At 42.9% G+C, this 1153433-nt stretch overlaps 1 protein-coding gene and 1 non-coding gene across 16 annotated transcripts; one reads left to right on the plus strand and one right to left on the minus strand.

Moving 5' to 3' along the window:
• Positions 1-317748: 317748 nt before the first annotated feature.
• Positions 317749-828472, minus strand: LOC126210558 (pharyngeal muscle protein 2-like). Of its 15 annotated transcripts, none has more exons than XR_007540701.1 (11): positions 828314-828472; positions 821846-821884; positions 798418-798480; positions 788413-788469; positions 776342-776398; positions 764268-764324; positions 752195-752251; positions 752037-752055; positions 740914-740976; positions 719607-719656; positions 332822-332890 (listed from the first exon to the last, which is right to left on the minus strand). XR_007540701.1 is itself a non-coding variant. In XM_049939816.1 (10 exons), the coding sequence occupies exons 1-10, from the start codon at positions 828314-828316 to the stop codon at positions 317758-317760; spliced, it is 522 nt and encodes a 173-aa protein (XP_049795773.1). In that variant the 5' UTR covers positions 828317-828472; the 3' UTR covers positions 317749-317757. The 15 variants fall into 15 exon arrangements, 13 of the variants coding, with proteins under 13 accessions (XP_049795773.1, XP_049795772.1, XP_049795775.1 ...); XR_007540700.1 differs by lacking the exon at positions 332822-332890 and adding an exon at positions 653951-654038; XM_049939816.1 differs by lacking the exons at positions 332822-332890; positions 752037-752055 and adding an exon at positions 317749-317833.
• On the plus strand, positions 383792-383866 carry Trnas-uga (transfer RNA serine (anticodon UGA)). Its single transcript has one exon. It is a non-coding gene; the product is annotated as a tRNA-Ser (tRNA).
• Positions 828473-1153433: the final 324961 nt, after the last annotated feature.

A 1153433-nucleotide genomic window follows, 5' to 3' on the forward strand; every position in this document is an offset into this window, starting at 1 on the left:
TGCTGGTGACGAGGCATTGGCTACCTCAAGAGAGTCATAGAGATTCCTGCCAGTTCTTCACCCAAATACACATTTTTTAGATACTCTTTCCAGTCTGCCTGATAGCTACGCCACTAGTTGTGTATCTTAAGAGTCATTGTAACTTTTGCCAGGGGTTTCTTGAAGTTGCTGATGTGATTATGCTGGTGACGAGGCATTGGCTACCCTATGAGTGTCATAGTGATTCCTGCTAGTTGCTCACCCAAATACACATTTTTTTCATACTTTGGCCAGTCTGCCTCAAGTGACACCCCACTAGCTGTGTATCTTATGAGAAGCTTCGTTACCTTTGCAAGCGGTTTCTTGTAGTTGGTGATGTGATTATGTTGGTGACGAGGCATTGGCTACCTTAAGAGAGTCATAGTGCTTTCTGCCAGTTGCTCACCCAAATACACATTTTTAGATACTGTGGCCAGTCTGCCTGAAGCGATACGCCACTAGTTGTGTATCTTAAGAGAAACATCGTTACTCTTGCCAGCGGTTTCTTGACTTTGAAGATGTGATTATACTGGTGACGAGATATTGGTTACCCTAAGAGAGTCACAGTGTTTCGTGCCAGTTGCTCACCCAAATACACATTTTTTAGATACTGTTTCCAGTGTGCCTGAAGCGATACGCCACTAGTTGTGTATTTTAAGAGAAACATCGTTACTTTTGCCAGGGGTTTCTAGAAGTTGCTGATTTGATTGTGCTGGTGACGAGGCATTGGCTACCTCAAGAGAGTCATAGAGATTCCTGCCAGTTCTTCACCCAAATACACATTTTTTAGATACTCATTCCAGTCTGCCTGATAGCTACGCCACTAGTTGTGTATCTTAAGAGTCATTGTAACTTTTGCCAGGGGTTTCTTGAAGTTGCTGATGTGATTATGCTGGTGACGAGGCATTGGCTACCCTATGAGTGTCATAGTGATTCCTGCTAGTTGCTCACCCAAATACACATTTTTTTCATACTTTGGCCAGTCTGCCTCAAGTGACACCCCACTAGCTGTGTATCTTATGAGAAGCTTCGTTACCTTTGCAAGCGGTTTCTTGAAGTTGGTGATGTGATTATGTTGGTGACGAGGCATTGGCTACCTTAAGAGAGTCATAGTGCTTTCTGCCAGTTGCTCACCCAAATACACATTTTCAGATACTGTTTGCAGTGTGCCTGAAGCGATACGCCACTAGTTGTGTATCTTAAGAGAAACATCGTTACTTTTGAAAGGGGTATCTAGAAGTTGCTGATTTCATTCTGCTGGTGACGAGGCATTGGCTACCTCAAGAGAGTCATAGAGATTCCTGCCAGTTCTTCACCCAAATACACATTTTTTAGATACTCTTTCCAGTCTGCCTGATAGCTACGCCACTAGTTGTGTATCTTAAGAGTCATTGTAACTTTTGCCAGGGGTTTCTTGAAGTTGCTGATGTGATTATGCTGGTGACGAGGCATTGGCTACCCTATGAGTGTCATAGTGATTCCTGCTAGTTGCTCACCCAAATACACATTTTTTTCATACTTTGGCCAGTCTGCCTCAAGTGACACCCCACTAGCTGTGTATCTTATGAGAAGCTTCGTTACCTTTGCAAGCGGTTTCTTGTAGTTGGTGATGTGATTATGTTGGTGACGAGGCATTGGCTACCTTAAGAGAGTCATAGTGCTTTCTGCCAGTTGCTCACCCAAATACACATTTTTAGATACTGTGGCCAGTCTGCCTGAAGCGATACGCCACTAGTTGTGTATCTTAAGAGAAACATCGTTACTCTTGCCAGCGGTTTCTTGACTTTGAAGATGTGATTATACTGGTGACGAGATATTGGTTACCCTAAGAGAGTCACAGTGTTTCGTGCCAGTTGCTCACCCAAATACACATTTTTAGATACTGTTCCCAGTGTGCCTGAAGCGATACGCCACTAGTTGGGTATCTTAAGAGAAACATCGTTACTTTTGCCAGGGGTTTCTAGGAGTTGCTGATTTGATTCTGCTGGTGACGAGGCATTGGCTACCTCAAGAGAGTCATAGAGATTCCTGCCAGTTCTTCACCCAAATACACATTTTTTAGATACTCATTCCAGTCTGCCTGATAGCTACGCCACTAGTTGTGTATCTTAAGAGTCATTGTAACTTTTGCCAGGGGTTTCTTGAAGTTGCTGATGTGATTATGCTGGTGACGAGGCATTGGCTACCCTATGAGTGTCATAGTGATTCCTGCTAGTTGCTCACCCAAATACACATTTTTTTCATACTTTGGCCAGTCTGCCTCAAGTGACACCCCACTAGCTGTGTATCTTATGAGAAGCTTCGTTACCTTTGCAAGCGGTTTCTTGAAGTTGGTGATGTGATTATGTTGGTGACGAGGCATTGGCTACCTTAAGAGAGTCATAGTGCTTCCTGCCAGTTGCTCACCCAAATACCCATTTTTAGATACTGTGGCCAGTCTGCCTGAAGCGATACGCCACTAGTTGTGTATCTTAAGAGAAACATCGTTACTCTTGCCAGCGGTTTCTTGACTTTGAAGATGTGATTATACTGGTGACGAGATATTGGTTACCCTAAGAGAGTCACAGTGTTTCGTGCCAGTTGCTCACCCAAATACACATTTTTTAGATACTGTTTCCAGTGTGCCTGAAGCGATACGCCACTAGTTGGGTATCTTAAGAGAAACATCGTTACTTTTGCCAGGGGTTTCTAGGAGTTGCTGATTTGATTCTGCTGGTGACGAGGCATTGGCTACCTCAAGAGAGTCATAGAGATTCCTGCCAGTTCTTCACCCAAATACACATTTTTTAGATACTCTTTCCAGTCTGCCTGATAGCTACGCCACTAGTTGTGTATCTTAAGAGTCATTGTAACTTTTGCCAGGGGTTTCTTGAAGTTGCTGATGTGATTATGCTGGTGACGAGGCATTGGCTACCCTATGAGTGTCATAGTGATTCCTGCTAGTTGCTCACCCAAATACACATTTTTTTCATACTTTGGCCAGTCTGCCTCACGTGACACCCCACTAGCTGTGTATCTTATGAGAAGCTTCGTTACCTTTGCAAGCGGTTTCTTGTAGTTGGTGATGTGATTATGTTGGTGACGAGGCATTGGCTACCTTAAGAGAGTCATAGTGCTTTCTGCCAGTTGCTCACCCAAATACACATTTTTAGATACTGTGGCCAGTCTGCCTGAAGCGATACGCCACTAGTTGTGTATCTTAAGAGAAACATCGTTACTCTTGCCAGCGGTTTCTTGACTTTGAAGATGTGATTATACTGGTGACGAGATATTGGTTACCCTAAGAGAGTCACAGTGTTTCGTGCCAGTTGCTCACCCAAATACACATTTTTTAGATACTGTTTCCAGTGTGCCTGAAGCGATACGCCACTAGTTGTGTATTTTAAGAGAAACATCGTTACTTTTGCCAGGGGTTTCTAGAAGTTGCTGATTTGATTGTGCTGGTGACGAGGCATTGGCTACCTCAAGAGAGTCATAGAGATTCCTGCCAGTTCTTCACCCAAATACACATTTTTTAGATACTCATTCCAGTCTGCCTGATAGCTACGCCACTAGTTGTGTATCTTAAGAGTCATTGTAACTTTTGCCAGGGGTTTCTTGAAGTTGCTGATGTGATTATGCTGGTGACGAGGCATTGGCTACCCTATGAGTGTCATAGTGATTCCTGCTAGTTGCTCACCCAAATACACATTTTTTTCATACTTTGGCCAGTCTGCCTCAAGTGACACCCCACTAGCTGTGTATCTTATGAGAAGCTTCGTTACCTTTGCAAGCGGTTTCTTGAAGTTGGTGATGTGATTATGTTGGTGACGAGGCATTGGCTACCTTAAGAGAGTCATAGTGCTTTCTGCCAGTTGCTCACCCAAATACACATTTTGAGATACTGTTTGCAGTGTGCCTGAAGCGATACGCCACTAGTTGTGTATCTTAAGAGAAACATCGTTACTTTTGAAAGGGGTATCTAGAAGTTGCTGATTTCATTCTGCTGGTGACGAGGCATTGGCTACCTCAAGAGAGTCATAGAGATTCCTGCCAGTTCTTCACCCAAATACACATTTTTTAGATACTCTTTCCAGTCTGCCTGATAGCTACGCCACTAGTTGTGTATCTTAAGAGTCATTGTAACTTTTGCCAGGGGTTTCTTGAAGTTGCTGATGTGATTATGCTGGTGACGAGGCATTGGCTACCCTATGAGTGTCATAGTGATTCCTGCTAGTTGCTCACCCAAATACACATTTTTTTCATACTTTGGCCAGTCTGCCTCAAGTGACACCCCACTAGCCGTGTATCTTATGAGAAGCTTCGTTACCTTTGCAAGCGGTTTCTTGAAGTTGGTGATGTGATTATGTTGGTGACGAGGCATTGGCTACCTTAAGAGAGTCATAGTGCTTTCTGCCAGTTGCTCACCCAAATACACATTTTGAGATACTGTTTGCAGTGTGCCTGAAGCGATACGCCACTAGTTGTGTATCTTAAGAGAAACATCGTTACTTTTGAAAGGGGTATCTAGAAGTTGCTGATTTCATTCTGCTGGTGACGAGGCATTGGCTACCTCAAGAGAGTCATAGAGATTCCTGCCAGTTCTTCACCCAAATACACATTTTTTAGATACTCTTTCCAGTCTGCCTGATAGCTACGCCACTAGTTGTGTATCTTAAGAGTCATTGTAACTTTTGCCAGGGGTTTCTTGAAGTTGCTGATGTGATTATGCTGGTGACGAGGCATTGGCTACCCTATGAGTGTCATAGTGATTCCTGCTAGTTGCTCACCCAAATACACATTTTTTTCATACTTTGGCCAGTCTGCCTCAAGTGACACCCCACTAGCTGTGTATCTTATGAGAAGCTTCGTTACCTTTGCAAGCGGTTTCTTGTAGTTGGTGATGTGATTATGTTGGTGACGAGGCATTGGCTACCTTAAGAGAGTCATAGTGCTTCCTGCCAGTTGCTCACCCAAATACACATTTTTAGATACTGTGGCCAGTCTGCCTGAAGCGATACGCCACTAGTTGTGTATCTTAAGAGAAACATCGTTACTCTTGCCAGCGGTTTCTTGACTTTGAAGATGTGATTATACTGGTGACGAGATATTGGTTACCCTAAGAGAGTCACAGTGTTTCGTGCCAGTTGCTCACCCAAATACACATTTTTTAGATACTGTTTCCAGTGTGCCTGAAGCGATACGCCACTAGTTGTGTATTTTAAGAGAAACATCGTTACTTTTGCCAGGGGTTTCTTGACTTTGAAGATGTGATTATACTGGTGACGAGATATTGGTTACCCTAAGAGAGTCACAGTGTTTCGTGCCAGTTGCTCACCCAAATACACATTTTTTAGATACTGTTTCCAGTGTGCCTGAAGCGATACGCCACTAGTTGGGTATCTTAAGAGAAACATCGTTACTTTTGCCAGGGGTTTCTAGAAGTTGCTGATTTGATTCTGCTGGTGACGAGGCATTGGCTACCTCAATAGAGTCATAGAGATTCCTGCCAGTTCTTCACCCAAATACACATTTTTTAGATACTCTTTCCAGTCTGCCTGATAGCTACGCCACTAGTTGTGTATCTTAAGAGTCATTGTAACTTTTGCCAGGGGTTTCTTGAAGTTGCTGATGTGATTATGCTGGTGACGAGGCATTGGCTACCCTATGAGTGTCATAGTGATTCCTGCTAGTTGCTCACCCAAATACACATTTTTTTCATACTTTGGCCAGTCTGCCTCAAGTGACACCCCACTAGCTGTGTATCTTATGAGAAGCTTCGTTACCTTTGCAAGCGGTTTCTTGTAGTTGGTGATGTGATTATGTTGGTGACGAGGCATTGGCTACCTTAAGAGAGTCATAGTGCTTCCTGCCAGTTGCTCACCCAAATACACATTTTGAGATACTGTGGCCAGTCTGCCTGAAGCGATACGCCACTAGTTGTGTATCTTAAGAGAAACATCGTTACTCTTGCCAGCGGTTTCTTGACTTTGAAGATGTGATTATACTGGTGACGAGATATTGGTTACCCTAAGAGAGTCACAGTGTTTAGTGCCAGTTGCTCACCCAAATACACATTTTTTAGATACTGTTTCCAGTGTGCCTGAAGCGATACGCCACTAGTTGTGTATTTTAAGAGAAACATCGTTACTTTTGCCAGGGGTTTCTAGAAGTTGCTGATTTGATTGTGCTGGTGACGAGGCATAGGCTACCTCAAGAGAGTCATAGAGATTCCTGCCAGTTCTTCACCCAAATACACATTTTTTAGATACTCATTCCAGTCTGCCTGATAGCTACGCCACTAGTTGTGTATCTTAAGAGTCACTGTAACTTTTGCCAGGGGTTTCTTGAAGTTGCTGATGTGATTATGCTGGTGACGAGGCATTGGCTACCCTATGAGTGTCATAGTGATTCCTGCTAGTTGCTCACCCAAATACACATTTTTTTGATACTTTGGCCAGTCTGCCTCAAGTGACACCCCACTAGCTGTGTATCTTATGAGAAGCTTCGTTACCTTTGCAAGCGGTTTCTTGAAGTTGGTGATGTGATTATGTTGGTGACGAGGCATTGGCTACCTTAAGAGAGTCATAGTGCTTTCTGCCAGTTGCTCACCCAAATACACATTTTCAGATACTGTTTGCAGTGTGCCTGAAGCGATACGCCACTAGTTGTGTATCTTAAGAGAAACATCGTTACTTTTGAAAGGGGTATCTAGAAGTTGCTGATTTCATTCTGCTGGTGACGAGGCATTGGCTACCTCAAGAGAGTCATAGAGATTCCTGCCAGTTCTTCACCCAAATACACATTTTTTAGATACTCATTCCAGTCTGCCTGAAGCGATACGCCACTAGTTGTGTATCTTAAGAGAAACATCGTTACTCTTGCCAGCGGTTTCTTGACTTTGAAGATGTGATTATACTGGTGACGAGATATTGGTTACCCTAAGAGAGTCACAGTGTTTCGTGCCAGTTGCTCACCCAAATACACATTTTTTAGATACTGTTTCCAGTGTGCCTGAAGCGATACGCCACTAGTTGTGTATTTTAAGAGAAACATCGTTACTTTTGCCAGGGGTTTCTAGAAGTTGCTGATTTGATTGTGCTGGTGACGAGGCATTGGCTACCTCAAGAGAGTCATAGAGATTCCTGCCAGTTCTTCACCCAAATACACATTTTTTAGATACTCATTCCAGTCTGCCTGATAGCTACGCCACTAGTTGTGTATCTTAAGAGTCATTGTAACTTTTGCCAGGGGTTTCTTGAAGTTGCTGATGTGATTATGCTGGTGACGAGGCATTGGCTACCCTATGAGTGTCATAGTGATTCCTGCTAGTTGCTCACCCAAATACACATTTTTTTCATACTTTGGCCAGTCTGCCTCAAGTGACACCCCACTAGCTGTGTATCTTATGAGAAGCTTCGTTACCTTTGCAAGCGGTTTCTTGAAGTTGGTGATGTGATTATGTTGGTGACGAGGCATTGGCTACCTTAAGAGAGTCATAGTGCTTTCTGCCAGTTGCTCACCCAAATACACATTTTCAGATACTGTTTGCAGTGTGCCTGAAGCGATACGCCACTAGTTGTGTATCTTAAGAGAAACATCGTTACTCTTGCCAGCGGTTTCTTGACTTTGAAGATGTGATTATACTGGTGACGAGATATTGGTTACCCTAAGAGAGTCACAGTGTTTCGTGCCAGTTGCTCACCCAAATACACATTTTTTAGATACTGTTTCCAGTGTGCCTGAAGCGATACGCCACTAGTTGTGTATTTTAAGAGAAACATCGTTACTTTTGCCAGGGGTTTCTTGACTTTGAAGATGTGATTATACTGGTGACGAGATATTGGTTACCCTAAGAGAGTCACAGTGTTTCGTGCCAGTTGCTCACCCAAATACACATTTTTTAGATACTGTTTCCAGTGTGCCTGAAGCGATACGCCACTAGTTGGGTATCTTAAGAGAAACATCGTTACTTTTGCCAGGGGTTTCTAGAAGTTGCTGATTTGATTCTGCTGGTGACGAGGCATTGGCTACCTCAATAGAGTCATAGAGATTCCTGCCAGTTCTTCACCCAAATACACATTTTTTAGATACTCTTTCCAGTCTGCCTGATAGCTACGCCACTAGTTGTGTATCTTAAGAGTCATTGTAACTTTTGCCATGGGTTTCTTGAAGTTGCTGATGTGATTATGCTGGTGACGAGGCATTGGCTACCCTATGAGTGTCATAGTGATTCCTGCTAGTTGCTCACCCAAATACACATTTTTTTCATACTTTGGCCAGTCTGCCTCAAGTGACACCCCACTAGCTGTGTATCTTATGAGAAGCTTCGTTACCTTTGCAAGCGGTTTCTTGTAGTTGGTGATGTGATTATGTTGGTGACGAGGCATTGGCTACCTTAAGAGAGTCATAGTGCTTCCTGCCAGTTGCTCACCCAAAAACACATTTTGAGATACTGTGGCCAGTCTGCCTGAGGCGATACGCCACTAGTTGTGTATCTTAAGAGAAACATCGTTACTCTTGCCAGCGGTTTCTTGACTTTGAAGATGTGATTATACTGGTGACGAGATATTGGTTACCCTAAGAGAGTCACAGTGTTTCGTGCCAGTTGCTCACCCAAATACACATTTTTTAGATACTGTTTCCAGTGTGCCTGAAGCGATACGCCACTAGTTGGGTATCTTAAGAGAAACATCGTTACTTTTGCCAGGGGTTTCTAGAAGTTGCTGATTTGATTCTGCTGGTGACGAGGCATTGGCTACCTCAATAGAGTCATAGAGATTCCTGCCAGTTCTTCACCCAAATACACATTTTTTAGATACTCTTTCCAGTCTGCCTGATAGCTACGCCACTAGTTGTGTATCTTAAGAGTCATTGTAACTTTTGCCAGGGGTTTCTTGAAGTTGCTGATGTGATTATGCTGGTGACGAGGCATTGGCTACCCTATGAGTGTCATAGTGATTCCTGCTAGTTGCTCACCCAAATACACATTTTTTTCATACTTTGGCCAGTCTGCCTCAAGTGACACCCCACTAGCTGTGTATCTTATGAGAAGCTTCGTTACCTTTGCAAGCGGTTTCTTGTAGTTGGTGATGTGATTATGTTGGTGACGAGGCATTGGCTACCTTAAGAGAGTCATAGTGCTTCCTGCCAGTTGCTCACCCAAATACACATTTTGAGATACTGTGGCCAGTCTGCCTGAAGCGATACGCCACTAGTTGTGTATCTTAAGAGAAACATCGTTACTCTTGCCAGCGGTTTCTTGACTTTGAAGATGTGATTATACTGGTGACGAGATATTGGTTACCCTAAGAGAGTCACAGTGTTTCGTGCCAGTTGCTCACCCAAATACACATTTTTTAGATACTGTTTCCAGTGTGCCTGAAGCGATACGCCACTAGTTGTGTATTTTAAGAGAAACATCGTTACTTTTGCCAGGGGTTTCTAGAAGTTGCTGATTTGATTGTGCTGGTGACGAGGCATTGGCTACCTCAAGAGAGTCATAGAGATTCCTGCCAGTTCTTCACCCAAATACACATTTTTTAGATACTCATTCCAGTCTGCCTGATAGCTACGCCACTAGTTGTGTATCTTAAGAGTCATTGTAACTTTTGCCAGGGGTTTCTTGAAGTTGCTGATGTGATTATGCTGGTGACGAGGCATTGGCTACCCTATGAGTGTCATAGTGATTCCTGCAAGTTGCTCACCCAAATACACATTTTTTTGATACTTTGGCCAGTCTGCCTCAAGTGACACCCCACTAGCTGTGTATCTTATGAGAAGCTTCGTTACCTTTGCAAGCGGTTTCTTGAAGTTGGTGATGTGATTATGTTGGTGACGAGGCATTGGCTACCTTAAGAGAGTCATAGTGCTTTCTGCCAGTTGCTCACCCAAATACACATTTTCAGATACTGTTTGCAGTGTGCCTGAAGCGATACGCCACTAGTTGTGTATCTTAAGAGAAACAACGTTACTTTTGAAAGGGGTATCTAGAAGTTGCTGATTTCATTCTGCTGGTGACGAGGCATTGGCTACCTCAAGAGAGTCATAGAGATTCCTGCCAGTTCTTCACCCAAATACACATTTTTTAGATACTCTTTCCAGTCTGCCTGAAACGATACGCCACTAGTTGTGTATCTTAAGAGAAACATCGTTACTCTTGCCAGCGGTTTCTTGACTTTGAAGATGTGATTATACTGGTGACGAGATATTGGTTACCCTAAGAGAGTCACAGTGTTTCGTGCCAGTTGCTCACCCAAATACACATTTTTTAGATACTGTTTCCAGTGTGCCTGAAGCGATACGCCACTAGTTGTGTATCTTAAGAGAAACATCGTTACTCTTGCCAGCGGTTTCTTGACTTTGAAGATGTGATTATACTGGTGACGAGATATTGGTTACCCTAAGAGAGTCACAGTGTTTCGTGCCAGTTGCTCACCCAAATACACATTTTTTAGATACTGTTTCCAGTGTGCCTGAAGCGATACGCCACTAGTTGGGTATCTTAAGAGAAACATCGTTACTTTTGCCAGGGGTTTCTAGAAGTTGCTGATTTGATTGTGCTGGTGACGAGGCATTGGCTACCTTAAGAGAGTCATAGTGCTTCCTGCCAGTTGCTCACCCAAATACACATTTTTAGATACTGTGGCCAGTCTGCCTGAAGCGATACGCCACTAGTTGTGTATCTTAAGAGAAACATCGTTACTCTTGCCAGCGGTTTCTTGACTTTGAAGATGTGATTATACTGGTGACGAGATATTGGTTACCCTAAGAGAGTCACAGTGTTTCCTGCCAGTTGCTCACCCAAATACACATATTTTAGATACTGTTTGCAGTCTGCCTGAAGCGATACGCCACTAGTTGTGTATCTTAAGAGAAACATCGTTACTCTTGCCAGCGGTTTCTTGACTTTGAAGATGTGATTATACTGGTGACGAGATATTGGTTACCCTAAGAGAGTCACAGTGTTTCGTGCCAGTTGCTCACCGAAATACACATTTTTTAGATACTGTTTCCAGTGTGCCTGAAGCGATACGCCACTAGTTGTGTATTTTAAGAGAAACATCGTTACTTTTGCCAGGGGTTTCTAGAAGTTGCTGATTTGATTCTGCTGGTGACGAGGCATTGGCTACCTCAAGAGAGTCATAGAGATTCCTGCCAGTTCTTCACCCAAATACACATTTTTTAGATACTCATTCCAGTCTGCCTGATAGCTACGCCACTAGTTGTGTATCTTAAGAGTCATTGTAACTTTTGCCAGGGGTTTCTTGAAGTTGCTGATGTGATTATGCTGGTGACGAGGCATTGGCTACCCTATGAGTGTCATAGTGATTCCTGCTAGTTGCTCACCCAAATACACATTTTTTTCATACTTTGGCCAGTCTGCCTCAAGTGACACCCCACTAGCTGTGTATCTTATGAGAAGCTTCGTTACCTTTGCAAGCGGTTTCTTGAAGTTGGTGATGTGATTATGTTGGTGACGAGGCATTGGCTACCTTAAGAGAGTCATAGTGCTTTCTGCCAGTTGCGCACCCAAATACACATTTTCAGATACTGTTTGCAGTGTGCCTGAAGCGATACGCCACTAGTTGTGTATCTTAAGAGAAACATCGTTACTTTTGAAAGGGGTATCTAGAAGTTGCTGATTTCATTCTGCTGGTGACGAGGCATTGGCTACCTCAAGAGAGTCATAGAGATTCCTGCCAGTTCTTCACCCAAATACACATTTTTTAGATACTCATTCCAGTCTGCGTGAAGCGATACGCCACTAGTTGTGTATCTTAAGAGAAACATCGTTACTCTTGCCAGCGGTTTCTTGACTTTGAAGATGTGATTATACTGGTGACGAGATATTGGTTACCCTAAGAGAGTCACAGTGTTTCGTGCCAGTTGCTCACCCAAATACACATTTTTTAGATACTGTTTCCAGTGTGCCTGAAGCGATACGCCACTAGTTGTGTATTTTAAGAGAAACATCGTTACTTTTGCCAGGGGTTTCTAGAAGTTGCTGATTTGATTGTGCTGGTGACGAGGCATTGGCTACCTCAAGAGAGTCATAGAGATTCCTGCCAGTTCTTCACCCAAATACACATTTTTTAGATACTCATTCCAGTCTGCCTGATAGCTACGCCACTAGTTGTGTATCTTAAGAGTCATTGTAACTTTTGCCAGGGGTTTCTTGAAGTTGCTGATGTGATTATGCTGGTGACGAGGCATTGGCTACCCTATGAGTGTCATAGCGATTCCTGCTAGTTGCTCACCCAAATACACATTTTTTTCATACTTTGGCCAGTCTGCCTCAAGTGACACCCCACTAGCTGTGTATCTTATGAGAAGCTTCGTTACCTTTGCAAGCGGTTTCTTGAAGTTGGTGATGTGATTATGTTGGTGACGAGGCATTGGCTACCTTAAGAGAGTCATAGTGCTTTCTGCCAGTTGCTCACCCAAATACACATTTTCAGATACTGTTTGCAGTGTGCCTGAAGCGATACGCCACTAGTTGTGTATCTTAAGAGAAACATCGTTACTTTTGAAAGGGGTATCTAGAAGTTGCTGATTTCATTCTGCTGGTGACGAGGCATTGGCTACCTCAAGAGAGTCATAGAGATTCCTGCCAGTTCTTCACCCAAATACACATTTTTTAGATACTCTTTCCAGTCTGCCTGATAGCTACGCCACTAGTTGTGTATCTTAAGAGTCATTGTAACTTTTGCCAGGGGTTTCTTGAAGTTGCTGATGTGATTATGCTGGTGACGAGGCATTGGCTACCCTATGAGTGTCATAGTGATTCCTGCTAGTTGCTCACCCAAATACACATTTTTTTCATACTTTGGCCAGTCTGCCTCAAGTGACACCCCACTAGCTGTGTATCTTATGAGAAGCTTCGTTACCTTTGCAAGCGGTTTCTTGTAGTTGGTGATGTGATTATGTTGGTGACGAGGCATTGGCTACCTTAAGAGAGTCATAGTGCTTTCTGCCAGTTGCTCACCCAAATACACATTTTTAGATACTGTGGCCAGTCTTCCTGAAGCGATACGCCACTAGTTGTGTATCTTAAGAGAAACATCGTTACTCTTGCCAGCGGTTTCTTGACTTTGAAGATGTGATTATACTGGTGACGAGATATTGGTTACCCTAAGAGAGTCACAGTGTTTCGTGCCAGTTGCTCACCCAAATACACATTTTTTAGATACTGTTTCCAGTGTGCCTGAAGCGATACGCCACTAGTTGTGTATTTTAAGAGAAACATCGTTACTTTTGCCAGGGGTTTCTTGACTTTGAAGATGTGATTATACTGGTGACGAGATATTGGTTACCCTAAGAGAGTCACAGTGTTTCGTGCCAGTTGCTCACCCAAATACACATTTTTTAGATACTGTTTCCAGTGTGCCTGAAGCGATACGCCACTAGTTGGGTATCTTAAGAGAAACATCGTTACTTTTGCCAGGGGTTTCTAGAAGTTGCTGATTTGATTCTGCTGGTGACGAGGCATTGGCTACCTCAATAGAGTCATAGAGATTCCTGCCAGTTCTTTACCCAAATACACATTTTTTAGATACTCTTTCCAGTCTGCCTGATAGCTACGCCACTAGTTGTGTATCTTAAGAGTCATTGTAACTTTTGCCAGGGGTTTCTTGAAGTTGCTGATGTGATTATGCTGGTGACGAGGCATTGGCTACCCTATGAGTGTCATAGTGATTCCTGCTAGTTGCTCACCCAAATACACATTTTTTTCATACTTTGGCCAGTCTGCCTCAAGTGACACCCCACTAGCTGTGTATCTTATGAGAAGCTTCGTTACCTTTGCAAGCGGTTTCTTGTAGTTGGTGATGTGATTATGTTGGTGACGAGGCATTGGCTACCTTAAGAGAGTCATAGTGCTTTCTGCCAGTTGCTCACCCAAATACACATTTTGAGATACTGTGGCCAGTCTGCCTGAAGCGATACGCCACTAGTTGTGTATCTTAAGAGAAACATCGTTACTCTTGCCAGCGGTTTCTTGACTTTGAAGATGTGATTATACTGGTGACGAGATATTGGTTACCCTAAGAGAGTCACAGTGTTTCGTGCCAGTTGCTCACCCAAATACACATTTTTTAGATACTGTTTCCAGTGTGCCTGAAGCGATACGCCACTAGTTGTGTATTTTAAGAGAAACATCATTACTTTTGCCAGGGGTTTCTTGACTTTGAAGATGTGATTATACTGGTGACGAGATATTGGTTACCCTAAGAGAGTCACAGTGTTTCGTGCCAGTTGCTCACCCAAATACACATTTTTTAGATACTGTTTCCAGTGTGCCTGAAGCGATACGCCACTAGTTGGGTATCTTAAGAGAAACATCGTTACTTTTGCCAGGGGTTTCTAGAAGTTGCTGATTTGATTCTGCTGGTGACGAGGCATTGGCTACCTCAATAGAGTCATAGAGATTCCTGCCAGTTCTTCACCCAAATACACATTTTTTAGATACTCTTTCCAGTCTGCCTGATAGCTACGCCACTAGTTGTGTATCTTAAGAGTCATTGTAACTTTTGCCAGGGGTTTCTTGAAGTTGCTGATGTGATTATGCTGGTGACGAGGCATTGGCTACCCTATGAGTGTCATAGTGATTCCTGCTAGTTGCTCACCCAAATACACATTTTTTTCATACTTTGGCCAGTCTGCCTCAAGTGACACCCCACTAGCTGTGTATCTTATGAGAAGCTTCGTTACCTTTGCAAGCGGTTTCTTGTAGTTGGTGATGTGATTATGTTGGTGACGAGGCATTGGCTACCTTAAGAGAGTCATAGTGCTTTCTGCCAGTTGCTCACCCAAATACACATTTTGAGATACTGTGGCCAGTCTGCCTGAAGCGATACGCCACTAGTTGTGTATCTTAAGAGAAACATCGTTACTCTTGCCAGCGGTTTCTTGACTTTGAAGATGTGATTATACTGGTGACGAGATATTGGTTACCCTAAGAGAGTCACAGTGTTTCGTGCCAGTTGCTCACCCAAATACACATTTTTTAGATACTGTTTCCAGTGTGCCTGAAGCGATACGCCACTAGTTGTGTATCTTAAGAGAAACATCGTTACTCTTGCCAGCGGTTTCTTGACTTTGAAGATGTGATTATACTGGTGACGAGATATTGGTTACCCTAAGAGAGTCACAGTGTTTCGTGCCAGTTGCTCACCGAAATACACATTTTTTAGATACTGTTTCCAGTGTGCCTGAAGCGATACGCCACTAGTTGTGTATTTTAAGAGAAACATCGTTACTTTTGGCAGGGGTTTCTAGAAGTTGCTGATTTGATTGTGCTGGTGACAAGGCATTGGCTACCTCAAGAGAGTCATAGAGATTCCTGCCAGTTCTTCACCCAAATACACATTTTTTAGATACTCATTCCAGTCTGCCTGATAGCTACGCCACTAGTTGTGTATCTTAAGAGTCATTGTAACTTTTGCCAGGGGTTTCTTGAAGTTGCTGATGTGATTATGCTGGTGACGAGGCATTGGCTACCCTATGAGTGTCATAGTGATTCCTGCAAGTTGCTCACCCAAATACACATTTTTTTGATACTTTGGCCAGTCTGCCTCAAGTGACACCCCACTAGCTGTGTATCTTATGAGAAGCTTCGTTACCTTTGCAAGCGGTTTCTTGAAGTTGGTGATGTGATTATGTTGGTGACGAGGCATTGGCTACCTTAAGAGAGACATAGTGCTTTCTGCCAGTTGCTCACCCAAATACACATTTTCAGATACTGTTTGCAGTGTGCCTGAAGCGATACGCCACTAGTTGTGTATCTTAAGAGAAACATCGTTACTTTTGAAAGGGGTATCTAGAAGTTGCTGATTTCATTCTGCTGGTGACGAGGCATTGGCTACCTCAAGATAGTCATAGAGATTCCTGCCAGTTCTTCACCCAAATACACATTTTTTAGATACTCTTTCCAGTCTGCCTGAAACGATACGCCACTAGTTGTGTATCTTAAGAGAAACATCGTTACTCTTGCCAGCGGTTTCTTGACTTTGAAGATGTGATTATACTGGTGACGAGATATTGGTTACCCTAAGAGAGTCACAGTGTTTCGTGCCAGTTGCTCACCCAAATACACATTTTTTAGATACTGTTTCCAGTGTGCCTGAAGCGATACGCCACTAGTTGTGTATCTTAAGAGAAACATCGTTACTCTTGCCAGCGGTTTCTTGACTTTGAAGATGTGATTATACTGGTGACGTGATATTGGTTACCCTAAGAGAGTCACAGTGTTTCGTGCCAGTTGCTCACCCAAATACACATTTTTTAGATACTATTTCCAGTGTGCCTGAAGCGATACGCCACTAGTTGTGTATTTTAAGAGAAACATCGTTACTTTTGCCAGGGGTTTCTAGAAGTTGCTGATTTGATTCTGCTGGTGACGAGGCATTGGCTACCTCAAGAGAGTCATAGAGATTCCTGCCAGTTCTTCACCCAAATACACATTTTTTAGATACTCATTCCAGTCTGCCTGATAGCTACGCCACTAGTTGTGTATCTTAAGAGTCATTGTAACTTTTGCCAGGGGTTTCTTGAAGTTGCTGATGTGATTATGCTGGTGACGAGGCATTGGCTACCCTATGAGTGTCATAGTGATTCCTGCAAGTTGCTCACCCAAACACACATTTTTTTGATACTTTGGCCAGTCTGCCTCAAGTGACACCCCACTAGCTGTGTATCTTATGAGAAGCTTCGTTACCTTTGCAAGCGGTTTCTTGAAGTTGGTGATGTGATTATGTTGGTGACGAGGCATTGGCTACCTTAAGAGAGACATAGTGCTTTCTGCCAGTTGCTCACCCAAATACACATTTTCAGATACTGTTTGCAGTGTGCCTGAAGCGATACGCCACTAGTTGTGTATCTTAAGAGAAACATCGTTACTTTTGAAAGGGGTATCTAGAAGTTGCTGATTTCATTCTGCTGGTGACGAGGCATTGGCTACCTCAAGAGAGTCATAGAGATTCCTGCCAGTTCTTCACCCAAATACACATTTTTTAGATACTCTTTCCAGTCTGCCTGATAGCTACGCCACTAGTTGTGTATCTTAAGAGTCATTGTAACTTTTGCCAGGGGTTTCTTGAAGTTGCTAATGTGATTATGCTGGTGACGAGGCATTGGCTACCCTATGAGTGTCATAGTGATTCCTGCAAGTTGCTCACCCAAATACACATTTTTTTGATACTTTGGCCAGTCTGCCTCAAGTGACACCCCACTAGCTGTGTATCTTATGAGAAGCTTCGTTACCTTTGCAAGCGGTTTCTTGAAGTTGGTGATGTGATTATGTTGGTGACGAGGCATTGGCTACCTTAAGAGAGACATAGTGCTTTCTGCCAGTTGCTCACCCAAATACACATTTTCAGATACTGTTTGCAGTGTGCCTGAAGCGATACGCCACTAGTTGTGTATCTTAAGAGAAACATCGTTACTTTTGAAAGGGGTATCTAGAAGTTGCTGATTTCATTCTGCTGGTGACGAGGCATTGGCTACCTCAAGATAGTCATAGAGATTCCTGCCAGTTCTTCACCCAAATACACATTTTTTAGATACTCTTTCCAGTCTGCCTGAAACGATACGCCACTAGTTGTGTATCTTAAGAGAAACATCGTTACTCTTGCCAGCGGTTTCTTGACTTTGAAGATGTGATTATACTGGTGACGAGATATTGGTTACCCTAAGAGAGTCACAGTGTTTCGTGCCAGTTGCTCACCCAAATACACATTTTTTAGATACTGTTTCCAGTGTGCCTGAAGCGATACGCCACTAGTTGTGTATCTTAAGAGAAACATCGTTACTCTTGCCAGCGGTTTCTTGACTTTGAAGATGTGATTATACTGGTGACGTGATATTGGTTACCCTAAGAGAGTCACAGTGTTTCGTGCCAGTTGCTCACCCAAATACACATTTTTTAGATACTGTTTCCAGTGTGCCTGAAGCGATACGCCACTAGTTGGGTATCTTAAGAGAAACATCGTTACTTTTGCCAGGGGTTTCTAGAAGTTGCTGATTTGATTCTGCTGGTGACGAGGCATTGGCTACCTCAAGAGAGTCATAGAGATTCCTGCCAGTTCTTCACCCAAATACACATTTTTTAGATACTCTTTCCAGTCTGCCTGATAGCTACGCCACTAGTTGTGTATCTTAAGAGTCATTGTAACTTTTGCCAGGGGTTTCTTGAAGTTGCTGATGTGATTATGCTGGTGACGAGGCGTTGGCTACCCTATGAGTGTCATAGTGATTCCTGCTAGTTGCTCACCCAAATACACATTTTTTTCATACTTTGGCCAGTCTGCCTCAAGTGACACCCCACTAGCTGTGTATCTTATGAGAAGCTTCGTTACCTTTGCAAGCGGTTTCTTGTAGTTGGTGATGTGATTATGTTGGTGACGAGGCATTGGCTACCTTAAGAGAGTCATAGTGCTTCCTGCCAGTTGCTCACCCAAATACACATTTTGAGATACTGTGGCCAGTCTGCCTGAAGCGATACGCCACTAGTTGTGTATCTTAAGAGAAACATCGTTACTCTTGCCAGCGGTTTCTTGACTTTGAAGATGTGATTATACTGGTGACGAGATATTGGTTACCCTAAGAGAGTCACAGTGTTTCGTGCCAGTTGCTCACCCAAATACACATTTTTTAGATACTGTTTCCAGTGTGCCTGAAGCGATACGCCACTAGTTGTGTATCTTAAGAGAAACATCGTTACTCTTGCCAGCGGTTTCTTGACTTTGAAGATGTGATTATACTGGTGACGTGATATTGGTTACCCTAAGAGAGTCACAGTGTTTCGTGCCAGTTGCTCACCCAAATACACATTTTTTAGATACTGTTTCCAGTGTGCCTGAAGCGATACGCCACTAGTTGGGTATCTTAAGAGAAACATCGTTACTTTTGCCAGGGGTTTCTAGAAGTTGCTGATTTGATTGTGCTGGTGACGAGGCATTGGCTACCTTAAGAGAGTCATAGTGCTTCCTGCCAGTTGCTCACCCAAATACACATTTTTAGATACTGTGGCCAGTCTGCCTGAAGCGATACGCCACTAGTTGTGTATCTTAAGAGAAACATCGTTACTCTTGCCAGCGGTTTCTTGACTTTGAAGATGTGATTATACTGGTGACGAGATATTGGTTACCCTAAGAGAGTCACAGTGTTTCCTGCCAGTTGCTCACCCAAATACACATATTTTAGATACTGTTTGCAGTCTGCCTGAAGCGATACGCCACTAGTTGTGTATCTTAAGAGAAACATCGTTACTCTTGCCAGCGGTTTCTTGACTTTGAAGATGTGATTATACTGGTGACGAGATATTGGTTACCCTAAGAGAGTCACAGTGTTTCGTGCCAGTTGCTCACCGAAATACACATTTTTTAGATACTGTTTCCAGTGTGCCTGAAGCGATACGCCACTAGTTGTGTATTTTAAGAGAAACATCGTTACTTTTGCCAGGGGTTTCTAGAAGTTGCTGATTTGATTCTGCTGGTGACGAGGCATTGGCTACCTCAAGAGAGTCATAGAGATTCCTGCCAGTTCTTCACCCAAATACACATTTTTTAGATACTCATTCCAGTCTGCCTGATAGCTACGCCACTAGTTGTGTATCTTAAGAGTCATTGTAACTTTTGCCAGGGGTTTCTTGAAGTTGCTGATGTGATTATGCTGGTGACGAGGCATTGGCTACCCTATGAGTGTCATAGTGATTCCTGCTAGTTGCTCACCCAAATACACATTTTTTTCATACTTTGGCCAGTCTGCCTCAAGTGACACCCCACTAGCTGTGTATCTTATGAGAAGCTTCGTTACCTTTGCAAGCGGTTTCTTGAAGTTGGTGATGTGATTATGTTGGTGACGAGGCATTGGCTACCTTAAGAGAGTCATAGTGCTTTCTGCCAGTTGCGCACCCAAATACACATTTTCAGATACTGTTTGCAGTGTGCCTGAAGCGATACGCCACTAGTTGTGTATCTTAAGAGAAACATCGTTACTTTTGAAAGGGGTATCTAGAAGTTGCTGATTTCATTCTGCTGGTGACGAGGCATTGGCTACCTCAAGAGAGTCATAGAGATTCCTGCCAGTTCTTCACCCAAATACACATTTTTTAGATACTCATTCCAGTCTGCGTGAAGCGATACGCCACTAGTTGTGTATCTTAAGAGAAACATCGTTACTCTTGCCAGCGGTTTCTTGACTTTGAAGATGTGATTATACTGGTGACGAGATATTGGTTACCCTAAGAGAGTCACAGTGTTTCGTGCCAGTTGCTCACCCAAATACACATTTTTTAGATACTGTTTCCAGTGTGCCTGAAGCGATACGCCACTAGTTGTGTATTTTAAGAGAAACATCGTTACTTTTGCCAGGGGTTTCTAGAAGTTGCTGATTTGATTGTGCTGGTGACGAGGCATTGGCTACCTCAAGAGAGTCATAGAGATTCCTGCCAGTTCTTCACCCAAATACACATTTTTTAGATACTCATTCCAGTCTGCCTGATAGCTACGCCACTAGTTGTGTATCTTAAGAGTCATTGTAACTTTTGCCAGGGGTTTCTTGAAGTTGCTGATGTGATTATGCTGGTGACGAGGCATTGGCTACCCTATGAGTGTCATAGCGATTCCTGCTAGTTGCTCACCCAAATACACATTTTTTTCATACTTTGGCCAGTCTGCCTCAAGTGACACCCCACTAGCTGTGTATCTTATGAGAAGCTTCGTTACCTTTGCAAGCGGTTTCTTGAAGTTGGTGATGTGATTATGTTGGTGACGAGGCATTGGCTACCTTAAGAGAGTCATAGTGCTTTCTGCCAGTTGCTCACCCAAATACACATTTTCAGATACTGTTTGCAGTGTGCCTGAAGCGATACGCCACTAGTTGTGTATCTTAAGAGAAACATCGTTACTTTTGAAAGGGGTATCTAGAAGTTGCTGATTTCATTCTGCTGGTGACGAGGCATTGGCTACCTCAAGAGAGTCATAGAGATTCCTGCCAGTTCTTCACCCAAATACACATTTTTTAGATACTCTTTCCAGTCTGCCTGATAGCTACGCCACTAGTTGTGTATCTTAAGAGTCATTGTAACTTTTGCCAGGGGTTTCTTGAAGTTGCTGATGTGATTATGCTGGTGACGAGGCATTGGCTACCCTATGAGTGTCATAGTGATTCCTGCTAGTTGCTCACCCAAATACACATTTTTTTCATACTTTGGCCAGTCTGCCTCAAGTGACACCCCACTAGCTGTGTATCTTATGAGAAGCTTCGTTACCTTTGCAAGCGGTTTCTTGTAGTTGGTGATGTGATTATGTTGGTGACGAGGCATTGGCTACCTTAAGAGAGTCATAGTGCTTTCTGCCAGTTGCTCACCCAAATACACATTTTTAGATACTGTGGCCAGTCTTCCTGAAGCGATACGCCACTAGTTGTGTATCTTAAGAGAAACATCGTTACTCTTGCCAGCGGTTTCTTGACTTTGAAGATGTGATTATACTGGTGACGAGATATTGGTTACCCTAAGAGAGTCACAGTGTTTCGTGCCAGTTGCTCACCCAAATACACATTTTTTAGATACTGTTTCCAGTGTGCCTGAAGCGATACGCCACTAGTTGTGTATTTTAAGAGAAACATCGTTACTTTTGCCAGGGGTTTCTTGACTTTGAAGATGTGATTATACTGGTGACGAGATATTGGTTACCCTAAGAGAGTCACAGTGTTTCGTGCCAGTTGCTCACCCAAATACACATTTTTTAGATACTGTTTCCAGTGTGCCTGAAGCGATACGCCACTAGTTGGGTATCTTAAGAGAAACATCGTTACTTTTGCCAGGGGTTTCTAGAAGTTGCTGATTTGATTCTGCTGGTGACGAGGCATTGGCTACCTCAATAGAGTCATAGAGATTCCTGCCAGTTCTTTACCCAAATACACATTTTTTAGATACTCTTTCCAGTCTGCCTGATAGCTACGCCACTAGTTGTGTATCTTAAGAGTCATTGTAACTTTTGCCAGGGGTTTCTTGAAGTTGCTGATGTGATTATGCTGGTGACGAGGCATTGGCTACCCTATGAGTGTCATAGTGATTCCTGCTAGTTGCTCACCCAAATACACATTTTTTTCATACTTTGGCCAGTCTGCCTCAAGTGACACCCCACTAGCTGTGTATCTTATGAGAAGCTTCGTTACCTTTGCAAGCGGTTTCTTGTAGTTGGTGATGTGATTATGTTGGTGACGAGGCATTGGCTACCTTAAGAGAGTCATAGTGCTTTCTGCCAGTTGCTCACCCAAATACACATTTTGAGATACTGTGGCCAGTCTGCCTGAAGCGATACGCCACTAGTTGTGTATCTTAAGAGAAACATCGTTACTCTTGCCAGCGGTTTCTTGACTTTGAAGATGTGATTATACTGGTGACGAGATATTGGTTACCCTAAGAGAGTCACAGTGTTTCGTGCCAGTTGCTCACCCAAATACACATTTTTTAGATACTGTTTCCAGTGTGCCTGAAGCGATACGCCACTAGTTGTGTATTTTAAGAGAAACATCATTACTTTTGCCAGGGGTTTCTTGACTTTGAAGATGTGATTATACTGGTGACGAGATATTGGTTACCCTAAGAGAGTCACAGTGTTTCGTGCCAGTTGCTCACCCAAATACACATTTTTTAGATACTGTTTCCAGTGTGCCTGAAGCGATACGCCACTAGTTGGGTATCTTAAGAGAAACATCGTTACTTTTGCCAGGGGTTTCTAGAAGTTGCTGATTTGATTCTGCTGGTGACGAGGCATTGGCTACCTCAATAGAGTCATAGAGATTCCTGCCAGTTCTTCACCCAAATACACATTTTTTAGATACTCTTTCCAGTCTGCCTGATAGCTACGCCACTAGTTGTGTATCTTAAGAGTCATTGTAACTTTTGCCAGGGGTTTCTTGAAGTTGCTGATGTGATTATGCTGGTGACGAGGCATTGGCTACCCTATGAGTGTCATAGTGATTCCTGCTAGTTGCTCACCCAAATACACATTTTTTTCATACTTTGGCCAGTCTGCCTCAAGTGACACCCCACTAGCTGTGTATCTTATGAGAAGCTTCGTTACCTTTGCAAGCGGTTTCTTGTAGTTGGTGATGTGATTATGTTGGTGACGAGGCATTGGCTACCTTAAGAGAGTCATAGTGCTTTCTGCCAGTTGCTCACCCAAATACACATTTTGAGATACTGTGGCCAGTCTGCCTGAAGCGATACGCCACTAGTTGTGTATCTTAAGAGAAACATCGTTACTCTTGCCAGCGGTTTCTTGACTTTGAAGATGTGATTATACTGGTGACGAGATATTGGTTACCCTAAGAGAGTCACAGTGTTTCGTGCCAGTTGCTCACCCAAATACACATTTTTTAGATACTGTTTCCAGTGTGCCTGAAGCGATACGCCACTAGTTGTGTATCTTAAGAGAAACATCGTTACTCTTGCCAGCGGTTTCTTGACTTTGAAGATGTGATTATACTGGTGACGAGATATTGGTTACCCTAAGAGAGTCACAGTGTTTCGTGCCAGTTGCTCACCGAAATACACATTTTTTAGATACTGTTTCCAGTGTGCCTGAAGCGATACGCCACTAGTTGTGTATTTTAAGAGAAACATCGTTACTTTTGGCAGGGGTTTCTAGAAGTTGCTGATTTGATTGTGCTGGTGACAAGGCATTGGCTACCTCAAGAGAGTCATAGAGATTCCTGCCAGTTCTTCACCCAAATACACATTTTTTAGATACTCATTCCAGTCTGCCTGATAGCTACGCCACTAGTTGTGTATCTTAAGAGTCATTGTAACTTTTGCCAGGGGTTTCTTGAAGTTGCTGATGTGATTATGCTGGTGACGAGGCATTGGCTACCCTATGAGTGTCATAGTGATTCCTGCAAGTTGCTCACCCAAATACACATTTTTTTGATACTTTGGCCAGTCTGCCTCAAGTGACACCCCACTAGCTGTGTATCTTATGAGAAGCTTCGTTACCTTTGCAAGCGGTTTCTTGAAGTTGGTGATGTGATTATGTTGGTGACGAGGCATTGGCTACCTTAAGAGAGACATAGTGCTTTCTGCCAGTTGCTCACCCAAATACACATTTTCAGATACTGTTTGCAGTGTGCCTGAAGCGATACGCCACTAGTTGTGTATCTTAAGAGAAACATCGTTACTTTTGAAAGGGGTATCTAGAAGTTGCTGATTTCATTCTGCTGGTGACGAGGCATTGGCTACCTCAAGATAGTCATAGAGATTCCTGCCAGTTCTTCACCCAAATACACATTTTTTAGATACTCTTTCCAGTCTGCCTGAAACGATACGCCACTAGTTGTGTATCTTAAGAGAAACATCGTTACTCTTGCCAGCGGTTTCTTGACTTTGAAGATGTGATTATACTGGTGACGAGATATTGGTTACCCTAAGAGAGTCACAGTGTTTCGTGCCAGTTGCTCACCCAAATACACATTTTTTAGATACTGTTTCCAGTGTGCCTGAAGCGATACGCCACTAGTTGTGTATCTTAAGAGAAACATCGTTACTCTTGCCAGCGGTTTCTTGACTTTGAAGATGTGATTATACTGGTGACGTGATATTGGTTACCCTAAGAGAGTCACAGTGTTTCGTGCCAGTTGCTCACCCAAATACACATTTTTTAGATACTATTTCCAGTGTGCCTGAAGCGATACGCCACTAGTTGTGTATTTTAAGAGAAACATCGTTACTTTTGCCAGGGGTTTCTAGAAGTTGCTGATTTGATTCTGCTGGTGACGAGGCATTGGCTACCTCAAGAGAGTCATAGAGATTCCTGCCAGTTCTTCACCCAAATACACATTTTTTAGATACTCATTCCAGTCTGCCTGATAGCTACGCCACTAGTTGTGTATCTTAAGAGTCATTGTAACTTTTGCCAGGGGTTTCTTGAAGTTGCTGATGTGATTATGCTGGTGACGAGGCATTGGCTACCCTATGAGTGTCATAGTGATTCCTGCAAGTTGCTCACCCAAACACACATTTTTTTGATACTTTGGCCAGTCTGCCTCAAGTGACACCCCACTAGCTGTGTATCTTATGAGAAGCTTCGTTACCTTTGCAAGCGGTTTCTTGAAGTTGGTGATGTGATTATGTTGGTGACGAGGCATTGGCTACCTTAAGAGAGACATAGTGCTTTCTGCCAGTTGCTCACCCAAATACACATTTTCAGATACTGTTTGCAGTGTGCCTGAAGCGATACGCCACTAGTTGTGTATCTTAAGAGAAACATCGTTACTTTTGAAAGGGGTATCTAGAAGTTGCTGATTTCATTCTGCTGGTGACGAGGCATTGGCTACCTCAAGAGAGTCATAGAGATTCCTGCCAGTTCTTCACCCAAATACACATTTTTTAGATACTCTTTCCAGTCTGCCTGATAGCTACGCCACTAGTTGTGTATCTTAAGAGTCATTGTAACTTTTGCCAGGGGTTTCTTGAAGTTGCTAATGTGATTATGCTGGTGACGAGGCATTGGCTACCCTATGAGTGTCATAGTGATTCCTGCAAGTTGCTCACCCAAATACACATTTTTTTGATACTTTGGCCAGTCTGCCTCAAGTGACACCCCACTAGCTGTGTATCTTATGAGAAGCTTCGTTACCTTTGCAAGCGGTTTCTTGAAGTTGGTGATGTGATTATGTTGGTGACGAGGCATTGGCTACCTTAAGAGAGACATAGTGCTTTCTGCCAGTTGCTCACCCAAATACACATTTTCAGATACTGTTTGCAGTGTGCCTGAAGCGATACGCCACTAGTTGTGTATCTTAAGAGAAACATCGTTACTTTTGAAAGGGGTATCTAGAAGTTGCTGATTTCATTCTGCTGGTGACGAGGCATTGGCTACCTCAAGATAGTCATAGAGATTCCTGCCAGTTCTTCACCCAAATACACATTTTTTAGATACTCTTTCCAGTCTGCCTGAAACGATACGCCACTAGTTGTGTATCTTAAGAGAAACATCGTTACTCTTGCCAGCGGTTTCTTGACTTTGAAGATGTGATTATACTGGTGACGAGATATTGGTTACCCTAAGAGAGTCACAGTGTTTCGTGCCAGTTGCTCACCCAAATACACATTTTTTAGATACTGTTTCCAGTGTGCCTGAAGCGATACGCCACTAGTTGTGTATCTTAAGAGAAACATCGTTACTCTTGCCAGCGGTTTCTTGACTTTGAAGATGTGATTATACTGGTGACGTGATATTGGTTACCCTAAGAGAGTCACAGTGTTTCGTGCCAGTTGCTCACCCAAATACACATTTTTTAGATACTGTTTCCAGTGTGCCTGAAGCGATACGCCACTAGTTGGGTATCTTAAGAGAAACATCGTTACTTTTGCCAGGGGTTTCTAGAAGTTGCTGATTTGATTCTGCTGGTGACGAGGCATTGGCTACCTCAAGAGAGTCATAGAGATTCCTGCCAGTTCTTCACCCAAATACACATTTTTTAGATACTCTTTCCAGTCTGCCTGATAGCTACGCCACTAGTTGTGTATCTTAAGAGTCATTGTAACTTTTGCCAGGGGTTTCTTGAAGTTGCTGATGTGATTATGCTGGTGACGAGGCGTTGGCTACCCTATGAGTGTCATAGTGATTCCTGCTAGTTGCTCACCCAAATACACATTTTTTTCATACTTTGGCCAGTCTGCCTCAAGTGACACCCCACTAGCTGTGTATCTTATGAGAAGCTTCGTTACCTTTGCAAGCGGTTTCTTGTAGTTGGTGATGTGATTATGTTGGTGACGAGGCATTGGCTACCTTAAGAGAGTCATAGTGCTTCCTGCCAGTTGCTCACCCAAATACACATTTTGAGATACTGTGGCCAGTCTGCCTGAAGCGATACGCCACTAGTTGTGTATCTTAAGAGAAACATCGTTACTCTTGCCAGCGGTTTCTTGACTTTGAAGATGTGATTATACTGGTGACGAGATATTGGTTACCCTAAGAGAGTCACAGTGTTTCGTGCCAGTTGCTCACCCAAATACACATTTTTTAGATACTGTTTCCAGTGTGCCTGAAGCGATACGCCACTAGTTGTGTATCTTAAGAGAAACATCGTTACTCTTGCCAGCGGTTTCTTGACTTTGAAGATGTGATTATACTGGTGACGTGATATTGGTTACCCTAAGAGAGTCACAGTGTTTCGTGCCAGTTGCTCACCCAAATACACATTTTTTAGATACTGTTTCCAGTGTGCCTGAAGCGATACGCCACTAGTTGGGTATCTTAAGAGAAACATCGTTACTTTTGCCAGGGGTTTCTAGAAGTTGCTGATTTGATTCTGCTGGTGACGAGGCATTGGCTACCTCAAGAGAGTCATAGAGATTCCTGCCAGTTCTTCACCCAAATACACATTTTTTAGATATTCTTTCCAGTCTGCCTGATAGCTACGCCACTAGTTGTGTATCTTAAGAGTCATTGTAACTTTTGCCAGGGGTTTCTTGAAGTTGCTGATGTGATTATGCTGGTGACGAGGCATTGGCTACCCTATGAGTGTCATAGTGATTCCTGCTAGTTGCTCACCCAAATACACATTTTTTTCATACTTTGGCCAGTCTGCCTCAAGTGACACCCCACTAGCTGTGTATCTTATGAGAAGCTTCGTTACCTTTGCAAGCGGTTTCTTGTAGTTGGTGATGTGATTATGTTGGTGACGAGGCATTGGCTACCTTAAGAGAGTCATAGTGCTTTCTGCCAGTTGCTCACCCAAATACACATTTTGAGATACTGTTTGCAGTCTGCCTGAAGCGATACGCCACTAGTTGTGTATCTTAAGAGAAACATCGTTACTCTTGCCAGCGGTTTCTTGACTTTGAAGATGTGATTATACTGGTGACGAGATATTGGTTACCCTAAGAGAGTCACAGTGTTTCGTGCCAGTTGCTCACCCAAATACACATTTTTTAGATACTGTTTCCAGTGTGCCTGAAGCGATACGCCACTAGTTGTGTATTTTAAGAGAAACATCGTTACTTTTGCCAGGGGTTTCTTGACTTTGAAGATGTGATTATACTGGTGACGAGATATTGGTTACCCTAAGAGAGTCACAGTGTTTCGTGCCAGTTGCTCACCCAAATACACATTTTTTAGATACTGTTTCCAGTGTGCCTGAAGCGATACGCCACTAGTTGGGTATCTTAAGAGAAACATCGTTACTTTTGCCAGGGGTTTCTAGAAGTTGCTGATTTGATTCTGCTGGTGACGAGGCATTGGCTACCTCAATAGAGTCATAGAGATTCCTGCCAGTTCTTCACCCAAATACACATTTTTTAGATACTCTTTCCAGTCTGCCTGATAGCTACGCCACTAGTTGTGTATCTTAAGAGTCATTGTAACTTTTGCCAGGGGTTTCTTGAAGTTGCTGATGTGATTATGCTGGTGACGAGGCATTGGCTACCCTATGAGTGTCATAGTGATTCCTGCTAGTTGCTCACCCAAATACACATTTTTTTCATACTTTGGCCAGTCTGCCTCAAGTGACACCCCACTAGCTGTGTATCTTATGAGAAGCTTCGTTACCTTTGCAAGCGGTTTCTTGTAGTTGGTGATGTGATTATGTTGGTGACGAGGCATTGGCTACCTTAAGAGAGTCATAGTGCTTTCTGCCAGTTGCTCACCCAAATACACATTTTGAGATACTGTGGCCAGTCTGCCTGAAGCGATACGCCACTAGTTGTGTATCTTAAGAGAAACATCGTTACTCTTGCCAGCGGTTTCTTGACTTTGAAGATGTGATTATACTGGTGACGAGATATTGGTTACCCTAAGAGAGTCACAGTGTTTCGTGCCAGTTGCTCACCCAAATACACATTTTTTAGATACTGTTTCCAGTGTGCCTGAAGCGATACGCCACTAGTTGTGTATCTTAAGAGAAACATCGTTACTCTTGCCAGCGGTTTCTTGACTTTGAAGATGTGATTATACTGGTGACGTGATATTGGTTACCCTAAGAGAGTCACAGTGTTTCGTGCCAGTTGCTCACCCAAATACACATTTTTTAGATACTGTTTCCAGTGTGCCTGAAGCGATACGCCACTAGTTGGGTATCTTAAGAGAAACATCGTTACTTTTGCCAGGGGTTTCTAGAAGTTGCTGATTTGATTCTGCTGGTGACGAGGCATTGGCTACCTCAAGAGAGTCATAGAGATTCCTGCCAGTTCTTCACCCAAATACACATTTTTTAGATACTCTTTCCAGTCTGCCTGATAGCTACGCCACTAGTTGTCTATCTTAAGAGTCATTGTAACTTTTGCCAGGGGTTTCTTGAAGTTGCTGATGTGATTATGCTGGTGACGAGGCATTGGCTACCCTATGAGTGTCATAGTGATTCCTGCTAGTTGCTCACCCAAATACACATTTTTTTCATACTTTGGCCAGTCTGCCTCAAGTGACACCCCACTAGCTGTGTATCTTATGAGAAGCTTCGTTACCTTTGCAAGCGGTTTCTTGTAGTTGGTGATGTGATTATGTTGGTGACGAGGCATTGGCTACCTTAAGAGAGTCATAGTGCTTCCTGCCAGTTGCTCACCCAAATACACATTTTGAGATACTGTGGCCAGTCTGCCTGAAGCGATACGCCACTAGTTGTGTATCTTAAGAGAAACATCGTTACTCTTGCCAGCGGTTTCTTGACTTTGAAGATGTGATTATACTGGTGACGAGATATTGGTTACCCTAAGAGAGTCACAGTGTTTCGTGCCAGTTGCTCACCCAAATACACATTTTTTAGATACTGTTTCCAGTCTGCCTGAAGCGATACGCCACTAGTTGTGTATCTTAAGAGAAACATCGTTACTCTTGCCAGCGGTTTCTTGACTTTGAAGATGTGATTATACTGGTGACGAGATATTGGTTACCCTAAGAGAGTCACAGTGTTTCGTGCCAGTTGCTCACCCAAATACACATTTTTTAGATACTATTTCCAGTGTGCCTGAAGCGATACGCCACTAGTTGTGTATTTTAAGAGAAACATCGTTACTTTTGCCAGGGGTTTCTAGAAGTTGCTGATTTGATTCTGCTGGTGACGAGGCATTGGCTACCTCAAGAGAGTCATAGAGATTCCTGCCAGTTCTTCACCCAAATACACATTTTTTAGATACTCATTCCAGTCTGCCTGATAGCTACGCCACTAGTTGTGTATCTTAAGAGTCATTGTAACTTTTGCCAGGGGTTTCTTGAAGTTGCTGATGTGATTATGCTGGTGACGAGGCATTGGCTACCCTATGAGTGTCATAGTGATTCCTGCAAGTTGCTCACCCAAATACACATTTTTTTGATACTTTGGCCAGTCTGCCTCAAGTGACACCCCACTAGCTGTGTATCTTATGAGAAGCTTCGTTACCTTTGCAAGCGGTTTCTTGAAGTTGGTGATGTGATTATGTTGGTGACGAGGCATTGGCTACCTTAAGAGAGACATAGTGCTTTCTGCCAGTTGCTCACCCAAATACACATTTTCAGATACTGTTTGCAGTGTGCCTGAAGCGATACGCCACTAGTTGTGTATCTTAAGAGAAACATCGTTACTTTTGAAAGGGGTATCTAGAAGTTGCTGATTTCATTCTGCTGGTGACGAGGCATTGGCTACCTCAAGAGAGTCATAGAGATTCCTGCCAGTTCTTCACCCAAATACACATTTTTTAGATACTCTTTCCAGTCTGCCTGATAGCTACGCCACTAGTTGTGTATCTTAAGAGTCATTGTAACTTTTGCCAGGGGTTTCTTGAAGTTGCTAATGTGATTATGCTGGTGACGAGGCATTGGCTACCCTATCAGTGTCATAGTGATTCCTGCTAGTTGCTCACCCAAATACACATTTTTTTGATACTTTGGCCAGTCTGCCTCAAGTGACACCCCACTAGCTGTGTTTCTTATGAGAAGCTTCGTTACCTTTGCAAGGTGTTTCTTGAAGTTGGTGATGTGATTATGTTGGTGACGAGGCATTGGCTACCTTAAGAGAGTCATAGTGCTTCCTGCCAGTTGCTCACCCAAATACACATTTTGAGATACTGTGGCCAGTCTGCCTGAAGCGATACGCCACTAGTTGTGTATCTTAAGAGAAACATCGTTACTCTTGCCAGCGGTTTCTTGACTTTGAAGATGTGATTATACTGGTGACGAGATATTGGTTACCCTAAGAGAGTCACAGTGTTTCGTGCCAGTTGCTCACCGAAATACACATTTTTTAGATACTGTTTCCAGTGTGCCTGAAGCGATACGCCACTAGTTGTGTATTTTAAGAGAAACATCGTTACTTTTGCCAGGGGTTTCTAGAAGTTGCTGATTTGATTCTGCTGGTGACGAGGCATTGGCTACCTCAAGAGAGTCATAGAGATTCCTGCCAGTTCTTCACCCAAATACACATTTTTTAGATACTCATTCCAGTCTGCCTGATAGCTACGCCACTAGTTGTGTATCTTAAGAGTCATTGTAACTTTTGCCAGGGGTTTCTTGAAGTTGCTGATGTGATTATGCTGGTGACGAGGCACTGGCTACCCTATGAGTGTCATAGTGATTCCTGCTAGTTGCTCACCCAAATACACATTTTTTTGATACTTTGGCCAGTCTGCCTCAAGTGACACCCCACTAGCTGTGTATCTTATGAGAAGCTTCGTTACCTTTGCAAGCGGTTTCTTGAAGTTGGTGATGTGATTATGTTGGTGACGAGGCATTGGCTACCTTAAGAGAGTCATAGTGCTTTCTGCCAGTTGCTCACCCAAATACACATTTTGAGATACTGTTTGCAGTCTGCCTGAAGCGATACGCCACTAGTTGTGTATCTTAAGAGAAACATCGTTACTCTTGCCAGCGGTTTCTTGACTTTGAAGATGTGATTATACTGGTGACGAGATATTGGTTACCCTAAGAGAGTCACAGTGTTTCGTGCCAGTTGCTCACCGAAATACACATTTTTTAGATACTGTTTCCAGTGTGCCTGAAGCGATACGCCACTAGTTGTGTATTTTAAGAGAAACATCGTTACTTTTGCCAGGGGTTTCTAGAAGTTGCTGATTTGATTCTGCTGGTGACGAGGCATTGGCTACCTCAAGAGAGTCATAGAGATTCCTGCCAGTTCTTCACCCAAATACACATTTTTTAGATACTCATTCCAGTCTGCCTGATAGCTACGCCACTAGTTGTGTATCTTAAGAGTCATTGTAACTTTTGCCAGGGGTTTCTTGAAGTTGCTGATGTGATTATGCTGGTGACGAGGCATTGGCTACCCTATGAGTGTCATAGTGATTCCTGCTAGTTGCTCACCCAAATACACATTTTTTTGATACTTTGGCCAGTCTGCCTCAAGTGACACCCCACTAGCTGTGTATCTTATGAGAAGCTTCGTTACCTTTGCAAGCGGTTTCTTGAAGTTGGTGATGTGATTATGTTGGTGACGAGGCATTGGCTACCTTAAGAGAGTCATAGTGCTTTCTGCCAGTTGCTCACCCAAATACACATTTTGAGATACTGTTTGCAGTGTGCCTGAAGCGATACGCCACTAGTTGTGTATCTTAAGAGAAACATCGTTACTCTTGCCAGCGGTTTCTTGACTTTGAAGATGTGATTATACTGGTGACGAGATATTGGTTACCCTAAGAGAGTCACAGTGTTTCGTGCCAGTTGCTCACCGAAATACACATTTTTTAGATACTGTTTCCAGTGTGCCTGAAGCGATACGCCACTAGTTGTGTATCTTAAGAGAAACATCGTTACTCTTGCCAGCGGTTTCTTGACTTTGAAGATGTGATTATACTGGTGACGAGATATTGGTTACCCTAAGAGAGTCACAGTGTTTCGTGCCAGTTGCTCACCGAAATACACATTTTTTAGATACTGTTTCCAGTGTGCCTGAAGCGATACGCCAATAGTTGTGTATCTTAAGAGAAACATCGTTACTCTTGCCAGCGGTTTCTTGACTTTGAAGATGTGATTATACTGGTGACGAGATATTGGTTACCCTAAGAGAGTCACAGTGTTTCGTGCCAGTTGCTCACCCAAATACACATTTTTTAGATACTGTTTCCAGTGTGCCTGAAGCGATACGCCACTAGTTGTGTATCTTAAGAGAAACATCGTTACTTTTGAAAGGGGTATCTAGAAGTTGCTGATTTCATTCTGCTGGTGACGAGGCATTGGCTACCTCAAGAGAGTCATAGAGATTCCTGCCAGGTCTTCACCCAAATACACATTTTTTAGATACTCTTTCCAGTCTGCCTGATAGCTACGCCACTAGTTGTGTATCTTAAGAGTCATTGTAACTTTTGCCAGGGGTTTCTTGAAGTTGCTGATGTGATTATGCTGGTGACGAGGCATTGGCTACCCTATGAGTGTCATAGTGATTCCTGCTAGTTGCTCACCCAAATACACATTTTTTTTGATACTTTGGCCAGTCTGCCTCAAGTGACACCCCACTAGCTGTGTATCTTATGAGAAGCTTCGTTACCTTTGCAAGCGGTTTCTTGAAGTTGGTGATGTGATTATGTTGGTGACGAGGCATTGGCTACCTTAAGAGAGTCATAGTGCTTTCTGCCAGTTGCTCACCCAAATACACATTTTTAGATACTGTGGCCAGTCTGCCTGAAGCGATACGCCACTAGTTGTGTATCTTAAGAGAAACATCGTTACTCTTGCCAGCGGTTTCTTGACTTTGAAGATGTGATTATACTGGTGACGAGATATTGGTTACCCTAAGAGAGTCACAGTGTTTCGTGCCAGTTGCTCACCCAAATACACATTTTTTAGATACTGTTTCCAGTGTGCCTGAAGCGATACGCCACTAGTTGTGTATTTTAAGAGAAACATCGTTACTTTTGCCAGGGGTTTCTAGAAGTTGCTGATTTGATTCTGCTGGTGACGAGGCATTGGCTACCTCAAGAGAGTCATAGAGATTCCTGCCAGTTCTTCACCCAAATACACATTTTTTAGATACTCTTTCCAGTCTGCCTGATAGCTACGCCACTAGTTGTGTATCTTAAGAGTCATTGTAACTTTTGCCAGGGGTTTCTTGAAGTTGCTGATGTGATTATGCTGGTGACGAGGCATTGGCTACCCTATGAGTGTCATAGTGATTCCTGCTAGTTGCTCACCCAAATACACATTTTTTTGATACTTTGGCCAGTCTGCCTCAAGTGACATCCCACTAGCTGTGTATCTTATGAGAAGCTTCGTTACCTTTGCAAGCGGTTTCTTGAAGTTGGTGATGTGATTATGTTGGTGACGAGGCATTGGCTACCTTAAGAGAGTCATAGTGCTTTCTGCCAGTTGCTCACCCAAATACACATTTTCAGATACTGTTTGCAGTGTGCCTGAAGCGATACGCCACTAGTTGTGTATCTTAAGAGAAACATCGTTACTTTTGAAAGGGGTATCTAGAAGTTGCTGATTTCATTCTGCTGGTGACGAGGCATTGGCTACCTCAAGAGAGTCATAGAGATTCCTGCCAGTTCTTCACCCAAATACACATTTTTTAGATACTCTTTCCAGTCTGCCTGATAGCTACGCCACTAGTTGTGTATCTTAAGAGTCATTGTAACTTTTGCCAGGGGTTTCTTGAAGTTGCTGATGTGATTATGCTGGTGACGAGGCATTGGCTACCCTATGAGTGTCATAGTGATTCCTGCTAGTTGCTCACCCAAATACACATTTTTTTTGATACTTTGGCCAGTCTGCCTCAAGTGACACCCCACTAGCTGTGTATCTTATGAGAAGCTTCGTTACCTTTGCAAGCGGTTTCTTGAAGTTGGTGATGTGATTATGTTGGTGACGAGGCATTGGCTACCTTAAGAGAGTCATAGTGCTTTCTGCCAGTTGCTCACCCAAATACACATTTTGAGATACTGTGGCCAGTCTGCCTGAAGCGATACGCCACTAGTTGTGTATCTTAAGAGAAACATCGTTACTCTTGCCAGCGGTTTCTTGACTTTGAAGATGTGATTATACTGGTGACGAGATATTGGTTACCCTAAGAGAGTCACAGTGTTTCGTGCCAGTTGCTCACCGAAATACACATTTTTTAGATACTGTTTCCAGTGTGCCTGAAGCGATACGCCACTAGTTGTGTATTTTAAGAGAAACATCGTTACTTTTGCCAGGGGTTTCTAGAAGTTGCTGATTTGATTCTGCTGGTGACGAGGCATTGGCTACCTCAAGAGAGTCATAGAGATTCCTGCCAGTTCTTCACCCAAATACACATTTTTTAGATACTCATTCCAGTCTGCCTGATAGCTACGCCACTAGTTGTGTATCTTAAGAGTCATTGTAACTTTTGCCAGGGGTTTCTTGAAGTTGCTGATGTGATTATGCTGGTGACGAGGCATTGGCTACCCTATGAGTGTCATAGTGATTCCTGCTAGTTGCTCACCCAAATACACATTTTTTTGATACTTTGGCCAGTCTGCCTCAAGTGACACCCCACTAGCTGTGTATCTTATGAGAAGCTTCGTTACCTTTGCAAGCGGTTTCTTGAAGTTGGTGATGTGATTATGTTGGTGACGAGGCATTGGCTACCTTAAGAGAGTCATAGTGCTTTCTGCCAGTTGCTCACCCAAATACACATTTTCAGATACTGTTTGCAGTGTGCCTGAAGCGATACGCCACTAGTTGTGTATCTTAAGAGAAACATCGTTACTCTTGCCAGCGGTTTCTTGACTTTGAAGATGTGATTATACTGGTGACGAGATATTGGTTACCCTAAGAGAGTCACAGTGTTTCGTGCCAGTTGCTCACCGAAATACACATTTTTTAGATACTGTTTCCAGTGTGCCTGAAGCGATACGCCACTAGTTGTGTATCTTAAGAGAAACATCGTTACTCTTGCCAGCGGTTTCTTGACTTTGAAGATGTGATTATACTGGTGACGAGATATTGGTTACCCTAAGAGAGTCACAGTGTTTCGTGCCAGTTGCTCACCGAAATACACATTTTTTAGATACTGTTTCCAGTGTGCCTGAAGCGATACGCCAATAGTTGTGTATCTTAAGAGAAACATCGTTACTCTTGCCAGCGGTTTCTTGACTTTGAAGATGTGATTATACTGGTGACGAGATATTGGTTACCCTAAGAGAGTCACAGTGTTTCGTGCCAGTTGCTCACCCAAATACACATTTTTTAGATACTGTTTCCAGTGTGCCTGAAGCGATACGCCACTAGTTGTGTATCTTAAGAGAAACATCGTTACTTTTGAAAGGGGTATCTAGAAGTTGCTGATTTCATTCTGCTGGTGACGAGGCATTGGCTACCTCAAGAGAGTCATAGAGATTCCTGCCAGGTCTTCACCCAAATACACATTTTTTAGATACTCTTTCCAGTCTGCCTGATAGCTACGCCACTAGTTGTGTATCTTAAGAGTCATTGTAACTTTTGCCAGGGGTTTCTTGAAGTTGCTGATGTGATTATGCTGGTGACGAGGCATTGGCTACCCTATGAGTGTCATAGTGATTCCTGCTAGTTGCTCACCCAAATACACATTTTTTTTGATACTTTGGCCAGTCTGCCTCAAGTGACACCCCACTAGCTGTGTATCTTATGAGAAGCTTCGTTACCTTTGCAAGCGGTTTCTTGAAGTTGGTGATGTGATTATGTTGGTGACGAGGCATTGGCTACCTTAAGAGAGTCATAGTGCTTTCTGCCAGTTGCTCACCCAAATACACATTTTTAGATACTGTGGCCAGTCTGCCTGAAGCGATACGCCACTAGTTGTGTATCTTAAGAGAAACATCGTTACTCTTGCCAGCGGTTTCTTGACTTTGAAGATGTGATTATACTGGTGACGAGATATTGGTTACCCTAAGAGAGTCACAGTGTTTCGTGCCAGTTGCTCACCCAAATACACATTTTTTAGATACTGTTTCCAGTGTGCCTGAAGCGATACGCCACTAGTTGTGTATTTTAAGAGAAACATCGTTACTTTTGCCAGGGGTTTCTAGAAGTTGCTGATTTGATTCTGCTGGTGACGAGGCATTGGCTACCTCAAGAGAGTCATAGAGATTCCTGCCAGTTCTTCACCCAAATACACATTTTTTAGATACTCTTTCCAGTCTGCCTGATAGCTACGCCACTAGTTGTGTATCTTAAGAGTCATTGTAACTTTTGCCAGGGGTTTCTTGAAGTTGCTGATGTGATTATGCTGGTGACGAGGCATTGGCTACCCTATGAGTGTCATAGTGATTCCTGCTAGTTGCTCACCCAAATACACATTTTTTTGATACTTTGGCCAGTCTGCCTCAAGTGACATCCCACTAGCTGTGTATCTTATGAGAAGCTTCGTTACCTTTGCAAGCGGTTTCTTGAAGTTGGTGATGTGATTATGTTGGTGACGAGGCATTGGCTACCTTAAGAGAGTCATAGTGCTTTCTGCCAGTTGCTCACCCAAATACACATTTTGAGATACTGTTTTCAGTGTGCCTGAAGCGATACGCCACTAGTTGTGTATCTTAAGAGAAACATCGTTACTTTTGAAAGGGGTATCTAGAAGTTGCTGATTTCATTCTGCTGGTGACGAGGCATTGGCTACCTCAAGAGAGTCATAGAGATTCCTGCCAGTTCTTCACCCAAATACACATTTTTTAGATACTCTTTCCAGTCTGCCTGATAGCTACGCCACTAGTTGTGTATCTTAAGAGTCATTGTAACTTTTGCCAGGGGTTTCTTGAAGTTGCTGATGTGATTATGCTGGTGACGAGGCATTGGCTACCCTATGAGTGTCATAGTGATTCCTGCTAGTTGCTCACCCAAATACACATTTTTTTTGATACTTTGGCCAGTCTGCCTCAAGTGACACCCCACTAGCTGTGTATCTTATGAGAAGCTTCGTTACCTTTGCAAGCGGTTTCTTGAAGTTGGTGATGTGATTATGTTGGTGACGAGGCATTGGCTACCTTAAGAGAGTCATAGTGCTTTCTGCCAGTTGCTCACCCAAATACACATTTTTAGATACTGTGGCCAGTCTGCCTGAAGCGATACGCCACTAGTTGTGTATCTTAAGAGAAACATCGTTACTCTTGCCAGCGGTTTCTTGACTTTGAAGATGTGATTATACTGGTGACGAGATATTGGTTACCCTAAGAGAGTCACAGTGTTTCGTGCCAGTTGCTCACCCAAATACACATTTTTTAGATACTGTTTCCAGTGTGCCTGAAGCGATACGCCACTAGTTGTGTATTTTAAGAGAAACATCGTTACTTTTGCCAGGGGTTTCTAGAAGTTGCTGATTTGATTCTGCTGGTGACGAGGCATTGGCTACCTCAAGAGAGTCATAGAGATTCCTGCCAGTTCTTCACCCAAATACACATTTTTTAGATACTCTTTCCAGTCTGCCTGATAGCTACGCCACTAGTTGTGTATCTTAAGAGTCATTGTAACTTTTGCCAGGGGTTTCTTGAAGTTGCTGATGTGATTATGCTGGTGACGAGGCATTGGCTACCCTATGAGTGTCATAGTGATTCCTGCTAGTTGCTCACCCAAATACACATTTTTTTGATACTTTGGCCAGTCTGCCTCAAGTGACACCCCACTAGCTGTGTATCTTATGAGAAGCTTCGTTACCTTTGCAAGCGGTTTCTTGAAGTTGGTGATGTGATTATGTTGGTGACGAGGCATTGGCTACCTTAAGAGAGTCATAGTGCTTTCTGCCAGTTGCTCACCCAAATACACATTTTCAGATACTGTTTGCAGTGTGCCTGAAGCGATACGCCACTAGTTGTGTATCTTAAGAGAAACATCGTTACTTTTGAAAGGGGTATCTAGAAGTTGCTGATTTCATTCTGCTGATGACGAGGCATTGGCTACCTCAAGAGAGTCATAGAGATTCCTGCCAGTTCTTCACCCAAATACACATTTTTTAGATACTCTTTCCAGTCTGCCTGATAGCTACGCCACTAGTTGTGTATATTAAGAGTCATTGTAACTTTTGCCAGGGGTTTCTTGAAGTTGCTGATGTGATTATGCTGGTGACGAGGCATTGGCTACCCTATGAGTGTCATAGTGATTCCTGCTAGTTGCTCACCCAAATACACATTTTTTTTGATACTTTGGCCAGTCTGCCTCAAGTGACACCCCACTAGCTGTGTATCTTATGAGAAGCTTCGTTACCTTTGCAAGCGGTTTCTTGAAGTTGGTGATGTGATTATGTTGGTGACGAGGCATTGGCTACCTTAAGAGAGTCATAGTGCTTTCTGCCAGTTGCTCACCCAAATACACATTTTTAGATACTGTGGCCAGTCTGCCTGAAGCGATACGCCACTAGTTGTGTATCTTAAGACAAACATCGTTACTCTTGCCAGCGGTTTCTTGACTTTGAAGATGTGATTATACTGGTGACGAGATATTGGTTACCCTAAGAGAGTCACAGTGTTTCGTGCCAGTTGCTCACCCAAATACACATTTTTTAGATACTGTTTCCAGTGTGCCTGAAGCGATACGCCACTAGTTGTGTATTTTAAGAGAAACATCGTTACTTTTGCCAGGGGTTTCTAGAAGTTGCTGATTTGATTCTGCTGGTGACGAGGCATTGGCTACCTCAAGAGAGTCATAGAGATTCCTGCCAGTTCTTCACCCAAATACACATTTTTTAGATACTCATTCCAGTCTGCCTGATAGCTACGCCACTAGTTGTGTATCTTAAGAGTCATTGTAACTTTTGCCAGGGGTTTCTTGAAGTTGCTGATGTGATTATGCTGGTGACGAGGCATTGGCTACCCTATGAGTGTCATAGTGATTCCTGCTAGTTGCTCACCCAAATACACATTTTTTTCATACTTTGGCCAGTCTGCCTCAAGTGACACCCCACTAGCTGTGTATCTTATGAGAAGCTTCGTTACCTTTGCAAGCGGTTTCTTGAAGTTGGTGATGTGATTATGTTGGTGACGAGGCATTGGCTACCTTAAGAGAGTCATAGTGCTTTCTGCCAGTTGCTCACCCAAATACACATTTTCAGATACTGTTTGCAGTGTGCCTGAAGCGATACGCCACTAGTTGTGTATCTTAAGAGAAACATCGTTACTTTTGAAAGGGGTATCTAGAAGTTGCTGATTTCATTCTGCTGGTGACGAGGCATTGGCTACCTCAAGAGAGTCATAGAGATTCCTGCCAGTTCTTCACCCAAATACACATTTTTTAGATACTCTTTCCAGTCTGCCTGATAGCTACGCCACTAGTTGTGTATCTTAAGAGTCATTGTAACTTTTGCCAGGGGTTTCTTGAAGTTGCTGATGTGATTATGCTGGTGACGAGGCATTGGCTACCCTATGAGTGTCATAGTGATTCCTGCTAGTTGCTCACCCAAATACACATTTTTTTTGATACTTTGGCCAGTCTGCCTCAAGTGACACCCCACTAGCTGTGTATCTTATGAGAAGCTTCGTTACCTTTGCAAGCGGTTTCTTGAAGTTGGTGATGTGATTATGTTGGTGACGAGGCATTGGCTACCTTAAGAGAGTCATAGTGCTTTCTGCCAGTTACTCACCCAAATACACATTTTGAGATACTGTTTGCAGTGTGCCTGAAGCGATACGCCACTAGTTGTGTATCTTAAGAGAAACCTCGTTACTTTTGAAAGGGGTATCTAGAAGTTGCTGATTTCATTCTGCTGGTGACGAGGCATTGGCTACCTCAAGAGAGTCATAGAGATTCCTGCCAGTTCTTCACCCAAATACACATTTTTTAGATACTCTTTCCAGTCTGCCAGATAGCTACGCCACTAGTTGTGTATCTTAAGAGTCATTGTAACTTTTGCCAGGGGTTTCTTGAAGTTGCTGATGTGATTATGCTGGTGACGAGGCATTGGCTACCCTATGAGTGTCATAGTGATTCCTGCTAGTTGCTCACCCAAATACACATTTTTTTTGATACTTTGGCCAGTCTGCCTCAAGTGACACCCCACTAGCTGTGTATCTTATGAGAAGCTTCGTTACCTTTGCAAGCGGTTTCTTGAAGTTGGTGATGTGATTATGTTGGTGACGAGGCATTGGCTACCTTAAGAGTGTCATAGTGCTTCCTGCCAGTTGCTCACCCAAATACACATTTTGAGATACTGTGGCCAGTCTGCCTGAAGCGATACGCCACTAGTTGTGTATCTTAAGAGAAACATCGTTACTCTTGCCAGCGGTTTCTTGACTTTGAAGATGTGATTATACTGGTGACGAGATATTGGTTACCCTAAGAGAGTCACAGTGTTTCGTGCCAGTTGCTCACCCAAATACACATTTTTTAGATACTGTTTCCAGTGTGCCTGAAGCGATACGCCACTAGTTGTGTATTTTAAGAGAAACATCGTTACTTTTGCCAGGGGTTTCTAGAAGTTGCTGATTTGATTCTCCTGGTGACGAGGCATTGGCTACCTCAAGAGAGTCATAGAGATTCCTGCCAGTTCTTCACCCAAATACACATTTTTTAGATACTCATTCCAGTCTGCCTGATAGCTACGCCACTAGTTGTGTATCTTAAGAGTCATTGTAACTTTTGCCAGGGGTTTCTTGAAGTTGCTGATGTGATTATGCTGGTGACGAGGCATTGGCTACCCTATGAGTGTCATAGTGATTCCTGCTAGTTGCTCACCCAAATACACATTTTTTTCATACTTTGGCCAGTCTGCCTCAAGTGACACCCCACTAGCTGTGTATCTTATGAGAAGCTTCGTTACCTTTGCAAGCGGTTTCTTGAAGTTGGTGATGTGATTATGTTGGTGACGAGGCATTGGCTACCTTAAGAGAGTCATAGTGCTTTCTGCCAGTTGCTCACCCAAATACACATTTTGAGAAACTGTGGCCAGTCTGCCTGAAGCGATACGCCACTAGTTGTGTATCTTAAGAGAAACATCGTTACGCTTGCCAGCGGTTTCTTGACTTTGAAGATGTGATTATACTGGTGACGAGATATTGGTTACCCTAAGAGAGTCACAGTGTTTCGTGCCAGTTGCTCACCCAAATACACATTTTTTAGATACTGTTTCCAGTGTGCCTGAAGCGATACGCCACTAGTTGTGTATCTTAAGAGAAACATCGTTACTCTTGCCAGCGGTTTCTTGACTTTGAAGATGTGATTATACTGGTGACGAGATATTGGCTACCCTAAGAGAGTCACAGTGTTTCGTGCCAGTTGCTCACCCAAATACACATTTTTTAGATACTGTTTCCAGTGTGCCTGAAGCGATACGCCACTAGTTTTGTATCTTAAGAGAAACATCGTTACTTTTGAAAGGGGTATCTAGAAGTTGCTGATTTCATTCTGCTGGTGACGAGGCATTGGCTACCTCAAGAGAGTCATAGAGATTCCTGCCAGGTCTTCACCCAAATACACATTTTTTAGATACTCTTTCCAGTCTGCCTGATAGCTACGCCACTAGTTGTGTATCTTAAGAGTCATTGTAACTTTTGCCAGGGGTTTCTTGAAGTTGCTGATGTGATTATGCTGGTGACGAGGCATTGGCTACCCTATGAGTGTCATAGTGATTCCTGCTAGTTGCTCACCCAAATACACATTTTTTTGATACTTTGGCCAGTCTGCCTCAAGTGACACCCCACTAGCTGTGTTTCTTATGAGAAGCTTCGTTACCTTTGCAAGCGGTTTGTTGAAGTTGGTGATGTGATTATGTTGGTGACGAGGCATTGGCTACCTTAAGAGAGTCATAGTGCTTCCTGCCAGTTGCTCACCCAAATACACATTTTGAGATACTGTGGCCAGTCTGCCTGAAGCGATACGCCACTAGTTGTGTATCTTAAGAGAAACATCGTTACTCTTGCCAGCGGTTTCTTGACTTTGAAGATGTGATTATACTGGTGACGAGATATTGGTTACCCTAAGAGAGTCACAGTGTTTCGTGCCAGTTGCTCACCCAAATACACATTTTTTAGATACTGTTTCCAGTGTGCCTGAAGCGATACGCCACTAGTTGTGTATTTTAAGAGAAACATCGTTACTTTTGCCAGGGGTTTCTAGAAGTTGCTGATTTGATTCTGCTGGTGACGAGGCATTGGCTACCTCAAGAGAGTCATAGAGATTCCTGCCAGTTCTTCACCCAAATACACATTTTTTAGATACTCATTCCAGTCTGCCTGATAGCTACGCCACTAGTTGTGTATCTTAAGAGTCATTGTAACTTTTGCCAGGGGTTTCTTGAAGTTGCTGATGTGATTATGCTGGTGACGAGGCATTGGCTACCCTATGAGTGTCATAGTGATTCCTGCTAGTTGCTCACCCAAATACACATTTTTTTCATACTTTGGCCAGTCTGCCTCAAGTGACACCCCACTAGCTGTGTATCTTATGAGAAGCTTCGTTACCTTTGCAAGCGGTTTCTTGAAGTTGGTGATGTGATTATGTTGGTGACGAGGCATTGGCTACCTTAAGAGAGTCATAGTGCTTTCTGCCAGTTGCTCACCCAAATACACATTTTCAGATACTGTTTGCAGTGTGCCTGAAGCGATACGCCACTAGTTGTGTATCTTAAGAGAAACATCGTTACTTTTGAAAGGGGTATCTAGAAGTTGCTGATTTCATTCTGCTGGTGACGAGGCATTGGCTACCTCAAGAGAGTCATAGAGATTCCTGCCAGTTCTTCACCCAAATACACATTTTTTAGATACTCTTTCCAGTCTGCCTGATAGCTACGCCACTAGTTGTGTATCTTAAGAGTCATTGTAACTTTTGCCAGGGGTTTCTTGAAGTTGCTGATGTGATTATGCTGGTGACGAGGCATTGGCTACCCTATGAGTGTCATAGTGATTCCTGCTAGTTGCTCACCCAAATACACATTTTTTTTGATACTTTGGCCAGTCTGCCTCAAGTGACACCCCACTAGCTGTGTATCTTATGAGAAGCTTCGTTACCTTTGCAAGCGGTTTCTTGAAGTTGGTGATGTGATTATGTTGGTGACGAGGCATTGGCTACCTTAAGAGAGTCATAGTGCTTTCTGCCAGTTACTCACCCAAATACACATTTTGAGATACTGTTTGCAGTGTGCCTGAAGCGATACGCCACTAGTTGTGTATCTTAAGAGAAACCTCGTTACTTTTGAAAGGGGTATCTAGAAGTTGCTGATTTCATTCTGCTGGTGACGAGGCATTGGCTACCTCAAGAGAGTCATAGAGATTCCTGCCAGTTCTTCACCCAAATACACATTTTTTAGATACTCTTTCCAGTCTGCCTGATAGCTACGCCACTAGTTGTGTATCTTAAGAGTCATTGTAACTTTTGCCAGGGGTTTCTTGAAGTTGCTGATGTGATTATGCTGGTGACGAGGCATTGGCTACCCTATGAGTGTCATAGTGATTCCTGCTAGTTGCTCACCCAAATACACATTTTTTTGATACTTTGGCCAGTCTGCCTCAAGTGACACCCCACTAGCTGTGTATCTTATGAGAAGCTTCGTTACCTTTGCAAGCGGTTTCTTGAAGTTGGTGATGTGATTATGTTGGTGACGAGGCATTGGCTACCTTAAGAGAGTCATAGTGCTTTCTGCCAGTTGCTCACCCAAATACACATTTTCAGATACTGTTTGCAGTGTGCCTGAAGCGATACGCCACTAGTTGTGTATCTTAAGAGAAACATCGTTACTTTTGAAAGGGGTATCTAGAAGTTCCTGATTTCATTCTGCTGGTGACGAGGCATTGGCTACCTCAAGAGAGTCATAGAGATTCCTGCCAGTTCTTCACCCAAATACACATTTTTTAGATACTCTTTCCAGTCTGCCTGATAGCTACGCCACTAGTTGTGTATCTTAAGAGTCATTGTAACTTTTGCCAGGGGTTTCTTGAAGTTGCTGATGTGATTATGCTGGTGACGAGGCATTGGCTACCCTATGAGTGTCATAGTGATTCCTGCTAGTTGCTCACCCAAATACACATTTTTTTTGATACTTTGGCCAGTCTGCCTCAAGTGACACCCCACTAGCTGTGTATCTTATGAGAAGCTTCGTTACCTTTGCAAGCGGTTTCTTGAAGTTGGTGATGTGATTATGTTGGTGACGAGGCATTGGCTACCTTAAGAGTGTCATAGTGCTTCCTGCCAGTTGCTCACCCAAATACACATTTTGAGATACTGTGGCCAGTCTGCCTGAAGCGATACGCCACTAGTTGTGTATCTTAAGAGAAACATCGTTACTCTTGCCAGCGGTTTCTTGACTTTGAAGATGTGATTATACTGGTGACGAGATATTGGTTACCCTAAGAGAGTCACAGTGTTTCGTGCCAGTTGCTCACCCAAATACACATTTTTTAGATACTGTTTCCAGTGTGCCTGAAGCGATACGCCACTAGTTGTGTATTTTAAGAGAAACATCGTTACTTTTGCCAGGGGTTTCTAGAAGTTGCTGATTTGATTCTCCTGGTGACGAGGCATTGGCTACCTCAAGAGAGTCATAGAGATTCCTGCCAGTTCTTCACCCAAATACACATTTTTTAGATACTCATTCCAGTCTGCCTGATAGCTACGCCACTAGTTGTGTATCTTAAGAGTCATTGTAACTTTTGCCAGGGGTTTCTTGAAGTTGCTGATGTGATTATGCTGGTGACGAGGCATTGGCTACCCTATGAGTGTCATAGTGATTCCTGCTAGTTGCTCACCCAAATACACATTTTTTTCATACTTTGGCCAGTCTGCCTCAAGTGACACCCCACTAGCTGTGTATCTTATGAGAAGCTTCGTTACCTTTGCAAGCGGTTTCTTGAAGTTGGTGATGTGATTATGTTGGTGACGAGGCATTGGCTACCTTAAGAGAGTCATAGTGCTTCCTGCCAGTTGCTCACCCAAATACACATTTTGAGATACTGTGGCCAGTCTGCCTGAAGCGATACGCCACTAGTTGTGTATCTTAAGAGAAACATCGTTACTCTTGCCAGCGGTTTCTTGACTTTGAAGATGTGATTATACTGGTGACGAGATATTGGTTACCCTAAGAGAGTCACAGTGTTTCGTGCCAGTTGCTCACCCAAATACACATTTTTTAGATACTGTTTCCAGTGTGCCTGAAGCGATACGCCACTAGTTGTGTATTTTAAGAGAAACATCGTTACTTTTGCCAGGGGTTTCTAGAAGTTGCTGATTTGATTCTGCTGGTGATGAGGCATTGGCTACCTCAAGAGAGTCATAGAGATTCCTGCCAGTTCTTCACCCAAATACACATTTTTTAGATACTCATTCCAGTCTGCCTGATAGCTACGCCACTAGTTGTGTATCTTAAGAGTCATTGTAACTTTTGCCAGGGGTTTCTTGAAGTTGCTGATGTGATTATGCTGGTGACGAGGCATTGGCTACCCTATGAGTGTCATAGTGATTCCTGCTAGTTGCTCACCCAAATACACATTTTTTTGATACTTTGGCCAGTCTGCCTCAAGTGACACCCCACTAGCTGTGTATCTTATGAGAAGCTTCGTTACCTTTGCAAGCGGTTTCTTGAAGTTGGTGATGTGATTATGTTGGTGACGAGGCATTGGCTACCTTAAGAGAACCATAGTGCTTTCTGCCAGTTACTCACCCAAATACACATTTTGAGATACTGTTTGCAGTGTGCCTGAAGCGATACGCCACTAGTTGTGTATCTTAAGAGAAACCTCGTTACTTTTGAAAGGGGTATCTAGAAGTTGCTGATTTCATTCTGCTGGTGACGAGGCATTGGCTACCTCAAGAGAGTCATAGAGATTCCTGCCAGTTCTTCACCCAAATACACATTTTTTAGATACTCTTTCCAGTCTGCCTGATAGCTACGCCACTAGTTATGTATCTTAAGAGTCATTGTAACTTTTGCCAGGGGTTTCTTGAAGTTGCTGATGTGATTATGCTGGTGACGAGGCATTGGCTACCCTATGAGTGTCATAGTGATTCCTGCTAGTTGCTCACCCAAATACACATTTTTTTGATACTTTGGCCCGTCTGCCTCAAGTGACACCCCACTAGCTGTGTATCTTATGAGAAGCTTCGTTACCTTTGCAAGCGGTTTCTTGAAGTTGGTGATGTGATTATGTTGGTGACGAGGCATTGGCTACCTTAAGAGAGTCATAGTGCTTTCTGCCAGTTGCTCACCCAAATACACATTTTGAGACACTGTTTGCAGTGTGCCTGAAGCGATACGCCACTAGTTGTGTATCTTAAGAGAAACATCGTTACTTTTGAAAGGGGTATCTAGAAGTTGCTGATTTCATTCTGCTGGTGACGAGGCATTGGCTACCTCAAGAGAGTCATAGAGATTCCTGCCAGTTCTTCACCCAAATACACATTTTTTAGATACTCTTTCCAGTCTGCCTGATAGCTACGCCACTAGTTGTGTATCTTAAGAGTCATTGTAACTTTTGCCAGGGGTTTCTTGAAGTTGCTGAAGTGATTATGCTGGTGACGAGGCATTGGCTACCCTATGAGTGTCATAGTGATTCCTGCTAGTTGCTCACCCAAATACACATTTTTTTGATACTTTGGCCAGTCTGCCTCAAGTGACACCCCACTAGCTGTGTATCTTATGAGAAGCTTCGTTACCATTGCAAGCGGTTTCTTGAAGTTGGTGATGTGATTATGTTGGTGACGAGGCATTGGCTACCTTAAGAGAGTCATAGCGCTTCCTGCCAGTTGCTCACCCTAATACACATTTTGAGATACTGTGGCCAGTCTGCCTGAAGCGATACGCCACTAGTTGTGTATCTTAAGAGAAACATCGTTACTCTTGCCAGCGGTTTCTTGACTTTGAAGATGTGATTATACTGGTGACGAGATATTGGTTACCCTAAGAGAGTCACAGTGTTTCGTGCCAGTTGCTCACCCAAATACACATTTTTTAGATACTGTTTCCAGTGTGCCTGAAGCGATACGCCACTAGTTGTGTATTTTAAGAGAAACATCGTTACTTTTGCCAGGGGTTTCTAGAAGTTGCTGATTTGATTCTGCTGGTGACGAGGCATTGGCTACCTCAAGAGAGTCATAGAGATTCCTGCCAGTTCTTCACCCAAATACACATTTTTTAGATACTCATTCCAGTCTGCCTGATAGCTACGCCACTAGATGTGTATCTTAAGAGTCATTGTAACTTTTGCCAGGGGTTTCTTGAAGTTGCTTATGTGATTATGCTGGTGACGAGGCATTGGCTACCCTATGAGTGTCATAGTGATTCCTGCTAGTTGCTCACCCAAATACACATTTTTTTCATACTTTGGCCAGTCTGCCTCAACTGACACCCCACTAGCTGTGTATCTTATGAGAAGCTTCGTTACCTTTGCAAGCGGTTTCTTGAAGTTGGTGATGTGATTATGTTGGTGACGAGGCATTGGCTACCTTAAGAGAGTCATAGTGCTTTCTGCCAGTTGCTCACCCTAATACACATTTTGAGATACTGTTTGCAGTGTGCCTGAAGCGATACGCCACTAGTTGTGTATCTTAAGAGAAACATCGTTACTTTTGAAAGGGGTATCTAGAAGTTGCTGATTTCATTCTGCTGGTGACGAGGCATTGGCTACCTCAAGAGAGTCATAGAGATTCCTGCCAGTTCTTCACCCAAATACACATTTTTTAGATACTCTTTCCAGTCTGCCTGATAGCTACGCCACTAGTTGTGTATCTTAAGAGTCATTGTAACTTTTGCCAGGGGTTTCTTGAAGTTGCTGATGTGATTATGCTGGTGACGAGGCATTGGCTACCCTATGAGTGTCATAGTGATTCCTGCTAGTTGCTCACCCAAATACACATTTTTTTTGATACTTTGGCCAGTCTGCCTCAAGTGACACCCCACTAGCTGTGTATCTTATGAGAAGCTTCGTTACCTTTGCAAGCGGTTTCTTGAAGTTGGTGATGTGATTATGTTGGTGACGAGGCATTGGCTACCTTAAGAGAGTCATAGTGCTTCCTGCCAGTTGCTCACCCAAATACACATTTTGAGATACTGTGGCCAGTCTGCCTGAAGCGATACGCCACTAGTTGTGTATCTTAAGAGAAACATCGTTACTCTTGCCAGCGGTTTCTTGACTTTGAAGATGTGATTATACTGGTGACGAGATATTGGTTACCCTAAGAGAGTCACAGTGTTTCGTGCCAGTTGCTCACCCAAATACACATTTTTTAGATACTGTTTCCAGTGTGCCTGAAGCGATACGCCACTAGTTGTGTATCTTAAGAGAAACATCGTTACTCTTGCCAGCGGTTTCTTGACTTTGAAGATGTGATTATACTGGTGACGAGATATTGGTTACCCTAAGAGAGTCACAGTGTTTCGTGCCAGTTGCTCACCCAAATACACATTTTTTAGATACTGTTTCCAGTGTGCCTGAAGCGATACGCCACTAGTTGTGTATTTTAAGAGAAACATCGTTACTTTTGCCAGGGGTTTCTAGAAGTTGCTGATTTGATTCTGCTGGTGACGAGGCATTGGCTACCTCAAGAGAGTCATAGAGATTCCTGCCAGTTCTTCACCCAAATACACATTTTTTAGATACTCATTCCAGTCTGCCTGATAGCTACGCCATTAGTTGTGTATCTTAAGAGTCATTGTAACTTTTGCCAGGGGTTTCTTGAAGGTGCTGATGTGATTATGCTGGTGACGAGGCATTGGCTACCCTATGAGTGTCATAGTGATTCCTGCTAGTTGCTCACCCAAATACACATTTTTTTCATACTTTGGCCAGTCTGCCTCAACTGACACCCCACTAGCTGTGTATCTTATGAGAAGCTTCGTTACCTTTGCAAGCGGTTTCTTGAAGTTGGTGATGTGATTATGTTGGTGACGAGGCATTGGCTACCTTAAGAGAGTCATAGTGCTTTCTGCCAGTTGCTCACCCTAATACACATTTTGAGATACTGTTTGCAGTGTGCCTGAAGCGATACGCCACTAGTTGTGTATCTTAAGAGAAACATCGTTACTTTTGAAAGGGGTATCTAGAAGTTGCTGATTTCATTCTGCTGGTGACGAGGCATTGGCTACCTCAAGAGAGTCATAGAGATTCCTGCCAGTTCTTCACCCAAATACACATTTTTTAGATACTCTTTCCAGTCTGCCTGATAGCTACGCCACTAGTTGTGTATCTTAAGAGTCATTGTAACTTTTGCCAGGGGTTTCTTGAAGTTGCTGATGTGATTATGCTGGTGACGAGGCATTGGCTACCCTATGAGTGTCATAGTGATTCCTGCTAGTTGCTCACCCAAATACACATTTTTTTTGATACTTTGGCCAGTCTGCCTCAAGTGACACCCCACTAGCTGTGTATCTTATGAGAAGCTTCGTTACCTTTGCAAGCGGTTTCTTGAAGTTGGTGATGTGATTATGTTGGTGACGAGGCATTGGCTACCTTAAGAGAGTCATAGTGCTTCCTGCCAGTTGCTCACCCAAATACACATTTTGAGATACTGTGGCCAGTCTGCCTGAAGCGATACGCCACTAGTTGTGTATCTTAAGAGAAACATCGTTACTCTTGCCAGCGGTTTCTTGACTTTGAAGATGTGATTATACTGGTGACGAGATATTGGTTACCCTAAGAGAGTCACAGTGTTTCGTGCCAGTTGCTCACCCAAATACACATTTTTTAGATACTGTTTCCAGTGTGTCTGAAGCGATACGCCACTAGTTGTGTATCTTAAGAGAAACATCGTTACTCTTGCCAGCGGTTTCTTGACTTTGAAGATGTGATTATACTGGTGACGAGATATTGGTTACCCTAAGAGAGTCACAGTGTTTCGTGCCAGTTGCTCACCCAAATACACATTTTTTAGATACTGTTTCCAGTGTGCCTGAAGCGATACGCCACTAGTTGTGTATTTTAAGAGAAACATCGTTACTTTTGCCAGGGGTTTCTAGAAGTTGCTGATTTGATTCTGCTGGTGACGAGGCATTGGCTACCTCAAGAGAGTCATAGAGATTCCTGCCAGTTCTTCACCCAAATACACATTTTTTAGATACTCATTCCAGTCTGCCTGATAGCTACGCCACTAGTTGTGTATCTTAAGAGTCATTGTAACTTTTGCCAGGGGTTTCTTGAAGGTGCTGATGTGATTATGCTGGTGACGAGGCATTGGCTACCCTATGAGTGTCATAGTGATTCCTGCTAGTTGCTCACCCAAATACACATTTTTTTCATACTTTGGCCAGTCTGCCTCAACTGACACCCCACTAGCTGTGTATCTTATGAGAAGCTTCGTTACCTTTGCAAGCGGTTTCTTGAAGTTGGTGATGTGATTATGTTGGTGACGAGGCATTGGCTACCTTAAGAGAGTCATAGTGCTTTCTGCCAGTTGCTCACCCTAATACACATTTTGAGATACTGTTTGCAGTGTGCCTGAAGCGATACGCCACTAGTTGTGTATCTTAAGAGAAACATCGTTACTTTTGAAAGGGGTATCTAGAAGTTGCTGATTTCATTCTGCTGGTGACGAGGCATTGGCTACCTCAAGAGAGTCATAGAGATTCCTGCCAGTTCTTCACCCAAATACACATTTTTTAGATACTCTTTCCAGTCTGCCTGATAGCTACGCCACTAGTTGTGTATCTTAAGAGTCATTGTAACTTTTGCCAGGGGTTTCTTGAAGTTGCTGATGTGATTATGCTGGTGACGAGGCATTGGCTACCCTATGAGTGTCATAGTGATTCCTGCTAGTTGCTCACCCAAATACACATTTTTTTTGATACTTTGGCCAGTCTGCCTCAAGTGACACCCCACTAGCTGTGTATCTTATGAGAAGCTTCGTTACCTTTGCAAGCGGTTTCTTGAAGTTGGTGATGTGATTATGTTGGTGACGAGGCATTGGCTACCTTAAGAGAGTCATAGTGCTTTCTGCCAGTTGCTCACCCAAATACACATTTTCAGATACTGTTTGCAGTGTGCCTGAAGCGATACGCCACTAGTTGTGTATCTTAAGAGAAACATCGTTACTTTTGAAAGGGGTATCTAGAAGTTGCTGATTTCATTCTGCTGGTGACGAGGCATTGGCTACCTCAAGAGAGTCATAGAGATTCCTGCCAGTTCTTCACCCAAATACACATTTTTTAGATACTCTTTCCAGTCTGCCTGATAGCTACGCCACTAGTTGTGTATCTTAAGAGTCATTGTAACTTTTGCCAGGGGTTTCTTGAAGTTGCTGAAGTGATTATGCTGGTGACGAGGCATTGGCTACCCTATGAGTGTCATAGTGATTCCTGCCAGTTGCTCACCCAAATACACATTTTGAGATACTGTGGCCAGTCTGCCTGAAGCGATACGCCACTAGTTGTGTATCTTAAGAGAAACATCGTTACTCTTGCCAGCGGTTTCTTGACTTTGAAGATGTGATTATACTGGTGACGAGATATTGGTTACCCTAAGAGAGTCACAGTGTTTCGTGCCAGTTGCTCACCCAAATACACATTTTTTAGATACTGTTTCCAGTGTGCCTGAAGCGATACGCCACTAGTTGTGTATTTTAAGAGAAACATCGTTACTTTTGCCAGGGGTTTCTAGAAGTTGCTGATTTGATTCTGCTGGTGACGAGGCATTGGCTACCTCAAGAGAGTCATAGAGATTCCTGCCAGTTCTTCACCCAAATACACATTTTTTAGATACTCATTCCAGTCTGCCTGATAGCTACGCCACTAGATGTGTATCTTAAGAGTCATTGTAACTTTTGCCAGGGGTTTCTTGAAGTTGCTGATGTGATTATGCTGGTGACGAGGCATTGGCTACCCTATGAGTGTCATAGTGATTCCTGCTAGTTGCTCACCCAAATACACATTTTTTTCATACTTTGGCCAGTCTGCCTCAACTGACACCCCACTAGCTGTGTATCTTATGAGAAGCTTCGTTACCTTTGCAAGCGGTTTCTTGAAGTTGGTGATGTGATTATGTTGGTGACGAGGCATTGGCTACCTTAAGAGAGTCATAGTGCTTTCTGCCAGTTGCTCACCCTAATACACATTTTGAGATACTGTTTGCAGTGTGCCTGAAGCGATACGCCACTAGTTGTGTATCTTAAGAGAAACATCGTTACTTTTGAAAGGGGTATCTAGAAGTTGCTGATTTCATTCTGCTGGTGACGAGGCATTGGCTACCTCAAGAGAGTCATAGAGATTCCTGCCAGTTCTTCACCCAAATACACATTTTTTAGATACTCTTTCCAGTCTGCCTGATAGCTACGCCACTAGTTGTGTATCTTAAGAGTCATTGTAACTTTTGCCAGGGGTTTCTTGAAGTTGCTGATGTGATTATGCTGGTGACGAGGCATTGGCTACCCTATGAGTGTCATAGTGATTCCTGCTAGTTGCTCACCCAAATACACATTTTTTTTGATACTTTGGCCAGTCTGCCTCAAGTGACACCCCACTAGCTGTGTATCTTATGAGAAGCTTCGTTACCTTTGCAAGCGGTTTCTTGAAGTTGGTGATGTGATTATGTTGGTGACGAGGCAATGGCTACCTTAAGAGAGTCATAGTGCTTCCTGCCAGTTGCTCACCCAAATACACATTTTGAGATACTGTGGCCAGTCTGCCTGAAGCGATACGCCACTAGTTGTGTATCTTAAGAGAAACATCGTTACTCTTGCCAGCGGTTTCTTGACTTTGAAGATGTGATTATACTGGTGACGAGATATTGGTTACCCTAAGAGAGTCACAGTGTTTCGTGCCAGTTGCTCACCCAAATACACATTTTTTAGATACTGTTTCCAGTGTGCCTGAAGCGATACGCCACTAGTTGTGTATCTTAAGAGAAACATCGTTACTCTTGCCAGCGGTTTCTTGACTTTGAAGATGTGATTATACTGGTGACGAGATATTGGCTACCCCAAGAGAGTCACAGTGTTTCGTGCCAGTTGCTCACCCAAATACACATTTTTTAGATACTGTTTCCAGTGTGCCTGAAGCGATACGCCACTAGTTGTGTATCTTAAGAGAAACATCGTTACTTTTGAAAGGGGTATCTAGAAGTTGCTGATTTCATTCTGCTGGTGACGAGGCATTGGCTACCTCAAGAGAGTCATAGAGATTCCTGCCAGGTCTTCACCCAAATACACATTTTTTAGATACTCTTTCCAGTCTGCCTGATAGCTACGCCACTAGTTGTGTATCTTAAGAGTCATTGTAACTTTTGCCAGGGGTTTCTTGAAGTTGCTGATGTGATTATGCTGGTGACGAGGCATTGGCTACCCTATGAGTGTCATAGTGATTCCTGCTAGTTGCTCACCCAAATACACATTTTTTTGATACTTTGGCCAGTCTGCCTCAAGTGACACCCCACTAGCTGTGTATCTTATGAGAAGCTTCGTTACCTTTGCAAGCGGTTTCTTGAAGTTGGTGATGTGATTATGTTGGTGACGAGGCATTGGCTACCTTAAGAGAGTCATAGTGCTTCCTGCCAGTTGCTCACCCAAATACACATTTTGAGATACTGTTTGCAGTGTGCCTGAAGCGATACGCCACTAGTTGTGTATCTTAAGAGAAACATCGTTACTTTTGAAAGGGGTATCTAGAAGTTGCTGATTTCATTCTGCTGGTGACGAGGCATTGGCTACCTCAAGAGAGTCATAGAGATTCCTGCCAGTTCTTCACCCAAATACACATTTTTTAGATACTCTTTCCAGTCTGCCTGATAGCTACGCCACTAGTTGTGTATCTTAAGAGTCATTGTAACTTTTGCCAGGGGTTTCTTGAAGTTGCTGATGTGATTATGCTGGTGACGAGGCATTGGCTACCCTATGAGTGTCATAGTGATTCCTGCTAGTTGCTCACCCAAATACACATTTTTTTTGATACTTTGGCCAGTCTGCCTCAAGTGACACCCCACTAGCTGTGTATCTTATGAGAAGCTTCGTTACCTTTGCAAGCGGTTTCTTGAAGTTGGTGATGTGATTATGTTGGTGACGAGGCATTGGCTACCTTAAGAGAGTCATAGTGCTTCCTGCCAGTTGCTCACCCAAATACACATTTTGAGATACTGTGGCCAGTCTGCCTGAAGCGATACGCCACTAGTTGTGTATCTTAAGAGAAACATCGTTACTCTTGCCAGCGGTTTCTTGACTTTGAAGATGTGATTATACTGGTGACGAGATATTGGTTACCCTAAGAGAGTCACAGTGTTTCGTGCCAGTTGCTCACCCAAATACACATTTTTTAGATACTGTTTCCAGTGTGCCTGAAGCGATACGCCACTAGTTGTGTATCTTAAGAGAAACATCGTTACTCTTGCCAGCGGTTTCTTGACTTTGAAGATGTGATTATACTGGTGACGAGATATTGGTTACCCTAAGAGAGTCACAGTGTTTCGTGCCAGTTGCTCACCCAAATACACATTTTTTAGATACTGTTTCCAGTGTGCCTGAAGCGATACGCCACTAGTTGTGTATTTTAAGAGAAACATCGTTACTTTTGCCAGGGGTTTCTAGAAGTTGCTGATTTGATTCTGCTGGTGACGAGGCATTGGCTACCTCAAGAGAGTCATAGAGATTCCTGCCAGTTCTTCACCCAAATACACATTTTTTAGATACTCATTCCAGTCTGCCTGATAGCTACGCCATTAGTTGTGTATCTTAAGAGTCATTGTAACTTTTGCCAGGGGTTTCTTGAAGGTGCTGATGTGATTATGCTGGTGACGAGGCATTGGCTACCCTATGAGTGTCATAGTGATTCCTGCTAGTTGCTCACCCAAATACACATTTTTTTCATACTTTGGCCAGTCTGCCTCAACTGACACCCCACTAGCTGTGTATCTTATGAGAAGCTTCGTTACCTTTGCAAGCGGTTTCTTGAAGTTGGTGATGTGATTATGTTGGTGACGAGGCATTGGCTACCTTAAGAGAGTCATAGTGCTTTCTGCCAGTTGCTCACCCTAATACACATTTTGAGATACTGTTTGCAGTGTGCCTGAAGCGATACGCCACTAGTTGTGTATCTTAAGAGAAACATCGTTACTTTTGAAAGGGGTATCTAGAAGTTGCTGATTTCATTCTGCTGGTGACGAGGCATTGGCTACCTCAAGAGAGTCATAGAGATTCCTGCCAGTTCTTCACCCAAATACACATTTTTTAGATACTCTTTCCAGTCTGCCTGATAGCTACGCCACTAGTTGTGTATCTTAAGAGTCATTGTAACTTTTGCCAGGGGTTTCTTGAAGTTGCTGATGTGATTATGCTGGTGACGAGGCATTGGCTACCCTATGAGTGTCATAGTGATTCCTGCTAGTTGCTCACCCAAATACACATTTTTTTTGATACTTTGGCCAGTCTGCCTCAAGTGACACCCCACTAGCTGTGTATCTTATGAGAAGCTTCGTTACCTTTGCAAGCGGTTTCTTGAAGTTGGTGATGTGATTATGTTGGTGACGAGGCATTGGCTACCTTAAGAGAGTCATAGTGCTTCCTGCCAGTTGCTCACCCAAATACACATTTTGAGATACTGTGGCCAGTCTGCCTGAAGCGATACGCCACTAGTTGTGTATCTTAAGAGAAACATCGTTACTCTTGCCAGCGGTTTCTTGACTTTGAAGATGTGATTATACTGGTGACGAGATATTGGTTACCCTAAGAGAGTCACAGTGTTTCGTGCCAGTTGCTCACCCAAATACACATTTTTTAGATACTGTTTCCAGTGTGTCTGAAGCGATACGCCACTAGTTGTGTATCTTAAGAGAAACATCGTTACTCTTGCCAGCGGTTTCTTGACTTTGAAGATGTGATTATACTGGTGACGAGATATTGGTTACCCTAAGAGAGTCACAGTGTTTCGTGCCAGTTGCTCACCCAAATACACATTTTTTAGATACTGTTTCCAGTGTGCCTGAAGCGATACGCCACTAGTTGTGTATTTTAAGAGAAACATCGTTACTTTTGCCAGGGGTTTCTAGAAGTTGCTGATTTGATTCTGCTGGTGACGAGGCATTGGCTACCTCAAGAGAGTCATAGAGATTCCTGCCAGTTCTTCACCCAAATACACATTTTTTAGATACTCATTCCAGTCTGCCTGATAGCTACGCCACTAGTTGTGTATCTTAAGAGTCATTGTAACTTTTGCCAGGGGTTTCTTGAAGGTGCTGATGTGATTATGCTGGTGACGAGGCATTGGCTACCCTATGAGTGTCATAGTGATTCCTGCTAGTTGCTCACCCAAATACACATTTTTTTCATACTTTGGCCAGTCTGCCTCAACTGACACCCCACTAGCTGTGTATCTTATGAGAAGCTTCGTTACCTTTGCAAGCGGTTTCTTGAAGTTGGTGATGTGATTATGTTGGTGACGAGGCATTGGCTACCTTAAGAGAGTCATAGTGCTTTCTGCCAGTTGCTCACCCTAATACACATTTTGAGATACTGTTTGCAGTGTGCCTGAAGCGATACGCCACTAGTTGTGTATCTTAAGAGAAACATCGTTACTTTTGAAAGGGGTATCTAGAAGTTGCTGATTTCATTCTGCTGGTGACGAGGCATTGGCTACCTCAAGAGAGTCATAGAGATTCCTGCCAGGTCTTCACCCAAATACACATTTTTTAGATACTCTTTCCAGTCTGCCTGATAGCTACGCCACTAGTTGTGTATCTTAAGAGTCATTGTAACTTTTGCCAGGGGTTTCTTGAAGTTGCTGATGTGATTATGCTGGTGACGAGGCATTGGCTACCCTATGAGTGTCATAGTGATTCCTGCTAGTTGCTCACCCAAATACACATTTTTTTGATACTTTGGCCAGTCTGCCTCAAGTGACACCCCACTAGCTGTGTATCTTATGAGAAGCTTCGTTACCTTTGCAAGCGGTTTCTTGAAGTTGGTGATGTGATTATGTTGGTGACGAGGCATTGGCTACCTTAAGAGAGTCATAGTGCTTTCTGCCAGTTGCTCACCCAAATACACATTTTCAGATACTGTTTGCAGTGTGCCTGAAGCGATACGCCACTAGTTGTGTATCTTAAGAGAAACATCGTTACTTTTGAAAGGGGTATCTAGAAGTTGCTGATTTCATTCTGCTGGTGACGAGGCATTGGCTACCTCAAGAGAGTCATAGAGATTCCTGCCAGTTCTTCACCCAAATACACATTTTTTAGATACTCTTTCCAGTCTGCCTGATAGCTACGCCACTAGTTGTGTATCTTAAGAGTCATTGTAACTTTTGCCAGGGGTTTCTTGAAGTTGCTGAAGTGATTATGCTGGTGACGAGGCATTGGCTACCCTATGAGTGTCATAGTGATTCCTGCCAGTTGCTCACCCAAATACACATTTTGAGATACTGTGGCCAGTCTGCCTGAAGCGATACGCCACTAGTTGTGTATCTTAAGAGAAACATCGTTACTCTTGCCAGCGGTTTCTTGACTTTGAAGATGTGATTATACTGGTGACGAGATATTGGTTACCCTAAGAGAGTCACAGTGTTTCGTGCCAGTTGCTCACCCAAATACACATTTTTTAGATACTGTTTCCAGTGTGCCTGAAGCGATACGCCACTAGTTGTGTATTTTAAGAGAAACATCGTTACTTTTGCAAGGGGTTTCTAGAAGTTGCTGATTTGATTCTGCTGGTGACGAGGCATTGGCTACCTCAAGAGAGTCATAGAGATTCCTGCCAGTTCTTCACCCAAATACACATTTTTTAGATACTCATTCCAGTCTGCCTGATAGCTACGCCACTAGATGTGTATCTTAAGAGTCATTGTAACTTTTGCCAGGGGTTTCTTGAAGTTGCTGATGTGATTATGCTGGTGACGAGGCATTGGCTACCCTATGAGTGTCATAGTGATTCCTGCTAGTTGCTCACCCAAATACACATTTTTTTCATACTTTGGCCAGTCTGCCTCAACTGACACCCCACTAGCTGTGTATCTTATGAGAAGCTTCGTTACCTTTGCAAGCGGTTTCTTGAAGTTGGTGATGTGATTATGTTGGTGACGAGGCATTGGCTACCTTAAGAGAGTCATAGTGCTTTCTGCCAGTTGCTCACCCTAATACACATTTTGAGATACTGTTTGCAGTGTGCCTGAAGCGATACGCCACTAGTTGTGTATCTTAAGAGAAACATCGTTACTTTTGAAAGGGGTATCTAGAAGTTGCTGATTTCATTCTGCTGGTGACGAGGCATTGGCTACCTCAAGAGAGTCATAGAGATTCCTGCCAGTTCTTCACCCAAATACACATTTTTTAGATACTCTTTCCAGTCTGCCTGATAGCTACGCCACTAGTTGTGTATCTTAAGAGTCATTGTAACTTTTGCCAGGGGTTTCTTGAAGTTGCTGATGTGATTATGCTGGTGACGAGGCATTGGCTACCCTATGAGTGTCATAGTGATTCCTGCTAGTTGCTCACCCAAATACACATTTTTTTTGATACTTTGGCCAGTCTGCCTCAAGTGACACCCCACTAGCTGTGTATCTTATGAGAAGCTTCGTTACCTTTGCAAGCGGTTTCTTGAAGTTGGTGATGTGATTATGTTGGTGACGAGGCAATGGCTACCTTAAGAGAGTCATAGTGCTTCCTGCCAGTTGCTCACCCAAATACACATTTTGAGATACTGTGGCCAGTCTGCCTGAAGCGATACGCCACTAGTTGTGTATCTTAAGAGAAACATCGTTACTCTTGCCAGCGGTTTCTTGACTTTGAAGATGTGATTATACTGGTGACGAGATATTGGCTACCCTAAGAGAGTCACAGTGTTTCGTGCCAGTTGCTCACCCAAATACACATTTTTTAGATACTGTTTCCAGTGTGCCTGAAGCGATACGCCACTAGTTGTGTATCTTAAGAGAAACATCGTTACTTTTGAAAGGGGTATCTAGAAGTTGCTGATTTCATTCTGCTGGTGACGAGGCATTGGCTACCTCAAGAGAGTCATAGAGATTCCTGCCAGGTCTTCACCCAAATACACATTTTTTAGATACTCTTTCCAGTCTGCCTGATAGCTACGCCACTAGTTGTGTATCTTAAGAGTCATTGTAACTTTTGCCAGGGGTTTCTTGAAGTTGCTGATGTGATTATGCTGGTGACGAGGCATTGGCTACCCTATGAGTGTCATAGTGATTCCTGCTAGTTGCTCACCCAAATACACATTTTTTTGATACTTTGGCCAGTCTGCCTCAAGTGACACCCCACTAGCTGTGTATCTTATGAGAAGCTTCGTTACCTTTGCAAGCGGTTTCTTGAAGTTGGTGATGTGATTATGTTGGTGACGAGGCATTGGCTACCTTAAGAGAGTCATAGTGCTTCCTGCCAGTTGCTCACCCAAATACACATTTTGAGATACTGTGGCCAGTCTGCCTGAAGCGATACGCCACTAGTTGTGTATCTTAAGAGAAACATCGTTACTCTTGCCAGCGGTTTCTTGACTTTGAAGATGTGATTATACTGGTGACGAGATATTGGTTACCCTAAGAGAGTCACAGTGTTTCGTGCCAGTTGCTCACCCAAATACACATTTTTTAGATACTGTTTCCAGTGTGCCTGAAGCGATACGCCACTAGTTGTGTATTTTAAGAGAAACATCGTTACTTTTGCCAGGGGTTTCTAGAAGTTGCTGATTTGATTCTGCTGGTGACGAGGCATTGGCTACCTCAAGAGAGTCATAGAGATTCCTGCCAGTTCTTCACCCAAATACACATTTTTTAGATACTCATTCCAGTCTGCCTGATAGCTACGCCACTAGTTGTATATCTTAAGAGTCATTGTAACTTTTGCCAGGGGTTTCTTGAAGGTGCTGATGTGATTATGCTGGTGACGAGGCATTGGCTACCCTATGAGTGTCATAGTGATTCCTGCTAGTTGCTCACCCAAATACACATTTTTTTCATACTTTGGCCAGTCTGCCTCAACTGACACCCCACTAGCTGTGTATCTTATGAGAAGCTTCGTTACCTTTGCAAGCGGTTTCTTGAAGTTGGTGATGTGATTATGTTGGTGACGAGGCATTGGCTACCTTAAGAGAGTCATAGTGCTTTCTGCCAGTTGCTCACCCTAATACACATTTTGAGATACTGTTTGCAGTGTGCCTGAAGCGATACGCCACTAGTTGTGTATCTTAAGAGAAACATCGTTACTTTTGAAAGGGGTATCTAGAAGTTGCTGATTTCATTCTGCTGGTGACGAGGCATTGGCTACCTCAAGAGAGTCATAGAGATTCCTGCCAGTTCTTCACCCAAATACACATTTTTTAGATACTCTTTCCAGTCTGCCTGATAGCTACGCCACTAGTTGTGTATCTTAAGAGTCATTGTAACTTTTGCCAGGGGTTTCTTGAAGTTGCTGATGTGATTATGCTGGTGACGAGGCATTGGCTACCCTATGAGTGTCATAGTGATTCCTGCTAGTTGCTCACCCAAATACACATTTTTTTTGATACTTTGGCCAGTCTGCCTCAAGTGACACCCCACTAGCTGTGTATCTTATGAGAAGCTTCGTTACCTTTGCAAGCGGTTTCTTGAAGTTGGTGATGTGATTATGTTGGTGACGAGGCATTGGCTACCTTAAGAGAGTCATAGTGCTTCCTGCCAGTTGCTCACCCAAATACACATTTTGAGATACTGTGGCCAGTCTGCCTGAAGCGATACGACACTAGTTGTGTATCTTAAGAGAAACATCGTTACTCTTGCCAGCGGTTTCTTGACTTTGAAGATGTGATTATACTGGTGACGAGATATTGGTTACCCTAAGAGAGTCACAGTGTTTCGTGCCAGTTGCTCACCCAAATACACATTTTTTAGATACTGTTTCCAGTGTGCCTGAAGCGATACGCCACTAGTTGTGTATCTTAAGAGAAACATCGTTACTCTTGCCAGCGGTTTCTTGACTTTGAAGATGTGATTATACTGGTGACGAGATATTGGCTACCCTAAGAGAGTCACAGTGTTTCGTGCCAGTTGCTCACCCAAATACACATTTTTTAGATACTGTTTCCAGTGTGCCTGAAGCGATACGCCACTAGTTGTGTATCTTAAGAGAAACATCGTTACTTTTGAAAGGGGTATCTAGAAGTTGCTGATTTCATTCTGCTGGTGACGAGGCATTGGCTACCTCAAGAGAGTCATAGAGATTCCTGCCAGGTCTTCACCCAAATACACATTTTTTAGATACTCTTTCCAGTCTGCCTGATAGCTACGCCACTAGTTGTGTATCTTAAGAGTCATTGTAACTTTTGCCAGGGGTTTCTTGAAGTTGCTGATGTGATTATGCTGGTGACGAGGCATTGGCTACCCTATGAGTGTCATAGTGATTCCTGCTAGTTGCTCACCCAAATACACATTTTTTTGATACTTTGGCCAGTCTGCCTCAAGTGACACCCCACTAGCTGTGTATCTTATGAGAAGCTTCGTTACCTTTGCAAGCGGTTTCTTGAAGTTGGTGATGTGATTATGTTGGTGACGAGGCATTGGCTACCTTAAGAGAGTCATAGTGCTTCCTGCCAGTTGCTCACCCAAATACACATTTTGAGATACTGTTTGCAGTGTGCCTGAAGCGATACGCCACTAGTTGTGTATCTTAAGAGAAACATCGTTACTTTTGAAAGGGGTATCTAGAAGTTGCTGATTTCATTCTGCTGGTGACGAGGCATTGGCTACCTCAAGAGAGTCATAGAGATTCCTGCCAGTTCTTCACCCAAATACACATTTTTTAGATACTCTTTCCAGTCTGCCTGATAGCTACGCCACTAGTTGTGTATCTTAAGAGTCATTGTAACTTTTGCCAGGGGTTTCTTGAAGTTGCTGATGTGATTATGCTGGTGACGAGGCATTGGCTACCCTATGAGTGTCATAGTGATTCCTGCTAGTTGCTCACCCAAATACACATTTTTTTTGATACTTTGGCCAGTCTGCCTCAAGTGACACCCCACTAGCTGTGTATCTTATGAGAAGCTTCGTTACCTTTGCAAGCGGTTTCTTGAAGTTGGTGATGTGATTATGTTGGTGACGAGGCATTGGCTACCTTAAGAGAGTCATAGAGATTCCTGCCAGTTGCTCACCCAAATACACATTTTGAGATACTGTGGCCAGTCTGCCTGAAGCGATACGACACTAGTTGTGTATCTTAAGAGAAACATCGTTACTCTTGCCAGCGGTTTCTTGACTTTGAAGATGTGATTATACTGGTGACGAGATATTGGTTACCCTAAGAGAGTCACAGTGTTTCGTGCCAGTTGCTCACCCAAATACACATTTTTTAGATACTGTTTCCAGTGTGCCTGAAGCGATACGCCACTAGTTGTGTATCTTAAGAGAAACATCGTTACTCTTGCCAGCGGTTTCTTGACTTTGAAGATGTGATTATACTGGTGACGAGATATTGGCTACCCTAAGAGAGTCACAGCGTTTCGTGCCAGTTGCTCACCCAAATACACATTTTTTAGATACTGTTTCCAGTGTGCCTGAAGCGATACGCCACTAGTTGTGTATCTTAAGAGAAACATCGTTACTTTTGAAAGGGGTATCTAGAAGTTGCTGATTTCATTCTGCTGGTGACGAGGCATTGGCTACCTCAAGAGAGTCATAGAGATTCCTGCCAGGTCTTCACCCAAATACACATTTTTTAGATACTCTTTCCAGTCTGCCTGATAGCTACGCCACTAGTTGTGTATCTTAAGAGTCATTGTAACTTTTGCCAGGGGTTTCTTGAAGTTGCTGATGTGATTATGCTGGTGACGAGGCATTGGCTACCCTATGAGTGTCATAGTGATTCCTGCTAGTTGCTCACCCAAATACACATTTTTTTGATACTTTGGCCAGTCTGCCTCAAGTGACACCCCACTAGCTGTGTATCTTATGAGAAGCTTCGTTACCTTTGCAAGCGGTTTCTTGAAGTTGGTGATGTGATTATGTTGGTGACGAGGCATTGGCTACCTTAAGAGAGTCATAGTGCTTCCTGCCAGTTGCTCACCCAAATACACATTTTGAGATACTGTGGCCAGTCTGCCTGAAGCGATACGCCACTAGTTGTGTATCTTAAGAGAAACATCGTTACTCTTGCCAGCGGTTTCTTGACTTTGAAGATGTGATTATACTGGTGACGAGATATTGGTTACCCTAAGAGAGTCACAGTGTTTCGTGCCAGTTGCTCACCCAAATACACATTTTTTAGATACTGTTTCCAGTGTGCCTGAAGCGATACGCCACTAGTTGTGTATTTTAAGAGAAACATCGTTACTTTTGCCAGGGGTTTCTAGAAGTTGCTGATTTGATTCTGCTGGTGACGAGGCATTGGCTACCTCAAGAGAGTCATAGAGATTCCTGCCAGTTCTTCACCCAAATACACATTTTTTAGATACTCATTCCAGTCTGCCTGATAGCTACGCCACTAGTTGTGTATCTTAAGAGTCATTGTAACTTTTGCCAGGGGTTTCTTGAAGGTGCTGATGTGATTATGCTGGTGACGAGGCATTGGCTACCCTATGAGTGTCATAGTGATTCCTGCTAGTTGCTCACCCAAATACACATTTTTTTCATACTTTGGCCAGTCTGCCTCAACTGACACCCCACTAGCTGTGTATCTTATGAGAAGCTTCGTTACCTTTGCAAGCGGTTTCTTGAAGTTGGTGATGTGATTATGTTGGTGACGAGGCATTGGCTACCTTAAGAGAGTCATAGTGCTTTCTGCCAGTTGCTCACCCTAATACACATTTTGAGATACTGTTTGCAGTGTGCCTGAAGCGATACGCCACTAGTTGTGTATCTTAAGAGAAACATCGTTACTTTTGAAAGGGGTATCTAGAAGTTGCTGATTTCATTCTGCTGGTGACGAGGCATTGGCTACCTCAAGAGAGTCATAGAGATTCCTGCCAGTTCTTCACCCAAATACACATTTTTTAGATACTCTTTCCAGTCTGCCTGATAGCTACGCCACTAGTTGTGTATCTTAAGAGTCATTGTAACTTTTGCCAGGGGTTTCTTGAAGTTGCTGATGTGATTATGCTGGTGACGAGGCATTGGCTACCCTATGAGTGTCATAGTGATTCCTGCTAGTTGCTCACCCAAATACACATTTTTTTTGATACTTTGGCCAGTCTGCCTCAAGTGACACCCCACTAGCTGTGTATCTTATGAGAAGCTTCGTTACCTTTGCAAGCGGTTTCTTGAAGTTGGTGATGTGATTATGTTGGTGACGAGGCATTGGCTACCTTAAGAGAGTCATAGTGCTTCCTGCCAGTTGCTCACCCAAATACACATTTTGAGATACTGTGGCCAGTCTGCCTGAAGCGATACGCCACTAGTTGTGTATCTTAAGAGAAACATCGTTACTCTTGCCAGCGGTTTCTTGACTTTGAAGATGTGATTATACTGGTGACGAGATATTGGTTACCATAAGAGAGTCACAGTGTTTCGTGCCAGTTGCTCACCCAAATACACATTTTTTAGATACTGTTTCCAGTGTGCCTGAAGCGATACGCCACTAGTTGTGTATCTTAAGAGAAACATCGTTACTCTTGCCAGCGGTTTCTTGACTTTGAGGATGTGATTATACTGGTGACGAGATATTGGCTACCCTAAGAGAGTCACAGTGTTTCGTGCCAGTTGCTCACCCAAATACACATTTTTTAGATACTGTTTCCAGTGTGCCTGAAGCGATACGCCACTAGTTGTGTATCTTAAGAGAAACATCGTTACTTTTGAAAGGGGTATCTAGAAGTTGCTGATTTCATTCTGCTGGTGACGAGGCATTGGCTACCTCAAGAGAGTCATAGAGATTCCTGCCAGGTCTTCACCCAAATACACATTTTTTTGATACTCTTTCCAGTCTGCCTGATAGCTACGCCACTAGTTGTGTATCTTAAGAGTCATTGTAACTTTTGCCAGGGGTTTCTTGAAGTTGCTGATGTGATTATGCTGGTGACGAGGCATTGGCTACCCTATGAGTGTCATAGTGATTCCTGCTAGTTGCTCACCCAAATACACATTTTTTTGATACTTTGGCCAGTCTGCCTCAAGTGACACCCCACTAGCTGTGTATCTTATGAGAAGCTTCGTTACCTTTGCAAGCGGTTTCTTGAAGTTGGTGATGTGATTATGTTGGTGACGAGGCATTGGCTACCTTAAGAGAGTCATAGTGCTTCCTGCCAGTTGCTCACCCAAATACACATTTTGAGATACTGTGGCCAGTCTGCCTGAAGCGATACGCCACTAGTTGTGTATCTTAAGAGAAACATCGTTACTCTTGCCAGCGGTTTCTTGACTTTGAAGATGTGATTATACTGGTGACGAGATATTGGTTACCCTAAGAGAGTCACAGTGTTTCGTGCCAGTTGCTCACCCAAATACACATTTTTTAGATACTGTTTCCAGTGTGCCTGAAGCGATACGCCACTAGTTGTGTATTTTAAGAGAAACATCGTTACTTTTGCCAGGGGTTTCTAGAAGTTGCTGATTTGATTCTGCTGGTGACGAGGCATTGGCTACCTCAAGAGAGTCATAGAGATTCCTGCCAGTTCTTCACCCAAATACACATTTTTTAGATACTCATTCCAGTCTGCCTGATAGCTACGCCACTAGTTGTGTATCTTAAGAGTCATTGTAACTTTTGCCAGGGGTTTCTTGAAGGTGCTGATGTGATTATGCTGGTGACGAGGCATTGGCTACCCTATGAGTGTCATAGTGATTCCTGCTAGTTGCTCACCCAAATACACAATTTTTTCATACTTTGGCCAGTCTGCCTCAATTGACACCCCACTAGCTGTGTATCTTATGAGAAGCTTCGTTACCTTTGCAAGCGGTTTCTTGAAGTTGGTGATGTGATTATGTTGGTGACGAGGCATTGGCTACCTTAAGAGAGTCATAGTGCTTTCTGCCAGTTGCTCACCCTAATACACATTTTGAGATACTGTTTGCAGTGTGCCTGAAGCGATACGCCACTAGTTGTGTATCTTAAGAGAAACATCGTTACTTTTGAAAGGGGTATCTAGAAGTTGCTGATTTCATTCTGCTGGTGACGAGGCATTGGCTACCTCAAGAGAGTCATAGAGATTCCTGCCAGTTCTTCACCCAAATACACATTTTTTAGATACTCTTTCCAGTCTGCCTGATAGCTACGCCACTAGTTGTGTATCTTAAGAGTCATTGTAACTTTTGCCAGGGGTTTCTTGAAGTTGCTGATGTGATTATGCTGGTGACGAGGCATTGGCTACCCTATGAGTGTCATAGTGATTCCTGCTAGTTGCTCACCCAAATACACATTTTTTTTGATACTTTGGCCAGTCTGCCTCAAGTGACACCCCACTAGCTGTGTATCTTATGAGAAGCTTCGTTACCTTTGCAAGCGGTTTCTTGAAGTTGGTGATGTGATTATGTTGGTGACGAGGCATTGGCTACCTTAAGAGAGTCATAGTGCTTCCTGCCAGTTGCTCACCCAAATACACATTTTGAGATACTGTGGCCAGTCTGCCTGAAGCGATACGCCACTAGTTGTGTATCTTAAGAGAAACATCGTTACTCTTGCCAGCGGTTTCTTGACTTTGAAGATGTGATTATACTGGTGACGAGATATTGGTTACCCTAAGAGAGTCACAGTGTTTCGTGCCAGTTGCTCACCCAAATACACATTTTTTAGATACTGTTTCCAGTGTGCCTGAAGCGATACGCCACTAGTTGTGTATCTTAAGAGAAACATCGTTACTCTTGCCAGCGGTTTCTTGACTTTGAAGATGTGATTATACTGGTGACGAGATATTGGCTACCCTAAGAGAGTCACAGTGTTTCGTGCCAGTTGCTCACCCAAATACACATTTTTTAGATACTGTTTCCAGTGTGCCTGAAGCGATACGCCACTAGTTGTGTATCTTAAGAGAAACATCGTTACTTTTGAAAGGGGTATCTAGAAGTTGCTGATTTCATTCTGCTGGTGACGAGGCATTGGCTACCTCAAGAGAGTCATAGAGATTCCTGCCAGGTCTTCACCCAAATACACATTTTTTAGATACTCTTTCCAGTCTGCCTGATAGCTACGCCACTAGTTGTGTATCTTAAGAGTCATTGTAACTTTTGCCAGGGGTTTCCTGAAGTTGCTAATGTGATTATAATGGTGACGAGGCATTGGCTACCCTATGAGTGTCATAGTGATTCCTGCTAGTTGCTCACCCAAATACACATTTTTTTCATACTTTGGCCAGTCTGCCTCAAGTGACACCCCACTAGCTGTGTATCTTATGAGAAGCTTCGTTACCTTTGCAAGCGGTTTCTTGAAGTTGGTGATGTGATTATGTTGGTGACGAGGCATTGGCTACCTTAAGAGAGTCATAGTGCTTTCTGCCAGTTGCTCACCCAAATACACATTTTGAGATACTGTTTGCAGTGTGCCTGAAGCGATACGCCACTAGTTGTGTATCTTAAGAGAAACATCGTTACTTTTGAAAGGGGTATCTAGAAGTTGCTGATTTCATTCTGCTGGTGACGAGGCATTGGCTACCTCAAGAGAGTCATAGAGATTCCTGCCAGTTCTTCACCCAAATACACATTTTTTAGATACTCTTTCCAGTCTGCCTGATAGCTACGCCACTAGTTGTGTATCTTAAGAGTCATTGTAACTTTTGCCAGGGGTTTCTTGAAGTTGCTGATGTGATTATGCTGGTGACGAGGCATTGGTTACCCTATGACTGTCATAGTGATTCCTGCTAGTTGCTCACCCAAATACACATTTTTTTTGATACTTTGGCCAGTCTGCCTCAAGTGACACCCCACTAGCTGTGTATCTTATGAGAAGCTTCGTTACCTTTGCAAGCGGTTTCTTGAAGTTGGTGATGTGATTATGTTGGTGACGAGGCATTGGCTACCTTAAGTGAGTCATAGTGCTTCCTGCCAGTTGCTCACCCAAATACACATTTTGAGATACTGTGGCCAGTCTGCCTGAAGCGATACGCCACTAGTTGTGTATCTTAAGAGAAACATCGTTACTCTTGCCAGCGGTTTCTTGACTTTGAAGATGTGATTATACTGGTGACGAGATATTGGTTACCCTAAGAGAGTCACAGTGTTTCGTGCCAGTTGCTCACCCAAATACACATTTTTTAGATACTGTTTCCAGTGTGCCTGAAGCGATACGCCACTAGTTGTGTATTTTAAGAGAAACATCGTTACTTTTGCCAGGGGTTTCTAGAAGTTGCTGATTTGATTCTGCTGGTGACGAGGCATTGGCTACCTCAAGAGAGTCATAGCGATTCCTGCCAGTTCTTCACCCAAATACACATTTTTTAGATACTCATTCCAGTCTGCCTGATAGCTACGCCACTAGTTGTGTATCTTAAGAGTCATTGTAACTTTTGCCAGGGGTTTCTTGAAGTTGCTGATGTGATTATGCTGGTGACGAGGCATTGGCTACCCTATGAGTGTCATAGTGATTCCTGCTAGTTGCTCACCCAAATACACATTTTTTTCATACTTTGGCCAGTCTGCCTCAAGTGACACCCCACTAGCTGTGTATCTTATGAGAAGCTTCGTTACCTTTGCAAGCGGTTTCTTGAAGTTGGTGATGTGATTATGTTGGTGACGAGGCATTGGCTACCTTAAGAGAGTCATAGTGCTTTCTGCCAGTTGCTCACCCAAATACACATTTTGAGATACTGTTTGCAGTGTGCCTGAAGCGATACGCCACTAGTTGTGTATCTTAAGAGAAACATCGTTACTTTTGAAAGGGGTATCTAGAAGTTGCTGATTTCATTCTGCTGGTGACGAGGCATTGGCTACCTCAAGAGAGTCATAGAGATTCCTGCCAGTTCTTCACCCAAATACACATTTTTTAGATACTCTTTCCAGTCTGCCTGATAGCTACGCCACTAGTTGTGTATCTTAAGAGTCATTGTAACTTTTGCCAGGGGTTTCTTGAAGTTGCTGATGTGATTATGCTGGTGACGAGGCATTGGCTACCCTATGAGTGTCATAGTGATTCCTGCTAGTTGCTCACCCAAATACACATTTTTTTTGATACTTTGGCCAGTCTGCCTCAAGTGACACCCCACTAGCTGTGTATCTTATGAGAAGCTTCGTTACCTTTGCAAGCGGTTTCTTGAAGTTGGTGATGTGATTATGTTGGTGACGAGGCATTGGCTACCTTAAGAGAGTCATAGTGCTTCCTGCCAGTTGCTCACCCAAATACACATTTTGAGATACTGTTTGCAGTGTGCCTGAAGCGATACGCCACTAGTTGTGTATCTTAAGAGAAACATCGTTACTCTTGCCAGCGGTTTCTTGACTTTGAAGATGTGATTATACTGGTGACGAGATATTGGTTACCCTAAGAGAGTCACAGTGTTTCGTGCCAGTTGCTCACCCAAATACACATTTTTTAGATACTGTTTCCAGTGTGCCTGAAGCGATACGCCACTAGTTGTGTATTTTAAGAGAAACATCGTTACTTTTGCCAGGGGTTTCTAGAAGTTGCTGATTTGATTCTGCTGGTGACGAGGCATTGGCTACCTCAAGAGAGTCATAGAGATTCCTGCCAGTTCTTCACCCAAATACACATTTTTTAGATACTCATTCCAGTCTGCCTGATAGCTACGCCACTAGTTGTGTATCTTAAGAGTCATTGTAACTTTTGCCAGGGGTTTCTTGAAGTTGCTGATGTGATTATGCTGGTGACGAGGCATTGGCTACCCTATGAGTGTCATAGTGATTCCTGCTAGTTGCTCACCCAAATACACATTTTTTTGATACTTTGGCCAGTCTGCCTCAAGTGACACCCCACTAGCTGTGTATCTTATGAGAAGCTTCGTTACCTTTGCAAGCGGTTTCTTGAAGTTGGTGATGTGATTATGTTGGTGACGAGGCATTGGCTACCTTAAGAGCGTCATAGTGCTTTCTGCCAGTTGCTCACCCAAATACACATTTTGAGAAACTGTTTGCAGTGTGCCTGAAGCGATACGCCACTAGTTGTGTATCTTAAGAGAAACATCGTTACTTTTGAAAGGGGTATCTAGAAGTTGCTGATTTCATTCTGCTGGTGACGAGGCATTGGCTACCTCAAGAGAGTCATAGAGATTCCTGCCAGTTCTTCACCCAAATACACATTTTTTAGATACTCTTTCCAGTCTGCCTGATAGCTACGCCACTAGTTGTGTATCTTAAGAGTCATTGTAACTTTTGCCAGGGGTTTCTTGAAGTTGCTGATGTGATTATGCTGGTGACGAGGCATTGGCCTACCTATGAGTGTTATAGTGATTCCTGCTAGTTGCTCACCCAAATACACATTTTTTTTGATACTTTGGCCAGTCTGCCTCAAGTGACACCCCACTAGCTGTGTATCTTATGAGAAGCTTCGTTACCTTTGCAAGCGGTTTCTTGAAGTTGGTGATGTGATTATGTTGGTGACGAGGCATTGGCTACCTTAAGAGAGTCATAGTGCTTCCTGCCAGTTGCTCACCCAAATACACATTTTGAGATACTGTTTGCAGTGTGCCTGAAGCGATACGCCACTAGTTGTGTATCTTAAGAGAAACATCGTTACTCTTGCCAGCGGTTTCTTGACTTTGAAGATGTGATTATACTGGTGACGAGATATTGGTTACCCTAAGAGAGTCACAGTGTTTCGTGCCAGTTGCTCACCCAAATACACATTTTTTAGATACTGTTTCCAGTGTGCCTGAAGCGATACGCCACTAGTTGTGTTTTTTAAGAGAAACATCGTTACTTTTGCCAGGGGTTTCTAGAAGTTGCTGATTTGATTCTGCTGGTGACGAGGCATTGGCTACCTCAAGAGAGTCATAGAGATTCCTGCCAGTTCTTCACCCAAATACACATTTTTTAGATACTCATTCCAGTCTGCCTGATAGCTACGCCACTAGTTGTGTATCTTAAGAGTCATTGTAACTTTTGCCAGGGGTTTCTTGAAGTTGCTGATGTGATTATGCTGGTGACGAGGCATTGGCTACCCTATGAGTGTCATAGTGATTCCTGCTAGTTGCTCACCCAAATACACATTTTTTTGATACTTTGGCCAGTCTGCCTCAAGTGACACCCCACTAGCTGTGTATCTTATGAGAAGCTTCGTTACCTTTGCAAGCGGTTTCTTGAAGTTGGTGATGTGATTATGTTGGTGACGAGGCATTGGCTACCTTAAGAGAGTCATAGTGCTTTCTGCCAGTTGCTCACCCAAATACACATTTTGAGATACTGTGGCCAGTCTGCCTGAAGCGATACGCCACTAGTTATGTATCTTAAGAGAAACATCGTTACTCTTGCCAGCGGGTTCTTGACTTTGAAGATGTGATTATACTGGTGACGAGATATTGGTTACCCTAAGAGAGTCACAGTGTTTCGTGCCAGTTGCTCACCCAAATACACATTTTTTAGATACTGTTTCCAGTGTGCCTGAAGTGATACGCCACTAGTTGTGTATCTTAAGAGAAACATCGTTACTCTTGCCAGCGGTTTCTTGACTTTGAAGATGTGATTATACTGGTGACGAGATATTGGTTACCCTAAGAGAGTCACAGTGTTTCGTGCCAGTTGCTCACCCAAATACACATTTTTTAGATACTGTTTCCAGTGTGCCTGAAGCGATACGCCACTAGTTGTGTATTTTAAGAGAAACATCGTTACTTTTGCCAGGGGTTTCTAGAAGTTGCTGATTTGATTCTGCTGGTGACGAGGCATTGGCTACCTCAAGAGAGTCATAGAGATTCCTGCCAGTTCTTCACCCAAATACACATTTTTTAGATACTCATTCCAGTCTGCCTGATAGCTACGCCACTAGTTGTGTATCTTAAGAGTCATTGTAACTTTTGCCAGGGGTTTCTTGAAGTTGCTGATGTGATTATGCTGGTGACGAGGCATTGGCTACCCTATGAGTGTCATAGTGATTCCTGCTAGTTGCTCACCCAAATACACATTTTTTTCATACTTTGGCCAGTCTGCCTCAAGTGACACCCCACTAGCTGTGTATCTTATGAGAAGCTTCGTTACCTTTGCAAGCGGTTTCTTGAAGTTGGTGATGTGATTATGTTGGTGACGAGGCATTGGCTACCTTAAGAGAGTCATAGTGCTTTCTGCCAGTTGCTCACCCAAAAACACATTTTCAGATACTGTTTGCAGTGTGCCTGAAGCGATACGCTACTAGTTGTGTATCTTAAGAGAAACATCGTTACTTTTGAAAGGGGTATCTAGAAGTTGCTGATTTCATTCTGCTGGTGACGAGGCATTGGCTACCTCAAGAGAGTCATAGAGATTCCTGCCAGTTCTTCACCCAAATACACATTTTTTAGATACTCTTTCCAGTCTGCCTGATAGCTACGCCACTAGTTGTGTATCTTAAGAGTCATTGTAACTTTTGCCAGGGGTTTCTTGAAGTTGCTGATGTGATTATGCTGGTGACGAGGCATTGGCTACCCTATGAGTGTCATAGTGATTCCTGCTAGTTGCTCACCCAAATACACATTTTTTTCATACTTTGGCCAGTCTGCCTCAAGTGACACCCCACTAGCTGTGTATCTTATGAGAAGCTTCGTTACCTTTGCAAGCGGTTTCTTGAAGTTGGTGATGTGATTATGTTGGTGACGAGGCATTGGCTACCTTAAGAGAGTCATAGTGCTTTCTGCCAGTTGCTCACCCAAATACACATTTTGCGATACTGTTTGCAGTGTGCCTGAAGCGATACGCCACTAGTTGTGTATCTTAAGAGAAACATCGTTACTTTTGCCAGGGGTTTCTAGAAGTTGCTGATTTGATTCTGCTGGTGACGAGGCATTGGCTACCTCAAGAGAGTCATAGAGATTCCTGCCAGTTCTTCACCCAAATACACATTTTTTAGATACTCTTTCCAGTCTGCCTGATAGCTACGCCACTAGTTGTGTATCTTAAGAGTCATTGTAACTTTTGCCAGGGGTTTCTTGAAGTTGCTGATGTGATTATGCTGGTGACGAGGCATTGGCTACCCTATGAGTGTCATAGTGATTCCTGCTAGTTGCTCACCCAAATACACATTTTTTGGATACTTTGGCCAGTCTGCCTCAAGTGGCACCCCACTAGCTGTGTATCTTATGAGAAGCTTCGTTACCTTTGCAAGCGGTTTCTTGAAGTTGGTGATGTGATTATGTTGGTGACGAGGCATTGGCTACCTTAAGAGAGTCATAGTGCTTCCTGCCAGTTGCTCACCCAAATACACATTTTGAGATACTGTTTGCAGTGTGCCTGAAGCGATACGCCACTAGTTGTGTATCTTAAGAGAAACATCGTTACTCTTGCCAGCGGTTTCTTGACTTTGAAGATGTGATTATACTGGTGACGAGATATTGGTTACCCTAAGAGAGTCACAGTGTTTCGTGCCAGTTGGTCACCCAAATACACATTTTTTAGATACTGTTTCCAGTGTGCCTGAAGCGATACGCCACTAGTTGTGTATTTTAAGAGAAACATCGTTACTTTTGCCAGGGGTTTCTAGAAGTTGCTGATTTGATTCTGCTGGTGACGAGGCATTGGCTACCTCAAGAGAGTCATAGAGATTCCTGCCAGTTCTTCACCCAAATACACATTTTTTAGATACTCATTCCAGTCTGCCTGATAGCTACGCCACTAGTTGTGTATCTTAAGAGTCATTGTAACTTTTGCCAGGGGTTTCCTGAAGTTGCTGATGTGATTATGCTGGTGACGAGGCATTGGCTACCCTATGAGTGTCATAGTGATTCCTGCTAGTTGCTCACCCAAATACACATTTTTTTGATACTTTGGCCAGTCTGCGTCAAGTGACACCCCACTAGCTGTGTATCTTATGAGAAGCTTCGTTACCTTTGCAAGCGGTTTCTTGAAGTTGGTGATGTGATTATGTTGGTGACGAGGCATTGGCTACCTTAAGAGAGTCATAGTGCTTTCTGCCAGTTGCTCACCCAAATACACATTTTGAGATACTGTGGCCAGTCTGCCTGAAGCGATACGCCACTAGTTATGTATCTTAAGAGAAACATCGTTACTCTTGCCAGCGGGTTCTTGACTTTGAAGATGTGATTATACTGGTGACGAGATATTGGTTACCCTAAGAGAGTCACAGTGTTTCGTGCCAGTTGCTCACCCAAATACACATTTTTTAGATACTGTTTCCAGTGTGCCTGAAGTGATACGCCACTAGTTGTGTATCTTAAGAGAAACATCGTTACTCTTGCCAGCGGTTTCTTGACTTTGAAGATGTGATTATACTGGTGACGAGATATTGGTTACCCTAAGAGAGTCACAGTGTTTCGTGCCAGTTGCTCACCCAAATACACATTTTTTAGATACTGTTTCCAGTGTGCCTGAAGCGATACGCCACTAGTTGTGTATTTTAAGAGAAACATCGTTACTTTTGCCAGGGGTTTCTAGAAGTTGCTGATTTGATTCTGCTGGTGACGAGGCATTGGCTACCTCAAGAGAGTCATAGAGATTCCTGCCAGTTCTTCACCCAAATACACATTTTTTAGATACTCATTCCAGTCTGCCTGATAGCTACGCCACTAGTTGTGTATCTTAAGAGTCATTGTAACTTTTGCCAGGGGTTTCTGGAAGTTGCTGATGTGATTATGCTGGTGACGAGGCATTGGCTACCCTATGAGTGTCATAGTGATTCCTGCTAGTTGCTCACCCAAATACACATTTTTTTCATACTTTGGCCAGTCTGCCTCAAGTGACACCCCACTAGCTGTGTATCTTATGAGAAGCTTCGTTACCTTTGCAAGCGGTTTCTTGAAGTTGGTGATGTGATTATGTTGGTGACGAGGCATTGGCTACCTTAAGAGAGTCATAGTGCTTTCTGCCAGTTGCTCACCCAAAAACACATTTTCAGATACTGTTTGCAGTGTGCCTGAAGCGATACGCCACTAGTTGTGTATCTTAAGAGAAACATCGTTACTTTTGAAAGGGGTATCTAGAAGTTGCTGATTTCATTCTGCTGGTGACGAGGCATTGGCTACCTCAAGAGAGTCATAGAGATTCCTGCCAGTTCTTCACCCAAATACACATTTTTTAGATACTCTTTCCAGTCTGCCTGATAGCTACGCCACTAGTTGTGTATCTTAAGAGTCATTGTAACTTTTGCCAGGGGTTTCTTGAAGTTGCTGATGTGATTATGCTGGTGACGAGGCATTGGCTACCCTATGAGTGTCATAGTGATTCCTGCTAGTTGCTCACCCAAATACACATTTTTTTCATACTTTGGCCAGTCTGCCTCAAGTGACACCCCACTAGCTGTGTATCTTATGAGAAGCTTCGTTACCTTTGCAAGCGGTTTCTTGAAGTTGGTGATGTGATTATGTTGGTGACGAGGCATTGGCTACCTTAAGAGAGTCATAGTGCTTTCTGCCAGTTGCTCACCCAAATACACATTTTGAGATACTGTTTGCAGTGTGCCTGAAGCGATACGCCACTAGTTGTGTATCTTAAGAGAAACATCGTTACTTTTGCCAGGGGTTTCTAGAAGTTGCTGATTTGATTCTGCTGGTGACGAGGCATTGGCTACCTCAAGAGAGTCATAGAGATTCCTGCCAGTTCTTCACCCAAATACACATTTTTTAGATACTCTTTCCAGTCTGCCTGATAGCTACGCCACTAGTTGTGTATCTTAAGAGTCATTGTAACTTTTGCCAGGGGTTTCTTGAAGTTGCTGATGTGATTATGCTGGTGACGAGGCATTGGCTACCCTATGAGTGTCATAGTGATTCCTGCTAGTTGCTCACCCAAATACACATTTTTTTGATACTTTGGCCAGTCTGCCTCAAGTGACACCCCACTAGCTGTGTATCTTATGAGAAGCTTCGTTACCTTTGCAAGCGGTTTCTTGAAGTTGGTGATGTGATTATGTTGGTGACGAGGCATTGGCTACCTTAAGAGAGTCATAGTGCTTCCTGCCAGTTGCTCACCCAAATACACATTTTGAGATACTGTTTGCAGTGTGCCTGAAGCGATACGCCACTAGTTGTGTATCTTAAGAGAAACATCGTTACTCTTGCCAGCGGTTTCTTGACTTTGAAGATGTGATTATACTGGTGACGAGATATTGGTTACCCTAAGAGAGTCACAGTGTTTCGTGCCAGTTGCTCACCCAAATACACATTTTTTAGATACTGTTTCCAGTGTGCCTGAAGCGATACGCCACTAGTTGTGTATCTTAAGAGAAACATCGTTACTCTTGCCAGCGGTTTCTAGAAGTTGCTGATTTGATTCTGCTGGTGACGAGGCATTGGCTACCTCAAGAGAGTCATAGAGATTCCTGCCAGTTCTTCACCCAAATACACATTTTTTAGATACTCATTCCAGTCTGCCTGATAGCTACGCCACTAGTTGTGTATCTTAAGAGTCATTGTAACTTTTGCCAGGGGTTTCTTGAAGTTGCTGATGTGATTATGCTGGTGACGAGGCATTGGCTACCCTATGAGTGTCATAGTGATTCCTGCTAGTTGCTCACCCAAATACACATTTTTTTGATACTTTGGCCAGTCTGCCTCAAGTGACACCCCACTAGCTGTGTATCTTATGAGAAGCTTCGTTACCTTTGCAAGCGGTTTCTTGAAGTTGGTGATGTGATTATGTTGGTGACGAGGCATTGGCTACCTTACGAGAGTCATAGTGCTTTCTGCCAGTTGCTCACCCAAATACACATTTTTTAGATACTGTTTCCAGTGTGCCTGAAGCGATACGCCACTAGTTGTGTATCTTAAGAGAAACATCGTTACTCTTGCCAGCGGTTTCTTGACTTTGAAGATGTGATTATACTGGTGACGAGATATTGGTTACCCTAAGAGAGTCACAGTGTTTCGTGCCAGTTGCTCACCCAAATACACATTTTTTAGATACTGTTTCCAGTGTGCCTGAAGCGATACGCCACTAGTTGTGTATCTTAAGAGAAACATCGTTACTTTTGAAAGGGGTATCTAGAAGTTGCTGATTTCATTCTGCTGGTGACGAGGCATTGGCTACCTCAAGAGAGTCATAGAGATTCCTGCCAGGTCTTCACCCAAATACACACTTTTTAGATACTCTTTCCAGTCTGCCTGATAGCTACGCCACTAGTTGTGTATCTTAAGAGTCATTGTAACTTTTGCCAGGGGTTTCTTGAAGTTGCTAATGTGATTATGCTGGTGACGAGGCATTGGCTACCCTATCAGTGTCATAGTGATTCCTGCTAGTTGCTCACCCAAATACACATTTTTTTGATACTTTGGCCAGTCTGCGTCAAGTGACACCCCACTAGCTGTGTTTCTTATGAGAAGCTTCGTTACCTTTGCAAGCGGTTTGTTGAAGTTGGTGATGTGATTATGTTGGTGATGAGGCATTGGCTACCTTAAGAGAGTCATAGTGCTTCCTGCCAGTTGCTCACCCAAATACACATTTTGAGATACTGTGGCCAGTCTGCCTGAAGCGATACGCCACTAGTTGTGTATCTTAAGAGAAACATCGTTACTCTTGCCAGCGGTTTCTTGACTTTGAAGATGTGATTATACTGGTGACGAGATATTGGTTACCCTAAGAGAGTCACAGTGTTTCGTGCCAGTTGGTCACCCAAATACACATTTTTTAGATACTGTTTCCAGTGTGCCTGAAGCGATACGCCACTAGTTGTGTATTTTAAGAGAAATATCGTTACTTTTGCCAGGGGTTCCTAGAAGTTGCTGATTTGATTCTGCTGGTGACGAGGCATTGGCTACCTCAAGAGGGTCATAGAGATTCCTGCCAGGTCTTCGCCCAAATACACATTTTTTAGATACTCTTTCCAGTCTGCCTGATAGCTACGCCACTAGTTGTGTATCTTAAGAGTCATTGTAACTTTTGCCAGGGGTTTCTTGAAGTTGCTAATGTGATTATGCTGGTGACGAGGCATTGGCTACCCTATCAGTGTCATAGTGATTCCTGCTAGTTGCTCACCCAAATACACATTTTTTTGATACTTTGGCCAGTCTGCCTCAAGTGACACCCCACTAGCTGTGTTTCTTATGAGAAGCTTCGTTACCTTTGCAAGCGGTTTGTTGAAGTTGGTGATGTGATTATGTTGGTGACGAGGCATTGGCTACCTTAAGAGAGTCATAGTGCTTCCTGCCAGTTGCTCACCCAAATACACATTTTGAGATACTGTGGCCAGTCTGCCTGAAGCGATACGCCACTAGTTGTGTATCTTATGAGAAGCTTCGTTACCTTTGCAAGCGGTTTCTTGAAGTTGGTGATGTGATTATGTTGGTGACGAGGCATTGGCTACCTTAAGAGAGTCATAGTGCTTTCTGCCAGTTGCTCACCCAAATACACATTTTGAGATACTGTTTGCAGTGTGCCTGAAGCGATACGCCACTAGTTGTGTATCTTAAGAGAAACATCGTTACTTTTGAAAGGGGTATCTAGAAGTTGCTGATTTCATTCTGCTGGTGACGAGGCATTGGCTACCTCAAGAGAGTCATAGAGATTCCTGCCAGTTCTTCACCCAAATACACATTTTTTAGATACTCTTTCCAGTCTGCCTGATAGCTACGCCACTAGTTGTGTATCTTAAGAGTCATTGTAACTTTTGCCAGGGGTTTCTTGAAGTTGCTAATGTGATTATGCTGGTGACGAGGCATTGGCTACCCTATCAGTGTCATAGTGATTCCTGCTAGTTGCTCACCCAAATACACATTTTTTTGATACTTTGGCCAGTCTGCCTCAAGTGACACCCCACTAGCTGTGTTTCTTATGAGAAGCTTCGTTACCTTTGCAAGCGGTTTGTTGAAGTTGGTGATGTGATTATGTTGGTGACGAGGCATTGGCTACCTTAAGAGAGTCATAGTGCTTCTTGCCAGTTGCTCACCCAAATACACATTTTGAGATACTGTGGCCAGTCTGCCTGAAGCGATACGCCACTAGTTGTGTATCTTAAGAGAAACATCGTTACTCTTGCCAGCGGTTTCTTGACTTTGAAGATGTGATTATACTGGTGACGAGATATTGGTTACCCTAAGAGAGTCACAGTGTTTCGTGCCAGTTGGTCACCCAAATACACATTTTTTAGATACTGTTTCCAGTGTGCCTGAAGCGATACGCCACTAGTTGTGTATTTTAAGAGAAACATCGTTACTTTTGCCAGGGGTTCCTAGAAGTTGCTGATTTGATTCTGCTGGTGACGAGGCATTGGCTACCTCAAGAGGGTCATAGAGATTCCTGCCAGGTCTTCGCCCAAATACACATTTTTTAGATACTCTTTCCAGTCTGCCTGATAGCTACGCCACTAGTTGTGTATCTTAAGAGTCATTGTAACTTTTGCCAGGGGTTTCTTGAAGTTGCTAATGTGATTATGCTGGTGACGAGGCATTGGCTACCCTATCAGTGTCATAGTGATTCCTGCTAGTTGCTCACCCAAATACACATTTTTTTGATACTTTGGCCAGTCTGCCTCAAGTGACACCCCACTAGCTGTGTTTCTTATGAGAAGCTTCGTTACCTTTGCAAGCGGTTTGTTGAAGTTGGTGATGTGATTATGTTGGTGACGAGGCATTGGCTACCTTAAGAGAGTCATAGTGCTTCCTGCCAGTTGCTCACCCAAATACACATTTTGAGATACTGTGGCCAGTCTGCCTGAAGCGATACGCCACTAGTTGTGTATCTTATGAGAAGCTTCGTTACCTTTGCAAGCGGTTTCTTGAAGTTGGTGATGTGATTATGTTGGTGACGAGGCATTGGCTACCTTAAGAGAGTCATAGTGCTTTCTGCCAGTTGCTCACCCAAATACACATTTTGAGATACTGTTTGCAGTGTGCCTGAAGCGATACGCCACTAGTTGTGTATCTTAAGAGAAACATCGTTACTTTTGAAAGGGGTATCTAGAAGTTGCTGATTTCATTCTGCTGGTGACGAGGCATTGGCTACCTCAAGAGAGTCATAGAGATTCCTGCCAGTTCTTCACCCAAATACACATTTTTTAGATACTCTTTCCAGTCTGCCTGATAGCTACGCCACTAGTTGTGTATCTTAAGAGTCATTGTAACTTTTGCCAGGGGTTTCTTGAAGTTGCTAATGTGATTATGCTGGTGACGAGGCATTGGCTACCCTATCAGTGTCATAGTGATTCCTGCTAGTTGCTCACCCAAATACACATTTTTTTGATACTTTGGCCAGTCTGCCTCAAGTGACACCCCACTAGCTGTGTTTCTTATGAGAAGCTTCGTTACCTTTGCAAGCGGTTTGTTGAAGTTGGTGATGTGATTATGTTGGTGACGAGGCATTGGCTACCTTAAGAGAGTCATAGTGCTTCCTGCCAGTTGCTCACCCAAATACACATTTTGAGATACTGTGGCCAGTCTGCCTGAAGCGATACGCCACTAGTTGTGTATCTTAAGAGAAACATCGTTACTCTTGCCAGCGGTTTCTTGACTTTGAAGATGTGATTATACTGGTGACGAGATATTGGTTACCCTAAGAGAGTCACAGTGTTTCGTGCCAGTTGCTCACCCAAATACACATTTTTTAGATACTGTTTCCAGTGTGCCTGAAGCGATACGCCACTAGTTGTTTATTTTAAGAGAAACATCGTTACTTTTGCCAGGGGTTTCTAGAAGTTGCTGATTTGATTCTGCTGGTGACGAGGCATTGGCTACCTCAAGAGAGTCATAGAGATTCCTGCCAGGTCTTCACCCAAATACACATTTTTTAGATACTCTTTCCAGTCTGCCTGATAGCTACGCCACTAGTTGTGTATCTTAAGAGTCATTGTAACTTTTGCCAGGGGTTTCTTGAAGTTGCTAATGTGATTATGCTGGTGACGAGGCATTGGCTACCCTATGAGTGTCATAGTGATTCCTGCTAGTTGCTCACCCAAATACACATTTTTTTGATACTTTGGCCAGTCTGCCTCAAGTGACACCCCACTAGCTGTGTTTCTTATGAGAAGCTTCGTTACCTTTGCAAGCGGTTTGTTGAAGTTGGTGATGTGATTATGTTGGTGACGAGGCATTGGCTACCTTAAGAGAGTCATAGTGCTTCCTGCCAGTTGCTCACCCAAATACACATTTTTAGATACTGTGGCCAGTCTGCCTGAAGCGATACGCCACTAGTTGTGTATCTTAAGAGAAACATCGTTACTCTTGCCAGCGGTTTCTTGACTTTGAAGATGTGATTATACTGGTGACGAGATATTGGTTACCCTAAGAGAGTCACAGTGTTTCGTGCCAGTTGCTCACCGAAATACACATTTTTTAGATACTGTTTCCAGTGTGCCTGAAGCGATACGCCACTAGTTGTGTATTTTAAGAGAAACATCGTTACTTTTGCCAGGGGTTCCTAGAAGTTGCTGATTTGATTCTGCTGGTGACGAGGCATTGGCTACCTCAAGAGAGTCATAGAGATTCCTGCCAGGTCTTCACCCAAATACACATTTTTTAGATACTCTTTCCAGTCTGCCTGATAGCTACGCCACTAGTTGTGTATCTTAAGAGTCATTGTAACTTTTGCCAGGGGTTTCTTGAAGTTGCTGATGTGATTATGCTGGTGACGAGGCATTGGCTACCTCAAGAGAGTCATAGAGATTCCTGCCAGTTCTTCACCCAAATACACATTTTTTAGATACACTTTCCAGTCTGCCTGATAGCTACGCCACTAGTTGTGTATCTTAAGAGTCATTGTAACTTTTGCCAGGGGTTTCTTGAAGTTGCTGATGTGATTATGCTGGTGACGAGGCATTGGCTACCCTATCAGTGTCATAGTGATTCCTGCTAGTTGCTCACCCAAATACACATTTTTTTGATACTTTGGCCAGTCTGCCTCAAGTGACACCCCACTAGCTGTGTTTCTTATGAGAAGCTTCGTTACCTTTGCAAGCGGTTTGTTGAAGTTGGTGATGTGATTATGTTGGTGACGTGGCATTGGCTACCTTAAGAGAGTCATAGCGCTTCCTGCCAGTTGCTCACCCAAATACACATTTTGAGATACTGTGGCCAGTCTGCCTGAAGCGATACGCCACTAGTTGTGTATCTTAAGAGAAACCTCGTTACTCTTGCCAGCGGTTTCTTGACTTTGAAGATGTGATTATACTGGTGACGAGATATTGGTTACCCTAAGAGAGTCACAGTGTTTCGTGCCAGTTGGTCACCCAAATACACATTTTTTAGATACTGTTTCCAGTGTGCCTGAAGCGATACGCCACTAGTTGTGTATTTTAAGAGAAACATCGTTACTTTTGCCAGGGGTTCCTAGAAGTTGCTGATTTGATTCTGCTGGTGACGAGGCATTGGCTACCTCAAGAGAGTCATAGAGATTCCTGCCAGGTCTTCACCCAAATACACATTTTTTAGATACTCTTTCCAGTCTGCCTGATAGCTACGCCACTAGTTGTGTATCTTAAGAGTCATTGTAACTTTTGCCAGGGGTTTCTTGAAGTTGCTAATGTGATTATGCTGGTGACGAGGCATTGGCTACCCTATCAGTGTCATAGTGATTCCTGCTAGTTGCTCACCCAAATACACATTTTTTTGATACTTTGGCCAGTCTGCCTCAAGTGACACCCCACTAGCTGTGTTTCTTATGAGAAGCTTCGTTACCTTTGCAAGCGGTTTGTTGAAGTTGGTGATGTGATTATGTTGGTGACGAGGCATTGGCTACCTTAAGAGAGTCATAGTGCTTCCTGCCAGTTGCTCACCCAAATACACATTTTGAGATACTGTGGCCAGTCTGCCTGAAGCGATACGCCACTAGTTGTGTATCTTAAGAGAAACATCGTTACTCTTGCCAGCGGTTTCTTGACTTTGAAGATGTGATTATACTGGTGACGAGATATTGGTTACCCTAAGAGAGTCACAGTGTTTCGTGCCAGTTGCTCACCGAAATACACATTTTTTAGATACTGTTTCCAGTGTGCCTGAAGCGATACGCCACTAGTTGTGTATTTTAAGAGAAACATCGTTACTTTTGCCAGGGGTTTCTAGAAGTTGCTGATTTGATTCTGCTGGTGACGAGGCATTGGCTACCTCAAGAGAGTCATAGAGATTCCTGCCAGTTCTTCACCCAAATACACATTTTTTAGATACTCTTTCCAGTCTGCCTGATAGCTACGCCACTAGTTGTGTATCTTAAGAGTCATTGTAACTTTTGCCAGGGGTTTCTTGAAGTTGCTGATGTGATTATGCTGGTGACGAGGCATTGGCTACCTCAAGAGAGTCATAGAGATTCCTGCCAGTTCTTCACCCAAATACACATTTTTTAGATACTCTTTCCAGTCTGCCTGATAGCTACGCCACTAGTTGTGTATCTTAAGAGTCATTGTAACTTTTGCCAGGGGTTTCTTGAAGTTGCTGATGTGATTATGCTGGTGACGAGGCATTGGCTACCCTATGAGTGTCATAGTGATTCCTGCTAGTTGCTCACCCAAATACACATTTTTTTGATACTTTGGCCAGTCTGCCTCAAGTGACACCCCACTAGCTGTGTATCTTATGAGAAGCTTCGTTACCTTTGCAAGCGGTTTCTTGAAGTTGGTGATGTGATTATGTTGGTGACGAGGCATTGGCTACCTTAAGAGAGTCATAGTGCTTTCTGCCAGTTGCTCACCCAAATACACATTTTGAGATACTGTGGCCAGTCTGCCTGAAGCGATACGCCACTAGTTGTGTATCTTAAGAGAAACATCGTTACTCTTGCCAGCGGTTTCTTGACTTTGAAGATGTGATTATACTGGTGACGAGATATTGGTTACCCTAAGAGAGTCACAGTGTTTCGTGCCAGTTGCTCACCCAAATACACATTTTTTAGATACTGTTTCCAGTGTGCCTGAAGCGATACGCCACTAGTTGTGTATCTTAAGAGAAACATCGTTACTTTTGAAAGGGGTATCTAGAAGTTGCTGATTTCATTCTGCTGGTGACGAGGCATTGGCTACCTCAAGAGAGTCATAGAGATTCCTGCCAGGTCTTCACCCAAATACACATTTTTTAGATACTCTTTCCAGTCTGCCTGATAGCTACGCCACTAGTTGTGTATCTTAAGAGTCATTGTAACTTTTGCCAGGGGTTTCTTGAAGTTGCTAATGTGATTATGCTGGTGACGAGGCATTGGCTACCCTATCAGTGTCATAGTGATTCCTGCTAGTTGCTCACCCAAATACACATTTTTTTGATACTTTGGCCAGTCTGCCTCAAGTGACACCCCACTAGCTGTGTTTCTTATGAGAAGCTTCGTTACCTTTGCAAGCGGTTTGTTGAAGTTGGTGATGTGATTATGTTGGTGACGAGGCATTGGCTACCTTAAGAGAGTCATAGTGCTTCCTGCCAGTTGCTCACCCAAATACACATTTTGAGATACTGTGGCCAGTCTGCCTGAAGCGATACGCCACTAGTTGTGTATCTTAAGAGAAACATCGTTACTCTTGCCAGCGGTTTCTTGACTTTGAAGATGTGATTATACTGGTGACGAGATATTGGTTACCCTAAGAGAGTCACAGTGTTTCGTGCCAGTTGCTCACCGAAATACACATTTTTTAGATACTGTTTCCAGTGTGCCTGAAGCGATACGCCACTAGTTGTGTATTTTAAGAGAAACATCGTTACTTTTGCCAGGGGTTTCTAGAAGTTGCTGATTTGATTCTGCTGGTGACGAGGCATTGGCTACCTCAAGAGAGTCATAGAGATTCCTGCCAGTTCTTCACCCAAATACACATTTTTTAGATACTCTTTCCAGTCTGCCTGATAGCTACGCCACTAGTTGTGTATCTTAAGAGTCATTGTAACTTTTGCCAGGGGTTTCTTGAAGTTGCTGATGTGATTATGCTGGTGACGAGGCATTGGCTACCTCAAGAGAGTCATAGAGATTCCTGCCAGTTCTTCACCCAAATACACATTTTTTAGATACTCTTTCCAGTCTGCCTGATAGCTACGCCACTAGTTGTGTATCTTAAGAGTCATTGTAACTTTTGCCAGGGGTTTCTTGAAGTTGCTGATGTGATTATGCTGGTGACGAGGCATTGGCTACCCTATGAGTGTCATAGTGATTCCTGCTAGTTGCTCACCCAAATACACATTTTTTTGATACTTTGGCCAGTCTGCCTCAAGTGACACCCCACTAGCTGTGTATCTTATGAGAAGCTTCGTTACCTTTGCAAGCGGTTTCTTGAAGTTGGTGATGTGATTATGTTGGTGACGAGGCATTGGCTACCTTAAGAGAGTCATAGTGCTTTCTGCCAGTTGCTCACCCAAATACACATTTTGAGATACTGTGGCCAGTCTGCCTGAAGCGATACGCCACTAGTTGTGTATCTTAAGAGAAACATCGTTACTCTTGCCAGCGGTTTCTTGACTTTGAAGATGTGATTATACTGGTGACGAGATATTGGTTACCCTAAGAGAGTCACAGTGTTTCGTGCCAGTTGCTCACCCAAATACACATTTTTTAGATACTATTTCCAGTGTGCCTGAAGCGATACGCCACTAGTTGTGTATCTTAAGAGAAACATCGTTACTTTTGAAAGGGGTATCTAGAAGTTGCTGATTTCATTCTGCTGGTGACGAGGCATTGGCTACCTCAAGAGAGTCATAGAGATTCCTGCCAGTTCTTCACCCAAATACACATTTTTTAGATACTCTTTCCAGTCTACCTGATAGCTACGCCACTAGTTGTGTATCTTAAGAGTCATTGTAACTTTTGCCAGGGGTTTCTTGAAGTTGCTGATGTGATTATGCTGGTGACGAGGCATTGGCTACCCTATCAGTGTCATAGTGATTCCTGCTAGTTGCTCACCCAAATACACATTTTTTTGATACTTTGGCCAGTCTGCCTCAAGTGACACCCCACTAGCTGTGTATCTTATGAGAAGCTTCGTTACCTTTGCAAGCGGTTTCTTGAAGTTGGTGATGTGATTATGTTGGTGACGAGGCATTGGCTACCTTAAGAGAGTCATAGTGCTTTCTGCCAGATGCTCACCCAAATACACATTTTGAGATACTGTGTCGTCTGCCTGTGACGATACGCCACTAGTTGTGTATCTTAAGAGAAACATCGTTACTTTTGCCAGGGGTTTCTAGAAGTTGCTGATTTGATTCCGATGCACAACAGCAGGTTTACTGTAAACCTTGGACCTTCACATTGTCGATGAAACGTAAAAATTGCATCGGGATTCAACAAAAAATTGACAATGGCGGTTTCTGTCCACAGGAATAACATTTAGAAGAGTCTGTTTTTTTGGCCTCTCCTGGGAGCCCAGTTTTAGATTCCGATGCACAACAGCAGGTTTACTGTAACCCTTGGACTTTCACATTGTCGATGAAACAAAGAAATTGCATCGGGACTCAATACAAAATTCACAATGGCGGCTTCTGTCCACAGGAGTAACATTTAGAAGAGTCTGTTGTTTGGGCCTTTCCTGGGAGCCCAGAGTTTGATTCCGATGCACAACAGCGGGTTTACTTTAAACCCTTGAGCTTCACATTGTCGATGAAACAAAGCAATTGCATCCGGATTCAACACAAAATTCACAATGGCGGTTTCTGTCCACAGGAGTAACATTTAGAAGAGTCTGCTGTTTGGGACTCTCCTGGGAGCCCAGTGTTAGATTCCGATGCACAACAGCGGGCTTACGGTAAACCTTGGAGCTTCACATTGTCGATGAAGCAAAGAAATTGCATCGGAATTCAACACAAAATTCACAATGGCGGTTTGTGTACACAGGAGTAACATCCAGAGGAGTCTACTATTTGGGCCTCTCCTGGGAGCCCAGTGTTAGATTCCGATGCACAACAGCAGGTTTACTGTAAACGTTGGATTTTCAAATTGTCGATGAAACGTAAAAATTGCATCGGGATTCAACAAAAAATTTATAATGGCGGTTTCTGTCAACAGGAATAACCTTTAGTAGAGTCTGTTTTTTGGGCCTCTCCTGGGAGGCCAGTGTTAGATTCCGATGCTCAACAGCAGGTTTATTGTAAACCTTGGAGCCTCACATTGTCGATGAAACAAAGAAATTGCATTGGGATTCAACACAAAATTCTGAAAGGCGGTTTCTGTCCACAGGAATAACATTTGGTAGAGTCTGCCGTTTGGGCCTCTCCTGGGAGCCCAGTGTTAGATACCGATGCACAACAGCAGGTTTACTGTAACCCTTGGACATTCACATTGTCGATGAAACAAAGATATTGCATCGGGACTCAACACAAAATTCCCAATTGCGGTTTCGGTCCACAGGAACAACATTTACAAGAGTCTGCTGTTTGGGCCTCCTCTGGGAGCCCAGTGTTAGATTCCGATCCACAACAGCAGGTTTCCTGAAACCCTTGGTCCTTCACATTGTCGAAGAAACAAAGAAATAGCATCGGGATTCAACTCAAAATTCACAATGGCGGTTTGTGACCACAGTAGTAACATTTAGAAGAGTCTGCTGTTTGGTGCTCTCCTGGGAGCCCAGTGTTAGATTCCGATGCACTACAGCAGGTTTCCTGTAAACCTTTGAGCCTCACATTGTCGATGAAACAAAGAAATTGAACCGGGATCAAAAAAAAATTCACAATGGTGGTTTCGGCCCACAGGAGTAATATTGAGAAGGGTTTGTTGTTTGGGCTTCTCCTGGGGGCCCAGAGTTCGATTCTGATGCACAACAGCAGGTTTACTGTAACCCTTTGACCTTCAAATTGTCGCAGAAACAAAGAAATTTCATCCGGATTCATCACAAAATTCACAATGGTGGTTTCTGCCCACAGGAGTAACATTTAGAAGAGTTTGTTTTTTCGACATCTCCCGGGAGCCCTGTGTTAGATTCCCATTCACAACAGCAGGTTTACTGAAACCTTTGGAGCTTCACATTCTCGATGAAACAAAGAAATTGTGCCGGGATTCAACACAAAATTCACAATGGCGGTTTCTGTCCACAGGAGTAACAAATAGAAGAGTCTGCTGTTTGGGCCTCTCCTGGAAGCCCAGTGTTAGATTCCGATCCACAACAGCAGGTTTCCTGTAACACTTGGACCTTCACATTGACGGTGAAACAAAGAAATAGCATCGGGATTCAACACAAAATTCACATTGGCGATTTCTGTCCACAGGAGTAACATTTTGAAGAGTCTGCTTTTTGGGCCTCTCCTGGGAGCCCAGTGTTAGATTTCAATGCACAACAGCAGGTTTACTGTAACTCTTGGGCCTTCACATTGCCGATGAAACAAAGAAATTGCATCGGGATTCAACACAAAATTCACAATGGCGGTTTCTGTCCACAGCAGTAACGTTTAGAAGAGTCTGCTGTTTGGGCCTCTCCTGGGAGCCCAGTGTTAGATTCCGATGCACAACAGCAAGTTTACTCTAAATCTTGGACCTTCACATTGCCGATGCAACAAAGAAATTGCATCGGGATTCAACAAAAAATTCACAATGGCGGTTTCTGTCCACAGGAGTAACATTTAGAAGAGTCTGCTGTTTGGGCCTCTCCTGGGAGCCCAGTGTTAGATTCCGATGCACAACACCAGGTTTACTGTAACCTTGGAGGTTCACATTGTCGATGAATCAAAGAAATTGCATCGGGATTCAACACAAAGTTCACAATGGCGGTTTCGGTCCACAGGTGTAACATTTCCAAGAGCCTGCTGTTTGGGCCTCTCCTGGAAGCCCTGTGATAGATTCCGATGCACAACAGCAGGTTTACTGTAAACCTTGGCCCTTCACATTGTCGAAGAAACAAAGAAAATGCATCGGGATCCAACACATAATTCACATGGGTGGTTTCTGTAGATAGGAGTAACATTTAGAAGAGTCTGCTGTTTGTGCCCCTCCTGGGAGCCCAGTGTTAGATTCCAATGCACTACAGCAGGTTTACTGTAACCCTTGGACCTTCACATTGTCGATGAAACAAAGAAATTGCATCGGGATTTATCACAAAATTCACATTGGCGGTTACTGCCCACAGGAGTAACATTTTGAAGAGTTTGTTCTTTCGACATCTCCCTGGAGCCCTGTGTTAGATTCCCATCCACAACAGCAGGTTTACTGAAACCTTTGGAGCTTCACATTATCGATGAAACAAAGAAATTGCGTCGGGATTCAACACAAAATTCACAATGGCGGTTTCTGTCCACAGGAGTAACATTTAGAAGAGTCTGCTGTTTGGGCCTCTCCTGGGAGACCAGTGTTAGATTCCGATGCACAACAGCGAGTTCACTGCAACCCTTGGACTGTGACATAGTCGATAAAATATAAAAATTGCATCGGGATTCAACACAAAAGTCACAATGGTGGTTTCTGACCACAGTAGTAACATTTAGAAGAGTCTGCTGTTTGGTTCTCTCCTGGGAGCCCAGTGTTAGATTCCGATGCACTACAGCAGGTTTACTGTAAACCTTTGAGCCACACATTGTCGATGAAACAAAGAAATTGCATCGGGATAAAAAAAAAATTCACGATGGTGGGTTCGGTCCACAGGAGTAACGTTTAGAAGAGTCTGCTCTTTGGGCTTCTCCTGGGAGCCCAGAGTTCGATTCCGATGCACAACAGCAGGTTTACTGTAACCCTTGGACCTTCAAATTGTCGAAGAAACAAAGAAATTGCATCGGGATTCATCACAAAATTCACAATGGTGGTTTCTGCACACAGGAGTAACATTTAGAAGAGTTTGTTCTTTCGATATCTCCCGGGAGCCCAGTGTTAGATTCCCATCCACAACAGCAGGTTTACAGAAACCTTTGGAGCTTCACATTCTCGATGAAACAAAGAAATTGTTCCTGGATTCAACACAAAATTCACAATGGCGGTTTCTGTCCACAGGAGTAACATTTAGAAGAGTCTGCTCTTTGGGCCACTCCTGGAAGCCCAGTGTTAGATGCCGATGCACAACAGCAGGTTTACTGTAAACCTTTGATCTTCAAATTGTCGATGAAACGTAAAAATTGCGTCGGGATTCAACAAAAAATTGACAATGGTGGTTTCTGTCCACAGGAATAACGTTTAGAAGAGTCTGTTTTTTTTGGCTCTCCTCGGAGCCCGGTGTTAGATTCCGATGCACAACACCAGGTTTACTGTAAACCTTAGAGCCTCACATTGTCGACGAAACAAAGAAATTGCATCGGGATTCAACACAAAATTCACAATGGCGGTTTCTGTAAACAGCATTAATATTTGGTAGAGTCTGCTGTTTGGGCCTCTCCTGGGAACCCAGAGTTAGATTCCGATGCACAACAGCAGGTTTATTGTAACCCTTGGACCTTCACATTGTAGGTGCAACAAAGATATTGCATCGGGATTCATCACAAAATTCGCAATGGCGGTTTCTGTCCACAGTAGTAACATTTAGAAGAGTCTGCTGTTTGGGCCTCTCCTGTGAGCCCAGTGTTAGATTCCGATGCACTACAGCAGGTTTTCTGTAAACCTTTGAGCCTCACATTGTCGATGAAACAAAGAAATTGCATCGGGATTCAACACAAAATTCACAATGGCGGTTTCTGTCCACAGTAGTAACATTTAGAAGAGTCTGCTGTTTTGGCCTCTCCTGGGAGCCCAGTGTTATATTCAGATGCACAACAGTAGGTTTACTGTAAACCTTGGCGCTGCACATTGTCGATGAAACAAAGAAATTGCATCGGGATTCAACAACAAATTGAGAATGGCGGTTTCTGTCCACAGGAGTAACATTTAGAAGAGTATGCTGTTTGGGCCTCTCCTGGGAGCCCTGTGTTAGATTCCGATGCACAACAGCAGGTTTACTGTAAACTTTGGAACTTCATATTGACGATGGAACAAAGAAATTGCATCGGGATTCACCTCAAAATTCACAAATTTGGTTTCTGTCCACAGGAGTAACATTTAGAAGAATCTGTTCTTTGGGCCTCTCCTGGGAGCCCAGTTGTACATTCCGATGCACAACAGCAGGTTTACTGTAACCCTTGGACTTTCACATTGTAGCGTCCTTTAGCAAAAGACATATTGTGCAGTAAAGAGAAAATATTATGTATCACGTTTTATTATTGTATGGAATTATGTATTTTTTTATTATTTATTTTAGATAATATCCGTGTCGGCGAGTACTGAAACCGCACAGACGATAAATATCAGCAAAGATAAGAAAATACGACGAGTATATATAATACAGAACGAACATTAATTTCTTTGTCTTCTTCTTGGAGTTACGCGAGTAGGATCCTGTGACGTCGTTGTAAATGCTAACGTAGTCTTCTTTTGTCATGGTCAATAGATGTACGCCATTACGTACTCATTTTTAAAAGGTGTGTATTGTAGATAAGTTAACATATTTGAATGTTTTGAATAGAGTTATTTAATGAAATCTTGCATTATTATTTGTAGTAGCTTGCTTGGAATATTATCCCATCCTTTTAAGACATTTTCAGTTATTTAAATATTATCCGTGGTGCAGAGCTGCGCTACGAACGAACGAGCCGCTGCCGCGGCGTATTCAAACTGCATTTTAAGAAATCTATCATACCGCAAAGAAGCGGGAAGGTAATAGTGAAATAAAATCATCTCTTTCAGCTTCCGGACTTGCAGAGCAGAGCAGCAGATTTTGTGATGTGTTTTGCAGGTTGACGCGGGCTGCTGATAGTATATTGCTAACAGTACAAAAGAGATAATTTACCTTCGTAACATAATAGGAATTTTGCTGTGCTTAGTTCTTGTCTGGCAAACCTTATAGTAAAAACGTATTTTTCTCCGACAATAGTCTCATGTTCTTGTGCTAGTCGTGGTAATTATTTGTGTTTTACGCTTAACAAAAATCCACTGCAAAATGTTGAACAATCTTTGCGAACTGTAACATCAGTATTTCATAACAAAGTAATTTTCATTTTCAATAACTATAAAGTAGGGAAGATATGTTGATTTTTATAGTGAGTTACAGTAACCAAAAATGTTCCTTTAATAGAAAGCCAGCTACAGAACAATAAGAACAGAATATATTCTGTTTTGTTGAAAATTAATGATTATAAAGAAATTCTTGGCACAGCATTACTAAAAGGTATTTCGCGGCTCTTTTCGTATATGCGTTATTACGCAAATAATAATAGTAATAATCACAATAATAAAACAAAATAAAAGAAAATAATAGAAAAGAATTTTTACGGAAGCGAAACTGTCGCCCAAAAACGCGGGGCCCGAATTTGCAGTGGCCACGAAAATAAGAAGGTTTTATGTATTTCATTTCAGTGTCTATTGTTATATTTATATATATATATATATATTTAGTGATAAATGTGTGTATGTGTTTCATGATTAATGCAATGTATTAATGAATGTACAAAAAATTCTTTCATGAAAAACCGCACCACTGCAAGTGAGTCAGAGGAAACGATCCTGATAGTACTGAGAAACTGTAACGACTACATAATCCGGGGGCAGCCGAACCCCGAGATCAGATAAATTAAAGGTAAGACTACAGTGTAGTTGTCCTGTTTGTAGAAGCTTAACTCCAGTGAAGTGATCTCATATCGCTAGTGGTGTGTGTAGTTTGATGTTAGTGTTTATGACAGGACAAAGTTGATTGTAGATAGTAATTTTTAGTGTTCAGTGTATTGTAGATGGATTAACATATTTTGTGTGCAAGTGAAAAAACTGTCAGATCTTGTGTTCGAGTAGGTAATTTATGAATATGGTTAAATTGCGTAGTCAACGTCCGAGCAATATGGATACTGAGGAACAGCCATTAGTTAGTGCAGGAAATGTAGAAACGGGTACATTAAGCAGTACAAGTACTCTCTTTGAGGATATACCATGCGAAAATGTGGGGGCAGGGGCACAGGAAGTGATGCCACCGCCCACCAGTGCTCAAGGAGAGGTAGATAAAGAAATTGCACCACCTCCAGAAAAGCAGGAACCAGAGAGTGGTAATCTGCCTGGTGGATATTCACTTCAGGCGATATTAGAGCGCGTGCTGGATTACCAGGCAAAATTTGCGCAACAGCAAGCCGAGCGAGATCGCCAGCAAGCTGAGAGAGATCGCCAGCAAGCTGAGCGAGATCGCAGGCTAGAGGAAAAGTTACTTGCCCAGCAGGCTGAGCGGGATCGCCAGCAAGCTGAGCGGGACCAGCAACTTGTGCAATCGTTAGAAGATATGAAAAAAGAGATTGCCTGTATGAAACAGAATTATGAGTCGATACCTAAGGCCGTGCAGGAGTTGACTGTACAGGTCAGCAACCTGCATGTAGCAAACACTAACAGGGTAGACGAGATAGGTGTCTTAGCCAACCGAGTAGAAAAGCTAGAAATAGATTCCACACAGCTTGTAGAGCAGAAGTGGAACGAACAAGCGACTAAAATTGAAACCGAATTCAACTCATGGCTAGAAGCGAAGGAGAGTGAGATTGACAAAAATATTAATTCTAAGGTACAAGCAGCCATAGCAGATAGAGATTCCGAATCGTTCAGTACCGCAGTAAATAGTCAGGTACAGAACGACGTGCAAACTATCAAACAAATACTCAGTGAGGATATTCCGCAGTGGCAAGTGAATATTAACAAACGGATATCCGACTTGGAAAAGGGTTTAGCACAAAGCAGCAAACATTTTGAACATGAAACTATGTCGACAACAGCCAATGTTTTTGGGAACGCACAAACTTATACGCGACGCAACAATGGTGAATCTTTAGGCGATAATGCGAAGAGCTGTAGCTTCTGTTCGGAGCACACAGCCTATGTCCCAGGAACAAACCAGTGTAGTCCAAAAATATTTGTTGAAGAAAGTTTGATAAAAAATAGGCAGTTTCAAACGTTTACTACTGAACGGAAGTCAGTACACCCAGTAGTATTCATAAAAAGCTTTAAAAATATCTTGCCTAGTGTGTGGAACGAAGCACAGAAAATTCAATACGTAATGTCATACATTCAGGGTGATGCAGCGTTGTGGGCTACGGAAGTAGCAGACAGCTGCATGACATACGAACAGTTCGAGAGGGCGTTTTTGTCGAAATACTGGTCGCCTTGTATACAAGAGCGGCTAAGAAAAGAAGTATACAATCCCGAACCGTACTCACCCCGTCTTGGGAATCTGAGACGGTATTTCGAGAAGTACATAAACAAAACGCGTTACTGGGACGAGCCTATCTCACCACGAGACATAATAAGACTCCTAAAATCACATTTACCTCTTCATATCAAAGAGAAATTAATACACATACCAGAAAGCGACATGGAACATTTCTTGTCTGTTCTAGATTCAATAGACTTAATCCAGGAAGACGCAAAAGCAGCGTGTGATCACTCGCGGAATAATGGATCAGGGTGTAAACATGACAGAAATAATAGTGCACAAAACCACAACCATGGAAATGGTGGGGGTGGTAACAAGCGGCAAGAGCATTCGCAAAATGGTAATAATGGTAGAAGTCAGAACGGGTATGGGCAGCCGTCCCATAATAAAAAGCGTCGATTTGACGACCGGTACGATTCCGGACTGCCAGGGACCAACCGCTGGAAAAATGCGCGAGGTCAGTGGCATAGCAATTATAACGACGGTAATCGTAATTGGAATCCAAATCAGCGACCAAGCCCAGAGCGACAGGGTAATGACCGGTATGATAACAACAGACCACCACTGCAAAACGCGCCTATTGCGCAGTCGTGGCGGCCTACAAATCAAAACGTACACATTGTAGAGGTCGCGGACAGTAGCCGTCCAAGTACCTCGCAAGCAAGCCATCCAACAAACTAGAATCGGCCTCGATATGCTCTCCATCGCTGGCCGAGGGGTGGAGTGAGAGCAACACGAATGACAAGAATATCCCTGGAGTACATATGCTGCGATACAACGACGGTATCAGTATGGATAAAGATCTACTGACCGAACCGCATGAATGTAAGAAAGATAGCAACGAAAATGTGCAAGCCATAATAGAAGCGAAAATCAATGATGTTGCAGTGAATATAATCATTGACACAGGTGCCTCAGTGAGTGTAATGAGTATAGAGTTGTTTAAAGCGCTGGGGAAAGGACGTACCATACCGACTTTCCCGGTTAATAATTGCAAGGTGTCTGGAGCTATAAGTGCACAGAGTCAGTTAGTTAAGTACCAGGTGCAGGTGGAGATTTGTAAGGAGGGCGAAGCCATAGTGAGCCCGTTCCTCATTGTTAAAGGGTTAAAGGTGGCCTGCATTCTGGGAGTAGATTTTCTCCGTGAGAGGGACGCAGTGATCGACCTCTCCTCGGGAAAACTAAGCATAGTGAATAAAGGTAGGAGGATTGAGTTGTCTATGATGAAATCGAAGGAGGTACTTGTGCCATGTTGCAATCGAGTTAATATCAAATGTAGGAACCCCTGGGTACTACACCTCAATGATTATTCACCTGTGACGAATCTCTATTATCCGAATATAGAAGATAGAAATTTTGAACCAAATGTTGATGAATTTCAAACCAAAGTACAGGAATCTGAAAGTTTAAGCAACATACAAAAGCAACAGTTGACGCAGCTGTTATCGGAATATACCATGGTATTTACCGACCGACCAGGAATAGTCAAAGGGGTACCACTATCACATAGAAGTCATGCCCCACAAAACATACTGTCGCGCATCTTACTCCATCCCTTGGTCGAGGAGGGAGGTAGTGGCTAAAGAGATTTGTAGGATGTTGGAATGGAATAGTAAAATTATTTATTCAATGACATTTCTGATGTAAATAGTAGTAGTAAGAAGATTTCAATTGTGTTTTAGAGTATAAGTATGTTAGTTTTAAGAAAAGGTTTGTGTGTAATTAAACTTTGAGGAAGTAGAATCAGTAAACTGAGCAATAGCATGCAAATGGAAGACTTTATTTACAGACAGTTAGTGTCATTAAAATAATATATGCTCTTCAAGCAATGAATAATCTTTTTGTTGATAAAATAATGATTAATTTCTTGAATCATTTTTCATTTGTAGTAAGTAAGTACAATTAATGATGAAATCTCATATAGTAATGTAACAGATGTAATTTTGTTAGAGTTAAGGAACCCTGAGAGAGAGTCTCTACTAGCCAAAAATGGACTTTGTAGTACGAAATAATTATGTGATGTAATGTTTACTGCCAGTAGTGATCTGAGAACGACACTGGAGCAGAATCCAATCAAAAACAAAACCGTTCCGTGTAACCTACGCTTTGTATGTATCGATGCTTCAATTGAAGCCTGTGTACTTGGTACACGTTCTTGAATATTAATTACGCGGTACGCGAATCAAGTTACGCGCAAACTACACTGTAGTCCTGTAGGACAGACCGTTTAAAAATAATACTAGTACTAAATCAAGTATTTATTGAGCAATATGCCCAAGTCAAGCTGTCATGCACATGGTAAAATCTGTTTGCTAGATGGGTGATAACCTGGCAAGCTACACTAAAAGAGGAAAAGAAAGCTATATACCAAAAATCACACACCTTTAAATAATTACAAAAAAAAGCCATATATGCCTAGTAATAGTATTAAAAGTGTGTAATGACAAGGTAAACACAATGGACTCAATGTAGATGAGAGAGATTATGCTAAGAACAGTTGTTATGCATTAAAAATAAACTGTGTGCATAAACAATCTAGGAAAGGACGGAATATTGTGTGTAGTAGGGACAGAAAATGACTTGTATCTGCACCAATATATACGTCGGTATAAGTTAAGTGTTGAGTGACTAACTGTCATAGTGCAGTGCTCAACGAATAATACACTGTGAGTAAAAACGGTAGTTAGTGATCCGTTCGGAGTCGATACAAACAAATAGCGCTCAACGGAAACATTTAGTGTGTGTGTGAACCGAAACATTTTCGCGTGTTGAGAGACGCTCTGGCAGCGAATCGACCGTGAGAACAAATGAAAGTGTGTAGTACAATGTGTGTGTGACGAACCCTAAATACCAGTGTCACAAGAAACCCGTTATCACGCCAAAACAGCCTGTGCATACCAGCGAAGCGACGGCGTAATGAACAATAAACGCTTTTAACCAAATTGCATTTTCTTCCACAGCTAATAATCTGTATCCTTAAAGACAGTACACCGTTGTGGAATATTTGTTTCATGCGTTACGACGGGAGCCATGCGGAGAAGCAGAGACGGGTGCCGTGCCGCCAGCCAGCCGGTCGCGGAAACCACTGCAACACGCCGACAGTGGTGAATGGTTCGGCGCGGTTCGCGACTGCTCGGGCACTACCTCAGCACGCCGTCGCTGTTATTGCGAGCAGATCGTCGACCTCAGTGGTCGTTGGCACGCCGCGTTCCAGGCGACGCTACGCAACAATTGCTTCGCGCCGCCCGCTCCGTACGACATTGTTGACATTCAATCGAACATTACCAACTACGTTGTTAATGCACTAATATGAAAAATGATTTATTGGACACGAAATTACGTGACAAACATTTTTTTTCTTTAATTTACTGTGTATAAACTCAAGACATTCACTTGTTCGATGATATATGTGATATGTGTTCGTCATATTAGTGAAGCAAACTGACACGAATGCCATACCATGGTAGAACATTTGTCGTGAGTAAGTGTAGAGACAATCCATTACATTACTGTAAAACTGTTTAATGATTGACTTTCATTGTGACACAGAACACAAATGTGAAAGAGTGTAGAAGGTACATCTATAACAAGGAGGCTAAAAGTTTTACGTATTGTCATAAATAACCTTTGTTATCTGTGAACATTGGATAAAGTCCAACCTTTTTGGAAACTGTGTTCTAAGACAAACCAGGCGAGATGACCATGGATCCGGCGCAGTTTTCCCAGGTTTTCTGACCGCACGTAGCGGAAAACTGTAATGACCCTGGGACTAGGTTTACGGTCACCTCGCAAAGTGTGAAAAAACTATAAAAAGTGTAATTAAAACTATAATGTAAAAGAGCAAAGAAGTGAACAGTGAATATTCCAAACAAGGTGATAGACAATGACAAAACGGACGTTAGTGGCAGCATATTGCCGAACATTCTTAACGTTAGTCAATTGCTGCCAGGGGGCATTGTAACGTCCTTTAGCAAAAGACATATTGTGCAGTAAAGAGAAAATATTATGTATCATGTTTTATTATATGGAATTATGTATTTTTTTATTATTTATTTTAGATAATATCTGTGTCGGCGAGTACTGAAACCGCACAGACGATAAATATCAGCAAAGATAAGAAAATACGACGAGTATAAATAATACGGAACGAACATTACTTTCTCTGTCTTCTTCTTGGAGTTACGCGAGTAGGATAGCCTGTGACGTCGTTGTAAATGCTAACGTAGTCTTCTTTTGTCATGGTCAATAGATGTACGCCATTACGTACTAATTTTGAAAAGGTGTGTATTGTAGATAAGTTAACATATTTGAATGTTTTGAATAGAGTTATTTAATGAAACCTTGCATTTTTTATTTGTAGTAGCTTGCTTGGAATATTATCCCATCCTTTTAAGACATTTTCAGTTATTTAAATATTATCCGTGGTGCAGAGCTGCGCTACGAACGAACGAGTCGCTGCCGCGGCGTATTCAAACTGCATTTTAAGAAATCTATCATACCGCAAAGCAGCGGGAAGATAATAGTGAAATAAAATCATCTCTTTCAGCTTCCGGACTTGCAGAGCAGAGCAGCAGATTTTGTGATGTGTTTTGCAGGTTGACGCAGGCTCCTGATAATACACTCCTGGAAATGGAAAAAAGAACACATTGACACCGGTGTGTCAGACCCACCATACTTGCTCCGGACACCGAGAGGGCTGTACAAGCAATGATCACACGCACGGCACAGCGGACACACCAGGAACCGCGGTGTTGGCCGTCGAATGGCGCTAGCTGCGCAGCATTTGTGCACCGCCGCCGTCAGTGTCAGCCAGTTTGCCGTGGCATACGGAGCTCCATCGCAGTCTTTAACACTGGTAGCATGCCGCGACAGCGTGGACGTGAACCGTATGTGCAGTTGACGGACTTTGAGCGAGGGCGTATAGTGGGCATGCGGGAGGCCGGGTGGACGTACCGCCGAATTGCTCAACACGTGGGGCGTGAGGTCTCCACAGTACATCGATGTTGTCGCCAGTGGTCGGCGGAAGGTGCACGTGCCCGTCGACCTGGGACCGGACCGCAGCGACGCACGGATGCACGCCAAGACCGTAGGATCCTACGCAGTGCCGTAGGGGACCGCACCGCCATTTCCCAGCAAATTAGGGACACTGTTGCTCCTGGGGTATCGGCGAGGACCATTCGCAACCGTCTCCATGAAGCTGGGCTACGGTCCCGCACACCGTTAGGCCGTCTTCCGCTCACGCCCCAACATCGTGCAGCCCGCGTCCAGTGGTGTCGCGACAGGCGTGAATGGAGGGACGAATGGAGACGTGTCGTCTTCAGCGATGAGAGTCGCTTCTGCCTTGGTGCCAATGATGGTCGTATGCGTGTTTGGCGCCGTGCAGGTGAGCGCCACAATCAGGACTGCATACGACCGAGGCACACAGGGCCAACACCTGGCATCATGGTGTGGGGAGCGATCTCCTACACTGGCCGTACACCACTGGTGATCGTCGAGGGGACACTGAATAGTGCACGGTACATCCAAACCGTCATCGAACCCATCGTTCTACCATTCCTAGACCGGCAAGGGAACTTGCTGTTCCAAAAGGACAATCCACGTCCGCATGTATCCCGTGCCACCCAACGTGCTCTAGAAGGTGTAAGTCAACTACCCTGGCCAGCAAGATCTCCGGATCTGCCCCCATTGAGCATGTTTGGGACTGGATGAAGCGTCGTCTCACGCAGTCTGCACGTCCAGCACGAACGCTGGTCCAACTGAGGCGCCAGGTGGAAATGGCATGGCAAGCCGTTCCACAGGACTACATCCAGCATCTCTACGATCGTCTCCATGGGAGAATAGCAGCCTGCATTGCTGCGAAAGGTGGATATACACTGTACTAGTGCCGACATTGTGCATGCTCTGTTGCCTGTGTCTATGTGCCTGTGGTTCTGTCAGTGTGATCATGTGATGAATCTGGCCCCAGGAATGTGTCAATAAAGTTTCCCCTTCCTGGGACAATGAATTCACGGTGTTCTTATTTCAATTTCCAGGAGTGTATATTGCTAACAGTACAAAAGAGATAATTTACCTTCGTAAAATAATAGGAATTTTGCTGTGCTTAGTTCTTGTCTGGCAAACCTTATAGTAAAAACGTATTTTTCTCCGACAATAGTCTCATGTTCTTGTGCTAGTCGTGGTAATTACTGGTGTTTTACGCTTAACAAAAATCCACTGCAAAATGTTGAACAATCTTTGCGAACTGTAACATCGGTATTTCATAACAAAGTAATTTTCTTTTTCAATAATTATAAAGTAGGGAAGATATGTTGATTTTTACAGTGAGTCACAGTAACCAAAAATGTTCCTTTAAAAGAAAGCCAGCTACAGAACAATAAGAAAAGAATATATTCTGTTTTGTTGAAAATTAATGATTATAAAGAAATTCTTGGCACAGCATTACTAAAAGGTATTTCGCGGCTCTTTTCGTATATGCGTTATTACGCAAATAATAATAGTAATAATCACATTAATAAGACAAAATAAAAGAAAATAATAGAAAAGAATTTTTACGGAAGCGAAAACATTATCGATGAAACAAAGAAATTGCATTGGGATTCAACACAAAATTCACAATTAGAGTTTCTGTCCACACGAGTAACATTTAGAAAAGTCTGTTATTAGGGCGTCTCCTGGGAGCCCAATGTTAGATTCCGATGCACAACAGCAGGTTTACTGTAACCCTTGGATATTCACAATGTCGATGAAAAAAGAAATTGCATCGGGAGTCAACACAAAATTCACAATTGCGGATTCTGTCCTCAGGAGTAACACTTAGAAGAGTCTGCAGTTTGGGCCTCTCCTGGGAGCCCAGTGTTTGATTCCGATGCACAACAGCAGGTTTACTGCAACCCATGGACCTTCACATTGTCGATGAAACAAAGAAATTGTATCGGGATTCAACACAAAACTCACAACGGCGGTTTCTGTCCACACGAGTAACATTTAGAAGAGTCTGCTGTTTGGGCCTCTCTTGGGAGCCCAGTGTTAGATTCCGATGCACAACAGCAGGTTTACTGTAACCTTAGGACCTTCACATTGTCGATGAAACAAAGATATTGCATCGGGATTCAACAACGAATTGACAATGACGGTTTCTGTCCACAGTATTAACATTTAGGAGAGTCTGCTGTTTGGGCCTCTCCTGGGAGCCCTGTATTAGATTCTGATGCAGAACAGCAGGTTTACTGTAACCCTTGGACCTTCATATTGACGATGGAACAAAGAAATTCCATCGGTATTCAACTCAAAATTCACAATGGCGGTATCGGTCCACAGGAGTAACATTTAGAAGAATCTGTTCTTTTGGGCCTCTCCTGGGAGCCCAGTGGTACAACAGCTGGTATACTGTAACCCTTGGACCTTCACATTATCGATGAAACAAAGAAATTGCATTGGGATTCACCACAAAATTCACAATTAGAGTTTCTGTCCACAGCAGTAACATTTAGAAGAGTCTGCTGTTATGGGCTCTCCTCGGAGCCCAGTGTTTGATTCCGATGCACAACAGCAGTCTTACTGTAAAAATTGGAGATTCACATTGTCGATGAAACAAAGAAATTGCATCGGGATTCAACACAAAATTCACAATGGAGGTTTCTGTCCACAGGTCTAACATTTAGAAGAGTCTGCTGTTTGGGCCCCTCCTGGGAGCCCAGTGTTAGATTCCGATGCCCAACAGCAAGGTTACTGTAAGCCTTGGACGTTCACATTGTCGATGAAACAAAGAAATTCCACGGGATCAACACAAAATTCACAATGGCGGTTTCTGTCCTCAGGAGTAACATTTAGAAGAGTCTGTTGTTTAAGCCACTCCTGGGAGCCCAGTGTTGGATTCCGATGCACAACACCAGGTTTACTGTAAACCTTGGAGCTTCACATTGTCGATGAAACTAAGAAATTGCATCGGGATTCAACACAGAATTCACAATGGTGGTTTCGGCCCACAGGAGTTACATTTAGGAGAGTCTGCTGTTTGGGCGTCTCCTGGCAGCCCAGTGTTAGATGCCGATTAAACAGCAGCAGGTTTACTGTAACCCTTGGATCTTCAAATTGTCGATGAAACAAAGAAAATGCATGGGGATTCAACAAGAAATTGACAATGGCGGTTTCTGTCTACAGGTTTAACATTTAGAAGAGTCTGCTGTTTGGGCCTCACCTGGGAGCCCAGTGTTAGATTCCGATGCACAACAGCTGGTTTACTGTAACCCTAGGACCTTCACATTGTCGATGAAACAAAGAAATTGCATCGGGATTCAACAACAAATTGACAATGGCGGATTCTGTCCACAGGACTAACATTTAGAAGAGTCTGCTGTTTGGGCCTCTCCTGGGAGCCCTGTGTTAGATTACGATGCACAACAGCAGGTTCACTGTAACCCTTGGACCTTCATATTGACGATGGAACAAAGAAATTTCATCGGGATTCAACACAAATTCGCAATGGAGGTTACTGTCCAAAGGAGTAACAATTAGAATAATCTGTTCTTTGGGCCACTCCTAGGAGCCCAGTGGTACATTCCGATGCACAACAGCAGGTTTACTCTAACCCTTGGACCTTCACATTATCGATGAAACAAAGAAATTGCATTGGGATTCAACACAAAATTCACAATCAGAGTTTCTGTCCACAGCAGTAATATTTAGAAGAGTCTGCTATTATGGCCTCTCCTGGGAGCCCAGTGTTAGATTCCGATGTACAACAGTGGGTTTACTGTAACACTTAGAGCTTCAAATTGTCGATGAAACAAAGAAATTGCATCGGGATTCAACAACAAATTCACAATGGCGGTTTCTGTCCACAGGAGTAACGTTTAGAAGAGCCTGCTGTTTGGGCCTCTCCTTGGAGCCCAGTGTTAGATTCCGATGCACTACAGCAGGTTTACTGTAACCCTTCCACCTTCACATTGTCGACGAAACAAAGAAATTGCATCATGACTCAGCTCAAAATTCACAATGGAATCTTCTGTCCACAGGAGTAACAAATAGAAGAGTCTTCTGTTAGGGCCTCTCCTGGGAGCCCAGTGTTAGATTCCGATGCACAATAGCAAGGTTACTGTAAGCCTTGGACGTTCACATTGTCGATGAAACAAAGAAATTCCACGGGATCAACACAAAATTCACAATGGAGGTATCTGTCCACAGGGGTAACATTTAGAACAGTCTGTTGTTTGGGCCTCTCCTGGGAGCCCAGTGTTGGATTCCGATGCACAACAGCAGGTTTACTGTAACCCTTCCACCTTCACATTGTCGATGAAACTAAGAAATTCCATCGGGATTCAACACAAAATTCACAATGACGGTTTCTGTCTACAGGAGTAACATTTAGATGAGTCTGCTGTTTCGGCCACTCCTGGTGCCCAGCGTTTGATTCCGATGCACAACAGCAGGTTCCCTGTAAACCTTGGGTGTTCACATTGTCGATTCAACAAAGAAATTCCATCGGGATTCAACACAAAACTCACAATGGCGGTTTCTGTCCACAGGAGTAACATCTAGAAGAGTCTACTGTTTGGGCCTCTCCTGGGTCCCCAGTGATAGATTACGATGCACAACAGCAGGTTTACCGTAACTCTTGGACCTTCACATTGTCAATGAAACAATAAAATTAGATCAGGATTCAACACAAAAGTCACAATGGCGGTTTTTGTCCACAGGAGTAACATTTAGAAGAGTCTGCTGTTTGCGACTCTCCTGAGAGCCCAGTGTTAGATTCCGACGCACATTAGCAGGTTTACTGTAACCCTTGGATCTTCACATTGTCGATGAAACAAAGAAATTGCATCGGGATTCAACACAAAATTCATAATGGCGGTTTCTGTCCACAGGAGTAACATTTAGAAGAGTCTGCTGTTTGTTCCTCTCCTGGGAGCCCAGTGTTGTTTTCCGATGTACAACAGCGGGGTTACTGTAAGCCTTGGGCCTTCGCATTGTTGATGAAACAAAGAAATTGCATCGTAATTTAACAAAAAATTCACAAAGGTGGTTTCTGTCCACAGGAGTAACAGTTAGAAGAGTCTGCTCTTTGGGCTTCTCCTGGGAGCCCAGTGTTAGATTCCGATGCACAACAGCAGGTTTACTGTAACCCTTAGACCTTCACATTATCGATGAAACAAGGAAATTGCAACGGGATTCATCACAAAATTCACAATGGCGGTTTCTGTCCACAGGAGTAACATTTAGAAGAGTCTGCTATTTGGGCCCCTCCTGGGAGCCCAGAGCTAGATTGCGATGCACAGCAGCGGGTTGTCTGTAAGCCTTGGACGTTAACATTGTCGATGAAAGATAAGAATTGCATCGGGATTCAACACAAAAATCACAATGGCGGTTTCTGTCCACAGGAGTAACATTTAGAAGAGCCTGCTGATTGGGCCTCTCCTGGGAGCCCAGTGTTAGATTCCGAAGCACAACAGCTGGTTAACTGAAACCCTAGGACCTTCACATTGTCGATTAACCAAACAAATTGCATCGGGATTCAACAACAAATTAAAAATGGCAGTTTCTGTCCCTTGGAGTAACATTTAGAAGATTCTGTTCTTTGGGTCTCTCCTGGGAGCCCACTGTTAGATTCCGATGAACAACAGCGGGTTTACTGTATCACTTGGAGCTTCAGATTGTCGATAAAAGAAAGAAATTGCATCGGGATTCAACACAAAATTCACAATTGCGGTTTCTGTCCACAGGGGTAACATTTAGAAGAGTCTGTCTTTTGGGCCTCTCTTGGGAGCCCAGTGGTACATTCCGATGCACAACAGCAGGTTTACTGTAACCCTCGGATCTTCACATTGTCGATGAAACAAAGAAATTGCATCGGGACTCAACACAAAATTCACAATGCCGCTTTCCGTCAACAGTAGTAATATTTAGAAGAGTCTGCTGTTTGGGCCTCTCCTGGGAGCCCAGTGTTAGATTCCGATGCACAACAGCAGGTTTACTGTAAGCCTTAGTTGTTCACGTTGGCGATGAAGCAAAGAAATTCCATCGCGATTCAACACAAAATGCACAATGGCGGTTTCTGTTCACAGGAGTAACATTTAGAAGAGTCTGCTCTTTGCGCCTCTCCTGGGAGGCCAGTGTTAGATTCCGATGCACAAGAGCAGGTTTTCTGTAAACCTTGGAGCTTCACATTGTCGATGAAACAGAGAAATTACATCGGGATTCAAAACAAAATTCACAATGGCGGTTTCTGTCCACAGGAGTAACATTTAGAAGAGTCTGCTGTTTGGGCCTCTCCAGGGAGCCCAGTGTTAGATTCCGATGGACAAGAGCAGGTTTACTGTAAACCTTGGAGCTTCACATTGTCGATGAAGGAAAGAAATTGGACCGGTATCCAACACAAAATTCACAATGGCGCTTTCTGTCCACAGGTGTAACATTTCGAAGTGTCTACTGTTTGGGCTTCTCTAGGGAGCCCAGTGTTAGATTCCGATGCACAAGAGCAGGTTTACTGTAAACCTTGGAGCTTCAGATTGTCGATGAAACAGAGAAATTGCATCGGGATTCAACACAAAATTCACAATGGCGGTTTCGGTCCACTGGAGTAACATTTAGAACAGTCTCCTGTTTGGGCGTCTCCTGGGAGCCTAGTGTTAGTTACTGATCCACAACAGCAGGTTTATTGTAACCCTTGGACCTTCACATTGTCGATGAAAGAAAGAAATTGCATCGGGATTCAACATGAAATTCACAATGGCTCTTTCTGTCCACAGGAGTAATATTTAGAAGAGTCTGCTGTTTGGGCCTCTCCTGGGAGCCCAGTGTTTGATTCCGATGCACAACAGCAGGTTTACTGCAACCCTTGGACCTTCACATTGTCGATGAATTAAAGAAATTGCATCGGGATTCAACACAAAACTCACAATGGCGGTTTCTGCACACAGGACTAACATTTAGACGAGTTTGCTGTTTGGGACTTTCCTGGGAGCCCAGTGTTAGATTCCGATGCACAACAGCAGGTTTACTGTAAGCCTTGGTTGTTCACGTTGTCGATGAAGCAAAAAATTTCCATCGGGATTCAACACAAAATTCACAATGGCGGTTTCTGTCCACAGGGGTAACATTTAGAAGAGTCTGCAGATTGGGCCTCTCCTGGGAGCCCAGTGTTAGATTCCGAAGCCCAAGAGCAGGTTTCCTGTAAACCTTGGAGCATCACATTGACGATGAAACAGAGAAATTGCATCGGTATTCAACACAAAATTCACAATCGCGGTTTCTGTACACAAAAGTAACATTTAGAAGAGTCTGCTCTTTGGGTCTCTCCTGGGAGGCTAGTGTTAGATTCCGATGCACAAGAGCAGTTTTACTGTAACTCTTGGACCTTCACGTTGTTAATGAAACCAAAAAATTGGATCAGGATTGAACACAAAATTCACAATGGCGGTTTTTGTTCACAGCAGTAACATTTAGAAGAGTTTGCTGTTTAAGCCTCTCCTGGGAGCCCAGTGTTAGATTCCGATGCACAAGAGCAGATTTACTGTTATCCTTGGAGCTTCACATTGTCGATGAAGGAAAGAAATTGCATCGGGATACAACACAAAACTCACAATGGCGGATTCTGTCCACAGGAGTAACATTAAGAAGAGTCTGCTGTTTGGGCCTCTCCTGGGAGCCCAGTGTTAGATTCCGATGCACAAGAGCAGGTTTACTGTATACCTTGGAGCTTCACATTGTCGATGAAGGAAAGAAATTGCATCGGGATTCAACACAAAATTCACAATGGCGGTTTCTGTCCACAGGAGTAACATTTAGAAGTGTCTTCTGTTTGGGCCTCTCCTGGGAGCCCAGTGTTAGATTCCGATGCCCAAGAGCAGGTTTACTGTAATCCTTGGAGCTTCACATTGTCGATCAAACAAAGAAATGGCATCGGGATTCTACACAAAATTCTCAATGGCGGTTTCGGTCCACTGGAGTCACATTTAGAACAGTCTGCTGTTTGGGCGTCTCCGGGGAGCCTAGTGTTAGATACTCATCCACAACAGCAGGTTTAATGTAACCCTTGGACTTTCACATTGTCGATGAAACAAAGAAATTGCATCGGGATTCAACACAATATTCACCATGGCGGTTTCTGTCCAGAGGAGTAACATTTAGAAGAGTCTGCTGTTTGGGCCTCATCTGGGAGCCCAGTGTTACATTCCCATGCACTAGAGCAGGTTTACTGTAAACCTTGGAGCTTCACATTGTCGATGATGGAAAGAAATAGCATCGGGATTCAACACAAAATTAGCAATGGCGGTTTCTGTACAGAATTGTAACATTTAGAAATGTCTGCTGTTTGGGCCTCTCCTGGGAGCCCAGTGTTAGATTCCGATGCACAAGAGCAGGTTTACTGTAAACCTTGGAGCTTCACATTGTCGATGAAAGAAAGAAATTGCATCGGGATTCAACACAAAATTCACAATGGCGGTTTCGGTCCACTGGAGTAACATTTAGAACAGTCTGCTGTTTGGGCGTCTCCTGGGAGCCTAGTGTTAGAAACTGATCCACAACAGCAGGTTTACTGTGACCCTTGGACCTTCACATTGTCGTTGAAACAAAGAAATTGCATCGGGATTCAACACAAAATTCACCATGGAGGTTTCTGTCCAGACGAGTTACATTGAGAAGAGTCTGCTGTTTAGGCCTCTCCTGGGAGCCCAGTGTTAGATTCCGATGCACAAGACCAGGGTTACTGTAAACCTTGGAGCTTCACATTGTCGATGAAAGAAAGAAATTGCATCGGGATTCTACACAAAATTCACAATGGCGGTTTCGGTCCACTGGAGTAACATTTAGAACAGTCTGCTGCTTGGGCGTCTCCTGGGAGCCTAGTGTTAGATACTGATCCACAACAGCAGGTTTACTGTAGCCCTTGGACCTTTCACATTGTCGATGAAGCAAAGTAATTGCATCTGGATTCAACACAAAATTCACCATGGCGGTTTCTGTCCAGACGAGTAACATTTAGAAGAGTCTGCTGTTTAGGCCTCATCTGGGAGCCCAGTGTTAGAGTCTGATGCACAAGAGCAGGGTTACTGTAAACCTTGGAGCTTCACATTGTCGATGAAACAAAGAAATTGCATCGGGAGCCCAGTGTTAGATTCCGATGCACTAGAGCAGGTTTACTGTAAACCTTGGAGCTTCACATTGTCGATGAGGCAAAGAAATAGCATTGGGATTCAACACAAAATTAGCAATGGCGGTTTCTGTCCACAGGAGTAACATTTAGAAGAGTCTGCTGTTTGGGCCTCTCCTGGGAGCCCAGTGTTAGATTCCAATGCACAAGAGCAGATTTACTGTAAACCTTGGAGCTTCACATTGTCGATGAAACAAAGAAATTGCATCGGGATTCAACACAAAACTTACAATGGCGGTTTTTGTCCACAGGAGTAAGATTTAGAAGAGTCTGCTGTTTGGGCCTCTCCTGGGAGCCCAGTGTTAGATTCCGATGCACAAGAGCAGGTTTACTGTAAACCTTGGAGCTTCACATTGTCGATGAAGGAAAGAAATTGCATCAGGGTTCAACACAAAATTCACCATGGCTGTTTCTGTCCACAGGAGTAACATTTAGAAGAGTCTGCTGTTTCGGCCTCTCCTGGGAGCCCAGTGTTAGATTCCGATGCACAAGAGCAGGTTTACTGTAAACCATGGAACTTCACATTGTCGATGAAAGAAAGAAATTGCATCGGGATTCGACACAAAATTCACAATGGCTGTTTCTGTCCACAAGAGTAACATTTAGAAGAGTCTGCTGTTTGGGCCTCTCCTGGGAGCCCAGTGTTAGATTCCGATGCACAAGAGCAGGTTTACCGTGAACCTTGGAGCTTCACATTGTCGATGAAAGAAAGAAATTGAATCGGGATATGACACAAAATTCATAATGGCGGTTTCGGTCCACGGGAGTAACATTTATAACAGTCTGCTGTTTGGGCGGCTCCTGGGAGCCTAGTGGTAGATACTGATCCACAATAGCAGGTTTACTGTAACCCTTGGACCTTCACATTCTCGATGAAACAAGGAAATTGTATCGGGATTTAACACAAAATTCACATGGCTGTTTCTGTCCAAAGGAGTAACATTTACAAGGGTCGGCTGTTTGGGCCTCTCCTGGGAGCCCAGTGTTAGATTCCGATGCACAAGAGCAGGTTTACTGTATTCCTTATAGCTTCACATTGTCGATGACGCAAATAAATTGCATCGGATTCAACACAAAATTCACAATGGCGGTTTCTGTCCACAGGAATAACATTTAGAAGGGTCTGCTGTTTGGGCATCTCCTGGAGCCCAGTGTTAGATTCCGATGCACAAGAGCAGGTTTACTGTAAACCTTGGAGCTTCACATTGTCGATGAAGGAAAGAAATTGCATAGGGATTCAACACAAAACTTACAATGGCGGTTTCTGTCCACAGGAGTAACATTTAGAAGAGTCTGCTCTTTGGGCCTCCCTTGGGAGCCCAGTGTTAGATTCCGATGCTCAAGAGCAGGTTTACTGTAAACCTTGGAGCTTCACATTGTCGATGAAAGAAAGAAATTGCATCGGGATTCGACACAAAATTCACAATGGTGGTTTCGGTCCACTGGAGTAACATTTAGAAGAGTCTGCTGTTTGGGCGTCTCCTGGGAGCCCAGTGATACAATCCGATGCTCCAGAGCAGATTTACTGAAAACCTTGGAGCTTCACATTGTCGATAAAGGAAAGAAATTGCATCGGGATTACACAAAATTCACAATGGCGGTTTCTGTCCACAGGAGTAACATTTAGAAGAGTCTGCTGTTTGGGCCTCTCCTGGGAGCCCAGTGTTAGATTACGATGCACAAGAGCAGGGTTAGTGTAAACCTTGGAGCTTCACATTGTCGATGAAAGAAAGAAATTGCATCGGGCTTCAACACAAAATTCACAATGGCGGTTTAGGTCCACTGGAGTAACATTTAGAACAGTCTGCTGTTTGGGCGTCTCCTGGGAGCCTAGTGTTACATACTGATCCACAACAGCAGGTTTACTGTAACCCTTGGACCTTCAAATTGTCAATAAAACAAAGAAATTGCATCGGGATTCAACACAAAATTCACCATAGCGGTTTCTGTCCGGAGGAGTAACATTTAGAAGAGTCTGCTGTTTGGGCCTCTCCTGGGAGCCCAGTGTTAGATTCCGATGCACTAGAGCAGGTTTACTGTAAACCTTGGAGCTTCACATTGTCGATGAAGGAAAGAAATTGCATCGGGATTCAACAACAAATTGACAATGGCGGATTCTGTCCACAGGACTAACATTTAGAAGAGTCTGCTGTTTGGGCCCCTCCTGGGAGCCCTGTGTTAGATTACGATGCACTAGAGCAGGTTTACTGTAAACCTTGGAGCTTCACATTGTCGATGAAGGAAAGAAATTGCATCGGGCTTCACCACAAAATTCACAATGGTAGATTCGGTCCACTGGAGTAACATTTAGAACAGTCTGCTGTTTGGGCGTCTCCTGGGAGCCTAGTGTTAGATACTGATCCACAACAGCAGTTTTACTGTAACTCCTGGACCTTCTCATTGTCGATGAAACAAAGAAATTGCATCGGGATTCAAAAAAAATACACAATGGCTGTTTCTGTCCACAGGAGTAACATTTAGTAGAGTCTGCTGCTTGGGACTCTCCTGGGAGACCAGTGTTAGATTCCGATGCACAAGAGCAGGTCTACTGTAAACCTTGGAGCTTCACATTGTCGATGAAAGAAAGAAATTGCATCGGGATTCAACACAAAATTCACAATGGCTGTTTCTGTCCACAGAAGTAACATTTAGAAGAGTCTGCTGTTATGGCCTCTCCTGGGAGCCCAGTGTTAGATTCCGATGTACAACAGTGGGTTTACTGTAACACTTAGAGCTTCAAATTGTTGATGAAACAAAGAAATTGCATCGGGATTCAACAACAAATTCACAATGGCGGTTTCTGTCCACAGGAGTAACGTTTAGAAGAGCCTGCTGTTTGGGCCTCTCCTTGGAGCCCAGTGTTAGATTCCGATGCACTACAGCAGGTTTACTGTAACCCTTCCACCTTCACATTGTCGACGAAACAAAGAAATTGCATCATGACTCAGCTCAAAATTCACAATGGAATCTTCTGTCCACAGGAGTAACATATAGAAGAGTCTTCTGTTAGGGCCTCTCCTGGGAGCCCAGTGTTAGATTCCGATGCACAACAGCAAGGTTACTGTAAGCCTTGGACGTTCACATTGTCGATGAAACAAAGACATTCCACGGGATCAACACAAAATTCACAATGGAGGTATCTGTCCTCAGGGGTAACATTTAGAACAGTCTGTTGTTTGGGCCTCTCCTGGGAGCCCAGTGTTGGATTCCGATGCACAACAGCAGGTTTACTGTAACCCTTCCACCTTCACATTGTCGATGAAACTAAGAAATTCCATCGGGATTCAATGCAAAATTCACAATGACGGTTTCTGTCTACAGGAGTAACATTTAGATGAGTCTGCTGTTTGGGCCACTCCTGGTGCCCAGCGTTTGATTCCGATGCACAACAGCAGGTTCCCTGTAAACCTTGGGTGTTTACATTGTCGATTAAACAAAGAAATTCCATCGGGATTCAACACAAAACTCACAATGGCGGTTTCTGTCCACAGGAGTAACATCTAGAAGAGTCTACTGTTTGGGCCTCTCCTGGGTCCCCAGTGATAGATTACGATGCACAACAGCAGGTTTACCGTAACTCTTGGACCTTCACATTGTCAATGAAACAATAAAATTAGATCAGAATTCGACACAAAAGTCACAATGGCGGTTTTTGTCCACAGGAGTAACATTTAGAAGAGTCTGCTGTTTGCGACTCTCCTGAGAGCCCAGTGTTAGATTCCGACGCACATTAGCAGGTTTACTATAACCCTTGGATCTTCACATTGTCGATGAAACAAAGAAATTGCATCGGGATTCAACACAAAATTCATAATGGCGGTTTCTTTCACAGGAATAACATTCAGAAACGTCTGCTGTCTGGGCCTCTCCTCTGAGCCCAGTGTTAGATTCCGATCTACAACAGCAGATTTACTGTAAACCTTGGAGCTTCAAATTGTCGATGAAACAAAGAAATTGCATCGGGATTCAACACAAAATTCACAATGGCGGTTTCTGTCCACAGGAGTAACATTTAGAAGAGTCTGCTGTTTGTTCCTCTCCTGGGAGCCCAGTGTTGTTTTCCGATGTACAACAGCGGGGTTACTGTAACCCTTGGGCCTTCGCATTGTTGATGAAACAAAGAAATTGCATCGTAATTTAACAAAAAATTCACAAAGGTGGTTTCTGTCCACAGGAGTAACAGTTAGAAGAGTCTGCTCTTTGGGCTTCTCCTGGGAGCCCAGTGTTAGATTCCGATGCACAACAGCAGGTTTACTGTAACCCTTAGACCTTCACATTATCGATGAAAGAAGGAAATTGCAACGGGATTCATCACAAAATTCACAATGGCGGTTTCTGTCCACAGGAGTAACATTTAGAAGAGTCTGCTATTTGGGCCCCTCCTGGGAGCCCAGAGCTAGATTGCGATGCACAGCAGCGGGTTGTCTGTAAGCCTTGGACGTTAACATTGTCGATGAAAGATAAGAATTGCATCGGGATTCAACACAAAAATCACAATGGCAGTTTCTGTCCACAGGAGTAACATTTAGAAGAGCCTGCTGATTGGGCCTCTCCTGGGAGCCCAGTGTTAGATTCCGAAGCACAACAGCTGGTTAACTGAAACCCTAGGACCTTCACATTGTCTATTAACCAAACAAATTGCATCGGGATTCAACAACAAATTAAAAATGGCAGTTTCTGTCAACTGGAGTAACATTTAGAAGATTCTGTTCTTTGGGTCTCTCCTGGGAGCCCACTGTTAGATTCCGATGAACAACAGCGGGTTTACTGTATCACTTGGAGCTTCAGATTGTCGATAAAAGAAGGAAATTGCATCGGGATTCAACACAAAATTCACAATTGCGGTTTCAGTCCACAGGGGTAACATTTAGAAGAGTCTGTCTTTTGGGCCTCTCTTGGGAGCCTAGTGTTAGATACTGATCCACAACAGCAGGTTTACTGTAACCCTCGGATCTTCACATTGTCGATGAAACAAAGAAATTGCATCGGGACTCAACACAAAATTCACAATGCCGCTTTCCGTCAACAGGAATAATATTTAGAAGAGTCTGCTGTTTGGGCCTCTCCTGGGAGCCCAGTGTTAGATTCCGATGCACAACAGCAGGTTTACTGTAAGCCTTAGTTGTTCACGTTGGCGATGAAGCAAAGAAATTCCATCGCGATTCAACACAAAATTCACAATGGCGGTTTCTGTTCACAGGAGTAACATTTAGAAGAGTCTGCTCTTTGCGCCTCTCCTGGGAGGCCAGTGTTAGATTCCGATGCACAAGAGCAGGTTTTCTGTAAAACTTGGGGCTTCACATTGTCGATGAAACAGAGAAATTGCATCGGGATTCAAAACAAAATTCACAATGGCGGTTTCTGTCCACAGGAGTAACATTTAGAAGAGTCTGCTGTTTGGGCCTCTCCTGGGAGCCCAGTGTTAGATTCCGATGGACAAGAGCAGGTTTACTGTAAACCTTGGAGCTTCACTTTGTCGATGAAGGAAAGAAATTGGACCGGTATTCAACACAAAATTCACAATTGCGCTTTCTGTCCACAGGTGTAACATTTCGAAGTGTCTACTGTTTGGGCTTCTCTTGGGACCCCACTGTTAGATTCCGATGCACAAGAGCAGGTTTACTGTAAACCTTGGAGCTTCAGATTGTCGATGAAACAGAGAAATTGCATCGGGATTCAACACAAAATTCACAATGGCGGTTTCGGTCCACTGGAGTGACATTTAGAACAGTCTGCTGTTTGGGCTTCTCCTGGGAGCCTAGTGTTAGATACTGATCCACAACAGCAGGTTTACTGTAACCCTTGGACCTTCACATTGTCGATGAAACAAAGAAATTGCATCGGGATTCAACATAAAATTCACAATGGCTGCTTCTGTCCACAGGAGTAACATTTCGAAAAGTCTGCTGTTTGGGCCTCTCCTGGGAGCCCAGAGCTAGATTCAGATGCACAGCAGCGGGTTGTCTGTAACCCTTGGACGTTAACATTGTCGATGAAAGATAAAAATTGCATCGGGACTCAACACAAAATTCACAATGGCGGTTTCTGTCCACAGGAGTAACATTTAGAAGAGTCTGGTGTTTGGGCTTCTCCTGGGATTCCAGTGTTACATTCCGATGCACAACAGCAGGTTTACTGGCACCCTAGGACCTTCACATTGTCGATGAAACAATGAAATTGCATCGGGATTCAACAGCAAATTGAAAATGGCGGTTTCTGTCCACAGGAGTAACATTTAGAAGATTCTGTTCTTTGGGCCTCTCCTGCGAGCCCATTGTTAGATTCCGATGCACAAGAGCAGATTTACTGTAAACCTTGGAGCTTCACATTGTCGATGAAAGAAAGAAATTGCATCGGGTTTCAACACAAAATTCACAATAGCGGTTTCGGTCCACTGGAGTAACATTTAGAACAGTCTTCTGTTTGGGCGTCTCCTGGGAGCCTAGTGTTAGTTACTGATCCACAACAGCAGGTTTATTGTAACCCTTGGACCTTCACATTGTCGATGAAAGAAAGAAATTGCATCGGGATTCAACACGAAATTCACAATGGCTCTTTCTGTCCACAGGAGTAATATTTAGAAGAGTCTGCTGTTTGGGCCTCTCCTGGGAGCCCAGTGTTTGATTCCGATGCACAACAGCAGGTTTACTGCAACCCTTGGACCTTCACATTGTCGATGAATTAAAGAAATTGCATCGGGCTTCAACACAAAACTCACAATGGCGGTTTCTGTACACAGGACTAACATTTAGACGAGTTTGCTGTTTGGGACTTTCCTGGGAGCCCAGTGTTAGATTCCGATGCACAACAGCAGGTTTACTGTAAGCCTTGGTTGTTCACGTTGTCGATGAAGCAAAAAATTTCCATCGGGATTCAACACAAAATTCACAATGGCGGTTTTTGTCCGCAGGAGTAACATTTAGAAGAGTCTGCTCTTTGGGCCTCCCCTGGGAGCCCAGTGTTAGATTCCGATGCACAAGAGCAGGTTTACTGTAAACCTTGGAGCTTCACATTGTCGATGAAAGAAAGAAATTTCATCGGGATTCAACACAAAATTCACAATGGCGGTTTCGGTCCACTGGAGTAACATTTAGAACAGTCTGCTGTTTGGGCGTCTCCTGGGAGCCTAGTGTTAGAAACTGAACCACAACAGCAGGTTTACTGTGACCCTTGGACCTTCACATTGTCGATGAAACAAAGAAATTGCATCGGGATTCAACACAAAATTCACCATGGAGGTTTCTGTCCAGACGAGTAACATTTAGAAGAGTCTGCTGTTTGGGCCTCTCCTGGGAGCCCAGTGTTAGATTCCGATGCACAAGAGCAGGGTTACTGTAAACCTTGGAGCTTCACATTGTCGATGAAAGAAAGAAATTGCATCGGGATTCAACACAAAATTCACAATGGCGGTTTCGGTCCACTGGAGTAACATTTAGAACAGTCTGCTGCTTTGGCGTCTCCTGGGAGCCTAGTGTTAGATACTGATCCACAACAGCAGGTTTACTGTAGCCCTTGGACCTTTCACATTGTCGATGAAACAAAGTAATTGCATCTGGATTCAACACAAAATTCACCATGGCGGATTCTGTCCACAGGACTAACATTTAGAAGAGTCTATTGTTTGGGCCTCTCCAGGGAGCCCTGTGTTAGATTACGATGCACTAGAGCAGGTTTACTGTAAACCTTGGAGCTTCACATTGTCGATGAAGGAAAGAAATTGCATCGGGCTTCAACACAAAATTCACAATGGTAGATTCGGTCCACTGGAGTAACATTTAGAACAGTCTGCTGTTTGGGCGTCTCCTGGGAGCCTAGTGTTAGATACTGATCCACAACAGCAGTTTTACTGTAACTCCTGGACCTTCTCATTGTCGATGAAACAAAGAAATTGCATCGGGATTCAAAAAAAATACACAATGGCTGTTTCTGTCCACAGGAGTAACATTTAGTAGAGTCTGCTGCTTGGGACTCTCCTGGGAGACCAGTGTTAGATTCCGATGCACAAGAGCAGGTCTACTGTAAACCTTGGAGCTTCACATTGTCGATGAAAGAAAGAAATTGCATCGGGATTCAACACAAAATTTACAATGGCGGTTTCGGTCCACTGGTGTGACATTTGGAACAGTCCAGTGTTTGGGCGTCTCCTGGGAGCCTAGTGTTTGATACTGATCCACAACAGCAGGTTTACTGTAACCCTTGGACCTTCACATTGTCGATGAACCAAAGAAATTGCATCGGGATTCAACACAAAATTCACAATGGCTGTTTCTGTCCACAGGAGTAACATTTAGAAGAGTCTGCTGTTATGGCCTCTCCTGGGAGCCCAGTGTTAGATTCCGATGTACAACAGTGGGTTTACTGTAACACTTAGAGCTTCAAATTGTTGATGAAACAAAGAAATTGCATCGGGATTCAACAACAAATTCACAATGGCGGTTTCTGTCCACAGGAGTAACGTTTAGAAGAGCCTGCTGTTTGGGCCTCTCCTTGGAGCCCAGTGTTAGATTCCGATGCACTACAGCAGGTTTACTGTAAGCCTTCCACCTTCACATTGTCGACGAAACAAAGAAATTGCATCATGACTCAGCTCAAAATTCACAATGGCGGTTTCTGTCCACAGGAGTAACATTTAGAAGAGTCTGCTGTTATGGCCTCTCCTGGTTGCCCACTGTTAGATTCCGATGAACAACAGCGGGTTTACTGTATCACTTGGAGCTTCAGATTGTCGATAAAAGAAAGAAATTGCATCGGGATTCAACACAAAATTCACAATTGCGGTTTCTGTCCACAGGGGTAACATTTAGAAGAGTCTGTCTTTTGGGCCTCTCTTGGGAGCCCAGTGGTACATTCCGATGCACAACAGCAGGTTTACTGTAACCCTCGGATCTTCACATTGTCGATGAAACAAAGAAATTGCATCGGGACTCAACACAAAATTCACAATGCCGCTTTCCGTCAACAGGAGTAATATTTAGAAGAGTCTGCTGTTTGGGCCTCTCCTGGGAGCCCAGTGTTAGATTCCGATGCATAACAGCAGGTTTACTGTAAGCCTTAGTTGTTCACGTTGGCGATGAAGCAAAGAAATTCCATCGCGATTCAACACAAAATTCACAATGGCGGTTTCTGTTCACAGGAGTAACATTTAGAAGAGTCTGCTCTTTGCGCCTCTCCGGGGAGGCCAGTGTTAGATTCCGATGCACAAGAGCAGGTTTTCTGTAAAACTTGGAGCTTCACATTGTCGATGAAACAGAGAAATTGCATCGGGATTCAAAACAAAATTCACAATGGCGGTTTCTGTCCACAGGAGTAACATTTAGAAGAGTCTGCTGTTTGGGCCTCTCCTGGGAGCCCAGTGTTAGATTCCGATGGACAAGAGCAGGTTTACTGTAAACCTTGGAGCTTCACTTTGTCGATGAAGGAAAGAAATTGGACCGGTATTCAACACAAAATTCACAATTGCGCTTTCTGTCCACAGGTGTAACATTTCGAAGTGTCTACTGTTTGGGCTTCTCTTGGGAGCCCACTGTTAGATTCCGATGCACAAGAGCAGGTTTACTGTAAACCTTGGAGCTTCAGATTGTCGATGAAACAGAGAAATTGCATTGGGATTCAACACAAAATTCACAATGGCGGTTTCGGTCCACTGGAGTGACATTTAGAACAGTCTGCTGTTTGGGCTTCTCCTGGGAGCCTAGTGTTAGATACTGATCCACAACAGCAGGTTTACTGTAACCCTTGCACCTTCACATTGTCGATGAAACATACAAATTGCATCGGGATTCAACATAAAATTCACAATGGCTGCTTCTGTCCACAGGAGTAACATTTCGAAAAGTCTGCTGTTTGGGCCTCTCCTGGGAGCCCAGAGCTAGATTCAGATGCACAGCAGCGGGTTGTCTGTAACCCTTGGACGTTAACATTGTAGATGAAAGATAAAAATTGCATCGGGACTCAACACAAAATTCACAATGGCGGTTTCTGTCCACAGGAGTAACATTTAGAAGAGTCTGGTGTTTGGGCTTCTCCTGGGATTCCAGTGTTACATTCCGATGCACAACAGCAGGTTTACTGGCACCCTAGGACCTTCACATTGTCGATGAAACAAAGAAATTGCATCGGGATTCAATAGCAAATTGAAAATGGCGGTTTCTGTCCACAGGAGTAACATTTAGAAGATTCTGTTCTTTGGGCCTCTCCTGCGAGCCCATTGTTAGATTCCGATGCACAAGAGCAGATTTACTGTAAACCTTGGAGCTTCACATTGTCGATGAAAGAAAGAAATTGCATCGGGTTTCAACACAAAATTCACAATAGCGGTTTCGGTCCACTGGAGTAACATTTAGAACAGTCTCCTGTTTGGGAGTCTCCTGGGAGCCTAGTGTTAGTTACTGATCCACAACAGCAGGTTTATTGTAACCCTTGGACCTTCACATTGTCGATGAATTAAAGAAATTGCATCGGGCTTCAACACAAAACTCACAATGGCGGTTTCTGTACACAGGACTAACATTTAGACGAGTTTGCTGTTTGGGACTTTCCTGGGAGCCCAGTGTTAGATTCCGATGCACAACAGCAGGTTTACTGTAAGCCTTGGTTGTTCACGTTGTCGATGAAGCAAAAAATTTCCATCGGGATTCAACACAAAATTACACAATGGCGGTTTCTGTCCATAGGAGTAACATTTAGAAGATTCTGCTCTTTGGGCCTCCCCTGGGAGCCCAGTGTTAGATTCCGATGCACAAGAGCAGGTTTACTGTAAACCTTGGAGCTTCACATTGTCGATGAAAGAAAGAAATTGCATCGGGATTCAACACAAAATTCACAATGGCGGTTTCGGTCCACTGGAGTAACATTTAGAACAATCTGCTGTTTGGGCGTCTCCTGGGAGCCTAGTGTTAGAAACTGATCCACAACAGCAGGTTTACTGTGACCCTTGGACCTTCACATTGTCGATGAAACAAAGAAATTGCATCGGGATTCAACACAAAATTCACCATGGAGGTTTCTGTCCAGACGAGTAACATTTAGAAGAGTCTGCTGTTTGGGCCTCTCCTGGGAGCCCAGTGTTAGATTCCGATGCACAAGAGCAGGGTTACTGTAAACCTTGGAGCTTCACATTGTCGATGAAAGAAAGAAATTGCATCGGGAATCAACACAAAATTCACAATGGCGGTTTCGGTCCACTGGAGTAACATTTAGAACAGTCTGCTGCTTGGGCGTCTCCTGGGAGCCTAGTGTTAGATACTGATCCACAACAGCAGGTTTACTGTAGCCCTTGGACCTTTCACATTGTCGATGAAACAAAGTAATTGCATCTGGATTCAACACAAAATTCACCATGGCGGTTTCTGTCCAGACGAGTAACATTTAGAAGAGTCTGCTGTTTAGGCCTCATCTGGGAGCCCAGTGTTAGATTCCGATGCACAAGAGCAGGGTTACTGTAAACCTTGGAGCTTCACATTGTCGATGAAACAAAGAAATTGCATCGGGAGCCCAGTGTTAGATTCCGATGCACTAGAGCAGGTTTACTGTAAACCTTGGAGCTTCACATTGTCGATGAGGGAAAGAAATAGCATTGGGATTCAACACAAAATTAGCAATGGCTGTTTCTGTCCACAGGAGTAACATTTAGAAGAGTCTGCTGTTTGGGCCTCTCCTGGGAGCCCAGTGTTAGATTCCAATGCACAAGAGCAGATTTACTGTAAACCTTGGAGCTTCACATTGTCGATGAAACAAAGAAATTGCATCGGGATTCAACACAAAACTTACAATGGCGGTTTTTGTCCACAGGAGTAAGATTTAGAAGAGTCTGCTGTTTGGGCATCTCCTGGGAGCCCAGTGTTAGATTCCGATGCACAAGAGCAGGTTTACTGTAAACCTTGGAGCTTCACATTGTCGATGCTGGAAAGAAATTGCATCGGGATGCAACACAAAATTAGCAATGGCGGTTTCTGTACAGAATTGTAACATTTAGAAATGTCTGCTGTTTGGGCCTCTCCTGGGAGCCCAGTGTTAGATTCCGATGCACAAGAGCAGGTTTACTGTAAACCTTGGAGCTTCACATTGTCGATGAAAGAAAGAAATTGCATCGGGATTCAACACAAAACTCACAATGGCGGTTTCGGTCCACTGGAGTAACATTTAGAACAGTCTGCTGCTTGGGCGTCTCCTGGGAGCCTAGTGTTAGATACTGATCCACAACAGCAGGTTTACTGTAGCCCTTGGACCTTTCACATTGTCGATGAAACAAAGTAATTGCATCTGGATTCAACACAAAATTCACCATGGCGGTTTCTGTCCAGACGAGTAACATTTAGAAGAGTCTGCTGTTTAGGCCTCATCTGGGAGCCCAGTGTTAGATTCCGATGCACAAGAGCAGGGTTACTGTAAACCTTGGAGCTTCACATTGTCGATGAAACAAAGAAATTGCATCGGGAGCCCAGTGTTAGATTGCGATGCACTAGAGCAGGTTTACTGTAAACGTTGGAGCTTCACATTGTCGATGAGGGAAAGAAATAGCATTGGGATTCAACACAAAATTAGCAATGGCGGTTTCTGTCCACAGCAGTAACATTTAGAAGGGTCTGCTGTTTGGGCCTCTCCTGGGAGCCCAGTGTTAGATTCCAATGCACAAGAGCAGATTTACTGTAAACCTTGGAGCTTCACATTGTCGATGAAACAAAGAAATTGCATCGGGATTCAACACAAAACTTACAATGGCGGTTTTTGTCCACAGGAGTAAGATTTAGAAGAGTCTGCTGTTTGGGCCTCTCCTGGGAGCCCAGTGTTACATTCCGATGCACAAGAGCAGGTTTACTGTAAACCTTGGAGCTTCACATTGTCGATGAAGGAAAGAAATTGCATCAGGGTTCAACACAAAATTCACCATGGCTGTTTCTGTCCACAGGAGTAACATTTAGAAGAGTCTGCTGTTTCGGCCTCTCCTGGGAGCCCAGTGTTAGATTCCGATGCACAAGAGCAGGTTTACTGTAAACCATGGAACTTCACATTGTCGATGAAAGAAAGAAATTGCATCGGGATTCGACACAAAATTCACAATGGCTGTTTCTGTCCACAAGAGTAACATTTAGAAGAGTCTGCTGTTTGGGCCTCTCCTGGGAGCCCAGTGTTAGATTCCGATGCACAAGAGCAGGTTTACCGTAAACCTTGGAGCTTCACATTGTCGATGAAAGAAAGAAATTGAATCGGGATATGACACAAAATCCGTAATGGCGGTTTCGGTCCACGGGAGTAACATTTAGAACAGTCTGCTGTTTGGGCGTCTCCTGGGAGCCTAGTGGTAGATACTGATCCACAATAGCAGGTTTACTGTAACCCTTGGACCTTCACATTGTCGATGAAACAAAGAAATTGCATCGGGATTCAACACAAAATTCACCATGGAGGTTTCTGTCCAGACGAGTAACATTTAGAAGAGTCTGCTGTTTGGGCCTCTCCTGGGAGCCCAGTGTTAGATTCCGATGCACAAGAGCAGGGTTACTGTAAACCTTGGAGCTTCACATTGTCGATGAAAGAAAGAAATTGCATCGGGAATCAACACAAAATTCACAATGGCGGTTTCGGTCCACTGGAGTAACATTTAGAACAGTCTGCTGCTTGGGCGTCTCCTGGGAGCCTAGTGTTAGATACTGATCCACAACAGCAGGTTTACTGTAGCCCTTGGACCTTTCACATTGTCGATGAAACAAAGTAATTGCATCTGGATTAAACACAAAATTCACCATGGCGGTTTCTGTCCAGACGAGTAACATTTAGAAGAGTCTGCTGTTTAGGCCTCATCTGGGAGCCCAGTGTTAGATTCCGATGCACAAGAGCAGGGTTACTGTAAACCTTGGAGCTTCACATTGTCGATGAAACAAAGAAATTGCATCGGGAGCCCAGTGTTAGATTCCGATGCACTAGAGCAGGTTTACTGTAAACCTTGGAGCTTCACATTGTCGATGAGGGAAAGAAATAGCATTGGGATTCAACACAAAATTAGCAATGGCTGTTTCTGTCCACAGGAGTAACATTTAGAAGAGTCTGCTGTTTGGGCCTCTCCTGGGAGCCCAGTGTTACATTCCAATGCACAAGAGCAGATTTACTGTAAACCTTGGAGCTTCACATTGTCGATGAAACAAAGAAATTGCATCGGGATTCAACACAAAACTTACAATGGCGGTTTTTGTCCACAGGAGTAAGATTTTGAAGAGTCTGCTGTTTGGGCCTCTCCTGGGAGCCCAGTGTTAGATTCCGATGCACAAGAGCAGGTTTACTGTAAACCTTGGAGCTTCATATTGTCGATGCTGGAAAGAAATTGCATCGGGATGCAACACAAAATTAGCAATGGCGGTTTCTGTACAGAATTGTAACATCTAGAAATGTCTGCTGTTTGGGCCTCTCCTGGGAGCCCAGTGTTAGATTCCGATGCACAAGAGCAGGTTTACTGTAAACCTTGGAGCTTCACATTGTCGATGAAAGAAAGAAATTGCATCGGGATTCAACACAAAACTCACAGTGGCGGTTTCGGTCCACTGGAGTAACATTTAGAACAGTCTGCTGCTTGGGCGTCTCCTGGGAGCCTAGTGTTAGATACTGATCCACAACAGCAGGTTTACTGTAGCCCTTGGACCTTTCACATTGTCGATGATCCAAAGTAATTGCATCTGGATTCAACACAAAATTCACCATGGCGGTTTCTGTCCAGACGAGTAACATTTAGAAGAGTCTGCTGTTTAGCCCTCATCTGGGAGCCCAGTGTTAGATTCCGATGCACAAGAGCAGGGTTACTGTAAACCTTGGAGCTTCACATTGTCGATGAAACAAAGAAATTGCATTGGGAGCCCAGTGTTAGATTCCGATGCACTAGAGCAGGTTTACTGTAAACCTTGGAGCTTCACATTGTCGATGAGGGAAAGAAATAGCATTGGGATTCAACACAAAATTAGCAATGGCGGTTTCTGTCCACAGCAGTAACATTTAGAAGGGTCTGCTGTTTGGGCCTCTCCTGGGAGCCCAGTGTTAGATTCCAATGCACAAGAGCAGATTTACTGTAAACCTTGGAGCTTCACATTGTCGATGAAACAAAGAAATTGCATCGGGATTCAACACAAAACTTACAATGGCGGTTTTTGTCCACAGGAGTAAGATTTAGAAGAGTCTGCTGTTTGGGCCTCTCCTGGGAGCCCAGTGTTACATTCCGATGCACAAGAGCAGGTTTACTGTAAACCTTGGAGCTTCACATTGTCGATGAAGGAAAGAAATTGCATCAGGGTTCAACACAAAATTCACCATGGCTGTTTCTGTCCACAGGAGTAACATTTAGAAGAGTCTGCTGCTTCGGCCTCTCCTGGGAGCCCAGTGTTAGATTCCGATGCACAAGAGCAGGTTTACTGTAAACCATGGAACTTCACATTGTCGATGAAAGAAAGAAATTGCATCGGGATTCGACACAAAATTCACAATGGCTGTTTCTGTCCACAAGAGTAACATTTAGAAGAGTCTGCTGTTTGGGCCTCTCCTGGGAGCCCAGTGTTAGATTCCGATGCACAAGAGCAGGTTTACCGTAAACCTTGGAGCTTCACATTGTCGATGAAAGAAAGAAATTGAATCGGGATATGACACAAAATCCATAATGGCGGTTTCGGTCCACGGGAGTAACATTTAGAACAGTCTGCTGTTTGGGCGTCTCCTGGGAGCCTAGTGGTAGATACTGATCCACAATAGCAGGTTTACTGTAACCCTTGGACCTTCACATTCTCGATGAAACAAGGAAATTGTATCGGGATTTAACACAAAATTCACAATGGCTGTTTCTGTCCAAAGGAGTAACATTTACAAGAGTCGGCTGTTTGGGCCTCTCCTGGGAGCCCAGTGTTAGATTCCGATGCACAAGAGCAGGTTTACTGTATACTTTATAGTTTCACATTGTCGATGACGCTAAGAAATTGCATCGGATTCAACACAAAATTCACAATGGTGGTTTCTGTCCACAGGAGTAACATTTAGAAGGGTCTGCTGTTTGGGCCTCTCCTGGGAGCCCAGTGTTAGATTCCGATGCACAAGAGCAGGTTTACTGTAAACCTTGGAACTTCACATTGTCGATGAAAGAAAGAAATTGCATCGGGATTCAAAAAAAATTCACAATGGCTGTTTCTGTCCACAGGAGTAACATTTAGAAGAGTCTGCTGTTTGGGCCTCTCCTGGGAGCCCAGTGTTAGATTACGATGCACAAGAGCAGGGTTAGTGTAAACCTTGGAGCTTAACATAGTCGATGAAAGAAAGAAATTGCATCGGGCTTCAACACAAAATTCACAATGGCGGTTTAGGTCCACTGGAGTAACATTTAGAACAGTCTGCTGTTTGGGCGTCTCCTGGGAGCCTAGTGTTACATACTGATCCACAACAGCAGGATTACTGTAACCCTTGGACCTTCAAATTGTCAATAAAACAAAGAAATTGCATCGGGATTCAACACAAAATTCACCATAGCGGTTTCTGTCCGGAGGAGTAACATTTAGAAGAGTCTGCTGTTTGGGCCTCTCCTGGGAGCCCAGTGTTAGATTCCGATGCACTAGAGCTGGTTTACTGTATACCTTGGAGCTTCACATTGTCGATGAAGGAAAGAAATTGCATCGGAATTCAACACAAAATTAGGAATGGCGGTTTCTGTCCACTGGAGTAACTTTTTGAAGAGTCTGCTGTTTGGGCCTCTCCTGGGAGCCCAGTGTTAGAGTCCGATGCACTAGAGCAGGTTTACTGTAAACCTTGGAGCTTCACATTGTCGATGAAGGAAAGAAATTGCATCGGGCTTCAACACAAAATTCACAATGGTAGTTTCGGTCCACTGGAGTAACATTTAGAACAGTCTGCTGTTTGGGCGTCTACTGGGAGCCTAGTGTTAGATACTGATCCACAACAGCAGGTTTACTGTAACCCCTGGACCTTCTCATTGTCGATGAAACAAAGAAATTGCATCGGGATTCAAAAAAAATTCACAATGGCTGTTTCTGTCCACAGGAGTAACATTTAGTAGAGTCTGCTGCTTGGGACTCTCCTGGGAGCCCAGTGTTAGATTCCGATGCACAAGAGCAGGTTTACTGTAAACCTTGGAGCTTCACATTGTCGATGAAAGAAAGAAATTGCATCGGGATTCAACACAAAACTCACAATGGCGGTTATGGTCCACTGGAGTAACATTTAGAACAGTCTGCTGCTTGGGCGTCTCCTGGGAGCCTAGTGTTAGATACTGATCCACAACAGCAGGTTTACTGTAGCCCTTGGACCTTTCACATTGTCGATGAAACAAAGTAATTGCATCTGGATTCAACACAAAATTCACCATGGCGGTTTCTGTCCAGACGAGTAACATTTAGAAGAGTCTGCTGTTTAGGCCTCATCTGGGAGCCCAGTGTTAGATTCCGATGCACAAGAGCAGGGTTACTGTAAACCTTGGAGCTTCACATTGTCGATGAAACAAAGAAATTGCATCGGGAGCCCAGTGTTAGATTCCGATGCACTAGAGCAGGTTTACTGTAAACCTTGGAGCTTCACATTGTCGATGAGGGAAAGAAATAGCATTGGGATTCAACACAAAATTAGCAATGGCGGTTTCTGTCCACAGCAGTAACATTTAGAAGGGTCTGCTGTTTGGGCCTCTCCTGGGAGCCCAGTGTTAGATTCCAATGCACAAGAGCAGATTTACTGTAAACCTTGGAGCTTCACATTGTCGATGAAACAAAGAAATTGCATCGGGATTCAACACAAAACTTACAATGGCGGTTTTTGTCCACAGGAGTAAGATTTAGAAGAGTCTGCTGTTTGGGCCTCTCCTGGGAGCCCAGTGTTACATTCCGATGCACAAGAGCAGGTTTACTGTAAACCTTGGAGCTTCACATTGTCGATGAAGGAAAGAAATTGCATCAGGGTTCAACACAAAATTCACCATGGCTGTTTCTGTCCACAGGAGTAACATTTAGAAGAGTCTGCTGTTTCGGCCTCTCCTGGGAGCCCAGTGTTAGATTCCGATGCACAAGAGCAGGTTTACTGTAAACCATGGAACTTCACATTGTCGATGAAAGAAAGAAATTGCATCGGGATTCGACACAAAATTCACAATGGCTGTTTCTGTCCACAAGAGTAACATTTAGAAGAGTCTGCTGTTTGGGCCTCTCCTGGGAGCCCAGTGTTAGATTCCGATGCACAAGAGCAGGTTTACCGTAAACCTTGGAGCTTCACATTGTCGATGAGAGAAAGAAATTGAATCGGGATATGACACAAAATCCATAATGGCGGTTTCGGTCCACGGGAGTAACATTTAGAACAGTCTGCTGTTTGGGCGTCTCCTGGGAGCCTAGTGGTAGATACTGATCCACAATAGCAGGTTTACTGTAACCCTTGGACCTTCACATTCTCGATGAAACAAGGAAATTGTATCGGGATTTAACACAAAATTCACAATGGCTGTTTCTGTCCAAAGGAGTAACATTTACAAGAGTCGGCTGTTTGGGCCTCTCCTGGGAGCCCAGTGTTAGATTCCGATGCACAAGAGCAGGTTTACTGTATACTTTATAGATTCACATTGTCGATGACGCTAAGAAATTGCATCGGATTCAACACAAAATTCACAATGGTGGTTTCTGTCCACAGGAGTAACATTTAGAAGGGTCTGCTGTTTGGGCCTCTCCTGGGAGCCCAGTGTTAGATTCCGATGCACAAGAGCAGGTTTACTGTAAACCTTGGAGCTTCACATTGTCGATGAAAGAAAGAAATTGCATCGGGATTCAACACAAAATTCACAATGGCTGTTTCGGTCCACTGGAGTGACATTTAGAACGGTCTGCTGTTTGGGCGTCTCCTGGGAGCCTAGTGTTAGATACTGATCCACAACAGCAGGTTTACTGTAACCCTTGGACCTTCACTTTGTCAATGAAACAAAGAAATTGCATCGGCATTCAACACAAAATTCACAATGGCGGTTTCTGTCCAGAGGAGTAACATTTAAAAGAGCATGCTGTTTGGGCCTCTCCTGGAAGCCCATTGTTAGATTCCGATGCACAAGAGCAGATTTGCTGTAAACCTTGCAGCTTCACATTGTCGATGAAGGAAAGAAATTGCATCGGGATTCAACACAAAACTTACAATGGCGGTTTCTGTCCACAGCAGTAACATTTAGAAGAGTCTGCTCTTTGGGCCTCCCCTGGGAGCCCAGTGTTAGATTCCGATGCTCAAGAGCAGGTTTACTGTAAACCTTGGAGCTTCACATTGTCGAAGAAAGAAGGAAATTGCATCGGGATTCAAAAAAAATTCACAATGGCTGTTTCTGTCCACAGGAGTAACATTTAGAAGAGTCTGCTGTTTGGGCCTCTCCTGGGAGCCCAGTGTTAGATTACGATGCACAAGAGCAGGGTTAGTGTAAACCTTGGAGCTTAACATTGTCGATGAAAGAAAGAAATTGCATCGGGCTTCAACACAAAATTCACAATGGCGTTTTAGGTCCACTGGAGTAACATTTAGAACAGTCTGCTGTTTGGGCGTCTCCTGGGAGCCTAGTGTTACATACTGATCCACAACAGCAGGTTTACTGTAACCCTTGGACCTTCAAATTGTCAATAAAACAAAGAAATTGCATCGGGATTCAACACAAAATTCACCATAGCGGTTTCTGTCCGGAGGAGTAACATTTAGAAGAGTCTGCTGTTTGGGCCTCTCCTGGGAGCCCAGTGTTAGATTCCGATGCACTAGAGCTGGTTTACTGTATACCTTGGAGCTTCACATTGTCGATGAAGGAAAGAAATTGCATCGGAATTCAACACAAAATTAGGAATGGCGGTTTCTGTCCACTGGAGTAACTTTTTGAAGAGTCTGCTGTTTAGGCCTCTCCTGGGAGCCCAGTGTTAGATTCCGATGCACTAGAGCAGGTTTACTGTAAACCTTGGAGCTTCACATTGTCGATGAAGGAAAGAAATTGCATCGGGCTTCAACACAAAATTCACAATGGTAGTTTCGGTCCACTGGAGTAACATTTAGAACAGTCTGCTGTTTGGGCGTCTACTGGGAGCCTAGTGTTAGATACTGATCCACAACAGCAGGTTTACTGTAACCCCTGGACCTTCTCATTGTCGATGAAACAAAGAAATTGCATCGGGATTCAAAAAAAATTCACAATGGCTGTTTCTGTCCACAGGAGTAACATTTAGTAGAGTCTGCTGCTTGGGACTCTCCTGGGAGCCCAGTGTTAGATTCCGATGCACAAGAGCAGGTCTACTGTAAGCCTTGGAGCTTCACATTGTCGATGAAAGAAAGAAATTGCATCGGGATTCAACACAAAATTTACAATGGCGGTTTCGGTCCACTGGTGTGACATTTAGAACAGTCCGGTGTTTGGGCGTCTCCTGGGAGCCTAGTGTTTGATACTGATCCACAACAGCAGGTTTACTGTAACCCTTGGACCTTCACATTGTCGATGAAACAAAGAAATTGCATCGGGATTCAAGACAAAATTCACAATGGCTGTTTCTGTCCACAGGAGTAACATTTAGAAGAGTCTGCTGTTTGGGCCACTCCTGGGAGCCCAGTGTTAGATTCCGATGCACTAGAGCAGGTTTACTGTTAAACTTGGAGCTTCACATTGTCGATGAAAGAAAGAAACTGCATCGGGATTCAACACAATATTCACAATGGCCGTTTCAGTCCACTGGAGTAACATTTAGAACAGTCTGCTGTTTGGGCCACTCCTGGGAGCCTAGTGTTAGATACTGATCCACAACAGCAGGTTTACTGTAACCCTTGGCCCTTCACATTGTCGATAAAACAAAGTAATTGCATCGGGATTCAACACAAAATTCACCATGGCGGTTTCTGTCCAGAGCAGTAGCATTTAGAAGAGTCTGCTGTTTGGGCCTCTCCTGGGAACCCAGTGTTAGATTTCGATGCACAAGAGTAGGTTTACTGTATACCTTGGAGCTTCACATTGTCGATGAAGGAAAGAAATTGAATCGGGATTCAACACAAAATTCACAATGGCGGTTTCTGTCCAAAGGGGTAACATTTAGAAGTGTCTGCTGTGTGGGCCTCTCCTGGGAGCCCAGTGTTAGATTCCGATGCACAAGAGCAGGTTTACTGTAATCCTTTTAGCATCACATTGTCGATGAAAGAAAGAACTTCCATCGGGATTCAACAGAAAATTCACAATGGCGGTTTCGGTCCACTGGAGTAACATTTAGAACAGTCTGCTGTTTGGGCCACTCCCGGGAGCCCAGTGTTAGATTCCGATGCACAAGAGCAGGGTTACTGTAAACCTTGGACCTTCACATTGTCGATGAAACAAAGAAATTGCATCGGGAGCCCAGTGTTAGATTCCGATGCACTAGAGCAGGTTTACTGTAAACCTTGGAGCTTCACATTGTCGATGAGGGAAAGAAATTGCATCGGCATTCAACACAAAATTCACAATGGCGGTTTCGGTCCACTGGAGTAACATTTAGAACAGTCTGCTGTTTGGGCGTCTCCTGGGAGCCTAGTGTTAGATACTGATCCACAACAGCAGGTTTACTGTAACCCTTGGACCTTCACATTGTCGATGAAACAGAGTAATTGCATCGGGATTCAACACAAAATTCACCATAGCGGTTTCTGTCCAGACGAGTAACATTTAGAAGAGTCTGCTGTTTGGGCCTCTCCTCGGAACCCAGTGTTAGATTCTGATGCACAAGAGCAGGGTTACTGTAAACCTTGGAGCTTCACATTGTCGATGAAACATAGAAATTGCATCGGGAGCCAGGTGTTAGATTCCGATGCACTAGAGAAGGTTTACTGTAAACCTTGGAGCTTCACATTGTCGATGAGGGAAAGAAATTGCATCGGGATTCAACACAAAATTCACAATGGCGGTTTCGGTCCACTGGAGTAACATTTAGAACAGTCTGCTGTTTGGGCGTCTCCTGGGAGCCTAGTGTTAGATACTGATCCACAACAGCAGGTTTACTGTAACCCTTGGACCTTCACATTGTCGATGAAACAAAGTAATTGCATCGGGATTCAACACAAAATTCACCATGGCGGTTTCTGTCCAGACGAGTAACATTTAGAAGAGTCTGCTGTTTGGGCCTCTCCTGGGAGCCCAGTGTTAGATTCCGATGCACAAGAGCAGGGTTACTGTAAACCTTGGAGCTTCACATTGTCGATGAAACAAAGAAATTGCATCGGGAGCCCAGTGTTAGATTCCGATGCACTAGAGCAGGTTTACTGTAAACCTTGGAGCTTCACTTTGTCGATGAGGGAAAGAAATTGCATCGGGATTCAACACAAAATTCACAATGGCGGTTTCTGTCAACAGGAGTAACATTTAGAAGAGTCTGCTGTTTGTGCCTCTCCTGGGAGCCCAGTGATAGATTCCGATGCACAAGAGAAGGTTTACTGTAAACCGTGGAGCTTCACATTGTTGATGAAAGAAAGAAATTGAATCGGGATTCGACACAAAATTCATAATGGCGGTTTCGGTCCACGGGAGTAACATTTAGAACAGTCTGCTGTTTGGGCGTCTCCTGGGAGCCTAGTGTTAGATACTGATCCACAACAGCAGGTTTACTGTAACCCTTGGACCTTCACATTCTCGATGAAACAAAGGAATTGCATCGGGATTCAACAAAAAATTCACAATGGCTGTTTCAGTCCAATGGAGTAACATTTACAAGAGTCGGCTGTTTGGGCCTCTCCTGGGAGCCCAGTGTTAGATTGCGATGCACAAGAGCAGGTTTACTGTATACCTTGGAGTTTCACATTGTCGATGACGCAAAGAAATTGCATCGGATTCAACACAAAATTCACAATGGCGGTTTCTGTCCACAGGAGTAACATTTAGAAGAGTCTGCTGTTTCGGCCTCTCCTGGGAGCCCAGTGTTAGTTTCCGATCCACAAGAGAAGGTTTACTGTAAACCTTGGAGCTTCACATTGTCGATGAAGGAAAGAAATTGTATCGGATTCTTCACAAATTTCATACTGGCGGTTTCAGTCCACTGGAGTAACATTTAGAACAGTCTGCTGTTTGGGCGTCTCCTGGGAGCCTAGTGTTAGATACAGATCCACGACAGAAGGTTTACTGTAACCCTTGGACCTTCACGTTGTCGATGAACCAAAGAAATTTCATCGGGATTCAACATAAAATTCGCAATGGCTGTTTCTGTCCACAGGAGTAACATTTAGAAGGGTCTGCTGTTTGGGCCTCATCTGGGAGCCCAGTGTTAGATTCCGATGCACTAAAGCAGGTTTACTGTAACCCTTGGACCTTCACATTGTCGATGAAGGAAAGAAATTGCATCGGGATTCAACTCAAAATTCACAATGGCGGTTTCTGTCCACAGGAGTAACATTTAGAAGAGTCTGCTCTTTGGGCCTCCCCTCGGAGCCCAGTGTTAGATTCCGATGCACAAGAGCAGGTTTACTGTAAACCTTGGAGCTTCGCATTGTCGATGAAAGAAAGAAATTGCATCGGGATTCGACATAAGATTCACAATGGTGGTTTCGGGCCACTGGAGTAACATTTAGAAGAGTCTGCTCTTTGGGCGTCTCCTGGGAGCCCAGTGTTAGATTCCGTTGCTCAAGAGCAGATTTACTGAAATTGTCGATTTCACATTGTCGATAAAGGAAAGAAATAGCATCGGGATTCAACACATAATTCACAATGGCGGTTTCTGTCCACAGGAGTAACATTTAGAAGAGTCTCCTGTTTCGGCCTCATCTGGGAGCCCAGTGTTAGATTACGATGCACAAGAGCAGGGTTAGTGTAAACCTTGGAGCTTCACATTGTCGATGAAGGTAAGAAATTGCATCGGGATTCAACACAAAATTAGCAATGGCGGTTTCTGTCCACAGGAGTAACATTTAGAAGGGTCTGCTGTTTGGGCCTCTCCTGGGAGCCCAGTGTTAGATTCCGATGCACAAGAGCAGGTTTACTGTAAACCTTGGAGCTTCACATTGTCGATGAAGGAAAGAAGTTGCATCAGGGCTCAACACATAAATCACAATGGCTGTTTCTGTCCACAGGAGTAACATTTAGAAGAGTCTGCTGTTTCGGCCTCTCCTGGGAGCCCAGCGTTAGATTCCGATGCACAAGAGCAGGTTTACTGTAAACCTTGGAGCTTCACATTGTCGATGAAAGAAAGAAATTGCATCGGGATTCGACACAAAATTCACAATGGCTATTTCTGTCCACAGGAGTAACATTTAGAAGAGTCTGCTGTTTGGGCCTCTCCTGGGAGCCCAGTGTTAGATTCCGATGCACAAGAGCAGGATTACTGTAAACCTTGGAGCTTCACATTGTCGATGAAAGAAAGAAATTGCATCGGGATTCGACACAAAATTCATAATGGCGGTTTCGGTCCACGGGAGTAATATTTAGAACAGTCTGCTGTTTGGGCGTCTCCTGGGAGCCTAGTGATAGATACTGATCCACAACAGCAGGTTTACTGTAACCCTTGGACCTTCACATTCTCGATGAAACAAAGGAATTGCATCGGGATTCAACAAAAAATTCATAATGGCTGTTTCTGTCCAATGGAGTAACATTTACAAGAGTCGGCTGTTTGGGCCTCTCCTGGGAGCCCAGTGTTAGATTCCGTTGCTCAAGAGCAGATTTACTGAAATTGTCGATTTCACATTGTCGATAAAGGAAAGAAATTGCATCGGGATTCAACACAAAATTCACACTGGCGGTTTCTGTCCACAGGAGTAACATTTAGAAGAGTCTCCTGTTTGGGCCTCATCTGGGAGCCCAGTGTTAGATTACGATGCACAAGAGCAGGGTTAGTGTAAACCTTGGAGCTTCACATTGTCGATGAAGGAAAGAAATTGCATCGGGATTCAACACAAAATTAGCAATGGCGGTTTCTGTCCACAGGAGTAACATTTAGAAGGGTCTGCTGTTTGGGCCTCTCCTGGGAGCCCAGTGTTAGATTCCGATCCACAAGAGCAGGTTTACTGTAAACCTTGGAGCTTCACATTGTCGATGAAGGAAAGAAGTTGCATCAGGGCTCAACACATAATTCACAATGGCTGTTTCTGTCCACAGGAGTAACATTTAGAAGAGTCTGCTGTTTCGGCCTCTCCTTAGATTCCGATGCACAAGAGCAGGTTTACTGTAAACCTTTGAGCTTCACATTGTCGATGAAAGAAAGAAATTGCATCGGGATTCGACACAAAATTCACAATGGCTATTTCTGTCCACAGGAGTAACATTTAGAAGAGTCTTCTGTTTGGGCCTCTCCTGGGAGCCCAGTGTTAGATTCCGATGCACAAGAGCAGGATTACTGTAAACGTTGGAGCTTCACATTGTCGATGAAAGAAAGAAATTGCATCGGGATTCGACACAAAATTCATAATGGCGGTTTCGGTCCACGGGAGTAACATTTAGAACAGTCTGCTGTTTGGGCGTCTCCTGGGAGCCTAGTGATAGATACTGATCCACAACAGCAGGTTTACTGTAACCCTTGGACCTTCACATTCTCGATGAAACAAAGGAATTGCATCGGGATTCAACACAAAATTCACAATGGCTGTTTCTGTCCAATGGAGTAACATTTACAAGAGTCGGCTGTTTGGGCCTCTCCTGGGAGCCCAGCGTTAGATTGCGATGCACAAGAGCAGGTTTACTGTATACCTTGGAGCTTCACATTGTCGATGACGCAAAGAAATTGCATCGGATTCAACACAAAATTCACAATGGCGGTTTCTGTCCACAGGAGTAACATTTAGAAGAGTCTGCTGTTTGGGCCTCTCCTGGGAGCCCAGTGTTAGTTTCCGATCCACAAGAGAAGGTTTACTGTAAACCTTGGAGCTTCACATTGTCGATGAAGGAAAGAAATTGTATCGGATTCTACACAAATTTCATACTGGCGGTTTCAGTCCACTGGAGTAACATTTAGAACAGTCTGCTGTTTGGGCGTCTCCTGGGAGCCTAGTGTTAGATACAGATCCACAACAGCAGGTTTACTGTAACCCTTGGACCTTCACATTGTCGATGAAACAAAGAAATTTCATCGGGATTCAGCACAAAATTCACAATGGCTGTTTCTGTCCAAAGCAGTAACATTTACAAGAGTCGGCTGTTTGGGCCTCTCCTGGGAGCCCAGTGTTAGATTGCGATGCACAAGAGCAGGTTTACTGTATACCTTGGAGCTTCACATTGTCGATGACGCAAAGAAATTGCAGCGGATTCAACACAAAATTCACAATGGCGGTTTCTGTCCACAGGAGTAACATTTAGAAGAGTCTGCTGTTTGGGCCTCTCCTGGGAGCCCAGTGTTAGTTTCCGATCCACAAGAGAAGGTTTACTGTAAACCTTGGAGCTTCACATTGTCGATGAAGGAAAGAAATTGTATCGGATTCTACACAAATTTCATACTGGCGGTTTCAGTCCACTGGAGTAACATTTAGAATAGTCTGCTGTTTGGGCGTCTCCTGGGAGCCTAGTGTTAGATACAGATCCACAACAGCAGGTTTACTGTAACCCTTGGACCTTCACACTGTCGATGGACCAAAGAAATTTCATCGGGATTCAACATAAAATTCACAATGGCTGTTTCTGTCCACAGGAGTAACATTTAGAAGGGTCTGCTGTTTGGGTCTCATCTGGGAGCCCAGTGTTAGATTCCGATGCACTAGAGCAGGTTTACTGTAACTCTTGGACCTTCACATTGTCGATGAAGGAAAGAAATTGCATCGGGATTGAACACAAAATTCACAATGGCGGTTTCTGTCCACAGGAGTAACATTTAGAAGAGTCTGCTCATGGGCCTCCCCTGGGAGCCCAGTGTTAGATTCCGATGCACAAGAGCAGGTTTACTGTAAACCTTGGAGCTTCACATTGTCGATGAAGGAAAGAAATTGCATCAGGGCACAACACAAAATTCACAATGGCTGTTTCTGTCCACAGGAGTAACATTTAGAAGAGTCTGCTGTTTCGGCCTCTCCTGGGAGCCCAGTGTTAGATTCCGATGCACAAGGGCAGGTTTACTGTAAACCTTGGAGCTTCACATTGTCGATGAGGGAAAGAAATTGCATCGGGATTCAACACAAAATTCACAATGGCGGTTTCGGTCCACTGTAGTAACATTTAGAACAGTCTGCTGTTTGGGCGTCTCCTGGGAGCCTAGTGTTGGATACTGATCCACAACAGCAGGTTTACTGTAAACCTCGTACCTTCACATTGTCGATGAAACAAAGTAATTGCATCGGGATTCAACACAACATTCACCATGGCGGTTTCTGTCCAGACGAGTAACATTTAGAAGAGTCTGCTGTTTGGGCCTCTCCTGGGAGCCCAGTGTTAGATTCCGATGCACAAGAGCAGGGTTACTGTAAACCTTGGAGCTTCACATTGTCGATGAAACAAAGAAATTGCATCGGGAGCCCAGTGTAAGATTCCGATGCACTAGAGCAGGTTTACTGTAAACCTTGGAGCTTCACATTGTCGATGAGGGAAAGAAATTGCATCGGGATTCAACACAAAATTCACAATGGCGGTTTCGGTCCACTGGAGTAACATTTAGAACAGTCTGCTGTTTGGGCGTCTCCTGGGAGCCTAGTGTTAGATACTGATCCACAACAGCAGGTTTACTGTAACCCTTGGACCTTCACATTGTCGATGAAACAAAGTAATTGCATCGGGTTTCAACACAAAATTCACCATGGCGGTTTCTGTCCAGACGAGGAACATTTAGAAGAGTCTGCTGTTTGGGCCTCTCCTGGGAGCCCAGTGTTAGATTCCGATGCACAAGAGCAGGTTTACTGTGAACCTTGGAGCTTCACATTGTCGATGAAAGAAAGAAATTGAATGGGGATTCGACACAAAATTCATAATGGTGGTTTCGGTCCACGGGAGTAACATTTAGAACAGTCTGCTGTTTGGGCGTCTCCTGGGAGCCTAGTGTTAGATACTGATCCACAACAGCAGGTTTACTGTAACCCTTGGACCTTCACATTGTCGATGAAACAAAGAAATTTCATCGGGATTCGACACAAAATTCACAATGGCTGTTTCTGTCCACAGGAGTAACATTTAGAAGAGTCTGCTGTTTGGGCCTCTCCTGGGAGCCCAGTGTTAGATTCCGATGCACAAGAGCAGGTTTACTGTAAACCTTGCAGCTTCGCATTGTCGATGAAAGAAAGAAACTGCATCGGGATTCAACACAAAACTCACAATGGCGGTTTTTGTCCACAGGAGTAACATTTAGATGAGTCTGCTGTTTGGGCCTCTCCTGGGAGCCCAGTGTTAGATTCCGATGCACAAGAGCTGGTTTCCTGTAAACCTTGGAGTTTCACATTGTCGATGAAGGAAAGAAATTGCATCAGGGCTAAACACAAAATTCACAATGGCTGTTTCTGTCCACAGGAGTAACATTTAGAAGAGTCTGCTGTTTCGGCCTCTCCTGGGAGCCCAGTGTTAGTTTCCGATCCACAAGAGAAGGTTTACTGTAAACCCTTGGAGCTTCACATTGCCGATGCAGGAAAGAAATTGTATCCGATTCTACACAAATTTCATACTGGCGGTTTCAGTCCACTGGAGTAACCTTTAGAACAGTCTGCTGTTGGGCCTCTCCTGGGAGCCTAGTGTTAGATACAGATCCACAACAGCAGGTTTACTGTAACCCTTGGACCTTCAGATTGTCGATGAAACAAAGAAATTTCATCGGGATTCAGCACAAAATTCACAATGGCTGTTTCTGTCCAAAGGAGTAACATTTACAATAGTCGGCTGTTTCGGCCTCTCCTGGGAGCCCAGTGTTAGATTGCGATGCACAAGAGCAGGTTTACTGTATACCTTGGAGCTTCACATTGTCGATGACGCAAAGAAATTGCATCGGATTCAACACAAAATTCACAATGGCGGTTTCTGTCCACAGGAGTAACATTTAGAAGAGTCTGCTGTTTGGGCCTCTCCTGGGAGCCCAGTGTTAGTTTCCGATCCACAAGAGAAGGTTTACTGTAAACCTTGGAGCTTCACATTGTCGATGAAGGAAAGAAATTGTATCGGATTCTACACAAATTTCATACTGGCGGTTTCAGTCCACTGGAGTAACATTTAGAACAGTCTGCTGTTTGGGCGTCTCCTGGGAGCCTAGTGTTAGATACAGATCCACAACAGCAGGTTTACTGTAACCCTTGGACCTTCACATTGTCGATGGACCAAAGAAATTTCATCGGGATTCAACATAAAATTCACAATGGCTGTTTCTGTCCACAGGAGTAACATTTAGAAGGGTCTGCTGTTTGGGTCTCATCTGGGAGCCCAGTGTTAGATTCCGATGCACTAGAGCAGGTTTACTGTAACTCTTGGACCTTCACATTGTCGATGAAGGAAAGAAATTGCATCGGGATTGAACACAAAACTCACAATGGCAGTTTCTGTCCACAGGAGTAACATTTAGAAGAGTCTGCTCATGGGCCTCCCCTGGGAGCCCAGTTTTAGATTCCGATGCACAAGAGCAGGTTTACTGTAAACCTTGGAGCTTCACATTGTCGATGAAGGAAAGAAATTGCATCAGGGCTCAACACAAAATTCACAATGGCTGTTTCTGTCCACGGGAGTAACATTTAGAAGAGTCTGCTGTTTCGGCCTCTCCTGGGAGCCCAGTGTTAGATTAGGATGCACAAGAGCAGGTTTACTGTAAACCTTGGAGCTTCACATTGTCGATGAGGGAAAGAAATTGCATCGGGATTCAACACAAAATTCACAATGGCGGTTTCGGTCCACTGTAGTAACATTTAGAACAGTCTGCTGTTTGGGCGTCTCCTGGGAGCCTAGTGTTAGATACTGATCCACAACAGCAGGTTTACTGTAAACCTCGGACCTTCACATTGTCGATGAAACAAAGTAATTGCATCGGGATTCAACACAACATTCACCATTGCGGTTTCTGTCCAGACGAGTAACATTTAGAAGAGTCTGCTGTTTGGGCCTCCCCTGGGAGCCCAGTGTTAGATTCCGATGCACAAGAGCAGGGTTACTGTAAACCTTGGAGCTTCACATTGTCGATGAAACAAAGAAATTGCATCGGGAGCCCAGTGTAAGATTCCGATGCACTAGAGCAGGTTTACTGTAAACCTTGGAGCTTCACATTGTCGATGAGGGAAAGAAATTGCATCGGGATTCAACACAAAATTCACAATGGCGGTTTCGGTCCACTTTAGTAACATTTAGAACAGTCTGCTGTTAGGGCGTCTCCTGGGAGCCTAGTGTTAGATACTGATCCACAACAGCAGGTTTACTGTAACCCTTGGACCTTCACATTGTCGATGAAACAAAGTAATTGCATCGGGATTCAACACAAAATTCACCATGGCGGTTTCTGTCCAGACGAGTAACATTTAGAAGAGTCTGCTGTTTTGGGCCTCTCCTGGGAGCGCAGTGTTAGATTCCGATGCACAAGAGCTGGGTTACTGTTAAACCTTGGAGCTTCACATTGTCGATGAAGGAAAGAAATTGCATCAGGGTTCAACACAAAATTCACAATGGCTGTTTCTGTCCACAGGAGTAACATTTAGAAGAGTCTGCTGCTTCGGCCTCTCCTGGGAGCCCAGTGTTAGATTCCGATGCACAAGAGCAGGTTTACTGTAAACCTTGTAGCTTCACATCGTCGAAAAAAGGAAAGAAATTGCATCAGGGTTCAACACAAAATTCACAATGGCTGTTTCTGTCCACAGGGGTAACATTATAAGAGTCTGCTGTTTCGGCCTCTCCTGGGAGCCCAGTGTTTGATTCCGATGCACAAGAGCAGGTTTACTGTAAACCTTGGAGCTTCACATTGTCGGTGAAAGAAAGAAATTGCATCGGGATTCGACACAAAATTCACAATGGCTGTTTCTGTCGACAGGAGTAACATTTAGAAGAGTCTGCTGTTTGGACCTCTCCTGGGAGCCCAGTGTTAGATTCCGATGCACAAGAGCAGGTTTACTGTAAACCTTGGAGCTTCACATTGTCGATGAAGGAAAGAAATTGCATCAGGGCTTAACACAAAATTCACAATGGCTGTTTCTGTCCACAGGAGTAACATTTAGAAGAGTCTGCTGTTTCGGCCTCTCCTGGGAGCCCAGTGTTAGATTCCGATGCACAAGAGCAGTTTTACTGTAAACCTTGGAGCTTCACATTGTCGATGAAAGAAACAAATTGCATCGGGATTCGACACAAAATTCACAATGGCTATTTCTGTCCACACGAGTAACATTTAGAAGAGTCTGCTGTTTCGGCATCTCCTGGGAGCCCAGTGTTAGTTTCCGATCCACAAGAGAAGGTTTACTGTAAACCTTGGAGCTTCACGTTGTCGATGAAGGAAAGAAATTTTATCGGATTCTACACAAATTTCATACTGGCGGTTTCAGTCCACTGGAGTAACATTTAGAACAGTCTGCTGTTTGGGCGTCTCCTGGGAGCCTAGTGTTAGATACAGATCCAGAACAGCAGGTTTACTGTAACCCTTGGACCTTCACATTGTCGATGAAACAAAGAAATTTCATCGGGATTCAGCACAAAATTCACAATGGGTGTTTCTGTCCAAAGGAGTAACATTTACAAGAGTCGGCTGTTTGGGCCTCTCCTGGGAGCCCAGTGTTAGATTGCGATGCACAAGAGCAGGTTTACTGAATACCTTAGAGCTTCACATTGTCGATGAAACAAAGTAATTGCATCGGGATTCAACACAAAATTCACCATGGCGGTTTCTGTCCAGACGAGTAACATTTAGAAGAGTCTGCTGTTTGGGCCTCTCCTGGGAGCCCAGTGTTAGATTCCGATGCACAAGAGCAGGGTTACTGTAAACCTTGGAGCTTCACATTGTCGATGAAGGAAAGAAATTTTATCGGATTCTACACAAATTTCATACTGGCGGTTTCAGTCCACCGGAGTAACATTTAGAACTGTCTGCTGTTTGGGCGTCTCCTGGGAGCCTAGTGTTAGATACAGATCCACAACAGCAGGTTTACTGTAACCCTTGGACCTTCACATTGTCGATGAACCAAAGAAATTTCATCGGGATACAACATAATATTCACAATGGCTGTTTCTGTCCACAGGAGTAACATTTAGAAGGGTCTGCTGTTTGGGCCTCATCTGGGAGCCCAGTGTTAGATTACGATGCACAAGAGCAGGGTTAGTGTAAACCTTGGAGCTTCACATTGTCGATGAAGGAAAGAAATTGCATCGGGATTCAACACAAAATTAGCAATGGCGGTTTCTGTCCACAGGAGTAACATTTAGAAGGGTCTCCTGTTTGGGCCTCTCCTCGGAGCCCAGTGTTAGATTCCGATGCACAAGAGTAGGTTTACTGTAAACCTTGGAGCTTCACATTGTCGATGAAGGAAAGAAATTGCATCAGGGCTCAACACATAATTCACAATGGCTGTTTCTTTCCACAGGAGTAACATTTAGGAGAGTCTGCTGTTTCGGCTTCTCCTGGGAGCCCAGTGTTAGATTCCGATGCACAAGAGCAGGTTTACTGTAAACCTTGGAGCTTCACATTGTCGATGAAAGAAAGAAATTGCATCGGGATTCGACACAAAATTGTCAATGGCTATTTCTGTCCACAGGAGTAACATTTAGAAGAGTCTGCTGTTTGGGCCTCTCCTGGGAGCCCAGTGTTAGATTCCGATGCACAAGAGCTGGGTTACTGTAAACCTTGGAGCTTCACATTGTCGATGAAAGAAAGAAATTGCATCGGGATTCGACACAAAATTCACAATGGCTGTTTCTGTCCACAGGAGTAACATTTAGAAGAGTCTGCTGTTTGGATCTCTCCTGGGAGCCCAGTGTCAGATTCCGATGCACAAGAGCAGGTTTACTGTAAACCTTGGAGCTTCACATTGTTGATGAAAGAAAGAAATTGCATCAGGGTTCAACACAAAATTCACAATGGCTGTTTCTGTCCACAGGAGTAACATTATAAGAGTCTGCTGTTTCGGCCTCTCCTGGGAGCCCAGTGTCAGATTCCGATGCACAAGAGCAGGTTTACTGTAAACCTTGGAGCTTCACATTGTCGATGAAAGAAAGAAATTGCATCGGGATTCGACACAAAATTCATAATGGCGGTTTCGGTCCACATGAGTAACATTTAGAAGAGTCTGCTGTTTGTGCCTCTCCTGGGAGCCCAGTGTTAGATTCCGATGCACAAGAGCAGGTTTACTGTAAACCGTGGAGCTTCACATTGTCGATGAAAGAAAGAAATTGAATCGGGATTCGACACAAAATTCATAATGGCGGTTTCGGTCCACGGGAGTAACATTTAGAACAGTCTGCTGTTTGGGCGTCTCCTGGGAGCCTAGTGATAGAAACTGATCCACAACAGCAGGTTTACTGTAACCCTTGGACCTTCACATTCTCGATGAAACAAAGGAATTGCATCGGGATTCAACACAAAATTCACAATGGCTGTTTCTGTCCAAAGGAGTAACATTTACAAGAGTCGGCTGTTTGGGCCTCTCCTGGGAGCCCAGTGTTAGATTGCGATGCACAAGAGCAGGTTTACTGTATACCTTGGAGCTTCACATTGTCGATGACGCAAAGAAATTGCATCGGATTCAACACAAAATTCACAATGGCGGTTTCTGTCCACAGGAGTAACATTTAGAAGAGTCTGCTGTTTGGGCCTCCCCTGGGAGCCCAGTGTTAGTTTCCGATCCACAAGAGAAGGTTTACTGTAAACCTTGGAGCTTCACATTGTCGATGAAGGAAAGAAATTGTATCGGATTCTACACAAATTTCATACTGGCGGTTTCAGTCCACTGGAGTAACATTTAGCACAGTCTGCTGTTTGGGCGTCTCCTGGGAGCCTAGTGTTAGATACAGATCCACAACAGCAGGTTTACTGTAACCCTTGGACCTTCACATTGTCGATGAACCAAAGAAATTTCATCGGGATTCAACATAAAATTCACAATGGCGGTTTCTGTCCACAGGAGTAACATTTAGAAGAGTCTGCTCATGGGCCTCCCCTGGGAGCCCAGTGTTAGATTCCGATGCACAAGAGCAGGTTTACTGTAAACCTTGGAGCTTCACATTGTCGATGAAAGAAAGAAATTGCATCGGTATTCGACATAAAATTCACAATGGTGGTTTCGGGCCACTGGAGTAACATTTAGAAGAGTCTGCTGTTTGGGCGTCTCCTGGGAGCCCAGTGTTAGATTCCGATGCTCAAGAGCAGATTTACTGAAATTGTCGATTTCACATTGTAGATAAAGGAAAGAAATTGCATCGGGATTCAACACAAAATTCACAATGGCGGTTTCTGTCCACAGGAGTAACATTTAGAAGAGTCTGCTCTTTGGGCCTCCCCTGGGAGCCTCGTGTTAGATTACGATGCACAAGAGCAGGGTTAGTGTAAACCTTTGGAGCTTCACATTGTCGATGAAGGAAAGAAATTACATCGGGATTCAACACAAAATTAGCAATGGCGGTTTCTGTCCACAGGAGTAACATTTAGAAGGGTCTGCTGTTTGGGCCTCTCCTGGGAGCCCAGTGTTAGATTCCGATGCACAAGAGCAGGGTTACTGTAAACCTTGGAGCTTCACATTGTCGATGAAGGAAAGAAATTGCATCAGGGCTCAACACAAAATTCACAATGGCTGTTTCTGTCCACGGAAGTAACATTTAGAAGAGTCTGCTGTTTCGGCCTCTCCTGGGAGGCCAGTGTTAGATTCCGATGCTCAAGAGCAGGTTTACTGTAAACCTTGGAGCTTCACATTGTCGATGAAAGAAAGAAATTGCATCGGGATTCGACACAAAATTCACAATGGCTATTTCTGTCCACAGGAGTAACATTTAGAAGAGTCTGCTGTTTGGGCCTCTCCTGGGAGCCCAGTGTTAGATTCCGATGCACAAGAGCAGGTTTACTGTAAACCTTGGAGCTTCACATTGTCGATGAAAGAAAGAAATTGAATGGGGATTCGACACAAAATTCATAATGGCGGTTTCGGTCCACGGGAGTAACATTTAGAACAGTCTGCTGTTTGGGCGTCTCCTGGGAGCCTAGTGTTAGATACTGATCCACAACAGCAGGTTTACTGTAACCCTTGGACCTTCACATTGTCGATGAAACAAAGAAATTTCATCGGGGTTCAACACAAAATTCACAATGGCTGTTTCTGTCCACAGGAGTGACATTTAGAAGAGTCGGCTGTTTGGGCCTCTCCTGGGAGCCCAGTGTTAGATTCCGATGCACAAGAGCAGGATTACTGTAAACCTTGGAGCTTCACATTGTCGATGAAAGAAAGAAATTGCATCGGGATTCGACACAAAATTCACAATGGCTGTTTCTGTCCACAGGAGTAACATTTAGAAGAGTCTGCTGTTTGGGCCTCTCCTGGGAGCCCAGTGTTAGATTCCGATGCACAAGAGCAGGTTTACTGTAAACCTTGGAGCTTCACATTGTCGATGAAGGAAAGAAATTGCATCAGCGTTCAACACAAAATTCACAGTGGCTGTTTCTGACCACAGGAGTAACATTATAAGAGTCTGCTGTTTCGGCCTCTCCTGGGAGCCCAGTGTTAGATTCCGATGCACAAGAGCAGGATTACTGTAAAACTTGGAGCTTCACATTGTCGATGAAAGAAAGAAATTGCATCGGGATTCGACACAAAATTCACAATGGCTGTTTCTGTCCACAGGAGTAACATTTAGAAGAGTCTGCTGTTTGGGCCTCTCCTGGGAGCCCAGTGTTAGATTCCGATGCACAAGAGCAGGTTTACTGTAAATCTTGGAGCTTCACATTGTCGATGAAGGAAAGAAATTGCATCAGGGTTCAACACAAAATTCACAGTGGCTGTTTCTGTCCACAGGAGTAACATTATAAGAGTCTGCTGTTTCGGCCTCTCCTGGGAGCCCAGTGTTAGATTGCGATGCACAAGAGCAGGTTTACTGTAAACCTTGGAGATTCACATTGTCGATGAAAGAAAGAGATTGCATCGGGATTCAACACAAAATTAGCAATGGCGGTTTCTGTCCACAGGAGCAACATTTAGAAGGGTCTGCTGTTTGGGCCTCTCCTGGGAGCCCAGTGTTAGATTCCGATACACAAGAGCAGGGTTACTGTAAACCTTGGAGCTTCACATTGTCGATGAAGGAAAGAAATTGCATCGGGGCTCAACACAAAATTCACAATGGCTGTTTCTGTCCACAGGAGTAACATTTAGAAGAGTCTGCTGTTTCGGCCTCTCCTGGGAGGCCAGTGTTAGATTCCGATGCTCAAGAGCAGGTTTACTGTAAACCTTGGAGCTTCACATTGTCGATGAAAGAAAGAAATTGCATCGGGATTCGACACAAAATTCACAATGGCTATTTCTGTCCACAGGAGTAACATTTAGAAGAGTCTGCTGTTTGGGCCTCTCCTGGGAGCCCAGTGTTAGATTCCGGTGCACAAGAGCAGGTTTACTGTAAACCTTGGAGCTTCACATTGTCGATGAAAGAAAGAAATTGAATGGTGATTCGACACAAAATTCATAATGGCGGTTTCGGTCCACGGGAGTAACATTTAGAACAGTCTGCTGTTTGGGCGTCTCCTGGGAGCCTAGTGTTAGATACTGATCCACAACAGCAGGTTTACTGTAACCCTTGGACCTTCACATTGTCGATGAAACAAAGAAATTTCATCGGGATTCAACACAAAATTCACAATGGCTGTTTCTGTCCACAGGAGTAACATTTAGAAGAGTCGGCTGTTTGGGCCTCTCCTGGGAGCCCAGTGTTAGATTCCGATGCACAAGAGCAGGATTACTGTAAACCTTGGAGCTTCACATTGTCGATGAAAGAAAGAAATTGCATCGGGATTCGACACAAAATTCACAATGGCTGTTTCTGTCCACAGGAGTAACATTTAGAAGAGTCTGCTGTTTGGGCCTCTCCTGGGAGCCCAGTGTTAGATTCCGATGCACAAGAGCAGGTTTACTGTAAACCTTGGAGCTTCACATTGTCGATGAAGGAAAGAAATTGCATCAGGGTTCAACACAAAATTCACAGTGGCTGTTTCTGTCCACAGGAGTAACATTATAAGAGTCTGCTGTTTCGGCCTCTCCTGGGAGCCCAGTGTTAGATTCCGATGCACAAGAGCAGGTTTACTGTAAACCTTGGAGATTCACATTGTCGATGAAAGAAAGAAAATGCATCGGGATTCGACACAAAATTCACAATGGCTGTTTCTGTCCACAGGAGTAACATTTAGAAGAGTCTGCTGTTTGGGCCTCTCCTGGGAGCCCAGTGTTAGATTCCGATGCTCAAGAGCAGGTTTACTGTAAACCTTGGAGCTTCACATTGTCGATGAAGGAAAGAAATTGCATCAGGGTTCAACACAAAATTCACAGTGGCTGTTTCTGTCCACAGGAGTAACATTATAAGAGTCTGCTGTTTCGGCCTCTCCTGGGAGCCCAGTGTTAGATTGCGATGCACAATAACAGGTTTACTGTAAACCTTGGAGATTCACATTGTCGATGAAAGAAAGAAATTGCATCGGGATTCGACACAAAATTCACAATGGCTGTTTCTGTCCACAGGAGTAACATTTAGAAGAGTCTGCTGTTTGGGCCTCTCCTGGGAGCCCAGTGTTAGATTCCGATGCTCAAGAGCATGTTTACTGTAAACCTTGCAGCTTCACATTGTCGATGAAAGAAAGAAATTGAATCGGGATTCGACACATAATTCATAATGGCGGTTTCGGTCCAAAGGAGTAACATTTAGAACAGTCTGCTGTTTGGGCGTCTCCTGGGAGCCTAGTGTTAGATACCGATCCACAACAGCAGGTTTACTGTAACCCTTGGACCGTCACATTCTCGATGAAACAAAGGAATTGCATCGGGATTCAACATAAAATTCACAATCGCTCTTTCTGTCCAATGGAGTAACATTTACAAGAGTCGGCTCTTTGGGCCTCTCCTGGGAGCCCAGTGTTAGATTGCGATGCACAAGAGCAGGTTTACTGTATACCTTGGAGCTTCACATTGTCGATGACGCAAAGAAATTGCATCGGATTCAACACAAAATTCGCAATGGCGGTTTATGTCAACAGGAGTACCATTTAGAAGAGTCTGCTGTTTGGGCCTCTCCTGGGAGCCCAGTGTTAGTTTCCGATCCACAAGAGAAGGTTTACTGTAAACCTTGGAGCTTCACATTGTCGATGAAGGAAAGAAATTGTATCGGATTCTACACAAATTTCATACTGGCGGTTTCAGTCCACTGGAGTAACATTTAGAACAGTCTGCTGTTTGGGCGTCTCCTGGGAGCCTAGTGTTAGATACAGATCCACAACTGCAGGTTTACTGTAACCCTTGGACCTTCACATTGTCGATTAAACAAAGAAATTTCATCGGGATTCAGCACAAAATTCACAATGGCTGTTTCTGTCCAAAGGAGTAACATTTACAAGAGTCGCCTGTTTGGGCCTCTCCTGGGAGCCCAGTGTTAGATTGCGATGCACAAGAGCAGGTTTACTGTATACCTTGGAGCTTCACATTGTCAATGACGCAAAGAAATTGCATCGGATTCAACACAAAATTCACAATGGCGGTTTCTGTCCACAGGAGTAACATTTAGAAGAGTCTGCTGTTTGGGCCTCTCCTGGGAGCCCAGTGTTAGTTTCCGATCCACAAGAGAAGGTTTACTGTAAACCTTGGAGCTTCACATTGTCGATGAAGGAAAGAAATTGTATCGGATTCTACACAAATTTCATACTGGCGGTTTCAGTCCACTGGAGTAACATTTAGAACAGTCTGCTGTTTGGGCGTCTCCTGGGAGCCTAGTGTTAGATACAGATCCACAACAGCAGGTTTACTGTAACCCTTGGACCTTCACATTGTCGATGAACCAAAGAAATTTCATCGGGATTCAACATAAAATTCACAATGGCTGTTTCTGTCCACAGGAGTAACATTTAGAACGGTCTGCTGTTTGGGCCTCATCTGGGAGCCCAGTGTTAGATTCCGATGCACTAGAGCAGGTTTACTGTAACCCTTGGACCTTCACATTGTCGATGAAGGAAAGAAATTGCATCGGGATTCAACACAAAATTCACAATGGCGGTTTCTGTCCACAGGAGTAACATTTAGAAGAGTCTGCTCTTTGGGCCTCCCCTGGGAGCCCAGTGTTAGATTCCGATGCACAAGAGCAGGTTTACTGTAAACCTTGGAGCTTCACATTGTCGATGAAAGAAAGAAATTGCATCAGGATTCGACATAAAATTCACAATAGTGGTTTCGGGCCACTGGAGTAACATTTAGAAGAGTCTGCTGTTTGGGCGTCTCCTGGGAGCCCAGTGTTAGATTCCGATGCTCTAGAGCAGATTTACTGAAATTGTCGATTTCACATTGTCGATAAAGGAAAGAAATTGCATCGGGATTCAACACAAAATTCACAATGGCGGTTTCTGTCCACAGGAGTAACATTTAGAAGAGTCTCCTGTTTGGGCCTCACCTCGGAGCCCAGTGTTAGATTACGATGCACAAGAGCAGGGTTAGTGTAAACCTTGGAGCTTCACATTGTCGATGAAGGAAAGAAATTGCATCGGGTTTCAGCACAAAATTCACAATGGCTGTTTCTGTCCAAAGGAGTAACATTTACAAGAGTCGGCTGTTTGGGCCTCTCCTGGGAGCCCAGTGTTAGATTGCGATGCACAAGAGCAGGTTTACTGAATACCTTGGAGCTTCACATTGTCGATGACGCAAAGAAATTGCATCGGATTCAACACAAAATTCACAATGGCGGTTTCTGTCCACAGGAGTAACATTTAGAAGAGTCTGCTGTTTGGGCCTCGACTGGGAGCTCAGTGTTAGTTTCCGATCCACAAGAGAAGGTTTACTGTAAACCTTGGAGCTTCACATTGTCGATGAAGGAAAGAAATTGTATCGGATTCTACACAAATTTCATACTGGCGGTTTCAGTCCACTGGAGTAACATTTAGAACAGTCTGCTGTTTGGGCGTCTCCTGGGAGCCTAGTGTTAGATACAGATCCACAACAGCAGGTTAACTGTAACCCTTGGACCTTCACATTGTCGATGAACCAAAGAAATTTCATCGGGATTCAACATAAAATTCACAATGGCTGTTTCTGTCCAAAGGAGTAACATTCACAAGAGTCGGCTGTTTGGGCCTCTCCTGGGAGCCCAGTGTTAGATTCCGATGCTCAAGAGCAGATTTACTGAAATTGTCAATTTCACATTGTCGATAAAGGAAAGAAATTGCATCGGGATTCAACACAAAATTCACAATGGCGGTTTCTGTCCTCAGGAGTAACATTTAGAAGAGTCTCCTGTTTGGGCCTCATCTGGGAGCCCAGTGTTAGATTACGATGCACAAGAGCAGGGTTAGTGTAAACCTTGGAGCTTCACATTGTCGATGAAGGAAAGAAATTGCATCGGGATTCAGCACAAAATTCACAATGGCTGTTTCTGTCCAAAGGAGTAACATTTACAAGAGTCGGCTGTTTGGGCCTCTCCTGGGAGCCCAGTGTTAGATTGCGATGCACAAGAGCAGGTTTACTGAATACCATGGAGCTTCACATTGTCGATGACGCAAAGAAATTGCATCGGATTCAACACAAAATTCACAATGGCGGTTTCTGTCCACAGGAGTAACATTTAGAAGAGTCTGCTGTTTGGGCCTCGACTGGGAGCTCAGTGTTGGTTTCCGATCCACAAGAGAAGGTTTACTGTAAACCTTGGAGCTTCACAATGTCGATGAAGGAAAGAAATTGTATCGGATTCTACACAAATTTCATACTGGCGGTTTCAGTCCACTGGAGTAACATTTAGAACAGTCTGCTGTTTGGGCGTCTCCTGGGAGCCTAGTGTTAGATACAGATCCACAACAGCAGGTTTACTGTAACCCTTGGACCTTCACATTGTCGATGAACCAAAGAAATTTCATCGGGATTCAACATAAAATTCACAATGGCTGTTTCTGTCCAAAGGAGTAACATTTACAAGAGTCGGCTGTTTGGGCCTCTCCTGGGAGCCCAGTGTTAGATTCCGATGCTCAAGAGCAGATTTACTGAAATTGTCGATTTCACATTGTCGATAAAGGAAAGAAATTGCATCGGGATTCAACACAAAATTCACAATGGCGGTTTCTGTCCTCAGGAGTAACATTTAGAAGAGTCTCCTGTTTGGGCCTCATCTGGGAGCCCAGTGTTAGATTACGATGCACAAGAGCAGGGTTAGTGTAAACCTTGGAGCTTCACATTGTCGATGAAGGAAAGAAATTGCATCGGGATTCAGCACAAAATTCACACTGGCTGTTTCTGTCCAAAGGAGTAACATTTACAAGAGTCGGCTGTTTGGGCCTCGACTGGGAGCTCAGTGTTAGTTTCCGATCCACAAGAGAAGGTTTACTGTAAACCTTGGAGCTTCACATTGTCGATGAAAGAAAGAAATTGCATCGGGATTCGACACAAAATTCACAATGGCTGTTTCTGTCCACAGGAGTAACATTTAGAAGAGTCTGCTGTTTGGGCCTCTCCTGGGAGCCCAGTGTTAGATTCCGATGCACAAGAGCAGGTTTACTGTAAACCTTGGAGCTTCACATTGTCGATGAAGGAAAGAAATTGCATCAGGGTTCAACACAAAATTCACAGTGGCTGTTTCTGTCCACAGGAGTAACATTATAAGAGTCTGCTGTTTCGGTCTCTCCTGGGAGCCCAGTGTTAGATTCCGATGCACAAGAGCAGGTTTACTGTAAACCTTGGAGATTCACATTGTCGATGAAAGAGAGAAATTGCATCGGGATTCGACACAAAATTCACAATGGCTGTTTCTGTCCACAGGAGTAACATTTAGAAGAGTCTGCTGTTTGGGCCTCTCCTGGGAGCCCAGTGTTAGATTCCGATGCTCAAGAGCAGGTTTACTGTAAACCTTGGAGCTTCACATTGTCGATGAAGGAAAGAAATTGCATCAGGGTTCAACACAAAATTCACAGTGGCTGTTTCTGTCCACAGGAGTAACATTATAAGAGTCTGCTGTTTCGGCCTCTCCTGGGAGCCCAGTGTTAGATTGCGATGCACAAGAGCAGGTTTACTGTAAACCTTGGAGATTCACATTGTCGATGAAAGAAAGAAATTGCATCGGGATTCGACACAAAATTCACAATGGCTGTTTCTGTCCACAGGAGTAACATTTAGAAGAGTCTGCTGTTTGGGCCTCTCCTGGGAGCCCAGTGTTAGATTCCGATGCTCAAGAGCAGGTTTACTGTAAACCTTGCAGCTTCACATTGTCGATGAAAGAAAGAAATTGAATCGGGATTCGACACATAATTCATAATGGCGGTTTCGGTCCAAAGGAGTAACATTTAGAACAGTCTGCTGTTTGGGCGTCTCCTGGGAGCCTAGTGTTAGATACCGATCCACAACAGCAGGTTTACTGTAACCCTTGGACCGTCACATTCTCGATGAAACAAAGGAATTGCATCGGGATTCAACATAAAATTCACAATCGCTCTTTCTGTCCAATGGAGTAACATTTACAAGAGTCGGCTCTTTGGGCCTCTCCTGGGAGCCCAGTGTTAGATTGCGATGCACAAGAGCAGGTTTACTGTATACCTTGGAGCTTCACATTGTCGATGACGCAAAGAAATTGCATCGGATTCAACACAAAATTCGCAATGGCGGTTTATGTCAACAGGAGTACCATTTAGAAGAGTCTGCTGTTTGGGCCTCTCCTGGGAGCCCAGTGTTAGTTTCCGATCCACCAGAGAAGGTTTACTGTAAACCTTGGAGCTTCACATTGTCGATGAAGGAAAGAAATTGTATCGGATTCTACCCAAATTTCATACTGGCGGTTTCAGTCCACTGGAGTAACATTTAGAACAGTCTGCTGTTTGGGCGTCTCCTGGGAGCCTAGTGTTAGATACAGATCCACAACTGCAGGTTTACTGTAACCCTTGGACCTTCACATTGTCGATTAAACAAATAAATTTCATCGGGATTCAGCACAAAATTCACAATGGCTGTTTCTGTCCAAAGGAGTAACATTTACAAGAGTCGCCTGTTTGGGCCTCTCCTGGGAGCCCAGTGTTAGATTGCGATGCACAAGAGCAGGTTTACTGAATACCTTGGAGCTTCACATTGTCGATGACGCAAAGAAATTGCATCGGATTCAACACAAAATTCACAATGGCGGTTTCTGTCCACAGGAGTAACATTTAGAAGAGTCTGCTGTTTGGGCCTCGACTGGGAGCTCAGTGTTAGTTTCCGATCCACAAGAGAAGGTTTACTGTAAACCTTGGAGCTTCACATTGTCGATGAAGGAAAGAAATTGTATCGGATTCTACACAAATTTCATACTGGCGGTTTCAGTCCACTGGAGTAACATTTAGAACAGTCTGCTGTTTGGGCGTCTCCTGGGAGCCTAGTGTTAGATACAGATCCACAACAGCAGGTTTACTGTAACCCTTGGACCTTCACATTGTCGATGAACCAAAGAAATTTCATCGGGATTCAACATAAAATTCACAATGGCTGTTTCTGTCCAAAGGAGTAACATTTACAAGAGTCGGCTATTTGGGCCTCTCCTGGGAGCCCCGTGTTAGATTCCGATGCTCAAGAGCAGATTTACTGAAATTGTCAATTTCACATTGTCGATAAAGGAAAGAAATTGCATCGGGATTCAACACAAAATTCACAATGGCGGTTTCTGTCCTCAGGAGTAACATTTAGAAGAGTCTCCTGTTTGGGCCTGATCTGGGAGCCCAGTGTTAGATTACGATGCACAAGAGCAGGGTTAGTGTAAACCTTGGAGCTTCACATTGTCGATGAAGGAAAGAAATTGCATCGGGATTCAGCACAAAATTCACACTGGCTGTTTCTGTCCAAAGGAGTAACATTTACAAGAGTCGGCTGTTTGGGCCTCTCCTGGGAGCCCAGTGTTAGATTGCGATGCACAAGAGCAGGTTTACTGAATACCTTGGAGCTTCACATTGTCGATGACGCAAAGAAATTTCATCGGATTCAACACAAAATTCACAATGGCGGTTTCTGTCCACAGGAGTAACATTTAGAAGAGTCTGCTGTTTGGGCCTCGACTGGGAGCTCAGTGTTAGTTTCCGATCCACAAGAGAAGGTTTACTGTAAACCTTGGAGCTTCACATTGTCGATGAAGGAAAGAAATTGTATCGGATTCTACACAAATTTCATACTGGCGGTTTCAGTCCACTGGAGTAACATTTAGAACAGTCTGCTGTTTGGGCGTCTCCTGGGAGCCTAGTGTTAGATACAGATCCACAACAGCAGGTTTACTGTAACCCTTGGACCTTCACATTGTCGATGAAACAAAGAAATTTCATCGGGATTCAGCACAAAATTCACAATGGCTGTTTCTGTCCAAAGGAGTAACATTTACAAGAGTCGGCTGTTTGGGCCTCTCCTGGGAGCCCAGTGTTAGATTGCGATGCACAAGAGCAGGTTTACTGAATACCTTGGAGCTTCACATTGTCGATGACGCAAAGAAATTGCATCGGATTCAACACAAAATTCACAATGGCGGTTTCTGTCCACAGGAGTAACATTTAGAAGAGTCTGCTGTTTGGGCCTCGACTGGGAGCTCAGTGTTAGTTTCCGATCCACAAGAGAAGGTTTACTGTAAACCTTGGAGCTTCACATTGTCGATGAAGGAAAGAAATTGTATCGGATTCTACACAAATTTCATACTGGCGGTTTCAGTCCACTGGAGTAACATTTAGAACAGTCTGCTGTTTGGGCGTCTCCTGGGAGCCTAGTGTTAGATACAGATCCACAACAGCAGGTTAACTGTAACCCTTGGACCTTCACATTGTCGATGAACCAAAGAAATTTCATCGGGATTCAACATAAAATTCACAATGGCTGTTTCTGTCCAAAGGAGTAACATTCACAAGAGTCGGCTGTTTGGGCCTCTCCTGGGAGCCCAGTGTTAGATTCCGATGCTCAAGAGCAGATTTACTGAAATTGTCAATTTCACATTGTCGATAAAGGAAAGAAATTGCATCGGGATTCAACACAAAATTCACAATGGCGGTTTCTGTCCTCAGGAGTAACATTTAGAAGAGTCTCCTGTTTGGGCCTCATCTGGGAGCCCAGTGTTAGATTACGATGCACAAGAGCAGGGTTAGTGTAAACCTTGGAGCTTCACATTGTCGATGAAGGAAAGAAATTGCATCGGGATTCAGCACAAAATTCACAATGGCTGTTTCTGTCCAAAGGAGTAACATTTACAAGAGTCGGCTGTTTGGGCCTCTCCTGGGAGCCCAGTGTTAGATTGCGATGCACAAGAGCAGGTTTACTGAATACCATGGAGCTTCACATTGTCGATGACGCAAAGAAATTGCATCGGATTCAACACAAAATTCACAATGGCGGTTTCTGTCCACAGGAGTAACATTTAGAAGAGTCTGCTGTTTGGGCCTCGACTGGGAGCTCAGTGTTGGTTTCCGATCCACAAGAGAAGGTTTACTGTAAACCTTGGAGCTTCACAATGTCGATGAAGGAAAGAAATTGTATCGGATTCTACACAAATTTCATACTGGCGGTTTCAGTCCACTGGAGTAACATTTAGAACAGTCTGCTGTTTGGGCGTCTCCTGGGAGCCTAGTGTTAGATACAGATCCACAACAGCAGGTTTACTGTAACCCTTGGACCTTCACATTGTCGATGAACCAAAGAAATTTCATCGGGATTCAACATAAAATTCACAATGGCTGTTTCTGTCCAAAGGAGTAACATTTACAAGAGTCGGCTGTTTGGGCCTCTCCTGGGAGCCCAGTGTTAGATTCCGATGCTCAAGAGCAGATTTACTGAAATTGTCGATTTCACATTGTCGATAAAGGAAAGAAATTGCATCGGGATTCAACACAAAATTCACAATGGCGGTTTCTGTCCTCAGGAGTAACATTTAGAAGAGTCTCCTGTTTGGGCCTCATCTGGGAGCCCAGTGTTAGATTACGATGCACAAGAGCAGGGTTAGTGTAAACCTTGGAGCTTCACATTGTCGATGAAGGAAAGAAATTGCATCGGGATTCAGCACAAAATTCACACTGGCTGTTTCTGTCCAAAGGAGTAACATTTACAAGAGTCGGCTGTTTGGGCCTCGACTGGGAGCTCAGTGTTAGTTTCCGATCCACAAGAGAAGGTTTACTGTAAACCTTGGAGCTTCACATTGTCGATGAAAGAAAGAAATTGCATCGGGATTCGACACAAAATTCACAATGGCTGTTTCTGTCCACAGGAGTAACATTTAGAAGAGTCTGCTGTTTGGGCCTCTCCTGGGAGCCCAGTGTTAGATTCCGATGCACAAGAGCAGGTTTACTGTAAACCTTGGAGCTTCACATTGTCGATGAAGGAAAGAAATTGCATCAGGGTTCAACACAAAATTCACAGTGGCTGTTTCTGTCCACAGGAGTAACATTATAAGAGTCTGCTGTTTCGGCCTCTCCTGGGAGCCCAGTGTTAGATTCCGATGCACAAGAGCAGGTTTACTGTAAACCTTGGAGATTCACATTGTCGATGAAAGAGAGAAATTGCATCGGGATTCGACACAAAATTCACAATGGCTGTTTCTGTCCACAGGAGTAACATTTAGAAGAGTCTGCTGTTTGGGCCTCGACTGGGAGCTCAGTGTTAGTTTCCGATCCACAAGAGAAGGTTTACTGTAAACCTTGGAGCTTCACATTGTCGATGAAGGAAAGAAATTGTATCGGATTCTACACAAATTTCATACTGGCGGTTTCAGTCCACTGGAGTAACATTTAGAACAGTCTGCTGTTTGGGCGTCTCCTGGGAGCCTAGTGTTAGATACAGATCCACAACAGCAGGTTTACTGTAACCCTTGGACCTTCACATTGTCGATGAAACAAAGAAATTTCATCGGGATTCAGCACAAAATTCACAATGGCTGTTTCTGTCCAAAGGAGTAACATTTACAAGAGTCGGCTGTTTGGGCCTCTCCTGGGAGCCCAGTGTTAGATTGCGATGCACAAGAGCAGGTTTACTGAATACCTTGGAGCTTCACATTGTCGATGACGCAAAGAAATTGCATCGGATTCAACACAAAATTCACAATGGCGGTTTCTGTCCACAGGAGTAACATTTAGAAGAGTCTGCTGTTTGGGCCTCGACTGGGAGCTCAGTGTTAGTTTCCGATCCACAAGAGAAGGTTTACTGTAAACCTTGGAGCTTCACATTGTCGATGAAGGAAAGAAATTGTATCGGATTCTACACAAATTTCATACTGGCGGTTTCAGTCCACTGGAGTAACATTTAGAACAGTCTGCTGTTTGGGCGTCTCCTGGGAGCCTAGTGTTAGATACAGATCCACAACAGCAGGTTAACTGTAACCCTTGGACCTTCACATTGTCGATGAACCAAAGAAATTTCATCGGGATTCAACATAAAATTCACAATGGCTGTTTCTGTCCAAAGGAGTAACATTCACAAGAGTCGGCTGTTTGGGCCTCTCCTGGGAGCCCAGTGTTAGATTCCGATGCTCAAGAGCAGATTTACTGAAATTGTCAATTTCACATTGTCGATAAAGGAAAGAAATTGCATCGGGATTCAACACAAAATTCACAATGGCGGTTTCTGTCCTCAGGAGTAACATTTAGAAGAGTCTCCTGTTTGGGCCTCATCTGGGAGCCCAGTGTTAGATTACGATGCACAAGAGCAGGGTTAGTGTAAACCTTGGAGCTTCACATTGTCGATGAAGGAAAGAAATTGCATCGGGATTCAGCACAAAATTCACAATGGCTGTTTCTGTCCAAAGGAGTAACATTTACAAGAGTCGGCTGTTTGGGCCTCTCCTGGGAGCCCAGTGTTAGATTGCGATGCACAAGAGCAGGTTTACTGAATACCATGGAGCTTCACATTGTCGATGACGCAAAGAAATTGCATCGGATTCAACACAAAATTCACAATGGCGGTTTCTGTCCACAGGAGTAACATTTAGAAGAGTCTGCTGTTTGGGCCTCGACTGGGAGCTCAGTGTTGGTTTCCGATCCACAAGAGAAGGTTTACTGTAAACCTTGGAGCTTCACAATGTCGATGAAGGAAAGAAATTGTATCGGATTCTACACAAATTTCATACTGGCGGTTTCAGTCCACTGGAGTAACATTTAGAACAGTCTGCTGTTTGGGCGTCTCCTGGGAGCCTAGTGTTAGATACAGATCCACAACAGCAGGTTTACTGTAACCCTTGGACCTTCACATTGTCGATGAACCAAAGAAATTTCATCGGGATTCAACATAAAATTCACAATGGCTGTTTCTGTCCAAAGGAGTAACATTTACAAGAGTCGGCTGTTTGGGCCTCTCCTGGGAGCCCAGTGTTAGATTCCGATGCTCAAGAGCAGATTTACTGAAATTGTCGATTTCACATTGTCGATAAAGGAAAGAAATTGCATCGGGATTCAACACAAAATTCACAATGGCGGTTTCTGTCCTCAGGAGTAACATTTAGAAGAGTCTCCTGTTTGGGCCTCATCTGGGAGCCCAGTGTTAGATTACGATGCACAAGAGCAGGGTTAGTGTAAACCTTGGAGCTTCACATTGTCGATGAAGGAAAGAAATTGCATCGGGATTCAGCACAAAATTCACACTGGCTGTTTCTGTCCAAAGGAGTAACATTTACAAGAGTCGGCTGTTTGGGCCTCTCCTGGGAGCCCAGTGTTAGATTCCGATGCTCAAGAGCAGATTTACTGAAATTGTCGATTTCACATTGTCGATAAAGGAAAGAAATTGCATCGGGATTCAACACAAAATTCACAATGGCGGTTTCTGTCCTCAGGAGTAACATTTAGAAGAGTCTCCTGTTTGGGCCTCATCTGGGAGCCCAGTGTTAGATTACGATGCACAAGAGCAGGGTTAGTGTAAACCTTGGAGCTTCACATTGTCGATGAAGGAAAGAAATTGCATCGGGATTCAGCACAAAATTCACACTGGCTGTTTCTGTCCAAAGGAGTAACATTTACAAGAGTCGGCTGTTTGGGCCTCTCCTGGGAGCCCAGTGTTAGATTCCGATGCTCAAGAGCAGATTTACTGAAATTGTCGATTTCACATTGTCGATAAAGGAAAGAAATTGCATCGGGATTCAACACAAAATTCACAATGGCGGTTTCTGTCCTCAGGAGTAACATTTAGAAGAGTCTCCTGTTTGGGCCTCATCTGGGAGCCCAGTGTTAGATTACGATGCACAAGAGCAGGGTTAGTGTAAACCTTGGAGCTTCACATTGTCGATGAAGGAAAGAAATTGCATCGGGATTCAGCACAAAATTCACACTGGCTGTTTCTGTCCAAAGGAGTAACATTTACAAGAGTCGGCTGTTTGGGCCTCGACTGGGAGCTCAGTGTTAGTTTCCGATCCACAAGAGAAGGTTTACTGTAACCCTTGGACCTTCACATTGTCGATGAAACAAAGAAATTTCATCGGGATTCAACACAAAATTCACAATGGCTGTTTCTGTCCACAGGAGTAACATTTAGAAGAGTCGGCTGTTTGGGCCTCTCCTGGGAGCCCAGTGTTAGATTCCGATGCACAAGAGCAGGATTACTGTAAACCTTGGAGCTTCACATTGTCGATGAAAGAAAGAAATTGCATCGGGATTCGACACAAAATTCACAATGGCTGTTTCTGTCCACAGGAGTAACATTTAGAAGAGTCTGCTGTTTGGGCCTCTCCTGGGAGCCCAGTGTTAGATTCCGATGCACAAGAGCAGGTTTACTGTAAACCTTGGAGCTTCACATTGTCGATGAAGGAAAGAAATTGCATCAGGGTTCAACACAAAATTCACAGTGGCTGTTTCTGTCCACAGGAGTAACATTATAAGAGTCTGCTGTTTCGGCCTCTCCTGGGAGCCCAGTGTTAGATTCCGATGCACAAGAGCAGGTTTACTGTAAACCTTGGAGATTCACATTGTCGATGAAAGAAAGAAAATGCATCGGGATTCGACACAAAATTCACAATGGCTGTTTCTGTCCACAGGAGTAACATTTAGAAGAGTCTGCTGTTTGGGCCTCTCCTGGGAGCCCAGTGTTAGATTCCGATGCTCAAGAGCAGGTTTACTGTAAACCTTGGAGCTTCACATTGTCGATGAAGGAAAGAAATTGCATCAGGGTTCAACACAAAATTCACAGTGGCTGTTTCTGTCCACAGGAGTAACATTATAAGAGTCTGCTGTTTCGGCCTCTCCTGGGAGCCCAGTGTTAGATTGCGATGCACAATAACAGGTTTACTGTAAACCTTGGAGATTCACATTGTCGATGAAAGAAAGAAATTGCATCGGGATTCGACACAAAATTCACAATGGCTGTTTCTGTCCACAGGAGTAACATTTAGAAGAGTCTGCTGTTTGGGCCTCTCCTGGGAGCCCAGTGTTAGATTCCGATGCTCAAGAGCATGTTTACTGTAAACCTTGCAGCTTCACATTGTCGATGAAAGAAAGAAATTGAATCGGGATTCGACACATAATTCATAATGGCGGTTTCGGTCCAAAGGAGTAACATTTAGAACAGTCTGCTGTTTGGGCGTCTCCTGGGAGCCTAGTGTTAGATACCGATCCACAACAGCAGGTTTACTGTAACCCTTGGACCGTCACATTCTCGATGAAACAAAGGAATTGCATCGGGATTCAACATAAAATTCACAATCGCTCTTTCTGTCCAATGGAGTAACATTTACAAGAGTCGGCTCTTTGGGCCTCTCCTGGGAGCCCAGTGTTAGATTGCGATGCACAAGAGCAGGTTTACTGTATACCTTGGAGCTTCACATTGTCGATGACGCAAAGAAATTGCATCGGATTCAACACAAAATTCGCAATGGCGGTTTATGTCAACAGGAGTACCATTTAGAAGAGTCTGCTGTTTGGGCCTCTCCTGGGAGCCCAGTGTTAGTTTCCGATCCACAAGAGAAGGTTTACTGTAAACCTTGGAGCTTCACATTGTCGATGAAGGAAAGAAATTGTATCGGATTCTACACAAATTTCATACTGGCGGTTTCAGTCCACTGGAGTAACATTTAGAACAGTCTGCTGTTTGGGCGTCTCCTGGGAGCCTAGTGTTAGATACAGATCCACAACTGCAGGTTTACTGTAACCCTTGGACCTTCACATTGTCGATTAAACAAAGAAATTTCATCGGGATTCAGCACAAAATTCACAATGGCTGTTTCTGTCCAAAGGAGTAACATTTACAAGAGTCGCCTGTTTGGGCCTCTCCTGGGAGCCCAGTGTTAGATTGCGATGCACAAGAGCAGGTTTACTGTATACCTTGGAGCTTCACATTGTCAATGACGCAAAGAAATTGCATCGGATTCAACACAAAATTCACAATGGCGGTTTCTGTCCACAGGAGTAACATTTAGAAGAGTCTGCTGTTTGGGCCTCTCCTGGGAGCCCAGTGTTAGTTTCCGATCCACAAGAGAAGGTTTACTGTAAACCTTGGAGCTTCACATTGTCGATGAAGGAAAGAAATTGTATCGGATTCTACACAAATTTCATACTGGCGGTTTCAGTCCACTGGAGTAACATTTAGAACAGTCTGCTGTTTGGGCGTCTCCTGGGAGCCTAGTGTTAGATACAGATCCACAACAGCAGGTTTACTGTAACCCTTGGACCTTCACATTGTCGATGAACCAAAGAAATTTCATCGGGATTCAACATAAAATTCACAATGGCTGTTTCTGTCCACAGGAGTAACATTTAGAACGGTCTGCTGTTTGGGCCTCATCTGGGAGCCCAGTGTTAGATTCCGATGCACTAGAGCAGGTTTACTGTAACCCTTGGACCTTCACATTGTCGATGAAGGAAAGAAATTGCATCGGGATTCAACACAAAATTCACAATGGCGGTTTCTGTCCACAGGAGTAACATTTAGAAGAGTCTGCTCTTTGGGCCTCCCCTGGGAGCCCAGTGTTAGATTCCGATGCACAAGAGCAGGTTTACTGTAAACCTTGGAGCTTCACATTGTCGATGAAAGAAAGAAATTGCATCAGGATTCGACATAAAATTCACAATAGTGGTTTCGGGCCACTGGAGTAACATTTAGAAGAGTCTGCTGTTTGGGCGTCTCCTGGGAGCCCAGTGTTAGATTCCGATGCTCTAGAGCAGATTTACTGAAATTGTCGATTTCACATTGTCGATAAAGGAAAGAAATTGCATCGGGATTCAACACAAAATTCACAATGGCGGTTTCTGTCCACAGGAGTAACATTTAGAAGAGTCTCCTGTTTGGGCCTCACCTCGGAGCCCAGTGTTAGATTACGATGCACAAGAGCAGGGTTAGTGTAAACCTTGGAGCTTCACATTGTCGATGAAGGAAAGAAATTGCATCGGGTTTCAGCACAAAATTCACAATGGCTGTTTCTGTCCAAAGGAGTAACATTTACAAGAGTCGGCTGTTTGGGCCTCTCCTGGGAGCCCAGTGTTAGATTGCGATGCACAAGAGCAGGTTTACTGAATACCTTGGAGCTTCACATTGTCGATGACGCAAAGAAATTGCATCGGATTCAACACAAAATTCACAATGGCGGTTTCTGTCCACAGGAGTAACATTTAGAAGAGTCTGCTGTTTGGGCCTCGACTGGGAGCTCAGTGTTAGTTTCCGATCCACAAGAGAAGGTTTACTGTAAACCTTGGAGCTTCACATTGTCGATGAAGGAAAGAAATTGTATCGGATTCTACACAAATTTCATACTGGCGGTTTCAGTCCACTGGAGTAACATTTAGAACAGTCTGCTGTTTGGGCGTCTCCTGGGAGCCTAGTGTTAGATACAGATCCACAACAGCAGGTTAACTGTAACCCTTGGACCTTCACATTGTCGATGAACCAAAGAAATTTCATCGGGATTCAACATAAAATTCACAATGGCTGTTTCTGTCCAAAGGAGTAACATTCACAAGAGTCGGCTGTTTGGGCCTCTCCTGGGAGCCCAGTGTTAGATTCCGATGCTCAAGAGCAGATTTACTGAAATTGTCAATTTCACATTGTCGATAAAGGAAAGAAATTGCATCGGGATTCAACACAAAATTCACAATGGCGGTTTCTGTCCTCAGGAGTAACATTTAGAAGAGTCTCCTGTTTGGGCCTCATCTGGGAGCCCAGTGTTAGATTACGATGCACAAGAGCAGGGTTAGTGTAAACCTTGGAGCTTCACATTGTCGATGAAGGAAAGAAATTGCATCGGGATTCAGCACAAAATTCACAATGGCTGTTTCTGTCCAAAGGAGTAACATTTACAAGAGTCGGCTGTTTGGGCCTCTCCTGGGAGCCCAGTGTTAGATTGCGATGCACAAGAGCAGGTTTACTGAATACCATGGAGCTTCACATTGTCGATGACGCAAAGAAATTGCATCGGATTCAACACAAAATTCACAATGGCGGTTTCTGTCCACAGGAGTAACATTTAGAAGAGTCTGCTGTTTGGGCCTCGACTGGGAGCTCAGTGTTGGTTTCCGATCCACAAGAGAAGGTTTACTGTAAACCTTGGAGCTTCACAATGTCGATGAAGGAAAGAAATTGTATCGGATTCTACACAAATTTCATACTGGCGGTTTCAGTCCACTGGAGTAACATTTAGAACAGTCTGCTGTTTGGGCGTCTCCTGGGAGCCTAGTGTTAGATACAGATCCACAACAGCAGGTTTACTGTAACCCTTGGACCTTCACATTGTCGATGAACCAAAGAAATTTCATCGGGATTCAACATAAAATTCACAATGGCTGTTTCTGTCCAAAGGAGTAACATTTACAAGAGTCGGCTGTTTGGGCCTCTCCTGGGAGCCCAGTGTTAGATTCCGATGCTCAAGAGCAGATTTACTGAAATTGTCGATTTCACATTGTCGATAAAGGAAAGAAATTGCATCGGGATTCAACACAAAATTCACAATGGCGGTTTCTGTCCTCAGGAGTAACATTTAGAAGAGTCTCCTGTTTGGGCCTCATCTGGGAGCCCAGTGTTAGATTACGATGCACAAGAGCAGGGTTAGTGTAAACCTTGGAGCTTCACATTGTCGATGAAGGAAAGAAATTGCATCGGGATTCAGCACAAAATTCACACTGGCTGTTTCTGTCCAAAGGAGTAACATTTACAAGAGTCGGCTGTTTGGGCCTCGACTGGGAGCTCAGTGTTAGTTTCCGATCCACAAGAGAAGGTTTACTGTAAACCTTGGAGCTTCACATTGTCGATGAAAGAAAGAAATTGCATCGGGATTCGACACAAAATTCACAATGGCTGTTTCTGTCCACAGGAGTAACATTTAGAAGAGTCTGCTGTTTGGGCCTCTCCTGGGAGCCCAGTGTTAGATTCCGATGCACAAGAGCAGGTTTACTGTAAACCTTGGAGCTTCACATTGTCGATGAAGGAAAGAAATTGCATCAGGGTTCAACACAAAATTCACAGTGGCTGTTTCTGTCCACAGGAGTAACATTATAAGAGTCTGCTGTTTCGGTCTCTCCTGGGAGCCCAGTGTTAGATTCCGATGCACAAGAGCAGGTTTACTGTAAACCTTGGAGATTCACATTGTCGATGAAAGAGAGAAATTGCATCGGGATTCGACACAAAATTCACAATGGCTGTTTCTGTCCACAGGAGTAACATTTAGAAGAGTCTGCTGTTTGGGCCTCTCCTGGGAGCCCAGTGTTAGATTCCGATGCTCAAGAGCAGGTTTACTGTAAACCTTGGAGCTTCACATTGTCGATGAAGGAAAGAAATTGCATCAGGGTTCAACACAAAATTCACAGTGGCTGTTTCTGTCCACAGGAGTAACATTATAAGAGTCTGCTGTTTCGGCCTCTCCTGGGAGCCCAGTGTTAGATTGCGATGCACAAGAGCAGGTTTACTGTAAACTTTGGAGATTCACATTGTCGATGAAAGAAAGAAATTGCATCGGGATTCGACACAAAATTCACAATGGCTGTTTCTGTCCACAGGAGTAACATTTAGAAGAGTCTGCTGTTTGGGCCTCTCCTGGGAGCCCAGTGTTAGATTCCGATGCTCAAGAGCAGGTTTACTGTAAACCTTGCAGCTTCACATTGTCGATGAAAGAAAGAAATTGAATCGGGATTCGACACATAATTCATAATGGCGGTTTCGGTCCAAAGGAGTAACATTTAGAACAGTCTGCTGTTTGGGCGTCTCCTGGGAGCCTAGTGTTAGATACCGATCCACAACAGCAGGTTTACTGTAACCCTTGGACCGTCACATTCTCGATGAAACAAAGGAATTGCATCGGGATTCAACATAAAATTCACAATCGCTCTTTCTGTCCAATGGAGTAACATTTACAAGAGTCGGCTCTTTGGGCCTCTCCTGGGAGCCCAGTGTTAGATTGCGATGCACAAGAGCAGGTTTACTGTATACCTTGGAGCTTCACATTGTCGATGACGCAAAGAAATTGCATCGGATTCAACACAAAATTCGCAATGGCGGTTTATGTCAACAGGAGTACCATTTAGAAGAGTCTGCTGTTTGGGCCTCTCCTGGGAGCCCAGTGTTAGTTTCCGATCCACCAGAGAAGGTTTACTGTAAACCTTGGAGCTTCACATTGTCGATGAAGGAAAGAAATTGTATCGGATTCTACCCAAATTTCATACTGGCGGTTTCAGTCCACTGGAGTAACATTTAGAACAGTCTGCTGTTTGGGCGTCTCCTGGGAGCCTAGTGTTAGATACAGATCCACAACTGCAGGTTTACTGTAACCCTTGGACCTTCACATTGTCGATTAAACAAATAAATTTCATCGGGATTCAGCACAAAATTCACAATGGCTGTTTCTGTCCAAAGGAGTAACATTTACAAGAGTCGCCTGTTTGGGCCTCTCCTGGGAGCCCAGTGTTAGATTGCGATGCACAAGAGCAGGTTTACTGAATACCTTGGAGCTTCACATTGTCGATGACGCAAAGAAATTGCATCGGATTCAACACAAAATTCACAATGGCGGTTTCTGTCCACAGGAGTAACATTTAGAAGAGTCTGCTGTTTGGGCCTCTCCTGGGAGCTCAGTGTTAGTTTCCGATCCACAAGAGAAGGTTTACTGTAAACCTTGGAGCTTCACATTGTCGATGAAGGAAAGAAATTGTATCGGATTCTACACAAATTTCATACTGGCGGTTTCAGTCCACTGGAGTAACATTTAGAACAGTCTGCTGTTTGGGCGTCTCCTGGGAGCCTAGTGTTAGATACAGATCCACAACAGCAGGTTTACTGTAACCCTTGGACCTTCACATTGTCGATGAACCAAAGAAATTTCATCGGGATTCAACATAAAATTCACAATGGCTGTTTCTGTCCAAAGGAGTAACATTTACAAGAGTCGGCTATTTGGGCCTCTCCTGGGAGCCCCGTGTTAGATTCCGATGCTCAAGAGCAGATTTACTGAAATTGTCAATTTCACATTGTCGATAAAGGAAAGAAATTGCATCGGGATTCAACACAAAATTCACAATGGCGGTTTCTGTCCTCAGGAGTAACATTTAGAAGAGTCTCCTGTTTGGGCCTGATCTGGGAGCCCAGTGTTAGATTACGATGCACAAGAGCAGGGTTAGTGTAAACCTTGGAGCTTCACATTGTCGATGAAGGAAAGAAATTGCATCGGGATTCAGCACAAAATTCACACTGGCTGTTTCTGTCCAAAGGAGTAACATTTACAAGAGTCGGCTGTTTGGGCCTCTCCTGGGAGCCCAGTGTTAGATTGCGATGCACAAGAGCAGGTTTACTGAATACCTTGGAGCTTCACATTGTCGATGACGCAAAGAAATTTCATCGGATTCAACACAAAATTCACAATGGCGGTTTCTGTCCACAGGAGTAACATTTAGAAGAGTCTGCTGTTTGGGCCTCGACTGGGAGCTCAGTGTTAGTTTCCGATCCACAAGAGAAGGTTTACTGTAAACCTTGGAGCTTCACATTGTCGATGAAGGAAAGAAATTGTATCGGATTCTACACAAATTTCATACTGGCGGTTTCAGTCCACTGGAGTAACATTTAGAACAGTCTGCTGTTTGGGCGTCTCCTGGGAGCCTAGTGTTAGATACAGATCCACAACAGCAGGTTTACTGTAACCCTTGGACCTTCACATTGTCGATGAAACAAAGAAATTTCATCGGGATTCAGCACAAAATTCACAATGGCTGTTTCTGTCCAAAGGAGTAACATTTACAAGAGTCGGCTGTTTGGGCCTCTCCTGGGAGCCCAGTGTTAGATTGCGATGCACAAGAGCAGGTTTACTGAATACCTTGGAGCTTCACATTGTCGATGACGCAAAGAAATTGCATCGGATTCAACACAAAATTCACAATGGCGGTTTCTGTCCACAGGAGTAACATTTAGAAGAGTCTGCTGTTTGGGCCTCGACTGGGAGCTCAGTGTTAGTTTCCGATCCACAAGAGAAGGTTTACTGTAAACCTTGGAGCTTCACATTGTCGATGAAGGAAAGAAATTGTATCGGATTCTACACAAATTTCATACTGGCGGTTTCAGTCCACTGGAGTAACATTTAGAACAGTCTGCTGTTTGGGCGTCTCCTGGGAGCCTAGTGTTAGATACAGATCCACAACAGCAGGTTAACTGTAACCCTTGGACCTTCACATTGTCGATGAACCAAAGAAATTTCATCGGGATTCAACATAAAATTCACAATGGCTGTTTCTGTCCAAAGGAGTAACATTCACAAGAGTCGGCTGTTTGGGCCTCTCCTGGGAGCCCAGTGTTAGATTCCGATGCTCAAGAGCAGATTTACTGAAATTGTCAATTTCACATTGTCGATAAAGGAAAGAAATTGCATCGGGATTCAACACAAAATTCACAATGGCGGTTTCTGTCCTCAGGAGTAACATTTAGAAGAGTCTCCTGTTTGGGCCTCATCTGGGAGCCCAGTGTTAGATTACGATGCACAAGAGCAGGGTTAGTGTAAACCTTGGAGCTTCACATTGTCGATGAAGGAAAGAAATTGCATCGGGATTCAGCACAAAATTCACAATGGCTGTTTCTGTCCAAAGGAGTAACATTTACAAGAGTCGGCTGTTTGGGCCTCTCCTGGGAGCCCAGTGTTAGATTGCGATGCACAAGAGCAGGTTTACTGAATACCATGGAGCTTCACATTGTCGATGACGCAAAGAAATTGCATCGGATTCAACACAAAATTCACAATGGCGGTTTCTGTCCACAGGAGTAACATTTAGAAGAGTCTGCTGTTTGGGCCTCGACTGGGAGCTCAGTGTTGGTTTCCGATCCACAAGAGAAGGTTTACTGTAAACCTTGGAGCTTCACAATGTCGATGAAGGAAAGAAATTGTATCGGATTCTACACAAATTTCATACTGGCGGTTTCAGTCCACTGGAGTAACATTTAGAACAGTCTGCTGTTTGGGCGTCTCCTGGGAGCCTAGTGTTAGATACAGATCCACAACAGCAGGTTTACTGTAACCCTTGGACCTTCACATTGTCGATGAACCAAAGAAATTTCATCGGGATTCAACATAAAATTCACAATGGCTGTTTCTGTCCAAAGGAGTAACATTTACAAGAGTCGGCTGTTTGGGCCTCTCCTGGGAGCCCAGTGTTAGATTCCGATGCTCAAGAGCAGATTTACTGAAATTGTCGATTTCACATTGTCGATAAAGGAAAGAAATTGCATCGGGATTCAACACAAAATTCACAATGGCGGTTTCTGTCCTCAGGAGTAACATTTAGAAGAGTCTCCTGTTTGGGCCTCATCTGGGAGCCCAGTGTTAGATTACGATGCACAAGAGCAGGGTTAGTGTAAACCTTGGAGCTTCACATTGTCGATGAAGGAAAGAAATTGCATCGGGATTCAGCACAAAATTCACACTGGCTGTTTCTGTCCAAAGGAGTAACATTTACAAGAGTCGGCTGTTTGGGCCTCGACTGGGAGCTCAGTGTTAGTTTCCGATCCACAAGAGAAGGTTTACTGTAAACCTTGGAGCTTCACATTGTCGATGAAAGAAAGAAATTGCATCGGGATTCGACACAAAATTCACAATGGCTGTTTCTGTCCACAGGAGTAACATTTAGAAGAGTCTGCTGTTTGGGCCTCTCCTGGGAGCCCAGTGTTAGATTCCGATGCTCAAGAGCAGGTTTACTGTAAACCTTGCAGCTTCACATTGTCGATGAAAGAAAGAAATTGAATCGGGATTCGACACATAATTCATAATGGCGGTTTCGGTCCAAAGGAGTAACATTTAGAACAGTCTGCTGTTTGGGCGTCTCCTGGGAGCCTAGTGTTAGATACCGATCCACAACAGCAGGTTTACTGTAACCCTTGGACCGTCACATTCTCGATGAAACAAAGGAATTGCATCGGGATTCAACATAAAATTCACAATCGCTCTTTCTGTCCAATGGAGTAACATTTACAAGAGTCGGCTCTTTGGGCCTCTCCTGGGAGCCCAGTGTTAGATTGCGATGCACAAGAGCAGGTTTACTGTATACCTTGGAGCTTCACATTGTCGATGACGCAAAGAAATTGCATCGGATTCAACACAAAATTCGCAATGGCGGTTTATGTCAACAGGAGTACCATTTAGAAGAGTCTGCTGTTTGGGCCTCTCCTGGGAGCCCAGTGTTAGTTTCCGATCCACCAGAGAAGGTTTACTGTAAACCTTGGAGCTTCACATTGTCGATGAAGGAAAGAAATTGTATCGGATTCTACCCAAATTTCATACTGGCGGTTTCAGTCCACTGGAGTAACATTTAGAACAGTCTGCTGTTTGGGCGTCTCCTGGGAGCCTAGTGTTAGATACAGATCCACAACTGCAGGTTTACTGTAACCCTTGGACCTTCACATTGTCGATTAAACAAATAAATTTCATCGGGATTCAGCACAAAATTCACAATGGCTGTTTCTGTCCAAAGGAGTAACATTTACAAGAGTCGCCTGTTTGGGCCTCTCCTGGGAGCCCAGTGTTAGATTGCGATGCACAAGAGCAGGTTTACTGAATACCTTGGAGCTTCACATTGTCGATGACGCAAAGAAATTGCATCGGATTCAACACAAAATTCACAATGGCGGTTTCTGTCCACAGGAGTAACATTTAGAAGAGTCTGCTGTTTGGGCCTCGACTGGGAGCTCAGTGTTAGTTTCCGATCCACAAGAGAAGGTTTACTGTAAACCTTGGAGCTTCACATTGTCGATGAAGGAAAGAAATTGTATCGGATTCTACACAAATTTCATACTGGCGGTTTCAGTCCACTGGAGTAACATTTAGAACAGTCTGCTGTTTGGGCGTCTCCTGGGAGCCTAGTGTTAGATACAGATCCACAACAGCAGGTTTACTGTAACCCTTGGACCTTCACATTGTCGATGAACCAAAGAAATTTCATCGGGATTCAACATAAAATTCACAATGGCTGTTTCTGTCCAAAGGAGTAACATTTACAAGAGTCGGCTATTTGGGCCTCTCCTGGGAGCCCCGTGTTAGATTCCGATGCTCAAGAGCAGATTTACTGAAATTGTCAATTTCACATTGTCGATAAAGGAAAGAAATTGCATCGGGATTCAACACAAAATTCACAATGGCGGTTTCTGTCCTCAGGAGTAACATTTAGAAGAGTCTCCTGTTTGGGCCTGATCTGGGAGCCCAGTGTTAGATTACGATGCACAAGAGCAGGGTTAGTGTAAACCTTGGAGCTTCACATTGTCGATGAAGGAAAGAAATTGCATCGGGATTCAGCACAAAATTCACACTGGCTGTTTCTGTCCAAAGGAGTAACATTTACAAGAGTCGGCTGTTTGGGCCTCTCCTGGGAGCCCAGTGTTAGATTGCGATGCACAAGAGCAGGTTTACTGAATACCTTGGAGCTTCACATTGTCGATGACGCAAAGAAATTTCATCGGATTCAACACAAAATTCACAATGGCGGTTTCTGTCCACAGGAGTAACATTTAGAAGAGTCTGCTGTTTGGGCCTCGACTGGGAGCTCAGTGTTAGTTTCCGATCCACAAGAGAAGGTTTACTGTAAACCTTGGAGCTTCACATTGTCGATGAAGGAAAGAAATTGTATCGGATTCTACACAAATTTCATACTGGCGGTTTCAGTCCACTGGAGTAACATTTAGAACAGTCTGCTGTTTGGGCGTCTCCTGGGAGCCTAGTGTTAGATACAGATCCACAACAGCAGGTTTACTGTAACCCTTGGACCTTCACATTGTCGATGAAACAAAGAAATTTCATCGGGATTCAGCACAAAATTCACAATGGCTGTTTCTGTCCAAAGGAGTAACATTTACAAGAGTCGGCTGTTTGGGCCTCTCCTGGGAGCCCAGTGTTAGATTGCGATGCACAAGAGCAGGTTTACTGAATACCTTGGAGCTTCACATTGTCGATGACGCAAAGAAATTGCATCGGATTCAACACAAAATTCACAATGGCGGTTTCTGTCCACAGGAGTAACATTTAGAAGAGTCTGCTGTTTGGGCCTCGACTGGGAGCTCAGTGTTAGTTTCCGATCCACAAGAGAAGGTTTACTGTAAACCTTGGAGCTTCACATTGTCGATGAAGGAAAGAAATTGTATCGGATTCTACACAAATTTCATACTGGCGGTTTCAGTCCACTGGAGTAACATTTAGAACAGTCTGCTGTTTGGGCGTCTCCTGGGAGCCTAGTGTTAGATACAGATCCACAACAGCAGGTTAACTGTAACCCTTGGACCTTCACATTGTCGATGAACCAAAGAAATTTCATCGGGATTCAACATAAAATTCACAATGGCTGTTTCTGTCCAAAGGAGTAACATTCACAAGAGTCGGCTGTTTGGGCCTCTCCTGGGAGCCCAGTGTTAGATTCCGATGCTCAAGAGCAGATTTACTGAAATTGTCAATTTCACATTGTCGATAAAGGAAAGAAATTGCATCGGGATTCAACACAAAATTCACAATGGCGGTTTCTGTCCTCAGGAGTAACATTTAGAAGAGTCTCCTGTTTGGGCCTCATCTGGGAGCCCAGTGTTAGATTACGATGCACAAGAGCAGGGTTAGTGTAAACCTTGGAGCTTCACATTGTCGATGAAGGAAAGAAATTGCATCGGGATTCAGCACAAAATTCACAATGGCTGTTTCTGTCCAAAGGAGTAACATTTACAAGAGTCGGCTGTTTGGGCCTCTCCTGGGAGCCCAGTGTTAGATTGCGATGCACAAGAGCAGGTTTACTGAATACCATGGAGCTTCACATTGTCGATGACGCAAAGAAATTGCATCGGATTCAACACAAAATTCACAATGGCGGTTTCTGTCCACAGGAGTAACATTTAGAAGAGTCTGCTGTTTGGGCCTCGACTGGGAGCTCAGTGTTGGTTTCCGATCCACAAGAGAAGGTTTACTGTAAACCTTGGAGCTTCACAATGTCGATGAAGGAAAGAAATTGTATCGGATTCTACACAAATTTCATACTGGCGGTTTCAGTCCACTGGAGTAACATTTAGAACAGTCTGCTGTTTGGGCGTCTCCTGGGAGCCTAGTGTTAGATACAGATCCACAACAGCAGGTTTACTGTAACCCTTGGACCTTCACATTGTCGATGAACCAAAGAAATTTCATCGGGATTCAACATAAAATTCACAATGGCTGTTTCTGTCCAAAGGAGTAACATTTACAAGAGTCGGCTGTTTGGGCCTCTCCTGGGAGCCCAGTGTTAGATTCCGATGCTCAAGAGCAGATTTACTGAAATTGTCGATTTCACATTGTCGATAAAGGAAAGAAATTGCATCGGGATTCAACACAAAATTCACAATGGCGGTTTCTGTCCTCAGGAGTAACATTTAGAAGAGTCTCCTGTTTGGGCCTCATCTGGGAGCCCAGTGTTAGATTACGATGCACAAGAGCAGGGTTAGTGTAAACCTTGGAGCTTCACATTGTCGATGAAGGAAAGAAATTGCATCGGGATTCAGCACAAAATTCACACTGGCTGTTTCTGTCCAAAGGAGTAACATTTACAAGAGTCGGCTGTTTGGGCCTCGACTGGGAGCTCAGTGTTAGTTTCCGATCCACAAGAGAAGGTTTACTGTAAACCTTGGAGCTTCACATTGTCGATGAAAGAAAGAAATTGCATCGGGATTCGACACAAAATTCACAATGGCTGTTTCTGTCCACAGGAGTAACATTTAGAAGAGTCTGCTGTTTGGGCCTCTCCTGGGAGCCCAGTGTTAGATTCCGATGCACAAGAGCAGGTTTACTGTAAACCTTGGAGCTTCACATTGTCGATGAAGGAAAGAAATTGCATCAGGGTTCAACACAAAATTCACAGTGGCTGTTTCTGTCCACAGGAGTAACATTATAAGAGTCTGCTGTTTCGGCCTCTCCTGGGAGCCCAGTGTTAGATTCCGATGCACAAGAGCAGGTTTACTGTAAACCTTGGAGATTCACATTGTCGATGAAAGAGAGAAATTGCATCGGGATTCGACACAAAATTCACAATGGCTGTTTCTGTCCACAGGAGTAACATTTAGAAGAGTCTGCTGTTTGGGCCTCTCCTGGGAGCCCAGTGTTAGATTCCGATGCTCAAGAGCAGGTTTACTGTAAACCTTGGAGCTTCACATTGTCGATGAAGGAAAGAAATTGCATCAGGGTTCAACACAAAATTCACAGTGGCTGTTTCTGTCCACAGGAGTAACATTATAAGAGTCTGCTGTTTCGGCCTCTCCTGGGAGCCCAGTGTTAGATTGCGATGCACAAGAGCAGGTTTACTGTAAACCTTGGAGATTCACATTGTCGATGAAAGAAAGAAATTGCATCGGGATTCGACACAAAATTCACAATGGCTGTTTCTGTCCACAGGAGTAACATTTAGAAGAGTCTGCTGTTTGGGCCTCTCCTGGGAGCCCAGTGTTAGATTCCGATGCTCAAGAGCAGGTTTACTGTAAACCTTGCAGCTTCACATTGTCGATGAAAGAAAGAAATTGAATCGGGATTCGACACATAATTCATAATGGCGGTTTCGGTCCAAAGGAGTAACATTTAGAACAGTCTGCTGTTTGGGCGTCTCCTGGGAGCCTAGTGTTAGATACCGATCCACAACAGCAGGTTTACTGTAACCCTTGGACCGTCACATTCTCGATGAAACAAAGGAATTGCATCGGGATTCAACATAAAATTCACAATCGCTCTTTCTGTCCAATGGAGTAACATTTACAAGAGTCGGCTCTTTGGGCCTCTCCTGGGAGCCCAGTGTTAGATTGCGATGCACAAGAGCAGGTTTACTGTATACCTTGGAGCTTCACATTGTCGATGACGCAAAGAAATTGCATCGGATTCAACACAAAATTCGCAATGGCGGTTTATGTCAACAGGAGTACCATTTAGAAGAGTCTGCTGTTTGGGCCTCTCCTGGGAGCCCAGTGTTAGTTTCCGATCCACCAGAGAAGGTTTACTGTAAACCTTGGAGCTTCACATTGTCGATGAAGGAAAGAAATTGTATCGGATTCTACCCAAATTTCATACTGGCGGTTTCAGTCCACTGGAGTAACATTTAGAACAGTCTGCTGTTTGGGCGTCTCCTGGGAGCCTAGTGTTAGATACAGATCCACAACTGCAGGTTTACTGTAACCCTTGGACCTTCACATTGTCGATTAAACAAATAAATTTCATCGGGATTCAGCACAAAATTCACAATGGCTGTTTCTGTCCAAAGGAGTAACATTTACAAGAGTCGCCTGTTTGGGCCTCTCCTGGGAGCCCAGTGTTAGATTGCGATGCACAAGAGCAGGTTTACTGAATACCTTGGAGCTTCACATTGTCGATGACGCAAAGAAATTGCATCGGATTCAACACAAAATTCACAATGGCGGTTTCTGTCCACAGGAGTAACATTTAGAAGAGTCTGCTGTTTGGGCCTCGACTGGGAGCTCAGTGTTAGTTTCCGATCCACAAGAGAAGGTTTACTGTAAACCTTGGAGCTTCACATTGTCGATGAAGGAAAGAAATTGTATCGGATTCTACACAAATTTCATACTGGCGGTTTCAGTCCACTGGAGTAACATTTAGAACAGTCTGCTGTTTGGGCGTCTCCTGGGAGCCTAGTGTTAGATACAGATCCACAACAGCAGGTTTACTGTAACCCTTGGACCTTCACATTGTCGATGAACCAAAGAAATTTCATCGGGATTCAACATAAAATTCACAATGGCTGTTTCTGTCCAAAGGAGTAACATTTACAAGAGTCGGCTATTTGGGCCTCTCCTGGGAGCCCCGTGTTAGATTCCGATGCTCAAGAGCAGATTTACTGAAATTGTCAATTTCACATTGTCGATAAAGGAAAGAAATTGCATCGGGATTCAACACAAAATTCACAATGGCGGTTTCTGTCCTCAGGAGTAACATTTAGAAGAGTCTCCTGTTTGGGCCTGATCTGGGAGCCCAGTGTTAGATTACGATGCACAAGAGCAGGGTTAGTGTAAACCTTGGAGCTTCACATTGTCGATGAAGGAAAGAAATTGCATCGGGATTCAGCACAAAATTCACACTGGCTGTTTCTGTCCAAAGGAGTAACATTTACAAGAGTCGGCTGTTTGGGCCTCTCCTGGGAGCCCAGTGTTAGATTGCGATGCACAAGAGCAGGTTTACTGAATACCTTGGAGCTTCACATTGTCGATGACGCAAAGAAATTTCATCGGATTCAACACAAAATTCACAATGGCGGTTTCTGTCCACAGGAGTAACATTTAGAAGAGTCTGCTGTTTGGGCCTCGACTGGGAGCTCAGTGTTAGTTTCCGATCCACAAGAGAAGGTTTACTGTAAACCTTGGAGCTTCACATTGTCGATGAAGGAAAGAAATTGTATCGGATTCTACACAAATTTCATACTGGCGGTTTCAGTCCACTGGAGTAACATTTAGAACAGTCTGCTGTTTGGGCGTCTCCTGGGAGCCTAGTGTTAGATACAGATCCACAACAGCAGGTTTACTGTAACCCTTGGACCTTCACATTGTCGATGAAACAAAGAAATTTCATCGGGATTCAGCACAAAATTCACAATGGCTGTTTCTGTCCAAAGGAGTAACATTTACAAGAGTTGGCTGTTTGGGCCTCTCCTGGGAGCCCAGTGTTAGATTGCGATGCACAAGAGCAGGTTTACTGAATACCTTGGAGCTTCACATTGTCGATGACGCAAAGAAATTGCATCGGATTCAACACAAAATTCACAATGGCGGTTTCTGTCCACAGGAGTAACATTTAGAAGAGTCTGCTGTTTGGGCCTCGACTGAGAGCTCAGTGTTAGTTTCCGATCCACAAGAGAAGGTTTACTGTAAACCTTCGAGCTTCACATTGTCGATGAAGGAAAGAAATTGTATCGGATTGTACACAAATTTCATACTGGCGTTTTCAGTCCGCTGGAGTAACATTTAGAACAGTCTGCTGTTTGGGAGTCTCCTGGGAGCCTAGTGTTAGATACAGATCCACAACAGCAGGTTTACTGTAACCATTGGACCTTCACATTGTCGATGAAACAAAGAAATTTCATCGGGATTCAGCACAAAATTCACAATGGCTGTTTCTGTCCAAAGGAGTAACATTTACAAGAGTCGGCTGTTTGGGCCTCTCCTGGGAGCCCAGTGTTAGATTGCGATGCACAAGAGCAGGTTTACTGAATACCTTGGAGCTTCACATTGTCGATGACGCAAAGAAATTGCATCGGATTCAACACAAAATTCACAATGGCGGTTTCTGTCCACAGGAGTAACATTTAGAAGAGTCTGCTGTTTGTGCCTCGACTGGGAGCTCAGTGTTAGTTTCCGATCCACAAGAGAAGGTTTACTGTAAACCTTGGAGCTTCACATTGTCGATGAAGGAAAGAAATTGTATCGGATTCTACACAAATTTCATACTGGCGTTTTCAGTCCGCTGGAGTAACATTTAGAACAGTCTGCTGTTTGGGCGTCTCCTGGGAGCCTAGTGTTAGATACAGATCCACAACTGCAGGTTTACTGTAACCCTTGGACCTTCACATTGTCGATTAAACAAATAAATTTCATCGGGATTCAGCACAAAATTCACAATGGCTGTTTCTGTCCAAAGGAGTAACATTTACAAGAGTCGCCTGTTTGGGCCTCTCCTGGGAGCCCAGTGTTAGATTGCGATGCACAAGAGCAGGTTTACTGTATACCTTGGAGCTTCACATTGTCAATGACGGAAAGAAATTGCATCGGATTCAACACAAAATTCACAATGGCGGTTTCTGTCCACAGGAGTAACATTTAGAAGATTCTGCTGTTTGGGCCTCATCTGGGAGCCCAGTGTTAGATTCCGATGCACTAGAGCAGGTTTACTGTAACCCTTGGACCTTCACATTGTCGATGAAGGAAAGAAATTGCATCGGGATTCAACACAAAATTCACAATGGCGGTTTCTGTCCACAGGAGTAACATTTAGAAGAGTCTGCTCTTTGGGCCTCCCCTGGGAGCCCAGTGTTAGATTCCGATGCACAAGAGCAGGTTTACTGTAAATCTTGGAGCTTCACATTGTCGATGAAAGAAAGAAATTGCATCAGGATTCGACATAAAATTCACAATAGTGGTTTCGGGCCACTGGAGTAACATTTAGAAGAGTCTGCTGTTTGGGCGTCTCCTGGGAGCCCAGTGTTAGATTCCGATGCTCAAGAGCAGATTTACTGAAATTGTCGATTTCACATTGTCGATAAAGGAAAGAAATTGCATCGGGATTCAACACAAAATTCACAATGGCGGTTTCTGTTAACAGGAGTAACATTTAGAAGAGTCTCCTGTTTGGGCCTCACCTCGGTGCCCAGTGTTAGATTACGATGCACAAGAGCAGGGTTAGTGTAAACCTTGGAGCTTCACATTGTCGATGAAGGAAAGAAATTGCATCGGGTTTCAGCACAAAATTCACAATGGCTGTTTCTGTCCAAAGGAGTAACATTTACAAGAGTCGGCTGTTTGGGCCTCTCCTGGGAGCCCAGTGTTAGATTCCGATGCTCAAGAGCAGATTTACTGAAATTGTCGATTTCACATTGTCGATAAAGGAAAGAAATTGCATCGGGATTCAACACAAAATTCACAATGGCGGTTTCTGTTAACAGGAGTAACATTTAGAAGAGTCTCCTGTTTGGGCCTCATCTGGGAGCCCAGTGTTAGATTACGATGCACAAGAGCAGGGTTAGTGTAAACCTTGGAGCTTCACATTGTCGATGAAGGAAAGAAATTGTATCGGATTCTACACAAATTTCATACTGGCGGTTTCAGTCCACTGGAGTAACATTTAGAACAGTCTGCTGTTTGGGAGTCTCCTGGGAGCCTAGTGTTAGATACCGATCCACAACAGCAGGTTTACTGTAACCCTTGGACCGTCACATTCTCGATGAAACAAAGGAATAGCATCGGGATTCAACATAAAATTCACAATCGCTCTTTCTGTCCAATGGAGTAACATTTACAAGAGTCGGCTCTTTGGGCCTCTCCTGGGAGCCCAGTGTTAGATTGCGATGCACAAGAGCAGGTTTACTGTATACCTTGGAGCTTCACATTGTCGATGACGCAAAGAAATTGCATCGGATTCAACACAAAATTCACAATGGCGGTTTCTGTCCACAGGAGTAACATTTAGAAGAGTCTGCTGTTTGTGCCTCGACTGGGAGCTCAGTGTTAGTTTCCGATCCACAAGAGAAGGTTTACTGTAAACCTTGGAGCTTCACATTGTCGATGAAGGAAAGAAATTGTATCGGATTCTACACAAATTTCATACTGGCGGTTTCAGTCCACTGGAGTAACATTTAGAACAGTCTGCTGTTTGGGCGTCTCCTGGGAGCCTAGTGTTAGATACAGATCCACAACAGCAGGTTTACTGTAACCCTTGGACCTTCACATTGTCGATGAAACAAAGAAATTTCATCGGGATTCAGCACAAAATTCACAATGGCTGTTTCTGTCCAAAGGAGTAACATTTACAACAGTCGGCTGTTTGGGCCTCTCCTGGGAGCCCAGTGTTAGATTCCGATGCTCAAGAGCAGGTTTACTGTAAACCTTGCAGCTTCACATTGTCGATGAAAGAAAGAAATTGAATCGGGATTCGACACATAATTCATAATGGCGGTTTCGGTCCAAAGGAGTAACATTTAGAACAGTCTGCTGTTTGGGCGTCTCCTGGGAGCCTAGTGTTAGATACCGATCCACAACAGCAGGTTTACTGTAACCCTTGGACCGTCACATTCTCGATGAAACAAAGGAATTGCATCGGGATTCAACATAAAATTCACAATCGCTCTTTCTGTCCAATGGAGTAACATTTACAAGAGTCGGCTCTTTGGGCCTCTCCTGGGAGCCCAGTGTTAGATTGCGATGCACAAGAGCAGGTTTACTGTATACCTTGGAGCTTCACATTGTCGATGACGCATAGAAATTGCATCGGATTCAACACAAAATTCGCAATGGCGGTTTATGTCAACAGGAGTACCATTTAGAAGAGTCTGCTGTTTGGGCCTCTCCTGGGAGCCCAGTGTTAGTTTCCGATCCAGAAGAGAAGGTTTACTGTAAACCTTGGAGCTTCACATTGTCGATGAAGGAAAGAAATTGTATCGGATTCTACACAAATTTCATACTGGCGGTTTCAGTCCACTGGAGTAACATTTAGAACAGTCTGCTGTTTGGGCGTCTCCTGGGAGCCTAGTGTTAGATACAGATCCACAACTGCAGGTTTACTGTAACCCTTGGACCTTCACATTGTCGATTAAACAAATAAATTTCATCGGGATTCAGCACAAAATTCACAATGGCTGTTTCTGTCCAAAGGAGTAACATTTACAAGAGTCGCCTGTTTGGGCCTCTCCTGGGAGCCCAGTGTTAGATTGCGATGCACAAGAGCAGGTTTACTGTATACCTTGGAGCTTCACATTGTCAATGACGCAAAGAAATTGCATCGGATTCAACACAAAATTCACAATGGCGGTTTCTGTCCACAGGAGTAACATTTAGAAGAGTCTGCTGTTTGGGCCTCATCTGGGAGCCCAGTGTTAGATTCCGATGCACTAGAGCAGGTTTACTGTAACCCTTGGACCTTCACATTGTCGATGAAGGAAAGAAATTGCATCGGGATTCAACACAAAATTCACAATGGCGGTTTCTGTCCACAGGAGTAACATTTAGAAGAGTCTGCTCTTTGGGCCTCCCCTGGGAGCCCAGTGTTAGATTCCGATGCACAAGAGCAGGTTTACTGTAAATCTTGGAGCTTCACATTGTCGATGAAAGAAAGAAATTGCATCAGGATTCGACATAAAATTCACAATAGTGGTTTCGGGCCACTGGAGTAACATTTAGAAGAGTCTGCTGTTTGGGCGTCTCCTGGGAGCCCAGTGTTAGATTCCGATGCTCAAGAGCAGATTTACTGAAATTGTCGATTTCACATTGTCGATAAAGGAAAGAAATTGCATCGGGATTCAACACAAAATTCACAATGGCGGTTTCTGTTAACAGGAGTAACATTTAGAAGAGTCTCCTGTTTGGGCCTCACCTCGGAGCCCAGTGTTAGATTACGATGCACAAGAGCAGGGTTAGTGTAAACCTTGGAGCTTCACATTGTCGATGAAGGAAAGAAATTGCATCGGGTTTCAGCACAAAATTCACAATGGCTGTTTCTGTCCAAAGGAGTAACATTTACAAGAGTCGGCTGTTTGGGCCTCTCCTGGGAGCCCAGTGTTAGATTGCGATGCACAAGAGCAGGTTTACTGAATACCTTGGAGCTTCACATTGTCGATGACGCAAAGAAATTGCATCGGATTCAACACAAAATTCACAATGGCGGTTTCTGTCCACAGGAGTAACATTTAGAAGAGTCTCCTGTTTGGGCCTCATCTGGGAGCCCAGTGTTAGATTACGATGCACAAGAGCAGGGTTAGTGTAAACCTTGGAGCTTCACATTGTCGATGAAAGAAAGAAATTGCATCGGGATTCAGCACAAAATTCACACTGGCTGTTTCTGTCCAAAGGAGTAACATTTACAAGAGTCGGCTGTTTGGGCCTCTCCTGGGAGCCCAGTGTTAGATTGCGATGCACAAGAGCAGGTTTACTGAATACCTTGGAGCTTCACATTGTCGATGACGCAAAGAAATTGCATCGGATTCAACACAAAATTCACAATGGCGGTTTCTGTCCACAGGAGTAACATTTAGAAGAGTCTGCTGTTTGGGCCTCGACTGGGAGCTCAGTGTTGGTTTCCGATCCACAAGAGAAGGTTTACTGTAAACCTTGGAGCTTCACAATGTCGATGAAGGAAAGAAATTGTATCGGATTCTACACACATTTCATACTGGCGATTTCAGTCCACTGGAGTAACATTTAGAACAGTCTGCTGTTTGGGCGTCTCCTGGGAGCCTAGTGTTAGATACAGATCCACAACAGCAGGTTTACTGTAACCCTTGGACCTTCACATTGTCGATGAACCAAAGAAATTTCATCGGGATTCAACATAAAATTCACAATGGCTGTTTCTGTCCAAAGGAGTAACATTTACAAGAGTCGGCTGTTTGGGCCTCTCCTGGGAGCCCAGTGTTAGATTCCGATGCTCAAGAGCAGATTTACTGAAATTGTCGATTTCACATTGTCGATAAAGGAAAGAAATTGCATCGGGATTCAACACAAAATTCACAATGGCGGTTTCTGTCCTCAGGAGTAACATTTAGAAGAGTCTCCTGTTTGGGCCTCATCTGGGAGCCCAGTGTTAGATTACGATGCACAAGAGCAGGGTTAGTGTAAACCTTGGAGCTTCACATTGTCGATGAAGGAAAGAAATTGCATCGGGATTCAGCACAAAATTCACAATGGCTGTTTCTGTCCAAAGGAGTAACATTTACAAGAGTCGGCTGTTTGGGCCTCGACTGGGAGCTCAGTGTTAGTTTCCGATCCACAAGAGAAGGTTTACTGTAAACCTTGGAGCTTCACATTGTCGATCAAGGAAAGAAATTGTATCGGATTCTACACAAATTTCATACTGGCGGTTTCAGTCCACTGGAGTAACATTTAGAACAGTCTCCTGTTTGGGCGTCTCCTGGGAGCCTAGTGTTAGATACAGATCCACAACAGCAGGTTTACTGTAACCCTTGGACCTTCACATTGTCGATGAAACAAAGAAATTTCATCGGGATTCAGCACAAAATTCACAATGGCTGTTTCTGTCCAAAGGAGTGACAATTACAAGAGTCGCCTGTTTGGGCCTCTCCTGGGAGCCCAGTGTTAGATTGCGATGCACAAGAGCAGGTTTACTGAATACCTTGGAGCTTCACATTGTCGATGACGCAAAGAAATTGCATCGGATTCAACACAAAATTCACAATGGCGGTTTCTGTCCACAGGAGTAACATTTAGAAGAGTCTGCTGTTTGGGCCTCGACTGGGAGCTCAGTGTTAGTTTCCGATCCACAAGAGAAGGTTTACTGTAAACCTTGGAGCTTCACATTGTCGATGAAGGAAAGAAATTGTATCGGATTCTACACAAATTTCATACTGGTGGTTTCAGTCCACTGGAGTAACATTTAGAACAGTCTGCTGTTTGGGCGTCTCCTGGGAGCCTAGAGTTAGTTACAGATCCACAACAGCAGGTTTACTGTAACCCTTGGACCTTCACATTGTCGATGAAACAAAGAAATTTCATCGGGATTCAGCACAAAATTCACAATGGCTGTTTCTGTCCAAAGGAGTAACATTTACAAGAGTCGGCTGTTTGGGCCTCATCTGGGAGCCCAGTGTTAGATTGCGATGCACAAGAGCAGGTTTACTGAATACCTTGGAGCTTCACATTGTCGATGACGCAAAGAAATTGCATCGGATTCAACACAAAATTCACAATGGCGGTTTCTGTCCACAGGAGTAACATTTAGAAGAGTCTGCTGTTTGGGCCTCGACTGGGAGCTCAGTGTTAGTTTCCGATCCACAAGAGAAGGTTTACTGTAAACCTTGGAGCTTCACATTGTCGATGAAGGAAAGAAATTGTATCGGATTCTACACAAATTTCATACTGGCGGTTTCAGTCCACTGGAGTAACATTTAGAACAGTCTGCTGTTTGGGCGTCTCCTGGGAGCCTAGTGTTAGATACAGATCCACAACAGCAGGTTTACTGTAACCCTTGGACCTTCACATTGTCGATGAAACAAAGAAATTTCATCGGGATTCAGCACAAAATTCACAATGGCTGTTTCTGTCCAAAGGAGTAACATTTACAAGAGTTGGCTGTTTGGGCCTCTCCTGGGAGCCCAGTGTTAGATTGCGATGCACAAGAGCAGGTTTACTGAATACCTTGGAGCTTCACATTGTCGATGACGCAAAGAAATTGCATCGGATTCAACACAAAATTCACAATGGCGGTTTCTGTCCACAGGAGTAACATTTAGAAGAGTCTGCTGTTTGGGCCTCGACTGAGAGCTCAGTGTTAGTTTCCGATCCACAAGAGAAGGTTTACTGTAAACCTTCGAGCTTCACATTGTCGATGAAGGAAAGAAATTGTATCGGATTGTACACAAATTTCATACTGGCGTTTTCAGTCCGCTGGAGTAACATTTAGAACAGTCTGCTGTTTGGGAGTCTCCTGGGAGCCTAGTGTTAGATACAGATCCACAACAGCAGGTTTACTGTAACCCTTGGACCTTCACATTGTCGATGAAACAAAGAAATTTCATCGGGATTCAGCACAAAATTCACAATGGCTGTTTCTGTCCAAAGGAGTAACATTTACAACAGTCGGCTGTTTGGGCCTCTCCTGGGAGCCCAGTGTTAGATTGCGATGCACAAGAGCAGGTTTACTGAATACCTTGGAGCTTCACATTGTCGATGACGCAAAGAAATTGCATCGGATTCAACACAAAATTCACAATGGCGGTTTCTGTCCACAGGAGTAACATTTAGAAGAGTCTGCTGTTTGTGCCTCGACTGGGAGCTCAGTGTTAGTTTCCGATCCACAAGAGAAGGTTTACTGTAAACCTTGGAGCTTCACATTGTCGATGAAGGAAAGAAATTGTATCGGATTCTACACAAATTTCATACTGGCGGTTTCAGTCCACTGGAGTAACATTTAGAACAGTCTGCTGTTTGGGCGTCTCCTGGGAGACTAGTGTTAGATTCAGATCCACAACAGCAGGTTTACTGTAACCCTTGGACCTTCACATTGTCGATGAAACATGGAAATTTCATCGGGATTCAGCACAAAATTCACAATGGCTGTTTCTGTCCAAAGGAGTAACATTTACAAGAGTCGGCTGTTTGGGCCTCTCCTGGGAGCCCAGTGTTAGATTGCGATGCACAAGAGCAGGTTTACTGAATACCTTGGAGCTTCACATTGTCGATGACGCAAAGAAATTGCATCGGATTCAACACAAAATTCACAATGGCGGTTTCTGTCCACAGGAGTAACATTTAGAAGAGTCTGCTGTTTGGGCCTCGACTGGGAGCTCAGTGTTAGTTTCCGATCCACAAGAGAAGGTTTACTGTAAACCTTGGAGCTTCACATTGTCGATGAAGGAAAGAAATTGTATCGGATTCTACACAACTTTCATACTGGCGGTTTCAGTCCACTGGAGTAACATTTAGAACAGTCTGCTGTTTGGGCGTCTCATGGGAGCCGAGTGTTAGATACAGATCCACAACAGCAGGTTTACTGTAACCCTTGGACCTTCACATTGTCGATGAAACAAAGAAATTTCATCGGGATTCAGCACAAAATTCACAATGGCTGTTTCTGTCCAAAGGAGTAACATTTACAAGAGTCGGCTGTTTGGGCCTCTCCTGGGAGCCCAGTGTTAGATTGCGATGCACAAGAGCAGGTTTACTGAATACCTTGGAGCTTCACATTGTCGATGACGCAAAGAAATTGCATCGGATTCAACACAAAATTCACAATGGCGGTTTCTGTCCACAGGAGTAACATTTAGAAGAGTCTGCTGTTTCGGCCTCGACTGGGAGCTCAGTGTTAGTTTCCGATCCACAAGAGAAGGTTTACTGTAAACCTTGGAGCTTCACATTGTCGATGAAGGAAAGAAATTGTATCGGATTCTACACAAATTTCATACTGGCGGTTTCAGTCCACTGGAGTAACATTTTGAACAGTCTGCTGTTTGGGCGTCTCCTGGGAGACTAGTGTTAGATACAGATCCACAACAGCAGGTTTACTGTAACCCTTGGACCTTCACATTGTCGATGAAACAAAGAAATTTCATCGGGATTCAGCACAAAATTCACAATGGCTGTTTCTGTCCAAAGGAGTAACATTTACAACAGTCGGCTGTTTGGGCCTCTCCTGGGAGCCCAGTGTTAGATTGCGATGCACAAGAGCAGAATTACTGAATACCTTGGAGCTTCACATTGTCGATGACGCGAAGAAATAGCATCGGATTCAACACAAAATTCACAATGGCGGTTTCTGTCCACAGGAGTAACATTTAGAAGAGTCTGCTGTTTGGGCCTCGACTGGGAGCTCAGTGTTAGTTTCCGATCCACAAGAGAAGGTTTACTGTAAACCTTGGAGCTTCACATTGTCGATGAAGGAAAGAAATTGTATCGGATTCTACACAAATTTTATACTGGCGGGTCAGTCCACTGGAGTAACATTTAGAACAGTCTGCTGTTTGGGCGTCTCCTGGGAGCCTAGTGTTAGATACAGATCCACAACAGCAGGTTTACTGTAACCCTTGGACCTTCACATTGTCGATGAAACAAAGAAATTTCATCGGGATTCAGCACAAAATTCACAATGGCTGTTTCTGTCCAAAGGAGTAACATTTACAAGAGTCGCCTGTTTGGGCCTCTCCTGGGAGCCCAGTGTTAGATTGCGATGCACAAGAGCAGGTTTACTGAATACCTTGGAGCTTCACATTGTCGATGACGCAAAGAAATTGCATCGGATTCAACACAAAATTCACAATGGCGGTTTCTGTCCACAGGAGTAACATTTAGAAGAGTCTATTGTTTGGGCCTCGACTGGGAGCTCAGTGTTAGTTCCCGATCTACAAGAGAAGGTTTACTGTAAACCTTGGAGCTTCACATTTTCGATGAAGGAAAGAAATTGTATCGGATTCTACACAAATTTCATACTGGCGGTTTCAGGCCAATGGAGTAACATTTAGAACAGTCTGCTGTTTGGGCGTCTCCTGGGAGCCTAGTGTTAGTTACAGATCCACAACAGCAGGTTTACTGTAACCCTTGGACCTTCACATTGTCGATGAAACAAAGAAATTTCATCGGGATTCAGCACAAAATTCACAATGGCTGTTTCTGTCCAAAGGAGTAACATTTACAAGAGTCGGCTGTTTGGGCCTCTCCTGGGAGCCCAGTGTTAGATTGCGATGCACAAGAGCAGGTTTACTGAATACCTTGGAGCTTCACATTGTCGATGAAGGAAAGAAATTGTATCGGATTCTACACAAATTTCATACTGGCGGTTTCAGTCCACTGGAGTAACATTTAGAACAGTCTGCTGTTTGGGCGTCTCCTGGGAGCCTAGTGTTAGATACAGATCCACAACAGCAGGTTTACTGTAACCCTTGGACCTTCACATTGTCGATGAACCAAAGAAATTTCATCGGGATTCAACATAAAATTCACAATGGCTGTTTCTGTCCAAAGGAGTAACATTTACAAGAGTCGGCTGTTTGGGCCTCTCCTGGGAGCCCAGTGTTAGATTCCGATGCTCAAGAGCAGATTTACTGAAATTGTCGATTTCACATTGTCGATAAAGGAAAGAAATTGCATCGGGATTCAACACAAAATTCACAATGGCGGTTTCTGTCCACAGGAGAAACATTTAGAAGAGTCTGCTCTTTGGGCCTCCCCTGGGAGCCCAGTGTTAGATTCCGATGCACAAGAGCAGGTTTACTGTAAATCTTGGAGCTTCACTTTGTCGATGAAAGAAAGAAATTGCATCGGGATTCGACACAAAATTCACAATGGTGGTTTCGGTCCACTGGAGTAACATTTAGAAGAGTCTGCTGTTTGGGCCTCGACTGGGAGCTCAGTGTTAGTTTCCGATCCACAAGAGAAGGTTTACTGTAAACCTTGGAGCTTCACATTGTCGATGAAGGAAAGAAATTGTATCGGATTCTACACAAATTTCATACTGGCGGTTTCAGTCCACTGGAGTAACATTTAGAACAGTCTGCTGTTTGGGCGTCTCCTGGGAGCCTAGTGTTAGATACAGATCCACAACAGCAGGTTTACTGTAACCCTTGGACCTTCACATTGTCGATGAAACAAAGAAATTTCATCGGGATTCAGCACAAAATTCACAATGGCTGTTTCTGTCCAAAGGAGTAACATTTACAAGAGTCGGCTGTTTGGGCCTCTCCTGGGAGCCCAGTGTTAGATTGCGATGCACAAGAGCAGGTTTACTGAATACCTTGGAGCTTCACATTGTCGATGACGCAAAGAAATTGCATCGGATTCAACACAAAATTCACAATGGCGGTTTCTGTCCACAGGAGTAACATTTAGAAGAGTCTGCTGTTTGGGCCTCGACTGGGAGCTCAGTGTTAGTTTCCGATCCACAAGAGAAGGTTTACTGTAAACCTTGCAGCTTCACATTGTCGATGAAGGAAAGAAATTGTATCGGATTCTACACAAATTTCATACTGGCGGTTTCAGTCCACTGGAGTAACATTTTGAACAGTCTGCTGTTTGGGCGTCTCCTGGGAGACTAGTGTTAGATACAGATCCACAACAGCAGGTTTACTGTAACCCTTGGACCTTCACATTGTCGATGAAACAAAGAAATTTCATCGGGATTCAGCACAAAATTCACAATGGCTGTTTCTGTCCAAAGGAGTAACATTTACAACAGTCGGCTGTTTGGGCCTCTCCTGGGAGCCCAGTGTTAGATTGCGATGCACAAGAGCAGGTTTACTGAATACCTTGGAGCTTCACATTGTCGATGACGCGAAGAAATAGCATCGGATTCAACACAAAATTCACAATGGCGGTTTCTGTCCACAGGAGTAACATTTAGAAGAGTCTGCTGTTTGGGCCTCGACTGGGAGCTCAGTGTTAGTTTCCGATCCACAAGAGAAGGTTTACTGTAAACCTTGGAGCTTCACATTGTCGATGAAGGAAAGAAATTGTATCGGATTCTACACAAATTTTATACTGGCGGGTCAGTCCACTGGAGTAACATTTAGAACAGTCTGCTGTTTGGGCGTCTCCTGGGAGCCTAGTGTTAGATACAGATCCACAACAGCAGGTTTACTGTAACCCTTGGACCTTCACATTGTCGATGAAACAATGAAATTTCATCGGGATTCAGCACAAAATTCACAATGGCTGTTTCTGTCCAAAGGAGTAACATTTACAACAGTCGGCTGTTTGGTCCTCTCCTGGGAGCCCAGTGTTAGATTGCGATGCACAAGAGCAGGTTTACTGAATACCTTGGAGCTTCACATTGTCGATGACGCAAAGAAATTGCATCGGATTCAACACAAAATTCACAATGGCGGTTTCTGTCCACAGGAGTAACATTTAGAAGAGTCTGCTGTTTGGGCCTCGACTGGGAGCTCAGTGTTAGTTTCCGATCCACAAGAGAAGGTTTACTGTAAACCTTGGAGCTTCACATTGTCGATGAAGGAAAGAAATTGTATCGGATTCTACACAAATTTCATACTGGCGGTTTCAGTCCACTGGAGTAACATTTAGAACAGTCTGCTGTTTGGGCGTCTCCTGGGAGCCTAGTGTTAGATACAGATCCACAACAGCAGGATTACTGTAACCCTTGGACCTTCACATTGTCGATGAAACAAAGAAATTTCATCGGGATTCAGCACAAAACTCACAATGGCTGTTTCTGTCCAAAGGAGTAACATTAACAAGAGTCGGCTGTTTGGGCCTCTCCTGGGAGCCCAGTGTTAGATTGCGATGCACAAGAGCAGGTTTACTGAATACCTTGGAGCTTCACATTGTCGATGACGCAAAGAAATTGCATCGGATTCAACACAAAATTCACAATGGCGGTTTCTGTCCACAGGAGTAACATTTAGAAGAGTCTGCTGTTTGGGCCTCGACTGGGAGCTCAGTGTTAGTTTCCGATCCACAAGAGAAGATCTACTGTAAACCTTGGTGCTTCATATTGTCGATGAAGGAAAGAAATTGTATCGGATTCTACACAAATTTCATACTGGCGGTTTCAGTCCACTGGAGTAACATTTAGAACGGTCTGCTGTTTGGGCGTCTCCTGGGAGCCTAGTGTTAGATACAGATCCACAACAGCAGGTTTACTGTAACCCTTGGACCTTCACATTGTCGATGAAACAAAGAAATTTCATCGGGATTCAGCACAAAATTCACAATGGCTGTTTCTGTCCAAAGGAGTAACATTTACAAGAGTCGGCTGTTTGGGCCTCTCCTGGGAGCCCAGTGTTAGATTGCGATGCACAAGAGCAGGTTTACTGAATACCTTGGAGCTTCACATTGTCGATGACGCAAAGAAATTGCATCGGATTCAACACAAAATTCACAATGGCGGTTTCTGTCCACAGGAGTAACATTTAGAAGAGTCTGCTGTTTGGGCCTCGACTGGGAGCTCAGTGTTAGTTTCCGATCCACAAGAGAAGGTTTACTGTAAACCTTGCAGTTTCACATTGTCGATGAAGGAAAGAAATTGTATCGGATTCTACACAAATTTCATACTGGCGGTTTCAGTCCACTGGAGTAACATTTTGAACAGTCTGCTGTTTGGGCGTCTCCTGGGAGACTAGTGTTAGATACAGATCCACAACAGCAGGTTTACTGTAACCCTTGGACCTTCACATTGTCGATGAAACAAAGAAATTTCATCGGGATTCAGCACAAAATTCACAATGGCGGTTTCTGTCCAAAGGAGTAACATTTACAACAGTCGGCTGTTTGGGCCTCTCCTGGGAGCCCAGTGTTAGATTGCGATGCACAAGAGCAGGTTTACTGAATACCTTGGAGCTTCACATTGTCGATGACGCGAAGAAATAGCATCGGATTCAACACAAAATTCACAATGGCGGTTTCTGTCCACAGGAGTAACATTTAGAAGAGTCTGCTGTTTGGGCCTCGACTGGGAGCTCAGTGTTAGTTTCCGATCCACAAGAGAAGGTTTACTGTAAACCTTGGAGCTTCACATTGTCGATGAGGGAAAGAAATTGTATCGGATTCTACACAAATTTTATACTGGCGGGTCAGTCCACTGGAGTAACATTTAGAACAGTCTGCTGTTTGGGCGTCTCCTGGGAGCCTAGTGTTAGATACAGATCCACAACAGCAGGTTTACTGTAACCCTTGGACCTTCACATTGTCGATGAAACAATGAAATTTCATCGGGATTCAGCACAAAATTCACAATGGCTGTTTCTGTCCAAAGGAGTAACATTTACAAGAGTCGGCTGTTTGGGCCTCTCCTGGGAGCCCAGTGTTAGATTGCGATGCACAAGAGCAGGTTTACTGAATACCTTGGAGCTTCACATTGTCGATGACGCAAAGAAATTGCATCGGATTCAACACAAAATTCACAATGGCGGTTTCTGTCCACAGGAGTAACATTTAGAAGAGTCTGCTGTTTGGGCCTCGACTGGGAGCTCAGTGTTAGTTTCCGATCCACAAGAGAAGGTTTACTGTAAACCTTGGAGCTTCACATTGTCGATGAAGGAAAGAAATTGTATCGGATTCTACACAAATTTCATACTGGCGGTTTCAGTCCACTGGAGTAACATTTAGAACAGTCTGCTGTTTGGGCGTCTCCTGGGAGCCTAGTGTTAGATACAGATCCACAACAGCAGGATTACTGTAACCCTTGGACCTTCACATTGTCGATGAAACAAAGAAATTTCATCGGGATTCAGCACAAAATTCACAATGGCTGTTTCTGTCCAAAGAAGTAACATTAACAAGAGTCGGCTGTTTGGGCCTCTCCTGGGAGCCCAGTGTTAGATTGCGATGCACAAGAGCAGGTTTACTGAATACCTTGGAGCTTCACATTGTCGATGACGCAAAGAAATTGCATCGGATTCAACACAAAATTCACAATGGCGGTTTCTGTCCACAGGAGTAACATTTAGAAGAGTCTGCTGTTTGGGCCTCGACTGGGAGCTCAGTGTTAGTTTCCGATCCACAAGAGAAGATTTACTGTAAACCTTGGTGCTTCACATTGTCGATGAAGGAAAGAAATTGTATCGGATTCTACACAAATTTCATACTGGCGGTTTCAGTCCACTGGAGTAACATTTAGAACAGTCTGCTGTTTGGGCGTCTCCTGGGAGCCTAGTGTTAGATACAGATCCACAACAGCAGGTTTACTGTAACCCTTGGACCTTCACATTGTCGATGAAACAAAGAAATTTCATCGGGATTCAGCACAAAATTCACAATGGCTGTTTCTGTCCAAAGGAGTAACATTTACAAGAGTCGGCTGTTTGGGCCTCTCCTGGGAGCCCAGTGATAGATTGCGATGCACAAGAGCAGGTTTACTGAATACCTTGGAGCTTCACATTGTCGATGACGCAAAGAAATTGCATCGGATTCAATACAAAATTCACAATGGCGGTTTCTGTCCACAGGAGTAACATTTAGAAGAGTCTGCTGTTTGGGCCTCGACTGGGAGCTCAGTGTTAGTTTCCGATCCACAAGAGAAGGTTTACTGTAAACCTTGGAGCTTCACATTGTCGATGAAGGAAAGAAATTGTATCGGATTCTACACAAATTTCATACTGGCGGTTTCAGTCCACTGGAGTAACATTTAGAACAGTCTCCTGTTTGGGCGTCTCCTGGGAGCCTAGTGTTAGATACAGATCCACAACAGCAGGTTTACTGTAACCCTTGGACCTTCACATTGTCGATGAACCAAAGAAATATCATCGGGATTCAACATAAAATTCACAATGGCTGTTTCTGTGCACAGGAGTAACATTTAGAAGGGTCTGCTGTTTGGGCCTCATCTGGGAGCCCACTGTTAGATTCCGATGCACTAGAGCAGGTTTACTGTAACCCTTGGACCTTCACATTGTCGATGAAGGAAAGAAATTGCATCGGGATTCAACACAAAATTCACAATGGCGGTTTCTGTCCACAGGAGAAACATTTAGAAGAGTCTGCTCTTTGGGCCTCCCCTGGGAGCCCAGTGTTAGATTCCGATGCACAAGAGCAGGTTTACTGTAAATCTTGGAGCTTCACTTTGTCGATGAAAGAAAGAAATTGCATCGGGATTCGACACAAAATTCACAATGGTGGTTTCGGTCCACTGGAGTAACATTTAGAAGAGTCTGCTGTTTGGGCCTCGACTGGGAGCTCAGTGTTAGTTTCCGATCCACAAGAGAAGGTTTACTGTAAACCTTGGAGCTTCACATTGTCGATGAAGGAAAGAAATTGTATCGGATTCTACACAAATTTCATACTGGCGGTTTCAGTCCACTGGAGTAACTTTTAGAACAGTCTGCTGTTTGGGCGTCTCCTGGGAGCCTAGTGTTAGATACAGATCCACAACAGCAGGTTTACTGTAACCCTTGGACCTTCACATTGTCGATGAAACAAAGAAATTTCATCGGGATTCAGCACAAAATTCACAATGGCTGTTTCTGTCCAAAGGAGTAACATTTACAAGAGTCGGCTGTTTGGGCCTCTCCTGGGAGCCCAGTGTTAGATTGCGATGCACAAGAGCAGGTTTACTGAATACCTTGGAGCTTCACATTGTCGATGACGCAAAGAAATTGCATCGGATTCAACACAAAATTCACAATGGCGGTTTCTGTCCACAGGAGTAACATTTAGAAGAGTCTGCTGTTTCGGCCTCGACTGGGAGCTCAGTGTTAGTTTCCGATCCACAAGAGAAGGTTTACTGTAAACCTTGGAGCTTCACATTGTCGATGAAGGAAAGAAATTGTATCGGATTCTACACAAATTTCATACTGGCGGTTTCAGTCCACTGGAGTAACATTTAGAACAGTCTGCTGTTTGGGCGTCTCCTGGGAGCCTAGTGTTAGATACAGATCCACAACAGCAGGTTTACTGTAACCCTTGGACCTTCACATTGTCGATGAAACAAAGAAATTTCATCGGGATTCAGCACAAAATTCACAATGGCTGTTTCTGTCCAAAGGAGTAACATTTACAACAGTCGGCTGTTTGGGCCTCTCCTGGGAGCCCAGTGTTAGATTGCGATGCACAAGAGCAGGTTTACTGAATACCTTGGAGCTTCACATTGTCGATGACGCAAAGATATAGCATCGGATTCAACACAAAATTCACAATGGCGGTTTCTGTCCACAGGAGTAACATTTAGAAGAGTCTGCTGTTTGGGCCTCGACTGGGAGCTCAGTGTTAGTTTCCGATCCACAAGAGAAGGTTTACTGTAAACCTTGGAGCTTCACATTGTCGATGAAGGAAAGAAATTGTATCGGATTCTACACAAATTTCATACTGGCGGTTTCAGTCCACTGGAGTAACATTTAGAACAGTCTGCTGTTTGGGCGTCTCCTGGGAGCCTAGTGTTAGATACAGATCCACAACAGCAGGTTTACTGTAACCCTTGGACCTTCACATTGTCGATGAAACAAAGAAATTTCATCGGGATTCAGCACAAAATTCACAATGGCTGTTTCTGTCCAAAGGAGTAACATTTACAAGAGTCGGCTGTTTGGGCCTCTCCTGGGAGCCCAGTGTTAGATTGCGATGCACAAGAGCAGGTTTACTGAATACCTTGGAGCTTCACATTGTCGATGACGCAAAGAAATTGCATCGGATTCAACACAAAATTCACAATGGCGGTTTCTGTCCACAGGAGTAACATTTAGAAGAGTCTGCTGTTTGGGCCTCGACTGGGAGCTCAGTGTTAGTTTCCGATCCACAAGAGAAGGTTTACTGTAAACCTTGGAGCTTCACATTGTCGATGAAGGAAAGAAATTGTATCGGATTCTACACAAATTTCATACTGGCGGTTTCAGTCCACTGGAGTAACATTTAGAACAGTCTGCTGTTTGGGCGTCTCCTGGGAGCCTAGTGTTAGATACAGATCCACAACAGCAGGATTACTGTAACCCTTGGACCTTCACATTGTCGATGAAGCAAAGAAATTTCATCGGGATTCAGCACAAAACTCACAATGGCTGTTTCTGTCCAAATGAGTAACATTTACAAGAGTCGGCTGTTTGGGCCTCTCCTGGGAGCCCAGTGTTAGATTGCGATGCACAAGAGCAGGTTTACTGAATACCTTGGAGCTTCACATTGTCGATGACGCAAAGAAATTGCATCGGATTCAACACAAAATTCACAATGGCGGTTTCTGTCCACAGGAGTAACATTTAGAAGAGTCTGCTGTTTGGGCCTCGACTGGGAGCTCAGTGTTAGTTTCCGATCCACAAGAGAAGATTTACTGTAAACCTTGGTGCTTCACATTGTCGATGAAGGAAAGAAATTGTATCGGATTCTACACAAATTTCATACTGGCGGTTTCAGTCCACTGGAGTAACATTTAGAACAGTCTGCTGTTTGGGCGTCTCCTGGGAGCCTAGTGTTAGATACAGATCCACAACAGCATGTTTACTGTAACCCTTGGACCTTCACATTGTCGATGAAACTAAGAAATTTCATCGGGATTCAGCACAAAATTCACAATGGCTGTTTCTGTCCAAAGGAGTAACATTTACAAGAGTCGGCTGTTTGGGCCTCTCCTGGGAGCCCAGTGTTAGTTTGCGATGCACAAGAGCAGGTTTACTGAATACCTTGGAGCTTCACATTGTCGATGACGCAAAGAAATTGCATCGGATTCAACACAAAATTCACAATGGCGGTTTCTGTCCACAGGAGTAACATTTAGAAGAGTCTGCTGTTTGGGCCTCGACTGGGAGCTCAGTGTTAGTTTCCGATCCACAAGAGAAGATTTACTGTAAACCTTGGTGCTTCACATTGTCGATGAAGGAAAGAAATTGTATCGGATTCTACACAAATTTCATACTGGCGGTTTCAGTCCACTGGAGTAACATTTAGAACAGTCTGCTGTTTGGGCGTCTCCTGGGAGCCTAGTGTTAGATACAGATCCACAACAGCAGGTTTACTGTAACCCTTGGACCTTCACATTGTCGATGAAACAAAGAAATTTCATCGGGATTCAGCACAAAATTCACAATGGCTGTTTCTGTCCAAAGGAGTAACATTTACAAGAGTCGGCTGTTTGGGCCTCTCCTGGGAGCCCAGTGATAGATTGCGATGCACAAGAGCAGGTTTACTGAATACCTTGGAGCTTCACATTGTCGATGACGCAAAGAAATTGCATCGGATTCAACACAAAATTCACAATGGCGGTTTCTGTACACAGGAGTAACATTTAGAAGAGTCTGCTGTTTGGGCCTCGACTGGGAGCTCAGTGTTAGTTTCCGATCCACAAGAGAAGGTTTACTGTAAACCTTGGAGCTTCACATTGTCGATGAAGGAAAGAAATTGTATCGGATTCTACACAAATTTCATACTGGCGGTTTCAGTCCACTGGAGTAACATTTAGAACAGTCTCCTGTTTGGGCGTCTCCTGGGAGCCTAGTGTTAGATACAGATCCGCAACAGCAGGTTTACTGTAACCCTTGGACCTTCACATTGTCGATGAAACAAAGAAATTTCATCGGGATTCATCATAAAATTCACAATGGCTGTTTCTGACCAAAGGAGTAACATTTACAAGAGTCGGCTGTTTGGGCCTCTCCTGGGAGCCCAGTGTTAGATTGCGATGCACAAGAGCAGGTTTACTGAATACCTTGGAGATTCACATTGTCGATGACGCAAAGAAATTGCATCGGATTCAACACAAAATTCACAATGGCGGTTTCTGTCCACAGGAGTAACATTTAGAAGAGTCTGCTGTTTGGGCCTCGACAGGGAGCTCAGTGTTAGTTTCCGATCCACAAGAGAAGGTTTACTGTAAACCTTGGACCTTCACATTGTCGATGAAGGAAAGAAATTGTATCGGATTCTACACAAATTTCATACTGGCGGTTTCAGTCCACTGGAGTAACATTTAGAACAGTCTGCTGTTTGGGCGTCTCCTGGGAGCCTAGTGTTAGATACAGATCCACAACAGCAGGTTTACTGTAACCCTTGGACCTTCACATTGTCGATAAAACAAAGAAATTTCATCGGGTTTCAGCACAAAACTCACAATGGCTGTTTCTGTCCAAAGGAGTAACATTTACAAGAGTCGGCTGTTTGGGCCTCTCCTGGGAGCCCAGTGTTAGATTGCGATCCACAAGAGCAGGTTTACTGAATACCTTGGAGCTTCACATTGTCGATGACGCAAAGAAATTGCATCGGATTCAACACAAAATTCACAATGGCGGTTTCTGTCCACAGGAGTAACATTTAGAAGAGTCTGCTGTTTGGGCCTCGACTGGGAGCTCAGTGTTAGTTTCCGATCCACAAGAGAAGATTTACTGTAAACCTTGGAGCTTCACATTGTCGATGAAGGAAAGAAATTGTATCGGATTCTACACAAATTTCATACTGGCGGTTTCAGTCCACTGGAGTAACATTTAGAACAGTCTGCTGTTTGGGCGTCTCCTGGGAGCCTAGTGTTAGATACAGATCCACAACAGCAGGTTTACTGTAACCCTTGGACCTTCACATTGTCGATGAAACAAAGAAATTTCATCGGGATTCAGCACACAATTCACAATGGCTGTTTCCGTCCAAAGGAGTAACATTTACAAGAGTCGGCTGTTTGGGCCTCTCCTGGGAGCCCAGTGTTAGATTGCGATGCACAAGAGCAGGTTTACTGAATACCTTGGAGCTTCACATTGTCGATGACGCAAAGAAATTGCATCGGATTCAACACAAAATTCACAATGGCGGTTTCTGTCCACAGGAGTAACATTTAGAAGAGTCTGCTGTTTGGGCCTCGACTGGGAGCTCAGTGTTAGTTTCCGATCCACAAGAGAAGGTTTACTGTAAACCTTGGAGCTTCACATTGTCGATGAAGGAAAGAAATTGTATCGGATTCTACACAAATTTCATACTGGCGGTTTCAGTCCACTGGAGTAACATTTAGAACAGTTTGCTGTTTGGGCGTCTCCTGGGAGCCTAGTGTTAGATACACATCCGCAACAGCAGGTTTACTGTAACCCTTGGACCTTCACATTGTCGATGAAACAAAGAAATTTCATCGGGATTCAGCACACAATTCACAATGGCTGTTTCCGTCCAAAGGAGTAACATTTACAAGAGTCGGCTGTTTGGGCCTCTCCTGGGAGCCCAGTGTTAGATTCCGATGCACTAGAGCAGGTTTACTGTAACCCTTGGACCTTCACATTATCAATGAAGGAAAGAAATTGCATCGGATTCAACACAAAATTCACAATGGCGGTTTCTGTCCACAGGAGTAACATTTAGAAGAGTCTGCTGTTTGGGCCTCGACTGGGAGCTCAGTGTTAGTTTCCGATCCACAAGAGAAGGTTTACTGTAAACCTTGGAGCTTCACATTCTCGATGAAGGAAAGAAATTGTATCGGATTCTACACAAATTTCATACCGGCGGTTTCAGTCCACTGGAGTAACATTTAGAACAGTCTGCTGTTTGGGCGTCTCCTGGGAGCCTAGTGTTAGATACAGATCCACAACAGCAGGTTTACTGTAACCCTCGGACCTTCACATTGTCGATGAAACAAAGAAATTTCATCGGGATTCAGCACAAAATTCACAATGGCTGTTTCTGTCCAAAGGAGTAACATTAACAAGAGTCGGCTGTTTGGGCCTCTCCTGGGAGCCCAGTGTTAGATTGCGATGCACAAGAGCAGGTTTACTGAATACCTTGGATCTTCACATTGTCGATGAAGGAAAGAAATTGTATCGGATTCTACACAAATTTCATACTGGCGGTTTCAGTCCACTGGAGTAACATTTAGAACAGTCTGCTGTTTGGGCGTCTCCTGGGAGCCTAGTGTTAGATACAGATCCACAACAGCAGGTTTACTGTAACACTTGGACCTTCACATTGTCGATGAACCAAAGAAATTTCATCGGGATTCAACATAAAATTCACAATGGCTGTTTCTGTCCACAGGAGTAACATTTAGAAGGGTCTGCTGTTTGGGCCTCATCTGGGAGCCCAGTGTTAGATTCCGATGCACTAGAGCAGGTTTACTGTAACCCTTGGACCTTCACATTGTCGATGAAGGAAAGAAATTGCATCGGGATTCAACACAAAACTCACAATGGCGGTTTCTGTCCACAGGAGTAACATTTAGAAGAGTCTGCTCTTTGGGCCTCCCCTGGGAGCCCAGTGTTAGATTCCGATGCACAAGAGCAGGTTTACTGTAAATCTTGGAGCTTCACATTGTCGATGAAAGAAAGAAATTGCATCGGGATTCGACACAAAATTCACAATGGTGGTTTCGGTCCACTGGAGTAACATTTAGAAGAGTCTGCTGTTTGGGCCTCGACTGGGAGCTCAGTGTTAGTTTCCGATCCACAAGAGAAGGTTTACTGTAAACCTTGGAGCTTCACATTGTCGATGAAGGAAAGAAATTGTATCGGATTCTACACAAATTTCATACTGGCGGTTTCAGTCCACTGGAGTAACATTTAGAACAGTCTGCTGTTTGGGCGTCTCCTGGGAGCCTAGTGTTAGATACAGATCCACAACAGCAGGTGTACTGTAACCCTTGGACCTTCACATTGTCGATGAAACAAAGAAATTTCATCGGGATTCAGCACAAAATTCACAATGGCTGTTTCTGTCCAAAGGAGTAACATTTACAAGAGTCGGCTGTTTGGGCCTCTCCTGGGAGCCCAGTGTTAGATTGCGATGCACAAGAGCAGGTTTACTGAATACCTTAGAGCTTCACATTGTCGATGACGCAAAGAAATTGCATCGGATTCAACACAAAGTTCACAATGGCGGTTTCTGTCCACAGGAGTAACATTTAGAAGAGTCTCCTGTTTGGGCCTCATCTGGGAGCCCAGTGTTAGATTCCGATGCACTAGAGCAGGTTTACTGTAACCCTTGGACCTTCACATTGTCGATGAAGGAAAGAAATTGCATCGGATTCAACACAAAACTCACAATGGCGGTTTCTGTCCACAGGAGTAACATTTAGAAGAGTCTGCTGTTTGGGCCTCGACTGGGAGCTCAGTGTTAGTTTACGATCCACAAGAGAAGGTTTACTGTAAACCTTGGAGCTTCACATTGTCGATGAAGGAAAGAAATTGTATCGGATTCTACACAAATTTCATACTGGCGGTTTCAGTCCACTGGAGTAACATTTAGAACAGTCTGCTGTTTGGGCGTCTCCTGGGAGCCTAGTGTTAGATACAGATCCACAACAGCAGGTTTACTGTAACTCTTGGACCTTCATATTGTCGATGTAACAAAGAAATTTCATCGGGATTCAGCACAAAACTCACAATGGCTGTTTCTGTCCAAAGGAGTAACATTTACAAGAGTCGGCTGTTTGGGCCTCTCCTGGGAGCCCAGTGTTAGATTGCGATGCACAAGAGCCGGTTTACTGAATACCTTGGAGCTTCACATTGTCGATGACGCAAAGAAATTGCATCGGATTCAACACAAAATTCACAATGGCGGTTTCTGTCCACAGGAGTAACATTTAGAAGAGTCTGCTGTTTGGGCCTCGACTGGGAGCTCAGTGTTAGTTTCCGATCCACAAGAGAAGGTTTACTGTAAACCTTGGAGCTTCACATTGTCGATGAAGGAAAGAAATTGTATCGGATTCTACACAAATTTCATACTGGCGGTTTCAGTCCACTGGAGTAACATTTAGAACAGTTTGCTGTTTGGGCGTCTCCTGGGAGCCTAGTGTTAGATACAGATCCGCAACAGCAGGTTTACTGTAACCCTTGGACCTTCACATTGTCGATGAAACAAAGAAATTTCATCGGGATTCAACATAAAATTCACAATTGCTGTTTCTGTCCAAAGGAGTAACATTTACAAGAATCGGCTGTTTGGGCCTCTCCTGGGAGCCCAGTGTTAGATTGCGATGCACAAGAGCAGGTTTACTGAATACCTTGGAGCTTAACATTGTCGATGACGCAAAGAAATTGCATCGGATTCAACACAAAATTCACAATGGCGGTTTCTGTCCACAGGAGTAACATTTAGAAGAGTCTGCTGTTTGGGCCTCGACTGGGAGCTCAGTGTTAGTTTCCGATCCACAAGAGAAGGTTTACTGTAAACCTTGGAGCTTCACATTGTCGATGAAGGAAAGAAATTGTATCGGATTCTACACAAATTTCATACCGGCGGTTTCAGTCCACTGGAGTAACATTTAGAACAGTCTGCTGTTTGGGCGTCTCCTGGGAGCCTAGTGTTAGATACAGATCAACAACAGCAGGTTTACTGTAACCCTTGGACCTTCACATTGTCGATGAAACAAAGAAATTTCATCGGGATTCAGCACAAAATTCACAATGGCTGTTTCTGTCCAAAGGAGTAACATTTACAAGAGTCGGCTGTTTGGGCCTCTCCTGGGAGCCCAGTGTTAGAATGCGATGCACAAGAGCAGGTTTACTGAATACCTTGGATCTTCACATTGTCGATGAAGGAAAGAAATTGTATCGGATTCTACACAAATTTCATACTGGCGGTTTCAGTCCACTGGAGTAACATTTAGAACAGTCTGCTGTTTGGGCGTCTCCTGGGAGCCTAGTGTTAGATACAGATCCACAACAGCAGGTTTACTGTAACCCTTGGACCTTCACATTGTCGATGAACCAAAGAAATTTCATCGGGATTCAACATAAAATTCACAATGGCCGTTTCTGTCCACAGGAGTAACATTTAGAAGGGTCTGCTGTTTGGGCCTCATCTGGGAGCCCACTGTAAGATTCCGGTGCACTAGAGCAGGTTTACTGTAACCCTTGGACCTTCACATTGTCGATGAAGGAAAGAAATTGCATCGGGACTCAACACAAAATTCACAATGGCGGTTTCTGTCCACAGGAGTAACATTTAGAAGAGTCTGCTCTTTGGGCCTCCCCTGGGAGCCCAGTGTTAGATTCCGATGCACAAGAGCAGGTTTACTGTAAATCTTGGAGCTTCACATTGTCGATGAAAGAAAGAAATTGCATCGGGATTCGACACAAAATTCACAATGGTGGTTTCGGTCCACTGGAGTAACATTTAGAAGAGTCTGCTGTTTGGGCCTCGACTGGGAGCTCAGTGTTAGTTTCCGATCCACAAGAGAAGGTTTACTGTAAACCTTGGAGCTTCACATTGTCGATGAAGGAAAGAAATTGTATCGGATTCTACACAAATTTCATACTGGCGGTTTCAGTCCACTGGAGTAACATTTAGAACAGTCTGCTGTTTGGGCGTCTCCTGGGAGCCTAGTGTTAGATACAGATCCACAACAGCAGGTGTACTGTAACCCTTGGACCTTCACATTGTCGATGAAACAAAGAAATTTCATCGGGATTCAGCACAAAATTCACAATGGCTGTTTCTGTCCAAAGGAGTAACATTTACAAGAGTCGGCTGTTTGGGCCTCTCCTGGGAGCCCAGTGTTAGATTGCGATGCACAAGAGCAGGTTTACTGAATACCTTAGAGCTTCACATTGTCGATGACGCAAAGAAATTGCATCGGATTCAACACAAAATTCACAATGGCGGTTTCTGTCCACAGGAGTAACATTTAGAAGAGTCTCCTGTTTGGGCCTCATCTGGGAGCCCAGTGTTAGATTCCGATGCACTAGAGCAGGTTTACTGCAACCCTTGGACCTTCACATTGTCGATGAAGGAAAGAAATTGCATCGGATTCAACACAAAATTCACAATGGCGGTTTCTGTCCACAGGAGTAACATTTAGAAGAGTCTGCTGTTTGGGCCTCGACTGGGAGCTCAGTGTTAGTTTCCGATCCACAAGAGAAGGTTTACTGTAAACCTTGGAGCTTCACATTGTCGATGAAGGAAAGAAATTGTATCGGATTCTACACAAATTTCATACTGGCGGTTTCAGTCCGCTGGAGTAGCATTTAGAACAGTCTGCTGTTTGGGCATCTCCTGGGAGCCTAGTGTTAGATACAGATCCACAACAGCAGGTTTACTGTAACCCTTGGACCTTCATATTGTCGATGAAACAAAGAAATTTCATCGGGATTCAGCACAAAACTCACAATGGCTGTTTCTATCCAAAGGAGTAACATTTACAAGAGTCGGCTGTTTGGGCCTCTCCTGGGAGCCCAGTGTTAGATTGCGATGCACAAGAGCAGGTTTACTGAATACCTTGGAGCTTCACATTGTCGATGACGCAAAGAAATTGCATCGGATTCAACACAAAATTCACAATGGCGGTTTCTGTCCACAGGAGTAACATTTAGAAGAGTCTGCTGTTTGGGCCTCGACTGGGAGCTCAGTGTTAGTTTCCGATCCACAAGAGAAGATTTACTGTAAACCTTGGAGCTTCACATTGTCGATGAAGGAAAGAAATTGTATCGGATTCTACACAAATTTCATACTGGCGGTTTCAGTCCACTGGAGTAACATTTAGAACAGTCTGCTGTTTGGGCGTCTCCTGGGAGCCTAGTGTTAGATACAGATCCACAACAGCAGGTTTACTGTAACCCTTGGACCTTCACATTGTCGATGAAACAAAGAAATTTCATCGGGATTCAACATAAAATTCACAATGTCTGTTTCTGTCCAAAGGAGTAACATTAACAAGAGTCGGCTGTTTGGGCCTCTCCTGGGAGCCCAGTGTTAGATTGCGATGCACAAGAGCAGGTTTACTGAATACCTTGGAGCTTAACATTGTCGATGACGCAAAGAAATTGCATCGGATTCAACACAAAATTCACAATGGCGGTTTCTGTCCACAGGAGTAACATTTAGAAGAGTCTGCTGTTTGGGCCTCGACTGGGAGCTCAGTGTTAGTTTCCGATCCACAAGAGAAGGTTTACTGTAAACCTTGGAGCTTCACATTGTCGATGAAGGAAAGAAATTGTATCGGATTCTACACAAATTTCATACTGGCGGTTTCAGTCCACTGGAGTAACATTTAGAACAGTATGCTGTTTGGGCGTCTCCTGGGAGCCTAGTGTTAGATACAGATCCACAACAGCAGGTTTACTGTAACCCTTGGACCTTCACATTGTCGATGAAACAAAGAAATTTCATCGGGATTCAGCACAAAATTCACAATGGCTGTTTCTGTCCAAAGGAGTAACATTTACAAGAGTCGGCTGTTTGGGCCTCTCCTGGGAGCCCAGTGTTAGATTCCGATGCACAAGAGCAGGTTTACTGTAAATCTTGGAGCTTCACATTGTCGATGAAAGAAAGAAATTGCATCGGGATTCGACACAAAATTCACAATGGTGGTTTCGTTTCACTGGAGTAACATTTAGAAGAGTCTGCTGTTTGGGCTCCTCCTGGGAGCCCAGTGTTGGATTCCGATGCACAAGAGCAGATTTACTGAAAACCTTGGAGCTTCACATTGTCGATAAAGGAAAGAAATTGCATCGGGATTCAACACGAAATTCACAATGGCTGTATCTGCCCACAGGAGTAACATTTAGACGAGTCTGCTGTTTGGGCCTCTCCTGGGAGCCCAGTGTTAGATTACGATGCACAAGAGCAACGTAACTGTAAACCTTGGAGTTTCACATTGTCGAAGAAAGAAAGAAATTGCAATAGGATTCAACACAAAATTCACAATGGGGGTTTCGGTCCACTGTAGTAACATTTAGAACTGTCTGCTGTTTGGGCGTCTTCTGGGAGCCTAGTGTTAGATACTGATCCACAACAGCAGGTGTACTGTAACCTTTGGACCTTCAAATTGTCAATGAAACAAAGAAATTGCATCGGTATGCAACACAAAATTCACAATGGCTGTTTCTGTCCACAGGAGTAACATTTAGAAGAGTCGGCTGTTTGGGCCTCTCCTGGGAGCCCAGTGTTAGATTACGATGCACAAGAGCAGGGTTAGTGTAAACCTTGGAGCTTCACATTGTCGATGAAGGAAAGAAATTGCATCGGGATTCAGCACAAAATTCACAATGGCTGTTTCTGTCCAAAGGAGTAACATTTACAAGAGTCGGCTGTTTGGGCCTCGACTGGGAGCTCAGTGTTAGTTTCCGATCCACAAGAGAAGGTTTACTGTAAACCTTGGAGCTTCACATTGTCGATCAAGGAAAGAAATTGTATCGGATTCTACACAAATTTCATACTGGCGGTTTCAGTCCACTGGAGTAACATTTAGAACAGTCTCCTGTTTGGGCGTCTCCTGGGAGCCTAGTGTTAGATACAGATCCACAACAGCAGGTTTACTGTAACCCTTGGACCTTCACATTGTCGATGAAACAAAGAAATTTCATCGGGATTCAGCACAAAATTCACAATGGCTGTTTCTGTCCAAAGGAGTGACAATTACAAGAGTCGGCTGTTTGGGCCTCTCCTGGGAGCCCAGTGTTAGATTGCGATGCACAAGAGCAGGTTTACTGAATACCTTGGAGCTTCACATTGTCGATGACGCAAAGAAATTGCATCGGATTCAACACAAAATTCACAATGGCGGTTTCTGTCCACAGGAGTAACATTTAGAAGAGTCTGCTGTTTGGGCCTCGACTGGGAGCTCAGTGTTAGTTTCCGATCCACAAGAGAAGGTTTACTGTAAACCTTGGAGCTTCACATTGTCGATGAAGGAAAGAAATTGTATCGGATTCTACACAAATTTCATACTGGCGGTTTCAGTCCACTGGAGTAACATTTAGAACAGTCTGCTGTTTGGGCGTCTCCTGGGAGCCTAGTGTTAGTTACAGATCCACAACAGCAGGTTTACTGTAACCCTTGGACCTTCACATTGTCGATGAAACAAAGAAATTTCATCGGGATTCAGCACAAAATTCACAATGGCTGTTTCTGTCCAAAGGAGTAACATTTACAACAGTCGGCTGTTTGGGCCTCTCCTGGGAGCCCAGTGTTAGATTGCGATGCACAAGAGCAGGTTTACTGAATACCTTGGAGCTTCACATTGTCGATGACGCAAAGAAATTGCATCGGATTCAACACAAAATTCACAATGGCGGTTTCTGTCCACAGGAGTAACATTTAGAAGAGTCTGCTGTTTCGGCCTCGACTGGGAGCTCAGTGTTAGTTTCCGATCCACAAGAGAAGGTTTACTGTAAACCTTGGAGCTTCACATTGTCGATGAAGGAAAGAAATTGTATCGGATTGTACACAAATTTCATACTGGCGTTTTCAGTCCGCTGGAGTAACATTTAGAACAGTCTGCTGTTTGGGAGTCTCCTGGGAGCCTAGTGTTAAATACAGATCCACAACAGCAGGTTTACTGTAACCATTGGACCTTCACATTGTCGATGAAACAAAGAAATTTCATCGGGATTCAGCACAAAATTCACAATGGCTGTTTCTGTCCAAAGGAGTAACATTTACAAGAGTCGGCTGTTTGGGCCTCTCCTGGGAGCCCAGTGTTAGATTGCGATGCACAAGATCAGGTTTACTGAATACCTTGGAGCTTCACATTGTCGATGACGCAAAGAAATTGCATCGGATTCAACACAAAATTCACAATGGCGGTTTCTGTCCACAGGAGTAACATTTAGAAGAGTCTGCTGTTTGGGCCTCGACTGAGAGCTCAGTGTTAGTTTCCGATCCACAAGAGAAGGTTTACTGTAAACCTTCGAGCTTCACATTGTCGATGAAGGAAAGAAATTGTATCGGATTGTACACAAATTTCATACTGGCGGTTTCAGTCCACTGGAGTAACATTTAGAACAGTCTGCTGTTTGGGCGTCTCCTGGGAGCCTAGTGTTAGTTACAGATCCACAACAGCAGGTTTACTGTAACCCTTGGACCTTCACATTGTCGATGAAACAAAGAAATTTCATCGGGATTCAGCACAAAATTCACAATGGCTGTTTCTGTCCAAAGGAGTAACATTTACAACAGTCGGCTGTTTGGGCCTCTCCTGGGAGCCCAGTGTTACATTGCGATGCACAAGAGCAGGTTTACTGAATACCTTGGAGCTTCACATTGTCGATGACGCAAAGAAATTGCATCGGATTCAACACAAAATTCACAATGGCGGTTTCTGTCCACAGGAGTAACATTTAGAAGAGTCTGCTGTTTGGGCCTCGACTGGGAGCTCAGTGTTAGTTTCCGATCTACAAGAGAAGGTTTACTGTAAACCTTGGAGCTTCACATTGTCGATGAAGGAAAGAAATTGTATCGGATTCTACACAAATTTCATACTGGCGGTTTCAGTCCACTGGAGTAACATTTAGAACAGTCTGCTGTTTGGGCGTCTCCTGGGAGCCTAGTGTTAGTTACAGATCCACAACAGCAGGTTTACTGTAACCCTTGGACCTTCACATTGTCGATGAAACAAAGAAATTTCATCGGGATTCAGCACAAAATTCACAATGGCTGTTTCTGTCCAAAGGAGTAACATTTACAACAGTCGGCTGTTTGGGCCTCTCCTGGGAGCCCAGTGTTAGATTGCGATGCACAAGAGCAGGTTTACTGAATACCTTGGAGCTTCACATTGTCGATGACGCAAAGAAATTGCATTAGATTCAACACAAAATTCACAATGGCGGTTTCTGTCCACAGGAGTAACATTTAGAAGAGTCTGCTGTTTGTGCCTCGACTGGGAGCTCAGTGTTAGTTTCCGATCGACAAGAGAAGGTTTACTGTAAACCTTGGAGCTTCACATTGTCGATGAAGGAAAGAAATTGTATCGGATTGTACACAAATTTCATACTGGCGTTTTCAGTCCGCTGGAGTAACATTTAGAACAGTCTGCTGTTTGGGAGTCTCCTGGGAGCCTAGTGTTAAATACAGATCCACAACAGCAGGTTTACTGTAACCATTGGACCTTCACATTGTCGATGAAACAAAGAAATTTCATCGGGATTCAGCACAAAATTCACAATGGCTGTTTCTGTCCAAAGGAGTAACATTTACAAGAGTCGGCTGTTTGGGCCTCTCCTGGGAGCCCAGTGTTAGATTGCGATGCACAAGATCAGGTTTACTGAATACCTTGGAGCTTCACATTGTCGATGACGCAAAGAAATTGCATCGGATTCAACACAAAATTCACAATGGCGGTTTCTGTCCACAGGAGTAACATTTAGAAGAGTCTGCTGTTTGGGCCTCGACTGAGAGCTCAGTGTTAGTTTCCGATCCACAAGAGAAGGTTTACTGTAAACCTTCGAGCTTCACATTGTCGATGAAGGAAAGAAATTGTATCGGATTGTACACAAATTTCATACTGGCGTTTTCAGTCCGCTGGAGTAACATTTAGAACAGTCTGCTGTTTGGGAGTCTCCTGGGAGCCTAGTGTTAAATACAGATCCACAACAGCAGGTTTACTGTAACCATTGGACCTTCACATTGTCGATGAAACAAAGAAATTTCATCGGGATTCAGCACAAAATTCACAATGGCTGTTTCTGTCCAAAGGAGTAACATTTACAAGAGTCGGCTGTTTGGGCCTCTCCTGGGAGCCCAGTGTTAGATTGCGATGCACAAGATCAGGTTTACTGAATACCTTGGAGCTTCACATTGTCGATGACGCAAAGAAATTGCATCGGATTCAACACAAAATTCACAATGGCGGTTTCTGTCCACAGGAGTAACATTTAGAAGAGTCTGCTGTTTGTGCCTCGACTGGGAGCTCAGTGTTAGTTTCCGATCCACAAGAGAAGGTTTACTGTAAACCTTGGAGCTTCACATTGTCGATGAAGGAAAGAAATTGTATCGGATTCTACACAAATTTCATACTGGCGGTTTCAGTCCACTGGAGTAACATTTAGAACAGTCTGCTGTTTGGGCGTCTCCTGGGAGCCTAGTGTTAGATACAGATCCACAACAGCAGGTTTACTGTAACCCTTGGACCTTCACATTGTCGATGAAACAAAGAAATTTCATCGGGATTCAGCACAAAATTCACAATGGCTGTTTCTGTCCAAAGGAGTAACATTTACAAGAGTCGGCTGTTTGGGCCTCTCCTGGGAGCCCAGTGTTAGATTGCGATGCACAAGAGCAGGTTTACTGAATACCTTGGAGCTTCACATTGTCGATGACGCAAAGAAATTGCATCGGATTCAACACAAAATTCACAATGGCGGTTTCTGTCCACAGGAGTAACATTTAGAAGAGTCTGCTGTTTGTGCCTCGACTGGGAGCTCAGTGTTAGTTTCCGATCCACAAGAGAAGGTTTACTGTAAACCTTGGAGCTTCACATTGTCGATGAAGGAAAGAAATTGTATCGGATTCTACACAAATTTCATACTGGCGGTTTCAGTCCACTGGAGTAACATTTAGAACAGTCTGCTGTTTGGGCGTCTCCTGGGAGACTAGTGTTAGATACAGATACACAACAGCAGGTTTACTGTAACCCTTGGACCTTCACATTGTCGATGAACCAAAGAAATTTCATCGGGATTCAACATAAAATTCACAATGGCTGTTTCTGTCCACAGGAGTAACATTTAGAACGGTCTGCTGTTTGGGCCTCATCTGGGAGCCCAGTGTTAGATTCCGATGCACTAGAGCAGGTTTACTGTAACACTTGGACCTTCACATTGTCGATGAAGGAAAGAAATTGCATCGGGATTCAACACAAAATTCACAATGGCGGTTTCTGTCCACAGGAGTAACATTTAGAAGAGTCTGCTCTTTGGGCCTCCCCTGGGAGCCCAGTGTTAGATTCCGATGCACAAGAGCAGGTTTACTGTAAATCTTGGAGCTTCACATTGTCGATGAAAGAAAGAAATTGCATCAGGATTCGACATAAAATTCACAATAGTGATTTCGGGCCACTGGAGTAACATTTAGAAGAGTCTGCTGTTTGGGCGTCTCCTGGGAGCCCAGTGTTAGATTCCGATGCTCAAGAGCAGATTTACTGAAATTGTCGATTTCACATTGTCGATAAAGGAAAGCAATTGCATCGGGATTCAACACAAAATTCACAATGGCGGTTTCTGTTAACAGGAGTAACATTTAGAAGAGTCTCCTGTTTGGGCCTCACCTCGGAGCCCAGTGTTAGATTACGATGCACAAGAGCAGGGTTAGTGTAAACCTTGGAGCTTCACATTGTCGATGAAGGAAAGAAATTGCATCGGGTTTCAGCACAAAATTCACAATGGCTGTTTCTGTCCAAAGGAGTAACATTTACAAGAGTCGGCTGTTTGGGCCTCTCCTGGGAGCCCAGTGTTAGATTGCGATGCACAAGAGCAGGTTTACTGAATACCTTGGAGCTTCACATTGTCGATGATGCAAAGAAATTGCATCGGATTCAACACAAAATTCACAATGGCGGTTTCTGTCCACAGGAGTAACATTTAGAAGAGTCTGCTGTTTGGGCCTCGACTGGGAGCTCAGTGTTAGTTTCCGATCCACAAGAGAAGGTTTACTGTAAACCTTGGAGCTTCACATTGTCGATGAAGGAAAGAAATTGTATCGGATTCTACACAAATTTCATACTGGCGGTTTCAGTCCACTGGAGTAACATTTAGAACAGTCTGCTGTTTGGGCGTCTCCTGGGAGCCTAGTGTTAGATACAGATCCACAACAGCAGGTTTACTGTAACCCTTGGACCTTCACATTGTCGATGAACCAAAGAAATTTCATCGGGATTCAACATAAAATTCACAATGGCTGTTTCTGTCCAAAGGAGTAACACTTACAAGAGTCGGCTGTTTGGTCCTCTCCTGGGAGCCCAGTGTTAGATTCCGATGCTCAAGAGCAGATTTACTGAAATTGTCAATTTCACATTGTCGATAAAGGAAAGAAATTGCATCGGGATTCAACACAAAATTCACAATGGCGGTTTCTGTCCTCAGGAGTAACATTTAGAAGAGTCTCCTGTTTGGGCCTCATCTGGGAGCCCAGTGTTAGATTACGATGCACAAGAGCAGGGTTAGTGTAAACCTTGGAGCTTCACATTGTCGATGAAGGAAAGAAATTGCATCGGGATTCAGCACAAAATTCACACTGGCTGTTTCTGTCCAAAGGAGTAACATTTACAAGAGTCGGCTGTTTGGGCCTCTCCTGGGAGCCCAGTGTTAGATTGCGATGCACAAGAGCAGGTTTACTGAATACCTTGGAGCTTCACATTGTCGATGACGCAAAGAAATTGCATCGGATTCAACACAAAATTCACAATGGCGGTTTCTGTCCACAGGAGTAACATTTAGAAGAGTCTGCTGTTTGGGCCTCGACTGGGAGCTCAGTGTTGGTTTCCGATCCACAAGAGAAGGTTTACTGTAAACCTTGGAGCTTCACAATGTCGATGAAGGAAAGAAATTGTATCGGATTCTACACAAATTTCACACTGGCGGTTTCAGTCCACTGGAGTAACATTTAGAACAGTCTGCTGTTTGGGCCTCTCCTGGGAGCCTAGTGTTAGATACAGATCCACAACAGCAGGTTTACTGTAACCCTTGGACCTTCACATTGTCGATGAACCAAAGAAATTTCATCGGGATTCAACATAAAATTCACAATGGCTGTTTCTGTCCAAAGGAGTAACATTTACAAGAGTCGGCTGTTTGGGCCTCTCCTGGGAGCCCAGTGTTAGATTCCGATGCTCAAGAGCAGATTTACTGAAATTGTCGATTTCACATTGTCGATAAAGGAAAGAAATTGCATCGGGATTCAACACAAAATTCACAATGGCGGTTTCTGTCCTCAGGAGTAACATTTAGAAGAGTCTCCTGTTTGGGCCTCATCTGGGAGCCCAGTGTTAGATTACGATGCACAAGAGCAGGGTTAGTGTAAACCTTGGAGCTTCACATTGTCGATGAAGGAAAGAAATTGCATCGGGATTCAGCACAAAATTCACAATGGCTGTTTCTGTCCAAAGGAGTAACATTTACAAGAGTCGGCTGTTTGGGCCTCGACTGGGAGCTCAGTGTTAGTTTCCGATCCACAAGAGAAGGTTTACTGTAAACCTTGGAGCTTCACATTGTCGATCAAGGAAAGAAATTGTATCGGATTCTACACAAATTTCATACTGGCGGTTTCAGTCCACTGGAGTAACATTTAGAACAGTCTCCTGTTTGGGCGTCTCCTGGGAGCCTAGTGTTAGATACAGATCCACAACAGCAGGTTTACTGTAACCCTTGGACCTTCACATTGTCGATGAAACAAAGAAATTTCATCGGGATTCAGCACAAAATTCACAATGGCTGTTTCTGTCCAAAGGAGTGACAATTACAAGAGTCGGCTGTTTGGGCCTCTCCTGGGAGCCCAGTGTTAGATTGCGATGCACAAGAGCAGGTTTACTGAATACCTTGGAGCTTCACATTGTCGATGACGCAAAGAAATTGCATCGGATTCAACACAAAATTCACAATGGCGGTTTCTGTCCACAGGAGTAACATTTAGAAGAGTCTGCTGTTTGGGCCTCGACTGGGAGCTCAGTGTTAGTTTCCGATCCACAAGAGAAGGTTTACTGTAAACCTTGGAGCTTCACATTGTCGATGAAGGAAAGAAATTGTATCGGATTCTACACAAATTTCATACTGGCGGTTTCAGTCCACTGGAGTAACATTTAGAACAGTCTGCTGTTTGGGCGTCTCCTGGGAGCCTAGTGTTAGTTACAGATCCACAACAGCAGGTTTACTGTAACCCTTGGACCTTCACATTGTCGATGAAACAAAGAAATTTCATCGGGATTCAGCACAAAATTCACAATGGCTGTTTCTGTCCAAAGGAGTAACATTTAGAACGGTCTGCTGTTTGGGCCTCATCTGGGAGCCCAGTGTTAGATTCCGATGCACTAGAGCAGGTTTACTGTAACACTTGGACCTTCACATTGTCGATGAAGGAAAGAAATTGCATCGGGATTCAACACAAAATTCACAATGGCGGTTTCTGTCCACAGGAGTAACATTTAGAAGAGTCTGCTCTTTGGGCCTCCCCTGGGAGCCCAGTGTTAGATTCCGATGCACAAGAGCAGGTTTACTGTAAACCTTGGAGCTTCACATTGTCGATGAAGGAAAGAAATTGTATCGGATTCTACACAAATTTCATACTGGCGGTTTCAGTCCACTGGAGTAACATTTAGAACAGTCTGCTGTTTGGGCGTCTCCTGGGAGCCTAGTGTTAGATACAGATCCACAACAGCAGGTTTACTGTAACCCTTGGACCTTCACATTGTCGATGAAACAAAGAAATTTCATCGGGATTCAGCACAAAACTCACAATGGCTGTTTCTGTCCAAAGGAGTAACATTTACAAGAGTCGGCTGTTTAGGCCTCTCCTGGGAGCCCAGTGTTAGATTGCGATGCACAAGAGCAGGTTTACTGAATACCTTGGAGCTTCACATTGTCGATGACGCAAAGAAATTGCATTGGATTCAACACAAAATTCACAATGGCGGTTTCTGTCCACAGGAGTAACATTTAGAAGAGTCTGCTGTTTGGGCCTCGACTGGGAGCTCAGTGTTAGTTTCCGATCCACAAGAGAAGATTTACTGTAAACCTTGGTGCTTCACATTGTCGATGAAGGAAAGAAATTGTATCGGATTCTACACAAATTTCATACTGGCGGTTTCAGTATACTGGAGTAACATTTAGAACAGTCTGCTGTTTGGGAGTCTCCTGGGAGCCTAGTGTTAGATACAGATCCACAACAGCAGGTTTACTGTAACCCTTGGACCTTCACATTGTCGATGAACCAAAGAAATTTCATCGGGATTCAACATAAAATTCACAATGGCTGTTTCTGTCCAAAGGAGTAACATTTACAAGAGTCGGCTGTTTGGTCCTCTCCTGGGAGCCCAGTGTTAGATTCCGATGCTCAAGAGCAGATTTACTGAAATTGTCAATTTCACATTGTCGATAAAGGAAAGAAATTGCATCGGGATTCAACACAAAATTCACAATGGCGGTTTCTGTCCTCAGGAGTAACATTTAGAAGAGTCTCCTGTTTGGGCCTCATCTGGGAGCCCAGTGTTAGATTACGATGCACAAGAGCAGGGTTAGTGTAAACCTTGGAGCTTCACATTGTCGATGAAGGAAAGAAATTGCATCGGGATTCAGCACAAAATTCACACTGGCTGTTTCTGTCCAAAGGAGTAACATTTACAAGAGTCGGCTGTTTGGGCCTCTCCTGGGAGCCCAGTGTTAGATTGCGATGCACAAGAGCAGGTTTACTGAATACCTTGGAGCTTCACATTGTCGATGACGCAAAGAAATTGCATCGGATTCAACACAAAATTCACAATGGCGGTTTCTGTCCACAGGAGTAACATTTAGAAGAGTCTGCTGTTTGGGCCTCGACTGGGAGCTCAGTGTTGGTTTCCGATCCACAAGAGAAGGTTTACTGTAAACCTTGGAGCTTCACAATGTCGATGAAGGAAAGAAATTGTATCGGATTCTACACAAATTTCACACTGGCGGTTTCAGTCCACTGGAGTAACATTTAGAACAGTCTGCTGTTTGGGCCTCTCCTGGGAGCCTAGTGTTAGATACAGATCCACAACAGCAGGTTTACTGTAACCCTTGGACCTTCACATTGTCGATGAACCAAAGAAATTTCATCGGGATTCAACATAAAATTCACAATGGCTGTTTCTGTCCAAAGGAGTAACATTTACAAGAGTCGGCTGTTTGGGCCTCTCCTGGGAGCCCAGTGTTAGATTCCGATGCTCAAGAGCAGATTTACTGAAATTGTCGATTTCACATTGTCGATAAAGGAAAGAAATTGCATCGGGATTCAACACAAAATTCACAATGGCGGTTTCTGTCCTCAGGAGTAACATTTAGAAGAGTCTCCTGTTTGGGCCTCATCTGGGAGCCCAGTGTTAGATTACGATGCACAAGAGCAGGGTTAGTGTAAACCTTGGAGCTTCACATTGTCGATGAAGGAAAGAAATTGCATCGGGATTCAGCACAAAATTCACAATGGCTGTTTCTGTCCAAAGGAGTAACATTTACAAGAGTCGGCTGTTTGGGCCTCGACTGGGAGCTCAGTGTTAGTTTCCGATCCACAAGAGAAGGTTTACTGTAAACCTTGGAGCTTCACATTGTCGATCAAGGAAAGAAATTGTATCGGATTCTACACAAATTTCATACTGGCGGTTTCAGTCCACTGGAGTAACATTTAGAACAGTCTCCTGTTTGGGCGTCTCCTGGGAGCCTAGTGTTAGATACAGATCCACAACAGCAGGTTTACTGTAACCCTTGGACCTTCACATTGTCGATGAAACAAAGAAATTTCATCGGGATTCAGCACAAAATTCACAATGGCTGTTTCTGTCCAAAGGAGTGACAATTACAAGAGTCGGCTGTTTGGGCCTCTCCTGGGAGCCCAGTGTTAGATTGCGATGCACAAGAGCAGGTTTACTGAATACCTTGGAGCTTCACATTGTCGATGACGCAAAGAAATTGCATCGGATTCAACACAAAATTCACAATGGCGGTTTCTGTCCACAGGAGTAACATTTAGAAGAGTCTGCTGTTTGGGCCTCGACTGGGAGCTCAGTGTTAGTTTCCGATCCACAAGAGAAGGTTTACTGTAAACCTTGGAGCTTCACATTGTCGATGAAGGAAAGAAATTGTATCGGATTCTACACAAATTTCATACTGGCGGTTTCAGTCCACTGGAGTAACATTTAGAACAGTCTGCTGTTTGGGCGTCTCCTGGGAGCCTAGTGTTAGTTACAGATCCACAACAGCAGGTTTACTGTAACCCTTGGACCTTCACATTGTCGATGAAACAAAGAAATTTCATCGGGATTCAGCACAAAATTCACAATGGCTGTTTCTGTCCAAAGGAGTAACATTTACAACAGTCGGCTGTTTGTGCCTCTCCTGGGAGCCCAGTGTTAGATTGCGATGCACAAGAGCAGGTTTACTGAATACCTTGGAGCTTCACATTGTCGATGACGCAAAGAAATTGCATCGGATTCAACACAAAATTCACAATGGCGGTTTCTGTCCACAGGAGTAACATTTAGAAGAGTCGGCTGTTTGGGCCTCGACTGGGAGCTCAGTGTTAGTTTCCGATCCACAAGAGATGGTTTACTGTAAACCTTGGAGCTTCACATTGTCGATGAAGGAAAGAAATTGTATCGGATTCTACACAAATTTCATACTGGCGGTTTCAGTCCACTGGAGTAACATTTAGAACAGTCTGCTGTTTGGGCGTCTCCTGGGAGCCTAGTGTTAGATACAGATCCACAACAGCAGGTTTACTGTAACCCTTGCACCTTCACATTGTCGATGAAACAAAGAAATTTCATCGGGATTCAGCACAAAATTCACAATGGCTGTTTCTGTCCAAAGGAGTAACATTTAGAACGGTCTGCTGTTTGGGCCTCATCTGGGAGCCCAGTGTTAGATTCCGATGCACTAGAGCAGGTTTACTGTAACACTTGGACCTTCACATTGTCGATGAAGGAAAGAAATTGCATCGGGATTCAACACAAAATTCACAATGGCGGTTTCTGTCCACAGGAGTAACATTTAGAAGAGTCTGCTCTTTGGGCCTCCCCTGGGAGCCCAGTGTTAGATTCCGATGCACAAGAGCAGGTTTACTGTAAACCTTGGAGCTTCACATTGTCGATGAAGGAAAGAAATTGTATCGGATTCTACACAAATTTCATACTGGCGGTTTCAGTCCACTGGAGTAACATTTAGAACAGTCTGCTGTTTGGGCGTCTCCTGGGAGCCTAGTGTTAGATACAGATCCACAACAGCAGGTTTACTGTAACCCTTGGACCTTCACATTGTCGATGAAACAAAGAAATTTCATCGGGATTCAGCACAAAACTCACAATGGCTGTTTCTGTCCAAAGGAGTAACATTTACAAGAGTCGGCTGTTTAGGCCTCTCCTGGGAGCCCAGTGTTAGATTGCGATGCACAAGAGCAGGTTTACTGAATACCTTGGAGCTTCACATTGTCGATGACGCAAAGAAATTGCATTGGATTCAACACAAAATTCACAATGGCGGTTTCTGTCCTCAGGAGTAACATTTAGAAGAGTCTCCTGTTTGGGCCTCATCTGGGAGCCCAGTGTTAGATTACGATGCACAAGAGCAGGGTTAGTGTAAACCTTGGAGCTTCACATTGTCGATGAAGGAAAGAAATTGCATCGGGATTCAGCACAAAATTCACACTGGCTGTTTCTGTCCAAAGGAGTAACATTTACAAGAGTCGGCTGTTTGGGCCTCTCCTGGGAGCCCAGTGTTAGATTGCGATGCACAAGAGCAGGTTTACTGAATACCTTGGAGCTTCACATTGTCGATGACGCAAAGAAATTGCATCGGATTCAACACAAAATTCACAATGGCGGTTTCTGTCCACAGGAGTAACATTTAGAAGAGTCTGCTGTTTGGGCCTCGACTGGGAGCTCAGTGTTGGTTTCCGATCCACAAGAGAAGGTTTACTGTAAACCTTGGAGCTTCACAATGTCGATGAAGGAAAGAAATTGTATCGGATTCTACACAAATTTCACACTGGCGGTTTCAGTCCACTGGAGTAACATTTAGAACAGTCTGCTGTTTGGGCCTCTCCTGGGAGCCTAGTGTTAGATACAGATCCACAACAGCAGGTTTACTGTAACCCTTGGACCTTCACATTGTCGATGAACCAAAGAAATTTCATCGGGATTCAACATAAAATTCACAATGGCTGTTTCTGTCCAAAGGAGTAACATTTACAAGAGTCGGCTGTTTGGGCCTCTCCTGGGAGCCCAGTGTTAGATTCCGATGCTCAAGAGCAGATTTACTGAAATTGTCGATTTCACATTGTCGATAAAGGAAAGAAATTGCATCGGGATTCAACACAAAATTCACAATGGCGGTTTCTGTCCTCAGGAGTAACATTTAGAAGAGTCTCCTGTTTGGGCCTCATCTGGGAGCCCAGTGTTAGATTACGATGCACAAGAGCAGGGTTAGTGTAAACCTTGGAGCTTCACATTGTCGATGAAGGAAAGAAATTGCATCGGGATTCAGCACAAAATTCACAATGGCTGTTTCTGTCCAAAGGAGTAACATTTACAAGAGTCGGCTGTTTGGGCCTCGACTGGGAGCTCAGTGTTAGTTTCCGATCCACAAGAGAAGGTTTACTGTAAACCTTGGAGCTTCACATTGTCGATCAAGGAAAGAAATTGTATCGGATTCTACACAAATTTCATACTGGCGGTTTCAGTCCACTGGAGTAACATTTAGAACAGTCTCCTGTTTGGGCGTCTCCTGGGAGCCTAGTGTTAGATACAGATCCACAACAGCAGGTTTACTGTAACCCTTGGACCTTCACATTGTCGATGAAACAAAGAAATTTCATCGGGATTCAGCACAAAATTCACAATGGCTGTTTCTGTCCAAAGGAGTGACAATTACAAGAGTCGGCTGTTTGGGCCTCTCCTGGGAGCCCAGTGTTAGATTGCGATGCACAAGAGCAGGTTTACTGAATACCTTGGAGCTTCACATTGTCGATGACGCAAAGAAATTGCATCGGATTCAACACAAAATTCACAATGGCGGTTTCTGTCCACAGGAGTAACATTTAGAAGAGTCTGCTGTTTGGGCCTCGACTGGGAGCTCAGTGTTAGTTTCCGATCCACAAGAGAAGGTTTACTGTAAACCTTGGAGCTTCACATTGTCGATGAAGGAAAGAAATTGTATCGGATTCTACACAAATTTCATACTGGCGGTTTCAGTCCACTGGAGTAACATTTAGAACAGTCTGCTGTTTGGGCGTCTCCTGGGAGCCTAGTGTTAGTTACAGATCCACAACAGCAGGTTTACTGTATCCCTTGGACCTTCACATTGTCGATGAAACAAAGAAATTTCATCGGGATTCAGCACAAAATTCACAATGGCTGTTTCTGTCCAAAGGAGTAACATTTACAACAGTCGGCTGTTTGTGCCTCTCCTGGGAGCCCAGTGTTAGATTGCGATGCACAAGAGCAGGTTTACTGAATACCTTGGAGCTTCACATTGTCGATGACGCAAAGAAATTGCATCGGATTCAACACAAAATTCACAATGGCGGTTTCTGTCCACAGGAGTAACATTTAGAAGAGTCGGCTGTTTGGGCCTCGACTGGGAGCTCAGTGTTAGTTTCCGATCCACAAGAGATGGTTTACTGTATACCTTGGAGCTTCACATTGTCGATGAAGGAAAGAAATTGTATCGGATTCTACACAAATTTCATACTGGCGGTTTCAGTCCACTGGAGTAACATTTAGAACAGTCTGCTGTTTGGGCGTCGCCTGGGAGCCTAGTGTTAGATACAGATCCACAACAGCAGGTTTACTGTAACCCTTGCACCTTCACATTGTCGATGAAACAAAGAAATTTCATCGGGATTCAGCACAAAATTCACAATGGCTGTTTCTGTCCAAAGGAGTAACATTTAGAACGGTCTGCTGTTTGGGCCTCATCTGGGAGCCCAGTGTTAGATTCCGATGCACTAGAGCAGGTTTACTGTAACACTTGGACCTTCACATTGTCGATGAAGGAAAGAAATTGCATCGGGATTCAACACAAAATTCACAATGGCGGTTTCTGTCCACAGGAGTAACATTTAGAAGAGTCTGCTCTTTGGGCCTCCCCTGGGAGCCCAGTGTTAGATTCCGATGCACAAGAGCAGGTTTACTGTAAACCTTGGAGCTTCACATTGTCGATGAAGGAAAGAAATTGTATCGGATTCTACACAAATTTCATACTGGCGGTTTCAGTCCACTGGAGTAACATTTAGAACAGTCTGCTGTTTGGGCGTCTCCTGGGAGCCTAGTGTTAGATACAGATCCACAACAGCAGGTTTACTGTAACCCTTGGACCTTCACATTGTCGATGAAACAAAGAAATTTCATCGGGATTCAGCACAAAACTCACAATGGCTGTTTCTGTCCAAAGGAGTAACATTTACAAGAGTCGGCTGTTTAGGCCTCTCCTGGGAGCCCAGTGTTAGATTGCGATGCACAAGAGCAGGTTTACTGAATACCTTGGAGCTTCACATTGTCGATGACGCAAAGAAATTGCATTGGATTCAACACAAAATTCACAATGGCGGTTTCTGTCCACAGGAGTAACATTTAGAAGAGTCTGCTGTTTGGGCCTCGACTGGGAGCTCAGTGTTAGTTTCCGATCCACAAGAGAAGATTTACTGTAAACCTTGGTGCTTCACATTGTCGATGAAGGAAAGAAATTGTATCGGATTCTACACAAATTTCATACTGGCGGTTTCAGTATACTGGAGTAACATTTAGAACAGTCTGCTGTTTGGGAGTCTCCTGGGAGCCTAGTGTTAGATACAGATCCACAACAGCAGGTTTACTGTAACCCTTGGACCTTCACATTGTCGATGAAACAAAGAAATTTCATCGGGATTCAGCACAAAATTCACAATGGCTGTTTCTGTCCAAAGGAGTAACATTTACAAGAGTCGGCTGTTTGGGCCTCTCCTGGGAGCCCAGTGATAGATTGCGATGCACAAGAGCAGGTTTACTGAATACCTTGGAGCTTCACATTGTCGATGACGCAAAGAAGTTGCATCGGATTCAACACAAAATTCACAATGGCAGTTTCTGTGCACAGGAGTAACATTTAGAAGAGTCTGCTGTTTGGGCCTCGACTGGGAGCTCAGTGTTAGTTTCCGATCCACAAGAGAAGGTTTACTGTAAACCTTGGAGCTTCACATTGTCGATGAAGGAAAGAAATTGTATCGGATTCTACACAAATTTCATACTGGCGGTTTCAGTCCACTGGAGTAACATTTAGAACAGTCTCCTGTTTGGGCGTCTCCTGGGAGCCTAGTGTTAGATACAGATCCGCAACAGCAGGTTTACTGTAACCCTTGGACCTTCACATTGTCGATGAAACAAAGAAATTTCATCGGGATTCAACATAAAATTCACAATGGCTGTTTCTGTCCAAAGGAGTAACATTTACAAGAGTCGGCTGTTTGGGCCTCTCCTGGGAGCCCAGTGTTAGATTGCGATGCACAAGAGCAGGTTTACTGAATACCTTGGAGCTTCACATTGTCGATGACGCAAAGAAATTGCATCGGATTCAACACAAAATTCACAATGGCGGTTTCTGTCCACAGGAGTAACATTTAGAAGAGTCTGCTGTTTCGGCCTCGACTGGGAGCTCAGTGTTAGTTTCCGATCCACAAGAGAAGGTTTACTGTAAACCTTGGAGCTTCACATTGTCGATGAAGGAAAGAAATTGTATCGGATTCTACACAAATTTCATACTGGAGGTTTCAGTCCACTGGAGTAACATTTAGAACAGTCTGCTGTTTAGGCGTCTCCTGGGAGCCTACTGTTAGATACAGATCCACAACAGCAGGTTTACTGTAACCCTTGGACCTTCACATTGTCGATGAAACAAAGAAATTTCATCGGGATTCAGCACAAAACTCACAATGGCTGTTTCTGTCCAAAGGAGTAACATTTACAAGAGTCGGCTGTTTGGGCCTCTCCTGGGAGCCCAGTGTTAGATTGCGATCCACAAGAGCAGGTTTACTGAATACCTTGGAGCTTCACATTGTCGATGACGCAAAGAAATAGCATCGGATTCAACACAAAATTCACAATGGCGGTTTCTGTCCACAGGAGTAACATTTAGAAGAGTCTGCTGTTTGGGCCTCGACTGGGAGCTCAGTGTTAGTTTCCGATCCACAAGAGAAGATTTACTGTAAACCTTGGAGCTTCACATTGTCGATGAAGGAAAGAAATTGTATCGGATTCTACACAAATTTCATACTGGCGGTTTCAGTCCACTGGAGTAACATTTAGAACAGTCTGCTGTTTGGGCGTCTCCTGGGAGCCTAGTGTTAGATACAGATCCACAACAGCAGGTTTACTGTAACCCTTGGACCTTCACATTGTCGATGAAACAAAGAAATTTCATCGGGATTCAACATAAAATTCACAATGGCTGTTTCTGTCCAAAGGAGTAACATTTACAAGAATCGGCTGTTTGGGCCTCTCCTGGGAGCCCAGTGTTAGATTGCGATGCACAAGAGCAGGTTTACTGAATACCTTGGAGCTTCACATTGTCGATGACGCAAAGAAATTGCATCGGATTCAACACAAAATTCACAATGGCGGTTTCTGTCCACAGGAGTAACATTTAGAAGAGTCTGCTGTTTGGGCCTCGACTGGGAGCTCAGTGTTAGTTTCCGATCCACAAGAGAAGGTTTACTGTAAACCTTCGAGCTTCACATTGTCGATGAAGGAAAGAAATTGTATCGGATTCTACACAAATTTCATACTGGCGGTTTCAGTCCACTGGAGTAACATTTAGAACAGTCTGCTGTTTGGGCGTCTCCTGGGAGCCTAGTGTTAGATACAGATCGACAACAGCAGGTTTACTGTAACCCTTGGACCTTCACATTGTCGATGAAACAAAGAAATTTCATCGGGATTCAGCACAAAATTCACAATGGCTGTTTCTGTCCAAAGGAGTAACATTTACAAGAGTCGGCTGTTTGGGCCTCTCCTGGGAGCCCAGTGTTAAATTGCGATGCACAAGAGCAGGTTTACTGAATACCTTGGAGCTTCACATTGTCGATGAAGGAAAGAAATTGTATCGGATTCTACACAAATTTCATACTGGCGGTTTCAGTCCACTGGAGTAACATTTAGAACAGTCTGCTGTTTGGGCGTCTCCTGGGAGCCTAGTGTTAGATACAGATCCACAACAGCAGGTTTACTGTAACCCTTGGACCTTCACATTGTCGATGAACCAAAGAAATTTCATCGGGATTCAACATAAAATTCACAATGGCTGTTTCTGTCCACAGGAGTAACATTTAGAAGGGTCTGCTGTTTGGGCCTCATCTGGGAGCCCACTGTTAGATTCCGATGCACTAGAGCAGGTTTACTGTAACCCTTGGACCTTCACATTGTCGATGAAGGAAAGAAATTGCATCGGGATTCAACACAAAATTCACAATGGCGGTTTCTGTCCACAGGAGAAACATTTAGAAGAGTCTGCTCTTTGGGCCTCCCCTGGGAGCCCAGTGTTAGATTCCGATGCACAAGAGCAGGTTTACTGTAAATCTTGGAGCTTCACTTTGTCGATGAAAGAAAGAAATTGCATCGGGATTCGACACAAAATTCACAATGGTGGTTTCGGTCCACTGGAGTAACATTTAGAAGAGTCTGCTGTTTGGGCCTCGACTGGGAGCTCAGTGTTAGTTTCCGATCCACAAGAGAAGGTTTACTGTAAACCTTGGAGCTTCACATTGTCGATGAAGGAAAGAAATTGTATCGGATTCTACACAAATTTCATACTGGCGGTTTCAGTCCACTGGAGTAACATTTAGAACAGTCTGCTGTTTGGGCGTCTCCTGGGAGCCTAGTGTTAGATACAGATCCACAACAGCAGGTTTACTGTAACCCTTGGACCTTCACATTGTCGATGAAACAAAGAAATTTCATCGGGATTCAGCACAAAATTCACAATGGCTGTTTCTGTCCAAAGGAGTAACATTTACAAGAGTCGGCTGTTTGGGCCTCTCCTGGGAGCCCAGTGTTAGATTGCGATGCACAAGAGCAGGTTTACTGAATACCTTGGAGCTTCACATTGTCGATGACGCAAAGAAATTGCATCGGATTCAACACAAAATTCACAATGGCGGTTTCTGTCCACAGGAGTAACATTTAGAAGAGTCTGCTGTTTGGGCCTCGACTGGGAGCTCAGTGTTAGTTTCCGATCCACAAGAGAAGGTTTACTGTAAACCTTGGAGCTTCACATTGTCGATGAAGGAAAGAAATTGTATCGGATTCTACACAAATTTCATACTGGCGGTTTCAGTCCACTGGAGTAACATTTAGAACAGTCTGCTGTTTGGGCGTCTCCTGGGAGACTAGTGTTAGATACAGATCCACAACAGCAGGTTTACTGTAACCCTTGGACCTTCACATTGTCGATGAAACAAAGAAATTTCATCGGGATTCAGCACAAAATTCACAATGGCTGTTTCTGTCCAAAGGAGTAACATTTACAACAGTCGGCTGTTTGGGCCTCTCCTGGGAGCCCAGTGTTAGATTGCGATGCACAAGAGCAGGTTTACTGAATACCTTGGAGCTTCACATTGTCGATGACGCAAAGAAATAGCATCGGATTCAACACAAAATTCACAATGGCGGTTTCTGTCCACAGGAGTAACATTTAGAAGAGTCTGCTGTTTGGGCCTCGACTGGAAGCTCAGTGTTAGTTTCCGATCCACAAGAGAAGGTTTACTGTAAACCTTGGAGCTTCACATTGTCGATGAAGGAAAGAAATTGTATCGGATTCTACACAAATTTCATACTGGCGGTTTCAGTCCACTGGAGTAACATTTAGAACAGTCTGCTGTTTGGGCGTCTCCTGGGAGCCTAGTGTTAGATACAGATCCACAACAGCAGGTTTACTGTAACCCTTGGACCTTCACATTGTCGATGAAACAATGAAATTTCATCGGGATTCAGCACAAAATTCACAATGGCTGTTTCTGTCCAAAGGAGTAACATTTACAAGAGTCGGCTGTTTGGGCCTCTCCTGGGAGCCCAGTGTTAGATTGCGATGCACAAGAGCAGGTTTACTGAATACCTTGGAGCTTCACATTGTCGATGACGCAAAGAAATTGCATCGGATTCAACACAAAATTCACAATGGCGGTTTCTGTCCACAGGAGTAACATTTAGAAGAGTCTGCTGTTTGGGCCTCGACTGGGAGCTCAGTGTTAGTTTCCGATCCACAAGAGAAGGTTTACTGTACACCTTGGAGCTTCACATTGTCGATGAAGGAAAGAAATTGTATCGGATTCTACACAAATTTCATACTGGCGGTTTCAGTCCACTGGAGTAACATTTAGAACAGTCTGCTGTTTGGGCGTCTCCTGGGAGCCTAGTGTTAGATACAGATCCACAACAGCAGGATTACTGTAACCCTTGGACCTTCACATTGTCGATGAAACAAAGAAATTTCATCGGGATTCAGCACAAAACTCACAATGGCTGTTTCTGTCCAAAGGAGTAACATTTACAAGAGTCGGCTGTTTGGGCCTCTCCTGGGAGCCCAGTGTTAGATTGCGATGCACAAGAGCAGGTTTACTGAATACCTTGGAGCTTCACATTGTCGATGACGCAAAGAAATTGCATCGGATTCAACACAAAATTCACAATGGCGGTTTCTGTCCACAGGAGTAACATTTAGAAGAGTCTGCTGTTTGGGCCTCGACTGGGAGCTCAGTGTTAGTTTCCGATCCACAAGAGAAGATTTACTGTAAACCTTGGTGCTTCACATTGTCGATGAAGGAAAGAAATTGTATCGGATTCTACACAAATTTCATACTGGCGGTTTCAGTCCACTGGAGTAACATTTAGAACAGTCTGCTGTTTGGGCGTCTCCTGGGAGCCTAGTGTTAGATACAGATCCAGAACAGCAGGTTTACTGTAACCCTTGGACCTTCACATTGTCGATGAAACAAAGAAATTTCATCGGGATTCAGCACAAAATTCACAATGGCTGTTTCTGTCCAAAGGAGTAACATTTACAAGAGTCGGCTGTTTGGGCCTCTCCTGGGAGCCCAGTGATAGATTGCGATGCACAAGAGCAGGTTTACTGAATACCTTGGAGCTTCACATTGTCGATGACGCAAAGAAATTGCATCGGATTCAATACAAAATTCACAATGGCGGTTTCTGTCCACAGGAGTAACATTTAGAAGAGTCTGCTGTTTGGGCCTCGACTGGGAGCTCAGTGTTAGTTTCCGATCCACAAGAGAAGGTTTACTGTAAACCTTGGAGCTTCACATTGTCGATGAAGGAAAGAAATTGTATCGGATTCTACACAAATTTCATACTGGCGGTTTCAGTCCACTGGAGTAACATTTAGAACAGTCTCCTGTTTGGGCGTCTCCTGGGAGCCTAGTGTTAGATACAGATCCGCAACAGCAGGTTTACTGTAACTCTTGGACCTTCACATTGTCGATGAAACAAAGAAATTTCATCGGGATTCAACATAAAATTCACAATGGCTGTTTCTGACCAAAGGAGTAACATTTACAAGAGTCGGCTGTTTGGGCCTCTCCTGGGAGCCCAGTGTTAGATTGTGATGCACAAGAGCAGGTTTACTGAATACCTTGGAGCTTCACATTGTCGATGACGCAAAGAAATTGCATCGGATTCAACACAAAATTCACAATGGCGGTTTCTGTCCACAGGAGTAACATTTAGAAGAGTCTGCTGTTTGGGCCTCGACTGGGAGCTCAGTGTTAGTTTCCGATCCACAAGAGAAGGTTTACTGTAAACCTTGGAGCTTCACATTGTCGATGAAGGAAAGAAATTGTATCGGATTCTACACAAATTTCATACTGGCGGTTTCAGTCCACTGGAGTAACATTTAGAACAGTCTGCTGTTTGGGCGTCTCCTGGGAGCCTAGTGTTAGATACAGATCCACAACAGCAGGATTACTGTAACCCTTGGACCTTCACATTGTCGATGAAACAAAGAAATTTCATCGGGATTCAGCACAAAACTCACAATGGCTGTTTCTGTCCAAAGGAGTAACATTTACAAGAGTCGGCTGTTTGGGCCTCTCCTGGGAGCCCAGTGTTAGATTGCGATGCACAAGAGCAGGTTTACTGAATACCTTGGAGCTTCACATTGTCGATGACGCAAAGAAATTGCATCGGATTCAACACAAAATTCACAATGGCGGTTTCTGTCCACAGGAGTAACATTTAGAAGAGTCTGCTGTTTGGGCCTCGACTGGGAGCTCAGTGTTAGTTTCCGATCCACAAGAGAAGATTTACTGTAAACCTTGGTGCTTCACATTGTCGATGAAGGAAAGAAATTGTATCGGATTCTACACAAATTTCATACTGGCGGTTTCAGTCCACTGGAGTAACATTTAGAACAGTCTGCTGTTTGGGCGTCTCCTGGGAGCCTAGTGTAAGATACAGATCCACAACAGCAGGTTTACTGTAACCCTTGGACCTTCACATTGTCGATGAAACAAAGAAATTTCATCGGGATTCAGCACAAAATTCACAATGGCTGTTTCTGTCCAAAGGAGTAACATTTACAAGAGTCGGCTGTTTGGGCCTCTCCTGGGAGCCCAGTGATAGATTGCGATGCACAAGAGCAGGTTTACTGAATACCTTGGAGCTTCACATTGTCGATGACGCAAAGAAATTGCATCGGATTCAACACAAAATTCACAATGGCGGTTTCTGTCCACAGGAGTAACATTTAGAAGAGTCTGCTGTTTGGGCCTCGACTGGGAGCTCAGTGTTAGTTTCCGATCCACAAGAGAAGGTTTACTGTAAACCTTCGAGCTTCACATTGTCGATGAAGGAAAGAAATTGTATCGGATTCTACACAAATTTCATACTGGCGGTTTCAGTCCACTGGAGTAACATTTAGAACAGTCTCCTGTTTGGGCGTCTCCTGGGAGCCTAGTGTTAGATACAGATCCGCAACAGCAGGTTTACTGTAACCTTCACATTGTCGATGAAACAAAGAAATTTCATCGGGATTCAACATAAAATTCACAATGGCTGTTTCTGACCAAAGGAGTAACATTTACAAGAGTCGGCTGTTTGGGCCTCTCCTGGGAGCCCAGTGTTAGATTGCGATGCACAAGAGCAGGTTTACTGAATACCTTGGAGCTTCACATTGTCGATGACGCAAAGAAATTGCATCGGATTCAACACAAAATTCACAATGGCGGTTTCTGTCCACAGGAGTAACATTTAGAAGAGTCTGCTGTTTGGGCCTCGACTGGGAGCTCAGTGTTAGTTTCCGATCCACAAGAGAAGGTTTACTGTAAACCTTGAAGCTTCACATTGTCGATGAAGGAAAGAAATTGTATCGGATTCTACACAAATTTCATACTGGCGGTTTCAGTCCACTGGAGTAACATTTAGAACAGTCTGCTGTTTGGGCGTCTCCTGGGAGCCTAGTGTTAGATACAGATCCACAACAGCAGGTTTACTGTAACCGTTGGACCTTCACATTGTCGATAAAACAAAGAAATTTCATCGGGTTTCAGCACAAAACTCACAATGGCTGTTTCTGTCCAAAGGAGTAACATTTACAAGAGTCGGCTGTTTGGGCCTCTCCTGGGAGCCCAGTGTTAGATTGCGATCCACAAGAGCAGGTTTACTGAATACCTTGGAGCTTCACATTGTCGATGACGCAAAGAAATTGCATCGGATTCAACACAAAATTCACAATGGCGGTTTCTGTCCACAGGAGTAACATTTAGAAGAGTCTGCTGTTTGGGCCTCGACTGGGAGCTCAGTGTTAGTTTCCGATCCACAAGAGAAGATTTACTGTAAACCTTGGAGCTTCACATTGTCGATGAAGGAAAGAAATTGTATCGGATTCTACACAAATTTCATACTGGCGGTTTCAGTCCACTGGAGTAACATTTAGAACAGTGTGCTGTTTGGGCGTCTCCTGGGAGCCTAGTGTTAGATACAGATCCACAACAGCAGGTTTACTGTAACCCTTGCACCTTCACATTGTCGATGAAACAAAGAAATTTCATCGGGATTCAGCACACAATTCACAATGGCTGTTTCCGTCCAAAGGAGTAACATTTACAAGAGTCGGCTGTTTGGGCCTCTCCTGGGAGCCCAGTGTTAGATTGCGATGCACAAGAGCAGGTTTACTGAATACCTTGGAGCTTCACATTGTCGATGACGCAAAGAAATTGCATCGGATTCAACACAAAATTCACAATGGCGGTTTCTGTCCACAGGAGTAACATTTAGAAGAGTCTGCTGTTTGGGCCTCGACTGGGAGCTCAGTGTTAGTTTCCGATCCACAAGAGAAGGTTTACTGTAAACCTTGGAGCTTCACATTGTCGATGAAGGAAAGAAATTGTATCGGATTCTACACAAATTTCATACTGGCGGTTTCAGTCCACTGGAGTAACATTTAGAACAGTTTGCTGTTTGGGCGTCTCCTGGGAGCCTAGTGTTAGATACAGATCCGCAACAGCAGGTTTACTGTAACCCTTGGACCTTCACATTGTCGATGAAACAAAGAAATTTCATCGGGATTCAGCACAAAATTCACAATGGCTGTTTCTGTCCAAAGGAGTAACATTTACAAGAGTCGGCTGTTTGGGCCTCTCCTGGGAGCCCAGTGTTAGATTGCGATGCACAAGAGCAGGTTTACTGAATACCTTAGAGCTTCACATTGTCGATGACGCAAAGAAATTGCATCGGATTCAACACAAAATTCACAATGGCGGTTTCTGTCCACAGGAGTAACATTTAGAAGAGTCTCCTGTTTGGGCCTCATCTGGGAGCCCAGTGTTAGATTCCGATGCACTAGAGCAGGTTTACTGTAACCCTTGGACCTTCACATTATCAATGAAGGAAAGAAATTGCATCGGATTCAACACAAAATTCACAATGGCGGTTTCTGTCCACAGGAGTAACATTTAGAAGAGTCTGCTGTTTGGGCCTCGACTGGGAGCTCAGTGTTAGTTTCCGATCCAGAAGAGAAGGTTTACTGTAAACCTTGGAGCTTCACATTCTCGATGAAGGAAAGAAATTGTATCGGATTCTACACAAATTTCATACCGGCGGTTTCAGTCCACTGGAGTAACATTTAGAACAGTCTGCTGTTTGGGCGTCTCCTGGGAGCCTAGTGTTAGATACAGATCCACAACAGCAGGTTTACTGTAACCCTCGGACCTTCACATTGTCGATGAAACAAAGAAATTTCATCGGGATTCAGCACAAAATTCACAATGGCTGTTTCTGTCCAAAGGAGTAACATTTACAAGAGTCGGCTGTTTGGGCCTCTCCTGGGAGCCCAGTGTTAGATTGCGATGCACAAGAGCAGGTTTACTGAATACCTTGGATCTTCACATTGTCGATGAAGGAAAGAAATTGTATCGGATTCTACACAAATTTCATACTGGCGGTTTCAGTCCACTGGAGTAACATTTAGAACAGTCTGCTGTTTGGGCGTGTCCTGGGAGCCTAGTGTTAGATACAGATCCACAACAGCAGGTTTACTGTAACACTTGGACCTTCACATTGTCGATGAACCAAAGAAATTTCATCGGGATTCAACATAAAATTCACAATGGCTGTTTCTGTCCACAGGAGTAACATTTAGAAGGGTCTGCTGTTTGGGCCTCATCTGGGAGCCCAGTGTTAGATTCCGATGCACTAGAGCAGGTTTACTGTAACCCTTGGACCTTCACATTGTCGATGAAGGAAAGAAATTGCATCGGGATTCAACACAAAACTCACAATGGCGGTTTCTGTCCACAGGAGTAACATTTAGAAGAGTCTGCTCTTTGGGCCTCCCCTGGGAGCCCAGTGTTAGATTCCGATGCACAAGAGCAGGTTTACTGTAAATCTTGGAGCTTCACATTGTCGATGAAAGAAAGAAATTGCATCGGGATTCGACACAAAATTCACAATGGTGGTTTCGGTCCACTGGAGTAACATTTAGAAGAGTCTGCTGTTTGGGCCTCGACTGGGAGCTCAGTGTTAGTTTCCGATCCACAAGAGAAGGTTTACTGTAAACCTTGGAGCTTCACATTGTCGATGAAGGAAAGAAATTGTATCGGATTCTACACAAATTTCATACTGGCGGTTTCAGTCCACTGGAGTAACATTTAGAACAGTCTGCTGTTTGGGCGTCTCCTGGGAGCCTAGTGTTAGATACAGATCCACAACAGCAGGTGTACTGTAACCCTTGGACCTTCACATTGTCGATGAAACAAAGAAATTTCATCGGGATTCAGCACAAAATTCACAATGGCTGTTTCTGTCCAAAGGAGTAACATTTACAAGAGTCGGCTGTTTGGGCCTCTCCTGGGAGCCCAGTGTTAGATTGCGATGCACAAGAGCAGGTTTACTGAATACCTTAGAGCTTCACATTGTCGATGACGCAAAGAAATTGCATCGGATTCAACACAAAATTCACAATGGCGGTTTCTGTCCACAGGAGTAACATTTAGAAGAGTCTCCTGTTTGGGCCTCATCTGGGAGCCCAGTGTTAGATTCCGATGCACTAGAGCAGGTTTACTGTAACCCTTGGACCTTCACATTGTCGATGAAGGAAAGAAATTGCATCGGATTCAACACAAAATTCACAATGGCGGTTTCTGTCCACAGGAGTAACATTTAGAAGAGTCTGCTGTTTGGGCCTCGACTGGGAGCTCAGTGTTAGTTTCCGATCCACAAGAGAAGGTTTACTGTAAACCTTGGAGCTTCACATTGTCGATGAAGGAAAGAAATTGTATCGGATTCTACACAAATTTCATACTGGCGGTTTCAGTCCACTGGAGTAACATTTAGAACAGTCTGCTGTTTGGGCGTCTCCTGGGAGCCTAGTGTTAGATACAGATCCACAACAGCAGGTTTACTGTAACCCTTGGACCTTCATATTGTCGATGAAACAAAGAAATTTCATCGGGATTCAGCACAAAACTCACAATGGCTGTTTCTGTCCAAAGGAGTAACATTTACAAGAGTCGGCTGTTTGGGCCTCTCCTGGGAGCCCAGTGTTAGATTGCGATGCACAAGAGCAGGTTTACTGAATACCTTGGAGCTTCACATTGTCGATGACGCAAAGAAATTGCATCGGATTCAACACAAAATTCACAATGGCGGTTTCTGTCCACAGGAGTAACATTTAGAAGAGTCTGCTGTTTGGGCCTCGACTGGGAGCTCAGTGTTAGTTTCCGATCCACAAGAGAAGATTTACTGTAAACCTTGGAGCTTCACATTGTCGATGAAGGAAAGAAATTGTATCGGATTCTGCACAAATTTCATACTGGCGGTTTCAGTCCACTGGAGTAACATTTAGAACAGTCTGCTGTTTGGGCGTCTCCTGGGAGCCTAGTGTTAGATACAGATCCACAACAGCAGGTTTACTGTAACCCTTGGACCTTCACATTGTCGATGAAACAAAGAAATTTCATCGGGATTCAGCACAAAATTCACAATGTCTCTTTCTGTCCAAAGGAGTAACATTAACAAGAGTCGGCTGTTTGGGCCTCTCCTGGGAGCCCAGTGTTAGATTGCGATGCACAAGAGCAGGTTTACTGAATACCTTGGAGCTTCACATTGTCGATGACGCAAAGAAATTGCATCGGATTCAACACAAAATTCACAATGGCGGTTTCTGTCCACAGGAGTAACATTTAGAAGAGTCTGCTGTTTGGGCCTCGACTGGGAGCTCAGTGTTAGTTTCCGATCCACAAGAGAAGGTTTACTGTAAACCTTGGAGCTTCACATTGTCGATGAAGGAAAGAAATTGTATCGGATTCTACACAAATTTCATACTGGCGGTTTCAGTCCACTGGAGTAACATTTAGAACAGTTTGCTGTTTGGGCGTCTCCTGGGAGCCTAGTGTTAGATACAGATCCGCAACAGCAGGTTTACTGTAACCCTTGGACCTTCACATTGTCGATGAAACAAAGAAATTTCATCGGGATTCAACATAAAATTCACAATTGCTGTTTCTGTCCAAAGGAGTAACATTTACAAGAATCGGCTGTTTGGGCCTCTCCTGGGAGCCCAGTGTTAGATTGCGATGCACAAGAGCAGGTTTACTGAATACCTTGGAGCTTAACATTGTCGATGACGCAAAGAAATTGCATCGGATTCAACACAAAATTCACAATGGCGGTTTCTGTCCACAGGAGTAACATTTAGAAGAGTCTGCTGTTTGGGCCTCGACTGGGAGCTCAGTGTTAGTTTCCGATCCACAAGAGAAGGTTTACTGTAAACCTTGGAGCTTCACATTGTCGATGAAGGAAAGAAATTGTATCGGATTCTACACAAATTTCATACCGGCGGTTTCAGTCCACTGGAGTAACATTTAGAACAGTCTGCTGTTTGGGCGTCTCCTGGGAGCCTAGTGTTAGATACAGATCCACAACAGCAGGTTTACTGTAACCCTTGGACCTTCACATTGTCGATGAAACAAAGAAATTTCATCGGGATTCAGCACAAAATTCACAATGGCTGTTTCTGTCCAAAGGAGTAACATTTACAAGAGTCGGCTGTTTGGGCCTCTCCTGGGAGCCCAGTGTTAGATTGCGATGCACAAGAGCAGGTTTACTGAATACCTTGGATCTTCACATTGTCGATGACGCAAAGAAATTGCATCGGATTCAACACAAAATTCACAATGGCGGTTTCTGTCCACAGGAGTAACATTTAGAAGAGTCTGCTGTTTCGGCCTCGACTGGGAGCTCAGTGTTAGTTTCCGATCCACAAGAGAAGGTTTACTGTAAACCTTGGAGCTTCACATTGTCGATGAAGGAAAGAAATTGTATCGGATTCTACACAAATTTCATACTGGAGGTTTCAGTCCACTGGAGTAACATTTAGAACAGTCTGCTGTTTAGGCGTCTCCTGGGAGCCCAGTGTTAGATTCCGATGCACTAGAGCAGGTTTACTGTAACCCTTGGACCTTCACATTGTCGATGAAGGAAAGAAATTGCATCGGGATTCAACACAAAATTCACAATGGCGGTTTCTGTCCACAGGAGTAACATTTAGAAGAGTCTGCACTTTGGGCCTCCCCTGGGAGCCCAGTGTTAGATTCCGATGCACAAGAGCAGGTTTACTGTAAATCTTGGAGCTTCACATTGTCGATGAAAGAAAGAAATTGCATCGGGATTCGACACAAAATTCACAATGGTGGTTTCGGTCCACTGGAGTAACATTTAGAAGAGTATGCTGTTTGGGCCTCGACTGGGAGCTCAGTGTTAGTTTCCGATCCACAAGAGAAGGTTTACTGTAAACCTTGGAGCTTCAAATTGTCGATGAAGGAAAGAAATTGTATCGGATTCTACACAAATTTCATACTGGCGGTTTCAGTCCACTGGAGTAACATTTAGAACAGTCTGCTGTTTGGGCGTCTCCTGGGAGCCTAGTGTTAGATACAGATCCACAACAGCAGGTGTACTGTAACCCTTGGACCTTCACATTGTCGATGAAACAAAGAAATTTCATCGGGATTCAGCACAAAATTCACAATGGCTGTTTCTGTCCAAAGGAGTAACATTTACAAGGGTCGGCTGTTTGGGCCTCTCCTGGGAGCCCAGTGTTAGATTGCGATGCACAAGAGCAGGTTTACTGAATACCTTGGAGCTTCACATTGTCGATGACGCAAAGAAATTGCATCGGATTCAACACAAAATTCACAATGGCGGTTTCTGTCCACAGGAGTAACATTTAGAAGAGTCTCCTGTTTGGGCCTCATCTGGGAGCCCAGTGTTAGATTCCGATGCACTAGAGCAGGTTTACTGCAACCCTTGGACCTTCACATTGTCGATGAAGGAAAGAAATTGCATCGGATTCAACACAAAATTCACAATGGCGGTTTCTGTCCACAGGAGTAACATTTAGAAGAGTCTGCTGTTTGGGCCTCGACTGGGAGCTCAGTGTTAGTTTCCGATCCACAAGAGAAGGTTTACTGTAAACCTTGGAGCTTCACATTGTCGATGAAGGAAAGAAATTGTATCGGATTCTACACAAATTTCATACTGGCGGTTTCAGTCCACTGGAGTAACATTTAGAACAGTCTGCTGTTTGGGCATCTCCTGGGAGCCTAGTGTTAGATACAGATCCACAACAGCAGGTTTACTGTAACCCTTGGACCTTCATATTGTCGATGTAACAAAGAAATTTCATCGGGATTCAGCACAAAACTCACAATGGCTGTTTCTGTCCAAAGGAGTAACATTTACAAGAGTCGGCTGTTTGGGCCTCTCCTGGGAGCCCAGTGTTAGATTGCGATGCACAAGAGCAGGTTTACTGAATACCTTGGAGCTTCACATTGTCGATGACGCAAAGAAATTGCATCGGATTCAACACAAAATTCACAATGGCGGTTTCTGTCCACAGGAGTAACATTTAGAAGAGTCTGCTGTTCGGGCCTCGACTGGGAGCTCAGTGTTAGTTTCCGATCCACAAGAGAAGATTTACTGTAAACCTTGGAGCTTCACATTGTCGATGAAGGAAAGAAATTGTATCGGATTCTACACAAATTGCATACTGGCGGTTTCAGTCCACTGGAGTAACATTTAGAACAGTCTGCTGTTTGGGCGTCTCCTGGGAGCCTAGTGTTAGATACAGATCAACAACAGCAGGTTTACTGTAACCCTTGGACCTTCACATTGTCGATGAAACAAAGAAATTTCATCGGGATTCAACATAAAATTCACAATGTCTGTTTCTGTCCAAAGGAGTAACATTAACAAGAGTCGGCTGTTTGGGCCTCTCCTGGGAGCCCAGTGTTAGATTGCGATGCACAAGAGCAGGTTTACTGAATACCTTGGAGCTTCACATTGTCGATGACGCAAAGAAATTGCATCGGATTCAACACAAAATTCACAATGGCGGTTTCTGTCCACAGGAGTAACATTTAGAAGAGTCTGCTGTTTGGGCCTCGACTGGGAGCTCAGTGTTAGTTTCCGATCCACAAGAGAAGGTTTACTGTAAACCTTGGAGCTTCACATTGTCGATGAAGGAAAGAAATTGTATCGGATTCTACACAAATTTCATACTGGCGGTTTCAGTCCACTGGAGTAACATTTAGAACAGTCTGCTGTTTGGGCGTCTCCTGGGAGCCTAGTGTTAGATACAGATCCGCAACAGCAGGTTTACTGTAACCCTTGGACCTTCACATTGTCGATGAAACAAAGAAATTTCATCGGGATTCAACATAAAATTCACAATGGCTGTTTCTGTCCAAAGGAGTAACATTTACAAGAATCGGCTGTTTGGGCCTCTCCTGGGAGCCCAGTGTTAGATTGCGATGCACAAGAGCAGGTTTACTGAATACCTTGAAGCTTAACATTGTCGATGACGCAAAGAAATTGTATCGGATTCTACACAAATTTCATACTGGCGGTTTCAGTCCACTGGAGTAACATTTAGAACAGTCTGCTGTTTGGGCGTCTCCTGGGAGCCTAGTGTTAGATACAGATCCACAACAGCAGGTTTACTGTAACCCTTGGACCTTCACATTGTCGATGAAACAAAGAAATTTCATCGGGATTCAGCACAAAATTCACAATGGCTGTTTCTGTCCAAAGGAGTAACATTTACAAGAGTCGGCTGTTTGGGCCTCTCCTGGGAGCCCAGTGTTAGATTCCGATGCACAAGAGCAGGTTTACTGTAAATCTTGGAGCTTCACATTGTCGATGAAAGAAAGAAATTGCATCGGGATTCGACACAAAATTCACAATGGTGGTTTCGGTCCACTGGAGTAACATTTAGAAGAGTCTGCTGTTTGGGCTCCTCCTGGGAGCCCAGTGTTGGATTCCGATGCACAAGAGCAGATTTACTGATAACCTTGGAGCTTCACATTGTCGATAAAGGAAAGAAATTGCATCGGGATTCAACACGAAATTCACAATGGCTGTTTCTGCCCACAGGAGTAACATTTAGACGAGTCTGCTGTTTGGGCCTCTCCTGGGAGCCCAGTGTTAGATTACGATGCACAAGAGCAACGTAACTGTAAACCTTGGAGTTTCACATTGTCGAAGAAAGAAAGAAATTGCAATAGGATTCAACACAAAATTCACAATGGGGGTTTCGGTCCACTGTAGTAACATTTAGAACTGTCTGCTGTTTGGGCGTCTTCTGGGAGCCTAGTGTTAGATACTGATCTACAACAGCAGGTGTACTGTAACCTTTGGACCTTCAAATTGTCAATGAAACAAAGAAATTGCATCGGTATGCAACACAAAATTCACAATGGCTGTTTCTGTCCACAGGAGTAACATTTAGAAGAGTCGGCTGTTTGGGCCTCTCCTGGGAGCCCAGTGTTAGTTTCCGATGCACAGGAGCAGGTTTACTGTAAACCGTGGAGCTTCACATTGTCGATAAAGGAAAGAAATTGTATCGGGTTCAACACAAAATTCACAATGGCTGTTTCTGTCCACAGGAGTAACATTTAGAAGAGTCTGCAGTTCGGCCCTCTCCTGGGAGCCCAGTGTTAGATTTCGATGCACAAGAGCAGGTTTACTGTAAACCTTGGAGCTTCACATTGTCGATGAAGGAAAGAAATAGCATCGGGATTCAACACAAATCTAGCAATGGCAGTTTCTGTCCAAAGGAGTAACATTTAGAACAGTCTGCTGTTTGGGCCTCTCCTGGGAGCCCAATGTTAGATTCCGATGCACAAGAGCAGGTTTACTGTAAACCTTGGAGCTTCACATTGTCGATTAAACAAAGAAATTGCATCGGGATTCAACACAAAATTCACAATGGCGGTTTCTGTCCACAGGAGTAACATTTAGAAAAGTCTGCTGTTTGGGCCTCTCCTGGGAGCCCAGTGTTAGATACTGATCCACAACAGCAGGTTTACTGTAACCCTTGGACATTCTCATTGTCGATGAAACAAAGAAATTGCATCGGGATTCAACACAAAATTCACAATGGCGGTTTCGGTCCACAAGAGTAACATTTAGAAGAGTCTGCTGTTTGGGCCTCTCCTGGGAGCCCAGTGTTTGATTCCGATGCAAAAGAGCAAGTTTACTATAAACTATGGAGCCTCACGTTGTCGATGACGCAAAGAAATTGCATCGGATTCAACACAAAATTCACAATGTCGGTTTCGGTCCACTGGAGTGACATTTAGAACAGTCTGCTGTTTGGGCCTCTCCTGGGAGCCCAGTGTTAGTTTCCGATGCACAAGAGCAGGTTTACTGTAAACCGTGGTGCTTCACATTGTCGATGAAGGAAAGAAATTGTATCGAATTCAACACAAAATTCACAATGGTGGTTTCTGTCCACAGGAATAACATTTAGAAGAGTCTGGTGTTTGGGCCTCTCCTGGGAGCCCAGTGTTAGATTCCAATGCACAAGAGCAGGTTTACTGTAAACCTTGGAGCTTCACATTGTCGATGAAGGATAGAAATTGCATCGGATTCAACACAAAATTCACAATCGCGGGTTCTGTCCACATTAGTAACATTTAGAAGAGTCTGCTGTTTGGGCCTCTCCTGGGAGTCCAGTGTTAGATTCCGATGCTTAAGAGCAGGTTTACTGTAAACCTTGGAGCTTCACATTGTCGATGAAACAATGAAATTGCATCGGGGTTCAACACAAAATTCACAATGGCGGTTTCGGTCCACTGGAGTAACATTTAGAACAGTCTGCTGTTTGGGCGTCTCCTGGGAGCCTAGTGTTGGATACTGATCCACAACAGCAGGTTTACTGTAACCCTTGGACCTTCAAATTGTCGATGAAACAAAGAAATTGCATCGGGATTCAACACAAAATTCACAATGGAGGTTTCGGTCCACTGGAGTAACATTTAGAACAGTCTGCAGTTTGGGCGTCTCCTGGGAGCCTAGTTTAGATACTGATCCACAACAGCAGGTTTACTGTAACCGTTGGACCTTCACTTTGTCGATGAAACAAAGAAATTGCATCGGGATTCAACACAAAATTCACAATGGCTGTTTCTGTCCACAGGAGTGTCATATAGTTGAGTCTGCTGTTTGGGCGTCTCCTGGGAGCCCAGTGTTAGATTCCGATGCACAAGAGCAGGTTTACTGTAAACCTTGGAGCTTCACATTGTCGAGGAAGGAAAGAAATTGCATCGGGATTCAACACAAAATTCACAATGGCGGTTTCTGTCCACAGGAGTAACATTTAGAACAGTCTGCGGTTTGGGCGTCTTCTGGGAGCCCAGTGTTAGATTCCGATGCTCAACATCGGGTTTACTGTAACCCTTGGCCCTCCACATTGACGATGAAACGAAGAAATTGCATTGCAATTCAACACAAAATTTACAATGCCAATTTCTGTTCACAGGAGTAAGGTTTCGAAGTGTCTGTTCTTTGGGCCTTTCCTGTCAGCACAGTGTTACATTTCGATTCACATCAAAAGGTTCACCAGTACAATAATACCTTCAAATTGACGATGGAACAAAGAAATTCCATCGGGATTCAACACAAAATTCACAATGCCAATTTCTGGCCACAGGGGTAAGGTTTCGAAGACTCTGTCTTTGGGTCTTTCCTGGGAGCCCAACAGCAGGTTTGTCGATGAAACAAAGAAATGGACATGCGCAATGACGATGAAACAGAGAAATTGCATCGAGATTCAACACAAAATACACAATGGCGGTTTCCGTCCACAGGAGTAACATTTAGAAGAGTCTGCTGTTTGGGCCTCTCCTGGGTGCCCAGTGTCAGATTTCGATGCACAAGAGCAGGTTCACTGTAAACCTTCGAGCTTCACATTGTCGATGAAGGAAAGAAATTTCATCGGATTCAACACAAAATTTCAATGGCTGTTTCTGTCCACAGGAGTAACATTTAGAAGAGTCTGCTGTTTGGGCCTCTCCTGGGAGCCCAGTGTTAGATTCCGATGCACAAGAGCAGGTTTACTATAACCCTTGGACATTCACATTGTCAATGAAATAAAGAAATTGTATTCGCTTTCAACACAAAATTCACAATGGCGGTTTCTGTCCACAGGAGTAACATTTAGAACAGTCTGCTGTTTGGGCGTCTCCTGGGAGCCTAGAGTTAGATACTGATCCACAACAGCAGGTTTACTGTAACCCTTTGACCTTCACATTGTCGATGAAACAAAGAAATTGTATCGGATTCAACACAAAATTCACAATGGCTGTTTCTGTCCACAGGAGTAACATTTAGAAGAGTCTGCTGTTTGGGCCTCTCCTGGGTGCCCAGTGTCAGATTTCGATGCACAAGAGCAGGTTCACTGTAAACCTTCGAGCTTCACATTGTCGATGAAGGAAAGAAATTTTATCGGATTCAACACAAAATTTCAATGGCTGTTTCTGTCCACAGGAGTAACATTTAGAAGAGTCTGCTGTTTGGGCCTCTCCTGGGAGCCCAGTGTTAGATTCCGATGCACAAGAGCAGGTTTACTGTAAACCTTGGAGCTTCATATTGTCGATGAAAGAAAGAAATTGCATCGGGATTCAACACAAAATTCACAATGGCGGTTTCGGTCCACTGGAGTGACATTTAAAACAGTCTGCTGTTTGGGCGTCTCCTGGGAGCCTAGTGTTAGATACTGATCCACAACAGCAGGTTTACTGTAACACTTGGACTTTCAGATTGTCGATGAAACAAATAAATTGCATCGGGATTCAACACAAAATTCACAATGGCTGTTTCTATCCACAGGAGTAACATTTAGAAGAGTCTGCTGTTTGGGCCTCTCCTGGAAGCCCAGTGTTAGACTCCGATGCACAAGAGCAGCTTTACTGTAAACCTTGGAGCTTCACATTGTCGATGAAGGAAAGAAATTGCATCGGATTCAACACAAAATTCACAATGGGGGTTTATGTCCACAGGAGTAACATTTAGAAGAGTCTGCTGTTTCCGCCTCTCCTGGGAGCCCAGTGCTAGATTCAGATGCACAAGAGCAGGTTTACTGTAAACCTTCGAGCTTCACATTGTCGATGAAAGAAAGAAATGGCATCGGGATTCGACACAAAATTCACAATGGCTGTTTCTGTCCACAGGAGTGTCATATAGATGAGTCTGCTGTTTGGGCGTCTCCTGGGAGCCCAGTGTTAGATTCCGATGCACAACAGCAGGTTTACTGTAAACCTTGGAGCTTCACATTGTCGATGAAAGAAAGAAATTGCATCGGGATTCGACACAAAATTCACAATGGCGGTTTCGGTCCACTGGAGTAACATTTAGAACAGTCTGCTGTTTGGGCGTCTCCTGGGAGCCTAGTGTTAGATACGGATCCACAACAGCAGGTTTACTGTAACCTTTGGACCTTCACATTGTCGATGAAACAAAGAAATTGCATCGGCATCCATCACAAAATTCACAATTGCGGTTTCTGTCCACAGGAGTAACATTTAGAAGAGTCTGCTGTTTCGGCCTCTCCTGGGAGCCCAGTATTAGATTCCGATGCACAAGAGCAGGTTTACTGTAACCCTTGGACATTCACATTGTCGATGAAATAAAGAAATTGCATTCGCATTCAACACAAAATTCACAATGGCGGTTTCTGTCCACAGGAGTAACATTTAGAACAGTCTGCTGTTTGGGCGTCTCCTGGGAGCCTAGAGTTAGATACTGATCCACAACAGCAGGTTTACTGTAACCCTTTGACCTTCACATTGTCGATGAAACAAAGAAATAGCATCGGGATTCAACACAAAATTCACAATGGCGGTTTCTGTGCACAGGAGTAACATTTAGAAGATTCTGCTGTTTGGGCCTCTCCTGGGAGCCCAGTGTTAGATTCCGATGCACAAGAGCAGGTTTACTCTAAACCTTGGAGCTTCACATTGTCGATGAAAGAAAGAAATTGCATCGGGATTCGACACAAAATTCACAATGGGGGTTTATGTCCACAGGACTAACATATAGAAGAGTCTGCTGTTTGGGCCTCTCCTGGGAGCCTAATATCAGATTCCCAATTCACAACAGCACGTTTACTGTTATCCTTGGACCTTCCATTTACGAAGAAACACAGATATTGCATCGTGATTCAATACAAAATTCACAATCCCGTTTACTGTCCATAGAAGTAACGTTTCGAAGAGTCTTTTCTTTGGCGTTTTCTGGGAGCCCAGTGTTTGATTCCGATGCACAACAGAAGGTTTACTGTAACCCTTGGACCTTCACATTGTCTATAAAATAAAGAAATTGCATCCGGATTCAACAGAAAACTCTCAATGTTGATTTCTGTCGACAGGAGTAACATTTAGAAGAGTCTGCTGTTTGGGCTTCTCCTGAGAGCCCAGTGTCAGATTCCGATGCACAAGAGCAGGTTTACTGTAATCCTTGGACCTTCCATTTACGATGTAACATAGGTATTGCATCGTGATTCAATACAAAATTCACAATGCCGAATTCTGTCCAACAGGAGTAACGTTTCGAAGAGTCTGACCTTCGGGCCTTTCTGGGAGCCTAGTGATAGATGCTGATGCTCAACAGCAGGTTTAGTGTAACCCTTGGACCTTCACATTGACGATGAAACGAAGAAATCTCATCGCAATTCAACACAAAATTTACAATGCCAATTTCAGTTCACAGGAGTAACGTTACGAAGTGTCTGCTCTTTGGGCCTTTGCTGTGAGCACAGTGTTACATTTCGATTCACATCAAAACGTTTACTAATACAATTATATCTTCAAATTGACGATGGAACAAAGAAATTTCATCGGGATTCATGACAAAATTCACAATGCAAAATTCTGTCCAAAGGACTAAGGTGTCGAAGAGTCTGACATTTGGGCCTTTCCTGGGGGCACAGTGTTAGATTCCGATGCACAACAGCAGGCTTACTGTAAACGTTGGATCTTCACATAGTCGATGAAACAAATAAATTGCAGCGTGATTCAATACAAAATTCACAATGCCGATTAGCTGGCCACAGGAGTAATGTTTCGAAGAGTCTGACCTTTGGGCCTTTCTGAGAGCCCAGTGTTAGATTCCGATGCTCAACATCGGGTTTACTGTAACCCTTGGCCCTCCACATTGACGATGAAACGAAGAAATTGCATTGCAATTCAACACAAAATTACAATGCCAATTTCTGTTCACAGGAGTAGGGTTTCGAAGTGTCTGTTCTTTGGGCCTTTCCTGTCAGCACAGTGTTACATTTCGATTCACATCAAAAGGTTCACCAAAACAATAATACCTTCAAATTGACGATGGAACAAAGAAATTCCATCGGGATTCAACACAAAATTCACAATGTTGATTTCTGTCGACAGGAGGGACGTTTCGAAGACTCTGTCTTTGGGTCTTTCCTGGGAGCCCAACAGCAGGTTTGTCGATGAAACAAAGAAATTGCATCGGGACTCAAGACAAAATTTACAATGGCGGTTTCTGTCCACAGGAGTAACATTTAGAAGAGTCTTCTGTTTGGGCCTCTCCTGGGAGCCCAGTGTTAGATTCCGATACACAACAGCAGGTTTACTGTAACCCTTGGACCTTCACATTGTCGATGAAACAAAGAAATTGCATCGGTATTCAACACAAAATTCACAATGTTGATTTCTGTCGACAGGAGTAACGTTTCGAAGAATCTGCTGTTTGGGCCTCTCCTGGGAGCCCAGTGTCAGATTCCGATGCACAACAGCTGGTTTACTGTAATCCTTGGACCTTCCATTTACGATGAAACACAGATGTTGCATCGTGATTCAATACAAAATTCACAATGCCGATTTGCTGTCACAGGAGTAACATTTTGAAGAGTCTGTTCGTTGGGCCTTTCCTGGGAGCCCAGTGTTAGATTCCGATGCTCAACAGCAGGTTTAGTGGAACCCTTGGACCATAACGTTGACGATGAAACAAAGAAATTGAATCGCAATTCAACTCAAAATTTACAATGCCAATTTCTGTTCACAGGAGTAAGATTTCTAGGTGTCTGTTCTTTGGGCCATTCCTGTGTGCACAGTTTTACATTTCGATTCACATCAAAAGGTTTACTATAACAATTATACCTTCAAATTGACGATGGAACAAAGAAATTGTATCGGGATTCAACACAAAATTCACATTGCCAATTTCTGTCCACAGAGGTAAGGTTTCGAAGAGTCTGTTCTTTGGGCCTTTCCTGCGTGTTTGATTCCGATGCACAAGAGCAGGTTTACTGTAACCCTTGGACCTTCACATTACTGATGAAACAAAGAAATCGAAGCGGGATCCAACACAAAATTCACAATGGCGGTTTCTGTCCTCAGGAGTAACATTTAGAAGAGTCTTTACTTTGGGCATTCCCTTGGAGCCCAGTGTTTGATTCCGATGCACAACAGCTGGTTTACTGTAACTCTTGAACCTTCACATTGTCGATGAAACAAAGAAATTGCATCGGGATTCAACACAAAAATCACAATGGCTGTTTCGGTCCACTGGAGCGACATTTAGAACAGTCTGCTGTTTGGGCGTCTCCTGGGAGCCTAGTGTTAGATACTGATCCACAACAGCAGATTTACTGTAAACCTTGGACTTTCACATTGTCGATGAAACAAAGAAATTGCATCGGGATACAACACAAAATTCACAATGGCTGTTTCTGTCAGCAGGAGTTACATTTAGAAGAGTCTGCTATTTGGGCCTCTCCTGGGAGCCCAGTGTTAGATTCCGATGCACAAGAGCAGGTTTACTGTAAACCTTGGACCTTCACATTGTCGATGAAGGAAAGAAATTGCATCGGATTCAACACAAAATTCACAATGCGGTTTCTGTCCACAGGAGTAACATTTAGAAGACTCTGCTTTTTGGGCCTCTCCTGGGAGTCCAGTGTTAGATTACGATGCACAAGAGCAGGGTTACTGTAAACCTTGGAGCTTCACATTGTCGATGAAAGAAAGAAATTGCATCGGGATTCAACACAAAATTCACAATGGCAGTTCGGTCCACTGGAGTAACATTTAGAACTGTCTGCTGTTTGGACGTCTCCTGGGAGGCTAGTGTTAGATACTGATCCACAACAGCAGGTTTACTGTAACCCTTGGACCTTCAAATTGTCAATGAAACAAAGAAATTGCATCGGGATTCAACACAAAATTCACCATGGCGGTTTCTGTCCAGAGAAGTAACATTTAGAAGAGTCTGCTGTTTGGGCCTCTCCTGGGAGCCCAGTGTTAGATTCCAATGCCCTAGAGCAGGTTTACTGTAAACCTTGGAGCTTCACATTGTCGATGAAGGAAAGAAATTGCATCGGTATTCGACACAAAATTCGCAATGGTAGTTTCGGTCCACTGGAGTAACATTTAGAACAGTCTGCTGTTTGAGCGTCTCCTGGGAGCCTAGTGTTAGATACTGAACCACAACAGCAGGTTTACTGTAACCCTTGGGCCTTCTCATTGTCGATGAAACAAAGAAATTGCATCGGGATTCAACACAAAATTCACAATGGCGGTTACTGTCCACAGGAGTAACATTTAGAAGAGTCTGCTGTTTCGGCCTCTCCTGGGAGCCCTGTGTCAGATTCAAATGCACAAGAGCAGGCTTACTGTAAACCTTGGAGCTTCACTTGTCGATGAAAGAAAGAAATTGCATCGGGATTCAACACAAAATTCACAATGGCGGTTTCGGTCCACTGAAGTGACATTTAGAACAGTCTGGTGTTTGGGCGTCTCCTGGGAGCCAAGTGTTAGATACTGATCCGCAACAGCAGGTTTACTGTAACCCTTGGACCTTCACATTGTCAATGAAACAAAGAAATTGCATCGGGATTCAACACAAAATTCACAATGGCTGATTCTGTCCACAGGAGTAACATTTAGAAGAGTCGGCTGTTTCGGCCTCTCCTGGGAGCCCAGTGTTAGATTCCGATGCACAAGAGCAGGTTTACTGTAAACCTTGGAGCTTCACATTGTCGATGAAGGAAAGAAATTGCATCGGATTCAACACAAAATTCACAATGGCGGTTTCTGTCCACAGGAGTAACATTTAGAAGAGTCTGCTGTTTGGGCCTCTCCTGGGAGCCCAGTGTTAGATTCCGATGCACAAGAGCGGGTTTACTGTAAACCGTGGAGCTTCACATTGTCGATAAAGGAAAGAAATTGTATCGGATTTAACACAAAATTCACAATGGCTGTTTCTGTCCACAGGAGTAACATTTAGAAGAGTCTGCTGTTTCCGCCTCTCCTGGGAGCCCAGTGTTAGATTCAGATGCACAAGAGCAGGTTTACTGTAAACCTTCGAGCTTCAAATTGTCGATGAAAGAAAGAAATTGCATCGGGATTCAACACAAAATTCACAATGGCTGTTTCTGTCCACAGAAGTAACATTTAGAAGCGTCTGCTGTTTGGGCCTCTCCTGGGAGCCCAGTGTTAGATTCCGATGCACAAGAGCAGGTTTACTGTAAACCATGGAGCTTCACATTGTCGATGAAAGAAAGAAATTGCATCGGGATTCAACACAAAATTCACAATGGCTGTTTCTATCCACAGGAGTAACATTTAGAAGAGTCAGCTGTTTGGGCCTCTCCTGGGAGCCCAGTGTTAGATTCCGATGCACTAGAGCAGGTTTACTGTAAACCTTGGAGCTTCACATTGTCGATGAAGCAAAGAAATAGCATCGGGATTCAACACAAAATTAGCAATGGCAGTTTCTGTCCACAGGTGTAACATTTAGAACAGACTGCTGGTTGGGCCTCTCCTGGGAGCCCAGTGTTAGATTCCGATGCACAAGAGTAGGTTTACTGTAAACCTTGGAGTTTCACATTGTCGATGAAAGAAAGAAATTGCATCGGGATTCAACACAAAATTCACAATGGCGGTTTCTGTCCACAGGAGTAACATTTAAAAGAGTCTGCTGTTTGGGCCTCTCCTGGGAGCCCAGTGTTAGATACTGATCCACAACAGCAGGTTTTTTGTAACCCTTGGAGCTTCACATTGTCGATGAGAGATAGAAATTGCATCGGGATTCAACACAAAATTCACAATGGCGGTTTCGGTCCACAGGAGTAACATTTAGAACAGTCTGCTGTTTGGGCCTCTCCTGGGAGCCCAGTGTTAGATTCCAATGCCCTAGAGCAGGTTTACTGTAAACCTTGGAGCTTCACATTGTCGATGAAGGAAAGAAATTGCATCGGATTCAACACAAAATTAACAATGGGGGTTTATGTCCACAGGAGTAACATTTAGAAGAGTCTGCTGTTTCCGCCTCTCCTGGGAGCCCAGTGCTAGATTCAGATGCACAAGAGCAGGTTTACTGTAAACCTTCGAGCTTCACATTGTCGATGAAAGAAAGAAATGGCATCGGGATTCGACACAAAATTCACAATGGCTGTTTCTGTCCACAGGAGTGTCATATAGATGAGTCTGCTGTTTGGGCGTCTCCTGGGAGCCCAGTGTTAGATTCCGATGCACAACAGCAGGTTTACTGTAAACCTTGGAGCTTCACATTGTCGATGAAAGAAAGAAATTGCATCGGGATTCGACACAAAATTCACAATGGCGGTTTCGGTCCACTGGAGTAACATTTAGAACAGTCTGCTGTTTGGGCGTCTCCTGGGAGCCTAGTGTTAGATACGGATCCACAACAGCAGGTTTACTGTAACCTTTGGACCTTCACATTGTCGATGAAACAAAGAAATTGCATCGGCATCCATCACAAAATTCACAATTGCGGTTTCTGTCCACAGGAGTAACATTTAGAAGAGTCTGCTGTTTCGGCCTCTCCTGGGAGCCCAGTATTAGATTCCGATGCACAAGAGCAGGTTTACTGTAACCCTTGGACATTCACATTGTCGATGAAATAAAGAAATTGCATTCGCATTCAACACAAAATTCACAATGGCGGTTTCTGTCCACAGGAGTAACATTTAGAACAGTCTGCTGTTTGGGCGTCTCCTGGGAGCCTAGAGTTAGATACTGATCCACAACAGCAGGTTTACTGTAACCCTTTGACCTTCACATTGTCGATGAAACAAAGAAATAGCATCGGGATTCAACACAAAATTCACAATGGCGGTTTCTGTGCACAGGAGTAACATTTAGAAGATTCTGCTGTTTGGGCCTCTCCTGGGAGCCCAGTGTTAGATTCCGATGCACAAGAGCAGGTTTACTCTAAACCTTGGAGCTTCACATTGTCGATGAAAGAAAGAAATTGCATCGGGATTCGACACAAAATTCACAATGGGGGTTTATGTCCACAGGACTAACATATAGAAGAGTCTGCTGTTTGGGCCTCTCCTGGGAGCCTAATATCAGATTCCCAATTCACAACAGCACGTTTACTGTTATCCTTGGACCTTCCATTTACGAAGAAACACAGATATTGCATCGTGATTCAATACAAAATTCACAATCCCGTTTACTGTCCATAGAAGTAACGTTTCGAAGAGTCTTTTCTTTTGCGTTTTCTGGGAGCCCAGTGTTTGATTCCGATGCACAACAGAAGGTTTACTGTAACCCTTGGACCTTCACATTGTCTATAAAATGAAGAAATTGCATCCGGATTCAACACAAAACTCTCAATGTTGATTTCTGTCGACAGGAGTAACATTTAGAAGAGTCTGCTGTTTGGGCTTCTCCTGAGAGCCCAGTGTCAGATTCCGATGCACAAGAGCAGGTTTACTGTAATCCTTGGACCTTCCATTTACGATGTAACATAGATATTGCATCGTGATTCAATACAAAATGCACAATGCCGAATTCTGTCCAACAGGAGTAACGTTTCGAAGAGTCTGACCTTCGGGCCTTTCTGGGAGCCTAGTGATAGATGCTGATGCTCAACAGCAGGTTTAGTGTAACCCTTGGACCTTCACATTGACGATGAAACGAAGAAATCTCATCGCAATTCAACACAAAATTTACAATGCCAATTTCAGTTCACAGGAGTAACGTTACGAAGTGTCTGCTCTTTGGGCCTTTGCTGTGAGCACAGTGTTACATTTCGATTCACATCAAAACGTTTACTAATACAATTATATCTTCAAATTGACGATGGAACAAAGAAATTTCATCGGGATTCATGACAAAATTCACAATGCAAAATTCTGTCCAAAGGACTAAGGTGTCGAAGAGTCTGACATTTGGGCCTTTCCTGGGGGCACAGTGTTAGATTCCGATGCACAACGGCAGGCTTACTGTAAACGTTGGATCTTCACATAGTCGATGAAACAAATAAATTGCAGCGTGATTCAATACAAAATTCACAATGCCGATTAGCTGGCCACAGGAGTAATGTTTCGAAGAGTCTGACCTTTGGGCCTTTCTGAGAGCCCAGTGTTAGATTCCGATGCTCAACATCGGGTTTACTGTAATCCTTGGCCCTCCACATTGACGATGAAACGAAGAAATTGCATTGCAATTCAACACAAAATTACAATGCCAATTTCTGTTCACAGGAGTAGGGTTTCGAAGTGTCTGTTCTTTGGGCCTTTCCTGTCAGCACAGTGTTACATTTCGATTCACATCAAAAGGTTCACCAAAACAATAATACCTTCAAATTGACGATGGAACAAAGAAATTCCATCGGGATTCAACACAAAATTCACAATGTTGATTTCTGTCGACAGGAGGGACGTTTCGAAGACTCTGTCTTTGGGTCTTTCCTGGGAGCCCAACAGCAGGTTTGTCGATGAAACAAAGAAATTGCATCGGGACTCAAGACAAAATTTACAATGGCGGTTTCTGTCCACAGGAGTAACATTTAGAAGAGTCTTCTGTTTGGGCCTCTCCTGGGAGCCCAGTGTTAGATTCCGATACACAACAGCAGGTTTAGTGGAACCCTTGGACCATAACGTTGACGATGAAACAAAGAAATTGAATCGCAATTCAACTCAAAATTTACAATGCCAATTTCTGTTCACAGGAGTAAGGTTTCTAGGTGTCTGTTCTTTGGGCCATTCCTGTGTGCACAGTTTTACATTTCGATTCACATCAAAAGGTTTACTATAACAATTATACCTTCAAATTGACGATGGAACAAAGAAATTGTATCGGGATTCAACACAAAATTCACATTGCCAATTTCTGTCCACAGAGGTAAGGTTTCGAAGAGTCTGTTCTTTGGGCCTTTCCTGCGTGTTTGATTCCGATGCACAAGAGCAGGTTTACTGTACCCTTGGACCTTCACATTACTGATGAAACAAAGAAATCGAAGCGGGATCCAACACAAAATTCACAATGGCGGTTTCTGTCCTCAGGAGTAACATTTAGAAGAGTCTTTTCTTTGGGCATTCCCTTGGAGCCCAGTGTTTGATTCCGATGCACAACAGCTGGTTTACTGTAACTCTTGAACCTTCACATTGTCGATGAAACAAAGAAATTGCATCGGGATTCAACACAAAAATCACAATGGCTGTTTCGGTCCACTGGAGCGACATTTAGAACAGTCTGCTGTTTGGGCGTCTCCTGGGAGCCTAGTGTTAGATTGCGATGCACAAGAGCAGGTTTACTGTAAACCTTGGACCTTCACATTGTCGATGAAGGAAAGAAACTGCATCGGATTCAACACAAAATTCACAATGCGGTTTCTGTCCACAGGAGTAACATTTAGAAGACTCTGCTTTTTGGGCCTCTCCTGGGAGCCCAGTGTTAGATTACGATGCACAAGAGCAGGGTTACTGTAAACCTTGGAGCTTCACATTGTCGATGAAAGAAAGAAATTGCATCGGGATTCAACACAAAATTCACAATGGCAGTTAGGTCCACTGGAGTAACATTTAGAACTGTCTGCTGTTTGGACGTCTCCTGGGAGGCTAGTGTTAGATACTGATCCACAACAGCAGGTTTACTGTAACCCTTGGACCTTCAAATTGTCAATGAAACAAAGAAATTGCATCGGGATTCAACACAAAATTCACCATGGCGGTTTCTGTCCAGAGAAGTAACATTTAGAAGAGTCTGCTGTTTGGGCCTCTCCTGGGAGCCCAGTGTTAGATTCCAATGCCCTAGAGCAGGTTTACTGTAAACCTTGGAGCTTCACATTGTCGATGAAGGAAAGAAATTGCATCGGTATTCGACACAAAATTCGCAATGGTAGTTTCGGTCCACTGGAGTAACATTTAGAACAGTCTGCTGTTTGAGCGTCTCCTGGGAGCCTAGTGTTAGATACTGATCCACAACAGCAGGTTTACTGTAACCCTTGGGCCTTCTCATTGTCGATGAAACAAAGAAATTGCATCGGGATTCAACACAAAATTCACAATGGCGGTTTCTGTCCACAGGAGTAACATTTAGAAGAGTCTGCTGTTTGGGCCTCTCCTGGGAGCCCTGTGTTAGATTCCCATGCACAAGAGCAGGCTTACTGTAAACCTTGGAGCTTCACTTGTCGATGAAAGAAAGAAATTGCATCGGGATTCAACACAAAATTCACAATGGCGGTTTCGGTCCACTGAAGTGACATTTAGAACAGTCTGGTGTTTGGGCGTCTCCTGGGAGCCAAGTGTTAGATACTGATCCGCAACAGCAGGTTTACTGTAACCCTTGGACCTTCACATTGTCAATGAAACAAAGAAATTGCATCGGGATTCAACACAAAATTCACAATGGCTGATTCTGTCCACAGGAGTAACATTTAGAAGAGTCGGCTGTTTCGGCCTCTCCTGGGAGCCCAGTGTTAGATTGCGATGCACAAGAGCAGGTTTACTGAATACCTTGGAGCTTCACATTGTCGATGACGCAAAGAAATTGCATCGGATTCAACACAAAATTCACAATGGCGGTTTCTGTCCACAGGAGTAACATTTAGAAGAGTCTGCTGTTTGGGCCTCGACTGGGAGCTCAGTGTTAGTTTCCGATCCACAAGAGAAGGTTTACTGTAAACCTTGGAGCTTCACATTGTCGATGAAGGAAAGAAATTGTATCGGATTCTACACAAATTTCATACTGGCGGTTTCAGTCCACTGGAGTAACATTTAGAACAGTCTGCTGTTTCGGCGTCTCCTGGGAGCCTAGTGTTAGTTACAGATCCACAACAGCAGGTTTACTGTAACCCTTGGACCTTCACATTGTCGATGAAGGAATGAAATTGCATCGGATTCAACACAAAATTAACAATGGCGGTTTATGTCCACAGGAGTAACATTTAGAAGAGTCTGCTGTTTCCGCCTCTCCTGGGAGCCCAGTGTTAGATTCAGATGCACAAGAGCAGGTTTACTGTAAACCTTCGAGCTTCAAATTGTCGATGAAAGAAAGAAATTGCATCGGGATTCAACACAAAATTCACAATGGCTGTTTCTGTCCACAGAAGTAACATTTAGAAGCGTCTGCTGTTTGGGCCTCTCCTGGGAGCCCAGTGTTAGATTCCGATGCACAAGAGCAGGTTTACTGTAAACCATGGAGCTTCACATTGTCGATGAAAGAAAGAAATTGCATCGGGATTCAACACAAAAATTCACCATGGCGGTTTGTGTCCAGACGAGTAACATTTAGAAGAGTCAGCTGTTTGGGCCTCTCCTGGGAGCCCAGTGTTAGATTCCGATGCACTAGAGCAGGTTTACTGTAAACCTTGGAGCTTCTCATTGTCGATGAAGCAAAGAAATAGCATCGGGATTCAACACAAAATTAGCAATGGCAGTTTCTGTCCACAGGTGTAACATTTAGAACAGACTGCTGGTTGGGCCTCTCCTGGGAGCCCAGTGTTAGATTCCGATGCACAAGGGTAGGTTTACTGTAAACCTTGGAGTTTCACATTGTCGATGAAAGAAAGAAATTGCATCGGGATTCAACACAAAATTCACAATGGCGGTTTCTGTCCACAGGAGTAACATTTAAAAGAGTCTGCTGTTTGGGCCTCTCCTGGGAGCCCAGTGTTAGATACTGATGCACAACAGCAGGTTTTTTGTAACCCTTGGAGCTTCACATTGTCGATGAGAGATAGAAATTGCATCGGGATTCAACACAAAATTCACAATGTCTGTTTCTGTCCACTGGAGTAACATTTAGAACAGTCTGCTGTTTGGGCCTCTCCTGGGAGCCCAGTGTTAGATTCCAATGCCCTAGAGCAGGTTTACTGTAAACCTTGGAGCTTCACATTGTCGATGAAGGAAAGAAATTGTATCGGATTCAATGCAGAGGCCCGTATTCAGCAATGTGTGCTGAACGGTCGTTGAAGAGGCGCTGTTGGTAGCCCCTCGGTTCAGCGGCGTGGCAGTTCCTCCGCTGGGCACTTCTTTCGCTTATGAATATCTCTGCAGCCGTCACATTGTCGATGAAAGAAAGAAATTGCATCGGATTCAACACAAATTTCACAATCGCGAGTTCTGTCCACATTAGTAACATTTAGATGAGTCTGCAGTTTGGGCCTCTCCTGGGAGCCCAGTGTTAGATTCCGATGCACACGAGCAGGTTTACTGTAAACCTTGGAGCTTCACATTGTCGATGAAGGAAAGAAACTGCATCGGAATTCAACAAAAAAATTCATAATGGCGGTTTCTGTCAACAGGAGTAACATATAGAAGAGTCTGCTGTTTGGGCCTCTCCTGGGAGCCCAGTGTTAGATTCCGATGCACAAGAGCAGGTTTACTGTAACCTTGGAGCTTCACATTGTCGATGAAGGAAGGAAATTGCATCGGGATTCAACACAAAATTCACAATGGCGGTTTCTGTCCACAGGAGTAACGTTTAGAAGAGTCTACTGTTTCGGCCTCTCCTGGGAGCCCAGTGTTAGATTCCGATGCACAAGAGAAGGTTTACTGTAAACCTTGGAGCTTCACATTTTCGATAAAAGGAAGAAATTGCATCGGGATTCAACACAAAATTCACAATGGAGGTTTCGGTCCACTGGAGTAACATTTAGAACAGTCTGCTGTTTGGGCGTCTCCTGGGAGCCTAGTTTAGATACTGATCCACAACAGCAGGTTTACTGTAACCGTAGGACCTTCACATTGTCGATGAAACAAAGAAATAGCATCGGGATTCAACACAAAATTCACAATGACGGTTTCTGTCCACAGGAGTAACATTTAGAAGATTCTGCTGTTTGGGCCTCACCTGGGAGCCCAGTGTTAGATTGCGATGCACAAGAGCAGGTTTACTCTAAACCTTGGAGCTTCACATTATCGATGAAGGAAAGAAATTGTATCGGGATTCAACACCAAATTCACAATGGAGGTTTCGGTCCACTGGGGTGACATTTAGAAAAGTCTGCTGTTTCGGCGTCTCCTGGGAGCCCAGTGTTAGATTCCGATGCACAAGAGCATGTTTACTCTAAACCTTAGAGCTTCACATTGTCGATGAAGGAAAGAAATTATATCGGGATTCAACACAAAATTCACAATGGCGGTTTCGGTCCACTGGAGTGACATTTAGAACAGTCTGCTGTTTGGGCCTCTCCTGGGAGTCTAGTGATAGATACTGATCCACAACAGCAGGTTTTTTGTAACCCTTGGACCTTCACATTGTCGATGAAACATAGATATTGCATCTGGATTCAACACAAAATTCACAATGTCTGTTTCTTTCCACAGGAGTAACATTTAGAAGAGTCTGCTGTTTGGGCCTCTCCTGGGAGCCCAGTGTTAGATTCCGATGCACAAGAGCAGGTTTACTGTAAACCTTGGAGCTTCACATTGTCGATGAAAGAAAGAAATTGCATCGGGATTGAACACAAAATTCACAATGGCTGTTTCGGTCCACTGGAGCAACAATTAGAAGAGTCTGCTGTTTGGGCCTCTCCTGGCAGCCCAGTGTTAGATTCCGATGCACAAGAGCAGGTTTACTGTAAACCTTGGACCTTCACATTGTCGATGAAGGAAAGAAAATGCATCGGAAATCAACACAAAATTCACAATGGCGGTTTCTGTCCACAGGAGAAACAATTAGAAGAGTCTGCTGTTTGGGCCTCTCCTGGGAGCCCAGTGTTAGATTCCGATGCACAAGAGCAGGTTTACTGTAAACCTTGGACGTTCACATTGTCGATGAAGGAAAGAAATAGCATCGGGATTGAACACAAAATTCACAATGTAGGTTTCGGTCCACTGGAGTAACATTTAGTAGAGTCTGCTGTTTGGGCCTCTCCTGGGAGCCCAGTGTTAGATTCCGATGCACAAGAGCAGGTTTACTGTAAACCTTGGACCTTCACATTGTCGATGAAGGAAAGAAACTGCATCGGAATTCAACACAAAATTCACAATGGCGGTTTCTGTCCACAGGAGAAACAATTAGAAGAGTCTGCTGTTTGGGCCTCTCCTGGGAGCCCAGTGTTAGATTCCGATGCACAAGAGCAGGTTTACTGTAAACCTTGGAGTTTCACATTGTCGATGAAAGAAAGAAATTGCATCGGGATTCAACACAAAATTCACAATGGCGGTTTCTGTCCACAGGAGTAACATTTAAAAGAGTCTGCTGTTTGGGCCTCTCCTGGGAGCCCAGTGTTAGATACTGATCCACAACAGCAGGTTTTTTGTAACCCTTGGAGCTTCACATTGTCGATGAGAGATAGAAATTGCATCGGGATTCAACACAAAATTCACAATGGCGGTTTCGGTCCACAGGAGTAACATTTAGAACAGTCTGCTGTTTGGGCCTCTCCTGGGAGCCCAGTGTTAGATTCCAATGCCCTAGAGCAGGTTTACTGTAAACCTTGGAGCTTCACATTGTCGATGAAGGAAAGAAATTGCATCGGGATTCAACACAAAATTCACAATGGCTGTATCTGTCCACAGGAGTAACATTTAGAAGAGTCTGCTGTTTGGGCCTCTCCTGGGAGCCCAGTGTTTGATTCCGTTGCAAAAGAGCAGGTTTACTGTAAACTATGGAGCTTCACATTGTCGATGAAAGAAAGAAATTGCATCGGGATTCAACACAAAATTCACAATGTCTGTTTCTGTCCACTGGAGTAACATTTAGAACAGTCTGCTGTTTGGGCCTCTCCTGGGAGCCCAGTGTTAGTTTCCGATGCACAAGAGCAGGTTTACTGTAAACCTTGGAGCTTCACATTGTCGATGAAGGAAAGAAATTGTATCGGATTCAACACAAAATTCACAATGGCGGTTTCTGTCCACAGGAGTAACATTTAGAAGAGTCTGCCGTTTGGGCCTCTCCTGGGAGCCCAGTGTTAGATTCCGATGCACAATGGCAGGTTTACTGTAAACCTTGGAGCTTCACATTGTCGATGAAAGAAAGAAATTGCATCGGATTCAACACAAATTTCACAATCGCGAGTTCTGTCCACATTAGTAACATTTAGAGGAGTCTGCAGTTTGGGCCTCTCCTGGGAGCCCAGTGTTAGATTCCGATGCACACGAGCTGGTTTACTGTAAACCTTGGAGCTTCACAATGTGTATGAAAGAAAGAAATTGCATCGGGATACAACACAAAATTCTCAATGGCTATTTCGGTCCACTGGAGTGACATTTATAAGAGTCTGCTGTTTGGGCCTCTTCTGGGAGCCTTGTGATAGATACTGATCCACAACAGCAGGTTTACTGTAACCCTTGGACTTTCACATTGTCGATGAAACAAAGAAATTGCATCGGGATTAACACAAAATTCACAATGGCGGTTTCTGTCCACTGGAGTAACAATTAGAAGAGTCTGCTGTTTGGGCCTCTCCTGGGAGCCCAGTGTTAGATTCCGATGCACAAGAGCAGGTTTACTGTAAACCTTGGACCTTCACATTGTCGATGAAGGAAAGAAAATGCATCGGAAATCAACACAAAATTCACAATGGCGGTTTCTGTCCACAGGAGAAACAATTAGAAGAGTCTGCTGTTTGGGCCTCTCCTGGGAGCCCAGTGTTAGATTCCGATGCAAAAGAGCAGGTTTACTGTAACCTTGGAGCTTCACATTGTCGATGAAGGAAGGAAATTGCATCGGGATTCAACACAAAATTCACAATGGCGGTTTCTGTCCACAGGAGTAACGTTTAGAAGAGTCTACTGTTTCGGCCTCTCCTGGGAGCCCAGTGTTAGATTCCGATGCACAAGAGAAGGTTTACTGTAAACCTTGGAGCTTCACATTTTCGATAAAAGGAAGAAATTGCATCGGGATTCAACACAAAATTCACAATGGAGGTTTCGGTCCACTGGAGTAACATTTAGAACAGTCTGCTGTTTGGGCGTCTCCTGGGAGCCTAGTTTAGATACTGATCCACAACAGCAGGTTTACTGTAACCGTAGGACCTTCACATTGTCGATGAAACAAAGAAATAGCATCGGGATTCAACACAAAATTCACAATGACGGTTTCTGTCCACAGGAGTAACATTTAGAAGATTCTGCTGTTTGGGCCTCACCTGGGAGCCCAGTGTTAGATTGCGATGCACAAGAGCAGGTTTACTCTAAACCTTGGAGCTTCACATTATCGATGAAGGAAAGAAATTGTATCGGGATTCAACACCAAATTCACAATGGAGGTTTCGGTCCACTGGGGTGACATTTAGAAAAGTCTGCTGTTTCGGCGTCTCCTGGGAGCCCAGTGTTAGATTCCGATGCACAAGAGCATGTTTACTCTAAACCTTGGAGCTTCACATTGTCGATGAAGGAAAGAAATTATATCGGGATTCAACACAAAATTCACAATGGCGGTTTCGGTCCACTGGAGTGACATTTAGAACAGTCTGCTGTTTGGGCCCCTCCTGGGAGTCTAGTGATAGATACTGATCCACAACAGCAGGTTTTTTGTAACCCTTGGACCTTCACATTGTCGATGAAACATAGATATTGCATCTGGATTCAACACAAAATTCACAATGTCTGTTTCTTTCCACAGGAGTAACATTTAGAAGAGTCTGCTGTTTGGGCCTCTCCTGGGAGCCCAGTGTTAGATTCCGATGCACAAGAGCAGGTTTACTGTAAACCTTGGAGCTTCACATTGTCGATGAAAGAAAGAAATTGCATCGGGATTGAACACAAAATTCACAATGGCTGTTTCGGTCCACTGGAGCAACAATTAGAAGAGTCTGCTGTTTGGGCCTCTCCTGGCAGCCCAGTGTTAGATTCCGATGCACAAGAGCAGGTTTACTGTAAACCTTGGACCTTCACATTGTCGATGAAGGAAAGAAAATGCATCGGAAATCAACACAAAATTCACAATGGCGGTTTCTGTCCACAGGAGAAACAATTAGAAGAGTCTGCTGTTTGGGCCTCTCCTGGGAGCCCAGTGTTAGATTCCGATGCACAAGAGCAGGTTTACTGTAAACCTTGGACGTTCACATTGTCGATGAAGGAAAGAAATAGCATCGGGATTGAACACAAAATTCACAATGTAGGTTTCGGTCCACTGGAGTAACATTTAGAAGAGTCTGCTGTTTGGGCCTCTCCTGGGAGCCCAGTGTTAGATTCCGATGCACAAGAGCAGGTTTACTGTAAACCTTGGACCTTCACATTGTCGATGAAGGAAAGAAACTGCATCGGAATTCAACACAAAATTCACAATGGCGGTTTCTGTCCACAGGAGAAACAATTAGAAGAGTCTGCTGTTTGGGCCTCTCCTGGGAGCCCAGTGTTAGATTCCGATGCACAAGAGCAGGTTTACTGTAAACCTTGGAGTTTCACATTGTCGATGAAAGAAAGAAATTGCATCGGGATTCAACACAAAATTCACAATGGCGGTTTCTGTCCACAGGAGTAACATTTAAAAGAGTCTGCTGTTTGGGCCTCTCCTGGGAGCCCAGTGTTAGATACTGATCCACAACAGCAGGTTTTTTGTAACCCTTGGAGCTTCACATTGTCGATGAGAGATAGAAATTGCATCGGGATTCAACACAAAATTCACAATGGCGGTTTCGGTCCACAGGAGTAACATTTAGAACAGTCTGCTGTTTGGGCCTCTCCTGGGAGCCCAGTGTTAGATTCCAATGCCCTAGAGCAGGTTTACTGTAAACCTTGGAGCTTCACATTGTCGATGAAGGAAAGAAATTGCATCGGGATTCAACACAAAATTCACAATGGCTGTATCTGTCCACAGGAGTAACATTTAGAAGAGTCTGCTGTTTGGGCCTCTCCTGGGAGCCCAGTGTTTGATTCCGTTGCAAAAGAGCAGGTTTACTGTAAACTATGGAGCTTCACATTGTCGATGAAAGAAAGAAATTGCATCGGGATTCAACACAAAATTCACAATGTCTGTTTCTGTCCACTGGAGTAACATTTAGAACAGTCTGCTGTTTGGGCCTCTCCTGGGAGCCCAGTGTTAGTTTCCGATGCACAAGAGCAGGTTTACTGTAAACCTTGGAGCTTCACATTGTCGATGAAGGAAAGAAATTGTATCGGATTCAACACAAAATTCACAATGGCGGTTTCTGTCCACAGGAGTAACATTTAGAAGAGTCTGCCGTTTGGGCCTCTCCTGGGAGCCCAGTGTTAGATTCCGATGCACAATGGCAGGTTTACTGTAAACCTTGGAGCTTCACATTGTCGATGAAAGAAAGAAATTGCATCGGATTCAACACAAATTTCACAATCGCGAGTTCTGTCCACATTAGTAACATTTAGAGGAGTCTGCAGTTTGGGCCTCTCCTGGGAGCCCAGTGTTAGATTCCGATGCACACGAGCAGGTTTACTGTAAACCTTGGAGCTTCACAATGTGTATGAAAGAAAGAAATTGCATCGGGATACAACACAAAATTCTCAATGGCTATTTCGGTCCACTGGAGTGACATTTATAAGAGTCTGCTGTTTGGGCCTCTTCTGGGAGCCCTGTGATAGATACTGATCCACAACAGCAGGTTTACTGTAACCCTTGGACTTTCACATTGTCGATGAAACAAAGAAATTGCATCGGGATTAACACAAAATTCACAATGGCGGTTTCTGTCCACTGGAGTAACAATTAGAAGAGTCTGCTGTTTGGGCCTCTCCTGGGAGCCCAGTGTTAGATTCCGATGCACAAGAGCAGGTTTACTGTAAACCTTGGACCTTCACATTGTCGATGAAGGAAAGAAAATGCATCGGAAATCAACACAAAATTCACAATGGCGGTTTCTGTCCACAGGAGAAACAATTAGAAGAGTCTGCTGTTTGGGCCTCTCCTGGGAGCCCAGTGTTAGATTCCGATGCACAAGAGCAGGTTTACTGTAACCTTGGAGCTTCACATTGTCGATGAAGGAAGGAAATTGCATCGGGATTCAACACAAAATTCACAATGGCGGTTTCTGTCCACAGGAGTAACGTTTAGAAGAGTCTACTGTTTCGGCCTCTCCTGGGAGCCCAGTGTTAGATTCCGATGCACAAGAGAAGGTTTACTGTAAACCTTGGAGCTTCACATTTTCGATAAAAGGAAGAAATTGCATCGGGATTCAACACAAAATTCACAATGGAGGTTTCGGTCCACTGGAGTAACATTTAGAACAGTCTGCTGTTTGGGCGTCTCCTGGGAGCCTAGTTTAGATACTGATCCACAACAGCAGGTTTACTGTAACCGTAGGACCTTCACATTGTCGATGAAACAAAGAAATAGCATCGGGATTCAACACAAAATTCACAATGACGGTTTCTGTCCACAGGAGTAACATTTAGAAGATTCTGCTGTTTGGGCCTCACCTGGGAGCCCAGTGTTAGATTGCGATGCACAAGAGCAGGTTTACTCTAAACCTTGGAGCTTCACATTATCGATGAAGGAAAGAAATTGTATCGGGATTCAACACCAAATTCACAATGGAGGTTTCGGTCCACTGGGGTGACATTTAGAAAAGTCTGCTGTTTCGGCGTCTCCTGGGAGCCCAGTGTTAGATTCCGATGCACAAGAGCATGTTTACTCTAAACCTTGGAGCTTCACATTGTCGATGAAGGAAAGAAATTATATCGGGATTCAACACAAAATTCACAATGGCGGTTTCGGTCCACTGGAGTGACATTTAGAACAGTCTGCTGTTTGGGCCTCTCCTGGGAGTCTAGTGATAGATACTGATCCACAACAGCAGGTTTTTTGTAACCCTTGGACCTTCACATTGTCGATGAAACATAGATATTGCATCTGGATTCAACACAAAATTCACAATGTCTGTTTCTTTCCACAGGAGTAACAATTAGAAGAGTCTGCTGTTTGGGCCTCTCCTGGGAGCCCAGTGTTAGATTCCGATGCACAAGAGCAGGTTTACTGTAAACCTTGGAGCTTCACATTGTCGATGAAAGAAAGAAATTGCATCGGGATTGAACACAAAATTCACAATGGCTGTTTCGGTCCACTGGAGCAACAATTAGAAGAGTCTGCTGTTTGGGCCTCTCCTGGCAGCCCAGTGTTAGATTCCGATGCACAAGAGCAGGTTTACTGTAAACCTTGGACCTTCACATTGTCGATGAAGGAAAGAAAATGCACCGGAAATCAACACAAAATTCACAATGGCGGTTTCTGTCCACAGGAGAAACAATTAGAAGAGTCTGCTGTTTGGGCCTCTCCTGGGAGCCCAGTGTTAGATTCCGATGCACAAGAGCAGGTTTACTGTAAACCTTGTACGTTCACATTGTCGATGAAGGAAAGAAATAGCATCGGGATTGAACACAAAATTCACAATGTAGGTTTCGGTCCACTGGAGTAACATTTAGAAGAGTCTGCTGTTTGGGCCTCTCCTGGGAGCCCAGTGTTAGATTCCGATGCACAAGAGCAGGTTTACTGTAAACCTTGGACCTTCACATTGTCGATGAAGGAAAGAAACTGCATCGGAATTCAACACAAAATTCACAATGGCGGTTTCTGTCCACAGGAGAAACAATTAGAAGAGTCTGCTGTTTGGGCCTCTCCTGGGAGCCCAGTGTTAGATTCCGATGCACAAGAGCAGGTTTACTGTAAACCTTGGAGTTTCACATTGTCGATGAAAGAAAGAAATTGCATCGGGATTCAACACAAAATTCACAATGGCGGTTTCTGTCCACAGGAGTAACATTTAAAAGAGTCTGCTGTTTGGGCCTCTCCTGGGAGCCCAGTGTTAGATACTGATCCACAACAGCAGGTTTTTTGTAACCCTTGGAGCTTCACATTGTCGATGAGAGATAGAAATTGCATCGGGATTCAACACAAAATTCACAATGGCGGTTTCGGTCCACAGGAGTAACATTTAGAACAGTCTGCTGTTTGGGCCTCTCCTGGGAGCCAAGTGTTAGATTCCAATGCCCTAGAGCAGGTTTACTGTAAACCTTGGAGCTTCACATTGTCGATGAAGGAAAGAAATTGCATCGGGATTCAACACAAAATTCACAATGGCTGTATCTGTCCACAGGAGTAACATTTAGAAGAGTCTGCTGTTTGGGCCTCTCCTGGGAGCCCAGTGTTTGATTCCGTTGCAAAAGAGCAGGTTTACTGTAAACTATGGAGCTTCACATTGTCGATGAAAGAAAGAAATTGCATCGGGATTCAACACAAAATTCACAATGTCTGTTTCTGTCCACTGGAGTAACATTTAGAACAGTCTGCTGTTTGGGCCTCTCCTGGGAGCCCAGTGTTAGTTTCCGATGCACAAGAGCAGGTTTACTGTAAACCTTGGAGCTTCACATTGTCGATGAAGGAAAGAAATTGTATCGGATTCAACACAAAATTCACAATGGCGGTTTCTGTCCACAGGAGTAACATTTAGAAGAGTCTGCCGTTTGGGCCTCTCCTGGGAGCCCAGTGTTAGATTCCGATGCACAATGGCAGGTTTACTGTAAACCTTGGAGCTTCACATTGTCGATGAAAGAAAGAAATTGCATCGGATTCAACACAAATTTCACAATCGCGAGTTCTGTCCACATTAGTAACATTTAGAGGAGTCTGCAGTTTGGGCCTCTCCTGGGAGCCCAGTGTTAGATTCCGATGCACACGAGCAGGTTTACTGTAAACCTTGGAGCTTCACAATGTGTATGAAAGAAAGAAATTGCATCGGGATACAACACAAAATTCTCAATGGCTATTTCGGTCCACTGGAGTGACATTTATAAGAGTCTGCTGTTTGGGCCTCTTCTGGGAGCCCTGTGATAGATACTGATCCACAACAGCAGGTTTACTTTAACCCTTGGACTTTCACATTGTCGATGAAACAAAGAAATTGCATCGGGATTAACACAAAATTCACAATGGCGGTTTCTGTCCACTGGAGTAACAATTAGAAGAGTCTGCTGTTTGGGCCTCTCCTGGGAGCCCAGTGTTAGATTCCGATGCACAAGAGCAGGTTTACTGTAAACCTTGGACCTTCACATTGTCGATGAAGGAAAGAAAATGCATCGGAAATCAACACAAAATTCACAATGGCGGTTTCTGTCCACAGGAGAAACAATTAGAAGAGTCTGCTGTTTGGGCCTCTCCTGGGAGCCCAGTGTTAGATTCCGATGCACAAGAGCAGGTTTACTGTAAACCTTGGACCTTCACATTGTCGATGAAGGAAAGAAATAGCATCGGGATTGAACACAAAATTTACAATGGCGGTTTCTGGCCACAAGAGTATCATTTAGAAGAGTCTGCTGTTTGGGCCTCTCCTGGGAGCCCAGTGTTAGATTCCGATGCAAAAGAGCAGGTTTACTGTAAACCTTGGACCTTCACATTGTCGATGAAGGAAAGAAACTGCATCGGAATTCAACATAAAAATTCATAATGGCGGTTTCTGTCAACAGGAGTAACATATAGAAGAGTCTGCTGTTTGGGCCTCTCCTGGGAGCCCAGTGTTAGATTCCGATGCACAACAGCAGGTTTACTGTAAACCTTGTAGCTTCACATTGTCGATGAAGGAAAGGAATTGCATCGGGATTCAACACAAAATTCACAATGGCGGTTTCTGGCCACTAGAGTATCATTTAAAAGAGTCTGCTGTTTGGGCCTCTCCTGGGAGCCCAGTGTTAGATTCCGATGCACAAGAGCAGGTTTACTGTAACCTTGGAGCTTCACATTGTCGATGAAGGAAGGAAATTGCATCGGGATTCAACACAAAATTCACAATGGCGGTTTTCTGTCCACAGGAGTAACATTTAGAAGAGTCTACTGTTTCGGCCTCTCCTGGGAGCCCAGTGTTAGATTCCGATGCACAAGAGAAGGTTTACTGTAAACCTTGGAGCTTCACATTTTCGATAAAAGGAAGAAATTGCATCGGGATTCAACACAAAATTCACAATGGAGGTTTCGGTCCACTGGAGTAACATTTAGAAGAGTCTGCTGTTTGGGCGTCTCCTGGGAGCCTAGTTTAGATACTGATCCACAACAGCAGGTTTACTGTAACCGTAGGACCTTCACATTGTCGATGAAAAAAAGAAATAGCATCGAGATTCAACACAAAATTCACAATGACGGTTTCTGTCCACAGGAGTAACATTTAGAAGATTCTGCTGTTTGGGCCTCACCTGGGAGCCCAGTGTTAGATTGCGATGCACAAGAGCAGGTTTACTCTAAACCTTGGAGCTTCACATTATCGATGAAGGAAAGAAATTGTATCGGGATTCAACACCAAATTCACAATGGAGGTTTCGGTCCACTGGGGTGACATTTAGAAAAGTCTGCTGTTTCGGCGTCTCCTGGGAGCCCAGTGTTAGATTCCGATGCACAAGAGCATGTTTACTCTAAACCTTGGAGCTTCACATTGTCGATGAAGGAAAGAAATTATATCGGGATTCAACACAAAATTCACAATGGCGGTTTCGGTCCACTGGAGTGACATTTAGAACAGTCTGCTGTTTGGGCCTCTCCTGGGAGTCTAGTGATAGATACTGATCCACAACAGCAGGTTTTTTGTAACCCTAAGACCTTCACAATGTCGATGAAACATAGATATTGCATCTGGATTCAACACAAAATTCACAATGTCTGTTTCTTTCCACAGGAGTAACATTTAGAAGAGTCTGCTGTTTGGGCCTCTCCTGGGAGCCCAGTGTTAGATTCCGATGCACAAGAGCAGGTTTACTGTAAACCTTGGAGCTTCACATTGTCGATGAAAGAAAGAAATTGCATCGAGATTGAACACAAAATTCACAATGGCTGTTTCGGTCCACTGGAGTAACAATTAGAAGAGTCTGCTGTTTGGGCCTCTCCTGGCAGCCCAGTGTTAGATTCCGATGCACAAGAGCAGGTTTACTGTAAACCTTGGAGCTTCACATTGTCGATGAAGCAAAGAAATAGCATCGGGATTCAACACAAAATTAGCAATGGCAGTTTCTGTCCACAGGTGTAACATTTAGAACAGACTGCTGGTTGGGCCTCTCCTGGGAGCCAAGTGTTAGATTCCGATGCACAAGGGTAGGTTTACTGTAAACCTTGGAGTTTCACATTGTCGATGAAAGAAAGAAATTGCATCGGGATTCAACACAAAATTCACAATGGCGGTTTCTGTCCACAGGAGTAACATTTAGAAGAGTCTGCTGTTTGGGCCTCTCCTGGGAGCCCAGTGTTAGATACTGATCCACAACAGCAGGTTTTTTGTAACCCTTGGAGCTTCACATTGTCGATGAGAGATAGAAATTGCATCGGGATTCAACACAAAATTCACGATGGCGGTTTCGGTCCACAGGAGTAACATTTAGAACAGTCTGCTGTTTGGGCCTCTCCTGGGAGCCCAGTGTTAGATTCCAATGCCCTAGAGCAGGTTTACTGTAAACCTTGGAGCTTCACATTGTCGATGAAGGAAAGAAATTGCATCGGGATTCAACACAAAATTCACAATGGCTGTATCTGTCCACAGGAGTAACATTTAGAAGAGTCTGCTGTTTGGGCCTCTCCTGGGAGCCCAGTGTTTGATTCCGTTGCAAAAGAGCAGGTTTACTGTAAACTATGGAGCTTCACATTGTCGATGAAAGAAAGAAATTGCATCGGGATTCAACACAAAATTCACAATGTCTGTTTCTGTCCACTGGAGTAACATTTAGAACAGTCTGCTGTTTGGGCCTCTCCTGGGAGCCCAGTGTTAGTTTCCGATGCACAAGAGCAGGTTTACTGTAAACCTTGGAGCTTCACATTGTCGATGAAGGAAAGAAATTGTATCGGATTCAACACAAAATTCACAATGGCGGTTTCTGTCCACAGGAGTAACATTTAGAAGAGTCTGCCGTTTGGGCCTCTCCTGGGAGCCCAGTGTTAGATTCCGATGCACAATAGCAGGTTTACTGTAAACCTTGGAGCTTCACATTGTCGATGAAAGAAAGAAATTGCATCGGATTCAACACAAATTTCACAATCGCGAGTTCTGTCCACATTAGTAACATTTAGAGGAGTCTGCAGTTTGGGCCTCTCCTGGGAGCCCAGTGTTAGATTCCGATGCACACGAGCAGGTTTACTGTAAACCTTGGAGCTTCACAATGTGGATGAAAGAAAGAAATTGCATCGGGATACAACACAAAATTCACAATGGCTATTTCAGTCCACTGGAGTGACATTTATAAGAGTCTGCTGTTTGGGCCTCTTCTGGGAGCCCTGTGATAGATACTGATCCACAACAGCAGGTTTACTGTAACCCTTGGACTTTCACATTGTCGATGAAACAAAGAAATTGCATCGGGATTAACACAAAATTCACAATGGCGGTTTCTGTCCACTGGAGTAACAATTAGAAGAGTCTGCTGTTTGGGCCTCTCCTGGGAGCCCAGTGTTAGATTCCGATGCACAAGAGCAGGTTTACTGTAAACCTTGGACCTTCACATTGTCGATGAAGGAAAGAAAATGCATCGGAAATCAACACAAAATTCACAATGGCGGTTTCTGTCCACAGGAGAAACAATTAGAAGAGTCTGCTGTTTGGGCCTCTCCTGGGAGCCCAGTGTTAGATTCCGATGCACAAGAGCAGGTTTACTGTAAACCTTGGACCTTCACATTGTCGATGAAGGAAAGAAATAGCATCGGGATTGAACACAAAATTTACAATGGCGGTTTCTGGCCACAAGAGTATCATTTAGAAGAGTCTGCTGTTTGGGCCTCTCCTGGGAGCCCAGTGTTAGATTCCGATGCAAAAGAGCAGGTTTACTGTAAACCTTGGACCTTCACATTGTCGATGAAGGAAAGAAACTGCATCGGAATTCAACAAAAAAATTCATAATGGCGGTTTCTGTCAACAGGAGTAACATATAGAAGAGTCTGCTGTTTGGGCCTCTCCTGGGAGCCCAGTGTTAGATTCCGATGCACAACAGCAGGTTTACTGTAAACCTTGTAGCTTCACATTGTCGATGAAGGAAAGGAATTGCATCGGGATTCAACACAAAATTCACAATGGCGGTTTCTGGCCACTAGAGTATCATTTAAAAGAGTCTGCTGTTTGGGCCTCTCCTGGGAGCCCAGTGTTAGATTCCGATGCACAAGAGCAGGTTTACTGTAACCTTGGAGCTTCACATTGTCGATGAAGGAAGGAAATTGCATCGGGATTCAACACAAAATTCACAATGGCGGTTTCTGTCCACAGGAGTAACATTTAGAAGAGTCTACAGTTTGGGCCTCTCCTGGGAGCCCAGTGTTAGATTCCGATGCACAAGAGAAGGTTTACTGTAAACCTTGGAGCTTCACATTTTCGATAAAAGGAAGAAATTGCATCGGGATTCAACACAAAATTCACAATGGAGGTTTCGGTCCACTGGAGTAACATTTAGAACAGTCTGCTGTTTGGGCGTCTCCTGGGAGCCTAGTTTAGATACTGATCCACAACAGCAGGTTTACTGTAACCGTAGGACCTTCACATTGTCGATGAAACAAAGAAATAGCATCGGGATTCAACACAAAATTCACAATGACGGTTTCTGTCCACAGGAGTAACATTTAGAAGATTCTGCTGTTTGGGCCTCACCTGGGAGCCCAGTGTTAGATTGCGATGCACAAGAGCAGGTTTACTCTAAACCTTGGAGCTTCACATTATCGATGAAGGAAAGAAATTGTATCGGGATTCAACACCAAATTCACAATGGCGGTTTCGGTCCACTGGAGTGACATTTAGAACAGTCTGCTGTTTGGGCCTCTCCTGGGAGTCTAGTGATAGATACTGATCCACAACAGCTGGTTTTTTGTAACCCTTGGTCCTTCACATTGTCGATGAAACATAGATATTGCATCTGGATTCAACACAAAATTCACAATGTCTGTTTCTTTCCACAGGAGTAACATTTAGAAGAGTCTGCTGTTTGGGCCTCTCCTGGGAGCCCAGTGTTAGATTCCGATGCACAAGAGCAGGTTTACTGTAAACCTTGGAGCTTCACATTGTCGATGAAAGAAAGAAATTGCATCGGGATTGAACACAAAATTCACAATGGCTGTTTCGGTCCACTGGAGTAACAATTAGAAGAGTCTGCTGTTTGGGCCTCTCCTGGCAGCCCAGTGTTAGATTCCGATGCACAAGAGCAGGTTTACTGTAAACCTTGGACCTTCACATTGTCGATGAAGGAAAGAAAATGCATCGGAAATCAACACAAAATTCACAATGGCGGTTTCTGTCCACAGGAGAAACAATTAGAAGAGTCTGCTGTTTGGGCCTCTCCTGGGAGCCCAGTGTTAGATTCCGATGCACAAGAGCAGGTTTACTGTAAACCTTGGACGTTCACATTGTCGATGAAGGAAAGAAATAGCATCGGGATTGAACACAAAATTCACAATGTAGGTTTCGGTCCACTGGAGTAACATTTAGAAGAGTCTGCTGTTTGGGCCTCTCCTGGGAGCCCAGTGTTAGATTCCGATGCACAAGAGCAGGTTTACTGTAAACCTTGGACCTTCACATTGTCGATGAAGGAAAGAAACTGCATCGGAATTCAACACAAAATTCACAATGGCGGTTTCTGTCAACAGGAGTAACATATAGAAGAGTCTGCTGTTTGGGCCTCTCCTGGGAGCCCAGTGTTAGATTCCGATGCACAAGAGCAGGTTTACTGTAAACCTTGGAGCTTCACATTCTCGATGAAGGAAAGGAATTGCATCGGGACTCAACACAAAATTCACAATGGCGGTTTCTGGCCACAAGAGTATCATTTAGAAGAGTCTGCTGTTTGGGCCTCTCCTGGGAGCCCAGTGTTAGATTCCGATGCAAAAGAGCAGGTTTACTGTAAACCTTGGACCTTCACATTGTCGATGAAGGAAAGAAACTGCATCGGAATTCAACACAAAATTCATAATGGCGGTTTCTGTCAACAGGAGTAACATATAGAAGAGTCTGCTGTTTGGGCCTCTCCTGGGAGCCCAGTGTTAGATTCCGATGCACAAGAGAAGGTTTACTGTATACCTTGGAGCTTCACATTTTCGATAAAAGAAAGAAATTGCATCGGGATTCAACACAAAATTCACAATGGAGGTTTCGGTCCACTGGAGTAACATTTAGAACAGTCTGCTGTTTGGGCGTCTCCTGGGAGCCTAGTTTAGATACTGATCCACAACAGCAGGTTTACTGTAACCATAGGACCTTCACATTGTCGATGAAACAAAGAAATAGCATCGGGATTCAACACAAAATTCACAATGACGGTTTCTGTCCACAGGAGTAACATTTAGAAGATTCTGCTGTTTGGGCCTCTCCTGGGAGCCCAGTGTTAGATTGCGATGCACAAGAGCAGGTTTACTCCAAACCTTGGAGCTTCACATTATCGATGAAGGAAAGAAATTGTATCGGGATTCAACACCAAATTCACAATGGAGGTTTCGGTCCACTGGGGTGACATTTAGAAAAGTCTGCTGTTTGGGCCTCTCCTGGGAGTCTAGTGATAGATACTGATCCACAACAGCAGGTTTTTTGTAACCCTTGGACCTTCACATTGTCGATGAAACATAGAAATTGCATCGGGATTCAACACAAAATTCACAATGTCTGTTTCTTTCCACAGGAGTAACATTTAGAAGAGTCTGCTGTTTGGGCCTCTCCTGGGAGCCCAGTGTTAGATTCCGATGCACAAGAGCAGGTTTACTGTAAACCTTGGAGCTTCACATTGTCGATGAAAGAAAGAAATTGCATCGGGATTGAACACAAAATTCACAATGGCTGTTTCGGTCCACTGGAGTAACAATTAGAAGAGTCTGCTGTTTGGGCCTCTCCTGGGAGCCCAGTGTTAGATTCCGATGCACAAGAGCAGGTTTACTGTAAACCTTGGAGCTTCACATTGTCGATGAAGGAAAGAAATTGCATCGGGATTCAACACAAAATTCACAATGGCTGTTTCGGTCCACAGGAGTAACATTTACAAGAGACTGCTGTTTGGGCCTCTCCTGGGAGCCCAGTGTTAGTTTCCGATGCACAAGAGCAGGTTTACTGTAAACCTTGGAGGTTCACATTGTCGATGAAGGAAAGAAATTGCATCGGGATTCAACACAAAATTCACAATGGCTGTTTCTGTCCACAGGAGTAACATTTAGAAGAGTCTGCTGTTTGGGCCTCTCCTGGGAGCCCAGTGTTAGAGTCCGATGCACAAGAGCAGGTTTACTGTAAACCTTGGAGCTTCACATTGTCGATGAAAGAAAGAAATTGCTTCGGGATTCAACACAAAATTCACAATGGCTGTTTCGGTCCACTGGAGTAACAACTAGAAGAGTCTGCTGTTTGGGCCTCTCCTGGGAGCCCAGTGTTAGATTCCGATGCACAAGAGCAGGTTTACTCTAAACCTTGGAGCTTCACATTGTCGATGAAAGAAAGAAATAGCATCGGGATTCAACACAAAATTCACAATGGCTGTTTCTGTCCACAGGAGTAACATTTAGAAGAGTCTGCTGTTTGGGCCTCTCCTGGGAGCCCAGTGTTAGATTCCGATGCACAAGGGCAGGTTTACTGTAAACCTTGGAGCTTCAAATTGTCGATGAAAGAAAGAAATTGCATCGGGATTCAACACAAAATTCACAATGGCTGTTTCGGTCCACTGGAGTAATAATTAGAAGAGTCTGCTGTTTGGGCCTCTCCTGGGAGCGCAGTGTTAGATTCCGATGCACAAGAGCAGGTTTACTCTAAACCTTGGAGCTTCACATTGTCGATGAAAGAAAGAAATTGCATCGGGATTCAACACAAAATTCACAATGGCTGTTTCTGTCCACTGGAGTGACATTTAGAACAGTCTGCTGTTTGGGCGTCTCCTGGGAGCCTAGTGTTAGATACTGATCCACAACAGCAGATTTACTGTAAACCTTGGACTTTCACATTGTCGATGAAACAAAGAAATTGCATCGGGATACAACACAAAATTCACAATGGCTGTTTCTGTCAGCAGGAGTTACATTTAGAAGAGTCTGCTATTTGGGCCTCTCCTGGGAGCCCAGTGTTAGATTCCGATGCACAAGAGCAGGTTTACTGTAAACCTTGGACCTTCACATTGTCGATGAAGGAAAGAAATTGCATCGGATTCAACACAAAATTCACAATGCGGTTTCTGTCCACAGGAGTAACATTTAGAAGACTCTGCTTTTTGGGCCTCTCCTGGGAGCCCAGTGTTAGATTACGATGCACAAGAGCAGGGTTACTGTAAACCTTGGAGCTTCACATTGTCGATGAAAGAAAGAAATTGCATCGGGATTCAACACAAAATTCACAATGGCAGGCCGGCCGAAGTGGCCGTGCGGTTAAAGGCGCTGCAGTCTGGAACCGCAAGACCGCTACGGTCGCAGGTTCGAATCCTGCCTCGGGCATGGATGTTTGTGATGTCCTTAGGTTAGTTAGGTTTAACTAGTTCTAAGTTCTAGGGGACTAATAACCTCAGCAGTTGAGTCCCATAGTGCTCAGAGCCATTTGAACCACAATGGCAGTTCGGTCCACTGGAGTAAAATTTAGAACTGTCTGCTGTTTGGACGTCTCCTGGGAGGCTAGTGTTAGATACTGATCCACAACAGCAGGTTTACTGTAACCCTTGGACCTTCAAATTGTCAATGAAACAAAAAATTGCATCGGGATTCAACACAAAATTCACCATGGCGGTTTCTGTCCAGAGAAGTAACATTTAGAAGAGTCTGCTGTTTGGGCCTCTCCTGGGAGCCCAGTGTTAGATTCCAATGCACTAGAGCAGGTTTACTGTAAATCTTGGAGCTTCACATTGTCGATGAAGGAAAGAAATTGCATCGGTATTCGACACAAAATTCGCAATGGTAGTTTCGGTCCACTGGAGTAACATTTAGAACAGTCTGCTGTTTGAGCGTCTCCTGGGAGCCTAGTGTTAGATACTGATCCACAACAGCAGGTTTACTGTAACCCTTGGGCCTTCTCATTGTCGATGAAACAAAGAAATTGCATCGGGATTCAACACAAAAATCACAATGGCGGTTTCTGTCCACAGGAGTAACATTTAGAAGAGTCTGCTGTTTGGGCCTCTCCTGGGAGCCCTGTGTTAGATTCCCATGCACAAGAGCAGGGTTACTGTAAACCTTGGAGCTTCACTTGTCGATGAAAGAAAGAAATTGCATCGGGATTCAACACAAAATTCACAATGGCGGTTTCGGTCCACTGAAGTGACATTTAGAACAGTCTGGTGTTTGGGCGTCTCCTGGGAGCCAAGTGTTAGATACTGATCCGCAACAGCAGGTTTACTGTAACCCTTGGACCTTCACATTGTCAATGAAACAAAGAAATTGCATCGGGGTTCAACACAAAATTCACAATGGCTGATTCTGTCCACAGGAGTAACATTTAGAAGAGTCGGCTGTTTCGGCCTCTCCTGGAAGCCCAGTGTTAGATTCCGATGCACAAGAGCAGGTTTACTGTAAACCTTGGAGCTTCACATTGTCGATGAAGGAAAGAAATTGCATCGGATTCAACACAAAATTCACAATGGTGGTTTCTGTCCACAGGAGTAACATTTAGAAGAGTCTGCTGTTTGGGCCTCTCCTGGGAGCCCAGTGTTAGATTCCGATGCACAAGAGCGGGTTTACTGTAAACCGTGGAGCTTCACATTGTCGATAAAGGAAAGAAATTGTATCGGATTTAACAGAAAATTCACAATGGCTGTTTCTGTCCACAGGAGTAACATTTAGAAGAGTCTGCTGTTTGGGCCTCTCCTGGGTGCCCAGTGTCAGATTTCGATGCACAAGAGCAGGTTCACTGTAAACCTTCGAGCTTCACATTGTCGATGAAAGAAAGAAATTGCATCGGATTCAACACAAAATTAACAATGGCGGTTTATGTCCACAGGAGTAACGTTTAGAAGAGTCTGCTGTTTCCGCCTCTCCTGGGAGCCCAGTGTTAGATACTGATCCACAACAGCAGGTTTTTTGTAACCCTTGGAGCTTCACATTGTCGATGAGAGATAGAAATTGCATTCACAATGGCGGTTTCGGTCCACAGGAGTAACATTTAGAACAGTCTGCTGTTTGGGCCTCTCCTGGGAGCCCAGTGTTAGATACTGATCCACAACAGCAGGTTTACTGTAACCCTTGGACATTCTCATTGTCGATGAAGGAAAGAAATTGCATCGGGATTCAACACAAAATTCACAATGGCTGTATCTGTCCACAGGAGTAACATTTAGAAGAGTCTGCTGTTTGGGCCTCTCCTGGGAGCCCAGTGTTTGATTCCGTTGCAAAAGAGCAGGTTTACTGTAAACTATGGAGCTTCACATTGTCGATGAAAGAAAGAAATTGCATCGGGATTCAACACAAAATTCACAATGTCTGTTTCTGTCCACTGGAGTAACATTTAGAACAGTCTGCTGTTTGGGCCTCTCCTGGGAGCCCAGTGTTAGTTTCCGATGCACAAGAGCAGGTTTACTGTAAACCTTGGAGCTTCACATTGTCGATGAAGGAAAGAAATTGTATCGGATTCAACACAAAATTCACAATGGCGGTTTCTGTCCACAGGAGTAACATTTAGAAGAGTCTGCCGTTTGGGCCTCTCCTGGGAGCCCAGTGTTAGATTCCGATGCACAATAGCAGGTTTACTGTAAACCTTGGAGCTTCACATTGTCGATGAAAGAAAGAAATTGCATCGGATTCAACACAAATTTCACAATCGCGAGTTCTGTCCACATTAGTAACATTTAGAGGAGTCTGCAGTTTGGGCCTCTCCTGGGAGCCCAGTGTTAGATTCCGATGCACACGAGCAGGTTTACTGTAAACCTTGGAGTTTCACAATGTGGATGAAAGAAAGAAATTGCATCGGGATACAACACAAAATTCACAATGGCTATTTCGGTCCACTGGAGTGACATTTATAAGAGTCTGCTGTTTGGGCCTCTTCTGGGAGCCCTGTGATAGATACTGATCCACAACAGCAGGTATACTGTAACCCTTGGACTTTCACATTGTCGATGAAACAAAGAAATTGCATCGGGATTAACACAAAATTCACAATGGCGGTTTCTGTCCACTGGAGTAACAATTAGAAGAGTCTGCTGTTTGGGCCTCTCCTGGGAGCCCAGTGTTAGATTCCGATGCACAAGAGCAGGTTTACTGTAAACGTTGGACCTTCACATTGTCGATGAAGGAAAGAAAATGCATCGGAAATCAACACAAAATTCACAATGGCGGTTTCTGTCCACAGGAGAAACAATTAGAAGAGTCTGCTGTTTGGGCCTCTCCTGGGAGCCCAGTGTTAGATTCCGATGCACAAGAGCAGGTTTACTGTAAACCTTGGAGCTTCACATTGTCGATGAAAGAAAGAAATTGCATCGGGATTGAACACAAAATTCACAATGGCTGTTTCGGTCCACTGGAGTAACAATTAGAAGAGTCTGCTGTTTGGGCCTCTCCTGGGAGCCCAGTGTTAGATTCCGATGCACAAGAGCAGGTTTACTGTAAACCTTGGACCTTCACATTGTCGATGAAGGAAAGAAAATGCATCGGAAATCAACACAAAATTCACAATGGCGGTTTCTGTCCACAGGAGAAACAATTAGAAGAGTCTGCTGTTTGGGCCTCTCCTGGGAGCCCAGTGTTAGATTCCGATGCACAAGAGCAGGTTTACTGTAAACCTTGGACGTTCACATTGTCGATGAAGGAAAGAAATAGCATCGGGATTGAACACAAAATTCACAATGGAGGTTTCGGTCCACTGGAGTAACATTTAGAAGAGTCTGCTGTTTGGGCCTCTCCTGGGAGCCCAGTGTTAGATTCCGATGCACAAGAGCAGGTTTACTGTAAACCTTGGACCTTCACATTGTCGATGAAGGAAAGAAACTGCTTCGGAATTCAACACAAAATTCACAATGGCGGTTTCTGTCAACAGGAGTAACATATAGAAGAGTCTGCTGTTTGGGCCTCTCCTGGGAGCCCAGTGTTAGATTCCGATGCACAAGAGCAGGTTTACTGTAAACCTTGGAGCTTCACATTCTCGATGAAGGAAAGGAATTGCATCGGGACTCAACACAAAATTCACAATGGCGGTTTCTGGCCACAAGAGTATCATTTAGAAGAGTCTGCTGTTTGGGCCTCTCCTGGGAGCCCAGTGTTAGATTCCGATGCAAAAGAGCAGGTTTACTGTAAACCTTAGACCTTCACATTGTCGATGAAGGAAAGAAACTGCATCGGAATTCAACACAAAATTCATAATGGCGGTTTCTGTCAACAGGAGTAACATATAGAAGAGTCTGCTGTTTGGGCCTCTCCTGGGAGCCCAGTGTTAGATTCCGATGCACAAGAGCAGGTTTACTGTAAACCTTGTAGCTTCACATTGTCGATGAAGGAAAGGAATTGCATCGGGATTCAACACAAAATTCACAATGGCGGTTTCTGGCCACTAGAGTATCATTTAGAAGAGTCTGCTGTTTGGGCCTCTCCTGGGAGCCCAGTGTTAGATTCCGATGCACAAGAGCAGGTTTACTGTAACCTTGGAGCTTCACATTGTCGATGAAGGAAGGAAATTGCATCGGGATTCAACACAAAATTCACAATGTCTGTTTCTTTCCACAGGAGTAACATTTAGAAGAGTCTGCTGTTTGGGCCTCTCCTGGGTGCCCAGTGTTAGATTCCGATGCACAAGAGAAGGTTTACTGTATACCTTGGAGCTTCACATTTTCGATAAAAGAAAGAAATTGCATCGGGATTCAACACAAAATTCACAATGGAGGTTTCGGTCCACTGGAGTGACATTTAGAACAGTCTGCTGTTTGGGCCTCTCCTGGGAGTCTAGTGATAGATACTGATCCACAACAGCAGGTGTACTGTAACCCTTGGACCTTCACATTGTCGATGAAACAAAGAAATAGCATCGGGATTCAACACAAAATTCACAATGACGGTTTCTGTCCACAGGAGTAACATTTAGAAGATTCTGCTGTTTGGGCCTCTCCTGGGAGCCCAGTGTTAGATTGCGATGCACAAGAGCAGGTTTACTCTAAACCTTGGAGCTTCACATTATCGATGAAGGAAAGAAATTGTATCGGGATTCAACACCAAATTCACAATGGAGGTTTCGGTCCACTGGGGTGACATTTAGAAAAGTCTGCTGTTTCGGCGTCTCCTGGGAGCCCAGTGTTCGATTCCGATGCACAAGAGCATGTTTACTCTAAACCTTGGAGCTTCACATTGTCGATGAAGGAAAGAAATTATATCGGGATTCAACACAAAATTCACAATGGCGGTTTCGGTCCACTGGAGTGACATTTAGAACAGTCTGCTGTTTGGGCCTCTCCTGGGAGTCTAGTGATAGATACTGATCCACAACAGCAGGTTTTTTGTAACCCTTGGACCTTCACATTGTCGATGAAACATAGAAATTGCATCGGGATTCAACACAAAATTCACAATGTCTGTTTCTTTCCACAGGAGTAACATTTAGAAGAGTCTGATGTTTGGGCCTCTCCTGGGAGCCCAGTGTTAGATTCCGATGCACAAGAGCAGGTTTACTGTAAACCTTGGAGCTTCACATTGTCGATGAAAGAAAGAAATTGCATCGGGATTGAACACAAAATTCACAATGGCTGTTTCGGTCCACTGGAGTAACAATTAGAAGAGTCTGCTGTTTGGGCCTCTCCTGGGAGCCCAGTGTTAGATTCCGATGCACAAGAGCACGTTTACTGTAAACCTTGGAGCTTCACATTGTCGATGAAGGAAAGAAATTGCATCGGGATTCAACACAAAATTCACAATGGCTGTTTCGGTCCACTGGAGTAACAATTAGAAGAGTCTGCTGTTTGGGCCTCTCCTGGGAGCCCAGTGTTAGATTCCGATGCACAAGAGCAGGTTTACTCTAAACCTTGGAGCTTCACATTGTCGATGAAAGAAAGAAATAGCAGCGGGATTCAACACAAAATTCACAATGGCTGTTTCTGTCCACAGGAGTAACATTTAGAAGAGTCTGCTGTTTGGGCCTCTCCTGGGAGCCCAGTGTTAGATTCCGATGCACAAGGGCAGGTTTACTGTAAACCTTGGAGCTTCAAATTGTCGATGAAAGAAAGAAATTGCATCGGGATTCAACACAAAATTCACAATGGCTGTTTCGGTCCACTGGAGTAACAATTAGAAGAGTCTGCTGTTTGGGCCTCTCCTGGGAGCCCAGTGTTAGATTCCGATGCACAAGAGCAGGTTTACTCTAAACCTTGGAGCTTCACATTGTCGATGAAAGAAAGAAATTGCATCGGGATTCAACACAAAATTCACAATGGCTGTTTCTGTCCACAGGGGTAACATTTAGAAGAGTCTGCTGTTTGGGCCTCTCCTGGGAGCCCAGTGTTAGATTCCGATGCACAAGAGCAGGTTTACTGTAAACCTTGGAGCTTCACATTGTCGATGAAAGGAAGAAATTGCATCGGGATTCAACACAAAATTCACAATGGCTGTTTCTGTCCACAGGAGTAACATTTAGAACAGTCTGCTGTTTGGGCGTCTCCTGGGAGCCTAGTGATAGATACTGATCCACAACAGCAGGTTTTTTGTAACCCTTGGACCTTCACATTGTCCATGAAACATAGAAATTGCATCGGGATTCAACACAAAATTTACAATGGCTGTTTCTCTCCACTGGAGTGACATTTAGAACAGTCTGCTAATTGGGCGTCTCCTGGGAGCCTAGTGATAGATACTGATCCACAACAGCAGGTTTTTTTTGTAACCCTTGGACCTTCACATTGTCGATGAAACATAGAAATTGCATCGGGATTCAACACAAAATTCACAATGGCTGTTTCTGTTCACAGAAGTAACATTTAGAAGAGTCTGCTGTTTGGGCCTCTCCTGGGAGCCCAGTGTTAGATTCCGATGCACAGAAGCAGGTTTACTGTAAACCTTGGAGCTTCACATTGTCGATGAAGGAAAGAAATTGCATCGGGATTAAACACAAAATTCACAATGGCGGTTTCTGTCCACTGGAGTAACAATTAGAAGAGTCTGCTGTTTGGGCCTCTCCTGGGAGCCCAGTGTTAGATTCCGATGCACAAGAGCAGGTTTACTGTAAACCTTGGAGCTTCACATTGTCGATGAAGGAAAGAAATTGCATCGTGATTCAACACAAAATTCACAATGGCGGTTTCTGTCCACAAGAGTAACATTTAGAAGAGTCTGCTGTTTGGGCCTCTCCTGGGAGCCCAGTGTTAGATTCCGATGCACAAGAGCAGGTTTACTGTAACCTTGGAGCTTCACATTCTCGATAAAGGAAAGAAATTGCATCGGGATTCAACACAAAATTCACAATGGCGGTTTCTGTCCACAGGAGTAACATTTAGAAGATTCTGCTGTTTGGGCCTCTCCTTGGAGCCCAGTGTTAGATTCCGATGCACAAGAGCAGGTTTACTGTAAACCTTGGAGCTTCACATTGTCGATGAAAGAAAGAAATTGCATCGGGATTCAACACAAAATTCACAATGGAGGTTTCGGTCCACTGGAGTGACATATAGAAGAGTCTGCTGTTTGGGCGTCTCCTGGGAGCCTAGTGATAGATACTGATCCACAACAGCAGGTTTTTTGTAACCCTTGGACCTTCACATTGTCGATGAAACATAGAAATTGCATCGGGATTCAACACAAAATTCACAATGGCTGTTTCTGTCCACAAGAGTAACATTTAGAAGAGTCTGCTGTTGGGGCCTCTCCTGGGAGCCCAGTGTTAGATTCCGATGCACAAGAGCAGGTTTACTGTAACCTTGGAGCTTCACATTGTCGATGAAGGAAGGAAATTGCATCGGGATTCAACACAAAATTCACAATGGCGGTTTCTGTCCACAGGAGTAACATTTAGAACAGTCTGCTGTTTGGGCGTCTCCCGGGAGCCTAGTTTAGATACTGATCCACAACAGCCAGTTTACTGTAACCGTTGGACCTTCACATTGTCGATGAAACAAAGAAATAGCATAGGGATTCAACACAAAACTCACAATGTTGATTTCTGTCGACAGGAGTAACATTTAGAAGGGTCTGCTGTTTGGGCTTCTCCTGAGAGCCCAGTGTCAGATTTCGATGCACAAGAGCAGGTTTACTGTAATCCTTGGACCTTCCATTTACGATGTAACATAGATATTGCATCGTGATTCAATACAAAATTCACAATGCCGATTTCTGTCCACAGGAGTAACGTTTCGAAGAGTCTGACCTTTGGGCCTTTCTGGGAGCCCAGTGTTAGATGCTGATGCTCAACAGCAGGTTTAGTGTAACCCTTGGACCTTCACATTGACGATGAAACGAAGAAATTGCATCGCAATAAAACACAAAATTTACAATGCCAATTTCAGTTCACAGGAGTAAGGTTACGAAGTGTCTGCTCTTTGGGCCTTTGCTGTGAGCACAGTGTTACATTTCGATTCACATCAAAACGTTTACTAATACAATTATATCTTCAAATTGACGATGGAACAAAGAAATTTCATTGGGATTCATCACAAAATTCACAATGCAAAATTCTGTCCAAAGGACTAAGGTCTCGAACAGTCTGACATTTGGGCCTTTCCTGGGAGCACAGTGTTAGATTCAGATGTAAAACAGCAGTTTTACTGTCACCTTTGCACCTTCACATCGTCGATGAAACAAAGAAATTGCATCAGGACTCAACACAAAATTCACAACGGCGGATTCTGTCCACAGCAGTAATGTTTAGAAGAGTCTGTTGTTTGGGCCTCTCCTGGGAGCCCAGTGTTAGATTCCGATGCACAACAGCTGGTTTACTGTAACTCTTGGACCTTCGCATTGTCGATGAAACAAAGAAATTGCATCGGGATTCAACACAAAATTCACAATGGCTGTTTCTATCCACAGGAGTAACATTTAGAAGAGTCTGCTGTTTGGGCCTCTCCTGGGAGCCCAGTGTTAGATTCCGATGCACAAGAGCAGGTTTACTGTAAACCTTGGAGCTTCACATTGTCGATGAAAGAAAGAAATTGCATCGGGATTCAACACAAAAATCACAATGGAGGTTTCGGTCCACTAGAGTAACATTTAGAACAGTCTGCTGTTTGGGCGTCTCCTGGGAGCCTAGTTTAGATACTGATCCACAACAGCAGGCTTACTGTAACCGTTGGACCTTCAATTTGTCGATGAAACAAAGAAATTGCATCGGTATTCAACACAAATATCACAATGGCTGTTTCTGTCCACAGGAGTAACATTTAGAAGAGTCTGCTGTTTGGGCCTCTCCTGGGAGCCCAGTGTTAGATTCCGTTGCACCAGAGCAGGTTTACTGTAAACCTTGGAGCTTCACATTGTCGATGAAAGAAAGAAATTGCATCGGGATTCAACACAAAATTCACAATGCAGGTTTCGGTCCACTGGAGTAACATTTAGAACAGTCTGCTGTTTGGGCGTCTCCTGGGAGCCTAGTTTAGATACTGATCCACAACAGCTGGTTTACTGTAACCCTTGGACCTTCACTTTGTCGATGAAACAAAGAAATTGCATCGGGATTCAACACAAAATTCACAATGGCTGTTTCTGTCCACAGGAGTATCATATAGATGGGTCTGCTGTTTGGGCGTCTCCTGGGAGCCCAGTGTAAGATTCCGATGCACAACAGTAGGTTTACTGTAACCCTTGGACCTTCACTTTGTCGATGAAACAAAGAAATTGCATCGGGATTCAACACAAAATTTACAATGCCAATTTCTGTTCACAGGAGTAAGGTTTCGAAGTGTCTGTTCTTTGGGCCTTTCCTGTCAGCACAGTGTTACATTTCGATTCACATCAAAAGGTTCACCAACACAATAATACCTTCAAATTGACGATGGAACAAAGAAATTCCATCGGGATTCAACACAAAATTCACAATGCCAATTTCTGGCCACAGGGGTAAGGTTTCGAAGACTCTGTTTTTTGGGCCTTTCCTGGGAGCCCAGTGTTTGATTCCATTGCACAATAGCAGGTTTACTGTAACCCTTGGACATGCGCAATGACGATGAAACAGAGAAATAGCATCGAGATTCAACACAAAATACACAATGGCGGTTTCCGTCCACAGGAGTAACATTTAGAAGAGTCTGCTGTTTCGGTCTCTGCTGGGAGCCCAGTGTTAGATTCCGATACACAACAGCTGGTTTACTAAAAACCTTGGATCTTCACATTGTCGATGAAATGAAGAAATTCCATCAGGATTCAACACATTATTCACAATGTTAATTTCTGTCGACAGGAGGGACGTTTCGTACAGTCTGTCTTTGGGTCTTTCCTGGGAGCCCAGTGTCAGATTACGATGCACAACAGCGGGTTTACTGTAATCCTTGGACCTTCCATTTACTATGAAACACAGATATTGCATCGTGATTCAATACAAAATTCACAATGCTGATTTCTGTCCACAGTAGTAACGTTTCGAAGAGTCTGATCTTTGGGCCATACCTGGGAACCCAGTGTTAGATTCCGATGCTCAACAGCAGGTTTGGTGTAACCCTGGGACCTCCACATTGACGACGAAGCAAAGATATTGCATCGGGATTCATCACAAAATTCACAATGCCGATATCTGTCCACAGGAGTAACCATTCGAAGAGTCTGTTCTTTGGGTATTTCCTGGGAGCCCGTTCTTAGAATCCGATGCACAACAGTAGGTTTACTGTAACCCTTGGACCTTCACATTGTCGATGAAGCAAAGAATTTGCATCGGGACTCTACACAAAATTCACAATGGCGCTTTCTGTCCACAGGAGTAAAATTTAGAAGAGTCTGCTGTTTGGGCCTCTCGTGGGAGCCCAGTGTAAGATTCCGATGCACAACAGTAGGTTTACTGTAACCCTGGGACCTTCGCATTGTCGATGAAACAAAGAAATTGAAGCGGGTCTCAACACAAAATTCACAATGGCGGTTTCTGTCCACATGAGTAACATTTAGAAGAGTCTGCTGTTTGGGCCTTTCCTGGGAGCCCAGTGTCAGATTTCGATGCACAACAGCTGGTTTACTGTAATCGTTGGACCTTCCATTTACGATGAAACACAGATGTTGCAACGTGATTCAATACAAAATTCACAATGCCGATTAGCAGTCCACAGAAGTAACGTTTCGAAGAGTCTGATCTTTGGGCCATTCTGGGAGCCCAGTGTTAGATTCCGATGCTAAAAAGCTGGTTTGGTGTAACCCTTGGACCTTCACATTGACGATGAAACAAAGATATTGCATCGGGATTCACCACAAAATTGACAATGCCGATATCTGTCCACAGGAGTAACGTTTCGAAGTGTCTGATCTTTGAGCCTTTCTGGGAGCTCAGTGTTAGATTCCGATGCGCAACAGCAGGTTTACTGTAACCCTTGGAACTTCACATTGGCGATGAAATACAAAAATTCCATCGGGATTCAACACATAATTCACAATGTTGATTTCTGTCGACGGGAGGGACGTTTCGAAGATTCTGTCTTTGGGTCTTTCCTGGGAGCCCAACAGCAGGTTTGTCGATGAAACAAAGAAATTGCATCGGGACTCAAGACAAAATTCACAATGGCGGTTTCTGTCCACAGGAGTAACATTTAGAAGAGTCTTCTGTTTGGGCCTCTCCTGGGAGCCCAGTGTTAGATTCCGATACACAACAGCAGGTTTACTGTAACCCTTGGACCTTCACATTGTCGATGAACAAAGAAATTGCATCGGTATTCAACACAAAATTCACAATGTTGATTTCTGTCGACAGGAGTAACGTTTCGAAGAATCTGCTGTTTGGGCCTCTCCTGGGAGCCCAGTGTCAGATTCCGATGCACAACAGCTGGTTTACTGTAATCCTTGGACCTTCCATTTACGATGAAACACAGATGTTGCATCGTCATTCAATACAAAATTCACAATGCCGATTTGCTGTCACAGGAGTAACATTTTGAAGAGTCTGTTCGTTGGGCCTTTCCTGGGAGCCCAGTGTTAGATTCCCATGCTCAACAGCAGGTTTAGTGGAACCCTTGGACCTTAACGTTGACGATGAAACAAAGAAATTGAATAGCAATTCAACTCAAAATTTACAATGCCAATTTCTGTTCACAGGAGTAAGGTTTCTAGGTGTCTGTTCTTTGGGCCTTTCCTGTGTGCATAGTGTTACATTTCGATTCACATCAAAAGGTTTACTATAACAATTATACCTTCAAATTGACGATGGAACAAAGAAATTGTATCGGGATTCAACACAAAATTCACATTGCCAATTTCTGTCCACAGGGGTAAGGTTTCGAAGAGTCTGTTCTTTGGGCCTTTCCTGGGAGTCCAGTGTTTGATTCCGATGCGCAAGAGCAGGTTTACTGTAACCCTTGGACCTTCACATTACTAATGAAACAAAGAAATCTAAGCGGGATCCAACACAAAATTCACAATGGCGGTTTCTGTCCTCAGGAGTAACATTTAGAAGAGTCTTTTCTTTGGGCCTTTCCTTGGAGCCCAGTGTTTGATTCCGATGCACAACAGCTGGTTTACTGTATCTCTTGAACCTTCACATTGTCGATGAAACAAAGAAATTGCATCGGGACTCAACACAAAATTCACAATGTCGGATTCTGTCCACGGAGTAAAGTTGAGAAGAGTCTGCAGTTTGAGCCTCTCCTGGGAGCCTAGTGTTAGATTCCGATGCACAACAGCAGGTTTACTGTATCTCTTGGACCTTCGCATTGTCGATGAAACAAAGAAATTGAAGTTGGATCCAACACAAAATTCACAATGGCGGATTCTGTCCATAGGTGTAACATTTAGAGGAGTCTCCTGTTTGGGCCTCTCCTGGGAGCCCAGTGTTAGATTCCGATACACAACAGCAGGTTTACTGTAACCCTTGGACCTTCACATTGTCGATGAACAAAGAAATTGCATCGGTATTCAACACAAAATTCACAATGTTGATTTCTGTCGACAGGAGTAACGTTTCGAAGAATCTGCTGTTTGGGCCTCTCCTGGGAGCCCAGTGTCAGATTCCGATGCACAACAGCTGGTTTACTGTAATCCTTGGACCTTCCATTTACGATGAAACACAGATGTTGCATCGTCATTCAATACAAAATTCACAATGCCGATTTGCTGTCACAGGAGTAACATTTTGAAGAGTCTGTTCGTTGGGCCTTTCCTGGCAGCCCAGTGTTAGATTCTGATGCTCAACAGCAGGTTTAGTGTAACCCTTGAACCTTCACATTCACGATGAAACGAAGAAATTGCATAGCAATTCAACACAAAATTTACAATGCCAATTTCTGTTCACAGGAGTAAGGTTTCGAAGTGTCTGTTCTTTGGGGCTTTCCTGTGAGCACAGTGTTACATTTCGATTCACATCAATAGGTTTCCTAAAACAATTATACCTTCGATTGACGATGGAACAAAGAAATTGCATCGTGATTCAATAAAAAATTCACAACCCCGATTTCTGTCCATAGGAGTGACGTTTCGAAGAGTCTGTTCTTTGGGCCTTTCCTGGGAGCCCAGTGTTAGATTCCGATGCACAACAGCAGGTTCACAGTATCCCCTGTATCTTCACATTGACGATGAAAGTAAGATATTGCATCGGGATTCCATACAAAATTTACAATGCCGATTTCTGTCCACAGGTGTAACGTTTCGAAGAGTATGTGATTTGGACTTTTTCTGGAATCCCAGTGTTAGATTTTGATGCACAACAGCAAGTTCTTTGTAACCCTTGGACCTGCACAATGACGTTGAAACAAAGAAATTGCATCGGGATTCAATACAACAAGAGTTACTCCCTCTCCAAGGGAGTAACTCTTAAACGAGTCTGTGTTTGGCCCTTTCCTGGGAGCCCAGTTTTACATTCTGATGCACCACTGAAGGTTTACTGTAACCCTTCGATCTTCACATTCACGATGAAACACAGAAATTGCAACAGGATTCGATACAACATTCACAATGCCCACATCTGTCCACAGGATGTGGTGTGTTGGGGCTTATGGGCGCTCAACATCGAGGTCATCAGCGCCCTAACACACATTAAAAGGAACGAATGTGGACAGACCTTATAAAATTAAAGCACACACTCAAAGAAAGCAGAAAAAGAAGGAATATGCTACATAAGAAAGTAGAACCTAAGGAAAGGTGAAACGTAGCAGCAAGAATGTCACAGGAAATTGTTATTGGCTGGCCACTTACATAAAATATGGGCGAGCTTGTTACACAGTGAGCAAATTAAAGTCCTTTCCCTAAAATCTCTGTAAAAACATTTGACATGGTACGGAACTTTAAAACTTTAGCCACATTCGGCCGAGTGTTGCCTAAAAGAGATGGCAGGTCCGCTGGCAAGTCAGCCGCGGCCCGCTGGTCATAAAATAAAACGCAGTCCAATAAAACGTGGCGCACAGTCACCTGGACGCCGCAAGCACCACACATTGGAGCGTCCTCTCGCCGGAGCAGGAAGCCATGCCTCATAGGGCCATGCGTCATAGCCGAGTGAGGAGAACCTCGTCCCTCCGATGGGGCTGAAAGGAAGTACACCACACACGCGTTGTGGGCTTGACTATACGGAGCTTATTGTCAGTCACTTCCAGCCACTCACTCTCCTACCGACGCATGACCCGTGAGCTCAACAGCGAGGTGAGTGCGTGCAAGGGGATAGCACACTGAGATACTTGTGGGGCGAGACACGCCTCCTTGGCTGCGAGATCTGCCCTTTCATTCCCAGCAATGCCGACATGCCCCGGAACCCAGCAGAAAGTTACAGCCTTCCCCATTCGCTGTAGTCGGAGGAGGGCATCCTGGATGGTCTGGACAAAATTGTCTGCCGGATACAAACGTTGCAATGAGTGAAGGGCACTGAGTGAATCGGAACAGACAAGAAATTTAGGAGAGGAAGAATGTCTCATCTGCTCCAGTGCCCGCAAGATCGCAGACAATTCTGCATCAAAGACAGTAAAAGTCTGAGGCAGTCGGACCTTGAGGACACGATCCGGAAAAACAACTGAGCAACCAACGGAATCCCTTTGTTTCGACCCATCCGTAAAAACAGCTACATAGTCGTGGTGCTCAGATAAAATGGCAGAAAATGCTGCATTAAAAACTGTGGCAGGAGCGCAATCTCTCTTGTACTGCAAGAAATCTAAAATCACTCTGGGCCTCTTCTGTAACCAGGGTGGCAGGCGGTTAAAACCCTGGATTTGGGGTTGTACAGACTCCACACCGAGGGACTCTAGTACACGTTGCACACAGATCCCAAACGGCAACGTAGTCCACGGACGGTGGGAAAAAAGGCGGTCCAGAGGTGGATGGGCAACAAGATGGTGAGCAGGCGAGCTGGGAGCTGCAAGAAACTTACAAGCCTGCGCACCAGCAGGAGCTGCCGCCGGATGGTAAGCGGCGATTTGCCAGCCTCAGCACAGAGGCTGGGTACGGGACTGGTCCGATAAGCACCCGTGGCCAGTCGAATCCCAGCATGGTGAACAGCGTCAAGGATCCGCAAATAAGACGGCCTCGCTGACCCATATACTGTGCACCCATAGTCCAACCGTGAACGCACAAAAGCTCGGTAAAACTGAAGGAGACGCGCCCTGTCCGCTCCCCAGACCTGTGGCTGAGGTACTTGAGGATGTTCAGTGCCTTCAGGGTTCTGGCTTTCAAGTCACGTAGGTGTGGCAGCCATGACAACCTGGAGTCAAAAATTAGGCCCAGAAACCGCACTGTGTCTCTAAAATGTAGGACAGTATCCCCCATATGCAACGCAGGCAAAGTAAAAAGACGACGAGAACGATTAAAATGAACACAAACACAGTTATCGGCAGAAAACCGAAAACCCGTCTTTGCAGCCCACTCCTCTAACCGCCGCACTGTTAGCTGCAACTGACGGCTCATTGTTGCAACACTGGAGGAGGAACAGAAAACAGCAAAGTCGTCTACAAATAAGGAGCACTGTACAGGACTCCTCACTGTAGACGTTATACTGTTGATGGCTATAGCAAAGAGGGTAACGCTTAAAACACTGCCCTGGGGGACACCGTTCTCTTCCTCAAAGCGATCAGACAGTGTGTTACCAACGCGGGTCCGAAAAAAACGCTGAGACAGGAAAGACCGAATGAAAATGGGGAGGCGGCCACGAAAGCCCCATTGATGCAGTTGTGCAAGAATACAGTGTCTCCAAGTAGTATCATATGCCTTACTGATATCAAAGAAGATACCGATACAGTGATGCTGACGGAGAAAAGCCTGCTGAATAGCCGCCTCTAGGAGGGTCAGGTTGTCGACCGTGGACCGAAATTTTCGGAATGCACACTGAAAGTGGCTAAGGAGCTGTCTGGTCTCTAACAGCCAGACCTGACGCCGGTTAACCATCCGTTCCATGGTCTTTCCGACACAGCTTGTCAAGGCGATACTACGATAACTACCGGGACATGTGCGGTCCTTTCCTGGTTTGAGGAGAGGGATGAGGATTGCCTCCCTCCACGAGGTGGGAAACACTCCTGTCTGCCATATGAGATTAAAACATTCGAGGAGGATTTCCTTTGACGCCGCTGGCAGATGTCGAAGCATGGAGTACCGGATGCGGTCGTAACCTGGTGCAGTGCCAGAAGTCTCAGTAAGTGCCGATTCAAGTTCCCACATGGAGAAAGGGGAATTGTAGGCCTCAGAACTGTTCGACCGAAAGTCCAAGGGCGCTCTTTCGACAGTCGCACAGTAGCGACGAAACGCTGGATCCTGATTTGCAGTGGCAGTACTTTGTGCAAAATGCTCTGCCAGCGTCTGAGCAAAGGCTCTGGGTGTCGTTTGGAGGCATCCCTGGTTCAGGACTGCAGCTATTGGTAAACGGCTATGTTTACCGGAAATCCTCCGGATGGCTTCCCATACTTTTGTGGAACAAGAGGAACGGTTGATGGAGTCCAGGAACTCCTGCCATGACCTTTTCATGCTCTCTTTAATGACACGGCGTGCCCTGGCTCTCGCGATTCGAAAGGCGGTAAGATTGACCGCTGTTGGGCGGCGTTTGAATCGGCGAAGAGCCGCACGCCTGTCCCAGATGGCTGAACGGCACTCTTCTGTCCACCAAGGCACAAGGCGCCGCTTAAGGCGGCCAGAAGACTGTGGGATGGAGAGGTCAGCAGCATGATGGATCACAAGTGTGATGTGATCCACCCATTCCTGTACGCTGTTGTGGCGTTCAAAGGCAACCAATCGAGTGAACAGTGGTCAGTTAGCTCTGCCAATCATCCACGATGGCGGCCTCTGCTCCAGCAATACACCATCCAGGAGATGAATGCGGATGGGGAAATGATCGCTGGAATGAAGGTCGTCAATGACCTCCCACTGAACAGAGTCAGTGAGGGTTGGAGAGCAGAAAGATAGGTCAATGGCTGAGAACGACCCAGTAGCAGTAGAGAAATGAGTCGGAGTACCTGTGTTGGGGATGCACAACACTTGAGATGTTAGGAGGCTCTCCAAAATTCGACCTCGAGTGCAAAGATAAGTGGAGCCCCACAGGACATGATGGGCATTGAAGTCTCCCAGGAGTAGAAAAGGGCGGGGTAGTTGGTCGATAAGATCTGTGAAAGCGTCTAAGGTCATTGCCTCCAGAGGGGGTAAATAAAGGGAGCAAACGGTAAGCCTCCGATGGGAATGAATTTCAACTGCAACAGCTTGCAGGTCAGTATCCAGGGGGAGAGCAGAGGAGTGGTGGTCATTATTGACAAACACAGCGACTCCGCCTTTTGCCCTTTCTCCATTCAGGTCATCTTTGCGATATGACGTATAGCCCCTTAGTACAGGAGCATCAGATGGTTTTAAATGCGTTTCATGTAAACACAAGCACAGGGGGCGTTGCCATGCTAGGAGGTTCAGTTCCTTCACATGTGCCAGGAATCCATTCATGTTCCACTGTATAATGGGAGCCATCTATCAGGGTGGGAGGACCTTCATTCTCACTTTCTGTCGGGGAGGAGAGCCCACAACAGGTGGAGGCTCAGTTTTGGGGCGAGATGATTGCCCCAGTCTGACATCAACCTCCATCGCCTCTGAAGAGGAGTCGAGAGAGACGTCAGAGAGAATGACATCAACATCAGCAGACTGTATAACTTAGTCTCCTTTAGTGGTCGAGTCTTTACCTTTGGCTTTGGCTTCGCTTCTCTGGCCTGAGGTGGCATTGGAGCCAAAACCTCAGAAGCAGTAGGGGGTGTAGCAGCGCTGGGCAGTGAGAACGGCAGCAGCACACGTACATTGACAAACGCAGGTGCTAGTGCTGACAGTAGCAACCTCCGTTTGTGTAGCGGCATCGGTTTTCAACACTGGCTGTTTGAGAACGGAAGAAAAGGAAGCAGCGAACGTGGGCGGCTGCATGGACTTGTAAATTTTCTTCGCCTCACCATACGGGATGCGTTTCGTGGTCTTAAGTTCCTGGATCTTCCGTTCCTCAAGGAAAACTCTGCATTCCCTACTCCACACAGGGTGATCCCCAGAGCAGTTGACACACTTGGGAGGAGAGGAGCAACCAACTCCCTCATGGGCGGCTTTACCACAATTCCCGCAAGTGGCTTCCCCTCTACAGCCAAGAGTAATGTGTCTAAAGTGTTGGCATTTAAAACACCGCATGGGGTTGGGGTAAGAAGGCCGTACACTGAGACGTAGTAAACCTGCCTTCACATGCTCTGACAATATGGTGCTGTTAAATGTAAGGATAAATGAGTCAGTCTTTATGAGAGTACCATCCACCTGTTTCATAACGTGTTGCACGTCGACAATTCCTTCCCGGGACCATTCAGCCTTCAGTCCGTCTTGGGGAATGTCAACGAGATCTCTGCAAGTCACAACACCTTTGCTGTAGTTCAAAATGTTGTGAAATTCAGTCTCTATCGCAAACTCCCCAAGAAATAGTGCTTTCTGAAGGTTCTGGGCTTGCTGGAAACTAGATGTTTCAACCAACAAGGTTCCATTTCGCAAGCGCTTGACAGATTTTAAGGTGCCAGCAATGCCTTCTAAGCCTTTCTGTATATAAAATGGTGAAACTTTATCAAAAGTCCCCTCCTTTCTTTTAATTATGAGAAAACATTCTGCGAAGCAGTTTGCATTCTGTTACTAGTAACTGATTGGTTGGTTGGTTTGTGGGATTAAAGGGACCAGACTGCGAAGGTCATCGGTCCCTTTTTCCAAAAAATTAAACCCACCCAAAGAGAATCAAAACGAACAGCAGGAAAGACGTCAGACGACACAGGACAAGAAATACTCCGACAGAGATCAGACAAATCAAATAAAAATCACACAGAGTGTGACGGTGGTTGGCCGACCATAGAGAAAAAAAAAGGAAAAGCCAACCACCGAGAACACATTAAAAACTCAGTTTAAAATCGGAGGCCAAAAGCCAGAATCAACACTAAAAAAGAGAAACACTCAGATTAAATGATAAAAACCCCCTGCCTGAATACAACGCAAAACTAAGGCAGCCATAGCAGGGTCATATGTTAAAAGGGCAGAGAGCATGTCAATTATGAGAAACACATTCTGCGAAGCAGTTTGCATTCTGTTACTAGTAACTGATTGGTTGGTTGGTTTGTGGGATTAAAGGGACCAGACTGCGACGGTCATCGGTCCCTTTTTCCAAAAAATTAAAACCACCCAAAGAGAATCAAAACGAACAGCAGGAAAGACGTCAGACGACACAGGACAAGAAATACTCCGACAGATATCAGACAAATCAAATAAAAATCACACAGAGTGTGACGGTGGTTGGCCGACCATAGAGAAAAAAAAAAGGAAAAGCCAACCACCGAGAACACATTAAAAACTCAGTTTAAAATCGGAGGCCAAAAGCCAGAATCAACACTAAAAAAGAGAAACACTCAGATTAAATGATAAAAAACCCCTGCCCGAATAAAACGCAAAACTAAGCCAGCCATAGCAGGGTCATCTGTTAAAAGGGCAGAGAGCATGTCAGGCAGTGCGAACGTCTGCCTGAGCACAGCTAAAAGCGGACACTCCAACAAAATGTGGACCACAGATAAAACGGAGCCGCAGCGACACAGAGGTGGGTCCTCACGGCGCAATAAGTGGCCGTGAGTCATCCGTGTGTGCCCAATGCGCGGCCGGCAGAGGACAACAGAGTCCTGGTGGGAGACCCGCATGGACGACCGCCACACAGTCGTCGTCGCCTTGATAGGGCGAAGTTTGTTGGGCATGGACAGGTCGCGCCATTCAGCGTCCCATAAATCGAAAAGTTTTCGGCGTAAGGTTTCCCGCAAATCAGTCACCGGGAGGCCAATCTCCAGAGGTGGTTTACTGGTGGCCTCTTTCGCCAGGCGGTCAACATTTTCATTGCTGGGTATCCCAACATGGCCTGGGGTCCAAACAAAGACCACAGAGCGGCCGCAACGGGCAAGAGTATGCAGGGCTTCCTGGATAGCCATCACCAGACGAGAACGAGGGAAACACTGGTCGAGAGCTCGTAAACCACTCAGGGAATCGCTACAGATAACGAAGGACTCACCTGAGCAGGAGCGGAGATACTCTAGTGCTCGAAAGATGGCGACCAGCTCAGCAGTGTAAACGCTGCAGCCAGCCGGCAATGAACGTTGTTCGGAATGGGCCCCTAGAGTTAGCGCATAACCGACACGACCAGCAACCATCGATCCGTCTGTGTAAACAATGCCAGAGCCCTGATACGTTGCGAGGATGGTAAGAAAGCGGCGGCGGAAGTCCTCCGGAGGGACTGAGTCCTTCGGGCACTGTGCCAGTTCCAGCTGAAGGCGAGGGCGAGGCACACACCAAGGGGGTGTACGCAGAGGTGCCCAGAAAAGAGGCGGAAGAGGTAAAGCTCCAAACCTGGAGAGAAGCTCTCGGACGCGGACCGCGATCGTACATCCAGCCCTGGGCCGACGTTCTGGAAGATGGACGTGCGACTGTGGGAATAGTAGCCGATAGTTAAGATGCCTGGGAAAGCTGAAAACATGGGCAGCATAAGCGGCCAGCAAATGTTGGCGCCGTAACCACAGTGGAGGGACACCTGCCTCCACTAGTATGCTGCCCACAGGGCTGGTACGGAAAGCACCAGTGGCAAGGCGTATCCCGCTGTGGAGGATTGGGTCCAGCACCCGCAGCGCAGATGGGGATGCTGAGCCATAAGCAAGGCTCCCATAATCCAGACGAGACTGGATTAACACCTGGTAGAGCCGGAGGAGAGTAGATTGGTCGGCGCCCCACCTGGTGTGGCTCAGGCATCGCAGAGCATTTAGATGCCGCCAACACATCTGTTTAAGCTGCCGAATATGAGGCAGCCAAGTCAACCGGGCATCAAAAACTACACCCAAAAACCTGTGTGTCTCAACCACAGCAAGAAGTTCGCCATCAAGATAAACCGCGGCTCTGGGTGAACAGTGCGTCGCCGGCAGAAATGCATAACGCAAGTCTTGGCAGCCAAAAACTGGAACCCATGCGCTACAGCCCAAGACTGCGCCTTACGGATAGCCCCCTGTAGCTGACGTTCAGCAGCTGCAATGCCAGTAGAGCTGTAGTAAAGGCAGAAGTCGTCAGCATACAGGGACACTGAGACAGACGTTCCCACCGCCGCGGCGAGCCCGTTAATGGCTGTTAAAAACAGGCAGACAGATCCCTGTGGCACACCATTCTCCTGGTCTCGGGAGGAACTATGGGAGGCCGCGACTTGCACGCGGAAGGTACGATACGACAGAAAATTTCGGATAAAGATCGGCAGAGGGCCCCGAAGACCCCATCCATGAAGTGTAGAAAGGATGTGATGACGCCATGTCGTATCGTACGCCTTCCGCATGTCGAAAAAGACAGCGACCAGGTGCTACGGCGGGCAAAGGCCGTACGAATGGCCGACTCCAGGCTCACCAGATTGTCGGCGGCGGAGCGGCCTTTACGGAACCCACCCTGAGATGGAGCCAGAAGGCCCCGAGACTCCAGTACCCAATTCAAGCGCCGGCTCGCCATCCGTTCAAGCAACTTGCAAAGGACGTTGGTGAGGCTAATGGGACGGTAGCTGTCCACCTACAAAGAGTTCTTGCCTGGTTTCAGAATGGGGATAACAATACTTTCCCGCCATTGCGACGGAAACTCACCCTCGACCCAAGTACGGTTGTAAAGGTCGAGGAGCCGTCGCTGGCAGTCCACTGAAAGGCGTTTCAGCATCTGACAGTGGATCCATCTGGCCCAGGGGCGGTATCAGGGCAAGCGGCTAGGGCACTGCGAAATTCCCACTCATTGAATGGAACATTGTACGATTCTGGATGGTGGGTGCGAAACGAAAGGCTCCGACGTTCCATCCGCTCTTTAATGGAGCGGAAGGCCAGGGGGTAATTCGCAGAAGTGGAACTCAGAGCAAAATGCTCAGTACAAACTGCTCCATTCAGTGAGAGCGCAGGGACGCTGACAGGGGTCCGATAGCTGTAGACGCGTCGAATCTTGGCCCAGACCTGCGATGGAGTGACATGGAGGCCAATGGTTGACACATATCGCTCCCAGCACTCCTGCTTGTCATGGCGGATAAGGAGGCGGGCTCGCACACGCAGCTGTTTGAAGGTGATAAGGTGTTCGATGGAGGGAGGTCGCTTGTGACGCTGGAGCGCCCGCCGGCGATCTTTAATCGCTTCAGCGATCTCAGGCGACTACTAAGGCACAGTCCGCCGCCGAGGTGACCCAGAAGAAATGGGAATGGCAGATTCGGCGGCAGTAACGATGCCGGTGGTGACCGATTGAACCACCGCATCAATGTCATCACTAGAGAGAGGATCAATAGCGGCAGTGGAGGAAAACAAGTCCCAGTCAGCCCTATTCATAGCCCACCTGCAAGGCCGCCCAGAAGACTGACGCTGTGGTAGTGACAGAAAGATAGGAAAGTGGTCATTACCACACAGGTCGTCATGCACACGCCATTGGACAGGAGGTAAGAGGCTAGGGCTGCAGATCGAAAGGTCAATGGCGGAGTATGTGCCATGCGCCACACTGAAATGTGTGAAGGCACCATCGTTTAAAAGGGAGAGGTCGAGCTGTGCCAATACATTCTCAACGATGGCACCTCGACCTGTTGCCACTGACCCACCCCACAGAGGGTTATGGGCGTTGAAGTCGCCCAGTAACAAGAAAGGTGGTGGCAATTGGGCTATCAGCGCAGCCAGGACATGCTGTGGGACATCACCATCCGGTGGAAGATACAGACTGCAGACAGTAACAGCCTGTTGTGTCCACACCCGAACAGCAACAGCTTGTAAAGGTGTTTGTAGAGGGACAGACTCACTGTGAAGAGAGTGAAGGACATAGAGACAGACGCCACCAGACACCCTTTCATAAGCTGCCCAGTTCTTATAATAACCACGATAGCCACGGAGGGTGGGGGTTCGCATCACTGGAAACAAAGTTTCCTGAAGGGCAATGCAGAAAAAAGGGTAAAGGCTGATAGTTGTCGGAGCTCAGCTAGATGATGGAAGAAACCGCTGCAGTTCCACTGGAGGATGATATTGTCCATGACTCAGAAAGGCGCGAAGGGACTGGGAAGGCAGATTACGTCTCTGGGTCACCTGCTGCCTCCGATTGAGCACATGTGACAGTGCTATCCATGGTGTCTGAGGGACAGGCGAGATCGAGGTCCTCAGCAGACGTCAGAATCTCCACCTCATCCTCAGATGCAGAGCTGGAAGGTTGCGGTGGGGTGGGTGCCACCGCAAGTTCCTTAGGCTTAGAGCTCTTCTTCTTGGATTTCTCACGCTGCTCCTTGGGTTTCACTGGCTGGGAGGGCTTCACCGATTCAGTCTCCGGGACGGAGGAGGATCGTGAAGCCCTACGACCAGCTGATTGTGGGAACTTACGCCACTGTCGGTCGTCAGCATTCCCGCCTGTGGAAACCTGGGAAGGGAGGGACCCAAGGGACCCCTTGCGAGTGTGAGAAGCCGAAGAAGTTGGACACTTCTCCGGCTTAGAAGCGGGGATGAATGTCCCTGATGTGTGGGGGGCTGTTGCTCCTGAGGTAGGTGGCGCAGGAGCCACAGGGGGGAGAATGCCCCCCATGGGCAAGGGGGCATGTGGAGTTGTACGGCTCTGTGATTGGGCTGGAATATGCTGAACTGACAGGGCTAACACGGTTGTCGTTGCAGCAACATAGGAGGAAGTCATTCATACCAGATAGTGTCGTTCATATTTCCACTTGGCCTCAGTATGGGTCAGTCGGTCCAGGGTCTTATATTCCATGATTTTGCGCTCTTTCTGTAAGATCCTGCAGTCTGGGGAGCAAGGTGAATGGTGCTCTTCGCAGTTGACACAGATGGGAGGCGGGGCACATGGAGTATCGGGATGAAAGGGCGTCCGCAATCTCGACATGTGACACTGGAAGTGCAGCGGGAAGACATGTGGCCGAACATCCAGCACTTAAAGCACCGCTTCAGGGGAGGGATATAGGGCTTGACGTCATATCGGTAGACCATCACCTTGACCTTCTCCGGTAATGTGTCACCCTCGAAGGCCAAGGTGAAGGCACCGGTTGGTTACCTGATTGTCCCTCGGACCCCGATGAACGCGCCGGACGAAATGGACACCTCGACACTCTAAGTTGGCGCGCAGCTCGTCATCAGACTGCAAAAGTAGGTCCCTATGGAAAATAATACCCTGGACCATATTTAAACTCTTATGTGGTGTGATGGTAACGTTAACATCCACCAACTTGTCAGAAGCAAGTAACCTGCATGACTGGGCAGAGGATGCCGTTTTTATCGAAACTGACCCAGAGCGCATTTTGGACAAGCCCTCCACCTGCCCAAACTTGTCCTCTAAATGCTCTACAAAGAACTGAGGCTTCACGGATACAAAGGATTCCCCATCAGCTCCGGTACAGACGAGATACCTGGGCGAATACGTCTCACTTAAATTCATTGCCTTTCGTTCCTCCCATGGTGTCGCCAGGGAGGGGAGCGATTTGGGGTCATAAACGTTAGCTTTAAAATGAGCCCTCGACCGCTTAGAGACCGCTGGTGGCTGGCCACCAGCAATAGAAGATGTGCCACGCTTCATTGCGTGTCATCCACCCTGATGCCACCTACTCCGACCAAGGGCGCACCCCATGGGTGCCACCCAGCCACAGCAAGGGCCACCTGGCACGATGGCCATTGCCGGGAGTCCTGATGCCCCACGGAGATGGGCATCTACTCCTTGGCATACATGGGGAGTAAACGGCGCAGGCATCTGCAGAGCGATCCCTGTGTTGTCCGGGGGCTACAACCAACAGGGTACATGGCGGCCCCACCACAACGGACTGGCTACTGTGCTGGATATTAGGTGCAATAAAGTCCATGGTCGTCGCCTCCGCAAAAAGCAACACTGTGCAGTGCATAATGGAAATTGTACCCAGGAATGCACCCTCGCCCAAGAGATGGAGAATGAGCGGGACGGAAATGCGACGACGGTAAAGCTGGCTAGAGGTCTCAATGCACAATGGACAAAATGCACCATGTAAGGCGCCCTTCCCCAATCGGCTCGCTCTTCGGAAGAATTTTGAGATATAGAGGTCAAACCCGACCGTGGGCCGTCACATAAGGCCGAAACGTTTGAGACTTCTTTTAGTCGCCTTTCACGACAGGCAGGAATACCGCGGGCCTATTCTTACCCCCGAACCTGCAGGGGGTCATCATAGGACGACAATTAATAAAGGGAGACCACGTCTCCAGAAGTGAATCACATCACAACATGTCTCAGTCCAAAGGGATCCAGGACATGGTGCAGAAAAGAAGTAATGCGAGGTACACAACATTCTGCAGTGGTTAAGATATTGTTGATAAGGTACTCTATCTGGTTATCACCCATCTGGTAGATGATGTTCATTGAAAGTAGTCAGGGGAGTAACACATCCATTGGCCTTAGACAGCTGCTAATTGTGTTTAGACATAGATGGTATAGGAGTCAGCAAATGCATAGCACACAGCAAATGGTTGCTCAAGTACAAGTCAGAGAGAAATGGTCACTGGAGATGATGGGCAAGCTGGGCAGTGCAGAACAAGATGTCAAAATGGGAATAGGTGTGTGTAATGTCTGAAAGGAATGTGTGTGCTCAAGTGCTAAGACAGATGAGGGTGAGTTGACCAAGTTCAGTCAAGAGGTAACATATCTAACATGTTCTCAAAGAGCTCAAAACAGGATGGTGGGCACTAAAGTCACTCAGCAGGAGAAAGGGCTGAGGGAGCTGACCATTAAGCTACCCTGGTGACAGATGAAGAAATAGGTAGGTAGGTAGATAGGACGGTTGGTTGGTTTAAAAGACGGGGGGGGGGGGGGGGGGGGAACGGACCAACTGTGAGGTTGCACAAGGGAAAGAAGAAAAGAATGGTGACTTACAGCACAATAACAGGAGAAAGAAAAAACCAGGACAACCAAAACTACTATGGACAAAACAGGAAAAGAAAACCACAGAGAAGCAAGAAACAGCTAGAAGGGGTAAAAACAAGGTAGCAGAAGACCATGGCTGGCTGACCATGAAAGTAAAGAGAAGAAGCCAGCCACTCTGTGACACATTAAAACATCCAGCCTAAAGGCATTAGAGTGAAGAACACAAAGAGAGAAAGGACATGCGCTAAAACTTATATACGATGATAAAACCCACCATCACATATGAAATGTAAAACCAAATTAGCTGATGAGGCATTGTCAGCTAAAATTAATGGCAATAAGTCTGGCAACTGAGGAGTCTGCCGCAGGAGGTAGCCGTGTGTCACATACGCTTGGCCAGTGCAGACAACCACAGAGATCCTGCAAGAGGCGCACATGCAGGACTGCCATGCATTCATTGTCTCCGTAATGGCACACAGTTTGTTGTGCATGTTGAGGTTATGCCATTTCATCTTCCAAAGCCACAAAACCTTGCAGCGTAGTACTGCATGCAGGTCAGTTGCAGAGAAGCCGATCTCCATAAGCGGTTTCTGCGTAGCCTGTTTGGCCAGCCTGTCGGCAAATTCATTGCGTGGGATTCCGACATGACTTGGGGGAGGGGGGGGGGGGAGGGGGGGAAGACAAACACTACTGAATGATCGGACCATTACATCACAGGGCATAGATAAACTCCTGGATGGTCGCTACCAAAGGATGGTGAGGGTAGCACTCGTCGATAGCTTGTAGGCTACTCAAGGAGTCGGTACACAGAAGAAACGCCTCCCCAGGGCAGGAACGTATGTGCTGAAGAGCACGAGATATAGGCACCAGCTCAGCAGTGAAAAAGCTGCAGCCATTGGGCAAGGAATGCTGTTCAATATGACCTCCATGGACATACGCAAAGCCCACATGATCAAAAGCCATTAAGACATCAGTGTAAATCACTTTGTGGCTTCGGTACAAGTCAAGGATCAAGAGGAACTGGCAGTGGAGATCTGTGGGGTTAACTGAGTCCTTAGGACCATGTGAAATGTCCAGGCGAAACCTCAGTCTAGCTGTACACCATGTAGGTACAAACTGCAATTGAAAGCCCTGACCTGGGCCACTGATGCGGGAAATGAACTGCTGTTGGTGGGAAAAGCAGACGGTGATATGAATGTGCAGTAGAGCTACAAATGTGTGCAACGTAACTGGCCAGCAGTTGTGCATGCCTAATCTGCAATGGATGGACTCTGGCCTCCACAAGGACGCTAGTCATCAGAGTCATCCTAAAAGCTCCTGTCACTAGGCGAACGCCACAGTGGTGGATTGGGTTGAGTAAACGCAAGACTGAGGGCACTACCGAACCATAAACCAAACTCCCATCGTCTAGGCGGGATTGAACAAGGGCTCTGTAGAGCTGCAGCAGTGTAGAGCGATCCTCACCCAAGTTGGTGTTGCTCAGGCCGCGAGGCACATTGAGGTGCTGCCAGTACTCCCGCTTAAGCTGATGAAGGTGAGGAAGCCCAGTCAATTGGGCATCGCAAACCAGTCCTAAAAATCGGTATGTCTCCACTAGAGTGAGTGGATCATCATTAACGTAAGGTTCTGGTTCTGGATGAGCGATACGACACCAACAGAAGTGTGTAACACAAGACTTTGCAGCTGAAAACTGGAAACCGTGGGCTAGAGCCCATGACTGCACCTTGTGGATGGCTCCCTATAGGCGCTGCTCAGCAACACCAGTACTGGTGGAGCAGTACAAAATACAGAGGTCGTCTGCATACACAGAATGTGAGACAGATGGCCCTAAAGCAGCTGCTAGACTATCAACGGCCACTACAAATAGGAAGACAATACAGAGCCTGTGGGACCCTATTCTCCAGGGTATGGGGGGAACTACGGGAGACCAACTTTGATGTGGAAAGGATGAAGCAACAGGAAAGTTGGGGGCAGGCATCTGAGACCCCACTTGTATAATGTGACAAGGATATGATGTTGCCAAGTGGTGTCGTACGCTTTTTGTAAATCAGAAAAGATGGCAACCAGGTGTCAGTGTCTGGAAAAGGTTGTTTGGATGGCAGACTCTAGAGTACAAGATTATCAGTGGTAGAGCTACCCTGGCAGAAGCCGTCCTGACATGGAGCCAGTAGGCCACGTGACTCCAGGACTCAACCCAACTGCCAACACATTGTACATTCAAGCAGCTTACAGAGAACATTGTTGAGGCTGATGGGTCGATAGTTGTCCATATCAAGCGGGGTTTTACTTGGTTTGAGCACCGGAATAATGGTGCTCTCCCGTTAATCAAAAGATGCCATTGAACCAGATCTGGTTGAAGATGACAGCGAGCTGTCGCTTGTAGTCACATGAGAGATGTTTAACCATCTGACTATGGATCCGATCTGGACCCGGAGCAGTGTCAGGGCAATGTGCAAGGCCACTGAGGAGCTCCCACTCTGTAAATGGGGACGTCATAGGATTCACTGTGGCATGTAGTGAACGAGAGGACTATCCAATCCAGCTGCCGTTTGAGAGTGCAAAAGACTGGGGCGTTATTCTCTGCTGAGCACCATGCTCGAGCCTCCATGTCAAAGTGCTCAGCAATCGTGTTTGCATTGGTAGGTAACATGCAATTTATGTTAACACTGGAAACATCTGTAGGGGTCTGGTACTCTAAAACATGTTTGATGTTTCCCCAGACTTGGGAAGGTGACATGTCACCCAAGATCGAGACGTGTCTCTCCCAACACTCCTGCTTCCATCATTTAATAAGTTGGTGAATACGGGCACAGAGCTGTTTAAAGGCTATGAGGTGCTCCAGGGGAGGGTACCACTTATGCCACTTTACAGCTCACCGACGCTCCTTAATTGCCTCAGCGACTTCTGGTGACCACTAGTGGACTGCCTTTGGCCGGGGGTACCCTGAACAGCGAGATCTCGTGTTTTCTGCCACAGAAACGATTTTGGTAGTCACCTGCTGAACCATCACATTTATGTTCCCGTGTGGGGGAAATTCAGCGGTGACAGCAGAGATGAAAGCTTCCCAGTCCACCTTGTTTGAAGCCCATCTGGGCAGCCATACATGGGCCTGACGCTGGGGAAGTGACAGGAAGATGGGGAAGTGGTCACTACCACACAGGTCGTCATGTGCTCTCCAGTGGATAGATGGGAGAAGTCCTGGGTTGCAAATTGATAATCAATGGCCGAGTAACTACCACGAGCCACACCAGTATTTTAGAGGCAGAGGTCGAATTGCGACAGTAAGTTTCGACATCTGTTCGTCTGCCAGGAAGCATGGTACCACACCTCAAGGGGTTATAGGTATTAAAATCTCCCAGAAATAGGAAAGGTTTAGGGAGTTCATCAATCATTGCAGCTGATAAATTCAGGGGTACTGCACCATCTGGAGGAAGATTTACGTTGTGGACAGTTATTTCCTGCGTGGTACTTATTCTGACAGCCACAGCTTCAAGCGGGGTTTGAAGGGGCACAGTTTCACTACTGACTCAGTTTAGGACATAAACACAAACTCCACCTGACCCTCAATTATAGTCGCTATGGTTCTAGTTTCCATTATAGCCGTGGCGGGCAGGAGTCCGCATTGCCGGGAACCAGGTTTCTGGAGGGCAATGCAGAAAGCATGAGTAAAGCTTAACAGTTGCTGTAGCTCAGCCAGGCAGTGGAAAAAACTGCTGTAATTCCACTGGGCGATGATGTCATCTTAAGACTGGGAAGGCATGGAACATTCAATGAGGCAGTTTATGCCTCGGTCACCTGCTGCCACCGACTTATTGCCTGAGCAGTCAATATCCATTGTGTCTGAGGGTCCAGCGAGATCTAGGTCCTCAGCAGATGCCAGGATCTCCAGCTCAGCTGCAGACGCAGAGCTTGTAGGTAGCAGTGGTGTCAGTGCCACCACTATTGTCCTGGTCTTCAGGACCTTCATTTATGATTTCTCTCGCTGCTCCTTGGGTTTCTCTGGCTGGAAGTATTCCACTGATTCAGTCCATGGGACTGAGGATAAACATGAAACCCTTCAAAGCTGCTTTTGGGCTATTCAGCCACTGGCAGATGTCATCGTGACCCAAGGGACCACTTCCTAGTGAGAGGGGCTAAAGAATACTTATGCTTCTCCAGTTCAGGAAATGGGGACAGATATCCCCAATGGTTGTGTTGGGGGGGGGGGGGGTTGCCCCCAAAGTAGGTGGTGTGGGAGCAATGGGGAGGGAAGTTCCCTCCACCATCAAGGGGGCAAGTCTAGTCTTCTGGTTCTGAGAGGCAACAGGAATGCGAGCAACTGATGAGTCAACAACAGTTTTCGTAGCAGCAGTATACGAGCAGGTCTTAGCCACAGGATGTAGATGCTCAAATTTCCTCTTAGCATCAGTGTAGATCAGTTAGTCCAGGGTTTAATATTCCATGACTTTCCTCTCTTTCTGTAAAATCCTGCAGTCTGGTGACAAGGTGAATGATGCTCTCTGTAGTTGACACAGATGGGAGGTGGGGGCCATGAAGTATTGGGATGCAAATGAAGTCATATGATGTTGGACGTACAGTGGGAAGACATATCGCCGAACTTCCAGAACTTAAAGCACCCCATCTGGAGAGGGGTATATGGCTTCACATTACAGTGGTAGACCATCATCTTGACCTTCTTGGGTAATATGTCACTCTAGAAGGCCAAGATGAAGGTACTGGTGGCAACCTTACTATCCCACAGACCCTGATAGATGCGCCGGACGAAATGAACTCCTCATTGCTCTAAGTTGGCATGCAGCTCATCGTCTGACTGATAAACAAGGTCCCTGTGGAATATAATACCCTGGACCATATTTAAGCTCTTATGGGGTAACAGAAATATCGCCCAACTTGTGACGAACGAGTAACGTCTGTGACTGGGTAGAATTTGTTGTTTTTATCTAGACTGACCCAGAGCACATTTTGCACAAGCCCTCCACCTCCCCAAATGTGTCCTCCAAATTTTCCACAAAAAACTGAGGCATCATGGACATGAGAGATTCCCCATCAACTCTCATACAAGTGAGGTACTGGGACAAATAAACTTCAGTGCCATCCTTAGACTGGCGTTCCTCCCTGGTCAGGGAGGGGAATGATTTGGGGTTATATTTGTTAGCTATTTCTTAGCACTGAAGTTAGACTTTGCCCGATTAGAAACTGCTGGTGGTGGACTAACAGCAAGAGATGATGTACTATGCTTCATGGCTTGTCATCCGCCCTGATGCCAACCACTCTGACCAGAGGCCCTCATCACGGGTGCCACCCAGCCAAAGCAAGGGCCACCTGGCAGGATGGCCATTGCCGGGAGTCCCAATGCCCCAGGGAGACGGGCATTTACTCCATGGCACATGTGGGGAGTTAATAGCGGGCATCAGCAGAGCGACCCCTGTGTTGTCAGGGGGCTACAACCAACAGGGTATACGGCAGACCAACCACAACAGACTGGCTACCATGCTGGAGATCAGGTGCAATGGAGTACATGGTCATCGTCGATGCAGATAGTGACACTGCATAGTGCATGGTACATGGTGGACAATGCACCTAGGACGGTGACCTCGCCCAAGAGATGGAGAATCGGCAGGACTGCACTGCGGTGACAATAAAACGGGCAAAAGATCTCGATGCATGACGGACATGATGCACCATGTAAGGTGCCCTTCCCCGACTGGCTCACTCTTCGGGAAAAATTTTGAAAAACGGAGGTCAAACCCTAGAGAGGACCATCACATAAAGGCCGAAATGTGTGAGAGTCCTTTTAGTCACGAGAGAGAGAGAGAGAGAGGGAGAGAGAGAGAGAGAGAGAGAGAGAGAGAGAGAGAGAGAGAGACCTATACCTTTAAACTTGAGCCCTAGATCCACTACATGCTTTGATTCAGAGGTTTCATGTCACTCTTAAAAATAACACCACTATCACTTTCTCTCGTTTATGAAATATAAAAGAATTCTAATGACAGTATTATGAAAAAGATATGTTGCTACTCACCATACAGCAGAGGCATTGTGTTGCAAACAGGTAGAACAAAAATACAAATTAGCTTTAGGCCAGAAAGCCATCTTCTGAACAAGCCAACACCCCCCCCCCCCCCCCACATACACACACACACCCTCTATCTGAGGGAGAATACAGGAATGAGGTGGAAGAAGGTTAGGGCAGATAGGTGCAATTGGTGGTTACATGGAGAACAGGGCGGGGGGGGGGGGGGGGTGGAAAAGGAGAAAATTAAAAATACTGTGGATGCACTTGTGTAACAGAAGGCTGTGTGGTGCTGGAGTGGGAACTGGGGAGGGATTAGGCAAGAGAAGGAAAATGAATAATGAACGAAGATCATGGCCAGGAGTGTTACAGGAATATAGGATATATTGTAGGCAGAGTTCACACCTGTGCAGTTGAGAAAAGCTGGTGTCCAGTAGGAGGATGCGATATGGTGCACGCTGTAAAGTACTCATTTAAGTGAAGAACATTGTGTTGGGCAGTGTGCTTGACAAACGGGTGGTACAGCTGTCTCTTGACAACAGTTTGTCGGTGGCCATTTGTGTGGACAGACAGCTTGTTTGTTGTCATGCACTTGTAAAATGCAGCACAGTGGTTGCAGATTGGTTTGTACATCACATGACTTGTTCCACAGATAGCCCTGCCTTTTGATGGGAGAGGTGATGCTTCTGACTGGACTGGAGAAGGTGATGATGTTTATGGTAAGATGTATTGGACACATCTTGCATCTGGGGTATGAGCCATCTGACAAGGGGTTGGGAGAAATGGTTGTGGAGGGATGGACGAAGATGTTCCATGGGTTTGGTGGATGGCAGAATACCACTGTTTGAAGAGTGTGAAGGATAGTGGGGAGCAAATTCCTCATTTCAGGCCACAGTGAGACATAGTTGAAGTCCTAGATGAGAATGCGATTCACTTGTTCCAATCCTGGTTGGTTGGTTTGTGTGATTCAAGGGACCAGACTACTAGGGCCATTGCTCTCTTTTTCCATGAACTTGAAACCCCCATAAGAAATAAAAACAAACAACAGAGATGACAAGAGACGACACAGGACAAGAAAGACACAGACAGAGACCAGACAAAAGAAACTAAAATCACACCAAGTGTGACAGTGGTTGGCCAACCATAGAACCGAAAAAAAAGAAAAGTCAAGCACCAAGGAATGCATTAAAAACCCCAGTCTAAAATCGCGGGCCAAAGGCCAGACTCAACACAGAAGTACATACACTTACATCAAGCGATAAAAAACCCCTGCATGAATAAAACTCAAAACTAGATCTGCCATTGCAACGTCATCTGATAAAATTGCAGGAAGCGTATCAGGCAGAGCAAACATCTGCCTGAGCAGAGTTAAAAGTGGGCAGTCCAACAAGATGTGGACCACAGTCAAAGCTGACGGGCAGTGACAAAGGTGGGTCATCACGGCGCAATAAATAGCTGTTGTGCAGCCAGCAGGGGACAACAGAGTCCTTGCGAGAGGCCCACATGGAGGAGTGCCACGTACCGGTAGCCTCCTTGATGGCCCGAATTTGTTGGGTGAAGGCAGGGTGCGACATTCTTTACCCCAGGTGCGAAGTACCTTCTGCCGCTAAACTGACCTAAAGTCACTCTCCGAAAGGTCAATCTCCAAGGCTGGTGGACCGACAGCCTGTTTGGCCAGCGTGTCAACACATTCATTTCCCAGGATGGCTAAATGACCCATGGTCCACACAAAGACCACAGAGCGGCCACAACGCGCAAGAGTATGGAGGGACTCATGGATAACCATCACCAGACAAGAGTGAGGGAAACACTGGTCGATAGATTTTAAACTGCTCAGGGAGACACTACAGATAACGAACGACTCACCTGAGCAGGAGCGGATATACTCTAGAGCGCGAGAGATGGCGACCAGCTCGGCAGTGAAATCCAGCCATCAATGAGTGTTGTTTATAATGATCCCGTAGAGTAAGAGCATAACCAACACGACCAGTAACCATCGAACCGTCAGTATAGACAACATCAGAGCCTTGACACGCGGCAAGGATTGAAAGAAAGCAGCAACAGAGGGCACCAGGAGGGACTGAGTCCTTTGGGCCCTGTGCCAAATAGGGCTGAAGGCACGGGTGGGGCACACACCATAGGGTATACGCTGAGGGGCACGGAAAAGAGGTTGAAGATGGAAAACCTCAAGCCCAGAGAAAAGAGCTCTGACGCGAACCGCAATCGTACAACCTGACGTGGGCCGCCATTCCGGAAGATGGACGACCGACGGAGGGAACAGCAGACAGTAAGTGGGATGCCTGGGCAAACTATAAAAGTGTGTAACATAAGCGGCCAGTAATCGTTGGCGCCAGAACAGCAATGGGACACCTGCCTCCACAAGTATGCAGTTGACAGGGCTTGTCTGGAAAGCTCCAGTGGCGAGTCTGATTCCGCTGTGAATGATGCGGTCCAGCAACCGCAATGCAGAAGGGAATGCCAAACTGTAATCCAGGTTTCAATAATCTAGACGGGACTGAATTAACGCCTGGTACAGCCGTACAAGGGTACACCGATCGGCACCCCAGCAGGTGTGACTCAACCAACAAAGAGTGTTAAGATGCCACCACCACATTTGTTTAAGCTGCCGAATATGAGGCAACCAAGTCAACCAGGTATCGAAAACCAATCCCAAAAACCAAAGCATCTATACCACAACAAGAGGTTCACTGTAAAGATAAAGCCATGGGACCAGGTGAACAGTGCGTCACTAGCAGAAATTCATAACGTAGGTCTTTGCAGCCAAAAACTGGAAGCCATGCACTACACAGCCCAAGATTGCACCTTTTGGATAGCATCCTTCTGCTGCCATTGAGCAGCTGCAGTGTCAGTTGAGCTATAGTACAGGCAGAAATCGTCAGCATACAAGGAAGATGAGGCAGACGTTCCCACCGCCACAGCGAGCCCATTAATTGCAATCAAAAAGAGGCAGACTCTTAAGACAGATCATTGCAGTACCACATTCTCTGGAACTCGGGGAGGACTAAGGGAGGCACTATGGGAGGCTGCAACTTGCACATGGAAGGAACGAAGCGACAGAAAATTTAGTATGAAAATCGGGAGTGCATCATGAAGACCACAACTATGAAGCATAGAAAGGATGTGATGTCGCAATGTCATATCGTATGCCTTCCACAAGTCAAAAAAGATGGTGATCAAATGCTGATGGCAGGAGAAGGCCATACGGATGGCAAACAACAGGCACACCAGATCGTTGGTGGCAGAGCAGCCCTAACGGAACCCACCCTGACACGGAGCCAGGAAGGCCCCGAGGCTCAAGTAGCCAACTCAACCCCTGACTCACCATGCATTTGAGCAACTTGCAAAGAACGTTGGTGAGGTTAATGGGGCGGTTGCTGTCCACCGCCAGTGGGTTCTTGCCAGGTTTCAACATGGGGGTTACGACGCTTTCCCGCCATTGCGATGGGAACGCCCTCAGCCCCGATATGGTTGAAAAGCTCTAGGAGGCGTCGCTGGCAGTCCACCAAGAGGGTGTTTGAGCATCTGACAGTGGACACGATCTGACCCGGGTATCCACTTCAGGGCAAGCAGCAAGGCACTTTGGAATTCCCTCTCAGTGAATGTAGCATTGTACGATTCAGGGTGGCGCATGTGACATGAAAGTCTCCGACGTTCCAACTCCTCTTTCAGGGAGCAGAAGGCCAGTGGGTAATTCGCAGAAGCGGAACTCTGAGCAAAATTCTCTGCTAAGCGGTTTGCAATTGTGCCGGAGTCAGTGCAAACTGTTCCATTCAAGTGAAAGCGCAGGTATGCTGACGGGGGTTTGATAGCCACAGAGTCACCTAATCTTGGCCCAAACCTGCAATGGAGAGGTATGGAGGCCAATGGTGGAGACATACCTTTGCCAGCACACCTGCTTGCATCGTGAATGAAGCGGTGGGCTCATGCATGGAGCCGTTTAAAGGCAATGAGGTGTTCCAATTAGGGATGCCGCTTGTGAAGTCGGAGTGGCTGCTTGCGATCTTTAATCATCTCAGCGATCTCAGGCGACCACCAAGCCACAGTCCTCCGCTGAGGGGACCCAGAAGGACACGGAATGGCACATTCTGCAGCAGTAACTATGCCAGTGGTGACCGAGTGAACCACCACATCAAAGGCGTCATTGGAGAGAGTAGTGGCAATTGATGTGAACAAGTCCCAGTCAGCCTTATTCACAGACCATTTGCAGGGGCACCCAGAAGTGTGACGCTGTGGCAGTGACAAAACGATCGGAAAGTGGTCACTACTGCACAAGCCGTCATGCACACCAGATAGGACAGATGGTAATAGGCTAGCACTGCAGATTGGAAGTTCGATGGCTGAGGACGTGCCATGCACCACAATGAAATGTGTGAAGGCACCATTATTTAAAAGAGAAAGGTCGAGCTGTGCCAATACTTGCTCAACAATGCTGCCTCGGCCTGTTGCCACTGATACACCACACAGAGGGTTACGGGCATTGAAGTTGCCCAGTAACAGAAAAGGTGATGGCAATTAGGACATGTTGTGGGACATCACCTTCTGGTGGAAGATAGAGACTGCAGACAGTAACAGCCTGTGGCGTCCAAGCCCGAACAGCGACACCCTCTAAAGATGGTTATAGAGAGACAGACTCGCTGTGAAGATAGTGAAGATAGTAGATGCAGACGCCACCAGATACCCTCTCATAAGTTGCCCGGTTCCTATAATAACCCCAATAGCCACGGAGGGCAGGGGTTCACGTCACCAGAAACCAAGTTTCCTGAAGAGCAATGCAGAGAAGTTGTCGGAACTCAGCAAGATCGTGGAAAAAATCGCTGCATTTCCACTGGAGGATAACATTGTCCATGGCCAAGAAAGGTGTGACGGACTGAGGAGGCAGATTACGAAGCTGGGTCACCTGCTGCCACTGATTGATTACCTGTGCGATTAACAGCCATTGCGTCTGAGATTCCAGCGAGATCTAGGTCCACAGCATACGCCAGAATCTCTACCTTGTCTTCAAACGCAGAGTCTGTAGGTTGCGGTGCGGTGGGTGCCACCGCAAGTTCCTTTCTTAGACGCCTTCTTTTTGGACTTTTCTCGCTGCTCCTTGGGTTTCACTGGCTTAGAGGACTTCACCGATTCAGTCTCTGGGACGGAGGAGGATCACGAAGCCCTATGACCAGCTGCTTATGGGCTCTTATGCCACTGCCGGGCGTCATCCTACCCACTTGTGGAAACTTGGCAAGGGGGGGACCCCTTGCGAGCGAGAGGAGCCAAAGAAGTTGGACGGTTCTCTAGCTTAGAAGTGAGTATGGACACCCCTGATGAGTGGGGGGGGGGTTGCTCCTGAGGTAGGTGGCGCAGAAACAAAAGGGTGGGTAGTGCCCCCAGGGGCAAGGGGGCATGTGGAGTTGTAATGCTCTGAGCCGACTGGAATTCGCTGAACTGATGGGGCTATCATGGTTGTCAGACGCGGCGGCATATGAGGAAGTAATTCACACAGGATCGTCCACATTTCCACTTAGCCTCAGTAAAGGTCAGTCGGTCCAAAGTCTTATATTCCATGATTTTGCACTCTTTCTGTAAGATCCTGCAGTCTGGCGAGCAAGGCAGTAGGCACAGATGGGAGGTGGGGCACATGGAGTATTGGGATGTGATGGGCATCCGCAATCGCAATATGTTAGGCTGGAAGTACAGCAGGTAGACATATGGCAGAAGTTCCAGCACTTAAAGCACTGCATCAGGGGAGGGATATATGGCTTGACGTCACTGTGGTTAGACCATCACCTTGACCTTCTCCGGTAATTTATCAACCTCGAATGCCAAGCTGAAGGCACTGGTAGCAATCTGATTATCCTTAGGACCGCGATGAATGCGTCAGACGAAAGGAACACCTCGATGCTCTAAATCGTCTCACATCTCGTCATCGGACTGCAAAAGAAAGTCACTATGGAAAATAGTACCCTGGACCATATTTAAACTCTTATGGGTTGTGATGGTAACTGAAACATCCCCAACTTGTCACAAGCAAGTAACCTTCATGACTGGGCAGAGGATGCTGTTTTGGTCAATACTGATCCAGAGTGCATTCTGGACACGCCCTCCACCTCCCCAAACTTGTCCTCTAAATGCTCTACGAAGAATTTAGGCTTTATTGACATGAAAGACTCCCCATCAGCTCTTGTACAAACTAGGAGCCTGGGCGAATAAGTGTCACTGCCATCCTGAGCCTTACGCTCCTCCCATGATGCGGCCAGGGAGGGGAACGATTTGGAATCATATTTCGGAGCATTGAATTGAGCCCGAGAAAGCTTAGAAACTGCTGGTAGCTGACCACCAGCAAGAGATGATGTACCACGCTTTATTGCAGTTCATCCACCCTAATGCCACCCACTCTGACCAAGGGCCTTCCCCACGGGCGCCACGCAGCCTCAGCAAGGGTCACCTGGCAGGATGGCCATTGCCGAGCGTCTCAATGCCCCAGGGAGATAGGCATCTACTCCTTGGCATTCGTGGGGAGTTAATGGCGCAAGCATCAGCAGAGCAATCCCTATGTTGTCAGGGGGCTACAACCAACAGGGCACATTGTGGTCCCACCACAACTGACTGGCTACCACGCTGGATATTAGGTGCAAGGAAGTCCATGGTCGTCATCTCTGCAACAAGCAACACTGCACAGTGCATGGTGAAAATCGCATCCAGGAATGCATCGTTCCCCAAGAGATGGTGAACGAGCAGGACGGCAATGCGACGACGACAAAGGTGGCTAAGGGTCTCAATGCACGATGGACACAATGCACCATGTAAGGTGCCCTTCCCCAATTGGCTCGCTCTCTGGAACAGTTTGGAAATATGGAGGTCAAACCCGAGAGGGGACTATCACATATACGCCGAAACATTTGAGACTGCTTTTAGCACCTCTTACGACAGGCAGGAATACCGCGGGCCTATTCTAACCCCCGAACCTGCAAGGGGGCGTTCCAGTTCTGGGTGGTACAGAGACATGAGAGGAATGCTCCTCTGCCGGCCGGGGTGGCTGAGCGGTTCTAGGCGCTACAGTCGCGTGACCGCAACAGTCGCAGGTTCGAATCCTGCCTCGGGCATGGGTATGTGTGATGTCCTTAGGTTAGTTAGGTTTAAGTAGTTCTAAGTTCTAAGGGACTGATGACCTCAGAAGTTAAGTCCCATAGTACTCAGAGCCATCTGAACCATTTTTTAATGCTCCTCTGTGGCTGAAATGGTGAGCAGCTGGAGACATCTTCTGTACGACATATCTTCAGTCACCCACCATCTTTGAGTCCCAGGAGCATTCCCCTTGTGGCTCAGTACCACACAGCTTTTCACGCCATGGTGAGAGGTCATTTTGGAGAATGTGACTCAGTTGTCTTGGTCCTATGTCCTACCCACTATCCTTCCCAGCCCTCTAACAGTGGTATTCTGCCTCCCACCAAACCTACAAAATACCTTCATCCATCCCCATGCAAACCCTGCTCCCAACCCCTTGTCTAATGGCCCATATACCTGTTATGTAACTGGATGCAAGACCTGTGCCATACATCTTCCCACCACCACCTACTCCAGTCCTGTCAGAAGCATCACCTATCCCACCACAGGCAAGGCTACCTGTGAACGAAGGACTGTGATATACAAGCTAAACTGCAATAAATGTGGTGTGTTCTACTTGGGTATGACAACCAACAAGCTGTCTGTCTGATGAGTTGCCACCAAACAAATGTGCCGAAAAAAAACAAAAAAAAGAGTTGTTGAGCATACTGCCCAGCACTGTGTTATTCATTACAAGGACTGCATCATAGCGTTTGACATGTGCTTCCTACCAACTCTAGGAATGGCAATCAGATCAGATCAGGAGCCACAGGCTGACTGGCCGAGGGTGCAGGCAGTGAGGCCCCAAACTCATATGGAGCCGGCCGGTGTGGCCGAGCGGTTCTAGGCGCTTCATTCTGGAACCGCGCGACCGCTACGTCGCAGGTTCGAATCCTGCCTCGGGCATGGATGTGTGTGATGTCCTTAGGTCAGTTAGGTTTAAGTCAGGGCTTCACAACATACGTGCTCGTGGAGCAAGCTGTGAGCAGCAAGGCGCGAGCACGAAGCAGCGCGAGCACGCTACCCCCACTATCGGACCAGAGCGGAGAGTGGGGAGAGTCACGTGGGGTACACAACAGCTGCCGCCAGTCGATGTAAATCCGCAGCCACCTGCAGGGATATCACTCACGAATTATTACTGCGACAAATGAAACAAATAAAGGAGAATGTACACGTGCCTCATAATTTTATTAGCTTAGTGTATGTGTCTACCATCTGTAGACACTGAAACTAAAGAATTCCACGACAATCCTATATTTTCAACACTTTCTTCAACGCTACTTAAAATATCACCTCCGGTTGTAGTGTTCTTCATGGCTACTACATCGAGGAGCTCCTCCCTCATCTGAAGATCTCTATTAACACCTCTAATAAATATGGCAAGCTGCGCTGTTCCAGTGATATCAACACTTTCGTCTAGAGCTAGAGAATACGCCATAAAATCTTTACAGATATTTGCAAACTGGCACTGGACGTCGTCTGCCATGTCCTGTATGCGACGCATAATGGTCATGTCAGATAATGGCACAATCCGAAACTGTTCAGCTTGAGATAGACACAAATGTTCCGCTGCAACTAAAAAACCATCTTTTATTAAATCGCCATCAGTGAAGGGGCGCAGGGATTTTGCTAAAAATAAAGCAATTTTGTAACTCACTCTGAGAGCTGCCTCAGTTGATTTTTCTTCGTCGTCCAGATCTTCTTCGGATAGCTTCCTCTTAAGTTTAATAACTTCCTGTGCACGATCTGGTCAATCACATTTTCCACGTCCGTAGTCTTTCGCGTGGTACGACATATAATGTCGCTGCAAATTAAATTTCGTAAAAGAATTCAGCGTTTTGTGACATACTAATCATTTTGCAACACCATCTTTTTCAGTAAACAGATACAATTCCTCCCAATGGGGGTTGAACTGCGAAAGCATGGTTGGGGTTACACAACGGCGACTTCACATGATTCTTAACCAGCGAAGTGACTGTTACGAGATGATCGTAGTACTTTAAACGTTACGCAGTCGGCGCGAATTCAATAGGCACGCTGCGGCCCTATTCAAACGTGCGCGCGCATTTCCCCTCCCTCCCCACTCCGCGACCTTGCAGCTGCTCGCGAGCAGGTGCCTGAGCAGACGCGAGTACTCGTGCTCAAAACCGGCCAGTTGTTAAGCCCTGGTTTAAGTAGTTCTACGTTCTAGGAGACTAATGACCTCAGATATTGAGTCCCATAGTGCTCAGAGCCATTTTTGAACTCATATGGAGATAGATATGGATGACAACAAGGACAATGCCAGCAACCACAAACAGACACAGCAAATGATGACAATAACAACAACCATGAATGCACATGACAGTAGACATGTCTATTGTAATAGGATGACTGGAGCTGGTGACGTGGTCGGGGTTGTAGGGCGTGGCTAGGTAGAAGAAGGTGGCTGTTTTTAGCAATCTTCCTCTTTATTGTTGGTTCTTCCAATACATTTTCCGGTAGCTCAGCCCCATCGCTCGTGTCATGGCGGAGACGTGCTGATGGGCGCAGCCCAGGGAACGCGACGCCGCGCTCGGTCAGCGCAGTCGGTAGGAGGTAGGCAGCACGAGGCCCGGCTCAGCTCGCCTCCTGCAGACGCGGCGGCTCGTGACGCCGCCGGGAGTCGCCAGTGCAGCAGCAGGCAATGCCCCCCCGCCGGCCGGTCCTCGGGGACAGCGTCACTGATGTCGACGACGTGAGAGCGACTGAACGCCCAATCGGTCGAACCGAATGCCGACGCCCACCTCTGATGCCCTTAAATAGTGCAGACCGCTGCTGAATCCGCCGGTTACGAGGCTGGGTGTTTATTAGGAGGTTCTCCATGAGTTGGCTAACGCAACCGCGCCACACGAGGCCCGCGCCTGCATAATTCTGCTAAAGCTGCGTTCTGGCTGTTGATGGCTGCCGCGCACGTACACAGATACCAACGCTCATTGCAAAACTGTGTCCCTCGCATAATGCACGAGGCCAGCCTACATCCGCCGTCTGCCGTCTGCCATCAGGCTGGCGCATCGGACACTGAAACACACTAAATCACAATTTCGCACCATATTTCCTAAAAATAACCACTTGTCCTCTACAATTCCTCCCTAGTACGAAAAGAATTCGTCCCCAAATTCAACCATAAAGTCAAAACAACTGCAGTTCACTTCACAAACACCACAAAATGCAATTAATTCACTATTTACACTGTGTTCATTCACCTCTATCCTCAGTCTAATCTTTATTCATAAACATTACTTAGTGTTCTGCTGCAGTGCCTCACAACTGTTCAGTGATTTTGTCTGGACCCTTAGGTTAAAGGTTGGAAGGGGCGGGATTTGGGCTACCTTTCTCTTGAGCCGATAGTACACTAATCCTACGACAAAAATAAAAATACAGGTGGCGGTGTTTGATGATCCAGTGACTAGTAAGCGTTGCTTATGCTCATTACGGTACTCATGCACTAGTTGAAAAAGATGTTCCACAGTTATGCGTCCATCATGAGCTGCTAGCATCTGGTCCAAAGGGGCGAGCAAAGTCGGGTCTAATGTGCTATTCAAAAGAGTGAGATTTTCTTTCGCGATGAATTGCACCGGTTGGTCAGGTACATAGATCAATGTGCGTGTTATGTTCATGATTGTAGCTCCAGTAATCACGGCTGGTAGACGGAAAGTTGGCCCCTGCAATTCTATTCCTTGCTTACTCCCTTGCTTACCCTGCACGTAACAAACGCAAATAACAACAGTGTTTTCCATTACTGAAAATACTCAATGTGGACCACTCGCTGAAAGAACTGCTCCGTGCCTGCTATAATTTCCTTAGGGCACTCCGCTACTGGTTCTTGAGAGCGGAATAGAGAATACTCACAAGATTTGGCAACAGTGTGTAACAACTTCGCGGGGCAGATGGTAACTGGACCTGTTCGACAATGCAGCAAGTATTGTGCATTGAGGAACGTATGAGCTTGTCTGTTATGTGCCACTAACAGTATTTCCGGTATGGTTAATTGTACGAATTTCTGCAAAATTTCCCACTTCACTGGATACGTATGCAAGGCGTAACGTTCAACTTTACAATCCTTACATGCTAATGGTATTATGATATGAATTCCCAGCAGGGTACCCGTCCGCGTACTGGTAACAGTGGCTATTTTGTGTTCGTCTGTTAATGTCGTCAGTAGCTTCAGGGATGCGAGCAATTCAAATTGAACTTTCCGTAATCCTTCCCGAAGTTGATCCAAAGGTAACAGTACTGGTGTTAGGTGCCTGTGCATTGCGTGTAACAACGCCTCCTGGAGTTCCGCGGCTTCTATGCGTGCTTCCGTAGAACTATCAGCAAGAAAACGGAGCAGCTTAGCGATTATCAGCTGTGAATCGATGTTATCCAACCGGTACCTGATTATACCCAAGTCGTGATTGGTTGTGTCGGCTGTGGCCTTAATGTGGGACATCAAGGTCGTGGCCAAAGCTCGCAATTGGCGTGTATCATTAACTACATCTTTCTCCAAACTCTCTAATTGGGTTGTGTGAAGATTTAGCATTCCCTGCCTGCTATTCGCATTACCCTGTACTTGCCGTAGCGTTTCATTAATACTTTTAGTATCTTCCGCGTCAGCGGTCCCAAAAACAGTTTTTAGGATACGGCCACCTGCGTCTAACTATCCTTTTCCTACGGACATGCGGGACTAACGCTGCAGTTTGCCGCAACTGAGCCTCTAAGCGTGCAAAAGCTGATCGTAGTAGCTGATATTTCCCCTGTGTGTCATTAAACCTTGACTGATTAGCCACCATGGAATGAAGTTCATTAAATGTATCCTCTAATTTACAGATTTCGTCTTCAACCGCCCAAATATTACAGTCCACCCATAAGGTCCATTGATGTCCGGACATAATTACATCCGCTTGTCGCGAGAACAAAACACCGCTTGATACAGGACGTATCTTCAAGGCTTCAGCTAAGTTGCAACAGCAAAGCAGAATAACTATACTTCCCTCTTCAGCGCAAGCCATGACGCTGGAGCTATTGGTCTTACCAGATCGTCACGCCTCCTGAGAAACAAAAGAAAAACAACTCACATTAGCTCTTCCTTTGTACGCGTGACCTAAGAGCATAACAGAATGTCTGATCGCTTCCACAATTGTCTTGGTTCTCTTGTTTATCTACTCCTGTCTTATTCTTTTTCTTAGATTCATCTTTCTCTCCACTAGAAGTTACTGCAGACAATGAAGGAAGTTCCTCAAAATTCCCCTTGAAAGACCTAATTCAGCTCACATGCACAATAGTAGGGCGAGTTGGAAGCTGTAAGTTTACATTCACCGGCGATGTCATCTCGATCACCTGGAAAGGACCTTGATAACGGGATACAAAATTTTTTTCGTTTTGGCTTTTCGTACACACGGATTAGTCATTGTCCTACTTGATATTTGGGTAAAGCCGCCTTTCTATTGTGAGCTTTGTCCTGTCTCTCTAACGCTTTAGTTTTCATTCCTTTCACTTGCCGCCAGATTGTTTTCAACTTTGTGGATAAATCCTTAACAGCCGAAACATCGGTTCCTGGTGGGGTTTTGAGCAATTCAAACGGAGATGGCATCTGCCGACTGAACAGTACTTCATACGGAGACAATCCTGTACTTTCATGCACTTTTGAGTTATATGCCGCAGTTACAAACGCCAATAGGGTATCCCAATTGTTGTGTTGCGAATTTACATAATAACTTAACATCTTCGCTATCATATGATGAACCCTCTCGGTCCGACCATTAGCCTGCAGGTGTAACGCGCTCGTTTTCAATTTCTTTACATGCAACAACTTGCATATCTGTTTCATCAAATTGGACATAAAGTTTGTCCCTTGTAATTATAGTTCCAGGTGTCCCGAATTTCAGTATCCATTGATGTACCATGGCATGAGCCACTGTTTCGGCTCACTGGTCCAGAATAGCTGTCATAGACACATAGCGCGAAAAATGATCTATTATTGTTAAAACATGGCGATTACCCGCTGGTGTTTGCACAAACGGTCCCAAGACGTCTAAGCCATGTAATTGAAAAGGTCTATCCACTTTCAGTAGTCATTGCAACACAATTTTCTGATGACTGAATTCCGCCCATTGAGCACATGGAATGCAATTCTTTACGTACTGATCGACATCTTGCCTACGCATTGACCATCAATAACTCTGTGCTACCCTCCTTTCCGTTGCTCTTCGACATGAATGACCAGAAAACATTGAATCATGTGCTTGCCTTAAAATTTCGTTCGCAATTTTGCTGGTACGACTATGCGTGGACCGTTCCTAGTTTTACAGTACAATATCCCGTCTTCCAAGACGAACTGTCGCTGCGAGGTAAATCGTTGACAATCTGTGTAGGCGGTTTGTGCCTCCACCCATTCGTTCTCATTTATTCCTGTGCATTCCATTGCGCATACTTTACAACTCAGACCATCCGTGTTTCCGTGCGATTTTCCCGGTCGATGAATCACTTCAAAATTGTATTCACTAAGACGCAAAGCCCACTTAGTTAATCTACTCGTTGGGTGTTTAAGCCCTAACAACCACTTAAGTGCTGCATGGTCTGTAAGCACCTTGACGTCGTCCATACAAATAACACCGGAAATAGGTTATTCCGAAAATTAATGCCAATAACTCCTTCTCGGTTGTTGAGTAATTTTTTCTGCATTGTTTAGCTGTCTGGAAGCATATGCTATCGAGTGTTCCTACCCATCTATTTCCTGAGATAATACAATACCCAAAGCAAAATTGCTAGAGTCACAAGATAATATAAACTGTTTACTTAAATCTGGAAAATCCAAAACCGGACTAGATGTTAACAATTTTTTTAACTTTTGAAAAGCCTCTTCGCATTCTGCTGACCGGTGAAATTTTGCTCCCTTCTTCAACAACTGCTTGAGGGACCCTGCAATTTCCGCAAATTTTGGAATATACCTCCTGTAAAAATTGGTGGGACCTAAATAAGACTGCAACTCTTTTACTTTTGTAGGTGTCGGAAAATTCATTACTGCCTCTACAACTTTTGGATCCATGCGGACACCCTCATGTCCTATAATATGACCTAAATAACGGACTTCTTGCAATAAAAAATGACATTTTTCCATATGAAGAGTTAACCGCGCTGCCTTCAGGTGATCGAAAATTTCGCGCAAATGGCGCACATGTTCTTGCACGTCCTTTAAGAAAACAATTATTTCGTCCAAATATACCATACACTGATTAGGTTTCAGCCCTCGTAACACGCTACCTAGTAACCATTGGAAGGTTGCCGGAGCATTTTTTAGTCCGAAAGGCATTCATCGATACTGAAAATGACCTGTAGGTGTTGGAAAAGCTGTCACGGTCGGTCTTCCGGGGCGACCTCCAACTAGTGGTACCCACTTCGAAGATCCAAGGTCGTGAAGTACCGACACTGACCCAAATTATCCAGAGTTTCAGTGATATTAGGCATTGGGTATGCATCCGATACAGTTTTTTGATTCGGGAAACGATAATCACAACAAAAACAATACGCCTTGCCCCTATCAGGTGATTTTTTACCCACTATTGCGACAGGAGCGGACCACGGACTACTACTGGTTTCTATTATCCCATCCCTAAGCTGTTGATTAATAAATTGTTCCATGACAGGCTGTAAACTTTTTGGAACACGATATGGACGTTTATACACAGGCGCTTCATTTCCAATGCGGATGTAATGCTGAACTAACGGTGTGGCGGGCAGTGGACCATGAGAATTAAATAACTCTTTGTATTCCGTCAAGGGGTTCTCCATGACTTCTCTGTCTTGCCCTTCTAAATGTGCTACTTTACCCCTCAGTGCGGACCAGCTGACAGACTCTCCCGGCACTGTGTAATCTGCTGCGAAATCCTTATCCAGTTCATCTTCCCCTATTATCTACAGATTCGCTATTACAGTACCCCGTGCTAACTGAACCTCTTCAAGGCCAAAATTATCAATACTAACAGGCACAACCTTTTTTCCTTCTATCTCCCGCACGTAGGACACGCTACGGAGCATAAAACACTTCATTTTATCCAGCAGCTCATTCTCAGCAAAGGTTCAACGATACACAACGAATTTACCGGCACGCTAGCTCCAACATCTGCCCACATTATTTTCCCTGTACCCTTCGGTATAGTATCCCGTGAGCTAACCCTAAGGGACGTTGTACGCAGTTTAGCTGACTCACCCGACGTCTGGGCTGTTCCTTGCGACAGTAATGGTTTTTCGGCCGCAGAACCTAGGCGAAACTTTATTCCGTACAGTTCTACTGTACGCCGTTCCAGGTTAACTTTTGCGTGACGCGCAACCAGGAAATCCAGGCCCAGTATGACATCATAGCTGCTGCCAACAACTGGAAGAACTTCTACCTTCACCTGGAAGTTCCTCATTTCCACTCGGAAGTTTAACACCGCTGATCCGAGTCACTCTACCTGTCCCCCACCCACGCCACTTAACGCCCAGGGTGGTGGTTTTAATTATACTTTACCAAGTACATTTCTACCCGCCACGGATACCTGAGACCCAGTATCCAATAAAAACTTGCACGGTCTGCCCCTCACCAAGCCGGTCAGAAAAAAGTCTGCCACTGATTCTGCACTAGCATTAATCCTTACCGGGGGTGTTGCACAGTGGACACACCACCCCCTGCCCCGTTTAACTGAGGGGGGTGAGGCCCACCTTGGGGTATCCTATCATGTTTCTGCCAGGACCCATTGCAATAACGCTCCCGATGACCCCAACGTCTGCATTTGCGGCACTGCACTTCCTTGCAATCGCGTCTAATGTGTCCCATCCGACCACATTTGAAACATTTTATTTCTGCATTAAACACTGCTTTCCTGTCCCGCGTCTTTGTTACTGCTACAACTTCCTCTAACGCCACAGCGATTCCGACTGCCTCATTGAGAGTCTTAGGGAATTCCATCCTAATCTTGCGGGAGGTTTCGGGTTGTATTCCCCACAAAAATGCGTCTAGTGCCCTCTGCTCAGCTTCCTGCAGAATGGCTTCATTAACCCTATCGGAATCTGTTAGCTCATAGTTATTAACATTAATTTTTCGAATTCGATCTACAAAAGCTTCTATTGATTGCCCATTCCTTTGATACATTCTATTCAATTGTTCCCGATAATATCTAGACCTATTTTTCCTCCGATACCTTTCCAGCACCCCTTTCTTGAATGCTTCAAATGTCCGAGCATCCCCTAATTCTTCGTGGCATGTAACGTATGCTCTGGCATCCCCTGTTACTTTCAACTTAGCCACATGCAAAAGTGTTTCTGCATCTCAATTTAGCGGCCATGATAAGATCCTCAAAAAAATCATATCCTCCCCAGCTTTTCCCGAGAAAGGGGTGACTGAAGACGCAGCATTAGTGTCAAGAATTACTGCAGGAAAAGCGTTCCTTGCTCGCTTCTTTAGACCGAGCAAGCTCTACCTCTAATTACGACACTCACTCAAGTAGCTGTGAATAGCCACCTCAGCTGAGACAGACTGCTCCATCACTACCAGCAATCGAATCAAGACTACAGTAAGCGCAGAAATAAGAACAGAAAGGGAGGACAGACTATGCTACATGTTCAGACAAACCACCAACGAAAAATTGGCATTTACTTGTCATGTTGCAGGAGTTGCTGATCCATTTTTGCCCTTCTCAGGTGCCACATATCCTCGTCGATTACCAGCCACAGTTTCCTCCAAATCCAGGGAGAAGACCACTACTGTCACCAATTGTAACAGCAGTGAGTGATGCGCAGGTTGCCTGACAGACACCACTAGTAATAGGATGACCGGAGTGGGTGACATGGTCAGGGTGTAGGGTATGGCTGGGTAGAAGAAGGTGGCTGTTTTTAGCACTCTTCCTTTTTATTGTTGGTTCTTCCAATACATTTTCCGGAAGCTCAGCCCCACCGCTTGTGTCGTGGTGGAGACATGCTGATTCGCACAGCCTGGGGAATGCGACGTCGTGCTCGGTCAGCGGCGGCGCAGACGGTTAGCATCACAAGGCCCGGCCCAGCTCGCCTCCTGCAGATGCTGCGGCTCGTGACGACGCTGGGAGTTGCCGGTGCAGCAGTAGGCAATGCCCCCCCGCCGGCCGGTCCTCGGGGACAGCGTCACTGATGTCGACGACGTGGCAGCGACCGAACGCCCAATGGGTCGAACCGAATGCCGATGCCCACCTCTGATGCCCTTAAATAGTGCAGACCGCTGCTGAATCCGCCGGTTACGAGGCGGCGTGTTTATTAGAAGGATCTCGATGAGTTGGCTAATGCAACCGCGCCACACGCGGCCCGCGCCTGCATAATTCTGCTAATGCTGCGTTCTGGCTGTTGATGGCTGCCGCGCACGTACACAGATACCAACGCTCATTGCAAAACTGTGTCCCTCGCATAATGCACGAGGCCAGCCTTCATCCGCCGTCTGCCGTCTGCCATGAGGCTGGCGCATCGCACACTGAAACACACTAAATCACAATTTCGCACCATATTTCCTGAAAATAACCACTTGTCCTCTACAATTCCTCCCTAGTACGAAAAGAATTCGTCCCCAAATTCAACCATAAAGTCAAAACAACTGCAGTTCACTTCACAAACACCACAAAATGCAATTGATTCACTATTTACACTGTGTTCATTCACCTCTATCCTCAGTCTAATCTTTATTCATAAACATTACTTAGTGTTCTGCTGCAGTGCCTCACAACTGTTCAGTGATTTTGTCTGGACCCTTAGGTTAAAGGTTGGAAGGGGCGGGATTTGGGCTACCTTCCTCTTGAGCCGATAGTACACTAATCCTACGACAAAAATAAAAATACAGGTGGCGGTGTTTGATGATCCAGTGACTAGTAAGCGTTGCTTATGCTCATTACGGTACTCATGCACTCGTTGAAAAAGATGTTCCACAGTTATGCATCCATCATGAGCTGCTAGCATCTGGTCCAAAGAGGCGAGCAAAGTCGGGTCTAATGTGCTATTCAAAAGAGTGAGATTTTATTTCGCGATGAATTGCGCCGGTTTGTCAGGTACATAGACCAATGTGCGTGTTATGTTCATGATTGTAGCTCCAGTAATCACGGCTGGTAGACGGAAAGTTGGCCCCTGCAATTCCATTCCTTGCTTACTCCCTTGCTTACCCTGCTCGTAACAAACGCAAATAACGACAGTGTTTTCCATTACTGAAAATACCCAATGTGGACCACTCGCTGAAAGAACTGCTCCGTGCCTGCTATAATTTCCTTAGGGCATTCCGCGACTGGTTCTTGAGAGCAGAATAGAGAATACTCACAAGATTTGGCAACAGTGTGTAACAATTTCGCGGGGCAGATGGTAACTGGACCTGTTCGACAATGCAGCAAGTCTTGTACAGTGAGGAATGCATGAGCTCTTTTGTTACGTGCCACTAACAGTATTTCCCATACGGTTAATTGTAAGAATTTCTGCAAAATGTCCCACTTCACTGGATACGTATGCAAGGCGTAACGTTTAAATTTACAATCCTTACATGCTAATGGTATTATGATATGAATTCCCAGCAGGGTACCCGTCCGCGTACTGGTAACAGTGGCCATTTTGTAGTACAGAGATAAGTGTTCGTCTGTTAAGCTCCAGGGATGCGGGCAATTCGGATTGAAATTTCCGTAATCCTTCCCGAAGTTGTTCCAAAGGTAACAGTACTGGTGTTAGGTGCCTGTGCATTGCGTGTAACAACGCCTCCTGGAGTTTCGCGGCTTCTATGCGTGCTTCCGTAGAACTATCAGCAAGAAAACGGAGCAGCTTAGCGATTATCAGCTGTGAATCGATGTTATCCAACCGGTACCTGATTATACCCAAGTCGTGATTGGTTGTGTCGGCTGTGGTCTTAATGTGGGACATCAAGGTCGTGTCCAAAACTCGCAATTGGCGCGTATCATTAACTACATCTTTCTCCAAACACTCTAATTGGGTTGTGTGAAGATTTAGCATTCCCTGGCTGCTTTTCTTATTATCCTGTACTTGCCGTAGCGTTTCATTAATACTTTTAATATCTTCCGCGTCAGCGGTCCCAAAAACTGTTTTTAGGATAAGGTCACCTGCGTCTAATCATCCTCTTTTCCTACGGACGTGCGGGATTAACCCTGCAGTTTGCCGCAACTGAGCTTGTAATCGTGCAAAAGCTGATCGCAGTAGCTGATATTCCCCATGTGTGTCATTAAACCTTGACTGATTAGCAACCATGGAATGAAGTTCATTAAATGTATCCTCTAATTTACATATTTCGTCTTCAACCGCCCAAATATTACAGTCCACCCTTAAGGTCCATTGGTGTCCGGACATAATTACGTCCGCTTGTCGCGAGAACAAAACACCACTTGATATAGGACGTATCTTCAAGGCTTCAGCTAAGTTGCAACAGCAAAACAGAATAACTATACTTCCCTCTTCAGCGCAAGCCATGACGCTGGAACTACTGGTCTTACCAGAACGTCACGCCTCCTGAGAAACAAAAGAAAAACAACTCACATTAGATCTTCCTTTTTACGCGTGGCCTAAGAGCATAACAGCATGTCTGATCGCTTCCACAATTGACTTGGTTCTCTTGTTTATCTACTCCTGTCTTATTCTTTTTCTTAGATTCATCTTTCTCTCCACTAGAAGTTACTGCAGACAATGAAGGAAGTTCCTCAAAATTCCCCTTGAAAGGCCTAATTCGGCTCACATCCACATTAGTAGGGCGAGTTGGAAGCTGCAATTTTACATTCACCGGCGATGTGATCTCGATCACCTGGAAAGGACCTTGATAACGGGATACAAATTTTTTCGTTTTGCCTTTTCGCACATACGGATTAGTCATCGTCACCCACTGTCCTACATGATATTTGGGTAAAGCCGCCTTTCTATTGTGAACTTAGTCCTGTCTCTCTACCGCTTTGGTGGTCATTTTCAGCTGCCGTCAGATTGTTTTCAACTTTGTAGATAAATCCTTAACAGCCGAAATATCGGTTCCTGGTGGGGTCTTGAGCAATTCAAACGGAGGTGGCAACTTCCAACCGAACAGTTCTTCATACGGAGACAATCCTGTACTTTCATGCACTTTCGAGTCTACGCCGCGGTTACAAACGCCAATAGGGTATCCCAATTGTTGTGTTGCGAATTTACATAATAACTTAGCATCTTAGCTATTCTACGATGAACTCTCTCGGTCCAACCATTAGCCTGCGGGTGTAACGCGCTCGTTTTCAATTTCTTTACATGCAGCAACTTGGCGTGAGCCACTGTTTCCGCTCTCTGGTCCGGAATAGCTGTCATAGACACATAGCGCGAAAAATGATCTATTATTGTTAAAACATAGCTATTACCCGCTGCTGTTTTGCACAAACGGTCCCAAGACGTCTACGCCAAGTAATTGGAGAGGTCTATCCGCTTCCGGTAGTCGTTGCAACACTATTTTCTGATGACTGAATTCCGCCCATTGAGCACACGGAATGCAATTCTTTACGTACTGATCGACATCTTGCGTACACGTTGACCACCAATAACTCTGTGCTACCCTCCTTTCCGTTGCTCTTCGACATGAATGACCAGAAAACATTGAATCATGTGCTTGCCTTAAAATGTCGCTTCGCAATTTTTCTGGTACGACTATGCGTGGACCGTTCCTAGTTTTACGGTACAATATCCCGTCTTCCACGACGAACTGTTGCTGCGAGGTAAATCGTTGACAATCTGTGTCGGCGGTTTGTGCCTCCACCCATTCGTTCTCACTTATTCCTGTGCATTCCATTGCGCATACTTTACGACTCAGACCATCCGTGTTTCCGTGCGATTTTCCCGGTCGATGAATCACTTCAAAATTGTACTCACTAAGACGCAAAGCCCACTTAGTTAATCTACTCGTTGGGTGTTTAAGCCCTAACAACCACTTAAGTGCTGCATGGTCTGTAAGCACCTTGGAACGTCGTCCATACAAATAACACCGGAAATAGGTTATTCCGAAAATTAATGCCAATAACTCCTTCTCGGTTGTTGAGTAATTTTTTCTGCATTGTTTAGCTGTCTGGAAGCATATGCTATCGAGTGTTCCTACACATCTATTTCCTGAGATAATACAATACCCAAAGCAAAATTGCTAGAGTCACAAGATAATATAAACTGTTTACTAAAATCTGGAAAAGCCAAAACCGGACTAGATGTTAACAATTTTCTTAACTTTTGAAAAGCCTCTTCGCATTCTGCTGACCAGTGAAATTTTGCTCCCTTCTTCAACAACTGCTTGAGGGACCTTGCAATTTCCGCAAATTTTGGAATATACCTCCTGTAAAAATTGGTGGGACCTAAATAAGACTGCAACTCTTTTACTTTTGTAGGTGTCGGAAAATTCATTACTGCCTCTACAACTTTTGGATCCATGCGGACACCCTCATATCCTATAATATGACCTAAATAACGGACTTCTTGCAATAAAAAATGACATTTTTCCATATGAAGAGTTAACCGCGCTGCCTTCAGGTGATCGAAAATTTCGCGCAAATGGCGCACATGTTCTTGCACGTCCTTTAAGAAAACAATTATTTCGTCCAAATATACCATACACTGATTAGGTTTCAGCCCTCGTAACACGCTATCTAGTAACCGTTGGAAGGTTGCCGGAGCATTTTTTAGTCCGAAAGGCATTCATCGATACTGAAAATGACCTGTAGGTGTTGGAGAAGCTGTCACGGTCGGTCTTCCGGGGCGACCTCCAACTAGTGGTACCTACTTCGAAGATCCAAGGTCGTGAAGTACCGACACTGACCCAAATTATCCAGAGTTTCAGTGATATTAGGCATTGGGTACGCATCCGATACAGTTTTTTGATTCGGGAAACGATGATCACAACAAAAACAATATGCCTTGCCCCTATCAGGTGATTTTTTACCCACTATTACGACAGGAGCGGACCAGGGACTACTACTGGTTTCTATTATCCCATCCCTAAGCTGTTGATTAATAAATTGTTCCATGACAGGCTGTAAACTTTTTGAAACACGATATGGACGTTTATACACAGGCGCTTCATTTCCAATGCGGATGTAATGCTGAACTAACGGTGTGGCGGGCAGTGGACCATGAGAATTAAACAACTCTTTGTATTCCGTCAAGAGGTTCTCCATGACTTCTCTGTCTTGCCCTTCTAAATGTGCTACTTTACCCCTCAGTGCGGACCAGCTGACAGACTCTCCCGGCATCGTGTAATCTGCTGCGAAATCCTTATCCAGTTCATCTTCCCCTATTATCTACAGATTCGCTACTACAGTACCCCGTGCTAACTGAACCTCTTCAAGGCCAAAATTATCAATACTAACAGGCACAACCTTTTTTCCTTCTATCTCCCGCACGTAGGACACGCTACGGAGTATAAAACACTTCATTTTATCCAGCAGCTCATTCTCAGACAAAGGTTCAACGATACGCAACGAATTTACCGGCACGCTAGCTCCAACATCTGCCCAGATTATTTTCCCTGTACCCTTCGGTATAGTACCCCGTGAGTTAACCCTAAGGGACGTTGTACGCAGTTTAGCTGGCCCACCCGACGTCTGGGCTGTTCCTTGCGACAGTAATGGTTTTTCGGCGGCAGAACCTAGGCGAAATTTTATTCCGTACAGTTCTACTGTACGCCGTTCCAGGTTAACTTTTGCGTGATGTGTAACCAGGAAATCCAATCCCAGTATGACATCATAGCTGCTGCCAACAACTGGAAGAACTTCTACCTTCACCTGGAAGTTCCTTATTTCCACTCGGAAGTTTAACACCGCTGATCCGAGTGACTTCACCTGTCCCCCACCTACGCCACTTAACGCCCAGGGTGGTGGTTTTAATTCTACTTTACCAAGTACATTTCTACTCGCCACGGATACCTGAGACCCAGTATCCAATAAAAATTTGCACGGTCTGCCCCTCACCAAGCCAATCAGAAAAAAGTCTGCCACTGATTCTGCACTAGCATTAATCCTTACCGGGGGTGTTGCACAGTGGACACACCACCCCCTGCCCCGTTTAACTGAGGGGGGTGAGGCCCACCTTGGGGTTTTCTATCATGTTTCTGCCAGGACCCATTGTAATTACGCTCCCGATGACCCCAACGTCTGCATTTGCGGCACTGCACTTCCTTGCAATCGCGTCTAATGTGTCCCATCCGACCACATTTGAAACATTTTATTTCTGCATTAAACACTGCTTTCCTGTCCCGCGTCTTTGTTACTGCTACAACTTCCTCTAACGCCACAGCGATTCCGACTGCCTCATTGAGAGTCTTAGGGAATTCCATCCTAATCTTGCGGGAGGTTTCGGGTTGTATTCCCCACAAAAATGCGTCTAGTGCCCTCTGCTCAGCTTCCTGCAGAATGGCTTCATTAACCCTATCGGAATCTGTTAGCTCATAGTTATTAACATTAATTTTTCGAATTCGATCTACAAAAGCTTCTATTCATTCCCCATTCCTTTGATACATTCTATTCAATTGTTCCCGATAATATCTAGACGTATTTTTCCTCCGATACCTTTCCAGCACCCCTTTCTTGAATGCTTCAAATGTCCGAGCATCCCTTAATTCTTCGTGGCATGTAACGTATGCTCTGGCATCCCCAGTTACTTTAAACTTAGCCACATGCAAAAGTGTTTCCGCATCCCAATTTCCCAATTTAGCGGCTATGATAAGATCCGCAAAAAAATCATAACATCCTCCCCAGCTTTTCCCGAGAAAGGGGTGACTAAAGACGCAGCATTAGTGTCAAGAATTACTGCATTAACAGGAAAAGCGTTCCTTGCTCGCTTCTTTAGACCAAGCAAGCTCTACCTCTAATTACGACACTCACTCAAGTAGCTGTGAATAGCCACCTCAGCTGAGACAGACTGCTCCATCACTACCAGCAATCGAATCAAGACTACAGTAAGCCCAGAAATAAGAACAGGAACGGAAGACGGACTATGCTACATCTTCAGACAAACCACCAAACGAAAAATTGGCATTTACTTGTCATGTTGCACGAGTTGCAGATCCATTGCTGCCCTTCTCAGGTGCCACATATCCTCGTCGATTACCAGCCACAGTTTCCTCCAAATCCAGGGAGAAGACCACTACTGTCACCAATTGTAACAGGAGTGTGTGATGCGCAGGTTGCCTGACAGACACCACTAGTAATAGGATGACCGGAGTGGGTGACATGGTCAGGGTGTAGGGTATGGCTGGGTAGAAGAAGGTGGCTGTTTTTAGCAATCTTCCTTTTTATTGTTGGTTCTTCCAATACATTTTCCGGTAGCTCAGCCCCACCGCTCGGTCAGCGGCGGCGCAGACGGTTAGCAGCACAAGGCCCGGGCTAGCTCGCCTCCTGCAGATGCTGCGGCTCGTGACGACACCGGGAGTCGCCGGTGCAGGAGCGGGTAACGCCCTCTGCCGGCCAGTCCTCGGCGACAGCATCACTTATGACGACGACGTAACAGCGATCGAACGCCCAATCAGTAGAACCGATGCCAACGCCCACCTCTCATGCCCTTACATAGTGCAGACCGCAGCTGAATCTGCCAGTTACACGGCGCCGTGTTTATTAGAATGTTCTCAATGAGTTGGCTAACGCAACCGCGCCACACCCGGCCCGCGCCTGTGTAATTCTGCCAATGCTGCATTCTGGCTGTTGATGGCTGCCGCACACGTACACACATACCGACGGTCGTTGCAAAACTGTGTCACCTGCATAACGCAGCGGCCAGCCTTCGTCCGCCGCCTGCCATGAGGCTGGCGCATCGCACACTTAAACACACTACATCACAATTTTGCACCATATTTCCTAAAAATAACCCCTTGTCCTCTACACATGTAAAGTTAAGAGGACATTGTATGTCCTATGTCGCCAATGTTAAATTATGGAATTTCGTGACCCATTATCTTGGATACTTTTTAACACACAAACTTACAATTTTCCATAATTATTGAGTGCACCATTTTAGATACACTGAACTAGAATTATTACTAAAATTGTATTGTGAGGTATCTTATCTTTTTTTTTTCAAACACTCAATTTATTGACAGAATTTTGTAAATAAATGAACATAAAAACAAAATAACTCAGGTTATTTTAATTATTCTAGTTCCATATGTGTTGAATCTCATAGCTGGCATGCTGTGAAAATTTCATGTTTCTACCATCAGTACTTTTTAGAAAACGGGTCATATATTGCAAAAAATGTAGTTAAGAGATATTGAGGTTTAAAACTTTTTTTATTACAAGTTCTTACACAGAGTTACATTTCTGTGCCTTTTATGCACTAGAATTGCCCTGACCCATAGTATGTCTCTTCTTCAGTGTCACAACAGCCCAGTGCTTGCTCCTCCTTTTCTTTCTTGCTTCTTTTGTCATTTGCTGAGCAGCTAACTCTGCTTCATGTACACGAAGCTCATCCAGTTCCCACAGTCCTTAAGTCTCTCATAGTTCCCACCATTAAAAGTTATTAAAGTATCAGACACTGCTAACTTTAAAGTCATAAGGACAACAAATGCACTTTTAGGCACATGGTTCCACACAACATTATTGAAGGACTTATTCACATTCTGGGTCTTCCCATGTAAACACTTCTTTAGTAGCTCAGGATTTGCCAAATCTCTGTAAATAGGTTTGATTGCCTCCATTACTGCCAAGAAAAGAGAGTATTTATGTGTAAATTCATGCATGGTGCCAAGAAGGGTTTGGTGGAGGTGGACACAAAGCATGACATGGCTTTTTATCGGTTGATATTCGATGAATGCAGGTCTCACATATCCTTTACCCGCAAATTTGTGTTTCTTGAAGTTACTTTTACGCTTAGTCATTTTATTTACGTATAAAAAGCAATAGAAGTAAGCTTACTAAAAAAGTAGCCAATAATCACACTACTTTCAACGAAAACTAGTATCAGAAAGAAAGGGCTGATTCGCTTATTTGTAATGCCAACTTCTGAGACAGTAGGCACAAAACAAAGCAATTCACAGCCTTCTAGACTGTTTAGTTACCAAGATATAACTCCTCAACTGCGACAGTACGTGCGTAGCCGCGAAATTTGACAGTCACATGTCAGCATTCAAAATATTATTTGAAGGTCTCACAATTGTCTGATTGCAATGTATTATCTACCAAAATGTTCATGAAAGTCCAAAGTACATTATGGAGTAGAAAACAGAAAATGTCAAATTTCAACGAATTTCACGTACAATTACCCCTTAATTCCTGTGGACACGTGCTACTTTAAAAACGAATCATTCATTTATTGTTATAGGCAAAAGCAACAAGACCTGTAATCTGTTTAAAAGGATGCTGCATCTGAACCACTTGAAAATAAAATCTTTACAATCAAAAACAATTTTTGTACCTTTGACTTTTCTTATAGGAATAAATGTATGATATTTCTGTATCCATGGCTTTATAAAATCTTTTTGACAAGTTCCTTTTTTATGCTGCACGCCCATCATTTGTTCCATTCATGTGCATGGTGGCGTATATGTTTTATCCCACTCAGACAATTGGAAGCAACTTAATATTTGATAGCCTCATAACTGTACATTGCAATGTTAATGTAAAATGACTCATTCCACATCATTGTTTTTAGCACACAAATGATCCACGGGCTAACTAATTCCTGTGCTTCCACAATATGAATGTTAAGAAAACCACATTGACTTTTATTTTATGATCGTTTATTAAGCCACTGGTTGCACTGTACGGTTTATGAACGTCCACAAGTGACAAAATGTCACAAAAGTGCCAGTGTCATAATTAAAAATGCTTAATTTTCCAATAAAATGTTCAACTACATATGTTGGAATATGACAAGTACAAAATTCCACTTGGTACTTGTCATATTACAACATGTGACTTTCATCATTTTATTGGTTGATTAAGCATTTTAAATCATGGTGACAATACTTTTCTTCCATTTTATCCACTGAGCACACGTAGATAAATGCATACAGAAACCTAGTCCCCTTTCCATCACCTGCTCTTTGCTAATTTTATCTCAACATTTCAACTCAACATTTCATCTCTACTGATATGAATTACTGCCAATGGAAGTGAATATTTTTCTTGTTTTGTACACTGGTATATATATCTATATATATGAATGCATCACATTTCTTGTTTGTGCTATTTTCTTTACAGAGATTCAAGGCCATCTTTGGTTTTTTTAAATGGAACCCTATGTTAAATTTTAGCATAATATGATGGGCTTAGAAAGACGGTTTCATACGTATATATATATATATATATATATATATATATATATATATATATATATATATATATATATATATATATACTATTTAGGCGAATAGTTTTTGAGGCACAGACATGTTCTCGTATCCTGTTCGTCCTTCAAAGTGGCGTTGTCCAATGCAACCTTTCCTGTTGACCCCTGAGGAACTTAACAGGGAAGGCGTTGTTTCCCCACTTCTCGATAACGCTGCACGGTGACGCACGAGGTAGCTGGAGAGAAGCGTATAAATGTGCTGCTGGGGTAATGAGACATCGCATTTCCGTCACAGTTTCTTGGAGCAGACATGTACACCAACGAAGAAAAATATGCTTCTAGTGTGTGGTGAAAGCAGAAGAAATGCTGTTAGAGCAATAAAGCTATATGGAGAGCTGTACTCTCATCATGAGCGTCCTAAGCGCCAGCTTCTTGCACGTATTTGCAAGAAACTACTTGAATAGGGATCATGGAACGCCATACAGAGGACAAGGCAGAAAACTGAAACTGGCGAGGTACATGAAGAGGGAGTTCTAGCGTTTACGCATAACGACCCTACTGTTTCGCCGTGACGTATCGCCTCGGAATGTGGTGTAAGTCAGAGAAGTGTTCTACGCATATTGCACCGGCATTGGTTTCACCCGTTTCACCTCTCATTACATGAAGCACTCTCCGGTGTGCATTTCGAACGGCTCCACGAATTTTGCCAGTTTGCTCTGCAGTGCCTACAAGATGATCCAACGGTTTTTCAGCGGGTGCTTTTTGCTGATGAAGCGACTTTCACCAACCACAGTAATTTGACTTTGCATAACATACATTACTGGTCAATAGAGAACCCTCATTGGCTTTGACAAGTACAGCATCAGCAACTGTTGAACGTTAACGTGTGGTGCGGCATATTCAGAAATATCATTGCGGGGCCGTACGTCATTCCGGGTATACTAAATGGCAATAACTACGCACAGTTCCTGTGAAACGTTCTGCTCATTTTGCTGGAAGAGATACCACTAACTACGTGTCAGTGCATGTGGTTCCAACATGACATCTGTCCTGCTCACTCTACGCATGTGGCTACAGAGCTGTTAAATGAAAAGTTTCCGGACTGTTGGATAGGACGTTGTGCTGGAGTGAAGTGGCCAGCCCAGTCTCCTGATCTGACCCTTTTGAGTTTTTTCTGTGGGGAGAATCAAACATAAAGTGTATGCTCAAATACCAACTACGCCAGACGATATGAACCAACTTATCATCGTAGCGTGCACTGATATCTCACGTGAAACCCTCGCCGCCGTTCACAAATCATTCGAACAGTGAATACAAATGTGCATTGCAGCAGAGGGGAAGCATTTTGAGCACATGCTTCAGTAAAGTGTGTATCATGTACAGTATGTATTTTGCATCTTTGTGTGTATTTGCTTCATATTGTGATCAATAGTAAATATTTTCAAATAAAAAACAAATACGTACAAAATAATTGTGACCACTAAGGGCCTCCTAATTTACATTTGTATTTCTGTTACTTAAAATGTATTAACATCTTGTAGTATTTTAATACTGTATGTTGTCTACTATATTGGTATCACAGTTGTCAAACAGCTGAATAATTTTTGCGCAACATCATCAGTTAATTTTTGCACAAAATATCACAGTATGTATTACTGTTGTTGGGTAAATGGGCGTGTTTTTTGTAAGGACGGACTCACGACATTTACCATGTACTCTACACAACAGGAGAGGGCGCATTGGACATATACACATGCAAATAAAATTAGTTAAAATGGAACATGCATACTACCTGTACATTATTTACACTAATTGTTGTATTGTATAGCTTAGTACAATTTTAAAATAGTAAAGTAAGGTGTGCTTAATTAGTACTCAATAAATTCATTTTAATAATAGTTTTGTGAACCATCTTGTAAACCAAGTGCAGTTGAGACACAGCTGGCAATATTAATAGCAGGAAAACAAAATTTAGTTCATGTTCTCTTTGGAATATCATAATGAAACTTGACACACACACATTAATAAATGGTATATGATTAACATACATGTAAAAATATCCCGATTTTGTAATTTTCACAGTTTACAAAGTTTTGGTTTGAGCAGAGTTAGCATTTTAATGATTTTCACCAAGCGGCACATATTTCTAATTCCTATAACAAAGTGGGTAACATGGTGTACATTTCAGGTCTATATGTCAAATATTTTTTGAGATATGGGTATTTGAAGGTACCAAAATGTGACAAAAATCACGTGGTTTCGGAAATGTTATTAATAAATCAAAAATTAAATATCCAAAAAATCTTTAATTTTGAATTTTATCTTATTTTGATAACCAGAATCAAGTGACAAAATATTACAAAATTCTAAACCATCAAGGTTCAAATTTATTTTATTATGCATTGATTTCAGATGGAATGGCACATGAGTGAGTTGGATTTTTGCACCTTTATGTGTGGTTTGATATTTGTTCATTTATTAAATGTTTGTGTAAGCAATTGCAACAAAAAACTCTTGATGCTAAATGAAAACGTTCATATACAAAAAGCTATTGCAATGAAAACTAAAGTAATTAATGACCAGATCAATATAAGCAACAACTCACTAATCATGTTGGCCTTTTGAATAATAGAAGACAGAGATAAGAAACATAGCCAGAATAATAATGTCAGTCTCTCTCTCTGCCAGTCTCTCTCTCTCTCAGACACACACACACACACACACACACACACACACACACACACACATAAACACACACACACACACACACACCACACACACACACACACACACACACACACACACACACACACACAAATGTACATAACAAGTGAACAAATATCAAACCAAACATACACACCATTAAAGAAAACCTTTCACACAAAGAATAACACACTCACATATAACGACACACATAAACACATAACAAATATCAAACCACACATAAACACCACAACACAAAGGGTAAACACACAGTGACAACTGGCGACACAGCATGGTGTAAACACACAACTTATATATGCAGTGAAAAGTGGAAGTATTGAAATAAATGTGGTAAAAAACACATAAAATTGGCGGTCTGGAGGGTGCGACAGAGTAAATACTCCTACATCTCCAGGACGACACACATGGATTTAGAACATTGGAAATCGTAACTAACACCAAACGACGATTTAACCTCGTGAAACTTGTTCTGCAGAAGTTGCTTCTAAAATGAAAAACAAAAGAATAACTTGAGATAACGTCTACAGTAACGTAGTTTTAACTACTATATAATGCATTTATTAAAGGCCGTTGAAGATGCTTCACAAATGAAAGGAGCGAAACCCATATGACAAAAAACAAACAGCCTTTCATTTAGTTGCAAACACGGAATATGCCTCCATGAAAAAGAAATGTTTAGCTTTCACAGACCCAGTTAATAATAGCAGCTTTGCGCCATTACATTTCGGACTTTGAATTTGAGTTAGTTTACTACAGTTTCGTGGAACTATCACGCAATGGAGAGTTAATCATTCAGTACATCATTGAAGGTTTATATAAAATACATTTCAGGAAATATAAAACAAATAAATAAAAAATTGCATATTTTTATTGAGAAACGCCCTATACATTCAGTTGGAGGTATGCTGTACATTCACTGTCAGCCATCAGAGGAAGATGGCTGTGTGCATGGTTCCCCGTGTACATGTTCCCCATAACATGGCTCTCATGAGTGCAGCGTCATCTTTTAGAGCGTGGGACAAAGATATAGCAGACCAGCATAATTCTGTGCCCTACATATTAATCACATGAAACATAATGGACACCCTACACCGCTATTTCACCTTAATTGAATCCTTGCAATAACTGAGGTTTACGCTGAATGAGTACATTCATACCTAGAGGTTTATGAAATTCTGTTACCTGCAATTTTGTTTTCATTGGGGCCAGTTGTACCATCTCAGGATAAATCTGGGTATAGCTAATCGAGGAATAGGCTAACCACGGGTTAACATGGAGTGCGCACTGTATGACGCCATTTTATTCCCCAGTTAATTATTCCCGGAACAGCGTTCATGTCCAGTTAAGTTGACAACGACGGAAGAGTACCTTGGGTATTTTCACGTATGTAATTTCATATTTATTTTTCAGTGCAAATGTTCTCTTTACGGATGAGGCTTCATTCCAACGTGATTTGAAGAGAAGTAATAAAATGAGCTCTAACATGGAAAGTAAGTGTTTCCGGACACATGTCCACATAACATATTTTCTTTCTTTATGTGTGAGGAATGTTTCCTGAAAGTTTGGCCGTACCTTTTTGTAACACCCTGTATATTGAGTGTATCTATGGAGAATAAGACGTCAACATTTACAATAAGCAACCGTTATCTTTTTTATAATCCTGGAGCAGAAATGTACCTGTGGCACATATCAAACTGGAGGCTGTTACTGTATCTCACACTAAATGTTTGAGGAACTGTAACTATTTCATACATAATTTTGGCTTGTGTAACCATCTCTAGCAGCTATATATAATCTGGGAGAGAAGATGAGACACCTTCACTGTGTTCTTTTTCTACAGTCATCTCAGCTTAGAGCTGTCAGTTTTATTTTCAGAAAAAAATACCTGTTCTGAAATGTGAAAGAATTAGCAGAGTTGCAGTGCTGCTCCAAAATTAGTTTGACAAGAACCAGAGAATGGAGGAAGAACTGTACTGGCTGACAAAAAAGAAAAAAAAGCATTAGCTCAAAATTAGGATTAGAAAATCAAAATGAAAAAAATTGATTTTAGAATAAAAATATTAATATACATTGATTGTATTTTATTTTTATTTAAGTACATCAGGGAACAGAAATAATAAAAAAAACTCTCTCATGGATGTTTTCCAGTGTTATACACATCCCCTTAATAATCCTGCTAGCTGTCCCCTTGTCAATACCAATGAAGTCTCCAATGGACAGAAGGAAATCATCAGAGGCAAAGTATCTGAGTGTCTGTTGTAGCTGGATCATTGGTGGAACAGACTCATTTCTGAAAGAAAGGAAACAATGACATGAGACAGTTCAAGAGAAATTTAAAAACATAACTTGCCAGTCTCTCCTTCGACTGTTATGGTTATGTAGATTCAATAACTAAAGATTCATGTTAGCTGAATGACAAGTAACTATGTTCTTATAAAACAAAGGTAACAATTACTTTATGATAAGTATGGATATGGTTATGTAGATATTATAATCACTGAGAAATAGAAAAGGTATCTGCTATAGCTTTCTTAAAATACTGACTTTCCAGTTAATTTTGCTGTGTTAAACTAAGCTTGAGTTAGCACAAATAATTTAAATGCTTTTGGGAATAATGTTACATGATGGACAATTTTGTTGCTCTGAAGCATTAATGGGCTTGTGATCCCAAAATTGTCACTGTAAGGCAGAGAGTTGTCCTGACACTGCTGTGGTGTTTACAAAAAGGGGGATTCCCAATAGAAAACAGAATGGAACAATATTTTATGCTATTGACATAATGTGGCTGAGTGAAATTGGAGCACTACTGTTTTATCAAAACTTTATAACATAGCAAAAAAAAAAAAAAATGGCTCTGAGCACTATGGGACTTAACATCTATGGTCATCAGTCCCCTAGAACTTAGAACTACTTAAACCTAACTAAGGACAGCACACACAACACCCAGCCATCACGAGGCAGAGAAAATCCCTGACCCCGCCGGGAATCGAACCCGGGAACCCGGGCGTGGGAAGCGTGAACGCTACCGCACGACCACGAGATGCGGGCAAAAAAAAACAAAAAACAACGATATTTTGTCTAAAACAGAAAAAGCTGTTAAGACAAAAAGTACACACAACAGTTGTGGTTTTTCGATTTGGTTAAGTCTGTTATTGTACTGTCTGAACTTCCTCGGTTAAGCTCACTAAATTGAAGTGACCGTATGGCGTCGTTAGCCGGGAGGCCCCATCTGGGGAAGTTCGGCCGCCAAGTGTAAGTCTTATTTCAGTCGACGCCACATTGGGCGACTTGCGCGCCGGTGGTGATGACGACGAGGACAACACAACACACAGTCCCCGAGCGGAGAAAATCTCCAACACGGCCGGGAATCGAACCCGGACCCATTTGCATGCGAGGCGAGCACGTTACGGCGAGCACTTGCCTCTCAGCTAAGCAGGCTGACCTCAAGTTCGCTAACCGGCCAGAAATCACCTGTTAAGATAGCCCGAGTTTATTCTCCGGTTAGGCGTTGTTTCCGTTTCGTACAAAGCCTTTTCAACGCTATCCCGTGAATAGCAGTTAACGGCTGCTAACCGGAGATTGAACAACCGGCCCTTGATGGTGTATTTTGTGACAACGCGCCCTCACAATCCATCTTGTAAAGTGAGCATTGTTATAATCATCATGATGCAGATGCAGTAGTTGATATTTTAGCCTAATACAGGATCATCACCAATGTTTCTGTTCCTCCGTGTGAAGACATGAGTGCTACTTCGGGTTGGATCTTTTTCTGAAGGTCCTTTGACTCGCTTCACACACATAAGCATGGATCCCAGTGTGCACAGCCGGCCGGTGTGGCCGAGCGGTTCTAGGCGCTCAGTCAGGAACCGCGCGACCGCTACGGTCGCAGGTTCGAATCCTGCCTCGGGCATGGATGTGTGCGATGTCCTTAGGTTAGTTAAGTTTAAGTAGTTCTAAGTTCTAGGGGACTGATGACCTCAGAAGTCCCATAGTGCTCAGAGGCATTTGAACCATTTTTTGAATCAGTGTGCACACGTAAATGTGCGTTCAGGACGCTCTTGGTTTTGAATGTCATTTGTCGTACATGACAAATATGTGGACGTTCGCCTGTGTGCAGAGATGATTGCTTCTTGATCGCAGTGCTGACTGTCAACGTTTCCTGTCACACCTCGCACAAATAAGGACGATTATGGCTGGCGTCACCACTGGGTACTCGTGAATGTTGCTTCATAGAGTCAAAGCCTTCTAGATACAAGGCCTACGCACAGCGGCCATATTGGCACGTGACGTCACAAACTGTTGGCCATCTTATCTTTAGTTGGCAGTCCTGTCGGCGTGTATGTTGTGTTGAAAGTGTGTGCCACGTGAAACTGATATATATTTCATACAGTATTCGCCTACAGTTCTTCGAAGTATGGGATACAAGTGTTTCGGGGTCTAGTGAAGCAGGGGATACAACCCGTCGGCTTTGAACAATGACGTCATTCCTTAGTCATAGATAGTAATGTCTTCACTTCGAGGCATAGATAATAAAGCAGTTCTGTGTTCTAATAAGCGCTATCATTAAAATAATTGAATGTGAATCTAAAAGCGATCGTTTATCTATATTTCACTATTTTACCATATTTCACTTTCTTATTCCACCAATATGCTTCAGTAGCAGATAAGTGTTTTTTGGCTTATTAAAAAAAAAGTCTCACGAGATAGAATAAACTGATCCTAAGATATAAATGCTTCAGTAGCTGATAAGTGTTTTTTGGCTTTTAAAAAAAAAAATCTCACGAGTTTTTTTATTGATTGCTTAATGAAGTAGGATCAGTTTATTCTATCTCGTGAGATTTTTTTTTAAAGCCAAAAAACACTTATCACCTACTGAAGGGAGCTACAACACTAAGAAGAATCGCTTCTCGGCTTTTGACAAGATCAATGTTTATCTCTCTCGCATTCCTTTGTTTCTCAACATTCTCCTCAGCTCTTTCATCTTTGTAATACATGCTCTCTGGCGACTTGTGACGTCATTGTTCAAAGCCAACGGGTTGTATCCCCTGCTACACTAGACCCGTGTTTCGTTCCATTTTGCCAGGGAAATTATAAATCCAAAAAAGGTATGAAAGTGCACATGTTTCGATTTCCCTAATGTGTGAAATCGCTGGATTGCAGCTATTCCCAGACAGGAATTTGTGTCTACACATCATTCAAGGGTAAGTAAATGAAAAAAAAATTTGTAGCCTGTTATTTGTTTCCATTGCACCACATTTGCCAATTGTTTTTAAAAACAGTTATTTATCATGTACCAGTATAATTTGTTTCTTAGTTCTGGACCATTTCTGCGAGGTTAATACGAATCTGGCTGTGAAATGTGTCTCATATTTGCAACTATTGTCACACAGAATAGTCATATTAATAAGTGTGGCTCGAAAATGTTTAGTATTCCTTATCATTCCTACCAGATTATTGAGTTTCCAGTACTTTTATTTGGAAGAGCTACAGAATTATTTTGTTCAGTTTTACATGTACAGTTATTCGGAAATAATTTCAACTTGAGTAAACTACCTTAGAAAATTGCTTTAATGAATTCAGTGTTAGACAGATTAAGCAGTACAGAAATCAGAATTTCAAGGTAAGTGCATTGTGATTAAATTAACAGCACTCTGTGATTAAATTAACAGCACTCGTTAAATTAACAGCACTATCCTTCAGTCAAGGATATAGGAGAAAGAATACTTTCACGTTTAAAGTTCTAAAGTTCTGGAGAAACAGGGAAATAAAATATTTTTTTGGATTTTTTGATTTATTAAACATTATGTCAGGAGGTGCTCCATTTCGTCGAATGATTTGAGTTTCATGTGAGGTCAGCGAATTTTGAAGTGGAGAGGAAAATTTACGAAAATAACCGGGGAAACAAATTCTTAAATTCTGTAGAAGCTCCAGCTGCTTAGTTTAAAACCGAAAACGTCTGCTTGTTGTTGCAAATTGTCGATTTTTTACCGCAGGAAAACGTAGCTCCTGAGGTAAAAGCCAGAATTTAAAATTACAGTTTGTATTCAAGCCTAGAAACGCGTATTTAAGGCTAATCGTCAAAAAATCTTACATCTTGAAATAACATATGGCAGTTTTGTTCAGTTACTTTACGCAGTGATATAAATTTCGATACTTTCATTACAAGGCCATGTAGAAGTGGAAAGCACGAGAATCCCTATGCAGTTTCAGCTCTAAAACTTGTAAAGTTCGTATAGCTGCAGAGTGCTTAACAGCAGCGTTCCGATACAGACCCGGCCATCAGTATGTGACGTCACAAGTGTGCGCGCAGGCCTGTAGTCTAGGTGGTGTTGGTAGAGTCCGATCAGGATACGGTTGATGATGTGCAGTGGCTAGTTTTCCTCCAAGGCACCGGGCGAGTTCATTCGTTTGTTCTGAGGGAGGCGACCAACTAGTGTTTCCCACCTTTCGGCTGCTCAGTAATGACAAAATAGAGGCGCACGTCCTGCAATCTTTCTCAAACGATTTTACAGGAAGCACTTGGTAAAAAAAAATCATTTTTGCTTTGCTTGTAGGTTCATGCGCCAGGCTCTTTATGATGTGCCCATCATTCCGTTAATGGTTATAGTTATTGTGATATTTACATGGAAGTAAAACACACCGCGAAATCCGAAAAATTTGCGATGAAAAATAGAGGTCGCTATGATTTTGCATTTGGTGTATATTACATAATAAGTTGTTGTGTATGAAATTTAGCTAACATATTGAATATTTATGTAAGTCTGGCCGCTTTTGTGGCCGTTATCACTGAAGTTAAAATCTGCTGGGTTATTAGGCCGCGTCATGTTCTAGCAGTAGTGGATAGCAGAAGATCCAGAGGAAGATCAGAGCAGAGGGGATCGAAACGTCGATCATTTTAGAAGAAACATGACGCAGCATAATAACTCAGAAGATTTTAACTTCATATTGAATATTTCTTTAGACTTCTCACCAATCTCGAGAAAACTGATCCGAAATGACGAGGACAACACAACACGCAGTCCCCCGAACGGAGAAAATCTCCAACCCGGCCGGGAATCGAACCCGGGCCCGCTTGCATGGGAGGCGAGCACGTTACGGCGAGTATCCACAACATTCCTCATATTTCAGAAACGGTTTGAGGTATCGAAATGGGATTTTGGCAAATGATAGCCAGTAAGGAGGACAGTATTTATGCCGTTATTATGTAAAACTTCATAACCTACCGTGTAATTCCACACTACAGATTTTTTCGATGAAAGAATGAAATTTTTAAGGGCCACCGATGGCTCGTGAAACGAGAAATGCTGTGGGCTTTGCAACAACATAATTGAAGACATTATACGTTTGTTTGTACCGAGAATGTGCTTTTTCATAAGCTACTGACCTTACTTTTCCTCAGCTCCTCACTTAAATTAAACCACTGTTACAGAATTCTCTTACAATTGAGCCTGCACAACATGTTGGTGACGTGAGACTGTGTAAACTTCATTAAATGTTAAACTTGGTTTGTTAGTGCACTACCTATTTCATAAGTCGATTTTTGACCATCAAGTTGTTTTCATTCATCTCTAAACCAAAGACTATTGATACGTCGGGGGGGGGGGGGGGGGGGGGAGGGGGCAGTCATTGGGAACGGAACATGGCACTTGCATTAAGAAGCTTTCAGTTCCCATGGGTTTCGCTCTGAAATTTAAAGTTACCAGTGTTTCTGGTAGTTTTCAAGCAGTCGTCTTCTGAAACCCAAGAGATACTTACGAATAACTCTGTATCCAACTTCTGGTTTACTGATCACCATGGAATCTGCGCTCAACACTCATTTTCTTACTCGTATGGCCACATTAACAAGATGCGGGTAATGCGAAACCTTCTAGTAACCCAGCAAGGATGTGCTGCAGATATTCAGCGTACCCTTTATTACTTAATTGTTTACTGAATAAATTACTGCCAATAACTGGATGAATCATGAGTAGACCCAAGCTATTTAACCTCCAGATACTTTTATTATCTTGCTGGTGTTACTAGAGTGTTGCAACACTCCTTGTTTGACTGGTTAGGACTCAACTACTAGAGGCACTTGTACTATCAAAGCACAAGTGAACATTTGCGCATCTACCTGCCATGGCATTCTGCGCGGACTGTACACTTGTGAATGTTGCCTCAGTCTGCACTTGTCTGAGAATGTCTTGTGACACACTTGACATATATGAGGACGTTCACCTATGTGCAGTCTTACGTGCTCCTTCAGGGTGGTCGTGGTTAGAAACGTCTTGTGACTTGAAGCTCAAAAATCGACTTATGAAATAGGTAGTGCACTGACAAAGCAAGTTCAACATTTAATGATGCCTGGGGCCACATACGTGCCAGCGAGTGCTGTGATTGGTCAACAAAGCTCGCTCCGCGCATGCGTAAAAGGTATCAGTGCATCTAGCGCCGTGAGCCGGCGCACAAATGACCCCCGTATTGTTGCGAAACGTCGATCAGAGAAGCCGCATTCTCCGGCACTAAACTGTGTATGCGTTCTCACTTAGGAACCGCAAAGGCTGCTTGGGAATACGACCTCAAGTAAAAGTACACATATTTTTCACACGAAAAAAAATAGTGGTGAATTTGATTTTCACATTTTTATTCAATAATTTTACTCATTATTTTACACGATTTGGTGAAAGGTGGCCGCGGACCCCCTAGAAAGAGCCGGGAAGCCCTGGTATAGAATGTCATCCGTTGTACATGCCAAATATATGGACTTTCGCCCATATCAGAAATGAGTGTTTCTTGGGTACAGTGCCACTTGTGAATGTTTTGTGACACACGTCACACACACATAATGTCCGATCCGTGCATGCAGACGTAATTGCTCTTTCATGTTGCTGTTTCGTGGTACTGTTTTGTGACAACATTGCAGGAATGTAGAAATTCAAGACTGTCCGTGTGATTGTCCTCCTTCAGGTCCTCCAATTTTGCGAATGTCCTTCTGCAGATGGTGCAGCTGTGTACATAATTATGGTCATAGGATGCTTCCTTGTTAGTGCTGCATTGTATGACATTGCCCATCCCTGTCAGCAAGTCGTCATTTCTGTTGTCTTCCATGCCAACGGCGATTATACTGGAAACTATGGAAAAAATTGCGTCATAAATTTGTTTCACAACAATACACACTACAAATTAAAATTATAGCAACACTAACAGGGCCCTACATCCTCATGCGGGATGTTTAAATGCCTCTGTGCATGCTGTAATTGATCTATTCTTGTCCTCATGATCCACATGCAAGCAATATACAAGGGTTTGTAGTATATTCCTGGAGTCGCTTTAGACACTGAAATCGTATTTGTGATGTGTTTAGTACCCAAATTTTTAAATATTTTTCACATTTATCTCATTTTTTTAATACAAGAAGAAGGACAGATTTCAATAAATTAATTGCACCCTCTTTAGAAAATAAAACACAGTCTGTATACACTGACTAGCCAATCGTTATGACCACCTGATTAATAGCTTGTTTGTCTGCCTATGGAACGAAATTCCTCGCTGATTCCGTGTATGAGGGATCCAACAGTTTGTTGGTAGGTTTGTGGGGGTATGTGGCATTAGATGTCTACGCACAGGCCATGTAATTGGCGCAAATAGCCGCTTATTTGAGTGCGCAGTGATGGCGCCCAATGACGACCCAGATGGGTTCCATAGGATTTACAGCAGGCGAATTTGGTTGCCGAGACATCAGCGTGAGTTCATACAAATGCTCCTCAAACCACTGCAGCATGATTTTGGCTCCGAGACATGCAGTTATGCTGCTGAAAGGTGACATCGCCATCGGGAAAGACATCAAGCATGAAACGATGTAAGTGGTTCGCAACAGTCAACATGTCTTCAGTTACTACCACAGGTCCTCTGCAAGCCCATAGCATAAAACTGCTTCCAGCAGCCTGCATCCATAGCGCACTGCACGTTTCGAGCCGACGTTCACCTCGATGACGGCGTTTGTAGAGATGACTGTTGACCTAGTGTAGCAAAAATTTATCGACGGTCGAATTCCAATGACTCCATGCCCACTGCAGAACTGATGATGTCATTGGATCACCCTCTGAACACATAGGGGTTAGTAGCATGCCAAAAAGAACATCGCCTCACATTGCAGGTTGCCAATGTCAGGGGCAAGCATGAATTCAGAGAAAGGCCTAGAGTTTTCTTTTGATTGAGAGCTCCTTAACCTATTGTTCCGCTAAGTGGATTATAGCCCCTGGCGATAATCAGTCCTTCTGAGAAACCACCCTACCCCTTCCCTCCCTGTCCTCCTCCCCATCCACCTGGGAATTCCCCTCACCGATACAACACATTTCCAGGCCTGAGTTATTCGAATAGCTACTTCCCACTCTTTCAGTATCATTGATTAATTAATTAAATCGAACAATTAATTACAACTTCTGTTGTAACTGCGACCAGGACGGTCGCAGGGTAGCAATGATGGAAGGCACGGCAGGACCCGTGGAGAGGCCCGCAAACAACAACACAACAGAAGAGGATGGACATGACCAATGTAGGACGGAACGAAGACAACAAGACCGAACAACAGAGTCACAAGGAAACAAACTCGTACACGAGTCTAGCGCAAAGCGAGGTGTAAACCGACGTAAGCGGGATTACACTGTTGAGCGAGTGGCCGGCGTTTCAGTACGCTATCAGGGGCGCCGCTATTGGCCGCTGGGACCACGTGTTCCAGTGTGGCGCCCCCACACTAAAAGCGGGCAGGAGGTGTGCGCCACCACAGCTTAAGGTGCAATGGTGCAGAGACCTCTATGGATCTTCGACGTCCATGACGTCGGGCGTGGATTCAAATTACGCGGTGCGCGGTGCCAGATCCCTCCCCCCCTGAAACTTGCGCGTAGGGGCGGAAACGCCCCGGACGGTGCCGAGGTGGGCGGCACTGGGAAGAGGAACTGGGCATATCAACCACTGAGGAACTGGGCATATCAACCACTAGTGGCGGAGAGGGCCGGCGGCAGGCCCGCGGGGAGACAGCAACCGGGGGCAGGGACGGTGACTCGAGAACCACGTCCGAGCCTGAAGGAGGTAGCGAAAGAGGCGGCAGTGCCAGTCCCGTGGCAGCACGAGGGTGGAGCTGATTATGATGGCGACGCTCCAGCCCTTTCGACGTCTGCACCGACGTAACACGCCACCCATGGGCAGCGACGACCGTGGTGGGTGTCCAACCCGCCTTGCACCCGTACTCGCGGGCCCACACGGCCGTGCCAGGAGCGTACCGCTATGAGGGCCGGGAGTGGGGCGGGAGGAGGACGGCAACAGCAAATAGAGCAGGGTCCGGGGCTGTCATCCACGAAGGAGCTCTGCCGGACTGCGACTGTCAATTGGCGTAGTGTGATAGGTGCTCAAAAACAGGGTGAGGGCTGACGTGGTTGGAGATGTGTCGACCGCCTTAGTCAACTGGTGTTTAAAAGCGCGGACAAGCCTCTCCGCCGCGCCACTGGACGACGGGTGGAAAGGGGGGCTATGGATATACTTGATACCATTGGCCTGACAGAAGTTGTGGAAGGGGGACGCTGTGAATTGGGGACCATTATTGGAGACCAACGTGTGGGGTAGGCCCTCAATGGCGAGAAGCTGGGCCAGGGCCATGAGTGTAGCCTCGGTGGTGGTAGATGCCATTCGGACAACACATGAGTAACCACATGGACCCCAAAAACGAGCCCGCAAAATCGACATGGATGCGATCTCACGGCCGGCAAGGCACAGGCCAGGGTGCAAACGACTGAGGGGGGCTTGCCTGGTGACATGCACAGACAGTACAGCCACAGACCAGGCGCTCAATATCGCCATCAATGCCAAACCAATACACATGCCGGCGAGCCAAAACTTTCATACGGGACATACCCCAGTGCCTGTGGTGTAACAAACTGAGCACCCGAAGACACAATTCCAGAGGGATGACCACCCAGTGGGCATCTGACTCCGTGGCCAACAGAAGGACATCATCGACCACAGAGAGCCTGTGGGACAGGTGGCGCCAGGGGCTGAAATTGGACTGCATCCGATGAGTGACATAGGATGGCCACCCATGGACCACGTAGTTGAGAACTTGCCGCAAGACAGGGTTGCGGCGGGTAGCCTCAGCAGCATCAGCTGCCATAAGAGGAAGACCGTCCACTGCATCCCGGCGGGCGGCATCAATGTGAAAGTAGAGGACCTCCTGTTGGTCAAAGGTAGGATCGGGGCCCGCTGGGAGATGTGACCAAGTGTCCGAGCAGAGCCATCGGCATCCCAGTGCATGAGGATGGCCCCAATGCCACCACAATCAAGGGGCGGTCTGGAGAGAAGGGAGTAAGGCAAGGGGCGGACTTCAGCATCGCCTTTAAATGGAGAAAAGCCTGGTCACAGGCAGGAGTCCAAACAAAAGGTACCCCTTTGCGACGCAAGTGATTGAGGGGTTGAGCAACGGAGACAGCCTGGGGCAAGAACTTTAAGTAATAAGTAACATTGCCCAGAAACACCTGCAGTTCCAATAAGTCCTTGGGACGAGGAAGGGCCTCAATGGCCGTGGCATTACGACCCAAAGGGCGAATGCCATCTTTGCTAAGCCAGTGGCCCAAGTATTCCACTTCCGGTTGAAAAAAAAAAAAAAAACACTTGTCCAGCCGACAGCGTAGACCAGCAGACTGCAAAGCGTGAAATAAGGTGCTGAGGTTTTGCTAATGTTCCTGGTGGGAACGCCCAGTGACCAAGATGTCATCCAGATAATTCACACATGCAGAGATAGGCTGGGTAAGATGCTCCAGGAATAGCTGGAAAATGGCCGGCGCTGAAGTGACACCAAAGGGAAGGCATTGGTACTTATACAATCCGAAAGGCATGTTGATAACCATGATGTTCTGAGATTCGGCATCCAAGGACAACTGGTGGTATGCCTCAGCCAAGTCGCTCTTGAAAAAATACTCTCCCCCGGCAAGCTTGGCAAGAAGGTCGTCCTGTCAGGGAATGGGGTAAGTGTCAACGAGGGACTGAGCATTGACTGTAGAGCTGAAGTCCCCACACAGCCGAAGGGACCCATTGGGTTTCCGTATGACCACCAGTGGTGTCGCCCATGCACTATAGGTTACATGTTCCAACACGCCAGCGGCCTGGAGCCGATCAAGTTCCTCCTTGACCGCTGGGCCCAGAAAAAGTGAGGCTGTGCATCCAGCCGGAGGGTGATGTGCGCCTGAAAGTCGGAAGCACATCCGAGATCCGGTGTAAACAACGACGCAAAAGCGGAGCACAGATCGTCCAAGCCCTGAAAGGGAACAGCCGTGGAAACGACCTTAACTTCGTCGGAAATTGAAAAGCCAAATAGGTGAAACGCGTCCAGGCCAAAAATATTCGAAGCCGATGGATGGTCGACGACAAAGAGGGTAAGGAGCCGGGGAACACGCTTGTACGTCACCTGGACGACGAACTGCCCACAAAGGGGAATGGAACCGTCTTCATAGGCGACCAAACTGTGAGAGGGAGGCAACAACGCAGGAGAGCCCAGCCGTGTATATGTCGCCATATTAACCAAGGCGACGGTGGCCCCAGTGTCGACCTGAAAACTGACATCCTCTGTGAAAATGTGGAGTGTGAGGAAAAGCTTCCGCGCTGATGGGTCATCATGTGGGACGACTGATTGCAGAGCATGGACGGTATCTTTAGGCCGAGGAGGGGCAGGACTGGATCAAGTCGAGCGACTACGACAAACCGATCGGATGTGGCCCTCCTTGTTACACAGTGTGCAGGTTTTCCAGCGGTGGGAACAATCAGCCTGCGAATGGGCAGTAAAGCACTGTGGGCAAGGGGGAAATGGGCCGCGCAACCGGCGACGAGGGGCGATCGAAGGCGCCGATGCCACAGAGACGTCGGAAGACGAAGAGTCCCGACGCCGCTGGCTCCCGTCGGTCGGGCCACGTCGACGTCCCGAGGGCGGAACCCGCCGGGACGCCACGATCGCCGCCATCTGCGGTCGCGCCATTAGACGCTCGTTAGCCGCTTGAGCAATTTCAAAGGAGTAGGCAATGCGGAGAATGTCTTCCAAAGAGGGGTTGTCGAGTTTCAGTGCCGCAGTACGGACCTCAGGGTCGGGAGCCAGCTGAACCACCACATCCTGGGAGTCTGCATACGAAGCCATACACTGCTGATTGGTGTACGTAAAATCGCATCGACGGCTGAGACCCTGCAAGTCCGTGACCCAGGAACGATACGATTGACCAGGCTGTTTATGGTACTGGTGAAACTCCAGCCGAGAGGCGACTACATGGTAGCATTGGGAATAATAGTTTGTCAGCAAAAGGCACATCTCCTGGAAAGAGAGAGCCTCAGGATCGGACAACGGTGCTGACTTGTGGAGAAGAAAGAACGTGTCCGGAGAGGCCCAAGACAAAAACAACGACCGCTGCAAGGAGTCGTCAGTGACTTGAAAAGCCGTGAAATGTTGTTTCAGCCTATGGAAGTAGGTTTCCCAGTCCTCTTTAGCGTCATTAAAGGGTGGAAACGAAGGCGGACGCGGGAAAGCAACGGACACCCGAGGACACTGAAGCTGGTGCGGTAACGCGTCCCCGGCATCGACTTTGTCCGTTTGCAACTGCTGCGACTTTTGTAAGATGTCCAACTGGAGGTGCTGCTGCTGCTGCTGCAAGAGGTGCTGCTGTTGCTCCAGCAGACAGACCAACTTCGCTTCCATACCAAGAACGATCACCGTTTACCTCGTCGCCAAAATGTTGTAACTGTGAGCAGGACGGTCGCGGGGTAGCAATGACGGAAGGCGCGGCGAGACCCGCGGAGAGGCCCGCGAACAACAACACAACGGAAGAGGACGGACACGACCAACGTAGGACGGAACGAATACAACAAGACCAAATAACGGATTTACAAGGATGCAAACTCGTATACGAACCAGGAAGTAAGCAGTCTAGCGCAAAGAGAGGTGTAAACCGACGTAAGCGAGATTAGACTGACTGGTTGAGCTTTTTTTTTTTTTTTTCTTTATTGAATTTCAATTCCCCCCGAAGGGAGCGGGCTGGCAGCAGCTTAGTATGCCGCTCTTCAGCCGACAGATTTTGTGACAAAGATCAAGAGAACAAATAATAACAAAACAGGCGATAAAATCGGAGACTTAGAGAGTAACAAGGCGAAAAGAAATCGTAGAACTTAAAACAACAACAGAGGGATGATGATGCTAATAAAAATACATACGAAGCAGACAGGGAAAACAATAGACAGTTAAAAAACACGGCGACAGTCTGGATTCTGTTCGCAAAAGACATAAAATTCACACCTAGCGACAGCATGGTTTCTGTTCGCAACACGAGAAAGACAAACAACACTGAATAGTCACTGGAACACTGCACTAAAAAGTTGGCAAATGTGACACCACAGTCGAGAGCAGGTGGGGGGAAACTGGACAGAAGATGGGAAAACAAAAAAAAGGGGGGAAAGGAGAGTAAAAGCGAAGGGGGGAACCGGGAAAGGAGCTGATGGAGGATGAGGACCCAGAAGAGGGGTGGGGGGCAGACGCGACAGGGAGTGGGGTAGGCAGAGGAGGGGAATACAAAAGGACTGGGGGGGAGAAGGGAGAGGTTTAGTGGGGAGAAAACAGGACGGAAGGGGGGGGGGAAGAGGGAGCCCAGGGAAAGGACAGAGGAAAGGAGGGGGAGTGAGGATCAGAGTTGATACGAAGGATAAATGGAGGGAGAGAGGGCATCATCCGGGAGGGGGAGTTGACGGAAGCCACCTTGGGAAAGGAGATGGAGGGTGTAGAGATGGAGGGTAGGGGGGAGACAACAGTGAAGACGTGGCAGGGGGCGGGGATGGGAGAGGAGAGGAGCAACCAGGGGGTGAGGGGGTTCAAGACGGCGGGAGGTGTAGAGGATGTGGATATGTTCGAGGAATAGGAGCAGATGGGGGAAAGGAATGAGATCATAGAGGATCCGCGTGGGGGACAGGAGGCGGATACGGAAGGCGAGGCGGAGTGCATGACGCTCAAGGATCTGGAGGGACTGATAGAATTTGGGGGGGGGGGGCAGATATCCAGGCAGGACTGGCATAACAGAGGATGGGACGGATTAAGGATTTGTAGGTGTGGAGGATGGTAGAGGGGTGCAACCCCCATGTCCGGCCAGAGAGGAGTTTGAGGGGTCGGAGGCGGTTGCGGGCTTTGGATTGGATGGAGCGGAGATGAGGTATCCAGGTGAGGTGACGGTCAATGGTGAGGCCAAGGTAGGTGAGGGTGGGGGTGAGGCGGACAGGACGTGCGCAGACAGTAAGGGAGAAATCCAGGAGCCGGAAGGAGCGAGTGGTACGACCTACGATGATTGCCTGGGTCTTGGAAGGATTGAGTTTCAGGAGCCATTGATTACACCATGCAGCAAAAAGGTCAAGGTGATTCTGGAGAAGGCGTTGGGACCGTTGGAGGGTAGGAGCGAGGGCGAGGAATGCGGTGTCAACCGCATATTGCAAGAGGTGTACTGGAGGGGGGGGTTGGGGCATATCTGCCGTGTACAGGAGGTAGAGGAGAGGGGAGAGGACAGAGCCCTGGGGCACACCGGCAGAGGGGTAGAAGGTGTGGGAATTGGCATTATGGATGGTAACATAGGAGGGGCGGTGGGAGAGGAAGGAGGCCACCAGACGGATGTAGTTGATAGGAAGGGCGTAGGTTTGGAGTTTAAACAGGAGACCAGGATGCCAGACATGGTCGTAGGCCTTTTCGAGGTCAAGTGAGACAAAATGGCGGAGCGACGGGAGTTAAGCTGGTGGGAGAGGAGATGAGTGAGGCGGAGGAGTTGGTCATCAGCAGAGAAGGAAGGTCAAAAGCCACATTGGGTGTTTGGGAGGAGGTGGTTTTGGTGGAGGTGGAGATGGATGCGCCGGGAAAGGATGGATTCCAAGAGCTTGCTGAACACCGATGTGAGACAGATAGGACGATAGGAAGAGGCATCAGACGGAGGCTTATTGGGTTTGGAGAACATCAGGATACGGGAGGTTTTCCACAGGTCGGGATAGAAGCCAGTGTCAAGGATGACATTGTAGAGGGTGGCAAGGAGGGAAAGGAAGGAGGGAGGGCAGTGGTTGAGGTGGCGGTAGGTAACGCAGTCGTGGCCGGGAGCAGTGTTGCGTTTAGTGCAGAGTGTGAGGCTGATGTCCTGTGTAGTGATGGGAGTGTTAAGTGCAGAAGGTGGGGTGTGGCCCAAGTACTGGAAGCTAGGAGCAAGGGGAGGAACAGAGGTATTCGTACGGTCCATGACATCAGGGAAGAGGGAATAATCAAAGTGGGGATCATCTGGGATGGAAAAAAACATCAGAGAGGTGGGAGGCAAAGTGGTTGGCCTTACTGAGGTTGTCAGGAAAGGGACGGTCATTAAGGAGGAGAGGGTACTGGGGGGTGGGGCGGTTCCCAGTAAGGCGGTGGAAAGCAGACCAATACTTGGAAGAGTTGATGGGGAGCGTGGTGTTGAGTTGTGTACATGTCTGGCGCCAGGCTCGGCGTTTCTTCGCAACAAGCAGGTTGCGGATGTGTCGCTGTAATTGCTGGTGGCGGGTAAGTGTATCTCGGTCACGAGTGAGGAGAAAAGAGCGGTAGAGGCGGCGGGACTCTCGAAGGAGAAGGACGGCCTGTGGAGGCAGGGCGGGGCAGTGAGGGTGGATGGCTTTGGTGGGGATATGGGTGGCGACGGCGTCAGACAAGGTCTGGTGCAGGAAGGCAGCAGTGCGAGAGATGTCATCAGGAGACTGGAGGGGAAGGTCGTGGCCGTCAACCTGGGTGTGAATGGAATCCCGGTAGGCATCCCAGTTGGCACGGGAGTAATCATGGACAAGTCTAGGAGGGACGGCAGGGCGAGGAGCGTGGTGGGGATGGCGACCGTTAGAGATAGTGAGGAGGTCAAGGACATCCGCGGTGATGCGCCCAAGGAGGTTTGGAGAGGCAAGGACCACATCAGGATTGGTGTTGGATTCGGGCCGGGTGTGCTGAGGCAGGGGAACCAGGTCTCCCTGGAGAGTGGTGAGAAACTGATGCCACCGCCAGAGGTCGGCAGGATCACGGCTGTGGATATTGAGGTCGGCGGCAATCACGTAGTTGGAGAAGGTGCGGTCAATGTGGGCCAGGAAATCGTACGGGATGGGGGTGCGAGGGCGGACATAAATGGTGGCACAGGTGATGGTAAGGGTGGGGAAGAAGAGGCTGAGGGTGAGATGCTCAGCAGGATTGTTAAGGAGAGGTTGGGGCCGGACAGGGAGGTGCTTGAGGTGGCCTATAGCAACTCCGCCACGTGCGAGAGGGTACGGGTTATCGGTGCGGTGTAGAGTGTAAGGAGCCGTGGAGACAGAGATACGGGGTTGAAGGAAGGTTTCATTTATGATGAAGGCATCCACGCGGTGCTGACGTAGGGTGTGGAGGAAGAGGAGTTTGTGGGTGGGCAGGGAGCGAATGTTGTGGTACAGGATACGGTACGGTTGTTGTACCATGGGAGTGGAGAGTTAGACAAGGGTGGTAAGGGGGGTGAAGGTGAAGTGGGCCTGGTTGTGGGAGTATGTGGCATAGGTGGTAAGATGGAACGGGCAGCGAGGGCGATTTGGGAAAGAGTGTGTGAGCGCTGGAAGGGGTGGATGTTTTGGAGCACTATGGTGGTGAAGGGGATGATGTCCTCAGCAGTAGGGGGAGGGCGGAGCGAGTTGTTGGGGTGGATGGGGTCATCAACAGGACGGACAGGCACGGTGAGCTCAGGGGTTACTGGTGGAGGTTTCGCTTTACACTTCGAGGAGTAGGTAGGATGTGGTTCATTGCAAGTGTTGGAGGAGGGGGGAGCGGTGAGGTTGGGGCAATGCTTGAGGAAGTGGGAAGCTTTGCAGTGGGGACAAGTAGGGGGGTTTTTGCAGGCAGAGGTAATGTGGTCTTTGTAGGTGAGACAGCATTGGCAGCGGTAGGATTGGACTGGGGAACGGGAGGGGTCCACCTTATGGCGCTGATTGTAGATGAGAGCTCCCTCGGTGAGGAGGCGGTCAATGGAGGAGGAGGATTCGGTGAATATCCGCATGAGAAAAGTCGGCCCGGCATCACTGAAGATGCGACGGGCCGAGCGGATTTCAATGTCGGGCCGGGAGTTGAGTTCCGCCAACACCTCAGCCTCCGTGATCACGGGGCTAAGCTTCGTGATCACAGCGGTGAAGGTTGGCGGACGCCGGGGAGGTTGAGGCTGACGGGGAGAGGACGGGGTGTGGTAGGGGGTGAGGGTTGCACGTTGGCCAAATTGGATACGGGGGATGCGGGAGAGGAGATCGGTGTGGAGGGAAGCACTGGGGGATTTTATGAGGACCGAGTCCTTGCGAGGAATCAGTTGGGAGATGGGAGCATTGGGGTAGTATTTCCGGATGGCGAGGGTGAGGGAGCGGGCATCAAGGAATTGAGGGTCAGGATTGGAGAGGACAAAGGTGTGGGTGGCAGGCGTGGCGGGGGCGGGGGTCGGAGCCGCGTCCATGGGGGTGGGTGGGTCACGGGGGTTGGGGGTTTTTTTTGGAGGAGACTGCGGGGGAAGGGTCAACATTCGGGCGCTTTGAAGGTTTCGTGGGCACGACCGGGTGGAGAGGGGGCAGGGGTATGGGTTGCAGGGGGAGATGGCGGGGGGCAGGACCACCCTGAGCAGCGGATGACGCAGACGGAGGGGGCGTGGGTGTCACTGAGACTGTGGAACGTCGAGGAGAGATCCGTGCGGGCTTGGAGCCTGTCGGAGGCGGTGCGGGGAGCGGCGGAAAGTCAGCAGCTGTCGATGGGGCGACAGTGATAGGGGAGGAGGAGTTGGGGGTGGTGACAGCCGAAAGTGGCGCAGGGGTGGGGTGGACAGGGAGAGAAAGAAGGACGGGAAGTGGGGTGGAGGAGGAGCTCCATGTGATGGTGGTTGGAGCAGCGGAGGGAGAGGTGAAAATGATAGTGGTGGTGGTGGTGGGTTGGGACATGAGGGCGCCGCGCGAGAAGGGCGGCGGCGGCGACCAGACGGCGACGGCGGCGACCGGTAGGCGGCGAGCACCGGCAGGCGGCAGGCGGCAGGCGGTGACCAGGCGGCGGCGGCGAGCCCCGGCAGGCGGCGGCGACCAAACGGCGGCGGCGGCGGCGGCGGCGGCGGCGGCGAGCACCGGCAGGCGGCGACCAGGCGGCGGCGGCGAGGAGGACCGGACGGCGAGCAGTAGTGACGGCGAGCAGACGACACGGCAAGGAAACGGCGGGAATCTTCCACGTCGAAGTCACACCCTGAGAGTAGCCCAGGCAGTGAAACTCTTCGATGAAGACGAGAGGGAATCCAACCCCCGAGTACGCTTGTTGAGCTTTTTTTTTTTTTTTACTTTATTGTTATTTTAAAACCTGTACAAATCAGGTAGGCTGGCAGCGGCACACTACGCCGCTCTTCAGCCATAGCGTTTTACAAGAGTATAAAAAATGGTGAATGACAATGAACAAAATGACGGGCAAAAGAGAGAGGTCACAGAGACACAAAAAACACGGAGTCGTTCACATGTGACGATAACAACACTGAAAACACGTTGGCACGGCGCACAAAACACTGATGAATCCGACGGCACAAGTGAACGTAGTAGTGGGACGGCGGACACCAAAAACACTACACGACGTCACACACACGAGACACAGAAGGCGACGATCTCCGGCGCGCAAATTTTCACTATGCGTGTGCGAGTCCGGGGACCTGCCAAGATAGGAGGAGGAGGAAGGGGAGTGGGAGAGCGAGAGGGGAGAGCAGAGATGCCACGGGCAGGGGAGATAGGGGGGAGGGAGGAAGGGGGAGAGGAAGCCCGGGGGAAGAGGGGGAAGGGAGGGGACGGGGAGATGGAAAAAGAAGGGAAGAGAAGAGAAGGGAGGGAGGGTGCCGAAAGGAAAGGACACGGGAAGTGGGGGGCGGGGCAGGGTCAAAGTTGATAGGAGGGGTAGATGGAGGGGACGAGGACATCATCAGGGAGAGGGAGCTGGCGGAAGCCACCTTGGGAGAGGGTAAGGAGGGTGGACAGATGGAGACCGGGCGGGACGTGGGAATACAGGCGCGGCAGCGGGCGGGGGTGGGAGAGGATCGGGGAGACGAGCGGGTGAGGAGGATCAAGTTTACGGGAGGTGTACAGGATCCGTATCCTTTCAAGGAAAAGGAGGAGGTGGGGGAAGGGGATGAGATCATACAGGATCCGCGTGGGGGAGGGGAGACGGATGCGATAGGCGAGGTGGAGAGCATGGCGTTCAAGGATTTGGAGGGATTTATAAAATGGAGGGGGGGCGGAGATCCAAGCCGGATGGGCATAACAAAGGATAGGGCGGATGAGGGATTTATAGGTGTGGAGGATGGTGGAGGGGTCCAGACCCCACGTACGGCCGTAGAGGAGCTTGAGGAGGCTGAGTCAGGAGCGTGCCTTGGCTTGGATTGTCCGTAGTAGGGGAGTCCAGGAGAGGCGACGGTCGAGGGTGACGCCAAGGTACTTAAGGGTGGGTGTGAGAGCGATAGGACGGCCATAGATGGTGATGTAGAAATCAAGGAGGCGGAAGGAAGGGGTGGTTTTGCCTACAATGATGGCCTGGGTTTTGGAGGGATTGACCTTGAGCAACCACTGGTTGCACCAAGTGGTGAACCGGTCAAGATGGGATTGGAGAAGGTGTTGGGAGCGCTGCAGGGTGGGGGCAAGGGCAAGGAAGGCGGTGTCATCGGCCTTGTTGAGCGAGTGGCCGGCGCTTAAGTACGCTATCGGGGGCGCCGCTATTGGCCGCTCGGACCACGTGTTCCACTGTGGCGCCCTCACACTAAAAGCGGGCCAGGACCGCGCGCCGCCACAGCTTAAGGTGCGATGGTGCAGAGACCTCTAGGGGTCTTCGACGTCAATGACGTCTGGCGCGGATTCAAATTCCGCGGCGCGAGGTACCAGACCCTCTCCCTCTGAGGAAACCCCCAGCGCTCTGCCTCCCCTCCCTCACCTGGAAAGGCGGGAAAAATAGCAGTTGACTGGCCATTTACGGGAAATCAATTGCAGTGTATGAAGTATTGTTTCAAGAATTTCTGGTAGAAAAGCCAATATCTGGAATACTGTTTATTTAAACAGTTTATTGGATACAGGGTAGTGTTTGAAATACAGTTTATTTATTCAAAGAATTTGTCGCGAAATTGACTGCGGTGTATGGAATACTGTTTATTTGAACAATTTGTGGATGATAAGGCAGTGTCCTGTTTATTTAAACATTTTGTGGATGGTAAGACAGTGTGGAATACCTAAACAATTGTAGCAATATTTTATTTCTATCACAAATGGAAACATTGAGTGGGATTAATTTATATTTGTTGCTGGAGTCAGGGATAATAAGGTACTTATTTTTTTTATTTTTCTCTTTTTTCGAAGCACACTGCTGTCTCAAGTACAGACGGGGAAATCAGAACAATTACATGTCTAAAATTTCATGAGATATCTCGAAACTCACAACAGATCGTGAAAAAAAAGAAAAACACACACAGCAAATCGGATATCTAGAAGATTCTCCTCGAATTCGAAGCACTGTCCTAGAAACGAGAAAAATGGCTGGAATTTTCGATGGATTTTCGATGCCCTACAAATGCTGGTCTGGAGATATTCTAAAGCCACAACGGCGAGTGGGGTACAGCATCCCAACTGCCCAAACCAGAGAGCTTCGTCTGCTTGGAATTGCCTCTGACCATTCGCACAAAGAGGACATGAAATGACTCTCAGACAGCATGGAACTTTCTGTAGATACCATGCTCTGGCCCCATCCTCTTGGAAGCAGTCTGTGGAGACTCCTGATGCTCCCGACTCTCTGACATCGTGGAACTTCCTGTGAATGGAGCATTCTGATTGGTCCTTACTGAATTTACCCACCAAAATGCGAGTGCCAGTGTGGGAGCACTGCCCGCCACTTTCTGCAGGTGGACACATTACTACAATTTCAGCGCCAAACTATTTTGTACAGATCGAAAAGCATGTAGCAATCATACAGTCATACAGTTAAATCATGCAAAACTGTTCTACAGACCATGAATGGGAGAAGTGCTCGTTTGAGGTCCCCTGCATGTTTGTCTATCGTCAGGGCGCCGCCACAAAGGTCAAAACCGCCCAATGTCCCATTCACAGATCACGTTACGAAATACCGCCGACCACAGACAGGATGCTGGCCTCCTTTGATCATCAAAGATTCATTCTGTTGACTGGGAAATTCCAGACTCGCTTCCTGTCTGTCTCTCCCTGTTTGTCTGTGTGAGCCAACATCTCCAAACACGCAGACAGAAGTTTTCATCTCTCCTCAGAGCACTGTGTTCCTAATGGCTAATGCTGGAGACAAAAGGAGAGCTGACGCAATTTCGGCATCAAAAGTAGAGAGAAGTAATTTTAACGAAATTTCAGTCTCCTACCTACACAGGGAGTGACAATCATAGTACTAAAATCATATGTATTACCAAATCTATAAGGTGATATGTAGTATAAACCTGATATTTACAACTTTTCTGAGTTGATACTTTAAGAGACGTAGTATGTGGCGAGGTTACTTTAAGGGAGTTCGAAAGTGAGGCGGCATCCTGTGTCAGAGGTAGATATTAGAATTGCATTACAAATCAAAAATGAGTTTAATATTCTAGTCCAGTGATGTATGACATAACAGACATTAGGCTGATAAGAACAGATCTGTTTTACTTCATAAAGAAATACTTAGAGGAAATGTAGCCTAAGCCATATTGTTACAGGATTTTCACGACAAGTAACGATACTTTGGCGATGTGACAGCGTCGATTTCTTCTGTCTTCGGAGACAAATTGTATAAAAGCGAGAAAATTTACATTTTGCATGAGAAATCCGAGTCGTATGGTCAACAACATCAATTTCTCGGATTGGTTGAAGTGGATTTTTTTTTAAATTGGGGGCAGGGGGTCTATGTCAGGGTGGAATCGGTTAGAACTACTGCTGCAGCTGTTTGTTTCACAGTGTACCACAGCTGGAGGCAGGGATGGTCACAAGGAGTCGGCGACTGTAAGTAACGGATTAGGTCGGCCTTCGTCAGGCAGTTAGGTATAAAGAAAGCACCGATCTGTCTGCTCTTGCCAGTGGCAGCAGGTCTAGCAAAGTGGCCAGCGTGCCGGGTGAGTGGCGGCGGAAGCAGACGTGTGTGTTGCGTGAGAAGATTCGGTGAACACTGGAGGTTGAAAATGATGGGATGCTTCCATTTTTAGACGTAATGGTTTATAAAAAAACAGATGGAACTTTGGGACACAGTGTTCACCGAAAGCCGACACACACAGATCGGTATCTGCATCCTAAGAGTTGTCATCCACCACACCAATGTGGTGGCGTCCTTAGGACTTTGGTACAGAGAGCATATGCCATTTCCGACGCAGACAGCTTAACCCAAGAACTGGAGCATTTGATGACTGTTTTTAAGGAAAATGGATACACCGAGAAGCAGATTCGGCGGGCTATGGAGTTTGGACCATCTCCGGAGGTGTACGAAGAGGAACATGGATCTGTGGCCTTTCTTCCTTATGCTGGACGCTTATCGTTTAAGATTGGACGAATTTTAAGGAATTTTACCATTAAGAGTGTGTACCGTCCACCTTCTAAGATTAGGGCTCTGCTCGGCTCTGTGAAGCATGATTTGGGGCTTAGGAAACCCGGGGTGTACAAAATTCCGTGTCAATGTGGGAAAGCTTACGTTGGCCGTTCTATTCGCGCAGTGCATGACAGGTGTGTGGAACATCGCCGTCATACGAGGCTATAACAGCCGGAAAAATCGGCGGTAGCAGAACACTGCCTAAATGAGGGGGACAAAATGAAATTTGAGGAAACTGATGTGGTTGCCAACATTTCCGGTTTTTGGAACAGTGTCTATAAAGAGGCGATTGAAATTAGGTTGGCTGATAATTTAATCAACAGAGACAATGGGTTTCCTCTTAGCAAAACGTGGAATCCTGTATTATCTCGCATCAAAACTGAACGTTCTTCGGTGCGCCATTGATTGCGATATATCGTTGCCAGCAGTGTTTCACTAAGGGCGGCGCCACCTCCCTGGTTTGGAAGGCAGAAACCGTGATGGGCGGCGCATGCGCCGTGTACTGAACGGTGGCCTGTATAGGACGTCGATTTGCAACCTGGCGTCAGTTCTCAGCGGGACTCATCAGCAGAAGCAGCTTTTTACTGAAGATGGCGACCAGTTGGATCGCCGAAATATCGAGTCAAGTTGATTTTAGGATCCGGCAGCAAACTCGAACAGACTTACATGACTTATTACGCCGGGAAAGCCTACGTAATCAGATCACGCTATAATGTAGGTAGACAGGTAGAAATTTACACATACTCTTGAAATGACATGGAGTTTATTGAAAACAAAAAAGTACACAAAATGACAGCAAATGGCGCTTCGTTTGAGACGAAAGCAATAATTACCGTAACAATTGACATTTAGCAGACAGGATGTCCTTTATAACAAAAACTCGGTATGTTGGCCGTCATTCATCAACAACAGCCGGCCGGAGTGACCGAGCGGTTCTGGGCGCTACAGTCTGGAGCCGAGCGACCGCTACGATCGCAGGTTCGAGTCCTGCCTCGGCCATGGATGTGTGTGATGTCCTTAGGTTAGGTAGGTTTAATTAGTTCTAACTTCTAGACGACTGATGTCCTCAGAAGTTAAGTCGCATAGTGCTCATGGCCATTTGAACCATTTTGAACCATCATCAACAACAACCCGGATCTACGATATTTCCGAAGCCGGGCAAAAACTTACTATTGGCCTGTGGTGCCTCTGTTGCTCCCAGACAGCTGATTTGACGTCCTACCCCCGTTACGAAACGCTCACGTTTAATACTGAGTGGGATCATTAGTGCCCATGTGAACAAGAACTCTTAAGAAAATCCGCACTCTTCATTGCCTATTTCCTAATAACTTGTTCTTTTGTGTGACATATAATTAAATATAGGAAACATAAACCCAGTAAAGACAAGAGGCCAGCAATACAGTACACATTTCTTCAATCCTCAGTACCCAGCATTTTCTTCTCTCTAGTCTCGCTACAGGTTCACGCGGCGATCTTTCCTCTTTGTGAAAGAATCCATTAACTCTTCAAAGTTCGTCAAATGCTTTGCTACATGAAGAATCGAAATGTCGTTGTTTAGTACTGAAAAAAGCTGTTAGTCTTTCTGAATTGTAGCAATTGTAACACACGCCAAATAAGCAAGACTGTTTTGGCATAAAATGATCATTTTTATGTACCTCATTTACGTAAATAACATGACAGAACGTAATTCACGAAATACCAATATCAAATGCCTGTTAGGCCTACGACAAGTAAAAAGTTTTACATTTGGAAATAGTTTCACAATTCATTCTTATGCTCCAGTTTCTAAAGCATGAGATCGAAAAGTAGTAGTGCGAAATTTTTATGTAAATCTGGAATCGTCATATTCATCCATATAATCTGTGTGATGTCTCCATTCCTTTTTCTTCCTCTTCCTAGAATACAATCTTATCATCAATAGCTCTATAACTATTCCTGCCATTGTCAAATTTATTCTCTGGTTAACTTCACTAACCCTGTCATAATCACCAGTTCACGTATCCTGCATATATTATGTGAACGCGCTATTCCGAGAGTACAACTATACCAGATGCTAACCGGCGACTGTACAACTGACCCTTAATAGTGTGGCGATCTGGCAAACCATTTCTGTCAAAATTTCATTTTCTTAGATACACCAAGAAGATAATACGTAATCTTTCTTACCTGTCGTTCCTGTTAATCGTTTATTTCCACTGTGGTAGCCTAAACTTACGGATTTCGCAAATAATTATAACAGCGCTGATCATTCGCTCACTCAATCAACTACCTAAAAAGACAGCTATTGGCATTCACCCTTTCGGGGTTATTCGGCTCAGCGCATATAGCTCCGTCCCTTCTTGTCCGTAGAAAACCTTTTTTATTTCTAGGCCGGTTCAGGCGCTCAGTCCGGAACCGCGCGACTGCTACGGTCGCAGGTTCGAATCCTGCCTCGGGCATGGATGTGTGTGATGTCCTTAGGTTAGTTAGGTTTAAGTAGTTCTAAGTTCTAGGGGACTGATGACCACAGATGTTAAGTCCCATAGTGCTCAGAGCCATTTGAACCATATTTCTAGGGACCACAGGGATTCCCCTAGCAGAGATCTCATGTACACTACATACCTATTCTAAAATAAGCTATGATTCGTTCAGAAATCAACTTAGAATGTTCAAAAACCAAAAAGGATGATGCATGTCAAAATCATATGAATAATCGATAGATCAATGTGTGCTGGGCGCAAGGCGCTTTGTGAAACAAAGTTTATTTCCTCAAGAATGTGAATTTGGCGTCCCCAGAAATAGCCCCCCCCCCCCCCCCCCCCCGGCCTGGATCCGGGCCTGATGAACAATACCTGTTGTTGAGGGACAATGTTATTAACAGCACTGTACAGCATATCAGTACACTTCCATTATGAGGTCAGACAATCGCCATAGACTTTCAACTGCACGGAACCCCACAACCAACAATCACAGGGATTTCAGAGTAGGGACTTGTGAGGCCAAGCATGATAGCGGGGCTGAGCGAGCGGTACTTGCCAAGCGATGTGTGCAAGAAATCTCTCACAGGTTTTGAAAATCAGATGGAGCATCAAACCTGCATAAGTTGTGCCTTCCAGAAAGTGTTTAATAGTCAGGCTACAGACGATGCGATTCTGTAACATACCAGCGTACCTTGCAACCATTACACTGACGATTTGAAAAGCAGTGCCCTGCATTTCCTCAGAGAAAAATAGTCCAATCATGACTGATGTGGTAAATCCACACCACACTGTGACTTTCTCGTCATGCAATGGTGTTTCAAGGACAGTCCTAGGATTTTCAGTACCCCAAACTCTGCAGTTGTGGTGTTGACAGAGCCTCGGAGTGTGAAATGGGCTTCGTTGTTCCACAACACGTTAGATAACCAACCGTCGTCGTCCTCCACACCACAAATGCTCTGTGTGTCAGAAAACCGGTCGCTAACAGTTCATGATGACGGTGGATTTTGAATGGACAGCATTGGAGGGTACACCTTAGTGATCTCCAAAAAGTATTCCATGGAATGGCGGTGAGACGAGCGACTTGACAAGCACTGACTTCACCATGCAGAGATGAACCCGCTGAAGTCTCCATTTCCTCCTGAACTGTCTGAGAAGCAGTAGCACTTGTGCCTGATTGACTACTATGGGATCGATCATCGAAACAACCCAAGGTTTCGAGCTTCATGATTAATTTCATCACAGCAACACTTGTCACAAGGTCTTTACCCATTCCAATTCCTTTCTTATTGCGATAGGATCATAAAGCTGCTATAGCTCCATTCTGATAGTAAAACCTCACTACCAGTGCATTTCCTGGTAAAGTCAATATGCCACCACTGCTGGTGCATCTGTCCAAAAAAAAACCAACAACACGCATTCATATAATTGATTCACCTAGATGGGCAATTGATGCACCTTCTTCAGTGTGGATGCACGAGTATGTTAGCCCTCTTGTGGGAATCTCAGAGTATCAGGCATGCAGGAAATGGATAGGGACTGTGAATAGGTGGCCCTTAGTGGGTGTGTGCATCAGCCATGAGGCATGCTGAGATAGTCCATGCAGTTGCGAAACACTGTGCCCCAGATGGCGCTGTGGTTAACGTACCTGTTTAGTAAGTAGCAGATCATGGGTTCGAATCCTGGTATGATAATCATTTTCACTCATTGCCACTGATTCTGCATAAGGTCCTCATACAGCTGACATCAGCTGACCTTTCCTATTTTTCCTCCCTACCTTCACCTTCAGTTTACATATTATACACGATTCCCAAGTGGCGTCACTGATGTATTGCCGTCCAGTGTCATCTGCTGGCAAGTTTTTGCACTCGTTTTTGGTTTCACTAAAACCCCACGTCATTTCAGGTATGTGCGTCAATTTTTACGTTACATTATTCCAAGAATTTGTGTATTTTCAAATGTTTACCCACTTTTGGGTCAGAAGTATCCAATGGGGAGTCACCTACATGCTTGCTGTTTTCAGCTCTTTACTGATACAAAGTGTCTTTGGTATATGACCAAAAGGAATAACCAGAATAATTACGAGAATATACCTCACATTCATGGTCACATAACCACCTCTCCCTCCCCCCCCCCTCCTGCCCAAGATCCCAATAGATCAACTAGAAAGTACATGGTTATCCAAGTACATCCGGCATTTCACAAAACTACACTGCATGCAGGAAATAGACACATCAGTGGTATGGTAATGGTGCTCCAAGGACAATTTTGGTTTCAAATTCATATGCAAATTAATTAAATGATAACGTCATGTGTTTTCCTCAGCTGGCCTCTGGGTCCCTGCCCCATACCACCCCCCCCCCCCCTGCCCACCTCTGACCCATCACCTCCACCACCTACCCTATTGCTTGGAATTTCAATTTTTTGTGTGGAAATTTCGAACTTTGGCGAGAATTTCGATTTTGATGGAAATTTCTTTGTCCCATGGCTGTGCTGAGGTCCCACAAGAGTTAGAAGGAAATTAAAAATGGTGGCCCCCTTTCCGGGGCTCGAACCCTGGTCCCTCTGGACAGAAAGCCCAAGTGCACCCCCAGCACATGAAAACTGTTCATATGCAGATGAGGAAGGTTAGATTAGTGTACTTTATTTATTTTGGTTGGGAAGCTGAAGTAAAGACCGGTCCCAATAGCGCAAATATATGCATAGCGCACCACAAGGAGCGCCTAAAATCGCAAAACACCTCAAAACTCGACGATGTCAATCAACTGATGTTATCCTGCTGGGAAAAATTTTCACTATACAGCTTGAAACCAGTGCAGAGGTACTGGAACCCTATTCTTCACCTACAAGCTGGTGGGGAAAAAGGATTGAGTGGAATGTACTATATTTAGTTTTTGGTGGGAATTGTGTTCAACTGACGAGTTGCTGGTGTTGGACAGAGAGGAGTTTAAAAAGTTTATTATCTGTAAGAATACAGCTGAGGACTGTAACTCCTGCTGCATTGCTTGATGATCTTCCTGCAGCTCAGGTAATCAAAGCCAATACACGCAATCACAACTGATTGAAAATGCTCCACTGTTCTAATTACAAATCAAAATCGTCATGAAAAAATACCAGCCCTCATAATCAATAGGTCATAACGCAACATGTGTATGGGAGGTTATTGAAATTTATCGTCCCAAAAGATTCAACCAGGAGAGAGGGGTGGTACCTGAATGTGCATGCTCCTTGATGTATGGTAATAAACTGCACAAATTAGAGGCACTCTTACCTCTCCTCTTCTCACCCCCCCTTCATCTATGGTCAAGATACAGGTTTTATCAAATAGCGAGCTGCTGACGGTGATACACTGCCCTTCCTCCCACTCGTTCACTTGGACCCGGCCAGCAGCCAAGGTGGTAGAGTCTCTGACTGGCAGATCATATGGCAGGTTGCTCCAGGTGGTGGCTCTGCCATAATGCTGGTGAACTACATAGCAAAGTGAGATAAGTGACACTAAAATGTAGCCACACCCTGACTGGAGCACAGCTGCCTTGCCTCACATGACATTACCGGAACATGCACAGTGGGCAATGGGCTCGCCCCCCTCCCCCCTCCAGCCCGCAATCACATGCCATTCTGTGGTGGAGAACACTTTACCACCTAAAGCCAGCATCTATTAAAAAATTAATTGAGCATATCAATTTGATATCAAAATTGCGCTTGGAGCCCCATTACCCTACTATTCACATCAACTGATAGAGGATCTCTACAAGTCTTCAACACACATTATAGGTTCTTCATATGAGCCCTATTGGTATCACAGAAACATGAGTGCATTTTGCTGTAGCAGAGGCTGCTGCTGCTGTGCTGAAAGGCATAAAGAAAACAGTCTGCTCCGAAAATGTGGTCACTGGGTTGCGTATTTGCAGGTGCCAGCTAATTAAGTGGCACAGTATGGAGCAGATGACTTGTTTATATGCTCTGACATGACTGCCCACTCCTGAAGAGTACAACATAGTGCATATGATGAACTGAAACTTGGAGAGGTATTCTATCGGCTGATGCATGTCATTTCCCAATGTTTCTAGTAGTTTTCAAGCAGTCTTCTGAAACCCAAGAGATACTTACGAATAACTCTGTATCCAACTTCTGCTTCACTGATCACCATGGAAGCTGTGCTCAACACCCATTTTCTTACTCATATGGTCATATTAACAAGATGCTGGAAACCTTCTAGTAACTCTGCAAGGATGTGCTGCAGATATTCAGTCTACTCTTTATTACTTAATTGTTTATTGAATAAATTACTGCCAATACTCGATGAATCATGAGTAGACCCAAGCTATTTAATCTCCACATACTTTGATTGTCTTGCTGGTGCTACTACAGTGTTGCAACACTCCTTGTTTGACTGGTTAGGACTCAACTACTGGAGGCACTTGTATTATCGAAGCACAAGTGAACATGTCTCTGCTCAATTACATGATCATTCAATGTCTGATGCACAGATTCAGGACATATGAATAATCAAACTTGACCAGTCTTAATTGAGATCTGTTTCTGTCTGTCTGTTTCTCCCTTTCTCTTATCTCTTTTTGAAAAGTTTGTAAAGTGCAGTCAGCTCTAATAGAGGCTTTCATGAGCGCCCCACCATTCTAAGACTTCGTCCTCAGCTCCACGATACTCTAGAATACAGACATGTACTGTACCTCATATGCTGTGGGTAATTTTGTGACTCTTCCTGTCAGTGGAACGATATTTCTTTCCAGGTGGAGATGACACTGCATTTGAGTGCTTTATGTTAATGAATAAAACAGCAAGTTTATTGACTAATTTGGAAATCATAGCCCCCAAAACAACTGTTTTAGACTGATACAAAATTGTAGAAATTATAATATTTCCTGACACTATGCATTAACTACACAGAAACCATTTCTTTAATGTTTGAAGTTTGTACCAGGATAACACCAAAAATTTGTGGCATGTATCTAAGAATTTCTTGCTTTTAATTCTTGTGAAGCATACTGAGATCACAAAAGGTCAGCTGTACGAACATAACTGTTTCATATTGATAATTAATTAGGAACTTCTCATACAGAAAAGTTAGGGTTCAACTTTCAGTACTTTGTACCTCCATTTAAAGAACACATACATGTCTGTTAAGCAATTTCTGGTCGATGCACAGGCAGTAAACTTGCTGTTTTCATCCAAAATGGCAAAAATTTATTACAAATGGCTTTTTAATCCCTCCCATTTATATTAGATTACATACACTTTATTGTTCCACTGATCCAAACAGAGGAGATCCAAAACGAAGTAGAACATGTCATAAAATAATAGTAGATAATATTTATTTATAAAAAATAAATTTAAAAAATTGAAACATATTTTAAACTGAGAATAAATTACAAACTGGTCACAAAATATGTAAATGTATAGTACAGTGAGATGCATATGATAACTTTTAGGCTATTGCAGCCATGCATCATCAAACAGAAAATCAGTGTACATCACTTAGTTAGTTACATTTCCATAGATCCTTTGAATGATTCTTTTATCGAAATGACGTGGAAAGAGTAAGTTTACAGGATATGTACACATGATTAGTGCTGACATTAATGAACACATTATCATTTTATTCCTACTCACGCAACTACACATAAAAACAAGATTTATTTAATGGCTTTCGGTTTTGAACTAGAATTTCGTCAGTGGAATAGAGTGAGTTGTCCAGGAGAAGTGATTCTGAATTGGATTTAAATCTTGATCCACTACCTGTCAAACATTCTATGTTATAGATTATTTTCCCTCTAGTGTTGTAGGGATATCCATCACTGTTGTTCTCAAATTGAGATAGATTGTTTCCGACGAATTTCATTAGCGAAGATATGTATTGTGACGAAGCAGTTAAAATACTTAGCCCCTTGAAGAGGTACCTACATGACGACCGTTGCTGAACACTACATATTATTCTTATTGCACGCTTTAATGTAATCAATACTTTTTCTCCAAGTCATGAGTCACCGCAGAAAATTATTTCGTACGACATTATTGAGTGGAAATATGTAAAATGTGTCTGGAGGCAGATGCGCTTGTTCTCAAGATTAGCAATTATACACAGAGCAAAAATAACTGAACTTAATTGTTTGAGAAGCTCAGTAATGTGCTTCTTTCAGTTAAAGTTTTCATCAATATGTACACCTAAAATTTGAAGCATTCTATACTACTTACAGGTTCCTGCTCACGTATTACATCAACTGTTCGTATGACACTTATTTCTTGTTCAGAACTGAATGTATTGTGTTTTTTTTATTTTCAAAATTTATGGAGATTCCATTTTGAGAAAATAACTTAGTAATTCTTTGGAAAATGTTATTTACGAATTCTTCTATTGTTTTCTCTCTAATAGGATTTATTATAACACTGGTATCATCTGCAAATGTACCATTTTGCTTGCTGAATGTTAAGTGGAAAGTCATTCAAATATACATGTACCATATACTGTTCTCTTACTACACCAGAGACATGCAGAAGTAACATTTCAAGTAACACTCACGTTACTTGTTAAGATTAGTAATACATACATCAATTACGTCTACTAAGAAATGGAGTAATACAGCTGGATACCAATAAATTCTCTTTGGTTCCTCTTAAACTAAATTTTATGAGTAGTTACACTTTTTATGGTTGCTGGTAAGTTATTGAAAGTATGTGTTCATGATTAATGGACGCCTTTGTGGACCATAGATCTTTATGAAGGTTGTTCTTACGTCTAGTCCTGATTAAATGAATTGAGCTGTTAGTTTGAGATAGAGATGTATCACCTATGACAAATAACATTAAGGAATAAATATACTGGAAAGCAGTAGTGTCCCCATTTCCTTGAACAGGTCTTCACAAGACGTTTCTTCGATGTGCAAACATTGTCATCACTCATTCAAAGTGTTACTCCACTTGCATCCTCACGCCACATGGTTGCAGACAGACCCAGCATACGATTCCGTCATCGCTTCTATGCTCGGCCACAGGAAGTAGTGTGGGCCACCTGTCCCTTTCGGATCTGCTCACCCCATCTCACAATCTGTGATCGCTTATTCGATTTCACTAGACTCTAGTAATTATTGAGAGCTGTCTGCTATGAAGAAGGGAGAATCGTGAATGTCTGCCTCGCTGTTACGTTTGTTAGTAGCCTCGTGTGCCCACAGCATTAGAGTCGGGGTGTCAAGATATTCTTTCGAAAGCAGAGTGGAGTTAGAGAATTGCACCTGTTGGTGGTATACATCCATCTGACGTCTAATGAACAGCAATATGATACAAGTCCGCTGCAGATTTTCAAGTAGAATATCGCTGGCCAAGATTTATTGCGATAAGATTATCTGTACTTCTTTTCGTCTACCAGAACACGTCCTCTTTCTTAAGTATCAAAATTTTGTCAATTTGTTAACTATTTCTAGACCAAAACTCCAATAGCTGACAAGTACTCAGCAGCTTGGACTACCTTGTTATCTCTCCACACAAACCCACTTTCCATGCTGGTATATTAGGGACCCCAAGCATTAAACATATCAACTGGAATGCGCGACTAACACATGAATAACTTGTTGAGTAAAAACCACTCTACAATCGTTTGACAAAGTACCACTGATATGAAACGTCTTAGTCACAAGGAATGGCTCTAGAAGCTAGGAAACACACTATATAAATAACATCAACATCTTCCACACGTCTGCTTACAGCTGATATGGAGCACACTGCCAAAGAGTTTTTTGTTGATATCTTCCACTCAGTGGATCACACTGGAAGACTTTCCAGTCAGAGCATACTCAGCTGTCACAGATCCATTTAGTAACAATGATAAAACATAGGATTTCGAAGATGGATTCTTTTCCAGTGAATTCATCCTTGCAGATTTACATAAAACACTTTCCACGAATAGTAATTCATAATTTTTTAATGAGAAGTACCCAGTACGTTTAGTTTCCAGTACTGTGTATCTGCTTCGTAGTTCAGGGGTCAAATATTTTGCATTTCCCATTATGTAGTTCTCATTTATGCAACGTCGTCTCTAAGAGCATGGAACAAGAAGATGTCATTGCTGCCACATTCTACGGCCAACATAACTATCTCATCGCGAGAAACAAAATACTCTTCACCATTTTTCCCACACTTACTGATCTTTGCAGTAACTGTGTTTTATACTAGACGAGTATGATTATAGCAAGAACTTACCGAGGATCTGTCACATGCATCTATATTTTCTGACACCACACCAACATTAACCATGCTCATAAAATGAGCATTATTACAACAACGGCCACGTGGATGAAATAGCTGACTCAGGGTAAACCTACCTAACTCCACGACATACTTAATTTCTTGATAGCAGCCACACTCTTTGCCCTCAGGAAAGGTGGGCCTCCTACACACAGTTCCTATCGTCCTCAACAAATGGCAGGAATGTCTTTACATTGGAACGACAATCTTTGTCTGTAACAGGTATTTCATTGTTGTGTGGGGGGAAATACGTCGTTTGCTGCGCTGATCCTGTAATACATACTCATTAAGGTAATTTGTTCAAGTAAGTAGTCAGCTAGTCAGACACTTATATGCAGTTGTATAATATGAATTGTATAATATGAATTGAATATATTTATTAGTCATCATTGTATTGTATTGTATGTTAACCGGGGACCTAGAAACGATGGAGAAGCTCCATCTCCACCGCAGCCGCAGTGGTCCACAGCCCGACGACGACTACCGCGGTCCACTTCACCCCTCCGCCGCCCCACACACCGAAACCGAACCCACGGTTATCGTGCGGTCTCACACCAGACGAGTGTAACCCCTATGTTTGCGTGGTAGACTAATGATAGTGTACGCGTGCGTGGAGAACTTGTTTGTGCAGTAATCGCCGACATAGTGTAACTGAGGCGGAATAAGGAGAACCAGCCCGCATTCGCCAAGGCAGATGGAAAACCGCCGAATAACCATCCACAGACTGGCCGGGTCACCGGACTTCGACACAGTCCGCCGGGCGGATTCGTGCCGGGGACCAGGCGCTCCTTCCCGCCCGGAAAGCCGTTCGTTAGACTGCACGGCCAACCAGGCGGGCCTATTAGTCATCATAGTTGGCTTTAAATGCTTATTAATAAATGATTCACTTAGCAAAACGACAACACCTCTTGAGTTTTGTGTCCATTTCAGAAACAACGGCTTCATCTGTAAGCAAATGTGCGAGAAAGGACAAGCCAAAAATGGGTTATGTGATCAAGAGAAGACAATCCTGTTCAACCGATGACTTTCGTGGAGCACTTTAGAAGGTCTTGGAAGAAAATTGGTCATACAAAGCTGCTTAACGTTTCCCTATTACATCGAGTTCTTTAAAAGCCTATGTAGATTGCAGTAATGGTCACAAAGACAATGTGACCATTGGCAGAATGCATGCACCTTTTGGCCTTCGAGTGAACTGGATGTTAATTTCATACGAGGTTGTCCAGAAAGTAAGTTTCGATCAGTCTCTAAATGGAAACCACAGTGAAAATCAGAAACATTTTAACAGTTAGCTACACTTTTCAGATACTTCTCTACATAGTCGCCGCTCCAACTTTAGACATGTGTCAGAACGCTATAACAAATCTCCAACACCATCGTCATAGAAGGCAGCCGCCTGTGCTTTTCGATCATTCTCTACGTTGGTGTATAGTGCGTAGCCTGCACCCAAGTGTTCTCTTCGTATCCAGCATTTCATGTGAACAGAGATGATACTCAGCATGAGCCAATTAGGGCAGTGTTGTGGCTGATCGAACACTTTCCATCGAAACCGCTGTGGAAGTGTCTTCACTGCCCCTGCAGAGTGCAGCTGAGAATTGCCATGAAGAAGAAAGTGCGTGGCAGTTGTGTTAGGTGGGCTGCATTCATTAAGGCGAAGCCTCTCGGCGGGCCCTCCTACTTGGCGGGAGACATTGTTGTCCTAGGTATGTTTACTCGCTCACAGTGCGCCCACAACTGAAAAGAGAGTCTTGATGCGATCGACGGTCATACTAGAGACACTGCCCAACACGTCTGTGCAAAGCTTCATCGGGTTTTCGGTGTGGTATCCATTTCGCAATCAATCGGAACTTACTTTCTGGACAATCCTCATATTTCATAATACAAACGCAGGAAACGTTAAAATTATCCACGAACCATTGTAGCACAGAAGTCAAAGAATGAAAAGGAAGAGCTACAGCTGTGGAAAGAATAAAAGCACTTGGACTAAGTGTTGTTTCTGTCTGCGATGGTTCCATGAGAGTTGTCAGTCCATCAATTCACATGATGCACGGTATTTATGTGTAATATTCGTACAGAGGTTAGAGACAGCGACACCGATGCTGATAATGAATGAAATGTGCGTCATAAACTTTAAATATGCAAAAGAAAATTACAACATAACTAACCACATTATCACGAAGTTAACTATACAGGGTGTCCCATTTATCTTGACCACCACAAGTGACTGTTTTTCCAGATGCAAATTACAAAATGTTTCAAGCAAATGTTCTTTAGCCGTCACGGGGACATCAATTAGCATGATTCCCTTTGTTGTAGTTTGTTTTTTTACAAAGATATGAACAGCGGTGTGGCTTTTTTAAAAGGCACCCTATACTTCTTATTTGGCAATTCATTTCCTCTCCTAAAGAGCTATTCAAAAATGTATCACAGTGTGCCATTCACTAAAACACAACGTTAATAAGTCAACACTGACTTTGAGCACGGGATCACAAACTCGTTTACAAATGAAAATCAACTAAAAGCATAACACAAAATTGACTTTGACTCTCTTGTACCACTGCCCAGGAGTAGAACATTCAAAGGAGTTCAAAGTGGTGACCCTGAACACCGATACACTAGTGCACTCGTTGAATGAAAGAATTATTTACTGCTTCCAGTGTTGCCTGCTGAAGAGAATTACAAGCTAGGATGATACGTTCCTGCATGTCCTCTGGAGTTTTGGAATATCGTGATAGACAACGGCTTTAATGCATCCCCAAAGAAAAAAGTCCAGAGGATTTAAATCAGGAGACCTAGCAGACCAATCCATATGGCAGGGTACCATCGGTTCAGAACACGACGTGCGCGCAAGGCATTATGTGCTGGACATCCAACGTGTTGATACCACATAAGCATTCTGGTTCTTGGCGGCACTTCATCCAGAGGAGAAGGAAGAATTCATCTGAGGAAGTTGGCATACGCTGTGCCGGTTAGACTACCATTGATGAAATAAGGGCCAATAATTGTAGTACCAAGCATCCCACACCAGACGTTAACTCTCCATTGACGCTGATTTTCCAGCTGTCTAAGCCATCGTGGGTTGTCTCTGGACCAATAACGCATGTTCCTTGTATTTACCTGTCCTTTGTTTGAGAAGGAACATTCATCGGTAAATAGAACATTGGAGAAGAAGTTCGGGGTGGAGAGGATATGCTAATGTGCCCACTGACAGAACTGTACACGATTTTGCAAATCATTCCCATGCAATTCTTGATGTAGGTGTACACGGTGAGGATGGAACCGGTGACGTGTAAGAATACGATGTACACTGGTTTTAGAAATGCCAGTCTCGTGTTCAAGCTGTCGTGTGCTCACATGTGAATTCATAGCAACGGAAGCGAGAACAGTAACTTCGGCAGCTTCGTCTGTGCGAGTGCTACGACGACTGCGTTGTCATGTGTTGAAACTTCCAGTTTCTTGAGGCGTCGCAACAAGACGAGAAAACATCCGTCGGGAAGGTGGGTTCTTGTCTGGATATCGCTCTCTGTACAGTTCCGCTGCCTGCGTAGCATTTCGCCCACCTTCAAAAACAACAATGAAACAAACGTTATGTCGATGCAGTTTGTAGGAAGGATAGCCTTTAATGTATGCCTACTCTACGCAACAGTATTTAAAAGGACTAAACTACTGTACTAAATGTACCCGTACATAAGAAAACAGTGTTGCAAATATTGTTCTGCTAACTTACATTCCCCATAGATGAGTAGCATTTCTACCTTCTCTACGTTGGTGTACATTCCACTCGCACAACTCTTCAACTGACGATGATTGACGGAACGACGGGTGTGCATTCTACTTACGTTTACATTCGTCCTCTGTCAACGTCAGCACGTGGATGTGTTCCACTTCCCCGAGTACCTGCACTAAGCGCTGGGAGTGTCAACGTCAGTTTTGTGTTATGTAATTAATAGAGTTGTGTTTCAGCGAATGTAACACTGTGATACATTTTTGAATGGGTCTTTAGGAGAGGAAATGAATTACCGAATAAAAAATACAGGGTGCCATTTAAAAAAGTCATACCGCTGTTCATATCTTTGTAAAAAAAATAAAGCTACAACGAAGGCAATGATGCTGATTGATGTCCCCCTGACGGCTAAAGAACATTTGCTTGAAATATTTTGTAATTTGCATCTGGAGAAACAGTTACTTAGGGTGGTCAAGATAAATGGGACACCCTGTATAGCGTCATAGAATTAGCTATGCCATAGAGACGTTAGGTAGCATGCCGACTTTGTTTACTACATTTTATCATGGATTAGTAGACCAATGTACCATTATCACATGTAAAATAGACAGGTTCTAGATTGGGTATTTGTTTAGCTTTTTCATTTACAATTCTTAATATCGTGAAGTTATTTAGGTTTACCCTATTAGCCTAACACAAGCTAACCACCAAATAATCCCCTCTGATCGACATTGAGACCGATTCAGCCATATAAGCACAAACAGTCAAAGGACTAGACATGAGATCCCATGTTTCTGGTCTTTAGCCTCTTGTGGCACACGTTACATCAACAAGGGCACTAAACTAAATGCACTTTCAAGTGTCGATTGAGGTTTGATCTATGTGAAAATTTCTTGTGGCAAACGCCACAGCTGAATGGGCGTTCGCCAGTGTGCAGTCGGGCGTGACTGATCAGGTTGCTTCGGCGCGTGAATCTCTTCTGACACACCTCACAGCTGTAGGGACCTTCTCCCGCGTGCACAACCGAATGCGCATTCAGGGCGCTTGTGCTTACGAATGACTTACGACACACATCACAAGCGTAGGGGCGTTCGCCTGTGTGCACTCGCGAGTGAATCTGCAGTTCCCTTCGACACATGAACGTCTTGTGACACACTTCACAGATGTAGGGACACTGGTTCACGTGTCGAAGTACGTGGTACCGCAAACAGTCGCTTCTTCGGAATGTCTTATGGCACATGTCACAACTGTACGGGCGTTCACCAGTGTGCAGTCGGAAGTGGATCTTCAGACTGGTAGTAGTTGTGAATGTTTTGTGGCACACAACGCAGGAATGCCGAATTTCTCGGGTATCCACGTGACTGTGCTCCACCAGGTCCTGAAAATGTGCAAACGTCTTTTTGCAGATGATGCAGCTATGCGCGAGTGGTCGTGCATCACTTTTATACTGATAGGATACTTCCTGGTTTGTGGAGCACTGAATGGCGCTGTCACTTGCTGGAGGCTGCTCAGCTCTGCTAACGAAACTGCCATTGCCACCATTTCTGTTGTCATCCACCAAGCCAACGGCGATAATACTGCAGAAATGCGGAAAAAATCGTGTCAGAAAAGTTTGTAACAACATTGTAATATTAGAAATGAAAGCTTATATTAACCCTTAACTCACGAGGTAACATTTATGTAAAGTTTACTACAATATAGCGTTTCTGGGAGCCCCATGCTTAAACTAAGATTTAAACCGCAAATCATTTGAAATTTTGAATTCATGTTATACAGGGTGGTCCATTGATTGTGACCGGGTCAAATATCTCACGAAATAAGCGTCAAACGTAAAAACTACAGAGAACGAAACTTGTCTAGTTTGAAGGGGAAAACCAGATGGCGCTATGGTTGGCCCGCTAGATAGCGTTGCCATAGGTCAAACGGATATCAACTGCGTTTTTTTTTTTTAAATATAAACCCCAATTTTTTAGTACATATTCGTTTAGTACGTAAAGAAATATGAATATTTTAGTTGGACCACTTTTTTCGCTTTGTGATAGATGCCGCTGTAATAGTCACAAACATATGGCTCACAATTTAAGACGAATAGTTGGTAACAGGTAGGTTTTTTTAAATTAAAATACAGGACGTAGGTACGTTTGAACATTTTATCCCGGTTGTTCCAATGTGATACATGTGCCTTTATGAACTTATCATTTCTGAGAACGCATGCAGTTACCGTAAATACCACATTAATGCAATAAATGCTCAAAATGATGTCCGTCAACCTCTATGCATTTGGCAATACGTGTAACGACATTCCTTTCAACAGCGAGTAGTTCGCCTTCTGTAATGTTCGCACATGCATTGACAATGCGCTGACTCATGTCAATCGTTGTCGGTGGATCACGATAGCAAATATCCTTCAACTTTCCTCACAGAGAAATCCGGGGACGTCAGATCCGGTGAACGTGCGGGCCATGGTATGGCGCTTCGACGATCAATCCACCTGTCATGAAATATGCTATTCAATACCGCTTCAACCGCACGCGAGCTATGAGCCGGACATCCATCATGTTGGAAGTACATCGCCATTCTGTCAAGCAAGGAAACAACTTGTGGTAACATCGGTAGAACATTAGAACATTACGTAGGAAATCAGCATACATTGCACCATTTAGATTGCCATCGATAAAATGAGGGGCCAATTATCATTCCTCCCATAATGCCGCACCATACATTAACCCGCCAAGGTCGCTGATGCTCCACTTGTTGCATCCACCGTGGATTTTCCGTTGCCCAATAGTGCATATTATGCCGGTTTACGTTACCGCTATTGGTGAATGACGCTTCGTCGCTGAATAGAACGCGTGAAAAAAAAAACTGTTATCGTCCCGTAATTTCTTTTGTGCCCAGTGGCAGAACTGTACACGACGTTCCAAGTCGTCGTCATGCAATTCCTGGTGCATAGAAATATGGTACGGGTGCAATCGATGTTGATGTAGCAATCTCAACACCGACATTTTTGAGATTTCCGATTCTTGCGCAATTTGTCTGCTACTGATGTGCGGATTAGCCGCGACAGCAGTTAAAACACCTACTTGGACATCATAATTTGCTGCAGGTCGTGGCTGACTTTTCACATGTGGCTGAACATTTCGTGTTTCCTTAAATAACTATCCGGCGAACGGTCCGGACACTTGGACGATGTCGTCCAGGATACCGAGCAGCATACATAGCACACGCCCGTTGGGTATTTTGATCACAATAGCCATACATCAACACGATATCGACCTTTTCCGCAATTGGTAAAAGGTCCATTTTAACACGGGTAATGTATTACGAAGCAAATACCGTCCGCACTGGCGGAATGTTACGTGATACCACGTACTTATACGTTTGTGACTATTACAGCGCCATCTGTCACAAAGCGAAAAAAGTGGCCCAACTAAAACATTCATATTTCTTTACGTACTACACGAATATATTGTTGTGGATTGGCAAGAGAGCCAATCCACTACGAGAGGAAGCCGAGAGGCACGCGTTTTAGCTCACGCAGGCTGGCGTGAGGTCTGGAACAGGTCAAGGAAATGAGACTAGCAAAAAACGTACGTAACTGCTGGAATACTTAACTTTAATCCATAATTGGTGAACATCGCTCTTGACGGTACATGTTTTACAGCATCAATAGTAACTGGGAATGGCGCCTTGCTAGGTCGTAGCAAATGACGTAGCTGAAGGCTAGCTATCGTCTCGGCAAATGAGAGCGTATTTTGTCAGTGAACCATCGCTAGCAAAGTCGGCTGTACAACTGGGGCGAGTGCTAGGAAGTCTCTCTAGACCTGCCGTGTGGCGGCGCTCGGTCTGCAATCACTGATAGTGGCGACACGCGGGTCCGACGTATACTAACGGACCGCGGCCGATTTAAAGGCTACCACATAGCAAGTGTGGTGTCTGGCGATGACACCACATATATAATAAAAATTGGGGTTCCTATTTGAAAAAACGCAGTTGATATCCCTTTGACCTATGGCAGTGCCATCTAGCGGGCCAACCATACCGCCATCTGGTTTCTCCCTTCAAGCTAGACGAGTTTCGTTCTTAGTAGATTTTTCGTTTGATGCTTATTTCGTGAGATATTTGGCCCGGTCACTATCAATGGACCACCCTATAACTGTTATTTTTACAGTTATTTAAGTGTTGTTTGAATACTCCTCCGTGACCTTATTGCACAAAATAGAACACGTAGTATTTTACTTTTTATCAGACAAGATTACATACTTTGTCCAGTTTTTGAAACAGCATACAAATAAAAAAAAAACTGTTAGACAACTAAACTCTAGATTCTCTGTAACTTGCAAATTTTCAAAAAGAACTAATTTCCATGGTGTAAACTTGAACATAAAAATTCCACTCGATAGATACAAAAAGGAAGTCTGCAAGACTGCATCACCACTCGGCAGAAATTTGATTTTATCAAACACCCTTAGTATTTTATTGGAGGAACCGAAAGGTTCTCATCACAACTTTCCTGACATTCTTCCTCTGAATGACTCCCTTGTTCGCCAGCAGAGTTGCGATAACTGGTTATTCTAAAATCATCATCTTATTCATCTATTTCGTAATGTATGTCACCGAAGTCTTCCTCCGTCCACTGCCTATTAATTTTATGAAACTTGGGATCGTTAAAACTGACGCGTAGTTGCAAACACGATTTATACTATACTGAAGAAAACAGGTAAATTGTTAACATGGCGTAGCCTAGGAGATCCGAACACCGGTCAATAACACGTGTCAACAACAAACAAGGAAGGCGATAACGCAATCGACAACAAAGCATGGTAGGCTTGGCTTTTTAAGGAGGATAGTTGGGTGTATAGGAGATTTCCGCCAGAAACGACCTTAGAGAGTGAGGTCAAGACCTTAGAGGGTGATTTCGAAAACTTTCGCGCAGTCTCTAAGACTACACTCCGTGAGTTAAGGGTTACTTTAAGAATTCTGTATGCTAACACATTACATGTTATTATGTGTAAATAGTCAAACAGCAACAATTTTTAAACTGTAGCCTACAGTAAAAATAATGTTTTCCTGTCAACAGCTCTGGATCATAATCGTTGAACAGCATTCTACGTGCACTGGGAGAACTGCATGGATTAGGGTAAATTTGGTTGGCAGTGCAGATGAAGAGCATAGATTTTGTTGTGTGTCATAGTACAGTATCGAAATGTTTGTTGTTTCCTATGGAATGATACAGATCATACTAATGATTCGCATCAGTTTTTCCACTGATTTGAAGTTTGAGCGTGAAAGACTAATGAAAGTTCGTAGCACACGGGCATTTTTTCAGACGGTATACATGTGCAAAGTATTGGCGTTTGCGAAAGTAATGAAGCAATAAAAAAAAAATGGTTCAAATGGCTCTGAGCACTATGGGACTTAAAATCTGAGGTCATCAGTCCCCTAGAACTTAGAATTAATTAAACCAAACTAACCTAAGGACATCACACACACCCATGCCCGCGGCAGGATTCGAATCTGCGACCGTAGCAGTCGTGCGGTTCCGGACTGAAGCGCCTAGAACCGCTTGACCACACCGGCCGGCAATGAAGTAACAAACGAGAATTTTGTTACCATTAATAACCATTCTAACACGTGAGCTTTCTTCTTTTTTTCACAAATTAGTGTCGTATGTAGTGTAGGAGCCGGCCGCGGTGGTCTCGCGGTTCTAGGCGCGCAGTCCGGAACCGTGCGACTGCTACGGTCGCAGGTTCGAATCCTGCCTCGGGCATGGATGTGTGTGATGTCCTTAGGTTAGTTAGGTTTAAGTAGTTCTAAGTTCTAGGGGACTGATGACCACAGCAGTTGAGTCCCATAGTGCTCAGAGCCATTTGAACCATTTTTTTGTAGTGTAGGGAGACCCACAGTCTAACATGTTCTCAATTCATGTGAGTCAGAATTTTCGAATATATTGGCATCTGCTCATCATTTTCACCTGTTGCTTTCGACAGTGTAATTTTAGTGGCTGGTCAGTGTTACAAACATAAACAGGCTAACAGTATAATAGTAGTACATCCTGTTTTTACATTCGCAGTATGCACGTTTTCCAGTTATTGACGTTATTTTGGGCTGTTACAGTCGTAACCGCTATTCTGTCAATTAATTTGTTTTTCTGCCGTTGGGAACATCCTGTTGATAACGTTTCTCAAACTTTGCGCTTTTGAACCACAACCACAAGCTTCAACATCGACAAGAAATATTGGTGGCATTTTATGGGATTTTAAACACGCTTCCACAATGTTTCATCATCTGGCTCTACTCTAATCTGTAATAACTATCAAAAGGAGTATTTTAATTGGATTTTAGGGTTATGTATCTCAATCGGTAAAAAAGGAACCCTTAAAGGATCACTTTATTGTTGGTCTGTCTTTCTGTCAGTCTGTCCGATGTTAAAACCATTTTTCTCAGGAACAGGTCGACATATCACCTTGAAATTTACGTCACATACTAAAAACTACGGTTCCTTGGCGGTTTAAAAAATTTAAATTAACAGATACGGCCATTTATGTCACGTATTTTGCTATTCTAAGACTCACTAATCAAAATCTACAGGGTATTTACCATTGACCTATGGTCATGAAATTTGGCAAGAAGCAAGGTTCTACAGTACAAGTACAGGAAAAAATCCGAAAATTGTGGATGTGTAATTACATCACACGAGAAAAATGTTTTGGCCTTTGCCATCACACTGCCTGGCAGTCCGTCTGTTAAGTCCCCTTTTTCTCTGGAATCAGTACATGAATCAAGTTTAAATATATGTTATATGATAAGGACTATCGTACCTTATAGGAGTAAGAAACTTAAGCTTCTAAGTCAATGCAGACAGAAGTAGCGGCCATTTATGTCACATTTTTTGATACCCGCAAACTTACTCATTAAAACTTGAAGGGTACTTCCAGTTGACCTAGAACCTCAAATTTGGCAAAAAGCAAGGTTTTACAATACAAGTAAAGAAGAAAACAATCAGAAAATTGTGAATTTATATTTATACACTCCTTGAAATGGAAAAAAGAACACATTGACACCGGTGTGTCAGACCCACCATACTTGCTCCGGACACTGCGAGAGGGCTGTACAAGCAATGATCACACGCACGGCACAGCGGACACACCAGGAACCGCGGTGTTGGCCGTCGAATGGCGCTAGCTGCGCAGCATTTGTGGACCGCCGCCGTCAGTGTCAGCCAGTTTGCCGTGGCATACGGAGCTCCATCGCAGTCTTTAACACTGGTAGCATGCCGCGACAGCGTGGACGTGAACCGTATGTGCAGTTGACGGACTTTGAGTGAGGGCGTATAGTGGGCATGCGGGAGGCCGGGTGGACGTACCGCCCAATTGCTCAACACGTGGGGCGTGAGGTCTCCACAGTACATCGATGTTGTCGCCAGTGGTCGGCGGAAGGTGCACGTGCCCGTCGACCTGGGACCGGACCGCAGCGACGCACGGATGCACGCCAAGACCGTAGGATCCTACGCAGTGCCGTAGGGGACCGCACCGCCACTTCCCAGCAAATTAGGGACACTGTTGCTCCTGGGGTATCGGCGAGGACCATTCGCAACCGTCTCCATGAAGCTGGGCTACGGTCCCGCACACCGTTAGGCCGTCTTCCGCTCACGCCCCAACATCGTGCAGCCCGCCTCCAGTGGTGTTGCGACAGGCGTGAATGGAGGGACGAAAGGAGACGTGTCGTCTTCAGCGATGAGAGTCGCTTCTGCCTTGGTGCCAATGATGGCCGTATGCGTGTTTGGCGCCGTGCAGGTGAGCGCCACAATCAGGACTGCATACGACCGAGGCACACAGGGCCAACACCCGGCATCATGGTGTGGGGAGCGATCTCCTACACTGGCCGTACACCACTGGTGATCGTCGAGGGGACACTGAATAGTGCACGGTACATCCAAACCGTCATCGAACCCATCGTTCTACCATTCCTAGACCGGCAAGGGAACTTGCTGTTCCAACAGGACAATGCACGTCCGCATGTATCCCGTGCCACCCAACGTGCTCTAGAAGGTGTAAGTCAACTACCCTGGCCAGCAAGATCTCCGGATCTGTCCCCCATTGAGCATGTTTGGGACTGGATGAAGCGTCGTCTCACGCGGTCTGCACGTCCAGCACGAACGCTGGTCCAACTGAGGCGCCAGGTGGAAATGGCATGGCAAGCCGTTCCACAGGACTACATCCAGCATCTCTACGATCGTCTCCATGGGAGAATAGCAGCCTGCATTGCTGCGAAAGGTGGATATACACTGTACTAGTGCCGACATTGTGCATGCTCTGTTGCCTGTGTCTATGTGCCTGTGGTTCTGTCAGTGTGATCATGTGATGTATCTGACCCCAGGAATGTGTCAATAAAGTTTCCCCTTCCTGGGACAATGAATTCACGGTGTTCTTATTTCAATTTCCAGGAGTGTATTACATGAAAAAATATATTTTGTCATTTGTTATCCGATTTCAGAGTTGAAATTAAAACTTTCCCGAACGCAGAGATCGATGTCTTGTCCGTATCAGTGTCAATAACAGGAAAAAATCGTCGACGTTTTCGATTCCCGGAACGGATGGTCTGTCTGCATACATAATTAGGTTTAGACTGAGTCCTTAGGGTACGAGTGCTACTTGCGCCTAGCACGTCCAGCAAAGGATAAAACAATACGTAAGAACCAACTGATTTCAACTTAGTGCGATCAGTTTTGTGTTAATTTCTCAAGATTTTCTGTGGGCAGATGTTCTACTCTCTTTGTTTGGAGCGTTATGATGTTAACAAAGTTACTTGCCTTTCCAACTGCATCTTTCTGCCATCATTTCATCCCCATCTCCGACGCGCAAGTCGCCCAATGTGGCGACGAAAGCAATAAGTCTTTGCCCTCGGCGGCCGAACTTCCCCGAATGGGGGACTCCCGGCCCACAATGCCGTACGCTCATTTCCAATTTTTTTTTTTTGCCATTAAGAATTTACAAGCAGTTTTGCAGAATTACGAAACTTTCTGAAATTGGTGAATAGATGGCTTATGAATACGCAACTTAGAAAGCGCACTTTTCGTTGCTGTACAATAAACGAACCATGGATATAATGAGAGCCAGTCCAATCGAAATGTTCTATTTACACTATCACACGTCGTTCTCAAAATTATGATTTTTGTCAGATTGCCATAGATCTAATACAATCTTATAATTCACGGACTCGTCAATCTCCTCTTTTTCAAGGCAACTTCGAACATCGGAAATTTGTCCATCAAAGCATTTCCAGCCAGCAGAGGTACTGGCTAGGTATACATTTCCTGGAATTTTAATACAGATATTTGAGTTTGACTCACCCTTCTCTTCCACCACGCTAAGGTGACAAAAGTCATGAGATATCTCCTAACATCATGTTAGATCTACTTTTGGCCCGCTTAGTGCTGCAACTCGACGTTTCATGGGCTCAACAAGTCGTTGGAAGTTCCACTGCAGAACTACTGAGCCATGCTGCCTCTACAGTCGTCCATAATTGCAAAAGTCTTGCCGGTGCTGGGTTTTGCGCGCGTACTGACCTCTCAGTTCAGTCCCATAAATGTTCGATGGAATTCGCGAGGGGCGATCTGGGTGGCCTTACCATTCCTTCGAACTGCCCAGTGTGTTCTTCAAACCAATCGCGAACGAAGATAAGATACGAGGAATTAGGGCTCATATGAAGGCATATAGACAGTCGGTTTTCCCATGCTCTCTTTGCGAGTGGGACGGGAAAGGAAATGACTATTAGTGGTGCAGGGCACCCTCCACCATGAATCGTAGGTGGCTTGCGGAGTGTCTATACAGATATAGATGTAGAACAACTGTCATTGTTGACAATTGTCATCTATAAAATCTGCATCGGTTTTTGGGAACAAGTGGTGTCTAGGTACCCGAACATAACCATTCCCTGTTAATGACCGGTTCAGTTGGACCAGAGAACCCAATACATTCCATGTAAACACAGCCCACATCATTATGGAGCCACTACCGGCTTGCACAGTGCCTCGTTGACAACTTGGATCCATGGATTCGTGGTGTCTGCGCCGTTCTCGAACTCTGCCATCAGCTCTTACCAACTGAAATCGGCACCCATCTGACCAGGCGACTGTTTTCCAGTCGTCTAGGGTCCAACCGACAACGTCACGAGCCCAGGAGAGGCCTGCAGGCGATGTTGTAGTGCTATCAAAGACACTGGCGTCGGTCTTCTGCTGCCACAGGCCATTAACGCCAAATTTCGCCGCATTCTCCTAACGCATTCGTTCTTAGTGCGTCCCACGTTGACTTCTGCAGTAACTTCATGCAGTGTTGCTTGTCTGTTAGCACTGACAACTCTTACGCAAACGCCGCCGCTCTCGCTCCTTGCGTGAAAGCCGTCTGCCACTGCGTTACCCGCGGTGAGAGATAATGCCCGAAATTTGGTATTCTCGGCACACTCTTTGTTGTGGGTTGGCAGGAGAGCCAACACCGGGTATGAGAGGAAGCCGAAAGGCACGCGTTTTAGCTCACGCAGACTGGCGTGAGGTCTGGAACAGGACAAGGAAATTAGACTTTAGAAAAACGGACGTACCTGGTGGAATACTTAACTTTAATCCATTAATGATGAGCGTCGCTCTTGACTGTACATGATTCAGTATCAATAGTAACTGGTAATGGCGCCTTGCTAGGTCGTAGCATATGACGTAGCTGAAGGCTATGCTAACTATCGTCTCGGCAAATGGGAGCGTATTTTGTCAGTGAACCATCGCTAACAAAGTCGGTTGTACAACTGGGGCGAGTGCTAGGAAGTCTCTCTAGACCTGCAGTGTGGCGGCGCTCGGTCTGCAATCACTGATAGTGGCGACACGCGGGTCCGACGTATACTAACGGACCGCGGCCTATTTAAAGGCTACCACCTAGCAAGTGTGGTGTCTGGCGGTGACACCACACTCTTGACACTGAAGAACTCGGAATGTTGAATTCCCTAACTGTTTCCGAAGAGGAATATCCCATGCGTCTAGCTCCATCTACCATTCCGCGTTCAAAGTCTGTCAGTTCCAGTCGTCTGGCCATAATCACGTCGGAAACAATTTCGCATGAGGCACCTGAGAAGAAATGACAGCTCCACCAATGCAGTGCCCTTTTATACCTTGTGTACAACCGACGTTTGTGTGTGTAAATTCCTAAGGGACCAAACTGCTGAGGTCATCGTTCCCTAGACTCACACACTACTTAAACTAACTTAAGCTAGCAACAACACACACACCCATGCCATAGGGATGACTCGAACCTCCGGCGGAAAGGACGCGCATCCGTGACAAGACGCCTCGAACCGCGCGGCTATTCCGCTCGGCCCGCCATTTGTATATGTGCATATCGCTATCCCACGACTTCTGTCACCTTAGTGTATTTATCGTAGATCGTATATTTTTCGAATCCCTTACTTTAATTTTTTCTTTATATTCGTTTATGAAGTACAAAAAACTTACGAGTATCGGTCATTGTTTCACTCTATTGATTATACTTACAGGCCGGCCGGTGTGGCCGCTACGATCGCAGGTTCGTATCCTGCCTCGGGCATGGATGTGTGTGATGTCCTTAGGTTAGTTAGCTTCAAGTAGTTCTAAGTTCTATGGGACTGATGACCTCAGATGTTAAATCCCATAGCGCTCAGAGCGATTTGAACCATTTGATTATGCTTACAGACCTCATTAAGCACGAATTTCGAAGTATTCCACATTAATGCACCACTGCTCACTTTCAACTCATTGCTGACTATGGAAAAATCGAGAGACAACGTCATTAACAGCCAATAACACTCCGGCGCCATAGCAATCAGCTGGGGTTCTTGACAACGCATTATATAGACGTCCAACCTCCAATGTCGTACCGAGCGAGGTGGCGCAGTGGTTAGCACACTGGACTCGCATTCGGGAGGACGACGGTTCAACCCCGTCTCCGGCCATCCTGATTTGGGTTTTCCGTGATTTCTCTAAACCGCTTCACGCAAATGCCGGGATGATTCCTTTTAAAGGGCACGGCCGATTTCCTTCCCCATCCTTCCCTCACCCGAGCTTGCGCTCCGTCTCTAATGACCTCGTTGTCGACGGGACGTTAAACACTAATCTCCTCCTCCTTCTCCTTCTCCTTCTTCTTCTTCTTCTCCTCCTCCTCCTCCTCCTCCAATGTCGTGCCTATTTGCAGTAGTGAATATAAAATTAATTAAATAAAGGCTGTTGTACTACACCTACTGATGAGTGCCAACCACTGTCAGATGGCGTAGTTTGGCAGGAGTTCCATTGAAGATAACTTGCAACTTATACTGACAAGCACCAGTCAATGGCCGCAGAATACAAATGAATACCCCTTCAGTATATGAAAAGAAATATAACACAATACGCTACTTTAAATTAGCACCTGACAACTGTTACCAATTATTTGAATTCTGAAGATATAAACTTTGACAGAGCGTGCTTTGTCGCTCAAATGTTTTGTTACACCAATCCCAATTTGAGGTTTATTAAGACGTGTGCACCTATGGGATGTTGACCTTTTGCCGGCCGCTGGTGGCCGAGCGGTTCTGGCGCTACAGTCTGGAACCGCGCGACTGCTACGGTCGCAGGTTCGAATCCTGCCTCGGGCATGGATGTGTGTGTTGTCCTTAGGTTAGTTCGGTTTAAGTAGTTCTAAGTTCTAGGGGACTTATGACCTCAGCAGTTGAGTCCCATAGTGCTCAGAACCATTTTTTGATGTTGACCTTTTTTGTTCCCCAGGTAGGTAACATTTCCGAAACCGAACCCTCACTACGGGTATCCTTAAGCGGGGAAGTATGTGACAGATAAGTGGGTTTGGTTCAGTAACAAAATTCGCAAAAATGCTGAGCAAACAGAGATTGTTGGATTCTCGGTGGAAAGGTTGACAGGCAAAAGCTAGTAGAAATTCGTGCTTCTATATAGAGACAGGTAGGCGAGGCATACACCTACTTCCACAGCCATTCGTATGTACCACAGAACGAGTCGATCGTCCAGATTTAGGGTTCCGTAATTTCCCTACATCGTTTCAGGCAAATAACGGGCATGGTGTTTTAATATATTTTGTATGTATATTTTGTATGTATGTATAATGTATTTTCTGTAAATATCGCGGAGAGATCGCTGCAAGAGACATTACAGTGTGATGCACCTTTTGCATTTCTTGCTTTTATCTTTTCGTTTTCTTCAAAAGGACAGAGAAAATGTGGATAGTCCAGCGTAAAGCCTGCGCCTACCGTCGTGTATTTTTGATTTTCAAATGTTAAAAAACATAAGACATTTTTCCTGTTCCTCGGTAAAAGGAAGGACTCGCTCTGTGTTAATGAACGAAGGTACACGCACGTTATTTTGGAGCGTAATCGGCGGTAGCCATTTCGGTTGAGAGAATGAGTAAAAAGTCTGTATTTTTTATAGAATGTAGCATTATTTTACCAGTGAAGTAGTTTGAGACATTATCCCAAGTAGTTCTGTAATATATAAAAATCCAAGAAGCCTACCTGTGTACTTCGGAGTTACCACGAAGATCCGATTGCAATACGATGGACACTGTCAAGATTTTGTCGGGTGAATACAGCGATCGGACATAGTATTATTAATTGGTAAGCATAAATCTACAACGAGAGAAAAACTTTTCGTCTATGTAGAACTAATATGAAAAGATTCTTTACCCATTTACAGGCATAGCCCTGCTTATTGTGCTTGTCCGATACGTCGAAAAATTAATCTCATTATTTCCATATATCTAAACATTTCCAGTGATATTTTCACTCTGCAGCGGAGTGTGCGCTGATATGAAACTTCCTGGCAGATTAAAACTGTGTGCCGGACCGAGACTCGAACTCGGGACCTTTGCCTTTCGCGGGCAATTGCTCGAGTCTCGGTCCGGCACACAGTTTTAATCTGCCAGTAAGTTTCATATCAGCGCACACTCCGCTGCAGAGTGGAAATCTCATTCTGGAAACATCCCCCAGGCTGTGGCTAAGCCATGTCTTCGCAATATCCTTTCTTTCAGGAGTGCTAGTTCTGCAAGGTTCGCAGGAGAGCTTCTGTAAAGTTTGGAAGGTAGGAGACGAGGTACTGGCAGAAGTAAAGCTATGAGGACGGGGCGTGAGTCGTGCTTGGGTAGCTCAGTTGGTAGAGCAATTGCCCGTGAAAGGCATAGGTCCCGAGTTCGAGTCTCGGCCCGGCACACAGTTTTAATCTGCCAGGAAGTTTCATATCTAAACATTTATTATTATTATTGGTGTTTTGCCCTTAAAGAGCGCATTTGGACTAAACTACATGGCCAGTTCCTTTTGCTGCCTTCCTTGCTGCCCAAACTTCCCTCATTCGCTCGCTGTGTTTCTGTTTCCGGTCCTCTGTCCATGCTTCTTGTCGGCTTTGTGTCTTCGGCTTCATCTTGATTGCCTTTTTGGTTGCCCATATTTCTTTCATCTTCTGGCTGTGATCTTGCTTGCGTTCTTCGGTCCATTTTATGCCTGTTCGTTTGTCGCATTGTATCTCATGTAGTTTACTTTTATTAATGATGTTTCTGAACTTTATTCTGTCGTTTATTGTGTCTGCTGTTATGTTGAGCTGGTTCAGGTCGTTTTCTACCTCTGCCACCTATTTGTTGTTTCTAGTGGTTACCCAGTCAAAGATCTGTTTGGTCAGCCTGTGTGATGGCATTCTGTATAGGTGTCCATAGAATTGTAGTCTGCGTTTTCTAATCTTTTCTGTGATTGTCTCCGTATGTTTGTACAGTTCCTCTGTAGGTTTCTTGATCCATATTCCATTGTTGTTAGTTGCGCCAAATATTTTCCTAAGTATTTTCCGTTCTACTTTTTCTAATTGTCTGATACGTGTATGCCCTAGGATTAGTGTGGTCTCTGCTGCATATAGTGCCTCGGGGAGCACCACCGTGTCGTAATGGCGTAATTTGGCTTTTTGTGAGATAGACTTCTTGTTGTAATGATTCCACACTACTTTGTATGCCTTGTCCAGTTTAGTCTTTCTTTCTTCGTTTGAGTCTCTGTTATGTCCACTCATTTGTAGTGTTTCACCGAGGTATTTGAAGTTTGCCGTTTTGTAAATCGTGCCATACTTTGTGTTCAGAGATGAGAGTTTCTTTGTGCTCATAAACTGTGTCTTTTCGTAAGAGATCTGTAGTCCAGTTTTGGCAGCGATTTCGTGCAGTTTTTCAATAGCGTCTTTTGTTTCCTTTATACCTTTCGTGACAATCGCCAAATCGTCTGCAAAAGCCAGGCATTTAATCTGTAGGTTTCCTAAGGTTATCCCCTGTTGTGATGTTTCCCATTCTTTTATGACCTTATCTAACACCAGATTGAAAAGGAGAGGTGAGAGGCCATCGCCTTGTCGGACACCTGTGCGAATTTCAAAGGGCTCTGATAGTTCCCCACAGAACTTTACTTTGGAGGTCGTGTTGGTTAAAGTTTGCTCTATGATAGCCCGTGTTTTGTTGTCTACTTTGTATTCTGCTAGAATTTTGAAGAGAGTTTTCCGGTCGATAGAGTCGTACGCCTTTTTGAAGTCAACAAAGGTAATGATCAGGTTCTGTTTGTGTTGTAAAATCATTTTCAGGTTCCAAATTTGTTCCGCACAAGACCGCCCTTTACGGAAGCCTGCTTGGTATTCCCCAACCAAGTGGTCGGTTTGGCATTCTAGTCTGTTCAGTAAAGCTTTAGAGAGGATCTTGTATGTGACCGGTAGTAGGGATATTCCTCTGTAGTTGTTCGGGTTAGTCTTGTCACCTTTTTTGTGTAGTGGGTGTATCAGGGCAGTTTTCCAGTCGTCAGGAATTTTGATGGTCTTCCAGATGTCTTCCAAGATCCTGTGGATGTCTTTGGTGAGTTCTGGGTCTTGTAACTTCCAGATTTCCGCGATGATGCCATCTTCTCCTGGTGCTCTACGATTCTTGAGTGACTTTATTATTTCTTTAACTTCTTCTAGAGTTGGAGGTTCACTATCTGGATTGTATGTGCTCGTTTCTGTCATCATTTCTTTCATGGGGGGGTCCGTGTTGAGCAGTTTTTCAAAGTACTTTGCCAGAATGTCACAATTGTTTTTGGTATTGGTTTCTAGGGTTCCATCCGGTCTTCTGAAGCACAAGTTGGGTGGTTGATATCCAGTCATATTTTCTCTGAACGTTCTGTAGAAGTTTCTTGTATTGTTCTTCATGAAGTCCGATTCGATCTCTGTCAGTCGCCGTTTGTCATACTGTCGTTTTTCACTGCGAATGATTTTGCTTGATTGCTTCTGTGTTTTCAAGAAGTTCATCCAATTCTCTTGGGATTTATGGCTACTAAATTTTTTCCATGCACTGATTCGTTGGTCAATAGCTTGGTCACATGTGTGGTTCCACCAACGGTGTTTCCGTGTTCGTGGTGCTTGTGCTAGTTTCATGGCCTCTCGGATTCTTCGTGAAAGTTGTGTCCAGTCTGTCGTTTTCTCCATTTTAATTTTGTGTAATATTTGTGTCTGGTTTAAAGTAACGTATTCTGGATCTGGTCTAACAATTTTGTTCTTCTGGAGCTTTTTCTTGGGCAAAAGGCGAATCCTGATCTGTAGTAGGTGGTGGTCTGAGTCGAAGTAGCCTTTACGGGTGTCTATGTTCAAAATTTCTTTTTGTGAGTCTTTCTGCACTATTACGTGGTCGATTTGTAGTTCTTGCTTTCCGCTGGGGAATTTCCATGTGGTAAGTTTTCGTGTTGGTTTCTTGAATTTTGTTGACATAATGGCGAGGTCGTGGCTTTTGCAAAAGTCTATCAGATGTTTTCCGTTTTTGTTGGTGTCCTTGTGTGGAGTATGTTTTCCTGTGATATGTCTGTATATCTTTTCTTCTCCGAGTTTGGCGTTGAAGTCTCCCAGTATTATTTTGACTCTATGTGCAGGAATTTTTCTGATAGTTTCTTCCATTGTCGTCCAGAAGTCATCAATTTCGTCCGGATTTTTCCTGTTGTAGTCATTAGTCGGTGCATGTGCGTTGATTATTGTGTAGGATTTATTGGCTGATTTCACTGTGATGGTGCTGATTCTTTCGTTTGGTGACGAAAAGTCGATTATGCTGTCCGTGATGGACCTGTGTACTGCAAATCCTGTGCCAAAAAGCCTTAGGTTTTTCAGTTGTCTCGATGGTTTTCCTTTGTATATTCTGAAATTCTCCGTGTTGAAATGGTCTTTGTCTGTGAATCGTGTTTCTTGCAGTGCACATATTTTGATTTGAAATTTTTCGAGAGTGTCTGTCAGTTGTTTCATCTTTCCTGTCTTCATCAGTGTGTTCACGTTGAGTGTGCCGATGTAGTGTTTGCGTTTGGTCTTGAGGGAGTTTGAGAAGCTCCGATTCTTCTCATGATGTCCGTGAGCCCCCGGAATCCGATGCTCACGACGATCCCAGTCTATTGACTGGGGCCCGGGGTAGTGAGATTTTTCTCGTTGTACCATCATGATGTTTAGTAGTTGGATGTATGGCATGCTGCCGACTACAACCTGACTTTCCAGATCAGGAGGTTGGTTGAGGCCGCCACTGACATGTGGAGCAGACGCCTTTTGTAGCCGCCCACTGTGGGAACAGACGCTACTAGTAGTTTTGGTCCTCCCCGAGTATTTCATTTCCTCGGTACCACCTATATCTAGGAGGCATTCCCCTATCCGCCACCTGGGGAGGCGCTCGGTTGCGGGTCTACTAACATTTATTATATATTTTTTATTATATTATAAAGTGGCGACAGTAGCAGGACGATACGTAGTGGGCAATACTCCGAGTACTAGTACTGTTAACTTTATGTTCTGTGTTCTCTGATGACTTGACGGAGACGATGATGTAACAATAGAAAAATACTAACTGAAAGAAAAAGAAATCATATATAAATTAGAAGGAAGAAAACAACAATACCAAAAGCGTCAACTAAAAGTACAATAGATGGAAGTACCAGTTACAAGACAACAATAGGTAGGACCGCGACATGCATGTAGAAAATCGTTCCTACTAGACCTATTAGAAAATCCAAGCACCTATTTCCTAAAAATCCAGAACCTAAAGCTTCAGAGGTTAACGCAATTGCAGTCAACTAGAGAGAATGACATTTCTTTATCAGTACGAAAAGCATATTGAGTGAACAACAATTGAGATTAAAATTACATATAGCTGTATATGCATTCCGTCGAGCGTGAAATAGAGCGAAAGTAAAATCCAAACAGAGAAAATATTAATTTTGGTAACTGCAGAGGCATAAATATTTGTATAATGGATGGAAAAGACAATAAGGAAATGTCATTTCAAAATCAAAATTCCAATGTAGTAGATTTGCATTTGCAAAACGTAGTAATGGGTGTTTTGGAACCGTCAAACTGTCATTATTTGGATGCTGGGCACGACATGCCATTGGTGCATTCGACACCCGTGAATACGGAACATTTCATTACAAGTAATACGTTGATTACTGTGGACGAAATTAATGATACCTCAAGGCAAAGGAATATTTTAAATGAAAGTAGTACGTGTAGCACAGACGCAGATGCTGAAGGCGTAGGCCAGAAGTGACTAGGGAAGATATGCAAGGCTTATTTCGAGCCTGAACAGGAATACAAACTGACATGAACACAATGAAAACAGATATCAATTGAAAAATGTCGGGTTTAGAGACCAATTTGAACACAGTACATTTGAAAATGTCGAGTTTAGAGACCAATTTGAAGAGAGTAAATTGAAAAATGTCGAATTTAGAAACAGTACAAGCGGATATGACTAATATGAAAGCAGACATGACCACAGTTAAGTCCGAGATAGGGGAGGTAAATACAAACATGACACACATATCAGGCGAAGTAAAAAATTTGTGCACAGAACTTCACACAGCAGATTTCGAAAATCTCCTCGGAGGTGGATAGGAAAATTAACGAACAAGTACAAATTCCAGTTCACGATGTGAGTGAGACATTAAAAGGCACAGTGGAAGAAAAATTTGAAATACACGCACATATGGACAGGAGCTATCCGGAGTCAGAGAAACTCAGGATAATTTACAGGTAATGCAAAAGAATACGCAGGTTAACACAGATAACGTACAATTAGAAGTAGCGAAGCTGCATTCGTTCTGTGACGACTTACCAGGAAAGAGAAAATCATTGTGGAGATAGGATTACCTAAGTTAGAACCTAGAAGAATCAACTCGGACACTGTGCAACTTTACGAAACAGTAAAGGATAATGCAAAAGATGAAACCACAACGATCGCGGAAAAATGCGTACGCGCACAGCGTACTTATGTGGAAGGCTAAAGAAGTAGTGGGGGACAAGGAAGAAGGAATTTTAATACGCGTAGAACATGATATCAAACAGAGAAAACAATGATTAATGGTCGAAATAGTTAGCAAACAAAGTACGACAGTATCATCGCCAGGGGCGGTAAGTGAAGCAATAAACAGCCGTCCGCCGGTAAGAGAAATCAGTGGCGCGGACAACAATGCCCAACCCACGTCGCGCGAGCGCATGCCGACGAGCGACACCAGCAACGGGCAAAACCTTTTATGAGACAGATTTGTCATCATCACCGCATGTAAATGTTGTTCCGGCCTGCTGGACAGCGTTGTTATTGAACGAGAGCTTAATAAAACGCCGACAGTTTCCCGTATTTTCAAATGAAACAAAGCGAACGCATCCAGTAGTGTTTGTCCGAGTCTTTATGAATGTACTGCCTAGGACTTGGACAGAGGCTCAAAAGATCAAGCATGTGATAGTACACACAGAAGGCGACACCATTTTGTCGGATACAGAGATGTCGGAACTCTGCGAGACATATGATCAATTTGAGAATGCATTTTTAGCTATTGAGGAGAGATTAAGACGAGAGGTATTCAACCCATTATCGTATCATACAAAATTCGGGGGGGGGCTAAGTAACTACTTTGAAACATATCTAAAAAGACCCGCTACTGGAATAATCCGATATCTCATGTCGATGTATTGAAAATCTTAAAGAACATGTTGCCTGCAAATGTTAGGGAAAAATTAGTAACGATTCCCGAATATGATCTCGAGTATTTTCTCTCAGTGCTCGACTCAATAGATCTAATTCACGAGAATGGGCAAGCCATGCCTAGTTATTTTAAGAACACAACCCAAATGGGAGGAATAATTAGGGTAACAGCAATGGCTTTGGAAACTATAATGCTAGTTTGAAGCCGGCCGATATGGCCCCTGCGATTCTTGGCGCTTCATTCTGGAACCGCGTGACCGCTACGGTCGCGGGTTCGAATCCTGCCTCGGGCATGGATATGTGTCTATTTTGAAACATATCTAGGTTTAAGTAGTTCTAAGTTCCAGGGGACTGATGACCACAGATGTTAAGTCCCATAGTGCTCAGAGCCATTTGAACCATTTGCTAGTTTGCATGTGAATGAATGGCATCCTTATGCACCACCGCGCCACAACGGAAATCAGTACAATCGGTTTACCTATCAGCCACAGGGTGACCGAAGGTACGAAAATAAATATAAACCCCATTAGTACGGCAATGGGCGAGAGGGGAGAAATTCTAGAGAAAACTTTGATACTAGGCGACAACGAAATGCAAATTAGCAGGCTCGGAATGTGCAACACAGGAATCCGAAGAGAACCGGCAGCCCGTACAGTCAAACCGAAACAACCGGAACACGAGCTGGCGAGCACGCGAACATACGGTGAACATAGTAGAAGTGACGGCAGAAAATGAAACAATACTTTTACTGCCAGAAGGAAACAACAATAACCGAGCATGACTAGAGGAAGAAGGTAATGAACTGTCAGTGTGACACAGTAATTATATTAGCGACATTAACAAGAACAGAAATAGAAAAGAGGAAGTAGACACTGAAACAAGCTTACACGTACAGCATATCCGTAATATATTTTAAAGGTATGATAAGGAAGCAGAAATGAAAGAACATTTGTTCACTGAAGAGAAAGAAACACGCATGGTAAGTGAAATTATTGAAGCAACAATAAAGGTGGGAAACATACCAGTTGTTTTGGATACTGGCGCGTCGAACAAGCTTGTTTAACGAGATAGCGCGATGGGAAGTAAATCTAAAGTTATAAAATTACAGGCCAGTATACCCATTAGCATACAAGTTGTAGAAGGTAGGTGGTTTGTCGCCCTTTGAGGAATAAACCGACTAGCGCTCGGTTCCTCTCCACTAGGGGGTACAATATTTACTTTTCCGGTACCCTCTCCCTCTTCTACTATCCTGTTTAGCCAACAAGGAATGTTCAATTTCCTTCTACTATCTAAGATGGAAAGAATGACATGCAACCCACTGAATAAAAATTTTCCTTGTATTTTGATATTGTCTTTTCTTAGCAAAGGAAACCTTTTGATAATCCTTAAGTAAACACGGAATAACAACAAGAAGTAAAGCAACTATACATAATACTGAATGAGTGAAAACCATTAGATGACGTAGTTATGCTACACCAGGCGCAAAAACTTGAATAACAGTGTGTAATATTTCTGGCTTATTCAGCCATCGTATTAGGCTCCAGGATGCTATTCCCAGAGCAATTGAGATGCAAGAAGCTTAGAGATGACGCAATGTGGGATGGGGTACCGGTGACAGATGTTAGATTCGGTACCATTCCCGTGAGAAAGACCGCCTGCCTGATGCTGCTACTCTGTGATTGGCTGCTGTGTTCGGCGGTAGGGCGCCAAAACGTTAAACTTTAGTTCATCTACATCTACATCCATACTCCGCAAGCCACCTGACGGTGTGTGGCGGAGGGTACCCTGAGTACCTCTATCGGTTCTCCCTTCCATTCCAGTCTCGTATTGTTCGTGGAAAGAAGGATTGTCGGTATGCTTCTGTGTGGGCTCTAATCTCTCTGATTTTATCCTCATGGTCTCTTCGCGAGATATACGTAGGAGGGAGCAATATACTGTTGGACTCTTCGGTGAAGGTATGTTCTCGAAACTTGAACAAAAGCCCGTACCGAGCTACTGAGCGTCTCTCCTGCAGAGTCTTCCACTGGAGTTTATCTATCATCTCCGTAACGCTTTCACGATTACTAAATGATCCTGTAACGAAGCGCGCTGCTCTCCGTTGGATCTTCTCTATCTCTTCTATCAGCCCTATCTGATACGGATCCCACACCGCTGAGCAGTATTCAAGCAGTGGGCGAACAAGCTTACTGTAACCTACTTCCTTTGTTTTCGGATTTCATTTCCTTAGGATTCTTCCAATGAATCTCAGTCTGGCATCTGCTTTACCGACGATCAACTTTATGTGATCATTCCATTTTAAATCACTCCTAATGCGTATTCCCAGATAATTTATGGAATTAACTGCTTCCAGTTGCTGACCTGCTATTTTGTAGCTAAATGATAAGGGATCTATCTTTCTATGTATTCGCAGCACATTACACTTGTCTACATTGAGATTCAATTGCCATTCCCTGCACCATGCGTCAATTCGCTGCAGATCCTCCTGCATTTCAGTACAATTTTCCATTGTTACAACCTCTCGATACATCACAGCATCATCTGCAAAAAGCCTCAGTGAACTTCCGATGTCATCCACAAGGTCGTTTATGTATATTGTGAACAGCAACGGTCCCATGACACTGCGCTGTGGTACACCTGAAATCACTTTAACTTCGGAAGACTTCTCTCCATTGAGAATGACATGCTGCGTTCTGTTATCTAGGAACTCCTCAATCCAATCACACAATTGGTCTGATAGTCCATATGCTCTTACTTTGTTCATTAAACGACTGTGGGGAACTGTATCGAACGCCTTGCGGAAGTCAAGAAACACGGCATCTACCAGGGAACCCGTGTCTATGGCCCTCTGAATCTCGTGGACGAATAGCGCGAGCTGGGTTTCACACGACCGTCTTTTTCGAAACCCATGCTGATTCCTACAGAGTAGATTTCTAGTCTCCAGGAAAGTCATTATACTGGAACATAATACGTGTTCCAAAATTCTATAACTGATCGACGTTAGAGATATAGGTCTATAGTTCTGCACATCTGTTCGACGTCCCTTCTTGAAAACGGGGATGACCTATGCCCTTTTCCAATCCTTTGGAACGCTACGCTCTTCTAGAGACCTACGGTATACCGCTGCAAGAAGGGGGGCAAGTTCCTTCGCGTACTCTGTGTAAAATAGAACGGGTATCCCATCAGGTCCAGCGGCCTTTCCTCTTTTGAGCGATTTTAATTGTTTCTCTATCCCTCTGTCGTCTATTTCAATATCTACCATTTTGTCATCTGTGCGACAATCTAGAGAAGGAACTACAGTGCAGTCTTCCTCTGTGAAACAGCTTTGGAAAAAGACATTTAGTATTTCGGCCTTTAGTCTGTCATCCTCTGTTTCAGTACCATTTTGGTCACAGAGTGTCTGGACATTTTGTTTTGATCCACCTACCGCTTTGACATAAGACCAGAATTTCTTAGGATTTTCTGCCAAGTCAGTACATAGAACTTTACTTTCGAATTCATTGAACGCCTCTCACATAGCCCTCCTCACACTACATTTCGCTTCTCGTAATTTTTGTTTGTCTGCAAGGCTTTGGCTATGTTTAATGATCCTTCCGCAGGTTGCTATTATTAATTAAACCTGTCATGCAAATTACTTCATTTTTTTAAAGAAACATCTCTCACCAGCCAGCTATCAATCAGTCATTTCAAAATTATTAAAATCAAAGTATTACTAAAACAAAAGACTGATGATATTACTGCCGATGCACTTCGGTGGCGTTCGGGTCACGCCTTGCTGCCTTGGCGCGCGAAGTGTCTCGGGCAGTCCGGCTCTCCAGTTCTGACCGTTCCAGTGGACAGACATGTTGTCTGTGGCAGGATAAATTTCATGTTATTTTACCAGATATAATGACTGTGGAAGGATATGTTCAATACGTTGTGATCAAGAATAGTTTCTCGTGCTCGTATCAATAAAAACGCGAGTGGCATCCCAAGTGAGTTATAGTTTATTCGTAGCAGCAGTTCCTTGCGAAGTTAATTTCAGCCTCAAGAAAAAGAATCCACGACCTGCGTGCTGTTTTCCGCGCTGGGGACATCATCATCATGAAGACAGCAGGTTAGTGAAGTGTACAAGAACTTTTGTATTCCACACAGGGCAGTGGAAACAACTAGGCACCTCGCGTGTACTGCATGCACAGTACAAATGTGCTCAGTGACACGTCATCTGCAGTAATGCAGAGGAGGTAAAGAAGGATGAAAGTATTAACACTATCTCACTTTTATTCCTTTTTCTTGCCGTAACTGATGGAAAAGGAAGGAATTCACAGCGCGCGAGATTTAAGCGAGAGTCACGAGAGCGGCGAAATGTACTGAGACGCGCAGCTGCGCTTACAGCTGAGCGTACATCAACAACGTTACGCGAAGCGGCTAACAGCCGATCATAGGGGCAGAGTAGGCAAATAGCAAAGTTAAGGTCAGTGTCATCTTTAAGGACAGCCGCCTACAGCTGGGATGCGCAAAGGTACACCGCGCGCCGCGACGTAAACCATTTTCAGAATTTAAGCGAATCGGTATCCACGGCGCGCAGCCAACTGGACAAAACAGAAGCGGTACGAAATGATGTACCTGTCAGCTGATTACTATAACGTAAATCAGCTACACAAACAAAACGAATAGAGGTATTTATACCCAAGGCGGAGACTATGCTGTTCAAATGGTTCAAATGGCTCTGAGCACTATGGGACTTAACAGCTATGGCCATCAGTCCCCTAGAACTTAGAACTACTTAAACGTAACTAACCTAAGGACATCACACAACACCCAGTCATCACGAGGCAGAGAAAATCCCTGACCCCGCCGGGAATCGAACCCGGGAACCCGGGCGTGGGAAGCGAGAACGCTACTGCACGACCACGAGCTGCGGACAGACTATGCTGTAAAGAACACTAATTTTAAGAGTATATCATTAGGTTAAGCATTCATAATTTTAAGAAAAGGAGCGAATCGGCGCAGGTAAACTATAAGGAACGTAGAATACGTTAAATTTGTGAACTTTACATAGGCTAATGAATGTACATAGTTAGAAATACGTATAAGGATTCAAAGTAGAAGAGAATATACACATGTATACATCTATGCCCTATACAGGGTGAAATATATCTAAACCTACAAATTCTGGGAGGTTGTAGGGCACATCAAAACAAATATTTTTCTCTAATATCATTTTTTCCTATGAGGTGTATTTAAACCGGTAGAGGAAAATTTCTCTGGCGGCAAATTAATTAAACCCACAAACACTTTTCCATTTTTTATGACCAAGAGACAACACAACCCAATTTCAGTTACAGTAGATTTTCAAAAATGCCTCCATTGACATTACCAATATGGCGGCGAGTGAGTGACGTGCGTTAGCTTGGCTCGCAAGTTTACGTGAAATCTGGAGGTGTTTTAAGCAGTTAGGCTAGTCTACATATACTAAAGCCGTATATCTACTGCCGAGTGTCGTATTTTACATCACATACTGAGCACCAATTACACGGAATCGCACTAAAAATGGAAAATCGGCGAACAACGCGCAGTGCAGCCAACGGCCAGGCCGGCGACAGCGCAGGCGTGGAGTCCACACCGGGAGTTGCGGCCGCTCCGCCCGGGATCGCTGACATCGCCGCTCTCGTGAAGGCTGAGGTGAGTGCCGCGCTGCAGGCTAAGGAGACGCTCGGGCTCGTTGTTCAAACCATCACTGATGCTGTCACTGCAGCAGTGACGGACAAAATTCAGAAAACTCTGGAGGCGAGTGCAAACGAGATCCGTGCGCTGGACACATCGTTAAAAGCAAGTGAGGAGAAAGCACGACTGCTCGAACAGAAATTGATCGAGAAGACGGACGAGCTCGAACAATATCAGCGACGCAATAATCTCAGACTGTTCGGCATTCCAGAGAGCAGCAGAGAGAACACAGATGAACTTGTGATAAACCTTGTCCAAGAAAAGCTAGGCGTGCAGGTGACTCTGAGTGACATTGACAGAAGTCATAGAGTGGGTCGTAGGTCGCCAGGTTCTACAAAACCAAGACCTATAATAGTGAAATTTATGTCGTATAGGAAAAGATCTGAAATCTTCAGAGCAAAGAAGAATCTCGCGAAGTCGGGTCTGACAGTACGCGAGGATCTGACCTCTGAAAGACTAAACATTTTGAAGAGCGCGATTTCGAAATTTGGGCTACATAACGTATGGACAAATGACGGCAGGATAATGGTTAAGACCGAAAACGGGAAGAAAACAATTTGCAGTGTTAATGAACTCGAAAGCCTGTGCTTTAGAAGCTAAATCATGTCTAACCTTGCTGCCACTAACCTGTATGTTTATATTGTTTACACTGTCAACCATATCGTAACTAATGTGTAATCAAATTGTTCGTTTCTCTACATAACTATTTTTTTTTATCTCTAGTTATTTTTTCTCGTGTAATATTTGCTATTATTTGTATTATCAACTTTTCGTTTCTCCACCTAACTATTTTCATTTTTAATTGTTTTTCTCATGTAATTTTGTTAATTATTACATAAGGTAGTCTCACTTCCATCCTTAATTAGCAACCCACCATCATACTTTAGTTGTTATTCCCATAAGTGCAATTAATATCACACTCTGTCATAACGTGCAGATTACTCCCATTGTGTTTAGCGAATTTCCTTTTTTCTCGTGTAATATTTGTTATTTGTATCATCAACTTTTCGTTTCTCCACATAACTATTTTCATTTTTAATTGTTTTTCTCATGTAATTTTGTTAATTATTACATAAGGTAGTCTCACTTCCATCCTTAATTAGCAACCCACCATCATACTTTAGTTGTTATCCTCATAAGTGCAATTAATATCACACTCTGTCATAACGTGCAGATTACTCCCGTTGGGTTTAGCGAATTTCCTTCCCCTGCCAGCCCACGGCTACTTCCAGAACCGTTGCAGACCTCGCTGACCTTGGCCGCAGATCCCGTTGTCTCCCCGGGGACCTACCCCCTCCCCCTCGCGGCCGCTTTCACTGCACAGAACTGGGAGGACACTCCCTCACCCCCCTCTCCTTCACACGCCTTCCGCATTCCTCATGCCAGACCCTATTGTCACCGCCAACCACGACCCGCAAACATCGATCGGCAACCTCCTCGGGCAATCAACACCCGAACGCACCAAGCTGCATATTGCACATGCAAATGTCCAGTCTCTGCCAGCTCACTTCGACGAGTTCAAATATATATTTCAAACTGCTGATATACACGTAATACTTTTGTCAGAGACTTGGCTCAAACCAAGTATTCCTACAACTTCCATAAACCTAGATGGCTATATCTTTCTCAGGCACGACAGATGCAACAGACGAGGGGGCGGAGTAGGGGCGTACATACGCTCTGATTTGTCACCTACAGTACTACACACATCCGACAACAATGTGGATAAACAAGTGGAATATATGTTCATAGAGATCAAATCACTTAACAGAAAGTGCTTAATATGTGTCCTTTACAAACCTCCTAAAGTAGGTGGGTTCGCCTGCTTCGAAACTGCCCTCTCTAGTCTCGAATCGTCATATGAACATGTAATTATAGCTGGTGACACTAACATTAATTTTCTGTGCAATAGTCCTTCCACTGGGAAATTTAAGAGGATGCTTTCTTCCTCAAATATGACGCTACTTCAGCTGGCACCTACTCATCACACGACTACCAGTCACACTTTCATAGATATATTCGCAACGAAATCTCCGAACAGAATAATCCGCACCTCTCAAATATCTGCGCCTGGCATGTCTGCCCATGACATCATTTCCATGACGTATTCACTAGAATGCCCTAGAAAGAAACAAAAACTGTCTACATACCGAGACCTCAAACGCATAAATTTGCCTGAACTCGAAACTGAGGCACAAGAAATAGTTTGGGGGATGACCTCTACTCCCCTCATGGACATAAACGACAAACTCCACGATTTCACTAATAAAATTACTCATCTATATGACAAATATGCTCCAATAAAGACCAGAAAAGTAAAAAGGCAACCTGCACCTTGGCTGACTGATGAACTAAAACAGCTCATGAATCTCAGAGATGCTGCACATCGAGCATACAAGATATACCCTACACCTGAAAATCACGCTGTATACAAGCAGAAACGAAACAAAGTCAGTCAAGAGGTGAGAAACGCTAAGCTCAGACATGCCCGTACATTAGCTGACAATAGATGTAGACCAGCTATCCTGTGGAAAAATCTCCGTAGTCTCGGTTTAGGCAAAATAAAAGTTGCAGAAAATCCCATCGTCCCAGCTGAAGAACTAAACCGATTCTTCACATTACCTGTAACCAAAATTGATCCGCAAAAAAAACAGAGAATCATTGATTACTTCATGGGGATGAACGACTGTAGCAAAGAAAAATTCTATCTACATCACGTCACTTGCAGTACTGTCAAGAAAGCCATAATGCGGATTAGATCAGCATCTACTGGACATGATGGTATCACTATCCAGATGGTAAAACTTATTATTGACCAACTACTGCCCTCTATAACAGACATTTTCAACGATTCATTAATCACAAGTGTTTTCCCTGAGGCCTGGAAACTGGGACAAATTAAGCCACTGCCTAAAAAGGACATCGCCACAGCACCCTCTGACTACCGCCCCATCTGCCTTCTTCCTGCACTATCAAAGGCCTTAGAGTATATAGTTCATGACCAGCTCACCAACTACCTAACTACTAACAACCTACTAGACGAATACCAATCAGGTTTCCGTAAACATCGAAGCACAACATCCGCTCTGATAAAGGTGACAGATGACCTGAAACTTGCCATGGACAGACAAGAAGCGACTATCATTTGCTTCTTAGATTTCAGCAAAGCATTTGATACTGTCGACTTCGACATCTTACTAGCCAAACTTAGCGGTCTAAATTTCTCACCAAGCGCAGTGCAATGGTTTCGCTCATACATGACGTCTCGTCAGCAACGCGTCCTGTCTGGGAATATAAAATCACAATGGCGGCAGGTAGTGTCAGGCGTTCCCCAAGGCTCAGTATTAGGTCCTATACTCTTCTCTCTTTATGTCAATGATGTGTCATCGGTCCTGACCTATTGCAAATACCATATGTATGCTGATGACCTTCAGTTGTATCTAAGTACGAAACCAAGCAATCTCAAGAAAGCTATTGAAAATTTCAATACTGACCTCGATGCACTGTCAAAATGGGCACAGGACATAGGTCTAAAACTAAACCCATCTAAAACCCAAGCGGTACTTGTTGGTCACTCTAAGCTCATTAGCCCAAAACATCGGGAATCCGTACCACCTCTTATCCTAAATGGAACAAATATTAAATTCTCTCCCTCAGCAAAGAGTTTGGGAGTAATAATAGATGAAAATCTAAATTGGACAGAGCACGTAACTGCAGTGTGCAAAAAAGCATCAGCATCCCTTCATGTCCTACAAAAATATAAAAAACTCTTCCCTTTCGATCTGAAAAAGAAATTAGTACAAACGCTTATACTCCCAATCATTGACTACAGCGATATTATCCTACAAGGCCTCTCTCAGGAAAATTCCCGACGTCTAGAACTGGTCACGAATGCCTGCGTCCGATATATCTGTGACGTTCGACTTTTTGATCACATCTCACCAGCATATGCAAAATTGTCCTGGCTGCGTGCAGACAAACGCAGAGATTTCCATACACTCTGTCTCATCTACTGCCTTATAAATGTACACTGTCCCTCATATCTCTCCTCGTCCCTAACACTCATGTCGGAACAACATGACAGAAACACACGTTCCCATCATAATAAAATCCTCTCCGTTCCACTGCATCGCTCAGTCACCTTCTCCAAGTCCTTTACAGTAGCGGGAACCCGACTCTGGAATAACCTCCCTCGTTATGTTAGAGAACTTAAAAACATGACCGGCTTCAAAAAACAGTTAATGACGTATCTACTTAAGCAACAGTAATGCCTTTCTCTGTACATGAGTGCACTTCACCTCATTAGTTCCCTCTTTCCCCCCTCCTTAAACTTCCCTTACCCAAAACTCGCTAAACTAGTAAACATCTACTTTACGCACCAAGATATTAATGTACATCTGCACAAACCTTCATTACTATTGCCAATCTTTCCCATGTTTGTCATTATTATTTGATTTTTTTTACTGTTATTATTATTGCTTTCACCATAATCTGTATGTATAGCACCTGATGTAAAAATACTGCCAGCATTTACTTTATTAGGTCTTAGTCATGTTTATCATTATTATTTGATTTTTTTTGTTTTACTGTTATTTTTATTGCTTTTATCATAATCTGTATGTATAGCAACTGTTGTAAAAATACTTCCGCATTTACTTTATTAGGTCTTAGTCACTACTCTTTATTCATATTGTCACTAGAGTAAGCTAATTTTCTCATTTAAACTATGTTCATGATGTAACTCTGATGTGTGAAATGCTGCATGTGTCGAACACTGGTCCGATGTAAGAGAGGGCCTGATGGCCCTAATCTGATCAGGTTAAATAAATAAATAAATAAATAAATAAATAAACAATGGTTACACCGTCGGATCATGATCTGTCTGACACGGGCAAAAACACCAGGAGTGTCCTGAATTGTTCCTGCTGCTGTTACTATTCGGGCAACCAGATCCTCTTCTGATGCAACAGGAGTTGCATAAACAAGGTTGCGCATCTCTCTCCACACAAAAGAGTCCAGAGGGGACATATCTGGGGATCGAGCAGAACCATGGTACAGGACCATCTCTGTCAATCCACGTTACTAGGAACCGTCGGTCCAGGAATTGACGCACACGACGACTGAAATGTGCCGGCGCCGCGTGATGTTGGAACCACATGCGTTGTCTTGTAGGGAGCTGGACGTCTTCCAGCAATTATGGCAATGCTCTGGCGAGAAAATTGTAATAGTGGCCGCCATTTAATGGCCTAGGTAGCAGATACGGCCCAATTAAACAGTCGCCACACATTAACGAAGAACCGCACTTGATGAGCGCTAGTAACTGTGGCATGTGAGTTACCCTCACTCCAAACATGCGAATTGTGCATGTTGAAGTTTCCATCACGCCCGAACGTTGCTTCATCGGTAAACAACACAGAGGATGGAAATGTAGGATGCATTTCACACTGTTCCAGGAACCACTGCGAAAACTGTGCTCTGGGTGGACACGCTGTAAGTGAAATGGACGTAACAGTTGCTCTCGAAGGACTGTTCTTACATTCGTCTGATTCGTCCCCATGTTACGTGCAATTGCACGAGTGCTGATTGAAGGATCCCGCTCCACATACTAGATATTGCTGTTGATAAACTCGCTGTGCAGCTCGTCCGATGTGGTGCGCTACGTAGTACGCACCAACCATATCAGTGTACTCAGCCCGCATCTCGTGGTCGTGCGGTAGCGTTCTCGCTTCCCACGCCCGGGTTCCCGGGTTCGATTCCCGGCGGGGTCAGGGATGTTCTCTGCCTCGTGATGGCTGGGTGTTGTGTGATGTCCTTAGGTTAGTTAGGTTTAAGTAGTTCTAAGTTCTAGGGGACTGATGACCATAGATGTTAAGTCCCATAGTGCTCAGAGCCATTTTGAACCATTTCAGTGTACTCACTCCAGGTGTATCGCTCCATTAGTAAACAGAGACAGTGCACTACTGCACTGGCGGACAGCAGTTGCCTACAACTGAAGAGCGTGTTACGCCCTCTAACAACTGAAGATCGTAATACGGCCTCTAACAACTGAAGAGCGTAATACGGTCGCCACCGGTTTAAATAATCCTCATAGGAAAAAATGACATTAGGGAAAAATATTTCTTTTGATGTTCCCTACAACCTCCCAGAGTTTGTCGGTTTCAATACTTTTCACCCTGTATACAACAGGATTAAGACAAGCTTGAAAGAGAAGTAATAACAATTATATGTGCACTTAAAAGAAAGCGATTACCACAGAACTTAAAAACTAAGCGATTTACATACGGAACGTAGGTAAGCGTCAATGAGAAAGGTAGAATGAAATATACAAATAGAAAAATGCGTGTGACTGAGACGGAAACTCATGGAGTGAAACTAAGAACAGAATGAAAGTGTATTAGAGTAATATGAGTTTATTTAAATTTGTGGGAAGAAATAAATAGAGCGGCGGTGCCAGTGTGAGAACCCCACAGGTAATATGCGGGTATAAATGAACATTCATGTGAAAGATTTTTATATGGGTATATGGCGATGAATATGAAGATGAATATTAGAGGGGTACCTAGGAAAGGGCCACGAAAGCGACGTAAATAAGCGCTTCAGTCTGGAACCGCGTAACTGCTACGGTAGCAGGTTCGAATCCTGCCTCGGGCATGGGTGTGATGTCCTTAGGTTAGTTAGGCTTAAGTAGTTCTAAGTTCTAGGGGACTGATGACCACAGATGTTAAGTCCCATAGTGCTCAGAGCCATTTGAGCCATACATCAGAATCGAAAACAACTTAGTATGAAAACTACTTTGGTTCAAATGGTTCAAATGGCTCTGAGCACTATGGGACTCAACATCTTAGGTCATAAGTCCCCTAGAACTTAGAACTACTTAAACCTAACTAACCTAAGAACATCACACACACCCATGCCCGAGGCAGGATTCGAACCTGCGACCGTAGCAGTCCCGCGGTTCCAGACTGCAGCGCCAGAACCGGTAGACCACCGCGGCCGGCGAAAACTACTTTCTTACCGACTAACTGTTTCAGCTTGAGCAACTATAAGATGTATTAATTAAAATATGATATACGATTCGCACGAGGGATGAATACACAATGACCGAGCGAGGTGGCGCAGTGGTTAGCACACTGGACTCGCATTCGGGAGGACGACGGTTCAATCCCGTCTCCGGCCATCCTGATTTAGGTTTTCCGTGATTTCCCTAAACCGTTTCAGGCAAACGCCGGGATGGTTCCTTTGAAAGGGCACGGCCGATTTCCTTCCCAATCCTTCCCTAACCCGAGCTAGCGCTCCGTCTCTAATGACCTCGTTGTCGACGGGACGTTAAACACGAACCACCACCACCACCACCATGAATACAAAATGCAGTGAAACAAAATTTTCTACAGTGAGTTCTTGACACACGTAGACGCGAAAGCAGTACTTTAACATAAGCACATTTTTCTATAGCGGGAATGATTATGAGTGGAATTACCCATGACAAAATTACAGTAAAATTACCGGCGTATATGTCGTCGCGTCAATAAGGCAGATATACAGCTTGAAATATGTGTACATGAATGTGAAATATTACGACGATTAACAAGCAGTGATGAAGTCAGAATTGTCAACGGATAAAACAATCGCCATACTCGCTCACAAATGAGCACTTGTAAATATTGTACATAATATGAAGATTTATCAAATGCCAAGACTAGAATAAGTACACTAATGACAAACTACAAGTAGCAATCCTAGAAGTAGCTTGATCTCTGAAGCAGACCCTAGCAAATCCTCTTTTTTTCCATGCAGTGAGTGGTGCTGGAACGTATTTTCTATGTGTAGTTGTGAAGGTAAAAAAGCGCAGGAGGTCGTTTCTGCAAGACGAGAAAAGGAAATGCAAATATTCAGAATAAATGCCAGATTCCTTCTAATTTACATATTAGTGTGTAAGATGGAGTCTGTCATTAAGTCCATATATGAAATGTGAATGTGAATTGTACATTTATTTGTCAACTTTATTATTGTCAGTGTCAATGTTTATGTAAAATGTATGTGCTATTTTCTATGTGTAGTTGTGAGGATACAAATGCGCAGGAGATCGGTTCTGCTAGACAAGAGAAGAAAATGCAAATATTAACAATGAATGCAAGATTACTTCTAATTTACATTTTAGTGTGTAAGATGGCGCATGTCATGGAGTCCGTATAAGAAATTTGAAAGTGAACTGTACATTTATTTGCTAACTTTATTATTGTCAATGTCTATATAAAATGTATGTACTGTTGTCAATTTTATGTGAAATTTTATTCTCGAAGGAGAACCATTTATGTATGTATGTGAAATGCAACGCGACGGACGAGTAAAATACTCGCATGTGTGAAGTGATACAAAAATAGTAAAGCCTGCTAACAGTGAAAAAATCAGCAATCGGTATTGTAAACTGTCGAAGCTGCGTTGGTAAAGTGCCGGAGCTTCAAGCGCTGATAGAAAGCACCGAAGCTGAAATCGTTATAGGTACGGAAAGCTGGCTGAAGCCAGAGATAAATTCTGCCGAAATTTTTACAAAGGCACAGACGGTGTTTAGAAAGGATAGATTGCATGCAACCGGTGGTGGCGTGTTTGTCGCTGTTAGTAGTAGTTTATCCTCTAGTGAAATAGAAGTGGATAGTTCCTGTGTATTATTATGGGTGGAGGTTATAATTATTATGGGTGGAGGTTAATAATTGGCTCCTTTTACCGACCTCCCGACTCATCAGCATTAGTGGCAGAACAACTGAGAGAAAATCTGGAATACATTTCATATAAATTTCCTCAGCATGTTATAGTCTTACCAGATGTACACTGGAACACTCAGATGTTTAGGACGGGTGGTAGGGACAGAGCATCGAGTGACATTATACTGAGTGCACTATCCGAAAATTATCTCGAGCAATTAAACAGAGAACCGACTCGTGTAGATAACATCTTGGACCTACTGATAACAAACAGACAGACCCGAACTTTTCGACTCTGTAAGCGCAGTACACTGAATCAGTGATCAAAAGGCCGTTGCAGCATCCATGAATATGGAAGTAAATAGGAATATAAAAAAAGGGAGGAAGGTTTATCTGTTTAGCAAGAGTTATAGGAGGCAGATTTCAGACTATCTAACAGATCAAAACGAAAATTTCTGTTCCGACACTGACAATGTTGAGTGTTTATGGAAAAAGTTCAAGGCAATCGTAAAATGCGTTTTAGACAGGTACGTGCCGAGTAAAACTGTGAGGGACGGGAAAAACCCACCGTGGTTCAACAACAAAGTTAGGAAACTACTGCGAAAGCAAAGGGAGCTTCACTGCAAATTTAAACGCAGCCAAAACCTCTCAGACAAACAGAAGCTAAACGATGTCAGTTAGCGTAAGGAGGGCTATGCGTGAAGCGTTCAGTGAATTTGAAAGTAAAGTTCTATGTACCGACTTGACAGAAAATCCTAGGAAGTTCTGGTCTTACGTTAAATCAGTAAGTGAATCGAAACAGCATATCCAGACACTCTGGGATGATGATGGCATAGAAACAGAGGATGACACGCGTAAAGCGGAAATACTAAACACCTTTTTCCAAAGCTGTTTCACAGAGGAAGACCGCACTGCAGTTCCTTCTCTAAATCCTCGCACGAACGAAAAAATGATTGACATCGAAATAAGTGTCCAAGGAATAGAAAAGCAACTGGAATCACTCAACAGAGGAAAGTCCACTGGACCTGACGGGATACCAATTCGATTCTACACAGAGTACGCGAAAGAACTTGCCCCCCTTCTATCAACCGTGTACCGCAAGTCTCTAGAGGAACGGAAGGTTCCAAATGATTCGAAAAGAGCACAGGTAGTTCCAGTTTTCAAGATGGGTCGTCGAGCAGATGCGCAAAACTATAGGCCTATATCTGTGACGTCGATCTATTGTAGAATTTTAGAACATGTTTTTTGCTCGCATATCGTGTCATTTCTGGAAACCCAGAATCTACTCTGTAGGAATCAACATGGATTCCGGAAACAGCGATCGTGTGAGACCCAATTCGCTTTATTTGTTCATGAGACCCAGAAAATATTAGATACAGGCTCCCAGGTAGAAGCCATTTTCCTTGACTTCCGGAAGGCGTTCGATACAGTTCGGCACTGTCGCCTTATAAACAAAGTAAGAGCCTACGGAATATCAGACCAGCTGTGTGGCTGGATTGAAGAGTTTTTAGCAAACAGAACACAGCATGTTGTTCTCAATGGAGAGACGTCTACAGACGTTAAAGTAACCTCTGGCGTGCCACAGGGGAGTGTTATGGGACCATTGCTTTTCACAATATACCGGGTGATCAAAAAGTCGGTATAAATTTGAAAACTTAAATAAACCACGGAATAGTATAGATAGAGAGGTAAAAATTGACACACATACTTGGAATGACATGGGGTTTTATTAGATAAAAAAACAAAGTTCACAAAATGTCCGACAGAGGGCGCTGGACACCAAAAGGTCAGTGACTGCGCATGACAATCGTGTATAAAAGGAGCTGTAATGAGAGAGAGAATCAGATGCCCCAGCAGTCGCAGCATGTTGACGTTACCTGAAAAGGCACTTTTAGTGAAGCTGTATTATCAGGATGGGGAATATGCTAGTTCAGCGTTACGATCCTATCGCCATAGGAAGGGGATTCGAACCGGTAAAGGTCCGTTGACAAATGCAGCTGTGGCGAGAATGATTTCGAAGTTCGAAGCCACGGGTTGTTTAAACGATAGACCCCGTACGAGCACAAGGTGTAATGCTGCTGCGACAGTCCAGGAAGAAATGGAGACTGTAGCGGGGTCGTCTATGCACGGGGAAGTCAGCGCTCGAGCAGTCGCACGTCGCACCGGCATTTCATACACTACTGGTTGGTTGGCACAGAGGCGTACCCTCCGATGCTCTCCGTAAAAAATCCATCGGCATCATGAACTGTTACCTGGCGATTTAGTGAAGTGGAGGGCATTTGTGGTGTGGGTGTTTCAAAACATGGCGGAAGATGACGATTGGTTGAGTAACGTGTTGTGGACCGACGAAGTTCATTTCACGCTCGGAGGGTCTGTCAACGCCCACAACTGCAGAATTTGGGCTACCGAAAATCCTAGAACTGTCGCGGAAACTCTATTGCACTATGAAAAAGTCACGGTATGGGTTGGATTTACCACATCTACCGTTATCGGGCCTTTTTTCTTCCAGTAAATGCGTGATTCTGGTTTTGTAACTGCTACCGTGACGGGTGAGAGGTACGCCGATATATTACAGAATCGCATCATCCGCAACCTGGTTGATAAACACCTGCTGGAACGTACGATGTTTATGCAGGATGGCGCTCCACCCCATATTGCTACACGCGTGAAAGATCTCTTGCGCGCGTCGTTTGGTGATGATCGTGTGCTCAGCCGCCACTTTCGTCATGTTTGGCCTCCCAGGTCCCCAGACCTCAGTCCGTGCGATTATTGGCTTTGGGGTTCCCTGAAGTCACAAGTGTATCGTGATCGACCGACATTTCTGGGAATGCTGAAAGACAACATCCGACGCCAATGCCTCACCATAACTCCGGACATGCTTTACAGTGCTGTTCACAACATTATTCCTCGACTACAGCTATTGTTGAGGAATGATGGTGGAAATATTGAGCAGTTCCTCTAAAGAACATCATCTTTGCTTTGCCTTACTTTGTTATGCTAATTATTGCTACTCTGATCAGATGAAGGGACATCTGTCAGACATTTTTTGAACTTTACTTTTTTTTTTGCTGCTAATAAAACCCCATGTCATTCCAAGCATGTGTGTCAATTTGTACCTCTCTATATACATTATTCCGTGATTTATTCAGTTTTCAAATTTATACTGACTTTTTGATCACCCGGTAGTTTGCCGGGTAGTCCCACATCCACAATCTCTGGGCACACAAACACAGACGGTGCAGTGTGCTACAAAGAAGATGCCTACCAGACTCTCTGTGTTGGAGGGCCACAGGAAGAAAGGAGGCAGGACAAGACACAAAATAATGTGGCGCGATGGCTTAGTGCGAATCGTTCTGTTGTTTCTCGGATGTGACGACGGTTTACAGAGACCGCAGCTGTATCCCGAAGACCAGGGCAGGGTCGATCACGTATGACTTCTGAAGAGAAGACTGTTATTTGGCTGTAAGAGCACGACAATGCCGCCTTAGAACTGCACGGCAACTGGTATATTCTCTCTCAGCATCCGCCCCCCCCCCCCCCCCCCCCAGACATATTGTACCGAGGCAAACGGTGTACACAAGGCTTCGGCAGAGTGGCCTTTACTGTCGGAGACCTGCTGTTTGTCTATCTCTGATGCGTCTTCACATCAGAGAGCGTCTAGAATGGAGTCGTACACATACACCCTGGGCGGTCAAACAATGGGCCAATATCGTTTTTGCAGATGAGTCCCGACTGAGTCTGGAGAGTGATGCCGATGGATTCGCATCTGCAGGGAACGTGGAACACTATTTTGGGACCGAACAATTGTGGAAAGAGACCGATATCGAGGAGGATACCTAATGGCGTGGGCATGGATTATGTTTACCACTCGAAACCCTACTCGTCAAATTGTACGGATGAATCGGCAAAATTGTAACTGCTGTCAGCTATGTGACGAGATTTTGAGACCTGATTTGCAGGTATTGCGAAGTGTTGTGGGCCCAGACTCGGTATTGATGGACGATTAATGGTAGACCTCATAAAGTGCGGGTGGGTGACGCTTTCTTGGAAACGGAAGACACTGCACGCATGGCATGACCTGCTCGCCCTCCTATTTGAATCCCACAGAACATGTCGGGGACGCATTCGGGAGATGGGTTGCATCACGTCAGCATCCACCAACCACTCTCCAAGGCTGCGAGCAGCCCTGCGGGAAGAATGGGCGTTATTGCCTCAACATGATATTGGTGACGTCATTCACAGCATGCGCCGTCGTTGTCAGGCAGTCAGGCTTGTACTGCTGCCAGAGGTGGTCACACCCTACAACTACTACTACGTGATCAGGCCCAGTGGACCGCACGCATCTACAAGTTTCCACCTCCAATGTATTCTGTCCATTGCTGCTATCCGCCATTCGTTCACATCTGTTGACACTTGGTTTAAATCTTCATGGAGTCCATCCCTCCAACGCTTCTTGGGTCTCCCTGGCAGTCTCTTTCCTGTAGGGCTGAAATCCAGGAGCTTTCGAGGCCATCTGTGATCCTCCATCCGGGCCACATGACCGGCCCACTGCATTCGTTTGGCTTTGACAATTCCTGCTATGTTGGGCTGCTGGTATAGTTCCTCAAGCTCTTGGTTGTATCTGATCCTCCATTCCCCTGTATCTGCATCCAGAACCGGACCGAAGTCCTGTTTCCGGATACTCCATGTCTCACAGCCATATAGAACAACAGGCTGGATCAGGGTTTTGTACAGTCGAATCTTGAACTGTCTGGAGAGATTTTTAAGATTTTTGAACATCAACAAAAGCAAAACGAGGATAATGGAATGTAGACAAATTAAATCGGGTGATGCTGAGGGGATTAGATTAGGAAATGAGACACTTAAAGTAGTAAAGGAGTTTTGCTATTTAGGGAGTAAAATAACTTATGATGTTCGAAGTAGAGAGGATATAAAATGTAGACTGGCAATGGCAAGGAAATCGTTTCTGAAGAAGAGAAATTTGTTAACATCGAGTATAGATTTAGGTGTCAGGAAGTCGTTTCTGAAAGTATTTGTATGGAGTGTAGCCATGTATGGAAGTGAAACATGGACGATAACGAGTTTGGACAAGAAGAGAATAGAAGCTTTCGAAATGTGGTGCTACAGAAGAATGCTGAAGATAAGGTGGGTAGATCACTTAACTAATGAGGAGGTATTGAATAGGATTGGGGAGAAGAGAAGTTTGTGGCACAACTTGACTAGAAGAAGGGATCGGTTGGTAGGACATGTTTTGAGGCATCAAGGGATCACAAATTTAGCATTGGAGGGCAGCGTGGAGGGTAAAAATCGTAGAGGGAGACCAAGAGATGAATACACAGATTCAGAAGGATGTAGGTTGCAGTAGGTACTGGGAGATGAAGAAGCTTGCACAGGATAGAGTAGCGTGGAGAGCTGCATCAAACCAGTCTCAGGACTGAAGACCACAACAACAACAACAACATTCTGGCATTGATCTCTGCTTCACATGACGAGTTCTAAGTGAAAAGTGCCCCTAGGTATTTGAATTCTTGCACTCTCTTGTTGGAATGGTCCCCAACCTGCAGTGATTGTAGATGATCAGCAGTCTGACAATGACCACGCGTCATAACGAGGTACTCTGTCTTGGCTTCGTTTATGTTTAGCCCAAATTTGCTGGCAGCCTCCTTTAGTGCTTTGGTCATTTGATCCAGCTCCTCTTCCGACCTAGAGAGTAAACAGATGTCGTCTGCATAGGCTAAGTATGCTAGTCTCTTTCCTTCGATTTCAGTCCCTTCATTCTCTTGCTAGGTCTCGCGTGCGATCTTCTCGAGGGCAAAGTTGAACAGGATAGGAGGCAACCCATCTCCTTGCCTGAGTCCTGTCACAATTTCAAACTCCTCAGTTACGCGATTTCCCATCTTCACCTTTGCACGTGTTTCGTTCAGACAGATCTTTATCAGGTTGATGAGTTTCTCTGCTATGGCAAACTCCCTTAAACAGTTGAGCAGGCTCTTGCGATGTATGTAATCATAGGCCTTCTTAAAATCAACCCTACACTGAGCGCATTAATCAGGGTCTTAACATGCCTGAAAAGATCTTAAAATGACTGCCAAAAAGTATGTAAATTTGTAAAGGCTATAAATTCAATAAATTACTCCTAATAAAATTTTTACTCTTTTAAGATACAAATCATTTTCGATTAAGTGCCATCGACGAGTAAAATATACAGAAAAAATATAAGGAAACGATTTCAGTTCAACCTTACATTACGCTTGTTTTGGATTGTATTATATGTTACCCGAGGGCCTAGAAACGACGGAGAGGCTCCGTCCCCGCCGTAGCCGCAATGGTCCACAACTCCACGAAGGCTACCGCAGTCCACTTCACCCCTCCGCCGCCCCAAACCGAACCCAGGGTTATTGTGTGGTTTGGCCCCCGGTGGACCCCCCCCCCCCCCCCACGTCACCCAGGGAACGTCTCACACTAGACGAGTGTAACCCCTATGTTTGCGTGGTAGAATAATGGTGATGTACGCGTACGTGGAGAACTTGTTTGAGCAGCAAGCGCCGACATAGTGTAGCTGAGGCGGAATAAGGGGAACCAGCCCGCATTCGCCGAGGCAGATGGAAAACCGCCTGAAAACCATATCCACAGACTGGTTGGCTCACAGGACCTCGACACAAGTCCGCCGGGCGGATTCGTGCCGGGGACCAGGTCCTCCTTCCCGCCCGGAAAGCCGTGCGTTAGACCGCACAGCCAACCGGGCGGGCTACATTACGCTTACTTATCTGTAATTTATACTGGATGACAATTATTGAACTATATGAAAAAATGTTAATTAGGTACAAACTGGGGCGTGCACACACTTTATTCAACATCAAAACGTCACTACAGATATACAGATATGTTACGACATGTTCGATATGTCTGCCATCATTGGCGATGATGTGGCGCTGATGATAGCGAAATTCTGCACGAACCGCTGAAGTGTTGGAACACCGATGCTGTCGATGACCTCCCGAATAGCTGTTTTAAGCTCAGGAAACGTTTTCGGGTTATTGCTGTATACCTACACTCCTGGAAATGGAAAAAAGAACACATTGACACCGGTGTGTCAGACCCACCATACTTGCTCCGGACACTGCGAGAGGGCTGTACAAGCAATGATCACACGCACGGCACAGCGGACACACCAGGAACCGCGGTGTTGGTCGTCGAATGGCGCTAGCTGCGCAGCATTTGTGCACCGCCGCCGTCAGTGTCAGCCAGTTTGCCGTGGCATACGGAGCTCCATCGCAGTCTTTAACACTGGTAGCATGCCGCGACAGCGTGGACGTGAACCGTATGTGCAGTTGACGGACTTTGAGCGAGGGCGTATAGTGGGCATGCGGGAGCCGGGTGGACGTACCGCCGAATTGCTCAACACGTGGGGCGTGAGGTCTCCACAGTACATCGATGTTGTCGCCAGTGGTCGGCGGAAGGTGCACGTGCCCGTCGACCTGGGACCGGACCGCAGCGACGCACGGATGCACGCCAAGACCGTAGGATCCTACGCAGTGCCGTAGGGGACCGCACCGCCACTTCCCAGCAAATTAGGGACACTGTTGCTCCTGGGGTATCGGCGAGGACCATTCGCAACCGTCTCCATGAAGCTGGGCTACGGTCCCGCACACCGTTAGGCCGTCTTCCGCTCACGCCCCAACATCGTGCAGCCCGCTTCCAGTGGTGTCGCGACAGGCGTGAATGAAGGGACGAATGGAGACGTGTCGTCTTCAGCGATGAGAGTCGCTTCTGCCTTGGTGCCAATGATGGTCGTATGCGTGTTTGGCGCCGTGCAGGTGAGCGCCACAATCAGGACTGCATACGACCGAGGCACACAGGGCCAACACCTGGCATCATGGTGTGGGGAGCGATCTCCTACACTGGCCGTACACCACTGGTGATCGTCGAGGGGACACTGAATAGTGCACGGTACATCCAAACCGTCATCGAACCCATCGTTCTACCATTCCTAGACCGGCAAGGGAACTTGCTGTTCCAACAGGACAATGCACGTTCGCATGTATCCCGTGCCACCCAACGTGCTCTAGAAGGTGTAAGTCAACTACCCTGGCCAGCAAGATCTCCGGATCTGTCCCCCATTGAGCATGTTTGGGACTGGATGAAGCGTCGTCTCACGCGGTCTGCACGTCCAGCACGAACGCTGGTCCAACTGAGGCGCCAGGTGGAAATAGCATGGCAAGCCGTTCCACAGGACTACATCCAGCATCTCTACGATCGTCTCCATGGGAGAATAGCAGCCTGCATTGCTGCGAAAGGTGGATATACACTGTACTAGTGCCGACATTGTGCATGCTCTGTTGCCTGTGTTTATGTGCCTGTGGTTCTGTCAGTGTGATCATGTGATGTATCTGACCCCAGGAATGTGTCAATAAAGTTTCCCCTTCCTGGGACAATGAATTCACGGTGTTCTTATTTCAATTTCCAGGAGTGTATTATATACACAAAAAGGAGTCGCATGTGTTCATATCCGGAGAATATGGCGGTCAATCGAGGCCCATGGCAGTGGCCTTTGGGTACCCCAGAGTCTGAATGCGGTCCCCAAAGTGCTCCTCCCGGACGTCCAAACACTCTCCTGCTTCAATTGGGTCGAGCTCCGTCGGGCATGAACCACACCTTGTCGAAATCAGGGTCACTTTGGATAATGGGGATGAAATCATCTTCGAAACCCCTCACGTCCCGTTCGGTGGTCGCCGTGGCATCAAGGAATATCGCACCGATCATTCCGCGTCTGGAAATTTCACACCACACAGTCACCCGTTGAGGGTGAAGACACTTCTCGATCGCGAAATGCGGTTTCTCAGTCCCGCCAAATTCGCCAGGTTTGCTTCTTGTCGAACCCATCCAAATAAAAGTGAGCTTTGTCGCTAAGCCAAACGATACTGCGCGTACTGCTGTAGTCGGGAAAAGAGGCGAACCGGTTGAACAATTCTCATCTCGAATGAGAAAAAGGCGAATATGTTCCTCTTTAAAAGTCTCTGCCAGAAAAGTGGACATTTGCTACCCCAATCCTCATTCCCGTCTTCCTCACCAAACATTTTGGCATGTGAACACATTTGCGCTTTTCTGTGATGTAAGAGAGCGGCAAAGTGATAGCGAGTGTGACGGAGAGAGGAGATATTGACACTGGGAAGGGAAGAGACAGAAGACAGTGATGCTGGAAGCGAGAAAACGGCAGTGAAGACAATAGTAGTGGGAGCCGAGGAGAGACGATATATTGATGCTCAGCGAGAGACAGTGGCAGTAAAAGAGAAAGGGAGATGGATGGAGATACAATCAATGGAAGCAAACGACAGATGATGCAGAGGAAGTGGGGGGGGGGGGGGGGGTCGAACTTTCCAACACGTAGGTGTCTTTGTATAGCATTACTGTTTTCCAGCTTATTTACAACTAACATGCGTACAAGTTAACATGCTCTGTGCTGTTTATTTACATGTACATTCTCTATTTCCTGCACGGAAGCAAGGAAAACGAGCATCATTACCAGGAAGTCATGATGTAGATTTTGTTTACTCTACTTGTCCATGAGGTGGATCTGTTGTATCGTATTTACATTGTTCAATGGCAGAAAGTGCTATGAATGAACGACAAAACCATTTATTACACAGTGGTGTTCAGAGACATACGGGGTGATTATAATTAAACTTTCAAACCGCTGTAGAAATAACACCACTGGTTGGAATGACGTCAAATTGCGAAGGAATATTACCGGAGAAGGAGGACAACGTATGGCAGAAGAAAAATAAATAGAAAATGTAACAATGGATGGCGCTGTAAGCTTCATAATTTGATAGTGATCGACTACAAATGACAAATGAATAGTACAACAATCCCTAAGCCAATCCCTTACGTAAGCCATCCACCACGGCATCGGATGGGAAAAACCAGTTTTCAATTGTCCTGAGGCCAAAAACAGCATAACGAGCATCAATAAAATTCAAATTGGATTATTAATTTCCTCTTGACTGTCGCAAAACATGTTCAATATTCTGTCCGCCGTTTTCTGCAAGAAACTGAAATCGAGAACAACATGTTCCACAACTGATCGAAGTGTTTCCTGGATCACGTTCAGAATGTGTTGCGAAATGCGTGCCTTCAATGCAGCTAAGTTTGCATTCGGAACTCTAAACACAACATCTTTCAGATAGGCCCCCAGCCAGAAGCCACACGGATTAAGATCCGGTGATCGGGACGGCCAGGCTGCAGGGAAATGGCGGCTGATAATTCTACCATTTCCGAAATGGCGTTTCAGCAGCTGCTTAACTGGATTTGCAATGTGCGGTGGCGCGCCGTCTTGCATAAAAATGATCGCATCCACACATCCGCGCTGTTGGGGAGCTGGGATGACGTGGTTGCTCAAAAGTCACTCATAGCGCTTACCGTTGACGGTACAGGTAAAAGGATCGGAAGCACCTGTCTCTTCGAAAAAATAAGGCCGTATGATAAGTGATGCCGTAAACCGGTACCACACAGCGACCTTTTCAGGATGAAGTGGTACTGGTTGATTTTCGTGTGGATTTTCCGTTGCCCATTCTCGACAATTCTGTGTATTGACATATACTGTCAGATGGAAATGGGCTTCGTCTGTTCAAAAAGTCTTCCAAGGTCGATCATTGCCCACTTCCATGCGAACAAGAAATTTTAAAGCAAAGTAAAGGTCTCTCTTGCTGGCAGGTCAACAGGAAACAACTCGTGCACACGGGTAATTTTGAATGGATAGCAAAGAAGGAGGTTTCGCAGGATTTTACGCATCGTGCTCACGGGTATGTCCAATGTTCGGGCAGTTCTCCGTGCACCACACGTCTGCACGCCACCACTCGTCTCCTCCTGCACTTCTGCGGTCACTGCTTCCACTGACGTCGAATCAATTCGTTTGCTCCCTCTACCAGTTTGCACACCAAAAGAACCCATCTTTTCGAATTTCCGAATCATTTTCTCCAGATCCACGACAGTCATCGGACCAACGGCTCTTTTTAAACCCTTCAGTGTCCGGACCTTCTGCAGAGCGACGTGTGCAATGTCAGCATTCTGCTTTATAAGCAGAGCGCGATCCTGCATTGAAGCAGTAAGGGCGAAAGTTGCACACGTGACGCGGGGAAAAGCCGTGTACGCAGCGTGTTTACACCAACTTCAATGAGTCGGACGCATGACAGGTGTTTTCATTTACGTATTCTGACACATACAGCGCCATCTATTGATCAACTTTCACATTCGTTTTTTTTTTCTTCTGTTATACGTTTTCCTCCTTCTCTCATAATATTCCGTTGCAAAATCAAATGGCTCTGAGCACTATGGGACTTAACAGCTGAGGTCATCAGTCTCCTAGACTTAGAACTAATTAAACCTAACTAACCTAAGGACATCACACACATCCAGCCCGAGGCAGGATTCGAACCTGCGACAGTAGCGGTCGTTCGGTTCCAGACTGAAGCGCCTAGAACCGCTCGGAAAATTCCGTTACAATTTGACGTCATTCTGACCAATTGTGTTACTTCTACAGCGTTTTGAAAGTTTCAAAAACATGGTTCAAATGGCTCTGAGTACTATGGGACTTAACTTCTGAGGTCATCAGTCCCCTAGAACTTAGAACTACTTAAACCTAACTAACCAAAGAACATCACACACATCCAACCCGAGGCAGGATTCGAACCTGCGACGGTAGCGGTTGTTCGGTTCCAGACTGAAGCGCCTAGAACACCTCGGAAAATTCCGTTGCAATTTGACATCATTCTGACCAATTGTGTTACTTCTACAGCGTTTTGAAAGCTTCAAAGAAATGGTTCAAATGGCTCTAAGCACTATGAGACTTAACTTCTGAGGTCATCAGGCCCCTAGAACTTAGAACTACTTAAACCTAACTAACCTAAGGACAACACACACATCCATGCCCGAGGCAGGATTCGAACCTGCGACCGTAGCGGTTGCGCAGTTCCAGACTGTAGCGCCTAGAACCGCTCGGCCACCCCGGCCGGCGTTTTGAAAGTTTAACTTTAATTATAATCACCCTGTATTTCTGAATAGTACTGTTTAATAAATGGTTTTGTAGTTCATTCATAGCACTTTCCGTCATGGTACAATGTAAGTACGATGCAACAAAGCCACCTCGTGGATAAACAAAGCCTTCATCTGCCGGCCGTGGTGGCCGAGCGGTTCTAGGCGCTACAGTCTGGAAACGCGCGACCGCTACGGTCGCAGGTTCGAATCCTGCCTCGGGCATGGATGTGTGTGATATGCTTAGGTTAGTTGGGTTGAAGTAGTTCTAAGTTATAGGGGACTGATGACCTCAGAAGTTAAGTCCCATAGTGCTCAGAGCCATTTTTTTAGGCTCGTTTTCCTTGCTTCCGTGCAGGAAGTTGAGAATGTACATGTAAATAAACAGCACAGTGCGTGTAAACTTGTACGCATGTTAGTTGTAAAGAATCTGGAAAACAGTAATGCTAGACAAAGTGGTAGATAAGTTTACTTCTATATCTCCTTAAGCTGGCTAACTTCACCCTGGGTGCAATATGATGGAGCAGTACCGATACATGCGCAAGGTAGTCCATGCGCAAGGTAGGCAACATCTAGGAGAATGTGAGCTGACGAGCGCCGTGGTCCCGTGGTTAGCGCGAGCAGCTGCGGAACGAGAGATCTTTGGTTCAAATCTTCTCTCGAGTGAAAAGTTTAATTTTTTTATTTTCAGACAATTATTAAAGTTCAGGCACTCACACATAATCAACTTCGCTCTCCAAAATTCCAGGACATGTTTAGATTTGCTTGGACATATGTAGGATTTGACGGTCTACACACGGAAACATTTGAAAACGTAAAAAACATATGTTTTGACAGAGCACAGGGAAAACTGTGCGACTGTGAAACTGTTGCATTCATTTGTTGTAGTTTATGTGACAAACTCTTATGTTTTCATCACTTTTTTGGGAGTGATTATCACATCCACAAGAAAACCTAAATCGGGCAAGGTAGAAGAATCTTTTTACCCATTCGCCAAGTGTGCAAGTTAGGTGGGTCGACAACATATTCCTGTCATGTGACGCACATGCCGTCACCAGTGTCGTATAGAATGTATCAGACGTGTTTTCCTGTGGAGGAATCGGTTGACCTATGACCTTGCGATCAAATGTTTTCGGTTCCCATTGGAGAGGCACGTCCTTTCGTCTACTAATCGCACGGTTTTGCGGTGCGGTCGCAAAACACAGACACTAAACTTATTACAGTGAACAGAGACGTCAATGAATGAATTGACAGATCGTAACTTTGCGAAAATAAAGAAAGTAAAATTTTCACTAGAGGGGAGGGCTCGAACCAAGGACCTCTCGTTCCGTACTTGCTCGCTCTAACCACGGGACCACGGCGCTCCTCAACCCAAATTGTCCTTGATGTTGCATATGTTGCACATGAACTATTCAGTTTGTATATTTTATTCATTTTTTCATAGTTTCACACAACTTCTTCCTGTTTTCTCGATTGATCTGTGTTCAGTTTTTCAAGGCCTATCCACTGCGTCAATTTATAACTAAATCTGAGGGGGGTGCGATGGGGAGGTTCCCTTGTGAGTATGAAGGGTTAGCTACGAAGAGGGATTGGGTAAAAGTATTTACAATGTTCTGTTTTAAAGGAGCGGGAATACGTTCGTATGCAAAAATCCTTTATGAGGAAGGTGGAATGTCAGAGTCTTTTAAAGAGGAACGTATTCGCCTTTTTTGTGCTCAGACAGGAGCATTTTTTCGCTGGTAGGATATTATATTTGGCATCTAAAGAACTGGAAGAAAATTATCTGTTATATGTCTGATCAGTTTCTTTGTTATTATACAATTGGTGATTCATTTTTTTATATTTAAGTAAACTGTGGTCGTTTTGGGTGGGGGAACGTTAGTTCTGGTTGGCGCTAGGGCGTGAGATGTTGTTGCATTGTGCGTCGCGGAGAGGCTCTTGGAAACAAGAAGGAATTCAGGGGGAAGTTAAGTTTGAAGACACTTTGTGTCGTGCCGGCAAAGGGTTGATGCAGAACACTCCTCAGGTAGCGCTCGTGGACCTGATAGTGCGGTAAAATGTTGGCTTTTGGGCAGCCAGTGGCCCCACAATACTTTTAGCACCTGTTTGCACTTATTTAAAAATATTCGTGTCATGTAGAAGTTAGTCTCTGAGGGGTGACTAGAGGGTTTAATATTTTAGTGAGGACTGCATGATGTCCAAGGCTGAACTTAAATTTATTTCCGTTACACGTTTAGAATTTATACTGGCTAGAGTACGAGAATCATTTCGTGAATTACGTGTGTCAAGGTATTCACCGCCATAATTGGACTTTAAGTATTTTCGAGTGTGTGCGACAACATGTGTTTCGTCAACGGAATTGAACTCTGGTTTTCGCATATTGTTGATGTTTATATAGCATTTGACATAAGATAAGATAAGGTTCAGTTTTCGTTCCATAGATCCAAAAAATGAGATCATTCTCATCCAAAAAATGAGATCATTGTCACGGGTGTGGAACGTCAGAAAATATAAAATAAAAAGCATAAAACAGTTGAATATAATACTTATTACCGTGATCATTCGTCAGGAGATGGTCAAAATAGGTGAATACATTACAGTAAACTGGTTCAAAATGGTTCAAATGGCTCTGAGCACTATGGGACTTAACATCTATGGTCATCAGTCCCCTAGAACTTAGAACTACTTAAACCTAACTAACCTAAGGACAGCACACAACACCCAGCCATCACGAGGCAGAGAAAATCCCTGACCCCGCCCGACAGTAAACTGGAACTGCTAATACTTACAGAATAAAAACACTTTTAGAACGAAGCGTTGTTATGCACCTTTAATGAATTTATCATACTCAAAATACCTAATCTTGACTGTTGTGACCAAGCACTGTCAAAACTGAAATCTAACAGACATTTTTACTTAATCTGGTCTAACAGTCGCTGTCTGTAGAGTAGAAGGAGTTGCATATCAAAAATTCTTTCAAACTCTGTTTAAACCGCGCTTTATCTGAATCCAAGATTTTAGTGGTTGCTGGTAATTTATTGAAAATGTGTGTTCCTCAATACTGGACCCCTTTTTGGACCAAGGTATGTGATTTTAGATCTGTAGGTAGGTTGTTCTTATTCCTAGTAATTGTACTATGTATTGAGCTGTGGGTTGGAAATAGAGATATATTACCTGCAACGAATTTCATTAATTCTGAGGATTCTGATACCATTATAATATGCTCACGCAAACTTAACTACATTTGTGATTTATTATTATTATTATTATTATTATTATTATTATTATTATTACTATCTTTTTCATCTTTTAATGGTTTATTGTAGGAACACCTTTCTTAACAATTTCTGTATCTGACTAACTGAATAATTCAGTTCGTTCAATTTAAACATTTTGGTGTCGCCTACGTCAGTTACTCGCTAGAATAAAGGTCTTTTTATTACTTAGTATTACTATTCAATTTTATTACAACTGGTTTGACTAACAATTAGAGCTAAAAGTAATTATTTTAAAAACAGAGTGATCGCCCAACGACACACCATGTGTTCACTGCATGAAAGCTAACGGTTAGATAATTAGACTGAAAAATCACAAGTACACGTGTTCAGCAACGTGTTTAGCTGCTGGGTGTGAAGGCAGACGTGCATGGCTCCACCCTATGACAATCTCACCCTCAGTTCTACAGACCCTAGCCCGAGTGCCACACATACAGGTACGCCGCAAATATCAGTGCATCCTATCTTTGAACACTTAACTCATACAAATATCTGAGTGTATCAGTTTGTGGGAATACGTATCGGAGAGATCACATAGACTCCGTCATAGATGAAGCAGGTGTTAGACTTCGGTTCATTGGCAGCATACTGGGAAGACGCGATCTGTCAACAAACTGTAGTACTTACGCAACACTCGTGGGATGTATTCCAGAATATTGGAACCCATTCAAAATACGAATAACAGTGAATACTAGAAAAATACAAAAAATGACAGGACGAATAGTCACAGGTTTGTCTGCATCACCTGAGAGCATGACGAATGTGCTCAAATACGTGAAATGACAGACGTTCGAAAACAGATTTAAGTTACCTATCGAAAGCCTACTTCAAAATTTCGAGACCCAGTACTGAATGGGAATACACCGAGGTGAAAAAAGTCGTGGCATACCTCCCAGTATCATGTCAGACCTGCTTTGCCCGGCATAGTGCAGCAACTAGACGTGACATGGATTCAACAAGTAGTTGGATGTCCCCTGCAGAAATACTGAGCCATTCTGCCTCTATAGCCGTCCACAATTGCTAAAACTGTTGACGGTGCAGCATTCTGTGCACGAACTGACCCCTCGATTGTTGTTGTTGTTGTGGTCTTCAGTCCTGAGACTGGTTTGATGCAACTCTCCATGCTACTGTATCCTGTGCGAGCTTCTACATCTCCCAGTACTTACTGCAACCTACATCCTTCTGAGTCTGCTTAGTGTATTCAGCTCTTGGTCTCCCTCTACGAGTTTTACCCATCACGCTGCCCTCCAACACTAAACTGGTGATCCCTTCATGCCTCAGTACATGTCCTATCAATCGGTCCCTTCTTCTTGTCAAGTTGTGCCACAAACTCCTCTTCTCCCCAATTTTATTCAATACCTGTTCATTAGTTGTGTGATATACCCACCTAATTTTCAGCATTCTTCTGTAGCACCACATTTCGAAAGCTTATATTCTCTTCTTATCCAAACTATTTATCGTCCATGTTTCACTTCCATACATGGCTACACTCCATACAAATACTTTCAGAAACGACTTCCTGACAAATCTATACTCGATGTTAACAAATTTCTCTTCTTCAGAAACGCTTTCCTTCCCATTGCCAGTCTACATTTTATATCCTCTCTACTTCGACCATCATCAGTTATTTTGCTCCCCAAATAGCAAAACTCCTTTACTACTTTAAGTGTCTCATTTCCTAATCTAATTCCCTCAGCATCACCCGTTTTGCTTTTGTTGATGTTCATCTTATATCCTCCTTTCAAGACACTGTCCATTCCGTTCAACTGCTCTTCCAAGTCCTTTGCTGTCTCTGACAGAATTACAATGTCATCGGCGAACCTCAAAGTTCTTATTTCTTCTCCATGGATTTTAATACCTAGTCCGAATTTTTCTTTTGTTTCCTTTACTCCTTGCTCGATATACAGATTGAATAACATCGGGGAAAGGCTACAACCCTGTCTCACTCCCTTCACAACCACTGCTTCCCTTTCATGCCCTCGACTCTTATAGCTGCCATCTGGTTTCTGCACAAATTGTAAATAGCCTTTCGCCCCCTGTATTTTACCCCTGCCATCTTTAGAATTTGAAAGAGAGTATTCCAGTCAACATTGTCAAAAGCTTTCTCTAAGTCTACAAATGCTAGAAACGTAGGTTTGCCTTTCCTTAATCTTTCTTCTAAGATAAGTCGTAAGGTCAGTATTGCCTCACGTGTTCTAATACTTCTACGGAATCCAAACTCATATTCCCGAGGTCGGCTTCTACAAGTCTTTCCATTCGCCTGTAAAGAATTTGCGTTAGTATTTTACAGCTGTGACTTATTAAACTGATAGTTCGGTAATTTTCACATCTGTCAACAGCTGCTTTCTTTGGGATTGGAATTATTATATTCTTCTTGAAGTATGAGGGTATTTCGCCTGTCTCATACATCTTGCTCACCAGAAGGTAGAGTTTTGTCATGACTGGCTCTCCCAAGGCCATCAGTAGTTCTAATGGAATGTTGTCTACTCCCGGGGCCATGTTTCGACTCAGGTCTTTCAGTGCTCTAGCAGACTCTTGTCCGCAGCTCGTGGTCGTGCGGTAGCGTTCTCGCCTCCCACGCCCGGGTTCCCGGGTTCGATTCCCGGTGGGGTCAGGGATTTTCTCTGCCTCGTGATGACTGGGTGTTGTGTGCTGTCCTTAGGTTAGTTAGGTTTAAGTAGTTCGAAGTTCTAGGGGACTGATGACCATAGATGTTAAGTCCCATAGTGCTCAGAGCCATTTGAACAATTTTTTTATCAGATTCTTCACGCAGTATCATATTTCCCATTTCATCTTCATCTACATCCTCTTCCATTTCCATAATATTGTCCTCAAGTACATCGCCCTTGTATAGACCCTCTATATACTCCTTCCACCTTCTGCTTTCCCTTCTTTGCTTGGAACTGGGTTTCCATCTGAGCTCCTGATATTCATAAAAGTGGTTCTCTTTTCTCAATAGGTCTCTTTAATTTTCCTGTAGGCACTATCTATCTTACGCCTAGTGAGACAAGCCTCTACGTCCTTACATTTGCCCTCCAGCCATCCCTGCTTAGCCATTTTCCACTTCCTGTCGATCTCATTTTTGAGACGTTTGTATTCTTTTCTGCGTGCTTCATTTAATGCATTTACTGCATTACCTCTCGATTATATTCCATAAATATTCGATGGGATTCGTGTCAGGTGTCGTGGGTGTCCAACTCATTCGGTCGAATTGTTCAGGTCTACCAAAGACACTGCTTACACTACGCTTGTACGCCCTATTCTGGAGTACTGCTGTGTGGTGTGGGATCCGCATTAGATGGGACTGACGGATGACACCCAAAAAGTACAAAGAAGGGCAGCTCGTTTTGTATTATCGTGAAATAGGGGAGATAGTGTCACAGACATGATACGTGAATTGGAGTGGCAATCATTAAAACAAAGGCGTTTTTGGTTGCGACGGGATCTTCTCATGAAGTTTCAACCACCAGTTTTCTCCTCCGATTGCGAAAACATTCTGTTGGCACCCACCTACATATGGAGAAATGATCATGGCGATAAAATAAGAGAAATCAGGGCTCGCACGGAAAAATTTAAGTGCTGGTTTTTCCCGCGTGCCTTTCGAGAGTGGAACGTTATAGAGACAGCATGAAGGTGGTTCATTGAACCCTCTGCCAGGCACTTTATTGTGAATAGCAGAGTAATTACGTAGATGTAGATGTAGATGTTCTGATATGGCCCATTGCCATCCATAAAAATTCCATAGTTGTCTTGGAACATGAAGTCCACGAAAGGCTGAAAATGGTCTCCAAGTTGCCGAATGTAACCTTTTCCAGTAAATTATCGGTTCAGTTGGGCCAGAGGACTCAGTCCACTCCACGTGAACACCACCCAAATCGTTACCGAGCCACCACCAGCTTGCACAGTGTCTTGTTGTCAACTTGGGTCCACGGCTAGAGGGGCCTGCGCGACACTCGAATGCTATCATCCGTTCTTACAGTCTGCAATAAGGACTTAATAAGGACTCATCCGACTAGACCACCATTTTCCGGTCGTCTAGGGTCCGAGCGATATGGTTACGAGCCCAGGAGCGGTGCTGCAGGTTCAGATGGTTCAAATGGCTGTAAACACTATGGGACTTAACATCTGAGTTCATCAGTCCCCTAGAATTTACAAGGGAACCTCCCCATCGCACCCCCCTCAGATTTAGTTATAAGTTGGCACAGTGGATAGGCCTTGAAAAACTGAACACAGACCAATCGAGAAAACAGGAAGAAGTTGTGTGGAACTAAAAAAAAAAAGCAAAATATACAAACTGAGTAGCCCATGCGCAAGATAGGCAACATCAAGGAGAGTGTGATCGCAGGAGCGCCGTGGTCCCGTGGTAGCGTGAGCAGCTGCGGTACGAGAGGTCCTTGGTTTAAGTCCTCCCTCGAGTGAAAAGTTTATTTCGTTATTTTCGAAAATTTATGATCTGTCCGTTCGTTCACTGACGTCTCTGTTCACTGTAATAAGTTTAGTGTCTGTGTTTTGCGACCGCACCGCAAAACCGTGCGATTAGTAGACGAAAGGACGTGCCTCTCCACTGGGAACCGAAACCATTTGATCGCAAGGTCATAGGTCAACCGATTCCTCCACAGGAAAACACGTCTGATATATTCTATACGACACTGGTGACGGCATGTGCGTCACATGACAGGAATTATGTTGTCGACCCACCTAACTTGTACACTTGGCGAATGGGTAAAAAGATTCTTCTACCTTTCCCGATTTAGGTTTTCTTGAGGATGTGATAATCACTCCCAAAAAAGTGATGAAAAAATAAGAGTTTGTCACATAAACTGCAACTCAAGAATGCAACAGTTTCACAGTCGCACAGTTTTCCCTGTGCTCTGTCAAAGCATATGTTTTTAACGTTTTCAAATTTTTCCGTGTGTAGACCGTCAAATCCTGCATATGTCCAATCAAATCTGACCATGTCCTGGAATTTTGGAGAGCGAAGCTGATATATAAAAAATGAAATTTTTCACTCGAGGGAAGAGTTGAACCAAGGACCTCCCTTTCGGCAGCTGCTAACACTGACCACGGGACCACGGCGCTGTTGAGCTAACTTTATCCTTGATGTGCCTATTTTGCACATGGACTACTCACTTTGTATACTTTGCTTATTTTTTTTCATAGTTCCACACAACTTCTTCCTGTTTTGTCGATTGATCTGTGTTCAGTTTTTCAAGACCTGTCCACTGTGCCAGCTTATAACTAAATCTGAGGGGGGTGCGATGGGGAGGTTCCCTTGTTAGAAATACTTAAACCTAACTAACGTAAAGACATCACACACGTCGATACCCGAGGCAGGATTCGAACCTGCGACCGTAGCAGCAGCGTGGTTCCGGAGTGAAGCGCCTAGAACCGCTCGGTCACAACGGCCGGCCGGCTGCAGGTGATGTGGTGTTAGCGAGGGCACTAGCGTCGGTCGTGTGCTGCCACAGCCCCATTAACGGTAAATTTCACAGCACTCTTCTAACGGACACGTTAGTCGTGCAATCCAAATTGATTTCTGCGGCTATTTCACGCAGTGCTGCTTGTCTGTTAGCACAGGCGACTCTACGCAAACGCCGCCTCTCTCGATCGTTAAGTGTAAGCCGTCGGCCGCTGCGTTGCCCGTAGTGAGAAGCAGTACCTGTAATTTGGTATTGTTGGCACACATTTGATACTGTGAATCTCGGGATACCCAATTCCCTAACGATTTCCGAAATGGAATGTTCTGTGCCTCTACCTTCAACTAGCATTCTGTTTGTATACTAAGATGGTCATTTAACGCATGAGATAAACATAACATTGATAATTATGAGATAATAAAACTAATTGGTTAAACATGTTTACATTCATCTTCTATGTCCTACCTGAACTTCCCAAATCAAAACATTTTTACCTAAACAACGGTAAAACATTTAGTCCACTTGCTCTTCTCACTAAAACCATCAACATGAATTTTACTATTGCGGGATGGCAGCAGACCGTATTATTCGTTTCGGACCTCTTGATAAGTATGGAAGTGTGATTACACATGTCAATCACATCGCGATTACGGGCAGCATGGGGTTCACGCCTGAGCCTCAGGACGTGCGCAAGCAGCGCAAGTCGGGTGTTTCAAGCGTCATCTTCGCGTCTCAATATCTCGGGATGTAATGGGAATATTGCGATGCAATCAACGCCATTGTGTATGTGCTTTGTCATGCTATGGATTGCTGAAGAAAAAATATAGGAGGTCCATTTAAAAAAACATAAGTTTGTGTTAAAAAACACATATGCTTTCGTTTTAGAATGTTTCCAAATATGTACAGTCATGGGCCCCAGCCCTACATTGATACCGGTGAAAGTGGTTTTCCAATAGCTGTTACTGATCCAGAGATATTTTGGGTGGACAAGATAGCTGGGAAACCCTATATATAAGACTCACCGGCCACTTGACCATCTTCTTCTGTGCGAATGCACAAACAGTGGCCGAATTCTTACGGGAATCAAAAAATGGTTCAAATGGCTCTGAGCACTATGGGACTTAACATCTATGGTCATCAGTCCCCTAGAACTTAGAACTACGTAAACCTAACTATCCTAAGGACAGCACACAACACCCAGCCATCACGAGGCAGAGAAAATCCCTGACCCCGCCGGGAATCGAACCCGGGAACCCGGGCGTGGGAAGCGAGAACGCTACCGCACGACCACGAGATGCGGGCTTACGGGAATCGGCAACGCGCCGCGAGTAATGAGTATAATGGGCGGGGGCACTACGAATGTAGTGCGGGACAATACGATGAGTATGTGGGTTTCGCGAGAGGCGCGCCAGAGATAAATCCCTGCAGTCGCGCTATCCTCTGTGTCCTCGGTGGCTCAGATGGATTCAGAACATGAAGAAACGATAGACAATTTGATTTTTGAAAAACAAATAAGATCAAGTGACGAACATCACTATCCGGTTTAGACTTGGATTTTTTTTCTAAAATGTGAAGGAACCTGTAATTAATTATAGTTTGTTTTATTACTTTTAAATGTCAGTTGAAAATTATGTACTACTGTGGAATGTTATGATCAATAAATTGGAGGAAAAAAAAAAGATGTGTAGAGCGTCTGCCATGTAAGCAGGAGATCCCGGGTTCGAGTCCCGGTCGGGGCACACATTTTCATCTGTCCCCGTTGACGTATGTCAACGCCTGTAAGCAGCTAAGGGTGTTCATTTCACTGTAATAGCATTCTGTTTTCAGAGTATGTTAACTCCCGCCTTGCGACCACAGTCATGTCGGAAATCTTTTCGCATGAATCTCCTGAGTAAAAATGACGTCTCAGCCACTATACTGCCCCTTTATACCTTCTGTATGCGATACTACCGTCATGAGTACACGCGCGAATCGCTATCCCGTGAGCGTGGTCACCTCAGTGCATAGTAATATGCTACGGCCCCGAACGCATCACTCCCACAGTAACCACACAGAGACTAATCGTAACACTCACAAACTCATTAAGCAGTTATTTTTCTCCGGCAGCATTACTTGAACGGAATGAGCAGCAATGCTGGTGTCCTATTCACCCGTCAGCTTCAAGTGCAATCAGACACCAGAATTTATCGAAGGCACAAACGCTAATATGTAGGGCAATATTAATAAGTATTCTCTGTCATGCACTTCACAGTAGTTTTCAGAGTATGGGTGTATATTCTGATTTAAATTTATAGCTATCAACCCACTTGTGTTACTTATTTTATACACGCACACTTGCGGGCACACGCGCACACACACACTCACACACACACACACACACAGACATACAAGCACGCTCGGATGCACACACATTTGTAAATGCCGACTTAAAAAGTAAAATTCAAGTGTTTTACATTGGAAGATGATCCGTACTCCAACTAAAAATGAATGTAAATAAGGCTGTATACTCGAAAGAAATTACGGCCGTTTGCGAAACAACCGAAGATCGAGAGAAGCATTTTGTTTACACAAGTCGTGGATGTTTCCGTGGTAACCGGGGGGAAGAAACAAATGCAGCCACAGCTTCCTGGTGTACTCGCCTCACCGATCTGTCTGCTTGAGTTCTACATTACGGTGAGTTCATCTCTTCTTCTGAAACTGAAAGTGACACTGAAAGGGAAGAATACTGGTTATTTATTCGGAATTCATTTCGCAGCTGCTGCGAAGGAGAGATGTCGTCGTCGTGCGTGGTGCTTATCTTGATGACTTTCGCGGAGGCACTAGATGCGTACGGCGTAGGTAAGTGCTCCCTCTGGTCAGCTCCAGAGATAAATGACGATTCTCTGTTTACTGATTTCACTGCGCTGACATACCGCACGTGTCTGTATGGACGGATAGTGAGTCTAAATGTCAAAGCAGCGAATAATTCGAACGTATCCCCAATTTAAAGATATGGAAAGGCGGTTTCTTGCTAATAATAGTACGCAGACGGCCACGTAATTTTGTTATATAATTAATAATGTCACCTGTTGTATGAACAGAGAGCAAGCATTTTTAATGGGGTTGTAAACGTTTTTTAACGTTATTTTAAATTTTATAAAGTGAAGCGTCTAGTAATTAAAAAAGAGTGTTCTATATTGAAACTGGTACTTCGCAAATTACTGTGAAACGCATGGCAGAGAGCACACCCAATTCAATTGTATAACAGAGTTCCATCCAGCTCCATTCACTTACGGAACTCGGGAAGAAAGATTACTTAAATGCTTCTGTGCGTTCTGTATTTAGTCAGTCTTGTCTACACAGTTCCGATGCTTTGGAGACGGCAGTACATTTGGGGATTTGTCTCTTCATACTGGTTCTCGAAACTTAGTACGTAGGATTTCGTGGGATATCCCTTCAAGCCATTCTGCCAGTTCAGGTTTTAGAGCATATCGGAGATGATCTCCAGCGAGTGACAAAACCTATGACCATTCGTGCGGCTCCCCGCTGTGGAAGTTCAGTATTTCCTGTTAGTGCTATCTGATATTGGTCACACACACTTCTGCAATTTTCTAACAACGTGACGCCACGACGTTGGGGTCTCAATTTGCATCAAACTTTGTAACCTTTAGTAGGCCGTTAAAACAAAATAGCGTGCAAGTAGGTGCACTATGTGCCAATTCCGAGAAAATCGCAAGAGAAGTTATACGAGTCTATTATGTAACGGATGTATCTGTGCGTAGAAGTCTGTCGTAAGAAGTCTTTGTGGTCAAGCGATTACTATTAACGTTTTGCTAGAAGATCGTGGACGAGTCGATGGTTCGAATCCCGCCACTACTTATTATTTATTTTACATTTTTTTTCATTACTGGTCACATTATTTAATTTATACGATATTTGAGAGGCAATACAATGAAAAGAAACACCGCGAGCATTTCCATGAAGTGTTATGTGACTCTTTACTATTTGTAATTAAATTTTGAAGGACGAGGGACAGGCTTGGGAAGCCCAAGTCAAACCTCGATAAATAATAATGCGAACGACATTATTCACAGTAAGAAATATAGCAAGTCACAAAGTGCCAAACCACAACGGTGATGTACAATTACTCGTTGAATGTGTTCTCGACATAAAACGTTGCAGGATGGCATTTGTCACACAGACACGGGGAACATAAATTGAAACTCCATGCAAATACACATGGTATTTTTTTTTTCATTATATTGCCTCTCATATGTGATATAATTCAAATAATACGACCAGTGCTGAAAAAAAAAATTGCTACGTTTGATCGGGAGTCAAACCGTCTCTTGATACTCCTAAGCGATCCCAATGTCGTGGCCTCCACTTCCAAGATAGATCGCATGGGTCTTTTTCAAGCAATCTCCATTCGAGACTGAGTGCATTACCCCAGTGCTCTGCCACCAACTTTACCAACGAAGGGTCTTGTATAATCATTGCGTACAATACCCTCACAAACTTTTAAATCCAGGTGTGTGTGTATGAGTTGACTGATTCCAATTGTGACTCATTGATATTGTAGTCATAGGAAATTAATTTATACGTTTTGAGCAAGACACAGTTTTAATTTTCTGAACTTTTGGAAGAAATTTTGGAAGAACTTACTATCAAGACCCGACTGAATATTTCTACCAATTTTGATATAGTGTTTGATCTTGGTTATCTGCATCCTCTACAAAAAGACTTATGTTACTACCAATGTTGTCCAGTAGGTTATTAATATACAATACAAACAGTAAGGGCCCCAGTGCACTTCCCTGTGGTACGCTGCTCCTGCATCTGTCGACGTCTTTCAGTCCAAGATAAAACGCTACGTCCTCAGACCAGTTCGAATTTCGTTTGATACCCAGTACGGTGTCAGTTTTCTGAACGAGCGTCGATGTGATACTTAGTCAAATGCTTTTCGGAAGTCAAGACATATATACTACATCTACATGTACATCTACATTTATACTCCGCAAGCCACCCAACGGTGTGTGGCTGAGGGCACTTAACGTGCCACTGTCATTACCTCCCTTTCTTGTTCCGGTCGCGTATGGTTCGCAGGAAGAAACGACTGCCGGAAAGCCTCCGTACGCGCTCGAATCTCTCTGATTTTTCATTCGTGATCCCCTCGGGAGGTATAAGTAGGGGGAGGCAATATATTCGATACCTCATCCAGAAACGCACCCTCTCGTAACCTGGACAGCAAGCTACACCGCGATGCAGAGCGCCTCTCTTGCAGAGTCTGCCACTTGAGTTTGCTAAACATCTCCGTAACGCTATCACGCTTACCAAATAACCCTGTGACGAAACGCGCCGTTGTTCTTTGAATCTTCTCTATCTCCTCCGTCAACCCGATCTGGTACGGATCCCACACTGATGAGCAATACTCAAGTATAGGCCGAAAGAGTGTTTTGTAAGCCACCTCCTTTGTTGATGGACTACATTTTCTAAGGGCTCTCCTAATGAATCTCAACCTGGCACTCGCCTTACCAACAATTAATTTTATATGATCATTCCACTTCAAATCGTTACGCACGCACACTCCCAGATATTTTACAGGAGTAACTGCTACCAGTGTTTCTTCCACTATCATATAATCATACAATAAAGGATCCTTCTTTCTATGTATTCGCAATACATTACATTTGTCTATGTAAAGGGTCAGTTGCCACTCCCTGCATCAAGTGCCTATCCGCTGCAGATCTTCCTGCACTTCGCTACAATTTTCTAATGCTACAACTTCTCTGTATACTGCAGCATCATCCGCGAAAAGCCGCATGGAACTTCCGACACTATCTACTAGCTCATTGCCGGCCGCGGTGGTCTCGCGGTTCTAGGCGCTCAGTCCGGAACCGCGCGACTGCTACGGTCGCAGGTTCGAATCCTGCCTCGGGCATGGATGTGTGTGATGTCCTTAGGTTAGTTAGATTTAAGTAGTTCTAAGTTCTAGGGGACTGATGACCACAGATGTTAAGTCCCATAGTGCTGAGAGCCATTTGAACCATTTTTACTATGTCATTTATATATATATTGTGAAAAGCAATGGTCCCATAACACTCCCCTGTGGCACGGCAGAGGTTACTTTAACGTCTGTAGACGTCTCTCCATTGAGAACAACATTCTGTGTTCTGTTTGCTAAAAACTCTTCAATCCAGCCACACAGCTGGTCTGATATCCCATAAACTGAAAGTGGAGGAGTGAGAAAGGAAAGGGATGGGAAGGAACTGAAGATATCAGCTGCATCGCGACTTTATGCGGAATTAACGGTAACGAGTTAAAATGTGAGCTGCGCCGGGACTCGAACCCGGGATTTCGCAAATGCACGGCACGGACCATCTCGGCAGACTCCCTCGTCAACTCACATTCCCACCCAGTGCCGCCTGTCCGCAGTATCCATCCATGTCCTCCACGCTCGCTAACTTTAGATTCCCGCTGGACATCGGACGGTATTATGCTTCGCACTGAAGGCTGTCGATTCATGGCCCATCGAAGCGACTCAATTATACAGGGTGAAAAGTATTTAAACCGACAAATTCTGGGAGGTTGTAGGGGACATTAAAACAAATATTTTTCCCAAATTTCAATTTTTTTCCATAAGGAGTATTTAAACCGGTAGAGGAAGATTTCTCTGGTCGCAAATTAATTAAACCAACAAACACTTTTCCATTTTTTATGACCAAGAGACAACACATTATCACAACCCAATTTCAATTACATTAGATTTTCAAAAATGCCTCCATTGACACGTAAACAAAGGTTACACCGTCGCATCATGTTCTGTCTGACACGGGCAAAAACCCCAGGAGTATCCTGAATTGTTCCTGCTGCTGCTACGATCCGGGCAACCAGATCCTCTTCTGATGCAACAGGAGTTGCGTAAACAGGATTGCGCATTTAGCCCCGCACAAAAAAGTCCAGAGGGGACATAGCTGGGGATCGAGCAGGCCATGGCACAGGACCACCCCTGCCGATCCACGTTTCTGGCAACCGTCGGTCCGGGAATCGACGCACACGACGACCGAAATGTGCCGCCGTCCCTTCATGTTGGAACCACATGCGTTGTCTTGTAGGGAGCGGGACGTCTTCCAGCAATTCTGGCAGTGCTCTGGCGAGAAAATTGTAATAGTGCCTGCCATTTAATGGCCTAGGAAGCAGATACGCCCCAATTAAACAGTTCCCAACAACACCGACCCACACATTAACGGAGAACTGCACTGATTGAAGGATCCCGCTCCACATGCTGCAAGACAGCTTCCTCAAATTGCAGTGTTCTTACCGTGCGACGACGTCCCTGTCCAGGTAATCTGCTAAATGACCCGGTCTCACACAGACGTTGGTACACGGCAGCAAAGGTCGTATTATGCTGGATACGGCGATTAGGATATTGTTGTTGATAAACCCGCTGTGCAGCTCGTCCGTTGTGGTGCGCTACGTAATGCGCACCAACCACATCAGTGTATTCACTCCAGGTGTATCGCTCCATTAGTAAACAGAGACAGTGCACTACTACCTACACTGGTGGACAGCAGGTGCCTACAACTGAAGAAGCCGGCCGTGCGGTTCTAGGCGCTGCAGTCTGGAACCGCGAGACCTCTACGGTCGCAGGTTCGAATCCTGCCTCGGGCATGGATGTTTGTGATGTCCTTAGGTTAGTTAGGTTTAACTAGTTCCAAGTTCTAGGGGACTAATGACCTCAGCAGTTGAGTCCCATAGTGCTCAGAGCCATTAGCCTGCGGGTGTAACGCGCTCGTTCTCATTTTCTTTACATGCAGCAACTTGCATAACTGTTTCATCAAATCGGACATAAAGTTTGACCCTTGATCTGTAATTATAGTTTCAGGTGTTCCGAATTTCAATATCCATTGATGTACCATGGCGTGAGCCACTCTTTCGGCTCTCTGGTCCGAAATAGCTGTCATAGACACATAGCGCGAAAAATGATCTATTATTGTTAAAACATAACTATTACCCGCTGCTGTTTGCACAAACGGTCCCAAGACGTCTACGCCAAGTAATTGGAGAGGCCTATCCGCTTCCGGTAGTCGTTGCAACACAATTTTCTGATGACTGAATTCCGCCCATTGAGCACATGGAATGCAATTCTTTACGTACTGATCGACATCTTGCCTACGCGTTGACCACCAATAACTCTGTGCTACCCTCCTTTCCCTTGCTCTTTGACCTGAATGACCAGAAAACATTGAATCATGTACTTGCCTTAAAATTTCGCTTCGCAATTTTTGTGGTACGACTATGCGTCGACCATTCCTAGTTTTACAGTACAATATCCCGTCTTCCACGACGAACTGTCGCTGTGAGGTAAATCGTTGACAATCTGTGTAGGCGGTTTGTGCCTCCACCCATTCGTTCTCACTTATTCCTGTGCATTCCATTGCGCATACTTTACGACTCAGACCATCCGTGTTTCCGTGCGATTTTCCCGGTCGATGAATCACTTCAAAATTGTACTCACTAAGACGCAAAGCCCACTTAGTTAATCTACTCGTTGGGTGTTTAAGCCCTAACAACCACTTAAGTGCTGCATGGTCTGTAAGCACCTTGAAACGTCGTCCATACAAATAACACCGGAAATAGGTTATTCCGAAAATTAATGCCAATAACTCCTTCTCGGTTGTTGAGTAATTTTTTCTGCACTGTTTAGCTGTCTGGAAGCATATGCTATCGAGTGTTCCTACCCATCTATTTCCTGAGATAATACAATACCCAAAGCAAAATTGCTAGAGTCACAAGATAATATAAACTGTTTACTAAAATCTGGAAAATCCAAAATCGGACTAGATGTTAACAATTTTTTTAACTTTTGAAAAGCCTCTTCGTGTTCTGCTGACCAGTGAAATTTTGTTCCCTTCTTCAACAACTGCGTGAGGGACCTTGCAATTTCCGCAAATTTTGGAATATACCTCCTGTAAAAATTGGTGGGACCTAAATAAGACTGCAACTCTTTTACTTATGTAGGTGTCGGAAAATTCATTACTGCCTCTACAAGTTTTGGATCCATGCGGACACCCTCATGTCCTATAATATGACCTAAATAACGGACTTCTTGCAGTAAAAAATGACACTTTTCCATATGAAGAGTTAACCGCGCTGCCTTCAGGTGATCGAAAATTTCGCGCAAATGGCGCACATGTTCTTGCACGTCCTTTAAGAAAACAATTATTTCGTCCAAATATACCATACACTGATTAGGTTTCAGCCCACGTAACACGCTATCTAGTAACCGTTGGAAGGTTGCCGGAGCATTTTTTAGTCCGAAAGGCATTCATCGATACTGAAAATGACCTGTAGGTGTTGGAAAAGCTGTCACGGTCGGTCTTCTGGGGCGGCCTCCAACTAGTGGTACCCACTTCGAAGATCCAAGGTCGTGAAGTACCGACACTGACCCAAATTATCCAGAGTTTCAGTGATATTAGGCATTGGGTATGCATCCGATACAGTTTTTTGATTCAGGAAACGATAATCACAACAAAAACGATATGCCTTGCCCCTATTAGGTGATTTTTTACCCACTATTACGACAGGAGCGGACCAGGGACTACTACTGGTTTCTATTATCCCATCCCTAAGCTGCTGATTAATAAATTGTTCCATGACAGGCTGTAAACTTTTTGGAACACGATATGGACGTTTATACACAGGCGCTTCATTCCCAATGCGGATGTAATGCTGAACTAACGGTGTGGCGGGCAGTGGACCATGAGAATTAAATAACTCTTTGTATTCCGTCAAGAGGTTCTCCATGACTTCTCTGTCTTGCCCTTCTAAATGTGCTACTTTACCCCTCAGTGCGCACCAGCTGACAGACTCTCCCGGCATCGTGTAATCTGCTGCGAAATCCTTATCCAGTTCATCTTCCCCTATTATCTACAGATTCGCTATTACAGTACCCCGTGCTAACTGAACCTCTTCAAGGCCAAAATTATCAATACTAACAGGCACAACCTTTTTTCCTTCTATCTCTCGCACGTAGGACACGCTACGGAGCATAAAACACTTCATTTTATCCAGCGGCTCATTCTCAGACAAAGGTTCAACGATACACAACGAATTTACTGGCACGCTAGCTCCAACATCTGCCCAGATTATTTTCCCTGTACCCTTCGGTATAGTATCCAGTGAGTTAACCCTAAGGGACGTTGTACGCAGTTTAGCTGGCCCACCCGACGTCTGGGCTGTTCCTTGCGACAGTAATGGTTTTTCGGCCGCAGAACCTAGGCGAAATTTTATTCCGTACAGTTCTACTGTACGCCGTTCGAGGTTAACTTTTGCGTGACGCGCAACCAGGAAATCCAGTCCCAGTATGACATCATAGCTGCTGCCAACAACTGGAAGAACTTCTACCTTCCCCTGGAAGTTCCTCATTTCCACTCGGAAGTTTAACACCGCTGATCCGAGTGACTTCACCTGTCCCCCACCTGCGCCACTTAACGCCCAGGGTGGTGGTTATAATTATACTTTACCAAGTACATTTCTACTCGCCACGGATACCTGAGACCCAGTATCCAATAAAAATTTGCATGGTCTGCCCCTCACCAAGCCAATCAGAAAAAAGTCTGCCACTGATTCTGCACTAGCACTAATCCTTACCGGGGGTGTTGCACAGTGGACACACCACCCCCTGCCCCGTTTAACTGAGGGGGGTGAGGCCCACCTTGGGGTTTCCTATCATGTTTCTGCCAGGACCCATTGCAATAACGCTCCCGATGACCCCAACGTCTGCATTTGCGGCACTGCACTTCCTTGCAATCGCGTCTAATGTGTCCCATCCGACCACATTTGAAACATTTTATTTCTGCATTAAACACTGCTTTCCTGTCCCGCGTCTTTGTTACTGCTACAACTTCCTCTAACGCCACAGCGATTCCGATTGCCTCACTGAGAGTCTTAGGGAATTCCATCCTAATCTTGCGGGAGGTTTCGGGTTGTATTCCCCACAAAAATGCGTCTAGTGCCCTCTGCTCAGCTTCCTGCAGAATGACTTCATTAACCCTATCGCAATCTGTTAGCTCATAGGTATTAACATTAATTTTTCGAATTCGATCTACAAAAGCTTCTATTGATTCCCCATTCCTTTGATACATTCTATTCAATTGTTCCCAATAATATCTAGACGTATTTTTCCTCCGATACCTTTCCAGCACCCCTTTCTTGAATGCTTCAAATGTCCGAGCATCCCTTAATTCTTCGTGGCATGTAACGTATGCTCTGGCATCCCCAGTTACTTTCAACTTAGTCACATGCAAAAGTGTTTCTGCATCCCAATTTCCCAATTTAGCGGCTATGATAAGATCCGCAAAAAAGTCATAACATCCTCCCCAGCTTTTCCCGAGAAAGGGGTGACTAAAGACGCAGCATTAGTGTCAAGAATTACTGCATTAACAGGAAAAGCGTTCCTTGCTCGCTTCTTTAGACCGAGCAAGCTCTCCCTCTAATTACGACACTCACTCAAGTAGCTGTGAATAGCCACCTGAGCTGAGACAGACTGCTCCATCACTACCAGCAATCGAATCAAGACTACAGTAAGCCCAGAAATAAGAACAGGAAGGGAAGATGGACTATGCTACATGTTCAGACAAACCACCAAACGAAAAATTGGCATTTACTTGTCATGTTGCACGAGTTGCAGATCCATTGTTGCCCTTCTCAGGTGCCACGTATCCTCGTCGATTACCAGCCACAGTTTCCTCCAAATCCAGGGAGAAGACCACTGCTGTCACCAATTGTAACAGGAGTGTGTGATGCGCAGGTTGCCTGACTGACACCACTTGTAATAGGATGACCGGAGCGGGTGACATGGCTGGGCAGAAGAAGGTGGCTGTTTTCAGCAATCTTCCTTTTTATTGTTGGTTCTTCCAATACATTTTCCGGAAGCTCAGCCCCACCGCTTGTGTCGTGGTGGAGACATGCTGATTCGCACAGCCTGGGGAATGTGACGTCGTGCTCGGTCAGCGGCGGCGCAGACGGTTAGCATCACAAGGCCCGGCCCAGCTCGCCTCCTGCAGATGCTGCGGCTCGTGACGACGCCGGGAGTCGCCGGTGCAGCAGCGGGCAACGCCCTCTGCCGGCCGGTCCTCGGGGACAGCATCACTTATGATGACGACGTAACAGCGACCGAACGCCCAATCGGTCGAACCGATGCCAACGCCCACCTCTGATGCCCTTACATAGTGCAGACCGCAGCTGAATCTGCCAGTTACGCGGCGCCGTGATTATTAGAATGTTCTCAATGAGTTGGCTAACGCAACCGCGCCACACCCGGCCCGCGCATGTGTAATTCTGCCAATGCTGCATTCTGGCTGTTGATGGCTGCCGCACACGTACACACATACCGACGGTCGTTGCAAAACTGTGTCACCTGCATAATGCACCGGCCAGCCTTCGTCCGCCACCTGCCATGAGGCTGGCGCATCGCACACTTAAACACACTAAATCGCAATTTTGCACCATATTTCCTAAAAATAACCCCTTGTCCTCTACACATGTAAAGTTAAAAGGACATTGTATGTCCTATATCGCCAATGTTAAATTATGGAATTTCGTGACCCATTATCTTGGATACTTTTTAAGACACAAACTTACAATTTTCCATAATTATTGAGTGCACCATTTTAGATACACTGAACAAGAATTATTACTAAAATTGTATTGTGAGGTATGTTATCTTTTTTTTTCAAACACTCAATTTATTGACAGAATTTTGTAAATAAATGAACATAAAAACAAAATAACTCAGGTTATTTTAATTATTCTAGTTCCATATGTGTTGAATCTCATAGCTGGCATGCTGTGAAAATTTCATGTTTCTACCATCAGTACTTTTTAGAAAACGGGTCATATATTGCAAAAAATGTAGTTCAGAGATATTGAGGTTTAAAACTTTTTTTATTACCAATTCTTATACAGACTTACATTTCTGTGTCTTTTATGCACTAGAATTGCCCTGGCCCATAGTCTGTGTCGTCTTCAGTGTCACAACAGCCCAGTGCTTGCCTCCTCCTTTTCTTTCTTGCTTCTTTTGTCATTTGCTCAGCAGCTAACTCTGCTTCATCTACACGAAGCTCATCCAGTTCCCACAGTCCTTAAGTCTCTCATAGTTCCCACCATTAAAAGTTATTAAAGTATCAGACACTGCTAACTTTAAAGTCATAAGGACAACAAATGCACTTTTAGGCACATGGTTCCACACAACATTATTGAAGGACTTATTCACATTCTGGGTCTTCCAATGGAAACACTTCTTTAGTAGCTCAGGATTTGCCAAATCTCTGTAAATAGGATTGATTGCCTCCATTACTGCCAAGGAAAGAGAGTATTTATGTGTAAATTCATGCATGGTGCCAAGAAATTCAGCTTCCCTATATTTACACCAAGTGTTTGGTGGAGGTGGACACAAAGCATGACATGGCTTTTTATCGGTTGATATTTGATGAATGCAGGTCTCACATATACTTTACCCGCAAATTTTACGCTTATTCTTTTTATTTACGTATAAAAAGCAATAGAAGTAAGCTTACTAAAAAAGTAGCCGATAATCACACTACTTTCAACGAAAACTAGTATCAGAAAGAAAGGACTGATTCGCTTATTTGTAATGCCAACTTCTGAGACGTAGCAGTAGGCACAAAACAAAGCAATTCACAGCCTTCTAGACTGTTTAGTTCCCAAGATATAACTGCTCAACTGCGGCAGTACGTGCGTAGCCGCGAAATTTGACAGTTACATGTCAACATTCAAAATATTATTTGAAGATCTCACAATTGTCTGATTGCAATGTATTATCTACCAAAATCCAGAATGAGATTTTCACTCTGCAGCGGAGTGTGCGCTGATATGAAACTTCCTGGCAGATTAAAACTGTGTGCCCGACCGAGACTCGAACTCGGGACCTTTGTCTTTCGCGGGCAAGTGCTCTACCAGTTTGGAAGGTAGGAGACGAGGTACTGGCAGAAGTAAAGCTGTGAGTACCGGGCGTGAGTCGTGCTTCGGTAGCTCAGTTGGTAGAGCACTTGCCCGCGAAATGCAAAGGTCCCGAGTTCGAGTCTCGGTCGGGCACACAGTTTTAATCTGCCAGGAAGTTTCATCTACCAAAATGTTCATGAAAGTCCAAAGTACATTATGGAGTAGAAAACAGAAAATGTCAAATTTCAAATAATTTCACGTACAATTACCCCTTAATTCCTGTGGACACGTGCTACTTTAAAAACGAATCATTCATTTATTGTTATAGGCAAAAGCGACAAGACCTGTAATCTGTTTAAAAGGATGCAGCATCTGAACCACTTGAAAATAAAATCTTTACAATCAAAAACAGTTTTTGTACCTTAGACTTTTCTTATAGGAATAAATGTATGATATTTCTGTATCCATGGCTTTATAAAATCTTTTTGACAAGCCCCTTTTTTATGCTGCATGCCCATCATTTGTTCCATTCATGTGCCCAGTGGCGTATATGTATTATCCCACTCAGACAATTGGAAGCAACTTAATATTTGATAGCCTCATAACTGTACATTGCAATGTTAATGTAAAATGACTCATTCCACATCATTGTTTTTAGCACACAAATGATCTACAGGCTAACTAATTCCTGTGCTTCAACAATCTGAATGTTAAGAAAACCACATTGACTTTTATTTTATGATCGTTTATTAAGCCACTGGTTGCACTGTACGGTTTATGAACGTCCACAAGTGACAAAATGTCACAAAAGAGCCAGTGTCATAATTAAAAATGCTTAATTTCCGAATAAAATGTTGAACTACATATGTTGGAATATGACAAGTACAAAATTCCACTTGGTACTTGTCATATTACAACATGTGACTTTCATCATTTTATTGCTTGATTAAGCATTTTAAATCATGGTGACAATACTTTTCTTCCATTTTATCCACTGAGCACACGTAGATAAATGCATACAGAAACTTAGTCCCCTTTCCCTCACCTGCTCTTTGCTAATTTTATCTCAACATTTCATCTCAACATTTCATCTCAACATTTCATCTCTACTGATATGAATTACTGCCAATGGAAGTGAATATTCTTCTTGTTTTGTACACTGGTATATAGTATATCTATATATATGAATACATCACATTTCTTGTTTGTGCTATTTTTTTACAGAGATTCAAGGCCATCTTTGGTTTTTTTAAATGGAACCCTACGTTAAATTTTAGCATAATATGATGGGCTTAGAAAGACGGTTTCATACGTATATATATATATATAGCACGAGGTAGCTGGAGAGAAGGGTATAAATGTGCTGCTGGGGTAATGAGACATCGCATTTCCGTCACAGTTTCTTGGAGCAGACATGTACACCAACGAAGAAAGATATGCTTCTAGTGTATGGTGAAAGCAGAAGAAATGCTGTTAGAGCAATAAAGCTATATGGAGAGATGCATCCTGATCATGAGCGTCCTAAGCGCCAGCTTCTTGCACGTATTTGCAAGAAACTACTTGAATAGGGATCATGGAACGCCATACAGAGGACAAGGCAGAAAACTGCAACTGGCGAGGTATATGAAGAGGGAGTTCTAGCGTTGGCGCATAACGACCCTACTGTTTCGCCGTGACGTATCGCCTTGGAATGTGGTGTAAGTCAGAGAAGCGTTCTACGCATATTGCACCGGAATTGGTTTCACCCGTTTCACCTCTCATTACATGAAGCACTCTCCGGTGTGGATTTCGAACGGCTCCAGGAATTTTGCCAGTTTGCTCTGCAGTGCCTACAGGATGATCCAACGGTTTTTCAGCGGGTGCTTTTTGCTGATGAAGCGACTTTCACCGACCACAGTAATTTGACTTTGCATAACATACATTACTGGTCAATAGAGAACCCTCATTGGCTTTGACCGCTACAGCATCAGCAACTGTTGAACGTTAACGTGTGGTGCGCCATATTCAGAAACGTCATTGCGGGGCCGTACGTCATTCTGGGTATACTAAATGGCAATAACTACGCACAGTTCCTACGAAACGTTCTGCCCATAATGCTGGAAGAGATACCACTAACTATGCATCAGTGCATGTGGTTCCAACATGACATCTGTCCTGCTCACTCTACGCATGTGGCTACAGAGCTGTTAAATGAAAAGTTTCCGCACTGTTGGATAGGACGTTGTGCTGGAGTGAAGTGGCCAGCCCAGTCTCCTGATCTGACCCCTCTTGAGTTTTTTCTGTGGGGAGAGTCAAACATAAAGTATATGCTCAAATACCAACTACGTCAGACAATATGAACCAACGTATCATCGTAGCGTGCACTGATATCTCACGTGAAACCCTCGCAGCCGTTCACAAATCATTCGAACAGTGACTACAAATGTGCATTGCAGCATTTTGAGCACATGCTTCAGTAAAGTTAGTATCATGTACAGTATGTATTCTGCATCTTTGTGTGTATTTGCTTCGTATTGTGATCAATAGTAAATATTTTCAAATAAAAAACAAATACGTGCAAAATAATTGTGACCACCAAGGGCCTCCTAATTTACATTTGTATTTCTGTTACTTAAAATGTATTAACATCTTGTAGTATTTTAATACTGTATGTTGTCTACTATAGTGGTATCACAGTTGTCAAATAGCTGAATAATATTTGCGCAACATCATCAGTTAATTTTTGCACAAAATATCACAGTATGTATTACTATTGTTGGGTAAATTGGCGTGTTTGTGTAAGGGCGGACTCACGACATTTACCATGTACTCTACACAACAGTAAACGGCGCATTGGACATATACACATGCAAATAAAATTAGTTAAAATGGTACATGCATACTACCTGTACATTATTTACACTAATTGTTGTATTGTATACCTTAGTACAATTTTAAAATAGTAAAGTAAGGTGTGCTTAATTAGTACTCAATAAATTCATTTTAATAATAGTTTTGTGAACCATCTTGTAAACCAAGTGCAGTTGAGACACAGCTGGCAATATTAATAGCAGGAAAAGAAAATTTAGTTCCATATGTTCTCTTTGGAATATCATAATGAAACTTGACACACACACATTAATAAATGGTATATGATTAACATACATGTAAAAATATCCCGATTTTGAAATTTGCACAGTTTACAAAGTTTTGGTTTGAGCAGAGTTAGCATTTTAATGATTTTGATCAAGCGGCACATATTTCTAATTCCTATAATAAAGTGGGTAACATGGTGTACATTTCAGGTCTATATGTCAAATATTTTTTGAGATATGGGTATTTGAAGGTACCAAAATGTGACAAAAATCGCGCGGTTTCGGAAATGTTATTAATAAATCAAAAATTAAATATCCAAAAAAATCTTTAATTTTGAATTTTATCTTATTTTGATAACCAGAATCAAGTGACAAAATATTACAAAATTCTAAACCATCAAGGTTCAAATTTATTTTATCATGCATTGATTTCAGATGGAATGGCACATGAGTGAGTTGGATTTTTGCACGTTTATGTGTGGTTTGATATTTGCTCATTTATTAAATGTTTGTGTATGCAATTGCAACAAAAAACTCTTGATGCTAAATGAGAACTTTCATATACAAAAAGCTATTGCAATTAAAACTAAAGTAATTAATGACCAGATCAATATAAACAACAATTGACTAATCACGTTGGCCTTTTAAATAATAGCAGACAGAGATAAGAAACATAGCCAGAATAATAATGTCAGTCTCTCTCTCTGCCTGTCTGTCTCTCTCTCAGACACACACATACAGACACACACACACACACACACACACACACACATACACACACACACACACACACACACACACACACACACACACACACACAAATGTACACAACAAGTGAACAAATATCAAACCAAACATACACACCATTAAAGAAAACCTTTCACACAAAGAATAACACACTCACATATAACGACACACATAAACACGTAATAAATATCAAACCACACATAAACACCACAGCACAAAGGGTAAACACACAGTGACAACTGGCGACACAGCACGTTGTAAACACACAACTTATATACGCAGTGAAAAGTGGAAGTAATGAAATAAATGTGGTAAAAAACACATAAAATTGGCGGTCTGGAGGGTGCGACCGAGTAAATACTCCTACATCTCCAGGACGACACACATGGATTTAGAACATTGGAAATCGTAACTAACACCAAACTACGATTTAACCTCATGAAACTTGTTCTGCAGAAGTTGCTTCTAAAATGAAAAACAAAAGAATAACTTGAGATAACGTCTACAGTAACGTAGTTTTAACTACTATATAATGCATTTATTAAAGGCCGTTGAAGATGCTTCACAAATGGAAGGAGCGAAACCCATATGACAAAAAACAAACAGCCTTTCATTTAGTTGTAAACACGGAATATGCCTCCACGAAAAAGAAATGTTTAGCTTTCACAGACCCAGTTAATAATAGCAGCTTTGCGCCATTACATTTCGGACTTTGAATTTGAGTTAGTTTACTACAGTTTCGTGGAACTATCACGCAATGGAGAATTAATCATTCAGTACATCATTGAAGATTTATATAAAATACATTTCAGAAAATATAAAAGAAATAAATAAAAAATTGCGTATTTTTATTGAGAAACGCCCTGTACATTCAGTTGCAGGTATGCTGTACATTCACTGTCAGCCATCAGAGGAAGATGGCTGTGTACATGGTTCCCTGTGTACATGTTCCCCATAACATGGCTCTCATGAGGTCAGCGTCATCTTTTAGAGCGTGGGGCAAAGATATAGCAGACCAGTATAATTCTGTGCCCTACATATTAATCACATGAAACATAATGGACAATCTACACCGCTTTTTCACCTTAATTGAATCCTGTGGTTTACGCTGGATGAGTACATTCATACCTAGAGGTTTATGAAATTCTGTTACCTGCAATTTTGTTTTCATTGGGGCCAGTTGTACCATCTCAGGATAAATCTGGGGATAGCTAATCGAGGAATAGGCTAATCACGGGTTAACATGGAGTGCGCGTTATATGACGCCATTTTATTCCCCAGTTAATTATTCCCAGAATAGCGTTCATGTCCAGTTAAGTTGACAACGACGGAAGAGCACCCTGGGTATTTCCGCGTATGTCATTTCATATTTATATTCGTCCTTTGCAGAAACAGCTGTCAAACATGATCGATAAGATTTCCATATCGCAAAACTATTCGCTTGAGTGTACCGGTACTTTGAGGCTGATAGATACTGTAAGTGAGTTCAATAGTGTAGTAGAAAACTGCTGAAATCTCATTCAGTGAAAATATTAGTGCTGAACATTTAACTAAGTTGGTGGGATACTTATATGAATAACAATATAACAATCTATGTTGAAATTCGTTAAAGGATTAGGATTTGTTGTTTGACCAGTAAGAGATCTTTCTAGATTTCCGAATAAAGTATGGGAAAAATATGCAACACACTCACAAACAACTTCGTGTACATCGACAGAACGGCTGTAACAGACGCACGATTTTTGCTTTTTTAAGAAAGATACACTTAAATATTATGGCCAGAAAAGGTAGCAGAGGCGACAGATTGGTGCTGCCTCACACTTGGAATGTAACTTCCAAATTGTGTACTACGAAATAAACCATTTGATAAAGTTGTCAACAGGAGAACGCCACAGGCAGTTCTATTTAGACGAAACGTTTCAACACGCAATAATATTCCATAAAACGTAGGTGTATGGTAGATGGTGAACTGTAAGTAGACACATGATATAGACACAACTGTGAGATGCAGTCTGCTTTGTGAAATAATTGGTCTTTTCAGTCTCAATAAACTGTGACATCATAGACATTGATTTGACTGAACATTCTGAGAGATATTGCTGCCTAGCTGCTATTGTATTTAAGTCTTAGAATGATTAATTCACTGCAGTAACAGTGTGTGTTCTACAGAAAATATCCTTGCTGAATTACTCAACACTATCTGTGCATCCGCTCTGCACTTTTTTGGCATATATAAATCTTGCTTCTATCATGAGGTGCTTATTAAATTTGTTGAGTGGGTCTATGGAGAATAAGATGTCAACATTTACAATAAATGGAGTAGAAATGTAACTGTGGCACATATCAAACTGGAGGCTGTTATTTTATCTCACCCTAAATGTTTGAGGAACTGTAACTATTTCATACATAATTTTGGCTTGTGTAATCATCTCTAGCAGCTATATAGTCTGGGAGAGAAGATGAGACACCTTCACTGTGCTATTTTTCTACAGTCATCTCAGCTTAGAGTTGTCAGCTTTATTTTCAGAATAAAAATACCCGTTCTCAAATGTGAAAGAATCAGCAGAGTTGCATACAGTGCTGCTCCAAAATTAGTTTGACAAGAACCAGAGAATGGAGGAAGAACTGTACTGCCTTACAAAAAAGAAAAAAATGCATTAGCTCAAAATTAGGATCAGAAAATAAAAATTAAAACAATTGATTTTAGAATAAAAAATAGTAATATACATTGATTTTATTTTATTTTTATTTAAGTACATCAGGGAACAGAAATAATTAATGAAAACACTCTCTCATGGATGTTGTCCAGTGTTATACACATCCTTTAATAATCCTGCTGGCTGTCCCCTTGACAATACTAATGAAGTGTCCTATGGATGGAAGGAAATCATCAGAGGCAAAGTATCTGTGTGTCTGTTGTAGCTGTATCATTGGTGGTACAGACTCATTTCTGGAAGAAAGAATGACATGAGGCAGTTCAAGAGAAAGTTAAAAACATATCTTGCCAGTCTCTCCTTCGACTGTTATGGTTATGTAGATTCAATAACTAAAGATTCCTGTTAGCTGAATGACAAGTAGCTATGTTCTTATAAAACAAAGGTAACAATTACTTTATGATAAATATGGATATGGTTATGCGGATATTACTAATCACGGAGAAATAGAAAAGGTATCTGCTATAGCTTTCTTAAAACACTGACTTTCCAATTAATTTTGCTGTGTTAAACTAATCTTGAGTTAGCACAAATAATTTAAATGTTTTTGGGAATAATGTTACATGATGGACAATTTTGTTGCTCTGAAGCATTAATGGGCTTGTGATCCCATCATTGTCACTGGAAGGCAGAGAGTTGTTCTGACACTGCTGTGGTGTTTACAAAAAGGGGCATTCCCAATAGAAAACAGAATGGAACAATATTTTTTACTATTGACATACTGTGGCTGAGTGAAATTGGGGCACTACTGTTTTATCAGAACGTTATGCAATAGCATGGGAGGCGAGCACGTTACGGCGAGTATACACAACATTCCTCATATTTCAGAAACGGTTTGAGGTATCGAAATGGGATTTTGGCAAATGATAGCCAGCAAGGAGGACAGTATTTATGCCGTTATTATGTAAAACTTCATAACCTACCGTGTAATGCCACACTACAGACTTTTTCGATGAAAGAATGAAATTTTTAAGGGCCATTGATAGCTCGTGAAACGAGAAAAGCTGTGGGCTTTGCAACAACATAATTGAAGACATTATACGTTTGTTTGTACCGAGAATGTGCTTTTTCATAAGCTAATGACGTTACTTTCCTCAGCTCCTCACTTAATAAAATTAAACCACTGTTTCAGAATTCTCTGTCTGCACAACATGTTGGTGACGTGAGACTGTGTAAATTTCGTTGCATTTTGCAAAAGACGCAGATGTTAACATGGCAACCAGAGAAATGAGTAGATTTTACTCAGAATTCACCACTCATGACACTTGCCGTTGGTGGGGAGGCTTGCGGGCCTCAGCGATACAGATAGCCGTACCGTAGGTAAAACCACAATGGAGGGGTATCTGTTGAGAGGCCAGACAAACGTGTGGTTCCTGAAGAGGGGCAGCAGCCTTTTCAGTAGTTGCAAGGGCAACAGTCTGGATGATTGACTGATCTGGCCTTGTAACAATAACCAAAACGGCCTTGCTGTGCTGGTACTGCGAACGGCTGAAAGCAAGGGGAAACTACGGCCGTAATTTTTCCCGAGGGCATGCAGCTTTACTGTATGATTAAATGATGATGGCGTCCTCTTGGGTAAAATATTCCGGAGGTAAAATAGTCCCCCATTCGGATCTCCGGGCGGGGACTACTCAAGAGGATGTCGTTACCAGGAGAAAGAAAACTGGCGTTCTACAGATCGGAGCGTGGAATGTCAGGTCCCTTAATCGGGCAGGTAGGTTAGAAAATTTGAAAAGGGAAATGGATAGGTTAAAGTTAGATATAGTGGGAATTAGTGAAGTTCGGTGGCAGGAGGAACAAGACTTCTGGTCAGGTGACTATAGGGTTATAAACACAAATTCAAATAGGGGTAATGTAGGAGTAGGTTTAATAATGAATAGGAAAATAGGAATGCGGGTAAGCTACTACAAACAGCATAGGGAACGCATTATTGTGGCCAAGATAGATACGAAGCCCACACCTACTACAGTAGTACAAGTTTATATGCCAACTAGCTCTGCAGATGACGAAGAAATTGAAGAAATGTATGAGGAAATAAAAGAAATTATTCAGATAGTGAAGGGAGACGAAAATTTAATAGTCATGGGTGACTGGAATTCGAGTGTAGGAAAAGGGAGAGAAGGAAACGTAGTAGGTGAATATGGATTGGGGCTAAGAAATGAAAGAGGAAGCCGCCTGGTAGAATTTTGCACAGAGCACAACTTAATCATAGCTAACACTTGGTTTAAGAATCATGATAGAAGGTTGTATACATGGAAGAACCCTGGAGATACTAAAAGGTATCAGATAGATTATATAATGGTAAGACAGAGATTTAGGAACCAGGTTTTAAATGGTAAGACATTTCCAGGGGCAGATGTGGACTCTGACCACAATCTATTGGTTATTACCTGTAGATTAAAACTGAAGAAACTGCAAAAAGGTGGGAATTTAAGGAGATGGGACCTGGATAAACTGAAAGAACCAGATGTTGTACAGAGTTTCAGGGAGAGCATAAGGGAACAATTGACAGGAATGGGGGAAAGAAATACAGTAGAAGAAGAATGGGTAGCTCTGAGGCATGAAGTAGTCAAGGCAGCAGACGATCAAGTAGGTAAAAAGACGACGGCTAGTAGAAATCCTTGGGTAACAGAAGAAATATTGAATTTAATTGATGAAAGGAGAAAATATAAAAATGCAGTAAATGAAGCAGGCAAAAAGGAATACAAATGTCTCAAAAATGAGATCGACAGGAAGTGCAAAATGGCTACGCAGGGATGGCTAGAGGACAAATGTAAGGATGTAGAGGCTTATCTCACTAGGGGTAAGATAGATACAGCCTACAGGAAAATTAAAGAGACCTTTGGAGATAAGAGAACCACTTGTATGAACATCAAGAGTTCAGATGGAAACCCAGTTCTAAGCAAAGAAGGGAAAGCAGAAAGGTGGAAGGAGTATATAGAGGGTCTATACAAGGGCGATGTACTTGAGGACAATATTATGGAAATGGAAGAGGATGTAGATGAAGATGAAATGGGAGTACGATACTGCGTGAAGAGTTTGACAGAGCACTGAAAGACCTGAGTCGAAACAAGGCCCCCGGGGTAGACAACATTCCATTGGAACTACTGACGGCCTTGGGAGAGCCAGTCCTGACAAAACTCTACCATCTGGTGAGCAAGATGTATGAAACAGGCGAAATACCCTCAGACTTCAAGAAGAATATAATAATTCCAATCCCAAAGAAAGCAGGTGTTGACAGATGTGAGAATTATCGAACTATCAGTTTAATAAGCCACAGCTGCAACATACTAACACGAATTCTTTACAGACGAATGGAAAAACTAGTAGAAGCCGACCTCGGGGAAGATCAGTTTGGATTCTGTAGAAATACTGGAACACGTGAGGCAATACTGACCTTACGACTTATCTTAGAAGAAAGATTAAGGAAAGGCAAACCTACGTTTCTAGCATTTGTGGACTTAGAGAAAGCTTTTGACAATGTTGACTGGAATACTCTCTTTCAAATTCTAAAGGTGGCAGGGGTAAAATACAGGGAGCGAAAGGCTATTTGCAATTTGTACTGGAACCAGATGGCAGTTATAAGAGTCGAGGGACATGAAAGGGAAGCAGTGGTTGGGAAGGGAGTAAGACAGGGTTGTAGCCTCTCCCCGATGTTATTCAATCTGTGTATTGAGCAAGCAGTAAAGGAAACAAAAGAAAAATTCGGAGTAGGTATTAAAATCCATGGAGAAGAAATAAGAACTTTGAGGTTCGCCGATGACATTGTAATTCTGTCAGAGACAGCAAAGGACTTGGAAGAGCAGTTGAACGGAATGGATGGTGTCTTGAAGGGAGGATATACGATGATCATCAACAAAAGCAAAACGAGGATAATGGAATGTAGTCGAATTAAGTCGGGTGATGTTGAGGGTATTAGATTAGGAAATGAGACACTTAAAGTAGTAAAGGAGTTTTGCTATTTGGGGAGCAAAATAACTGATGATGGGCGAAGTAGAGAGGATATAAAATGTAGACTGGCAATGGCAAGGAAAACGTTTCTGAAGAAGATAAATTTGTTAACATCGAGTATAGATTTAAGTGTCAGGAAGTCATTTTTGAAAGTATTTGTATGGAGTGTAGCCATGTATGGAAGTGAAACATGGACGGTAAATAGTTTGGACAAGAAGAGAATAGAAGCTTTCGAAGAAGAATGCTGAAGATTAGATGGGTAGATCACATAACTAATGAGGAGGTACTGAATAGGATTGGGGAGAAGAGGAGTTTGTGGCACAACTTGACCAGAAGAAGGGATCGGTTGGTAGAACATGTTCTGAGGCATCAAGGGATCACCAATTTAGTATTGGAGGGCAGCGTGGAGGGTAAAAATCGTAGGGGGAGACCAAGAGATGAATACACTAAGCAGATTCAGAAGGATGTAGGTTGCAGTAGGTACTGGGAGATGAAGAAGCTTGCACAGGATAGAGTAGCATGGAGAGCTGCATCAAACCAGTTTCAGGACTGAAGATCACAACAACAAAACAACAACAAGCAAGGCCAAAGTAAATCGCCGCATCTTCGGCAGAATTATTTTTATATACTAACCAAAGCAGAGGTGGTAGTAGATCTTTTTGAATGGTGTGGGTGTTGAGCGGCTCTACTTCATATTTTAAAAAAATGTGAGCGTAGGCTTCATTTTAGAATGGCACTTCCCCTACAGTGCCTGTCCGCATCCCCCACATTACCGCCCTCCCCATATGTGACCTGCCATTTGCGCATCTACATGCCATGGCATTCTGCGTGGACTCTACACTTTTGACTGTTGCCTCAGTCTGCACTTACCTGAGAATGTCTTGTGACACACTTGACAGATATGAGGACGTTCACCGATGTGCAGTCTTATGTGCTCCTTCAGGGTGGTCGTGGTTAGAAAGGTCTTGTGACACACGCCACATACTAAAGGATGTTCACCCCTGTGCAGATGTGAATGCTGCTTCAGGCGAGTGTTTTTTGTGAACGCTTTCTTACACTTCACCACATAAGGACTGATCCCAGTGTTCGGATGTAAATGTGCTTTCAGGTAGGCCTTGGTATAGAATGTCATCCGTTGTACATACCAAATATATGGACTTTCGCCCATATGCAGAAATGAGTGTTTCTTGGGTAGAGTGCCACTTGTGAATGTTTTGTGACACACTTCACACACACATAATGTCCGATCCGTGCATGCATACGTAATTGCTCTTTCGTGGGACTGTTTTGTGACAACACCGCAGGAATGTAGAAATTCAAGACTGTCCGTGTGATTGTCCTCCTTCAGGTCCTGCAATTTTGCGAATGTCATTCTGCAGATAGTGCAGCTGTGTACATAATTGTGGTCATAGGATGCTTCCTTGTTAGTGCTGCATTGTATGAAATTGCCCATCCCTGTCAGCAAGTCGTCATTTCTGTTGTCTTCCACGCAAACGTGGATTATACTGGAAACTATTGAAAAAATTGTCTCATAAATTTATTTCACAACAATACACACTACAAATGAAAGTTATAGTAACACTAACAGGGCCCTATATTCTCATGCGGAATGTTTAAATGCCTCTGTGCATGCTGTAATTAATCTAATCTTGTCCTCATGATCCACATGCAAGCAATATACAAGGGGTTGTAGTATATTCCTGGAGTCGCTTTAGACATGTAAATCGAATTTCATATGTTTAGTACCCAAATTGTTTAATATTTTTCACATTTATCTCATTTTTTTTAATACAAGGAGGAGGACAGATTTCATAAATTAATTGTGCCCTCTTTAGAAAATAAAACACAGTCTGTATACACTGATTAGCCAAAACGTTATGACCACCTGATTAATAGCTTGTTTGTCTGTCTATGGAAAGAAATTCATCACTGATTCCGTGTATGAGGGATCCAACAGTTTGTTGGTAGGTTTGTGGGGGTATATGGCATTAGATGTCTACGCACAGGCCATGTAATTGGCGTAAATAGCGAGCCGCTTATTTCAGTGCGCAGTGATGGCGCCCAATAACGACCCAGATGGCTTCTATAGGACATACAGCAGGCGAATTTAGTTGACATCAACGTGAGTTCATAATAATGGTCTTCAAACCACTATAGCATGATTTTGGCTCCGGGACATGCAGTTATGCTGCTGAAAGGTGACATCGCCATCGGGAAAGACATCAAGCATGAAACGATGTAAGTGGTTCGCAACAGTCAACATGTCTTCAGTTACTACCACAGGTCCTCTGCAAGCCCATAGCATAAAACTGCTTCCAGCACAGCCTGCATCCATGGCGCACTGCACGTTTCGAGCCAACGTTCACCTCGATGACGGCGTTTGTAGAGATGACTGTTGACCTAGTGTAGCAAAAACTGATCGATGGTCGAATTCCAATGACTCCATGCCCACTGCAGAACTGATGATGTCATTGGATCACCCTCTGAACACATAGGGGTTAGTAGCATGCCAAAAAGAACATCGCCTCACATTGCAGGTTGCCAATGTCAGAGGCAAGCATGAATTCAGAGAAAGGCCTAGAGTTCTCTTTTGATTGAGAGCTCCTTAACCTATTGTTCCGCTAAGTGGATTATAGCCCCTGGCGATAATCAGTCCTTCTGAGAAACCACACTACCCCTTCCCTCCCTGTCCTCCTCCCCATCCACCTAGGAATTCCCCTCACCGATACAACACATTTACAGGTCTGAGTTATTCGAATAGCTCCTTCCCACTCTTTCAGTTTCATTGATTAATTAATTAAATCGAACAATTAATTACACCTTCTGTTGTAACTGCGACCAGGACGGTCGCAGGGTAGCAATGACGGAAGGCACGGTGGGGCCCGCGGGAAGGCCCGCAAACAACAACACAACAGAAGAGGACAGACATGACCAACGTAGGACGGAACGAAGACAACAGAGTCACAAGGAAACAAACTCGTACACGAACCAGGAAGTAAGCAGTCTAGCGCAAAGCGAGGTGTAAACCGACGTAAGCGAGATTAGACTGACTGGCTGAGCTTGTTTTTTTTTGTCTTTTTTCCTTTATTGTAATTTTTAGCACCTATACAGGCGGGCTGGCAGCAGCATAGTACGCTGCTCTTCAGCCTTAAGTGGAACAATTACATGACATAGAGGTGATACAGAGAAAACAAAAAACGGCGGGCAAAAAATGGAGATACAAAAAACAATAAACAAGAAGCCGTTCACGTTGGACGATAAAAACACTAACACTTGTTGACACGGCGCACAAAACACGGAGAACGGCGATGGCACATGTGAACAGTTGAGATGTAACTGCACGAAACACAAAACGAAGCACACACACTAGACACTGATGGCAATGATCTCCGGCGCGCGAATGTTCACTATGCGTGTGCGAGTCCGGGGACCTGCCAAGAGAGGAGTGGGAGTGGGAGTGGGAGTGGGAGAGGGAGAGGGGAGAGCAGAGATGCCACGGGCAGGGGAGAAATGGGGATAGAGGAAGGGGGAGGGGAAGCCCGGGGGAAGAGGGGTGGAGGGAGGGGACGGGGGAAAAGGAAAGAGAAGGGAAGGAAGGGAAGAGAAGTGAGGGAGGGTGCCTAAAGGAAAGGACACCGGAAGTGGGGGGTGGGGCAGGGTCAAAGTTGATAGGAGGGGTAGATGGAGGGGAGGAGGACATCATCAGGGAGGGGGAGCTGGCGGAAGCCACCTTGGGAGAGGGTAAGGAGGGTGGAGAGATGGAGACCAGGTGGGACGTGGGCATACAGGCGCGGCAGCGGGTGGGGGTGGGAGAGGATCGGGGAGACGAGCGGGTGAGGAGGATCGAGTTTTCGGGAGGTGTACAGGATCCGTATCCTTTCAAGGAAAAGGAGGAGGTGGGGGAAGGGGATGAGATCGTACAGGATCCGCATAGGGGAGGGGAGACGGATGCGATAGGCGAGGCGGAGAGCATGGCATTCAAGGATTTGGAGGGATTTATAAAAGGAAGGGGGGGCGGAGATCCAAGCTGGATGGGCATAACAAAGGATAGGGCGGATGAGGGATTTATAAGTGTGGAGGATGGTGGAGGGGTCCAGACCCCACATGCGGCCGGAGAGGAGCTTGAGGAGACTGAGTCGGGAGCGTGCCTTGGCTTGGATTGTCCGGAGGTGGGGAGTCCAGGAGAGGCGACGGTCGAGGGTGACGCCAAGGTACTTAAGGGTGGGAGTGAGGGCGATAAGACGGCCATAGATGGTGATTTAGAAATCAAGGAGGCGGAAGGAAGGGGTGGTTTTGCCTACAATGATCGCCTGGGTTTTGGACTGGCTAAGCGAGTGGCCGGCGTTTAAGTACGCTGTCAGGGGCGCCGCTATTGGCCGCTGGGACCACGTGTTCCAGTGTGGCGCCCCCACACTAAAAGCGGGCAGGAGGTGTGCGCCACCACGCCACCACGTCCATGACGTCTGGCGCGGATTCAAATTACGCGGTGCGCGGTGCCAGATCCCTCCCCCCACAAACTTGCGCGTAGGGACGGAAACGCCCGGGACGGTGCCGAGGAGGGCAGCAGTGGGAAGAGGAACTGGGCGTTTTTTTTGTTTTGGTTTTAGGGCGAAAAACTGCTATGGTCATTAGCGCCCGGTCCGTGACTTAGGAAACAGTAAAAACCGAAAATGGAAACCAGCAGAAATGGGAACGAAACTCGAAAAATTAGAGAAACTAAAAGCAGAAGGAAGGCTTAAAAATCCACTACAGAAAGGGGTTGGTTGTCCCCAAAAAAAGCTTCAAATGACTGACGTCATTTCACTGGCACTAATAAACTCAAGAACGCGATCGGCCTAGTGCGTGTCATCTGCTAAAATGGACGATATATCAGGCGACAGCTGTAGACGGGCACGTAACGGAGTAAAATAGGGGCACTCAAAAAGTGTCTTACCGTCCACAGCTGAGAGCAGTGGGGACAGAGTGGGGGAGGATCGCGCTTAAAAGATGTCGATGGCTAAAAAGACAGTGCCCTATCCGAAGTCTAGTTAAAATTACCTCCTCCCGACGACGCGTTCGGGAGGAAGAGGTCCAAGCACAAGGAAGAGCTTTCACGTCCCGCAATTTATTATGGGGAAGTGTTGACCAATGTGCGTGCCATAAAAGAACAACTCGACGACATAAAATGCTCCGTAGATCGGTGAAGGGAATCGATTGAATAGCTGGCCGAAGAAGAGAGACTGCTGCCTTGGCCGCTATATCGGCCGCCTCATTTCCACAGATACCAACGTGTCCCGGGAGCCAGAGGAACGCCACCGAGACGCCCCCCAGGTGGAGCAAGCGTAGACAGTCCTGAATCCGGTGGACCAGAGGGTGGACAGGGTAAAGAGCTTGGAGACTGAGGAGAGAGCTGAGAGAATCTCTGAGCAGATAACATACTGTATCCGCTGATGGCGGCGGGTGTAGTGGACAGCCTGGAGAACAGCGTAAAGCTCCGCAGTATAAACCGAACACTGGTCGGGAAGCCGAAATTGATTTGGGGTGTCGCCAACAATATAGGCACTCCCTACACCTAACGATGTTTTCGAGCCATCAGTGTAAATAAATGCGGCTTCCTTCATTTGTGCACATAGAGCAGCAAATGTCCGACGATAAACAAGTGAAGGGGTACCATCCTTGGGAAATTGACAAAGGTCACGGAGCAGGCAGATCTGGGGACGGAGCCAAGGCGGTGCTGTACCCCAAGTTGTCAAGAAGGTTTTAGGGAAGCGAAAGGAAAGAGAATGGAGCAGTTAACGGAAGCGGACTCCCGGTGGTAGTAGGGAGGAGGGGCGGCCTGCATACCCTACATCAAAGGAGGCGTCGAAAAAAAAAGTCATGGGCTGGATTAGCAGGCATGGAAGACAGATGGCTAGCATAACGACTCAGAAGGACTGCTCGCCGATTGGACAGCGGAGGTTCAGCAGTCTCAGCATAAATGCTTTCCACAGGGCTGGTGTAAAAAGCTCCAGACACTAAACGTAATCCACGGTGGTGGATAGAGTCGAGACGACGAAGAATAGACGGCCGAGGAGAGGAGTAAACTATGCTTCCATAGTCCAATTTCGAGCGCACTAAGGCGCGATAGAGGCGGAGAAGGACCACTCGGTCGGCTCCCCAGGAGGTACCATTCAGGACTCGGAGGGTGTTGAGGGATGACAGACAGCGAGCCGAAAGATAGGAAACGTGGGAGGACCAGCACAGTTTTCTGTCAAACATAAGACCCAAGAATTTAGCGACGTCCGAAAACAGAGGGTTGACAGGTCCTAGATGTATCGAGGGTGGAAGAAACTCCTTACGTCGTCAAAAATTAACACAAACGGTCTTACTGGGAGAAAAACGGAAGCCGGTTTCAATGCTCCAAGAGTAGAGGCGATCGAGACATCCTTGAAGACGTCGTTCAAGAAGGCTGGTCCGTTGAGAGCTGTAGTAGATCGCAAAAGAGGGAGCCCGAGACATCAGGAAGGAGACAATCCATAATTGGATTTATGGCAATGGCAAACAGTACAACACTTAGCACGGAACCCTGGGGTACCCCGTTTTCTTGGGAGAAAGTACGGGAGAGAGTAGTGTTCACCCGCACTCTAAATGTGCGCTCTGCCATAAATTCGCGAAGAAAAAGGGGCAGCCGACCTCGAAAGCCCCAAGAGAACAGTGTGCGGAGGATGCCTGTCCTCCAACAGGTATCGTATGCTCTCTCCAGATCAAAAAATATTGCTACTGTTTGGCGTTTCCGGAGAAAATTGTTCATGATATAAGTGGAGAGAGCAACAAGATGGTCAACTGCAGAACGATGCTTTCGGAAACCGCATTGGGCAGGTGTTAAGAGACTGCGGGACTCCAGCCACCAAGCTAACCGGCAATTCACCATACGCTCCAAAACCTTACATACACTACTCGTGAGAGAAATGGGGCGATAGCTAGAGGGGAGATGTTTGTCCTTCCCAGGTTTCGGAACAGGAACGACGATAGCTTCCCGCCATCGTCTGGGAAAAGTACTGTCGGTCCAAATTCGATTATAAATGCGAAGGAGGGAACGCAGACTATGGGTTGATAAATGCAGCAACATTTGGATGTGGATACCATCCGGTCCTGGGGCGGAGGAGCGAGAAGAATAGAGTGCATGTTGGAGCTCCCGCATGGAGAAAACAGTATTATAGCTTTCGCGATTTTGAGAGAAGAAAGCAAGAGGTTGCACTTCCGCTGCACATTTCTTCGGGAGAAACGCTGGCGGGTAATTTGAAGAGCTCGAAATCTCAGCAAAGTGTTTACCCAAGGAGTTAGAAATTGCGACGGGGTCCACTAACGTATCACGCGCGACAGTGAGCCCAGAGACCGGGGAGAAACTAGGCGCGCCAGATAACCGTCGAATTCGACTCCAAACTTCCGAGGAGGGAGTGAAGTTGTTAAATGAGCTAGTAAAGAATTTCCAGCTTGCCTTCTTGCTATCGCGGATGACGCGACGGCATCGCGCACGGAACTGCTTATAGCGGATACAGTTGGCCAAAGTAGGATGGTGGCGGAAAACGCGAAGAGCACGTCGCCGCTCACGTATTGCGTCACGGCATGCCTCGTTCCACCAAGGAACTGGGGGGCACCGGGGCAATTCGGAGGTGCGTGGTATTGAACGTTCCGCAGCTGTAAGAATAACGTCGGTAAGATGTGTGACCTCATCGTCGACGCTAGGAAAGTGACGGTCATCGAATGTCGCTAGAGACGAAAAAAGTGTCTAATTGGCTTGGGCAAACTTCCAGCGTCGCGGGCGCATATATGGCAGTTGAGGCTGCAGTCTAAGGACACATGGAAAGTGGTCACTCGAGTGTGTATCATCAAGGGCGAACCATTCGAAGCGCCGAGATAGCGGAACAGTACCGACCGAAAGGTCCAAATGAGAGAAATTTGTCGTGGAGGCAGACAAAAATGTAGGGACCCCAGTGTTGAGGCAAACTAGATCCGCTTGGTGGAAGACGTCTAGCAAGAGTGAGCCACGTGGACAAGGATGTGGAGATCCCCAAAGCGGGTGGTGGGCATTGAAGTCCCCAACCAGCAAATAGGGGGGTGGAAGCTGACCAAGAAGATGAAGGAGATCAGCTCGTGCCATTGGTGTGGACGATGGAATGTATACAGTACAAGCAGAAAAGGGATATCCAGAAAGGGAAAGACGGACGGCGACAGCTTGGAAGGAAGTGTTCAAGTGGATTAGGTGATAATGGAGAGTATCATGGAGAAGAATCATGAGTCCTCCATGGCCTGGAGTGCCTTCAACAGAGGGGAGATCATATTGGACAGACTGAAAATGAGGGAGAACAAAGCGGTCATGGGGACGCAGCTTTGTTTCCTGAAGACAGAAGATGACCGGCGAGTAGGATCGTATGAGGACCGACAATTCATCCCGATTGCCTAGAATGCCGCGGATATTCCAGTGGATAATGGACATAGGGTGAACAGAAAATGGAGGAATGTGACCACGGTTGCCGTCAATTCAACGACTGCTCAGAGCTTGCGACCGACAGCATGGAATGGCATTCAGCCGAAGGCAGAAGATCCTGATCCATAGGTTGTTCAGGAGCAGCTCCTGCCACCAGCGATCGGCCGGTTGATCGGCCGCCAGCAGTGCGCCTCGGCGACACAGAAGACGGCCGAGAGCGGTTTCCACCAGGTGGTGCTGTAGATAGGACACGTCTTGGCGGCGAAGGAGATGAACTGGGTTTCTTATCAGCCTTCTTGGAAATATGATGTTTAGATGAAGGAGGAACAGATGGTTGTGAAGTTGGGATACGTAAAAAATCTTCACGAGTATGCTCTTTTGTCGAAGTCTTGGTGTCAGACTTTTGGGCTCGAGATTTAGCAGAACCCGATAAAGGGTGAGCCATAGAGTGGGCAGGCGAAAGTGGTGAGGTTGAACGGGCGATCTTTGCGCTGGCCGATCTGACGACCGTGGTACTAAAGGTGAGGTCACAAGTCTGCGTGGCCGCCTCCTTTGTTGGCTGAGGAGAAGCAAGAACAGTGCTGCATTTTCCTGTCTGAGGCACGGTGGGCTGTCGACTGGCGAATAATTTTCGAGCAGCGAAGGTCGACACCTTTTCCTTCACGCTGATTTCCTGGATGGCCTTTTCGCCTTTAAAAATGGGGCAATCTCGAGAGGAAGCAGCGTAGTCATCCATACAGTTGATGCAGCGAGGACCCTCATGGGCATCCTTGCCACACGTAACACATTTGGCCGGATTAGAACAGGACTGGCTGGTGTGATTGAACCGCTGACACCGATAGCAATGTGTATGGTTTGGGACGTAAGGGCGAACGGAAATTATCTCATAGCCTGCTTTGATTTTCGATGGGAGTTGAACTTTGTCAAATGTCAAGAAGACAGTGTGGGTTGGAATGATGTTCGTGTCAAACCTTTTCATAACTCTATGAACAGCCGTTACGCCCTGGTCAGACAGGTAGTGCTGAATTTCTTCGTCAGACAATCCATCGAGGGAGCGTGTATAAACGACTCCATGCGAGGAATTTAAAGTGCGGTGCGCTTCAACCCGGACAGGGAAGGTGTGGAGCAGTGAAGTATGCAGCAATTTTTGTGCTTGGAGGGCACTGACTGTTTCTAACAAGGTTGTTTCTAACAAGGTGCCATTCCGTAATCTGGAACATGACTTTACAGGACCTGCAATTGCGTCGACACCTTTCTGAATAATGAAAGGGTTGACCGTGGAGAAGTCGTGACCTTCGTCAGACCGAGAAACAACAAGAAACTGTGGCAACGATGGAAGAACTGTCTGTGGCTGAGACTCAGTGAACTTATGCTTGTCAGCAGACATAGTGGAAGGTGAGGAAACCATTGCGGAAGAATCCCCCATGATTACCGGCGTCTCCGATGGCGCGCTCCTCCCTTGTGGGGGCCCTCTCTGAGGGCACTCCCGCCTTAGGTGATTGTTCACACCTGTCACACCTCCCGAAAACGGACGGAGGGGCCAATCAGCACTTTCGGAAGGTATCAGCTCGGGTAATCACACCTCCCTGGGCCTGGCCGTTACCAGGGGGTACGTACGTGTCCTACCTGTCTCCCCGGGGCGGGGAATAACGCGTTACCCCGTCACCGGCTACGCATGGAAATGCGTGGGTCGGCCTTCAGACATGCACAGGGAGGAAAAAAGAGAAAGGGAAAGGAAAGAAGACGGGTGTCAAAACGCCTCAGCGGAGAAACGGGCAAAGAGAAGAGGTAAGGAAAAGAGAAGGGCAGAGGAAGGACTAAGACTTGCAAGCAGAGAAAGCAAAGAATTTGTTACTGTTTCGAGCATCTGTCTCCGGACATAGGCACAAACCATACTCACAGAGGGGGAGAAAGGGAAGGAAAAAGCCAGAGGTGAGGGGGGGGCGAAGATGGGGGATGGGGAAGGACGGGAAGGATGCGGAAAGGGAAGGTATGCAGCCCGGAAAGGAAGGAAGGCCACATTAGCTCGGGGTCCTGTGCTCGCAACGCACGTATCCACAAAAGAGTTGTGGACCCCCTGCGGGGGGGGGGGGGGAACTCGGCGTATCAACCACTAGTGGCGGGGAGGAAGGGTCGCCCGAGGTATCCATGACAGCCGATCCAGAGTCCAGGGCGGGGGAGGGAGCCGCCGATCCACCCGGAGGCTGAGAGGGGCGGCGGCAGGCCCGCGGGGAGACAGCAACCGGGGGCAGGGACGGTGACTCGAGGACCACGTCCAAGCCTGAAGGAGGTAGGGAAAGAGGCGGCAGTGCCAGTCACTTGGCAGCACGAGGGTGGAGCTGATTATGATGGCGACGCTCCAACCCTTTCGACGTCTGCACCGACATAACATGCCACCCATGGGCCGCGACGACCATGGTGGGTGTCCAACTCGCCTTGCACCCATACTCGCGGGCCCACACGGCCGGGAGTGGGGGCGGGAGGAGGACGACAACAGTAAATGGAGCAGGGTCCGTAGCTGTCATCCATGAAGGAGCTCTGCCGGACTGCGACTGTCAATTGGCGTAGTGTGATAGGTGCTCAAAAACAGGGTGACGGCTGACGTGGTTGGAGATGTGTCGACCGCCTTAGTCAACTGGTGTTTAAAAGAGTGGACAAGCCTCTCCGCCGCGCCACTGGATGAAGGGTGGAAAGGGGGAGCTATGGATATGCTTGATACCGTTGGCCTGACAGAAGTTGTGGAAGGGGGATGCTGTGAATTGGGGAACATTATCGGAGACCAACATGTGGGGGCAGGCCCTCAATGGCGAGAACCTGGGCCAGGGCCTTCGTGGTAGTGGATGCCATTCGCACAACATATGGGTATTTGTAGTAGGCATCAACGATGAGTAACCACATGGACCCCAAAAACGAGCCCGCAAAATTGACATGGATGCGATCTCAGGGCCGGCAAGGCACAGGCCAGGATGCAGACAACTGAGGGGGCTTCTCTGGTGACATGCACAGACAGTACAGCCACGGACCAGGCGCTCAATATTGCCATCAATGCCAAGCCAATACACATGCCGGCGAGCCAAAACTTTGATACGGGACATACCCCAGTGTAACAAGCTGAGCACCCGAAGCCACAATTCTGGAGGGATGACCACCCGGTGGGCATCTGACTCCGTGGCCAACAGAAGGACATCATCAACCACAGAGAGCCTGTGGGACAGGTGGCGCCATGGGCTGAAATCGGACTGCATCTGACGAGTGACATAGGATGGCCACCCATAGACCACGTAGTTGAGAACTAGCCGCAAGACAGGGTTGCGGCGGTTAGCCTCAGCGACGTCAGCAGCCATAAGACTGTCCAGCGCATCCCGGCGGGCGGAGTCAATGTGGAAGCAGAAGACCTCCTGTTGGTCAAAGGCAGGATCGGGGCCCGCTGGGAGCTGCCACAATCAAGGAGCCGTCTGGAGAGAAGGGAGTAAGGTAAGGGGCGGACTTCAGCATCGCCTTTAAATGGAGAAAAGCCTCGTCTCAGGCAGGAGTCCAAAGAAAAGGTACCCCTTTGCGACGCAAGTGATTGAGGGGTTGAGCAATGGAGGCAGCCTGGGGCAAGAACTTTAAGTAATAAGTAACCTTGCCCAGAAACACCTGCAGTCCAACAAGTCCTTGGGACGAGGAAGGGCCTCAATGGCCACGACATTACGACCTGAAGGGCGAATGCCATCTTTGCTAAGCCAGTGGCCCAAGTATTCCACTTCCGGTTGAAAAAAACAACACTTGTCCAGCCGACAGCGTAGACCAGCAGACTGCAGAGCGTGAAATAAGGTGCTGAGGTTTTGCAAATGTTCCTGGCGGGAACGCCCGGTGACCAAGATATCTTCCAGATAATTCACACATGCAGAGATAGGCTGGGTAAGATGCTCCAGGAATCGCTGGAAAATGGCCAGCGCTGAAGAGACACCAAAGGAAGGCACTGGTACTTATACAATCCGAAAGGCCTGTTGATAACCATGATGTTCTGAGATTCGGCATCCAAGGACAACTGGTGGTGTGCCTCAGCCAGGTCGATCTTGGAAAAATACTCCCCCCCCCCCCCGTCTAACAACCCGACCACAACAAAGGTCAGCATTTAATAACGATTGTGGTGTTGCTCACGCTGCTAAATACTGCATTTTCGGGCAACAACAGTCATATTATGTGGCAGGTGTCATTAGAGCACAGTTAATAAAGTCATTTCATGTAATAATTAGAAAACTAGGCACTCATCTTTTTGTGTTTCCCACGCTGGTCTCGTCGTAAAATCATGGCTCAATCGTTGAAAATCTAGGTGGTTATGATTCCAAACTCGGATGCAAAGAGGCCTAGGTTTTATTCTGCTATATTCAAAAGTTTTGCTGATGCGCTTCACAAACCATTCTTGGAGATTACACTTTTGCTGGACAATGGTTACGTAAAAAATAATCAGCACTCCGAAATTAAGTTACACCTTCTTTTAATTGCTTTTATTGGAATATCACGTGACGTACAAACATCACTTCACAATACAAAACATACTTGAAAACATCTTCCTCACAGTCACTGTTAAAGTTCACGTTTTATAAGTGGAATACAATACGCGTCTTTCCTACATGACGTCCAAGATTTGACTTTCTCAAAGTCCAACTCTCTAACAACTCAAGAACTAACTAATAATCGCTTACGCGCCCAAAAATCAGAGTTACAAGTACGTCAAAGATCATAGTGACAAAAGAAAGAATATACATCAGACTAATATCATTGCAATATAAACATATCGATGCATCAAAAATGAAATCAAATTTGAATGTTGTCTCAGAAATATGTTAAGTAGTTAACAGAAATACAGTAGAATATTACTGGTATCGAGAGGTTGAGGTGATGTACCATAATGGCTACGTAAAAATGGTTCAAATGGCTCTGAGCACTATGGGACTCAACTGCTGAGGTCATTAGTCCCCTAGAACTTAGAACTAGTTAAACCTACCTAACCTAAGGACATCACAAACATCCATGCCCGAGGCAGGATTCGAACCTGCGACCGTAGCGGTCTTGCGGTTCCAGACTGCAGCGCCTTTAACCGCACGGCCACTTCGGCCGGCAATGGCTACGTAATTCAAGTACCATTACACCCGGCAAGCTTGGCAAGAAGGTCGTCCTGTCAGGGAATGGGGTAAGTGTCAATGAGGGAGTGAGCATTGATTGTAGAGCCGAAGTCCCCACACAGCCGAAGGGACCCATTGGGTTTCCGTATGACCACCAGTAGTGTCGCCCATGCACTATAGGTTACAGGTTCCAACACGCCAGCGGCCTGGAGTCGATCAAGTTCCTCCTTGACCGCTGGCCATAAGGCCACCGGAAGGGGCTGGGCCTGGAAAAAGAGGCTGTGCATCCGGCCGGAGGGCGATGTGCGCCTGAAAGCCGGAAGCACATCCGTGATCTGGTGCAAACAACGACGCAAAAGCGGAGCACAGATCGTCCAAGCCCTGAAAGGTAACAGCCGTGGAAACGGAAATTGAAAAGCCAAATAGTTGAAACGCATTCAGGCCAAAAATATTCCAAGCCGACGGATGGTCGACGACAAAGAGGGTAAGGAGCCGCGGAACATGCTTGTATGTCGCCTGGACGACGAACTGCCCACAAAGGGGAATGGAACCGTCTCCGTAGGCGACCAAACGGCGAGAGGTAGGCGACAACGCAGGGTAGCCCAGCCGTGTATATGTCGCCATATTAATCAGGGAGACAGTGGCCCCAGTGTCGATCTGAAAACTGACATCCTCTGTGAAAATGCGGAGCGTGAGGAAAAGCTTCCGCGCTGACGGGTCATCATGTGGGACGACCGATTGCAGAGCATGGACGGTGTCTTGAGGCCCAGGAGGGGGCAGGACTGGATCGAGTCAAGCGACTATGACAAACCGATCAGATGTGGCCGTCCTTGTTACACAGCGTGCACGTTTTCCAGCGGTGGGAACAATCAGCCTGCGAATGGGCAGTAAAGCACTGTGGGCAAGGGGGAAATGGGCCGCGCAACCAGCGACGAGGGGCGATCGAAGGCGCCGATGCCACAGAGAGTCCCGACGGCGCTGGCCCCCGTCGGTCGGGCCACGTCGACGTCCCGAGGGGGGAACCCGCCGGGACGCCATGATCGCCGCCATCTGCGGTCGCGCCATTAGACGCTCGTTAGCCGCTTGAGCAATTTCAAAGGAGTGGGTAATGCGGAGAATGTTTTCCAAGGAGGGGTTGTCGAGTTTCCGTGCCGCAGTACGGACCTCAGGGTCGGGAGCCTTACACTGCTGACTGGTGCACGTAAAATCGCATCGACGGCTGAGACCCTGCAAGTCCGTGACCCAGGAACGATACGATCGACCAGGCTGTTTATGGTACTGGTGGAACTCCAGCCGAGAGGCCACTACATGGTTGCATTGGGAATAATAGTTTGTCAGCAAAAGGCACATCTCCTGGAAAGAGAGAGCCACCGGATCGGACAACGGTGCCAACTTGCGGAGAAGAAAGAACGTGTCCGGAGAGGCCCAAGACAAAAACAACGACCGCTGCAAGGAGTCGTCAGTGACTTGAAAAGCCGTGAAATGTTGTTTCAGCCTATGGAAGTAGGTTTCCCAGTCCTCTTTAGCGTCATTAAAGGATGGAAACCACGGCGGACGCGGGAAAGCATCGGACACCCGAGGACCCTGAAGCTGGTGCGGTAACGCGTCCCCGGCATCGACTTTGTCCGTTTGCAACTGCTGCGACTTTTGTAAGATGTCCAACTGGAGGTGCTGCTGCTGCTGCAAGAGGTGCTGCTGTTGCTCCAGCAGACAGACCAACTTCGCCTCCATACCAAGAACGACCACCGTTTACCTCGTCGCCAAAATGCTGTAACTGTGTGCAGGACGGTCGCGGGGTAGCAATGACGGAAGAGGACGAACACGACGAACGTAGGACGGAACGAATACAACAAGACCGAATAACGGAGTTACAAGGATGCAAACTCGTACACGAACCAGGAAGTAAGCAGTCTAGCGCAAAGCGAGGTGTAAACCGACGTAAGCGAGATTAGACTGACTGGTTAAGCTTTTTTTTTTCCTTTGTTGTAATTTTAATCACCTATACAGGCGGGCTGGCAGCAGCACAGTACGCTGCTCTCCAGCCTTAAGTGGAACAATAACAGGACAGAGGTGATACAGACAATACAAAAAACGGCGGGCAAAAAATGGAGATACAAAAAAAAAACAATAAACATGAAGCCGTTCACGTTGGACGATAAAAACACTAACACTTGTTGACACCGCGCACAAAACACGGAGAACGGCGATGGCACAGGTGAACAGTGGAGTCGTAATTGCACGAAACACAAAACGAAGCACACACACGAGAGACTGATGTCGATGAACTCTGGCGCGCGAATGTTCACTATGCGTGTGCGAGTCCGGGGACCTGCCAAGAGAGGAGGAGGAGGAAGGGGAGTGGGAGAGCGAGAGGGGAGAGCAGAGATGCCACGGGCAGGGCAGAAAGGGGGGAGGGAGGAAGGGGGAGGGGAAGCCTGGGGGAAGAGGGGTGGAGGGACGGGACGGGGGAAAAGGAAAGAGAATGGAAGGGAAGAGAAGGGAGGGAGGGTGCCTACAGGAAAGGACACTGGAAGTGGGGGGTGGGGCAGGGTCAAAGTTGATAGGAGGGGTAGATGGAGGGGAGGAGGACATCATCAGGGAGGGGGAGCTGGCGGAAGCCACCTTGGGAGAGGGTAAGGAGGGTGGAGAGATGGAGACCGGGTGGGACGTGCGAATACAGGCGCGGCAGCGGGCGGGGGTGGGAGAGGATCGGGGAGACGAGCGGGTGAGGAGGATCGAGTTTGCGGGAGGTGTACAGGATCCGCATCCTTTCGAGGAAAAGGAGGAGGTGGGGGAAGGGGATGAGATTGTACAGGATCCACGTGGGGGAGGGGAGACGGATGCGATAGGCGAGGCGGAGAGCATGACGTTCAAGGATTTGGAGGGATTTATAAAAGGTAGGGGGGGCGGAGATCCAAGCCGGATGGGCATAACAAAGGATAGGGCGGATGAGGGACTGATAGGTGTGGAGGATGGTGGAGGGGTCCAGACCCCACGTACGGCCAGAGAGGAGCTTGAGGAGACTGAGTCGGGAGCGTGCCTTGGCTTGGATTGTCCGGAGGTGGGGAGTCCAGGAGAGGCGACGGTCGAGGGTGACGCCAAGGTACTTAAGGGTGGGAGTGAAGGCGATAGGACGGCCATAGATAGTGAGATAGAAATCAAGGAGGCGGAAGGAAGGGGTGGTTTTGCCTACAATGATCGCCTGGGTTTTGGAGGGATTGACCTTGAGCGACCACTGGTTGCACCAAGCGGTGAACCAGTCAACATGGGATTGGAGAAGGTGTTGGGAGCGCTGCAGGGTGGGGGCAAGGGCAAGGAAGGCGGTGTCATCGGCAAACTGGAGAAGGTGGTCGGGGGCTGACGGCGGCGGCATCTCCGCCGTGTACAAAAGGTACAGAAGGGGGGAGAGGACGGAGCCTTGGGGCACACCGGCAGAGGGGAAAAAGGCGTATGAATCTGTGTTATGGATGGTGACATAGGAAGGACGGCGGGAGAGAAAGGAGCCGATCAGACGGACGTAGTTAATGGGAAGGGCGAAGGTTTGGAGCTTGAAGAGGAGACCGGAATGCCATACGCGGTCATATGCACGTTCGAGGTCCAGGGAGAGGAAGATTGCGGAGCGACGGGAATTAAGCTGTTTGGAAAGGAGATGAGTGAGGTGAAGGAGAAGGTCGTCGGAAGAGAAGGACGGCCGAAAGCCACACTGGGTGACGGGAAGGAGGCGGTGCTAGCGGAGATGCTGGTGGATGCGGCGGGTGAGGATAGATTCCAGGACCTTGCTGAAGACCGACTGGTTGAGCGAGTGGCCGGCGTTTAAGTACTCTATCGGGGGCGCCGCTATTGGCCGCTGGGACCACGTGTTCCACTGTGCCGCCCTCACACTAAAAGCGGGCCAGGAGGCGCGCGCCGCCACAGCTTATGGCGCGATGGTGCAGAGACCTCTAGGGGCCTTCGACGTGCATGACGTCTTGCGCGGATTCAAATTCCGCGGCGCGCGGTACCAGACCCTCTCTCTCTGGGGAAACCCCCAGCCCCCTGCCTCCCCTCCCTCACCTGGAAATGGCGGGAAAAATACGCAGTTGACTGGCCATTTACAGGAAATCAATTGCAGTATATGAAGTATTGTTTCAAGAATTTCTGGTAGAAAAACCAATATCTGGAATACTGTTTATTTAAACAGTTTATGGGATACAGGGCAGTGTTTGAAATACAGTTTATTTATTTAAAGAATTTGTCGGGAAATTGACTGCAATGTATGGAATACTGTTTATTTGAACAATTTGTGGATGATAAGGCAGTGTCCTGTTTATTTAAACAATTTGTGAATGGTAAGACAGTGTGGAATACCTAAACAATTGTAGCAATATTTTATTTCGATCACAAATGGAAACACTGTGTTGGATTAATTTATATTTGTTGCTGGAGTCAGGGATATTAAAGTACTAATTTTTTATTTTTCTCTTTTTTCGAAGCACACTGCTGTCTCAAGCACAGACGGGGAAATCAGAACAATTACATGTCTAAAATTTCATGAGATATCTCGAAACTCACAACAGATCTTGAAAAAAAGAAAAATACAGACACACAGCAAATCGGATATCTAGAAGATTCTCCCCGAATTCGAAGTACTGTCATAGAAACGAGAAAAATGGCTGGAATTTTCGGTGGATTTTCGATGCCCTACAAATGCTGGTCTGGAGATATTCTGAAGCCACAATGGCGAGTGGGGTACAGCATCCCACCTGCCCAAACCAAGGAACCTCGTCCGCTTGAACTTGTCTCTGACCATTCGCACAAAGAGGACATCACATGACTCTCAGACATCATGGAACTTTCTGTAGATACCTTGCTCTGGCCTATCCTGTTCGAACCAGTCTGTGGAGACTCCTATGCTTCCGACTCTCTGACATCGTGGAACTTCCCGTGAATGGAGCATTCTGATTGGTCCTTACTGAATTTACCCACCAAAATGCTATTGCCGGTGTGGGAGCACTGCCCGCCACTTTCTGTAGATGGACAAATTACTACAATTTCAGCGCCAAGCTATTTTGTACAGATGGAAAAGCGTACAGCAATCATACAGTCATACAGTTAAATCACGCAAAAGTGTTCTACACATCATGAATGGGCGAAGTGCCCGTTTGGTGTCCCCTGAGTGTTTGTCTATCGTCAGGGCGCCGCCACGAAGGCCAAAACCGTCCAATTTCCCATTCACAGATCACGTTACGAAATACTACCGACCGCAGACAGGATGTTGGCCTCCTTGGATCAACAACGATTCATTCTGTTGACTGGGAAATTCCAGACTCGCTTCCTGTCTGTGTCTCCCTGTTTGTCTGTGTGAGCCAACATCTCCAAACATGCAGACAGAAGTTTTCATCTCTCCTCAGAGCACTGTGTTCCTAATGGCTAATGCTGGAGACAAACGGAGAGTTTGACGCAATTTCGGCATCAAAAGTAGAGTGAAATAATTTTAACGAAATTTCAGTCTCCTACCTACACAAGGAGTGACAATCATAGTACTAAAATCATATGTATTACCAAATCTATAAGGTGATATGTAGTATAAACCTGATATTTACAACTTGTCTGTGTTAATACTTTAAGAGACGTAGTAAGTGGCGAGGTTACTTTAAGGGAGTTCGAAAGTGAGGCGGCATCCTGTGTCAGAGGTGGATCTTAGCATTGCATCACAAATCAAAAATCAGTTTAATATTCTAGTCCTGTGATGTATGACATAACAGACATTAGGCTGATAAGAACAGATCTGTTTTACTTCATAAAGAAATACTTAGAGGAAATGTAGCCTAAGCCATATTGTTACAGGATTTTCACGACAAGTAACGATACTTTAGCGATGTGGCAGCGTCGGTTTCTTCTGTCTTCCGAGAGAATTTGTATAAAAGCGAGAAAATTTACATTTTGCATGAGAAATCCGAGGCGTATGGTCAACAACATCAATTTCTCGGATTGGTTGAAGTGGATTTTTTTAAATTGGGGGCAGGGGGTCTATCTCAGGGTGGAATCGGTTAGAACTACTGCTGCAGCTGTTTGTTTCACAGTGTACCACAGCTGGAGGCAGGGATGGTCACAAGGAGTCGGCGACTGTAAGTAACGGATTAGGTCGGCCTTTGTCAGGAAGTTAGGTATAAAGAACGCACCGATCTGTCTGCTCTTGCCAGTGGCAGCAGGTCTAGCAAAGTGGCCAGCGTGCCGGGTGAGTGGCGACGGAAGCAGACGTGTGTGTTGCGTGAGAAGATTCGGTGAACACTGGAGGTTGAAAATGATGGGATGCTTCCATTTTTAGACGTAATGGTTTATAAAAAACCAGATGGAACTTTGGGACACACTGTTCACCGAAAGCCGACACACACAGATCGGTATCTGCATCCTAAGAGTTGTCATCCACCACACCAACGTAGTGGCGTCCTTAGGACTTTGGTATGGAGAGCATATGCCACTTCCGACGCAGACAGCTTAACCCAAGAACTTGAGTATTTGACGACTGTTTTTAAGGAAAATGGATACACCGAGAAGCAGATTCGTTGAGCTATGGAGTTTGGACCATCTCCGGAGGTGTACGAAGAGGAACATAGATCTGTGGCCTTTCTTCCTTATTCTGGAGGCTTATCGTTTAAGATTGGACGAATTTTAAGGAATTTTAACATTAAGAGTGTGTTCCGTCCACCTTCTAAGATTAGGGCTCTGCTCGGCTCTGTGAAAGATGATTTGAGGCTTAGGAAACCCGGGGTGTACAAAATTCCGTGTCAATGTGGGAAAGCTTACGTTGGCCGTTCTATTCGCGCAGTGCATGACAGGTGTGTGGAACATCGCCGTCATACGAGGCTATAACAGCCGGAAAAATCGGCGGTAGCAGAACACTGCCTAAATGAGGGGGACAAAATGAAATTTGAGGAAACTGATGTGGTTGCCAACATTTCCGGTTTTTGGAACAGTGTCTATAAAGAGGCGATTGAAATTAGGTTGGCTGATAATTTAATCAACAGAGACAATGGGTTTCCTCTTAGCAAAACGTGGAATCCTGTATTATCTCGCATCAAAACTGAACGTTCTTCGGTGCGCCATTGATTGCGATATATCGTTGCCAGCAGTGTTTCACTAAGGGCGGCGCCACCTCCCTGGTTTGGAAGGCAGAAACCGTGATGGGCGGCGCATGCGCCGTGTACTGAACGGTGGCCTGTATAGGACGTCGATTTGCAACCTGGCGTCAGTTCTCAGCGGGACTCATCAGCAGAAGCAGCTTTTTACTGAAGATGGCGACCAGTTGGATCGCCGAAATCTCGAGTCAAGTTGATTTTAGGATCCGGCAGCAAACTCGAACAGACTTACATGACTTATTACGCCGGGAAAGCCTACGTAATCAGATCACGCTATAATGTAGGTAGACAGGTAGAAATTTACACATACTCTTGAAATGACATGGAGTTTATTGAAAACAAAAAAGTACACAAAATGACAGCAAATGGCGCTTAGTTTGAGACGAAAGCAATAATTATCATAACAATTGACATTTAGCAGACAGGATGTCCTTTATAACAAAAACTCGGTATGTTGGCCGTCATTCATCAACAACAGCCGGCCGGAGTGACCGAGCGGTTCTGGGCGCTACAGTCTGGAGCCGAGCGACCGCTACGGTCGCAGGTTCGAGTCCTGCCTCGGCCATGGATGTGTGTGATGTCCTTAGGTTAGGTAGGTTTAATTAGTTCTAACTTCTAGACGACTGATGACCTCAGAAGTTAAGTCGCATAGTGCTCATGGCCATTTGAACCATTTTGAACCATCATCAACAACAACCCGGATCTACGATATTTCCGAAGCCGGGCAAAAACTTACTAATGGCCTGTGGTGTCTCTGTTGCTCCCAGACAGCTGATTTGACGTCCTACCCCCGTTACGAAACACTCACGTTTAATACTGAGTGGGATCATTAGTGCCCATGTGAACAAGAACTCTTAAGAAAATCCGCACTCTTCATTGCCTATTTCCTAATAACTTGTTCTTTTGTGTGACATATAATTAAATATAGGAAACATAAACCCAGTAAAGACAAGAGGCCAGCAATACAGTACACATTTCTTCAATCCTCAGTACCCAGCATTTTCTTCTCTCTAGTCTCGCTACAGCTTCACGCGGCGATCTTTCCTCTTTGTGAAAGAATCCATTAACTCTTCAAAGTTCGTCAAATGCTTTGCTACATGAAGAATCGAAATGTCGTTGTTTAGTACTGAAAAAAGCTGTTAGTCTTTCTGAATTGTAGCAATTGTAACACACGCCAAATAAGCAAGACTGTTTTGGCATAAAATGATCATTTTTATGTACCTCATTTACGTAAATAACATGACAGAACGTAATTCACGAAATACCAATATCAAATGCCTGTTAGGCCTACGACAAGTAAAAAGTTTTACATTTGGAAATAGTTTCACAATTCATTCTTATGCTCCAGTTTCTAAAGCATGAGATCGAAAAGTAGTAGTGCGAAATTTTTATGTAAATCTGGAATCGTCATATTCATCCATATAATCTGTGTGATGTGTCCATTCCTTTTTCTTCCTCTTCCTAGCATACAATCTTGTCATCAATAGCTCTATCACTATTCCTGCCGTTGTCAAATTTATTCTCTGGTTAACTTCACTAACCCTGTCATAATCACCAGTTCAAGGTATCCTGCATATATTATGTGAACGCGCTGTTCCGAGAATACAACTTTACCAGCTGCTAACCGGCGACTGTACAACTGACCCTTAATAGTGTGGCGATCTGGCAAACCATTTCTGTCAAAATTTCATTTTCTTGGACACACCAAGAAGATAATACGTAATCTTTCCTACCTGCCATTCCTTTTAATCGTTTATTTCCACTGTGGTAGCCTGCACCTACGGATTTCGCTAATAATTATAACAACGCTGATCATTCGCTCACTCAATCAACTACCTAAAAAGACAGCGACTGCATTCACCCTTTCGGAGTTACTCGGCTCAGCGCGTATAGCTCCGTCCCTTCTTGTCTGCAAGAAACTTTTTTATTTCTAGGCACCACAGGGATTCCCCTATCAGAGATCTCATGTACACTACACACGTATTCTAAAATCAACTATGATTCGTTCAGAAATCAACTTAGAATTTGTTCAAAAATGTTCAAAAACCAACAAGGATGCATGTCAAAATGATATGAATAATCGATAGATCAATGTGTGCTGGATGCAAGGCGCTTTGTGAAACAAAGTTTATTTCTTCAAGAATGTGAATTTGGCGTCCCCTGAAATAGCAGCTAGGGCAGAAACCTCAGTCCCCCCCCCCCCCCCCCCCAGGGCCTGGATCCGGGCCTGATGAACAATACCTGTTGTTGAGGGACAATGTTATTAACAGCACTGTACAGCATATCAGTACACTTCCATTATGAGGTCAGACAATCGCCATAGACTTTCAACTGCACGGAACCCCACAACCAACAATCACAGGGATTTCAGAGTAGGGACTTGTGAGGCCAAGCATGATAGCGGGGCTCAGCGAGCGGTACTTGCCAAGCGATGTGTGCAAGAAATCTCTCACAGGTTTTGAAAATCAGATGGAGCATCAAACCTGCATAAGTTGTGCCTTCCAGAAAGTGTTTAATAGTCAGGCTAAAGACGATGCGATTCTGTAACATACCAGCGTACCTTGCAACCATTACACTGACGATTTGAAAAGCAGTGCCCTGCATTTCCTCAGAGAAAAATAGTCCAATCATGACTGATGTGGTAAATCCACACCACACTGTGACTTTCTCGTCATGCAATGGTGTTTCAAGGACTGTCCTAGGATTTTCAGTAGCCCAAACTCTGCAGTTGTGGTGTTGACAGAGCCTCGGAGTGTGAAATGGGCTTCGTTGTTCCACAACACGTTAGATGACCAACCGTCATCGTCCTCCATTTTTTAAAGTGCCCACACCACAAATGCTCTCTCTGTCACAAAATCGGTCGCTAACAGTTCATGATGATGGTGGATTTTGAATGGACAGCATTGGAGGGTACGCCTTAGTGATCTCCAAAAAGTATTCCATGGAATGGCGGTGAGACAAGCGACTTGACAAGCACTGACTTCACCATGCAGACATGAACCCGTTGACGTGTCCATTTCCTCCTGAACTGTCTGAGCAGCAGTAGCACTTGTGCCTGATTGACTACTATGAGACCGATCATCGAAACAACCCAAGGTTTCGAGCTTCATGATTACTTTCGTCACAGCGACACTTGTCACAAGGTCTTTACCCATTCGAATTCCCTTCTTATTGCGATAGGATCATAAAGCTGCTATAGCTCCATTCTGTTAGTAAGACATCACTAACAGTGCATTTCCTGGTAAAGTCAATATGCCACCACTGCTGGCGCATCTGTCCAAAAAAGAAAATAACCGACAACATGCATTCATATAATTGATTCACTTAGATGGGCAATTGATGCACCTTCTTCAGTGTGCATGAACAAATATGTCAGCCCTCTTGTGTGAATCTCAGAGCATCGAGCATGCAGGAAATGGATAGGGACTGTGAATAGGTGGCCCTTGGTGGGTGTGTGCATCAGCCAAGAGGCACGCTGAGATAGTCCATGCAGTTGCGAAACACAGTGCCCCAGATGGCGCTGTGGTTAACGCACCTGTTTAGTAAGTAGGAGATCATGGGTTCGAATCCTAGTATGATAATCATTTTCACTCATCGCCACTGATTCTGAATAAGGTCCTGATGCAGCTGACATCAGTAATCCGTTACCTTTCCATTTTTTCCTCCCTACCTCGACCTTCAGTTTACATATTATACACGATTCCCAAGTGGCGTCACCGATGTATTGCCGTCCAGTGCATCTGCTGGCCAGTTTTTGCACTCGTTTTTTGTTTCACTAAAACCCCACGTCATTTCAGGTATGTGCGTCAATTTTTACCTTACATTATTCCAAGAATTTGTGTATTTTCAAATGTTTACCCACTTTTGGGTCAGAAGTATCCAATGGGGAGTCACCTACATGCTTGCTGTTTTCAGTTCTTTACTGATACAAAGTGTCTTTGGTATATGACCAAAAGGAATAAGCAGAATAATTACAAGAATATACCTCACATTCATGGTCACATAACCACCTCTCCCCCCCCCCTCCCCCTCCTGCCCAAGATCCCAATAGATCAACTAGAAAGTACAGGGTTATCCAAGTACCTCCGGCATTTCACAAAACTACATTGCATGCAGGAAATAGACACATCAGTAGTATGGTAATGGTGCTCCAAGGACAATTTTGATTTCAAATTCATATGCAAATTAATTGAATGATAACGTCATGTGTTTTCCTCAGCTGGCCTCTGGGTCCCTGCCCCATACCCCCCCTGCCCACCTCTGACCCATCACCTCCACCACCTACCCTATTGCTTGGAATTTCAATTTTTTTGTGGACATTTCGAACTTTGGCGAGAATTTCGATTTTGATGGGAATTTCTTTGTCCCATGGCTATGCTGAGGTCCCACAAGAGTTAGAAGGAAATTAAAAATGGTGGCCCCCTTTCCGGGGCTCGAACCCTGGTCCCTCTGGACAGAAAGTCCAAGTGCACCCCCAGCACATGAAAACTGTTCAGATGCAGAAGAGGAAGGTTAGATTAATGTACTTTATTTATTTTGGTTGGGAGGCTGAAGTAAAGAGCGGTCCAAATTGCGCAAATATATGCATAACGCAGCACAAGGAGCGCCTAAAATCGCAAAAGACCTCAAAACTCGACGATGTCATACAACTGATGTTATCCTGCTGGGAAAATTTTCACTATACAGCTTGAAACTAGTGCAGAGGTACTGGAACCCTATTCTTCACCTACAAGCTGGTGGGGAAAAAGGATTGAGTGGAATGTACTATATTTAGTTTTTGATGGGAATTGTGTTCAACTGACGAGTTGCTGGTGTTGGACAGAGAGGAGTTTAAAAAGTTTATTATCTGTAAGCATACAGCTGAGGACTGTATCTCCTGCTGCATTGCTTGATGATCTTCCTGCAGCTCAGGTAATCGAAGCCAATACACACAATCACAACTGATTGAAAATGTTCCACTGTTCTAATTACAAATCAAAATCGTCATGAAAAAATACCAGCCCTCATAATCAATAGGTCATAACGCAACATGTGTATGGGAGGTTATTGAAATTTATCGTCCCAAAAGATTCAACCAGGAGAGAGGGGTGGTACCTGAATGTGCATGCTCCTTGATGTATGGTAATAAACTGCAGAAATTAGAGGCACTCTTACCTCTCCTCTTCTCACCCTCTCCCTCCCTCCCTTCATCTATGGTCAGGATACAGGTTTTTTTCAAATAGCGAGCTGCTGACGGTGATACACTGCCCTTCCTCCCACTCGTTCACTTGGACCCGGCCAGCAGCCAAGGTGGTAGAGTCTCTGACTGGCAGATCATATGGCAGGTTGCTCCAGGTGGTGGCTCTGCCATAATGCTGGTGAACTACATAACAAAGTGAGATAAGTGACACTAAAATGTAGCCACACCCTGACTGGAGCACAGCTGCCTTGCCACACATGACATTACCGGAACATGCACAGTGGGCAATGGGCTCGCTCCCATCCCCCCCCCCCCAGCCCGCAATCACATGCCATTCTGTGGTGGAGAACACTTTACCACCTAAAGCCAGCATCTATTAAAAAATTAATTGAGCATATCAATTTGATATCAAAATTGCGCTTGGAGCCCCATTACCCTACTATTCACATCAACTGATAGAGGATCTCTACAAGTCTTCAACACACATTATAGGTTCTTCATATGAGCCCTATTGGTATCACAGAAACATGAGTGCATTTTGCTGTAGCAGAGGCTGCTGCTGCTGTGCTGAAAGGCATAAAGAAAACAGTCTGCTCCGAAAATGTGGTCACTGGGTTGCGTATTTGCAGGTGCCAGCTAATTAAGTGGCACAGTATGGAGCAGATGACTTGTTTATATGCTCTGACAAGACTGCCCACTCCTGAAGAGTACAACATAGTGCATATGATGAACTGAAACTTGGAGAGGTATTCTATCGGCTGATGCATGTCATTTCCCAATGTTTCTAGTAGTTTTCAAGCAGTCTTCTGAAACCCAAGAGATACTTACGAATAACTCTGTATCCAACTTCTGCTTCACTGATCACCATGGAAGCTGTGCTCAACACCCATTTTCTTACTCATATGGTCATATTAACAAGATGCTGGTAATGCGAAACCTTCTAGTAACTCTGCAAGGATGTGCTGCAGATATTCAGTCTACTCTTTATTACTTAATTGTTTATTGAATAAATTACTGCCAATACTCGATGAATCATGAGTAGACCCAAGCTATTTAATCTCCACATACTTTGATTGTCTTGCTGGTGCTACTACAGTGTTGCAACACTCCTTGTTTGACTGGTTAGGACTCAACTACTGGAGGCACTTGTACTATCGAAGCACAAGTGAACATGTCTCTGCTCAATTACATGATCATTCAATGTCTGATGCACAGATTCAGGACATATGAATAATCAAACTTGACCAGTCTTAATTGAGATCTGTTTCTGTCTGTCTGTTTCTCCCTTTCTCTTATCTCTTTTTGAAAAGTTTGTAAAGTGCAGTCAGCTCTAATAGAGGCTTTCATGAGCGCCCCACCATTCTAAGACTTCGTCCTCAGCTCCACGATACTCTAGAATACAGACATGTACTGTACCTCATATGCTGTGGGTAATTTTGTGACTCTTCCTGTCAGTGGAACGATATTTCTTTCCAGGTGGAGATGACACTGCATTTGAGTGCTTTATGTTAATGAATAAAACAGCAAGTTTATTGACTAATTTGGAAATCATAGCCCCCAAAACAACTGTTTTAGAGTGATACAAAATTGTAGAAATTATAATATTTCCTGACACTATGCATTAACTACACAGAAACCATTTCTTTAATGTTTGAAGTTTGTACCAGGATAACACCAAAAATTTGTGGCATGTATCTAAGAATTTCTTGCTTTTAATTCTTGTGAAGCATACTGAGATCACAAAAGGTCAGCTGTACGAACATAACTGTTTCATATTGATAATTAATTAGGAACTTCTCATACAGAAAAGTTAGGGTTCAACTTTCAGTACTTTGTACCTCCATTTAAAGAACACATACATGTCTGTTAAGCAATTTCTGGTCGATGCACAGGCAGTAAACTTGCTGTTTTCATCCAAAATGGCAAAAATTTATTACAAATGGCTTTTTAATCCCTCCCATTTATATTAGATTACATACACTTTATTGTTCCACTGATCCAAACAGAGGAGATCCAAAACGAAGTAGAACATGTCATAAAATAATAGTAGATAATATTTATTTATAAAAAATAAATTTAAAAAATTGAAACATATTTTAAACTGAGAATAAATTACAAACTGGTCACAAAATATGTAAATGTATAGTACAGTGAGATGCATATGATAACTTTTAGGCTATTGCAGCCATGCATCATCAAACAGAAAATCTGTGTACATCACTTAGTTAGTTAGTTACATTTCCATAGATCCTTTGAATGATTCTTTTATCGAAATGACATGGAAAGAGTAAGTTTACAGGATATGTACACATGATTAGTGCTGACATTAATGAACACATTATCATTTTATTCCTACTCACGCAACTACACATAAAAACAAGATTTATTTAATGGCTTTCGGTTTTGAACTAGAATTTCGTCAGTGGAATAGAGTGAGTTGTCCAGGAGAAGTGATTCTGAATTGGATTTAAATCTTGATCCACTACCTGTCAAACATTCTATGTTATAGATTATTTTCCCTCTAGTGTTGTAGGGATATCCATCACTGTTGTTCTCAAATTGAGATAGATTGTTTCCGACGAATTTCATTAGCGAAGATATGTATTGTGACGAAGCAGTTAAAATACTTAGCCCCTTGAAGAGGTACCTACATGACGACCGTTGCTGAACACTACATATTATTCTTATTGCACGCTTTAATGTAATGAATACTTTTTCTCCAAGTCATGAGTCACCGCAGAAAATTATTTCGTACGACATTATTGAGTGGAAATATGTAAAATGTGTCTGGAGGCAGATGCGCTTGTTCTCAAGATTAGCAATTATACACAGAGCAAAAATAACTGAACTTAATTGTTTGAGAAGCTCAGTAATGTGCTTCTTTCAGTTAAAGTTTTCATCAATATGTACACCTAAAATTTGAAGCATTCTATACTACTTACAGGTTCCTGCTCACGTATTACATCAACTGTTCGTATGACACTTATTTCTTGTTCAGAACTGAATGTATTGTGTTTTTTTTATTTTCAAAATTTACGGAGATTCCATTTTGAGAAAATAACTTAGTAATTCTTTGGAAAATGTTATTTACGAATTCTTCTATTGTTTTCTCTCTAATAGGATTTATTATAACACTGGTATCATCTGCAAATGTACCATTTTGCTTGCTGAATGTTAAGTGGAAAGTCATTCAAATATACATGTACCATATACTGTTCTCTTACTACACCAGAGACATGCAGAAGTAACATTTCAAGTAACACTCACGTTACTTGTTAAGATTAGTAATACATACATCAATTACGTCTACTAAGAAATGGAGTAATACAGCTGGATACCAATAAATTCTCTTTGGTTCCTCTTAAACTAAATTTTATGAGTAGTTACACTTTTTATGGTTGCTGGTAAGTTATTGAAAGTATGTGTTCATGATTAATGGACGCCTTTGTGGACCATAGATCTTTATGAAGGTTGTTCTTACGTCTAGTCCTGATTAAATGAATTGAGCTGTTAGTTTGAGATAGAGATGTATCACCTATGACAAATAACATTAAGGAATAAATATACTGGAAAGCAGTAGTGTCCCCATTTCCTTGAACAGGTCTTCACAAGACGTTTCTTCGATGTGCAAACATTGTCATCACTCATTCAAAGTGTTACTCCACTTGCATCCTCACGCCACATGGTTGCAGACAGACCCAGCATACGATTCCGTCATCGCTTCTATGCTCGGCCACAGGAAGTAGTGTGGGCCACCTGTCCCTTTCGGATCTGCTCACCCCATCTCACAATCTGTGATCGCTTATTCGGTTTCGCTAGACTCTAGTAATTATTGAGAGCTGTCTGCTATGAAGAAGGGAGAATCGTGAATGTCTGCCTCGCTGTTACGTTTGTTAGTAGCCTCGTGTGCCCACAGCATTAGAGTCGGGGTGTCAAGATATTCTTTCGAAAGCAGAGTGGAGTTAGAGAATTGCACCTGTTGGTGGTATACATCCATCTGACGTCTAATGAACAGCAATATGATACAAGTCCGCTGCAGATTTTCAAGTAGAATATCGCTGGCCAAGATTTATTGCGATAAGATTATCTGTACTTCTTTTCGTCTACAGAACACGTCCTCTTTCTTAAGTATCAAAATTTTGTCAATTTGTTAACTATTTCTAGACCAAAACTCCAATAGCTGACAAGTACTCAGCAGCTTGGACTACCTTGTTATCTCTCCACACAAACCCACTTTCCATGCTGGTATATTAGGGACCCCAAGCATTAAACATATCAACTGGAATGCGCGACTAACACATGAATAACTTGTTGAGTAAAAACCACTCTACAATCGTTTGACAAAGTACCACTGATATGAAACGTCTTAGTCACAAGGAATGGCTCTAGAAGCTAGGAAACACACTATATAAATAACATCAACATCTTCCACACGTCTGCTTACAGCTGATATGGAGCACACTGCCAAAGAGTTTTTTGTTGATATCTTCCACTCAGTGGATCACACTGGAAGACTTTCCAGTCAGAGCATACTCAGCTGTCACAGATCCATTTAGTAACAATGATAAAACATAGGATTTCGAAGATGGATTCTTTTCCAGTGAATTCATCCTTGCAGATTTACATAAAACACTTTCCACGAATAGTAATTCATAATTTTTTAATGAGAAGTACCCAGTACGTTTAGTTTCCAGTACTGTGTATCTGCTTCGTAGTTCAGGGGTCAAATATTTTGCATTTCCCATTATGTAGTTCTCATTTATGCAACGTCGTCTCTAAGAGCATGGAACAAGAAGATGTCATTGCTGCCACATTCTACGGCCAACATAACTATCTCATCGCGAGAAACAAAATACTCTTCACCATTTTTCCCACACTTACTGATCTTTGCAGTAACTGTGATTTATACTAGACGAGTATGATTATAGCAAGAACTTACCGAGGATCTGTCACATGCATCTATATTTTCTGACACCACACCAACATTAACCATGCTCATAAAATGAGCATTATTACAACGGCCACGTGGATGAAATAGCTGACTCAGGGTAAACCTACCTAACTCCACGACATACTTCATTTCTTGATAGCAGCCACACTCTTTGCCCTCAGGAAAGGTGGGCCTCCTACACACAGTTCCTATCGTCCTCAACAAATGGCAGGAATGTCTTTACATTGGAACGACAATCTTTGTCTGTAACAGGTATTTCATTGTTGTGTGGGGGGAAATACGTCGTTTGCTGCGCTGATCCTGTAATACATACTCATTAAGGTAATTTGTTCAAGTAAGTAGTCAGCTAGTCAGACACTTATATGCAGTTGTATAATATGAATTGTATAATATGAATTGAATATATTTATTAGTCATCATTGTATTGTATTGTATGTTAACCGGGGCCCTAGAAACGATGGAGAAGCTCCATCTCCACCGCAGCCGCAGTGGTCCACAGCCCGACGACGACTACCGCAGTCCACTTCACCCCTCCGCCGCCCCACACACCGAAACCGAACCCACGGTTATCGTGCGGTCTCACACCAGACGAGTGTAACCCCTATGTTTGCGTGGTAGACTAATGATAGTGTATGCGTGCGTGGAGAACTTGTTTGTGCAGTAATCGCCGACATAGTGTAACTGAGGCGGAATAAGGAGAACCAGCCCGCATTCGCCAAGGCAGATGGAAAACCGCCGAATAACCATCCACAGACTGGCCGGGTCACCGGACTTCGACACAGTCCGCCGGGCGGATTCGTGCCGGGGACCAGGCGCTCCTTCCCGCCCGGAAAGCCGTTCGTTAGACTGCACGGCCAACCAGGCGTGCCTATTAGTCATCATAGTTGGCTTTAAATGCTTATTAATAAATGATTCACTTAGCAAAACGACAACACCTCTTGAGTTTTGTGTCCATTTCAGAAACAACGGCTTCATCTGTAAGCAAATGTGCGAGAAAGGACAAGCCAAAAATGGGTTATGTGATCAAGAGAAGACAATCCTGTTCAAGCGATGACTTTCGTGGAGCACTTTAGAAGGTCTTGGAAGAAAAGTGGTCATACAAAGCTGCTTAACGTTTCCCTATTACATCGAGTTCTTTAAAAGCCTATGTAGATTGCAGTAATGGTCACAAAGACAATGTGACCATTGGCAGAATGCATGCACCTTTTGGCCTTGCGAGTGAACTGGATGTTAATTTCATACGAGGTTGTCCAGAAAGTAAGTTTCGATCAGTCTCTAAATGGAAACCACAGTGAAAATCAGAAACATTTTAACAGTTAGCTACACTTTTCAGATACTTCTCTACATAGTCGCCGCTCCAACTTTAGACATGTGTCAGAACGCTATAACAAATCTCCAACACCATCGTCATAGAAGGCAGCCGCCTGTGCTTTTCGATCATTCTCTACGTTGGTGTATAGTGCGTAGCCTGCACCCAAGTGTTCTCTTCGTATCCAGCATTTCATGTGAACAGAGATTATACTCAGCATGAGCCAATTAGGGCAGTGTTGTGGGTGATCGAACACTTTCCATCGAAACCGCTGTGGAAGTGTCTTCACTGCCCCTGCAGAGTGCAGCTGAGAATTGCCATGAAGAAGAAAGTGCGTGGCAGTTGTGTCAGGTGGGCTGCATTCATTAAGGCGAAGCCTCTCGGCGGGCCCTCCTACTTGGCGGGAGACATTGTTGTCCTAGGTATGTTTACTCGCTCACAGTGCGCCCACAACTGAAAAGAGCGTCTTGATGCGATCGACGGTCATACTAGAGACACTGCCCAACATGTCTGTGCAAAGCTTCATCGGGTTTTCGGTGTGGTATCCATTTCGCAATCATTCGGAACTTACTTTCTGGACAATCCTCATATTTCATAATACAAACGCAGGAAACGTTAAAATTATCCACGAACCATTGTAGCACAGAAGTCAAAGAATAAAAAGGGAGAGCTACAGCTGTGGAAAGAATAAAAGCACTTGGACTAAGTGTTGTTTCTGTCTGCGATGGTTCCATGAGAGTTGTCAGTCCATCAATTCACATGATGCACGGTATTTATGTGTAATATTCGTACAGAGGTTAGAGACAGCGACACCGATGCTGATAATGAATGAAATGTGCGTTATAAACTTTAAATATGCAAAAGAAAATTACCACATAACTAACCACATTATCACGAAGTTAACTATACAGGGTGTCCCATTTATCTTGACCACCACAAGTGACTGTTTTTCCAGATGCAAATTACAAAATGTTTCAAGCAAATGTTCTTTAGCCGTCACGGGGACATCAATTAGCATGATTCCCTTTGTTGTAGCTTGTTTTTTTCACAAAGATATGAACATCAGTGTGGCTTTTTTAAAAGGCACCCTATACTTCTTATTTGGCAATTCATTTCCTCTCCTAAAGAGCTATTCAAAAATGTATCACAGTGTGCCATTCACTAAAACACAACGTTAATAAGTCAACACTGACTTTGAGCACGGGATCACAAACTCGTTTACAAATGAAAATCAACTAAAAACATAACACAAAATTGACTTTGACTCTCTTGTACCATTGCCCAGGAGTAGAACATTCAAAGGTGTTCAAAGTGGTGACCCTGGACACCGATACACTGGTGCACTCGTTGAATGAAAGAATTATTTACTGCTTCCAGTGTTGCCTGCTGAAGAGAATTACAAGCTAGGATGATACGTTCCTGCATGTCCTCTGGAGTTTTGGAATATCGTGATAGACAACGTCTTTAATGCATCCCCAAAGAAAAAAGTCCAGAGGATTTAAATCAGGAGACCTAGCAGACCAATCCATATGGCAGGGTACCATCGGTTCAGAACACGACGTGCACGCAAGGCATTATGTGCTGGGCATCCAACGTGTTGATACCACGTAAGCATTCTGGTTCTTAGCGGCACTTCATCCAGAGGAGAAGGAAGAATTCGTCTGAGGAAGTTGGCATACGCTGTGCAGTTAAGACTACCATTGATGAAATAAGGGCCAATAATTGTAGTACCAAGCATCCCACACCAGACGTTAACTCTCCATTGACGCTGATTTTCCAGCTGTCTAAGCCATCGTGGGTTGTCTCTGGACCAATAACGCATGTTCCTTGTATTTACCTGTCCTTTGTTTGAAAAGGAACATTCATCTGTAAATAGAACATTGGAGAAGAAGTTCGGGGTGGAGAGGATATGCTGATGTGCCCACTGACAGAACTGTACACGATTTTGCAAATCATTCCCATGCAATTCTTGATGTAGGTGTACACGGTGAGGATGGAACCGGTGACGTGTAAGAATACGATGTACACTGGTTTTAGGAATGCCAGTCTCGTGTTCAAGCTGTCGTGTGCTCACATGTGAATTCATAGCAACGGAAGCGAGAACAGTAACTTCGGCAGCTTCGTCTGTGCGAGTGCTACGACGATTGCGTTGTCGTGTGTTGAAACTTCCAGTTTTTTGAGGCGTCGCAACAAGACGAGAAAACATCCGTCGGGAAGGTGGGTTCTTGTCAGGATATCGCTCTCTGTACAGTTCCGCTGCCTGCGTAGCATTTCGCCTACCTTCAAAAACAACAATGAAACAAACGTTATGTCGATGCAGTTTGTAGGAAGGACAGCCTTTAATGTATGCCTACTCTACGCAACAGTATTTAAAAGGACTAAACTACTGTACTAAATGTACCCGTACATAAGAAAACAGTGTTGCAAATACTGTTCTGCTAACTTACATTCCCCATAGATGAGTAGCATTTCTACCTTCTCTTCGTTGGTGTACATTCCACTCGCACAACTCTTCAACTGACGATGATTGACGGAATGACGGGTGTGCATTCTACTTACGTTTACATTCGTCCTCTGTCAGCGTCAGCACGTGGATGTGTTCCATTTCCCCGAGTACCTGCACTAAGCGCTGGGAGTGTCAACGTCAGTTTTGTGTTATGTAATTAATAGAGTTGTGTTTCAGCGAATGTAACACTGTGATACATTTTTGAATGGGTCTTTAGGAGAGGAAATGAATTACCGAATAAAAAATACAGGGTGCCATTTAAAAAAGTCATACCGCTGTTCATATCTTTGTAAAAAAAAAAAATAAAGCTACAACGAAGGCAATGATGCTGATTGATGTCCCCCTGACGGCTAGAGAACATTTGCTTGAAATATTTTGTAATTTGCATCTGGAGAAACAGTTACTTAGGGTGGTCAAGATAAATGGGACACCCTGTATAGTGTCATAGAATTAGCTATGCCATAGAGACGTTAGGTAGCATGCCGACTTTGTTTACTACATTTTATCATGGATTAGTAGACCAATGTACCATTATCACATGTAAAATAGACAGGTTCTAGATTGGGTATTTGTTTAGCTTTTTCATTTACAATTCTTAATATCGTGAAGTTATTTAGGTTTACCCTATTAGCCTAACACAAGCTAACCACCAAATAATCCCCTCTGATCGACATTGAGACCGATTCAGCCATATAAGCACAAACATTCAAAGGACTAGACATGAGATCCCATGTTTCTGGTCTTTAGCCTCTTGTGGCACACGTTACAGCAACAAGGGCACTAAACTAAATGCACTTTCAAGTGTCGATTGAGGTTTGATCTACATGAAAATTTCTTGTGGCAGACGCCACAGCTGAATGGGCGTTCGCCAGTGTGCAGTCGGGAGTGAGTGATCAGGTTGCTTCGGCGCGTGAATCTCCTCTGACACACCTCACAGCTGTAGGGACCTACTCCCGCGTGCACAACCAGATGCGTATTCAGGGCGCTTGTGCTTACGAATGTCTTACGACACACAACACAAGCGTAGGGGCGTTCGCCTGTGTGCACTCGCGAGTGAATCTGCAGTTCCCTTCGACACATGAACGTCTTGTGACACACTTCACAGATGTAGGGACACTGGTTCACGTGTCGACGTACGTGGTACCGCAAACAGTCGCTACTTCGGAATGTCTTATGGCACATGTCACAACTGTACGGGCGTTCACCAGTGTGCAGTCGGAAGTGGATCTTCAGACTGGTAGTAGTTGTGAATGTTTTGTGGCACACAACGCAGGAATGCCGAATTTCTCGGGTATCCACGTGACTGTGCTCCATCAGGTCCTGAAAATGTGCAAACGTCTTTTTGCAGATGATGCAGCTATGCACGTGTCGTCGTGCATCACTTTTATAGTGATAGGATACTTCCTGGTTGCTGGAGCACTGCATGGCGCTGTCACTTGCTGGAGGCAGCTCAGCTCTGCTAACGAAACTGCCATTGCCACCATTTCTGTCGTCATCCACCAAGCCAACGGCGATAATACTGCAGAAATGCGGAAAAAATCGTGTCAGGAAAGTTTGTAACAACATTGTAATATTAGAAATGAAAGCTTATATTAACCCTTAACTCACGAGGTAACATTTATGTAAAGTTTACTACAATATAGCGTTTCTGGGAGCCCCACGCTTAAACTAAGATTTAAAGCGCAAATCATTTGAAATTTTGAATTCATGTTATACAGGGTGGTCCATTGATCGTGACCGGGTCAAATATCTCACGAAATAAGCGTCAAACGTAAAAACTACAAAGAACAAAACTTGTCTAGTTTGAAGGGCAAAACCGGATATCAACTGCGTTTTTTTTTAAATATAAACCCAATTTTTTTAGTACATATTCGTTTAGTACGTAAAGAAATATGAATATTTTAGTTGGACCACTTTTTTCGCTTTGTGATAGATGCCGCTGTAATAGTCACAAACATATGGCTCACAATTTTAGACGAAGAGTTGGTAACAGGTAGGTTTTTTAAAATTAAAATACAGGATGTAGGTACGTTTGAACATTTTATTTCGGTTGTTCCAATGTGATACATGTGCCTTTGTGAACTTATCATTTCTGAGAACGCATGCAGTTACCGTAAATACCACATTCATGCAATAAATGCTCAAAATGATGTCCGTCAACCTCTATGCATTTGGCAATACGTGTAACGACATTCCTTTCAACAGCGAGTAGTTCGCCTTCTGTAATGTTCGCACATGCATTGACAATGCACTGACGAATGTTGTCAGGCTTTGTTGGTGGATCACGATAGCAAATGTCCTTCAACTTTCCCCACAGAAAGAAATCCGGGGACGTCAGATCCGGTGAACGTGCGGGCCATGGTATGGCGCTTCGACGACCAATCCACCTGTCATGAAATATGCTATTCAATACCGCTTCAACCGCACGCGAGCTATGTGCCGGACATCCATCGTGTTGGAAGTACATCGCCATTCTGTCACGCAGGGAAACATCTTGTAGTAACATCGGTAGAACATTACGTAGGAAATCAGCATACATTGCACCATTTAGATTGCCATCGATAAAATGGGGGCCAATTATCCTTCCTCCCATAATGCCGCACCATACATTAACCCGCCAAGGTCGCTGATGCTCTACTTGTTGCATCCACCGTGGATTTTCCGTTGCCCAATAGTGCATATTATGCCGGTTTACGTTACCGCTGTTGGTGAATGACGCTTCGTCGCTAAATAGAACGCGTGAAAAAAAACTGTCATCGTCCCGTAATTTTTTTTTGTGCCCAGTGGTAGAACTGTACACAACGTTCAAAGTCGTCGTCATGCAATTCCTGGTGCATAGAAATATGGTACGGGTGCAATCGATGTTGGTGTAGCATTCTCAACACCGACGTTTTTGAGATTCCCGATTCTTGCGCAATTTGTCTGCTACTGATGTGCGGATTAGCCGCGACAGCAGCTAAAACACCTACTTGGACATCATAATTTGCTGCAGGTCGTGGTTGACGTTTCGCATGTGGCTGAACATTTCCTGTTTCCTTAAATAACGTAACTATCCGGCGAACGGTCCGGACACTTGGATGATGTCGTCCAGGATACCGAGCAGCATACATAGTGTAGTGGACTGACAAGGCAGCCAGTCCACAGTGACGGGTAACCGAAAGGCACGCGTACACACACGCCGACTGGCGTTAAGTCTGAAACAGGATACGTGATGAAAGCTATAAAGAAAAGAACGGAGCTTCTCGTATACTTAACTTTAATTCATTGTGGTACATTTCTCTTGATAATACAAGTGAGACTCTCTCCAGATATGGTTAATGGCGCCTTGCTAGGTCGTAGCCGTGGACTTAGCTGAAGGCTATTCTAACTGTCTCTCGGCAAATGAGAGAAAGGCTTCGTACGTGTAGTCGCTAGCAATGTCGTCCGTACAACTGGGGCGAGTGCTCGTACGTCTCTCTAGACCTGCCGTGTGGTGGCGCTCGGTCTGCGATCACACAGTGGCGACACGCGGGTCCGACATGTACTAATGGACCGCGGCCGATTTAAAGCTACCACCTAGCAAGTGTGGTGTCTAGCGGTGACACCACACATAGCACACGCCCGTTGGGTATTTTGATCACAATAGCCATACATCAACACGATATCGACCTTTTCCGCAATTGGTAAAAGGTCCATTTTAACACGGGTAATGTATTACGAAGCAAATGCCGTCCGCACTGGCGGAATGTTAGGTGATACCACGTACTTATACGTTTGTGGCTATTACAGCGCCATCTGTCACAAAGCGAAAAAAGTGGCCCAACTAAAACATTCATATTTCTTTACGTACTAAACGAATATACACTCCTGGAAATGGAAAAAAGAACACATTGACACCGGTGTGTCAGACCCACCATACTTGCTCCGGACACTGCGAGAGGGCTGTACAAGCAATGATCACACGCACGGCACAGCGGACACACCAGGAACCGCGGTGTTGGCCGTCGAATGGCGCTAGCTGCGCAGCATTTGTGCACCGCCGCCGTCAGTGTCAGCCAGTTTGCCGTAGTTAGTAGCATCATTGAAAAGAACGTATACCAAGTTTCAGACATATTGAACTATTTCTTTTTGTTTGGTATTCGTGTGAATCAAGGAAGTCGAGTGACTGTCAAAAAAATGGACGAAAAAGAATTTTGTATGGTGATTAAACATTCCTTTATGAAAGGCAAAACGGCTCAGGACACTAAAGAGAAGCTTGATAAACATTACATTGACTCTGCACCTTCGATTAGAACAGTTTATAAGTGGCCATAGGGGCGTTCTGGACCCCCTGTGAAGGTCATGACTCCAGAAATCATTGATAAAATCCATGATATGACGATGGATGACACAAGAGTTAAGGCGCGTGAGATTGCTAGTGTTGTGGGCATCTCGAATGAAAGGGGTACGTAATATTTTGCATAAACATTTGGACATGAGAAAGCTATCCGCAAGATGGGTTCCGCGATTGTTCACGCTTGACCAAAAACGGAATCGTGTGAAGTGTTGCAACGATGGTTTGCAGCTGTTCAGGAAGAATCCTCAGGACTTTAAGCGTCGTTTCGTCACTGTGGATGAAACATGGACACATTACTTTACTCCTGAGACCAAAAAACAATCTAAACAATGGGTTACCAAGGGAGAATCTACACCAAAAAAGGTGAAGACCATTCCTTCGGCCGGAAAGGTTATGACGACTGTCTTTCGGGTTTCGCAAGAGGTAATCCTCATCAACCATCTGGAAAAGGGTAAAACTATTACGGGTGCATATTATTCATAGTTATTGGACCGTTTGAAAACCGAGCTGCAAGAAAAACGCCGGCGATTGGACCGCAAAAAAGTCCTTTTCCATCACGACAATACTCCAGCACACACCTCAGCAGTTTTGGTCGCTAAATTAATGGAAATAGGATTCCAACTCGTTTCACATCTCCCCCCCCCCCCTTATTCTCCAGACTTGGCTCCCTCGAACTACTATTTGTTCCCCAATTTGAGGAAATGGCTGGCGGGACAAAGATTTCATTCAAACGAGGAGCTGATTGCAGCAACTAATAGCTATTTTGCAGACTTGGACAATTCCTATTATTCGGAAGGGATCAACAGATTAGAACAGCGTTGGACGAAGTGTATAAGTCCAAAAGGAGACTATGTCGAAAAATGAAAAAAAGTTTTACCTCAAACACGTAAGTAGTTTTTATTTCTGCACGGACTTTTCAAACGCCCCTCGTAAAACAATACGTAAGAACCAATTGATTTCAATTTAGTGCGATCAGTTATGTGTTAATTTCTCAAGATTTTCGCTGGGGAGTTCTTCTACTATCTTCGTTTGGAGTGTTATGTTGAAAAAGTTGCTTGCCTTTCCAACTGCATCTTTCTACAATTAAGAATTTACAAGCAGTTTTGCAGAATCAGGAAACTCTTTGAATTTGGTGAATGGATGGCTTGTGGATACGTAAGAGAGCGCTTTTGGCTGCTGTACAATAAACAGACCATGGATACAACGATAGCCAGCCCAATCGAAATGTTCTCTTTATACTATCTATGTCGTTCTCAAAACTATGATTTTTGTCATATTGCCGAAGATCGAATGCAGTCTTATAATTCACAGAATCGTCAGTCTCCACTTTTTCAAGGCAATTTCGAACATCGGAATTTTTTTCCATCAAAGCATTTCCGGCCAGCAGAGGTACTGGCTAGGTATACATTTCCTGGAATTTTAATGCAGATATTTGAGTTTGACTCACCCTTCTCTTCCACCACGCTAAGGTGACAAAAGCCATGAGATATCGCCTAATATCGTGTTAGATCTCCTTTTGCCCCGCTTAGTGCTGCAACTCGACGTGGCGTGGACTCAACAAGTCGATGGAAATTCCCTGCAGAACAACTGAGCCATGCTGCCTCTACAGCCGTCCATAATTGCGAAAGTCTTGCCGGTGCTGGGTTTTGCGCGCGTACAGACCTATCAATTCAGTCCCATAAATGTTCGATGGAATTCGCGAGCGGCGATCTGGGTGGCCAAACCATTCGTTCGAACTGCCCGGTGTGTTCTTCAAACCAATCGCGAACGAAGATAAGATACGAGGAATTAGGGCTCATATTAGATTAGATTAATACTAGTTCCATGGATCATGAATACGATATTTCGTAATGATGTGGAACGAGTCAAATTTTCCAATACATGACATAATTAAGTTAATTTAACAACATACAGGGTGATTCAAAAAGAATACCACAACTTTAGGAATTTAAAACTCTGCAACGACAAAAGGCAGAGCTAAGCACTATCTGTCGGCGAATTAAGGAAGCTATAAAGTTTCATTTAGTTGTACATTTGTTCGCTTGAGGCGCTGTTGACTAGGCGTCAGCGTCAGTTGATGCTAAGATGGCGACCGCTCAACAGAAAGCTTTTTGTGTTATTGAGTACGGCAGAAGTGAATCGACGACAGTTGTTCAGCGTGCATTTCGAACGAAGTATGGTGTTAAACCTCCTGATAGGTGGTGTATTAAACATTGGTATAAACAGTTTACAGAGAATGGGTGTTTGTGCAAAGGGAAAAGCTCTGGACGGCTGAGAACGAGTGATGAAAATGTAGCACGCATCCACCAAGCATTTGTTCGCAGCCCAGGAAAATCGACTCGCAGAGCTAGCAGAGAGCTGCAAATTCATATTTCAGCAGGATGGAGCGCCACCACATTGGCACTTATCTGTCCGTAACTACCTGAACGTCAACTACCCGAGGCGATGGATCGGCCGCCAGGCAACCCGTGACAGAGCACTTCATCACTGGCCTCCAAGAAGCCCTGATCTTACCCCCTGCGATTTTTTCTTATGGGGGTATGCTAAGGATATGGTGTTTCGGCCACCTCTCCCAGCCACCATTGATGATTTGAAACGAGAAATAACAGCAGCTATCCAAACTGTTACGCCTGATATGCTACAGAGTGTGTGGAACGTGTTGGAGTATCGGGTTGATATTGCTCGAGTGTCTGGAGGGGGCCATATTGAACATCTCTGAACTTGTTTTTGAGTGAAAAAAAACCTTTTTAAATACTCTTTGTAATGATGTATAACAGAAGGTTATATTATGTTTCTTTCATTAAATACACATTTTTAAAGTTGTGGTATTCTTTTTGAATCACCCTGTACTTAAGTTAATATAACAACTTTTTTTTGTTTTTTTTTATGGAGGCATATAGACAGTTGGTTTTCCCTTGCTCTCTTTGCGAGTGGAACAGGAAAGGAAATGACTAATAGTGGTGCAGGGTACCCTCCGCCATGCAGCGTAGGTGGCTTGCGGAGTGTCTATACTAGGGTGTCCATTCGTCCCGTTTTTCCCAGGGCAGTCCCGTTTTTTACCAAAATGTCCCGCTGTCCCAGAAGTTTCTTTCGGGACGCTCAAATGTCCCGTTTTTTATGATTCCGCTTGGCTAGAGTATTTTACGCTCCTGGTTGTTTGACTTGCTATTAACTGTGCAATTATTTACGCTAGGAAGCGTGTGATGACTTTCAGCATACCCCAAACATGTACCGAACTGTCAAAAATCACAAGTAATTTTAAACGCACTACAGGTTACAAATAACAACGAAGATTCTTCTCTTCTAAATCGATCCACTGAATCCGTCCTTTCGGTCCAGAGATACACCACACCACTGATACTTGCTCTCTGGCTTTAGTCACCACACTGTTCATGTTTTGCACTGGGCAATCACTGTTTCATTATGCCAAAACGAAAGTGTAATTTTAACAGCAATATAAAAAGTGAGTTTCCTTTTATCACTGGTAGTGGAGAAACTGTAGAATGTACGTTGTGCAGATCAAAATTTGCTATTGGTCATGGTGGAAGGTCTGACATTGTGAATCACACTAAGACGAAGAAAAATTGCACGAAAAGAGCAAATAAATGCTTGAGTGACTACTATGTATACTCAAAATCAGTAACAGAAATGGATTGGCAGTTGGCAGCACAAGAGGCTACGTTTGCATACCACAGTGCAATGCATAACCATAGCTTTAAGTCAATGGACTGTACTACAGCAGTTGTTAAAAAAACTTTTCAGTCCTAAATTCACATGTGGACACACAAAATGTAATGCAATCATTTCAAATGTTATTCCACCGTATGCAGCTCAGCAGGTTTTAAATGAACTGAAAAGTGATCGATCCATTTCTGTAATGATTGATACATCGAATCATCTGGATTTGAAGTTGGTTCCTCTCCTTATCAGGTATTTTCACCCTGAAAATGGCATCACGGTGAAAGTGCTCGAATTGGTTAATTTAGCTGGAGAAACTTCAGGTTTACTTCAGAATTATGTGCTGGAGGTTTTAAAGAAATATGATCTTGAGGGACAGGTGATTCCAGTTTCTGTAGGCAACACTAACACCAATTTTGGTGGTAAGCAGAGGAAAGGAAAAAAACAAGTTGTTCTATAAACTGCAACAGAACACAGTGAATAATATAGTAGGTGTTGGTGTCCAGCACATGTGGTGCACAATTTCTTACAAACTGGTTCAGATTGCCTACCCATCGACTGCCAATTAATTATAAACAAAATCTACCAGCATTTCCACATATATACAGTAAGGGTTGAATTTCTGAAGTCATTCTGTAAGTTTACTGAAACTGAATACAAAACTGTACTTGGGCACAGCAAGACAAGGTGGCTATCTCTGCTACCAGCATTGGAAAGAATTGTACAGATATTTCCTGCTTTGAAATCATATTTCATTTCCCTTGATAAGTGTCCTGTTATACTTAAACAATTCTTTGATAACACTGTGTCTATTGTTCTTCTACATTTTCTTGTTAGCCAGCTAAAACCTTACTCCACAACAATTAAATGTATTGAGAAACAAGAAATCACAATAGCAGAAGTTTAGCGGAAGTTTATCAAGAAATAAACAAATTATTGGGCAAATTACAATGTAGAAAATCTGGAAGATATCTCACATCCTTTGTACGTGAGAGTCTAAGAAATCTGGAAGAACAGGGCGAAATTACTGTAGAACAATTTCATATTTATGCTGACATCTTCTATGACTCTTGCATTGAGTATATTAAAGAATGGTGTTTACCGTATCTCACACCGTTTAAAGCATTTGACAGGGTTAATACTGAACAGTAGCAGCTACAGTGGAAGGATATTCAGGACTGTTGTGTTTTTGTTAAAAGTATTGCACCAAATTTTCCTGTTGATGAAGAGAAACTGTTCAATGAATTTTCGTGTACACAGAACTTCATAAAAAGTGAAGAAGGAGACAAAGAAAGTGTTAGTGCAACGTGGTGTAACATATTTGCTTATCTCAAAAGTAAAAACATTAACATGAAAAACATATTTCATTTGGTGGAGTTTTGTCTGGCAATTCCTGGGTCAAATGCTGCTGTGTGAACTCTTTGTGGTCAGATGAAAAAAACAGAATGAAAGTTGAAACAGTGAAGGACTTGCTCATTGTCAAAACACACTTTAATGGTGTATCGTGTACTGACTTTTATGATACAATTTCAAACGAAAATGCACTTCTTGATAAAGTACATTAAAGTGAAAAGTATGGTGATAGTGCGGCAGAATAATTGTAAAAAGTGATTTGGAATCATCTGAGTGCACGTTGTAAAGGTAAACTTGTATGTGTGTTAAATTCAGTCAATACGCGCAGGTTTTTCTCTAATTTATTTTAAATGTTCCCTTTTTCAATGAAAATGAAATGGACACCCTAGTCTATAAAGATGTAGATGTAGAACAACTGTAGCCTGGTGACATGGCACACTGTCATCCATAAAATCTTGTAATACCTCTTTATATTCGATGAATTATTCTGATACAATTCTACCCTTGAATGACGTTTACTAATTTTCTGTCTTTATACTCGCAGAATCCATGCCCAAAGTAGTTTCATACAATAGCTATGCCATGACAGCATAATTATTCTTTGTAGTACTCTCTCTGGTGGTTGTTGGAAAAAAGCTTCCGAGATTGTTTTCGTGCCGATTAGCCTGAGCATTGTTTGAAGAATTGTAATCTGAATATTGAGATTTAAAACAAAAGATAACTTATACGAAATTGTACGATTAAAAGGGAAATATATACATATATATTGCTCCTTCATACAAAAGGTGTGTAACAATTTACATTATTTGACATTTGAGAATTAATGATATTCATCGATATATTGCGTAGTTGTTAATCAGAAGGAAACTTCCGAAAGACTGGATACGAACCTGCATTTAATAATCCAAGAGCTCCATTACTTCTTCCGAAGGTTAAACTTCATCAAAGCCAAATGTCCGCTTGATCTGAGGTTTCCCGACTGATTATACAACGCTCCCAAAAATACGAGGCATTTTATTTGTACAGATTAGCAGACTGCCGCAAAGCACGAGCCTGAAGAGAAGAAGAATCATCGCCTGATTTCAGTCTAACAAGTAAAATTTCTGAATCATTTTGAGTGACTGAGTTATGACTGTGTTTCCTATTATGAATGATTGATTGCTCGAACGAATTGAGAATTACATAACTACATAATTACATAGAGAGGAGGAAAAATTACAATATGCATCGGTTTTTGGGAGCAAGTGGTGTCTAGATACACGAACGTAACTATTCCCAGTTAATGAGCGGTTCAGTAGGACCAGAGAACTCAATACATTTCATGTAAACACAGCCCAATCATTATGGAGCCACAACTAGCTTGCCGTCAGCTCTGACCAGCTGAAATCGGCACCCACCTGACCAGGCCACAGTTTTCCAGTCGTCTCGGGTCCAACCGACATCGTCACGAGTCCAGGAGAGGCGCTGCAGGCGATGTTGTGTTGTTAGGAAAGGCAGTAGCGGCGGTCTTCTGCTGCCACGACCCACTAACGCCAAATTTCGCCGCAGTCTCCTAACGAATTGGTTGGCAGTACGTCGCACGTTGATTTCTGCAGTTACTTCATGGAGTTGCTTGTGTGTTAGCACTGACAATTCTCACACAAACGCCGCCGCTCTCGGTCCTTACGTGAAAGCCGTCGGCCACTACGTCGCCCACGGTGAGAGATAATGCCTGAAACTTGGAATTCTCGGCACACTCTCGACACTGAAGAACTCGGGTATTGAGTTTCCTAACTATTTCCGAAGTGCAATATCCCATGCGTCTAGCTGTATCTACCATTCCGCGATCAAAGTCTGTCAATTCGCGTCGTGTGGCCATAATCACGTCGGAAATCTTTTCACATACAGGGTGTTTCAAAAATGACCGGTATATTTGAAACGGCAATAAAAACTAAACGAGCAGCGATAGAAATACACCGTTTGTTGCAATATGCTTGGGACAACAGTACATTTTCAGGCGGACAAACTTTCGAAATTACAGTAGTTACAATTTTCTACAACAGATGGCGCTGCAAGTGATGTGAAAGATATAGAAGACAACGCAGTCTGTGGGTGCGCCATTCTGTACGTCGTCTTTCTGCTGTAAGCGTGTGCTGTTCACAACGTGCAAGTGTGCTGTAGACAACATGGTTTATTCCTTAGAACAGAGGATTTTTCTGGTGTTGGAATTCCACCGCCTAGAACACAGTGTTGTTGCAACAAGACGAAGTTTTCAACGGAGGTTTAATGTAACCAAAGGACCGAAAAGCGATACAATAAAGGATCTGTTTGAAAAATTTCAACGGACTGGGAACGTGACGGATGAACGTGCTGGAAAGGTAGGGCGACCGCGTACGGCAACCACAGAGGGCAACGCGCAGCTAGTGCAGCAGGTGATCCGACAGCGGCCTCGGGTTTCCGTTCGCCGTGTTGCAGCTGCGGTCCAAATGACGCCAACGTCCACGTATCGTCTCATGCGCCAGAGTTTACACCTCTATCCATACAAAATTCAAACGCGGCAACCCCTCAGCGCCGCTACCATTTCTGCACGAGAGACATTCGCTAACGATATAGTGCACAGGATTGATGACGGCGATATGCATGTGGGCAGCATTTGGTTTACTGACGAAGCTTATTTTTACCTGAACGGCTTCGTCAATAAGAAGAACTGGCGCATATGGGGAACCGAAAAGCCCCATGTTGCAGTCCCATCGTCCCTGCATCCTCAAAAAGTACTGGTCTGGGCCGCCATTTCTTCCAAAGGAATCATTGGCCCATTTTTCAGATCCGAAACGATTACTGCATCACGCTATCTGGACATTCTTCGTGAATTTGTGGCGGTACAAACTGCCTTAGACGACACTGCGAACACCTCGTGGTTTATGCAAGACGGTGCCCGGCCACATCGCACGGCCGACGTCTTTAATTTCCTGAATGAATATTTCGATGATCGTGTGATTGCTTTGGACTATCCGAAACATACAGGAGGCGGCGTGGATTGGCCTCCCTATTCGCCAGACATGAACCCCTGTGACTTCTTTCTGTGGGGACACTTGAAAGACCAGGTGTACCGCCAGAATCCAGAAACAATTGAACAGCTGAAGCAGTACATCTCATCTGCATGTGAAGCCATTCCGCCAGACACGTTGTCAAAGGTTTCGGGTAATTTCATTCAGAGACTACGCCATATTATTGCTACGCATGGTGGATATGTGGAAAATATCGTACTATAGAGTTTCCCAGACCGCAGCGCCATCTGTTGTTGACAATTGTAACTACTGTAATTTCGAAAGTTTGTCTGCCTGAAAATGTACTGTTGTCCCAAGCATATTGCAACAAACGGTGTATTTCTATCGCTGCTCGTTTAGTTTTTATTACCGTTTCAAATATACCGGTCATTTTTGAAACACCCTGTAAGTCACCTGAGCAGAAATGACGGCTCCGCCAATGCACCGCCCTTTTATACCTCGTGTACAACCGCCACTTGTGTGCGTGAATTCCTAAGGGAACGAACTGCTGAGGTCATCGGTCCCTAGACTCACACACTACTTAAACTAACTTAAGCTAGGAACAACACACACACCCATGCCAGAAGGATGACTCGAACCTCCGGCGGGAAAGGGCGCGCATCCGTGACACGACGCCTCAAATCGCGCGGCTATTCCGCGCGGCCCGCCATTTGTATATGTGCATATCGCTATCCCGCGACTTCTGTCACCTTAGTGTATTTATCGTAGGTCGTATATTTTTCGAATCCCTTACTTTTTTTGTTTTCATTCGTTTATGAAGTACAAAAAACTTACGAATATTGGTCATTGTTTCACTCTACTGATTATGCTTACAGGCCGGCCGGTGTGGCCGAGCGGTTCTAGGCGCTTCAGTCTGGAACCGCGCGACCACTACGGTCGCAGATTCGTATCCTATCTCGGGCATGGATGTATGTGATGTCCTTAGGTTCAAGTAGTTCTAAGTTCTAGGGGACTGATGACCTCAGATGTTAAGTCCCATAGCGCTCAGAGCGATTTGAACCATTTGATTATGTTTACAGACCTCATTAAGCACGAATTTCGAAGTAACCCACACTAATGGACCACTGCTCACTTACAGATCATTGGTGACTATGGAAAAAGCGAGAGATAACTTTATTAACCGCCGATAACACTCCAGCGCCACAGAAATCAGCTGAGGCTCGTGACAGCTCATTATAGAGACGTCCATGCTCCAATGTCGTGTTTATCTGCAGTAGTGATTATGAAATTAATTAAATAAAGGCTGTTGTACTACAGTTACAGATGAGTGCCACCCACTGTCAGATCGCATAGTTTGGTAGGAGTTCCAATGAAGATAACTTGCAACTTATACTGACAAGCACCAGTCACTGGCCGCACAGTACAAATGAATACCCCTTCAGTATATGAAAAGAAATATAACACAATACGCTACTTTAAATTAGCACCTGACATTTGTTACCCATTATTTGAATTCTGATGATGTACACTTTGACAGAGCGTGCTTTGTCGCACAACTGTTTTGTTACACCAATCGCCATTTGAGGTTTATTAAGACGTGTGCACCTATGGGATGGTGACTTTTTTCCCCCAGGTAGGTAACATTTCCGAAACCGAACCCTCACCACGGGATCCTTAATGGGGGAAGTATGTGACAGATAAGTGGGTTTGGTTCAGTAACAAAATTCGAAAAATGCTGACGAAACAGAGATTGTTGGATTCTCGGTCGAAAGGTTGACAGGCAAAAGCTAGTAGAAATTCGTGTTTCTATATAGAGACAGGTAGGCGAGGCATGCACCTACTTCGACAGTCATTCGTATGTACCACAGAACGAGTCGTCCAGGTTTAGGGTTCCGTAACTTCCCTATATCGTTTCAGACAAATACCGGCATGGTTCCTTTGAACGGGCATGGTGTGATGCACCTTTTGCATTGTTCCATTAAGTTTCGGGTGTGCAGCCGCAAGAAATCTCCTTCTTCTTCTAATATTTCGGCTGTATAACATTCAGCTATCTTCAGAGTGAGCCGCAAGACTGCCGCTCCAGTGCTCGCTTCCTCCCCTTATACTGTTGTACCGCGTGACTGCGCATGCGGCCACAGATGCAAATGCGCCAGAGACGTTGGTCGGCGGCAGAGACGTGCATAGTGCGCGAGTTGTATCTATGACTCCGCAGTTGATGTTTGTTGGCATATCGATATATCATTGTGAACTGCACTGTGACGACGTCTTTTCGAGTTTATTACAGCAAATGCCGGATTCCAGGATTTATCAAGATTGAAACCACTGTCTCTATTAATTAAGTTCGTCGTCAAGCGAATTTCAATTGCCTCCTTTACTATCGAGTCCCAAAAGGACGATGTAGTTGCCAAAAATTTCGACGTTGTCATGCAACATACTGTGACCATTATCAATACAGTGCTCTGCCACTGACGACTTGCTAGGTTGTAAAAGTCGTGTGTACCTCTGGTGTTCTGTACATCTTTCTTGGACAGGAATAAACTCGCAAAGACGTCGTCACAGTGCAGTTCACAATGATATATCGATATGCCAACAAACATCAACTGCGGAGTCATAGATACAACTCGCGCACTATGCACGTCTCTGCCGCCGACCAACGTCTCTGGCGCATTTGCATCTGTGGCCGCATGCGCAGTCGCGCGGTACAACAGTATAAAGGGACGAAGCGAGCACCGGAGCGGCAGTCTTGCGGCTCACTCTGAAGATGGCTGAATGTTATACAGCCGAAATACTAGAAGAAGAAGGAGATTTCTTGCGGCTGCACACTCGAAACTTAATGGAACAGTCTTTGCGCCGCCAAAACCTGAAGATTCACACCTTTTGCATTTCTTGCTTTTATGTTTTCGTTTTCTTCAAAAGGACAGAGAAAATGTGAAGCGGTAGCCCAGCGTAGAGCCTGCGCCTACCGTCATGTATTTTTGATTTTCAAATGTTAATAAACGTAAGATATTTTTCCTGTTCCTCGGTAAGAGCGAGGACTCGCTCTCTGTTAATGAACGAAGGTACACGCACGTTATTTTGGAGCGTAATCGGCGGTAGCCATTTCGGTTGAGAGAATGAGTAAAAAGTCTGTATTTTTTATAGAATATAGCATTATTTTACCAGTGAAGTAGTATGAGTCATTATCCCAAGTAGTACTGTAATATATAAAAATCCAAGAAGCCTACCTGTCTACTTCGGAGTTATCATGAAGATCCGATTGCAATATCATGGACGCTGTCAAGATTTTGTCGGGTGAATGCAGCGATCGGACGTAGTATTATTAATTGGTAAGCATAAATCTACAACAAGATAAAAACTTTTCGTCTATGTAGAACTAATATGAAAAGATTCTTTACCCATTTACAGGCATAGCCCTGCTTACTGTGCTTGTCCGACACGTCGAGAAATTAATCTCAGTATTTCCATATATCTAAACATTTATTATATATTTTTTATTATATTATAAAGTGGCGACAGTAACAGGACGATACGTAGTGGGCAAAACTCTGAGTACTAGTATTGTTAAGACAAAGAACATACATGTATGTTAACAATCTCTTTATGTTCTATGTACCCTGATGACTTGACGGAGACGATGATGTAAGACTGGAAAAATACTAACTGAAAGAAAAAGAAATCATAAATAAATTAGAAGGAAGAAAACATCAATATCAAGAGTGAACAACTAAAAGTACAATAGATGGAAGTACCAGTTACAAGACAACAATAGGTAGAACCGCGCAATGCATGTAGAAAATGAGTTCCAACTAGACCTTTAGAAAATCCAGGCACCTATTTCCTAAAATGCAGAACCTAAAGCTTCAGAGGTTAACGCAATTGCAGTCAAGTAGAGAGAATGGCATTTCTTTATCACTACGAAAAGCATAATGAGTGAACAACAATTGAGATTACAATTACATATAGCTGTATATGCATTCCGTCGTGCGTGAAACAGCGCGAAAGTAAAATCCAAACAGAGAAAATGTTAATTTTGGTAACTGCAGAGGCATAAAGATTTATATAATGGATGGAAAACACAATAAGGAAATGTGAAACTGAAACTTCTTGGCAGATTATCAGCGCACAGCCCGCTGCAGAGTGAAAATCTCATTCTGGAAATAAGGAAATGTCATTTCAAAATCAAAATGCCAATGTAGTAGACTTGCATTTGCAAAACGTAGCAATGAGTATTTTGGAACCATCAAACTGTCAATATTTGGATGCTGGGCGCGACATACCATTGTTGCATTCGACACCCGTGAATACGGAACATTTCATTACAAGTAATACGTTGATTACCGTGGACGAAATTAATGATACCTGAAGGCAAAGGAATATTTTAAATGAAAGTAGTGCAGGTAGCACAGATGCAGATGCTGAAGGCGTAGGCCACAAGTGACTAGGGAAGATATTGAATGGGTACAGTACCGCCTGACATTGAAAATAGGTACAACATACTGCATTATTTTTGTCAGAACAACACTTTTTTTTGTAAAATAACTCAATTTCAATTAATACAGCGAAGCCAGATACCAGTGTGGGAAAGAATGACAATTTATTTATTTAATTGATCACATGTGCACTCCCACAAAATAAATCCCTACATCCAGTTTGGTGAGATCTGTGAAATGAATGAATGTATGGTCGTCTGCTAACCACAGATAGTGAATGTGAATATATGATCATCTTTGAGACGATACTTTGGCCACCTTTGGTGGGACCAAAGAGATGAAATTTACCTGAGCTTTGAGCACCTGAAATGTGGCTGACCAATACGGTAGCAAGTTGCTCCCCCACTTCAGCAGAGGTGCAAGAGGACCTGAAGAACAGCCATGTTTCGGCACTCTGCCGCTGGATCTTGTGCTGTTAAGACCTGTCTTAGTTGTGCTCCATAAAGACAAAAGAGTGGAGTCATGGTATGCATGTGGAATATTTAAGAGTAGTTTGAAATAATAATTTCTCTATTTCAGGAACTTTTGTGGGGAGAATTAAATGTCAGGCAGGTAATATTAATGGGATCATAGTAATCTTCGGAAGTGACCAACGGTCACAATGAAACCACGTGTAGCAATAAGTTGAAATACTTCCGTGTGCTTAAGTTAAGCTGAATTACTAGCGTGTGTACAATAAGTTGAAATATTTCAGAAATAGCGTGTGTACCATAAGTTGAAATATTTAAGAAATGGCGTGTGCAGGACTTGAAATTAGAGACGAGTACTTCCACGTGGTGAGTACTGTGTGAGTCTCAATCTGTGTATGAGACAAAGGATAAAGTGAAGTACTCGTCCATGGTATCAGTTGAGGACTCGCGTGTGTGATGAATATGTTCTTAATATTACTTTGCGTGATATGATTCCGTGTGACGCTAGATTCAAACTCTGAGAGAGAAGCAAGGTGAGTCGGCCGTCTATCCAGCAACGCCACTTGGCTTGCATTGCACATAAACACGTGCATATATCTCCAGAGTTCATAGTAGGAAAGTAGAATTACAAAGTGGGGCAGTGTCGTGTTAAACTGGGATAAATACTAATTGAAGTGGGAAAGCTGAAAGTGATAGTGTTGTGACTATTTATTGTATTGTATTCCATGTTGTAGTGTGGTGTATGTCATGTAATTTGGGTATGTGTGGTTTGCATGGGAGAGTAGCAAGGTAGTTTCAAAAGATTAGTGGGTTATGCTTGTTCCTTCAGTACCGCTCGGTCTGGAGGAAAGTTTAGTGATGATAATTGTGAGAGTCGAAGTGTGAGGTATAATGAAAGATCCACCATCCTATCCAGAAAGTGCACTGTAGCGTTAAATAATTACGAGACCATAAGGTAGAGAATCACCCATGTAAAGCCATGCCCACTGGGCGGAATTTCTCATGTGTTATTGTTGTAGGTTATAGAATTTGTGTGTTTAGGTTATAGAATTTATCGGAATAAATAAGATAGTGAAAAGAAAAAGATTGGTGGACTTTTCCTTCGAATTGTATGTTGTCATGATGTCCCGAATTTATAATGTGTGCGCCATTCGTATTCAGTGCGGTGGCCACGTGTTGATAAAAGCCGTTAAATAAAAGACAAAAAGTAAATGTGGTATTGCCAGTGCGTAGTGAACAGTCAGAGTTCTGTAAATTACTGTTAGTCAGATGAGCGTTTCCGTTGCGTATTATTCATACAGGAGGTTAATTTGTGACTTAATTGTGAGTACGAGAGTTCATGTTACTCGATAAATAAGAATGAATCCACTCGCTTGGCAGACCACTCATCTTGCAGGCCTGACAGCTTGATGCCACAGTATGAGCAAGGCATGTGGGTGCCTCTCATAATTTCGACCCTGCCAGGATATTTTGCTGTTAGGGTTTGCTGTTAAGATTTTTATTATTTGATGGAATATATTGTGATAGCGCTAAGAATTAAAATGTTTTTTGTTAGCAATTTCTTTCTGGATTGGTGAGGATCTTTTATTTTTTTTTATGTAATCGCTTGCTACGTCGTCCAAGTCTGGAAGATCGTTGAATAAATTTTTTCTTGCATAATGTCCGTAGTAACTAGGTCGCAGTCGAAAAGCGTAGTCACCATGGAGAATAGTGATTCTGGGGTGAACGTAGCAGTGCAGCAGGAAGTAGGTGTCGACCATGGACTAATGACTGGGAACGGCAAACACTCGGAAGGGGCTGAATTGTTCAGCAGACCGCGGCTAGGTGATCCTTTTAAGTGGCGGGCTTTGTCCACAATCCGGGGCTTTTGCTGACGACGTGGGCAAGCCGGGACTAGGTCAGGTATGCAGTGAAAGTGAAGCTACCCTTAGTGAAGCTACGGTTTCTCAGGCGAACGAGGTGAGCGCACCGAAAGTAGCAAATGACAATGTGCTACTGCAGGTTTTACAGAGGATGGATAGAGATAAAAGGGAGAGAGATAGGGAGATTAAGGAAATATTGGAAGCGATGCATAAAGATAATCAGGAAAGATGGGAAGCGATGGATAAAGATAGTAAGGTAAGTATGGAGGCATTGGATAAGGGAAATAAAGGGGCAATGAGGAAGCTACACTCAGTTATCGATGAGCGTCTGCCTGCAGTTAATAATTGGTTAGATGAGGGGGAGAAGAATCTGGGTGCGTTGAAGCAAGTATGTGACGCCGTAAAGGAAAAACCAATAATTTGGAGGTACGAATAATTGCAATAGAAAGTGATATTACAGAACGTAGGGACGTGTTGCCAGATGAGTGAATCAAAGAGGTAGTGGAGGACTTACTTGCAGATAAACAAGGGGCATTAGACAGCGTGGAAGCTCAAGTCACCTGGCAAGAAGTGGCGCTAAACAAACACAGGGATGAAGTTGCGGAGGTAGTGGTCAGAATGAATACGATTAGCGCAGATGAAGAAAAGATCAGTAAAAGAGGCGAAACAGGCTCTGACAGTATGCAGCGAGAGGTTTATGCCAACCAGGGGGAGATACAATCGCTATTACAGCTTAAAGAGGCGCAATTAGAAATAAGTAGGAAGCATAGTGAAGAACTAGCACAGTTGCAATTAGCGTGCAGTAGTGAAGGTGACACACCACCAGGTAGATTGCAGAGGGAGAGTGAGATAAATTCAAAAAACGAAAATAGGCAGAAAGAGGAAGACGAACTAAGAGAGTTAGAAGAACGGTTGTGTCGGATAAAACAGGTGGCAAACCCAACTGGGTATAGTCCACATAAATGTGGAAGAAGAATGTAGGAGGCACTTCGTGTTGGTACAAACGTACACTTGTTTTCCGGATCCTGATAATTACCGACATCCATGCCTGTGGCTGTCTCAATTTCAAGATTCATTACCTTCATCGTGGGGACCGCTCATCAAAATGAAATTTGTGTGTAACCATTTGAGGGACGAGGCTAAAGCGAAAATGCAGGAAGTTATTAAAGACTGTAGTAGCTATTTGAATGAATTATGGTCGAAAAGTAAGCAGGTCCAGGTTAAGCAAAGCATATTGCTGATGCCAAATTATAACGAAGATGGTATAAGAGATCCAGGGGTGTGCTATCAGGAAATGGTGAGACGAAATAGGTATTTGGATGTGCCACACGAACCTGGGGAGCTCATTAGGATTTGTATAACGAAGTTGCCAGTGAAATTGCGCTTCATTTCAGCACTTGTTACAAGAATTGGGTAATGAGAGCAATATTGTGAACGGAGACACGAGTCATAGGTCAGATAGCGTCGAGGATAGAAACTATCAGAATGACAGGAGAGCATGGAATCCTGGCATTTCATTCTTGTCACAATGGATTGAAGGATAGGAGAAATTAATCCAACATATCAGCCCTTAACATTTTGCTTTAAAACACATGCTGCTGGCACTGAAAATTGTCTATGTAGTAGACATACTCTACTGATATGTAGGAATGCAAATACCATACTTCTGATCAGAGAATAAAACACCAGTAATGGCATCTGTTAGGCTGGTCTCTCAGAGCAAAATTTGCAAATTTTTATTTCGAACACTAAAGTAAAAGGACTGTTTCCTCAAAGCAAACCAGTTGCTAAAAAAATGTTATGTAACAGTGCCAATGAGTCCAGTTTAATTAGTGCTATTTGGCTATGGCAGGTACTTAACACGTAATGTAAAAAGTCAGCATTGTGATCGAAGTTTTTAAATTAGATGCCATCTGATCTATAGTATGTCATTGTCATAGTGACAGTTATAATGAGGTGCTGCGTATGGTTGTTCGGCATCTGGTGTTAGGGAAAGAGACCACTAGCACCAAAGTTTCTAACACTTGGGCTGCCCATTTCTCCCAGCTTGTATATTTTCTGCACACATTTAATTTTCGTGTAAGCACAGATTCCTAACTAGCAAATTCTTTACTGTGTATAGTGGACCATTCAGAGTGAGGCAGATTGTCCATGAAAATGCTGTACTGATTGAGACGATGAAGGGAAAACAATCGCGTGGGCTTCATCACATTTCTAACATCAAATTATGGAAAAGTGAAGGATAGATCGAAAGTAGGCAAGTTATGGTAGATAATCAGTGTATTTATTTGTGGTGTGTAACGTTGTGCAGGGGTAAATCGAACATAACAATTTTCAGGCGGGATGTTAGGAAGTATGACGGAATAGACTGGTCGAATGAGTCATGAACGGGAGTCGACAGAGTGGTGTATGTACGTATTTTTTGTCATATGAATAAGGATCAAGCAGAAACGACGTGATGATTAATGAGTGGATAAAGATGGTAGATAGAGAAGCGACGTGATAAATAGTAGTGGATAAAGGTGATATTTAAGGAGAGAAGCGACGTGAAGCAGTGTGATTAATAAAGAGAGATTCGACGTGATGAAACAGTGGTAAATAAAGGTGAGTAGAATTAATAATGTGGAGATGTCTTAGATGTATGTTACAGAGAGGCCTGTGTATGCTGCAATCGAGATTGATGCTAATGGCGAAGCAAGACCAGGAAATGATGGAGTAATGGACGGACAGAGAGCCGAAATACGAATGAAGAGAGGAGGACAACTGCACAACGTGAAAGGACATAAAGGGAGTATGAGATCCAGATGGTGAACGTTGTGGAATACTGACGTAAGATGTAATATAAGTGTAAATCTAATTCTTACCATAACATTTGCAACATGGAAAAAAAGTAATTTTTGTTGTTGTTGTTGAAGCCTGGTGCCAGTATAACTATTCAAAACGGTACCAAGAATGTGTACAGTTATTTTGCAGGATGAATAATTTGTGTATTTTTTGTTCTTAGATGAAATGTCGCAATTCTAAGTTGATATTTAGCAGGATGAATAATCGGTAAAGTGAATGCAGAGGTAAGCCGATGGAGAGAGGTGCCAGAGTGAAAGGACGAATTCAGAGACTGGAATGCTATCTCCGAAACAACTTCATGTGTTATGTGGTTGAGTATAAGTATGTTGTCGTGAGTGTGGTGGTGTTAAGGTTAGCTGACTTCTAGACCTATTCTGTTAGTGTATTAATGGATTGAATGAGAAGGAAAATGTGATGTCTGGTGAGTGAGAGTCGTAGAGTAGTGTGATCAATGCGCACACTTCTGTAAAGGGGATGCTACCGATCCATAACTAAAACGTTATTGTGCTTTGTTGTTTGATTTGGATGAACCTCGATGGCAGGTCAGGATCTGACATCATGTGGATGGTTCATACATGTCCTAGAAATGTTGTTATATATAATAAAAAGGTAAAATATATAAAGAGATACTAATTTCAGTCTGTCACATGCACAAAGGTGCATTGTATGTTGTAGATTTAGAGTCATCAGTTTCTAAAATGTTTATTGTGTTAGGATGTTAAAGTAGTTTACTATTTAATAACATGTGGTAGGTAATTGTGAGCTGTGTAGATTATTTCTTATTTTTTTGTTAGAACACTTTCAAGGGGTATTAATTTCAGTCTGTCACAAGCACAAAGGTTCACTGTATATTGTAGTTTTAGAATCAACAGTTTCTAATATTTTCACTGTGATAGCATGTTAGAGTAGTCTACTATTTGATATTGTAATTATAATTATGAGCTGTACAGATTGTTTCTTATTCCTTTTTTTTTTTTTTTTTTGAGACGTTCATGTTTTGTATGAGGGACGACAGGTACAATCAATAGCACAAGTGTGGGCTGTATATAGAATAGAGATAAATGTTGATGTATGTGTAGAAAACTAGGGTGTATGATTTTATGTTTTTTAGAACAAAGATTCTTTTATTACCAATGTATCTAATAGATCATACATGTAATCAATGAGTATTTAAATACTGTAAGAATATCCTTTTGTCTGTAATGTTGCGAGATGTACGGAAGGGTCTGACTGATTGGGTGTCGTAGCGCTGAGAGGCTACACAGAACGCGCCCGTACCACATAAGCCAGGGGAGAGGCGACAGAGCCGCGGCACTCCCCACTCCACTGCCGGTCGGGGTACACGCCACGCGCCCGCTACAGCAGGTCAACGGCCTGGGGCGACACGCACGTACCACTGGCCATTCATAAGCTCCGCCACCCTTACGACTGGGGAAAGTATCCCGCGGAGGCAACAGCGGGTGGTTTCTTCTGCTCAACGGCTCGCGCGGCGGCGCCACGGCAGAATAAACGACGCGTGGCAGAGCCCGGCGGGCATTTCTTACCAGCAACTATTAACTAGTACTGGACTGTGGAGCCGTGAAACAAGATGACTGCTCGTATGTCTCCATAAGGTGGAAAGTGAAGGACTGGTGTTTCCACGTTGTGAGTGGTGGAAAAGATTTTGTCTTTAGCAGATAGGACGATTGTTTTGTTTTGTCTTGACCACTGAACGGTGGGATCCATAAACTTTTGACAGTGACTTGTTAAGTGTGCTTTGTGAATTGCATGTGGGACGCTTGGTATTCTTAAAGAGGACAGTTGTCGTTAGGTGGCTAATTATTGTATGAACACAAGAAACTAAAGTGGGACATTGACATTTGCATTTGTAGTAGGAGACATTTCTTTAATTGGTGCGGGAATAAGTGCTGTTTGTTGGAACTTACGACTTTTAATTACACCATGAACTGAAAGACCAGAACCGTGGGCAATAGTAGTTGTAGGGCCATTTCTGGACGACCAGATTCGTGTGGATGGTACTCTGAGAGTGACTATGACATTTCTGTTTAATGTGAGATACAGTTTACTGTTCAGTGCGTGTTCAAAATGCCGATTTGAGTGACTTAAAGACTTTCGTCCGGGTAACCATGGGAGAGCTTTGACACCGAGACAGTGTTTCTGGGGAACCTGTCAGCAACTTTTTTGACCCCAAGAAAATCACAGAATGAAATGATTCCGTGTGACTCGCAAGATAGGGAATAATGTATTTGTAATTGTGTAATTTTTTTTATATGTTTCATTCCTGAAGGGACAGCAAGTGTAATTGTGTTTCATTAACATTTGTGTTTAGAATAGTTAGTGTTTTTTTTTTTGTTGTTTGTTCTGGGCTACCAGTTCACGTAGCATCTTTATTAGAAAATTTGGTACAATGATGCTTTAATTATTAGCCAGTGGCGTAATACTAACGTAGCGGCTCTTGTTGCATAGGTCAGTAAGGTTGTCACAGGGGCCAAGAGTTCGCATTGCACAACAAATATCGGAATTAACTGATGCATTTTGATGTCGTGGACAGTAATGATCTTGTTGGTGTGTTGACTGAAGCCACTTATTTTCATTATCACAGTGGTGATATTTCACATTAAAGTGTAACGAAGGCTAGTCGAAATGCAAGTTCTTGTCGTCCAAATGTGTAACAACAGAGAAATGAGCAGTAGAGTAAGATACGAGAGCTACTGGTGGATTCAAGCACTTATTGCTAACAATTTACTGCGTGTATTGATCACAGTTGATGGACTGACTGGCTCAGCAGCAGGTATTTGTACTGGTGGACAAGGATAAGGTTGAACTCACAGTCGAGTAGTGGTGGCAATTGCTTAAGTGATGATAGTTAACGAGGTATGACATGATGTCTTAGGTTGACTATATTACGTAACCAGTATGTAACTTGTGGTATATTTGATTGTTTTTCTTCTCAGTTTTATTTCTCTATAGGTTTGATGTATATTTTAGAGTACTGATATGGAGCCTGACTTCTACGTGTAACTAATGTACGCAATATTTTTCTTTTGTTGATTTTGTTTTGTATTTAGACATTGCTGTGTAAAGATTAATACAACGCAATTTATGAATGTCAGATTACTTGTTCTGTGTTTGGACGGTGAGCTATTTAAAATTTTATGAGTACAATTAGTATTTTTTTATTTGTTTTAGAATTATTGAAGTTTGTATTACTCCTAAAAATAGCGAAGATCCCGATAACTAAGCAAATTTTTATCTCACCTTTATTTTTTATTTGTATGATGTAATGTTTTATTTGTCATTTGCATTGTTGTAAATTTGTATGGGTACATTACTCCGGATTGTGGAGAGTACAATAATGCAACAACTGTGTCAATAATTTGGTAAAGTAACAGCATTTGGTAGTTTATTTGAGGTCACCAGGGGCTAAGGTTTCCTCCTGGTTATTTTGATGACTTGCTACGTTTGTTCTAATACAGTTTTCTTAAAAAAATGTTCGGAACTACCCTCGCATTGCAAGGATAGTACCGTGCCATTTTTTTCTGCATGGGTTGCCGGTGGTGATAGGGTACAGTATCGCCCGACATTCAAAATAGGTACAACATACTGCATTATTTTTGTCAGAACAACACTTTTTTTTTTGTAAAATAACTCAATTTCAATTAATACAGCGAAGCCAGATACCAGTGTGGGAAAGAATGACAATTTATTTATTTAATTGATCACATGTGCACTCCCACAAAATAAATCCCTACATCCAGTTTGGTGAGATCTGTGAAATGAATGAATGTATGGTCGTCTGCTAACCACAGATAGTGAATGTGAATATATGATCATCTTTGAGACGATACTTTGGCCACCTTTGGTGGGACCAAAGAGATGAAATTTACCTGAGCTTTGAGCACCTGAAATGTGGCTGACCAATACGGTAGCAAGTTGCTCCCCCACTTCAGCAGAGGTGCAAGAGGACCTGAAGAACAGCCATGTTTCGGCACTCTGCCGCTGGATCTTGTGCTGTTAAGACCTGTCTTAGTTGTGCTCCATAAAGACAAAAGAGTGGAGTCATGGTATGCATGTGGAATATTTAAGAGTAGTTTGAAATAATAATTTCTCTATTTCAGGAACTTTTGTGGGGAGAATTAAATGTCAGGCAGGTAATATTAATGGGATCATAGTAATCTTCGGAAGTGACCAACGGTCACAATGAAACCACGTGTAGCAATAAGTTGAAATACTTCCGTGTGCTTAAGTTAAGCTGAATTACTAGCGTGTGTACAATAAGTTGAAATATTTCAGAAATAGCGTGTGTACCATAAGTTGAAATATTTAAGAAATGGCGTGTGCAGGACTTGTAATTAGAGACGAGTACTTCCACGTGGTGAGTACTGTGTGAGTCTCAATCTGTGTATGAGACAAAGGATAAAGTGAAGTACTCGTCCATGGTATCAGTTGAGGACTCGCGTGTGTGATGAATATGTTCTTAATATTACTTTGCGTGATATGATTCCGTGTGACGCTAGATTCAAACTCTGAGAGAGAAGCAAGGTGAGTCGGCCGTCTATCCAGCAACGCCACTTGGCTTGCATTGCACATAAACACGTGCATATATCTCCAGAGTTCATAGTAGGAAAGTAGAATTACAAAGTGGGGCAGTGTCGTGTTAAACTGGGATAAATACTAATTGAAGTGGGAAAGCTGAAAGTGATAGTGTTGTGACTATTTATTGTATTGTATTCCATGTTGTAGTGTGGTGTATGTCATGTAATTTGGGTATGTGTGGTTTGCATGGGAGAGTAGCAAGGTAGTTTCAAAAGATTAGTGGGTTATGCTTGTTCCTTCAGTACCGCTCGGTCTGGAGGAAAGTTTAGTGATGATAATTGTGAGAGTCGAAGTGTGAGGTATAATGAAAGATCCACCATCCTATCCAGAAAGTGCACTGTAGCGTTAAATAATTACGAGACCATAAGGTAGAGAATCACCCATGTAAAGCCATGCCCACTGGGCGGAATTTCTCATGTGTTATTGTTGTAGGTTATAGAATTTGTGTGTTTAGGTTATAGAATTTATCGGAATAAATAAGATAGTGAAAAGAAAAAGATTGGTGGACTTTTCCTTCGAATTGTATGTTGTCATGATGTCCCGAATTTATAATGTGTGCGCCATTCGTATTCAGTGCGGTGGCCACGTGTTGATAAAAGCCGTTAAATAAAAGACAAAAAGTAAATGTGGTATTGCCAGTGCGTAGTGAACAGTCAGAGTTCTGTAAATTACTGTTAGTCAGATGAGCGTTTCCGTTGCGTATTATTCATACAGGAGGTTAATTTGTGACTTAATTGTGAGTACGAGAGTTCATGTTACTCGATAAATAAGAATGAATCCACTCGCTTGGCAGACCACTCATCTTGCAGGCCTGACAGCTTGATGCCACAGTATGAGCAAGGCATGTGGGTGCCTCTCAATATGCAAGTCTTATTTCGAGCCTGAACAGGAATACAAACTAACATGAACACAATGAAAACAGACATAACTTGAAAAATGTCGAGTTTAGAGACTAATTTTAAGAAAGTAAATTGAAAAATGTCGAGTTTAGAAACAGTACAAGCGGATATGACTAATATGAAAGCAGACATGAAGACAGTTAAGTCCGAGATCGGGAAGGTAAATACAAACATGGCACACATATCAGGCGAAGTAAAAAATTTGCGCACAGAACTTCACATAGCAGATTTCGCAAATCTCCACGGAGGTGGATAGGAAAATTAACGAACAAGTACAAATTCCAGTTCACGATGTGAGTGAGACATTAAAAGGCACAGTGGAAGAAAAATTTGAAATACACGCACGTATGGACAGGAGCTATCCGGAGTCAGAGAAACTCAGGATAATTTACAGCTAATGCAAAAGAATACGCAGGTTAAAATGATAACGTACAATCAGCAGTAGCGAAGCTGCATTCGTTCTGTGACGACTTACCAGGAAATAGAAAATCATTGTGGAGATAGGATTACTTAAGTTAGAACCTAGAAAGATCAACTCGGACATTGTGCAACTTTACGAAACAGTTATTTATTTATTTAGCGTATGTGGTTTTCAAGTACAAATCGTTTCATGTTTAAATACATACAGACAGATAAAGATAAAATCAACATGGATTATAACACATAAATAATGTCTCGTCTTATGGACATTCGATTAAGGATAAAGTAGGCATACACAGGTTGTTACAATAAGGTATCTTGTCATAGATAAGATAAAATTATCATATAGAAATTGTTGCTATAGGGTCATTGAGCAATCACATATATGGAATCTATAGAGTCTCTTTAAAGCTCTATGTCTAGGTTTTCCATCCGCTCGATGGCTGCAAGGGAGGCTGCATAAAGTTCTCGAATGGATCCTTTAAACGCAAGTTTAGGGCATTCCTGAATTATGTGCTGGATCGTTTGCTCTGGATGCCCACAATCGCACTGTGGTGAATGTCGTATGCCCCATCTACAGAGCATCTCGCCACTTCTGCCATGACCAGTTCTATTGAGTATAACCCAAGTTCTTCTTGGCAGATCTGTACCAGGTAGGTTTCCACCAGGTGATATTTCATTGCAGTTCTTGGATAGTTCGGTCTGAGACCATTCCTTTTTCCATGAATCCATAGAATCGTAAGATGTAGCCATAAGGTTTTGAGCTGTTCTTCATGGTGGTCTTCTAGATCTTAGTCGGGAAAGATTTGGGGCAATGTCCTGGTGGATTGGAAGGTTGGTATTGGAGGAGATTTTACGCCATTCATTAACTAAGGCGGTTTGCCGCCTAAGATGTGGTGGAGCTATACTGCAGAGAATAGGAAGCCAAGGTAGTGGGGTGGATTTAATGGTCCCAGTTATGGTTTTCATGGTATTGTATAGTTGAGTATCCACTTTAGACGTGTGGCTGCTGTTAAGCCAAACAGGGCTGCAATATTCCGCAACAGAGTATACCAGCGCTACAGAAGAAATCTTCAGAGTATGTACATCAGCTCCCCAGCTAGTATTGGCGAGCTTTTGAATAATATTATTTCTTGTACGTATCTTAGCAGCAGTATCTATTAGGTGTGGTTTGAATGTAAGCGATCTGTCCAATTTAATACCTAGATATCTTGGGTTTGGGTTATGCTTTAACTTTCTACCCGCAAAGGTAACGTCAAGGGATCGGGTTGCCTGTTGGTTGTTTAAATGAAACACTGTAACTTCTGACTTTATTGGGTTAGGAATTAATCTCCAAGATCTGAAATATTTGCCCATTACTCCGAGGTCTTGGTTATGGGAGTTTTCACACCGTTCAAAACTTTCATGTTGCGCAGCCAGGGCCATGTCATTTGCATAACAGAACTTGCGCGCATTTGTTGTTGGTATGTCGCTTATGTACACATTGAAAAGCAATGGCGCCAATACAGAACCTTGTGGTAAGCCGTTGTTTGAAACAATGGTTCGACTCTTCTTTCCTTGTAGATGAACTTCAAGGGTTCTATTGCTGAGCATATCACTTAGTAATTTGTACAAGGTCTGGCAAGGGATAATTTCAAGTATCTTGCTAACAAGGGAACCTCCCCATCGCAGCCCCCTCAGATTTAGTTATAAGTTGGCACAGTGGATAGGCCTTGAAAAACTGAACACAGATCAATCGAGAAAACAGGAAGAAGTTGTGTGGAACTATGAAAAAATAAGCAAAATATACAAACTGAGTAGTCCATGTGCAAGATAGGCATCATAAAGGAAGGCGCGAACTCAAGAGCGCCGTGGTCCCGTGGTTAGTGTGAGCAGCTGCGGAACGAGAGGTCCTTGGTTCAAGTCTTCCCTCAAGCGAAAATTTTACTTTCTTTATTTTCGCAAAGTTATGATCTGTCCGTTCGTTCATTGACGTCTCTGTTCACTGTAATAAGTTTAATGTCTGTGTTTTGCGACCGCACCGCAAAACCGTGCGATTAGTAGACGAAAGGACGTGCCTCTCCAATGGGAACCGAAAACATTTGATCACAAGGTCATAGGTCAACCGATTCCTCCACAGCAAAACACGTGTTCTATACGACACTGGTGACGGCATGTGCGTCACATGACAGGAATATGTTGTCGACCCACCTAACTTGTACACTTGGCGAATGGGTAAAAAGATTCTTCTACCTTGCCCGATTTAGGTTTTCTTGTGGATGTGATAATCACTCCCAAAAAAGTGATGAAAACATAAGAGTTTGTCACATAAAGTGAAAATAAAAAATTGAAATTTTCACTCGAGGGAACCAGGGACCTTTCGTTCCGCAGCTGCTCACGCTAACCACGGGACCACGGCGTTCCTGCGTTGACGATGGCCTTGATGTTACTTATCTTTCACATGAACTACTCAGTTTGTATATTTTGCTTATTTTTTCATAGTTCCGCACAACTTCTTCCTGTTTTCTCGATTGATCTGTGTTCAGTTTTTCAAGGCCCATCCATTGTGTCAACTTATAACTAAATCTGAGGGGAGTGCGATGGGGAGGTTCCCTTGTAAGAAGACCATGCCTTCACACAGTACGGTATGCAGCGGTTAAATCTACAAATGCAACAGCTGTTTTTAGTTTCCGTTCATAACCGTTCTCGATATGTGTTGTTAAAGCCAGTACTTGGTCGCAACAGTTACGTTGTGGTCGAAAACCAGCCTGCTCGATGGGGATTCTATCATTCAAAGTCGTCCCAATACGATTATACAAGAGTCTCTCCAAGAGTTTGAAGCAGGTGCTCAGGAGAGAGATTGGTCTAAAATGTTCAGGCTTGTCTGGTGTTTTCCCAGGTTTTAATATTGACAATATTTTAGATCTTTTGAATACCTTAGGCACTCGGCCTTCTTCAAGGATGTTATTATAGAAGTTCACGAGCCAGTTGATAACATTTTTCCCACTATACTTAATGAATTCATTCATTACGAAACAGTAAAGGATAATACAAAAGATGAAATCACAACGTTCGCGGAAAAATGCGTACGCGCACAGCGTACTTACAGGGTGTTTCAAAAATGACCGGTATATTTGAAACGGCAATAAAAACTAAACGGGCAGCGATAGAAATACACCGTTTGTTGCAATATGCTTGGGACAACAGTACATTTTCAGGCAGACAAACTTTCGAAATTACAGTAGTTACAATTTTCAACAACAGATGGCGCTGCGGTCTGGGAAACTCTATAGTACGATATTTTCCACATATCCACCATGCGTAGCAATAATATGCCGTAGTCTCTGAATGAAATTACCCGAAACCTTTGACAACGTGTCTGGCGGAATGGCTTCACATGCAGATGAGATGTACTGCTTCAGCTGTTCAATTGTTTCTGGATTCTGGCGGTACACCTGGTCTTTCAAGTGTCCCCACAGAAAGAAGTCACAGGGGTTCATGTCTGGCGAATAGGGAGGCCAATCCACGCCGCCTCCTGTATGTTTCGGATAGCCCAAAGCAATCACACGATCATCGAAATATTCATTCAGGAAATTAAAGACGTAGGCCGTGCGATGTGGCCGGGCACCATCTTGCATAAACCACGAGGTGTTCGCAGTGTCGTCTAAGGCAGTTTGTACCGCCACAAATTCACGAAGAATGTCCAGATAGCGTGATGCAGTAATCGTTTCGGATCTGAAAAATGGGCCAACGATTCCTTTGGAAGAAATGGCGGCCCAGACCAGTACTTTTTGAGGATGCTGGGACGATGGGACTGCAACATGGGGCTTTTCGGTTCCCCATATGTGCCAGTTCTGTTTATTGACGAAGCCGTCCAGGTAAAAATAAGCTTCGTCAGTAAACTAAATGCTGCCCACATGCATATCGCCGTCATCAATCCTGTGCACTATATCGTTAGCGAATGTCTCTCGTGCAGCAATGGTAGCGGCGCTGAGCGGTTGCCGCATTTGAATTTTGTACGGATAGAGGTGTAAACTCTGGCGCATGAGACGATACGTGGACGTTGGCGTCATTTGGACCGCAGCTGCAACACGGCGAACGGAAACCCGAGGCCGCTGTCGGATCACCTGCTGCACTAGCTGCGTGTTGCCCTCTGTGGTTGCCGTACGCGGTCGCCCTACCTTTCCAGCACGTTCATCCGTCGCGTTCCCAGTCCGTTGAAATTTTTCAAACAGATCCTTTATTGTATCGCTTTTCGGTACTTTGGTTACATTAAACCTCCGTTGAAAACTTCGTCTTGTTGCAACAACACTGTGTTCTAGGCGGTGGAATTCCAACACCAGAAAAATCCTCTGTTCTAAGGAATAAACCATGTTGTCCACAGCACACTTGCACGTTGTGAACAGCACACGCTTACAGCAGAAAGACGACGTACAGAATGGCGCACCCACAGACTGCGTTGTCTTCTATATCTTTCACATCACTTGCAGCGCCATCTGTTGTAGAAAATTGTAACTACTGTAATTTCGAAAGTTTGTCCGCCTGAAAATGTACTGTTGTCCCAAGCATATTGCAACAAACGGTGTATTTCTATCGCTGCTCGTTTAGTTTTTATTGCCGTTTCAAATATACCGGTCATTTTTGAAACACCCTGTATGTGGAAGCGGCAATAGAAGTAATGGGGGACAAGGAAGAAGAAATTTTAATACGCGTAGAACATTATATCAAACAGATAAAACAAAGATTAATGGTCGAAATAGTTAGCAAAGTACGATAGTATCATCGCCAGGGGCGGTAAGTGAAGCTATAAACAGCCGTCCGCCGGTAAGAGAAATCAGTAGCGCGGACAACAATGCCTAACCCACGTCGCGCGAGCGCATGCTGACGCGCGACACCGGCAACGGGCAAAACCTTTTCAGACAGATTTGTCATCATCACCGCATGTAAATGCTGTTCCGTCCTGCTGGACAGCGTTGTTAATGGACGAGAGCTTAATAAAACACCGACAGTTTCCTGTATTTTCAAATGAAACAGTGCGAACGCATCCAGTAGTGTTTGTCCGAGCCTTCATGAATGTACTGCCTAGGACTTGGACACAGGCTCACACAGAAGGCGACGCCGTTTTGTGGGCTACAGAGATGTCGGAACTCTGCGAGACATATGATCAATTTGAGAACGCATTTTTAGATAAATACTGATCAACAGCTATTGAGGAGAGATTAAGACGAGAGGTATTCAACCCATTATCATATCATTCAAATTTCTGCGGGAGGGGGGGGGGCTAAGAAACTATTTTGAAACATATCTAAACAAGACCCGCTACTGGAATAATCCGATATCTCATGTCGATGTATTGAAAATCTTAAAGAACATGTTGACTGCAAATGTTAGGGAAAAATTAGTAACGATTCCCGAATATGATCTCGAGTATTTTCTCTCAGTGCTCGACTCAATAGATCTAATTCATGAGGATGAGAAAGCCATGCCTAGTTATTGTAAGAACACAACCCAAATGGGAGGAATAATTAGGGTAACGGCGATGGCTTTGTAAACTATAATGGTAGTTTGCATGTGAATGAATGGCATCCTTATGCATCGCCGCGCCACAACGGAAATCAGTATAATCGGTTTACCTATCAGCCACAGGGTGACCGAAGGAACAAAAATAAATATCAGCCACATTAGTACGGCAATGGGCGAGATGGGAGAAATTCTAGAGAAAACTTTGATACTAGGCGACAACGAAATGCAAATTAGCGGGCTCGGAATGTGGAACACAGGAATCCGAAGAGAACCGGCAGCCCGCACAGTCAAACCGAAACAACCGGGACACGATCTGGCGAGCACGCGAACATACGGTGAACATAGTAGAAGTGACGGCAGAAAATGAAACAATACCATTACCGCCCCCAGGAAACAACAATAATCAGAATAGTTCAAATGGCTTCAAGCACATCTGACAAGGGAACCTCCCCATCGCAGCCCCCTCAGATTTAGTTATAAGTTGGCACAGTGGATAGGCCTTGAAAAACTGAAAACAGATCAATCGAAAAAACAGGGAGAAGTTGTGTGGAACTATGAAAAAAACAAGCAAAATATACACAAGATATGCAACATCAGGAGCGCCGTGGTCCCGTGGTTAGCGTGACCAGCTGCGGAACGCGAGGTCCTTGGTTCAAGTCTTCCCTCGAGTGAAAAGTTTACTTTCTTTATTTGCGCAAAGTTAGGACCTGTCCGTTCGTTCATTGACGTCTCTGTTCACTGTAATAAGTTTAGTGTCTGTGTTTTGGGACCGCACCGCAAAACCGTGCGATTAATAGACGAAAGGACGTGCCTCTCCAATGGGAACCGAAAACATTTGATCGCAAGGTCATAGGTCAACCGATTCCTCCACAGGAAAACACGTCTGATATATTCTATACGACACTGGTGACGGCATGTGCGTCACATGACAGGAATATATTGTCGACGCACCTAACTTCTACACTTGGCGAATGGGTAAAAAGATTCTTCTACCTTGCCCGATTTAGGTTTTCTTGTGATGAAAACATAAGAGTTTGTCACATAAACTGCAACAAATGAATGCAACAGTTTCACAGTCGCACAGTTTTCCCTGTGCTCTGTCACAACATGTTTTTAACGTTTTCAAATTTTTCCATGTGTAGACCGTCAAATCCTGCATATGTCCAAGCAAATCTGAACATGTCCTGGAATTGTGGAGAGCGAAGTTGATTATGTGTGAGTGCCTAAACTTTTATAATTGACACACGATCACGTAAACAATACTGCTCTGTGTACCTGTGCAGCTTCGCAAAATCATAGAATCACAGACACTAAACTTATTACAGTGAACGGAGACGTCAATGAACGAACGGACAGGTCATAACTTTGCGCAAATAAAGAAAGTAAACTTTTCACTAGAGGGAAGACTTGAACCAAGGACCTCCCGTTCCGCAGCTGCTCACGCTAACCACGGGACCACGGCGCTCCTGAGCTCACATTCTCCTTGATGTTGCCTATCTTGCGCATGGACTATTCAGTTTGTATATTTTGCTTATTTTTTCATAGTTCCACACAACTTCTTCCTGTTTTCTCGATTGATCTGTGTTCAGTTTTTCAAGGCCTATGCACTGTGCCAACTTATAACTAAATCTGAGGGGGCTGCGATGGGGAGGTTCCCTTGTGAGGTCGTACAGCATATCCGTAATCTATTTTAAAGGTATGATAAGGAAGCACAAATGAAAGAACATTTGTTCACTGAAGAGAAAGAAAGCAACAATAAAGATAAAGGTGGGAAACATACCAGTTGTTATGGATACTGGCGCGGCAACAAGCCCGATGTCAACCAGCTTGTTTAAAGAGATAGCGCGATGGGGAGTAAATCTACAGTTATAAAATTAGACCAGCATTAGCATACGAGTTGTAGAAGGTACGAGGTTTGTTGCCCTTTGAGGAATAAACCGACTAGCACTCGGTTCCTCTCCAGCTAGGGGGTACAATATTTACATTTCCGGTACCCTCTCCCTCTTCTACTACCCTGTTTAGCCAACAAGGAATGTTCAATTTCCTTCTACTATCTAACATGCAAAGAATGACATGCAACCCACTGAATAAAAATTTTCCTTGTATTTTGATATTGTGTTTTCCTAAGATTTAAATATCTATAGAAGCAAAGGAAACCTTTTGATAATCCTTAAGAAAACACGGAATAACAACAAGAAGTAAAGCAACTATACATAATACTGAATGAGTGAAAACCATTAGATGACGTAGTTATGCTACACCAGGCGCAAAAACTTGAATAACAGTGTGTAATATTTCTGGCTTATTCAGCCATCATATTAGGCTCCAGGATGTTATTCCCAGGGCAGTGGAGATGCAAGAAGCATAGAGATGACGCAATGTGGGATGAGGTACCGGTGACAGATGTTAGATTCGGTACCATTCCCATGAGAAAGACCGCCTGCATGATGCTGCTGCTCTGTGATTGGCTGCTGTGTTCGGCGGTAGGGCGCCAAAACGTTAAACTTTAGTTACTATTATTAATTAAACCTGTCATGCAAATTACTTCATTTTTTTAAAGAAACATCTCTCAACAGCCAGCTATCAATCAGTCATTTCAAAATTATTAAAAATAAAGTATTATTAGAACAAAAGACTGACGATATTACTGCCGATGCACTTCGGTGGCGTTCGGGTCACGCCTTGCTGGCTTGGCGCGCGAAGTGTCTCGGGCAGTCCGGCTCTCCAGTTCTGACCGTTCCAGTAGACAGACATGTTGTCTGTTATAGCAGTATTTGTTTCATGCAATTTTATTTACTACAGTTCCGACCGTCGCTAGGTACAGACATGTTGTCTGTAATTGTAGTATTTGATTAATGTAATTTTATTCTCCAGTTCTGACGGTTCCTGTAAACAGACGTGTTGTCTGTGGCAGGATGTATTTCATGTTATTTTAGCCAGATATAATGACTGTGGAAAGATATGTTCAATACGTTGTGATCAAGAATAGTTTCTCGTGTCTATATCAATAAAACTGCGAGTGGCATCCGAAGTGAGTTATAGTTTATTCGTAGCAGCAGTTCCTTGCGAAGTTAATTTCAGCCTCAAGAAAAAGAATCCACGACCTGCGTGCTGTTTTCCGCGCTGGGGACATCATCATCATGAAGACAGCAGGTTAGTGAAGTGTACAAGAACTTATGTGTTCCACACAGGGCAGTGGAAACAACTAGGCACCTCACGTGTACTGCATGCACAGTACAAATGTGCTCAGTGACACGTCATCTGCAGTAATGCAGAGGAGGTAAAGACGGATGAAATTATTAACACTATCTCACTTTTATTCCTTTTTCTTGCCGCAAGTGATGGAAAAGGAAGGAATTCACAGCGCGCGAGATATAAGCGAGTCACGAGAGCGGCGAAATGTACTGAGACGCGCAGCTGCTCTTACAGCTGAGCGTACATCAACAACGTTACGCGAAGCGGCTAACAGCCGATCATAGGTGCAGAGTAGGCAAACAGCAAAGTTAAGGTCAGTGTCATCCTTAAGGGCAGCCGCCTACAGCTGGGATACGCAAAGATACTCCGCTCGCCGCGACGTAAACCATTTCTAGAATTTAAGCGAATCGGTATCCACGGCACGCAGCCAACTGGACAAAACAGAAGCGGTACGAAATGATGTACCTGTCAGCTGATTACTACAACGTAAATAAGCTACACAAACAAAACGAATAGAGTTATTTATTCCCAAGGCGGAGACTATACTGTAAAGAACACTAATTTTAAGTGTATATCATTAGGTTAAGCATTCATAATTTTAAGAAAAGGAGAGAGTCGGCGCAGGTAAGCTATAAGGAGCGTAGAATACGTTAAATTTGTGAACTTTACACAGGCTAATGAATGTACATAGTTAGAAATACGTATAAGGATCCAAAGTAGAAGAGAATATACACATGTATACATCTATGCCCTATACAGGGTGAAAAATATTTAAACCTACAAATTCTGGGAGGTTGTAGGGGACATCAAAACAAATATTTTTCGCTAATATCATTTTTTCCTGTGAAATGTATTTAAACCGGTGGAGGAAGATTTCTCTGGCGGCAAATTAATTAAACCAACAAACACTTTTCCATTTTTTATGACCAAGAGACAACACATTAACACAACCCAATTTCAATTACAGTAGATTTTCAAAAATTCCTCCATTGACACGTAAACAATGGTTACACCGTCGGATCATGATCTGTCTGACACGGGCAAAAACCCCAGGAGCATCCTGAATTGTTCCTGCTGCTGCTACTATTCGGGCAACCAGATCCTCTTCTGATGCAACAGGAGTTGCGTAAACAAGGTTGCGCATCTCTCCCCACACAAAGAAGTCCAGAGGGGACATGTCTGGGGATCGAGCAGAACCATGGTACAGGACCACCTCTGCCAATCCACGTTACTGGGAACCGTCGGTCCAGGAATCGACGCACACGACGACTGAAATGTGCCGACGCCCCGTCATGTTCGAACCACATGCGTTGTCTTGTAGGGAGCTGGACGTCTTCCAGCAATTCTGGCAATGCTCTGGCGAGAAAATTGTAATAGTACCTGCCACTTAATGGCCTAGGTAGCAGATACGGCCCAATTAAACAGTCCCCAACAACACCGACCAGCACACTAACGAAGAGCCGCACTTGATGAGCGCTAGTAACTGTGGCATGTGGGTTATCCCCACTCCAAACATGCGAACTGTGCATGTTGAAGACTCCATCACGTCCGACCGTTGCTTCATCGGTAAACAACACAGGGGATAGACATGTAGGATGCATTTCACACTGTTCCAGGTACCACTGCGAAAACTGTGTTCTGGGTGGATAAGCAACTGGTTCCAGGTTGTGGACACGCTGTAAGTGAAATGGACGTAACAATTGCTCTCAAAGGATTGTTCTTACATTCGTCTGATTCGTCCCCATGTTACGTGCAATTGCACGAGTGCTGATTGAAGGATCCCGCTCCACATGCTAGATATTGTTGTTGATAAACCCGCTGTGCAGCCCGTCCGTTGTGGTGCGCTACGTAGTACGCACCAACCATATCAGTGTACTCACTCCAGGTGTATCGCTCCATTAGTAAACAGAGACAATGCACTACTACACTGGTGGACAGCAGTTGCCTACAACTGAAGAGCGTAATACGCCCTCTAACAACTGAAGATCGTAATATGGTCTCTAACAACTGATGAGCGTAATACGGTCGCCACCGGTTTAAATAATCCTCATAGGAAAAAATGACATTAGGGAAAAATATTTCTTTTGATGTTCCCTACAACCTCCCAGAGTTTGTCGGTTTCAATACTTTTCACCCTGTATACAACAGGATTAAGACAAGCTTGAAAGAGAAGTAATAACAATTATATGTGCACTTAAAAGAAAGCGATTACCACAGAACTTAAAAACTAAGCGATTTACATACGGAACGTAAGTAAGCGTCAATGAGAAAGGTAGAATGAAATATACAAATAGAAAAATGCGTGTGACTGAGACGGAAACTCATGGAGTGAAACTAAGAACAGAATGAAAGTGTATTAGAGTAATATGAGTTTATTTAAATTTGTGGGAAGAAATAAATAGAGCGGCGGTGCCAGTGTGAGAACCCCACAGGTAATATACGGGTATAAATTAACATTCATGTGAAACATTTTTATATGGGTATAAGGCGATGAATATGAAGATGAATATTAGAGGGGTACCTAGGAAAGGGCCACGAAAGCGACGTAAAAAAGGAATAGATTATATAGTTTTAAGTCTTAGAATGAATGAGTGTACGAGTGTGGAAAGCAAAGTATGATGATACATGTAAGGAAGTAATTGTAAACACGGCCCGCATCTCGTGGTCGTGCGGTAGCGTTCTCGCTTCCCACGCCCGGTTTCCCGGGTTCGATTCCCGGCGGGGTCAGGGATTTTCTCTGCCTCGTGATGGCTGGGTGTTGTGTGACGTCCTTAGGTTAGTTAGGTTTAAGTAGTTCTAAGTTCTAGGGGACTGATGACCATAGATGATAAGTCCCATAGTGCTCCGAGCCATTTTGTAAACACGAACATCTTGAAGAAGCAGTGAAGAGTAAAGAAGAGGCAGAGAAGTCAATAGTAACAAAGGTACACGGTACATTTAACGTACGCCACAGCACAGTAATTTGCTACACATACACCAGAATGGCCGGCCGGTGTGGCTGTGCGGTTCTAAGCGCTTCAGTCTGGAACCGCGTGACTGCTACGGTCGCAGGTTCGAATCCTGCCTCGGGCATGGATGTGTGTGATGCCCTTAGGTTAGTTAGGTTTAAGTAGTTCTAAGTTCTAGGGGACTGATGACCGCAGATGTTAAGTCCCATAGTGCTCAGAGCCATTTGAGCCATACATCAGAATCGAAAACAACTTAGTATGAAAACTACTTTCTTACCGAATAACTATAAGAGCTATTAATTAAAATGTGATATACGATTCGTACGAGGGATGAATACAAAATGCAGTGAAACAAAATTTTCTACAGTGAGTTCTTGACACACGCAGACGCGAAAGCAGTACTTTAACATAAGCACCTTTTTCTATAGCGGGAATGATTATGAGTGGAATTACCCATGACAAAATTACAGTAAAATTACCGGCGTATATGTCGTCGCGTCAATAAGGCAGATATACAGCTTGAAATATGTGTACATGAATGTGAAATATTGCGACGATTAACAAGCAGTGATGAAGTCAGAATTGTCAACGGATAAAACAATCGCCATACTCGCTCGCAAATGAGCACTTGTAAATATTGTACATAATATGAAGATTTATCAAATGCCAGGACTAGAATAAGTACACTACCGACATACTACTAGTAGGAATCCTAGAAGTAGCTTGATCTCTGAAGCAGACCCTAGCAAATCTTTTTTTCCATGTAGTGAGTGGTGCTGGAACGTATTTTCTATGTGTAGTTGTGAAGGTAAAAATGCGCATGAGGTCGTTTCTGCAAGACGAGAAAAGGAAGTGCAAATATTCAGAATAAATGCCAGATTCCTTCTAATTTACATATTAGTGTGTAAGATGGAATCTGTCATTAAGTCCATATATGAAATGTGAATGTGAATTGTACATTTATTTGTCAACTTTATTATTGTCAGTGTCTATGTTTATGTAAAATGTATGTGCTATTTTCTATGTGTAGTTGTGAAGATACGAATGCGCAGGAGATCGGTTCTGCTAGACAAGAGAAGAAAATGCAAATATTAACAATGAATGCACGATTACTTCTAATTTACATTTTAGTGTGTAAGATGGCGTATGTCATGGAGTCCGTATAAGAAATTTGAAAGTGAACTGTACATTTATTTGCTAACTTTATTATTGTCAATGTCTATGTAAAATGTATGTACTGTTGTCAATTTTATGTGAAATTTTATTCTCGAAGGAGAACCATTTATGTATGTACGTGAAATGCAACGCGACGGACGAGTAAAATACTCGCATGTGTGAAGTGATACAAAAATAGTAAAGCCTGGTAAAAGTGAAAAAAGCAGCAATCGGTATTGTAAACTGTCGAAGCTGCGTTGGTAAAGTGCCGGAGCTTCAAGCGCTGATAGAAAGCACCGAAGCTGAAATCGTTATAGGTACGGAAAGCTGGCTGAAGCCAGAGATACTACTGCCGAAATTTTTACAAAGGCACAGGCGGTGTTTAGAAAGGATAGATTGCATGTAACCGGTGGTGGCGTGTTTGTCGCTGTTAGTAGTAGTTTATCCTCTAGTGAAATAGAAGTGGATAGTTCCTGTGAATTATTATGGGTGGAGGTTATACTCAACAACCGAGCTAGGTTAATAATTGGCTCCTTTTACCGACCTCCCGACTCAGAAGCATTAGTGGCAGAACAACCGAGAGAAAATCTGGAATGCATTTCACATAAATTTCCTCAGCAAGTTAGTCTTATGTGGAGATTTCAATTTACCAGATGTAGACTGGGACACTCAGATGTTTAGGACGGGTGGTAGGGACAGAGCATCGAGTGACATTATACTGAGTGCACTATCCGAAAATTACCTCGAGCAATTAAACAGAGAACCGACTCGTGGAGATAACATCTTGGACCTACTGATAACAAACAGACCCGAACTTTTCGACTCTGTATGTGCAGAACAGGGAATCAGGGATCACAAAGGCCGTTGCAGCATCCCTGAGTATGGAAGTAAATAGGAATATAAAAAAAGGGAGGAAGGTTTATCTGTTTAGCAAGAGTAATAGGAGGCAGATTTCAGACTATCTAACAGATCAAAACGAAAATTTCTGGTCCGACACTGACAATGTAGAGTGTTTATGGAAAAAGTTCAAGGCAATCGTAAAATGCGTTTTAGACAGGTACGTGCCGAATAAAACTGTGAGGGACGGGAAAAACCCACTGTAGTTCAACAACAAAGTTAGGAAACTACTGCGAAAGCAAAGAGAGCTTTACTGCAAATTTAAACGCAGCCGAAACCTCTCAGATAAACAGAAGCTAAACGATGTCAAAGTTAGCGTAAGGAGGGCTATGCGTGAAGCGTTCAGTGAATTTGAAAGTAAAGTTCTATGTACCGACTTGACAGAAAATCCTAGGAAGTTCTGGTCTTACGTTAAATCAGTAAGTGAATCGAAACAGCATATCCAGACACTCTGGGATGATGATGGCATAGAAACAGAGGATGACACGCGTAAAGCTGAAATACTAAGCACCTTTTTCCAAAGCTGTTTCACAGAGGAAGACCGCACTGCAGTTCCTTCTCTAAATCCTCGCACAAACGAAAAAATGGCTGACATCGAAATAAGTGTCCAAGGAATAGAAAAGCAACTGGAATCACTCAACAGAGGAAAGTCCACTGGACCTGACGGGATACCAATTCGATTCTACACAGAGTACGCGAAAGAACTTGCCCCCCTTCTAACAGCCGTGTACCGCAAGTCTCTAGAGGAACGGAAGGTTCCAAATGATTGGAAAAGAGCACAGGTAGTTCCAGTTTTCAAGATGGGTCGTCGAGCAGATGCGCAAAACTATAGGCCTATATCTGTGACGTCGATCTATTGTAGAATTTTAGAACATGTTTTTTGCTCGCGTATCGTGTCATTTCTGGAAACCCAGAATCTACTCTGTAGGAATCAACATGGATTCCGGAAACAGCGATCGTGTGAGACCCAACTCGCTTTATTTGTTCATGAGACCCAGAAAATATTAGATACAGGCTCCCAGGTAGAAGCCATTTTCCTTGACTTCCGGAAGGCGTTCGATACAGTTCGGCACTGTCGCCTTATAAACAAAGTAAGAGCCTACGGAATATCAGACCAGCTGTGTGGCTGGATTGAAGAGTTTTTAGCAAACAGAACACAGCATGTTGTTCTCAATGGAGAGACGTCTACAGACGTTAAAGTAACCTCTGGCGTGCCACAGGGGAGTGTTATGGGACCATTGCTTTTCACAATATACCGGGTGATCAAAAAGTCAGTATAAATTTGAAAACTTAATAAACCACGGGATAATATAGATAGAGAGGTAAAAATTGACACACATACTTGGAATGACATGGGGTTTTATTAGATAAAAAAACAAAGTTCACAAAATGTCCGACAGAGGGCGCTGGACACCAAAATGTCAGTGACTGCGCATGACAATCGTGTATAAAAGGAGCTGTAATTAGAGAGAGAATCAGATGCCCCAGCAGTCGCAGCATGTTGACGTTACCTGAAAAGGCGCTTTTAGTGAAGCTGTATTATCAGGATGGGGAATGTGCTAGTTCAGCGTTACGATCCTATCGCCATAGGAAGGGGATTCGAACGGGTAAAGGTCCTTCGAGAATTGCAGCTGTGGCGAGAATGATTTCGAAGTTCGAAGCCACGGGTTGTTTAGACGATAGACCCCGTAGTGGCCAACCGAGCACAAGGCGTAATGCTGCTGAGACAGTCCAGGAAGAAATGGAGACAGTAGCGGGATCGTCTATGCACGGGGAAGTCAGCGCTCGTGCAGTCGCACGTCGCACCGGCATTTCATACACTACTGGTTGGTTGGCACAGAGGCGTACCCTCCGATGCTATCCGTACAAAATCCATCGGCATCATGAACTGTTACCTGGCGATTTAATGAAGCGGAGGGCATTTGCGGTGTGGGCGTTTCAAAACATGGAATTTTGGCTACCGAAAATCCTAGAACTGTCGTGGAAACTCCATTGCACGATGAAAAAGTCATGGTATGGGTTGGATTTACCACATCTACCGTTATCGGGCCTTTTTTCTTCGAGGAAATGCGTGATTCTGGTTTTGTAACTGCTACCGTGACGGGTGAGAGGTACGCCCATATGTTACAGAATCGCATCATCCGCAACCTGGTTGATAAACACCTGCTGTAACGTACGATGTTTATGCAGGATGGCGCTCCACCCCATATTGCTACACGCGTGAAAGATCTCTTGCGCGCGTCGTTTGGTGATGATCGTGTGCTCAGCCGCCACTTTCGTCATGCTTGGCCTCCCAGGTCCTCAGACCTCAGTCCGTGCGATTATTGGCTTTGGGGTTCCCTGAAGTCACAAGTGTATCGTGATCGACCGACATTTCTGGGAATGCTGAAAGACAACATCCGACGCCAATGCCTCACCATAACTCCGGACATGCTTTACAGTGCTGTTCACAACATTATTCCTCGACTACAGCTATTGTTGAGGAATGATGGTGGAAATATTGAGCATTTCCTCTAAAGAATATCATCTTTGCTTTGCCTTACTTTGTTACGCTAATTATTGCTACTCTGATCAGATGAAGGGACATCTCTCGGACATTTTTTGAACTTTACTTTCTTTTTTTTGGCTGCTAATAAAACCCCATGTCATTCCAAGCATGTGTATCAATTTGTACCTCTCTATATACATTATTCCGTGATTTATTCAGTTTTCAAATTTATAGTGACTTTTTGATCACCCGGTAGTTTGCCGGGTAGTCCCACATCCACAATCTCTGGGCACACAAACACAGACGGTGCAGTGTGCTACAAAGAAGATGCCTACCAGACTCTCTGTGTTGGAGGGCCACAGGAAGAAAGGAGGCAGGACAAGACACAAACTGATGTGGCGCGATGGCTTAGTGCGAATCGTTCTGTTGTTTCTCGGATGTGACGACGGTTTACAGAGACCGCAGCTGTATCCAGAAGACGAGGGCAGGGCCGATCACGTGTGACTTCTGAAGAGAAGACTGTTATTTGGCTGTAAGAGCACGACAATGCCGCCTTAGAACTGCACGCCAACTGGTATATTATCTCTCAGCATCCGCCCCCCCCCCCCCCCCCCCAGACATATTGTAGCGAGGCAAACGGTGTACACAAGGCTTCGGCAGAGTGGCCTTTACTGTCGGAGACCTGCTGTTTGTCTATCTCTGATGCGTCTTCACAGAAGGGAACGCCTAGAGTCGAGTCGTACGTGCCGTCTGGACGGTCGAACAGTGGGCCAATGTCGTTTTCGCAGATGAGTCCCGATTTAGTCTGGAGAGTGATGTCGATGGATTCGCATCTGCAGGGAACGTGGAATACTATTTTGGGACCGAACAATTGTGGAAAGAGACCGATATCGAGGAGGATACGTAAGGGCGTGGGCATGGATTATGTTTACCAGTCGAAACCCTACTCGTTAAATTGTACGGGTGAATCGGCAAAAGTGTAACTGCTGTCAGCTATGTGACGAGATTTTGAGACCTGATTTGCAGGTATTGCGAAGTGTTGTGGGCCCAGACTCGGTATTGATGGACGATTAATGGTCGACCTCATAGAGCGCGGGTGGGTGACGCTTTCTTGGAAACGGAAGACACTGCACGCATGGCATGACCTGCTCGCCCTCCGATTTGAATCCCATAGAACATGTCGGGGAGGCATTCGGGAGATGGGTTGCATCACGTCAGCATCCATCAACCACTCTCCAAGGCTGCGAGCAGCTCTGAGGGAAGAATGAGCGTTATTGGCTCAACATGATCTTGGTGACGTCATGCACAGCATGCGCCGTCGTTGTCAGGCTGTCAGGCTTGTACTGCTGCCAGAGGTGGTCACACCCTACAACTACTACTACGTGATCAGGCCCAGTGGACCGCACGCATCTACAAGTTTCCTCCTCCACTGTATTCTGTCCATTGCTGCTATCCGCCATCCGCCCACATCTATTGACACTTGGTTTAAATCTTCATGGAGTCCATCCCTCCTACGCTTCTTGGGTCTCCCTGGCGGTCTCTTTCCTGTAGGTGTGAAATCCAGGAGCTTCCGAGGCCATCTGTGATCCTCCATCTGGGCCACATGGCCGGCCCACTGCATTCGTTTGGCTTTGACAGTTCCTGCTATGTTGGGCTGCTGGTATAGTTCCTCAAGCTCTTGGTTGTATCTGATCCTCCATTCCCCTGTATCTGCATCCATAAGATCTTCCGAAGCACTTTTCTCTCAAAAACAAGGAGCTTATGGAAGTCTTGCTTCCGGATACTCCATGTCTCACAGCCATATAGAACAACAGGCTGGATCAGGGTTTTGTACAGTCGAATCTTGAACTGTCTGGAGAGATATTTGAAGCGAATCAGTGGTGCTAGGCTGTGGTAAGATCGGTTTCCTGCTTATATTCTGGCATTGATCTCTGCTTCACATGACGAGTTCTAAGTGAAAAGTGCCCCTAGGTATTTGAATTCTTGCACTCTCTTGTAGGACTGGTCCCCAACCCGCAGTGATTGTAGATGATCAGCAGTCTGACAATGACCACGCGTCATAACGACGTACTCTGTCTTGGCTTCGTTTATGTTTAGCCCAAATTTGCTGGCAGCCTCCTTTAGTGCTTTGGTCATTTGCTCCAACTCCTCTTCCTACCTAGAGAGTAAACAGATGTCGTCTGCATAGGCTAAGTGTGCTAGTCTCTTTCCTTCGATTTCAATCCCTTCGTTCTCTTGGTAGGTCTCGCGTGCGATCTTCTCGAGGGCAAAGTTGAACAGGATAGGAGACAACCCATCTCCTTGCCTGAGCCCTGTCAAAATTTCAAACTCCTCAGTTACGCGGTCTCCCATCTTCACCTTTGCACGTGTTTCGTTCAGACAGATCTTTATCAGATTGATGAGTTTCTCTGCTATGCCAAACTCCCTTAAACAGTTGAGCAGGCTCTTGCGATGTTTGCAATCATAGGCCTTCTTAAAATCAACCCTACACTGAGCGCATTAATCAGGGTTTTAACATGCCTAAAAAGATCTTAAAATGACTGCCAAATATTATGTAAATTTGTAAAGGTTATAAATTCAATAAATTACTCCTAATAAAATTTTTGCTCTTTTAAGTTACAAATCAAAAGGCAAGCATTTTCGATTAAGTGCCATCGACGAGTAAAATATACAGAAAAAATATAAGGGAACGATTTCAGTTCAACCTTACATTACGCTTGTATTGTATTCTATTATATCTTATCCGGGGGCCTAAAAACGACGGAGAGGCGCCGTAGCCGTAGCCGCGGTGGTTCACAACCCCACGAAGGCTACCGCAGTCCACTTCACCCCTCCACCGCCCCAAACCGAACCCAGGGTTATTGTGCGGTTTGGTCCACGGTGGAACCCCCCCCCCCCCCCCCCAAGGGAACGTCTCACACCAGACGAGTGTAACCCCTATGTTTGCGTGGTAGAGTAATGGTGGTGTACGCGTACATGGAGAACTTGTTTGGGCAGCAACCGCCGACATAGTGTAGCTGAGGCGGAATAAGGGGAACCAGCCCGCATTCGCCGAGGCAGATGGAAAACCGCCTGAAAACCATATCCACAGACTGATTAGCTCACAGGACCTCGACACAAGTCCGCCGGGCGGATTTGTGCCGGAGACCAGGCCCTCCTTCCCGTCCGGAAAGCTGCGCATTAGACCGCACAGCCAACCGGAAGGGCTACATTACGCTTACTTATCTGTAATTTATTGTTGTTGTTGTATTGTTGTGGTCTTCAGTCCTGAGACTGGTTTGATGCAGCTCTCCATGCTACTCTATCCTGTGCAAGCTTCTTCATCTCCCAGTACCTACTGCAACCTACATCATTCTGAATCTGCTTAGTGTATTCATCTCTTGGTCTCCCTCTACGATTTTTACCCTCCACGCTGCCCTCCAATGCTAAATTTGTGATACCTTGATGCCTCAAAACATGCCTACCAACCGATCCCTTCTTCTAGTCAAGTTGTGCCACAAACTTCTCTTCTCCCCAATCCTATTCAATACCTCCTCATTAGTTACGTGATCCACCCACCTTATCTTCAGCATTCTTCTGTAGCACCACATTTTGAAAGCTTCTATTCTCTTCTTGTCCAAACTATTTATCGTCCATGTTTCACTTCCATACATGGCTCCACTCCATACAAATACTTTCAGAAACGACTTCCTGACACTTAAATCTATACTCGATGTTAACAAATTTCTCTTCTTCAGAAACGATTTCCTTGCCACTGCCAGTCTACATTTTATATCCTCTCTACTTTGATCATCATCAGTTATTTTGCTCCATAAATAGCAAAACTCCATTACTACTTTAAGTGTCTAATTTCCTAATCTAATTCCCTCGGCATCACCCGATTTAATTCGACTACATTCCATTATCGTCGTTTTGCTTTTGTTGATGTTCATCTTATATCCTCCTTTCAAGACACTGTCCATTCCGTTCAACTACTCTTCCAAGTCCTTTGCTGTCTCTGACAGAATTACAATGTCATCGGCGAACCTCGAAGTTTTTATTTCTTCTCCATGAATTTTAATACCTACTCCGAATTTTTCTTTTTTTTCCTTTACTGCTTGCTCAATATACAGATTGAATAACATCGGGGAGAGGCTACAACCCTGTCTCACTCCTTTCCCAACCCCTGCTTCCCTTTCATGCCCCTCGACTCTTATAACTGCCATCTGGTTTCTGTACAAATTGTAAATAGCCTTTCACTCCCTGTATTTTACCCCTGCCACCTTCAGAATTTGAAAGAGAGTATTCCAGTTAACGTTGTCAAAAGCTTTCTCTAAGTCTACAAATGCTAGAAACGTAGGTTTGCCTTTTCTTAATCTTTCTTCTAAGATAAGTCGTAAGGTTAGTATTGCCTCACGTGTTCCAACATTTCTACGGAATCCAAACTGATCTTCCGCGAGGTCGGCTTCTACCAGTTTTTCCATTCGTCTGTAAAGAATTCGCGTTAGTATTTTGCAGCTGTGACTTATTAAACTGATAGTTCGGTAATTTTCACATCTGTCAACACCTGCTTTCTTTGGAATTGGAATTATTATATTCTTCTTGAAGTCTGTGGGTATTTCGCCTGTCTCATACATCTTTCTCACCAGATGGTAAAGTTTTGTCATGACTGGCTCTCCCAAGGCCATCAGTAGTTCTAATGGAATGTTGTCTACTCCCGGGGCCTTGTTTCGACTCAGGTCTTTCAGTGCTCTGTCAAACTCTTCACGCAGTATCTTATCTCCCATTTCATCTTCATCTACATCCTCTTCCATTTCCATAATATTGTCCTCAAGTACATCGGATTGTATAAACCCTCTATATACTCTTTCCACCTTCCTGCCTTCCCTTTTTTGCTTAGAACTGGATTGCCATCTGAGCTCTTGATATTCATACAAGTGGTTCTCTTCTCTCCAAAGGTCTCTTTAATTTTCCTGTAGGCAGTATCTATCTTACCCTAGTGAGATAGGCCTCTACATCCTTACATTTGTCCTCTAGCCATCCCTACGTAGCCATTTTGCACTTCCTGTCGATCTCATTTTTGAGACGCTTGTATTCCTTTTTGCCTGCTTCATTTACTGCATTTTTATATTTTCTCCTTTCATCAATTAAATTCAATATTTCTTCTGTTACCCAAGGATTTCTATTAGCCCTCGTCTTTTTACCTACTTGATCCTCTGCTGCCTTCACTACTTCATCCCTCAGAGCTACCCATTCTTCTTCTACTGTATTTCTTTCCCCCATTCCTATCAATTGTTCCCTTATGCTCTCCCTGAAACTCTCTACTACCTCTGGTTCTTTCTGTTTATCCAGGTCCCATCTCCTTAAATTCCCACCTTTTTGCAGTTTCTTCAGTTTCAATCTGCAGTTCATAACCAATAGATTGTGGTCAGAATCCACATCTGCCCCTGGAAATGTCTTACAATTTAAAACCTGGTTCCTAAATCTCTGTCTTATCATTATATAATCTATCTGATACCTTTTAGTATCTCCAGGATTCTTCCAGGTATACAACCTTCTTTATACTGGATGACAATTATTGAACTATATGAAAAAATGTTAATTAGGGACAAACTGCGGTGTGCACACACTTTATTCAACATCTAAACGTCACTACAGATATTCAGATTTAGGTTACGACATGTTCGATATGCCTGCCATCATTGGCGATGATGTGGCGCTGATGATAGCGAAATTCTGCATGACCCGCTGAAGTGTTGGAACACCGATGCTGTCGATGACCTCCTGAATAGCTGTTTTAAGCTCAGGAAACGTTTCCGGGTTATTGCTGTATACCTTGTTTTTAATATAACAACACAAAAAGGAGTCGCATGTGTTCATATCCGGAGAATACGGCGGTTAACCGAGGCCCATGGCAGTGGCCTTTGGGTACCCCAGAGTCTGAATGCGGTCCCCAAAGTGCTCCTCCCGGACGTCCAAACACTCTCCTGCTTCAATTGGGTCGAGCTCCGTCGGGCATGAACCACATCTTGTCGAAATCAGGGTCACTTTGGATAAATCATCTTCGAAACCCCTCAAGTACCGTTCGGTAGTAGCCGTGCCATCAAGGAATATCGCACCGATTATTCCGTGTCTGGAAATTTCACACCACACAGTCACCCGTTGAGGGTGAAGACACTTCTCAATCGCGAAATGCGGTTTCTCAGTCCCGCCCAATTCGCCAGTTTTGCTTCTTGTCGAGCCCATCCAAATAAAAGTGAGCTTTGTCGCTAAGCCAAACGATACTGCGCGTACTGCTGTAGTCGGGAAAAGAGGCGAACCGGTTGAACAATTCTCATCTCGAATGAGAAAAAGGCGAATATGTTCCTCATTAAAAGTCTCTGCCAGAAAAGTGGACATTTGCTACCCCAATCCTCATTCCCATCTTCCTCACCAAACATTTTGGCATGTGAACACATTTGCGCTTTTCTGTGATGAAAGAGAGTGGCACAGTGATAGCGAGGGTGACGGAGAGAGGAGATATTGACACTGGGAAAGGAAGAGACAGAAGACAGTGATGCTGGAAGCGAGAAAATGGCAGTGAAGACAATAGTAGTGGGAGCCGAGGGGATACGATATATTGGTGCTCAGCGAGAGACAGTGGCAGTAAAAGGGAAAGGGAGATGGATGGAGATAAAATCAATGGAAGCAAACGACAGAGGATGCAGTGGAAGTGGGGGGGGGGGGGGGGGGGCGGTGGCACCCCCCAGATAGCGAACTTTCCAACACGTACGTGTCTTTGTATAGCATTACTGTTTTCCAGCTTATTTACAACGAACATGCGTACAAGTTAACATGTACTGTGCTGTTTATTTACATGTACATTCTCTATTTCCTGCACGGAAGCAAGGAAAAGAGCCTCATTACCAAGAAGCCATGATGTAGATTTTGTTTACTCTACTTGTCCATGAGGTGGCTCTGTTGTATCGTATTTACATTGTTCAGTGGCAGAAAGTGCTATGAATGAACGACAAAACAATTTATAACACAGTGCTGTTCAGAGACATACGGGGTGATTATAACTAAACTTTCAAACCGCTGTAGAAATAACACCACTGGTTGGAATGACGTCAAAATGCGAAGGAATATTACCGGAGAAGGAGGAAAACGTATGGCAGAAGAAAAATAAATAGTCAGAAAATGTAGCAATGGATGGCGCTGTAAGCTTCATAATTTGATAGTGATCGACTACAAATGCCAAATGAATAGTACAACAATCCCTAAGCCAATCCCTTACGTAAACCATCCACCACGGCATCGGATGGAAAAAACCAGTTTTCAATTGTCCTGAGGCCAAAAACAGCATAAAGAGCATCAATAAAATTCAAATTGGATTATTAATTTCCTCTTCACTGTCGCAAAACATGTTCAATATTCTGTCCGCCGTTTTCTGCAAGAAACTGAAATCGAGAACTACATGTTCCACAACTGATCGAAGTGTTTCCTGGATCACGTTCAGAATGTGTTGCGAAATGTGTGCCTTCAATGCAGCTAAGTTTGCATTCGGAACTCTAAACACAACATCTTTCAGATAGGCCCCCAGCCAGAAGCCACACGGATTAAGATCCGGTGATCAGGACGGCCAGGCTGTAGGGAAATGGCGGCTGATAATTCTACCATTTCCGAAATGGCGTTTCAGCAGCTGCTTAACTGGATTTGCAATGTGCGGTGGCGCGCCATCTTGCATAAAAATGATCGCATCCACACATCCACGCTGTTGGAGAGCTGGAATGACGTGGTTGCTCAAAAGTCACTCATAGCGCTTACCGTTGACGGTACAGGTAACAGGATCGGAAGCACCTGTCTCTTCGCAAAAATAAGGCCGTATGATAAGTGATGCCGTAAACCAGTACCACACAGCGACCTTTTCAGGATGAAGTGGTACTGGTTGATTTTCGTGTGGATTTTCCGTTGCCCATTCTCGACAATTCTCTGTATTGGCATATACTGTCAGATGGAAATGGGCTTCATCTGTTCAAAAAGTCTTCCAAGGCCAATCATTGCCCACTTCCATGCGAACAAGATATTTTAAAGCAAAGTAAAGGTCTCTGTTGCTGACAGGTCAACAGGAAACAACTCGTGCACACGGGTAATTTTGAATGGATAGCAAAGAAGGATGTTTCGCAGGATTTTACGCACCGTGCTCACGGGTATGTCCAATGTTCGGGCAGTTCTCCGTGCACTACACGTTTGCACACCACTACTCGTCTCCTCCTGCACTGCTATGGCCACTACTTCCACTGACGTCGAATCAATTCGTTTGCTCCCTCTACCAGTTTGCACACCAAAAGAACCCATCTTTTCGAATTTCCGAATCATTTTCTCCAGATCCACGGCAGTCATCGGACCAACGGCTATTTTCAAACCCTTCAGTGTCCGGACCTTCTGCAGAGCGACGTGTGCAATGCCAGCATTCTTGTAATACAGCTTTATAAGCAGAGCGCGATCCTGCACTGAAGCAGTCAGGGCGAAAGTTGCACACGTGACGGGAGGAAAAGCCGTGTACGCAGCGTGTTTACAACAACTTCAATGGGTCGTACGCATGACAGGTGTTTTCATTTACGTATTCTGACACATACAGCACCATCTATTGATCAACTTCCACATTCTTTTTTTTTTTCTTCTGTTAGACGTTTTCCTCCTTCTCTGATAATATTCCGTTGCAAAATCAAATTACTCTGAGCACTATGGGACTTAACTTCTGAGGTCATCAGGCCCCTAGAACTTAGAACTACTTAAACCTAACTAACCTAAGGACAACACACACATCCATGCCCGAGGCAGGATTCGAACCTGCGACCGTAGCGGTCGCGCAGTTCCAGACTGTAGCGCCTAGAACCGCTCGGCCACCCCGGCCGGCGTTTTGAAAGTTTAATTATAATCACCCTGTATCTCTGAATAGTACTGTTTAATAAATGGTTTTGTAGTTCATTCATAGCACTTTCTGTCATGGTACAATGTAAATACGATGCAACAAAGCCACCTCGTGGACAAGTGGATAAACAAAGCCTGCATCTGCCGGCCGTGGTGGCCGAGCGGTTCTAGGCGCTACAGTCTGGAAACGCGCGACCGCTACGGTCGCAGGTTCGAATCCTGCCTCGGGCATGGATGTGTGTGATATCCTTAGATTAGTTGGGTTTAAGTAGTTCTAAGTTATAGGGGACTGATTACCTCAGAAGTTAAGTCCCATAGTGCTCAGAGCCATTTTTTTAGGCTCGTTTTCCTTGCTTCCGTGCAGGAAATTGAGAATGTACATGTAAATAAACAGCACAGTGCGTGTAAACTTGTACGCATGTTAGTTGTAAATAAGCTGGACAACAGTAATGCTAGACAAAGTGGTAGACAAGTTTCATCCCATATCTCCTTAAGCTGGCTGGGTTCACCCTGTGTGCAATATGATGGAGCAGTACCGATACAGTATTTCCTGGCCGCTGGATTGGTAGGGGAGGTCCTGTTCCGTGGTCTGCGTCGTCACCTCACCTGAATCCCCTTGATTATTTCCTACGGTGATATCCAAAGTCAATTGTGTATGAGACGCCAGTGGATACGGAGATGGAATTAGTTGCCACAACTGTAGTTGCCTTTGATGTGATTCGAGACACGCCAGAGATATTTGTCAGACCGGTCAGAATCTTGTTCGCTGATGTCATGCTTTGCATTGAGGCTGACAGCCGTCTGTTTCAGCACATTTTGTAAGATACAGTACAAGCGGTGCGTTCATTGTGTCAGTGAGGGTATTTGCAGGTAACTGTAACTAATGTAAATAAAAAAAGTACACAGTAATGTGAATTTATTCCTAATATCTCCTCAAGCTGGCTTGTCCGATCCCGGGGACCTTATTTCAAATTGTTCAGTGGAGCACCCGCTATGCCCTGTTAAATTTTTGCACGCTCTTACGGAAACATCTTGTATAGACAGTGGCAATGACAGATAGATACTGAGTATGAAGGGTTAGCTACGAAGAGGGATTGGGTAAAAGTATTAACAATGTTCTGTTTTAAAGGAGCGGGAATACGTTCGTATGCAAAAATCCTTTATGAGGAAGGTGGAATGTCAGAGTCTTTTAAAGAGGAACGTATTCGCCTTTTTTGTGCTCAGACAGGAGCATTTTTTCGCTGGTAGGATATTATGTTTGGCATCTAAAGAACTGGAAGAAAATGATCTGTTATATGTCTGATCAGTTTCTTTGCTATTATACGAGGGCAGTTCAATAAGTAATGCAACACATTTTTTTTTCTCGGCCAATTTTGGTTGAAAAAACCGGAAATTTCTTGTGGAATATTTTCAAACATTCCCGCTTCGTCTCGTATCGTTTCATTGACTTCCGACAGGTGGCAGCGCTGTACGGAGCTGTTAAAATGGCGTCTGTAACGGATGTGCGTTGCAAACAACGGGCAGTGATCGAGTTTCTTTTGGCGGAAAACCAGGGCATCTCAGATATTCATAGGCGCTTGCAGAATGTCTACGGTGATCTGGCAGTGGACAAAAGCACGGTGAGTCGTTGGGCAAAGCGTGTGTCATCATCGCCGCAAGGTCAAGCAAGACTGATCTCCCGCGTGCGGGCCGGCCGTGCACAGCTGTGACTCCTGCAATGGCGGAGCGTGCGAACACACTCGTTCGAGATGATCGACGGATCACCATCAAACAACTCAGTGCTCAACTTGACATCTCTGTTGGTAGTGCTGTCACAATTGTTCACCAGTTGGGATATTCAAAGGTTTGTTCCCGCTGGGTCCCTCGTTGTCTAACCGAACACCATAAAGAGCAAAGGAGAACCATCTGTGCGGAATTGCTTGCTCGTCATGTGGCTGAGGGTGACAATTTCTTGTCAAAGATTGTTACAGGCGATGAAACATGGGTTCATCACTTCTAACCTGAAACAAAACGGCAATCAATGGAGTGGCGCCACACCCACTCCCCTACCAAGAAAAAGTTTAAAGCCATACCCTCAGCCGGTAAAGTCATGGTTACAGTCCTCTGGGACGCGGAAGGGATTATTCTGTTCGATGTCCTTCCCCATGGTCAAACGATCAACTCTGAAGTGTATTGTGCTACTCTTCAGAAATTGAAGAAACGACTTCAGCGTGTTCGTAGGCACAAAAATCAGAACGAACTTCTCCTTCTTCATGACAACGCAAGGCCTCACACAAGTCTTCGCACCCGAGAGGAGCTCACAAAACTTCAGTGGACTGTTCTTCCTCATGCACCCTACAGCCCCGATCTCGCACCGTCGGATTTCCATATGTTTGGCCCAATGAAGGACGCAATCCGTGGGACGCACTACGCGGATGATGAAGAAGTTATTGATGCAGTACGACGTTGGCTCCGACATCGACCAGTGGAATGGTACCGTGCAGGCATACATGCCCTCATTTCAAGGTGGCGTAAGGCCGTAGCATTGAATGGAGATTACGTTGAAAAATAGTGTTGTGTAGCTAAAAGATTGGGGAATAACCTGGTGTATTTCAATGCTGATTAAAAAAAAACCCTGTTTCAGAAAAAAAAAGTGTTGCATTACTTATTGAACTGCCCTCGTACAATTGGTGATTCATTTTTTTTATATTTAAGTAAACTGTGGTCGTTTTGGGTGGGGGAACGTTAGTTATGGTTGGCGCTAGGGGGTGAGATGTTCTTGCATTGTGGGTCGCGGAGAGGCTCTTGGAAACAAGAAGGAATTCAGGGGGAAGTTAAGTTTGAAGACACTTTGTGTCGTGCCGGCAAAGGGTTCGGCAGTTATGCTTGATGCAGAACACTCCTCAGGTATCGGAAAGATCACATAGACTCCGTCATAGATGAAGCAGGTGTTAGACTTCGGTTCATTGGCAGAATACTGGGAAGACGCGATCTGTCAACAAACTGTAGTTTGTACGCAACACTCGTGGGATGTATTCCAGACCTGATAGTGCGGTAAAATGTTGGCTTTTGGGCAGCCAGTGGCCCCACAATAGTTTTAGCATCTGTTTGCACTTATTTAAAAATATTCGTGTCATGTAGAAGTTAGTCTCTGAGAGCTGACTAGAAGGTTTAATATTTTAGTGAGGACTGGATGATGTCCAAGGCTGAACTTAAATTTATTTCCGTTACACGTTTAGAATTTATACTGGCTAGAGTACGAGAATCATTTCGTGAATTACGTGTGTCAAGGTATTCACCGCCATAATTGGACTTTAAGTATTTATGAGTGTGTGCGACAACATGTGTTTCGTCAACGGAATTGAACTCTGGTGTTCGCATATTGTTGATGTTTATATAGCATTTGACATAAGATAAGATAAGGTTCAATTTTCGTTCCATAGATCCAAAAAATGAGATCATTCTCATCCAAAAAATGAGATCATTCTCACGGGTGTGGAACGTCAGAAAATATAAAATAAAAAGCATAAAACAGTTGAATATAATACTTACTACCGTGATCATTCGTCAGGAGATGGTCAAAATAGGTGAATACATTACAGTAAACTGGAACTGCTAATACTTACAGAATAAAAACACTTTTAGAACGAAGCGTTGTTATGCACCTTTAATAAATTTATCATATTCAAAATATCTAATCTTGACTGTTGTGACCAAGTGCTGTCAAAACTGAAATCTAACAGACATTTTTACTTAATCTGGTCTAACAGTCGCTGTCTACAGAGTAGAAGGAGTTGCATATCAAAAATTCTTTCAAACTCTGTTTAAACCGTGCTTTATCTGAATCCAAGATTTTAGTGGTTGCTGGTAATTTATTGAAGATGTGTGTTCCTCAATACTGGACCCCTTTTTGGACCAAGGTATGTGATTTTAGATCTGTATGTAGGTTGTTCTTATTCCTAGTAATTGTACTATGTATTGAGCTGTGGGTTGGAAATAGAGATATATTACCTGCAACGAATTTCATTAATTCTGACGATTCTGATACCATTATAATATGCTCACGCAAACTTAACTACATTTGTGAATTATTATTATTATTATTATTATTACTATCTTTTTCATCTTTTAATGGTTTATTGTAGGAACACCTTTCTTAACAATTTCTGTATCTGACTAACTGAATAATTCAGTTCGTTCAATTTAAACATTTTGGTGTCGCCTACGTCAGTTATTCGCTAGAATAAAGGTCTTTTTATTACTTAGTATTACTATTCAATTTTATTACAACTGGTTTGACTAACAATTAGAGCTAAAGCAATTATTTAAAAAACAGAGAGATCGCCGCACGACACACCATGTGTTCACTGCATAAAAGCTAACGGTTAGATAATTAGGCTAAAAAATCACAAGTACACCTGTTCAGCAACGTGTTTAGCGGCTGGGTGTGAAGGCAGACGTGCACGGCTCCACCCTATGACAATCTCGCCTGCAGTTCTACAGACCCTAACGCAAGTGCCACAAATACAGGTACGCTGCAAATATCAGTGCATCTCATCTTTGAACACTTAACTCATACAAATATCTGAGTGTATCAGTTTGTGGGAATACGTATCGGAAAGATCACATAGACTCTGTCATTGATGAAGCAGGTGTTAGACTTCGGTTCATTGGCAGCATACTGGGAAGACGCGATCTGTCAACAAACTGTAGTACTTACGCAACACTCGTGGGATATATCCCAGAATATTGGAACCCATACAAAGTACGAATAACAGTGTATACTAGAAAAATACAAAAAATGACAGGTCGAATAGTCACAGGTTTGCCTGCATCACCTGAGAGCATGACGAATGTGCTCAAATACGTGAAATGACAGCCGTTCGAAAACAGATTTAAGTTACCTATCGAAAGTCTACTTCAAAATTTCGAGACCCAGTACTGAATGGGAATACACCGAGGTGAAAAAAGTCGTGGCATACCTCCCAGTATCATGCCAGACCTGCTTTTGCCCGGCATAGTGCAGCAAATAGACGTGACATGGATTCAACAAGTAGTTGGATGTCCCCTGCAGAAATACTGAGCCATTCTGCCTCTATAGCCGTCCACAATTGCTAAAACTGTTGCCGGTGCAGTATTTTGTGCGCAAACTGACCCCTCGATTGTTGTTGTTGTTGTTGTGGTCTTCAGTCCTGAGACTGGTTTGATGCAGCTCTCCATGCTACTCTATCCTGTGCAAGCTTCTTCATCTCCAAGTACTTACTGCAACCTACATCCTTCTGAATCTGCTTAGTGTATTCATCTCTTGGTCTCCCTCTACGATTTTTACCCATCACGCTGCTCTCCAACACTAAATTGGTGATCCCTTGATGCCTCAGTACATGTCCTATCAATCGGTCCCTTCTTCTTGTCAAGTTGTGCCACAAACTTCTCTTCTCCCCAATTCTATTCAATACCTGTTCATTAGTTGTGTGATATACCCACCTAACTTTCAGCATTCTTCTGTAGCACCACATTTCGAAAGCTTCTATTCTCTTCTTGTCCAAACTACTTATCGTCCATGTTTCACTTCCATACATGGCTACACTCCATACAAATACTCTCAGAAACGACTTCCTGACACTTAAATCTATACTCGATGTTAACAAATTTCTCTTCTTCAGAAACACTTTCCTTGCCATTGCCAGTCTACATTTTATATCCTCTCTACTTCGACCATCATCAGTTATTTTACTACCTAAATAGCAAAACTCCTTTACTACTTTAAGTGTCTAATTTCCTAATCTAATTTCCTCAGCATCACCCGACTTAATTCGACTACATTCCATTATCCTCGTTTTGCTTTTGTTGATGTTCATCTTATATCCTCCTTTCAAGACACTGTCCATTCCGTTCAACTGCTCTTCCAAGTCCTTTGCTGTCTCTGACAGAATTACAATGTCATCGGTGAACCTCGAAGTTTTTATTTCTTCTCCATGGATTTTAATACCTACACCGAATTTTTCTTTTGTTTCCTTTACTGCTTCCTCAATATACAGATTGAATAACATCGGGGATAGGCTACAACCCTGTCTCACTCCCTTCCCAACCACTGCTTCCCTTTCATGCCCTCGTGTCTTATAGCTGCCATCTGGTTTCTGCACAAATTGTAAATAGCCTTTCGCTCCCTGTATTTTACCCCTGCCATCTTCAGAATTTGAAAGAGAGTATTCCAGTCAACATTATCAAAAGCTTTCTCTAAGTCTACAAATGCTAGAAACGTAGGTTTGCCTTTCCTTAATCTTTCTTCTACGATAAGTCTTAAGGTCAGTATTGCCTCACGTGTTCCAATACTTCTACGAAATCCAAACTCATATTCCCCGAGGTCGGCTTCTACAAGTTTTTCCATTCGTCTGTAAAGAATTCGCGTTAGTATTTTACAGCTGTGACTTATTAAACTGATAGTTCGGTAATTTTCACATCTGTCAACACCTGCTTTCTTTGGGAATGGAATTATTATATTCTTCTTGAAGTATGAGGGTATTTCGCCTGTCTCACACATCTTGCTCACCAGATGGAGTTTTGTCAAGACTGGCTCTCCCAAGGCTGTCAGTAGTTCTAATGGAATGTTGTCTACTCCCGGGGGCATGTTTCGACTCAGGTCTTTCAGTGCTCTATCATACTCTTCACGCTGTATCGTATCTCCCATTTCATCTTCATCTACCTCCTCTTCCATTTCCATAATATTGCCCTCAAGTACATCGCCCTTGTATAGACCCTCTATATACTCCTTCCACCTTCTGCTTTCCCTTCTTTGCTTAGAACTGGGTTTCCATCTGAGCTCCTGATATTCATAAAAGTGGTTCTCTTTTTTTCCATAGGTCTCTTTAATTTTCCTGTAGGCAGTATCTATCTTACGCCTAGTGAGACAAGCCTCTACATCCTTACATTTGCCCTCTAGTCATCCCTGCTTAGCCATTTTGCACTTCCTGTCGATCTCATTTTTGAGACGTTTGTATTCTTTTCTGCGTGCTTCATTTAATGCATTTACTGCATTACCTCTCGATTATATTCCATAAATATTCGATGTGATTCGTGTCAGGTGTCGTGAGTGTCCAACTCATTCGGTCGAATTGTTCAGGTCTACCAAAGACACTGATTACACTACGCTTGTACGCCCTATTCTGGAGTATTGCTGTGCGGTGTGGGATCAGCATTAGGTGGGACTGACGGATGACACCCAAAAAGTACAAAGAAGGGCAGCTCGTTTTGTATTATCGTGAAATAGGGGAGATAGTGTCACAGACATGATACGTGAATTGGAGTGGCAATCATTAAAACAAAGGTGTTTTTCGTTGCGACGGGATCTTCTCATGAAGTTTCAATCACCAGTTTTCTCCTCCGATTGCGAAAACATTCTGTAGGCACCCACCTACATATGGAGAAATGATCATGGCGATAAAATAAGAGAAATCAGGGCTCGCACGGAAAAATTTAAATGCTGGTTTTTCCCGCGTGCCTTTCGAGAGTGGAACGTTATAGACACAGCATGAAGGTGGTTCATTGAACCCTCTGCCAGGCACTTTATTGTGAATAGCAGAGTAATTACGTAGATGTAGATGTAGATGTTCTGATATGGCCCATTGCCATCCATAAAAATTCCATAGTTGTCTTCGAACATGAAGTCCATGAATGGCTGAAAATGGTCTCCAAGTTGCCGAATGTAACCTTTTCCAGTAAATTATCGGTTCAGTTGGACCAGAGTCCATTCCACGTGAACACAACCCAAAACGTTACCGAGCCACCACCAGATTGCACAGTGTCTTGTTGTCAACTTGGGTCCACGGCTAGTGGGGCCTGCGCGACACTCGAATGCTATCATCAGCTCTTACAGACTGCAGTAAGGACTTAATAAGGACTCATCCGACTATACCACGGTTTTCCGGTCGTCTAGGTACCGAGCGATATGGTTACGAGCCCAGGAGCGGCGCTGCAGGTTCAAATGGTTAAAATGGCTGTAAGCTCTATGGGACTTAACATCTGAGTTCATCAGTCCCCTAGAATTTACAAGGGAACCTCCCCATCGCACCCCCCTCAGATTTAGTTATAAGTTGGCACAGTGGATAGGCCTTGAAAAACTGAACACAGACCAATCGAGAAAACAGGAAGAAGTTGTGTGGAACTAAAAAAAAAAAGCAAAATATACAAACTGAGTAGTCCATGCGCAAGATAGGCAACATCAAGGAGAGTGTGATCTCACAAGGGAACCTCCCCATCGCACCCCCCTCAGATTTAGTTATAAGTTGGCACAGTGTATAGGCCTTGAAAAACTGAACACATATCAATCGAGAAAACAGGAAGAAGTTGTGTGGAACTATGAAAAAAATAAGCAAAATATACAAACTGAGTAGTCCATGCGAATATAGGCAACATCAAGGCCGTTCTGAGCTCAGGAGCGCCGTGGTCAGGAGGTTAACATGAGCAGCTGCAAAACAAGAGGTCCTTGGTTCAAGTCTACCGTCGAGCGTAAACTTTTATTTTTTATTTTCAGACAATTATCAAAGTTCAGGCACACACACATAATCAACTTCGCTCTCCAAAATTCCAGGACATGTTCAGATTTGCTTGGACATATGCATGGAAAAATTTGAAAACGTTAAAAACATATGTTTTGACAGAACACAGAGAAAAGTGTGCGACTGTGAAACTGTTGGATTCATTTGTTGCAGTTTATGTGACAAACTCTTACGTTTTCATAATTTTTTTGGGAGTAATTCTCACATCCACAAGAAAACCTAAATCTGGCAATGTAGAAGAATCTTTTTACCCATTCGCCAAGTGTACAAGTTAGGTGGGTCGACGACATTTTCCTGTCATGTGACGCACATGCCGTCACCAGTGTCGTATAGAATATATCAGACGTGTTTTGCTGTGGAGGAATCAGTTGACCTATGACCTTGCGATCAAATGTTTTCGGTTCCCATTGGAGAGGCACGTCCTTTCGTCTACTAATCGCACGGTTTTGCGGTGCGGTCGCAAAACACAGACACTAAACTTTTTACAGTGAACAGAGACGTCAATGAACGAATGGACAGATCATAACTCTGCGAAAATGAAAAAAAATTTTCACTTGAGGGGAGACTTGAACCAAGAACCTCTCGTTCCGCAGCTGCTCACGCTAACCACGGGACCACGGAACTCCTGAGTTCAGATTGTCCTTGATGTTGCCTATCTTCGCCTGGACTACTCAGTTTGTATATTTTGATTATTTTTTTCATAGTTCCACACAACTTCTTCCTGTTTTTTCGATTGATCTGTGTTCAGTTTTTCAAGGCCTATCCACTGTGCCAACTTATAACTAAATACGAGGGGGGTGCGATGGGGAGGTTTCCTTGTAAGATGGTATCTGTTCTTTCGGACATGTGCGAATGCACAAGCAGTGCCCGAACTCTTACGGGAATCGGCAACGCGCCGCGAGTAATGACTATAATGGGCGGGGGCACTAAGAATGTAGTGCGGGACAATACGATGAGAATGCGGGTTTCGCGGGGGGCGTGCCAGAGATAAAACCCTGCAGTGGTGCTATCCTCTGTGTCCTCGGTGGCTCAGATGGATTCAGAACATGAAGAAACGATAGACAATTTGATTTTTGAAAAACAAATAAGATCAAGTGACGAACATCACTATCTGGTTTAGACTTCGATTTTTTTTCTAAAATGTCAAGGAACCTGTAATTAATTATAGTTTGTTTTATTACTTTTAAATGTCCGTTGAAAATTATGAACTACTGTGGAATGTTATGATCAATAAATTGGAGGGGAAAAAAAAGATGGGTAGAGCGTCTGCCATGTAAGCAGGAGATCCCGGGTTCGAGTCCCGGTCGGGGCACACATTTTCATCTGTCCCCGTTGACGTATGTCAACGCCTGTAAGCAGCTGAGGGTGTTCATTTCACTGTAATAGCATTCTGTTTTCAGAGTATGTTAATTCCCGCCTTGCGACCACAATCGTGTCGGAAATCTTTTCACATGAATCACCTGAGTGCAAATGACGTCTCAGCCAATATACTGCCCCTTTATACCTTCTGTACGCGACACTACCGCCATGAGTACAGGCGCGAATCGCTATCCGGTGAGCGTGGTCACCTCAGTGCACAGTAATATGCTACGGCCCCGAACCCATGACTCCCACAGTAACCACACAGAGACTAATCATAACACTCACAAACTCATTAAGCAGTTATTTTTCTCCGGCTGCATTACTTGAACGGAATGCTGGTGTCCTATTCACCCGTGAGCTTAAAGTGTAATCAGACACCAGAATTTATTAAAGGCACAAACGCTAATATGTTGGGCAATATTAATAAGTATTCTCTGTCATGCACTTCACAGTGGTTTTCAGAGTATGGGTGGATATTCTGATTTAAATTTATAGCTATCAACCCACTTGTGTTACTTATTTTATACACGCACACTTGCACACACACACACACACACACACACACACACACACACACACACATACAAGCACGCTCGGATGCACACACATTTGTAAATGCCGACTTAAAAAGTAAAATTCAAGTGTTTTACATTGGAAGCTGATCCGTACTCCAACTAAAAATGAATGTAAATGAGGCTGTATACTCGAAAGAAATTACGGCCGTTTGGGAAACAACCGAAGATCGAGAGAAGCATTTTGTTTACACAAGTCGTGGATGTTTCCGTGGTAACCGGGGGGAAGAAACAAATGCAGCCGTAGCTTCCTGGTGTACTCGCCTCACCGATCTCTCTGCTTGAGTTCTATATTACGGTGAGTTCATCTCTTCTTCTGAAACTGAAAGTGACACTTAAAAGGAAGAATACTGATTATTTGTTCGGAATTCGTTTCGCAGCTGCTGCGAAGGAGAGATGTCGTCGTCGTGCGTGGTGCTTATCTTGATGACTTTCGCGGAGGGACTGAATGTGTACGGCGTGGAGCCACCTTATCCTTTAAGGTAAGTGCTCCCTCTGGTCAGCTCCAGAGATAAATGACGATTCTCTGTTTACTGATTTCACTGCGCTGACATACCGCACGTGTCGGGACTAGTGCAGCAGGGGATACAACCCGTCGGCTTTGAACAATGACGTCACAAGTCGCCAGAGAGCATGTATTACAGAGATGAAAGAGCTGAGGAGAATGTTGAGAAACAAAGGAATGCGAGAGAGATAAACATTGATCTTGTCAAAAGCATAAGTGTTTTTTGACTTTTAAAAAAAAAAATCTCACGAGATAGAATAAACTGATCCTACTTTATTAAGCAATCTCTTGTCAAAAGCCGAGAAGCGATTGTTCTTAATGTTCTAGCTCCCTTCAGTACGTAATAAGTGTTTTTTGACTTTTTTAAAAAAAAATCTCACGAGATAGAATAAACTGATCCTACTTTATTAAGCAGCTCCCTTCAGTACGTAATAACTGTTTTTTGCCTTTTAAAAAAAAAATCTCACGAGATAGAATAAACTGATCCTACTTTATTAAGCAATATCTTGTCAAAAGCCGAGAAGCGATTCTTCTTAGTGTTCTAGCTCCCTTCAGTACGTAATAAGAGTTTTTTGGCTTTTTTTAAAAAAAAATCTCACGAGATAGAATAAACTGATCCTACTTTAGTAAGCAATAGTGTTTTTTGGCTTTAAAAAAAAAATCTCACGAGATAGAATAAACTGATCCTACTTTATTAAGCAATATCTTGTCAGAAGCCGAGAAGCGGTTCTTCGTAGTGTTGTAGCTGCCTTCAGTAGCTGATAAGTGTTTTTTGGCTTAAAAAAAAAATCTCTCGAGATAGAATAAACTGATCCTACTTTATTAAGCAATCAGTAAAAAAAAACGAAATGGAAAGATAACAGCAAAAGCTGTTATGTTTTAGTTTAGTTTTTTTATTGATTGCTGAATAAAGTAGGATCAGATTATTCTATCTCGTGAGATTTTTTTTTTAAAAAAGCCAAAAAACACAATCCACATTACCTCAATATCATTACGAAAAATATTAAGTACCGGACGAATAAAAAACAAACAGTTAAGTTAATTAAATCACACATTTAATGATGCACCGAATATCAAGCGATCGCTTTTAGATTAACATTCAATTATTTTAATGATAGTGCTTATTAGAACACAGAACTGCTTTATTATCTATGCCTCGAAGTGAAGACATTACGATCTATGACTAAGGAATGACGTCATTGTTCAAAGCCGACGGGTTGTATCCCCTGCTGCACTAGACCCTTGGGTCTAGTGAAGCAGGGGATACATCCCGTCGCTTTGACCAATGACGTCATACATTACTCATAGATAGTAATGTCTTCACTTCGAGGCATAGATAATAAAACAGTTCTGTGTTCCGGATAAGCGCTATCATTGTAAATTAAAATTATTCGCAATGATATTGAGGTGTCGGCTTTGAACAATGACGTCACAAGTCGCCAGAGAGCATGTATTACAGAGATGAAAGAGCTGAGGAGAATGTTGAGAAACAAAGGAATGCGAGAGAGATAAACATTGATGTTGTCAAAAGCATAAGTGTTTTTTGACTTTTTTTTAAAAAAAAAATCTCACGAGATAGAATAAACTGATCCTACTTTATTAAGCAATAGTGTTTTTTGGCTTTAAAAAAATCTCACGAGATAGAATAAACTGATCCTACTTTATTAAGCAATATCTTGTCAAAAGCCGAGAAGCGATTGTTCTTAGTGTTCTAGCTCCCTTCAGTACGTAATAAGTGTTTTTTGACTTTTTAAAAAAAAAAAAATCTCACGAGATAGAATAAACTGATCCTACTTTATTAAGCAGCTCCCTTCAGTACCTAATAACAGTTTTTTGCCTTTTTTAAAAAAAAATCTCACGAGATGGAATAAACTGATCCTACTTTATTAAGCAATATCTTGTCAAAAGCCGAGAAGCGATTCTTCTTAGTGTTCTAGCTCCCTTCAGTACGTAATAAGAGTTTTTTGGCTTTAAAAAAAAAATCTCACGAGATAGAATAAACTGATCCTACTTTATTAAGCAATAGTGTTTTTTGGCTTTAAAAAAAAATCTCACGAGATAGAATAAACTGATCCTACTTTATTAAGCAATATCTTGTCAGAAGCCGAGAAGTGATTCTTCGTAGTGTTGTAGCTGCCTTCAGTAGCTGATAAGTGTTTTTTGCTTTTAAAAAAAAAATCTCACGAGATAGAATAAACTGATCCTACTTTATTAAGCAAACAGTAAAAAAACGAAATGGAAAGATAACAGCAAAAGCTGTTATGTTTTAGTTTAGTTTTTTTTATTGATTGCTGAATAAAGTAGGATCAGTTTATTCTATCTCGTGAGATTTTTTTTAAAAAAAGCCAAAAAACACAATCCATATTACCTCAATATCATTACGAAAAATATTAAGTACTGGACGAATAAAAAACAAACAATTAAGTTAATTAAATCACACATTTAATGATGCACAGAATATCAAGCGATCGCTTTTAGATTAACATTCAATTATTTTAATGATAGTGCTTATTAGAACACAGAACTGCTTTATTATCTATGCCTCGAAGTGAAGACATTACGATCTATGACTAAGGAATGACGTCATTGTTCAAAGCCGACGGGTTGTATCCCCTGCTGCACTAGACCCCACGTGTCTGTATGGACGGATAGTGAGTCTAAATGTCAAAGCAGCGAATAATTCAAGCGTATCCCCAATTTAAAGATATGGAAAGGCGGTTTCTTGCTAATAATAGTACGCAGACGGCCACGTAATTTTGTTATATAATTAATAATGTGACCTGTTGTATGAACAGAGAGTAAGCATTTTTAATGGGGTTGTATACGTTTTTTAACGTTATTTTAAATTTTATAACGTGAAGCGTCTAGTAATTAAAAAAGAGTGTTCTATATTTAAACCGGTACTTTGCAAATTACTGTGAAGCGCATGGCAGAGAGTACACCCAATTCAATTGTATAACAGAGTTCCATCCAGCTCCATTCACTTATGGAACTCGGGAAGAAAGATTACTTAAATGCTTCTGTGGGTTCTGTAATTAGTCAGTCTTGTCTACACAGTTCGTACGGTTCCGATACTTTGGAGACGGTAGTACATTTGGGGATTTGTCACTTCATACTGGTTCTCGAAACTTAGTACGTAGGGTTTCGTGGGATATCCCTACAAGCCGTTCTGCCAGTTCAGGTTTTAGAGCATATCGGAGATGATCTCTAGCGAGTGATAGAACCTATAACCATTCGTGCTGCTCGCCGCTGTGGAAGTTCAGTATTTCCTGATAGTGCTATCTGATATTGGTCACATACACTTCTGCAATTTTGTAACAAGGTGACGCCACGACGTTGAGATCTCAAGTTGCATCAAACTTTGTACACATTTAGTGGGCCGTTAAAATAACGTGCAAGTAGGTGCACTATCTGCCAATTCCGAGAAAATCGCAAGAGAAGTTATACGAGTCTATTATGTAACTGATGTATCTGTTTGTAGACGTCTGTCGTAAGAAGTCTTTGTGGTCAAGCGACAACAGTTAACGTTTTGCTAGAAGATCGTGCACGAGTCGAAGGTTCGAATCCCGCCACTACTTATTATTTATTTTACATTTTTTTCATTCCTCGTCACATTATTTAATTTATACGATATTTGAGAGGCAAAACAATGAAAAGAAACACCGCGAACATTTCCATGAAGTGTTATGTGACTCTTTACTATTTGTAATTAAATTTTGAAGGACGAGGGACAGGCTTGGGAAGCCCAAGTCAAACCTCGGTAAATAATAATGCGAACGACGTTATTCACAGTAAGAAATATAGCAAGTCACAAAGTGCCAGACCACAAGGGTGATGTACAATTACTCGTTGAATGTGTTCTCGACATAAAACGTTGCAGGATGGCATTTGTCACACACACGGGGAACATACATTGAAACTTCATGCAAATACACATGGTATTTTTTTTTCATTACATTGCCTCTCATATGTGATATAATTCAAATAATACGACCAGTGACGAAAAAAAAAAATTGCCACGTTTCATCGGGAGTCAAACCGTCTCTTGAAACTCCTAAGCGATCCGAATGTCGTGGCCTCCACTTCCAAGATAGATCGCATCGGTCTTTTTTAAGCAATCTCCATTCGAGACTGAGTGCATTACCCCAATACTCTGCCATCAACTTTACCAACGAAGGGTCTTGTATAACCATTGCATACAATACCATCACAAACTTTTACATCCAGGTGTGTGTATGAGTTGACTGATTCCAATTGTGACTCATTGATATTGCAATCATAGGAAATTAATTTATACGTTTTGTGCAAGACACAGTTTTAAATTTCTGAACTTTTGGAAGAACTTTTGGAAGAACTTACTATCAAGACCCGACTGGATATTTCTACCAATTTTGATACAGTGTTTGATCTTGGGTAAGTGCATCCTCTACAAAAAGACTGATGTTACTACCAATATTGTCCAGTAGGTTATTAATATACAATACAGACAGTAGAGGCCCCAATGCACTTCCCTGTGGTACGCTCCTCCTACATCTGTCGACGTCTTTCAGTCCAAGATAAAACGCTACGTCCTCAGACCAGTTTGAATTTCGTTTGATACTCAGTACGGTCTCAGTTTTCTGAACGAGCGTCGATGTGATACTTAGTCAAATGCTTTTCGGAAGTCAAGACATAACATCTACATGTACATCTACATCTACATTTATATTCCGCAAGCCACCCAACGGTGTGTGGCTGAGGGCACTTTACGTGCCACTGTCATTACCTCCCTTTCTTGTTCCAGTCGCGTATGGGTCGCGCGAAGAACGACTGCCGGAAAGCTTCCGTGCGCGCTTGAATCTCTCTAATTTTACATTCGTGATCTCCTCGGGAGGTATAAGTAGGGGGAAGCAATATATTCGATACCTCATCCAGAAACGCACCCTCTCGAAACCTGGACAGCAAGCTACACCGCGATGCAGAGCGCCTCTCTTGCAGAGTCTGCCATTTGAGTTTGCTAAACATCTCCGTAACGCTATCACGCTTACCAAATAACCCTGTGACGAAACGCGCCGCTCTTCTTTGAATCTTCTCTATCTCCTCCGTCAACCCGATCTGGTACGGATCCCACACTGATGAGCAATACTCAAGTATAGGTCGAAAGAGTGTTTTGTAAGCCACCTCCTTTGTTGATGGACTACATTTTCTTAGGGCTCTCCCAATGGATCTCAACCTGGTACCCGCCTTACCAACAATTAATTTTATATGATCATTCCACTTCAAATCGTTCCGCACGCACACTCCCAGATATTTTATAGAAGTAACTGCTACCACTGTTTATTCCGCTATCATATAATCATACAATAAAGGATCCTTCTTTCTATGCATTCGCAATACATTACATTTGTCTATGTTAAGGGTCAGTTGCCACTCCCTGCACCAAGTGCCTATCCGCTGCAGATCTTCCTGCATTTCGCTACAATTTTCTAATGCTGCAACTTCTCTGTATACTACAGCATCATCCGCGAAAAGCCGCATGGAACTTCCGACACAATCTACTAGGTCATTTATATATATTGTGAAAAGCAATGGTCCCATAACACTCCCCTGTGGCACGCCAGAGGTTACTTTAACGTCTGTAGACGTCTCTCTATTGAGAACAACATGCTGTGTTCTGTTTGCTAAAAACTCTTCAATCCAGCCACACAGCTGGTCTGATATCCCGTAAACTGAAAGTGGAGGAGTGAGAAAGGAAAGGGATGGGAAGGAACTGAAGATATCAGCTGCATCGCGACTTTATGCGGAATCAACGGTAACGAGTGAAAATGTGAGCTGCGCCGGGACTCGAACCCGGGATTTCGCAAATGCACGGCACGGACCATCTCGGCAGACTCCCTCGCCAACTCACATTCCCCCCCAGTGCCGCCCGTCTGCAGTGTCCGTCCATGTCCTCCACGCTCGCTAACTTTAGATTCCCGCTGGACATCGGACGGTATTATGCTTCGCACTGAAGCTTGTCGATTCATGGCCCATCGAAGCGAATCAGTTATACAGGGTGAAAAGTATTTAAACCGACAAACTCTGGGAGGTTGTAGGGGACATCAAACAAATATTTTTCCCAGATTTCATTTTTTTCCATAAGATGTATTTAAACCGGTAAAGGAAGATTTATCTGGTCGCAAATTAATTAAACCAACAAACACTTTTCCATATTTTTATGACCAAGAGACAACACATTAACACAACCCAATTTCAATTACAGTAGATTTTCAAAAATGCCTCCATTGACACGTAAACAAAGGTTACACCGTCGGATCATGTTCTGTCTGACACGGGGGAAGCCCCAGGAGTATCCTGAATTATTCCTGCTGCTGCTGCTGCTGCTGCTACCATCCGGGCAACCAGATCCTCTTCTGATGTAACAGTAGTTGCGTAAACAAGGTTGCGCATCTCTCCGCACACAACAAAGTCCAGAGGGGACATGTCTGGGGATCGAGCAGGCCATGGTACAGGACCACCTCTGCCAGTCCATGTTTCTGGGAACCGTCGGTCCAGGAATCGACGCAAACGACGACCGAAATGTGCCGGCGCCCCGTCATGTTAGAACCAAGTGCTTTGTCTTGTAGGGATCTGGACGTCTTCCAGCAATTCTGGCAATGCTCTGGCGAGAAAATTGTAATAGTGCCTGCTATTTAATGGCCTAGGAAGCAGATACGGCCCAATTAAACAGTCCCCAACAACACCGACCCACACATTAACGGAGAACTGCACTGATTGCAGGATCCCGCTCCACATGCTGCAAGACAGCTTCCTCAAATTGCAGCGTTCTTACCGTGTGACGGCATCTCTGTCCAGGTAATCTGCTAAATGCCCCATCTCACGCAGACGTTGGTACACAGCGGCAAAGGTCGTATGATGCGGTATACGGCGATTAGGATATTGTTGTTGATAAACCCGCTGTGCAGCTCGTCCGTTGTGGTGCGCTACGTAGTACGCACCAACCATATCAGTGTACTCACTCCAGGTGTATCGCTCCATTAGTAAACAGAGACAATGCACTACTACACTGGCGGACAGCAGTTGCCTACAACTGAAGACCGTAATACGCTCTCTAACAACTGAAGATCGTAATACGGCCTCTAACAACTGCAGAGCGTAATACGGCCTCCACCGGTTTAAATAATCCTCATAGGAAAAAATGACATTAGGGAAAAATATTTGTTTTGATGTCCCCTACAACCTCCCAGAGTTTGTCGGTTTAAATACTTTTCACACTGTATGAGTGCATACACATAACATGACGTACATCATCTACATGATCACGTTAGCCCATGGATTTCAGAGCAATACTGTTCGAAGAAGAATCACAAAAGTGTGCTGAAATTGAGAGGAATCAGCAGTAACTGGGTTATCACGGCAGTCTGCGTCGTCATTTCAAACCTTTCGGCTGTTTACTTGTATACACCGACGTCTAACAGGAAATGTGTTGTGCATCGTTTGACTTCTGTCATGCGAAAACTCACTTCTTGCGCGAGACATGTGTACCAGTGAGGATATGATAGATATGCTTCTTTTATTGTCGAATTTTAGGAAAACGTTGTATCAACGATAGGAGTGATGTATTCTGTTCTCCCATTTCCGAAGTGCCACGCTCTTGCGTGTGAATGGTTAAAATGGACCTTGTAATGGTACTTGAATTACGTAACCATTGCGGCAACTCACCTCAACCTCTCGATACCAGCAATATTCCACTGTGTTTCTGTAAAATAGTTAACACATTTCTGTGACAACATTCAGATTTGATTTCATTAATATAAAGGTACTTCGATACATCGATTGTATATATTGCAATGATATTATTCTTATGTGTAGTCTTTCTTTTGTCACTATGATCATTGACGTACTTGTAACTCTGATTTTTGGGGCGCGTAAGCGGTTATTAGAGAGTCAAGCTTTGGTCGTCATGTTAAAAAGACGCAAATTGTAGTCAGTTTATGAAATGTGAACTTTAACAGTGAGGAAGATATTTTCAAGTATGTTTCATATTGTGAAGTGATGTTTTGAAACGAGTTACGTGATATTGCAACAAAAGTAATAAAAAAGAAGTTTAACTTAAATTCGGAGTGCTGATTACTTTTTTACACCTAACTTGCAAAAGCTTAATCTTCAAGAATGGTTTATGAAACACATCTATAAAACTTTTGGATATCGCAGAATAACACCTAGGCCTCTTTGCACCCGAGCTTGGAATCATCACTACCTAGATTTTCGACGATTGAGCCATGAGTTCACAACGAGACCAGCGTGGGAAACACGAAAAGATGAGTGCCTAGTTTATCCATTATTTCAAGAAATGACTTTATTAACTGTGATTTAATGACACCTGCCACATAATATAACTTTGTTGTTGTCCGAAAATGCAATATTTAGCAGCGTGAGCAACACTAATCATAATTAATTTTTGACCTTTGTTTTGGTAGGGTTGTTAGTACCTCGAGGTGAGGCCTGAGAAGAAGACTGCAACTGACAGAGTGCACGAAGAAACCGCCCTCATAGCTTCCAACGGTGGCACGACATGTATCGCTAGTAAAATTTTAGTCGTCTTGTATTGGACTGACATAAATTACACACCTTTCACATGTTGTTACGTCAGACACTCAAAGTTCACGATTCGAACGTCGCGAGATTTTCACGGTTTTTTCTTGGGCACAACACGAAGATAGATTTTCGGCATCAAGAGAAATTTGCTATACTACTCGTCGACTTGACACAATGGTAGTATCTGTTGTTAGGTAATTTCTTGCTGGATATTTCTAACTGTGCTTGTATTGTGCGTCATTTGTGTCAGCATTTTTGCAGATTACTATTTAATCTGTTCTGTGTATCGGAAAAAGTACTTCACTTTTGTGTTTCGGCGGTAATTATCAGACTCAGCAATCCTTTTCTCTGCGAAATACTGAACTGTTTGCAGGTTAGAGTATTACATTCGATTCTGGTGGTGGCCGGCCGAGGTGGCCGAGCGGTTCTAGGCGCTTCAGTCTGGAACCGTGCGACCGCTACGGTCGCAGGTTCGAATGCTGCCTCGGGCATGTATGTGTGTGATGTCCTTAGATTAGTTAGGTTTAAGTAGTTCTAAGTTCTAGGGGACTGATGACCTCAGATGTTAAGTCCCGTAGTTCCTCAGAGCCATTTGAACCATTTTTGATTCTGGTGGTATTATTGTAGATCGCGAAGTGCTTTTTCACTGTTGAGAAACTAGTATTCGTCTTCTTACATACGCCTACTTAGCGCATTACCTGCCCGTCGCGTCCAGCATTGACGTAAACACCGAACGCAATGCAGTGGTTGTCGAGTAACAGTCATAATGGATCGTGTTATAACGCCTTGTGTTCTATACGCTGAAGAGCGATGCCTTCGGTATTTGGCGATGAAGAGACGACAGTTAGAAAACTTTTGAAATTTTGAGCGGTGTCAGAGCTGCTCTCCAAATTCACTGGAAGGAGAGCTTTAATTTATTTCAGAATGGCCGGCTCATTCTAGTAACAGCACGAACAGTTAGCCATGTTTACATGCTAACATATTTTATCAGGTAAATATTTTTCTTTACATTTTAAATGAGAACCACGTCTATAAAGGACGTCTCATAATAAAAAGGGTAAATGTGCACAGTTGAAATCACACGATACTAGAAGCAAAAAGGCTCAATAAACGTGGGCTATGAAACAGCATTAGCTATGACCACTTCTTTATGTTCGATACCGTGAAACAGATCTCTTCTACTGCAAGTTCACTACTTTCCATATTTTGAGAGGTGTCCAGTAACGAGGCTCCAAAGTGCATACTTTAAGAGCTATGAAGACGTGTTCAGTAAAAGAGATCTGTTTCACAGTATACAAGGTGAAGAGGTGTTCATAGGTCTTAAGGTGTGCCTTTTAGAGCCCATGTTTGCCGAGACTTTTTTGCTTCTAGGGTGGTGTACTTTCATGTATATGCGTTTGCGACACTAATTATCAGGGTGAATCAAATGCAAAACCTTAAATCTGTAATACAAATCGAAATTTCACGCCATTATCCTGTAAGTTGGTAAGCGTGCTACAAACAGCGTGCAGAATGGCGTGTAGGTGGCAGCATAATGCAGATGCACACATACCGTCGCAGTATCAGTATAAAGATGGCCGCCCCACTTGCGACTTGCACCAGGGAAGAAGAGCGTTCTGTTGTTTGGTTTTTGCGTAGTGAAAGTGTGAAACATATTGAAATTCATCGACGAATGAAGGTTCAGTACGGTGATGCATGTTTGTCACAGCAACAAGTCGACGAATGAAGTTCGCAAATGGTGTGACTTCAGTGGAAGATGCCCCTCGCCCAGGTCAGGCACAACGAGTTTTGACTCCACAGAATATTGCGGCAGTTGAAGCCACAGTGAAGGACATTTCAGCATGTTTAGAGATTAGTCATGGGTCAGCACATCACATTGTGTATGATGTGCTCCAGTTTCACAAAGTGTCTGCAAGATGAGTGCCACGGCAGCTGACTCCTGAAATGAGAGAACGACGTGTTGATGCTTGTAAAGTACTTCTTCGGCGCTTTGAACGAGAAGGTGATGGCTTCCTTGCAAGAAGCGTTGCTGGGGACGAAACCTGGGTTCACTTCCACCAACCCGAAACGAAGAGAGCGAGCAAGGAATGGCGCCATTCCTCATCACCAAAACCAAAGAAGATCGAACAGAACCATCAGAAGGGAAGGTTATGCTGACCCTCTTTTGGGACGAAAAAGACGTCATTTTGGAGCATTACATGCCTAGAGGGACCACTGTCACCAGTGCATCAGATCTCCTAAAAAATCATCTGCGGCCTGTAATCAAATCAAAGCGACGTGGATTGCTGTCAGCAGGTGACCTTTTGCAACGTGACAATGCAAGTCGCCACGCTGCCCGTACAACAGTTGCAACAATCACAAACCTGCATTTTGAGTGTCTTCCTCATCCACCATACTCACCAGATCTTGCTCCAAGTGATTTCCATATGTTTGGACCACTCAAAGACGCAATGGGAGGAAAGAAGTTCCGTTCTGGTGAAGAGGTACGCCACGCGGTGCATGAGTAGTTGCGCGGACTACCAAAAGAATTTTTTTCTAAGGGAATTTATGCACTTTGTAAGCGCTGGAGGACTTGCATTGAGCGTGAGGGGGAGATTATGTTGAAAAGTGATACAGCTTTGTACCACTTCTGCACAATAAATAATATTTGAAAAAATATACAAGGTTTTCATTTAACTCACCCTCGTATGGTACAGCCTTTATAGCTCTCTTCACACATGGGTGACACCCCTTGCTGCTCGGTTGTTTTCCCTGGCCGCGCAGTTGTAACCCCACCTGGTTGCCTACAGAATTCATTGAGGTCGATGCAGACTTGTGTGCGGATGTTGCGATCAGATGCGTTGCGACTGCTACATTCCTTACCTGTTCTTACTCCATGAGTGTAGTTCGTTCTCTACAAGCCGTACCCAGCAGGTACAGTAGTCCCTTCTTTGGCTACAGAGGCTGCAAAAGGACGTGTCCGTCTGCTGGACACCAGGAAAAATGGTTATTCAGGGAAACGGATGAGCAGTTGCACTAGCCGAGGTGCGTGTGAGCCTTCCCCTCATATGCTATTATCTCTCTGTTGAGGTACAGAGTCATGAGCAGGTAGAAAGAACTTTGGATGGAAGTGACGGACAGTAACCTGTGCATAGCAAAGCCAACAACCCAGCCACGGTGCAACGGGTTCACTTCGCTTGCGACGTAGCTATATTGTGCATGACTTTTTGTTCCAGCTAGAGGAGCATTCAATGCGTGATGCTCGTGCCGTACAGATCACAGTGCGCAGCATTTTAGTTGGCTGTGCTTTACATTCAGACAAGAGATTAGCAGCTAATTTACGTAAAGTTTACCCATCTATTTTAACACAGTGAGAAGGATTAGCTACGAGGGAGAGTCAAATGAAAACCTTAAATATTTTTTTAAAATATTATTTATTGTGCAGAAGTGGCACAAAGCTGCATCACTTTTCAACATAATCTCCCCCACGCTCAATGCAAGTCCTCCAGCGCTTACAAAGTGCATAAATTCCTTTAGAAAAAAATTCTTTTGGTAGTCTGTGCAATCACTCATGCATCGCGTGGCGTACCTCTTCTTTCCTCCCATTGCGCCTTTGAGTGGTCCAGACATATGAAAATCATTTGGGGCAAGGTCAGGTGAGTATTGTGGATGAGGAAGACACTCAAAATGCAGGTCTGTGATTGTTGCAACTGTTGTACGGGCAGTGTGGGGCCTTGCACTGTCATTTTGCAAAAGGACACCTGCTGACACGTCGCTTTGATTTGATTGCAGGCCGCAGATGATTTTTTAGGAGATCTGATGCACTGGTGACAGTGGTCCCTCTAGGCATGTAATGCTCCAAAATGACGCCTGTTTTCGTACCAAAAGAGAGTCAGCATAACCTTCCATTCTGATGGTTCTGCTCGGAACTTCTTTGGTTTTGGTGATGAGGAATGGCGCCATTCCTTGCTCGCTCTCTTCGTTTCCGGTTGGTGGAAGTGAACCCAGGTTTCGTCCCCAGCAACGCTTCTTGCAAGGAAGCCATCACCTCCTCGTTCAAAGCGCCGAAGAAGTGCTTCACAAGCATCAACACGTCGTCCTCTCATTTCAGGAGTCAGCTGCCGTGGCACTGATCTTGCAGACATTTTGTGAAACTGGAGCACATCATGCACAGCGTGGTGTGCTGACCCATGACTAATCTGTAAACATGCTGCAATGTCATTCAGTGTCACTCGGCGGTTTCCCTTCACTATGGCTTGAGCAGCTGCAATGTTCTGTGGAGTCACAACTTGTTGCGCCTGACCTGGACGAGTAGCATCTTCCACTGAAGTCACACCAATTACGAACTTCCTACTCCATTCGTAGACTTGCTGCTGTGACTAACATGCGTCACCGTACTGAACCTTCATTCGTCGATGAATTCAATAGGTTTCACACCTTCATTACGCAAAAACTGAACAACAGAACGTTGTTCTTCCCTGGTGCAAGTCGCAAGTGGGTCGGCCATCTTTATTCTGATACTGCGACGGTATGTGTGCATCTGCACTACGCTGCCACCTACACGCCATTCTGCACGCTGTTTGTAGCACGCTTACCAACTTACAGGATAACGGCGCGAAATTTCCATTTGTTTTTACAAATTTAAGGTTTTCATTTGACTCACCCTCTTATATGATTGTTAAATGTGGGGCTATTGCATCAGTATACTCTGAAAGGAATTGGTGTACAGTCTGAGCCGTAAGATGCGCTTTTATTATGTGATTTAAGTTGCTTCACTAATGTACGTTATTAATGTTGGCATCTGTTGAGAATGGGTCATTTCGTGTTGCGTTACTCACCAACACCTTGTCGGCTATTCGTAGTCCCATCGCCCTTCAACCACTTTCAGCTGACATAACCACGCGAACAGCAGACCATCCTCGACGTTCCCGAGACGTTCGTTCGCAAGCGGTAGGCCATACCAGACTGCTCTATGTCAAACTCGCTTCATCATCATCATCATCATCATCAGCCAATTCGATCATTAAATGATGTGGCCTCTTCGACTCATGGATTGAGGTAGGCTTTCAGCAGTCTTCTCCAAGTGGGACGGTCTTGGGCAGTTCTCTGCCAGGTGTTACCAGCGATTTTCTTAATGTCTTTGTCGCATCTGTCTGGTGGTCTTCCTCTAGGCCTCCGGTGCTCTCTCGGACTCCACTCCAGTACTAGCTTCGTCCATCTGTTATCTTTTCTTCTTGCGACGTGGCCAACCCACTGCCATTTCAAGGAACCTACTGTCTCTAAAATGTCATTAACCTTCGTCACAGACCGGATGTCATCTGCCCTTTTCCTATCCTTTCTTGTATAGCCCAGCATTGATCTCTCCATGGCTCTCTGTGCTGTCTTAAGTTTCCCTTTTGTAAATGAGTTCAGTGTCCATGTCTCACAGCCATACGTCATCACATGAAGAATACATTGATCAAAGACTGCTTTCTTCAGATTTACTGGCGTTTTTTATCTGAATACTGTTGAATTCTTCCCAAATGCTTACCAGCCAAGCTTGATGCGTCGATAGATTTCTGGCCTTATGTCTCCCTTCATATTTATAATCTGGCCAAGGTACACATATTCACTGACCTTTTCTGGTAGACTGTCCTTGACTTTCACATCTCCAGCTGGGACCCTTTTGTTGGACATTACTTTTGTTTTGGACAGGTTCATGTTCAAGCAAGTCAGCTGACATTCCGATGCAACATCTGTAACTAAGTTTTGGAATTCTGCGAAGTCTTAGGCCAGTAAGGCAATATCATCAGCAAATCTCAAGTTGCTAAGCCCTCTTCCATTAATTCTAATTCCCTTACCTTCCCAGCTCAGCTCTGACATAGCCATTTCCAATACAGCTTACGTCAGGGTATTTTTCTGCTTGTCGCACGTGTAATCACTGGACTGATTCCCCATTTACCTCTGCTCCGTTTTCGTGCTTTCCTCGTCACATCCATGCTGAGCAGCATTCAGTCTCGCTATGCTAGCGTATAATAACACGAAACGGTACCTTAACGTGTAATAGCAGGGAACTTGTATCACTGCGGAAGTTATAAATTTTGTAATAAGGACAGCCAAAGGCCGTGCTGCAGTGGTAACTCCGGTTCCCGTCAGATCACAGAAGTGCTGTCAACTGGGCTGGTTCCTGGATGGGTCGCACTCCGAGTCTGCCGAGTGCTGCTGGCAGGTGGCAAGAACTGAGCCCTTGTGAGGGCAATTGAGGAGTTACTTAACTGAGACGTAGAGACAACAGTCACGAAAACTGAGAACGGTCGGGAGAGCGATGTGCTGACCACATGCCCCTCCGGTGACGGCTAAGGCCTGAGGACACCACTACGGCCGATCGGTACTGTTGTGGCCTTCATGGCCTGTTCGGACGGTGTTTGTTAGAGGAATCAAAGACCGCTGGATATCTCTTTCGTCAGTGTGGTTCTGCAAAGCTCGGACCTAATGGAACTAGAGGTCGTCTCAGCGAGGGGGGATCAAACGTTTCATGTGGTGTTTACACCAACAATATGCTCCTAGATGTGATACTGAAGGCACGGCCCGTCTGTCACGAACTGGGCTCAGAATACACATTGTACGAGGTGAAGTACTGCGTGCCACACTGGATACGTATTCGAATGGCGCAAAAAAGTTTTTGCAGCTAATTTTGACTAACGTTGATATCCACAAAATCACTTTATGCGAATGCCATTACAGCAGTTGGACACAGTGGCATAGCCACTCTCAGTCGTTGTCCAGCTGTCACTACGTGTCACTTCTGTTGATCTCAGAATCAACAGCAAGTTAAAATACACTACTGGCCATTAAAATTGCTACACCACGATGATGACGTGCTACAGACGCGAAAATTAACCGACAGGAAGAAGATCCTGTGATATGCAAATGATTAGCTTTTCAGAGCATTCACACAAGTTTGGCGCCGGTGGCGACACCTACAACGTGCTGACATGAGGAAAGTTACCAACCGATTTCTCATACACAAACAGCAGTTGACCGGCGTTGCCTGGTGAAACGTTGTTGTGTTGCCTCGTGTAAGGAGGAGAAATGCGTACCATCACGTTACCGTCTTTGATAAAGGTCGGATTGTAGCCTATCGTGATTGCGGTTTATCGTGTCGCAACATTGCTGATCGCGTTGTTCGAGATCAAAAATGTTTGAAATAGCTCTGAGCACCATGCGGCTTAACTTCTGAGGTCATCAGTCGCCTAGAACTTAGAACTACTTAAACCTAACCAACCTAAGGTCATCACACACATCCATGCCCGAGGCAGGATGCGAACCTGCGACCGTAGCGGTCGCTCGGCTCCAGACTGTAGCGCCTAAAACCGCACGGCCACTCCAGCCGGCTTCGTCGACCTCCAGTGAGTGTCAGCAGAATATGGAATCGGTGGGTTCAGGAGGGTAATACGGAACGCCGTGCTGGATCCCAACAGCGTCGTATCACTAGCAGTCAAGATGACAGGCATCTTATCCGCATGGCTGTAACGGATCGTGCAGCCACGTCTCGATACCTGAGTCAACAGATAGGGACGTTTCCAAGACAACAACCATCTGCACGAACAGTTCGACGACGTTTGCAGTAGCAGAGACTATCAGCTCGGAGACCACGGCTGCGGTTACCCTTGACGCTGCATCACAGACAGGAGCGCCTGCTATGGTATACTCAACCACGAACCTGGGTGCACGAATGGCAAAACGTCATTTTTTCAGATGAATCCAGGTTCTGTTTAGAGCATCATGATGGTCGCATCCGTGTTTGGCGACATCGCAGTGAACGCACATTGGAAGCGTGTATTCGTCATCGCCATACTGGCGTATCATCCGGGGTGAAGGTATGGGGTGCCGTTGGTTACACGTCTCGGTCACCTCTTGTTCGCATTGACGGCACTTTCAACAGTCGACGTTACATTTAAGATGTGTTACGAGCCGTGGCTCTACCCTTAATTCGATCCCTGCGAAACCCTACATTTCAGCAGGATAATGCACGACCACATGTTGCAGGTCCTGTACGGGCCTTTCTGGATACAGAAAATGTTCGACTGCTCCCCTGGCCAGCGCATTCTCCAGATCTCTCACCAACTGAAAACGTCCGGTCAATGGTGGCCGAGCAACAGGCTCGTCACAATACGCCAGTCACTACTCTTTATGAACTGTGGTGTCGTGTTGAAGCTGCATGGGCAGCTGTACCTGTACACGCCATGCAAGCTCTGTTTGACTCAATGTCCAGGCGTGTTAAGGCCGTTATTACGGCCAGAGGTGGTTGTTCTGGGTACTGATTACTCAGGATCTGTGCACCCAAATTGCGTGAAAATGTAATCACATGTCAGTTCTAGTATAATATATTTGTCCAATGAATACCCGTTTATCATCTGCATTTCTTCGTGGTGTAACAATTTTAATGGCCAGCTCAGACGTCTTAGCATGTGACTTACAGCTGTTTCTTGCGTGAACCATTTAAGAGTGAGGCCAGTTAAGCCAGCGATTTGTGCTAATTCTGATTACGCGCTACACGTGAAACTGAGTGGCAAAGTGAGCCTCAAAACTGATAACGAGAACCTAGTCACGAGTAGCCCATACAGCGCCGTACCTCTGCCTGTCATATTGCAGTTTTCTAGTGGAGTGGTGAGTCATTACTCTTCTGACTGGTTCTATGCGGCCCACCACGAATTCCTCTCTTGTCCCAGCCTCTTCATCTGTTGCAGCCAACGTCCTCAACTATTTGTTGAATACTTCCCAATATCTGTCTTCCTATAGAGTTTCTACTCACTTCAATTTCCTTTTGTACTGTGGACGTTATTCTCTGATGTCTTAACACAAGACCTACCATCCTGTTCCTTCTTGTCGGTGTTTCCCACATATTCCATTTCTCGACGTTTCTTCTGAGAATCTCCTCATTCCTTACCTTACCAGTTCACCTAATTTTTAACATTCTTCCATAACGCCACACATCATACCCTTTGATTCTCTTCTCTCGCGAGTTCTCCACAGTCCACGATTACCTATCAAAGAATGCTGTTTTCCAAAAGTACAATTTCACAAATTTCTTCCACAGATTACGAGCGGTTTTTATACTGACAGACTTCAGTTGGTCAGGACTGCACTTTTTGGCTGCGCTGATCTCCTTTTATTCCTCCTTTCTTGATCTATCATGTGTTATTTTGTTCCCAAGGTAACAGAATTCCTTATAATGGTCAACTTCTTGATCCCCAATATTGCTGTTAAGTTTTTTGCTAATATAGTTTCTGCTGCAACTCATTACTTCCATTTTTCTTTATTTTGCTTTTGATCGGCATTCTGTACTCTTTAGAGTGTGTCTTCCATTCAACACGTCCTGTATTATTCTTTTTCACTTCCAGTGTGGAGAGTAAAGTAATCAGTGATTCTTATCATTGATACGCTTTCATCCCGATTTTTAGACTCCTGAATATTTTCTTGGCTACCGACAGTGCGTCTTCTACGTCTAGATTGTGTGTGGGACGATAAGCAAATACCAATAAACAAAAGAAAAGAATTCAGTATTCTTCTGTTCCTATACATACTCCTAGAATTTAGACAGAACTAGTGAATTGCCTGATCTTCTGAATTATTCTTACATCTACGTGCACATGAACTTTCATAGCCTGAAAACCAGAGCGAAGACAGAGGCTACTCTGAGTGTAGCACAGAATAGGGTTCTACGGTTCCTTCGCTTTCCATTCGCGTGTGTAGCGTGGGAATAATGCTTTACTCTCTCTGTGCGCTCTGTAATTAGTTCAGTGTTGTCTTTTCGGTCCACGCAGGAGCGATATTTAAGTGTCTGAAGTGGGTTACTAAGTCTTCACTAAATAATGATTATTGAAAATTTGTAAGAGGACTTTTACTTAAAAGGCAGCGTCTAGCCTCAGGCGTCTCACGTGACTCACACAAAAGTTTGGCTATTCGTGATTCCCTTCTTAGTAAACATTTGATAAACTTAGATAGTCGTGTTTGGTTCAGATTGAATACAACTGAGCAATGTTGCTGGATGGGTCACACATATATTTTGTGAGCAATATCCTTTGTAGGCTAAAAGCATTTTCTTAGCCTCTTACGAATGAACCGCAGTCTATGAATGAACGTGCAGCGCAGCATATGTGGACATTCCATTTCATATCTCCAAAAACTGTTACACCCAGACGTTCGCTCGTCGACTGACTACAGTTGCGGCTCATTAATATTGTAATCATAGGATACTGTGTTTTGTATATTGTGGCAGGCATAGTTTTACGTTTCTGGACATTTTAAGCAATTTGACAGTCTTCGTATTACTTTGAAATCTTATACAATTTTGTCTCGATATTTGTGCAGGGTTTTTTTCCAGAAAATTCTTCGTTGTAGATAACTGTACCATTCGCAATATGCCTGAGGCCACAATTAATACAGTGTGGCAATAGAAAGTACTCCTGTGATTACGACAACTAAATGCGTATTTTGACTGAAAGTTTAACTCCCACAGTTCAGATTGACAGCAATGAAACAGTGGAAAATCGCCGTTCTTTTTCGTCTTTATGTTAGTATTCAGAATAGTGGCATCCGCAATAGAAACAGTGTATTGCATCGTATAAAATGCAAAAAATATCATCAATAATCGTTGTTCAAAGCCATTTTCGGCCAGAGTTTGATGAAGTGGCACCACAACCTCGTAACGTTGCTAGACGAGAAAAGCAGTTCGAGGCGACTGGATGCATATGCAAGAAGAAAACCACAGAAAGTCCTTCCATCGAAGTTGAAGTAGTGGAAAACATTCCTACCATCTACGAAAGACCAGCCGGTATGGTCGAGCGGTTCTAGGCGCTTCAGTCTTGAACCGCGCTACCGCTACGATCACAGGTTCGAATCCTGCCTCGGGCATGGATGTGTGTGATGTCCTTAGGTTAGTTAGGTTTAAGTAATTATAAGTTCGAGGGGACTGATGACCTCAGATGTTAAGTCCCATAGTTCTCAGAGCCATTTGAACCATTTGAACATCTACGAAAGAAGACCCAGTAAATCCACTATATCTTCCAGTGGAGAACTGAATGGGGCGCACTCAGCAATGTGGTGCTGTGTACCACATGCGTTTGCGGTTCGAGGCTTACAGGATTAAAACGTTGCTGGCCCTAAAACAAGCCGATAACCCAAAACGGAGAAAATTATGCATTCATTTACAAGTGTGGGTGGAGGTGGGTGGTTTCGCGGAGAGACATGTGTTCTCTGAAGAAACCACATTTCACTTAAACGGCAACGGCAAAGCGAGGAATCATAATGTGAGAATGTAGGGTAGAGAAAAACCATGTCTCTCTGGAACATGAACGTGATTCTCTGAACTTAATGTTTTCTGAGTCATAACCAACCACAGAGTATTTGGTCCTTCCTTCTTCATAGAATCTACTGTTGCAGGCATATCCTACCATGATAAGAGCTAAAGAAAGAGGCAGTGTAAGAAAAGAGAGAGACACACTGGTAGCGGAACATAGTTGCCAGTGGCAGAATGATGTTGGGAAAATAGCGAAGGCAACAGAGACAGTGGGAAAGAAATAAACATAAGGAGAAAATGGAAGTGTGTGAGAGCCATTGATACTTAAGAGTCTGTAACAGTGTCAGGGAGGAAGAGAGAGATGTGACACTGAGAAGAGACGTGGGAATGAATGAATGAATGAATGAATGAATGAGATAGGGAGTAGCAGTAAGAGAGAGCAAGAGGGAGACAGCGCCATTGAGAGGAGACAGTAGCAGTAGGACAGAACGAAGAAAACTGTGGTTGTGAAACAGGAGACGGTGACAGTGACAAATAATGACGAGTCGGGCTGAGTGAATGGGTGAGAAAGGGCAGTGGGAGAGGATGGTTGTGAGCGCCTTACAGCGATGGACTATGGGGTGTGAACGAATTACAGTTAGGGGAGCTCGTGGGAGTGAGATACGAGTAGCGTGTTAAGGCCGGTTCCCACTAGAGCGCGGCAGCGCGGCGTGCGGCAACGGCAGCGGCAAGCGTTTTCCGCGTTGACGCGGCGGCTCGCGGAATTGGCGTTCCCACCTGGAAGCGGCAGACGCTAGCGGTAGCCAATGACGGACAGCCACTGAGGTGCGGGCTGCGACCCACCGAAACGACCGGTGTGTTTGAATCTTACACCTACATGAAGGAAAGACGAAGTTGGGTGAAGACATACCAATTTTTCATTTTCTGTACAATGTACTCTTTCACGTATTTCATTATTCATGTTTTCTCATTTCAACATAAACAGATTTCATGACTACCGTTCATGATTGTTCACTATCCCCTAACACATTGAAACAATGTACGATAAAAGAGATTATTCAGACAGTTAAGCGAGACAAAAATTTAAAATGTGATACGGTAGCAGGTACACGAAAACAGTAAGAACACAAAGGCTAGGTGGAAGAGATGAAAGTGGAAGCCACCTGATAGAATTTCCCACAGAGCATAATGTAGTCATCGCCAGCACCTTGCTTAAGAATCACGAAAGAATAATATAAATTTGGAACAGAGTTTTCGAAACCAGATTTTAAATTGTATGGTATTTCCTGGTGCAGACGCAAACCTGACTGAAGACTGTCAACAGCAAGAAAATATAAATTCTAATGGTTGGATACTATTTTACAAAGGTATTTGTGTGGAGTGCAGCCTTGTATGTAAGTGAAATGTGGACGATGAACAGTTCTGTCAAGAAGACAATGGACGCTTTCAAAACGTGGTGATCAATAAGAATGCTGAAGATTAGATACGAGGATCGTGTGACTAAAGAAGAAGTACGGAATTAAATAGAGGAGGAAGAGGAAATTACAGCACAACCTTGACAACAATAGGGGTTAGTTGACAGGACGTATTATGGGGCGTCAAAGAATGGGGACAAAGGGGTTGGGTGATAGTATTCTGATAATAATCATCTGTTGAAATGCTATTCTACTATTTTATCTATTACTGTAAGCAGTGAATTTACTCTTCCATGCACAAAACATTTAAACCAAAACTGAAATCAGCTGAACACCAAATCTTTCAACCACTGTCTGACAACTACTGGATTTACTTTCAACTTTCTATAATTATCACTGGCTAGCCACACATACATACAGATATAAAGAGAACAAAAATAAACACATTAGTTTTCAGCATATAATTCTGCAGATTGGCAACATGTACATAAACAAACCAGACAGGAAGGGACATGAGGTGAACACACTGTAGTTACGACTTCAAATCAGAGTTTTCGGTAAAACGTCTACAGCTAGTGACAGAAGAAAAAAGAGCGAACATGAAAATGTGCTTATGTTCCATAATCTAAGTTTTAGTTCAGCCTCCAGCATGTGACCAGGTGAGGCGAAACGTATATGTCCGCCAAAAACTCGATTCACTGTAAGTAATCAGTCATTCACGTAAAAAAAGATGTGAACTGTTTTATAATCTGCAAGTATCACATATCAAAACAAAACTGAATCTATCTAGATTCCACCGAAGATGCCTTAAAGTAAAAGGCGAAACGCGTGTTGAATCAGTAAAGTTCACTGGATAAAGAAAAAAAAGTGTTACTTACCAAAGGAAATAATCAATAGCTGTAGATATTTAGTAAATTACATTTTATGACATACCAGCAAATTAGTTTCGGTTTAACTTCTCATTCCACATGCTATTAAATGCTGTTTAAAACAATTCATCTATCCCTTCTGAAAAACTGTAGTTACTTTCATATCTCGGTAGATAAACAGATTAAGATATTTATCATGCGAGGAAATACATGACTTTTCACAAGTTATCGTTTGCAAAAAAAACACGTTTCGATTTCTTGAACCGTTTACGAAATTTGCGGTTGATACAACCACACGGTTTACGACGAGGAGGACGAAGTGCCGGTCGCGCCGCGTGCAACCCGCGCGCGGTCACGGCATAGCCCGTCCGCCGACATGTCATGCAATATCTCGAGAACGGTGATAGCTATCGATCTGCTCTCACCTTTAAAAACAATTTCGATATGTTGACTAAATTTCATACGCAATAATGTATTACCTCCACACTCATTCAAATTTCGTGTAAAGGTTTACGTAAATGCGATACAGCAAGTAACCACGACGAATAACGAAAAGAAATTCGGCCCTTTATCGAGAGAAGATATCAGGCTGTAACATGCCCAAGAATCAATTTTTTCTACCGAATAGTTTCCTTGGAATCGGATGATAAGTATTTCATAGCTGCCGCCGCGTCCGCGCCAGCGGTTCGGCGAAAGTTCTTGTGGCCCGGGGTTGCGTACCTGACGTCACGCTCAGCGCGTTCTGTGATTGGCGGCGCGCACCTGGGGCGCGTCACGCGGCAGCGGAAGCGGTTCGACATGGGCAAACCGCGACGCAGAGCCCGCCGCGCCTTGCCGCTGACGCCGTTTCCATGGCAACCACGCCGCTGACGCGCGGTTTTGACGCGCGGCAGCCCTAGTGGGAACCGGCCTTTAAAGAGAGCGTCAATACGTTCTCACGGCACAATTTTTGAGAAGATGTTTAAACGTGATGAGGAAGGAAGAACGAGGCAGCTGGTGCACTACTTGTGAAACAGGAGCATATTCGCCTTTTTCTCTTTTTCGTTTTGCTCTGACACGAGGATTTTCCTACTGGTAAGGAATATGAAGCTAAAATTAAAGAAATTTTAGCTCATACTTTGGCTTTCTAAAAGTTGTTCTTCCCACGACTAAGACAGTGGATCCTGGAACGGGATAGGGGGAAGGGGGCGCGGTAGTGACGATAATACACTACTGACCATTAAAATTGCCACACCACGAGGATGGCGTGCTACAGACGCTAAACTTAACAGACAGGAAGAAGATGCTGTGATATGCAAATGATTAACTTTTCAGGGCATTCACACAATGTTGGCACCGGTGGCGACATGAGGAAAGTTTCCAACCGATTTCTCATACACAAACAGCAGTTGACCGGCGTTGCCTGGTGAAACGTTGTTGTGATGCCTTCTGTAAGGAGGAGAAATGCGTATCATCACGTTTCCGACTTTGATAAGGGTCGGATTGTAGCCTATCGCGATTGCGGTTTATCGTATCGTGACATTGCTGCTTCCATGGGGCGAGATCCAATGACTGTTAGCAGAATATGGGATCGGGGGGTTCAGGGGGGTAATACGGAACACCGTGCTGGATCCCAACGGCCTCGTATCACTAGCAGTCGAGATGACAGGCATCTTATCCGCATGGCTGTAACGGATCGTGCAGCCACGTCTCGATGCCTGAGTCAACAGATGGGGACGTTTGCGAGACAACAACCATATGCACGAACAGTTCGACGACGTTTGCAGCAACATGGACTATCAGCTCGGAGACCGTGGCTGCGGTTACCCATGACACTGCATAACAGTCAGGAGCGCCTGCCATGGTGTACTCAACGACGAACCTGAGTACACTAATGGCAAAACGTCATTTTTTAGGATGAATCCAGGTTCTGTTTACAGCATCATGATGGTCGCATCCGTGTTTGGCGATATCGCGGTCAACGTACATTGGAAGCGTGTATTCGTCATCGCCATACTGGCGTATCACCCGGCGTGCTGCTATGGGGTGCCACTGGTTACACGTCTCGGTCACCTCCTGTCCGCATTGACGGTACTATGAACAGTCGACGTTACATTTCGGATGTGTTACGACCCGTGGCTCTACCCTTAATTCGATCCCTGCGAACCATACATTTCAGCAGGATAATGCACGACCACATGTTGCAGGTCCTGTACGGGCCTTTCTGGATACAGTAAATGTTCGACTGCTGCCCTGGCCAGCACAGTCTCCAGATCTCTCACCAACTGACAACGTCTGGTCAATGGTGGCCGAGCAACTGGCTCCTCACAATACGCCAGTCACTACTCTTGATGAACTGTGGTGTCGTGTTGAAGCTGCATGGGCAGTTGTACCTGTACACGGCATCCAAGCTCTGTTTCACTCAATGCCCAGATGTATCGAGGCCGTTATTACGGCCAGAGGTGGTTGTTCTGGGTAGTGATTTCTCATGATCTATGCACGCAAATTGCGTCAAAATGTAATCACATGTCAGTTCTAGTATAATATATTTGTCCAATGAATACCCGTTTGTCATCTGCATTTCTTCTTGGTGTAGCAATTTTAATGGCCAGGAGTGTATTTGGTCAAATTCTACACGTTTTATGTTGTTTAAGTCGTTTGCGAAGGCTCTTCCCAATGACACAGAAAAAAGTACGTAGGTAATTCCATCGAGAAGTAATACAATCGGTATCTCTTTTTGACATCTATGAAAGTTAAAAATTAATTACGTACTTTAGAAAATTCTCCAGGCTGCCCGCTATAACATAGCGAATACCGCAGCTGCATGTAATCTGGGGTGCAAAACGTAATGAGGGAAGTTACTTTCGTATGATGTGGCTCTGCCAAGGAATACAGTTCGATGAAACTTGGACTATACATAAAAAGACCTGCTGCCGCGTAGTACGGAAGGTAAGTGAAAGAAATGGCCACTGATGCGAACAGAAATGACACTTTTATTCCAAGCCAATAACTACACTGAAGACACGCTAGTTTCGATTGTCCCCAGGAAATTACAAAAGGCGGGACGTGGGTGTTAATAGAGAGTGCGCTCACCACGGATGGCGAAGCCCGCTGACCGCAAGGTCGGCAAGGAGTTCTTGTGGTGGGGCTTTCTAGTCATCCATTAGAGCGTCTGACAAGTGCTGGATGGTTTGGTATAAGTATACGCGCCGCAGTGTGTCGCATGTGACACCTACTCCATCGTGTACAAGTCGGAGGAACGGGCAGGCCGGCTCATTAGCCGAGTATCTCCATGGTCGAAGATTTCCTCCACCTGCTCTTTTTGATAAGATCTTTCATTGTCGTCCATAAAAAATGTAGTGAGGGTCGAGTGCACACCTGAAAAGATGCACATGGGGGCGAAGTCACAATAACGTTGATGGGAGAGTGTACCGTAATCACAAAGAGTTGGAGATCAGTACGCCCGTGCAACATTATGCCTCACCACACCATAACACTGACTGCCACCATAGCTGAATGGTCAGCGCGACTAACTACCGTGTAAGGGTCTGCAGTTCGATTCTCGGTGCTACTAGGGATTTCGCCTTTGTGGGAGGACTGCCGTGTGGTGCTGCACTCAGCCTCCTGAGGCTACGCGACAGATTAGTAGCAGTATCAAAATTAGGAAACCCGACGACGATCGGGAGAGCGGGTGTGATGACCACACGACTTTCCATACAGCATCCAATGGCGCCATTGACACAGAATGTTACTGCAGTCAGTCGCGCCAGAAGGGCAGTTAGCCCGACTGAGCCATCTGGAGTCAGGAAGACCTGAACCGCCAAAAGATCATGCTCGACAGTTTTCCTGGGTGCATTGCGTGTTTCCACCTCCCGCCGTATGAGGGTACATCCAGAGTCCTACTGAGACTGAATCTACTCACAGCTGAGGACGGCACGTGACCTCACTCCTCACTGGTCCTGCACTCGCCGTGTGTGACCGTGTGCGGTGTGGATTCACGAGCAACTCTATTGTCGATCCACTGTTATTTGAAGCGAATACACCCAAAGGGCCTGTCAGCTGAACCGTGACGGCTGCATGTTACCGAGAAGTTCTAGTACAGCACGTGATTCCTGCGTTGGAGAAGAGCAACTGTGTGGATTAACCGATTTCATGCAAGACCTGGGAACACCTGATGTCGCTCGCTCAGTGTTACGACCCGTGGCTCTAGCCTTCATTCGATCCCTGAGAAACCCTGCGTTTCAGCAGGATAATGCACGACCGCATGTTGCAGGTCCTGTACGGGCCTTTCTGGGTACAGTAAATGTTCGACTGCTGCCCTGGCCAGCACATCCACCCTTTCACATCTGCTTAATCTCCATCCTTCCACGAACGTGTTATCTCCAGAGTTTTTCTAGATGCATGGCCTGCAACATCACCTGAGCTGAATCCATGCAACTTTTGGCTCTGGCGATATCTAGAAACAACGTGTTTACCAGGGACACGTTCGGTCTCTTCCTGATCTGAAGGCCGAATACAGGAACACGTTGCTCAGTTTGCACCAGAGATGCTGTGAGCAACTGTTGATCGATTCGTTTTACGGATGTAGGATCTCGTTGACGTCTCCAGTGCTCATACTGAACAAAATATGTAACCGGCAGTTTATAATAAAATCATCATTATGCCTTTCTCACTTCTTTGACTTTTCTGCCCACGTTCCTCGAAGCCAGGCCCTCAGCGGCCATCGAGGTGACTCTTTCTTGTTTCTTTCTTTTTTTTTTTTTTCGTTTCATAATGGCACATCTTCAATGGAATATTCGCGGCATTCGGTCCAACCGAGAGGAACTAAAATTGCTCCTTCGAATGCAGTGCCCGCTTGTCGCAGGTCTCAAAGAAACGAAGTTACGCCCGTGCGATCGTATTGACCTGGCACACTATACCACCGTGCGTTTTGACCTACCCCTGTGGCAGGTATTCCGGCTCATGGAGGGGTTATGTTGCTGGTTTGGGATGATGCCTCCTACGACCCAATCACATTGCACACAGATCTGCAGGCAGTTGCCGTCCGAATTACTCTCCCCACTTCCACATTTTCCATTTATACTGTTTACACTCCATCATCGTCTGCCTTTACTAGGGCAGACATGGTACAACTGACTGCGCAGCTTCCTACTCCATTTTTGTTGGACTAATGACCTCAGCAGTTGAGTCCCATAGTGCTCAGAGCCATTTGAGCCATTTTTGTTGATTGGTACTGCCCAGCATCCTGCCCGAGAGGCTCCCTCTTGGAAGACCTTTTCAACCACCTCAATCTAGTCTGCTTAAATACGGTGCACCTACCTTCCTTTCGGACGCAACGCATACCTATTCCCACTTGGACCTCTCAGTATCCACTATCCAACTTGCACGTCGGTTCGAGTGGTATGCTCTGTCTGACACATACTCGAGCGACCATTTCCCCTGCATAATCCATCTCCTGCATCACACCCCTTCTCCACGTTCCACTAGCTGGAACATCTCCAAAGCCGACTGGGGGCTTTTCACCTCCCTGGCGACTTTCCATGATCAAAACATCTCCAGCTGCGGTAGTCAGGTCGCATACCTCACGGACGTCATTCTCACTGCTGCTGAATATTCCATCCCTGGTACTTCCTCTTCTCCACGTCGAGTCCCAGTCCCCTGGTGGACTACACCATGCAGCGACGCTATTCGTGCTCGGCGACGTGCTTTACGCACCTTCCTACGCCACCCTACGATGGTGAACTGGTTAGCGGCTTCTCATGTGACGACCCTCGATCCCTAGACAACTGATGTCGAAGTTTTGTGGGTACCTCCTACACCCGTAACGTTACTCATGTTTCGACCAAGCGAGTGTAGTGCAGCACCTAAAGTTTGCCGCTGTCGCGTTCGCGGTACGGGTTCAAGTCATACGCATATCATTAAATAATATATGACAAGCAAGATTTGTTCATAAACAGTCATTTTCGCCGTCGTACCTCCATTAATTAATCAATCACTATAGCACACGTTCTGCAAATGTATTCCGTTTGTGGTTCGTAGCTAAAATTCTAAACATCAGGATATCTCCAAGGAATTCACAATGATGGACGAAGTATTAGTGGCTGTAGAAAGATCCCACATAGAGATGGAAGTACTCACCCTAATTTTAACCTCCATTACGTAATTAATACCGAATCATTCCAAGTCCCAATCGACGTACAATAGATCCTTTGCAGAAAAAGGAGCGAAACCCGTTTATGTCCACAAAAAAGATTTTACTTACATTTGTCATTCCTTCACAAAACAATGCACTATAACTGCGCCAGGTATTGTTCTGCAGGTATTGTTCTGTAAAATTTTAGTCAGTTTTTTTACCTTTCTGATATACAGGAGTCTCCTGCGATGTTTTCCAGTTGTTTGGGACTTTGCGCTCGTTGAGTCATTCGCGATAAACGTCTTCAGTCTCCCCGGTTAGTAACAGAAACAAGTGAAGTGTCTTGTGGGATCAGATCGTCGCTTGACTGTGAGAACGAGGAGTAGTTGGTAACAATTGAACAAATTTAAGACTCAACCAATAATGACATAGGATTTGGGCATCAGAAAAGTATATGAGAAGACGGTTCCAAACCACCTCACGACTGAGTAGAAGTGCAATTGGGAGGATATGTGTCCTCATATTCTGGAGCACTCGCAGAGGAAACCAGAATTCGTTAGCCGTGTTGCCACAGGTGATGAATACGGATTTTTTAATACGACGCCGAGACAAAATGCTGAAGTCATGTGTGCACTCTTCGAACTCTCCCATCCCGAGACATGAGCAAATCCAAAATCATTTCTGTGCTCATTTGTTTTCGTGACAGTGGGGAGATCATTGACAAACAATTTATGCCTCCAGCCAGGGTCTGTTACTCGGCACTCTCTGTCAACAAATTTTCCTCATTCGCCCCCCCCCCATCCTCCCCACCCCTCCATGTTGACCCTTTGACTTCTTTTTATCCCCCCGTGTTGAAAAATCGATTGAATGTGCGCGACTTCAGTACTTTGGATAAGACCCAGAAAACTGTAGCTATCAGCTGAAACATATTCCCGTGGAAGTCTTCGCGAGTTGCTATGAAGACTAGCAACAACATCTCTGTCGCTGTTTAATTGCAGAAGGGAACAGTTTTGGAGGAAACAAGACTGATATGTAAAAAGAAATTGATGATTACAAAAAAAAAGTCAGCGACACCTGAAACTTTTCCAACAGATCATGTCCAGGAAGCTGTCGTCGAGGCACTGCGCTTCGAGCAGTGTCCATGCACTGTGGAAACTGAAAGTAGTTGGTAACGCGTCATGCATCTGTACCCCGAACATACCCTCCTCCTCCTTAATACCACTCAGCGCTTACGCTATCTTGTAGTGCCTGCGTAACAGTGACCGTCCCCTGATGCCAAGTTGGAAGGAGTTACTTGCTTTGCTAATGAAATTATCTTTAGAAACTAAGATGTCGAACAACGAAGGGGGACTTCACCATAGATACCGGGTGGTTATAATTAAACAATCCCAACATACGTACATATATTTCCCACAACGGCAAAAGTACAATAGACATTGCGTACATAAGAGGACCAATCAGGGGTAATATGTCACCTCTCTGGACTGCAGACCACACACCACTTCGAAAACATATCCCTCTGGAAATAAATATCCAAGGAGCATGGCGAAAAACGCAAGAAAAGGAGGAAGAAGCACTCTCGAGAACAATAGACGTCGGGAAAGTGGAAGCAGAATCCGATCATATAAAACAAATCGAAATGTTAATAGACAATTCGCGACTAGAGGAAGCAACAGAAGCGATAGGAGAACTCCTAAGACAAGCCGCCAACCCCAGATACAAAAGAAAATCGAAAAAATAGTTCGACACGGAGTGTTACAGTCTAAGAAAAGATGTACTAGGAAGCCTACATCAACTAAAACAGTGCGCAGAGAACCCTACACTCCTCATGAATTACGCCGAAAAACGAAGCATCTATAAGAAAACTCTAAAGGAAAAGATCTTTCTGGGCAAAAGAAGGAAAGAAACTACTGGACGAAGACTCAAAATACCCATATATTGTGCTACGCCCCAGAAAACGAGCGGAAACACATTACATAGACATGAAAATGCGGGAGACGCACTTCGACAACGTACTGAATAAGGAAGGACTAAGAGGGAGACCGGAGGGCAGAGAGGATACAATGCTGCAAACAACTGTGGATTGGATCCCATTGACCACGGAAGAGATCAAAGATGCCATTAACAGCAGCAAGAGTTAAAAAGCTGCAGGCCGTGACAGACTTTATAGCGAATAACTGAAAGACACTACCCAAATACTAACGCCAATGTGGACAAAACTCTACAATAAGTGTATAGAGACAGCCTCCATTCCGGAACAGTGGAGACAGTCAACAGTAAAAGCGCTTTATTAAGGGAAACGAGACCCCAAGGACCCTAGCAAATACAGAGGCATAGCCCTAGAAAACTTACCTTTCAAAGTGTTCACAAAAATAATAACAGAAAGAATAAAGCAAATAATCGACGAACACCTCCCCGAAAGCCAAATGGGATTCAGAAGGGGAAGATCAACTCTGACAGCAATAGGACTCCTGCTAAAGAGCGTATGGGAAGCCCTTGAAGACAGAGAAAAGTTCTATGATGTATTCACAGATTTTACAAAAGCGTTTGACTTTATAAACAAAAAATTAATGACCAAAAAACTAGAAGAAACCCTGGGAAAAAAACAACATCTGGACACGAAATATAAGCGCAATACTGCAATGGAACGAAGTAAGAATATCAGACAATCTCTCCCTATCGGAGCCGCTACTCCAATCAAACGGAGTACTACAGGGAGACCCACTGGGTCCTCTGTTATTTATCCTTGCAGCGGAAGAAATTGTAAGAATACCCCAAGGGAGAGTGTAGTGTCATATGCATATGCAGACGATATTGTAATAGGTTCAAAGAATATTGCAAAGTTACAAGAAGCGATAAACGATATGGAAGATTGGTGTGTCGAACACGGTTTCGAAATAAATGTGGCGAAAACAAAAATGATGGTACTCAGAAATGGAGGAAGAACACCTGCATGAGCTGAGATCTTCATACGAGAGAGAAAACTGAAGATTGTACCGGACTGTAAGTACCTAGGAGTCAGAATACAAACAACTGCAAAATGTTTCGCAAAACATGTAACAGAGAAAGCAATGCAAGCAATAACGGCAATACATGAAATACAATACATCAGATCCCTTAGCCTAGAGACAACAATGGCACTATTGAGAGCCAAAACCTCCCAATACTGACGTACGGCATAGAAATTATTGGACCACATCTTACAGTGAACAACCTAACAACACTAGAAAGAGTAAAAGCAACCTGTATAATGAAAGCATAGGAGTGTCCAAAACAACACGATCGAGACTTGCATACCTGCTGGCGAGGGAACCCTTCCTCACTGAAGACCGTCGTACAATCCTGATGCTACCCAATAGCAGCGCCTTGGAAAGTCTACTTAAAACATTGAAGGAAAAAAAGGGAAGACATACCTCCAGAATTTTACAGCACAGGTGCCATGATTGACCGAACATGGACAAAGGGAAACTTCGAAATGAGACACGTGATCACCAGTTTGGCAGTCCACGGTTTCCACCACCTTATTTGCAACAACACGTCATATCATGAACCAAACGAAATGTGTGAGTGTAAACTGTGTCACCAAAGTTGCAAACGTTGCATTATAGAGCTCTGTACCAAAAGGACACGAACAATAAGTGACTATGCAAATCACAATATGTGAAATTTCTAATTTATCTTATTATTATCACTGTACATTGAATTTGTATGGCTATTTGGCTGCAATAAACTTATTATTATAATTAAAGTGCAGGTACTCACGCAGATCCGGTACGGGCTGTAATTATTGTATGGCAGCGAAACTTGGTAGGTCGGCCGCGGTGGTCTCGCGGTTCTAGGCGCGCAGTCCGGAACCGTGCGACTGCTACGGTCGCAGGTTCGAATCCTGCCTCGGGCATGGATGTGTGTGATGTCCTTAGGTTAGAACTTTTCTGCTCCTTACGTTTCGTCCACGACCTCACATCCCGGAAAGTATATCAACAGCCATGTCACCCGGTCGTGAAAGCCTTCATTTTCATGTGAACGTCAGCAGTTAGAGTGCTGCACTGAGGGTGTATCGCTGACTGAAAGGTCTGAGGAGACGCTTGATGTTAAATGGTTTAAAGAAGATGGTACTGAAATTCAAACACACAGGTGAACTTGGTGTAGCACCTGAACGAGGATGTTGTCCTGTCACAGTGGAAGTAATCGCCGAGGTTGCCGCTGCTGTCTGTAACTGCCCATGCAGCCCGTACACCGGCTGGCGTTAGTGCTCGTGCATTGTCACAATTGTCCATCCCATGATCAACGGTGCAGAAAGTTATGCTGTCTAATTTACACTGGTACCCGTACAAGATTCAGACAGTGCAGCAATGAAAATTCATGATACACAGCAACGTTCTGAAATTGCTCTTTGCTTTCTGGCACAGATCGAAGTTTATGTGGCTTCCCGTGATGAGAAGAGACACATTTTGGGTCTGCAGTGAATACACAAAACTGCCGAATTTTTGGTACTGCTAAACCGCGTGTTGCGTACGAAGAGCAAATGCACTCGTCGTATGTGACTGTGTGGTGTGAATTCACATGGATCTTTATTCTCGGTCCGTTCTCCTTTGGAGAGAATATACCCCAGAGGGAATGCGAGGTGTAGCTTGACGTCCGCAGGTTATCGAGACCTACAGCTGCACATCTGCATCTACGTGATTACTCTGCTATTCACAATAAAGTTCCTGGCAGAAGGTTCAATGATCCACCTTCAATCTGTCTCTCTACCGTTCCACTCTCGAACGGCGTGCGGGAAAAACGAGCACTTAAATTTTTCTGTGCGAGCCCTGATTTCTCTTATTTTATCGTGATGATCATTTCTCCCTATGTAGGTGGGTGCCAACAGAAAGTTTTCGCAATCGGAGGAGAAAACTGGTAATTGAAATTTCATGAGAAGATCCTGTCGCAACCAAAAACGCCTTTGGTTTAATGGTTGCCATTCCAATTCACGTATCATGTCTGTGACACTATCTCCCCTGTTTCGTGATAATACAAAACGAGCTGCCCTTCTTTGTACTTTTTCGATGCCATCCGTCAGTCCCACCTAATGCGGTCCCTCACCGCATAACAAAACTCGAGAATAAGGCGCACAAGCGTGGTGTAAGCAGCCTCTTTAGTAGACCTGTTGCACATTCTAAGTGTTATGCCAATGAATCGCAGTCTTTGGTTTGCTATACACAATATTATCTATGTGATCGTTCCAATTTAGGTTATTTGTAATTGTACTCCCTAAGTATTTAATTGAATTTACAGCCTTCAGATTTCTGTGACTTATTGCGTAATCGAAGGTTAGCTGATTTCTTTTAGTACTCATGTGAATAACATCACACTTTTCCTTATTTAGGGTCAATTGCCACTTTTCGCACCATACAGATATCTTATCTATATCATTTTGCAATTAGTTTTGGTCATCTCATGACTTTACAAGACGGTAAATGACAGCATCATCTGCAAACAATTTAAGACAGCTACTCAGATTGTCTCCTATGTCGTCAATATAGATCAAAAACAATAGAGGGTCTATAACCCTTGGGGAACTTCGGATTTTACTTCTGTTTTACTCGATGACTTTCCGTCTATTACTACGAACTGTGACGTTTCTGACAGGAAATCACGAATCCAGTCGCACAACTGAGGCGATACTCCGTAGGCACGCAGTTTGGTTAGAAGACGCTTGTGAGGAACGGTGTCGAAAGCCTTCTTGAAATCTAAAAATATGGAATCAATTTGACATCCCTTGTCGATAGCACTCATTACTTCATGAGTATAAAGAGCTAGTTGTGTTTCACAAGAACGATATTTTCTGAGTCCGTGGTGACTGTGTGTCAATAAGGTAATTCATAAAGTTCGAACACAGCATATGTTCCAAAACCCTTCTGCAAATTGACGTTAATGATATGGTCCTGTGCCGGCCGCGGTGGTCTAGCGGTTCTAGGCGCGCAGTCCGGAACCGCGCGACTGCTACGGTCGCAGGTTCGAATCCTGCCTCGGGCATGGATGTGTGTGATGTCCTTAGGTTAGTTAGGTTTAAGTAGCTCTAAGTTCTAGGGGACTGATGACCACAGATGTTAAGTCCCATAGTGCTCAGAACCATTTGAACCATTTGATATGTTCCTGTAATTCAGCCGATTACTCCTACTTCCCTTTTTGGGTATTTTTGTGAACTGAGCAATTTTCCAGTTTTTAGGTACGGGTCTTTCTGTGTGCGAGTGGTTGTATATAATTGCTAAATATAGACCTATTTTATCAGCATACTCTGAGAGGAACCTGACTGGTATACAATCTGGACCGGAGGCCTTGCCTTTATTAAGTGATTTAAGCTGCTTCGTTACTCCGAAGATATTTACTTCCATGTTTCTCATCTTGGCAGTTGTTCTTGATTGGAATTCAGGAATATTTACTTCGTCTTCTTTGGTGAAGGAGATTCGGAAAACTGTGTTTAATAACTCTGCTTTAGTGACACTGTCATCAGTGACTTCACCTCGTTGTGCAGCATGTGACTCCTGCCTTGGAAGAGCGCAGGATGGGGTAATACCTCATGTCGCACGCCGAGTAAAGAGTTATTAAATGAATTCTTCGACTAACGTGTTATCTCCAGAGATTTTCCAGATGGTTGTCTTGGAAGATCACCTGCTCTAAATCCGGGTGACTCTTGGCTCTGGGGATATCTAAAGGAAAGCATTTACCAGGGACACGTTCAGTCTCTTCCTGGTCTGAAGGCCAGAGTAAAGGAACGCGTTGCTCAGTTTCCACCGCAAGAGCTGCGAGCAACTGCTGATCGCGTCAACGTCCCTGGTGCTCATGCTGAACAAATTTTGTAAGCGGCGGTTAATAATAAAATCAGTTGTATTTGAAAGTGGCTCGCCCACTATCGTCATGCACGCATGTCCAAAGCAACTTTGCATCGTAAGCAGAATAAGATAGGCACTGTAATATCGTACGAGGTGCGACAATAAAGTAGAGTGATTTTGTTTGCGAGATGTGGTAACCCTGCAGGCTTGTGTAGGTACAATATCTTTGACCTTGGTCTATAAGCTGCTTCTAGTCCAAGCGGCACATCGATGCTACTGCTCAGTAGAGATGGGCAAACTGAAACACGTAACTGTTTCGAAACAAATGAAACAGTACGATGTAATGTTTCGATACGCTGTTTCGAAACAGTGAAACAGTTTGTGTTTTGTAATCTAATAAATCTACACATTTTATCATCTTGAATGTCTACTGTATAAGTATGTCCACATAAACATAAATGAGGTGCGAGAGCGCTAATCATATCGTAGAAAGTATGAAATTATCACTTAGGCTTCTTGGCAGTTTCGTATTTCCTTCAGCAAATGCGCTGCTTTCGTGTCGTGTGACTTTCATACTTTTCAATTGACTGAGGACAGCCATAGCTGAACACAGAAGAACCACCACGAACGGAACTGGAGGTGGGAGCAAACTGCAGAAACAATGCTACTATGATTCTCACATTCCGTTAGTATGGGTAATATACCCATCTTGCTAATTTCCATGCACACAAAGGGAATCATTGTGGATAATAGGCAGTGACTATAAACTCACAAATATTGCCAAATAATTCGAATAAATAACAAAATACAACAAAAAAATTGTCTGTCAAGGTGTTTCGAACCGTTACTATAAATTCACCATGCTTCCCAGCCCTTCCCGTTCACCATTACACTATCAGTGATATGTCAAACAGATTGCATGCAATTATACCTACATCAAATTTATGTATATGTCTAATAACTGTCACTACGCCCTTTTTTATTCAAAATGTTGTAGGCTTACTTGCGTTTCTTAATATGATTACTGTGGATGACCAGAGAAACTTATGTTATGAAAAAAGTGTAATTTAACTGAACGATTTTCACATATTTATTATTTTGAATGTGAATAGTATACGTTGTTTTATTGTTTGGTTAGTGTTTATAAAGCAGATGTTACGCCATTTCGGAATAGGACAGTCAAATAGAAACGAAGCTTTATTTTCGGATATCTTAAGCTTCATGCTATTGCATGGCAAAAAGATTTCGACACTCTTGAAAGTGTTTCACGAAGTGGTATGTTGTGTTTCAGTACCTGTGCCAAGCCCGAATCTCGTCCGACACAGAGCGGAATGAAACATCACTGTTTCGATACAATTCGTCCGTTCCAAGCACAGGTGGACTGAAACAGCCTTATTTTGAAACAACGATACAGTTTCTGTGTCTGGCTCGAGATCGAATCTGGTCCGGTTGTCCGAGACAGGGGCGGAATGAAACACCACTGTTTCGAAACAGTGAACCACAGCCGTTCCGAAACACTTAAACAGTTCCACGTATCGATACACTGTATCGAAACATAGAAACAGTGGCCAAGTCTACTGCTCAGTCGTGAGTTGTGCTGTAATGAGTTAAGATGTGTTTGTGTCTCTCGTCACGGAAATGGAATCGCATAATATTGCAAATAAAAAGAGTGGGTGCCTCCTGGACAAACAGTTAACCAGTATTACTACAAAGGAAGTTTAGAAAGACTTCGTAAAAGAGTTCTTCGTGTCCGTCTTGGCAGTTTCGTATTTCCTTCAGCAAATGCGCTGCCTTCGTGTCGTGTGACTTTCATTCTTTTCAATTGGCTGAGGACAGCCATAGCTGAACACAGAAGAACCACCACGAACGGAACTGGAGGTGGGAGCAAACTGATAGTTGAATTCTGCATCACGATAATCCGCCATCCCATACTGCTCTGTCGGTACAGCAGTTTTTAACCTCAAAACAAATTTCAGCACAACCACAGCCACCTTATTCACCAGATATCGCTCCGCGCGACTTTTTTCTGTTTCCGAGAGCCAAAACGGCGGTCAAGGGACACCATTTTCACCCAACACAAGATGTCCAAAAAGCTGTGACGAGGGTGTTGGAGGATATTATAGAAGATGAGTTCCAGAAATGTTACCATCAATGGCAGAAGCGCTGGAAAAGCTGTGTGCAATCAGAAGGGAACTACTGAAGGAGACAACAGTAAACTTGACTAAAACAGGAAGAAACATTTTTTTTTCACATCAGTCTCATTACTTTATTGTTGCACCTCGTATTTATCTGCCAAAACCGGGCAAGCGACTTTCAGTTACAACGTCTGACCTGTATGGGAATATACTGGGTGAACAAAAAGTCAGTGTAAATTTGAAAACTGAGTAAATCACGGAATAATGTATATAGAGAGGTACAAATTGACACACATGCTTGGAATGAGATGGGGTTTTATTAGAACCTAAAAAAATACAAAAGTTCAAAAAATGTCCGGCAGGTGGCGCTTCATCTGATCAGAATAGCAATAATTAGCATAACAAAGTAAGACAAAGGAAAGATGATGTTCTTTACAGGAAATGCTCAATACGTCCACCATCATTCCTCAACAATAGCTGTAGTCGAGGAATAATGTTGTGAACAGCACTGTAAAGCATGTCCGGAGTTATGGTGAGGCATTGGCGTCGGATGTTGTCTTTCAGCATCCCTAGAGATGTCGGTCGATCACGATACACTTACGACTTCGGGTAACCCCAAACCCAATAATCGCACGGATTGAGGTCTGGGGAACTGGGAGGCCAAGCATGACGAAGGTGGCGGCTGAGCACACGATCATGACCAAACGACGCGCGCAAGAGATCTTTCACGCGTCTCGCAATATGGGGTGGTTCTAATAAAACCCCATGTCCTTCCAAGCATGTGTGTCAATTTTTACCTCTCTATCTACATTATTCCGTAGTTTATTAAGTTTTCAAATTTATACTGACTTTTTGATCACCCGGTACATAAATGACCTAGTAGATAGTGTCGGAACTTCCATGCGGCTTTTTGGGGATGATGCTGTAGTATACAGAGAAGTTGCAGCATTAGAAAATTGCAGAGAAATGCAGGAAGATCTGCAGCGGATAGGCACTTGGTGCAGGAAGTGGCAACTGACCCTTAACATAGACATGTGTAATGTATTGAGAATACATAGAAAGAAGGATCCTTTATTGTATGATTATATGATAGCGGAACAAACACTGGTATTAGTTACTTCTGTAAAGTATCTGGGAGTATGCGTGAGGAACGATTGGAAGTGGAATGATTATATAATATTAATTGTTGGTAAGGCGGGTGCCAGGTTGAGATTCATTAGGAGAGTCCTTAGAAAATATAGTCCATCAACAAAGGAGGTGGCTTACAAAAAACTCGTTCGACCTATACTTGAGTATTGCTCATCAGTGTGGGATCCGTACCAGATCGGGTTGACATAAGAGATAGAGAAGATCCAAAGAAGAGCGCCACGTTTCGTCACAGGGTTATTTGTAGCTTTACGGAGATGTTTAGCAAACTTAAGTGGCAGACTCTGCAAGAGAGGCGCTGTGCATCGCGGTGCAGCTTGCTGTCCAGGTTTCGAGAGGGTGCGTTTCTGGATGAGGTATCGAATATATTGCTTCCCCCTACTTATACCTCCCGAGGAGATCACGAATGTAAAATTAGAGAGATTAGAGCGCGCACGGAGGCTTTCCGGCAGTCGTTCTTCCCGCGAACCATACGCGATTGGAACAGGAAAGGGAGGTAATGACAGTGGCACGTAAAGTGCCCTCCGCCATAGACCGCTGGGTAGATGTAGATGTAGATGTAGAAGACAATGCCGAATCCTGCAGAGCGGCCCTTACCTTCAATTTCAATGGCAGAAAACTTCGTCCAGGTGCGAGTGAGACATTGGTGTTCTTCGAGTTGAGCGTTGGGGCTGAATCCGTCGTATCCAGTCTCCGGACTGGAGGGCATGCACAACAGCGAACTCATAAGCCTGGAGCGACATTAAAACGGATTCGCGGGCAGTGCGACTGCTCACGTGGCACTTGCGTCGCTGTTACGGGAGCATTAAACAATGAGCTGCTGATGGGGATAGTAGAACGCACCAGCCTGATGAAGCTGTGCCAAGTCACACTGACGACACGGCGCAGTAGAGGGCGTAATAGCAACGCATGTGTTGCCACATTGAATTACTTGTTACAGGGACGAAGTCAGTGCAGCCCAGCCGCAGCACCCGGACTGACCCAGCTTCAACGAACACGCAGCAACATAGGTAGCGATGCACGATACCTCACACTAACCTTACCTCACCTTACATGCTAGCAAGCCGCTACTGCCCTTACTACCCGTCCTACTGTCGCAGAGGTTTTTTCCCCTTGGCGCTTGCCTTGGCACTTTTTTTCCTCTGCCCTTACAACCACTACCCTTCGATAGTTTTCGACCACTTCTATCTCCTGATAGACCATGTAAATGAGTAATCTCACCCAGACGCATGGATAACATCACAGCCCGCATCCTGTGACTCCTGATTCAAAAACTAACATGTTGCACGGAGGTGATAGTAGAACTTCTGGTTTGGTCACCACGTTGGTGTGGGCGTGGAGGGGCCCCATCCTTTTATTTTATTTATTTGTGGGGATAGTACAGCGAACAATGAGCGTGTGCCGATAAGACATCTTCTCAGAACTGCCAATGAACCCAAAGCAAATGATAAAAACAATTTTTAAAACGTGGTGAAAGGACAGTTTAAGAAATTTAAATTTTTCCCCTGTTCACATCATACAGCTTAACAAATGTAAGGATAAATAACAAACTAAGGAGGTAGCACAACATTGACGTGCAATTATGTAATATAAATATATGTGAATGTGTTTGTGTGTATGAACTTGCAATGGACAAAGAAATGAAGCTTCGTAAATATACATGTAGTAGCATAAGGGTATTAAAACTCCACTGACTTGCAGCAAGTGAACAAACAATGAGCCCTAATGTAAATAAGGCTACTGTACACTGTCTCCCTAAATAAAGAGACTTATTTCCGACAGTATACAGTAGGGGGGGGGGGGGGGGCATTTGTGAAGTACCTTTTGCATTTCTTGCTTTTATGTTTTCGTTTTCTTATAAAGGGCAGAGAAAAGGTGAAGAGGTAGCCCAGCGTAGAGCCTTCGCCTTCCGTCATGTATTTTTTATTTTCAAGTGTTAGAAAACATGAGATATTTTTCCTGTTCCTCGATAAGAGGAAGGACTCGCTCTCTGTTAATGAACGAAGATACACGCACGTTATTTTGGAGCGTAATCGGCGGTAGCCATTTTGGTTGAGAGAATGAGTAAAAAGTCTGTATTTTTTATAGAATATAGCTTTATTTTACCAGTGCAGTTGTATAAGTCGTTATCCCAAGTAGTACTGTAATAAATAAAAATCCAAGAAGCCCACCTGTGTACTTCGTAGTTACACGAAGATCCGATTACAATATCATGGACACTGTCAAGATTTTGTAGATGGATACGGCGGTCGGACGTAGTATTGTTAATTGGTAAGCATAAATCTACAAGAGAAAGACTATTTCGTCTATGTAGAACTAATATGAAAAGATTCTTTACGCATTTACAGGCATAGCCCAGCTTATTGTGCTTTGACGACTCGTCGAAAAATTAATCTCATTATTGGCATATATCTTAACATTTATTATATATTTTTATTATACAGGGTGATTCAAAAAGAATACCACAACTTTAAAAATGTGTATTTAATGAAAGAAACATAATATAACCTTCTGTTATACATCATTACAAAGAGTATTTAAAAAGGTTTTTTTTTCACTCAAAAACAAGTTCAGAGATGTTCAATATGGCCCCCTCCAGACACACGATCAATATCAACCCGATACTCCAACTCGTTCCACTCTCTGTAGCATATCAGGCGTAACAATTTGGATAGCTGCTGTTATTTCTAGTTTCAAATCATCAATGGTGGCTGGGAGAGGTGGCCGAAACACCATATCCTTAACATACCCTCATAAGAAAAAATCGCAGGGGGTAAGATCAGGGCTTCTTGGAGGCCAGTGATGAAGTGCTCTGTCACGGGCTGCCTGGCGGCCGATCCATCGCCTCGGGTAGTTGACGTTCAGGTTTCATAACTAACCTTTTTCGTAGCTCTCCATACAGTTGATTGTGGAATTTGCAGCTCTCTGCTAGCTCTGCGAGTCGATTTTCCTGGGCTACGAACAAATGCTTCACCCATGCTGCGATCACTTCAACCATTATCTGCCGACTGTTAGATTACATAAACAGTGGTCAGATGCTAGTTGAAGTGATCGCTATAGCTATCAGAAATCTACAGATACCAGTGTTTCAATGCTGACTCTTGTTTTGACCATAACTGAGGCTGGAATCTTCCTACACGTCGGTAAGGGGCTGAAGATCGTGTAGTAAATTGCCGCAACTGGTAGCCAAATAAAATACGTTTGGAAATTAGGCGGCCGAAAGGTGTTTCATTTGACATCCTGAATGTATTTTGGTGCTATGTAAAATCACTATCGGGTCGGAGGCTCTATCCAGTCGCTAGTCGACCTATCTGACGAGACAAAAGAAGACGGCAGAAGGAAATCCACCGTTTGAACGTAGCAGACCCGTTTGGAGGACGTAGAAACAGCCAATCCTGGCGCTGAGAAGCAGCTGAAAGAGTTGAAAACAAGTAAGTCTCCAGATCTAAGTGGAATCCCAATTCCGTTTTGCAGAGAGTTCTCTGCGGCATTGACCCCTTTCTTAGCTTTATCGCGAATCTCTCGTCCAGCCGGCCGCTACGGTCGCAGGTTCGAATCCTGCCTCAGGCATGAATGTGTGTGATATCCATAGCTTAGTTAGGTTTACGTAGTTCTAAGTTCTAGGGGACTGATGATCTCAGATGTTAAGTACCATAGTGCTCAGAGCTACATTTTCATCACTCGTTCTCGGCCGTCCAGAACTTTTCCCTTTGCACAAACACCCATCCTGTGTAAACTGTTTATACCAACGTTTAATACACCACCTATCAGGAGGTTTAACACCATACTTCGTTCGAAATGCACGCTGAACAACTGTCGTCGATTCACTTCTGCCGTACTCAATAACACAAAAAGCTTTCTGTTGAGCGGTCGCCATCTTAGCATCAACTGACGCTGACGCCTAGTCAACAGCGCCTCAAGCGAACAAATGTACAACTAAATGAAACTTTATAGCTCCCTTAATTCGCCGACAGATAGTGCTTAGCTCTGCCTTTTGTCGTTGCAGAGTTTTAAATTCCTAAAGTTGTGGTATTCTTTTTGAAACACCCTGTATTATGATGGCCGATTTTCTTCTCCGTCTTTATCATCATCCGAGCTTGTGCTCTTTCTCTAATGATCTCGATGTCGAAGGGACGTTAAACCCAATCTTCCTTTTTTTCGTATATATCTTCTCAGCAAAAGATATTGCCGAGAACCCGAATATACACTGAAGTGTCACAGAAACTGGTACACTTGCCTAATATCGTGTAGAGCCCCGCGAGTACGCAGAAGTGGCGCAACACGACGTCGCATATACTCGACTAATGTCTGAAGTAATGCTGGAGGGAATTTACGCCATGAATCCTGCAGGGCTGTCCATAAATCCGCAAGAGTACGAGGGAGTGATCTCTTCCGAACAGCACGTTGTAAGGCATCGAAGATATGTTCAATAATGTTTATGTCTCGTGAGTTTGGCGGCCAGCGGAAGGGTTTAAACTCAGAAGAGTGTTCCTGGAACCACTCTGTAGCGATTCTGGAAGTGTGGAGTGTCGCATTGTCCTGCCAGAATTGCCCAAGTCAGTCGGAATGCACAATGGTCATGAAAGCATGCAGCTGATCAGACATGATGCTTACGTACGTGTTACCTGTCAGAGTCATATCTAGACGTATCAGGGGTCCTCCCACATCACTCCAACTGCACACGCCCCACACCATTAAAGAGCGTCCACCAGCTTGAACAGTACACTGATGACAAACAGGGTCCATGGCTTCAAGAGGTTGTCTCCGTACCCGTACACGTCCATCCGCTCGATACAAATTGAAATGAGACTCGTCCGTTTCCAGTCATCAACAGTCCAATGTTGGTGTTGACGAGCCCAGGTGAGGGGCTACGCCTTGTTGAATGTTTCGCACGCTGACACTTGTTGATGGCCCAGCATTGAAATCTGCATCAATTTGCGGAAGTGCTAATGATTCTCTTCAGTCGTCGATGGTCCCATTTTTACAGGATCTTTTTCCGACCGCAGCGATGTCGGAGATTTGATGTTTTACCGGATTCCTGATATTCACGGTACACATGTGAAAAGGTCGTACGGGAAAATTCCCACTTCATCGCTACCTCGGAAATGCTGTTTCTCATCACTCGTGCGCCGACTGTAACACCACGTTCAAACTCACTAAGATCTTGATAACCTGCCGTTGTAGCAGCAGTAACCGACTGCGCCAGACACTTGTTGTCTTATATGGGCGTTGCCGACCGCAGCGCCGTATTCTGCCTGTCTACATATCTCTGTATTTGAATAAGCATTCCTATACCAGTTTCTTTGGTGCTTCAGCGTATTTTCCCTGTATGTCCATCTTTTCAAATATAGTTACGGGAGTCGGCTGTTTGCTACAGGATGTCAAATCGAACACCTTTCGGCCGCCTAATTTCCAAACTTATTTTATTTGGCTGCCAGTTTCAACTATTTAGTGCGCCATCTTCAGGCCCCTGACCGAGGTGTAGGAAGATTCCAACCTCGGTCCTGGACAAAACAGGAGTCAACATTGAAACACTGGTATCTGTAGATTTCTGCTTGCTATAGCGATCACTTCAACCGTCATCTACCGACTGTTAGATTGCATAAACAGTGGGCAGATGATAGTTGAAGTGATCGCTATAGCAAGCAGAAATCTACAGATACCAGTGTTTCAATGTTGACTCCTGTTTTGACCAGGACCGAGGCTGGAACCTTCCTACACGTCGGTAACGGGCTGAAGATAGCGTAGTAAATTGCCGCAACTGGTAGCCAAATAAAATAGGTTTGGAAATTAGACGGCCGAAAGGTGTTTCATTTGACGTCCTGAATGTATTTTGGTGCTATGTAAAATCACTATCGGGTCGGAGGCTCTATCCAGTCGCTAGTCGACCTATCTGACGAGGCAAAAGAAGACGGCAGAAGGAAATCCACCGTTTGAACGTAGCAGACCCGTTTGCGCCCAGGGGCTCAGCATTCATTTGCTGGGTACGGGCTTGGCGACCCCTGGGTTCCTGAGCTGGGGTCTGGTAAGCGCCACCAGTCCCCTGTCACCGTAAGCTCTGGGCATACTTCAGCGACCACCGTGCGGCGCGGCGGTGGAACGTTGTGTGTCTCAGGGAATGGGGATCTTGGCTTGACCGCCCGGATCACGAGGATGGAATAAACCTCAATAAACAACCCCTCAATCTCAAGGTGTGCTGCGCGCTGATGAGATGCATGGCTGTTGAGGTGGAACAGTCGTTAGCGGGCAACCTCTGGGGAACCTGCCGCACCTCAGTTGTATAAGGCTTACCTAGGCACGCGGGGCTCTGACTAGGTGGACTCCTAGTTCCCTAGCTGCTCGTGGGACCGAGATGGATCCTTCGAAATCCTCTTTTCTTCCTCCCAGCGGAAAGGGTGGACCGCTGGAAGGTTCTAACACCCAGCCTCTTAAGAGGGCTCGTGCAGTCAGTCCCCCTGACTCCGACACTTCTTTGACAAGTCCAGTGTTAGGTAACAGAATGCATTCTGGTAATCCGAATGTGTTTCTCATTGTTAAACGGATGGAGGGTCGTTTCGAGAAGGTTTCGCCCTTCTATATACAAAAGGGATTGGAGGGAATCTGTGGCTCCTTAAAATCGGTGAAGCGCTTACGTAATGGGACCTTGCTAGTGGAAACTTCCACTTCCCAGCAAGCAACTAACCTCCAGTCTGCTAAATGCCTTGGAGAGTATGCCATAGACACTGAACTGCACAGCACCTTGAACTGCAGCAAAGGCGTTGTGACATGCTGGGATCTAGTTGACATTCCCAAGGAAGAACTGCAACGTGAGTCGTCTCCGGAAGGTATCGTTGATGTCCAACACATCATGAAGGGGGTTGATGGCAATCTTGTCAAATCCGACTCCTTTATTCTGACCTCCAGTAGCACAAAACTTCCTGAACATGTTAAAGCTGGCTTCCTTCGCCTTGCCCGCATCTCGTGGTCGTGCGGTAGCGTTCTCGCTTCCCACGCCCGGGTTCCCGGGTTCGATTCCCGGCGGGGTCAGGGATTTTCTCTGCCTCGTGATGGCTGGGTGTTGTGTGCTGTCCTTAGGTTGGTTAGGATTAAGTAGTTCTAAGTTCTAGGGGACTTATGACCACAGCAGTTGAGTCTCATAGTGCTCAGAGCCATTTGAACCATTTTTTTCCTTCGCCTTAGTGTGACGCCTTATTTCCCGACCCCAATGCGCTGTTTCAAATGCCAGCGTTTTGGGCATACTACCTTAGGATGCAAAGGCGAAGCGACTTGTGGCAACTGTGGTAAGGTTGCTCATGAAGGAGTTGGTTGCTCGTCTCCGGCTAAATGTATTAATTGCTCTGGGAACCACCCTGTTTGGAGTAGGGACTGCCGAATATTTTTAGAGGAACGCAAAGTCCAGGAAATAAAAACAACCAAGCGTATCCCCTATGGTGAGGCCAAGAAGATCTATAAGTCGATGCAACCTCCCACATTTGCTACATCTTTTGCATCCCTGGTTCAGAAGCCTACTCCAAAAGTCGATGCCTCAATGCAGACCGAGGTGAGTGTTGGCACAAACACCTGCAGCTGTCAGTGCACTTGCAACGCAGCCAGTGTTTCAGAGCCAGTAGCCCCTACTCGAACGGCAGACAAAGGTACAGTGGCGAACTTGGGACAGTCCCTGGTGCCTCCAACAGCTGAGGCTGTTCCCAAGCCCAGTGCGCCAATTACCACTCCCACATCAGCTCCCCCAAAGCCCACCAAACCACAGAAAGCTCCTGTACAGCAGCAACAGCGGGTCACATCCTGTGGTAAACCATCTGACCATGCGGATGTTGTTTTACGTGAGGCTTCATCTGACTCTTCCCCAGAGTTGATGGAATAAGATGTATGCGTGGGGCAATCATCTCGTCCCACGCCTGCCCCTCCACCACCTGCTGCGGTCTCTCCGCCCCGTCGGAGAGACAGGACGAAGGTGCTATCCCCAACATAGATGGCTTCCATACTTCAGTAGAACTTGCAAGGGTTCAGGACGCATGTGGAGGAACTTCGTCTACTCTCTCAGGGTAGACCACTGTGTCTATGTCTCCAGGAGACGTATTTCCATACATCATTCTCCCCTGAGATACGAGGCTATACACTCCACAAAAGGGACGACCTGCGTGGGGAGAGACCTAGAGGCGGTATAGGTATTTTCGTCAGGACGGACTACCACTCCTCGCCTCTCTCACTTACAACGACTTTGCAGGCCGTCGCTGTGTCCGTGCACGTGTGTCATCCATTGACTATATGTTCACTTTACTTGCCCCCACATGATGCTGTGGCCCTCACCGACCTTCTTCAACAGCTCCCCCAGCCATTCATTATTTGTGGTGATTTTAATGCCCACAATGTGCTTTGGGGCTCTGCACATACCTGCCCCAGGCGTAGAGCAATTGAGAGGCTTCTCCTGTCATCCTGTGCCTACTTGCTCAATGGAGGACAGAGTACTCATTCCTGCACAGCGACTGAGTCGTTCTCTGCCATTGATCTCTCGCATTGCTCTCCAGCTCTTGCCACCAGTGCTCACTGGGAAGTGGTCGCTGACTTGCATGGCAGTGATCATTTCCCAATCTGGATTCACCTGCCAGATGTCGTGGGGCCCGAAAGGAGCACCACGATGGGTGCTCAGTGGAGCTGACTGGACACTTTATAGCCAGTTGGCCCAATTCGAACACTGTGCGAATGTTGAGGTGTGGGTGGATCATATCACCAAAACGGTCCACCACGCCGCTGCAGCATCCATTCCACAGCCCACAGGCTACCGGAAGAGGCCACCTGTGCCTTGGTAGAGTGCCAAATGCCGCTCTGCAATCAGGACCAGGCGTGCGGCTCTGCGTCGGTTCAAGTGTCGGCCGACTGCTGAGGATCTTGCAGCCTTTCGGGTGGCGAGGGCAAGATGTAGCCGCATTATTCGTGAGAGCAAGAAGAGGTCATGGCAACAGTTCCTGAACACCATTAATCGTTCCACCAAAAGTTCCATTGTGTGGGAGACCATCAGGAGAATATTTGGCAGAGGAGGGAGGTGCCCCATAGCTGCTGTAATGAATAACGGCACTCTCCACACGGATCCGCGAGACATTGCCCAGAATATGGCAGCGTATTTTGCCACAGTTACTGCAACAACCAGTCAGGATCCAGGTTTCGAGCGCCATAGAGCCGTTGCTGAGAGATGTAGTCTGGACTGGAAGTCTGTGCAGAGGCTGGTGAACCGCCACTTCATATGCGGCGACGGCTACTTACGGCACGCCAGGCGTATAAAACTTTGTCCACACCATACACACCTGCATACCATACCATTGCTCAGCCTCCTCTGGCACGGTTGTTTCATAACCGGCAACGTGCGACGCAGCCCTATGGGATTCGCGCACAGGATTGCCTCGCTGCGATGTCTATGGCTGGTCTTCGTGTTTTACGTCGCGGTTGGAGCAGATCTCCACCTTGGCTCCTCCGGAGACCCAAACTTATTTTAGATTTGACTCATTTTAAGAAAGATGGCACACCAGATTTTACATTCCAGTCTCTGTTTTTTAACATTTTAGATGTGCATCACGGTTTCACTGTCGTTTACACTGATGGCTCCAAACAGAAGAATTTCCTTGGCTGTTCTGTGGTGTTCCCTGATCATGTTACCCGGATTCGCCTCCCTGCTGAATATACCGTTTTCGCAGCGGAGCTCCACGCGATCCTCAAGGCACTGGAGCAGATGCATCGTGTTCGGGGCGATCGATTTCTTCTCTGCTCCGATTCTCTTAGTGCCTTACAATCACTGCAGAACCTGTACCCGACTGACGAGATGGTCCAGCTGATATATGACCAACTGTACTTGCTACAACGGCGAGGTGAGGAGGTATCCTTCTGCTGGGTGCCTGGTCATGTCGGCATATGGGTCAATGAACAGGCCGATCGGGCTGCCAAGGAGGCCTGCAGAGAGCAGGATGTGGTCCAGTGTCCTATCCCCTTGCAGTCAGTCATCGCTGCACTCCACAGGAAGTGCATGGAGTTGTGGGAGGACGAATGGCTGGCGGTGACGGCCAATAAACTGCTGTCGGTAAAGTCAACCACTCGGCCGTGGCGTTCCTCCTGCCGGTCGCTTAGGCGGGGAGAAGTGGCCCTCACACGTCTTCGGATCGGGCACTGTCCTCTCACACATAGCTTTCTATTACGGCGGGAGGATCCTCCGTTTTGTGATGCTTGTGGTGTGCACATCTCTGTTCTGCATTTTATACCGTGATGCAAGGGCAGAAGCACAAGTTGATGGGGATCTGCCCTGTGTTTTAGCTAATGGTGAGACGTGTGTGTCTAGGGTTTATAACTTTTGTGATGTGTCTGGACTCTGGCCTAAACTTTTAGGCTGGAGGTTTTAGTGTATTGCAGAGTGGCTGGCTCCTCCCTTTTTTCCTTGCGGTCAGCCAGCCACTTCCATCTGCTACATTGTTTTAGCTCCCTCTATCATTTTCTTCCTGTGTTGTCCATGTTTTACTGCTGACACTCTGCTTCATCCCACGCTTCGGTGTGGGTGAGCACATAGTTTTCAACGATTGTTACCCGTGTTTTATGTTCCGTTTTATATTTCTGTTCTGAGTTTTTTTTTTTCTTGACACCCGTCCTACTATGTTACTGAACGGGCGCTGAAGACCTTGCTGTCGTGCGCCCAAAAACCCCTCTACTACTACTACTACTACTATTACAGCAGACCCGTTTGGAGGACGTAGGCAGTCCTGGCGCTGAGAAGCATCTGAAAGAGTTGAAAACAAGTAAGTCTCCAGATCTGTATGGAATCCCAATTCGGTTTTGCAGAGAGTTCTCTGCGGCATTGGCCCCTTACTTAGCTTTTATTTATCGCGAATGTCTCGTCCAGCCGGCCGGAGTGGCCGAGCGGTTCTAGGCGCTACAGTCTGGAACCGCGCGACCGCTACGGTCGCAGGTTCGAATCCTGCCTCGGGCATGGATGTGTGTGATGTCCTTAGGTTAGTTAGGTTTAAGTAGTTCTAAGTTCTAGGGGACTGATGACCTCAGAAGTTTAGTCCCATAGTGCCCAGAGCCATTTGAACCATTTTCTCTCGTCCAGCGCAATGTCCCAACCGACTGGAAAAAAGCGCAGGTGACTCCCGCATATAAAAAGGCTAAAAGAGCGGATCTGTAAAATTATAGACAAATATCCTTAACATCGACTTGCTGCATAATTCTTGAGCATATTTTAAGTTCGAATATATTAAATTTCCTTGTGACGGGAACACTTCTGGCCACATATAAGCATTCATTTTCAAAAACATCGTTCTTGCCAGGCCTAGCTTGACTTTTCTCACACTATCACCGGGATATGGATGAAGGGCAGCAGGCTGATTTCATATTCTTAGATTTCCAAAAATCGTTTGACACAGTGCCTTATTCTGGACTGTTAACGAAGGTATGAGAATATGGAGTAGGTTCTCAGATATGTCCGCATCTCGTGGTCGTGCGGTAGCGTTCTCGCTTCCCACGCCCGGGTTCCCGGGTTCGATTCCCGGCGGGGTCAGGGATTTTCTCTGCCTCGTGATGGCTGGGTGTTGTGTGGTGTCCTTAGGTTAGTTAGGTTTAAGTAGTTCTAAGTTCTAGGGGACTGATGACCATAGATGTTAAGTCCCATAGTGCTCAGAGCCATTTCTCAGATATGTGACTGGGTCAAAGACGTCGTAAGTAATAGAAACCACTAAGTTGTTCTGGATGGTGAGTGTTCGTCAGAGGCAAAGGGTATCGTAAGTGCACCAAAGGGTGATGTGATGCGACCGCTCCTGTTCGTTATATACAAAAATAATTTGATGGATCCAACGGACAACAATCTGCAACTGTTTGCAGAGGACACTGTGGTGTACAATAAGTACGGTTAAGGAACTTTAGGAGGATACAAGATGACATAAATAGAATTTCTGTTTGGTGTGCTGAACGGCTGCTTGCTCTAAACGTGGGAAAATCTAAGTTAATGAGGATGAGTAGGAAATCAGTAGTCCGTGTGTGTTCGAATACAACATTAGTAGTGAGATGCTTGCCACAGTCACGTCTATCAAATATCCAGGCGTAACATAGCAAAACTACATGAAATGGGAAGAGCACATGGGGCAATAGTAATGAAGGTGAAATGTCGACTTTGCCCCATTGGGAGAATTCTGGGAAAGTGACAGAGATGCTTCGTGAACTCAGATGGGAATCCCTGAAGTATAGCGACGTTCTTTTGCAGAGAGTATGTATATCAATGGAGTGAGCATAGCTTATTGCTCATGTTCTCAACATTAAACCGGGCTCGTCATCCCAAATGACGCTACTTGTATACAGTTTGCGGTAATAGCGAAACTTGAATATTACAAGTATTCGCTTTGTTTTATTTACGTTTCTGCACGTTTGAGTTTTAGTAACAACTATGGTGCAGTATTGTCATTGTTATGAATGTAAAGAGAAGCATCTGAAAGGAAGACCAGTTACTTTTGATAGGTATGTAGAACAAATGTATAACTGTAACTGTCATATTGATATCACATATTCATTTGTTGAAAAATATCGAGACAGGGTATTATAAAGTCCTGCATTGTACATACAATTACTGTGATTTTATGGCCATGTGTTTACGAGACAAATGCTGGATAAATATGCTGGTGTGTTTGAGTAAACTGCCAGTCAGCGTATACACTGATGAGTCAAAACATTATCACCATCTGTTTAATATCGTGTTGTTGCAGACGGCCGGTGTGGCCGTGCGGTTCTAGGCGCTTCAGTCTGGAACCGCGTGACCGCTACGGTCGCAAGTTCGAATCCTGCCTCGGGCATGGATGTGTGTGATGTCCTTAGGTTAGTTAGCTTTAAGTAGTTCTAAGTTCTAGGAGACTGATGACCTCAGAAGTTAATTCCCATAGTGCTCAGAGCCATTTGAACCATTTTTTGTGTTGTTCCACTTTCCAAACACAGTACAACAGAGATTCTGGTTGGCATGGATTCTACAAGTCCTTGTCAGGATTACAGAAGTATGTGAAACCAGGTGTCTACGCACAGGCCAAGCAATTACAACCAACTACAGGAGAAGACGGCATCCGATATATGCTTCAGTGGGTGCAGATCAGGCAGATTTGCTGGCCAAGACATCACTGTGGATTCACTATGATGGCCCTCAAACCACTGTATCACAACTCTGGCGTTGAAACACGGACAGTTATCCTGCTGGAAGATGTCATTGCTGTATGGGGAGACTTCAATCATGTAGCGATGTAGGTGGTGCGCAGTAATGTTCTCGCGGTTCACTGCTCTCGTGATCCATTCGGTTACGACTACAGATCCCATGGAAGCCCAACTGAAAGTACCCCACAGCATAAGTCTGCCCTCACCAGCCTGCATCTGTGGCGCGGTGCCTGTTTCGTGCAGCCATTCGCCTGCATGACGGCCCAGCCATCGACCTGCTGTAACAAGGAATGGGGTTCATTCGACGGGCGATACGTTTCTATCGATCCACGGTGGATATGGAAACGATCGTCTAGCATTGTTGGCGGGGAGCCACGGTAAAGAAAATGAAATGAGCGTTTGGCGTCATTGGCCGGGAAGCCTCTTGCGGGGCAGGTCCGGCCGCCTTGGTGCAGGTCTTATCACATTCGACGCCACATTGGGCGCCCTGCGCGCCGGATGGGGCTGAAATGATGATGAAGACAGCACAACACCCAGTCCCTGAGTGGAGAAAATCCCCGACCCAGCCGGGAATCGAACCCGGGCCCGTAGGACGGCACTCCGTCACGCTGACCACTCAGCTATTGGGGCGCACGGGATCCACGTTGAAAACCCATTGATGCTGTGCCCATTGGAACCTTCACTGACAATGTCAGTGGTTCAACAAAGGAACACGTAGGGGTCGCGCGATGTGGAGCTCCATGTTCAACAATCCCCTTTGGACGGTGTGCTCCGAAACACTTGTGCTTTCGCCAGCCTTGCTGTCAGATCTGCCACAGATCGATGCCTATTCTGGATTACACGTTGGGGAATCCTCCGATCTCTACGTTTTGTGAAGAGACGTGGTCGTCCAGTACCATACGGCCTACTCGTTATTTCACCATCCATCAACCACTTTCCATAGGTGAACACGACTGTAGTAGGACAACAGGTGATCAGCTTCGCTGTTTCAGAGACTGTCGTTTCCAGCCGCAGCGCCACAACATTGTGCCCTTTGTGAAAACCGCTTGCCTCAATGGGTTTCCGCATTTGCAGCCCGTCTCTTCGCTATAATGACTGCCCATTCGTCTCTCCTCCGCTTACATTTTTTCCTTACTGCGTCATTCCTCGCAACATCACGAGGCATTCAACCTCGCTGCCAGCCGTGATAACACACTACTGGCAATTAAAATTGCTACACCAAGAAGAAACGCAGATGATAAACGGGTATTCACTGGAAAAACATATTATACTAGAACTGACATGTGATTACATTTTCACGCAGTTTGGGTGCATAGATCCTGAGACATCAGTAAGCCTACCCAGAACAACCACGTCTGGCCGTAATAACGGCCTTGATACACCTGGGCATTGACTCAAACAGAGCTTGGATGGCGTATACAGGTACAGCTGCCCATGCAGCTTCAACACGATACCACAGTTCATCACGAGTAGTGACTGGCGTATTGTGATGAGCCAGTTGCTCGGCCACCATTGACCAGACGTTTTCAATTGGTGAGAGATCTGGAGAATGTGCTGGCCAGGGCAGCAGCCGAACATTTTCTGTATCCAGAAAGGCCCGTACAGGACCTGCAACATGCGGTCGTGCATTATCCTGCTGAAATGTAGGGTTTCGCAGGCATCGAATGAAGGGTAGAGTCACGGGTCGTAACACATCTGAAATGTAACGTCCACTGTTCAAAGTGCCGTCAATGTGAACAAGAGGTGACCGAGACGTGTAACCAATGGCACCCCTTACCATCACGCCGGTTGATACACCACTATGGCGATGACGAATACACGCTTCCAATGTGCGTTCACCACGATGTCGCCAAACACGGATGCGACCATCATGATGCTGTGAACAGAACCTGGATTCATCCGAAAAAAATGACGTTTTGCCATTCGTGCACCCAGGTTCGTCGTTGAGTACACGATCGCAGGCGCTCCTGTCTGTGGTGCAGCGTCAAGGGTAACCGCACCATGTTCTCCGAGCTGATAGTCCATGCTGCTGCAAACGCCGTCGAACTCTTCGTGCAGGTGGTTGATGTCTTGCAAACGACCCCATCTGTTGACTCAGGGATCGAGACGTGGCTGCACGATCCGTTACAGCCGTGCGGATAAGATGCCTGTCATCTCGACTGCTAGTGATACGAGGCCGTTGGGATCCAGCACGGCGTGCCGTATTACCCTCCTGAACCCACCCATTCCATATTCTGCTAACAGTCGTTGGATCTCGACCAACGCGAGGAGCAATGTCGCGATACGATAAACCGCAATCACGATAGGCTACAATCCGAGCTTTATCAAAGTCGTAAACGAGGTGTTATGCATTTCTCCTGCTTACACGAGGCATCACAACAACGTTTCACCAGGCAACGCCAGTCAACTGCTGTTTGTGTATGTGAAATCGGTTGGAAATTTTCCTCATGTCAGCACGTTGTAGATGTCGCCACCGGCGCCAACCTTGTGTAAATGCTCTGAAATGCTAATCATTTTCATATCACAGCATCTTCTTCCTGTCGGTTAAATTTAGCGTCTGTAGCACGTCATTTTCGTGGTGTAGCAATTTTAATGGCCAGTAGTGTAATAGTGTGGCCCATCAGTGTACATATTGGTGCTATTTCATATGCCGATAAAATTTATATCTGACAATCCGGTTAATTTCCTCCAAATTTATGGGGGTTCTCAAACCTTTGTGTTTATCTAAGTTTTTTTGTGCATGGGGTACTTTCCTATACAGTGGTATTACAACGTAGTTAATTATAACAGATTCGACTGTATGAATCAGTGCTACTGAAAACGTAAAAAAAAATATTGTTAGCTGTCACTTCTTTTATTACTCCAAAATTCGAGCATTGCTCTTGTATTTTTTATGCTTTTGTTCATGATGTATGGTTTCAATTTCCTTACGACCTGACGAAAAAATATTATAGATATTTTACTTTTCTATAAAAAGCAGATGGGGAAAAAATGAAAATAAAAATGGGTAAGCAGGTGGTGCTTACCGTATTTTCCGTAACAATTAAATAGTTCCAACTGAACACTTCGGCGCGGTCTACAGTATCATTGTAACGTAATTAATTAGAACAGAGATCTAACAATATGAAGAAGTACAATACAAAACGTGAAAATATACTGTTGGTCGTCACTTCTTATACTGCTAGAAAAAAAAGGGGGCGTAAATAGCGTGGAATCTGAGCTATGATGCTGTGGCGAAAACGCACAATACCATTGTTCTACGCACCTTTTAGCCAAATTCAGTTCCTGGTATCAAACTGTTATGATGTCTGTAAAACGCATATACGAAGTTTGACGGTATTTCTGAAGTGCCTTCCAAAAATCACGTAAGTTTAGCTGCAGGGTATGTTGCGGACAGAATTCTTGTACTGCGTATCCGAACACTCATTCCATATATATTTGTACTCTATGCTCTTTTCGTGACACACTCTTCAGACAATTTAGGGAATCTGACTGCAGAACGAGTCTACAACTGCCGTCGTACATTTCGCGTAAGGACCGCGAACAGAAGATCTGAGAAATTAGGGCTCGTAAGGAGACAAAGACTCTTGTTTTTCCCTCGCTCCATTTGCGGGTTGATCAGGAAAAGGAATGACTAGTAGCGGTACAAAGCACCCTCCGCCATACACCATATGGTGGCTTGCGGATAATGTATGAAGACGCAGATGCAACTATAGCTGTAGATCGTGTACTTACGCGCTAGTTTCGTCATTCTCTCCATCGGCAGCTTCGTTTCACTTTATTATAGGAGTTTATTGACGTACAATCTTCCTTTCCTATTGAGCCACGCATTGCTGAGAATTACTAAAACCACGAATACTTTGACTACAGAATTGTTAATTTTAGTTGTGTAGGTAGCGCACTATATTTAATCTTTCAAAGATGATACCATTTTTTAACATTTTACTTCATGTTTACATTTTTATGTTAACGTTCACTTACGACACAACAATTCATTCTTGTAATGTTGGCAATAACGAACAATGCATGTGTCTCTAGGACAAACATAGCAATGTTGTTCACGAATGTATTCGTACAAAAGGAAGATAAACTCATGGTTCATCTGCTTATTGTCATTTTCGCGTCATCGTTGTTAATTTGTACCAGGTGTGGGTACTAGAACAATAATATCGATACTTTGTGCTGATTTTGTACAATACATCCTTTTGTGAAGTATAGATATTTACCAGTCGATTTTTTTGGTTTCGTTTCTAGAACTAAAGGGAAATATCAAAATGCACGCTTCAGTTATCTCAGCAAATGTTGGCAGATTTTCTGACTACAAGCACGTGTTGTCTGTCGATAGATGTTACCTTACTTTCGAAAACCTTTGCACGCTGAGAGACATACGCTACAAGAGCTCTAAGATCGTTACACAACAATTTTCTTACATCTTTAAAGAATGAGATTTCTTAAAGAGAAACATATTATCTTTTTTATAATTTCAGTTCCAATCTGCTACAAAGTTTTCATTACTCAATTTCATTTTATAACTCGCTTTAAATTTGTTTTATATAATTAATCGATATTTTGTCCGCCCCCGGTAGCTGAATTGTCAGCGTGACGGATTGTCAATACTCTGAGGCCGGGTTGGATTCCCGGCTGGGTCGGGGAATTTTCTGCGCCCAGGGACTGGGTGTTGTGCTGTCCTCATTATCATCCTTTCATCCTCATCGACTGCAGGTCGCCGAAGTGGCGTCACATTGAAAGACCGGCACCCGGCGAACGGTCTGCCCGACGGGGGTCCTAGCCATACGAATAAATAAAATAAATAAATCGATATTTTTTATGTCATTTTAGTGTCAACTTCACCATATTTTAGGTCATAAAAATCCGGGCCCTGCATTACAAGTTGTAAAGACGACAGTGATGAAATCTAAATGGAATTTTTATACTTTATGAAGTTGCCAAGACCATTAATAGTTATAGTTCATTACTGATAACATGATGTAATATCTTTATTTTCTTTTTTTTTTTTTTGTTTATTCTTTGGTAGCAAAGATGTGATGATTCTGAGATAGCTGCTAAGAAAGAAGTCTTAAGCAGGCCAAGTGGCGTGTGTTCTTGGTGATTTAAAATTACACTAAATATCGTCAAGCAACATCTTTTGGGAACTGCCGCAAATATTACATTACAGCAGTTATAAAGTCATTTTCCATCGTCATAAGGTACGTGAATTTTTGCTAGTGGCAAATGCGCCCCCTCCCACCCTTGCGGGTGTCCCTACTGGGGTTGTAAATGGAGATGAGAAGACGAATAATGTAACATTGCCATTTTAGTTGGAGAATTACGTGTGGCGAGTCTGGTTCCCGGAGGAGAAGAAAGAAATCTGCGATCACGTGGCTCCATCGCTGACAGAAGGTAACTGTGAGTGTTGGTTAAAGCGTATTCGCCACAGTCAGCTCTATTACCATTTACATGAAACGTAATCGAAGTTGTGAATGGGAACAACCGACAGCTGTATAAGGGAAAGACAACAATGAAAATTTGTGCTAGATCGGGGCTCGAAAACAGGTTCCCCACTTTACGCCAGCGGTCGCCTTAACCGCACAACTCATGGCCAGACCAAAACTTCTCTATGTCCTCGTTTCTGTGTCACTGACTGTACCCGTACACACATTGTGTAATTCCTGTAGAGGGGATGACAATTCAATTGAAAGTCGCTGCCTGATATCTACATCTACATTTATACTCCGCAAGCCACCCAACGGTGTGTGGCGGAGGGCACTTCAGGTGCTACTGTCATTACCTCACTTTCCTGTTCCAATCCCATATGGTTCGCGGGAAGAACGACTGCCGGAAAGCCTCCGTGCGCGCTCAATCTCTCTAATTTTACATTCGTGATCTCCTCGGGAGGTATAAGTAGGGGAAGCAATATATTCGATACCTCATCCAAAAACGCACCCTCTCGAAACCTGGACAACGAGCTACACCGCGATGCTGAGCGCCTCTCTTGCAGAGTCTGCCACTTGAGTTTGCTAACTACACTCCTGGAAATGGAAAAAAGAACACATTGACACCGGTGTGTCAGACCCACCATACTTGCTCCGGACACTGCGAGAGGGCTGTACAAGCAATGATCACACGCACGGCACAGCGGACACACCAGCAACCGCGGTGTTGGCCGTCGAATGGCGCTAGCTGCGCAGCATTTGTGCACCGCCGCCGTCAGTGTCAGCCAGTTCGCCGTGGCATACGGAGCTCCATCGCAGTCTTTAACACTGGTAGCATGCCGCGACAGCGTGGACGTGAACCGTATGTGCAGTTGACGGACTTTGAGCGAGGGCGTATAGTGGGCATGCGGGAGGTCGGGTGGACGTACCGCCGAATTGCTCAACACGTGGGGCGTGAGGTTTCCACAGCACATCGATGTTGTCGCCAGTGGTCGGCGGAAGGTGCACGTGCCCGTCGACCTGGGACCGGACCGCAGCGACGCACGGATGCACGCCAAGACCGTAGGATCCTACGCAGTGCCGTAGGGGACCGCACCGCCACTTCCCAGCAAATTAGGGACACTGTTGCTCCTGGGGTATCGGCGAGGACCATTCGCAACCGTCTCCATGAAGCTGGGCTACGGTCCCGCACACCGTTAGGCCGTCTTCCGCTCACGCCCCAACATCGTGCAGCCCGCCTCCAGTGGTGTCGCGACAGGCGTGAATGGAGGGACGCATGGAGACGTGTCGTCTTCAGCGATGAGAGTCGCTTCTGCCTTGGTGCCAATGATGGTCGTATGCGTGTTTGGCGCCGTGCAGGTGAGCGCCACAATCAGGACTGCATACGACCGAGGCACACAGGGCCAACACCCGGCATCATGGTGTGGGGAGCGATCTCCTACACTGGCCATACACCACTGGTGATCGTCGAGGGGACACTGAATAGTGCACGGTACATCCAAACCGTCATCGAACCCATCGTTCTACCATTCCTGGACCGGCAAGGGAACTTGCTGTTCCAACAGGACAATGCACGTCCGCGTGTATCCCGTGCCACCCAACGTGCTCTAGAAGGTGTAAGTCAACTACCCTGGCCAGCAAGATCTCCGGATCTGTCCCCCGTTGAGCATGTTTGGGACTGGATGAAGCGTCGTCTCACGCGGTCTGCACGTCCAGCACGAACGCTGGTCCAACTGAGGCGCCAGGTGGAAATGGCATGGCAAGCCGTTCCACAGGACTACATCCAGCATCTCTACGATCGTCTCCATGGGAGAATAGCAGCCTGCATTGCTGCGAAAGGTGGATATACACTGTACTAGTGCCGACATTGTGCATGCTCTGTTGCCTGTGTCTATGTGCCTGTGGTTCTGTCAGTGTGATCATGTGATGTATCTGACCCCAGGAATGTGTCAATAAAGTTTCCCCTTCCTGGGACAATGAATTCACGGTGTTCTTATTTCAATTTCCAGGAGTGTATCTCCGTAACACTATCACGCTTACCAAATAACCCGGTGACGAAACACGCCGCTCTTCTTTGGATCTTCTCTATCTCCTCCGTCAACCCGATCTGGAGCGATATTGCGGTGCCTGTGTTGTTAAGAAAAACGAGACATTGTTCTTCCGCACGAGCATGCATGCCGAAAGGAACAGACACTGCGGTGACGTATGGGAGTCTGCCTCTTGCCGTGAGTCGCGCACGGATAGCCGAAGCGAATTAGGCATGGATGCATGCATGCGTGTCCGAAGGAACATAGCATCGTTCTGCTTAACAACACATGCACTGCAATATCATACACTACTGGCCATTTTTCGGATGAATCCAGGTTCTGTTCACAGCATCATGATGGTCGCATCCGTGTTTGGCGACATCGTGGTGAACGCGCATTGGAAGCGTGTATTCGTCATCGCCATACTGGTGTATCACCCGGCGCGTTGGTATGGGGTGCCATTGGTTACACGTCTCGGTCACCTCTTGTTCGCATTGACGGCACTTTGAACAGTGCACGTTACATTTCAGATGTGTTACGACCCCTGGCTCTACCCTTCATTCGATGCCTGCGAAACCCTACATCAGCAGGATAATGCACGACCGCATGTTGCAGATCCTGTACGGGCCTTTCTGGATACAGAAAATGTTCGACTGCTGCCCTGGCCAGCACATTCTCCAGATCTCTCACCAACTGAAAACGTCTGGTCAATGGTGGCCGAGCAACTGGCTCGTCACAATACGCCAGTCACTACTCTTGATGAATTGTGGTATGGTGTTGAAGCTGCATGGGCAGCTGTACCCGTACACGCCATCCAAGCTCTGTTTGACTCAATGCCCAGGAGTATCAAGGCCGTTATTACGGCCAGAGGTGGTTGTTCTGGTTACTGATTTCTCAGGATCTATGCACCCAAACTGCGTGAAAATGTAATCACATGTCAGTTCTAGTATAATATATTTTTCCAATGAATACCCGTTTATCATCTGCATTTCTTCCTGGTGTAGCAATTTTAATGGCCAGTAGTGTACTTAGCCACCGATAACTGGTTGACACTAGCAATAAAAATGTCCTCCTCTGCACGGGAATTACATAATGTGTGAACGAGTACAGATTATGACGCAGGAACGCTGACTTTTCGAAGTTTGGGTTTGATCATGAGCCATGCGCAGATAGCAGAAGCGGTTAAGGCATGCATGCATGTCCAAAGGAACATAGCATCATTCTTCTTAGCAACACCTGCATTGCAATATCGAACTTATCTGCCGATACTTGGTAGTGACCATCAATTAAAACGCCCTCCCCTGTACGGAATTACCTAATTTGTGTATGAGTACAGGTTGTGATGCAGGAACGACCACATAATGGTATTTTGGGTTTGACTCTGAGTCTCGGAAGGATAGCCAAAGCGATTAAAGCGACCGCTCGCGTAAAGCGGGAAATCCAGTTTCGAGTCCCAGTCTGGCACAAATTTTACTGTCGTCATTCCCTTGCACAGCTTATGGTTGTTTGTACTCGAAACCGCAAATATATTTCATATGTTTCATAATGGCTGTAGCCCCATTGTCTGTTCCCTTGGACAGACATGCAAGTCCAAAAGAATATCACTTTGTTCTTCTTAACATCACAGACACTGCATATCGTATCATCTGTTACAACTGTTTGAGAAAAAATTTGTGTGAACTTGGAGATCACCTTAGCAGAAAACGTTTGAAGATCTCAAGGAGCAACTATGAAAAATCCCTATACTACAGAAATCAGATCTTCTGTCGTAGCACTGGAAGGGCTGTTACCTCTTACTAATGTTACAATAGCTGTTGGAGCACATTTGCATGACGTAATAATTGAAAAGGGGTATAAAGAACAACACACAACTGTTTTTGTAAGTAGGATATTATCAGCTTGAGAAAGAATATGCAGTGAGATGTGAAGGGCAGCATTACTAACTGAGTGGGGCTTCAAGATATTCCAAACTTTCCTACTGGGGCGATGTATAAGTACCAGGACGTATCTTAAGGTATATCATTCTTGCATAAATGACTAAACAACCGCACCCATATAATTTAATCATCATACAAGACGCTACAAGAGTCTGACTTCGAAATTCAGCTTATTCTGGGAGATCGAATATCATTCCAAGTACACTATGTCTTCTTCATGCTCACATGGCAAACTTCTGCATAGAATGTCTGAGAATGAAGAAAATTAAGATTAGCTTTATAAAAGGAATAGATGGAAAGTCACAGATCACAATATTTCCTCGCAACATCAACATGCAAAAGGAAACCCATGAAATACTCAGCATGATACACTGAAACACCGGTACGAAGATTAATAGAAGATTTAAAGCAATTACGTTGTTTATAATGAAATTTTGCATTTGAGAACCGATTTCAATGCAATATTCTGGAAACTATGTATGCCTAAACAGCAGGTTGGAAATTTCATCTATATATCGTAGTCAGTTATACATATTTCAGTCCTAAGAACTGCCTGCAAATGCTGCAAGAACGGCTTAATTTTGGTAGTAAGTCGCAACAAGTAATAAAAATTTTAAAAGGTTGCGATGTCTGCCAACAAACGAAATAGATCCACGGTATAACATAAAGAAGTAACATATTGTGTTGTTTCTGAGTCAAGAGATGTAGCTGTAATGTTATGGTTTGTTTGGAACATTAAAAACCTAATTGGAATTTTTTACAGATTCTGGCTGTTGTATATGTCCCTCCAAGTTTGTCCAGTTCTCTCCGTTATGAAAAGCAAACAGAAAAATTAGTGATAAGATATTAGAAGAAGAGTATTTCGTGAAAATATTCGTCGAAAATCCCATTTGACAGGCAACGTCCTACAACTTCGATCAAAATTTTGTAATGACTTTATTCAGAATCAAGCTGTTGAACATATTTAAATTTTAAACTAGTGACCTGCCTCAGATTCAGATGTATGCACAATGACAGTACCGAGTAGACTGTTCATGGCTTAACGTGGTAGTAACTGTCATCAAAACTGGCTACAAAAACTACCATCCTTCGGAAATTATAAGAATATCCTGGATCACAAAAACACTGGTGTTCCACTAAGCACTGAGTTTTTTGGCAACAGGGGTGATAAAATTTCTGAACAAATTATTAATTTCCCCAGATCGCCATAAACATGACAGAAGGACGACAGAATATCGAATCACAACACATGGAAAAAAAGACATTGGCTGGGACACTGGCATATGAATGATTTGCTTTGGCCAGTTACATACAATGTGGGAGACGCTGTGCAGATCAGGTTCATAGGAATCATTCGAGGGCAGAAGATGAAATGAACAAATTCCATCATTGCTATCTGGGTCATTTCGGATTGTATGAACCAATCATTTAAATTCAGTAGAGCTGCGATGTATGAACAGAAATAAATATTTCAAAAAGCAATACGTAGAATATCTGAAGCAGCGTTATTTACAGGTGAATGACAGAAACTTGTAAGAATGTCGTAAGTGCTGTAGTTTATTTCAACATATTGTGTGTGTCGTTATAAGTACACATGAAAAACATATGTTTGTGAGCCCGTCCACTGATGGTTCATAACCAAACTATGCCTTAGTGCTGTGTGCATGTGAAGTTTTATTGAACTGCTGAAGAGGAAACATGATTTCAGCAGTTTATTTAAGTATGTTGAATTATTGATAATGTTACTATAAATATTTGTTTTCTTTATTTTTTGCGTCTGACGCGTGGCTACATGTTCCTTGGAATGATAGCGTCAATGCTTGCTCTACATGATACTGCTGTGTATCCTATCCATATATTCACGAGAAGTCGGCGCAATGCGGAGACATCTGACAATGCCTACGTCAGCACTATGTTTCATAATGTGAGGAAGTTGCGTGTGGGAGTAAACATACGCCAGCACATGTGCTACCTCGTGCTGGTGAACACTGCGCTGCCCAACTATAGGCTCCACTATAAGGAAAAAACTACAAGAAGTCCTGCACAGAATATGCTATGCCATCATCCACATATGTTACCATGTGGTGTGGTATGTGGTGGTGGTGGTGATTAGTGTTTAACGTCCCGTCGACAACGAGGTCATTAGAGACGGAGCGCAAGCTCGGGTTACTGAAGGATGTGGAAGGAAATCGGCCGTGGCCCTTTCAAACGAACCATCCCGGCATTTGCCAGAAACGATTTAGGGAAATCACGGAAAACCTAAATCAGGATGGCCGGAGACGGGATTGAACCGTCGTCCTCCCGAATGCGAGTCCAGTGTGCTAACCACTGCGCCACCTCGCTCGGTGGTGTGGTATGTGCATGCCACTACATGTGGCCTATAACTCTGACTTTCTTTAACAAACAGTGGCTCACAAAGTCAAGCCACTCTATAAAATATTACTGTATGACATAAAACTGAGTTTACCATTTGGATTCGTATGGATACTGAAATGTACTCTTCATTCTCAGGTATTTGTATGTGAACATTTACCATTTATGTGAACAGTATGCCACGGTTTTATCATTGTCCAGATTCCTACATTCTTGCTTTGGTTTTGATCTCAGTATTATCGAATATTAATATACTAGGGTATACTGCAACTTGCTGATGTTATAATGTTAATGAACCACACAGATTCTACGTCTTGTTTGTCTGCACTAAATGAATTTAATGATTTCACTATTGTTCTGATATTTTTATCAAGCATTGGGCTTTAATTATGAACTTTAACTTTTTTGTTATTTCGAAGTATCAATACTTCCTCTATTGGTGTCAAAAGTAAAATTTACTATCTAAAGGTTATTTATATTTAGAAACAGTTCAGATTGATTGGAAATAAATTTCAATATTTTTGTAAGTTCTCAATAAAGATTAAATTAAGGAATGGATTCCATGACATTTAAATCTGTAAATAGTTAACTGATTTATGTCATGCTTACTTCTCCATTTTTTGATAGCATTAAGTACCTGACAATGAAATTTATTTTGACCAAAACAACTTAGGACAGTCAGGTATGTAACTGACGAATAATTCCATACATTTCGTTTATTTACTACATTTTCTACTAGTGGCATTCTTTTCAAGGAAGTCGCTGTGTTCCTTCTTATTTTTCTTAACACCCACAATATTTTGTTAACAAGCTACTTTTGACAACAATGCTATGTGTACACCATAATTACTCTACCATGCAAACATGTTCCTGGAAGAGGGGGGGGGGGGGTACCCAATGGAGACCGAACCGCACATTAACCCTGGGTTCGGTATGGGGCGGCGGTGGGGTGGGTGGACTGCTGTGGCCTGTTGTGGGGGTTCGCTGAGGGCTACAGCGGGACGAAGCCTCTCTGTCATTTCTAGGTCCCCGGTTTATTATACAATACACAATGATTCCTTCACTTATGTTATTACAAACCAATGCTAATTCCCATTTCACCAGCTATCGATGACATTTAAAATAATTACATTATTTCATTGCAAAAATATGTAGTCACTTACATATCATAGAAGATAAGAAGATTTTGCGTATGATAAAATACTCCCCACTTTATTAAAAAATTCGTTTAATATCTCAACCGTTTACGAAAAGTGAGATACGTTATGAATATTTCGCTTGCATTCTATCGTTTGCACACACGTTTGAAAGAAAGTGTACTACAGGCGGTCTATTTTTTTCAAGACCTGCAATAGATATAGATGTTGTCTCAAGATTGAAGAAAATTTCAATATGTTAGCTCCATTTCGTATCTAGCCATAAATGATCTAATATGCACTAAACGCAAATTCATAGCGACCGGCGGTTTTCATTGCAAAGTATTCAAATTTCGAGCAGTACCATACTTAATATATAAATATCAGAAAATCTATCACCGTTAACGAAATGATAGGCAGTTCAAGATGAAGCTGAAGAATGAGACTATGAGATGCAGGAGAATTAAATTTTTTCACTGAACTCTTTCTTTAAAATCATTTTAGAACGGTTGCAGTGCCGCCACCGTGCGCTAGCCTCCATTCCCACAATGAAGGCGAGGCGGGCAGAGAACGTATCGCTCACAACATATAAAGGACACGGCTCAGCAGGCGTCAAACAACTGAGGCGGTTGCCACTTTGGAACAGAGGGGTGGCATCTCCCAGGGCTCAAAACGAGCATGTGGTTCTGCCCCTCAGGCCAAGTTATCTAGCGTGACCTCTACGGCTTGTTAATCTCTAAAGCCCGTCTCACACGGAGCAAGATTCGCCGTAGGTTTCCTTGCTGGCTCGCGCGACGGCTACCTTGCGGGTTCCGTCGTCTGCTAGCGGGCTACCTTGCTGGGAACCTTGTAAGATCTCCAGGATGGGTCCGGTGCTCTTTTTCTTGCAAGGTTCCCTGCATGCTACCTGCGTTGGCGAATCATGAGACGTTTCGTTTGTGACGTCAGACGCGGAAAGCTTGGGCGGGAAGCCTTTGTTGATAGTCGCTTTTGTGCTGTTGTGAGGTGCGGTAGGAAGTTCTTATAATTATTAAATAATGGCACCGCAGGGTCCAAGGAAGCGATTGAAGCATTGATATGTACTTATAGGGAAGAACAGTGTCTGTACGTCGTGAAAAGCGCAAACTATATTATAATAAACACTTGTGTGTTTATACATTCGTATAAAATTTTCAAAGGACGTACGATCTTCTATCCTATAAAATAAAGTCGTATATAACAGTAATTATTGGTATATTTATAAAGTCAAACAGTAATGAAATGGTGATACTTTTCAAACAAAAGTAGGCGTTATGCGAACTAACCTCAACTCTTTGTGAAGCATGGAGAGCACACCTTTTCCAGCGTTTCTCCTCTTAATCCAGTTTGTCGTCCATTCTCTCTTTCTTCTTCTCTCATTAGCAGGCATTTCTGCATCGCTTAGCACCAAAACAGCTAATACCGCCAGTTTGCTCCGAACATGTGTACCTGAAGCAGCCATCTTCGTTCGATACAACATGCAGCCGATCACAACACAACTAGCTGCCGATCTTGCACCGTGGGAGAGCTTCGGCATGGAAGATAGCCGGCTCCTTTCCCTGCAAGCCGGCAGGCACGCACGCCATCTCGCAAACTTGCGGCGAACCTTGCTCCGTGTGACACGGGCTTAACCAGCAGTAAAAATAATCTATTTCTGCTCACCACGTTTTGTAGATTATCACTGTTGTTTAGGCAGCATGGGCGCTTGGTATTGTGTGTCAATTAAGTACAGCTGGGCAGCAACACACATACGTTAGGATTAAACTGGAGATGAGAAGTGGAGTAATATGGCACGGTCATTCCGGTAGACTGTTACAATACGCTACATTGCCTAGAGTCTCATGAGATCACAATGAATGAACTGCATAGGCCAACGGATGCGGACTAGGTTAAAAATGCGGAGTGTGATGCACCGACCACACATATATATATTTTTTTTCTTTGTCCAAATGTACGTCAGAGATTATTCACAGGTGTAGAACGTGCCTATCCACTGACAGCAATCGCAATGTCAAACATCAAGAAAACACGAATCCCAAACATTGCCCTACCAAGCCTACAGATTTCCTGACAGGGACCAAAGAACTCTAATGTGTCCTATCTACTTCTTTTTCTCTAGCGTTTGTCCTGTCTGATGGGTCCGCTGAATAGATTCGCTGTCTCTGTTTTGTTCGACCATGGGCAATGTCTGGATGGAGATATACAGTCTTCAGTTTGGAAGGTAGGAGACGACGCACTGGCAGAAGTAAAGTTGTGAGAACGGGGCGTGAGTTGTGCTTGGGTAGCTCAGATGGTACAGCACTTGCCCTCGAAAGGCAAAGGTCCCGAGTTCACGTCTCGGTCCGGCACACAGTTTTAATCTGCCAGGAAGTTTCCGCCTTCAGAGTGTTGTGCAGAGTATTGGCCCATGCTGTCTAGGTCGTCCCTTGGGTCTTTTTCCAATGACTTACATTGGGCGTTCTGCCTCTCAATGGTATTGTCCTCTGCGTAGATAACATGTCCAGACCAATGTAGACGGTTTTCTCCCACTTTCTTCTCGATCGTTGCCAGCCTGAAACGTTTACTTATAGTGCCATCCGAAACACGATCCAGTCGAGCGATGGCACCTATCCATCGAAGCACCTTAGTCTCCATGGTCCCCAATCGTCGTTTTGCCTGTTTTGTAGCTGGCCAACATTTGGGGCCATAGAGACCAACAGGACAGATCACAGTTCTCTAGATCTTTGACATTATATGATCCTTAATCCGATGATCGCAGGTGACGCCTGATGTCTTTTGCCACTTCATCCAGGCTGCTTGCGTCCTCGCATTGACCTCGTCTGTAAGTTGGCCATCACCAGTGACTTTAGAAACAAGATACTTAAATGTTGGAGCTTTTGGTAGATCTTCTCCGCCAACGTGGGTCGGTCGTTCCTCTCTTGTGTCTAATGGGTACTATACAAACTTATTTCAAACATTCCTTTTGCTGGAACTGACTGGTTTTGTTTGGATGTGAAAGAATTGTGTTCTGATGATGTCCCCATTAACCAGACGTCACTGATCGCAGAAATCAATCAATGACTTCAGTCAGCTATTGTGAGTGGCGCCATTTTGATCTGCAGAAGCATTCCACGTACGCTCGAGGTAGTGGGGGCGGACAACCTTTCCTTGTTCGCTTAGTAGCCCTTTTGGGCTATAGAACGACAATACAGGTTTTGACTTAGGTGCACGTTCGTCTTGGAAGAGGGAGTCAGCAAAACGCACACAGGTTGTACAGATGGGATCGAGACATTTTATTAATAAGAACAAAAGCATAACGTATTTTGCTGAAGATGTAATATTCTCCTAATAGTATTTCTCTACAGAAGTGTGATGTGTATGCAGTTATGGCGCAGAAGCATATTTATTGGAATTATTGGAGATTTTGTTGAGGCATAGTTACATAAGAGTAATGAAAGTGATTGTCGAGTTCAAATTAATAATTTACAATGGAACTCGGTGATCGCCGACCTATTTAATTATTTAAGATGCTGAACTTAATATCAATAGATATGATCGAACAGCTAAGTTCATATCTCCATTAACTGACCAATATCTGATTGTCCTTACATGTAAGTGGGGATTCAATGTGTTAGGAATATTAAGCTTATTTCTGACAATAAACTTAAAATAGTGAAGTTGAATTCATAAAGTTTGCTGATTTGACAGGCCCCATTACTTTAGCACTGATTTTTTTCTGGGATATAAAACACGATCGATTAGGTTCAGTGTACATAGGAATGGTGAATTTGCAAAACGACTTAAGGCCACATTTTCATGCTTTTGAGTTATGAGTACTGCAGTGTTCAGGTGCCCAACATGCATTGTTTAATATCAAAATAACTTTAGTCTGCATTTTCTGTATATCATTTCCAGTAACAGAATATTCATATTCACTGGCAAAAGAGCTTTAGCCGAATACTTATGCTTTTTTTTCCTTGTCAGGTGGTGCACCTCATTTTCTCCTCCATTATTTCACTATCTGTGTTCCATCTAGTGTTAAAGAAGTCTAGGTGTTTTGTGTCAGACGTACAGTCCAGGATAAGAACGAGATTCTCATGGAGTCTTTAACGGCTGTAAGAGATCAGATGCGTTTTTGAACGTCAGACTTATTTTCCCTATCAGAGGATTCTCCTTTCTTCCATCAGATAGAGACTTTGCAGTAGTGAAAAGAACACTGAGGTGTGTGGACAGATGTAACATGATGATGAACGTGGGTGAAAACATAATTAGGTCAAGGAAATCTTAGAATTCACAATCGTTGAAAGTGAAGATATTTATGATTACAACAACTGTACACCGTGCTATTACAAAAGAAGTATCAATTCCATAGAGAATTGTATTACGGATGTTCATAGAGATAAAGAGGTATCGTTTACTGTTTCAACTTTTAAAGAACTCTGCTTTTCTGTAATACAGAGCGGAATTGTGGCAAAACCATTCATAGCAGCTGTAATTCAAAATTCTTTCTTCCTCGGACCAACATATCCACATATCCCAGAACTGCCAAGAAGACTCGCTTATCCAAATGGTGCGTGTCAAGTCAAAGAAAACAAAATTAAACATATACGCAAAATGCTCAAGTACATTCCCGACCATAATGAAACCAAAGCATTTTACGAAAAAAACTGCAGCTTGGCAAACGAAGATAAATGTGTAAACCTGCGATTTCATTCTGGAAAGTTTTTTCCTGTATGTTTCTTTCTCTTGATGATTTACTGTTCTATGTATTCTATGTGCCTGTTCCAAAAACAAAATACATTTGTGTGTTGATATATCAGAGTTTAATTACGTAAGAAGCGTAACTGAAATTAATTTGAAAATCGACATTAAGATTGTTTTCTTAAAAAAAATCTGAGCGTGAAGACGATACAAGATTCTGTTTCTAGAGTTCTGTGCCCCAGTCTGTAAAAACGGTACCCTTACAGAATCACAATGTTGTCTGGCTGTCTGTCTATCTGACTATTCAAAACCTTTTTCCTCAGGAATGGGTAGAAGCATCAAGCTGAAATCTGTGTCATAGATTAAACCCTACACTCCACTGGTGACGGAATAAAGTGAACTTCTAAGTCACTGCAAACAAAAAATACAGCCCTTTAAGTCACATATGCTACTCGTTCATCAAACCTTACACGGTACTTATCGTTGACACAGAATCGTGAAATGTGGCAAGAAACAAGGTTTTGATGTATTTATTTTATAAGTAAAAGATAAAATTTACTCTCATGAATCAAATTTTTTTCGGGGCGCACTAAGGCGTCAGTGGCACATCAGGCCACATTCTGTAGCGGGTGGCCATTGACGCGCTAGTGCGTCTCGTTTATTTTTCCTGAAAATTGGACAGTTCAGAGTACTACATTTTTATTTTATATTCAAAAATAAAGCGAAACATCCTACTGACAAACGACATGTTTATTGAACAAAAAATATAGTAGAAACAGCATTCAAAAACAAACACATGATCTTGAAGAAACGTCTGAAATACAATGTATGTCAAATCCCAGAAAAGATAGAATGAAGAACTTTACCGATTACACTCGAGCAAATAAAATAAATACAAAGTTCAAGAATAGTACCAACACATACCTGTCGAAAAATGAAAGAATAACGAAAGTACTATTTGCCTTTAGAGGTGGTGAATAACGCAACAATTCAAACAATACCCTGCTTTATTTGGGCAATCTGGGCACTCGTAAATCGTGTCTGTCCGTTGTCCTCAGCTGGCGCATGATCTGCACTTTTTTCTCGGTGTTTTTGATTTTCCAGTTGTTTCTTGTTTTACCACAACACGTTGGGGATTTCTGACTGGCCGTTCTACCTGCTTTTGTGGCAATAGTGCTCTTAAAATACTGGGTCTGAATTCTTGGAGGGGCATTTTTGTGCCAGAATATTTATTGTGTAGGGCATGTGCGTTTGTCAGCATCATTTCCATAACGTGGATAAAAATTTTATTGTACCAGCGTACGGTTTTTCGTTCCGAGAGGTAATATGATAAGATCTGATCGTGCCGATCAACTCCCGACATAAATTTATTGTAGATTACAATGGCCAAGGGCCTCCTTTCTTTTGTTTTCAACCTCAACCATTTCATATGTAAATGCATTAGAAATGTAGCAAACCTCCCTCTTGTCAGGCCACTTACCTATCATAACTCCTTTCGCAAATCTGGCAACGGCTTCACCTTTTCGTAATTTTACCTTCTGTATTTCCTTAGGTGTATCCTTTCTATTCACCCTCAGAGTTCCCGTGCAGTAACTCTTCTTATCCAGGAGCAACGTAGTCAATGCGAAGCTATTATAGTAATTGTCCATCTACACGTGGTTACCAGCATTCAACAGTTCATCCGATAAATGAAGAACAATGTTTTGCGCATGGCGTCTTCCTCCTAAATCGTCCAGCATGCCAGTGTATACCACGAATTTTAGAACCATTCCAGTGGGAATTGTCAAAATATATGGCATTATGCCATATTTGTGCTTTTTATTTTTGATGTATTGGTGGAAAAGTTATCTTCCACGCCAAACGATCATTGATTCGTCCAGTGACAGTTCCCGTCCAGGGTAATACACTTGGCACATCTTTTCATTGAAAAAATTGATGACTGGACGTATTTTATACAACCTGTCGGATGGTTTTGGTTCGCCCTGCTTTGGATGATCAGAAAAATGCTATGCACGTAGTATTAGAAGAAAACGATTTCGTGAAATACTATCGGCAATTCCTTTCACGTGAAATAAAGGGTCCTTTTTCTAATAGTCCTGCAACTTCCTCATCTTTAAATTTCCCATGTGCAGGAAAACTCCCAAGAACACTAACAATTCGCCAACCGTCACATCTTTCCAACAACTTATTCGTGATTGTTCTTTGGTTCCCACAGAAAGGAATAATTCAATTGCGTTTAGATTTGTTCCTTCTACAACTTTCAACAGAAATTCGTCCGTCAGCAAAAGACGAAAATAATCTAAGGGAGTGTTTCCTGTTGGTTGAATTAGCGGCCCCTCATTTTTTGTAAACGGGCAACTTACCATTCCAGCTGGCTCGCTTTCCCATGCAACACTTAGATCAGCTACGTTACCATTTGTTACCACTCCTTCTGCCCTTTCCCTGTCGCTTAGATTCACAGCCATTTCTACAGTCTCATCTAAAGCAAACTTGGCTGCAACGGACTATTTACTGGATTCCCACCCGTCCTCCCCAGTGGCCAATTCCGTTTCCGAAACGATTTCTTGTAATATTCGTAATAATTCCGCATCCGTTAGTTTTTGTACGTTTATTGTGTCTCCTATTTTACGTTTCTTAGGTTCTGACGGGCCCGCCGTGTCACGATTGTTTTCCATTTTCAGTCCCACAACAGAGAAAAACTGTAGGGAAAAAACGTGAACCGCACCCATAAAAATTGAAAACAATACGTTCTTAGAGTACCTGCGCAATAAAACACACCGAATGGCTGTGCCTGACTAAACCGCGGTGCCTCGCAATGGCTGAGTCTCTCGCCGCGCAGGCGCGTCCACGGCATGTGCACCAGTATCGGCCGGGCGCGCTGGTGCGCCGATGGCAGCGAACGTGTTGAAAAGCCTATAGTTCCTTCCAAGCAGTCAGCGAATTGAAGCCTTGCAGTTCTTCGCCGATTTTCCATAAAGGTGACCTGGATTTAAGCCTGTTTGTAGGCTTGGGTCTTCGTGTAGACGGAGTTCTGGGTTGTCTAGGATTTTTCTGCGTGATATTGTGGTTCTCCAAATTTCAGGGGGAGCCACGCACCTAGGGTGGTCCTGAGCATTCCAGGGCTTACCCGCATTGTCTGCTTCAGGTGGACGTCCGCTTTAGCTACATGTGGACTTCTCATCCACAGTGACGAGCGGTACTCGGTCACACTGTTGACAAGGGCTTGTGCTCAATTCCCCAAAGTGATCGCCCCACAACCCATGTCGTTATAGCCAGTTTCGACAAGACTGAGTTATGGGATTTTAGTTTCTGATTTATATTTTTTAGATGAGAGTTAGACATTACAGCGCGAGCCAATTTCCCTCTCAAGTATTTAGGCTTATCGTCATGCCTGATGGGTTGGCCATTATAGATAATTCTAGTTTTCTATATGTCTTTTTAAGGTGCAATGTGGTGCTGATTTGGATGAAGGTCCATTCAATACTTTGTCGACTCTTTACTTTGATATGTGACGGCCAGGTTCTCCGTGTACACGAATTTTGTGATTTTGTGTTTGGCATGTTGGGTGCTAGTGGCGAACCCTGCCTTTATTCAGAGCCATGCTCACGCTGTTCATGCCATGAAGCGAAACCTTGATTTTCCTGTCTGTTAATATGTTTCTCAGTAAGTGTGTTTGTATTTGATGATTCTAGTTAGCTTAAGCAGTAAACCCTCAATGCATACTGTATTGTAAGCTGATGTAAGATTTATTGACAACCATGCTGGTTTTCATCTTGTTTTGGATGCCGTTCTCCATAAGGCTGGCTTCGATCTGCGGGATTCATTTAGTCAGTACATTCTCTGGAATAGATATTAGGAGCTACGTAGTATGGATAGTTGTCTGAAATTCTTTTGGTTATCTCGAGATTTTCCGGGTTTCAGCATTACGATGACTTTTGCTTCTTTCCATTTCGTAAGGAGTGAGTCCGTTCTGATGCAACCTGTTCAACAGCAATTAGTAGCTTGACTAGATGTTGATTGATGTTGAGGGGCATGAAAGGGAAGCAGTGGTTGGGAAGGGAGTGAGACAGGGTTGTAGCCTCTCCCCGATGATATTCAATCTGTATATTGAGCAAGCAGTAAAGGTAACAAAAGAAATATTCGGAGTAGGTATTAAAATTCATGGAGAAGAAGTAAAACCTTTGAGGTTCGCCGATGACATTGTGATTCTGTCAGAGACAGCAAAGGACTTGGAAGATCAGTTAAACGGAATGGATAGTGTCTTGAAAGGAGGATAGAAGATGAACATCAACAAAAGCAAAACACGGATAATGGAATGTAGTCGAATTAAGTCGGGTGATGCTGAGGGAATTAGATTAGGAACTGAGACACTTCAAGTAGTAAAGGAGTTTTGCTATTTGCGGAGCAAAATAACTGATGATGGTCGAAGTAGAGAGGATATAAAATGTAGACTGACAATGGCAAGGAAAGCGTTTCTGAAGAAGAGAAATTTGTTAACATCGAGTATAGATTTAAGTGTCAGGAAGTCGTTTCTTAAAGTATTTGTATGGAGTGTAGCCATGTATGGAAGTGAAACATGGACGATAAATAGTTTGGACAAGAAGAGAATAGAAGCTTTTGAAATGTGGTGCTACAGAAGAATGCTGAAGATTAGATGGGTAGATCACATAAGTAATGAGGAGGTATTGAATAGGATTGGGGAGAAGAAAAGTTTGTGGCACAACTTGACTAGAAGAAGGGATCGGTTGGTAGGACATGTTCTGAGGCATCAAGGGATCACCAATTTAGTATTGAAGGGCAGCGTGGAGGGTAAAAATCGTAGAGGGAGACCAAGAGATGAATAAACCAAGCAGATTGAGACGGATGTAGGTTGCAGTAGGTACTGGGAGATGAAGAAGCTTGCACAGGATAGAGTAGCATGGAGAGCTCCATCAAACCAGTCTCAGGACTGAAGACCACAACAACAACAACAACATACAACGCCACTTTTCAAGGAACATATTTAATATCTATAAATACTGAATCATATTTATAGTACATAATTATTTTTCATACAGCTTTATAACAAACACTTCTATTTATCATGTATGTAACAAAACATTTTCAATCACTGAAGCTGGATATTCGGATAATTTGTGGATAGAGTGACAAATAGGAAATGTCTTAATTTTCTTTTGAAGCGGTAGGGATTCCCAGTTTCTTGCTTTATGTTAGACGGTAGCTTGCTGAACATTTTAACACCAGAGTATTTAAGTCCATTCTGAAGCTTGTACAATAAGCCAAAATCTACATAATAATTATTTGTGTACTTCACACAATATTCTTACTGCTCGCTTCTTCTGAACAAACACTTTGTTTACTTTATGTGAATCAAAACTCCCCCCCCATGAACCATGGACCTTGACGTTGGTGGGGAGACTTGCGTTCCTCAGCGATACAAATAGCCGTGCCGTAGGTGCAACCACAACGGAGGGGTATCTGTTGAGAGGCCAGACAAACATGTGGTCCCTGAAGAGGGGCAGCACGCTTTTCAGTAGTTGCAGGGGCAACAGTCTGGATGATTGACTCATCTGGCCTTGTAACACTAACCAAAACGGCCTTGCTGAGCTGGTACTGCGAACGGCTGAAAGCAAGGGGAAACTACAGGCGTAATTTTTTCCCGAGGGCATGCAGCTTTACTGTATGGTTAAATGATGATGGCGTCCTCTTGGGTAAAATATTCCGGAGGTAAAATAGTCCCCCATTCGGATCTCCGGGCGGGGACTACTCAGGAGGACGTCATTATCAGGAGAAAGAAAACTGGCGTTCTACGGATCGGAGCGTGGAATGTCAGATCCCTTAATCGGGCAGGTAGGTTAGAAAATTTAAAAAGGGAAATGGATAGGTTAAAGTTAGATACAGTGGGAATTAGTGAAGTCCAGTGGCAGGAGGAACAAGACTTTTGGTCAGGTGAATACAGGGTTATAAATACAAAATCAAATAGGGGTAATGCAGGAGTAGGTTCAATAATGAATAAAAAAATAGGAGTGCGGGTTAGCTACTACAAACAGCATAGTGAACGCATTATTGTGGCCAAGATAGGCACAAAGCCCATGCCTACTACAGTAGTACAAGTTTATATACCAACTAGCTCAGCAGATGACAAAGAGATTGATGAAATGCATGATGAGATAAAAGAAATTATTCAGATAGTGAAGGGAAACGAAAATTTAATAATCATGGGTGACGAACTCGATAGTAGGAAAAGGAAGAGAAGGAAACGTAGTAGGTGAATATGGAATGGGAGGAAGGAATGAAAGAGGAAGCCGCCTGGTAGAATTTTGCACAGAGCATAACTTAATCATAGTTAACACTTGGTTCAAGAATCATAAAAGGAGGTAGTATACATGGAAGAAGCCTGGCGATACTGGAAGGTCTCAGATAGATTATATAATAGTAAGACAGAGATTCAGGAACCAGGTCTTAAATTGTAAGACATTTCCAGGGGCAGATGTGGACTCTGACAACAATCTATTGGTTACAAACTGTAGATAAAAACTGAAGAAACTGCAAAAAGGTAGGAATTTGAGGAGATGGGACCTGGATAAACTGAAAGAACCAGAGGTTGTAGAGAGCTTCAGGTAGGGCATTAGGGAACGATTGACAAGAATGGGGGAAAGAAATACGGTAGAAGAAGAATGGGTAGCTTTGAGAGGTGAAATAATGAAGGTAGCAGAGGATCAAGTACGTATAAAGACGAGGGCTAACAGAAATCCTTGGGTAACAGAAGAGAGATTGAATTTAATTGACGAAATGAGAAAATATAAAAATGCAGTAAACGAAGCAGGCAAAAAGGAATACAAACGTCTCAAAAATGAGATCGACAGGAAGTGCAAAATGGCTAAGCAGGGATGGCTAGAGGACAAATGTAAGAATGTAGAGGCTTATCTCACTAGGAGTAAGATAGATACTGCCTACAGGAAAATTAGAGAGACCTTTGGACAAAAGAGAGCCACTTGTATGAATATCAAGAGCTCAGATGGAAAACCAGTTCTAAGCAAAGGAGGGAAAGCAGAAAGGTGGAAGGAGTATATAGAGGGTCTGCACGAGGGCGATGTTCTTGAGGACAATATTATAGAAATGGAAGAGAATGTAGATGAAGATGAAATAGGAGGTATGATACTGCGTGAAGAGTTTGACAGAGCACTGAAAGACCTAAGTCGAAACAAGGACCCACGAGTAAACAACATTCGAATAGCACTACTGACAGCCTTGGGAGAGCCAGGTCTAACAAAACTCTACCATCTGGTGAGCAAGGTGTATGAAACAGGCGAAATACCCTCAGATTTCAAGAAGATATAATAATTGCATTCCCAAAGAAAGCAGGTGTTGACATATGTGAAAATTACCGAACTATAGGGTTAATAAGCCACGGCTGCAAAATACTAACACGAAATCTTTACAGACGAATGGAAAAACTGGTAGAAGCCGACCTCGGGGAAGATCAGTTTTGATTCCGTAGACATGTTGGAACACGTGAGGCAATACTGACCCTACGACTTATCTTAGAAGAAAGATTAAGGAAAGGCAAACCTACGTTTCTAGCATTTGTAGACGTAGAGAAAGCTTTTGACAATGTTAACTGGAATACTCTCTTTCAAATTCTGAAGATGGCAGGGGTAAAATACAGGGAGCGGAAGGCTATTTACAATTTGTACAGAAACCAGATGGCGGTTATAAGAGTCGAGGGGCATGAAAGGGAAGCAGTGGTTGGGAAGGGAGTGAGACAGGGTTGTAGCCTCTCCGCGATGTTATTCAATCTGTATATTGAGCAAGCAGTAAAGGAAACAAAAGAAAAGTTCGGAGTAGGTATTAAAATCCATGGAAAAGAAAAACTTTGAGGTTCGCCGGTGACATTGTAATTCTGTCAGAGACAGCAAAGGACTTGGAAGAGCAGTTGAACGGAATGGATAGAGTCTTGAAAGGAGGATATAAGATGAACATCAATAAAAGCAAAACGAGGATAATGGATTGTAGTCGAATTAAGTTGGGTGATGCTGAGGGAATTAAATTAGGAAATGAGACAAAGTAGTAAAGGACTTTTGCTATTTAGGGAGCAAAATAACTGATGATGGTCGATGTACAGAACATATAAAATGTAGACTGGCAACGGCAAGGAAAGCGTTTCTGAAGAAGAGAGATTTGTTAACATGGAGTATATGGTTCAAATGGCTCTGAGCACTATGGGACTTAACTTCTAAGGTCATCAGTCCCCTAGAACTTAGAACTACTTAAACCTAACTAACCTAAGGACATCACACACATCCATGCCCGAGGCAGGATTCGAACCTGCGACCGTAGCGGTCGCGCGGTTCCAGACTGTAGCGCCTAGAACCGCTCAACATGGAGTATAGATTTAAGTGGCGGGAAGTCGTTTCTGAAAGTATTTGTATGGAGTGTAGCCATGTTATGAAGTGAAACGTGGACAATAAATAGTTTAGAAGCTTTCCAAGTGTGGTGCTACTCAGAATGCTGAAGATTAGATGGGTAGATCACTTAACTAATGAGGAGGTATTGAATAGAATTGGAGAGAAGAGAAATTTGTGGCGCATCTTGACTAGAAGAAGGGATCGGTTGGTAGGGCATATTCTGAGGCATCAAGGGATCACCAATTTAGTATTGGAGGGCAGTGTGGAGGGTAAAAATCGTAGAGGGAGACCAAGAGATGAATACACTAAACAGATTCAGAAGGGTGTAGGTTGTAGTAAGTACTGGGAGATGAAGAAGCTTGCACAGGATAGAGTAGCATGGAGAGCTGCATCAAACCAGTCTCTGGACTGATGACCACAACAGCAACATGTGAATCAATGCAAAGTAAGCCAAAATTTTTGTTTTTAGGTCAAGAGAATGATAGATGGTTCTAGGGCACAAGATGCTGAACTGAGCTTTTCGATTAATCTGTTCCTGTGTTGACTCTATTTCAACTTGCTATCTTGCTGGAGCCCAAGGAATTTTACTCATTGTCATATTTAGTGATTTGGAACTAATGTCTGCTTGCAGTGGTGAGAGGTCATTATTACTTGTCTGAAATTACATAATATGAGTCTCTGTGAAATGAAGATTTAAAACGTTAACTGTGAACGGGGCGTTCAGCTATCATCTGAGCTGTGCCTGCTAAGGTTGAGTTTGGACCCCTGCTTAGTACGATTTTGCTATTAACAAAAGTTACAATTTTGAACTGTCCTTTAAAACTATTGGATGATCACTTATGTTGGTTAGAAATAAGAGTGGGCCTAGTACTGATCCTTGTGGTATTCCACAAGTTATGGTCCCCCAGCCTGAGGTTACTTTCTTCTCTGAGATACAGGTTGTTAAATAAACTTTTTGCTATGGAGGTAAGATTCCACCGATGTATGGCATCAATGTCATAACACTTTAGTTTGCTACGTTTAATTTTTTGATTCACACAATCAAAGGTTTTGGCGTGGTCACTGAATATACCAACAGGATAATTTTTCTTATTTAGCTCTGCAATCACTTAATTTGTCTCTTGCTTTCATATGTCTAGTGCCTTAGGACGAATCTGAGAAGAAAATTTCCGCAGCCATGGAACGAGTCAGTAAGTAAACTTAACAACTTCTGATGTATTGATAGAAAACACTAAATTTTGTTGTACTAGCAGGTGTTTCAGCTGTAACTATATTTATTCTAGAGCTCTTTCTTGCTGTTCAATTTATGCTAAAAATCCTTAGTGGACACTTTGTAATGCATTGGCATACAGAGGATACTGCTTGGGTCAGAGTGGATACATCTGGCAGTTGGCTGTGTGTTCGGATGTAAACCATGCTGTGTATGATGCGAACTGTTGAGGAAGAATGCATCAATCAAACCCATGTGTGAATTTCTCTCTCCTCTGAGTGATTTTCCAAGCTTTTCATTAACATTTTCCGCAGAATGCTTCATCCAAGGATTATTGTATCGCTCAATGCAGTGGTTGCCAAAGCTTTTCTACCTTGTGCCCCTCTTTGCAGCCCCAAAATGTCTCATGCATTCTATGTTTATTTATTGGTTTATTAATTATTTTCTTATTTCACTCTCCACATTTAGGCACCTGAGGTGTTTCGTTTTCATGATGGCTAGTGACGAGAATACAGTGTCACATTGGAATGTAGATCAGACTATACAAGTAATTTTAAGGCTTCCTTTACCACATCTTCAGAAACAGGAAAGATATTGGTCCAAAATTCTTCTAGCCCCATGTGTTGAAACTATTCTTTAGCACTCGAGGCACATTTCAGTTTAATTGCATCCTCTTGTATTTCTTCATGTAGCACATGCTCATTGGTTGTGATTGGTGATCTTGTTAATTCGCATTATCAGTCTTCTGAAGACAAATGAGGAAGATATGCACGTTGGGGAGAAACCAATACTTCTCAGTCCCAAGGTGCAGATGCAATAAGTCGCAACATGAATTGTCACAGTAGCTTAAAGTCTGGTAAAACCCTTCCACTCGAGTTAGACCCAGAAAACCATGATGAATGCTGTGGACAGCACTGCAGATTCTGAAATTCATTGAAATACTATGGGCGATGCTCGTCATCCCCGCTTTCTCTGTCACCCACTTGAATGATCCATGTCTGACATAACAGCCTACCTGAAGATACCATTCATCCCAATGTGATCCATACTCCAAAACTGATTACATTCACTTCCTTAGATATATCATGCTGAATGAGGCCTGTAGATTTACACACTGAGTGTAGGGCAAACCTCTGCTCCCAGAGGGATATTATTAATCACAGTAGATTAAAACTGCAGAGATTAACAAACCCCTTCCATTTTGCGCTTGCTCCTCCTTCACAGCAGGCTCCCCAACTGGTGAAGTGCATCACACTGTATTTCACTTTTCATTGCAGAAGACATCGCAGACTACTTCAGTAGCTGGATGGGTGCAACTGGTATGGGACTATATATGTCTCAGGTCAGCCTGCACCGTTTCCAGACTTCCAAAAGGTCGAGGCTCAACGGTACAGTGTTGTCAGATTTCGTCAAAGGGTCAATGTCCTCCTTGGTCAAAGTCCTGAGATAGTTATCGTTCAAGGTAATGGGTCAATGTCCCCCTTGGTCAAAATCCTGATAGAGCTGTCCTAGGTCATAGGTCAATGGGCTCCTTGGTCAGAATCCTTTTGGGACAGAGGGTCCACTGCCCTCTACAAGTATCTGTAATTAAAAAATAAGAAATGAAGAAAGAATTCTATCAGAAAGTATTTTATATGTAACCGAGAACATACTGTACAAACAGATTATGAATAATGTTAAAACAAGTGTTACTCTACTTTCTTATTATTTATGAAACCATGCCTCAATCCTCAAATCCAATCACACTGTTAGTTGTATTGCATATAAAAAAAGACAAGTTACGTGTGTAAAGCCCATAAAATATACTGAAGAGGAAAAACCCGTTTTTCTTATTCCAACAGATGTTATCACGATGAGGTACTGGACACTGCAGTCTGTCTGATGGCTGAACTGGTGGGGAAAATACTTCTTAGTGTAATATACCAAAATAGTACGGTTACAAATTATGAGAAATCATTAATTAGTCAGTAAATATACACATCAAAAAAAGTTTTGCATTACCTCGGTTCCGAGAGTTCCTGACCCTGTACAGAATATTGGAATGAAGATGAACATAAAGATCATTTCTACCCTTTTTATTGCTTATGAAAACCACATATTGCATGTTGTACCACCGTACAGCGACACCTTCAGAGGTGGTGGTCCAGATTGCTGTACACACTGGTAGCTCTGCTACCCAGTAGAACGCTTGCATTGATGCATGCCTGTATTCGTCGTGGCATCAAGGCACTGTTGGTCCAGATTGCCCACTCCTCAACGGCGATTCGGCGTAGATAGAGTGGTTAGTGGGTCACGGCGTCCATAAACAGCACTTTTCAATCTATGCCAGGAATTTTCGATATTGTTCATGTTTGGAGAACGCGCTCTCCACTCCAGTCGAGCGATGTCGTTATCCTGAAGGAAGTCATTCACAAGACGTGCACATCATTGTTCGGACGGAAATCTATCTGTGTTAAACAGGGCTATGTAGACACAGGAAAAGGAAGAAGTGTCTCTTTTTTAAATTTTGTGGACGATATTTTTTAATATGGTAAGCATAACGCAGTGGCTTATTTAGTTATTGGCTGATAACGTATCAAAAAATTATCAGTTACCAAACAAAAAGTAAAGAAATGTTTTATAACGATTTTGTAAGAAATTATTTATTCACCGTTAACAAAAGATTCCGGGCTGTTAAACCGTGGGCGGATAGATTTCACATTAAAACTTAACATTCCAACCCCATCTGCGGGGGGGAACCAAGCCGGGTTAAGGGGATTTCAAGTCAACCAGAGTTAGATTCTTACTAAGTGGAGTAGTGTTCATGTGGTACGCGGCGGCCACTGTTACCGATGACAGTTCGCACGAAGTTACTATTGCCGTGCCAATCGAACCCGTATTGAGCTGAGTTGTGTCTATTACTACAGAATGGGATGTCGCTCACTGTGGTCTTTAACATTGTACTAGCTTACTGTGATTTATTCTGTTTGATCGAAATATTTGGAAGCGTTTGACAAATTTTATTATCAAGTGGACCTATACAAAGCATTAGCACTCATGCTCGAGCCATGGAATTTGGCTGCCTTAACATCGATTGCCGTCAAAATCCTTACAGAAAATTCTGGGCGTCTCACGAGTGTATTTTCGAATTGCGGTCTATAGCACGGCAACCATTCATACCACATGAAGAGTCATTTGGCTGCCTTAAGATTTCCCAATCTCCGTCCAAACTTTACAACAAATTCAAAGTGTCTCATGAGAGCATTTTCGAATTTCAGCTTGTAGTGTGGCACCCACGACTATGCTTTTAGCTACCTGAAAATCGTCAGATCGCCAGAACATCATTACTGCAAATTCCGGGTGTATCAACATCTCCAAAACTTCACGTGAAAGGATCCAAAATCGCAGCCTGAAACGCGGTATACAGTCACGCTCGCGAACTGGCTTTTGGCTACCTTACGATCGATCAATGGCTGTCAAAATTTCTACCGCGAATTTCGGATGTTTCACAAGTTTATTTTCAAAGTTCCAAACCACCTGTAGCGGGGTATGCTGTCATAATCGTGAACAGCCATTTGACTACCGTACGATCGCTTGGTAACCATCAACATCTATTCACCATGTTTCAGGTTTTTCACAAATCTATCTTCAAAATTCCAAGCCAAAAGACCAAACACTGCGCCCTATGTACTATCCATCACCGATTGGGAAACCACGAAGGTCGGGTTGGTTAACTGAACTTAATTGTAATCTGCGCAGACCTGGGGGAGAGAACACGGTTCAACTCTGAAATCGGTGAATGCAAACTTTCAACTCGTTCTGGCGTAAACCTGAGTTGGTCCATCGCTACTTGCTCCCAATTGAAGCAAAACTTAATATTTTACATGTCATTCATAAACCGACAAAATAGGTTTTTCTGTCAGTATAACTATAACGAGTATTGATCTCTGATCTAATTTTACTCCATAGTGAGTGAATTTGCGTGCCTGAGGAGTGTGCTACCATCTAGTGGGATTTATGTGAAACTAACAGGAATAAAACTATACTGCAGTGTGCTACCACCTGGTGGCAGTGACGTGAAGTTGTTGCTCAAAGGTAAGGGCTAGCTGTGCACACCGTGAACCGCGCACATTGTTTATCAAATCCGTACGTATTTGGCCTGAAAGGCAATTACGTCACGCCAGTTGCTCAGGCGCAAAAACCCTCAAAACGTGCACAACTCATGGTGTGCTTGTGACCTGATGCCAAGTTTCACGATGTCTAGAGAAGTACCAATGTAACACAGTGTGGTAAATTCAGCGCCGTGTATTTCAGATTACTGCATCTGATTAAGCTTAACAGCAGTCATAGAAAAATAACCAATAACTCCGAAAGGTGTGAGTAGTTAGGGTACTCATGTGTTCTTGTACTCTTACACAATAGCTGCCACAGGTAAAGTTAATCCTGCATTCTTATATTATGCCTCAGAACAAAACACGGTAAAATGTATCCGATTGTTTATCGGGGCAGGTGTCACACACTGTAGTACTGGACGTTCTACATGACGAAAACAACTTTCCGTACCACCTACACAAAGTGCAAGACTTAGTGGAAGAGGACGACCCTTCCCGGAAACAGTTTTCCTGTGGTACTTAAATCAATGGATCAAAATCCCAAATTTCGGAAGGAGGATGTGGGCAGATGAGGCAAATTCACTGGAGAAGGGCCATTCATCTCTCGAAACAACCACATTTGAAACGACGAAAATACGCATGGCACCTATGTAAGTCATATGAGCATAAATTTGCCGTGAACATGTGGGCAGGTATCGTAGGTGACTGTTTGTTGGGTCCCGTCCTACTTCCTGTCCAAACGGAGACGTATTTAGCATTCCCTGTCAATGTCCTTCCGTTGTGTTCGGAAGACGTCCCTCTTCGGTCCATCAGGTATTGACGGTGCACCGCCGCACTTTGCACTGGGCATTTAGATTCGTTGTATCCACAGAGGTGGATTGGCTGAGGCGGTCCAGTTCCCTGGCCAGCTCGTCCCCCTGATCTTACCCCTTCAGACTGTTATCTGTGGGGTCATGTGAAGAAAATTATCTCCAAGCACACACCATCGAAGAGCTTCTTGCGTGAATAATTTTAGCTTTTGATAAAATTAGAGAAACCTTTGATTTCGGAAAACGCGCGGACTTCGTGACACAGCGTTTCAATGCGTGTATTCAGACTGGAAGAGGACACTTTGACCAGCTGTCGTGAATAATTATTGTAACTTTTCATTCTTAATTATTTTGTTATTACATGAACGACTTGAAAAGACGTATGTGTTCTTCATCATTGTCATTGTATTTCCCCGTTGTTTTTTTTTTTTTTTTTTTTTAGCATTTTTACTCAGTTACTTGGCTCAGGTGGTCCAGTTCCCTGTCCAGCTCGTCCCCCTGATCTTACCCCTTTAGATTGTTATCGGTGGGGTAAAGTGAAGAAATTTTTTTTATTTCTATTCCTTTCTTACATCATTATAATCATATTATGAGCTTTCTCATTTGCTCTCATTGTTACTTGCTATCATTATGCTTTCAGTTGCGATCTTTGTTCATGTTATTTTGATTATTTTTATGTATTAACATATATTTCATCTTAATAGCTGGTGTTTTTGCCCATTTCACTGCATTTATTATTTGTATTGCTAATTTTGATTGAACATTAGTTTAACCTATAATTATTTCTCTCGTTCACATCTTAATCTGCGTCATTTTTTACATAGCACAAAAAGAATTCATGCTTTAAATGTTTTTGTGATTGTTACCATCCAGAATAGCCACATCTTCTAACAGAAAATACATTTTTGACCCCATTCCACAGTCAGTATAAATAGATTATTTCGTGTTTTGGTTTTTAACAGATAGATTTCTAATATCAAATGTTTCAATATTACAATAGACGAATAACAATAATCCATAACATTTACCCAACAGTATCAAAAGTAAAACAGGAAGAAAAAATGGAGACAAACGAAAAGACACTAAAACGATCAACATGACGTTACAAAGAGGTAGAAATAAGAAAGAAACGTTACATTTAAAGCAATTAATTTTATATGAACAAGGATCAAAGTCATTTTCATAACGAATTACAAATAAAATTTCAAATCACCTGATAAGACTCGAACCCACAATCTTCTCCAAAATAGGAATGTCCCTTAAGGGGACATCGTATGTCCTATGCAGCCAATGTTAAATTATCGAATTTTGTTACCCATTATCTTGGAAACTTTTTAATACACCAACTTACAATTTTCCATAGTTATTGAATGCACCTTTGTAGACACACTGAACTACCATTATTACTATAATTATAATGTGGGGCATGTTATCATTTTTTTCAAACACTCAATTATTTGACAGAATTTTGTAAATAAATGAACATAAAAAGAAAACAACTCAGGATATTTTAATTATTCTAGTTCCATATGTGATGAATCTCACACTTGGCATGCTGTGAAAATTCATGACTCTGCAATCAATACTTTTTTAGAAACTGGGTCATTTATTGCAAAAAATGTAGTTCAGAGATATTGAGGTTTAAAACATATTTTATTACAAATTCTTAGATAGATTTACATTTCTGCATCTTTTACGCACTAGTATTGCCCTGGCACATAGTCTGCGTCTTCTTCAGTGTCACAACAGCCCAGTGCTTGCCTCCTCCTTTTCTTTCTTGCTTCTTTTGTCATTTGCTGAGCAGCTAACTCTGCTTCATGTACACGAAGCTCATCAAGTTCCCACAGTCCTTTAGATGTGTTCTGCCCAAATCTTACCCCTAACTTCTCCAGAACCTTAAGTCTTTCATAGTTCCCACCATTAAAAGTTATTACAGCATCACACACTGCTAACTTTAGAGTCATCAGGCCAACAAATACATTTTTAAGCACATGGCACCACACAACATTACCGAAGGACTCATTCACATTCTGGGTCTTCCAATGTAAACACTTCTTTAGTAGCTCAGGATTTGGCAAATCTCTGTAAATAGGTTTGATTGCCTCCATTACTGCCAAAGTAAGAGAATGTTTACGTTTAAATTCATGCAGGGTGCCAGAAAATTTAGCTTGCCTATATTTACACCAAGTGTTTGGTGGAGGTGGACACAAAGCATGACATGGCTTTTCATCGGTTGATATTCGTTGAAAGAAAGTGCTCCACACAGCTCTTTGCACTTCTCTAAATTGTCACAGTTATCTCTAATGGCCTTCCCATAATATTCCTATAATTCATCAATTACTTTGTCCGTCAGTCTTCCAGCACATTTTATTGTCTTGCCATCAGACATTTTTATGTTACCCAGCTTGATTTTTCGCTTACGCAGACGTGTTCCCATCCTTTTCTTGACATGTCCTACACACACAGATTTTGTATAGGAACATCATATGGCTTACTGTTTTGTACTGCAATGAAAGCCTTGCTGTCTCCATCACCTAACTAATCCACATATCTTACACCTCTCTTCTTCTGCAAACGCTGGAAAATGTTAACTGCTCATTTTAGCTCCATTCCTCCACTTTGGCCATCATAATTTTTTATACACTGCTGCTTATGAAGTAATCTGTTCTTCTGGTTCACTGTACAACCTTGGCAGTACTTACTGAGAACTTCAAAATCCAAAACTTTTCGAGTGTCAACACTTATTATGTGTTTTTAGAATTAAACCCACTCTTTTGCCAGGATCCATCCACAGCAATGCTAATGTCTGTGTCACCCTCATTTTGTTCAACAGCTTCTGATGTAGCAGCAACCATTGAACCTTCAGCCACAGCTGTTAAATATTTCGTATACGTAGAATGTGGTTTTGGCAAATGCAACACAGTGCAGAGAACATTACCAGCCCTTGCACCTTTACCAATGCACCTAAGGCAATAGAACAATCTCACATTAGTTTCATACAATTCATTACCTGAACACTTTGATAAAGTACGAAATTCTTTTTAGTTTTCGCACTTCTGACATTTAATAATTAATTTGGGCGCAACACTTTAGACACAACACCTATTATAGCTCCAATATCCTCATGAAGTTTAACTTCACCACCATGAAGACAGCAAGAGACAGTTTCAGAAAGAACTTGTGCAAGGATTTGCAGATCAATAATGACGTTGTCCATAATATCATTACTTTTACCACTGTCACCCATTTCTAAAGTCACTTTCCTTTTCGATGCACTAAGGGGTGTGGTCACTTCAGAAACATAATCGTGGTTTCCTTCACTACTACCACATGTGTTTTCAAGTACTTCAGAATAAAATGCAGTTTTCACATATCTGTTACCCGCAAATTTGCGTTACTTGAAGTTATTTTTATGCTTAGTCATTTTATTTACGTATAAAAAGGAACAGAAGTTAGATTATTACAAAAATAGCCGATAATCACACTACTTTCAAAGAAAACTAGTATCAGATGTGTTTATTCGTAGTGCCAACTTCTGAGACGTAGCAGTAGACTCAAAACAAAGCAATTCACAGCCTTCTAGACTGTGTAGTTCCCAAGATATGACTTTTCAACTGTGGCAGTATATGCCTAGTCGCGAAATTTGACAGTCACATGTCAACATTCAAAATATTATTTGAAGGTCTCACCATTGTCTGATTTTAATGTATTATATACCAAAATGTTCAGAAAAGTCATGTACATTATGGAGTAGAAAACAGAAAATGTCAAACTTCAACGAATTTCATGTACAATGTCCCCTTAACTACTACTCTCTGCCACCACTCTATGTAGTTCTACTGTATTAATTTTAAGGCACTAGTGTATCACACATAAACCAGAACTTTTTTCGTCGATTACTCGCAAACGTTTCACCCAAACGAGGGGAATTCAATGCATTCTTGAAGGTTTACATAAAACCCTTTCTACCAACAACAATATAAAATAAAAAAGTACATATTTTATTGTGAAAATCCAAATACATTCAGTTTCCAATACACTCTGTCCCACAGCAGAGACAGATGACTGTTTACATATTTCCTATAATGCAGATCTTAAGAGTGTGATGTCATATTTCAGATTGTGGGACAAGGAAGTAACACTGCTGCCCACATGTTCAATGTCATCATCACAACTCATGAAACCAAATTACACTCTACACCAGAATTTCACTTACCTCAACCCTTGTAATAACTTTGGATTACACTGGATGAGTACATTCATAAACAGAACTCAGTCCTGGCTAATGCAAAATTTTATCAATGTTCTACAATATTTCCAAAATAAACAGACTGTGTTTCATTATTTCCTCATCACTTAATACTGTTCCGATATTAGCTTTTCCTAATATACAAAGCACAAGTCTCTTGTTTATACATGTAGGATTACCACTATGTTTTTATTTGTACATTAATATGTCCTGCACTTTCATTCCCCCTGTACTGTATGCATCACTGTTCCAGAATAATAAACACAAAAAACAAAAAAGTACATTCCGAAACATCACGCCTGCAGATTCGACTCTTTTCATACACATTCATACTTAATTTCCTTGCATCGCTTTTTTTACCACCCCCTATAGCCTTTTAACTTACAAAGGTAATAATCATAACTAAAAGGAATTTATTTACTTGGTGCATGTAAATTGAACTTTTTAAATTTTACATATAATTGATAGTTCAACATTGCGAGAAGTATAATTAAATGGAAGTTAAAAACAAACCAGATGGTAGCAGCAAGTTTTGAACCCAAGCCGGCGAACTGCCAACCACTGCACTTGACCACTGAGCTAAGGAATCGATTCGTAAGGCAATGCTCAAAAATCCCTCATACTCTACTTGTAAATCTTTAGAGAGCATTTTCCCCTTTTCTATGGAATGCTTAGGTGATATATTCAAGGAACTTGAAAGTCCATTTATCTGCCCCTATTAACAGTAGAATGAGCCAAATCAGTGAGCCCAACCCCAATCTTCCCATTAAATTTGGTATATGTCTACCTAACTTTTTAAATATTTCTCCTCCAAAGATCTACTGGAAAAGGGTTTCTTTAGTGGCTCATCAACAGAATTCACTGTGTTGCTGGCACAGTACTTTAGACGCACATTCAAAGAAAAATACTGACCTGATGCTGTGAAGAGCTTAGCACAATTAGTTGCAGCATGAATGACGTCACACCAAGGCTTGCGCAGTCGAAAACAGCCAGCGGCGTCCCTTCTTTAATTTGATCATAGCGCAGCTGACCATCATTTCGGCATTTGACAGTGGTACCTAGTTATGGAGCGAGCGCTACGGAACATGTTCTCATACATTTTATTTTCAGACCAGCAAGCATTCGAAGAGATAGGCCATAAGTTTGGTGCGAGTTCAGTATCAAGTGGTACATTAACTTTCGGTGACAGTTTTTTTTTTTTTAATTTTTGGCTTTGGACAGCAAAGACCATATAGCCAGCACTAGTTACGAAAGTTCCATATTAACATAATTTCAATTTCCATTGTAGAACAATAAAAAGAAGGTCGATATACCAAGTTCTTAATGTAAATTAAAAACAATAAAAGACGAACACCAGACAACAGTAGTAGTAGTTACAACAGTGTCTAAGTTTACATTAGGGCAGTTTATACAATAGAACAATGATAAGTGTGTAAAATACAATCATAAGTTCGTTGTTGTTGTTGTTGTGGTCTTCAGTCCTGAGACTGGTTTGATGCAGCTCTCCATGTTACTCTATCCTGTGCAAGCTTCTTCATCTCCCAGTACCTACTGCAACCTACATCCTTCTGAATCTGCTTGGTGTATTCATCTCTTGGTCTCCCTCTACGATTTTTACCCTCCACGCTGCCCTCCAATACTAAATTGGTGATCCCTTGATGCCTCAAAACATGTCCTACCAACCGATCCCTTCTTCTAGTCAAGTTGTGCCACAGACACCTCTTCTCCCCAATCCTATTCAATACCTCCTCATTACTTATGTGATCTACCCATCTAATCTTCAGCATTCTTCTGTAGCACCACATTTCGAAAGCTTCTATTCTCTTCTTGTCTAAACTATTTATCATCCTTGTTTCACTTCCATACATGGCTACACTCCATACAAATACTTTCAGAAACGACTTCCTGACACTTAAATCTAAACTCGATGTTAACAAATTTCTCTTCTTCAGAAACGCTTTCCTTGTCATTTCCAGTCTGCATTTTATATCCTCTCTACTGCGACCATCATCAGTTATTTTGCTCCCCAAATAGCAAAACTCCTTTACTACTTTAAGTGTCTCATTTCCTAATCTAGTTCCCTCAGCATCACCCGACTTAATTCGACTACATTCCATTATCCTCGTTTTGGTTTTGTTGATGTTCGTCTTATATCCTCCTTTCAAGACACTGTCCATTCCGTTCAACTGCTCTTCCAAGTCCTTTTCTGTCTCGGACAGAATTACAATGTCATCGGCAAACCTCAAAGTTTTTATTTCTTCTCCATGGATTTTAATACCTACTCCGAATTTTTCTTTTGTTTCCTTCACTGCTTGCTCAATATACAGGTTGAATAACATCGGGTAGGTGCTACAATCCTGCCTGACTCCCTTCCCTACCACTGCTTCCCTTTAATGTTCCTCGACTCTTATAACTGCCATCTATACAAATTGTAAATAGCCTTTCGCTCCCTGTATTTTACCCCTGCCACCTTCAGAATTTGAAAGAGAGTATTCCAGTCAACATTGTCAAAAGCTTTCTCTAAATCTACACGTGCTAGAAACATAGGTTTGCCTGTCCTTAATCTAGCTTCTAAGATAAGTCGTAGGGTCGGTATTGCCTCACGTGTTCCAATATTTCTGCGGAATCCAAACTGATCTTCCCCGAGGTCGGCTTCTACCAGTTTTTCCGTTCGTCTGTAAAGAATTCGCGTTAGTATTTTCCATCCGTGATTTATTAAACTGATTGTTATAAGCTCGTTTTATAAATTAAAAAAGAAACAGACAAAATTACGACCCAGGATTTCAACTGGGCCGGTTCCAGAGAAGAATGAGATCCACAACAATTTTCAATTTTTAGTTGGACAACGGCATCGTTTCGAAAGATAATTTCTTAATGCAAAGAAAAACACCACCATATGTACCAGTTTTCTGACAGGGCTGCTTCCATGGCAGGACAAGAGCTACACAACCCATACGTACACGGCTGAAAGTACACGATAATAGAAGCACAAATGTCCCAATAAACACGGCTCTGCAAAAGAGCCACTGGCGAGATAATCACGACTGTGTGGTTCCAAGCCGACACTGACGTCATTTTAAACATCGTACTAGTTAGTAGACATTAATTTGAAATTTAAATTTTACTATTGGATTGTACATCGCAATTAGTCCACATTTCACGTATGCAATGAATTTCGCATCCTTCCGAGAACCCCTGGATTATTGGGGAATTCTCGACAAGCATGTACGACTCTCTGCTCCAGTTCTTCAACCATTTTAATAGGTATGCTGTACACTTTGCTTTTGAGCTGACCCCGTGACACAAAACTCCAAAGGATTTATACCAGATGATCTTGGAGGTCAAGGTACAGGTCCGCCTCGACCTGTCCATCTTTGGCCGTAGCTGCACATTAGATGCCGTCTCACACCAGCAGCAGAATGTGCCAGAGCTCCATCATGCATATACCACATATTGAAGGTGAACATCCTCAAGCGATTCTGGAAGATGACGCCGCAGAAAGCTGAGGTACCTCCCTCCATTAAGTTGTGGTGGAAGAATGTGTGGCCCAATAAGTTGATCGTCTAGTGCCCCTAACCACACGTTCAGTGAGAAACGTTGCTGATGTAGTAACTCATGAACAGCATGTGGGTTTATTTCACACCACAAATGTGTACTATGACAGTTAAACCACCATCGTGTGTGAATTCGTCTGTAAATAAAATGTTACAAGCGAAACGAGGGTCGACTACAGCCTGCTGAAGCAGTCACTGACAAAACATCACTTTAGGAACGAAGTTCGCATCATTGAGACATTGAACTCGTTGGAGGTAGTAAGGGTACAGTAGATTGCGATGTAAAATTCTCCATACACTACTGTGGCTCAGTACAGGCACTTGTGTGGCAATTCTTCTCGTCGTGGTTCCTGGAGAGCACTGTACTGCTTCCAGCACCATATCCTCAACCTCAGGCGCAATGAGAGCAGGCCTACCTTCTGATTTGCCATGTGCAAAATCCACGTGTTCTCCTAGGTGCTAATGGACCCTTGTAAATGTACGACTTTCAGGGTGTCTTCGATCAGGAATTTATTTATTTATTTATTTTTGTACAAGTGAGCAACCTCCTGTGCATAGCCATTAGCCCCACCGTACATGAAATGCACATCCGCATACTCTTCATTACTGCACGGTTCCATTGTATCTACAACACAGCACACGTGGCACTCCTCAGAGACGACTGATACCCTTTGAAACTGTGCACTGTTTCTGTCCTGGAGGTTCTGCGTGTATCGTGTGATTCTAACTCCACCTCTCGGCAATATTCCATTGTGTAAAGAGCAAACATAGGACGGCCTCAAGTGTGCAAGGGGGAAACCGGACGATGGTACAAACAATGCCGTCAGTGGCGGCGTGGAAGCATGCAGTCGTGATTATCTCACAAGCGGCTTGTTTGTGGACCCGTGTTTACTGGGACATTTGTGCTTCTATTACCGTGTACTTTCAGCCGTGTAAGTTTGCGCCATCCTTTTTGATACACCCTGTATATACCAGGTGATCAAAAAGTTAGTTTAAATTTGAAAACTGAAGAAATCACGGAATAATGAAGATAGAGAGGTACAAACTGACACACATGCTTGGAATGACATGGGGTTTTATTAGAACAAAAAAAAAAAATACAAAAGTTCAAAAAATGTCCGACAGTTGGCGCTTCATCTGATCAGAATAGCAATAATTAGCATAACAAAGTAAGACAAAGCAAAGATGATGATCTTTACAGGAAATGCTCAATATGTCCACCATCATTCCTCAAGAATAGCTGTAGTCGAGGAATAATGTCGTGAACAGCACTGTAAAGCATGTCCGGAGTTATGGTGAGGCATTGGCGTCGGATGTTGTCTTTCAGCATCCCTAGAGATGTCGGTCGATCACGATACGCTTGCGACTTCAGGTAACCCCAAAGCCAATAATCGCACGGACTGAGGTTTGCGGACCTGGGAATCCAAGCGTGACGTAAGTGGCGGCTGAGCACACGATCATCACCAAACGACGCGCGCAAGAGATCTTTCTCGCGTCTAGCAATATGGGGTGGAACGCCATCCTGCATAAACATCGTACGTTCCAGCAGGTGTTTATCAACCAGGCTGGGGATGATGCGATCCTGTAACATATCGGCCGACCTCTCACCCGTCACGGTAGCAGTCAGTGACGTTTTGCTGTCCAGCGCCATCTGTCGGACATTTTGTGAACTTTTTTTTTTTTCTAGTAAAACCCCATGTCGTTCCAAGCATGTATGTCAATTTTTACCTCTATCTACATTATTCCGTGGTTTATTAAGTTTTCAAATTTATACTGACTTTTTGATCACCCGGTATACACAGAAAAAAACAGCTCAACTAACGTTAAGCTTAACAATAACAATTATACACTAAAACCTTGAAAATCTCGATTACATTCATTGCTGCGTATGAGTTAAACATGTATGAGCCGCTTGTCTACGTTTCAATGCAGCCCAACATTGGCGAGACGTGACGTCACAGCTCACAGTCCGCCTGCGCGACCCCTACCTAGTACGCTAGTATCCATGGCGATTGTGGGCCGGCGGGTAGAAAAAATATGTTTGCTGTATAAAAATTCTGTAGAATGTAGAAACACTGCATTTCCTATTATTTAGCATGTTATTTATGCTGTCTTTCGCCGTTCTCAACACTGGCTCTCTAACTACAATATTGGCTACCAGAAAGTGATTAGCAAAACGTGAAGCCTGTAATTAGAATTCCTAGTGCCAACTTCATCTGAGAATACACTTATAGTTACAGCTTAGAGCTCTGAGGAATTAGGAGATTGTCCGGGATTTATAATCAAAAACGGTCGTGAAAAAAAAAAAACGTTCTGTATTCTGAAAGTCACAGAAGAAAACAAAAGAATCCACCCAATCTAACTAACAGAGCAGTTCAGAGTCTAATGCGCTGATGCAACTATAAATGTCCAAATTAAATGTTTAAATGAATGCTCGCCATAATTTGATGATTAGTTTCATCAAACGCCACGCTAAATAATTGGTAGAATGTCTGTACCGCGGCGGCACGTGAAAATACAACAATACGCAAACTGAAGCTAGATAATGAAAATCATCCCAGAATTAACACTTCACTCGAAAATGATTTCATGGTTACGCGTATTCCGAGTAACTTAATACGGCATCCGAGGCTGTTCGTAGCAATGATACCGACGCGACGCGACTCCCGACACAGATGGCGTGTTATTCAGCGTCTGGAGAGAACTGGGGCCTTGCTTCCTCGCGCAGCGTTCTTATGTATAAAGCCGCGGTGCGGACGGCTAAGGGAACGCCTGATCAAATCGGCTCTCCCGACTAGCCGCTGGGCTATTAATGCACCACTTTAAGTTACCGAATAAATCATAGCTTCTTTTACTGATGGCCGATGAAGCTCTTAATTTAAATGTGCATTCAGCACACAGGTAAGTATTGATAATAAAATTTTGACGTGGCTAAGTTAAATATTTTGGGCGAGAGAATTAATTTAATTACACTGCACGTAGTAGACGAGCTCTGAACTGGCCCTTTGGAGTTACGCTATCGCTATAGTTTTACAGGTATTCAAATGAAACTTCTCACATCTTCATAGTTATAGCGGATCTCCAACCTACTTAAATATAAACATCCTAGCCTTATTTATTAGCCTACTTAATCTAGCTTGCTTCCTTAAGTTTTAAGACAAAAACCAGAAAATATTGAATTTCAACTAAAATCTTAAATTGTGAGATCCAGAAGACTGTTTCTATTAAATATTTATGAAAAAGGAATCTAATTATAAATTTTGAAGTCTCTAGCTCTTTTCTGTTGCGCCAATGATTTTTACAGAAAAATGTCCAAATTTCGAAAATGGCTAAAGTTATCGAACTGATATTCAACACATATTAATTTAGTATTACTCCTGACATGCTAGAAACATTTTAGGTTATTTATTTGATTTTTAAAGTATTGCGCAACATTTATGACGTCAGAGCTAGTTACAGCGGACTGGCTGGCACACAATGGAAAGACTGATGTGAATTTACTACGGCATGAGTAGGCTGCTTCCCTACACGATGACACTTTAGACTGGAACAGGAGCAGCACCAAGGATCGCAGAACACACCTTTTTTCAGATAAACAGCACAGTTATAGCACAGACATGACACTTGTCCTAGGACTTGAGATTCCATGTGTCTTAAAGCCACATCTAGTCTATAAACTCTTACAGCGTACCACAGTCATAAGAGCATTAAACTGAGTGCAGTTGTATGTGCCGCGTCAAGTGGGATTTTCGCTTGAATGCCCTGCAGCGGAAGCCACAGCTGAAAGGATGTTCGCCGGTGTGCACTCGTGAGTGTCCCCTCGGTTTGCTTCTGCACAGGTATCTCCTCTGACATACGTCACAGGTCTGCGGACCTGTACTCAAACCGAGCAAGGTGGCGCAGTGGGTAGCACACTGGACTCACATTCGGGAGGACGATGGTTCAATCCCGCATCGGGCCATTTAGTTTTTCTGTGATTTCCCTTAATCGCTCCAGGCAAATGCTGGGATGGTTCCTTTGAAAGGGCAGGGCCAACTTCCTTCCCCGTTCTTCCCTAATCCGCTGAGACTGATGACCTTGCTGTCTGGTCTCCTCCCCAAACAACACAACCTGTACTCAAGTGTACGGCGGAGCGCTGCTGCTTTTGAATGTCGTACGACACGTAATACTAGTACGAGGGGGAATTGGAAAATAAGTTTCCCCTGTCGACTGTGGTCAGAGTTGTGTGTGAAAGGAAAAAAAGAGAATGAGACATTAAGGATAAGACGTATCTTTATTATTCTACATAATTTCCAAGTACATTGAGACATTTGTCATACCGCTTTATAAGCTTCAAAACGCCTTCCAGGAAGAAATCAGAGCGGTGCATACAGAAGAAGCGTTGAACGGCTTGTTTGACGTCAGCACTGCTGCCAAAGCACCTTCCGCCGAGAGTCTTCTTCAAAGCGGGAAACAGATGGAAGTCACTTGGTGCGAGATCCGGACTGTAAGGCGGATGGTGTAGACGCTCCCAACCAACAGTTGCAATATGGTTTTGCGTTGCCATCGCCGTGTGTGGTCACGCATTATCATCCAACAGCAGAACGCCAGATCTGAGAATGCCAGGCCACTTTTTCCGAATCACCTCTTTCAATTTCGACAGAGTGGCACAGTACCCCACAGCACTGATGGTTGCGTCCTCCAGAAATTCCAGCAGCAAAGCTCCTTTGCCATCGCAGAAAACGGTGAGTAGCACTTTAGCTGCAGACGGAGTGCTTTTGAACTTCTTTCGGACAGGTGATGACGGATGTTTCCACTCCATGGATGCGGCCTTCGATTCGGGCGTGTAATGGTGGACCCACGTTTCATCCCCCCTCACAATCTGATACAGAAGATCATTGCCAGATTCATGGTAATGCACGAGCTGTTCCAGGCTGAACGTCTTGCGTTGTTCCATGTGTGTCGAGGTCAGTTGGCGGGGCACCCATTGTGCTGCCACCTTCCTGTATCGAAGAATGTCTTGGATGATCTTGTGACCTCATTCATGTCCGATTCCAAGTTCTGCCGCTACTCAATCGATGGTGATACCCCGGTTCGCTTTAATCATGTCATCCACCTTCCTGACATTTTCATCTGTAGTGGCCGTGCGCGTCCATCCAGGTCTCGGTATGTCCTGCACTTACTGACATCCATCACTGAATTGCTGGCACTATCTCCACACCATTTGCCTCGACATCACACCTGAGCCATACATCTCAACAAGGTGGTTATGAATTTCTGTGCCTGATACTCCATGTGCCCATTCATAGCGGATAACAGCTCTGACTTCCGCCTTTGACCACGACTCCAAAACGCACCTTCTCTCCATAGCTCCCGGAGAAGACCGAGCGGCTGCCCTCCGCTTTGCACAGACACTCCGACTGCGCCATCTACTTGATTGCGGTCGACCTCTACCCAATGGTGTATCCGTGTCTTGCATGTGCGCGTTCACCTGCCATGTCGTCTTTCGCCCACAGTCGACAGGGGAAACTTATTTTACTCTCCCCCTCGTATTTGGGTACTCGTCTTTGTGCTTTCGCAAGTGACGCTTCAGGTCGCATTTGCGCTTGCGTCTTTTCAGACACACGTGACAGATGTTGCGACTTTCACTCATGTGAACATAGGAGTGTTCGATCACGGCGCTGCTGTTTTTGAACGGCTTATAAGAGACATTACAAACACAGGGTGGTCCATTGATCGTGACCGGGCCAAATATCTCACGAAATAAGCATCAAACGAAAAGACTACAAAGAACGAAACTCGTCTGGCTTGAAGGGGGAAACCAGATAGCGGTATTGTTGGTCCGTTAGATGGCGCTGCCATAGGTCAAAGGGATATCAACTGCGTTTTTTTAAATAGGAACCCCCATTTTGATTACATATTCGTGTAGTACGTAAAGAAATATGAATGTTTTAGTTGGACTACTTTTTTCGCTTTGTGATAGATAGCGCTGTAATAGTCACAAACATATGAGTACGTGGTATCACGTAACATTCCGCCAGTGCGGACGGTATTTGCTTCGTGATACATTACCCGTGTTAAAATGGACCGTTTACCAATTGCGGAAAAGGTCGATATCGTGTTGATGTATGGCTATTGTGATCAAAATACCCAACGGGCGTGTGCTATGCATGCTGCTCGGTATCCAGGACATCATCCAAGTGTCCGGACCGTTCGCCGGATAGTTACGTTATTTAAGGAAACAGGAAATGTTGAGCCACATGCGAAACGTCAACCACGACCTGCAGCAAATTATGATGTCCAAGAAGGTGTTTTAGCTGCTGTCGCGGCTAATCCGCACATCAGTAGCAGACAAATTGCGCGAGAGTCGGGAATCTCAAAAACGTCGGTGTTGAGAATGCTACACCAACTTCGATTGCACCCGTACCATATTTCTATGCACCAGGAATTGCATGACGACGACTTTGAACGTCGTGTACAGTTCTGCCACTGGGCACTAAAGAAATTACGGGACGATAACAGTTTTTTTTTTTCACGCGTTCTATTTAGCGATGATGCGTCATTCACCAACAACGGTAACGTAAACCGGCATAATATGCACTACTGGGCAACGGAAAATCCACGATGGTTGCGACAAGTGGAACATCAGCGACCTTGGCAGGTTAATGTATGGAAGGATAATTGGCCCCCATTTTATCGATGGCAATGTAAATGGTGCAATGTATGCTGATTTCCTACGTAATGTTATACCGATGTTACTACAAGACGTTCCACTGCATGACAGAATGACGATGTACTTCCAACATGATGGATGTCCGGCACATAGCTCGCGTGCGGTTGAAGCGGTATTGAATAGCATATTTCATGAAAGGTGGATTGGTCATCGAAGAACCGTACCATGGCCCGCACGTTCACCGGATCTGACGTCCCCGGATTTCTTTCTGTGGGGAAAGTTGAAGGATATTTGCTATCGTGATCCACCGAGAACGCCTGACAACATGCGTCAGCGCGTTGTCAATACATGTGCGAACATTACGGAAGGCGAACTACTCGCTGTTGGGAGGAATGTCGTTACACGTATTGCCAAATGCATTGAAGTTGACGGACATCATTGTGAGCATTTATTGCATTAATGTGGTATTTACAGGTAGTCACGCTGTAACAGCATGCGTTCTCAGAAATGGTAAGTTCACAAAGGTACATAAAACACATTGGAACAACTGAAATAAAATGTTCAAACGTACCTACGTTCTGTCTTTTAATTTAAAAAACCTACCTGTTACCAACTGTTCGTCTAAATTTGTGAGCCATATGTCTGTGATTATTACAGCGCCATCTATCACAAACCGAAAAAAGTAGTCCAACTAAAACATTCATCTTTCTTTACATACTACACGAATATATAAGAAAAAATGGGGGTTCCTATTTTTAAAAACGCTGTTGATATCCGTTTGAGCTATGGCAACGCCATCTAGAGAGCGAACCATAGCGCCATCTGGTTTCCCCCTTCAAGCTAGACAAGCTTCGTTCTTTGTAGTTTTTTCGTTTGTCGCTTATTTCGTGAGATATTTTGGCCGGTCTTGATCAATGGACCACCCTGTATATAGGGATTCGCCTGTGTGGCGTAGTTAGTGTTTCTTCATGCTGCGAAGTACCTTGAACGTTTTCATCAATAAACACTTCCGGGCTAAGTTGCCGTGGTCGATTTGTAAAACTTCTTCTCCCTGACGTTTCGTTCTCAACTACGGAGAACATCTTCGGAGGTGACTCACCTCCGAAGATGTTCTCCGTAGTTGAGAACGAAACGTCAGGGAGAAGAAGTTTTACAGATCGACCACGGCAACTTAGCCCGGAAGTGTTTATTGATGAAGACGCCGGCCGTGAAAGCCTACATGGAATGACTTGAACGTTTTGTTATACACTGGACATGTGTGAGGCCGTTTGTGCCTGGACACAAACGAGTGCATCTTCGTACTGCCAAGACACTTGAACGTTTTGTGACACACCTTACAGACGTAATCACTTTTGGCAGTGTGCAGACATGAGTGAGTCTTCAAGCTCCCAAAAATCTTGAACGTTTTCTGACAAACTTCACAGATGTAAAAACGTTTCGGCGTGTGCTGACGTGAATGGGTCGTCAATGCGCCTTTACTTGTGAATGTCTTTCGGCAGACATCACAAATATATGGACTCCCACTGTGCATGCGGATGTGCTTCTTCAACTCGGCTCTTCTGAATCATTCGTGTCACACACAACAAGAATGCAGATATCGATGAGTATTCACGTGTACATGTTCCTTCAGGCCCTGCAGATGTGGGGGGGGGGGGGGTGACTTTCTGTAGACGGTGCAGCTGCGCACGAGGTGGTGGGCACCGATTTCATGCTCATGGAAGGCTTCCTGCTTGGTGGTGCGTTCTAGGGTGTTGCACGTTCCCGTAGGCAGGTGGACTGTGGTAGTCAAACTGCCACCACCACTATCTGTTCCCTTGCCCTCCACGCCAACACCGCAATTACTGCAGAACTGTAGAAGAAACCATGTCAGAAAACTTTACCATAACAGTACGTTACTGTAAGTGAAAAATTATTGAAACATATTTTCTAAATATCTTTATAGTATCTGCTGAAAACAACACATACAGAAGGCCCTGCAGAAAAGGTTGTAAATGAAGCGCATAATGCAACGAAATAGAGATATTTGCTTCTATTTAGAGAAAGTTTTTGACAATGTTGACTGGAATACTCTCTTTCAAATTCTGAAGGTGGCAAAGGTAAAATACAGGGAGCGAAAGGCTATCTACAATTTGTACAGAAACCAGATGGCAGCTATAAGAGTCGAGGGGTATGAAAGAGAAGCAGTGGTTGGGAAGGGAGTGAGACAGGGTTATAGCCTATCCCCGATGTTATTCAATCTGTATATTGAGCAAGCAATAAAGGAAATAAAAGAAAAGTTCGGAGTAGGTATTAAAATCCACGGAGAAGAATTCTGTCAGAGGCAGCAAAGGACTTGGAAGAGCAGTTAAACGGAATGGACAGTGTCTTGAAAGGAGGGTATAAGATGAACATCAACAAAAGCAAAACGAGGATAATGGAATGTAGTCAAATTAAGTCGGGTGATGCTGAGGGAATTAGATTAGGAAATGAGGTACTTAAAGTAGTAAAGGAGTTTTGCTATTTGGGGAGCAAAATAACTGATGATGGTCGAAGTAGAGAGGATATAAAATGTAGACTGGCAATGGCAAGGAAAGCGTTTCTGAAGAAGAGAAATTTGTTAACATCGAGTATTGATTTAAGTGTCAGGAAGTTGTTTCTGAAAGTATTTGTATGGAGTGTAGTCATGTATGGAAGTGAAATGTGGACGATAAATAGTTTAGACAAGAAGAGAATAGAAGCTTTCGAAATGTGGTGCTACAGAATAATGCTGAAGATCAGATGGGTAGATCACATAACTAATGAGGAGGTATTGAATAGAATTGGGGAGAAGAGGAGCTTGTGGCACAACTTGACTAGAAGAAGGGACCGATTGGTAGGACATGTTCTGAGACATCGAGGAATCACCAATTTAGTATTGGAGGGCAGCGTGGAGGGTAAAAATCGTAGAGGGAGACCAAGAGATGAATACACTGAGCAGATTCAGAAGGATGTAGGCTGCAGTAGGTTCTGGGAGATGAAGAAGCTTGCACAGGATAGAGTAGCATGGAGAGCTGCATCAAACCACTCTCAGGATTGAAGACCACAACAACAACATTTTGAGGTCCAAATGGGTTGGGAAATGCACGAGAGATTATTCATATGAGTCACATGTACTGGAATCCAGTGACAGTGATGTTACTGGCGAGTCAGTCATCAGCAAAACACGAATACCAAGCACTGCCCCGCTAAGCCTAACAATTTTTCTGATAGGGACCAAAGAACTCTAATGTATACTATATGAACTTATCTTAAGATATTCTTTTTGTTGAAACTCTCTGGTAATGTCGGGATGTGTTTGGACTCTGTTCCGGTGACCTCACTACTATGCAGAAATCACTGCTTATTGAAGCGAAACACGTGACCTCGCTTAGGTTACTAAGAGAGACGCCAGACAGGTCCCTGTAGCAGTACTTACGAGTAATGCAAACTTTTTTAAATTCCATCTTCTGCAAAACAGAGTAAGTTATATCTCCTTTATTCCATTCACTCAGACATGTTTCAATACCTGCATGTGATAATCTGCGAGTCTCGATTTATTTCTGTAAACATATTATACACACTAGGTTGATGTTTTTCTATTTTAGGCCTAAATTTCTGCAGATCTGCTAGGTTTTATGCCTCTTTCGGACTTGACAGCATGTCATTAGCAAAGTTTTACTAGTAGAAGTATTTAAAAATTCCAGTTTCGTCTACTGCTTTCGTTTTCTTACCGAGCACCCTAACCTGGTATGGTCCAATTGGAACTTCAGTCTCTGCTGTGGCCTGATTCTCAGCATACTCAGGTGACACGCTGCTATGTGTATGCGACGATGGAGTGGTAATACTTAGAAATGATAGGAGATTAAAGTACAGATATGGCGTCTTTCTCGCAGCTGCAGAACCACTTCTACCGGTTAATCTCCGTTTTTCTCGGCTGTATTAATCTTTAATGTTACACCATTTCTTCTGCAACGATACAGCTGTAAAAATGAAATATTATCTCAGCTACCAATCATGTCTATTCTTTGTAAACGGAAGCTACAAGTAGTGATATGTTTCTGCATACCATATGTGGCACGATATGACGGGACATACGTTAATTTTAAGAAAATGATTAGAAAAATTCTGTTTATTTGATTATCTTAGAAAAATATTTAACGAATTTTGTTCACATAAAAGTTGCCTTAAAACTAACCTATCTCGCAAAAGTGTGAAATAATTTAGTAATTTCTCCCTTTCAGGTATCTGGCAGCTGGAAATTCGTTCGTTGATTTGCATCATGCTTTCCGACTTGCAGTAACAACAATCACAAAAATTGTAAGAACAGTATATTCATCAATCTGGATTATTTTAAAAGATGAATGTTTGTCAGAACCGACCAAAACCGACTGGCTGCAAATAGCAAGAGATTTTGAAACTATGGCCAATTTTCCAAACTGTCTCCGCGCCGTTGTTGGAAGGCATGTGCGACTGGTAAAACCTGCAAACAGTGCATCAATGTTCAACTGTAAGAAATATTTCTCTATTGTATTAATGGCTGTTTGTGGTGCAAACTTATAAATTTGTCGCTGTAGATGTGGGATCGTATGGTAAATGTGCTGACTCAACGATATTTCGATAATCAGTGTTCTACAAGCGAATACTGTCTAATAACTTGGACATTCCGGAAGACAAACACAATTCAGACATAAACGAAACGCCAGAGCCTTATGTATTTGTTTCTGACGACGCATTTTCGCAGTCGCACAGAACTGTGTGTCCATACGTGGGTCTTCGACTTGATACAAAAAAGTACGAGGGGGGATAAAATATAAACGGGATTTTTGTTCCTGAACAACAGTTGGTATGACTGGCCCCGCGCTTCTGCTACGCTTAGGCGGGACCGTTAGAAGTGAGAAGAGCGTGCCGATAGTTATTTCCCGACGTCTCGTCACTAACACTCACGGTGTCTGAGCAATGGGTGCACCCCTCCATTTCGCAACGCATAATTACCAAATTTCTTGCTCGTGAAGGAGTTACAGCGGCGGAAATTTGCCAAAGATTGACTGCACAGTTCGGTGATAAAACATTGTCAAGGATGTGTGTGTTTGCCTGGCATAAAAAGTTCAAGGAAGGAAAAGAACTTGTGGAAATGTCAGGAACACGATCGTCGTCCTCGGACCAGCATTACAGACGAAAACATTCGTGCAGTGAAAGACATTATTGACGACGATCGACGGGCGAGAGTACCAGAAATGGCACAAAAAGTCGGAATAAGTTATGGGAGCTGTCAAGCAATCTTCACAAACTACCTACAGTTCCGTAAAGTGTGTTCCAGATGGGTCCCTAAACTTTTGACCGAAAATATGGAGTTGAGACGTTTGGAGGTCTGTCGGAGGCTTACAGCAAGGTCTGCGGAAGAAGGTGATGCATTTTTGAGTCGGATCGTCACCTGCGACGAAACAGGGGTTCATCACTACACGCCAGTAAGGAGTGGCGGAAGAAAGGGGAGGCAACAGCACTGAAAGCCGGGACTCGACTGTCAGCTGGCAAGCTTCTTTCAACCTTTTTTTTTCGATCAGCGAGGCATTTTGCTGATTTATTTTTTGCATGAGCGACGCACATTCAGTGCTGCTTACTACTGCGAACTGTTGAACAAGGCGAGAGTTGCATGCATATCGCCGCAAAAGACGAGACCAGTCGATTCGACAGGTCATCCTCCTCAACGACAATGCACACCCCACATTACGGCTATAGGAAATGCACTGGACTTCACTTCATCATCCTCCTTACAGCCCGGACTTATCGCCCTGCGATTTCCATTTATTCGGGCCGCTTAAAGAAGCTCTAGGAGGACGACGATCTGAAGATGACTTCGTGCGCAACAGGCTGGGGACACGACCCAGTTCTCTTTATGATGAGGGCATCGAAAAGCTGCCCATACGCTGGGATAACCGCATTTGCAAAGCAGGAGACTGTGTGTAAAAATAAATTATAACTGCCTTGAGTTTTTCAATAAATGAATTTAAATAAAAAATAAAATCCCATTTATATTTGACCTGCCTTGTATTCAACTATCGTCATTATCGTGCAAAACTTTTCGTAGAGCGCACGTTGTAGTAATGACAAATACGTGGAGGATCTATCACAGACCCCTGCATGTGGACGTTTATTTCGCAATAGACATTGTTAAGTCACGTTGTGTTCTGCACAACTATGTACGAAAGAGTGATGATGTTTAGTATTTAGACACACTATATGGACATCCTTCAGTTCATGAGGATTTTCCACAACGAATACGAAGGCATGCAGCCCAGTTCGCCGATTACTTTGTATAGGAAGGCGCTCTGCCATGTCAGTTGGATTATATTCACTGAAGTCTGAATTGCATGTACATATTGTGTTAATAAAGATAAATAAAAGCAATATAACTTACACAGCGTGTTTTGTTCCTATGGTGTTGCACTTTCTCTGCCCTCGAACATTATGGTCACTTCTTCCCACATTCTCTTTTTCACATTTTTGTCAGCGTATTCTTCAGATGACAACTCCCTCTCCCTTACGTTTATAATAAATTTATTCGTATCGAAGTCCATGAATGGCTGCTTACACATTACACGATTTCGCCCGCACGTAAAAAAACCATACGGGTTTAAATCGTAGTCGGTTGATTTTCACACTGGGCGATTTTTAAACGTTACACAAGATCATCAGTTCCCTTCAACGTGTGACCTGGTACAATTATTCATATGGATCATGAACAAGTCATTGCGTTATGGACACTGTATCGACGTCGGAGAAGACGAAGGCGCAATCGCCTTCACTGGGTTCATCCAATTAATATGAGACGTGAGGAAGTCGGGGTTTTCTACAAATTATTTGCAGACCTGAGAAACGACGACCAAAAGTTTTTTAACTACTTAGATACAGCTTTGTTATTACTGGTGTTTCAACAAATATGCCATTGAAGCTAAACAATACATGTATAAACGCTTATTGTTGTATTTTTTCAAATTCTATATATATGAAATTCTTTCATAATATTTCTACTTACCAAAGTACCATATAAACAGGAAAGATGGTTATGCAGTAAGATGACATTTTAATAAAAAATGGCTCTGAGCACTATGGGACTCAACTGCTGTGGTCATAAGTCCCCCATTTTAATAGTAGGCAAAACAATAAAACATATGAAAAATAATCGATTTTATTTATTAGGCTAGATTTGAGATTATGTTATCAATAAAAATACAATTATGAACAAATATGAAACTCGGAAAATACAAACATTGTAGGTTTCTGATCAAATTATGGTTTTCATCGTGTTTATTGTTTTGGTAGATTATTTGCGACGTTCCAAAAACAAATTGATGATATCAATTGAAGAAATCGGAATATGAGAAATTACCTCAAGGAGAAATAGACGGTCTTGCAACATTTTCACTTTGTGGAGAGTCACTGTGAATAATTTCGTGCAGGTCATGTGGTGATGTCTGTGTTTCTGGTTTGGATTGTATACTTTTATGGAGAGGCGTTGAATGGTGTGCTTCCTTTGAATGACTTTGCAGTCCACAGATAGGCCTATGTTGATACAAGGGATGTTCTTCTACGCTAGTTGTATTCTGTCTGGAAAAACTAGCCCCTACATATTGTCGAGGTGGAAATGGAGGTTGTTGAATGTTCAAAAGTGGTTGCGGTTGGATAACTGCAGATGGATGAAGCGTACACTGAGGAAATGGCGGAAAGGTGACATGGAAGAGACGTATCTTGGTTGAGGAGGAGGAACTGTGTGCTTCATTTTGTTTAAGTTATCAGTTACATTTAACACTCCCATTCGAAATTGAAGGAATTCACTATTAGAACAGTTCGTTAAATGAGGCATGAAACTCTGAAGGAAGGACCTTACTGCACGGCGTTTTAGGTTTCAGAGCTTCGAGTATTTTCATCTCAACCTCGTCTGGTTTCTTATGTTTTCTCCCTCCTGTAAGACCGTATGGCGGGTTCACGTACTAGAAATCGGAGTTGCAGCACCGGCACCTTCAGGCTCCTTGTCTTCGTCAAGTGTTCCTGGCTCAATTTCTGGGTCCAGGCTGTCTACCGTATCCTTTTCCGTGTAGATCTTGTTTAAAAATTGAAGTTGGTCTAAAAACAGGTATTTCTTACGTTTTTTGGCCCCAGATCCACTTTGTTTGGCAGCTTTTATCATCTTTTTTCGATTTTGCGAAACAGTCTCGGAGGTTGGTCCACCTTCGGATTACTTCCTTGCCTGCATAAATACAAATGTATTATGTGAGTATTTTTTATGAAAACTTTTTTAATATTGTTGACTTACGTAAAAATTAATGTTCAATTTTTTTTAGATATTTGGCGAGTGGCTGTACGTTTACGGAATTGCACTATCGCTACAGGGTTGGAATTTCAACGGCTAGAAAAATTGTTGAAGTAGTATGTGCAGCGATTTGGTCAGTAATGCGAGAAGAGTGTATTCCAACACCAACTTAGTGATACGTGGATGTCAATCGCTTCTGACTTTGAAAGTATCGTTAATTTCCCACACTGTGTTGGCGCTGTCGACGGTAAGCATACAAGATTGACTTGTGGTTCAAATGGCTCTGAGCACTATGGGACTTAACATCCGAGGTCATCAGTCCCGTAGAACTTATAACTACTTAAACCTAACTAACCTAAGGACATCACACACATCCATGCCCGAGGCAGGATTCGAACCTGCGACCGCAGCGGTCCCGCGGCTCCAGACTGAAGCGCCTAGAACTAACCGCTCGGCCACACCAGCCGGCTGACTGACTTGTCCGTTTGACTCGGGATCAATATACAGGGTGTTACAAAAACGTACGGCCAAACTTTCAGGAAACATTCCTCACACACAAATAAAGAAAAGATGTTACGTGGACATGTGTCCGGAAACATGTGTCCATGTTAGAGCTCATTTTAGTTTCGTCCACCTACGCTCAATGGAGCACGTTATCATGATTTCATACGGGATACTCTACCTGTGCTGCTAGAACATGTGCCTTTACAAGTACGACACAACATGTGGTTCATGCGCGATGGAGCTCCTACACATTTCAGTCGAAGTGTTCGTACTCTTCTCAACAACAGATTCGGTGTCCGATGGATTGGTAGAGGCGCACCAATTCCATGGCCTCCACGCTCTCCTGACCTCAACCCTCTTGACTCTCATTTATGGGGGCATTTGAAAGCTCTTGTCTACGCAACCCCGGTACCAAATGTAGAGACTCTTCGTGCTCGTATTGTGGACGGCTGTGATACAATACGCCATTCTCCAGGGCTGCATCAGCGCATCAGGGATTCCATGCGACGGAGGGTGGATGCATGTATCCTCGCTAACGGAGGACATTTTGAACATTTACTGTAACAAAGTGTTTGAAGCCACGCTGGTACGTTCTGTTGCTGTGTGTTTCCATTCCATTATTAATGTGATTTGAAGAGAAGTAATAAAATGAGCTCTAACATGGAAAGTAAGCGTTTCCGGACACATGTTCACATAACATATTTTCTTTCTTTGTGTGTGAGGAATGTTTCCTGAAAGTTTGGCCGTACCTTTTTGTAACACCCTGTATTACAATTACAAAGAATACTTTTCTATTGGCCGGCCGCTGGTGGCCGAGCGGTTCTGGCGCTACAGTCTGGAACCGCGCGATCGCTACGGTCGCAGGTTCGAATCCTGCCTCGGGCATGGATGTGTGTGTTGTCCTTAGGTTAGTTAGGTTTAAGTAGTTCTAAGTTCTAGGGGACTTATGACCTCAGCAGTTGAGTCCCATAGTGCTCAGAGCCATTTGAACCATTTTTGAACTTTTCTATTGTGCTTATGGCTGTAACAGACGCAAAGTACAGATTTGTTTACGTTGATGTAGGGAGCTATGGTAAAAATGTGACTCACCAATATTTAAAAGGTCCAAATTGCGGAGGTCAACAGAAAGTGGTTCTCAACCATTACCAGTGGAACAACCTCTTTCAGGAACGGAGAGTCCTAAAATACCATACTTCTTTGTTGGAGACGAAGCGTTTGGCTTACACAAACACCTATTGAGACCCTTTGGAGGAAAACAATAGTTGAGAAAAGAACATTTAACTATCTATTGTGCAGAGCACGAAGATTTGTGGAATGTGCATTTGGCATTCTTAGTAATAAATGGGGCGTGTTCCATCGGCCTATCAATGTGCAGCCACATTTTGCAGTGCTCGCTGTCAATGCTTGCATCGTATTGCACAACTATGTACGTGACAGAGGCGGACATATTGTTGAGGACACAACGACCATCACAGGCCTGGAAGATTTGTCAGGGGAATATACTACAAGAGGAGGCCTTGGCAACAAACAGTATCAGAATTGTGCTTAGCAGATATTTTGTGTCAGAAGTCGGAGGTGTACCCTGGCAAATGTCTAAAATATAATTTGTCAAATGTGAAACAGAAGATAGTATGAAGTGTCTCTTCTGCAGATAGAAAATCAGTGTTCTGTAGCCTTCGTGAAATAAATTGCTGTTTTAAACTTCCAATACTATTTTATTTAGTTAGTCTAGTTATACCTCGACCACCTTATATTGAGAGAATAAATACCCCATGTTTTTTAATTATTTACTTAACAAAATTTACGGAACTAGCGACTAGATGGTAAAATTCTGGGTAGACCAACTTCACACGGTCGTAATGCCTTATAAGGAAAAGTAAAATGTTATTCAGCTATAATACAAATAAGTATTTACAAAAAGTATTTACTTTGCTTAATAGGTAGTACTTACCAAATGCATTTTTTTCTGTATCACTAATGCTCGCAAAATCTGGGTTGAGTGCTGAACATACCTCTTCCCAGGCTTTTGTTGGTGCGTTTCGCCGGCCATTGTGGCCGAGCGGTTCTAGGCGCTTCAGTCTGGGACCGCGCGACCGCTACAGTCGCAGGTTCGAATCCTGCCTTGGGCGTGGATTTGTGTGATGTCCTGAGGTTAGTTAGGTTTAAGTAGTTCTAAGTTCTAGGGGACCGATGACCTCAGCTGTTGAGTCCCATAGTGCTCACAGCCACTTGAACCATTTTTTGGTTGCGTTTCCATCCTTATAAATATCTAAAGTTTTGTCCCATAATACAGGTTTTGATTCAACTAGCAATATCAAAATTTTAGCGTCAATTCCTTCCATAATGTGAAAATAAGCCAGCGACACACACAAACTGAAAACACGGAAAATCGCAACCTGAAACCAAAATGCAGTAGAAGTAACACTGGGGACAGCTCCCGTACGACTGAAATCGTGTAGTGTGAAAGCGTGCACGCGGGCCACTGAGCCGAGAGTACGGCACGGTGCCGTGTGGCGGCAGTGGCACTGGACGGCTGCAACACGACTAAAAATCGTGTCCGTGTTGTAACAGTACTGTGTGAAAGGTCTCATGCTCTTCAACAGTCGACTAACAAAGGGAGGCCACGACGATTGGAACGCGGATTTACTGCAAACGTCGTACACTCGTAGTACTCCATGAGGACAACAAATGTGTAATCAGTAGCGCGTATTTCTCAAACGTTACTGAGAAAATCGGAAGATAATTTCGGTCGTCAAATATGTATCTGTGCGTGGACATTTTAACCATGAAGCGGCTGCAGCCGAGTGGTGCCGTCACGGTAGCTCAGCGTGCTCGGTCAGAGCGTTAGCTGCCCTTTATAATAAAACAACTGAGCGAACGGATGAACGAACAAACTCAACGGGTATCATCGGACTCCGCCCTGAACAAATTCAGCGAACAATATAGGATAACTATTTTTTTTTTTTAAGTGGTTGGCGCTCAAGCCGCTGGATCGCTGGAATCGAGTTCCCTTTGTCAGTATCTTTTTTATTTTCAACACAGTCATTTTCTTTACTATTTATATTACAATTGATATAATGGGAAAAATACGTGTAATCAGATGAACTTTTATTAAATTTACAATGTTATTTGGCAGTCTACTAATTTTTATCATCACAAATAATATAATATTCATAACTATCGACTAGTAAACGACCAAACGCATAAAGTTATACTGAAAATGTATGCTTGTCCGTGTCTTCAAAACTGTTCGTATTTAATCGAAAGAGAACGAGAAATTGCTTCTCCAAAGACGTTATTAAAATACACTCGATACTGCATAACCAATTATCAGCGTCGATTTTTAAGGAGCCGGCCGCTGGTGGCCGAGCGGTTCTAGGCGCTTCAGTCTGGAAGCGCGCGACCGCTACAGTCGCAGGTTCGAATCCTGCCTCGGGCGTGGATTTGTGTGATGTCCTTAGGTTAGTTAGGTTTAAGTAGTTCTAAGTTCTAGGGGACTTATGACCTCAGCAGTTGAGTCCCATAGTGCTCAGAGCCATTTGACCCTTTTTTTTTGGATTTTTAAGGAAATACTGCGTTATGCATGGTTTGCTTCCAAACTATCGTCTGAAAGAGAGGTTTTTGAAAATGTTAACGAGGTTTGTTTTGCCACGGAAATCGTCAAAAGACCTTGCGTATCCGAAAATGTAGCATTTATTCAATGCAGCTCGTGCCGGTTAACTTTATGTTTTCCATGTTTTTACGAAAAATACCATCCTGTCACTCGTAATGTTGAAAGCGACGATTAATTGTACATTTTTCGAAAGCCGTCTGTGCCGGTCAAAACTTGGAGGTAACAAGTCGTTTCGGGCTCCTTCCAGGTATAAAGGATTTCTCAAATCACGGACAAACACACATTTTCAGGATCACTTTATGCGTTTGGTCGTTCACTAGTCGATAGTTATGAATATTATATTATTTGCGATAATAAAAATTAGTACACAGTCAAATAACATTGTAAATTTAATAAAGGTTCTTCCGATTACACGTATTTTTCCAATTATATCAATTGTAATATAAATAATAAAGAAAATGACTGTGTTGAAAATAAAAAAAAAAAAATTGACGAACGGAACTCGAACCAACGATCCAGCGGCTTGAGCCGCAAACATTTGTTAAAAAAAAAAAAAAAAAAAAAAAAAAAAACAGTTTGTACTATATTGTTCACTGAATTTGTTCAGGGCGGGCGCCCGATGACACCCGTTCAGTTTGTTCGATGATCCGTTTGCTCAGTTGTTTTATTATAAAGGGAAGCTAACGCTCTGACCGAACACGCTGAGCTACCGTGACGCCGCGGCTCGGCTGTAGCCGCTTCATGGTTAAAATGGCTACACACTGGTATATAATCGACGACCGAAATTATCTTGCGATTTTCTCAATAACGCTTGAGAAGTACGCACTACTGCTTACACATTTTGTTGTCCTCATGGAGTACTACGAGTGTACGAAGTTCGCAGTAAATCTGCGTTCCAAACGTCGTGGCCTCCCCTTGTAAGAAAATTTGCCCGTACGGGCGAAATCGTGTAATGTGCAAGCAGCTTAAGGCAGACTCTGAAACGAGGTGGCATGTAACATTCGTACAGACACGAGACACGATTTGCCACTTGGGCACCAGGTGCGTCGTATCACTGCCACCAGAGCCGTCTCTGCAACTTGATCGTGAACTCCCAGCACACACAGTGGGCACTTGTCACTATGTTCCTAAGGCGCTCCACCATCTGGCTAATGTTGAAACTGTTGTTTCTAGACAAGACAGTCGAGACACACGGCGAGGAAGCCGAAAGGGCACGCGTCAGCTCACGCAGGCTAGTTTAGGTCTGAAACAGGAGACGTAATGTATGCTATAAAGAAAAGTACGTAGCTGCGGAAATACTTAACTTTATTCCATCATTTGTATACAGCATTCTTGATGATAAAAGTGAGACTATCTTGAAATGGTTAATGGCGCCTTGCTAGGTCGTAGCCATGGACTTAGCTGAAGGCTATTCTAACTGTCTCTCGGCAAATGAGAGAAAGGCTTCGTAAGTGTAGTCGCTAGCAAAGTCTCTCTAGACCTGCCGTGTGGTGGCGCTCGGTCTGCAATTACTGACAGTGGCGACACGCGGGTCCGACATGTACTAATGGACCGCGGCCGATTTAAAGCTACCACCTAGCAAGTGTGGTGTCCGGCGGTGACACCACAGAAACACCTCATAGAAAGAAATCTTATATTCTGTGCTTGTTCGTACGTTTCAGGAAGATTGGCCACAGTCCCCACAGACAAGGCGTTATATGTACTTTCAGCAGTGGGCAATACCTGAAACTGTTTTTAAGGTATGAGTGGACAACCTGTGACGCTACAACGCAGTTCTTGCTATGAATTTTTTCGCTTACTTAACACATGAAACTGTTTGTATACGATGTATTGTCTAGTGTAAATATGTATTTTAAATACTATGATTAAAATATGTAATATTTAACACTGGCAAGTCAGGGCATATTTAGTTAACGTTGAAGTCAGAGAGATTGTTTTGTCGTGCCGCTCGGCGCGGGAGCGCGCCAGCGGGTAGTAGTAGCAGTGACGCCGTGCTCGGAGTAAGACGTACTGTCGAGTGCTGCTATTCCTAGCTGTGTTACATCTAACGGCTAGTGTGTGGATCTAAGTACGACGGGAAAGTAATGGTCGGCATATCTGGAAGCATGGCAAGTTATTATGGATTAATGGGCATAGTGCTGAAGAAACAAAGACTTAAATGTGAAGCGCACTGTGGGACCAAGTCGCAACAGTAAAAGCCCGCTGCCACATTGTGTCGCTGCCGTGGACTTCCGTCGATCCACCCACAAGGAGGGAACTAAGATCTACGTAATTTCCGTAGGATAAAATTGTAGAAGGCTTGCCAGTGACTGTGCTTTTCTCTGAAGTTGAACAATTAATAACAAGCACTTTATAATCGAAGTGTTGCAGTTACATTCCACCCGACAATAACACCAAGTAGGTTCCTTCCGATCCTTACCTTATTGAACCGAGTGTGTCACGCCATTATCAAGAGAAAATATGTTAATTATCAAATTATTTGCATAGACGCTGAAGAGTAAATTTCAGACTGGTTATCGTAGTTAATTGTTGCACTTAATAAGCTTACGCCAACCGTAGTAACTTAATAATAGACTGAAGTAATAAATTTGATTATCAAGATTTATTTCAATGCATATTCAGCTGAAGTTAGTTCAAGAATATTTCATGAAACTATAAAGCTTATTCCACTTGACAATCCCCCAATTAATGAATTATTATCATTCAAAACATAGTTAATCAATTATTGGCAATTGCAAAGTACCTAACTTCAAAGACAGAATGACAGTCCATTATTCAAAATCTCGATAGATAATTATCTGTGTTGTCAGCATTGCACTTAGCTGACAAATTATGAACAAAATAATTATCAAAACACTTATTGAACGTTAACCATTAATGTTTAAGTGTAGTTAGATTGTTATGACATTGTTTTATATGACTACTGAGCCGGGCACAGCACTTACGTAAAAGTTCCCGTTCCACCTGCTGCGCTACAAACAGGTAAACTTTATTTTTGACACAATTATTCACGTACTTAACAGTACTGTCGCTCATCAGTTGAGCCGGCGACCGATTTTTTAATTGCTTTTACAACTTAATCATTTCTTTCGGCAAAATTTTCACTGGCAAAATTTATTTCCAAATTATTTCCATTATTTCATTTACAGATCGTTATTGAATGAAATTACTCATTCAATAACGATCAAGTTACAACGTCTCCTGTTCCATCGGAATAAACATTATTTACTTCGGATTCGGATGCCTTATCCCGACGCAGGTCAAAATTCATAATTCACGGTCATTGTCAACTAGTAATTTCGCAAATCCCGGGAAGCAGGGGGGTGTCATAAACCGTGCGATCAGCACCCACTTTCGTCTTCCTCTCAGATTTGCTCTTCAGCATTTAGCGTCAAGTGAGTGTCGACCGATCAGGAGGAGTGAATCAGAAGGCACTGCAAGATTATGGATCGGGCGATGCTGTAACAACAGAGGTGCCAACGCTTACATCTTAGGGACCCCTACACCAAGCAGTGCAGTGCAGGAGACTAAAACCTGTCGACCACGACCAAGGATTCCGGCTGTTTAGGGATGGTGGCCAGTTCTCCCCGCATCCGTAAATAACACGTGCACTCCCTGAATGCAATCCACTACTACTACGCTACTCCTGGTTTTTACTACACTCCAAAGCCAGCTCACACGAAGCAAGTGCACTAAAATTTACTCAGAAAATCTTAATAAGTTACTATATACCATCCAACACAGTTAGATACATAGAGCCTATTCACTTCTATACAGAAACATACGAAAACAAAGACTGAACTAAATGTTGTCCATAAACAGAAACTGCTGTTGCTTCTAGAGTGTCCGCCTGACTCCGCAGCTGTTGATTAAAACTAGAAATACTGGAAAGAATAAACTGAAGAAAAAGGAAAGAACTCTGGTTTTACAGATTTTCAAAGGAGCGTTAGGCAACAGTTAACAGAAACAAGTAGAAGGAAAACAACAGAAGACGAATGAATATATTTCAGTTACTGAATATAGAAGAGGATCAAATATGCAAAAAGGTTCCACAGAAATCCTTGAATAACGTACGAGCTGTTGATTTTAATTCAGGAAAAGAGATTCAGCAAATGAAGCGGATAAAAGGGAGAAGTTACAGCCTTAAGAAACAGAGACTGGCAGAAAGTGCGAAATGGCAAAACAGAAGTGGCTACAGCTGAAATTCATAGGTGTAGAAGTATTCATGACTACAGGAGTGATAGATTCCACACATGCGAAAATTAAAGAAACCATCGAGTGAAAGAGTAGCATTTATATCTACATACATACTCCGCAAGCCACCGTATGTTGTTTTGCGGAGAGTACCTTGTAGCACGACCAGCCATTTCCTGTCCCTGCTCCACTCGCAAACAGAGCGAGGGGAAAACGACTATCTATATGCATCCGTAGGAGTCCTAATTTCTCTTATTTTCGTGGTCCCTACCCGAAATGTACGTTGGCGACAGCAGCATTGTTCTACAGTCAGCTTCAAATGCCGGTTCTCTAAATTTTCTCAATGGTGCTCCTCGAAAGGAGGAGGCCTTCCCTCCATGGATTCCCATTTGAGTTCCCAAACCATTTCTGTAATACTCGCATGTCGTTCGAACTTCTTGTTGTTGTGGTCTTCAGTCCAGAGACTGGTTTGATGCAGCTCTCCATGCTAATCTATCCTGTGCAAGCTTCTTCATCTCCCAGTACCTACTGCAACCTACATCCTTCTGAATCTGTTTAGCGTATTCATCTCTTGGTCTCCCTCTACGATTTTTACCCTCCACGCTGCCCTCCAATACTAAATTGGTGATCCCTTGATGCCTCAGAACATGTCCTACCAACCGATCCCTTCTTCTAGTCAAGTTGTACCACAAACTCCTCTTCTCCCCAGTTCTGTTCAATACCTCCTCATTAGTTATGTGATCCACCGATGTAATCTTCAGCATTCTTCTGTAGCACCACACTTCGAAAGCTTCTATTCTCTTCTTGTCTAAACTATTTATTGTCCACATTTCACTTCTATACATGGCTACACTCCATACAAATACTTTCAGAAACGACATCCTGACACTTAAATCTGTACTTGATTTAACAAATTTCTCTTCTTCAGAAACGCTTTCCTTGCCATTGCCAGTCTACATTTTATGTCCTCTCTACTTCGACCATCATCAGTTATTTTGCTCCTCAAATAGCAAAACTCTTTTACTACTTTAAGTTTCTCATTTCCTAATCTAATTCTCTCAGCATCGCCCAACTTAATTCGACTAGATTCCATTATCCTCGTTTTGCTTTTGTTGATGTTGATCTTATATCCTCCTTTCAAGACACTATCCATTCCGTTCAACTGCTCTTTCAAGTCCTTTGCTGTCTCTGACAGAATTACAATGTCATCGGCGAACCTCAAAGTTTATATTTCTTCTCCATGGATTTTAATACCTACTCCGAATTTTTCTTTTGTTTCCTTTACTGCTTGCTCAGTGTACAGATTGAATAACATTGGGGATAGGCTACAACCCTGTCTCACTCCCTTCCCAACCACTGCTTCCCTTTCATGCCCCTCGATTCTTATAACTGCCATCTGGTTTCTGTACAAATTGTAAATAGCCTTTTGTTCCCTGTATTTTACCCCTGCCACCTTCAGAATTTGAAAGAGAGTATTCCAGTCAACATTGTCAAAAGTTTTCTCTAGTCTACAAATGCTAGAAACGTAGGTTTTCCTATCCTTAATCTATTTTCTAAGATAAGTCGTAGGGTCAGTATTGCCTCACGTTTCCAACATTTCTACGCAATCCAAACTGATCTTCCCCGAGGTCGGCTTCTACCAGTTTTTCCATTCGGTAAGTTCGTTAAGTTTGAACGGTATCAAATCTAGCAGCCCGGCTCTACGTCCCTTCGACGTCTTCCTTTAATCTGGCACGGTAGGGATCCCAAACACTCGAGCAGTACTCAGGAATGGGTCGCACTATATTGTTCTACAGGGCGTTCGGAAATTCTCGTTACGAATTTCTAGGACCAGTAGAGGGAATCGAGTACATAATATTCTGAACTTACCGTTTCCGTTCTACAGTTTCAATCCAGATATTTAACTTATCCACTTCTGCTTGAGGAACTGGATTAGACGTAACCCAGTACAATTATTACGTAACAATTCGAAAGGAAACAACGAAACATCCATTTACCACTTAAGCACATTTGTTTGTATTAACACTTAAACATTACGTGTTTACATTACTCCAAAACAAAAAATAACCCAGAACACTGTACGTATGGAACAGTACTGACGCATCACAACATCGGCTCGATGTGACGACCACCAACGTTGTTACAGACATTGTACCTACGAAGCATGTTCTGGTACACACTCTCTGTCCCACCTGGTGTCTCTTCAGTTTGGAGTGCAGTGGACAGAACTCGTGCCAGCAGATCTTCCTCTGTCTCTACAGGAGTCTCGTAAATTAAACTTCGCATACGACCCAACGTCATCCTGTCTACTGTACTGCATACCACGACAACCCATTCTGAGACTTTGAGACGTAGCGCCGTATACCGATCCTGCCTTGGAGGCGGTTAAGTGGGAGATGTGTCTCAGAGCTGGATAGTGACAGATAGTGATGCGAGACTGGACGCGCACGTAGTTTATATATCAGTCGATGGAGGACAATATTGGATAGGAAACTGATTTAGCTTCGATTGTGCCCACTAGAGTGCACTAAAGTAATAGAATGTTTTTCATAAACTGTTCTAGTATTTTCATATAGTGTTATTATGTCTTTTTGTGTATGTAAAATGTTATAAATGTGTTTTAGCAGTATGAATGATGCGTGAGTGTGGTTTAAGGTTAATATGAAGATAATTGTTTAACGAGTTATGTTGTGGGATTTAGTGTGGGAACATTTGGAAGAAGTATGGATGTGGACAAAGGGGATTTTTGTAGAACAGATTTGTTAAGTAAGCTTATGGTAAAGGGAAAGTTAATTCAGGTACAAATAACAATAGTAAATAACTTAATGCATAAGCTAAACTTCAGTATATTAGATAATTACGTTGGTAAAAAGTGTAGTCGTTAGGTTTACTATTTTGCTATTGGTTCCTGATGAAAGGCGCGGACTGACGCGGAAGAATGTTGTTTTGCTATTGGCTGTTGAGTAAACTGACCAATGGTAAAGCATTATTCTTCGCGCGCCTTTCTCTGCTGATAGAGAAGACTTAAGAGTATTCTCGAGTAGAGTCGGAGCCTAGCCATGAAACAGTTCGGACGTGTGTATTAGTAGTTCCGACGGAAATGATAAGTGAATTTTGTGACGAGAAAAGACAAATTCCGCGTGGCGTATTGAGCAGGTCGGTGGCTAAAAACTGTGACTGTATTAGGTACCGACAGACTTAATATTTGGCAGGCATTCTGAATGAAAAACAATCTGTATTTTTGTAGCTATTACGTTTTCGGGAAATGCAACACCATAAACTTGCTAACGTGAGTGAAAGGGATTGTGAGTGAGTGTGTTAAGACTAGCACGGACTTGGCAGTGATACTTGTTCACCTAAGTTTCAGAATATATTAATTAAGGACAAAATTTCCAACCAAAATTTCCAGCGACTTTAATTGCAGCCTAGTTCACGTCGAAGTACAGTAGGTTAGCTCGGCTTCCCTACTGATGATCTGCTGAGACAATGTTCACAGGTAGGTGCAGGTTCGTCGTAAAGGAACGGAAGGAAACGCTCCGCCGCAACTTTGCTCTTTCCCTCAGCAGACATTGACGTGCTACATATCTGAATTGAAAGCGCCGTAGAACGAAACCAGTACGTTACCGGACATGGGTTCCTACTCAAAATATGTTCTCACTCCCCTCTGTAAGTCCTAGACGTAATGGGAATTTCCGAACACCCTGTATATGCAGTCTCCTTCACAGATGAACCGCACTTTCCTAAAATTCTCGCAATAAATCGATGGCGACTGTTTGCCTTCCCAAGTCGTCCTTACGTGCTCGTTCTACTTCCCCGCTTTACGACGTTATGCCTAAATATTTAATCGATGTGACTACGCCACTATGCTGTATTCGAACGTTGCACATTGTTTTTGCTACTCATCCGCATTAATTTACATTTTCCTACATTTAGACCATGCTGGCATTCGTCACACCAACTAGAAATTTTGTTTAAATCATCTTGTATCTTCCTACAGACACTCAAGGAGCACACGTTCCCATAGACCAGATCATGATGAAGCAACCAGGTGCAGTTTCCTGCTCACTCCGTCCGTCAGGTCATTTATGTACGAGGGTGAGTCAATTATTATCCGCAACGTAGTTATAAAATTTTATTGTAATCAAACAGGAAACTCACAAGAGCATCATTTTTCGATAGTCTCCTTGCGTTTCAACGCACTTGGTCCATCGTTGTACAAGCTCATTGATGCCCTCATTAAAGGAGGTTCTCGGTTGAGCTGCGAGCTAGGAATGCTCCGCTTCTTCCACTGCTTCGAGGCAAATCGACGCCCCCTTAATGCCTGTTTGAGTGGGCCAAACAAGTGATGGTCACCAGGGGCAAGATAGGGACTACATGGAGGATGATCCAGTACTTCAAATTTGAGTTTCTGGAGCGTTTCAGCAGTGTGGGCAGCAGTATGCGGACGGACATTTTCGTGCAACAACACAACACCTTTTGACAGCAAGGCGTTTGCTTCGAATTGCAGGATTTAGCCTGGCAGTAAGCATCTCACTGTAACGTACACTGTTTATTGTTGTGCCCATTTCCCCATAATGTTCCAGTACTGGACCATGTGCGTCCCAAAAAACCGTAAGCATGTTTTCCTGCGGGCGGTTGGGTCTTGAACTTTTTCTTACACGGCCAATTTGGATGTTTCCATTCCATGCTCTGCCGTTTACTCTCCGGCTCGTAATTATGGATCCGTGTTTCGTCACCAGTAATGATCCCGTATAAGAAGTTGTCCCCTTCGTTACCATAGCGATCCATTTTTTTTTTTTTTTTTTTTTTTTTTTTTTTTTTTTTTTTTTGCGGATCTCCAAGCGCGTTTGCTTATGCAACTGTGTGGGTCGTTTTGGGATCCATCCTGTACAAACTTTATGAAACCCAAGTCTGTTGCGGATGATTTCGTAGGCAGAATCATGACTAATTTGCAGACGATGTGCCCATTTCGTCAATAGTTTATCGTCTGTCTAAGAGAATCATTTCATGTGAACGCTCAATCGTTTCATTTGTGGCGCTAAACGGTCGTCCGGCTCCTTCACCGTGCGTATCACTTGTGCGACTATTTCTGAATTTGTCAATCCATTCGTAGACACTCCGTTGTGGTGAAACACTGATCCCGTACTGCACCGAAAGTCTTCTATGAATTTCGGCCCCTGATGCGCCTTCCGGCCACAAAAAACGGATCACTGATCGTTGCTCTTCTTTGGTGCAAATAGACAGCGGAGCAGCCATGATTTAACAGCGCGGCAGCGATTACGAAACTAACCTAGCAGCTTGAAAACTGCAAAGATATGAGAACAAATAAACAAAGCATGCGTCATCAACGTAAAACCACAGTATTACCGAAATAAACAAAAATATAACTAAATTGCGGATAATAATTGACTTACCCTGGTACGTCGAGAATAATAGCGGACCTATCACACTTCCCTGACGATACCTATGACTGTGATGAACAGTTGCCATCGAGGACAACATACTGGGTTCTATTACTTCAGAATCTTCAGGACGCGCACATATCTGCGAACATACCACGTATGCTCGAACCTTTGTTAATAGTCAGCACTGGGGCACCGTGTCGATCGTTTTCCGGAAATCTAGGAATATGGAATCTGCCTCTTCCCCCTCATCTATATCACGTGAGATAAGGGCAATCTGGGTTTCACACGAGCATTGCGTTCCAAAACCGTGTTGATTCGTAGGCATAAGCTTTCGATCTATAGGAAATATAATATATTCGAACTCAAAAAATGTTCTAGAATTCTTCAGCAAACCGATGTTAAGGATATTGGTCTGTAATTTTCACGGCCCGTCCTTTTACCCTTCTTATGCACTGGAGCCAACTACACTTTTTCCCAGTCGCGTGGGACCTTCCGCTGTGCGAGAGATTTCGATAAACGTACGCTAAGTAAGGAGTCAATACCGCAGAGTAACCTTCGTAAAACTGAAACAGTATTCCATTCGAACCTAAAGACTTATTTGGGCCATTCAAAGCGCAAGGAATCAAGTCCACTTTTAATCATTTTGCACTTACTCCATTATTATATACTACTTATGGAGCTGCTTTCAGAGCCAATAAATCCTTTAGGCTTCTCTTAAACTGAATTTCACTGGTCGTTAAGCTTTTTATGGCTGCTGCCAAGTTATTGAAAATGTTTGTTCCTCAATAATGCTCACCTTTTTGTACAAGACCAAGTGACTTTAAATCCTTGTGAAGATTATTCTTATTTCTAGTATTGATTCCATGAATTGAGCTGTTGGTTTGAAAAAGTAATGTATTTTTAATGACAAATTTCATTAAAAAATAAATATATTGAGACGCAGTAGTTACTATACCTAGTTCCCTAAACAGGCTTCTGCAGGATGTTCTTGAATTCACACTACATGTAACTCTTATTGCTCGTTTTTGTGGCCGGAAATCTTTAGCCTGGCTTGAAGAATTACCCCAAAAAATAATCCCATATGACATTATGGAATGAAAGTAAGCATAGTACGCCACCTTTTTCATTTTTATATCCCCTATGTGCGACACAATTCGCGTTGCAAATAGAGATTTGTTAAGACGCTTCAGCAGTTCTGTGGTGTGCTCCTCCCAGTTGAATTTATTATCAAGCTGTAATCCCAAGAATTTAACACTGTCCACTTCTTCTATCTGCTTGTCATCGTATGTTAGGCACATACTCGTGGGACACCCCTTTCAAGTTCTGAACTGCATGAAGTGTGTTTTTTCAAAGTTTGGTGACAAAGAACTGGCTAGGAACAAGTGATAAATGTCCACAAATATTTCATTAGCCGATCTAAGATTACATTTGATTTGCTATTTATTGCAATGTTTGTATCATCGGCAAAGAAAACAAATTTGGAATCTGGTAATGTAACTGATGAAAGTTCATTGCTATACACAAGAAAAAGACCTGGCTTGTTCTGTTCATCTGTCATGAATGTTTTTTTTTTTTTTTTAAATGTGGAAAGTTTAAGTGAACGACGTGTAGCTGTGAAATTTTGTTTTTTACTCGATAAAAATGCTGCTGAAACTGTTCTAATGTCGAAAACAGCTTACCAAGATGACGCTATGCGAAAAAGTCAAGTGTAGGATTGGTTTGTTCGATTTAAAAATGACAAACCTTGTTGTGGACCTCCAGAAAGGGTCCGAATCGACGGGAATCATGAAAAATTCGAGAGCTTGTCGTCACAGACCGTCGTCAGACAACTGATCACCTGTCACTGATTAGTGGATTATCTTGGAGCTCCGTTCAGCGAATTTTAACGGAAGATTTGGGAATGAAAAGGATTGCTGTCAACTTTGTCCCTCGGGTTCTTACTCACGACCAAAAGGAAGACTGAGCTGAATAATGTCATGCTTTGAAACAGCAGCTTGAAACTGATCCAGGTCGTTACTGGTGCTATGGTTACGACCCAGAAATAAAGCAACAGTCAAGCCAGTGAAATACTTCATCGTCATACCGTCCAAAAATTTGTCGTCGAATCAAGCATCAAAACAACGATGATTTGGTTTATTGGTGCCAAGCGTAGTTCATTCAGAATTTGTTCCCCCAGGTCAGACCGCCAATCAAACCTTTTATTTGGAAGTTTTAAGAAGGTTCCGCAACATGTTCGTCAGAAACCAACCGTTTTGTGGCAGACAGGAGAGTGGTTCTCCCACCACGACAACGCAGCTGCACACACAGCCATCTCTGTTACACAGTTTCTGACTGAAAATGACACGGTTCCGTTGCCCCACGACCTTACTCGCCTGACGTGCCTCTGTGCGACTTTTTCTTATTTCCACGCATGAAACTGGGCATGAAAGGACACAGATCTGACAACACTGAAGAAGAAAAAAAAAAAAAAGAAGAGGGAGGAGCTGTCAGCCATTTCTAAAGATGACATAAAAAATGTTGCGAACAGTAGGAGCACCGATGGGACAAATGTATTAGTTGTAATGGAGAGTATTTTGAAGGATATAATGTTTTGTAAACAATTTGAAAATATATAGAATTTAAAAAATTATTCCGGATATTTTGGGTACCCCCTCCTGTGGGATGTGCTGCTTCAGCAGCAGCTGATGACTAATCTTTGCACATTCGGGACGACGACGGTTCAATCCCGTCTCCAGCCATCCTGATTTAGGTTTTCCGTGATTTCCCTAAATCGTTTCAGGCAAATGCCGGGATGGTTCCTTTGAAAGGGCACGGCCTATTTCCTTCCCCATCCTTCCCTAACCCGAGCTTGCGCTCCGTCTCTAATGACCTCGTTGTCGACGGGACGTTAAACAACACTAACCTTACTAATCTTTGCAATCAAGTTGGCGTAGAGGAAGATGACGTTCTTGACATTGCAAGCAGTGGAACAGGAGTATTAGGCAATGGCAGTGATTCTGGGGGCAGTAGCATACAAAAAGGAATGGCGCTATGAGTTCTGGCTAAAAGCATTCTCGCTAAGGCCTACCATCCCCTCCCCCCGCCGATTCGAGTTGCATTGCCACAATCAATTCGAAGAGGAGAAGGCTATCCTGATGTATTCCAAAGTTTTCTGTCGGCTGCTTTATTGCTTTTGGGAAGGTAGTGATTATACTCTGCAAAATGTGTACTTCCGGGGACTTGTTCAGCCAGGTCCGTTAGGAGGTCTAAGAAAAGAATTGGATCCAGAAATCAAGGTATTATACTTTGTTCATCAAAATAATAAGCCTGATGTAAATACAAACGCGGCGATTAGTCAGCAGGCGTAGCACACGTACACTGGTGTTGTTACGCTCTGGGAAGTAGGTCCCACATATGTATTAGATTTATTATCAAGTTCCGGTAAACGAAACTTTAAAATATTCTAATGTATTAACAGCTTTAGTTATGTAGTTTTAATTTCAAAACTCGTGCACAGTGGCACCTGTGCTGTTGTGCTCTGATTGTCGCGCCGTTAATACGCAACTGGCTTACGTTGCTTCCTCCTCCGTAGTGAAACACGCACGTTGAACACCGTTAAAAAGTGGCGAGATAGATGTTTTCACAAGTTTAAAGAAATAACCAGCTTTGTGGTTTTTCAAGAAACTACATTTAATAGAGTTATGCTGTTTTCTTATAGTGAGACACACAGCTGAATCAACACCATAAAATACGATCAGTAAATAGCTACCCAGATGTATCCTAAAATTTTCTGTCGGATACTTTTGACGATGGGTACAGAAAGACACCACCACTTATACAAAGATTTTTCTAAATTGAAAAAGTACCAACTAGGAACCCACCTCTAAGCCTACCTTTTCTGAGACCAGCCGACTCACTACCTAACCGTTTGCTGTATATAGTATGTACATAATCTTTCCCAGGTGACTAAGCTTCATCGCCAGATTTGTTATAACAAACGGGAATACAAAAGGACAAAAGAGAAAGAATAATGATATGCAGACATTGGAACCAGATGAAAATCCTGTAAGGGTTATCCACTCCCTCATTGATATTTTCAAACAGTTTCTTCTGGACAGAGTTATCTTTAAAGAAGTTTTCAGTTCAATTATAGTTCTCTCTTTTCCTTTCACTACTGAAATCCTCCCTTTTAAGATGCTTAGTTTAGTTCAAGTCCAGGGAGAATTAAAATATACATATAAGACTGGTATTCTGGTGCTAGTCCATGGATCGGTGGTTCAAATATCCCTGTGACCTTTCTTTTCTTCTTTTCGTACAGTTTTGAATACCTCTATCTTTTCTTTTCTTCTTTTCGTACAGTTTTGAATACCTACATCTTTTAAATTTAAAATTCATCAAATTTTCGCTAATTAGCATGTATCTAATCATAATTGTTTATAAAAGATACACGACATCTTGCTTCTAGTTACATATTGAACGCAAAATTCCAGTTTTCACTGAAAATATAAATTCTTATCAATCGATATTTTACAAAAGACTGTCAATAAAGTGCCTTTAAAATGAAGGAAATCTAAATTGAATTTTTACGAGAAAAATTAAAAATCCAATACTCTTTATTTGTACTACGTCCATTGGTTTATACAACAGATGAGGTTCCAGACAATCCAAAGTGATAAGCATCGTACAAACGTGAAAAACATTAATTGGCACAATGTCCAGCGCGTCACACAAATGCAGCATTTTTGCAGTTACCAACGTATCAATGCAATATGAACCCGGCAGAACTGAACTGGACTCAAGTTAGAGAATTGTCGCGAGAAATAACAAGACATTTTAGCTGCCAGATGTATTAGAACTAATACACGAACCTTTGCCTCACGTCGCGGTCGCACACTGACGGTAGGCTACGTCAAAAGAAGAGGTGAAAATCTGCCACTTGGCTGGCTTCGCGGATTCTGTTCTTGATCGGCTCATTATCAACGTCTCAGATGACAGTTCCAGTACAGATGTTTGTTTCTCGGTTTCGGACATGGAAAGAGGGTTGGTATGTTTTGGTGGATGTGACCAGACAGCGAGGTCATCGGTCTCTTGGATTAGGGAAGGACGGGGAAGGAAGTCGACCGTGCCCTTTCAAAGGTACCATTCCGGCATTTGCCTGGAGGGATTTTGGGGAATCACAGAAAACCTAAATCAGGATGGCCGTACGCGGGATTGAACCGTCGTCCTCCCGAATGCGATTCCAGTGTCCCAACGACTGCGCCACGTCGCTCGGTGGACATGGAAAGAGTTCAGAGGTTACCAGACGAGTGACTAATACCTTCAATGGCTTCAATATTTAACTATACCGTAAAATCCCTACAATCAAGAAATTACGCTTCTTTTAAGTTAGCAATTCTCGTCACTCTTCTTTTTAATTACAATACTATCTTCGCTACTAACAAAAGCATGCTACTCTTTCCGTCTGGTCCCCTAACAAGGAAAACTCCCCGTCGCATCCCCCTCAGATTTAGTGGTAATTGGCACAGTGGATAGCCTGTCAAAAACTGAACACAGATCAAGCATGGGAATAAGGTGTACTGAACTGTGAAAAGAAAGCAAAATGGAAACTCAAGATGTGCAAAATTGAGCTAATTTGAAGAGCCATGATGTAGTGGTTATGTGGTCACGGTGTTGGACTACGAAGGTGGGTATCCATGTTCAAATCTCCCTCGTGCCCCATAATTTTTTCACAAAATTATGAAGGATCCGTCCGGTCACTGACACGCCTGTTCGCCGTATTCAAATTTGTGTCCGTGTCGCGGTGTAATGCCCGTTTGCAACAGCGAGGTCTAAGGAAAGGACCTCCAGACGTACATAGTTCCTATTTGTTCTACACAAGTACCTCCTCACGTTATGACTCTTGCGTTCCATTTTGGAAGTAATGACTCTTGAATTCCTTTGCTGTAACAGTTCAGACCACTTTTATTTGTTGTTTTCATTTTTATGGAGGCCTATGCAGTTACTCGCCTGCTCTTACTATTCATCACATTTTCCTGCGACGGTAATACATTCTTACCACACGACTCATATTCTCTAACCGATAAATAGTATGACGCTTGCCAAGACTACAGAGTCTGGAACCGCGTGACCGCTACGGTCGCAGGTTCGAATCCTGCCTCGGGCATGGATGTGTGTAACGTCCTTAGGTTAGTTAGGTTTAATTAGTTCTAAGTTCTAGGCGACTGATGACCTCAGAAGTTAAGTCGCATAGTGCTCAGAGCCATTTGAGTCAAGACTACAGAATGAGAACACATACGTCAATGACCGGTCAAAAAGTTCATAATTTTGTGAAAGAAAAGGGGCACGAATGAGATTTGAACGTGGATCTTCCGCTTTGCAGTCCAACAGTGGGGCAAACTGCATTGCCAGTGGTGTCTAACTTAAACGCGCCGGTAAAGTAGTTGTCCCGTATTATCGTCCAGTCGACGCGCGCGTAACGCACAGTGTAAAGCGTACCCTTATTATTTTACTTGACTGTATTCGAGACAGCTTGGCTTTGGTTCCATGTGGCACGAAATCCAGTGATTCCAGCAAACGCAGAAGAATACATGGCGAAAACAGGGACATTAAAACGTCATTGTCTCTCTCGAAGTTATTTCAAGATACCAGCCTGAAGCCCGCGTCTCGTGGTCGTGCGGTAGCGTTCTCGCTTCCCACGCCCGGGTTCCCGGGTTCGATTCCCGGCGGGGTCAGGGATTTTCTCTACCTCGTGATGACTGGGTGTTGTGTGCTGTCCTGAGGTTAGTTAGGTTTAAGTAGTTCTAAGTTCTAGGGGACTGATGACCATAGATGTTAAGTCCCATAGTGCTCAGAGCCATTTGAACCATTTTTCCCAGCCTGATGTCTCAGCTATTGATGACAAATTCTTGTTATCAGGACATACTTCTTTACCTAATGATAGTTATTTTCGTTTAGTGGAGAATGCCAGTTTGAAAATTTCGCACATTTGCGCACCAAATGGTTGAATGGATAGCGTTAGAGATGCAAAGAAAATGTCCCCTGGGTCTGAGGTCACTAAAATCATATTCTCAGATCTCTTATCCAACGGAAATTTGGAGAATTCAGTAATGGACATAAAAAAAATGATTGCTCGTTACGGCATCAACTGGCGGACTGTGAGATGGTTACATTATAAAATAGGATTTTCTTTTCCCCTCATGTTTAATGAGACACTGAACCCTGATGTGCAATTTGACGAAGCTGAAGTAAGAAAGAAGTACAGCCATCCCATAATATACTTTCCTGACATCCAGCAGGGCCCTCTTTATATGAAACATCGGCCAATGGGCACTGATGATTTCCTGCTATATATTCCAACTGTGCATAGTTATTTTGCCAAGAACCTACGGTTGTGACACTGCCAATACAGCTTCCTTAGTTTTGCAAGAGGAAGCAGACGAAAGTGAATAGACTTTTCTTTAAATCTGAAATTCATAATTTCCTGTTTGGAAATATTAATTATAAGCAGACGCACAGAATAAAAGTATACTTATGCAGGCTGAATCACCTAAAACTTGTACCGTAAATACTGTGGAAGTGCTATTGATGTTCGGTTTTCACAGATTGGACTGTTAGTCAGAGGCTCGCATTGTTAGCCAATAAACAGATTCTAATAACACTTAGCGTATTTTCCGTGAAGACATACACTGCTTTAAATGGAACGATGCCTATTGACATTAACGAATTAAAAGTAGGGTAAATTAGAATGTCAGTGGCGTTTGCTGCAACATTCTAGAGCGGGTTGTTTATGGGGTATCGTATTTTCAAAACTGCCCGCGCCGACACTTGTACAACACCTGTGATAGCAAAACACAAGTTCATACACTAATTATGTGGATTCTGACCAGTAACGAGACAACTGACCATCATTGGTTGTGTTGAAACTGAGCACCGGCAGCAATAGACGCTTCCGGTTTGGCATGGAACGACTGCTGCACACGTGCTAGCGTTTCAGGGAAATGTCCAAGGAGACTGCAGTAACACGTCGTTGCATATCGTCGGGTATAGTTGGTTACTTGGTACGTCCTTACAAACAGAATCTTTCAGCTTTATCCACAGAAGAAAGCCTACAGGCATCAAACCTGGGGAACAGGCTGGACAAGGTACAGATTCTCTGCGTACAATCCAACGATTTGGAGACAATCCGTGAAGTCATCCTGTAGTACTTGGAGCACTATGAGCTGGACAGCCACGAGCACTATGAGCCGAACAACCATCATGTAGGTACCAGAGGAATGTCTTCTAGTATCCGCGGAAGATGGTCTGTTTTGGAGGCTGCGATACTTCGCGCGTTCAGTGTTCCCTCTGTGAAACACGGGCCTGTGAGCTGATGGTTCACTATCCCGCACCAAAATGTTTACACTCCAAGACGCTGTCGTTCCATCTGACGAAGCCAACGGGATTCTCAAAACAATAACGCGCATGTTTCGGCAGTTTACCTGGCCACGATTGGTATATGTGGCTTGATCACTAAACAAGATACATGATACATCTGGAGCATGCTGTCTTAATGCCCATGTACAGAAGTAAACATGATTCTCATAATCGTTTCCACGCAGCTCTTGTTGGAGAGAGATGTGATAGGGATGGGGCCTTTGACTATGGGAAATGCATAACACTTGCCTGACTCATGCCAATTCCTTGTGCGACTGCGCAGGAGCTAAAATGCGGATGAATTGCTGTCGTCACTTGTTTCCTTCTTTTACATTGTCTAGGTGTTACACTACCACTTGGCAGATAAATAGCTGCCGAGATGGTTGACTTCTATAGGGATATCTTGCCGCATACATCGAACAAGAACGAGCTGCATTCTTCCTACACTCTCCATACACCACGAGCATATAGACTTTTTCTGCACTGGTAAATCCCATCGTCCTATCGCCACTGCTTGCACTGTCACACACTGATTAGCAGATCGCAATTTACTCATAGAACACACAAGCACACTGTAAGCAAACATAACATTGTACCTAGCAACTACGTAGATTGAATGGCAAACAGTGTCGGTGTGGAATCTTTTCAAAATACGCTCCTGGAAATTGAAATAAGAACACCGTGAATTCATTGTCCAGGAAGGGGAAACTTTATTGACACATTCCTGGGGTCAGATACATCACATGATCACACTGACAGAACCACAGGCACATAGACACAGGCAACAGAGCATGCACAATGTCGCCACTAGTACAGTGTATATCCACCTTTCGCAGCAATGCAGGCTGCTATTCTCCCATGGAGACGATCGTAGAGATGCTGGATGTAGTCCTGTGGAACGGCTTGCCATGCCATTTCCACCTGGCGCCTCAGTTTGACCAGCGTTCGTGCTGGACGTGCAGACCGCGTGAGACGACGCTTCATCCAGTCCCAAACATGCTCAATGGGGGACAGATCCGGAGATCTTGCTGGCCAGGGTAGTTGACTTACACCTTCTAGAGCACGTTGGGTGGCACGGGATACATGCGGACGTGCATTGTCCTGTTGGAACAGCAAGTTCCCTTGCCGGTCTAGGAATGGTAGAACGATGGGTTCGATGACGGTTTCGATGTACCGTGCACTATTCAGTGTCCCCTCGACGATCACCAGTGGTGTACGGCCAGTGTAGGAGATCGCTCCCCACACCATGATGCCGGGTGTTGACCCTGTGTGCCTCGGTCGTATGCAGTCCTGATTGTGGCGCTCACCTGCACGGCGCCAAACACGCATATGACCATCATTGGCACCAAGGCAGAAGAGACTCTCATCGCTGAAGACGGCCTAACGGTGTGCGGGACCGTAGCCCAGCTTCATGGAGACGGTTGCGAATGGTCCTCGCCGATACCCCAGGAGCAACAGTGTCCCTAATTTGCTGGGAAGTGGCGGTGCGGTCCCCTACGGCACTGCGTAGGATCCTACGGTCTTGGCGTGCATCCGTGCGTCGCTGCGATCCGGTCCCAGGTCAACGGGCACGTGCACCTTCCGCCGACCACTGGCGACAACATCGATGTACTGTGGAGACCTCACACCCCACGTGTTGAGCAATTCGGCTGTACGTCCACCCGGCCTCCCGCATGCCCACTATACGCCCTCGCTCAAAGTCCGTCAACTGCACATACGGTTCACGTCCACGCTGTCGCGGCATGCTACCAGTGTTAAAGACTGCGATGGAGCTCCGTATGCCACGGCAAACTGACTGACACTGACGGCGGCGGTGCACAAATGCTGCGCAGCTAGCGCCATTCGACGGCCAACACCGCGGTTGCTGGTTTGTCCGCTGTGCCGTGCGTGTGATCATTGCTTGTACAGCCCTCTCGCAGTGTCCGGAGCAAGTATGGTGGGTCTGACACACCGGTGTCAATGTGTCCTTTTTTCCATTTCCAGGAGTGTATGATACACTGTAAACGACCCGCACTAGAAACCTGCAATAAACACCACTGACATTCTAATTTACCCTACCTTTAGTTTGTTAATGTCAATAGGCATTATTCCACTTAAAAAAAGTGTATGTTTTCACGGAAAATATGCTTTCTAATTATTATTACAATCTGTTTATTGGCTAACAAAATGGCTCTGAGCACTATGGGTCTTAACATCTCAGGTCATCAGTCCCCTAGAACTTAGAACTACTTAAACCTAACTAACCTAAGGACATCACACACATCCACGCCCGAGGCAGGATTCGAACCTGCGACCGTAGCGGTCGTGCGGTTCCAAACTGAAGCGCCTAGAACCGCTCGGCCACCAGCGGCCGGCTATTGGCTAACAATACGAGCCCCTGTCTAACAGTCCGTTCTGTGAAAACCGCACATCAATAGCACTTTCCATTTTCGAATATCTAATGTACAAGGTTTAGGTGACTTGCCTTGTACAGTCATGAAATGTATATGCATTACTGTTTCCTTAACGAAACCTGTAGACAAGAACTAAGACGATGATACAAGTACAATACGTCCCAGGCACAAAAGAAACAAGTCCAAAATCTTATTTTTCTACTTGAGGAACCCTGTAACAGCACTTAAAATTACTCTTATTCAATGCAAGAACACATTACACAAAGTATTTTTTATTATTCAGAGATTTTTAAACTGATAAAATTTTTTCATCTAATTAATTTATCCAGTAAAAACTTAATGCATTTATCTCAAAAGTGTCTTGTTACGACAAGATTCCCTTGTGCACTCAACACCCCCTTTTGTTTTCAATTCTTCTTTAAGCCAGGGATGCCTATTATTATGTCCTCCATACGGGAGTCTGTACAATGGTCAATCGATGGTAAGTTTGTGCGATTCTCCTGTGGGAACGATTTCTCCAACGTAAAATTTAAAACTTAAGCTTTCCTTTCGCAACCTTCTACTGCTATACCACACTGGCTAACGAGTGGCTGAATAGAAACCTTCGACCAGCTCAGCGATTTTACATACACTATGTCATCAAAAGTATCTGGACACCCCCTGAAACACAGGTTTTCCTATTAGGTACATTGTGCTGCCACCTACTGCCAGGTACTCCAGATCAGCGACCTCAGTAGTCATTAGACATCGTGAGAGAGCAAAATGGGGCGCTCCGCGGAACTCACGGCCAGGTGATTGGGTGTCACTTGTGTCACGTCTGTACGCGAGATTTCCACTCTCCTAAATATCCCTAGGTCCACTGTTTTCGATGTGATAATGAAGTGGAAACGTGAAGGGACGCGTACAGCACAAAAGCGTACAGGCCGACCTCGCCTGTTGACTGACAGAGACCGCGACAGTTGAAGAGGGTCGTAATGTGTAAGAGGCAGACATCTATCCAGACCATCACACACGAATTCCAAACTGCGTCAGGATCCACTGCAAGTACTATGACAGTTAGGTGCAAGGTGAGGAAACTTGGATTTCATGACGGAGTGACTACTCATAAGCCACACATCACGTCAAACGACGCCTCGCTTGGTGTAAGGAGCGTAAACATTGGATGAATGAACAGTGGACAACCGTTGTGTGGAGTGACGAATCACGGTACACAATGTGGCGATCCGATGGCAGGGTGTGGGTATGGCAAATGCCCGGTGAACGTCATCTGCCAGCGTGTGTAGTGCCAACAGTAAAATTCGGAGGCTGTGGTGTTATGGTGTGGTCGTGTTTTTCATGGAGGGGGCTTTCATCTCTTGTTTGAATCAGACAGGATTAGAATTTTCTCGGGTTTTCAGCAAGATCACTTGCCACGGAGGTAGTAATTGCAAGCTTCGCTCATAAATCTTCACAGACGCACGAATAGCTACTAATTTGCTTGTCGTCTCTTTGGAACGAGAGTGCAACAGACTTTGCTTCATCAGAATTTTTCGAATTTTGTTATTCACTCACGGTGGGTCTTTTCCGTTCTTAATCAACTTACTGGGCACAAGCAAAGTACAGTGCGCGATTCACAACCCGTTTACACTCTGCCCATAATTCCTCTACGTCCGTCATACTACAACTAAATGATGTACATTCACTGTCGAAGTTTGATACTAAAAGCTGCTTATCTGACCTTTCTAGCAAAAATACTTTTCTAGGCTTCTTGTCTAATTAATTTTAGTAACCATCGTTGCTATGGTGACAGATTGATTACTACGGACTGTCTATATACTGACAACGTCGAAAGATCAGGTCTGTTTGCAGCTACGTGGTCTCAAATATTTCCATTGCACTGTGTGCTGTCAAACTCGCTGCCTCGAAACAATTTTCGGAAAACATGTTGAACAGTGCTTCACAAGACTACCAGTCCGTTCCCTCTGGAATGAACTTATAAACGTCCTAGTCTGTACTCTATAGTTTTAAGCCACCTCCAACTAATATTGCATGACCTGGTTAGTTCCATGCTACTAAGCGTAGACTTACTTTGAATGATTCTGAAACTCTCGTGGAGGAATCGGATGGCCGTTAAAAAAAAATCCAACAATTAAAAGGATCATGTATCCACATAACTCCACAGTCACGCTCAAAATCGACCCCAACAGAGAGAATATTTTTGTCGACTGCATTGCACACTCCCCCTTCTATGGCATATAATCTGTCTTTCCGACATACTTCCATAATTCGTTAAATACTTTAAAGGTTTCTACTTCAGGTTTCGGCCAGCTCTTAGTCCTGAGAATAATTTGAGGGCAAAACATTTCTTGGACAGCAGAAAATTCGAGAACTTCGTTACGAACACTTCGACAACTTACTGTTAAAATTTCGCCAGTCGACGTGTCTTTACTGTGAATGCGGTCTGATTTCATTATCTGCGTTTCGACTGTCGAGCGTTCATCGGAGTACCTCAACCTAACCTAGAAAAGCCCGTGTGAACTACCATCCAACCTAGGAAACCCCCGTGTGCACTCCATTAGTATTCTGCTACCCGAGTAGCTGCTTACTTTCTGTAGTGCCCCCTGACCTATCAAGGGGAGTCTTACAATACTTCACCCAATGCCACTTCGCCAGCCGCCGGTGTGAACTGACGATGGCCTCGAACCCAAGCGACAGGCTTCATTGGTGGCCTCCAGATGACTGCACACTGCACGCTCGATAGCAGCAGGCAAAGTCTCCTCCACATCTCGAATAAGACCCCAGCGGCAGACATACAGAGTGCACATTGGCTATTTTTCCGGTTCTGAGCGCTATTTCCCGGAGGGACTCCAGAACGTGCCTATAATTGAAGTTCCCGATAACTAGCGAACTCCTCCACGTGTGCCTGCTCGGACCCTGCTGAATGAGCGGCCACCTGCCCCCACACAGGGTGAATGGGTAGGGTCAGACGGCCAGCCTCCACACTGACTCTCCACCTCGAGTGACGGAAACGAGTTACCACCCGCCACTCACCCCATGGTGAGGGTGGATCAACCGCGTCGCGTACTCTGGAAGATGACTCGGCAGCAGAGCCCATTAGTGGCTAAACGACACCTGAGATGTCCCAAGCGATGCGTCGGATTATCCACCACCACTAACCCAATGGCGGCAGCCTGAAGACGGCTAATAGTAGCCAAAACTTTCAGCTGTTCGCAAACTGCGACCAGTTCCTGCTGAATCTACATACAGCACGCACACACCCTACCCATTCCAGCACCCCTAAGTTATGTAGTAAACTATAAAAACACAGAGAGATACATACAAATGCAAGTTGCTACTCTTCTGACGTGCCACTAATGGAGGATGATACCTTACTAAGATGTGCAGGTGAGAGTTCAAAAGAAACGCCGCACTCTGCTACAAGTGCCTGAATCTACACTTTACACTTATAAAAACGTGAAATGAAATGAAATGTCGCGTGGCTAGGGCCTCCCGGTGGGTAGACCGGTCGCCTGGTGCGAGTCTTTCGAGTTGACGCCAATTCGGCGACTTGCGCGTCGATGGGGATAAGATGATGATGATGATGATGATCATGATCATGATGATGATGATGATGATGATGATGATGATGATGATGACGACAACACAACACCCTGTCCCTGAGCGGAGAAACTCACCGACCCAGCTGGGAATCGAATCCGGGCCTCTTTGCACGGCAATCCGTCGCGCTGACCACTCAGCTATCGGGGACAACAAAACTGAGATTACACCTATAAATAAAGAAAGCACACAGGGATTTAAGAATTAAACTACGAAGAAAACACAGAGAAAGCTAAATATGTAACTCTCTTTTCTCCTGGTCCGTCACAGGCGGCAGCTGTCACATAATATTAATACATGAACACGAAAACTGAAGTACCGATTTTTAATATTAGTGATGCTGTATGTTAACTGGGGACCTAGAAACGACGCAGGGTCTCCGTCCCCGCCGCAGTGGTCCACAACCCCACGACGACTACCGCAGTCCACTTCACCACTCCGCCGCCCCGCACCGAACCCAGGGTTATTGTGCGGTTCGCCCCCGGTGGACCCCCCCCCCCCCCCCCCCCCAGGGAACATCTCACACCAGACGAGTGTAATCCCTATGTTTGCCTGGTTTAGTACTGGAGGTGTACGCGTACGTGGAGAACTTGTTTGCGCAGCAATCGCCGACATACTGTAGCTGAGACGGAATAAAGGGAACCAGGCCGCATTCGCCGAGGCAGATGGAAAACTGCCTAAAAACGACTGGCCGGCTCACCGGACCGCGGGCGGATTCGTGCCGGGGGCGAGGCGCTCCTTCCCGCTCCGGAAAGCCGTGCAGGCAATATTAATGATACAAGGAAGTCAATGAAATTTACATAATTCGAAAGGTACTTTGCCATAAATATGCTCAAAGCAAAAATCGTGTGTACAGTGCATGAAATTTATATAATTAGAAAGGTATTTTGCCATAGAGAAAAATCATGTGTGTAAGGAGCCGTTAAGAGTGATAAAAGAAAGTAGTTGCTTTCCTATCAATAGCTCTCTCTATCACGCATTAAAATTTCTGATACGTGAACATCGAAAATTGAAGTGCCATCAGCTTCTGTTCCACGTACTGATAACGTGCTATGGTAGGAATGACACACGACAGTAACAACGTTTCGTAAAATCGCATTCCAGGGACGTTCATGTTTACGTGGTTCATTTGCCGAAAGACACCTATACCAGGCGGCTACAATTCGACAACTGCTAGGTCGATGACGATACCAGCAGTGGAAATCAAAATATCGTAGTAACGACGTCTGCGAATAACGTTGTAAATGACGTCATTTCGCTTACTTTTCTGCAAGAGTGGTGATTTGCCGCCATTGGCGGAAAATTTCAAATAAGTTCCTAGTTCTTAATTTCTTCATTTTAATAACTACGACTTCCGACTTTCCTTATTATACGGAAACTATATTCGTTTTAGGTTCTACCTACGAGGAGGACACTAATGGGTCAGAGTGAAAGGTGAAGAGCTAAATAGAGAGAATTTTTGCGCAGAGAAAGTAATAGCAATTTGGACACCCGTAATGATAACTCAATTGTTTTACCGAACGATCATAATATTAATACGTAAACATCGAAAAGTGAAGTACCTGTTTTTAAAATTACCTAATTATACAAGGAGGCCAATGAAACATAGATGATTCGAAAGGTACTTTGCTACAAATGCGCAGAAGAAAATTAGGAGTGAACATAGCCATTAAAAGAGGTAAAAAGGAGAAGACAAACACACGTGAGAGAAGTTTTCCTTTGTCTCTCACATTGCTACCAACTTCTACTACGCGTACCGATTAGGTGCTGTGGTAGAAATGACACGCGAAAGTAACGTTTTGTGAAATTGCATTCTAGGGACGTTCATGTCCAAATGTTGCAGATAGCTCATTTGCAATAAAACACATGTACAGGGCAGCTGAAAGACCACAACTGGTACGTCATTGATGATGTCGACTTTGGAAAAAGAAACGTAGTAACGAAGGTATCGCGACAACAAACGTTATTAGCGTCTTTTTTCTCACTTGTTTTTGTCTAAGTGCAAACGAAACTAAGTTTGCGTTCGCGTGCCACTGTCACCACGAAATTTAAAGTGTTCCCAATTTTCAATTTCCTTAATTTTGAATAGCTACGACTTCTCTTATTATACGGAAACCATATTTGTTTTAGGCTATGTCTTAAAGAAGAACGCTAACGGGTCGGATTGACAAACGAATAGCTAGTGAGAGATAAATTTTGCGTAGACAAAGTAATAGAAATAATGTGGACGTTGATAATGATAATAATACTGTTGTTTTGAAAGGTACTTATAAATGAGCACTAGACGTAATTCCGCATAATTGTGATAGCAATAATTGCGGTTTGATGAATTTGCAGTGGAAATTTTGTAATGCAAACCATTTCGGATCTGAGATTACTTTACGCGATACAAAGACATTCATGTTGTGTTGTCATAAGGGAAAAGTGAATTTCTGCCTTTATCTTTCAACACACAGTGCCAAAGTCTAACTTCAGGTGATCGGACAATTAAAAAGAAATCAAAGAATTATTTCAAGAATTCTCGTAGCTACAATGCAGTATACGTTACGGGTCAGTTTTGAGGTTAAAATTTCAGAGATAGTTTTGTGTGGAGTGTATCCCTTTAAGATACATGACTTTTTTTTCACAGATCACGTCCATTGATCCAGTTTTTCGAATTTCGGCCATAGGCGATACTAGTGATAATTAAGAGATAAAATTCCTAGCCACTTCTAAGCATAGAAGGGAAGGTTGAAGATATCTCAATAATTTTATTTTTACATGTAAGCCTGTACCTTAATGTACGCACTGACACCATTACAGTCTGATTCTTCCTCGTTTACGCTGTGTACTGAATGTTTAAGATGCCTCCGATACTCGTGAGTCCCGCCGACTGTGAAGTACGGGCTGTTATAATATTTCTTAGTGCTAAAGGCCTAAAAGCTATCGATATTCGTCGTGAGATCTGTGCAGTTTACGGAGAAAACATTATGAGTGATGGAATGGTAAGAAAGTGGGTGAGAGCATTTAAAGATGGCCGCACGAATGTGCATGATGAACAACGGAGTGGGCGTCCTTCGGTCGTTAATGAAAGTTTGGTGCAGGAAGTGGACAATAAGGTGAGAAAACAGACGCTTTACGATTTCCTCCTTGCGGGATGACTTTCGTAATGTTTCTCGTAGTGTTTCGTATGGCACTGTGACCGAGCACTTAAATTACCGAAAATTGTGCGCACGTTGGGTACCGAAAATGTTGACGGATGTGCACAAAACCAAACGCTTAGACAGTGCATTGACTTTCCTTGAGCGGTACCACGACGACGATGATGATTTCTTAAGCCAAGTTGTTACGGGCGATGAAACATGGGTGGCCTACGTCACAACAAAATCAAAGCAACAGTCCATGGAAGTTGAGCAAGGGCAGAGGTTAACAAGTCAGGCGGCAGACTTCTATGAGGAGAGTATTCAAAAATTGGTATAACGTTATGACAAGTGCCTCAATATTGACGGAAATTATGTAGAAAAGTAGATTAAGGTACACGCTTTCATGTAAAAATAAAATTACTGAGATATCTTAGCACGTGTTTTTTTTTTAATTTAAAAACGGTACTTACTTAAAAGAATACGCCTCGTATGAGGATCTGAATATTAATAATACTTGGCAGCGTGAAGCATCCCCAACTCTCTTGTGGTTCCCTTTTTAGGTACTCCACGTCGACGTCTGCTCGTAGATATGTATCGTCGGTAGGTGACAGCGACTTCTCTCCAATGAGGTGCGGGCCCTGTGTTTTGTTATTACTGCGAATCTTGTAAATATCGCTTTTATTTAGTAATTTGCCCGGCTAAAACTCTCACCTTTTACGATTAAGACAGCCTGCGCCACCTTTCGGAGGGAGTGGGGACGTCAAAGAGTCACAAAAGTTCATATTAAGCAGTCCGTAAAACACGCAACGTTCACTTCAGTTAGCGTGTTAGTTAATGGCTACGCTTTCCGCTAGATGGTGCTGACTTGCTGCTGAATAGCTTTGGTTCTGTAAAACCTTCACTGATTAGTACTAGGTAAATCAAATAAGTACAACACTCTTGTATTTCACTTTCACTCTATATTCAAGGATTAAGATGGCGATGGAAGATGGCCTATTTAAAAGGTTCCTAGCCTGGAGGAATCTAAATGGTCCGCAAATGCCGATATGCACGCGCTCTACGTCCAGATTCGCAACTAACGGCACACAACACTTTCAAAAGTCCACACGTTAATATCTGAATACCGGTACCTCTGAATTCACTAGTATCAGCAGATAATTTCAGTTTCTGTCGTCTATATGTCCGTAAAGTTCCAATCTAGCACTAAAGTCCTAAAATCCCCTTAATACTCCGTTGCTACCAACAGTTAGAGATCGTACACCACATCGCTTTTAATCTCCGTAATATTCTAACAGTTTATCGTGAATCTTAACATGATAAAGTTCAATCTAATTACTGTCTCCCGCTCTTTAACGAAACAATCAAGGAAAAAAAGGCGGCAATAATGATGTTCAGGCCTTTTTATAGGTTTTTCATCACAAGAGTTTAACGTCACTGGCTTCTCCATGACGGAGCTTCCGTGGCTTTGCTGTACTTAGACATTAAACTACTTGCTGATATACTATAATTTTGATCTGCAGTTACCGAACTCTGATTCTAGACTATTCTCCCCTCTAAAAATTCTATTCTTAATTTTAAATTATTCTTTCTATAGCTTTTATCACTGTAAACTGAACCGAGGTGTTACATGCGTCATGTTAATTCGACGTAATATTCCTCGCTGCAGTCTTCCATATTAATGGGGCCGAGCTATGAATTGCAGCTTATTAAAAGGATGAGCCAATCAGAGCTGCTTGCAGTGAGGGCATGTCATTCTAGCATCCTCTGGTGGCGCATATGCTTCGCGCCCCTCACCGGAGGCAGCGAGCGATGGCAAAGGGCGATGGTTGGAGGATCAAATGTGGCACCTCTCGCATAGCTTTGAGCGGCGAACGGCATGGCATGTGCGGTCGCGGGAGATGCCGTCGATAGCGTATTAATGCAGGGGTAAAGGAAGTAGATGAAGATGCGAGATACGATACTGTGAGAAAAAATTGACCTGTCATATACTGATGACGTAATGACTTGTAAGTTGTTCACCTCAGGCTGTTGGGAGCAATCAAGGGCACTCCAACACAAGAAATCAGAGACACAATGCAGAGAGCAGTAAAAGCGGTAGCGTTTAGGTTACCAGAGCTAAACAGTAATACTAAAGCCCTGCAAATTGCAGACGCTCTGGGCAGCTGTCCCAGGGGAGAAGTTTCATTTCAGAGTACTTACTGGTAATTTCATCCATTGTCTAGACGCTGTTGTAAAGCGTCATGTGGACAAATTAAAAATATTCTCGGATTTCTCGGTTAAAAATACACTTTTCCGTGTTAAATGACAGTATACTTTCCCTCGGGATTGTAAAACTTATCAATCCTATGAATCCAGAATGAGATTTTCACTCTGCAGCGGAGTGTGCGCTGATATGAAACTTCCTGGCAGATTAAAACTGTGTGCCCGAACGAGACTCGAACTCGGGACCTTTGCCTTTCGCGGGCAAGTGCTCTACCAACTGAGCTACCGAAGCACAACTCACGCCCGGTACTCACAGCTTTACTTCTGCCAGTATCTCGTCTCCTACCTTCCAAACTTTACAGAAGTTCTCCTGCGAACCTTGCAGAACTAGCACTCCTGAAAGAAAGGATACTGCTGAGACATGGCTTAGCCACAGCCTGGGGGATGTTTCCAGAATGAGATTTTCACTCTGCAGCGGAGTGTGCGCTGATATGAAACTTCCTGGCAGATTAAAACTGTGTGCCCGACCGAGACTCGAACTCGGGACCTTTGCCTTTCGCGGGCAAGTGCTCTACCAACTGAGCTACCGAAGCACGACTCATGCCCGGTACTCACAGCTTTACTTCTGCCAGTATCTCATCTCCTACCTTCCAAACTTTACAGAAGTTCTCCTGCAAACCTTGCAGAACTAGCACTCCTGAAAGAAAGGATACTGCGGAGACATGGCTTAGCCACAGCCTGGGGGATGTTTCCAGAATGGAAGGTAAGAGACGAGATACTGGCACAAGTAAAGCTGTGAGTACCGGGCGTGAGTCGTACTTCGGTAGCTCAGTTGGTAGAGCACTTGTCCACGAAAGGCAAAGGTCCCGAGTTCGAGTCTCGGTCGGGCACACAGTTTTAATCTGCCAGGAAGTTTCAATCCTATGAATGGTTAAGGTTTTGTACACAGCTGTAGTAGTTTCCTAGAAAACGAAACACAGCAAAAAAAAGAAAAAACGCTGCATATTTTTGTATTACTAAAGTATAAATTCTAATTCCACCAAACATAGCACGTTAGTGTCCGAAGCATTGCAATCGAGATTGTGATGTGCCGTTGTAGGTCAATCATAGCTCATGTCACGTTATCTCGCCAGCCGATGACAGCAGATATTCCGAGCTTAGGACAGGTGATATAGTCAGTCAATAGTAACTGTTAAGTAGCGCGAGCACACAATTGGGAAAAGTTAATGGTTTAAATTAACAAACATACTGTAAATACAGTATACATATAATATTGGTCATTTTTTGCGTGTTACACTTCAACATACATCACACAAATGTGCGAGTGAAATTTTAAATTCGTCTGGGCGCGAAATTCTTCTGTGGCTGATACTCAAAGCGTTAAGTTTTAAATGACAGTCAAACGCTCTGTGATTTAAGAAATTCAACCAATATTCTCACATGTAACATAATTCATCTTGCGTAAAAGGAAATTTACTTTGAAACTAATGCTTCTCCATCCAAATTCGTAATGTTTTCCAGCGATCTGTTGGAAACAGGTTCGTTCCAGCAGCTGCCAGACAGCGTCAGAAAACAGGCGTTACTACGACGGCCTAGTAAGCCCTTATATGTTAGTACGTATAAAGTATTATCATACATTACGTCATAGAAGAAACAGGACATCAAAGGCTACTGCAAGAGCATCGGAATTTGGTAAACCATACTAAAATGCATAATTCGGCTTAAAGTGCACATTCGTATGTCCTCATTCATAATGAAGTAGGCCCCAACTTGAGATAAATCTTTTCAGTGTGGTTTTCGGGACGTTAATTTTCTTGCAGTACCAGTATGGTATTATCTCATGTTAGGTTCTTTATTATGGCATATCACTGAAGGATTCTAATATAAATTAGAAGTCATTTTATAGAAAGATATTTAAGTGGCCAGCATGTCTGTTTCATTGACATATTCCACATCATAACGTTTACTGTGAATGCGATGTATAGAACAACTAACTAACTAGACACCACTCCAGTGGTGTCACCAAAGTAGTACTGGCAACACACTAGTTATACAAGTACTGCAGCAGTTTAATTCTTGCAGCATTATGAAGACTAATGTCAGTGGTGTTGAGACACAGCTGAAGTCATTAAAATAAAGACTCAAAGGGCCAAAGTGAAAATGTCGGATTCTACGCAGAATTTACAACTCATTTAGCTCCCCCTTTAACCATACTCAATGAAATCCTTCAAACAAAAACCTATGCTGCCCAGTGACTGGAGAAAAGTATAGGTCACAGCCTTCTACAATGACAGAAGCAGAAGTGATTTACCTATTGACCATCCAATCTGACTGAACTTTGTTGTAGATCCCCATAACATAATCAGAGCTCCTCCATGCCAGCCAGCAAGGATTTAGAGAATATCGGCCATGTAAACCCAATTCCTGTTTTTCACATTATGTGAGATACTTAAAGCTATGAATCGTGGCAATAAAGTAGACATACTGTAGTATTTTTTTGTCTTCCAAAAAGTGTTCGAGTCAGTAACACACCATTGCTTATTAATGAAAGTACAATTATATGGGGTATCAAACAAAATTTGTGACTGTGTTGAGAACACATTATTCTATGTCAGCTGAAGAATTATCATCAGGAGTAGAAACAACTTCAGGTGTGCCTCAGGGACATGCCCGTCCGCATGTGGCGAATCAGACCAAAGATCTCATCACATCTTTTCGATGGGAAACTCTAGATCATCCTCCGTACAGCCCCGATCTTGCGCCCTGTTCATGTAATGTATTAATGTCCTGGCAGAAAATAGATATTCATCTATAATAAAGTACTATCTGAAAAAACTGCACAAAAAACTAGTTAGATTTTATTAAGTTTTCGAAATAGCACAAAGATTGGCAACTTGGTTTAAATGTACAGATGTGCAATGACTATAATCCCTTGAGTCACAAATGGAATTAGTCGAATTGTACAAATAGCAGGATGTAATGATTTGTACGGGTATGAATTGGTATGATCACATGGGTTCAGTCATAACTAAAGCAAAGAGTCTACAAAGAAGATTGTTCACATGACATTAATGCACCCAACTTATAGTATTCCTTAAGCACGTAGAGACCAGTCCAAATAGGACAAACAGGGTGTTGAATGCATTTAAAGCAGCTCAGCACAAATGATCATAAGACTGACTGAATCACAGGTGAGCTACACAGAAATAACAAAGAGCATCAACTGGGAAACGCTCGAGGATAGATTCTAACTGTCCCATGAAAACCTACCTACAGAGATTCAAGAGCTAGTATCAATTGAAGAATCTAGAATTATATTTCAGTCCTCTATTTCTTGCTCCCAAAGGGATATCAAAGACAAGACTAGATTAATTACTCCATGCCACACGACATTCCAGCAGTCATTAGTTCTGTAGTCCATGCACAATCGGAACAGAAAGGAACCATAACATGATACAATGCAAAGGCTGAAGTCCCCCCCCTAAGCAATGCACAGAGTTTTTCCAAGTAAGATTGCAAGTGTAGAACCAATTCTGTCTGCTTGAGAAGTACATGCTATACATCAATGTACTATCATTTATAAACTGCTTCTGCTCTTCAGTACTGACATTATCACCTTCTCTGCCTATTTCTCTCTTTTATTTTGTTGTTTTAGATAATAATCTAACGATTTTTTACTATTTATGTATGAGTTATCGATCTGTTGTCTTTCTTTTGAGGAATCCTTGACAGTTTTCATGATCAAATGTAGTTTCAATAATTTGTTTTAATACATTAATATATAAGCTGTTTACCATAGCCATGCTGACCCACGTATGAATGTAAAGCATCTAATACATCATACTTTGTATGTAAAGTATAACAGAAATAACACTTATGCTATGGTGCACTACAGATATTGGAGATGTTACATTTCGTCCCAAGTTAAATTTCTTACCTGTTATGTTAATGCATAAATAGAGCAGAACAGTTTCCAGTAAAGCAAACCATTGCATCCAAAGAAAAAATATTCTACTGCATAACACACTGAAGTGCCACAGAAACTGGTATAGGCATGCGTATTGAAGTACAGAACATGGCGCTGTGGTTGCCAATGCCTATATAAGACAACAAGTGCCTGGCACAGTTGTTAGAACAGCTATTGCTGCTACAATGGCAGGTCATCAAGATTTAAGTGAGTTTCAATGTGGTGTTATAGTCGGCTCATGAGCCATGGGACAGCATCTCCGAGGTATTGATAAAGTAGGGATTTTTCCCATAAGACCATTTCATGAGTGTACTCTGAATATCAGGAATCCGGTAAAACATCAAATCTCTGACATCGCTGCGGCCGGAAAAAGATCCTGCAAGAATGGGACCAACCACGACTGAAGACAATCATTCACTGTGACAGAAGCGCAACCCTTTTGCAAATTGCTGCACATTTCAGTGCTGGGCCATCAACAAGTGTCAGTAAGAGAACCATTCAATGAAACATCATCAATATGGGCTTTTGGAGCCAAAGGCCCACTTGTGTACCCTTGACAACTGCATGACACATATCTTTATGCATTGCATGGGCCTGTCAACACCAAAGTTGGACTGTTGATGACTGGAAACATGTTGCCTGGTCAGGTGAACCTCATTTCAAATTGAATCAAGCGGATGGACATGTACAGGTATGGAGACAATCTCATGAATCCATGGACGCTGCATGTCAGCAGGAGACTGTCCAAACTGGTGCAGGTTCTGCAATAGTGTGGGGCACGTCCAGTTGGAGTGATATGGGACCCCTGATACTTCTAAATATGACTCTGACAGGTGACACATATGTGAGCATCCTGTCTGATCACCTGCATCGATTCACATCCATTGTGCATTCTAATGGGTTTGGGAAATTCTAGCAAGACAATGCGACACCCCCACATGTCCAGAATTGCTACAGAGTGGCTCCAGGAACACTCTTCTGAGTTTAAACACTTCCACTGGCCACCAAACTCCCCAGACATGAACATTATTGAGCATATCCGAGACAACTTGGAACGTGCTGTTGAGAAGAGATCTCCACCCCTTCGTACTCCTACGGACTTATGGGTAGCCCTGCAGGACTCATGGTGCCAATTATCTCCAGCACTACTTCAGACATTAGCCGAGTCCATGCCATGTCCTACATATGAGGCAGGTGTACCAGTTTCTTTGGCTCTTCAGCGTACATCTTTTCATGTACTACAGTGATTCTCAAGTTTCTGATTTTAATCTTCACAGAATATTACATTCATCATCAATTCAAAATTATAAAAATATAATTTTAATGTACGGTTATAATAGAGGGAAACATTCCACGTAGGAAAAATATATCTAAAAACAAAGATGATGTGACTTACCAAATGAAAGTGCTGGTAGGTCGACAGACACACAAACAAACACAAACATACACACAAAATTCAGGCTTTCGCAACAAACTGTTGCCTCATCAGGAAAGAGGGAAGGAGAGGGAAAGACGAAAGGATGTGGGTTTTAGGGGAGAGGGTAAGGAGTCATTCCAATCCTGGGAGCGGAAAGACTTACCTTAGGGGGAAAAAAGGACGGGTATACACTCGCACACACACACATATCCATCCACACATATACAGACACAAGCAGACATCTCACAAGCAGACAAATATGTCTGCTTGTGAGATGTCTGCTTGTGTCTGTATATGTGTGGATGGATATGTGTGTGTGTGCGAGTGTATACCCGTCCTTTTTTCCCCCTAAGGTAAGTCTTTCCGCTCCCAGGATTGGAATGACTCCTTACCCTCTCCCCTAAAACCCACATCCTTTCGTCTTTCCCTCTCCTTCCCTCTTTCCTGATGAGGCAACAGTCTGAATTTTGTGTGTATGTTTGTGTTTGTTTGTGTGTCTGTCGACCTACCAGCACTTTCATTTGGTAAGTCACATCATCTTTGTTTTTAGATATAATTTTAATGTACAGTATATTGACATAACCCTTCTGAAATATTCAGCCGATTTATTTATCAGATTTTTAATAGTTTTTGTTGAAAGCACTACATTGAATGCCTCTGATACAAACAAAGCTGTTTTATAGATTTTGTTGGCTTATTGTATTACTTTTAATATATGGTGCAACTCTTTCTTATTTACAGGCTGAAGGGGTCGTATATGGTCCTGTGGACACATTTGTTGCTGGGGAAAATGTAGTAATAAAACACAGGAAACGCCATGTATTATTACTAAGTCTGGTGCATATGCATCCATGTCCTGACCCTGGGCAACAGCACACTTGGTGTTCATGGTTAAGACATGCAAGGGCAAAAATCTAATGAGAAAATACATGGCCTAATATATTTATGATGAACTGGATGACTAAATGATGTGAGACTGGGATTATTTAAAGTTATCACTCCATATCAAGCTGCAGCTTTAAGGAAATTACCGTATTTACTCGAATCTAAGCCGCACTCGAATCTAAGCCGCACCTGAAAAATGAGACTCGAAATCAGGGAAAAAAAAATTTCCCGAATCTAAGCCGCACCTGAAATTTGAGACTCGAAATTCAAGGGGAGAGAAAAGTTTTAGGTCGCACCTCCAAATCGAAACAAAGTTCGTCTAGTTGTAATATGAGACACAATTTAGGTCGAATGAATGACGATGCAGCTGCAGTAGTTTGGTTCGAGTCGTAAGCTTAGCAGTTACGGTTTACCAGGTAGCCATTGCTACGCGTCACGCGCTCCGTCCGTATTTATACGGATATCCTTCCCTTTTCACGTGCTTCGTCTGGTTTGAATTGATTGCTTATTTTTCTTTGGTCTGATAAGTGCCGTTCTCTTTGTTATAGGTGTTTACGTCACTCCAAGCTGAATATGCATTACTGTACTGTGTCATGCATTGTTTGTCGCATTCTGATAGTGCGTGTTTACGGCCTGTCGCCGCTCGCGGCGTGGCTTGCTTTTGTGCGCGCTACTGCCGCTTACAAATAAAAAATAGAGAGGAGTCGTCTCATTAGCGAAACATTTGTTGTTACTTACACTACTGCTTTCTTTGATAATGATCAACAAGAACCAAATAACAGACTGCGTATGATAGATGATGTTCTGAACGAAATTTTAGCGAAAATTTTTCTCCGTTCCAAAATCTTTGCAGGCGCCTCTTTAGTTCATTACATTCTGCACAGAAATTAGAGTCATCTTAGATTTAAAAATCTAGTAGTTGCCGTGCTTCATTTCTGACTGTATCATTATCAGGCATAAGAATAATACGAACATAAACATGACATGATATGTATATTCTTCCCCGTTTGCTGTTGTCTCACTCTAGTTTCGTAGTTTATTAGGCAGACAGGATTTAAATGAGATAGTAGCAAAATGTTTATATTCGTATTAATCTTATGGCGAAGAGAATACTACATGTGATTCACAATTGATAAAAGCTATTAGCAACCATCTCTTCTCACAGGTAGGAAAAAATTCAGAACGTAGAGTTGGCCATATTGACAAACATCCCAAACAGTCTTGCCAGTCGGATTTTCGTAGTACATTACATTGAAATGCTGCTACATTCGAAGATCAACAATACAGAATTTGTATTTACTTCGTTCGATAATGTACCAAAATGCAGTGGTCGAAACTCTGGGCGGAGGAAAAAGGCTCGTCTTCCACTTTTTTTTTTAATTTATTTACTGACGCAGAGATTTTGGTGCCTACAAAGCATGCCTGTGTGGCGCTACATATATTCGACGGCAGACGTTAGTTGTGGCGGCACCCACCAACATTTTTCAGAACTCCCGCTTGCTTTGCACTCGATTCTAAGCCGCAGGCGGTTTTTTGGATTACAAAAACCAGAAAAAAGTGCGGCTTAGATTCGAGTAAATACGGTACTTGATCAGATGGATGAGTACAGACAGTATGTTACAGCCACTCAAGAGGTGAGACAGATAGGTAAATAAGTGAGAGAAGAACAATCACATGATATTTTATAGCTGCTGAAAGAAAGATCACACTTGGTACTGATGTAATTATAAGTAAGAGAGAAAAATTCTTATTATGGATTTACAGACAAAAATCGCACAGACTGTGTGGACTCAGAACATAAGAAAATTCTTCAACTATAGTCTTATGTGTGTTCAATTCCCAACTGAAAAAAAATTATTAGGTGTAGGATGTCTTTTGTAAGAGCGAGAGGAGTAGGATGTCTTTTGTAAGAGCGAGAGGAAGTATACATTGGGCACCCGCCCAAGAAGAAACTGTAAGGTAATTTTTGGAGATGTGAATGCCAAAATAGGAAAAGATTAATCTTACTTTGGAAAATACAGTCTACATCATAACTCAAATGACAATAGGATCAGCATTGTACACTCTGCTTCCTTGAGAAATGTGGTAGCAGGTAGTAAACTTTTAGTCACAAAGTTACATGTAAAATGATGTGGAAATACTTTTACCTAAATTGGCTATCTCTTAATAGATGCAGGACATCTGCTTACCTAATGGATGTTAGAAGTGTTAGGTGTGGTGTCACCGCTAGACACCACACTTGCTAGGTGGTAACTTAAATCGGCCGCGATCCTGTAGTACATGTCGGACCCGCGTGTCGCCACTGTGTGATCGCAAACCTAGCGCCACCACATGGCAGGTCACAATACACGGACTAGACCTCGCCCCAGTTGTACGGACGACATTGCTTGCGACTAGACGTACGAAGCCTTCCTCTCATTTGCCGAGAGACAGATAGAATAGCCTTCAGCTTAGTCCATAGCTACGACCTAGCAAGGCGCCATTAGACTTACAGTGATTGTAATTAAAGTCTCCTTTGTGTGATGTACCACAACACCAGATTAAAGTTAAGTATATTATTCCAGCTACGTACTTTTCTTCATATCTTTAATTACGTATCCTGTTCCAGTACTTCACTCCCGTCTGCGTTAGTTTAGCGTGCACTTTCAGCCACTTCGATCTACAAGGTGTTGGCCCAGCTGCCGACACATCATTAGGAATGTCAGTGTTGACTCTTACCATTACCTTGCAATAACAACAATCAGAAACCAAATATCTAATGAAAGGCAGGTACATGGATCTCTTACAAGAAAATTTCGTATTGATGAGCTCAAGGAGCACGAGACTGCTCAAAGATTTTCTGACCTACTCACAGAATATCTTGCACACTTGCCTGGCAGCGAGAGAATTGAGGAAATATGGAAGAACCTAAAACATGTCCTAGCAAAAGTTGCTGATGAAGGTCTTGGAAGAGTCACAGAATACACAATGTTTGGTTTGATGAAGAGTGTATGCAAGTAACAGCAGTCAACAGGTAAATCATACCCAAGATCTGCAGAACATTACAAAATAGCAAGAAGAGAGGAAAAGATACTGCACAAAAAGAAAAAGGAAGAGTAAGAAAGCAAAGAACTGGAAGAAATGAGACAACTAAAATGCATGAATGAGGTGAGAGCTTTTTATCAAAAGTTAAGAACCAAATAGAATTCTAGCCTAGGTCAAATTTACACAGAAATATAGGTGGCCCAATTTTGAGTCATTATGAAACAGTATGTGAAAGATGGGCTTACGGGTTTTTTTTTATGTAGAAATATTATTTGGAATTTGCTGATTAATTTGGTGTGCGATTTATTAAATTTGTCTGACTGGAAGTATTTTTGATAGAATTTAATCTAATTAGTTGCAAAGGACGTTTTTAGGATTTTGTAAACCATTGGTCAGATAAAACCTGATATCTCAAGAATGATAAGGTATAGAAGGCTCTGGTTTGACTTACTTTGTAGTGGAAACTTTGCTGCATAAGTTGGTAAGACTTACATGACAGTTGCGAATCTTGCTTGCGTTGTGCATGCGATATTGTTGGTGTAACGTTTGTGAGTACTTCATTCTTTTTGCTGTTGCGCTAATGTACTCTTGATGCTGTGGGCTAATTATTACATTTAACAATGACAAGAGCAAAAGAAGTTTTCAAGAAAGTAAAAAACTGAGGAAATAGAACTTATTCTCGTGTACCAGAGGTTACAAGTGAGGTTAAGAATGACAGTTCAGTCAATACAGGTACAGCTCTACCCACTGCTACACCCTCAAGTTCCTCTTCCAAAAAGAAACTTGTGAAATGTATTCAAATAAGAGAAATGTGAATGATGAAGACATCAACATCATTATAGATTTCAATATTCTCAGTTCTGTGCTCAGTGAATTTACAAATTGTAGTTTATGTGGAGAAAAAATGAACATCACTGAAGACGCCTCAAAGCGATATGGGTTAATACTCTCTTTGAAATTGTGAAGGTACCAGCAGTAAAATAGAGGGAGTAAAAGGCTATTTACAACTTATACAGAAACCAGATGGCAGTTAGAAGAGTTGAAGGCATAAAAGGGAAGCAGTGGTTGGGAGGGGAGTGAGACATAGTTGTAGCCTATACTCAATGTTATTCTATCTATATGTTGAGCAAGCAGTAAAGGAAATCAAAGAAAAATTTGGAGTAGGAATTCATGTTCAGAGAGAAGAAATAAAAATTTTGAGGTTGCCAATGACATTGTGATTCTGTAAGACACAGCAAAGGACTTGCAAGGGCAACTGAATGGAATAGACAGTGTCTTAAAAGGAGGATGTAAGATGAACAGCAACAAAAGCAAGACAAGGATAATGGAATGTAGTCACATTAAATCACGTGATGCTGAGGGAAGCAGTTTAGGAAATGAGACAGTAAAAATACTACTATTTTTACTTAATATTTGGGCAACAAAATAATTGATGATGGCTGAAGTGTTGAAGATATAAAATGTAGATTGGCAATAACAAGAACAGTGTTTCTGAAGAATAGAAATTTGTTAATATCTAATACAGATTTATGTATCAGGAAGTTTTTTCTACAGGTATTTGTTTGCCGTGTAGCAATGTATGGAAGTGAAACATGGACAATAAACAGTAGAGACAAGAAGAGAATAGAAGCTTTTGAAATGTGGTGCTACAAGAGAATGCTGGAGATTAGATGGGTAGATCATGTAAGTAATGAGGAGATACTAAATAGAATTGCAAGAGAGAAAATTTGTGGCACAACTTGGCTAAAAGAATGGGTTGGTTGACAGGAAACGTTCTGAGACATTAAGGGATCACCAACTTAGTATTGGAGGGAAGTGTGTGGGGTAAAAACTGTGAAGGGTGACCAAGAGATGAATACGGAAACAGATCCAGAATGATGTAGGTTGCAACAGTTATTCAGAGATGATGAGATTTGTACAGGATTAAATAGTATGGAGAGCTGCATCAAACCAGTCACTGGACTGAAGACCCCAATGACAATGACGACAACAACAACAATACTGAAAAAATGCAAGTTGCAGGAAACGCACGAAAAAGATTTTTTTAGCATTTATGCTAGAAACATGTACCTTAATGTTGCCATAACCATACATTTGGTCTTCATGTAGCTCTTTTCTTATAGTTTGATACTTCTGGTGTGCCCTTCCTGCAATATACTTCACTGACATGTCAGAACTAGTAATACACACACCATCAATATTCTTCAATAGGTTTTCAGCGAAGCAACCTGCTTCAAATCCTAGTGTTATAAGCGTCCTCATTCCTCCAGTGTTACCATCATGGAACAGGACACAAGTATCATATGACGGAATTTTAACAATAGCTCTTCAGCAAAATGTTGTCTTCTTGCGTCTCTTCTAAGTGAGATTATTAAAACATTGGTTCGGGTTTTGTGTTCAACTAAGTGTTAATTTCTTTGATAAATCATAAGGCTCTCAGCCTCCTATACTCTATAAATGTCTTCTTTGATGGCTTGAAATAATAAAGTATTGCACACAAGGACAGAGCCGTGAAGAAAGTTGGTGTGGTATCACCAATTGGTTGAAATTAGATGACTTTTACATCATTTGTAGCATGAATTAAACTCTGAAAACTGGACGCAATACTTTTAATATGCCACAAAATTATCTGATGGCAAGAAAAAAATTTCAACAAATTTTTGACCAATTTTATATACATTCTTCCTTAATACGTTCCCTCTGAGGACTAAACCACGTCATCTGTAATTTTCATCACTTCAGCTGTGCTTGCAAAAGCTAGTGGATACTGAGTTAAGTTTTGACTAATCTACATTTTAAATGCAAGTGGAACAATTGCAGGTAAATTTTCAATTACTTTCCTAGCAAAATGTTAATTTACTTTAAGCAGCATATTACCTTAATACAATTTTTGTTATTGTAAAGTCTGTTTGAATGTGAGTGAACTGCAGAAAGGTTTACAATTAATTGTCATTTAAATAATAGACACTGACAGTTATTTATTTGCTACTAGAATAGAGCTCCTGCCTAAGGAAAAAATAAGCACTGCCTTGATAGAAAACATAGTATTGTTCACATTGTTTTATTCAGAATTGTGATACAAGTGCAGTATAGTCCATTGAAAAGTATTAATGAGTTAAGTCCAAAATAAAACCTACACTGTCACAAATCTCCCATTTAGCCAAGCCAGTTAAAGATAATGTGTTCCTTATATCACTTCCACAGCTTGATGCAAAAAAAAAAAAAAAAGCTTCTGCCACAGTACCCCAGCATAATAAATATACCTAACTATCGGAAAGATTGCTCAGTGACTACCTACATATTCAAAGGACTTCAAATTGCAAATGCTGTGTTTGTATTTTATCCTTCCATAGTGACACTCTGTGTATCATTTGTCCATCACTAAGCTGTAATGTGGCACAGAAAGGAGTGAGGTATAGAGCCATAATAATCTCTGACCATCCACACAGTGATATAAGGAATTCAATATATAATAAAATTAAATTCAAACAAAAACTGAAATGAAGAATATATGCAGACTGAAGCAGCTAATGAAAATTTGTACCAAGGCCGGGATTTGAATTTACGAATTTCCATTTGTCACTTTCAGTCTGCATATACAGGGTGTCCTAAAAAAAAAAAGTGCACCACCAAGCTTTAGGGGAAGGCTCCTTACACTAAAACAACGAAAAAAAAAAAAAAAACTAATAAACATAGCTTCTAAAATGCGTACCTAGAGAGCTATAAGCATTTGTTCATCTTCAATACTATGAAATAAATCTCTTCTACTTCAAGCTCTTTGCTTTTCATATTTTGGGATGAGGTAGTATGGACCAAAACAAGAAAAAATTTCTATCAAGCATGGGCTCTAAAACACATAAGTTAAGAGCTATGAGCACTTGCTCAGTAGAAATGATGTGTTTCACTAGTGAAGATGAACAAGTGATCATAGTTCTTAAGGTATGCATTTTAGAACCCTTGTTTATTAGACTTTTTTCTTGTTTCGATGTAAGGAGCCTGTCCATAAAGCTTTTTTTTTCTTTTCCAACACCCTGTATACATCATAGATATTTGAGACTTGAAAACTTCTCTGGAACCATATAGTTTCATTTGAAGAACTGAAATATTATATGCTTAACAAGTCCGATTCCATACAATAATTTCTGAATGTGTAGAGAGTGTGTGAGTGTGTGTGTGTGTGTGTGTGTGTGTGTGTGTGTGTAGGGGGGGGGGGGGGCTCTTGTTTACTGTTTATCAATTTTGTTTTTGAAATTTTTTGTGTTTGTAATGTTTGAATGTTCTGCAATATTCGATGTTTTTATAAATAGCAACATGCTCTGCCCTGGAGTTCCATTGTGTTCTGGTTATACACAGTTTTTGTAATAAATGTGCTTTCAGTATTAATGCTGTATCTTGTTGACAACCCTGCTATCGATTTTGGGCTAGGTTGTGGTTATGATGTGACACTGTTTGGTCAAGATGCCACATACTTCAAAAAATCTACATCACTGTGGCTCCAATTAGGCAACATAAAAGCCATCACCTACATGAACAGGAACCAGAATACAACAGTACAGCAATTCGTATATTCAGGAAACCAATGGATCCCAAACCAGTAAGAGGTCAGCTGAAGATCAAGCACCTGTCAGTGTTTCCGAGACATGCTAATCAGGACTCGACAAAATGTCTAAAAGGATCAACTGAGTCAAGAAATACAATAGGTAGGGTGACATGATGTGTTTGGCAAATTTGTGTTTTTACCTGGATGGCACGACCCTATGCCACATTGTGAACACAAATATGACAGATGTCTCAAAATCTCAAATTTGATGAAAGGTGCCACAGTAGAAAAGTAACAAGCTCTTCTGTTAAAGGATGTCACAACAACTGAGGAATCCATCAGATGGTGCCAGCACATCAAGGAAATGAAACGGAAAGAGAGTCTGATGAAAAAAATGACAAATTCCAAAAAGTGGTTCCTTCAGTAGTTGTGGTAGACCATCATGACCTTGCCTCTCTCATATGCCACATAGTAAGAAAGACATATAGTAGTTTAAGGCATCTGGAACTGTTAGACTGAGTAATAAAGAGATGGCAGCCGCAAATGTCAACCCAATATTTCAGGAGGCAATAGGGAATTTTGAAGTAAGGTTCTAACGATCTATAGTGTCAACCTCCACCACCACATTAATGCACCAACAAGAAAAGATTCTGCCAACTCTAATTTATGCCACAAGTAGCAAGTGGCAACCCAGTATTTGACCAAAGCAGGTACAACCAACTCCATCACCTGTAACACCCAGCAGAAGAACATATATTTGGAGGACAGAGGACAACATGTCAGGATGTTTCCACTGCAGATGTCACAGACACTTTGTACAATACTACAGAGACAATAGGCAAGTTTTCAATAATTACTACCCCTAATCATGCCAGTAAACGGCGGAATGACTACAGTCGACCTGTGGGACAAAGCCCATCACTGTACCCCTGGGCAACTATGTAACATGAAAATTACTAACCCAGTTAGTTATTTTTGTATTACAGAGGGTATTACACTACATGATGCAAATTGAGGCTGGACTACTTGTCGTAAAAAAACAACCTCAGTTTCCTTCTACCTACAGGCCAGTTAAGATATATGGTGCCATGTACAGCTGTGTCGTTGGTGTGTTGTAGAGATGGGTCGAACTCGTTCATTCCCGTGAACTACTTCATTCATTTCACTCTTTGCCGTGAAGCGTTCAAATGAAGTAGTTCATTTGTGAAGTACGGAAGCCTAGCGAAGTTGCCCAGTTCGCCGCTCAGCCGCTGCTACGCTCGCTTCGCCTCGCTCGTACAATAAAGCTTCGTAATACTTCACAATTTTACCAACAGATGGCGGAACTATGGAGTAACGTGCACGCAACATTTTACGCTCTTACAGCGTCTGAGTTATCTTAAATAGAGCATGGTCGAAGGGGACAAAGGGCGTTTCTGTCTGTGTCCAAGTGTCTGAACAATTTTATCTTGGACTCTACGCCCGTGAACGGCACCTTGTATTTTAAAAAGTGTTTGTCTCCGTTTATATGTCCACCATCTTTTTTCTATAATTGTCTTCATTTCTATCTTTCGTGTTTCTCTGCGGCCAAAGAGCGGCGTAGTATGCTGCTGCAGGCCTGCCTGTATACAGGTTTCAAAATGACAATAAAGAGAAAAAAAAAAAGGGGGGGACAAAGGAAAGATAAACAGAGAAGGCTGTCACATATAAAGAAGGTACTACATTTAATCTTGCTCGACGTTTTCTCGTGAAGCGCCCAAAAAAGTCTTTATCTGCCAAATGAAACATTATTTGTTGTATTCATGGACTGAAAAATAGGGCTACCAACGAAATGCAGTCCAATTTTATGTTCCTTTTAAAATTTAATCCAAAATAGAATGAGTATGTTTAACACTGTCACAAAGTCTATATACCTACATTAAGTAATTATTCAGAAGTTTTCCTGTAGATTTTATTTTTGTTGACAATAATAACCCACTAGATTCAAAACGTGAACTGTCACCTGTAGTCATTGGTACGATTTCAGGTAAAATCCCTCTTTCAGTGTTATTAGCAAACCTTCTATTTTCATGTTTGCTGTGCGTGCTCACACAGATAGCCTCTTCGTTTCTATCTTTAATATTCATTTGTCTTCAAGCGCTGCCAATGGTAGGCTACCCGTAGACGCGAAGTTTAACTGCACAAATAGTCACAGGTAATGATGCCAGCACTGCAGGTAGCAGCTGACGCTGCCTTCTCCTCGCCCCCCCCCCCCCCCCACCACACCCGTCCTAAACCTATCGTTCCCCACTAACACCGCGCGATTCGTCGACAGGCAGCACAGGGAGGAGTGAAGTGAAGGGAGGAGGAGTGACGTGGGTGAGGGAGAGGGGAAGAGAGTGAGTGAACTAGAAAAAAGTGTGGAGTGTGCTATCTGTGAAGAGTTTGAAGTACCAGTTCATTGAAATTGAGTGGTTAGTTCACACTTCACAGGAGTGAAGCGTTCATTTAAACGACTCATTCACGAGCTCCCCATCACTAGTGTGTTGTAACTCACTCAACTGGTATGTTCACTAGAGTGGATCATTGCTGTTGGATAACATGGCATTTTACTTAATGTTTTATGCAAATCAATTCTGATTCTGTAAATTTCCTGCATTTTAGCACTGAAGATGGCAATTTATTGCTAAAATCTGGATATGCAATAATCATAAAAAAACTGGTGGGATTGCGACTCATTGTGTTTCTATCCTTCCTTGTAATAGTTTACAGTTACTGTGCCCAACAGTTCCTTACGGAATCAAAGCTGCTTAAGTTATCGATATGTCATAAAATCTCACTGACATCATGATTGATCACCACTCTATCTAGGCTCTAGTCTACTCCCAGGTGTCTTTTTCTGTAATTGTAATCTACTCCAAATGACTATGTTCCATGATATGAAGGTGATTGGGCTGAAGCTCACAAATGGGAAATATACCTAGCCAACAGGAAAATTTATTGCGAGAATATTTATCGACAACAGAACACAGGTCTTTGAATTTGTTGATTTAGCAGAATGTAGTCATAATGTTATTCTGGGATGGGACTTCTAGCTGGCATCACAAGCAGTCATAGATTGTGGAAGATCAGAGATCCAGATTGAGGAAGCTGTCCCAATACATAACACATAATGAAGACCCTGTGGTTGAAGACATTGTTATCCCATCACCAGCAACAAGATGAGTTTCAGCTGTCAATCTGGGTGCTCAAACTATGAAGCTTTTGTTGATTGTAAAAATGTACCCAGACTCACAAAAGAAATACACACTCCTGGAAATTGAAATAAGAACACCGTGAATTCATTGTCCCAGGAAGGGGAAACTTTATTGACACATTCCTGGGGTCAGATACATCACATGATCACACTGACAGAACCACAGGCACATAGACACAGGCAACAGAGCATGCACAATGTCGCCACTAGTACAGTGTATATCCACCTTTCGCAGCAATGCAGGCTGCTATTCTCCCATGGAGACGATCGTAGAGATGCTGGATGTAGTCCTGTGGAACGGCTTGCCATGCCATTTCCACCTGGCGCCTCAGTTGGACCAGCGTTCGTGCTGGACGTGCAGACCGCGTGAGACGACGCTTCATCCAGTCCCAAACATGCTCAATGGGGGACAGATCCGGAGATCTTGCTGGCCAGGGTAGTTGAGTTACACCTTCTAGAGCACGTTGGGTGGCACGGGATACATGCAGACGTGCATTGTCCTGTTGGAACAGCAAGTTCCCTTGCCGGTCTAGGAATGGTAGAACGATGGGTTCGATGACGGTTTGGATGTACCGTGCACTATTCAGTGTCCCCTCGACGATCACCAGTGGTGTACGGCCAGTGTAGGAGATCGCTCCCCACACCATGATGCCGGGTGTTGGCCCTGTGTGCCTCGGTCGTATGCAGTCCTGATTGTGGCGCTCACCTGCACGGCGCCAAACACGCATACGACCATCATTGGCACCAAGGCAGAAGCGACTCGCATCACTGAAGACGACACGTCTCCATTCGTCCCTCCATTCACGCCTGTCGCGACACCACTGGAGGCGGGCTGCACGATGTTGGGGCGTGAGCGGAAGACGGCCTAACGGTGTGCGGGTCCGTAGCCCAGCTTCATGGAGACGGTTGCGAATGGTCCTCGCCGATACCCCAGGAGCAACAGTGTCCCTAATTTGCTGGGAAGTGGCGGTGCGGTCCCCTACGGCACTGCGTAGGATCCTACGGTGTTGGCGTGCATCCGTGCGTCGCTGCGGTCCGGTCCCAGGTCGACGGGCACGTGCACCTTCCGCCGACCACTGGCGACAACATCGATGTACTGTGGAGACCTCACGCCCCACGTGTTGAGCAATTCGGCAGTACGTCCACCCGGCCTCCCGCATGCCCACTATACGCCCTCGCTCAAAGTCCGTCAACTGCACATACGGTTCACGTCCACGCTGTCGCGGCATGCTACCAGTGTTAAAGACTGCGATGGAACTCCGTATGCCACGGCAAACTGGCTGACACTGACGGCGGCGGTGCACAAATGCTGCGCAGCTAGCGCCATTCGACGGCCAACACCGCGGTTCCTGGTGTGTCCCCTGTGCCGTGCGTGTGATCATTGCTTGTACAGCCCTCTCGCAGTGTCCGGAACAAGTATGGTGGGTCTGACACACCGGTGTCAATGTGTTCTTTTTTCCATTTCCAGGAGTGTATATACAGGGTGGCAATTATTGAAGTACATGAAAAAAACATAAATTAGTTACAAACTACAGCATGCATACACTCTATTTAACATGTAAACATGACTACAGATATTCAGATTTTGGTTATGATGTGTTCAATATGCCTGCCATCATTCTCGATGATGTGGTGCAGAAAAATAGCAAAATTCTGCATGGCCCGCTGAACATCGATGCTCTCAATGACCTCCTGAACAGCTGTTTTCAGCTCAGCAATGGCTTTGGGGTTACTGTTGTACACCATGTCTTTAACATAGCCCCACAGGAAGGAGTCTCATGTGTTCGGATCTAGAAAATATGGCAGCCAATCGAGGCCAATGCCAGTGGCCTCTAGAGACAACACAGCCAAAATTCGGTCCCCAAAGTGCTACTGCAGGACATCAAACACTCTCTAGCTAAGAAGGTGTCGGGCACCATATTGCATGAACCAAATCTTGTCAAAATCAGGGGCACTTTGGATAAATGGGGATGAAATCACCTTCCAAAACCATTGGCAGTCAAGGAATATCACACCGATTATTCCGTGACTGAACACCGCACACCACACAGTCACCTGTTTTCGATCAGGAAACGCGGATTCTCAGCCCCCCAACACTGCACCAATTTTGCTTATTGATGAACCCATGCAGATGAAAGTGAGCTTCGTCGCTAAATCAAACCATACTAATTCCCATCATCTCCCGCAGCCAACTGTGTACTTTGAATGCCTTAATGCAAACCGTTCAGAAGTTATGATGATTTTATTTCATACAATTCAATAATTGTCACCCTCTCTCAATGACAATGATAAGCATTACCAGTGGTCAAGGAGAACTTTGGATCAGCAATTGTCATGAGCAGCAACATCTCATCCTTACAATTACGTGTGTAAGAACATCTGAACCAGTCCAGAATGGGCAGCTCTGTGCCACCGATGAAGAATCATACTGTGGTACCACTACAGACAATGCACTGGAAGAAGCTACTGTCAAACTGCCAACAGTATTTGACCTGACTGAGGAACATCAGTGACTGTTAGCTACTCATCTGCTCTGCATCAATTTTTGCAAGCTTTCAAATCTGGAGTGGAGAAGCCCACGGTAAAACACCATTTTAATATCCATCAATTAAGCAGGCTCATATAGGGTTCACCCACTGAATGGCATGTAATTTGGGAGGAAGTGGAGAAGATGCTGCAGGATGAAGCTACAGAGAATCCTTGGTGCTCTCCTGTGGTCCTTGTAATGAAAGATGGCATTTTTGCATTGACTACTGATCACTTAACAAAATCATGAAGAAAAATTTCTACTTCTTACCACATACTGATGACATCCTAGTATGCTTGAAAGTGGCAAAGTATTTTTCAACTACAGTCATGCACATAGGTTACTGTCAAATGGATATTGATGTGTTGTTCTTTGTTGTTGCTTCATGGTGCAAAACAGCTGAAGGCATAAGCATTCATATCATAACTTAAAATAGTCAATTACTGAATGAATTTGAAGTCGATTATGCACAGGGCCAAATCGATTGGAGTAGAGAAATAGCTAAGAACAATCATTTCCCCTTTGAGGAGGAAATGAACAAAAAGTTAAACACAATCTACAGCTCGAGCTGTAACTGCTAAAATATCTGATAATTCAGATGGCAAACATACAGTAAAATGTACATGATTATAAAATTGGACTGCATCAGAGAATGGCACACACTCGATGGCTGGGTGCAGTAAGCACAGAATGATATGGGGTCTTTACTTAACAAATGACTGTGACTAAGACAACAGTGCCCAATACACATCCTAGCTAAAAGTATCTCCTCGCAACGACAGGGGTCAGAGGAAGTCGTCCAAGCTGCTGTGAGGTTTTTAATTTCCCAGAGTTTGTTCCCATATAGAGAATACCAGTTTTCATGCCAGAGTGACACAGTGTGCCTACGTGTGGCAACACAGAGATCATCTGCAAGTACAGAATAGCTAAAACGTCTATGTAGTCTGACCACGGCCTTGGAAACAGCATTGGCAGCTTCATACTTCAGCTTTCAGATGTGAATAAGCACACACATGAACATCACATTGGATGCAGCATCAGCAAGTGAGCAGAGGCATTTTTGGATGGTATGTATATAGCACAAAGAGGCTCTGGATGTCACTGAGTGAATTGGAACATAATATGCAAGTGAGAAGTCTGTGTCATCAGATGTACTGGGTAGCCCATAGAGAGCGGGAAGTTCTACACTAAAAATGGAGTTCTGTTCTAGAAGCTGGTACCTAAAATGTTTGTTGCCAATGATAAATGTACATCCAACACAACGGTCAGTCTAAGAGCCACCAGCATAGACAAAAGTGCTGTCCCCAAGTTGTGTGTAATGTTTGAGAAACTTACAGCAAGAGGTCGAATCCATAGTAGTGTCCTTGGGAAGCAAACTAAGTCCAAGACGAACGTGGAGCTCTAACAATGCCAAGCTAGTGAAGAGCTCTCATCCATCAGAAAAGCTGTAGGTGACTTAAGGTTAAGCTTCCAAAGCAGTATACGAAAACAAACAGTGGCAGGCAACACAGAAGTAGTGCTTGCCCCAATGTGGTGGTCAAGCTAGTTATCAAAATAGGTTGCATAGAACGGATGGTCGAACATAGAGGAGAACATTGCACCAGTATGACACTGGTAGTTTGGCAGTGTCTGCATAGAGAGTCATAACCAAGCTAGTGATGAAAGCTCCAGTCGCCAAATGTATGCTTCAATGGTGGATTGTGTTGAGATGGCATACAACAGACAGTCATGCAGATGAGTAAATGAGACACCCATGGTCCATTTGTGATTGAACGAGGGGTTGGTATAAGTGGAGGAGGATTTTCCGATCTTCTTCACATGAAGTATCGTTTAAAACATGTAGAATATTTAGGGAGTGGATGCAGCGTGTTGCCAAATTAGATATGTGGGAGGATCAACATAGTTTCTTATTGAGTGTAAGTTCAAACGGATGTTGATGATGCTCAGCATGGAAAGACTGCCTACATCACTCTTGACAATCTTTGTGGGTTCAAAGTTATTGCTTTGGACTATATAACACTCCAGCCACCTGAGAACATGTTGTGGACAACCAGCTTTGATTTCTTAAATGGATAACATGTCTTTCATATCTGGGTGACAATGTAAGTTTTTTGTAGACTTCAGAAAAATGTACAAGCCACCAAACAACTGTGTTGAAATGTGTTCGAATTGCAGGTCTCTGCCTGAATCGTCATGTCATCTAAGAAATAAAAATCTTGGAGTACCTCCCAACCCACAAAAAATTAGAGCAGTCACTGATTTTCCAACTCTTCGGCACATTCGTGGTGTGAGACATTTACTCGGAATGTGCTCATACTATTGGCCATTTGTAAAGAACTTCTCTACCAAGGCACAGACACACCAAATTTTCCTGGAACAAGAGTCAAGACAGATCTTCACTTGTCCATAAGGAGGCATAGAGACTTTCTCCAGTCCAAGGATTGTATCATGCGAATTCCAAGACAGAACATCAAATCGACACTAATGGTTATTCGATAGGTGTAGTTCTGGTACAAGTTGAGGATATTCTGAAAAATTGATAACTTATGCTTCCTGAGTACTCTTGAAGTCTCAGATGAACTGCTGTACAAACAAGAAAGAGTGCCTTGTGTTTCGTTGTGCTATCAACATGTTCTGAGTGCTTTGTACTGCACTTTGGCCACCAACGTCCCAGGCCAGGGCTGGCCAAGATTTTGACTAGTGGACTGTGCCTGAGCCCTAGTGCCAAAGCATTGAGCCTCACTTCACATTTCCCCCACCACCTCCCCACTCCGTCTGAGAATGAGGAGTGGGAAGACAGGAGAACAGCGAATGTGCCACATTTAAATGGCAGTGGAGTTGCACTGCATGTGACCTGGTTTTATATTTCACATTTGTCAACAACATAGATGACAAACAAGTTTTCAGTATCAATTAATTAGTTTCGGCCCACTGAAGATTGGTTGGTTGATTTGATGGGAGGGGGCCAAACAGCGAAGTCATTGGTCCCATCAGATTAGGGAAGGATGGGGAAGGAAGTTGGCCATGTCCTTTCAAAGGAACCATCCCGGAATTTGCATGAAGCAATTTAGGGAAATCACAGAAAACCTAAATCACGGTGCCCGGATGCAGGTTTGAACCATTGTCCTCCCAAATGCGAGTCCAGTGTGCTAACCACTGCACTACCTCACCTGATCACACTGAAGACATAATATAAATTTTATGTGGTACAAACTGTTGGTATATGGGCAGAACAGACAATTTCATAGAGCTTTGCACTCAAGTTGCCACGTAATCTGCACTTATTTAGTTTTGTAATTGAAAATAGGTCTTTCACACAAACATGTTGATTGAAATATTGTAGCACTCTTGCAGCCTCATTATGGAGACTCTGAATATCTACCTGAGGAAAGCAACCTATTGTCCTGGAAGTATTAATGTAAAAAGATTTGTCACTAAAACTAGAATCACCTTGCAGGTCAATCAGATACATCTGCACATGCAGAGGGTGTTTTCAACTGAAATGGTAAATGGTCTCAAAAACAGCTCAAAAAAGAGAATGTAAAACAGTGTTTTCAAAGCCTTTATATGAAGTCACCATACTCTTCGTGCATTTCCATTGAAAAATATTGCAAGTGACAATGGAATAATGTGTGTGACTTCAACGATTTTACTATTTGTACCACCAATTTCTTCAAGTGCTTCATGCCTGCAAATTTAGCACAAAGTACTTTTTGATGAACAGAACAATGAATCCATTAGTTGATCGTTTTAATTTTTTGCTCTTTTATTGTCATCTAAATGTTTAAATTCTCTCTGCATGGTACTGTAATGTCACTTTGTAACAAATAAGCAGTAATGGTCGCTTATGCAAATTGAGAATTCTCATCCCTCTCGTCATCATTCCCATTCATGCTAAAGGTCTGTGACAATAGTCATTAGACTGCCTCTTTTTGTGCAAACAGACACTGGACTTGTGAATGGCCTTCATACCACAAACAGCTAAGGGTAAACAGCACTGACACCACAGTTCTGCTGAACTCAAGAGAGTTGCGGAGACCAAAAAATGCCGCACCACAATGTTAAATGAAATGCTGCACTGTCCCGGAAACCCGAGTGACAGGCTGGGCCTTCGCATGTCTGCAGCCTGCACATGCTGCACGCATAAATTTTGGCATGCCATGGCTAGGCCCTGTCCTAGGCAATATGAAATCTGCTTCTACTTGGGAAACATGGTCACACTGGTAGTGTTTGTACCTCTCATGTTCCTCATAAGGGCAAGAATGTTGCACAACAGTCATTCAGGGCATAAAATTCTAACATCGGTAAATCCAGGAATGGACAATAAATGAAAATTGTTAACAGAATTACAGATCTTACAAAAATAATGTTGTTTCAAGTGGACACAGGAACCCCTGCATCAATTATTGACTGAAATATGTATGTAGCTCTTCCACCACCATCATAAAAGCATTTGCTAAGAAAATAAAGCTGTATAGTGTACATGAGTTGCAGATAAAAGTAACATTTCAAGTTTAAGTATTACATAAAATGTGTGGCTATACAAATTTTCTTTTTGATCATTAGTTCACAGAAGACTAGCAGCATTTAAAGTTAAGATGATTTCAATTACTTTGGTTCATCGATAAACAAGAAAATCTATGAAGTATCCAATGAGGTTCCTATCATAGCAGTTAATGAATTATGTATGAAATTCTCAGACTTTTCTTTTCCCAGGTTGAGCTGAGCAGATACATATCACAGCTCCAGGTGCATTTAAAACCAACTGCAGTTACCCATTTTGCTGCAAACCAACCTATCTTTCCTCTGTGACAGTCAGGGCAGAACTTAACCACCTACAGGAACAAAACATAATTACACTCATCTCATCTAGATTCTGGGTACCAGTTAGTTGTTGTTAAGAAGACAAAGAGTTCCCTTAGATTCTGTGGGACTCTCAAAGCAGCAAACTCTCAAGTTGTTGCGGCTGCATTTCTGACCCTTTGTCCCCAAAGATTTATTTTTCAAACTAAAATGGGCAAATGCTATGTCCAGTAGCAGGAGAGGTGCCGTGACAATTGAATGCGTATGGCTGCTCTGCTCGATTTCACTGCCGCTAACATGTGAGTGCCAGCACTTCTAATTCGACAAGTTGGTCTTGTCTTCTGGTAAAGTAGACAACTGTCTTGCTCCAAAAGACAAAATGGTGGTGTACTTTTGGTAGGACAGCATAGAAATAGGAAAGTTATTCCAGAAAGCCAGAAGTGATGAAGTTTGGGTCAGAGCAGAACGCCTGCAAAAAAATTGGGTAAACACAGGAGCCACATGCACCAAATTTTGTACACACACTTACCATGTTAACACAATGAAGAAGGAGAAAAGCAGCACATGAACCAGGAACAAAGGGAACAATTCACAAGCCCCAGTGAGGCAAAGTGCAATGAATGCAACCCGACACACACACCTATAACCATGCATGTGGACACAAACGAGGAAACAAACGCGGCCCCACATGCAAAACCAATGCAGCTGCCCACATATGCACAAAAAGCAGCAACAGAAGTGGAAGCACCAACTGCATGCATTAATGTAGATTTTACACCAAGCAGAAAGAACACTACCATTAGGATGCAAAACCCAAACACGCAAGAAACCAAAATACTGGTTGATGAAAGGTCTGAACTGCAGGATAGGCTCACAACCCTGCTAGTTCAAAATCTCACAAAAGAGGAGACCCAGAAATCATTCTGGTACACACTGGAGCTGCTCAATGTTGTGCAACAAATAACAGAGTTCGCTCTGCATAGAAACTGCAGGGCTATGATTGACAGCCACCACTGAGACATCAAACCAAAAGTTGATGCATTTTTGATGCTGCACCAGCCAGAAGCAAGCTGCAGTCCTCTAGGAACAAGAACACTCAGGGGGAAAAAATGAATCCTAGTCCGTGCATGTGCATGATGATAAGGAAGTCAACTTTGACATCGGAACACAGGGTGTGGAGGAAGAACTAACGAGGCAGGGCTACAAATACGAGAGAGCCATATGGATACGCTCCACGGAAAGCTTGGAACTCATACCGAACATTCAAGTATTAACGAGAGATCAATCTACAATAGACAAACTGCTTGTGCAAAACTTTCAAATTTTCATGAGCTCCTTCACAGTATAGCGCCCCCCCCCCCCTCCAAAAAAAAAAAAAAAAAAAAAAAAACATGCCATAGCCTCAAATGGCACTGAGTACTATGGGACTTAACATCTATGGTCATCAGTCCCATAGCCTCAGCCACTGCACAGCGCATGATGTTATAGCTTCGAAGACCTAACAAGCAACTGCACACAGACACCAAAGTGCGCTCACAGTGTGCGGAAAACCACTTGACGAGTAAACTGTGAAGGGGAGCACCACCCTGTGGAGATCCTAGGTGCCCCAAGAGACCACCTATAGTAACAGACATCAGAGCCTATAAAGTGCATTGACAAATAGACACACAACAAAATCAAAACCAAGCCAGAAAAACAGCATGTCAAAATTTATGTTCTTCTAAGAGCAATAACAACTACTCCCATGAATATTCTCCAAGATAGACAAGCTGAAGGATTTGAGGCTATGAATGAAGTTTCATGAACATTCTTCACCAGGAAGATGGATCCATTACCCATTGGCAATAAGCTGCACTTACACATTCAATCAACTAAGGGAATACCTGAAGTCAGCTACAACACCTAAAAGCAACCAAATACAACTGAGAAAGAGGCACCCACCTTAAGCACGACCCATCAAAAGAACCAGTGCCGATAGATGAAGTACTGAAGATGTAAGAAAATGGAACACCTACAGCCATCCTTATGATGTCATTTATTCTAGGGCTACCAGTTTCAGAGCTTCAATGCACCGTCTTCAGGCCTTACTGATGCTGAAGGTGTTAACACCATCCATATACATGATGCATCAGTGGTCCACTTAACTGGTTTACGCAGACTACCATGTAACAGGTAGCCTGCATAAACCAGTTATGTTGCCCACTGATGCCTGAGGATGGTGCACAGAAGCCCCGAAAATGGTAGCCACAGAACAAATGACATCATAAGGATGGCTGTAGGTATTTCATTATCTTACATAATTGAACAGCCGTAGTCCACCCAGATCTCCAGTCACAAGGACGGACGTACAAAAACTTGAAGTACTGAACAAGTCGACTCATCAAGCCTTCCCCCCCCCCCCACACACACACACACACACACACACACACACACACACACACACACACACACACACACACACACACACACACACACACACACACAGAGAGAGAGAGAGAGAGAGAGAGAGAGAGAGAGAGAGAGAGAACCAGTGGACCAGCATGGACAGGAGCTCAATCGATAACACAACAAGCGGTTTCGTCAATGCCTATGGCTTTCAAACAAAGCAGCCCCTGCTAGAATACATTGCCAAAAAAAGAAAACATCATGATCCAAGGCATTCTCAAGACCAGAATATCAAACATCCCAATGATCCTACTCGACTACATATGCCACGAAGTCGACACAACACCAACAGACGGGAGGCCTCCAAAATGGGGAACAGCAGCCTTCCCCAACGAGACGGTGAAAGCAATACAAACTGACCTGCCAGTACAATTCACAGTCATACAGGCAATTCATCTAAAGCTGTGATCAAGTGCTAACGAAGACCTTCACCTTGTAACCATATATGTTCCACCTTGAGATGACCTACCGGCAGAGTGTGTCCTATATGTCAAGACACTGAGAGATTTCATCATAATGGGAGATCTCAATGGAAAGTCCAAGGCTTTCAGTGACATAAGAAACAATTACAAGAAGACCCCCGACGTAACTAAAGTATAACAAACCAATTTTCATTAGCCCAACTGGCATGTCAACTCCCGACCACTTCGCCTGTGCACAGTCAGTTTAAACACACCTCCGCTTACCTTGGGCAGGATCAAGCATTGGCAGCAATCATATCATGATACTAACAATAGTTATTATTGTAAGCGCCAAAAATAGACAACAGCAGGACAACGATCATTGATCTCAAAAATTTGCCACACACTGTCGAAATAAAAAATAACAATTAGAAAAATTTAACGAGAATATCTTTCTCACTATCACATCTGCCACACTAGAAACCACCCCAAAACAAAAAAAAGGCCATAAAGAAAACTGCTGACTGCATATATAAAACAGAATGGAATCGACTGAACAACTTGATAAAGCAACAACTGCAAGAATTCTGTAACAACAAATGGGCTGCAATTACTACAAACCTAGATTACACACTGGCAAACTGCTACTGGCAGACTTTTAAACCAGTAGAAGGAATACAGAATAAAGCCGACCTTTCACTATATCACCGCGATGAAAATGCTGGAAAAAGGAACATTTTCAAAGAAATACTTGGGAAGATTCACAGTTTTCCCATCAATCTGAGCCTCAACACATAACATGACCAACTAATAGAACAGGAACTCCATACACTCCAGAATGTAATAATCACACTGTCAGAAGACCAAACCACTCTCATAACAGAAATCACAGAGGAAGAAATTGATCAAACTATCGCAAAGGGCTAAAACAGAGCCCAGTGCCCCAGGGATAGATGGAATCCAGAGGATTCAAATAACACTAGCCCCCCTCCCCCCCCCCCCCCCGCCCGAGAAAGGATGGGGCAAATCCTTAAACCACTCTACAACTTGGCCATAAGACCCAGAAACATCCCTAGTCAGCAGAAACAAACAAAAATAATAATACTTCCATAACCAGGCAAACCACCAAATGACCCGTTTTCGAACTGCCCAATCACCCTACTTCCAGTAACTGGAAAATATTTTGAAATCAATATCACCAACAGGTTATCAAATTATGCTGAAAACTCAAAAATAGTACTGGAGTGCCAAGCAGGCTACAGCAAAAACCATGCACTAACCCAATTGTGTGTCTGCGTAGTGGCATAATGAAAGTGTGAATATTCTAGATTGCCCCACTGCCCTATTTTTAGACACAGAAAGGGCAATTGATAAATGTGGCATACACACTGTACCACAAACATCTTCAAATGAGCACCCCACCACAACTGATGAACCTCATTGCCAACATAGTAGACAACAGGCCATCAAGAGTATATGTGAGCGACACTGCCTCCAACGTCTTTTATTCAGTAGCAGGAGTACCACAGGGAGCTGCCATCTCTCCCCTACTGTACACCTCCTACACTTCAGATATACTGCTGCCAAGTAGATGGAATGAAGGGCTTGAACTCCATGCAGATGATACCGCATACTGTGTCACGCCCAAAACACTGACAACACAAATCAGTGGACACAGACATACACAGACAAATTACAAAATTGGCTCGTAACACGGAAATTAAAACCAACTGTAAAAAAGGTGCAACTAATAGCATTCACCCACCGTAAAGCAGCACAATTCAAAAATCAGAAACCAATAAACAATGAAATCAAACTGTGGAGGAAGACAATAAAAGCTGAGAGCACTGAAAAATAAAGAGTCAAACTCATAGCTACCTAAACTGGAATCAGAACACAAAAAATACAACCCCCAAAGTGAGGACGTGACTCCATCTACTAAAAATTCTAAAAAGGAAGGATCAATGGAATCAGTATTGAAACTACAGTACACACACACACACACACACACACACACACACACCCTTGGTCAGACCAGTGATGGAATATGCCACCCCAGTATGGTTAGCAAGCAAAACACACACACACAAAAGCTAATGGCAACTGAAATGAAAATACTTCGAACCACCACCAGGATGTACCCTAGAATGACAAATTACATGGTGCATCGCAACACAAAAATCAAACCAATCAGCAAATGATAGCTTCAACTCACTATTAAAATCAAGGCAAATCACTACAACATAAGAACAGCCATGAAAAACTTCCGGAAGAAACTTTTACAGAATGTAAGTTAATGTGGATGAGTAGGAAAAACAGACCCATAATGTTTGGACATGGCATTAGTAGTGTTCTTCTGGACACTGTCAACACGTTGTGAACTGATATAATATGATGATATGGAAGGCTAATGGTCGACTTTGGTTGACTTTGAGAATTTTACGAAAGTGCAATTCATCTGTAAAGAAGTCCGCATATAGGACGCTAGTGTGAAGTACTCTTGAGTGCTGCTCGAATGTTTGGGATCTGCCCCACGTCGGATTGAAAGAAGACATTAAAGCAATTCAGAGGTAACCTGTTAGATTTGTTAGTGGTGGGTTTGATCAGCATGCAAGTATTACAGACATGCTTCGGGAGCTCAAGTGTGAATCCCTGGATACATTCATTTCGAAGAACACTACTGAAAAAGTTTAGAGAACCAGCATTCGAAGCTGATTGCAGAACAATCCTACTGCTGCCAACATACATTTCACATAGAGGCCACAACAATAAGATACAAGAAATTAGGACTCAAACAGAGGCATACAGATATTCTTTTTTTCTCTCGCTCTATCTGCGAGTGGAACAGGAAAGGCAACGACTAGCTGTGGTACAGGGTACACACCACCACACACCATAAGGTGGCTTGCAGAGTATGGATGTAGATGTAGATGTTGAATTCAACTTTCTGGGAATATAATACCCATATCCACCAAAAATCTTGAAAACCCTGACCACAGCAACCATAAGCACAACAGAATTAGAAATAAGTAGAATTGACCACCCACTAGCGTCAACAACAAATCAAGATGACTCAAACATTACAGCAACACGCAAAGAGAACAACAAAAACTAACCAGAGAAGGTTTACAGAGCAACTGCAAACAAACAAACCCTTGCGGAGGTTTTTGGAGGTTTCCCCTGTCGCATTTGGGCAAACGTCTGAGTCCTACATCTTCTACATGGAAAAATATAAAAAGAAGTATTAAATCAGAGAATAGAAAATAAGAAATAAAATGAAAATACAACTATAATAAGCCATAAGTTAAATAGGAATCCAATTAACCAAAATGAAATGTGTCACCACAGAATAACCCAAGGTAATACACGGCACCAAAGAACCTTACATTCTGCATGTGCTTCCTTCCCCCCTCAAGAGTTTGGAAAAATGAACCGAAGGTCAATCCATCTGAGGCACATATAACCTGCCACTGGGTTTAGAGTCACAACAGTTTTTTTTTTTTAACATTCCATTTGGCTTTTATCAGCATCACAGACTTTTCCTTTGGATTTTCCAATGTCCCAGTCGCTTTTCAGTACTATCTGGAACAGCTGATACACAATAGTCCTGTGTGTTGCAGTTATGGCAGGTTCATTAATAATGTAGCATAGATTTTGTATCCCTCAATGCATCTTGGAAGAAGGGAGAAAAGTTCATATGGTCATCACAGTGTGACAAAAATGTTGCTATCTCAGACAAGAGCTACAGTCTGCAACTTTATTAGCCCTATATTTCCCAAGGAAACCATTGATGCCTCTCAATATTCTATCGTGCCAGTCACACCACCATGAGAAAAATGGTTTCAATCACTGTAGTGTATATATTTCCAAAGCATTGTATTCCGTACTGCAGAATTATCTGCCAATTGAAAAAATTCCCTATGTATCTACATGGTGTCAGTTTTCACCTCATGACAGATACCAAACCATTTTTTGGTTCTTGATCTTCTTTACCTGTTTTGTGGGTCCCTTTTGTGGATTACACTGATCGAGTCATTTTCAAAACTTCCATATTTGAGACAGGTGCATTCTAGAATTGGGGGAAAGCATATTTATGGCAGTAATTCCAGTCTTTGTCATCGAAATGCCACTGAGATCATTAGTCACATACAATGGTACCCATTTCACGTCTGCAACATTTACAGAGTTTTATGGGCAATACATTCAGTGCCTCCTTACTATCCTCTTCCACACACAAACCAAAGTGGATTGTCTGCACACTTAAGGAGTGGTCACGGTGACATTAAAAACAGCATGGACTTCACATGTGTGAAATTTTTCAGTTACTGCACTGATTTTGAATGGCCTCTGTGGCAAACAAGAAGCAATGCGGCTGTCTCACTGTTGTGGCTCTAATCACACTGATACACTGCATTACTGTTCCAACTGCACCCTCCCCCATCTCCAGTATTTCCCATGGTACTTGAAAATGAAGAATACTTTCCAGGCAGCCCTAGCATATAGCCAATGTTATAACTGGCATTTCTGGTTATGAGTACTAAATTGTGTGTTACAGTATATTCTTTGAAAAAGTAATGGCAAGAAAAAATAAGAATGGAGTATAAATACTTGTACAAGGGTAGACCATAGTTTGCCACAAAAGGTGTTAACACATGAGCATGTTAAAGAATATAAGAAAGAAAGAAAGAAACCAGATGGAATTTTTTAATCAATGATAATACAAGTCATTACAAAATGTGTATCATTTGGTTGTTCTAACATAATGCACAGATTGACTAGATAGCTGCATAAAAGGAAGATGAATACTAAAGCAACAATGGGCAAAATTAAAAAGAAAAGCTACAAAAAAACAGTACAATACCTTTCTGGTTCACTGTCACAACTTGTTGGCTCTGCTTCAATTTGGACCTCCTGAAAGGATTAAGAACATTAAATATAATATTTTAGTAACAACAACAACAACAAAAATAACAATAATAATAATAATAATAATAACTATAATAACAAGAAGAAGAAGAAGAAGAGATATGCTATTACTATATGGTGCTGAAAACTGGACCATCTGCAAAGGTAAGGAAAATTGTATTCCAATGGTGGTAATGAAATTTCTAGCACATTTCAAAGGATGTTGTCTCTAACAATGCTACCACACATCAGCATGAATGTAACTGTCGTCAGCTCGTTATTGTTATGTTATACAGTAGTGCAGTTATGGTTCACACGAGTGCAGCTATGGTTGAATCAGTGAAGTTCTACAAACATCTTAGACTGGAATGGGGAAATCTCAGTTATAATTCTGTCTTCATGGACAGAGAAAACTAGAGTCACTTATCAGAAAGGCTAAATCACTAAAATCTGGATGAAAGAGGGATGGAAACGACTACAAGTTTTTGATGAAGAACTGTATGATATTCTGCATGATGCTCACGTAATGACTGGCCATGGTGGCTGTGAACGAATGATGAAATGCCTGAAGTCAAAGTTCTGTAATACAACATATAGAGATGTCCAGATTTATATTACTTTGTGTGAGCCTTGTTTACAAAAGCAAAAAGGTCAGAAAAAAGGAAAAGTAGTGAAGACAATACTGTTCAAGGAGCTAAATTCCAGATGTCAAGTTGATCTCATCGACTTCCAATCACAACCAGATGGAGAATACAAATTTGTAATGATTTATCAGGACCACCTCACTAAATTCGTTGTTCTCAGGCCACTGAAGTCCAAAACAGCTTAAGAGGTATGCAATAACATTATTGACATTTTTAAGTTGTTAGGCACGCCCTCAGTACTGCAGTCTGAAAATGCCAGAGTCTTAGTTAACAAAATAATGAGCAGCTTAACTGAACTATGGCCCAATTTTAAGATTGTCCACGGTAAACCTAGACACAGTCAGAGCCAAGGCAGTGCAGAGCCAAGGCAGTGTAGAGCAAGCAAATTAAGACATAGAAAATATGTTAACTACATAGATGCAGGAGCACAACACTGTGGAGTGGAGCCATGCATTAAGATATGTGCAGCTAATGAAAAATAGCAGTGTACATTTTCGAATTAAAGGATCTCCATATGAAGTAATGTTTGGCTGCTCTCCTAAAAAACGATTTGTCTTCAACAAGCTTAACTCCTGAAGCACTGATGAACATTCACTCTGAGGATGACCTTGAAAATGCAATTAATCACGTGAGTGTTAGCAGTGAGACAGGGACTGAAACATTGCAGGATAATGATCACAGTAAACCTTCATTGCAAAAGGATAACAAACCAACAAGGACAGAGGTTGAGAACAGAGAGAAAGAAAGTATTCCTGACAATAATAACTACTGCCTGACTGATGTAGATGAGTCAACTTGTGCTATTAAAAAACATAGAACTGAAGCATACAAGTGCTTAGTAAAACAAGCGCAAAGAATGCAGCAGTGTTCAGATCGCTGCTTTCCGACAGTAGAAAAGGGCTGCACTGTGAGAGTTCCAGATCCCAACTTCGATAAAGGAAGAGGAGATACTAGTTTCGATCTTGTGTGTTCTGCTGAATCGGGACGAGAGATGGTGTGCTTAGCCGACTATATACATAGTAATAAATTGTTTGTTTTTAAATAATTAAAGAAGGGACGATACAATATGCCGCTGCAGCTACAACTACAACATTTTGTTTGGTCCCAATTCAGTACTTGCCCTCTAAGAATAATCTCAGGAGGAGGAAGTTCCAGCAGAGAAAACTGTTGCCCTGAGGGCAGTTGTGATGTCTCAATCGATGGGAAGCAGCCAGGGATTCTTCAAATGCAAGTGCCAGCAAAAATGTCAGACTCTGAGACTCTTTTGGAAAAAACAAAATTGTGTTGTAAAACTCAAAGTGCCATGGTGCACGTCCTTGCTGTAATAAATAGATTTTACTTAATACAACTATATTTTCAAACTAGAGGTGATAAATGCAACTTTCAAGGCACAACTATTTTGTTATTATAGCCATGGTTCACATTCCTTACCTCTTGACAGTGAAGGTATACATTCACTAGTGATAGTGCACTATCCCTAGTCAATGTTTGTTGTTTGATAGAACTGGAATCAGTGATTCATTTTCACTAAATGGGCCAGTGAAGTTGCACTATCACCAGTGATGGTATACTTTCCCTGAAACTTCCATGCCCATTATAACATATATATTTCAAAAGTTCACTGGTTTTTACCCCTGGCAGTGTACACCTCCTTCTGTCACATGAACTGAACACCACAATCACAGTGACCCTCAATTATTTGTTGGAAAAGCTGCCTACATATAGAATATTTTATAATGAAACTGGACTCTCATACTAAACACATTTAATTTCACCTCTGCCATGTAATTTTTCAATCCAAAATTCGAGAAGAAGGGGGAGGGGGGGACTGTCAGAGAAGCTTTGTAGTGAGGAAACTTTAAAATAATCCAGATCTACAAATTTTATTTAAAGTTTAATTCGGTGAAGATGCAATTCATTTACTTAAATGCACATATTACACAAATATTTTGAGATATTGTTAGTTATTCACAAATCAATCATTATTTCCTGTCTTGGAATATGGACTACAATGTTACCAGCAACTGGCTAGTCTCTTCTATTAGGGGCATCTGTGTTCCAACAATGACCAGTCTTACATTGGACAACTGTATTTTCTTCATCGCTGTCTGGAGACTCAGCGGACTGGTCAGTTCCGGCATTGTCCACAACTGCTGCAGGATTAGCAGCTTCAGAATCACTTCATCAGGAAGTCATTTACATCACATTCACAACTGAGTTTTTCTAACAGTGCTTTCCAGATAGCATCTTACATTAGTAAAATGACATTTCTACGTGCCATTCTGGCATAAATGTATTTCACACATGATGACAGAACAGTTACACAATGTTTAATCCAGTGTCACTGTGATCTTTCAGAAAATATTTCTGTCCAATTAATTAAAGGTAGTTACATGTTCCATAGATAATTTGAACTATTCTTTTATCAAAATTACATAGAATGAGTACGTTTGCGAGGTATGCCGTATACAATTAGAGTTAACTTTTTTTTTTTTTTTTTAACTAACTTTTCTGTTGCTTTCTCTGTAACAGGATTTATTATAACACTAGTATCAACTGCAAAAAGTACCAATTTTGCTTGTTGAATGTTAAGTGGAAGGTCATTCCCATATATAATGAACAGTAGTGGACCCAGAATTGAACTTTGTGGGACCCCCTAGGTGATTTTTACCCCAGTCACTAAAATTTTGTACCATTCCAACATTGCCTGAATTATTCAGCACAACCTTTTTCATTATTTTTGTCCAATATGATTCAAACCACCTGTGTGTAAGGCCATAAATATTATAAAACTTGAGTTTTTATAAGAGAGTATCATGATCTACACAATCTAAAGCCCTGGAGAGCTCTCAAAAATATATCAACAGGCATTATTATTATTATTATTATTATTATTATTATTATTATTATTATTATCATCATCATTATTATTTCTTTCCTTTCTCAGACGTTATGTCTGGTTAAAAATGGAAAGTGATGCGGACCTTGATCAAGCGTGACTTCCTTTTAACTGTACGGTATATGTTACATTGCATTTAGGAACTTTCGGGTAATTGAACATGTATCAGTAATTCCAGATTTCTGAAGTTCTATATATACGTTAGGATGTAGCTGTATTGCGTTGATGTACTGGTGGATATTGTGTGGTATGACTCCTGTAGTTGATAGTATAATTGGTATAATATCAACTTTATCCTGATGCCATGTGTCCTTGACTTCCTCAGCCAGTTGGATGTATTTTTCAATTTTTTCTCTTATTTTCTTCTGTATATTTGTTGTATTGGGTATGGATATTTCGATTTGTTAATTTCTTCTTTTTACTGGTGAGTATGATGTCAGGTTTGTTATGGGGTGGTGTTTTATCTGTTATAATGGTTCTGTTCCAGTATAATTTGTATTCATCATTCTACAGTACATTTTGTGGTGCATACTTGTATGTGGGAATGTGTTGTTTTATTAGTTTATGTTGTATGGCAAGTTGTTGATGTATTATTTTTGCTAAATTGTCATGTCTTCTGGTGTATTCTGTATTTGCTAGTATTATTATTATTATTATTATTATTATTATTATTAAAGGGTTGTACTATCTGACGAGTGAATGTATAAATAGCGTTCTCAGTTGAGCAACCTTTCTAGAATCCAAACTCTGATATGCCAAGTAAATTGTTTTCACTTGCGTGTGCGACTACTCTTGAATACATTACTTTTCCAAATATTTTGGTAAGAGATGTCAGTAAGGAAATTGGATGATACATGTTGTCACCATTCTTATGAAGTGGTTTAATAATTGCATATTTTAACCTGCTGGAAAAAATTCCCTGTGCCAGTGATGCATTGCATATATCACTAAGGACATTACATATTAAGTTGCAACAACTTTTCAGTATTCTGTTTGAAATTCTATCAAACCCACAAGAGCTTTTGTTTTTATATTGTTATAAGCCCCCCCCCCCCCCTCCATGAACCATGGACCTTGCCGTTGGTGGGGAGGCTTGCGTGCCTCAACGATACAGATAGCCGTACCGTAGGTGCAACCACAACGAAGGGGTATCTGTTGAGAGGCCAGACAAACGTGTGGTTCCTAAAGAGGGGCAACAGCCTTTTCAGTAGTTGCAGGGGCAACAGTCTGGATGATTGACTGACCTGGCCTTTTAACACTAACCAAAACAGCCTTGCTGTGCTGGTACTGCGAAAGCAAAGGGAAACTACAGCTGTAATTTTTCCCGAGGGCATGCAGCTTTACTGTAAGGCATGGAGAGCTGCATCACACCAGTCTCAGTACTGAAGACCACAACAACAACATTGTTATAAGGGTATTAATCTCAGTGAATGATGTTTGTGTTCTTCTAGTTGCTTAAAGTTTTGAAGACTGGCATTCTTAATACATTCTCTGGTTTCTTCGACTGAACATTTTACCCTACATTTAGTACTACATCTAGAAAGTGATTGTTAAAAGTAATTGGAATTGTGAATTATCAATTGTACAGCATTGTCATTTAGTCTGACTGTTATGAACTCTTGCACACTGGCTGTCTGTCTCCAGATTGACATTGTCCCATATAGTTTTCATCTGATTTTCTGCATTATTTATTTCTGTCAGGACGTATATACCTTTGGACATTTTATTAACTTTCCTTAAAATATTACAGTTTTTTATGCAAGTAATGTCGGATCTTGATTTACTGTGGTCTTTACAGAAATTTTCCTCTTTCTTTACATAAGATTTTAATTCACTTAATTATACACAGTTCATTTATTTTTTAAAAGGATCTTCCAGATAATTTTTTAGGAAAGCCGTTTCCAAATACTGACACAAATTTACAATGGAATAAACTGAAGTTGACATTATCATCTCTTTCTACATATATCACATCCTATATCCCCTCTTTTGCGTCCTTTTCTCATTAATAAGCCTACCTGCTTCCTTTGAACCTGCCTCAGGGTTGTAAGGTGCCACACTGTTTACTTCCATTAATTGTCCATCACAGTCAGATAGTCTATTAGCAACTGGGTACACAATAACTGTTTTGGCCTGAGCACTGCCTATCAAAATATTATCAGTCAGTGTCCTATTTTGCAGCAAACGAGTTGGGAAACTGACTACTGAATTAGATTGAAACACCTAAATAATAATTATAGTTCATTTTTCCTGTCTGTATCTTTTAATAAATCTACACTGAAATACAAACTATTTCTTCTTGTCTATCACAAACTGTTCCTTCTTGTCTGGCAGGTAGTTCAATAACGCATCCAAATGTTTCCTAGTGAGGATCTGAATACTGTTACAATTATCAGAGAAGTATTCCACAGTAACAACTCTCAAGCTTCTGGGTTACGATCAACACACAAACTAGGTGTTCTAAAATTTTTGACTTCCGTGTCCAACTTTTACATATGTTGAAAATCCTCCTATTTCCATGTTAACTCTACACGAAACAAGGCCGTCTCACAATTTATAATGTCTGTCCTCTGTTAGACCTCATTCAATACCAAATTTACATTGGTGACAGAAGACTGTGCATGTGTGGTGGTTCATGCTCAGTAACAAACAAAAAACTCCACGGTCAGACTGACCCTGGTGTACTCTTGTAGGGTTAAAAATCAGGATAAATTTACTACAACTTCACAACTTTATAAAACCATAAAGTAAATAACCACAACTGTGCATCTTCTTCCCCAATAGTGCACGGCATGGAATCTAACGCCATTACTGTCCACTTGCATCATCTGAATGTATCAGAGATACGTGAAATAAAGATAGGCAGATGGGAAGGCTGTACTTGCGCACAGGTAACACAACTTCCACACTGCTGGTTTAATAGTAGTAGTAGTAGTAGTAGTAGTAGTAGTAGTAATAATAATAATAATAATAATAATAATGAAGCCACTCATAATGCAAACCATGGGGAGTCCACCTCCTCAAACAATGTGTGTTCTAATTAGGCTGAGTTTTGAGGGATTTTCCCCAGATCACAAAATAGCACAGTCTCTCTTCTTCTTCTTCTTCTTCTTCTTCTTCTTCTTGTTCCTACTGACTACGGTACTGTCACAGGATGCATTTGTTTCTGTTGTGCTTATTCTGTCCCTGGTAATGTCCATTATTCCAAGATTCAGCAATGATCAAACTTCTCTGGCTTGGTACCTTCACTGTTGCTATTGCCATCTACTTACAAAAGGCATCAAAGGCACTGGAACCATTTATCTGAAGATCATGTAAACTACTTCCTGTGCACTGTTGTATTTTAACTGTTTTCTGAGGTGAAGATTGAGGATCTGCCTCACATCTGATGGAACAAGAATGAGAAACAACTTAAAAGCCCCACTTGGGCTGACCACTATACCAAATGGATAGCTGTCAACCCAGTGCATCATTTAAATCTGGGTATGGCTCACCTCCATAACTAACATCAGTGCACAGAACATTAAGTTATACAAGCAGGTCATTTCCTCTTTTCTTATCAAAAGTGGCACCTGTGGATTTTAAAGACAGGTGTGCTCCTCATCATCGATATTAAGGACTAGACCATCTCTGGTTTCCAGAATGACTTTTCACTCTGCAATGGAGTCTGCACTAATTTGAAACTTTCTGGGACTTGAACCTGGCACCTTTGCCTTTTACAGGTGTGTTCTACTGACTGAGAAATCAAGGTATGACTCACAACTTGCCCTACAGCTTTACTGCAGCCAGTAGCTCATCTCTGAAATCAAGCCTTCACACAAGTTATCCTGCATACCCTGCTCAGCACTAGCACTCCTGGATGAAAGGATTCTGCATGGCTTAGCCTCAGCCTGGGGGATTGTTTTCAAAATGAATTTTCACTCTGTAGTAGTGTGTGCACTGATCTGAAGCTTTCTGGCAGATTAAAACTGTATGCCAGACCAGGATTCAAATCTGGGGCATTTGACTGGTGTGAGTGAGTGAGTGAGTGAGTGAGTGAGTGGTAAGAGAGAGAGAGAGAAACAGGGGGGGGGGGGGGGGGGGGAGGCTTTACTTGCTACATCAAATGCCCACAATGACCCTCCCTGGCATTCAATATTGCAGTACACTGTAGTCGTAATGTAGGTTCTGAAGGGAACCTCCAACTCAAGAGGTGAATGAAGTTATCCAGAAGTAATAAAGGACTGCCCGCATTAAAAAAAATACTGGTCTACTGTTGGTAATTGACAAGTAAGGTTGGTACCCAAATTCCTGTTAGTATGGAGCTCCATCTCTGCTTCAAATGTATAAATTGATCACATCACCTGGGGAAGGTGAAGCTAACTCATTCACTCACCATTCTCTCCCCATCGGATTTGTGTGTTGGACAGGGTTTGCTTCCTCCTATCCCCACATCCTTTTACTGGCATTTGTGGAAAAGTGTACACATAATAGTTTGTTCAGAATTTTCTGTTAATGAATTTAAGTATAAAGATGTGACAATTCATTTGGCAGCCTGTGGGGTGTGTCACCTAGAACTAATTACACAGAAATGGGCTCATTTTGATCCCTCGGGATATGTCCTATCAACCTAGTCCTTTTTCAGCAAAACTGTACCATAAAGACATTTTCTCTCTGATCTGATTCATGAACTTATTAAGCGATCTACATGGCTAACCGTTAGCAGTCTTTTGTAACAACAAATACTTCCATTTTCTTCTTGTTTACAGTTTTTATTGTTCATATTTCACTTCTTTGTAGAAAAGTAAGAGTCGTGGTTTGTTGGCCAGATGATCCTAAAGGGTAGTTTCAACAGTCTAACCAGAGGAGAGTTTTCCTCCTCAGCACACAACGGCCCCCTTCCTTGCAACATGTGAAACTTGTGTCTTAAATGTATTTGTTGAGTGTGGTTAACTGACATGATGTGTGAAATCCAGTGCCCTCACACAGTCCACTCTTCTCAAACACCCCAAGGGGCCCACTGAGCTCGACATCCATCACACAATGGTTGGTAATGTCTCAACTCATGGCATACTGCAGAGTTTTGGAATTTAACCCAGAACATTGGTGCAAACACTGATGATCAAAAACTTTCCACCACTATCTCAGAGCTCTCCAATAGCCAACTACTACTTTTCAGACAAATACACATGTTAAAAAAAAAAAAAAAAAAAAAGAAAAATTGCATCATTTCAGTTCTGAAAGTTCCGGTACCTGTACAGAAAATTGGGATAGAGATCAACATAAACACCATTTCTGCCGTTTTTATTGCTCATGAAAACAACCACACATTGCATGTTGTACCACCATACAGAGGTGGTGGTCCAGATTGCTGTACACACCGGTACCTCTAATATCCAGTAGCATGTCCTCTTGCATTGATTCATGCCTGTATTCGTTGTGGCATACTATCCACAAATTCATCAAGGCACTGTTGGTCCAGATTGTCCCACTCCTCAACAGCAATTCGGCATAGATCCCTCAGAGGGGTTGATGGGTCACATTGTCCATATACAGCCCTTTTTAATCTACCCCAAGCCTGTTCGATGCGGTTCATGTCTGGAGAACATGCTCGCCGAGCAATGTCGTTATCCTGAAGGAAGTCATACACAAGACGTGCACAGTGGGGGTGCGAATTGTCGTCCATGAAGACAAAAGCCTCACCAATATGCTGCCGATATGGTTGCATTATCGGTCGAAGGATGGCATTCACGTATTGTACAGCCATTACGGCGCCTTCCTTGACCACCTGCGGCGTACGTCGGCCTCACATAATGCCACCTCAAAACATCAGGGAACCTCCACCTTGCTGCACTCGATGGACAGTGAGTCTAAGGTGTTCAGCCTGACCGGGTTGCCTCCAAATACGTCTCCGACAATTTTCTTCTTCTTCTTCTTCTTCTTCAGTAGCGCTGCAGCCCTTGGTGAGCTTTGGCTTCTTCAACAATATTCCTCCACACTTCTTGGTTATTTGCTGCTCTTTTCCACCCCCGGACTCCCATACTGGTGATATCCATTATTACCTCATCAATCCATCTTCTTCTAGGTCTCCCTTTTCGCCAAACTCAATGGATCACACCTTTCATCATTTTATTTGGAATTCTATCCTCTGCCATTCTCTCCCAGTGTCCTAGTCATCGTATTCACTATGATTTCACAAATTCTGCCAGTCTCTCCCAGTCTCCTAGTCATCGTATTCGCTATGATTTCACAAATTCTACTATGTCCCTGCCTTGTATAAACTCTTGTAATTCAGCATTGTAGCGTATTCTCCAGCCTTCTTCCTCCCTTATTGGCTGATAGATTTTGTGTAGTATCCAACAATTGTCTGGTTGAAGGCATATGCAACACTCATTGGTGAAGAGAACGTGATGCCAATCCTGAGTGGTCCATTCAGCATACTGTTGGGCCCATCTGTACTGCACTGCATGGTGTCGTGGTTGCAAAGATGGACCTCGCCATGGACGACGGGAGTGAAGTTGTGTATCATGCAGCCTATTGCACAGAGTTTGAGTCATAACATGACGTCCTGTGGCTGCACGAAAAGCATTACTCAACGTTGTTGCCAGGGTTCCTCTGAGCCATAATCCGTACATAGTGGTCATCCACTGCAGTAGTAGCCCTTGGGCGGCCTCAGCAAGGCATGTCATTGACAGTTCCTGTCTCTCTGTATCTCCTCCATGTCCGAACATCACCACTTTGGTTCATTCAGACACCTAGACACTTCCCTTGTTGAGAGCTCTTCCTGGCACAAAGTAACAATGTGGACGTGATTGAACTGCAGTATTCAACATCTAGGTGTGGTTTGAAGTACAGACAACAAGAGCTATGTAACTCCTTCCTGGTGGAATGACTGGAACTGATTGGCTGTCGGACCCCCTCCATCTAATAGGCACTGCTCATGCATTGTTGTTTACACCTTTGGGCGGGTTTAGTGACATCTCTGAACAGTCAAAGGGACTGTATCTATAATAGAATATCGACAGTCAACATCTGTCTTCAGGAGTTCTGGGAACCGGAGTGATGCAAAACTTTTTTTTTTTTTTTTTTTTTTTTTTTTGACGTGTGTACGTTCAGAAGAAACTTTTAACACTTAAATTTATATTAAATGTTAACATATTTCACTTTTTTCAGAAAATATTTTTCTTGCCAATGCATCAGTTAGCATTTTATACCCTCTTTACTTTGGCCATAAGCAGTTATTTTGCTGCCCAAATAGCAAAACTTGTCTACTACTTTCAGCAATTCATTTCCTAATAGAATTCCCTCTGTAGCACCTGACTAATTTCCATTGCCCTTGTTTCACTTTCACTGCTGTTCCATCCTGCATCTCCTCCTCTGAAGACACTATCCATTCTGATCAACACGTCTCGCAAATCTTTGATGGAGTTAAAAAGCCATTCTGAACTGTCATTCATTTTCCAGTTTTTCCTTAGTTTTGTTTATTGTTTACTCAGTGTAAACACATAATAATACTGGGGATAGGTTACAACCCATGCTTGCTCCCTTCTTAAACGCTGCCTCCCTTTCACAACCTTGCATTCTCACAACTGCAGTATGTTTGCTGTAGAACTTTGTAATTTCTATGTGTGAATTTGAGTTAACATTGTGTCTGCCCCCGGTAGCTGAGTGGTGCAAGGCACAGTAGCTCAGTGTGTTCGGTCAGAGGGTTAGCTGCCCTCTGCAATAAAAAAACTGAGTGAATGGAACAACAAGGAACTTAAATGGATGTCATAGGACGTCCACCCAGAACAAATGAAATAAACTATAAAGAATAAAATGAGATTTTTAAAAAAGTGGTCAGCACAACAGTGAGTCAATTCTAAGCGCCCGGGTTTGATTCCTGGATGGGTCGACGATTTTCTCTGCTCAGGGACTGGGTGTTGTGTTTTGTCCTAATCATCATCATATCACCCCCATTGATGCACCCGGCAAATGGTCTACCCAACAGGAGGCCCTAGTCACACAACATTTACATTTTTAGTTAACATTGTGAGAAGTTTTTTTTCTAAATCTGCAGAGGCTTTTGATTTAGGTTTGTCTTCCTTAAACTTATGAGATAGCACTGTACCAAACCATGTTCTATATCATGCTAGAAGGTTTCACTGGGGTGGGGAGCTACCACTACTCACAGTGGTGTACTAGCTATTCAAAAAATGTCTGTTCCCCACCGGTCAGCCATGTTGTTGTGGACTTCCACATTTGTCACATGTAGTATTATCCCACTACAGCACACTCATCTTTGTATCCGTTCATGAGGTGATATAAGCTTTATTATTCTCATATGTCCTACGTGTAAGGAGTAGACGAAGAAATAAGGTGAAGGTATGGCTCCATAAGCTTTCCTGATGTAATAATTGGTTGTATCCATGTCGGGTCATATTTTGGCACTCCACTTGGCCGCCATCTTCAGGTGAGTAGGCCGTCACTCTCTCTCTCTCTCTCTCTCTCTCTCTCTCTCTCTCTCTCTCTCACACACACACACACACACACACACACACACACACACACACACATTGTGTCCAGATGATGATACTTTCTGACTGGAGACCCGACAGGAATACAACCAAAGGTGGAGGTAATATGTTATGAAAACAACACAATTAAAAAAGAGTACTCCAGTTACACTCCACGCATTCCAGTTCTTATTCTTGTTGACACTTATAGGAAATAATGATTGAATGAATGCAACTGTTATTGTAGGATGTCCATAGTGCCCCGAATTCTCCAAGTGAAAATTACACAGTCTGTAGGAGACATCAACTTTAAAATTTTGAAATAAGGAATGAATTGTTGGAAATAAATTCTTGAGACTGTATGATGTCTTAAATGAGTTAAGTGTGTTGGATCCACATTTATAAACTTGCTTTTGTTCCACTTCTATTGGTTTTCTCCCTATGAGTCTACATTTACGAGGGGTATTCATACAGGTTCAACAACAACCTTTTTTTTAAAAAACCATTGGACCATGAAGCTTAGCAAACCCCTGATAGCAAATTGAAGAGAAAGCCGGTGGTATACAACAACACATGAACAACTGGTGTATACAAAATAAAATTAACAGCTGCACCAAACAAAACACTAAGTCCTACTTAAAAGAAGATTCATTAGAAATCAATTGTTGAAACTTAGAAACCGAAACACAGCACGAAAACAAATGACAAGATACCCGGATATTAGGACTAAGGATTTTCCTTCAAGGCCCACCAGAAACTACAGTGGACAAGACCAAAAAAACTGCTACAAAACTGACAAGCATAAACACTACAGATTAAAGACAAGGGACAGACAGACTAATTTCTTACTGAAAGTAATGAAAAGATTAAAAATACAATGCAGTACCTCAAACTGTAGAAAGACACATTTCCTAACCGGACATGGTTCTTATCAAACATACTTACATCGGATGAACATCCATCTCAGCCAAGAATATCTATCTAGAGAAACTGGCTCACTCGAATATGTAATACAACACTGTGCCACACATACACAGGCCAGATGATAAAGGGGATGACACACAACAACATAATAATAAAGATTTTATTGTCTTTAGGCCATTACAGCAAATGACAACGTCAAATGAAGGTACAATTTATAATACAGTGTGATAAGGTATTGACTACTGCAATATTTTAGCTTATATTACAATAAATGTACAGTGGGTCATCTGTTGGATTACGGCATTTTACAGCTGAAGAATTCATTGATATCATAGAATGGGTGGGCAATAAAAGTCCCTCATGAATCCAGCCCAATGGACAGACTTAGACAAAACAGAGGACACTAGTTCAAGAATACTGCAAGAAGAAATTCAAGAGAGTGACTGTATACGCCTGTATCCAGATGAAACATAACCATGACACTAAATGACAGCAGTAATTATAGAGGAAATGAAACATCATATGGTGATACAGAAACAGAAGATATAGGAGACACTCGAAAAAACAAAGTAACACGAAACAAATTTGGCTGCAAAAATACATAAATACATAGAATAAAATTAGAGACAGAAATATGTTTAAATGCAGCTACTCAGACACTTGCAAATGTAGCAAATGCTGTCCAGAAATGAGCAACTTGATGATCCCATTCCAAAATCTGTCTCTCTGACAAACTCCATCACTGTCTGACAGAATTAATTGCTGTAATGTTTGTCTTTACAGAAGTGTTTCATGATGTTCCATAAAGAGCGACCAGCCATTGTTGCCTAAATGCCACTTAAAAAGCATAGATAATTTTGTGAACTAACTCTTAACAAACAGTCAAACTACATATAAAACTTTTGGGGTTTGGAGGTGTAGATCACACAACTAACGAGGAGGTACTGAATAGAACTGGGTAGAAAATAAATTTTTGGCACAGCCTGACTAGAGTAGAAATTACAATACTGGCCATTAAAATTGCTACACCACTAAGATGACGTGCTACAGATGTGAAATTTAACTGACAGGGAGAAGATGCTGTGATATGCAAATGATTAGCTTTTCAGAGCATTCACACAAGGTTGGCACCGGTGGCGACACCTACAACGTGCTGACATGAGGAAAGTTTCCCACTGATTTCTCATACACAAACAGCAGTTGACCGGCGTTGCCTGGTGAAACGTTGTTGTGATGCCTCATGTAAGGAGGAGAAATGCGTACCATCACGTTTCCGACTTTGATAAAGGTCAGATTGTAGCCTATCGCGATTGCGGTTTATTGTCTCGCGACATTGCTGCTCGCGTTGGTTGAGATCCAATGACTGTTAGCAGAATATGGAATTGGTGGGTTCAGGAGGGTAATACGGAATGCCATGCTGGATCCCAACGGCCTCGTATCACTAGCAGTCGAGATGACAGGCATCTTATCCGCATGGCTGTAATGGATCGTGCAGCCACGTCTCAATCCCTGAATAAACATACGGTGAAATTTGCAAGACAGCAACCATCTGCATGAACAGTTCAATGACGTTTGCAGCAGCATGGACTATCAGCTCGGAGACCACGATTGCGGTTACCCTTGACGCTGCATCACAGACAGGAGCGCCTGTGATGGTTTACTCAACGACGAACCTGGGTGCACGAATGGCAAAACGTAATTTTTTCAGATGAATCCAGGTCCTGTTTACAGCATCATGATGGTCACATCCGTGTTTGGCGACATCGCGGTGAACGCACATTGGAAGCGTGTATTCGTCATCGCAATACTGGCGTATCATCCGGCGTGATAGTATGGGGTGCCATTGGTTACACGTCTCGGTCACCTCTTGTTTGCACTGACGGCACTTTGAACAGTGGACGTTATACGATCCGTGACTCTAGCCTTCATTCGATCCCTGCGAAACATTTCAGCAGGATAATGCATGACCACATGTTGTAGGTCCTGTACGGGCCTTTCTGGATAGAGAAAATGTTCCAATGCTGCCCTGGCCAGCACATTCTCCAGATCTCTCACCAACTGAAAACGTCTGGTCAATGGTGGCCGAGCAACTGGCTCGTCACAATACGTCAGTCACTGCTCTTGGTAAACTGTGGTATCGTGTTGAAGCTGCATGGGCAGCTGTACCTGTACATGCCATCCAAGCTCTGTTTGACTCAATGCCCAGGCATATAAAGGCCATTATTACAGCCAGAGGTGCTTGTTCTGGGTACTGATTTCTCAGGCTCTATGCACCCAAACTGCATGAAAATGTGACCACATGTCAGTTCTAGTATAATACATTTGTCCAATGAATACCCGTTTATCATCTGCATTTCTTCTTGGTGTGGCAATTTTAATAGCCAGTAGTGTAGTTGATAGGATACATTCTGAGATATCAAGGGATCATGAATTTAGATTTTGGGGGATTGGGGGGAGGGGGAGTGAAATCATAGGAGGAGACCAAGAGATGACTACAGTAGGCAGATTCAGAAGGATGTGGGTTGCAATAGTTATTTGGAGATCAAGAAGCTTGCACAGGATAGATCAGCATGGAGAGCTGAATCAAATCAGTCTTTGGGCTGAAGAACACAACAACAACGAACAGACAAGTCAAGGCATGGCATGGCCAGACAGAATGCAGCCTGGCAGTGTGGCTCAGGCCACAGCATTCAGCAGCAAGGGAGCCACAGGGTCAACAGCAGCTGTCTGCAGCGGCTGATGTTGCTGCATCAGCTGTCACACTGTGAAAGACACCAAAACTGCATTAGTAGCCTGCATATATGTCTGCATCGATATACATACTCCACGAGTCACTCTAGGGTGCATGGCAGAGGGAATCTTGTAGCACTACTTGTCATTCCCTTTCCTGTTCCACATGTAAATGGACTGGCAGAAAAATAACTGGCTATTTTTTCTGCAGTCAGTTTCAGATACTGGTTCTCCCCATTTTCTCAATAGTGTTTCACAAAAAAAACATTTGTCTTTCATCCAGGGCTCCCCATTTCATTTCACGAAGCCTGTCCAAAATATCCATATGTTGATCAAATCTGCCAGTAAAAAATATAACAGCACCTCTGCTCGATGTCTTCCTTTAATCTGACCTTGTGAGTATCCCAAACAATTTAGCAGTGCTCCAGAATGGGCCATACTAGTTTTTTTACAGAAAGCAAACTTTCATAAAATTCTCCTAATAAACCAAAGTCCATAATTTGCCTTCCCTACAGCTCTCCTTACATACTTGTTCCATTTCATGTCACTTTGCAAAGATGTGCCTACATATTTAATCAACATTACTGTGTCAAGCAGCACACCACTAATTCTGTATTTGGACATTAGGGGATAGTTTTTACAGCTCTTTTACATTAACTTATATTTTTCTACATTTAGAGCAAGCTACCAGTCATCACGTAGAACAGAAATTCTGTCTAAGCCATCCTGTACCTTTCTAGAGTCACTCAACAGCAATACTTTCCCACACAGAATAATGTCATTAGCAGTCATGGACTGCTGCTCACCCTATCCGTCAGTTCACGTATGTATATAGAGAACAAGAGCAGTCCTACAACACATTCCTGGGGCACTTGTTGACGACATCCTTGTTTCTGAGGAAAACTCACCACTGAGGAAAACATACTGGGTTCTACTACTTAAAAAGTCTTCAAGCCATTCATGTATCTGGGAACCTATTCCATATGCTCAGACTTTCATTAATGTGTAGCATGATTACCTGAGCAGTAGAGAATTTGGCAGGATCACATAGAGCACATTATCTTTGCATGAAATATCTGGTCATAGTGTTACTTCTCTTTATATTTTACTTGTAAGTTACAAATTTCATGCAGCAGTTAGGTGGTCATACAAGGAACAACACCTTACCATATTAAAGCCACAAAACGGAAACAAGTACAGACAATATTGTGTGCATGACACCAATATGAAGATAGAAAACCTAGGGGAATACCATCCTCAATACGAAGAGAGAAAACTTAGGAGAATATCATCATCATCTGTGTATTGAACTAAAGTCTGATGAAACAGGCTTCTGAAGTATTTTTGTATGTCACAGGGATGTTTTGAGGAACTGCACCTTCTGATAAAAGGAAGCACTAGGAAGTGCACAACAAACTGGAAGAAAACTACTGAGACGAGGCAATGACTAAACTTTTTGTTTGAGGCAAGTTTCACCAATTGTGATGTCAATCTCCTCACACGAACGTCAAGTAAATTTTTCCATTGCAGTTTTGCTATATCATATGAAGTAAAATACTGTAAATACATTATTACAAACATAAGGCAAAAACAATGCTGTAACAGAGTTTTGAGAAACATTACTTGTTTTGCATCTCTGTTGATATCGATAAACAAATCCGATTAAACTATTACAAACTTACACCTTGTTGGACACTTTGGTCATTAATTTGTCTATTCGTTCTATGAGCTCAGTTTATTTTATCCTTTTCCAGGTATTTGATTGTATGTGACAGTCACCAGTCTCTAGCTTTTTCTTTTTGATTGAGATGTTACACAACGTCAGAAATTGAGAAGAAAGTATGTCACACATTTGGGAATACCCTACAGCAAAGATACCTACATTAAGGATGCAGAAAATATAAGGATTTTCAAAGTTTCTGTGGTTTCTGAACTACTGTGGAAGCAGAGATGGGAAGCACATGAAGTTAAAATTCGCAGAGGACAGTGGATCTTAGCTGTTCTGCTAAAAGCAATTCTATATGCTCGTTCTCCTGGCAACGGTTGGCCCATCCCATCCATGTTGTCATTGTGATGTCCATACCTCTTTAAGGAGGTATGGACAACACAGTGACAACACTATTTTTGAGAGTTCATCTTTGTATCAAGAGAATATTGGTGGAAAAATTATTCCACTTTCAAAGATACTGCTGAGTACAGACATTTCTGTTTTTTGTGTTTTCAAGGGTGAAGATTTTGCATTTCAAGCTTATTTACTGAGACAATATCCCAAACAAGCGATAATGAAAAATGCAAGGAAGAATCAACTGATTACCTGACTCAGACGAGCCACTATTTAGTGAAAAATGCCTCTGGTATATTGGCTATGAGATGGCATATACTTGTAAGAGCCACAGAAACAGATGTTGAGAAGATATAAGCTACTGAAATGCAATTCACCTACTTCCATTTTAGCATCAAATTATGTGATACAAATTTTATTATTACTAAAGAAAACATGGTTAGCTGTGATTACTTTAGAATGCCTCATGACTGTATTGAAGAGTTACTCAACACACCATAATTTAAAGTTACAATAGACTGGAGAAGGTTAATATGAGTGAAAAAGAAAGGCTAGCAGAACTTTGGGCCAAGTTTATTGTATTTCATATTCACATTTACAACTACAAAGACAGGATCTTTACAAAATATTGTTCTTACTTCTAAACGATTACATCTGTTACTTATGTGAATAATTTGTTTCTTTCAAAGTTTGGTGAGGTTAGAAGAATTCATGTCCAAAGGTACATTATCAGCTGCTCTGCCAGTATTTATAACACTACATGTAGCGAGTTCACCGAGATCAGCGCATGCAGAGTCTGTTGAAAGACATGGAGAAACATGTACTGGAAGTTGCTCAACTACATAAGCTCAGTTTCCACAAATAATTGTGAAAGTTGTAAATCATGTTTAGCCTGTGATCAAACTGCCAGACGTTTGCATGGTTTTTCATAGCTTAAAAATAAATGATGTACAAAATCGTGCATTGATGTTTATTTTGAAAGTAACTTAGCGCAGATTCTATATCAGAATTTGGTCCCTCCTTCCCCTAGGTGATTTCTTTCATGCTTTGGGTAGTACCACCAATTTCCGTGCAATTCTTCCTGTGGTTGCTCTTCATGATCAGTTGTTAGCATCACTGTATGAATGAAATCTTTACAATCTGAAAATTCAGTTGTGTGTCTTTTGATGTCACCTGTTACTGTATTGCTGGAAGAAGGAACTTTTGATTTTGCTGCTCATGTTTCTAACATACAGTGCCAGAACCTTATATGTTCACTCCATGGTCATGATTTGTACATGTTTTTAGTCAGATCAGTGGTAGCTTTTGCCAACATTTTGTGTTTCATGTATGCGTCTCTTTAAGTTCTTCCAGGGTCTCAGTTGCAAACAAAAACTGTTATCAGAAATGTATTTTTTTATAATGAAACACAAAGAAAAAATAAGGAGGTACATGATAGGTATTTCAAATTCCTATTATGATATGCTGCTGTTCCCACATAAAAATTTGAACTTCTACATCACTATACAATGCACTAGTATTGAGCACTCATCCAGTGAAATTTATAAATTATTCATGCCACTTATTATTTTCTTTATTAGCAAATGTATTGCTTTAAATTGTATTATGAAACTATTGTGCGGAATAACATCTTTGGTTCTTAATGTTAAAAGCAAGTGTGGAAATGGTGCAGTTCATCATCATAAATCCCACATGGGATGAGACAATTGATTTTCATTTAAATGAGAAACGTAATTGCCTTACATGCAGTCTGATTTAAACACAGGAGGAGGTTCTCTCTCTTTCAGTTTTCTACAAACTGTTTTATGTTTTGATTTCACTGTTGTGTAAATACTTTATGTATATCTTCCAGATGCTATAAGTTGTAATACACACTAACTGATTTCTAGTACTTAATACTATACTACTGCATTTTGCTGCATTTGTTGTACTGCACGTGTTGAAATTAAAATTTTCATTAAAATGTTTACCATTTTGACCCAGTTTAGTACCTATATCTCTCCATGCTTCTTCTTCAAAACATTTTTGTAATCTGCATCATTTCTATCATACAAAAAGTCATACCTCCTCAATAAGTTTTTCTGCTTCCACGATTTTCACTGCATGCACTACACACTCATTGAAACCACAGATCTGTCTCCCGCCACTGCTCCATCAGCCATTGGTATGAGAGCACAGCAGTTACATGTGCCAGCAGGTGTACATACCCACTGAATGTGGTGGCAAATCTGCATTCTGAGACAACTTGGCAGTGGCCACAGCATCAAGTCTGTGGCCATTGCACCAAAGTCACCCTCTGTGTGATCGACATAATGCAACATCAAACATTCCAGTACCACAGCAAGGCACCCAAACGCCTTGCCATCGATCTGTATTTTGTCTCACCAGGTCTTTAGAAGTGTTTGACACTACAACAGCAAAAGGGGTCAAATGACACCTTTGAATTTTTGTTTCTATAATAAGAAAGCTTTGTGACTTTTCCTCGTCTCTTCTACTTTTAACAGTAGACTCCTAAAATTTGCTGAATTTTCACTATTTTGTGATGTTATACTCAGAACATTAGGAGGGGTAAACTTACTTCTGGAAAAACTTGATTTTAGAATGCTTTTGTTCTCATATTCACAAAGGTTTTTGTATTGAATTTTACACTGGTTCACAATTGCTGCTCAAATGATGACATATGGATTGCCAGAAACATTGTAACATATCTTTTCAGTCATATTCTGTGTGTTTTTGTTGTTGTTACTCGCATCATATATTGTTGTGTCTTAATAGTCATTTCAATTATGCTGAGGGAGCATGGTCTTCCTAATGAAGATATCTTAAGTGTTCTAGAGAACTCAGATACTGAATCAGAAAGTGACCTATGAGATTGAAGCAGTGATTTTTTGCCAGAAAACATCTCAGGAGTCAAATAACACAACAGTCAAGATGGCAACAAGAGTTGGAACGGGGTGGAATGGAAAAGGGCTAAGACACCACTGCCCAGAAGGATGGCTGCTTTGAAAATATATGAAGACAGTAACTGTTCTCGAAAGAACAGAATACTGTTGATGACCGTGCAGCTTTTCCCTGGAATAAATGATGACTAACTGAAACCCTAAGCTGCCGACAGGTGTTGTTGATATACCTCGATGTGGACAGCTGAAAATGTGTGCCCCGACCGGGACTCGAACCCGGGATCTCCTGCTTACATGGCAGACGCTCTATCCATCTGAGCCACCGAGGACACAGATGAATAGTGCGACTGCAGGGACTTATCCCTTGCACGCTTCCCGTGAGACTCATATTCCCGCAGCACTAACTGCAAAAGTAAGCTATTTGGGTTTGAATCCTTGTCCAACACAGTTTAATTTCTTGTTAGTTGTTCATTTTCTAATAAATGTTAACTCAACTAATTGTACTATTTATTTCTTTACATAATAAAACAAGTAACTTCAAATATCTATTCCTTCCCTGACAGTTTCTGAGTTTATTCTCGCAAAAGAATCACGTAACAGGGGAATTTTTTTTATGTTTGTATTACTTACTGGTTCTTTTTTAATGTGTATGGCATCAGGTGGAGAACCAGTTTCTTCCTCTGAGACAAACTCCTGCACAGAAAGAACAGCAGTTACACATCAAATCAAAAGTGGAACAAAGGAAGAATGAGAAACTAAATAAATTATGTGACTATATTTGCACTACTGACAGAACAAGATATACTTTTCACAGTAGAAGCATTGGGAATACATAGACTGCACTAACTGTTGTAATCTGCAGTCCAAAGACTGATTTCATGCAGTTCTATACACTAGGATATCCTGTGCAGGTCTCTTGTGCTCTGTAAAACAACTGCATCCTGTAACCACTTTAATCTGCATACTGTGGTCAAGCTTTGGTCTCCCTCCACAATATTTATCATCCAAACTCCTCTTCATTAGCAAAGTAACTAACCTTCAAGGCATCAGGATGTGTCACTATACATATATCCCTTCTTTCAGTCAAGCTGCGCAACAAATTTATTTTCTTTCAAATTACATTCAGTATTGACATTTTTCACGTCACTGTTGTCCCCAGTACATGCCCAATTCAGGGACCCCCACTACTATATACATAGTGCACATCTAGTGGGTTTAAGGGTCTGGTTCTTCACCCAATGTACTTCTCATCTTGTCAGTAACTCTATTGTGCTCTAGGGCAGTCTTTAGTTCACATTTATTTATTTATACCACATTTATGAGGAATGAGGATTGCTTCACTTGACTTTTGGAAATAACGTTATCACAGACCTCCTTTTTGTACATATGTGATATATATTCTTGTTACATAACACAGTGAGAACACTATCCCAAACACATAATGAATATTGCAATTTTTTTGACTGGATTAATTCTTTCCTCTGCTGCAATTACAGTGATGCTTCAGCAGTGATGCAGTAAAGTTGGTAAGTTACACCTAGGAAGAATAACTTTCTTTGGATCAAAGCTTTGAGTTTATCATTCCTGTTCGATTAATGCACAAGTTGTTAATAGTGATAACACATCAGCAGTTGTAAATGTCAGTTGCAATTGAGAGTGAACAAAATATTTTCGAAGTCATAGGAGAAAATTGGAGATTGAAATTTTGTGAAAAGATCCAGCTGCAATGAAAAACTCCTTTCTTATAATGACTGCAACCCCAATACACATATCATATCAGTGACATAGTAGCCCCTATTTCGCGATAATGCAAAATGAGCTGTCCTCCTTTTAACTTTATCTATCTCCTCCAGTAACACTGTCTGGTAAGGATCCTATACTTAGCAGCAGTACTCCAGAATAAGAAAGAAAAGCACAGTATATGCAGTCAAGTAAATTTGTTGCATCTTCTAAGTGGTCCACCAATAAAACACAGTTTTTGCTTTGACTCCCCCACTAAATTTTCTAAGTGATAGTTCCAATTTAAGTTGTTCACAACTTTCATCTCTAGGTATTTAGCTGAATTGACAATTTTTAAATTTGTGTGATGTATTGTGTAACCAAAATTGAACTGGTATCAGTGAAATATGTCTATAGTTCAATGGATTACTTTTTTTTCTGGGGTGTTTGTGTTACCTATGCAGCTTTCCAGTACTTAGGTATGAATTTTTCATCAAGCGAGTGGTTGTATATGATTGCTAAATGTGGAGCTATTACATCAGTGCACTCTGAGGGGAACCTAATCACTACACAGTCAGTACCAGAAGAATTGCCTTTATTACGTGATTTAAGTTAATTTGGTACACCAAAGGTACAAAGGGCATTCAAAAAGTTTTGCACAATCGTCTCTAATTTTTTTTTATTTTTTGCAGGAGCAGAAAGAAATTTTTGTGAACATACTTGGAACATTTAGCTGTAAGTTGGTATATAAAAGTATTTTCTTTTATTTACAGGTAAGCCATAATGGACCGTGAAGTAGATGTCAGGTTGCGACGATGATTGGTGATGTAGTTCCTCTTCAAGACCAGCAATGACTAAACCACATCGATTCACAGGAAGTTGCTCCCTGTTTATGGGAAGGAGACAGTGGATCACAGCAGTATCCGGCGGTGGTTACAGAGGTTTAAAGAAGGCGATTTCTCTCTATTGGACAATCCACGATGTGGTAGACCGTCGACAGCAGTCAATGATGTGAATAAGGAGATTATTGTTCAAATAATCCAAAATGACAGATGTGTGACAACATGACAGCTTTCTGAAATGACTCATCTGTCATTGGGTAGTGTGGTATCACTGGTACAGTCACTAGGGTACAGAAAAATCTGTGCATGTTGGGTGACTAGATTATTGACAAGAGAAATGAAAACGATGAGGAAGAATGTTGGTTGGTTGGTTGGTTTAAAAGAGGGGGGAGAGGGGAGGGGGGGACCAAACTGCGAGGTCATTGGTCCCTTGTTCCCAGTAAAATAACTACACAAGGGTAAGAAGAAAAGAAAGGAGACATACAGTACAATAACAGAAAAAAGGAAGAACCAGAAGAATGACAGAAGGACAACCAACACTACTGTGGACAAAACAGAAAAAGAAAACTACAGGGAGAAGCAAGAAACAGGTACAAGGAGTAAAAACAAGAGAGCAGGTGACTGTGGCTGGCCAACCACGAGAAAAGGAAAAGCCAGCCACTCTGTGATACATTAAAACATCCATCCTAAAAGCATTAGAGCGCAGAACACGAGGGGATAAAGGACATGTGCTAAAACTCATACAGAATGATAAAACCTACCGTCATGTATAAAATGTAAAACTAAATTAATCAATTACGCATTGTCCGCTAAAATTAATGGCAATGAGTCTGGTAACTGAAGAGTTCGTCAGAGGGCAGCAAAAGGAGGACAGCTCACCAAGATACAGGCCACTGTCAGCCGGGTGCCACACCAACATTGAGGTGGGTCATCATGGCACAAGAGGTAGTTGTGTGTCGCCCAAGCAAGGCCAATGCGGAGCCAGCAGAGAACCACAGAGTTCATGCGAGAGGCCCACATGGAGGACTGCCACACATTTTTAGTCTCCTCAATGGCACGCAGTTTGTTGTTCGTGCTGAGGTTATGCCATTTTGACTCCCAAAGCCACAAAACCTCGCAGTGTAGTACTGAACGCAGGTCAGTTGCAGAGAAGGCGATCTCCATAAGCTGTTTCCACTTAGCCTGTTTGGCCAGCCTGTCAGCAAGTTCATTGCCAGGGATTCTGACGTGACCTGGGGTCCAGAAAAACACCACTGAACAACCGGACTGTTCCAGGGCATAGATGGACTCCTGGACGGTTGCTACCAAAGGATGATGAGGGTAACACTGGTCAAGGAGTCAGTACAGAGAAGAAATGACTCCCCAGGGCATGAACGGATGTGCTCAAGAGCATGAGATATAGCCACTAGCTCAGCAGTGAAAACACTTCAGCCATCGGGCAAGGAATGCTGTTCAACATGTCCTCCATGGACATACTGAAGCCAATGTGGCCTCGGTAATTGTCAAGAACCGAGAGGAAATCGCAGCAGAGTGTTGCGGGGTTAACTGAGTCCTTAGGGCCATGTGAAAACGTCCAGGCTAAGCTGCAGCCTAGGTGTACACCATGGAGGTGTACGTGAAGGGACTTCAAGTATAGGTGGTAAAGACAAGGAAAGAAGGAATCAGACATGAACTGCAATTGGAAGCCCTGACCTGGGCCGCTGATGTGGGAGATGAACCGCCATGGGTGAGAAAAGGAGACAGTGATTCGGATGCACAGGAGAACTATGAACATGTGCTACGTAACTGGCCAGCAGTTGTGCACGCCTAACCTGCAATGGAAGGACTCCATCCTCCATAAGGACACCGGTCACCTGACTTGTCCTATAAGCTCCTGTTGCTAGGCAAATGCCACAGCGGTGGGCTGGGTCGAGTAAATGCAATAATGAGGGCGCCGCCGAACTGTAAACCAGACTCCCATAGTCCAGGCAGGATTGAACAAAGGCTCTGTAGAGCTGCAGCAGCGTAGAGCGATCTGTACCCCAGTTGGTGTTGCTCAGGCAGTGGAGGGTATTGAGGTGCTGCCAGCAATTTCGTTTAAGCTGACGAAGGTGAGGAAGCTGAGTCAATTGGGTGTTGAAAACCAGTCCTAAGAATCAATATGTCTCCACTACAGTGACTGAATCGTCATTAAGGTAAAGTTCTGGTTCTGGATGAATGGTACAATGTTGACAGAAGTCCTGACTGCGCCTTGTGGATGGTTCCCTGTAGGCGCCACTCAGCAACACCAGTATTGGTGGAGCAGTATGAAATGCAGAAGTCGTCTGCAAACAGAGAAGGTGAGATGGACGGTCCTCCAGCTGTTGTTAGACCATTAAAAATAGAGACACTCACAGAGCCCTGCAGGACCCCATTCTCCCGGATATGGGATGAACTATGAGAAAGTACAAAGCAACAGGAAATTTTGGATAAAAATCGGGAGCGGGCCTTGGAGACCCCACTCGTATAATGTGGCACGGCTATGATGTCGCCAGGTTGTGTCATACGCTTTTCGTAAATCAAAGTAGATGGCAACCATATGTTGGCACCTGGAAAAGACTGTTCAAATGGCAGACTGAAGGGACACAAGATTATCTATGATAGAACGACCCTGGCAGAAGCCGCCCTGACATGGAGCCAGTCGGCCATATGACTCCAGGACCCAACCCAACTGCTGACACACCATACGTGACAGCAGCTTACAAAGAATGTTGGTGAGGCTGATGGGCTGATAGCTATCCACATCAAGCAGGTTTTTACCGGATTTGAGTATCGGAATGATGGTGCTCTCCCACCACTTTGATGGAAAGACTCCATCGCACCAGATCTGGTAGAAGGTACCCGAAAACACGTTTAATTTTTGCCCAGACTTGGGAAGGTGACGTATGGCACCCAATGGTTGAGATGTATCTCTCTTAACACTCCTGTTTCCGTCTTTTGATAAGTTGGCAAATGCGGGCATGGAGCCGTTTAAAGGCTATGAGATGCTCTAGGGAAGGGTGCTGCTTATGCCACTGTAGAGCTCGCCGATGCTCAATTGCTTCAGCAACTTCCGGCAACCACCAAGGAGGGACTGCCTTTTGCCGGGGCCCCCCCTAAAGAGTGAGGGATCCTGTTTTCTGCCACAGAAACGATTGTCGTAGTCACCTGTTCGACCATCACATTGATGTTACCATGTGGGGGAGATTCAACAGTGACAGCAGAGGTGAAAGTTTCCCAGTCCACCTTGTTTAAAGCCCATATGGGCTGGCGTCCGTGGGCTTGATGCCGGGGCAGTGACAGGAAGATGGGGAGGTGGCCACTACCACAAAGGTCGTCATGTGCTTTCCAGTGGGTATATGGGAGAAGGCCTGGGCTGCAAATTGATAAATCAATGGCCAAGTAGCTACCAAGAGCCACACTGAAATGTGTTGTGCCCACAGTATTTAAGAGGCAGAGGTCGAACTGAGACAGTAAAGTTTTGTCATCTTGCCTGCCCCAGTACCAGTACCCCACAAGGGTTATGGGTGTTAAAATCTCCCAAAAGTAGGAAAGGTTTAGGGAGTTGATCAATCAGTGCTATTGAAACATTCAGGGATACTGCACCAACTGGAGGAAGATATACATTGCAGACATTTATTTCCTGTGTCGTCTGTATTCTGACAGCCACAGCTTCAAGAGGGGTTTGAAGGGGCACAGGATCACTACAGACCAAGTTTAGAACATAAACACAAACTCCACCTGACACTCGATTATAGTCACTAAGGTTTCTGTAGTATTCCTTATAGCCACGGAGGGCAGGGGTCCGCATTGTCGGGAACCAGGTTTCCTGGAGGACAATGCAAAAAGCAGGTAAGCTTAACAGTTGCCATAGCTCAGCCAGGCAGTGGAAAAAACTGCCGTAATTCCACTGGAGGATGATGCCATCTTGAGACAGGGAAGGCATGTAACATTCAATGTGGCAGTCTACACCTAAGGGTCACCTGCTGCCACCAACTCTTTGCCTGAGCAGTCTATATCCATTGTGTCTGAGGGTCCAGCGAGATATAGGTCCTCAGTGGATGCCAGAATCTCCACCTCATCTGCAGACGCAGAGCTTGTAGGTATCGGTGGTGTGGGTACCACCGCAATTCTCTCGGTCTTGGGGACATTGTTTTTGGATTTCTCTTGCTGCTCCTTGGGTTTTTCTGGCTGGGAGGACTTCACTGATTCAGTCTCTGGGACTGAGGATGAGCGTGAAGCCCTATGGCCAGCTGCTTTTGGGCTTTTTGGGCACTAGCGGGTGTCATCTTTCTCACTACCAGAAACCTGGAAAGGGAGTGACGCAAGGAACCCGTTCCGAGCAAGAGGAGCCGAAGAAGACTTACGCTTCATAGCCAAAGGATGTAGGTTCTCAAATTTCCTCTTATCCTCGGTGTAGGTCAGTTGGTCCAGCATCTTATATTCCATGATTTTCCTCTTTTTCAGTAAAATCCTGCAGGCTGGTGAGCAAGGTGAATGACGCTCTCCCCAGTTGACACAGATGGGAGGCGGGGCACATGCAGTATTGGGATGTGATGGACGTACACAATCTCAACGTGTGATGCTGGACGTCCAGCGGGAAGACATATGGCCAAACTTCCAGCACTTAAAGCACCGCATCGAGGCAGTGGAGGGATATATGGCTTAATGTCACAGCGGTAGACCATCAACTTGACCTTCTCGAGTAATGTGTTACCCTCGAAGGCCAAGATGAAGGCACCGTTGGCAACCTGATTATCCCTCCGCCCCGATGGACGCACCATATGAAATGAACACCTCACCACTCTAAATTGGCGTGGAGATCATCATCAGACAAGAAAAGAAGGTTCCTGTGGAATATAATACCCTGGACCATATTTAAGCTCTTTTGGGGCGTGATGGTAACAGATACATCCTTGAACTTGTTACAAGCGAGTAATGCTCATGACTGGGCAGAGGAAGCTGTTTTTATCAAGACTGACCCAGAGCGCATACTGGACAAGCCCTCCACCTCCCCAAACTTGTCCTCGAAATGCTCCACAAAAAACTGAGGCTTCATGGACATGAAAGATTTCCCATCAACACTTGTACTGGGGCGAATAAGCTTCACTGCCATCCTTAGCCTGCATTCCTCCCATGGTGTGGCCAGGGAGGGGAATGATTTGGAGTCATATTTCTTAGCACTGAAGTTAGACTTTGCCCGCTTAGAGACTGCTGGTGGTGGACCACCAGCAAGAGATGACATACAACGCTTCATGGCGTGTCATCTGCACTGATGCCACCCACCCCAACCAGGGGCCCTCCCCATGGGTGCCACCTAGCCTCAGCAAGGGCCACCTGGCACGATGGCCATTGCTGGGAGTCCCGATGCCCCAGGGGGATGGACACCTACTCTGTGGCATAAATGGGGATTTAACGGAAAAGGCATCAGCAGAGTGATCCCTCTGTTGTCAGGGGGCTACAGCCAACAGGGTAATTGTAGTTCCACCACAGCGGACTGGCTACCGTGCTGGATATGAGGTGCTCTTAGTCCATGGTCATCGTCGGCACAGAAAGTGACACTGGATAGTACATGGTGGAAAACACACCCAGGAAGGTGTCCTCACCAAGAATGAGTGGGACTGCAATACAAAGTGAGCTGAAGGTCTTAAAGCATGATGGACACAATGCACCATGTAAGGTGCCCTTCCCCAATTGGCTCACTCTTTGGGAAAATTTGGAAAGATGGAGGTCAAACCTGACAGGGGACCACCACATAAAGGGCAAAACATGTGAGACTCCTTTTAGTTGCCTCTTATGACAAGCAGGAATACCTTGGGCCTATTCTAAATCCCGGGTCCACATGGGAGAGAGGAAAAACATGTGCGAGGGTCTCATGTAGACCTTTACTGAAGAGTGGAAACAGTGTTTTTATGACGTCATTACCCAGGATGAAACATGGTTGTTTTTGTCTGAACTCGAGAGCAAAACCCAATCCATGGAGTGGTGTCATCCAGGTTCCCCTTGTTAGAAGAATCCAAGACTTTCATGAACAGCACACTGAAATGTGATGACCTCCTCCTTCTGGCATCAGTGTGGTGTCATTTTCATCGAGTTTTTGGAACCTGGCTCCACAGTTAATGGGGACGGTTACTGTTTGTCACTGGACAAGCTGCAATGTAGCATCAAGACCCATAGACCACAGCTTCAGGGTCAGATCATCAGACTACACCATGACAATGCCAAACCCCATACAGCCTATACGATGCAGGAGAAAATCAGGAAAATGGGTTGGAAAATAGTTCTTCATCCTCTCTACAATCCTCACTTGGCTCTGTCTGATTTTTACCTCTTTGGTCATCTGAAGGCCCACCTGCGTGGTAAAACATTTGGTAGTGAGAAAGACATTATGGAAAGAACGTTGGGCCAGATGTGCCACAGCTGATGGAGGCTACATTGAGTAAGCTCTATGTATAGCTAAATGTTCCAAGTATGTTCACAAAAAATTTCTTTCTCCTCCTGCAAAAATAAAAAAAAATTAAAGAGTACTGTGCAAAACTTTTTGAATGCCCTTTATATCTACTTCTAAGTTACTGTTGCTGGCACCATTGATGTTACCTTCCAACTGTTTAAGTCATGTAAAAATCTGCACTTCACCACATGATTTATTCTTTCAAAACATATTGGCCTTTGCCTCTGCGTGCAATGGAGTATAACAAACAACATCCAGTTGCTCACTTAGCAGATCAGAAGAGTTACACAACTTCCACAATATGGAAAAAAATGGCACCACAAAGTGGGCATATAAATACTGATTGGGGCAGGCTTACCAAACAGAATACATATTTGCAACAAACTTGGGAATAAAAAGACGTCCAGTACCAAGTTGAAATAAAACAGTGTCGAACAGCTAATAATTGTCAGTATCAATGATCTTTAACCAGTATGAATCCTTCACTCTGTTGTGCCACCTGTGCCATTTTGAAACCAGGATTCAAACCCAGAAACTCACCTTTCACAGACTGTGCGCTTCCTAAATGAGCTATCTGGGTACTGCTACTCTTCTGCCAGGACTTCTACCCTGCAGCTCACACTGTGCTGCAGAATGAAAGATTCATTGTGAAAAAGTGATCTGGGCTCTGGCTAAGCCATTTATCTGCAATATCGTTTCTTCCAGGGCTGGTACACCATCAAGGGATGCAGGTCATCATCTGTACAGTTTTGAAACGTACGAAAAAAGGTACTGGCAGATGTTGTGACAACAGGTTGAATATTGAGCCTGAATCATTTAACCACTGAAGGGCGGGTTCTGATTTAGGGTCCAAGGCCAGCACACAGTTTTAATTTGCTTCACTGTTTCAATGCTCTTGACATTCCTACACAAGTACAGTAGAATGTATCCTACCACCTGCAGGATGTAGATAACCAGAAAAGGAAGATGGAGATGCCACAGGTGCTGTGATACAATTAACTGTAAATTAGGGAGGCAACAAAACATGAGCACATTTCCACAGGCTAAGCTCAGATGTTGAGCCTGTGATAAATTCCACCATTTGGACTGCTTCATAAAGTTGCATAAATCTGTGGTAATTAGAAAGACGGTGTAGTTCAATCCCCCCTCCCCTCCCCTGCCCCTTCAAGGGCAATTCATTCAATTTCACACAAGTGGCTTGGAGATTTAAGCAATTGGAACTGGTATATTGTTTTGAAAGATAGGAGTGCCCCAGTAAGTATGACAGGACCAGTAGTTTCCTATAAAGGATGTTAAAAAAAGTGTGCCATATTTTGAGAGGTGGTACTAGGGACCAAAATATGATAAAAAGTGCAAGCTTTAAAATGCTTACCTGCAGAGTTCTGAGCACTTGTTTATTACAAGAGATGTTTCACAGCAGCAAAATGAACAAGTACTCATAGCTCTAGGGGTATGCATTTTAAAGCTCTTGTTTACTGGACTTTATACCTTGTTTTGGTCCACACTACATTGTGACAAAAAATGGAATACTTTTATTTAAACAGTCTGCATACATAAATGATCTCACAGTTACAATGAACAGCATCTGAGGCTTTTTGCTGATGCTGTAGTGTAAGGGGAAGTGTTGCCAATGAGTGACTGCAGGAGGATACAGCGCTACTTGGACAGAATTTCTATTTGGTGTGATGAATGACAGGTTGCTCCAAATGTGGGAAAATGCAGCTTAATGAAGAAGGCAAGGAATAACAATCATGTAATATTTGAATATGGAGTTAGTGGTAGGCTGCTTACCACAGCCACATCATTTAAATATCTACATGCAAAGTTGCAAAGTGATGTGAAATGGAATGAGCACATAAGTTTGGTTGTAGGGAAGGCAGTTTGGGATACCTACCATGTTGGATTAAAGAGTAGTGGTACGGTGCTACACTGCCACTGAAGTAAGACATCAAAGTAATTCAGACGTGTGTTGCTAGGTTTGTTAATGGTAGGTTCTATCAACACATATTATGGAAATGTTCAGGAACACAAATTGGAATCCTCAGTGGAGAGATGACATTCTTTCCACAACATACTATTAGTGGCCGACTGCAGAATGGTGCTACTGTGCCCAACATACAATTTGCGTAAGGACTGCAAAGACAAGAGAAATCAGGACTCATAGGATGCGTATAGGTAGTCATTTTTCTCTCGCTCCATTTTTGGTTGGAACAGGAAATTTAATGACTAGCAGCAGTAAAAGCTACTCTTCACTGTGCAGTGTAGGATGGTTTGTGAATCTTGCATGCAGGCGCAGAATTTGTGTGTTTCTGATTCCTAGGTAGACGTCGATTTGAAACAGAGAAAAAGCAAAGCATTTTGTAAACAGTAACACATCACTTTTCGTTTATCACATCATGAAGGAGAGCCTACAGGGATGTGGAATGATTCAAGCTACAGATTAACAAGCAGAACACAGCCACTGTAGGCTACTTCTGTATAGCACACAAACTACTGAATATGACTAGTACTGATCTACTTAGGAGGGTGTTATCATGAAGTTTTAATTACACCCTCTAAAAATAAAATTACTTAACTACTTCCTTCGTTTACAGGTACATGCTTGTAGTGCTGGTACACATTCAAACCTACTGTCATCCACAGCTATGGGAATTAAAACAGAATGACAAACCCCTTCTCCACTTCAACACATTTTGTTTTAGCTCATCTAGCTGGAACTGTGGTAGAAGATTTAGAATATGTACCATGATTGCAAACATACACCTGCAAAACAAATTAAAAAAAAATTATGTAACTATATTTTTTTTTTTCAAAATAATAAATATTACTTTATGATTACTCCTTGTACATTACTAATTATAGGAATTAAATCTAGACTACTATAAAACAAGGCATCACTTACATCTTCCTCCAGCTTTAGTGGGTCATGTGCGTCATTATCTTCAGGAGTTTCCAATATCTGCAAAAGTTAATGAGGATTATATTCATTTAGCTTCACCCATAACACATCATACACACGGACTTAGCAAACATCATGGGATAGTGGGACACAGATGGTATAGGTGTGTTCCATGCGCACCATACACCGCCTTTGCCAGATGCAGTTGAATAGAAGACCTTCTGAGAAGTGCCTGTGAAAGAGTAACATGCAATGTCATCAGGAGCTGACGCCATTCAAATGGAGTATGGTTGTCAAAGGCCATCGGATGGGAATTTCAATTTCCACAGTGGTGCGCGAATTTGGCTTCACACACGTTATATTGTGTCAACAGTAAATCGTGAATGGTTGAACGAGAGTGTCACAGTTCACAACAGACAAACTACCAGTTGTCCAACCATTCTCAATGACTGACTGGCGATGTACTAGACAGATTGTCAATAGAAACAGGAGGGCAACAGTGCAACAAATCATGGTTCAATTCAACACAGGATGATGATTCTTCCAGTGGGCAATCCACAGGAACATGGGTTCCATGGGGTGTGGGAGCCAGCATCGCACACAAGTGCCACTGTTGACCGGATGTCATCAGGCACTACAGCTCGCATTTGTCGACAGTCACCAGGGATGGACTTCATAGACCCCACCTGCCAAAAATACATGCTCCAAGGTGATGATGTCTGCTATGGTTTGAGGTGCATTTTCCTGGTATGGAGTGGCCCCTCTAGTTTTTCCTGAACGAACTTTGAATGGCCCGTGAAATGTTGATCTGCTTGGCGACCATCTCCGCCCATTTCTGGCCTTCCAACACCCTGATAGTCCTACCACATTACCTGGGAATGGTTACACGAACATGCACAGCAATTCAAAGACTGAGATGGTGACCCCAGAGTCCAGATTTGAACTCGTATCCGGGATTTCAAGGAATACAGGTTGTGTGTTATGGATCCTGCACCCATGAACAGACCAGAATTGGCTGTCACTCTGCAAATGATTTGGTGTCGACTGCTTCCAGAGCAGTACCAGGGACTTGTAGACTCACTTCCATGGCATGTCACTGCAGCCTGCAGGACCAGAAGTGGCCCCACGTGATATTAGGTGCATGTCCCATGACATTTGCTAAGTCAGTGTACATACATGCAGCAAATAATTTAAGTGCTTCTGCAAAAGAATAATTTCTAATCTTAGTATTTTTTCCAAAAATGGCAAAGTAAACGCAACTACAATGAACATATTTCCTATCAGTTTGGAGCTTATAGGAGCCGCTGGTGGCTTTCACAAGAATATCGGTTACAAGTTTTATCTCGAGCTCATGATGAATACCTGAAGTGTTGTGTTAAGACTACCAACTGTTGATACATAAGCATTCATGAACAGTGTCGTCAATGTGGGTTTGACACAAAGGAGTTGACACTTCAACTGCCCAGCCTGGATGTAGCTCATTGAGGTTCAACCATTTTTTGCTTTACCCATTAATAAAAATTTCTGTGGTTCATACAACTTCCACCATACTGTAAAATCATTCAAGAACACATTTTAGCTAGGTTCTTCACCTCTGGAATGGGGAGGAGGGGGGGGGGGGATGATGACGATAATGATGATGATGATGATAGTAGTAACAATAATAATAGTAACTGAATGTTGTTCAATTAATGTAAAACCTCAAGCAGACACACTATCATTACATGTAATCCAGAGCTTACAAACAGGACAATTTTTATCCATCAACTGCTTTCAGCTAATCCCAGTTATGCCAATCTACAGTCATGTAAATACAGAACTCCCCCCATAAACAGTTTCATTTCTACATCAACTCGTCTCTTTAATTATTGAAGGTTTCTTGAACTACAACTGCTTCAGAGAAATAAACCAAATTATTTTTTAATGGGATCAGTGGCACTATTAGCAACTACCTGTCACAGACATCAGCATAATCTCTAGTACCCCATCTACATTCCACAGCTTTTACAAGATTTCATCATAATGTAATTTCATTTTTGTTAACTATAAAATAACACCTTTGCATCAGTTAAGATTATCACAGCCCGATGGTTGTGACCGAGGAAGTCACCGAAAGCCCAAGTTATTACTGAAACCTGATTCAGCAAAGATACATTACCATCAGCAGCAGCAATTCAGCATCAAGTGCTGGAGAAAGGCCTGTTCTAAACTTTCCCTTACTTTATGCTCTTCATTCTATACACATTCATGTGACTCCCATATGCTTTCTAATGTCATCAAAAGACGCCCTTTCCTTATCTCTTGGAACACAACAAAGAACTTCCGTGGTCTGCCTCCTACCATCCATGCACCTGTCTCACTCATCACCATTTCATGCGTGTATTCTTTACCATCATAATTGTGTTTTCCACTCCAGTCTGCTATCTGATCAATTTGTTTTTTCTGAGTCTCTTCTAAGAATCCTCATCATGTATTTCTCAACTGCCCTCAAAGAGGCCTCAGTTTATGAATGGTTTTCACTTTGAAATCCACATCTCACTATCAGTCAAAATGTAGCACATACTGGAGATGAACTTTCCTTTTTACACACTTTGGAAACTTTGTTTTGGAAACATTGTTTAGTTTACCAAAAACACTAGATGTCATTATTACTCTATCCACTTCCCTTACTGTCCACCCAGCTGTCACCTTAAACTGCCCTAAATACAAAAACTCATCAACCAGTTTTATTGCTTCATTGTTCATTAGCAACAGTCTCTTATGACTGATTTCTAGGCCAGCTTCAATTTTTTTTATATTAAATTCTTCCATTGTTGATGAAATTATCTGCACTATAAGCAAATAAAACAATATTGTTTGAAAAATGAAGCGGTTCAGGTATGTTCCATTAATATATATTCTCTTTTCACTTGACCAATTTCTGTATCTGAAAAACATTTTCTAGGACTGCTGTGAATGTTTTTTTGCCATGAAACAGTCAAAAGCTTCCTCAAAACCATGAATTCATACAATATGAGAATTCATTAAAACTGTTTCATTCTATGATTCCATTCATTGGTTACAAATGGAGAAGACATTCACTAATTTCATACAAGATGGGTGAATCATATTTTGACCACATGAAGGAACAAGTGGCTTCTGCAGTGGATATATGACATTTGGCATCAATATTACACATACAGTAGAGCATTGTAAACTGATTACTTTGGGGTTAAGAAACTAATCATCGTACATTAATACTTAGGGTTTTACTATCATTAGCATCTTTCATCTTATACTAAGAACTGAAACTCATAGCAACTGTTGAAAGTGATAAGTGGTGTCAATCCGTAATCTTGAAATCACACTGGCGATACAAGATGAGAGTGATGTGTGGAATTTCATCACTCAAGACACAGCTACTGTGGCAGTTGAATAATTCAAACTGTACTGTACTGGATAATACAGGGGCTCTCTAAAAAGTAGGTTCTGACACTGCCCAGTGTGCGGAGGAGTTGGGTGAGTGAGTGGTTTCAGCACAGCTGTGTCACCTGGGCAAGTAGGAGCCTAGTAGTTCTGTGGAAGAGTTACTGAACTGTTGTTTGCTCCGTAACTGTAAATAAAAATGATCGCCATAATAAAAATTCCTGCTGCCTGTTAATTCTATGCTGTAATCCATTTTCTTTGTGTGAAAAACATGAAAGATATAGACATTCGTAGTGAACTTTGTGCATATAGAGGTGAACACCATGAGTGATAGTGCTGAAAGAAAAGGTGCAGTTTGTTTCGGGAATGTCAGATGAATGTCCATTGTGAAAAAAAGGAATGGAAGATCATCTGTCGTTACAAATGAACTTGTTGCAAAAGTTAAGGACAGAAGCAGAGAAAATTTTTTGTTCACAATTACAAAATTATCAATCACTTTCCCTCTGGAATCATGGGCAGTGTTGTACAAACCTGCAACTGACAAGTCCTTAGGGCCATGTGAAAAGGTCCAGGCGAAGCTGCAGCCTAGGTGTACACCATGGAGGTGTACGTGAAGGGACTTCAAGTATAGGTGGTAAAGACAAGGAAAGAAGGAATCAGACATGAACTGCAATTGGAAGCCCTGACCTGGGCCGCTGATGTGGGAGATGAACCGCCATGGGTGAGAAAAGGAGACAGTGATTCGGATGCACAGGAGAACTATGAACATGTGCTACGTAACTGGCCAGCAGTTGTGCACGCCTAACCTGCAATGGAAGACTCCATCCTCCATAAGGACACCGGTCACCTGACTTGTCCTATAAGCTCCTGTTGCTAGGCAAATGCCACAGCGGTGGGCTGGGTCGAGTAAATGCAATAATGAGGGCGCCGCCGAACTGTAAACCAGACTCCCATAGTCCAGGCAGGATTGAACAAAGGCTCTGTAGAGCTGCAGCAGCGTAGAGCGATCTGTACCCCAGTTGGTGTTGCTCAGGCAGTGGAGGGTATTGAGGTGCTGCCAGCAATTTCGTTTAAGCTGACGAAGGTGAGGAAGCTGAGTCAATTGGGTGTTGAAAACCAGTCCTAAGAATCAATATGTCTCCACTACAGTGACTGAATCGTCATTAAGGTAAAGTTCTGGTTCTGGATGAATGGTACAATGTTGACAGAAGTCCTGACTGCGCCTTGTGGATGGTTCCCTGTAGGCGCCACTCAGCAACACCAGTATTGGTGGAGCAGTATGAAATGCAGAAGTCGTCTGCAAACAGAGAAGGTGAGATGGACGGTCCTCCAGCTGTTGTTAGACCATTAAAAATAGAGACACTCACAGAGCCCTGCAGGACCCCATTCTCCCGGATATGGGATGAACTATGAGAAAGTACAAAGCAACAGGAAATTTTGGATAAAAATCAGGAGCGGGCCTTGGAGACCCCACTCGTATAATGTGGCACGGCTATGATGTCGCCAGGTTGTGTCATACGCTTTTCGTAAATCAAAGTAGATGGCAACCATATGTTGGCACCTGGAAAAGACTGTTCAAATGGCAGACTGAAGGGACACAAGATTATCTATGATAGAACGACCCTGGCAGAAGCCGCCCTGACATGGAGCCAGTCGGCCATATGACTCCAGGACCCAACCCAACTGCTGACACACCATACGTGCCAGCAGCTTACAAAGAATGTTGGTGAGGCTGATGGGCTGATAGCTATCCACATCAAGCAGGTTTTTACCGGATTTGAGTATCGGAATGATGGTGCTCTCCCACCACTTTGATGGAAAGACTCCATCGCACCAGATCTGGTAGAAGGTGATGAGGAGATGTCCTTGTAGTCAGATGAGAGACGTTTAATCACCTGACTGTGGATCCGTTCTGGCCCAGGAGCTGTATCGGGGCAATGTGCAAAGGCACTGAGCAACTCCCACTCTGTAAATGGGGCGTTACAGGATTCACTGTGGCGTGTAGTAAACGAGAGGACTTTCCCTTCCAGTCACCATTTGAGAGTGCGAAAGGCTGGGGGATGATTCTCCGACGCAGAGGCTCGAGCATAGGGCTCAGCAAAGTATTCGGCATTCGAGTTTGCGTCAGTACATAACACAACATTTATGTTAACACCGGGAACACCTGTTGGGGGTCTGGTACCCGAAAACACGTTTAATTTTTGCCCAGACTTGGGAAGGTGACGTATGGCACCCAATGGTTGAGATGTATCTCTCTTAACACTCCTGTTTCCGTCTTTTGATAAGTTGGCAAATGCGGGCATGGAGCCGTTTAAAGGCTATGAGATGCTCTAGGGAAGGGTGCTGCTTATGCCACTGTAGAGCTCGCCGATGCTCAATTGCTTCAGCAACTTCCGGCAACCACCAAGGAGGGACTGCCTTTTGCCGGGGCCCCCCCTAAAGAGTGAGGGATCCTGTTTTCTGCCACAGAAACGATTGTCGTAGTCACCTGTTCGACCATCACATTGATGTTACCATGTGGGGGAGATTCAACAGTGACAGCAGAGGTGAAAGTTTCCCAGTCCACCTTGTTTAAAGCCCATATGGGCTGGCGTCCGTGGGCTTGATGCCGGGGCAGTGACAGGAAGATGGGGAGGTGGCCACTACCACAAAGGTCGTCATGTGCTTTCCAGTGGGTATATGGGAGAAGGCCTGGGCTGCAAATTGATAAATCAATGGCCAAGTAGCTACCAAGAGCCACACTGAAATGTGTTGTGCCCACAGTATTTAAGAGGCAGAGGTCGAACTGAGACAGTAAAGTTTTGTCATCTTGCCTGCCCCAGTACCAGTACCCCACAAGGGTTATGGGTGTTAAAATCTCCCAAAAGTAGGAAAGGTTTAGGGAGTTGATCAATCAGTGCTATTGAAACATTCAGGGATACTGCACCAACTGGAGGAAGATATACATTGCAGACATTTATTTCCTGTGTCGTCTGTATTCTGACAGCCACAGCTTCAAGAGGGGTTTGAAGGGGCACAGGATCACTACAGACCAAGTTTAGAACATAAACACAAACTCCACCTGACACTCGATTATAGTCACTAAGGTTTCTGTAGTATTCCTTATAGCCACGGAGGGCAGGGGTCCGCATTGTCGGGAACCAGGTTTCCTGGAGGACAATGCAAAAAGCAGGTAAGCTTAACAGTTGCCATAGCTCAGCCAGGCAGTGGAAAAAACTGCCGTAATTCCACTGGAGGATGATGCCATCTTGAGACAGGGAAGGCATGTAACATTCAATGTGGCAGTCTACACCTAAGGGTCACCTGCTGCCACCAACTCTTTGCCTGAGCAGTCTATATCCATTGTGTCTGAGGGTCCAGCGAGATATAGGTCCTCAGTGGATGCCAGAATCTCCACCTCATCTGCAGACGCAGAGCTTGTAGGTATCGGTGGTGTGGGTACCACCGCAATTCTCTCGGTCTTGGGGACATTGTTTTTGGATTTCTCTTGCTGCTCCTTGGGTTTTTCTGGCTGGGAGGACTTCACTGATTCAGTCTCTGGGACTGAGGATGAGCGTGAAGCCCTATGGCCAGCTGCTTTTGGGCTTTTCGGGCACTAGCGGGTGTCATCTTTCTCACTACCAGAAACCTGGAAAGGGAGTGACGCAAGGAACCCGTTCCGAGCAAGAGGAGCCGAAGAAGACTTATGCTTCATAGCCAAAGGATGTAGGTTCTCAAATTTCCTCTTATCCTCGGTGTAGGTCAGTTGGTCCAGCATCTTATATTCCATGATTTTCCTCTTTTTCAGTAAAATCCTGCAGGCTGGTGAGCAAGGTGAATGACGCTCTCCCCAGTTGACACAGATGGGAGGCGGGGCACATGCAGTATTGGGATGTGATGGACGTACACAATCTCAACGTGTGATGCTGGACGTCCAGCGGGAAGACATATGGCCAAACTTCCAGCACTTAAAGCACCGCATCGAGGCAGTGGAGGGATATATGGCTTAATGTCACAGCGGTAGACCATCAACTTGACCTTCTCGAGTAATGTGTTACCCTCGAAGGCCAAGATGAAGGCACCGTTGGCAACCTGATTATCCCTCCGCCCCGATGGACGCACCATATGAAATGAACACCTCACCACTCTAAATTGGCGTGGAGATCATCATCAGACAAGAAAAGAAGGTTCCTGTGGAATATAATACCCTGGACCATATTTAAGCTCTTTTGGGGCGTGATGGTAACAGATACATCCTTGAACTTGTTACAAGCGAGTAATGCTCATGACTGGGCAGAGGAAGCTGTTTTTATCAAGACTGACCCAGAGCGCATACTGGACAAGCCCTCCACCTCCCCAAACTTGTCCTCGAAATGCTCCACAAAAAACTGAGGCTTCATGGACATGAAAGATTTCCCATCAACACTTGTACTGGGGCGAATAAGCTTCACTGCCATCCTTAGCCTGCATTCCTCCCATGGTGTGGCCAGGGAGGGGAATGATTTGGGGTCATATTTCTTAGCACTGAAGTTAGACTTTGCCCGCTTAGAGACTGCTGGTGGTGGACCACCAGCAAGAGATGACATACAACGCTTCATGGCGTGTCATCCGCACTGATGCCACCCACCCCAACCAGGGGCCCTCCCCATGGGTGCCACCTAGCCTCAGCAAGGGCCACCTGGCACGATGGCCATTGCTGGGAGTCCCGATGCCCCAGGGGGATGGACACCTACTCTGTGGCATAAATGGGGATTTAACGGAAAAGGCATCAGCAGAGTGATCCCTCTGTTGTCAGGGGGCTACAGCCAACAGGGTAATTGTAGTTCCACCACAGCGGACTGGCTACCGTGCTGGATATGAGGTGCTCTTAGTCCATGGTCATCGTCGGCACAGAAAGTGACACTGGATAGTACATGGTGGAAAACACACCCAGGAAGGTGTCCTCACCAAGAATGAGTGGGACTGCAATACAAAGTGAGCTGAAGGTCTTAAAGCATGATGGACACAATGCACCATGTAAGGTGCCCTTCCCCAATTGGCTCACTCTTTGGGAAAATTTGGAAAGATGGAGGTCAAACCTGACAGGGGACCACCACATAAAGGGCAAAACATGTGAGACTCCTTTTAGTTGCCTCTTATGACAAGCAGGAATACCTTGGGCCTATTCTAAATCCCGGGTCCACATGGGAGAGAGGAAAAACATGTGCGAGGGTCTCATGTAGACCTTTACTGAAGAGTGGAAACAGTGTTTTTATGACGTCATTACCCAGGATGAAACATGGTTGTTTTTGTCTGAACTCGAGAGCAAAACCCAATCCATGGAGTGGTGTCATCCAGGTTCCCCTTGTTAGAAGAATCCAAGACTTTCATGAACAGCACACTGAAATGTGATGACCTCCTCCTTCTGGCATCAGTGTGGTGTCATTTTCATCGAGTTTTTGGAACCTGGCTCCACAGTTAATGGGGACGGTTACTGTTTGTCACTGGACAAGCTGCAATGTAGCATCAAGACCCATAGACCACAGCTTCAGGGTCAGATCATCAGACTACACCATGACAATGCCAAACCCCATACAGCCTATACGATGCAGGAGAAAATCAGGAAAATGGGTTGGAAAATAGTTCTTCATCCTCTCTACAATCCTCACTTGGCTCTGTCTGATTTTTACCTCTTTGGTCATCTGAAGGCCCACCTGCGTGGTAAAACATTTGGTAGTGAGAAAGACATTATGGAAAGAACGTTGGGCCAGATGTGCCACAGCTGATGGAGGCTACATTGAGTAAGCTCTATGTATAGCTAAATGTTCCAAGTATGTTCACAAAAAATTTCTTTCTCCTCCTGCAAAAATAAAAAAAAATTAAAGAGTACTGTGCAAAACTTTTTGAATGCCCTTTATATCTACTTCTAAGTTACTGTTGCTGGCACCATTGATGTTACCTTCCAACTGTTTAAGTCATGTAAAAATCTGCACTTCACCACATGATTTATTCTTTCAAAACATATTGGCCTTTGCCTCTGCGTGCAATGGAGTATAACAAACAACATCCAGTTGCTCACTTAGCAGATCAGAAGAGTTACACAACTTCCACAATATGGAAAAAAATGGCACCACAAAGTGGGCATATAAATACTGATTGGGGCAGGCTTACCAAACAGAATACATATTTGCAACAAACTTGGGAATAAAAAGACGTCCAGTACCAAGTTGAAATAAAACAGTGTCGAACAGCTAATAATTGTCAGTATCAATGATCTTTAACCAGTATGAATCCTTCACTCTGTTGTGCCACCTGTGCCATTTTGAAACCAGGATTCAAACCCAGAAACTCACCTTTCACAGACTGTGCGCTTCCTAAATGAGCTATCTGGGTACTGCTACTCTTCTGCCAGGACTTCTACCCTGCAGCTCACACTGTGCTGCAGAATGAAAGATTCATTGTGAAAAAGTGATCTGGGCTCTGGCTAAGCCATTTATCTGCAATATCGTTTCTTCCAGGGCTGGTACACCATCAAGGGATGCAGGTCATCATCTGTACAGTTTTGAAACGTACGAAAAAAGGTACTGGCAGATGTTGTGACAACAGGTTGAATATTGAGCCTGAATCATTTAACCACTGAAGGGCGGGTTCTGATTTAGGGTCCAAGGCCAGCACACAGTTTTAATTTGCTTCACTGTTTCAATGCTCTTGACATTCCTACACAAGTACAGTAGAATGTATCCTACCACCTGCAGGATGTAGATAACCAGAAAAGGAAGATGGAGATGCCACAGGTGCTGTGATACAATTAACTGTAAATTAGGGAGGCAACAAAACATGAGCACATTTCCACAGGCTAAGCTCAGATGTTGAGCCTGTGATAAATTCCACCATTTGGACTGCTTCATAAAGTTGCATAAATCTGTGGTAATTAGAAAGACGGTGTAGTTCAATCCCCCCTCCCCTCCCCTGCCCCTTCAAGGGCAATTCATTCAATTTCACACAAGTGGCTTGGAGATTTAAGCAATTGGAACTGGTATATTGTTTTGAAAGATAGGAGTGCCCCAGTAAGTATGACAGGACCAGTAGTTTCCTATAAAGGATGTTAAAAAAAGTGTGCCATATTTTGAGAGGTGGTACTAGGGACCAAAATATGATAAAAAGTGCAAGCTTTAAAATGCTTACCTGCAGAGTTCTGAGCACTTGTTTATTACAAGAGATGTTTCACAGCAGCAAAATGAACAAGTACTCATAGCTCTAGGGGTATGCATTTTAAAGCTCTTGTTTACTGGACTTTATACCTTGTTTTGGTCCACACTACATTGTGACAAAAAATGGAATACTTTTATTTAAACAGTCTGCATACATAAATGATCTCACAGTTACAATGAACAGCATCTGAGGCTTTTTGCTGATGCTGTAGTGTAAGGGGAAGTGTTGCCAATGAGTGACTGCAGGAGGATACAGCGCTACTTGGACAGAATTTCTATTTGGTGTGATGAATGACAGGTTGCTCCAAATGTGGGAAAATGCAGCTTAATGAAGAAGGCAAGGAATAACAATCATGTAATATTTGAATATGGAGTTAGTGGTAGGCTGCTTACCACAGCCACATCATTTAAATATCTACATGCAAAGTTGCAAAGTGATGTGAAATGGAATGAGCACATAAGTTTGGTTGTAGGGAAGGCAGTTTGGGATACCTACCATGTTGGATTAAAGAGTAGTGGTACGGTGCTACACTGCCACTGAAGTAAGACATCAAAGTAATTCAGACGTGTGTTGCTAGGTTTGTTAATGGTAGGTTCTATCAACACATATTATGGAAATGTTCAGGAACACAAATTGGAATCCTCAGTGGAGAGATGACATTCTTTCCACAACATACTATTAGTGGCCGACTGCAGAATGGTGCTACTGTGCCCAACATACAATTTGCGTAAGGACTGCAAAGACAAGAGAAATCAGGACTCATAGGATGCGTATAGGTAGTCATTTTTCTCTCGCTCCATTTTTGGTTGGAACAGGAAATTTAATGACTAGCAGCAGTAAAAGCTACTCTTCACTGTGCAGTGTAGGATGGTTTGTGAATCTTGCATGCAGGCGCAGAATTTGTGTGTTTCTGATTCCTAGGTAGACGTCGATTTGAAACAGAGAAAAAGCAAAGCATTTTGTAAACAGTAACACATCACTTTTCGTTTATCACATCATGAAGGAGAGCCTACAGGGATGTGGAATGATTCAAGCTACAGATTAACAAGCAGAACACAGCCACTGTAGGCTACTTCTGTATAGCACACAAACTACTGAATATGACTAGTACTGATCTACTTAGGAGGGTGTTATCATGAAGTTTTAATTACACCCTCTAAAAATAAAATTACTTAACTACTTCCTTCGTTTACAGGTACATGCTTGTAGTGCTGGTACACATTCAAACCTACTGTCATCCACAGCTATGGGAATTAAAACAGAATGACAAACCCCTTCTCCACTTCAACACATTTTGTTTTAGCTCATCTAGCTGGAACTGTGGTAGAAGATTTAGAATATGTACCATGATTGCAAACATACACCTGCAAAACAAATTAAAAAAAAATTATGTAACTATATTTTTTTTTCAAAATAATAAATATTACTTTATGATTACTCCTTGTACATTACTAATTATAGGAATTAAATCTAGACTACTATAAAACAAGGCATCACTTACATCTTCCTCCAGCTTTAGTGGGTCATGTGCGTCATTATCTTCAGGAGTTTCCAATATCTGCAAAAGTTAATGAGGATTATATTCATTTAGCTTCACCCATAACACATCATACACACGGACTTAGCAAACATCATGGGATAGTGGGACACAGATGGTATAGGTGTGTTCCATGCGCACCATACACCGCCTTTGCCAGATGCAGTTGAATAGAAGACCTTCTGAGAAGTGCCTGTGAAAGAGTAACATGCAATGTCATCAGGAGCTGACGCCATTCAAATGGAGTATGGTTGTCAAAGGCCATCGGATGGGAATTTCAATTTCCACAGTGGTGCACGAATTTGGCTTCACACACGTTATATTGTGTCAACAGTAAATCGTGAATGGTTGAACGAGAGTGTCACAGTTCACAACAGACAAACTACCAGTTGTCCAACCATTCTCAATGACTGACTGGCGATGTACTAGACAGATTGTCAATAGAAACAGGAGGGCAACAGTGCAACAAATCATGGTTCAATTCAACACAGGATGATGATTCTTCCAGTGGGCAATCCACAGGAACATGGGTTCCATGGGGTGTGGGAGCCAGCATCGCACACAAGTGCCACTGTTGACCGGATGTCATCAGGCACTACAGCTCGCATTTGTCGACAGTCACCAGGGATGGACTTCATAGACCCCACCTGCCAAAAATACATGCTCCAAGGTGGTGATGTCTGCTATGGTTTGAGGTGCATTTTCCTGGTATGGAGTGGCCCCTCTAGTTTTTCCTGAACGAACTTTGAATGGCCCGTGAAATGTTGATCTGCTTGGCGACCATCTCCGCCCATTTCTGGCCTTCCAACACCCTGATAGTCCTACCACATTACCTGGGAATGGTTACACGAACATGCACAGCAATTCAAAGACTGAGATGGTGACCCCAGAGTCCAGATTTGAACTCGTATCCGGGATTTCAAGGAATACAGGTTGTGTGTTATGGATCCTGCACCCATGAACAGACCAGAATTGGCTGTCACTCTGCAAATGATTTGGTGTCGACTGCTTCCAGAGCAGTACCAGGGACTTGTAGACTCACTTCCATGGCATGTCACTGCAGCCTGCAGGACCAGAAGTGGCCCCACGTGATATTAGGTGCATGTCCCATGACATTTGCTAAGTCAGTGTACATACATGCAGCAAATAATTTAAGTGCTTCTGCAAAAGAATAATTTCTAATCTTAGTATTTTTTCCAAAAATGGCAAAGTAAACGCAACTACAATGAACATATTTCCTATCAGTTTGGAGCTTATAGGAGCCGCTGGTGGCTTTCACAAGAATATCGGTTACAAGTTTTATCTCGAGCTCATGATGAATACCTGAAGTGTTGTGTTAAGACTACCAACTGTTGATACATAAGCATTCATGAACAGTGTCGTCAATGTGGGTTTGACACAAAGGAGTTGACACTTCAACTGCCCAGCCTGGATGTAGCTCATTGAGGTTCAACCATTTTTTGCTTTACCCATTAATAAAAATTTCTGTGGTTCATACAACTTCCACCATACTGTAAAATCATTCAAGAACACATTTTAGCTAGGTTCTTCACCTCTGGAATGGGGAGGAGGGGGGGGGGGGATGATGACGATAATGATGATGATGATGATAGTAGTAACAATAATAATAGTAACTGAATGTTGTTCAATTAATGTAAAACCTCAAGCAGACACACTATCATTACATGTAATCCAGAGCTTACAAACAGGACAATTTTTATCCATCAACTGCTTTCAGCTAATCCCAGTTATGCCAATCTACAGTCATGTAAATACAGAACTCCCCCCATAAACAGTTTCATTTCTACATCAACTCGTCTCTTTAATTATTGAAGGTTTCTTGAACTACAACTGCTTCAGAGAAATAAACCAAATTATTTTTTAATGGGATCAGTGGCACTATTAGCAACTACCTGTCACAGACATCAGCATAATCTCTAGTACCCCATCTACATTCCACAGCTTTTACAAGATTTCATCATAATGTAATTTCATTTTTGTTAACTATAAAATAACACCTTTGCATCAGTTAAGATTATCACAGCCCGATGGTTGTGACCGAGGAAGTCACCGAAAGCCCAAGTTATTACTGAAACCTGATTCAGCAAAGATACATTACCATCAGCAGCAGCAATTCAGCATCAAGTGCTGGAGAAAGGCCTGTTCTAAACTTTCCCTTACTTTATGCTCTTCATTCTATACACATTCATGTGACTCCCATATGCTTTCTAATGTCATCAAAAGACGCCCTTTCCTTATCTCTTGGAACACAACAAAGAACTTCCGTGGTCTGCCTCCTACCATCCATGCACCTGTCTCACTCATCACCATTTCATGCGTGTATTCTTTACCATCATAATTGTGTTTTCCACTCCAGTCTGCTATCTGATCAATTTGTTTTTTCTGAGTCTCTTCTAAGAATCCTCATCATGTATTTCTCAACTGCCCTCAAAGAGGCCTCAGTTTATGAATGGTTTTCACTTTGAAATCCACATCTCACTATCAGTCAAAATGTAGCACATACTGGAGATGAACTTTCCTTTTTACACACTTTGGAAACTTTGTTTTGGAAACATTGTTTAGTTTACCAAAAACACTAGATGTCATTATTACTCTATCCACTTCCCTTACTGTCCACCCAGCTGTCACCTTAAACTGCCCTAAATACAAAAACTCATCAACCAGTTCTATTGCTTCATTGTTCATTAGCAACAGTCTCTTATGACTGATTTCTAGGCCAGCTTCAATTTTTTTTATATTAAATTCTTCCATTGTTGATGAAATTATCTGCACTATAAGCAAATAAAACAATATTGTTTGAAAAATGAAGCGGTTCAGGTATGTTCCATTAATATATATTCTCTTTTCACTTGACCAATTTCTGTATCTGAAAAACATTTTCTAGGACTGCTGTGAATGTTTTTTTGCCATGAAACAGTCAAAAGCTTCCTCAAAACCATGAATTCATACAATATGAGAATTCATTAAAACTGTTTCATTCTATGATTCCATTCATTGGTTACAAATGGAGAAGACATTCACTAATTTCATACAAGATGGGTGAATCATATTTTGACCACATGAAGGAACAAGTGGCTTCTGCAGTGGATATATGACATTTGGCATCAATATTACACATACAGTAGAGCATTGTAAACTGATTACTTTGGGGTTAAGAAACTAATCATCGTACATTAATACTTAGGGTTTTACTATCATTAGCATCTTTCATCTTATACTAAGAACTGAAACTCATAGCAACTGTTGAAAGTGATAAGTGGTGTCAATCCGTAATCTTGAAATCACACTGGCGATACAAGATGAGAGTGATGTGTGGAATTTCATCACTCAAGACACAGCTACTGTGGCAGTTGAATAATTCAAACTGTACTGTACTGGATAATACAGGGGCTCTCTAAAAAGTAGGTTCTGACACTGCCCAGTGTGCGGAGGAGTTGGGTGAGTGAGTGGTTTCAGCACAGCTGTGTCACCTGGGCAAGTAGGAGCCTAGTAGTTCTGTGGAAGAGTTACTGAACTGTTGTTTGCTCCGTAACTGTAAATAAAAATGATCGCCATAATAAAAATTCCTGCTGCCTGTTAATTCTATGCTGTAATCCATTTTCTTTGTGTGAAAAACATGAAAGATATAGACATTCGTAGTGAACTTTGTGCATATAGAGGTGAACACCATGAGTGATAGTGCTGAAAGAAAAGGTGCAGTTTGTTTCGGGAATGTCAGATGAATGTCCATTGTGAAAAAAAGGAATGGAAGATCATCTGTCGTTACAAATGAACTTGTTGCAAAAGTTAAGGACAGAAGCAGAGAAAATTTTTTGTTCACAATTACAAAATTATCAATCACTTTCCCTCTGGAATCATGGGCAGTGTTGTACAAACCTGCAACTGACAAGTCCTTAGGGCCATGTGAAAAGGTCCAGGCGAAGCTGCAGCCTAGGTGTACACCATGGAGGTGTACGTGAAGGGACTTCAAGTATAGGTGGTAAAGACAAGGAAAGAAGGAATCAGACATGAACTGCAATTGGAAGCCCTGACCTGGGCCGCTGATGTGGGAGATGAACCGCCATGGGTGAGAAAAGGAGACAGTGATTCGGATGCACAGGAGAACTATGAACATGTGCTACGTAACTGGCCAGCAGTTGTGCACGCCTAACCTGCAATGGAAGACTCCATCCTCCATAAGGACACCGGTCACCTGACTTGTCCTATAAGCTCCTGTTGCTAGGCAAATGCCACAGCGGTGGGCTGGGTCGAGTAAATGCAATAATGAGGGCGCCGCCGAACTGTAAACCAGACTCCCATAGTCCAGGCAGGATTGAACAAAGGCTCTGTAGAGCTGCAGCAGCGTAGAGCGATCTGTACCCCAGTTGGTGTTGCTCAGGCAGTGGAGGGTATTGAGGTGCTGCCAGCAATTTCGTTTAAGCTGACGAAGGTGAGGAAGCTGAGTCAATTGGGTGTTGAAAACCAGTCCTAAGAATCAATATGTCTCCACTACAGTGACTGAATCGTCATTAAGGTAAAGTTCTGGTTCTGGATGAATGGTACAATGTTGACAGAAGTCCTGACTGCGCCTTGTGGATGGTTCCCTGTAGGCGCCACTCAGCAACACCAGTATTGGTGGAGCAGTATGAAATGCAGAAGTCGTCTGCAAACAGAGAAGGTGAGATGGACGGTCCTCCAGCTGTTGTTAGACCATTAAAAATAGAGACACTCACAGAGCCCTGCAGGACCCCATTCTCCCGGATATGGGATGAACTATGAGAAAGTACAAAGCAACAGGAAATTTTGGATAAAAATCAGGAGCGGGCCTTGGAGACCCCACTCGTATAATGTGGCACGGCTATGATGTCGCCAGGTTGTGTCATACGCTTTTCGTAAATCAAAGTAGATGGCAACCATATGTTGGCACCTGGAAAAGACTGTTCAAATGGCAGACTGAAGGGACACAAGATTATCTATGATAGAACGACCCTGGCAGAAGCCGCCCTGACATGGAGCCAGTCGGCCATATGACTCCAGGACCCAACCCAACTGCTGACACACCATACGTGCCAGCAGCTTACAAAGAATGTTGGTGAGGCTGATGGGCTGATAGCTATCCACATCAAGCAGGTTTTTACCGGATTTGAGTATCGGAATGATGGTGCTCTCCCACCACTTTGATGGAAAGACTCCATCGCACCAGATCTGGTAGAAGGTGATGAGGAGATGTCCTTGTAGTCAGATGAGAGACGTTTAATCACCTGACTGTGGATCCGTTCTGGCCCAGGAGCTGTATCGGGGCAATGTGCAAAGGCACTGAGCAACTCCCACTCTGTAAATGGGGCGTTACAGGATTCACTGTGGCGTGTAGTAAACGAGAGGACTTTCCCTTCCAGTCACCATTTGAGAGTGCGAAAGGCTGGGGGATGATTCTCCGACGCAGAGGCTCGAGCATAGGGCTCAGCAAAGTATTCGGCATTCGAGTTTGCGTCAGTACATAACACAACATTTATGTTAACACCGGGAACACCTGTTGGGGGTCTGGTACCCGAAAACACGTTTAATTTTTGCCCAGACTTGGGAAGGTGACGTATGGCACCCAATGGTTGAGATGTATCTCTCTTAACACTCCTGTTTCCGTCTTTTGATAAGTTGGCAAATGCGGGCATGGAGCCGTTTAAAGGCTATGAGATGCTCTAGGGAAGGGTGCTGCTTATGCCACTGTAGAGCTCGCCGATGCTCAATTGCTTCAGCAACTTCCGGCAACCACCAAGGAGGGACTGCCTTTTGCCGGGGCCCCCCCTAAAGAGTGAGGGATCCTGTTTTCTGCCACAGAAACGATTGTCGTAGTCACCTGTTCGACCATCACATTGATGTTACCATGTGGGGGAGATTCAACAGTGACAGCAGAGGTGAAAGTTTCCCAGTCCACCTTGTTTAAAGCCCATATGGGCTGGCGTCCGTGGGCTTGATGCCGGGGCAGTGACAGGAAGATGGGGAGGTGGCCACTACCACAAAGGTCGTCATGTGCTTTCCAGTGGGTATATGGGAGAAGGCCTGGGCTGCAAATTGATAAATCAATGGCCAAGTAGCTACCAAGAGCCACACTGAAATGTGTTGTGCCCACAGTATTTAAGAGGCAGAGGTCGAACTGAGACAGTAAAGTTTTGTCATCTTGCCTGCCCCAGTACCAGTACCCCACAAGGGTTATGGGTGTTAAAATCTCCCAAAAGTAGGAAAGGTTTAGGGAGTTGATCAATCAGTGCTATTGAAACATTCAGGGATACTGCACCAACTGGAGGAAGATATACATTGCAGACATTTATTTCCTGTGTCGTCTGTATTCTGACAGCCACAGCTTCAAGAGGGGTTTGAAGGGGCACAGGATCACTACAGACCAAGTTTAGAACATAAACACAAACTCCACCTGACACTCGATTATAGTCACTAAGGTTTCTGTAGTATTCCTTATAGCCACGGAGGGCAGGGGTCCGCATTGTCGGGAACCAGGTTTCCTGGAGGACAATGCAAAAAGCAGGTAAGCTTAACAGTTGCCATAGCTCAGCCAGGCAGTGGAAAAAACTGCCGTAATTCCACTGGAGGATGATGCCATCTTGAGACAGGGAAGGCATGTAACATTCAATGTGGCAGTCTACACCTAAGGGTCACCTGCTGCCACCAACTCTTTGCCTGAGCAGTCTATATCCATTGTGTCTGAGGGTCCAGCGAGATATAGGTCCTCAGTGGATGCCAGAATCTCCACCTCATCTGCAGACGCAGAGCTTGTAGGTATCGGTGGTGTGGGTACCACCGCAATTCTCTCGGTCTTGGGGACATTGTTTTTGGATTTCTCTTGCTGCTCCTTGGGTTTTTCTGGCTGGGAGGACTTCACTGATTCAGTCTCTGGGACTGAGGATGAGCGTGAAGCCCTATGGCCAGCTGCTTTTGGGCTTTTCGGGCACTAGCGGGTGTCATCTTTCTCACTACCAGAAACCTGGAAAGGGAGTGACGCAAGGAACCCGTTCCGAGCAAGAGGAGCCGAAGAAGACTTACGCTTCATAGCCAAAGGATGTAGGTTCTCAAATTTCCTCTTATCCTCGGTGTAGGTCAGTTGGTCCAGCATCTTATATTCCATGATTTTCCTCTTTTTCAGTAAAATCCTGCAGGCTGGTGAGCAAGGTGAATGACGCTCTCCCCAGTTGACACAGATGGGAGGCGGGGCACATGCAGTATTGGGATGTGATGGACGTACACAATCTCAACGTGTGATGCTGGACGTCCAGCGGGAAGACATATGGCCAAACTTCCAGCACTTAAAGCACCGCATCGAGGCAGTGGAGGGATATATGGCTTAATGTCACAGCGGTAGACCATCAACTTGACCTTCTCGAGTAATGTGTTACCCTCGAAGGCCAAGATGAAGGCACCGTTGGCAACCTGATTATCCCTCCGCCCCGATGGACGCACCATATGAAATGAACACCTCACCACTCTAAATTGGCGTGGAGATCATCATCAGACAAGAAAAGAAGGTTCCTGTGGAATATAATACCCTGGACCATATTTAAGCTCTTTTGGGGCGTGATGGTAACAGATACATCCTTGAACTTGTTACAAGCGAGTAATGCTCATGACTGGGCAGAGGAAGCTGTTTTTATCAAGACTGACCCAGAGCGCATACTGGACAAGCCCTCCACCTCCCCAAACTTGTCCTCGAAATGCTCCACAAAAAACTGAGGCTTCATGGACATGAAAGATTTCCCATCAACACTTGTACTGGGGCGAATAAGCTTCACTGCCATCCTTAGCCTGCATTCCTCCCATGGTGTGGCCAGGGAGGGGAATGATTTGGGGTCATATTTCTTAGCACTGAAGTTAGACTTTGCCCGCTTAGAGACTGCTGGTGGTGGACCACCAGCAAGAGATGACATACAACGCTTCATGGCGTGTCATCCGCACTGATGCCACCCACCCCAACCAGGGGCCCTCCCCATGGGTGCCACCTAGCCTCAGCAAGGGCCACCTGGCACGATGGCCATTGCTGGGAGTCCCGATGCCCCAGGGGGATGGACACCTACTCTGTGGCATAAATGGGGATTTAACGGAAAAGGCATCAGCAGAGTGATCCCTCTGTTGTCAGGGGGCTACAGCCAACAGGGTAATTGTAGTTCCACCACAGCGGACTGGCTACCGTGCTGGATATGAGGTGCTCTTAGTCCATGGTCATCGTCGGCACAGAAAGTGACACTGGATAGTACATGGTGGAAAACACACCCAGGAAGGTGTCCTCACCAAGAATGAGTGGGACTGCAATACAAAGTGAGCTGAAGGTCTTAAAGCATGATGGACACAATGCACCATGTAAGGTGCCCTTCCCCAATTGGCTCACTCTTTGGGAAAATTTGGAAAGATGGAGGTCAAACCTGACAGGGGACCACCACATAAAGGGCAAAACATGTGAGACTCCTTTTAGTTGCCTCTTATGACAAGCAGGAATACCTTGGGCCTATTCTAAATCCCGGGTCCACATGGGAGAGAGGAAAAACATGTGCGAGGGTCTCATGTAGACCTTTACTGAAGAGTGGAAACAGTGTTTTTATGACGTCATTACCCAGGATGAAACATGGTTGTTTTTGTCTGAACTCGAGAGCAAAACCCAATCCATGGAGTGGTGTCATCCAGGTTCCCCTTGTTAGAAGAATCCAAGACTTTCATGAACAGCACACTGAAATGTGATGACCTCCTCCTTCTGGCATCAGTGTGGTGTCATTTTCATCGAGTTTTTGGAACCTGGCTCCACAGTTAATGGGGACGGTTACTGTTTGTCACTGGACAAGCTGCAATGTAGCATCAAGACCCATAGACCACAGCTTCAGGGTCAGATCATCAGACTACACCATGACAATGCCAAACCCCATACAGCCTATACGATGCAGGAGAAAATCAGGAAAATGGGTTGGAAAATAGTTCTTCATCCTCTCTACAATCCTCACTTGGCTCTGTCTGATTTTTACCTCTTTGGTCATCTGAAGGCCCACCTGCGTGGTAAAACATTTGGTAGTGAGAAAGACATTATGGAAAGAACGTTGGGCCAGATGTGCCACAGCTGATGGAGGCTACATTGAGTAAGCTCTATGTATAGCTAAATGTTCCAAGTATGTTCACAAAAAATTTCTTTCTCCTCCTGCAAAAATAAAAAAAAATTAAAGAGTACTGTGCAAAACTTTTTGAATGCCCTTTATATCTACTTCTAAGTTACTGTTGCTGGCACCATTGATGTTACCTTCCAACTGTTTAAGTCATGTAAAAATCTGCACTTCACCACATGATTTATTCTTTCAAAACATATTGGCCTTTGCCTCTGCGTGCAATGGAGTATAACAAACAACATCCAGTTGCTCACTTAGCAGATCAGAAGAGTTACACAACTTCCACAATATGGAAAAAAATGGCACCACAAAGTGGGCATATAAATACTGATTGGGGCAGGCTTACCAAACAGAATACATATTTGCAACAAACTTGAGAATAAAAAGACGTCCAGTACCAAGTTGAAATAAAACAGTGTCGAACAGCTAATAATTGTCAGTATCAATGATCTTTAACCAGTATGAATCCTTCACTCTGTTGTGCCACCTGTGCCATTTTGAAACCAGGATTCAAACCCAGAAACTCACCTTTCACAGACTGTGCGCTTCCTAAATGAGCTATCTGGGTACTGCTACTCTTCTGCCAGGACTTCTACCCTGCAGCTCACACTGTGCTGCAGAATGAAAGATTCATTGTGAAAAAGTGATCTGGGCTCTGGCTAAGCCATTTATCTGCAATATCGTTTCTTCCAGGGCTGGTACACCATCAAGGGATGCAGGTCATCATCTGTACAGTTTTGAAACGTACGAAAAAAGGTACTGGCAGATGTTGTGACAACAGGTTGAATATTGAGCCTGAATCATTTAACCACTGAAGGGCGGGTTCTGATTTAGGGTCCAAGGCCAGCACACAGTTTTAATTTGCTTCACTGTTTCAATGCTCTTGACATTCCTACACAAGTACAGTAGAATGTATCCTACCACCTGCAGGATGTAGATAACCAGAAAAGGAAGATGGAGATGCCACAGGTGCTGTGATACAATTAACTGTAAATTAGGGAGGCAACAAAACATGAGCACATTTCCACAGGCTAAGCTCAGATGTTGAGCCTGTGATAAATTCCACCATTTGGACTGCTTCATAAAGTTGCATAAATCTGTGGTAATTAGAAAGACGGTGTAGTTCAATCCCCCCTCCCCTCCCCTGCCCCTTCAAGGGCAATTCATTCAATTTCACACAAGTGGCTTGGAGATTTAAGCAATTGGAACTGGTATATTGTTTTGAAAGATAGGAGTGCCCCAGTAAGTATGACAGGACCAGTAGTTTCCTATAAAGGATGTTAAAAAAAGTGTGCCATATTTTGAGAGGTGGTACTAGGGACCAAAATATGATAAAAAGTGCAAGCTTTAAAATGCTTACCTGCAGAGTTCTGAGCACTTGTTTATTACAAGAGATGTTTCACAGCAGCAAAATGAACAAGTACTCATAGCTCTAGGGGTATGCATTTTAAAGCTCTTGTTTACTGGACTTTATACCTTGTTTTGGTCCACACTACATTGTGACAAAAAATGGAATACTTTTATTTAAACAGTCTGCATACATAAATGATCTCACAGTTACAATGAACAGCATCTGAGGCTTTTTGCTGATGCTGTAGTGTAAGGGGAAGTGTTGCCAATGAGTGACTGCAGGAGGATACAGCGCTACTTGGACAGAATTTCTATTTGGTGTGATGAATGACAGGTTGCTCCAAATGTGGGAAAATGCAGCTTAATGAAGAAGGCAAGGAATAACAATCATGTAATATTTGAATATGGAGTTAGTGGTAGGCTGCTTACCACAGCCACATCATTTAAATATCTACATGCAAAGTTGCAAAGTGATGTGAAATGGAATGAGCACATAAGTTTGGTTGTAGGGAAGGCAGTTTGGGATACCTACCATGTTGGATTAAAGAGTAGTGGTACGGTGCTACACTGCCACTGAAGTAAGACATCAAAGTAATTCAGACGTGTGTTGCTAGGTTTGTTAATGGTAGGTTCTATCAACACATATTATGGAAATGTTCAGGAACACAAATTGGAATCCTCAGTGGAGAGATGACATTCTTTCCACAACATACTATTAGTGGCCGACTGCAGAATGGTGCTACTGTGCCCAACATACAATTTGCGTAAGGACTGCAAAGACAAGAGAAATCAGGACTCATAGGATGCGTATAGGTAGTCATTTTTCTCTCGCTCCATTTTTGGTTGGAACAGGAAATTTAATGACTAGCAGCAGTAAAAGCTACTCTTCACTGTGCAGTGTAGGATGGTTTGTGAATCTTGCATGCAGGCGCAGAATTTGTGTGTTTCTGATTCCTAGGTAGACGTCGATTTGAAACAGAGAAAAAGCAAAGCATTTTGTAAACAGTAACACATCACTTTTCGTTTATCACATCATGAAGGAGAGCCTACAGGGATGTGGAATGATTCAAGCTACAGATTAACAAGCAGAACACAGCCACTGTAGGCTACTTCTGTATAGCACACAAACTACTGAATATGACTAGTACTGATCTACTTAGGAGGGTGTTATCATGAAGTTTTAATTACACCCTCTAAAAATAAAATTACTTAACTACTTCCTTCGTTTACAGGTACATGCTTGTAGTGCTGGTACACATTCAAACCTACTGTCATCCACAGCTATGGGAATTAAAACAGAATGACAAACCCCTTCTCCACTTCAACACATTTTGTTTTAGCTCATCTAGCTGGAACTGTGGTAGAAGATTTAGAATATGTACCATGATTGCAAACATACACCTGCAAAACAAATTAAAAAAAAATTATGTAACTATATTTTTTTTTTCAAAATAATAAATATTACTTTATGATTACTCCTTGTACATTACTAATTATAGGAATTAAATCTAGACTACTATAAAACAAGGCATCACTTACATCTTCCTCCAGCTTTAGTGGGTCATGTGCGTCATTATCTTCAGGAGTTTCCAATATCTGCAAAAGTTAATGAGGATTATATTCATTTAGCTTCACCCATAACACATCATACACACGGACTTAGCAAACATCATGGGATAGTGGGACACAGATGGTATAGGTGTGTTCCATGCGCACCATACACCGCCTTTGCCAGATGCAGTTGAATAGAAGACCTTCTGAGAAGTGCCTGTGAAAGAGTAACATGCAATGTCATCAGGAGCTGACGCCATTCAAATGGAGTATGGTTGTCAAAGGCCATCGGATGGGAATTTCAATTTCCACAGTGGTGCACGAATTTGGCTTCACACACGTTATATTGTGTCAACAGTAAATCGTGAATGGTTGAACGAGAGTGTCACAGTTCACAACAGACAAACTACCAGTTGTCCAACCATTCTCAATGACTGACTGGCGATGTACTAGACAGATTGTCAATAGAAACAGGAGGGCAACAGTGCAACAAATCATGGTTCAATTCAACACAGGATGATGATTCTTCCAGTGGGCAATCCACAGGAACATGGGTTCCATGGGGTGTGGGAGCCAGCATCGCACACAAGTGCCACTGTTGACCGGATGTCATCAGGCACTACAGCTCGCATTTGTCGACAGTCACCAGGGATGGACTTCATAGACCCCACCTGCCAAAAATACATGCTCCAAGGTGATGATGTCTGCTATGGTTTGAGGTGCATTTTCCTGGTATGGAGTGGCCCCTCTAGTTTTTCCTGAACGAACTTTGAATGGCCCGTGAAATGTTGATCTGCTTGGCGACCATCTCCGCCCATTTCTGGCCTTCCAACACCCTGATAGTCCTACCACATTACCTGGGAATGGTTACACGAACATGCACAGCAATTCAAAGACTGAGATGGTGACCCCAGAGTCCAGATTTGAACTCGTATCCGGGATTTCAAGGAATACAGGTTGTGTGTTATGGATCCTGCACCCATGAACAGACCAGAATTGGCTGTCACTCTGCAAATGATTTGGTGTCGACTGCTTCCAGAGCAGTACCAGGGACTTGTAGACTCACTTCCATGGCATGTCACTGCAGCCTGCAGGACCAGAAGTGGCCCCACGTGATATTAGGTGCATGTCCCATGACATTTGCTAAGTCAGTGTACATACATGCAGCAAATAATTTAAGTGCTTCTGCAAAAGAATAATTTCTAATCTTAGTATTTTTTCCAAAAATGGCAAAGTAAACGCAACTACAATGAACATATTTCCTATCAGTTTGGAGCTTATAGGAGCCGCTGGTGGCTTTCACAAGAATATCGGTTACAAGTTTTATCTCGAGCTCATGATGAATACCTGAAGTGTTGTGTTAAGACTACCAACTGTTGATACATAAGCATTCATGAACAGTGTCGTCAATGTGGGTTTGACACAAAGGAGTTGACACTTCAACTGCCCAGCCTGGATGTAGCTCATTGAGGTTCAACCATTTTTTGCTTTACCCATTAATAAAAATTTCTGTGGTTCATACAACTTCCACCATACTGTAAAATCATTCAAGAACACATTTTAGCTAGGTTCTTCACCTCTGGAATGGGGAGGAGGGGGGGGGGGATGATGACGATAATGATGATGATGATGATAGTAGTAACAATAATAATAGTAACTGAATGTTGTTCAATTAATGTAAAACCTCAAGCAGACACACTATCATTACATGTAATCCAGAGCTTACAAACAGGACAATTTTTATCCATCAACTGCTTTCAGCTAATCCCAGTTATGCCAATCTACAGTCATGTAAATACAGAACTCCCCCCATAAACAGTTTCATTTCTACATCAACTCGTCTCTTTAATTATTGAAGGTTTCTTGAACTACAACTGCTTCAGAGAAATAAACCAAATTATTTTTTAATGGGATCAGTGGCACTATTAGCAACTACCTGTCACAGACATCAGCATAATCTCTAGTACCCCATCTACATTCCACAGCTTTTACAAGATTTCATCATAATGTAATTTCATTTTTGTTAACTATAAAATAACACCTTTGCATCAGTTAAGATTATCACAGCCCGATGGTTGTGACCGAGGAAGTCACCGAAAGCCCAAGTTATTACTGAAACCTGATTCAGCAAAGATACATTACCATCAGCAGCAGCAATTCAGCATCAAGTGCTGGAGAAAGGCCTGTTCTAAACTTTCCCTTACTTTATGCTCTTCATTCTATACACATTCATGTGACTCCCATATGCTTTCTAATGTCATCAAAAGACGCCCTTTCCTTATCTCTTGGAACACAACAAAGAACTTCCGTGGTCTGCCTCCTACCATCCATGCACCTGTCTCACTCATCACCATTTCATGCGTGTATTCTTTACCATCATAATTGTGTTTTCCACTCCAGTCTGCTATCTGATCAATTTGTTTTTTCTGAGTCTCTTCTAAGAATCCTCATCATGTATTTCTCAACTGCCCTCAAAGAGGCCTCAGTTTATGAATGGTTTTCACTTTGAAATCCACATCTCACTATCAGTCAAAATGTAGCACATACTGGAGATGAACTTTCCTTTTTACACACTTTGGAAACTTTGTTTTGGAAACATTGTTTAGTTTACCAAAAACACTAGATGTCATTATTACTCTATCCACTTCCCTTACTGTCCACCCAGCTGTCACCTTAAACTGCCCTAAATACAAAAACTCATCAACCAGTTCTATTGCTTCATTGTTCATTAGCAACAGTCTCTTATGACTGATTTCTAGGCCAGCTTCAATTTTTTTTATATTAAATTCTTCCATTGTTGATGAAATTATCTGCACTATAAGCAAATAAAACAATATTGTTTGAAAAATGAAGCGGTTCAGGTATGTTCCATTAATATATATTCTCTTTTCACTTGACCAATTTCTGTATCTGAAAAACATTTTCTAGGACTGCTGTGAATGTTTTTTTGCCATGAAACAGTCAAAAGCTTCCTCAAAACCATGAATTCATACAATATGAGAATTCATTAAAACTGTTTCATTCTATGATTCCATTCATTGGTTACAAATGGAGAAGACATTCACTAATTTCATACAAGATGGGTGAATCATATTTTGACCAGATGAAGGAACAAGTGGCTTCTGCAGTGGATATATGACATTTGGCATCAATATTACACATACAGTAGAGCATTGTAAACTGATTACTTTGGGGTTAAGAAACTAATCATCGTACATTAATACTTAGGGTTTTACTATCATTAGCATCTTTCATCTTATACTAAGAACTGAAACTCATAGCAACTGTTGAAAGTGATAAGTGGTGTCAATCCGTAATCTTGAAATCACACTGGCGATACAAGATGAGAGTGATGTGTGGAATTTCATCACTCAAGACACAGCTACTGTGGCAGTTGAATAATTCAAACTGTACTGTACTGGATAATACAGGGGCTCTCTAAAAAGTAGGTTCTGACACTGCCCAGTGTGCGGAGGAGTTGGGTGAGTGAGTGGTTTCAGCACAGCTGTGTCACCTGGGCAAGTAGGAGCCTAGTAGTTCTGTGGAAGAGTTACTGAACTGTTGTTTGCTCCGTAACTGTAAATAAAAATGATCGCCATAATAAAAATTCCTGCTGCCTGTTAATTCTATGCTGTAATCCATTTTCTTTGTGTGAAAAACATGAAAGATATAGACATTCGTAGTGAACTTTGTGCATATAGAGGTGAACACCATGAGTGATAGTGCTGAAAGAAAAGGTGCAGTTTGTTTCGGGAATGTCAGATGAATGTCCATTGTGAAAAAAAGGAATGGAAGATCATCTGTCGTTACAAATGAACTTGTTGCAAAAGTTAAGGACAGAAGCAGAGAAAATTTTTTGTTCACAATTACAAAATTATCAATCACTTTCCCTCTGGAATCATGGGCAGTGTTGTACAAACCTGCAACTGACAAGTCCTTAGGGCCATGTGAAAAGGTCCAGGCGAAGCTGCAGCCTAGGTGTACACCATGGAGGTGTACGTGAAGGGACTTCAAGTATAGGTGGTAAAGACAAGGAAAGAAGGAATCAGACATGAACTGCAATTGGAAGCCCTGACCTGGGCCGCTGATGTGGGAGATGAACCGCCATGGGTGAGAAAAGGAGACAGTGATTCGGATGCACAGGAGAACTATGAACATGTGCTACGTAACTGGCCAGCAGTTGTGCACGCCTAACCTGCAATGGAAGACTCCATCCTCCATAAGGACACCGGTCACCTGACTTGTCCTATAAGCTCCTGTTGCTAGGCAAATGCCACAGCGGTGGGCTGGGTCGAGTAAATGCAATAATGAGGGCGCCGCCGAACTGTAAACCAGACTCCCATAGTCCAGGCAGGATTGAACAAAGGCTCTGTAGAGCTGCAGCAGCGTAGAGCGATCTGTACCCCAGTTGGTGTTGCTCAGGCAGTGGAGGGTATTGAGGTGCTGCCAGCAATTTCGTTTAAGCTGACGAAGGTGAGGAAGCTGAGTCAATTGGGTGTTGAAAACCAGTCCTAAGAATCAATATGTCTCCACTACAGTGACTGAATCGTCATTAAGGTAAAGTTCTGGTTCTGGATGAATGGTACAATGTTGACAGAAGTCCTGACTGCGCCTTGTGGATGGTTCCCTGTAGGCGCCACTCAGCAACACCAGTATTGGTGGAGCAGTATGAAATGCAGAAGTCGTCTGCAAACAGAGAAGGTGAGATGGACGGTCCTCCAGCTGTTGTTAGACCATTAAAAATAGAGACACTCACAGAGCCCTGCAGGACCCCATTCTCCCGGATATGGGATGAACTATGAGAAAGTACAAAGCAACAGGAAATTTTGGATAAAAATCAGGAGCGGGCCTTGGAGACCCCACTCGTATAATGTGGCACGGCTATGATGTCGCCAGGTTGTGTCATACGCTTTTCGTAAATCAAAGTAGATGGCAACCATATGTTGGCACCTGGAAAAGACTGTTCAAATGGCAGACTGAAGGGACACAAGATTATCTATGATAGAACGACCCTGGCAGAAGCCGCCCTGACATGGAGCCAGTCGGCCATATGACTCCAGGACCCAACCCAACTGCTGACACACCATACGTGCCAGCAGCTTACAAAGAATGTTGGTGAGGCTGATGGGCTGATAGCTATCCACATCAAGCAGGTTTTTACCGGATTTGAGTATCGGAATGATGGTGCTCTCCCACCACTTTGATGGAAAGACTCCATCGCACCAGATCTGGTAGAAGGTGATGAGGAGATGTCCTTGTAGTCAGATGAGAGACGTTTAATCACCTGACTGTGGATCCGTTCTGGCCCAGGAGCTGTATCGGGGCAATGTGCAAAGGCACTGAGCAACTCCCACTCTGTAAATGGGGCGTTACAGGATTCACTGTGGCGTGTAGTAAACGAGAGGACTTTCCCTTCCAGTCACCATTTGAGAGTGCGAAAGGCTGGGGGATGATTCTCCGACGCAGAGGCTCGAGCATAGGGCTCAGCAAAGTATTCGGCATTCGAGTTTGCGTCAGTACATAACACAACATTTATGTTAACACCGGGAACACCTGTTGGGGGTCTGGTACCCGAAAACACGTTTAATTTTTGCCCAGACTTGGGAAGGTGACGTATGGCACCCAATGGTTGAGATGTATCTCTCTTAACACTCCTGTTTCCGTCTTTTGATAAGTTGGCAAATGCGGGCATGGAGCCGTTTAAAGGCTATGAGATGCTCTAGGGAAGGGTGCTGCTTATGCCACTGTAGAGCTCGCCGATGCTCAATTGCTTCAGCAACTTCCGGCAACCACCAAGGAGGGACTGCCTTTTGCCGGGGCCCCCCCTAAAGAGTGAGGGATCCTGTTTTCTGCCACAGAAACGATTGTCGTAGTCACCTGTTCGACCATCACATTGATGTTACCATGTGGAGGAGATTCAACAGTGACAGCAGAGGTGAGAGTTTCCCAGTCCACCTTGTTTAAAGCCCATATGGGCTGGCGTCCGTGGGCTTGATGCCGGGGCAGTGACAGGAAGATGGGGAGGTGGCCACTACCACAAAGGTCGTCATGTGCTTTCCAGTGGGTATATGGGAGAAGGCCTGGGCTGCAAATTGATAAATCAATGGCCAAGTAGCTACCAAGAGCCACACTGAAATGTGTTGTGCCCACAGTATTTAAGAGGCAGAGGTCGAACTGAGACAGTAAAGTTTTGTCATCTTGCCTGCCCCAGTACCAGTACCCCACAAGGGTTATGGGTGTTAAAATCTCCCAAAAGTAGGAAAGGTTTAGGGAGTTGATCAATCAGTGCTATTGAAACATTCAGGGATACTGCACCAACTGGAGGAAGATATACATTGCAGACATTTATTTCCTGTGTCGTCTGTATTCTGACAGCCACAGCTTCAAGAGGGGTTTGAAGGGGCACAGGATCACTACAGACCAAGTTTAGAACATAAACACAAACTCCACCTGACACTCGATTATAGTCACTAAGGTTTCTGTAGTATTCCTTATAGCCACGGAGGGCAGGGGTCCGCATTGTCGGGAACCAGGTTTCCTGGAGGACAATGCAAAAAGCAGGTAAGCTTAACAGTTGCCATAGCTCAGCCAGGCAGTGGAAAAAACTGCCGTAATTCCACTGGAGGATGATGCCATCTTGAGACAGGGAAGGCATGTAACATTCAATGTGGCAGTCTACACCTAAGGGTCACCTGCTGCCACCAACTCTTTGCCTGAGCAGTCTATATCCATTGTGTCTGAGGGTCCAGCGAGATATAGGTCCTCAGTGGATGCCAGAATCTCCACCTCATCTGCAGACGCAGAGCTTGTAGGTATCGGTGGTGTGGGTACCACCGCAATTCTCTCGGTCTTGGGGACATTGTTTTTGGATTTCTCTTGCTGCTCCTTGGGTTTTTCTGGCTGGGAGGACTTCACTGATTCAGTCTCTGGGACTGAGGATGAGCGTGAAGCCCTATGGCCAGCTGCTTTTGGGCTTTTCGGGCACTAGCGGGTGTCATCTTTCTCACTACCAGAAACCTGGAAAGGGAGTGACGCAAGGAACCCGTTCCGAGCAAGAGGAGCCGAAGAAGACTTACGCTTCATAGCCAAAGGATGTAGGTTCTCAAATTTCCTCTTATCCTCGGTGTAGGTCAGTTGGTCCAGCATCTTATATTCCATGATTTTCCTCTTTTTCAGTAAAATCCTGCAGGCTGGTGAGCAAGGTGAATGACGCTCTCCCCAGTTGACACAGATGGGAGGCGGGGCACATGCAGTATTGGGATGTGATGGACGTACACAATCTCAACGTGTGATGCTGGACGTCCAGCGGGAAGACATATGGCCAAACTTCCAGCACTTAAAGCACCGCATCGAGGCAGTGGAGGGATATATGGCTTAATGTCACAGCGGTAGACCATCAACTTGACCTTCTCGAGTAATGTGTTACCCTCGAAGGCCAAGATGAAGGCACCGTTGGCAACCTGATTATCCCTCCGCCCCGATGGACGCACCATATGAAATGAACACCTCACCACTCTAAATTGGCGTGGAGATCATCATCAGACAAGAAAAGAAGGTTCCTGTGGAATATAATACCCTGGACCATATTTAAGCTCTTTTGGGGCGTGATGGTAACAGATACATCCTTGAACTTGTTACAAGCGAGTAATGCTCATGACTGGGCAGAGGAAGCTGTTTTTATCAAGACTGACCCAGAGCGCATACTGGACAAGCCCTCCACCTCCCCAAACTTGTCCTCGAAATGCTCCACAAAAAACTGAGGCTTCATGGACATGAAAGATTTCCCATCAACACTTGTACTGGGGCGAATAAGCTTCACTGCCATCCTTAGCCTGCATTCCTCCCATGGTGTGGCCAGGGAGGGGAATGATTTGGGGTCATATTTCTTAGCACTGAAGTTAGACTTTGCCCGCTTAGAGACTGCTGGTGGTGGACCACCAGCAAGAGATGACATACAACGCTTCATGGCGTGTCATCCGCACTGATGCCACCCACCCCAACCAGGGGCCCTCCCCATGGGTGCCACCTAGCCTCAGCAAGGGCCACCTGGCACGATGGCCATTGCTGGGAGTCCCGATGCCCCAGGGGGATGGACACCTACTCTGTGGCATAAATGGGGATTTAATGGAAAAGGCATCAGCAGAGTGATCCCTCTGTTGTCAGGGGGCTACAGCCAACAGGGTAATTGTAGTTCCACCACAGCGGACTGGCTACCGTGCTGGATATGAGGTGCTCTTAGTCCATGGTCATCGTCGGCACAGAAAGTGACACTGGATAGTACATGGTGGAAAACACACCCAGGAAGGTGTCCTCACCAAGAATGAGTGGGACTGCAATACAAAGTGAGCTGAAGGTCTTAAAGCATGATGGACACAATGCACCATGTAAGGTGCCCTTCCCCAATTGGCTCACTCTTTGGGAAAATTTGGAAAGATGGAGGTCAAACCTGACAGGGGACCACCACATAAAGGGCAAAACATGTGAGACTCCTTTTAGTTGCCTCTTGTGACAAGCAGGAATACCTTGGGCCTATTCTAAATCCCGGGTCCACATGGGAGAGAGGAAAAACATGTGCGAGGGTCTCATGTAGACCTTTACTGAAGAGTGGAAACAGTGTTTTTATGACGTCATTACCCAGGATGAAACATGGTTGTTTTTGTCTGAACTCGAGAGCAAAACCCAATCCATGGAGTGGTGTCATCCAGGTTCCCCTTGTTAGAAGAATCCAAGACTTTCATGAACAGCACACTGAAATGTGATGACCTCCTCCTTCTGGCATCAGTGTGGTGTCATTTTCATCGAGTTTTTGGAACCTGGCTCCACAGTTAATGGGGACGGTTACTGTTTGTCACTGGACAAGCTGCAATGTAGCATCAAGACCCATAGACCACAGCTTCAGGGTCAGATCATCAGACTACACCATGACAATGCCAAACCCCATACAGCCTATACGATGCAGGAGAAAATCAGGAAAATGGGTTGGAAAATAGTTCTTCATCCTCTCTACAATCCTCACTTGGCTCTGTCTGATTTTTACCTCTTTGGTCATCTGAAGGCCCACCTGCGTGGTAAAACATTTGGTAGTGAGAAAGACATTATGGAAAGAACGTTGGGCCAGATGTGCCACAGCTGATGGAGGCTACATTGAGTAAGCTCTATGTATAGCTAAATGTTCCAAGTATGTTCACAAAAAATTTCTTTCTCCTCCTGCAAAAATAAAAAAAATTAAAGAGTACTGTGCAAAACTTTTTGAATGCCCTTTATATCTACTTCTAAGTTACTGTTGCTGGCACCATTGATGTTACCTTCCAACTGTTTAAGTCATGTAAAAATCTGCACTTCACCACATGATTTATTCTTTCAAAACATATTGGCCTTTGCCTCTGCGTGCAATGGAGTATAACAAACAACATCCAGTTGCTCACTTAGCAGATCAGAAGAGTTACACAACTTCCACAATATGGAAAAAAATGGCACCACAAAGTGGGCATATAAATACTGATTGGGGCAGGCTTACCAAACAGAATACATATTTGCAACAAACTTGGGAATAAAAAGACGTCCAGTACCAAGTTGAAATAAAACAGTGTCGAACAGCTAATAATTGTCAGTATCAATGATCTTTAACCAGTATGAATCCTTCACTCTGTTGTGCCACCTGTGCCATTTTGAAACCAGGATTCAAACCCAGAAACTCACCTTTCACAGACTGTGCGCTTCCTAAATGAGCTATCTGGGTACTGCTACTCTTCTGCCAGGACTTCTACCCTGCAGCTCACACTGTGCTGCAGAATGAAAGATTCATTGTGAAAAAGTGATCTGGGCTCTGGCTAAGCCATTTATCTGCAATATCGTTTCTTCCAGGGCTGGTACACCATCAAGGGATGCAGGTCATCATCTGTACAGTTTTGAAACGTACGAAAAAAGGTACTGGCAGATGTTGTGACAACAGGTTGAATATTGAGCCTGAATCATTTAACCACTGAAGGGCGGGTTCTGATTTAGGGTCCAAGGCCAGCACACAGTTTTAATTTGCTTCACTGTTTCAATGCTCTTGACATTCCTACACAAGTACAGTAGAATGTATCCTACCACCTGCAGGATGTAGATAACCAGAAAAGGAAGATGGAGATGCCACAGGTGCTGTGATACAATTAACTGTAAATTAGGGAGGCAACAAAACATGAGCACATTTCCACAGGCTAAGCTCAGATGTTGAGCCTGTGATAAATTCCACCATTTGGACTGCTTCATAAAGTTGCATAAATCTGTGGTAATTAGAAAGACGATGTAGTTCAATCCCCCCTCCCCTCCCCTGCCCCTTCAAGGGCAATTCATTCAATTTCACACAAGTGGCTTGGAGATTTAAGCAATTGGAACTGGTATATTGTTTTGAAAGATAGGAGTGCCCCAGTAAGTATGACAGGACCAGTAGTTTCCTATAAAGGATGTTAAAAAAAGTGTGCCATATTTTGAGAGGTGGTACTAGGGACCAAAATATGATAAAAAGTGCAAGCTTTAAAATGCTTACCTGCAGAGTTCTGAGCACTTGTTTATTACAAGAGATGTTTCACAGCAGCAAAATGAACAAGTACTCATAGCTCCAGGGGTATGCATTTTAAAGCTCTTGTTTACTGGACTTTATACCTTGTTTTGGTCCACACTACATTGTGACAAAAAATGGAATACTTTTATTTAAACAGTCTGCATACATAAATGATCTCACAGTTACAATGAACAGCATCTGAGGCTTTTTGCTGATGCTGTAGTGTAAGGGGAAGTGTTGCCAATGAGTGACTGCAGGAGGATACAGCGCTACTTGGACAGAATTTCTATTTGGTGTGATGAATGACAGGTTGCTCCAAATGTGGGAAAATGCAGCTTAATGAAGAAGGCAAGGAATAACAATCATGTAATATTTGAATATGGAGTTAGTGGTAGGCTGCTTACCACAGCCACATCATTTAAATATCTACATGCAAAGTTGCAAAGTGATGTGAAATGGAATGAGCACATAAGTTTGGTTGTAGGGAAGGCAGTTTGGGATACCTACCATGTTGGATTAAAGAGTAGTGGTACGGTGCTACACTGCCACTGAAGTAAGACATCAAAGTATTTCAGACGTGTGTTGCTAGGTTTGTTAATGGTAGGTTCTATCAACACATATTATGGAAATGTTCAGGAACACAAATTGGAATCCTCAGTGGAGAGATGACATTCTTTCCACAACATACTATTAGTGGCCGACTGCAGAATGGTGCTACTGTGCCCAACATACAATTTGCGTAAGGACTGCAAAGACAAGAGAAATCAGGACTCATAGGGTGCGTATAGGTAGTCATTTTTCTCTCGCTCCAGTTTTGGTTGGAACAGGAAATTTAATGACTAGCAGCAGTAAAAGCTACTCTTCACTGTGCAGTGTAGGATGGTTTGTGAATCTTGCATGCAGGCGCAGAATTTGTGTGTTTCTGATTCCTAGGTAGACGTCGATTTGAAACAGAGAAAAAGCAAAGCATTTTGTAAACAGTAACACATCACTTTTCATTTATCACATCATGAAGGAGAGCCTACAGGGATGTGGAATGATTCAAGCTACAGATTAACAAGCAGAACACAGCCACTGTAGGCTACTTCTGTATAGCACACAAACTACTGAATATGACTAGTACTGATCTACTTAGGAGGGTGTTATCATGAAGTTTTAATTACACCCTCTAAAAATAAAATTACTTAACTACTTCCTTCGTTTACAGGTACATGCTTGTAGTGCTGGTACACATTCAAACCTACTGTCATCCACAGCTATGGGAATTAAAACAGAATGACAAACCCCTTCTCCACTTCAACACATTTTGTTTTAGCTCATCTAGCTGGAACTGTGGTAGAAGATTTAGAATATGTACCATGATTGCAAACATACACCTGCAAAACAAATTAAAAAAAAATTATGTAACTATATTTTTTTTTCAAAATAATAAATATTACTTTATGATTACTCCTTGTACATTACTAATTATAGGAATTAAATCTAGACTACTATAAAACAAGGCATCACTTACATCTTCCTCCAGCTTTAGTGGGTCATGTGCGTCATTATCTTCAGGAGTTTCCAATATCTGCAAAAGTTAATGAGGATTATATTCATTTAGCTTCACCCATAACACATCATACACACGGACTTAGCAAACATCATGGGATAGTGGGACACAGATGGTATAGGTGTGTTCCATGCGCACCATACACCGCCTTTGCCAGATGCAGTTGAATAGAAGACCTTCTGAGAAGTGCCTGTGAAAGAGTAACATGCAATGTCATCAGGAGCTGACGCCATTCAAATGGAGTATGGTTGTCAAAGGCCATCGGATGGGAATTTCAATTTCCACAGTGGTGCACGAATTTGGCTTCACACACGTTATATTGTGTCAACAGTAAATCGTGAATGGTTGAACGAGAGTGTCACAGTTCACAACAGACAAACTACCAGTTGTCCAACCATTCTCAATGACTGACTGGCGATGTACTAGACAGATTGTCAATAGAAACAGGAGGGCAACAGTGCAACAAATCATGGTTCAATTCAACACAGGATGATGATTCTTCCAGTGGGCAATCCACAGGAACATGGGTTCCATGGGGTGTGGGAGCCAGCATCGCACACAAGTGCCACTGTTGACCGGATGTCATCAGGCACTACAGCTCGCATTTGTCGACAGTCACCAGGGATGGACTTCATAGACCCCACCTGCCAAAAATACATGCTCCAAGGTGATGATGTCTGCTATGGTTTGAGGTGCATTTTCCTGGTATGGAGTGGCCCCTCTAGTTTTTCCTGAACGAACTTTGAATGGCCCGTGAAATGTTGATCTGCTTGGCGACCATCTCCGCCCATTTCTGGCCTTCCAACACCCTGATAGTCCTACCACATTACCTGGGAATGGTTACACGAACATGCACAGCAATTCAAAGACTGAGATGGTGACCCCAGAGTCCAGATTTGAACTCGTATCTGGGATTTCAAGGAATACAGGTTGTGTGTTATGGATCCTGCACCCATGAACAGACCAGAATTGGCTGTCACTCTGCAAATGATTTGGTGTCGACTGCTTCCAGAACAGTACCAGGGACTTGTAGACTCACTTCCATGGCATGTCACTGCAGCCTGCAGGACCAGAAGTGGCCCCACGTGATATTAGGTGCATGTCCCATGACATTTGCTAAGTCAGTGTACATACATGCAGCAAATAATTTAAGTGCTTCTGCAAAAGAATAATTTCTAATCTTAGTATTTTTTCCAAAAATGGCAAAGTAAACGCAACTACAATGAACATATTTCCTATCAGTTTGGAGCTTATAGGAGCCGCTGGTGGCTTTCACAAGAATATCGGTTACAAGTTTTATCTCGAGCTCATGATGAATACCTGAAGTGTTGTGTTAAGACTACCAACTGTTGATACATAAGCATTCATGAACAGTGTCGTCAATGTGGGTTTGACACAAAGGAGTTGACACTTCAACTGCCCAGCCTGGATGTAGCTCATTGAGGTTCAACCATTTTTTGCTTTACCCATTAATAAAAATTTCTGTGGTTCATACAACTTCCACCATACTGTAAAATCATTCAAGAACACATTTTAGCTAGGTTCTTCACCTCTGGAATGGGGAGAAGGGGGGGGGGGATGATGACGATAATGATGATGATGATGATAGTAGTAACAATAATAATAGTAACTGAATGTTGTTCAATTAATGTAAAACCTCAAGCAGACACACTATCATTAAATGTAATCCAGAGCTTACAAACAGGACAATTTTTATCCATCAACTGCTTTCAGCTAATCCCAGTTATGCCAATCTACAGTCATGTAAATACAGAACTCCCCCCATAAACAGTTTCATTTCTACATCAACTCGTCTCTTTAATTATTGAAGGTTTCTTGAACTACAACTGCTTCAGAGAAATAAACCAAATTATTTTTTAATGGGATCAGTGGCACTATTAGCAACTACCTGTCACAGACATCAGCATAATCTCTAGTACCCCATCTACATTCCACAGCTTTTACAAGATTTCATCATAATGTAATTTCATTTTTGTTAACTATAAAATAACACCTTTGCATCAGTTAAGATTATCACAGCCCGATGGTTGTGACCGAGGAAGTCACCGAAAGCCCAAGTTATTACTGAAACCTGATTCAGCAAAGATACATTACCATCAGCAGCAGCAATTCAGCATCAAGTGCTGGAGAAAGGCCTGTTCTAAACTTTCCCTTACTTTATGCTCTTCATTCTATACACATTCATGTGACTCCCATATGCTTTCTAATGTCATCAAAAGACGCCCTTTCCTTATCTCTTGGAACACAACAAAGAACTTCCGTGGTCTGCCTCCTACCATCCATGCACCTGTCTCACTCATCACCATTTCATGCGTGTATTCTTTACCATCATAATTGTGTTTTCCACTCCAGTCTGCTATCTGATCAATTTGTTTTTTCTGAGTCTCTTCTAAGAATCCTCATCATGTATTTCTCAACTGCCCTCAAAGAGGCCTCAGTTTATGAATGGTTTTCACTTTGAAATCCACATCTCACTATCAGTCAAAATGTAGCACATACTGGAGATGAACTTTCCTTTTTACACACTTTGGAAACTTTGTTTTGGAAACATTGTTTAGTTTACCAAAAACACTAGATGTCATTATTACTCCATCCACTTCCTTTACTGTCCACCCAGCTGTCACCTTAAACTGCCCTAAATACAAAAACTCATCAACCAGTTTTATTGCTTCATTGTTCATTAGCAACAGTCTCTTATGACTGATTTCTAGGCCAGCTTCAATTTTTTTTATATTAAATTCTTCCATTGTTGATGAAATTATCTGCACTATAAGCAAATAAAACAATATTGTTTGAAAAATGAAGCGGTTCAGGTATGTTCCATTAATATATATTCTCTTTTCACTTGACCCATTTTGTGTATCTGAAAAACATTTTCTAGGACTGCTGTGAATGTTTTTTTGCCATGAAACAGTCAAAAGCTTCCTCAAAACCATGAATTCATACAATATGAGAATTCATTAAAACTGTTTCATTCTATGATTCCATTCATTGGTTACAAATGGAGAAGACATTCACTAATTTCATACAAGATGGGTGAATCATATTTTGACCACATGAAGGAACAAGTGGCTTCTGCAGTGGATATATGACATTTGGCATCAATATTACACATACAGTAGAGCATTGTAAACTGATTACTTTGGGGTTAAGAAACTAATCATCGTACATTAATACTTAGGGTTTTACTATCATTAGCATCTTTCATCTTATACTAAGAACTGAAACTCATAGCAACTGTTGAAAGTGATAAGTGGTGTCAATCCGTAATCTTGAAATCACACTGGCGATACAAGATGAGAGTGATGTGTGGAATTTCATCACTCAAGACACAGCTACTGTGGCAGTTGAATAATTCAAACTGTACTGTACTGGATAATACAGGGGCTCTCTAAAAAGTAGGTTCTGACACTGCCCAGTGTGCGGAGGAGTTGGGTGAGTGAGTGGTTTCAGCACAGCTGTGTCACCTGGGCAAGTAGGAGCCTAGTAGTTCTGTGGAAGAGTTACTGAACTGTTGTTTGCTCCGTAACTGTAAATAAAAATGATCGCCATAATAAAAATTCCTGCTGCCTGTTAATTCTATGCTGTAATCCATTTTCTTTGTGTGAAAAACATGAAAGATATAGACATTCGTAGTGAACTTTGTGCATATGGAGGTGAACACCATGAGTGATAGTGCTGAAAGAAAAGGTGCAGTTTGTTTCGGGAATGTCAGATGAATGTCCATTGTGAAAAAAAGGAATGGAAGATCATCTGTCGTTACAAATGAACTTGTTGCAAAAGTTAAGGACAGAAGCAGAGAAAATTTTTTGTTCACAATTACAAAATTATCAATCACTTTCCCTCTGGAATCATGGGCAGTGTTGTACAAACCTGCAACTGACAAGCTTGGTTAATGCAAGTTTTGTGCAAGCTAGGTCCCATAGCTTCCAAATGATCTCAAAACAAAGAGTTTTGGAACTGTAGTAATGTTTCTGATGTGGTATGATTCAGGAGGAGATGAATTCCTCAATTAAACTGTGACAAGGTATGACACATGAGTAGCATACATCAATGTGGAGACAAAAAAACCAATCAATGGAGTGGGGTTACATTAGCTGGCCAGGGAAGCCTTGAAAGTGCTGTCAAACATTTTCTACGCAACTGAAGACAAATGGAACTTAAGACAAATGCTTTTTTGGGATAGAAAGGAATTCTTGCAGTTTTTATGGAAAGAAGCACTACAGTAAACTCTGAAATTCACTGTGAAACCAAAAAAGAACTCAGTAGAGCCATCGAGAACGGAAGTTGCATTCTGGCACTGTTTTTGAACACAGTAATGCTACTCCACATGCTGCCTTATGCACACAAATCTTGCTTAACAGTTTCAACTGGGAATGGTTTGATCATCCTCCAAATAGCTCTGATTTACCATGAAATAATTCATACCCGATTCTGACAATGAAAAAATGGCTATTCTCCCATCGGTTTCAAGATAACTACGAGTTAAAGGAGTATGTTGAAGAAAGCCTTTTTCAAAGGTGGCAAAATTCTACAACTAGGGCATTGAAAAATTCATTCCTCGATTTGACAGCTACCTTAATGAAGAAGGTAGTTATGTAGAAAAATAGCTGACAGTTGTCGATTCAAGTTGTATATAATTAAAAAACATCTTAATGTACTGCTTTCTTTTTTACAACTTACTTTCTGTACAGCAGTCATGGACTAACAGAAATGAAATCTTAATTGAAATTCAATTTGTTCCATTGTCTCATATGATTTTTATGAAGGGGGTTTAATTGTGACTCCACCCATACTCTCTATAATGTATTCTTCATGCATTACATACAACCATCAATCACGACTTCATACTGTCTGAACTATTTATTTCAGACCTTGGGTCTTAATCGGAAATATTTAGTAAGCATTCTACAGTGTGTGTACAATTTTAACACTGAAATAATGTACAGAGTTCATGAGAAAACTTTATCTGTAAAGACAACAGTGGATGAAAATCTAAATAAGAGTGTGTTAAGAAATTTATTAACCCCAGTAAAAAAATCTTTTGCCACAGAGCTGACAGTTGAATTTACTGTGCCACACAGCAACGTGACAGCAACTGTATCAACCAAACATTTATGGTAGAGTTTACCAATAAGTGGTTATGTCTAGTTTTGGATGACAATATCCATTTAATTTCAAAGCTATCATTCTCAGTGTCAGTCACAAGTCCCCTCTTACATGACTGTAGTACCCAAATGTTTATTTGATGAGCACAGAAATTAATATTTCTCATATGACATCCAAGAACTCATGTAACAAAACAGTCAGTATTTTTTTGACTTCTGAAAAGCACTTGAGTCGTTACCATATCTACACTTATTATTGACATTACTCTAGGGAGTACCAAGCAAAACCTGTAGCTAAAGTGAGGACTAGTTCATAGGAAGGACACTGCACACTACATCGGACATCATGTCTTCAAAATACACAGAAGTAATTTCAGGTTTTCTCCATGGAAGTGTGTTAGAACTCCTGCTGGTCATGTTACAGGGCTATTACAAATGATTGAAGCAATTTCACAAATTCACTGTAGCTCCATTCATTGACATATGGTCACGACAAACTACAGATACGTAGAAAAACTCATAAAGTTTTGTTCGGCTGAAGCCACACTTCAGGTTTCTGCCGCCAGAGCGCTCGAGAGCGCAGTGAGACAAAATGGCGACAGGAGCCGAGAAAGCGTATGTCGTGCTTGAAATGCACTCACATCAGTCAGTCATAACAGTGCAACGACACTTCAGAACGAAGTTCAACAAAGATCCACCAACTGCTAACTCCATTCGGCAATGGTATGCGCAGTTTAAAGCTTCTGGATGCCTCTGTAAGGGGAAATCAACGGGTCGGCCTGCAGTGAGCGAAGAAACGGTTGAACGCGTGCAGGCAAGTTTCACGTGTAGCACGCGGAAGTCGACGAATAAAGCAAGCAGGGAGCTAAACGTACCACAGCCGACAGTTTGGAAAATCTTACAGAAAAGGCTAAAGCAGAAGCCTTACCGTTTACAATTGCTACAAGCCCTGACACCCAATGACAAAGTCAAATGCTTTGAATTTTCGGCGCGGTTGCAACAGCTCATGGAAGAGGATGCGTTCAGTGCGAAACTTGTTTTCAGTGATGAAGCAATATTTTTTTCTTAATGGTGAAGTGAACAGACACAATGTGCGAATCTGGGCGGTAGAGAATCCTCACGCATTCATGCAGCAAATTCGCAATTCACCAAAAGTTAACGTGTTTTGTGCAATCTCGCGGTTTAAAGTTTACGGCCCCTTTTTCTTCTGCGAAAAAAACGTTACAGGACACGTGTATCTGGACATGCTGGAAAATTGGCTCATGCGACAACTGGAGACCGACGGCGCCGACTTCATCTTTCAACAGGATGGTGCTACATCGCACTTCCATCATGATGTTCGGCATTTCTTAAACAGGAGATTGGAAAACCGATGGATCGGTCGTGGTGGACATCATGATCAGCAATTCATGTCATGGCCTCCACACTCTCCCGACTTAACCCCATGCGATTTCTTTCTGTGGGGTTATGTGAAAGATTCAGTGTTTAAACCTCCTCTACCAAGAAACGTGCCAGAACTGCGAGCTCGCATCAACGATGCTTTCGAACTCATTGATGGGGACATGCTGCGCCGAGTGTGGGAGGAACTTTATTATCGGCTCGATGGAACTTTATTATCGGCTCGATGTCTGCCGAATCACTAAAGGGGCACATATTGAACATTTGTGAATGCCTAAAAAAACTTTTTGAGTTTTTGTATGCGTGTGCAAAGCATTGTGAAAATATCTCAAATAATAAAGTTATTGTAGAGCTGTGAAATCGCTTCAATCATTTGTAATAACCCTGTATATATTAATGAACTTGCAGTCAGTATTGAAATTAGCCTCAAACTTTTGGCAGATAAAGCTGTCCTCTATAACGAGGTGCCATTTGAAAAAAGCTGCACTATTTTCAGTCAGAGCATAGTCAGTTTTCAAAATGGTGCAAAAATCAGCAACTTGATTTTAAAAAATGGTTCAAATGGCTCTGAGCACTATGGGAATTAACATCTGATGTCATCAGTCCCCTAGACTTAGAATTACTTAAACCTAACTAACCTAAGGACATCACACACATCCATGCCCAAGGCAGGATTTGAACCTGCGACTGTACCAGCTGTGCGGTTGTGGATTGAAGCGTCTAGAACCACTCGGCCACAACAGCTGGCGATTTGATTTAAGCATTCAGAAACATAAAACTGTGCACTTTACAAAACGAAAAAAATGTAGTTTGCTATGACAACAATATCAATGAGTCACAACTGGAATCAGTCAACTCGTACAAATACCTTGGAGTAACAGCTTTGAAACTGACTGGTCAAAGAGGCCGAGTCATAGGTGAAGCAGGTACCAGGCTGTAGTTCATTGATAAAACACTAGGAAACACTATGTGTTAACACAGAAAATTGTTTACGAAATACCCACACAAGAAGACTGCTTAAGCATGAGGAACCTGTACCAAACACAGCTATTACTGAATACATACGACGAAGAACAGCATGAACAGTCATAGACTTGTTCGAGCGATGGGAGAGCATCACAGAGATGCTGAAAAAACTGAACTAGCGCGCACTTGAAGATAGATGTCAATTGTTCTGTGAATGCCAGTTTCAAGAAGCAGCTTTAAATGAGGAAACTGGGAATATACTACAGCCCCACATGTACTGCTCCCATACAGATCATAAGAACAAGAATAGACTACTTACACCTCACACAGAGACATTTAACCAATCATTCTTCCTATGCTCCAGACAAGAATGAAATTAGACGAAGCCCTAATACGTGGCACATCAGGAAGTATCCTCTGCTAAGTACTTCACAGTCATTTGTAGAGTATAGATGCAGATGTAAATGTAGACATCCACCCACTCAGGTCTGTCTTGAAAACACAATTACAAGCCCATTATCATGCTGCAGCAGTTGGAACAGTTTCTTTGTGAGGAGTGATAGTCACAGCTGCAGCTGTATCTCATGCTGGTAAAAAAGTTATGTTCTATAGTGATGTCACCAACTATAATGGAGTGAGTGCAAGTTACTGTGTTATTTCTAAAATATATAAATTATCTAGCATGTGGATTGGTACTTGTTTATTGTTTAATTTATTTTAGGAACTATCAGACTGCAAGAGGGGGTGACACGCATACGAGAACAGATTATTATTACAGCAGGAAAGAGTATTTTACTGTAGCTAAGTTACTAGTGTCATTATAACAAATTGAACTTTCCAGGTATGGGGAAATGTCATAGACATTACGCTGAAAAGTATAGATTTCCATTACAAAGCACCAACCAGATGCAAACTCCCATCAGAAAAGGTGCATACTGTTACGACTCTAAGTGTATCCTTGCAAAAACTTGTGGACAAAGACGTTCATTTGACAATATGGCTAGGTGAAACATGTTAAACCAGGTAAGCTGCCAGAAAATGCTGGACAGATGACAGTCCAAGCACTACGGGTCATGCACTACGGGTCATCAGCTGACAGGAAGAGGAGCTAGATTAGTTATGGTCTATGCAGGCCCTTCAAATGGTTTTGTTCCTGATGCACTTCTAGTTTTGTGGTCCAAAAAGCAGGGAGTTACCACAAAGACATGGACCACACAATTTCCTGAGTGGTTCAGGAGCCTTTTAAAACAGTTTCCTGTCTCTACTGTAATGGACAATGCTCCATATCTTTCCCAACCACAAATGATTGCAAAGAAGTTATGGTGCAGAAATTAGAAATGGAAAATATTACTGTGGATATGTGTACAACGAAACTTCTTTTATATTCACTTTTTAAAGAAAATAATCCTCTGATGCCTACGTATGTAGGAGACAAAATTACCGAGGAGCAGCATCATAATGCAATATGGCTGGCACCACATCACTGCCATTTCAACTACAGAGTGCTTTGATGTAAATACATACATAAGGAACAATAACAAGTCCTTTACAATAACAGCAGTGGAAAGGCTGTTGTACGACGCTCCTGTGACTGTGGATGCAGCCTCATGGAGGAAAAAGGTCGAGAACATTGGAAAACTTGAGCAGCACAGACAATCATCAGTGACCATGAACAGCTAATGACTTGGCTTGGTTATGACAATGGTGAAGAGGGTTTTAGCACTGATTCAGACAACGGTGACGATGGGGAGCTGGTTCGAACTGCACCATAAATTCCTGAGTGACAATCTACGAATATTGGTTATTTATTGAATCACTGTCATTATAAAATGTAGGGCAAGAAGTTACAATCTCTGTATTACTTATTTTGTAAACTATGTATGATATTGTTTTCAAGATATCAATCATCATCACATTCTTATTTTTGTACTTCTTTGATCCATTATCAAAAGTGTGAGCTTTGTTATGCTAATATCTATATTATTTTGTGTTTGTTTATTTGCTGTTAATGTGACAGCAATTCAAAAACAAATTCTTATATAAACTGTTGCTCAACAGCTTACAGTTACAAGATGGAACTAAACCACACTGGCTGCTATGTGTATCGAGGCTACTGTTGCAACATCACTGTTTCAATACACTATAGCCAGCCTAACTTGACATAATGTGTACTGTGCAATGTTTCACTAGTGCAGGTATGGAAGTGTTTCGAGTGGCTCAACAATATGTTAGGTAGATGTCCCATTCTCATATAGTCCACCTATAAGCTGTGTGTGCAAACTATTGCTGCCTTACAATTGATGAAATATGATACCTTACACTATGTCTTTTCTTTTACAGCCTCATACACTTACAATCAATGAATGTGTAATCTCTCTTTTAGCACTGGCACAAAGTAAAAACACCATTATTTAATTAAAAACTGCATGAAAAATGTTAGCTCACACAGGCAGTAATAACTGGTAATACTTACAACATTTTCTTCTTTAATGTAGATCTGTTCAATTTCTGGTGGCTGGTAAGGGTCAGTTGATATCTGCAGGTAAGAAAACACAATTAGTCTACATAGATTCACACAGCTGGGAAAAATTAAATTTATGAATTATAAATTTATGTAGTTAAAATTATCTTATTTTGTCAGTTGAGACTGTCCACATCATCATTTAATGTATTATCCTACCACAAGGATTGATACTCACATGACTACTTTTTTATTAATGCCAATATCTTACCTCAATGCCTGATACTTCAAAGCATTTATCAGCTCTATCTTGGGTATGTATGCCTTATTTTAACACTAAAAAAACTGTGGCTGTCATTTTTACAGATGGTCTCCTTCAGTACACTTATTGCTTGTAAATAGTTTATTCTACAATCCATTTTTGTATGACTTTTAATAAATATTTGTGAAGTACACATCTGCAAAGAATTAAGCATTTACAATCTTTCTGAAAAGTGGCATAATGTACCACCATCCACCATTCTGACAGGTAGGGGCGTGTGAACAACAGCTTTCAGAGTTTTCTGCAAATATAGTTGTTTGCCTTTCTTGATTAGTTTAGAGTATTCTGCAAACCTTTTATCAATGAGGAAGGAAGCTTTAGGGCACAAGTGGAACAGCTGGTGTTGACCACAATTCAGTTGCTTCATAATAGCATTTCGAAGATTTAGTTTGATGTAACATTTAAAAAAAAAAAAAAAAAATTATTATTTCAATGTCAGATGTTGAATCTGAAGATCCTTGACACATTTGTGAAATCTATGAATTATGTGAAGATGACACTGTAAACACTACTGATGACGTGTACTACATCCCTCACAACAATGGAATCAGCAGCTCTTCAGACAGCAACACTGCACCTACTGGACAGGAACAGGCCAAAGACAGGCAATTCAATGTTGCTTTACCTATAGCAGTTAAGTCTGTATAGCCTTTACAGCAGCAGCAGCAGCACCACCACCACCACATTTCAACGCACATTTCGGAAAGCATTATAGGACTTTGCCAAGTTCATTTCACTATATAATAATTGGAAGTTAATTGTCTGTGTTGTAACTGAGTTATTGTGCTATACGTTTTCAAGTATGCCACACAACAGTGTGTCCATGCCCCTTCCTAACAGCATTACAGGCATTCATTGATGAGGGAAAGGAAAAACTCATGTGAAACACAAATTAATCCATTTGAAGTGGTGAAACAGCTAGCGAAGGAACAACATGGACTGCGACACGACAACTACGCAAGCTTTCCTGGATGATGGTCATCGCAGATCATCTTGAAAGCACCACTGAGACCAACAGGCCATCGAAGAAGTCCATTAGAAAAGGTATATATTCTAGTACATGGATGTTACTGATACAGGACAGCATGTGTCAAAACATGAAGTGTACATAAAATAGAGCATGTCAATAAATGCGTGATGATGACTGGATCATTGGCCTTGATGCATTAGAAGCCAAAGATACCATTGAAGCTGCTATGATCGAATTCATTTTTCCGGAGCACAATGAGCAGAAATAAATTCATTGAAGTATTGCAGTTTATGTGATTTGACAAAAGGGACATACATTCCTAAAGGTGAAGGACAGATCGCTTTGTACCTGCAATCCCTTTGTAGGAACCTTCTAGTGCCAATTACTTGCAGTGTTTCATTTCAAGTGAAAATATCACTGTGGATGAGCAACTGTTTCCGTACAAGGCTAGATGGCCTTCCAGTCAGTGTATGAGCAATAAACCAGACAAATTTGGAATAAAGTTTTGGCTTGCAGCTGATAAAAACTCTCGTTACCTGGTGATTGGGTTTCTTTACCTAGACAAAGATGAGCAGTGCCCCCACAGGTGTTTCTCTTGCAGAGCATGTTCTGATACACCTTATATGATACATTGTCTCCATAGGAAGAAATATTATACATGACAAATTTTTCACAGCCAAATGCCTTGTAGAAAGTTTGAAATGTAATAGTACAAGTATTATAGGCACAGTGAAGAAATCTAGAAAGGAAATTCCTCAACCAGCAGAATCTGATGCAGCACCTTTGTGCACAACTACAATGATCAGCCAGAAAGCTATAACCACTGACCTAGTATTGATATAAACCCATCCAGGCAACAGCAGTGTTATCTGGGAGGCATGACTGCTAGTCAGACACACACATGGTGCATGTTCTCTAAGTGTGTAGAATGGGGAACGCGCACGATCAATCCGAGTTTGAATGAGGGCAGACTGTGATGGCCTGGAGGCACAACATGAGCACTTTGGAAACTGCATGATTTGTCATGTGTTCAAGGAGTGCTATGGTCGTCTCCAACATGTGGTGAATCCAAGGTGAAACTACATCCAGACATCATAGGGTTTGATGGCCATCCCTCATTACTGATGTTGGACATCGTATGCTGTGCAGACTGGTAAAACAGGACACGTGGCAATCTGTGGTGGAACTAACATCAGACTTTCATGCTGGCCAAAGTATAAGTGCGTGTGAACACATAGTATACTAAACACTCCCAACGACAGGCCCTCACAGCTAACAGGCCATTCGTGTGGCAATATTAACACCACAACATTGGCAACTATGACTGAAATGGGCACGTGGCCATCAGCATTGGATGTCGGAACAGTGGGGCAGCATATATGGTCTGACGAATCCCGATACCTTCTTCATACCGATGGGAGGACGCAGATCTGTCGTCTTCCAGGGGAACAGCTCCTTCCAACCTATACTGCAGGACAGAGACAAGCTGATGGTGGCTACATTACACTCAAGGGAACATTCCTGTCAGCATCTGGGGGCCCAGTGGAGCTCATACAAAGCACCATGAAGGTCAATGAGTATCGTACACAGGTTGTAGACCACATACATCCCTTCATGGCAGTGGCATTTTTCAACAAGACAATGTCAGATCCATGAGTAAAGCCAAGCCTGAAGCACATTGTTAATAACAAAATGGGCAACCATTAATAACAAAAGAGCTGATAGTAAGCATGATGCAAGGAGCTGCAGATCAGGAAGTAGGCGGCCGATGCCAGGCTGATGGCCAGCTGCACTTGATAATGAGCTACAATCTACAAACACACAAAGAGGGCTTTATAAACATTGGAATTAAATTTACTAGGCAAACAGCACTTCTGATTAGAGAGGGAGAGGGAGAGGGGGAGAGAGGGAGAGAGGGAGAGAGGGAGAGAGGGAGAGAGAGAGAGAGAGAGAGAGAGCGCCTTCTGGTGGGGACAGCACTATGTCACGAGATGCTAACAAAGGACTTAGGACACAGTGCGTGACATTTTAAAGAGAGGCATCTCACCCCTCCATCCAGCCTCTGAAGAGCCAGTGAAAAATAGTGCACATTTAAAGCCAATAAGGAGGCAAGTAGCCTTCGACATTAAGTGATGGTAATAGCTGGTGGGGTCAAAGGGGAAATGTGAACAAAACTCGGGAGCAGGATGCTCCAGAGGAGATTGTGACAGAGAGTGCTACAGAAAAGTTTGAAGATAGACTGACATGAGGTGCTCCTGGCAGGCAGCTGGGAAAGTCATAGCTCATTGCAGGATTAGCAACAGGAGCTGATGGGCATACAGGCAGTAGCCGTGGGACTCTTAGTTTAGAATGTTAAACATTTTTGGAGAGTTACTTCAGTTATCTCCCGGCCTTTTACCTTTCACACCAGAATTTGTAGCATCTTAGCTAGGTCAACAGTCTCCCTCTCATTACAATCAAACTGTTAAGACTTTTGTTAGGAACTGTGTCGCTCAATCCCAGGCAAAACCCATGTTTGGAATGTGGTGATAAAGCACTTTGTCACAAGGCCAGGAGTGTGATGGAGTAGTTCGATAAACACAGTCATTAGTTCCAATTTATGTGCTGACTGAACCTAGAACCTAGATCTGAACCCAATCGAACACATCTGCGATGTGATAGAACATGGCATCAGAGTTCATCACACCACATCCTGGAATTTAAAGGACATAGGTGACGTGTGTGTGTGTGTGTGTGTGTGTGTGTGTGTGTGTGTGTGTGTGTGTGTGTGTCACCACCTCCCTCCAGCGACCCACCAAGGCCTCATTGCTTCCATGCCACAATGTGTCACTGCTATTATCCGTGTCAAAGGCAGACATATCAGCTATTAGGTCATAATGTTCTGGCACCTCAGTATGTACATCATAATTCAGGTGACATGAGTCTAACATGCTACTGGGGGAAAAACAATAAAAATGTGCTTGTTTTGAGTTCAATGCATAACAAAGTTACTATCAAGTATGGATGTCACAGGTGGCCCATGCATATTTTATTCAATACATTGGATTAGGCAGCTATTAAAGCATAGGCATTCTATAAGGAAGTAGCAGGCAAAAAAGTAAGCAGACATCAGTTTACACGCAAGCTGGTAGATAAGTAAAACAGTACTACAACATAGCAATGTTCACAATATTATGAACAAAGTGCAGCAAGTGTGCTTGTGGAGAATTTTTGGGCAATACTGAAAACACACAGAGCAGATTATTATACAGGGTGAGTCACGGGAATAGGTTCGTGCTTTGAAGGATGATAGTATTAGTGATTCTGAACAAAAAGCCTTGTATGGACATGTGTCCTATTCCAAATGGTTTCTGAGATAGAACACATTAAATGTACAATGTTATTTGGTCTATTTTCTGTATTATTCAGACACTGTTAATATTTATTGCATACCACAGTAGTGAAGAGGAAGCTGGGATGAACAATTTGATACAGGACACTCCTGGTCTATCAAGTCGGGAAACTACATCAAACTGGCCTATAAAACTACCCACATTACAGTGCATGTGCATTGCATGAGATTTTCAACATTCTCATGCAAACTATTATCCTAGCAAAAAAATGAATAGGGCCATTTTGTAGGGAAATTAATGTAGTTTAATTTTGTACTGCAACACATTTTCACTGGAGCATGCAGTTTCTGAGTTAGTCAAGAGAGAGGTAGGTAAATGATGGTAATTATGTGTTCTATCTCGGAAACCATTTGAAATAGGGCAATGTCCACATGAAGCTTTTTTGTTCAGAATTACTAATACTATCAACCCTCAAAGCATTTACCTTATCTCCTGACTCACCCTGTATACTGTGCTATTCAAAATTTTATATTATAACACATTTTCCTAAAAAAAAGTTATCCATTTCACATTTTGTTATATATTTGGATTAATTCTTAGATACGAAATGTTCATTGCACCATGTAATTTTTCAGAAAAAAAATGAAACTATATCCTGGTAAACTGTATAAATAGTATCAAACAAATTGGTAGACATCCAAATTTGCTTACTATTTTAAAAAGGCAAGTAAAACTGCACCCATCAAAATGACGGGTTAGTCATCCTAGACAGACCACAATCGCCAGCCTTTCTAGTGTTAAACTGTGCTCATACATTTTCTGAAAACTGCACAACCACAACCACAATCCCCCCCCCCCACACACACACACACTGCATCATGTGCCACAATGAAAACTACAGAGCTGTTTACACACTTTAGTCTAAATTGATGTACTATATAAGAATCGGTCATCAATTTAACACATTGTTGTACGCATGCTTTCTTACATAATGAAAATATGGGATGGAATAACAATGCCAAAACGATTTAGAATTGTTACTACCTCATGACATAAAGCAGGCATGGAGCAGTAGACAGGCAGATTAGAGTGGAGAGTTGAATAATATAAAAACACACACACACACGTACGGGAAAGGAGGGGGATATATATCGCCAGACATAGTGGCCCAACAGTTCTGGGAATCAGAACGGACATCACATACATCCATGCCCGAGGCAGGATTTGAACCTCCGACCATAGCGGTCGTGCGGTTCCAGACTGAAGCGCCTAGAACCGCTCTGCCACACCGGCTGGCTCTGTGTATGTGTGTGTGTGTGTGTGTGTGTGTGTGTGTTTTCTTCAGTTGATTAAGGACTTTATCCATGACTTATGCCTTCACTGACCAGATCAATCGACCTTGGCTTCCCATTCTTATTCAAGTGTATGCCCTGCTTCACTAAACCCCATCTGTTTATAGCCCTAACTGGTGAGAGCTGGATTAGACATTACAAGTATGAAATAGCTGTGTAGTAACATTAATTTCTGCTAGATTAATCAAATATTTATGCACATGGAAACTTTAACAAATACTAAACTAACTGACATTGCACATATCTAACATATATGAGATATGTTAAATGAAACTTTAAATCTGCAGTTATACATAAATTGAAATGAAACTGACGAACAAATCACAGCCATGCAGTGACTGAAACCCAGATCTATTGTTTATTAGTGTCATTCTGTCACTAACTGAGCCATTGTTTTGTTTTGTTTTGTTTTGTTTTAGGGTGAAAAAAAAACAACTGGGGTCATATAGGCACAAATCAAAACTACAGAACACGAAGACAGAGAGGAATTAAAAAATGACTAAGTCAATCCCAATCGACATAAGAGAAGACAGCTAAAAACAGTGATGTGGAGAAAGCACTACAAAAGACACCACGCAGAAACGGAGGTCCAGATCTAAAAATTAAATGGCCTTTGCCATATTGCTATGACGGATAAAAAGTAAAATGCTGTCAACAGCTCATGCATCATTTGCTGAAACAGCTGATAATTTAAGACGGCAAATCCAAGCGGGAACATAAACGGTTAAAAAATGGGCACTCCGTCAGGAAGTGGTGGACAGTTAAAACTTGGGTGCAAAGTGTACAAAGTGGTGGGGGAGAGCCACTTATCAAATGGCGATGGCTAAAAAGGCAGTGCCCAATACACAACCTAGTTAAAATGACCTCCTTCCGGTGGGAGGGCCAAGAGGAGGTCATCCGTGCTGCTGGGAGAGGATTGATGATCCAGAGCTTATTCCCTTGAAGGGAGGACCAATGGTGAAGAGAAAGTGACACCATCTCCTGACAGGCGGCAACACAGAGATCATTGGAGGGAATATAGGAACTAGTGGGATGTGGTACAAGGACTGCAGCCTTGGCAGCAGTGTCAGTGGCCTTATTTCCTGGCAGACCAACATGACCAGGAATACGCATAAACAACAGAGTGGCTGAACCAAGAGTGAGCAAGTGACAGTTTTCCTGGATCCGTTGCACTAAGGGATGGGCGGTGTACAGCACACACAGACTTTGAAGGGTGCTGAGAGAGTCTCAGCTGAGGACACAATTAAAAAGTCTGTGTCACCAGCAGTACTCCGTGGCCTGATACAGGCCGAAGACCTCGGCTGTAAACACTGATCAGTGTGTCGGAAGCCGATATCGAAAAACATTGGTGCCAATGACAAAGGCACGCCCAATGAAACCGTCAGTCCGAGAGCCATCAGTATACACAAAGGTACTATTGCGAAGTTCCATGAAAAGGTCGTGAAACTGAAGGTGATAGAGCGAGGCTGGAGTAGTGGCCTTAGGAAGCAAATGAAGGCCAAGGTTAATAAGGACCACTTCACGAAGCCGGGAGGATCCTGCTCCATGTGGTCCACAGAAGCATCGGCTTGCTGGGGCTGTCAGTCTGTGGAGTCCAGCACAGAAAAACAGTTGGTGGTGCGTGCTGGCGACATGGAGGCTAGCTGGGCTAAGGTATCATGTGGCAACACTGTTGAAGAGGATCTTTGAGTCGGCGAAGGAAAAGACCATTTGCCTTTGTTGGACTTCTTCAATCCTTTCTGGTTAGCAGAGGAGGACTCAGATGCTGGTTGGCTGGAGGGATGTAAGAAGTCTTTACAGTAGCACTACTCCTGTCCTTTCCGGCCTACCAGTTGTGTAGCTGGTTGCATTGCCCCTTGAGGCGAGAGTTTGATGGATTGTTGCACAGCTGGACAAGGGGATGGCAATGCTACCTTGACACTGGGCAATTCCACAACCTCAGAGCTGAATTTGTGGTTGTATGTCTGCGTGGCCATGTCCTTCATGGAGCGAGGGGGTAGCAAGAACAGAACTGTAAGTGCCAGGAGGGAGAAAGCACGGTTTGCGAATAGCCCATAACTTGCGAGCGACCGGGTAAGCCACTTTTTCTTTTACCTGAATCTCCTGGACAGCTTGCTCATCAAGATACATGGGACAAACCCAAGAGGCGCCGGCATGGCCGTCATTGCAGTTGATACAGTGGGGAGGAGATGGACAATCACCCTCGGGCGCATCCCTACCACATGTTACGCATTTGTCTGGGTGTCGACAAGATGTTCTACTATAGTTGAAATGATAACATTGGTAATAGTGCATTGGGTTTCGGAATGTACAGTCGGACTGTAATAATTTCAGAGCCTGTTTTGATCTTGGACAGAAGGACCACCCTATCAATGGTGGGAAAAAGAGTTTGTGTAGGCACTAAGGCGGAATCACACCCTGATCAGAGAGGTACGACTGGATTTCAGCCTCGCTCAGACCGTCAAGCAGTCTAGTGTAAATAACACCACAGGAAGAATTAAGAGTTCTACAGGCCTCAACATGAACAGGATAGCCATGGAGACACGAGGTGGCATGCAGTTGTTCATGAGAATCAGAAATAGTCTCCAACAGCAAAGTGCCATTCCTTAAACGAGAAAAGGATTTCACACAGCCAGCAATTGCATCAACACGTTTCCGAATAGTAAACGAATTTACCACTGCGAAGTACTGACCAGCACCAGTACATGAAACCATGAAGAACTGTGGAGCTGCTGGAAGGATCTTTGAATTGTTAGCCTCATTCCATTTATGTTTTGTAAATGTTGGTTGCGAAGATGATGGCTCATTGCCAGAAAATCCCCCAGGATCACCAGAACCTCCGACAGTGCGCTCCTTCCAACTGGGGGCCCTCTTCAAGGGGGTGCACCCACCTTAGGTGATTGTTCACATCTCAGGTCACACCTCCCAAACACCCGACAAGAGGGATGAATCGGCAATTTGGGAAGGTAGCAGCTCAGGCAATCACCCCTCCCTGGGCCTGGCCTATACCAGGAGGCACGTTTGAACCCCACCTATCAACATGGAGCTGGGACTTATGCATTATCCAGCCACATGTTATGTATCAGACATACACTATGTGATCAAAAGTATCTGGACACCTGGCTGAAAATGACTTACAAGTTCCTGGCGCCCTCCATCCGCGATGCTGGATTTCAATATGGTGTTGGCCCACCCCTAGCCTTGATGACAGCTTCCACTCTCGCAGGCACACGTTCGATCAAGTGGTGGAAGGTTTCTTGAAGAATGGCACCCCATTCTTCATGGAGTGCTGCACTGAGGGGAGGTATCTATGTCAGTTGGTGAGGCCTGGCATGAAGTCTGCGTTCCAAAACATCTCAAACGTGTTTTATAGGATTCAGGTGAGGACTCTGTGCAGGCCAATTCATTACAGGGATGTTATTGTCATGTAACCACTCCGTCACAGGCCATGCATTATGAACAGGTGCTCGATTGTGTTGCAAGATGCAATCGCCATCCCTGAATTGCTCTTCAGCAGTGGGAAGCAAGAAGGTGCTTAAAACATCAGTGTAGGACTCTGCTGTGATAATTCTATGCAAAACAACAAGGGCTGCAAACCCCCTCCATGAAAAACATGACCACACCATAACACCACTGCCTCCGAATTTTACTGTTGGCACTACATACGCTGGCAGATGACATTCACCAGGCATTCACCATACCCACACCCTGCCATCAGATCACTACATTATGTATCGTGATTCGTCATTCCACACAATGTTTTTCCACTGTTCAATCATCCAATGTTTATGGTCCTTACACCAAGCGAGGTGTTGTTTGGCATTTACCGGTGTGATGAGTGGCTTGTGAGTAGCTGTTCGACCATGAAATCCAAGTTTTCACACCTCCCGCCTAACTGTCATAGTACTTGCAGAGCATCCTGATGCAGTTTGGAATTCCTGGGTAGCTGTCTGCCTATTACACATTATGACCCTCTTCAACTGTCGGCAGTCTCTGTCAGTCAACAGACGAGGTCGGCCTGTACACTTTTGTACTGTACGTTTCAACTTCATTATCACATCACATCAGAAACAGTGGACCTAGGGATGTTTAGGAGTGTGGAAATCTCGCACACAGATGTATGACACAAGTGACACCAAATCACCTGACCACGTTTGAAGTCCGTGAGTTCCGCGGAGTGCCACATTCTGCTCTCTCACTATGTCTAATGACTATTGAGGTCGCTGAAATGGAGTACCTGGCAGTAAGTGGCAGCACAGTACACCTAACATGAAAAACATGTTTTGGGGGTTTTCGGATACTTTTGATCACATAGTGTATGGGCACAGGGAGGAAGAGGAAAGAGGAAAGAGAGGAACCTCAAACACCGAAGCGGAGGAAGGATAGGAGAAGGTGAACGATGAAAGAAAGAAGGAATTAAGAACAGTGGTGAGACTATTCTCATGTCAGTGACGGACAATGCGGAACATTCCCAGTAACACCCCTGACATGTTCCCTAAGGGAGGGAAAAAAGAATAGCTAGAAGATAGACACGCAGAACGGAAGGGAAAAGATGCTGTTAAGGCTGGGGCCCCGTGGTAGCCAAGCATGAACCCGACAAAGTGTGGCGAGCCCCCTGGGGCCCTAACTGAGCCATTAAATTACAGGACATGGTCTACATGCTCTGCTACAGTTTTTCTTAAGACTACATTTTGAATTGTAATTTATGTAATTATTTATATTAATGTAACTATTTCATTAGGACGCAGGAGAGAGATCAGAAATACATAACTTATAATTTTTACTTTGGTTGGAGCATTAATCGTGGTAAATTTTTTTGAATGATGTGGCTGCCATTTGACTGCAATAATTTTTATTTTATGGTTTTAGATCCACATTTTTTCAAGTACAGAAACTTATTTATACATCAAAAGACATCAGGCTGGTACGAAATACGAATCCTTGATAAAAAAACATATCTGGTTGCCTAGGCCAGATCTGTCAGTAGTAAAAGTGAGAACATCTCTAAAACACCTAAATATATGGCAGATTTCCATTTCTGGACCCTACAGAACAGTTGTTATATGAAACTGCAAACCAATGAACAGGCATGTGCCACATCATGTTTACTGGTTAGCACTTTCATATAACAGCTGTGCTATAGAGTCCAGACATGGAAATTTGCAATATAGTTAGGTGTAATCAAACAGTGGAAAATCCAGGCTAGAATAATGACAACATCATGAAAATGATAGTTGCTACTCAACATACAGTAGAGATGCTGAGTCATAGATAGGCCCCTTATAAGTCTGTTGAGCTTTAGGCCAAAAAGGCCTTCACTGGAATTAGACACACACACACACACACACACACACACACACACACACACAAAAACACCACTACCACCACAGTCTCTGGTTGCCACGAAAGCTTACTTGTTGACAGACTTTTCATTCTGCCTATCTGCAACTCAGCATCTCTGCTATATGGTGAGTAGCAACTATCCCTTTCATAATACTACCATATGTTCTGTCCTCATCAATGAAGGCTATCAGTGCTGGTGCACCGAAACAGTTCGCAACTGGCGCCATGAGGGGGACTTTGAAGTTTGCCTTCAATCACTAGCATTGTCATTATTTCATCCTGGATTTTCCATTATTTGATTATGCCTAAATATATTGCAGATTTTGTGGTGGTCATGCCTATGTAAAGGACTGAACATGGGAAATGACACGTCACCACCCGGCTGTTATGTAAACACTGTTCAGCCTTTTACATAGGCATGACTACCACCAAATTATCAGTTAGGATGATGGGCATAGGCAGAGGGTGTCAACTGGCAGCACACAACATCCTGTTGCAGAGCATGCTCTACAACACGACAATCTGGACTTTGCACACGCACCATCTGAATTCTTCCCCCAGACACCAGTTTTTGAGAACTCTACAGGTGCGAACTTGTGCTACAACATGACCTTGGTTCTTGCCACCCACCTGGCATTCATTTGTGTTAATTTCTTCCGTCTCAGCATTTCTTCAAAGTAACAACACCTTTCTTGACTCCGCTTTAGTTTTCTACATCTTCATTTTCTTACCTGTCTATTTTTTGTCATCCCCCTCCCACCTCTGTTACATGCAATGCACTTAGCTTTCTACTCTTATTAACTTGTACACAACATTTTAGCAGTAACCTCTAACTTGCATATTACCCCGTCTTACACCTTTAAGCTCCCACAGCTTCAAATCTGTCCAGTACAGTCCTCAACAACCAATCTGTTCTCCTCATCCCATCTGGTAAGTCTCCCCTGGCCCACAGTTGTGGGTGACTTTTCTGAAATCTATCCCTTTTCCTAGACCTCTTCAGTCCTTTTCCTTCACCCCTCTTCCTTCTCCTTTAACCCTCCTGCCTGAAGAAGAAGCCACTGGCTACCTAAGCTTGCCTAATTATAACATTCTTTAATTTGTGTGTTCTGCCGCTGCTTGGTGGGTAGATTTTTTATTTAGCTACTTACATAATATTGTTAAAAACTTTATTATGTGTATAGTTAATGAATCTAGTACTCAATAGCAAAGTTTGTGCTGTTCTGAAACTTCCTGGTGGATTAAAACTACATGCCAGACTGGGACTCAAGACTAGAACCTTGCTTTTTGGCAAGCAAAACCAGTACTTACTGAGTTAGCCATGTACGACTAATGATCTGCTCACACTGATTATTTCCAAGTGTGCTACTGTGGCACGGTTATGCATGAGAACTTGGTATTAGCAGAACTGAAGTTGAGAAGGCAAGTCGTGAGTTGTATTTGCACAGTTAAACTGATTAGAACATTGCCCACAAAAAGTCTAGTTCCAGGTTCAAGTCCTAGCGCAGTATTCCTGTCAATAGTTGCAAATTAATCTTACAATGTTTCTGTGTGGCACTACATACCTGACACTCAGAAATTGGTTTTGATTTTGTTTTAGGGTGCAAAAACAAAACTATAGAACACGAAGACAAAGAGAGAAGATAAAAACGAATGCATGTCAATCCCCAACGAAAGAATAGAATACAGCTAAAAACAGGGAGAAAGATCTATAAAATATGCCATTGAGAAACGGAGGTCCAGAACTAAGACTTAAATGGCCTTCACCATACTGCTACAACAGATAAAAAGTCAAACGTGGTTGACAGCCCATGTGTCATTCGCTGAAACGGCTGGTAACTCAGATGATGAACACAAACAAGAATGTAAGTGATTAAAAAAAGGGCATTCTGTCAGGAAATGGTGGACCGGCAAACGTTGAGCGCAATGTTCACAAAGTGATGGGGGCCATGAAGGGAGAACCAGTGGCGATGCTAAAGTGACGCAATCTGCTGACAGACGGCAACACAGAGATCATCAAAGGGAATGTATGAACTAGAGGGCTGAGGTATGAGGACTGCAGCCTTGGTAGCACTGTCAGCAGCGATAGAGCAATGCTGGAATAGTGTCCTTAGGAAGTGAATGAAGGCAGAGATGAACACGGGCTGCCACACGAAGCCAAGGTGGTGAGCGGTTCACATCCACCGGGAAAACTGCAGCTAGCACGAAGTTAAGCAGCCGGAGCAAGAGCCAAAATAGAACTCCAGGAGGTAACAAAGAAGGACACACCCCATATTAGCGATCAAAGAAGTCATTGAAGGAGGTGGTACAGGATGGGTTGCCACACATGGCAGACAACATGATGCATATCTGCTGAGGAGAAAATCACAGCAGTAGTTCGCCAGCTTCTGCACACAGACTCTCAACCGGGCAAACGTAAAAGGCACCAGTGGCCAAACAGATGCCACAATGGTGGATAGTACTGACGTGGCGTAAGAAGAATGGATGTGCAGATGTGTAAACGAATCACCCATAGCTTATTTTCAAACGGACAAGGGAGCGGTGCAAGAGGAGGAGGGTGATTCGATTTGCTCCCCAGGAAGTACCACTGAGAACACACAGGACAATGAGGGACCGCATACAGTGGGCTGCCAGGTAAGACACATGGGAGGACTAAGGTAGCCTTCTATTGAGCAGGAGCCCCGGGAATTTCGTAGTGCCAATGAAAGGAAGAGTAAACATGGCCATAGTCTGGGATTTCTGCAGAAAACCATTCATGATATGGGTGGACAAAGTGAAGAGATCGTCAACTTCGTGTTCAAAAGCCACACTGTGCAGTGGAGTAAATTATGAGAGTCGAGCCACCATACCAGCTGGGCACCAATCATACATTCCATCACCTTGGAAACACAGCTAGTGAGAGAAATGGGACGGTAGCTGGAAGGAAGGTGTTTGTTCTTACCAGGCTTAGGTATTGGCATGACAGTGACTGGGAAACATGCCCTCTGCCCAGATGCAGTTGTACTTATGAAGCAGAGAGTGCTTGCCAGCAAGAGAAAGTTGCTGCAACATCTGAATACGAAATCATCTGATCCTGGGTCGGAGGATCAGGAGAGCATGATCTAGCCTCGTCATAGTAAAGGCAGCGTAGTAGCACTCACGATTCTGAGAACAGAATGGTGTCACCTGAGCCGCCTCCACTCATTTCCAATGGAGGAAGCCAGTGTGATAGTGGGAGGAGCTCAAAATCCCCACAACATGGGGCCCAAGGTGTTGGAAATACGAACAGGGTCCATGATAACATTGTCTGCTACTGTCAAGCTGGAAATTTGGGAATGGCTCTTGGCCCCAGAGGGCCATCGGAGTTTGGCCCACATGGCGGAAGAGGAAGTGGAACTGTTATAATAACTAGAGAATGAAATCCAGCTAGCTTTTTTGCTATCCCAAATAATGTGACGACACTGTGCACATAACTGTTTACAATGACTGCAGTTAGCTATCGTAGGATGACGGTTAAAAATGAGAAGGGCATGTCTCTGCACATGAATTGCATTGTGGCAGGCCTCAGTCAACAAAGGGACCAGAACATGGTGTGGTGAAGAGAAAGTGCAAGGAATAGAACGTTCTGCAGCGGTAAGGATAACATTCGTAAGATATTCCACCTGGTCATCACAACTGTGGAAATGTTGTATCTCTAAGATCACCAGGGAGGATTAAAGCTTCCAGTCAGCTTTAGTAAGCTGCCATTTGGGTGTGCACAAAGGTGGGGTATATGTCAGCAAATGGATAGCACACGGGAAATGGTTGCTCAGGTATGTTTCAGAGAGAACGAACAACTCGAGATGATGGGCAAGCTGGGAAGTGCAGAAGGATAGGTCCAAATGGGAATAGTTGTGAGTGGAATCTGAAAGGAACATGGGTGCTCCTGTGTTAAGGCAGAAGTTGATTGAGAAGGTCAGCCAAAGAGGATACCTCTCAGACAGGTTGTGGGAGAATCCCAAAGGGCATGGTACACAAAATCACCGAGCAGCAGAAAGGGGTGAGGTAGCTGCCCAATAAGCTGGAGGATGTTTGCCATGGTGGCATTGAATTACTGACAGATGTTAACAGTATAAAGGGAAAAGGTCAACTGCAAGGTGAACTGCAATTGCTTGAAGGCGGGTAGTCACGGAGATGGGTTGACTATGAACATCATCGAATATGAGCAGCAAGAGATGGAACGCCATCCTCGGGGGGAAAGGTCAAACCACACAGAGAAGAAATGCGAGAATGCAAAGTCGTTGTGAGGACACAATTTTGTTTCCTGAAGGCAGATCAAGCGGACACTGCAACTCTAAGAGCAGCTGTAAATCCTCTTTGCTGGATCGAAGATCGTAAACATTCCATTGGAGGGGAGTGATAATGAGGAAAAATTGAAGGAGTGTCACCTCAGCAGCTGGCGAGTGCCAGCCTTTGAAGACTCACTGCTACAGGGCACAGAAGCAGGAGGATCCCGCTACATGAGGTTTATAGAAGCGTAAGCATTCCTCTGGCTGGCTGCAGCGTCCAAGGCAGAAAAACAGTTTGTGGTGCACAATGGCGACACGGAGGTCAGTCGGACAAGGGTATCATGTGGTGACAATATCGAAGAGGATCTTCAAGTCAGTGAAGGAGAAGACCATTTGCCTTTGTTTGACTTCTTGGAGCCTTTCTGGTTGGCAGAGGAAGACTCAGATGTTGGTTGGCTGGAGGAATGCAAGAAGTCTTCACAGAAGTATTCCTTCTGTCCTTTCTGGCCTGCCAGTTGTGTAGCTGGTGACTTTGCCCCATAAGGGGAAACTTTGGTGGTGTGTTGCACAACTGGAGGAGGAGGTGGGGACACTACCATGACGCTGGCCGATTTCACAACCGCAGTGTTAAACTTGAGGTCGCATGTCTGGATGCCCATGTCGTTCATTGATCAAGATGTAGCAAAAACAGTATTATAGGTGGCAGATAATAGAACACAGGGTTTCCAACTGGCCAATAACTTGCAAGTGACCGGGTAAGGCACTTTTTCCTTCAGCCAGATCTACTGGGCAGGCCACTCATTGAGGTACACGGAACAATCGTGGGAGGAGGCAGCATTGGTCAACATTGCAGTTGATGCAGCACGGAGAATGAAGTGGACAATCACCCTCGTGAGCATCCCTACCACAGGTTACACATTTCACTGCGTGTCGATGGGATTCAATTGTGGTTGAAACGATGACATTGGTAGCAGTGCATCAGGTTTGGAATATACGGACTGACTGTGATAACTCCATAATCTGCTTTGATCTTTGACGGAAGAACCACTCAATCAAAAGTGAGAAAGAGACTGCGTTTGGACGCTACGGAGGCATCTGCTGTTTTCATCACCTGATGGACTGCAATGACACCCTGATCAGAGAGGTACATTTGGATTTCTGCACAAGTCAGACCATCGAGCAGCCTAGTGTGAATAACACCATGAGAAGAATTCAGGATAGCCATGGAGGAGCAAAGCTGCCACACAGTTGTTGTACTTGAGAAACAGAAGTAGTCTGCAAAAGCAAAGTTCCAAGGCATGAATGAGAGCAGGATTTCATACAACCAGCAATTGCATCAACACTTTTCTGAATAATAAATGGATTTACCATGAAGCAAACAGTGTGAATACCAAAACAATTAATTAGGAGTCTGAAATGCCACTATCATAAGCTCATATTAGTGTAAATGATAAAATGCACTGAGAAAAAGCAGGATTATTCTATTACACTGGTGGATGTGATCAGATGCATTACCAAAGCTTGGAGCTGGGTCACAGTCCAAACCATCAAGAACTGTTTCCACCATGTGGGAATCGCAACTGAAGGAATAAATGCCACTGAAACTGAAGACGCATTCGATGACAATGGTGATCTGCCGCTATCTGCATTGCTGCCAGAAGTCAACTGTGATATTGTCGATCAGTGTGACTATGAAATGTATTCGACAATAAATGATGACCTTGTTACAACTGAAGTGCAAACTGAAGACGAAATTGCAAATGAAGTGAAGAATCAGGGCATCAGTGACCATGAGATGAAGAAGAAGAGGAATAAGAAAGACAGTGTCTTTGCCTATTGTGAATGACAGTTTAGAAATCAATAGAATGTGTTCTATGGAGCTAGGGAAAGAAATATTGAAATTGCACATGAAATAATGAACATATAATGTAATTTAGAGAGTGTGTATTGGGCAAATAGACAGTAGAGTAAAATGACTGCTACTTCACTCCTAAGTAAAGAAGTTTGGTGAGTACTAGACAGACTGGTGTAATACTGTGTTAACATAAGGCTAAAGAGTGAATACTGTACATAAAATAAAATAAGCCTAAATGGATTTGTTATTTTCCATTAGCCACCACAATACACTGAAAATATGAATCTCAGTTACACTGATACTCATTTATAACAACATAATTTTCAAGGTCCTTTGAACATTGGTTACGGCCAAGTTCCATTGTAAGTAAATTCAGCATCACCATAACAATAAATCATCTTCATCGCTGTCAGATTATGTGGAACAGTTATAAACTGTTGTATGTTTTCATAACTACTGATTACAGTTGCCTCACTACATCAAGACATTAGTTGAAATTCTAGCCTCCCACTGGCCCCATGACATGCCATCTATTGGCTGGGCAGTGATCTCTCTCAAATCACAGCTGTTACTTCAGCAGCATCCTGAGCTTTCCACAAAGCTGCAAGGATCGAGCCTCTCTCACTAAGAAACCTGTTGTCACTAAATAGAAGAAATTTTAGTTTCATAGACAAAAACAGTTTTCTGAAAGACAACAATCTGATGCAATGACTGCCATTAGTTGGATTACTATTTTCTTTTATTTTGTATTCTCTGATACTGCACAGTTTCAGCAGTGTAGCCACTTTCAAGTGAGTGCATTATAAATCATCAAACGGACAGTTTCAGTTGCAGTCTAAAGTGTTTCCTATTATTTTTCATTCAGTTTCTTCTCATTTAATTGATGTTCATAATGATACTTCACGCAAAGACATATTCATAAAAAATTACATGATAAAATTTATTACTTCACAATGAACCAACGAACAATTTTATAATTGTACAAAATACACTGAAGCTCTAGAAGATGTAGAGATTGATAAAGTAATTTTGCTGAGAAAAATGATACAGGCCAAGTCATATGTCATTGACTTCACATCTTGTCTTTCATTTGTGAGTGTTTGTGCTGTCAGAATAAGTTAGGATCCATTGTAATTTTTTTGCCTTAATAATTACTTATTTCACCATATTTTGTCTAGTTCATTATTTAAAGAAAATAACTATGCTATCTCCTTATAATACACATAATATGGGAAAAAAAGGCATTCTGTTTGCAGAGATTGTGACTTACTTTTTGTACGGTATTAAATTTTATTTTTGACACAATCACTTTTTTATGGTACAATCATAAACATTTCGGCCTTCAATGGGCATATCTTCAGATACAATGGGCAGCATTTGATGAACAAATGTTCATCCATTGTCAACTCATGAACACTTGTTCATAAAATGCCATCTACAGCATCTGAAGATGGCCACTTAATGCCAAAACCAATTGTGATTGTATCATAAAAAAAAGTGATTGTGTCAAAGTAATACCTTACACAGAATTTGAATTGTAATTTTAATATTTTTCAGCAGTCAAACAGGAGAGGTAGGAGGCGCATTGTTCAGAAGACAACGAATGGACACAAATCGGGTTCTTTCATTTACTGCTTCCCTGTCAGAAGCTCCTGATGTATTATACAGGGTTATTCTAAATGATGGACAAATCCAAAATGAACAAGCTTTACACCAATGAAAAGAGGAAGTTCCAAAGCTTCTTTTCATAATGTTTGATATCAATTTAATAAATTTAATAATTTGTAATTAATTCATTTTTAATAATTAGAAATGTGAAAAACATTATAAAAGGTCAATGTGACCACCATCTGCTGCATGGCAAACAGCGACGCAGTAGTCAAATTCGTCTCTCAGACACAAAAGCGTATCTGCTGCTACTGAGTGCACAGCAGCAGCGATCTGGTTCCGCAGATTTTTCAGAGTGGTTGGTAGAGGCATGAAGTGGACAGCTTCCTTCACATAACCCCATAAGAAATAGTTGCAGGGTATGAGATCAAGAGATCTCGGTGGCCAGAAGTGCAGAGCCAGGTCCTCAAGTCCCTGCAACCGATCCAGCACTGAGGAAGGGAATCATTCAAAAAGCCTCCTACGTCACAGTGCCAAAGAGGCGGAGCTCCATCCTATTGGAAAATAGGTATCTTCCATAACTTGAGGGAACAGCTATTGTTCCAATATGTCCGGGTAGTGATTCCATTTACAGTTTTGTCACAAAGAAAAATGGTCCATATACCTCTGAACGGGATACGGCACAGAACACATTAACCTTCAGTGAGCCTCTTTCATGTTGCAACGGTGAATGTGGATTTTCTAAACCCTATATGCAAACACTGTGGAATGTCACTTCATCGATGAAAGTTACAAACTGTAGGAATGCGTCATCCTCCATCTTTGTTAGCACATTACAGCAAAATACAAGACGCTTCTCTTTGTAATTGCGGTTGAGAGCCTGCACAAGTTGTAATCGGTAAGGCTTGTACAGCAAATGTTTCAGAACTTTCCATTCAGTTGGCTCTATTGGCAGACTTACTGGGACGGTGTACAAAACTTTCTTGAATCTGACCGTCACCAGCCTCTGACACTCGCTGTCGGCCTGTGCTTTTTCCTTTGCACACACTTCCAGCCTGTTTAAATTGCTTAAACCAACAGCTAATGCTTTTGCGACTTGGTGACTGAATACCAAATCTGGTACGAAATGCCCACTGCACTGCAATTCGCGACTCACTTTTCACGAACTCAAGGACGCAGAAAACCTTGTGCTCCACAGCTGCCATCTCATTCACAACTGACAGTGAAACGGAATGACGGCTTTATTGTCGCACAAACTCTACCAGTCACTTCTGAAACCATCACTGCCCGCCCGCCGCTGCCCGTCAAAAACTTTGAAACTTCCTCTTTTGTTTGGTATAAAGCTAAATTCATTTTGGATTTGTACTTCAATACAAACAAATGTTTGAAAATGGGTCCATCATTTAGAATAATCTGTACTTTATCTTATCATTTCCCTTGTTATAGAGGACAGTTTACCATGAGCATTGAATGGGTTTGATCAGTCTCCACCTACAAAAAATGGCACATGGCAGCCTACTCTAGGGACTGATGCAATCCCTATTTTGAGAGCAATGGTATGACAATGGACCCATGAAGGTTAATATATACATCAGTGTAATAGAAATTCCTGTGAATAGCACCATCATTAATGTGGGTTCCTTTAAAGTCATAACAGTTTATTTATTTGAGAAACTTTTGGTAGGAAAACTCACACTCTTGAATTTGAAGTTAGTTTGTTAGACTCTCCCTGTTGATCACTAGGCACACTGAAACAAATAGGACTTCAGGGCAGACAACAGTTTAGTAGCACTTTTTTTATGAGACATGAGAAAGAATTTCTGTTATAGGTGCTCTTCCTTAGTTGGTATGCAGCTCCAGATTGTCTACTAGAGTTGCTAATGCTATTTTTTTTATTGTGTTTCAGCTATTCTTCCAGATGTTTACACCTGTCAGTTTTCTTCATTTCTCCCTGATCTAGGTGCAATATGCAAGGAGAATCATTGATGTTCCTGATATAATGTGAGTTTTAGAGTGATACAATTAGCCCTTTGCTGCTTGTTGTCTGAGAACATTGAGCCTAACCACTTAAGTGTAGTACTGAACAATGGAAAGTCCAGGATGGAAGAAAAACAGTATGGAAAGGATAAATTGCTATGAAACACCTACCCTACATGATTAGTAGCAAATTGTCCTTCCCATATTGTAAACATTAATATGGAACTAGAGAAACCTGGTATATGTTGTCCTACCTGTGTATACTTATTTACCCTGTTTATATATATAAAAAAAAGGATGATCTTTAGGTGATCTAGATTCTATAATTTATTGTAGAAAAATGCGGAAAACTGAAAGATAGCTCACACTAATGAGATTCTATTATTGTTATTGGTATAAACTGATGATGAATTATATACTTTTTTATTAATAAATCATGTAAATGAACAGTGTATGACTATTCCTTTTGGTATATAACTGAACCAAGTTAAAATAATTTAAAGTAATGCTAACATTTATTGTAACTTGAGTTGACAAACAATATTTTTGGTTTTCTGACTTTGGCATAGATGCACAGAGTTTTTTGGGGTTCCTACACCGGAATGAGCAACAAACTGTGGCTCCTCTTCAAGAAGCTAATAGTGTATCATCTATAACTACCAGTAGTATGCAATATTGGTCAGTAGATATCACATCACACAATGATACAAACAACCTGTGGAAGAGAGGGTGGTTAGATTAGAGGGTAAGATGGGGAAATTTGATAGTCAAAAATATGTTAAACTGAAATCTCAGAGTTGGATACGTAGGTGGATAATGAGCTGCAACCAGAATTACAGCATGCAATAAAGTCCAGCACGAACATGTTAGTGAGGGGTGGTAATGCGTGTTCATACAATTGGGTGCATAAAAACTGCATACGAAGATGCACATGAACAATAAGAGAGATGAAAAACAGATAAAGAACACAATACAGCAACAAAAGACAGATGATACAAGATAGCAACACAAAACAGAGCCATGTGGCAACATAAATATAATAATTGAATGTCCTTGGTGGAGTATAAATTGTGGAAAGATTAAAGGCAACCATTCATAGCATTGCTGTGGTATTTAATGCTTGAAGACTGGAAACTCTGCTAAACTTTCAGACGCATTCTCATTCAGAAATAGCTAGTACAGCACACACACACACTGCAGAACCATTACAATGTAGTTGGCAGTGGCAAATTAGTTGTGCAAGGTTTGGCACATGGGCATGGGCATGTGCACCTGCACATAAACTAATGTAGATGGATTTTGCATAATTATCAATGAGAGTAAATTTGCTGTTAGTAAACTTTACAGAAGGATCTGCTTCCACCTATTTTGCACAACTCTACTTGTGTCGCATCTTCAAATATTCTCCTTTATGGGATTTACCGAACATGATGTGGGGATTAAATTAATGAAATTAACTAAACTGAGTCATTGCTACTTCTATACCTTCCAGAATGAGATTTCCACTCTGCAGCGGAGTGTGCGCTGATATGAAACTTCCTGGCAGATTAAAACTGTGTGCCGGTCCGAGACTCGAACTCGGGACCTTTGCCTTTCGCGGGCAAGCGCTCTACCAACTGAGCTACCCAAGCATGACTCACGCCCCATCCTCACAACTTTACTTCTGCCAGTACCTCGTCTCCAACCTTCCAAACTTTACAGATGCCCGCGAAAGGCAAAGGTCCCGAGTTCGAGTCTCGGACCGGCACACAGTTTTTATCTGCCAGGAAGTTTCATATCAGCACACACTCCGCTGCAGAGTGGAAATCTCATTCTGGAAACATCCCCCAGGCTGTGGCTAAGCCATGTCTCCGCAATATCCTTTCTTTCAGGAGTGCTAGTTCTGCAAGGTTCGCAGGGGAGCTTCTGTAAAGTTTGGAAGGTAGGAGACGAGGTACTGGCAGAAGTAAAGTTGTGAGGACGGGGCGTGAGTCGTGCTTGGGTAGCTCAGTTGGTAGAGCGCTTGCCCGCGAAAGGCAAAGGTCCCGAGTTCGAGTCTCGGACCGGCACACAGTTTTAATCTGCCAGGAAGTTTCTATACCTTGCTTAGCCTCATATCAACCAACAAACTTGCCTCAATGAACCACATGTAAGTAGCGTCTCTGTGTAGGCATACTTCAGTAACCAATATTACTAGCACATTCTTCCCGTAAGTAAAAGGGCAACTAATGACTAGCCTGACATTCTTGTGTGGCTGTTGCATGCAAATAAAGCGCCCCATAACTTATAAATCCTCTTATTTTCATTGTGACAGATCAGTTTCGCATATAGATACTAGCTTCTATTAAAATGCAATTTTTCTTAAATTCTTATGATTGTGGGAAAAATAAATAAATAACTAACTAAATAATTATTTCAATTGAAAGCTACAAAGAGTATTTGCATTAATATTACTTACTGGTTCTTCTTTGATCTCTATGTCCTCTCCCGCAAATTCCTGTAAGACGAGAATAAGAGAGAAATATTAGCAAAAACAGAGCAAATACCTTCATTCATTTACACATCACATTCTGCAAATCTTGTCACAAAGGAGAGCCTTATTGGATGTGAACTGAGTCTAGTTAAGCATTAAAAAGCAGAAGCAACCACTGCTATCTGCTTCCGTAAGTATAACAATTGTTTTTGGATGGGATCCCACTTGAGCAAAACACAACTTTTTTCCTTCTTCTATTATCCAGACATGTTTCACTGAAGTCTCAGCAATGTAATTTGGCTTTCTTTCTCTTTCTTGTTACCAAGTGCTACAGTTTTTCTGGGTTTTTATGTTTTGCTTCACACTTGTTTTTCTTTCACAGTTTGTGATTTTTTCTGGATTCATCATCATCTTCACTGTAAAAAACTGCATTATTTACACTTTAGATGTTACTGTTTACAAACTAAGAAAACAAGATAGCAGACAGCTGAACTGTTTAACTGTCAACCATCTTATTTTCATAGTTTGTAAACAGTAACAGTGAAAGTTTAAATAACACAGTTTTTCACAATAAGGAAACCAGAAAAAAAAAAAAAAAATATCACGAACTGTGAAAGGAAAACAACTGTAGTGCAAAACATATAAACCCATTAAAAACCACAGCACATAGTACAAAGAAAAATAAATAAAAGCCCACTGATGTCTCAAACTTAAGGGAAAGGTGTCTGGGCAATAGAAGAACTGAAAAAATGTTGCGTTTTGTTCAAGGCGAACCCCAACCAAAAACAAATTTATCTGTAAGCAAATGTGGATACAAGAACTTCAACATCGAGATGATTATACTGACAAGTTATGACTAGTGCTAATAAACTCAAACTGGTAATTATGGAAATAACTTTTAGACTGCTCAACCTACGTACATTAGGAGAAAATACAGCTCCGTTGGAAAACGCAATAGCTCCTTCCCTTACACTACGCCCTTCAATTTTTACATAATGCACTGAACAAAGCACTTACTTCACACAGACATGTATCAGCTACCTATACTGACATACTACAAAATTTAGAGTTTTATGGAATATCCGAGTGTCAAAACACTGTGATAAACTGTAGAATGTGATGTATTTTCATACAAGAATGTTTGAACTATAGTTGCTCCTTTTGAATCTTTGATTGGATAGGCATCATGCCAACAAAAGAAAGTCAATCACTGCCAGGCGGTAATGGTATCCTTTTTTTGGTCATAAAGATCCAATGGACATACCCAAATTTTTGAGTCTGTGAGGTGAAAGTAATAAGCAGAGCTGTAATGTGAGAGGTTATTTCATTGTTATTGCAAGAATTGCACTGGTGAACAAATGCTTTGCAATCATATCTCCACTTCTTTGTCATCCTCCTGAGTGAAAACAAGCTTTATAAAGTCAAGCACCTTCCTAAAGGCTTTAATGTGAGACATCATTTGCTGGTCCATTCTATTCATCAACAACCTGTTGAATATTTGAACTGTGCACTGAAGTCCAAATGGCACAAATGATGTGGTGATGCCTTATCTGGTTTCTGACAAAGTGAACAAGAGTTGTGTATGGTCCACGATAAAGATGGAACTGTCTAGCTTCAAGCACGTATCTAAACTTTTTGTGAGTCCCATAGGTTTTGCAGAAGTTGCAAACCAATTTGCTTGCAATGATGTTAATGTTCTACTGAAAAAAGTCAGAGATTACCAATCATGTCATATTTCTGTAATACAGCATTAGTGACAGTTGATTATGTGACTAATTTAACAGTGAGAGATGTTTCTGGAATGGGTAAGCTAATAATCCAGCCTCAGTAATACCAGTTTTTACTGTAGTTATGGACACTTTTCTTTTCAATTCAATGCAGCATGTCTCATGGTTTTGACAAACCTTTTCTAAATTCATAGAACGGTGCTACCAACAGTGTATGATCACAAACAAACCATAGATAAAAATTTGTCAAGGACCAGAAACAGTGTAATTTACATACTGTTGTAGACTGTGTAAATTTCTCACTTGACGTTTGCCCACTTCAAGCATAATGACACTAATACTATTTAAAACTTTCGAACTTTTAATGATGTTGAATATCACAAAGAAGAACCCACATAAGCTGGAGTTGTCTTTTAATTTGTAATGGTTATCAATACATACTGATACTTGTATCCATATTAAAACTGAAAGGAAGCTCATGGCACATGCATTTAATGCACACAAATGTTGTTACAACCATGTTAAATGTTGGATGAAATCAATAAATATTATTTACATTCCTCTCTTCCATATCATGATACTCCATGTCAGGCAGCATTAACTTTCTGATAAGGAAGCTGAACAGATGAGGACTGGGGTGTCATGGTACAGGTCAACCTCAGGAAATTGAGATCCAGCAGTCATGGCGAAGGCGACCTGCAGAACCAACAATATCTGCCAGTCTGCAGGAACCTACCACGAACGTTTACTACCAGTGATCTTCCTGCAGATAATGAACAACAGTCAAAACTGCTGAATACTAGGCTCTCCACAGAGTATGAAGAGAATCAACTGGCTGTTTATTTTTCTTTGTCTTCCTGTCTGTAGTTTGTAAATTCATGTTGTACACATAATTTTTTTTTATTACTTTCTATTTTTACTTTATTGAGGTGTGTCTGATACAAATGCTTTGTATGTAATTAATCTCTGTCTTTTATTAGTGTTCTACCAATATCATAATAATTTCATATCCTGGACATGTAAAATAAATAAATTAAAGAAACTTCATATTATGAGGTTACATTCTATCATGTAACTGGGCAAGCGAGACAGTTCATCCCTGCATGTGCATGAAAGAGAGAGAGTGACAAGACGGAGCTAGGAAAGAAGCAAGGAATAGGGAGTAAGTGAAAAAAAAATGAAAAATAGATCTAAAATAGAAGTATATCATTCCCTGTTGCGTTGGGGAGTGTGAAAAAGTATATAAAGCAAGGATGTTGAGACAACAAACAATTTGGAATGAAACAAGGAATTTAAAAGAAAACTATTTCTTTGGTTTTAGGAATAATGATTGAAAAAAGGTGTGTGTGTGTGTCAGAGAGAGAGAGAGAGAGAGAGAGAGAGAGAGAGAGAGAGAGAGAGGGAGAGAGAGAGAATGATTTCATACATGTATGAGTTACTGTACGGAAAAATATAACATCGGCGTAAGACACCAGTAGCAATAGAAATCTATGAGAGAAAAATAAACAAATTCTACTATAGTGGTATTGAAACTGCCGGTTTTGTGGTTGCTGGGCTGACTGGTGAATCCTGGCTGGTGACATTTAATGCCTAGGTTGGAGATAACTCATGGAGTGAGAAGCTTAACTGTGTAGTATTTTGTGGTGTGGATGGTTAGAGGGTCACAAATTAAACTCAGCACTGGAATCTCTGGAGCAATTTCAACCAGTATTTATACATACATGAATTACTACCTGGGTAAAAAACATCTGTGAGGATAAGAATCTCCAAAGGGCGACAATGGCAATTTCAATAAAATTTTGTTGTAGCAATAAGGAATTCCTAGCCCTCTCCCTTCCCTACCCCCTAAGTGGAAGTACAGGAGTTAATTTAGAGGTGGAACGGCTGCTTGGATCAGATATGGGGTCTCATATCAGTGTGGTTCCAGTTGACTCTACTAGCAGGTGGGACTATACTACGCATGGCCTTCACCTCAACATGAAAGGGAAGGGAAAACTGTCTGGGCTACTAGCAAATAACTTAAGGGGGGGGGGGGGGGGACTGTCAAAACTGGTGAAGTACCAGTGGTTGCAAGTGACAGATCAGCAGTTTTTTTTAGGGTAGGGAGGGCAGAAACAAAAGATGTTCAGAGAGAGGTGGAAAATGACATTCTCATTGATAAAACAGGTAGCCAGAAAGCAAATTTTACTGTACACAATTCATGCAGACAGACTCTGATTGAAACTAGAGATAGGTACTCAAAACTTGGCAGGAGTTATCGTTATTGCATCAGAATATCTGAGGGCTAAGGGGTAAGCTTAATGAGTTGCTTATTTGTTTTGAAGCGTTAGAGTTGAGCAAACCAGTTGATATAATCTGCCTCTCTGAACATCATGTGACCACTGGTATTGATATGTTAAATGTTACAGGATCCACATTAGCTTCTTACATCTGTAGAGAAAATGTGGAGAAAGGTGGTGGTGGTGGTGGTAGTTAGTGTTTAACGTCCTGTCGACAACGAGGTCATTAGAGATGGAGCGCAAGCTCGGGTTAGGGAAGGATTGGGAAGGAAATCGGCCGTACCCTTTCAAAGGAACCATCCCGGCATTTGCCTGGAACGATTTAGGGAAATCACGGAAAACCTAAATCAGGATGGCCAGAGACGGGATTGAACCGTCGTCCTCCCGAATGCGAGTCCAGTGTGCTAACCACTGCGCCACCTCGCTCGGTGTGGAGAAAGGAGGAGTTGCCACATTTGTCAGAAACTGTTATGATTTCAAGAATACTGATATTAATAAATTTTGCTTGGAGCAACACTTAGAAACTTGTGCAGCAGAAGTAGTATTTCATAAGAAGTCCTTTGTAATAGCAGGTATGCACAGATCACCTTCAGGAAATTTTAACCTCTTCACAAAAAATCCAGAAACTCGCTGTACCATCTTATGGTATACAACAAGGAAATGGTGGTTGCTAGTGATTTTAAGGTAGATTTATTGAAAAGCTCTGTCAGTGAACAATTATTGCAGTCAGTAACACTATCATTCAATTTAGTTCCTACTGAGAACTTTGCTACTAGGATTTGTAAATGCTCTGAGACTATATACGATATAGTATCACAAAACCATAGTAAATGGGCTATCTGATCATGACATGCAGCATCTTGTGTTAAATGTTGAAACTTGCCAGGATAAAAAAAGTCTATTAAATCTGAGTACAGGAGGGTAATAAATAAGTCAAAAATTGAGAAATTCAGGAAATTACTCAAAGACATGAACTGGATAGATGTTTACAATACTTCTGACTCAAATGGAAAATACAAAACATTCTTTAATAAAGTTACCTCCACTTTTGAAACTTTTATTCCCCTAAAGGTAACTCAAATCACACAGAAGTAAAAAAATAAACCAAAGATTACACAAGGAATAAAGATATCATGTGGGACAAAAAGGAAACTATATCTACTATTTAGGAACAGATCAGATGTTAGAACTGTAATGCATTACAAAGAATACAGCAAAATATTGAAGCAAGTAATCCAGAAATTGAAGCAGCTCTCTCTCTCTCTCTTTTTGCGCCACCATAGCCAACTTTATACAAAGAATTTTTCCAGTTTCCTGTCAGCCCAGTACTTATTTCATTCTCTTTGATCTCATCCTTTTCTCTTCATCGGAAATCACCCTTCCTATTGTCTGTCTGGTTTGTTTGTCTGTGAGAGCTTTATTATCAAAAAAAGATAATTACTTCAGGTGACAAAATAAAAACTGTATGGGATATAGTGAAGACAGAGACAGGTGAGGCCAAAAAGGAAGAGGAACAATAGCTCTAAAAATAAATGAAACTTCGATAAGTGAATGTAGTGTTGCAAACCTCTTAAACACGTACTTCATTTCTGTTACTGACAGCTTGGGGTTATCAGGGTCGGTGAACAGTGCAATGGAGTATCTCAAACCAGTCTTTAAAAATAACTTCAGTAAAATGGAAATGACACTCATGTTTCCCAAAGAAGTAGTTTATCATAATATCATTAAAATTGAAGTATTCTAGTGGGTATGATAACATATCAACGAAGTTAATCAAAGAGTGCTCATGCGAGTTGAGTTCTACCTTAGGTTACTTGTGTAATCAATCTCTTTATCGGTGGAACATTTCCAGACTGGCTAAAATATGCTGAAGGTAATCCTCTTTACAAGAAGGGGGATAAAGAGATACCATCAGACTATCAACTTATTTCACTTTTGCCAGCTTTCTCAAAGATATTTGATAAGGTCATGTTCAAGCATCTCCTTAGGCATCTGGCTACAAGTAAAATATTGCGCAAGTCACAGTTTGGATTTCTCAAGGGTTCTGATATGGAGAAAGCTATTTACACTTACAGTGATAATGTACTTAATTCATTAGATAATAAATTAGAGGCTACTGTCATTTTCTGTGACATGTCAAAAGTTTTTGACTGTGTGAAACACAGCATTCTCTTAAGTAAATTAGAATATTATGAAACTTTGTGGCACATTAAAACTGTGTGCCGATCCGAGACTCGAACTCGGGACCTTTACATTAATGCATCCCTAGTTATATATAAATTACTCCAACAGACCTTTAAAGTTCTGACTACTGATGTTATTCTTAGGCATGAAAGAGGACCGGGAGGGGCTCTTACGAGATTTGTATGCCTGACACTGCCATCGTGACGAAATATGTAACAACGAAGAATACTGCACACAACTCATTCAACAGTTAATATACTCACCATATCCGGCGCGAATTGTTTTGAAACACAAGTCAGGAGCACTCATTCAAAAATTCCAATCGTAATATCAACTTTCCCTAACCTCTGCAACATCTTTAGCAACTGCTGCTATAATTTACTTTCATCACGTGTACTGTATTTAAATTTGTTTACTTTTCACCAAACCATGCGATGGGCATGTCAACCGGCTACTGTCACTTGTCAGTCTGTCAGTGAAAACAATGTAGCCAACACAGAACCACAATTTCCCCCTATATAGCATTTGAACCCACCGCCCTAAATCGGGCAAATATTCTCTCGTTTTTCAAACTAAATGGCTATATACTTAATTTTCTGTTTTTTGGGGGGGAGGGGGGGGGGAGATTAGAGGGTTCCGAACCATCTAAATAACTCGTAACACTTTAGACAGCGCTATTGTGAATTGCAATTCTTTCATAAAATACCACGATACACAGTGATCAAATCATTACAAAAAACTTTTAGTAGCATGAAGTTTCGCACGTAATTTTACAGCGTTCATAAGCTTCTTCCACCTTGTTTCTGTTTCTTTTGAGAGAAACTATACACAGAATAACAAAGATTCTACACCAAGCTAAATTTTCCGCGGGAAGTATGGAATTTAGCGCATTTGAGTAGGACATAACGCTCGCTCCGACGAGACGGAATAACGCCTGTGATAACATCCAAGGTGTGTTAGACATATGTGCAAATTCTAAGTAAATGGCACTGTCTCTAAAGTATCACTACGAAAGCGCCACATTTTTTTAACGATAAGAAATTGCAAAAGGAATAACACACGCCATATAAGAGCGCGAACATATTGGAGCGGCAAGAAACAATGTGACGCCAACGACATCAATAACGCGTAAATTTCTGCAAAGAACTACACGAGAATTTTGTGGTTGCATCCTTTGTGAGGGATCAGAGGTGTTTAGAGTTTCGTTTGTCACTATTCCAAGAGTAGGCACCAAATTCTGATCTTGCGTTATTACTGATACAACAACGATTTTAATAATATTTTAAACTTCTTACAAAGCATTTTATTTGTACGTAGTTCACAAACGAAGTTGGTAGCCTCTAGAAGTCTCCAACGTCTTCCAGAAATTCTACTTCTTCGTTGCTTAACTCTTCTTGTATGTGATCGTAAATGGGTATGTTGAACTTCTTCAGTGTTTTGAAGGGTGATTCAAAACGAGCACAGCATATGTTTTCCTTTTTTAAGTACTGTAGTATCTCGTGATTAGCAAAACATTTACTAATTCCATAGAGAGCCTATTCCTGAGTTTACTTTTTATGTAAGAAAAAACTGAAGATACACGTACAGCTGTAGCATATGATACGGGCTATGTCAGTGACCTACTTATAGAACCACTGTCCAGAAACTACTGCGTCTGAAACGTTTTTCAACTGATTGTTTGGCAGGGCGTTCCGTTCTCAGATGATGTCATATATTTTACCAGCTACTTTTGTACTTCTAAAGCTGGAGACAAGTTGAAGAATAGCCGGTCTCTGCTAAGTCGTTTTTAAAATCCCCTACAATATTTTAGTAGAAACTCATAGCTTCTCTCATACACATCGGTACCTGTGCCATAGATAGAAATTCATAACACAAGTCCAAGGCTGAAGCATGAATTAGGTGATTTTCAAAATTAAAATTTGCGAGTTCGTCATCCTTAAGTTTTTCTAACAGAGTAGGAACAACAGTCTTTCTGAATGGAGATCTGAAGAACAAAAAGATCTCTTTCAAGAGTTTCTCAATCTCGTAATCTCACTCTTAACTAGCAAATTAATTCTGCATATTAATTGCTGAACAATTCATTATCTTGTAATGTCGTTCAGCCATGTAGCATTTATTGTCGCTTTTAGTGAGAGAAAGCAACAACTTCAATTCGTCCCTTTGCTTTAAAATTATATAAGCAGAACAATTCCTACCAAGCCAACGTGTATTTCAATTTTTTAGGATTGTAATTATCAGTCATAATTTTACGTAACTGTTAGTATTGGTTCAGTCCCTTAGGACTGTGAGAAAGCCAATTATGAGTTTTCTAGTAAAGAATTCCACTTGGCGTGGGAACACTGCTGCAGCTTTTCTGACAAAGATTAGGAGAATGACAAACGCGCGTAACAACAATCAAGTCAAGAAGTGTTTGTTTCAGGAGAGCTATGATGTACTGATACACTTGCACCATCCACTCCAATTCCTATCAAGTTTTCCATTTTAAAACTAACGCTTTCTAATTTAAAAATTTAGGACATTGTAAATCGTGTAAGTATCACAAATGGTCAAATGGCTCTAAGCACTATGGGACTTAACATCTTAGGTCATCAATCCCCTAGACTTAGAACTACTTAAACCTAACTAACCTAAGGACATCACACACATCCACGCCCGAGGCAGGACTCGAACCTGCGACCGCAGCAGCATCGCGGTTCCGGACTGAGGCGCCTAGAATCTCTCGGCCAAAACGGCCGGCTGTGAGCATCACAAGTAGTTAACTGTAGCATATAATGCAGTTCTTCAAAACCGAAATGTATCTAAGCAAAATACAAAGCTCTTTTTGAGTGGTTACAACTGTGCTTTCATCAATAATTATAGAATACAGAGAATTTTCTATTTCTGGGATTAAACTCTCTCGCACACTAGCACTGATTACATTTTTAATTTCCACAGTCCATTTGGTGCAACACATTTTTAGACACTGTAGAGAAGTTGATGGTCCTAACATTGGAAGCAATTTTCCTAGATGATTAATTATTAATGGAGGTTGTGTTCGACATAAACAGCAACTTTTAATTCTGCCCTTTTAATGTGGTTTCTGATTTGCTAGAGGCTTTATCTTTGGCATGGTTTCCTATTTTGTTCCATTTTACGGTTTTCTATGTGCTTTTTACTTTTTACATGATCTAGCAGATACTTTATGAGCCTTAAGTGTAGAATGACAATATTTGCAGAGAGTTCTACGTTATTGACCAGATGAGTCACGGGCCAACAATCTGAAAAGTAGCGAGGGAAATAGGTCAGTTACCAATTAATAGCAATCCCTTTATAACATATATTAAACACGTAGAGCACAGTAATTAGTATTTATTTTTACCAATAAAACCTTCCAGTAATACTTTACATGTTGAGCAACGTGTTCATGCTTTCATTTCAGAAGCATGTTGTCGAAAAATACTAATTTTTAATATTATACTCTTTAGCGTTTACTATAATAAAAGCAGTAGTACGACATACTAAGATGTAAACCATAGCATACAGGCAACAAGACAAGCTATATAAACATTGTCACTGCTCAGCTATGCATGTAAAATCAAATAAACCGGAGATAAACATACTTTTCAGTAATGTATCTGATTCACATGCTTTTGTGTACCTCTGGAAATACCTTTTATCTCTCCATTCCATATTCACTTAGTATATAAACACTTACACTAAAAACATTTTCAAACTTAATTTCAAAAGCGTCACTGCACCGTTACGTTTTTACTGATCAACTGCTAAATCATCTACTCTGTACTCTCTCTCTCTCTGGATTCCCGGTCTAATCATAGTCGGAGTAATCCCCAGTTCAAGAAAAGTCTGAGTTACTGAAGCAGTCAAAATGAAGGGATGCCAAAGAAAAAAAGGGTGAAATATTCAGCGTTAGCTGGGACTAAATAATTTTTAATTGATATGGATTATTTGAGAACCCCTAAAAATTCCGCAAGAAGCTCACTTCCCCCTACATTTTCTCCTGTAGCACTTATCCCTTTAAAATCCCCGCTAAGGCAGCTGATTCCCCCTGAATTTAGGGGAAAAAGCCCCATGTTGGCAACAGTGAGTGAAAATTAGCGTATTTGCTACACTGAAGATGTATTGTTAGTGTCAAAAATTTTGTTTATTTTAAAAAATAAGTGTTGTATGCATACACCATAACTATACAACATTTCAGTAATAAAAATTTGTATTAGATCCCATTTAATTTTACTATTTTTAATATTAATTTCATTTAAGGAGGTGGGACCTGGATAAACTTAAAGAACCTGAGGTTGTAGAGAGTTTCAGAGAGAGCATTAGGGAACGATTGACAGGAATGGAGGAAAGAAATACAGTGGAAGAAGAATGAGTAGCTTTGAGGGATGAAATAGTGAAGGCAGCAGAGGATCAAGTAGGTAAAAAGACGAGGGCTAGTACAAATCCTTGGTTAATAGAAGATATATTGAATTTAATTGATGAAAGGAAAAAATATAAAAATGCAGTAAATGAAGCAGGCAAAAAGGAATACAAACGTCTCAAAAATGAGATCGACAGGAAGTGCAAAAAGGTTAAGCAGGGATGGCTAGAAGACAAATGTAAGGATGTAGAAGCACATCTCACTAGGGACAAGATAGATACTGCCTACAGGAAAATTAAAGATACCTTTCGAGAAAAGAGAACCACTTGTATGAATATCAAGAGCTCATATGGGAACCCAGTTCTAAGCAAAGAAGGAAAGGCAGAATGGAAGGAGCATACAGAGGGTCTATACAAGGGCGATGTACTTGACGAAAATGTTATGGAAATGGAAGAGGATGTAGATGAAATGGGAGATATGACTGCGTGAAGAGTTTGACAGAGCACTCAAAGACCTGAGTCGAAACAAGGCCCCGGGAGTAGACAACATTCCATTGGAACTACTGACGGCCTTGGGAGAGCCAGTCCTGACAAAACACTACCATCTGGTAAGCAAGATGTAAGAGACAGGTGAAATACCCTCACACTTCAAGAAGATATGATAATTCCAATCCCACAGAAAGCAGGTGTTCACAGATGTGAAAATTACCGAACTATCAGTTTAATAAGTCATAATTGCAAAATACTAACGCGAATTCTTTACAAACGAATGGAAAAAGTGGTAGAAGCCGACCTCGGCGGAGATCAGTTTGGATTCCGTAGAAATGTAGGAACACGTGAGGCAATAATGACCCTATGACTTATCTTAGAAGCTAGATTAAGGAAAGGCAAACCTACATTTCTAGTATTTGTAGATATAGTAAAAGCTTTTGACAATGTTGACTGGAATACTCTCTTTCAAATTCTGAAGGTAGCAGGGCTAAAATACGGGGAGTGAAAGGCTATTTACAATTTGTACAGAAACCAGATGGCAGTTGTATGAGCCGAGGGGCATGAAAGGGAAGCAGTGGTTGAGAAGGGAGTGAGACAGAGTTGTAGCCTATCCCCAATGTTATTCAATCTGTATATTGAGCAAGCAGTAAAGGAAACAAAAGAAAAATTCGGAGTAGGAATTAAAATTCATGGAGAAGAAATAAAAATTTTAAGGATCGTCAATGACATTGTAAGTCTGTCAGAGACAGCAAAGGTCCTGGAAGAGCAGTTGAACGGAATGGAATTGTCCTGAAAGGAGTATATAAGACGAACATCAACAAAAGCAAAACGAGAATAATGGAATGTAGCCGAATTAAATCGGGTGATGTTGAGGGAATTAGATTAGATAATGAGACACTTAAAGTAATAAATGAGTTTTTCTATTTGGGTATTTGGAGAGCAAAATAAATGATGATGGCCGAGGCAGAGAGGATACAAAATATAGACTGGCAATGGCAAGGAAAGCGTTTCTGAAGAAGAGAAATTTGTTAACATCGAGTATAGATTTAAGCGTCAGGAAGTTATTTCTGAAAGTATTTGTATGGAGTGTAGCCATGTATGGAAGTGAAACATGGACGATAAATAGTTTGGACATGAAGAGTATAGAAGCTTTTGAAATGTGGTGCTACAGAAGAATGCTGAAGATTAGATGGGTAGATCACATAACTAATGAGGAGGTATTGAAAAGAATTGGGAACAAGAGGAATTCGTGGCACAACTTGACTAGAAGAACGGATCGGTTGGTAGGACATGTTCTGAGGCATCAAAGGGATCTCCAATTTAGTATTGGAGGGCAGTGCGGAGGATAAAAATCGCAGAGGGAGACCGAGAAATGAATACACTAAGCAGATTCAGTAGGTTATAGGTCGCAGTAGGTACTGGGAGATGAAGAAGCTTGCACAGGATAGAGTAACATGGAGAGCTGCATCAAACCAGTCTCTGGACTGAAGACCTCAACAACAAATTAGATTCCATAGCAATATATAACTTTCGTGACATGATGGTACACCTTCAGAATAATCGATGAGTAACAAACTCTAGGTGACGGATGAGTGTGCCTGTGTGGGATGACAAATGTATTAAAATAATTATTGGTATGCGATGTGCCCAATTTGATCGTTATCGGGACCTTTTCCACCAGAGCTCATTTGAGTATTATTGTCCACAGAGGCGACTCTGCATTTACACCTCCCCACGCTCCCACGCCGCATCCCCGCACCTTGTGCTCTTGCTAAGACTTTTAAAAACAAATCTAAATACGGTGATCGTGGAAATAAGTTGTTTTTCTTTTAAAATAAGCGCTACGCACCACATAGATATTCCTCTAACATAACATTTAGGAGGATGACTGCTCAATTGCATTCTGCGTTAGGTTTTTCCCAAGTCGCTTAAGGCAAAGGCCCATGCGGGTACATTGAAAGGGCACGGCCAATTTCCTTCCCCAACCTATCCTAATCTGGGATTGTGCTCCACCTCTAATGAAATGAGTGGTGGCGGCAATTGCATATATTTCCAATATAGTGTCGACTGTGTTGCGTGTATTTTGGCGTACACAATTCCCAGTGCACACTAACAATAGAGGAAGACAATTGCCAGGCTGTATCACAGGTCATAGAAACCCCAGGCAACACATGAACAACATAACTGATCATGATGAGATTGAGAGTCACTTACACATAAGTAGGTTAGTAAATACGGAAATTTTTCAAACTGCTCTGCGTCTGGTAACACGCCTCAATCACCTGGATTGGAGAAAAGTATGTTTCCCGGCAACGTAGTAGACAGACAGAATGATACTTACAAGGGAACCTCCCCATCGCACCCCCCTCAGATTTAGTTATAAGTAGGCACAGTGGATAGGCCTTGAAAAAATGAACACAGATCAATCGAGAAAACAGGAAGAAGTTGTGTGGAACTATGAAAAAAATAAGCAAAATATACAAACTGAGTAGTCCATGCGCAAGATAGGCAACATCAAGGAGAATGCGAGCGCAGAAGCGCTGTGGTCCCGTGGTTAGCGTGAGCTGCTGCTGCGGAATGAGAGGTCCTTGGTTCAAGTCTTACCTCGAGCGAAAATTTTAATTTTTTATTTTCAGACAACTCTTATCTGTCCGTCCGTCCGTCCGATGCGAGGTAACTGCGCCGTAGTATGGGGACGCTACACCTAAACAAACATCGAAACAAAACATATGTTTTGACGGAGCACAGGGAAAACTGTGCGACTCTGAAACTGTTGCATTCATTTGTTGCAGTTTATGTGACAAACTCTTATGTTTTCATCACTTTTTGGGAGTGACTATCACATCCACAAGGAAACCTAAATCGGGCAAGGTAGAATAATCTTTTTTCCCACTCGCCAAGTGTACAAGTTAGGTGGGTCGACAACATATTCCTGTCATGTGACGCACATGCCGTCACCAGTGTCGTATAGAATATATCAGACGTGTTTTCCTGTGGAGGAATCGGTTGACCTATGACGTTGCGATCAAATGTTTTCGGTTCCCATTGGAGAGGCACGTCCTTTCGTCTACTAATCGCATGGTTTTGCGGTGCGGTCGCAAAACACAGACACTAAATTTATTACAGTGAACAGAGACGTCAATGAACGAACGGACAGATCATAACTTTGCGAAAATAAAGAAAAACTTTTCACTCGAGGGTAAATTTGAACCAAGTACCTCTCGTTCCATAGCTGCTCACGCTAACCACCGGACCACAGCGCTTCTGCGCTCACACTCTCCTTGATGTTGCCTATCTTGCGCATGGACTACTCAGTTTGTATATTTTGCTTATTTTTTTCATAGTTCCACACAACTTCTTCCTGTTTTCTCGATTGATCTGTGTTCAGTTTTTCAAGGCCTATCCACTGTGCCAACTTATAATTAAATCTGAGGGGGGTGCGATGGGGAGGTTCCCTTGTTAGGAAAGGACCTGGCAACCGACCATTGTGAGCTCTCTAGATTCTTAAGGGAATCATTCGCCCGACGACGTGAGAGTTTAAACATCAATGAAGTTTATAAGGATTTCGTGAGGGCGTATGGGCGCCTTTATTTCAACCCTAAACAAACACTTACGTGCTTTCCCTTCTCTAGATTTCCCACCCCCCGTTGTGAAGATCTTACCACTACACCGCAATAGGAGCAATTTGGTTGCAGTATAACTGAGAAGACTTCCGAACGACGTACAGGGAGATATAATCTGTCTCCAAGAGCAGCACACGCACGTTGGGAAACTTCCACGCTTTCCCAAACATCTCATAACGATTACTGTGCTCTTAAGATGCCAAAGCTGCGATTGTAATAGCGAATATAAATTACAGAGTCACAAAAATAATACAACTCTGCTCTGAACACGTAGCCACAGCCGAAATTACGCATGCACGAGAATCTGTATCACATCCCTGTATACACAGTATTCCTACGACAAGGAGCCTTTTTGATGGCCAAATAAGAGATATAGTATAGTTTTCTAGAGACTAAAGACTACCCATACTTAGTGACAATGAAAGGACGATGCTAGGGCGTGCAGACAGACAGACAATAGGTGACTAATCGTAGTTGACAAAGTGAATGCAGCCTCTTTGTTTTAAACAAAGCAGGACGAACACCTACATACCGAAACAATGCAAGAGGAACTAGCAATATTGACATCACACTAGGAAATGCGAAGTCCATAACATACTTCAACAAAAGGGAAGTACTAGATAATGCCACACACAGTGATTATAATGACATACTCATTCACACAGACACATACGCAAACACGAACGCACACTCTCCTCATCAACAACAACAACGACTTCTTCTAGACAAGGTTATAGACAAAAATTAAGGGACGTGGATGAAGAATTTTCCTTCCATACAGTGAATGGTAGCACAGACTATGAACCACACAATCTGATGTACCTGCTTCAAAATGCACAACAGTCACTCATAGCTACCCCAAAGATCAACCTTGCACTGAAATAGAAATTCCCCTGGCCCACAGAGTTAACAAAACTAAGAGAAGACGCCAGAGACAATAGGAAACACTACCAAAAAGTGAAAACAGCACAAGAGTGAGGACTAAGGCTGGAAATACATCGTGAAGCAAATATAAAAATATACTATAAAGACCTGACAGGACCACTGGAACAATTTTGTCAAAATTCAGCTACAAAACAATATATTGGTGGGGGGGGGGGGGGGAGGGCGACCATCCAAACTTCCATCAGATAAGATAAGGACGCCTACAGAACTGTCAGCTCTTAGGCGCAAAGACGGCACTATTACAAGGGCTGGAGATGTTCATCAGAGTACCTGTTGAACAGTGCTGCAATCTTCTTATCATGGACTGAGTAGTATTCCTCATCACTTCGGCACTTATCGAAGGACATGCTCTGACAATTCTCCCTCGCATATCTTCAGCTGTAGTTGGAACGTCTTTATAAACAAATTCTTTTACGAATCCCCACAAGGAAAAATTCCAGAGGCGTCAAGTCTGGCGAACGAGCCGGCCGCGACAAATCTCCGCGTCCAATAAAACGATTTGGGAATTGTCTCTGCAACTCATATCTAGCCATCAGCGAAAAATGCGCCAGACACCCATCGTGTTGATACCACATTCTATTCGTTATTCCTAAAGGTATTTCTTCGAATAACAGATCTAATGTTTCTTGCAGGAATGGGGTGTACTTCCTACTATTAAGATTTCCTTCAATGAAATAGGGGCCTATAATTCTGTCCGCCAGAATCCCACACCACACATTCACCGCCCACGGTTTTTGGTGTGTAACTTGCCGCAGCCAGCATGGATTTTCAGTTGCCCAATAATGCTTGTTAGGCAAATTACCATTTCCATGTTTCATGATTGTAGCCTCGTCAGTAAATAAAATCAAATTAATAAATGTGTTATCCCTCTGAATCTGAAGTTGTGCCCATCGGCAGAATTCAATGGGACGCATACAATCTGTATCAGATAATTCTTGGTGGAGACTGATACGGTAAGGTTGATATTTAGGGCGCTGCAGAACACGAACAACATTACTCTGGCTCATGCCAGATTCCCTTGCTATTTGACACAAACTAATACAAGGATCTCGAACCACAGTGGCTAAAGTACCAATTCCCGTTTCCTCGTTAGTAACTTCCCTTTGCCGGAAATGTTTCCGATGCATTAAAGATCCAGTTGTTCTCAATTTATCATACACATTTTTATTGTACGACGTGTGGGGTGAGTAGGTTGAGGATATCTTTCAGCGATGAGTCTCTTGCTCTCACTAAATTTCGGTGGCATTGTAAATGAGACGCATATCGACTTGTTCTTCAAAGAAATACATCGTTCACATTCGCTTCATACGACGATACTAGTCTTACCGTTCCTATTAGTGTTGTATTGTGAAACCGTCGAATGGTGTTTACATGTCAATGGCACGTTAGATGGATACGCCGTATTCGGCGAATATTTACTATTTGCACGATATACGAGAGAAAATTGTCAGAGCACGTGCTTCGATAAGTGCCGAAATGATAAGGAATACTACTCAATCCAAGATAAGAAGATTGCAGCACTACATTGATACCAATGGTCATCACTTCGAACACCTTCTCTATAACTGACGTTCATGCCATTTTTTTGACCTTCGTTGACCTTCAAAGACCTTACTGTTACACTTCATTGGATTCGTCTTGATAGCTGCTATCAGAAAATAAGTACCAAACTATAGCATCCTATTTAAAAAAACAAAGTTGACCTTCATATCTCTGACGCGACCTCACCTAGCAACAAAAAACTAACGTCATGTTATGGCCCTGGTTGTCCTATGCAACATTTATCCCACAAACTTTCCAGCTACTCTCACCCTGTATAAATGGAATTTAGAAATAAGATATTAATAATAAATAAAATAACAATATTTATTCATTGTACAACGTAAAACAAGTAATTCTTCAGTTTTTTGGATCATTATTTTCAAACTTGTAATTGTGTAAGATGCAAACTGTAAAACATGTGAACATTATAATATTGTACATAAACTACATATGCAGTATAATAAGACTCAACTACACAATCATGAACGCACAACACAGATGAGAAATGCTGTTTGGAGAGGCAAGGTCCTAGGTCACCCTTCCGAGGCTCCTCCGCCACTTATGGTGCAGGCAAATGGAGTCACTAATTGTAGTAACAAATAGTACTGTCTTGCCTTACACACATACCATATGGAGCTAATTTCACAATAGTAGTCTAACCATAGTAAAACAGAATGTGCTAAGTCAAATGAGACGGGCTCGAGGTATTTACCAAAGACCTCTTATCTGAAATAGCCATGTGATGGGACATCTTTTATTTTCCAAATTTTTCCTTTTGTCTATTCTTTTCTTTTTAATGATAAAGTAAAATTGGTTTCCTTTTTCAAAATGTGCTTTTGTATCACACGTTTATAATTTTTAATTAACAATGTAGTTATGTAAAAGACAAGAACAGTAAAAGCATTGAGAGAAACTGTGGAAAATGACAGAGTTATCACTGCGGCTTGTCACTAGTTTTTAGTGCAAAACGGCCCACCAGAGCTACCAAGGCAGTGGATCACTCAGTAATGTTAACAGATGATTAAAATAGCATAAATAAATAAATTTTAACACAGTACTATTAAAACCATTTTACTGCAGCGGGTGTATGTGAAGTAAGCCAAAGGAGTTAACTATACAAACGAGGGTGCTCATGCTGCACTTGTTTGTAGTAAAGAGCAAATGTTAGCTGTCTGCTTAATACTTCTAAGGACATCACACACATCCATGCCCGAGGCAGGATTCGAACATGCGACCGTAGCGGTCACGCGGTTTCACACTGAAGCGCCTAGAACCGCAAGGCCACACCGGCCGGTAATCGTTCACAATTAACATGTTTATATCTCTGTGCAGTTTCTTTGGAGAAGAAGGCCTTCAAGGTACTGAGGCTCTGGTGAACTGAACAATATAACATTTGTGAAATTTACAATGACCGAATGCAATCCCGAAATCTCTTCGAGCAATATGAGATTCAAGAACCATATATCATAACATGTATTAAAAACTAATTTTCTAAACGAACTTACTGCCGGATAATATGATTTTGTGTGCCTATATCGAAAAAACATCATCATATTTGTTGGCAAACCTGCATTGCACAAACTGGCTTGGTAATATCTGATAGCAGATTGTTCAGTTTATGTAGATTCATAATATTTTATTTATTTACTTATTTCATGTCCCATGTTGTGAATATATCACAGGATATGGAACGTGAGAGTTTTACAAGTTTATTGTGGTAACATTCTATGGTATTATATAATCAATACCAGCCAATTTCATGTTAGGGTACCTAAAACTTAGCTTCTGTTGCAGACAAATAAAGAGTTTACATATAATTACAATTACAAACAAAATTGGAGACAAGTAAAGATGTGGGACTGTATCTTAGTGCTATAGGTACAGTCTCAAGACATAAAAACTGGCTGTCAGTCAGGCACTGCAGAGACTAAGTTTGAGCCGTTTGCTTAAGGTTCCAATAAAAGTGACCGCCCCTCAGAGTTCTAAGTCCAGTGGTCTGCACAATCTAGCAACAGTCTTCAACGCAGAAGTCTGTGAAGGACATGTTGTCTTCTGCTCAAGCTGTACGTTGCTGTACCTGCTTGGACTTCTATGAGTTCTGAAATAAGGTGCGTAAGACCTCTTTGTTTAGTGCAGCTACCTTGCTTGTTAGCAGCATGAATTAGTAAAGCACTGATACCTCCAACATTCAGTAGGGAATAAAATATGACCATACACAATCAGTCAGTGTGTCCTGCGCAGTTGCAGACAGCACAAGACTGTCACACATGTCCACATTGTCTTCTTGTACATAACTCTCATTTCTGCTTTGTATGTCCCTTCATTAACACTGTCACCATGGTGGAGGCTAAATACAACATCTTTCTTTTATTAGCAATAAATGGTACAAGAGTACATGGTTTTCTGAAGGCAAATTTGAACGCCCCTGACACTTGCTTTGCTTTGTGAATTCAAGTGGCAATTACATCCAGACATCCTTTTGACTTCTTGTACATAACTCTCATTTCTGCTTTGTATGTTCCTTCATTAACACTGTCACCATGGTGGAGGCTGAATACAACATATTTCTTTTATTAGGAATAAATGGTACAAGAGTACATGGTTTTCTGAAGGCAAATTTGAACGCCCCTGACACTTGCTTTGCTTTGTGAATTCAAGTGGCAATTACATCCAGACATCCTTTTGTCTTCTTGTACATAACTCTCATTTCTGCTTTGTATGTTCCTTCATTAACACTGTCACCATGGTGGAGGCTGAATACAACATCTTTCTTTTATTAGCAATAAATGGTACAAAAGTACATGGTTTTCTGAAGGCAAATTTGAACGCCCCTGACACTTGCTTTTCTTTGTGAATTCAAGTGGCAAGGCTGAATACAACATCTTTCTTTTATTAGGAATAAATGGTACAAGAGTACATGGTTTTCTGAAGGCAAATTTGAACGCTCCTGACACTTGCTTTTCTATGTGAATTCAAGTGGCAATTACATCCAGACATCCTTTTGTCTTCTTGTACATAACTCTAATTTCTGCTTTGTACGTTCCTTCATTAACACTGTCACCATGGTGGAGGCTGAATACAACATCTTTCTTTTATTAGGAATAAATGGTACAAGAGTACATGGTTTTCTGAAGGCAAATTTGAACGCCCCTGACACTTGCTTTGCTTTGTGAATTCAAGTGGCAATTACATCCAGACATCCTTTTGTCTTCTTGTACATAACTCTCATTTCTGCTTTGTATGTTCCTTCATTAACACTGTCACCATGGTGGAGGCTGAATACAACATCTTTCTTTTATTAGCAATAAATGGTACAAGAGTACATGGTTTTCTGAAGGCAAATTTGAACGCCCCTCACACTTGCTTTGCTTTGTGAATTCAAGTGGCAATTACATTTCGCAAAAATATATAAATAGAACAGTTAACTGACCTGTCACTAACAAAACAATATAACTTGCAGAAAGTAATACTACAGTAATAACAAACACCTTTAGAATAGGGTACAATATAACTATAATCGCTACCATTTTACTATTTCTCCTAAAGTCAACAGTGCAAATTATATTGAACACCGCTGGTCATATGGAACTGCCAGTTCGCAATTCTTGATCGTCTCACCACTGCTGCCCTAGTCAGAATGAAACAAAGGAGTAACGCAGTACTGCTGATAACAGGAAGGTACTCGAGGCATGTCATTCCTACATCCAAAGCAATGAAAAAGAAGGGGAAAAAAACATTCGTGGTGACCGTCAGTCCTTCGACTACTGCAGGTTTAACTGTACTGTGGCTGTCTGCCGAAGGTACACTTGTGGAACCTCACACATATTTTACTTCACTTTCAAAACTACCAGCAATAGCAAAATTTTCTAAAAACATGTACACAAAAGAGCTTGTGGCTACATCAAGATCAAACCATTTTATGCTCAAGAGTCTCCTTGCCCTACAACAGCCACTAGCCAATCGCCACCAAGCACCTTGATGCCAACCGCCATCCAAACAGGTGATCACAGCACAGCACACTTCGATTTTCTTCTGACCTCGCGTTATTAGTACAAAATTGTTTCTTATTGTTGTCTGATTTTCCAGATGTGGTCATATGATATACACTAGGAGATTGCTTGGATTGTCTGGCACCAGTATTGTTACTCGTTTAGATCCAGCCAGGTGACACGTTCAGCTTAAGGTATGCTGCGGATGCGAATAACATCACCATTGGTTGAAATGGTTCAAATGGCTCTGAGAACTATGGGACTTCTGAGGTCATCAGTCCCCTAGAACTCAGAACTACTTAAACCTAACTAACCTAAGGACATCACACATCCATGCCCGAGGCAGGATTCGAACCTGCGACCGTAGCCGTCACGCGGCTCCAGACTGTAGCGCCTAGAACCGCTCGGCCACTCCGGCCGGCATGTCACCATTAGTAACTACTCATTACGAAATTTCTGTTTTTCTGTATGTTAAATATGTATATATGTATCACTAATAATAATTTTGTCTTGTGTGATGTGCTGCCAGCCATATGCTAAATAAATAGGATTCTGTCCGAAATCACTTTGATAAACCGAGTGAACACTATGCAGTTGTACAAGATGCATACATTGCTGAGATTGTATTTATCAAGAATCATTTTCTTATTTGGGGTTCTAACACCTGTTGTGCAGTAAGGTATCTGGTTTTGCATACTTCAGTCTTACGAGAGTTGTAAAGAGTTATAAAAATAGTGCAGCAGGTAGAAAAATGTCTAACATTTGGGACATATTGTTCACTTTGGGTTTAATGGAGGGGTGCAGACAACGGAAGCGGCTCAGCACATTTTTATCATCTGTGGGGCGAGTGCTATCCGACAGATTCAGCCAGAAAATTAATTTCTTGTCTCAAGAAGAATCGTTCTGGCTTGAATGATTATCCACACTCAAGAAGTCTTGATAAATGACACATCTGATGAATTGAAACACTTGAATTCAATAGACTACGTTCAGAGTTTGGGTGTAGCAATGTTACATGCTCTAAATCAAGTCAATAAAAATAAAATAGCTGACTAGTGGTATATTTTTGTTTGGGCATCATCAGTCCGGTCACTGAGCATTCCTATGCAATATTGTTGCTGATGACGAGTTATGTTGCCTTTATGTTAAGTCCGAATAAGAAATTAATAGCTGATCCCTAACGAAAAACATTTCCTCGAACAAAGATCAATGTGAACAGATAACACAAGGTCTGTTCAAAAAAATCTGGAACATTCGTATTTTCGCGCCACAGGTGTGTAGGAGCGAAATGTGGTTGACATCCCTGCACACGCCCCTGTGTTTGACGTATAACTGCCGCCAGTTTCATTGTTGTACGTCTGTTGTCATTGTTTAGTGCTGTATTGAGTAAAATGTTGTGTCGCACAGTTTGAAAATTTCGAGATCGCTGAGTTAGAGGTGCAACGCTTCTGCATTAAATTTTGCGTGAAACTCAAGATAACTTTTACTGACACACTAAATGACGCAGGAAGCCTACGATGATGAGTGCTTAAGCCGTACTTGGTTATGCGAATTGTTTACACGGTGTAAAAATAGCTGGACGGAAGTCTATGTCTATGAACGACGCTTATGTGAGGACCGTCCAAGAAAGCGTGCATGCCAGTCGAAGATGACTACCAGAGACATTGGAGAAGAACGTAACATTTCAGTTGGATCATGTCATGAAACCTGACAGAGCACCTTGGAATGCAACGTGTTGCCGCCAAGTTCGCCTCAGGGCTCATGAGCCAAGACCAAAAAGATCTTCGCCTCGCAATCTGTGAAGAGCTTTTGGATCGCGCAAGAACGAGATGTTCGTTAAGAGAATCTTAACTGGTGATGAGACGTAGGTCTACGGTTGTGATGTTGAGGCCAAGGTTCAATCTTCACAATGGGTCTGGAAAGGTTCTCCAAGACCAAAACAAGCTCGTCAGGTCAAATGTCAAAGCCATGCTGATAGTTTTCTTTGACTTTGAGGGATTAGTTCATTATGAACTCGTGCCACAGGGACAAACTATTAATCAATGGTACCATATGGATGTGTTGTGACGCCTAAAGGTGCGATTCCGAACACGGCGACAGCGACCGACCGCGGCTGCAGAAGACAGAGGGCAACGCTGCCGCCTGCAGTCGGTGCGTTGCGGAACGCAGCGACAGACGAGCTATGCAGTTGCCGGGAACAACTGCACGAGGCGAGATGTCTGTTAACACCACCGCTGTTACTGCGCTGTTGTTGAAAGAGGAAGACGATGACATTTTATTGTTGCATTCCAGGAAAAGACGAAAGCTGTAATGTCTTTATATAAAAGTAGAACTGCGTAAGGTAGTTCCACAGCACTGATAAAAAGACATTTGTTAGGTGATGAAAATATCTTCAGGAGCTAATGTCGTTTAAATAAAAGACAGTTTAATTTCGTGCTCAGTTTTATTAAAGATGACATAATGCCACAGTGCCTAAGAAACGCAATAAGAGCAGAAGAAAAATCATATTTGACGCTGAGGTAAGTCCACAAAATGTTATACATTATTAGATTGTGCTGCAGTTCCAAGACTTTGTGAGAGAGTTGTGGAGGTTGAAGGACTGCTGTTACCACTTGGCTGACGTGTGCTGCACTGTGCAGCCATTATTTCATAATCAGAAACGATTACACTAATTTTTCTTTTGGTTTCAGCCTGATAAACTGGAGGTAAACTCCTTACAACAGTGCTGATGTGACGGAAAAATAAGTCAGTATCGTCATCTTTGTGTTCCATAAGCGTTTTTAGTACACTCCTGGAAATTGAAATAAGAACACCGTGAATTCATTGTCCCAGGAAGGGGAAACTTTATTGACACATTCCTGGGGTCAGATACATCACATGATCACACTGACAGAACCACAGGCACATAGACACAGGCAACAGAGCATGCACAATGTCGGCACTAGTACAGTGTATATCCACCTTTCGCAGCAATGCAGGCTGCTATTCTCCCATGGAGACGATCGTAGAGATGCTGGATGTAGTCCTGTGGAACGGCTTGCCATGCCATTTCCACCTGGCGCCTCAGTTGGACCAGCGTTCGTGCTGGACGTGCAGACCGCGTGAGACGACGCTTCATCCAGTCCCAAACATGCTCAATGGGGGACAGATCCGAAGATCTTGCTGGCCAGGGTAGTTGACTTACACCTTCTAGAGCACGTTGGGTGGCACGGGATACATGCGGACGTGCATTGTCCTGTTGGAACAGCAAGTTCCCTTGCCGGTCTAGGAATGGTAGAACGATGGGTTCGATGACGGTTTGGATGTACCGTGCACTATTCAGTGTCCCCTCGACGATCACCGGTGGTGTACGGCCAGTGTAGGAGATCGCTCCCCACACCATGATGCCGGGTGTTGGCCCTGTGTGCCTCGGTCGTATGCAGTCCTGATTGTGGCGCTCACCTGCACGGCGCCAAACACGCATACGACCATCATTGGCACCAAGGCAGAAGCGACTCTCGTCGCTGAAGACGACACGTCTCCATTCGTCCCTCCATTCACGCCTGTCGCGACACCACTGGAGGCGGGCTGCACGATGTTGGGGCGTGAGCGGAAGACGGCCTAACCGTGTGCGGGACCGTAGCCCAGCTTCATGGAGACGGTTGCGAATGGTCCTCGCCGATACCCCAGGAGCAACAGTGTCCCTAATTTGCTGGGAAGTGGCGGTGCGGTCCCCTACGGCACTGCGTAGGATCCTACGGTCTTGGCGTGCATCCGTGCGTCGCTGCGGTCCGGTCCCAGGTCGACGGGCACGTGCACCTTCCGCCGACCACTGGCGACAACATCGATGTACTGTGGAGACCTCACGCCCCACGTGTTGAGCAATTCGGTGGTACGTCCACCCGGCCTCCCGCATGCCCACTATACGCCCTCGCTCAAAGTCCGTCAACTGCACATACGGTTCACGTCCACGCTGTCGCGGCATGCTACCAGTGTTAAAGACTGCGATGGAGCTCCGTATGCCACGGCAAACTGGCTGACACTGACGGCGGCGGTGCACAAATGCTGCGCAGCTAGCGCCATTCGACGGCCAACACCGCGGTTCCTGGTGTGTCCGCTGTGCCGTGCGTGTGATCATTGCTTGTACAGCCCTCTCGCAGTGTCCGGAGAAAGTATGGTGGGTCTGACACACCGGTGTCAATGTGTTCTTTTTTCCATTTCCAGGAGTGTAAATTTTGCCTAATTTCGTCCCTTTCTTTCCACATTTTTAATATTGTATCATCATTTACTACGAACTTTACTGCGTTTTCTTTTCCGTGCTGGCACATAACGTTCATCGTTTGTTACCACAGATGTTTCACCACTATTTCCTATTGTACGTGTTGCTGCCGTATCTTCTTCCTGTGATGCCGAAAGGTCCAGTTGACGAGTTCGATCTCCACTGTCTTCTTGGCTTTCGTGTATTGTTGTCTGTGATGATGTCAATGTAATATTTGTTCCTCCAGATCTGTGTTGTGCAAAACTGTCAAGGAACGATAGCTGTTCGTGCCTTTTTGTTTTTGCTTGTGCTACAGCTTTCCAGACGTTATCTTTCACTAAAACATTTCTGTATTCTTCATGCCCTGCGTCATAAATTACAGAATATTTCGCCACACTGTTAATTAACTTTTCTTCATCGGAGTCCGAGAAACTCATTTTCACCCGGCAGCGGCACTACTGGTTCCTGACCGGATGTGCGGCGGGTCTGCCGCCGAAGCAGGCTACGCTGCCGCCGCGTTCCGCACGCCTCACATTGCAAACAATGGCAACCAGTGGTGCCGCCTGCAGCTGGTCGGTGCAGTCTGCGGTCGTGTTCGGAATCGCACGTTAAAAGAAAATATGAGAAGGAAAGAGCCTGAAAAGTGGCGAGACAATTCATGGCTTGCATCACAATGACGCATCCGCACATTCACCCCTGTTGGTGCGTGAGTGTTGTACAAAAAAGAAATCACTGTGCTGCCTAACCCTCTGTTCTCTCTCCATAGAAAGAACGAGAAATTGCAACGCTAGACGAGATAAAATAAAAGAAAATTCGCAGACGGCGCTTCGCGCGATCCAACAAGAGGCGTACCAAGACTGCTTCCGGAAGTGGAAACAGCATTGGGAGCAGTGTTATCAATTGTGCAGAAGAGTATTTCGAAGGAGACCATGCACAATAAGTAAAAGGTAAACGTAGAAAAAATTTGTGGACAAATTACCAGAATTTTTTGAAAAGACATTGTATCTTGCACCTGCATCTACATCTGCATAGACACTCCGCAAGCCACCGTACCTATTCCACTCGCAAACAGAGCGAGGGAGAAACGACTTTCTGTACGCCTCCGTGTAAGCCCTAATTTCTCGTATCTTATGTTTGTGGTCCTTACGCACTCTGTATATTGGCGGCAGTAGAACCATTTGGCAATCAGCTTCAAATGATGGACCTCTAAATTTTCTCAATAGTGCTTCTCGAAAAGAAAGTCGCCTTCCTTCCAGGAATTCCCATTTGAGTTCCTGAAGCATCTCTGTAACACTTAGTTGTTGTTCGAATCTAGCTGCCCGCCTCTGAATTGCTTCGATGTGTAGTGGCACAAAAAGGATACTGCACTCTATAAATTCCCTCGCTGATCCCAGTATGAGGAAAACGACCAACAAAACTGCATTAACTGTCACTACTATGTGATAATGCACTCTACTGATTTCACTAACAAAACTGTCCAGCAGTTTGTTTGGGAAGTCTTCCGTCATGCACTTATTCATCTGATCACCATGAAATGTTTACCTTTCCCATTCCTTATCGTACAATCGTCCAAGAAAATTTCTTTCCAGATGGAAATGCACTTCAAACCTGGCTTGACGATAACTTTGACTCGGAATGAGTAGGTTTCTAAAGGCATGGAACTGGTAAAGCACAGAGTGTTGTCAGACTATTTTAGATGATGTTACAGAATACATTATTGATGATTAATTTCTCTCTTCTTTACTGTTGTGCTCAATGAACTAATGGAAGGACACTATAAAATATGCAATGTCCTAACACAAATGGATTCACAATAATTTTATGACAGAAGTCTATAATAGTATAATCTGTAATAGTATAATAGTAAAACATGAAGTATCTGTTACATGAGCATGTCTAAATCAGCATGAATTAGTAAAGTATTACACACCTTGGATTTCTGAACAGTCTATATTTATGTGCTGTCCCGCGTCATACTCAAGTAGTATGGAAATTTGAATGCTGGAGTAGACGTGTAAGGAAGCCCAGCTAAGAATGATTAAGTGCCAGCAAGAGCAGAAAAATACCTTATGAAGTGTGCAGTTTCATAAGTTTCTTGCCCTTACACTGAGGAGTACTGGAAGTAGCGAGAGGACTTATGATGGAGGAGTTTTGAGTTCCGTATTGAATTTAGATCTGACTGATGGAAGCTCTGTCTCAGAATGGGTTAGAAACTAGTCTCTATTGAGACTGGAACCTACACCAAACACAGTATTTACTTTACAAGACCAGCGTATTACATCAGAACAAGCAAAGAGGTGCAGCAATTGTCTCTTCCATATTGGTCCAGTGTTGGCTAGGACAGATAAATTAGAATGTAAAAGGAGAGATTTGTTGCAGTTTCTGCATAGACCGACCTCTCTGGACTCAAAACCATAAATAGGTAATCCGATGTCGCACCTTAAGCGAAAACCACGTGACAAGAAAACATCAAATTAATTTAGCAAAATTGAGGAATTTGGCAGTTACGCAGTTGCCAAATATATTCTATGTTGTTGGCTAGTTTCAATTATACTAATTTCACCAGCCAATATGTTTCTTGACTGGATATAGAAGTGACTACAACTTGCGTCTGACCACCGAGGACCAAATACTGAAATACAGGTCAATGAGTTTTATTCCCTTTTATGTAACTAGTTTAAGGGACTGAAGCACAGTTACTAATAATACACTGACGCACTGACTGGAAAATAGCATCACGCATCAACAACTGTTGCAATTATTTTTGCTTTTTTGTCTTAAGTGTACTGAAAAGGTGACATTTCTGGAGTATCTCATGGTCATGCTGTAAACATTATGAGAAGACAACATGTCTTTTGATCATTATAGACTTAGAAAATGTTTTTCTTAAGCATGTTGTCATTGGCATTATCCTCAGAACAGAGGAACACAAATGAAAAGGCAACAACATAGCTTTGGTTGCAAAGTGTGAACATTCATGGTGAGACTTCGTAAGCTAGAATAAGTAAAGTTTCAAAACAAGAACAACCGAAAAAGCAGGCTCAAAACGCCGTATAGAATATGTCAACAGGCGAATGTTTGCAGTGCAGGTACGATTCCAGCTTCTGCTAGCATGAAAGGAGAAGCAGTTGTCATCAGAACGTGGTACAGGGAACAAAAACTGAGAGAGCGATGTCTACAAAAAGTCATCCTTAAGCAAAATTGTCATTGAGTCTATAAATACGGAAAGAATGACAAGTATCATCTACTCATATTGACTACAATGTAACCGCTACTGATGTTTTGTCAATAAAAGCGAAATGCATCTACGGTAAAGAGTTTTTCAACTTGTGGTACGCTTAAGACAGAGAGACATGAAATAACAAGAGGTTCAACAAGCAGATTATGGCGACAATTTTCTATGCAACACTCCACAGTCGCTGCAGAGTGTTATTAATTTAGTTCCTGATGGTTTCATGAGAACGACACCTCCAGGCTATCACAGTATTCATATGAGAATTGACGAAGTGTAGTGCAATGGCACAGATGGGCAGAAGGTCCTAGTACTTGCAGGGAGTATCCTTACGCTGCTGATTTATCACACAGAACTACCACTACGTTGGATCATAGCTCAGATTTAATTTCTGCATGTGTAAGAACTGCTCAAAAGTGTGTGAATAGCACCAATACCTTTGCATGCCAGACACAACAAGCCGGTTAGTGGGAGCTAAATGCCCTAGTCTTGCATCTTTCTGCCAACGACTTAATTTCTTTCGCAGCAGACTGTCACCTCATTGCGGAGGTGATAAACAAATGCTCCAGTGTACCACACCATCGTTCGCGCCCGTTTCCTAACCTAATAACCCCTTCCCGCGCCGACAGCCATTGTGGACGTCTCATACGAGGTGCATTCAAGTTCTAAGGCCTCCAATTTTTTTTCTCCGAACTGGAAAGAGATAGAAACATGCGCATTGTTTTAAAATGAGGCCGCGTTCATCGTCAATACGTCCCAGAGATGGCAGCACCGTACGGCAGATGGGATTTTACCGCCAGCGGCGAGAATGAGAACTGTTTTAAATACTTAAAATGGCGACGTTTTCCTTACTTGAACAGCGTGCAATCATTCGTTTTCTGAATTTGCGTGGTATGAAACCAATTGAAATTCATCGACAGTTGAAGGAGACATGTGGTGATGGAGTTATGGATATGTCGAAATTGCGTTCGTGGGTGGGACAGTTTAATGAAGGCAGAACATCGTGTGACAACAAACTGAAACAACCTCGGGCTCGCACAAGCCGGTCTGACGACATGATCGAGAAAGTGGAGAGAATTGTTTTGGGGGATCGCCGAATGACTGTTTAACAGATCACCTCCAGAGTTGGCATTTCTGTGGGTTCTGTGCACGACCTGAAAATGAGAAAAGTGTCATCCAGGTGGGTGCCACGAATGCTGACGGACGACCACATGGCTGCCCGTGTGGCAAGTTACCAAGCAATGTTGACGCACAACGACAGCATGAATGGGACTTTCTTTTCGTCGGTTGTGACAATGGATGAGACGTGGATGCCATTTTTCAATCCAGAAACAAAGCGCCAGTCAGCTCAATGGAAGCACACAGATTCACCGCCACCAAAAAAATTTCGGTAACCGCTAGTGCTGAAAAAATGATGGTGTCCATGTTCTGGGACAGCGAGGGCGTAATCCTTACCAATTGCGTTCCAAAGGGCACTACGGTGACAGGCGCATCCTACGAAAATGTTTTGAAGAACAAATTCCTTTCTGCACTGCAACAAAAACGTCCGGGAAGGGCTGCGCGTGTGCTGTTTCACCAAGACAACACACCCACACATCGAGCTAACGTTACGCAACAGTTTCTTCGTGATAACAACTTTGAAGTGATTCCTCATGCTCTCTACTCACCTGACCTGGCTCCTAGTGACTTTTGGCTTTTTCCAACAATGAAAGACATTCTCCGTGGCCGCACATTCACCAGCCGTGCTGCTATTGCCTCATCGATTTTCCAGTGGTCAAAACAGACTCCTAAAGAAGCCTTCGCCGCTGCCATGGAATCATGGCGTCAGCGTTGTGAAAAATGTATACGTCTGCAGGGCGATTACGGCGAGAAGTAACGAAAGTTTCATCGATTTCGGGTGAGTAGTTAATTAGAAAAAAAATCGGAGGCCTTAGAACTTGAATGCACCTCGTAAATTATGACACTGTATGCTGGTATATACAGCCAGAACCCGTCGTATGCACATTCGTTATCCACGTTTTTGCACATACTCGATTTTAGTTTTAATTCCAGTGCTGCCATCTGTTAACAGTACACGAAAGCAGAAATGTCTTAGTTAATTTTCTGTCGTATTCGTGTTTCTGCATCGCTACGAGAAAGGTGAGATCACTTTTGACATTCAGTGGGCTTTGGGACTGTGACCACCATTCGTGAGAATGAGGTATCAGGTCGAGAAAGTGATAAATCTTCAGCTGAATTAAGTGTGCCTTAGTTGCCATATCTTGCCGGGAAGGGATGGAAACAATGGAAAAATTCAATTTGATTGAGCACCACGACCAACAGCACATGCCTCCCGCTGAAGTTGCTGTTCAAGCTATAGCCAAGAGTTTGTATGCAGATTTAGCAAAAGAAGAGGACGATCTAGCACCTTTCGTAGCCGTTTCAGGTTCAAGCAGCGTTTTATTTTTCGCAACATAAAAATGACAGGAGAGGCAGCTGCAGCAGCTGAAGTCGGTGCCATGAATTTTGAAAAGAGATTTAAACAAACTGTCACAAAAAGGTAATACTGGGAAGCAGATTTTAAACTTTGATAAAACGGGTTTATTTGGAAACGAATGCCTCGTTGCACATTCATTTCTGTTGAAGAATAAACAGCACCAAGATTTAAGGCTGCCAACGGCTGAGGGACCCTTCCTTTTTAGAGTAAAGGTTTCAGGGAGCTGTAAAGTAAAGGCCTTTAAGATCTACCTCTCTGGAAATCCTAGGGCACTAAAGGGTGACAAGAGCAGGCAGGAGCGGAGAAAAAAAAAGAAGACTGAATGACTTCTGCTATTTTCAGTGTGTTAATTTGACACTAAAATACATTTCAGAAACGTGATAATGGTTATTTTGGCAACGGTACGAAGAAATTCGACTGTTTTAAACTTAACGTGTGAGAAACGAGAACCCAACCTAAAATGACTCTTGATTTACGCAAGTTCGATAAGCGCAGCAATTTGGCGGAACGAAATTAGCGCGTACAGCGAGATTACTCTTATCTACTTTATTGGCTTCTTGTTGTCACCTTGACTGACTGGGAATTCGACTATTGTTCTGAAGATTAATAATTAAGTTAAAGAGAAACATTCTGTGTGGTGAACATCCAATGTATCCATTCTACCAGCTCCACAATAAAAAAAAAGTGAAAAATAGTGACAGAAAAGCACCTATGAACTAATAAATAACATTGACAAACTCCGTCAGTCATACGCCGATTATGAAAAGCTGCTATTTTTATCTTCACAGCAATGCAGTGCGAACTCGAAGGTTTCCTAGGATTCCGTTACTTAATTTCGTTATGGTCACGTTAAATCACAATAGGGGCGGAGGGTAAACGTCTGACTTTAAATATACTTTTCCAGTGACGTTTAAATGTTGCAGTAGCAGTGGTCGTCACGAAAAAAGTCGGAACAAAGTGTTCTCACTGTCTTGCAATATTGTCAGTTAGTGATAATTTTGTCATTAAAAATCCCGATAAAAATGTCATGTCTCCGTTTTCACTCGAAAATATCATGCAATATTTTTCAAAAGAAAATTATTGCCAATCGGTACGAAAAAAATAAAAACTCATGTTACAAGAAATTTTCAAGAAAAATATGTTTCTTATTTCAGTTGTAGAATCTGAGAGAAACATTAACATATTCAGATTGAAAGAAAGTATGAGAATTGTCAAAGTTCGTAGCCGCATGTGATCTATCAGCATAAATATGGTGTTACTGTAGATAAAAAGTAAAATACTGTTCGAGGTGTGAAATTATTTCACCTGTGCAATGAAAAATGTTGCCACTGATGAATCTGGTTTTTGTTGGTCATTGTAAAAGCTTCCAGCAAGTAAGTGGTTAAGGAAATTATAAAATTAATTTTGCTTACATCTGAGACATCGCTACTGTATCGTGTCACCTATGACCGAGATTCGCTTGCGAGACATTCCGTATACGGTAGCACGCGAGTAACTTGCATCTCGATTACGGGATTCTTGTTCCGACAGCTCATCTTACTACGACCAAAGGGATTATATTTGCAGCTTTCGAATACTCGGCATCACTACACTCATCATGCAAAACACCGATATTCGCTATGCAGAAGTGCCTGTAGATATTATTAGGCCACCATTTCCCTTGGAACTGTGCCATATAGGTACGACAAACCCAAATTTTATCCAGATAAATCGTAGGCCTGTTGTCCTCCATATGCTATAAATGTATGGGCTGCAAAGTTTTAGCTCTCGAGGTGGCAATATCCCTTTGATCTATAAGAAATTTGCATCCATCGTCGCTTTTCTGGACTTAAAATTGATGTCATGTAGAAGGAGAAGAACATAAGTTGCTTAGCCATCATACTCAGTTTCGTATTGCATTTAGGTAGTGTCACTCAAAACTGTTTTAAAGCATAAGTAGTTCAAGGGACAAAGCGAAACTAAACGTTCAGAAGTAACACATTATGAAGATAGAGAGCCAGTAACAGACATGACAACACGGCAGTGTCAGGGGCGGAGCAGCATGAAATGTTTGTGGTGTCCCTGGGTCTACTTTCGTGATGGTAGCTACAGTATAGTAAGGCACGGATAATGTGAACATTCTTTCATTCCTGAATTAGTGGCTAAGGCAGAAAGAGGCGATTTCTCACAAAGTAAAAGATGAGAGAAATTCTAATAATTTACTCATAAAATAAGTTTCTTATAATCGAAAGATTATTATGCTGCTATGAAATATAACACATTTCAGAGCAATGGAAGTGGGAACGCAGTGAGCTAATTATTTAACTAGCTGCAACCTTTTTGACCTGTGATTTTACTGTTACATAGCAGACGACAATATTTCTTACCAGTTATTTGCAGAATTAACGTAATTACAACAATGAATTCTGCTGTCAGTTTTGTTTCATTAGCAACTCATGAATTGAGGACTACATTTCTTAGGTCGGGTTAATCATACTGTTGCTAAATACAAGAGATGTCGTTTTCAAGTTGATTTGCAGGTGGTCCATGAGTTTACTTCAAAGTTAGCAACGTTTAACCTGTCTGTACCACGCAAATATATTATTTACGGAGAGAGATGCATATAGAGGCATTGCACGTATAAAAATGGTAGTATAACGGGCGGAATAAAGTGTGGAGCACGCTTGAATATACAGACATCAAAGAAGTTTTGCATCACCGCGGTTCCGAGAGTTCCGGAACCTGCACAGAAAATTGGAATAGAGATCAGCATATACATCATTTCCGCCGTTTTTATTGCTCATGAAATCACACAATGTATGTTGTACCACCATACAGCGAGACCTTCAGAGGTGGTGGTCCAGATTGCTCTACACACCGGTACCTCTACTACGCAGTAGCACGCGCTCTTGTATTGATGCATACCTGTATTCGTCGTGGCATACTGTCCACAAGTTCATCAAGGCAATGTTGATCCAGATTGTCCCACTCCTCAACGGCGATTCGACGTAGATCCCTCAGAGTGGTTGGTGGGTCACGTCGTCCATAAAAAGGGCTGCCAATTTATCCCAGACATGTTAGATAGGGTTCATGTCTGGAGAACAGTCTGGCCACTCTAGTCGAACGATGCCGTTACCGTGAAGGAAGTCATTGACAAGATGTGCACTATGGGGGCTCGAATTGCCGTCCATGAAGACGAATTCCTCGACAATATGCTGCCCATAGGATTGCACTGTCGGTCGGAGGATGGCATTCACATATCGTACAGCCATTACGGCGCCTTCCATGACCACCAGCGGTGTACGTCGGCCCCACATAATGCCACCCCAAAACAGCAGGGAACCTCCACCTTGCTGCACTCGCTGGACTGTGCGTCTAAGGCGTTCAGCCCGACAGCGTTGCCTCCAAACACGTCTCCGACGTTTATATGGTTGAAGGCATATGCGACACTCATCGGTGAAGAGAACGTGAAGCCGATTCTGAGCGGTCCATTCGGCATGTTGTTGGGCCCATCCGTACTGCGCTGCACGGTGTGGTTGGAAAGATGGACCTCGTCATAGACGTCGGGAGTAAAGTTGCGCATCATGCAGCCTATTGTGCACAGTTTGAGTCGTAACACGACGTCCTGTGCCTGCACGAAAAGCATTATTCAACTGTGTTGTCAGGGTTTCTCCAACCCAACCCGTATGTAGCAGTCATCCACTGCAGTAGTAGCTCTTGGGCGGTATGAGCGAGGCATGTCATCGACAATTCCTGTCTCTCTGTACCTGCTCCATGTCCGAACAACATCGCTTCGGTTCACTTCCTCTACCTTTAATAAACCTAAACTGCGATTGAGATAGTAGTTCATTAGTTTCCAGCTATATCTCTAGGGAGTTTTTGGTAATTCTTTCAAGAGTTTTCCCGACACATGAGGATAATGAAATTGGTCTATGAATTTTGGGGTCTTTCCCAGGTTTCAGGTTCGAATCCTGCCTCGGGCATGGATGTGTGTGATGTCCTTAGATTAGTTAGGTTTAAGTAGTTCTAAGTTCTAGGGAACTGATGACCTTAGAAGTTAAGTCCCATAGTGCTCAGAGCCATTTGAACCAGGTTTCAGTATAGGTGTGATAATGTGTCTAGTTCAATCCTCCTTAATTTTCCTTCTTGCCGATGTTTCACTGAACATACAAAGGAGTAGTTCCAAAGCATCCAGTGAACAAAATCAATTCTTGGAGCGGTATTCGAAGAATTATTCGTGGCAACTTCCAAGCCACGTCTGGTGAACGGAGCTAGCAGAGGATGATTGAAATCTGTCTCCTGTGGGACAGCCATATGGACTTCAGAGCAAGATGGAGGAGCCATATTTGATACAAATTCCTCTAACCACACGGCATCCACTACTGGAGAAGCAATCGCATTAGAATGTTTTAGAGATCGCATTGTCCTCCAGACCTCTGAAACATTAGAGACCTTATTCAATGTGTTAGAGTAGTTCACCCAAGCCTCCTTTTCTTCATGGATCTTCCAGTGTTCGCATCTATCCTTCTGTGCTCCAGGAATTGTTGCAACGTCTGTTCCCTACGGTATTTAGATAAGGCTAACCTTCGTTCGGCCACAGCTTTGGAAAATTCAGAGCCCAACCAGAAAACACGTGGTCTTACAGAGTGAAACTCTGCTTTTCTGATAGGTATGTAATACTACAAGCTAGATTTATGGCTGCCGTAAGTCCAGCGTAAGCTTCCATTGTCGCCCACGCCGGATTCCGTTTCCCGAGAACTTCTTGTATAATTTTTTAAATTTTTCCCAGCGAGCTTCCTTTATTTGCTATAGGCTGTTTGAATAATATCTCCTTCTCATACTTATTCCCAGGCCCAGTTCTGTTTCAATGGGGAAATGACCTGATCTCATAAAATACGTTAAGATTTCCCACTTAGAAATTTTGTACAAATCAGGCTACAAAGGACGTAATTACATCGCAGATGACCGTTTATAAGGATAAGGTGACACTTTTGAAGAGCCGTCACGCAGAATGACGAAATCTAGTTCTTCTATTGCACTAGAGACACAACAATCCTCTAGGTCGTTGACATCATTGCCTCAAGAGACTGTGATGAGAGTTAAAATCTCCACAGATAAGAAAGGGAGGACGGAGCTGATTGATGCCACGAATTTCTGCTGATATGGTCTGTGGTGATTTATAAATGGACACAATACAGAAGTTGCAGTTCGTTGTTTCTGTTTCTGCAGCTGCCACTTGAAATACCAGATTGTTAATGTTTAAGTGGATTTTATAGCAATTGATGTGTCCTTAATGAAAAAAAGCCGCACCTCCTTTACCATCTGGTGTATCTGGTATTACTAAAATGAGTCATTTGATATGATCTTGTGTTTGTTTTATGGAGAGCCGCAATGGCGATATTGTTACTCAGTCTCTTTTCTAGGGTTGCCCCGCTCGATATTGCCGACCTCGTATTCCACTATAATACACCAAAGGAAAAAATTGCAGTACCAAAAAACAATGTAGAGTAATGAACTTTCCGGAATATTTGTCTAGGTAACATATTTAAGCGATTAACATTGCAAGATCACAGGTTAATGTACGCGTGAGATAAGCCATTCCAAATGTGAAATCCTATTACGAGGTGCATTCAAGTTCTAAGGACTCCGATTTTTTTTCTAATTAACTACTCACCCGAAATCGATGAAACTTTCGTTACTTCTCGACGTAATCGCCCTGCAGACGTACACATTTTTCACAACGCTGACGCCATGATTCCATGGCAGCGGCGAAGGCTTCTTTAGGAGTCTGTTTTGACGACTGGAAAATCGATGAGGCAATAGCAGCACTGCTGGTGAATGTGCGGCCACGGAGAGTGTCTTTCATTGTTGGAAAAAGCCAAACGTCACTAGGAGCCAGGTCAGGTGAGTAGGGAGCATGAGGAATCACTTCAAAGTTGTTATCACGAAGAAACTGTTGCGTAACGTTAGCTCGATGTGCGGGTGCGTTGTCTCGGTGAAACAGCACACGCGCAGTCCTTCCCGGACGTTTTTGTTGCAGTGCAGGAAGGAATTTGTTCTTCAAAACATTTTCGTAGGATGCGCCTGTCACCGTAGTGCCCTTTGGAACGCAATGGGTAAGGATTACGCCCTCGCTGTCCCAGAACATGGACACCATCATTTTTTCAGCACTGGCGGTTACCCGAAATTTTTTTGGTGGCGGTGAATCTGTGTGCTTCCATTGAGCTGACTGGCGCTTTGTTTCTGGATTGAAAAATGGCATCCACGTCTCATCCATTGTCACAACCGACGAAAAGAAAGTCCCACTCATGCTGTCGTTGTGCGTCAGCACTGCTCGGCAACATGCCACACGGGAAGCCGTGTGGTCGTCCGTCAGCATTCGTGGCACCCACCTGGATGACACTTTTCGCATTTTCAGGTCGTCATGCAGGATTGTGTGTGCACAGAACCCACAGAAATGCCAACCCTGGAGGCGATCTGTTCAACAGTCATTCGGCGATCCCCCAAAAAAATTCTCTCCACTTTCTCGATCGTGTTGTCAGACCGGCTTGTGCGAGCCCGAGGCTGTTTCGGTTTGTTCTCACACGATGTTCTGCCTTCATTAAACTGTCGCACCCACAAATGCACTTTCGACACATTCATAACTCCATCATTTAGTGTATTCATCTCTTGGTCTCCCTCTACGATTTTTACCCTCCATGCTGCCCTCCAATACTAAATTGGTGATCCCTTGATGCCCCAGAACATGTCCTACCAACCGATCCCTTCTTCTAGTCAAATTGTGCCACAAACTCCTCTTCTCCCCAATTCTATTCAATACCTCCTCATAAGTTATGTGATCTACCCATCTAAGCTTCAGCATTCTTCTGTAGCACCACATTTCGAAAGCTTCTATTCTCTTCTTGTCCAAACTATTTACCGTCCACGTTTCACTTCCATACATAGCCACACTCCATCCAAATACTTTCAGAAACGACTTCCTGACACGTAAATCTGTACTCTATGTTAACAAATTTCTCTTCTTCAGAAATGCTTTCCTTGCCATTACCAGTCTACATTTTATTCCCTCTCTACTTCGTCCATCATCAGTTATTTTGCTCCCCAAATAGCAAAACTCCTTTACTATTTAAAGTGTCTCATTTCCTAATCTAATTCCTAGAGCATCACCCGACTTAATTTGACTACATTCCATTATCCTCGTTTTGCTTTTGTTGATGTTCATCTTATATCCTCCTTTCAAGACACTGTCCATTCCGTTCAACTGCTGTCTCTGTCAGAATTACAATGTCATCGGCGAACCTCAAAGTTTTTATTTCTTCTCCAAGGATTTTAATACCTACTCCGAATTTCACTTTTGTTTCCTTGACTGCTTACTCAATATACAGGTTGAATAACATCGGGAAGAGGCTACAAACCTGTCTCACTCCCTTCCCAACCACTGCTTTCCTTTCATGTCCCTCGACTCTTATAACTGCCATCTGGTTTCTGTACAAGTTGTAAATACCCTTTCGCTCCCTGTATTTTACCCCTGCCACCTTCATAATTTGAAAGAGAGTATTCCAGTCAACATTGTCAAAAGCTTTCTCTAAATCTACAAATGCTAGAAACGTAGGTTTGCCTTTCCTTAATCTATTTCCTAAGATAAGTCGTAGGGCCAGTATTGCCTCACGTGTTCCAATATTTCTACGGAATCCAAACTGATCTTCCCCGAGGTCGGCTTCTACCAGTTTTTCCATTCGTCTGTACAGAATTCGCGGTAGTGTTTTTTATCTGTGACTTATTAAACTGATTGTTCGGTAATTTTCACATCTGTCAACACCTGCTTTCTTTGGGATTGGAATTATTATATGTATATTATTATTATATCTATATTATGTTGCGTTATCCTGTTGGAAAACACCCTTGGAATAGAGTTCATGAATGGCACCACAACAGGCCGAATCACCAGAGTGTCATTCATGGTGCGTGTGATAACCACGAAAGTGCTCCTGCTGTCATACGAAATCGCACCATAGACCATAACTGCAGGTGTAGGTCCATTGTCTCCTGCAAGCAGACAGGATGGTTGGAGGCCCTCAACTGGCCTCCCAACCAAAACACGGCCATCAGTGGTTCCGAGGCAGAACCAGCTTTTATCAGAAAACTCAAGGGACCTTCACCCTGCCCTCCAATGAGCTCTCGCTTGACACTACTGAAGGCGCAAATGGCGGTGCTTTAGGGTCAGTGGAATGCATGCTACAGGGCGTCTCGCTCTGACCTGTTCTGTAAGTAACCGGTATGTAACAGTTCGTTGCTGCCACTGTGGAACCAAGTGCTGCTCACATTGCTGCTGCAAATGCTACACTACTGGCCATTAAAATCGCTACACCGCGAAGATGACGTGCTACAGACGCGAAATTTAACCGACAGGAAGAAGATGCTGTGATATGCAAATGATTAGCTTTTCAGAGCATTCACACAAGGTTGGCGCCGGTGGCGACACCTACAACGTGCTGACATGAAGAAAGTTTCCAACCGATTTCTCATACACAAACAGCATTTGACCGGCGTTGCCTCGTGAAACGTTGTTGTGATGCCTCGTGTAAGGAGGAGAAATGCGTACCATCACGTTTCCGATTTTGATAAAGGTCGGATTATAGCATATCGCGATTGCGGTTTATCGTATTGCGACATTGCTGCTCGCGTTGGTCGAGATCCAATGACTGTTAGCAGAATACAGAATCGGTGGGTTCAGGAGGGTAATACGGAACGCCGTGCACTATCCCAACGGCCTCGTATCACTAGCAGTCGAGATGACAGGAATCTTATCCGCATGGCTGTAAAGGCCGGTTCCCACTCGGGCTACCGAGCGAGGTGGCGCAGTGGTTAGACACTGGACTCGCGTTCGGGAGGACGACGGTTCAATCCCGCGTCCGGCCATCCTGATTTAGGTTTTCCGTGATTTCCCTAAATCACTCCAGGCAAATGCCGGGATGGTTCCTCGGAAAGGGCACGGCCGACTTCTTTCCCCATCCTTCCGTAATCCGATGAGACCGATGACCACGCTGTCTGGTCTCCTTCCGCAAAACCAACAACAACCAACAACCACTAGGGCTGCCGCGCGTCAAAACCGCGCGTCAGCGGCGTGGTTGCCACGGAAACGGCGTCAGCGGCACGCCGCGGCGGGCTCTGCGTCGCGGTTTGACCATGTCGAACAGCTTCCGCTGCCGCGTGACGCGCCCCAGGTGCGCGCCGCCAATCACAGAACGCGCTGAGCCTGACGTCAGGTACGTAACCCCGGGCCACACGAACTTTCGCCGAACCGCTGGCGCGGTCGCGGCGGCAGCTGTGAAATACTTATCATCCTATCTCAAGGAAACTATTCCGTGAAAAAATTTGATTCTTTCGCATCTTACAGTCTGATATCTTCGCTCGGTAAAGGACTGAATTTCGTTTTGTTTCTCGTTATGGTTACTTGCTGTATCGCTTCCAAGTAAACCACTACACGGAATTTTGTTCAGTGTGCAGAGGTAAAAACGCATTGCGTAGACTTTGCGTATAGTTCATTTTAGGTAATACATTATTGCGTATGAAATTTAGCCAACATATTGAAATTGTTTTTAAAGTTGAGAGCAGACCGATAGCTGTCACCGTTCTTGAGATATTGAATAACATATCGGCGGGCGGGCCGCCCGGTGACCAAGCTCGGGTCGCCCTGCTCGTTGTAATCATGTCGTTGTAGCAGCATCAAATTTTGCAAACGGTTCGGGATATCGAAACGTGGTTTTTTGCAAATGATAACTCGCAAAGAGTCGCGTAATTTGTCGTACGGTAAATACGCGAAACTCTTATGTATTGAGGTATGGAACTAACTATAGGTTCTTACAATTGATCGATGTACTTTTTAAGGGGCTCCGGAACGCCCTATACTTGCAATGTTAAAATAACGCTTATAAATTACATCTTTCCTCACAAAGTATTTGAGGTAGAAAGTTGAACTTTTTACAGATTATTTATTGGAATATGGGCTACAACTTAACACAGGGATTTTACAAAATTTTAGTTCAGTTATTAAAGATGATTTTTTTTCAATTGTAATGAAAATTCACAACATTTTTTTGCAATTTTTTATTTATATATTCAAAAATATACAGTTTTTTGGATAAAGGCTGTGTTAAATTATGCAGAAGGTACTGTGTAACATTTACTGAAAGTTTGAAATCAATATGTTTGGAAGATCCTTAGAAAACATGTAATTAGTATGAGAAAATAAAAGTTTTGGGAATCGAGCGACAAAGATTGGATTAACTTTTTAGTGCATTCCAGGTCCATAGGATGGATTATCTTCATCCTCTGCAAACTCCTCCTCCAGCTTCCTCTTGTTTCTCCTCCTGTTTACTCTTGCTTGTATTTCTAGACTCTTTACAGCCCTGTCTGCAGCCCGAAGGCGTTCCTTGTCTAAAGCAAGCATCGCTCGTACCATGTTAGAACCTATCTTCATTCCCATATTTCTAAATACCTTGCACCTTACAATGTTGCCATCATTGAAAGTCACAACAGCATCATACACACCAAAGTGAAGTGTTTCTATTCCAACAAATACAGTCTTGGGGATTCTCGACCATATAACACTATTTACACTTTCATTGGGGTTTTGAGTTTTTCCGTGAATACACTTTTGCAACAGTTCAGGTGCTGCTAAGTCTCTGAAAATAGGTTTTATCACCTCCATTATTGCATGAGGCAGACTATGCTTATGAGTGTACACTTCACCAGTTAGCAATCCTTAGTTATATTTACACCAACTGTCTTCTTCTTTGGGACACAAGCTATGTTGGGGATTTTCATCGGTTGAAGAAGTATGAAAATAAAGAGCCCAAACAGCCTTCTTCATTTCGTCGACACTTTGTGTATTTTGCCTAATAGCCATTCCATAATAGTTCTGTATTTTGTCAATTACACTGTCAGTTAACCTTCCCTTCCCATCCAACCCTTTACCATCACTGAGTTTTTGTTTTTTGTACGAAGCTTTCAGTCGCCAAAGTCTTGTTCCCATTCGCTTCTGTACGTGTCCAATACACTCAAATTTCTGCACTACAACATCATCACCATAGGGCTTCAGTCCTTGAACATGTTTGAAACTTTTAGAATCACCGTCACCAAGGTAATTAACATATCGCACTTTATCACACGCCTCAGAACGCTGGAATATACTGGCAACACCAGCCACTTCCATTCCTCCACTACTGCCACTATAGTTAGCTTTGCAATTATTTTCATGTGTACCTTTATATTTTTGTGGACATCTACAATACTTTGATATTACTGCTACATCTAAAACTTTCCCTGTATACATACTGGTGGCAGATACTACACCATGAAGAGATGTGTGTCCCCGTTTATGCCAGGTACCATCGAACGCTGCAGTCAAATCTCTGTTACCATTATCTTCCATTACTGCCTCTTCCACAGCGTTCTTCATAGATTCTAGACAGACATCTTCTACTTCAGACCCTATTAATTTATTATAGGTCGTAAACTTGGTTGGGGGATTTGGAAGATTCATGATGCCACAGAAAATTGCACCTGCAGTAGCACCCTTACCAACTGAACGCAAGGAATAAACAAATCTAATGTTGTGTTCGTAGATTTTGCTACCATTTTCTTCAGTTGCAGTTACTGCAACACTGTTCCAAAAGGTGGTCATGTATGAACACTTATCACATTTCAGTTGTATTTCACTAGCAAGTGCTTTATTATGGAGAGTTCCAGACCAACTTCACTACAATGAATACATCTTACACAGTTTGAAAAAATTCCTTTGAGAACCGATATATCAAATATTTCATTCACATCCGATTCGCCCATAAAACATTCATAGATTTCACTCATTGAACCAAGCTTCTTCTGTGAAGTATTTTCTTTCCCACTTTGACTGCTATGGGCAGGTGTACTTGAGAGGTTAGGTTCACTCACTTGGTAATCGTCTTTATTGTTTACAGTAATAACACATACCTTTGGCTTTCCAACATTTCTCCTTATCTTAAATGCCTTCAGAGGATTTCTAATAACTTTACTTTTACTCATTATTATACTTCAACAAAACAGAGACTCAAGAAACAGAATTAATTACGAATATTTTCGAGATAACGACAGAGTAAATAAACACGAAACAATCGACAATCACACCAGCGATATATATTGAACCATCACAGGTTAGCCACAACACATACTTTATCTCACATCACTAAAATGTACCTGATGAACACGGACGTTAATAATAACACCATTTGACAGCAGTTTAACAGCGCCACAGTGGGTCACGCCCATGTAGAACACACTTCAAAAAAAATTTAAAAATAGTTGTAGTCTTCAGAATTGAATAAATTATATATCTATTAAAAGGTAATAGTCTGCAGATTCAGAAAACGCAAAAAAGTAAAAATTGAACTTTTCATGATTTTGAGCCTTTACGGAGCCCCTTAAACGCTATTCAACAGCATGTGAAATGAGAAGCACGGAGCGCGTTAATATTTACAATGATGTATGTAGACCTACTCAGCTCAAACAGAAACCAATTTTCTGGTTCGTCGTAAGATATAATTGCTACATATCAACAAGTATTAATTATTTCATTTTCCCTCAAGAAACTTTCTTTGTCTATAACATTTAGAATAATTTAGCAATACATATAATAACACCAGCTGGCCAAATATTCTTTAAAGCAATGCTAAAACAGTCTTCGCAGGCGGATATATATCCTCTGATAAGTCAGTTCCTTTTACCAAAGGACTGTACATCCCTGATCGCCTCCTGACGAAACATCTTGGCATAAAGTACCAAATACAATATTGTGTGCACTGTCCTTAGTATCTACAGGCTCTGGAACGTATTTCCTAGTATAAGACTGTTTACAGTAACAGGACAATATACACAAATACTTCACAAGTGGACAAGTGATACGTACTAGTTGCTATATTACGAAACATTCTCTGGAAATAAATGCACAACTGAGCTAGTTAATCAAAAGTGCTGCTAGCTGCTGCTGGTTGGCGTTAACAATAATACAGTTCCTTTATTTGTTCGCTCTGGTCTTCAGCTCGAAGACTGTGTTGATGCAGCGTTGCACTGTAGTCTATTCTACGTAAGCCTCTTCATCTTTGCCTAACTACTGCATCCTACATCCATTCGAGTGTGCTTACCGTTGTCTCTACAATATTGGTTCCGTTACCAAACTGACGATTCCTCGATGGCTCAGAATATGTCCTGTCAACCAACCGCATTTTAGACAAGTTGTGCTATTATTTTATTTTTCTACTGTCTATTTTCCTATTGCCTATTTGATTTACTCCTTTTTTATATTTGCTTCTGTTGTCAATTCAAGTCAATACATCGTGTGTTATGCAAGGCTTTCTACGGCACCTTTTTCCTGTTTTTATCTTCTGCTGCTGTCAATACCTGTTCTATCAAAGGTACCGATTCGTCTTGTAGTGTTTTCCTTCCTCTCTTTCAATCATTCGTTGGCTAATGTTCCCTTTAAGAATATCGACAAGCTATGGTCTTAACTTATTCAGATTTCATCTCTTAATTCGCTACATTTAGCTGTATCTTTCGTTGCCATCTGCAATAAATTATCTTCAGTCTCCATCTCCACCTGGAAATGTGTTAGAATTTAAAATCTTGTTTCGAAAAGTCTACTGTCTTCACGCACTTCTTTCATGATTCTTGAACAAAGATGTAGCGATGATTAACTTACGCTCTGCGAGAAATTTTATCAGGCAGCTCACCGTTTCATTTCTTCCCCCTAGCCCATCTTCTCCTACTATTTCATCTTCCTGTCTCTGTTATCGAAATCCAGTCTTTCATTGTATTTCAAATTTTTGTCTACTTGAACAATCTGAATAATTTTCTTTATTTTATCGTACATCTCTCCAAACTGTTCACCGTCCGTAGTGTTGGTAGACATGAAAACTTGTCTATGGTGGGTGGGTGTCCGTTTTATGTCTATATTTGATATGGTAATATTAAAGGCAGTTTAGGATGGAGGTGACTATTATGAAACTATTTCATTTATCGTTTCACTAACAAATACTTGATCTTAATGGAGAAAATACTGAGTATCAACTTACAGACACATTCAGTTACAAATAACTGCCTACCATATTAAATGTAATTTACTATCATTGTAAACCTAATATAGGTACTGGAAACTGCAATGTTAAAAAATTGTTACAAGAGTCGAGAGAAGTTGTTATTTTGGACTGGTCACATTCCTAAATTCTGTCGACTGCATTAGGGAACAATCATTGAATGTGTCTGAGTTTGACGTGAGTTGTGACCCTCGGAGCTATGAGAATTTTCGACGAAGTGGTCTGGCGGACACGCCCACTGTTAGGAAATACTTATCATCCGATTGTAACAAAATATCCCATGAAAAAAAAATACTGTTTTCCATCTCAGGGCCTGATATTCTCGCTCGATAAAGGGCTGAATTTCTTTTCGCTATTCGTCATTTTACTGTGCTGCACGAAATCAAGTAGAAGACTGCACGAAATTTTAAATAAATGCCAGAGATAAAAGCGCATTGGGAACACATTGCAATTTGGTTCGTTATAGGCAACATATCGAAATTATATTTAGGCAACGTATCGAAATTATATTAAAGCTGAGAGAAGAGCAATACATCTTTTCGTTCTTGAGATACTGGTTTTCAATGGATGGGTCGCACGTGGGGCGCCCACTTTCGTATGTTACAACGGAAGTAGGCGAGGTTGTCAATTAGAAGCTGAAGGGTCTCTACGTGAGCCTCTTCATCATTTTGTTTTCTAACCTAATGTACCCACCTCTGGCACGTCAATTCTGGGCGCAAACTGTAAACAAAAAAAAAAAAAAAAAAAAACAAAAAAAAAAAAAAACCGCTCACCTGACATTTTCCTAAGATTTTGATAATTATCGGCGCCCCGCGCATCAATTCAATCCATCTCTGTGGAGTACGTCAGTATATACATGGTTTCCTCCTCTCTCCTGATGAATGAAAATCATGAATATGAGAGTACACGGTAAATTTTAGTATCTAGATCTGTTGGAGTAAAAGTAGTCCGTTACTGTGGCAGAATAGTCAACCCTATAAACCACGTACCATGTAGGAAACAGGTTTTTGTTCGCCTCGGACGAAGCTCTTGTACAGGGTGGCACCACACAATAGGGAGCTCTCTGGGCATTTCCGGAAGAGCGGAAACCGTGGGTCCCAAAGGATTCGCTCGGCAGTGTTCCGGTAGACGCGAGACGGGCGACACCAAGTGTAAGTGTGCCTATTCGTAGTTGACCCATTATATTATTTTTGTAGATTTCAGCTCAAGTTAAAATTAGCGTATTGCTCTCTTTGCTCATCGCTTGTTCAGCGGGGTACGGAATTTTTCTTGCTAATTGCGGAACATTTTGAGCAGTTGCATTTAGCCACACATACAAGCCCTTGTTCCGCTCTACCTCTGTTCAAACATGTGGACTCGTGATGTATCTTCTCAGTTCACTCCGATTTAGTTCGTTGTTGATCTCACGAGTGTAGTATAACTGAACAGATTTCTGAAACTTCACCAATTTAGACTTCAGTTCGTAATCTAGTTTCCACGTGTCTTTGTCGTCTCAGCACGTTATAAGTACGGATCTGAGAGCCTTAAGTTCGCAGATCGTATCTCACAGTAATATATCCTGTCCAATTTGATTAGCTATTCCGAATTTTAGCACACATTTTATCCAGAATTTCTGTTTGTGACGACCACGTATTTGCGGATTGTGAGAGTCGTTAAATGTCACAGTTACTGATTCTCGGGGTAAAACTTCCAAATTAGTTTTAGAACCTCTTCTACGGTGCAACTATTAACAGTCTATTCTTATCAGTGAATTCTTGATCACTTGCTTCGAGACCTCAGCAATTTGGTCGCATAGGAACTTAACATCACCAGTTGCTTCTTGCACTCAAGACAAGGGAACGACCGTCTGCCAACCACGTGCACACTGATAAAGTTTTTCTTCGTTCTTATATTTCTGCAGAATTTCTGTTATATGTGTATATGTGCGAGAATGTCGCGATTTAAAGATTCCCCTGACGTTTCCATAATTAATAACTGATGATAAATCGTGCTGGGGTCTCTACGACGCAGCTGTAGATGTGAATTTGTAATTCAGCCGAGAATGCTACGAAGAACAGCAACCATCACTCATTTATTAGCTGTTTAGCTTATTTTGTTCAGCTATCCTAGAATAAATGTGATATTTTTACCAGAGTGCATGATTACGTATTCCCACGCAGAGGTCCAGTTTACGTCCTACTGCTATCCGTTGTGCTACGGATATATATGGCCAAGTTATTTATTTAATATTTATTGAACTACCAGGAATGTGTCAGATCTGTCACCGATAAATACCCTTCAAAGCAAGATGTCGGACAACACAGAAGTCTTTATTAATGAACTCCGCCGTCATCCGTGGCTCTACGACCATCGCCGCCCAGAATATAAGGATCTGCAGCGGAAAAATAATGGATGGAGGACATTCTCCAATACTGTTGGGATGACAGGTATGTATTTAATAAGCTGATAGAATGCTATCCATTAATATAAAATCCCGTCACCGTAGATGCTTAATTTTATTCGTGGCTAATAAAATGGAAAATATTTCTGGCCACCAAATTAGTTTAGTGTAGTATGAGCTTAAGAATTCGTACTTACGCACAAATACACAGAGAAAACAGTTGTTAAAGTTAATTGTTAGGAAATCGAGGCGTTGTTACTAGTCACTGATATTAAGGTACGACTTAGGAAGCAATAATATTCAAATTATTATCTGCCAAAAACATTTGTCTTGAACTACATTATTTTTGTTGCCGCAAAAAGTGGAAACGAAAAATGTTTTAGTACCTCGATAGTAAAAATGTCTTCGTAATTTATGCAGTTAAGGACAGCGTAGTAAGATATACGTTACTGCAATACGTTTTGGAATTGCCTTCTTTTAACGAAAGCTGCGAAAATCTACTATACAGTATGTCCAAGGAGGAACAGTCAGTATTCAAGGATATGACTCTAACGAATTTCGAAGCAAAACGTCTAGTAAATATGGGATCTAAAATGCTTGCGAAGGTACGCACTTTGGAGCCCATGTTTACTAGACTGTTTTCTTTCGAACGATCGTTCGCGACATGCCTGAATATTGACAATTCCTCCTGAGACAGCCTGTACATCGTATGGTCACGAGTTCTGTAAATAAATCGTTTCGAAAATAGTGTTACGTATAATTGTTAAATTGCAGCCTGTACAGTTGTGAAACTTTCCTGTATGTTATTCAACATAACTGTCATTTTATATACACTCCTGGAAATGGAAAAAAGAACACATTGACACCGGTGTGTCAGACCCACCATACTTGCTCCGGACACTGCGAGAGGGCTGTACAAGCAATGATCACACGCACGGCACAGCGGACACACCAGGAACCGCGGTGTTGGCCGTCGAATGGCGCTAGCTGCGCAGCATTTGTGCACCGCCGCCGTCAGTGTCAGCCAGTTTGCCGTGGCATACGGAGCTCCATCGCAGTCTTTAACACTGGTAGCATGCCGCGACAGCGTGGACGTGAACCGTATGTGCAGTTGACGGACTTTGAGCGAGGGCGTATAGTGGGCATGCGGGAGGCCAGGTGGACGTACCGCCGAATTGCTGAACACGTGGGGCGTGAGGTCTCCACAGTACATCGATGTTGTCGCCAGTGGTCGGCGGAAGGTGCACGTGCCCGTCGACCTGGGACCGGACCGCAGCGACGCACGGATGCACGCCAAGACCGTAGGATCCTACGCAGTGCCGTAGGGGACCGCACCGCCACTTGCCAGCAAATTAGGGACACTGTTGCTCCTGGGGTATCGGCGAGGACCATTCGCAACCGTCTCCATGAAGCTGGGCTACGGTCCCGCACACCGTTAGGCCGTCTTCCGCTCACGCCCCAACATCGTGCAGCCCGCCTCCAGTGGTGTCGCGACAGGCGTGAATGGAGGGACGAATGGAGACGTGTCGTCTTCAGCGATGAGAGTCGCTTCTGCCTTGGTGCCAATGATGGTCGTATGCGTGTTTGGCGCCGTGCAGGTGAGCGCCACAATCAGGACTGCATACGACCGAGGCACACAGGGCCAACACCCGGCATCATGGTGTGGGGAGCGATCTCCTACACTGGCCGTACACCACTGGTGATCGTCGAGGGGACACTGAATAGTGCACGGTACATCCAAACCGTCATCGAACCCATCGTTCTGCCATTCCTAGACCGGCAAGGGAACTTGCTGTTCCAACAGGACAATGCACGTCCGCATGTATCCCGTGCCACCCAACGTGCTCTAGAAGGTGTAAGTCAACTACCCTGGCCAGCAAGATCTCCGGATGTGTCCCCCATTGAGCATGTTTGGGACTGGATGAAGCGTCGTCTCACGCGGTCTGCACGTCCAGCACGGACGCTGGTCCAACTGAGGCGCCAGGTGGAAATGGCATGGCAAGCCGTTCCACAGGACTACATCCAGCATCTCTACGATCGTCTCCATGGGAGAATAGCAGCCTGCATTGCTGCGAAAGGTGGATATACACTGTACTAGTGCCGACATTGTGCATGCTCTGTTGCCTGTGTCTATGTGCCTGTGGTTCTGTCAGTGTGATCATGTGATGTATCTGACCCCAGGAATGTGTCAATAAAGTTTCCCCTTCCTGGGACAATGAACTCACGGTGTTCTTATTTCAATTTCCAGGAGTGTATTACCTCATTTTGTACCAGCCTAGTTACGTACGCGGGGAAACTTGGTTGATCAAAAACTTGTCACTATTTGATCACATAACTTATGCTGTTCGCTAACATTCAGTGTTTCAAATATCCCTGCAGAGCGGTTAGTATTACTCGCTAGATCGTTGAAATTATACAATGTGTGATCTTCAGTTTGGCACTAGGGTTAGAACACGTAAGAAGAAAGTTCTGCCCACATCTTGACTCACACATGAAGAGCGGCAGTGTAGAGTTTGGGAAACAGTAGCTACCTCCCTCGCACTATATGTGTGCTATGTATCGAGCATCTACGTACATGATTATGCACGCAAATAAAATGTACCTAATAGACATATTCATGTCAGAGATGGCGTTAATGGAGATTGTTCCGTGTCAGGACTCAAAGGACTTCTACCTGTTCAGGAGCACTCAGGTCGAAATTAAAGTTAAGAAATAGTACGTATACCGTATCTTGTAGGAACAGAGTTATAGCATATACCAATAAATTAACGACAAATAACAGTGGCATAACTAAGGTTGAGGGGGTCCTCTGTAAATGAATTTCGGGGGCCTTGTTTACTAATAAACTTTCTAAGAACGGATACGAATCATTAGACTTTTAAAAACAAATTTTTCGTGCAACGTCATCGAAGTTAATCTAATAACATGAAACTTCCTGGCAGATTAAAACTGTGTGCCCGACCGAGACTCGAACTCGGGACCTTTGCCTTTCGCGGGCAAGTGCTCTACCACTGAGCTACCGAAGCACGACTCACGACCGGTACTCACAGCTTTACTTCTGCCAGTACCTCGTCTCCTACCTTCCAAACTTTACAGAAGCTCTCCTGCGAACCTTGCAGAACTAGCACTCCTGAAAGAAAGGATATTGCGGAGACATGGCTTAGCCACAGCCTGGGGGATGTTTCCAATGTAATAACATGTTTTATGTGTATTACGTAGAACTATCGAAGCATATACTCTGGAGCCGGGCATTGAGTTTCTGAGGAACATTATGATTAGTTTTAATTTAGAAAATTAGAAGTAACTGGCAGAGTAAAGTAGAAAAAAGTTGTGTATATACCAGAGGGACAACGTCCATATATACCAGAGACGATACGTCCAAGAAAAATAATTTCAACGAACAAAAATTCCGCGAAACTTTTCACTGACATTTTTCCTTCCTTTCCAAACTCCTTCGACATAAGTGTTTTTATGTAGACAATGTCATGTGAAAGATGTGCGGCAGTTTCTTGCCAGCTTTCCGGCTCTTTTCTGAATAGTTCTGAACTATAGTTGCAGATGCAAAAACTAAATGGAAGTGTTTACGCGATCGGTATAGCAAAGAAGTGCGTAAGCAGCAGCATCCCAGCGGATCTGGTGCAGAGATCACAAGCACATGGCCCCGGATGAAGCAAATGTTTATGAGAGGAGTGATACGCCATAAACCGTAAGATGAAAGTAGCGTGTTATTTAGCATTTAACTGCAAGGTCAATACTTCTACACCTGAGATACCAAGTAAACGATTTTTATTTTCAGAACCATTGGCAACTGCTGGGCCTCCACGTCCACTGCATGCAAATCAGAAGCCAACAATTCTGGATTGACAGTATCAGGTTAATACTAGCGTTTCAGTAAATTGCCGTTATTGAACTGGTGCTTTATAACTTATATGTTTTCTTGTTAAATTAAAGATACCGTGGACAGCGAAGCTTCCAGTCTTGGTGAAGCAGATCAGGAATCAGGAGTTCTAAATAGTAGTGCTTCTGAAGACCAGGCATTACTTTTCCCGATGTGCGAAGAATCAAAGGAGATGGCTCTAGCTTTCTCTAAAATATCAGATTTAGAAAATCCAACACCTCCAGCAGTAGGCAGCGGAACACTTCGAACTCCAGGTACCGATCACAGAACGTCATCTCGAAAAAATAGTGGTACATGGCCTTCCTAAATGTTACTTTAGAATGATCGACACTGAACGTTAACTTAATAGCTGTGTACATTTCTTTCTAATTTCTAGATGCAGTGAAAACCCCAAAAAGTAAAATGAACATAAAAACTGGTAGTAATCTCGACAGCATGCTGCAAGCATTCAATGAGAGCTTGTCTAAAACGTCCAACACAGAAGATGCAGAATACTATTACTGCATGAATGTTGCTGCTGCCTTGCGCCGGCTAGACCCACGGTCCCGCGCAAAGGCAAAAATTGAAATTGACAAGCTGCTATACGACTTAGAATTCCCTAGTGAAACTAATGAGACAACGTAAAACTAGTGGAAGGCCTATAATATGTTGTTTCAGTTAAAGAAAAAATAAAAGTTATTTCTATCTTTTCCATTAAGTGTCATAGATAATGTTTTTATTTCATTTAAAGTGTTAACAATCAGTACAAGCCTTGCCTTGCAACAATGTTTTTCCTTGCAACAATGTTTTTAAGTCACCAATACTACAGTCTGCACAATAATGTGTGCCTTCTCGTTGCTAAAGTGCAGTAATATATTTCCTTTTCTTACCCAAGATTGCACGCCAGACTAATCTCAGAACCATCAAGTGGGTTTCTGGGACAAAAATTAACAATGTAGATATACGCAGAAATAGCAATAACTCAGTCTTCAAAAAGGAACCAGAACAGTGCAGTTGCGTAAATGTGCCATGAAATTACAAATTACTGTAGGCAGCAGAAATCTTACTATAGAGTCACAATTATTCGTAATAATTACGATATTCTATGTAGGCCTACTGAGCTTTAACCGAAAAGAAGTTTACTACTATGTCACAGGATATGGATGCTAAATAATTACTGGTTTTACTTATTTCATTTTGTTTATTTTTAAATGTTACACTCCTTTACAGCCACGAGTAACAACACCTGCTTGCCAGCTGGCCTTCCCAGCATCGCTATTAAAGTAGTCTCTGTAGGCAGTGCGTACAGCTTCTGATACTCTGGTGTAATTTCTTTTCCCAAAAGATCGAACGTCTCTAATTGCATCCTCTTGCGATACACCTTGACGCCAGGTGCCATGTATAATTTCTTCAACGCCATTTTCACTATCTACAAGTCCTGGTGAACAGTACAATCCGCTGGATGAACGTTCCAATTGGTCGCAGTCTTTCAAGTAATTGTGAAGGGTCACGGTTGCCATAATAATTAGTTTCACTGTTTCTACGTCAGCCGTTATAGCACGGCGGAATATTCGCCATTTCGTTGTCAAAATGCCGAACGTATTTTCAATTAACCTGCGTGCCCGTCATAGACGGTAATTAAAAATTGCCTCACAAGGTGATAGGGCGTCCTTCGATCGGCCTGCATATGGTCGTATGATGTTTGGTGTCAGAGGGAAAGCTTCGTCTACAACAAATACATGTGGCAGGACGACGTCAGTACCAGGCAGCACAGATGGCGGAGGCAAGTTTAATGTTTGCTTCATGAGGTGATTTCCAAATTCTGTGTAACCAAAAATGCCCCCATCACTGTCTCTTCCTGCAGCTCCAATGTCCACCCACGTAAACTTGTAATTGGCATCACATGCCGCCATTAACACCACACTGTGGGTTCCTTTATAATTGAAGTATTCTGATCCAGAATTTGCGGGGCACTGCATTACGACATGTTTGCCGTCGATAGCCCCTACACAGTTCGGGAACTGCCACTTTGTATGAAAATCGTAAGCAATGCTTAACCAATCGTCTGTTGTTGGTTTTGGAAGAAACTTAGGCTGGAGGACATTCCATAGTGTTTGGCAGGTCCTACGAATAATCCTGCATGCAGTTGATCGTCCAACACGGTAACTCAATGCAATCATTTGCTGTGTGTCTCCATGAGCGAGATATCTGTAAGTAAATAAAATACATCTTCAGTTGACACGAACAAGACTGTTCCAGATTATTATATCATATGAGTGCACGGCAAAGTAATGGTAATCTAACTACGATTTAGATGAAACGCAAAACTTATTTGTACAATATGTTATCAGCACCAGCTAGTAATTACACGGCGTTCCATGATCGTTAAAAGCAAAATTAATTTAAGCTGCTGACATGTACTCAACACTGCTTGAGACAGTAGTAACTTCTGCAATTAACTCTGCGTGTATCTTTTGATTTGCAAAATTCATTGCAGGATGAATGCAGCGAGTAAAAATAGTGTACATGTCGCATAACTGATCAGACTTATTATTAGTTTCAGCTAGATCGTAGTAACATGAAAGAAAATTCGTCTCACAAACACATTTTAAAAATGCGATAGAGTAGTACACTACATTACTTAACTGAGCTCTCACACATACGCAACTGCATACAAAAATAACGAACAGCAATTTCAGCTAACTCTATTTAAAACAGCTTCAAATATTGAAATTTCCTGTACCTGAGTGTCATGGCAAGTTGTTCCTCTGGAGTGACTGGTTTTCTAAATTTTGTCGTCTGTTTCGTGATGTGCGGAGCAATCATTGACAGTAATTCATCCTATCTATTAATACAAGACAAAAAATTTTATGAAGTACATGAAAGAATATTATGTAAATAAGAAAATAACTAAAGAGCTTTAAAAATTGGTACGTCTTCACCTAGCCTTGTCTTTCACATAATACAATATAATTTATGTGTTTTAGAAATAGGTAGCATGCCTCTTTAGCTGTTCTACAGACTTATCCTTTAATTTTTTTAAATATTGTTGTCTCTTGCATCTTTATCATGGCATACTACAGCTTAACAGTTCAATTATGAATATCAAATGTGACATATATTTACCTCTGCGGTGTCATTCGAAAATATATACAGAACTTCTGTTATGTCCTTTACCCTCATATCCCGTACGAGGGTGTGAAACTCTCCTTCTTCACCTCTACTACGAAGGAGTGGGCATATCCACTATCTGCGCCGGGACTTGTCACTGTGGTATGTTTCCAGAGCCTTGCACAGAATGTACAGGGTGTTTCAAAAATGACCGGTATATTTGAAACGGCAATAAAAACTAAACGAGCAGCGATAGAAATACACCGTTTGTTGCAATATGCTTGGGACAACAGTACATTTTCAGGCAGACAAACTTTCGAAATTACAGTAGTTACAATTTTCAACAACAGATGGCGCTGCTGTCTGGGAAACTCTATAGTACGATATTTTCCACATATCCACCATGCGTAGCAATAATATGGCGTAGTCTCTGAATGAAATTACCCGAAACCTTTGACAACGTGTCTGGCGGAATGGCTTCACATGCAGATGAGATGTACTGCTTCAGCTGTTCAATTGTTTCTGGATTCTGGCGGTACACCTGGTCTTTCAAGTGTCCCCACAGAAAGAAGTCACAGGGGTTCATGTCTGACGAATAGGGAGGCCAATCCACGCCGCCTCCTGTATGTTTCGGATAGCCCAAAGCAATCACACGATCATCGAAATATTCATTCAGGAAATTAAAGACGTCGGCCGTGCGATGTGGCCGGGCACCATCTTGCATAAACCACGAGGTGTTCGCAGTGTCGTCTAAGGCAGTTTGTACCGCCACAAATTCACAAAGAATGTCCAGATAGCGTGATGCAGTAATCGTTTCGGATCTGAAAAATGGGCCAATGTTTCCTTTGGAAGAAATGGCGGCCCAGACCAGTACTTTTTGTGGATGCAGGGACGATGGGACTGCAACATGGGGCTTTTCGGTTCCCCATATGCGCCAGTTCTGTTTATTGATGAAGCCGTCCAGGTAAAAATAAGCTTCGTCAGTAAACCAAATGCTGCCCACATGCATATCGCCGTCATCAATCCTGTGCACTATATCGTTAGCGAATGTCTCTCGTGCAGCAATGGTAGCGGCGCTGAGGGGTTGCCGCGTTTGAATTTTGTATGGATAGAAGTGTAAACTCTGGCGCATGAGACGATACGTGGACGTTGGCGTCATTTGGACCGCAGCTGCAACACGGCGAACGGAAACCCGAGGCCGCTGTCGGATCACCTGCTGCACTAGCTGCGCGTTGCCCTCTGTGGTTGCCGTACGCGGTCGCCCTACCTTTCCAGCACGTTCATCCGTCACGTTCCCAGTCCGTTGAAATTTTTCAAACAGATCCTTTATTGTATCGCTTTTCGGTCCTTTGGTTACATTAAACCTCCGTTGAAAACTTCGTCTTGTTGCAACAACACTGTGTTCTAGGCGGTGGAATTCCAACACCAGAAAAATCCTCTGTTCTAAGGAATAAACCATGTTGTCTACAGCACACTTGCACGTTGTGAACAGCACACGCTTACAGCAGAAAGACGACGTACAGAATGGCGCACCCACAGACTGCGTTGTCTTCTATATCTTTCACATCACCTGCAGCGCCATCTGTTGTTGAAAATTGTAACTACTGTAATTTCGAAAGTTTGTCCGCCTGAAAATGTACTGTTGTTCCAAGCATATTGCAACAAACGGTGTATTTCTATCGCTGCTCGTTTAGTTTTTATTTCCGTTTCAAATATACCGGTCATTTTTGAAACACCCTGTAGATGCACCACACTACGTGTTTCATTCTTCTTGTATTATGCGTGGCAACAGCAGACGCAAGTTCAGTCACTGCTGCTGTAAATGACACGCGCGAAGCACGGGCCACGGTTTTGTTGTGTACACCACACCGCATATTATGGTACTCTGTCACATCAAACCATTCCTCACGTTTCCTTTTTGTTCCTCTTTCGAATAATTTTAGAGTTTCGTTAATCATTTGCACTGCCGTATTTGCAGCAGATTTCATCTCATTTCCGCACTGCATGGACACATAAAAAAGCACTGCAACTGCACATTCCAAGTCACCGTTACGAGCCATGTTAGCGAATGAACCTGTCTCCAAGGTGAACGTTGAAGCGCCTTTCAGTGGGCCCCCCCACCCGTACTTCAGTGGCTGCCCGTCATTGGCTACCGCTTGCGACTGCCGCTTCCAGGTGGGAACGCCAATTCCGCGAGCCGCCGCGTCAAAGCGGAAAACGCTTGCCGCTGCCGTTGCCGCACGCCGCGCTGCCGCGCTCTAATGGGAACCGGCCTTAACGGATCGTGCAGCCACGTCTCGGTCCCTGAGTCAACAGATGGGGACGTTTGCAAGACAACAACCATCTGCGCGAACAGTTCGAGGACGTTTGCAGCAGCATCGACTATCAGCTCGGACACCGCGGCTGCGGTCACCTTTGACAATGCATCACAGACAGGAGCGCCTGCGATGCTGTACTCAACGACGAACCTGGGTACACGAATGGCAAAACGTCATTTTTTAGGATGAATCCAGGTTCTGTTTACATGATCATGATGGTCGCATCCGTGTTTGGCGACATCGCGGTGAACGCACATTGGAAGCGTGTATTCGTCATTGCCATACTGGCGTATCACCTGGCGTGATGGTATGGGGTGCCATTGGTTACACGTCTCGGTCACCTCTTGTTCGCACTGACGGCACTTTGAACAGTGGACGTCACATTTCAGATGGCTCTACCCTTCATTCGATCCCTGTGAAACCCTACATTTCAGCACGATAACGCACGACTGCATGTTGCAGGTCCTGTACGGGCCTTTCGGGATACAGAAACTGTTCGACTGCTGCCTTGGCCAGCACATTCTCCAGATCTCTCACCAACTGAAAACGTCTGGTCAATGGTGGCCGAGCAACTGTCTCGTCACTATAAGCCAGTCACTACTCTTGATGAACTGTGGTATCGTGTTGAAACTGCATGGGCAGCTGTACCTGTACACGCCATGCAATCTTTGTTTGACTCAATGTCCCAGGCGTATCAATGCCGTTATGACGGCCAGAGGTGGTTGTTCTGGGTACTCATTTCTCAGGATCTATGCACCCAAATTGCGTGAAAGTGTAATCACGTTGTCAGTTCTAGTATAATATATTTGTCCAATGAATACCCGTTTATCATCTGCATTTCTTCTTGGTGTAGCAATTTTAATGGCCTGTAGTGTATATGCGCCAGAACCATACGCCGACCAGATGGTGGGTGTTCCCTCTCGCTAGTCCCACGTAGCCGTCCGATCTTGCGACTGTGCATTCTCGTGACTACCGTTGCCAGCAGTCATGTACAGTGGCTAAATTCCTGTCAAGTCTTTATGTATTATTGCAGAAGAAACATCCAGCTTCTCCTAGCCCTGTTACAAGACCCCGTTCAAAACTCTGTGAGCTGCTGATAATGGCGTCTTTGTCGCCTTGAAGGCATTCTTGACTGACATCAACTCACCACGTCCAGTCTCAAAGATAACTAACGCTCACGGCCATTACAGCGTGTATTTAAAGCAAACCTGATTTTCTTGTTCATAATGGTGCTACTAGCACCCCTCTTATGTGATTGGCGGGAAATCTGAACAGACGTCATGTTTCAGATATAGAAACACGGCTACCAACTTTCGTTTATGTCGCTCAACTACTTCTTGATATTACGACTTTTTTCCGTCAGTGTATATTAAGGACCATCTCGAGTTGAGAAGATGCCTCTATCTGTTCTGTTCCATATTTTATTTCCTGGATAAAATTGTGAAAACGATGTTGTAGATGTTTGTATGCTCACACTGTTCCTATCAGAAGAGGTTAACTGTGTACTTTGGTATGTAGAGTTTAAATCTGCTTTTTATGTTTGGTCTGCTGAAAATGGCACTACCGTATTTATCATGGGGCCGTTCCAGAACAAGCTCAATGCCTGCAATTTTGGGCTGATGGCTATTGTAGCCTCGGTGAGTCTCTTGTACTAAAAGGATGTCACATTTATATTCCGCACGTAAATCAGCCAGTAAGGTCTCTTTGGCACACGAAAATCCCTCAATATTTATCGAGATCATAACAAGTGGTCTTAAAAAAGCCTTTACGAAGATTACTACTTCTGTATTGACTTCTGCGCTAGATACGCTTGGCTCCCACTACAAAGCCAATCATCTAAAGCCAAATCCCAACAAGACTCAGATGTGCGCGTTTCACTTGAAGAATAGAGAAGCTCGGTGGGAACTGGACGTTACATGGCAAGGCAAACGACTGGAGCATCGTTCAACACCAGTATATCTGGGTGTTACCTTTGACCGAAATCTGTCCTTCAAGAAAAATTGCCATAACACCAGGCTGAAAGTTAGTTCACGGAATAACATCTTGAGGAAGCTCACATCCACAGCCTGGGGAGCAAGTCCTCCCGTCCTGAGAACTTCGGCACTTCCTTTGTGTGTGTCCGCTGCAGAGTATGCTTCGCCTGTGTGGAGTGCATCCACTCACACCAAACAGCTTTTATTGCAATCAATGAGACCGTCCGAATTTTTTCGGGATGTATGAAGCCAACTCCAGTCGATAAAAGCTACCCGATTGTTGGAATAGCTCCCCCCACTATTAGAAGGGCTGTTGCTGCTGATGTAAAGAGGGCTAAGCAAGCTTATGATCCCCGACATCCACTGCATGATCGTCAGGCTGTAGTCCGTCGACTGAAGTCGAGAAAGGGCTTCATCGCCAGGACTCACCAGGGAACACCAGAATCTATCCGCATCACCAGGTGGAAGAGAAAGCTACCACCTGATGTCCCTGTAAAGGAAGAGCTAGCTCCAGGAAACGACTTGCCCTACCCTATTTGGAGATCGCTCAGTCGTCTTAGGGTGGGCGTTCCTCTATGCAAGACCAGCATGCGAAAATGGGGCATTCTTCCAGCTGATGGAGATGCATCCTGCGAGTGCGGAACAACACAATACCCGGCCCACCTGCTAATTTGTCCTCAACTTGAACAACACTGCACAACACAGGACCTGATCGAGGGAAACAACAAGGCCATCGGAGTTGCTACCTTCTGGAAATGGTGACCAGACACGGAAATGAATGAATCAGTTTTTATTAGCAAAGGCAGTTTCGTTCTGTTTACAAGAAAGTAGCATCAGACACCAAGAGGATAAAAACATGCATAGGCAGTTTCTGGACACTAGCAGCATTGTGAAGCGGCATGCAGGGGGTCGGTGTGTCTCTGCAGAACATGTTGAGAATGTTTGCCAGGCGTTGCCACGAAGTCGACGCAATTCAGTTCGATAGACTTTACGGGAACTTCACGTGCAACTATTCGTAAGGTCCTCGAAAAGCGGTTGCGCCTGTAATCATACAAGATGCACATTCCACTGGCCATAAAGCCCTATGACAAGCAACGGTGATATGGATATGCATACGAAATTCTTGACCGAACTGACCGGAATCCTGCTTTCCTGTCAAATATAGTGTTTTCTGATGAGGCCATATTCCATGTCTCTGAATCTGTGAATAAGGATAATGTTGGCATTTGGAGATCAAAGAAACCACATAGTATCGGGGAAAAGGATAGCCCGGTAGTGAACGTCTGATGTGACCTAATGAGCTACAGGATAAGTGCAACGTTCTTCTTTGCTGAGGAGATTGTCACAGAAGTGATATACCTAGACATGCTACCCGAATCTTTGGTTTCAGCTAGTTGCTGCTCCGGCTCACTGGTCGTTTGATATTTAAAACACCGAATCGAACTTTTCCAGGACGCTGGATTGCACTTGACGGACCCGTCAATTGGTCTCCACTTTCTCCTGAAACCACAGCATTGAATTCTTTTTTTCTCTGGGGCTACGTGAAGGATATAGTGTTCGCTGCTGCAGTATAGGGCCTTCAAGACCGCCGTAATCGGATTTTGAAAGCCATCGGTAGAATCCCTCCGGGCATGTTGCAACGGATCTCTACGGAAATTGAGTACAGATTAGACAACCTTCGCGTCAGGTGGGCCTCACGTGGAAGTGTTTTGATCTGATGACGTATATTTTAAACTTGACTTTTTAAGAAGGAAATAAATTTATTTCATTTCGTTATGTATTGGGAGAAAATTGAAAGGGGGCCATTTCGGTGTAGACAAACTGTATACCTCTAGACCAGAGCAACCTAGTTCCACGTTAAAATAATATCAGTTATATCAATTTCCGTCTAAACCTTACGCTTGTATGAATTAGTTCGCTGAAATACTCACACAATTTTTACGACACGATTCAAAGAATAAGAGTATCTCAGGGCATTTAATGTCATCTCTGCTTTGTCCGTTTGTCATTCAGTGTAGTTGTTTATTATCTTTCACAGCAGTCAACCACGTGAATGTTTCCATCAAGAGATCTAACGTAGGCAGAGTGGTACGTTTGCCTAACACTCGGATAAATTTGAAGTGACGCGTCGAAATCTTCGTTTTCCTCCGACGGATAAAGAAAATATACTCAAGTTATTTTCTCTTCGGCTATTTGCCATGGATCTCCTCCGCAAGTTTCTAATTGTGAACTATGACTTGATATTTCCCAACACCGATTCCGCCACTGTGTAGCCGTGTGAAACAATGCAGAGAAAGAGGTAAATACATGTTGTTACAAAATGTTCGTAAAATCTGCTTTTGTGCGTATATTTCTTGTATTCGATTTTAAATTACGTTTCAACAAGTGTGAAGCTGAATAAATGAGTATGTGAAACGCAGCTAAACTTGTAGTTTTAGAGGCAGACAAACAAATTTCTTTTATTACTGACCGCTGGTGGAAGGATATCAGGAAAAGCCTATCAGGAGGAATTACTACTAACAATAAAACGTCCCCTTTCCAGCTCTTATTTGGTACAGATTTATTTTTAGTGGCATAACATCACTGTCAGGATAAGTATTCGATACACTGAGTTTAAGACTTATGAAAGCATCATTATTAAATTTACGTTTACGTGCAGCGGCAAATTCGAAATTCACAAATCGAAAAGATACCCCCAATATTGAAAACTCGTGGTCTGCTGTGTTTCGCATTTTTATTGTATACTGTATAATTTTCTTCCATGGTGCACTACCTAAAATGGTAATTCACGCTCTTCATTTTTACTACGTTTGTGATGTGCTTCCAAACGCTATTTCCCAGTACTGTTAGTTTGTTACGTATTCCATTGATCAATCTCACGGTGACCGTTATGATGTGCAACGTGTCAGCTGCATAAGAAATGCACACACGAATCAAGTGTTTTTTTTTTAAAAAAAAGCTTGATATTTTTATTACCTACCTTATTTCCTTAAAGGGCACAAAATGCATATGTTATACCTATTGATTTATTTATTCCTGTTCAAGAATTCTTCTATGATATAGAAGAAGTTGTCAAGGAGATATGATTTCTAATTATTTGGAAACTATTATTGTTGTCTTTTTATTTCATCTGGTAATTTATCGAAAAGTTTTATAGCAGCATATTTTACCCCTTTCTGTGACAAAGATAGTTTAAGTAGAGGATAGTGTAAGTCTTTCTTTCTTATGGTATTGTAATCATGAATGTCACTGTTTGAAACTGGTCCATGTTCCTGAGCACAAATTTCATTACTGAATAAATGTACTGTGACACTGTTGTAAGAATTCCTAACCTTTTAAACTGATGCCTACAAGAGGTGTGACTATGAGCCCCATACATTATTCTAACCACTTCCTTTTGAGCAGTGAATACCTTTTGCCTAAGTATTGAGTTACCACAAATTATTTTTCCATATGACATCAGAGAATGAAAGTATGCGAAGTAGGTTTGTTGACTAATTCCTATATCCTCAAAATTGCTAATTATTCTGACTGCAAAAGTTACTGAACCTAGTCTTTAAGTGATCTAAAATATGAAGGTTCCAACTGAGATTGTCATCTACATGTACACCCAAAAACTTAGTATGCTCTACTCTGGCTACTGACTTCTGTTGATGTGTTATGTTTATAGAAGGATGTGTAGTCCTTGCAGGACAAAATTGGATGTACTGTGTTTTTTTAACGTTCAGAGCAAGCCCATTCGCAGAAAACCAATCAATAACTTTTCCAAAGACATTATTTGTATCATTTTCTATTGGAGTTTCTTATACTGGATTAATAATTATGCTTGTATCATCCGCAAACAGTGTCATGTTAGGTTCTTGTTTCAGATAAGAAGGGAGGCCATTCACATATATCAAGAACACAAGAGGACCCATGAACAAACCTTGTGGAACACCTAATGTAATTTCATCCCAGTTAGATGAAGTGGGAAACTTTCTTAAATCATTTAAACCATATAAAGAAAACTTTTTCTCTTCCATTTATACCATAGAATTGTAATTTTTTGCAACATAACGTCTTGGTTCACACAATCAAATGCTTCTGGTTGGTTACGTAAACACTCCGGTATCGACTCTGAAATTAAGTTTCTAGCTGCTGCATTTTGTTCTTCCACAATAGATATTCATTACCATATAAAAGCTCAGCTATGACTGAAAGCTGCTTGGATTGCTTGCCTTTGAAAATGTTAGATGCGGCAAAAATGACATTTTTTGGAGCACAAGAATAAGAGTATTCGATTGAATAAGATGTTATTCAACTCCTCATTTTATCTTTATTAGATGGAAAGGGATACATAAAATGTTGGTATATTTGCTTGCATTAGAAAAATCGAACTTGTTGGTAACTGCCCTACTTTCTGCAAAGATGGCTAATTTTTGACCTTTAAACGCTCCCTCTCTTTCAGTGGCAAAAGGCTCTAGTATGCGATAAATGGCTGGTTTCAAAATATTTGCTAATTCTGTGGACAGGAAATAGAATGAGCCTTTATTCATTCGGAAGTTTCTTAGGTATGTCAAGCACCCAAAACGTTGGAGTACAATAATCTTCCATTAGTGATCACTTCGAAGTTTTTTCATAACGCACATGATCTTCATGGATTAATACAACACACTGGGCTGCATTAAGAGGCGTGGATAAGATTTTTATAAAATCTCTTCTTCAACAGTTTTTCCCGCTCCTCACAAGTACACGGAGATCCGTAAGGAAGTCGTACTCTGTTTATTAAAAACATCACGAAAGCACTGATTACATGAAATCATGGCGCTGACGAAATCGAAGTAGCTGATTTGCAGACACCATTCGAGTCAAACATCTGACGCTCCAGTAACCGATGTTTTATTGGCCTTGCGCTTCAGTCTGGAACCGCGCGACCGCTACGGTCGCAGGTTCGAATCCAGCCTCGGGCATGGATGTGTGTGATGTCCTTAGGTTAGTTAGGTTTAAGTAGTTCTAAGTTCTAGGGGACTGATGACCTCAGATGTTAAGTCCCATAGTGCTCAGAGCCATTTTTTTTATTGGCCTTGAATAATCTGTCAGTCGTAACACGGAAGCACGACAGCGAAAATCGATTTCTAAGATTCGATTATCATCTTCTGCACGTTGTATCGCATGCAAACGAGCAATGTATCACTGACAAATCTCAGGAACAATTTCGTTCCCGCTTGCAGTCGGTCGCTCTCTTCGAACACGCACCATTGATTGACGAAGGAATATCAACCACTATACCGACCGCCGCTGTGTCGTGAAACCACGCTGTCGACATGTGCTACGATCGTGACAGCAGTATGTCCACCAACACTCATGCAAAACTAGGCGCTGAAATTTATCAGCTTACTTTTGGAACTCCTTTCTTGTGAACTACCACTATAAAAGTGCTTAGGCCTAAATTATCTGGTACGTACCCATCAAAACCTCATTAAAAGGCTGTATAATTGTAAGGATATCTTTGGCTAATTCATTATTTACCTTTAGAGAAATTTCTTAATTTTCGTGATCCTTTTTACTGTATTCCAAATAACTCTCTTCTTGCTGCTGAATGTATTTATTTAGTTACTTATTTTGAAAATACGCAAATGATTTTGCTTTGATTTTTTATATTCTTTGTACCGGAATGTGATTTGACAATATTATCATCCATATCCCTTTAATGCTACGTAAAGTTTTACTTACTGTGCATTATACACCGACTCTATTTCTAGCCCAGGCCTTAGGAGTACTTAATCTACTCACACATGATCATTTTTTAAGGCAATAGTTTTCAAAGTAACCCACGATTTTCGTGATAATACAAAACGAGCTGTCCTTCTTTGTACTTTTTCGATGTCATCCGTCAGTCCCATCTGATGCGGATCCCACACCTCACAACAATACTCCAGAAATAGGGTGGACAAGCGTGGTGTAAGCAGTCTCTTTAGTAGTCCTCTTGCACCTTCTAAGTGCTCTACCAATGAATCGCAGTCTTTGCTTTACTCTACCCACAATATTATCTATGTGATCGTTCCAATTTAGGTTATTTGTAATTGTAATCCCTAAGTATTTAGTTGAATTTAAAGCCTTCAGATTTGTGTGACTTATCGCGTAATCGAAATTTAGCTGATTTCTTTTAGTATTCATGTGAATAACTTCAAACTTTTCTTTATTCGTGGTCAATTGTCACTTTTCACACCATACAGCTATCTTATCTAAATCATTTTGCAATTCATCTTGGTCATCTGATAACTTTAAAAGCCGGTAAATGACAGCATCATCTGCAAACAATCTAAGACGGCTACTCAGATTGTCTCCTATGTCGTTAATATAGATGAGGAACAACAGAGCGCCTATAACACTTACTTGGAGGACGCCGGATATTACTTATGTTTCATATGATGACTTTCTGTCTATTACTACGAACTGTGACCTTTCTGACAGGAAATCACGAATCCAGTGGCACAACTGAGGCGATACTCCGTAGGCACGCAGTTTGGTTAGAAGAAGCTTGTGAGGAACGATGTCGAAAGCATTCTGGAAATCAAAAAATATGGAATCAATTTCACATCCCCTGACGATAGCACTTATTTTTTCTCGAGTATAAAGCGCTAGTTGTGTTTCACAAGAACGATATTTTCTGAAACCGTGCTGACTATGTGTCAATAAATCGTTTTCTTCGAGGTACTTCATAATGTTCGAATACAGTATATCTTCCAAAACCTTACTGCAAATCGACGTTAGTGATATTTCAGCGGATTACTCCTACTTCCCTTTTTGGTTTTGGTGTGACTTGCGCAATTTACCAGTCTTTAGGTACGGATCTTTCTGTGAGCGAGTGGTTGTATATAATTGCTAAATATGGACCTATTTTATCAGCATACTCTGAGAGGAACCTGACTGGTATACAATCTGGACCGGAGGCCTTGCCTTTATTAAGTGATTTAAGCTCCTTCGTTACACCGAGGATATCTACTTCTATGTTTCTCATCTTGGCAGTTGTTCTTGATTGGAATTCAGGAATATTTACTTCGTCTTCTTTGGTGAAGGAGTTTCGGAAAACCGTGTTTAAAACTCTGCTTTAGTGGCACTGTCATCAGTGACTTCACCGTTGCTATCGCGCAGTGAAGGTATTGTGCTTTAGGTGTGACCAGAATCTCTTTGGGTTTCTGCCAGATTTCGAGTCAGAATTTCGTTGTAGAAATTATTGAAAGCATCTCGCATTGAAGTTCATGCCATATTTCGAACTTCTGTTGTTGTTGTTGTTGTTGTGGTCTTCAGTCCTGAGACTGGTTTGATGCAGCTCTCCATGCTACCCTATCCTGTGCAAGCTTCTTCATCTCCCAGTACCTACTGCAACCTACATCCTTCTGAATCTGCTTAGTGTATTCATCTCTTGGTCTCCCTCTACGATTTTTACCCTCCACGCTGCCCTCCAATGCTAAATTTGTGATCCCTTGATGCCTCAGAACATGTCCTACCAACCGGTCCCTTCTTCTAGTCAAGTTGTGCCACAAACTTCTCTTCTCCCCAATCCTATTCAATACCTCCTCATTAGTTATCTGATCTACCCACCTTATCTTCAGCCTTCTTCTGTAGCACCACATTTCGAAAGCTTCTATTCTCTTCTTGTCCAAATTGGTTATCGTCCATGTTTCACTTCCATACATGGCTACACTCCATACAAATACTTTCAGAAATGACTTCCTGACACTTAAATCTATACTCGATGTTAACAAATTTCTCTTCTTCAGAAACGATTTCCTTGCCATTGCCAGTCTACATTTTATATCCTCTCTACTTCGACCATCATCAGTTATTTTACTCCCTAAATAGCAAAACTCCTTTACTACTTTAAGTGTCTCATTTCCTAATCTAATCCCCTCAGCATCATCCGACTTAATTCGACTACATTCCATTATCCTCGTTTTGCTTTTGTTGATGTTCATCTTATATCCTCCTTTCAAGACACTGTCCATTCCGTTCAACTGCTCTTCCAAGTCCTTTGCTGTCTCTGACAGAATTACAATGTCATCGGCGAACCTCAAAGTTTTTACTTCTTCTCCATGAATTTTAATACCTACTCCGAATTTTTCTTTTGTTTCCTTTACTTCTTGCTCAATATACAGATTGAGTAACATCGGGGAGAGGCTACAACCCTGTCTCACTCCTTTCCCAACCACTGCTTCCCTTTCATGCCCCTCGACTCTTATAACTGCCATCTGGTTTCTGTACAAATTGTAAATAGCCTTTCGCTCCCTGTATTTTACCCCTGCCACCTTCAGAATTTGAAAGAGAGTATTCCAGTTACCGTTGTCAAAAGCTTTCTCTAAGTCTACAAATGCTAGAAACGTAGGTTTGCCTTTTCTTAATCTTTCTTCTAAGATAAGTCGTAAGGTCAGTATTGCCTCACGTGTTCCAACATTTCTACGGAATCAAAACTGATCTTCCCCGAGGTCCGCATCTACCAGTTTTTCCATTCGTCTGTAAAGAATTCGCGTTAGTATTTTGCAGCTGTGACTTATTAAACTGATAGTTCGGTAATTTTCACATCTGTCAAAACCTGCTTTCTTTGGGATTGGAATTATTATATTCTTCTTGAAGTCTGTGGATATTTCGCCTGTCTCATACATCTTGCTCACCAGATGGTAGAGTTTTGTCATGACCGGCTCTACCAAGGTCATCAGTAGTTCTAATGGAATGTTGTCTACTCCCGGGGCCTTGTTTCAATTCAGGTCTTTCAGTGCTCTGTCAAACTCTTCACGCAGTATCTTATCTCCCATTTCATCTTCATCTACATCCTCTTCCATTTCCATAATATTGTCCTCAAGTACATCGCCCTTGTATAAACCCTCTATATACTCCTTCCACCTTTCTGCCTTCCCTTCTTTGCTTAGAACTGGGTTGCCATCTGAGCTCTTGATATTCATAAAAGTGGTTCTCTTCTCTCCAAAGGTCTCTTTAATTTTCCTGTAGGCAGTATCTATCTTACCCCTAGTGAGAAAAGCCTCTACATCCTTACATTTGTCCTCTAGCCATCCCTGCTTAGCCATTTTGCAATTCCTGTCGATCTCATTTTTGAGACATTTGTATTCCTTTTTGCCTGCTTCATTTACTGCATTTTTATATTTTCTCCTTTCATCAATTAAATTCAATATTTCTTCTGTTACCCAAGGATTTCTATTAGCCCTCGTCTTTTTACCTACTTGATCGTCTGCTGCCTTCACTACTTCATCCCTCAGAGCTACCCATTCTTCTTCTACTGTATTTATTTATTTCCCCCATTCCTGTCAATTGTTCCCTTATGCTCTCCCTGAAACTCTCTACAACCTCTGGTTCTTTCAGTTTATCCAGGTCCCATCTCCTTAAATTCCCACCTTTTTGCAGTTTCTTCAGTTTCAATCTGCAGTTCATAACCAATAGATTGTGGTCAGAATCCATATCTGCCCCTGGAAATGTCTTACAATTTAAAACCTGGTTCCTAAATCTCTGTCTTACCATTATATAATCTATCTGATACCTTTTAGTATCTCCAGGATTCTTCCAGGTATACAACCTTCTTTTATGATTCTTGAGCCAAGTGTTAGCTATGATTAAGTTATGCTCTGTGCAAAATTCTACAAGGCGGCTTCCTCTTTCATTTCTTCCCCCCAATACATATTCACCTACTATGTTTCCTTCTCTCCCTTTTCCTACTGACGAATTCCAGTCACCCATGACTATTAAATTTTCGTCTCTCTTCTGTTAATCTTTGCCAATCTAGGGGATTTTGCGTTCTTTTAAATTTGGCATGCTTTTTTCGTTGCTTCTGCAACAACGATCTCACCCATTTTGTGTACCATGGGGGATCAGTACCATGACTTATTAATTTATTTGGTATATGTCTCTCAATTGATCTTTGATTTTAAAGAATCTATCTTTGCTTTGTATGAGGTGTCAGCAGTACCCGATGAAACTTCAAACATATCAAAGAAACTAGTTTTAATCTGGTCGGAATTCGTATCAAAATGCACGATTGTTAATCCACATTGTTTAGTAACAGTTTGATTAGTAGTTTCAGTCACGATCAGTGAAAAAACCGCACCTGGATGTCTCAGCTTATTATACAAGGACCCTGAAAATGACTTCCCTGACATATTCTTAATAACACTTGACGATTTCTATACTTTACAGCAATCTTCTGAGCGACTGTTGAATCAGAAAAGGCATCCTTGCAAAGAGGAGTCAATGTATCCAAAGTGATGAATGGTGAATTATTGGCATCGACAAGTGCTGTTAATTTAATTTCTACTCTTTTTAATTAATTGGCATTGCTATTTAGCAGTGAAGATATATTAGAAGTAGATGCAACAGTTTTCATTTGATTAAGATATTTGGAAAACTTTAGTGTGCCTCAAAAAGTTTGATTTATGCACTGTTAAAATACTAACACATACCTTGCAGTACGCCAAATAATGTCCATCCCTCTGTTTGTTGCTCTTCTGAAACCAACCAGTGCACTCAGGCAAGCTGAACCAGGAATCACAAAATTTCTTTGATTTACCATTAGAAGAACATGATGTTAAGTTAGATGCAGCATTATGGTCCTTTTCAATAACTCTGTTTGGAAATTAGTAGTTTCGGGTAAATTAGGTGAGACAGGAAATTCAGGAATAGTATTCAGATTGTGTATAGATTACGCACTGACACGTCATTTACGCAACCATTTTAGTCAAATAAAAGTGCTATAATTCAGAACCTGTACTATTACTGACCACAAGTATAAACCCCACCAGAACATTCAGTCCAGTAGTCCGGTAAAACTATGAGATACTGTTATCACAAGAACGAGAAACTGACTAGCAGGCTTACAAGTTACGACACATGCCAGTTTTAACGAACAGTGGACACGAGCATAGAAACCGGGGAATCCTCAGGCACATTGCACAATATAAGTGTAACAGTTCTGATATTCTCAAGCCGCATCTCTCCTTACATTTTGACAAGTTAAAGAACGACTGGAATATAATCAAATATATTTGATGTCAAAATTATAGAATTACCTGGAAAGTACCCGCCATTTCATATTACCCTCTAAGTACCCAACCCACCAAGGTTTTACCCGAAAATCGGGTAATTACCCTTCAATTGGCAACATTGCAGTGATTACAGTGCTACTAACAGCTCACTACAAACATTTCCTAGTAGCAAATGAACACTCGCGCGCAGTCTATCTGTTTCCTGAGATAATGTTAGATACAGTCATACGCAGTTGGGCGAACAGTATAACTTTTCGAGCGCGATCGCTACACACCCAGGTGTAGAATGCAGTGAGGAAACAGTCTGTTCATTGTCTAAACTACGAAAACTAAGACTAAGATAAAACATATTTTTCAGTAAAAATGTGAGGAAGTACAATCACAAGCAGACCATTATTTTACATAAACCTGGCTAATTACTTTTTACCCAAAGTAGGATCCTATGGGATATCGAGTGAAATTTATGAGTGGAATGAGGATTTCTCGGTAGAGAAAATGAATCATGTTATCTTGGATTCATTGACAAATCATACTGTAACCGTCAGAGAAGACTTTAATCATCCAACAATCAACTGGGAAAATTACTATTTTGTTAGAGGTAGGCGTGACAAGTTATCCTGTGGAGCATTACTAAACGTCTTCTCTGCAAACTCTTTAGTGCACATACACTCCTGGAAATGGAAAAAAGAACACATTGACACCGGTGTGTCAGACCCACCATACTTGCTCCGGACACTGCGAGAGGGCTGTAAAAGCAATGATCACACGCACGGCACAGCGGACACACCAGGAACCGCGGTGTTGGCCGTCGAATGGCGCTAGCTGCGCAGCATTTGTGCACCGCCGCCGTCAGTGTCAGCCAGTTTGCCGTGGCATACGGAGCTCCATCGCAGTCTTTAACACTGGTAGCATGCCGCGACAGCGTGGACGTGAACCGTATGTGCAGTTGACGGACTTTGAGCGAGGGCGTATAGTGGGCATGCGGGAGGCCGGGTGGACGTACCGCCGAATTGCTCAACACGTGGGGCGTGAGGTCTCCACAGTACATCGATGTTGTCGCCAGTGGTCGGCGGAAGGTGCACGTGCCCGTCGACGTGGGACGGGACCGCAGCGACGCACGGATGCACTCCAAGACCGTAGGATCCTACGCAGTGCCGTAGGGGACCGCACCGCCACTTCCCAGCAAATTAGGGACACTGTTGCTCCTGGGGTATCGGCGAGGACCATTCGCAACCGTCTCCATGAAGCTGGGCTACGGTCCCGCACACCATTACGCCGTCTTCCGCTCACGCCCCAACATCGTGCAGCCCGCCTCCAGTGGTGTCGCGACAGGCGTGAATGGAGGGACGAATGGAGACGTGTCGTTTTCAGCGATGAGAGTCGCTTCTGCCTTGGTGCCAATGATGGTCGTATGCGTGTTTGGCGCCGTGCAGGTGAGCGCCACAATCAGGACTGCATACGACCGAGGCACACAGGGCCAACACCCGGCATCATGGTGTGGGGAGCGATCTCCTACACTGGCCGTACACCACTGGTGATCGTCGAGGGGACACTGAGTAGTGCACGGTACATCCAAACCGTCATCGAACCCATCGTTCTACCATTCCTAAACCGGCAAGGGAACTTGCTGTTCCAACAGGACAATGCACGTCCGCATGTATCCCGTGCCACCCAACGTGCTCTAGAAGGTGTAAGTCAACTACCCTGGCCAGCAAGATCTCCGGATCTGTCCCCCATTGAGCATGTTTGGGACTGGATGAAGCGTCGTCTCACGCGGTCTGCACGTCCAGCACGAACGCTGGTCCAACTCAGGCGCCAGGTGGAAATGGCATGGCAAGCCGTTCCACAGGACTACATCCAGCATCTCTACGATCGTCTCCATGGGAGAATAGCAGCCTGCATTGCTGCGGAAGGTGGATATACACTGTACTAGTGCCGACATTGTGCATGCTCTGTTGCCTGTGTCTATGTGCCTGTGGTTCTGTCAGTGTGATCATGTGATGTATCTGACCCCAGGAATGTGTCAATAAAGTTTCCCCTTCCTGGGACAATGAATTCACGGTGTTCTTATTTCAATTTCCAGGAGTGTACTTTGGAACCCTTCTCATGATGAAAACATATTAGATCTCCTCCTGCTCCGTCCGAGCAGGCCTCGGAATACCCAATGGTTCAACCGAGCACCGTGTCGTCCTCAACCGATAGGCGTTACTCTATGCGGGGTTGTGGTCAGCACACCACTTCCCCGGCCGCCCGGCCGTCGCCCAGTTTTCATAACCGGAGCTGATACTTCTCAATCAAGTAGCTCATTAATTGTTCTCATAAGAGTGCACACCGCTTGCCAATAACTCTCGGCAGACCCGGACGTCACCGATCCAAGTGCCAACCAAGCCCGACAGCACTTATCTTCGGTGATGTGACGAGAGCCGGTGTTACCACTGCGGCAAGATCACTGCCACAGATATCAGTGATCATGAGGTGTTTGTGGCAACTATCATTACCAAAATATAATGGGGAACTAAAACAAATATAAAGATATGTATGATAAACAAACTAGATAAAAAAAGCAGGTATATCATATCTCAATGAGAAACCCAAAACGTTTATCACAGGTCAGGAGCAAACAGAGGAACTGTGGCTCAAGTTTAAAAGAATAGTCGACCATGCACTGTATTGATACGTACCCAATAGAATAATTCGTGATGGTAGGAACCCTTCACGGTATACAGTCATTGTAAAGTAACTTCTAGAGAAACAGAGACTACTGCACAATAGGTGTAAAACAAAGCATAGGGCTATAGCTAGAGACATGTTCAATGAAACACGTTGTCAAGAGAGTAATGTATAAAACCTTGAAAGATTACCGTAGCAGTTTATTGTCAAATGATCTTTCACAGAAACCAGAGAAATCCTGATCGTGCATAAAGGATATTAGTGGCACCAGAGTTAGGGTGCAGTCACTCGTGGGTGACACAGGAACTGAAACTGAGCGTAGCAAAGCAAAATCTGACATACTTAACTCAGGTTTCAAATACTGCTTTACAAAGGAAAACCCTGGAGAATACCCACAATTTAATCCCTGTACCACTGAAAAATAAATTTTATGGTCAGGGGCGTTGAGTAACAGCTAAAATCATTAAAATTGAACAAAGCTTCAGGGCTGGATGGAATCCCTATCAGATTCTTTAATGAATTTTTGGCAAAGCTAGCCTCCATGTTAACTATAATCTATAACAGATCGCTCGAACAAAAAACAGTGACCTGTAGCTGGAAGGAAGCACTTACAAGAAGAGTAGCAGAAATGATGCACAAAACTATTGTCCGATATCCTAGACATCCACTTCTCGGAGAATCTTCGGACATATTCTGAGCTCAAACGTAATGAGATATCTCGAACAGAATGACGGCCTCCATGTCAACCAGCATGGATTCCGGAAAGATTGATCATGTGATATACAACTCGCCTTTATGTTATATTGTCTTGTCTTTGGATCAAAGCAGCCAAGTAGATGTAGTATTTCTTTATTTCCGAAACGCATTTGACTCTGAAACACATCTACGCCTATCGTCAAAAGTACGGTTGTATAGGGAATAAAGCGAAATTTTTGACTCGATTAAAGATTTCTTGGTAGAAAAAAAGGCCTTGTTACCTTGGATGGATTTAATTGACAGATTTAGAAGTATCTTCAGACGTGGCCGAGGGAAGTGTGTCGGCACCCTTGCTGTTGAGGTTGTATAGTAACGAAATTCCAGACAATAATAATAGTAATCTTAATTTTTTTGCGGATGATGTAGTTATCAACAACGAAATACTGTCTGAAAAAGGCTTAACAGTCAGATATTGATAATATTTCAAAGTGGTGCAAAGACTGGTAACTTCAGAAAACAAAGGAAACTAGTATCTTATGATTAAAATATTAACGAGTCACCGTTGGGATCAGTCAGTTCGTACAAACACGTGGGTGTAACAGTTTATAGAGATATGAAATGGAACGATCACATAGACTGTGTGGTACGTAAAGCAGATGGCTGACTTCCGTTTCTGCATTTGCAAAGGAGATTGTATTGTATTGTATTGTATGGTAACCGGGGACCTACGAGGGTCGGTCAAAAAGTAATGCCTCCCATTTTTTTTCTACTTAAAGAAATTAAGTTAAGTGAAAAATTTGAATTTGGCGCCATTCCTCAAACCTTCTTCTGCAATCCACTGCAGTAGTAACTTTCTGTGCCAACAGGTGGCAGCACAGCAGAAGTTTGTAAGATGGCCGACATCGATGTTCGTTTGAGACAGCGTTGTGTGATTGAATTCTTGAATGCAGAAGGTGAAACGCCCATACGCATTCATGAAAGACTGAAGAAGGTGTATGGTGTTGTGACAGTGGATGTCAGCACTGTTAGACGATGGGTTCGTCGTTGTAAGGAAGCTGAAGGGCAAACACCGTTGACTGACGAAAAGCGGAGCGGCAGGCCGGTGAGTGCAGTGACTCCACACAACATTCAGCAAGTTGATGACATCATTCGTGGTGACCGTCGGGTGACTGCAGATGAAGTGTGTCGCATTATTTCTCTTAGTAAAGGCAGTGTGATCACGATTATTAAACAATTGGGGTGCTCAAAAGTTTGTGCACGGTGGGTTCCAAGAATGTTAACCGATCAGAATAAAGAGGCAAGGAAAACAATAGCCTCCCAACACTTGCAGCGCTTCCGTTTGGAGGGAGATGAGTTTCTGAAAAAAATTGTGACCGGGGACGAAACATGGGTGCATTTTTTTGAACCCGAATCAAAGAGGCAGTCAATGGAGTGGCGTCACACAAGCTCGCCGAGGAAGAAAAAATTCAAAACTGTGCGATCGGCAGGGAAAGTTATGGCAACAGTTTTCTGGGATACAGAGGGTGTGATTCTGGTTGATTTTTTGGAGCAGGGATGCACAATAAATTCTGTTCAATACGTCACAACCCTCAAAAAACTTAAAGCACGTCTTCAGCGAGTTCGCCCAACAAAATCAATGGCAGATGTTCTTCTTTTGCATGACAATGCAAGACCACACACCAGTCGTCACACCTCTGACGAGATTGTCAAAATTGGATGGGAAGTTTTGCCTCATCCCCCATACAGCCCTGACCTGGCACCATCAGACTTCCATCTGTTCGGGCCACTAAAAGAAGCTCATCGTGGGATTCATTTTGAAGATGAGGAGGCCGTCAAAACATCCGTGCGTCAATGGCTTAGGAAGCAGAGCTGTGATTTTTACCGTGCTGGGATACATGCCCTTGTTCAAAGATGGATCAAAACTGTAGAGATGGGCGGAGATTACATTGAAAAATGACAAAATGATCCTCAATGTTGTGGTTTTCAACCTATGTAATTGCATTTAAATTTCCTGACAGTTAAACGTAGAAAAAAAAATAGGAGGCATTACTTTTTGACTGACCCTCGTAGAAACGACGGAGACGCTCCGTCCCCGCCGCAGCCGCAATGGTCCACAACCCCACGACGACTACCGCAATCCACTTCACCCCTCCGCCGCCCCACACAGAACCCAGGGTTATTGTGCGGTTCGGCCCCCGTTGGACCCCCCCCCCCCCCAGGAACGTCTCACTATAGACGAGTGTAACCCCTATGTTAGCGTGGTAGAGTAATGGTGGTGTACGCGTACGTGGAGAACTTGTTTGCGCAGCAATCGCGGACATAGTGTAACTGAGGCGGAATTGGGGGAACCAGCCCGCATTCGCCGAGGCAGATGGAAAACCGCCTAAAAACCATCCACAGACTGGCCGGTTCACCGGACCTCGACTCAAGTCCGCCGGGCGGATTCGTGCCGGGGACCAGGCGCTCCTTCCCGCTCGGAAAGCCGTGCATTAGATCGCACGGCCAACCGGGCGGGCGCAAAGGAAATTACTTACATATCACCGTGCGACCAATCCTAGAATGTTGCTCAAGTGTGAGGTACCCATGCGTGTAGATGTAGATAGCAGGTTCTCGAAACTTTGTAAGTACGATTTGTCGGAACACCATGCCAGCAGGGGATGTTGAATGGATACAGAGGGCAACAAGGAAGGCCACAGGTTTGTTTGACCCCTGGAGGAGTGCCGCAAAGATGCTGAAGAAACTGAATTGGCGACAGTTGAAGACAAACGCATACTTTTCCGACAAATCGTACTTACATAGTTTCGAGAACCAGTTATCTACATCTACATCTACATGGATACTCTGCAACTCACACTTAAGTGTCTGGCAGAGGATTCATCGAACATCTTCAGAACAATTCTCTGTTCTTCCAATCTCGAACATCGCGCGGAAAAGATGAACACATATATCTTTCCGCGTGAGCTCTGATTTCCCTTATTTTATTTTGATGATCGTTTCTCCCTATGTAGGCCGGCGTCAACAAAATATTTTCGCATTCGGAAGAGAAAGTTGGTGATTGTAATTTCGTATGAAGATTCCGCCGCAACGTAAAACGACTTTGTTTCAGTGACTGCCACCCCAAATCATGAATCATGTCAGTGACAGACTTTACCCTATTTCGCGATAGCACAAAACGTGTTGCTCTTCTTTCAACTTTCTCGATGTGCACCGTTAATCGTATCTGGTAAGGAACCCACACCGTGCAGCAGTACTCCAAAGAGGTCGCACAAGTGTGGTGTAGGCAGCCTCTTAAGTAGATCGGTTAAATTTTCTAAAAGTTCTGCCAATAAAATGCAGTCTTTGGTTTTCCTTCACCACGACATTCACTATGTATTCTTCCTAATTTAAGTTGTTCGTAATTGTAATTCCTAGGTATTTAGATGAATTTATGGCCTTTAGAATTGGCTGACTTGTCGTGTAGTGAAGTTTAACGGATTCCTTTTAGCACTCGTGTGGATCATACCACATTTTTCATTATTTAGGATCAACTGCCAATTTTCGCGCCATACAGATATCTTTTCTAAATCGTTTTGCAATTTGTTTTAAACTTCTGATGGCTTCACTAGACGATAAACGACAGCATCATATGCGAAAACCTAAGACGGCTGCTCAGATTATCTCTTAAATCGTTTATATAGATAAGGACTAGCAGAGGGCCTGTAACACCACCCTGGGGAACTCCAGAAATCACTTCTGTTTTACTAGGTGACTTTCCGTCGTTTACTACGAACTGTGACCTTTCTGACAGGAAATCACGCATCCAGTCACATAACAGAAACGATATTCCATCAGCACGAAATTTCACTACAAGCCGCTTGTGTGGTACAGTGTCAAAAGCCTTATGGAAATCTAGAAATACTTTCTTTTCTAAATCGTTTTGCAATTTGTTTTAAACTTCTGATGGCTTCACTAGACGATAAACCACAGCATCATCTGCGAAAAACCTAAGACAGCTGCTCAGATTATCTCTTAAATCGTTTATATAGATAAGGACTAGCAGAGGGCCTATAACACCACCCTGGGGAACTCCAGAAATCACTTCTGTTTTACTAGGTGACTTTCCGTCGTTTACTACGAACTGTGACCTTTCTGACAGGAAATCACGCATCCAGTCACATAACAGAAACGATATTCCATCAGCACGAAATTTCACTACAAGCCGCTTGTGTGGTACAGTGTCAAAAGCCTTATGGAAATCTAGAAATACTTTCTTTTCTAAATCGTTTTGCAATTTGTTTTAAACTTCTGATGGCTTCACTAGACGATAAACCACAGCATCATCTGCGAAAAACCTAAGACAGCTGCTCAGATTATCTCTTAAATCGTTTATATAGATAAGGACTAGCAGAGGGCCTATAACACCACCCTGGGGAACTCCAGAAATCACTTCTGTTTTACTAGGTGACTTTCCGTCGTTTACTACGAACTGTGACCTTTCTGACAGGAAATCACGCATCCAGTCACATAACAGAAACGATATTCCATCAGCACGAAATTTCACTACAAGCCGTTTGTGTGGTACAGTGTCAAAAGCCTTATGGAAATCTAGAAATACTTTCTTTTCTAAATCGTTTTGCAATTTGTTTTAAACTTCTGATGGCTTCACTAGACGATAAACCACAGCATCATCTGCGAAAAACCTAAGACAGCTGCTCAGATTATCTCTTAAATCGTTTATAGAGATAAGGAGTAGCAGAGGGCCTATAACACCACCCTGGGGAACTCCAGAAATCACTTCTGTTTAACTCGTTGACTTTCCGTCATTTACTACGAACTGTGACCTCTCTGACAGGAAATCACGCATCCAGTCACATAACAGAGACGATTTTCCATAAGCACGCAATTTCACTACAAGCCGCTTGTGTGGTACAGTGTCAAAAGCCTTATGGAAATCTAGAAATACGGAATCAATTTGAAATCCCTTGTAAATAGCACTCAACATTTCGTGTGAATAAAGTGCTAGTTGTATTTCACAAGAACGATGCATTCTAAATCCATGTTGACTGTGTGTCAATAGATCGTTCTTTTCGAAGTAATTCCTAATATTCGAACACAATATATGTTCCAAAATCGTGCTGCAGATCGACGTTATGATATTTGCCTGTAATTTAGACGATTACTACTACTAACTTTCTTGAATATGTAAGTGACCTGTGCAATTTTCTAGTCTTTGGTCACAGATCTTTCGTCGATCGAGCGGTTGTGGATGATTGTTAAGTAAGTAGCTACTGAAACAACAAACTCTGAAAGAAACCTAACTAGTATAATGCTTGAAATGATGGCTCTAGGAGTATACTACAATCCCCTATATGTCGATTCCTTAGGGATCGTGAGGATAAGATGAAACTAATAACATCACGGACAGAGGCGTTTAAATAGTAAATCCTCCCGCGCTCCATACGTGAACGTAACAAGAGGAAGCCTGCAACAACAGGAACCACTCGCTGCCATCAACTTCAAAGTGGTTTGCACTCTATAGATGTAGATGAGCAGCACTTTTCATGTGGGTTCCTTCGCTAATAAGTGCTGTGGAAAAATAAAAATTTTCAGCACAGTATCTTCTTGATAGCTGCCTGAAGTGTTTGACAGAGCACTGAAAAACCTGAGTCGAAACAAGGCCCCGGGAGTTGACAACATTCCATTAAAACTACTGACGCCCTTGGGAGAGCCAGTCCTGACAAAACTCTACCATCTGGTGAGCAAGATGTATGAGACAGGCGAAATACCCTCAGACTTAAAGAAGAATATAATAATTCCAATCCCAAAGAAAGCAGGTGTTGACAGGTGTGAAAATTACCAAACTATCAGTTTAATAAGTCACAGCTGCAAAATACTAACAAGAATTCTTTACAGACGAATGGAAAAACTGATAGAAGCAGACCTCGGAGAGGATCAGTTTGGATTCCGTAGAAATGTTGGAACACGTGAGGCAATACTGACCCTACGACTTATCTTAGAGGAAAGATTAAGGAAGGACAAACCTACGTTTCTGGAATTTGTAGACTTGGAGAAGGCTTTTGACAATGTTGACTGGAATACTCTCTTTCAAATTCTAAAGCTGTCAGGGGTAAAATACAGTGAGCGAAAGGCTATTTACAATTTGTACAGAAACCAGATGGCAGTTATAAGAGTCGAGGGGCATGAAAGTGAAGCAGTGGTTGGGAAGAGAGTGAGACAGGGTTGTAGCCTCTCCCCGATGTTATTCAGTCTGTATATTGAGCAAGCAGTAAAGAAAACAAAAGAATAATTCGGAGTAGGAATTAAAATCCATGGAGAAGGACATGTTCTGAGGCATCAAGGGATCACAAATTTAGCATTGAAGGGCAGCGTGGAGGGTAAAAATCGTAGAGGGAGACCAAGAGATGAATACACTAAGCAGATTTAGAAGGAAGTACTGGGAGATGAAGAAGCTTGCACGGGATAGGGTAGCATGGAGAGCTGCATCAAACCAGTTTCAGCACTGAAGACCACAACAACAACAACAATCTTCTTGATCCACACACCCCCACACACTTCCCTACAAAAACATACCTCTGGAGCAGGGGTTGTCAAGCTTTTTTACGTACCACCCATTTTTGTATCTCTGTTACTAATAAAATTGTTTAACTGCCCACTGGTTTCATATTAATGTTCATATATAAAGTAGAGAAGTAACTCTACTTTACACAATTTATGAAGCAGAGTTATAGCAAGTCTAAGCGTATAATGCTAATTATATACCAAATAATTTAGGTCAAATTTTTTGAAACCTGTAGAAAAAAAATTTAAAACTCCTACCGCCTAGCGCAGACCATGAAAGCTGGAGCGTCCACTAGTGGGAGGTAAGGACCAAGTTGACTACCACTGTTCTAGAAAGTATTTATTTAACACGCTTTAGAATACTTTTTTCAGGAGAAAATTATCTGGAGGCGTATTGTATTCGCTGTTCATATTTCGAAAAACTAAATTATAAATCTTATATAGCCGCTATCCTTACCTTAAGGCCACTGTGGAACATTAGTTTGTCAGTCATCAGGTGCTTATCAAATTATTTGCCAGGGGGCTGCTTTGTTGACTTGTTTGTCAAACATGGCTGTGCTTGACAAGCTGGAGAGAAATTTTTATTGCTGCCCGATATAATAAACAAATTTGGCAGTTCACGCATTCGTCTGACAAGTATTAGCCTGTTGCTTACCTGTAACTTTGAATACCTGGCAACTGGAGTAGATTTCGAATATTTTAAGTTTATATCCTGTTTTGCACCTCGTACTTTGCTCACTAGTGTCAAGATACCAACAGCTGTTTCAAGAGTGTGATTACATTTGACAAACTGTTTGGTTCGTCTGCACACTTGTTTGACAAACGTAACCTTAGCACACAGTGAATTTGACAAACGAGTTTGATCGTTTTCAGTGGCGTTCAGGTTCATTTAGCACGACTTCCTATTTTGATTATTTTTTCCTGTGTCTGTGTCCCCCATCGGAGCGCGGTCGACATGGTTATTAACGAATTTGGCATGGTTAGTTTAAGACGTGGCCGGATGCCCTCCTTGTAGCCACTCCGTTTAGTATTAGGATTGTTCCAAATAGTATGCAGTGGGACAAAACACGTAGGAGAGACAAGGTAACTAACAGAAATTCTAACTAGCACATGAAGAGACAGTGTCAGCAGATAACGGAAAAATAAGAGCTCAGATTTCGATAATTAAGTGGATTTAAATACACAGATGTAAGTACATTTGGCTGCATTGTCGAAGCACAGGGTGTATGATGCCCCTAGCATACATTTATCTCTGCCCCTTTCAAAGGCGTATGCAAATGGGGGGGGGGGGGAGAGAGGGGGGAGAGGGATTGGGGGTTGGAGGTGGCAAGGTTCCCAGGGCACTTGCCCCCTTACCCCTTGGGATCATCTGGAACACTAAAGGGCCAAAGAAATTGGTATAGCATGTTGTTGTGGTCTTCAGGTCTTCAGTCCTGAGACTGGTTTGATGCAGCTCTCCATGCTACTCTATCCTGTGCAAGCTTCTTCATCTCCCAGTACCTACTGCAACCTACATCCTTCTGAATCTGCTTAGTGTATTCATCTCTTGGTCTCCCTCTACGATTTTTACCCTCCACGCTGCCCTCCAATGCTAAATTTGTGATCCCTTGATGCCTCAGGACATGTCCTACCAACCGATCCCTTCTTCTAGTCAAGTTGTGCCACAAACTTCTCTTCTCCCCAATCCTATTCAGTACCTCCTCATTAGTTACGTGATCTACCCACCTTATCTTCAGCATTCTTCTGTAGCACCACATTTCGAAAGCTTCTATTCTCTTCTTGTCCAAACTAGTTATCGTCCATGTTTCACTTCCATACATGGCTACACTCCATACAAATACTTTCAGAAACGACTTCCTGACACTTAAATCTATACTCGATGTTAACAAATTTCTCTTCTTCAGAAACGATTTCCTTGCCATTGCCAGTCTACATTTTATATCCTCTCTACTTCGACCATCATCAGTTATTTTACTCCTTAAATAGCAAAACTCCTTTACTACTTTAAGTGTCTCATTTCCTAATCTAATTCCCTCAGCATCACCAGATTTAATTTGACTACATTCCATTATCCTCTTTTTGCTTTTGTTGATGTTCATCTTATATCCTCCTTTCAAGACACTGTCCATTCCGTTCAACTGCTCTTCCAAGTCCATTGCTGTCTCTGATAGAATTACAATGTCATCGACGAACCTCAAAGTTTTTACTTCTTCTCCATGAATTTTAATACCTACTCCGAATTTTTCTTTTGTTTCCTTTACTGCTTGCTCAATATACAGATTGAATAACATCTGGGAGAGGCTACAACCCTGTCTCACTCCTTTCCCAACCACTGCTTCCCTTTCATGCCCCTCGACTCTTATAACTGCCATCTGGTTTCTGTACAAATTGTAAATAGCCTATCGCTCACTGTATTTAACCACTGACAGCTTTAGAATTTGAAAGAGAGTATTCCAGTCAACATTGTCAAAAGCCTTCTCCAAGTCTACAAATTCCAGAAACGTAGGTTTGTCCTTCCTTAATCTTTCCTCTAAGATAAGTCGTAGGGTCAGTATTGCCTCACGTGTTCCAACATTTCTACGGAATCCAAACTGATCCTCTCCGAGGTCTGCTTCTATCAGTTTTTCCATTCGTCTGTAAAGAATTCGCGTTAGTATTTTGCAGCTGTGACTTATTAAACTGATAGTTCGGTAATTTTCACACCTGTCAACACCTGCTTTCTTTGGGATTGGAATTATTATATTCTTCTTTAAGTCTGAGGGTATTTCGCCTGTCTCATACATCTTGCTCACCAGATGGTAGAGTTTTGTCAGGACTGGCTCTCCCAAGGCCATCAGTAGCTCTAATGGAATTTTGTCTACTCCCGGGGCCTTGTTTCGACTCAGGTCTTTCAGTGCTCTGTCAAACTCTTCACGCAGTATCTTATCTCCCATTTCGTCTTCATCTACATCCTCTTCCATTTCCATAATATTGTCCTCAAGTACATCGCCCTTGTATAAACCCTTTATATACTCCTTCCACCTTTCTGCCTTCCCTTCTTTGCTTAGAACTGGGTTGCCATCTGAGCTCTTGATATTCATACAAGTGGTTCTCTTCTCTCCAAAGGTCTCTTTAATTTTCCTTTAGGCAGTATCTATCTTGCCCCTAGTGAGACAGGCCTCTACATACTTGCATTTGTCCTCTAGCCATCCCTGCTTAGCCATTTTGCACTTCCTGTCGATCTCATTTTTGAGACGTTTGTATTCCTTTTTGCCTGCTTCATTTACTGCATTTTTATATTTTCTCCTTTCATCAATTAAATTCAATATTTCTTCTGTTATCCAAGGATTTCTATTAGCCCTCGTCTTTTTACCTACTTGATCGTCTGCTGCCTTCACTACTTCATCCCTCAGAGCTACCCATTCTTTTTCTACTGTATTTCTTTCCCCCATTCCTGTCAATTGTTCCCTTATGCTCTCCCTGAAACTCTCTACAACTTCTGGTTCTTTCAGTTTATCCAGGTCCCATCTCCTTAAATTCTCACCTTTTTGCAGTTTCTTCAGTTTCAATCTGCAGTTCATAACCAATAGATTGTGGTCAGAATCCACATCTGCCCCTGGAAATGTCTTACAATTTAAAACCTGGTTCCTAAATCTCTGTCTTACCATTATATAATCTATCTGATACCTTTTAGTATCTCCAGGATTCTTCCAGGTATACAACCTTCTTTTATGATTCTTGAACCAAGTGTTAGCTATGGTTAAGTTATGCTCTGTGCAAAATTCTACAAGGCGGCTTCCTCTTTCATTTCTTCCCCCCAATCCATATTTACCTACTATGTTTCCTTCTCTTCCTTTTCCTACTGACGAATTCCAGTCACCCATGACTATTAAATTTTCGTCTCCCTTCACTACCTGAATAATTTCTTTTATCTCGTCATACATTTCATCAATTTCTTCATCATATGCAGAGCTAGTTGGCATATAAACTTGTACTATTGTAGTAGGCATGGGCTTTGTGTCTATCTTGGCCACAATAATGCGTTCACTATGCTGTTTGTAGTAGCTAACCCGCACTCCTATTTTTTTATTCATTATTAAACCTACTCCTGCATTACCCCTATTTGATTTTGTATTTATAACCCTGTAATCACCTGACCAAAAGTCTTGTTCCTCCTGCCACCGAACTTCACTAATTCCCACTATATCTAACTTTAGCCTATCAATTTCCCTTTTTAAATTTTCTAACCTACCTGCCCGATTAAGTGATCTGACATTCCACGCTCCGATCCGTAGAACGTCAGTTTTCTTTCTCCTGATAACGACATCCTCTTGAGTAGTCCCCGCCCGGAGATCCGAATGGGGGACTATTTTACCTCCGGAATATTTTACCCAAGAGGACGCCATCATCATTTATCCATACAGTAAAGCTGCATGCCCTTGGGAAAAATTACGGCCGTAGTTTCCCCTTGCTTTCAGCCGTTCGCAGTACCAGCACAGCAAGGCCGTTTTGGTTAATGTTACAAGGCCAGATCAGTCAATCATCCTGAATGTTGCCCGTGCAACTACTGAAAAGGCTGCTGCCCTTCTTCAGGAACCACATGTTTGTCTGGCCTCTCAACAGATACTCCTCCGTTGTGGTTGCACCTACGGTACGGCCATCTGTATCGCTAAGGCACGCAAGCCTCCCCACCAACGGCAAGGTCCATGGTTCATGGGGTATAGCATTGCGCATTCAAATACAGAGATATGTAAACAGGCAGAAAACGGCACTGCAGTCGCCAACGCCTACATAAGACGAGTGTCTGGCGCTGTTGTTAGATCGGTTACTGCTGCTACAATGGCAGGCTATCAAGATTGAAGTGAATTTGAACGTGATGATATAGTTGGCGCACGAGCGATGGGATTCAGAATCTCCGAGGTAGCGATGAAGTGGGGATTTTCCTGTACGACCATTTCACGAGCGTAACGTGAATATCAGGAATTCGGTAAAACATCAAACCTCCGACATCGCTGCGGCCGGAGAAAAATCCTGCAAGAACGGAACCAACGACGACTGAAGAGAATCGTCCACCGTGACAGAAGAGCAAACCTTCCGCAAACTGCTGCCGATTTCAATTTTGGGCCATCAACGAGTGTCAGCGTGCGAACCATTCAACGACACGTTAACGACGTGGGCTTTAGGTGCCGAAAGCCCATTGGGGCACCCCTTGATGACTGCACGACACAAAGCTTTACGCCTCGCCTGGGCCCGTCAACACCGACGTTGGACTTCTGATGACTGAAAACATGTTGCCTGGTCGGACGAGTCTCGTTCCAAATTGTATCGAGCGGATGGACGTGTATGAGTATGGAGACAACCTCATGAATCCATGGCCCCTGCATGTCAGCAGGGGACTTCTCAAGCTGGTGGAGGCTCTGTAATGGTGCGGAGCGTGTGAAGTTGGTGTGATATAGGATCCCTGATACGTTGAGACACGACTCTGACAGGTGATACGTATGTAAGCACGCTGTCCGATCACCTGCATCCATTCATGTCCATTGTTAATTCTGACGGACCTGGGCAGTTCCACCAGGACAATGCGAGACCCGACACGTCCAGAATTGTTACAGAGTGGCTCCACGAACACTGTTCTAAGTTTAAAACATTTCTGCTGGCTACCAGTCTCCCCAGACATGAACATTATTGAGCATATCTGGGATGTCATGCAACGTGCTGTTCAGAAGAAATCTCCACCCCCTCGTACTTTTACGGATTTATGGACAATATTGCAGGATTCATGGAATCACGTCACTCCAGCACTACTTCAGACATTAATGGAGTCCATGCCAGGTCGTGTTGCGGCACTTCAGCTTGTCCGCGAGGGCCCTACACGATATTAGGCAGGTGTACCAGTGTGTGTTTTTTCTTCAAAATCTTATAATCTTGCCCCCCCCCCCCTTTCTCCGGATAAACGACAATGGCTGCTTCATGTGTGGGGGTGTTCGCCTGGTCATTGTGTTAAATCATCAAAATTCTCTAGAGGAGCGGATGATGAGCAACCCTTGCTTCATCGTATAGCCGAACTATACAGTCTCTTAAGGCGCCAGAATGTAGTTGGCGCTAAATTTATGGAGGAGATCCAGAAAATTCCAGCACTTCCTTCATTAGCATTTCTACAGCCCATCTATCATATTGTGCCATTCTGCTCGACAGACACACACGCACATAAACAATGCCTTCATAACAAACCGTATGCCAGTCTGACTCACCTGTCGTGCCTGGTGACCAAGGCAATTGATAAAGCTCGTGGCTGCCAATAGAAAGTTCACTGGTTATTTCAGTCTGACCTTTACCCAGCCTGCACCTGTGCGAAGATCCGTCGTACACGATTTGTCGCTCGGACTCCAAATTAAATTGCAGGTCCCCTTTTCGAAGTGCGTTACAGAGTAGTTTGTCGAAAGACAAGTCGGGAAAGGAGGTTGCTCACAGCGACGACACACTGCCCCAATAATTAGAAGAATGTAACATTTAAATAGGGAAAAAAAACGAAGTGATAATTCAAATGTGAGACGATTCCGTATTGCGACACTTTGGCTTCATGCCAGGCTTTCTCCAACATGCGCTGTTCTAGTGACATACATCAAATATTGTCGGCCAGTGTGGCAGAGCGGTTGTAGACGCTTCAGTCTGGAACCGCGCGACAGCTACGGTCGCAGGTTCGAATCCTGCCTCGAGTATGGATGTGTGTGATGTCCTTAGGTTAGTTAGGTTTAAGTAGTTCTAAGTTCTAGGGGACTGATGACATCAGATGTTAAGTTTCAGAGTGCTCAGAGCCATTTGAACCACTTTTTTTTTTACAACAAATATTTTCTGGAAATTTGTGGTTAAGTTCCAAACTGCTGAGATCATCGGTCCCTAGGTTTACACACAACTTAATCTAACTTATGCTAAGGACAACACACACACCCATGCCCGAGGTGGGACTCAAACCTCTGCACAAACCATGACGAGGTGCTCCAGACCGCGCGGCTACCCCGCAAGGCTATTTTCTGCACAGCCAGCGTTTTTCTACAGTCTCGTCACACATTCGTACGTAAGGACTGTTATTTGCAATATAAAAGTGGTATCAATGAATTTTTGTGTATACAATTTTACAAATGTATGCTTTCGGAGGTGCTGATGCTTCATCTCAGAAGATGAGAGCGGAGGATACGCTTCCTGAGACCTTGTGGATATCATAAACTGTTACGCAGTTCGTTGCTCGAGAAGGCTTTTCTGTATAATTATTTCATCTCATTTATTTACTAATGCAGCGCATAACCAAATATTAGTAGATAGTTTTTCTAAGTTTTTGACTAGGAAAAAAATGAAGCACCCGCAAGGAGAAAAGAAAATAAATGAAACTTCACGAGTTGAGAGGGTATGTGATGTTATTTCTGTGATTCCAATACAGAGTCAGATTTGCAAGGAACTCATCAGTGTGACGATGCAGCTCCTCTGATCTGAATGCATTCACTGACTCAGTTAGAAACGGTGTCATGAATCGTTTTATCTTCTCCTGAGGCAGTCTAGATGCACCACAGCTGCTGTAACTGGTCCTTGATATCCTGAACAATGGGCTGGCATGGAGTTGACTTCAGAACTGATCGCACACCTCTACTAGGAACTCAACATCGTGCAAACATTTCACAGAGACCTGCCATGTATGATCGAGCATTGTCCTGTTGAAAAGCGACACAACAATTCTGTCGTATTGCAGGATGTCCATGAGATACAGTTGTGCAGTCAAAGTTCCCTGTCCCTATTAATCATGACCTGAAGTTACACCTGATAGTCCCCCACACACCATGATGCCAGGAGTATTGTGCCTCTCCAAAACATTGGCAGATAGGGGCCTCCTACATTTCGCTTCCACGATTGTCGACAACGGTCAGCTGTGATAGTGCTGAATTATGATTCATTGCTGAACACAGTGCGATGACATGCATCAGCAGTCAGTGCTTCTCACTCTCATCACCACTCCAAATGCAACCGTTTCTGTGTTATGCTAACGGCAGGCTCTGCATAGGTCGGTAATTGACTAGGCCAGCTTCTGCTAGACTTCAAGTAAAAGTGTGAGATGAGACAGAATGTTGGAGGGAGTCCATTACACGTTCTCCGATGGCAGGACTAGTTGTGAAGGGGTTGCAATGTGCTTGGTGCATGATATGGCGATCCTCCTTTGTGGTGGTCGGGCATGGTTGGCTGGAACCTTGATGACGGGTATGCCTGTCCTCACGTTTCGTGTACTCATACATCAGATCACTGTCACATCTGATTGTATCACAAATCTGGATGTTGCATGATTCGACCAGTCGGCCAAATGAAGTCACACAATGAGGCCCTTCGCACACTCTGTCAGGTGCTGATAACACTGTCTCACATGCATATGCATCTCTGTGTCCAGCAAAGTGATTATTAAACATTTATCACTGTTCATGCCCATTACATACTGTATCAGGTCTGATAACAAAACTAAACACAAACAACACTAACGCACTCTGCTGGCTGTCCTACCTCTCACAGACAATTGAAACTGGGAAAGAAATGTCGAGTATAGAACAAGTCAAGGTAGATGTTCCACAGGGATCTGTACTGGGCCTCTTTTTATTCATAATAATGATAAATGACTGCCATCATTTATCAAGTCCACCACTGTGTTGTATGCAGAGGATACAACATTTCTTCATGCTAGTGATGATTTCAATAGCCTTAAAACTTGTGCAGCAAAGACAATTGACCAAGTATCCTATTGGTTCAAGGCAAATGGATTCCTGCCGAGTGAAAACAAAACACAGCAGATGGTTTGTGGTCTCAGAGATAAGCTTCTGTCAGATGATCCAAGTTATGTCAAATGTTTGGGGGTATACATAGATGATAAATTATCTTGGGGGTCAACATGTACAATATATTAGTTGTAAGTTGTCAAGAGTTATTTCCCTTTTAAGGTGTCTTATGGATTGTGTTCCTGAAAAATATGTTATAACATCCTATTTTTCATTCTTTCAAAGTATAATAACATATGGAATTCTTTTGTGGGGGAACTCTAGCTGTGTACATGACATATTAACACTGCAAAAAAAAGCTATTAGGATAATTACTGGTTCTGCATATAAGGCACACTGTAAACCATTGTTCTGTGAACAAAAAATCATGACTGTTTTAAACCTGTACATATACTATGTTCTAATTTATACAAAGAAGAAATTACCAGAAACAAAAACCAGAGAAAATGTACATAGTACACAGCCACCATACAAGAAGGAATAGGTGCCTCTATATTCATTACCACAGATTGTCAAAGTCACTCAACAGCTATGAAATCATGGGGTACAAATTATGTAATAATCTTCCTCAATCTGTTCAAGAATTACCTGAACAATTATTCAAACAAACAATTCGTGATTGGCTAGTCCCCCACCCATTCTATGATATAAGAGAATTTATCAACTGTAATATAATACTATAATGTTAACAACAAACCTGTTGTTTCTTTCAAACTATTAATTGTATTTTAGTATGTATATGACGTTGTCTATAGTTGTAATGGCCGAATGACAATAAAATTATTATTATTATTGTAATGATGTGTATGTGTACGAAGTTACACAGACATCCAATCATGTCTTTCGGGTGCTTCACATTTTTTGTCATGCATTGTATAAAGATGCTGTTGTTCTTTTGTTCATCAATCCTAAGACTGATCCGATACGTTTCTCCAGTCCTACCGCTTACCACCTGCCTTTTTCAGTACAGCATAACTGCTACATCCCTACATTTGTGATCTGCTGTGTATAGTTACTATATGTCTGCTCATACAATTCTTCCCTTCCTGTATTCCTCCAACCGCAGTTTTTATCAGTGACTCTGTTGAGATATGCGCTCAAGCATTCCGTCTCTCTGATTCTTTATGTTCTTTACAAGGACCGCATTTATGTGCATGCTGTCTAGGCAGCAGCCTAGGTAGGACCTGCATCACAAAAATTTAAATTAAAAAAGTTTTGTTTTAATACAGGGATATGAACCCCTTTATTCCCCTAAAGGACTCATTTTCATGGGCTTATTCAGCTGGTTTTTTTTGTCAGTAGTCAGCTAAAATGAATAAAGGTAAAATTAACTTCTGAAACCACGCATTCCCTGGCTTCAGTTTCCCATTGGTATCTGGTCAAACGCGGCGTACTTCTGTTGACATAACCGCAAAGATTTTTTAAAAGAACGTTAAGCGGATTTTTGATCACTTGAATAGCTAAAACCAATTTCGTTCATAACTCACTCCATGGAAACATAGATTGTTTTCCTAACACCCAGGTCACTCTAAGAATATATCTGTCACTTATGAGCACAAACTGCATCCGCAAAAGGTCTCTGTTTCAAAGCTGAAAACCAAAAATAGGGTTCGAACATCTGTGTTGAAAACACAGGCGCAACATTTTCACTCAACTTTTTGCTGAAAGTAGTATTTTAAGACAATCATATTGTGAAGACATTATAAGCATATTCATTAGTACGAAGTGTAAATTCACTCAAATTGATCAAAAAGGGTATTTCAAATTTTCGTTTTAAGGCTGATTATTAGTGAAAGTCTTTACTTGGCTGATATATTCTTTTTGTTATTTTGCATTTACCAAACAAATATGTTTGGTTATTGTTACCATATATTATTTTTAAAATAAAATGCTGATTTTTGCATGGATATGAACCTGAACCTTTTGTACTCCTTTTTCAAATAATTTGTATTGAATATCTTATCGATTTCAATTCTTATTATTTTTATTCTCATCAAATCATTAATTTGCACCTGTATAATAAAATTTTATATAATAAAATCACAAACGTTAAATGCTGCGTTATAGGCTTTTGATTCGAAAACTGCTGTAAAATGCGGTTTTCGTGATTTCTATACCACAAAATTTCCCCTGATATGACGCACACACACAGGTTCAACCTGGGGGTCTACAGAACCTACGTACAGCCACGTTCTTTTCTACGCATTTTTTGTTGTTGAGTCAGTGCAAAACGTCTTCATTCCTTAAACGATCAATTAACCTGTCATTCAGCAGTCTTTGTGACATCACTTTTGAAAATCAGTTAATCAGTTTATTCCTGCCTCCCCCACCATCCTTGTTTTGCATCCAAGCAGAGCCCTGTTCCAAACATTGCCTTTGATTAATCTCCTATAGTCTCAAAGCTTACATCTTTCAATGTTAGCAATGTCACTTTTCTATAAAATGGCCTTTAACTTGTACAATATTTGCTACCATGTCTTTCTGCAATGTACTTTGTCTATCTACTCTACCTCCAATAGAGAAAAATTAATCCACATCTCCGTGCAGCACCTGTCTAAATTTAATATGCAGTAAGTTCCCATACTGCACACACCATTACCTCGCTTCTCATTTAATGGTCGTACATGCCGGTACATCAGCTGTTACACGATCCTTTTTATTAAGATACAGTGTTGCGTCTATATTCCCTGACGTCTCTGCAAGAAACGTGTGTAGAACTAGGCCATTCTATTAAGCAAAGTTCCCATAGCAGTAGGGAACTCTAAGATTGAAGAAATTTATCTTGTACCACAAGGTTCTATGTGGGATCTTCTTTTATTTATGACACATGTTTTCCACTTGCATCGTCGGGTAAAGAAGACTTTTGTCTTGTTTGGAGATGAGATAAAACTAGCACGCCCTCTTGCTGAAAAGGCGATTAATGAAATATCTGAGAATGTGAAGTGCTTGATACAATGTGGGCTTCATTGTACTAGGTATGCAAATCTTATTCCTTTACCGCTTACCAACGTTCATCGGTGTGTACAGCTTTTAATGCTATGGCAGTCTCTTAAATGACATCATTTTCCGCTTATGACTGTAGGAATTTTTATCCTGCTATTACAATATACAATTTGCACACTTTGTACAGGATGTGGACCAACGTTATTAAAAACAGTGTCGTAATTATCAGAACTTATCAACTCCCAACATGAAGTATTAATGAAGGAACCAAATTCTGAATATGGATCAGTGTATTTTTTATTCTTTTAATTATAAATTCTGTCTGCATCACATAAATTTATTCCAAAATAATTATTTTGACCACCGTCAGCATTGAATACAAATCATACAAAATCTCAATACAAAGTTTGATGTTACAGCGTATAAACAGATCATGTACTACTAGACAGTGGTAACTTTGTAACATTTAATACGGAATGCATCCATGTAACCTAGATGGAAAGTGTTAGTTAAACACCCAGAAAATGTGATGGTTTTAGTATTCATACAAAACTATTGTGCAACAACAGTCAACACAACAGGTTTAATTTCACCTGTTGGTGACACTAACTACATATGACAAGTTATATCTTTTAATAATGGGTTCATATCCTGCTACTCAGGAAGGTTGTATAGTTTGCTTTCCACACTTCTCTCCATGTATGCTGATAAACATGTTACATGTCGTCCATATAGTATTGTGAGAAGAAGAGATGTCCTTAAATTTTTTGCGTAGTTTGAGAGCAAAATTGTAGCATATCGCATATCTATAGAAATTCATCAGCATACACTGGTAACCGTTATCCTTTTTTTCAGGTAATATGAAATAAAACAGGCAAAAGAAAAAATCTCCAGGGTGCTCGAAACCATAAAAGAAAAATGGAGAAGGAAACTAAATTAATCCAGCTGAAAGGGTCCTTTGAAGCCTCAGATCCATCTTTCCAGGAAGATTTATTAATACCTGGAACAATGCTGAGAACAATGGTACTTGGGTGCAGGCGTGAACGAATCAAACATCTTCTCATTGGATGAACATATATGCATGTTTTCAGCCAAATACAACAACAAATAGGAAGAAACATTTACAATCCTGGGGATGTTATTTAGAGACAGACTACAGCGTTTGAAATTGGCCGTGTCCTTTCCAAATTAATCATCTCGTCATGTCCCTTACATGTTTTTCGGTAACTATGGAAAAAAATCAATCTGGATGGTCACTCGGGTGACCCCTGCTCACCTGGTGAGCTGTTACATACCACAAAAGAGATCTTCTTTCTGGCGAAAATGAGAGATACACAGTGAATATCTCTCGCATTCTGTTGCAAATGCGAAAGTATTCTGTTTTATTTTTTTAAGTGTTTTGGTGAAGTAAACTATATTTTTTGGAGCACAATGAAATGAATGAATGGTATAAAATAAACTGCCTGACAAAAAATGTGAAGCACCCAGAAGGGAAGGTTGACACGAAATGAAACTTCACGAGTTAAGAGGATATCTGATGATATTCCATTGATTACTTCTACATCTGTATTCTGCAAACTGTCGTGAAATGCATGGCGTACGTTCCATTGTACCAATTATTAGGGTTTGTTCCTGTTCCATTCACGTATGAAGAGCAGGAAGAACGATTGTTTGAATGCCTCTGTGAGTGCAGTAGTTATTCTAACCTTATTCTCACGATCCCTGTGTGAGCGATACATATGGGGTTATAATGTATCCCTAGAGTAATCATTTAAAGGCGGTTCTTGAAGCTTTGTTAATAGACTATCTCGGGACAGTTTATGTCTGTCTTCAAACGTATGCCATTTCAGTTCCATTAGTATCGCTGTGACACTCAGCCGAGGATTAAACAAACTTATGATCATTTGTGCTGCCCTTCTCTGTATACGTTCAATATCCCCTGTTTGGTATGAGTCTCAGATATTTGAGCAACATGGGGTCGTACGAGTGATTTGTAAGCAGTCTCCTTTGTAGACTGAGTGCCAACTTTACATTTCTGAACATTTAAAACAAGTTGCCAATCTGTGCACCATGTTGAAATCTGATTAAGATCTGACTGAATATTTAAGCAGCTTCTGTCAGATTGTACTTCGTTACAGATAACTGCATCATCTGCACAAAGCCTGTTTTACTATTAATATGGTCTGCAAGGTTATTAATATACAACATGAATAGCAAGGGTCCCAACATACTTCCCTGGGGCACACCCGAAGTTACTTCTACATCTGACGATGACTCTCCATCCAAGATAAACATACTGTGTCCTCCCTACCAAAAGTCCTCAATCCAGTCACAAATTTCACTTGATACCTCATACGATCGCGCTTTTGACCAAAAGCGTTGGTAGTTTCGGGAAATCTAAATCTTGCAGCTACCTTACTGCTTTCATCTTAAGCTTTCAGTACGTCATTGGAGAAAAGTGGTGGTGGGTTACACACGATCGATGCGTTCGAAATCCATGCTGGCTGGCATAGGCAAGGTCATTCTATTCGAGGTACTTCATTATTTTTGAGCTCAGAATATGTTCAAATCGATGTCAAGGATATTGCACGGTACTTTTGTGGATCATGTCTACTACCTTTCTTGTAGATGGCTGTCACCTGCGTTTTCTTGCAACTACTAGCTACGTTTATTTTGTTCGAGGGATCTACTATAGATTATAGCTAGAAGAGGGGCTCATTCAGCCGCAAATTCAGTATAGAATCTGATACGGATTGCATCGGGCCCTGTAGTTTTGTACAGTTGTAACAATTTCAGCTGTTTCTCAACACACTGACTGTAATACATATTTCATTCATGTTTTCAGTGGTATGAGGATTAACTTTGGGGAATTCTACTGGGTTTTCCTTTGTAAAGGAACATTTGAAAACAAGGTTAAACATTTCAGCTTTTGCTTTGTTAAGCTTACTTTCAGTTTCTGTCGCATTCCCAGAAACCTCACTGCTATCCATTTCAGGTTTCAACAAGCTTCCTGTACGCAATTTTAGTGATTTTCAGGAATAGTTCGAACTCTGGCACTGTGTTGCGAGTGCTTCGGCAGTTAACCAGTAGGATTTTTATACTCTCGCCTGTACAAGGAATTTCTTTCGATCTTACACTGATACTCTGGGTTTTCTACAGCTATCATTATTTGGGTCTGATGGAGAGCCGCCTAATCTAAAAGAAAAAGAACCTTGCGTGGACTCCACATACAATCAACTACTCTGGTATTAGCCTCTGATGTGTATTGCACGTGACTTATTTAAGAGCACTCTACAGCTCTCAACACTATTGCATAAGTCCAGAAAGTGACAGCCTAGATTGTCACAGAACTTGCGAAGTCTCTGGTTCAGCCTTTCCACTGAACTCAGAACCAAGGGGCTACGATCAGTTCTGGGGACAATGCTGCAAACTGTGAGTGTCGTTGAAGCTCTGTGCACAAGGCTGGTCTTCTCAAACTTCTTTGCCAGTGCTGGAATGATTCAAGTATGGTCTCGGAGCCCAGATGAAAGGCATCATTTGTTCCAACATGCGCCACAGTCTGCAGTTGGTTACACCCTGTTCCCTCAATGGCTGCCGGAATAGCCTCTTTAACAAGTTAAGTGGGGCCCCCAGGTATACACACTGAGTGCATCTGTACCCTACTGCCATCTCCATGAGGGGTACCATCATGCGCTGTACATTTGAACTGCCATCGATTAATGACCCCTACCACTCTGCGTTTGCCTCTTCTTGATACCGGACAAAAGAGGTTCCCCAAAACAGGTGAACCGAGTGCCACTGGCTCAGTTTCAGTTTCAGTGAAAGACAACATCTCGAACGTGTTGGCTGGGGGGGGGGGGCGTAGTATAAGACTCTCGAGTCGTCTGTGGTGCCCATCCACTCACACAGGGTGCCCATCTGTCCCAATGAAACGCCACTCGCAGCCAAGTGGACGAGTAATGACAGATCCTGAACTTTCTACAGAAGAGACAGGGTCTACAGGAAAGTATAGTACTTGAGGTAAGTTTGGCATTGGTGCCTCAGCTTCGTGACTCTCGGGAGCTCTTCCATCATGGTGATTCGCAGCAGCTGCCAGTCGTTTGAGAGTAGTCAGGGAGATTTCCAGCTGCTGACGAGTGTCAACCAACTCATTCCGTTTTCGAGAACAGCAATCACAGTGGGGTTGCAGTTTGGCTGGTGCAGTGTATTCTAGGACAGTGGACAAATAACTTTAAACTATGCCTTCTGATTATCTTTTAATATGGTGAACTAAAATTTACTAATTCTCTATAAGAATTGAAGCAAGTACACGAAACGAGATTTCTGTTAAGGGAACAGAAAAACGTGTCATATAAATTACTAGTTTTCTAAATTTTTTAGGATAATTATAATTGTTGATGAACTCAAAAGTAGAGTTAATTTACAGTAAATGTGGATAATAAATACTCCTCTTTAGTGAAAAAGTAGATGTAATACAATATGTTGGTTACAATATCTGCTACAATAATTAAATCACAAATGCCGATTTACTAAATTGGATTATACAAAGGACAATGGTAACTTCTGAAAATACTCAAAAATCCACGTTTATTTGCGTTGGTACACAATGTCATTCAGAGTGATCTATTCTTTGGCAGTAACTTTAAATCACAATGCTGATTTACTATGAAGTAAGTTATCGAAAACACTCCTATTGGTAACCTACGAAATATAGTTTTGTAAGCATTCGAAAATTCTCAAAAATAATATACTTCTTACGTTATTACACAATGGAATTAGAGAATTATTTTTGAAGGAGAATATGCCTTTTTTTCAAAAATTGCACCTGTTCTGGCCTAGATGTATGCCCTGATTGACTAGAAAGGGTGTCATAAAGCCATTGCACTCTCTCCTGAGGCAAGATAGTCCAGAACTGTTTTAATGTTGTGGATACTGGCACAGGGTTGAAGTTGACGTCTAGCGTGTTCCTCATAAGTTATATTGGGGATATATTTCGGGATCTTGCTGGTCGCAGGAGTACCTCAACATCACGCAGGCAGTTCATAGAGATGCATGCCATGTGTAGATGAGCACTGTACTGTTGAAAATGGCACCGCAATATTTTCATGTGAGAGGTAACATACGAAGACGCAGGACGTATGTTATCTACCATTCTCAGTCACTCCCACCCATGACCTGAAGTCATACCCAGTGCCTCTCCACACTATGACAGCAGGAGCAACACTGGTGTTCCTCTCCAAAACATTAGAAAAATGGGACCTCTCCCCAGATAACAGCCATAGTCGCCGACAGAGATAGCACAAAACCATGCATCATTGCTAAACACAGTGCAGTGTCATTCACTGGCAGTCCAAGGTTGCTGGTCGCAGCACCACTCCAAGTGCATCTATGTTTTTATTGGAGTGTTAACGGTAGCATGTGCATGGTACAGTATTTCCCTAGTCCTACTACTGTTAGTCTCCGACCAGTGGTGTGGCATGGCACAGAACGTTGCAGAAAGTCTATTATATGTTCTCAATGACAGGCATATGGAGACTGACAATGAGGCCACTTTCAATATCTTGCAGGTGCTGATAACGTATCTCACACGAGTACATGGCATCTTCATGCCTTTCACAGGGATTGCACAACATCTGATGTTTTTCACGTCCCTTATACATCCTGTTGGCCTGGTAAAGATGCTCTTGATGCAAAATAATACCATCCTCCCTTTTGGTGATTAGACGTGGTCGACCAGCACCTTGACAACTCTTATGCCTGCCCACAGGTTTCCATGAAGTCCAATGTTGGGTCACTGTCGCATCAGAATGCCCAAGTAATTTTGATAGTGCACTATTCGACGAGATGGTCGAATGGAGACTCACAATGGGGCCACTTTCAATTTCTTCCAGGTGCTGATAACGCTATCTCATACGAGTACATGGCATCTCCATGCCTTTCACAGGGATCGCTCAATATCTGATGTTGTCCACGCCCATTATACATCCTACCTGGCCTGGTAACGTGAACAACACTATTGCACAACTGCAGGTAAACCTCTCGGGATGTAAGGTCGTGGTCCAAGAAACTCTCCTGTTCCTGACGTTTCGTCCAGGACTGCGCTGGGCATCCTCAGAGGCGCTCTTCCGCTGAGTCTTGCCGACTAACTGGCCGGACCTCCGAGAGCGACATAAATGCTATAGGAAAGGGGGCGTGGTCAAAGTAACACGTGATGAGCAGAGATAATCCTTGTCGGAGATAAAACTTAACTATCGACTGTCGTCTTGTCAAAGATAAAACTATCAAGCAATTCTGCAGAGCTACTGTCCATATGTCGCTATGTTTCATTCCCTTCTCTTTCCTATTGAAATCATCCTGATGCTTATAAATTTCAGTAGCTTCTCTACATAGTCGTGGATAATAATTTGACTTTCTAGATAAAATTTCTCTTTCCGAAAACTTCACTTCGTGGTTTCCTGACTGAAGAGAATGCTCTGTTACAGCTGAATTCTCTATTTTCCTAGTCGGCAAAGACTTTTGTGATCTTTTAGCCGTGTATTTACGCTCCTCTTGGCAGTTCCAATATAAACTGTACCACACGTACACGGAATTTTGTATACTCCACATGTCGACACAGGAGGGCGTTTATCCTTCACAGATCGGACTACTTATTTTGTTTGTTGGTCTAAAGACCGGTCTGATGCTATGTGAAATCTTACCGATCTGATCCGCTACCTTTTTAATAAAAGGGAGAGAAACTATATTTTTCGTCGTTGCGATTCGTCAGGAACAGAAGAGTTTCTTGGACCACTATCTCACATTCCGAAACGTTTACCAGCAGCTGTTGTCATCCGGTCGTGAAAGCCTTTATTCTGTGAACACTACTGCACTCTGGTATCCAATCTATGTGTCACAGAGAACTGCAACTCTAATCGTTTAAAAACTCGCCGATTGTATGTATGAAGTTACATTAACATCTGACCATGTCTTCTGGGTGCTTCACTTTCTATGTCAAGCAGTGTAATAACAGAAAACACTTCACATACGTAAGAAAGGCACTTAACATACTGCTAAGGTGGAAGGAGCTCTGTAAATGTCTGAAGCATACCATAATACAAATATAGTGTTCACATTAGAAAAAACGTTTTAAGGAGAATAAACATTTTACGTCAAAGCTTGTAGCATTTATTACGTCTTGTAAGGTTATTGTGTACATGTTGTTTGACTTGTAATAGTGATAGTCATTTTCCTAAATTTTTTAGCTTCTTTGCCTTGCAACACTGTGGAGTGTTAAGCTAAAAGCAAAGTCAGTCTCGATTTATATACAATTACGAATTAAATGAGTAGTGTATGTATTAAGCTAACTTGTTCCAAGAACGTAGAAACATAAGCGAATCATTCCGTAGGATGACCGAATGAGGGAATGAATTCGTAAACGCACTGGCCTCAGATAAGTGGAGTGGAGCTTCATGCTCTGTCTGGCCATCCTGATATACGTAGGTTTTCTGTGGTTTTCCTATATCACTTCAGACAAATGCCGGCGTGGTTCCTAACACAATGCCAAGGAGACCAACTCATTAAACATAATTGTGTATATTTGTATCGGGGGGGGGGTTTGTATCATAGCTAACAGCGAAAACTGGCGCGGATGCGTTGCATTGAGCATGGGTCTTGCAAACAAGACGTTCTCGATATAACTGAGAATCTGTAGTTAATAGCTGCTATAGACTTCAGTAACAAATATTGTGTTACTAAAATGTAATTGGAATGTAAACCTGTCAATGAAATTCTTATCCGATTGGTTCAAATTTTACCATATCAGGACATGGCATACTACAATAGGGTGTACGCTTGTACCTGTTATACAGATGCTCCACAAATCAACCTCGCACTTGGAGCCAATATTGAACTCGTCTTTGCAGTGAGTTACGAATTTTTTCAAACACTGCCACCTCATTTTTTAACACTGCCGCTTTGTTACACTAACGATCCGATTATACACTCCTGGAAATGGAAAAAAGAACACATTGACACCGGTGTGTCAGACCCACCATACTTGCTCTGGACACTGCGAGAGGGCTGTACAAGCAATGATCACACGCACGGCACAGCGGACACACCAGGAACCGCGGTGTTGGCCGTCGAATGGCGCTAGCTGCGCAGCATTTGTGCACCGCCGCCGTCAGTGTCAGCCAGTTTGCCGTGGCATACGGAGCTCCATCGCAGTCTTTAACACTGGTAGCATGCCGCGACAGCGTGGACGTGAACCGTATGTGCAGTTGACGGACTTTGAGCGAGGGCGTATAGTGGGCATGCGGGAGGCCGAGTGGACGTACCGCCGAATTGCACAACACGTGGGGCGTGAGGTCTCCACAGTACATCGATGTTGTCGCCAGTGGTCGGCGGAAGGTGCACGTGCCCGTCGACCTGGGACCGGACCGCAGCGACGCACGGATGCACGCCAAGACCGTAGGATCCTACGCAGTGCCGTAGGGGACCGCACCGCCACTTGCCAGCAAATTAGGGACACTGTTGCTCCTGGGGTATCGGCGAGGACCATTCGCAACCGTCTCCATGAAGCTGGGCTACGGTCCCGCACACCGTTAGGCCGTCTTCCGCTCACGCCCCAACATCGTGCAGCCCGCCTCCAGTGGTGTCGCGACAGGCGTGAATGAACCGAGCGAGGTGGCGCAGTGGTTAGCACACTGGACTCGCATTCGGGAGGACGACGGTTCAATCCCGTCTCCGGCCATCCTGATTTAGGTTTTCCGTGATTTCCCTAAATCGCTTCAGGCACATGCCGGGATGGTTCCTTTGAAAGGGCACGGCCGATTTCCTTCCCCATCCTTCCCTCACCCGAGCTTGCGCTCCGTCTCTAATGACCTCGTTGTCGACGGGACGTTAAACATTAATCTCCTCCTCCCCTCCAGGCGTGAATGGAGGGACGAATGGAGACGTGCCGTCTTCAGCGATGAGAGTCGCTTCTGCCTTGGTGCCAATGATGGTCGTATGCGTGTTTGGCGCCGTGCAGGTGAGCGCCACAATCAGGACTGCATACGACCGAGGCACACAGGGCCAACACCCGGCATCATGGTGTGGGGAGCGATCTCCTACACTGGCCGTACACCACTGGTGATCGTCGAGGGGACACTGAATAGTGCACGGTACATCCAAACCGTCATCGAACCCATCGTTCTACCATTCCTAGACCGGCAAGGGAACTTGCTGTTCCAACAGGACAATGCACGTCCGCATCTATCCCGTGCCACCCAACGTGCTCTAGAAGGTGTAAGTCAACTACCCTGGCCAGCAAGATCTCCGGATCTGTCCCCCATTGAGCATGTTTGGGAGTGGATGAAGCGTCGTCTCACGCGGTCTGCACGTCCAGCACGAACGCTGGTCCAACTGAGGCGCCAGGTGGAAATGGCATGGCAAGCCATTCCACAGGACTACATCCAGCATCTCTACGATTGTCTCCATGGGAGAATAGCAGCCTGCATTGCTGCGAAAGGTGGATATACACTGTACTAGTGCCGACATTGTGCGTGCTCTGTTGCCTGTGTCTATGTGCCTGTGGTTCTGTCAGTGTGATCATGTGATGTATCTGACCCCAGGAATGTGTCAATAAAGTTTCCCCTTCCTGGGACAATGAATTCACGGTGTTCTTATTTCAATTTCCAGGAGTGTATTTAACATAAGTGGTCCGTCCCTGCTACTCTTACTTTGAATTTTATGTTCATACCAAGCGATAAAATTTCACAAAAACTGTCTTATTACTGTGGTCATGACAACATATTGGTAATCGGACTTCGTTTTCAGAATGAAATTTTCACTCTGCAGCGGAATGTGCGCTGATATGAAACTTCCTGGCAGATTAAAACTGTGTGCCGGTGCGAGACTCGATCTCGTCACCTTTGCCTGTCGCGGGCTCTACTTCGTTATGATTATAGTATTGTGTCATATTCAACAACATAACACTTTCACGACTGTAACTAAAAAGTTATCGTTGAGAGGAGTGTGCTCTTCGGTTCGTAAACATGCCGGCGTTTACGAATCCCTGCAAGTGCCAGATGCCGTAAAGCTGTAGTCACACAAACAATTTTTGTGTTGTATCTCTGAAAAGTTTCTGTTATCGATTATGGACATTCTAATTACAGCAACTGTTCGTCTCCGCGCGGGATAGCCGTGAGGTCTTGGGCGCCTTGCCACGGTTCGCGCGGCTCCTCCCGTCGGAGGTTAGAGTCCTTCCTCGTACATGTGCGTGTGTGTTGTCCTTAGCGAAAGTTACGTTAAGCCGTGTGTAAGCCTAGGGACCGATGACCTCAGCAGTTTGGTCCCATAGGAACTTACCACAAATTTCCAATTTCAATTGTTCGTCGATTTCCGTGAAATGTGAATCTGGATTTGTAGCTGTGTAGTAAGTTGAAGATTTGCTTGGTTAGTCTGCTGTTATCTATTCGGTGCATATGTGCATAAAACTGTTGTATTTTCCTCATTGTATCAGTTAGCTTTTACATTTTAAGTAGAGCTCTCTTTTTGGTCTTACTTTGTGTTCAGAACTGCTATTGCTGTGAGGGCCCAGTGCTATCCTTTAGAATTCCCCTTCCAACTTTTTCCTGTTTTTCAAGATCCCCACTCCTTGTTAAAGCATTTCTGTTGCATATGATGTTTTTGGTCTTGCCACTGTCTGACAATGTCTTAGTTTCGGACGAAGATATTTTTGTCACCTGTGTTTCTTTGCCGTATGGAATGCCATTCCATTGTATGTACTCCTATTTTTATTGTTATATTTCCCTTTGTATTGCTCGATATCCATTCTCATAGTTACTAAAAACATTTTAGATATTGTGTTGTTATGAATTTTAAGATTTTGAGGAGCGTCGATGATATTTGTCATGAATTACGCTTTTTTTTCAAATTATGTATTTAGTCCTATTTTGGCTGCTATTTTCTGTAGTCCTATAAAATGCTCTTTGGCACAATCCCTCGAGTGAGTAATTAGCGCCACGTTACCTGCAAGATCTAGACTATCTGTTGCGGTTTTATCTGGATTTATTCCAAGTTGAACACCCGGAGTATTGATGGAGTTATTATATTCTCTCACTTCCTTGCGCAACTGAAAAGTAGAGAGGACAGACCATCTACTTGTCTTACACCGGACTTTATTTCGAAAGGTTTGAGGTATTTCGGAAGGTTTCAGGCTCGGCGGTCTAGTGGTAAAATGCGAGCCTGAAAACAGTAATGCCTCGTGATCGAATACCTGTCAGGCAGGCATCATAATTTTACAATTTGTTTACGCTAGCGTACAACTCTCAATGATACGAAGATATGCCAGGAACGATACCACAGCTATACCAAAATCACGTAGACGTCATGTACTAACGGACTATGACTCTCGAGCATTGCGGAGCGTGGTTGTCAAAAATTGCACTAAATCCGTGGAAGTAATGAGTTATGAGTTCCAGCTAGCATAATGAGTGTGCATCAAGAACTTAAAAGAATGGGGTACGATGATCGAGCAGTTCCTCGGAAACGACACTTGAGGTGGTGTAAACAGCGCCCCCTTCGGTTCGTGGATGAACGAAAACGAGTGATTTGGAGCAATGAATCACACTATATCCTGTAGCGATCTGATGGATGGGTTTGGGTATGAGAAATGTCTGGAGAAAGTAACTGCCGTCATGTGTAGTGACAACAGTGAAATGCGGGGGAGGTGATGTACAGCGTGGGGGTGCTTTTCGTGGTTAGGGTGTGGTACGGCTATTGTGCTTAAGAAAATTCTAAATGCAGAAGGAATGAACATAAGGGGCGTTCAAAAAGTCTCTCCGCAGTGCCGTATGATTGTTAGCTGCTCGTGCCGTATGCCGCAGTGAGTATACCGAAACGAAACTAAGTGAAATACAATTTATTAATTTATTGAATATTCATTTTTACTTACAACTTTTCACATTAAATGTTGAAAGTGTCCCCTCTGTTGTTGAATACACTATTCAATTCGTCTAATCATGTTTCCAAACACAAGTTGTAAGATTTCTTCGGTAACAGTTTTCTATTCATCGATAGATTTTGGACGGTTTTTATAGACAGTTGTTTTCGTTGCACCCCAGAATAAAAAGTCAGGTTGTGTTACGTCAGGCGATCGTGGTGGACAAAGTCCCTGTGAAATTATGCGGTCACCAAAACCATCAGCAAGCAGTGGCATTGAAACGTGAGCTGTATGCGCGGTTGCATCATCTTGTTGAAAATAACTTTTCAGTATTTCACTTAACACAAGTTCTCCTATGAATGGCTACAGAATATCACTGCAGTGTCGTTGTGCGTTTATCGTTTCGTCGAAAAATATGGGACCCACAATCCGAGGTCTAGAAACTGCAGTCCAAACTCCTATTTCCACAGAGTGAAGTGGTTCCTCATGAATACACAATGGATTTGCAGTACTTCACATACGAGAATTTTGCGAGTTCATGTGATCGGATACATGAAACCATGCCTCATCAGTGAAAAACATTTCATTAAGAATATCCCATTTTGTCGAAGAAAATTTTTGAACCACTTACAATAATGCAGTCTCTTGCCATGATCAGTGTTTTTCAGTTCTTGCACAACTGTCACTTTGTATGGGAAAAGTTCTAATTTTTTCCTTATACCTGTGTGGGCCGTTCCGACACTAACATCGATTTCCTGGGCAAGTTTTCTTAGTGACTTGAACGGACTCAAAGACATTTTATCGGAAATATCGAGTAGTTTATCCTCAGACCAAAGATCTTGTAAAAAATAACTAGACTCACTGATGGCGCTGCAGTCGCGGGATAATTTGAACCTTCGGCTGGACGCCATTATAGTGGTTGTAGTCTGATGTGTTGTGTAGTACTGTTGTTTATGAAGACCCTGATTCAACGTTGTATAGTTGTTGGGGCGTACATACAGTATTTGTTACTCGTAATTCTACTGCCTGTACGTTCCAATCAAAAGAAATGCAATGGTGAAGAGTTGTGCAGCGATTAATTGTACAAATAAATTCGAGAAAGGAACGAATATTACATTTCACAGGTATGTGGATATTTTAAGTTGTTTTGTATGTCAGTGCACTTGCTTAGTAAATGTTTTTGTAACACGGTATTAGCATAATGTCTGTGCATATATTTGCAGGTTTCCTTTCTCAAAACCACAGCTGTTACAAAAATGGTTACACGCTGTCAGGAGGCAAGATTTCCGACCGACAGAATACCATTTTATATGTTCCGATCATTTTGAAGAAAATTGTTTCCTTGAAAATTACGTAAATCGCAGAAAGCTGAAAGATGATGCTGTTCCATCCATCTTTCGTTTTCCAGACCATGTACAGCAGAAGATAAATTTTTCTTTGTGAACCACATTTTATTTTAACTATAAAAGTTGAGTTGCAAGCAACACGAAATTTGAGTTAGCAGGCTTTTTATCGTTATAAAATGCAACTGAATGTGTGTAATTGTAATCTGATTTCACAACTTCTCTCGATGGAACAGTTGTTGAGTTTTATTTATTATACGAAAAAACCACACATATAAACTGAAATGTACATCTTCGAAAGTAAATATTGTGACTAATGCGATACTGGATGCCTGCCTGAAGTCTTGTTTGTTATAGCTGGCTGATCGGTAGTGTTTTCATGGTCTAGGTTAGGTTGAAACTTGATAATTTGGTCGTGAGTTGCCAAAGCACTACGCCATATATAACGCACTTTTCGTCATAAAATTTAAAGCAAGGTAGAGTCAGAAAATATTTATTAACATAGTGGGCAAATCTTCGAGTATTTTGATGCATTTTGCGTACATCTATCGTAAATGAACTACGAAAAATGCCAGGGGTCCGGTGCATAACTTTTAGCTACGGCAGATTCCATGTACTACGTAACATAAATTCATAAACAGTGACTAGTTGCTGTTTGTTCATAAATTAAATACTATATTGTAGTAACGTATTTAAATGAGGATTTATGTTTGTGACCTAACTCTAGGGAAGGCATTTTATAACCAAAAGCGATGTATAAACATTCGAAATCCGCGCGTCAGTTTACCACTCTAATGGCCGCCGGCCAGCTATTCAATTTGTCCGCTCTTCACAGTCGACCACTCGTGCGGTTGTGGGGGCCTGCCTCAGACAAAACTTTAGGACGACCACTTCTCGGTGAGTCTGTCACTGAACCCGTACTTCGAAATTTGTTAATCAGATCTCGCACTGTATCGCGATGTGGGAGTGTTGTCTCCGGGAAAACTGAATTAAATGTTTGACGAACTGAAACTGATGTACCGCCAGCTTTGAACACTTGTGCGACTAAAAACACACATTCTTCAATGGTCAGGATTTTAATAGCGACAAAAACGAAACAAACGAGTAAAGGAACTAAAACGTTCACGTCAACACTTAACGACACACACCAACGATACTACTGACGCTGGCTGAGATAAACGGAACAGTGGAATGTTGGGAGAGTCTACTTGAAGGGAAGTAACCCAGGCAGGAGAAAAATCATGCGGCACGCGCGGCTAACAATCATACAGCGCTACGTAGAGACTTTTTGAACATCCAGTATTTTACAGCATTGTGCACAGCTTACAGTAGAGGAATAATTCGGAAACGATGATTGTCTGTTCCAACATGACAATGCCTGACAGACAGCAGCATCTGCGAGTCAATAGTTTGTGGAAAAGGACTATATGCCAAGAGTCCCGGCCGGAACAAAAAATGGTTCAAATGGCTCTAAGCACTATGGGACTTAACTGCTGAGGTCATCAGTCCCCTAGAACTTAGAACTACTTAAACCTAACTAACCTAAGGACATCACACACATCCATGCCCAAGGCAGGATCGAACCTGCGACCGTAGTGGTCGCGCATTTCCAGACTGTAGCGCCTAGAACCGCTCGTCCACCCAGCCGGAACACAATGTAACACATTTGAGATGAGTTACTCCATCGACTTCGCTTCAGACCCCTGCATCCAGACCTTCTCTGGCTAGGGCTCCAGAGCAGAGGTTCCCAAAATTTTCCTCTGATGGAATACTTTGAGAATTCTACTACTTGGTGGAATATCTTGTTTATTTTGAAGTTTCAGAAAATTTTAAAAAATGAAATAACTTTTTTTATTCAGTGATTTCTTCAATTTCGAATCGTAGCTAATAGCACAGAAATAATAATAATTTTTTGAAAAAGTAATTAGACTCGGAAAGGAAAAACACCATGCTGTTAATAGTTTTCCCTGAGCACTTACACACTGTCTGCAGAACACGATGCTCTAGAGGAAGAATTGGCTATCATTCCTTGGCAGACAATCAGACACCTCACTGAAAGTGTCCGCATATAATGCAACATTTAACTTTACCCTCACAACTTTCCGATCTCAACGATACAGTAAACTGAATCGCAGTTCATCCTCTGGTGTATTTCGTTCTTGTTTTGTGTTGAAAAAGACAAACACTGGTGTCTCTGCGTCATCGTTTTCTCTCTTGTTTCCTTGCCTACCTCCTGAATGGATGAACTAAAAGGTTGTGTCGTATACTAATATAATGACCGAGTTAAATTATGTTGTTTCGAATAGTTATTTTAATCACATCTTATTATTTAATTTATTCCTTTTTCATCCGATTTTTTAAAATGTCCTTCAGCAAATATTTGTTGTCGGTCATCTTAATACAATGATGCAATGGATCATCAGCCACTGTCTCAGCCTTAAGTGCTTACAGCATATTTAAAAAAAGAACCTATCGTCATTCAGTGGCCAGAATACGACGCACGATAACATTTTTTTAATGTCATTTTATCAGAGAGTCAATTCTGACACAAAAACTTTTAAGTATCTTTCCACGGTCATGCACCACCGTGTTAAAGGTGGGTCGATAACACAGGCTTCGCCAATTCTAATTCCTCCTCCCATCAAGATAATCGCACTTTTTCTCTTTTTGCTTATCTTATTCCATACAGCCATCATTTAAAAAATTGACATTCAGAGAAAGGGCGATTCTACGCAGCAGCTAGCCAACGGGGTAGCCGCGCGGTCTTGGGAGCCTTGCCACGGTTCGTAAGGTTTCCCCGCCGGAGGTTAAAATCCTCCCTCGGGCATGGGTGTGTTTTCGCTAGCGTAAGTTCAAGTTAGATTAAGTAGTGTGGAGGCCTATGGACCGATGACCTCTGCAGTTTGGTACCACAGGAAATTACCACCATCCAGCAGATTTTGTGCTGTCGTAAAAGCGAAGGGTGGGAACAATCCATATTAATTTCCACTCATGGGTGGCTGTATACTTTTGATTCGATAGTGTACTTCCCCTCTGCATTGTAACAAACGGCAGTCATCTCTGTCTCCAAGATGAATGCCAGTCTGATTATTGTAACTCCATGGTTTACGAGCTGGTATAACTTGTAGAATTTTTCTTTAGGGACGTTCTGATCAGCGATTCTTCATAGTGCTCTATTCCTCATTGCCTTGCGTTGTTCATTTTTTCTCAGAAATATAGTATATTATTTCTTAACAGAATGGCAAATCTACATTTGTAGCATTTATGGATACGGAGAAACCTTTTGATAATGTTTACTCGAATACATTGTTTGAAATTCTGAAGACAGCAGGGGTAAAATACAGGGAGCGAAAGGTTATATATGAGTGTAATATGTACATAAACCAGAGTGCAGTAATAAGAGTCAAAGCACATAAAAGGGATGCAGTGGTTGAAAAGGTAAAGAGAGAGCGTTGTACCCTATCCCATACATAATTCAATCTGTTCATTGAGCATGTTATGTCCCATTGTGGACAGTGCACGCTGCTACACTACTGGCCACTAAAATTGCTACACGAAGAAGAAATGCAGATGATAAACGGGTATTCATTGGACAAATATATTATACTAGAACTGACATTTGATTACATTTTCACGCAATTTGGATGCATAGATCCTGAGAAATCAGTACCCAGAACAACCACCTCTGGCCGTAATAACGGCCTTGAAACGCCTGGACATTGAGTCAAAAAGAGCTTGGATGATGGGTACAGGTACAGCTGCCCACGCAGCTTCAACACGATACCACAGTTCATCAAGAGTAGTGACTGGCGTATTATGACGAGCTAGTTGCTCAGCCACCATTGACCAGGCGTTTGCAATTGGTGAGAGATCTGGAGAATGTGCTCGCCAGCGCAGCAGTCGAACATTTTCTGTGTCCAGAAAGGCCCGTACAGGACCTGTAACATGCGCTCGTGCATTATCCTGCTGAAATGTAGGGTTTCGCAGGGATCGAATGAAGGGTAGAGGCACGGGTCGTAACACACCTGAAATGTAACGTCCACTGTTCAAAGTGCCGTCAATACGAACAAGAGGTGACCGAGACGTGTAACCAATGGCACCCCATACCATCACGCCGGGTGATACGCCAATATGGCGATGACGAATACACGCTTCTAATGTGCGTTCACCCCGATGTCGCCAAACACGGATGTGACCATCATGATGCTGTAAAAAGAACCTGGATTCATCTAGAAAAATGACGTTTTGCCATTCGTGCACCCAGGTTCGTCGTTGAGTACACCATCGCAGGTCCTCCTGTCTGTGATGCAGCGTCAAGGGTAACAGCAGTCATGGTGTACGAGCTAATAGTCCATGCTGCTGCAAACGTCGTCGAACTGTTCGTGCAGATCGTTGTGGTCTTTCAAACGTCCCCATCTGTTGACTCAGGGATCGAGACGTGGCTGCACCATCCGTTACAGCCATACGGATAAGATGCCTGTCATCTCGACTGCTAGTGATACGAGGCCGTTGGGATCCAGCACTGCGTTCCGTATTACCCTCCTGAACGCACCGATTCCATATTCTGCTAACTGTTATTGGATCCCGGCCAAGGCGAGCACCAATGTTGCGATACGATAAACCGCAATCGCGACAGGCTACAATCCGACCTTTATCAAAGTCGGAAACGTGATGGTACGCATTTCTCCTCCTTACACGAGGCATCACAACAACGTTTCACCAGTTAACGCCGGTCAACTGCAGTTTGTGTATGAGAAATCGGTTGGAAACTTTCCTCATTTCAGCACGTTGTAGGTGTCGCCACCGGCGCCAACGTAGTGTGAATGCTCTGAAAAGCAAATCGTTTGCATATCACGGCATCTTCTTCCTGTCGGTTAAATTTCACGTCATCTTCGTGGTGTAGCAATTTTAATGGCCAGTAGTGTAATAAATTGACGTGCCCAGGTAGTCAAAGAGCAACGGAACTTTACTAGTACAACACCTCAGACAAATTCAAAAGAAAGCAGCTTCCGGATGATACAGCTCAGAGATCGTCCTCTATCTGAGTTTGAAACCACACACCATAACTGCCCATCCCGAAGCAGCTAGTTTCATGTTCCATAATCCCTGTTGGGTACAACTCCAACTGCAAACGTGCGATAAGAAATAATGTCTCTTTCATTGTAGGCCTCCAGTCCTTGAAGAGGTTTATCAGTACCTCTCAGAATAGCAATTGTTAACCATGAATTGCCACTAACTACTTCTGTTGTAGTACAAGAAAATTGAATCTTGCAACCAACAAAAGTAATAGGTCCTTGTAGTAACTCCTGTTGACCAGTTTCATTTTGTGTAATTGAAAAGGTGTCAACTGTCTTGTACACTGGCAATCATGAATTCCCATTTTAAAGTAAAGAAAATTAAATAAAAGAATAATGAGAGCCAACGGAATAGAGTATTATATGCAAAGAAGCAAGGGGATTTATTCAAAGAGTTTCTAACGAACGTACTTTCTGTTTCACAACTACTATATACATCTTAGCCATGGAGATGGCGCTACAGACTTACGCTATACGTTGTTTTGAAACCAGTGGGCAGGGCCTGCCGCCATCTTGGACCCCCCAAAACATTAGCAGATAAGTGTTTGCAATTGCTTCTTGTTCGTTATTTCTGTCGTGTGCACGCGATATTCGTTTTATATAGTAAATGTTACACTTTTCTAGTGAACAACAAAGCATAAGGAACGCAACTTGAAACGTTTTCTGGTCTTAAATGCGTATTCGATACAGTAATACGACACGAAAATATGACGCTTCTGGCCTCAATACTGTAATTCCTTTTTGTTTATGTACTCCGAATAACCGAGAAGAGAAGTATGTACTATGAACAGCGTGCTTTCGTAATCCATTTCTACTCACTTTCATTGTGCTTGTGTCGATAATTGATAAAGCCAGAACTCCAAAAGCAATGATTTATAGTTTAGAGGCACCGATTTGTATTCGTTGTATTTTCAAGTCAAATGCAAATTTTAAATGTTCCAGTTTGCAAGAAACTTACCTCGTTTCCTTTGGTGTCCCATAGATATATGCAGGGATGATATGAACAAGCCAGCTGTCATGTCAACGAAGTGAAAGATTCGTTAAATTACGAAGGAAAAGAACTGGACTCAAGATTTTCAGGCCCATTGTAGTTTACACATCTGCTTTGTTTTTAAATTGTACCTACCAAGTGACATTCAGTGTGGCAGATAACAGCAGTTTACAGGGTAACACGACAACACACTGATTACTATAATGATCTAAATAGCCTGGACTTAGACAGGGAACTTTGCTTTAACAAATATGTAACCTTTTAAATACCTATAATTTAACCACTGTAACAGGTGTTCCACACATTTTACTGAAGATTTAATTAACTACATGTAGTTACATTACTTTTATATTAAATTATTGCATTTTAAAACATTAGTCCCCATTTCCAGTATATTTCTAGGCAGGACTTTTCGGTTATTGGGAATTCACCAAACAATGAAAACCAAGTGTATTGTTCACCTCCAGAGAGCTCTTCGCGTTGGATTGATAGGAAATCTAAAGTCAAATCACAGAAATAAGACCATACTGTAAAACTTTACAGCGCATCAGAATTTCAAGTATATATAGGAAAATAGCGCTGAAATAAGCCCACTTACGAAAGAAATGTGATTTGTTTAAACTTTAGACTACAATCAGAACGATTAGTACACCCGTAAGCGACGCAAGCCGGCATTTTTTTATCAAAACACTTCACGACTACACGGAATCAAACCACCAGAAGCGAGTGTTTTGGGTTAGCTAACATGGCGGATCTTCACTTGGGTCGGCTTCAAGCTTGTGACGTCATGACAACTCCTCTTATTTTTACCTCCATGATCTTAGCGGTAGGGAGTCTTTGGCATTCGGGAGTCTTTGTGTTCAAGATTTTAATGTCCGAGCTTTTAGCGTTTGAGTCTTGAGTATTCGCATCTCTTAAGTTCATGCGCCACTGCGTGAAATAGTCAACTTCATTGGAAGCCAGGGTCATTAAAAGTAAATTTCTGTCCGCTTAATTTATTGCCGAAAGTACGGAAACTGACAGAACTGATATAACGCTAACATCAAGGAAACATCTCAATATTTAAAAGATCGATATCATTGATTCCAATTTAAGAGCTTCGGTTGTTGCCGAGGCTAGTATTAAAACATCGCGTCGCAACTTTCGATTATAGACCCCATTTTGACATTTACTATCGAGCTGAAGTGTGACCATTCATAGTAGTGAATCATATCAAAAACCGTGTTAATGAAAACCGAATTAAGAAAAAACTATTGTATCCTACGACTTCGAATAGAGTATCACGAGAATTGAACCGTGTATCGGATTATCTGTGGACAATAATAAAAATAAAAATAATTATCCATATTAATATTAAAGACAATAATTTGCAACGGATAATACATTGTGCGGTGTTAAATAAACCCTGTGTCTTTTGAAGGAATTAATTCGATGTACATGTGCTACGCTAATCAAAATTGTCAATTCATTTGGAAATGCGAATCGGCCGTCTAGTAACTGTTAATGAACATCTTTGGTGACAATCGCTAAACAACGAAGATAGCTGATAGTAATAATTAGAATCTAAACTTATTAACGAAAGAGACTTTAAAAGCTTTGTGTAACCCCGAATATAGACTCAAATTATTCGAAAGAGCTGACATTATCGACAAATATTGACTGCAATAACAGATCGTGTTGTGTCGCCTCGCTTTCACGTATCTCGACGAGGTGAAGGGTACTGGCTGGGCATAGAAAAAGGCCATTATACTTTCAGTGATCGTGGAAGTGCCAGGAGGCAGCAATACGGGGCGCCATGAGTGTGCTCCCTGCCGCCGTTGGATAAGCAGCTGCAGCAGCAAGTCGTATACCCCTAGTTTACTTATTTGTTACATAGTTTAATTCTTAATTCCTTTGCGTGTTTATGGGTACTTGCATTGTTCAATTCATAAATTTCGGGCGTATTATAGTATTTGAGAGTTGTAGCATCGCGCTTTAGTGTTTACTTCGTAAATTCTTACTTAAATTGCGTGTGAGTTTCGTATAGGAGGTGTAATTTCGAGTTTTAGTTACTGTAATCGTAAATTCAGGCAGATTGTAGCGCAGTCGTTAGGCATTTGTACAGGTTAGTTAATACATTCTTTGCGTGTTTCCCTTGCGTTATCTAGGCACTGACTCGTGTTTCAGTAACTGTTGTTCAACATCGATTAGAATGGACAGGGACTGTGATTGCTGTGTTCGGATGAGGGCTGAGTTGGCATTCCTTCGCTCACAGCTGCAAGCGGCGCTGACTTCGGTCGCGCAGCTTGAGGCTGTTGCCAATGGGCACCACTGTGGGGAGCCGGACTTGGGTATCACGAGGATATCAACCTCGTCCCGTCTGTCCCCAGATCGGTCTGCCGCTGTGGTTGCCCCGGTTGCTGCCCGCAGTGGGGCTGAGCCCTCGCCTGTGGTTGATTGGGAGGTCGTTCCAAGGCGTGGCAGGCAGCGAAAGACGTCCCCGGAGGCTGATCAGAAAGCCTCCCCGGTGCGTCTGACAAACAGGTTTCAGGCACTGTCTCTGGCTGAGCCAGATAGAGGTGCCTGCCCTGTTACAGAGGATCATTCTCAGTCTTCAAGGTCCGGGCAATCACAGAGGGTGGGCTTATTGGTAGTTGGGAGCTCCAATGTTAGGCGCGTAATGGGGCCCCTTAGGGATATGGTGGCTAAGGAGGGGGAGAAATCCAGTGTGCACTCCGTGTGCATTCCGGGTGGAGTCATTCCTGATGTGGAAAGGGTCCTTCCGGATGCCATGAAGAGCACAGGGTGCAGCCAGCTGCAGGTGCTGGCACATGTCGGCACTAATGACGTGTGTCGCTTTGTATCTGAGGAAATTCTCTCTGGATTCCAGCGGATATCTGATTTGGTGAAGGCTGCCGGTGTTGCTTACGAGATGAAGGCAGAGCTCACCATCTGCAGCATCGATGACAGAACCGACTGCGGGCCTTTGGTGCGGAGCCGGGTTGAGGGTCTGAATCAGAGGCTCAGACGGTTTTGCGACCGTGTTGGCTGCAGATTCCTTGACTTGCGCCATAGGGTGGTGGGGTTTCGGGTTCCGCTGAATAGGTCAGGAGTTCACTACACTCAGCTGGCGGCTACACGGGTAGCGGAGGCTGTGTGGCGTGGACTGGGCGGTTTTTTAGGTTAGAAGGCCTCGGGAAAGTACGGGGTGGGCTGCAATCTCAAAGGGTGCATGGCAAATACAGGACGTGCTTGGATCAAGGAACAGTCGGAATTGTAGTTGTAAATTGTTGTAGTTGTGCTGGGAAAGTCCTTGAGCTTCAAGCGCTAATAGAAAGCACGGAAGCTGAAATCGTTATAGGTACAGAAAGCTGGCTAAAGCCTGAAATAAATTCTGCAGAAATTTTTACGAAGTCTCAGACGGTGTTCAGGAAAGATAGGTTAGGCAGAATTGGTGGTGGAGTGTTTCTGTCTCTCAGTAGTGGTTTATCTTGTAGTGAAATCGAAGTAGATACTCCGTGCGAATTGGTATGGGTGGAGGTTATACTCAACAGCCGAACTAAGTTAATAATTGGCTCCTTCTACCGACCCCCAGACTCCGACGATATAGTTGCGGAACAGTTCAGAGAAAATTTGAGTCTGGTAACAAATAAATACCCCACTCATACGGTTATAGTTGGTGGGGACTTCAACCTTCCCTCGATATGTTGGCAAAAATACTTGTTCAAAACCGGTGGTAGGCAGAAAACATCTTCCGAGATTGTCCTAAATGCTTTCTCCGAAAATTATTTCGAGCAGTTAGTCCACGAACCCACGCGAATTGTAAATGGTTGCGAAAGCACACTTGACCTCTTAGCCACAAACAATCCAGAGCTGATAGAGAGCATCATGACTGATACAGGGATTAGTGATCACAAGGTCGTTGTAGCTAGGCTCAAAACCGTTTCTTCCAAATCCACCAGAAACAAACGCAAAATAATTTTATTTAAAAAAGCGGATAAAGTGTCACTAGAAGCCTTCCTAAGAGACAATCTCCATTCCTTCCGAACTGACTATGCAAATGTAGACGAGATGTGGCTCAAATTCAAAGATAGAGTCGCAACAGCGATTGAGAGATTCATACCTCATAAATTGGTAAGAGATGGAACTGATCCCCCGTGGTACACAAAACGGGTCCGAACTCTGTTGCAGAGGCAACGGAAAAAGCATGCGAAGTTCAGAAGAACGCGAAATCCCGAAGATTGGCTAAAATTTACAGACGCGCGAAATTTGGCACGGACTTCAATGCGAGATGCCTTTAATAGGTTCCACAACGAAACATTGTCTCGAAATTTGGTAGAAAATCCGAAGAAATTCTGGTCATATGTAAAGTACACGAGCGGCAAGACGCAGTCAATACCTTCGCTGCGCAGTGCCGATGGTACTGTTACCGACGACTGTGCCGCTAAAGCGGAGTTATTGAACGCAGTTTTCCGAAATTCCTTCACCAGGGAAGATGAATGGAATATTCCAGAATTTGAAACACGAACAGCTGCTAGCATGAGTTTCTTAGAAGTAGATACCTTAGGGGTTACGAAGCAACTCAAATCGCTTGATACGGGCAAGTCTTCAGGTCCAGATTGTATACCGATTAGGTTCCTTTCAGATTACGCTGATACAATAGCTCCCTACTTAGCACCCATATACAACCGCTCGCTCACCGATAGTTCTGTACCTACAGATTGGAAAATTGCGCAGGTCGCACCAGTGTTTAAGAAGGGTAGTAGGAGTAATCCATCTAACTACAGACCTATATCAAAATGGCTCTGAGAACTATGGGACTTAACAGCTGTGGTCATCAGTCCCCTAGAACTTAGAACTACTTAAACCTAACTAACCTAAGGACATCACACACATCCATGCCCGAGGCAGGATTCGAACCTGCGACCGTAGCAATCGCGCGGTTCCGGACTGCGCGCCTAGAACCGCGAGACCACCGCGGCCGGCTACAGACCTATATCATTGACGTCGGTTTGCAGTAGGGTTTTGGAGCATATACTGTATTCAAACATTATGAATCACCTCGAAGGGAACGATATATTGATACGTAATCAGCATGGTTTCAGAAAACATCGTTCTTGTGCAACGCATCTAGCTCTTTATTCGCACGCAGTAATGGCCGCTATCGACGGGGGATCTCAAGTTGATTCCGTATTTCTAGATTTCCGGAAAGCTTTTGACACCGTTCCTCACAAGCGACTTCTAATCAAGCTGCGGGCCTATGGGGTATCGTCTCAGTTGTGGGACTGGATTCGTGATTTCCTGTCAGGAAGGTCGCAGTTCGTAGTAATAGACGGCAAATCATCGAGTAAAACTGAAATGATATCAGGTGTTCCCCAGGGAAGCGTCCTGGGACCTCTGCTGTTCCTGATCTATATAAATGACCTGGGTGACAATCTGAGCAGTTCTCTTAGGTTGTTCGCAGATGATGCTGTAATTTACCGTCTAGTAAGGTCATCCGAAGACCAGTATCAGTTGCAAAGCGATTTAGAAAAGATTGCTGTATGGTGTGGCAGGTGGCAGTTGACGCTAAATAACGAAAAGTGTGAGGTGATCCACATGAGTTCCAAAAGAAAACCGTTGGAATTCGATTACTCGATAAATAGTAAAATTCTCAAGGCTGTCAATTCAACTAAGTACCTGGGTGTTAAAATTACGAACAACTTCAGTTGGAAAGACCACATAGATAATATTGTGGGGAAGGCGAGCCAAAGGTTGCGTTTCATTGGCAGGACACTTAGAAGATGCAACAAGTCCACTAAACAGACAGCTTACACTACACTCGTTCGTCCTCCGTTAGAATATTGCTGCGCGGTGTGGGATCCTTACCAGGTGGGATTGACGGAGGACATCGAAAGGGTGCAAGAAAGGGCAGCTCGTTTTGTATTATCACGTAGTAGGGGAGAGAGTGTGGCAGATATGATACGCGAATTAGGATGGAAGTCATTACAGCAAAGACGTTTTTCGTCGCGGCGAGACCTATTTACGAAATTTCAGTGACCAACTTTCTCTTCCGATTGCGAAAATATTTTGTTGAGCCCAATCTACATAGGTAGGAATGATCATCAAAATAAAATAAGAGAAATCAGAGCTCGAACAGAAAGGTTTAGGTGATCGTTTTTCCCGCGCGCTGTTCGGGGGTGGAATGGTAGAGAGATAGTATGATTGTGGTTCGACGAACCCTCTGCCAAGCACTTGAATGTGAATTGCAGAGTAGTCATGTAGATGTAGATAACACTCGCGCGGCCAGGAAATGTTCGTACGTTGATGTAGTCCGTGATTGATGCACTCACGATGGCTCGGCGATTCGGACGCGGTATTCGAGACTGTGGCTCCACTCTGTGGGGACTGAGTGTTCAAAGAATGGAAAACTGGTTGTGGGACATCTTGCGCGGCCGGCTTAACGCCAGAGAACTGTAAACCGTGAACTCCCGATGTCGACAGCCTGCCTGGTTGCTATGCTGCACCCTATAAGGCCATATGTCGCAAGAAAACTAGGAAACGGTGATGTTGAAACGTGACTCGAGGGGGCGCGCTAGTACCGACGACAGCAGTACAACACGGAGTGAACATAACGCCACGAGGTACCGAAACAATTGTTGAAGGCGTCATGTCCCACAGTTGCGCTGCTAGCGCCTAGGGAGGTGAGCATCCCGCGCTACACTGCTGTAAGAGTGGTCGCTGGGCCGTAGGCACCAGGCGATGTTTAATGCAGCAAGCTGTGAAAACAAAGAGAAATTTGGAAAGAGAATTCAAGTTCAGGGAGAAGAAATTAAAACTTCGAGGTTTGCTCAAGATATAATTCAGACCGCAAGGACACGGAAGTGCACTAGAACGGAATGAAAAGTGTACTAAAAAGATGTCACAAGATGGCTCAAATGGCTCTGAGCACTATGGGATGTCACAAGATGAACATCAACAAAAGTACGAGGGCTATTCGGAAAGTGAGGAACGCTCGGTCGCGAAATGGAAACCACTGTGAAAATCTGACGAGGCTTTTCACAGACGTTTTTTGCAGTGTCTTTAGTATGCCCATCGATCGCATCAAGACGCTCTTTACCGTTGTGAGCGTACTGTGAGCGAGTAAAGGTGCCTAAAACAACAATGTGTCCCGCCAAGAGGCTTCACCTTAATGAATGCAGCCCACCTAACACAACTGCTACGCATTTCCTTCTTCATGCAAATTGTCAGCCGCTCTCTGCAGGGGCAGTGAAGACGCTCCTGCTGCCTTTTCGATGGGAACTGTTCGATCACCCACAACACAGCCCTAATTGGCTCGTCCTGAGTATCATCTCTGTTCACACGAAACGCTGGATACGAAAATAACACCTGGGCACAGACTACGCGCGTAGAGAATTATCGGAAAGCACAGGCAGCTGACTTCTATGACGATGATGTTGGAAATGTGGTATAACGCTCTGACAAATGTCTAAGTCGGAGCGGCGACTATCTAGAGAAGTACGTGGAAGATGTAGCTAAATGGGCAAAGTAAAAAGTTTTGATTTTCACTGTCGTTTCCATTTCGCGACCGATCGTTCCTTACTTTCCGAACAACCCTCGTAAAACAAGGGTACCGAAACACAGTCGAACTAATCAGGCAGTACTGAGGGACCTATTGTTGCAAATGAGCGACTAAAGGTAGTAGATGAGTTTTGCTACTAGGGGATAAAATAGCTGATGATGGCCAAAGTGGACAGGATTGTTGTTTTTGTGGTCTTCAGTCGTGACACTGGTTTGATGCAGCTCTCCATGCTACTCTATCCTGTGCAAGCTTCTTCATCTTCCAGTAGTTACTGCAACCTACATCCTTCTGAATCTGCTCAGTGTAATCATCTCTTGGTCTCCCTCTACGATTTTTACCATCCACGCTGCCCTCTAATGCTAAATTTGTGATCCCTGATGCCTCAGAACATGTCCTACCAACCAGTCCCTTCTTCTTTTCGAGTTGTGCCACAAACTCCTTTTCTCCCCAGTTCTATTCAATACTTCCTCATTAGTTATGTGATCTACCCATCTAATCTTCAGCATTCTTCTGTAGCACCACATTTCGAAAGCTACTATTCTCTTCTTGTCCAAACTATTTATCGTCCATGTTGCACTTCCATACATGGCTACACTCCATACAAATACTTTCAGAAACGACTTCCTGACACTTAAATCTATACTCGATTTTAACAAATTTCTCTTCTTCAGAAACGCTTTTCTTGCCATTGCCAGTCTACATTTTATATCCTCTCTACTTCGATCATCATCAATTATTTTGCTCCCTAAATAGCAAAACTCCTTTACTACATTAAGTGCCTCATTTCCTAATCTAATTCCCTCAGCATCAACCGATTTAATTCGACTACATTCCATTATCCTCGTTTTGCTTTTGTTGATGTTCACCTTATATCCTCCTTTCAAGACACTGTCCATTCCGTTCAACTGCTCTTCCAAGTCCTTTGCTGACTCTGACAGAATTACAATGTCATCGGCGAACCTCAAAGTTTTTATTTCTTCTCCATGGATATTAATACCAACTCCAAATTTTTCTTTTGTTTCTTTTACTGCTTGCTAAATATACAGAGTGAATAACATCGGGGAGAGGCTACAACCTTGTCTCACTCCCTTCCCAATCACTGCTTCCCTTTCATGCCCCTCGACTCTTATATCTATCATCTGGTTTCTATACAAATTGTAAATAGCCTTTCGCTCCTTCCAATCAACATTGTCAAAAGCTTTCTCTAAATCTACAAATGCTAGAAACGTAGGTTTGCCTTTCCTTAATCTAGCTTCTAAGATGAGTCGTAGGGTCAGTGTGGCCTCACGTGTTCCAACATTTCTACGGAATCCAAACTGATCTTCCCCGAGGTCGGCTTCTACCAGTTTTTCCACTCGTCTGTAAAGAATTCTTGTTAGTATTTTGCAGCTGTAACTTATTAAACTGATAGATCCGTAATTTTCACATCTGTCAACACCTGCTTTCTTTGGGATTGGAATTATTATGTACTTCTTGAAGTCTGAGGGTATTCCGCCTGTCTCATACATCTTAGTCACCAGAGGTAGAGTTTTGTCAGGACTGGCTCTCCCAAGGCTGTCAGTAGTTCTAATGGAATGTTGTCTACTCCCGGGGCCTTGTTTCGACTTAGGTCTTTCAGTGCTCTGTCAAACTCTTCACGCAGTATCATATCTCCTATTTCATCTTCATCTACATCCTCTTCCATTTCCATAATATTGTCCTCAAGAATATCGCCCCTGTATAGACCCTCTATATACTCCTTCCACCTTTCTGCTTTCCCTTCTTTGCTTAGAACTGGAATTCCAACTGAGCTCGTGATATTCATGCAAGTGGTTCTCTTTTCTCCAAAGGTCTCTTTAATTTTCCTGTAGGCAGTATCTATCTTACCCCTCGTGAGATAAGCCTCTACACCCTTACATTTGTCCTCTAGCTATGCCTGCTTAGCTATTTTGCACTTCCTGTCGATCTCATTTTTGAGACGTTTGTATTCCTTTTTGCCTGCTTCATTTACTGTTTTTTTGTATTTTCCCCTTTCATCAATTAAATGCAGTATCTCTTCTGTTAACCAAGGATTTCTACTAGCCCTCGTCTTTTTACCTACTTGATCCTCTGCTGCCTTCACTATTTCATCCCTCGAAGCTACCCATCACAATCGAATTAATCAGGCAGTTCTGAGGGAACTTAATTTGTAAATGAGCTACTAAAAGTAGTAGACGAGTTTTGCTACTAGGGGATAAAATAACTGATGATGGCCAAAGTGGGCAGGATATAAAGTGCATATTGGCAGTGGCAATAAAAGCGTTTCTGAAAAATAGAAGTTTCTTAACATCGAATACACACGGTTTGGAAAAAATATGGAAACGCCAGAAATACAACAAGTTACCTTGGATAACATGGCGTGGGAAATGTGTTAGAATTCAGAGCAGCTTCCAATTGTCTCTGAATGGATAAATACAGGTCCTGTATGGTTTGCACGGCAATCTTATAGCATTCTTCCCACAAAATAGTGTCAAGTTCACGTATTATTGATGGAAGTAGATAACGATCACGCACGTTCCTCTCTGAGGTAGACGACAAAGGCTCAAAAATGATGAGAGATGGTCATTGTGGTGGCCAAGGAAGACATGACAAATCATCGTCATGCTGACAAAATCAGCCCTGGACGATACGAATTATGTGAACTGTTGTCCCGTCGTTTTTTAAACACAGCAGCACCACTGGGGAACAAACAGTGTACCGTGGGATGGCCTAATCAGCCAAAATGGTCACGTAATGCTTGGAAGTCAGGCGAACTTGCAGAATAACCACGATTTAGCTGCACAAAACATCGCTGAAACCCTACTATGTTTATCTCTCAGGATGTAAACTCGGCGAAAAGTTGGAAACAGTGTGAAACAAGACTCGCCCGACAAAATAATTTTCTTCCATTGCTCCATACTCCAAGATTTATGACCATGTTTTCCTGTTACCTACATTTGCATCAATGAAGAGTGGTTTTGTAATTGTAGCTCGCTCTACAGTTCCATGCTTATGGAGCTCCATTTGTGTTGATTTGGTGCTGATAGGGTACGCGAGTGCGACATTCAGTTCTGCAGCGACCTTTTCGGCTGTCGCCCTCTTATTTTTCGTCACAGTCCTCTTCAATGACCGTCTGCCACTCAACACAAACTTTCTTCCAGGTTGTGACTTACCAGATGATGTTTACTTATTTCACTGTATGCGGTATAAATTTTCAATGATGCCTCTTGAAACACCAAACACTTGGGCTACATTGGTTATGAAAGCATACACCATACAAGCACCAATAGCTTGCCCACGTTCGAATTCACTTAGCTCGGACATACGAGGTGCGGCTAGAAAAAAACCGGACTGATGCTGGAAAAAACATTTATTTACAATTATTTACAATTTCATGTTATCTCCTTCAATGTACTCTCCTCCTCGGTCTCTACACCGCTCCATACGAATTTTCCACTGTTCATAGCAATGCTGCAGATCATTTTCGGTAAGTCCATACATTACTTCCGTCGCTTTTTCTTTTACTGCTTCAACAGTCTCAAATCTAGTTCCTTTCAAAGCTGACTTGACTTTAGGGAAAAGAAAAAAGTCACAGGGGGCCAAATCAGGTGAGTAGGGTGGATGATCAAAGATGGGAATGTTGTGTTTTGCCAAAAACGTCTTCACTGACAACGCACTGTGAGCTGGGGCATTGTCTTGGTGAAGGATCCATGACTTTTTTCTCCACAAATCGTTCCGTTTTCTCCGTACTCGCTCACGTAGGGTAGCCAGGACGCTAATGTAGTAATGCTGATTCACTGTTTGTCCCTCTGGTACCCAATCAATGTGCACAATCCCTTTGATGTCAAAAAAAAAAAAAAAAAACAATCATCATTGCCTTGAATTTCGATTTTGACATTCGTGCTTTTTTTTGTCGTGGAGAACCAGGAGTTTTCCAATGCATCGATTGGCGTTTAGTTTCGGGATCGTAAGTAAAAAACCACGATTCATCGCAAGTAATAACATTTTGTAAGAAGGTGGGATCACTTTCAATGTTTTCCAGGATGTCAGAACAAATCATTCTTCGGCGTTCCTTCTGTTCAGTTGTGAGACACTTTGGAACCATTTTTGAACACACTTTGTTCATGTTGAAACTTTCCTTGTCAACTCCTGTTAACTCAGACACTGCTCTGATTGTTAAACGGCGATCTTGTCGAACAAGTTCACCGATTTTTTCAATGTTTGCATCAGTTTTTGCTGACAATGGTCTGCCAGTGCGACTGTCATCAAATGGTTCAAATGGCTCTGAGCACTATGGGACTCAACTGCTGAGGTCATTAGTCCCCTAGAACTTAGAACTAGTTAAACCTAACTAACCTAAGGACATCACAAACATCCATGCCCGAGGCAGGATTCGAACCTGCGACCGTAGCGGTCTTGCGGTTCCAGACTGCAGCGCCTTTAACCGCACGGCCACTTCGGCCGGCGACTGTCATCACTGGTGTCTTCGCGGCCATCTTTAAATCGTTTAAACCACTCAAACACTTGTGTTCGCGATAAACAATCATCGCCGTACACTTGTTGTAACATTACAAACGTTTCACTTGCAGATTTTCCTAGTTTGAAACAAAATTTGATGTTAACACGCTGTTCTTTCTGTACACTCAACATTTTCCGACGCACAGACAAAACGTCAACTACTTAAAACAGACGCCACGGGCAGACTGAGTGCAGGAGGCAGATGAAACTCGAGCAGTAGGCGGAGCGAGAGTCACGTGACAGGCCACGCGACTTTCAGCCTTATTGCATTCGTTTTATTGTTTCACCAGTACTAGTCCGTTTTTTTCTAGCCACACCTCGTAATGCACTTACAATTACACAGAATAGTGTTCTCACCACGGCTGACACTTGCCACCTACTGAGGACATTGCATAGGTTCAGTTAGCGGTCAAATGCAACAGTACAACTTGCAGGTATGGCTAGCACCTGCATATATGTTCAAGCATGCATTACTCGCTGTGTTTCAACCCATGTAAATTTAAATATTAGAAAACTAAATGTCTTTGTTGGAGTGTACCCTTTACGGAAAGAGGCATGGACAGTAACGCAGTGCTGGCCGGAGTGGCCGTGCGGTTCTAGGTGCTACAGTCTGGAACCGAGCGACTGCTACGGTCGCAGGTTCGAATCCTGCCTCGGGCATGGATGTGTGTGATGTCCTTAGGTTAGTTAGGTTTAAGTAGTTCTAAGTTCTAGGCGACTGATGACCTCAGAAGTTAAGTCGCATAGTGCTCAGAGCCAGTAACGCAGTTCGGATAAGAATATCATAGGAACTTTTGACATGTCATGGTACTGGAGACTGCTGAAGAATAAGTGGGTACATACGAGGGGGCATCAAATACAAACGGGATTTTCGTTCCTGAACGTCAACAGTTGGTAGGACTGGCCCCGCGCTTCTGCTATGCTTAGGTGGGTCCGTTAGAAGTGAGAAGTGCGTGCTGTTAGATATTTCCCACCGTTCCGTCAGTGACGCCCACGATGTCTGAGCAACAGGTGCATCACTCCATTGCACAACGCATAATTATCAAATTTCTTGCTCGTGAAGGAGTTACAGTGGCGGAAATTTTCCAAAGATCGACTGCACAGTTCAGTGATAAAACATTATCAAGGACGCGTGTGTTTGCCTGGCATAAAAAGTTCAACGAAGGAAAGGACGTGTGGAAAATCAGCAACCCGATCGTCGTTCTCGGACCAGCATTACGGACAAAAACATTCGTGTGGTTAAAGACATTATTGACGACGATCGACGGGCGATAGTATCAGAAATTGCAGGAAAAGTCGGAATTAGTTATGGAAGCTGTCAAGCAATCATCACAAACGACCTACAGTTCCGTAAAGAGTGTTCCAGATGGGTCCATAGTCTTTTCATCGAAAATCTGAAGTTGACACGTTTGGAGGTCTGTCAGAGGCTTACAGGAAGGTTTGGAAGAAGGTGATGCATTTTCGAGTCGGATCGTCACCTGCGACGAAACGTGGGTTCACCACCCCACTCCAGAATTCCAAACAAGCCAGTAAGGAGTGGCGGAGGAAAGGGGAGGCAGCACCAGTGAAAGCCGGGACTCGACTGTCAGCTGGCAAGCTCCTTTCAACAGTTTTTTCCATCAGCGATGCATTTTGCTGATTGATTTTTTGCGTGAGCGACGCACATTCAGTGCTGCTTACTACTGCGAACTGTTGAACAAGGCGAGAGTTGCATATCGCCGCAAAAGACGAGACCAATCGATTCGACAGGTTATTCTCCTCAACGTCAATGCAGACCCCTCACTGCGGCTCTGTTTCCAAGCTATAGGAAATACACTGGACTACACATGATCATCCTCCTTACAGCCTGTACTTATCACCCTGAAATTTCTATTTATTCGGACCGCTTAAAGAAGCTCTAGGAGGACGACGATTTGAAGATGATGAGAGTGTGGAAGACTTCGTGCCCAATTGGCTGGGGACACGACCCTGTCCTTTTTATGACGAGGGCGTCAAAAAGCTGCCCATACGCTGGGACAAATGCATTTCCAAAGCAGGAGACTATGTGGAAAAATAAATTATAATTGCCTTGAGTTTTCAATAAATGAATTTAAATAAAAAATAAAATCCCATTTATCTTTGATCCACCCTCGTATAACAAATTAGAAGGTACTGGAAAAACTAAATTTATGACAGAACCTGACTAAAGGAAGGGATCTGTTGGTAGCACACATCCTGAGGCAGCAGGGAACCGTCAGTTTGGTAATGAAGAGGAGTGTGGAAGGGTAAACATTGTAGAGACAGGACGAGCTTAAATACAATAAGCACATTCAGTGCATGTAGATTACACTAGTCACACAGAAATGAAAAGACTTGCGTGTAATAGACCAGCATGCAGAGCTGCATCAAATCAGTTGTCAGACTGAAGACCACAACAATAACCAAAATTTATAATTATAGTCTTATCTATTATATACACTACTGGCCATTAAAATTGCTACACCAAGAAGAAATGCAGATGATAAACGGGTATTCATTGGACAAATATATTATACTAGAACTGACGTGTGATTACATTTTCATTGGGTGCACAGATCCTGAGAAATCAGTATCCAGAACAACCACCTCTGGCCGTAATAACGGCCTTGATACGCCTGGGCATTGAATCAAACAGAGCTTGGATGGCAAGTACAGGCACAGTTACCAATGCAGCTTCAACACGATACCACAGTTCATCAAGAGTAGTGACTGGTGTATTGTGACGAGCAAGTTGCTCGACCACCATTGACCAGACGTTTTCAATTGGTGAGAGATCTGGAGAATGTGCTGGCCAGGGCAGCAGTCGAACATTTTCTGTATCCAGAAAGGCCCATACAGGACCTGCAACATGCGGTCGTGCATTATCCTGCTGAAATGTAGGGTTTCGCAGGAATCGAATGAAGGGTAGAGCCACGGTCGTAACACATCTGAAATGTAACGTCCACTGTCCACTCTCAATGCGAAAAAGAGGTGACCGAGACATGTAACCAATTACACCTGATATCATCACACCTTGAGATGACGAATACACGCTTCCAATGTGTGTTCACCACGATGTCGCCAAACACAGATGCAACCATCATGATGCTGTAAACAGAATCTGGATTAACCCAAAAAAAATGACCTTTTGCGATTCGTGCACCCAGATTCGTTGTTGAGTACACCGTCGCAGGTGCTCCTGAACCCACCGATTCCATATTCTGCTAACAGTCATTGGATCTCGACCAACGCGAGCAGCAATGTTGTGATACGATAAACCGCAATCATGATAGGCTACAATCCGACATTGATAAAGTTGGAAACGTGATGCTACGCATTTCTCCTCCTTACACGAGGCATCACAACAACATTTCACCAAGGCAACGCCGGTCAACTGCTGTTTGAGAAATCGGTTGGAAACTCTCCTCAGGTCAGCCCGTTGTAGGTGTCTCCACTGGCGCCAACGTTGTGTGAATGCTCTGAAAAGCTAATCATTTGCATATCACAGCATCTTCTTCCTGTCAGTTAAATTTCGCGTGGTGTAGCAATTTTAATGGCCAATAGTGTATATAAAGGACAATGTACACAATGTATGTATGAATATCATGGTTGTTCTAAAAACCCATGGATCGATTTCAACCAAATTTGTCACAGAAACTGCAGGCCTCATGAGTATCAGCGCTGTGGCGTTTATAAACTCCTAGCCCCGACTGGGGCGGAAACAAGGACAAAACAGCGTTTTTTTTCAGCCCCTGGCGTATAGGCTGCCCTGCACGATGGTTGCGTTGTGTGGGAACATTATTGGCCTGCTAAATCAGCATGCTTTGTGGGGCAGCCTATGGGTCGCGGCAAAGAAACGGTTTTCTGGGCCACCATGTGTAGGTGTGTCATGTTGGAGTAGTATTGGGTTGCTTTATTGACCTACTTTGCACGGGGGCCTGTAAGTCTAGGGGAAATAAATGATTTTCTCGCACCTGACGTGTAGCCTTCCCTGCAGGACAGATGTGTTGTGGAAGCGGTATCAGCCTGCTTTATTGAACTGCGTTGTAGGGGCTACACATGTCAATGAACATGGCTCTGGACATGTTGAGATGGGTAGAGGTTGGGATGGACAGAGCGAGGGGCAGGAGGAGATGGACAGAGAGAGGGGAGGAGGAGGAGATGTGAGAGAGAGGGAGGGAGATATGGTCAGAGAGAGGGGCAGGAGGAAATGTGCAAAGAGAGGGGAGTGGGAGATGAAGATACAAAGATTAGGGAGGAGGAGATAGATAGTGGTGAGAGGATGAGGTGGACAGACAGAGGGAGGAAGAGACTGACGCAGAGAGGAGGAGGAGCAGGTGTGTTGAATATATCTGTCGAATCCACATGTGGGAGAGGCTAAGCAGAAGGGGCTATTCTATTTGTAATTACCAATAGTGTAAATGTTTTACTGAATAAATAGAGACTCACAGTTTAAATTTGCCTCATATTGTTTCCACCAGTATCCTGTTTCTTGTTGGTTGAATGTAGTTGAGGCCACTATTTCTACATGTATTGCACAAAAGGCTCGACTACAGCCAGCTTTGCATCCCTTAGTGATGTTGCGTGATTTTAAGCAAGGAAAACTTTTGAAAGATTTTAACATCCCACCATAACGGAACGGTAACACTCTCTTTAAAGCTTTACAAAACTGTACTCTTCACTGCTGCAGTTGTTCTACTGAATCGACATGTGTGGCACACACATCAATTTTGGGATGACCCCAGATAAATCCAGAGAACTGAAGTCATATGGTCTTGGAGGACAAGGTACAAACCATGCTCGACCGGTGGACCATACTGGCACATCAGATGACGTTCCACATCAGCAGCAAAATGTACAGTTGTCCCAATTGCATTGCAATTACAGAATTTACTTTTGGAAGGAGGGAACAGAATGACAGACGCATTTCGTGTAGTTAAAATATCCACCGAACACTTTAGTTCTGTTGCTGGATCTCTACCACAGCAATTACATACCAAGAAATAAGGAAATGTAAGTTTGAAATCATTGTGCGCCATAGAGTTTAACGTGTCTTTACTTTCTGGCAGATAAAGGTGTGAGAAACATTTCCGTTTTGATAAAAGTATTTCAATGCACGAACAAAGTTTAGCATCTGTAAAGACATGCCACAAGTGTGATGGAACGATGTGGTTATTAACATAACACATACCGAGATACTGTAAAATATACTATTGCACTGACTCACTGTCATTGTAATACCTATGCCATTGCGCATCATGACTTTTGATGTATCAGGCCCTGGTGGCTAGAGATCATCACTATCATTGTTTGAAGGCTTGTTACCCGTAAAGATGGTACTCGTGTACTGACTTCCATGTAAAAAGTGATAATTTAGACTTCGTAAAAATTGATCTACATGTTCGACCTCTGGAGAATATAACCCTTAAACGGAGCGACGCGATAAGCCGCCTTCAAACAACGCGTGCACGGCTTCGTGATAGATCTACCTGAAACATGTGGGGCATTACAAAATAAATTAATACAATGACATAGGTTTCTACAATAACTGCAGACATTAGTGATTATGGGTAAAATGATAATTATTCGATAAATGAGATATGACACAGCCCTGACCTCCTAATACATTGAGATCTGAAACGTGAGTAAACAGAAGAGGAAGTTTCAGCTTCCTAATACATTCTTCGTATCTCAAGAAATGAACGAAATCAACACCACGTAGAGGCAAGGCCACACAAATGTACTGTGACGTCAAAGGCAAGCGGCGATAGTAATATGAAAGTGCCAACATAGAAAGAATTGCGTTGCTTTTAAAATTAGCGATTTTTTTTGTTGATATTTGAATGAGATTATTTAATTGAGGAAACACAGTATATGATCGTTTATGTTGAAATGAGGCAGAAACAATTAAGAACGCATAAATTGGATTAATTTCATCTATAGCATGTACAACATGGCTTGAAAATTTGTAAGCAAAGCTGCTGACGTCTTTGAAGAATGTATTATTTACGTGCTTATGAATCATTAGGAACACTTCCGGCATTTTTAAATATAGCCAACAGTAATAAAATGGGGTCAAAGGGCTCTGAGCACTATGGAACTTAACTTCTGAGGTGATCAGTCCCCCAGAAATTAGAACTACTTAAACCTAACTAACCTAAGGACATCACACAACACCCAGTAAATGGATTTTTCTGTTATCGTAGGATTAGACGTAGCCTTCAGAAATATTATGGTGAATGTTAGCAACCAGGCTGGCCAACAAACTGTTGGACAACAACTAACTGGTGGGCTCCTATGAAGATCAAAATTAATCAACAGCGATACAAATGAGGCATTTCTCTACAAGCACTCAGCCTCTCAGAAATACCTAGGCACAATGAATTGTATTGAGTATCAAATCATTTCCCATTTACAATGCTGAATTAAGATAACAATAAAAAGTTTTTGTAAATTACAGACTTATAGTGGCACTAAAAATTACTTTTTATTGAATTTTCATCTGATTTTTGTTTTATACTTCAATTGAGGTAAGTGTTTCAATACTTTTTTTTAACTGTAATAACAATGTACACTCGTGGAAATGGAAAAAAGAACACATTGACACCGGTGTGTCAGACCCACCATACTTGCTCCGGACACTGCGAGAGGGCTGTACAAGCAATGATCACACGCACGGCACAGCGGACACACCAGGACCCGCGGTGTTGGCCGTCGAATGGCGCTAGCTGCGCAGCATTTGTGCACCGCCGTCGTCAGTGTCAGCCAGTTTGCCGTGGCATACGGAGCTCCATCGCAGTCTTTAACACTGGTAGCATGCCGCGACAGCGTGGACGTGAACCGTATGTGCAGTTGACGGACTTTGAGCGAGGGCGTATAGTGGGCATGCGGGAGGCCGGGTGGACGTACCGCCGAATTGCTCAACACGTGGGGCTTGAGGTCTCCACAGTACATCGATGTTGTCGCCAGTGGTCGGCGGAAGGTGCACGTGCCCGTCGACCTGGGACCTGACCGCAGCGACGCACGGATGCACGCCAAGACCGTAGGATCCTACGCAGTGCCGTAGGGGACCGCACCGCCACTTCCCAGCAAATTAGGGACACTGTTGCTCCTGGGGTATCGGCGAGGACCATTCGCAACTGTCTCCATGAAGCTGGGCTACGGTCCCGCACACCGTTAGGCCGTCTTCCGCTCACGCCCCAACATCGTGCAGCCCGCCTCCAGTGGTGTTGCGACAGGCGTGAATGGAGGGACGAATGGAGACGTGTCGTCTTCAGCGATGAGAGTCGCTTCTGCCTTGGTGCCAATGATGGTCGTATGCGTGTTTGGCGCCGTGCAGGTGAGCGCCACAATCAGGACTGCATACGACCGAGGCACACAGGGCCAACACCCGGCATCATGGTGTGTCTTGTGACAGCCAGAGCGAGAGCACCAGCAGCAGCGAGTACTGTTTGTATAAAGCGTTTATTTTGCATTTTGTTTACGACCTTCCACTAAGGAAGGGATTCTACACTCCTGGAAATTGAAATAAGAACACCGTGAATTCATTGTCCCAGGAAGGGGAAACTTTATTGACACATTCCTGGGGTCAGATACATCACATGATCACACTGACAGAACCACAGGCACATAGACACAGGCAACAGAGCATGCACAATGTCGGCACTAGTACAGTGTATATCCACCTTTCGCAGCAATGCAGGCTGCTATTCTCCCATGGAGACGATCGTAGAGATGCTGGATGTAGTCCTGTGGAACGGCTTGCCATGCCATTTCCACCTGGCGCCTCAGTTGGACCAGCGTTCGTGCTGGACGTACAGACCGCGTGAGACGACGCTTCATCCAGTCCCAAACATGCTCAATGGGGGACAGATCCGGAGATCTTGCTGGCCAGGGTAGTTGACTTACACCTTCTAGAGGACGTTGGGTGGCACGGGATACATGCGGACGTGCATTGTCCTGTTGGAACAGCAAGTTCCCTTGCCGGTCTAGGAATGGTAGAACGATGGGTTCGATGACGGTTTGGATGTACCGTGCACTATTCAGTGTCCCCTCGACGATCACCAGTGGTGTACGGCCAGTGTAGGAGATTGCTCCCCACACCATGATGCCGGGTGTTGGCCCTGTGTGCCTCGGTCGTATGCAGTCCTGATTGTGGCGCTCACCTGCACGGCGCCAAACACGCATACGCCATCATTGGCACCAAGGCAGAAGCGACTCTCATCGCTGAAGACGACACGTCTCCATTCGTCCCTCCATTCACGCCTGTCGCGACACCACTGGAGGCGGGCTGCACGATGTTGGGGCGTGAGCGGAAGACGGCCTAACGGTGTGCGGGACAGTAGCCCAGCTTCATGGAGACGGTTGCGAATGGTCCTCGCCGATACCCCAGGAGCAACAGTGTCCCTAATTTGCTGGGAAGTGGCGGTGCGGTCCCCTACGGCACTGCGTAGGATCCTACGGTCTTGGCGTGCATCCGTGCGTCGCTGCGGTCCGGTCCCAGGTCGACGGGCACGTGCACCTTCCGCCGACCACTGGCGACAACATCGATGTACTGTGGAGACCTCACGCCCCACGTGTTGAGCAATTCGGCGGTACGTCCACCCGGCCTCCCGCATGCCCACTATACGCCCTCGCTCAAAGTCCGTCAACTGCACATACGGTTCACGTCCACGCTGTCGCGGCATGCTACCAGTGTTAAAGACTGCGATGGAGCTCCGTATGCCACGGCAAACTGGCTGACACTGACAGCGGCGGTGCACAAATGCTGCGCAGCTAGCGCCATTCGACGGCCAACACCGCGGTTCCTGGTGTGTCCGCTGTGCCGTGCGTGTGATCATTGCTTGTACAGCCCTCTCGCAGTGTCCGGAGCAAGTATGGTGGGTCTGACACACCGGTGTCAATGTGTTCTTTTTTCCATTTCCAGGAGTGTATTTGTGTTTATCTGCTCTGCATAGAAACTAACAGTTCTTGATCGTTAGGAGAGAAATTTATTTTGTACTTATTTGCTGCGCTTAGCTTTTAAATAGTTTTTCTGGGAAAACCTAGCGTAGTTTTCGCGTCTCGTATTTCAGTGAGTGTTTCTTGATTATCAGAGTAGCTCATCAGAAGATTATCTTGGGAATTTGTCACCGTATAGAGTAGGGTAAACATAGTCATGTGTAGGGACTGTGGTTGTTGTGAGCGGACGCAAGGAGAATTGGCCACTCTTCGGGGGCAGGTGGAGGCTTTGTCTGTTAGGCTCATCGAGCTCGAGGCGCAGGCGTCGGCTCGTAGTGGCGTTGGGGCAACTGTGGTGAGACCTATGCCTACTTCGGTGGCCTTGGAATCACATGGAACCCCTGATGTCGCTGCGTCTTCCGGCAGTGAGCATCTTACCGGTCAGCCATCACTCCAGGGTGAATGGCGGACAGTGGTGGGCTCGCGCGTGCCTGGCCGAAAGGCGAAGGTGGGATCTGGCCGCGTGGCAGCTGCCTTACCCCTTTCCAACAGGTACGGGGTGCTTCCTAGTGGTGATGACATCGTTTCCGAGCCACCACAGGATGCCTCGCCTGTTGGGCCAGTGGCCGATTCTCCGGCAAGGTCCCGACAGTCACAGAGGGCGGGCCTTTTAGTTATAGGGAGCTCCAACGTTAGGCGGGTTATGGAGCCCCTCAGGAAAATAGCGGGTAGGTCGGGGAAGAATGCACTCGGTGTGCTTGCCGGGGGGTCTCGTCTGTAATGTGGAGGAGGCCCTTCCGGCAGCTATTGAACGCACTGGGTGTGACCGGCTGCAGATAGTAGCACATGTCGGAACGAATGACGCCTGCCGCTTGGGTTCTGAGGCCATCCTTGGTTCCTTCCGGCGGCTGGCTGATTTGGTGAAGACAACCAGCATCGCACGCGGAGTGCAAGCTGAGCTTAATATCTGCAGCATAGTGCCCAGAGTCGATCGCGGTCCTCTGGTTTGGAGCCGTGTGGAGGGTCTAAACCAGAGGCTCAGACGACTCTGCGACTATAATGGTTGCAAATTCATCGACCTCCGTTATTGGGTGGAGAACTGTAGGGCCCCCCTAGACAGGTCAGGCGTGCACTACACACCGGAAGCAGCTACTAGGGTAGCAGAGTACGTGTGGCGTGCACACGGGGGTTTTTTAGGTTAGAGGGACCCCCCCTTGGGCGAAACGATAAAATACCTGACGGCTTACCAGAGAGAACATCAGCATCGTTGATAAAGAACGTCCGTCCTCAGAGACCAAAAACAGGAAAAGTTAACGTAATATTGGTAAACTGCAGGAGTATCCAGGGCAAGGTTCCTGAATTAGTATCGCTTATTGAAGGAAATAGTGCGCATATAGTATTAGGAACGGAAAGTTGGTTAAAATCGGAAGTGAACAGTAACGAAATCCTAGACACAGAATGGAATATATACCGCAAGGATAGGATAAACGCCAATGGTGGAGGAGTATTTATAGCAGTAAAGAATTCAATAATATCCAGTGAAGTTATTAGCGAATGCGAATGTGAAATAATCTGGGTTAAGTTAAGTATCAAAGGTGGGTCAGATATGATAGTCGGATGCTTCTATAGACCACCTGCATCAGCAACCGTAGTAGTTGAGCGCCTCAGAGAGAACCTGCAGAACGTCGTGAAGAAGTTTCGTGATCATACTATTGTAATAGGGGGAGACTTCAATCTACCAGGTATAGAATGGGATAGTCACACAATCAGAACTGGAGCCAGGGACAGAGACTCTTGTGACATTATCCTGACTGCCTTGTCCGAGAATTACTTCGAGCAGATAGTTAGAGAACCAACTCGTGAAGCTAACGTTTTAGACCTCATAGCAACAAATAGACCGGAACTTTTCGACTCCGTGAATGTAGAAGAGGGTATCAGTGATCATAAGTCAGTGGTTGCATCAATGACTACAAGTGTAATAAGAAATGCCAAGAAAGAAAGGAAAATATATTTGCTTAACAAGAGTGATAGGGCACAAATCGCAGAATATCTGAGTGACCACCATCAAACGTTCATTTCTGAGGAAGAGGATGTGGAACAAAAATGGAAAAAATTCAGAAACATCGTCCAGTACGCCTTAGATAAGTTCGTACCGACTAAGGTCCAAAGCGAGGGGAAAGATCCACCGTGGTATAACAATCATGTACGAAAGGTACTACGGAAACAAAGAAAGCTTCATCATAGGTTTAAGAGTAGTCGAATCATAGCTGATAAGGAAAAGCTGAACGAAGCGAAAAAGAGCGTAAAGAGAGCAATGAGAGAAGCATTCAACGAATTCGAACATAAAACATTGGCAAACAATCTAAACAAGAACCCTAAAAAGTTTTGGTCATATGTAAAATCGGTAAGCGGATCTAAATCCCCTATTCAGTCACTCGTTGACCACGATGGCACCGAAACAGAGGACGACCGAAGAAAGGCAGAAATACTGAATTCAGTGTTCCGAAACTGTTTCACTGCGGAAAATCGTAACACGGTCCCTGACTTCAGCCGTCGCACAGACGCCAAAATGGAAAATATTGAAATAAACGATATCGGAATTGAAAAACAACTGCTATCACTTAGTAGCGGAAAAGCATCCGGACCAGACGAGATACCCGTAAGATTCTACAGTGATTATGCTAAAGAACTTGCCCCCTTTCTATCAGCAATTTATCGTAGATCTCTGGAAGAACGTAAAGTACCTAGCGACTGGAAGAAAGCGCAGGTCGTTCCCATTTTCAAGAAGGGTCATAAATCAGATGCGAATAATTATAGGCCTATTTCGCTTACGTCAATCTGTTGTAGAATAATGGAACATGTTTTATGTTCTCGTATTATGACGTTCTTAGATAATACAAATCTCCTTCATCATAACCAACATGGATTCCGCAAACAGAGATCATGTGAAACTCAGCTCGCCCTATTTGTCCAAGAAATTCACAGTGCCGTAGACACTGGCGAGCAGATTGATGCCGTATTCCTGGACTTCAGGAAGGCATTTGATACGGTTCCGCACTTACGTTTAGTGAAAAAAATACGAGCTTACGGAATATCGGACCAGGTTTGTGATTGGATTCAGGATTTCCTAGAAGAAAGAACACAACATGTCATTCTTAACGGTTCAAAATCTGCAGATGTAGAGGTAATTTCGGGAGTACCGCAAGGAAGCGTGATAGGACCTTTATTGTTTACAATATACATAAATGACTTAGTTGACAACATCGGTAGCTCCGTGAGGCTATTTGCAGATGACACGGTTGTCTACAAGAAAGTAGCAACATCAGAAGACTCGTACGTACTCCAGGAAGACCTGCAGAGGATTAATGAATGGTGCGACGGCTGGCAGCTTTCCCTAAACGTAGATAAATGTAATATAATGCGCATACATAGAGGCAGAAATCCATTCCAGTACGATTATGCCATAGGTGGTAAATCATTGGAAGCGGTAACGACCGTAAAATACTTAGGAGTTACTATCCGGAGCGATCTGAAGTGGAATGATCACATAAAACAAATAGTGGGAAAAGCAGGCGCCAGGTTGAGATTCATAGGAAGAATTCTAAGAAAATGTGACTCATCGACGAAAACGCTTGTTCGTCCGATTCTTGAGTATTGCTCATCAGTATGGGACCCTTACCAGGTTGGATTAATAGAAGAGATAGACATGATCCAGCGAAAAGCAGCGCGATTCGTCATGGGGACATTTAGTCAGCGCGAGAGCGTTACGGAGATGCTGAACAAGCTCCAGTGGCGGACACTTCAAGAAAGGCGTTACGCAATACGGAGAGGTTTATTATCGAAATTACGAGAGAGCACATTCCGGGAAGACATGGGCAACATATTACTACCGCCCACATATATCTCGCGTAATGATCACAACGAAAAGATCCGAGAAATTAGAGCAAATATGGAGACTTACAAGCAGTCGTTCTTCCCACGCACAATTCGTGAATGGAACAGGGAAGGGGGGATCAGATAGTGGTACAATAAGTACCCTCCGCCACACACCGTAAGGTGGCTCGCGGAGTATAGATGTAGATGTAGATGTAGATCTCCTACACTGGCCGTACACCACTGGTGATCGTCGAGGGGACACTGAATAGTGCACGGTACATCCAAACCGTCATCGAACCCATCGTTCTACCATTCCTAGACCGGCAAGGGAACTTGCTGTTCCAACAGGACAATGCACGTCCGCATGTATCCCGTGCCACCCAACGTGCTCTAGAAGGTGTAAGTCAACTACCCTGGCCAGCAAGATCTCCGGATCTGTCCCCCATTGAGCATGTTTGGGACTGGATGAAGCGTCGTCTCACGCGGTCTGCACGTCCAGCACGAACGCTGGTCCAACTGAGGCGCCAGGTGGAAATGGCATGGCAAGCCGTTCCACAGGACTACATCCAGCATCTCTACGATCGTCTCCATGGGAGAATAGCAGCCTGCATTGCTGCGAAAGGTGGATATACACTGTACTAGTGCCGACATTGTGCATGCTCTGTTGCCTGTGTCTATGTGCCTGTGGTTAGTGTGATCATGTGATGTATCTGACCCCAGGAATATGTCAATAAAGTTTCCCCTTCCTGGGACAATGAATTCACGGTGTTCTTATTTCAATTTCCAGGAGTGTATGTAGGTAGTGTTTTCTAGTGCATCTTTTGCATTGGGTTTGTAACTTTTCTAGCATTACCAAAGCATGATCTGTGCCATTATGTCTCACTGGGTAATATCAATAGGCAAATATGGGGCAATGTCACCAGGGCATCAATATTCCCCCATGCTCTAAGCTTAAGAAAAACGTTGTTTCCACTTAAGTAAGGTCTTATATCTAATTTCAGAGAGTGAGGATGAGAAAAGGGAAGCATTAAGTTTAATTAAGTCTGGTAGATCACTGAACAGGATATCAAAGGACCTGAACATGCTAAGAAATACACTTTATGATTGATTAAAATCAAATGCACATAAGACACTTTCTTTGGGGAAAAGGTTAATTTTTACTCCTGAGCAAGAACAAGAATTAGTCAACCATGTGACTACATTAACACAATTATTCTATGGCATTTCCCTGGTTGAGATGCAGTGAACTACCTATGACCTTGCCACAAAACTAGGACTTAGGGAATCAGGAACTGGAAATCTATCACGACTGTTAATCATTTTTATTGCGCTGTGTTACATCCCAGTCCTTCCTGAACCAGAATATGTATGATCTTTATATGTTCGGTAGATGTTAATAGGAAAGGACAAACAATGACATGTCCCCTACTGCCCTCTGTCAATTGAGCTATATTTATCCCAGCTGCAGCAGACTTTTGCTGTCTTTACTGTGTTTATTCTTTGATCATTGCTTTGAAAGTTCGTCAACCTGCTGGTAAGTGAGTTTACGTAATAGCTGAACATCAGTCCAGCATTCTATTTTCATTTTACTCATCTTAGTGATTTGTAATAGTACTTGACATCAGGAGCTAATCTTATTGTGTTTATAATTATATTTTATTGGTGCCAATTATAATTATGGATAAAATAAGGCAGTTTAAAAGTAGGAATGAGTTTAAGGGTAACAGAGGACCCTGCCATTGTCTCTGCCCAATGGGCCCAGCATCTTGGCACGAATATCATAGAGCTCATGTAACTGTTGATGAATACAGACAGAACCATCATTTACCAACCTCAGTAGCCGATGTTATAAAAACTATTTACAGAGTCATAGCTAACAAAACCTTGCTTGATAAATACATCCATGATAGAAATCAAAATTTCAAGTAAGTTTCAATAACTGTGTGTAGGAACACTTGGCTAAAGCAGTATTTGTTGGTCTCAAACATCTAAAAGCTGGTGTCATGGCTGCAGTGTTGTGTTTCAATGATGAGTCAGCCATAAGGCTGAAAGTTTTCAGTGATATGGACATAGAATCTTGTGTGAACATGAAGAATGCCCTTCTGTCAATTGACCAGCAGTGGGTGTGAGAGGCTGAGAAAAGTCTCCTATAAATGACAAAAGAGGGCAGAATTGAAAAGAGGGCCTCCACAAATAAGCTGGGGGGGTACAGAAACCAACAACAATGGCAGTTATGGACCAGGAAAGTGTTGATCTTGAGTGTACAGGGTGATAGTTATGGAACTATATGATATAATATCGTCATAACTTTTGAACGGTTTGTGTTAGGACCGTCAAACTGTATAGTTGGCCATGGGGCTTGATGGGAATTAATATGCACATTGTTGTTTGGCTTAGCAATGAAGATGAAGTCCACTTTCAGTTGAATGGGTTTGTCAATAAATAAAATTGGCACATTTGGGGACTGAGAATCCACATTTCATGTTTGAGAGATTTCTTCACTCTCAATGGGTGATTGTGTGGTATGCAGTGTCCAGTCACGGAACAATTGATGTGATATTCCTTGGTGGCACAGTGACTACCAAATGGTACGTGAAGGTTCTGGAAGATGATTTCAGCCCATCATCTGAAGTTACCCTGATTTCGACAAGATATGGTTCGTGCAAGACGGAGCTCGACCCCACAGAAGCAGGAGAGTGATGTCCTGGAGGAGCAATCTGGGGACAGCATACTGGCTCTGGGGTATCTAGAAGCTGCTGGCACAGGCCTCGATTTGCCCCATATTATCCGAATCTGAACACATGCAACTCCTTTTTGTGAGGCTATATTAAAAACAATGTGTACAGCAACAAACCCAAAACCGTTGCTGAGCTGGAAACAGCCATTCTGGAGGTCGTCAACAGCATCAATGTTCTGACACTTCAGTGGTTCATGCAGAATTTTGCTATTCGTCTGTACCACATCATCATCAACGATGGTAAGCGTATTGAACATGTCATATTCTAAATCAGAATATCTATAGTGATGTTTACATGCTGAATAAAGTGTGTGCATGCCACAGTTCATAACTAATTTACATTTTTTTCCATATAGTCCAATAATTGTCACCCTATATGTTGAAAAGACAGTATCAAAAACTTTAAATCCATTTTCTTGAAAGTATGAAATTTTTAGCTTTAGGCGCAATTTCTCTGAAACTAATATATCTATGTCTGCGAAACTTTGTACAGAGATCAATTACATCACTTTTATTAAAATGTACTAGAATTATGGCAATCAAAGAAAAGGTTTATTTTGGTATTACTTTTTTTAAATGCAATTTCTTACATCACATAACTCTTTTGGAATATCAAATGGTTCAAATGGCTCTGAGCACTATGGGACTCAACATCTGAGGTCATAAGTCCCCTAGAACTTAGAACTACCTAAACCTAACTAACCTAAGGACATCACACACACCCATGCCCGAGGCAGGATTCGAACCTGCGACCGTAGCAGTCCCGCGGTTCCGGACTGCAGCGCCAGAACCGCTAGACCACCGCGGCTGGCTGGAATATCAACTGTGATAACAATGATACTGTCATATGAAAAGAAAATATGACAGCTTATATGTATTAAAAAGTTGATTTCATTTAAACAAATAGTTTTTGAGAAAAGTGTACCTACATTAGTATTATCACCCATAGGAAATTCGCTCACAACTGGATCCCCTTAAGGAAAAATTCAATGAAATCACCAAAAGGCTGGAGAAGAATGGATTTCTGGTTTTAAAAATACAAATGCTGAAATAAGACTAAGGAAAACATCATAAACAAGTATCAACAGAGTTCTAGGTATCAATAAAGCTGAAGCTAATTTATTTTTTTTCCAAATTGGACAATATTTTCAAAGAATATTTTTAATATAATAAAATGTTTTACTTCCTTAAAACAGGAATTTTATTCTGTCCATATTTTACACTGTTGCCATTACTTTCTGAGAATGCAAAAAATGTTCATGTACTCGGGGCATTTCCGACAGGTTGCAGACTTAAGAAAATGTTTATATAGCTCTGAAGGTATGCAATATTTTTCAATTTTTCTGTCATAGCAGTGTATGTAACACTCTTTGGTCATGAAGGATGCCCTGAATATTTCCATGAAAGTGACAAATTTTAAAACAAAACAGAAAATTTTCTTTATTATGGGACCTGCATCATATATTATATGGCAGTAGGACATCATGCAGAGAACTAGTAGACAGTATGCTGCTTGATATTTTATTTTTGTATCAGGAAATTTCATCATCAAATTCTGAGAACAGATGAGAGAAGCAAGTAACAGCCAATTCACCCTCCTTACAGTCCTAAAAAATGAAAAACATGACATTGACAACAGTGAAAACACACTACAAATCCTGCACAAAATCCCAAATGGTCCAGTCATTATTATTTGGAAGGAATTTGAAACATATACACACACTAAGGATTAACCCCATGATATACTAAATGCACAAACCAATTTCAAGCAAACACAGTTTCTAAAAAATTTTATTGACATTTCGTATGGGGATAACAGATAATCATAACAACAGAGATTACAAAGTCATCAACAACATATATATTTTTAAGTAAACAACTAGCAGTCAAACTTGAATTCCTACAGCAACTCTATAAATATAAAAAAATTAAAACTCTCTTCAGGTATCGGTATTCCCTCCCGTCTTGCACCTAATTACTTTAATATAGCAAAACCGCTTGCCAGGTTAACCAGATCAGCAGTTTCAATCTACAGAACTGCAACATTTTTATGAGAGATGCAAGAAATGCAATCTTCTCTGAAAGAGCGAGACCTATACCATCTTTCTCATAAAGTAACTTACATTCACTTAAGATTCAAGAGCAAGAAGAAACTGTTGATCTCATCAATCTGTCCACAGAGTATTGTCTTTTGAACATGTTTCGTCTGTGTGAATTCACTGTACTTTTGACATGCATAGATGGTTTTAAAATTTATGATTTTTCATTGAACCTGATTATCCTTTCAGTACTATAACAGTAATTATTATTGCTTACATTATTGCAACCACCAGCATTTCAGTAGGATGAATATGTTCCCTCATTTTGCTGATGGTAAGTTCCTATGGGACCAAACTGATGAGGTCATCGGTCCCTAGGCTTACACACTACTTAATCTAAATTAAGGAGGAGCCATGCAAACCGTGACAAGGTGCCTAAGACAATGCGGCTACCCCACACGGCTCTCATTTTGGAATTTGGGAGTTATAGATCTTTCTGCAACTGACAATGGAGGTTATCAAAACTTGGAACAGATATTTGATGAATGGAATAGGTCCTCCAAAGCTGCCATTGTCAATATCAATGATAAAAAATGCTGATATCAAACAAATGGTTGTAATTCATTTTGATAGAAAGCACATCTATGCCCACTGCTACAAATAGAGGGCTCTGGACAGCTGAAGCCAAAACATTTTCCTGCAGCTGGCATTTTCCACTGCCAACAAGAAACAGTGTGCACTACTAAATCAACAAAGTTAATTAAGGCACGTTCTTGTGAGTTTAGTACAATTCTAAGTTACTTGTGTAACCAGTCAATTGTAACTGGGACGTTTCCTGACTGGCTAAAATATGCAGATGTTAAGCCTCTATTCAAGAAAGGGGATAAAGAGATACCATCAAACTACAGACCGATTTCACTTTTGCCAGCATTCTCAAAAATTTTAGAAAAAGTAATGTACAGGCAGCTGCTCAATCATCTGACCACAAATAACATATTATCAAGAACACAGTTTGGATTTCTGAAGGGTTCTGAAATCGAGAAGGCCATTTACACCTATAGCGAAAATGTACTTAATTCATTAAATAACAAATTACAAGCAGCAGGTATTTTCTGTGATTTGTCAAAGGCATTTGATTGTGTGAACCACAACATCCTTTTAAGTAAATTAGAATTCTATGGTGTCACAGGCAGTGCTGTAAAATGGTTCAAGTCATACCTCACTAACAGGAAACAAAGGGCGTCAGTGCAAGGGACTAGTGAATTAAGTCATCAGTCATCATCAGAATGGGAAGAAATTACATGTGGTGTCCCACAAGGATCCATCTTAGGGCCATTGCTTTTTCTTGTGTACATTAATCATCTCTCATCAGTTACACTGCCAGAAGCAGAGTTCGTTTTGTTTGCAGATGACACAAGTATTGCAATAAATAGTATGTCAAGTGTAGTTCTAGAAAGATCTGCTAATGATATTTTCATGGATATTAATAAATGTTTTAAAGCCAACTCACTGACATTAAACTTCGAAAAGACTCACTGTATGCAATTCAGAACCTGTAAGAGGTTTCCACCCAGCATATGCATAAAGTATGAAGAAGAGCAGATAGAAGAGGTTGACAGTCTTAAAATTCCTGGGATTACAACTTGATAATAAATTCAGTTGGGAAGAGCACACCACATGACTGCAGAAACGCCTTAACAAATCTGTATTTGCAATTCAAGTGTTAGCAGACATATGTGACATAAAAATGAAAAAGCTTGCATACTTTGCCTACTTTCATTCCATAATGTCATATGGTATAATATTTTGGGGTAACTCTTCAAGTCAAACAAAAGTTTTCAGAGTCCAAAAGCATGTAATACGTATTATTTATGGAGTAAATTCACGGACGTCCTGTAGAAACCTCTTCAAAGAACTGGGTATACTAACTACTGCCTCTCAGTATATTTACTCATTAATGAAATTTGTCCTAAATAATGTATCTCTTTTTCCAACAAACAGCTCAGTTCATACATACAATACCAGGAACAAAAATGATCTGCACAAGGACTTAAAAGCACTTACTTTAGCTCAAAAAGGGGTCCACTACTCAGGAACACTCATCTTCAATAATTTGCTCAAATGGTTCAAATGGCTCTGAGCACTATGGGACTCAACATCTTAGGTCATAAGTCCCCTAGAACTTAGAACTAGTTAAACCTAACTAACCTAAGGACATCACACACATCCATGCCCGAGGCAGGATTCGAACCTGCGACCGTAGCAGTCGCGCGGTTCCGGACTGCGCGCCTAGAACCGCGAGACCACCGCGGCCGGCCAATAATTTGCCAGTAAACATAAAAAATTTAGTTACAAATAAAGATCAGTTTAAAAGGAGCCTGAAAGACTTACTAGTGGCCAACTCCTTCTACTCCATTGACGAATGTTTTAATAGAAACAAATGATGTATTGTGTATATTCATACTATTAGTATTGTTATTTCAGCATAAAAGAAAATAAAGTAAATTGACACGTTCCACATCCATGAGGATCTCCTCAGCACAGATCTATGGAACGAAAAACTAATCTAATCTAATCTAAAACTAATTCAGCACATTCCTATATTCATGAATGGAAATTGATATGAGGGCAGTTGGAAGAGTTCATAGAAGTACGACCAAATGTCAGCACTAGTGTAATGAGTTTTCTGTGGTGTCATTGACTGTTGACACTCACAGCAAGAGACTGATCACAATACAGATGTTGCAAGCCAATGCAGCATCCACAGAGTGCCAATCTGAGTGCACCTCAGCCCACACACCTCGGAGTTCCCAGACATCGCAGCCACATGGCCTTGTCATAGGGAGTGCCACAGCAGACAAGCATTCTAGTGTGTTCCCAGTGTGTACTGTAAGTCACCTCACTGCAATATGCATCAGTGTTTTACTGTCCTTTAGTCAGTTTGAAGTACTGTCATCAGGCTGACAGGTGGAATAATTCTTGTTGTGCACCAAAACGCAGTTTTTAGCAGAGTTCATGGTACTGCTGTATGTACAGTACTGACAGTACTTGTCAGATCAGCATTATCTTGCAGCACAATTGCTACTTAACTGCTACATACTTGAAACAATTTGACCATGACCATACACTATTTTAAACTGCCACAGCTTGGGAAATCCCTTAAAGATAAGTTGTTTCTTATTTAACAAATTGTTAGTGTTTCTCTTAAAAGATTCTGTACTGACTTCTTTCTGTACTTCATACATAACAGGTCCCTTGTAATGTATGCTATCCTGTATAAGTAAATATGTAATGTGTCAATATCCTGGGTGGAGAATTCAGAAATGTGGGGGGGGCTTTGTTCCTTCATATTCAACTGTTGCCAAGTGGACAAATGAGTTCAGATTTGGCCAAGACAGTTTAGAGGGTGTTTTACATATTGGTTGGCCAATATGTGCCACTACCTCAGATATCATTGCAAAGGTACAGAAAATGATCGACTGAAAGTGCAAGAAACTAATGAAGCTGTAGAGATGTCGTCTGAAGAGGCATATTTTTTAACAGTGGAATTACATGTGAGAAAATTAGCTGCTTGATAGGTGCCATGACTCTCAGTGCAGGACCTGAAACACATAAGAATGAAAATGTCCAAAGAACGTATGACCATTTTTCACAGCAACTAACAAGATTTTCTGTGCAGGTTTGTGATCACAGATGAAAACTGGGCCCACTAGTATGCCCCAGAGACATTACAACAGTTCAAGCATTGGAGAAATGTTGACTCAGAACCACGAATGAAAGCAAAACAATACGGTTGGCCAGAAAGGCCACAGCATGAGTTTTCTGTTGTGCGAAAGGGATTCTGCTAATAGATTATGTTCCCAATGGTCAAACAACTATGGGACAATACTACAATTGCCTCCTGAACTAACTGCAGCAAAATATATGCAAAAAAAGGCCAGGTTTGTGAAGGAAGAAAGTCATCTTTGATCAAGATAATGCATGACCATACATGAGTGTCATTGCCACAACAAAAATGTATGAACTACAGATTGTTACCACACCTACCGTATTCACATGATTTAGCTTCATCAGACTTTCATCCCTTCCCCAAGCCCAAAAATTTCCTCAGTAGATTGAAATTCTCGTCCAGTGAAGAACTGGTGTTTTGCAGGACTAGAGGAATCAAATTTTTGAGATGGGATGAAAGGCGTTGTAGCATTGCTGGAACAAGTGCATTAATGTTTAGGGAGACTTGTACAATGGTGGAATAATATGAATGATACTTGTACACATAATCCCTCTTCAAGAATACCCCTGACTATGGTAACAATATAAGAATGGGTGTACCTCTATTATGAATGACTGCAGTGGTTGTAGTTTTGTATACCATCTCAAGAAGTAATAGTTAGTCTGCAGAATACAGTTCATGAACTATGGCTACATCAAATCCTGACCGTGGTTCACACTTTATGTAGTGAATACCTCCTGTATATATTACTGTCAGGAATACTTTTGTAAGTAACAATTACATGCATAAATGGTGACTACACGCCCTTCTGGTGTCCACCCTATATTACTCCTTTACAGTACATGTTTAAATTATATGTAACCTTATGCAATTTTGCATCTGACTGACATATACCTAGTGCAAAGATCCATTCTCCATTAAGATGTTGTGTGTCATGACTATGACATATAAATCAAGAATTTCCTTCAGTGTACACTCAAGTGCTAACAACCAATACAATTGGTTTTTTTATATGTGTATAACACTTGCACTATCTTTTAATTAATACTTACACAAAATTATTACAATAGCTTCAGTCCTTGGAGAAAATAATTCTGAGAAATCAATTTAAATTGTTGTTTTCTTTTAACACATAAATATTTAGAACATGATAAGTGGGCAATGTTGTAGTTTATTATTTTACTGATGCTTAGTAAATTACTACATCAGTAGAGCATAAATTCTTTTTCATCACTAATAATTCAAAAGTGGCTAGTGAAGTACCACATTTATTGATTTGTGCCTCTTTACAGTTTAGTTTTACCCCTTGCGGCTATGCACAGTTGGACCCCAACTAAATTGACAAAAAAGAAATTTCAGCACTACAAAAGAGTTGTGTGACATAAATGAAACTTGGTTGGCATGTTGCTACCTCTGAAAGATGATGTCTATCCAAATTTTGTGACAGTCGCACAAGGGTGGTACTAGTAGTACTGCTATGAGAAACAAATTAGATTTGCTTCAAATACAAGCTGTCACAGTTCTGCTTCATCTCTTTTCTGTTTGTTTTGTTTTACTATTACTCGCGTAACAACTAATGTATGAGATAAAACATGTTACTATGAAAAGAGACCCAAAATACCTTTTAGTGATGCTGTGCAATGCCTTTCTTTGGATCATTAATTTTCAACAAAACAAAATATATTATGTTCTTATTGTTCTGGATCTGGCTTTCTATTAAAGGAACATTTTTTTGTTACTGTAAGTCGCCATAAAGTTCAACATATCTTCCTTACTTTATAGTTATTGAAAAGGTTAATGAAAATTACTTCGTTATCAATACTGATGTTACAGTACGCAATGATTGTTCAACATCATAATTTTGCAGTGGAATTTTGTTAACAGTAAAACAACAATAAGTACCACGACTAACACGTGAACATGAGACTATTATCGGAGAAAAAAGATGTTTTTACTATAAGGTTGCCAGACCAGAACTACGCACAGCAAGATTTCTTTTATGTTATGAAAGTAAATTATCTTTTTGCACTGTTAGTAATATATTATCAGCAGTCCGCATCAACCTGTAAAATACATCATAAAATCTGCTGCTCTGCTCTGCAATTCCGAAAGCTGGAAGAAATAATTTTACTTCACTATTACCTGCCCGCTTCTTTGCAGTATGATGGATTTTATTTAATGCAATTTGAATGCGCCCCTGCAACGGCTCGTTTGTTCGTAGCGCAGCTCTGCACCACGACTAATATTTAAATAACTGAAAATGTCTTAAAGGGATGGGATAAAATACCAGGCAAGCTTATTACAAATCATAATGCAAGGTTTCACTAAGTAACTCTATTCAAAACATTTGAACAATTCAATTAATTACACACCTTTCCAAAACTTTACTTAATGGTGTCCCTCTTACAAACTTGACAAAAGAATGCTATGCTAGCGTACAATATAACGTCACAGGCTATCCTACTCACGTAACTCCAAGAAGATGACAGAGAAATTAATGTTTGTTCTGTATTATTTATACTAGTCACATATTCTCATCTTTGTTTGATATTTATCGTCTGTGGCGGTTTCAGTACTTGCCGACACAGATATTATCTAAAATAAAAAAAATAAAAACAGTACATAATTTTATACAAGAACAAAACATGACACACAATGTTTTCTCTTTATTACATAATATGTCTTTTGCTAAGAGACATTACAACAGTCATGAGCATTAGTTACCTTTGAGATTGGATGTGATGAGTTGATGTTAGTCAAGAACGCCTTTAAGGTAACAAAGGTGGCACTATCAACACCTCACTGAGTTTGAAAAAGGTTGTGTAATATGGCTACAACAAGATGGATGTATCTTCTATGATATTCCAGGAAGACCTAACAGGAATATAGCCACTGTACATTACTGATGGCAGTGGTGGTCACAAGAATGTACAGCCAGAAGAAGACTGGGCTCTGGATGGCCACATTGGCACTATTGAGAGTGAAGACTGTTGTGTTCGGCATCTGGCTCTCGTGCATTGTACTGTTCCTGTAACAGCAATCTGAGCAGCTACTGCCACCAAAGTGAGGCAAAGCACTGTTACAAATTCTTTAATTAAAGGAAAGTCTGAGCCAGATGTCCTGTAGCATGCATTGCACTGACCTCAAACCACTGCCATTTGTGACTTCAGTGATGTCAAGTGAGGGCTCATTGGAGGCCAGAGTGTGTGTTTCCTGGATAACTGGCGAAGAGTGATATGGAGTGATAAATTGTGCTATACCCTGTGGCATCCAATGCAAGGGTTTGGTTTGACAAATGTCTGCATAACTTTACCTGTGATCATGATTGTATAGTGCCAACAATGGAGTATGAAGGAGGTACTATTACAGTGTGGTGGTACTCTTCATGGTTAGGCTGTAGTCCCCATATTGAACTTAAGAAAATGCTACATGAAGGGGGGTATGAAAACATTTTATGGAATCATGTATCTTGTACAACAGAGGAACAGTTTGGAGAAGATGATATAAGCATGACAGTACACCCTGTCATAAAGAAGCAAATGGGAGGTAATGGTTTGCAGACAACACCATTTCTAAAATAGATTGACTTGCCCAGAGACCCTACCCTGACTCAGCAAAATACCTTTTGGATGAATTACAATGTGACTTCACTCCAGACCATAGTGTCCAGCATCACTAATGTCTCTGATTTTGGCTCCTGAAGAAGAATGGACTGCCAGTCCTCCATAGATATTCAAATACCTCATTGATAGTGTTACCAGCAGAGTTTAAGCCATTGTAAAGGTAAAAGGTAACACTTTTATAGACCAAGATAAGTTCAAAAACATAAATTCATGTCCCGTTGAGAATGACCTTTCTGATCATGGTGCTCAGCTAGTTACAATATATGACATAGCTCCATTCAGTAATTCAAAACTACCCTCCAAAGATGTGCATTCAATTAATGACTCAACAATTAGAAATTTCAGAGAAAATCTTCAGCAGTTAGACTGGGATGAGGCGTACAAGGAACCCAATGTGAATTTAAAATATAACTTATTTCATGATATACTTGTAGGAGAATTTGAAAACTGTTTCCCCAAGAAAGTAGTTAAATCTAGGTCTAATTATAAGAAACCATGCAAAAAACCTTGGCTTACTAAAGCAATAAAAATATCATGTAACCACAAAAGGGAACTGTATCTAACAACAAGAAAGAGTAATGGCCCAGAAACAGCAAAATATTATAATAATTACTGTGCTACATTAACAAAGGTTATTAAAAAGTCCAGAAGCATGTGCATCATGTCTGAGATTAATACCTCTGATAACAAATTCAAAACAATTTGGAATATTATTACAAGGGAGAGAGAGCAACCAAGAGTACAGGATGATGGCATTACCATCAAAGCAAATGGAAACTAGACAAACAACTAACAAGAAGTTGAAAACATTTTGAATAATCATTTTTTAAATGTTGTAGAGAAAATAGGATCTAAATGTTCATTAGAAGAAGCAAGGCAGTTAATGGAAGAGGCCTTACCCACACCATTTGATACAACTGAAATTCCACCCACCTCTCCTTCTGAAATTAAGAAGATAATAAACTCTCTTGAGAATAAAAGCTCACATGGAATTGATGGCATTTCTAGCAGGATAATAAAACCTTGTTCCCAAGAGATAAGTGGGATTCTTAGCCACATATGTAATAGCTGTCTGAAGCAGGGTATTTTCCCAGATAAACTGAAGTATGGCATTGTTAAACCACTGCAAAAAAAGGGGATACGTCTGATGTCAACAACTACCGCCCAATCTCTCTTCTAACTGCCTTATCCAAAATTCTTGAAAAAGTAATGTATTGTAGAGTAGCTTCACACCTTCGTAAAAATAAAGTTTTAACAAAATGCCAGTTTGGTTTCCAGAAAGGTTTTTCAACAGAAAATGCTATATACACTTTCACTAATGAAATATTAAATGCTCTAAGAAACCGGAAGTCACCCGTTGGGATTTTTTGTGATCTCTCAAAAGCTTTAGATTGTGTAAATCATAGAATACTTCTAAATAAGCTCAAGTACTGTGGTATGAATGGGACAAAACTCAAATGGTTAAATCATACCTAACTGGAAGAGTGCAGAAACATGAAATAAGCAGTTCACATAATATGTAAAAAACTGGTAATTTCTCAAACTGAGGAACAATCAAGAATGGGGTGCTACGAGATTTGGTCATGGGTCCTCTGCTGTTCTTAATATATATTAATGACTTGCCATTCTATATTCACGAAGATGCAAAGCTGGTACTTTTTGCCGACAATACAAGCATAGCTATCACACCCAACAGACAAGAATTAACTGATGAAATGGTAAACGATGTTTTTCAGAAAATCATTAAGTGGTTCTCTGCAAATGGGCTCTCATTACACTTTGACAAAACACAGTACATACAGTTCCACACGGTAAATGGAATGACACCATTAATAAATATAGACTTCGATCAGAAATTGGTAGCTAAGGTAGACTATTCAAAATTTCTAGGTGTATGCACTGATGAGGGCTTGAACTGGAAAAAACACACTGAAGATCTGCTGAAACGTTTGAGTTCAGCTAATTATACTACTAGGGTCATTGCAAATTTTGGTGATAGACATCTCAGTAAATTAGCTTACCATGCCTATTTTCATTCTCTGCTTTCATATGGCATCATATTCTGGGGTAACTCATCATTGAGTAAAAGAGTGTTCATTGCACAAAAGTGTGTAATCAGAATAATTGCTGGAGCTCATCCAAGATCATTCTGCAGAAACGTATTTAAAGAGCCTCACAATGTATATATATTCACTTATGAAATTTGTTATTAACAGTCCAAACAAATTCAAAAGTAATAGCAGTTTACATGACTACAACACTAGCAGAAAGGATGATCTTCACTACTCAAGGTTAAATCTAATTTTGGCTCAGAAAGGGGTAAATTATGCTGCCACAAAAGTCTTTGGTCACTTACCTAGTAGCAAAAAAAATCTGACAGATAGCCATATAGCATTTAAAAGGAAATTAAAAGAATTTCTTAATGGCAACTCCTTCTACTAATTAGATGAATTTTTGGATATATTAAGTGTCATGTAATATCTTGCGTAATGTAATATCTTGTGTAGACACCTTTTATTAACCTGACACATTCCACATCATTACGAAGTGTCATATTCATGATCTATGGAACAAATACTAATCTAATCTAATCACATACCATATTAATATCCACTGATAGGAGCCCAAACACTTTTAATGCGATAGTGCAATTCAGATGATTTTATGTCAGAAATAATTAGATATGAAAAAAATAGGCTCTTTTCTTATAATTCCATGAAGGTTTTCCATGCTTAACATCAAATACTTAACACATTAATTCATTTCCATAGTAATCAGATGGTGGAAGCCGTTACACATGAGAGTTCAGTTCTTTGAAGACTCATGGGTGTGTGGTTACTAGTACCTACCTAAGACTAACTCCATCTCTAATACCATCATGATGATGGGACATTAAATCCCAACCTTCCATTCATATGGAATTACTTCACAAAAAATGATGGGCCTTGTATTTTACACTAAAAAGGCTTATACAGCAGGAGCTCTATGTGAAAATTTGAGATCACCACCTTGCAGAAGTCATCTGTTAATTATGATGAAAGAGTTCTATTATGTCTAGATGTGCCATGTACCATTTCTTTATTGGATCTTGTAGTGAAATGGACCCCTCTTGACTACAGATCTTGAATATGGTTTGAATACTGGATATAGTTTATAATGCTGTGACTGCGTATTGTCCTGTCACTGCTACAACTTCATATGATGCTTGATACAAATTGACTGTATACTCTGAGAAAGAAAATGACCAAGAAAGGATTTTTTCTTTAGCCTTTTTCAGAAATTGTCATAAATTTCTTTATTGATTTTCTCCACCACCATGAGAACCAACTGTGCTTTTCAATTTGCATGCAACTAAATTGTTAAAACATGGGTTTCTGCATTAGCAGTTACACATGAAATTAATGATTTCCAGCATTGATAACCATAGAATAGGATTATTTCCCAAGTAATCAGACTGTGTAGTTTTCACTAACATTCAGTTTAACACACTGACTGCTGCAAAACATGCATAGTAATAGACACACAGTGTCAGGGATGGGTGAGGCTCTGCTGTTGACACTGGTAGCAAAGTATTAAAACAGTCACAGTATTAAAACTCTTTCCAGTTCTTGAAACACCATAATATCTGTTGTAATAACTTATTGCTGAAGCATTATGAAACAGAAGAAATGCTTCTGGCTGTTAGCACTCTTAAATTAAAAAAAGTTTTGATATACATCTCTCACGTTGATTAAAATAACATAATAGACATAACTGAAATATTTTTAAATGAACACACCGCCATTTGAAAGTATTGTTGTTTATTTAATTACAACCCAAGTGATTGTGTTTATGTCATTAACATATATTGCAGGAGATAAAGCTCAAAATTGGCCATAAATTAAGAAAAATGAAATGCCAGTGGGAACACGTCATATTCAGTGATTTGCTCCCAGTATTATTTAATGATGCTTTTCAAGATGATGATTTTACATCTGTCTTTTCATAGAGAGCCAATGTTTTTCTTCATTTATAGCAAATTTTGAGCTTGATGTCCTGCAATATACATTAATGACATAAACTCAATCACTTGAAAATGACATAAAAGGCCAAAACCTGGGCCATAATTAAATAAACAGCAATACAGTCAAATGGCAGTGTGCTCATTGAAAAATTATTGTATGACTGTTGCTCAATAATATCAAAACCTGTTTAATAGTTTAAATAATCTTCTTCTTATATATTTATGGTAGTAGGCCTACACATCATCAGATTATGGCTCAGATGGAACATGTAAGTGATCATGGAACTCTGCACATAATTTGGATAAACTTTCTCTGCAGAAAATGAATTGCCCCAAATGCCCCAGAAGATAATGCTATAGCACTTCACGGTGTGAAAAAATGCAAAGTACTGGTAAGTGTAGTTTTAGACGCTGATGTCTCCAATATGAGAGATTGTCCTAATGATAAAAGTAGCTAAGAATATCCATGGTCTAGAAGGACATGATATTCCCATCTACCCCTGCTATCTACGTAGAGGCCTAAGAATTTGATGCAGCATACCCTTTATATTTGCAGACTGCCATGTGTAATAGGTATCCCTCTGTGGGAATTTTGTGAAATGTGTTTTATTCATCCCATAACATACACAATTTCCTGCTATACACGAGACATGTCAAGGTTACAATTTGCTTATTTAAAATTTTGTCACACAATAATACTTTGTGGAGAATTTACTTACTTAAAATTTTTCACACTGACAGTATTTACATCTACTACAACTATCATTCATTTTTATCCACTTTAGGGATCCAGCTCAAAGTATCAGTTCATCCTTCATGAAATCTTCCACAGATTAGTAGCATTGTTCAATTAGAAAATCATGTAATTTGCTTTTTAAAACATTTATCTTCATATTCATTATGTCACACCCTTTTAATTAGTTGTTAATTTTCATGTCTATATACTCAGGAGTCTGAACACGCAGTTTTAAGTGATGAGAGGTGAGCATAAAGTTTTCTTTATGTCTCGTGTCATATGAGTGCTCAAAATGATTTTTTTTTAATATACCTCAGGTCTGCTGCATAGGAAAAGAACATCAAAGATGTATAAAGAGGGGACAGTTAATATTTTTAGGTCTTTAAATAATTGTTGATATGATGCTTTCAGCTGTGCAGAGCACATGTTGCAAATGATTCTTTTTTGCAACCTCAAAATTCATGTAATGTTTTCTGAGTTTCCCCAAAAAATTATGCCATATTGAATAACAGATTCAAAGTAGCTATAATATGCTATTTTTCTGGTGGCCATATCAGTGGCACAGGCTAAAATTTCCATTGCAAATGCAAGTCTGTTTAATTTATTTCCTAGATATTCTATATGATAATTCCAACTCAAAGTTCTGTCTAAGTTTATTTTCAGGAACCTGACTGACATGTTCTTCCATTTTTTATTGTTATGAGTGATACAGATTTCTTCAGTTTTTGACTGTTTGGTTTTAAAACTCATCATGTGGGTTTCTGAAATGTTTAGCCTTAAGCCATTTAGACTGAACCATGTTTCCAGGTTAATTAACATATTCATGACACACTGTGGTATATTGTCAGAATTTTCATTTTAAATTAGGGCAGAAGTATCATCTGTGAACAAATGTAAATTAGTATTTATATTCAGAGGTAAGTCATTTACATAAAACAGGAATAAAATGGATCCAGGGACTAAGCCTTGAGGAACAGCTTGTGACACAGTTTTCCACTCTGAGAAGTAATCTGCTCCATTTGATGTGATTACTACCCTTTGTTTCCTCTCCAGAAGATATGATTCAAACCATTTCAAAGCTATATCCCTTACTCCATACCTATTGAGTTTGAAAAGCATAAGGTCATGGTTTACAGAGTTAATGTTTTTGTAAGATCACTCAATATTCCTACGACCTTAGCTTTCCTATCTAGTGATGATGTAGATTGGAGCTGAACTGTATATAATAGGTTTTGCTCAGGTTTACGAGTTCTGTGTTTACTTTGCATCAGATTAGGAGTGTTATGGGTAATTTCTTGGTGTAAGTTGCTAGATTGATGCAATATTTGTTGTTTATCACAGTGCTGGTATTGGCAGCAAAAATAGTGAACTTATATGTTTTGTAGGACAAGGTAAGTATATAAGAAAAAGCAAGTGGGCCAAGGGCAGAACCATGTGAGACTCCATGGAATGAAGTGCCATTGTTGGACTCAAACCCCTCTAGCTAATTCAAATTGTTGTTTCATTCTGTATTTTCCTTTGTTTGAATTCACATGTTTATATTTAATATATTTTAATATATTTCATACCTTGTATGTGACATTCACATCATAGCCCACATTCACTTTGTGATGTGCTAGCTTATTATCTCATTCCTTGTAGTCAACATGTTCACGTTGATATTCAGATTCACCAGCCAGAATTGTGGTGACATGTTCCTGAATAGACATCTACTTCATTTGGGGCATATGGACAACAGTAACTGAGCGTTAATTTGAAGAAAAGGATTTTCACTGGCAACTGTTTGATTCCCCATTGTTTTACATGATGTGACTCAAGAGAAAGTTAAATATATCAGTGACATTCAGAAATGTGGTATGACTGTTAGTTCGAAAACAAAATGACAAAATTATTGCCTAGCAGTGTTCATTCTCATGACCTGGCTGACACACTGAACAACAGAAATAAGAGACAGATTGCACTTCATATTATTGAAGAAGTGTATTCCAAGTCAACTAAATAGATGAAAGGAATACTAACAGGTTGCTTTCAAACATTTTGCATACTGTGTCACCCTTTTTCATCCCCATCCTATCCCTAAGAGTGATATTGATATCTTACTCCCACAGTATTTTTGTGCAGACCATGAGTTTTTTGTATAAAAATACTGTGTGAGAAAGTCACTGGAACAGGAGTTTTGCCAAGATGATGAAATCTAGAACACAGTGAATCATGTTGTACTTTTATGTCACTTCTTTCCATCCACACCGTCAGTCTTGGGCCTAAAGGTGCTAGTGATGTCTTACAGTGACAGCAATTTTTTTTCCAGAAAGCAAGTGAAATGTGTCCAAGTCTGGTAGAAATATCTCTTGGTGTTACAGAGATACATCACTGCCTTTCTGCTCCCTCACTTTTTGGGCTTGTCATCAATGAGTCTAGAGACCCCAAAACCTATGGATTCAATACTAATATTGGAAAAAAATCAATATTTTTCTACAGCATTACTTCTCAGCCCAACATCCACAGTGTTTTTGTGCAAAAAATGAGTCATGAATATACAAAATTTGGTTGAGATTGGTGAAGGCAGAGACTTCTAGTTTCAGAATCGTTACTGGTTACATAGAACCAAGTGTGTTATTAATAGAAGTTATAAATATCTTTCCCTCTAATGCCAGTTCTCAATGCTATCAAGTCATCACTTTCTTCTCTAGGTTCAGAGGGATTGGCAAAACCATAAAACTGAATGTTATTATACAGAAATGCACTATGATATCAATGCAGTGGTTTGTTTGCAACGTAATTTCTAGTGGAAACAGTCAATGTTTGTACTGTGGGGAAGCAGCTGTGCGTCAAAGTGATACTAACAGTCTGGAACAAGTTTCTAGTGACAGGATCAGTTGGGATTATCACATAAGTGGTTACAAAAGGAAAACAACATGCATACAGGACTGACATCTGCATACAAGAGCAAGCATAAACCCTCAGTACAATGCTACACATCTACGACAGCGGATTGAAACAACTACAGGAGTGCGGGTGTCAAAACATATGATACAAAACAGGATCCACGAGCAGGTATTATGTGGCAGAAGATGGCTCAAGGCTCCTCTTCAAAATTGGATTCAGAGAGGGCCTCATGGCACATGGGCCTGAAACCATTCTTTGCAGACTAGGCAGCAGCGTGATACAATGCTCTTTCCTGGTGGGACCTGTATCAGTCTCCAACCGGACAATACTGATATGTGTGGAGACAACAAGGACAAAGTTCACACGCTAACTTTTCTGTAGACTGCCAGGCAGTTGAGTCATATTTTGGGGTGGAGTCATGTATGGAAGCAGGGCAATCCTTGTGTCAATACATAGCAGGATGACTGGTGTGAAGTATCAGGACGACAGCCTTGTACACATTATGGCCTCATTTGGTGAACATACTGAGGCAGGATTCACACTGATGGATGACAATGCATCTCCCATCCATCACAATCTCGTGAACACCTGGCCAGTGGAATAAGAATTAATCAGATGGAATGGCCTCCATTTAAAGGGCCATGCTAAATGAGCAATTTGCAATTGTCATGTCCAACCAAAGATCTTACAGGGCATCACAGAGACCACTGTGGAGAAATGGGACAATATCCCACAGGTTTATCTGGACACTTTGGTAAGAAGTATTCCTCACTGCATTCAAAAGTGTCTCCATTTAGGAGGAGGTCCAATTCATTCATAAACAATATGTTGTGCAAGGTGATACTGAAAAGAAACCGTAGTGTTTGCAGAGGAATATTTTGTAAGGTTGTGTTTATTTGTGTTTACCAAGTGTAAATGTGCTTATCTTCTATATTTTTGTTTTCTCATGACTCTACTGACACAAAGAAACCATTTTCATTTTTTACTATGCCCATTATTGACCATAAAGTAACATGCAATATTTACTTTGACCGCTGTAGTTCAATGGCAGAATTAAAACCCAGTATTTGTATTGATGCAGTCTACATGAATGATAAGTGCTGACAGCTGTCTGTGTAACATTAACAGTAGAACATAACTGTATATGATTAATAGATGGAGCCTTTTGGGCCTTGTGATAGGTCCAGGCAAAGCCATGGCCAGGTATGGACAATGGAAGTGTACAGAAGTGGACCTGCAGGAAAAGGTAGTGTGGGGAAAGCATCAAGTTCATTAAGATGTGACCGGACATGGATGATGAGGGAATTCCCGGTGCTGAGCTGCTGTTGTGGGAGATTGATTGCCGTGTTAAGAAAAAGGAGACAGTAATTTGGATGGCAAGGCGAACTGCGAATGTGTGAGGTATAATTTGCAAGCAGTAGTTACCACCAGAGCTGAAATGGAGAAACGCCAGTTATATGCACTGACATAGCAAATTCAGTGCTATCCTAATTCCTTGGCCAAGAAACTGTGAATTTTTAATATTTCTTGCAGTAGTTAATAATCTTCCTTTAATATCAACAATGCACTTCAGTGGCACTGTCACCTAATTTCAGAACCAAGACAAGTGTGAGCAGCTAGGACCAGGAGCAAGAAAACAAGCATTATTTTAAATTATGGGTCAGAAAACAACATGATGTGACGAAAATAATTTGATGATATTTAGAGCACATACAAATTATAAACTGCTCCACATAATTTATTCTGTAAGTAATAAATCCAACTTTCATATATATCCAATCAAAGATGATGTGACTTACCAAACGAAAGTGCTGGCACGTCGATAGACACACAAACAAACACAAACATACACACAAAATTCAAGCTTTCGCAACAAACTGTTGCCTCATCAGGAAAGAGGGGAAGGAGAGGGAAAGACGAAAGGATGTGGGTTTTAAGGGAGAGGGTAAGGAGTCATTCCAATCCCGGGAGCGGAAAGACTTACCTTAGGGGGAAAAAGGACGGGTATACACTCGCACACACACACACATATCCATCCACACATATACAGACACAAGCAGACATATTTAAAGACAAAGAGTTTGGGCAGAGATGTCAGTCGAGGCAGAAGTGCAGAGGCAAAGATGTTGTTGAATAACAGGTGAGGTATGAGTGGCGGCAACTTGAAATTAGCGGAGATTGAGGCCTGGTGGATAACGGGAAGAGAGGATATATTGAAGAGCAAATTCCCATCTCCGGAGTTCGGATAGGTTGGTGTTAGTGGGAAGTATCCAGATAACCCGGACGGTGTAACACTGCGCCAAGATGTGCTGGCCGTGCACCAAGACATGTTTAGCCACAGGGTGATCCTCATTACCAACAAACACTGTCTGCCTGTGTCCATTCATGCGAATGGACAGTTTGTTGCTGGTCATTCCCACATAGAATGCATCACAGTGTAGGCAGGTCAGTTGGTAGATCACGTGGGTGCTTTCACACGTGGCTCTGCCTTTGATCGTGTACGGAAAGTATTCCGGGACTGGATCAGATTCTGAATGTGACTCTCCAGCAGGGATACAACTTCCTCAAATCCTGCCCTGAAATGAGATCCATCCTTCATGAAATCCTCCCCACTCCACCAAGAGTGTCTTTCCGCCATCCACCTAACCTTCGTAACCTCTTAGTTCATCCCTATGAAATCCCCAAACCACCTTCCCTACCCTCTGGCTCCTACCCTTGTAACCGCCCCCGGTGTAAAACCTGTCCCATGCACCCTCCCACTACCACCTACTCCAGTCCTGTAACCCGGAAGGTGTACACGATCAAAGGCAGAGCCACGTGTGAAAGCACCCACGTGATCTACCAACTGACCTGCCTACACTGTGATGCATTCTATGTGGGAATGACCAGCAACAAACTGTCCATTCGCATGAATGGACACAGGCAGACAGTGTTTGTTGGTAATGAGGATCACCCTGTGGCTAAACATACCTTGGTGCACGGCCAGCACATCTTGGCGCAGTGTTACACCGTCCGGGTTATCTGGATACTTCCCACTAACACCAACCTATCCGAACTCCGGAGATGGGAACTTGCTCTTCAATATATCCTCTCTTCCTGTTATCCACCAGGCCTCAATCTCCGCTAATTTCAAGTTGCCGCCACTCATACCTCACCTGTCATTCAACAACATCTTTGCCTCTGCACTTCTGCCTCGACTGACATCTCTGCCCAAACTCTTTGTCTTTAAATATGTCTGCTTGTGTCTGTATATGTGTGGATGGATATGTGTGTGTGTACGAGTGTATACCCGTCCTTTTTTCCCCCTAAGGTAAGTCTTTCCGCTCCCGGGATTGGAATGACTCCTTACCCTCTCCCTTAAAACCCACATCCTTTCGTCTTTCCCTCTCCTTCCCTCTTTCCTGATGAGGCAACAGTTTGTTGCGAAAGCTTGAATTTTGTGTGTATGTTTGTGTTTGTTTGTGTGTCTATCGACGTGCCAGCGCTTTCGTTTGGTAAGTCACACCATCTTTGTTTTTAGATATATTTTTCCCACATGGAATGTTTCCCTCTATTAACTAGCCAATCAGTTGCAGTAAATTTTTGTCTTCAATATATGTATCTCACTTAATTGTTAACTAATTTCTCATTTATCTTTAGAATTAAAAATTCTTCACCAATCACCTTATATAGGTTGGTTGGTCGGTTGGTTGGTTTGGGATATAAAGGGACCAAAATACAGGGTCATCAGTCCCTTTTCCTCATGCAAAAAAGGCTCAAAGTGAAACAACTCCCAAATTTAATTTGCGGAGGTAAAAAGTGGTAAAAGGAATTGAGAATCACACCAAAAGAGAAAATGAAAGAAAGGAACAAAAAAGGGGAAAACATATACCACAAGGAAAAGTAGGGGAAGGTATTAAAACCATAGAGCAGATGGTCAGGCTGGTTGACCACAAGAATAAAAGAGAATGAGCCAGCCACTCTGAGACACACGAAAATGTCCAGCAAGAAGACAAGGTGAGATAAACACACATAGGGAAAAGACGAACAACAAGGCAAACAAAATACACAGAAATGATGACAGGGAGTGAAATCAGAGGAAGGGTGGAGGCCTTGGAGAAAAGGTCAGATGCCCACCCTTGGATGGTATGATAAAAAACCCTCTTATGAACAAAACGTAAAACTAAATCTGCTGTTGAGGCATTGTCACCCAACACCATAGGCAGGGTGCTGGGAAGGTTAAAAGTCTGCTGCAGAGGGGCTAAAATTGGGCAGTTCAACAAAATGTGGGTGACTGTCACAGGGGAGCCACAGCAATGCTGAGGTGGGTCCTCACGACAGAGGAGGTGAGCATGTGTTACCCATGTATGGCGAATGCGGAGTCAGCAAAGGACAACAGATTCCCTACGAGTGGCCCAAATGGATGACCGCCACACATAGAGTTTATTTGGTGTACTGAGGGTGTGCATTTCAGTATCCCAGATTGTGAAAACTTTGTGGCTTAAGACTAATTGCAAATTGGTCTCCAGTAAGTTGATCTCCAGAGTTGGTTTACCGGTAGCCTGTTTGCCCAGGTCATCAGAAAGTTCATTGCCTGGTATCCCAACATATCCTGGGGGCCAGATGAAGGTCACTGAATGTCCACTGTTCTCAAGGGCATAAAGAGACTCATGGACGGTCAGTACCAAAGGATGTTGAGAGAAACATTGGTTGGGAGCTTGTAGGCTGCTTAAGGAGTTACTACAGAAGATGGACTAACCAGTGCAGTAGCGGATATGCTCAAGGACACAATAAATGGCTACCAACCCTGTAGTGAAAACACGGCAGCCATCTAGCAAGGAGTGTTGTTCAGTATGTCCAATGTGAGTGTAATTGGAGCCAACAAGACTCTCAACCATTGGTCCATCAGTGTAGACTATTTGAGAGCCCTGGAAATTGCTGAGAAGAGACAAAATTGCCAGTGGAGTACCACAGGTGGAATGGAGCCTTTTGGGTGTTGTGATAGGTCCAGACGAAGCCATGGCCAAGGTATGGACCATGGAGGTGTACGGAAGTGGACCCGCAGGAAAGATAGTGTGGAGAAAGTGTCAAGTTCATTAAGAAGTGACCAGACATGGACGACGAAAGAATACCCGGTGCTGGGCTGCCATTGTGGGAGATCGATCGCCATATTAATAAAAAGGAGATGGTAATTTGGATGGCGAGGTGAACTGCAAATGTGTGAGGTATAATTTGCAAGCAATAGTTTCCACCAGAGTTGAAATGGAGGAACGCCAGCTTCCACAAGGAGGCTGTTCATGGGGCTCATTTGCAAGGCTCCTGTCACGAGCTGAACTCCACAGTGGTGGACAGAGTCCATCAGATGCAGTGTGGAGGCTGATGCTGAAGCATACACCACACTTCTGTAGTCAATACAGGATTGTATGGGGGCTTTGTACAGCTGCAGCAGTGTACAACGATCAGCACCCCAGTTGGTGTATCTCAAGCATAGAATAATATTAAGGTGCCACCAGCACCTGTCCTTAAGCTGACAAAGATGGGAAAGCCAAGTTAAGTGGGCATTGAATACCAGTCCCAAAAAGTGGAAACTCTCCACTAAATTTAGTAATTGGTCATCAAGGTAAAGCTCTGGATGGGGATGGCACAGAAGCACATGAGGCAAGTTTTGGTGGCTGAAAACTAAAAGCCATGAGTGAGAGCCCACAACTGCACCTTCCATATAGCTCCCTGCAGCCGGCATTCAGCCACAACAATAGAAGAGGGCAGAAGGAAATACAAAAATCGTCAGCATATAGGAGGAGAGAGACTGACTATCCTATTGCTAGTGTGAGACCATTGATGGCAATTAAAAAGAGTGGGACACTCAGGACAGAGCCCTACCAGACCCCATTCTCTTGTGTATGTGGTGCACTGTGGGATGCACAAACACAAACTCTGAAAGTGCTGAGTAACAAAAAGTTCTATATAAAGATCAGGAACAGACCCTGGAGACCCCACTCAATGCAAAGCAATGAAAATGTGGCGTCAACAAGTGGTATCATAGGCCTTTGTCAGGTCGAAAAAGACAGCAATAAGGTATTGTCACTGGGAAAGGGCCAATCAAATGGCATTTTCCAGGTGTACCAAGTTGTCGATGGTGAAGCATCCTTGCCGAAAACCACTCTGTCACAGAGCCAGAAGGCCCTGAGATTCAAGAAGCCAACACAACCGCTGGCTCGCCATACGTTTGAGTAGCCTGCACAGAACATTAGTTAGGCTAGTAGGATGACAGCTATCAACATCTAGTGGGTTCTTACCAGGCTTTAGCAGTGGGACGATGATACTTTCCTACTATTGTGATGGGAATTCACCATTGCTCCAGATGCGGTTGAAGATGGCAATGAGGTGGCGCTGGGAATCCGCTGATGAATGTTTCAGATTATTTGTTTTTAACATATTAACAGAGATGCTTTGTGTTAGTACTCAGTGAGACAAAAGCCTCACTTTATTTGCCTGCACTTCCTTAATGTTCATTAAGATGATAGATGTCACTAAATGAAGATTTCTCTCTCTCTCTCTCTCTCTTGCTTTGAATGTGCAGGTGAGCACCCCCCCGCCCCCCCACCCCCCCACCAGCAAACACACACACTTTTTTAACATTATTTTCTAATGAATCATTCAACTATTTTATTCAAAGTATATATTTTCTCCTAACACTTGTCTGATCTGTCAGATGCATGCATGTGTAACATTCCAGTCCTGCACATTATGTGCCTCCATATTAATAATTAACAACAGTCACTTCTAATTTCACATTTTATATTTATCTCTTCCACATCATCCAGAGACTGCTCAAAAAGTATTAAAAACTACAGTTTCGATACCTGTTAAGTTTACCTTTTCCTACAGCTTTTTTCCTTTTCCTCAATCATCATTTTTTCTGAGGAAAAGGTTATTATGAATTGTGAGACTACTGTTTGCAATCAATTTGTATCTTCCCTTATTACATTGACACATGCTATGGATAGTAACATACTAGTGAATATCTTTTGTACAAAACCAACATCATCATCATTTCCTTTGGGCTTTGTCCTGCTTCAACGTGGGGTCGGCCTTGTTACTATGGATTTGGTGATGTTAGTGTCAGAGGGTGGCCCAGATGCCCTTCCTGCCACCACCCCATACCCCCCAGGATGGAATTAGTGTACCCCAGCTGTCTGCATTGAGTATAAGCCATGAAATAGTGTGAACCTTTTCAAATGTCTGCAAACCTTGTAACTGAGGCGGGTCAGGGGGGGCAGCCCAGTATTCATCTAGTGAGATGTGAAAAACCACCTAAAAACCACATCCAGGATGGCTGGCACACCAGCCCTTCTTAGTAATCCACCAGGCAGATTCAAGCTGGAGCTGGCACACCTACCCGAGTCCAGGAAGCAGCACATTAGCACCCTCGGCTAACCTGGCAGGTGTTGTATGAAACAAACATATTGTCTTTAATTCCCACAAAATGAGAGTGATGCCAAAGCAATAAAGGATATCACATGTAAGACTGATGCTATTTACAACAATGTTTTACTACCAAAAAGTATATAATGTACATTTGCACTACAAAATAAATTACTTATAAATCTATTGACCTAAATATTATTTACAAATGGAGTTTACACTCTCACTACAGACCTCCTTACACATAAATGTTTAAAAATCTGGGGGTGGTGGACTTGGTGCCTGCTTCCTTACTATGTCAGAATCATCTGAAAAAAAAAAACAAGAAGTCTACATTTAAACATACCAGAAGAAAAGTCAGCTGTTAAAACTAATAACTTTTGGAGCAAAATGTGCAGTACAAGAGAGGAAATATTAGCTCTGAAAGCAAGATAGTGTCACTTTGATATGTGTCTGTCCTCAGTACTACAGATTCCTCTACCTTAAAGTACTGGCTAGCAATTTGTCTTAACATCTACACTTAACAAGGCAATTACGATAATTTTTAATCAGTTATTTTTCATCAGACAGTGTAATTTAATTTTATAACTACAAAGTGAAGAGGTAAAATAATGTAGTATAACACAATTTTCTATGTTACTAGCATTGTTCTTCCAAAGAAGTTCTTAACTCATTGGATGAAGGGGTGGAGTATGTCTCAGTGGTAATACAAGCAATCCAAGGAGGGTGACATGCTTGTCATTGCAACCGAACTGTCAGCCGGGACCATCAGGAACAGGTACAGCTGGTAGTTAAAGGCTCTGAGATAGAGCTGCCCCATAAGATAGATTAAATATATTTTTTGATAAGATATTGCTGGAAGTTCATGAAAAATTTAAGCTATGTGCCAGACCTTTGTATATTGTGTGTAAGTGATCCACTGAATGAGGTATCCAAACATGACTCACAACACAATGATAATATTATAAAAAGGATGAGATTGCTACTCACCCTATAGAGGAAATGTTGAGGCATAGACAGGTACAAGAAAAATACTGCTAAAAAGGTGAGCTTTTGGCCAAAAGGCTTTCTTCTAAAGTAGACAACACACATACATTCAAACAAGCACAACTCATACACAGGTGGCCAGAGACAAGGATCATGTGTATGAAGTTGTGCTTTGCATGAATGTGTTGTCTATTTAAAGAAGAAGACCTTTTGGCCAAAAGCTCACATGCTTAGCTGTCTTTTTGTTGTGCCTATCTGTGCCTCAACATCCCTTCAGGGAAGTGTGTAGTATATTAATAATTTGGGAGAAAATATTAATAGTAACCTCAGACATCTTGCATATGAGGAATACAGTCTGAAAAAAGCAGCACAAATATTTAGTCAGATCTTGATGAGATTTCTCAGTTTTTCAAATTGGTAACAAGCTTGTGTCTGTATATGTGTGGATGGATATGTGTGTGTGCGAGTGTATACCCGTCCTTTTTTTCCCCTAAGGTAAGTCTTTCCGCTCCCGGGATTGGAATGACTCCTTACCCTCTCCCTTAAAACCCACATCCTTTCGTCTTTCCCTCTCCTTCCCTCTTTCCTGATGAGGCAACAGTTTGTTGCAAAAGCTAGAATTTTGTATGTATGTTTGTGTTTGTTTGTGTGTCTATTGACCTGCCAGTGCTTTCGTTTGGTAAGTTACTAAACATGTATATTTTTCTGCATGTTTTAGTTGTCCTTTGTACTTTGGTAACCATTGTTGCCACAACCATGTCATGGTCACTGATACCAGTTTTGGGGTGGACATCCTCAAAGATGTCATGTCTATTTGTTGCTATTAGATCCAGTACATTCCCATTATGAGTGGGCTTCCTAACTACCTGTTCCAGATAATTTTCAGAGAAGGCATTTATTAATGTTTCACAGGATGTCTTATCTCTCACAGGGTAAGTGCCCAGCCTTGAATGGCTGAAACTGAATAAAGTAAATTTTAAAATATTGATATGTGTTTTTTTTCTGCCATCCACAAACAGTTTATCTGTAAAATTCTGCATTTGTGTACAATCAATGTCTGAAAGTGAACAAACCTAAAGCACAGGCTACTGAAGAAACAATACTTTGTAACAGACAGTCAGTCATGACCAACAGGTTTGGAAGTCATAAATGAGGTATTATTGGGCAAAGAGGCTAATCATTTCTTTGAAACAATTATGTTGACAAAAGCAGTACTTACAGAGCGATATTACCCTAAATAAATATTACTGTGTTGTTACAGTATTTCTATAATTTATAAATGCATGATCATTTCTCATTAGTGATAATTTGAAAAATAAATATAGTATGGAAAATTTCTGACAGAAGGAAAACAATTTGGGAGCAGAAGTGCTGAGTCGTCAACAGGGAAACACAAAAGAGAAAGAAAACTTGCTAGTTTTTGTAATAAATCATTTTTCAAGCTAGAGGACAAGTACACACATACATACTCTCTCTCTCTCTCTCTCTCTCTCTCTCTCTCTCTCTCTCTCTCTCTCTCTCTCTCTCTCTCCTAAGTTCACATACCTTTGACTTTACACTGCTGGTCAGACAATATCGGGATTGCATTTTGGCACATTAATTGTGGAGGGGGAGGGTCCAGGATAGATGAAGAGAAAGGCAGGAGGAAGGAAGAGGTTGGGTAGCTAGCAGCTCAGATCAAGGTAGTAGGTTTGTTGGTAGGCGCACAGGCTAGGCATGTAATACATGTATATAGGAGCCAGGGGGTGTAGCATATGATGAATGTAACAAGGAGATGTGGATCGAGTGGGAGTGACAGGACAAAGGAGAAACTTGTTGGGTGGACAGTGTGAAGACAGTGGGTTAGTGGAGACTGAAACTAGCAGAGTTATGGGAGCAACGGATGTGTTACAAGGATAGCTCTGATCTATTTAGCTCAAGAAAGGTTGTGTTGGAGCCAAAGATACAGATGGACTGGGCCACAAAACAGCCATTGAGCTCGAGTATGTTCAGCTCAGCTGTAGGTAATGTCACTGGATAGTCAGTTTTGTTGTTGGCCACAGTTTGAAAGTGACCATTCATTGTAATGGATAGCTACACAGGGATACGCCCCTCGTCGTTCTGTTATCGCACTGGACGGCAATAACTGAACCATATTCTTTGCCAGGGCTATAATTATCTATCAAACCCAGTCCGAACCTCTTGCCACAGTGGTCATATCCCTTTGGAAAGCTCAGGTGCAGGACCTGCCCAACCCACCAATCCAGCAGTTCCTGTTCCAGTCTGCCACAGGCTTCTCTTATTCCACTAGAATCAGTGATGCCTGTGAAAGCAATGTCATCTACCAGTTCACAACCCCAGCTTTTTATGTTGGTATAACCAGCCAGCTGTCCATTAAAATGCATGGCCACCACCAAACTATGGCCAAGAACAAAATTGACCACCCAGTGGCACAACATGCAACTAACCATAACATGCTCAAGTTCAATGGCTGCTTCACAAACCAGACTATTTGGATCCTTACCTCTACTACCTGCTTTTCTTAATTATGCAGATGGGAGTTGTCCTTGTAACTCATCCTGTCCTCCCATATCCCATCTGGTGTTGCTCTCCATTAACTCACTGTCTGCACACTCTCTGCTCAGCTGTTTATCCTCCCTCTGTCCCGCCACCCCCACCCAATCCATGCATACATGCTATCTTCATTGTACACCACACCAATCCAGCTCCACTGCCTGTTTATCAAATGCCTAGTCCATGTACCTGTGTTCCTTTCTCCTGCATTCCTAGCCAGCAAACCTGCTGCAACCCTCAGAGCTGTTAGCTATCCACACCCAGGCCCTCATCTTTCCTCTCACCTCTCCCTCCCTCTACCTACCTCACCTGACACATCCACTTCTACAGCCTAGTCCACCCGCAGAAATTCCAAAACTATATATCCAGCTTGCACAGTGTAATGGCACAGGTGTGTGTGTGTGTGTGTGTGTGTGTGTTGTATTGTAGCTTAATAAAAGATTTATGCCAAAAGGTAGCAAGTTTTCTATCTCTTTTACGTGTGCCTTCTTTCAATGACTCAATCCTTCTGTTATTTAGTGAGTGGTCTCCTTTAGTCCTAAATTATTTAAAATACGACAAATAATGCAGAATCAGCAGTTTATAATAGCATAATGCAAAACTGATGCTTTTTACAAAATTTGTCATTTCCCCATTCCTATGTAAAAATGTTTTAAAACTGAAAGCAGTACTTTCCATTATTAGTAACATATGGTAACTGCTACTTAATGTTAAAATTGGATCTTGACTCTGTTCTCAAGGCTAAAGCTCACACATGGTCTTAAAGTAACTGTCCATATTTCCTGCATAAAAGAACTGATACCCTAGATGTGATACTAAGAGTTTTTTTCTTTCTTTCTTTCTTTTTTTTCTGCTGTGTAATATTTCCTGACATTTTTTGTCATTATTAGTATTGAAAATGACCAGGTCAAAATACATCATAATAGAAGCAAAACTATACCAATAAACAGGAGAATACTGTACATGTATGTACTTCAGATGGGTTGATTTTGTGTTCTTTACATCACTAAATCTCCTTTCTTGAATTTGTAAATACTACAGGAGGTTTGAGACTAGCAGTTCTACTGTCAATGTGGCATTTACACAGCTCTGATTTTGCTTGACACTATGCAGGGACTGCTTTTCAGGCAATAGATTTTAACTGAATTCATACTACACCAGAGCCTCATAACAATCAGTCTGAATAGTTCATTTACAAACGCCATGTATTGAAACTATTTTTAAAATTTACATTGAGTAGACTGTTAACAAATAAGATATAAAATGATACTACAGTAAGACATAAAATCTACTAGGAATATATTATATTAATGCCACAGTGTACTGACAGGTTTCTACAGCCAATGTTAACCACAAACTCACAGCTTTCATTAGTCCACAAATTCGAATGTGGTGTTGTAATTGATAGCTTCTCACAAAGTCTAACTATGGTTTTCTTATTTTCATATTAATATAAGGGTGCTGAATGACTACATATTTAATGAGTGGTCACTGTCTTTAAATGGTAATTTACAAAGAATGGCATCACAAAAACAGAATTACCTGTGGACTGGGGTAAAAAAAATGAAGAAATACTCTCTTTATTCCAGGGTTGTGCATCCTGAACAGTTTGTGTTTGCAGTCCATCTTCTTGACCCTGAGACAAACCACATGGAATTTGTAAGTCACTCTGGTCACTTAACACATTCCTGCAGTAATTTCTTTATTAACCAAATAAAACTGTTGAATCAGAAGCCATATTCAGAGCTGTGGTGCGTGCAAAAACTGAGTGTGTTCATAAAAACTTACTGATTTTCAACAATGAGAGAACTGTAGAAATAAATGGATGGCATTCAAATAGAAAATTACAAATAATAACTCATTTCATTCAGTGGTTATCACTGACTGGAAGTAGGTGGCTGGGCAAAAGGAGATCATACTTACATTAGCAAAACACCACAGTTTTTGGAGAAAAAAGTACAACAAATCATTTCAAATTGTTATGATAAGATCAAAAGAAATACATTCATGTTGAAACACTAATCATCACATAAAAGTCTACTTACAGAGTTTCCAGAACCATATTTATATATGTGGTGTCCGTCCTTTCAGACATTACACATATAAATATGTATGTAAGAACCTTGATAGTGAAGTAATATCTTCTATGCAGATGCACTTAACTCATCTGAATCCTAACGAAACTCAGCTGGATGTCTGAGAGAAAATAGGAGCTATGGACAGAGGACACTACATCTGTAGTGTGCGGAATCAGAGCTGGCCAGGAAGCATGCTTGGATGGCTGAGGCAGTTAAGGTAACTGTTGTGTGTGTGTGTGTGTGTGTGTGTGTGTGTGTGTGTGTGTTGGGGCTTATAGGTGCTCAACGTCGAGGTCATCAGCGCCCTAACACACATTAAAGGGAACGAATGTGGACAGACCTAATAAAACTGAAACACACATGCAAAGAAAGCAGGAAAAGAAGGAAAATGTGACATAAAAAAGTAGAACGTAAGGAAAGGGAAAACGTAGCAACAAGAATGCCACAGTAAATTGTCATTGGCTGGCCACTTACATAAAATATGGGTGAGCTTGTCACACAGTGAGCAAATTAAGATAATCTCCCTAAAATCTTTGTAAAAACATTTGACATGGCAAAGAACTTTAGAACTTTAACCACATTCATCTGAGTGTTGCCTAAAAGAGATGGCAGGTGTGCCGGCAAGTCAGCAGCGGCCCGCTGGTCAGAAAATAAATTGCAATGCAATAAAACGTGGCGCACAGTGACCTGGAAGCCACTAGCACCACACGTTGGAGGGTCCTCCCGTCGGAGCAGGAAGCCATGCGTCATAGGGCTGTGGCCTATCCAAAGCCAAGTGAGGAGAACCTCGTCCTGTTGACGGGGCTGAAAGGAAGTACACCACACATGTGTTGTGGGGTTGACTATACGGAGCTTATTGTCAGTCACTTCCAGCCACTCAATCTCCCACCGACGCATGACCCGTGAGCTCAACAGCGAGGTGAGTGCGTGCAGGGGTATAGCACACTGAGATACTTGTGGGGCGAGACACGCCTCCTTGGCTGCGAGATCTGCCCTTTCATTCCCAGCAATGCCGACATGCCTCGGAACCCAGCAGAAAGCCACCACCTTCCCCAATCTCTGTAGGTGGAGGAGGGCATCCTGGATGGTCTGGACTATTTTATCTGCTGGATACAAACGTTGCAAAGAGTGAAGGGCACTTAGTGAATCAGAACAGACAAGAAATTTAGGACAGGAGGAATGTCTCATCTGCTTCAGTGCCTGCAAGATCGCAGACAATTCTGCATCAAAGACAGTAAAAGTCTGAGGGAGTCGGACCTTGAGGACACGATCCGGAAAAACAACAGAGCAACCAACGGAATCCCCTTGTTTCGACCCATCCGTAAAAAACAGCTACATAGTCGTAGTGCTCGGATAAAATGGCAGAAAATGCTACATTAAAAACAGTGGCAGGAGTGCAATCTCTCTTGTACTGCAATAAATCTAAAATCACTCCGGGCCTCTTCAGTAACCAGGGTGGCAGGAGTTAAAACCCAGGATTTGGGGTTGTACAGACTCCACACCGAGGGACTCTAGCACACGTTGCACACGGATCCCAAACGGCAACGTAGCCCGGGGACGGTGGGAAAAAAGGCGGTCCAGAGGTGGATGAGCAACAAGATGGTGAGCAGGCAAGGTGGGAGCTGCAAGAAACTTACAAGCCTGGTGCACCAGCAGGAGCTGCCGCCGGATGGTAAGTGGCGGTTCCCCAGCCTCAGCACAGAGGCAGGGTATGGGACTGGTCTGATAAGCACCCGTGGCCAGTCGAATCCCAGCATGGTGGACAGCATCAAGGATCTGCAAATAAGATGGCCTCACTGACCCATATACTGTGCACCCATAGTCCAGCCGTGAATGCACAAAAGCTCGATAAAACTGAAGGAGATGCGCCCTGTCCGCTCCCCAAGACCTGTGGCTGAGGCACTTGAGTATGTTCAGTGCCTTCAGGGTTCTGGCTTTCAAGTCGCATAGGTGTGGCAGCCATGACAGCCTGGAGTAAAAAATTAGGCCCAGAAACCGCACCGTGTCTCTAAAATGTAGGACAGTGGCCCCTATATGCAAGGCAGGCAAAGTAAAAAGATGATGATTAAAATGAACACAAACACACTTATCGGCAGAAAACCGAAAACCCGTCTTTGCAGCCCACTCCTCTAACTGCCACACTGTTAGCTGCAACTGACGGCTCACGGTTGCAACACTGGAGGAGGAACAGAAAACAGCAAAGGCGACCACAAATAAGGAGCACTGTACTGGACTCCCCAATGTAGACGTTATACTGTTGATGGCTATGGCAAAAAGGGTAATGCTTAAAACACTTCCCTGGGGGACACCGTTCTCTTACTCAAAGCGATCAGACAGTGTGTTGCCAACGCGGGTCCAAAAAAACTGCTGAGACAGGAAAGACCGAATGAAAATGGGGAGGTGGCCACGAAAGCCCCATTGATGCAGCTGTGCAAGAATAGTGTCTCCAAGTAGTATCATATGCCTTACTGATATCAAAGAAGATACTGATACAGTGATGCTGACGGAGGAAAGCCTGCTGAATTGCCGCCTCTGGGAGGGTCAGGTTGTCGACCGTGGACCGAAATTTTCGGAATCCACACTGAGAGCGGCTAAGGAGCTGTCTGGTCTCTAACAGCCAGACCAGACGACGGTGAACCATCCGTTCCAGGGTCTTTCTGACACAGCTTGTCAAGGCGATTTTACGATAACTACTGGGACATGTGCGGTCCTTTCCTGGTTTGAAGAGAGGGATGAGGATTGCCTCACTCCACGAGGTGGGGAACACTCCTGTCTGCCATATGAGATTAAAACATTCGAGGAGGATTTCCTTTGACGCCGCTGGAAGATGTCAAAGTATGGAGTACTGGATGCGGTTGTAACCTGGTGCAGTGTCAGAAGTCTCAGTAAGTGACGATTCAAGTTCTCACATGGAGAAAGGGGAGTTGTAGGCCTCAGAACTGTTCGAACAAAATTCCGAGTTTGCTCTTTCGACAGTCGCACGGTAGTGTTGACACGCTGGATCCTGGTTTGCAGTGGCAGTACTTTGTGGAAAATGCTCTGCCAGCGTCTGAGCAATGGCTCTGGGTGTCATTTGGAGGCAACCCTGGTTCAGCTATTGGTAAACGGCTGCGTTTACTGGAAAGCCTCCGGATGGCTTCCCATACTTTTGTGGAACAAGTGGAACGGTTGATGGAGTCCAGGAACTCCTGCCATGACCTTTTCTTGCTCTCCTTAATGACATAGCGTGCCCTGGCTCTCGCGATTCGAAAGGCGGATAGATTGACTGCTGCCGGGTGGCATTTAAATCGTCGAAGAGCCACACACCTGTCCCGGATGGCTGAATGGCACTCTTTTGTCCACCAAGGCACAAGGCGCTGCTTAAGAGGGCCAGAAGACTTTGGTATGGACAGGTCAGCAGCATGCTGGATCACAAGTGTGATGTGATCCACACATTCCTGTACGCTGTGGTGGCGTTCAAAGACAGCCAACCGACTGAACAGTGGCCAGTTAGCCCTGCCAATCATCCACGATGGTGGCCTCTGCTCCAGCGATACACCATCCAGGAGATGAATGCGGATGGGGAAGTGATCGCTGGAATGAAGGTCGTCAGTGACCTCCCAGTGAACAGAGTCGGTAAGGGTTGGAGAGCAGAAAGATAGGTCAATGGCTGAGAATGACCCAGTAGCAGCAGAGAAATGAGTCGGAGTACCAGTGTTGAGGATGCACAACACTTGAGATGTTAGGAGGCTCTCCAAAACTCAACCTCGAGCGCAAAGAGAAAAATGGTTCAAATGGCTCTGAGCACTATGGGACTCAACTTCTGAGGTCATTAGTCCCCTAGAACTTAGAACTAGTTAAACCTAACTAACCTAAGGACATCACAAACATCCATGCCCGAGGCAGGATTTGAACCTGTGACCGTAGCGGTCTTGCGGTTCCAGACTGCAGCGCCTTTAACCGCACGGCCACTTCGGCCGGCTCGCAAAGAGAAGTGGAGCCCCACAGGACATGATGGGCATTGAAGTCACCCCCGAGGAGAAATGGGCTGGAGAGTTGTGTGATAAGATCTGTGAGAGCCTCTAAGTTCACTGCATCCAGAGGAGGTAAATAAAGGGAGCAAACGGTAAGCCTCCAACGTGAATGAATTTCAACTGCAACTGCTTGCAGGTCAGTATCCAGGGGGAGAGCAGAGGAGTGGTGGTCATTATTGACAAACACGGCGACTCCACCTTTGGCCCTTTCCCCAGTCAGGTCATCCTTGCGATATAACGTATAGCACCTTAGTACAGGAGCATCAGATGGTTTTAAATGTGTTTCCTGTAAACACAAGCACAGGGGGCATTGCCTTGCTAGGAGGTTCAGTTCCTCCACATGTGCCCGGAATCCATTCACGTTCCACTGTATAATGGGAGCCATCTATCAGGGTGGGAGTACCTTCATTCTCACTTTCTGTCGGGGAGGAGAGCCCACAACAGGTGGAGGCTCAGTTTTGGGGCGAGATGATTGTCCCAGTCTGACATCAACCTCCATCGCCTCTGAAAAGAAGTCGAGAGAGACGCCAGAGAGGATGACATTAACATCAGCAGACCGTATAACTTCAGTCTCCTTCAGCAGGCGAGTCTTTACCTTTGGCTTTGGCTTAGATGTTTTGGCCTGAGGTGGCATTGGAGCCAAAACCTCAGAAGCAGTAGGGGGGTGTAGCAGCGCTGGGCAGTGCACAAGACTGGGCCCGGGAAGGGGCAGGAAGTTCCATGATGTCAGCTACCACGGCCAGGTCAAAAGGCCTGGGGGGAGCAGCAGGCTTCACAGGAACGACAGCAGCACACGTACATTGACAAATGCAGGTGCTAGTGCTGACAGTAGCAACCTCCGTTTGTGTAGTGGCATCAGTTTTCAAGACTGGCTGTTTCAGAATGGAAGAAAAGGAGGCAGCGAACGTGGGCGGCTGCATGGACTTGTACATTTTCTTTGCCTCACCATATGGGATGTGTTTTGTGGTTTTAAGTTCCTGGGTCTTTCGTTCCTCAAGGAAAACTCTGCATTCCCTACTCCACACAGGGTGATCCTCTGAGCAGTTGACACACTTGGGAGGAGAGGAGCAACCAACTCCCTCATGGGCGGCATTACCGCATGTCCTGCAAGTGGCTTCCCCTCTACAGCTGAGAGTAGTGTGTCCAAAGTGTTGGCATTTAAAACACCGCATGGAGTTGGGGTAATAAGGCCGTACACTGAGATGTAGGAAACCTGCCTTCACATGTTCTGGCAATTTTGTGCTGTTAAACGTAAGGATAAATGAGTCAGACTTCATGAGAGCACCATCCACCCATTTCATAACGTATTGCACATCAACAGTTGCTTCCTGGGACCATTCAGCCTCCAGTTTGTCTTGGGAAATGTCAACGAGATCTCTGCAAGTCACAACACCCTTGCTGTAGTTCAAGATGTTGTGAAATTCAGTCTCTATCGTAAACTCCCCAAGAAAATGTGGTTTCTGAAGTTTCTGGACTTGCTGGAAGCTAGATGTTTCAACCAGTAAGGTTTCATTTCGCAAGCACTTGACAGATTTTAAGGTGCCAGCAATGCCTTCTAAGCCTTTCTGTATATAAAATGGTGAAACTTTATCAAAACTCCCCTCCTTTCTTTTAATTATGAGAAACACATTCTGCGAAGCAGTTTGCATTCTGTTACTAGCAACTGAATCAGGAGGACTGGCTACAAGAGCCCTCTTGTTGGACCCACCAGTGGTCCACTCTTTCCACTGGGAGGAGAAGAATAAAAGTTCGAGGGTTCCATCTCAGTCCCATGAGCAGGTAGGGAACTAGGAGTCCACCTAGACAGAGCCCCGCGTGCCTAGGTAAGCTTTATGCAACTGAGGTGCGGCTGGTTCCCCAGAGGTTGCCCGCTAACGACTGTTCCACTTCAACAGCCATGCATCTCATCAGCGCGCAGCACACCTTCAGATTGAGGGGTCGTTTATAGAGGTTTATTCCATCCTCGCGATCCGGGCGGTCAAGCCAATATCCCCATTCCCTGAGACACACAACATTCCACCGCCGCGCCGCACAGTGGTCGCTGAAGTATGCCCAGAGCTTACGGTGACAGGGGACTGGCAGCACTTAGCAGTCCCCAGCTCAGGAACCCTGGGGTCGCCAAGCCTGTACCCAGCAAATGAATGCTGAGCCCCTGGGGGCAAAGGTAAATGTTCTAGAGATGTAGAGCATCCGGGTTTGAATCTCGGTTTCATACAAATTTTTACGTGTCACTGTTGCATTTAATGCAATGCCCGTATGCAGCTGAGATATGAAAATGACTCATTTATTTCCAGAACCAGTATTAAGTGAACAATCTAGAAATATTTTTCATTCCCCTTCATATCAATTCTACAAGGATCACGAAGACAAACTTACACCATTTTGAGCATGCACAGAGTCATTTAAGCAGTCATTCTTCCCATGCTCCATATGTGACTGAAATGGGAATAAACCTCATCATGTGGTACCATGCTTAGTACCCTCACTCATACACTTCACAGTAATTTTCCGAGTATATACGTACATCAGTGCAGATGTATGTCATTATACTGTTAAGAAGCAAGTGAAACCAATTGAGAATGTGCGTAGCAGATATTGAAATGTTGTGTATAAGTTTGTGCTGATAATTGCACAAAAATATACCGCAAAATTAATATTATTTTTTTAAACAGAGGGTTAATAGACTAATGAGAAATCAGACAGGAGTGGTTCTGCTTCCATCAATATTAACATCATTTTATGCTTTCTTAGGTAATCAGAATCCAGCAATAATTACTGTTCCTCATTATTTAATTTTAGGTTTGTCAAACCTTGTGAATTCACTGTGTTCATAGGAACACTAAAACTGCTTTTTGTTGTTCCTACAGTTTACTGCTTCACACGCATTTCTGTTTGTCAAAACCAGTATATAGACCAACACAAACAGTCTGCTTTCTGCAGATGCTGTAATTGACAGTTTAACGTGCTGGCTGCTTGACGTACATCTATCACAGTGGATAACAATGAGAAGCAACATCATGACTGCATGTATTAGACTGTGCTATAATTACATAAATGTATATGCTTGTCCCACAAATGTGACTAGCATGACACAAATAAAATAAATGTTTTCAATATATATTGATTATTAAATTTTGAAGCCACAGTTTCTTTTCCTTGAGCAAAAGAAATAATGGAACAGGATGGAAGGTGCCATCAGAACATAGTGATTCAGCCTACAGAAAACCTGCCTGTCTTCTGCCTTAAGAGGATGATCTTGATTCTTCAAATTCAATGTGCAGAATTTGGCTAAGCCTCTTACTGCTAATTGTATTAAGACTTCATTTATGTAAATGTAAATGCAAGTGATTTATCTCAAAATGTACAATGTTCAAATTTTCTGATTTGCTGTACAGGAGACACATGAAGTTTAAAAAGAAACATAAGTGCCTTTTGTATGCAAAAAATGAAACAGAGAAAAATATAAGAAGTATTCAAATGAAAAGGTACAAAAATGTTCTAACAACCAAAACAGATGAAATTTTCATATGCCACTTTGAAATAACATAGTGAGCCATCTAGGGACGCAAAGCATTTGGTGTCACCTCCCGCTAAAACATTCAAAGCTGTGCTCTCAGCAGACAAGTTGATGCTCACCATCTTTTTTCGATGTCTGTGGTCTGATACTCTTCAAATTGCTGAAGCACGGAAAAACCTTTAATAGTTATGGTTACAGTGAGATCCTGAGCAGCATATGCAAGTCTGCAAAGAGCAAATGCCGGCCTGGGCTGCTCACGGAGGAGTGATTCTGCTCCAAGATAACATGCATCCACTGGCCTTCAAGGTCACACTAAATGTAGTGGCCAAGTTTAAGGGGGACGTGTTGTCCCATGACTTTCATGTTTTTAGTCCACTAAAAAGACATCTAAAAGGAAAATACTTCAACTGGGACAATGAACTGAAGGATACAGAGGAGAGCTGGATCTTGTCACAGCCACAGGAATTCTGGGAGGGACTCCTCCGATTTGTGAAACAGTGGGACAATTGTGCTCAGGCCTCTGGTGATTACTTTCAAATAAACGCTTCAGTTACACCCACAGCATTGTTTTGGGCCTTTTTCTTTTACATACCCCTCATAAAATATGAAGAAATGACAAATTTGACATTATTTAGGCTACTTATATTTCTACAGTGCTATTTATAGTTCTAATTTATTATGCAGCAGCAAGTTAATAATACAATAAAACATAAGGATTTAATTTTTTTGTTTATCTTAAAAAGTTCTAAGGTTAATTTAACTGCAACAAATGCAGTATCATGTGCCATGGAGTCCCAGCTGGTAGAGTACTAGGCTCTGGCCCTGGAGGACTCGGGTTCAGTCCCAAATAGGAGCAGTCATGGGCTTGGGCCACAAACTTCACCTCTTACCTTGAACATAATATAATTTTTAAATGTATTTACAAATGTATTTTTTGTTCAAAATGTCAAACTGCCTTCCATGAATTCTTCTATTGAGTAATAGTACATATATTATCAAAAGATTGTAGAGCCACCATTTCAGTGAGTCAAGCACCATATTAAATATATTTCTTCTGTCACTTTATTATAATCTTTAGTCCTGTATGTAGTTGTGTACAGACATAAAGTTTTATCTGTGTGTTAGAAGTTTGAAATGGTAATTTTCAGCTGTATGATGATTGACGATTTTTCTTTATGTGGAGCCAGAGTCATATAAAACTTACAGAGAGATGTAACTGTCATTTGACTGTACGATATGCTTTATTACACAATTCAGAATTCGGTGTTAGGCCATTATTGAGTGTTACAAATGTCAAATATCATTTGACTTATGTTCCTCAGGGTCAAAGGGCATCAAAGGGAAGCAATAGTCAAGAAGTGAATGAAAGATGGTTGTTGCCTATCCCCAACATTCTTCAATGTGTACATCGAGCAAGCAATAAAGAAAAGATTCAAAGGGCATCAAAGGGAAGCAATAGTCAAGAAGTGAATGAAAGATGGTTGTAGCCTATCCCCAACATTCTTCAATGTGCACATTGAGCAAGCAATAAAGAAAACAAGGAGAAATTTGGAAAAGGAAAAGAAGTTCAGAAGTAACAAATAAGAACTTTACAATTTGCCAATACATTGTAATTCTGTGAGAGAGAAAGAGAGATAGAGAAATTGGGGAGCAGGAAAGGAGGAGTGACTGTATGCTGAAATATATCTGATTCAGCCAGACAAATATGTAGTGTACGATACCTTTCATTAGTGAAGTTATCAATATTTGGTACTTCATAATCAAAAACTTGCCTCTTTGGGACTTTAGTGTTTTGATGTACTGCTGTGTTGTGGCATAACTTTTTTAAGAAAAAAATATATGCAAGTTTCTGCTTTATTCAAAAATTGTATTACATGAATGTTGAATTAATAATGTAAGATAAAAACATGCTGTATCTGCATTCTTCTTTCTTCAAAGGCATGTAAATGAACATTTAATAAATTAAAATAAGATTGTCTGAAGAAAACTAGAATGCATATTATCAACTGCAATTAAAAAAGTAACCATTATGTGTGGGTTAGTGTAAAAGTTCATTATGTGTGGAAAATTTTTCATGGCCAACATAAAGAGAGTCAAAATTAGGAAACTATATTTCTTTTAGAAAGTAAATTCTATGAAAAGATTATAGAGTTATTAACTATTGTTGGAAATACTAAATAATTTGCCACATGAGAACTTCTGTAAAGTTGTATATTGTCTGCATAATGAAATTAATTGTAAATGATTTTTATAACAAGGAGATGAAATATACTAACTCTTTGGATCCAATTTTGTCTCAAGGTGTTTATTACAGTTGACTTTATGAGGAGCAGTAAACTACATAAATGGGAAATGGTGTCTGATTCAGTATTTACTGAACCCAAGTATCAACATCATAATATGAAAGGTAAGAATATTATTTTTATGTGATGTACAGTACACATACAACCCAGCTTTCATTTTGCAATTGCAGTAAAATATAAGTATCTAGCAACACATACTAGTTTTATGTTATTTGTACTCATGAATTGATTATATTCGGTATTTAGGTAGTATGATTTAATATAAGAAAATTGGTATAAACTCTCATACTACAAATCAAAAGGAGTACTGCTTTGAACAGCTCTTTGAGTGTTGAACTTCAGTAACAGTTTTAGAAACATACATGATAGCAGTTCTAGCAGTGTACATTCCCTTACAGCAAATGTTGTAAACGTCATTCAGCAATTAGAGAGTACACTATTAAGACTTAGTACAAATAATTGAGAAATAATTGTATGTGAAGATTTAAATATTGATTTCATCTCACTTACTTCTGAGTGAAGGTTAGGTATTCTTAAACTTGCATTCCAGTGGTATTTGTGATTAATACCAAAGTTGAAGTTTGGTCTCTTCCCCTAAAAACAACCCAACCCAACCTATGAGACCACATCAGCAGCGCCAGCTGCTTCCTGTAAGTGCTGATGATGAATGTCAACACAGAGTAACCCACGTTCCATACATCGGTATATGTTTCAAATCCATAAATGTGTTGAGTTTTGTTCCTACAAAATACGATTCGTGGACAGCATTTGTTTTCTGTTACATTTGAATAGAACTGCTGTAGAATTGCATCAAATACTTGTCAAAGGTTTTGGTGAACATGCTCTTGGGAAAACACAGTGTTCTGAGTAGTTCAAAAAATTCAAAAGTGGGTGATTTTGATGTGAGAAATGATGAGCATGGGAAACCACAAAAAAGTTTGAAGACAATGAATTGCAGACCTTATTGGATGAAGGTGATACTTGCACTCAAAAGGAACTGACAGAACAACTGAACATGTTGCAGAAAGCCATTTCTCTTCAGTTGAAAGCTATGGGAAAAATGCAGAAAGTGGGAAAATGGGTTCCACATGAACTGAATCAAAGACAGCAAGAAAATTGAAAGACCACTTGTGAAATGCTGCTCCCCAGATTCAAAAGAAAGTTGTTTCTCCATCAAATAGTGACAGGTGATGAAAAATGGATGTATCTTGAGAATCCTAAGTGGTGTAAATCATGGGAAAATCCAGGCAAAGCATATACATCTACTGCAACACCAGGCCAATTTGGAAAGTACACAATTTTCTGTGTTTGGTGGGATTAGAAGGGTGTCATCTATTATGAGCTGCTAAAACTGACAAAACCATTAACACTGATCATTATCAACAGCAAATGATTGATTTCAATTGAGCATTACATGAAAAATCACCAGAATGTGGAAGAAGGCAACACAGAGTCATACTGTTCCATGATAACGCCTCGTCACACACAGCATAACGAGTCAGGGAAATGATCGAAGCGTTCAGTTGGGAAATACTAGGGCATTCAGCTTATTCTCCAGACTAGGCTTCATCCAGTTATCAACTATTGCATCACTGGGACACGCTCTTGCTGAATAATGATTCAATTTGTATGAAAATGTACGAAAATGGCTCCCTGACTTGTTCACTTCAAAAGAACTGTTTTCTTGGCATGGCATTCATAGCCTGCTGGAGAGGTGGGAGAAATGTATACATAGCAATGGAGATAATTTTGAATAAAATATTGTTTATTAGTTTCAAACAAATGATGGGTAATTATTACAACCAAATTCTGGTTTCATACTTCCACACATGGTATTCATGAGTCCATTCACCCACGAAGCACAGTTCTTCTCCCACACTTCATGACATTGTGTGTGTGTGGGGGGGGGGGGGGCATCAATTACAACTCATGGTTACATTTAGTGTTTCTGTAAACTAAAGTGACCAGTGCCAGCTGCATTGCACAGGCTGTACTCCCCATGCTATTGCTTTTTCTTTGGTAGGAAGGTGATTAATGTGCTTTTTCAACAGGAAAATGCATGTCCACCTATGGCTACTGTGATGCAATGTGCTCTTCATGCTGTATAGCAAATGCCTTTTCCAGCAAGATCAGCAGATCTTTTGCCAAATAAACACCTATGGGACATGACAAAGTGGGAACTTACTCTGGGCCTGTAAAAACCATTGTCAAATTGCAACTGTGATGCGGGTAGCATTTTGTTTGAATTTAGCATCATATACTCCTACAATGATGGAGTACCTGTCACATCACTTGCCAGTAAAATGATCTTGTCCTTGAGCGTGTTGCATTTTTTTTCTTCTTCTGGGAGTGTAGGTAAACTAGCAACCTGGTACTGTAAGAGTGGGCATGTCACAGTTTTTTCTTTTTTTCAAACTAGATGTTTATTTCCTAATAAAAAAAATGTAAAGTCTGTGGTGTTAGCCCATGACTGGGTTATTGGCATCTCTGTCAATACAGTGATATTCAAGAGTGGAATTAAATTTCATGGTGAAAGGACATCAATGATAAAATTTATTGATGACAGAAGAATTAGAGTATGTGCTGAATGGAATGCACAGTCTAGAAGTATAGAATATGGATGCAGAGGAAAATAGAAGGAAGAAGCAGAAATGAGGATAGTGAGAAACATAAGATCAGAATTTGGGAGTGTGAAGTAGACAAAATTAAGGAATTCTGCTCCCTAGGCAGCAAAGTAACCATGATAGACAAAGCAAGGAGGACATAAAAAGCAGACTAGCACTGGCATAAAGGGCATCACTGGCTGAGAGAAGTCTACTAGCATCAAAAAAAGACATTAATTTGAGGAATAAATTTCTGAGGATGTACACTGGGAGCACAGCATTGTGTGGTAGTGAAACATGGACTAAGGGAAACCCAGAAGCAAAGCATTTGAGATGTGGTGCTGCGGAAGAATGTTGAAAAATTAGGTGCACTGATAAGGTAAGGAATGTGGAGATTCTCTGCAGCATCAATGAGAAAAGGAATATATGGAAAACACTGACAAGAAGAAGGGACAGTAACATATGAAGTCTGTTAAGACATCATGGAATAACTTCCATGATACTAGAGGGAGATGTAGAGGGTAAAAACTGCAAAGGAAGACAGAGATAGGAATACTTGCAGCAAATAACTGAGGATGTAGGTTGCAAGTGTTACTCTGAGGTGAAAAGGTTGGCACAGGAGATGAATTCATTGTGGGCCACAGCAAACCAGTCAGTAGACTGACAACTAAAAAAATGTAGCCATTCTCCATTGTGGTATTAACAGGGTGCAGGTGGTGAGTCAAGCATCCTCACCACCTTTCACCTCTGGAAAAGATCCCTAGGACTCATTTGTTATCAGACTGAGTGGACCTGTGGCAGTCCCGTAAGGATTGGAATGAGGAAAGTACATCTGCTCCTAACTGGAATTGAGCCTGGAACCTCCATAGCCAGAGTCTAGTGCTCTACCCAGTAGACCATAGTGGCCACTTTTTCCCGTAATACAGATCATCAATGTAATTTAGAAGTGTGTACCATAATTTGTGAGTAGATTAGACCTGTTCAGTGGCTATTATGTATAGCTTGACTCATTTCACATCCCTGAAGGCACTCCTTCATGGCTAGAGTTATGGAACATGATGTGTGAATGAATGAATGAAAAACTGAGTTACAGACAGCCAGAATGAAAAGACTGTTAGTCTTTGATATGCACTTGTATCCACTCTTGATATGAAAATCATCTCACTATTGTTCAACTGTATAGTAATGATGTAAGCACATGTGAATTCTGGTCCAAACTGCTGGAGATGGAGGTCATATGTGTGTGTGTGTGTGTGTGTGTGTGTGTGTGTGAGAGAGAGAGAGAGAGAGAGAGAGAGAGAGAGAGAGAGAGAGAGATGTGCTTCCTTGTGCAATTAAGATGTTCCCTGACAAGTCTGGCAAAATGTGTCCCATGTCAGAAACCATTCAGAATATAACAGATATCTGTATGAAGTTTTTTGCTTCAAATGAGTATAACTGTCATATCCATTAATATTGGCCATTCCTCCTGGGACACCCAGTATTTCATTTTATGAGTTGTGATCAAGAAGTAATGAGAATTTTTGTTTTTCTCAAACAATCTTCATTTATTCACCAACATCCACTTTGTCCCCTACAAAGTAATCCCCCTCAGATACAATACATTTGTGCCAGCATTTTTTCCAATCTCAGAAATACAGGGTGATGGTAGTTAAAGTTAAACCTTCAAAATGCTGTAGAAATAACACCAATGGCCAGAATGACATCAAATTGCAATGGAATATTATCAGAAGTGGGGGGAAACATAAGGCAGAAGAAAAAAAATTGGGTGAAAACTGATCAATAGATGCTGCTGTATGTGTCAGAGTACATAAATGAAAACACCTGTCCCGCACACAACCCATTGACATTGGTATAAACATTCCAGGTACACGGCTTTTCCTGCTTTCATGTATGCAACATTCACCACGACTGTCTCAATGTAGGATTGCGCTCTGCTTGTAAAGCTGTATTACAAGAATGATGACTGTGCAAATGTTGCACTGCAGAAGTTCTGGCCACTGAAAGGTTTGAAAAAAGGTGTTGGTCCAGTGACTGCCATGGTTCTGGAGAAAATTATTTAGAAATTCAAAAAGATGGGCTCTCTTGGTGTCAAAGCTGGTAGAGGGAGGAAATGGATTGATTCAACGTCAGTGTAAGCAGTGGGCACAGCAGTGCAGGAGAAGATGAGTGATGGTGTACAAATGTATAGTGCACGAAGAATTGCCTGAACATTGGACATACCAATGAGCACAGTGTGTAAAATCCTACAAAACATCTTTCTTTGCTATCCATTCAAAATTACCCATGTGTACAAGTTGCTTCCTGTTGACCTGCCAGAAAGAGAGACCTCTGCTTCAGAATTTCTTTCTTGCATGGAAGTGGACAATGATTAGCCGTGGAAGATTTTGTGGACAGATGAAGCCCAGTTCCATCTGACAGAATGTGTCAATACACAGAATTTTCAAATATGGGCAATGGAAAATCCTTACATAAATCAACCAGTGTCATTTCATCCTAAAAAGGTCACTGTGTGGTGTGGGTTTACGGCACTGTTTATCACAGGGCCATATTTTTTCGAAGAGACAGGTACTTCTGGTCCTGTTACCTGTACCATCACTGATAAGCACTGTGAGTGTCTTTTGCACAACCATGTCATTCCAGATCTCCAACAGTGTGGATGTGTAGATGGGATCATTTTTTTGCAAGATGGTGCACCTCTGCACACTGCAAATCAAGTTAAGCAGCTACTGAAGCCCCATTTTGGAAATGCTAGAATTATCAGCCACCATTTCCCTACAGCCTGGCCATCCCGATATCTTAATCCATGTGACTTCTGGCTGTGGAGGTATCTGAAAGATGTTGTGTTCAGTGTTCTATTCGCAAACTTAGCTGCATTGAAGGCATGAATTGTGCAACACACTCTGGATGTGTCCCCAGAAACACTTCGCTCAGTTGTGGAATATGCTGTTTCTCAATTTTAACTTGTTGCAGAAAACAGTGGACAGCGTATTGAACATGTTTTGCATTAGTCACATGGAAATCAATAATCTGATTTGATTTTGACTGATGCTTTTTATGTGTTTTCTGGCCTCAGGACAATTAAAAACTGATTTTTCCCATCCAATGTGATATGACCTTGCCATGGTGGATGGGCTTACATAATTAACAGTATCACACCTGTACACCCATACATACTGAGTAGTACAGTTTGTTTAATGCAAACGTACAACTTAGGCATTGTTGTATGAAACATTTGTCATTTGTAGTAGACCATTATTAAATTATGATGCTACATTTTGTAACTACTTGTTTTTCTTCTGCCATATGTTTTCCCCCTTCTCCGATAATATTCCATTGCAATTTGACATTATTCTGACCAGTGGTGTCATTTCTACAGAGGTTTTAAAGTTTAACTTTAATTATAATCAGCCTGTATTTCTGGAACTCACTTTTTGTTATGATTTTCAGCTCCTGCAGCAGTTCTGTTTTTATATCATCAGTGGTTTCAAAAACAACAACCCTTCATGGTTATTTTCAGTTTTGGGGACAGAAAAAGTTGCAGGGGACCATGTCCAGTGAATATGGCAGCTGAGGCAAAATAACAGTTTTGTTTTTAGAATGAAGTTTTGTTTTTTGCCAAACAATCATGAACAAGCATTGAGGTGTGGGTGGGAGAAATATCACGATGCAGTTTCAATGAATAGTGCATAACATCTGTGTAGAATCCCTTATTGACTCTAAGACTATAGGGTAGGAACTCATTATGCACTATCCCATTATAATGGAAGAAAAATGGTGGGAAGAACCTTCACATGTGATTGAACTCTCTGAATGTCGTCTTGGCTCTTCAGGTAGTTTTCATTGGGATGACTGGAGCTTGGTTTCATGGTCATACCCAAATACCCATGTTTTGCCATCTCTTATAATGGTCCTTAGAAGTTCTGGATAATTGTCCACTTCATTTAGCAATTCCTGAGTGATGTCTGTATGACGTCATTTTCAGTTTAATTTAACAATCTTTGCTTCTACATGTTTCATGCCCAATAAATCCAAGACAATTGCTTGGCATGAGCCAAAGGATATGCCAACACCATCAGCACCCTCCCTGATGGTGGTTCAGCTGTTTTCCAGAGCTGTTTTTTTACTTCTTCCACACTGTTGTCAGTAACTGATGTGCTAGGGCATCCAGGACAGTCATTTCCTTCAATGTTCTTGACCCTCTTTGAAATGTTCATAAACTCTGGTTTTCTGATAGCAGATTTGCCAAAAGCCACAATCATCATTTTGAATGTGGTGCTGCACTTCATACCCTTTTTCAAGCAAACTTTAATGCAAGTTCTTTGATCCGTATTGTTTGAAAGTAAAAATTCATTGAGCACACAGAAACACATGTAATCTTTTTGACTGTCAGCAATGAACTAAATAATCAAAACATCTGAAAATGCAAACCTACACCAGGAACATGTGAACTAACAATATAAAAAAATTGAAAATTGAATATATAAAGCCCATAAAATTAATATATTCCTGCCATTTTTTGATCACACATCACATATAATTTGTTGGAGGCATTCAACTACAAGATAATATGAAGTCAGAAAAGTAAGTCATTCCAAAATACAACAATTCAGCAAGAACCATATTCCTCCTGTTGTTATTGTGGCCTTCAGTTCAAAGACTCATTTGATGCTGCATTCCACACTATTTATCCTGTGGAAGTCTTTTCATTCCTGTATACCAATTTCAACCTACATTCACTTGAACTTCTTTACTGTAGTCAAGGTTTGGTCTTCATCTAAAGTTTCTACACCTCATGCTTCCCTTCATTATGTGCCAATACAGCTGGGAACATTAAAACAGCTGCTTCTGGAACACAGGGAAGTGAACCAGCCCTGGATCAAACCCACATTATGGGTTAATGATGGGCACTCATGTGGCAGTTTTTAGGCAGTCTTCCACATCCACAAAGTAAACACCAAATTGATTCCTACATCCTGCCTCATGTACACAACGTGCGACCACTTTGAAAAACAATGTCACATTTAATCTTTTAATCGTACTAGACATAGACAGAAGGGGCACAATAATTCCTCCCTGGAGGAGGGTAGGGACTGTCAGTAGCACTAAAAAATGCCTTTAGAAATAGTGACCTCACTGTAATAACATCCTATGTAAGAGTACAGTGGGTTTTCTGCAAAACTAGAGAAACCCCTGCCAGTACTGACCTGGAGTTAGCTGGATTAAAGGCCATGGAAAAGAAAGAAGGACTTCCTTCCATTACATCCTTGATACCTTGGGATGTCCCTTATCAATCTATGCCTTATTGTAACCCATTTTTGCCATAAATGTCATCTGTCTTCAGTGTCATTCAATGCCTCTTCATTAGTTACTCAAACTAAAAATCTATTCACTAGCATTTTCCTGTAACACCCAATTTAAAAAAATTCTATTTTCCCTTAGTCTGTACTGATTATTCTCCAAGTTTCACTTCCATAGACACTACCCTTCATAAGTTTTGAAACACCAAGTGGTTGCAGACAGTAGAAGACAAATACAAGAACCTTCAATATCGCAGCGCGTCAGTAATCGTTGGTTAATATATTAAAAAACTAGAAACCCGCCTCAATTGTGAAAAATGCACCTAGTGTTAACCTAGGTTTCAGCGTAGATAACTACACTTTCTTCAGAACCACAAGTGCCTAAGCAGACCTTTGTCAATGATTAAAAGAACACCATAGCTAAACATTTATAAACAAAAAAGAAAAACACAAACAGTACATATGTACAAAGTCTAAACCATTACTTAACTTAATGGTTTAACATCCACCTCACACCGGCCTGTGTTCGATGGATCATGACCCGCCATAAACTGCAGCTACAAATGGTCGCTCACTTACACGCCCGGGTCGTGTCTTGGCATGTCACTGGAGAATGGCATGATAATCCCTTTGGTTCATTTTCCCATCTATTTTCACCAACTCTCTGACTTCATTCCCTCCAAAAGATCCCCATACCATCACAGAACTCTTCCATGTTTCGCAGTTCGAAATAACACACTGAGAATGTAAGCGTTCATGCATAAACAGTATACAGATCTATGGCATTTACTTCCACATGTTTTGAACTTGGATTCATCTTTTGCAAGTGCCTGCTGTCAAATGTTGGTGTGCCATAGCCCATTGAAGCCTTTTCATCTTATTAACAGGGAACAACAATGGTTTCCTTGTCATCTCACTGTTGACTCACACACTGGTGTATCCCTAATTGTGTTTAGTTCAGCAGCCAATTCAAGGGCAGTTTTGAATCTACTACATTTACTGGTCACTATCAAACACTTTACTGGCGTTCTGATATTTTTCTGGGTGCTTCTGAGTGAGGATGATCATCATACAAGCCTGTATTTTGACCTCTGTATATGGAGTTGACAACTTTGCTGATGGAAATCTTCAGTTTCTTTGGCATTTGACAGACACTATTGCCTTCTTTGTGCAAAGTCATTATCTTTAGCCATGAATCATATGGAATCTGGCACTTTGGTGCCATTTCAGATTACCTTTGCTGTGTGTACTACCTTCTTTTGCAGCATGTCCGAGTTTCACACAAACAGAACTATAAGTGAACAAACAGTAAACAACATACCTCTACAGAAATGTGCCATCTACTGGTACCACCTGGCATGGTTAGTGGAACTGCTTGGACAGATAAAGTTAGTTTATGCAAAACTGAGCAATATCAACATGTACCAATATGTTTCTATATGTGCAATAATTTAGTGCAAAAAAAACTGTAAATGTCATTATTAATCATTATTTGAGCATGTCATTCTGTATTCTAAACCAAAAACTCACCTAGATCACTCCCATCTTTCTCTGTCATAATAAGCAACATGGTATTTCCAAAGTTATGGAGGCTAGGGTTAGGATTCACTACAGACAAAAAAATTAAGGAAAGACTTTCTAACACTTAAATATAAATTCAAAATTAAAAATATCTTTCTTCAGAAAATCCATTCTTGCTATTGACAGCTTGCATTTTATATCCTCTTTACTTCTGATATCATCAGACTACTGATTTTAGTGTCTCATTTCCTAATCAATTCCCTCACACTGCTTGATTTAATTTTACTAAGTTACATTACCCTTATTTTACTTTTTGTTGAGATTCTCTCTGTTCAACTCATCTTTCAAGTCCTTTGCTTGCCCTGCTGTAATTATAATTTCATCAATAGGCTTCAGAGTTTTTATTTCTTCTCCCAAAAAATTTACATTTCTTTCTAAAAATCTCCCTTTCCAAATTTCTCCCCCTCCCTCTCTCCTTTTTCTTTGCTTGCTTTGTGTAGTCATTGAGTAATATGAGAAATAGGTTACACTCCTGTCTCAAAAGCATCTCAACAACTGCCTCCCTTATCAGACAATGCACACACAGAGGATTACTTGAGTTCAGTTCCTGCCCCAAGCATCTCCATGTTTCCCTTAAATCACTTCACCTGATTATTTGGATGAGGCACCTGTACTGCCCCCGCCCTTCCCAAAGTGGGTTCTGCTACATCTCCAGTAACATTAAAATATCCTCACATTAAATATTGAACTGTCATAAAGAAACAGTATTCCTAACAAGTAAATGATCTGTTGATGACATCAAAGCACAAAAACCTACTTAAAAATATAAATCCAACAACAACAGTGGCAGGGAAAGGAAAGATTGCTACTCACTGTATAGAGGAAGCATAGAGTTGCAGACAGACACAATTGGGGGAAAAAAACATGCTAGAAATATTGTTTTCAGACAAAGCCAACTTTCATATGTACATAACATGCACATATTCACAACTCAGCCATACAAAGCTGCAGTTGTCTCTAGGTGCATCCTCTATGAGGTGAGTAGCAATCTATCCTTTCCATGTTGTTGTTATCCCATCCCGGACTTTCCATAATTTGATACAATTAACAATACTTACATTTTCATCCTCTTCAACGATTAATCCCAAGCCTGATATGAAGGAATCTTGTCTCTTCACATCTCTTCTTTGAGGTGACTGTGAGTGAGGATACCATAATTTTACAATATGTTTCATAAACATGAAATTTAATTAAATGAATAGACTAATGATTAGAATTATATAGTGGCATTTTACTTGTACTGGTGGAATTAAAACAAAATATTAATTTGTGCTACAATACATCCCAGATATGTTCACTTTCTTATATATTAGGATTTTAGCAGTACCAGTCACTTAAATTTGCTTGAATGTATTTCTTAACTTCACATGACCAATGCCTTTTCTCCACAAGCAAGGGCAATATCATGTTGATAAGTTTTGTCACACTGTAGGAGTTAACTGTTTGACACTCCTTGATACACTTCCAAACACATATTTTGAGTGCTGAAATGCAGTATACATTGTCTTTTTCTTTCCATGTGATGATTTATATGTAATTCTATGTGCAGTCTCAATCTCTGTCCATCTTTTACACACAACACACTCTGGGACAGCTGGAGCAAGAGGAGTTGCCAGCCAATATGTTTTGAGTTTACATCTGAAGTTAATTTTACTGTCTTTTACATTCTTCAAATTGCTGAGTAAGTGCTCACACATTCTCATGGCTGAATACCTCAGTCCTTCCTGTATCACATTAATAGTGTATTTATGAATATTACTATTGCTTCTGAACTGTGAGTGACAGACCACATATTACAAAAGAGAAAAGATACTGTGGGGCTGCTGTCAGTATACCTAAATGTTTAAAGACACCTCTCCCATCAGCTTCACCTGGTCCACCCAGTGCACTATTTTCCCGGTTGTTGATCTCCTATCTGATGGCTCCATCCACAAACTCTGTCTACATTAAACAGATCAACTACCAACTAATGCCTCCATTTTCACAGCTGTCATCCCTTCCATACCAACAAATACCACAGCCAGAACAGCCAGGAATGATGGTATCTGCAGTGACAAGAACTCCCTTGATCAGTATGCTGAAGGTCTCACCAAGACCTTCACAGACAGGCACTATCCCTAGGACCTAGCCTGCAAACAGATTTCCAATGCCATTTCTACACACACCTCCAATTCTCCCATCACCTCCAAGAACCAGTTACAAATGGGTGCCCCTGTTATCCTCCGCTGGCCGTTGTGGCCGAGCAGTTCTAGGCGCTACAGTCTGGAACTGTGCGACCGCTACGGTCGCAGGGTTTGAATCCTGCCTCGGGAATGGATGTGTGTGATGTCCTAAGGTTAGTTACGTTTAAGTAGTTCTAAGTTCTAGGGGACTGATGACCTCAGCAGTTAAGTCCCATAGTGCTCAGAGCTATTTGAACCATTTTTATCCTCCAGTGACTCCACTGACTGGAACAACTGAGTGATATCCTTTGTCAGGGCTTTGATTACCAGCATCATGCTCTGAAATGAGGGACATCCTAATCAAGATTGTTCCCACCCCTCCTAAAGTGGCATTTGGTCGCTCATTCAACCTCCACAACATCATAGTCCATTTCTATATTACTTCCAATCCTTTCTTTTGTTTTTCTTTCTTTTTTGTTTCTTTTTGAGTCATCGCTTGTCTGCCTGGTTTCATGTGGCCCACCATGAATTCTCCTCTGCCAACCTCTTCATCTCAGCATAGCACTTGCAACATACATCCTCAGTTATTTGCTGAATTATTCCAGTCTCTGTCTCCCTCTACATTTTTTGCCCTCTACAGTTCCCTCTAGTACCATGCACTTGCAACATACATCTTCAGTTATTTGATGGATTATTCCAGTCTCTGTTTTCCTCTACAGTTTTTGCCCTCTACAGTTCCCTCCAGTACCATGGAAGTTATTTCCTGATGTCTTAACTTATGCCCTATCATCCTGTCCCTTCTCCTTCTTAGTGTTTTTCACATGTTCCTTTCCTCTCCGATTCTGTGCAGAACCGTCTCATTTCTTACCTTTTAAGTCCACCTGATTTTCAACATTCGTCTGTAGCAACACATCTCAAATGCTTTGATTCTCTCCTGTTCCAGTTTTCCCACAGCCCATGTTCCACTACCATATAATGCTGTGCTCCAAGCAACATTCCCAGAAATTTCTTCCTCAAACTAAGGTCTATGTTTGATACTAGTAGACTTCTCTTGGCCAGGAATTACCTTTTTGCCAGTGATAGTCTGCTTTTGATGTCCTCCTTGCTTCATCTGTCATTGGTTATTTTTCTGCCTAGGTGGTAGAATTCCTTAACTTCATCTACTCCATTACCATCAATACTGATGTTAAGTTTCTCACTGCTCTCATTTCTGCTACTTCACATTACTTTCATCTTTCTTTGATTTACTCTCAATTCATATTCTATACTGATTAGACTGTTCAATGCATTCACCAGATCCTGTAATACTTCTTTTCTTTCAGTCAGGACAGCAATGCCATAAACGAATCATTTAATTGATATCCTTTCACTTTGAATTTTAATTCCACTGCTGAAACTTTCTATAGCTTACCTCAAATTTTCTCAGATTTTTGAACATCTCACACCATTTTACACTGCCAAACACTTTTTCCATCTTCACAAATACTATGTGTCTTGATTTTTCTTCAGACTTGTTTCCATCATCAGCCACATCAGAACAGCTTTTTTGGTACCTTTACCTTTCCTAAAGCAAAACTGATCATCATCTAACATATCCCCAATTTTCTTTCCAAGTCTTCTGTATATTATTCTTGTCAGCAATGTTGATGCATGACCTGTTAAGTTGATTGTGTGATAATCCTCACACATGTCAACTCTTGCAGTCTTCGGAATTGTGTGGATGATATTTTTTTGAAAGACATATGCTATGTCACCAGGCTCATACATTCTACACACCAACATGGACAGTCATTTTGTTGCCACTTCCCCCAATGATTTTTGGAAATTCTGAGTGAATTTTATCTATCCCTTCTGCCTTATCTTAAGTCCTCCAAAGTTCTGTTAAATTCTGATTCTCATACTGGATCCCCTATCTCTTCTAAATCGACTCCTGTTTCTTCTTCTATCACACCAGATAAATCTTCCCCCTCATAGAGACCTTCAATGTACTCTTTCCAACTCTTAATGTTACCACCATCGCTTTTAATTTCACCAAAGGTTATTTTGACTGTTCTATATGCTGAGTTAGCCCTTCTGACAATCATTTCTGTTTCGAATTTTTCACATTTTTCATGAGCGATTTCATCTTAGCTTCCCTGCACTTCCTATTTATTTCATTCCTCAGCGACTTGTATTTCTGTATTCCTGAATTTCCCTGAACATTTTAGTGCTTCCTTCCTTCATTCATCATCTGCAGTATTTCTTCTGTTATCCATTGTTCCTTTGCAGTTATCTTCTTTCTGCCTATGTTTTTGTTTCCAACTTCTGTGATTGCCTATTTTAGAGATGTCCATTCCTCTTCAAATGTACTGCCTACTGAGCTATTCCTTAATGATGTACCCACAGCCTTGGAGAACTTCAAGCATATCTCATCATTCCTTTGTACTTCCATATGCCACTTTTTCGGGTATTGATTCTTCCTGACTAATCTCTTAAACTTCTCTTCATCACTACTACATTGTGACCTGAGTCTATATTTGCTCCTGGGTATGCCTTGAATCCATATCTGATTTCGGAATCTCTGTCTCACTTTGAAGTAATCTAACTGAAATCTTCCCGTATCAACCAGCCTTTTCCAAGTATACTACCTCCTCCTGTGATTCTTGAACAAAGTATTTGCTATTAACCCTTTGACTGCTGGAGGTGCACGATCTGCTTGGCATGCTGAGGCGCTGCGGCCTGCACTGTCATCCGTATACCTGCGCTAATGTGTCTGAACCTCGAGCTGCTGCCTGGGGTGGAGCGCCCCTCGCTGCCCCATCCGCCCTGTGCTGAATATTTCTGCATTGACTGCGACTCCACGCGAAATATTGTGTCCTCTCATGGCTGATACGGAATACTCATAAATGCTCTCACTACGTAGTTCTCCTGCAAGTGAATTACTACAGGATCAAACTGTCTGGTAAAACTATTTTCCATCACCAAGAATGATATCTTGCTTGTAGTTTTCTTGGTCTATTTTTGTAGATTATGCCGAAAGCGACGTGATTCATTAGCTTTACATCAATAGTGCATTGTTCTTTCTTGGATACCCATTTATAATGTCTGCATTTTCCTGTGTGTTCCTCACCGTACTAACTCAAGAACGAATAAAATAAGCCATAGATTATAGATAACTGTATGTTATTTTTGTTGTTCAGAACATCGTATTACGTCGTTTATAGGAGAGAGTGACATACAGATCATCTTTCATATCGCACTACAACATCGGAATTTACTGTGAGCAACAGTAAGAACAATTTTACTTCATGTCCTTAAATTTGTATTCTGATGTGATAAGAATTTCACTTGGCCTACTGTTTGTATCACTGCATTGCCCGAATATTTGTTGTGCTTTGTAATTACCCGATTATGCATAATTTTGTTTCTTTGACGAAATTTGTACAATACTTGTGATTGTTGCACATAAGTATTCAACAGATTTTCCAACACTTGAAAGTTGGGAAATCTCTGTCTTTTTGTTAGCACATTAAATCCACTTATAGAGAAAATTCAGAGTTTAGAATTGTAATCAGAATGGGATTTTCACTCTGCAGCAGAGTGTGTGCTGATATGAAACTTCCTGGCAGATTAAAACTGTGTGCTGGACCGAGACTCGAACTCGGGACCTTTGCGTTCCGCGGGCAAGAGCTCTTGCCCGTGGAAGGCAAAGATCCCGAGTTCGAGTCTCGGTCTGGCACACAGTTTTAATCTGCCAGGAAGTTTCAAGAATTGTAAATTTAGGCGTTACTTTTACACTTTGTGAATATGTTTCCCATCCTTCTTTTTGATCTGGACTTTGGACCGGCACTGGCGAAATAAAAACATTTTTATTTTGTTTTTCCCTTTTTATAATTTTTTTTTCGTTTTTGAAGTTTTTTTCTAATAGCATTATTGTATTCGTTTTATGCTGCAATTAGTAATTCTGTTTTGTGTGGTATTTTTCAAAACAGGGTACGACACACAATGGTAGCTTGCAAGTTTTACATTCGTACCTGCTTTCTCGACACACTTTTTGTTTCCAGCAAACAATGCATCTACAAGTTAGCACACTTTTCTTGGATTGCTCACTTGTTATAATCTCTGGAAAATGCCTTCCCACAAATGTTAGAGGATTATCATCAGAACACCTTCCTCTGCCAGTTTTTCTGCGCTCTAACGCATACGTTTCTGTAAGTTCCCTTACCAGTGACAGATGAAACTCTGCTATCGTCATTTTATGACCTGTTAGTGATCTGTGTAGGACATGAGCATTTAAAACACACAGATCTAGAACGTGAAAAAAGTACTTTTTATACCACTTCATTGTTTTCTGTATACATCTGACGGAGCTAAGCAGCATATCAGAATGGTCAACTGCTCCCATATTCGAGTTATAATCCACAATGCTTTGTGGTTCCTTAACTTTTTCTCCAGTATTCCTGTCAATCTTTCCTGTGTCAACCATTTCTGTGGTGTTACATGTGGTCAACATCCACACTTCCCTTTTGTAACACCACTTTATAGCAAGCATTGTATTAGTACACATAAATTGAATATCTCCACGTTCCAGTTTCTTCTGAAGTTTTGGCATGTTGTGTCTGTTCTTACAGATAGTACCACATGCGTTTGTCCCATGACTGTGAAGCCAGGCAAACAAGTCTGGGCTTGAGTACCAGTTATTGACGTAGAGGGTATGTCCACGTTCTAAATAGGGCTTCATAAGTGTAGCCAATATGTCACCACTTTTCCCCAAATTGTGGAACTCAGTTTCTGTTGGTGCCCCTGTATAAACAATGAAATCCAAGACATAGCCAGTCTTACAATCACATAACACAAATGTTTTTATACTGAATCTACTCCGTTTCAATGGAATGAATTGTCTGAAAGATAAGCGTCCTTTGAATAATAACAAACTTTCATCAATGCAGAGTTTCTGATGTGGATTAAATGCACAATGGAAAGCTGTACGAACTTTATTGACAATGTTCCTAATTTTGAATAATCTGTCTCTTCCAGTATTGGCAGAGTTGTCACTGAAATGTGAGATTCTCATAAGTAACAAAAAGCGGTCTCTTGAAATGAGTTCACTAAAAATTGGAATATTTAGAAGAACATCTCTGGTCCAGTATTCGCTAATTTTCAGTTTTTTCACGTGAGGCATCAGAAGACAAACAGCTATGAAACAATACATTTCTTCATATCCAGTATCTTTCCACTTTGAGATTCGAGAATGCACTGATTCGGGAGTATTCTCATTGGTGAATAAATAAAACTGATTCGTTTCATCAGCTATATATTTCATCAGTTCTTGTGTAAAGAATAACATGAAAACTGACAGAATACTTGACTCATTCCCTATTTGACACACATGTCCTGACAGCGTATCATCAAATGTGTGATTAACTGGCTGAAAGTCATTTTCTTTCCAGTCAAATATATCACTAAGACGTGCTTTCTTCATAGGTGTTTCACTATCACTTCCTGATTCTTCAGATTCAGAACAACTAACATCTCTTGTTGAAACATGAGACTGCTTTGACACCCCTGCTGACGGTGGACGGTTTATGAATAGAGCTTCCAGACTCTATGGAAGAGCTATCACTTTCGTCAAAATCAAGTAGTTCACCCTCACCGTCACTCCTTGTAAGAATCTCCACGATTTCTTCCTCAGTGCAACCACGTCGTCTCGCCATTCTCCTTGTAAAATACAAGACGCGAAGAACACTGATGTAAATTCCGATGAACAGTGAACTGTAGTGTGAAGCCTAGGCTCACAACAGACAAGCTAGCGGCCAGAACTGCAAAAGGCTACTGAGACATGGGACGGGAAGTCCACTGTCCGAGTTATCTTGTCATCAGCACTCAGGTAGCGGCGCGCCTATACTCGTCATCAGCACTCAGGGGCCGGCAAGCGGGTGTGACTTAACTCGTCAACAGTGCTCAGGGGAAAACCGGCGGCCGTGACTATACTCGTCATTAGCACCCTGGGAGCAGCATGCAGCATGACAAGTAAACTTGTCAACAGCAAGCAGTCAAAGGGTTAATAGCTGAAATTTATCACAGAAATCAATTAGTCTTTCTCCTCTCTCATTCAATGTCCAAAGCCCATATTTTCCTGTAACCTTTTCTTCTACTCCTTCCCCTACAAATGGATTCCAGTCCCCCATGACTATTACATGAGGGCGAGTCAATTGTTATCCACGAAGTAGTTATAAATTTTTATTGTATTCAAATAGGAAACTTATAAGAACATCACTTTTTGACATAGTCTCCTTGTGTTTCAACGTACTTGCTCCATCATTGTTGTACAAGCTTCCTGATGCCCTTATAAAAGAAGGTTCTCGATTGAGCTGCAAGCCAGGATTGCACCACTTCTTTCACTGCTTCGTCTGAGGCAAATTGATGGCCCCTTAATGCTTGTTTGAGTGGACGAAACAAGTCATAGTCAGAAGGGACAAGACTGGGACTAAGCATTTCAACAGTGTGGGCAGTAGTATGTGGATGGCCATTGTCGTGCAACAACGCAACACCTTTTGACAACAATCCTTGGCATTTGCTTCGAATTGCAGGCTTTATCCTGGCAGTAAGCATCTCACTGTAACATACACTGTTGATTGTTGTGCCCCTTTCCGCATAATGTTCCAGTACTGGTCCTTGTGCATCCCAAAAATCCATAAGAATCAGTTTTCCTGCAGACGTTTGGGTCTTGAACATTTTATTGCATGGCGAAATTTGGATGTTTCCATTCCATACTCTGCTATTTACTCTCCGGCTCATAATGATGGATCCATGTTTTGTCACCAGTAATGATCCTGTCTAAGTTGTCCCCTTTGTTACCATAGCAATCTGGATGTTTTTTGCAGATGTCCAAGCGTGTTTGTTTATGCAACAGTGTGAGTTGTTTTGGGACCTGTCTTGCACAAACTTTATGAAATCCAAGTCTGCTGTGGATGCTTTTGTAGGCAGAACCATGACTAATTTGCAGACAATGCGCCACTTTGTCAATAGTTAATCATCTGTCTAAGAGAATCATTTCACCTGAATGCTCAATGGTTTCTTCATTTGTGGTGGTAGATGGTTATCCGGCTCCTTCATCGTGCGTAACACTTGTGTGACCATTTCAAAATTTTTGTTCATTCATAGACACTCTATTGTGGCAAAATACTGTTCCCGTACTGTACCAAACGTCTGCGATGAATTTCAGCCCCTGATACGCCTTCTGACCACAAAAAACGGACCATTGAACATTGCTCTTCTTTGGTGCAAATACACAGCAGAGCATCCAAGATTAACAGCACGGCAGAGATAACAAAACTAAGCTAGCAGCTTGAAAATTGCAATGATATAACAACAAATAAACAAAACATGCATCATCAATGTAAAATGACAGTGCTACCAAAATAAACAAAAATATAACTAAATTGTGGATAATAATTGACTTAACCTCATACTTTCATCTCCCTCGACATACTGTATTACCCTGTTAATATACTGATATACTTTCTCTATATCTTCAACTTCAGCTTGCGATGTTTGCATGTATACCTGCACTGTCATTGTTGGTGTTGGTTTGCTGTCAATTTTGATAAGAACAAGCCTATCACACCCTCTGCCCTAGATTCCTATTCAAAACGAATCCTACCCCTGTTATAATGTTTTCTGATGCTGTTGATATTACTCTATACTCATTTGACCAGAAATCTTCATCTTCTTTCCATTTCACATCACTGACCCTGACTATATCTAGATTGATCCTTTGCATTTCCCTTTTCAGATTTTCTAGCTTCCCTAGTATGATCAAGTTTCTAAGATTCCACACCCTGACTTGTAGAGCATTATCCTTTCATTGGTTATTCAATCTTTTTCTCATGGTCATCTCCCCTCCCAGAGATCTGAATGGAGGATTATTTTGGAACCTTCTGCCAATGGAGAGATCATCATGACACTTTTTCAGTTTCAGGCCACATGTCCTGTGGATGCATCTTATTCATCTTTAATGCAGTAGCTTCCATTGCATTCTGCATTCTCATGGTGTTGATCATTGCTGATTCTTCTGCCTATAGGGGCAGTTTTCCACCCCTAGGACAAGAGAGTGCCTTGGTCATCTGTCGGATCCTTCACCCTTGCTATAGGGATCATACCCTTGTGGAAGAACCAGGTGCAAAACCTGCCCAATCCACCCTCGCACTTCCCATTCCAGTCCTGTCACAGGCTTATCACATCCCATTAGCTGATGAGCCACCAGTTAAAGCAGACATGTAATACACCAGCTCTGATGCAATCTTTGAACAGGTTCTTATGTTAGTATGACCACCAACTGGTTGTCCACCAGGACAAATGGTCACATCCAAACTATGGCCAAGAGGAAAGTAGAGCACCCTGTGGCACAATATACAGCTGAACATAGCATGACTGATTTCAATGGCTGCTCCACTACCAGAGCCATCTGAATCCTTCCCTCCATGAACAGCTTTTCTGAACTGTGCAGATGGGAGTTATTCTTATGACACTTTTTCTGCTCCCGAAATTATCCTGGCCTCAGGCTATGGTAACCTACCATCCCCACACACCCTATCCAACAGATTCCATCCCCTCTGTCCTATCACCTCATATATATTCTTGTTCCCTCACCCTCTTTGTGTGCCATCCGCAGATAATACACTTGCCAATCTTTCCCTTACCCACTCCTCTCCATTTTCACTCCCCCCCCCCTCCTCTTCCACCCCTACAGTCTCTCCAGGTTGCTACTTCCATTCTACATGACAGTTGCATTCTGGTCCAAGCTGCTGGATATGGTGTTCATGTGTGAGTAAATGCTTCTGTGCAATGAACACTTTCTTCTCCAAAGTCTGTTGTCATCCATACTGAACAAGTTGCAGAGCTTAGACATTTAAGTGCATCTTGCATTTCATGTCCACATCAGAATAAACACCCAAAAAATTAAAATATTTTGTTTCTTTTATGGAGTTTCTCTCATGTGTTATTTCTAATGATGTAATTGGCTCTTGTGTGTTACAGAATAGCATGTATCTTTTATTAAGTTCAGAGGCAGCCCACTTGCAGAGCACCTGTTAATAATTCTAAAGGAAATTTTATTTCCATTTACAAGTTTTGACACTTGAATATACAAGTACTGAGCTAAGATCACCACAGAGTGAGAGACTGGCAACCACTACCCATCACAGCTTCCATTAAATTTGAAATTATAAAGCTTTTCCTCCTTCCTGAACTTAACATGAAGGGCACATATCCAAGTATAATTGATGAAGACAGAAAGGGGCCAATAGAGTGTTGTTTGTAAATGTAGTTGTTAAGCATGGTAATCTAGGACTTTTCTACAAAAACATATTTAATGGAAGTGATGGTTTAGATGGCAGCCCCCACTCCTTCCCCTGTGATGGTCCTGTTCTGGTGGAAGTGGGGAGTGGTCGATCTCCTCCTACCCAGCTTCTGCATTTTATGCATGATAATATCTATATTCTTCATGAAAACATGCCCAACCAGAAACAGTTCTCGAACAAGATGCCGGATGTCCTCATGAAATCTTAACAATAGACAAGGGCCTACCTTTGTCCTTACCACAGGTGGTCCCCTCTCTTCTCCTCATAGATGGAACTAATAGTTCCAAATGCTATGGCAGTGTCATGTACTTCTGATAAAATTTTGATACTACATTAATATATGGCTCAATAATATTTAATGTTCATCATTACTTGAGAGTGAAAATGTTACAAAGAGGAAAGAATTTCAATTAAGATTAAAAAGTTGCAGAAGAAAAGATAAGTGCATATTTTATTTTAAATCTGTGATTTCTCCTTTTGAATGGATGAACTACAAGAAAGCTGTAGGTCACTTAAGAAGTTATTACTGGAAAGTAGTGGCAAATTATACAACATACATTTGCAAAAATTGACATAAAAACTATGGACCACTTTTTCCAGTCATTCAGCATTAAACTAGCATGCATGCAGCACCAAGCACGCTTGGGTAGCTCAGTTGGTAGAGCACTTGCCCATGAAAGAAGGTCCTGAGTTCGAGTCTCAGTCCGGCCCACAGTTTTAATCTGCCAGGAAGTTTTGAAATTAACATAAATTAAGGCCAGGTGGGTGGTGAGAACCAAGGAGATAGTACCAGTTCCCACCTATGGAGTTCTTAGAAACTGGTGTCTGAGAGAAGAATCCAGATGGCACATGCAGTGAAATAGGCACTGAGGTCATGACCATCATGTTGTAGTGCATGATTTGCAACAGGATATTGTGTGTATACACCCTCCGCCTGTGCCCATTCATCCTGACTGGATAACTCGATGGTAGTCATGCCACTGTAAAAGGCTGAACAGTGTTTACATAACAGCTGGTATATGACATGTAGTTTCACATATAGCTCTCGCTTTGATGGTATATGTTTAGCCAGTAGCAGGGCTGGAAGAGGTAGTGACAGGAGAACTCATAGAGCAAGTCTTGCAGTGGGGATAGCCACAGGAGTAGGAGCCACAGGTTAGGGAGATGGGTGCAGCAGGAGCATAGGATCTGCCAAGAATACTTTGGAGATTGGGAGGGTGACAAAAGCACACCTAGAATAGCTTTTCTTCACCCTCATGTATCCAAGTTGCTGATAAGAATAATATACAGAAGAATGGAAAAAAGGACTGAGGCTCTGTTAGATGACAATCAGTTTGGCCTTGATGACAGTTAAATGTACCAAAGTGGCAGTTATGACATTGTGGTTGAAAGTGGAAGCAAGACCGAAGAAAAATGAAGACACATTCATAGGATCTGTTAACTTGAAAAAGTGTTCAAGAATGTAAAATGGTGCAAGATGATCAAAATTTGCGGAAAAATAGGGGTAAGCTACAGGGAAAGACAGGTAATGTACAAGAACCAAGTGGGAACAATAAGCGTGGAAGACCAAAAATGAAGTGCTCAGATTAAAAAGGGTGTAAGACAGGGATGCAGTATTGTTCACCTACTATTTAGTTCATACATCAAAAAAGAAATGATGGAAATAAAGGAAAGGTTCAAGAGTGGGATTAAAATTCAAGGTGAGAGGATATCAATGATAAGATTTGCTATCCTCAGTGAAAGTGAAGGGGAATTACAGGATCTGTTGAATGGAATGAGCAGTCTAATGAGTACAGAATATGGATTGAGAGTAAATCAACAGAAGACAAAAGTAATGAGAAATAGCAGAAATGAGAACACAGAGAAACTAAACATCAAAATTGATGCTCATGAAGTACTTGAAGTTGAGGAATTTTGTTGCCTAGGTAGCAAAATAACGTATGATGTATGGAGCAAGAAGTATATAAAAAGCAGACTAGCAGAACCAAAAAGGGCACTCCTGACCAAGAGAAGTCTACTCGTATCAAACATAGGCCTTAATTTGAGGAAAAAAATTTCTGAGTATGTATGTTTGGTGCACAGCACTGTATGGTAATGTAGCATAGGCTGTGGGAGAACCCAAAAAGAAGAGAATCGAAGCATTTGATATGTGATGGTGGAGAAGAATATTGAAAATTAGGTGGATTGGTAAATTAAGGAATGAGGAGGTTCTCTGCAGAATTGGTGAAGACAGGATGATGGTTCCCACATTAAAACATCAGGGAATAACTTCCATGCACTAGAGGGAGCTGCAGAGGGTAAAAATTGTAGAGGAAGACAAAGAGTGGACTACATCCAGCAGATAATTGAGAACATAAACTGCAAGTGCTACTCTGAGATGAAAAGAATGGCACAGGAGAGAAATCTGTGGCACACCGCATCAAACCAGTCACCCTTCTTTCATCCAGTGACCTACAATAAACTACTGCTAGAAGAAGAGCAAGTTCTTCCATATAATCCCTGCAGAAACTCACAGGTATCTCATTTGGCCCACTTGCCTTTCCACAGTTGAGCAGTTTTAATTGATTTTCTGTCTGCCTCCATAGCTGATTGGTCAGTGGGTAGAATGCCAAGTGAGGGGCCCTGGTTCGATTCCCGGCTGGGTCAAAGATTTTCTCCACTCAGGAACTGGGTGTTGAGTTGTCTTCACCATCATATCATCCTGATCAACAAGCAAGTCAATGAAATGGCATCAACTCAAAAGACTTGCACCAGGGACCAGTCTACCCCAAGGGAGGCTCTCACCACATGACATTCCATTTTCAATTAATTTTCTATTCTGCACTCACTTGTCTAACATCTTCCATTACAGTATTTGTGTGATAATTGAAAGGAGAAACCATATTATGGTCTTCTGTAGTGAAACAATTTTAGAAAACCAAATTTAATATTTTGGCCTCCTCTCTGTCATCTTTTATTCTGATGCCAAAGCTGTCAGAGTAGATGATTTCATTCTGCTAAGTGACTTTACACAGACTAAAACTTCTTAAGATTTTTAGTCAATATATTTCTTGCATTGCTCTCATCATGCTCATTTTGGTGTCATTCAACTTCTGTTTGTTTACCAGGTTTCAAATTCATTTAAATCAGAGACGGAATGCCTTCACTCTCACAGCAACTTTCTAACACTGTTACTGAACCACAGTGGGTCTTTGCCATTCCTCACAAGCTTGTTTGATATATATTACTCTAAAGTATATTGTAAAATGCTTTTGAGTTTTAACCATTTGTGCCGCACATATTCATTCTCAGAGCAGAATATTTGTTGGTGATACTTAGATACTCTGCAATTGGTCCTCTGTCACTCTTACTAATGAGGATCATTCCGTAAGTCATGGCAAACATGGTACATCTTGTGTTACTGTGACAACATGTGAATTACATGATATGTGCTGAACCAGTAAAACAGTGTTTATCTGAGTGCCAACATTAAATAGGGTTCCAGTACAGGTTGTCACAGAAAGCACTGAAATGAAAAACAAGCATTCAAACCTGGCAAAAATTTATTGTGCAAGAGTACAAAAGAAGCAAAAACGAATCAAACTCAAATACTGTTCTTTGAAATAGACCCACACTACATCCACACAACACTGTCAGTGATGTGGAAGCACTGAATGCCATTGGCATTGCTATTACCAAAATTTCATGAGGATTTCCATCATTTTTGCAAAGTGCCTCCAGCATAATGATTTGTTTTGTTGTGGAGTGAGACTGATGTCACATGGACTGAGGTCTCATGATTCGGGTGGGTGGGGGGAGGATTTCCCACACCCACAGCTTGACGATGCCTACACTGTGAACTAAAGCATTATCATGGAGTATGATTACATTATCCAGCAGTGCCAATGATTTTGAAAAAATGTACATCACAGATTGTACAACAGAAACTTGTGGTAGTATTGGGCATTGTTGGTGTGGCTGCCACTAACAGGGTGACAATCCAGAATATCATGGTTCTGATACAACAGAATGAGCATGACAATTGTATGTCATGCCCTATCATGACCACAACTGGCTTTGAGTATGATGCTACAAATAGTAAGATGACCTTTCACTCTGCATGTGATGCTAGTTGCCTTCACTAACTCAGCCAACCACTGAAAGGAGCTGAGGATGGCCTCAGAATCCAAGTGGCAGGTGTCGTTCATGCTGATGTGAGCATTTTCCAGCTGCTTGCCTCCAGTGCACTCAATAGTTGCCAACCGTGCCTTCTCCACATTGCAGCTGAGACCTCCCAGTGAACATACTAAGTGCACATTGGCATTCTTTCCTGACCCATCTGCTATAAGGAGCAATCAAAAAGTTTCCAATCGAAGGTCATAAAGTCCAGAATCAATCAGGCAAAATCACCATGATCTTTGAGGCAGTCATCCCATTGATGCACCAGGTTGAAGATACCAGTTTCATAAAAAAACCATCTTCTGCTGTATGAGGGTATCTGCTGCAAATCCTCAGCCAACAGAGATCATCAACCCTCCAAGGCCTTTTATAAGGGACCACAGGGCATAATAATTGCATGGGGAGGAGATCAGGACTGTAGGGTGGCTGCTCATGTGTCTTTCAATTGAGTAAGCATTACTACTGTGATATGACATTTGCGTCTCATGTATTGTGTTGAATTGCAACCAATATGGAACTTGGTGCACTGTTATGCAATGGTGGTTTTCGATAGACATGCTGCCCCACACACATTCTTCATTCTCTGGCAGCTGTCTAACAATTTTTGACCTCAGTAGCCAAGAAAATAATAACAAGATGTTGGTCCTGTTTTGATCGATTTGGTAATAACTTTGCCATAGTTCACATTCTGCATTTACTGCACACACATCAGAAAGACATGAATGCCACAGTGATCCCATGTCTTCATTTTATTGATTACATAACTGAATTAGAATCATGCTAAATTGCAGATACAGTGCAGCAACAGCCTCAAATGGGAAGTTTTTGATCAACCCTTATATTTCTCTTAGGGGCTCCATTACCCAACTAACACTGGAGATCCCAGAGATGAAAATCCCACCCTCTTGTGAATTTATGGACTTAATAGTAAAATCAGCCACTGGTCCCACAGACATGGCATTTTATGCTCACTCCAATATCTTTTCAACACTGGGGTCAAAAATCTATTGCTAAGGAGTAAGATGGCAGCCATGCACCAATTGCACTTTTGCCTTCCACCCACTGTTACACAAATCCATCACAGTAATAGGTAAATCTGGTGGCAGACTCCGGTACATTGGTAGGATACTTGGAACATGCAGTAACTCTACAAAAGAGGCTTGGTTAAAAAACACAGGGAGCTGGTTAGTGTGTCATTTTTACTTTTCTACATGTGTATCAGCAGTACAAAACTTTTCACATTGTGAAGGTAAGCACTTGCCAGCAAAGCTGTCTCATAATCTATTAGTTTTCTCAACTGAATTTTTCTTTTTATACAAGTAAAATATTACGTTAAGTCAAAAATCTATCTCACAGCATAACCAATCTTTTCATACTTCACATCATGGAATTTTGGGCTGTTAAAAAGAAGGTGAGAGTCTGAAGTAAGCATCATAGCAACAAATATGCTTTGATGGACAGCTTGTCTGATTAGGCTTGATTATATTTGATGTGAAGGCTTTAGTAATCACTCTATTGCTGTTCTATATCTGAGAGAAAAGTGATGATACATACATATGGGCATATGAGCTGTATGCAAAGGGGTTTTTGCAGTGGAAGTCAGTGAATAGAGTCAACCATGACAGTGTTGGGGAGACACATTAGATAGTGACCTAAAGTTGCCATAAAACTGCAGTGCAACAAGGCACAAAATTGGATATATTAGAAATAATGTATCCACATATGTAGTAGACTCCATCACACTATTGGTAAAATGCTAAAGAAAAGGAAGAAGAATAAGAAGACAACTGATAAACCTTTCAGTTTCCCCACCATGTGGTCAGTACCAGCCAACTGTTAGTGTAATTGCTTTCTGCTGTGATATTCACATGAAAGTTCTTTAAAAGATTCAAATAATCTCATTACTTGACTGACAGAGATACCAGCAATTATCAATCAGTCAATGTAATGTGTTCCAAGCTGATCAGAAAAACACTGTCAATTTTTGGCCAAATGCTTGAGCTGAGTAAAAATAAGACTCCTTAAAAATTTCACAATGGGTTTTGTCTGAATTTCCATACCCAAACGAAGATGGAAAATGGACAAATGGGGTATCAAACTGACCAGTGTGAGATCTAGTTTGCAAAAAAAATATTTAACTGCTTGAAAATAATCATGTTAATTAGGGAAAACTTAAATAGTGATTTGAGAAAAAAACTGAAATATTTCATGAACAGCTGCTGCTTGCTAGCTATGTAAATGAAAAGTCAAAAAGTTCCTCTCTTCAAAACCTTGTTATTTTGTGCATAAAAAGTTACACGGGTGTGAAATTTAACTGACAAAATGGTTTCCTTCAAATCAAGTACTAAATTCAGGACATTTTGGGAAGCAAATGAGATGTCAATAAGATAAAGCTTTCTGAACAAAAATTGAAAACAAAACATTTAAAAATGTCAGTCAGATATTATGAAATGTTTTGTCCACAAATAAGAGATAAATTAGTTTAGAGAAGCATTTAATGTGCCTTTTCATGATGCTTGAAATCATGCCAACAAATTAGGTTTGTCAGTTCTTTCTCTAATCTATTTTATTTCATACTTTTCGACAAATCATTTCACAGTCTTTGACCAGTTTTGATGGTATTTTTTGTAATTGTCTTTTTACATAATAGGGTCCACAACTATAAAACATATCTTGTATGAAATAATTTTTCTGCATATGCCACATTTATTAATAATCATTCTAGAGAATTTCAACTCATTGGTATTTATGAAGAATATTTAATTAACTAATCATGTATCATGTGAAATACAATAAAAACACATTGGGATCATCCCAGGACTACAAACCAACCAAAACATGATTATGTAATTAACACTGATTGTTAATGGCATCATATCATGAAGTGCAGTAGCCATACACTCCACAGTACAACATCCCACCAAAATTGCTATAAGAAGCTCCTCACCAGGCCACAAAAGCCCAAGGGATGCCTACTGCCATTGCATCATCCTCTGCCTTGTAGCATCACGTGGATATGGTAAGGAACACACTGCTCTCATGGCCATTCTGCAGACTTTCTGGACTGCAGAGCCACAGTTACTTGGTCAAGTAGCTGCTGTATTGGCATCACAAGGCTGAGTTCTACCACTAAGGAAGAGTCCTTGGCAGTACCAGGAATCAAACCAGTTCCTCCACATGGTAACCATTCATGCTGACCCCTCAACTATAGATGCAGACCACAAATTGGTATAGGCCAACCACAATCCTATGCATCTGTACTCTAAAAATTACTATCAATTTTTTGATCTATTTCTGTATAACAGTTTTAACAGCAGTGTGAAATCATTCCTGACCTGTGATTCATATTCTTACCTCTTCCCTTATGTGCTCCTTCTGTGAGTCAGTATGTCTTTTTCCTAATTCCTGTTCATGAACCTTATCATCGCTGTAGACTCTGTTTCTTGTGTGGGATTGCTGGAACAGCAGAAAAGAAAGATGGCATTATTTCATAGATAAATATCATTTAAAGCAAAAGTATAATATTTATAATTGCAGTTCAGCTTCTATTATGAGATGTCCCACAAGTGCTTAATAGTATAAAATTTTATTGTGTGGTCTTCCATAACACTAATACTATTAGAATTTCAATTTATAATATATTTTAAGTACACCTTTTTGCTTCTGATACAAAACAAATGAATTGTACTTTTACTTATTTCTGTTAATGTTAATAATACTACTCTAAAGTTAATGAATTTAAAATTCCCTTTTATTCACTTCTTTCCCTAGTCATCCATTAACCCTTTGTTAAGGCAAAATTTACACTTTTTGTACTTTTCCTCAAGAAATTGTAGCAGCTCAATAATTAAATCATAGCTCTTTTGGGTCTCAATAAAAATAATGATTTTTACCATAATATTTTGTTGGTACAAAAATTATAACACAGACTAGATTTGGTATTATCAATATGAATACTTTCAATTCAAGATCATAGTCTAGTTGAGAAAATGTAGTCTTACACATCTGACACTAGTTACAGACATTTGTGCCAGGAATGTGGAAAGAATAGAATAATATTCATGATCTGTACTTACTTTACTACGTCTGTGTTTCTTCTGTTTTGAATCAGCTTTCCATTCTCTATATCCAACATGGTCTTGACTATTATCGTAAACAGGAACAGTAGGTGTCTGTATTCCTAAAAGATCCTAAAGGCATGATGAAATTTAATAGTACATTGCAAACAAATTACAAAAAATTCAGAATGAAACATGTATGTACTAATCTGACAAGCTTCTTGTCATAGGAATATACTCTAGTATGGATGATTCTTAGCGGCAGCAGAAATGTGGATATTTGCTTTTATGTTCATCTCACATGACAAACTATAACTAGACAGTTACAATTACAAATAAAAAATACTCAGTTTTGTTTATTAGTGAATAGATTTGGAGGGAAACTCTTTTTCTCTTTATTTTTGAATGCTTATCTACAGTGAATATATATGAACTCTCAGTAATTATGTCTGTCATTCACATAGAGTTCATAAATAGTTCAATGTGTTTCCCTCCAGAGTATCAATACACTACAGTGGTAGCCTTGACACCACATGCAAACTTTGCTTGGTCACATTGTAGTAACTGCATTGTTGGAAACTAGTTTCTTGTTTCCATACTTAACAAATATTGATTCCTCAAACTGCTCACAAAACTATCCATGAAACCTCCCAGAAAATTGTGAGGGCTGTCTGAAAAGTTCTTGGCCTCACCCACAGATTGCAGCACTACTCACATGACTTTCTTTCCCTCTAGATTGGTACGCATGTTTATATATGCGACATAAATTTGTAAGTTATTCTGTGTATCAGTTGGTTGTAGGCAGTTCTTCAGAGCAGTTATAGTGTGCATGGTGTTATAAATGGAAAAAACTGAGTATTGTGCAATGATTAAATTCCTCATAAAAGAAGATTTAATATCAACCAAAATTCATTTGCAGCTTCTAAATGTGTATGACGATATTCACCTTCAGTTTCCACCATGAAAAAATGGGTGGCCAAGTTCAAATGTGGCTGTGAAAGCATGTAAGCTTATCTATGAGAAAGGCATCCAAACATGTTAGTCCACTGGAAATCATTAACAAAGTGCATGATATGACTTTGGAAGCTCAATGTATAAAGGTGTGTGAAATTGCTAATGCTCTACAGATATCAAAAGAAATGTGTTGTTCACATCTTGCACCAGGAATTGAACATGAGAAAGCTTCACACAAGATGGGTGCTGCATGTGCTCACTGTGGATCACAAACGAATTCACATGACACTTCCTAAAAAGTGCTTGGTGTGTTTCAGGAAAAACAGAAGTGACTTTTTGTATTGATACATGATAGTTCATGAAACATGGACTCACCACTACACACTCAAATCCAAACAGCAGTCTATGAAGTCTAAAGAAGGTCAGGATATAATATTACAGTGCCCGTGTTATTCTGATTGTGACGCAAAGTTCCTTCGGACATGTATTTATGGGCCGATACTGGTCAAGTGACTTTCAAGTAAAGCGTCCAACCCCTATGGGAATATACATAATGGATGTATGAGTACAGGTCATAGACGCATTGTTGATGACATATGGAAGTTTGGGTCTGGCTGTGAGTCATGCACGGATAGCTAAATGCTAAGGTGACTGCTCACAATAAGTGCGAAATCTGGGTTTGAGTCCCAGTCTAGCACAAGTGTTCACAGTCGTCATTCCATTCCACAGCTGATGGTTGTCCTTATTTATAATTGCCAATACATTTAATGAAGGTAAGGATGGTGCCATCAGTGGGAAAGATCATGATATCATCATTTTTAGATAAGAAAGAAATTTTGCTGATTGACTATCCTGAAAAAGGTTAAACCAAAACTGGAGTATACTAATCTCAACTTCTAATGAAACCAGATGAAAACATTCATGAAAACAGGCCCCTCTTAAAGAAGAAAAAAAAATCATCTACCATCAGGACAAGGGATATTGAAAAATTTCACTTATGAAATGCTTGAAAATCCATGCTATTCCCCAGAATTGACTCCTTTGGACTTTCCTCTATTCTCAAAACTGAAGAAATTCCTTACTGGACAGTGCTCTTCATCCAATCAAGAAGTCATTGTGACTGGAGATCGGTACTCAGCAGCACTTCCAGGGGAACACCACAGAGAGGGGATAATGCCACTGGAAAACTGCTGGATGAAACGTATTCCTAACAGAGGGGTATGTCTTAAAAAAAAAAAAAAAAACTTCTTTGAAAGTATAAACTGTCGTTTTCACTATCAGGATGCAAACTTTTCAGACTGCCCTCATAAAACTGTGACATGGAATTGTAATAGAGGTGCGGCAACATTGTTATGGTGCTAAAGTCAGCTGAAAGTGTATGGGATGTTTGCAATGAAAATAATAAATTAACACTGAACATTACCTTTATGTTATTAAGTTAAATCGACAAAGCATAATTATCTTTTGTGTTACAAAGTTAACTTGTTTTAAGTGTGCAGAAACATAACCGTATATTAGCAATAATTGAATGAGAGAGTGTTTTCATTAAAGCATGGGCCTCAGATTTAGGACGATAGAGGTTCATGTTCTGTCCTGCCATATTGATTTAGGTTTTTCTCTGTATTTTCTAAATCGCTTCAGGTAAATGCTGGCATAGTCCTTTTAACAAGACCTTGGGCAACCACTTGTCCTGTACTACCCTCATTAAACACATTTACGCTCATATGTCTGTAAATATGACTTATGTTTTTCTTGTATAAAGCTGACACATCCTACATCCCCTGACAAAAAAGTGATGCAACTGGGTGAGTAGGAAGAAACAAAATAAAATTTGAGCAGTTGACATGGTATGTGATGTTATTTCAGTGATCACAAAACCAAGTCCTATTTACAAAGAACTAGTCAGTGTGAGGCCACATGTTAGTATGACTTTGCAACCGACTGACCTACATGCACACACTGGTTCATTTGGGAAGGCTGTCCAAAGATGCTGTTTCCTCTCCTGGGGTTATGTGGCCAACAATAGTTGTAACTGATCCTTGATATCCTGGGTACAGGTACTGGGACAGAGTTGACATCTGAGCTGTTTTCACACATGTTGTATTGGAAACAGATATGGGATCATACTAACCTGACAAGCACCTTAACATCAATCAGACAATTCATAGGGGCATGTGCCATTGCGTGGACAAGCATTGCCCTGATGAAAAATGACAGCAGGATACTGCACAATGGCCTCATACGCAAATTCAGCGACGCAAGGTTCCCCGACAAGCTCGTGCTTCTCATACACTCGTACCTCATGGACAGGAGTTTCAACACCGACATGCAGGGCAAACAATCAACACAACAAGGTATTCAGGCTGGAGTTCCCCAAGGAAACATCCTGGTGCCCATACTGTTTAACCTCTACATTAATAACCTTCCAGCTACATGAAACACAATGGTGGCAATCTATGCAGATGACACTGCCATAGTTGCGCAAGACTGGAAACTGTCTAACATTAACTCATGACTACAGACTGCACTCAGAGCATCAGAGCCTTGGTTGGTGAAATGGCATGTTAGAGTAAACGTTAATAAATGTGAAGCTATTCTGTTCACTAGAAGACCGAAACTACTGTGCAAACATCAACACTGCAACCCAATAACACTACATGCACGCCCAAGACGTTTCCGTGAGAAGGTCAGATACCTCAGTGTCAGGCTGGACCGGAAACTACTCTGGGGGGACAACATTCAACACATGACCAACAAAGCAAAAGCATGGCTCTAAAAACTGTATCCTATGCTTAACAGGCATAGCACACTGAATAGAAGGGTGTCCCGGTCCATGTACACCACACTTATTAGACCTCTGATGACGTATGTTGCTCTTGTCTGGGGATACGCTATGCCCACACTCCTGTGCCGTCTGTAGCTCATACAGAACAAAGTACTCAGAATAATAAGCAATGCTCCACATTACATATGCACCATGGATCTTCACTGGGAATATTGGCTAGATACCTTCTTACAGGTATTCTAAAAACACTCCACATGACTGTACAGAAACATGAGACACTCGCATAACCCGTTTATTCTTTCTCTGGGGAACTATGACCACAAACATAGATGGAAACATAATAGACCAAAGACACTATTAGCAAGGAACCAAACATCTATGGTCCATAGCATGCTAACACAACAGTAATAGCGAGCCCCTGCAACACAGCTACTACTGGCAACCCCAGATGCTCAACCCACTGAGAAAAAGGCAATCACAGGGAAGCCATACTGTACACAACATGCAAACCAGCCACACACACCCCCTACACTGTGAGCTGATCTATCGCCAATCGGCCACTAATGTATGACGACCTCAGACTGTTACAGGGACGCAGTCACTGCTGCAGGCCAAGGAGAATTCACAGGAGCCCAGCTGCAGCGCCCAGACTGACCCACCTACAATGAGCACCTGCAATGACAAAGGTATCTATGCATGATACCTTGCGCTAACATAACCTCACCTTGCATGCACTGTTGCAGCTAGCAAGCCGCCACTGCCCTTACTACCTGTCCTACTGTCGCAGAGGTTTTTTCCTTTGGCACTTGCCTTGGCATTTTTTTCCCTCGGTCCATACAAACTGCTACTCGTCAATCACTTTCATCCACTCTCTATCTCCTGATGGACCATGCCATCCTACCCAGATGCATGGACAACATCACAGCCTGCATCCTGTGACTCCTGATTCGAAAACTAACATGTTACAGTAGAACTTTTGGTTTGGTCACCACGTCGGTGTGGGCATGGAGGGGCCCCATCTTATGAATATAATAGAGGGAAACATTCCACGTGAGAAAAATATATATGAAAACAAAGATGCTGTAACTTACCAAACGAGAAAGTGTTGGTATGTTGATACATACAATGAAAAACACACAAACACACACACAAATCTAAATAATGACCAAAAGTAAGAAAAGGACACATTGTATTGAGCTACTTACGAAACTGAATGTTTTGACAGTTCATGTTGAATAAATCTTTCAAATTACAGTATTTATACATAAAAAACATTGAGCAGTTTGAAGCAAATAGCTCCATACATGAACACCAAAACAAATACAGTGGTTGCTTGTACCTGGATAGAAAGAATTAAACAATGAAATTTCAGGATGGAATATCAACAGCCTAAGGAAACAGATAGATTACTGCTCATTGTAAAGCTGACATGTTGAGTTGCAGACAGGCACAATGAAACAACTGTTACTCATTTAACTTTAGGCCAAAGTTTTCTTCAGAAAAGAAAACACACACACACATCCACAAATTCAGGCACGCCTCACACACACATGACTGTCATCTCCAACAGGTCAGACTGATCAGAGTAAGCAGTGAATTATAAATAGCTAACTATAGTTATCACATCAGTGATAAATCTGACAATCATTTAATGGGATATATAATGAACTGTAAGCAATTTGTCCTCAATAATTGATATGGTACTCCAAATCTGTGACACTCTTCTCAGGTTCACAGTTGGATCTTTATGTCAAGTTAACACATTATTTTCATGGTCCAACTGATCATTATCTTCAGGCGAGACACTGCTGTTCCCAAGTCTCATCAAGCTGATGCCATACTAAACTTGACACTTGTTCATAGGCCAACCGAGAGAACTCAGCACATGCACTCAGTGTCATGAGTGCTGCTCCTACTACAGTGATACAGACATGTAGATATGAGGGAATATCCAAAAAAATATCATTGCTGCGGGCAGAGCTCATGTAATATGCATTTCTGCTCCTAGGCATGTATAGCGAAACCCACTGCCAGTTCTGTGCCACCTGTGTTGTTGACCTGGCTTGTTATCTTCATCTGCAGTGATTGTTTTTGCTAGTGCTGTTGTGTTCTTGTTTTGCTTTTTATGTTAGTAAGTTTAAGTGGATAACGTGCAGCGTGTATTTAGTGTCCCTCAAGTGTCGGTCTGCAGTAGGCCGCTGTTAGCCGAGTGACGTGCAGTCGCCTTACGTGAAGCCCTATGGGCAACGTCATTGTCACTGTGGACAACAACATATTGCAGCAAGAGAGAGGAGTCGAAAGGCGCATTTCACGTATGAGCCACATTTTCCCACCAGCTGTGCACTAGGTCAAGATTGCGCAGACTACAAACTTTTGGTGGATTGACGTACGTCATCGATCCTAAAGGTGAAACAGTCAAGAGAGTTGGAAAACGCTAATGTGGACACCTCCAGCATCGGCTGTGTGCCAGATCTGATGTCTGGTCGAGAGCTGTAAGATTCAGTATGATGACATGATAATTTGGGGATAACTCACAAACACAAAGCCGCCGCCTTTTTAGCTCTGTGGCAGAGCACTGGTCTCGTAAAGCAGGGGTCTTGGGTTTGACCCTCACAGAAGGCATTCATTTTTTTACTTTCCTGCTGAGAGCAGAGCTAGCTCAAGCAACATCTAACACATGGCAGTACACTGATTGAAAGGGAAGTTCTACAGCCTATGACAAGAATTCTACTTGTCTCACAGGTTTTCTGAATGCGTAGGCAGAACACTGTTTTGTGTGCATTTTGTAGTATAATGTCATGCTCGGTGATGACATTCATTTATGAGCCTCACTTTAGTGTGCATGCACGTCATCCATGTGAAGAGTCATAAGCAGATGCTACCTTTTTGTGAGATGTCTGCAGAAGGTATACTAGCTGTATTGATAAAGAGAGCAGATGTGAGTAAAAGTCAAAGCCTCCACAGTCCAATCGGCTAGCATGTTTGGCTGTTAACCAAAAGGTTGGTGATTTGAGTCCACCCAGGGGCAAAATCGTTTTAAACACCACCAAGGTGAGGACAAACGTCAACTTTATTACAGATACACAGCTACTGTGATGATTTGTCTATGTTTGAATGATACTACAGAGCCTTATGCACATTCAGCCAAGTGACTTGGCCCTGCACAGACATTTTACTGTTTTCCTATTTATTCGTCATGTGTGACACTGCAGTGGAGCGATGTCCACTAAAGAAGACGTATTATTTACATTTAATTTCAGTGTATACACTGTGAGTGTCATATGACAGGGCCTCTCTCTTGATGTCAATTTGTGTTTGGTGTCCCTTAAGTGTCAGTTTGCAGTATGCTGAGTGACGTGCAGTTTTAAACTGTTTTAATGTTGACAACAGCTTACCAAGGTGACGCTATGTACAAAAATCAAGTGTATGAGTTGTTTGCTTGATGTAAAAATGATGATATGTCAATTGATGACAAACCTTGTTCTGGATATCCATCAACTGCCCGAACTGAGAAAAACATTGAAAAAAATTTGAGAGCTTGTGCTCAATGACAGTCGACAGACAATTGATCAACTATCAGAGATTAGTGGCTTCTCTTGGAGCTCAGTTCAGCGAATTTTAATGGAAGATTTGGGAATGAAACGGGTTGCTGCCAAGTTTGTTCCTTGGGTTCTGACTGACAATCAAAAGGAACGTTGAGTTGAAACATGCCGTGCTTTCAAACAACAGCTGGACATTGATCCAAATTTTCTGTCAAACGTCATTACTGGTGATGAGTCATGGTGCTGTGATTACGACCCAGAATCCATCCCCCCCCCCTCTCCCAAGCAACAGTCAACCTAATGGGAGATGTCATCATCACACCATCAAAAAAAAGTCATCAAGTTAAATCAAACATCAAAATGAGGCTGATTTGCTCTTTTGATGCCATTCAGAGTGTGTTCCCTCAGGTCAGACCATCAATCAAATAATTTATTTTGAAGATTTAATAAGGTTACACAACAGTGTTCATCAAAAACAACCCAATTTGTGGTAGACAATGCACCTGCACACACACAGCCATCTCTGTTAGACAGCCTTTGGCTAAAAATGGCATTGTTCCGCTGCCCCACACACTTTAGTCAGCTGACCTGCCTCCATGCAACTTTTTATTATTTCGACGCATGAAAAGGGGCATGGTAAGATACCAATTAGACAACATTGAAAAATTCAAGAAAGAAGTGGGCAGAATTGTCAGCCATCTATAGATGACTACAAAAATGTTTTGAACAGTGGAAGCACTGGTGGGATGAATGTATTAGTTGAATGAAGAATATGGTGAAGGAGATAAGGTTGTTTTGTAAACAATTTGAATTTATATAGCTTTTAAAAAATAATTCTGGTTTTTCTGGTACCCCCTCATACACTGTCTGACAAAAAAATGAAACACCCAGAAGACATCACTGGATGTCAATGAAACATTGTACAAGTACATGTCATTAACAGATATGTAAAAGATTATAGTTGCAATTCAGTGTGATGGGTACAACAGCCACCAGAGTGCATTAGTGTTGTTGATACCTGATGTTGTTACCAGCCCTAATAAGAGTATATAAGGGGTGTGAACAGCATTAGGTGTTGAGTGATCACTGTGAGACACATGGAGATGCTGCATACTCTTATGAGACAGCACTATCAGCACATTACAGAGATTGGAAAAGGCCTCATTTTGTATCTGCACTCGGCCAGCTGGTCAAATTGTGCAATATCCAGATTTGTGAGGTATATGGATGTGACAGTAGCCAAATGTGGGATTGCACAGGAGCATTAGAGCAGACATACTCATTGTTGAGTTTACATCTGATTATATGTAATCACCACGAGAGGAAATTGGCATATTGTGCACCAAGCACATTCTAACCACTTGACATCATTGCCTACCATCTGAAGACTAGTAACAGACTCCTTGCAACATTCTGTGTCATCCCACACAATCGGTCAGAGACACCAGCAGGCAGACTAGTGAATTACTGTCCCACTCATAGGCTGCCACTAACACCACAACACATAAGGCTGTACTGGAAGTGGTGTTATGTCCAGGAAACATAGAATGCTGATGAATGGTGTTGCATTATATCCAATGCTGAATTGCAAGTCTGTACTACCCAAGATGACCATAGCCAGTACATATGGCAATGACCAGGAGAGAATACCAGTTTTTCAAATGTTTTGGAGAGGCACAGAAGTATTACTACTAGTGTCATTGTGTGGGGAGCCATCAGGTATAACTTCAGGTCACAGTGGGAAGTGACCTCTAAAAGCACAAAAGCACAAAAGCTCATAGACGTTCTGCTTGTTCCACTACCCTCAAAGATATTTCAGGCACTGATTCACACACAAATAAGCAGTTTCTTTGGAAAACGCAATATCCTATGTAGCAATCAGTTTGGTTTTTGCAAGGGGGAAAAAACAACAGGGGCCATCTTGGGAGTCACTGACCAAACCTTAAAAGCTTTTGAAAACAATAACATGGTATCACTGGTATTACATGACCTAAACAAAGCTTGCAGTTGCATTCCTTTTGGCATACTACTGAGGAAACTAGAGTTTTATGGGGCAAGAGGGAACACTTTAGATGTGATACGTTCTTATTTGAGTAACTGAAAACAATTTGTCTCAATCAGAAATGTAAATTCTGTAGTAATGGAAATGAGCACAGGTGTACCACAAATGTCTATGCTTGGACCCTTCTTCTTCATTGTAACTACCAATGATTTACCTAATAACATAGCCCACCCTGTCATATGTTATGCTGACAATACAATGCTACTTACCATACATCAGAACATTTCAGACCTGAGTAGCGTAACAAAAGAAACACTTGACAAGGCCCTGGACTGGTTTGCACCCAATAAGCTCCAGTGCAATCCTGATAAAACCCTACAGCTTTTAATGGGAATACCAAATGAATTGGGCAATAAGTCAGTAAAACTCTTGGATATTCACATTGACCCAAAACTCTATTGGGAGGAACATGTCAATCATGTATGTGAAAAAATATCCTGGGTAGCATACATTATCTTGAAACTAAGGGAGGTAGTGAGCTTGGAGTACCTTAGGGTGCCATACTTTGGGCTGTTCCAGTGACATATTTCATATGGTCTGATTCTATGGAGGCACTCCCCTCACATCAAGAACATCTTGGAATTACAAAAAAAAAAAAAAAAAAAAGACTTACACATAATATGTAAAAGAGGTCATAGGGAGCACTGTTGTTGCCTTTTTTCCAGTCTCAGAATACCCACAATTATAAATTTACACATTTATGTGTCTGTACTCGATCTTAAAAATAATGTTTCAGAATTTATAGCCAGAGGGGAAATACATGAACACAACACCACATATTAGCAACAACAGGAAATTCCCACAAAATAAACCCACTCAAAATGTTCAATAAACTGCCAATTCATGCTCAATCTATGGATATAATTTTTTTTTTAAATTAAGTGGTACAGCTGGCTGCAAGATCATCCATCTTATGAGATTAAAGAATTGTTTGGGATGCCAGAGAAGGATATTAGCATTTAAAAGTTTTCTGTAGTTAAACATATTATTGTGTGTTATGGTTAGTCATGTGTAATTACATAGTGTATACAGTATACAATAAACTGTGTAAAAGGTATACTATTCTATACAACACTATATTATATTATATTATAGTACAGCTTATTGCATTAACTTTTGGAAACTATACTGGTGTAATTTGGTACACTGCCATGCTTAAAATGTATACTATAATGTACAGACACTACTTTATTTTATTATTATGTATGTACTACTACATCCTGTATGACAAAGGCAATATCATTGTAAAATTATCTATGCTGAATAAAATTCTTTATTCTTGTTTCATGTGTTACCTCTCATGCGACAATATCATGGTGCCATTTTTCAACAGGATATTGCTTGTCCACATATGGTACATGTCTCTATGAACTATCTGCAGAGATTTGAGGTACTTCAATAGCCAGCAAGATCCCCAGATGAGTCTCTGATGGAAATTTACCCCAGTACCAGGATCTGTTGGAACAGTGTGGGTCAGTTGTCTCAGGAGAGGATGCTACAACTATATGACACCCTTTACAACTTAGTCTATGCATGTGTTAAGGCCAGAGGGGTGGAGGGTGGGGGGAGAGGAAAGGCCTAACATCATACTGATAAGTGGGCTCATACTGCCAAGTTTTTTGTAAATTCGACTCAATTTTGTTATCACTAAAATAACATCACATACCCTCTCAATCCATGGAGATCATTTCATTTTTTCTTGACCTTCCAGGTGATTCACCTTTTTGTTAGACAGTGTAGTTCAGTAACAAATTGAAAAAGATGATCATCATTGCCTCAAAAAACAACTAATGTTACACCTGTAATATTTTTGTTTTTGACTTAGGATTTAATCATTCTTGTCTGTCACTCAAATGATATATGAAAGGTTCTTCTCACATTCTGCACTCATTATTATGAGCCATTTGACATCCACAGTTCTCCTCTAGATTTTTCCATGTATTATGGTCTTGCACTGCATGAATCCATGTTGAATGTACATCATTTTTTCCCCATCTAACTTCTGTTGGGCTGTTGTCTTGGTCTCTTCTTATCTCTTGGAACCCCAAACTAATTTTTTTGGTTCATCTACTGTCCACTCCTCTTTTTCCATGTCAAATCCACTCCATTTCATTTTCATTAGTGTTATCATTACATTATCCATTCCACTTTGTTTAATGATGAGCCCGTTTTCTTTCCTCTTCTAGTAATTCCCAACATGAATCCCTTCATGAGTCATGAGAAACCCTTAGGCTTTGAGTGGCAGTACTGGGGACTGAACCTGGGACCTCCCTATGACAGTTGTCTGTGCTGATCATTCACCTAGGAAGGCGATAACACACAAAAGCCACCAGATAAATATTTTTATCATTTGTGTCTGCTACGACGTGTCAGCCACATTTCTCTTGTTTTCCAACAGATATATGTGATTTTCTTTTTGCTTTGTTTAGTTAGAGTCAACAGAAATAAATGTTGCTCATCACATATTTCATGCAACACCCAGTCTGAATGGAAAGTTTTGGTTTTGTGGTACAATCTGAATTATTTTTAAAGTGTAATTTTATGTGCCCTTATGCTAGACGACTCCCCAATTAGTCTAATGGGATATTTGTTTCATCAGTATGTATTAACACCAACTAAAACATGAATAATAACCAGTATTTCAGCAGCAATTGAGTTGCTTGCCTGATTTGATCAGTCTAGTGTCCAGCGTTGTCTTCTACCACCGTGCAGCAGTGCTACTCAGCTGCTACTGAAGCGCTGGTTATTCTTCAAGTTCTACTGTTCTTGTTAATAATGAATGTAGAATGTAGTTTACTTGTCTCATAACATACAGTTACAAATCAAAGATTTTTGTACTGGAGACACATCAGATTACTTAACAAAAACTAAGGTTGTAATAATTAACATATTTAAGCAGGCACTTCTAAATTTTTTGACATGAACAATTTAACAAGAACATATGTAACACTTATGGTAATTTTGCAGCTTGCAATACAATTTATACAATACATTAACAATTTATTATACAATACGTACTATTTATTGTTTCTTTTATTTTCAAATTGCTAAACTGTCCTGCATGAATTCCTCATGTTGAATAATAACATTTCTCCATTAGTGTATTAAATAACAATCTTTTTCATGAGTCAAACACCATATTTAACAGATTTGTGTCATTTAATTTATTGCAAATTTTTAATCCCATGTACAATGGTGTTTGAGTGTAAAGTTTTAAATTATGAGAGGGAAGTTCAAACCTGTGTCTGTGATGGGTACTGTAATTGTGGTCGAAATGAAAATTGACAATTAAGGTATTTTTATATACGAAAATAAAAATTTTATAGATGTTCAGAGAAGAAATTGTTAGTTTTTGTATTTTTTTTTTTAAATAATGGTCGACATTATATTCTTTTTTGGACTAAACACATGTTTCTTATGATGCTCTTTTGAAGTGTAAGTAATATCAGGTAGTTTTTTGAGTTTCCTGAGAAAATTATTCCATATCGAATTATAGTTTCAAAGGAGCTGTGGTAGACTATCTTCCTGGTGTCCAGAAGGGTGGAACCAGATGAGACATTCATCGCATAAGCTAGGCTGTTTAGTTTGTTATCTAAGAAGTCTACATGTGCCTTCCAATTTAAATTTTTGTTAAGATTTAGACCTAGAAATTTTACATAACTTGCTTCAGTCATTTCCTGATTGCCGTGCACTATTTTTATGGGAGATGTTTTAGCACTTAACTGCAGTAATTGTGTTTTTGTAAGAATGAGTTTTAATCCATTTTGCTGAAACCTTAATTCTAGGTTTCCCATTATATTTTACACAGTATCTTGAATTTTTTCTAAATTGTCATTTTCAATTAAAACTGTGGAGTCATCTGTGAATAAAATGGAGTGAACATCAATGCTTAAAGGTACAGCAGAAAAATATAAGGCCCTAAAATTGAGCCCTGCAGGACTCCTGTACAAATCTTTTTCAAGTCTGAGAATGATTTTTTTTGTCCATTTTGATTTAGAGTAACTCTCTGGTTTCGTTCAGATAGATAAGACTTTAATCACTGTTATGCCCTGTCCATAATCCCATATCTCTCTAACTTGTGTAGAAGTAGCAAATGATTGACCGAGTCAAAAGCTTTGCTCAAATTACAAACAATACCTGTGACCTTTTTACCTTTGTCTAAAGCAGAGCTTATCCTTTTGGTGAATTCCCTGATAGCATTTATTGCATTTTTTCCCCTTTGAAATCCAAATTGATTTTTGACTATAATATTGTTTTCTATAAGAAAGTTTTCAAGATGTTTTGTAACAATCCTTTCCATCACCTTAGCAAAAACTGGCAGCAGCAAATAAGATGGTAATTTCCCCATGTCATCTGATGAGCCTTCCTTGAGCAATGGTCTTATTTCAGCATATTTTAACACATCCAGGAAATATCCTTCCTCAAATGACTGATTAATAATTTCAGCCAGTGGATGAGAAATGATGTTATAAACAGCCTTGTCTACAGTGGTTGGAATTTCATTCCACCCAGCTGATTTCTTGTTTTTAAAGACACTATAGCATCTTCTAAATCTTTTGGGATAATTCTTTTGAATGCTTTAAGGCTTGCATTTTGTTGTATATTTACTGAGTAGGTGATTGTGGGAGAATGTATGAGACAGGTCTTGAATCCTGGTCTATTGCAGGGATATGAGCTATGAGGCAAGGAGTTTGGACCAGAGGTGGATAGGGATGGCTGAGGATATTGCATAGGTTTGGTGGGCAGCAGAATACCAATTTGGGATGGATGGGAAGGATAGTGTTTAGGATATTCATCATTTGAGGGTATGAAATATACCTACTTATATTCTATCAATTGAATCTATTCAATATTCCTGTCCACCCATACTCCATCCCTGCTTCCAAACCCTTGCCCCATAGTTCATATCCCCACAGCAGACCTAGATGCAAGAACTGTTGCATACATCCACCCATCACCATCTATTCCAGTCTGGCAACAGGCATCTCCTATCCCATCAAAGACAGGTTTGCTTTTAAAAGCAGTCATGTGATCTACAAACTAAACTGCAAGCAGTGTGCTACTTTCTACATGGACATTACAACTAACAAGCTGCCTGTTTGCATGAATGGTCGCCAACAAACTGTGGCCACCTTGCTGGACCACCCAGTTGCTGAGTATGCTTCCCCACACAATTTGTTTCACTTGAATGAATGCTTCACAGCCTGTTTCATCTGCATCTTCCTACCAACACCAGCTTTTCTAAATTGCAGAGGTGGGAACTCTCCTTGCAATATATGGAACATTCCCATAATCCCCTGGCCTCACCCATCACTAGTATCTGGCCTTCACATACCTATCCTATTTCCTGCTCCCACTCCAACACTATACAACTGATATTCTGCAAACATACCCATTACCTTTTTCCCCTCCTGTACTTTCCTGTTCCCACTCGCCTCCTTGTCCCCTTCCCCAACCTCCAGATTGCACTTAGCAAACCTACCCTGTCCGCACCATACCCCTGTATGCTCCCACAAGCAGTATTACACATTCCCCACCCTTATTCTGCCATGATCACCTCCCTATCCCAGGCCTACTGCTTGCCCCACCACCCACAGTAGATTGCTGCCCTCATCATGAGCAGTTGCTGTCAAAAGTCCAGAGACAGTGGTCATACAAGTGTGAGTTGTGCTTATGTGAATGTGTGTGTGTTTTCTACTTTGAAGAAGGCCTTTTGGTTGAAAGCTTAAATGTATATCAGGCTTTTTGTTGTCCTTGTCTGCAACACATTTGCTCTGGATGGTGAGTAACAATCTATCATCATCATCATCATCATCATCATGAACAGTTTCCAGGTCCAGGCGTGGTCTGTTTGGAACATAAGCCTCACCATCTAGTTCTGTTTTCCTACCATCTTTCTGTGTCCACTCTAGTCCAGTCCTTGCTTCTTTTTTCAACACACTCGTCCACTACTTTAGCCATCTATCCCATAGTCTTCATTAAGTAATTTCCTTTGCATCTCTATTTCATGTATCTTCTTTGAATCCTCTTGTGTTCCATTCTCTTTAAGTGGCCATAGCATCTTAGCCTTGATGATTCTGTCCTGCTCTGCAAGGGTTGCTCTTTCCCTTACCCTTTCATTCCTCACCCTATTTCCCCTTGTTACTTCTATCCTACTTCTGAGGAATTTCATTTCACAGTCTTCTAATCTGCTTATATCTCTTTTCTTCATTGCCCATTTTCAGGTGCATAGGTCTGTACTGGGATGTATTGATTCTATAATTACATCTATGCTTTTTGTGAATCATCTTTGTTCCAAGCCAGGCTCCTAACACTATGTGGGAATACTTCTGCCTGTCTGCCACATTCTCTGATCTCTTTCTTACATTTTCATTTTCCTCTATCACACTTCCCAAGTACTTGACACCTTCTGTCTTCTTCAGTTGTTTACTTCTAATCCTTATTACACTAGCTAGTCTATCATTCTTTCTTTCTAGTTGTAACCAGGATTTCACATTTGTTTACATAAAATTTCATTCCATACTGTTTCACAGTTACTTCCCAAACATCCAGTTGTTCCTGAATCTCCTCCTACCTGTTTTCCCAGATCATCAAGTCATCTGTGAAAACCATTGCTTTCATCTTCTCTTCTCCAGTTTTTCCTGCCACCTTAGTCATTATGTCATTCAAGACCACAATGAAAAGGAGATATGATAATACACCGCCCTGTTTCACACCACTCGTTTGCTGGAACTAATCTGCCCTTTCATTACTCACTTTCATACAACTCAGACTTCCACAGTACATCTTCTCCACTCCACTTGTTGTCTCTTTTTCCACTCCCTTCTTTTCTAGTGCTTCCAAAACCTTTTTTCTGCAGATGCTATCAAATGCCTTTTCTACATCAAGAAAGGCTAACACATAGTTTTCTCCAAATTTGCAGCAGTGCTTGTGGTGTTGCCTCACTGCAGATATGAGGTCAACAGTTGATATCTCATGCCTGACTCCATACTGTTCCTCCCTCAATTTGTTCTTGCCTCTTTTTGATCCTTGTTCAGATTCAGTTCCTCATACACCTCAAGTGGTATCAACGCGACTCCCTGTAGTTTTTACAATCCTCCTCACAGGATGCAGACACTGTTTCCCAAGCTCCAAGCTTCCCTGGTGACTTCACCACTTTGACACTTACTTTATTCATACCTAGTGCCTTTCGTCCTTTCATCTCAACCACTACCATTTCCATTTACTTCCATGCCAGGTTACCCCCAGTCCCCCCCCCCCCCTTCCCCTGCCGCCAGTTTACTTCTACTTCATTTAGCCTATTATCCTCATCTCAAAGTCCATTTGAAGTTAGAAAATGCTCAAAGTATTCCTTCCACACTATCTTCAGAGTCTCTTTGTTATTAACCTCTTTCCCGTCTTTATCCATCATTGTTGCATCCTCTCTAAAACCTCTCCTTTTATTTTTGAACATTCCACATAGTACTTTCTTACTCCTCTGATATCTTTCTCCATCATTCCCACCACATCATCGACTATTTTATTCCACCATTGATTCTCCTCCCACTTGTACTTGCACATACAGCGGCTGCAGGTTCTACCATAGAACTTTTAAATTGTCCACAGTGCTCTTCTCCTGTTTTGGTTCACTCTTTGGTAACATAACTGCCTGGTATATTTCCTTGACTTCCTTTTCCTTCAGTTTCCACACTCTGATTCTCCTTCCCTGGTTCTCTGTCTTCTTTCATTGCTTCATAATTCTCATGCTCATCACCAGTAGCCAGTGGTCACTGCAGTCTATTCTTTAATCTATCCTGTTCATAACATTGTTGATATTCTGTCTTGGAGGTTGAGGTTTGTTGGAAAGGTTCCTCCTCTCATTGCAATGAGAGGAGGTTGAGGTTTGTTGGAAAGGTTCCTCCTCTCATTGCACACAGACCCAGTCTCTCCCATCTACTCAATCTCCCACTTCCAGCTCCACTCCACCCAACACCTCAAAATTCTAACCAACACAATGTGGAACCACAACACCCCAATTCAGTAGTTAACCTTTCCTCCAAACCTCTCTCCCAATCGGAAACCTCTGTCCTATCCAAAGGCCTCACCTTCAGCCCCACTCCCAGATTCAACCAAACTGCCCTTGTCAAAGATTTACTGCCCTACACTCGTAGTCTCTGCTGGAAATATCACTTTGCCACAAAGAAAAATAATCCTGATCCGACTCCTAATGATCCAACTCCCCAAGACACTATCCAAATTGAACCCTGCCTGGAACAGTTCCGTCCTCCATCACAGCGGGACCCACCTCCTCTTCCTCAAAATCACCCCCTCTAAACCTTCCAGGAATTCCTTACTTCCAGCCTTGCCTCTCAATCTTCCTTGAAAAACCTTAATCCTACTCCCAACATCACCACAGCCGAAGCCCAGGCTATCCGTGATATGAAAGCTGACCGATCCATCATCATTCTTCCAGCTGACAAGGGTTCCACGACCGTGGTACTTGATCGTCGGGAGTATGTGGCTGAGGGACTGCGTCGGCTTTCAGACAACACTACATACAAAGTTTGCCAAGGTAATCCCATTCCTGACGTCCAGGCGGAGCTTCTAGGAATCCTCAGAACCTTAGGCCCCCTACAAAACCTTTCACCTGACTCCATCAACCTCCTGACCCCACAGACACCTCGCACTCCTACCTTCTACCTACTTCCTAAAATTCACAAACCCAAACATCCTGGTCGCCCCATTGTAGCTGGTTACCAAGCCCCCACAGAACGTATCTCTGCCTACGTAGATCAACACCTTCAACCCATTACATGCAGTCTCCCATCCTTCATCAAAGACACCAACCACTTTCTTGAACGCCTGGACTCCTTACCCAGTCTGTTACCCCCTGAAACCATCCTTGTAACCATTGATGCCACTTCCCTATACACAAATATCCCGCTCGTCCAGGGCCTCGCTGCAATGGAGCACTTCCTTTCATGCCGATCACCTGCCGCCCTACCTAAAACCTCTTTCCTCATCACCTTAGCCAGCTTCATCCTGACTCACAACTTCTTCACTTTTGAAGGCCAGACATACCAACAATTAAAGGGAACAGCCATTGGTACCAGGATGACCGCCTCGTATGCCAACCTATTTATGGGTCGCTTAGAGGAAGCCTTCTTGGTTACCCAAACCTGCCAACCCAAAGTTTGGTACAGATTTATTGATGACATCTTCATGATCTGGACTCACAGTGAAGAAGAACTCCAGAATTTCCTCTCCAACCTCAACTCCTTTGGTTCCATCAGATTCACCTGGTCCTACTCCAAATCCCATGCCACTTTTCTTGATGTTGACCTCCATCTGTCCAATGGCCAGCTTCACACATCCGTCCACATCAAACCTACCAACAAGCAACAGTACCTCCATTATGACAGCTGCCACCCACTCCATATCAAACGGTCCCTTCCCTACAGCCTAGGCCTTCGTGGCAAACGAATCTGCTCCAGTCCTGAATCCCTGAACCATTACACCAACAACCTGAAAACAGCTTTCGCATCCTGCAACTAGCCTCCCGACCTGATACAGAAGCAAATAACGAGAGCCACTTCCTCATCCTCTCAAACCCAGAACCTCTCACAGAAGAACCCCAAAAGTGCCCCACTTGTGAGAGGATACCTCCCGGGACTGGATCAGACTCTGAATGTGGCTCTCCAGCAGGGATACGACTTCCTCAAATCCTGCCCCGAAATGAGATCCATCCTTCATGATATGATATCCTCTCCACTCCACCAAGAGTGTCTTTGCGCCGTCCACCTAACCTTCGTAACCTCTTGGTTCATCCCTATGAAATCCCCAAACCACCTTCCCTACCATCTGGCTCCTACCCTTGTAACTGCCCCCGGTGTAAAACCTGTCCCATGCACCCTCCTTCCACCACCTACTCCAGTCCTGTAACCCAGAAGTTGTACACGATCAAAGGCAGAGCCACGTGTGAAAGCACCCACGTGATTTACCAACTGACCTGCCTACACTGTGACGCTTTCTATGTGGGAATGACCAGCAACAAACTGTCCATTCGCATGAATGGACACAGGCAGACAGTGTTTGTTGGTAATGAGGATCACCCTGTGGCTAAACATGCCTTGGTGCACGGCCAGCACATCTTGGCACAGTGTTACACCATCCGGGTTATCTGGATACTTCCCACTAACACCAACCTATCCGAACTCTGGAGATGGGAACTTGCCCTTCAATATATCCTCTCTTCCCGTTATCCACCAGGCCTCAATCTCCGCTAATTTCAAGTTGCCGCCACTCATACCTCACCTGCCATTCAACAACATCTTTGCTTCTGCACTTCCGCCTAGACTGACATCTCTGCCCAAACTCTTTGTCTTTAAATATGTCTGCTTGTGTCTGTATATGTGTGGATGGATAGGTGTGTGTGTGCGAGTGTATACCTGTCCTTTTTTCCCCCTAAGGTAAGTCTTTCCACTCCCGGGATTGGAATGACTCCTTACCCTCTCCCTTAAGACCCACATCCTTTCATCTTTCCCTCTCCTTCCCTCTTTCCTGACGAAGCAACCGGGGGTTGCGAAAGCTCGAAATTTTGTGTGTGTGTTTGTGTGTTTTTTATTGTGCCTATCTACCAGCGCTTTCCCATTTGGTAAGTCATGGAATCTCTGTTTTTAATATATTTTTCCCATGTGGAATGTTTCTTTCTATTTTATTTATATACTTAGTGAGCCGCATCAAACCAGTCTCTGGACTGAAGACCACAACAACAACAACAACAACGTACTTAGTTACTGTCACCCTCAGTATACTCTTTTCCTGTAGTCCTACAATCCTCCATGTGAATTTTCCATTGATGGGAACAGTGCTGGAAGTCTTCCTCCATGAGCTCCTTGATGATGCATGCTGCTTTTCCTTTCACTGCTTCACTGAAGTGAAATCTTGTTCCTTTTAATGCATATTTGATCTTTGAGAGTAGGTAAAAGTCACAAGGTGCTAGGTCAGGTGAATAAGGTGGATGGTCTAATACTGAAATGCTGTAGTTTCCTAAAAACCTCTTAACACAATGAGCCAGTGTATTGTCTTGATGTAGAGCTCTTGACTTGTTCTTCCATAATTCAGCTCGTTTTTTTTCTTATTCTCTTACAGAGTTGAGCAATAATGTCAAGATAGTAACTTTGACTAATAGTTTGACCTTCAGGAACCTAGTGATGATACATAATTACATGAATATTGAAAAAAAAAGAAAAAAAAAACAATCATCATTGATTTTAATCTTGATTTGTTCATTCTATACTTTTATACTCTCAGTGAAGACAGGTCTTTTGAATGTAAGGATTGGCACTTAGTTTCTGAATCATAAGTGAAAATCAAATATTTGTCATATGTCATCACTCTTTCCAAGAGATTTGCATCATCTTCAATGGTATTCAGAGTGTCAGGACAAAGATTTCCATTAGCTTCTTTTGTTCAATCATAAATTTTTGGTACCAGATTAGCATACACTTTTCTCGTGTTAAATTGGGCACATAAAATTCACCTTACACATTCTTTGTCAATTCCTACAGTTTCAGCAATAGGTCAATACTGAACTGGGGGTCAGATAAAACCATATTACCTACTTTTTCAATATTTTCATCTATTTTTGATGTCAATGGGCATCCTGAGCAAGAGTCATCTTTAACATCTTCTCAGCTATCTTGGTAACAATTGAGCCACTCAAAAACTCACATAAATGACAAATACTCTTCACCATGCACTGCTTTTAGTAACAGGTAGGTTTCAGAAGCAGTTTTTCCAAGTTTTATGTCAAACTTTGTGCCAATTTGTTGCTCTATTACTACACTTACAATTTATCTGGAAAAACAAAGTAACAACTCTTACACAAACAGAGGCTACAGCCACAATTATTTGTTTACAGACACCAAAGATGCAGCATTCCACTGAGAAGGCTTCACGTTTCACTGTTATAAATCGTTATACTACATCCTTTATGTGTTTTCAGTATACCAACATAAGAAGACTTACAGGTATGATTCTCAAAGGTTGTAAACAGGCTTCTGCTGTTACCATCATGGGCAGCTATTTTATTTGAAAAATATCAATACTAGGTGATTCAAAAGGAATGAATGGATTTCAACTGCTTATTACAGACAAACTATGAAAGACAGAAACATGTTGATCATGTTACTGTATAGAGGAATGTTCAAAGATTTAACACAACTGCACTATTTCTATGTTTGTAGCAACATGATGACTATATCACAAGCAGAATCATTTTGTCTGTTGGAATTTGTGCGAAGTCAATCCACTGTTCAAGTGCAATGTTCATTCCCCCATCAATTCACCAAAAAGTAGCCTCTGCATAAATGTATTTATACCTGGCATAAAAAATTCTTGGAAGTTGAAAGCATATGCAAAGGGAAAAGCATTGCTCAGCCATGCACATCTGATGAAACTGTTGAGCCAATCCGGGATGCATTCACATGGAGCCCTCAAAAGTTCACAAGATGGGTAAGCCAGTAACTTCAGCTTCCTCACACAATGATGTGGAACAGTGCTTGCATATGAAGTCACAGTTGCAGTTACTGCAGCAATTGCATCCCAGCAACTATAACACAAATGAATTTTGCATGTCAATTCTCCAGGGTATGGCAAAATACACTTTTTCTGAATCACTCATCTTTCTGGACAAATTGACATTTCATCTACTGAGTAAATTAAACAGCCATAGTGTAAGAAATTTGGGTGGAGGGTGTCACAAAATCTTAGCATCATCATGAACAGCAAAGGACACACAACAAAACTGAATGTGTTTTGTGCCGTTTCTATTCACAAGGTTTATGGACCGTTATTTTTTTTTTGGAGGAAACTGTGACAAGAATGTCATACCTGTACATGCTGCAAAACTGGCTATTTCCTCAGCCTCATAAAGATTCCATGGATTTTATTTTTATACATGACAACACCCCACTTCATTTTCAACTTGATGTGTAGTGTTATCCTAATGACACCATTCCACAACACTGGATTGGAAGAGGTGGACTGCAAGATCTTGTTTATTGCTGTTTGTCTCCCAGGTCACCAGACCTCACACTTTGTGATTCTTTCTGTGGGGGTACTTCTGTGGGGGTACATAAAAGACACAGTATTTGTCCCACATATGACAACTACTCTTCAAGAACTGAGAAATCAAATTGTTGAAGCTGTCAATTCAATAACTGGAACCTGTTGATTCATGTGTGGAATGAAATGGTCAACCGTTCTGATGTTTCTTGAGCAACACATGGTGCTAATGTTAAAAGTATGGTATTGTGTGTGTGCAAACATAAAACTTTGAAACTTCCTCTATCCAGTGACAAGTGCAATGTTTTTCTATCTTTCATACTCTGTCTGTAATAAACAACTGAAATCTGTTCTTTCTTTTTGAAGCATCCTGTATAATCCAGTAAATATTTAGATACAATTAGACAGCTGTTTAATATAGGATGATTCTGCTAAACGGGGACAAACTGAAGGAAATAATCCCTGTGAGGGTAAAAAGCCAAAACAGTCATAGGGACCTATGCCCAGAAAAGATAACCTACATTACAGGTAGATAAAAGATCTTTGACAGTGACTCCAGTACCTGCAGCAGGCAGGAGGTCTGTCAGCACGGATTACGCCAGATGACTGTATGGAGCATTCCCCATGACAACTGCCACTATCTGTCTTGCTTACAGTGCATGCAGGCATTACTACCTACTGTTTGCTTCCTTGGTAACAGATTTGTCACTCTATGGTACCGCAGACCCCATGGTGTTGGGATTTCAGTCATTCATCTTGCTCCCAGATGAGACTATCTTTATGAGCAACAGTTATTGTTGTACTCCACCACGCCCATCTGTGGGCTATGGAGAATCACCATGGTATGGTGGCACTGTCTAAGCCTCAATATGTGGGTGGGGATCATTGGGGAGTGCCTCATAAGACCAGTATCCTTCCACAATGCCTAGCAGGTGAGGCCTTTCTAACTTCTTGCAGATGGTCCTCCCTTCCATGCTGGGAGGTGTACCTTTGGTAGTATGATGCGTAATGAGGCTACTGCGTGGTGGTGCTCCACCTCACTAGCCTATTGAGTGTGGAGCTAAAATACTAGTACAGACAGAGCATTCCAACTTGCCTGGTATGTTCTCATGTGTGTTTTTAATCAATGAAACCTACTACACTGTCAAAGAACTTTTGTCTCCACCTTGAGGTGGCTGTACCTCCCAAGAAATGTATTTCAGCTGATTCATCCCTATGATCTTTTTTGCTCCTTATCCTCTCAGGATTGGTTTCCTGTAGTTTTTCCTCATTTAGCAAAGTCATTCTGTATAACTCAGGAAGCAGCAGCTTTTTTAAACGTAGTCACTTTCATTCTAATTTACTAGGTTAAATTTGGATGGTATAAGCATTAAGTAATAGGGGCTACTTTCATAGTTTATTGTTTATTAGCTGAGTACCTGGTGTTGTCTAGGTATCTATTATTCCTGTCTCCTATTAGTCCATCTTCTCCATCCCCCCTCTCTGTCTGTGTCCACCAACCCCCACTACCCCCCTCTATATCTATCTCCTCCTGACCCTCTCACTGCCCATCTTCTACCCCCTCACCAATCGCTATTAATCTGCTCCATGTCCCTCTGTCAATCTGCTCCTTCCCTTCAGTCCATCTCCCCCTACCCTCCTAATTCCATCTCCTCCTCCTGCTCTCTTTGTCAGCCTTATCCTCCCAATCTGCCTGCCTGCCTATTTCCTCCTCCCCCTCTCTCTGTCCAGCTCATTCTACCCCCTCTCTCTGTCCATCACCTCCTTGCCCCCTCTCCTTGTTCATCTCCTCTGCTTTCCTGTCTGTGTCCATATCATCCTCTCTCCCTTCTCTGTCCATCTCTTCCTCTTCTTTTCCTTTGTCCATTTCCTCCTGCTACTCTGCCTGTCACCTCCTCCTTCCCTTATCTCTCTGCCTATCTCTTCCTCCCCCTGTCTCTACCCATCTACTCCTCCTTACTTTCTCTGTCCATCTCCTCTTCTCTCCTCTCTCTTTCCATTTTCCCCTACCCTATCTCTCTCCACCTCCTCCTCCTCCTACTTGTGTCTGTGCCTACCTCCTCCTTTCCTTCACTGTGGCTCATCTCCTTGTCCTCCATTCTCTCTCCACATTATCATCTGCACCCCAATATGAGGCTGGTTCTTCATACCTCTACTTTTTTTTCTGGATTGTAACTAATAGCCAACCAAATTTCATTGAAATCATTCCAGGGGCTTAGGATGAGGTTTTTACCTATGTATTTTCTCACATACACAGAAGTCAAATATATTTCACACATATTTAACATATTTCATATATTATTTGTACACATATTTCACCTGTATATCTAGCACATTAAGCTCTGCAGTTTCATTTTCATGTAACTCAAAGTTTATGACATCGTATCTCCTAAATTACATGCTACATAATAATATGCAAGGACGTCAAATGAAAACCTTAAATATTTTTTCAGATAGTATTAATTATGCAGAAGTGGTATGAAGCTGTATTGCTTTTCAACATAATCTCCCCCATGCTCAATGCAAGTCCTCCAGTGCTTACAAAGTGCATAAATTCCTTTAGAAAAAAATTCTTTTGGTAGTCCATGCAACCACTGTGTGGCATACCTCTTCATCAGAATGGAACTTCTTTCCTCCCAATGGTTCTTTGAGTGGTCAAACCATATGGGAATCACTTGGGGCAAGGTCTGGTGAGTAAGGTGGATGAGGAAGACAGTCAAAAAGCAGGTCCTTGGTTGTTGCAACTGTTGTACAGGCAGTGTGGGGCCTTGCATTGTCATGTTGCAAAAGTACACCTCCTGACACCAATCCACGTCACTTTGATTTGATTGCAGGCCGCAGATGAGTTTTTAGGAGATCTGTGTGTGATGCACCAGTGGCAGTGGCCCTCTCGGCATGTAATGCTCCAAAATGCCACCTGTTTTCATCCCAAAAGAGAGTTGGCATAACCTTCCCTGCTGATGGCTCTGTTAGAAACTTCTTTGGTTTTGGTGATGAGGAAAGGTGCCATTCCTTGCTCGCTCTCTTCATTTCCGGTTGGTGGAAGTGAACCCAGGTTTTGTCCCCAGTAACGATTCTTGCAAGGAAGCCATCACCTTCTGGTTCAAAGCACCAAAGAAGTTCTTCACAAGCATCTACATGTTGTTCTCTCATTTCAGGAGTCAGCTGCCGTGGCACCCATCTTGCAGACACTTTGTGAAACTGGAGCACATCATGCACAATGTAGTGTGCTGACCCACAACTAATCTGTAAACATGCTGCAATGTCATTCAGTGTCACTCAGCAGTTTTCCTTCACTATGTCTTCATCTGCTGCAATTTTCTGTGGAGTCGCAATTCGTTGTATCTGACCTGGACGAGGAGCATCTTCCACTGAAGTCACACCGTTTACGAACTTCCTACTCCATTCGTAGACTTGCTGCTGTGACAACATGCATCAATACTGAACCTTCATTTGTCGATGAATTTCAATAGGCTTTCCACCTTCACTATGCAAAAACTGAATAACGGAATGCTGTTCTTCCCTGGTGCAAGTCGCAAGTGGGGCGGCCATCTTTATACTGATACTGCAATGGTAAGTGTGCATCTGCACTATGCTGCGACCTACAGGCCATTCTGCATGCTGTTTGTAGCATTTTTACGAACTTACAGGATAACAGCACGAAATTTCTATTTGTTATTACAAATTTATGGTTTTCATTTGACTCACCATCATAATTTTGCAGGTACATCCAGTGGCATGTGAGCCTATTGTCTGAAAATGAGTTGATGATAGAGTTAATAGTAAAGAAGTAATATGCCCAAATTGAAACATCATGCACGACAGGGAACTTTCTCACAAATCTCAGCATTTATGATGGCATATCTCCTGAACTGTGTGCCATACAATGATATATTTTTCTAGGTACATTTAGTGGCATATGTCAATACTAGTGGCATATGTCAATACTATCTGCAAAGCATGTTGTGAATAGAGTTAGCAGCAAAGAAGTAATAAATTAAAGTGTCACAAATTATGTGGCCATTTCTCATGCATCTCAGTGTTTATGACATTATATCTTCTGAACTATGTATTGTACAATGATATATTTTTGTAGGTAGATTCAGCAACAAATTTGGATACTATTTGTGAAAAGTTGTGTCAATAGAGATAGTAGCAATGAAGTAATAAATTTAAACATTTGGCATGATGCAGTAGTTTTTCATGAATTCAATGTTTATGATGTCATACTTTTGAACTAAGTGCTGAACAATGATACAATTTTTCTGGTACATTCAGTGATATATGTGAATACTGCCTGTAATATTAATTGTGCATACCATTAGTAGTAAAGAAGTAATAAATTAAAATGTTATGCCTCATGTAGCAGTTTGACTGTATGAACAGTGAAAATGTAGTAAGTGATAAAGCCTCTTACCCTACAGTAAGGTACATGTGTTCCAAGTTTGACTGAAATTGATCCAGTGGTTTAGGATGAGATGTGGAAAATCATTCATTCATACATACATACACACAAACATACACACATATGTCTACTTCTATAATTTGTATGGATGTTATTAATAGATTAAGTTTCTGAGAGTTGATTCTGTTTCATTAATATATATCTTGACTGATTCTACATCTCTGTAGGTGCTCGTTCTCAGTAGGACCTAAGGAACATGAAGATTGAATGAATAAATGAATGGATGAATGAATCAGCATTTAGAAATAATCAGGAAGAGGAAGATTTGTAGCTCACAAACTTATTTATAAGCATAAGGAATACATGGATAGGAATTCTTTGAGTATTTATGTACATTCCCTGTCTTTTCTGCAAACTTTAATCACAGTGGAGAGGGCAGTGTCTATTGTTAAATCTATAGTTGAGTCGGCAACTGCCACAGTCACATGACACAGCTGTGTTATCCTTCTATTACAGCAGACACAGATGCAGGACTCCACAGGAACTGGGTTAAAATATAATATCTTGATTAATAAACAGTTGCTTACCTGTTGTATATAGTCTCTGTACCCTGCAGTAGAAGATCCCAAGCTTGAAGAGTAAGTATTCACTGGTATTATCCGCCTCTCTCCATCATCATAAAGTGAATGCTGTGAAGATAAAATGTGAATAACTGCTGCTGCCCAACGTGCACAAAAAAGTTTGCATGATTATTGCCCAAAGCTGAATAGTGCCAGATGTACTTGACATTGAAATAGCAACTTGGGCAAAATGTAATAAAGCTGTGCAACATCCTGCCTAACCATACAAAAATTATTTTATTTTAAAAAAGTATGTTTCACAACACTTCCTGTAGAATTTTTTACTCACCAATTGCTAAAGTTCTATACTGCAGTTAAGAAACCCACAAAACTCAGCTAAAATGTAGATATTGTTTTCCAAAGTATTGTGTATGACCATAGCTACTGGTGTGCTAGAGATACAAATCACACAAGTAAACAAATAAAAACCAGAAAAACAAGCTAAAAACAGATATGTGTAGCTCAGACTAGGTATATATACTATGTTGTTGTTGTTGTTGTTGTTGTGGTCTTCAGTCCTGAGACTGGTTTGATGCAGCTCTCCATGCTACTCTATCCTGTGCTAGCTTCTTCATCTCCCAGTACCTACTGCAACCTACATCCTTCTGAAGCTGTTCAGTGAATTCATCTCTTGGTCTCCCTCTACAATTTTTACCCTCCACACTGCCCTCCAATACTAATTGGTGATCCCTTGATGACTCAGAATATGCCCTACCGTTCGATCTCTTCTTCTAGTCAAGTTGTGCCACAAATTTCTCTTCTCTCCAATTCTATTCAATACCTCCTCATTAGTTATGTGATCTACCCATCTATTCTTCACCATTCTACTGTAGCACCACATTTTGAAAGCCCCTATTCTCTTCTTGTCCAAACTATTTATCGTCCATGTTTCACTTCCATACATGGCTACACTCCATACAAATACTTTCAGAAATGACTTCCTGACACTTAAATCTATACTCGATGTTAACAAATTTCTCTTCTTCAGAAACGCTTTCCTTGCCATTGCCAGTCTACATTTTATATCCTCTCTACTTCGACCATCATCAGTTTGCTCCACAAATAGCAAAACTACTTTACTACTTTAAGAGTCTCATTTCCTAATCTAATTCCTGCAGATTTAATTCCACTGCATTCCATTGTCCTCGTTTTGCTTTTATTGATGATCATTTTATATCCTCCTTTCAAGACACTGTCCATTCCATTTGGCTGCTCTTCCAGGTCCTTTGCTGTGTCTGACAGAATTACAATGTCATCGGTGAACCTCAAAATTTTTATTTCTTCTCCATGGATTTTAATTTCTACACTCAATTTTTTTTGTTTCCTCTACTGCTTGCTCAATATACAGATTGAATAACATCAGGGATAGGCTACAACCCTGTCTCAATCCCGTCCCAACCACTGCTTCCCTTTCATGCCCCTCGAATCTTATAACTGCCATCTGGTTTCTGTACAAATTGTAAATAGCCTTTCACTCCCTGTATTTTACCCCTGCCACCTTCAGAATTTGAAAGAGAGTATTCCAGTCAACATTGTCAAAAGCTTTCTCTAAGTCTACAAATGCTAGAAACATAGGTTTGACTTTCCTTAATCTAGCTTCTAAGATAAGTCGTAGGGTATTGCCTCACATGTTCCAACATTTCTACGGAATCCAAACTGATCTTCCCCCGTGGTCATCTCCTACCAGTTTTTCCATTCATCTGTAAAGAATTTGCGTTAGTATTTTGCATCCGTGACTTATTAAACTGATAGTTCAGTAATTTTCACATCTGTCAGCACCTGCTTTCTTTGGGATTGGAATTATTATATTGTTCTTGAAGTCTGGGGGTATTTCGCCTGTCTCATACATCTTGCTCACTAGATGGTAGAGTTTTGTCAGGACTGGCTCTCCCAAGGCCATCAGTAGTTCTAATGGAATGTTGTCTACTCCCGGGGCCTTGTTTCGACTCAGGTCTTTCAGTGCTCTGTCAAACTCTTCACGCAGTATCGTATCTACCATTTCATCTTGATCTACATCCTCTTCCATTTCCATAATACTGCGCTAAAGAACATCGCCCTTGTATGGACCCTCTATATACTCCTTCCACCTTTCTGCTATCCCTTCTTTGCTTAGAACTGGGTTTCCATCTGAGCTCTTGAGATTCATACAAGTGGTTCTCTTCTCTCCAAAGGTCTCTTTAATTTTCCTGTAGGCGGTATCCATCTTACCCTCTAGCCATCCCTGCTTAGCCATTTTGCACTTCCTGTCGATCTCATTTTTGAGATGTGTGTATTCCTTTTAGCCTGCTTCATTTACTGCATTTTTATATTTTCTCCTTTCATCAATTAAATTCAATATCTCTTCTGTTACCCAAGGATTTCTATTAGCCCTCATCTTTTTACCCACTTGACCCTCTGCTACCTTCACTATTTCATCCCTCAAAGCTACCCATTCTTCTTCTAGTTTATTTCTTTCCCCCATTCTTGTCAGTCATACCCTAATGCTCTCCCTGAAGCTCTCTACAACGTCTGGTTCTTTCAGTTTATCCAGGTCCCATCTCCTCAAATTCCCACCTTTTTGCAGTTTCTTTAGTTTTAATCTACATATATACTATAAAATATTATAAAAATTGCTATTTGAGTAAATAATCATAGTGTGTATTCGACAACAAAACTTAAAATGCCAAAAATGTTAATGACCAGTAGTTGTATACAGAAGAAAATAACGTTTGATATCCTTTCATATTTAACTGTAACATTTCCACATCATTACACTCTCACCATGAATGTTATATCTCTTTTTGCTTACTACAAATTTTTCTTTCTTTTTAATTTCCTCTGCTTATTTTTTTGATGAATAAATAATTTTGCAGTCCCCAGTCTTGATGTCTAGCATTGTTTTTGATGTAATCATCAGTTACAGTTCCCTGTTTCTCCAGAACATGCCAGATTTTCATGCATCTCTATGCTTTTGTACAGGCAATGATAATACCATCCACAATATTATAAAGTAAATGTTACATTTCGTGGCTTTACAAACAGATATTTCTTCTTCAAGCCTATATTATTTCAATGGCTTAGTACTCCAAAAGTCTTATATATTTCTACTGTAAATATACAAAAATACTCTGCAAACCATTGTGAAGTGAATGTTAGAGAGTACTTTTTCTGCTAATTTCTCAAGTGTATGTCGTATTTTTGCCATACCACTTCCCAACACACTTGGAGATATTCTTTTTATTCACATTTTGACCTAGCCTGCTTTCTTACATCTGTTATGTGATACTTTCAATAATGTCCATCAATGGTCATAGAAGTGTATACATTGCACAAAAAGTATCACTTTTTTGAAACCCTGTAACTATCTCCTATTGTGAGGCATAAGTTTGAAATTTGGCTCAAAGGTACCTACAGCCTTCCTCTGTAATGATGCAAAAGCATGGCACCCTGCGATGTCACCCTTGGTCCTGGTGATGCTTCAAATGGCAAGATGCCGAAACAAGTGAAAAAAGTGCCACAGCTTAGAAGTCCAGGTGAGGTGTGAGATAAGTTAATGATGACACACTGGTATCAGTTTTCAACACAATTCTGCCCAATGCCATTGTGGCCCTGCCACATCATGTCACACAATGAGAAGGTTGCCACAGACTCTTTTATCCACATTTAAGTCCTTTTTTGACACCTCTGCGATGGAAGGCAGCATTGAAATCACACACTTTCTTATGGGTAACTGAGGAAAACATTTTAGACACACCACTACTCAGAGTCAACACGAAAAGCTCTAATGAGGTGGTATAAAGGGTGGAGGTGCCAATAAATGGTGTCAATGAACCCACCTCTTGTCTTGGGACATTGATTCCTACAAATTTTTCAGTTGATGTTCTTGACAATGTTTGACACTACTGATAGCCACCCAGAACCATCCAACCCTACTTTATGGACTGTGTGGGACTGCAGCACCACTGAACATGATCTGATTCCTTTAGAGTGTTGTGTGAATGGAATCTTTGCTCTGGTATGCAAGGAGGAACTACTTGGAACTGTGCAAAACCATTTTACAAAATTTGAACATGTTCCAAAGCTGTAAAGGGTGTTTATGCTCTTTCAGCCCTCTTGTTTCATGCCTTTCTGTGATGTGATCACAGATGAGTGCAACACTGACATGTGCATGAATAAAATGGCAAATGTGGACAGACCTAATAAAACTGAAACACATATGGAAAGAAAGCAGGAAAAGAAGGAAAATGCTACATAAGAAAGTAGAACGTTGACACCCATTCAGTTGAGTGGTGCCTCATGGCTGCTCTAGCTCTCGAGCACTAGCATCTAATGGGTGCACCACATTTCACACTGGTTCAGCGCGTTGACGTTGCAGTCTCCAGTTCAAAACCCAGATTTATGGAGCTCTCCATGGTACTCTATCTTTTAGAAACCTCTTCATCTCTCCATAACTACTGCAAACCATGACCATTTTAGCCTGCTTACTGTATTAGTGTCTTTGTCTCTTTCTGCAATATTTATCTTCCATGCTTCCTTCCATTAACAGATTAACTACTGCTTGATGTCTTAGGAAGTTTCTTGTCAACCTGTCCCTTCATTTAGCCAGGCTGTGCCATATATTTCTTTTCTCCCAGTTTCATGCACTACTTCCTCATTACCAATCTGATATACCAACTTATCTTTGTTATAGCACTGTGTTTCATAGCATACACACTACTAATCCAGGCTGCAAATGAGGAAATCTATTGAGATAAGTGACTCTGAGAAAGGGTAGATTATTAATATTATGCAGAGCTCGTAAATGAGTATCTCAAAAACAGCAAAGCTGGTTAGTTCATATACTACTGTCGTGAGCATCTAGAAAAAGAGGTAGAAAGACAGTGAAAATAACACTAGATGCTACACGGTTGGATGTTCATGACTCTTCACAAAACATAGGGTTTGAAGGCTTGTGTTCTCTGTAAAGTAGGATAGGTGGTAATCTGTGGCATCTCTGCTGAAAGAGACTACAGCTGACACATGCACAAGTGTTTCAGAGCACATCGTTTATTGTATTTTGTTGAACATGGAGCTCCACAGCACACCACCCCTGGGTATTCACATGTTGACCCAACGACATCAAATGCAAATGGTTCAAATGGCTCTAAGCACTATGGGACTTAACATCTGAGGTCATCAGTCCCTTGGACTTGTTTTTGTTGTTGTGGTCTTCAGTCCTGAGACTGGTTTGATGCAGCTCTCCATGCTACTCTATCCTGTGCAAGCTTCTTCATCTCCCAGTACCTACTGCAACCTACATCCTTCTGAATCTGCTTAGTGTATGCATCTCTTGGTCTCCCCCTATGATTTTTACCCTCCACACTGCCCTCCAATACTAAATTGGTGATCCCTTGATGCCTCAGAACATGTCCTACCAACCGATCCCTTCTTCTGGTCAAGTTATGCCACAAACTCCTCTTCTCCCCAATCCTATTCAGTACCTCCTCATTAGTTATGTGATCTACCCATCTAATCTTCAGCATTCTTCTGTAGCACCACAATTCAAAAGCTTCTATTCTCTTCTTGTCCAAACTATTTATCGTCCATGTTTCACTTCCATACATGGCAACACTCCATACGAATACTTTCAGAAAAGACTTCCTGACACTTAAATCTATACTCGATGTTAACAAATTTCTCTTCTTCAGAAACGCTTTCCTTGCCATTGCCAGTCTACATTTTATATCCTCTCTACTTCAACCATCATCAGTTTGCTCCACAAATAGCAAAACTCCTTTACTACTTTAAGAGTCTCATTTCCTAATCTAATACCCTCAACATCACCCGACTTAATTCGACTACATTCCATTATCCTCATTTTGCTTTTGTTGATGTTCATCTTATATCCTCCCTTCAAGACACCATCCACTCCTTTCAACTGCTCTTCCAAGTCCTTTGCTGTCTCTGACAGAATTACAATGTCATCGGCGAACCTCAAAGTTTTTATTTCTTCTCCGTGGATTTTAATACCTACTACAAATTTTTCTTTTGTTTCCTTTACTGCTTGCTCAATATACAGATTGAATAACATTGGGGAGAGGCTACAACCCTGTCTGACTCCCTTCCCAACCACTGCTTCCCTGTCATGTCCCTCGACTCTTATAACTGCCATCTGGTTTCTGTACAAATTGTAAATAGCCTTTCGCTCCCTGTATTTTACCCCTGCCACCTTTAGAATTTGAAAGAAAGTATTCCAGTCAACACTGTCAAAAGCTTTCTCTAAGTCTACAAATGCTAGAAACGTAGGTTTGCCGTTCCTTAATCTTTCTTCTAAGATAAGTCGTAAGGTCAGTATTGCCTCACGTGTTCCAGTATTTCTACGGAATCCAAACTGATCTTCCCCGAGGTCGGCTTCTACTAGTTTTTCCATTCGTCTCTAAAGAATTCGTGTTAGTATTTTGCAGTCGTGGCTTATTAAACTGATTGTTCGGTAATTCTCACATCTGTCAACACCTGCTTTCTTTGGGATTGGAATTATTATATTCTTCTTGAAGTCTGAGGGTATTTCGCCTGTTTCATACATCTTGCTCACCAGATGGTAGAGTTTTGTCAGGACTGGCTCTCCCAAGGCCGTCAGTAGTTCCAATGGAATGTTGTCTACTCTGGGGGCGTTGTTTCGACTCAGGTCTTTCAGTTCTCTGTCAAACTCTTCACGCAGTATCGTATCTCCCATTTCATCTTCATCTACATCCTCTTCCATTTCCATAATATTGTCCTCAAGTACATCGCCCTTGTATAGACCCTCTATATACTCCTTCCACCTTTCTGCTTTCCCTTGGACTTAGAACTACTTAAAGCTAACTAACCTAAGGACATCACATACATCCGTGCCCGAGGCAGGACTCGAACCTGTGACCGTAGCAGTCGCACGGTTCCAGACTATAGCACCTAGAACCACTTGGCCACAGCAGCCAGCCCCAATGACATCATCAGTTATGATTGCAGTGGGCACAGGACCATTGGTAGTCAACTGTTGTTCAGTGGAAATATGTTGGCTCTTCAAGTGAATCGCATTTTTGCTACATCAGGTCGATAAACATCTCCACAAAAGGCGTCATTGAGGTGAACGCCAGCTCAAAACTTGCAGTGATGCTATGGGAGACATTGTCCTGCACTTACAAGGGACCTGTGGTAGAAATAGAAGACATGCTACCAGCTGTGAACCACCTTTATGCTCGATGTCTTCCCCGACAGTGGTGTCATCTTTCAGCAGTATAACTGTCCGTGTCTCTGAGCCAGAACCACACTACAGTGGTTTGTGGAGCATTATACTGAACTCACACTGATGACTCAGAAACAAAATTTTCCTGGTGTAAATCCTATGGATCCCATTTGGTTCAATGTTGGCTACCATCACCACATACACAAATCAGCGGCCCATTATTTAACATTAACAAATTTCTCTTTTTCAGAAACACTTTTCTTGCTATTGCCAGCCTGCATTTTGTATCATCTTTACCTTGGCCATCATCAGTCACGTTACTGCCCAAGTAGCAAAACTCATCTACTATCTTTAGTGTCTCTCTTCCTACTTTGACATTGTTACATGCTCAATAGCTTACTTACTAACCATCATTTGTCATGTGAGCACAGCACAGTTAACAGCTAATATATCAAGGAAAATAATTCGTTTTTAAAAATATAATATAACTGGATAGATAAAGAAATCTACCCACTAAGCAGTGATAGAATAACACATACATTATGTATGCAAGCTTTCAGAGACAGTGGCTCCTTCTTGTGGCAGAGGGGATGAAGAGGAAGGAAGAAAAGTGAGGAATAAGGACTGAGGTTTAAAAAAAGAGACAGAATTCAGAAAAGTAAACCAGAATCCCAGGTCAGGGGAGACTTACCAGGCAGGAAACAAGAAAAGACTGATCATTGGGGACTGCACCGGATGAAATTTGTAAACCTGGGAGCTTAAAGGTGGAAGATAGAATAATGTGTAAGCAGAGATTACTGCTGAAACATTGTGCAGCAGTTAATAAGATCAAAAAGCTAAGTACACTGTATGTGAAAGAGATGGGAGGAGGACGGTGACAAAATAGACAGTTCAGAAAATGAAAGATGTAGAAAACTAAAAGGGAGTGAAGAAAGGAGTATTTACTGTCAGGGAAAGCTGAGACTGAATAAATTAACATAAATTACCGTTTTTACTCAAATCCAAGCAACACTTTTTTCCCAGTTTTTGTAATCTAAAAAACTGTGTGAGGCTTAGAATCGAGTGCAAAGTAAGCGGCAGTTCTGAAAAACGTTGGTAGGTGCCGCCACAACTAACTTCTGCCATCTAATATATGTAGCACTACACAGGCATGTTTTGCAGGCACAAAGATAAATACTGGCGCCAAAACCTATGTGTCAGTAAATAAATTAAAAGAAAAGGTAGAAGAATGTAAACATTATGCCATGTATTCTTTCGTGTTTGCTGCTATCTCATTTAAATCCTGTCTGCCTAATAAACTACAAAACTAGAGTGAGACAACAGCAAACGTGGAACAATATACATATAATGTCATGTTTATATTCATATTATTCTTATGCTGAACAATGACACAGTCAGAAATGAAGCATGAATCTAAGATGACTCTAATTTCCGTGCAGAATATAATGTACTAAAGATGTGTCTGCAAAGATTTTCAAACGGAGAAAAATTTTCGCTAAACTCTCGTTCGGAACAAATTCTATCATACACAGTCTATTATTTGGTTCTTGTTGAGCATTATCAATGAAAGAAGCAGTGTAAGTAACAACAAATAACAGTCTCTTGCCGTTGTTTCGGTTATGAGACAGTTCCTCTCTTTTTTTTTTAATTGTAAGCCGCGTAGCGTGCACAAAAGCAAGCCATGATGCGAGCAGTGACAGGTCATAAACACTCATTATCAGAATGCGACAAACAATGCATGACACAGTACAATAATGCATTTTCAGCTTAGAATGATGTAAACACCTATAACAAAGAGAATGGCACTTATCAGATCAAAGCAAAATAAGCAATTGATTCAAACCAGACAAAGCACGTGAAAAAGGAAGGGTACCCAAATAAATACGGACAGAGCTCCTGACACATAGCAATGACTACTTGGTAAAGCTTAATTGTTAAGCTTATGACTCAAACCAAACTACTGTAACTGTATCTTCATCCATTCGACCTCAATTGTGTCTTATGTTACAATGGACCAACTTTGTTTCTATTTGGAGGAGCGATCTAAAACTTTTCTCTCCTCTTGAATTTCAAGTCTCAAATTTCAGGTGCGGCTTAGATTCGAGAAAATTTTTTTTTCTTGATTTCTTGTCTCATTTTTCATTTTATTTTTATTTTATTTTTTTTTAATTTGGTATGCGTATTCCATAGATCCGTACATGCGAGTGATTCGCCTGGATGTGGAATGTGTCAATACAATTGTACAAATACAATTAATGCTACAGAATAGTAATATAATACAATGATATAGATATTATAAGTATCTCATTTACAAGCTGTCATTAAACTAGTATAGCAATTCTCAATATAACATTATAACATTAACACTATGACATTAACATAATATTGTATCATCCATCTAATAACTAAGAGACTAATTCATCTATTATTAAGGGAGGGCATTACTTCTGGAAAATAATTCATCTAACGAGTACAGCGGATGGTCGAGCAGGTATTTTTTTAACATACCTTTGAACAGCGTTTCGTGCAGCTTAGATTCGAGTGTGGCTTAGATTCAAGTAAATACGGTAAGGCCAGGTGGGTGGCAATAACCAAGGACATATAGCATCACTTTTCACCTGTGCAGTTCTGAGGAACTGATGTCTGGGGGAAAAATCCAGATTGCATGTACAGTGATATGGGCACCAAAATCATGACTGTCGTGCTGTAGTGCATGCTCTGCAACAGGATATTGTGTAAACACTACTCAGCCTATTAACATCAACTTGACTGCCATCAACTTATTGGTCTAGATGAATAGGCATATGGCAGAGGGCATATACTGGAAATACACACTATCCTGTTGCAGAGCATGCACAACAACATGACAGTCATGCCTGCTTCATCACATTTGCCTTCTGGATTCTTCCGCAAGAACTCCGTAGGTGGGAAATGTTATGATATGTTCTTGGGTCTTACCACCTATGTGCCCTTTATTTATGTTAATTTTTTTGTCTCAGTATTTCCTTTCAGAAGCTATTTTTTTCTTTACTACCTTTTTAATTTTCTATATCTTTAATTTTGCTGATCTATCCATTTACCCCTGTCCACCCACCCTCCTCCACCACCACTATCACAACAAATGCTCTTAGCTTTCTGCTCTTAGTAACTCACACCCAATGTTTTGGCAGTAATCTCTGTCTTGCATATTACCTAACTTCCACCTTTAAGACCTCAAGTTTTCAAATCTTGTCTGGTGAAGTTACCAACAATCAGTCTTTCCTTTTCATCCCATCCCATAAGTCTCCCCTGACCTGAGGTTCTGGATGACTTTTCCAAACTCTACCCCTTTTCCTAAACCTCCTCAGCCCTTTTCCTTCACCCTTCTTCCTTCCCCTTCAACCCTTCTGCCACAAGAATGAGCCACTGGCTCCGAAAGCTTCCATACATAATATCTTTTATATGTGCGTTCTACTGCCACCGCTTGGTGAGTGGATTTTTTATCCATCCAGTTATATTATAATGAAAATATATTACATTCCCAAGTAACAGCTAGTTTTATGGTATTTGTGACAACTAAGCAGTACAGATCAGATCACAAGTCTGAGAAAGAGATGAAAATGAAAGGGGGAATTGAGCAAAAACTGCTGGATACTGAATAGGAAGAAGAGGTCGGTGGAGAAGGAATACTATTAAGAGTAACTAACAGTGAAATAACTTACAATCTTTGGGTGACGTGGAACAAAAGGGCTTCTGTGCTTTTTGTGCCGGCCTAGCTGTTGCTCCTGGACTACTCTTGCAGCTGCTTCATCAACAAGCCTCTATCAAATCAAAATATTATGAGTCTGATAAAGACAACACTGTTATAAACACTAGATTCAAGTGAAACAGAAAACAATACTTACGTTTACTTCATTTGCAATCTGAACCTTGCTTCTCTGGATTATTTCAGGCCGTGATAAGTGTCCTCCATCTCCATATGTCTGCTATAACAAATGCAAACTTTAGAACTGTATTACAAATTCTTACTCAGCAACAGTAATAAACAAAAATCACTGATTTTAAAATTGCCCAAAAAAGGAATGTACTAATTACTGTATAAGTATCAAATTTGGTAGCATTAATATCAATGCAGAATCAATTCAACTGAAATACTTTTAATGTGCTTCTATAGTACATCATACCATTACATACTGGTACCATTATTGCTCTAAAAGGGGTTCAATACAGCACCCATCAGTGTTCAGAGGAGTCTGAAAGTACAGGATTGCATTCTGAACAGCAGAATGAAGCATGTTTATAGATGTGCTGGCTAACTCTGCTGTGATTCAGATCAGTACATGTGTGAATGTCCCCCTGGTAAACCCTGTCCTTCAGATAGCTCCACAACCAGAAATCACAGGGAGTGAGATCAGTTGATTGTGCTGGCCAAGCATACGGAAACAACTGGCTGACAATTTGATTGTTTCTAAATATGTTTTGGAGAAGCAGTTGAACTTCATGAGCAATATGCAATGCAGCCCCATCTCGCACGAAAACTGTTGAGTTCAACGAGTCCCACGCCTGTAAGGTAGGTACGACACGCTGGCAAAGCTTATCGCAGTGACGCTTGCCAGTCACATTGCACGTCTTTGGTCCTTAAATGCCAACCTGTTCAAAAAAGAATGGGCCAATGGTGAACATAGCTGTGAAGCCACATCATACAGTGACATGTTCAGCATACAGAGGAACTTCATGCACAGTGATTGGAGGTGAATATCCACAGACTTGGAAATTCTGTGTGTTCACCTCCCCTGCCAGAGAAAAATGAGCTTTGTCTGTCCATAGGATGGTCCAGGGCCAACTCTCATCAACTTCAATTCTTGCGTGAAAGTGGAGAGTGAAGTCAACATGTCATTGTGCATCCTGTGGTGCAACCTGCTGTACGATATGGAACTTGTACAGATACAGGGTGTTTCAAAAATGACCGGTATATTTGAAACCGCAATAAAAACTAAACGAGCAGCGATAGAAATACACCGTTTGTTGCAATATGCTTGGGACAACAGTACATTTTCAGGCAGACAAACTTTCGAAATTACAGTAGTTACAATTTTCAACAACAGATGGCACTGCGGTCTGGGAAACTCTATAGTACGATATTTTCCACATATCCACCATGCGTAGCAATAATATGGCGTAGTCTCTGAATGAAATTACCCGAAACCTTTGACAACGTGACTGGCGGAATGGCTTCACATGCAGATGAGATGTACTGCTTCAGCTGTTCAATTGTTTCTGGATTCTGGCGGTACACCTGGTCTTTCAAGTGTCCCCACAGAAAGAAGTCACAGGGGTTCATGTCTGGCGAATAGGGAGGCCAATCCACGCCGCCTCCTGTATGTTTCAGATAGCCCAAAGCAATCACACGATCATCGAAATATTCATTCAGGAAATTAAAGACGTCGGCCGTGCGATGTGGCCGGGCACCATCTTGCATAAACCACGAGGTGTTCGCTGTGTCGTCTAAGGCAGTTTGTACCGCCACAAATTCATGAAGAATGTCCAGATAGCATGATGCAGTAATCGTTTCGGATCTGAAAAATGGGCCAATGATTCCTTTGGAAGAAATGGCGGCCCAGACCAGTACTTTTTGAGGATGCAGGGACGATGGGACTGCAACATGGGGCTTTCCGGTTCCCCATATGCACCAGTTCTGTTTATTGACGAAGCCGTCCAGGTAAAAATAAGCTTCGTCAGTAAACCAAATGCTGCCCACATGCATATCGCCGTCATCAATCCTGTGCACTATATCGTTAGCGAATGTCCCTCGTGCAGCAATGGTAGCGGTGCTGAGGGGTTGCCGCGTTTGAATTTTGTATGGATAGAGGTGTAAACTCTGGCGCATGAGACGATATGTGGACGTTGGCGTCATTTGGACCGCAGCTGCAACACGGCGAAAGGAAACCTGAGGCCGCTGTTGGATCACCTGCTGCACTAGCTGCGCGTTGCCCTCTGTGGTTACCGTACGCGGTCGCCCTACCTTTCCAGCACGTTCATCCGTCACGTTCCCAGTCCGTTGAAATTTTTCAAACAGATCCTTTATTGTATCGCTTTTTGGTCCTTTGGTTACATTAAACCTCCGTTGAAAACTTTGTCTTGTTGCACCAACACTGTGTTCTAGGCGGTGGAATTCCAACACCAGAAAAATCCTCTGTTCTAAGGAATAAACCATGTTGTCTACAGCACACTTGCACGTTGTGAACAGCACACGCTTACAGCAGAAAGACGACATACAGAATGGCGCACCCACAGACTGCGTTGTCTTCTATATCTTTCACATCACTTGCAGCGCCATCTGTTGTTGAAAATTGTAACTACTGTAATTTCGAAAGTTTGTCCGCCTGAAAATGTACTGTTGTCCCAAGCATATTGCAACAAACGGTGTATTTCTATCGTTGCTTGTTTAGTTTTTATTGCCATTTCAAATATACCGGTCATTTTTGAAACACCCTGTAGCATTTGAGAATTGTTTGAAGCATCTTCTGTACAGTGGACCGTGGGATGTTCAACTGTTGTGACACAGCACATGCACTGCCCGATGATTGGGAATTGCACACAGCACTGTCTACCATAGCAACAGCAATTTCGTCAACCACCTGTGGTGCAACTAGTCGTCTGTCTCTAGCTGGAGCAATGTCCAGTTCTCCATTTGATTCAGAGTTCTTCATTATACTCCACACAGCAGGTGAAGAAGGAGGACCCTTCCATAATCCTTGCAGCTGGCTATATTCTCAAATTGTAGCTGCAGCATTACTGTTATTTTGATAAAAGAGCTTCACCAGAAAAGCTCTGTTCCTTTTGCCCAAGCTCGTGTTGACATGTCAACAAGTGCACTGTGACTGGTCAGGTGTGTGAGACTATATGAATCATGATGACTGATCATGGCACCTGGTGGCCATAGTTGGAACTGGATCGTGACGCTGTGACACGTGGAAATCTTGCACCCCATACTCTGGACATTAATGCTACAAAGTTTGTTACTCATATGGTAATTAGTTTCCATGTTATAACATATTAAATAGGAAAAGTTTAATTATAACCACCTGGTATTTATAAATTTGCATCTACATTAATACTTCACAAGCCATGAGACGGTAAGTGGTGGATGATCTGTTAACTGATCCACCCTTCCCTGTTCCACTTGCGAATGGCACATGGGAAGAATGATTGTCACTAAGCCTCTGTATTTCTCAAATTTCCTTGTCTTGGTCATTTCATGAGATGTATGCAGGAGGAAATAATATTTTTTTCACACTTTCCAGAAAGTGCCCTCTCAAAATTTCAATAGCAAACCTGTCCATGATGCATAATACCTCTCTTGTAACATCTGCAGCTGGAGTTTGTTGAGGCCCTCTGTAACACTCTCACACTGACCAAACACTCCCATGACAAAACACACCACTTTTTCTTAGGTCTTCTCTCTCTCTTTTATTAGTACTACCTGGTAAGGATCCCTAATCAACAAACAGTACTATGCCAGAGCCCACTCCATTCATTGATACTGTCTTCTGCAATTGTTACTTTCTTGTAGACAATCACATCCTCTGTAAACAATCTTAAAAAGCTTCTGATGCTTTCTACTAATCGTTTATATACATTGTAAACAGTAATAGTCATATCACACTTACTTAGGGACTCAATGGCTTTATGAACAGATATTTCTTCTTCAAGCCTTATTATTTCAATGGTTTGTTAATGTGAAAAATGCCAAGCTGTATCATGGCTTGGAATCAACATTACATTGTAAGGACCCCTATAACAGGCTGGGTTAAGTCAGTTCACTGTTCAGATGAAGCAAGAGCATACTAGCTCCAACACTACGTCGCTGTTAACACAAACATTCTAGCTGTTAATAGTGTTACCTTAAGAGAGATTAATTAAAATTATGAGTACTAAAATTATGCAAAATATAAATAAGCCTGTGAAACTTGTGCCACAGAGGAAAAAATTTGCACTGTAAAAAAGCCATATATGAAAAGTGCAAGATGGTATCTAAAAGCTCCTGAACTTCATTTATTAAAATTATTATGTTACACACCATCACCTTCAAATAAGTGCTCTTGAGAGTGAATACACTGATACAAACATTTCTTTCTCTTTTGAAATGCATTCTGGAATTCTACAAGGTGTACAACTTTGCTTCCACCGTTTTTGCCTCAACGTTTGAGGCTTTAATGAAATAAACTGGTCACACATGTATCATTCAAAGTATTTTCCATTGTTGGCCACTACTTTCTCCCATCTTTTGGGCACTGTATGAATCCTGTGTTGAAAAAATTGTTCATCTTTTGAAGCGATCCACATATCGATACAATTTGTAACTTCTTCATGAGATCAGATGTGTTGGTCAGCCAGACCATGAGCCATTGATCTAAACAGGTGATAATCAGAGCGAGAAATGTCTGGAGAATTCGGTGGGTGGGGTAGGACATCCCCTTTTAATGTTTCCAAGTACGTTTTGACCTCTTTTGCAATGTGGGGTCAAGCGTTGTCATGCTGCAAAATCACTTTATCATGCCTCTCGCTGTATTGTGGCCGTTTGTCTTTTAATGCTCTGCTCAAACACATTGATTGCATTCGACAATGAGCACCTGTGATTGTTTCACATGTTTTTAACACCTCACAGTACACGGCGCTGAGCTGGTCCCACCAAATGCAGAGCATGACCTTGAAGCTGTGGATATTCGGTTTGTCCGTCAACGTGGAAGCATGGCCAAGATATCCCCATGATTTTTTGCATTTAGGGTTATCATAATGATCTCATTTTTCGTCCCTGGTCACAATGTGATGCAGAAATCCCTTCCATTTTTGCCTCTGAAGCAACTGTTCATAAACACACAAATGCCGTTCAATGTCTCTTGGTTTCAGCTCACATGGGGCCCAAGTTCCTTCTTTCTGAATCATGCCCATAGCCTTGAGACATTTTGAAATGGCTTTCTGTGTTACTCCTGCTAATTCTTCTTGAGTCTGATGCAAGTCTTCACTCAGCAATGTCTCCAGTTCTGCATCTTCGAAAACGTTCTCTCTTCCACCACTGTGCTGGTCTACAAGGTTAAAATCACCATTCTTGTAGTGTTGAAACCACTCGTGACATGTTCTTTCACTAATAGCACCCTTGCCCCATGTACTTGAGAACATTCCATGAGATTCATCAGCTGTTTTCTTCACACTGAAACAAAACAGTAACACCTCCCATAAATGACGAGAATTAGGATCGTAAACTGACATTTTCAATCAAGGACAGTGTTTGCAGACACAAATTGATTAATGTTTGAATGAAGTTATGTTGACCAAGGTCCAATCTAACTGCCTGATGTCTGCAATCTGTTTGTTTTGACTGCTACTTACCGTTTTCGCCACCTATCGGCAAACGATGGAAACAAAGTTGTACATCTTGTATCTTTCTAAGAGTGTTAAGTAGCCTCTGATTCCACTTAAATCTCTGCCACTGTAACAGGTCTTTGTTCCTTCAACCTTATTATAATTTTCAGGAAGAGGAAAGAGTAATACAAGTTAGATATGCTGAGTGTGGTTGGTGGATGATAATTGACATCTTGCTTTTAGTAAAAAATTCCTGAGAAGTGTAGGCCCTGTGAAGTCATGTACCATCATGCTGAAGTACCCTTCCTTTTTTACATCACTTCTGTGGACATTTTCTTCTTACGTCCTCCCTCAAACCTAAAATATCATTACAGCATGCTTTATGGACTACCTGAACAGAAGGAATGCAATACATAGAAACTACTCCACCAATATAAAGTAAAAACACATCAAGAACAGCTTACTCTTCACTTACCACACTTTTTTTCCAATGAGATGAAGAATAACTCTTCCTTTGCAATGATTGCTTCTTGGTTTTCAGGTCATAGTAATAAACCCAGTGTTCATCACTGGTGACAATCTTTAAAAGAAAGTTTCCATCCTGAAGCTGTCGTTTAAGTTGCTGGACAGTTGCAACACAAACTGCACCACTATACATCTAATCTTTAATTCTTCTGCCCAACTTACTCTCAAGATGTTGCAATGGTCTTTGATTATCTGCCCTTAACCTTGAAGAATCAGGTCTATTACTTCCTGAACATTTTCTGCTGTGCCACCGGTTGATGGCCAACTGGAATGATCATAGTCACCATCATCATCATCATGTTCACCCAGTTACGAAACTTTTGTACCAAATCTAGGTTAGTGTCTCTCTGATTTAATGTATTGACTCCAAAAGGTTACTTCAAAATTTGGTGTATTTTGCAGCAGTTTCTCCCAGTTTAAAACTAAAATTTTTACTGGCACACTGCTCTTTAATGTCAGCATCCACAAAACCACAACCTCTGGGAAAAACAAAAATGGAAATATACTAACCAACAACTAACCAGCCATTCAACTCACAATGGCCTGACGTGTTTGAATGTATGGAGGTATCTAGTGGTATTGCAGAGCAATCAAATCAATTTCATACATTGTTCAAATTTTTGGAACTTTAGGATACCACATCATAACAGACAATGGAATGATGTGACAATGTCCCAACTTACTAGTTTTCTGATTTATTTATAATTACTGCTTCAATACATGGTTCAAGTTTTCTAAACTAAAAATTAATGCATGAATGTACTTGTTGGTCATGGCAAAAGTAGCTCAGGAGTGCAAACTTTATTGGAGTGTCGAGTGTTATAAGTTGGAATGTGATTTAGAATGACACAGAAACCAAAGTTTTTAATTGGGCATGAGTAATTCTGTTCCACCATGTGTTAACAGATCCCAGGCAAATACAATATGGGAGATAATAAGATACTAATTTCATGCTTGTTAAGTTGTGTGTAAAACTTCAGTGAGCTACTTTGTAATTAAAATACAAATGGTGCTGAACAAAATTAGAGTTTAAGTTTGTGTTAACAATGAAGTTATTAGAGACAGGGCATAAACTCATATTGGGCAAGCTTGGAAGAGAAAAACAGCTACACTCCTTTTCAATGAAATATTTTGGCATCCATTTTGAGCAATTTGGGGAACTCATTTAAAATCTTAATAATTTGTGGCGGGAGAGGGATTTGAACCCTGCTTTTCTTGAATTTTGTTCATAAATTGAGCAACACCATTATAAAGCACAATCAGAAATATCAGTAATTTCACACTTCTTATAAGAGAAATATGTCAACTCCTTTAATTACTCCAGTTCTGCTGATCTGCACATTTTGCTTAATCATGTTTTTACAGATTTTTTATTTATAACTGTGCTTCTACATATCCCCATTGGCTTCTCTTATCCACTGGGTGGTTTTCACAGAGCTAATGAATGTTTCTGTCTGAGGATATTAATTTAACTAGTTGTGAATTTTCTATGAACAAAGAAAACGTCTCTATTATGAAAAGGGTGGATTGCTACTCACCATAATAATGATACACTGAGCTGCGGACAGGCATGACAAATTGACTGGTACACATATGAGCTTTTGGCCAAAGCCCTCTTCAGAATAGAAAAGAAATACACACCAGTAACCCGCAGCACCTGCATTTCAACAACTGCCATCCCTTCCACAACAACAAAAAAACCTTCCCATACACCCTGGCCACATACGGATGGTATATTTGCAGTGACAATAACTCCATTGCCCAATATGCTGAGCCGGCCACGGTGGTCTAGCGGTTCTGGCGCTGCAGTCCAGAACCGCAGGACTGCTATGGTCGCAGGTTCGAATCCTGCCTCGGGCATGGGTGTGTGTGATGTCCTTAGGTTAGTTAGGTTTAAGTAGTTCTAAGTTCTAGGGGACTTATGACCTAAGATGTTGAGTCCCATAGTGCTCAGAGCCATTTTTTTGAACCCAATATGCTGAAGGTCTCACAAATGCCTTCACAGACAGGCACTACCACCCAGATGTACACCACATACAGATTTCCCGTGCCATATTCCCACAGACTGCCAATCTTCCCAACATACTCCAAGAACCAGCTGTAAAAGAGCTTTTGTCACTTTAAACCACCCTGGACTGGAAGAACTCTACCATACCCTTCATCAGGGCTTTGATTATCTATCACCATACCCTGAAATGAGAGAGATCCTGGATGAGATTTTGACTTTGCAGCGGAGTGTGCACTGATATGAAACTTCCTGGCAGATTAAAACTGTGTGGCAGACTGAGACTTTAACTCAGGACCTTTGCCTTTCACAGGCAAGTGCTCTACCATCTGAGCTACCCAAGCACAACTCATGACCCATCCTCATAGCTTCAATTCTGCCAGTACCTCATCTCCTACCTTGCAAACTTCACAGAAGCTCTTCTGTGAACCTTGCAGAACTAGCACTCCTGAAGAAAGTTTGGAAGGTAGGAGATGAGGTACTGGCAGCATTGAAGCTAAGAGGATGGGTCATGAGTCATGCTTGGGTAGATCAGATGGTAGAGCACTTGTCCACGAAAGGCAAAGGTCCCGAGTTCGAGTCTCAGTATGGCACACAGTTTTAATCTGCCAGGAAGTTTCAAGAAAGATCCTATTCAAGATCTTCCTGAAATGGTGTTTCATTGCTCATCCAATCTCCACAATATCCTAGTCCATCCCTAAGCCACTCCAAATCTTCCACAGGGATCATATGAAAGACCCAGATGCAAGACCTGTCCAATTCGTCTAACCAACACTTCCTATTTCAGTCCTGTCACAGGCTTATTGTACCCTGTCAGCGGCCAGGCCATCTAAGGGAGCAGCCATGTCATATATCAGCTCTCCTGCAAATATTGCACAGCCCTTTATACCATTATGACTACCAACACACTGCCTACCAGGAAGAACGACCACCACCAAAATATGGCCAAGAGAAAAGTGGACTACCCTGTGGCACAAAATACCACTGATCATAACATTCTTGACTTTAATGGCTACTTCGCAACCCAGACAATCTAAATCCCCCCTGCCAGCAGCATTTCTGAACTGCACACATGGGAATTTCCCTTGCAACACATTCTCCTATCCTGAAATCGTTTGGCCTGAATCTACGGTAACTTACTGTCCTCACACCCTCTACCCAACAATTCCCAACAGTTTGCACCTTCCTCTGTCCTATCACTTCCTGCCAGTTCAAATCCCTTACCCTCACTATGTACCACACTCTGCCAATGCTCCCACCAATCTTTTCCCCTTGTCTGCTCCCCTCCTTTTCCTCTCCCCTTCTCCCTACCCCACAGCCTCCCAAAGCTACACATGACAGCTTTATCTTACCATCATCTAGTTCCTGCAACCTCCATCAGGCAGTGCTGACTATTCTCCTTCTACCCATACCATGCTATCCCTCCCCCTTTCCTGCACCACTCCAGGATACTGTTTCTGTCTGACACGACTCAGTTTCATTCTGGCTGGAGCAGCTAGAGATAGCAATCATGTGTGCATGAAGAGTGCTTGCTTGTGTGAATGTGTGTGGTTTTTCCCTCCTTCCTGAAGAAGGCTTTGGCTGAAAACTCATATGTATAACAGTCTATTCATTGTGCCAGCTTGTAACTCAATGTGCCATCTTTACAGTGAACAGCAATGTACCCTTTTTTTAATTTTGGTGATATTCCAACCTGGATTTACTATTTTGCCTAATGGCTTTTTTTTTCATTGTACAACCCAGCAATGTTTTTCTATGTTACTGTTCTGTAAAGCATTATTCTACTCAGTGTCCATTCTTTCTCTTCTTTCCTGTGTTTTCTCTTCCAGTCCACAAGCACTCTGACATCCAAGCCACACTGTATCAATGATCTCATGCATGATCTCGTGCATACACAACTACCTGTGCCATATGAACTTGTGATCCTCAACCTAACTAATCTCACCTCCCCTTCTCTTTCTTCTCGTACCCCAGCATGTACATGCCTCCCATATCTCTACCATCCCACACTTTTCTCACATTTTTATGTGTGTTTTACTTATTTGTATGTATTTTTAGCTAAGTGAATGTTTTTGCACACATTTTAAGTGTTATTGCATATCTTTACATACTTTTAAATCATTTCTATTATCCAGCTCCCCTCACAACCACCTAACCCCTTCATTTACCCGGTTTGATGGAGGCATGGGTGCCAGAGGGATGCCTCCATCTTTGCTACCATCCCTGTTTACCTTTCCCCTGTTGCTTCATAACCTGGGCTGTGAGTAACTGAATCCACTTTCCCTTCTTCCCCTTTTTTCCCCTCTCTCCTCCCTGACGAAGGAACAAAGTTCCGAAAGCTAGGAAACATAAATTTTCTGTTCTGTTTTGTGATCTATCGGCTGTACTGAGCTGGGGTAAGTACTGGCCAGCCCCTCTATGTTAGTATTTGTTTCACATCTTTATATGAGATTTTCCATTAATCATTTATGTACTGCTTTACACTTTCAATATCCTCATCTTCAGCTTGTGACATTTGCATGTATACATGAACTATCATCATTGGTGTTGGTTTGCTGCCAATTTTGATAAGAACAACCCTATTACTGAACTGTTCCAGTAACACACTCTCTGTCCTACCTTCCTATTCATAACAAATCCTGCTCCCATGATATCATTTTCTGCTGCTGTTGGTATTACCCTATACTCATCTCACCAGAAATCCTTGTCTTCTTTCCACTTAACTTCACTAACCCCTTTTATATCTAGATTGAGCCTCTGAATTTCCCTTTTCACATTTTCTAGCTTGACTACCATGTTCAAGCTTCTGACATTCTATGCCCCAACTCATAGAATGTTATCCTTTCATTGGCTATTCAACCTTTTTCTCATAGTTAGCTCCTCTTTAGCAGTCCCCTCGGGCTGTTCTGGAATCTTTTGCCAATGGAGAGATCATCTTGATATTTTTTTCAGTTACAGGCCACATGTCCTGTGGATATATGTTATGTGTCTTTAATGTAGTGGTTTCCATTGCCTTCTGCACCCTCATGCTGTTGATTACTCCTGACTCTTCTGCCTTTAGGAGCAGTTTCCCACCCCAAGGACAAGAGAGTGCCCTGAAACTTTATCTTCTCCTCTGCCCTCTTTGACAAGGTTGTTGGTGGGATGAGGGTGATTCCTTAAGCTAAAAGTCTTTGACCATCAATGCTGATTATTAATTGAAATTTATGTGGTGACAGGTTTGAACTGGGACTGAGGACATTCTGATTACCAATCAAAAACACTACCCCTAGACTATGGGTGGCCAACTACAAAACAATAATCCAATATCTTGACATCTATTTCTTATAGACCCTTAAAACATATTCTCAACTCAAATGTAAAGAGATATCTTGGCCTGAATGACTTCTCCATGCTAACCTAGTTGGATTTTGACAATATTGATCATGTGAAATCCACTTTTCTCGCATGACATTTTGAAAGCTACGAATCAAGCCAGCCAGGTAGATGCAGTGTTTCTCAATTTCCAAAAGGCATTTTGCTCAGCACCACATCTATGCTCATTGTGAAAAGGATGATCATGTTTGATATCAACAAAGTTTGTGACTGGACAGAAGATCTCTTGGTAGGGGTGATGCAATAAGTTATCTTGGCTGGAGAATTGTTGGCAGATGTAGGAATACTTTTTTGTGCATACCAGGAAAGTGTGTTGTGACCTTGCTGGTAATGTTTTATATTAATGATTTTGCAGTCAATATTAATAGTAACTTCAGACTTATCACAGAAGATGCAGCTATCTATATGGAAGTACGGTCTGTAAATAGCTACACAAACATTCAGCCACACTGTCACAAGATTTCAAAGCTGTGCAAAGATTGTAAACTCACTTTAAATGTTCAGAAATGTAAAATAGTGCACTTCACAAAATGAGAAAAAGTAGTATTCTGCAGCTACAATACTAACAGGTCACAGCTGGAATCTGTTAACTCATACAGATACATTGGTGTAATAATTTATAGGGATATGACAGGAATGATCCATAGGCCCTGTCGTAGATAAATCAGGGGGCAGATTGTGGTTCATATTATGGAAATACAATCCCTCCACAAAGTAGATTGCATACAAAACACTTGTGCGACCCACCCTAAAATATTGTTCATGTGTATTACTTGTGACAAAAAGTCTTTCATTGGACCTGTAACCACGTTAAGTTTAACAATATACTGTTGTTGTGGTTGTTATTTCCCTTTTATAACTGCTCTTGATCATGTGTAGCACTTAAACAGCATCATGAGATCACTTAAATAGTTCAGAGAAGTAACATTAGAAGGATGGAACTAAATTTTATAAAAATGATGTTTACAATAATTGTTGATTAATTATAAAATCCGGTCTAAGTGCAAAAAATAAAAAAATTCATTTTATTGTTGGAATATGGGCTATGTGCCTAATTGTCATCAGTAAAAACCAGGCTATCTGGTAATCATTGTGGAAGGGGTTGAAAGCATTGCTACCAGAATGTGCCAGGTGCTAACTGCCACCTGTTCTGAAACAAAATCTGGGCTATGTGCCTGTGCTGTTGTTTTTAGTTTGAGGTTCAATTATGTTCAAGTTGCAGTGATTAGTCCTGTCTGTTGTGTTTACTATTGTGGTTTATATGATGGATGAAACAAGAAAATGTTAGAAAAGGGTGAAGGTAGTGTTTCCCAAATAAATAAGAAGCTAAGAGCCGAGGGAAAACCACATGAGAACAACAATAAAGTTACTGTACCTCAAAAACAACAACCACCTGATGAGGTAAGTGATATGATAACTTTAACACCTTATGACTAAGGCTTTTTTGAAGAACTTCGCTTGATTATGATTTTTCTGTGGCATTTTAGGCTAACCGATGTTTGGATTATGCAGACCACGTTACATTATGTTTGACTTGGCTCCTGGACTATTGTTGTCCTACTAACTGTGCTGAGTAGCAAAGAAACATGTTATTCATGGCAGTCACAAATTACTTAATGCATCTAATTCCAGTGTTTGTTTGTTGTAGGTTTCATGCCAGTGCTGCTATCGACGTAGAAACATTGCAGTGGAACACAAATTAAACATATTAAATCAGTTCTATGAACTAGGTGATAATGTTAAGCAAAACTCTTATTTGATGGGAAATGTAAGTGTATGCAATGTTAGGAGGAGGCAACAAGAACCCAAGGAGAGTCGCAGAAAGGCCAATGTTTTTTATACAGTTCCTTATGATGAAAGCAGACATTTTCAAGTTTGGAAAAAAACCTTTCTGGAAATACACAAAATTACCAGGTTTACCTTGGTAAAAGCAAAAATGAGTGGTGATTTTACCTACATTGAACATAGGAAAAATAAAAACAAAGAAAGGAAATATACAACTGCTGATGTCAAATGCATTGTTGACCGTGTCAAAAGTTTCCCTAAGTACAAAATCCATTACACAAGGGCTAAAAGCTCCCTTCTATTTTTAAGCCAAGATTTAAATTACAGCAGAATGTATGAGGCTTTTGTTATGCTTCACCCAAACACAAACATTAGATATTTGTATTACAAAAAAGTATTGAAAGAACATATTACCAAACTGAGATTTCACCGCCCAAGGAAAAATACTATAGCACATGTGATCTGCTTAAAAGTAAAATGTTGAATCACTCAACCAATAGAACTGTACATCATACTTCACTAGAATTTTATCATAGATTTGCTGAAAAAGCTGGAGAAGAGATGCTTGATTATGTATATTCTGCAACTCCTACAAGTGATGTTGTTGTTGTTGTTGTGGTCTTCAGTCCTGAGACTGGTTTGATGCAGCTCTCCATGTTACTCTATCCTGTGCAAGCTTCTTCATCTCCCAGTACCTACTGCAACCTACATCCTTCTGAATCTGCTTAGTGTATTCATCTCTTGGTCTCCCTCTACGATTTTTACCCTCCACACTGCCCTCCAATGCTAAATTTGTGATCCCTTGATGCCTCAAAACATGTCCTACCAACCGATCCCTTCTTCTAGTCAAGTTGTGCCACAAACTTCTCTTCTCCCCAATCCTATTCAATACCTCCTCATTACTTATGTGATCTACCCACCTTATCATCAGCATTCTTCTGTAGCACCACATTTCGAAAGCTTCTATTCTCTTCTTGTCCAAACTGGTTATCGTCCATGTTTCACTTCCATACATGGCTACACTCCATACAAATACTTTCAGAAACGACTTCCTGACACTTAAATCTATACTCAATGTTAACAAATATCTTTTCTTCAGAAACGATTTCCTTGCCATTGCCAGTCTACATTTTATATCCTCTCTAATTCGACCATCATCAGTTATTTTACTCCCTAAATAGCAAAACTCCTTTACTACTTTAAGTGTCTCATTTCCTAATCTAATCCCCTTAGCATCACCCGATTTAATCTGACTACCTTCCATTATCCTCGTTTTGCTTTTGTTGATGTTAATCTTATATCCTCCTTTCAAGACACTGTCCATTCCGTTCAGCTGCTCTTCCAAGTCCTTTGCTGTGTCTGACAGAATTACAATGTCATCGGCGAACCTCAAAGTTTCTACTTCTTCTCCATGAATTTTAATACCTACTCTGAATTTTTCTTTTGTTTCCTTTACTGCTTGCTCAATATACAGATTGAATAACATCGGGGAGAGGCTACAACCCTGTCTCACTCCTTTCCCAACCACTGCTTCCCTTTCATGCCCCTCTACTCTTATAACTGCCATCTGGTTTCTGTACAAATTGTAAATAGCCTTTCGCTCCCTGTATTTTACCCCTGCCACCTTTAGAATTTGAAAGAGAGTATTCCAGTTAACGTTGTCAAAAGCTTTCTCTAAGTCTACAAATGCTAGAAGTGTAGGTTTGCCTTTTCTTAATCTTTCTTCTAAGATAAGTCTTAAGGTTAGTATTGCCTCACGTGTTCCAACATTTCTACGGAATCCAAACTGATCTTCCCCGAGGTCCACTTCTACCAGTTTTTCGATTCGTCTGTAAAGAATTCGCATTAGTATTTTGCAGCTGTGACTTATTAAACTGGTAGTTCGGTAATTTTCACATCTGTCAACACCTGCTTTCTTTGGGATTGGAATTATTATATTCTTCTTGAAGTCTGTGGGTATTTCACCTGTCTCATACATCTTGCTCACCAGATGGTAGAGTTTTGTCATGACTGGTTCTCCCAAGGCCATCAGTAGTTCTAATGTAATGTTGTCTACTCCCAGGGCCTTGCTTCGACTCAGGTCTTTCAGTGCACGCAGTATCTTATCTCCCATTTCATCTTCATCTACATCCTCTTCCATTTCCATAATATTGTCCTCAAGTACATCGCCCTTGTATAAACCCTCTATATACTCCTTCCACCTTTCTGCTATCCCTTCTTTGCTTAGAACTGGGTTTCCATCTGAGCTCTTGATATTCATACCCCTAATAAGACAAGCCTCTACATCCTTACATTTGTCCTCTAGCCATCCCTGCTTAGCCATTTTGCACTTCCTGTTGATCTCATTTTTGAGACGTTTGTATTCCTTTTTGCCTGCTTCATTTACTGCATTTTTATATTTTCTCCTTTCATCAATTAAATTCAATATTTCTTCTGTTACCCAAGGATTTCTATTAGCCGTCGTCTTTTTACCTGCTTGATCCTCTGCTGCCTTCACTATTTCATCCCTCTGAGCTGCCCATTCTTCTTCTACTGTATTTCTTTCCCCCATTCTTGTCAATTGTTCCCTTATGCTCTCCCTGAAACTCTCTACAACCTCTGGTTTTTTCAGTTTATCCAGGTCCCATCTCCTTAAATTCTCACCTTTTTGCAGTTTCTTCAGTTTCAATCTGCAGTTCATAACCAATAGATTGTGGTCAGAATCCACATCTGCCCCTGGAAATGTCTTACAATTTAAAACCTGGTTCCTAAATCTCTGTCGTACCATTATATAATCTATCTGATACCTTTTAGTATCTCCAGGATTCTTCCAGGTATACAACCTTCTTTTATGATTCTTGAACCAAGTGTTAGCTATGATTAAGTTATGCTCTGTGAAAAATTCTACAAGGCGGCTTCCTCTTTCATTTCTTCCCCCCAATCCATATTCACCTACTATGTTTCCTTCTCTCCCTTTTCCTACTGACGAATTCCAGTCACCCATGACTATTAAATTTTCGTCTCCCTTCACTATCTGAATAATTTCTTTTATCTCGTCATACATTTCATCAATTTCTTCATCATCTGCAGAGCTAGTTGGCATATAAACTTGTACTACTGTAGTAGGCATGGGATACATGCACAGTATCCACATATTTACAACAGGTTTTCTGTTTTCCAACATTATCACACTGCCAAATGTATTATTTAAGTCAACTTACTTGTTACAGTTTGGGATTCCTTATGGCAGATACTAATAAAGGTTTTATGTTTCTTTCGAATGAGGGCATGAGTGGCAGGGGAGGCAACAAAACAGTGAAATGTGTGTTAAGGGGGATTAAAAGTAAAATTACCCAGAAGAAAAAGTTAATAGTGTGGACTGACAACAGCTGCGGCCAAAACAAAAATCAAATGGTATTGTTCCCATGAATATTCTTGGTCTGTAATGAATTCTTTGACAAAGTTCACAACAAGTATGTCATCTCTGGACACTCATACTTAACCTGTGACCAAGACTTTGCTCTAATTGAAGATAGAAAAAGAGTAGAAAAATGTGAAGTTCCTTTGGATCTTCTGAGAGTATTGTGTAATGCCAATAGCAAAACTCCTTTTCTAACCACTATGGTGAACGATGACACTTTTTATGACTTCTCCAAAGTAGCTAATGAACACCTCATCACAAAAAAGTTTGTAATTTCCAATGCCGTTTGGCTCAAAGTTTCCAAAACCAAACCACGAAAAGTGTTCAAAAAAAAAAACACATAAAGGGTTTAGATGTACCCCAGCATGAACTAACAGCAGATTGAAAACTGAGAAGGAGGAGGACTTGACAAAAGATGATACCTTATCTCAAAAAAAAAAAAAAAGAAACTGTTTTACCAAAATCTGACTGAGTAAACACAGCAGCTGTTTATAGACTGTTGCAGTGTAATATTTTGTTTATAAAATAGTGGTAAATTAATACAAAATGTAACTTTTTAAACTTTGTAAAAGGAATTTATTTATAAATAAAACTTGTAAGAACACAGTAACATGCTTTATTTTGTCTTTGTTCTTTAACTAGTTTGTTTTCTAACACAGCACTTCTGTGTTCCTAACTGACTTTTCATAATAATATAGTTATTATAGAAAAACTGTAAACAGTAGTTTCCAGATTTTTATAATAGTAAAATTATTATTATTATACTTCCCACACCCCTTTATGTACAGATATAAGTGGTAGACTTATCCCAGTTTTTATGTTAGAAAGGTTGGCACGTACCCTGTTCTTGTTTTGTTCCATCAAAAATTTTTGTTGTTGTTAAATGTTTTACAGTAACTTTACTCTATAAAAATGTTTGTAGATTACCTGTCTTCAGGTTTTTTAGGCTATAAAAACTAAAAAAATCAAAAAGGAATGCTTTCTGGAAGTTTTTGTCACTTCCTCAAAGTAGCAGTTGTGGCACTTACCACGAATTTTATGATTAGTCAACAATTGTGGTGACACATAAGTTTATTCTAAGTTTCACATTGATCTGAAGAGTATGCAGGGTGTTTCAAACCGTTTGGGTCAAATTTAAAGAGGTGACAGTGGGGGCACAGCTGACTATAATGAAGAGGGAACCAATGGTTTGAAATGCAGAAGTGCATATTTATTGTTTTATGGACATACAAAGCATACACCACATAATGACAACATAGATCACAATAATTTTTCAAAGCAATGACTGCCAGTCTCAATGCATGTATTGCAACAGTTGCATGCAGTTCTGCCACATTCTCTTGAAGATCCCACATTTCTGTTGTACTCTGGAGGAGGGACTGGGTGATAAACCAAGATTGGAAATTTATTACCAAACAGATGTACTGTACACAACTTAGCTCATATCACTTGTGTAGTACGATCACCAAATGCATCGTACTGGTTCATTAACATGTGCTGCATGCATACCTCTATACATGGTGTCAGTTGTGCATTCCATCAGACAGCTTGTGATGTGTCCATGATCAGGTGGATTACTGTGTACAGTGGATGGTGAGTAGTCAAAGATGAAATGTTACTTGCCATGAGAGTTGGCAGACATGCATTTAATGTATGGTGTGACAGAATGCAGTGCCTGTAAAGCAGCATGAATGTACACAGAATGCTTTTCCAACAGGTGTCCCCCTAACTGGAAGAAGTTTATCTCCACAGGTACCAACATATGAGAGATGGAGTTGTTCACACCACAGAGAGATGGCCAAGTTTCTCACCAAAGATGTGTCCGAACATCAGACTTTGAGGAGGTGGTACTGGATAGTGTGGCTGACTGCCCAGTAATAAGCACCCATCAATTTACCCATGAAATGAATGCTTTAAAGAAGAATACAGCATGGAGAGTACTGGTAGAACAGGTACTACATCCCTGTCATAAAAAATGTGTGCAAGCACCAGGACCAACAATTTTGAGTCCTACATTCACTACTGTCAATGGATTATCTGCTACAGTGCCAAACTTTTTGTAGTTTGTATTATTCATGAATGAGGCCTGATTCACCTGTGATGGTGTTATCAACAGCCACAATAACCATGTCTGGAGAGAGGACAATTCCCACACCAACCACATCAGTGGCCACCAGCAATGTTTCTCTGTCAATGTATGGGTGGCCGTTGTCCAAGCTCATGTAACAGGACTTCATTTTCTGCCTCCCCATTTGACTGGTCATGTTACTTGGTGCTCCCACAAGATATGCTGCCACAGTTCTCAGAGACTGTAACCCTTGTTGTCCATGAAAGGATATAGCTCTATATGTCTGTGCACAAGATGTTAATATCTTGGAGGACCTGAACAATACGTACCCTCTTCACTAGACTGGACAGGGAGGTCTTGACCATGGCCAGCGTGATCATCAGATTTCACACCTCTGAACCTTTTTATCAGTGGTTACATCAAGGCATTGCAGTATGAAAGCCCCCTAGAAATGGATAAAGGGCTGCTTGCTAGGTTTCAAGCTGACTGTCTCCTGGTGCAGTAGGCGTGTGTGTGTATTGGGGCTTATGGGCACTCAACGTCGAGGTCATCAGCGCCCTGACACACATTAAAGGGAACGAATGTGGACAGACCTAATAAAACTAAAACACACACGCAAAGAAAGCAGGAAAAGAAGGAAAATGTGACATAAGAAAGTAGAACGTAAGGAAAGGGAAAATGTAGCAACAAGAATGCCACAGTAAATTGTCATTGGCTGGCCACTTACATAAAATATGGGCGAGCTTGTCACAGAGTGAGCAAATTAAGATCCTCTCCCTAAAATCTTTGTAAAAACATTTCACATGGCACAGAACTTTAAAACTTTAACCACATTCATCCGAGTGTTGCCTAAAAGAGATGGCAGGTCTGCTGGCATGTCAGCTGCGGCCCACTGGTCAGAAAATAAAACGCAATCCAATAAAATGTGGCTCACAGTGACCTGGATGCCACAAGCACCACACATTGGAGGGTCCTCTCACCGGAGCAGGAAGCTGTGCATCATAGGGCTGTGGCCTATCTGAAACCGTGTGAGGAGAACCTCGTCCCTCCGATGGGGCTGAAAGGAAGTACACCACACACGCGTTATGGGCTTGACTATACAGAGCTTATTGTCAGTCACTTCCAACTACTCATCCTCACACCGACGCATGACTCGTGAGCTCAACAGTGAGGTGAGTACGCTGCAGGGGTGTAGCACACTGAGATGCTTGTGCAATAGGCACCATGGATCTTTCAGAGTGTGTGGCAGAACTTCATGTGCCATTGCCATGCATGCACTGAGACTGGCAGTTGTCACTCTGAATGATTACTATGAACTACATTGTTGTTACACAGTGTATGCTTAATTTTCATCCAATACTGAACATTAGATGTACAGTTATAGAAGCAGCAGAGGTTTTACTCTTCAGGCTTTCTTACAATTCCTATGGAGTGAGGAAAGGATGACTGCTTGAATGCCTCTGTGGGTGATGTAATTAGTCAAATTTGTGGCCTCCACAGGATAGTTGGCATCAATCTTCAAGGATCTGCGTGGTCAGGTGTTTTAGCATGCTAATATTTCCTGTTAAATTCCAAACCTTTCAATAGTAACTCATGGAGCGAAGGACAGGCATTTTACACTCAGAAACCCAAATGGCATTAATCTAGTGGAGAAGTCTTTGTGCTAGTACCGGATTTTGCCATTTCTTTTCCTTTCATCTAACACAACACTAGCATTTCACTCCACTGCAGTAAATAGATCAGTTTTAAATTACTTAAAAATAAGAATAAATCAGCCCATCAGACAAATTTACAAAAGAAGATAATAGGATTCAGGACTTAAATAGTGTGAAGTAATCTGAGATGATCAAGTCAATAAATGTGAGAAATGTCACAGAGGAGTGGATGTAAAAGAAGTAGTGGTAGAAAAAACCCAAAATGGGAGTATCACTCATGGTTACCAAGGATAAAGAGTAAGTTTCTATGTGTAAAATATTATGGCACTCTGATTAGCAAGCAGTATTCAAACTGATGTGCTCTTCAAAATAAAGAGCCATAACTTCAGGTGGAAGAGGCAAGTATATGAAAACACAATAAAGGCTAACATAAAATTTAACCAGTCATGTGATTTACAAGCTAAGCTGCAACCTCTGTGCTTCATTCTATGTAGGCATGACAACCAACAAGCTCTCTGTCCACATGAACGGCCACCGACAAACTGTGGCCAAGAAACAAGTGGACCACTGTGTTGCTGAACATGCTGCCAAACATGATATCCCTCATATTAATGACTGCTTCACAGCCTGTGCCATATGGATCCTTCCCACCAACACCAGCTTTTATGAATTGCACAGGTGGGAACTTTCCCTGCTATACATCCTATGTTCCCATACCCTTCCTGGCCTCAACCTTCATTAGTCACTGTCCTCACCCATCCAGCCCCCTCCCTGTTCTCATTCCAGCACTACACAGCCGTCATTTCACCACCACATCCAGTCTTTTAATTACTTTTATTTCCCTCCTTTCCGCTACTTACCCCCTCCCCCCTCCACACTTTCTCTCCTGCCCTCTGTCTAAACTGCAACACTTGACTGTCCACCACTCCCACCATACTATCTCTCCCCCTCCCTGCCCCAGCCTCCTCCTTACCCCCACCCAGTCGCCACTCCCATCATGCACTGGTGCTGCTGTTCGCAGTGTGGTCTCAGCTCTCTGAGACTGCAGATGTATGTGCAAGTTGCGTTTATATGTGTGTGTGTGTGTATGTGTGTGTGTGTATGTGTGTGTGTGTCTACTGCTGACAAATGCCTTAATGGCCGAAAGCTTTAATTGTGTGAATCTATTTATTATTGTGCCTATCATGACTCAGCATCTCCGCTATATGGTGAGTAGCAACTTTCCTTCTCTGGTATTGTTACATTTCACCCTGGATTTTTCATTGTTTGATTTTTGTACTTAATGTTACACAAGACTCTGGTATACACTTATAAATAAAGCATCCTATAATCCTTTACCAAAGTTCTCTAAGACAATGATCAAGAACAAAAGTAGGGAAACAGGACAGCTGATTAACTTTAAATTCTCTTTATGTCCTTCATTAAAAGCTTCCAACAAAGTAACAGGAGAATAATTTAAAATGCATGGTCCTATTGAAATTTTCCTTATCAACTTTGATGATAAATATAACTTACATGATAAAGCTCCTCCTCCAGTGGTTCCACATTCACGGCAGTGTAGCCAATGTTTCCATAGTCAGTAGGTTTTCTTTCTCCTGTAACATGCCTCACAGAATTATGTCTCTTATTTGGTGTCCTCTGTAAAGAGAAAGTCATATGTATTAATCTACTAGATAATTTTGTCTCTGAAAGAACAAAAATATAATAAAAAGTACAAGAAATGAAATATCACTTCAGTGACAACTTAAGCAACTAAACATGTATTAATATAATAGAGGGAAACATTCCACGTGGGAAAAATATATCTAAAAACAAAGATGATGTGACTTACCAAACAAAAGCACTGGCAGGTCGATAGACACAGAAACAAACACAGACATACACACAAAATTCAAGCTTTCACAACAAACTGTTGCCACATCAGGAAAGAGGGAAGGAGAGGGAAAGACGAAAGGATGTGGGTTTTAAGGGAGAGGGTAAGGAGTCATTCCAATCCCGGGAGCGGAAAGACTTACCTTGGGGGAAAAAAGGACGGGTATACACTCGCACACACACACATATCCATACATATTATGTCTCTTATTTGGTGTGTGTGCGAGTGTATACCCGTCCTTTTTTCCCCCAAGGTAAGTCTTTCCGCTCCCGGGATTGGAATGACTCCTTACCCTCTCCCTTAAAACCCACATCCTTTCGTCTTTCCCTCTCCTTCCCTCTTTCCTGATGAGGCAACAGTTTGTTGCGAAAGCTTGAATTTTGTGTGTATGTTTGTGTTTGTTTGTGTGTCTATCGACCTGCCAGCGCTTTCGTTTGGTAAGTCACATCATCTTTGTTTATAGATAAACATGTATTAAGAAAGATATATTTTAAATAACTGCTTTTAGCTGGAGTGCTAGTCATTTACAGGTTGCTGAGATCTTCAAATTTAAAGGAAAAGTTCAATATTTGCCTGCCTGCAGATTTCAACATTCCACTGTTATTTAGCTGCAACCCAAACTGCCAAAAGAATATAAATTTATTATCTGGGTAAATATGCACGGATAATGATTTACTTAACCTGCCCATTTCATACTGTATATTTCTATTCTACATTAGATTCATGATTAACTCATGTCTTACTTATTATCATACAATTATGCATTAGTAAAGTATCAAAGTAATTTGAGTTTTTCACATAGTGCTACAGTTATTAATTGTTATTCTGAGATTGTTATATGCAAACTGAAAGGTAAGGTTGGGTTAACTAGGCCAGTTTAACAATTTTATTTATTTTTTATTTATATTTTTCTGATCAAATAAATGTGCAACACATTGTTGTTTTGAACAAGGAAAATCACAAAACGGACATGCAATTTTAGATTTCACACCCGGTTTTGGCAATTCAATATGCCATCTTCAGGCCCCATATGCACTTCAAGTATAGGCTTTCAAATGTCTCGATGTTGATATACTGGAGCCATCAGTATCTGGATACCATTAATTCATATTTCAAGTGCTTCCTTTGAAGACTTGACAACTGAATTGTTAAGTAGTCATCAAGTCTTTGAAGGAAGCACTTGAAATATGAATTCATGACATCCAGATACTAATGGCTCCAGTAAGACAATATTGGTACATTTGAATGTCTAGTATGGTGTGGATATGGGGCCTTAAGATAGCATACTGAATTGCCAATACGTTGTGAAAATAAAATAACCTCTCAAATTGCACAGCTCTTTGATAATTTTTCTTATTAAATATTTGACCAGCTTCTGTCCTACATTCACAATGGATCAACAGGCATTATCATTTTGGTTGCTACATCTGAATAATTGGAAAGAAGATGTTGAAGAGCTGAACCTACACATTAACAAAAGAAGAAACCAAAATGTAGTGCTTAATTCCACTTAACCTCCTCCATGAGGTTTATTGAACCACACAGTGGGGTTAACCAGACCTCTGTGATTAACTGATGAACATTCAGAAAGAAAATAGACATTGAAATAGCCAATGACTGCACCTTATGATATACTAACATCAAATCATAAAATCACAACAACCTACAAAAGCTAATAAATACTAATACAAATTGAATATCAACAATATAATTTGCCCTCACCATATAGATGAGGTGGTGAGTAATATTAGGCACAACACAAAGACTGTTATAAATTTAAGATTTCAGCCAAAAGGCCTTCTCCTAAAGTAGAAAAAGCACACACTTAAAACAAGCACAACTCACACACATATGACCATTACCTCAGACAGCTGAGTCTGGTGTCAGCAGCCAGAGACAGTGGTTTTGTGTGTGTGTGTGTGTGTGTGTGTGTGTGTGTGTGTGTGTGTGTGTGTGTGTGTGTGTTTTGTGCTTGTGTGAATGTATGTGTTGTGTTTTCTAGTTTCTACTTTAGAAGAAGGCCTTTTGGCTGGAAGGTAAAGTGTATAGCAGACATTTTGTTGTGCCTGCCAATATCTCCTCTACAGGGTGATTCACGAAGATATGCCAATATTTCAATATATTATTCTACAAGTAAAACTAACGAAAAAATTTTTATACAAACATAGATCCACAAATGTTTAGTTATGGAGTTATGGCTACTAAAAGATTTTGCCTGAAATTTAGCAACTTCACTAATGTGAAGCCATTGCAAAACTGCACAAGGTTAAAGTAAAGCATGATTTCCATTTATTTTGTTGTTATTCATCTGGTAAATGTAATGAAACATGTCCCAGACCTGTATCTCCAGTAGTTTTTCGGAACATCCAGAGAAGCAAAGATTATTATACAAGTAAATTTGTTTACTTTCCATTAAAAAGGTAGAAACATTTGTCATTTTTGGCAACCATTAGTGAGTTGTTTCAGCCATTTACTAACCTTAAAACAAGTTACTTTTCTGTATTGTTCAGTGTAAGAGCATAATAACAACAGTGTATTGAAGTGAAACCACATAGTAACTGTTGTAGTTTGTAGGTTATTTATGAAATAGGGATGCCTTTCAAATTTACGACAGAAGAATATGCAAATATGGTGTTTATTCATGGCAAATGTGATCGTAATGCTATGGCTGCAGTTAACAAACATCACGTGCATTATCCAACTCGGAGGATTCCGAATGCTCAAACCATTAGACGAGTATTTTGAATGTTACGGGAGGCAAGTTCTCCACCTAGAGTTTGTAATCAGTATGAGTGCTTGTTACATGAAGTCAATGATGAGGATATTATGGATACTGTTCAATGTGGCCCGGGTACCAGAACATGACATATCTTTCAATGATTAGGCACTTCACAATCTAAGGTATGGCGTACACTGAAGTACAATAATCTTTATCCTTACCATAAACAAAAAGTGCATCATTTACATCTGGGAGATCCTGTCCTTTGCTTGGAGTTGGGCAACTGTTTAAATACTAATTGGCAATTACACAAATACATTTTACTTACTGATGAGGCACAGTTTACTTGAAATGGTATAAACAATTTACATAATGAGCATGTATGGTCTGAAGCAAACCCACATGCAACAGTGCAACGCAATTTCCAGCAGTGATTTAGCATAACTCTATAGTGTGGTATAATCAACACACACTTCATTGGACCATTCATTATCCCAGGACGTCTAACTGGTGAGACATACTTACAATTAATTCAAGAAGAAATGCCCCACTTGCTCAAAAATGTTCCACTTGCTACGCGATTGAAAATGTGTTTTCAACATGGTGGCATGTCTCCACATTTTACCAACATCATTACTAGACATTTAAATGAACATTTTCCCCAGAAATGGATTGTCATGGTGCTACACATCTGTGGCCACCCAGATCGCCTGATTTAACACCAATGGATTTTTGTGTATTGGGATGGATGAAAGACATAGTTTATGAGGACAAAGTCAATACACATGAGACATTACTTGCTCACATTATAAATGCAACAGACAAAATTAAAAACAACCCTGTGAAACTGAAACGAGCAACAAAATCTGTTCATACACATGCAGCTAAATGCGTTGAACTCGGTGGAAACATTTTTGAACATTTATTGTGAATATATTGTGAAACTATAGGTACACTGTACAACTTCCTTAACAATGAGCTATGTTTTTTCCATCATCATTGGGTTGTCTGCCTTGCAGCAGGTTTTCACTGCATAACCCTCCATGCTTCTCTGTCTTCTGACTTCCTCTTCATTCTTTGGTACCCTCCTTGTGGCCTGCTAACATCATCCAGCATCTGGAAACTTCTTCTGCCCTTCCCTCTCTTTCCTGGAATGAATCCTTCAATTGCCTTAACTAGAAGGCAATCTCTTCTTAGATTGTGGCCTATCCAGTTTAGTTTCCTGTTCTTTACCATCAGCAGTATCCTCTGCTTTTCACCAACTCTCCTCAGTAATTCTTCATTCCTGACTTTATCAGTCCAGCTGATCTTCTCCATTCTATGTCATTTCCACATTTCACAAGCTTCAATTCTCTTCTCATCCTGTTTTCTCAAAGTCCCATGTTTCTGCTCCATACAAGGCCACACTCGATATTAAGCACTTAAACAGTCACTTCCTTAATTCCTTGCTCAAACAACTAGGTAGGAGTCTTCTCTGCTTTTGAAATGCCTCTTTTGTCAGAGCCATTCTCACTTTGATATCTTGTTGGCAATCCATGTCTTCCTTAATCCAACTTCCCAAATACTTGAATGCTCTTACCTGTTCTATGGTTTCTGACCCCAACTTCATTTTCACTTTTCTCTTCTTTAGGCCTATGACTGTGCTTTTGGTTTTCTTTTCATTAATTTTCATGCCATAGCTGCACAGGCTTCATTCAGGTCATTTAGCATTTCATTCGGCATCTCTTGATTTTCTGCGAAGATCGCCATGTCATCTGCAAATCTTATATTCAATTATTATTATACACACATACATACAATTAGTAAGAGCAGATTATCTGACACATTCATACAGTTCCAGTTAACATTATTACCATCATTTTTCCAAAATTAAATTCTCTACAACTTCTGCTGAAAACTTTGTGCAATTGTCTGCAATTTTAGAAAGAAAATTGGGCCAAGTAGTTAGTAAATTAAAAATTTTACAAAATTACTTCTTTGCTTCCCTGGATGTTCTGGAAAACTACTGCAGATAGAAGTCTGGGACATGTTTTATTAGATTCAACAGATCAGTAACAACAAAATAAATGGAAATCATGCTTTACTTTAACCTCATACAGTTTTGCAATGGCTTCATATTAGCGAAGTTGCTAAATTTCAGGCAAAATCTTTTATTAGCCATAACTCCATAACTAAACATTTGCAGACTTATGTTATTTATGAACTTTTTTCTTTAGTTTTACTTGTAGAATAACATATTAAAATATTTCCATATCTTCGTGAATCACCCTATTTATGGTGAGTAATAATCAATCCTTTTCATAATATTGTCATTGTTGCATCCTGGATTTTCCATTGTTTCATAATACTTTGAAGTCACTCAAATTACAGTGAGGACAACATGCTTGCATATTGAGATAACTATAATTGAAATGGATTAGGTAATTTCAATACATCAGTTTCTGATATAAAACTTCTTTAATCTATTGGCATAAATTTCATTGCTCCCACCGTGCTTTTGCAAAATGACACTTGAGCTCAATATTTTAGGATTTGTAAAATCCTTTAGCCTTTCAGATTCATGACATTTCCTGAAAAATTCACCACACTATCTTTGTCTGAAGAAGGAATTATTGCTGAAGATCAGCTGTCATAGTAACACATGCATTACTCTCCTTATGTTCTTCCAGGTCAAATAGTTAATTCTACAAGTTCTTATTTTTCTCATTTCTATATCTTTTTTTCTATAAGTCTATTAGATTTCTTCATTTACTATTCTTCTGTTAATCAAATTTTATCTTCAAGGTTGTTTTTGATGAGAGTGTCTGTCAGAATCATTGATTTAGTTTTCTTAGCTTTTTTCTTCTTGGATATAAGACCTTTGGAATGAGCCAAAATGCCTTCTGGATATACTACCATAATTATTTCACCTTTTGTTCTTCAGAAGGCTGAGGAAAGCTAAATCTGCAGCTATGATTTTGTCAGAGAGATCAAGAGTAAGGGTAGATGGCAAATCAGTTCTTCAGTTAGATTCAGTTAGCAAATGTTGATTAGTCAAATGAACTGTTAGACGATAAGTCTGAAAGTCCAAAAATATCTGTTAGTGGTTCAACACAACATGGTCTAAAGCCACTGTGTATATTTCTGTTGATGAAGGCAATGGGGAATGCTTTGCCAAACAGCCCAGCAACGTTACAGATGGCAACTGATCTTCCTGTGTTTGCCATAAGATCACAAGATGCTTTATTATAGAATTTCATAAATGAAACAAAAACTCTCATATCAGTAGGCTGTTGCTTTTGACTTGTGTGAACTGGTTGAATCAATACATCAACACCACTGTCTTTTTTCAGACGACACTGTTGCTATGCTTGTGTGCCTTTCATGATTGTTGAGAATCATGAGCACGGGTTTTTTTTGTTGGCCTTTCATCTTTGACAAAGCATTTTAGAACTTGTAAAAAATCTCACTGTTCATCTAACCTGAGACTGTGACTCTATCCAGAGTTAAGGCAGGGTGGAAGGGATGGGGGGGGGGGGGAATTCTGGCAGCATATAATCTTTGATGTGGACCATGGGAAACACAAGGAATGATGCAGTTTGCATAACTGCTCTGCATCCAGTTGGAATCAATGTTTTCAGTGGCTTCTGTATGGTGGCAGCTGTTGCTCCATCCAGACTGTGTATGTCTTGCAATTCAAAAATGTTATTCTCCTTTAAGGAAAGCCAGATTGTCAAAGACCATTTTCACATTTGCCACCATGAAGCTAATAACCAATGAGATACTTATCTTTTCTAGTGTATTCCACCATGTTTTCTCTTTACCATTTCTTTGGTATAGATTTTCCATTCTGCTTAGCAAATTTATGCCCAGAATTCCTATAGCTTTTATGGTTAAATCATAATAGATGTCACATGCAGAAGTAGCACAGTTAGTGTTTTTTTCACTTTTGTGAAAATTTTCAAGTGTTCATTTGACAGCTAAAATTGTTGTAAGACCTGGCGTATACAACTTTCAAATGGAGGTGGGAGAGGATGATTGCCTTCCCTTTCGTGACGTGTTGGTTAGGAGGAAGGATGATAGATCATTGGGGCATGCAGTCTACAGGAAACATACTCACACCGACTTGTACTTCCAGGCTAATAGTTGTCACCATCCGGCTCAGCGTGAAGGGGTACTATGTACCTTGGTACACAGGGCACATGTCATTTCTGACGCTGAGACTTTGCCAGCTGAGCTGTACCATCTTGAAGCTTGAAGCTACATTTCGTCAAAATGGTTATAGTGATAGACAGATTGAATGTGGATTGTGCTATCGACCAACTGTACATCGGGTGATTGATGATAATTCTGAGACAACACCTAAGTCTACTGCCTTTTTGCCTTACGTAGGAACCACATCCAACAAGATCGGTCGTATTTACGGAAATATGATGTGAAATGTGTTTTCCGACCTCCATCTAAAATTAGAGCACTTTTGAGTTCCGTTAAGGATGATCTTGGACTACGTAAGGCGGGTGTATATTGTATTCCTTGTAGCTGGGGCATGGCATATATTGGTCAAACTATCAGGACCGTGGGGGACCAATGTACTGAGCATAAATGGCACACATGATTACAGCAGCCAAGTAGATCTGCTACTGCCGAACATTGCTTGGTCACCCCATGTTATATAATAATACCGAGATATTGGCATGCACGTCCAGCTATTGGGACAGTGTTTTTAGGGAGGCAGTTGAGATTAAATTAGTGAGCAACCTCGTTAACAGGGATGGAGGTTTCTGTTTAAACTCTGTTTGGAATCTGGCTCTCTCCCTTGTCAAAAAACAGAGGGACAGAGTCAATGCTACCACACCTGTGAATCTTAGTCTCACAATCGATAAGTCTGACTTTGGTCATCTTTGGTGGCACTAGTGTTCAGTGTGTGTGTTATCTTTCCTGCTTCAGTCCGAGAACCGAGGTTTTAAATTTGCATGTATGCCACCTGTCCATTGCAGTTTGCCTTGAAAATGCTGGGGTGTTCTCCCGCCGAAATATTGATGGTTGCTGAAAGTGTTACTGGCTGAATTCCCGGAAGTTATTTGAAAAATTGTTGTAGTCATTTACAGCCTTATGTATGGTTTAAAGGCTGACCTAGGATCACTCATATTTCTTTTAATATTAGCAAAGAAACTTATTTCTGGTTATGTCAAGTGACTGCAACTTTCCATGGTTCTAGTGGATTATGTCAATTATTTATGGTTTGCTCTCTTACTCTTGGCATTATGAACCTTGCAGTTGACAGTATGGCTGATTATTATACTTAATAATGTCTTGTTGGAGTAGATGATTATTGCATTCAAGGCCATCTCTGGGAAGCAGTGGTAAGGGGTGGGTGATGTTAAGAAGGTTGACCAAGCTCAGTTTGTAGGAGAGGAGTGGTGGTTGGGGGGTGTGCCTTTATGGGAAGCTGAAGAGGGACAGAAAGGGAAACACAGCTGTTAAGATAGTTTAGGAGAAGGTAAGAAAGCTTTTTGAGATGAAGCCCAGATTATTGTTGCAGTTTGAAGTTGTATTGTTGGATGAAACATTAGGGGCAAATAACTGTAGGAGTCTGGTGGACTGGAAATTTGCAGATGAGGTCACAGACTAGCCAGGTAAGTGCAAAAGATTGCTGTACTTGAAACTATTATGACCTCTTAAAATCATGGTCTGAAATGAGGTGCATTCTCTCTGGCATTGTGCCGACCACAATCATAATAGCCTTTTGTAGCCTCCCAAATCCCTGCAATATCCTGGTCAGACCCACTGCTCCTTCAGCACCATTTCCTTACTGTATGGCTCCTATCCCTGTGACTGTCCCCCTACACATCCTCCTACCACCGCCTATGTCAGCCTTGTAACTGGCAAAACATATACTATCTAGCAGAGAGCCAGCTTTGAAGTGACACATGGAGTCTACCAGCTGTTATCTGAACACTGTTCAGCCTTCTACATTGTTATGACTATCACCAAGTTATCAGGATGAATGGGCATAGGTAGATGGTGTATACTGGCAACATAAGTGGCTCTGAGCACTATGCAACTTAACTTCTGAGGTCATCAGTCACCTAGAACTTAGAACTACTTAAACCTAACTAACCTAAGGACATCAGACACATCCATGCCCGAGGCAGGATTCGAACCTGTGACCGTAGCGGTCACCCGGTTCCTGACTGTAGCTCCTAGAACCACACGGCCACTCCGGCCAGCCACTGGCAACATACAACATCCTATTGCAGAGCGTGCTCTACAATTTGATGGTCATGATCTCAGTCCCTGTTTCATCACACTTGTCATGTGTATTCTTTCCCCAGACACCAACCAGTTTCTCTGAACTCCACAGGTGGGAACTGATGCTACAATGTGTCCTTGGTTTTCACCACTCACCTGGCCTTAATATATTTTAATTTCTTTGGTTTCAGGGTTTCTTCTTTTCTTTACTTCCTTTTAGGTTACTATACCTTTTATTTTCTGACCAGTCTATCCCACCCTCCCACCTCAGCATATACGAAACACTTAGCTTTCCACCATTATCAACTCTTGCACAATGTTTTGTTAGTAATCTCTGTCTTGCTTAGTACCCTATTTTCCATTTTTAAGCTCTCAGGCTTTCAAATCTCATCCAGTGCAGCCCCAACAATCAGTCTTTCAATCTCATCCCATCTGGTAAGTTTCTTCAGACCTGAAATTCTGGGTGACCTTTCTACACTCTCCCCATTTCCTAAACCTCGCCAGTCCTTTTTCTTCATTCCTCTTCATTCCCCTTCAACACTTTTGCCAGAACAAAGAGTCAATGGCTCTGAAAGTTTGCATATTTCCTCAAGCTTTACATATGTTTATGTTTTTTCTCATGCCACCACTTGATGAGTAGATATTTTATCTATGCAGTTATACTATGTTATAAAAAAATTGATTATTTTCAAAAGTGAGCACAGAGTTGTACAGTGAAAATATACAGCACTGAATGGAAGAGATGGAGATAACAGGACACCAAGGTAAGTGGATTTATATAATTGAGTGGCACTTTTAAGGTATTAATCAGCTTAAAAGATATATATTTGCATTTATTTACAGTCAAGGAAATTTGCTATACTCTTTGTTTCTAATATAAAATAAACAAAAAAAAAGTATGCACCACTTTACTCTATTCCTGCTTGATGGAAGCATCTAACGAACTTATTGCCTTTCTCATAACCTAGGTTGGACCTTTAAGTACTTTAGCAATTTTCTACCAAACATCTTTCATTTGATATGGCATTTTGTGTTGTGTGGATCTCTTGATCCCACAAGCACCTATGGTAACTACATTCTTCTGTCAACAATATTATATTCTCTTCTGAGTGCTCCACTGCTCATGCAACTCACACCAATAACAAAGTAATTCGTGTGTGAAGCAGCAGAAAAATAATTGCTGTACTGTGAGCACTGAAGCCTTTTGTTTATTCACTAAAAGAGTTGCACCCCAGAACATTAGTGATCACCTGCAGGTGCTAACCAATCACAATCAAATGTTGTCTGCTCCAGTTTGATAAGTGTTTACAAGAGAGGGAAGGCTCGTTTGGTGGTGCTTGTCTGCTTGTGTTTACTCCAGTGTAGAACATGCTTTAAAGTATCTCTTATATTATGTTTTCTTAAATGGAAGAGTGTTGGCTTATTATGCATAATATTTTGGAGATATCTTCAGAGAGTAGGCACCTAAAGTAATTAAAGTATTTTTTCAGCAGAAGCAAGCTGTAAAATTATTACGCAAGTAATGACTGCAAATCTTGTAAGTTTCCTCAAAGGATCTTGGAGTTCTTACATTCACTCCCCACTTCTTAATGCTTTTTGCTGCTGGTACGTAGTTTCAGCTGAACTGTGGTTTGCACTGTCACAATACAAAAATCAATATGTGTTCTTTTCCTTTCTGTATGAAGTTTTGCTCCTTACTGAAGGATCAGAGTAGCCTTATATACTCAGGTGTAAAAGTAGTAAACGAGCTCCCAACTAACATAAAGCAAGACTCATGACCAACTCGAAAGGCAATTGAAGACATATCTAATTAGCTATACGAAAAGTCAAGTAGTACAATATTCTAAAGCAATTCATTGAGAAGTAAATAATTATTAAAACAGCAATAGAACAAGCTATTTAATAAATTGAGGAAGTAGTGCTTTTTCCCAAAGCTGAGATTTTTTCTCTAGTTTACTAGATTACATTTAGCTGATGTTTTAGCTGCTGTAAGCACAAACACATAACATTGACTAGAGCAATGGAAAGGAAAACTGTAGAAAACAAATCCATAGCTTAGAGGGATGAAATAATGAAGCAGAGGGAAGGAGCAATGGAAAGGAAAACTGTGGAAAACAAATCCGTAGCTTTGAGGGATGAAATAATGAAGCAGCGGATGAAATAAGTAAAAAGACAAGGTCTAGTAGAAATCCGTAGATATCAAAGGAGACATTGAATTTAAATGATGAAAGCAGAAAATAAAAAAAAATCAGCAAATGAAGCAGGCAAAAAAGAAAACAAATGTCTAAAAAATGAGAGTGACAGGACATGCAAAGTGACTAAGCAGGAATGGCTGAATGAGAAATATAAGTATTTAAAAGCATATTTCATTAGGGGAGAGATAAATACTGCCTACAGGAAAATTTAAAAGGCCTTTGCAGGAACGTGATCCAGCTGTATGAATGTCATGAGCTCAGATGGAAACCATTACTAAGCTGAGAAGAGAAAGCTGAAGGTGAAAGGTGAAAGATGAAAGGTGGAATGAGTAGATGGACTATACAAGTAAGATGAACTTGAAAGCAATATTATAGAAATGGAAGAGGATTTAGATGAAGATGAGAGGGGAGATATGATACTGCAAGAAGAATCTGACAGAGCACTGAAAGACCTGTGTTCAAGCAAGGCTCATAGAGTAGATGACATTCCAGCAGAACCATGATAACATTGGGAGAGCCAAGCATGACGAAACTCTTCTATCTGGTGTGCAAGATGTATGAGACACACAAAGTATCCTCAGACTTAAGAAGAATGTTGTAACTCTAATTCCAAAGAAAGCAGGTGCTGACAGGTGTTAATATTACCAAACTATCAGTTTAATAAGTCACTGTTGCAAAATACTAACACAAATTCTTTACAGAAGATTGGAAAAGAAGTCAACATCGAGGAGGAGGAGTTTGGATTTTGGAGAAATGTAGGAACATGTGAAGTGATATTGACCCTACAACTTCTTTCACAAGGTAGATTAAAGAAAGGCAAACCTACTTTATAGCATTTGTAGACTTAGAGAAACATTTCAGCAATGTTGACTGGAATACTCTCTTTGAAATTCTGAGGGCAGTAGGGGTAAAACACAGGGAGTGAAACGCTATTTACAACTTGTACAGATGGCAGTTATAAGAGTTGAGAGGAAGTAGTGGTTAACAAGGAAGTGAGACAGGGTTTTAACCAAACCCCAATGTTATTCAGTCTAAACAATAAGCAAGTAATAAAGGAAACCAAAGAAAAGTTTGGAGTAGAAATTATAGTTCAGCAAGGAGAAATAAAAACTTTGAGGTTTGGTGACGATGATGTAATTCTGTCAGACAGAGTAAAGGATTTGGAAGAGCAGTTCAACAGAATGGACAGCATCTTGAAAGGTGGATATAAGATGAACATCAACAAAAAAGGACAATAATAATGGAATGGAATAAAATTAAATCAGATCATACTGAGGAATTAGATTGGGAAATGAGACACTTAAAGTAGTACATGGATTTTACTATTTGGGCAGCAAAATAACTGATGATGGCTGATGTAGAAAGGATATAAAATGTAGACTGCCAATGGCAAGAAAACTGTTTGCGAAGAACAGAAGTCTGTTAATACTAATTACAGATTTAAGTATTGAAAGTCTTTTGTGAAGGTATTTGTTTGGAGTGCAGCCTTGTATGGAAGTGAAATGTGGATGATAAGCAGATTAGACATGAACACATTAAGGATCTTGAAATGAGGTGCTACAGAAGAATACTGAGGAGTATATGGGTCAAGCACATAACTAATGAGGAGATATTGAATAGCATTGGGGAGACAATAAATTTATGGAGCAACATGACTAAAAAGGAATTGGTTGACAGGGATCACAAATTTAGTACCGGAGGGAATTATGCAAGGTGGAAATCATAGAGGGAGACCAAGAGACTATACAGTATGCAGACTTAGTAGGATGTAGGTTGTGGTATTTATTTGGCGATGAATAGGCCTGCAGAGAATAGAGTAGCATGAAGAGTTGCATGAAACCATCATAACATCATTCAAGAAATCTTCTACACTGTAACAGCATTTACTTTTCATATCTCCTCTGGTATTTTTTAGATTTGTGGCACTGTACCAACCCCAGATTTTATTTACATATTTCATACCCAAATAATGTAGAAGTTTTTCACATAGCCTTAGGCTCACTCTCATTTCTGTTTGCATGCTAATGTAGTCTTCTGCACAGCCAACTGAGGTACTGATGATGACTCTGCACTACACTGGATATTCTCTGTTCTGTTTGTGTTACCAAAGTTCTAGTTTGGCAAGCTGTGATACCATTCTGACAAGACTTCAGACTTGCCTATGAGTGGCTTGTATCACAGTAACACAAGTCACCTTAAATTCAGTTTTATTTGTGGTTCAGGAAAATTCACAGCTCTTATGAACTTTGTGTTATTCATTTTGTGTTTCAGTATGTTCCACAAAGAGTTAACAAATTATTTTTGTGGTCTACGTTGGGGCCTACAAAATTTACCAACAATTGTTCTTCTGGAACTTCATTTATGACTAGATCAGGAGAAACAGAAAGTGCACTGGAACATTAAGGGCACTTCATCCCACACTGTAAAATGGGTCACAGAGTACAGACGCAGATGTACAATCCACTCATGGACTTTCACCTGGTTCAAACATTAATCACCATACTGTACTTCCATTCAGCTATGAGTTTGAATAGGTTTAAGATCTTCACTCTGCAGAAACCATCTAGCTGAAACTAAATTGTTAAACTCTTCCTACACCACTGTTTAGATATCTGCATGATGCTGTGAATTAAGCTCAGGCACACTCTTGGGAACATGCTTACCAGTTTACAAGCTACTGGTGCCATTTATCACTTCTTCTTATGACACGTAAGAGTTTTATTTGGTTCAAGATAAAATATTGGAAACAAAAAGGACCCAAGAAAGAATGATGCCACTTACAAATATCACTATTTCAGTTTCAGAATGCAAATTGGTATGCGATGGACACTAAACTGATACACACTACCTTGTCGTAGCACAGGTAAGATAAATCCATGATAAACATTAACAATAGTAGCAATAAGTATTCTTTCAATATCATTTCAAATGTTGATATACAAGTAGTAGTGATTGGCAGCATACGTACCTTCCCAGATCCTCTGGGCTTATCAGGCCTATAAGGTGACCGTGTCTTTAGACTGTTCTGACGTTTAATAGTTGGCATAATTACTAACAATAAGATGATGATAACCAAGAACAAACTTCCTGCAGTAGCCATAGCAGTATAGCTGTATCGCTGATGAAACTGAAATGAAAAATATGAGAAACATATGTTGTGGCTGACAAAAAGGTTCTTATAGTCTACTTTTTTGGTATTAAACTGAGTTTCATCTGTGCAAAACTCAGTATACAAAGATATTATGAGTAATTATGCTACAAATAATAAACTACCACCTAAACTCACATGGGCAACTGATCTACAAGTTTCTTTATTGAAACCAAACTAGTAACTTCAAAAGAATAATAGCATAAATTCTACACTACTAATAAACATTCTCTGCTGTGCCAAATATCCTTTCTTTGTCTCTTGCTCCATCAGGGTTCACAGTGACTTATGTCACCATACCAATGGCCCCACTCCCCACACCCCCTTTTATAGAACAGGGTGCCAATGGAATATTGGAGTACTGGTGCTTAACTTGTCAGCCCACCATTGTGACAACTGGCAGGGATGTGTGTGTCATGACAGCTTCTGGTTGATTGGTGTTATCCTCCTGCATCATTTGATCAGCTGTTGTACTGTTCTGTGCTGTAGGTTTGCTGCAGGTTGGAACTTTGTTGCTGAGATTCTTTCCCATCGAGGTAGGCAAGTTTCAATCACTCTGCCAAGACTGTTTCATGCCCACAATTTTTATTAAGATGTCCTTTTCTTTTGCCAGCACTTGGTATGGGCCAGTATACATTTCATGTAATGATGGTCCTAAGGTGTCACCTTTGAGCCAGACATTTGACATTGCGCCTAGGGCATTCTAGCTTTTTGTGAATGAAGGATTTCCTTTCACCGTGCCTGAGAGGTGGAGCCATATGTAGTCACAACATGAGTATGCTCAACAGCTGTGTGAACTCAGTCATTACTTCTGTCAATATTGGTTAAAGTGTTGCTGGTACAATAAGTTTTCCTGGTACCCGTAACTGCTCTCCAAAGGTCAGATGGAGCAGTGCGCATTGGAGATCTTTTATGGCTGTTTTCATGATCTAAAAACCAGTTTATAGCAAAGACAATATAATTATGCTTCAGTTCCCGTGCAAACAACACTTCTGTCTTCAATTTTAATTTTTCTAATTTTGCAATCAATAATTAAATGAATCTTATAAAATTACAGGAAGCTGCTATTTTTCGTATTTGCCAAAATTTGCAGCAACCTTTGTTATTAACCATTGGGCTTATAAATTTTCATGTAAATGGTTATTTCCAGAAAACGTGATATAAATTAAATTGGAAAAACAATTTCAATTAAGACAGTCATGTTAATACTAATTTGGACTACATCCTGTTTTAAAAGGTACTGGAAGCTGGGTTTGTTATGCAGACTTTGGTGCCAAGCACATCAGAGTTGCTTTAGACAAGTTCAGAGTTGCTTTACCGCTGGATTAGGTGGCAAAGAGATTAGATACAGCAGTTACTGAGTTCTGTACATGTTATTCTCTGATTGGTGATGTTCTTTGTCTACTAAAAAAGTGTTGCAAAATGTGTTTTCTTAACAAGTGACATTGTGAAACGTGTTTCAAGAACAGATCAATAAATGAAAACTGTGTTCAAAAGTAACACAATATACCAGTGACTTTTTATTTGAAAAACCATGGACCAATTATTCTAAATTTATATAGGAATAAAGAAGCCAGACCAGATACTGGGGCCAGCTTGGCAAGGTAAGTAATATTCATCTTCCAATATAATGTTTATTCCCTTCAAAAATTGTTTAAAAGTTGACAACACTGGAATAGTCAGTTGAACAAAGTAAATTTGGCTTCACTATATCTACAAAAAATAGTACACATCGCTGCCACCTTTAGCGTGCGGTGTAGCCTCTCCACCACCTCATTACTGTCAGATTGATACCTGGTGGCATAAAGGTGGTTGCAACCCATAGCTGAAGGAGTTCCTGAAATAGTTACGACTTGAACTGACATCCCCAAGCAGCAGTAATCGGGTGAAGGAAGGCAAACCTTGAAAACCATGTAAGCAACAGTGCCTTTTCCACCATCCCTGTGCAGACATCTGGTAAAGAAATAGCTTTGGGCTACCTCGTGAAATGATTGACTGCCATGAGTAACTACTGATGACCATTCAAAGAGAGTAACAGCCTGACAATGTCAAGATGTATGTGTGAAAATATCATTATCGGTGTTGGGAACTGTACCATTGGAGGGAAAGCTTGCTGGCTGACCTGGATGCACTGACCTTTCAGAAATGTATGTGGCCTCTCTTTACAGTCCTTCCATATTCCTGGCCACACCACCTTGCTTGCTACTAATTTATCCATTGCCCTGACACCTGTGTGGGTCAGATTATGTAATGCTCAAAGCACTACACTTCAATATTCTACAGGTATGTATGAATGTTGCTTGTTCTGCACTGAATCACACCAAACAAATTGTAAACCATTTCAGTTACAAAGCTGTCTGTTTACTTGGGACCAAGTCATGTAGCATTGTGTCTTCTTGTTATTTTGCTGCTATTTCATTCCATGGCACTGCCTGTAGACTGGCACAGTTTTGCGATAAGCAACCTGCTGCAACATTAAGAATGCCTGAAATGTGGCAAACATCAGTCATAAATTGAGCAATACGAGGTGCATTCAAGTTCTAAGGCCTCCGATTTTTTTTCTCCGGACTGGAAAGAGATAGAAACATGTGCATTGTTTTAAAATGAGGCTGCGTTCATTGTCAATACATCCCAGAGATGGCAGCACCCTACGGCAGATGGAATTTTACCGCCAGTGGCGAGAATGAGAACTGTTTTAAATACTTAAAATGGCGACGTTTTCCTTACTTGAACAGCGTGCAATCATTCATTTTCTGAATTTGCGTGGTGTGAAACCAATTGAAATTCATTGACAGTTGAAGGAGACATGTGGTGATGGAGTTATGGATGTGTCGAAAGTGCGTTCGTGGGTGCGACAGTTTAATGAAGGCAGAACATCGTGTGACAACAAACCGAAACAACCTCGGGCTCGCACAAGCCGGTCTGACGACACGATCGAGAAAGTGGAGAGAATTGTTTTGGGGGATCGCCAAATGACTGTTGAACAGATTGCCTCCAGAGTTGGTATTTCTGTGGGTTCTGTGCACACAATCCTGCATGACGACCTGAAAATGCGAAAAGTGTCATCCAGGTGGGTGCCATGAATGCTGACAGACGACCACATGCCTGCCCGTGTGGCATGTTGCCAAGCAATGTTGACGTGCAACGACAGCACGAATGGGACTTTCCTTTCGTCGGTTGTGACAATGGATGAGACGTGGATGCCATTTTTCAATCCAGAAACAAAGCGCCAGTCAGCTCAATGGAAGCACACAGATTCACTGCCACCAAAAAAATTTCGATAACTGCCAGTACTGAAAAAATGATGGTGTCCATGTTCTGGGACAGCGAGGGCGTAATCCTTACCCATTGCATTCCAAAGGGCACTACGGTAACAGGTGCATCCTACGAAAATGTTTTGAAGAACAAATTCCTTCCTGCACTGCAACAAAAACGTCCGGGAAGGGCTGCACGTGTGCTGTTTCACCAAGACAACGCACCCGCACATCGAGCTAACGTTACGCAACAGTTTCTTCGTGATAACAACTTTGAAGTGATTCCTCATGCTCCCTACTCACCTGACCTGGCTCCTAGTGACTTTTGGCATTTTCCAACAATGAAAGACACTCTCCGTGGCCGCACATTCACCAGCCGTGCTGCTATCGCCTCAGCGATTTTCCAGTGGTCAAAACAGACTCCTAAAGAAGCCTTCGCCACTGCCACGGAATCATGTCGTCAGCGTTGTGAAAAATGTGTACGTCTGCAGGGCGATTACGTCGAGAAGTAACGCCAGTTTCATCGATTTTGGGTGAGTAGTTAATTAGAAAAAAAATCGGAGGCCTTAGAACTTGAATGCACCTCGTATATTCCACTTGTCTACACTGACATGGTGATCCATGATCCATTGCATCCTGAAAGAAACTAGTGAGCACTTTGTGACCAGGGAATACTGTAAAATACTTGCCTTCCACTGATGACTGAAAATGCTTGGCTGATTTGTAAAACACCAACAAATTGTGATCAATATCACTCCAAATTCTTTGTTGTTGATAAGGTTTTGTGAATAAAATGCAAGCAGTTGCCAATAGCCAGTCACCTTCTGCTCCAATGCTGATCCAATAATGGTTGGCTCATCTCCACCTTGAGAGCCAGTGGAGCATTAAAGCAAGGATGAGGCAATAATACCACTTGAGCTAAACCTTGTTTGACTCAGCGAAATGCCTCTTCACTCATCAGGGTCCAAGTCACTTTCTGAGTACCAGATGAATGTTTACCTGAAACCAGTGCACTAAGCAGTACCTGTTGGTTTGCTAGTCCAGGAATGTGTCACCAGTTATAATTGACCATCACTACAAATTTTCAGAGCCTTTTGTAGGTTGTGGGCATATGTATATCTTGTACTAATGCAACTCGACCTGGACATGGTGAGAGGCCTGCTGCTGAGACTAAAGATTCTAAAAATTGGACCTCTGCCTTGCCAGAAACACACTTTGCTGCATTAGTAACTATACTGTATTACTGTAGGCGCTGAAAAAGTTGCCTTAGTTATGGCACACATTGTTCCTTGCAGCAAAATAAAAATGTCACTGTGCAACACTTAGTACATAAATCTTTGCCAAGTTCGTGCAGCATTTCACAACGCAAAGGGCAAGAAATCTATTGAAACAGGCTGAAATGTGTTGTTGCTGCAGTTTTCTGCACATTTACTGGTGGTACTGGAATTTTTAAATATACCTTTTTCCAGTAAACTACAGTAAATGTCTTAGTCTGAGCAATGACATATTAAGAGTGCATCACATGAAGTATGGGGTTGTTGTTGTTGTGGTCTTCAGTCCTGAGACTGGTTTGATGCAGCTCTCCATGCTACTCTATCCTGTGCAAGCTTCTTCATCTCCCAGTACCTACTGCAACCTACATCCTTCTGAATCTGCTTAGTGTATTCATCTCTTGGTCTCCCCCTACGATTTTTACCCTCCACGCTGCCCTCCAATACTAAATTGGTAATCCCTTGATGCCTCAGAACATGTCCTACCAACCTATCCCTTCTTCTCGTCAAGTTGTGCCACAAACTTCTCTTCTCCCCAATCCTATTCAGTACCTCCTCATTAGTTATGTGATCCACCCATCTAATCTTCAGCATTCTTCTGTAGCACCACATTTCGAAAGCTTCTATTCTCTTCTTGTCCAAACTGGTTATCGTCCATGTTTCACTTCCATACATGGCTACACTCCATACAAATACTTTCAGAAATGACTTCCTGACACTTAAATCTATACTCGATGTTAACAAATTTCTCTTCTTCAGAAACGCTTTCCTTGCCATTGCCAGTCTTCATTTTATATCCTCTCTACTTCAACCATCATCAGTTATTTTGCTCCCCAAATAGCAAAACTCCTTTACTACTTTAAGTGTCTCATTTCCTAATCTAATACCCTCAACATCACCCGACTTAATTCGACTACATTCCATTATCCTCGTTTTTCTTTTGTTGATGTTCATCTTATATCCTCCCTTCAAGACACCATCCATTCCGTTCAACTGCTCTTCCAAGTCCTTTGCTGTCTCTGACAGAATTACAATGTCATCGGCGAACCTCAAAGTTTTTATTTCTTATCCATGGATTTTAATACCTACTCCAAATTTTTCTTTTGTTTCCTTTACTGCTTGCTCAATATACAGATTGAATAACATCGGGGAGAGGCTACAACCCTGTCTTACTCCCTTCCCAACCACTGCTTGCCTTTCATGTCCCTCGACTCTTATAACTGCCATCTGGTTTCTGTACAAATTGTAAATAGCCTGTCGCTCCCTGTATTTTACCCCTGCCACCTTTAGAATTTGAAAGAGAGTATTCCAGTCAACATTGTCAAAAGCTTTCTCTACGTCTACAAATGCTAGAAACATAGGTTTGCCTTTCCTTAATCTTTCTTCTAAGATAAGTCATAAGGGCAGTATTGCCTCACGTGTTCCAGTATTTCTACGGAATCCAAACTGATCTTCCCCGAGGTCGGCTTCTACTAGTAACAACCAGGAATTCTATTGCTGTTAAGTGTCCTGTAATCTCCACACAATTGCCAGGATCCATCTTTTTTGTGCATCATGTGGAGTGCAGATGTCCACAATACCTGCTTTCATGACCTCTTCGAAACCTGCTTGTACAGCTGGGAGCTTGTGGAGCAGGATCCTACTCGGCTGAGTAGCCGCGGGTTGTCTCGGTGTAGTACACTGTCATGTGGTACCTCTTCCCATCGATGGCAGCCGACAGGTGAGCGATGAAAATTCCTGTAGCAGCCAACTGAAGAGGTCACTGTATTAAACTGCTGTGACTATTTCCATTGGCCATTCAGTTTCGTTTGACTCCTCATCTGCCAGTACCTTGATCAGATGATGCTTCACCGAGTCTGGGCACAGATGAAAATGCAGTAAGAAAACTGTGTCGAATACAAAGTCAACAACTTTGGTAACAATAACCGTCATGAGGAAGTTCTAAATCCAGTACCATCATAAGTGTCAATGTGACAGTCATTAGTTGCAGCGAGTACATGCTGCATCAATCTTTTCATAGTAATGCACAGACATGTGGGATAGACACTCACTTCCAATCCTAAATTGATGAGGAAATTTTGACCAGGTTTGTGATCACAGGAAAACAATCACTGTACTGCCGACAGTGTTGCATTGGTATGCTGCCTCTCAACCTTGCTTTGTAGACAGACACATTGTTGATGATGAATGTTTGCATCCTTTATCATTAATCTATGTCGATTGGGTAGCCTCAGAGATTGGTGCACTGTTGAGTTACCTCTTCAAAGATCTACGGTACTAGCACCATTGCGATGAAGTTGCATCAAATCTGTGTTAATTATCCTTCCACTTTATTATCTGAAGTTCACAAACATACTTTTATTGATTTTAAATGTGTTATGTTGTTCTGACAGTTTCAAATTTAGCCACGCAACCTCACCTTCCAACAGTTCCACTCCTTTTTCTTCCTTTGGTTAATATGCACATGTTGCTTGTGATTCTGCGTTCATGTTAACATTTGCTGCTTCAATACTTGTTATGTTGCTTCTGTAGGCTACAGCTTCCCTTTTAACAACTACACAAATTTCAGACATGATAGGCACTATAGCCCCCCATGAACCATGGACCTTGCCGTCGGTGGGGAGGCTTGCGTGCCTCAGCGATACAGATGGCTGTACCGTAGGTGCAACCACAACGGAGGGGTATCTGTTGAGAGGCCAGACAAACATGTGGTTCCTGAAGAGGGGCAGCAGCCTTTTCAGTAGTTGCAGGGGAAACAGTCTGGATGATTGACTGATCTGCCCTTGTAACATTAACCAAAACGGCCTTGCTGTGCTGGTACTGCAAACGGCTGAAAGCAAGGGGAAACTACAGCCGTAATTTTTCCCGAGGACATGCAGCTTTACTGAATGATTAAATGGTGATGGTGTCCTCTTGCGTAAAATATTCCGGAGGTAAAATAGTCCCCCATTCGGATCTCCGGGCGGGGACTACTCAAGGGGACGTCATTATCAGGAGAAAGAAAACTGGCGTTCTATGGATCGGAGCATGGAATGTCAGATCCCTTAATTGGGCAGGTAGGTTAGAAAATTTAAAAAGGGAAATGGATAGGTTAAAGTTAGATATAGTGGGAATTAGTGAGGTTCGGTGGCAGGAGGAACAAGACTTCTGGTCAGGTGACTACAGGGTTATAAATACAAAATCAAATAGGGGTAATGCAGTAGTAGGTTTCATAATGAATAAAAAAATAGGAGTGTGGGTTACCTACTACAAGCAGCATAGTTAACGCATTATTGTGGCCAAGATAGACACAAAGCCCATGCCTACTACAGTTGTACAAGTTTATATGCCAACTAGCTCTGCAGATGATGAAGAAATTGAAGAAATGTATGACGAGATAAAAGAAATTATTCAGGTGGTGAAGGGAGACGAAAATTTAATAGTCATGGGTGACTGGAATTCGTCAGTAGGAAAAGGGAGAGAAGGAAACATGGTACGTGAATATGGATTGGGGGGAAGAAATGGAAGAGGAAGCCGCCTTGTAGAATTTTGCACAGAGCATAACTTAATCATAGCTAACACTTGGTTCAAGAATCATAAAAGAAGGTTGTATACCTGGAAGAATCCTGGAGATACTAAAAGGTATCAGATAGATTATATAATGGTAAGACAGAGATTTAGGAACCAGGTTTTAAATTGTAAGACATTTCCAGGGGCAGATGTGGATTCTGACCACAATCTATTGGTTATGAACTGCAAATTGAAACTGAAGAAACTGCAAAAAGGTGGTAATTTAAGGAGATGGGACCTGGATAAACTGAAAGAACCAGAGGTTGTACAGAGTTTCAGGGAGAGCATAAGGGAACAATTGACAGGAATGGGGGAAAGAAATACAGTAGAAGAAGAATGGGTAGTTCTGAGGGATGAAGTAGTGAAGGCAGCAGACGATCAAGTAGGTAAAAAGGCGAGGGCTAATAGAAATCCTTGGGTAACAGAAGAAATAGTGAATTTAATTGATGAAAGGAGAAAATATAAAAATGCAATGAATGAAGCAGGCAAAAAGGAATACAAACGTCTCAAAAATGAGATCGACAGGAAGTGCAAAATGGCTAAGCAGGGATGGCTAGAGGACAAATGTAAGGATATAGAGGCTTGTCTCACTAGGGGTAAGATAGATACTGCCTACAGGAAAATTAAAGAGACCTTTGGAGAGAAGAGAACCACGTGTATGAATATCAAGAGCTCAGATGGCAACCCAGTTCTAAGCAAAGAAGGGAAGGCAGAAAGTTGGAAGGAGTATATAGAGGGTTTATACAAGGGCGATGTACTTGAGGACAATATTATGGAAATGGAAGAGGATGTAGACGAAGACAAAATGGGAGATAAGTTACTGCGTGAAGAGTTTGACAGAGCACTGAAAGACCTGAGTCGAAACAAGGCCCCGGGAGTAGACAACATTCCATTAGAACTACTGATGGCCTTGGGAGAGCCAGTCATGACAAAACTCTACCATCTGGTGAGCAAGATGTATGAGACAGGTAAATACCCACAGACTTCAAGAAGAATATAATAATTCCAATCCCAAAGAAAGCAGGTGTTGACAGATGTGAAAATTACCGAACTATCAGTTTAATAAGTCACAGCTGCAAAATACTAACGCGAATTCTTTACAGACGAATGGAAAAATTGGTAGAAGCGGATCTCGGGGAAGATCAGTTTGGATTCCGTAGAAATGTTGGAACACGTGTGGCAATACTAACCTTATGACTTATCTTAGAAGAAAGATTAAGAAAAGGCAAACCTATGTTTCTAGCATTTGTAGACTTAGAGAAAGCTTTTGACAATGTTAACTGGAATACTCTCTTTCAAATTCTGAAGGTGGCAGGGGTAAAATACAGGGAGCGAAAGGCTATTTACAATTTGTACAGAAACCAGATGGCAGTTATAAGAGTCGAGGGGCATGAAAGGCAAGCAGTGGTTGGGAAAGGAGTGAGACGGGGTTGTAGCCTCTCCCCGATGTTATTCAATCTGTATATTGAACAAGCAGTAAAGGAAACAAAAGAAAAATTCAGAGTAGGTATTAAAATTCATCGAGAAGAAGTAAAAACTATGAGATTTGCAGATGACATTGTAATTCTGTCAGAGACAGCAAAGGACTTGGAAGAGCAGTTGAACGGAATGGACAGTGTCTTGAAAGGAAGATATAAGATGAACATCAACAAAAGCAAAACGAGGATAATGGAATGTAGTCAAATTAAATCGGGTGATGCTGAGGGAATTAGATTAGGAAATGAGACACTTAAAGTAGTAGTGATTTCCCTAAATCACTCCAGGCAAATGCCGGGATGGTTCCTCTGAAAGGGCACGGCCGACTTCCTTCCCCATCCTTCCCTAATCCGATGAGACCGATGACCACGCTGTCTGGTCTCCTTCCCCAAAACCAACCAACCAACTTAAAGTAGTAAAGGAGTTTTGCTATTTAGGGAGTAAAATAACTGATGATGGTCGAAGTAGAGAGGATATAAAATGTAGACTGGCAATGGCAAGGAAATCGTTTCTGAAGAAGACAAATTTGTTAACATCGGGTATAGATTTAAGTGTCAGGAAGTCGTTTCTGAAAGTATTTGTATGGAGTGTAGCCATGTATGGAAGTGAAACATGGACGATAACTAGTTTGGACAAGAAGAGAATAGAAGCTTTCGAAATGTGGTGCTACAGAAGAATGCTGAAGATAAGGTGGGTAGATCATGTAACTAATTAGGAGGTATTGAATAGGATTGGGGAGAAGAGAAGTTTGTGGCACAACTTGACTAGAAGAAGGGATCGGTTGGTAGGACATGTTTTGAGGCATCAAGGGATCACAAATTTAGCATTGGAGGGCAGTGTGGAGGGTAAAAATCGTAGAGGTAGACCAAGAGATGAATACACTAAGCAGATTCAGAAGGATGTAGGCTGCAGTAGGTACTGGGAGATGAAGTAGATTGCATACGATAGAGTAGCATGGAGAGCTGCATCAAACCAGTCTCAGGACTGAAGACCACAACAACAACAACAGTCACTATAGCAACAGCTTTCTTTGCTAATGGCAAATTTTGATGAGCTGCCATAATTGAATGGATACCAAATGCTAATTTATGGGGCCACACTATCTGTAGTGTTTTTTCTGGTGGTAACTCTACGACAGTGAGAGCACTTAAAGCTTGCAATATCTGTAACTCTGATCTGTTGCCAATCTGCCCTCATTAAAAGTTTTTTGTAGCTGATTCTCTAGCACCAAAGTACAATGTCACAAAAGTGTCTTCTTTATTGATGAGTAGGAATGTTGCTCTAGAACATCATCAATTTCTTCTACAACTACTCCCTCCTAGTGTGAAACAGTTATTATGTATTTGTCTTTGTGTGTGTGAGCACTTCATATTTATGGGTGATGCACTTTATATACATGAAGCATGTCTGTGGACAATTACATCAGAACAGTGGGAGTTTCACATGACCCAATCTTTGTGAGTTGTAGCTATCTCACTGATTACAGTTGACTATTACTAGTTGCAGCATGGTTGGAGTCATGGTTGGTTCTACCTTAACTTCTGTCTTTGTTGAAAGTAGTGGCACATCTGTCATTAAAGCTTAAAAAAAAATCTGACTCTCCTCTTTCCTGAATCACATTGATCACATTGGAGTCCTCGAATATCAGGAATTGTGCTGCAAATGATATACCTACCACAAAAACTGCTGTGTTCAGATGTGGGCTGAGTTGGCATCCCTTCGCTCCCAGCTTCAGGCAGTGTTGGCTTCGGTCACACAGCTTGAGGCTGTTGCCAATGGGCATCACTGTGGGGTTCTGGATGGGGGTTTGTCGGGGCGGCCAGCTCGTCCCACGCACCCCCCGAACGGACTACGGCTATCGCTGCCCGGGATACTGCCCACATTGAGGCTGACCCCTCACCCGTGGTAGAGTGGGAGGTTGTCTCGAGGTGTGGCAGGGGGCGAAAGACATTCCGGAAGGCGGAAGGGAAGGCCTCTCCAGTTTGTCTGGCGTACCAGTTTCAGGCTCTTGTCTCCGGCTGATACTGATCTTCAGCCGGACGTGGCTGCTTGTCCTGTTCCAGAGGTTGAGGTTGCCCCTCAGTCTGCAAGATCCGGGCGGTCGCAGAGGGTGGGTTTACTGGTAGTTGGGAGCTCCAACGTCAGGCGCGTAATGGGGCCCCTTAGGGATATGGCAGCAAGAGAGGGGAAGAAAACCAATGTGCACTCAGTGTGCATACCGGAGGGAGTCATTCCAGATGTGGAAAGGGTCCTTCCGGATACCATGAAGGGTACAGGGTGCACCCATCTGCAGGTGGTCGCTCATGTCGGCACCAATGATGTGTGTCACTATGGATCGGAGGAAATCGTCTCTGGCTTCCGGCGGCTATCTGATTTGGTGAAGACTGCCAGTCTCGCTACCAGGATGAAAGCAGTGCTCACCATCTGCAGCATCGTCGACAGGGCTGACTGCGGACCTTTGGTACAGAGCTGAGTGGAGGGTCTGAATCAGAGGCTGAGGCGGTTCTGTGGCCATGTGGGCTGCAGATTTCTTGACTTGCCCCATTGGGTGGTGGGGTTTCGGGTTCTGCTGGATAGGTCAGGAGTCCACTACATATAGCAGGTGGCTACACGGGTAGCAGGGGTTGTGTGGCATGGACTGGGCGGCTTTTTAGGTTAGATGGCCTCGGGCAAGTACAGAAAGGGCAACAGCCTCAAAGGGTGAGGGGCAAAGTCAGGACATGCGGGGAACAAGCAGCAATCAGTATTGTAATTGTAAACTGTCGAAGCTGCATTGGTAAAGTACCGGAACTTCAAGCACTGATAGAAAGCACCGAAGCTGAAATCGTTATAGGTACAGAAAGCTGGCTGAAGCCAGAGATAAATTCTGCTGAAATTTTTACAAAGGCATAGACGGTGTTTAGAATGGATAGATTGCATGCAACCGGTGGTGGCATGTTTGTCACTGTTAGTAGTAGTTTATCCTGTAGTGAAGTAGAAGTGGAGAGTTCCTGTGAATTATTATGGGTGGAGGTTACACTCAACAACTGAGCGAGGTTAATAATTGGCTCCTTTTACTGACCTCCAGACTCAGCAGCATTAGTGGCAGAACAACTGAGAGAAAATCTGGAATACATTTCACATAAATTTTCTCAGCATATTATAGTCTTAGGTGGAGATTTCAGTTTACCAGATATAGACTGGGACACTCAGATGTTTAGGATGGGTGGTAGGGACAGAGCATTGAGTGACATTATACTGAGTGCACTATCCGAAAATTACCTCGAGCAATTAAACAGAGAACCGACTTGTGGAGATAACATCTTGGACCTACTGATAACAAACAGACCCGAAGTTTTCGACTCTGTAAGTGCAGAACAGGGAATCAGTGATCATAAGGCCATTGCAGCATCCTTGAATATGGAAGTAAATAGGAATATAAAAAAAGGGAGGAAGGTTTATCTGTTTAGCAAGAGTAATAGAAGGCAGATTTCAGACTACCTAACAGATCAAAATGAAAATTTCTGTTCCGACACTGACAATGTTGAGTGTTTATGGAAAAAGTTCAAGGCAATTGTAAAATGCGTTTTAGACAGTAAAACTGTGAGGGATGGGAAACCCCACCGTGGTTCAACTAGAAAGTTAGGGAACTACTGCAAAAGCAAAGAGAGCTTCACTGCAAGTTTAAACGCAGCCAAAACCTCTCAGACAAACATAAGCTAAACAATGTCAAAGTTAGTGTAAGGAGGGATATGCGTGAAGTGTTCAGTGAATTCGAAAGTAAATTCTATGTACCGACTTGACAGAAAATCTTAGGAAGTTCTGGTCTTACGTTAAATCAGTAAGTGGCTCGAAACAGCATATCCAGACACTCCGGGATGATGATGGCATTGAAACAGAGGATGACACGGGTAATGCTGAAATACTAAACACCTTTTTCCAAAGCTGTTTCACAGAGGAAGACTGCACTGCAGTTCCTTCTCTAAATCCTCACACAAACGAAAAAATGGCTGACATCAAAATAAGTGTCCAAGGAATAGAAAAGTAGCTGGAATCACTCAACAGAGGAAAGTCCACTGCACCTGACGGGATACAAATTCGACTCTACACAGAGTACACGAAAGAACTTGCCCCCCTTCTAACAGCCATGTACCGCAAGTCTCTAGAGGAATGGAAGGTTCCAAATGAATGGAAAAAAGCACAGGTAGTCCCAGTCTTAAGGAGGGTTGTCGAGCAGGCACGAAAACTATAGACCTACACCTCTGACGTCGATCTATTGTAGAATTTTAGAACATGTTTCTTGCTCGCGTATCATGTCGTTTATGGAAACCCAGAGTCTACTCTGTAGGAATCAACATAGATTCCGGAAACAGCGATCGTGTGAGACCCAACTCGCTTTATTTGTTCATGACACCCAGAAAATATTAGATACAGGCTCCCAGGTAGATGCTATTTTCCTTGACTTCCGGAAGGCATTCGATACAGTTCCACACTGTCGCCTGATAAACAAAGTAAGAGCCTACGGAATATCAGACCAGCTGTGTGGCTGGATTGAAGAGTTTTTAGCAAAGAGTACACAGCATGTTGTTCTCAATGGAGAGACGTCTACAGACGTTAAAGTAACCTCTGGCGTGCCACAGGGGAGTGTTATGGGACCATTGCTTTTCACAATATATATAAATGACCTAGTAGATAGTGTCGGAAGTTCCATGCGGCTTTTCGCGGATGATGCTGTAGTATATAGAGAAGTTGCAGCATTAGAAAATTGTAGCGAAATGCAGGAAGATCTGCAGCGGATAGGCACTTGGTGCAGGGAGTGGCAACTGACCCTTAACATGGACAAATGTAATGTATTGCGAATACATAGAAAGAAGGATCCTTTACTGTATGATTATATGATAGTAGAACAAACACTGGTAGCAGTTACTTCTGTAAAATATCTGGGAGTAAGCGTGCAGAATGATTTGAAGTGGAATGATCATATAAAATTAATTGTTGGTAAGGTGGGTACCAGGTTGAGATTCATTGGGAGAGTCCTTAGAAAATGTAGTCCATCAACAAAGGAGGTGGCTTACAAAACACTCGTTCAACCTATACTTGAGTATTGCTCATCAGCGTGGGATCCGTACCAGATCGGGTTGACGGAGGGGATAGAGAAGATCCAAAGAAGAGCGGCGTGTTTCGTCACAGGGTTATTTGGTAACCGTGATAGCGTTACGGAGATGTTTAGCAAACACGAGTGGCAGACTCTGCAAGAGAGGCGCTCTGTATCGCGGTGTAGCCTGCTGTCCAGGTTTGGAGAGGGTGCGTTTCTGGATGAGGTATCTAATATATTGCTTCCCCCTACTTATACCTCCCGAGGAGATCACAAATGTAGAATTAGGGAGATTCGAGCGCGAACGGAGGCTATCCGTCAGTCGTTCTTCCCGCGAACCATACGCGACTGGAACAGGAAAGGGAGGTAATGACAGTGGCACATAAAGTGCCCTCCACCACTCACTGCTGGGTGGCTTGCGGAGTATAAATGTAGATGTAGATGTAGATGTAGATGCATGAATAATCTCAAAGTCTCTTTATTAAAACTCAACTAGTAACTACTGCACATGCAAAGAATAATAATATAAATTCTACATTGCTAATAAATGTTGTTTGGTGCAACAAAGACCTTTCCTCTCTCTCTTCCTCTATCTATGCACACAGTGACTAGTGTTACGACAACATGAAATGAGCTCAACTGGACGTTTGGAGAACATTGTTGGTAATAATATTTAAGATAGATCAAATGATGACTGTAATCTATTTAAATAAATTGAAATATGCTGAAGGCTCGAATCTCTTCAGTTTATTTAAAATGAAAAATCTTTATAACTAAGCAATCATTACTCAGAAAACTACAAACTTAATGTTAGCATAGAGAGGGGCACGATGCAAATGTGGCTGTTTCACTTTGATGGTGAGAACATCAGTAAAATAGCTCACATATGTTATTTTCATTCATTTATACAGGATGTATTATAATGAATGGTGTATATACATACTACTGAAAGTACACAATACCAGAAGCAAAAAAGGTCTAGGGTTCACAGGCTTAAAATCCATACCTTATGAGCTACGAGCACATTTTTCCTGTAAAGAGATGTGTTACAATATCAAAGATGAGGACATACTCATAGCTCTTAAGGAATGCATTTTAAAGCCCATTTTTGCTAGACTTTTTTTCATTCTGGTATTGTGTACTTTTAGCTATATACATTTATGCCATTTATTATGATACACCATTTATACGAGTATTATGAAACAACATTCAACACCTCCCCATGCCTAGACATCATTTAGAGGAATAAGTATCATAAAATAATAGCAGAATATGCAACTGTATTACCAAGAATAAATTTAAAGTTATCCTCCACTATGTTCCATTTTTCCTGGTGCTGAAACAATTTAAAATCCTAAATCTAAAATTTCTTACTATATGCTTACTGACTTGAAACTTGACAAATATTAAAACTGCTAATGAATTCAAGTAATTCTTACTTGACAACTGTTGTAATACAAATTAAGCATGTGTGTGTGTGTGTGTGTGTGTGTGTGTGTGTGTGTGTGTGTGTGTGTGTGTGTGTGTGTTCTTTCACTGACATAATATTGCAATAACGGTAACAGCAGGATAGATAAAAATTGATAAAACTGAGGAAAAGCAACAACTAATGTCCAGCTGACTGATTTGTGGGGCAACATCACACATACTGGGCACACTATAGTGAGCTGGAATACTTACACAGATACAATATAGGCAACAAACTTTCTAACATATTATACTTCACCAGGAAACTAATAATTGTGTAGTATGTCTTCTTGCACATGTGCTCATGCATTATGGTATAATTATTTTGAAGAAGACCATTGCAGCCGAAACAGCTTTTCTTAGGGGAAAAAAATCATCTGACAAATATATAGTCTGAAGTATCAACTCTACCTACAAAATGTATATTATTGAAAATAAAATATTGATTGTTATGATTATATTAATTATAAAACATCCATAGAATTTTACACCCTTAAGCATGTTAAAGTCAGTTATATCTTTATTTATACTTACATATTACACTGAAGAGCCAAAAAAAAAAAAAAAAAAACTGGTACACCTACCTAATATCATGTAGGGCCCACGCAAGCAAACATTAGAGGGAATTGACACCATGAATCCTGCAGGGCTGTCCATAAATCCATAAGAGTACAAGGAGGTGGAGACCTCTTCTGAACAGCACATTGCAAGGCATCCCAGATATGCTCCATAATTTTCAGACCTGGGGAGTTTGGTGGCTAGTGGAAGCATTTAAGCTTAGAAGACTGTTCCTAGAGCTACTCTGTAGCAATCCTAGATGAGTGGGGTGTTGCATTGTCCTGCTGGTATTTCCCAAGTCCATCAGAATGCAAAATAGACATGAATGGATCCAGGTGATCAGACAGGAGGCTTACGTACGTGTCATCTGTCAAGAGTCATATCTAGATTTATCAGGGGTCCCATATCAATCCAACTGCATATGCCCCACACCATTACAGAGCCTCCACCAGCTTTAACAGTCCCCTCCTGACATGCAGGGCCCATGGATTCATGAGGCTGTCTCCATACCCATACACAACCATCCACTCGATACAATTTGAAACAAGACTTGTCCAACCAGGCAACAAGTTTCCAGTCATCAACAGTCCAATGTCAGTGTTGACAAGTCAAGGTGAGACATAAAGTTTTGTTTTTTTGAGTCATCAAGGGTACACAAGTGGGTCTTTGGCTCTGAAAGCCAATATCGATGATGTTTTGTTGAATGGTTCAAACACTGACACTTGTTGATGGCATTGAAATTTGCATCAATTTATGGAAGAGTTGTACTTCTGTCACATTGAACAATTCTCTTCAGTCGTCATTGGTCCTGTTCTTGCAGGTTCTTTCTCTGGCAGCAGCAATGTCAGAGACTTGATGTTTTACCGAATTCCTGGTATTCACAGTGCATTCGTGAAATAACCGTACCAGAAAATCCCCTCTTCATCGCTACCTCAGAGAGGCTGTGACCCATCACTTGTGTGTCAACTATAACACCACATTCAAACTCAATTAAATCTTGATAACCTGCCACTGTAGCAGCAGTAACCAATCTAACAACTGTGCCAGGTACTTGTTGTCTTATATAGGCATTGCCGACCACAGCACCTTATTCTGCCTGTTCACATATCTCTGTATTTGAATACGCATGCCTATACCAGTTCCTTTTGCGCTTCAGTGTGTGTGTGTGTGTGTGTGTGTGTGTGTGTGTGTGTGTGTGTTATGTAATTGGATAGATAAGAAATCCACTCAACAAGCAGCATCAGAATGCACACGTAAAAGACAGTTGTAATTCGCAAGCTTTTGGAGCCAGTGGCTCCATCTTCAGGCAGAAGGATTGAAGGGCAAGGAAGAAGAGTGAAGGAAAAGGACTGGAGAGATCTATGAAAAGGGTTACATTATTTTGGGAAAGTCACCCTGAACTGCAGGTCAGGGAGACTTACCATATGGAATGAGAAGGAAAGAAAGATGGTAAGTCTCCCCTGACCCATGGTTCTGGGTGACTTTCCTGAAATCTACCTCTTTTCCTAGACCTTTCCAGTCCTTTTCCTACACTCTTCTTCCTTCCCCCTTAACCCTTCTGCCTGAAGAAGGAGCCACTGGCTCAGAAAGCTTGCCAATTACAACCATCTTTCATGTGTATGTTCTGCCGCCACTTGGTGGATTGATTTTTTATCTATCCAATTAAATAATTTTGCCAATAATTGATTGTTTGTGTTTTATATATAAGTGTGTGTATGAGATTAGTCTGTAACTTTTTATTTCTATTCTTCTAGCAAACTTATGAATTTAATTATTTTACTGGTGTTCTTTATAAACTGTGATATATGCCATTTGCTACAAAAATAAATAAATTGTGTTCTTCAAACCATTGTAGCATAATTATTCTGACAAACACAGTTATCCTGCTGGTGGATGCAATCCCCACTGAGGAAGACACCAAGCATGCAGGGATGCATGTCCACAAGAATGTTCTCATAGTCGACAGCTGTCACGGTACCTTTGACTGCTACCACAGGTCCCATAGAAACCCACGCGAATGTCACCAACAGGCTTGTAACTAGGACCTTGATGTGGTGCATGTTGAGAGCAGCTATTTATTGGAATGACAGTATATCCAGGCACAGTCATCAATCTGGTATAAAAAGAAACATGATTCATCCAACTAGGTGACACACTGCTGTTGACGCATTATTCAATCTTGATGATCCCATGCCCACTACAATCATAAAGGATGATATTGTTGTGTCAACATGGAAACACATAGGGGTTGTCTGCTGCTGCACCCAATGTGCATTAAATGGTCTGCTTCAAAACATTGTGGCTGCCCAATAAACTACTTATCACAATATACAGATTTCTGCTTATTCTGATTCATAAGATGGGCAAGTCTTTAACCTGCACTCTCTGTGATGAGGTGTGGACATTATAATGAACTTGAATTATGGAGACATATGATCGATAGTAGATTATGATAGTAGTCAGATCGATGAAAGTTGCAATTCCATTCTTTTTTTAGCCATGTTTTACCTAAAATTGCACATCTGTTGTTCAGAAGGGAGCCCATGGGATCAATGCATTTTATGAAAATATTTATTTCAAGTTTACTTTCTTCCATACTTTCACAGTACTTTGGAACACTATGCTTATCTTTGATTTTAAAGAAGTTAATTCACCATGTAAATTCATATTGTTTAATTTGACGATAATTGGCATATATTTCACTGTTTGCAATATTTGGTTACAAAATTGTCTCATAACATTTTATGATCAATTAAACCAAAAATTGTTATAATCTTTCATTAAAAAAACCATCATATGAAAGAAAATACAAAATGTTTATTACTATAGGAATGGGACATAATCTGTGAATCTTACAAAAACTCTATTTCAAAATTTTGTTGAATAATATATTATTATTTTTATTTTTATAAATTTTGCTATTCTAAAGAGTTGTGTTTACTTTGTAACATTTCACTCATGTGCAAAAAAGTATGAAATATGTCTGCTTGTCTCTGTATATGTGTGGATGGATATGTGTGTGTGTGCGAGTGTATACCTGTCCTTTTTTCCCCCTAAGGTAAGTCTTTCCGCTCACGGGATTGGAATGACTCCTTACCCTCTCCCTTAAAACCCACATCCTTTCGTCTTTCCCTCTCCTTCCCCTCTTTCCTGATGAGGCAACAGTTTGTTGCGAAAGCTTGAATTTTGTGTGTGTGTTTGTTTGTGTGTCTATCGACCTGCCAGCGCTTTCGTTCGGTAAGTCACATCATCTTTGTTTTTAGATAAAGTATGCACTAAAGTTATTTTGATGAATAACTGGTTTTGGAATGATCTAGAACTCCAAGTTGCAATATATCATTATGATACATGCCAACAGTAAAGCAGGCTTTGTTTGGATTTCAAGCAGAGCAGTCTTTCTTTCAAGCTGAAGTAGGACAGTCTTTGTTTTAGAAGCTGTGTAGTATGTTTTCAGCCTGGTACTGCCAACAGAATGTGCAACATTTATGTCTTTTTTTTTCTTTTTTTGTGATTGAAACTGTGATTTATAATTAAAACTGTGTCTGAAATGTTTTACAATCTTATTATTTTGAGGACAGTGTTTATTATGAAATCCATGAAAATTGGGAAGAATTCTCTTTCCAGCAATGTGCAGAAAAGCTGATGTAGGAATCCAATTGTTTGCCACACATGGATAGGAAATTCACCACAATGTCATGAAAATGTGATTAAGTATGAACACTTACACTTAAAAACCTGAAGCTTAGTATCACCCCCCAGGTAACAAGATGATGATGTTTTGAGCCACAAAAATATCAAAGAACAAAATGAGTACTTAAACTTTTCTACTCATTGCAACAAGCATTTCATAACTGCTATTCTACATTACTGTTTCCTGCAACATACAATTATGCATTTAAATATCTGTTTCACCCAGATGAATAAATGCAATATACTCTCATGAAGAATATGTAACAATAACTTTTTAATGAGACATAGGGAATGATAGCACTGATAGAACTCCTCACACCTGGCTGCCTACTCTTGGTTTCACCGTCCTTCAGCTATTTTTGATAGATGCTCATGAAAGTAAAATGTGAACAGCCAACTAATTTCAATGCTCCTGAGATGCATGTTCCCAGGCACTGGGTTACAATCATCAGTCCTTTGCCAATGTCACTTATCATCATCATCATCATCATCATCATCATATCATCATTAGTTTTCCACACCAGTTGAATGATTTACAAGTGCTCTCCACTTGCCCCTTTCCACGTACCATGCTTCTTTCAGGACTGTTTCCCAGATGACTCTTCTTGTTCCCATATCCTCCTCCACTTGGTCCAGCCATCTCTTCATTGGTCTCCTCATCAGTCTCCAACTTTACCTAAGGGCGAGTGCACAACCTGTTAGATGCCTTGTCTGTGTGTGGGTTTACTTGTAGACTGTTGCTTTGAGTCCTATACTAATTCAATAAATAGTAGGCCAGCCTATGACTGATCAATGAATAATTTAAAGATCATTTGACTACAAAAACACCAATTAATCTGGGAATCGTCAGTTTGTACAATGATATATCCTGACACAGGTTCAGACTCAAGTTCAATTTATTTCAGTCAAAACACTTTCCCTCAATTGGTAGCCATACAGAGACTAATGTTCACAATTACTAAATGATTTTTTTGTAAAGCAATACAAGCAAACAATTCCTACCCATTCATTTCCAAAGGTGTGTTACCAGGTTCGTATAGTCTAACATAAGGATCAGCAACATCTGTTCAAGCTAACTCAATGAATGAATGCTTCTTCACAACTGCAAAATGCTTCATCAAGACTAAAAGTCCAAACTGCCAATCATGGTATCACATGCTAACACCAATGTCTCATAGGCTGCACAGTTATTACCCTCAACATGAACACTGACAAAAGACCATAAACGATGCTGCTTTCTCCCTCCATGACTTGATCTTGTGGCCATTACTGGATTCATATCAACATTTAACTCCTGGACCACCAATTGAAATTATTTACAATTTTAAACATATTTTACGTTAAACACATAAGATGTATCTTTCACATTTTGTTATTATATATCTAAAAACAAAAATGATGTGACTTACCAAACGAAAGTGCTGGCAGGTCGATATACACACAAACAAACACAAACATACACACAAAATTCTACCTTTCGCAACCAGCAGTTGCTTCGTCAGGAAAGAGGGAAGGAGAGGGAAAGATGAAAGGATGTGGGTTTTAAGGGAGAGGGTAAGGAGTCATTCCAATCCCGGGAGCGGAAAGACTTACCTTAGGGGGAAAAAAGGACGGGTATACACTCGCACACACACACATATCCATCCACACATATACAGACACAAAGACACAAGCAGACATATATATATATATATATATATATATATATATATATATATATATATATATATATATATATATATATATATATATATATATATATATATAACAAAGAGGATGTGACTTACCGAAGAAAAGCGCTGGCAGGTCGATAGACACACAAACACTCACACAAAATTCAAGCTTTCGCAACAAACTGTTGCCTCATCAGGAAAGAGGGAAAGGAGAGGGAAAGACGAAAGGATGTGGGTTTTAAGGGAGAGGGTAAGGAGTCATTCCAATCCCGGGAGCGAAAAGACTTACCTTAGGGGGAAAAAAGGACGGGTATACACACACACACACACACATATCCATCCACACATATACAGACACAAGCAGACATATTCAAAGACAAAGAGTTTGGGCAGAGATGTCAGTCGAGGTGGAAGTGCAGGAGCAAAGATGTTGTTGAATGACAGGTGAGGTATGAGTGGCGGCAACTTGAAATTAGCGGAGATTGAGGTCTGGTGGGTAACGGGAAGAGAGGATATATTGAAGAACAAGTTCCCATCTCCGCAGTTCGGATAGGTTGGTGTTAGTGGGAAGTATCCAGATAACCCGGACCGTGTAACACTGTGCCAAGATGTGCTGGCCGTGCACCAAGGCATGTTTAGCCACAGGGTGATCCTCATTACCAACAAACATTGTCTGCCTGTGCCCATTCATGCGAATGGACAGTTGGTTGCTGGTCATTCCCACATAGAATGCATCACAGTGTAGGCAGGTCAGTTGGTAAATCACGTGAGTGCTTTCACACGTGGCTCTGCCTTTGATCGTATACACCTTCCGAGTTACAGGACTGGAGTAGGTGGTGGAAGGAGGGTGCATGGGACAGGTTTTACACCGGGGGTAGTTACAAGGGTGGGAGCCAGAGGGTAGGGAAGGTGATTTGGGGATTTCATAGGGATGAACTAACAAGTTATGAAGGTTAGGTGGATGGCGGAAAGACACTCTTGGTGGAGTGGGGAGGATTTCATGAAGGATGGATCTCATTTCAGGGCAGGATTTGAGGAAGTCGTATCCCTGCTGGAGAGCCACGTTCAGAGTCTGGTCCAGTCCCAGAAAGTATCCTGTCACAAGTGGGGCACTTTTGTGTCTTCTGTGGGAGGTTCTGGGTTTGAGGGGATGAGGAAGTGACTCTGGTTATTAGCTTCTGGGCCCCGTCGGGAGGGTAGTTGTGAGATGCGAAAGCTGTTGTCAGATTGTTGGTGTAGTGGTTCAGGGATTCCGGACCGGAGCAGATTCGTTTGCCACAAAGACTTAGGCTGTAGGGAAGGGACCGTTTGATGTGGAATGGGTGGCAGCTGTCATAATGGAGGTACTGTTGCTTGTTGGTGGGTTTGATGTGGACAGACGTGTGCAGCTGGCCATTGGACAGATGGAGGTCAACGTCAAGGAAAGTGGTGTGGGATTTAGAGTAGGACCAGGTGAATCTGATGGAACCAAAGGAGTTGAGGTTGGAGAGGAAATTCTGGAGTTATTCTTCACTGTGAGTCTAGATCATGAAAATGTCATCAATAAATCTGTACCAAACTTTGGGTTGACAGGCCTGGGTAACCAAGAAGGCTTCCTCTAAGTGACCCATGGATAGGTTGGCGTACGAGGGGGCCATCCTGGTACCCATGGCTGTTCCCTTTAATTGTTGGTATGTCTGGCCTTCAAAAGTGAAGAAGTTGTGGGTCAGGATGAAGCTGGCTAAGGTAATGAGGAAAGAGGTTTTAGGTAGGGTGGCAGGTGATCGGCGTGAAAGGAAGTGCTCCATCACAGCGAGGCCTCTCCTGGTTTCCCACCTCCAGAAAGGCAACTCACTCACCCTTCACAGCCTTTCCAGCAAACCTCAACCTCCTCTCATTGCACACAAACCCAGTCTCTCACATCTACCCAATCTCCCACTTCCAGCTCCACTCCCTCCAAAACCTCAAAATTCCAATCAACATAATCTGGAACCGCAACACCCTAATTCAGTAGTTAACCTTTCCTCCAAACCTCTCTCCCAATCTGAAACCTCTGTCCTATCCAAAGACCTCACCTTCAGCCCCACTCCCAGATTTAACCAAACAGCCCTCGTCAAAGATTTACTGTCCTACACTCGTACTCTCTGCTGGAAATATCACTTTGCCACGAAGAAAAATGATCCTAATCCTACTCCTAATGATCGAACTCCCCAAGACACTATCCAAATTGAACCCTGCCTGGAACAGTTCCATCCTCCGTCACAGCGGGACCCACCTCCTCTTTCTCAAAATCACCCTCTCCAAGCCTTCCAGGAATTTCTGACTTCCAGCCTTGCATCTCAATCCTTCTTAAAAAACCTTAATCCTACTCCCAACATCACCACTGCTGAAGCCCAGGCTATCCCTGATCTGAAGGCTGACCGATCCATCGTCATTCTTCCGGCGGACAAGGGTTCCACGACCGTGGTACTTGATCATCGGGAGTATGTGGCTGAGGGACTGCGTCAGCTTTCAGTCAACACCACATACAAAGTTTGCCAAGGTAATCCCATTCCCAATTTCCAGGCAGAGCTTCAAGGAATCCTCAGAACCTTAGGCCCCCTGCAAAACCTTTCACCTGACTCCATCAACCTCCTGACCCCACCGACACCCCGCACCCCTACCTTCTACCTTCTTCCTAAAATCCACAAACACAATCATCCCGGCCGCCCCATTGTAGCTGGTTACCAAGCCCCCACAGAACGTATCTCTGCCTACGTAGATCAACACCTTCAACCCATTACATGCAGTCTCCCATCCTTCATCAAAGACACCAACCACTTTCTCAAACACCTGGAATCCTTACCCAATCTGTTACCCCCAGAAACCATTCTTGTAACCATTGATGCCACTTCCTTATACACAAATATTCCGCACGTCCAGGGCCTTGCGCGCGATGGAGCACTTCCTTTCACGCCGATCACCTGCCACCCTACCTAAAACCTCTTTCCTCATTACCTTAGCCAGCTTCATCCTTACCCTCAACTTCTTACCAACAATTAAAGGGAACAGCCATGGGTACCAGGATGGCCCACTCATACGCCAAACTATCCATGGGTCACTTAGAGGAAGCCTTCTTGGTTACCCAGGCCTGCCAATCCAAAGTTTGGTACAGATTTATTGATGACATCTTCATGATCTGGACTCACAGTGAAGAATAACTCCAGAATTTCCTCTCCAACCTCAGCTCCTTTGGTTCCATCAGATTAACCTGGTCCTACTCCAAATCCCATGCCACTTTCCTTGACGTTGCCCTCCACCTGTCCAATGGCCAGCTTCACACATCTGTCCACATCAAACCCACCAACAAGCAACAGTACCTCCATTATGACAGCTGCCACCCATTCCACATCAAACGGTCCCTTCCCTACAGCCTAAGTCTTTGTGGCAAACGAATCTGCTCCAGTCCGGAATCCCTGAACCATTACACCAACAACTTGACAACAGCTTTTGCATCCCGCAACTACCCTCCTGACCTGGTACAGAAGCAAATAACCAGAGCCACTTCCTCATCCCCTCAAACCCAGAACCTCCCACAGAAGAACCACAAAAGTGCCCCACTTATGACAGGATACTTTCCGGGACTGGACCAGACTCTGAATGTGGCTCTCCAGCAGGGATACGACTTCCTCAAATCCTGCCCTGAAATGAGATCCATCCTTCATGAAATCCTCCCCACTCCACCAAGAGTGTCTTTCCGCCGTCCACCTAACCTTCGTATCCTGTTAGTTCATCCCTATGAAATATCCAAACCACCTTCCCTACCCTCTGGCTCCCATCCTTGTAACCGCCCTGGGTGTAAAACCTGTCCCATGCACCCTCCCACCACCACCTACTCCAGTCCTGTAACCTGGAAGGTGTACACAATCAAAGGCAGAGCCACGTGTGAAAGCACCCACGTGATTTACTAACTGACCTGCCTACACTGTGATGCATTCTATGTGGGAATGACCAGCAACCAACTGTCCATTCGCATGAATGGGCACAGGCAGACAATGTTTGTTGGTAATGAGGATCACCCTGTGGCTAAACATGCCTTGGTGCACGGCCAGCACATCTTGGAACAGTGTTACACCGTCCAGGTTAGCTGGATACTTCCCACTAACACCAACCTATCCGAACTGCGGAGATGGGAACTTGTTCTTCAATATATCCTCTCTTCCCGTTATCCACCAGGCCTCAATCTCCACTAATTTCAAGTTGCCGCCACTCATACCTCATCTGTCATTCAACAACATCTTTGCCTCTGCACTTCCGCCTCGACTGACATCTCTGCCCAAACTCTTTGTCTTTGAATATGTCTGCTTGTGTCTGTATATGTGTGGATGGATATGTGTGTGTGTGTGTGTGCGAGTGTATACCCGTCCTTTTTTCCCCCTAAGGTAAGTCTTTCCGCTCCCGGGATGGGAAGGACTCCTTACCCTCTCCCTTAAAACCCACATCCTTTCGTCTTTCCCTCTCCTTTCCTCTTTCCTGACGAAGCAACCGCTGGTTGCAAAAGCTAGAATTTTGTGTGTATGTTTGTGTTTGTTTGTGTGTCCATCAACCTGCCAGCGCTTTCGTTTGGTAAGTCACATCATCTTTGTTTTTAGATATATTTTTCCCACGAGGAATATTTCCCTCTATTATATACATTTTGTTGTTATTCAGATTAACAAATTAATTCTACATGCAGCTGAAACTGTCTTTTATGTATTACTTTTCACACTATGAATTGGAACTGCAAAAAACTAGTCAAATTTGCAGTGTAATTCTTTGTGCTCATAGGTATGCTTAGCCACAAAGTGTCTTTAATGATGTGGGACTTCCTGCAAACTGTTTGACTGCCAGCTGTGGCTCGGTCATAGCCATCTCATTCACCAGCTATACATTATTCAACATAGCCTTCACATTTGATGATCGATATGAGCTTATAAACTCATAGCCTGTAGTGTTACAAGTCCTCCGCCTCACATGTGTGTGGAGCTGTTGTTTTACTATCCTGTCCTCATACAACTGCTTGACATTGTCAAACCATCTCAAATGGGCTACTGTTACTTTTTCTTTCAACCATGAGTACATTCCAGCTTCTTCACTTTTCTTTTCATTTCTTACTGTATCCTACCTAGTTTTCTGGAACTTCAATTCTGCAGCATGGAGTTTGTTGTCAACCTGTCTGTTTGTCATGTTGATTTCTAAGACTTTTTTTTATTGTGGGGATAAATTATGGCTGAAGAAGAGTGTTTCAATTTTAAGTGGCCTTCTCCATTCCAGAGGAGATTCTGAACTTGCTGGTAGAACTGTACTGATATCTGAGTTCAGTTATTGATCTCTTGCTGTATCCTGTTAGCACTTATATCAGTCAGTTTCACCATTTGTGGTCCTTATCAGCCCTGTAATGGTTCTCCACTTAATACTTTCATTACCACATCACATGTCCACAATACAACCAGGTGGCATTGAGCTCACAATGGGCATTGGCCATAATGTTTTGGCCCATCGGTGTGTTACATCAATGTAACAGTTACATGATGCTTTATGAAGCTTGAAAGATGATTACAGGCTAATAAATAAAACAAATTACATAGCTTTGGAGCTACCTCTCTTTTCTAGGCAATACACATTCACACACACATTTACACACCCAAGTGCATCCATCCATGACTTATGATACAAATTGTTTGTGAGTGAGTGCTCAGGCCGACAGGAGTGATGGGAGAGGAACAGGGTGTGGCAATGCTAGGTATATGGGGCAAGAATGGAGTTGGGAGGTATTACAGAATTTGAGTATGTCCTCAACAGCAGTATTGAAGAAAGACTGGAAAGGTGACACTGACAGATCTGTAAGAGAAAGGGGGGACTGAATGAAAGACAATGTAACTACCATACTCTTTGCATCAATAACTGCACACATTACCAACTAACTAAACTGTACACATGGTTATTTTTTGTGAGAAAAAGTAGCAAAATTTTTTTGAGAATTTTTACTTATCTTGAAACTCCTCTTGATGTCAGTAAAGCATTCTCATGGTTAAGGTTAAATATGTCCTCTTCAGGCAGTAGCAACTGCGTAATAACATGAAACACCAATACGAAGGCTGCAGATTATGTCTTCAAATAAAAATGCCAGTCTTGATATTTGTCAGTATACCAATTTCATTCATATCATAGATAAATATTATAGACAGATGGCCCACATCAGCTTTTCCAAAATAGTTACAATTGCATTTTCTCAACACAAGAAAATTGTCATAGTTATAATTGGCTAAAGCAAATAAAACTAAAACTGGCTTGTCATTTTAAAAGAATCTTTAAAATTTTTTAACAGAATCTGATATAATGCTCATTGAAGACACACTGAAGCAGCACACATAGTGCCAATTCATACAGTTACATACAACTGTTTTTACCAAAGCTTAAAATACTGAGTAATCACAAAGTCAATAAGAACACAAAGAACCAGAATTATAGGCAATATTTTTATGCAATTGGTAATGTTGTCATTCTACTTAATGGCTTCATATTTAACAAATTTCTCTGAAATTTGCTAATGTCAGAACTAAAGTGGAATAGTTACTACCAGCAAACATAAATCAGGTCGCAGATTCCATATTATGTAGGCAGATTTACAGACTGTAAAGATCAAATGTTGACTCTGAGGCAGGCACAATGAAAAGACCATTACACATTAAGCTTTAAGCCAAAGCCTTCTTCAGAGACAAAAACACACACACATGCACACACACACACACACACACACATGAAACCACAGCTCATGTAAACATGACCACTGCCTCTGGCAGCTCAGACTAAATGCATTTGGAGCTGCCGGAGATGGCAGTTATGTACATGTGAGGTCTGGTAACTTGTGTGAATGTGTGTGTGTTTTACCTTCTGAAAAAGGCTTTGGCAATAAGCTACAGGTGTAATATCTGTTCGTTATCTGTCACAAATTCAGTAATTTCTGGTAAGTTCTTGTTTTCAAAGGAGTACAATTTTTTTTTCAATCAAAGTAACTAAGCGTGACAAGAGCTTTTAATCTCCACAATAAAAATGAAATTTTCCTGTGATCCTTAATGCTGTTTCCACATTGACTTGATGTTCATAATGGAACAGGAAACCACAGTGTATCAGCTTATTGAAACAGAAATCACAGTTATAGAACAAAAATCATATAATTGCAAAACTTGTAAAAAAATAAATCAGAGTATACTTTTCAAACAATGGAAAATCCAGGATTGAATAACAACAATATTATGAAAATGATAGACTGCTGCTCAGCATATAGAGGACATACTGAGTTGGAGACAGGTACAACAAAAAGGTTGCAATACATTTAAGCTGTCAGCCAAAAGGCCTTCTTCAAAACTAGGAAACATACACACATTCATACAAGCACAATTCACCCACACAGAATCACTATCTCTGCCTGCTGAGGCTGGACAGCTCACAGCAACTGCTCCTGATGAGAGAAGCAATCTGTTGTTGGTGGAAGTACAGAGGCTGGGGTGGGATGGTGGAAGGATAGCAGGGTAGGGGTGGGGGAAGGAGTAGTGGTGCTTGTGGAAGCATGCAGGGGTATGGTGGAAACAGGGTAGGTCAGCTAGCTGCAGCCAGAAAGTTTTAAGAGGGAGGGGGTGGGGAGAAGAAGAACAGGAAAGGAGAGAAGCAGAGAAGGGGAAAAAGAATAGAAGTGCATTGGTGGAATAGAAGGCTGTATAGTGATGGAGTGGAGGCAAGGAAGAAGCTGGGGGGGGGGGGGGTGTAGCTACAGGAATGTACAATATACTGCAGGGAATTTCTACCTGCACAATTCAGAATAGCTGGTGTTGGTTGGAGGGACCCAGGTGATGCAGGCTGCAAAGCAATCATTGAAATGAAGCACATTGTGTTGGACAGCATGTTTAGCTACTGAGTTTTCTAGCTGTCTCTTGGCCACAGTAACTAGGTGGCCATTCATGTAGGTAGACAGCTTTTTGATTGTCATTCCCACATAGATAGCAGCACAATGGTTGCTGCTTAGATTGCGGGTCACATGACTGGTTTCACAGGTAGCCTGCCTTTGCTGGGACACATGATGCCTGTAACTGGCCTGGAGTTCATGATGGTGGGAGGATGTATGGGACAGGTCTCGCATCTAGACCTATTGCAAGGATATGAGCCATCAGGCAACGGGTTGGGAGTACAGGTGGAATGAGGATGGACAAAGATATTGCTTAGGTTTGGAGGGCAGGAGCACAACATTGTCGGAAGTGTGGGAAGAACATCCCTCATTTCATGGCCCAATGAATGGAAGACAAAACCCTGGCAGAGAATGTGATTCAGCTGCTCTAGTCCTGAGTGGCACTGAGTCATGAAGGGAGTGCTCCTTGGTGGCCAGATGGTGGGAATGTAGGAAATGGCAGAGGACTAGAGAGACAAGGCTCAGAGGATCTTTTACTGTACCAGATTGGAATTGTAGCCTCAATCTGTGAAGGCCTTAGTGAGACCCCTGGATATTTTTCCCCTCCTCTACTTCTATCTCACTCCCCCACCAGCTCCCCCCCCCCCCCTCTCACCGTGCCTCAATCCTCTTGCCTGCACCTAGCAGCCCTATCCTGTTCTCATCATGTCCCTACATGCAAACATAAAGCAGCATTACACTTTTCCCCATCCCTGCCCTCCTATCCCTCATCCTTCTCACCACACTCTGTACCCCCCACCACCCATGGATTACTTGGATTACTTCTTCTATCAGATGCAGTTGCTGTGCACATTGCACCCTCAGCAGCCAGAGACAGAGGTCATGTGTGCGTGAGTTGTTCCTGTGTGAATTAATTTGGGTTTTCTAGTTTAGAAGAAAGCCTTTTGGCTGAAAGCAGTCTTTTTGTTGCACCTTTCTGAGACTCAACATCTGCTCTGTATAGTTAGTAGCAATCTATGCTTTTCAGAATATTAGAGTATGCTTTTTCATAGAAATGATCTTCCATTAAGTCACTGTCAAAGTGTTGCCTTTTTTAAATAATTTGTGTCAGAGGTAACTTAATGGATGGGATGAGTCTCACCATGTCTGGTAAGTCTCCCCTGACATGGGTTCTGGGTGCCTTTTCTGAATTTTACCCCATTCCTAAACCTCTCCAGTCTTTTTCCTTCACCCCTCTTTCTTCCTCTTCAACTCTTCTGCCAGAAGAAGGATCCACTGGCTCTGAAAACTTGCAAAAGTTAAACTTTTGTGTGTGTGTGTGTTCTCCTGCTGTCCCTAAGCACAAAAAATTGCTACAAAAATGTGACCTAAAGCATATATGAAGAATATAGAATATTGTGTACAGTCAAGGGCATCAATATGGTGTTTCTGGGGGGTGGGGGGGAGGAGGGAGAGCTATACCTGGGGGAGGGGGGGGGGGGGAGGGAGAGAAAAGAAGGGAGAGCTATACCTGGGGATGTGATCTATTTTTAATATTTTGAAGATTAATGGCAGTTTGTAAGTAGCCATAAAAAGTTACAGTTCTGACCCCTTTAAAATCCTGCATAATAACAACTTTTAAATCATTGTCTTGCAAGAAAAATACCTATCTACACTATATTTACTCCTTCCCCTAAGAGCTGGAGAGGGGGGGGGGAGTGAGGGAGGGAGAGAGGCAGCTTGGCCCTGGGTATGGGCACCCTTGTGTGTAGTAAGCAATCACACATCTTGCATTCACACACTCCTAAAAAACTTTCTCTCACTGATAACACCCTTGTGTGTAGTAAATAACCACACATATTGCATTCACGCACTCCTCAAAGCTTTCTCTCACTCATAACAAAAATATTTGGAGCTGATATGTCATGTGCACAATTGTAAATTTTTTGTAATTTTTGTGAAGATCATGGCTCAGCTGTAAGGATTTGAATTATCAGTGAGAAAAACTATCGAAGGACTATTGAATGTTAGACTTGTGATAATCTACTATATACAGTATTCTTACTGGCAGCTTCTAATAAATAAATACTTATTGATTTAGGGCCACTGTCCCAGATGATAACCCCTTAGGTCAACAGAGAGTGATAAATATGCAAAATAAACCATTATCCTCGACTTTCCATGCACTCAATGAAAGATATCCTAAGTGCAATACCTGCAAACTGAGTTTTTTGAGAAGTTTACCAGTGTGTTGATCTCATTTTACCTTGTTGTCTGATGTCTACTTCTGGTAATAGCAGGTCAATTTTACTTGTTTGAAAATATACAACATTAGCTTCTGTAAGATTAAGACTTAAACTGCTTATACAGAATAAGTTACAAGCCACTGTAAGGATAATATAGGATGTAACTGGTAACGTCAAGTTTGGACCCTCGATTGATACACCCACGTCATTAGTAAATACCATAGTTTCTGAACTGTCTTTGGAAGCCATATTTTGGCTGACTGCATTGCAGTGTGAAATATAGTCAGCCCTGCAGTGTGAAATATAGCTGCCTCTGCCTGGATATAATGTAGCAGGTAAAATGCAGAATTAGTGTACCACTCAATACATGTGTATGATTCAAATTTATAACTTGTCTTTTTAGAATTTTTATTTTGTCACATACTCTAGAGTAGATAGTTAACATTCATGGTTGCTGACTGTGCAGTTCTGATTTTGTATGTAATTAGATTGTGAAACTGGCTAACCTTATAATGTCGGATAAATGTAATCTGGCGAGGATACCATATGGTGTAGCATCATTCCAATAGAGGACAGACAAGTGTAGTGTAGGCAGTTTCTTTAGCAGATCTGTTGTATCTTCTATGTGTTCTGCCAATAAAATGTAATCTTTGGCTCACTTTCCCTACATAGGCAATGTATTAGTAAAAATAAAGAGTTTAGTGTAAAATTCCTCAGTTTTACAACTGAAAGAAATCCTAAAATGGGACACACATGTTGACACATGAGTATGTAAGTTGTCTAAGAATATATTTGCAATTAATATGATTAGTGAGTTCTGCAAAGACACTGTTATCCTAAAGACTGAATACCATGATCTGTTGTCCTCTCACCTGAATTACAGAAAATAAATTTGGTTAGCAACAATCAAATCAGATCTAAATAAGCTTGTGCTACATCAAAATAGGGCCCTAAGTATCATCTGTGGAGATACAAGGAATAATGCCATGGCTTGTTTTCAAAAACTGGTATGCTAACCATAGTAAACATATACTTTTTAAGAGCAATACTATTTGTTATAAGACTGCAGTGCAACATTTATTCTGATTTGCATCACTACAATACCAGAAATAAAGGAAAAATTTGCATCAGCAGCCACAGAACAGCACTCAATGAATAGGGTCCATAATATGCAGGTTTAAAGTTAGGCAATGCACTGCCTAGTAAAGTTATGACCCCACCCACAATAAAGCTTAAATTTCAGCTAAATAAATTCCTGTTACAAAATCCATTTTACACATTAGAGGAATATCATACTTAATGCAGAATAAGAAATGTTTCAAAAAATGTATAAATAGCATTCAGTAAACCATCTCATTTGTAATTTAACCATTTTATTAATCAATGATGTATTCACAAGAATGTATTTTTGTGTTATGTGTCAAAAATTGTAACTTGTTTTTGTACATATGCAATGAATCATTCAATGTTGAATAAAGTATTATTATTATTATTATGTGTTCTTTCCCATTTAAGTTGTTTGTAAATGTAATGCCTAGGTATTTAGTTGACTTACAGCCTTCAGATTATAGTGTAACTGAAGTTTAACGGATTCCTTTTAGCACTCATTTGGATGACCTTCAACTTTTCATTATTTAGGCTCAATTGGCAATTTTTGCACCATACAGATACCTTTTCTAAATCATTTTGCAATTTGTTTTTATCTTCTGATGACTTTACTAGGCAGTAATAGACAGCATCATCTGCAAACAGGCTAAGACTGCTGTTTAGATTGTCCCGTAAATCATTCATATAGAAAAGGAACAGCAAAAGGTCTATAACACTACCTTGGGGAACACCAGGGACACCATCATAACAAAGGAGTGGACTTTTATTTGTTTATGACTAAACTGCAGACTTACACAACTGGCTTTCTTATTTGTGTCAAATAACCATTCACTTAACGTCTTTCATTTTTCAGAATTCTCGGATATCTGCCCAAGTCATGTCATAAGTTCTTCATGATATTTCACTAATAGATTTGTTATTTTGCTTGGGCAAGTGTCCTATAAATCCCTTTTACACTCTCCACCACTTCACTTTGTCACTGATCATTCAGCCACCACAGTGGGGGCTGGCAGTGGTTGGGTGTGAACTATAGCTCCATGTTTCTGTGCTCTCACCACTGAATGCAGACCTCACTGCATAGAAACACTTTCATTTTCCTCAGATCAGTCAGGGTTCTACATCTGACTCATATGTAGGCCTGAACACATACCCAAGAATTCTATAAGTCACAAATATGTCAGGAAACATTATATCACATTCATCTTCCATCGGTCGCTTTGCTTGATATTTCCTAATCACACAGAATGAGCCAGTTTAAAATATAATAACAAAATTGGGATTTAAATATGGCTGCATGCTGAACATACACAGATTAGTTCTCGTAACAGGGAATATTATTGAGTTTAATAACATAAGTATGTATCTCTTCTTCACTAAATGAGCTAAATGTTACCAAATAAAAATTTTTCTATGGGATGCTATGCATCAGGCATTCAATATCATTGGGTGAGACTGCAGCATTATTCACTCCTTTCCGAGAGAGAGAGAGAGAGAGAGAGAGAGAGAGAAGGGGAAAAAAAACCAATTTAATGGAGCATAATGAAGATCATTTTCCTTTAGCGTATAGTTATGGATATCATTGTTTCTTCTGAATTCCAGTGGATTATTTAATTTAATGAGAGAAAATATATGCTGTGGTGCTCTTGTTGCAGTACCTAATTCACAAAGAGTTGTCAAGAAGATGATAAATGATGAGCAGTGGATATTCTTCTTATGTCACACCTTGTGTGATGAAGATTTCTTTTTTAAAGGTGAGTTACACAAGAATAAAATACCACATGATGATGTTGAAAGGAATAAGCAAAGTACAATTCCTTAAGGCTTGCCTTAAGCAGGATGTGTAAAATAGGCTGACCAGGGCTGTTTAAGAAACTTTAAAATGATTTTTTCCAATTAAAATTTTCATCAAATGAACATTAAAATTTGTGAAGCTTATGCTTTGCAAGCTAACTCTGTTCATACTTTCAATTTATCACTGGTGTTGTACGTTATAATGTGCAGAATGGAATACATTGTGTTTTCTTAAAATTAAGAGACCATTTGCAGAAAACCAGTGAACATTTTTTTAACATGCTATTTACTAGAAACAAAGAAATTAAAGACACTAGCTACCACTGGGGACTGATTTGTATCAATAGTGCTTATTGAAAATTTGTGCCGGACTGGGATTTAGACCTGGGTCTCCTGCGTACTAGGCAGATACACTGATTGCTATGCCACTTAGACAAAGTGGTCACCAAAATTACACGAACTACCCTAGCATGCCTCCCGTCAGATGCAAATTCTCAAATTATACCACTGCTCATTATTCTCATTAGTTGCAGCATCTCACTGATTCCTATAATAGTTCAAGCTATATGTGGTTCATGTTCTTTCAGATAGACACCATTTTGATTCTACAGCCACTAATGGAGCAGGGACATGATATCAGTAGTGTGAGGTATAAGTAGAGAATTTGGGTCTGACAGGAGGCATGCTAGGGTATTCTACATCTACATCTACGTGATTACTCTGCTATTCACAATAAAGTGTCTGGCAGAGGGTTCAATGAACCACCTTCAAGCTGTCTCTACCATTCCACTCTCAAACGGCACGTGGGAAAAATGAACACTTAAATTTTTCTGTGCGAGCCCTGATTTCTCTTATTTTATCATGATGAACATTTCTCCCTATGTAGGTAGGTGCCAACATAATGTGTTCCAAATCAGAGGAGAAAACTGTAGTGCGGTGCGATGCTGTGCGGTTGTAGTGGTCACTGTGTCCAGATGACAAAGCGGTCAGTTCAGGTTCATAGTAACCAAGAGACCTGGGTTCAAATCTGAGTCTGGCACAAATTTTCAATTTGCCCCATTCATATAAACCAATGGCCACTGGCAGTTAATGTTTTCAATTCCTTTGTGTCATGTTTCATAGTGGCTGCAGGATCAAAATGGTGTCTGTTCATTCAGACATGTCCAAAAAAGCAGATAATACATATATAATTAAGGTGATGACAGTCAATGATTCCCACAGTGCAGCTCCAAGCACATACCCTTATGTGAACTGCCGAGATTCCACAAGTAATGAGGCTAATGAGGAGGGGCACCGCATCAGTATTGTATGTATAAGTTCAGAAATTGGGTCCAATGGGAGTTGTGCTGGGGTAGTCTGCAGTTGGGATGACCGCTGTGTCTGGATGGCATGGTGTTCAGTGCAACTGCTTAGTAAGCAGGAGAATCGGTTTCAAATCCTGGTCCAGCATAAATTCTCAACTTTCCCCATTGATATAAATCAATGGCCACTGGCACTTAATGTCTTTCATGCTTCTTGATTCATGGTGCCTGCAGGTTCAAAATTGTATCTGTTCTTCTGGACATATCTGAAAGAACAGACACCACACACACACACACACACACACACACACACACATATACATCGTCGGGAGTATGTGGCTGAGGGACTGCATCAGCTTTCAGACAACACCACATACAAAGTTTGCCAAGGTAACCCCATTCCCAATGTCCAGGCGGAGCTTCAAGGAATCCTCAGAACCTTAGGCCCCCTGCAAAACCTTTCACCTGACTCCATCAACCTCCTGACCCCACCGACACCCCGCACCCCTACCTTCTACCTTCTTCCTAAAATCCACAAACCCAATCATCCCGGCCGCCCCATTGTAGCTGGTTACCAAGCCCCCACAGAACGTATCTCTGCCTACGTAGATCAACACCTTCAACCCATTACATGCAGTCTCCCATCCTTCATCAAAGACACCAACCACTTTCTCGAACGCCTGGAATCCTTACCCAATCTGTTACCCCTGGAAACCATTCTTGTAACCATTGATGCCACTTCCTTATACACAAATATTCCGCATGTCCAGGGCCTTGCTGCGATGGAGCACTTCCTATCACGCCGATCACCTGCCACCCTACCTAAAACCTCTTTCCTCATCACCTTAGCCAGCTTCATCCTTACCCTCAACTTCTTACCAACAATTAAAGGGAACAGCCATGGGTACCAGGATGGCCCACTCATACGCCAAACTATCCATGGGTCACTTAGAGGAAGCCTTCTTGGTTACCCAGGCCTGCCAATCCAAAGTTTGGTACAGATTTATTGATGACATCTTCATGATCTGGACTCACAGTGAAGAATAACTCCAGAATTTCCTCTCCAACCTCAGCTCCTTTGGTTCCATCAGATTAACCTGGTCCTACTCCAAATCCCATGCCACTTTCCTTGACGTTGCCCTCCACCTGTCCAATGGCCAGCTTCACACGTCCGTCCGCATCAAACCCACCAACAAGCAACAGTACCTGCATTATGACAGCTGCCACCCATTCCACATCAAACGGTCCCTTCCCTACAGCCTAGGTCTTCGTGCCAAACGAATCTGCTCCAGTCCGGAATCCCTGAACCATTACACCAACAACCTGACAACAGCTTTCGCATCTCACAACTACCCTCCCGACCTGGTACAGAAGCAAATAACCAGAGCCACTTCATCCCCTTGAACCCAGAATCCCCCACAGAAGAACCCCAAAAGTGCCCCACTTGTGACAGGATATTTTCCGGGACTGGACCAGACTCTGAATGTGGCTCTCCAGCAGGGATACGACTTCCTCAAATCCTGCCCTGAAATGAGATCCATCCTTCATGAAATCCTCCCCACTCCACCAAGAGTGTCTTTCCGCCGTCCACCTAACCTTCGTAACCTGTTAGTTCATCCCTATGACATCCCCAAACCACCTTCCCTACCCTCTGGCTCCTATCCTTGTAACCGCCCCCGGTGTAAAACCTGTGCCATGCACCCTCCCACCACCACCTACTCCAGTCCTGTAACCCGGAAGGTGTACACGATCAAAGGCAGAGCCACGTGTGAAAGCACCCACGTGATTTACCAACTGACCTGCCTACGCTGTGATGCATTCTATGTGGGAATGACCAGCAACAAACTGTCCATTCGCATGAATGGACACAGGCAGACAGTGTTTGTTGGTAATGAGGATCACCCTGTGGCTAAACATGCCTTGGTGCACGGCCAGCACATCTTGGAACAGTGTTACACCGTCCGGGTTATCTGGATATTTCCCACCAACACCAACCTATCCGAACTCCGGAGATGGGAACTTGCTCTTCAATATATCCTATCTTCCCGTTACCCACCAGGCCTCAATCTCCGCTAATTTCAAGTTGCCGCCACTCATACCTCACCTGTTATTCAACATCATCTTTGCCTCTGCACTTCCACCTCGACTGACATCTCTGCCCAAATCCTTTGTCTTTAAATATGTCTGCTTGTGTCTGTATATGTGTGGTGTCTTTAAATATGTCTGCTTGTGTCTGTATATGTGTGGATGGATATGTGTGTGTGTGCGAGTGTATACCTGTCCTTTTTTCCCCCTAAGGTAAGTCTTTCCGCTACCGGGATTGGAATGACTCCTTACCCTCTCCCTTAAAACCCGCATCCTTTCGTCTTTCCCTCTCCTTCCCCTCTTTCTTGATGAGGCAACAGTTTGTTGTGAAAGCGTGAATTTTGTGTGTGTGTTTGTGTGTATATCGACCTGCCAGCACTTTCGTTCGGTAAGTCACATCATCTTTGTTTTTTATATATATATATATATATATATATATATATATATATATATATATATATATATATATATATATATATATATATATATATATATATATGCTTGTGTCTGTATATGTGTGGATGGATATGTGTGTGTGTGCGAGTGTATACCCGTCCTTTTTTCCCCCTAAGGTAAGTCTTTCCGCTCCCAGGATTGGAATGACTCCTTACCCTCTCCCAAAACCCACATCCTTTCGTCTTTCCCTCTCCTTCCCTCTTTCCTGATGAGGCAACAGTTTGTTGCGAAAGCTTGAATTCTGTGTGTATGTTTGTGTTTGTTTGTGTGTCTGTCGACCTGCCAGCACTTTCATTTGGTAAGTCACATCATCTTTATTTATTTTTATATTCTCAGTTGTAGGATGCTACTTACAAGTGCCAGACAGCTTGCTGCTGCGAACGGATGTGGGCAGGGCAGACATTTGTGAGATCCTCTGTTAGGCTGGTACTCTCCCTCTGGACACTCTCTGCAGTTTGGGTCATCATCAGGACTGTAGCGCTGGGCATCACAAGGGGCTGGAATATAGTAGCAAATGAAGCAACACAGTAGTTAAGTCAACCTCATAAGGTGCTTAAGATAATAGGAGAAACTTTCAAGTCAGTATTTCTAAAACTTTGGCTTGGAAATGCATTGCTTATCGCTTGCCACCTCTGATTCTTGCAGGAGCTTGTTGAATATTTATCCTACAGAATAAAGAACACTAAATAACAGACCATGGGTTTCACAATGAAACATAGCAATGTGGAATAGGTCTGCTTCCTAAAGTGAATATCATTTTATGATTTGACTTTATTTAATTATTTTTGTTTCTGCTCCTTTCTCGTATTCTATACATATAGGGGAGAGTTTTGCACCTTGAATATAGTGTACCTAGGAACTCAGGATGTATCCTTGTTGGTGTTTCAATCTAGTGAGCATGCTTAGAACCACAAGAAGGAATGTGCATGAGAGACTACCATAAGCAGTTTCCAGCTGTTTTTATTATTATTTATTTGTTTATTACCCATCTGTAAGCATTAAAAATGCTATTGATCTTGCCTTTTGTCTACATACATACTTACATACACTGATCAGCCATAACTTTATGACCATCAACCTATTATTGATATAAACCCAACCAGGCAATAGTAGTGTTACCTGGTGAGGAAGGACTGCTAGTCAGACAAACACAGAGCACATGCAGTATCAGTGACTGTGCTATCCATGTGTAAAATGGGGGAAGCACACGATCTATCTGAGTTTGCCTGAGGACAGATTGTGATGGCCCAGAGGCTTGGCACAAGCATTTTGAAAACTGAATGACTTGTTGGGTGTTCGAGGAGGGCTTCAACTCATGGCAAAACCAAGTTGAAACCACATCCAGACAATGTGAGGTTGGGCGGTAATGCCTCATTACAAATGTAGGACATCATAGGCTGGGCATACTGGTAAAGCTGGCCAGGCAGCAAACTGTGGTGGAACTATGGTCAGACTTTAATGTTGGGCAGAATACAAGTGTGTCTGGACACACAATCCACCAAATACTCCTAACAATGGGCCTCTATAGCCGATAACCCGTGCATGTGGCAATGCTAATAACATGAGATAGGCAACTACGGCCGAAATGGGTACGTGACCATTGGCATTGGAAGTTGGTGCAGTGGCAGAGCATTGCATGCTCTGATAAATCCTGATACTTTCTTCATCATGAGGATGGAAGGGCACAAATCTGTCATCCTCCAGGGGAATAGCTCCTTGATACCTGTAATGCACAATGGAGAGAAGCTGGCGGCAGCTCCATTATGCTCTGGGGAACATTCATGTGTGCATCCATGGGTCCAGTGAAGCACGTGCAAAGCACCATGATGGCCAAGGAATATCGTATGCTGGTTGCAGACCACATAAACCCTTTCACAATGATCTTGTTTACCATACACTGGTTGCAAACCATGTCCACCACTTCATCACGATCTTGTTTACCGATGGCAGTGGCATTTTTCAACAAAATAATGTGGCGTGTCCTAAGACGAAGAGTATGACAGAGGGGCTCAAGGAACACAGTGAAGAGTTCCAGTTAATGTGCTGGCTCTACCACTCATCAGATCTGAATCTGATCAAACACATTTGGGATGTGACTGAATGTGGCACCAGACCTCATTGTACCCCTCCCCATAATTTACAGGAATTAGGTGACTTGTGTGTTCAGATGTGGTGCCAACTCTATTTAGTGACCTAGCAAGACCTCATTGCTTCCATACTACAATTGTACTCCATGCAAAAGATGGACATACAGTCTATTACATTGGTGGTCATAATGCTCTGGCTGATCAGTGTATACAGTTACATAAACAACATGCATGAATGTAAAAGGTAGCTGGCCACTGTGGCAGAGTGGTTCTAGGTGCTTCAGTCTGCAACCGCGCCGCTGCTACAGTCGCAGGTTTGAATCCTGCCTTGGGCATGGATGTGTGTGATGTCCTTAGGTTAGTGAGGTTTACATAGTTCTAAGTCTAGGGGACTGATGACCTCAGATGTTAAGTCCCATAGTGCTTAGAGCCATTTGAACCATTTTTGTAAAAGATAGTTAGATCATTATTATTTATAAAGACAAATAATTTTTCATCATACTGTAGATGGTATACTTAATATATTTACATACATATGTTTAATCTAAATGAAAATATATTAGTACTTAAAATTGTCTTTTGGGCACATTTTAAATTCTACATCATGCTTTTTCCCTGAGCAGTTTTGTGCCGTGTGCTCCTGCGATTTGATTGTTCCGGTGTAGTGTGTTCGATCTCTTTCGATTCGCTTTGCGGTGCATGGGTTGGTGCACCCTCTGGGATTCTATGCGGGAAGCTGAATGGGAGTCTCAGGCAGAGAGAGAGAGAGACGAGCGGGCCTGGGCAGAGCGGCGCTGGAAGATCACGGAAGTTGCATCGGCAAGTGGTGTGAGTGTGGCAGTTGCATTGGGGCCAGCCGAGCAGTGGAACTGGAGGTGCTGCAGTGACTCGCTGTCGTTTGTTCTGTTTATGAGTTCAACCTTCCTCACACTGTGGCTATGGGCTGGTGTTATTCTGGCCATTACCTTATTAGCGGCATTTGGATTAATATTGTTAAAGGTGAGCTGTTAGTTTGGTACATCTGCATCTGATGGAATTACAGCGAGACTTATTTCTGTCATATTCTGGCTTGCGCTGCTGAGCAGTGAGTGTTCCCACAAAATACTGACTTGTGCCCAGGTTGATTTACGTATGAACTGGAGTGCCTATTGTGGGCGTGTTTGCTTAAATTGTTGATGAAGTGTTTCACAATACCCTTACTTGAGTGTCTTTAAATTGCATTTCAGTTTGTTACTGAACTTATGTCAATTAAGGGACACCCAAATTGTCACGTTAGTCAAGTAAAGTTTAAGTCTACTGTGACACCATAGTTTAAAACTAATTCAATCTTAGCCACAGCTAGGAATAATTCAAGGCTAATTGTAGGTGCCATGTGTGTTTGTTTTTCTGTCCTTTTCTCTTACTCACTACTGTTGAGCATTAAACTGTTTAGGAAACCCCTTTGCGTCATTTCACGGTGTGGTTTTAGAAAGAATACTGTGGGTACTGTTGTTAATGGCTCCTGTTGCAACGGGGTTTCTAGCCCACACATCTATCGCATGTCAGGGGTTTAGTGCCAACCACATTAAAATTTTGGGAAATGTTTAAATCTCGTATTTGCAGATTGTTTGATGTTAGATAACTTGCTGATGATTTATGTTAAATCAGCTGATGTACATTTAAATTGAACAAGTTATAAGTCAATATGTTGTTACCAGTACCTTGCATGAATTTTCTTGCATAATAAATTAAATTTGATATTCTATCCTCAATTTGTTGCTCAGCCTTCCACTCCAGCAGCCCCTGTATCCTGCTACAACCATATCAAGTTTCTGTGTAGCACTATTAAACATATGCAGTGACACATTGTGTGCCAGTAGTGGCAAAATGTTAAATAGTTTTAACATATAATTTCTTGAGTTTTTCAAAGTATAGCTATTATGATGTTAATCTGCTATTTAAGCATGTGTTATGTTGATGAAAAGATTGTCATAATCTGTGTTGGTTTTCTTTTGTATTTATTAGGTAACTTAGTATAAAGAGAGACATAATGTATGTATGATGTATATGTATGTATGTATGATGTATATTATGAAGAATAAAGACCCAAAAACATAATCTTGGGGCATACCAGCATGATATCCAAGACATTTAACCTCATATAGTTATTGTTGTGAGACATGGGGTTGTTTTTTGTGCAACATTTGTAATTATTATAATTTTTATATATTTAAGTCCTGCATAATATATATTAAAACTATATTGAGGATATTACTGATTAATCAGTTACAGAGCTTTATTGTGATTAAGATTCTGCATATTTTTATAATTAGTTACTAACCTATGGATGGTTAACCCATACTTCATTGGTCATGTACCATCTTGTACCTTGAAACTCAAGAATGTCTTCTGCCCCCATGGGATATATATTTGCAAATGAAATTAGTTTCTTTAATGTCATAACATTGTTCTCTATAAAAATGGAGATTTGTGTTAGCTGCCAATGGCTTATATTTCAAAATGTTGTTCACTTATATCTGGTTTTTGATAATTTGATTTCACTTTGTGATTATTTGGATGAAGTAGACAAATAATGCAACACATAGACTATTAAATATAGAATTGACAATATTTTCTTGATTACAACACTTTTGTTTGAATATAATATTTGTTATGTGGCTATGTAGTGCATTGGAACAGTTTTTCACATTTGGAAAAACCTTAATTTGCTGGAGTAATTTTTGTAATTCCAAAGAAGATTGCAGAAAACATAAAGTGGGTGCAATGATTTAAAAATGGAGTAAGAAAGGATATTAAGAATGAAAAATATTCCAAGGTACAACACTGTCCCCTGTAATGAAGATACAGGACATCCAATTCCTTATCACAGCAGTATTTTTCAAAAATTCATTATTTAAGGTATAGTTTACAGCCTGCTGATAACAACAGTGCAAATAGTTAATATGAAAACATTTTGTTTGCAGAACTATTCAAAATCAAGGATTCATGAAAACCATATGCACTTGAAAGTTGGTGATCATTTGCTCTATGACAGACATACCTTACGTAAAAACTGTCATTTTCTTCTGTCTAAAGACATCAATCTCTTCTAAACACTATGTACTTCAAAAATTGTCCCTAATCAAAATAAATAATAAATGAACTATTTCAATTAGTAAATTTACAATTCCAGAAAACTCTTGGTCCACTTTTATAAACACCAGTGCAGCAAACGAGACAGTCGCCTACCGTGTTTCATAGCTGCCAATGCGTTAAGTGATGTTCCATGAAAGTAGATAACTGAAAACTTATTTGCTTAACATAAACACAGCTCACCTATCATTAATTTTCTGCTATTTGCAAGTCTCAAGGTCTTGCTTATTCTCAACATGTATCTATAAATAAATGTTCATTATTCAGAGTAATGGAAGTAGCAACAATTTGTGTGCAGTCAAGGCTGTATTATTATATACATGCTATGTAAGTATTTTGGGTGGATATTGCCTTAGTCACTTTGACATGGGCGATCCCAACATGATAAGCCTACATACGCTAGAAGAAGTAGTACAAACTGTCATTACTGACTGAGGAATTTTTGAATTATTGAAATGCAAGACTCACTGGGCACTGACAGTCCGACAAAGTCATAACTTGCTCTGTGATCACCTCCATTTTGGCCTCACATCCTGCTGCTCTGGGTTGTGCAGGTGCAAGCAAGTTTGCATTACATAAGAATAACCACAGATTCTAGGAAATTTGCTCTAGTGGTCAGTCAGCTTGAGCACCAATATGTGGTTGAAGTTGAAGATGAAATCATTGCACATCCTGCACAAGTTTCATGTGGTAAACTGATGACAGGGATGATTTGCTGATGTCTGCATCACAAGTGGTGCATGTGCATCAAGTGTTAAAAGCAAAATGGCATCACATACAAGAAGCTGTCACAGTACCTGAGATATCTGCATTGCAAAGTCTACATGGGAACTGTACACAACACACTATTCCATATGCTCTGGATTAGCTGTCTTCCAGCTCATGTTAAAGCCATAGTAGCATCTCAGAAATGTCCTTGCATGTCATTGCAGATCTGGCTGGCAGCATTCAGGAATCAATAATGCCACTATCAGCCATTACTGTGCATAGACTGCTAACTCAACGCAGTTACAGTAACGATAGAGTTATTACCAAAGATCAGGCAGTCATTCTAGAACTTGTCAGTGCTAAGTGGGGCAAAGCAGTCACCTAAAATGTACTGGTGTCACTGGAAATTTTGGGTGTCAGTGCACATGTGCATCTCACCTTGCACCTACCCAAATGGCAGTGAGGGTCAGACAGAGGTGCAACCAATTGCTGGACATTCTCTCGCCATCTCTATATTAGTGACTGGAAGACGAGATGGAAATACCTTTTGGTCACAGGCTCAGATTTTTACACTGTCCCATGGACTTTCCTGCATAATTGTGAGCCACCAAATATGCTCTACCTTTCTGCCACTAACAATTCAGCAATGGCCACTTATGGTATGGAATGTACTGAACTGGACTCAAGCCTGTGCCACACCTCTGTCTGGAAATGTACTGTTGCAGCATATTACCATCTGTTACCTGATGTAGCAAATGCATTGCTGGGTCACAAGAAAGTGCAGCAATTCACAGCACCAAGCTAGTGAAGATGGTAGAAACCAAATATTACCAGCTGCGCAGCCAGTTTCAAGACATAACGTGATGACCCACCACTTTAAATCAACATTCAGGGAAGGTGCTATAGATCTTTCTTGAAGACATTGGTCTTCAGCCCTCCATGAAAGTACGAAGTACTAATTTCTTTCCCGAATAGACATACCGGTACCTTGCCTGTAACTTACGAGTCTCAAGGGCTTGTTTATTATCAACATATACCTGTAAATAATTGTTTGTTACTCAGAGTTATACAAGTGTCCACAGTTTGTGTGCTATCATGTTATTGTGGCTGAAATACCTGAACATGCACATGTAAGTAGTTTGGTTGCATATTGCCATAGCCATTCCAATAAACAGATATAAAAGCGAATAGCCAAAATTATGTTACAAAAAATAGAACAATTCATTTATACTAGTCTGACTTTATTTAACTAGCTGATAATCAAAATAACACCACTGTGTTAGTTTTGTATGTACTCTCTATTTTCTCTCTATTTTATTTCATAATTTAAAAATCAAGTTAACACAAAAAAAGAAATTGTGACAACAGTTCTTTTAATAAATAATTCAGTATATTTGGAGAGACCCAAAATACTTCTGACAAGGGACACCTTTGACCTCAAACACTTGGAACCATACCAAATCATGCTTAGTCTAACACTCAAACATAAAAAAAAGTGGTCTGTGTCATTTCCATGCAAAACTCTGCATTTGTCTGCTAGTGGCATCATGCAGTGGCATGTTGTATCTACACTAATAAGTGCTTGAGTTGTGTGAAAAGTTTTGCTGCAGTACAATGTGTCTTTTGGAGTGTTCATATGCCAGTATCTGTGTAAAATGTGATATCATGAAGATAATTAATCTTACAAATGTGATCCAAACATTAGGGAAAAAAGTGTGATGTGCTAAATATGGAAATGAAATCAGGATCAAGAACAGAGAGTTTGCAGATATATTATATAACATAATAATTCATAAACATAATAGGGATGACACAGAAGTACATGATGTTATGCTAGATAGGTATACTAATTTTGAAAGACAGGAAGAATGTGAACCTGAGGGTGGCTGTTCAATCAGTACATGAGGTTCATCTTCAGAGCAACAGGACTATCCAAACAGTCGAGGCCCAGTGTATTAGAAGAGACTGGTGACAGCATACGACAGCAGACTTATGAAGACTTACAACCATGGCTTCAGTTTCTGTAGTAAACTAATGAGATGCTATAAGTGCAATAAAAGTAAATCAAATTGCAAATTAATTCTAAATTAAGTGTCTAGAAAAAGACAAGCAGAATCTTGTTGCAAAGGAAATAGAGTGTCACAATTACAAACTATAAAAGAGCATGTAATATCATAGTTTGACAGAGCAAGTTCATATGGATGTACAGTTGGCATCAGAAAATGTGGGCACTAGAAGCATCTAAAATGGTTGGCTTGGACAATTTCAAAGCTTTGATTTCATTTATTGACTATCTTACAGCTGAATATGGTATTTCATCCAGGCATCTCATCACATTTGTCACATGTAAGGACACAGAAGATGATAATAGGATATGTCAGAAGGCACAACAGTTTGTGGAGGCAGTGAATATGTTTTTGACAGAGTAGGGTGTGGAGAAAGAAATGTTTGGATTGGATTAGATTAGATTAGATTAGATTAGTTTTCGTTCCATAGATCCATGCTGAGGAGATCCTCGTGGATGTGGAACATGTTAATTTATTTATTTATTTATTTATTTTTAAGCTGAAATAACAATACTAATAGTATGAATATATACAATACATCATTTGTTTCTATTAAAAAATTCGTCAATGGAGTAGAAGGAGTTGGCCACTAGTAAGTCTTTCAGGCTCCTTTTAAACTGATCTTTATTTGTAACCAAATTTTTTATGTTTACTGGCAAATTATTGAAGATGAGTGTTCCTGAGTAGTGGACCCCTTTTTGAACTAAAGTAAGTTCTTTTAAGTCCTTGTGCAGATCATTTTTGTTCCTGGTATTGTATGTATGAACTGAGCTGTTTGTTGGAAAAAGAGATATATTATTTAGGACAAATTTCATTAATGAGTAAATATACTGAGAGGCAGTAGTTAGTATACCCAGTTCTTTGAAGAGGTTTCTACAGGACGTCCGTGAATTTACTCCACAAATAATACGTATTAGATGCTTTTGGACTCTGAAAACTTTTGTTTGACTTGAAGAGTTACCCCAAAATATTATACCATATGACATTATGGAATGAAAGTAGGCAAAGTATGCAAGCTTTTTCATTTTTATGTCGTCTATGTCTGCTAACACTCGAATCGCAAATACAGATTTGTTAAGGCGTTTCTGCAGTTCTGTAGTGTGCTCTTCCCAACTGAATTTATTATCAAGTAATAATCCCAGGAATTTAAGACTGTCAACCTCTTTTATCTGCTCTTCTTTGTATTTTATGCATATGCTGGGTGGAAACCTCTTACAGGTTCTGAATTGCATATAGTGAGTCTTTTCGAAGTTTAATAACAGTGAGTTGGCTTTAAACCATTTATTAATATCCATGAAAATACCATTAGCAGATCTTTCTAGAACTACACTTGACATACTATTTATTGCAATACTTGTGTCATCTGTAAACAAAACGAACTCTGCTTCTGGCGGTGTAACTGATGAGAGATCATTAATGTACACAAGAAAAAGCAATGGCCCTAAGATGGATCCCTGTGGGACACCACATGTAATTTCTTCCCATTTTGATGATGACTGATGACTTAATTCACTAGTCCCTTGCACTGACACCCTTTGTTTCCTGTTAGTGAGGTATGACTTGAACCATTTTGCAGCACTGCCCGTGACACCATAGAATTCTAATTTACTTAAAAGGATGTTGTGGTTCACACAATAAAATGCCTTTGACAAATCACAGAAAATACCTGCTGTTTGTAATTTGTTATTTAATGAATTAAGTACATTTTCACTGTAGGTGTAAATAGCCTTCTCGATATCAGAACCCTTCAGAAATCCAAACTGTGTTCTTGATAATATGTTATTTGTGGTCAGATGGTTGAGCAGCTGCCTGTACATTACTTTTTCTAAAATTTTTGAGAATGCTGGCAAAAGTGAAATCGGTCTGTAGTTTGATGGTATCTCTTTATCCCCTTTCTTGAATAGAGGCTTAACATCTGCATATTTTAGCCAGTCAGGGAATGTCCCAGTTATAATTGACTGGTTACACAAGTAAGTTAGAATTGTGCTAAACTCACAAGAACATGCCTTAATTAACTTTGTTGATATTTCATCGTACCCACTAGAATGCTTTGTTTTTAAAGATTTTATTATGGATGTTATTTCTTTTGGTGAAGTGAGTGATATATTCATGTACTTGAAGATATTTGAGAAGGCTAGTTTCAGATAATCAAGGGCATTATTTACTGATCCTGAAAGTCCCATTCTATCAGTAACGGATATAAAGTACTTGTTAAATAGATTTGCCACACTATGCCCATCAGTTACTAATGTGTCATCTACCCT

The sequence above is a fragment of the Schistocerca nitens genome, chromosome 10 (genome assembly GCF_023898315.1).
Source record: "Schistocerca nitens isolate TAMUIC-IGC-003100 chromosome 10, iqSchNite1.1, whole genome shotgun sequence".
Classification (NCBI taxonomy): domain Eukaryota; kingdom Metazoa; phylum Arthropoda; class Insecta; order Orthoptera; family Acrididae; genus Schistocerca; species Schistocerca nitens.

What these genes read in the sequence shown, in the direction of transcription:
- LOC126210558 (XM_049939815.1), bottom strand. An exon ending in ACATTAAAGAAGAAAATGTT is followed by an intron (nt 788,470 to 798,417) that starts GTAAGTATTACC and finishes TAACTTTTGCAG; the next exon opens with ATATTGGAAACTCCTGAAGA. An exon ending in CACTAAAGCTGGAGGAAGAT is followed by an intron (nt 740,977 to 752,194) that starts GTAAGTGATGCC and finishes CTTTCTGTGCAG; the next exon opens with GAGTTTGTCTCAGAGGAAGA.